This window comes from Anomaloglossus baeobatrachus, chromosome 10, assembly GCF_048569485.1.
Source record: "Anomaloglossus baeobatrachus isolate aAnoBae1 chromosome 10, aAnoBae1.hap1, whole genome shotgun sequence".
Lineage (NCBI taxonomy): Eukaryota > Metazoa > Chordata > Amphibia > Anura > Aromobatidae > Anomaloglossus > Anomaloglossus baeobatrachus.
In genome coordinates, this window is record NC_134362.1 from 84,945,323 (window position 1) to 86,098,755 (window position 1,153,433).

Below are 1,153,433 nucleotides of genomic sequence, written 5' to 3' on the forward strand. Positions count from 1 at the left end.
ATGGTCCAGCTAATCACCGGACCTGAATACGAAAGAACATTTATGGAATGAACAAAACCTAAGAGTTCAAAGAAGGAGCCCGTGGGACCTTCAGGAGTTGCAGAGTGTTTGTGTGGAAGAATGGGCCAAAGATCCCAGTTGAGCAATGCATGTGACTAAATTCTTCATACTGGAGGCGTCTTGAAGCTTCATCACCAACAAAGGCTTTTGTATGAAATTTTAATTAATTTTCAGTAAGTGTGTTCAATACTTTTTCCTTGTCTGTTTTCTTATTATTACACAGAACTTAATGTCTGGATATCTATATTTTCATTTCTTGGCATGTGTGGATTGGATTGGTTGTTACTGACTTCTCGTCAGAAATTCATGTCAATAGCACCTTTAGAAATATATTTGCTTGCAAAAAATTGGTGACACATTCAATATTTAGTTTACCTATCGTATAGATCGTAAATGGGACATTTACCTTTATTCCCCTATTCCTGACCAAGTACATTTCTGAGTTTTTCTTACATGAGATTCAAAGTTCTGTAAAAAAAAGTCTTCTTTCTGATATGCAAATTACTTTTTCTTCTTTTTTTCATGATACATAAGCTCCATTTTTATGTCATTATTAGGGATGAGCGAATGTATTCGCCACTATTCAATATCCGACAGATAATGGGGTATTCGAGGTATTTGCTATCCGACGGCTAATATGGTATTCACTTTGTTACTTTTATTTTCATTTCTGACTTCCTGGCGCCTTTTTCCAGCCAATGAACACATCTGACGTTGCTTGCCCTCACAGTAACGCCGCATTCATCTTTGTTGAGGTATTACTGTGATTGGCTTGGCCGCACAGCGTCATAGAGACTATATAAGACTGGTGCCATTTTGTGAACATGCAGCCATAGGGAGCTGGCAGTGTACATAGACTGTACTGTGTGCAGGAGAGCGTTCTTAGATCCAACTAATAAATAGACCTTGTAAGGGCTGAACAGTGTCACACAGCTCCATAAATCCCTTTTTTGACAAACAGAACGCAGGTCTTTCGGTCTCTCTCTGTCTGTCGGTCTATCTCTCCCCCCCCCCCATACTCTCCGTTCACTGGCGCGGTGCTGCATGGCTGTCACACTGCTCCGGCGGCTTCTCCAACTTTTGAAAATGTCGGCCGCCTATTATTCCATCTCTTATTCCCTGCTTCCCCCGCCCACCGGCGCCTATGATTGGTTGCATTCAGACATGTCCCCACGCTGAGTGACAGCTGTCTCACTGCAACTAATCACAGCCTCTGGTGGGTGGGTCTATGTAATGCAGTAAAATAAATAAATAATTTAAAAAAAAAACTGCGTGCGGTCCCCCCAAATTTTGATACCAGCCAAGATAAACCCACACGGCTGAAGGCTGGTATTCTCAGGATAAGGAGCCCCCCCAGCCTAAAAATATCAAAAAGCAGCCGCCCGGAATTGCTGCATCCATTAGATGTGACAGTCCCGGGACTCTACCCGGCTCATCCCAAATTGCCCTGGTGCGGTGGCAATCAGGGTAATAAGGAGTTAATGGCAGCCCATAGCTGCCACTAAGTCCCAGGTTAAAAATTGCAGTTGTCTGAGATACCCAGAATGATTAACCTGTAAGTGAAAGTAAATAAACACATACAGCCGAAAAAATCCTTTATTTGGAATAAAATACAAAAAACCCCCACCCTCATTCTCCACTTTATTAAAATCCCCAAATACCCCTCCAGGTCCAGCATAATCCACACGAGGTCCCATGATGCATCCAGCTCTGCTACATGAAGCTGACTGGAATGGAAACATTCCCCACCATCTCTGCTTGCTGTCATTAAATGGAAACATTCCCTAACATGTCTGCTTGTTGTCAGTGAATGGAAACATTCCCCACCATCTCTGCTTGCTGTCAGTGAGTGGGAGCATTCCCAATCAGCATTTTGGATTCACTTTTGACAGTGCGGTACCACTCGGCCTGCTACATCCCAATACAACATGGCTGGCTGCGAGACAGTGCCGCACGATCAGAATTAACTCGGATGAACTTCCCCCGACTTCATTGTCATCGTGTGGCTCTGTCTGTGTGCCACAGCCTGATTTGCGATTACAGGTGAAGGACTCACCGGTGAACGCAAATCCCCTGAGTGACTGAAGTGAGCAGCGCGATCAGCGCGATCAGCGGTGCCATCACTCAGGTGACTTGCGGCCAGCTGCAGTCCACCTGAGAGCTGTGATCGAGGGTAACCTGAGTGGGCATGGGTACTGACAGTGTGACATCCATAAGACATGTACAGGGAAAAGCATGATACTGAAATAATGTTTTTTTTAGTTTGTTAAAGTTGTGAAAATATAGATAGAAGATAGCTATATAGCAAGATAGATAAATAGATTTTATTAACCAAAAAATAAAAAATGAATTTGAAAAAAACAATGTAGAGTCCCCTCCATTTTTGATAATCAGCAATGGTAAAGCAGACAGCTGAGGGCTGATATTATCAGGCTGGTAAGGTCCATGGTTATTGGGCACTTCCCATTTTGAAAATAGCAGCCTGCAGATGACCAGAATTGGAACATAACATTAGATGCATCAATTCTGGTGCTTTGCCTCAGCTCTTCCGATTGCCCTGGTGAGTTGGCAATCGTGGTATTATTTTTTGGGTTTGATGTCAGATGTGTAGTTTCTGATAGATGCCTCTCTATTACTAGCACCCAGTCTTGATGCCAGCTGATATCAACCCCAAAAACCATTACCCTGATTACCGCACCAAGGAAATCAAAAAGAGCCAAGGAGAAGTGCCAGAATTAATGCATATTACATGATGTTCCACTTTTGGAGCAGGTGCTGACTGATATTTTTAGGCGGGGAAGATCCAATGAACCTTCCCAGCCTGTTAATACCAGTCCACAACTGTCTGCTTTACCTTTTCTGGTTACCATAAATGGGTGGGATCCTATATCATTTAATCATTTAATTATTGGTTTATTTATTTGGTTAATAATTGTGAAACTTATATAGCTATCTAACTATTGGCTATCAATCATCTATCTCTATCCATTTTTCTAATATATCTCTCTATCCATTTATCTATCTTTGAACATCTTTAACACATAGAAAACCATTAATTTCGGTGTCATGCATTTTTTTCCGGTATGTGTCACATGGATATCATCCATATCCTGTACATGTTTCATTCGTGCTGCCAGTAAAAAAAAGGGACATGTCTCTATGTGAATCACATGGAGATGCGTTTGTTTCACACAGACTCATGGTCTGGTACGGAAGTGTGAAACTCATCATTGAAAATATTATGCATTTGAAGGTGTCTCCAGTATGTGTGAAAATGGACACCACACATACTGGAGACACGGACATTTGAAGGGGGTCTTAGGAGTAGAGTTGAGCGCGGTTCATGGTTCTCCAGTTCACGGTTCGAGTGATTTTGGGGGCTGTTCTAGATCGAACTAGAACTCGAGCTTTTTGCTAAAGCTCGATAGTTCTAGTTACGTTCGAGAACGGTTCTAGCAGCAAAAAGCCAAGCTAATTACTAGCTGGCTTTCCGCTGTAATAGTGTAAGTCACTCTGTGACTCACACTATTATGACATTTCAACATATAGTGTGCGAGAACAGCGCATTCAGATCACTGCTGCTGGGATAATGGCGATCGTCATTTTTTTTTTCCTTGTCTTCCTTCCCTAAGCGCGCGCGTGTAGTGGGGCGGGCCAGCATGTCAGCCAATCCCAGATACACACACAGCTAAGTGGACTTTTAGCCAGAGAAGCAACGGCATGTGTGATAGGATGTCCATGTCACATGTCCCTGCATTATAAAAACGGGTATCTGCCGTCCGGACGCTATTATCTCTTCTGCGTCTAAGTGTCAGTCACCGCTGGCGTAGCTCCTGTCTCCAATACTGCTGTGTACGCTCTACACACAGCGCTATACAGAATAGGGATAGAAGTTTCTATTAGCCCTTGTAAGGGCTAATAACAGCAGGCTCAGAGCCATAGGTGACAGTCAGATCCGTGGAAACAGATTTTAACAGCTACAGATAACAGCGTCTGTGTAGCTAAGGTCAGGGACTTCCTCGCTGCATTTCCCCATTAGGAGGGATAGAAAGTGAGGCTTCCTTTCCTGTACACTGGCCCACAACCCTTCCACTGTACCCTCCTGCCCTTTGCACGCTCAAGCTCATTGTTACTAAGCCATTATACTAGCAAACACTGAGTAAACTTAGTTACATAGTTACTTAGGTTGAAAAAAGACGTAGGTCCATGTTCTGCCTTCTTCCACGTGTGAGCTGTGTGGACTCCGGCATACAGCTAACCTTCATCCACTGTTTCAATAAACAGACTGTGTTGCCTTTAAGTCTTTATTATTAAATGATGATGGATAGGTGGATGATCATAAGAAATGGATGATTGATTGGTAAAAACTATAACAAAGGATACAAATCCATATCAGTACAGGCATATCACAAATAACAGAATGACATACATAGTAGTACTGGTATTTACAGAATCTGCATAACATAGAGAGCAATGCATATGACTGAACACAACATTTACACTGCTGAAGCTGCCCTACACCTGCTCTGCATGTATCACAGCCTATGCAATCTGAGTAGATCCACTGCCACTTCACAGTGCCTACATAACAACTGTACACATATTCCAACACAAATATGTAGTCTAGTACAATGATTCCTACCGGGATCCATTAGTCAGGAGGAACGATTGAAGAAAAGGTACTGAAGCCAACCATAGCACCTCTGAATCCTATGGAGGCATCAAGACATCTGCGTCTCCAACTCAGTAAGGGAAGGGAAAAAGGGGCAGTCCAAGGAAGTATCTTTTCCTTAAAGCAACAGGCTCAAAACCACAGAAATACTGTAGAGAGGTATGAGGAAAACATAAGAAAGCCAACAGTGACCTCTTGTGGGCAACAAACGATATTACCCTCATCCTATTTAATGAATAGGAGACAGAACAGTCCATCTAGTTCAACCTTCCTCCACCAGTTCTACATTTAGTCACTAAGTCCTTTATAACCAACAATGTTGTGTGTACTGAGGAAATCATCCAGCCCTTTTTTAAAAGCTGTTGTAGTATCTGCCATTACTACCTCTTGTGGTAGGGCATTCCACAGTCTGACTGCTCTAACTGTAAAGAACCCTTTCCTATTTAGCTGTTGGAATCACTTTTCTTCCACTCGCAGTGAGTGCCCCCTGGTCCTTAGTACTGTCTTTGGAAGAAATAAGTCATGTGCCAGTCCTTTATATTGACCACACATGTATTTATACATATAAATGAGATCTCCTCTGAGACGTCTTTTTTCTAAGCTAAACATATCTAACTTTTTCAACCTGTCATCATATGGGAGGCCTTCCATTCCTTGTAATAGTCTAGTTGCCCGCCTTTGAACTGACTCTAACTTCTGAATGTCCTTTTTAAAATGTGGAGCCCAAAACTGGATCCCGTATTCCAGATGTGGCCTTACAAGTGATTTATAGAGGGGTAACAATACTTTGGGATCACTGGATCTAATCTCTTTTTATACACCCTAAAATCTTGTTTGCTTTAGCAGCTGCTGCTTGACATTGAGTGCTGCTGCTCAGCTTATTTGTAATGAGAATACCCAAGTCCTTCTCCTGTTCTGTAGTCCCGAGTTTACTTCCATTTAATGTATACGCAGCTATAGGATTACTCCGTCCTAGGTGCATTACTTTACATTTATCAACATTAAATCTCATTTGCCAAGTATCTGCCCATTCTGACATCTTATCCAAATCTTTTTGTAATATTGTACTATCCAGGTCAGTTTTTAATATCCTACATAGTTTGGTGTCATCGGCAAAGACTGACACTTTACTATCAATCTCATCCACAAGGTCATTAGTAAAGAGATTAAAAAGAATCGGTCCTAGCACAGATCCCTGCGGCACCCCACTGCTGACTATAGCCCATTTAGAGAATGTACCATTTATGACTACTCTTTGTTTCCTATCTTTTAGCCAATACCTTACCCAGTTGCATATTGTGTCCCCTAGTCCTTGCTTCTGGAGCTTTAGTATAAGGCTATTATGTGGTACAGTATAAAATGCCTTTGCAAAGTCCAAATAAATCACATCAGCTGCATTACCAATATCCAGGTTTGAACTTACCCCCTCATAGAACCCCAACAGGTTGGTTAGACACGACTTATCTTTCATGAATCTATGCTGTTTGTCAGTTATCATATTATTTTCTGCAATATATTTTTGCATGTCATCCCTTAAAATGCCCTCAAAAACTTTGCATACTACTGATGTCAGGCTTACTGGACGGTAGTTGCCTGGATCTACCCTCTTACCTTTCTTAAATATCGGTACCACATCAGCAATCCTCCAATCCTGAGGCACCAACCCTGTTACAAGTGAGTCTAAAAAGATGAGATACAGCGGTCTGTCGATTACGGAGCTCAATTCCCTCAATATTCGTGGATGAATGCCATCTGGCCCTGGGGATTTGTCAATGTTTAATTTACTCAGACGTAGGTGTACTTCATCTTGTGTTAAATTAATTATATCGGGTGGTGAACTTTGATTTTTCACTTGTTGAATGATCCCTGGTACAGTCAGTTCCTTGGTGAATACAGATGAGAAATGCCTATTTAATATCTCAGTCTTTTGTTTGTCCTCTATAACTAACTTGTTGTTATATTTTAAGGGGCCAATACTATCCTTTGTTTTCCTTTTGGCATTAATGTATTTTATAAAAGATTTTGGGATTAATTTTAATGTCATTGGCGATTTTTGTTTCAGTAGCTAATTTTGCTTGTTTGATTTCTTTTTTAAATTTCCTATTGATATCTTTATACTTCTGAAATGCTATTTCTGTATTCTCAGCCTTTAAGATTTTAAATGCCCTTTGTTTTTGTTTTATTATACTTTGTACAGTCTTATTTATCCATAGTGGTTTCTTTTTATTCCTGGACATTTTATTACCAGAGGGTATACGTTTTTTACAGGACTCTAGTAGTATATCCTTAAACTTACCCCATTTATGTTCGGTATCCCCAGTTATTATGACTTTGTCCCAATCTACACATTTAAGCTCTTCCCTTAATTTGTTGAAATCAGCTTTCCTAAAATTCCAGGTTTTAGCATTTCCCCTTTGAAATGTTCTATTGAATATTATGTTGAAGCTTACCATATTATGATCGCTGGTGCCCAAGTGCTCCCGGACCTGTAAATCTGAAATTGTATCCGGTCTATTTGACCGGACCAGATCTAGCAAATTATCTCCCCTCGTCGGTTCATCTACCATCTGAGAGAGGAAATTGTCTTGAATAGTAGATAAGAACTTATAGCTTTTAGCAGAACCAGAAGATTCTATGTCCCACTGTATGTCTGGATAGTTGAAATCCCCCATAATAAGAACCCGATTATTATTATTAGCTGCCTTTTCAATTTGTTCCAGCATTTCACCCTCTATTTGTTGAGGTATGTTAGGAGGCTTATAGCAAACTCCAATTAGCATTTTTCAATTATTCCCCTCCCCATGTACATTTACCCATACTGACTCTACATTGTTGCTGTTCCCCTCAATGTCATCATACAACACAGGTTTTAGGTTAGATTTGATAAATATACACACCCCACCACCTTTTTGGCCTTTCCTGTCCCTCCTAAATGTACTATAACCCTGTATGTTTGTCACCCAGTCATGGCTTTCATCCAGCCAGGTTTCCGTAATGCCCACCACATCATAATCCATGGTTGACATAAGAGTCTCCAATTCATTCATTTTGTTTGCAAGACTTCTTGCATTTGCCAGTAGACATTTAATTCTATTAACACCTTTATTACTCCTAGCCTCCCTACATTCCTTGTATGTCCCATCCCCCCCTAATCCTTCATTGACCCCTACCGTCTCACTGTCTCTATCTGCTCTATCTCTCCCCTTATTTGCTCCACTACCCTCCCTCCCCCCCCCGATCCTAGTTTAAAAGCTCCTCCATCCATCTGACCATTTTCTCCCCCAGCACAGCTGCACCTTCCCCATTGAGGTGCAGCCTGTCCCTACCGTAGAGCCTGTAGCCGACTGAGAAGTCGGCCCAGTTCTCCATGAACCCGAACCCTTCCTTCCTGCACCAATTTCTAAGCCACGTGTTTATCTCCCTAAGCTCCCGCTGTCTTTCTAGTGACGCTCGTGGCACCGGTAGTATTTCTGAAAACACCACCTTGGAGGTCCTGGACTTCAGCTTCTCTCCTAGTTCCCTGTAATCATTTTTAAGGACCTTCCACCTGCCTCTAACTTTGTCATTAGTACCAATGTGCACCATGACCGCTGGGTTTTCCCCAGCCCCACCCAGCAATCTGTCTATCCGATCCACAATATGCCGAACTCGAGCACCCGGCAGACAACACACTGTTCGGCATTCACGGTCTCGGCGACAGATGACCCTGTCTGTCCGCCTAATTATAGAGTCCCCTACCACCAACATCTGTCTGGGCTTTGCTGCACTCCTATTTCCCTCCTTCCTACAGCAGTTGTTTTCCTGGTTGCTAGGAGCAACATCCTGCTGTAGTGACCCTAGTCCAGGCCCTTCATTCCTAATATCAGCCAAACAGGCATATTTACTAGGTTGTGCCAGGTCAGGACTAGGCTCCCTGACACTTTTCCCCCTACCTCTACTTCTAACTGTTACCCAGCTACCTACCTCTAGGTCCTGATATTCCCCACCTCCACCCCCCTCCATATCACTGGCCCCAGCCAGAGAAACCTCAGTGAGCTCTAAACTCCTCTCCAGGTTTGCAATGCCCCTTAGTGTTGCAAGCTGCTTATTTAGATCAGTTACCTTGGCTTCCAAATACGCAACATGCTTGCATCGATTGCAGACAGTCACCCTCGAACGGCTGCTCAAGGCATGCATACATCTGACAAGATACACACCGGGTAGCATTGTCCATGGAGCACGTATTAAATGGGGATAAACGTTAAAGTAGTAAAACAAAGAGAAAAAAAAAAAAAACAATGGAAAACGTATAAGGATAAATTCAAACTATGTTCTTGTGTCAAACTATGTAATTGTGTTGAAACTATGCACTTATCTTAAATTCAGCACTTTACTTCAGTTCAGCACCTCGCTTGCACTGGCTGGTTTATATAGCTGTACAATGACTACCAGAAGCTGCTAGAAACAGGTGTGACTAATCCTACTAATTAAATCACAAGACTAACTTTTTTTTTTTTTTTTTTTTTTTCCTTTTCACAGAATCACAGACAGACACACAATTCCCTAATGAAATTCAACAATTAAAGTTATCACCACTATGTAATTGTGTTGAAACTATGCACTTATCTTAAATTCAGCACTTTACTTCAGTTCAGCACCTCGCATGCTTAGTGGCATCCTAAAAGTGGCTGTTGGACTTCCATTATTGTCCCACTGGTGCAAAGCTATTCGCAGCGCCACTGCATTCCACACTCAACCTCATTGTTACTAAGCCATTATACTAGCAATTTATGCTGCCAGTTTAAGGGCCGTAGTTGCATTGTCAGGGATATTTATTCTTTATTATTCTGCTGTTAATAAAGCTAGACCACTGCTGCAATCTACACCACCTCTCAATTTTTACTACCACATTTTAAGTGCACAATCTTGTCGCAATCAAAATGAGCGGCAAAATGACAGATGCTGGTGGAAAGGGGAAGAGGTGTGTTGGAAAAGGAAAAAAAGGATTTGTCCATGGGGAAGGTGGCAAAGCTCCATTAACATCTGCTGAAGATAGACCATCTTCCAGCAAAACTAAGATGTCTACTACTTACCGTGGACAATCCGATGTGCTCCCTTTTTTACAGACACGAACAACTGGAACAAAGGTAGATGATGGCCTAAAAAAGAAAATGCTTGCATGGATCTCAAGTGGTCCAACAAGTGCCCTCTCCGCCACCTCAACTACCGCATCCAAAAAACACCAGTCCTCTGAGTTGTCATCCCAATCACACTTGCTATCTCCCAGCTCTGAAGTCTCCATCCGCCCTGCACAGTATGGTGGAACTGAGATGGCTGAGTCTGCAGAGCTGTTCAGTCACACTATAGCCTGGGAATCAGAGGTCTGCTCCCAAGCTACAGTGAGCACAAACCAGGAAATGGTCTGCAGTGATGCCCAGAACCTTTGTGACTCTGTTTCAGGCCGTGAGGACCAAGTTTCTAAGCATAATGTTGACCCTTATTCACAAACTGTAACACCTGTTGTTATAGACAATGAGGAACATACTGATGACGATGAGACGCAGATACCAGATTGGGATGACAACTTAAATAATTGGTTCACGTCAGGAAGAGGCTCGGTTTGAGGGTGAGGGGAGTGCAATCACAACGCTTGATGAGGAAGTACTAGATCCCGCCTACTGTCAACCCACAGTCAAGCACTCCAGGAGGTCAACAGAGGTGGTGGAGGAGGATGCTACTGACGACGAAGTTACCTTGCGCCTTTCTGGACAGAGGAGGAGTACTGGTAGCACACCTACAACTGCATCCTCAGCCACCACTCTGCCTCTGAGCACTAGTCGAGGGGGCTTAGCAAGTCGCATGCCCTCTAAGCCTTGCCTAGCCTGGACCTTTTTTGACATAGACAAAGATCGCCCAAATCATGTGATATGTAAAATTTGTCATGATTCTGTTAGTAAAGGGCAAAACCTCAGGAGTTTGACAACTTCTTCCATGAATCGTCACATGAATAAATATCATTTGTCCCAGTGGGAAGCTCACTGTGCTGCAATGCGGTCTAGCAGAGCGAAACATCCACCGCCTGCCCCTTCAAGTGCATCCGTGCGCTCTTCGTCTTCTAGGACTGTGGGGACAGCTGTCAAACCTGGTTTTCCACGCACAACTTCCACCACTGTAACCGCAACAGGCAGTTTGCTTGGTAGGTCGTCAGTTGGTTTGGAAGGGGAAACAAGTGTGTGTGAAGCTCCCTGTCCTCTCCAACACCAACAGGAACATTTCCCTGCAACCAGAAAAAATGCAAGACCTGTCCATTAATATTGACAACGGACAAGATAAAGATTCCCAGATCACATCAGGACTACAAGATCCCAGGTACGTTCAGCTGCACCACAACCAATGTGGTGTACTTAATTATATGTACCAAATGTCCAACTGGGGGTCTGTATGTAGGGGAGACAGGACAACAGCTCAGGACAAGGATGAATTCTCACCGCCACACAATTAGAGAAAAAAGGATGGATCTACCTGTGGCCAAACATTTTTGTAACCCAGACCACAGCATCATGGACATGAAATTGCTGGTATTGAAAGGAAACTTCAAGTCCCAGAGAGACAGGAGACTATGGGAGTACAAACTTATGATGACCTTTGACACATTCAGAGAAGGAATGAATGTGTCTCATGGATTCATGTCTTTTTACATCAGTTAAAAGATGTGCTCCTCTGACCATCCGAGCGTGTCACAGCCCTGGACCAGACCCTTATCAAAGGACAATAAAACTTTCACACTGAACTGCAGCAGTATTTATGGCTAGAACAGCTTGTCCCCCTGCCATAGAGATAGTTCTGTTTCATATAACTTGTTCTTTTTTTTTTTTTTTTTTTTTTTTTTTTTTACTGCACTATTCTAAGTCCTGTTGTGTATAAGTATGTGACTCTTCAGATTTTGTGTTATACCATGCCTGATGAAGAGACCTGAGTAGTCTCGAAAGCTTGCAATTATTACCATCTTTTCAGTTAGCCATTAAAAGGTATCAACCACTGAGGACTCTCTGTTCTTTTAAACAATTTTTTTTCAGCTCTCTCAGACATCGATAGTATCAACGTTGGATGAAGGCAACATCATGTCTACACCTGCACTTTCCTCACAAAGCTGCATTTTTCCAGGGACACCCTACTCAACACCGTCTACACACAGCAGCCAGATCTCTGTCCCTCAGATGTGGACAAATAAAAGGCCATTTCCTGCGACCCATGACAAAGCTAAGAGGTTGACTTAATCCCTCTGTAAGCTCTTGGCTACCAAAATGCTGCCTTTCTGCCTGGTGGACACACAGGATTTTAGAGACCTTATGTCTGTCGCTGTGCCCCAGTACCAGATGCCCAGTCGCCACTACTTCTCTAAGAAAGGTGTGCCTGCGCTACACCAGCATGTCGCACACCACATCACCGCTTCCTTGAGAAACTCTGTGTCAAAGGGTGCATTTCACCACCGATACTTGGACCAGTAAGCATGGACAGGGACGTTACATGTCGCTGACTGGGCACTGGGTAACTATGGTGATAGATGGTGAAGAGTCTGCTGCACAAGTCTTGCCGTCCCCACGACTTGTGTGTCTGTCCAAGTTCCGCCACTGCTTCTGCCTCCTGCACCTCGTCTGGGTCCTCCACCTCCACCCCAAGCCTGCCTGGTCAGGTCACCAGCGTTGTAACTGCGCAGAAGGAATCACGCACCCCTCATTACTATGCTGGCAGCAGAGCGCAACGGCATCAGGCGGTCTTTAGCTTGAAATGTCTTGGAAATAGGAGTCACACAGCGCCTGAGTTGTGGTCAGCTCTGCGGTCAGAGTTTAATAAATGGTTGTCTCCACTCAACCTGCAGCCTGGTAAGGCCGTGTGCGACAATGCTGCAAACCTGGGTGCGGCCCTTCGCCTGGGCAAGGTGACACACGTGCCTTGTATGGCTCACACGTTAAAAATTGCTGGACAACAAGGTTTAACACACTATCCCGGCCTAGATGGCCTTCTGAACAGGGCACGAAAACTGTCTGCTCACTTCCGCCGTTCAACCACCGCTGCTGAGCGACTTGCATCGCACCAGAAGTCTTTCGGCCTGCCGGTTCATCGCCTGAAATGCGATGTGCCGACACGCTGGAATTCGACTCTCCACATGTTACAGCGACTATGGCAGCACCGTCGAGCCCTGGTGCAATACGTCATGACGTATAGCCTGGGCCAACGAGATGCAGAGGTGGGGCAGATCACCCTGATGGAGTGGTCTCAGATCAAGGACCTATGCACCCTTCTGCACAGTTTCGACATGGCGACGAATATGTTTAGCGCTGACAATGCCATTATCAGCATGACAATTCCAGTCATTTACATGCTGGAGCACACGCTAAACACTATTCGGAGTCAGGGGGTGGGACAACAGGAAGGGGAGGAACTACAGGAGGATTCATATGCGCAAGACACAACAACATCAACAAGGTCCAGACGTTCATCATCACCAACGCAGCAGGCATGGGACCATGGGGGACAGGGATTAACAAGGGCGCATAGAAGCAGGCGAAATGTTGAGGAAGGTGCAGGAGAACATGAAGAAATGGAGGACGAACTGTCCATGGACATGGAAGACTCAGTGGATGAGGGAGACCTTGGTCAAATTTCAGTTGAAAGAGGTTGGGGGGAGATGTCAGTGGAAGAAAGAACGGTTAGCACCTCTATGCCACAAACAGCGTGGACTTGGTCCGCATGGCTGCGCAAGACACATGAGAGCCTTCTTGCTGCACAACCTCCAACATGACTCTCGTATTGTCAAAATTAGAAGTGATGAGGACTACTGGCTTGCCACACTATTAGATCCCCGGTACAAGTCCAAATTTTGTGGCATAATTCCAGCCATAGAAAGGGACGCACGTATGCAGGAGTATCAGCAGAAGCTGTTACTCGATCTTAGCTCGGCTTTTCCACCAAACAACCGTGGTGCAGGGAGTAAATCTCCCAGTTGTAACTTGATAAACATGGGACGGTCTCGTCATCTTCAACAGTCTACCCGTACCAGTAGCACCGTATCTGGTGCTGGTAACAGCAATTTTATTGAATCTTTTCATAATTTTTTTAGACCATCATTTGCAAGGCCACCAGAGACAACAAGTCTGACACATAGTCAACGGCTGGAGAGGATGATACAGGAGTATCTCCAAATGAACATCGATGCCATGACTTTGCAAATGGAGCCCTGCTCATTTTGGGCTTCAAATCTTGAAAAATGGCCTGAGCTTTCCACTTACGCCTTGGAGATTTTGTCGTGTCCAGCTGCCAGCGTTGTCTCTGAACGTGTCTTCAGTGCTGCTGGGTGTGTGCTGACAGATAAGCACACGCGTCTATCCAGTGACAATGTGGACAGACTAACGCTCATCAAAATGAACAAGTCATGGATCCACAAGGAATTTACTACCCCTGTGTCATCCTGGGGAGAGTAAATGCTTGTGGATTTTGAATGTGCTTGATGCAAATCTAGCTGTGAAGTGTACAACTAGGGCACAAGTGCTGCCACTGAAGGGGTGTGTGTGTGTGGGGCCCAATTTTTGGAAAAAAGGGAGACTCCGCTTGGAGTAACCCTTGCTTACAGTGTTTTTAAAAATGATCCAAGATGAACAGAGCTGGGATCAGGAAAGACTTAGCTACCTACCCCGGTGTCATCCTGGGGACGGTTAAGGATGGCGTATTTTTGAATGTGCTTGATGCAAATCTAGCTGTGAAGTGTACAACTGGGGCACAACTGCTGCCACTGAAGGGGTGGGTGTGTGTGTGGCCCAATTTTTGGAAAAAAGGGAGACTCCGCTTGGAGTAACCTTGCGGGGTTTTACATGATTTTAGAAGGGCATGCCATGCCTATATCTGTGTCTCCTCCTCTTTTTCCTTGTCCAGCTCTTTTGTTTTTGCATGAGTATACGTCCTTGTCACTTTCCCATGTGTTTGTGTTGTGTTGTGAGTTGTTTGTCACCTTTTGGACACCTTTGAGGGTGTTTTCTAGGTGTTTTTATAAGTTTGTGATTGCCTCCCATTGTTTCCTATGCGGTTCGAGTGGTTCACCGAACCGAACTCGAACGAGACCTCCATTTGGCGAACTCGAGCCGAACTGCGACTGGTTCGCTCATCCCTACTTAGGAGGTATTGATGGGAAAATAAAAGGAATACAATACTTGTCTGCTTTTAATCATTTTTTTTTATACTATACATAGAAACACTGAAATTCTTAAGTCATTTATAACTTTTTTCCCCATTCTGTAACAATTATTCTTATATATTGGACACATTTTATATTTGTTTACATGGTAGGACAAGTAACGGCATTTTGGATGGGCAGTGGTAGTACTGTATAAACAGTACTGTGTTTTTGGTTTTTTTTTAAGTTGTAGTAGGGGTAACACATCAAATAATGAAAAAATAAATAAAATATATTATATATATATATATATATATATATATATATATATATATATATATATATATATATATACACATATATTAAATATATAAATAAATATATATATTTGCCTTATTCTGTCTGTCTGTCTTGCTCCAAAATTATGTCGTTACAGTGCCCCCCGCATGGATTGGCTGCTCGGCCAGGCCCCGCCCCCCTCACGCATTGGACACTCGCCCTGGCCCTGCCCCCCGCACGCTTTCCCCGAACCCACACGGAGCCCCGACTCCCAGGTGACTGCTGCACCCCCGGAGCCCACACCGGCAAGACAAAGTGGAGAAAAGCCGGATGTGTGAAACCACTAGCTTACCCTGGCTCCCGGCTGGTAATCATGGTACACATCGGGTAACTAAGGAAAGTTGTTTCTATAGTTACCCGATGTGGAACATGGTTACTAGCTTACCCCGGCTCCCGGCACACATTAGCACTGTTGCTTTGAATAGTTACTTACCTTTTCTCCACTTTGTCGGATCCGGCGTGCTCCTGTGCACTGTGTACACTACAGTGGCCGCGCGACAAGCTCCGATCACGTGTTGTCATGTGACCAGGAAGTTGCGGCGTGGCCACTGTATTGTACCCAGTGTATGGCTGCTTTCAGACGTCCGTGTTTAATCAGGTACCAGTCACACGCATGGTTATGGTCATACGTGTGACATTCGTGTTTACATGCGTGTGACAGGTACTGGAGAAAACACGGGTCTGTGAAATAAAATTAATTTTCATATTTACCTGCTTTCTCCGCCTCTGCTGCCTCCTGCTCCTGACTGCCTATCAACACACACACACACACACACACACACTGAGCACATATACACACATAGCAGACACACATGGATACACTGAGCGCATACACACATAGCGCACATGCATGTACACACACACTCAGCACATATACACACTGAGCACACACACCTAACAGACACACACACACACACATAGCAGACACACATGGATACATCGAGCGCATACACACATAGTGCACATGCATGTATATACACACACACACACACACACACACACTCTGCTGTATACTCACCCAGCGATGCGGTCCCCACCACTGAAGTCCCCAGTGCTGTTCCCGGTTCCAGCTCCACAGGGCACTGAATATTGAGTGAGTATAATGAGCTGCGATTAGGTGCGGGAGGCAGCAGAGCCGGAGACAGCATCGCTGGAGAAAAGTAAATATAGAAAATATTTTTATTAAAAAGACCCATATTTTCTCCGGTTTGTTTTACACTGATGTCACATGAATCATAACAGTGTGCGATCCGTGTGACATCTGTGCTGCCGGAGATGGCTGCGTGTGTGCGTGCGGGGTCATGAAAAGTCACACGGTCCGTGTGCAAACACGGACGTGTGAGGCACATCATAGGATAACATGGGTATGTGTGACATCCGTGTTAAAAACTGATGTCACACGTACCTAAAACACGGACGTCTGAAACCAGCCTACGGCAGTGCGCCAGATCCGACAAAGTGGAGAAAAGCTGGATGTGTGAAACCACTAGCTTACCCCGGCTCCCGACACACGTGTGCCGGGAGCCGGTGTAGGCTGGTAACCATGGTACACATCTGGCAACTATAGAAACCGCTTTGCTTAGTTACCCAATGTATACCATGGTTCCTAGCTTAACCCTGCTCCCTGCCCATTCAGATCGTTGGTCTCCCACTGTCAAACACGCCAATGCGTGCTGCACATCAGGAGACCAACGAGCAAAAAATGAACCATCATTATTCAAGACTTACTGATTATATTATTATTCATTCTGCTAACCTACATACACATTCTAGACTACCCGATACCTTAGAATCGGGCCACCTTCTAGTGTGTGTGTGCGTGTGTGTGTGTGTGTGTGTGTATGTGTATGTATGTGTATGTGTATATATATAATATATATATATATATATATATATATATATATGTGTATGTGTATATATATATATATATATATATACACAGTATATACTGTATATAAGTAATTTTACATTTTTTGATCTCCAAACACACTAAAATAATGCAATACAAACAATATCATATGATCTATATACATGTTAATGATATGCAAATACTGGAAACATAGAAACAAGATTTTAAAAACATGATTTATTCACTGGCATGCAAATGCACTTAAATGCCTTGGCATGCTATCAGTGAGGTTAATAGTTGTCTGGGGAATGTTTTGTGACAAAGAATGAAACTGGACATGTAAATCACAAAGATCCTCTGCTGGCAGCTCATTTAGCCAACACAGGCTGCTCACATTAGCACAAGAACCGTGCAGCCTGACATGTTTATGTTGAAAAAAGCTCCTGGTGCATTATGAAGAAATAGACATACCACTGGTTCCAACATTACATCAATATATTGCTGTTAATGTGCCTGGAATAAAGACTAGAGGATCCAGCTACCACATATTATGCGTTACCATAATCCCAGGCTTGGGACCAGTGTGACATTCCCTCACAAAGGCTTCTTCGTGGTATTGCCCATATGGTTTTCCAAACAATCTCTGGTTATCTTACGTCCAAGGCAAAAGTAGGACATCCCTTTCAGCCTCCACTCACACTGTTGTTCACCCTGTATATCTGATCTAATAATGTTGATACTAGTGGTGCTATATAAGAAAAAGCTACTGTCCATCCTGTCTTTATGAACTAATGTTGGAGATACCAGCGGTGTTTAGATAAAAAAAAAAGGCTGCTCACACTGCTGTCCTCTGATGTAATACTGGAGATAGCAAAGCTTAGAAGAGAGAAAAAACAGCTCACCCACAATAGAGACCACAGAATGCCTGATCGGTGCACGGATAGAGAAGCAGGATCCCTCTCCAGTGGAACGTGGTATTAGAAAAATTCCAGCATCCAGATCAAAATAGATTTTCTTTAAAAAATAGTTTTCCTTTTATTCCAAACTTAGTTAAAAGCAATAATATCCTTCATCATGATGAAGAACGCATCACATAGGCGTGTTATATTGGACGCGTTTCGGACAAAAAACCCTGTCCTTAATCTACACAACACACAGTACATCTGAACACTTAGGCTAGTTTCACACTTGCGTTGAACGGGATCCGTAGCATTGCGTTGTGTGACGCATGCAACGGATGCGTTGCATATAGTGGCACAACGCATGCTACAGATCGTACAAAATAACGCAGTCCGTTGTAGTTTTTTTTCCTTGACTTTACACATCTGAGCATGCGCAGTTGTGTAAAGTCAGCTGCGTTAACGGAATCCGTCAAATGACGCATTCTAACGGAATCCGCTGTGACGCCCTGGGCAAGCCAGGGGTCACAGGTCACAACACCACACGCACCCCACATTCCCTGCAGGTACACACTAGGTCAAAACACAAATCCTTGTTGCCTTCCTCCAGGGGCTGGTGTCCACACCAGGGGGTGGGCCAGGCGGTTGGCTCCACCCACCAAGGAGTTCACAGCCCTGGAGGCGGGAAGAACCGGGCAGTTGAAGCCAGACTGGAGTCTGAGGAAGAGTGAAGCTAGGGAAGTAAAGGAGTAAACAGTGAAGTGGTAGAGGAGCTAAAGTGAGAGCAACAGAGAAAGTGACAGAAAGAAGCCTGAAGTTAGTCCGGGTGTGTGCCCCGGACTGAAACAGCAAGGTTGGCAGACGGCGGTGACCGTCTGCAGGCGAGACTGATTGGAGGTTGCCGAAAGGACCGTGGACGGGTGGTGACCCGGCGGTACCGGAGCGGTATACGAAGATTAGTCAGCACCAGGGCAGGGGCCTTTCGGATCCCGGCAAGGCTAGGAGTCGCTGAATTTGCCAAATCCGTCAGTGAAGGGGACGACTGTCTCCCAACAACCAAGTCCCGTTTGAAGGTAACAGTCCAACCGTTAAGGGGAGACACCGCCACCGCCAAGGCACCAGTTTCCCAGGGCCAGCGCCTGCAGGCAAGAATGGAGCTCCTCTGGCTCATATCCAAGCTGGGGAGCGGGTTACCGGTGGGAACCCATCGCTACCAAACAACAACACATAGGTGCAGGAAAGAGACCGTTACCGTCAACTGCAGGGGAAGTCAGCACCGCAACCGTCCGAAGGACCCGTCCAACCAGCCATTTGTTTACCGAGAACTGTGTCGTGTTTACTGGCTGAGTGAGTACCTCTGTGCCGTGCGGCACAGCGCTGCCCCTGCGCCCCTGCACCTCCACAGGCCCCATAGGCCGCCTGTCCACCATCCAACAACCCCATCACTGGGCCCCGGGATCACCAACCCCTACCCACGGAGGGGCAACACAACAACTGGCTGCTCCACACCATCACTCCCGGGATCCCCAGCCAGAGCAGCGGTGGTGTACATTCAATCACCACAACAGTGGGTGGCGTCACGGACAATAAACTATCCCAAATCCCAATCCCCTTTCACTCACGGGCGAGGAGCGCAGCTAGAGTCCCCGGGATCTGGCCCATCGCTCGAGCCACCGAGCAGCGGCAGCAGCAGGCCGCAGCAGCCGCAGCGGCAGCCGGACCCGAGCAGTGGGAGAGCGCGGCGTCCCCTCCTCCGCCCGCGACACCGCCACCATAGGCGTCCGTTATAAAAACAACGGACGCCTAACGGATTCCTGCAGATTGCGTTTTTTTGACACTCCGCCAAGCGCAGAAAAACGTTACATGCTGCGTTCAATCCGCTAGACGCAGCGTCAAAATAACGCCGCTGCGTCGTCTATCGGATGCAACGCAGACACTTGCGTTACAGTGCGTCGTCCATACAACTCTATGGAGAATAGCGCGGTCCGTTAACGGACTGCGCTATTCTCCATAGTGACGGAATGCGCTGAACGCAAGTGGGAAAGTAGCCTTACTCTTAAAAGGAACCACAGGAAGCTGTGAAACAATCAAGGCTAAACAAGGCCACCTGACAACAGGTAGTAGATCACAATAACATTTACAAAACATTCAAAATTTCATTTCTTATGTTCATACCTGTTGGTGTTCTGCTTTTTAAAATCAACATCCATTTCGCCTCTCGGCGTAACAATAAATCATTTGAAACCGTATATCGGAGCACATATATGACATTGGTCACACCACCACATGCAGCTTGTCTGCTGCCTCCCGTCATTTCTTACATATATATGGGGGAGATTTGAGTCATTTTAAGGTGAATGCAATAGAGAAAATTCATACAATGAGAGGAGGAGGAGATTCAAATGATTTATTGTTACGACGAGAGGCGAAATGGATGTTTATTTTAAAAAACAGAATACAAACGGGTATGAACATAAGAAATGAAATTTTGAATGTTTTGTAAATGTTATTGTGATCTACTACCTGTTGTCAGGTGGCCTTGTTTAGCCTTGATTGTTTCACAGCTTCCTGTGGTTCCTTTTAAGAGTAAGGGGCACTTTGCACGCTGCGACATCGCAGGCCGATGCTGCGATGCCGAGCGCAATAGTCCCCGCCCCCGTCGCAGTTGCGATATCCTTGTGATAACTGCCGTAGCGAACATTATCGCTACGGAAGCTTCACATGGACTCACCTGTCCTGCGACCGTCGCTCTGGCCGGCGATCCGCCTCCTTATTAAGGGGGCAGGTCGTATGGCGTCACTGCGACGTCACACGGCAGGCGGCCAATAGGAGCGGAGGGGCGAAGATGAGCGGTATGTAAACATCCCGCCCACCTCCTTCCTTCCGCATATCATACGGAAGCCGCGGTGACGCCGGTAGGAGATGTTCCTCGCTCCTGCGGCTTCACACACAGCGATGTGTGCTGCCGCAGGAACGAGGAACAACATCGGACCGTCGCGTCAGCGTAATCATGGATTACGCCGACGCAGCACCGATGATACGATTACGACGCTTTTGCGCTCGTTAATCGTATCATCCAGCCTTTACACACTACGATGTCGCATGCGATGCCGGAAGTGCGTCATTTTCAATTTGACCCCACCGACATTGCACCTGCGATGTCGTAGTGTGCAAAGCCCGCCTAAGTGTTCAGATGTACTGTGTGTTGTGTAGATTAAGGACAGGGTTTTTGTCTGAAAAGCGTCCAATATAACACGCATATGTGATGTGTTCTTCATCATGATGAAGGATATTATTGCTTTTAACTAAATTTGGAATAAAGGAAAACTATTTTTTTAAGAAAATCTATTTTGATCTGGATGCTGGAATTTTTCTAATACCACGTTCCACTGGAGATAGCAAGGGTAGATATATAAGAGGCTGCTCACACTGCTGTCCACCATGTATTTTTGCTCTAAGGGTGTGTTCCCACAATCAATATTTGCCGCATTTTGGACGCAGAAAGCTTCAGCTGTGTCTAAAATGCTGTGGTGTACAGTACAAGCACAGTGGACGGGAGTTCTAGAAATCCCGTGCCCACTATGCTTCTTTTTTCCACAGCAAACACTGACCTGTAGAGCGTCTTTCCAGACCACAGCATGTCAATTGTTTGCTGCCAAATTGCATGCGTCCTCCATAGGGAGAACACAAGCAAGGGACCGCAGCGCAAAACATGAACTCGTTCTGAACGCAAGAGTCCTGATCGTGGGCACATACAGTAATACTTCAGATAGTGGAGGAGCTTAGGTAAGAAGATGTTACTCACACTCTTTTCCCCCTTGTATGTCTAATTTAATACTAAAGATATCAGGAGAGCTAAACTAATAGGAGGCCAAGCACACTGCTTTCCATCCTGTCTTTCTGATCAAATACTGGAGATACCAGGATTGCTGAGGTAAGAGGAGGCTGCTCACACTGCTTTCCACTATCTTTCTGTTCTAGTATTTGTAATACCAGGGATGCTTTGGTAAGAAGATGCTGCTCACACTGCTGTTCACCCTGTATTTCTGATCTAACACTGATGATACTATGGGGTGCTGAGATAAGAAGTGAATGCTCACACTGCTTGGCACATATTTTAATTCTGTAGTGATTACTTTCCAAGACAAAAGGATTGTGATTTGCTAATTAAAAGTGGTCACTGGTTAGGAATTTATTTATAATTACACTTTCTTTAGTTACTGTATTTGTTTTATTCATGGAGAACCCATTCAATGCACTTATTGCACATTTCAGCTATCATGTGCTACAACAAAAAATGTACTAGTGCATTCCACTTTAATTTATCGCATCTATGTGGCTTAAAGAGGTTGCCACTACTTTGACATTGATGGCCTATCCTTAGGATAGGTCATCAATGTCTGATCGGCTGGGGTCTGACACGTCGCATCCCCTGCCGACACGCTGTTTTCAGCCCCGGTGGAAGCAGCAGGGGGCTGGAAATGCTCAGTTGCAGGTCTGCTCAGACTGTGGCCGTGTACTCCACATCCGGATCCTATTGATTAGAATGAGAGGCGGATGTGCAGTACTCGGCTGTGGCCGCTATCAGAAGACAGAGCAGTGCCGAAACTGAGCTTTTCCAGCTGTGTGCTGCGTACTGGAACAGCGTGTCGGCGGGGGGTGTCATGTCGGTCCCCGGCTGATCAGACATTGATGACTAAGGATAAGGATACCCCATCAATGTCAAAGTAGTGGAAAATCCCTTTAAATGATGATAACTTTGTCAGACACACTCAGTCATGTGCCCTCCGTTTTCAAAAAGAGGTAGTCAAGACTTGAGTAAAGACACCAGAATTCACAATATATTTATGCAGCTCCAAATGTGTAGTGAATTGGGGCCATAGAGTATGGTACTTATGTACAGTACATTCACAGTGATAGACAAAACAGATGATACTTGTAATTTTATGCAAGTTAGAGTCAAAACTACAATTTGTTGGTATGTATAATGGCTCACTGAGCTCTGTGTGCTATACATAGCTTTCTCTCACTTCTATCAGGGAGGAAACATTTCCTAATCTCTTGTTACCATCCTCCTTCCACACTGGAGCTGGCGGATCACACTGGGGAAAACCGTAACAATTCCCGTAATGTAAACATGTCATCTACAGAGGAAATGCTCTGGCATTTAGGAAGTTCTTGATGGCGACCATGAGACATTTCATGCATAAACATGTTAAAGTACAGACAGAAATTACCTGAATGTTGCTGTGATGATACAATCTTTTTGTTGCAGTCATGAATTGATCTACCTTTATTGTATGACAGGGGTTTCCATTATTTCTAAATAAGTTTCATTGGTTTCTACAAAGGATTTTACAGGTTCATTTTGGTTGTAATTTTCCCTGGTGCTCCCACAGTGGCTCTCTGCCGTCCTCAGCGGGGGAGTGGGAAAAGGAGCAAGGCCCCAAATTCACACCCCGTCTTCACTGATGATTTTTCTTGGATCGGTATACGAGCATGTCGCGGGCAGCGGGGCGCTGCGCTCGCCAACGGTCTGGTCCGGCGCTGCTGCTGCTGCTCGGTGGCTCAAGCGGTGGGCCGGATCCGGGGACTTGAGCGGCGCTCCTCGCCCGTGAGTGAAAAGGGGATGGTTTGGTTTGGGGATTTTGCCCGTGACGCCACCCATGGTTGTGGTGAGGTTGGGACACCACCGCTGCTCTGGACGGGGATCCCAGAAGCGATGACAGGGAGCAGCCGAGGTGTTTTTCTCTCCCCTCCGTGGGTAGGGGGATTTGGTGGTCCCGGGGCCCGATGATGGTGACTGAAAGGTGGATAGCGGGGTTTGGCGAGGTGCAGGGTCGCAGGGGCGGCAGCGCAGTGCCAGGCGGCACGATGGTACTCACTCAGCCAATGACGTAGACGGAGTCTCAGGTAAAACAAACGGCTGGATGCAACAAGGATTTGTGTGTGTGACTGATGTGCCTAACCGGGGTGTGGGGTGTGTTGTTGTAGTACCTGTGACGTCCTGGCTTGTCCAGGGCGCCACATTCCCCCTTGGTTAAATGCAGACCGTCCGCGGGCTGCCCGTCCATCACCAGTTTTATTTTGTAACTGTTGAAAAAGGGGAAAACATATAAAACATTCAACATAAGCATTACTTTATAAATCTTCCCTTACGGGAGGCACTTCCTTAAATGTTGCTAATGGTAGTCAATTTTATTAACGGTAACAGCTTCCGCTCTCTCCCGCCCAAACAACCTGGCCCTGATGCTGCACCTAAGAAGCGGGCAGCACCCCTTGCCTCAGTCCACCACCAGGCTGCCCAAGCAGGTACGGTCCCTTTCAGGGGACCCACGTCCATGGGGGCCCCCTGACCCCCGGAGGATGGCCACCAGTCCAGGTGGTGGCCGGGCCCCAGCCTACTCCACTGCGGGCCCTTCCTCCAATCTGCCTTTCCGGAGGCGGTAACGGATGTATGCCAACAATTATTTACATGCCACAAGTTTGTGGTTGCCCTGCAAGTTCTCGGGCGTGTCCGTAAGTAGTTCCTTACGCAAACGGTGCAGAAAGTCCCAACGGGGGCTAGTTGCCGGCAACGGCCGGTTCAATCACGGTTGCAAATCGGATAACATCTTCGGTTGATTTATTCTTATCATTCGGTTACTTAATGGTACTGGTGGTCCCAACGGGGACAACTTGCAGCGGAGGGACCGCTGACATCACTGCTCACTTTCATCCCATTCACCCGGCCTCGGGTAGAAGAACACGGGTACCAGCCCCTCCAGCACGTGGCAGGCACGAAGGGGAAGGGCCGCCCGGTATCCATTATTTCCGCTCTGTGGGATGTTAGTGGCCTCCATGTCATACAAGGCGATGACTCCTTCGTCTTCCGAGACAGGTTCGGTGTCAGGCCCGGAGTCACTATCATCTGTTCCTGCGGCAGGTGGGTTGCCGCCAGCTGCCGCAGTCTCCGGGCTCGCTACTCCTTCTGCTGCCGCTACAGAGGGCCGCAAGCCAGATGGACCAGCAGCGGTGGGGTGCGCAGGCAGGGAAGATGAGGGCAGTATGGGGGCCAGGGGCAGACCGGGTCCCTCAGCCGCAGCGGCCGGTCCCTCAGGGACACGGGCGTGGGTCACTCACCAGCTCCTCAATCATAGCCTCCATCCTGTACACCCAGGCGACCGCAGCCACCTCCTCAACCTCCGCGGTCCACTGCTCCATCAGAAGGCAGATCTGACTCTGGTAGCGCCGACAGATCCCCGCAGTTCGGGCCCTAAGCCAAACCGCTGTTCCAGGCACCGGCTCCGTCTCTGCATAGCTGGACGGGGCGGACATGTTGGCAGTGGTATCTTCCAGGAACCAAAGATGGCAGCAGAGTCCTGGCGTCCCTGCTTTTATAGCCGCGGCTCACATGCGGCCGGACGCCATCCGTCCCCCCTTGGTTTCTGTCCGGCACCTCCTCTTCAGGGGCGTAGCTTCGGCTTTCGCGCCTCCACTGCTCGGGAAGACGCTCGAGCGGGGAACTTTTCGCGCCCAAGATGGCGGCTTCCGAAACTTTTCGGCCGGGCACCTCCGGCGGGACACAGGGCGCACTTCTACTGGTAAGTAGAGGGGTCCGATCCTGTTCATGACGCCAAGTTGTCGCGGGCGGCGGGACGCTGCGCTCGCCAATGCTCGGGTCCAGCGCTGCTGCTGCTGCTCGGTGGCTCGAGCGGTGGGCCGGATCCGGGGACTCGAGCGGCGCTCCTCGCCCGTGAGTGAAAAGGAAATGGTTTGGTTTGGGGATTTTGTTCGTGACGCCAGCCACGGTTGTGGTGAGGTTGTGACACCACCGCTGCTCTGGACGGGGATCCCGGGAGCGATGACAGGGAGCAGCCGAGGTGTTTTTTCTCTCCCCTCCGTGGGTAGGGGGATTTGGTGGCCCTGGGGCCCGATGATGGTGACTGAAAGGTGGATAGCGGGGTTTGGCGAGGTGCAGGGTCGCAGGGGCGGCAGCGCAGTGCCAGGCGGCACGATGGTACTCACTCAGCCAATGACATAGACGGAGTCTCTGGTAAATCAAACGGCTGGATGGACGAGTCCCGCAGCCGGCTGTGATGGTCACTCCCGGTAGGTTGGCGGTGACTGTCTCTCTCTGCACCTGTGATGTGTCGTCGGCTCCGATGGCTTCCCACCGGTAACCCGCTCGCCAGTGGTGTATTTGCCAGAGGAGCCCCTTTTTGCCCGCAGGCTCTGGCCCTGTGAAGTCTAGCTGTGGCGGTAGCTGTATTTCCCTTCATGGTTGAGCGGTTGCCTTCAGTCGGGTCTTTGCTGCTGGGAAACCCCGGAGGTTCCCGTCGCTGATGGATTTGACCGGTTTAACGGCGACTCCAAGCCTGGTCAGGGTCCGTAGGCCCTGCCGAATGGTGCTGGCTTCTCTTCGCTCCCTGGTCCAGTACCGGCGGGCCACCGCCCGTCCCCGGTCCTTACGGTTGTGCGGCAATCGGCCTCGCCTGCAGACGGTCACCACCGTCTGCCAACCTTGCTGTTTATGCCCGGGCCACGTACCCGGACACGGTCAGTCTACTCCACTACTGCTTCACTCCTTCCACTTCACTCTCCCTAACTCGACTCCTCAACTACACTGATTTCCTTTCCCGCCTCCAGGACTGTGAACTCCTCGGTGGGTGGGGCAAACTGCCTGGCTCCACCCCACCTGGTGTGGACATCAGCCCCTGGAGGGAGGCAACAAGGATTTGTGTGTGTGACTGATGTGCCTAACTGGGGTGTGGGGTGTGTTTTTGTAGTACCTGTGACGTCCTGGCTTGTCCAGGGCACCACAAGCACACTGAGTGGCCACTCAGCACTCAACAAACTTGTGCCACTGATTCCAATTCAGAGCACAGCAGTATAGGATGTCATCACCTGCTGCACTCTGCATAGGCAGTGAACTCATTAACAGAGCTCTGAGTTGGATGAAGGGGGCTTTATTATCTCGGCCGCTGCTTATGCAAAGTGCAGCAGTGGTTGAAAAACTCACATAGACTGCTAAACTGTAGACTGCCATCTGCTCTCCCACAGCTCCATATATTTCCTCTCACTTGTCGTTTTGTGAAAGGAGAGACAGAGACTTTGTCCCCTATATAAGAAAACAAAAACATTAATGTTGTCATAAACTTAGTGTGGGCCAATAGATCAATGATTTTATGCCAGAAAACTGGGGGTTGCGCAAAAAATGTTGACTTTTTCCATTTTCACATTGAATCCGCTCCTATGGAAGGGGGCAAAGCTGGGGAGAAGCCAGGGTGGGCACCACCCACATGTCGAATTCTTCGTGACAGTGTTTTGTAACCTCAAAATACTATTTTAGAGACACGCGCCACTCTAAAGGGGCGCTGAATTCCTTAAGTAGTGTGCGCATCTTAATGTATTTGGCACCTTATGCTTCAACAAGCATTGTGTTATGTTTTTACAAACTTTTTAGCCTTAGAGCTTGTATTAGATGTTATGGTTTTGACTAAGGTCAAGGTTAGGTCTGGGGCAGGGAGAGTACTAGGGTCAGGGTTATGACTGGGGGCAGGCAGAGGGCTAGGGGCAGGGTTAGGTCTAGAGGCAGGGTTAGGACTGGGGCAGGGAGAGTACTAGGGTCAGGGTTATGACTGGGGGCAGGCAGAGGGCTAGGGGCAGGGTTAGGACTAGGGTCGGGGTTAAGACTAGGGGCAGGGTTAGGTCTAGGGGCAGGGACAAGGCTAGGAGCAGGGTTAGGACGAGGGGCAGGGAAAGGGCTAGGGGCAGGGAGAGGGCTAGGGTTAGGACTAGTGGCAAGGAGAGGACCAGGGTGAGGGTTAGGACTAGGGGCAGGGAGAGGGCTAGGGTAAGGGTTAGGACTAAGCTCAGGGATATGACTAGAGGCAGGGTTAGAACTAGGGTCGGGGTTAGAACTAGGGTCGGGGTTAGAACTAGGGTCGGGGAGAGGACTAGGGTGAAGGTTAGGACTAGAATGCCATGACTTTGGAAAGTGTAACCTAACCATATTGGCTTTACCTTGAGTAAACCTAAAGACACCAGTTCTCCCTAACCCCTTATCTAATTAAAATACAATATACTACAAATTAATCTTTATTTTTATATAGCAGCAACATATTCCACGGCACTTTACATATATCAGCAACACTGTCCCCATTGGGGCTCACAGTCTAAATTCCCAATCTATATGTCTTTTGGAGTGTGGGAGGAAGCCGGAGACCTCGAGGGAAACCCCGACAACCACTGGAAGAACATACAAACTTCTTATAGATGTTGTCCTTGGTGAGATTTGAATCCAGGACCCCAGCGCTGCAAGGCTGCAGTGCTAACCACTGAGCCACTGTGCTGCCCAACATTAGACGTTAATGGCCACAACAGCCTCCTTTTATTGAATAACAGCAGACAATAAAATATAACATTAATTACCTATTAATATACATTCATAGCATAATCACCAGAAAAGTATGGGGGGATTGAAAGTTTAAAACCACTTTTCTTTAACCATAATGAACAGCTCCTTCACACTGCCCCTGGGTGCACCGTCTCTGCTTGAGGGAACCCAGCACCCAAAATGTCCTGTTGAGCCCTTTGCCCAGTACAGGCCCATTTACAATTCTGAAAGAACTTTGAGCCACCCATCACTGCACTGGGCCCATCCTTCAATGCAATCAACCTTCTTCAACACCCCCCTCCTTTTCTGCCAACCTCTGTGACAAAAAATGTAAATCCCTATTAGCAACTTTTAAAATCTTATAGGGTGATTGAGGGGGTTATTCCTGGTACCAAGGCAACCACTGAAGAACACAACAAAGTAGCAAGTGGTTCCTCTGCGCTTCTCCTGTAACCAAACGATGAGTCAGATAAAATTTAACGGGTTTATTAATCTACATGTTTCGAGGTGATCTAGCCTCTTCTTCAGGATCAAACCTTAATGTGTAACAAGTCATGAACAACTATTATATAGATCTATATTTCAAAAAGACATGCCAGAAACATGCGCCAAAAAAATTGCATCTGTGTAATGTGATGTTTTTGATGTGTGTTTCTGGCACGTCTCTTTGAAATACAGATGTATATAACAGTTGTCCACTGCTTGTTACACATTAAGGTTCTATTCTGAAGGAGAGGCCAGATCGCCTAATAAAACCTGTTAATAAAACCTGATTAATAAACCTGTTAATTTTTATCAAACTCATCGTTTGGTTACACGGAACGCGCAGGGGAGCCACTTTTTACTTTGTTGTAGTCCGGCTCCGTGTCTCTACACCCGTGGATCTAAAGCAGCCTTTATGCCTACGTAGTGCTTGTGTCTCACACAACTGTGACACCCCAGCAGCAGTCGAACTGCTCGGATCCGGGGTTGCTGTGGCTCGAGGGTCTCCGGACCCAGAGGCTTGCAGCCACTTCAAATGTAAGGAGATATTTACAGGGAATCCATGTTCGTGACACCACCTGTGGGTTGCAGTAAAGGGGAGTACCGCTGCTGCCGAAGGGAGTATCGGGGCAGATGGTCTGGGGTAGCCAGGTGTCCACAGGTAAGGAAGGCCCTGGATAGTGGGGGGAGTAGGTTTGGTGAACTGGTGGCTTGGCCTTGGGAAGCAGGGTGCAGGGGTCAGATTATTAATTGCGGTAGTCTTGGTGCTTGATCAGGTGGAATAAGCAGACACTCACACAGATGGTAAACCAAAGTCTCTAGGCACCGCAGTCTCTATGGGGGGAGCCTGTCCAGGTCATGCTCCCACCAGTGTCATTTGGTAAGTCCGGAGCCCTGCCTCTGTGCACAAATTGATCGACAGTTGTGGCACCTTGGCTTTAAGCTTTTGTGGCCCCACTACCCGTGTGTATGGCAGCTGTGCTCTTGGTGGCTGGCACTTGGGATTTCAGTGGGTTGTGTATTTTGGAGAACCCTATCCCCCGTGTTGTGCTGATGCCTCCAATCTCTCAGCTCTTGGGGAAAGTTCATAAAGAGACTATCCTCCACAGGTTAATTACCAATGCGCTTGAAGCTCTTCCCTGATCTAGCGTCCTGTAACCCGCCATGCTCGGTACCAGTAAGGTGGCTGGGCTTTCTGGTGCCAACAGTCCTCTTAGACTGCATCTGTTACACTCCTGTCCAGTGTTCCTAAAAACGGTCCCTGACTCCTGGGATCCCGGACCACCATTTGCGACCCAACTTGTCGCCTACCTGGAAGCTCCAACTCCCCAGCTCCTCACTCTCTGAGGGTTAACTCTGTTTTCCTTGTCTCCCCTCCCACCAGTCTGCCTGACCCCTAGGTGGGCGGCCGTGCTCCAACTTGACTAACCCACTGGTGTCTGTCCAGCCCTGGTGTGAGGTGTAGTTAGGATTTGTAGTGTGAATGTCAGTGACACTGTTGATGTGAACCTGCACCCTGGGATACAGGATGCAGTTCCCTGTAGCACCCTGATATAGTCAGGGGCCCTACACAACCACCTCATGTGAGGAGATTCATCTATCCCCTCACCCCTGTTTCATCAGGTTTCACACTATTGTGATTTTTGTTATTTCACCTTTAGTTCACTTCTACTACCGAAGAACAGACATACTTTCAGTGACCCCTCCTTATATACCCTACACACATGACCCACCTACCCACCAGTCAGATAAGTCCAAAACCCTTTCATCCTCACTCTACTCACACAAAATTCCCTCTCAGAGCCTACATTTTTCCCACTTTACTCTCTAGTACCCAAAATGTGGGCCTAGCATCCCTCCTACATTGGAAAGTCCTCCCTTGAGCCCCTGAGTGGGTGTATAGTCCAGAACAATGCTTGATCCTCAGATGATGCTAATTAAAAGCTGTACAGAGAATCCCAGACAGTAAGAGATTTGCAGACCTCTTGTCCAGGTGCTATAGACTACTAACGAGGGTGATGGGTCAGAGTTCTGCAAATCAAACCTTCCATCTCTACTGATGACATAACCTTAACCCCTTCACAACCGGCCGATTTTTCGCTTTACAGGGGTTTTTTTGCCATTTTTATTCCGAAAGATGTAACTTTTTTATTTTTCAGTCAATATGGTCAGGTGAGGGCTCATGTTTTGTGCAACAAGCTGTACTTTTAAATGAAACCATAAGTTTTACCATATAGTGTACTGGAAAATGGCAAAAAAAATCCACATGAAAAATTGCAAAAAAAATGTGATAGCACTATTGTTTGAGATTTTATTCCCTGTGTTCACTATATGGTAAAACTGATGTTTGGGCGTGATGCCTCAGGTCAGTGCGAGTTCGTAGACACCAGACATGTATAGGTTTACTCTTATATAAGGGGTTAAAAAACCGGAGGTTTGTCCGAAAACAATGGCGCACGTTTTACGCCATATTCTGTGACCCGTAGCGTTCTCATTTTTCGGGATCTATGGCTCAGTGATGGCTTATTTGCGTCTCGAGTTGACGTTTTTAACTGTACCATTTTTGTGCAGATGCTACGTTTTGATCACCTGTTATTGCATTTTGCGCAAAGTTTGGAATTTTTTTTTTGTTGCTACGCCATTTACTGATCAGATTAATTGATTTTATATTTTGATAGATCAGGCATTTCTGAACGTGGCAATACCAAATGTGTGTATATTTTTTATTTTTTTTTAACACTTTAATTTTTAATGGGGCAAAAGGGGGTTGATTTGAACTTTTTAGGGGTTTTATTTTTTTTCAGTTTTTAAAACTTTTTTTACTTTTTTATTTTTATTTTACTAGTCCCTTAAGGGGGTTATAGTGATCAGCAATCCAATCGCTCTGCCACATCTGCTGATCACAGCTATACAGCTGTAAACAGCAGATATGCTCACTTTCTGCTTCACTCGGCTCCGGAAAGTAATTCATGTGATGAGTCCTGTAGCTGTCATGACCCTGTGCTACCATGACAACCACCGGAAGTCACGTGATCACGTCACGTGACTTCCGGTATTGGCCGGTAAGTAAATGTTTACCACCAATGCCGTTATCACATATTGACAGCATCATTTAAGGGGTTAAACGGCACGAGCAGATAATGATTCTGCTCGTACCTGGCAGGCACACATTTCAGCTGTGAAAAATCAGCTGAGATGTGCACCGATTGCGGCATACTGCTGGCGACAGACTGCGGATAGTAATACTATGACCGCTAGGACATAATACTGCCCGCGGTCATTAAGGGGTTAAGAGAGGTCATCAACATTGGATCCTTAGAAGTTCAAGTGACCCTTCACCCTGGGTCTTACAATTTACAATACATTTCACATTTATAGTTACTCTCTACATGATGCCTCCTCTACTCAGATTGGTGTACAACATCTAACGGATGATTGCTGGACATGTGAACTTAGCCTTAAGGCCCTGTCACACACAGAGATAAATCTCTGGCAGATCTGTGGTTGCAGTAAAATTGTGGACAATCAGTGCCAGGTTTGTGGCTGTGTACAAATGGAACAATATGTCCATGATTTCACTGCAACCACAGATCTGCCAAAGATTTGTCTCTGTGTGTGACGGGGCCTTAAGGCCGGTTTCACACATCCGGCTTTTTGCCGTTTTACCGGATCCGGCGCTCTCCCGTACAGTTAATACAGTACAATGACAGCGCTGTAACTTCCGGGTCACATGCGCCGGTCACATGACAGCATATGACCGGCGCTTGTTGCTCTGTCATTGTACTGTATTAACTGTACGGGAGAGCGCCGGATCCAGTAAAACGGCAAAAAGCCGGATGTGTGAAACCGGCCTTAGCCTTCTGCGTCGTTGTGTTGGTTGTCCTCTTGAATAAGTGTTCTCTGAATTGCTTTTTTGCTGCCAAACCTTTGACTTTCTTGTGACCATCATTTTTCCTTGTCCCTCTGACCCTCTCCCCCTTCAGGTATTCTGACTCCAGACCATGACCTGACAACACCTCTGCCTACCCCCTTAATCTTTGTGGGTTCTCCTCGTACCTGACCATGAAACGTTTGACTATTCTACCTCATGGCTTGCCCATGTAGTGACTAACATCACACGTGAATCATGAAATTCTGAAATTTGTCCACTAGATGGCAGTGTTTTCTTACAAATATTCACCAGGCTACATTGGCATCTGCAGATTCAGGAAATGTATATTCTGTAGTGTAATATAGGAATGAATGGTTACTGCATAGAGCAAAGTGACAAATGAGGGAAAGCCAAAACTCCAATACCATTTCAGCATTTCCTGTGGAGAACGCTGGTTAAAGCAGTTGGAAAAGACAATTACTTTTATTAATATTGTTACTAATGGTTTAATTTATTTTTTTGTATTGTTCACTGTGGTCTGTGCACTAATATTTTACTTTGTACAGTTGTTTGTTTTCAAGTGACAACAATATCAGTAATAACAAAAAAAATGTTCTTTATTTTAAGAAGCAGCACCAGTTTTGTCTTCAGGGTGTGTCTGGTATCGCAGTTTATACCTGGATTTAATTATATCCCTAATCTTAGAACTTCCTATCAGTGACGATAAATCACTAAAATGCATAAATGTTTTTGCACATTTGACTATAACATTGTTTACACTACTCACAAACAGTGATATTTAGTTTTTGGATGAGATTTTAGGATGATCCTATAATGCATTTTAACCTTTTCAGGTGAACTTTATTGAGAGCTTCTCTAAACTTCTGAATCCTCATGTCCAACTGTTCAATGTTTCATTTTTTTTTGCACAACTTACTCTAACAAGGAGCTTAAATGTAAAATTCAGAAAAGGTGTTTGATCAAATAAATTTCAGGGTTTAGTTTAGAATTGGTATTAAACAGTCCTCATTATTCTGTTCACATTTTGACGTCATGAGACCAAGATGACACCTAACAACTGATCAAGCAGAATGTTCCCAGATGGAAGTGGCCACTGAGCTTACAGTGTCATCAGCAGGTTGCAATAGAGATACAGAGAGACTGGAAAAGTCACAGAAAGGCATAGACGTGGATGTCCTTTGGCCACATCCCATACAAGTCACAGATTCATTATGAGCAATGCCCTTCAGAGCCAGATGATGGATGGCAGACAACTCCAGGCACATTAAGGTAGGTGAGAGGCACCCAAGTGTCATGTCACACCATTCAAAATCATTTACCTCAGTGTGGTCTGTGTGCTGAATGACCTGCAAGGGTACTTGATCACACCACCAGGCAAAGTCATCATCTACACTAGATAAGGGACTATTGAGCCTCAGTTCTGGTCACTGATGAAAGTCAATTCACTCTGAGCAGAAATGATAGCTGCTAATGAAGTTGGAGACATCAAGGAGAGCTCTATAAACTAGCCCCTGTTGTCACTTAATGAGTGGGTCAGATGGGCCTAATCAATACTGAACTTCACTACACTTTGTGAATGGTACAGTGACAAATCCCTACTACCTGAATAACATCATAAATCCAGTCACTGTGCCTCTGCAAAAACACAGGCCTAATTTCATCTTCATGGATGACAATGCTCCAGCTCATTCAGGTTGCTTCATTAGGGAATGGCTGCTGTAGACTAACGCACCTCAAATTGAGTGGCCTGCACTTTCTCCAGACCTGAATCCCATAGAAAACCTATGGGATCAGATGAGTGGCTGTGTAGAGGCTGTAACTCTCTACCCAAGAACCTCAATGATCTGAAGGCTGCCCTTTAAGAAGAGTGGGATGCCATGCCTCTGCAGACTATAATTCAACTTGTAAACAGGAGATGTCATTGTCAGTTGTAATTGATGCTCAAGGCAACATGACAAGTTGTTGAGGCACTGACATTTTGGGGGTATACCCACCGCTAAAGGCTGCTTTACACGCTGCGACATTGCTAGCGATGTCGCTAGCGATCGCACCTGCCCCCGTCGTTTGTGCATCACGAGCAAATCGCTGCCCGTGGCGAACAATATTGCTAGGCAAACATAAATGATTAAAGGGCACCACCCATTGGGATCTCCTGATATATGGAAGTAATCATGCAAAAAAGAGAAAAGATATACCAAAAAATGGGATTACCAAAACAATACTAGGATCGTGAAAAAATATTTTTATTATTACTGAAATAATGTGGACAGATCACGGCCCCAGGGAAACAAGGGCACACATACAAACAGTTAAAAACATTTAAAAAGCCAAAAATGGCATGGTTCCTCAACATGCCAACCTCCAATGTATGAATACAGAAATATATAGAGTACCTCTTATATAAAATATGAACAATCAACCTCTATATAGTAAATAAAAAAACCTGGTACAGATAAAGCCACTGGTATGTGGGAAGCTTGCTTCACAGAACGGGAAGAGGGGGGGTGTTTGTGGTGAATATAGGTCACATATGACGCCATGCAGGACATATAATGATACGTTAGTGGACCTAAAAACCCCTCGCCGGATACCCGAAATGTTATATCAAGGTAGAATAAACAGTGTGGCCATCCACAAAATGGCACATTCTCTCTCCCCTGAGTAAGCCACACGCCAGTGGTGATACGCGTGGGGTCACACGCTTCTTGCCTCCCCTCCCTGTACCTCCTCTCTTCCTCTGCCTGGTATTGTTGCACCGTGTTAGGTGTGAGTATGCCTTTCTGCAGGTTATACGTATCCCTTCTTTGATTCTGCATCTCCCTAGCTTGACCTTGCACTGGTTACTTGGGGCTGGTCCTCTAGCTTGTCATCGCTCCATGGCATAATCACTGACAGGTTAGTGCTATGGACTAGATGACCCAGGTGTATATATTCACACTTGATTTACCCCAGACATGACAGGCATTGAATAGTATTTGCATGTAATTTCTTTGCTTCATGATATATACTAGCCATATTGTGGACGTCCACACTGTTTATTCTACCTTGATATAACATTTCGTGTACACGGCGAGGGGTTTTTAGGTCCACTAACGTATCAATATATGTCCTGCATGGCGTCATATGTGACCTATATTCACCACAACCCCCCCCCCCTCTTCCCGTTCTGTGAAGCAAGCTTCTCACATACCAGTGGCTTTATCTGTACCAGGTTTTTCTATTTATTATATAGAGGTTGATTGTTCATATTTTATATAAGAGGTACTCTATATATTTTTGTATTTATACATTGGAGGTTGGCGTGTTGGGGAACCATGTCATTTTTCGCTTTTTAACCCCTTAACGACCGCGGGCAGTAAAATTACGTCCTAGCGGTCATAACGTTACAGTCCGCAGTCTGCCGGCAGCAGCATGCCGCGATCGGTGCACATCTCAGCTGATTTTCACAGCTGAGATGTGTGCCTGCTGGGCACGAGCAGAATCATTATCTGCTCGTGCCGTTTAACCCCTGAAATGCCGCTGTCAATATGTGACAGCGACATTATAAACGCGATTGCGGTAAAGTTTACTTACCGCCCGATACCGGAAGTCACGTGACATGATCATGTGACTTCTGGTGGTTATCATGGTAGCACAGGGTCATGTGATGACTCCTGTGCTAGACATGAACCACTTTCACTTTCGCTTTCTACGGAGGCCAGGGAAGCAGGAAGTGCACATATCTGCTGTTTACAGCTGTGTAGCTGTGATCAGCAGATAGTGCAGAGCGATCGGATTGCTGATCGCTATAGCCCCCTAGGGGGACTAGTAAAAAAAAAAAAGTTAAAAAAAAAGTTTTTTAAAAAATTAAAAAAAAACCTAAAAGTTCAAGTCACCCTCCTTTCGCCCCATTGAAAATTAAAGGGTTAAAAAAATAAAAAAAATATACACACATTTGGTATCACCGCGTACAGAAACGCCTGCTCTATCAAAATATAAAATCAATTAAACTGATCAGTAAACGGCGTAGTGGCAAACAAATTCCAAACGCCAAAATGACATTTTTTTTGTCGCCACAACTTTTGCGCAAAATGCAATAACAGGCAATCAAAACATAGCAGCTGCGCAAAAATGGTACCATTACAAATGTCAGCTCAAGTCGCAAAAAATAAGCAGTCACTGAGCCATAGATGACGATAAATGAGAACGCTACGGGTCACGGAATATGGTGTAAAACGTGCGCCACTTTTTTCAGTTAAACTTCCGATTTTTTTTTAACCAATTATATAAAAGTAAACCTATACATGTTTGGTGTCTACGAACTCGCACTGACCTGAGGCATCACACTCAGACATCAGTTTTACTATACAGTGAACACAGTGAATAAAATATCTCAAAAATAATAGTGCTATCGCACTTTTTTTGCAATTTTTCTGCATTTGGAATTTTTTTGCTGTTTTTCAGTACACCATATGGTAAAACCTATGGTTTCATTTAAAATAAGTACAGCTCGTTCTGCAAAAAATGAGCCCTCATATGACCATATTGACTGAAAAATAAAAAAGTTACGTCTCTCAGAAAAAGAATGGCGAAAAAAAAAACGGAAAGCAAAAAATCGGCCGGTCGTGAGCGGGTTAAATGTTTTTAACTGTTTGGATGTGTGCCCTTGTTTCCCTGGGGCCGTGATCTGTCCACATTATTTCAGTAATAATAAAAATATTTTTCCATGATCCTAGTATTGTTATGGTGATCCCATTTTTTGGTATATCGTTTCTCTTTTTTGCAGAACAATATCGCTAGGACGCGTCAAACGGACTTACCTTCCTAGCGATATCGCTGTGGCCAGCGAACAACCTCTCTTTTTAAAGGGGCGGTTCGTGCGGCATCATAGCGACGTCAATCAGCGGATCTCGAATAGAAGCGTGGGGGCAGAGAGCAGCCGCATTCATGTCACTCCCACCTCGTTGCCGGAGGACGCAGGAACGCTATTGTACGTCGTTCCTGGGGTGTCACACGTAGCAATGTGTGCTGCCCCAGGAACGAGGAACAACCTGCGTCCAGCACGAGCAACAACATTTGGAAAATGTATGACGTGTCAACGATCAACGATTTGGTGAGTATTTCTGATCGTTAGTGGTCGCTCGTAGGTGTCACACGCAACGACGTCGCTAACGAGGCTGGATGTGCGTCACGAATTCCATGACCCTGACGACATATCGTTAGATACGCCGTTGTGTGTAAAGCGGCCTTTAGTTTCGATTGTTTCAATAAATTGTTTGAGTTGAGGAAATCACCATTGCATGCTTCTACTTAAATGCCCGACTTTCATGATAAAATATCACTGTAGCGTGAAGTTTTTAGGTTTTCCATGAATTTCACCTGAAGCCAAATATCCCTAACTTTTTGTAAGTAGCATGTAGGCCTCTTTCACACGTCCGTGAAAATCACGCACGTCTTTCTCGGTGCATAATGCCCTCCGTGAGCCGTGTTTATGGCACACGTGTGTTCTCCGTGGGTTATCCGTGATAACACACTTAGAACGGGAACTTTCTTCTCACCTGTCCCTGGCATTTCTGTCCGTGGTGCTGATCTTTGGTCTCCGGTCCTGCCAACTCCCCGCTGCTGCTTCTTCCGGCACAGTGAAGTGAATATGCAATGAGCATAATGAGCGGCGGTCGGAAGCAAGTGACAGCAGCGGCAGAGATGGCAGGGCTGGAGAAGGTGAGTAAAGTTTTTCTATTTTTTTTCTCAGACACATGTGTTTTCTCCGTTGCGTGTAACATCGAACACATCCGTGTGGTCCGCTTGCGTTCCGTGTTATACCCGTGATGCCGGAGAAATACGGACATGTCTACATGTGGAGCACACGGGCACATGTATGCTCCACATAGACACACAGTCCACGGCAGAACACGCACGTGAGCGGAGACCCATTGATTTTAATGGGTCTACGTGTGCCCGTGTCTCCGCTACGTGAGGAAACGGACCAAGCACGAGCCGGAGACACAGACGTGTGAAGGAGGCCATATGCAGATTTTCCAACTCCAAGCTATATTACATTGAATAAAGTACCTATTGATATGAAGCAGATTAGGTGATGTGTATTTGTGTAATAATGGAAAGTGCAACCTAAAGGACGCTTTACACGCTGCGACATCGCTAGCAACATTTGGTGATCGCTGCCGTAGCGAACATTATCGCTACGGCAGCGTCACACGCATATACCTTGTCCGCGACGTAGCTGTCACCGCCGAACAATCCCTCCCTCAAGGGGGAGGTACGTTCGGCGTCATAGCGATATCACTGCGGCGTCACTAAGTGACCGTCCAATATAAGTGGAGGGGGCGGAGATGAGCGGGACATAACATCCCGCCCACCTCCTTCCTTCCACATTGCCGGTGGAGGCAGGTAAGGAGATGTTTGTCGTTCCTGCGGTGTCACACATAGCGATGTGTGATGCCGCAGGAACAACAAACAACATCATACCTGTGGCAGCAGCGGTATTAAGGAAAGGAGCGACGTGTCAACAATCACAGTTTTTAAACGATTTTGTGCTCGTTGATCGTCGCTCCTTCGTGTCACACGCTGCGATGTCGGTAACTGCACCGGATGTGCGTCAATACCGACGTGACCCCGACGATATATCGTTACCGATATCGCAGCGTGTAAAGTACCCTTAAGAGACTGCTTATTAAGGTGTGCAAAATTATTAGGCAGCTTGTTTTCCTCAAGCAAAATAGTCAAAAAAAAAGAGACTTCACTGACTGAAAAGTCCAAAAACTGTTACATGTCTTACAGAGTGATGCAGCACTTTTCAAATTGCTATTGGGAGCATGATCACAGAACATCACAAGTTGTGTTGCATATACTCAATGGGGTCGCAAAAAGTGTGTTGAGAAAAAACAGACGAGTATTAACTGCCAGAGGTGGGAGAGGAATCAAATATGAAGCGCCCAGGAGCCCATTATCCTCCATTGCTGTCATATTCCAGATCTGCAGAATCCCTGGAGGCTAAGGGGTACTTTGCATGTTGCGACATCGCTACTGCGATATCGTCTGGGTCAAATAGAAAGTGACGCACATCTGGCGTCGGCAACGACGTCGCAACGTATAAAGCCTAGATGCACCGATAAACGATCGCAAAAGCATCGTAAATCGCTGATCTGTGTAGCGTCAGTCATTTTCATAATGTTGCACCAATAGGAGATACAATGTTGTTCCTCGTTCCTGCGGCAGCACACATCGCTGTGTGTGAAGCCGCAGGAGCAAGGAACATCTCCTTACCTGCGTCCACCGGCTATGCGGAAAGAAGGAGGTGGGCGGATGTTTACGTCACTCTCATCTCCGTCCCTCCGCTTCTATTGGCCGCCTGCCGTGTGAAGTCGCTGTGACGCCGCATGACCCGCCCCTTTAGAAAGGAGGCGGATTGCCGTCCAGAGCGACGTCGCAGGGCAGGTAAGTGCGTGTGAAGCTGCCGTAGCGATAATGTTTGCTACGGCAGCTATTACAAGATATCGCATGTGCGACGGGGGCAGATACTATCGCGCTCGGCATCGCTAGCATCGGCTTGTGATGTCGCAGTGTGCAAAGTACCCCTAATAGTACAAGGTGTTCATTGCTCAGAGACACGGCCAAGGTAAGAGAGACTGACACTGACCACCACTAAGAAAGACACAGAAGCTAAAATGTCAAGGCTGGGCAAAGAAATATCTGCATACAGATCTTTCAAAGGTTTTATGGACTGATGAGATGGCATGCCCTTGTGACAAGCCAAATGGATAGATCCATAACTGGATCAGCAGCAGGGCACAAACTGAATGTCAGCCCAGATGCCAGTAAGGTGTAGGTGGTGTCGTGCGATTGGCTGTTATTTTTTATAAAAATGAGCTAATTAGACTTTTTTCAATAAACTTCAAAAACCTACTGCCATTGTTTGGAAAACACTTTCTTCAAGCAATGGTACTGGAAAAAGGTCTGCATATTTCAAGAAAACCACGATTTTTATACAGGACAAATTTATCAGTTTTGGGTGATCCTCTTTTCCTGGCACATTTCTTTTGTTCTTGCTTGTATGCGAATAGAGGCCACGCAGCTAAGTGTCGGCATGCATAGGCTGCTGCCACGGAGAGAGAAAACTGTGATTGGAGCAGTTTCCCTGGTTACCTGGGCCTTCTCACCGGTCTGCTGTTTGGTTCCTGAGGTGATTTGTTCCTCTGGGGATTCATCCATGTGGTGATCCTTTCCGGAGGTCACCTGTCTCTGTGATTGCCGGTGCCTTATGGGCTTGTTGCAGAGCTGAAAGCTGGCAGAATTTCCCCTTTATACCTGAGACTTCCCTGGATCTATCCATTGTTACTGTAAGTCCTGAGCTCGGGCCCCGCACATATTTTTTCTATTTTTGCGGGAAGTGTGCACACACGTGGTACTGGTTTTAGAGCCAAAACGGTTAAGGTATGCTGCAGTCACTTACACAGAACTGAACTGTAGCTACTACTGTACTGCTGTTAACAAGTGTTTAACCCCAGATGAGCTATTAATGTGCACATGTAATGAGGGGAGAGGGATTGGAATAGAAGTATAGAAAAGATAGTTAATCAGTGTGCTGGTCCAGAGACAGGTCCTAGTTCCACTCAGTAATTTACACTCTTTATTAGTTTATAAGTTCTGTTCCAGCATTGTTTGGGTTTTCTTGTTAGGGAAATTGTGTTCCAGTAGCACCCACGATATTGGAAAGGGTCTCTAGCCTAGCACAATGATCCTGGCTTTCTGAGCCGGATGTATGTATATTTGTTTGTGGTAAATCCCACCTTGATCCTGTGTAACATTTCCCACTCGCCAAATGGTTTATAAGGAAAGAGTTTGCACTCAGCCCTAGTATGGTCTCGTTCCTCGTTCGTGGCCCGCTGTATCCTGGATGGAACCTCTCGGTTCCACGGTTCTTCGTACATTTTCCACTTCCATCTTGGTTTCCTTATTTATTCTGAATGACAGGTTATTACCCTGCTGAAATGAATTGGTAAAATGTACAAGCCCCTGCTTAGATTCAGGTATAGCATATCCCTAATGATTATGTCTTATCTTTTCCTTTAGATTCAATTAATATAAGTCATGCTGAAAGCAAAAATCATAAACTTCCATTGCAACCTATACTTAGACAGCTTGTATTTCTGACTGCATGCTGGACAGTGTAGTCATCTAAACGGCTGGGGGCCCAGTGTTAGTCATAATGAGATGCTCCTTGGCCCCAAATGCAATACCAAAACTAAGGGCATCCTGCCTGACATGGGCCATTTCTAAAACAGATATCTTCGTATGCAGATGCATCTGCCTCCTCTACAGCCATTTTTTTTTATGTCCCAGACACCCTGACAAAAAGCATACAGTACAAGAAACCTCTAATGCCATGCAGCTATCCACTCTGATAAAACCTTCCCATTTATTGGATATCTCCTATACTAATTTTAATCTACAAATCAATAAATTATGAATGGATCATAACTGTATTGATTTCAGCCCAGGATAAAAAATGAAAAAGTAATGTCGGAGTAGAGATGTTGGCAGAGAATCAACAATGTAATATAATATATTCCTCCGATGGCCATCAAGACAGGGGTCACTTAATTATTAAAGGCACAAGATCCCAGCTTCCATCCATTTATCTAATACTATAACAGAAGGGTGGGCCATTAATTTTCCCAAGAGGCAATATTAGAGTCTATGACTGGTGTGAACGGACAAACCAACAGACCAAACTTAATTTTGCTCAATATTAATATATTATACTAGCTGTACTACCCGGCTTCACCCGGGTTAATAACTGCTGTTAACAAAATAGAATGTATTAACAAAAATGTATTCTGCACACAAACCACAAAACAGATATAAATGTAATTATAATGTCTGTCTCCCCCTCTGTATATATCTCTGTCTCTCTATCTCTTTGTCTGTCTGTCTCTTTCTCCGTCTGTCTCAATCTCTTTCCCTGTCTGTCTATATCTTTCCCTGTCTGTCTATCTATCTCTGTCACTTTCCCTGTCTGTCTCTTTCCCTCTCTCTCTTTCCCTCTATTTCCCTGTCTGTCTCTTTCCCTCTGTCTTTCCCTGTGTCTGTCTATTTGTCTCTTTACCTGTCTTTGTCTCTCTTACCCTCTCTGTCTCTTTCCCTTTCTTCCATCTGTCTGTTTCCCTCTGTCTGTCTCTGTCTCTTTGTCTGTCTCTTTACCTGTCTGTGTCGGTCTCTTAACCTGTCTCTCTCTTTCCCTCTCTTTCACTGTCTGTCTCTTTCCCTGTCAGTCTGTCTCTTTGTCTGTGTCTGTCTCTTTGTTTCTGTCTCTTAGCTGTACTACAAGTCTTCGCCCGGGTTAGTAACTGCTGTTAACAAAATAGAAACCACAAAACAAATAGATATAAATGCAATTATAATGTCTGTTTCCCCCTCTGTATATTTCTCTGTCTCACTATCTTTGTCTGTCTTTCTCTTTCCCTGACTGTATCTGTCTCTTTATCCGTCTGTCTCAATCTCTTTCCATGTCTGTCTCTTTCCCTCTCTTTCCCTGTGTCTGTCTCTTTGTCTGTCTCTTACCCTGTCCCTTTCTTTCCCTGTCTGTCTCTTTCCCTCTCTTTCCCTGTCTTTTTCCCTGTCTGTCTGTCTCTTTGTCTGTGTCTGTCTCTTTCCCTGTCTGTCTCTTTCCTTAGCTGTGTCTGTCTCTTTCCCTGTCTGTGTCTGTCTCTTTCCCTGGCTGCATTGTGACACGCCAACATTCCATATAAGGGCGTGGCTGCACATTCTTCTGAAGTTCTGGCTGCACTGTGGCTCCCAGCTCCATTCGCTTTAATGGAGGCAGGTTTTGTGGTGAATAACAGAAAAGCGCGTGTTTAAAATTTCCCCTCAAAACATAGCCTATGACACTCTCTGGGTTCAGAAGTGTGTGTGCAAAATTTTGTAGCTGTAGCTGCGACGGTGCAGATGCCAATCCCGGACATACACACATACATATATACACACATACAGCTTTATATATTAGACTAGCTGTACTAACCGGCTTCGCCCGGGTGAATAACTGCTGTTAACAAAATAGAATGTATTAACATTCCCGGGATAGAATGTATAAATAGACTATATTAACGCCCGGGATAGTAACTGTCTCTGTTTCTCTCCAATTCTCTGTCTGTCTCCCCCTCTGTATATATCTCTCTGTCTCTCTATCTTTGTCTGTCTGTCTCTTTCCCTGTCTGTCTCTGACTGTCTCTTTCTCCGTCTGTGTAATACTACTGTATGTTCTGAGGATTTCGATTGCGTTAGGGCAATGACAACAGAGACGAGTTCTTGGTACAAGATGTTATATAATATGTCACCACGGTAGATACACAACGGGAATAAACACAGTAAAACAACACACAAAACGGAGCGAAGGGGATTCCCGGGGCCACGCACCGGACTCCCCCAGGGAGACCACCAGAGCGAACCCCTGTACAGGGACTGTCCGGCAATCAACCCTGGAAGGCCTAAATGTGCGGCAGCCGGTACACAAGGGGCAAGTGGTATAGTCCAGGAGTGTCCGTACGGGATGATTGTCCAGAGTGGTTACGAACCGGGCAGAGTGCTGATCAAAGACGGCAGACGGAGTCCGGGCACAGCTTGAAGAAAACCGGGTATGGTCCAGAGTCGGTCGGTAGAGTTTCAGGAGAATCCAAGGCAATCAGGAAGTAGAAACAGCAAAGCAGGAGCACACAGCAAGCAGTATACTCAGGCACTGGACTGGGCTGAGAGGCGGCCTTTTAAGCAGCTGGACAGGAAGTAGGGCAACAGAACCTTAAACTCCATGTTAACTGAGGGCAAGCTCATTCAAAAGAGAACTGGAAAACCTGGAAACCTGACATTACTCCCCCCCCCCAGAGACGGCCTCAGGACGGATCAGGGCCCGGCTTGTCCGGGAACCGTCGATGAAACTGAGCGATCTTCCGGGGTGCCCGAATGTTACCCACCGGTTCCCAGGAATCGTCCTCGGGGGCGTACCCCTGCCAACGTACCAGATATTGAAGCCGACGACGATGGAGCCGGGAGTCAATAATGTCCTCAACCACGAACTGCTCCTCGCCGTCGACCATCACAGGCGGAGGAGGAGGCACAACACGACCACGAAACGTATTAGGGGAGACAGGTTTGAGGAGAGACACATGAAAGACCGGGTGTACCTTTAGATGGTGCGGCAACCGTAGCCGACAGGCCACAGGGCTCACGATCCCGGTGATCTTAAACGGACCGATGAATTTTTGTCCCAGCTTCTGCGAAGGAACACCCAATCTCAGGTTTTTGGTGGATAACCATACAGAGTCCCCTACCTTGTACATGGGTGCCGGTTTCCGGTGAGTGTCTGCCGACCTCTTGTAACGCTCCTGGGCCGTAGCCACAGTGTCCTTTAGAACCTCCAGATTCTGTCGAAGCTCTGTCAATCTGTCCTCCACCGCCGGCACCGAAACCGCAACCGGTGACCTAGGCAAAACATTCGGATGATAACCCAAGTTAGCAAAAAAGGGCGTTACCTTAGTGGAGCTGCTCTGAGTGTTGTTATAGGAGAACTCCGCCAACGGAAGCATCTTCAACCAATCGTCTTGGAGATGGCTGACATAACATCGAAGGTATTGTTCCAGGGTTTGATTCGTCCGTTCGGTTTGCCCATTTGTCTGAGGATGGTATGCAGAAGACAAACAGACATCAATCTGGAGTGCCGTACAAAAGCCCTTCCAGAACCTAGACGTGAACTGCACGCCCCGGTCAGAGATGATCTCGTCTGGTACCCCATGCAATCGGAATACGTTCTGGATAACCAAATCCACTGTCTCTGCGGCTGAGGGAAGACCGGTACACGGAATGAAGTGAGCAGCTTTAGTCAATCGATCCACCACCACTAAGATGGTATTGTGCCCGCCTGAGACTGGCAACTCCACAATAAAATCCATGGAGATAGACCCCCAAGGGCGAGATGGCACGGGTAACGGTTGGAGGAGTCCCGTAGGAGCCACACGAGGGACCTTGCACCGGGCACAAACCATGCATGAGTGGACATAGTCCTTTACATCCTTTAGACAGGTAGGCCACCAGAAAAAACGGCTCAGAAATTCCTGCGTCTTCTGTACCCCCCTATGACCAGCCAACACGGAGTCATGGACCAACTTGAGAACCCGAAGTCTTACGGCCTCCGGGACATAAATGCGTCGCTCTCTCAACCACACACCATTCCGAAGAACAAGAGTTACATCATTCGGGGGGGCAGCAAGAAATACGTCACCATCATAGGCCAGCTTGATGTCCTTCCACAAGTCCTGGTCCTGGATTACTCCAACGAAATTGGCATCCGATAACACGGTCTGAGACGGGGTTCCAGGCACGGAGTCCACGGCGTGGATTCGGGACAAGGCATCGGCTTTCCCATTACGTGAACCTGGACGGTATGTAACGACAAAATTGAATTGGTTAAGAAATAGGCTCCAACGGGCTTGCCGTGGAGACAGGCACCTGGCAGACTTAAGAAATTCCAGATTACGATGATCTGTGAGTACTATCACTTGCTGCGCGGCTCCCTGTAAGTGGTGTCTCCATTCCTTGAAAGCGGAAATAATCGCTAACAATTCCTTGTCCGCAATGTCATAGTTCCTTTCTGCAGGGGACAACCGGCGGGAAAAGAAAGCACACGGATGTAAGAGACTCTTGTCCCCAGTCCTTTGAGAAAGGATGGCCCCTAATGCGTAGTCGGAAGCGTCGACTTCCACGATAAAGGGAAGTGCGGGATTCGGATGTACCAATATAGGCGCTGAGGTAAAACAAACCTTGAGACGATGGAAGGCTTCCTGGGCCTGGGCGGACCACACAAACTTCTGTCCTTTCTTGGTTAACAGAGTGATGGGACGAACGATCTCTGAAAAATTACGGATAAAACGTCGGTAAAAGTTGGCAAAACCGACAAAGCGTTGTACCTCTTTGACGTTACCCGGTTCCGGCCAGTCCAGAATTGCTTGTATCTTGCCAGACTCCATGTTCAGTCCCTGAGGAGAGATGACATACCCTAAGAATTGTATCTGTGAGCAATGGAATTCGCATTTCTCCAGTTTAATGTACAGGTGATTTTCCCTCAGCCGGGTAAGTACGGTCTTGACGTGCTCCTGGTGTTCCTGTAAGGAATCAGAAAAGATTAGGATATCGTCCAGATAAATCACCATGAATTGGTCCATGATATCCCTAAAAATATCGTTAACTAGATGTTGGAAAGCCGCGGGAGCGTTACAAAGTCCAAAAGGCATCACTAGGTACTCAAAATGTCCATACCGACATCGGAACGCGGTCTTCCACTCGTCTCCGGGACGTATGCGAAGTAGATTATATGCCCCACGGAGATCCAATTTGGTGAATATTTTTGCCTGTTGGACCCTCTCCAATAGCTCAGGAATCAACGGTAACGGATACCGGTTCCGGATGGTTATTTTATTCAGTTCCCGGTAGTCAATACAGGGTCTCAGAGTCCCCTCTTTCTTTTTCACGAAAAAGATGGGTGCCCCTGCTGGTGAGGTAGACGGGCGAATAAATCCCTTGGCTAGGCTCTCATCAATGTATTCTTTTAGTGCTTCTAGCTCAGGTGCCGCCAACGGGTAGACATGGCCAAACGGAATCTCCGCCCCTGGAAGTAAGTCTATGGGGCAATCATACGGTCTATGCGGGGGAAGCCGATCGGCTTTTCTTTTGTCGCATATGTCAGCAAAGTCATCATAAACCGGGGGTAGAACAGGTACCTGTACAGTGCCCTCCGCATTCGGTGTTACTGGAACCGGAACAGTTGGACTAATGGTCGGACCACTCTGCGGTGGGAAGGTTATTTCCTTAGTTTCCCAATCGATGACCGGATTCGTAGACCGTAGCCACGGAATACCTAAAATAATCGGAAAATGAGGAGAAGAAATTATCATGAAAACAAGGGTCTCCTGCTGACCTGGCTTCATCACGCATTCTAGCGGTACTGTTTCCTGATCCACTGGTCCAGAGCTTAACGGAGATCCGTCTACCGTCTCCATGGTAACCGGTGAGGATCTTTGCTGAGTCCGGATACCGTGTTTCCTGGCAAAAGAGGAGTCCATGAAATTTCCCCCTGCCCCAGAATCTATCATTGCAGAGGTAGGTATTAGATGCCCCTCCCACCGGATCTGAATGGGGAGCGAGCAATGGGTATATTTCCCTTCTGAGTCCTTCGGTGAGGTTGACATTACAGTCAAGGGAAATACCGCATCCAAGTGCCCACTTGCCTCAGAGATATCGGACTCTGCGTCCGTGTTGTCACACTCTGCCATGGCTGCCAATACCTTATTTGGGCGATTCGGACGTTTCGGGCAGTCGATCAAGAAATGATCCGATTGACCGCAATAGAAACACAAACGCTCACGGAGCCGGTGTTCGCGACGTTCGTTGGTCTCTCGCTTTTGCAGAGAGTCCACTTGCATAGGAACGTCCTCGGCCTCCCGTGGTGTCCTGAGAGCGGGTTCTCTAGAAGGAAACGCAAAGTTGTTTACACGGTTTACAGCTGCCCATTTTTCCTGTCTACGCTCCGTCAAGCGGGTATCAATACGCACACAGTGCTGGAGAAACAGTTCAAAATCCCCTGGAGATTCGGAACGAGCTAACTCGTCCTTGATGGTACTGGACAAACCTTTTCTGAATACAGACAATAATGCATTGTTTCCCCAGTCGGTGTCTACCACTAACCTCTTGAACTCAGTGGCGTATTCAACGACAGAACGCTTTCCCTGACGTAAGGAAAGGAGAGCCGATTCAGCGGTAGCACGGCGATTCGGATCATCAAACATTTGCGCCATTGCGTTCAGAAAGTCATCCAGGTGATTTAAACGGATGTCCCGATTCTCTATCATAGGATTAGCCCAAGCCAGTGCTCGTGAGGTTAATAACATGATTATACATAACACTTTGGACCGGTCAGAACGGTAATAATCAGCATGTACATCAAAAAACAGTATACATTGGTTCACAAATCCACGAAACTGACTACGATCACCATTGAAACGGAATGGGGGTAACCTAGGCATACCGGCAGCTGATACGGACGTAGTGGGGACGGCTTCCTGAGCCTCCACTCTGACTTGCAAATCCTGAATAGCCGGACCCAGTACCTGGTGATCATGGCCCAGCTGTGCCTCCACATCTCTGAGTTTAGTTTGCACCGCCTCCATCTCCTGCTGCAAGGAGTTGATCATGGAAAAGAGCTGATCTACTCGTGTCTCAGTCATTGCCCCAGCGAAATCCTCTTATGGCCTGAGTATAATGTAATACTACTGTATGTTCTGAGGATTTCGATTGCGTTAGGGCAATGACAACAGAGACGAGTTCTTGGTACAAGATGTTATATAATATGTCACCACGGTAGATACACAACGGGAATAAACACAGTAAAACAACACACAAAACGGAGCGAAGGGGATTCCCGGGGCCACGCACCGGACTCCCCCAGGGAGACCACCAGAGCGAACCCCTGTACAGGGACTGTCCGGCAATCAACCCTGGAAGGCCTAAATGTGCGGCAGCCGGTACACAAGGGGCAAGTGGTATAGTCCAGGAGTGTCCGTACGGGATGATTGTCCAGAGTGGTTACGAACCGGGCAGAGTGCTGATCAAAGACGGCAGACGGAGTCCGGGCACAGCTTGAAGAAAACCGGGTATGGTCCAGAGTCGGTCGGTAGAGTTTCAGGAGAATCCAAGGCAATCAGGAAGTAGAAACAGCAAAGCAGGAGCACACAGCAAGCAGTATACTCAGGCACTGGACTGGGCTGAGAGGCGGCCTTTTAAGCAGCTGGACAGGAAGTAGGGCAACAGAACCTTAAACTCCATGTTAACTGAGGGCAAGCTCATTCAAAAGAGAACTGGAAAACCTGGAAACCTGACAGTCTGTCTCAATCTCTTTCCCTGTGTGTCTGTCTATCTCTTTCCTTGTCTGTCTGTCTATCTCTGTCACTTTCCCTGTCTCTCTTTTCCTGTCTGTCTCTTTCCCTCTCTTTCCCTGTCTGTCTGTTTCCCTGTGTCTCTCTTAACCTGTCTGTCTGTCTCTTAACCTGTCTCTCTCTTTCCCTCTCTTTCCCTGTCTGTCACTTTCCCTGTCAGTCTGTCTTTGTCTGTATCTTTGTGTCTGTCTCTTACCCTGTCCGTCTGTTTCTTACCCTGTCTGTGTCTGCCTCTTTCCCTGGCTTCATTGTGACACGCCAACATTCCATATAAGGGCGTGGCTGCGCATTCTTCTGAAGTTCTGGCTGCACTGTGGCTCTCAGCTCCATTCTCTTTAATGGAGGCAGATTTTTTGGCGAATAACTGTAAAGAGCGGGGTTAAAATTTCCCCTCGAAACATAGCCTATGACGCTCTCGGGGTCCAGAAGTGTGTGTGTGTGCAAAATGTTGTGGCTGTAGCTGCGACGGTGCGGATACCAATCCCGGACATTCACACACACACAAACACACAAACACACACACACACACACATTCAGCTTTATATATTAGATTATTGTATCAATAATATTGAGCAGAATGAAGGATGTTGACTCGCTGCTACTGCTATTACATGTGACGATAGGGCTTATTGTAACATGTACTCTTACCTGTAGCAGCAAATCAAAACTATATAATTTACTGCTGGTTATAATGTTATGTTTATTATGTTATTCAAGCTGTGTACCTAAAATAAGATGCACCAGGGCCACATACACGCTGTATGAATTCACCATAGCCCCCCACAAACAGTAGGATGCCTCCACAGCCCTTCATATACTGTATAAAGTTACCATAGCCCCACACACACAGTATGATGCATCCACAGCCCCTACACACAGAATGAAGCTACCATAACCCCCCCACACACAGTATTATGCAACCAAAGCCCCCCACACAAAGAATGAAGCTACCATAACCCCCCACACAGTATTATGCAACCATAGCCCCCCACACAAAGAATGAAGCTACCATAACCCCCCACACAGTATTATGCAACCCCAGCCCCCACCCATAGTAAGAAGCAACCATAACTTCCCACACACACAGTATGACACCTCTACAGCCTTCCACATACAGTTTAATGGCCCTCACAACCCCCCCACACACACAGTATGAAGTCATCAATAGCATCTCACACACAGTATGATGCCTTCACAGCTTTACACACAGTATAATGACCCTCACAGCCCCCAACACACAGTATGATGCTTCCACAGTATGACATTACCATAGCCTCCCACACACATTATATTACCACAGCCTCTAACAGTATGGTTCCTCCACAGCCCCCACACACAATATGATGCATGCACAGGCCCCCACACATAGTATGATGTCACCATAGATGCCACACATAGTGTGATGAATTTTCAAAGGAAAAACGATGGTCACCGCCGTGCTTATCACCAATGCAGGCTGGAATTATTAATCCAAGTCTTTTATTGCAGGCACATATACAGGTCAATTCGTTTCAGTGGTCTCTGCCCCCTTCTTCAGGACAGTATAGTAATGACAAGGATAGTGTACAGAAAAGCGGATTGAGCAAGTATATATACTCCTGGATGTACATGTCATCGGACCTTCCTCTATTTCAAAATAACTGGAAGAAATTAGGTAGTGAAAAATAATAGTAAATTAATGAAAATAATAGTAATGAAAAATTTCTTTCTAATTTCTTCCAATTCTTTATTTTTGACTTTCTGCTTGAAATTTAAATATAGTCACTGGAAAATAAATATATGAATGTTTTATAGAGTATTAAGAAAATTGTAATGTCTGTTATCTCCTGGTCTGTGTACTGATAAGGATCCCACCAGTTTTTTTTAACTAGAAGGAGGTCCGATGACGTGTACATCCAGGAGTATATATACCTGCTCACACCACTTTTCTGTAGACTATCCTTGTCATTAATATACTGTCCTGAAGAAGGGGGCAGAAACCCCTGAAACGCGTTGACCTGTATATTTGCCTGCAATAAAAGACTTGGATTAATAATTTTGTCCTGCATTGGTGATAAGCGCAGCTGTAACCCCAGTTTTTCCTTTAAAAATTCATCTAATATTCCTACGGGGCTGCGGCTTTCTCCATCCATGATCATGTGATTGTACTTGTGACTTTTCTAAACCCCTACAGGTGAGTGCACCTTTATTATCTATATCTGTTTTTTATCTGGTAAGACCTTATGAGCCTTCTTCTCCACAGTCTTTGAAACCTGTTGTACACATAGTGTGATGTCACAATAGCCTCCCACACACAGTATGGTGTCACCATAACCCCCAACACGCAGTACTATGCCTCCACAGCCCCCCCCCCACATAGTATAATTGCCCTCACAGCCCTCTCCATATATTATGATTCACACCCATCTATATAGTATTATGGCCTCCACATCTCCCCAAACAATATGATGCCCCCCAGCTCTGTACACAGTATGATGGACCTCACATTCCTTTTACAGTATAACGGCTTTCACAACCCCCCCTTATACAATTACAATATGATGGCCGCCACCAGCACCGACAGTATGATTCCCCAACAGCTCCTTACAGACTGCAAGAAGCCCCCACATTATACCCAACTATTGGCTGACATAAAAAAAAGAAAATATATAGCTACTCACATTGCATCCTTTCTCTGACACAATCTGGTCTGTGCAGTGTGTGACCTGAGGCTCCGCATTGTAAGTGTGATTTAGTGAGGTTATCACACATGCTGTGCGGAGTCACAGATACACAGGCTGAATGGTGGAAGTGGGTGCTCACAACCTGACACCAGTGATGTGTCACTTACTGCACCGCATGCTGCAGTTTTCATAAAATCATTGTATTATTAGCAGTAGATTATCACTAGAGTACTAGAAAATCTGTATATGATATTTTGTGGAAACACCCCTTTAAATGGAATCTATCACGAATCAGTCTGGCTGCACAACTGGTGTGTTTTCTATGCTGAAATACTGCTATATTTCAGTGAAATCATAGTTTGGAGACTGTAGAGAGAGATAGGACTATATAGCTGGCTTCTACCCAGCCTGTTCTAGTTGATTGATAAATTAATGGGAATTTCAGGCTCAACCACTTAATATAGGTGCTTAAGGGGAAAAAAAGCCATGAATAGTATATAACCCCAGCACTCAAAATGAAGGCAAGAGAATTTTTTTGATGCAAGTGGATTTATTTGACACACTGCAAAAGTGAACCTAAACCAGAGCAACACCACCAGGATAAATCCACTTGCATCAAAAAAATTCTCTTGCCTTCATTTTGAGTGCTGGGGTTATATACTATTCATGTTCTAGTTGATTGAGCGTTCTTTCCCATGTGTGTAGATAGGGAGACACCTGTCAATCACGAGGAGCAGGATGGGAAGGAGCCACCCAATGTCACCCCAGACTAGTTTTGTCTGTGACTATGGTCAGTTTTCCAAACTATGTTTTCTCTGAAACATGGCAGCATTTCAGAGTTAAACATACCTAACTGTAATCGCACCGCCAGTCAATGATATACACTGCCCGTATTTTGAGCAGCAGTGATCTAGTGACAGGTTCTCTTAAATTGAAGAAACTGTTTACTATACGCAATTAAACACTTTTTTGATGCAAGAACATGGGATTCTATAATTCTTGTAGCAGATATACACAGTGATGAACGTCTTTCAGATAATGACATACCACCTACATGCTTGGGCTCAGGCAACCATTGCCCTGTCTATCATCCCTTTTTACTATATATTTCTGTGACGCCCTGGACTAGCCAGGTAGTCACAGGTAGCCCCTTACACAAACACCTCCCCCCCCCTTAATAAGGTGACAGCAGCCAACCTACAAAACCCTTGTCACCTCTCTGTGTTCAATGGTCACACCAGGGGGGCGGGGCCAGGCAGTTGGCCACGCCCACCGAGGAGTCCAGAGAGACAGGAAACAGTCAGTTGGTGGAAGTTGAGTTGTGACAGTGAAGTGGTGAGTCAAGTTCAAGTGCAGCAGGCCTGAGGTGTCAAGCTTGCAGCGTTAACACTGACCAGTGCCGGGGTCGTAGCCCTGGTACCGTAGCAAGAAGGCAGACGGTGGTGGCCGCCTGCAGGAGCTGGGATTACAGCCGGTGGAACCGTAAGGGACCGGGACCAGGTAGTGGCCCGCCGGTACTGAATTGGGGAACTGATTGGAAACCGGAGCACCAGGAGGGATACTCAGACCCAGTACGAGGCCCAGAAACAACTGGACCGAGTCAAATCAACTGATTGAGGACTGGACTTTAGGCCCGTTCCCACCTAAGACCCAACTGAAGACAACAGCCCAACGATAGGGGTAGAAAGCCACCTCCCAGGCATCAAGACCCCACGGGCCAGCATCTGCGGGCACACGGCTCTATCGGCACACATCAGGGAGCGGACTACCGTTGCTCAGGCATAGGAGTCATCATTTCTACAAAAGTGAGGTGTAGTAGAAAGGCTGAAACCACCAACCTGAAAAGGGGAAAAGCGCAGCCGGCTGCGGGCACCGTCCACCATCTTGTTTGGTTTACCAGAGACTCCAGCGTATTTGTAATAGTGAGTGCAGCAGTGCCTTCGGGCCGTGCACCGCACCGACACGCATCCATTCCCCCGCCTCAGCACCTCCCTCGGGCCCCCGGGACCATCATCTCTCTACCCACAGAGGGGTCAACTCCAAGCTGCGCAACACCGTTCCCGGGAGCCTAGTCAATGGCACCGGTGGTGTCCATCCATTCACCACAACCCGTGGGTGGCGTCACGAGCTTAAAAATCCCCAAACAACCGCAGCCCCGACCATGAACCTCTCCACCGAACACCACCCCTCACGTAGCGCCAGCAACTCCCTTTCAGAGCGACGTAACTCCCGGGTCCGTGAGGAGCTCGAGCCACCCACCGACAAGCATGGATCCGAGTGGCTCGGCAGCCGGCCGAGCCCCGGGGCGGTACATTACTATCATTACTGCAGCCGGTGTCGCCCAAGAGGTTTAGAGCCCATTTTTACCCCTAAAGTATGTGAAATTGTGCATTGTGATGAGTTAGTAGACTGAAAAGGGCCCATATACTGTTCTTGAAGAGGGGTCCTTTCTTGCCTTTGTTTGCCAGTGATCACTGTTAACCATTTAAAGTTTATTTAAATACTTATTCCATAATCTAAATGACTCATTAAGTGACCAGGCAAGGATAGCAATGTTGTCTGTATGAAAAACAAGAAAGAGGATCTCTGCATGCAACGGTCAATATCTGGCAGGAATTTAATATATCCTAGTAGAAATCCCAGTCCTCTGTAAACCTATCCTTTATTCCTGAAGTCTGCCATGATGCCATCTGTTTCTTAGAGGTAAAACTTTACAGATTGATTTTTTAATACACAGGATGTATACTGCAATATTTTACTTAGCGAGTCGTCATCACAATGCACAAGAAAGACGGTGCATTGGATAAAAAGAGTAAGTCACATGGAGTAAAGTATATAAATGCAGCAGAACCAGGAGTACACGCTACGGTTGGATTCACGTAGCTTTTGGACCTATATTCAGTGGCTACGCTGGGGCGTATGTCCTAACCTCTTTAAAATGGATTGGTACGTATGCGCCAACAGGCATATGACTATAATGATGCAGATGGAGGTACACTGTGCTTATCGTGCATCATTTTCAGCTGTATACGGCAAATGGAAGTGGGCATCAAGACATAGTTGACTACTTCCCACCTCATCTAGGCGTATAGAGCTGATAATGATGCACGACATAGCACACTGTGCCTCCAGTTGAATCATTATAGTAATGACCCCTTGGCTCATACATCCGAATCCCATTTTGCAGGCATCCGGACGTATGCCTCAACAGAGCCACTATATGTAGGGCTAATGGCTACTTGAACATAACCTAAGGCTCTGCTCATGTTGGTTTCATGACTTTCCTTATGTCATTATGTTTTCTCTGAAATGCTATCATTCTGGAGAAAATATGGTTTGAAGAACCAGCTGGGGATTTGTGGCGCCCTGGATAAGCCAGGTTGTCACAGGTACTGCAACACACCCCACACCCCGGTTAGGCACACCAGTCACACACAAATCCTTGTTGCCTCCCGCCAGGTGGTTGGCCCCACCCATCGAGGAGTACACAGCGCTGGAGGCGGGAACAGGAAGTCAGATGATGTTGAGTTAGGGAGAGTGAAAGAGTAGAGAGTAGTTTTGGAGTAGTAAGAGTGAGAAAGTGGCAGTTGAGGAGCAGTCTGACCGCGTCTGGGTACGTGGCCCGGGCACATACAGCAAGGTTGGCAGATGGTGGTGGCCATCTGCAGGAGAGGCCGATCGACGCGGAACTGTAGGACCGGGGTCGGGCGGTGGCCCGCCAGTACCGAACCAGGGAGCGAAGAGAAGCCAGCACCATTCGGCAGGGCCTACGGACCCCGACCAGGCTTGGAGTCGCCGTTAAACCGGTCAAATCCTTTAGCGACAGGAACCTCCAGGGTTTCCCAGCAGCAAAGACCCGATTGAAGGCAACCGTCCAAACCGTGAAGGGAAATACAGTCACCGCCAAGGCTACAATTCCCAGGGCCAGAGCCTGCGGGCAAAAGGAGCTCCTCCGGCGCCTATCAAAGCTGGGGAGCGGGTTACCGGTGGGAAGCCATCGGGGCCAAGAACACACTACAGGTGCAGGGAAAGGCAGCCACCGCCAACCTACCGGGAGTGACCACTGCAGCCGGCTGCGGGACCCGTCCATCCAGCCGTTTGTTTTACCAGAGACTCCGTGTACGTTATTGGCTGAGTGAGTACCACCGTGCCATCTGGCACCGCGCTGGCCCCGCGACCCTGCACCTCACCAAACCCTGCCATCCACATATCAGTCACCTCACCGGGCCCCGGGACCACCCAAAACCCCCTACCCATGGAGGGGAGAGAAACATCTCGGCTGCTCCCTGTCATCGCTCCCGGGATCCCCGTCCAGAGCAGCGGTGGTGTCCCAACCTCACCACAAACCATGGGTGGCGTCATGGACTGACTTCCCAAACCCCAAAAACTACCCCCTTTCACTCATGGGCGAAGAGCGCTGCTTGAGTCCCTGGATCCGGCCCACCGCTTGAGGCAGCAAGCAGCAGGCTGCAGCAGCGCCGGACCCGAGCGCCACCGAGAGTGCAGCAGCGACGGCTCCCTCCCCGCCCGCGACAACTTGGCATCACGAACAGGATCTTACCGTTCTACCGCCTTGTGTCCCGCCGGAGGTGTCCGGCCGAAAAATCTCAGAATCCGCCATCTTGGGCGCGAAAAGTTCCTCGCTCGAGCGTCTTCCCGAGCAGTGGAGGCGCGAAAGCCGAAGCTCCGCCCCTGTAGAGGAGGTTCTGAGAAGAAACCAAGGGGGGCGAAAACAAGATGTGTGCGCCCGTCGAGGCCGCGGGAGAAGCGGCGGTCGCAGCCGCAGCGGCGCCCGCGAATGAGAATGGGCTAGGCCGTGCTACAGCCGCACAAGCAGGGGAGGTCGCGGCCCCCGCCATTGCTCAGGTGATGTCGTTCTCCTTGCCCTATGTGCCCGGAGCTACCTGGTTGCCGCAGTACGACGGGAAACCTGATGCTTTATAGGTCTTCCGGAAGAAGCTTAACTCGGTCTTAGAACTGTATCCCCTGACCGATAAGCAACGTGCAATGGTGGTGCTGGAGCCGCTAGCCGGCGCGGCTGAGCAGGAGGCGGAGACCTGGGCCGAGGTGGACCGGGCCTCTGTGGCCACCATCTTTGAGAAGCTGCAGATTGCTTTCGAGACCCGCACCGAAGCCGAGCTGCGGATGCAGTTTTATCAATGCCGACAGCGGCCCGCAGATAGTATTCGGGACTATGCCTTGCGCCTGCAAACCGCCCTCCGCACACTAAAGCGGGTGGACACCATTAATGATGCGGACAGCAACAAAATGTTAGTTGAGCAGTTCGTGCAGGGGATGGGATCCCCGGAGGACCGCAAGGAACTCCGGCTGTTGGCCCTAGAACACCCTAATGTGGACTTTGCCGTATTAAAAGAACGGGCCATTAAAGCTCTGCAGCCCCCAGCATCAGAAGTCCCTGAGGCAGCCCCATGGCCAGCTGAGACGGCTCCCATCGTGGTGGCCCCTGCTCTCCCAACCCCTTCGGTGCCTGCTGCCCCAGGCGGAATGATGGAGGAACTGGCTGCCCAGGTCCGCCGCATGGATGGAGACCTCGCCAAGATCCTCGCCGCACTCCAGCCTCCGACCAGATCCCAGCCCCCGGGGAGGATGCAGCTCGCCGATGGCCCCGAGGACGTCCCCTGGATGCAGCGAAGAAGGGCCAATGACTCACGGTATGGACCTCCGATTTGTTACATGTGCAGCAAGCCCGGCCACTACTCCCGACGGTGTCCGTTAAACGAGCAACCCCTGGGGCCACGGGCCAATCCTCAGGAGTAGAACCCAGTAGCCCCCCAGGCTGGCGGCACCGGTACATTGGAGCCCGGCCTATCATCCCTCTGGCAGTAGACGGCGTCCCGCTGATGGCCCTCCTGGACACTGAATCCCAGGTAACTACAATACCATACACACTGTATCAGCGGTATTGGGGGGAAGGACGAACTTGCCCCCACAGACAGTAGCATGACATTGATTGCCGCTGATGGACTCCCATTGACCAAAGTGGGGTACAAACAAGTGGCCATGACCGTGGGACGAGCTGAACTGCAACACCAGGGGATGTTTGTGATAATGAATGAACCCAGTGATCATAACCCGAAGGTAGTGCTAGGGACTAATGTCATGGAGCACTGTATGAGTGAGGTGTTGACCCTTCTGCGGCAGCTGGCTGCCACAGCGGCAGGGAGCCGACAGAGGGCTATGCAGCGTGAGATCCGGGCCTTGTTGTACCGACAGCATGTGAACTCGACAGGAGGAGAGATTGGAGGAGTAAGAGTGATGGATGCAGCCCCTTTGATTGTGCCCCCCAGGAGCGAGATGATGATTTGGTGTAGGACCGCAGTAGGTTCCCGAGGGCGAGACTACCCCGCCATGGTAGAGCCCATGCTCTCTGAACACTGGCCCACAGTAATGGCCGCCCGAGGGGTGGTAGACGTCAAGAAAGGGAGAGTGCCCATAAGGGTGTTGAACTGTGGGGAGGTGGAGGTTAGGCTTCCCCGGTACGCTACCCTCGCCAAGTTGCTCACCCTAGATCCCCACACTATCCAGGAGGCCGTTCCTCCGATCTCACCGCCTACTGCCAGTCCTCACCCATCCCCGGGGAAATTAGATGAGTGGTGTCAGGAGTTCCACGTAGGCACTGATGATACCCCCACACATCACAAAGAAGGGGTATACCGGGTGGTGCAGGAGTATAAGCGAGTTTTCAGCAAACATTCTCTAGATTTTGGGCAGATTAAAGGTGTCCAACACCACATCCCCACCGGTGAACATCCCCCTATTAAAGAGAGATACAGACCTATTCCCCCTGCACACTACCAATGCACCAAAGACATGTTGAGGAACATGAAGGAGGCGGGGGTTATTCGGGACAGCTGTAGTCCCTGGGCCGCCCCGTTGGTGCTGGTCAAAAAGAAGGATGGCACCATGAGGATGTGTGTGGATTACCGGAAGATTAACCAGATAACACACAAGGATGCCTACCCTCTGCCCCGTATTGAAGAGTCCCTGGCCACGCTGAGAACCGCTAACTACTTCTCTACCCTTGACCTCACCAGTGGGTACTGGCAGGTGGCCGTGGCGCCTGAAGACCGTGAGAAGACCGCCTCCGCTACTCCCATGGGACTCTGTGAATTGAATAGCATGCTGTTCGGGCTGTGCAATGCCTCCGGAACCTTGCAACGGCTGATGGAATGCTGCCTGGGACACCTAAATTTCGAGACAGTCTTGTTGTACCTGGACGATGTAATTGTGTACTCACAGACGTATGAAGCCCACCTGGAGCACCTAGCTGAGGTGTTTGCGTCCCTTGCCAAGTATGGGATGAAACTCAAACCCTCAAAGTGTCATCTGTTGAAGCCCAAAGTGCAGTACCTCGGACATGTGGTGGGCGCGGAAGGTGTCGCCCCCAACCCCGAAAAGATCACTGCCATCCAAGACTGGCCGAGATCGACCACGGTGAGGGAGGTGAGACAGTTCCTGGGTCTGGTGGGATACTACCGCCGCTTCATTAAGGGGTACACGAAAATGGCTGCCCCCATGCAAGACCACCTCGTGGGACAGACCAAAGGTGGTAGACCGCTTGGAGCCCCGTTGGCATGGGAGGAAAAGCATGCAGAATCCTTCCTTCAGCTGAATGCGGCTCTGACCGGAGAAGAAATCCTAGCGTACCCCAACTACAGCCGCCCATTCATCCTTTACACCGATGCCAGAAATGTGGGCTTGGGGGGCTGTCCTATCCCAGGTCCAAGATGGAGGGGAGAAGGTGATCACTTATGCTAGCCGAAAACTCCGACCTACTGAAAGGAACCCTGAGAACTACAGCTCTTTTAAGCTTGAGCTCTGGTGTGAGCTATCCCCGAGCAGTTCCGCCATTACCTGGCAGTGGCCAAGTTCACCGCTTACACGGACAATAACCCCCTAACCCATCTGGATACAGCTAAGCTGGGTGCACTGGAGCAGCGGTGGGTGGCCAGGTTAGCCAATTACGACTTCACCATCAAATACCGGGCCGGTCGTACAAATGTTAATGCCGATTTACTCTCCCGGATGCCCCACCTGTCGGAAGAGGGGCCGGATGATGATGACCTCGAAGAGATAGTTGCCTGCGTTCCACCGTCCGCTAGCTGAGAAGTTGCATGTCCATCAACAACAGGTGAACCTCGACCCGCTGCCCAGTCAGGGGTGGCAAGAAGCTCAGGACCAGGCACCTGCTGTCCGCTTGGTCAAGATCCTGGTGGAACAGGGCTCTGTGGGGATAGACCCTGCCGCCCCTGCTGAAGCCCAACGCCTGTGGCGGGAACCTGCACCAAGGAAAGCTGTATCGGGAGCTGATCAACCCGAAGACCCACGAGAAAGTTCACCAGATAGTGATTCCCCAGGCTAACATTCTCTCCCCTAGCCGAAGTGGATATACCTACGCCCTGACCATTGTAGACCACTGTTCAAGATTCATGGTGGTTGTCCCAGTCAAGGATCTAACCGGCCGTACCGCCGCTAGAGCATTCCAGGCTTATTTCTGTTGACCACACGGGTACCCAGAGAGGGTGCTTACTGACCGGGGTCCGGCCTTTGAAGCGGAGGTATTCCAAGAATTGTATGGCTGCAAGAAAATTCGGACCACGCCTTACCATGCCCAAATTAATGGCATGTGTGAAAAGATGAACCACTTGGTCCTGGGCCTCCTCAAGACGTTATCGCTGGAAGAGCGGAATCTGTGGCCGGAGAAGCTACCTGACCTGGTCGATATGTACAACAACATCCCTTCCAGCTCTACGAAATGCACACCGGCATACCTGATGAGAGCTCGGCCCGGCCGGCTGCCAGTGGACCTAGAAATGGGTTTGGAAGCCCCAGAAGCACTCCCTTCGACTGCTGGATGGGACATTCGGCGGAGGGCGCAGTACCGACAGGTCCAAGAGTACGTAGAAAAGAACTTGTGCCGGAGTCGGGGACAGCAGGAGCAGTGCTTCAACAAGAAGGCGCCTGCAGGTCCCTTCCAGCCTGGGGATGTAGTGCTGAAGCGAAAAAGAACACATAAGCTGGATGATCAATGGGAGCAGACCCCGTATGTAGTACAACCCACAGGATGGGAGAATGGGAAGGCCTACCAGATCAGCTGTGACCAGGGGAAGACTTTGGTCACGGTTTCCCGAGACCATCTGAAGAGGTGCCCACCACCATTGAGGGTGACAACTGAAGCTCCGGCTCCCAGACCGGCTGAGGAGAAAGAAAAAGGGGTAATCCATACCATGATGGGCGATTTCCCCGCAGATTGGCCTACACAGAACGGCGCAGTGATTCTTCCAGTGATACTGTTCCCACAACCCCTGGATGAGAAAGTGATGGAAGTGGTCGACAATGAGCCAGTGCCCAGGGATGCACCTGTACCCCGCTCCCCTATGCCTCCGCCTGCCCCACACGATAGACGGGAAGAGGAACCAGTCGTTCCCTCTGTTCCCCTGCCTACCACCACTGACATTGGGCCCCGAAGGTCCACACGTTCCAACCTAGGTCGACCCCCGCTTAGGTACAGGGAAACTACCATTTAGGGGTGTGGATTGTTGAGAGTGTAAATAAGTTAAGAGAGTAAATGAAGTAATCAACTGAACTGTAACCTGATTAGCAACCGTGATTGAACCGGCCGTTGCCAGCAAGTTGTCCCTGAGGGGACCCTTAGCACCGTTGGCGTAAGGAACTACTTACGGACACGAGAACTTGCAGGGCAACCACAAACTTGTGGAATGTAAATAAATCTTGGCCTTTATTCCGTGGCCGCCTTCGGAGAGGCTGTTTTGGAGGATGGGCCTGGAGGAAAGGGATGGCCCAGGCCCGCCACTACCGTAACCGGTGGCGATCCTCCGGGGGTCAGGGGTCCCCCATGGACGCGAGTCCCCTGAAAGAGACCGTACCCGCTCGGGCAGCCTGGTGATGGACTGGGGCAAGGGGTGCTGCCCACTTCTTAGGGGCAGCATCAGGGCCAGGTTGTTTGGGTGGGATAGAGCGGAAGCCGTATGTTTTAATAAAAATGACTACCGTTAGCAACGTTTAAGAACCGTGCCTCCCGTAAGGGAAGATTGATAAAAAATGCTTATGTTTGAGGTTTTACCTGTTTCTACCTCTTTTTACAGTTACAAAATAAAACCGGTGATGGATGGGCAGCCCGCGGACGGTCTGCATTTAACCAACGGGGAATGTGGCGCCCTGGACAAGCCAGGACGTCACAGGTACTGCAACAAAACACCCCACACCCCGGTTAGGCACACCAGTCACACACATCCTTGTTGCCTCCCTCCAGGGGCTGATGTCCACACCAGGTGGGATGGAGCCAGGCGGTTAGCCCCACCCATCAAGGAGTACACAGCCCTGGAGGCGGGAAAAGTAAGTCAGATGATGTTGAATTAGGGAGAGTGAAAGAGTAGAGTAGTTTTGGAGTAGTAAGAGTGAGGAAGTGGCAGTTGAGGAGCAGTCTGACAGTGTCCGGGTACGTGGCCCGGGCACATACAGCAAGGTTGGCAGACGGTGGTGGCCGTCTGCAGGAGAGGCCAATCGACGCGGAACCGTAGGACCGGGGTCGGGCAGTGGCCCGCCGGTACCGAACCGGGGAGCGAAGAGAAGCCAGCACCATTCTGCAGGGCCTACGGACCCCGACCAGGCTTGGAGTCGCCGTTAAACCGGTCAAATCCGTTAGTGACAGGAACCTCCGGGGTTTCCCAGCAGCAAAGACCCGATTGAAGGCAAACGTCTAAACTGTGAAGGGAAATACAGTCACTGCCAAGGCTACAATTCCCAGGGCCAGAGCCTGCGGGCAAAAGGAACTCCTCCGGCGCCTATCAAAGCTGGGGAGCGGGTTACCGGTGGGAAGCCATCGGGCCCGAGAACACACTACAGGTGCAGGGAAAGGCAGCCACCGCCAAACCTACCGGGAGTGACCACTGCAGCCGGCTGTGGGACCCGCCCATCCAGCCGTTTGTTTTACCAGAGACTCCATGTACGTTATTGGCTGAGTGAGTACCACCGTGCCGTCTGGCACCGCGCTGCCCCCGCGACCCTGCACCTCACCAAACCCTGCCATCCACATATCAGTCACCTCACCGGGCCCCGGGACCACCCAAAACCCCCTACCCATGGAGGGGAGAGAAACATCTCGGCTGCTCCCTGTCATCGCTCCCAGGATCCCCGTCCAGAGCAGCGGTGGTGTCCCAACCTCACCACAAACCGTGGGTGGCGTCATGGACCGACTTCCCAAACCCCAAAAACTACCCCCTTTCACTCATGGGCGAGGAGCGCTGTTGAGTGCCTGGATCCGGCCCACCGCTCGAGCCACCGAGCAGCGAGCAGCAAGCAGTAGGCTGCAGCAGCGCCGGACCCGAGCGCCAGCGAGAGCGCAGCAGCGACGGCTCCCTCCCCGCCCGCGACAGATTATAGACAAAGAAAAGACTAGTCCAGTACTGCCTCTTGCCGGTTTGTCCTCACATTACCCGAGCTGACTAACAGTTCTCTACCTTATGCACACATAGGAGAGACCTGTCAATCACCTGGAGCGATGTGGGGACAAGCCAGCTTGGGGAAGCACTGGACCTGTATCCTGTCTGCTTATGGTTCCCAGATGGATCTGCAAACTATACTTTGTCTGAATGTTTCAGAAAAAAAACCAGACTGCAATTGTGCAGTTAGTTTCTGATTCATGTGTGCCGCGTCTGCATCAGCAACCGGGCTGCTCGGATCCGGATCCGCGGTGGCTCGAGGGTTCTCCGGACCCGGGGGCCGGGGTCGCTCGGCCAATCGAAATAAAGGTGAACTATTTACATGGGATGGGATGGTTAAAGTTCGTGACGCCACCCGTGGTGCGTGGTAAGATGGAGTACCACAGCTGCGATTTGGGAGTACCCGGTGGCGATGGTGTGGGCAGCTAGGTGTTAAACCCCTCCATGGGTAGGGGGAGTGCCCCAAGACTCGGTGATGATGACGGGAAGGTGCCGTTGGGACGGTAAGGACCACTTGTGTACTCACTCAGTCCAATAATGCTGACACTGACAACTGTGGTAAACCAAATTTCTGGACACCGCTGCCGCTGAGAGGGAGCACGCCTAGATCCTGTGCCCGTAGGTGTTACCTGTTAGTCTGTGACCTTTACCTTGGCACCTAGTCTTCTGGTTGGTCCCTTTAGTGTAAAACTAAATCAGGTCCCGCTCACCAGTATGGCTAACTGGATGAGCTTGCTCTCAGGGTTCACGCTTGGGATTTTCTGGACCATGTAGTGGGAAAGTCCTATCCCCCTCGTTGTGCTAGTACCCAGATTTTGGAGCGGGTGGAGAACAGATCTTGAAGGGTCCGTCCTCATCGGGTAAATTGTCAGGACGCCTGAAGCTCCTTCGTGACCTAGGGTTCACGTACCCCGTCGTGTCCTGGTCCCTGCCCGGTGACTGCACAAGGCCGTCGGCTGTCCTTCTTGACAGTCCGTGCACCTTGTCACGATCCAGCCCAGACCAACATCTGACACATTTTTATTCACACATTCATCCCATATCAGGGAGGCTTGTCATTTAAACGTTACTAACTTTTTAAAGAGTTCATCTCATCAATGGTGGGACACTACCGGTTTCAGTGGTAGCGGAGACTCAACCTGTTCTGTTGCAGCCTCTACCCATGACAGTCCAGTCCCAATGTTCCAGATCCCGTTAACCCGCTACCCAAACAACCTGACCCGCTGCATACCTATGGTGGGTCCGTGACCAGGTTAAGGTACCAGGCGTTGTGTTAGACGCCTCTGGTGGGCACAGGAGGTGCAATTATATACAAAACACAAATTCGTGTTGGTCACGCCAGTCCTGTGACCGTGGTCCATGTTTGAATCGCCCACCAGAACGTTGCAGCAGTCGCCTGCGGGTCACTGCGGGGACGTGCTCTTGGTCACAGGTATGTCAGGGTTCTTACTTTTGTGTCGTGACGCCACTCGATATTGCGGTCAGGGTAATGGTTGACCGCCACTGCAGTTTAGCGTGCGTCTGGGGTTGATGGTACAAGCAGTTAGATGGTGTGGCCTTCCGAGAGTAAGGCCGGCCCCAGGGGCTCGGGTGTATGCATATAGAACCACAGGTCGCAGAATAACTCAGTCTCAATCCAGTAATGTCTTTCAACGGTTTACTCAGTTTCTGATGGTAGAGTGAGGCAACCCAGGCGATGCTATGATGAACCAGGTGGAACCAGGTATCCTTCAGGCTGATGTAGGGGTGACTGCTGACTCGCCTTCCTGGCACTTCTTGTTTCGGACCACCCCTGACTTAAAGTACCATGGGATGCATCCAGGGAAGTCGCATCTGCCTTTTCTCCCCTTTCTGACCCATTTGCTGGCAGCGTGGAACAAGGATAAGATGGCTCCAAGCGCGATCCTCCTTATGGGCCCCCTCATTGCTGCTGATGCTCGGCCTCTGTGTTGGTTGGTGTGGAACCTCTAGTCCCACCACCTGCAGGATTTAGCAGACCACTAAATGGATGTCTGGGTCCAGGGACCTGTGCCCCGTGCGTGCATCACTACCAGGAGTCCTCGTACTCCACTCCTTACTGCTCTCTTTCTTCGGGGGTTTTTAAGACTGACTGTGTGGTAGTGTTCTTCCCCGCCAGCAGCCACTACACGTGCAGGGTCTGACCAGTGTTCCCGCTCTACTGCGCCTACACTGCAGACTCGGCTGCTCCACTCCTATTCCTCTGACTGCCACTGCACAACTCTCCAGCTTCTCTACAGCACCACACTAACTGAGATGTGGAGGCCACGCCCCCTCCTGGGTCTGCCCAGGGGTCCCCTCTAATGTGTGTGAGAGACCTGGTCAAAGTGTGTCTGTGCTTACACACCCTACTCAGCCATTGGGATTACCTGTTTGTACTCATCCAGCATGGGTGCAGTACTCAGTGGTGCCTGACCATGTCAGGGGCGCCACATTTACTATATATATAACTCAACAAAGTCCATGTACCGGGTGTACACATTTTAACAATCTTCGCAAATCTGGTAACTTTTACTCTTTTCGTTAAAACCGGTTGATTTAAGCACTTTTGCTAACATTTTTTATATGAAAAATAATAAAATATGGAAAACAAACGAAAACACAGATACCTAACAGTTCTATGGCATCGTTAAACCACTGGTATTTTCAACACTTTTCAAAACTCTTCTCTGTACCTCTCACTGGGAGGCTGGTAGTGGACAACGGCAGCTGGCACAACTTGCTCATTCACCATAGCAAGCCGCTTCACATGTAGGGCATACCAGCCCCTCTCGCTCCAGGGCCGCGTGTAAGTGACCACCTCCCCTGGCTCCAGGTTACGGCAAGGGTGATCCCTCGGGAGATGCTGCTCGATATCTCTTCGAGCTACAAACATTTTGTCGGGGAGACTTGCTTCCCAGAGGAAACCACACCCCTTTTCAGGGTCGAAGCGCCGCATGATGCCCCTTCATTGTGGCCCTCGAACACGAAAGGTGGCTTTACTCAGATTTTCTTTCTCACTCCGTGTACAGGCAATGATCTCCCGCTGCCGCTGTTCTGGAGTTGTCATCGCTGGTGTCAGCTTTTGCTGGTGGTGTCATTCCCAGTAGGGGGCATCAGCGTCCGGCCCCGGCTCCCTAGCTGGCTCTGGCTTTAAATGAACTCTTGCGGCCCCAACAGCCGTCGGGATGCTGTGTGCCAGTGGAACCGGGAGATCTTTAGGCTCCACTTCCGCATATGCAGACTGAAGAACCGACTGCTCTGCAGCCGGGGTTGCAGAGTCCGGGTGCTCCGTCTGAGGATGGGCCCGTTGATGCGGTGTGGTCTGGCCTGGCCGGTGCCCGAATAACCGCTGTCATGACTGGGACGAGGGACAAAACTGGAGTTTCTGCAGCTGGGGCATCATAAGAAAGGACCATAGGTTCTGCTGCTGGGGTAATTGTGGGCAGCTCGGCGTCCGCCGAGGACAGGGTAGGTGACGGTGGAGTGCTCACCGTGAGCGGGGGCAGTCCGGATCCCTCAGCCACTATGGTTGGATTCGGGCAATCAGTAGGGACTGAGTAATCGCTTACAGTCTAGTCACATGGGATTTCCATCTCACGGGCTCGCACCGCCATCGCCAGGCTCCTCATTACTTCCCTCCAGTGATTCAAGATCAACAGGAACTGCGTCCGCATTCTCCTGCACAGCTGCTCCATCTCCTCCTCGATCCATGTCATGGTCCCGGGAACAGCACGTTCCGGTGACCAGTCCCGCATCGCCATCTTTCCTCTGCATTGTCCAGGAACGTTATGGCAGAGTACTGGCGTCCCTGCTTCTCTTCCGCTGTAGTTACATTCCAGCACGCCCCCTCGGTTTTCACTCAGCACTCCTTCGCGCGCTGTGGCCCTGTGGGAACTTCCGGTTCCAGCCTCACACTCAGGAAGAAGGGCGTGGCTTCTGCTGAGCTCGCTTTCACTTGGAAGATGGTGTTTTGGTGCGAAAAGATGGCGGAATTGGCGGGCAAAGAAATTTTGACTTGCATTTTTCAGCTCTAAGGCGCACGGCACCTAGGTTAGTGGGTCATGCTCGCATCCTGTTCGTGACGCCAAGATTTCCAAGGTGTTCCGCCCCCACATCAGCAGCCGGGCTGCTCTGATCCGGATCCGTGGTGGCTCGAGGGGTCTCCGGACCCGGGGGCCGGCGTCACGCGGCCACTCAAAATAAAGGGGAAGTGTTTACATGGGATGGTATGGTTAAAGTTCGTGACGCCACCCGTGGTGCGTTGTAAGATGGAGTACCACAGCTATCCATTGGGAGAACCCGGTGGCGATGGAGTAGGCAGCTAGGTGTTTAACCCCTCCACGAGTATAGGGAGTGCCCCGGGACTCTGTGATGGTGATGGGGAGGCGCCGTTGGGACGGTAAGGGCCACTTGTGTACTCAGTCCAATAACGCTGACACCGACAACGGTGGTAAACCAAAGTTCTGGACACCACTGCGAAGGAGCATGCCTGGATCCTGTGCCCATTGGTGTTGCCTGTTAGTCTGTGACCTTTACCTTGGCACCTGGTCTTCTGGTTGGTCCCTTTAGTGTAAAACTAATCGGGTCCTGCTCACCAGTATGGCTAACTGGATGAGCTTGCTCTCAGGGTTCACGCTTTGGATTTTCTGGACTGTGTAGTGAGAAAGTCCTATCCCCCTCGTTGCGCTAGTACTCCGATTTTGGAGCGGGTGGAGAACGGATCTTGATGGCTTTGTCCGGGTAAATTGTCAGGACGCCTGAAGCTCCTTCCTAACATAGGGTCCATGTGCCCCGTCGTGCCCTGGCCCCTACCCGGTGATGGCACAAGGCCGCCGGCTGTCCTCCTCGACAGTCCGTGCTCCTTGTCACGATCCCCTGCGACCGGGGTCCAGCTCCTACCAGGCCCAGACCAACGTCTGCCACCTAGTAGTCTCAAGGAGCCCAGCTCCTGACCTCTCCTCTCGAGGGTCACCACTCAACTCACTTGTGATCTCTCTTCTTGAGTCACTGCTCAACTGACTGTCTCTCCTAACACTCCTGACTTCCCCTTAACCACTCCCCAAGTGGGCGACCCTATTCCACTTAGGTCGGCCACTGGTGTGTGTCTGGTGGGTGTGGTGCAGAGTGTTCCTAGGATTTTGATTAGCCTGTTCTTGGCAACACCAAAGGTCAGGGACCTGTAACCCAGGAGGTGAATATTGTACAGAAGGGCAGATTGCACAATACCCTGTGACGACCTGATAGGCCAGGGCATCACACATGCTGTTCATGGCTGCAGCTGTGTCCGATGTCCTGTGCCTGATGTCCCGTGCATGGTGATCCGTGCCTGAAGACTTGGACCCTGACGACCAGTGTTCCTCCAGATTCCAGATTTCCTGTCCAGGCTGCGTGTGTCCAATATCTTGTGCCAGATTACCCATGCCTGGTTGCCTGAGACCGATGACCTATGCTGGAAGTTCCTTACCTGCCCCTGCTTGTCCAGCTGTTCTCCATTCACACTGTACCTCGTGTTCTGGCCTGTTTGCCCTGTCAGTGTTCATCCTGTCTGACTGTGTCCACATATCTTGCTGTCTCCCTGTACCATTCAGCTGCCAGAGTCCTGGTTTTGGCACCTGGACTACTGCATCGTGGCAGGAGCTTAGTTAAGCCTCTCCCACGAAAGGGTAAGCATGGGCCCCCCTGTGGTCCAGTGGATCCACTCCCGCTTGCTGCCCTCACAGCAGTGAACATTACAGTGAATATTATAGTTTGAGTATAAACTATAGTTTTTGCTCTCCAGTGACTGCTGTATCAAAATATAAAATTAGAGACTGGGCTAGTCGTCCCTTCGCTTAGAATTTAGAATATTAGGAATAATTCTGATAGTCAGGGTTAGCTCATTCAAGTGAACTGAAACAGAACAAAAATCATAAAGATTGGAATTTTAAAAAAAAAGGAATTACGGAAGGATGGTATTCTTGGATCATTGGCTAAACAGTAAAGCATGGTGTATCCAGTTCTCAGAGATGAAAGGAGATATGCAGTATTGAGGTGCGGCACATCGGAGAGATAATAGATATTAAACAGGTTATCTACATGAAATAGCGTGTCCAGTGCCTTACTACATCCAAAATATGTATGGCGAATTGGTTTATCTTAATGTACTGTACTTGTTTATGCTTGTGTTACTGTATTGTATTTTGTACATGTGTTCTCCTGTGTAATATGGCTAGCTGCCACTAGGTGTCACTGAGTCCCTGGTCCCCTAGTGTGAGGGCATGCAGAGGGAGTGATAGGACAGCAAGGATTAAGTGGGGGAGGATGGTCCCCAGCACAGGAGGAAATATAGGGCAGAGGGTTTCCGGGTACAGGCAGGTAAGGAAAGAGTGAGGCAGTGAGTAGAACAAGAGAAAGGACTTGCAGGGCCGGATGAAGCAGAGTGAACTGGGTGGTATTGAGGTGACAAAGGACAGAGAAGAAAAGGAATAGAAGAGGAAGACACAGTGGAGGGTTAGCTAGTCCACAGTGAGGCGTAATTCCAGTAAGGAGGAGGGCGCCCCATTTTTAGGCTGGCAACTGTAAGTACCTGTGAAACACTAGCACAGCAGGAGCACCATCAGAAGGAGTCTTCTCATTGCAAAAAAGCCAAGCCGTCAGACCAGCCATCATACTTAATGATTGAGTCAAGGAGGAAAGGATAAGCCACCCATTGGTTTCCATAACTGTAGAGCCGGACTCAGTACAGAGAAGTATGTATGTAACTGACAATAATGGAAAGTCTGCCTTGAAGGAATGGAAACTGTCTTCCAATCAATTGTTTAGTAAAGTTATTGAAGTTTTATCCGATGTTCGACTTGTCCCTGACATTGCGGGGCCCAATGCCGATTGTAGTGAACGGGATCCTGAGAAGCCGGACGGAGACCCAGACATGCAGCTGCAGACTGGTACCACCTCCACATGCACACCATACACCACTCTGCCCCTGTCTCTATATTTTACCAGGGTGGGCTGAGGACCACAACAATCGCCCATGACTGCCCCTCCATGGCACGTTACATACGCACTCAGATAACAAAGATTATGGTGTCCATAGTAGAGTAAACTGAAGTAAAATGAAGTAACAGCACAATTATAATAATCACAGGGATTTCACAATACAGTGATTTGGTAACAATGTGTTAGTGTGGCGGCATGTAGATGATGTCACAATACCGCAATAACAAGCACAGTGATGTCCAAGGGAAGGTTAGCGCACACTGTGATCTAACAATTAAAGACTTGTCCATGACTATATAACCTGTCCCCATCTACCATAACAGTTGCCAACATGTATATTTCTAATTGCCTTTTATTATATTACATGCTTCGGAGTCATCATCTAGAAGCCGGTGATCAGATTCACTATCTCTACACTCTTATTCCGGTGACTTTTTGCCTGATCTACCCTTTCTCCAGATTCTGGGTTTGGAAAATTTGTCATCATGCCCTCTCAGGAGTAGTATGTGAAGAGTTTATGAACCATCTAAATCCAGAGCCTGGAAGAGGGGCGCATTATGCTTATCTGGCGCTGTTAGGCCTTTTTGGAGAAGCTATACATTTGAACAATTTTTTTAAAATGATATTCCGAAGATGTGCTATCCCCAACCAGTCTTTGGGACCTCCAGCAATCCCTGGAGTTGGGCTCTCGAATTTGGGATCCATGCTCTGCAAAGCCCCATCTTAAAAGGAGCGGAGGTAGCCATCAAATAGTAACTTCCTAAATATTGCTGGATGCCTGACATAAATAACAACCCTGTGATTTTATAAGTTGTTATCTCTGCAGCTAACCCGTCAAGACTTTGTGAGAAATGTATATGTAGAAGACTCGGCAGCTGGAAGGATGTAATAAATATTGCAGGTTCATTATATAAGCACAACTCTGGCCTTAGCTAAAGGTTAATGGAATATATGATATATTCTTATGCACTAAGAACCGAGGGTAGCAGAGATTTGGGTAGTGATGCAGAACGCATCATTTCTATCACAATAACTCCTAATATGCCAGAGAAGAAAGCTGCAGGTTGTAATATATTGTTAGAAAGACCCAGGAGAGCGTCTGAGCTCTGTAGTGTACTATATGCTGCTGTCCATGAAATATCCCTATCAGAATACTGAAACATGGGACTACTTAGAGCACATTACTCTTTTCAGAGACGATCAGAAGCTTATCTAGGCCACGAGAGCTGTTTCCTTAAGGGAACATGGACTGTCCAAAAATAACCATGTGTTTTGAAATGTATCCTGAAGTGGTGTTACCGATTACATTTATAAAGGTAACCAGAGGTAGGATTAGTCTACATTCCCTCAAAGTGTTAAACTAGTGTGCACAACGTCATTGTTCCAACTAAGCAAAGCTGAAAACTGATGATTGGGAAGCCCTAACAAAAAGTGCCATAAATACAAATGAACATTATGCAACCAATACAGGCAAGTGATGTGATACATTATTATCATTACTATTATTATTATTCTTTTATACATATTTTAGCGCCATCTATTGCATGGCACAGACTGGTATAGGTGGATAGATGACCCTACCCGCGAGGGCTAACAGTTGACAAGGGATGGCTGAACATACAGTAGGTGAGGGTAGAGCTGGTCATGTAGGGGTATAGGGGAATGAGTGTAACTGCAAGCTGTATGCATGTTGGAAGAGGTAGGCTTTCAGGTTCCTTTTGAAGATTGCCACGGTAAGCAAGAGTTTGATACGTTGTGATAGAGATTTCCAGTAGAAGAGTTCCAGTAGAGAGTATGGAGGATGTATGAGAGAAATCTTGTTATGCATTTATGGGAAGAGGAGATAAGAGGAGAAGTTGTGTGCGGGTAAGTACTGGGAGACTAGGTCACTGATGTATAGAGGAGACAGGTTGTAGATAGCTTTGTATTTCATGGTTAACTTTTGGAACTGGAATTTCTGGGCAATCAGAAATCAGTGAAGAGATTGGCACAGAGAGGTCGGGGAATAGCAGGGGGACAAGTTGATTAGTCTGGCAGTATTTGTTAGTATAGATCGGAGGGGTGCAAGAGTGCTACAAGGGAAGCCACAGAGCTGGAGGTTGCTGTAGTCAAGGCGGGAGATGATGAGGGCTTGCACTAGTGTTTTAGCAGACTCTTGGTTAAGGAATGTATGGAGATGGGAAATATTTTTGATTTGGAGTTGGCAGGAGTTGGAAAGGGCTTGGAAATGTGGCTTGATGGAGAGAGCAGAGTCAAGCATTACATTCAGGCAGTAATCTTGCAGAACTGTGTAGAATGAGCAGCCATTGACTTTGATGGATAGGTCTGTTGGGGAGGTTGAGTGAGATGGGGGAAAGATGAGGAATTCTGTTTTGTCCACATTGTTTTAGAAATTGAGTAGAGAAAAACAATGAAATAGTGGACAGACATTGCGGGATTCTGTATAGCAAGGAGGTGATATCAGGCCCAGAGAGGAAGATCTGTGTGTTGTCAGCATAGAGATGATACTGAAAGCTGTGGGACTCTATGAGCTGTCCCAGGCCGAAGATGAAGAGGAAAAGAGCAGGGGTCCTAGAACTGGACTTTGTGGGTACCAACAGATAGGGGGCAAGATGAGGAGGTAGTGTGAGAGTGGGAGATGCTAAATGTAAGGTTGGTTAGGTATGAAAAGATTCAAAATAGGGCCAAGTCTGTTATGCCAAGTTATGAGAGAATCAGTAATATGACGAAATGGTCCTCTGTGTCGAAGACAGAGGATAGATACAGGAGGAGTACAGAGTACTGTCGCTTGGCTTTGATGTTTAGTAGGTCAATGATGACTTTATTTAGTGCAGTTTCAGTTGAATGATGTGGTCGGAAGCCAGAATGAAAACGGTCAAAGAAGCAGGAGGAGAGGTGGGAGGACAATTCGAGATGGACATAATGTTCTAGTAATTTTGAGGTTTAGGAGAGAAGTGTTATGGGGTGATAGCTAGATACAGTAAATGGGACAAAGGAGGATTTTTTGAGGATGGGTGTGTTCAAGGCATGTTTAATGCATGAGGGAGAAACACCAGTTGTTAGTGATAGGATTAAAGGGGGCTTTACACGCTACGATATCGGTAATGTTTTATCGTCGGGGGTCACGTTGTTTGTGATGCACATGTGGTGTCATTAACGTTATCGCAATGTGTGACATTTATGTGGAACCTAAAACTATCGCAAAAGTGGCAAAAATCGTTTGCCGCGGAGAGGTCGTCCTAAAACGAAAAATCATTCACCTCTCATTAGCGATGTTGTTCGTCGTTCCTGCGGCAGCACACATCGCTGTGTGAGACACTGCAGGAGCGTCAGACATCTCCTTACCTGCCTCCACTGGCAATGAGGAAGGAAGAAGGTGGGCGGGATGTTACGTCCTGCTCATCTCCGCCCCTCCGCTTCTATTGGATGCCTTCCGTGTGACGCCGCACGACCCGCCCCCTTAGAAAGGAGGCGGATCGCCGGCCAGAACGTCGCAGGGCAGGTAAGCTGTGTGATGGGGTGCATGATTTTGTGCGCGACGGGCAACGATATGCCCGTGTCGCACAAATGATGGGGGCAGGTACGCATGATGGCGATATCTGTACCGATATCGCTACCGTGTAAAGCCCCCTTAATAGATGGGTTAGGGTTGGAATGAAAACTGTGGTGAGGTTGGAGATGGGGTGGGACAGGAGTGGGTCAAGTACACAGGTGGTGAGATGTGATCTGGAGAGTATAGATGAAAGTTTATCTTCTGTTGTGAGGGAGAAGCTGGTTTTGCAGGAAGAAGGCTGTTTATTTTTGAAGAGGAGCTGTGAGGACAGTAGGCCAAAGATTTCTCAGATGTTGTCCATCTTTTACTTGAACAATGAGGCAAAGTCTTCAGTTGAGATGAGAGGAGAGGGAGGGGAGCTGGAGGGCAGAGGAGAGAATTGAAAGTGTTGAATAGCTGTTTAAGGTTGAGACAAGGAGGATATGAGGGATGAGAAGTAGGTTTAATTTTCAGCAGTGAGTGTGAATTTGAAATTGGTGAGGGATGTTTGTATGTGATAAAGTGCTTGTTGGAATGGGATATTCTAATCAGGAGTGATAATGGTTAACACTCTGAGTACAACTCTGTACAATTCCTTTAGTCTAATATTCCAGGAATTCTTGTGCATGAATAATGTAGCACAGAAATGTAATGGCATCTTATAAAGTTTTTGTTGTGGGAAAATGATTCAGGAAAATTACAGCAGTATATTTCCTGTAGTATCTTCATTGGTGTCTATTATTTATTTTTCTTATATAGTATAATTAATTTCACAACACTTTACAGACTTCATCACTGTCCCTATTGGGGCTCATAATCTAAATTCCCTGCCAGTATGTCTTTAGAGTGTGGGTAAGAACCAGGGCTGTGGAGTCGGTAAGCCAAACCTTCGACTCCGACTCCTCAATTTCCCTTGCACGGACTCCGACTCCGACTCCTACATATATTGCTTATAGTTAGGTAAAAAATTTATTGTAGTACATGAACATGTGTATGTGAACATCAGACATTAATAATTTTTATGATACAATAATCAATATATTTGGATAGAACATAAAATATATTTATTGGATACAACTTTAGAACACAAAAAACTGTAATAAATTGTAAATATGTAATACACTATGTAATATACAGTAGATTACATATATATCTTGTGTGTGTATTTATCTTGTGTGTGTGTGTGTGTGTGTGTGTATATATATATATATATATCAGTGCCTACAAGTAGTATTCAACCCCCTGCAGATTTAGCAGGTTTGATAAGATGCAAATAAGTTAGAGCCTGCAAACTTCAAACAAGAGCAGGATTTATTAACAGATGCATAAATCTTACAAACCAACAAGTTATGTTGCTCAGTTAAATTTTAATACATTTTCAACATAAAAGTGTGGGTCAATTATTATTCAACCCCTAGGTTTAATATTTTGTGGAATAACCCTTGTTTGCAATTACAGCTAATAATCGTTTTTTATAAGACCTGATCCGGCCGGCACAGGTCTCTGGTGTTATCTTGGTCCACTCCTCCATGCAGATCTTCTCCAAGTTATCTAGGTTCTTTGGGTGTCTCATGTGGACTTTAATCTTGAGCTCCTTCCACAAGTTTTCAATTGGGTTAAGGTCAGGAGACTGACTAGGCCACTGCAACATCTTAATTTTTTCTCTCTTGAACCAGGCCTTGGTTTTCTTGGCTGTGTGCTTTGGGTCGTTGTCTTGTTGGAAGATGAAATGACGACCCATCTTAAGATCCTTGATGGAGGAGCGGAGGTTCTTGGCCAAAATCTCCAGGTAGGCCGTGCTATCCATCTTCCCATGGATGCGGACCAGATGGCCAGACCCCTTGGCTGAGAAACAGCCCCACAGCATGATGCTGCCACCACCATGCTTGACTGTAGGGATGGTATTCTTGGGGTCGTATGCAGTGCCATCCAGTCTCCAAACGTCACGTGTGTGGTTGGCACCAAAGATCTCGATCTTGGTCTCATCAGACCAGAGAACCTTGAACCAGTCTGTCTCAGAGTCTTCCAAGTGATCATGAGCAAACTGTAGACAAGCCTTGACATGACGCTTTGAAAGTAAAGGTACCTTACGGGCTCATCTGGAACGGAGACCATTGCGGTGGAGTACGTTACTTATGGTATTGACTGAAACCAATGTCCCCACTGCCATGAGATCTTCCCGGAGCTCCTTCCTTGTTGTCCTTGGGTTAGCCTTGACTCTTCGGACAAGCCTGGCCTTGGCACGGGTGGAAACTTTCAAAGGCTGTCCAGGCCGTGGAAGGCTAACAGTAGTTCCATAAGCTTTCCACTTCCGGATGATGCTCCCAACAGTGGAGACAGGTAGGCCCAGCTCCTTGGAAAGGGTTTTGTACCCCTTGCCAGCCTTGTGACCCTCCACGATCTTGTCTCTGATGGCCTTGGAATGCACCTTTGTCTTTCCCATGTTGACCAAGTATGACTGCTGTTTACAAGTTTGGGGAGGGTCTTAATTAGTCAGAAAAGGCTGGAAAAAGATAATTAATCCAAACATGTGATGCTCATTGTTCTTTGTGCCTGAAATACTTCTTAATACTTTAGGGGAACCAAACAGAATTCTGGTGGTTTGAGGGGTTGAATAATAAATGACCCTCTGAATAAACTTTTCACAATTTTAAAAAAAAAAAAAAAAAAAGAAATAACATTCTTTTTTGCTGCAGTGCATTTCACGCTTCCAGGCTGATCTGCAGTCCAAATGTCACAATGACAAGTTACTTCCGAATGTGTAAACCTGCTAAATCTGCAGGGGGTTGAATACTACTTGTAGGCACTGTATATATATAGATATAGATATAGATATAGATATAGATATAGATAGATATAGATATATATATATAATAATATACTGTATATTGTATTACATATTTACAATTTATTAGTTTTTTGTGTTCTAAAGTTGTATTCTGATAAGTATATTTTATGTTCTATCTAAATATCTTGATTATTGTATCATAAAAATTATTAAATGTCTGACGTTCACATTGTACTGCAATAGATTTTTCACTTAAATATAAGCATTTTACTAAATGTTACTATTTAGTAAAATATTCAGCACATTCTGGATTGCACTACTGTCCCCAATTTATTATATATTTTCGGAGTCGTTGCATTTTATACCGACTCCGACTCCGACTCCACAGCCCTGGTAAGAACCTGAGTACCCGGATGAAGCCCATCCAAATAGAGAGAGCACTTGGTGAGATTTGAACCCAGAACCCTCTGCACTGCAAAGCTACAGTACTAAGCGTTAAACGACTATGATGCCTTTATCATGCCATTTCTGTAGCACATTTTTTACCAGCATATTTTTGTTAGTGACGCGCCCACGGAGTCTTTGGGGTTACTCGTCACCGGGCTGGTGTAGGTTTGGGATGTCACAGCGGCCTGGCCCAGTTCTGTAACCCCGGCGGTGTAAAAAATCTGTGCACATAAAAATCTGTGCACATAAATCTCCAAGGGTGCCCAAACATTTGCGTCTAACCAGTTTCCTTTTTTGTAAATTTTAACGTGCAAAAGATTTTTTTTGGGCCTAAGGAAATGTGTCATCTTTAACTTTATGCCTTTTAGAGATCACTTCATCTTCAAATTGCTTAACTGTTTACAATAACAGCAATTTTGACAATGGGTGCCAAACTTTTATATACCACTGTATATAAAGCAGTTAGAGGCTTCCAAACTGCAAAATGTTTGTCACTTATTTTACAGTAGCTGCTTCATGGTGTTTGAAGCCTATAGTGGTTAAAAAATGCTGAAAAATATAAAAAATATGCACAGCAAGTAGTTTTGACATCACTGTACATATGTTCATTCTTTTTTATGTTTTTTGAGCATTGTTCAGGCATGTTCCAGGCGGAATATGCTTGAAAAAGATGTAGTGCAGACTCATTACCATACAGCGAGCTGATGTGAAAAAGTTTACTTTATTTCTATATATGCAGTTGTAAACAATAAAATCTTTAATGGAATTCCTGATTTAATCCTTTTACGACCAATTATGCACTGGTGTGATGTCCCTGGACTATCGGGTCGTGTCAGGGTATTGCACAATCTGCCCTCCCGTGCAGTATCCACCTCCTTTTTGGTTTTTGGGTCCCTAACTACATGGTGTTGCCTACATCAGCTAATCAAACCATAAATACACTCTGCACCACACCCACCAAACATACCAGTGGACGCCTTAAGTGGAATAGAGTCGCCCACCTGGGGGATTGGAGAGAGGAGGTCAGGAGTGTCAGAGGAGAGAGTTGAGTTGGAGAAGTAAAAGTGAGAGGAGGTCATTAGCAGGGCTCCTGGGAAGCAATCTAGGTGGCAGACGGTGATCTGGGCCTAGAGGATCTGGACCCCCGGTCGCAGGGGATCATGGCAAGGGGCACGGATCTATCGAGGAGGACAGCTGGCGGCCTTACACCATCACTGGCTTGGGATTAAGGCACGACTGGGTACGTGGACTCTAGATCGAGGAGTTACTTCAGGCAACCCGATAATTTACCCGAGGAAAACTGAGTCTTCAAGAGCCGTGCCCACCTGCTCCAAAATCGGGGAATTAGCGCAACGAGGGGGATAGGACTTTCCAATTCAAAACGGTCCAGAAAATCCCAAGTGTGAGCCCTGAGAGCAAGCTCACACATTTATCCATAGTGGGGAGCGGGACCCGGCAAGTTTCACACTACCGGGACCACCAAAGAAGTAAACCTAGTGCCAGGAGGCAGGTCACGAATCACCAAGCAGCACCATTTGGGACGGGACCCGAACTAAGCTCCCCTCATCGGCAGCGGTGTCCAGAGACTTGTTTGACCAGTTGTCGGTGTCAGCTTAATGGACTGAGTGAGTACAACAGTGACCACCTTGCATCCAACGGCACTCCCCTACCATCACCGAGCCCTGGGGTATCCTCCCTACCCATGGAGGGTCACAACACCTGGCTGCCCCATTCCATTATCCCCGGGTACTCCCAACTGCAGTCGTGATACTCCTAATTACCACATACCACGTGTGGCGTCACAAATTCTATAATCTCCCTTGTAAATTTCCCCCCTTCATTTGAGTGGCCGCACAAGCCCCATGTCCGGAGACCCTTCAGCCACTGAGAACCTGAATCCGAGCAGCTCAGCTGCTGCCATGGGAGCGGCACACCTCAAATTCCTGGCGTCACGAACAGGATATGAGCAGAACCCAATTACCTGGGTGACGTGCGCCTTAGAATTCGAAACCGTGAGTTAAAATTCCCATTTCCTGCCATTTCCGCCATCTTTTGGCGCCAAAATGCCGTCTTCTCCACAAAAGCACGCAAAACCGAAGCCCCACCCTTCGTCCTCCTGACAGTCAGTCCAGAACTGGAAGTTCCCAGAGGGCCACAGCACCAAAGTGAGTGATGAGCGAAAAGCGAGGGGGGGTGATGGCATGTAACAGCGGAAGAGAAACAGGGACGCCAGGACTCTGCCATAACGTTCCTGGACCCCGCAGAGGAAAGATGGTAGCTGAGCGGAGCTGGTCACCGGAACGTGTGCTGTTCCTGGGATGCGACCTGGATTGAGGAAGAATCGGAGCAGCTTTGCAGAAGGATGTGGACGCAGTTCCTGTTCATACTGGACTACTGGAGGGAAGAGATGAGCCTGGCGCTGGCGGTGCGAGCCCGTGAGATCGAAATTCCACGTGAAGAGAGGGTAAGCGGTTACCCAGTCCCTGTTGACTACTCTAATCCGGCCGATGTGGCTGTGGGATCTGGACCACCCCCGCTCCCGGTAAGCACTCCACCGCCACTAACCCTGTCCTCGGCGGACGCCGAGCTGCCTGTCCCCATCATGGCAGCGGAACCTTCAGTCCCTGTTCGGGAGGAATTAGCTGCAAAGCCCCCGATTCCGTCACCCGACCAGGTCACGACAGCGGTCACCCCGACACCGGCCCGACCAAACCTGACCACATTACCTGGCCCGTCCTTAGAGGCGGAGCACCCGAACTCTGCAACCCCGGCTGCGGGGCAGTCTGTTTCTTTTCCCATCATGGAGGAGCTGCCGGTTCCGCCACCGTGCAGCATCCCAATGGCTGTTGGGGTCGCAAGAGTACTGCTAAAGCCTATGCCAGCTAGGGAGACGAGGCCGGACGCTGATGCCCCCTACTGGGAACGACACCAGCAGAAGCTGCAAATGGAGATGAAAGCACGAGACCAGCGACGAGGGGAACTTACCGCCCGCAACAGAGAAGAGAAGGAGCAGGTGAGGAGCGCTGCTTCCCGAGTCCGAGGGGCACGGTGCCGTGGTCTGATGGATCTTTTAACCCCGTTCAGGGATGGGGGTTCATCCTGAGGCAGGCCTCACAGCCCGGGGTGTTTGTGTCCTGACGGGATGTGACACAGCACCTCCCCAGGGGACACCCTGAGTGAAATCTAGAGCCCGAGGATATGGTCACCTATACTCGGCATTGTGGAAAGTGGGGCTGTATGCCCTGGATGTGATCAAACAAGTGATGATGGAGGAAGAGTTTGTACCGACGTCGGTGGTGCGTAGTCGCAATTAAGCAGACCCGGTCATTTAATGTGAAAGTATAAACTGTTAGATATCTGTGTTTTCTTTTATTGTTTTACAAAGTTTATTTTCCATATAGAGTAATGTTATGAAACAACAGAGTTGTTAGTGCTCCTAATTACCACATACCACGGGTGGCGTCACAAACTCTATAATCTCCCTTGTAAATCCCCCCCTTTATTTGAGTGGCCGCACGACCCCCGGGTCCGGAGACCCTCAAGCCACTGAGAACCCGGAACCGAGCAGCTCTGCTGCTGGCACGGGGGCGGCACACTGGTACTTCCTTTGTCGCCTCCCTTTGGTTACCGATCTGATCAGCAGCCATGTGCATATGTTAACACCTTAGACTGTGTTGTCAAAAACTGACAGCAAGATTTAAAGGGCCACAATGGGGATTGCGCTGGTAGACCGCCACCATTGGCGGCCCTGTGATGTGATCATGTGGCGCCAATGTGTTGCCATGACAGTGCGGGGTCAGATGATGACCCCTGACATTATGTCTCACTTCCTGTGAGAGCCGACAGAGCATCGTAACTCACAGGAGATGAACATTTCTGCTGATCAGAGCAATGATGTAGCATCACTCTGATCAGGAGAAGCGATTAGAGTACACAGTCATAAAGTCCCTTAGGGATAAACTGTGCTGTACTCACCCTCCCTAGGTAATGGATGCTGAGTCTCTGTTGCTGCTCCTGGTTATTTTCTGCAGTGCTAGCATATATCATTGAGAGAGCTACAGCCCTAACTAAGCCAAGCTGTACTAAGCAGCTAATGCTATCAACTCGGGCAGAGCATCAGAGCTCATTTAGTAGCTACAGCATTGTAAATATGATGTCAGCACTGCAGACATGCCCAAAATGACTTTTACTCACCTTTTAGATGCCGTATAGTTTAGCTGCGTAAAAACGCTGCGTTTTACACTACAAGCAAAGTGGATGGGATTAATACAAATCTCATGTTTAGTGATGAGCGAGCGTGCTCGGTGCTGCTCCATACTTGATCTAGCATTAGGCTACTTGGGCACACCTGTTGCTCAGTCGACTATAGAGGGTTTAGTGCTATGCTCGAGGCCCAGCCCCCATGTTTCAAGGCTGTTTTTCAGCCACTAAACATGCGAAAATTACCTGTCAGGTCTTAAATAATAATAGTAATCTCTATTTCTATAGCTCCAACATATTCTACAGCGCTTTACAATTCAGAGGTTCGTATATAAACAATCATAAGTAACAGTTATAGAAGATACAATAATTAAAGCAAAAATAAAGATAACCCTGCTTGTAAGAGCTTACAATCTCAATAGGGTGAAGTGGGGATGTGATGTTTGGCACACCGCAATTCAGGGAGAAATGATGTAGAAGGAATACTTAGATTAGAGAAGGCATATAGGCAGAGTTTTACACTTGCATCCTTTAGTGCCTTTCATGTGACACTAAAGGGTATTTTAGCCTGGTTTAAATTAATAAATAAATTATTTTAAAAAACGTTGTGTGGTCCCCAATATTTTTTGGTAACCAGCCAAGCTAAAGAAGACAGCTGCGGACTAGTATTATCAGGCTGGGAAGGCTCATGGTTATTTGGCCCTTCCCAGCCAAAAAATAGCAGCCCGCAGCTGCTTCAGAATTGACACATCCATTGGATGGCCCAATTCTAGCACTTGGCCCCGACTCTTTCCGGTTACCCTGATGCGGTTGCAATCGGGGTAATATTTTTGGGAGTTGATGTCAACTGTGAACTGTTAGCTGATATCAAGCCCAGGGGTTAGTAATGGAGAGGCCTTTTTAAGACACCCCCATTACTAACCCAGTAAGTGTAAAGTTAAAAAAAAAACACACACAGGAGAAAATAGATTATTTGAATAAAGACTTCCCCAAATGTTAACTCCATTTTAATGATATTCAATTTAAATAAAATATAATAGAATAGTGGAACAGCGAGCTGTCAGTTCCTTGCTCCACCACTCAGCCTTTGTGCCTGAGTCTCAATGCGAAATTGATGATGACATCCATACATTGTGCCTCCTGTGCGGAACCTCAGTCCCAGTGCTCACAAAGAGGAGCAGTACATTAGAGAGAAGGGTGACGGTTTTTTTTGTGTTTTATTATTTTGCCATCATACTGTTTGAAAATCTGTGGGGGCATCATACTATGTTTGGGGAGTTGTGGGGAGCATCACACTGTTTGGGGCTGTTAGGACCATCATACTGTGTAGGTGTTTGTGGGGGCCATAATAATGTCTGTTTGTGAGGGTCTGTGAAGGCATTATACTGTAGTGATGATCATTGTGGGAATATCACACTGTTTTGGGGGACTGGCAGGGCATTAAACTGTGTTGGGGCCACTGTGGCATCAACATACTGCGCATGGAGATTCTGTGTGGACATCATACTTTGCAGGGGGCACTGTGAGATCCTCATACTATGCTTCTTAAGAGTACATCGTTATAATAAGACATAAATTGCAGTTTCTTGTTTTCACAAGCACTTTACAATTTTACCTATTTCTGATGACGAGACAACCCCTTTAATCTGCAAATATTCAAAAGACAAGATTTTTTTCTATAATTATTTATTATTTCTATTTTTGGTAGAAAAAAGTACATTATCAGCAAATATTCTGTACTGTCAGTTTCAGTCTTGTTTGCCAATGTAAACAGGTGTGAATTGAAGTTTTGCAGCTCACATCAGCCAACATTGGGAACAGATTTACACATCATAATGTGATGGAATTCCCTCTGCCATAGAGCGCCCAATGCCTCCCCTGGGATATCGCTGCCAGTAGCGATGACAGCTTAAATTGTTTTTTTGTAATACACAGGAATCAACCTCATAACACACAATATATTCATTTTTGCTGAAGATTATAGCACTATTATCACAATATCCACCAGAACTACTGTAAGACTGGGGCAGTGCACCATAAATTAAGGTGTCTACATAGGGTCTTCAAGGGGTGTCTGATTTAAATAATACTATAAAATGCTTCTTCCAATATCTGTCTATGAAAATTCTAAATTAATAGTTTCTTTTTCTGGGAATATATTTTTTCTAGATCAACATTCAGTAATTAAAAATAACAAACTCAGAATTAACTAACCATTGCCTAATCCAGGGGCACCTCTCGGTTGCCTTTCTGGTATTTGTTAACAGGCTACAGAGCTTAGGGAAGGTGCAGGTGTCTAAATGTGTCGCCCAAGCAAGGGGGTACTCGGTCCCGGGCGGTTGCAAACGGGAATATCACTTCGGGTGGCCGTTGCCCGGTCCTGTGCCCTGGGGACGCTTAATAAAAGGGGGTATTTACAGGGGATAATAGAGTTAATGTTCGTGACGCCACCTGCGGGTTGCGCTTAAGAATGGAGAACCACCGCTGCTCAACATGGGTACTCCCAGGGATGGTGGTAGTGGCAGCTATGGTGGTAGGTCCTCCGCAGGTAGGGCTGGGCCTGGGAGATGTATAGTGTATAATGATAGAGACCACACTAGGTTAACTTTAACAGTCTCTACTCACATGGACCCTCGGCTTGCTGGTTCCAGTCTCAGGAATATCAGTGCCAATGTAGTGACCCAGGTTGCTCTCTCCCTGACACTATCTGTACATTGAGTCCCCGTAGCATGGAGCGTTTGGGAACCCTGACTGTCCCTTTTGGGGTACAGTCTCCTTCCCCGTACGGCGGGCAGTGCGGACCCTGTGGGGAGGTAAGTGTCCGAACCCCGATCCTAGTTTACTGGTGATGGCCCCAGATTATTTGGTTCGATGAAGTCCGTGAAGGTGTCCTCACCGTGTAGGTATTTATCAAACCATTTGAAACTTGACATTTGACCTAGGGCCCTGTGCCCCAAGCATGCTCCGGTCCCAGCGTTATCCCGGTACCGGTCCTGGCGACCTCTCTCCTGAGCCCCTGGGGTCACCATTACACAGACCCAGCTCAGGCACGTCCTCCCACCTCTCCTGTGTGCTCCCCACTCCTCAGACTGCCACTGACTGACTAACCCCTCCCACCAAGCTGGCTATACCCAGGGACTCGTTTCCATGGCGACCATCCCCTTACATGGTTAAGCCTCTATGCCCAGTGTGGAGAGGAGAACTAGGATTTAAGTGTATGTTGGTGGAAAAGGCACTGGTACTCCAGGTCCCAGGGGGTAGGTCCTGCATCCCCAAGAGGATGCAGTTACTTGTAGTGCCCTGAGGCTTTCAGAGGCGCTACATTCCCCCTTGGTTAAACCCAACACTTCCTCAGGCTGTAAGCAAGTAGATTTTTATTTTAACCGCAAAGGAAAAAAGAATGTTAGAACATATTAACAGTCTTCCCACGCAGGGGAGGCAATACACTTATAACGTTACGGCGAGCAATCCCCCATCAACCCACCACCCAAAAAGGTCCTGGTTCCCCAAAACCCTTTGTGGGGGTAGGTCACTGGACCCTTTGACCAGGTCTGGGCCTTCCCTATCCCAGACCTTTCCTCCAACCTTCCTCTCCGTGGTGGCAGGATTAATTTCCTGATGTTACAGAGGACTATTCTGGTAGGCACCTTAGGTGTAACTATTTACAAAGAACACTAGTTTGTGCTGGCTGCTGCCAGTCCTGCAGCCATGGTTCATTTTTAAATTAACGTTGTAAAACAGGGATGCCAGGTGACTGTTCCTTGGATCATTCAAAATTGTTCAAACTTTTTCAAATGATTAGCAGCAAATATAACATTTCAACAGTATAACAACATTATTAACATTAACAACTGCTTAGGTACCCTGGTTCAGCTACCACAGTGTGGAGGACCTTGGACATGGTGGGGGAATAGGAGGAGTTTGCTGGCACAGGTCCCGGATTTTTTGGACATCAAGGTCATACCAGCCCCTCTCTCCATGATGCCTTTTATATGAGACCACATCACCCAGGTGCATGTCACATTCCGGGTGTCCTTGTGCCAGGTGGTCCAGCACATCTCTGCGGGAGACAAACACACAAGCATGCATCCCAGGCTCCTTGATGAATCCCCACCCTTTGTGCTGGTCAAACTTGTTGATGGTGCCCTGGTACCGGACCCCACAGGCACCCCAGGTATCTCTGTGCAGGCTCTCCTTCTCTTTCAGAGCATGGGCTCTCACCTCTTTTCTCCTGGCAGCCTGAGTCTGCTGCTCCTGGTACAGCTGCCGGATGATAGCTTGGCAGGCCTCCTCATTCACAGCAGCCGTCTGTGCTGCAGCAGCCATTCCGGACTCCCTCTCGAACCATACGCTCCCCAAACACGGATTACCCACATCCAGATTACCGTGAGTGGGCTCCAGATCAGGCTGGTCACCGGCGCATTCTCTGGTGGTCGTCAGCTCTCCCAGGGCTGTGTTCCGCATCCTAGCTAGGTCCGGTCTGGTCATGGATGGTGGCGTTGCGGCCTGGTCTGGTCTGGCCGTGGACTGTGGCATCACGGCTCTGTCCGGCTGGCCGCGGTGGGAGGATCCGGTGTTACCGGCAGGTCAGCGGGCACGGGTATTGCTGGTTCCGTGACCGTGGGGGTTAGTGGGGCTGAGGATGATGACTCTCTTACCGACTCCCAGTGCCGCTCCTTGTGCAGGACCTGTTCTGCTTGCGTCCGCACCGCCGCCACCATACCCCTCATCTCCCGGCGCCAGTCCTCACTCTGTTGGATCATTTTCAGCCGCATCCTCAAACACAGCAAATCCAGCTCCGCTTCGAGCCAGGGCAGGGTTACGCGGGCTGAAGATGCAGACATCTTGTCTCGCGCTGCTCTGCCGAGTCAGTGTTGCAGGGCTGGTGTCACTTCCGCATACCAGGGTGCATTCTGCCGGCCCCCTTCTGGCCTCTTGCAGCCAGTTTCACTTTTCAATGTTGCCACTCCCAGGGGGCAGGGCCGGCTTTTTGCGCTCTTTTGGTCCCAGTGATGGTGCAGCAGATTTTTCAGCATTCAAGATGGTGACAGTCTTTACACACAGTCCATATAATACAGTTCTTAATGCACACGGCACCCGTGTTAACAGGCCTTGTCCATATACTATTTGTGATGCCAATTTTAAGCTGTGTTGCCCAGGGAAGGGGGTACTCAGTCCCAGGCGGCTGCAAACAGGAATGTAACTTCGGGTGGCCGTTGCCCTGAGGATGCTTAATAAAAGGGGGTATTTACAGGGGATAATAGAGTTAATCTTCGTGACGCCACCTGCGGGTTGCGGTTAAGAATGGAGAACCGCAGCTGCTCAACGTGGGTACTCCCAGGGATGTTGGTAGTGGCAGCTATAGTGGTAGGCCCTCCGCAGGTAGGGCTGGGCCTGGGAGATGTATGGTGTATAATGATGGAGACCACACCAGGTTAACTTTAACAGTCTCTACTCACATGGACTCCTGGCTTGCTGGTTCCGGTCCAGGAGTATCAATGCAAATGTGACCCAGGTTGCTCTATCCCCGGAACACTGAAGATTTAGTCCCCGTAGCGTGGAGCATTTGGGAACCCTGACTGTCCCTTTTGGGGTACAGTCTCCTTCTCCGTACGGTGTGCAGTGCGGACCCTGCGGGGAGGTAAGTGTCCAAACCCCGATCCTAGTTTACTGCTAATGCCCCCGGATTATTTGGTTCAATGAAGTCCATGAAGGTGTCCTCATCGGGCAGGTATTAAACTGTTTGAAACTTGACATTTGACCTAGGGCCCTGTGCCCCGTGCGTGCTCCGGTCCCAGCAGTATCCCGGTACCCGTCCTGGCGACCTCTCTCCTGTGCCCCCGGGGTCACCGTTATAGGGACCCAGCTCAGGCACGTCCGCACACCTCTCCTGTGTGCTCCCCACTCCTTAGACTGCCACTGACTGACTAACTCCTCCCACCAGGCTGGCTATACCCAGGCACTCGTTTCCATGGCGACCATCCCCTTACATGGTTAACCCTCTATGCCCAGTGGGGAGAGGAGAACTAGGATTTAGGTGTGTGGTGGAAAAGGCTGGTACTCCAGTTCCCAGAGGTAGGTCCTGCATCCCCAAGAGGATGCAGTTACTTGTAGTGCCCTGAGGCTCTTGTAACTAGAGTTGAGCGCGGTTCGTGGTTCGTGGTTCTCCAGTTCGCGGCTCGAGTGATTTTGGGGCATGTTCTAGATCGAACTAGAACTCGAGCTTTTTGCAAAAGCTCGGTAGTTCTAGAAACGTTCGAGAACGGTTCTAGCAGCCAAAAAACAGCTAAATCATAGCTTGGTTTCTGCTGTAATAGTGTAAGTCACTCTGTGAATCAAACTATTATCACATTTCAGTGTATAGTGTGCGTGAACAGCGCCTTCAGATCACTGCTGTTTCTATAATGGCGATCGCCATTTTTTTTTTTTTTTTTTCTTGTCTTCCTTCCCTAAGCGCGCGCGTCTTGTGGGGCGGGCCAGCATGTCAGCCAATCCCAGACACACACACAGCTAAGTGGACTTTGAGCCAGAGAAGCAACGGCATGTGTGATAGGATCTGCATGTCACATGTCCCTGCATTATAAAACCGGACATTTTCTTCACGGACGCCATTATCTGCCTTCTGCGTCTTTGGTGTCAGACATCACTGTCGCAGCTCCGTCTTCCTGAGTCCTATAGCCGATACAGCTGTATGCGCTGCATACACAGCGTTAGACAGCTTAGGGAGAGCACTTTATAGCAGTCCTTTTAAGGGCTCCAACCGGCAGGGTCAGAGAGCCATAGGTGACAGGTCCTGCAAACAGCAACAGCGTCTGTGTAGCCCAGGTCAGGGATTTCCTACCTGCATTTCACCATTAGGAGGGAATAGAAAGGCAGTCTTCCATTCCTCTACCCAGAGCACCACAATCCTGCCACTGTACCCTCTTGTCCTCTGCACACTCCAACTGATAACTAAGCCATTATACTAGCAAACACTCAGTGTACCTAGTGGCATCCTATACGTGGCTATTGGACTTTGCTATAGTCCCACTAGTGCAAAGACATTTGCAGAGCGCGTCTGCCTGCATTGCACACTACAACTCATTCTAACCAAGCCATTATACTAGCAAACACTCAGTGTACCTAGTGGCATCCTATACGTGGCTATTGGACTTTGCTATAGTCCCACTAGTGCAAAGACATTTGCAGAGCGCGTCTGCCTGCGTTGCACACTACAACTCATTCTAACCAAGCCATTATACTAGCAAACACTCAGTGTACCTAGTGGCATCCTATACGTGGCTATTGGACTTTGCTATAGTCCCACTAGTGCAAAGACATTTGCAGAGCGCGTCTGCCTGCGTTGCACACTACAACTCATTCTAACCAAGCCATTATACTAGCAAACACTCAGTGTACCTAGTGGCATCCTATACGTGGCTATTGGACTTTGCTATAGTCCCACTAGTGCAAAGACATTTGCAGAGCGCGTCTGCCTGCGTTGCACACTACAACTCATTCTAACCAAGCCATTATACTAGCAAACACTCAGTGTACCTAGTGGCATCCTATACGTGGCTATTGGACTTTGCTATAGTCCCACTAGTGCAAAGACATTTGCAGAGCGCGTCTGCCTGCGTTGCACACTACAACTCATTCTAACCAAGCCATTATACTAGCAAACACTCAGTGTACCTAGTGGCATCCTATACGTGGCTATTGGACTTTGCTATAGTCCCACTAGTGCAAAGACATTTGCAGAGCGCGTCTGCCTGCGTTGCACACTACAACTCATTCTAACCAAGCCATTATACTAGCAAACACTCAGTGTACCTAGTGGCATCCTATACGTGGCTATTGGACTTTGCTATAGTCCCACTAGTGCAAAGACATTTGCAGAGCGCGTCTGCCTGCGTTGCACACTACAACTCATTCTAACCAAGCCATTATACTAGCAAACACTCAGTGTACCTAGTGGCATCCTATACGTGGCTATTGGACTTTGCTATAGTCCCACTAGTGCAAAGACATTTGCAGAGCGCGTCTGCCTGCGTTGCACACTACAACTCATTCTAACCAAGCCATTATACTAGCAAACACTCAGTGTACCTAGTGGCATCCTATACGTGGCTATTGGACTTTGCTATAGTCCCACTAGTGCAAAGACATTTGCAGAGCGCGTCTGCCTGCGTTGCACACTACAACTCATTCTAACCAAGCCATTATACTAGCAAACACTCAGTGTACCTAGTGGCATCCTATACGTGGCTATTGGACTTTGCTATAGTCCCACTAGTGCAAAGACATTTGCAGAGCGCGTCTGCCTGCGTTGCACACTACAACTCATTCTAACCAAGCCATTATACTAGCAAACACTCAGTGTACCTAGTGGCATCCTATACGTGGCTATTGGACTTTGCTATAGTCCCACTAGTGCAAAGACATTTGCAGAGCGCGTCTGCCTGCGTTGCACACTACAACTCATTCTAACCAAGCCATTATACTAGCAAACACTCAGTGTACCTAGTGGCATCCTATACGTGGCTATTGGACTTTGCTATAGTCCCACTAGTGCAAAGACATTTGCAGAGCGCGTCTGCCTGCGTTGCACACTACAACTCATTCTAACCAAGCCATTATACTAGCAAACACTCAGTGTACCTAGTGGCATCCTATACGTGGCTATTGGACTTTGCTATAGTCCCACTAGTGCAAAGACATTTGCAGAGCGCGTCTGCCTGCGTTGCACACTACAACTCATTCTAACCAAGCCATTATACTAGCAAACACTCAGTGTACCTAGTGGCATCCTATACGTGGCTATTGGACTTTGCTATAGTCCCACTAGTGCAAAGACATTTGCAGAGCGCGTCTGCCTGCGTTGCACACTACAACTCATTCTAACCAAGCCATTATACTAGCAAACACTCAGTGTACCTAGTGGCATCCTATACGTGGCTATTGGACTTTGCTATAGTCCCACTAGTGCAAAGACATTTGCAGAGCGCGTCTGCCTGCGTTGCACACTACAACTCATTCTAACCAAGCCATTATACTAGCAAACACTCAGTGTACCTAGTGGCATCCTATACGTGGCTATTGGACTTTGCTATAGTCCCACTAGTGCAAAGACATTTGCAGAGCGCGTCTGCCTGCGTTGCACACTACAACTCATTCTAACCAAGCCATTATACTAGCAAACACTCAGTGTACCTAGTGGCATCCTATACGTGGCTATTGGACTTTGCTATAGTCACACTAGTGCAAAGACATTTGCAGAGCGCGTCTGCCTGCGTTGCACACTACAACTCATTCTAACCAAGCCATTATACTAGCAAACACTCAGTGTACCTAGTGGCATCCTATACGTGGCTATTGGACTTTGCTATAGTCCCACTAGTGCAAAGACATTTGCAGAGCGCGTCTGCCTGCGTTGCACACTACAACTCATTCTAACCAAGCCATTATACTAGCAAACACTCAGTGTACCTAGTGGCATCCTATACGTGGCTATTGGACTTTGCTATAGTCCCACTAGTGCAAAGACATTTGCAGAGCGCGTCTGCCTGCGTTGCACACTACAACTCATTCTAACCAAGCCATTATACTAGCAAACACTCAGTGTACCTAGTGGCATCCTATACGTGGCTATTGGACTTTGCTATAGTCCCACTAGTGCAAAGACATTTGCAGAGCGCGTCTGCCTGCGTTGCACACTACAACTCATTCTAACCAAGCCATTATACTAGCAAACACTCAGTGTACCTAGTGGCATCCTATACGTGGCTATTGGACTTTGCTATAGTCCCACTAGTGCAAAGACATTTGCAGAGCGCGTCTGCCTGCGTTGCACACTACAACTCATTCTAACCAAGCCATTATACTAGCAAACACTCAGTGTACCTAGTGGCATCCTATACGTGGCTATTGGACTTTGCTATAGTCCCACTAGTGCAAAGACATTTGCAGAGCGCGTCTGCCTGCGTTGCACACTACAACTCATTCTAACCAAGCCATTATACTAGCAAACACTCAGTGTACCTAGTGGCATCCTATACGTGGCTATTGGACTTTGCTATAGTCCCACTAGTGCAAAGACATTTGCAGAGCGCGTCTGCCTGCGTTGCACACTACAACTCATTCTAACCAAGCCATTATACTAGCAAACACTCAGTGTACCTAGTGGCATCCTATACGTGGCTATTGGACTTTGCTATAGTCCCACTAGTGCAAAGACATTTGCAGCACGTCTGCCTGCGTTGCACACTCCAACTAATTATAACTAAGTTGCATTGTCAGGGATATTTATTCTTTATTATTCTGCTGTTAATAAAGCTAGACCACCACTGCAATCTTCACCACCTCTCAATTTTTACTACCACATTTTCAGTCCACAATCTTGTCGCAATCAACATGAGTGGCAAAATGACAGATGCTGGTGGAAAGGGGAAGAGGCGTGGTGGAAAAGGCAAAAAAGGTTTTGTCCGTGGGGAAGGTGGCAAAGCTCCATTATCATCTGCTGAAGATAGACCATCTACCAGCAAAAGTAAGATGTCTACTACTTACCGTGGACAATCCGATGTGCTCCCTTTTTTACGGACACGAACAACAGGAAGAAAGGTAGATGATGGGCAAAAAAGGAAAATGCTTGAATGGATCTCAAGTGGTCCAACAAGTGCCCTCTCAGCCACTTCAAGTACCGCATCCAAAAAACACCAGTCCTCTGAGTTGTCATCCCAATCACACTTGATTTCTCCCAGCTCTGAAGTCTCCATCAGCCCTGCACAGTATGGTGGAACTGAGATGGCTGAGTCTGCAGAGCTGTTCAGTCACACTATAGCCTGGGAATCAGAGGTCTGCTCCCAAGCTACAGTGAGTACAGAACAGGAAATGGTCTGCAGTGATGCCCAGAACCTTTGTGACTCAGATTCAGGCCGTGAGGACCAAGTTTCTGAGCATAATGTTGACCCTTTGTCACAAACTGTAACACCTGTGGTTATAGACAATGAGGAACATACTGATGAAGATGAGACGCAGATACCCGATTGGGATGACAACTTAAATATTCCGTCAGGGCAAGAAGAGGCTCGGTCTGAGGGGGAGGGGAGTGCAAACACAACAATTGATGATGACGTTCTAGATCCCACCTACTGTCAACCCCCAGTCAGGCACTCGAGGAGGTCAACAGAGGCGGTGGAGGAGGATGCAACCGACGACGAAGTTACCTTGCGCCTTCCTGGACAGAGTCGGAGCACTGGTAGCACGTCTACAACTGCATCCTCAGCCACCACTCTGCCTATGAGCATTATTCGGGGTGGATCAACAGGTCGCATGGCCTCTAAGCCTTGCCTAGCCTGGTCCTTTTTTCACATCGAAAAAGATCGCCCAACTCATGTGATATGTAACATTTGTCATGATTCTCTTAGTAGAGGTCAAAAGCTCAGCAGTTTGACAACTTCTTCCATGAATCGTCACATGAATAAATATCATAAGTCCCGGTGGGAAGCTCACCGTGCTGCAATGCGGCCTAGCGGAGCGAACCATCCACCGCCCGCCCCTTCCACTGCATCCGCGCGCTCTTCATCTTCTAGGACTGTGGGGACAGCTGCCACACCTGTTTTTCCACGCAAAACTTCCACCACTGTAACCGCAACAGGCAGTTTGCTTGTAAGGTCGTCAGTTGGTTTGGAAGGGGAAACAAGTGAGTGTGTACAGCTCTCTCAGACATCGATAGCACCAACGTTGGATGAAGGCAACATCATGTCTCCGCCTGCACTTTCCTCACAAACCTGCATTTTTCCAGGGACACCCTACTCAACACCGTCTACACACAGCAGCCAGATCTCTGTCCCTCAGATGTGGTCAAATAAAAGGCCACTTCCTCCGACCCATGACAAAGCTAAGAGGTTGACTCTATCCCTCTGTAAGCTGTTGGCTACCGAAATGCTGCCTTTCCGCCTAGTGGACACACAGGATTTTAGAGACCTTATGTCTGTCGCTGTGCCCCAGTACCAGATGCCTAGTCGCCACTACTTCTCTAAGAAAGGTGTGCCCGCGCTACACCAGCATGTCGCACACAACATCACCGCTTCCTTGAGAAACTCTGTGTGTGAACGGGTGCATTTCACCACCGATACTTGGACCAGTAAGCATGGACAGGGACGTTACATGTCGCTGACTGGGCACTGGGTAACTATGGTGATAGATGGTGAAGGGTCTGCTGCACAAGTCTTGCCGTCCCCACGACTTGTGTGTCAATCCTCTGTCTGTCCAAGTTCCGCCACTGCTTCTGCATCCTCCACCTCATCTGGGTCCTCCACCTCCGCCCCAAGCCTGCCTGGTCAGGCCACCAGCGTTCTCACTGCGCAGAAGGAATCACGCACCCCTCATTACTATGCTGGCAGCAGAGCGCAACGGCATCAGGCGGTCTTTAGCTTGACATGTCTTGGTAATAAGAGTCACACAGCTGAGGAGTTGTGGTCAGCTTTGCGGTCCGAGTTTAATAAATGGTTGTCTCCACTCAAACTGCAGCCTGGTAAGGCCGTGTGCGACAATGCTGCAAACCTGGGTGCGGCACTTCGCCTGGGCAAGGTGACACACGTACCTTGTATGGCTCACGTGTTGAACCTTGTCGTGCAGCAATTTTTAACACACTATCCCGGCCTAGATGGCCTTCTGAACAGGGCACGAAAACTGTCAGCTCACTTCCGCCGTTCAAGCGCCGCAGCAGAGCGACTTGCATCGCTCCAGAAGTCTTTCGGCCTGCCGGTTCATCGCCTGAAATGCGATGTGGCGACACGCTGGAATTCAACTCTCCACATGTTACAGCGACTGTGGCAGCACCGCAGAGCCCTGGTGCAATACGTCATGACGTATAGCCTGGGCCAACGAGATGCAGAGGTGGGGCAGATCACCCTGATGGAGTGGTCTCAGATCAAGGACCTATGCACCCTTCTGCACAGTTTCGACATGGCGACGAATATGTTTAGCTCTGACAATGCCATTATCAGCATGACGATTCCAGTCATTTACATGCTGGAGCACACGCTAAACACTATTCGGAGTCAGGGGGTGGGACAACATGAAGGGGAGGAACTACAGGAGGATTCATATGCGCAAGGGACAACAACATCACGAAGGTCCAGACGTTCATCATCACCAACGCAGCAGGCATGGGACCATGGGGGACAGGGATCGACAAGGGCGCATAGTAGCAGGCGAAATGTTGAGCAAGGTGCAGGAGAACATGAAGAAATGGAGGACGAACTGTCCATGGACATGGAAGACTCAGCGGATGAGGGAGACCTTGGTCAAATTTCAGTTGAAAGAGGTTGGGGTCAGATGTCAGAGGAAGAAAGAACGGGTAGCACCTCTATGCCACAAACACAGCATGGACTTGGTCCGCATGGCTGCGCAAGACACATGAGTGCCTTTTTGTTGCACTACCTCCAACATGACAGTCGTATTGTCAAAATTAGAAGTGATGATGACTACTGGATTGCCACACTATTAGATCCCCGGTACAAGTCCAAATTTTGTGACATAATTCCAGCCATAGAAAGGGACGCACGTATGCAGGAGTATCAGCAGAAGCTGTTACTAGATCTTAGCTCGGCTTTTCCACCAAACAACCGTGCAGGTGCAGGGAGTGAATCTCCCAGTTGTAACTTGACAAACATGGGACGGTCTCGTCATCTTCAACAGTCTACCCGTACCAGTAGGACCTTTTCTGGTGCCGGTAACAGCAATTTTATGGAATCTTTTCATAATTTTTTTAGACCCTCTTTTGCAAGGCCACCAGAGACAACAAGTCTGACACATAGTCAACGGCTGGAGAGGATGATACAGGAGTATCTCCAAATGAACATCGATGCCATGACTGTGCAACTGGAGCCTTGCTCCTTTTGGGCTTCAAACCTACAAAAATGGCCAGAGCTCGCAACTTACGCCTTGGAGATTTTGTCGTGTCCAGCTGCCAGCGTTGTCTCTGAACGTGTATTCAGTGCTGCTGGGTGTGTGCTGACAGATAAGCGCACGCGTCTGTCCAGTGACAATGTGGACAGACTGACGTTCATCAAAATGAACAAGTCATGGATCCAGAAGGAATTTACTACCCCTGTGTCATCCTGGGGAGAGTAAATGCTTGTGGATTTGGAATGTGCTTGATGCAAATCAAAACATCCTGTTTGCAACTAGGGCCCAAGTGCTGCCACTGATGGGGTGGGTGTCTGTGTGGCCCAATTTTTGGAAAAAAGGGAGACTCCGCTTGGAGTAACCCTTGCTTGCTGTGTTTTTAAAAGAAGCCAAGATGAACAGAGCTGGGATCAGGAAAGACTTTGCTACCTACCCCGGTGTCATCCTGGGGACGGCTAAGAATAGCGTATTTTTGAATGTGCTTGATGCAAATCAAAACATCCTGTTTGCAACTAGGGCCCAAGTGCTGCCACTGATGGGGTGGGTGTCTGTGTGGCCCAATTTTTGGAAAAAAGGGAGACTCCGCTTGGAGTAACCCTTGCTTGCTGTGTTTTTAAAAGAAGCCAAGATGAACAGAGCTGGGATCAGGAAAGACTTTGCTACCTACCCCGGTGTCATCCTGTGGACGGCTAAGAATAGCGTATTTTTGAATGTGCTTGATGCAAATCAAAACATCCTGTTTGCAACTAGGGCCCAAGTGCTGCCACTGATGGGGTGGGTGTCTGTGTGGCCCAATTTTTGGAAAAAAGGGAGACTCCGCTTGGAGTAACCCTTGCTTACATTGTTTTTAAAAGAAGCCAAGATGAACAAGTCATGGGTCAGCAAAGACTTTGCTACCTACCCCGGTGTCATCCTGGGGACGGCTAAGAATAGCGTATTTTTGAATGTGCTTGATGCAAATCAAAACATCCTGTTTGCAACTAGGGCCCAAGTGCTGCCACTGATGGGGTGGGTGTCTGTGTGGCCCAATTTTTGGAAAAAAGGGAGACTCCGCTTGGAGTAACCCTTGCTTGCTGTGTTTTTAAAAGAAGCCAAGATGAACCGAGCTGGGATCAGGAAAGACTTTGCTACCTACCCCGGTGTCATCCTGTGGACGGCTAAGAATAGCGTATTTTTGAATGTGCTTGATGCAAATCAAAACATCCTGTTTGCAACTAGGGCCCAAGTGCTGCCACTGATGGGGTGGGTGTCTGTGTGGCCCAATTTTTGGAAAAAAGGGAGACTCCGCTTGGAGTAACCCTTGCTTGCTGTGTTTTTAAAAGAAGCCAAGATGAACAGAGCTGGGATCAGGAAAGACTTTGCTACCTACCCCGGTGTCATCCTGTGGACGGCTAAGAATAGCGTATTTTTGAATGTGCTTGATGCAAATCAAAACATCCTGTTTGCAACTAGGGCCCAAGTGCTGCCACTGATGGGGTGGGTGTCTGTGTGGCCCAATTTTTGGAAAAAAGGGAGACTCCGCTTGGAGTAACCCTTGCTTACATTGTTTTTAAAAGAAGCCAAGATGAACAAGTCATGGGTCAGCAAAGACTTTGCTACCTACCCCGGTGTCATCCTGGGGACGGCTAAGAATAGCGTATTTTTGAATGTGCTTGATGCAAATCAAAACATCCTGTTTGCAACTAGGGCCCAAGTGCTGCCACTGATGGGGTGGGTGTCTGTGTGGCCCAATTTTTGGAAAAAAGGGAGACTCCGCTTGGAGTAACCCTTGCTTGCTGTGTTTTTAAAAGAAGCCAAGATGAACAGAGCTGGGATCAGGAAAGACTTTGCTACCTACCCCGGTGTCATCCTGTGGACGGCTAAGAATAGCGTATTTTTGAATGTGCTTGATGCAAATCAAAACATCCTGTTTGCAACTAGGGCCCAAGTGCTGCCACTGATGGGGTGGGTGTCTGTGTGGCCCAATTTTTGGAAAAAAGGGAGACTCCGCTTGGAGTAACCCTTGCTTACATTGTTTTTAAAAGAAGCCAAGATGAACAAGTCATGGGTCAGCAAAGACTTTGCTACCTACCCCGGTGTCATCCTGTGGACGGCTAAGAATAGCGTATTTTTGAATGTGCTTGATGCAAATCAAAACATCCTGTTTGCAACTAGGGCCCAAGTGCTGCCACTGATGGGGTGGGTGTCTGTGTGGCCCAATTTTTGGAAAAAAGGGAGACTCCGCTTGGAGTAACCCTTGCTTGCTGTGTTTTTAAAAGAAGCCAAGATGAACAGAGCTGGGATCAGGAAAGACTTTGCTACCTACCCCGGTGTCATCCTGTGGACGGCTAAGAATAGCGTATTTTTGAATGTGCTTGATGCAAATCAAAACATCCTGTTTGCAACTAGGGCCCAAGTGCTGCCACTGATGGGGTGGGTGTCTGTGTGGCCCAATTTTTGGAAAAAAGGGAGACTCCGCTTGGAGTAACCCTTGCTTACATTGTTTTTAAAAGAAGCCAAGATGAACAAGTCATGGGTCAGCAAAGACTTTGCTACCTACCCCGGTGTCATCCTGGGGACGGCTAAGAATAGCGTATTTTTGAATGTGCTTGATGCAAATCAAAACATCCTGTTTGCAACTAGGGCCCAAGTGCTGCCACTGATGGGGTGGGTGTCTGTGTGGCCCAATTTTTGGAAAAAAGGGAGACTCCGCTTGGAGTAACCCTTGCTTACATTGTTTTTAAAAGAAGCCAAGATGAACAAGTCATGGGTCAGCAAAGACTTTGCTACCTACCCCAGTGTCATCCTGGGGACGGCTAAGAATAGCGTATTTTTGAATGTGCTTGATGCAAATCAAAACATCCTGTTTGCAACTAGGGCCCAAGTGCTGCCACTGATGGGGTGGGTGTCTGTGTGGCCCAATTTTTGGAAAAAAGGGAGACTCCGCTTGGAGTAACCCTTGCTTGCTGTGTTTTTAAAAGAAGCCAAGATGAACAGAGCTGGGATCAGGAAAGACTTTGCTACCTACCCCGGTGTCATCCTGTGGACGGCTAAGAATAGCGTATTTTTGAATGTGCTTGATGCAAATCAAAACATCCTGTTTGCAACTAGGGCCCAAGTGCTGCCACTGATGGGGTGGGTGTCTGTGTGGCCCAATTTTTGGAAAAAAGGGAGACTCCGCTTGGAGTAACCCTTGCTTGCTGTGTTTTTAAAAGAAGCCAAGATGAACAGAGCTGGGATCAGGAAAGACTTTGCTACCTACCCCGGTGTCATCCTGGGGACGGTTAAGAATAGCGTATTTTTGAATGTGCTTGATGCAAATCTAGCTGTGAAGTGTACAACTGGGGCCCAAGTGCTGCCACTGAAGGGGTGGGTGTGTGTGGGGCCCAATTTTTGGAAAAAAGGGAGACTCCGCTTGGAGTAACCCTTGCTTGCTGTGTTTTTAAAAGAAGCCAAGATGAACAGAGCTGGGATCAGGAAAGACTTTGCTACCTACCCCGGTGTCATCCTGGGGACGGATAAGAATGGCGTATTTTTGAATGTGCTTGATGCAAATCTAGCTGTGAAGTGTACAACTGGGGCACAACTGCTGCCACTGAAGGGGTGGGTGTGTGGGGCCCAATTTTTGGAAAAAAGGGAGACTCCGCTTGGAGTCACCTTGCGGTGTTTTACATGACTTTAGAAGGGCGTGCCATGCCTATATCTGTGTGTCCTCCTCTTTTTCCTTGTCCAGCTGTTTTGTTTTCGCATGAGTACATGTCCTTGTCACTTTCCCATGTGTTTGTGTTGTGTTGTGAGTTGTTTGTCACCTTTTGGACACCTTTGAGGGTGTTTTCTAGGTGTTTTACTGTGTTTGTGATTGCCTGCCATTGTTTCCTATGGGCTCGAGTTCGGTTCGTCGAACGTTCGACGAGCCGAACTCGAGCCAGACCCCCCGTTCGGCGAACCGCCTCGAGCCGAACCGGGACCGGTTCGCTCATCTCTACTTGTAACGCCCTGGCAAAACCAGATAGTCACAAATAGGCCACCACATAACACCTTCCGTCACTAAGAAACACAAAGCCGACCAGAAAACCTAGGCACCCCCCCCTTAGGGAAAGATGGACACACCAGTGGGCGTGACCAGGTGGTTGGGACATGCCCACCCAGGTGTCTAGACAGCCCGGGGCGGGAAAACAAGAAGTGAAGTTTGGAGTTCAAGTTGGAGAGGAGTGTGGGCTGGAGCTAAGTGTAGCTCCAGCAGGAAAGTTCAAGTTGAACGGTACCAGGGTAGGAGCCCTGGTGCCACTGGCTAATAGGCAGATGGTGGTCTCTGTCAGCAGGAGACGGGAAGACGGCTCGGCAGAACCGAGATGGACTAGCCCGACGTTACCAACACGGGAAACCGACCCAAAAACCGTAGCACAAAGGGGGGTACTCAGATCCTGAAGCCAGAACCGGAAACAAGCGGACTGGTTAATTCACTGATTGAGGCTAGGACTAGAGGTCCTGTCCTGCCCAAAGTCCCTCATAGAAGACAACAGCCCACCGATGGGGATAGGCGGTCACTGCCAGGGCCCATAGATCCCACGGGCCAGCGTCTGCGGGCATGGCTCCTTAGGCCACATCCAGCCAGAAGTGGACTCCTGAGTTTCAGACTAGGAAGTCCACCTTACACAAACAGTGCAAAGGAAAAAGATAGACCACCAGCTGGGTGGGGGACCTAAATGCAACCGGCCGCGGCACCGGCTACCATCACCTTGGTTTACCAGAGGCTTGTATGGTTTATTAACTGTGAGTAGACAAACACTCCCTGTGGTCGCTATACCCTGCACTGAGGCACCGGGTCCCAGGTCAACCATCCCTACCCACGGAGGGGTTAACAACTAGCTGCCACAACATCTCCCCTGGGTGCCCCACAACAGCAGCGGTGGTGTCCCACCTCACCACACACCGTGGGTGGCGTCACGAACTTACTATGGCCTAGCCTGTATGTCGCGGGCGGAGGAGGGGACGCTGCGCTCTCCCACTGCTCGGGTCCGGCTGCCGCTGCTGCTGCGGCCGCTGCTGCTCGGTGGCTCGAGTGATAGGCCGGATCCCGGGGACTCGAGCAGCGCTCCTCGCCCGTGAGTGAAAAGGGGTTTGGTTTTGGGGATTTTTTGTCCATGACGCCACCCACGGTTGTGGTGAGATTGGAAGACCACCGCTGCTCTGGACGGGGATCTCGGGAGTGATGGTATGGAGCAGCTAAATGTTAGTTCTCCCCTCCATGGGTAGGGGGTTGGTTGTCCCGGGTGAGGTAGGTGGATGGGTAGCAGGCGGGTTATGGGGCCTTGTGAGGAGCAGGGTCGCGGGGGCAGCGCGGTGCCGCACGACACGGTGGTACTCACTCAGCCGGTAATGATGATGCCACAGTTCTCAGTAAAACACACGGCTGGATGGACGGGTCCCACAGACGGCTGCGGTTGCTTTTCCCCGGTAGGTATCGGTGACTGTCTCTTTCCTTGCACCTATGTTCAATGTTGGTAGCGATGGATTCCCACCGGTAACCGGCTCCCCGACTTGGATATGGGCCGGAGGAGACCCTCTTTGCCCGCAGGCGCTGGCCCTGAGAAACTGGTGCCTTGGCGGTGCCGGTGTCTCTCTCATACGGTTGGACGATTGCCTTCAATCGAGACTTAGTTGTTTGGAGACCCGGAGGTCCCCTTCACTGACGGATTTGGCAAATTCACGGCGACTCCTAGCCTTGCCAGGATCCGAAAGGCCCCTGCCAATGGTGCTGGCTTCTCCTTGTGTACCGGTCCGGTACCGCCGGGTCACCACCCGTCCACGGTCCTCACGGCACCTCCGATAGGCCACTCCTGCAGACGGTCACCGCCGTCTGCTAACCTTGCTGTCTCGGTCCGGGGCACACACCCGGACCAACTTCAGGCTTTCAATCTGTCACTTTTTCTCTTTCACTACTTTCCCTCCTTCTACTTTAAACTCCAAACCTAATCTGCCTGGTTTTCCCGCCTCAAGGACTGTGAACTCCTTGGTGGGCGGAGACCAACCACCTGGCTCCACCCCCTGGTGTGGACATCAGCCCCTGGAGGAAGGCAACAAGGATTTCAGGTCTAGCTTAGGTGTGCCTAACCGGGGTGTAGGGTGTGGTGATGTCATTACCTGTGACCCCTGGCTTGTCCAGGGCGTCACACGTACATCTACGTCTTCCCATTTATTCGGCGTGTCCGCGAGACCCGCTGGGTCCGGAGACCATCGAGCCACCACCCTAGAAGGCTCAGACCCGAGCAGCGTCAGTTGCTGGCACGGGGGAGACACACTTTCAGGGGTGCTATACATAGAGTTCATGGGACCTCATAGCAGAATTTCTAATTGCCCCCCAACACACACAGACACACACACACACACACACACACACACACACACACACACACCTGGGTCAGAAAAGAACATATTTCACAACTTTGCAGCCCTTAGAATGTAATTTTTCCCCTATCACAGCCCCTAGATTTCCCTCTCATTGCAGCCATAAATTATCATGCCAACAGAAGTGCCTCACAAACAGTGTGATCCCTTACAGTAAATTCCTTTGCAGTACCCTGCACATCCACAGTTTGATGACCCTATTATACCCCCTTCAACTATGTGACCCTGCACACAGCCCTCAATATATTATAAGGGCCCCTACTGTACCTCCACATAGTATAATGGCCACCACACAGTTTTCCGAACAGTATGATAGACTCCACACAAACATTCACACAGTATAATTGGTTGTATACAGTATAATGGCCATCAAATAACTCTATAGAAAATATAAAGGCTCCCTGATAGCCCTCCAAATATTATAATGGCCCCACAAAGCCTTACATAAACAGTAGTATAATGGGCGTCACATAGTCCTCCATATATTAATGAGTCCCACATAGGCCTCAATACCATATAATGCACCTCATAGTCCTTCATAAATAATAATGCACTCACCATAGTTATCCATATAATATATTGCATTCATTTGGCCACTGTGTACTCACTGATTAATCACCACTGCTCGGTTACCCTGCTGCTCCGGTCTCTGTGAATGTCCTGCTTTCTACACATCTCAGCACAGTGTTGCACAGTAGTGACATAAATGCGCTCCACTGTGCTCATACTGTGTGTCAGAGCATAGACACAGCAGAAGAATGATGAGAGAGGGAGCGCTCTCTCATCAATCTTATATTATTGCTTTAACTGTATTGGCATCTGCAATGACGATTCAATTAAAAGTGTGATACAGGGCGTGGGACTCACAGACTGGGGAAGGACTGGAGTTGGCGCTGGTACTGGGCCACCCTGACTCACGAGCCCCATAGCGGCTGCGTGGTCTGCTGCTATTGGCAGTATACCACACAACTATCTTCTCTCCTTTTGAGAAAAAATGTCTAATTATGCTAAGTACGGTAGACTCTGATCAGAGTGGTATCAGTTTTTCTTGGAGGTAGTAGAGAAATAAAACAAAGTTCTCCACTTTTGCCATTGTCAGTTCGTGAAAATTACACTGTACTCTGATGTCATCTTACTGACGTCCGATGTTTTCCAGACACCCATAGATTTCTACGGACAATTTTTATCTGACACTCAGATCATAATCAGACATCCCCATAAAATATCACTTGTCGGATTGCTTTCCATGAAAAGCAAGGATACTATTCGAACTACATCATTGCTCTAATTCAGCCATTTATTGAGCTCAGCGACTCTGCTGATCAGGGGTGGGATTCAAATTTTTAACAACAGATTCCCTGTTTGTGTTTGGAGAACATGGCCATTTTAAAACCACTCCCCTTTGGATGACACAGCTATTTTTATAGCCACACCATTTGCGCATATGTGGCGACCCTGAGGCGTCAGGTGCCACAGGGTATTGCACCCAGTAATAGGTGTAGTCCTCACCTCTGGTTCCTGGAAGACCAGTGCTGGTAAATACCATTCAAACACACATACAATCATGCCCTTTCTTCCCAAACTTGGTAACAGGCTAGAGACAGGTCTGATGGATAGCCACCTATAGTTGGGACTTACAGAATCCGCTAGTCAGAAATCCGGGAGGTGAAGGGGTTAGTCAGAGCAGCTGACAGTAGTTGGATGGATTTGGGATACCCCAGGGCTGTGGGGTACTCTGTTCCAGGCTTGTGGTGCGCAGTGGGGTCAGTCGTGGTCGCGGCCTGGTATCGTGGCCCTTGGGGTGCTGTTCCTCAGAAAAGAAAGGGGTTTTTTGGTAAAATAAAACAAAAGGGAAAAATGAAAAAAATAAGAGTTCACGAGTACGCCACTTGCGGTGTGCGACCAGGTTATTTGGGGCTGCCGCTGCAGGTTTCTGCTGGGGCTGGTGGAGTGATGCAACCTGGATGTTTAGAGCTCTCCGCAAGCAGTGACAGGCCCCAGCAGTGAACGATGGGGATAGTAGTGGGGAACAGTCTGTGTGAGTGCACAGGATGATCAAGAACACAATCCACACCAGTATTACAGTTTACACTTGACTTTACGGTGGTACTTGCCGTGGGTGCCGGTTCCAGGTGTACCCGCTCCCCTTGTTCTCTGTGCCAGCTGTGACCTGGGTTGGTTCTCCTCCGTGCACACTCATTGTGGTTGGACTCCCGTGGCCTGGAGCTACTTGGAAGTCCCTTTTCTTTAGCCTTGGCCCTAATGCAGGCAGCCTGGACTATTTAAGAGGTTCAGTCCCCGGTCCCCTCTTTGCTGCTTGTGCTTTGGGCTTGTTTGGTTGGCGATGGACCCTGGAGATCTTCTCGCCCGGCAGAGTTAACAGCTGACCATAAAGTGTCCCACTGTCCTAGGATCTGCACCGCGCCTTGTACTGAGTCCTGTGAGCATTGGTTACAGACTTCCACAGGCCTCCCATGGTTCCTGGAGTTTTGCACTTCCACAGGTAACACACCGTTCCTTGACCCTGGAATTGTAGATTCCGGCCAAAATTAGGCACACACACCCCTTTTCCAATTCCCCCTTATCTGCTAATAACCACTCAGACACCAATTTATCTTTGGATAATTTTGGCCATAGCAGCCATTTATTAAACAAATACATAACATGTAAAATTTTGCATTGTGGTAAGGTCCTTGAAGCTAAAACCCTGGTGATTCCCATAACCAAGCCATATAACCAAATTGCTCCCAGCCGTTACCCACACTGGCTCAGGAGCACCAAAGTGTAAGGGTTATTCCTTCATTAACCACCAAAAACACCCACGGGGGCCCCGACATACCCCGTCGGGATCCCCCAAAAATCACCAGGTGACCAACCATTCTGCCAATGAGGGGATCCATACCCGGATGGGTTCCCCGAACCAATTTAGAACCAACTTCAAGGACCCACCAAAAACCTGCCACCAGGCCACTACGACCCGATAAACTTCCATATCGCCTCCCACAAAACTTGCAGCCCATTGCGAACTCAAAGTCTTTAGGGAGGGCGGGTGGGACTCTCACTGGTGTCCCAGAGCGGGAAAAGTGCCGCTCCTCCCCCAGCTTCACCTTTTTACTATACCCTGACTTACTCCCCCTCCCCTACCCGTGACATCATGACCTCCACTCCAATCAGTGTCATGCTGGCCTCCACACATGCCCGGGGGGAGGGGGGTCAGTGCTCCGGCCATTCTTGACCCTGGAATTGTAGATTCCGGCCAAAATTAGGCACACACACCCCTTTTCCAATTCCCCCTTATCTGCTAATAACCACTCAGACACCAATTTATCTTTGGATAATTTTGGCCATAGCAGCCATTTATTAAACAAATACATAACATGTAAAATTTTGCATTGTGGTAAGGTCCTTGAAGCTAAAACCCTGGTGATTCCCATAACCAAGCCATATAACCAAATTGCTCCCAGCCGTTACCCACACTGGCTCAGGAGCACCAAAGTGTAAGGGTTATTCCTTCATTAACCACCAAAAACACCCACGGGGGCCCCGACATACCCCGTCGGGATCCCCCAAAAATCACCAGGTGACCAACCATTCTGCCAATGAGGGGATCCATACCCAGATGGGTTCCCCGAACCAATTTAGAACCAACTTCAAGGACCCACCAAAAACCTGCCACAACGAGGGCACCTTGATAACCTTCAAGTGCCTGAGACCCCCCCTCAATAGCAAAGCTCGCTCAATACCTCCCTGCAATCCAAGTGCCCACAATCAATCCGTACTGCATTCAAATGCACCCCATCCGCCTACCAAAATTCGTCATCCTCTCGCTCCAGCTCAAAAAGCCGAGCTGCGACTCCCACGTTGCAGCCCCCAAATTTTTTGATATAACCCTATTAACTTTCACCCGCACCTTATTCAGCTTCTCCACAGACCATGCTTTCCGCCCAAACCCTTCTTGGAACAATGTCCCACCACACAATTATCACGCCTGGAAAAGACACCCATAACCGCAACAAGTCATGCTTAGTATCTTTATCAAAGTCCGAGAAAGCCGCTCACCCAAATAGGTCCCTCGACGCGTAAAACCAAAATGTCAGGGGGCCTGCCCAAATGAGCATAGTTATGCACCCCCTGCAACACCGTATTCCACCCCATACCCCTGATTCCAACCCATCCGACAGGAGCCCTATCCCTCCGACAAAATTTAGCTGTCTCCTGTTCCTTCTCGTATCCGCTCTCTGTGTTCCCCAGCACACATTAGAATGGCCCAAGATCCAGACCAGGCTGGAAAAACGGGGGGGGGGGGGGGTGTCTGAAAAACAAAGCACTAACAAAATGACCAAGTAGCTCCAATACCACCCCAAAGAATGACACCCCCCCCACCATCAGAACCAGTCTTCCGATCAATTGCCCCTGAAACATTGCAAACCCACGACTTACAACGCTGGGACTTCCATCAACCAATCTGTTTAACTGTCTTAGCAGGGAGACCACACCCAGAGGTTTCCACTGCCGACCCAAGACGAAAAGAATGCAACGCAAACCTCGCCAACCAGACCCAATGATTTCAAACATGCCCACAAAACACTAATGAACTAATATCTGGACAAAAAGACCCGTCCTCGAGACATAACAATGGGCCATCCAGACTCGGGTGGACCTTTGCAAAGCTCAAAACGCACTGCCAATGGCACATACCTGATGCCATAACCTTCCCTAAACGAACCCGCCTGCCCCCACTTTATCCATTTTTGATTTCTGGATCCAAAATTCGATCCCCATGCTCCAAAAATAGGATGTCACTATTACCCAAGCCCCCGGGGCACGTCACCCTGGGAAATACCAATTCGCCAATACACCAAGCCCCGAAAAACCGCCAACGAAAAGCCAACCGCAACAATGATACCTTAATTCCCTACCCAAACATTCCAATAAGCTAAATCACACAGGCCGTCTACCTATGGCCCCTATGCACACCCTTCAACGCCTGAACTACCCAAAAATTTGTTCCCAATCCTGTACACCTCGCAACCAGAAACCAAATGCCAACCCTGTAATCAAATGACTCAACTTCGTGGAAGACCAACCTGTTATAGCCACTCCCCCGATTTCCCAGGAACAGTCCTAACTGGGAATCCTCATTCATCATGCCACCACCCAACCACCACTCCCAGGAACCCATGTGGCCTAATACGCCGCCCACGTGGTACCAGTCAAACTGCCTGAATCCGTGGTCTTGCTGCTTGAAGACCATGCTCCAAAGCTGCGCAGGGGACTACAAGCTGCTGCCGTCCGCCACTACTGCAAAATCCCGGAAGCAATCTCACTGAAACATGAAAGGAAATCCGCTATTAGGTCCTCTACCTGGTACCTGAGCTGCTGTGACCCGTATTAATTTCCCAACAAATAAAAACCAACCGCCGCAACACCCGAACAACTTGGGTAAAATATGCCGAGCCGTTATTAATCACTAGCACCACCCCCATATTGTCCCAGTTGAACCGGATCTACTTATTCCACAACTGGTCACTCCCCAAATGGAGTGCGACCATCATCGGAAAAAATTTCCAATAGCGACACATTCCTTGTCAACCCCTCCGCCATCCAACTTTCTGGTCACCAATCCGCACATCACTGACCCTGAAAAAAGGCCCCGAAACCTGAGTCACCCGCAGCATCCGTAAACAATTCCAATTTGAAATTAACCACTACCTCATCCTTAAGCAACGAACCACCATTGTCCTGCTCCCCAAAAAATTCTCCCCAAACCAACAAGGCCGCTCAATGTTCCTCCGACAAACTTATGTAGGGGTGAAGAGCAAGCACTCCAGCTGTCACGCAAGCTAGCCGACTTGAAAACTCGGCCCATTGACCTTACCCGACACGCAAAATTAAGTTTCCCCCAATAGCGATTGAACCTCCTTTAATTGTAACTTCCTCACCCGGCATGCCCTTGCTACCTCAACCTTAAGCGTGGCAACCTGTCGTCAGGAAGCCGAACCTCCCAAATCACTGAGTCAATTACAATGGCCATAAACTAAATACAGGTATTTGGCCGAACAGTTCTTCCCCAGGTGCCAAAGGCACCCCAAAGCCTCTCGCTATCCATTCCATTGCTGCTAGAATTCTTGTGCCTGTGCCGAAACAGCCAATCCCACACACCGACAATTCATCCCGGTAAGGTACCAGTGATGCCAAACCAGAAACATCACGCCCCCCCCATTCTAAAAAAGAACAAAAGGTTTCAACACATGTGCACGATACTGCACTACCCATTGGCAAGCAGGGGTCTCCAAAACAATCTCCCTTCCAAAAACAAACTAATAACGAACACAATTTTGGATGAACTGGTAAGAGCCGGACAGCTGCCTCAATATCCATCTATTGCCATCAACATACCCCTCCCACAACTCTTTACCTACTTTGTAGCCTCATCAAACGACGTATACAATACCTAACGAAGCTCAGCCAGTATACCATCATTCGCTGACCTACCCCTGGGATGAGACAAATGGTGGATTAGCCGAACTTTACCTGGCTCCTCCATGGGCCCCCCCCCGAATGACGAAACCACAAAATAAGAAAAGGTAGGGGGGTGACTAACTGTGCCCCCCATTCTCCCCAACGCCACCTCCTTTCCTAACTTTCCACCTACCAGCGCCAAATGCTGATACACCGAGGGAGATTCCTGGTTGTCCCTGGAACTTCAAAAACAGGGGAAGGAATCCTGAAACCCTCCCCAAAACCCAACCTCAAACCTCAGCTTTGGCCCTAACAGGATCCCTATTTAGGTACGGCAGCATCGCAACTAAGCTCACCGGTGTCTGACCCTTGGACATCCCATGGGATGCTCCGTTACAATAGGTGCGGAGATGTCCAAACAACGACAAGTGGCACTGACTTGCCTTCCCCCTCATTAACTTACCAACACGAACTTGACTTCTAGGACCCTGTCTGTCCGTACTGACCACCGGCACCCCAGCTTCCTGACCGGCCGGGGAACCCTGCCCCGCCCTGAAATGACTGCCCATATCTGGCTGCCGCCATCACCCGCAACCACAAGCCTATATCCTTCTGATCCCATCTTATGGATGGACGGTCGCCATCCTCTGATGACACTGCTCCTCATAACGGATCCAGGTCTACCCCCCATAAATCCTATAGGCCTCACCAATCGAGCCCATATAGCAAAACCACTGAAAACTATTCTCTGGCGCCTGTCGCCAATTACTCTTGCCCAAACTGCAACGCCTTAAACCTATTAGCATAAGTCTGAGGAATCAAGCGCCATCGCCACTTCTCCACATCTTCCTTCTTGCTATCGTCTTTTCCCCCTTTGTCAAAATAAATTTTTGCCACCTCCTTACTCCTTTCAGTCTGAACTGCCACTAATACTGGGGAAGAGACACTCCCAACTGGACTCACTAGCCGCAATGACGGACAAATTAACCCAAGCCGCCACTGGCGCCGGGGTTTTCCTGGCCCCTAACCCGGGCCCGCAACTGGCGAACGCAACTTCAATTCTGACAACTCCCCACTCAACGCATTCCCCCTAACACCCGCTGGCACCCCCAAACCGAACCCCAGCTGACCCGTCACCCCCCCTTTACTGTGTACCTAAACAGCATGTGAAGACAAACAAAACATGTAATCATACTCACCAGGCTGCACAAAGGTATAACCTCGCCAGCCGGACCACCTGTATCCTGACGTCCCTCCTGCCGATCTAGCATGACTTGGCTCCTCCCATCCGACTCTGCTCCATTGCTGTTTTAGCCGCGCGGCCCGAGGCCCCGCCGGCCGCATATCCTGGACATGACGATCAGTAGCGCCGACCAACAGGGGGAGCTGCATATTATCCTCAGGGCTCTCCAAGCACGGCCCCCCCTGCTCCGCTCCATGTGGCCCCTCTCCCAGACAGGGCCTCTGTAGCCGCAGGCCCTGAATGCCAGGCCCGATGTAGTTCCGACCGCAGCCGCCTGGCTCCGCCCACCTCACAGGGATCCATCCGGGATACTATCGCTGCAGGGAGGAGAGGCTCAGGGCGCTCGGCCGGTACATCACCAGAGCGCCCCGCCGCACCGCTGACGTCACTCGCCGACAAGGCAGCAGCAGGCCCCGCCCCCAACTCCAGCGTAGGCCTGCCGACTGCCGCCGGGCCCAGCCGCCCGTCTGAATTCCTCCCAGGCCGGGGCCTGCCGGACCTCGCAGCTCGCGGCGTCCGGCCTGGAGGGTCCCCGGAGGGGGCTTCTGTGGCGACGCTGGGCCCTGGGAGTCAGGTCAGGTGACCGCCTCTCTGCCAGTCCAGACCTCCGGGGGCGCCGCTGTCGCAGGGGTGCCGTCCCTGCCCCCCCCCCCGGACTCCCACCGAAGATCCTTGCTATCAGGCTCTGCAGCCACCTGGGGGGATGGTCCCAGCAGCAGCTCTCAGCCGCTCCAGGAGCTGATCCCCGGCGTCCATAGCAGGTACAGGGATGGGGACTCTCACTGGTGTCCCAGAGCGGGAAAAGTGCCGCTCCTCCCCCAGCTTCACCTTTTTACTATACCCTGACTTACTCCCCCTCCCCTACCCGTGACATCATGACCTCCACTCCAATCAGTGTCATGCTGGCCTCCACACATGCCCGGGGGGAGGGGGGTCAGTGCTCCGGCCATTCTGGAGTCCTGGTTCCATACTCCACAATCCCTCACTCCTTTTACAGCATTCCGGTGGTTCTTCAGGTCAGTTTCTGTACTTTCCACTTTCTACTACTTCACTCCTTTCCATCTTGCTTACTTCTCCTCTCCCCTCCAACTCTCAACTCTCTACTTAACTTCACTTAACCCCTTCACGACCAGCCGATTTTTCTTTCCGTTTTTTTTTTCGCCATTCTTTTTCTGAGACGTAACTTTTTTATTTTTCAGTCAATATGGTCATGTGAGGGCTCATTTTTTGCGGAACGAGCTGTACTTTTAAATTAAACCATCAGTTTTACCAAATAGTGTACTGAAAAAGGGCAAAAAATTCCAAATGCAGAAAAATTGCAAAAAAAGTGTGATAGCACTATGGTTTTTGAGATATTTTATTCACTGTGTTCACTATATGGTAAAACTGATGTATGGGTCTGATGCCTCAGGTCAGTGCAACTTCGTAGACACCAAACATGTATAGGTTTACTTTTATATAAGGGGTTAAAAAAAAATCGGAAGTTTGTCCGAAAAAAGTGGCGCACGTTTTACGCCATATTCCGTGACCCGTAGCGTTCTCATTTTTCGGGATCTATGACTCAGTAATGGCTTATTTTTTGCATCTCGAGCTGACGTTTTTAACGGCACCATTTTTGCGCAGATGCTATTTTTTGATCGCCTCTTATTGCATTTTGCGCAAAAGTTGTGGTGACAAAAAACCGTCGTTTTGGCGTTTGGAATTTTTTTGCCGGTACGCCGTATACTGACCAGATTAATTGATTTTATATTTTGATAGATCGGGCGTTTCAGAACGCGGCGATACCAAAAGTGTGTGTATTTTATTTTTTTTTAACCCTTTAATTTTCAATGGGGCGAATGGGGGGTGATTTGAACTTTTTAGTTTTTTTTTTTTTTAATTTTTTAAAACTTTTTTTTAACTTTTTTTTTTTATTTTACTAGTTCCCCTAGGGGGCAATCCGATCGCTGTGCAGTATCTGCTGACTGATCACAGCTACACAGCTGTAAACAGCAGATACGCTCTTTATCTTTTGCTGTGCCGCTGGCACAGCGAAAGTGAAAGCAAGTCATGTGTAGTACAGGAGTCATCACATGACCCTGTGCTACCATGACAACTATCGGAAGTCATGTGATCGTGTAACGCCCCTGTAAACGGGTCGTTACAGGGTATTAAATGTTACCCCATTTTTCCTGGGCAGGAGGAAGAAGGGTCCCCACAACACACACTAACATCACACTGGCAGGAAGGAGTTAACAGCATTTGCAGCATGAAGTTTGTTCTGAGTCCATGACTCATCCTGTCTCCCTAATGAGCAGGTGGCTGGACACAAGCAGGTCCCCATGACAACCAAGGGGAGGGGGGCCTGAAGGAGTGAGTTTAGTGCAGAGCACACAGAAGTTTAGGCAGAACGTCAGGGGCTGTAAGGGAGAGCAGACGTCCAGAGAACAGCTCCTGTTGAGGAGATGCCACGAGACCAGGGCTGATAACACCTAGAGGAGGGGAATGGAGCTGAGGACTGGGGTTCCCTGGAGCAAGTTGTACCCGGTGGCGGTTGTGTTAGGTCCGCTACCGGGGAGGAGAGAGACAGAGAGGCGGCGAGTTCCCAAGATGCTCTATGCCACGGGGACGGCACTAACGCACCGAAAGGGAGAGACCTCCAGAACACCTCACCGGACACCCCTTCCTCCTACCTGCCCAGGACCGACCAAAGGCTACAGGCGGCGAGGACCAGCACCCGGGTGCGATGTGAAACGGACTTTAAATAAAGAACAACTGGAACCGCACACCGTGACTGCTGTGAGTAATGCCGCCGCCCTGTGCCCCCGGTGTCCCTGAGGACTGTTGCCTTGGGTCTCATTAACCTCCCGGGGCTCCCCCGCTCCACCCGTGGGGAGCGATTCCATCCGGCTGCCCGTAACACCTTCCCCGGAGAGAGACCGCGCAGCGGCGGCTTAACACCTGGCCGCAAACCACGGGTGGCGCTGCAAGCACCCCCCGTCCCCGTCCCGTACCGTTTCCTGGGGAAGAGTGATGGCAAGCCCCCCTCAGGGACCCCGTTACCCTCCTTCCGTCCCCCTTGTAATACCGGACTGACGGTCGGACTTTCCTTTTTATTGAAACCCGCCGGGGGGTCACGGAAGCCGGGTCGGGCCACTCACAGCCTGACCCCGAATACCACCGGCCCGGTGACCGTGCGAGCCCTGCAAGCCCCGGCGTGGGCGTTTCAATCGCGTCTCGTTACTTCCGGTATCGGGCAGTAAGTAAAACTTTACTGCGATCGCGCTTATAATGGCGCTGTCACGTATTGACAGCGCCAGTTAAGGGGTTAATCGGCACGAGCAGATAACGATTCTGCTCGTGCCTAGCAGGCACACATCTCAGCTGTGAAAATCAGCTGAGATGTGCGCCAATCGCGGCATGCTGCCGCCGGAGGACCGCGGGCAGTAACATTATGACATTTAGGACGTAATTTTACTGCCCGCGGTCGTTAAGGGGTTAACTCACTACTTCCTCCCACCAACATCCGAACTGACCACTTGACCCTCCCCCTCGCTGGGTCTCTTCCTACAGGTTGGGTGGCTACCATCCAATCCGTGCCCTCCCCTTTTATCTGTTACTAGGCAGTCCATTAGTGTGGTGTTTGGGTTGTGTATGTGGCCTGAGGGTGCTGGTGTACTCGCTGGCATGGGTATTCTGGGGTTTGGGTTTTCCACGGGCTACATTTGTGGCACCTGGTACCGCAGGGGTGCTACAGATTCTTAAGATGGAGTCTGAAGTTGGCGTGCAGACAAAAAGTGTGAAGTGACCTGCTAGGCTACAGGAGCACGGTCGCCGGGAAAGTACGGTGTGAGTACTCATGGGACCAGGCACCGACAGCATGCAGAGCCCTAGTTTAGGAAGACGTGTCAAACTCACCTGATAAATCTGCCTGGTGGGGGAATCATCAAGGTTCCTCACCAAAGTTACTGTCCGGGGCACAGCAGCAAAGAGGGAACCCAGGGACTGAGACAAAGGTCCAACCCAAGAGAGGTTCAAGCTGTCTGCTATACGGGCCAGGACTGTGACAACAGGAGGGGACCCCAGAACACTTCCGGCCATGGGGCCGCAGCAATTACAGACGGGTGCATGGAAGTAAAGCTCACCAGGTCACAACACCATCATTGGGACAATAGGAATACTGGATTATCTGAGGCTCAGATTGGTAGAGACCAGCACCAGCTGGTTGCAGCTCTATCGCGGGCGGGGAGGAGGGTGTCAGCACACTACGCTCACCCTTTCTGCTCGGGTCCGGTGGCTGCTGCTCAGTGGTGGCTCGAGCGGTGGGCCGGATCCCGGGGGTTCTCGAGCGGGACTCCTCACCCGTGAGTGAAAGGGGGGTTGTTGGGTGTGGGAATTGTTTATTGTCCGTGACGCCACCCACGGTTGTAGTGATTTCACCACCGCTGCTCTATAGGCCCGGGGACGATGGTGTGTAGCAGCGAGATGTTGTGTTGCCCTTCCGTGGGTAGGGGTTGGTGATCCCGGGGCCTGGTGATGAGATGGGGGATGCAGGGCCTGGTGGGCGCAGGGACGCGGGGGCAGCGCTGTGCCTTGCGGCACTGTGGTACTCACTCAGCCTGAGACGTTGACACAGTTTTACGGTAAACCACATGGCTGGAAAGACGGTTCCCACGGACGGCTGCACTTTCTCTCCCAGTAGGTAACGGTGATGTCCCTCTGACCTGCACCTGATGTTTCTAGTTGGTAGCGATGGGTTCCCACCAGTAACCCGCTCCCCGGCTTCAAGCTGGACCGGAGGAGCTCTACTTTGCCCGCAGACGCTGGCCCTGAGGAACTGGTGCCTTGGCGGTGGCGGTGTTCCTCCTTAACTGGTTGGACTGTTGCCTTCAATCGGGACTTGGTTGTTGGGGGATCTACGTCCCCTTCACTGACGGATTTGGCAAATTATGGCGACTCCTAGCCTTGCCGGGGTCCGAGAGGCCCCTGCCCTGGTGCTGACTGTCCTTTGCTCGCTGCTCCAGACCGCCGGGTCTCTACCCGTCCGCGGTCCTTCCAGGAACTCCCGAACAGTCACCCCTCTGGACAGTCACCGTCGTTGCTGACCTTGCTGACCTGCTCCTACACACAGCTGGACCCTTCAGGCTTTCTTTCTGTCACCACTCTTGCTTTCCTCCTTTACCACTTTACTTTCTGTTTACTCCTTCACTTAGCTGTTTACTCAAGCTCCCCCTGAGCTGTTCTGCCTGGTTCTTCCCGCCTCCAGAGCTGTGAACTCCTCGGTGGGCGGAGCCAACCGCCTGGCCCACCCCCTGATGTGAATCATCAGCCTCTGGAGGAAGGCAACAAGGATTTTTGGTTAGCTTTGGTGTTCCTAACTGGGATGTAGGGTGTGGTGGTGTGTTACCTGTGTCCCCTGGCTTGCCCAGGGCGACACAGCTCCACTGAACCAGTGAGTAAAGATCAAGTTAAACCACAGCTCCTGTGTTGTCTGAATTCTTCCTGTACCTCTTTTACCAACTTTCACCATACTACTACCATCACTATTCTCACCTGGCGCTCAGCTTTACTTGCGGAGGGCCCTAACATCCAAGCTGCTTAATACTATCAGCCTCAGCAGTGAGAGACTTTGCAGCAGCGGCTTTCCTCACCTAGCCGCATACCGCAAGTGGCGTCACGAAAAACATTTTTATTTATTTTCATTTTCCCTTCATTACCCCTTTTAAGCGACCCCCAGGGTCACGGAAACAGGCACTGGGCCAGTACCCGTGACATATCCCTGTGATTTAAGGCCCGGGACCAAGTGCCCCACAGCTCTGGGGTGTGTCACACACTTAACTCAACCGCAAAATACAAGTAACTAAAAGTAAAGGAACCTTTTAGCCTTCTCACTCTTCCGATACTTCACTGATGGTCTAATTGCCTCCTGTATAGCACTAGTTGTTTCAGTCACTGTCAGCCACTTCTTAGCTTGGCATATTGTATTAAAGGGTTTTTCTACAATTTTTGAAAATTACTAAAGGAACCCTGCTCAAATTGGAAAGGACGAGCTCCTATCCATCTGTCACCTCAACTGTTTGCTGCTCTAAATCTCTAGCCTCAGCAGCCACAAATGAAATATGTGCAAGTAACCACCGAGGCCAAGGGATGACTGAAGTGGTCAGGATATCATCCCATACAGGTAAAAAGCTTCTCCACTCCTGGACAATCCCTTTTACTGTCACTAATGTGTAGTAAAAAAAAAATCTGTCTAGTAAATATTCTCCGAATCACTAGGAAATATTGAAGCGTTCCAGAGTCATTTGTGACACTGGTCTGAATTGTAGAATTTGGCTTTGTCAGTAAGATGAACACCAAACTCAGTGTGGAAGGGGTTGTCCATCTATCTTCTCGCCACTGCAGTCTTTCTTGTAGGAGTAATTATCTGAGTCTAGGGGAATTGTCATATACACTCCCTTTAAGCACTATGTTTTTTATTCCTATTATTCCTGATGTGAATACAGAAAAATAGGTCTTCTTTAAGCAGATAAAAGATATAAGTGGCTTAAACAGATGTTTTGCTTCCTCTCCGTATTTCCAGGGATATGATATTCTTAGCAATGCGCTGTGTTTTACTCATCATTTGTATATAATATGCAGCTTATTCAATGTGTTTAGCATTAAGAATATCAGTCACCGGAAAGTTGGATAAAAAGAATGGAATGAAAACTAAGGCTAAACTGAAGGTAAAGCTGCCTTAGCGCTTACAGTAGATACAGTATATGTTATTAAAAAGGTTGTGCAGTTTGGAAAATCAGTTTTTCTTCAAAGGGGACATTGAAGACAAACTTAAGAGTTTGGGGTGTCCTGCTGCTCAGATGAACAGAGATCAGCTGTAATCTCTGTGGGAATCTGGAAGCAAGTGTCCAATTTCATTTCAGCTACTACCAGGAGATTTGACATTGTTTTCAGTATTGTGCCAGTGAAGAAGGTCAAATTAACCCCTTCACAGATTAAGGGTCCCATCACACGTAGCGACGCACCAACGATCGCACCAGCGATCCGACCTGGCAGGAATCGGTGCGTCGCTACATTGTTGCTGGTGAGCTGTCAGTCAGGCAAATCTCACCAGCGACCAGCCACCAGCAACTCATGTAACGATGCTGTGCTTGGTAACCAGGGTAAATGTCGGGTAACTAAGCAAAGCGCTTTGCTTTGTTACACGATATTTACTCTGGTTACCAGCGTAAACCACTTAAAGGCTGCCAGCGCTGGCTCCCTGTATACATAGCTAGGGTACAGATCGAGTTACTAAGCAAAGCGCTTTGCTTAGTTACCCGATATTTACCCTGGTTACATATGCAGGGAGCCAGCGCTGGCAACCTGTAAGCGGCGTACGCTGGTAACCAGGGTAAATATTGGGTAACCAAGCAAAGCGCTTTGCTTAGTTACCCGATATTTACCCTGGTTACCAGCGTACGCTGCTTAGAGAGTCTGTGCTCGTTGGTCTCCCGCAGTCAAACACATCGATGCGTGTTGCACAGCAGGGAGACCGACGAGCAAAAAAGGTCCTAATCGTTGTCACAATCAGCAACATCGCAGCAGGGGTCCACTCGCTGCTACGTGTCACACATAGTGACTTTGCTATGTGTAACGGGGGCTTACGCCCAGGTATAGTTTGACCCAAGACAGAGTATACCCTGGGGATTAACTGTCCTACGTCAAACTATACCCCAGGGTGTAAAATAGCCTTGTCTAAATTATACCCCTCCAGGCTAAAATATAACCATCTAACGTGGAACCCAAGTATAGTCTGGCCCAAGCCACAGTATACTACGGGGGGTAAACTATACCTGGGGGTGTAAAATAGTACAGTGCTTACATTGAACTGACAGTAGATGTCCCTGTCCCATGCGTGGATAGCTAATGTTATGTATGTGTCGCTCTGCTCTCTATAACACCAAACTTTTTTCAATTTTTACAACATGACTCCTAACTTTTCCAATTTTGGCAACCATGGAAGACCAACTGTATGACCAGCTTTTGAGATTCTAGTGTATATCACTCAATGCTACTGATGGGGGTGCAATATAGCCTGATGGGTATATTTTGGCCTAGGATAATTTTTACCTTTGAGTATAATCTAGACAGCTATTTAGCAGAATTAATAAATATTTAAAGGAAAAAAATGATGTGGTGTTCCTCATAATTTTCATGACAAGCACACAGGTAAAGCAGCAGCTGCGGGCTGCAACACATAGCTGTCAGCTGCTATTTGGCTGGTTATCAAAAACAGAGGGGATCACACACTGTTTAATTCTTTTAATACATAATTTTAAAAAAAGGCATGGTGTCCCCCCAATTTTTCATAACCAGGCAAGGTAAAGCAGACAGCTGGGGGCTGGTATTATCAGGGTGGGAAGGCCCATGTTTTTTGCCTCTCCCAGCCTAAAAATAGCAGCCTGCAGTTGTCTGAGAATTGGTGTATCCATTAGATGCATTAATTCTGGTGCAGTATCCAGCTCTTCTCGATTGCCTTGGTGCAGTGGTAATCTGGATAATGGTTCAAGGGGTTGATGCCAGATATGAACTGACAGCTGGCATCAAGCTCTGGTGTTAGTAATGGGTTGGGGTCTATCAGACACACCAATTACTAACCCAGTAAATGTAAGTAGTTTAAAACAGACACAAAAAAAATATTTAAACACCTCCTGACACTAGCCCTCATTCATTAATTTATAAAAAAAAAGCCTGGAAGTTCCGACCTAATCCACCGAATCCAGCACAGTAAACAAAAGTGAACCTGAAAGACATAAAAAGAGAGAATTAATAAACAAAGACAATAGACAGCCTCTTTCACCAATTTATTTCCCATAAAAATCACAAGCAGGTCCGCCGTAATCCACACAGAGGTCCCATGACCCGACTCAGTGGCCAAAGTTTACAGAACGAACCCCATAGGCTTGACTAGCACTGATGTTGCTCTGATGTTGTGCTGTATGAGAACCACCAGCAGCAGTGACCTGCGGTGATGTCACAAGGTCACCGCAATTCAAAGCATCCATGTCACACAATAGCATGAGAACTGCCAGCAGCTGTGATAAGTGATGTCATAATGTCTTGCGATGATGTGTGTGTGTGAGAACCGCTAGCGGCAGTGAACTGCAATGACCTGATGTCACCACCGTTCACTGCCACCACATCTAGGGATACTGTCTGGGCCAGTTGCTGTGAACTGCAGTGACAATTATTTTAAAAGTTACAATAAATATTAATACGCTCACCGTGAGGATATTATTCCAGTCCACTAATCAGTTTGGATGCAACCACATATAAGCTGGGTAACATAGAACACCAAGAAAAAAAATTACAGTTGAAATCCTTTTTGATAAAAAAAAAAAAAATTGTTTTTTCTTTTATTTATCCATTTTAAAATAACATATCAGGGAGCAGGATAGCATGTTCACGAGCTTCGGCCTTTAATTGTTTAATCGTAACATATGTTATGATTAAGGCTTAATGTCGAAATACATCAACATGCTATACTGACTGCTCCCTGATATGTTATTTTAAAATGGATAAATAAAGAAGACATACATTTTTTTCATAAAGATTTCATTATTTTAAAGGCACTGTGTCAAAATGTGCTGCAGAAGATCAGAGAAGAGGGAAGTTTGCCGAGATTAGTTGTGGATTACTTGTGGATATTAAATGTCACCCTAGTGTCTGGACAAGATGAAGAAGAAAGGAATGAGAAGAACTCCAATCAGAGAAGACGTCAGCTATAATGTACCTGATGATGCATTTACACTAGCCAATAACGGCCTCTAAACATTAGCAATTCGAATATATGAAGCCGATCAGCAGTTTTTTAATAGTCTGTTTGGACAAGGACCACACTTTCATGTACACACAGATAATTAGCATGATCTGTAAACACAGAATAGTAACAAAAAAGAATACTTATCAGCCACTCCACCACCATTTGCAATTCCTGGTATAGAAAAGAGGATGCACGGATCAGAGTCCAGCTGGTCACCAGAAGAAGCAATCCAAAAAAAATCCAGCAATCCCAACTGATAAAAAAATTTTAAAACTTTATTTCACATTTTAAAATTCCATGGTTAGGATTCCATTAAAAGGGAAACAGAAGACGCGTTTTGGATCCAACAGATCCTTACTCATATAGATATGAGTAAGGATCTGTTGGATCCAAAGCGCGTCATCTGTTTCCCTTTTAATGGAGTCCTAACCATGGAATTTTAAGATGTGCAATAAAGTTTTGGAATTTTTTATCGTTTGGGATTGCTGGATTTTTTTTGCATATAGAATAGCACTACTTTTAGCAGCACATCTGTTTACATAAGACGATCTGCTGCCAAGAATGATGATATTTAAGAAAGTATAAAAATCATGTCACTCAACGAACAATCAGTAAATGTCAGTCTGTCTAGAAAAGCCAATATTTGCGTGAAAATGCACCTTAATGAGTAACTAAACTATTGGGAACATTTTTATAGGCTTTAGACCAATTAACTTTGAGCAGATCAATGGGAAATCAGGTCCTGCAACTACCACCGATCATTAAAGCAACTCAGTGGATAGGGGCGCTCACAACAGAGCATAGATATAGTAAGAAGACAGACCACTGTCTTCTAAGCTGCATGGTTTTAAAAATCTTTTGAGTGATTTAGGGGAGTCTCAGTACATGTATTAATTGTCTTTATGTACTGAGCATGGTTTTGGTGCTGTGCTTATCTGCTGATGGTGATTCTGGTGAGGTATTTATGTTCTAATCAAGTTTCTGGTGATGTGTTCATGTACTGATAATGGGTCAAATGATGTATTCATGTACTGATTGTGGTCCACATGCTGTATTCATATACTAATGGTGGGTATGGTGCATGTACTGTTAGTACTTTCATAATACCAATGAGAAAATGAACAAGCAAACCTCAAAAATTTCTGGCCTTTTGCTTCTCACATGGACTGGAGCACTCTCAAGATGTGTTGGTCTTACTGAGCTCCTTTCCTTCAGCGCTACTCATATGTGCCAGACACAAGCCAGAGGTTGATTCGCTTCCATGTAGATGCAACATAATTCCTACTATATCTCAACTTGGAGATATAGATAATGTTTTAACAAACCTTTCAAGCCAAACCCATCACAGAGTGTATGCTGCAAAAAATAGCTATGCTACTGTTCTCGACATCCATCCTCATCAACAATCATATCCCCTACCACTAGAATCCCTTCACACAGAGAATTTAGGGTTCAGACCAAGTTTATTCAGCTTTTTTTGGTTAGTGTACTGTCGATTTACTCAATGGAAAGCACATTGATGCAATAATAACTAATGTACCTGTATACCAGCATTTTTTCAAATGGACCGATGGTCACTGTGAAAAAATCACAGTATGCAGAAGTCTAGTCCAATTTATTGACCAAACTAGTGCATGTCAATAACAGCAGCTTCTATGTTTCTCTGTTATGTGGATGAGCACATGGAACAGCACATGAAGCTCACCAGCACATACGCTTTGTGGTTGTGAGTGGGCCAAGTTTTAGTATGGCTGTCTGAACACGGCCTGAACTTGAGGACTTTACTTTCAAAGTTTAAACCAGATGAAAATGATACTCTTACAAACATTGAATGACCTCCCTTCGTTTAACTGTACAGTTACAGAGTCCATCATGTTAAATGTTACTCTCAATTACTCAATACTCGAGGACTTTTCACACTTAAAATACAATATCAATACATCAGAGTTGGAAATAGGAGATAAAATAAATCATATGAAGACTAAAATAGGTGAATTTGCAGCCACTCATAAAAAACATATTGATGCCCACTATGACCTTGATCTTACAAAGTTTATTCAAAATCTCATCAACATGCTTTTGCTGAAAGATCCCCAGGGATCTGATGATCGATTGATTTCAGCAGGAAAAAAAGCCCAAATATCTGGCCAGTGGTGGACACCGACAGAAGAGGGCCTCTATGAAAGAACTACCTATGGGCCCTTTGCCTTCCAATAGTTTATCCTAAAGCACAGTTCCACCTGCTTTGGAGAAGTCAGTGGGCCCCGTTATCTTTTGGGCCACTGTGCGGCTGCACAGGAAGCATCAATGTTATATTGATCCCTGCACCTGACAGACAGTGTACCCAGAAAAGTGATGCTCAACACCATATCTGCAGATTAATAGCACTTGAAAACATGACAGGTTGTCTTTACCAACTAAAAACAACGATATGTCATGTGCTAAAATTGGTGAAAGAGCAATTGAAGTTGCTTCACTAATGTAAATTGCAATTACTGAACTCTACAGCCTATACAAATTAGAACAACAATGGCCAAACCTACCAATATCAATGGGTTTAGCCGACAGTCTAAAGTCTCAGATAATTTATTGTCTTGGGAAATTTTGCTCTGGCATGTCTGATTTCAGACAGCCATATGTATTCTTCCAGAGATAAGCCGTTGCCATATGTCTGGTGACATCTGAGTATTCCAGATCACTGTTGTCTGAACAATGGGCTAAACTATAATTTGGCTAATAGCCATCTAATATGTATGGTGGGCTTCAATCTCACAAAAATAAGAAATAATGAGAAAAGGTTCATTCTCACAAACAAGTGAATCACTGATTTTCCTGTAAAATCATATACCATCTACTGGCCAGATGTCATACATGGTATCCACCATAAACTGTTGCTTCCTTCTGTATTCGACAGTTGTTTAGAAGTCAACATTTCTGCAATGGGCTCAAAAGGTACAAAGAGTGTCTTGTGTAATACACTTGGTGTTTTTAAAAATCTATCTTCCATAGATAGACCAGTTCCCTATCTTCCTACGTACACATGGTGCTTTACGAATACAAGCAGATACAGCGCAAAAAAAAACTTTCTTGTTACTTATATATGAGGTAAAAAGACCCATATTGTTGCCAAAGACGATCACAGGAGTAAAATACAGACTTTCTCAGCTAAATAGGAATGTTCCCTCAAAATAAGTAAAGTCCTATTTTATTGTGTTGACTTACAATGGGTGACCCGGATGATGGTGAGATGTTTTAATAGAGTTCTTGTAACAATTCCACTTCATTTCCAGATCCAGGAGTGTCTCCTTAGAGATAATGGCTTTTCATTATCAACGCCAAAAGCCTGCATGTTTTCTTGATTTGTTCCAATTAGTAATATAACAAATTATAATATTCAATTATGCACTTAATACAGTTCAAATCTACTTTATCCATAAAATATTCAGATTTGCTCACAAACATGAAGAAACTAAACTGCTGATCTGTTGTGGCGTCTTCAGCTTGTCTTGTTTTTCACGTTCATGAACAATATAAAGCTACCCAATAAATATCTGTAGAGATGTAATTTATATTTCCTTTCTCACCCATGCTATACAAAATTCAGAAATAGAAATAAGTATTGAACATGTCACCAATATACAGTACTAAGTAAATATATCTCTCAAAATGCTATTGACATGAACTTCTCACCAGATGTTGGAAACAACCCATCCAATCCATCCCATCCAACCTATGCAAGAAAATCAAACCATGGATGTCCATAAATTAAGTTGTGTAATACTGAGAAATGACACAGGAAAAAGGTATAGAATACATGAAGAAAGAGAGGTGCTCAAAGTGATGGAAAGCAAACCCCTGAGCTGTCTCAAGACCTTATTGTTGCAAAATATACTGATGGCATTGGTTACAGAAGTATTTCTAAAGTACTGAAGGTCCCTGTGAGCACTGTTTAGAGCCATTATCCAGAAGTGAAAAGTACATAATTTCATTATAAAGTGGATACTTCCAGCTGCTCCCTGCAAGATTTCAAACACAGGAGTGAAAAGAATTATCAGAAGAGTTGTCCAAGAACCAAATACCACATGTGGAGAGCTACAAAAAGACGTGGAAACAGTAGGTACAATTGTTTCAAAGAAATTAAGAAGTAATGCACTCATCTCCATGGTCTGTATGCACGCTCACCATGCAAGGCTTCATTGCTAAACAAAAAGCATGGTAAAGTGTGTTTATAGTTGCTCAACATTTATACAAGCCTGTGAAATAGTATGAGAATATAATATATTGAGGTGACACTAAAATTGAACTCTTTAAATATGGTGCATATTATAACATCTAAAGGCCAAAATTCTAATCCTTCTAAAAAAAAAGATACCATATTTTTTGGACTATAGAATTTTGAGGAAAAGTCCAATGGCTGCTGTAAAGAGGGGTGCGGTGGTTGTGGATCGGGTCATCTGTGGCATGAGCAGGCTTGTAGCAGCGCCTACCATGACCACATGGGCCTGCTTATTAGCCTTATTGCATATGCACTGCATCCCGATGCCCATCATCTATCAGCGCTCAAGCCAGCGCTGACAGGTGGGCAGGATTATGGGTGGGGGGCTGCGCACATACTAAGCAGCTGGCCCGTGTGATCATCCCTGGCAACTACAGCCTGGAGTGATCATGTGTGACTATATTCACTGCCTCCCGAGCATCATCATCAGCACGGGGGGCAGTGAATAAGTATACTCATCGGCCACCGATCCCTGCAGCATGGCGATGTCCTCTTGTCTGCCGGCTCGCTGATATGTATGGAGAGCAGTGCGTACAGCAATGACATTATCGCTGTGTGCATGGCTCCACACAGGTCAGCGGCGCTGCTGCTGGCATAGACAGGAAGAAGAGCGATGCTGCGTGGAGCGAGGAAAGGTGAGTCTAAAAGTTTTTTTTTTGTATGCCACAGAATGGGGGCCATATACCCGGATATGGGGTATATAGCAGGATGGGAGTCTAGATAGCAGGATTCGGGCACATATCAGGATGGAGGTATTTATCAGGATGGGGGTATTTTTCAGCATGGGGGTATATAGCAGGATTGGGACACATATCAGGATGTTGGCATATACCTGGATGGGGGCATATACGGTAACTGGATGTGGGCACATACAAGGGTGAGGGACATACGAGGGGCGATCCAAAAGTAATGATAATCGGTTATTTCTATTGCACACAGAAATTAAAAAAAAATGTTTTTTCTTCTCTCTGAGGTACCCACTAGTCCAGGAAAAAAAAAATCACTTAAATAGGCCACGATTCCCGGGAGCTACATTCATTTGAATATGAACTGCCGAGGAGTGAACATCAAAATGGAAAAAAACAAGCTCAGAGCTGTCATCAAATACCACTGCTTGAAAAAAATGTCTACCAAAGACATACACAGCGACTTGGTGGCAATATTGGGGGACTCTTCTCCTCCATATTCCACAGTTGCATGCTGGGCCAAGGAATTTAAACTGGAGAGAACATCGACGGAAGATGAACATCGTGAAGGACGCCCATCCATGTCCCTCAATAAAGAAAACGTGAAAAAAGTTGAAGAAGTTGTATTGGCAGATCAAAGAGTGACTATCAGGCATGTAGCTGAGGTCACAGGGATCTTATATGGCAGTATTCAAAGAATTCTTTCAAAAGAATTGCATATGAGAAAGGTCTCTGCGCATTGGGTGCCAAAAATGTTAACTGACGAGCAACAGAAGAAACAAGTTGACATTTCAATAGCAAATCTTGAAAAGTTCCAAGCAGACAAGGAGAATTTTTTGTCAAGTTTTTTGACCATGGACAAGACCTGGATCCACCACTTTGATCCCGAAACTAAACAACAATCGATGACATGGAAACGAGCCGACGAACCGACGCCGAAGAAATTCAAAGTGTCCAGCTCAGCAGGGAAGGTTATGGTATCCGTTTTTTGGGACGCTGAAGGAATTATTATGGTGGACGATTTGGAGAAGCGAGCCACTATTACGGGCTTCTACTACGCAGAACAAATAAGAAGATTGCGGGAGGCTATCAAGGAGAAAAGGCGCGGCAAACTGCGGGCTGAAGTGCTGTTTCACCAAGATAACTCGCCGGCTCACAAAACTGCAGAGCGGGCTTTGAACTGGTGGAACCCCCCCCCCTATTCGCCAGATCTAGCCCCCAGTGACTTTTCTCTTTCCTCACCTCAAGGAAAACCTCCGGGGCAAGAAATCTGACGACAATTGCGACGTAATAACCGCAGTTGGGGATTTTTTTGAGGGTCAAGATCAAGAATTTTTTTCGAAGGGAATTCTAAGTTTAGAAAAGAGATGGACTAAATGTATTGACTTGTTAGGAGACTATGTAGAAAAATATATATATTTTTTTTAATATATTCATTGTGTTTATTATTTATTATCATTACTTTTGGATCGCCCCTCGTATATATACAAGGATGGAGGATCATTACCAGGATAGGGGTACCTTAGTAGACAATTTGGGGACATTACTCCCATAACAGTGTCAGCAGCAAATCCTCGCCCCATAAGACCCGCAACACACATCCGTTTTTTTTGTACGTGTGCGGTACGTATTTGCACGTACCGGAGACACGTACACACGGAGACCCATGTTATTCAATGGTAGATGGCACACACACATAAAATCACACGGAACGTGTGTCCGTGTGATAAGTACATGTGTGCGATTTTCTGCACGGTCGATATGTCCGTTTTTGGCCGGCAGCACGCAGGCACGGACCCGCTAAAGTCTATGGGTCCGTGCCTGCACGGACAGCACATGTAGTATGTCTGTGTTCAGCACGTTTCGTGCGTGTGCATTTTTACACTAGCGATCTTATTTTTATTTTTTTTTAAATTAAATTCAGTATACTTACCTTTTTTTCTGCTGTTCTCAATTATACTTACATTGGCGCTCGTTTTTTTTTCTTCCCCCGGCTCATACCACTCCCTGATCACCAGCGCGGCGAGGAACAGCTGTGCAGAGAATACGCGGCAACAATTACTTTGAATATGCCGGCCGCTCATTAATCAATCTCGTATTCCCTGCTTTCCCCACCCACAGACGCCTATGATTGGTTGCAGTCAGACACGCCCCCCCACGCTGAGTGACAGCTGTCTCACTGCACCCAATCACAGCAGCCGGTGGGCGTGTCTATACTGTGCAGTAAAATAAATAAATAAATAAAAAACGGCGTGCGGTCCCCCCCAATTTTAATACCAGCCAGATAAAGCCATACGGCTGAAGGCTGGTATTCTCAGGATGGGGAGCCCCACGTTATGGGGAACCCCCCAGCCTAACAATATCAGTCAGCAGCAGCCCAGAATTGCCGCATACATTATATGCGACAGTTCTGGGACTGTACCCGGCTCTTCCCGATTTGCCCTGGTGCGTTGGCAAATCGGGGTAATAAGGAGTTTTTAGCAGCCCATAGCTGCCAATAAGTCCTAGATTAATCATGTCAGGCGTCTCCCCGAGATACCTTCCATGATTAATCTGTAAATTACAGTAAATAAACACACACCCGAACAATCCTTTATTAGAAAAAAAAAGACTAACAAATTGCCTTGTTCACCAATTTTATAAGCCCGAAAAAGCCCTCCATGTCCGGCGTAATCCAGGATGGTCCAGCGTCGCTTCCAGCTCTGCTGCATGAAGGTGACCGGAGCTGCAGAAGACACCGCCGCTCCTGTCAGCTCCACTCAGCTAATAAAGGGAATAGCGTGATCAGCTAAGCTGTCACTGAGGTTACTCGCGGCCAACGCTGAATACAGCTGATCGCGCTATTCCCTTTATTAGCTGCGTGGAGCTGACAGGAGCGGCAGTGTCTTATGCAGCTCTGGTCACCTTCATGCAGCACAACTGGAAGTGACGCTGGACCATCCTGGTTTACGCCGGACATGGAGGGCTTTTTCGGGCTTATAAAATTGGTGAAAAAGGCAATTTGTTAGTGTTTTTTTTTTTCTAATAAAGGATTGTTCGGGTGTGTGTGTTTATTTACTGTAATTTACAGATTAATCATGGAAGGTATCTCGGAGAGACGCCTGACATGATTAATCTAGGACTTATTGGCAGCTATGGGCTGCCAATAACTCCTTATTACCCCGATTTGCCAATGCACCAGGGCAAATCGGGAAGAGCCGGGTACAGTCCCAAAACTGTCGCATATAATGTATGCGGCAATTCTGGGCGGCTGCTGACTGATATTGTTAGGCTGGGGGGCTCCCCATAACGTGGGGCTCCCCATCCTGAGAATACCAGCCTTCAGCCGTATGGCTTTATCTGGCTGGTATTAAAATTGGGGGGGACCGCATGCCGTTTTTTTAAATTATTTATTCATTTATTTTACTGCACAGTATAGACACGCTCACCGGCTGCTGTGATTGGGTGCAGTGAGACCGCTGTCACTCAGCGGGGGGGCGTGTCTGACTGCAACCAATCATAGGTGCCGGTGGGCGGGGAAAGCAGGGAATACGAGATTAATGAGCGGCCGGCATATTCAAAGTAATTGTTGCCGCGTATTCTCTGCACAGCTGTTCCTCGCCGCGCTGGTGATCGGGAAGCGGTAAGTATGAGAGAGGGCTGCTCACTTCAGTCACTCGGGGGATTAGCGGTCACTGGTGAATCCTTCACAGGTGACCGCTAATCAGTACGCGGCACACAGACAGAGCCGTGGCATGACAATGAAGTCGGGTGAAGTTCACCTGAGTTCATTCTCATCGCGCAACTCTGTCTGCTGTCAGCCGACCTGTATCAACGACATTGTGCAACTCACAAACAGACATTCCACACGGACATTCCACGTACACATACACGGGCATTTTACACACAAACACGGACATTTTACACGTACACACGGCTCGCATACGCCATCACACGGATGCCATACGTACCAGAGAAACGCCCCAAAAAAAGGAACACGGACTCGAAAAACGGACCGTGTCACACGGACGTTTTTTATGCGGAAGTGTGTTTTAGGCCTAACAGTGTGTGTCATGACCACATTTTTTGCTTAAAATTTTATTTTCTTATTTTCCTCCTCTAAAACCAGGATGCTTTTTATTGTCCAATGTGTCTTATAGTCCGAAAAATACGGTAGGTCTTTGATCATTATCTAAATCACAACTTGAATCTTTCAATGCACTTATTACACTCACAGGAATCACAAAGATGATAATGTCACTTCCCTACGGCAAATCTCCTGGCCCTGATGCTCCAATTAGTATTTTTGAAGCGATCTATTTCAAGATGGTCCCTTTTCAAAGAAAACCAAGCTGCACTATATCTTTGTTAAATACATATCTCAAACTTTATGCCAAGCTGCTGGTGACTCAGTTGACTCGCTACCTCCAAGATTTAGTAACAGTAGATAAGGTGGGCTTTTTTAAAGGCTTCCAATCATCTGACAATATAAAGAAACCTACTGTTGGGGTATGATATTTTTTTTTGCTTCTGTTTTACCAAAAGGCTCATGGAGTAATATTTTTGAAGTGTGTTATGGTTGTGGCCATACATTGGTGTCAAAACGTTTTTTGTTAAAAATGTCAAATAGACAACTTGCAGGATGATATCTTCAGTGGTATGTCTTTAGTTGCTTAATTGTATATTGTGATTACAAGTAGGATGACACCGACGCTCCATTGATGGAAGGACAAGAATTGAGTTATCGTGAAGCGATTTTGTGCATAATAATCTCCAGTGATTTTATGCACCCTATCAGTCCACTGTGAAATGTGCTAAGTTTTATCTGATTTGTTGGCTTTGATCTTCTTTATTATTTTCTGCATACCCATTCCTCTTCTATTTCCCTATATGTGACGCCCTGGCCTATCAGGTCGTCACAGGGTATTGTGCAATCTGCCCTTCTGCACAGTATCCACTCATCCTTGGTTACGGATCCTGGTCATTTGGTGTTGATAACAGCTTAGCCAGTCAAAATCCTAGGAACACTTTGCACCAAACCCACCAGACACACCATTGGGGGGCCTGAAGGGAATAGGGCCGTCCACATGGGGGTTGGTAGGGGAAAGTGAGAAAGTGACAAAAGTGAAACAGGAGTGAAAGGAGTAGGAGGTGGAAGGTGACTCTCTGAGAGGGAGAGGTCACCGGTCCGGAACAGGGCTCCTGAAGTTTACTAGGTGGCAGATGTTGGTTTGGCCCTGGTAGGGGCTAGAACTCCAGTCAAAGGGGATCGCGTCAAGGGGCACGGACTGCCGAGGAGGACAGCCGGCAGCCTTGAGCTTTCACCGGTCAGGGGCCAGGGCACGACTGGGTACGTGCACCCTAGGCTTGGAAGTAGCTTCACGCGTCCCGGTAATTTACCCGACTGGGGTGAAGACTTCAAGATTCATCCCCAACCTGCTGCAAAATCGGGGTACTAGCGCACCGATGGTATAGGATTTTCCCAAATTACAGTCCAAAGAAATCCTATGCGTGAACCCTGAGAGCAAGCTCACTCCATTAGCCATAAAGGTGAGCGGGACCCAAAAAGTTTCAAGATTGAGGGTCCAACTAGTGAGAAGGTGCCACGAAAAAGGCCACAGGCTAACAGCAACACCAAGGGCACGTGCTCCCTCCATGATGCAGCGGTGCTCAGAATTCTGGTTTATAAGCTGTCGGAGTTGTTATTCTTGGACTGAGTGAGTACCCTGAAAAGCCCCTTTTCCTCTTCCCAAGGGCACCCTAGTCACCAACACCCAACGGGCCCCGGGGCACAAACCCCCTACCCACGGAGGGGATAAACATCCTGCTACTACCCCATCGCCACCAGGCTCCCCATTACCACGCACTGTGGGTGGCGTCACGAACTTACACATCCCCTGTACATACCTATCCCCTCTCTTTTGAATTTGAGTGTCCACGCGAACCCCCGGGTCCGGAGACACCTCGAGCCACCGCGGCTCCTGATCCAAGCGGCTCAGCCGCTGGCACAGAGGCGGTACACATATCTCACTCAATAAATACCTTTCAGTGACACTACCGTATTGTCTTCACTGCGAGTTGCATTTATGGCACCCAATGCACTAAATTAACTATGAAATTATAGGGTGATCTAAGTTCAGACTTGTACAACCGTGAGAGGTCTGAAGCAATCGTAATGTTTGGGAATGCCTATGATTAGCTGTTATCATAGATTGCAGCCCCCATGGACTAGGTTGAACTGGTAGTTTATTGATGGAGGATTGTAAAAGGTCAGTAATTCCCTAACAGGATTAATATATCCAGATTGTGGCCATGTGGCTCAAAACTAAAAGAGACGGGTCATCATTTAAAACAATCTACATATTCCATAAGTGCATTGCTTTCCATATACTCATGTCAGGAAAAAGTTGCTAATAGTGTATATATTACAGTAGTACATTGTACATGTTATATTGTTATATTGACATAACTGAACTCAGTAATTTGTCTCATTCCATTTTGAGATCATCATGCAATTATGTCTCAAATTGTTTCAAGTGACATATTGAAAAGACATACCATATCTTAAAGAACAAGAAACAGGCACAAAGGTACGAGGCATTAGATTGTTACTGCTCTCATATTTATGACCACATTGTACACCACTACAAGACATTACATTAGCCACCTGCCCATGTTTATTATTAGGTCAATACAGACGGAACAAAAATGCAAAGGGTTTTTCACCTACGTATTCATCTGGTTATTCCCAATAAACCGAAAGGAAGATATAGTAAAAAAAAAATTACTCTTCTTCACCATTCCTCTGCCATCACTACAGTGTTCCCCGCCGCTGGTCTTAGTCAGAAGAATTATCATGAGATGGGGTGTCCATCTTAGCAGAAGAAGCCAGCTCAGACAAAATTTAAAGGCCAGCTCCAACAGACTGGTTGTCTTCAGCAGTTAGGTAACTGCCCATCCAGATGTTTGTGCTTCAAGTCTGGAGAGTGACATCATACAGAAGTGGGGGAAACTAATTTTCCACAGGGGCCATAAGAGACCGTGACTGTTATAGAGGGGTGGACCAATAGCCTGAATTTTTTTTTCTCAGTGTTGATTAACATATTGATAATTATTATCTTATATTAATATTAATTGTATGTTATGCCAGTGATGGTAATACGAAGCAGGAAGTAGTTTGCACCTGTGATGTCAATTAAGCTAGGGTTCCTAAGGCTATACCTGTCCCCAAGATTACCTCTAAAGGTGGAGATGCCTGGGTCCCATACTTTACTATACTGCTCAAAAAAATAAAGGGGTCACTTAAACAACACAATGGTATTTTAGTGATTTAACAGTATAATATATTCCTAGATACAACTCCTTTTTATGTCCCCTCTCCCCCACTAAGGGAGTGAAGGTGAAGGAATGCAAGTGTAACACACAGACAAAACAAGAAAGGAAACAAGCATAAAACGACTTCAAATCATCTCCAGTAGGAAGCTGCGCTGTTGCAATTGGATCAAACACCTCAGCTTTACAGAGACAAGCTCCTTCAACATGTTCAGTAAAGGGATTAACTATATCCAGAGTGGAGTGAAGCTAGAGGTGGGTAGATACAGCGGAAAGGAAAGGTAATAACAAGCTGCAGGTAAAAGCTAAAATAATATTCAGCCAGCATAGGAAAAGTCCTTAACCCCTTCAGCATAGAAGGGAAAGTACATTGGCATGAGCTTTGACAATGGACGCCAAGTCTGAAATGCATTGCTGTATCATTGATGTCCAAGGTCCATGCAATGGTACCTTTTTCATCAAGACCATTTATCCCTGTTCATACTTTTTCTCTATCACAATGCTATCATTCAGCTTGGATGTTAATCTTGTAATTAAAGCCTAATATTTTATCAATCGAACTGAATTTTTGTCGTCTCCTGAAAGTGTATCAGCATGATAACAATCAGAAGACCTGTAATGTAAGGAGATGGTCAATTTAGGGCTGAAGTGCCTTTTAAAACTCTAGATCTATTGTCTACAGTATGTAGTAATATCTAAAAGTCACTACTATAGATTGTCCATAGACACCAGTATTGGTTCCATACTAAGGATCACTTTTTTATTCTGATGGTTAAACAGCCTATCTTGTATACACAGAGTATGGTCTCTGCTATTTAGAAGACTATTAAGAGGATCTTTATATTGACTCCAGATATATTTGTGAACCAATGACCCCAAAGGCATCTTCCTATTTTATACAATATCAATTTGTCTTACTGAAAGACTTGGACGCATGACATCCATATTGTTGACAAGCACTATGTTTAGAATGAAGGTCTACCTTCACTTGTTTTCAAGGAAATTACTTTTACATAAGCAATTTACTTTTAGACTTCTTTTTTAGACTTATTTATTTGATTTAGCAATCAGGAGCAATTATTACGCAGGGGATAGCTAGCGATGAGTTAAAGGGGTTTTCCACTACTTTTTCACCCCCTTGCTATATAACATAGCTCTTTAAAACAATACGTTTTGTAATCTACTTGTAGTATATGTATAGCATCTATGAGCACATCTTAGTAAGGATCACATAATATTCAATTGGTATGCAGATTCTTCTTACTTCTCTATGTCCGATACTTCCTTTTCTAACACAGAAATCGGACCAAATGAGAGGAAGTTGTCACTGGACAAATGATGGTGGATTATACGTTTTGGAGTGTATGACAGCTTTCCTGAGCATGCCTCCTGAAGGCACAATTAGTCTGCCTCACTGCCCACACTAGCTGAGCTGACAGTTTCATTCAGCAGTAACAGAAGGGGCTGACACCTTTGCTAGTGAAGTGATGCAATCTACTTCTCAAAAGCCAAGGGTTTAGGTAATCCAATCACTTATGCAGACAGCTAAAGGGTGCCAAAATTTGTACAACACACACAGTGGCAGGGCTTACTGGCCATCTGGCAATTGCCTCATGGACTGGTACCTACTCTGGTGCACTCTGACACTTGGTATCTCCCAATATCTTCAACAGCGCAGGGTGGAGAATGGAGGGGGCATCCTAGGTCCTGTCTTACAGGCTACTGCAGTGCATGATGGAACCTGTAGTAATAGAGCACAGTAAGCCTTGGGACAGGAAGTGATCGATGTAAACATCAGAGATGCAGCTGGCAAACACCAAGTGATACTATCTGCATGAAAAATGGTTTAGATTATTATAGTAAGAGTATGAATGCATTTAATGGCAGATAATAGTATGATTAATGAATAAAAAAATGAAATACATTAGGTAGAGGATAACTTCTTTAAGGTTCTGTGGTTTTTGGGGAATGACAAAAAGTTAACCTTTTTGACTATGGTAGATCTAGTACAACAAATGATTTGCCCCTAATGGATAAATGTAAAGATGCCAGCACAAAAGATATATAAATTATAATGACCATACTACTGGATGGAGCATCACCAGAACTGCCGCTCCTTTAGGGTGTTCCTGTTTCAGGTTGGTAGTATTACTTATCAAAAGTGGTCCAATAAAACAGTTGAGTAAAACAGTTCATAAGTTGATGGATGCCCAAGGCTTATTACAGGGTGGAATTTTTATAATTTGGCTCAGATTACAGGGCTGTTTCTCTTGGCATTATTACCATTTGCTTCATATATCCGTTTGATCTCACTTTGAACCTCCGACAACTGCTCCAGCATCATCTGCTTCTGTCACAAAGCAGTACCATTTTCTCTCTGTAGGCAGCCCTGGTGATGGAAGAGATGTCTCAGTTAGTGTCTTCAGCTAGTGCATACATTGTACTGCCAGAGATACTGGTGTGGCTGTTACGTGTGGTTCTGCGCAGGCAAACTAATGTGTGTGTGTGCTGTCCAGGAGCCCAGCTGCTGTAGTCGGCTCTCTGCTGGGGCCTTTGGAGTAGCAGCACACTCCCAAATTTTGCTGGGAAGTATTTGAGACATCTCTTGTGCTATTACTTTGGAAATCTTGTATCTGAATCGGCTTTGTCAGAACCTTTTTTTATCTGTTCTCTAGTTTGATTCTGGCCCTGGCTTGTCTGAATCAGCAAAAGACTGACCCTCTGATATTACCCTCACCTATTGTACCATCACCCATTCCCTGTAGACTGTGAGCCCTCGCGGGCAGGGTCCTCTCTCCTCCTATACCAGTCTGTCTTGTACTGTTAATGATTGTTGTACATATACCCTCTCTCACTTGTAAAGCGCCATAGAATAAATGGCGCTATAATAAATAATAATAATAATAATAATAATTATACTCCCGCTTCAGTTCAGTTTTCTTTGCTCTTTCTGTCCCTCTTGATATTGACCCAGCTTTGGTTGATTACTCTTGCCATAAACTCGCTCCTCCGGCCAGAAGACACTCTGTGGGTGAAAACCTAGCAGACGAATATTAAGTTCAACTCTCTGGAGGGGTTAATATGCTTAGGTCTCCTTCACATATCCATGTAAAAAAGCATGTGTTGCACTGTCTGTTTTGGATATCCGTATGGCTATCCGTTTGTGTCATCAATGTGTTATCTGTATACCGTCCATATGTCTGTGTGACACGTCTGTGTGATATGTGTGACCGGTATTGAGAAAAAAATGCGTGATACTGAAATGAATGTTTTCTGAATGAATGAATGTGTAAAAGATGTGCAAAGATAGAAAAATTATAGATAAATGCTAAATAGATAGATAAATAGATAGATAAATAGATACAAAGATAGATAAATAAATAGATAAATAGATTGATGGTAGGTAGATAGATAGATAGATAGATACATACTGTAGATAGATAAGTAGCTTGTACAGCTATTTAACAGAGTTAAATAATTTTTGGGGAAAAAAATGGCTGGTTTTCCCCTATTTTTCACAGCTAGCACAGGTTCAGCAGCAGCAGCTGCGGGTTACAACCTTAGGCTGCCAACTGTCCCTTGGCTGCTTTATAAAATAGAGGGGATCCCAAACTTTTTTTTAATTATTTAAAAAAATAATTTAAAAAAAAATAACGAAGTAGGGTCCCCCCATTTTTTCAAAACCATTTTTTCAAAAGCAGACAACTAGGGGCAGATATTTTTATTCTGGCGATTCCATTGTTATTTGGCCTTCCCAGATGAAAAAGCGCAGTTTGCAGTCGCCCCAGAGGTGGCGCAACTATTAGATGCGCCAAGTCTGGTGTTGTACTTGACTTTCAGTTGCCCTGGTGCGGTGCAATAGGGTAATATTTGGAGTTGATGCCAGCTGGGAATTGTTACACATTACCCAGTGAAAACACAGAGGTGTGAAGATCTATATTGACTTTAATTAGTATGCGACTGGACACACAGAGGTGTTGCCACGTCCTCACTGGAGTCTGCTCCTGTGACTTCTGCTTTTGTTACCAACCGCCACCGTATTCCCGCCTTGGGCTCTGTTGGTGATACTAAAGGAGTCGGTGCCAGTGGCTTTGGTGGGGGCAGGCTCCTCTCATCCACTAAGCTGAGTTTCCCTGGGGTCTGCAATACCACTGGCTGACTGTAGGTGGCATGTGTCTTTCAGCTGAAGTTACCACCATTCAGCTACAGACAATGGGAAGACACCACACTCTTTAAATTACCCCTCTTGTCTGATGGTCACTGACAGAGATAATTTTCAATTCCTGCAGAGTCTGGTTCCTGTTCTTTTCTGATTATTGATCCCTGTGTTTTGATCTGTCTGCTCATTGACTACTTTCCTGGCTGCCGCTTTTGTACCTCGCTGCCATTGCTGGTTTTGACCTCTGCCTGATTTCCTGACTACGCTCCTGGTTGTCGATTTTTGTCCCTTTTTGTACCTTGTGGTTTGGACCCTGCCTGGCTACCACTCTTTCCTAGATTGCCACCTTCCATAGGTGGCAATCTCCTGGACGTTGTGTAATTCCAATTCCCTGTACAGGGGTTAAGGGTTCTTGAGATCCTGCCAACTTGGTGGCTAGACCTAGTCTGTCCATGACAGTCATCCTGAGTCTGTGGTCAAGTGCAGACGTTACAGGTGTGAAGGAGGCCTTAGATGGAGTGGCTTAAGTCTGTCCGAGGTACCCTTTTTGGACTACCAGTCTCTGACAAACTTTACACTTTAATTCTCTCAATTCCCAGCTCCAACTTCTAAGGGAGCCGAACTAGACTCTTTGTAATGTTGGATGGAAGTTAGCAGGGCATACAATTGTCACCTTAGGGGTTTAGAAAAGTATTAGCACTCATACTTGACCCTCTCAATGCATTCTGACTTGAAGGATAAGGGATCATTGGGGTCTCTATCAGCTTACACTGAAGGCATAAAGTAGACTGAATGGCTTATGCACTTGTTTGGATTCTGTAACATTTTTTTTTCATCAAGAAAGTGCCATCTTATTCTTTAAATAAAAAAAAAAATGTCTTCTGAATAAAACGATCTAATTTGAAAATAGCACTGCACTGTAAATGAAAAAAATAATTCTAGGATTAATCTAAAAGTGGGATATAAACAAGAATTTATTCCAGAAAAGATATTGATTATTGTGAGGCTCTCAAATGAAAAAATATTGCGAGAATTTGTCTAACTTCATTGTACAGAAAAATGATTTTAATTTAAAATAAATTAGGTTAATTTATTACCAAATTGCGGAGTATTTTATCCTAAAAATACCACACATTTCCAACCACATCTGGAACTAGGACCTGTAATATTGCCTGTTTTATTAGACATCACCTTACAGGATTCTAACTGTATATTGATGACGTCTTTATACACATAACACTGGCCATTGATCTAGCTGACAATGGACTCTTCTTGCGTTATACTTGTATGTTGGTGTTTTTCATGTTTCTGTACGTTACCGGGAGCACATGGGCATCAAGTTCAGCCTTTGTCAGAGCCAGATATGTAATGTTGTGGAATGACATACTGCAGCATGCGGTGGGGAAAAAAAGAGCTATGCTGTGAATTATCCTTCAAGCAACCGCTAAGGGGAGTCTATAGCCGGACCTCCCTCCATGGTTACTATGACAACATAGGGGAGCACAGTCTTTCAGGCTAAGTGTTCAGCTAAAGCAGGTGTCGTATTCCGTATCCAGCTCCCTCCGAGCCCCGGGATTCTAGAAGTGCGGATCCATTTCACTCTATTTCCCATGTAATATCAGCCTGGTTCCTTCTCGTAAACGCTGTTCAGCATCCAGTAGGAAGATGGTTCATCACTCCGGCTCTATACAATGCTTTAAGCAGCAGAAAGGTCAGTGGGATTTTCCTTTTCCCCTATGGTGTGAGCTCTGCATGTCCTTGTGCAGCATGTGCTCCTGATGCTGTTAATTGCAGGGAAGCCAGTGTAATGCAGATGTGTGGGAATCCATCCTCCTCCTCCTCTTCTGCAGGATTCACTCAAACTTGTGCAATGACATTATTCTGCAAATTAAAACTTACTGCATTGAAAGTTCTGCAGCCCGGCTCCCTGTGCTGTCCCTGCCGGGTGTGCAAGGTGTACTTAACCCCGTCAGGGCCTTCCAATCTTAGCTTTTCAGGGGTTAATCCAATACGAAACTCCCAAGAGTATATGTACTCGCTAGTAGTTTCTAATGTGTAGGTGTCCTTGTGAGTCTATGCGTCTGGCTGTAGGTTTACCATACTTACATTATAGAATATTACAAAAATACAATAAAAAGTAATAGCAATAATAATAATTATAAAAATGCAGTGTAGTTTTATTGTTGTAAATTATAGTGCTTTAGTATATCTTATCATGATGATGATGAAAATAATTTTACTGTAATTATTACCTGTCTTACAATAAGTAGATTGTAAAACTTATTAATAATAACAATCATAATCATAATCATCATCATCATCATCATCATCATCATCATCATATTTTAACCTAATCTCATCAAAAATGTTAAAACAAAGTCTGCTACTGTAACCTGTGCTGGTAATAAGAAGTATTGTATTATTATTATTAATATTATTATTTATTTTTGTTAAAGAGAAGTAGTTGCAAAAATACTACTAAAAATTGTAGCCAGTTCTCTTTGTGCCCAATAAGAGTTTTCAGAATGTATCCCTCACCCTGGAGGTTTTTGGACTTCCATAACTTAATTATCAGAAAGATGATAGACAATTATCGGTGAAATTGGCACCTGATTGCCATAAAACCATAGAAACTACAGAATTCATATAAGTAGCTTGGGCATGATGTCCAATCAGATGTACAAAAAAAGAAAGAAAAAATATATATATATGAAAATATAAACTCAACACTTGCTTTTGCTCACAGTTTTGATGAGCTGAATTCAAAGTTCCAAGACTTTTTCTATGTACACAAAAGGCCTTTTTCTCTCAAATGTTGTTTAAAAATTTGTCTAAATCTGTGTTAGTGAGCAAAGGGTCTTTTGTGTGCAAAGAAAAAGTCTTATATCATAAGGCTGCTTTACACGCAACGACATCGCTAACAAGATATCGTTGGGGTCACAGAATTCGTGACGCACATCTGGCATTGTTAGCGACGTCGTTGCGTGTGACACCTACGAGCGACTGCTAACCAAAAAACGGCAAAAATCGTTGATTGTTGACACGTCGTTCCTTTCCTAAATATTGTTGCTCATTTTGGACGCAGGTTGTTCGTCGTTCCTGAAGCAGCACACATCGCTACGTGTGACACCCCGGGAACAACGAACAACAGCGTTTCTGCGTCCTCTGGCAACGAGGTGGGAGTGATGTTAATTCGGCTGCTCTCCGCCCCTTCACTTCTATTGGTGGCCCGCTGTGTAACCTCGCTGTGATGCCGCATGAACCTCCACCTTAAAAAAGAGTTTGTTCGCCGGCCACAGCGACGTTGTTAGGAAGGTAAGTATGTGTGACGCGTACTAGCGATATTGTACACCACGGGTAGGGGTTTCCCCGTGTCGCACGCACGACGGGGGCGGGTGCGATCGCTAGCGATGTCGCAGCGTGTAAAGTGGCCTTTAGAGTCCAGCTCAAGAAAAGTGAGAGCACAGAGCACAAACGAGTGTTGCGTGTGTGTGTGTGTGTGTGTGTGTGTGTGTGTGTGTATGTGTGGCGCCCTGGACTAGCCAGGTCGTCACAGGTACTGCAACAACACACCCCACACCCCGAGATAGGCACATCAGTCAGACACAAATCCTTGTTGCCTCCCTCCAGGGGCTGATGTCCACACCAGGTGGGGTGGAGACAGGCGGTTGGCCCCACCCACTGAGGAGTTCACAGTCCTGGAGGCGGGAAAGGAAGTCAGTTGAGTTAGAGAGGTGAAAGAGAGAGGAGTGAAGTGGTAGTAGAGGAGCAGACTGACCGTGTTCGGGTACGTGGCCCGGGCACCGAGAGCAAGGTTGGCAGACGGTGGTGGCCGTCTGCAGGAGAGGCAGATCGACGCGGAACCGTAGGACCGGGGACGGGCGGTGGCCCACCGGTACCGAACCGGGGAGCGAAGAGAAGCCAGCACAAACCGGCAGGGCCTGCGGACCCCGACCAGGCTTGGAGTCACCGTTAAACAGGTCAAATCCGTTAGTGACCGGAACCCCAGGGGTTTCCAAACAGCCAAGACCCGATTGAAGGCAATTGTCCAAACAGCAACAGGGAAATACAGCTACCGCCACAGCTAGAATTCCCAGGGCCAGAGCCTGCGGGCAAAAGGGCTCCTCCGGCATATATCCACGCTGGGGAGCGGGTTACCGGTGGGAAGCCATCGGGACCGAAGGTACACAAAAGGTGCAGGGAAAGGCAGCCACCACCAACCGTCCGAGAGAAACCACAGCAGCCGGCTGCGGGACCCGTCCATCCAGCCGTTTGTTTTACCAGAGACTCTGCATCTGTTCTTGGCTGAGTGAGTACCACCATGCCATCCGGCACCGCGCTGCCCCCGCGACCCTGCACCTCACCAACCGTATCTCCCCGTCACACCTTATTGGGCCCTGGGACAGCCAACCCCTGCCCACGGAGGGGGAAACAACATCCCAGCTGCTCCCTGCCATCGCTCCTGGGATCCCCGTCACCAGCAGCGGTGGTGCCCCAACCTCACCACAAACCGTGGGTGGCGTCACGGACGAAATCCCCAAACCAAACCACCCCTTTCACTCACGGGCGAGGAGCGCCGCTCGAGTCCCCGGATCCGGCCCACCGCTCGAGCCACCGAGCAGCAGCAGCGCCGGACCCGAGCGCCAGCGAGAGCGCAGCAGTGACGGCTCCCTCCCCGCCCGCGACATATGTAGGTGTAAATATATATATAATATAATATACCACTTTTGTTTTTCCTTCTATTTTTCAGGAACTGAACTCTAAGATCTAAGACTTTTTCTTGTACATGAAAGGTCTTTTTGGTACAAAGAGGCATAGGAAAGTCCTAGATCCTTGAGTTCATATATATTGTATATCAATACTCATCCCTACTGACCAGGAACCAGACCATGTTCTCTCAGTTATTGGTTCTTAGGTGAGACGTGCCCTGGTTCTAGTTTCTGCCAGGGTGCCATGAAGTATCTCTGTCCTCGTCAATATGCTTACATTTAGTGCTGGTGCAGCATACTGAATGTTTGTCCCTGGTGTAAGAACGTCTAGCTATGACAGGTTTCATGTTATATACATGTGCTATCAGTCCCTGTGTAGGATAGACACCGCAGCTTACTACAGTGGAATAATAATTGGCAGTGTTAGAAATCCAGCAGTTTCCCACACACTGCAGCTTCTGTAACCGAACTGTCAGCTAAGCTTAGAAAATAGTGTTAGTAAACTCAGAATTTGTCTTCAGAGTGACAAGCCATGGTAATAACAGAAGGAAAGAAGCTACAGTTATCATAGAAGCACCCGCTCCTACTCTCCGGTTAAAACCACCCGTCACCTGACCACTGTGGCCACTGTTTAGCTGCTTGGTCTGGAGACTGGTGGTTAGGATTGTCATCACTTTCGGTCTGTTGGAGGACTCAACAGGATGTGAGTGGTAGCATCTTTTCTTCTTTTATCAGGATGACTCGCTACTGAAAATTTTAATAATAGACCAGAAAAGCCCTTTAACAGTTAATTCCTCATATTAAGATATTACTTTCAGAGTACATCATTTATTAATAAAAATCCAGATATGTGTCAAATCTTGAACTATCAAATACATTACGAAAAGCAAATGCAGGTTTCACAGGTGTGTCGCAGGTCATAGACAGTTATGTGGTTTCTGGCAACAGGAGGTCAGTGTTTAGCTGCGCAAGATGCTCCCTGACTTTCTATTGTTCCTCTGTTACTATTCATTGTAATAGACAGCTGGGTTTTCATCTCTTCCCCTTTTGGACCCAAAGGAGCCCTCCTTCCACCCATCTGCAGATTATCAGTATTCTCCATGTGCTGAAATACTCCCATCTTCCTGGACATGTGCTGGTGATATTCATTTCATTCAAGCTCTGATTGCACGCAGGTGGCTTGTACTCATCTGTGTATTATTGCTGAACTTCTATCTGAGTCATCTGTAGATAAGTTGTTCATCAATTCTCCCCCTCTCTGTCCTCCTTGTGTCTTCTTTAGTGCTTAGTGGGATTTATGAAGAGCTCATCCCACCCCTTCCCTATTTAGGGCCCAGCACTAGGGATACCTAGGGTCAGGTATCTGGCTTGGCGCATAAGTGCGGAACCTATCTAGGGAGGAGATGGAACCCAGGGACCAGCGGTAGTCATGGTCAGGCATCACCATCTTCCCTTCCCTAGACCCAGGGTTTCCCTTCCTTCTTGCCGTTCGCTTTGTACTTCTCCGTACCTAGTGTGACATTATCACCAGCCATATGCAGAGGAATAGTGCTTGTAAACTGTGGCTAGTGAGGCCTATGCGTCGGTGAAGAAAAGTGTCCCCAAGCATCTGATTTTCTGGCAGAGGGATTGAGCTAGCACTTGTAGGGTATTAGACCCAGGCGAAATACGTTTTCTTGTAGAAGTCAGAAACTCCCCGAGTTCCCATTTTACTACATGTAAGACTCTCAAAGTATTTTCTTTATATTGGTGCCACACTGTCAGAACTCTGCCCACCCCACCAAGCCCAAGGTCTTAGAGAGATGTAAGAGGCACTCGTAAATGGAAGTGAAGAGTTAACATAAACCAGAACCAAGAGTTAAAGTAAAACAAACCCACTATGTGACCAAGCCATAATACTGAATGTCTGATGTATTTTGGCTATAAAATATGGCATCTATATAATTATCAGCTTAATGGGATGATCCTGCCATTTAACCGATCCTGAGAAGAGGCCCATCTGATTGTAGCAGTATGTAGGTCTAATATGAACACCTTCCCTTCAGTACTTCTCTGAGTGTATTGGAAACAGTCATACATAGCGCTTTCTCCAGCAGTGATCACATGTCCATGTCTATGCGCCATTGCTAGAGCAAGAAGAACAGAGAAGCATCACAACGGGAATGACAGGCGATGGATGCAATGCACAGACCTTACTGCAGTCACTAATCATGTCTTTCCTGAGAGCCTACATAGGGGCTGCACACAATATGGTAGGACAACTTTTAAAAGGCTCATTCCTAAAATAGTAAATTATCCCCTAACCAGAGAATAGTATATAATTTACTGATCACTCTGACATCTAGTGATCCTAAGAACGTTACTTTGGAACCTGGGAGCCAGGCTCGGCAGAGCTCCGTCTCGTATAGAGCAGAGATGCACATGCTCAACTCTCTACTACATTCATTGTCTATGAAACTACGGGAGGAAGCCAAGCTAAGCGTTCAGATTCTTCTGGCAGAGCCATTGATTGTAGACCAAGGCTGTGTGCCCACGGGAGTTTGTACCTGCGGATATATCCGCAGGTATGTCTGCAGGTGTCCGCAGCTGCTCCCCGGAATCCGCAGCTATCCATAGCTGCAGTAGTACAGAAAAATAGCTGCGGTAAACCTGCGGACATTCATTCAGCTTACCTGCGGAAATCCCGGCCTCTATCTCCATAGTGGAGGGCCGGGATTTCCAAAGGTAATTCCGCAGAAATAATTGACATGCAATTACGTGTGGCTGCGGGACATCAGCAGCATATTCCGTAGCCGCACATATCTGCAGTATGGACACAGCACTCCCCATGTCCCATAGGATAACATGGGGAGTGTCTGTACTTGCTGAAACCTGCGGATTTATTTGGAAAATCCCGAAAATCCGCAGATTTTCCGCAGAAAAATTCACAGGTTTAAGCGGGCTTTACACGCTACGATTTCGCTACAGCGATCTCGTTGGGGTCACGGATTTTGTGACGCACATCTGGCCGCTGTAGCGATGTCATAGCGTGTGACTCCTAGGAGCGATTTTGGATCGTTGCAATAACGTCCAAAATCGCTCCTCGTTGACATGGGGGTCCGCTGCCAGTTATCGCTGCTGTCGCAGGGGCGAAGTTGTTCCTCGTTCCTGCGGCAGCACGCATCGCTACGTGTGACGCCGCAGGAACGAGGAACATCTCCTTACCTGCCTCCGGCCACAATGCGGAAGGAAGGAGGTGGGCGGGATGTTACGTCCCGCTCATCTCCGCCCCATCACTTTCATTGGGCGGCCGCTTAGTGAAGTCGCTGTGACGCCGAACGAACCGTCCCCTTAGAAAGGAGGCGGTACGCCGGTCACAGCGACGTTGCTATGCAGGTAAGTCCGTGTGACGGGGGTGCCAGATTTTGTGCGCGGCGGGCAGCAATATGCCCGTTTCGCACAAACGATGGGGGTGGGTCGCATGCTAGCGATATCGGGCCGGATATCGCAGCATGTAAAGCCACCCTTAGTCTCCCGTGGACACACAGCCCAAGAGTGCAGCATGAGCACCTCTGCAACGTTTAAGAGAGCTCTGCAAAGCCAATATCGATTGGAGTCAGGTCCCCAGCGAACATACTTTTGGAATAAACCAACAACAACAGTATTTTTTTAAGGGATTGATGCACAAAAAAGGTTGCAAAGATCCAAATACCCTTTCTATGATTATCTATTCTATGGTATAATCTCCTTTGAAGAATGTGTCTTTATTGTACACGTCTGACCATGATCACTTTACATTCTTATTCAAGGGAACATGACGCAGAGACAAAGTCATCAATCACATATTGACTCTTCATTGGGACAATGCTATTTTATGCATGAAATCTATAATGAGGAGACAATATGTGCAGAATCCAAGGAGTCGGAATGAAACTTGACTACATCTTTGTGGGTTTCTCATGTGGAACATTAGAGAAGGGGAAAAAAAGCAGTGATGGTAAAACACAAGACATTTTCATGACTCACAAGCTATATTCCGACTGTGTATGTGGAATAACATAAAGAATCTATTGTCATACGGTGACATGTCCGCCTCTGTGCTAAAATATCTGATGATACCATATGTTGTTGTATTCTGTGTTGCTACAGAATATGGGACATTGTAGAAGCCGCTCAGTTGCTCACGCTCTGCTGCACGCTTGTTCTAGTAATGTCTGTAAGAACTCTGCATCTTCAAGGGTTGCACATCATTTGTCAATGCTAACACAGGACTGGCCACAAAAAGAGACAGAACTTTTTTTCCGTTATGTGTTTTGTACAGGATATCAGGCCATAAATCAAATATGTCTTACAGTAAAACTGTCTTTGTTGCCCATAGCTAATCACCCAGAGCTCAGCTTTTACTTCACCGGACAGATTTGGGAACTGAATAAGGCTCATCATATTCTTTTCCTGTCAGTTGAATGGTACTTGTGGAGGAATATAGGGTGGTGTGTGTGTTCAAGGTGTCATATTTGATTTCACAATCAATTGTACTAGTGGCCAAGTTAAATAAATTGTCACAACGTGACTGTAGAACACCAAAAGACAAGGGATAATATGTTGTCCCTCACGCTAGGGGTCCCCATGCTATCCCTAAATTCAGGTTTACCCCTAATGGTGGAGATGCCTGAGTTCTATGTCTCGCTAAGCTCCTGCCAAGAACTGATGTGATTCTCCTCTCCCACCAAGTAGTGAAGGGGCAGGAGAGATGGAAACACAGAATAAGATAGACAGGTGACAACCAAACCCCTGACACACTGCAAACACATAGAAACTAATAATGAGACACAGGAAAAAAACAAGAGCAGGAAGGTAGTGACAAAAAGACAACAAGGGTTAGCTCGACAACCGTACACAGCAACAAGTACTACAACCACCAGTTAATCTGGATCACAACACCTCAACAGACCAGCTAAGATAAACTATAGCTGGTACTAATGAAGATGTCCAGCCAGCATAAATAGGAGGGCAGCAGATGCAATTGGCTCCCCCACAACATGTGATCAAAGATGACTCACACGCCGACCAGCAGATATTAACTCTTGCTAACCTGCCAATGAACTACTAATCTGTTGGCCCGCGCTGATTACAGACCTCAGTGAAGTGATCAGGCGGAGTATCAGAATCAGTAGACTGAACAGATCCCACCGCCACCATGATAGTCGGCAATGCTTGTAAAAACCTCTGTGTGACATAAACATTGGTCAGTTTTTCTGGTCAATTTGTGGTTCTTTCTGTTTCAGTATAAAGCAGAATACATGGTTTAATGGCCAAAGTAGCGTAAAACAGGATCTGAAGCTGATGTTGAAAGAAAAAAATAACCACACTTGGACACTCATAGTTTTTTCAGACATCCAGTGGATTGTTTTGAGAAGAGCAATGAAACAATGAAATTTTTTTAGCAGAACTAAACATTGTGTTCTGAAATACTTTAACTTGAAGCCATACATCAGTGTCAGTTGTGCAAGAGCTAAATGAGGGGGATAAAGAGAAGCATGTGGCTACAGGATACGATTATCTGGGCCAGTTGTAATGCATCATGTGAGATGAAGCGTGGCTTCATCTAAACCAATGTGTTAATTTGATAATCAGTAGGTTCTGGTAACACAGAAAAATCCCATGATCTATACTATAAGCAGCTTTATGATGCAAAAATCAACGTTTGGTGCATTAATTGCAGGCCCAGTAATGTTTCATGAAAATGTGACAATGCTCTGTACATGGACATTTTACAGCTATTCGTTGGACCGTTATATGATGATATGCGTATTTATGCCAACTATGTGCAGCATTCACAGAAGAACGTATGATGAGCCTAAGATTCTTGTCTCCATGGTCAGAAGACCTCCTGGCATGACACTTTTATCTATAAAGTTAGATGAAGGATAGGGTTCAGAACATTCATTCTCAGACAGTGTCTGAAATGCATTGTAAATAGTGAACATGTTTAGATTGAATGGGTTTAAATGTAGAGCATAAAAGAGTATTCTAACAGCTTTCATGGTCCTAAAAATCAGATGTGGGTCACATTATAAGGACCTTAAACTTCAGTACTTAAAAAATGAGTCTGCTAGGAGCAACAGTTATATTTTTTAAAGTTACCAAATCTGTGTGTATATATCTATATATATACATATATATATATATATATATATATATATATATATATATATATATAGCTGTACTATCCGGCTTCGCCTGGGTTAATAACTGCTGTTAACAAAATAGAATGTATTAACAATGATGTATTCTGCAAACAAAAACCACAAAACAAATAGATAGAAATGTAATTATTAAATTGTTGCCTATATTAACCAATCAGAGCTCAGATTAATTAACTGTAGCAAAATAGAAGCTAAGCTGTGATTGGTTGCTATTGGCAGCCTGATAAATCTCCAGGCAACAGAAAGCCCTCCCCCTGACAATATATATTAGCTCACACATACACAAAATAGACAGGTCATGTGACTGACAGCTGCCGTATTTCCTATGTGGTACATTTGTTGTTCTTGTAGTTTGGCTGCTTATTAATCAGATTTTTATTTTTGAAGGATAATACCAGACTTGTGTGTGTTTTAGGGCGATTATGTGGCGAGGATGGTGTATGTGTGAAATGTGTGCTGAGGGTGGTATATGTGTTCAAGTACGTGGTAGTGTGTGGTGCATTTTGTGTGTGTGTTCATATCCCCAAGTGTGGTGAGTATCCCATGTCCAGGGCCCCACCTTAGCAACTGTATGGTATATACTCTTTGGCACAATGTAATTATAATGTCTGTCTCCCCCTCTGTATATATTTCTCTGTCTCTCTCTCTATCTCTTTCCCTTTCTGTCACTTTCCCTTTCTGTCTCTTTCCCTGTCTGTCTCTTTCCCTCTCTTTCCCTGTCTGTCTCTTTCCCTGTGTCTGTCTCTGTCTCTTTGTCTGTCTCTTAACCTGTCTCTCTCTTTCTCTCTCTTTCCCTGTCTGTCTTTGTCTGTGTCTATCTCTTTGTGTCTGTCTCTTACCCTGTCTGTCTGTTTCTTACCCTGTCTGTGTCTGCCTCTTTCCCTGTCTGTGTCTGTCTCTTTACCTGGCTGCATTGTGACACGCCAACACTCCATATAAGGGCATGGCTGCGCATTCTTCTGAAGTTCTGGCTGCACTGTGGCTCCCAGCTCCATTCACTTTAATGGAGGCAGGTTTTTTGGCAAATAACTGTAAAGCGCGGGGTTAAAATTTCCACTCAAAACATAGCCTATGACGCTCTCGGGGTCCAGAAGTGTGAGTGTGGAAAATTTTGTGGCTGTAACTGCGACGGTGCAGATGCCAATCCCAGACATACACAAATACACACATACATACACACATTCTGCTTTATATATTAGACTAGCTGTACTACCCGCCTTCGCCCGGGTTAATAACTGCTGTTAACAAAATAGAATGTATTAACATTCCCGGGATGGAATATATAAATAGAATATATTAGCGTCCGGGATAGTAAATGTCTCTGTTTCTCTCCCATTCTCTGTCTGTCTCCCCCTCTGTATATATCTTTTTGTCTCTCTCTATATCTTTGTCTGTCTGTCTCTTTCCCTGTCTCTCTCTCTCTATCTTTGTCTGTCTGTCTGTCTGTCTCTGACTGTTTCTGTCTCTTTCTCCGTCTGTCGCAATCTCTTTCCGGGTCTGTCTATCTATCTGTCTCTTTCCCTGTCTGCCTCTTTCCCTCTCTTTGCCTGTCTGTCTGTTTCCCTGTGTCTGTCTCTGTCTCTTTGTCTGTCTCTTTACCTGTCTGTGTCTGTCTCTTAACCTGTCTCTCTTTCCGTCTCTTTCCCTGTCTGTCTCTTTCCCTGTCAGTCTGTCTCTTTGTCTGTGTCTGTCTCTTTGTGTCTGTCTCTTACCCTGTCTATGTCTGTTTCTTACCCTGTCTGTGTCTGCCTCTTTCCCTGTCTGTGTCTGTCTCTTTCCCTGGCTGCATTGTGACACGCCAACATTCCATATAAGGGCGTGGCTGCACATTCTTCTGAAGTTCTGGCTGCACTGTGGCTCCCAGCTCCATTCACTTTAATGGAGGCAGGTTTTTGGTGAATAACTGTAAAGAGCTGGGTTAAAATTTCCCCTCAAAACATAGCCTATGATGCTCTCTGGGTCCAGAAGTGTGAGTGTGCAAAATTTTGTGGCTGTAGCTGCGACGGTGCAGATACCAATCCCGGACATACACACACACATACACACATTCAGCTTTATATATTAGATATACACACATATCTGTGATTATTAATGTGAATAGTAATTTTAATCCACATAGTGTCCCTATGACAGGGTTAAAGGGGTGTTTTCATGATATTTAATTGCTTTACTTTTTTGAAAAGCATGAAACTAAGCATATTTGCTGTTGACTTGCTTTTGCTCTCTGCTTTGAATTTCATGTTGTAAGAACTTTTATTTTACATAGTTTTCAGCTTGTTTCCAAGAAGATCAACCACCAGAGCATGGCCGAGGATGACATTAGTTAAATTCCAGTCAACTCCTGTTATGCCAGGCTGTTGATTTCTATTTAGTAGTTAGCTGCTCACCTCAATCCCCCTCAATCTAAGCTCCTGACCAAGCTGCTATTAGTCCTGCAAAAATACAATCCGTCACTCCCTAATATTGGCATTTTCTAGAAAAATTCTCTTAATCCCTGTTGATTTGTTGAAAGTGCTTGTAATTTCGATATTCAAATACAGTAATAACACTTTAGATTGCAGAATAAACACTAACAGGCAGTTACTGTGTTAGAATTGCCTACACTTAACAGTAGGATGAAGTTACTGAATCAGAACTGTCACTCAAAGTGGAATGGCCACCTCACAACAAGGAAGTAAGCAGACTGGAGAGCTGTATGCTACTCAAGACACAACTTGAGAATAACTCTTTAAGCACTAACAGTGTCAAAGCATAGGCGGTAATTTTTATCACAGGAGTACAGAATTGGTACTCTTTGGATTTTGGCAGTACTCATTATTTTTATAATGGCGGGGAGCTGCTCATCAAATGTGACCAATTTGATCAATGTTAATTGATTAAAATCCATTTTCTAATCTTCACGTGCTCTATACATAATAAATATGAGCACATGATGGTGCATATGGACAATAAGTTTTATGAAAGCAATGAGTATCTTGTGAAGTGTCAGATGAATGAGATGTAGCATGTAACTTCTACAGTTAGCAAGTTGTCAGTTTCAACCTTGGTAAATACTTTCCTCTTTTGTTTTTTGTTTTTTTTTTAATTCTAGTTGCTTTTTAACACTTAGATGGCACTAATTACTTCACTGTGACTCTTTATTTGTAAACTATATTATTGGATTATCACAAACTGTTGAGAACTTATCTATACTTATATGCATGAATATACAGTCATATGAAAAAGTTTGGGCACCCCTATTAATGTTAACCTTTTTTCTTTAACAATTTGGGTTTTTGCAACAGCTATTTCAGTTTCATATATCTAATAACTGATGGACTGAGTAATATTTCTGGATTTAAATGAGGTTTATTGTACTAACAGAAAATGTGCAATCCGCATTTAAACTAAATTTGACAGGTGCATAAGTATGGCACCTCAACATAAAAGAGACATTAATATTTTGTAGATCCTCCTTTTGCAAAAATCACAGCCTCTAGTCGCTTTCTGTAGCTTTTAATAAGTTCCTGGATCCTGGATGAAGGTATTTTTGACCATTCCTGTTTACAAAACAATTCCAGTTCAGTTAAGTTTGATGGTCGCCGAGCATGGACAGCACGCTTCAAATCATCCCACAGATTTTCAATGATATTCAGGTCTGGGGACTGGGATGGACATTCCAGAACATTGTAATTGTTCCCCTGCATGAATGCCTGAGTAGATTTGGAGCGGTGTTTTGGATCGTTGTCTTGCTGAAATATCCATCCCCTGCGTAACTTCAACTTCGTCACTGATTCTTGCACATTATTGTCAAGAATCTGCTGATACGGAGTTGAATCCATGTGACCCTCAACTTTAACAAGATTCCCGGTGCCGGCATTGGCCACACAGCCCCAAAGCAAGATGGAACCTCCACCAAATTTTACTGTGGGTAGCAAGTGCTTTTCTTGGAATGCCGTGCTTTTTTGCCTCCATCCATAACGCCTTTTTGTATGACCAAACAACTCAATCTTTGCTTCATCAGTCCACAGGACCTTCTTCCAAAATGTAACTGGCTTGTCCAAATGTGCTTTTGCATACCTCAGGCGACTGTTTGTGGCGTGCTTGCAGAAACTGCTTATTTTGCATCACTCTCCCATATAGCTTCTCCTTGTGCAACGTGCGCTGTATTGTTGACCGATGCACAGTGACACCATCTGCAGCAAGATGATGCTGCAGGTCTTTGTAGGTGGTCTGTGGATTGTCCTTGACTGTTCTCACCATTCTTCTTCTCTGCCTTTCTGATATTTTTCTTGGCCTGCCACTTCTGGGCTTAACAAGCACTGTACCTGTGTTCTTCCATTTCCTTACTATGTTCCTTACAGTGGAAACTGACAGTTTAAATCTCTGAGACAATTTTTTGTATCCTTCCCCTGAACAACTATGTTGAATAATCTTTGTTTTCAAATCATTTGAGAGTTATTTTGAGGAGCCCATGATGCTACTCTTAATAGGATATTCAGATAGGAGAACAACTTGCAAGTGGCCACCTTAAATACCTTTTCTCATGATTGGATACACCTGCCTATGAAGTTCAAAGCTCAGTGAGGTTACAAAACCAATTTAGTGCTTTAGTAAGTCAGTAAAAAGTAGTTAGGAGTGTTCAAAACAAGAAATTGATAAGGGTGCCCATACTTATGCACCTGTCAAATTTAATTTAAATACAAATTGCACATTTTCTGTTAGTACAATAAACCTCATTTCAATCTGTAATTATGTCGATATTTTCTAGTAAAGAGCTATCCAGGAAAATATGGCATACTGCTTATAACAGAAGTGCATAACCTAGTTAACAATTTGGAAAAAATCTTTGGATATATACTGTACAAGTGATGCAACATACATACCATTATAACAATGAAACATGCAGCCATTTTCATGATCTGGCTTTTCAGTTAATAAATTAAAACAATTTTAGTTGCTTATTGTAACTCCCTTAGTGGCAACAATCCAGTCCGGCCACTGCTGCTATGTCCACCATTACGGCCGAACCTATGATACTGGCTGCTGCTGCTCTTACTATCAAAGACTATTTGTGTCCATACCTCTAGCGCCAGCTGCCGAGGTACCGGGATCCCCTGGGGTTGCCCTTGTTGGCTACCTACCAGCACTAGCCTATTTCCACCAACAGTTGCTTTAGTGAAGACTCAGTAGCTGTTGAGGTATACTTCTCAGGGCCAATGATCGGTGCCTTGGTCCAGAGGATCCACTGACGCTTTGCTCGCACCATGAGCACTATACTTTATAAAAATTGAAAACAGCAAGAAACCACTCAAAATTCCTCTGTAATCTCAAAGAAACATTGTAACCAATTACCAGGACAGGATTACCAGGACAGGAATAACTGGATATGGTGTGAAAGGAGGCCAGAAGGTTGAAAGATGCTTACATAATGGTAGAGAACTTTGTAATTCAGACCTGGACAAATAGCAGCTGCAACAATTAATAAGGACCAATGCAATAGCTAAGGAAAAAGACGTTGACCACACATCCAAATATCATCAGTTGATCTAATGCTGCTAGACAAAAATGTATATACCTTAACATGTGGTTCTTAGTTTAATATTCTGATCAGACGGTAAGAAGCCCACTGCCATGTCACAGCGAACCTGAGTGGATCCCCCTCTTATTTATGCCTTAAAAGGTGGGCAACTGTGTGCCAACCACCGCCACAGTGAAAGTGCACCAGCAGGGCAGGTGACCTGGTGCCTCACCGCACCCATGTTGTAGGGCAGAGTCCCCATGACTCCAGGCCACACCACCCCACAGATGCAAAACCACCGCAACAATAGTTGTACCGCCCCTGCGTCAGCAGCCTTATGCTGCTGCTCGGATCCGGATCCGCGGTGGCTCGAGGGGTCTATGGACCCGGGGGTCGGGGTCGCGCGGCGACTCTGAATAAAAGGGGGGATATTTACAAAGGCTTGTAAGAACAGTTCATGATGCTACCCGTGGTGCGTGGTAAGGTGTAGTACCACCGCTGCAATGGGAAGTACCCGGTGGTGATGGTATGGTATCTGCAGCAAGATGTTTAACCCCTCCACAGGTAGGGGGGATGCCCCGGGACTTGGCGTTTGTTGCAGGGAGGTGCCGTTGGGATGGTCAGGGATCGTTTTAGTACTCACTCAGTCCAATAATGCTGACGCCGACAACCGTGGTAAACAAAAGTTCGTAGTACCGCTGCAGCAGGGAGGGAGCATGCCTGGATCCCATGCCCGATGGTGTTGCTTGTTAGCCTGTGGCCTTTTCCGTGGCACCTTTCTCTAAATCGTCCCTCCAGCTTAGAACTAATGGGTCCCACTTACCAGTATGGCTAACTGGGTGAGCTTGCTCTCAGGGTTCACGCTTGGGATTTTCTGGACTACATAGTGGGAAAGTCCTATCCCTCTCGTTGCGCTAGTACCCCAATTTTGAAGCGGGTGGAGAACGGTTCTTGAAGGCTCCATCCTCGTTTGGTAAATTGTCAAGACGCTTGAAGCTCCTTCTCGACCTAGGGCCCACGTACCCCGTCGTGCCCTGGCCCCTGCCCGGTGATGGCACAAGGCCGCCGGCTGTCCTCCTCGACAGACCGTGCCCCTTGTCATGATCCCCCTGCGACCGGGGTCCAGCTCCTACCAGGCCCAGACCAACGTCTGCCACCTAGTAACCAAGGAGCCCAGCTCCTGACCTCCTCTCACTTTCACCTCCAACACTACACTGTTCTGCTCCTGACACTCCTGACCTCCCCTTACCAACCCCCCAAGTTGGCGACCCTATTCCCTTCAAGTCAGCCACTGGTGTGTCTGGTGGGTGTGGTGCAGAGTGTTCCTAGGATTTTAGTAGCCTGTTCTTAGCAACACCAAAGGCCAGTGTGGTGCCCCTGAGGCTTCCGTCACCACAGAGACATTGCACCTCAGCCAGAGGTGTGATGTCCCATCCTAGGAAAGGACAAGGGTACATACCGGTTCACAGGCAAATTCACCCTACACCTATTGTCAGGCATATTTTGGGATCGGAGATAGTGGCAGCTACCCCCATGCTGTATTCAGGGGGGCCGTAAGACCCATCTCTTCTCCCATAGGGTGGGGCCTAGCAACAAGGAAAGTGGGAAGAGCCAACTGAAAGGGAGAGTAGAAACAGGAAGTTCAAGTTCAGTGAGAGTCGGGAGGGAGAGGGAGAAGGAGAGGGAGGTAGTTACCTCAGGAGAGTGGAGAGAAAGTGACTGAGAGAGAAGTTTCCTGGTGGAGATCCTGGGGCCCGGCTAGGTACAGGTGACACCACAGACAGAGAAGAAAGGATTCCAGTGCCACGGAAGGGCTTATTAGCTCGTGGCCTGTTCCACTAGAAGATCGGGTGGAGGGATCTGGCTGCATTCGGGGTTCGGTCCCCAGACAGAGGGAAGAAAGACATTTCCTCATAAAGTGACACCGAGGCCCAGGGTGGTTGCAAGCGCCCAGGGCCACAACCTGCCGTAGATCCCCTGGGAAGAGGGCAAGATTCCAGTCAGGCAAGCCCCCTTGACCAGATTCTATGGTAGGGGTCGAGACAAATTCATCTATCAAAGTCAAGGCTGTGAACTCAGTCGAGGAAAGAGACATAAAGGTGGTGCACCGGTATTAACCCTAAGAATTACCGGGATCGGCGGAGGTCCCTGACAGTGGATCCCAGCATACCATTGGGCATCTGGTTTGTCGACACCTGGCCCCAGGAACAGTGGGTAAAAGACCTTGAAACTGAAACTCTGGTGTTGCCTCCCTTTTATTCTACACTGCACCACCATTGCATAGACTTTCATAAGCACCAACGGTTGCCCCGGGGTACTGCTCCACCTGTGGGGAGCAGAACCATCCCAGCTGCCATCACATCGGCCCCGGAGGCCCTATTCAGCAGCGGCGGCTCCATAGCCGCAATCCACAGGTGGTGTCATAAATATTATCATAAACTTTATAATCACCACCCCCACAGCCGTCATATTAATTGACTCCACCAGGGTCACGGAGTCGGGCCCCGCCACCGCTGACTACCCTGGACTGGTCCGGCCTGACACCGAGTCACCTAAGGCCCTGTAGTGGGCGAGTCACCAGGGACTCGTAACCAAGGAGGAGGTGGATACTGTGCAGAAGGGCAGATTGCACAATACCCTGTGATGACTTGATAGGCCAGGGCATCACATAGCCACCACACAGCACCAACACCCTGTGAAAGGAGCTGGACAGCTAACCTTCCACAAGCTTCCAGACTGTGAACCTCAATAAGGACCGACACCTCAAGGAGGTAAAAAAAGGAAGATAACCAATAATAAATGCAAAATATATTTTCCCAGTGAAACTTAGAACATTTCATGCACTCTTTATGGATAGTGCTTTACCAAATGAAGGTCTGGATTGGGTAATAACACAGTGGTTCTCCCACTGGTGTCATACACTGCCAACTGATTATGTAATATCCTGCATAAGGTGTAACTCAAGGGAAAACGTATCACTTTCTATAGTAGTATGCTATGGAACAAAGAAAATAAAATATAGTTGCAAGAGAACTTTTTGATTGAGCAGTCCATATCAAGCGAAAGAAACTTCAAATGTTATTACAAAAGGGCAATGCCACCGGGGTGTGCGGAGTAATGATGCAGACGTTTGGCAGTTACACCACAAGTAATGTATCTCAGGTGCCAAAAATACTAAATATACTGTAAACTTATGTAAAAGAGCAAAATAAAGCCTGGCTTGTATACAACTCACCACATTATTGTAATTCCATTTTTACAAAGCTCTCTAGGCCAGAATTGTGTTGTATAGGAAACCGTAATTTCAACATTGCATCCCACAACATTTAACATGGCACTAAGTATATCTTTGGATCATGCCAGGCTCTGATTTGTGCCCGCTGCCAGTATTTTCCAAGCAGTTCCAGTGCTCATTGGCAAAAATTCCATTGTAATTTTGTTATGGAACAAAAACACATTAAACCTCTTATGTGTGCACAACATAATCCTCGACATGAGTCCAATAATCCTCTGACAGCAGAGAACATTAAATGAGCATACAATAGCTGGTGGGTGGCATCGCTGCTCAGCTCTACAGCCTTACATGGCTTGTTATGGGGCAGCATTACTGGTGCACAACTAACTTCTGCCACTTGAGAATCAATCATTGATGATCACATGGTCGATATTTGCAGGGAAGAAAATTAGAAGATAAGACAAATTTGTAATTTGAGATTTTTGCTATTTCTTTAGGTATTATTTCTTTATTGCAGTTTTAAAATATAAATGTTCCAAGACCAGTAGGAAAAAAAATAACTAACTTTCTTCCAGCCGCCCATCTAAAAAAAATAACAAAATTTATTAATAGATCCATTCTTTTAAATGACTATACAGATAGAGACAGCCTGGATTGCCTGCCCAAAAGGGGCTCAAGGGAGGGCAACATGACTAAGAAGGAACGCTAGGCCTGACAGATAGCAAAGGGTTAAGGTGTAATGCATTTTGTGCGGGAAAATTTTGAGGCGGAGTTATAGGGGTTGTGGGGCCATGGGATTGGTCAGGGGGAGGTCAGTTATAGTGAGAATATATAGGGCAGGGATGTGGGGTGGGGTGGGCATTCGGTGCCAGCAGGCATCTGGAATCATTCCACCCTATTTTTTGGGACTTCTGGAGGTCGACTCGGACAGGCGAAAAGGATTGACTTTGTTGCAGCAGTCGGCAGAAAGGAGGGGGGTATTTGAAGTCGGTGGATTGCACAAAGAGCGGAAGAAGAACCCAGTGCAGGAACGGGTTACCCCTGGTCGTGCAATGGAATACTTGGTTAAGGTGGATCCCTGTTGTGTTGCGTCATAGTGGGACATGTTAATGTGGGTTAACGTGGGTCCCTGCTGGGCTGGATCCCAGCGGGACATTGGTTGGGCAACACTTGGCTGGGTGTCCTTGAACCAGTGTGGTGCGGCTGAGGGCACATGGTGGAGCTGGGGTTGCAATCATGCACATCGGGACTCTTCACTTACCCTCCTCCTTTGCTGGTGGGTATGTTTTATGGAGTTATTACCTTGTTTATGAATGATATGTTACTGACTGTTGTTAACAAATGGGGCTGCTTTGGCCTTTTACATCCAATGTCACGCAGTCTTTGTGTCTTGCTTTAGGATAAGAAATTGGAAAAGTCATGTTTCTGCTCTTAAACTAGAAAAACCAACTGTCAATATTCATTCCAAGTATACAATTTAGGAGAAAGAAGCAAAATCTCTTCCTTGCCTTATCTCTCCCCACAATCCCATTGTCTTCTGTTCCTTCTTTGACACGTATTTGAAGTGAGGGTTTCCACACTTGGAGAAGGTACTAAAAATCATGCCTGATGGTTCTAGCTAAATTATTGTTTTTCACATAAAAAGAAATTCTTAAATAAATGGATCTTGAAACATCAACTCTTATTAATTAACATTTTGATACCATAATGATCTGCATAGGGCTGCACATGCCACAAGTGTTTCTGTAAGGCAGTGTAGAAAGGATTGTAGTGCATCTTAGAAATTAGCGGATCATTTAAAATTTGAATTCACTGACTTTGCCAAATTTTTCCCCCAAATTTTTTTCGGTGAATAAATTTGTATGAATCTCAGTACTGGAAAGCTTATAATTGCTAGGAAAATACATGGTGGGGAGAGTGATAGACCGATCCCTACTGATCATAAATGCTTATGTTCTACAGGAAAGAGAGAGAGAGAGTATTACGCTGACCATAAGAGCTTTCACTCTACATGTTAGTGTGACGCCCTGGACTAGCCAAGTAGTCACAGACATAACAACACACACACCCCCTCCCCTGGATAGTTCACACCAGTCAGACAAAAACCCTTGTTGCCTCCCTCCAGGGTCTGATGTCCACACCAGGTGGGGCGGAGCCATGCAGTTGGCCCCACCCACCGAGGAGTTCACAGGCCTGGAGGCGGGAAAAGTGACAGATTAAGTTTGGAGTTGAAAGTGAGAGGTCAGAAACTGTTGGTGTCTGGGTAGGGGCCCAGACACAAACAGCAAGGTTGGCAGACGGTGGTGGCCATCTGCAGGTGTTAGTGGATCTCTGTGGAACCGCAGGACCAGGGTCGTGCGGTGGCCCGCCAGTACCGAACCGGGGAGTGGAGTGAAGCTAAGCACAAAGGCAGGGCCATCGGACCCCGACTAGGCTTGGAGCCGCCGACAACGGTTAAATCCGAAAGTGACTGGGACCCCAGGGGTTTCCCAACAACCAAGACCCGACAGAAGGCAACAGTCCACACCGTGAGGATACACAGCCACCGCCATAGGCTAGAGATCCAAGGGCCAGCGCCTGAGGGCAAAACGGGCTCCTCCGGTACCTATACGCCGGGGAGCGGACTACCGGTGGGCAACCACAGGAGTCAGAACAATCTAACAAAGTGCAGGGAAAGACAGCCACCATCACCCTGTCTGGGGAGAGCACAAACACTGCAGCCGGCAGCGGGACCCATCCATCCAGCCGTTTGGTTTACCAAAGACTCTGTGCATCTGTGTCTGAATGAGTACCACAGTGCCATCCGGCACCGCGCCGTGCTGCCCCTGCAGCCCTGCACCTCAGCCATCCAACCTACCCGCTACACCACCGGGCCCCGGGATCACCAACCCCTACCCACGGAGGGGACAACATCCTAGCTGCTCCCGACCATCGCTCCCGGGATCCCCGTCACCAGCAGAGGTGGTGCCCATCATCACCACGACCCTTGGTTGGCGTCACGAACTATCTCTTAAAACAAACTACCCCCTTTTCACTCGTGGGTGAGGAGCGCTGCTCGAGTCCCCGGGTCCGGCCCTCCGCTCGAGCCACCGAGCAGCAGCCGCGGACCCGAGCGTAGCGAGCGCGGCCCCTCCGCCCGCGACAACTTGGCGTCACGAACAGGATAGAACCAATCTACCTACCGGTAGAAGTGCACCTTGCAGTCCCCGCCGGCGGCGTCTGGCCGAAAAATTTGAAGTTCCGCCATCTTTGGCGCGAAGATTTCCCGCTCGAGCGTCTTCCCCGAGCAGGGAAGGCGCAAAAGTGAGGCCCCGCCCCCAGAATAAGGTAGTGCTAGAAAGAACCAAGGGGGGGATGGGTGAAGGCCTGCCTCATGTAACCGAAGGTATAAAGAGCAGGGACGCCAGGACTCTGCTACATATCCGGTTCCTGGAAGCACAAGCGCTAACATGTCCGTCCCGTCCGGCAATGCTGAGATCCCAGAGCCCAGGCCAGGAACAGCGGCGTGGGTGGAGGCCCGGACCGCGCAAATGTGCTGCCGCCTGCAGGCCCAGTTCCGATTCCTAATTGAGCGGTGGGTGGCCGAAATGGAGGAGGTGGCGGCGGCCGTGCAGAGACGCGAGGTGGAGACAGTGCTGGAAGAGCGGGTAAGCGACCCACGCCCCTGTGTCCCTGAAAGACCGGTCGCTGCGGCTGAGGGGCCCGGTCTGCGTCCGTTCACCCTGCTGCCTCCCCCGCCATCCGCACCGGCTGTTGCTGCCCCGCCACTAGGCCTGCTGCCCCCGACATCAGTAGTGGAGTTCAGCCCGTCCGCCCTGGAGGACCAGGCTGTAGGCGCTACTCGTGAATGGCCCGCACCCCTCCCGCTGCCATGGAAGATCCCGCGGGAGGTGCCCGTCTGCGACAAGAAGCCGTCGGCCCTGGAAGTGGCCGCACCCGAGACCGTCCCGGCTCCAGCAGTCCGTCCAGCTACAGGAGAGGTGGAAGCCGAGAACCAAAAGGCCCAGTAGGTGAGGCCTGCTGTCTCAAAACTCCATGCCTTGGCTGAGGCTGCGCTAGGTCGCCGCTGCAAAGCAGCAGCCCAGGCCGCGTCACCACAGGACCCCCAAAAAGAGTACCGGTCATGGCCGGTGTGGGGGAGGTCCAGCGGGACCCGACCCACGCGCAGGGGCACGCAAACGCCCCCTACTGGGACAAGGAGCCGAGCCCGCTGGGCCGTGAAATTGCCGCCAGAGAGCAGCAGAGGGCCGAAGTGCTGGCACGCGTCATAAAAGAGAAAGACAATCTCCGCAACGCCACCTTTTGGGTGCGGGGCTCGGTGTACGGGGCCCAGGTGAGACGGTTTGATCCTCAGCGGGGATACGGCTTCGTCTACGAACCGGGCCTGGAGGCTGAGATATTTGTGGCCCACCGTGATGTGAACTCCCACTTACCAACGGGTCATCCTGGTCGCGACCTACAACAGGGTGACCTAGTGACCTACACCCGACATTGCGGGGAGAGGGGTTGGTTTGCCATAGATGTGAAGCAGAGGGAAGGCCACGGTGTCCAGATGTGGTCCCAGTCCCCTCCCCCACTGTGCCATCCGGATGTGGAGCTAGAGGAGGCATATGAGGAGGGCGACCTCAAATAATGGCAGCGGTCCACCGTTGCACTACAGTTGTCCCCGTTGGGACCCTCAGCACTTTTTGTTTGAAAGAATGCTAATTAATCTGAAGACTTACCTGATTACCGTCCGTGGAAGGAGAGAGTTGTCCCCGTTGGGACCATCAGTATGTTTACTTCAAAACAGCCCACATGAGAAACTGCTCATGAACAAGGTCGAGAACTTGCAGGCCAACCACGAACTTGTGGCCTTGTATATAAGTTGTTGGCTGTATTCCGTTGCCGCCTCCGGAGAGGCAGATTGGAGGAAGGACCCACAGTAGAGTAGGCTGGGGTCTGGCCACCACCAGGACCGGTGGCCACCCTCCGGGGGTCAGGGGTCCCCCTGGATGTGGGGTCCCCTGAAATGACAGCCGGGTGCGAGACACCGTGCCCGTTCCTGCTCGGGTAACCTGGACCAGGACTGCGGTAAAGGGGTGCTGCCCATTTCTTAGGGGCAGCATCAAGGTGTAGGTTGCTTGGGTGGGGGAGCAGAAGTACATGAACCCATCCTTTAGTAATAAAAATGTTTTTATTAATGCTTGTAACGTTGAAGCACCATGCCTCCCGTAAGGGAAGATTTGAAATATGCGTACAGTTGTTTATGTTTATATTTTTCAGAAAAATAAAACTGGTGATGGACGGGCAGCCCGCGGATGGTCTGCATTTCACCAAGGGGGAATATGACGCCCTGGACTAGCCAGGAAGTCAGACATAACAACACACACACCCCCTCCCCTGGATAGTTCACACCAGTCAGACAAAAACCCTTGTTGCCTCCCTCCAGGGTCTGATGTCCACACCAGGTGGGGCGGAGCCAGGCAGTTGGCCCCACCCACCAAGGAGTTCACAGGCCTGGAGGCGGGAAAAGTGACAGATTAAGTTTGGAGTTGAAAGTGAGAGGTCAGAAACTGTCGGTGTCTGGGTAGGGGCCCAGACACAAACAGCAAGGTTGGCAGACGGTGGTGGTCGTCTGCAGGAGTTAGTGGATCTCTGTGGAACCATAGGACCGGTGTCGGGCGGTGGTCCGCCAGTACCGAACCGGGGAGTTGAGTGAAGCTAAGCACAAAGGCAGGGCCATCGGACCCCGACTAGGCTTGGAGCCGCCGACAACGGTTAAATCCGAAAGTGACCGGGACCCCAGGGGTTTCCTAACAACCAAGACCCGACAGAAGGCAACAGTCCACACCGTGAGGATACACAGCCACGGCTATAGGCTAGAGATCCAAGGGCCAGCGCCTGCGGGCAAAACTGGCTCCTCTGGTACCTATACGCCGGGGAGCGCACTACCGGTGGGCAACCACAGGAGTCAGAGCAATCTAACAAGGTGCAGGGAAAGACAGCCACCATTACCCTGTCCGGGGAGAGCACAAACACTGCAGCCGGCTGCGGGACCCGTCCATCCAGCCATTTGGTTTACCAGAGACTCTGTGCATCTGTGTCTGAGTGAGTACCACAGTGCCATCCGGCACCGCGCCGCGCTGCCCCTGCAACCCTGCACCCCAGTCATCCAGCCTCCCCACTACACCACCGAGCCCCGGGATCACCAACCCCTACCCACGGAGGGGACAACATCCTAACTGCTCCCGACCATCGCTCCCGGGATTCCCGTCACCAGCAGCAGTGGTGCCCATCATGACCACGACCCGTGGGTGGCGTCACGAATTATCTCCCAAAACAAACCACTCCCTTTTCACTCATGGGCGAGGAGCGCTGCTCGAGTCCCCGGGTCCGGCCCACTGCTCGAGCCACCGAGCAGCAGCAGCAGCCACGGACCCGAGCGTAGCGAGCACGGCATCTCCGCCCGCGACATTAGCTAGAGAAAGACATCACTAACCATAAGGTGTTACATGCTACATTAGAGAAAGAACTCTGTTAAGCATAAGAGCTCACACTATACAGGATAAAAAGAGAACTCTGTTGACCATAAGAGCTTACACTATACAGGAGAAAAATAGAACTCAGTTGACCATAAGCGCTTACACTATACAGCAAAGATAGAGAATTCTGATAACTTTAAGAGTTTACACTCTCCAGGGGACATTGACTTACCCAGTAACTCTGTAGATGACAGCGATTCTGCTGTACAAACTGTGCTCCACTGAACTGCTGATCTGTGATGACCCAGACAGTGACCACCAGTATTCAAGCTATGATAATATGTAAGATTTTGAAGCTGCAGGGTTTATGGGGAGACCTGCATGGCAATGCAAAATGATGGTAGTCCACTCTCTGGTGTTTCAGCAGTTTGGGATTTAGTGCTGGGCAAAGTTTTATTTTTCTTATGCAAACTTCGAATTGAATTTCAAAATGTTCAAATTCATGTGAAACCACAAATTTCAAGCCTTTTTTTAAGTTTATTTGCCATAAAACAAAAAAAAGATGTGGCCTTAACCATATTTTGTATGCTAGCCAGGTACAGCAGGCAGGTACGTACTGCCCCCAACCCCGACTGGGAACCAAAAATATAAGGAAGCCCTTTCAATTTCATGAAATAATTAAAAAAAATGATGAGGGCTTCACCCATTTTTTGTATCCAGCCAGGTAGAACTAGGCAGCTGGGGACTAGAATCCACAGCACTGGGTGGCCCATGCTTTGGCCCTCTGCTGTGAATTGCAGTCCGCAGCCGCCCCTGAAAATGGCACTTTTATAGAAGCCATCTTCTGGCACGGTATCCAACTCTTCCAGCAGCCCTGGTGCAAGGTGGCACACTGGGTAATAAGAGGTAAATACTAGCTTTGTTTAACCAGCTGGTATTAAGCCTGAGATTCTTAATGTCAGGCCAAGTTTGACTCGGCTATTAAGAATCTCCAATAAAGGGTTAAAAAAGACACCACACAGAAAAAATACTTTATTAGAAATATATAGACAGACACCTTAGGGACTCCATCTTTATTACTCCCTCTAACCCCTCCACGATCTTGATCACCTGTCTTCTATCTTCTTCAACTGATGCAGCTCTACAATATCAGAAACCACGGGGGGGGGACGCTTCTGCTCCCGTGCTGTCTAGTCACTCAATGAGTCAGCTGAGACTGTGGGTTGGTAAGCGGTGACATCACTGCTTCCACTGTTGCCATAGTAACCTAATGAGTGGGTTACTATAGCAACTGTGATCTCCGATCATCTGATTCTTAGCGCCGCTATTTACCGCCTCCTGCAAGAGTCGGTGAATAGCTGCGCTGGTAAACAGGTGATCAGAGATCACCATTGCTATAGTAACCCACTTGTTAGGTTACTATGGCAATGGTGGCAGCCTTGATGTCACCGCTTACCAACCCGCAGTCTCTACTCACTCATTGAGTGACTAGACAGCACGGGGAGCAGAAGCGTTCTTCCTCCCCCCGTGCTTTCTGACACACTAAATCTGTCCCTAGTGACAAGCACAGAGCCGTGAGGTCTTATATAGACCTAATGACGCTGTGCGGCCAGCCAATCACTGTAATGCCACAACCAACATGGCTGTGGCATTACAGTGTGTGGCAGCCAATCCCTGCATGTGGGCTGACTCTGTAAAGAGCGCCAGCAGGCAGGGAAGGGGAGTCGAGCATGTGCCTGAGCATCTTGCCGGTACTCAGCGCTCGCCGAGTATCTCGAGTACTGAGATGCTTGGGCGAGCACTGAGTACCGGCGAGCATGCTTGCCCATTTTAATGTACAATTTTTTTCTCAGGCTGAATGGTCTCAATAAAAGGACATAGATTTGTCCAATATTGGTCCTATTCTCAGATTAACATTTCCATTGCAAGCCTATGTATTAAGATATCAGAGAGCACTCAGATCCCATCCATGTGCTGTCCAATTTTCAGAGACTAATAGGAAAAACTTGGAAAACCTGTTTTTTTTTTTCCCAGCTTAGAAAAACTGATGAAACTCTGACCAAACATTGATGGTAAATACTGAAGCATTGACCAAACTCTGATGACACTGATCAAAATCACTGATGAAACTCAGACTGAAATTCTCATACATGAAAAGTCACTGATGACTGAATAAGCCTTTAAAGGGCCGTGTGGACCTTAACATCAATGACCTGTCCTTAGTATAGGTAATTAATGTTTGATCAGTGGGGGTGAGGCACCCGGAACCTCTGCCGTTCCGCTGTTCCCACTGTCGGAACTAATGAATTTTAGAGCTGGACGGTTCCGTCAACTGCATAGTTGCCACAGCTGGTTACTGCATATTCATCACCTACTCAATCAATGGTGGTCGATGTGCAGTACCTGACCGCTGACAGTACTCTGTTGAAAGAGCTGTGCAGCTCTGAAATTGAGTAGTTCCACGTGGCAGTGGCACAGGTAGTAGGTGATTGGCAAGGACGCCATGTGTCACACCCCCACTAATCAGACATTGATGACCTATACTAAGGATAAGACATCGATGTTAAAGTCCCAAACAACTCCTTTAACCACTTCAATCTTCTGTTTATTGATTTGATGCAAAAAGTAAACTATGATCCCAAAAACATTTGTGGACTTTGGGTGTAGTATGTAGATTTGGTGGCATTGTTAATTTACTGATGCCGCTTCATAGGTATAGGATATATTCACAAATGTACAGTATGCACAGTATATGCAGTATGCTTCCTATACACAAGGACTACATAGTTAACAGGGTTTTCCCACTAAAAAAATTAATTTAAAATATTATTTTATTCAACAGATTTTGGAATAATAATTTCTACAATTGGATGTATTTAATTTTTTTTCTGTGCTAAAATAATTTTATATATGTCTCTATGTATTGTATAATGGTCATGTCTGACTGTACACAGACAGTTTGATAATACCACATCTCCTGGGCAGGAGGGATGGAAAAGAGTATAAAGACATTACAGCAAGGGATCATAGCTGATTCTTTTTGTGAGGTAAAACCTTTCCCTGCCTGTTTTTTTTTTTTTGGTTTGTTTTTTTAAATGTTTTACCTAATAGAAAAAATTATTTGCGAACCAGCGCTGTCCTGTCTGTATAAATATACTTCTTTACTTCTTTCCTTTCTATACAGATATTACAGCATGGAATCATAGCTGATTCTTTTTGTGAGGTAAAACTTTTCCCTGTCTGTTTTTTTTTTTAAATCTTTTTTACCTCATGGAAAGATTTATTTGCGAATCCGTGCTGTCCTTTCTGTATACTTATTTACTTCCTCCTGGATGAGGAGATGTGGTATGGTCAGACCATGTTCCTGTGCTTTCAGACACAGCCATTACCCAGTAAAGAGCAGGGACATGCATGCAAGATTATCTCAGTACAGAAAAATGTGTTTTAATCACATCCAATTGTTTAAATTATTATTATTCCAAGATCTATTGATTAAGATGAAGTATAAAATTAATCTTTGTTCATGGGAAAAGCCCTTTAAGTGATGTTGCCTACCTTTATACCTTGGGTCCCTATTCAGGTTCTGATTGTAAAAAAAGTTGTATCTTATCAGTTTTGTTAAAGTATTTTACTGATCCTATTTAATTATAACAGATGACGGGATATGTTGGCAGATTTTCTTGATACAGCCTTGGCTGTTATATTTGTTCTCCTGAATCATATGTAGAACATCTGTCTTATGGTTTGATACTGAACACTCCACCTGTTTGGCGATGGAGTTGTACTTATGTTTGCTATTTGCAGATGTCACATTGTCATTTTATGTTTCACTGCTGTTACTATTGTGACATTTAGTTTTACACTTATGTTTTGTTTTTTTCATACTAACCTCTTCCTTGATTGTTTGCAACGCTGACACATCCCAAAAATAAATATGATCAATCAACCAATCCCCTCTCCCGCAATACAAGAAGCTAACAAATCTCAAAATCTTATTTTTTAAAAAAAATCATACCAAGACGAACAATTTCAGGACTTTTTGAATCTTTACTTTTACCCATAATCTGTACAAATTAAAAAAATAATACAATCGTAATACAGATTAATTGTATATTAACCCCTTAAGGATTGGTCAATTTTTCGTTTTTGAGCTTTTGTGTTATTCCTCCCCTTATTCCAAAAGCCAAAGTTTGTTTGTGTTTCCATCAACATAGCTGTGTGATGGCTTGTTTTTTTGCGGGATGAGTTGTTCTTTTTCAATTAAACCATTTATTTTATCAAATGATGTAATGGTAAGCGGGAAAAAATTCCAAATGCAGCATAATATTAAAAATGTGAAATTCTGCAATTGCTAGTTAACTATTATTATTATCTTTTTTCCCCATGTTATGATTACGTAAAATACTAAACATATATGTTTTTTGTTTTATTTAAGTGGTGAAAAAAATAATTGGTTCACTTGTTATTACAATTTTTTCTGTTGTTGCAGCAGTTGAAAAACTGCAATTCTGGCATTTTTATTTTTTTCTCATTACACTGTTTACCATGAAGATTTATTTATTTTATATTTTGATAGATTGGACTTTTACGAATGTAGCAATACCAATACCAATATTTTTATTTCTTAATTTTTAATGTGGTAAAAGGGGGGTGATTTGAACTTTTATAAATGTATATATATTTTTTTCAAAAGCATTTTTGTTCACTTTGCACTGCATTTGTAAGTCCCCTTAGGGGGCTTGAACCTGCAATAATCTGGTCACTTGCTCTATATACAGCAGTGCCACAGCATTGCTGTATATAAAAGAAATCTCAGTCTTCGATGAATACCAGCCAAGGGCTGGTTTTCCCAGGAATACTTTGATGGCAGACACAGGGGTCATCAGCAGACCTCTAGCTATCATGACAACACATCAGTGTCCCACGAGGGCTCAGAACAGTGCACCCCCCTGCCAGCAAGTTTAAAAGACCACTGTCAGAGATCAACAGGTTAACAGCCTTGGGCAGAGCGCCACTCCAGCAACCATTGTTAGAGACAGGTGAAGACTCAATAATTCAGCCTTCATCTGCAAGGAAAGATGCGGGCTTAGTGTGTGAGCCTGCATCAAATGCATAGCATGTCTTAAGTCATTAAGGGGGTAATGCAAAAGTGATCTATAAGCAACTTACAACACAGCAAAGGGATCTCATTGCTGAAAGTTATCAGTTAGGAGAAGGGTACAATTTTTTTTTCCTAGGCATTTGATATACAAAGGAACAATGGGAAAATAGTCATTGAGATGCATTAGCACAAGAGTAACATTGCCAAGAACTGTACATCCCTCAAAATGTAGGTGAAACGTACAACCAGTAGAGTTCTTGAGTTCCTCTTCTTAAATGGCACACTGCTTAGATGTCTCTGGAAGTCCTATATACATTCCTATAAAGATATACTCAGTATACATAGAATATCATGGAAATTTCAAAGTTTGTCTTGGAAATCCGATACATATAGAGGGTCAGTATCAATCTATTGAACATCTGAAGAGTTTTGGATATCAAATTGGAATGAATAACAATGGCATGCTAAGGAAAGAGGAATAAATTGCCAAGTATGGACAACAACAAGAATCCTTTAGATGGAATTGGATGCTTGACAGGTCCGGACATTATGCTGGCATGGTGACTAAACAGCTTACCGATGTGTCACAACTGTGACTGCAGAATGATAATTGGTAGTGGATTTTGGCCAAGGAATTGCCTCCACTTGCGAAAGTACTTCAGGCACTGTCACATCATGACCCAAGTGTCTTTATACTCAGACCACATAAAAAGTTGAAGAATTTTTAAAAATTGGAAAATAGTACCTTAGAACGTTTTTATTTTTTTATGCTTAAAATCCCTTGAGATCACAATATCGAAGATGGTTTGAATTCAGATGACTGTGATGGAGAAGAAATGTAACGCTTCGTTGCTGTGGAAACGAGTTAGCTCTAAAAGTTTATTTTATCTTTTATGCTGAGCATAAAAAGTACATTTGGGGTTCATTTGTTCTTTAACGCTTTGAGAAAGAAAAATTGTTGAATTGATGACAATGACCTATTGTAATACTTTAATCTTAACACAATGGCTAAAGGTAATACATTAGTATTTCGTTCCATAGGGTCTTCTGCTGCCTGAATCATTCTTGATATAAAAGAAATTCCTTAAAGCATATTAATGTTACAGCATTGATTTTACTGCCAGTCATTTAACACACTTCATATAGCATTCCAGCTGACAAAGAAAGGGTTTTAGATGTTCAATATTTTGTGGCAAACATCAAAAACAGATAAAAACAGCAAATTAAAATATTTCATTATGTTTCTTTTTCTTTTCAACAAAAAACCCTCACCCCTATAAATAGCACTAAGAGAAAGGAAGGAAGAGGAAAAAAATTAGGAGCAAAAAAAGTTTCAAAACCCTTCCCAAGTATTTATTATTTAATGGCCTTCAGCTCGATCTCAAGCCATTGTGAGTTGATGGATGAATGTGCTGCAGGAAGATCCATCTTCTGCAATAATAGATAAGACCACCAGGGTCTTCTCCACTGTTTTTTTGAGTGTATCAAGCCATCGCGTTGTTGGTCTTCCTCTTCACCTTGTTCCTTCTATTCTTCCTACAATGATGTCCTTCTCCGGTGATTGCTCTTTACGTATGATGTGTCCAAAGTAGGCAAGTTGGAGTTTGATGATCCTTGCTTTGAGTGATATGACTGGATTGATTTGTTCCAAAATCGATGTTTGTTCTTCTTGCATCCTTGGTATTAATAACATCATTTTCCAGCACCATATTTCGAAGACGTTGATTCTTTTTCTGTTTTGTTTCTTCATCGTCCAGGTTTTGCTTTCATATGTTACTACAGAAAATACCAAACTATGAACGAGTTGTGTCACCAGTGAGATGTTCCTTTATTTGAATACCTTGTCCAAATTGGTGATTTGTCCATAGCAGGTCTCCTTTTGACTTCTGATGTTGTTACTGCATTTTGAGTGATCATTGACCCAAGTAGATTGAAGATTTTCACAACTTCTAGTTTGTTGCCGTGCACCTCAAATGTAACCCGGTTGTACAGTACCTGGCAGTAGTCAATATCTTTGTCTCTTTGAATTAAGTAGAAGTCCCATGTTCGAGATTTCCATCTTGACACTCCGTAATAAGTCCTTCACATGGCCGGATTTAGGCAGGTGCGACTTGTGCGGTCGCACAGGGCGCCGACGGCCATGCTTCGGGGGGGGCGCCACAGAGAGGTAAGAATTCGTAAGTTTCCTGTCTCCTCCGGTCCCAGCACTGTGTTTTTACTGCTGTGTGGGGGCTCCTGCTGTATGTAGGAGGCTGTGTGGGGGCTCCTGCTGCGCGTAGGAGGCTGTGTGGGGGCTCCTGCAGCGCGTAGGAGGCTGTGTGGGGGCTCCTGCTGCGCATAGGAGGCTGTGTAGGGGCTCCTCCTGCGCGTAGGAGGCTGTGTGGGGGCTCCTGCTGCGCGTAGGAGGCTGTGTGGGGGCTCCTGCTGCGCGTAGGAGGCTGTGTGGGGGCTCCTGCTGCGCGTAGGAGGCTGTGTGGGGGCTCCTGCTGCGCGTAGGAGGCTGTGTGGGGGCTCCTGCTGCGCGTAGGAGGCTGTGTGGGGGCTCCTGCTGCGCGTAGGAGGCTGTGTGGGGGCTCCTGCGGCACGTAGGAGGCTGTGTGGGGGCTCCTGCTGCGCGTAGGAGGCTGTGTGGGGGCTCCTGCTGCGCGTAGGAGGCTGTGTGGGGGCTCCTGCTGCGCGTAGGAGGCTGTGTGGGGGCTCCTGCTGCGCGTAGGAGGCTGTGTGGGGGCTCCTGCTGCGCGTAGGAGGCTGTGTGGGGGCTCTTGCGGCGCGTAGGAGGCTGTGTGAGGGCTCCTGATGCGCGTAGGAGGCTGTGTGGGGGCTCCTGCTGCGCGTAGGAGGCTGTGTGGGGGCTCCTGCTGCGCGTAGGAGGCTGTGTGGGGGCTCCTGCTGCGCGTAAGAGGCTGTGTGGGGGCTCCTGCTGCGCGTAAGAGGCTGTGTGGGGGCTCCTGCTGCGCGTAAGAGGCTGTGTGGGGGCTCCTGCTGCGCGTAAGAGGCTGTGTGGGGGCTCCTGCTGCGCGTAAGAGGCTGTGTGGGGGCTCCTGCTGCGCGTAAGAGGCTGTGTGGGGGCTCCTGCTGCGCGTAAGAGGCTGTGTGGGGGCTCCTGCTGCGCGTAAGAGGCTGTGTGGGGGCTCCTGCTGCGCGTAAGAGGCTGTGTGGGGGCTCCTGCTGCGCGTAAGAGGCTGTGTGGGGGCTCCTGCTGCGCGTAAGAGGCTGTGTGGGGGCTCCTGCTGCGCGTAAGAGGCTGTGTGGGGGCTCCTGCTGCGCGTAAGAGGCTGTGTGGGGGCTCCTGCTGCGCGTAAGAGGCTGTGTGGGGGCTCCTGCTGCGCGTAAGAGGCTGTGTGGGGGCTCCTGCTGCGCGTAAGAGGCTGTGTGGGGGCTCCTGCTGCGCGTAAGAGGCTGTGTGGGGGCTCCTGCTGCGCGTAAGAGGCTGTGTGGGGGCTCCTGCTGCGCGTAAGAGGCTGTGTGGGGGCTCCTGCTGCGCGTAAGAGGCTGTGTGGGGGCTCCTGCTGCGCGTAAGAGGCTGTGTGGGGGCTCCTGCTGCGCGTAAGAGGCTGTGTGGGGGCTCCTGCTGCGCGTAAGAGGCTGTGTGGGGGCTCCTGCTGCGCGTAAGAGGCTGTGTGGGGGCTCCTGCTGCGCGTAAGAGGCTGTGTGGGGGCTCCTGCTGCGCGTAAGAGGCTGTGTGGGGGCTCCTGCTGCGCGTAAGAGGCTGTGTGGGGGCTCCTGCTGCGCGTAAGAGGCTGTGTGGGGGCTCCTGCTGCGCGTAAGAAGCTGTGCGGGTGCTCCTGCTGCATTGAAGAGGCTGTGCGGGGGCTCCTGCTGCGCGAAGGAAGCTGTGAGGGGCCTCCTGCTGCGCGTAGGAGGCTGTACGGGGGCTCCTGCCGCATGTAGGATGCTGTGCGAGGGCTCCTGCTGCATGTAAGAGGCTGTGCAGAGGCTCCTGCTGCGCGTAAGAGGCTGTGCGAAGGCTCCTGCTGCGTGTAAGAAGCTGTGCGGGTGCTCCTGCTGCGTTGAAGAGGCTGTGCGGGGGCTCCTGCTGCACGAAGGAAGCTGTGCGGGGCCTCCTGCTGCGCGTAGGAGGCTGTGCGGGGGCTCCTGCTGCGCGTAGGAGGCTGTGCGGGGGCTCCTGCTGCGCGTAGGAGGCTGTGCGGGGGCTCCTGCTGCGCGTAGGAGGCTGTGCGGGGGCTCCTGCTGCGCGTAGGAGGCTGTGCGGGGGCTCCTGCTGCGCGTAGGAGGCTGTGCGGGGGCTCCTGCTGCGCGTAGGAGGCTGTGCGGGGGCTCCTGCTGCGCGTAGGAGGCTGTGCGGGGGCTCCTGCTGCGCGTAGGAGGCTGTGTGGGGGCTCCTGCTGCGCGTAGGAGGCTGTGTGGGGGCTCCTGCTGCGCGTAGGAGGCTGTGTGGGGGCTCCTGCTGCGCGTAGGAGGCTGTTTGGGGGCTCCTGCAGGTATTTGCATATAGTTGTAGTGTGGCTTTTAGATATAACTCCTGTGGACCCCAGACACCCCAGTCCGACCCTGCATCCATCTATCTTTTATATAGTATCTATTGTATGTGTGTCATGTATATGGTGTAATTTATCCAGTGGCAAAATGACTGGGCCTGTGGGTGATGGCGGCCATTGCTATTTTCTCGGATGCATGGTTGAACACCATTGAGGAGCAGATGGCCAGTGGCTCCCTGTTTCGCCCTTGCTGTGCAGCTGTGGGCCCTGGATAGGTGTAATGACATCAAGGGGAGCCTGTGACGTGATGCCAGTGGGCCCCTCAGCTGCGGCCAGAGTTGCTGCAGAGCATGTGTAGGGGGTAATACATATATATATTATTATACACCCTACATATGCCCTATACCTGTCACGTGTAATGTAATGTAATTCTGAATATTGACCTGCCATATCCTAAAGGTGTGTAAGATGTGCTCTGTTAGGATTTCACTTGCTGATTCAAGTGGTCATCCTCTGTTCGCTCACATGCGATTTACAATGTGTGGTCATCTGCAGAATGATGTCTCCTCCTGTTTCTCTCAAATTGAAAATGATAACAATGAGAGAAGCAGGAGGAGACGTCATTCAGCAGATGACCCCGAGTCTGCAAATCACTGGTGAGCGATCACAAGACCCCTCAGATTGGCAAGTGAAATCCTAGCCATATATTACATACTTTGGGGATGCGGCTAATGTGCAGAATGTCACACAGGGGAGACACTGGTCAGTCCAGGGCAGCAGAGCAGGGAGAAGCATCCAGGGACCGGCCTCCCGGGCTCCTCATCCTGGTGGCATCATCCCCGGCCAGATATTAAATGTGTATTTTATCTGAAACGCGGCAGCATCAGAGTAAAATATACACGACTGCAATAATGGAGTCAGTGTCTGATTCCTTCCACCCGGGGGTCGTGCAGGAGGAATCAGCTTTCAGAGAACTTATCATTGGAGTCTCATACGTGACATGGCGTCACTGCCGTCTGCACATCACATGTAATGGTTTAGTGTAGGTATGAAGGTCTGTCAATGTAATGCATCGCTAGCAGCTGAGGTGTATTATGAGGATCTGCAGCAGCTGAGATGAGTGTTATCGGGTTCTGCAGTAGCTGAGATGTGTATTATGGGGTTCTGCAGCAGCTGAGGTGTATTATGCGGTTCTGCAGCAGCTCAGATGTGTATTATGGGGTTCTGCAGCAGCTGAGATGTATTATGAGAATCTGCAAAAGCTGAAATGTGTATAATGAGGTTCTGCAGCATAGAAGGTGTGTATGATGAGTTTCTGCAGCAACTGAGATGTGTATGATGAGGTTCTGCAGCATAGAAGGTGTGTATGATGAGGTTCTGCAGCAACTGAGATGTGTATAATGAGGTTCTGCAGCATAGAAGGTGTGTATGATGAGATTCTGCAGCAACTTAGATGTGTATGATGAGGTTCTGCAGCAGCTGAGGTGTGTATTATGAAATTCTGAAGAATATCACATGATTCGGCGTGGATTTATTTTACAAATTTTCCAACAAAATTATTTGCAGTATTGCCAGCTGGTGTGATCCCAGACTGATTAATAAAGGGGTTACAGTATATATGCCATAGTTCTTCCATACACAGGGCCCCTCCCTCATGGTGTGTATGTGGTTCTGCAGCTCATTCTGTTCAGGTCAGTAGAGCTGAGAGGCAGTGACACATACAGAGCACCCCCCATCCTCATGGTGTGTATGTGGTACTGCACCTCAGTCTGTTCAGGTCATTGAAGCTGAGAGGCCGTAACACATACAACCTGAGGACTCTTTATTACATAGAAAGCAGAGATTTTTTTCGAATTTCGCACATTCCCCTTTAACATTTGTATTTTAGACTTTTTAGTCCAGAGTACACGCAGCATCGGCCGCCGGCTCTATCGTGCATTATCTGGCATCATCCTGTACGTTTATCCTCAGGATTTGTATAGTAGATGCTGATCCCACCAATGGGGCCACGACCTGCGCCGCACTAAGTGTATAGGAATTTATATCACCTCTCTACGAAGAGCAGCAGCGCCTCATTCTCCAGATACATGTGCACCCCATAGGTGAGATCCGCATGTACCATCCATGATGTAATATCCAGGGATACGGCATAAATGGTTGAAATCGGAAGACCTCTAAAAGAACGAGATCAAATGTGGTGGATTTGAGGTGCAGATTCTCCAGCACAAATTTGGAGTTTATTGTACATTTGAAGAGATCAATTTTATTAGGATATAAAAAAAATGGCCTCCTGTCCTCGTTTGTTTCCTGGGAAACTGGGTAAAAAATCAGTAGGGGGGCACCAAAGTGCAGTTTTGCACAGGACACTATTCAGGTTAAGGCCGGCCCTGGTCCTTCATTCCATCTATGCTTGTTGCTCTCAATGTTGTATAGTCTGCATATTTAAGACTTTTACCAAGTAGATTCAATAATCCAGTACTGATCTTCAAGATTCCAACTATATACAGTAGGTATTTGTCTCTGACCCAATCCGTCCCCAGGTATCTTAGTCCATTATCCCATAATTATTGACAATTTTCTTCTACCAATAAAAGTAAATTGCTCAGAAAGCTCTATTGGTTGAATAATGTAGATCTAAGCCACAGTCATCAAATGTCTAGATTTCTTCAGTTTGGTATCAATTTTTTAGTTATATTAACTAAATCTATAGATTGTAGATGATGTAGCAGAGTTGTTTTGTCTTCTTGACCCTCACCCACTCTTATATCAAAATTTTCAATTGAGTATTCTATCCATATAATTGTACTTACTGGTAAACTTGCTACACAAAGGAAATAAAATAATAGAGCCCAAATAAGTTCTCTTTAATAAAAGTGTCATAGATGATAAAATAAGAATTTTCCCCTCAATAGGGGTAATCTGTCCAATTCATCTGTAGTAAGACCATAGGAAAATGATGCATTACATTGCGATGATTGAGATCAATGCACTCGTAAGTGTAATGTATAAAGTAAGGGCGGCTTTGCACGTTGCGACATCGCACGTGCGATCTCGGTGGGGTCAAATCGAAAGTGACGCACATCCGGCGTCACTTTCGACATCGTACTGTGTAAATGCTAGATGATACGATGACCGAGCGCAAAAACGTCGTTATCGTATCATCGTTGCATTCACCGACATTTCCATAATGCCGGTGTCGCAACAGGTACGATGTTGTTCCTCGTTCCTGCGGCAGCACACATCGCTGTGTGTGAAGCCGCAGGAGCGAGGAACATCTCCTTACCTGCCGCCGGCGGCTATACGGAAGGACGGAGGTGGGCGGGATGTTTACATCCTGCTCATCTCCGCCCCTCCGCAGCTATTGGCCGCCTGCCGTGTGACGTTGCTATGACGCCGCATGACCCACCCCCTTAGGAAGGAGGCAGGTCTCCGGCCAGAGCGACGGTCGCAGGGCAGGTGAGTGCATGTGAAGCTGGCGTAGCGATAATTTTCGCTACGCCAGCTATCACACGATATCGTACCTGCGACGGGGGCGGGGACTATCACGTGCGACATCGCAGCATCGGCTTGCGATGTTGCAACGTGCAAAGCCAGCCTAAGTCCTCCACAATGAATATTTTATGTAATTGTTTTTCACTTTGGCTAATTGATAGACTTCTTGAATCAAGAATTTTTCTATCTTTACTCAATTTTCAAAATATATTTTATTTTTGTGAACAGTTTTTTATCACTATATATTTTTTATCTAAGAATACCTATCTTATTGTTTTGCACATTTTTACATCATACTTAATCCTTTGCACATACATAACTTTTATCCCTGTTCGCTATATTCACAGGCTTTCTACAATTTATTCCCACACTGTGAACTAGGGTTACCTTTTTGCGCAGGCGCCCTAGCACTGGTTCCCACGCCCTGAACTCCAGTTACCTGGCCCCGCAAGCACTTTAGTTTATTTTACCACTCTAGTCATCTCTGACCGCTACTCCGTGGTCTGCCACACACCTTTCTTCCCATTATGCATATAAAATTAATAAAACGTAGCACCATATTAGGCAATCTCCCCTCCTTTGTTACACAGGTCACTGTGCAGTTTTTTTGTAGCTGTCGGGGAGCCCTAACGCTATCGTCTTGAACAGCGAGTTATTTCTTTTATTTCTCCTCTCCTGTGGCTTGTTTGCATTGCGCTGCACTGACTACAACTATTTTATTACTTTATTACACTCCTACATGCCACTGAATATTTTTGATCATACTGCTATCTTTATGGATCTATTAAATCTATTAAATCTATTAAATCTAGTAAATTATCTATTATCATAAATTACATACTGATTGATATTGTATATTTTGATATATTTTGATATAAATAATTTTTGTTTCTCTTTCTAATTAATCTTACTGATTCCAACATATTTACTTTTGCTAATACACCCTCATATGCCAATCTATATAACAAATATCAGGTATTATCTTTCTATATTATGTCTAGATTCATATTTACTCCCAATAGTTACTGTGTCCATTATCCCCATATTGAATCATATCTTTTGTCCCAGCACAATTCTTGTTTTTTCCCTTTTTTCACTGATAATTTAGGTACATACTCTATTGAAGGGAACCTGCCACCAGGTTTGACCCCTATAAGCTGCAGCCACCACCAGTGAGCCCTTATATACAGCGTTCTAGAATACTGTATAAAAGAGCCTAGGCTGCTCAGTATAATGTAAAAAACATCTTTTAATATACTCACCTGTGGGGCAGACCAGTTTAATGGGTGTTGCTGGTCTCGATCCGGCACCTCTTCTCTTCCTTCCATTGCCATCCTCCTTCCCGGCTCCATGTGGATGATGTGTCCTACATCATCCACACAGAGATCTTCATTGCGCTCCTGCTCATGTTTCTCTGCCCTGCTGAGGGCAGATCAAAGTACTGTAATGCACAGGCACGGGGAAATGTGAAAGACCGCCTGTGCATGCAAACTACAATACTTTAATCTGCCCTCAGCTGGGATGAGAAAAGTGAGCAAGAGCGCAATGAAGATCTCTGTGTGGATGACATAGTACACGTCATCTGCATGGAGCAAGGAAGGAGGATGTTGATGTAAGGAAGAGAGGAGGCTCCGGACTGAACCCAGTGATGCCCATCATACCGGACCGCCCCACAGGTGAGTATAATAAAAGGTGTTTTTTATTTTATGCACAGCGGCCTGGGCTCTTATATACAGTATTCTAGAATGCTGTATATACGAGCTCAGTGGTGGTGGCTGCAGCTTAAACGGGTAAAACCTGGTCCCTTTAATTTATCTCTTCACCCCTCTGTTAGCACTAACAATGGTTATACCTTTCTGTAAGAACTCATCTTCCACTTGTTTTACTACATAAATGCTATTTCCCAGTTGGCCCAAACCTCTCATCCACCTCTAACAACCACACAAATGAATGATACACAGGGGTTTGAGTCCATTTTTATTTATTTTATTTCTTGTATGTGTGACGCCCTGGACTATCCAGGTCATCCCAGGTAGTCACACACACAACACCACACCCCCCTCCCGGTTAGGTAACACTAGCCAAACCAAAACCCTTGTCACCATCCTCAAGGTTTGATGTCCACATCAGGGGGGGCGGAGACAGGCGGTTGGCTCCGCCCACTGAGGAGTTCACAGGCCTGGAGGCGGTAACTTAAGTAGTCAAGTTCAAGTTGAAGCAGAGTAGTTTTGACAGTGAAGGAGAGAGGTTGAGTCCAGAGGCAGACCTGTGCTCAGGCCTGCCATAGACTACTCCGGTGGCTGGGTCAGAGCCCAGTCACCATTGGCAAGGAGGCAGACGGGGGTGGCTGCCTGCAGGAGACCGGGAAAATGACCGGTGGAACCGTAAGGGACCGGGACAGGGTAGTGGCCCGCCGGAACCAAACCGGGGAGCCAACTGGATACCGGAGCACCAGGCAGGGTACTCAGACCCAGCACAAAGCCCTGAACCGACAGAGCCGAGTCGAATAAACTGATTGCTGGCTGGACTTAAGGACCTACCCCCCACAAGTCCCTTTAGAAGACAACAGCCCAACCACACAGGATAAAGCCACCGCCAAGGCATAGAGACCCAAAGGGCCAGCGTCTGCGGGCAAACAGGCTCCTCCAGCATATACCAGTCGGGGAGCGGACTACCAGTGTCTAGGCACAGGAGTCAAAACATTTACACACAGAGGTGCAGGAGAAAGGCGGACATCACCAACCTAGTCTGGAAGAAGCCGCAGCCGGCTGCAGGCCCCGTTCATCACTCCATTTGGTTTACCAGAGACTCCAGTGTCTTGTGTCAGGGTGAGTACACCAGTGCCATCAGACACCGCCCCGCGGTGTACCAAAACACCTCACCCTGCACCCCGGCCCTTGCCTACCGGGCCCTGGGACCAACACCCCCTGCCCACGGAGGGGGTCAACACCTAGCCGCGCCATTACATCGCTCCTGGGAGCCCCAAACCTTCACCGCAGAGGTGGTGTCCATAATCACCACAACCCGTGGGTGGCGTCACCAACTATCATCCCAAACCAAACACCCAAATCCCCGCGTGTAGCACCAACTCCCTTGCAGAGCGACGTGACCCCCGGGTCCGTGAGAGGCTTGAGCCACCACCTGCAGTACGAGCACGGATCCGAGTGGCTCGGCGGTTGCAGCCGAGCCCGCGGGGCGGTACATATGCTTCGCTTATGTTTCTTTAATTTGTGTTTTTTCAACTTTTTTATTTAACAATTGTCACTATATTTAGTATTTATATAATATGCTTGATTTGTTGTGATGGGTCGTCCTTTGAACCCTTTGCTGTTTCCCAATGTATCAGCTGACATCTACTTACTTGCCATTACCTGCGCACCTTTTTCCAAATCAGTTCTCTATATTTATTCCCGCTGTTTTTGTCTTATTTCTACTGTACTTCGTCCTGATAAAGGAATGATCTGTACTCGGAAACGCGTTGACGATAAATCATATTTCCAGGATTTCTGCTTCATCCATCTTTTCATCCTATGGCAACGTGGGATAACCCCTTCTCCTCCTCCTCCTGCGTTTTCTCCTTGTTGTGCTGCTGCATTTTCCGCAGCTTCTGAACATAAACCGCTCTATGTCAGGCGTATCACGTCACCTTCATGAACGTTATGAGGATAGTTCGCACTGACAAGTGTTTGGCATAGAAAATCCAAAAATCACAACAAAAACATTAGTTTTTAACTCTGCAAAAAGCCATAACGTGTGAACAAAGCCTTAGTGCTCACTTTTAGTGATGAATCTGTGTGAGTGGTGCAGACCCATAGGCTATGTTCACACGCTGCGTTTTTACAGCTATTTTTTTCTCTAGCCAAAACCCTCCTCTCTCGGTATTTGTGTATTTTTACTGCTTTTTTGTGCGGAGTGAGATTTTAGTACAGTACATGTTTAATAAAATTAATTACGGTATATTCATCAAAAAATACAGCGAATAAAGCTGCAAAAATTCGGCAAAACATTGTGTGTGAACAAGTACATAGCCATGATTTTTTTTTATTGAGCCCTCATACCAGTCTGATTGCTCATTCAGACGCTCTGTATTCCTGCCTGCTGAGTAGTGCGCTGCAGAGTGACTTTTTGAGGGATTGCTTAGGGTCTTAAGACGCTCATCATTCTGCTGAAAATGTGAGGTAGAATCTATAACTTAAAAAAATAGAAATAATACGTTATAGATAATCTTTAATAAAGTAATTGTAATGGGGAAAACATTTTTTTTCCTAATATAAAATAATTTTAGCATCAAATTTAACTTTTTTCCAAAAAATTTTAAAATGACACGACTGCAGATGAACTAAAGGCCTTGTCACACACAGAGATAAATCTGCGGCAGATCTGTGGTTGCAGTGAAATTGTGGACAATCAGTGCCAGGTTTGTGGCTGTGTACAAATGGAACAATATGTCCATGATTTCACTGCAACCACAGATCTGCCAAAGATTTGTCTCTGTGTGTGACGGGGCCTTAAGCCCCTGTCATCCCTATCTGATACAAATTTACAGTAACTACACAGCAGCAATCCAAAAATGACAGCTGCCTCCTCGGGATTGAAATATATCCTATTTTGCGCTTATTTGTGGTGATGAGATTTTTCATCTGAATAATGGATGAAGTGACATTTTAATATCTGGGACGAGTGGCTTTTAGGTTTTTGCAATGGACTCAGCGTTTTACTGGAAAAAGTAGTGCAGCATGCTGTGCAATTCTGGCTACAAATTTTTGCCTGGATCACTGAGGTCTGTATTTTTAAAATTGTCATACTTTGCAGATTTTCTGTTTAGACAAACGTGGCCATGTTCTGTTTGCCCTCACATCTCCTCTTAACTTTGAATGGCCAGTGGCTTCTGTAAATAAATTGAGATGTTAGGCTAAGTTTGACATTGTCCCCCATGTAAGGCTGTAGCGCCCATACCGTCATCCGCGCTGTACTGTCCCCCTCCCTGGCAGGGAAGTCGGTTCTCTCACCCATCTGTGACGCCCTGGGCAAGCCAGGGGTCACAGGTCACAACGTCATATGCACCCCACATTCCCTGCAGGAACATCCAAGCTAACCCAAAATCCTTGTTGCCTTCCTCCAGGGGCTGATGTCCACACCAGGGGGTGGGCCAGGCGGTTGGCTCCGCCCACTGAGGAGTTCACAGCCCTGGAGGCGGGAAAACCAGGCAGATCAGAGAGAGAGTTTGAAGTGTGAGGAGTAAACAGTGAAGTGGTAAAGGAGGACAGTAAAAGTGGCGACAGCAAAGAAACAGTTAAGAAAGCCTGAAGTTGGTCCGGGTGTGTGCCCCAGACTGAGACAGCAAGGTCAGCAGACGGCGGTGATAGTCTGCAGGGGGACTGTTTGGAGGTTGCTGGAAGGACCGCGGACGGGTGGTGATTCGGCGGTACTGGAGCAGTATACGAAGAACAGTCAGCACCAGGGCAGGGGCCTTTCGGATCCCGGCAAGGCTAGGAGTCGCCATAATTTGCCAAATCCGTCAGTGAAGGGGACCTCTGTCTCCTAACAACCAAGTCCCGATTGAAGGCAACAGCCCGACCGTGAAGGGGAGACACCGCCACCGCCAGGGCACCAGAATGGGCCTGCCCAGGCCCCGGCCGCGCTGGCGGGAGGTGCCGCGGCCCCCGCGCTCGCTCAGGTGATGGCGTTCTCCTTGCCCTATGCGCCCGGAGCTACCTGGCTACCGCAGTATGACGGGAAACCTGATGCTTTACAGGTCTTCCGGAAAAAGCTTAACCCGTTGCTAGAACTGTACCCCCTGACTGATAAGCAACGTGCGGCGGTAGTGCTGGGCCAGTTAACCGGTGCGGCTGAGCAGGAGGCGGAGACCTGGGCCGAGGGGGACCGGCTCTCTGTAGCCACCATCTTTGAGAAGCTACAGACTGTCTTTGAGACCCGGACGGAAGCTGAGCTGAGGATGCAGTTTTACCAGTGCCGGCAACGGGCTGTGGATAGCATTCGGGACTATGCTTTATGTCTGCAAACCGCCCTCCGCACGCTAAAGCGGGTGAATCCTATCAATGAGGCGGACAGCAATAAGATGTTAGTAGAGCAATTTGTGCAGGGGATGAGGTCCCCTGAGGATCGCAATCAACTCTGGCTCTGGGCCCTAGAACACCCTGATGTGGACTTTGCCGTGTTAAAGGAACGGGCCATTAAAGCACTACAGCCCCAGCTTCAGAAATCTTGGAGCCAGCCCCGTGGCCCATTGAGACTGCCCCCGTTGTGGTGGCACCTGCCCTACCAACCTCTCCAATACCTGCAGCCCCAAGCAGCACGATGGAGGAACTGGCAGCCCAGGTCCGTCGCATGGACGGAGACCTCGCCAAGATTCTTGCTGCACTCCAACCTTTGACCAGATCTCAGCCTCCAGCACAGATACAGCTTGCCGACAGCCCTGAGGATGTCCCCTGGATTCAGCGGAGAAGTGCTAACAACCCGCGGAGCAGACCTCCAACCTGCTACAAGTGCCGTAAGCCTGGGCATTACTTCCGACAGTGCCCGTTAAACGAGCAACCCCTGGGGCCCCGGGCCAATCCTCAGGAGTAGAACCCCGTGGCCCCCCAGACTGGCGGGACCGGTATATCGGGGCCGGCCCATCATCCCCGTGGCTGTGGACGGCATACCGGTGATGGCTCTCTTGGACACTGGATCACAGGTAACCACCATACCATACACATTGTACCAGCGGTATTGGGGGATAGACGATCTGGCACCCCCAGATACTAGTATAACGCTAATTGCTGCTAATGGACTCCCATTGACCCAAGTGGGGTATAAACAGGTGGCTATGACAGTGGGGCAAGCTGAACTGTAACACCAGGGTATGATTGTGATCATGAATGAACCCAGTGATCATAACCCGAAGATAGTGCTAGGAACCAATGTGATGGAGCACTGTATGGGTGATGTGTTGGCCCTACTGCAACAGCTGGCCGCCACGGCGGCGGGGAGCCGACAGAGAGCTGTGCAGCGTGAGATCCGAGCCTTGATGTACCGCCAGCATGTAAACTCAACAGGAGGAGAGATTGGTGGAGTGAGAGTGATGGATGTTGCTCCATTGATTGTGCCCCCTAGGAGTGAGATGATGATTTGGTGTAGGGCAGCAGTAGGGCCTCAGTGGCGTGACTACCCTGCCATGATGGAGCCCATACCCTCCGAGCACTGGCCCACTGTAATGGCCGCCCGAGGGGTGGTGGACGTAAAGAAGGGGAGAGTGCCCGTGAGGGTGCTGAACTGTGGGGAGGAAGAAGTCAGGCTTCCCCAGTATGCCACCATTGCCAAGCTGCTCACCCTGGATCCCCACACCATCCACAAAGCCATTCCCTCAGTCTCCCCACCTACCACCAGCACTTCCCCGCCTCAAGGGGAGGTAAATGAGTGGCACCAACAGCTACACGTGGGCACTGATGATATCCCTACACATCACAAAGCAGGGGTATACAGGGTGATGCGGGAGTATGAACAGGTTTTCAGCAAACATCCACTAGACTTTGGGCAGATCAAAGGGGTCCAACACCACATCCCCACCGGTGAACACCCCCCTATCAAAGAGAGGTACAGGCCTATTCCCCCTGCACATTACCAGTGTGCCAAAGATATGTTGAGAAATATGAAGGAGGCAGGGGTTATTCAGGACAGCTGTAGTCCCTGGGCCGCTCCATTGGTACTGGTCAAGAAGAAGGATGGTACCATGCGGATGTGTGTGGACTACCGGAAGATCAATCAGATAACACATAAAGACGCCTACCCTCTGCCCCGTATTGAAGAGTCTTTGGCCGCACTGAGAACCGCAAATTACTTCTCTTCCCTTGACCTCACTAGTGGGTACTTGCAAGTGGCAGTGGCCCCGGAAGGCCGGGAGAAAACCGCCTTCACCACCCCAATGGGGCTCTGTGAATTCAATAGTATGCCGTTTGGGCTGTGCAATGCCCCTGGAACCTTCCAACGGCTGATGAAGTGCTGTCTGGGACATCTGAACTTCAAGACCGTCCTGTTATACCTGGATGATATGATTGTGTACTCTCAGACGTATGAAGCCCATCTGGAGCACCTAGCCGAGGTGTTCGCGTCCCTTGCCAAATACGGGATGAAGTTGAAGCCCTCCAAGTGCCACCTGCTGAAACCCAGAGTGCAGTACCTGGGGCATGTGGTGAGTGCGGAAGGTGTTGCCCCCGACCCTGAGAAGATCACTGCCATCCAGGACTGGCCAAGACCAACCACCGTGAGGGAAGTAAGGCAGTTTTTGGGTCTGGTGGGATACTACCAGCGCTTCATCAAGGGGTACACGAAGATGGCTGCTCCCATGCAAGACCTCCTCGTGGGACAGACCAAAGGTGGTAGACCCATCGGAGCCCCACTGGTGTGGTTGGACAGGCATGAGGAATCCTTCCGTCAGCTGAAAGCGGCCTTGACTGGAGAAGAGGTCCTAGCGTACCCTGACTACGGCTGCCCATTCATCCTCTACACCAGACCTGGGCAAGGGGCGGCCCGCGGGCCACATCCGGCCCGCCTGCTCTCTGTGACCGGCCCGCCCGTCTTCAGCCGGTGCAGTGGAGCCGGGCTGCAGCATGCCGAGCAGGAAGAGATCCTGTGCAGGTCCGCACAGTCAGTGCAGGAGAAGGAGCAGCACAGCAGAGCAGACGGAATAATTCATCTTCCAGGACCTGCGATGATGTCACGTCCATGTGACTGTGTGGGAGGAGACAAAGGATGCCGGGCAGAAAGCAAGATAGTGAATCCTGAAGGAGATGTGGACACATGATGACTGGTAATAAGAAAAGAGGGGACATGAGGGGGAGGGGGGCTGCAGGGTGAGTGCATATGAGGGCTGCAGACTGACAGAAGGATGTGAAGGGGGGCAGAGTGTTTGAGAGGGGTAAGTTGGGGTACAGGCAGGGTGAGATATGTGGGCAGGATGTGTGACATATGGGGGTGTAGTGTGTGTGATATGGGGGTGCAGGCTGTATGGGGTGTAGTGTGTGTGATATGGGGGTGCAGGTGTAGTATATTACAGGTGTGCGATATGGGGGTGTTGTATATAGTGGTGTAGTATATGGGGGTATAGTGATGTAGTATATTACAGGTGTACTATATGGAGGTGTAGTATATTACAGGTGTGCTATATGGAGGTGTAGTATATTACAGGTGTACTATATGGAGGTGTAGTATATTACAAGTGTACTATATGGAGGTGTAGTATATTACAGGTGTGCTATATGGAGGTGTAGTATATTACAGGTGTGCTATATGGAGGTGTATATTACAGGTGTGCTCTATGGAGGTGTAGTATATTACAGGTGTGCTATATGGAGGTGTAGTATATTACAGGTGTGCTATATGGAGGTGTAGTATATTACAGGTGTGCTATATGGAGGTGTATATTACAGGTGTGCTCTATGGAGGTGTAGTATATTACAGGTGTGCTATATGGAGGTGTAGTATATTACAGGTGTGCTATATGGAGGTGTAGTATATTACAGGTGTGCTATATTGAGGTGTAGTATATTACAGGTGTAGTATATGGGGTGTAGTGATGTAGTATATTACAGGTGTATATAGGGGTGTAGTGATGTAGTATATTACAGGTGTATATAGGGGTGTAGTGATGTAGTATATTACAGGTGTATATAGGGGTGTAGTGATGTAGTATATTACAGGTGTATATAGGGGTGTAGTGATGTAGTATATTACAGGTGTATATAGGGGTGTAGTGATGTAGTATATTACAGGTGTGCTATATGGGATGTAGTGATGTAGTATATTACAGGTGTGCTATATGGAGGTGTAGTATATTACAGGTGTACTATATGGAGGTGTAGTATATTACAGGTGTAGTATATGGGGTGTAATGATGTAGTATATCGGAGGTGTATTATATAGTGGTGTAGTATAATACAGGTGTATATGGGGGTGTAGTATATTACAGGTATATGGAGGGAGTGTAGTATAATACAGGTATAGTATATAGGGGTGTAGTGGTGTAGTTTATTACAGGTGTAGTATATGGAGGGGGTATAGTGATGTAGTATATTGGGTAGAACTGAGGTAATTATATTAGTCCGGCCCTCTAAACCAATCCCAATTTCTCATGCGGCCCCATGGGAGAATTAATTGCCCACCCCTGCTCTACACAGACGCCAGCAATGTGGGTTTGGGGGCAGTCCTGTCCCAGGTCCAGGAAGGAAAGGAGAAGGTGATTGCCTATGCTAGTCAAAAACTCTGTCCGACTGAAAGGAACCCTGAGAACTACAGCTCCTTCAAGCTCGAGCTCCTGGCACTGGTGTGGGCTATCACCGAGCGGTTCCGCCACTACTTGGCCGCAGCAAAATTCACCGCTTTCACGGATAACAATCCATTGACTCACCTGGACACGGCCAAACTGGGCGCGTTGGAGAAGCGGTGGGTGGCCAGACTAGCCAACTATGACTTCACCATCAAATACAGGGCCGGTCGTGTCAACATTAATGCTGATGCCCTCTCTCGGATGCCCCACTTGTCAGAAGGTGGGTGTGAGGATAATGACCTCGAGGAGATCGAGTTGCCTGCATTCCACCGGCCATCAACTGAGAAGGTACATGTCCACCAACAACGGGTGAACCTGGATCCGCTGCCCAGTCAGGAGTGGCAGGAAGCTCAAAATCAAGCGCCCGCTGTCCACCTAGTCAAGACCCTGATGGAGCGAGGCGCTGCTGGGATGGACCCTGCCACCCCAGCTGAAGCCCAACGCTTGTGGAAGGAATGGACCCGGCTGTGTCTACACCAGGGGAGGTTGTACCGTGAGCTGATCAACCTGAAGACCCATGAGAAAATCCGCCAGTTGGTTATTCCCCAAGCTGATGTACCCACTGTTCTGCAGGCGTACCATGATGGTGCCGGCCACTTCGGGTGGAAGAAGCTGGAGATGCTGTTGAGGGAGCGGTTCTATTGGAGTGGGATGCGGGAGTCTGTGGAGGCCTGGTGTCGAGAGTGCGGTCCTTGTACGTTGAGGAGGAAGGATGAAGCCAGCCAGAAGGCTCCCCTATGTCCGATCGTTACACACCAACCGCTGGAGCTGGTTGCCTTGGACCATGTAAAGCTCACCCCCAGCCGAAGTGGGTACACTTACGCTCTGACCATAGTAGATCATTACTCCCGGTTCATGGTGGTTGTCCCGGTCAAGGACTTAACCGGCCGTACCACCGCTAGAGCGTTCCAAGCTTACTTCTGTCGACCCCATGGATACCCTGAGAAGGTGCTTACCGACCAAGGTCCAGCCTTTGAGGCGGCAGTGTTCCGTGAGTTCTGTCAGCTGTATGGCTGCAAGAAGATCCGGACCACCCCTTACCATGCCCAGACCAACGGTATGTGTGAGAAGATGAACCATCTGGTCCTTGGCCTCCTCAAAACGTTGCAGTTGGAGGAGCGGAACCTGTGGCCGGAGAAGCTGCCTGACTTGGTCGTTATGTACAACAATATCCCGTCTAGCTCAACGAAGTGCACCCCAGCGTATCTGATGAGGGCTCGGCCTGGCCGACTGCCGGTGGACCTGGAAATGGGACTGGAAACCCCAGAGACACTCCCCTCAACGGCTGAATGGGACACCCGGCGGAGGGTGCAGTACCGACAGATTCAGGAGTATGTGGAGAAGAACCTAAGTCGGAGTCGAGAACAACAGGAGCAGCGCTTCAATCAGAAAGCGTCTGCGGACCCTTTCCAGCCTGGAGATGTGGTGTTAAAGCGGAAAAGGAAAACCCACAAGCTGGATGATCAATGGGAACAAATCCCGTACGTCGTCCAACCCACAGGATGGGAAGATGGAAAGGCCTACCAGATCAGTCGTGACCAAGGGGGCACCTTGGCCATGGTTTCCCGGGACCATCTGAAAAGGTGCCCGCCAGCATTGAGGGCGATGACTGAAGTACCAGTTCCTCCACCAGCAGAGAAGGCAAAAGAGGTGATCCACACTGTGATGGGTGACTTCCCAGCAGACTGGCCTACACAGAACGGTGCGGTGATTCTTCCAGTGATACTGTTCCCACAACCTGTGGATGAAGAAGTGGTGGAAGCGGTCAACCGTGAGCCAGAACCAGTGCCAGTGCCCAGGGATGAACCTGTGCCCAGCTCCCCTATGCCTCCGCCTGCCCCACACGATAGCAGGGAGGAGGAACAGATTGTTCCCTCTACCCTATTGCCCAGCCCCACTGACATCGGACCCCGGAGGTCCACCCGTCCCAACCTAAGTAGACCCCCACTTAGGTACAGGGAGACCGTCCTTTAAAGAGGGGGTCAGGAAGTCTGTGTGTGTTTGTTTAAAAGTTTGAAAAATGATGATAAGCAAAATGATTACCGAAAAGTCATCTGATTCTACCGTGATTGGAAACCGGCCGTTGCCGGCACCGCTGTCCCCGTGGGGACCGTTTGACAAGTTGTTTAGCATGAGGAACTGCTCATGGACAAGCCCGTGAACTTGCAGGGCAACCACAGACGTTAGTGGCTTGTAAATAAGTTGTGTTACCGTTACCGTTTCCGCATTTACCGCCTCCGGAGAGGCAGGTTGGAGGGAGGGCCCACAGCAGAGCAGGCTGGGGCCCAGCCACCACAGGAACCGGTGGCTACCCTCTGGAGGGGAAGGACAGATCCCGCTCGGGTAACTTGTGCTGGACTGGGGTCAAGGGGTGCTGCCTGGGCTTTAGGGGCAGCATCAGGGCCAGGTTACTTGGGTGGGAGAGAGCGGAGACCGTAACCGTTAACCGTGTTAATGTTTGCAACGTTTAAGCACTGAACCTCCCGATGTGGGATGATGCCATAAATTGTATATATGTTACCGTTTTTTATATTTTTCAGAAAAACAAAAGGAAAATAAAACCGGTGTTGGACGGGCAGCCCGAGGACGGTCTGCGTTTTGCTAAGGGGGAATGTGACGCCCTGGGCAAGCCAGGGGTCACAGGTCACAACATCACATGCACCCCACATTCCCTGCAGGAACATCCAAGCTAACCCAAAATCCTTGTTGCCTTCCTCCAGGGGCTGATGTCCACACCAGGGGGTGGGCCAGGCGGTTGGCTCCGCCCACCGAGGAGTTCACAGCCCTGGAGGCGGGAAAACCAGGCAGATCAGAGAGAGAGTTTGAAGTGTGAGGAGTAAACAGTGAAGTGGTAAAGGAGGACAGTAAGAGTGGCGACAGCAAAGAAGCAGTTAAGAAAGCCTGAAGTTGGTCCGGGTGTGTGCCCCGGACTGAGACAGCAAGGTCAGCAGACGGCGGTGATAGTCTGCAGGGGGACTGTTTGGAGGTTGCTGGAAGGACCACGGACGGGTGGTGATTCGGCGGTACTGGAGCAGTATACGAAGAACAGTCAGCACCAGGGCAGGGGCCTTTCGGATCCCGGCAAGGCTAGGAGTCGCCATAATTTGCCAAATCCGTCAGTGAAGGGGACCTCTGTCTCCTAACAACCAAGTCCCGATTGAAGGCAACAGCCCGACCGTGAAGGGGAGACACCGCCACCGCCAGGGCACCAGTTTCCCAGGGCCAGCGCCTGCGGGCAAAGTAGGGCTCCTTCGGCCCAGATTGAAGCCGAGGAGTGGGTAACCGGTGGGGACCCATCGCTACCAAGAGACTTTACATAGGTGCAGGGAAGAGACCGTCACCGCTAACGGCAGGGAACCGCAGCACCGTAACCGTCCGAGGGACCCGTCCAACCAGCCGTTTGTTTACCGAGAACTGTGTCGTGTTTACTGGCTGAGTGAGTACCTCCGTGCCGTGCGGCACAGCGCTGCCCCTGCGCCCCTGCACCTCTACAGGCCCCATACCCGCCTGTCCACCATACCAACCCCATCACTGGGCCCCGGGAGCACCAAGACCCCTACTCACGGAGGGGCAAATCAACAACTGGCTGCTCCGTACCATCACTCCCGGGCTCCCCAGAAAGAGCAGCGGTGGTGTCCATTTAATCACCACAACCGTGGGTGGCGTCACGGACAATAAACTATCCCAAAACCCAATCCCCTTTCACTCACGGGTGAGGAGCGCCGCTCGAGTCCCCGGGATCCGGCCCATCGCTCGAGCCACCGAGCAGCAGCAGGCCGCAGCAGCCACGGTAGCCGGACCCGAGCAGTGGGAGAGCGCGGCGTCCCCTCCTCTGCCCGCGACACATCCAGCTGTCCTGCAGTGACCGCCCCGTCCTCAGTTCATGCTGCTGTCTCCCATGGCCTGCACACACCACACGGTCATAGACAGCATTATGATGTGACATCAATGCTTTCCGGTTGGCCAGCTTTCCCTCCGAGCCCAGTCGTTGTCATATCATTATAACAACATGTTCTTTCTTCCCTGCTTGACTTGCATATCCACTCTCCAAAATCTGTATCATAAATCAATGCGGACTTCAGTCTGTACTACATGGATAAGAGCCATGACTGAGCCATGATCACACTTCCCTGACTCCTGACATAACAATAACAGTGTAAGTACTTTGTTGGGCAACTTACATTGTGGCTGTGATTAGCAAGCTTTTCCTGGAGCACCAGAAGCAGTAGCTAGCTTTTGAATATGACCACACCGGTTAAGCTGCTGAAACAGTTTTCTACTTGAGTAACATCTGGCCACCTGGGGTTGACCAAAACCTAGTCTGTCAGATACTGCCCTACCTCTTTTAGAATGTTCTGTCCCAGAGTCATGGTAGGACCACCAGCAGAGGCTTTTACCAGCAAGATCCCTTTTTGTTCAAAGTTCTGTCCACAGATGCCTATCTTCATCTACACAACCTCAGCAATGGGGATAGATAACTGATTAGCAGACATCAAGGGTATGGTCGACACTTTTTTGCAGTAGACTAGCTCAGTGAAATATCATTGAAAGTACTCTTCAGGCAAGGTAGTCACCTTGGAGCCTGTAGCTATAAAACACTGGATTTTCCTTCTATTAAACTCGTCCCACATCTTGGGTCTCTCGGAAACTATACCTTCTGAGTCATCTTCCTCTCCAGACATATTAGACCCTACAGTGTGCTTCTCAACCATGGGGCGCATTAGTTTAATGAGCGCCCCCTCTGCTGGTTTTCTTGGGTTGGGCTCCTTCTGGAGATGTGCGTACTTCCTCTGCAAATCCAGAATTCAATTCTATTCTCACTTGTTGTGCAGCACAGCTATTATTGCTTAGATCTCAAGGAAGGATAGTCATACTCTGTTCTCTCTTCATATCGCGGCAAGGTGTTGGCCTTGGATCGTTTGCAGAGATTGTTGTAGCATCCTGTAACACTGAAGATTATTTCATATAAACTCACTTAGCAATAATCCAATCTTGGTACTTCCAGGGAAATGTCAGAGTCGCCCAGTAGGGTCACAATATGCAATAAACAAAAAAAACTATAAGCTTTCATAGATCCACTATGTCAGTGGTTCATGAGACGTGGCACAGGTGCGTGACAATGCACTACACAAACCGTTAACTCTATCTATAAACTATGTTCTCTCAGTAAGGTACGCACAGGAAGTAATGGACTGGCTCACTTGAATGCTGCTCCAAAACAAATGTCCATTTCTCAGTCTCTGGTTCGCAATGTCCAATCTTTGGTGCTTAACCAAATAAATTGATCTACTTCTGGTGACCGTGTACGGTCTTCAAGTTCCTCTGGTGATGATATTTGGTCTCCGGGTTGTTCTGGTGACGATATTTGGTCTTCGAATTCCTCTGGTAATGATATACCATCTTTGGGTTTCTCGAGGGATGGTATGTGGTGTGGAGACCCGGGGGCCAGTGGGTGCTCTCGTCCGCTGGCCCGGCTGCCTTTAGAAAGACAGCATGGCCCAGGGCTCATCCCAACTGAACGCCGATCTCCTTAACCGTGGGCGGAACACTACTCAGACAACACAGGGTGAGGGAATCACAATAGTAAGACTTTATTGGATCCCCAAACAATTAATGGCACATAGCACATAACCAGCAACACACACAAATTTAACAGGCAACAGAGTCTCACCCTTCCGCTGGCTCACCAGGGATTAGAATGTCCGTGCCTCAGAGCTTCCAGGGCTACTTACTCCAATCCAGCAGCACCCCGCTTTCGGCGGGCATCCACCGCGAATGGAATAACGCCAGATTTAGGAAGCTGGCTGAGTTCTGCAAAGTCTGTAGTCAGATGACTGTCCCAAGCTGGATTCCTTCCTTATGTAGTCCTTGATATCAAAGCCGAATCCTTGCATTCGATGCTGAAGTTCATATAGTATTATAATCCAGGTTTGGTTATGGCTTGCAAATCGGATCCGCAGGTCCTAGAATGGTAGCATGTAGCAAGAGTCTCCCTGGCAATAGACAGTCCTCCTTCTTATACCCCTGAGCTCTCCATTCCAACCATTGGGGTCTTCATGATTGGTTGTACAAGGTTGCTTCTCTTATTGGATGAATTTCAAGCTGCATGGATAATGTTCATTTAAATGATGTGGATAGAAAGACTGAGGATATTTACATGTAGTCTGAAATGCCCAGACTAGACAATGGCCACTGAGGTAAATTACATTAGATTAGAAAAACACAACTACATTACAATGATTGCTCAGAAGGGTCTGGGAGAAACAATAGTTTAGCAAACATGAGTTAACACACAGAAGAACAATACGTCTGGCTAATGTAAGAAATTTAACCCACGACATGTGGTCTTTGGGTTGCCCAGGTGATGGTATGCAGTCTTTGGTTTCCTCTGGCAGTGGTATGCAGGTGTCTGGTTCCTCTTTGTTCAGTACACTTCCAGATGATTCCCTTGTAGGCGACACGGGCCTACTCTGGTACACACACGTCCATTCCCCTGATGTTCTTGGCGCCAAATCTCTCTTCCCGTCGCCAGCCTAGTCTTTTATATTTGATGATGTACCCCGCCGTGCCCTGGCCCCTACCCGGTTGTAGCACACGGCTGCGGGTCTGCCCTCTGTGGCAGTACTGTGCCCCCTGTCACTACCCCCTGCGACCAGGGTTCCAGCTCCTTCCAGGCCAGGCCAATGTCTAGCACCTGGGACAGGTACAGGAGCCCAGCTACGCAGTGTGACCTTGTCCTGTCATGGCTCACTGACACTCTCCGACTACTGACACTTCTGGCCCTCCTTCTACTATCCCACCATCTGGGTGGCCCTATTCCCCTCAGGCTGCCCAATGGGTGTTTTGTGGGTGTGGTGCAGTGTGTTCCTCAGGATTTGTCTTTACCTGTTCTTAACAACACCAAAGGGACAGGAACCGTAACCGAGGAGGAGCGGGTACCATGCAGAAGGGCAGATTGCATGGCACCCTTGTGATGACCTGATAGGCCAGGGCGTCACAAAAGCACATACAGCAAATCTCTGTACTCTGTGCTTTAATTTATAGCAGGAAGTAAGGAGCTGGAAGTCACATCACCACATGTGACCGCTCAGGAGCTCAGCACAATTTTAACAGCAAGTAAATTATGAAATTTCTCCATTTCTGATAGCCTTTCTAATGTATTAATAATTATTAATAATAATAATTATTATTATTATTATTATTATTAATAAGTGTACATGGAAAACATCTTGAATATTGGACACAGCTTTTTTTTCTTTTTTTGTTGTTTTCGTATTTGAAAACTTCTCAGTAGGTCACACCATTTTTTTATACAAAGCAAATTCAGCATAAGTATTATTCCCATGTACAAACTCAGTTGGATATCAAAAAGAACTGAGATTGAAGATACTTAAGTCAGCAGGAATAAAAGTGTTGAGCAACTTGTTTATATTTTGTAGTATTTTTGTTAAACTAAGACCATGTGCCTACGTTCATTATTTGTTTAGTATTTTATATCACTATTTCTAAATCAGGAATGGAATAATCAGAGGAAAAGTATAATAGAATCACGGGCACCACTTCTGCGTTGTTCACTCACTCTTGGTTTTGACTTACAAATACTGAACTTGTGATCGTGGCCCAAGAGTCAACTCTTTAGTTTATCGAAAGATCAGTATTTTACATTTGCATTTAAAGAGCATCTGTCAGCAGGACTTTGGATTGTAAAGCCATGGCTGTAAGGGCTATTACTAGTGATAAGTGGACACGGACTGTAAAAGTCCAGATCTGCGCAGTTTCAAACGTACCTGAGTCCTGGACCGGGGCTCGGAATTCTCAGAGAATTCGGGAAATAAAATAATGAATAAAAGAAAAATAAAGAAAATAAGAATAATTCAAGCACTTCATATTTGCCAAGTCTACGGTGCAGCTGTAAATTCTTCCCAGCCACTCATTCTACTTCCGGGTCTGGATATCTGGCTGGACGCCGATCCCCATATAAGTATATGAGGACCAGAATCCGGTGCTTAAAAATAGTGGTAGAAAGAATAGAGGGATTGGAGCAAGCATGTGTGGTGAACGAGAAAGACCAAGAAGCTACCTCAAAAGTTGATCCAGGGGGTGTCCCCACACTGGTTTGAATCCAGTTCATGACACCAAAAAAAGCATAACTGTGCTGCCCCCGGTAGACTTCTGATGTCACGGTGGTGGGTCCGAGTGGCGATTTTACAGTACCGGGTGCAAGCGACAGACTTTTGTAATGGGGGTTTAAAAATATTATTAAAAAGGGGGAGAGTAAAATAATGAAACAAATAAGTAAACAAAGATTTTGTGACGCCAATTGAGATGTTCGGCTTTGATATAGCCGGGCACTGCCGGAGGTCCTTAGGAGTTAGGTGGTGATGTACAGTGCCAAAGGGTTGTCCCCTCGCCCCCCAACTAAGGTTGGTCCCTGAGGATGTTGAGGTAGGGATGGCGCTGCAGAGAATAATTCAACCAGAAACCAGACAGGGAGCTTTTACCTTTTAGTGGAGCACGGCAGAACATTCTAGAACATTTCTCACAGCATTCACAATGGTGGTGGTTCTTCCTGCCCTAATGAGAGTTTGGCTTCTCTGCTGTGTGATAGTAGTGTATTCTTCCTGCTACTACTTCCCTACCTGGGAATAAGTATCTTGGTATCCTGGGATTTCCAAGACAAGAGAACTCTGGATCTTTAATCCCTTTCGGCGAGAAGGCAACTTGAATCCTGAAGGAAAACTCACTATTTCTTCTCGACGTTTCCAGACCCAAAAGTGTCACTGTGCTCCCAGGCAATTCACTGCTCCATATAAAAAGGCTAATAGCAGTCTTAGTTTGCCACTTACCTTGAAAGTTCTGGTGGCCTGGGGACTGGTCCCTCCAGAGGTTTTAGCAGTCACCTCAGGCCAGGACCATCTCCATATTACACTCGTCACTTCACCTCACACTGACTTCAACTACAACTGTCAACTCAATTTACCTCACCCCTAAGCTCCTCCTCTATCTCCTTATGGGGCACAAACTCAAGCTATATTTTTATCTCAACTGAACAGCCCCATAAGGGAGTGTGGGCAAAGATTTGTATGTAGTGAACAGCCGACAAAACCCAATCTCACTAAAGTTGGCAATACATGTTAAACAGATTGAAATACACATGTAGCTATTTTTGGCAACTAGGCACAGGGTGCCATACGTGGACTGCCGGTGGGCGGGGGAAACAGAGAATATGGATGAAGGTAAATGAGTCACCCTGGAACTAGAATGAGCGGCTGAGAAGCCACTACAGATGCTTCGGAGACTTGGTAAGTATGAAGCACTTGCTCCAATCTCCCTATCCCTTCTAACACCATTTTTAAGTGTCGGATTCTGGTCCCCATTGATATATATGGGGACAAGCATCCAGCCAGATATCCAGAATCAATTCGGGGCCAGACCCATTTTTAATCCGTTAGACCTGCCAGTCCAGGTTATCTGCGAGTACGCCCATCACTAGTTATCACCTGTTGAAGTTATATGGTATTGAGGCAAAAGTGCAGCAGGGTGTTACGAACCGGCCCCGCCATAGCCACAAGCAGCCTGCTGTGGTTCCTGTTGCGCCCAGGCGCCGGCTGCCGTACTTTGCCGTGCCTCAGGTTGTCCAGTTGGCTGTTCCTTCCACCACGTCTAAGTGTGGAGAGGCGGCTAGTGCGCATGCGTGCGCCGATTTACCCCAGCCAGAGTCTAAGCCCGGTGTTTTGCCTAGTGAGCATGCTCAGCTTGATTGTGTTATGTCTGAGACTAAGTCCTCAGTTCAGGCTACTGAGCATGCTCCCACAATTAACCCTAACAGCCTCTTTGCACAGGTACTTGGACTTCGTGCTGTGTCTAAGTTCTGGGATGTGCCTACTGAGCATGCTCAGGCACTTAGTGCATCAGAGGCTTGGTCCGGTAAGGACCTCACTGAGCATGTCCGTGAGGTGGCAGGCCCTGATAGGGCAGAGGGTGTCAGGAGTCCTGATGACGTGGCAACCCCGGACTGGCTCGCAGAGGCCCGCCCCTATGATCTGACACCTCACCATTAGTCGTCAGACGATGACTGGTGAAGTGTTTGGGGCGTGGCTGCCATGAGGTCATCAATGACGTGGCGGTTCCGGATAGGTCGCATGTGACGTCACTGATGACATGGCACTCTGCTATTGGACCTTGGTGGTTCCACCCTGGATTTGGGGTGGACCCAGGTTATAAAAGGGGCTGGAGACAACATGGAGGTGCGCAGTCTTCATTTAGAGTTCTTGGTGGCATAAGCCTTGTTGGAAGCGGTAGGTAGGGCTAGGCGAACGGTGCCTGTCACGCCAAGATTCGTGGCTCAGCACATGAGGGTCAGGCGCCGTGATTCCTTGCTACCGTTCCTGTTGTGCTAGAGCAGTCCAGTGGCGTTAACTGGGCTGCGGCTGCTGCGTCACCTGTTCAGTTGTGCCTCCTATGCACACGGACAGAATACCTGTTGCGTCACCTGTCCGGTTGTGCCCTCTACGCGCACGGACAGCGCACCCCAGAACCCCTGTGAAGTTAACAGGGTGTTCCTGGATTGGGTGTGTGAACCCTATTATCCTCCTCGGCTTCCCAGTCAAACGCTACTGGTGTGACTACCTGGTCTGATGTGTCCTTTACACACATGGCCAGTCGAGTGGTGGCCAGAAACGCTAATCGGAGGACCGCTTGGCCTGACGTGTCTTACACGCGTGGCTGACAGGGCGCTGTCGCAGCGGTCTTCTCGGTCAATGCTAACTGGTTACCATCCAGCCTGACGTGTTGTTACACACGTGGTCGGAGTAGCGTCCGCTCCACCAAAACGCTAACTGGGTTGTCGTCTGGTCTGACGTGTCCCTACACACGTGACCGGTTCCTAGAGTTCTCAGAGCCATCCAGCTCTATAGTCTCCGTCTAACCCACAGGGTGCCAGCAGCTCCATTACCATCTCGAGCACGGTGGGCCCCGACTGGTGATTGGGATATATACCCCTGGTCCTAATCTGCCGGTCCCCCCGTTACACAGGGCTACATGCTGCACTTGGTCTTCTCCTGTCAGTTTGGCTATTTACCAGCACCTATGCCTCTCCAAGGTCTTTGACTGATAGGTCACTGCTTTATTACTGGCCTGACCCTTCTGGTCACCTTACCTCGCATGCACCTCTCATGTTAAAAATGGTGCCTGGCTAAATATGATGCCCTGCTGCACTTGCTTCTCATTGGCATATATTTTAATGGGTGATTACTGAAGAACAAAAACATGTATTTCTTCAAAAAGGTATCAATTTCATCTGTGTTCAAGCACCATTATAACTGTATCATCACTTTACAATGCAAAATCGTGCTGACACTTTAACTACTGTATGATATTGTTTTAATGTCATGGGTAAGCTATTAACATATGAATATTTGACAAGTACAGATCTCTAAAATTGATTATACAGGCATTAAGCACCTCAAATTAGACAGATAATAGAGCACACTGTCAGTCATGTACACCAAAGATTTAGTATGCAGAATTGTAATATTATATTCTTCCAGATAACGCTACCAGGCTTTTCTTAGATTTGTTCATTAAAATTACCCCACTGTGATAATTGTGTGGTGGAAGGTGATATGGTCTCACTACTTTCTGTTCTTGGGTGAAACCTCCTTTAGATGTTATTGTAATTAACCATGATAAGTAAGTTTGAATGGAATTGAATTCTTCTCAAATTTTACAAAAATCCTCATTCTACAAAATGAAGATTTAGTTAATTTCCGCATGGATTCAGAAAAATGGTGTCCATTGACTTATAAAGGGCCAACAATATGTTAGAAAATATACTCACTAATTCGGCCCTTCTGCTGCCCTCTGGCCCATGTTCTTATGGCATGCTCCACGACCTTGGCAAGCATATGCACAAAGCTCCCATGTCCAATGCCCTGGGGATTTCAGAGTCACCGATGCCGATCTATGACCGATGTCCTAGGAATTTCAGAGCCACCGATGACGATTTACGAGCGATGCACTAGGGATTTCAGAGCCACCGAAGCTGACCCACAACTAATGCCCTGGGGATTTCAGAGCCACCGGTGCCGATGTATGACCAATGCCCTGGGGATTTCAGAACCACTGATGCTGACCCACAACCAGTGCCCTGGGGATATCAGAGCCATTGATGCAGATCCGACCAATGCCTGGAGGATATCGGAGCCACCGATACAGATCCAAAGATGTGATGAGGACCAAGCAAGTGGCATAGCAGCAAAGGGGTCAGAGACATAAGTGATGTGGTGGGTATAAAGATTTTTTTTATTATTTTCTACATATTATGGTTATTAGGTTCTAGAGTCTGGAGAGACCTCAGCATATAATTAGGGAAGTTACAGTTGTGGAGAATCGAATGTCATAGAAAAAAATATGTGAACAGGAGAATTGAAATGTCTGATCCATTCTATTCTACTAGTATCATGCCTGCAGTAATTGTAAAAAGCTTAATATAAAATCACTGTACTGTCCATTAAAGGGTTATTCTCATCTCCAAGATCCTATCCCAATATGTGGTAGCTGTAAGAATAATAATATAGCAAATACCTCCAATTAGAAATGTAGTATAGTTCTCCTGATTAATTGTCATTAATTAATGTTCAGGGCATTGCAGGGCCTTAGGTATCAATAGTTACACGCATATAGTCACAGCCAGTTAGTTGCTAGTGGCCATAACCATGGATACCCAAGGTCCTGCAATGCCCTGCACATGAAGTAAGCGACAGTGAATCAAAAGAACTATACAGTGGAACCTTGGATTACGAGTATCATTGGTTCCGGGAGTGTGCTCTTAAACCAAGTTACTCTTTTATCAAAATGAATTTTCCCATAGGAAATAATTGAAACACAGACAATTCGTTCCACAACCCAAAAATATTTGCTGTATTTATACAGACTTATTACAGTAATACAAAATAATGTCCTGTATTCATAAATAATTACAGTACACTAATACAAAATACTGTGCAGTAAAAGCATATAAAGCAAATTAAACTGCACATTAGCGCACAATAGAATTGTTGGTGTGCGGGAGGTACAGTATAAGCAATGTCCTGTACTGGTTAGCAGAAAAAAGTACAATACTGTATCTACAAATGCAAATTCATAGACGTGCTATATAGTATATTCTCTTCTGTACAATATGTTGTATACAGTATACAGTACATATGTACAGAAAGTTACCTCCAGAGCGGGTCAGAGGGCGGTGAAAGGACAGAAGTGTGCACGGGGAGTATTTGCTCTTATTGCAAAGCATTGCTCTTAAACCAAGTTATAAATTTGTAAAAAGCTTTGCTTGTCTTGCAAAATGCTCTCAAACCAAGTTACTCTTAATCCAAGGTTCCCCTATACTACATTTCTAATTGGAGGTATTTGCTAATGCTATTATTATTATTATTACACCTACTACTTATTAAGATAGCATCTTGGAGATGGGAATAACCCTTTAATGTACACCTACACTGTAATTTAACCGGTCTTGATAATGCAGGTCACCCCTTCCATAACCTAGGTACAGTATTTCTGTATTTTTGATCCTATAGCGCTGCATTTAAATTAAGTTTTTTGTGTTAATTAAGGAAGGAAATTCCAAAAATTCTAATAGGCCTAAAACTGTACCATTAGGGTCTGATTTTTTTTTAGTTGTTTCTGAAATAGGTGTCCACCTATGGTGCTTAAAAATGAATCTGACTACAGCAGAGTTACTGTTGGCTCCCTAATACCCTAATAATATCTGTATGTGCTCAAACAGGTCACCTGAGGAGTAAAATTTTCTTATTCAACATGTTCAAAATGAGTTGAAAAAGAAGCAATATTTGCCTTGTTGATCCCTTGCCACTCTTTTTTTTATGCTGTCTATAATCCTATACATTCGCCTTCATCATAGGAAGATGTGACCACTGCAGCCAATCACGCTGTGAAGCAGCTCATCACTGCAGACTGTGGATACTCCTCACTAAAAGCCTTAAAAAAATAAACAACTTTTCTAAGGCATATACATTGCCTTGAAAAAGTATTCATACCCCTTGAACTTTTCCACATTTTTTTATATTACACCCACAAAATTTAAAGTATTTTATTGGGATTTTTTAAATCCCTTTTTTGATTAGTAAAGTGTTAGGCCACATTCACAAGTTGAATATTTGGTGAGTTTTTACCTCAGTATTTTTAAGTCAAAACCAAGAGTGGGTGAGAAATACAACAGTGGTGCCCGTGTTTCTATTATACTTTTCCTCTCATTGTTCCACTCCCTGCTTCATACTCCTGATGGTAGAGAAGAGACCTGACCCTGCTCCTGACCAGCCCTTATCTGATTCCCCTTCCCCCTCCCCCTAGGGAGGGACCTGACAGGAGTGTGATGAAATCTACAGATAAAGACAAGCAAGGGCAAACCAAAGGTCTGCTACACAACACAACACAAACACACACACACGTAAAGGCAATACAGGTTCAGGGATAAAAGCAAGAGCAGGAAGGAAGCTACAATACAACAGCGGTAAACGCCACAACCTCTCAAAGCAAAGAGGACAACTTTCACAAGTAAAGGGGGCTTTACACAGTAGCGATATCGGTAACGATATCGCTATCATGCGTACCCGCCGCCATCGTTTGTGCGACAGGGGTATATCGCTGCCCGTCGCGCACAAAATCACGCTCCACCGTCACACGGCTTACCTTCCCTGCGACATCACTATGGCCAGTGATCCGCCCCCTTTCTAAGGGGGCGGGGTGTGCGGAGTCACAGCGACATCACATGGCAGCCGTCCAATAGAAGCGGAGGGGCGGAAATGAGCGGGACGACCTCTCCACGGCAAACGATTTTTGCCACTTTTGCGATCATTTTAGGTCGCACATAAGTGTCACACGCTGCGATAACCGGATGTGTGTCACTAACGACGTGACCCTGACGATAAAACATTAACGATATCGTAGCGTGTAAAGGCCCCTTAAGTCTTAGACACCACACCTCACAGCCCAACATAGAATAAACTATAGCTGGCATAGGTGGAAAGTTTCAACCAGCATAAATAGGAGGGGAGCAGTTGTGATAGGCATCCCCACAACATATGACCAAAGGAACAAGCAGACCAGCAGAGATTACCTCTTGCTACCCTGCCTATGAATCAGCACACACCAGGGAAACCATCGAGCAAAATGTCAGAATTTGCAATCTGAACAGCGCCCAATGCCACCATGACAGTCGGTGAAGTTTGTGCAAAATTCAGTGTGACAATGGGAGGCCTTCCATCCCCAGTAATCATCTAGTCATTATCTTTTAACTTATTCTAATTCATGAATATCATTTTTTAAATGTAGAGCCAAAAACTGAATCTCAGATGTGGCTTTACAAGTGATTTATAGAGGGGTAACAATACGTTGGAATTTAATCTCTCTTTTTTACACCCTTAAATCTTTATTGCTTTTGCAGACACTCTTGACATTGAGTGCTGTTACTCAGCTCATTTATAACCAGAATCCCCAAGTTTACTTCCATTTAATGCATATACAGCTATAAGAGGGAGTATTCCATCCTAGTTGCATTTACTCTACATTTATCAACATTAACTCTCATCTTCACAAATACTACTTAGTGTTGGCATATCACAAAAACGTGAAAATTTGTGGAAATGTTTGTTCATGATGTATATATAATTTTTCATGGCACTGTATATATTCAGAGAATTATATTCCTCCTTCCACTGTTCTCTGCATTTCTAACATTGTTTTTTGTGCAAAAGTAGACAATAAGAAAAACATCTCTCAGACCACAGTTTTCTGATTCTTCTTAGCCCATTGTAAGGCATGATTGCGCATGAAAATGCTGTGCTGCACAGATGGCCAGGGCTATATTTGTATTTATAGGATTCTGCTAGCTGTGTTACAAAACTCAAGTTGCATAGCAATGTGTTAATTAATTGTGGTGCTTTCAAGTAACAGCTTTAAATGAATGCATATTGTTTTATATAAAGTATGTGAAGCTCAGTACATTACCAAATAAGAGAAGGATTGCTCCAATCAGCACATACCCATGCTTCCCTGAAAATAAGACAGGGGCTTATATTCTTAACTGGTTAGAAAAATGTGCTAAGGCTTATTTTCAGGGAGTGTCCTATATTTGTCGGCTGTATTAGTGCCCGATGATTGCCCATTAATGCTCGTCATCTCTCCACAGTGACAGCTACTTAGAAATGCATGCTGTCATCACTCTCAGATCAGGAGTGCCGCCGATTCCGGTAAGCAGGTGCTGGCTAATTAAGTGACTGCATATTCACCCTCATCCCCACCCAGAATCCATCACTCTGAACTCTGCACTCACACACTATGCCTTCTGTACTATATCGCTATACCAGGACTGCATCACAATCCTCTGTTGCTCTTCTAAGCTGAGAGTGACAGCTGCAGAGTAATACACACTGTCACTCTCAGGTCAGGAGTGCCACCAATGATTGCAGTGAGCAAGCACATAACTAATTAAGTGAATGAATATTCAGCCCCCTCTCCCATTACTTTAAGTCCTGCATTGGCACTCACACTCTGCCTGCTGTATTGCCGATACTGCCAGCTCAAGGATCTCATCGCAATTATCGGCGACTCTCCTGAGCTGAGTGTAACAGCTGCATAGACATGCATGCTGTCCCTCTCAGCTCAGGAGAGTCTCCAATAATTGTGATTCGATCGTCGGGCTGGCAGTATCAGTAAGACAGGAGGCAGAGTGTGGGTGCCCGTGTAGGACTGAAAGCGGTGGGTAGGATTATAGAAGATGAATTTCAATATTCATTCACTCAATTAGCCATGCGCTTGGTCACTTCAATTATCGACAGAACTTCTGATCTGAAAATGACAATGTGTACGGCTATGCAGCTATCACTCTCAGATCAGGAGTAGAGTTGATCGAATCCGCAAAAATCCGACACTGGCGGATCACTGCCTGATTGAAAAAAAGTCCGGATCCACTCTGGATTCCGGTGCCTATATAAGTCTATGGGGACCAGAATCCGGAGATTAAAAACATTTGTGGAGGTGATAGGGGGCTAGGAGTGCGTGCGGTGTACTCACCCGAGACTGTGTCATGGCAGCAAGCTCCTTCTGAGTCACGCTTTTCCCTTCCTGAGCCAAGAATTCAATATTCATTGCTTTGCCCGCCCACCGGCGCGTGTAATTGGTTGCAGCTAGACGCGCCCCCACCCTGAGTGGCAGCGTGTCAGCTGTCTGCAACCAATCACAGGTGGCAGGATGGCCGGTGGTCATGGAAAGCAGTGCAAGTGTCTGCGGGTCAATATGGTGAACGTGAATGTGTTTCAGAAACACATGCACATTCCTGTCAGAAGTGTGCGCGGCTGTGCCAGTGATGCAGCTTTTTTTTATTATTTAAATAAATAAAAAAAAAATGACATGCGGTCCCCCCTAATTTTCATCCCCAGCCATGATAATGCTGGCTGGGGGCTGGTAGTCTCAGCCCGTGGACAGCCGCCTGGTATTGCCGCATCTGTTGAATGTGACAATCCCAGTGCCATACCGGATTTTCCCGTTGTCCTGGAGCAGTACCAATTGGGATAATAAAGGGTTAATAGCAGCACACAGCTGCTACTAAGCCCTAGGTTAGTGATAGCACAGGTGTCTATGATATACCTTCATCACATTAACCTGAAAATGAAAGCCAATAAGCACAAACACAGAGAAAAATCCTTTATTTGGAATAAAGTACAAAACACACACCCTCCTTCACCTCTTTATTAAACCCCAACAACCTGCAGGTCCGGCGTAATGTACACAAGGTCCCACGCCGCTTCAGCTCTGCTACATAACACAGCCAGCTATAGAGCACGACCGCAGGCTGTGCAGACAATGACTGAGCCTCCATGATTGCACGGCAGGCAGATACTGTCACAGGCTGGGGGCGCGTGTGCCTGCAATTAATCACAAATGAGAGGACAGCCAGTGGGTTGGGAAAACACGGAAAGTTGTCTGTATACGATGCAAAGTACAGGAAGTGAATGCATGACCCGGAAGCAGTGTGCTGCCATGACACTGAGTCTCAGTAAGTATGAAATGCTGTCTTATATCTGTTTTTCTTTATTTTTCAATTATTTTCCCCAGTGCTGGATCCAGATCGTGTACCTGGAATCCTGAATCCGGATCCGGCACCCGAAAATCTTTGAAACCGGGCAGATCCAGACTTTTACAGTTCGGATTCGCTCAACCCTACTCAGGAATGCCAGAGGATTGCAATATGATCCTAGTACAGTGATAAAGTACATCAAGCATAGAGTGTGAGTGCAGGGTTCAGAGAGGTGTATTGGATTCTGGGTGGGGAAGAGGGTGAATATGTATTAACTTAATTACCTGGAGCTTAGAGCAACACAAGCGGAACATAAAAGTTATGTATCCTGAAATAGGGCTGCACAAACCCTATTTTCAAATGTTAGTTTGAGTATGCAATTAGGGCTTATTTTTTGAGTAGGGCTTATATTTCAAGCCTCCTTCAAAAAGGCCGAAAAATCTGCTACGTCTTATTTTCGAGGTAGGGCTTTTTTTTCGGGGAAACAAGGAAATAAGAGTCTCATGCGGAGGAGCTGTGTGCAGGAATATTACTGTAGCAAGCCAACTATTTTTTTCAGTTAGGCAACCAAATTTAGAGAGATCTGTCAATTTTTAAAGGGGTTGTGATCAATTAGAAAGACATAGTTGCTATTTTTTCCATAACAGTGACACTGTTTTTGGAAGGAAGCAGCTACATTTTTCTAAACCTGGACAATTCCTTTAAAATGTTATTTGTATTAATGTGAACCCTTTTCTGCATTTTTAAGGAAAAGACTTCTAGGTAAATTTGCTGGTATTTAATATGGCAGTTTATACACTTTATCCAGATTGGTAAGGCTGTAATAATTTTGATTCATGGTGCACGTACACTGATTGTAAAAATACCTTTTGACTATATCTGATTATTGTATATCATTGATTTCACGGGTGTAATCTTTTGAACACAGTAAATTCCAATTCTGGCTTGACATTGTGCACTTGCCTTGAGAGTTTCCAGTCTTCCCTCGAGTTTTCTCTGTTCATTGTCTTATGTGACAGCAAGAATTATATCCATGCAGGTATTAATTGGCTCATCTGAAAGCTGTCAAGCACATGAAATTGCTTTTCTTAGTCATTGGCTTAAGTAGTTTCTCTGTTGTCCCTTTCACACAATGTTATATGCACCGTCAGCTCAAATACATTATGAGGACGTCTCAATGTATCAACTGAAACATATCCTTTTCTATCGATAATTTACATATGGCTGATTAGGCTTAGTTGATTGATCTAGTGCAATTATAGTCATTTCAGAATTCTAGCAATCAAGGTCAAAAACATATTTTGCATTAAAAAATCTAAAACTTGATTTGCGTAGCCATAAAATGGTCTGACCTTCACATATGTTTAGGGGTGCAACAATAGAAGCACATGAAACTAACGTCTTCTGACACTAAGCAATATATTTGCGTGGAAGAAATGGGTGGAAGTAGCTAAATGTCTTCATTTCAGCTGTACCAGAGCCCTGTAACTTAAAATGGCCCAGTGCTGTAAACGGTTGTAATAGGGTGTTTTAATTACAACAGATGCATAAACACCAGACCTATACAAAAAAGTGTGCACCCCAAAGTATCAAAGTAATTTTATTTTATTCAGTGTTAGAAATAATCCCATAGACACTCCACAAAGAGCTAAAAACATTTAAAAACCACAAATAATCTAATGGACAGAAATCCTTTTTTAAGTATCTCAAATGGGGAAGCTCACAAGCAGAACATAACACTGGTGATAGCACCAGAGAAAAGGATTTGGGCCTAATAATAGATTCAAGATTCAACATGAGCCAACAATGCGGAGCTGCAGCTAAAAAAGCCATCAAAATTCTGGGATATATCAAGACAAGCATTGAATCTAGATCAAGAGGGGTCATTATTCCCCTATACTCTGCCCTGGTCAGACCCCACCTGGAATACTGTGCACTGTTCTGGGCACCCCAATTCAAGAAAGACATAGATATTTTGGAGCAGGTCCAAGGAAGAGCAATCAAGATTGTAGAAGGTCTGCAAACCATGTCATACGAAGACCGGCAAAAAGAACGAAGAATGTTTAGTTTGCAAAAGAGAAGGCTGAGAGGAGACTTAATTGCGGTCTACAAATATCTGAAAGGTAGTCACAGTGCAGAGGGAACTACCCTATTCTCATTAGCTCAAGGAAGTACAAGAAGCAATGAGATGAAACTAAAAGGAAGGAGATTCAGATGAGACATTAGGAAATTAGGAAAAACTTTCTGACAGTGAGGGCAGTCAGAGAGTGGAACAAGCTACTATTGGAGGTAGTGAGCTCTTCATTAATGGAAATCTTCAAGAGGAAGCTGGATACAAATATAGCGGGGATGATTTAAGAAAACCTGCACTCACAGGGGGTTGTACTCAATGGCAGTTGAGGTCCCTTCTATCTCTGCTATTATATGAAGAACATATTAACCAGACCGATAATGAAGCAGTGAGCTGAAAATGGAATATAAATACTAAATATGGTATCTAACCAATAAATAAGAAATTAAGAATAGTTGCAGAAGAAATAATAATAATAATAATAATAATAATAATAATCATCTAACATCTTTTAAAAAAGGGCTGGATGATTTCCTCAGTACACAAAACATTGTTTGTTATAAATGACTTGATGACAAAATGTAGATCTGGTGGAGGAAGGTTGAACTAGATGGACCTAGGTCTTTTTTCAACCTATGTAACAATGTAATATCCAAATGAAGAAAAGAAGCAAACCCCACAAAAAATGAAGTCTAAGCATATCACTATAAAGCAAAGCCAACGCGTGTTGCTGTAGGATGAACAGTTAACTGGTTTGGAAAGTAGAATAGGCATGGCTTTATTCCTTAATGTAGAAGTGTGGATACTGTATATTTCAGGTTTCAATGTCCCCCCTCTCATATCTCTTAATCATCTCCTTTTTTTATGACCATCTTTTTTCATTTCTTTGTTAATCTTTTTTATCCTATTTATTGAAACTACAAGTAGTAGTATTATTGGTTTCTTTTACTTTTCGATACTACTCTACTCAAAATATTTAAACTATTGAATAACAATATAATCTAAAATATACGACCATTTTCTATTTCAGTTAGAAAAATATTGCTGTGCACAAGTGATGCCCAAAAAATCCAGCAGAGGATGCAAATGCACTGATACATGATATCATATAATCCCCAGGTAAAGAAAATCTGCAGCTCCTTAGAAAGATCAATTGCATGTAAAAGAAACATCACGCCAACCATAACTTTAAGGACTGGTCTGGCACCTAAAATGTATTTGCTAACTATCTTTAACCCCCTAACCACTTTTGTAATTATTTTTATTATACAATTCCCTACACATCTCCCCTATCCATTTAGTTCCTAAAAGTGTTTTTTTAATGCTTTTCCTGTGATGTTTCATTTTCGAGGAATCTCAAACATGTCAAAGGAGGCTGGAGCTGCAGCCAGTCCCCACAGTGTCTATTGCCCCTCCTCGAACAGGGCGTCAACAGGAGTGCAGCACTGCAGATACTTACTAGATGCTTTCTTAGTTTCTTCCATTGCCACCCCCTGGAGATGTCCTGGATCCTGGATGATGGGAGGTGGATAGTGAGGCCGACGTTTGTGGAGCGCCGGCATGCCTCTGTTTTCTCTGCTGCTGTTGCTTGAGTAAATGAGGTCAGCTGGGGGCGGTGCTAAATGTAGTGAGTGACACCAGCGCCGCCCCACAGCATCTAGCACCACCCTCAAATGAACCTTCATCAAGAGCTGCACTGGTGTCATTTACTGTTTGTAGCACCGCTCTCAATTGAATCATCAATAGGTGGCAGTGCTTGAAACATTGAGTGGCACCAGCACCGCCCCTTGATGACACTTCATTTGAGGATGTGCTAGACCATTCTGCTGGTGTCAGTGCTGATAGACTATGCTCATTTGGGCATCTACTTTGTGACCATTATGTTGTCTATACTATATTACTGCTGCTTGGACTACCATTGCTGACCCTAAGCTGCCACACAACACCTTGCCCATCCTAACTCTCAAGTAGGATGCTCCTGCGGCAACAACTATTCAGTCCCACCAACTACATGGCTTCCCACTGTGTTTTATAATGCTAGACTGAACTACTGCTGCTGAGACTGTTGATACTTTTTTTATAGTGCACTATATACCTTATTTGCCCCGTTCTAACTCTCTACTATGCTGCTTCTGCCGCAGCCACTCCACAGCCACACATCTCCTGGATGAGCAGTGTGTTTCATAGTGTCTGTACTGCTGTTCATTATTCAATTTAACTGTGTGAAAACACCACAGCTTCTTTTATTTGCACGGCCTATGTGCAAACAATAGCAAGGCATGCATCTTCCAACAAAAAGGGATAATTTTTGGACCGTTTATAAAATATAAGTAGCCAACAGAGTCTGAAACTGCTGTGTTTACTTAAATAGGCTTTGTGAGGACTAGAGATGAGCGAACCGGTCGCGGTTCGGCTCGAGGTCGGTTCGCCGAACGGAGCTCCCGTTCGAGTTCGGTTCGACGAACCGAACTCGAACCAATAGGCTATAATGGGAGGCAATCACAAACACATAAAAATGCATTATAAATGTACACATACAGTTAATAAACATTGCCATAACACTTACCGGTCCCCGCGATCCCTCCTGCACTCTGTCTCCTGCCGCTATTCCATCCGATGATCTCTGAATCCTCCCGGTGACCGGCACTGCCAGCAGAGATGCAGGACCTATCGTGACGTCACAATAGCCATGTGACCAGTCACGTGGCTATTATCTCATTGGCTACAGACTGGTCACATGACTATGACGCGTCATGTAGGACCTGCGAGTGCATCTCTCCGGTACAGGGTGCACATTTGTGTATCGCCGTGTACCGGCGACATGCTCTAGCACACGGTCGACTCCCCGTTCCGTTAGGGACCGGCTGACACAGCCGGTCATTAACGGAGATCACCGTTGCCATAGCAACGCAGTTAGCGGTGACGTCACCGCTAAACGCGGCTCCAGAAGCACCGTTGCTATGGTAACGCGTCTGTCAGCGTTACCGCTGTTACCGCTGACAGCCAGCAGCACTGATCTCTCACGGAATGAAGGCTGCACGCTGCTTCTCGTGCAGCTTTCACGGAGTGAAGGCTGCATGGGAAGCAGCATCTTCCCCCATGCAGCAGTGATGTAGCAGAGCTGCATTTGTTGAACGAGAAAGACAGAAGACCATGGATCGTGGAGGGCTGACAGGGGGTAATAAAGATGGAGTCTCTAATGTGTCTGTGTATTTATTTCTATTAAAGTATTTTTTCTCTGTGTGGTGTCTTTTTTTTAACCCTTTATTGGAGATTCTTAATGGCCGGGTCAAACGTGCCTGACATTAAGAATCTCTGGCTTAATACTGGCTAGTAAAACAAAGACAGTATTAACTCATGATTACCCAACAAGCCACCCGGCTCCAGGGCTGTTGGAAGAGTTGGATACAGCGCCAGATGATGGCGCTTCTATGAGAGTGCCATTTTCTGGGACGGCTGCGGACTGAAATTCGCAGCAGAGGCGCACAGAAACCTCGGGCTAACCTGTGCTGCGGATTCCAATCCCCAGCTGCCTAGTTGTACCCGGCTGGACACAAAAATGGGGCGAAGCCCACGTCATTTGTTTTTTAATTATTTCATGAAATAAGTGAAATAATTAAAAAAAAACGGGCTTCCCTATATTTTTGGTTACCAGCCGGGTACAAATAGGCAACTGGGGGTTGGAGGCAGCCGTACCTGCCTGCTGTACCTGGCTAGCATACAAAAATATGGCGAAACCCACGTCATTTTTTTGGTGGGCAAAAAACTTCTGCATACAGTCCTGGATGGAGTATGCTGAGCCTTGTAGTTCTGCAGCTGCTGTGTGCTCTCTCCATACAGACAGACAGTAGCTGCAGAACTACAAGGCTCAGCATACTCCATCCAGGACTGTATGCAGAAGTTTTTTGCCCCCTGAAAAAATTATGTGGGCTTCGCCATATTTTTGTATGCTAGCCAGGTACAGCAGGCAGGTACGGCTGCCCCCAACCCCCAGTTGCCTATTTGTACCCGGCTGGGAACCAAAAATAAAGGGAAGCCCTTTTTTATTATTTCATGAATTTCATGAAATAATTAGAAAACAAATGACGTAGGCTTCGCCCCATTTTTTGTGTCCAGCCAGGTACAACTAGGCAGCTGGGGATTGGAATCCCCAGCACAGGTTGGCCTGAGCTTTCTGGGCCCCACTGCTGCGAATTGCAGTCTGCAGCCGCCTCAGAAAATGGCATTTTCATAGAAGCGCCATCTTCTGGCGCTGTATCCAACTCTTCCAGCACCTGCCTGCTATACCTGGCTAGCATACAAAAATATGGCGACGCTCACGTCCTTTTTTTGTAGTTTTTTGGCAAAAAAATAAAAAATGCTTCCCTGGATTTTCCATTGCCAGTGAAGGTAACACCAAGCAGTGGGGGTTAGCAGCCAGTAGCTGCTTGGATTACCCTTAGCTAGCAATACAAAAAATTCAGCGGGAGCCCATATATATTTTTTTTAATTATTTATTTAAATAACTAAAAACAAAATGGGCTTCCCTGTATTTTGATTGCTGGACATCACAGTGCTGTAAAAATAAATCTTTAAAAAAATGACGTAGCGCTCCGCCGTATTTTTGATTCTCAGCGCAGATAAAGCAGACAGCTATGGGTTGCCACCCCCATCTGCCTGCCGTTACCTTGGTTGGCAATCAAAATACAGGGAAGCCCATTCATTTTTTCTATTTAAAAAATAGTTATAAAAAAAATGACGTTGGGTCCCCCCATTTTTGATAGCCAGCTAGGGTAAAGCAGACGGCTGCAGCCTGAAAACCACAGCTGGCAGCTTTACCGTGGTTGGGGATCCAATGTGGAGGTCCCCTCAGGCTCTTTATTATAATTATTTTATAAATATTAATAATTACACAATAAAAGTAGGGTCCCCCCCAAATTGGATCACCAGCCAAGGTAAAGCGGACAGCTGTGGTCTGGTATTCTCAGGGTGGGAAGGTTCATAGTTATTGGGCCTTCACAGCCTAAAAATAGCAGGCCGCAGGCACCCCAGACGTGGCGCATCCACTAGATGCGCCAATCCTGGCGCTTCACCCCAGCTCATCCCGTGCCCTGGTGCAGTGGCAAACGGGGTAATAAATCGGGTTGATACTAGCTGTAAAGTCACCTGAGATCAAGCCCAGCAGTTTGTGATGTCATGGCGTCTATTAGATACCCAACATCATAAACTGTCAGTACTAACAAAAAAAAAAAAAAAACGACAAAAGAAATTTATTTGAAAAAACAGTCCCCAAAACATTTCCTCTTTCACCAATTTATTGTAAGAAAAAAAATAAAGGGGTCCCACGACGACTCTGGACCGTCTAGAATATGGGGGGGAGACACTCAGGGAACATATCCCCCATTTTCTAGGAGTGTGGACCCTTCATGTGAGGAGTGTGGGTGCAATGAATCTGCACTCACTCTCCCCGGGTCCACAGCAGCAGAGTCCATGTCGTAATGTTTGCTACCAAAGCTGCAATGCCCTGCTCATGAGGTAAAGGCATGCCTAATCAGGAGAACTACTGTAGAGGAAGCTCTGCTCACTGGTATATAGGTGCTCAGAGGTAATAATAGATAAAATTAGTGAGTAACCTCGGCACTCTAAATCTCCCAGACTAAGTCAGTAAGTCACAACGGATAGTAATGCAAAATCACTCTATATTGGTCCGTATTAAGAAAAAAATTATTTTCATAAGCATATATGTTTTTGTCCAAAACAAGTTACAAATGACGTTTCGGCCTGAGCCTTCGTCAGATTGGACTTATCTGCATGTAATCATGAAAAATGACAATAATCAGTATCACATAAGAGTGAGAGAACAATAACATAAACTCGAACAATGTAGAGGTACAATTGGGATGCAGCAAAAAAATTGCAACACAGCAAGAAATGAAACACATGATACAAATGTCATAATACAGTACAAGGACAATATAGTAATGACAAATATGGGGTCAGAGTAGGCTTAGACAGCTCTGGTACGAAAGAGATGTCAATCATAAAGTAACATGTGCAGTAGGTGTAGAGCTACACTATGCATGGCAGAGCTAATGGGTAGACCAACCATAGAAAAAGAACGGAGAAAAAGAACGGAGAAAAAGAGGATAAAAAGTGGAGAAGTGGAGAAGAAGTGGAGAAGAAGTGTTTGTTCATGCCAGATGGGAGATAAATAATTTTTTACCGGCGCTGTCATTTACTGTAACGTGATCATCCGTGTACGGTGTATACCTGTGATCACGTGAGCGGGGACCAGAAAAACCGTCCTGAATCATGATCTCCAGGGTCTCAGCAAGCCCTGAAACCCCGGAGATTTTCTGATGCTGGGGGGCGTTATTCACTTATTTCTGCCTGCTGTTTATAAACGGCAGATCAGAATAAGGCTACATTAACACGACCGATCCATTTTTGCAGTCTGCAAAAAACAGTCCGTTTTTTTTCACGGGTGGATCCGTGTGGCATCCGTTTCCGTTCCGTAGACGGTCCGTATGTCATCTGTTTGTCATCCGTGTGCCTTCCGTTTTTTTTGTGTACTGCAAAAAAACTGAAGGAGGGTAAATGCATAAATTTACCCAGGATCCATAGCTTCATCCTACATGAGGCGGTCACATGTCCACTCCAGTGCCATTTTCTACGGCTTTTCACAGCGTAGAGCGCTCTGGTGATTTTCTTGTGCTTGTGCACTTCATATCAGTCTTTTCTGTCATTATAATGGCAGAAAGACACATAATGTCCCACTCTCCTGCATTTTGTAATTTTGCACCCTTTGGTGCCTTTCATGTGGCACTAAGGGGTGCTTAGCTTTGTATTTAGCCAAAAAAATGAAAAAAAAAAATGACGTAGGGTTCCCCCTAGTTTTGTAGCCAGCTACGGTAAAGCAGATGGCTGCAGCCTGCAGACCACAGCTGGCAACCTCACCTTGGCTGGTAATCCAAAACTGAGGGCACCCCACGCTGTTATTTTAAATTAAAATTGGATCACCAGCCAAGGTAAAGCAGACAGCTGGGGTCTGATATTCTCAGACTAGGGAGGTCCATGGTTATTGGACTCTCCCCAGCCTAAAAATAGCAGGCCGCAGCCGCCCCAGAAGTGGCGCATCCATTAGATGCGCCAATGCTGGAGCTTCGCCCCAGCTCATCCCGCGCCCTGGTGCGGTGGCATACGGGGTAATATATGGGGTTAATACCAGATGTGTAATGTCACCTGGCATCAAGCCCTGGGTTTGGTGAGGTCAGGCATCTATCAGATACCAGACATCACCAACCCAGTCAGTAATAAAAAAAAATAGACGACAAACACATTTTTATTTGAAAAAACACTCCCCAAAACATTCCCTCTTTAACCAATTTATTAGAAAGAAAAAAAAATCCAGGTCTGGTGTAATCCAAGGGGTTGCCATGACGGTCCACACTGTCCCAGTCAATGAAGAGCAGGATGTTCCCCATTGGCTGGGAGAGCAGTGCAGTGACCTGAGCTAACATCAAAGGGTCAGCCCAGGTCACTGCAGGGGATGACAAGTGCTGCTGTCAGCGAGGTACGTTACCTGCGCTGATCTCCTGCACTGCTGACAGCACCGGTCACTGAGTTCAATGACCACCGCCTTCACAGCCAAGTATCGCAAGAGGCCCGTGACATCACCGCTAGTCAGTCTCGGGTTGGAAGCGAGAGAAGGTGATGTGACAAGCGGCGGCCATGGAGGACAGTGACAGCGCTGAGGTCGGGATTTCGGGACTTCATCACCGCAGGTAAGCCGAGCGGGACCATGTGTGCAGAGTGTGTGTGCAGAGTGTGTGTGTGTGTGTGTGTGTATGTGTACGTGTGTACATGCCGCGGGCAGGAGGGGGCGGAGCGAGCTGAGCGGGGAAGTGTGGGCTTCCTGCACGTAACTAGGATAAACATCGGGTTACTAACCAAAGCGCTTTGGTTGGATGCCCGATGTTTATCTTGGTTACCAGCCTCTGGCAGGCTGCCAGCGATGGCTTCTGCACACTGTAGCTGTAAAAAGCCCTGCTTTTTGCTGCTATAACCGTTCTCTAACGTATCTAGAACTATCGAATTTTAGCAAAAAAGCTCGAGTTCTAGTACGATCTAGAACAGCCCCAAAATCACTCGAACCGCGAACTGGAGAACCGCGAACCGCGCTCAACTCTAGTTAGGACATAGGGATATATTCTGAGCTATAAGCCATATTCCTATAGCCGCCATCATGTCAGGGTTGTGTGTGACTGGGCCTTCAGGTCTAAGGAGGCTTCAATCAGTATGCTAATTAACTTGAGGAAATTTTCTATTAGCAGTGGAGTGAGCAAAAGGCAATCTCCTATGATATGGAAATGCCATGTCCTGTTCAGGCCTTGAGCACAAAGGGGGAGAAAGACCCCCCTCGGTGACCCTGTAGGAGAAGTTTCTAACTAGTTAACAGACATCATGATCACCCGAAACAGACAGGCACCAGGAATAAATGTCTAATATCTCGTGAGCCGTGCTTCCTATAAATATGTCAAGCAGAAATATGGCATCCCGGCATGCTGACTATTCCAGCACATATTTTATATAGGTGTGGGACCTGTGTAGGTATCCAAAATTTGATATGGGACAGTGCGGTACCAGCAAACTACCCATGTGTCCTATCATTGTGAAGGTAAATTCATAACTGTAAAATTGAGCGCATTGGCATCCGCCTATGAAGTTCCCAGGCAAAGTTATAGCCAATAATCACTTTGGGATATTATTTTAGCGTCAAGACAGGGGTGGGGCAGTGCTCCCCTGTGAGGTCACCAAAAGGGGAGGGGACATGGATTGAGCTAGTTTGATAAACCCAGTTCAGACATTTTTAGCTTGTCTTTGCTCGGGGGTCAAGTGTACTATACACCTGTGAGAAAGTCCCTGGAACCCTGGTCGAACGGCGCCCCCCCTGTGGCCAGACGCATTGGGTAACTGCCTGATCTGCCTCTGTTTGAAACCATGCCTTATTTGTAGATGTACTCTGACCTATGTGTATATTCTGTAAATTCCATATTGTATATATTGTAGTTTCTAGTGTACCATTTAGGGCGATTAAAATATATAATTTAATCTTCGGCTGTTCTGTTATCTCGATCCTGAATCCCATGTCTGTGTACTCGGCGAAAAGTTATCATAATCGATTGGTGGCAGCGAGTTTATGCCAAGGATCATTGTGGGGCAACCAGTGAGACCTGAGGGAGGTTTAGATATATTCCGTCTGCAGAGGTCGGGGGAATATATACCTTACTCTCACCGGGAGCCCTTCAATCATCAGCATAGTAGAATAGCGGCCTCCTTGCTTATTGTCGGGCAATTCCATAATTGGCCTGACTATAAGAGGGGCACTAGAGAACGCGTCACGTGCTCGGTCTGTTGGGTGGTGGAAAGGGGGCTGTAACTTCCACTTCCTACCCCCCCCCGTTTTTGTGACAGGCTTCTTCATTCATTTTTCCTTAGTTAGGTTGAGGTCAAATGGATATTAAAAAAGTTGTTTGCATTCCAGAACTCAAAACAGATGGAATATACTCCAAGGGTAATTCAAAGCTTTATACACATCTTTTCTAAAAAAAAAAAAAAAAAGAGGTTTTTAGTAATTTTATTTACGGTTTGCATATCTCTATGGAAAATTAGGCAAAGCCAGTGAGTTCAAATTCTCATTAACTTACTAGTATAATCCAGGATGGGCTGCATAAAGAGATTCATGGGATAAATAATGCTCAACAAAATATTGTGAAATCCTTATTTGTTTTCACTGGTTATTTCACACCACTTATTTGGTACGTGGAATGTCAAGCCAAGAGTAAGGGTACGGAAGGACAAATCCATAGGTGAGGGACCATTGTTTAGAAAATTTAGTGGGCAACAACTTAACTGATTTAAAGCAATTACTTCCATGGGTTGGATTTTCATTAACACTTTTTTAAACATCACAACTCAACAACAAACATTTTAGAGATTTGCTTCTGTTGTTTTCAGAGAAGTATAAAAAGTTGAATAATATCAGATAAATATTGAACTTTTACCAATAACCATAACGGCTTCCATCACGTTTTCTGTGGGATACTAAGCACTTTCAATCTGTTAAATTAAAATAATATCCATTATCATCACATTATAGATTTTACATTTTTTGTTATGCCAAAACTGCAAATTCATCAGTCTGGAAAAGACTCACTGTAAACTGAATTAGTTTTCCATCTAAGAATCTTGGACCTGTTCCTGTATATATACCTAAATAGTCCTTGCGGTAATTGTCTTGATAAGGCTCAAAGTATCTTACTGTGTGCTTGCTTTTTATAATACCAATGAATGCCAATTCTGAATATATTATACAAAGCAATGATAAATGTTTTCAGAAATGTTGAGTGTTTGAAGATGGATTTAGCTTGATAATGTGTTGTAAAATAGTTGTAGATGGCAATCATCCTGCCACAGCTTATACCGGGGGACAGGAATAAACACAATTTGAAGGATTGGCTTCCACTTACAAATGGGCATAGTGGAAACCAGAGAAAACCTTTTATCTCAGGCCAAACTGCAAGGTCTTATAATACAGATCAGTTTCTTCATCTGGGAGAGGTGCTCTTATATGCAAAAATGTATATGTGACGCCCCTGGACAAATCCAGGGTGTCACAGGAACTGCACCACTGTCTATCCTTGGTGCAGGGCCCACACTCTTTGGTTCCAGGGTCCGCAACAGTGATTCTGTACCAATAGCACAAATCCTAGTCCTAGTCAAACACTACACTTGTCGGGCACACTGGGGCGTAGTTCCAGCTGGGAAAAGACCCGCCCACCTATGAGTCAGACAGGCTGGTGGGAGGAGTTAGTTAGACAGTTTGTAATAACTGTCAAAGAGAGAGGACCTGGGAAATAAGAGCTCCCTGAGGAGAATCTGGCTGGGTCGCAAACGGTAGCCTGAGCCTGAGGAGACGGAGACCCAGTCGCAGGGAACTGGAGAACAGGGCTGGATGGGTCAAGAGGACAGTCAGCCATCGGATCCACAGTAACCGGTATAGGGGCCGAGCACACAGCAGGGGACAGGCCCCTAAGTCGGGAGGTAGCTTCATGCAACCTGGCAATTAGCCTGCAGCGGGTAGTAGCTTCACGTGTTATCTGCAATGGCTCAGAGATTAGCGGCGTCAGCACGACGGAGGGATAGGACTTCCCACACAGAGCAGTCCACAGAAATCCCACGTGTCAGCTGCTAAGAGCAGGTCCCCAGTAAAAAAAGGGACGGGACCCGGAGGTTTCAAGCCAATGGGGCCAGGGACACACAGAGTACACAGTATATGGAGGAAGGCTCCAGTCCACCACAGAATCACTAAAACGGACCAACAGATGTGCTGTCACCAAGAAATATACCGCCCCGTGGCTCGGCCAGCTGCAGAGCCGCTCGGATCCGTGCTCGTCGGTGGGTGGCTCGAGCTCCTCACGGACCCGGGGGTCACGTCACTCTGAAGGGAAGCTGGCGCTACGTGTAGGGACTTCGGTGGGGAGGTCCACGGCCGGGGCCGCGGTTGTTTGTAGGGGATTTGAGTTTGTGACGCCACCCATGGGTTGTGGTGAATTGATGGACACCACCGCTGCCATTGACTAGGCTCCTGGGGACGGTGTTGCGCAGCTTGGTGTTGACCCCTCCGTGGGTAGGGGGATGATGGTCCCGGGGGCCCGAGGGAGGTGCTGAGGTGGGGGATTGGATGCGTGCTGGCATGTTGGTGCGGTGCGGCGCAGTCCGAAGGCAATGTTGTACTCACTATTACAAACACACTGGAGTGTCTGGTAAACCAAACAAGATGGTGGACAGTGCCCGCAGCCGGCTGCGCTTTTCCCATTTTGTAGGTTGGTGGTTTCCGCCTTTCCCCTGCACCTCACTTGTGTAGAAATAATGACTCCTATGCCTGAGCAACGGTAGTCCACTCCCCAGCCTGGTGTGTGCCGGAAGAGCCCTTTTTGCCTGCAGACACTGGCCCGTCGAGTCTCTATGCCTGGGTGGTGGCTTTCTATCCTAATGGATGGGCTGTTGTCTTCAGTCGGGTCTTAGGTGGGAAAGGGCCTAAAGTCCAGTCCTCAATCAGTTGATTTGACTCAGCCCAGTTGTTTCTGGGCCTCGTACTGGGTCTGAGTACCCCTCCTGGTGCTCCAGTTTCCAATCTGTTCCCTGGTTCGGTACCGGCGGGCTGCCACCCGTCCCCGGTCCTTACGGTTCCACTGGCTGTAATCTCAGCTCCTGCAGGCGGCCACCACCATCTGCCTGCTTGCCAGAGGTGACTGGGCTCCAACCCAGACACCTGGTGTAGACTATGGCAGACCTGGACACAGGTCTGCCCTTGACCTTCACACCACTCAACTGTCAAGACTCAACTAGACTCTGTTTTTCCTGCCTCAGGGCTTGTGAACTCCTCGGTGGGCAGAGCCAACCACCTGACTCCGCCCCCTAGTGTGAACATCAAACCCGGAGGGAGGTGACAAGGCTTTTGTAGTTTGGCTGCTGTCACCTTATTAAGGGGGGAGATGTTCGTGTAAGGGCCTACCTGTGACAACCTGGGTAGTCCAGGGCATCACACACAGATACCCAGAGACTTGGTTTACCTCAGAGTCTGTGTCCACTGAATGCGTCATCACACCTGAGTGAGCACCCTGGCTCCCCAGCACCCTGGCAGCCCAATATCAATATAGACTGTTCCTACCTTTTCTCTATCCTGAGTCCCGGGGCCTCTCTACCTGCGGAGAGAACCTCCATCATGGCTGCCCCACACCATCTGCCCCGGCACTCTCATACGGCAGCAGCGGTACTCCTCATTACCACGCACCGCAGGTGGCATCACGAACATTCTCCCCTGTAAATAATCCCCCATTTCATCGAAGTGTCTGCCGAGCAGTGCGACTGTTGCTAGGACGTCACATATATACCAGGCGAGCTTAATAGAAGACCATAATTTTCCCTATGTACTGGAATTTTACTAATATACTGGTTGATGTTACCTAACAGGACTAAAAATATAAACCAAAATAATGTTTTTAAAACATAAAACTGGGCCTGTCACCTTAGTAATCTTAGTAACCTTTCCCACACATAGCTTTGTACATTTTGGCTAACTTATTTTCTACGAGCATGTTTTAGCTCTTTTGACCTTTTTTTGTAAATAGTTGTATTGCTACTCACATAAAATGCTGTTACATCTTTTATTAGAACTATGTTGTGTCATTCCTATATTATTGTTAGAAATTTAGGAATAAATTGACCATTGGGTGTTGCTAGTTGTTTTTGTGTCTCTACTAGAGATGAGTGGACCACTGGAAGTTCAGGTTCTCCGGGTTTGGCCACACTTTAGTAAAAAGTTTTGGTTTGAGACCTGGACTTGACCCAAGCTTTACCCCAAACCCCATATACGTCAATGGGCACTCGAACTTCTGTACTGTAAAATGGCTGTAAAATTGTCATAGTAAGAGCTAGAAGGCTGCAAAAGGAAGCAAAATAGGGGAAGTTGCCCTGCAAACATAGATATGGAATAAAATAACAATAATAATTTTTATAAACCAGTGCAGGTAAAACAGACAACTACAGGCTGCAGCCCTCAGCTGTGAGCTTTATCTTGGCTGGTTATCTGAAACTGAGGGGATCTCATGACGTTTTTAAAAATTATTTATTTAAATAATTTAAAAAAATGGCAAGGGCTTTGCCCTAATTTTGATAACAAGCTAAGGTATAGCAGACACCTGAGGGCTGATAACATCAAGCTGGGAGGGCCCATGGCTATTTAGCCCTTCCCACCCTAAAAATAGCAGCCCGCATCTGCCACAAAAGTGGCGCATTCATTAGATGCTCCAATTCTGGTGCTTTGCCCACCTCTTCCCGATTGCCCTGGTGCAATGGCAATCAGGGTAATACTCGCAGTGTTGATGTCAGCTGTCAATTAACAGCTAGCATCAAGGCCAGGGATTAGTAATGGATAGATATCTAACAGACACCTCCATTACCAACCCGGCAAGTATGGAAGTTCTGGCCTAATCCAAAATGTAATGTCTCATGACGTCCATCGATTCCTATGGAGCTTTGTTCTGAGAACTCTCTCAGAACGAAGGTCCATAGGTCTCTGCTGATCAGTGGCAAGCACAGAATTTCTCACGATAGTATAAGTGCAATGTGTAGGTTTTCATTTACACTGTGGCCATTACCGAACAAATTTTAGGATTAAAACAAATGAGCAAATTACCTGCAGTAATAAATAAATGGTAATAGTATATGTAAATAACATAGGGTACTTAAAAACCCTACAGAAAAACAGGAGTATATAAGGAGTATATAGGACAAGTCATAAAAAAATACATCTTTATTAGTCAATTAACAAACATAAAAAAGAGAAAAAATAGACAATGTAACTCAGAAAGCTATTCCAGAGCAGTAGCCTACATGCAGTCCGAAAAAGTAATTTTTTAGGCCAGACTATACATACAAAATACACTATCACCATAAAAGAACCTAAATGAGGACAAATGTCCATGATACTGAAGGTGTAGTAGTACTCAGGGGCAGTAAAATACATAGAGTAAAACATTATGTTATAATTACACATAGTATCAAAAAAATGTCAGAAGATGTCAGAGAATCATTTGGAAAGCGTCATCTAACATACTGACACTGCTATTAAAAACAAATAGAAGTCACTGCAGAGCCACATAATCGGCATAAAAAAGGCAAGAGGAGATACCCCGACACTTGTTAAACTTCTTCAAAATGCGGCCTTTGGCTTCTCCAAAAAAGTCATCCCACCTGGACATGGTGTACCTAATCAGGATGTGCACTCATTTTTGTAGTTCACCTATCTACATGGTAACGGTAACAGGCCTCAATATAGGCAATGGTAGAGCAGGACCCAGGTATGACCATTTCACACATGCCCGCGTAAAGCTATATAGTCAAGATGCACAAACCTGAAAAGGGGACCCACGTCCCTATGTGTACACAGTACAAGAAATCAATGAAAAATTAAAGAAATTGGCAAACACGACTGTTGATATAAGTGCAGTGTGTGTGTGCAGACAAAACTTAAGAAAAAAACGTATGAACAAGCATCACGACAAGGTGTACGCAATCAGGATGGTCCCTAACTCTCATACTTCACCTCGCTATGTGCGAGCAGGCTTCAAAATAGACTGGAGCAGGGCAGGAACTGGGTATTCCCATTCCGCCCCACCTTTTTGGCCTGTGCAACCTGTCTATATAGCTTTACACGAGCAGATGTTTGGGCAGTCAGCCTTGGTCCTGCTCTACCCCTGTCTATTTTGAGGTGTGCTGGCACAAAGTGAGGTGAGCTACAAGAGTTAAGGTCCAGTCACACTAAACAACTTACCAGCGATCCCAACAATGATAGGGATCGCTGGTAAGTTGCTAGGAGGTTGCTGGTGAGATGTCACACTGCGACGCTCCAGCGATCCCACCAGCAACCTAACCTGGCAGGGATCGCTGGAGCGTGGCTACACAAGTTGCTGGTGAGCTCACCAGCAACCAGTGACCAGCCCCCAGCGCCGCGTGGAAGATGCTGCGCTTGGTAACTAAGGTAAATATCGGGTAACCAACCCGATATTTGCCTTGGTTACTAGCTCACGCAGCTACACGTGCAGAGAGCAGCGCACACTGAGCGCTGGCTCCCTGCTCTCCTAGTACAGCACACATCGGGTTAATTACCCGATGTGTGCTGCAGCTAAATGTGCACAGAGCAGGGAGCAGCGCACAATGCTTAGCGCTGGCTCCCTGCTCTCCTAGCTACAGCACACATCGGGTTAATTAACCCGATGTGTCCTGCAGCTACATGTGCACAGAGCAGGAGCCGGCACTGACAGTGAGAGCGGCGGAGGCTGGTAACAAAGGTAAATATCGGGTAACCAAGGACAGGGCTTCTTGGTTACCCGATGTTTACATTGGTTACCAGCCTCCGCAGAAGCCGGCTCCTGCTGCCTGCACATTTAGTTGTTGCTGTCTCGCTGTCACACACAGCGATCTGTGCTTCACAGCGGGACAGCAACAACTAAAAAATGGCCCAGGACATTCAGCAACAACCAACGACCTCACAGCAGGGGCCAGGTTGTTGCTGGATGTCACACACAGCAACATCGCTAGCAACGTCACAAAAGTTGTTCGTTAGCAGCGATGTTGCTAGCGATGTTGCTTAGTGTGACGGGGCCTTTAGGGACCATCCTGATTAGGTTCACCTTGTCAGAGTGGATAGCTTTGAAATTGTGGCTTAAAGATGACCTTGCAATTTCTTTTTATCCGAGTACCTTCTCCAATTGGTGTTCTACTGATTTTGAAAAATATTTTCTCTTTCGGCTGTATCCTCCATTCCAAAGTTATACACTGGTAAAAATGGTGCAAATTTACCCTTTCCACCAACTGGTCGTGTACCACAAAATGTATCTTTGACTGACTAGCATCAGAGGAGAAAAGGCAAATGACTAAAGTGTCGTTCTATGGTATATGCCCAGTTGATTGAATGAAAGGTTTTCTTCTTTATTAAAGAGGAAATTAGGCTGAGAAGCGGCTATTGTAGGAGTTACTCAGTTTAAATTAAACTACCTACAGTACCTTACATAACTTGGGCTAGACACGGTTTTATGCTTATTTTTAAGAAGTAACATCTTTGTATCGCTAAATATGTTCTGATTATAATTCTAGAGACAGTCATCCAAACTACACAAACAGAACAGATTTTAAATGAAGAAGGACCCATATCTGCGCTGAGTGCATATTCATTTTGGAGGAATGTACTCATAAACTATAAATTCTAGCGGAGTCCAATTATTTACAAGCTTCTAATGTGTTCAGAGCATCAAATATTATCTGTATTTTACTGCCTCTCTTCTGATTAAAATGTTATGACCATAAAATGCATCTTCCAGGAGGTAATGATAGAGATTCAGGTGCCCTGATTATAGTTAAGCACCGTTGGCAACAATGTATTGTAAGTCTCTGGCTTAATTTAAAGTTACTTTTATTGTCTGAATGTCTGTTAGAGAGTGTCCCTGTGGCCGTCCCCGTATAAGCATTTAAGAATATGCAGACTATAACAAGATTTATGTGTAACCCAATAAATCACTGCAGTGACCATTTCAAAATATACAAATAATCTTTATTATCATGATTAAAAAAACATATACACAAAAGACATGGTAAAAACAGATAAGGTGTTAAACGGAGGGTCTGTCCAAATAACCACTAGTCAATTTTAACAATTTTACAATGTGAAACCATATAGCTCCATGAGACATGCCATAAATCCTCAATGTGTTACACATAAGGTGATTTTTTATCAGTTGAGCCCTTTGGTTATTAGTCTCTATTTGTTCTCATAGATTCTCTAAAGAGAGAAGAGCATCAGTCAAATATAACACACATATTAATACACATAGCATTACACATAAGGTGATATCAATCAGGTTAAACCCATCAGGGGTTAATCTATGGTAGTTCTCATGGAGTTTTGAAAAAACGTCAGACTAGTGTAGCATATACAAAAATCACATGAAAAGATGCACTTGATTTAAACACAATTAGATGCAATGTATATGTCTTCAGTGCATCAATCCATATAGGGTTAAATACCAATAGATTCTTCCGGCATAATACCTGATAGAGACAGACCCCCCACACCACTCCAACGATCGTTTCACGCAGCTTCGTCAGGGAGTGATGTGAGGGGATGTCAAGGCACTTAATATAGCTCCCGCACAGCTGAAATGTATATTCAATTAAGCGCTCTGCTTACCGGGCGCTGCTGATACGCATACGATGGCATCCCTCCCCCACCATGAGACGCAGGCGCGTCAGGAGAGGCGACCGAGTCGCCTGTGATGACGCGCCGGCAGCCCGAGGCAGGGGGAGGAGAGACCACGCACGCGCACAGCAGCGTCAGCACTCATGACGCTGTGCACAGAGGGAGTCAGCGCCATTTTGTTGTATACCTTCAGGGAATCTTCCCGAAAATGGCAACATTACACAGACCATATAGACTCTTGATGGATAAATATTGATTATCTCAATTATGCCAAAATTCATGAAGCCATAATATACCTGGTTATGTATAAAAGAAAAGAATGGTAAAGAACACAGTACGCACTATATGCAAGTGCATTATACCTCGTGTTTCTTTTACTTTATTCACAAAAATGTTCACAGAAATAATAATAAGTGCCCCAAAACCCCCCCAGATGTTAAAAACAAGGAGATAATATAGATAATACAGCAATGCAGTCGGAGTGTTCAGAAGACAGTACAATATACATAGGAATCTGTCTATGCTATCAAAAAGAGCTTATGATTCCCTTCCATTCATAGATCATAGGCTGGAGGATACCTGCAATAATATCAATATGGAGGCTCTGAAAAAAACCTAGTCAGCATAATATCCCCGTGGTTTAAAGGACCCTTCTATAACAATGTTACAGAGAGGAACGGCACAGAAAGTGCCGTTGCCCCCTGTACATGGCATAGAGACCCCAACCTCAGGGGCCAGTCAATATAAAGATGGAAGAAATTCTACAATGTCATAATTGCAGAAGGAAAGGATACCAGACCAGGCATCCGTCCTCTTGGTCAAATTGACCCTACTATAACAATACTACAGAGAGGGGCGGCACCAGGGGTGCCGTCGCCCTCTGTGTATAGCATAGAAATTGAAAGAGTTTGGAATATCCAGGAGGTAGCATGGTATATATATACAACATCCAATCAAAAGGATTTGTTATTCACATGAATCATACGTATAAGAATCATCATAGTAGTATAGAAAATAAACCGTACACTAATACAATGTCCTGCTAATTTACTGACATGGTCCAAAGGACCCTTCTATAGCAATGTCACAGGGGGGGACGTCACAAGGGTGTCCTCGCCCCCTGCACATGGCATAGAAAATACAAATCACAACTCGGCCATTCTCATCAGTCGTAAGTGGAGAAATTCTGCAATATCAATATTTCAAAGGCAAGAAAAGAACACCTAAACGGGATCTCATACATGTGGTCTCACGGACCCTACTATAGCAATACTACAGAGAGGGGTGGTATGCGAAGTACCATCGCCCTCTGTGTATGGCATAGAAAATATAAAGAATGATATCGTAGGACAATACACAGTCACATTGTGGGTCCACCGTTCAAGGGGTCAGATGACATAGTATTTATGAGGTCAAGAAATAAGCACATTCAACGAAATGCTCAAGAGGGGATGGCAACACAAGTGTCAAACCCTCTATAAAGAGCATGAAGGAGAGATGTATACAATCCTCTCAAGCTTACAAAAAGTTGGAAAATCCCCATTGATCATTTAGACCCACTGGTTTCATGCATCTTAACAAGGTAATTGAAATTGTGGCTTAAAGATGACCTTGCAATTTCTTTTTATCCGAGTACCTTCTCCAATTGGTGTTCTACTGATTTTGAAAAATATTTTCTCTTTCGGCTGTATCCTCCATTCCAAAGTTATACACTGGTAAAAATGGTGCAAATTTACCCTTTCCACCAACTGGTCGTGTACCACAAAATGTATCTTTGACTGACTAGCATCAGAGGAGAAAAGGCAAATGACTAAAGTGTCGTTCTATGGTATATGCCCAGTTGATTGAATGAAAGGTTTTCTTCTTTATTAAAGAGGAAATTAGGCTGAGAAGCGGCTATTGTAGGAGTTACTCAGTTTAAATTAAACTACCTACAGTACCTTACATAACTTGGGCTAGACACGGTTTTATGCTTATTTTTAAGAAGTAACATCTTTGTATCGCTAAATATGTTCTGATTATAATTCTAGAGACAGTCATCCAAACTACACAAACAGAACAGATTTTAAATGAAGAAGGACCCATATCTGCGCTGAGTGCATATTCATTTTGGAGGAATGTACTCATAAACTATAAATTCTAGCGGAGTCCAATTATTTACAAGCTTCTCATGTGTTCAGAGCATCAAATATTATCTGTATTTTACTGCCTCTCTTCTGATTAAAATGTTATGACCATAAAATGCATCTTCCAGGAGGTAATGATAGAGATTCAGGTGCCCTGATTATAGTTAAGCACCGTTGGCAACAATGTATTGTAAGTCTCTGGCTTAATTTAAACAGTTACTTTTATTGTCTGAATGTCTGTTAGAGAGTGTCCCTGTGGCCGTCCCCGTATAAGCATTTAAGAATATGCAGACTATAACAAGATTTATTAGCTATCCAGAACATGTTTGATTTTAGGGAGGCCTCCATTCTGTCAGGGCCGAGAGGACTGGGTAGGCCCAGGAGGTGGATCCACTGGACCGAGCACCCCACCGGAGGGCAGGGTACACGGCAGCCGGAGCACTGGCGTAGCAGGGATGGGCCCCTCCGGGAACAGGTAGAACAAAGTCACACGGTGCTTGGGGGCCAGCGTCCTTCCAGGGACGGGTAGAACAAAGTCACCGGGGTCACAGAGTTCCTTGAGACAGTGCAGGACACTGGTACATATGCCGGGTAGAAAAGATAGGCAGTAGTACAGGACACGGCACAAGGGGACCTGAGAACCTAGCTCACATGACAAAGCTTCGAGACACGTTGATCAGGCCCCTCCCACATGGAAAGGCAAGTCTTATATACCCAGCACAGCCCTATGTCATTTCCTGCTTCAGGTGTGCTGGGCCTATAAGACCAGGAGAGTGGGCGCGGCCTGGTCCTATACAGAGGCATTAGTCAGAGTCAGACTCCTGAGACCAGGAACAGAACACAGGAGAGCACGAGCGGGGGCGGTAGCCATGACCGGTGGACACATGGACAGGATCAGTGGTCACGGAGAAGTGCTGGGATGGTGCGACCGGGTCAGTGGGTAAGGAGCGGTGCTGAGGTATCGGGAGCGTGACACATTCATTACAACACATAAGATACTTAAGATACTTGTCTCCAATTATAATGGAGTAGTGGTTAAACATACAGTATCCACTACAACTCCATTCATTGTCTATGGACTTTTGGCCTGAGAGAGCTTGGCTTAATTTCTGAGTGAATGGAGTAGTATTGTGTATGTGTGTGACCAGTGTTCAATTAAAATCGCTCCATATGATCCCCGCACATACCCTTACTTATACATTGCTATGATGTACTCTGTTACTGTTTTAGGCTATGTGTGCACTGGAAAATGGAATTTTCTCAAGAAAATTCCACAAGCACTGAAAGATTACCGCACCCGTGGTAAAAAAACGCGACAAACCGCACCCGAAAACCGCATGCGGTTTGCCACGGTTTTCTGCGGTTTTACCGCAGTATTGTTCGCGGTATTGCCGCGGTATTGCCGCGTGCGGGTTGGTACATGTGCTTTAATGCATTCAATGCAATAAAGCACATTGGAAAAAAAAAAAGTTATTTCCTTCTTAGATAGCAGATAGATAGAAGAATAGATAGAGAGATAGCTAGATAGATAGATAATAGAGGGATAGATAGAGAGACAGAGAGTCCCTGTGAGCACACGCTGCATTTCTCACGGTCGGTAGTGAGTTCACATTACCGGCCGTGGGAAATGACCGGTAATTACCTCTGCTGTCTCGCTGCGAGGCTGCATTCAGCAGTGTGTCAGTGTCAGTCGCGGCTGGATGCAAGCATCGCAGAATGTGGATTATGCCGGAGCTGTGGATTACGCTGGAGCTGTGTGTTGAGGGGGTTAATAAACGGGTGAACCAGGAGCTTTTTTGTGTTTTATTTAAAATAAAGGATTTTTCGGTGTGTGTGTGTTTTTTAACTTTACTTACGGGTTGATCATGTCAGCTGTCTCATAGACGCTGCCATGATCAAGCCTGGACTTAGTGCCGACGATCCGCCGACATTAACTCCTTATTACCCTGACTGCCACAGCATCATGGCATCAGGAAGAGCCGGGGACACTCCGCACTGCCGCATAATGCATGCGACAGTCCCGGGGCAGCTGCGGCTGATATTCTCGGCTGCAGGAGGAGGGGGGACATTAACCCTGCCCCCCGTCCTCCCCAGCCTGAGAATACCAGGCCGCCGCTTACCTCGCCTGGAAGGTAAAAATACAGCGGAGCCCACGTGTTTTTTTTTTTTTTCTATATTTCCGTTTGCTTTCTATGTGTCTGTGTTCAATGTCTGTGATGTCTGTGTTTGTGTTTACTCTTTGCTCCGCTTCCTCTTCCTGTCATAATGACATCACTTCCCTGCAAACCGCAGGCAAGCGATGTTCATTTCCGCAGGTAAACCTCAAAATACCGGAGGGAATAACGCAGGAAAACGCAATGAACCGCACAGAATTTGCTGCCTGCGTTATTCCCTGCGGGATTTCACGATTACATTGCAGTCAATGGAGTGAAATCCCGCAGCGACGTGCGGAAAAGAAGTGACGTGCAATTGATTTTGCTACGGGAATCCTGCAGCAAAACATGCAGCTGTCAAATTCCGCACTGCACTGCATTTTTTTTTCCATAGGTTTTGCTGGTGATTCACTGCAGAGATGTTATGAACATTTTCTGCAGTGAAACATGCAGCAAATCCGCAGGAAATCTGCGGCAAAAACCGGCAAGTGCGCACAGGGCCTACCGCTGCTTGTACAGAAGCTCCAATATAAACAGCATCGAATTCCAACAGGATGGGATGTTGAAAATCAGGTGGCGCTGTGGTAGACCGTTTTGTTCTAGCAAAGCCAGGAAGGCATGCTTTACCACATTGATTCATTTGAGATAAGTTGACACTTTCCTGTTCTTATCTACCACTTTCCTCAAAATGGTTTTGTTTGTGAAACAAATGTTGTACTATTAGATTCAGGACCTGAACGTTAGTTAATTGGTTGGACCATAAGACAGCCTGGGTTCCATGCATTGTGAATCATGAAAATTCCAAGCTGCTTTTTACTGGGAGCAAGCTAGCAGACAAGTTGACGCTTGATGCACAGCTGCAACTTGTCCAAGCTATGGCTTTTCTTTAATGGGCTTTCAAGGTAGAAAGCTACTTGCCAGCACTTTAACTTGCGTTAGTAAAATGAATGATCCTGGTGTGTGGACTCAACAATGTGCCCTGTGCCTGTTGGGTATGGAGTTATATCACTTGAGCAGATTCCATAGAAGTAGTAAGAGGAGACATCTCATGGAGGATTCACCACCTGTCCCATCAGTGCCACTAAAATCATTCATTCAACTTTCATTCAGTGATCAATGGAAGGCTAGGTTCACACACTGCATTTTTTTGACGCTGTGTCTTTGTGCGTTTTTTGCGGCAAAACCGCATGCGTTTTTACCGCGATTTGGTGCGTTATGGCTGCGTTTTTTTTTTTTTTTTTGCTCACTGCGTTTTTATGCGTTTTTTCTCAGTGAACAATGCCATTAAAGATTGTTGGGGGAAAAAAAAAAAGGTCTGATGTAATTTTTTTTCTTCAATATGTTCTTCATTCTCCACTAGTGTATGCAAGAGAGCAGACAGCTGCAGAACTACAAGGCTCAGCATGCTACATGCAAGACTGTATGCTGGAGGGAGAGGCAGGGCGAGCAGAACTACAAGGGTCAGCATACTCCATCCAATAGTGAAAGGCCAAGGAGAAGAAAATCCAGCACTCGTGTCCAAAAAATTATGTAAAATCTTGCTTTTTATTTAATTCATAATAAAATGGAAATGTATCATATCCATAGAGTATAAAAAGTACCCCCTTTATGCACATTTATATGGGGTTGTCACTTATAATATGTACCCAGCTATACTGCTCTGTTCCTATTTGCTGTTATTTGTCTTTTGAGTCTGACTTTTTTTTTTTTTTTTTTTTTACCATGGTGTCATATCCGTGTTAGTTTCCTTTCTCCTCCCTCTTTTTTCCTTTAAATCTCCATTTGGTTGTCTATTCAATGTGGATTGAGATTAAGAGCATGTAGCTCGAAACGCGTACCCCCTTGACATCTTATCTCATCTGTATGGGGATTTTTTATACTCTATGGATATGATACATTTCCATTTTATTATGAATTAAATAAAAAGCAAGATTTTACATAATTTTTTGGACACGAGTGCTGGATTTTCTTCTCCTTGGAGTTTCACAGCCGGGCCGGCTTTACCGTGCACCTGTCTTCTATGGGAGTCTCCATGATGTCTGGGTGAGCTGATTCTACCCCTTTGTTTCCATCCAATAGTGTATGCAGGAGAGCAGACAGCAGCTGCAGAACTACAAGGCTCAGCATCCTCCATCCAGGACTGTATGCAGGAGTTTTTCGCCTCCCCCCCAAAAAAATGACGTGGGCTTCGCCATATTTTTGTATGCTAGCCAGGTACAGCAGGCAGGTACGGGTTGCCCCCAACCCCCATCTGCCTATTTGTACCCGGCTGGGAACCAAAAATATAGGGAAGCCCTTTTTTTTTTTTTTAATTATGTCATGAATTTCATGACATAATTAAAAAAAAAAATGACGTGGGCTTCGCCCAATTATTGAGTCCAGCCAGGTACAACTAGGCAGCTGTTGATTGGAATCCGCAGAGCAGGGTGCCCATACTCTCTGGGCACCCCCGCTGCGAATTGCAGTCCGCAGCAACCCCAGAAAATGGCGCTTTCATAAAAGCGCCATTTTCTGGCGCTGTATCCAACTCTTCCAGCTGCCCTGGTGACGGGTGGCTTGCTGGGTAATAATGGGGTTAGGGATAGCTGTATATTATCAGCTAGCCCTAAGCCCGAAATTCATGGTGTTACGCCAATATTAGACATGGCCACCATGAATTTCTAGTAAAGATAAAAAACACACAGAAAAATATTTTTATTAGAAATAAAACACAACACAATTAGTGACTCCATCTTTATTGAAATAAAGAACCTCCTTCCGATGTAATCCTGGGTCAAGGTCTCGCACCGTCCAATCCGGATCCAATATCATCTGATCAGTTTGCTGGAAGGCAAAGCAATCAGATGATGTGTCAGGTCTAGGATGTGAATCACATTACACATCAGCTGACTGTATAAACGGCTTTTATACAATCAGCTGATGCATCAGTGCAAAAAAAAAAAAAATACTCATGTGCTGATTATCGGCAGCTCCTGGAGTGGAGTCTGATCCCATCCGATCGCTGCAGGAGCTGACAGTAATCAGCTGATGAAGTCTCCTAATGGCATCAGCTGAAAGGTGATGCCGGCCGGGCGCCGGCGTCACCGCGAGACTTACGATTAGCTGATGCCTCAGGTGACTGCATTAGGTGATCCATCGCCAGGTCCTGCAGATATCGGACGTGCCCGGGGAGACTGCACACAGCCAGAGCGGCGGTACCGGGAGAGGAGCTGGGAGCGGACATGGCACCGGGAGTTTGCAGACATGTGAGTATGACATTTTTTTTTCCTCTACTGTTCACTTCTGATTTCACAGCTGCCTCCAGCTTCCGCCCAGCCATGGCGCCGCATGAGAGTGGACTTGCACATGACTGGAGGTGGACGCAGAGGTGACGGTACCGGGAGGATTCATGCTTCTGTGTTTACTGACCAGAGGAATCCTCTTCCTGTACATGTCACTTTACTACCTACCCCTTGCGTTTATAACTGCATTTTTAGTCATAGAAACGCACTAAAACGCAGCTATATTTGCAATTTGCATTTTTCATTGCATTTTTGAACATCTCATTGAACTCAATAGGTGGAAAACGCAGTGAAAAACGCAAAAATAATTGACATGCTGCGTTTTTGTGTGCAGCACAAAAACGCAGCTAAAAAAAACCGCTGTGTGCAGACAGCAAAAATGAAAACTCAGACTTTGCTGGGGAAGCAATGTCACAGCGTTTTCTGAGCAAAAACGCACCCGAAAAACGCGCAAAAATGCCGTGAAAAATGCACTGTGTGAACTTTCCCGAACTCTGCCTATGGGTAAGTAAACACAGTGCATTTTTCGCTGAGTTTTTGCGCGTTTTTCGTGTGCATTTTTGCTCAGAAAACGCTGTGACATTGCTTCCCCAGCAAAGTCTGAGTTTTCATTTTTGCTGTCTGCACAAAGCGTTTCTTTAGCTGCGTTTTTGTGCTGCACACAAAAACGCAGCATGTCAATTATTTTTGCGGTTTTCACTGCGTTTTCCACCCATTGAGTTCAATAAGATGTTCAAAAATGCAATGAAAAATGCAAATTGCAAATATAGCTGCGCTTTAGTTAGAGATGAGCGAACCGGTCCCGGTTCGGCTCGAGGTCGGTTCGCCGAACGGAGGTCCCGTTTGAGTTCGGCTCGTCGAACGTTCGACGAACCGAACTCGAACTGCATAGGAAACAATGGCAGGCAATCACAAACACAGAAAAACACCTAGAAAACACCCTCAAAGGTGTCCAAAAGGTGACAAACAACTCACAACACATGGGAAAGTGACAAGGACATATACTCATGCGAAAACAAAAGAGCTGGACAAGGAAAAAGAGGAGGACACACAGATATATGAGTATATGCAAGGAAACATCGATTCCATTATTGTGCAACTTGAGCCCTGCTCATTTTAGGCTTCCAATCTGGATAAATTGCCTGAGCTCGCCACGTACGCCTTGGGGATCTTGTCATGTCCTGCAGCCAGCGTTCTCTCGGAACCTGTCTTCAGTGCTGCTGGGGGTCTGCTGGCAGATAAGCACACGTGTCTGTCCACTGACAATGTGGACATGGCTCTCAGAGGACTTTTCTTCCCCTGGGTCAGCCAGGGGACGGGAAAGGCACGCGTATTTTTGATAGTGCTTCATGCAAAGTATCTTTTCATTTTTCAAAAGGGGGGTCAACTGATGCCAGTCAAGTGGGGTGTGTGTGGCCCAATTAGTGGCAACGAGGGAGACTGTGGTTGGAGTCCCCTCGCTGTGTTTCTAAAAGAACCAAGATGAACAAGTCATGGCTCTCAGAGGACTTTTCTTCCCCTGGGTCAGCCAGGGGACGGGAAAGGCACGCGTATTTTTGAGAGTGCTTCATGCAAAGCATCTTTTTCTTTTTCAAAAGGGGGCTCAACCGATGCCAGTCAAGTGGGGTGTGTGTGGCCCAGTTAGTGGCAACGAAGGAGACTGTGGTTGGAGTCCCCTCGCTGTGTTTCTAAAAGAACCAAGATGAACAAGTCATGGCTCTCAGAAGACTTTTCTTCCCCTGGGTCAGCCAGGGGACGGGAAAGGCACGCGTATTTTTGAGAGTGCTTCATGCAAAGCATCTTTTTCATTTTGAAAAGGGGCATCAACTGATGTCAGTCAAGTGGGGTGTGTGTGGCCCAATTAGTGGCAACGAGGGAGACTGTGGTTGGAGTCCCCTCGCTGTGTTTCTAAAAGAACCAAGATGAACAAGTCATGGCTCTCAGAGGACTTTTCTTCCCCTTCGTCAGCCAGGGGACGGGAAAGGCACGCGTATTTTTGAGAGTGCTTCATGCAAAGCATCTTTTTCTTTTTCAAAAGGGGGGTCAACCGATGCCAGTCAAGTGGGGTGTGTGTGGCCCAGTTAGTGGCAACGAAGGAGACTGTGGTTGGAGTCCCCTCGCTGTGTTTCTAAAAGAACCAAGATGAACAAGTCATGGCTCTCAGAGGACTTTTCTTCCCCTGGGTCAGCCAGGGGACGGGAAAGGCACGCGTATTTTTGAGAGTGCTTCATGCAAAGCATCTTTTTCTTTTTCAAAAGGGGGGTCAACCGATGCCAGTCAAGTGGGGTGTGTGTGGCCCAGTTAGTGGAAACGAGGGAGACTGTGGTTGGAGTCCCCGCGCTTTGTTTTACATGCTTTTAGAAGGGCATGACATGGCTTAGAGGTTGACTTTCAGCATCTGGAAACTGTTGGCTACCAAAATGCTGCCTTTCCAACCTTTTTAACCGAGGATTTTCGAGACCTTATGCCCATCGCAGTGCCCCAAGAGCCGATGCCCAGGCGCCACTCCTTCTCCAACAAAGGCGTGCACGCGCTACACCAGCATGTCGCACTAAACATCACTGATTCCTTGAGAAACTCTGTGTGACAGGGTGCTTTTCACCACAGATAATTGGCCCAGTAAGCATGGACAGGGGCGTTACATGTCGCTGACTGGGCAATGGGTTACTGTGGGGAGAGATGGAGAAGGGTCTGCTGTACAAGTCTTGCCGTCCCCACGAGTTGTTTCAATCCTTCTTCTGGATGTAGAAGTTAATACACTGCTTCTGCCTCTTCAACCTCGTGTGGGTCCTCCACCTTGGCGCAAACCCTGTGTGGTCAGGCCACCCTTCCTTGTAACTGCGCACAAGGACTACCACACTCCTCCTTACTATGCTGGCAGCAGAGCTCAATGCCATCAGGCGGTCAAAGTTTTACTTTGAAATGTATGGGAAATGTGAGTCACACCGCTGAGAAGTTGTGGACGGTTAGCTCTGGAGACCCCGAGTTTCATCAATGGTTGTCTCCACTCAACCAGCAGCCAGGGAAGGCCGGGTGCGACAATGATGCAAACATGGGTGCGGCCCTTCGCTGTGACAATGTGACACACGTGCCTTGTGTGGTTCACGTGTTGAACCTGGTTGTCCAGCAATTTTTAAAACACTATCCTGGCCGACATGGCCTTCTGCAGAGAGCACGGTGTAACGCCTTGCTTGATCCACACACTCAGATGGGCTGTAAATGATAGGCTAGAGGGAAGCCACTCACCAAGCAGGACCCCTAGAACCCTGAAACCCTTTAACCCCTATACAGGGATTAGGAATTGCACAGGGCCCAAGGTGATTAATACCTGTGGAAGGCTGCAGTTCCAGAGAATAGTAGTCAGGCAGGGTCAAAACATTAATTGAGGAACAGGAACAGAATGGGACGGCCAGGACTTAATCAGAAAACAAGCAGAGGTGAAATGCGGATCGGCCAACAAGGTACATAAACAGCAAGCAGGAAAAGTAGTCAGGTAACAAGCACACAAAATCATAAAACTGAACTGGGGGTAAAAGCAGAGCTATGTCTGGCAGTGGTCTGCAGACAGGATGGGCATAAAAAGGGTGTGGTGTCTTCCCATTGGTTGTAGCTGAATGATGGTATTTCATCTGTGAGATACCCACCAGCTACATTCAGCCAGAGATTCTGCATCTGTCAAGGTAATGCAGCCCAGTGGGTGAGCATAACCTGCGTCCACCTGCGCCGCTGGCATCGACTCCTCTCCCATCATCAGCACTATGCATGAAAGGAACACGTTGTCACCTGGCGACCGGAGTACAAATTGACGGAGCGGACTCCGTTGGTGACTTAACAGCCGTGTGCGGCAATGATGCAAACCTGGCTGCGGGCCATCGTCAGGGCAATGTGACACACGTGCCTTGTATGGCTCACGTGTTGAGCCTAATTCTCCAGCAATTTTTAAAACACCATCACGGCCTACATGGCCTTGTGCAGCGTGCACGCTCGCTATGTGCTCACTTCCATCGTGCGCACACAGCAGCTCAACAACTTTCGTCGCTACAGAAGTCTTTAGGTCTGGTGGTTAAACGCCTGAAATGCGATGTGCCGACACGCAGGAATTTGAATCTGCACATGTTGCAGCGTTTGTGGCAGTACCGCCGAACCCTGCTGCAATACGTTATGACATATAGCCTGGGATAACTTGATCCAGAGGTGGTGCAGATCACGCTGCTGGAGTGGTGTCAGATCAAGGACCTATGCACCCTGCTACACAGTTTACAAATGTCGACGAAGATGTTTAGCACTGGCAATGTCATTCTCAGCGTGACAATTCTGGTCATCTACAGGATGGAGCACACTGTAATTATTATTCGGAGTCAGGTGTTGGGACAAGAGGAAGGGGAGGAAGTACAGGAGGAGTCATATGCGGAAGGGATAACAAGATCTACGAGGTCCAGATGGTCAGCGGCACCTATGCGGCAGTCATGGTGAGGGAGAGGGATTAACAAGGGCACATAGTATCAGCAAAAAGTGTTGAGGAAGGTGCAGGAGCCCATGAAGAAATAGAGGACGAACTGGCGATGGGCATGGAAGACTCAGCAGATGAGTGAGAGCTTGCTCACATTTCGGTTGTGCGAGGTTGTGGGGAGAGGGCAGAGGAAGGAGGCACGATTCTCACGTCTCTGCCACCAACACACCAAGGACTTGGTCCTCCTGGATGCACAAGACACATGAGCGCCTTCTTGCTGCACTACCTACAACATGACCCTCGGATTGTACGAATTCAAAGTAATCCAGAATACTGGGTTGCCACACTTTTAGATCCCCGGTACAAGACAAAATTTGTCAAAATAATTCCTGCCATAGAAATGGACGCACGTATACAGGAGTATCTGCAGAATGTGGTACGCAATCTTAGATCTACATTTCCACTAAACACCAGTGCTGCACAGAGTGAATCTCAACGCTTTGTCATGGATAGGAGGAAATGGTCTTTTACTTGTCCACATCTGAGGGACCGAGGGCTGGCTGCTGTGCTGAGATGGCGTTGAGTACGGTGTCCCTGCAGAGTTGCACTTTTGGTCATATACCAAAAGGAGTTGAAAAAGGACAGATGCTGGTGGAAAGGGGAACAGGTGTGTTGGAAAGGGGAAAAAGTTTTGGTCCGTGGATTTGGTGGTTAAGCAACAGTAACATTTGCTGAAGAAACACCATCTGTTACAGTGGGACTGGCAGATTTGGATAAAGTGGTATATACTATGTTACCGCTATATAACGAAAATTAATAAGAAAAGAAAGAGAAAGGTATATATCCCCATCAGCAGTCAGTGTCCACCGTGCTCCCAGTTGGAAAAGGAGAGGTTGGCAACTGGAAGGTTTGGTGGAGGATACAGAGCTGTGTGGCTATGAAACTAATAGTAGCCTGAACCGAGTTAGACGCCATTCGGATCTGGAGACTGGGAGCCCTGTTAGCGTCACAGGGTCCACATGCCCACCCAGCCCAGGAACTCCCTGTTAACAACACAGGGGCCATTGAGTACGCTGACCGTGTGCGTAGGGGCACACCTGTGGACAGCAGGCGCATCAGCAGCAGCAGGCCTGTTAATGCCACTAGGCTGCACAAGCAGGACTGGTAGGACAGGAGCTGGTCTTAACCGTTCTGCGTTACCAACTGTGGTGGTGGCCTGCATCGACACCCTATCCTTGCCTACCTCTGGCCTAAAGCCGCAATGGGTTCAACACATGAAGGTGTGCTCTTTCAGGGCATAATAGAAGACTGCGCACCTCCTTGTTGGCTCCAGCCTCTTTTATAACCTGGGTCCGCCCCAAACCAGGGTGAACCACAATGCACCTCCTGGAGACAAAAGTAGAGTGACACGTCATGAGTGGCATAACTAGCGTCCTATTTGGAAACGCAATTTCAATGATGACCTCATGGCTGCCATGACCCAAACACCCCACCAGTCATCGTCTGACCATCAATAATGCGGTGACAAGTCATAGGGGTGGGCCTCTGCAAGCCATTTGGGAGGACACCTGATGCCCTGTGGTCTATATGGGACCCCCACATCAGGGGCAGGGCCAAAGAGTTTATTACCGGACATAGTCTCTGATGCAGTAAGTGCCTGAGCATGCTCAGTAGCATGAAATACAGTCTCTGAAAAAAGACTATCAGCTTTAGCATGGTGTCTAGGCACAAAACAGGACTTAGACCCGGCACGGAATGCGAGCACCTGTGCAAAGAGGCTTTTCACACTTAGGGGCACTTTGCACACTGCGACATCGCAGGTGCGATGTCGGTGGGGTCAAATTGAAAATGACGCACTTCCGGCATCGCATGCGACATCGCAGTGTGTAAAGGCTGGATGATACGATTAACGAGCGCAAAAGCGTCGTAATCGTATCATCGGTGCAGCGTCGGCGTAATCCATGATTACGCTGACGCGACGGTCCGATGTTGTTCCTCGCTCCTGCGGCAGCACACATCGCTGTGTGTGAAGTCGCAGGAGCGAGGAACGTCTCCTACCGGCCTCACTGCGGCTTCCGTATTATATGCGGAAGGAAGGAGGTGGGCAGGATGTTTACATCCTGCTCATCTCCGCCCCTCCGCTCTGATTGGCTGCCTGCCGTGTGACGTCGCAGTGACGCCGCACGACCCGCCCCCTTAACAAGGAGGCGGGTCGCCGGCCACAGGGACGTCGCACGGCAGGTGAGTGTGTGTGTGAAGCTGGCGTAGCGATAACTTTCGCTACGCCAGCTATCACCACATATCGCTGCTGCGACGGGGCGGGCACTATCGCACTCGGCATCGCAGCATCGGCCTGCGATGTCGTAGTGTGCAAAGCCCGCCTTAGTGTGGGAGCATGCGCTGTATCCCGAAATGAAGACTTAGCGTCAGGAATGGCACAGTCAGGCTGAGCATACTCACTAGGCGAAACACTGTAATTAGGCTGCAGCTGGGGTAAATCGGCACACGCATGCGCACTAGCTGCCTCTCCACACTTAGACGTGGAGGGGAAATTGCTCTTGGAGATGCTGTCTATGAACAGAAGGAAAAGCTAAAGGAAGCCTGACTTTCTATCCCTCCGAATTATCAAATGCAGCAATGAATTCCCTGAGTTTGCTATAACATTAGCGTAGCAAAATGTGCATGAGGGTGTCATGCAGAGGTGCTAGAAATAGCTTGGCACCAGTGGGGCACTAATGGAATACAACAGCCAGTTCTATGATGCCACTAAATGGCAGTATTTTTTGCTATCATTATAGCTTATTAAAAACAGAGCAGGAGGGTGTCCTGCACAGGTGCTAGAAATAGCTTGGCACCAGTGGGGCACTAATGGAGTACAACAGCCACTTCTTGTATGCCACTAGGTACACTGACTGTTTGCTAGTATAATGGCTTAGTTATAATGAGTTGGAGTGTGCAATGTAGGTAGAGGTGCTGCAAATGTCTTTGCACTAGTGTGACTAGATAAAAGTCCAATAGCCACGTTTAGGATGCCACTAGGTACACTGCGTGTTTGCTAGTATAATGGCTTAGTTATAATGAGTTGGAGTGTGCAATGCAGGCAGAGGTGCTGCAAATATCTTTACAATAGTGTGAATAGACAAAAGTACAATAGCCACGTTTAGGATGCCACTAGGTAGACTGACTGTTTGCTAGTATAATGGCTTAGTTAAAAAGAGTTGGAGTGTGCAATGCAGGCAGAGGTGCTGCAAATATCTTTACAATAGTGTGAATAGACAAAAGTACAATAGCCACGTTTAGGATGCCACTAGGTACACTGACTGTTTGCTAGTATAATGGCTTAGTTAAAAAGAGTTGGAGTGTGCAATGCAGGCAGACGTGCTGCAAATATCTTTACAATAGTGTGAATAGACAAAAGTACAATAGCCACGTTTAGGATGCCACTAGGTACACTGACTGTTTGCTAGTATAATGGCTTAGTTAAAAAGAGTTGGAGTGTGCAGAGGACAGGAGGATACAGTGCCAGGATTGTGGGGCTCTGGGTAGAGGAATGGAAGCCTGCCTTTCTATTCCCTCCTAATGGTGAAATGCAGCGACGAAATCCCTGACCTTGGCTACACAGACGCTGTCTCTGTTTTCAGGACCTGTCACCTATGGCTCTGACCCTACCGGTTTGAGCCCTTAAAAGGACTGCTAGAAAGTGCTCTCCCTAAGCTGTCTAACGCTGTGTATGGAGCGCATACAGCTGTATCGGCGATAGGACTCAGGAGGACGGAGCTGCGACAGTGATGTCTGACACCAAAGACGCAGAAGAGATAATGGCGTCCTGGAGGAAAATGTCCGGTTTTATAATGCAGGGACATGTGACATGGACATCCTATCACACATGCCGTTGCTTCTCTGGCTAAAAGTCCACTTAGCTGTGTGTGTGTCTGTGATTGGCTGACATGCTGGCCCGCCCCACTACACGCGCGCGCTTAGGGAAGGAATACAAGGAAAAAAAAAAAAATGGCGATCGCCATTATAGAAACAGCAGTAGGAATTAGCTGGTTTTTTTGCTGCTAGAACCGTTCTCGAACGTTTCTAGAACTATCGAGCTTTTGCAAAAAGCTCGAGTTCTAGTTCGATCTAGAACAGGCCCCAAAATCACTCGAGCCTAGAACTGGAGAACCTCGAACCGCGAACCGCGCTCAACTCTAGTTTTAGTGTGTTTCTATGACTAAAAACACAGCTATAAACGCAAGGGGTGGGTAGTAAAGTGACATGTACAGGAAGAGGATTCCTTCTGTCAGTAAATACAGAAGCGTGAATCCTCCCGGTACTGTCACCGCTGCGTCCACCAGTCCTGTACCATGTCTGCTCCCATGCGGCGCCATGGCTAGGCGAGAGGTGGAGGCAGCTGTGAAATCAAAAGTGAACAGCAGAAAAAAAATGTCATACTCATGTGTCTGCAAACTTCCGATGCCATGTCCGCTCCCAGCTCCTCTCCCGGTACCGCCACTCTGGCTGTGTGCAGTGTCCCTGGGCACGTCCAATGGCTGCAGGACCTGGCGATGGATCACCTGATGCGGTCACCTGACGCATCAGCTGATCGTAAGTCTCGCGGTGACGCCGGCGCCCCGCCCGGCATCACCTTTCAGCTGATGCCGTTAGGAGACTTCATCCTTGATTACCGGCAGCTCCTGCAGCGATCGGACAGGATCAGGCTCCGCTCCATGAGCTGCCGGTAATCAGCACATAAGTGAGTATTTTATTTTTTTTTTGCACTGATGCTTCAGCTGATTGTATAAACGGTTTTTATACAATCAGCTGCTGTGTCATGTGATTCACATCCTTCACTGTGTCATGTGATTCACATCCTTGATCCTGACACATCATCTGATCGCTTTGCCTTGCAGCAAACCGATCAGATGATATTGGATCCGGATTGGACAGCGTGGGACCCTTGACCCAGGATTACTGCGGAGGGGGGTTCTCTATTTCAATAAAGATAGAGTCACTAATTGTGTTGTGTTATATTTCTAATAAAAATATTTTTTTTTTTATCTTTACTAGAAATTCATGGTGGCCATGTCTAATATTGGCGTGACACCATGAATTTCGGGCTTAGGGCTAACTGATAATATACAGCTAGCCCTAACCCCATTATTACCCAGCAAGCCACCTGTCACCAGGGCAGCTGGAAGAGTTTGATGCAGCGCCAGAAGATGGCGCTTCTATGAAAGCGCCATTTTCTGGGGTGGCTGCGGACAGAAATTCGCAGTGGGGGTGACCAGAAAGCATGGGCACCCTGCACTGGGGATTCCAATCCACAGCTGCCTAGTTGTACCTGGCTGGACTCAAAAATTGGGCGAAGCCCAAGTAATTTTTTTTTTTTTTTTTTTTTTTAATTATTTCATGAAATTCATGAAATAAAAAAAAAGGGCTTCCCTATATTTTTGGTTCCCAGCCGGGTACAAATGGGCAGATGGGGGTTGGGGGCAGCCCGCACCTGCCTGCTGTACCTGGCTAGCATACAAAAATATGGCGAAGCCCATGTAATTTTTTTGGGGGGCAAAAAACTCCTGCATACAGTCCTGGATGGAGGACGCTGAGCCTTGTAGTTCTGCAGCTGCTGTCTGCTCTCGTGCATACACTATTGGATGGAGTATGCTGAGCCTTGTAGTTCTGCTCGCCCTGCCTCTCCCTCCACCATACAGTCCTGAATGGAGCATGCTGAGCCTTGTAGTTCTGCAGCTGTCTGCTCTCCTGCATACACTAGTGGAGAATGAAGAACATATTGAAGAAGGAAATGATATCAGACTTTTTTTTTCCTTTTTTTTTCTTCAATAATCTTTAATGGCACTGTTCACGCAATGAAAAAAACGCATAAAACCGCAGTGAGCAAAAACACACCTGCATTTTTTTGCCGCAGGTGCGTTTTTGCCGCAAAAACGCAGCCTAAAAAAAACGCAGTGTGTGAACCTAGCCTATAGTTGTCTCTGTCCATGATTGCTCTTCCAGATATCTACAGCACAGTGTGCAGTTAGAGCCTAAAGACAAACAAACACAGCTACCTAAGGCTGTGTTCTCACAGGGCTTTTGTGGTAAGTTTTTTCCTGACCAAAACCAGATCTCGTGGTAGGAAATCTCCTTTGAATCATCTGCGTTTTTGGTGCGTTTTTCATGAGTTTTTTAGTGTTGTTTTTTCTGCAGATTTGGTGCGGATTTGCTGCTTTTGTTTCTACAAATTGGGTTGTATCAATGAAAAAACACAGCAAATCTGCAGCAAAGAAATTACATGCTTATTCTTTAAAAACCTGACCAAAAACGCAGGTATTTGACAAAACAGTCAGGAAAAAAAACTTGATGTGTTTGTGTGTGTGCATGAGATTTCAGAAATCTCATAAACTTTGCAGGGACTGTAGAAAGCAGCTTTTTATTAGCATGGATTTGCATAAAACCAAGGCAAATCTGCAGCTAAAAAACGCAGCAAAAATTTACCAAAAAAGCCCAATGTGAACATAGCCTAAGTTCTACTGCATGTGAGAACAGATAGTGGACAATCCTTTCTGCAAGAAATAATGGTGATTAGATATCTTCCAGCAAGGCTGAGATCATTCCATCAATTCTTCAAAGGCAGCAAAATCGACAAGGTAGTATGGCAGTGACTTCATCACCAGCTTCTTCATCCGGCCTCAGATTAGGTGGCAAACTAGCAGAAGACTGGGTGCATAAACATTTGTTTCCTCAACATAAGGCTGCTTTACACGCAGCGACATCGCTAGCGATGTTGCTGGTGAAAGCACCAGCCCCCGTCGGTTGTGCGTCACGGGAAAATCGCTGCCCGTGGCGCACAACATCGCTAGGACCCGTCACACAGACTTACCTGCCTAGCGACGTCGCTGTGACCGGCGAACCGCCTCCTTTCTAAGGGGGGCGGTTTGTGCGGCGTCACAGCAACGTCACACGGCAGCCATCCAATAGAAGCGAAGGGGCAGAGAGCAGCCGAAGGTAAGACACGCCCATCTCATTGCCGGAGGACGCAGGTATGGTATTTTTTGTCATTCTTGCGGTGTCACACATAGCGATGTGTGCTGCCGCAGGAACGACAAACAACCTGCGTCCTGCAAGAGCAACGATATTTGGCATTTGAACGATGTGTCAACGATATGGTGAGTAATTTTGATAGTTAACGGTCGTTTGTGCGTTTCACACACAGCAACGTCGCTAACGAGGCCGTATATGCGTCACGACTTCCGTGACCCCAACGACCTCTCGTTAGCGATGTTGTTGCATGTAAAGCCCCCTATACAGTCAGAGATATCTATTTTAAGTCACACTGGAGAAGAAATGGAGGTTAACTAAAAGTACCACAAGCAGTAATGGTCAATGACAATGAAGATGGTGGAAATAATAACACTAACCAGGTACTACTGGAGGTTATGGCCTGGTTGACAGGAAGACGAGGGGGGCAAGAAGAAGGAGAAGGCAACTGAAGGTTTGCTCTGATTGCTGTCCAGCTTAGCCAAATTAACAGTTGATATCACTTTATGCGTTGAACAACAGCGATATATCTTAGTCTATACGAGCTGTGCTGTCTACTGCCAAAAAAATAGCCTGGTGTTAGGGAGCAAAAGAACTCCCACACATGAGATGCACAACTCACCACAACCACGACAGATATTTTAGGAGATGTGGTTCCTCCTCCTCAAACAGCACATGTGGCATCACCTGCTCTGGAGGTCACTGCGGAAAAAGCAGATTTTTCTCCAGAGTATCTTTTAGAAAAACAAAGCGTACACTGTGTATTGCTGAGGTCAACATTCTTCTCCTCTGATGACCCCAAATCCTCAGCACCCTTATCTTGTTCCCAGGTCTTGTCCACCAAAGAATCATCAGCATCATTATCCCTGATTTGGCTGACAGTTGACTCTGTGTGTGAAATGGCCAAAGGTCTTTGATGCCCTGCCAGATACCCATCTCAACATTTTCCCTGGTTTAGAAAGCTACTATCACTACCAGTGCCCTTACTACCATGACTAGCAGAGCCATCAACACAGGTCTTTGTTAAAATCATGTTCTTTATTTCGTCCGCCCCCATGTCATTAGAGTACAAATGCTGACTTTTCATCTCTGGGAGCAGAACAGAAATAGGTGTCATCGACAAAATACAAATTCAGCTATGTTCTACATTAAACGTTATGGCTCTGGAGAAGGTAGGCAAAGGAAAACACTGACTCCAGCTGATGATGTTACTGTCAGAAGTTACATCCTGCTGTACCTGAGATGAGTCATGTCACAGTTATTCAATTACACTGTCTGCTTTAACACTAGAAGTCCCAGAAATTTCGAGCTCCCCCCCTGAAGTCCCAAAAGAGGGTCAAATGACCCTTAGTCCAAACTGAATAGAACTAACTAGAAACTAAATATCTAAACTCAATGGAAAACAACAACCTCCTGTGATGCGACAGTAATGGCCTTAATTACAGAAGATGGTGATTATAGAATGTTAGCTAAAATCCTTCAGGTCATTCGACCCGTCTCTTTGGGTTCCAAAGGTAGAAATGTTAAATGACCCCTCTCTGGGACTTCTAGTGTTAACTCTACTAATATTCTTCACAATGGCAATGGAAGCCAACTGTGACCGAGTTTGGCACTATTACTGCCTGTTACTTCCAGCAAAGCTGGGGGTGTTGCTGCTGCTAATGGCTTCCACACTTTTTTCTTTCACATTTTTTTCTTACATGCTACCACTACAATTGCCCTTGCCATATTTTAGTTTAAAATACATTTATAATACAAATATAATATTTAATTTGTGCCCAAAACTTTTTACCACGCATAACCAACTCATGAAAAACATAAAATAAACCAGAATTGCTAAGCAGGGTTCACATGATGGACAAAAAGGAAAATTCAACAACGGTCTGACCTTCATATTAGACTGGTGTTTATATGTCCCCAATTTGACAATTTAGATAAGTGTGGCAAAACAGACCTACAGAAATCTCGATCTTAACCCCTTCGCGACATGCGCTATAAACTCCCTTTATACTCGGCAGGTAATGGGTGTGTGTTAGGGGTACTTTGCACACTATGACATCGCAAGCCGATTGTAGCGATGCCTAGCGCGATAGTCCTAGCCCCCCTCGCAGCTGCGATATCTTGTGATAGCTGCCGTAGCGAACATTATCGCTACGGCAGCTTTACATGCACTCACCTGCCCTGCGACGTCGCTCTGGCCGGCGAACAGCCTCCTTCCTAAGGGAACGGGTGGTGCAGCATCACAGCGACGTCACACGGCAGGCGGCCAATAGAAGCAGGGGTGCGGAGATGAGCGAGACGTAAACATCCCACCCACCTCTTTCCTTCCGCATAGCCGGCCGGGACGCAGGTAAGGAGATGTTCCTTGCTACTGCGGCTTCATACACAGCGATGTGTGCTGCCGCAGGAACAAGGAACAACATCGTAACATCGATCCTTTCGAAATTATGGAAATGACCGACGCTTCACCGATCATACGATTTCTATGCTTTTGTGCTTGCTAATCGTAGTAAAAACGATTCACATACTCTGATGTCGACAGCGACGCCGGATGTGCGTCACTTTCGATTTGACCCCCACCGACATTGCACCTGCGATGTTGTAGTGTGCAAAGTACCCCTTAGAACGAGGACCTGCCTCTAACAATCGTTGGTGGAGTAAAGCATTGACCATGATTGTTAACCTGTTAAATGCCACTGTCAAACTCTGACAGTGGCATTACCAGTGTGCCAGCATAGATACATGCCATTCTATGAGGCCAATGGTGTGGTCATAACGTGACTTCGGGTCACATATGGATCGATATGACAGCCAGAAGTCTATTGAAGGTAAGGATGGTTGACCTTAGGGAGATCAACATCCAGCACCGCGGAGCACCATCACGTGTTTTCTCAACGCAGTGAATCTAGAGCAATGCCCATTGGGAAATATGCAAAACAAGGAAGCCGCGGAGACACCATCACATGTTTCTCAATGCTGGCAGGTAACTAGCCAGGTCTTTCACCAGGAAGGAAAAACCACGGGAAGGGCAGTCTCAAGTCAAGGAAACCACCTATGCCAAAACATGGTATCCATCGACAGACAGCTGTTTCGGGGTATTTGCCGCTCATCAGTGTGGAGTAGGTAACTGGCTAGTGGGAGCATTGCCTAGTAGAAGACTATATAGGTTAGGATGGTTGACCTTAGGGAGATCAACATCCAGCACCGCGGAGCACCATCACGTGTTTTCTCAACGCAGTGATTCTAGAGCAATGCCCCCTGGGAAATATGCAAAACAAGGAAGCCGCGGTGACACCATCACATGTTTCTCAACGCTGGCAGGTAACTAGCCAGGTCTTTCACCGGGAAGGAAAAATCACGGGAAAGGCAGTCTCCAGTCAAGGAAACCCTCTATGACAAAACATGGTATCCATCCACAGACAGCTGTTTCGGGGTATTTGCCCCTCATCAGTGGGGAGTAGGAAACTGGCTAGTGGGAGCATTGCCTAGTAGAAGACTATATAGGTAAGGATGGTTGACCTTAGGGAGATCAACATCCAGCACCGCGGAGCACCATCACGTGTTTTCTCAATGCAGTGATTCTAGAGCAATGCCCCCTGGGAAATATGCAAAACAAGGAAGCCGCGGAGACACCATCACATGTTTCTCAACGCTGGCAGGTAACTAGCCAGGTCTTTCACCGGGAAGGAAAAATCACGGGAAAGGCAGTCTCCAGTCAAGGAAACCCCCTATGACAAAACATGGTATCCATCCACAGACAGCTGTTTCAGGGTATTTGCCCCTCATCAGTGTGGAGTAGGTAACTGGCTAGTGGGAGCAATGCCTAGTAGAAGACTATATAGGTAAGGATGGTTGACCTTATGGAGATCAACATCCAGCACCGCGGACCGCGGAGCACCATCATGTGTTTTACCTATTCCTTACCTATATAGTCTTCTACTAGGCATTGCTCCCACTAACCAGTTTCTTACTCCACACTGGTGACTGGAGACTGCCCTTCCCGTGGCTTTTCCTTCCCGGTGAAAGACCTGGCTAGTTACCTGCCAGCGTTGAGAAACATGTGATGGTGTCTCCGTGGCTTCCTTATTTTGCATATTTCCCAGGGGGCATCGCTCTAGAATCACTGCGTTGAGAAAACACGTGATGGTGCTTCGCGGTGCTGGATGTTGATCTCCCTAAGGTCAACCATCCTTACCTATCTAGTCTTCTACTAGGCATTGCTCCCACTAGCCAGTTTCCTACTCCACACTGATGAGGGGCAAATACCCCAAAACAGCTGTCTGTGGATGGCTACCATGTTTTGGCATAGGTGGTTTCCTTGACTGGAGACTGCCCTTCCCGTAGTTTTTCCTTCCCGGTGAAAGACCTGGCTAGTTACCTGCCAGCGTTGAGAAACATGTGATTGTGTCTCCGCGGCTTCCTTGTTTTGCAGAAGTCTATTGAAGACATCTGTGCTTATCACTACAGAACTACCTTGAAACCCTGACTGTGGCCAGGCTTCAAAGGAGACTGTGATTTTGGCTATTTTATGGCATTGTTGTATATAGCACAAGCAATCAGATGATTGCAGGTTATTGTCCCCTAAGGGGACTAATACATACAGTGAGAGTAAAAATTTTTTAAAAAAAGTCTGAAAAAAACCCATAAAAATTCAAATCATCCACCTTTTCCCTCATTAAAAATAAAGAAGATAAACAATTGAAAATCAAAAATGAGATGTTGCTGCATTCAGAAAAGTCCAATTTATTAAGATATAAAAATAATTAAACCAATCTGTAAACACCGTAAACTAGTAACATTCAAGACTGCAAAAATATGTCACTATAGTACCTCAAAATATGTTGCAACAAATGATCAAAATGTATCAATCCCTTAGTAATATCAATGAAAATGTTTGCAGTAAAAACAATTGCTAAACAATGTTAGAATTGCGGGGAGTTTTAACAATTTCCCCGCACTTGGATTTTTTTTCCAGTTTTCCTGTACATTGTGGTAAAATGACATTCAAAAAGACAACTGGTCCCAGAAAACACAAGCCCTCATATGTCTATGTGGACAGAAAACCAAAAAACTAAAAATAAGGTGAGGAGAAAATGAAAACGCAAAGAGGAAATTGGGCGCATAATAAAAGGATTAAAAATCTTGATTTACTTTAATTATTTGTTGACAAAGTTTGAGATAGATCAAACTAATTCCTCCTAGCCAAAATGAACAGATAAAAACAAATCCAAGGTGGTAGAAACACTGACTAAAATGCTGCATATTTATGACCATAGTTGTGTAGCATAACATTATCACACCGGAATATTAACCCCTTAACGACCGCCGATACGCCTTTTAACGGCGGTAAATAAGGGTACTTTTTCCGATCCGCCGCTTTTTAACGGCGGTCGGAAAAAAGGGTCTAGCGCCCCCCAGAGTCAGAAAATTTCCGGGGTCTCAGCTGCCGGGGGTAGCTGAGACCCTGGAGATCATGATTCGGGCTGGTTTTTCCGGTCCCCGCTCACCTGATGACCGGTATACACCGTATACCGATCATCAAGTTATAGTAAATGACCGCGCCGGTAAAAAATGATTTATCTCCCATCTGGCATGATCAAACATGCCAGATGGGAGATAAATCTTTTTCCCGGTTCCCTCCGGTCCCCCGGTGTCCCCAAAGTGCCCCCCCCGACCCCCAACCCCCTCCCGAAAATCCAAGATGGCTGCGCGCACCGGCGATCACAGCAGCGCGCCGGACGCATTTCCACTGTTCCTATGGTTTCTGTCGTATGTGCCATAACACATACGACAGAAACCTGCTCCCTAGGCCCTGCCGGGTCCCCCCCTACCCCCCCCCTGGTGTCCCCCGGTGTCATACATACCGGAGCGCTGATCCCCCGCGGCCCCCTCCTCCTTCTCAGCAGACTCCGGTCACATGTGCCGAGCAGATGACAGCTTCCTGTGTTCAGGACGCTGGCTGCTGCTCGCACTCTGCAGCTGTGACCCGGGGAGAGTGGGTGCAGATTCTTTGCACCCACTCTCCTCAAATGGAGGGTCTGCCCTCCTAGAAAATGGGGGATACGTTCCCTGAACGTGCCCCCCATATTCTAGAAGGTCCAGAGGCGACGTGGGACATCCAAATGGATTATTGTGGCTTTTTTTTTTTCTTTTAAATAAATTGGTCAATCAGGGAATGATTTGGGGAGTGTTTTTTCAAATAAATTTTTTTTTGTTGTCAATTTTTTTTTATTACTGTCAATTAGTTATGTCGGGTATCTGATAGACGCCGTGACATAACTAATTGCTGGGCTTGATGCCAGGTGACATTACACACCTGGTATCAACCCCATTCATTACCCCGTTAGCCAACGCACCAGGGCGCGGGATGAGCTGGGGCGAAGCGCCAGAATTGGCGCATCTAATGGATGCGCCACTTCTGGGGCGGCTGCGGCCTGCTATTTTTAGGCTGGGAAGAGTCCAATAACCGTGGCTCTTCCCATCCTGAAAATACCAGACCCCAGCTGTCAGCTTCACCTTGGCTGGTGATCTAATTTGGGGGGACCCCACGTTTTTTTTTTTTTTTTTAATTATTTATTTATAAATAATTAAAAAAAAAAAAACAGCTTGGGGAGCCCTCCAAATTGATCACCAGACAAGATGAAGCTGTCAGCTGTGGTTTGCAGGCTACAGCTGTCTGCTTTACCCTAGCTGGCTATCAAAAATAGGGGGGACCCCACGTCATTTATTTTAATTCTTTTTTTTTTTTTTGGGCTAAATACAAGGCTAGGCATCCTTTAGTGTCACATGAAAGGCACTAAAGGGCGCCAGCTTAGAATATGCAGGGGGGTGGGACGTTATATATGTTTGACATCTATCCATTCATCCATTGTAGCATTTTACGCTGTGTGCCCACAATCAGGGTTTGCAACATTTTGGACGCAGAGTGTTTTCCCTGCGTCCATAACGCTGCGTTGTGCATTAGAAGCACAGTGGCAGGATTTTTAGAAATCCCGTGCCCACTGTGTTTCTTTTCTCCGCAGCATAAATCGACCTGTGGCGCAGCTTCCCGAGCCTCAGGATGTCAATTTATGCTGCGGAGATGAGTGCTTTCTGCAGGTAGAATAGAACTAAAGTCCACAGCAGCCTGAACCCAAATCGTGGGCATGGGCAGCTGCGTTCTCCCGTGGACAACACTCACATTTCTGCAGGAGGCTGACACTGTGTACTAGACGCCGTGTCGCTGGATCATGGCCACATAGCCTAAAGGCCGCTTTACACACTGCGATATCGGTCCCGATATCGCTAGCGTGGGTACCCGCCCCCATCTGTTGTGCGACATGGGCAAATCGCTGCCCGTGCCGCACAACATCGCGCAGATGCGTCACACATACTTACCTGCCCGGCGACATCGCTGTGACCGGCGAACCGCCTCCTTGCTAAGGGGGCGGTCCGTGTGGCGTCACAGTGACGTCACTGAGCGGCCGCCCAATAGAAGCGGAGGGGCGGAGATGAGTGGCCGGAACATCCCGCCCACCTCCTTCCTTCCTCATAGCGGCCGGGAGGCAGGTAAGGAGAGGTTCCTCGTTCCTGCGGCGTCACACATAGCGATGTGTGCTGCCGCAGGAGCGACAAACTACATCGTTACTGCTGCTGTAACGATAATCGAGAATGGACCCCCATGTCACCGATGAGCGATTTTGCACGTTTTTGCAACGATGCAAAATCGCTCATCGGTGTCACACGCAGCAACATCGCTAATGCGGCCGGATGTGCGTCACCAATTCCGTGACCCTAACGACTCCGCATTAGCGATGTCGCAGCGTGTAAAGCCCCCTTAACAGTGAGAAATTTTTTGCTACAGCAACAGTTTTGTGAAGTACCTGTGGATTCAAAATGTTTACTATACTCCTGAATAAAATCCTTGAGGGGTCCAGTTTCCAAAATGAGGTCACTTGTGGGGGGTTTCTGATGTATAGGTGCCCAAGGGGCCCTGCTAATGTGACATGGTGCGCGCAATTTACTTCAACTTTTCCAAAATTCAAATGGTGCTCCTTCCATTCCAAGCCCTCCCATTTATCCAAACAAAGGTTTTTGGCCACATGTGGGGTATCCCTGCGCTCACAAGAAATTAGATAACAACCTGTGGGGTACACGTTTTGTTGTTGCCTCTTGAAAAAGTGAAAAATGTGTCGCTAAATCAACATTTTTGTGAAAAAAATGAAAATTTCAATATGGCAACCTAAGCTTATCAAATTCTGTGAAGTATTCGTGGATTCAAAATGCTCAATATACACCTAGATTAAAGCCTTGAGGGGTCTTATTTCCAGAATGGGGTCACTTGTGGGGGACCTCCACTGCTTAGGCACCTCAGGGGTTCTCCTAATGCAACATGGCGTCCGCTATTGATTCCAGCCAATTTTGCAGTCAAATTACACTCCTTCTCTTCTGAGCCCTGTAGTGTGCCCAAACAGTTGATTTCCACCACATACAAGATATCAACAAACTCAGGAGAAATTGCGCAATAAATTTCATGGTGATTTTTTTCCTGTTACCCTTGTGAAAAAAAAAGCTACCTGGTTGAAGTAACAATTTTGTGGTGAAATTTTATTTTTTTATTTTCATGGCTCAACGTTATAAACTTCTGTAAAGCACCTGAGGGTTCAGGGTACTCACCAAACATCAAGATAAATTCCTTGAGGGGCCTAGTTTCCAATATGGGGTCACTTGTGGTGTTTTTTTGCTGTTTACATACCTTAGGGGTCCTCCAAATGCGACATGGTGCCCGCAATCTTTTTCAGCCAAATTTCCTTTCCAAAATTCAAATATTGCTCCTTCCGTTCCAAGCCCTCCCATTTCTCCAAACAAAGGTTTCAGACCACAAGTGAGGTATCACCGCGCTCATAAAAAAGTGGGTAACAAACATTGGGGTCAAATTTTTGGAATTACCTCTTGAAAAAGTGAAAAAATTGATGCTAAAGCAACATTTTTGAGAAAAAAATGAAAATTTTCAATGTGACAACGTAACGTTATCAAAATCTGTGAAGTACCTGTGGATCCAAAATGCTCACTATACCCCTGGATAGAAGCCTTAAGGGGTCTAGTTTCCAAAATGGTGTCACTTGTAAGGGGTTTCTGCTGTTTAGGTACCTTAGCGGACATGTAATTGCAACATGGTGCCCGCAATCTATTTCAGCCAAATTTGCTTTCCAAAATTCAAATATTGCTCCTTCTGTTCCGAGCCCTCCCATTTGTCCAAACAAAGGTTTCTGACCACATGTGGGGTATTGGCGCGTTCATAAGAAAGTGGGTAACAAGTTTTGGGGTTCATTTTGTTGTGTTATTTCTTCTAAAAGTGAATAAATTTGGGGTAGAGCAACATTTTAGGTAAAATTTTATTTTTTGCTTTTTTTCATTCCACTTTGCTTTAGTTCCTGTGAAGCACCTGAAGGGTTAATAAACTTCTTGGATGTGGTTTTGAGTACTTTGAGGGGTGCTGTTTTGAGAATGGTGTCACTTTTAGGTATTTTCTGTCACTTAGGCCTCTCAAAGTCACTTCAAATGTGATGTGGTCCCTAAAAAAATGGTTTTGTGAATTTTGTTGAAAAAATGGGAAATTGCAGATGAACTTTGACCCCTTCTAACTTCCTAACCCCAAAACATTTTGTTTCAGAAATTGCGCTAATGTAAAGTAGACATGTGGGAAATGTTATTTATTAACTGTTTTGTGTGACATAACTCTCTGGGTTAAGGGCATAAAAATTAAAAGTTTGAAAATTGCAAAATTTTCAAAATTTTCATCAAATTTCCGATTTTTTCACAAATAAAAGCAAAAAATATCGTTCTAAATTTATAACTATCATGAAGTACAATATGTCACGAAAAAACAATGTCAGAATCATTGGGATCCGTTGAAGCGTTCCAGAGTTATGACCTCATAAAGTGACACTGGTCAGAATTGCAAAAAATGGCCTGGGCATTAAGTACAAAACTGGCTTCGTCCTAAAGGGGTTAAGAAGGTATGGAAAAAGCAACTGTATATAAAGTTTTTCATTTTTTTTTTATCTGGGTCCTAAATATTTTTTTTAACATTTTTTGTATTTTTTTTGTACTGTTTTTAATTTAATTTTTTGTAATAATGTGTATATATATATATATATATATATATATATATATATATATATATATATATATATGTATATACCATATTTTTCATTTTATATGACACACCAGATTATAAGCCGCACACTAAACTTAAAGATAAAAAAAGGTTAAAATAAAAAAACAAATGGGGTCCGTCTTATACTCCGGTGTTGTCTTTACCAGAGGGGGGCGGCAGCAGTGGTGGAGCAGGGTCACAGGAGGCAGAGGCTGTGCTGGCGGTGGCGGGTCAGTGCTAGCAGCGGCAGCGGGTCAGTGCTGACAGCGGCCGAGGCAGAGGGTCAGTACTGGCAGCGGCGGAGGCGGTGGTTCAGTTCTGGCAGTTGTGGCGGGTCACTGCTGGGAGCAAAAGCTGCGGTGGTTGTTTGGTGGAGTAGGGCAGTGCGGCGAGTGTCCCAGATGCTCTGTTGGTTGTCCAGGCTTTAAAGAAATGCTCCATCTGCTCATGCACTGACTCCGGGCACCATCATTTGAAGCCCAGAAAGTGGATAAACCATCTGGGACACCCACTGCACAGCCACCGCTCCCAGGATAGCCAGCCGGTCACCTGCCCACCTGCACAGAGTGGCAGCCAGCAGGCCGCCCGACCACCCGCATAGAGAGGCAGCTGGCAGGAGAACTGGAGAGGTATACAAGCCACAGTGTCTTGCAACCACTGTTAAATTTGGTGGAGGATTGGTGGTGATCTGGGGATGCTTCAGCAAGGCTCGAATTGGGCAGAATAAACTTTGCGAAGGACAGATGAATCAAGCCGCATACAAGGTTATCCTGGAAAAACAGTTGCTTCCTTCTGCTCAGGCAATGTTCCACAACTCTGAGGACTGTTTTTTTCCAGCAGAATAATGTACCATGCCACACAGCTAGGTCAATCAATGTGTGGATGAAAGACCACCACATCTAAACCCTGTCGTGGCTAGCCCAATTTCAAGACCTGAACCCCATTGAAAACCTCTGGAATGTAATCAAGAGGAAGATGGATAGTCACAAGCCATCAAACAAAGAACTGCTTAATTTTTTTGCGCCAGGAGTGGCATAAGGTCACCCAAAAGCAGTGTGAAAGACTGGTGGAAAGCATGCCAAGACGCATGAAAGCTGTGATTAAAAAATCATGGTTATGGCACAAAATATTGATTTCTGAACTCTTCCTGAGTTAAAACATTCTTAGTATTGTTGTTTCTAAATGATTATTAACTTGTTTTGTTGCACTATTTGAGGTCTGAAAGCAATGCAGAGTTTTGTTATTTTAAGCATTTCTCATTTTCAGAAAATAAATACTAAATGTATTGCTTGGAAATTTGGAGACGTTGTCAGTAGTATATAGAATAAAAGAACAATTTACATTTTACTTAAATACACCTATAAAGAGAAGAATATGAAAAACTGGTCTCTTAATGTTTGCAAGAGATGTGTGTGTGTGTATATATATATATATATATATATATATATATATATATATATATATATATATATATATTAGTGATGAGCGAGTATGCTTGTTACTACTCGGTACTCGCACGAGTATCACTGTACTCGGGCTACTCGGAGGGGACCGAGTAATCTCGCGATACTCGTGCTGTACTCGTGGTCTTCATCCCTGCATGTTGGCGCTCTTTTGAGAGCCAGCCCTCATGCAGTGATTGGCTGGCAGACCACTGCAATGCCACAGCCCTGTTAGTTGTGGAATTACAGTGATTGGCCGGCCTGCACAGCGTGACCGAGCCTTTATACCGGCGGGCGCGCTGTGCTCTGCTCACAGCCATCCAGACAGTCAGTGCAGGGAGAGTGTTGCTGCTTCAGGGAAAGGTTTGCGGCCCTTTATAGTTATTTCCGTAGCAGGGCTGCAAACAGTGTGACCAGAAGTCCTTCTCAGGACTATTATAGTTGTATACAGGCAGGCAGGGTATAGCCAGGTCGGAGTACAGGAGCAGAGTCCTTCTGAGGACTATTGTTGCTGTATACAGGCAGGGTATAGCCAGGTCGGAATACAGGCTAGTGACCAGAAGAGTCCTTGTCAGGACTATTGTAGCAGTATACAGGCAGGCAGGCAGGCAGGCAGGCAGGGTATATAGCCATTCCTAGTGGTGACCGTATACCAGCCTTCATCATATCTGGGGCTGGTGTACACAGTCTAAAACAGTCCTGATAGTGTCAGACTTCTCAGTAATTGTCGCTCCTAAAAACCTGTTAGGTTCTTAGTGCGTCCGTGCTTGCATTTAAAAACCGCACGTGTGTGCCTGTCGGTGGCAGCGTACAGGTGCACGTTTTGCACAAACTATTATATAACGCACAAGTCTAGTGTATAATACACATCAGTCAGCAGTGTCTGATAGTGTCAGACTTCTCAGTAATTGTCGCTCCTAAAAACCTGTTAGGTTCTTATTGCGTCTGTGCTTGCATTTAAAAACCGCACACGTGTGCCTGTCGGTGGCAGCGTACAGGTGCACTTGTGTGTGTTTTGCACAAACTTAGATATAACGCACAAGTCTAGTGAATACACGTCAGCACAGCATTGCAAAATGCGCTAGGGCGTTGGCAACGAACAAGGAAGTGGACGTGATGGTGGTGCAGGCAGAGGCCGAGGTCGTGGGCAAGCTCTAATTTCGCCACAACAAAGGGCCACATCTACTCGCTCGCACGTCCTGTCCCAAATTCTTGGGGACCGCAGCAGTACACCGCTCTTGAACCAAGACCAGTGTCAACAGGTTGTTAGTTGGATAGCGGATAATGCTTCCAGTCAGATTGGCACCACCACAAACACTCTGTCTTCCACATGGTCAAGTGTCAGTAGCCGTGATACTGCACCGCACATTTCAGAACCTGATCCTCCTTCCTACTACCAGGCAGAGTACACGTCCTCGGACATTACTGATCCCACACTTGGACACTCGGAAGAGCTGTTCACGTTTCCATTCGCACATTCTGGCCTCTCGCCAGCTCATGTTGAAGTGGGTCATGAGGAGATTGTATGTACAGATGCCCAAATATTTGAGCAGCCACGTTCTCACGAAGTTGGCAACGTGTCTCAACAAGGGGTGGACGATGATGAGACACAATTGTCAGAAAGTCAGGAGGAGGAGCAGGGTGCGGAAGAGGAAGATGACGTGGTGGATGATCCAGTAACTGACCCAACCTGGCAGGAGGATATGCAGAGCGAGGACAGCAGTGCACAGGGGGAGGGAGGCGTAGCATCCCAACAGGCAGTAAGAAGCAGGGTGGTGGCTCCAGGCAGAAGTCAGGCAACCGTTCCCCGGAACAACAACACGACACAAGGTGCCTGTACAAATGTTAGGTCTTCCCGAGTCTGGCAGTTTTTTAAGTTGGCTCCAGATGATTCTAAAAAGGCCATTTGCAACACCTGCCGTACCAGCATCAGCAGGGGTACCAAAACTAGCAGCCTGACCACCACCAGCATGATCAGGCACATGTCAGCCAAGCACCCGACTTTGTGGGAAGTACAACAGAGTCGAGGAGCAGTGCTTGCTGATGTCACTGCTATGTCTTCGCTTGTTGTGCATGCGAGCCAATCCCCTGTCCATGCTGCCTGCGAACAAGCCTCCTCCAGTCCTGCACCTGCAGTTGCCTACGCAGAAATAACATATCATTAAGCACGTCCTTGTCCCAGCGCAGCGTTCATTTATCCATTCAGCAAACCTTTGAACGCAGGCGCAAATACACTGCCAACGCCCCACATGCCACAGTTCTAAATGCTAACATTTCGCGACTGCTTGCGCTGGAAATGTTGCCTTTTAGGCTGGTGGAGACAGAAGCATTCCGCGACCTGATGGCGGCAGCTGTCCCACGTTACTCGGTCCCCAGCCGCCACTATTTCTCCCGGTGTGACGTCCCCGCATTGCATAACCACGTGTCACAAAACATCACACGTGCCCTGAACAACGCTGTTTCACCCAAAGTCCACCTAACCACAGACACGTGGATAAGTGCTTGTGGGCAAGGCCGCTACATCTCGTTGACGGCACACTGGGTTAATATTGTGGAAGCTGGGACCCAGTCTGAGCGAGGGACGGAACACGTCCTTCCCACACCAAGGTTTGCAGGCCCTACCTCAGTCAGGGTTTCACCCACAATCTACAGCTCCGGAATGTCATGCTCTTCAGCCTCCTCCTCCTCCTGTGCATCCTCATCCACTTTACCCTCCACACCAGTCCCAAGCTGGAAGCACTGCAGCACTGCCTCGGCGAAGCGGCAACAGGCTGTGCTGAAGCTAATCTGCATAGGTGACAAACCCCACAATGCAGAAGAGGTGTGGACAGCTCTGAAACAGCAGGCAGATCACTGGCTCACACCTCTGAACCTAAAGCCAGGAAAGGTCGTGTGTGACAATGGCCGGAACCTGGTGGCGGCTTTGAGGCGAGGCCAGCTGACACATGTTCCATGCGTGGCCCATGTGCTCAACCTCGTGGTTCAGCGGTTTCTAAAGTCATACCCAGAGCTGTCTGATCTGCTGGTAAAAGTTCACCGCCTGTCTGCACATTTTTGAAAGTCACCTTCTGCTTCAGCCAGCCTTGCCGGCTTTCAGCGCCGTTTGCATCTTCCGGCTCACAGACTGGTGTGTGATGTCCCCACGCGTTGGAATTCAACTCTGCACATGTTGGTCAGGATATGTGAGCAGAAGAGGGCAGTTGTTGAGTACCTGCATCACCTAAGCCGTCGGGAAATGGGTCAAACTCCACATATAACACCTGAGGAGTGGAGATGGATGTCTGACCTATGTACCATCCTCCAAAACTTTGAGGACTCCACCAAGATGGTGAGTGGTGATGACGCCATTATTAGCGTCACCATACCGCTTCTCTGCCTTCTAAAATGGTCTCTGCTCAAAAACAAACATGATGCATTACAGGCGGAGCGCGATGAGTTGGAGCAAGAAACAGTAGTGGGTGTGGGTGATAACGCACAGCTCAGCCTCGTCTCATCACAACGTGCAGTGGAGGACTATGACGAGGAGGAGGATGAAGACATGGAGCAACTCTCCGGCCAAATTGAGGATATGACATGCACACCAGTCATATCCTCGGTTCAGCGTGGCTGGCCAGAGGACAGGGTAGATGAGGAGGAGGAGGAGGAGGAGGAGGAGGACAGCATGTTGTTCAGTCATCGTGTTGGTCAGGATACTGAAGTCCTGGCTGTTAAGAGTCTGGCGCACATGGCTGACTTTATGGTAAGCTGCCTGTTTCGTGACCCTCGCGTTAAGAACATCTTGGCCGACAATCATTACTGGTTGGTAACACTGTTAGACCCACGCTACAAGGAGAACTTTATGTCTCTTATTCCCGAGGCGGAGAGGTCAGCCAAAATGCAGCAGTTCCGGAAGGCCATAGTCACGGAAGTAGGCAAAGCATTCCCCTCACAAAACGCTAGCGGCATAGGTCAGGAATCAGTGGACAACCAAGGCGTACAGCCGAGAGGGGCACAAGCCCAATCCGCCAGAGGTAGGGGAACAGTTTAAGATGTGGGACAGTTTTCTCAGCCCCTCACGTACCACAGCCCCTGAGGTGCGGGGTAGTGCCACAAGAAATCCTAAGTTTGCCCAGATGCTCAAGGAGTACCTTGCAGATCGAACAACTGTACTCCGACATTACTCTGTGCCTTACAATTATTGGGTATCCAAGGTGGACACGTGGCATGAATTGGCTTTCTACGCCTTGGAAGTCCTGGCCTGCCCTGCCGCTAGCGTTTTGTCAGAGCGTGTTTTTAGTGCCGCAGGTGGAATCATTACAGATAAACGCACCCGCCTGTCAACTGAAAATGCTGACAGGCTGACTCTGATCAAGATGAACAAGGGTTGGATTGGGCCAGACTTCACCACACCACCAGCAAATGAGAGTGGAATTTAAAGTTTGTAATGGGAATTTGCCATGTACCTCCACTCACCCATGGGTACACACTTCTGGACTTTGGATAATCGCTGGACTGCTCCTCCTTCTCCTCATGCGCCACCATGATGACCGTTACAATAGTTAGGCCTTTGTTTCAGGTATACCCCCAGTGGTAAATTTTTTCGCCCATTCTTTCAGAATGGACATTACAACGACAGGAGACCCGCTCCTTTGCAATGGGAACAATGTTTTGAGGCCCTCATGCACGTCTCTATCCAGGGACAATGTGGAGCCTCCCAATTTTTGGCTGCCCTGCCTAAGGGCTATACTACAATAGACCCACTTCCTTACAATGGGCACTTCAGGTTTACAGGCCCTCATGCACGTCTCTATCCAGGGACAACGTGGAGCCTCCCAATTTTTGGCTGCCCTGCCAAAGGGCTATACTACAATAGACCCACTTCCTTACAATGGGCACATCAGGTTTACAGGCCCTCATGCACGTCTCTATCCAGGGACAACGTGGAGAACCCAATTTTTTGCTGCCCTGCCAAAGGGCTATACTACAATAGACCCACTTCCTTACAATGGGCACTTCAGGTTTACAGGCCCTCATGCACGTCTCTATCCAGGGACAACGTGGAGCCTCCCAATTTTTGGCTGCCCTGCCAAAGGGCTATACTACAATAGACCCACTTCCTCAAAATGGGCACATTAGACTCAAGAGGCCTTCATGTACGTCTCTTCTCAGGGACATCGAAGTGCCACACAATGTTTTACATAAAATCTTTCATGTATTAATCTCAAAAAGTAACATACACCAGCTCTATCTCACTATTGGGTATGTGCCCTTAACATTTCCGCCATGAAAATTCATTTTGGTGTCATTTTGGAAGGTTTTCTGGTGAGTCCGTAAAAATGGCGTAAAACGCGGACAAAATTGTTCACAGCTGTGACTTTTGAGTGATAAATGCTTCAAGGGATCTTCCCCATGCTGTTGCCATGTCATTTGAGCACTCTTCTGAGACTTTTGTGACATTTTTAGGGTTTCTACATGCTGCCGGGGGTGATTTCATAAAAATACTCGGGTCTCCCATAGGATAACATTGGGCTCGGTGCTTGGGCCGAGTACACGAGTATCTTGGGATGCTCGGCCCGAGCCTCGAGCACCCGAGCTTTTTAGTACTCGCTCATCACTAATATACATATATATATATATATATATATATATATATATATATATATATATATATATATATATATACACATACAGTATATACTGTATATTTTATCCATCCTCCCTTCAACTCAGATTAATTTTAAGGGGATTTCCACTGTATTTTTAAAATGGCCAGTGGAAAGGTACTTGGCTGAAAGAAAATAAGGAAAGTATACTTTCCATCACAATCCTTTCCTGGCTCCAGTGCTGTTGCTGTGATGGTCTCAGTTGGCCCAGAAGGGATGTTGTTACTGATGCTAATCAGTGGTTGTAGAGGTCAGGTCAGGGGTACACATGATATCACCTCTTCAAGTCTGACGGAGCGTCAGACTGGCAGCGCTGGAGTCGTGGTGGATTATGATTGTAAATATTCTTTTTTTTTTTCTTTCAGCCAGGTAGCCTAATAAATATTGATACAGACCATAACGTGCCGTCTTTGGTTAAGGTAGTCAATGTAACATAGGTTATGAAAAACTAATTAATGTCTGCACCTAAAGCGTAGGGATGATAAGAAGTTCATATATATTAGTCAATGAGTCAGTGAGAGGTCTAAGCCAAGTCCAATGTAAAAGTGATGCTCAGTCTAGAATACCTTACAGCTATCAATAATTTATAATCCCACAATACGCTCTGTCATCCAATTGAATCTAATTATCATTTTACTGGAACAGCGGCTCAGCACTGGTAATCATTATTCCGTGCACAAACAGTAGCTGTATAGTTTCCCTCTTTAGGCCAGTTTCACATGTCGGGGTTTTTTTTCCCCCACACCTGAAAATTGTATTTTTTTTCAGTGTGCTGGATTTTTTTTTAGTTTTTACAATCCTATTTGCACCTTTTCTACTGGTATAAGGAGAAAAATATCTTAGCTTCTGCTACCCATTAAACAGTAAAATACCAACAAGACGTGGATGACATCCATGACAATCCTTGAACTATCCATTATTATTTGTCTTTTTTCACTACACAAATTGACTTGTATTGACTTGTATTGCTGAGCTTGATCTATAACACGGATCAAAATACAACATGTCTCCAATTTTTTGGGTAGAACAAAGAGGAACAGTCTGCAGCACTCTATCAGTGGATGCAAAGTAAAAAAACGCCAAAGAACCCACTTGAAGGAAGTCCAAAAGTAGACGAGACAATGTCCAAATCCCAGGGGAAAATAAAAAGTTCAAAAGTTTATTCTGCCATTTAAAGAAGGAAACAACCTTTACTGGTTGACATTGTTGATTTTTCCTTTGTCCTGATGAAGGAGGCTTTGACCTCTGAAACGTGTAGACCTGTAAAATAACAAACAACTGATTAAATCAACAGTCTATTACTTCGGCAGCAGGCTAGCATTAACCCCGTTTCTCCTCTCCAGCATTGAAGTTTACCTTTTTATATGGCAGAATAACCTTTTGAACTTTTTTCACTTGGGATTTGAATTCTGTCTCTTCTTACCTATCCATTTTTTTTGTCTGTAAAAAAAACAGGATAAGAGAAAAGGCACATTGATTGGTATTTATCCATAAAAATAATGGAGAGCCTATATACCAAAAAAAGTGATAAGTGACAGAGCTGTTACTAAGATACAGGTGTGGACACACGGTGGCATGCAAACGTTTGGGCACCCCTGGTCAAAATTACTGTTATTGTGAACAGATAAGCAAGTTGAAGATGAAATGATCTCTAAAAGGCATAAAGTTACAGATGACAGACGTCCTTTGTATTTTAGGCAAAAATATTATTTTCATATTTTACATTTTTAAATTAACAAAAAAGGAAAATGGGCCAATGCAAACGTTTGGGCACCCTGCATGGTTAGTATCTGGTATCATCCACTTTGGTAAGTATCACAGCTTGTAAACACTTTTTGTAGTTAGCCAAATTCTTGTTTGAGGGATTTTTATCCATTTTTCTTTGGAAAAGTCTTCTAGTTCTTTTAGCTTCCTGGGTCGTTTTGCATGCACTGCTTTTTTGAGGTCTAGCCACAGATTTTCAATGATGTTAAGATCAGGGAACTGTGAGAGCCATTGTAAAACATTCAGCTTGCGCCTTTTGAGGTAGCCTATTGTGGTTTTTGCCAAGTGTCTAGGATTAGGGATGAGCAAATCCAAATTGTAAAGTTTGGGATCCATACTAGACACCTAGTGTCAGTTCATGGACCCTGAGCATAGACTTCTCAGGGAAGTCTTTATTACTGTTCGGGTTCAACAAGCCAGATAATGATAGAAATTAAGAAACATACAAAAAAGAAAGAAAATAAGGAATAAAGCAGGACACTTATACTTACCAGCCTTCTTCATGGCTGTCAGTGTCCAACAGCCGCATCCGTGCTTCTGTGTCCAATCATTAGCTCTCATCCATGTGCAATGCTTCCCCCACCCACCATCAGCCCCAGTGTCTGTGATTGGCAGTCAGACTGCGCCCCCACTCTCTATGACAGCGTTTGTGATTGGTTGGAATCACACACGCTGTCAGTGTGCCGCCCCACAGCTGGACTGCTCGGATCCGGATCCGCAGTGGCTCGAGGGGTCTCCGGACCCGGGGGGTCGTACGGACACTCAAATAAAAAGGGGCGTAATATGTACAGGGGATTGTTGTAGATACTTCGTGACGCCGCCCACGGTGTGTGGTAAGATGGAGTACCGCCACTGCTGTTGGGGAGCACCCGGGGGCGATGGAATGGCAGCTGGATGTTAACCCCTCCGTGGGTACGGGTGGATGCCTCGGGGCTCAGTGCCCAGAACACGGGAGGTGATGGCTGTTGGTGGTGATGCACCGGGCCGGACCAGTGGGTGATGGTGTACTCACGATTGAATAAATGCACACGAGTCTGCTGGTAAGCCAAGGTGTCAGTGGCTGGCTGCCGCTTCAGGGTGTATACGGTTCCCTTATCCGGCTGGTGGGCTGGTGTACCAATGTCCCTTCCTCCGACACTCTGTATTTTCCTTCTATTTTAGACGACCTCGTATGGAACGGTGGAAGTCCACTCTTGATTTGGTTTTGTTTGCGAGATGTGCCCACGAAAACTGACCCTTGGAATCTCAGTAGGTTGTTGCAGATACCCTATCCCCCGCGGTGGGCTGCCTTTTTGCTCTATCTGGGCTAACACTCTGGAACAACGTCTAGAACCTTGCTCCCGGCCTGGTTAATTAGAGAAGGGGTTTGCACCCGTCTTCTAACTAGGGTCCAGGTACCCCGCCTGTGCACGGTTTCCGGACCGGATCTCCGCTGTCGGTACCGGCGGTCTCCAACCCTGTCCCAGTCCACTTTGGATTTCTCACGACCAGACTCCCGTCGCCTTTGGACATGGTCCACTGATTGCCACCTAGCCAGTAGACCAGTGCCACTACCCTGGCTACCCTTCACTAGGCTCAGCCTTGACCTCTACTCTCACTTGAACCCTGACTTCAACTGCTCTCCACTGAACTCCAACTTGAACTATTTGGTTCCCTACCCCGAATCCTCAAGACCCCTAGGTGGGCGCTCCCAATCTGCCTGGTCCTGCTCACTGGTGTGTCCTTCCTACCCTGAGGGGGGTGGCTAGGGTTTTATGGCTGATGGAACCTGGTGTGGTGTGTGTGTGGTGTGGTGTGGTGTGGTGTGGTGTTGTGTGGGGTGTATTTTTTTCTGTGACCACCTGGCGGCGCCAGGGCGTCACATCAGTGTACATGTAATGGTGAAAAAATAAATAACTGGCGCAGGGTACTTAATATTGTGATACCCAGCGTAGACAGCAGCAGGCTGCAGCTCCAAGCTCTGTGTGTTATCTTGGCTATGTATCAAAATACAAGGGACACCATGCAGCTTTTTTTTATTATGTAAATAAATAATTTTAAAAAAGCATGTGAGGTCCCTTCCAATTTTGATACACTGAAGATAAAGCAGGCTGGAGGCTGGTATTCTCAGGCTAGGGAGGTCCATGGTTATTGGGCCACACCACAACAGTTTCAGAGCACACAAATTTATAAGGTTGCCCAAACTGTTCCATTGGCCCATTTTCATTTTTGTAATGTTTAAAATGTAAAAGACATTTTTTTGCCTAAAATACAAAGTAAATGTGCCATCTTAAACTTTATTTCTTTTAGAGATAATGTCATCTTCAAATTGCTTAACTGTTCACAATAACAGTAATTTTGACCAGGGGGGCACAAACGTTTGCCAATGTGGATCATAGAGGACCCCTATGGAAAAATCTTATATAAACACCTTTTTATTTCAATAGCTCATCATACAGCACCCTCTTATGTCTCTCTGACGATCCATTAAGAATTATGAAACATTACATATTTCAGCTCAGTGTCTGAATGAAGGTGCACTGTCAGTGGAAGGCTGGCAGCACTTTTATGGGCCCACATTGACAGACTTTGCACTAGACACTTAATCTAACAAGTCCCAGGGGGAAATTTGCCTTAACCCTTTAACTCTGTACTTATGCAGGGGACATTTAGATGAGTCCACAAAGCTACAACTGGCCAGTGAAGCTGGCTGGCATATAATGGTCAGAAAGCTAGATTCGTATCAAAAGGTCAGGATAAGAAAAAAGTCATCAGGCAGTACAATGGTCAATACAGGAGCCGAGAAATGTAGCAGGATAATACAGGCAAAATCAAGAAAGCAGAGGTACTAGGGCTCAACCATTGTTAGTTAAACTAGAAAGTAGGGGGTATGGGTTTAAATAATGCAAAGCCCCATCCAAGAGTCATAGCATTTAGTTATAAGGAATAAACCCACAAGCTCCCTGCCTTGATGGCACCACAAATTCCAGAAAACTAAACAGAAACAAGAGAGGTGAGTATAGACCTTGATGTTGCACAATACAATTTAACAGTGGGCAGCTATTTTTGTTCTCCTTTACCAACTTGGTCACTGTAGAGGCTGCATAACTGACATGTGGTCCAACCATTACTATGACAGACTACAAGGGGGATTTTAAAATTAATTTCTGTCTCTCTTGCGGTATAAAATAGTTGCAAAGTATGCTATTTGTACAATTATTTCCCTTCTTAAAACTTTTGACAGTGGCAAGAAAAGAATGGCAAGGCCAAGGTTGGACTGACAAATTAAGATTTAAGTCAGAAATTTGAATTTCCTTGCTTAAATCAAAGTATTGTAGTGCGCATGTGTGGGCAGTCTTTAACCTTTCCTTGCACTTACGCATTACAGTACTTTCCTCTGTACTCAGCAGGGCAGAGAGAAGTGCGCCTGTGCTGGAGTGCAATGGAAGACTCTGTGTGGATGATGGAAGACGCATTATCCACATGGAGCAGGAAAGGAGGACGGCGATCACAAGAAGATATGAGATGCCGGACCGAGACCAGCGATGCCCATAAGACTGAACCGCCTTGCAGGTGAGTATAATGAAAGATGTTTTTATGTTATACAGATTGACTTGGGGATTTATATACAGTCAGGGCCAGAAATATTTGGACAGTGACACAAGTTTTGTTATTTTAGCTGTTTACAAAAACATGTTCAGAAATACAATTATATATATAATATGGGCTGAAAGTGCACACTCCCAGCTGTAATATGAGAGTTTTCACATCCGAATCGGAGAAAGGGTTTAGGAATCATAGCTCTGTAATGCATAGCCTCCTCTTTTTCAAGGGACCAAAAGTAATTGGACAAGGGACTCTAAGGGCTGCAATTAACTCTGAAGGCGTCTCCCTCGTTAACCTGTAATCAATGAAGTAGTTAAAAGGTCTGGGGTTGATTACAGGTGTGTGGTTTTGCATTTTGAAGCTGTTGCTGTGACCAGACAACAAGGGGTCTAAGGAACTCTCAATTGAGGTGAAGCAGAAAATCCTGAGGCTGAAAAAAAAGAAAAAATCCATCAGAGAGATAGCAGACATGCTTGGAGTAGCAAAATCAACAGTCGGGTACATTCTGAGAAAAAAGGAATTGACTGGTGAGCTTGGGAACTCAAAAAGGCCTGGGCGTCCACGGATGACAACAGTGGTGGATGATCGCCGCATACTTTCTTTGGTGAAGAAGAACCCGTTCACAACATCAACTGAAGTCCAGAACACTCTCAATGAAGTAGGTGTATCTGTCTCTAAGTCAACTGTAAAGAGAAGACTCCATGAAAGTAAATACAAAGGGTTCACATCTAGATGCAAACCATTCATCAATTCCAAAAATAGACAGGCCAGAGTTAAATTTGCTGAAAAACACCTCATGAAGCCAGCTCAGTTCTGGAAAAGTATTCTGTGGACAGATGAGACAAAGATCAACCTGTACCAGAATGATGGGAAGAAAAAAGTTTGGAGAAGAAAGGGAACGGCACATGATCCAAGGCACACCACATCCTCTGTAAAACATGGTGGAGGCAACGTGATGGCATGGGCATGCATGGCTTTCAATGGCACTGGGTCACTTGTGTTTATTGATGACATAACAGCAGACAAGAGTAGCCGGATTAATTCTGAAGTGTACCGGGATGTACTTTCAGCCCAGATTCAGCCAAATGCCGCAAAGTTGATCGGACGGTGCTTCATAGTACAGATGGACAATGACCCCAAGCATACAGCCAAAACTACCCAGGAGTTCATGAGTGCAAAAAAGTGGAACATTCTGCAATGGCCAAGTCAATCACCAGATCTTAACCCAATTGAGCATGCATTTCCCTTGCTCAAATCCAGACTTAAGACGGAAAGACCCACAAGCAAACAAGCAAGACCTGAAGGCTGCGGCTGTAAAGGCCTGGCAAAGCATTAAGAAGGAGGAAAACCAGCGTTTGGTGATGTCCATGGGTTCCAGACTTAAGGCAATGATTGCCTGCAAAGGATTCGCAACAAAATATTGAAAATAAAAATATTTTGTTTGGGTTTGGTTTATTTGTCCAATTACTTTTGACCTCCTAAAATGTGGAGTGTTTGTAAAGAAATGTGTAGAATTCCTACAATTTCTATCAGATATTTTTGTTCAAACCTTCAAATTAAACGTTACAATCTGCGCTTGAATTCTGTTGTAGAGGTTTCATTTCAAATCCAATGTGGTGGCATGCAGAGCCCAACTCGCGAAAATTGTCACTGTCCAAATATTTCTGGACCTAACTGTATATTCCTCCTTATCTGTTTGTAACATCTGGGATTTTTATATCAACCAATAGTGTGCAGACATGGAGTGAAACCACTACAACGGTTCACACACTTGCCCAGGGTGACCAGTGTCACTAGTTCTTAGGCTTGCGACAAAACCTTGGCCCAAACGACCCTTACATATTTATGACTATTTTGTAGTTGTCTGAATTAAATTCTGCATTGCTGACATTAATATTATAAAGTTGTAAGAGCTGTAATACTATACTGTTATTATCCAGATAATAAATACCTGAATAAAGGTTTAGAAACTTTGAAGATGTGAGAAATTTAAAGGGAATCTGGCAGCATGTTTTTGCTACCTCATCTGAGAGTAGCATGATGTATGCAAAGAGACCCTGGGTTCAGCAATGTATCACTTATATTTCTGTGTGCAGCCGTTCTGATACAGTGAAAGATTTTATATTTTGTAGCTGAGCTCTGGGAGCTGTCCCTGCCCACACTAGGCTTTTAGTGTACATTTCCATGGACAGAAGCTGTTAATCATGGAAAGGGGTGGAGTTGGACTAGAGCTCAAGCTGCTGAGATCCACTAATGATAAAGATAACAGCTTAAGTTAACATTGCGGGTAAACAAAAAAAAAAAAAAGATGTGAGATAACAGAAGCAGGGCTGAACTATCTGTTTTATCTATTACAGCATGCTCTCTTCAGGATATATTGCAGAAACCTGCTGACAGACTCCCTTTAATCTTAAGGCCCCGTCACACTAAGCAACATCGCTAGCAACATCGCTGCTAACGAACAACTTTTGTGACGTTGCTAGCGATGTTGCTGTGTGTGACATTCAGCAACAACCTGGCCCCTGCTGTGAGGTCGTTGGTTGTTGCTGAATGTCCTGGGTCATTTTTTAGTTGTTGCTGTCCCGCTGTGCAGCACAGATCGCTGTGTGTGACAGCGAGACAGCAACAACTAAATGTGCAGGCAGCAGGAGCCGGCTTCTGCGGAGGCTGGTAACCACAGTAAACATCGGGTAACCAAGAAGCCCTGTCCTTGGTTACCCGATATTTACCTTTGTTACCAGCCTCCGCCGCTCTCACTGTCAGTGCCGGCTCCTGCTCTGTGCACATGTAGCTGCAGGACACATCGGGTTAATTAACCCGATGTGTGCTGTAGCTAGGAGAGCAGGGAGCCAGCGCTAAGCAGTGTGCGCTGCTCCCTGCTCTGTGCACATTTAGCTGCAGCACACATCGGGTAATTAACCCGATGTGTGCTGTAACTAGGAGAGCAGGGAGCCAGCGCTCAGTGTGCGCTGCTCCCTGCTCTGTGCACGTGTAGCTGCAGCACACATCGGGTAATTAACCCGATGTGTGCTGTAACTAGGAGAGCAGGGAGCCAGCGCTCAGTGTGCACTGCTCCCTGCTCTGTGCACGTGTAGCTGCAGCACACATCGGGTAATTAACCCGATGTGTGCTGTAACTAGGACAGCAGGGAGCCAGCGCTCAGTGTGCGCTGCTCTCTGCTCTCTGCACGTGTAGCTCCGTGCGGTGGTAACCAAGGTAAATATCGGGTTGGTTACACGATATTTACCTTAGTTACCAAGCGCAGCATCTTCCACGCGGCGCTGGGGGCTTGTCACTGGTTGCTGGTGAGCTCACCAGCAACTCGTGTAGCCACGCTCCAGCGATCCCTGCCAGGTCAGGTTGCTGGTGGGATCGCTGGAGCGTCGCAGTGTGACATCTCACCAGCAACCTCCTAGCAACTTACCAGCGATCCCTATCGTTGTTGGGATCGCTGGTAAGTTGCTTAGTGTGACTGGACCTTTAGGGACAAGTCTCTATACACTATGTGTTGAATATGACACATTTTAGCACATACTGTAATTATCCCTTATATGTAAAGAAACTGAACACTTTTGAAAGAAAGAAAAATAAGTGTTTTTAACCAACCTGACTAAAAACCATTATAATTTCAAATACAGGATAAAGTTTTCCAGATTCTAGCGGACAGATACCAAGACTCAATAGATGTTCTTTAAAAAAATTATTTTTGACAAGCAATCTCCCGGACTACGCATTTCAGCGTGTATGCGCCTTCTACATGGTCTTTCATACTGTAATTATCCCTTATTTGTAAAGAAACTGAACACTTTTGAAAGAAAGAAAAATAAGTGTTTTTAACTCACCTGACAAAAAACCATGATAATTTCAATATCCACAAAAGAAATAGAAATTGCCTAAATGACTTATAAATGCTTTCTCATTGTGACATGGGAAGCTTTTTTGTTGGGAGGAATAAGTTCTGTTAACTCAGATGCAGTCATTTTCCTTTTCGGTTCCCCGGAGGCTCTGAACATTTCAGTTTTATGATTATTGTCTGCATTGTGCAAGGTTGCTTTTCAGTGCTGGAATGCCTTAGTCTCGCTGTCTAAGCCTGTTGTGTATTTAATTGCTTCCTATCTAGAGCACTCAGTGCACGTCTTAATACAGATCGGCCTCTGCATTAAAGTGAACATGACTGGTTAATTTCCTTCTCTATTAGTAATCATTGCAAATTTGCAAAAACCCCCCTCTAAAATGAAAATGCCAAGAATAAGTTTCGGCCCTGTACTGTTTATGCTATGTATTCTATGTGTTATACCAATTGCATATGTTAATATGTAAAGCTACTAACTGGGTGCAAGTTCCAGGTACAGTAGAGCAGGACTATCACCAAAGGTGCCACTTAGTGGTTGGGCCCATGACCTAATCAAGGTGTCACAGGGAACTGCACTCCTTTCTCTTATGGTGCAGAACTCACCCTCCATGGTTCTGGGATCTTAGCTGTTGGTATTGCTTCCATCAGCATCCAAATCCTAGCCACACCTCACACCACACCCTGTCAGGCATACCAGTGGGTGGTCTAGCTTGAAAAGGGCCACCCACCTAGGGGTCAGGCAGACTGGTGGGAGGGACATGGTCAGTTGAGTAGTAGCCCTCAGAGAGTGAGGAGCTGAGGGAGTTGGAGCTCCCTGGGAGACTTTGGTTAGGTAGCAGACGGTGGTCTGGGACCGGAGGAGTCGGAGACCTGGTCACAGGGTATTGGAGAAGGGTGCCCAAACTTTGTTTTGGAGAACGGTCAGCACCGGAAAATCTAGTAACCGGACTGGTACCGAGCACAGCAGGGTACTGGACCCTAGATCAGGGAGAAGCTTCATGCAACCTGATAATTAACCTGTGGAGGATAGTCTCTTTATGAACTTTCCCCAAGAGCTCAAAGGTTGAAGGCACCAACACAACGAGGGGGATAGGGCTTTCCAGCTTATGCGGCCCACTGAAATCCAAAGTGTCAGCCATTTAGAGCACAGCTCCTCTATTTAACATTATGGAGAGGGACCCTGACAGCTTCAGGCTGAGAGGTCACTCAGAACATCTAAACACAAGTGCATGGAGTTAGGCTTTAGATCACCAGCAATATCAATGGGGACGGATTCCCAGACAAGCTTCCCTAGAGTGGCAGCGGCACCCAGAGACTTGGTTTACTCCTGTGTCAGTCTGCTTAATGGTCGCACCAATATCAACACGGCCTGAGTATGCTTCCCTCCCCTGCATCTAGCCTGTACCACGCATCCCTACACCTCCATGATTTAGAGTTCCGGGGCCTCCCCTACCCGTGGAATGAACGTCATCTGGCTGCCCCACTCCATCTCCCCTTGGTACTCCCATTGGCAGTGGCGGTACTCCCCTTACCGCGAATCATGGGTGGTGTCACGGACATTTGTCCCCTGTAAATAACCCCCCTTTCATTTTCGAGTGGCCGTAAGCTCCCGGGTCCGGAGACCCTTGGGCCACAGCAACCTTGGGTCCGAGCAGTCCAACTGCTGCAGGGGCGGTACAGATCTGTTACATCTCGTGGCTCTCCTGAGGCAAGGACTGAGGCAGTCTCCCATTCCTTGCCTGCCACGAGCACTCCTGCTCAGCAGCGCCGAAGGTCTGCCAGACTGCGCAGTGTGCAGGAGATACCTTCTCAGAGAGGCAGCAGAAGGGTGACACCTAGTGGTTCTCCTGTTACAAGGAGTGAAGCGGTCTCCCATTCCTGGCCTGCCACAGACTCTCCTGCTCAGCGGCCCCGAAGGTCTGCGAGGCTGCGCAATGTGCAGAGGTTTACTGCTCAGGGAAGCAGTGAGATTCCCGTTATCTCTGCACATTGTGAGACCGAGGATCCCGCCTCTATTTCCCAGAGGCAGGAGGGTGAGCATGTGCAATGCGTGGTGGGTCCTGATTCGCTCACTGACGTCACACGGCTTGATGACAAGGCTGGTGACGTGGTGAATCCTGACTGGCCAGGCTGGGACGTCGTGGACCCTGATTGGGTCAAGTCCGTCATCTCCGCCTCGCGCCCGCCCTCGGGTGGAGCTGCACCTCCTTAAAAGCTCCCCCTGCCATCATGGCGGCGCGCGACCGTCCTTCTATGTTTGGATGTCTGGCAGCGTGCTGCCACGCCACTGCTCAGGCATTACTGTCTCTTGTGGGCTTGGCCCTTGCTGCTCCGGCAGTACCTCGTTTGCAGGCCGTGTTCCTGCCTTGCTGCTCCGGCAGTACCCCCGTCAACAGGCCGTGTTCCTGTCCCAGGTGAGCTCCTCAAGTCTCCATTGGACTCGCCTGGTTATTGAAAGCACACGTGCGTGGGCACCTCTGTGCTACCCTCGTGCCATATTCTCGTGACTTCCACTGGCACACGTGCGTGGGCACCTCTGTGCTTCCCCGTGCAACAGGTACACCGAGCCGTGAGATCTGTGCCATACAACCCTCAGGGGTTAGGGCAGATCGGTGTACATAGATCGTCTGTGACATTCCAGACGATCGCTAGCAGCAACCCGCTCACTCTTCACCCACCATAGCGGCGGTCCCTTACACCGCACAGTGGACCTTGACCGGCGGAAGCAGTCCATTTCCCATCTTGGCACGCTTCCCCGGGTCCCCCTCGTAACACAGATCCCTCATGGGCCAGTGATTGTTAACAGTACTGAATCTATTTTGGTCCAAAAAAATTTAACGATTGATGTTTATTAGTCAAGTTACTTTTTATGACTCAATAGGTAAAAAGTCTTAGGATGTCGGTGTTTCTCTCATAAATTTAGTTGCTCTTGGTGTTAGAATAATATGAGAATTTGGATGGGTTTTTTTTTAAAAGAAAAATGGATGGAGTCTTTTTAGGCTTACTTTCCAGAATAGTGTAATGAATCCTTGTTGTCCAGTAGAACTTGGGTTTATGTCTAAAGGCCCCGTTACATGCAACGACATCGCTAACGAGATATCGCTGGGGTCACGGAATTCATGACGCACATCCGGCGTCGTTAGTGACGCCGTTGCGTGTGACACCTACAAGCGACCGCTAACAATCCGAAAAACTGCAAAAATTGTTGATTGTTGACATGTCGTTCCTTTCCCAAATATCTTTGCTCATTTTGGACGCAGGTTGTTCGTCGTTCCTGAGGCAGCACACATCGCTATGTGTGACACCCCGGGAACGATGAACATCAGCGTTTCTGCGTCCTCTGGCAATGAGGTGGGAGTGACGTTAATGCGGCTGTTCTCCGACCCTCCACTTCTATTGGTGGCCTGCTGTGTGACGTTGTTGTGACGCTGCACAAACCTCCCCCTTAAAAAACAGTTTGTTCGCCGGCCACAGCGACGTCGTTAGAAAGGTATGTGGGTGTGATACGTACTAGCGATATTGTTCGCCACGGGCATTGATTTGCACACAACGTTTTTGTGCTTTTAAAAACAAAAAAAAAAATTTAAAACATGAAAAGTATGCACAGATTCTAGGTAGCCTTCAAAAGACTAAACTCTAGCTTCACGATGTATGGAAAAATGGAAATGTACTGAAGGTCCATCCAAAGGTAAAATACAGACACCATTGCCAGTGTAGAGATTATTAGTAGTAGAAGCTGGAGAGACAAAAAGGTGCAATATAGGGTCTTATCCCGGTGGAAGGGGATAGAAAGTACAGGGAATTGCTCACCCGGTGTGGTTGTGCAAGTTACAACTACTATAAAAGGTATAACGCTGTGCGATTGGCTGCTGCAGAACCCATGTAAACGTAAAGGATAAAGCAGGAGAAGGGGTCAAATCTGCACTGCCATATATAGCAAAGACAGATCCAGGAACAATCAGTATTGTGATTTTATTGTTCTACGTATTATGGAGCCTTGCTTCTTCTTCAGATCACAATTAATATACATTAGTGATTTTTGTCCTGAAGAAGGAGCAAGACTCTGAAACACGTAGAACAATAAAACCACAATCCTAATCGAGCCTGGATCTTTCTGTACTATACATGGTAGCACAGATTTAGCTGCATCTTCTCCTGCTTTATCCATTTTGAGTGGAAGGATTAAAAAATAACTACGTGTTTCGGATGATAAACATCCTTAACCACGTTTATCATATGAAATGTGTACTTCTTTTTTATTCTCTCCACTGGCATTAATGTCTATAATTACCTTTGGATGGACTTTCAATAAATTTCTAGTTTTCCACACACCGTGAAGCTGGATTTTCGTCTTTTCAAGATTTCTTCATTCTTACCATTGGTTCTGTTTCTCCGGAGTGATAGTTTGAGGGTGAACTGGATTTTCTTTTTTCTTTATTATTACAGATTCTAGATGCAGAAATTCTGCCAAATTAGAAATGTGTGCATTAAATCCACACCAGATGTGAAACATTTGAACCTAACTTGAATGCTTTCTACTGTAATGTATACAGCAAATATGATCATTTGCTACATTTATATTGTTTTCAGCACATTTTGGTTTTTTTTTTTGGAGATGTAGTGATTTATATGGAAATCTCACCTGACAATATGTATGCCTAATATTTTAAATATTTCTCAAATCTTTAACGTGAATCTATCAGGTCCAATATGTTCCCAGAAACACGAGCAGTTCTGGGTGTATATTGCTAATCCCTGCCTAACCGTCCCTGTATCTAGTAGCATAGATAAAGAGATCTATAGAAAAAGTATTTCTAAAGATCTTTTATCGTATGCTAATGAGCACAGGGGCTAGTCGCAAAGGGCGTTAGTCCCTGTGCTCATTCTGCCCTCTTAGTATTTTAGCACGCCCATAGGGGTGTGCTAACATGCTATTCTATTCCCATTGCCCAGCGTCATAAGTGGTAACGCACGTACCTGTGTCCAGTGTCAGCGCTCCAGATGCCGGCCAGTGCGCATGATCAGAAGTCCCCAGCACTTTCGGTCATGCGCACTAGACCTCTCTGAAGCCAGGATGCGTACACCCGGCCTCATAGTGTGCATGACCGTAAGTGCGGGGCATTCTGATGATGTGCAGTGACCCTGTGCACAGTGTTCTGAGGCGGTGCAACAGACACAGGTATTCGAGGCACTGCCAATGATGCTGTGCAATGGGCATTGAATAGCATGTTAGAGGGCGGACTAGTCGGGGGAACTAACGCCTTTGTGACTAGTCCTTGCGTTCATTAGCATATCATAAAGGATCTTTAGAGATACTTTTTCTAAAGATTTCTTCCTTGTATCTAGTAGCATAGATAAAGTTAGGCAGGGATTAGCAATATGCACCCAGAACTGCTCGTGGTCCTGGCTGCATATTGCACCTGACAGGTTCCCTTTGAGATGTAAATGTTAATGTGTTGCCCTTTCATTTCCAGCCACTACAATGCGACACTTCCAGCCTCTTGTGTGATAACATAGCTCTTCTCTGGCTTCTTTTGCTGCCTAGACAAGCACTATGTAGAATACATCATAAACAGGCTGTGAAATACAATGCAGCGTAGTAAAGTGTGGTTAACTGTAATAAATGAAATGAATACATAGGACTTGTCCGCGGTTAGTCTGAAGGAGGACATAACTATATGACAAAATCATCCTGCTCCAGGGTATTGTGCGTCATAATTCCTCTCAAGCATAGAGAAGAAACCCCATTATGATTAGATTAGAACATGCATTATTCTGCTCTACTTACCCATGGATTGTACTTCACATTTTATTCATTGAAACTTTTTACTCCGCATTTAGATACTGTAAAAAGTGACATTTGAATTGAAGCCGCACAATGTCTGCAGTGAAATTAGCGCAATATGATACATATTCTGCTGTAAATTCACTATGGATTTTCCGCTGTGGAAAGTTGAGGATGTATCGTTTGTATTAAAAGCGCCAAATCTACTGGGAAATACACAACATAAATTGATAAACTGCAGATTTAACATCTGCAGTGTTGGATGGTTAGTTACACTGCATATATTATAGGAAGAATGAGGATGAGACTGAGGAATCTTATTTGCAGAAAATCTAGGAATTGTTAAAGTGCCATAAGAAAGCAAACACAAAGATGCGAGAAGAAGGTTTATAGATCAGTAATATTTCTATTTGTTTACATTTCATTGTTGCTGTGTTTACATTATTTATATATTTAAAATTTTAAAGAACTATTTAATGGCACGTCAAGGCAACCTCATTCTGATGGGTTCATACAATGTAAGGCTGTGTCCACACAGTGTTTTTTATGGTGCAGTATTGTCACAAATCTGCATGCATATCCTTATGCCAGTAAAGTCAATGAGAATTCTGAAGTGTTGTGCACGTTGCTTATTTTTTCCTTGCAGATTTAGTTGCAGAAAACATCTGCAGCATGTCAATACTTGGTGCATTTTGCCTGCATTTTTCAGCCTTTTCACCCATTGACTTCATTGTGAAACCGCATGGCAAAAAAAGCACCCAAAAAGCATGTGTGAATATTTCTGCATCAAAGACTCAGCATGAGCACATAGCCTATGGCTATGTGCCCACGCTGCGGAAAATGCGTGGATTTTGCCTCGGATTTCTCGCGTAAAAGCCGCGGATTTTCCAGAAATCTGCAGCACAGCTACTCCCCAGCCATTTCTATGGCATTTGGGAAATGCTGTGCCCATGCTGCGGATTTTTCCGCAGCGGAAATCGTGCGGATTTTCGTGCGGAAAAATCTGCATCATGTCAATTATTGTTGAGGATTTCTCCGCAGTGTCCCATATACTTACCTGCCTCACCAGAGTCACTTTCTCCGTCCGGTGTACAGGAGCGCGGTGAATCCAGGTACAGGAAGGAAGAGGTGGGCGGAGTCTGCACGGGCTCCGGTCATGTGACAGCTGGAGCTAGTTCAGGCCCGCGCACCTTCTCCTGCAGACGCTGAGAGAGTGATCCGGCTGCCGGAAAGCGAGGTGCTGCATGATGGAGGTAAGTATGAACTCCCCCGATCACTGCAGCACTTGTTCTGCATTAAGGATGCAGTGCCGAAGCCATGGTACTGTATCCTCAATGCAGAATGCCCGCAGCATATCCGCAGGACATTCTGCAGCATGGAAACAGACAAAAGTTGTGGTGCTGTTTCCTGGGAGCACCTGCGGAATGTCCTGTGGATATATCCGCAGGACACTGTCCCCGTGGGCACATAGCCTAATTGTACAAAAGGAGATCAACCTGTCTTTGTATGGGCTAGTTCTGCAAAATTAATTTAGTAGTTACCTGGATCATGTGACCTTTTTAAATTCTTCAGAATCTATCTTCAAGCAGATCTTGTATAGTCTGTTAAAAACAAAATGGAAAGATAGGCTGAAAAGAGCACAAATAGGGTCTCATCCCGAGGAGGTAAAAGGTCTCAGAGGAAGATGAGAGGCTCACCTGTGGTAGTTGTGTGAGACACAATTACCATAAGAACATAGACACGGCTGCTGCAGCACCCTTGGAATCGAGCTGGAAGCTGAGGAAGAGATGAGGCAAGCGCCATGCCGCCATGAGAAACTATTCCAATCTAAGTATTTAAATATTGATTTTTATTCATCAACACATTTCTATGTTTGCCTTCTTCAGGTAAAAAAATCACATGTACCTATTATTCGCAGAAATGCGTTGGAAAATAAAAGTCAATATTTTAATACTTGGATTGGAAATAGGAATGATCGAATATTTCATATTCGGCTTTGCGAATATTTGACAAATAGGTTGCCGCTATGTGAATATTCGATGCGCAATTTAAGTCTATGGGAAGCCCGAATAATTCCGAATAGTTGGTATTCAGGTTTCCCATAGACTTACATTGCACATCGAATATTCGGGAATAGTCGAATAGCGGCGACCTATTCGGCAAATATTCGCGAACCCGAATATTTGAGGTATTCGATCATCCCTAATTGGAATAGTTCCTCACAGCGGCATGGCAATTGCCTCATCTCTTCCTTCGGGTTCCATGTTAAAAACAAAAGGCACACTTTAAAGAGGAACACTTTACACGGGGAGCTGAATCTCTTTACTTGTTACACTTTAACACTAGAAGTCCCAGAAATTTCGAGCTCCCCCTGAAGTCCCGAAAGAGGGTCAAATGACATACAATAAACTGAATAGAATGAACTAGAAACTAAAGGTACCGTCACACATAACGAGATCGCTAGCGAGATTGCCGCTAAGTCACGGTTTCCGTGACGCAGTAGTGATCCCGTTAGCGATCTTGTTATGTGTGACACCTACCAGCGATCAGGCCCCTGCTGTGAGATCTCTAGTCATTGCAGAATGGTCCAGTCCATTTTCTTCAAAGGCGATGTCCTGCTGGGCAGGACGCATCGCTGTGTTTGACACTGTGTGACAGGGTCACAGTGACTGCTGAGATCGTTATACAGGTCGCTACTGCGACCTGTATTGTTCCTGCATCGCTGGTAAGATCTGACTGTGTGACATCTCACCAGTGACCTCCCAGCAACTTACCTGCGATCCCTATCAGGTCGCATCGTTTTCGGGATCGCTGGTAAGTCGTTGTGTGTGACTGGGCCTTTAATGGCTAAACTCAATGGAAAACAACAACCTCTTGTGGTACGACAGTAATGGCCTTAATTACAGAACAAAAGATGGTGATTATAGGATGTTAGCTAAAATCCTTCATGTCATTCGACCCCTCTCTGGGTTCCAAAGGTAGAAATGTGAAATGACCCCTCTCTGGGACGTCTAGTGTTAAAGAGAACCTGTCAGCACAATTTTGTAATGTAAAGTAATGCCATGGCTCTAATACTGATAACATTGATACCTTTGGTGAAGAAAACTGCATTGTGTTTATTCTTTATTCACCATTTGAAGTTTTCGGCTAATTAGATTTTGGTGCAAAGGGGTGGGACTGTACACTGGGTTGTCTCCTCCCAGTCTGTGATTCCCTGGCTCCTCCGCTGCCTCCGATCTGTGAATGAGCTGCCTTCTCTGTTTGAAATCTCAGCAGTGACCAGTCATTCACAGACAGGAGGCAGGCGGAGGATCGGGGAATCACAGACAGGGAGGAGAAGACCGAGTATACAATCCAGCCCCTGTACACTGAAACTTATTTTGGAAAGAAAAAATAAATGGTGATTAAAGAAAAATCAAAAAGTGGATTTGTTCATCACTGGTATAAATTTAATCAGTGTTTCAGCACCATTACAGCTATATCTGTATATTACAACATTGTGCTGACAGGTTCTCTTTAAATGGTCCTTGTTATTTAAAAAAATCAATACAACAAGCAAATATAAAAATAAAAACCCTTGCAGAATATCTTATCAGAGTATATCAGAGAAATCTGCTTCTTTTTCCACAAATTAGCCACTTCTTTCTCTCTACCCTGCATTTTGAATTCATCATCTCTGAAAAACAGTTCAAATCAATCTTGGTCAAAGCAAAATGGACCGTCAGTAAAGAAAAGTGTCAGGTTATATCCCCTATTAGACAGTACAAAAAGGAGAGGGGAAATAGGAATATGGAACACTCAGCATAGTGGAACATACAGTACATATGTGTGTTAACTTCAAGCAACTGTTATACCTCAGTATATTGCTGGAGTCACAGCCACACAGCTCAGTATTGCTGTATGATGTTTTCCATGCTACTCTATATTTTCTTTCATGCTGTTGCTGCTTCTGAAAACACACTACATAGAATAAGAGAAGGAATTCATTATGGCTGTGTACACTGTGGGCAATAAAATAGCAAGTCTTCAACAATTGGTGCAAGGAAAGACTATAACTTCACAGACGTGGTGTTATTTCTCATGTACGCACATTTAAAATATATATTTTTTGTAGTTACTTGAATTGATAAGTACGCTTTAACTTTCCTCACAGTTTACCTCTGTTATTCTGAAATAGTTTTCCAATGGTAAATTCTTGATTTGTGAAATATTGCTGAATATGTGACATTTGTGAGGACTGTGAGCTGGAAAAATAGCACTGTGGTGTGTCGTAATGCTCAGACTTTTAGTCACTAGAAAATATCCTATAAAATGATGTCATTTTCCACATCTCCTAAAACACTGGCATTTAATTTAATTATTTTTTATTATTTCAATTCTGATTAATAAAGGGGTTAAAATTAGAGATGGGCAAATAACATTGAATGGAATTAAATCCTACTCAAATTTTCCAAAACTTTTCCAAAATCCAGATTTTTTTGTAATATGCTCCTGCCTAGATTTAGCAATTTTTTTTTTTCTACAACATAAAGGTCCATAAAATGATTGAAATAAAAAATGCTTATGCTCAATCTATCACCCCTGTGCTCCTCAGCATCATCCGTCCAGTCCTCGTTGCATTCTCTGATGCCATCTGCTCATGCTGAAATCCCTGAGCCTTTCTGACTGAGTTGGGACTTTTGGCTCAGATGAGATTTAGGTTGGTTCTGCGCATGTGCACACAAGTACACGGTGCATGTTGTGACATCATGTCATGACCCTTCATGCACTTGCACAGAACTCTCCTGGACCACATCAGCGCTCAAAGTTCCAGCTCAGTGTGGAAGACAATTGGTGTACAAATCAAGTGGGGGTAATCCTAAGAAGTGATAAGGACTAGACAGGTGACAACGAGGAGTGGATGGGCCAGAAAGGTGTGCAGTGAGTGGAGTTTAAAGGTGGCTTTACACACTGCAACATCGCAAACGAGAATGCTGTAACGTCACCGGTTGTGACGTAATAGCGACCTCCCCAGCGACATTGCAGTGTGTGAAACACATCAGTGACCTGGCCCCTGCTGTGAAGTTGCTGATCGCTACAAATCGTTCAGGACCATTCTTAGGTCCTTTGTTTCCCGCTGTGCAGCATGATCGCTAGAAAGTTTCAGTGTGTAAAGGGGACTTTACAGCGACTTTGTTAGCGACTTCCCTTTCAAAGAGCTGCTTTACAACGTCCCCAATGACTAGCTAGGTCGTTCTGCAGGTCCGGATCGCTGTTGCGTCGTTTTCCAGGTTTGCCTGTTTGACAGCTCACCAGCGACTCACCAGAGACTTTGTAGCGATCCCGGCCAGGTTGGGATCGCTGGTGGGATCGCTGCAAGTCTCAGTGTGTAAAGGGGCCTTAAGGATTTTCTGTAGAGACAAATAAGTTGTAGGACAAACTGTCAGTCCCAAGAAAAGGCAAAATTTTAATTTTACCTGATTCATCACTAGATAAATTGGATTCTTCTATTAGGTATCTTATTTTAGGCTTCTTCTTTTAGGTATCTTTGAGGGTCAAGCTCAAGTTTTCTTATGGTTGTTGTCTTCTGATAGTAGCCTACCTGACCTGCTATAGATGAACTGATATGGTGTGAGAAATAGCAAGGGAACTTTTGGCCAACTAAAGGCAAACATAGATTAAAATGTGAAATAAGTAATGAAGCAAGGGCCCTCCACAGAGTTTTCCCCAACAGATATTTTAAAGACACTTTAAAGAGTCATTCTCCTTTAAATGGTATTACATAATTTTGCCTTTTGCATCAATTCCTTTTTTCTTATGAGGCTACAATTTAGAAACCAAGAGTGCTAAGGAAAGCGTTTTGTAACAATACATCATTACAAAGAAGAAAAAAAAAAGATTAAAAGTATATACAACACCATAAAAGCCTGGAATGCATAAAATGTTCAGTAAAATGACATGATGAATAATTTATATAATCTCGACTCAATGTAGGCGTGAGTGATTTATTATCCTGTCAATAAAAGTTTTAATAGGATGTTGAGTATTCGGTTTTATTCTCCTTTACAAAAGGTAGAAAATGGAAAGGAGTTATTGTACTAGTTGTTTTCTTTCCTTTGTTGACCAAGAATTTGACAAGCTGAACATTTTGTTTTTAGATAGTTAGCTGATACAATTAGGCAAGTTTCACACATCCCTGTTTCATGGTTCAAGAAAAGACTATGAAGTAAGGACTTCCTAATCCAAGATCAATAACTTAATATATGCCAATGAGGCTATTGAGTTTGGTGTAGAAGACCCACTGCCAATTTGGATGTGCAAAACCAGCCAGAATCATGTGTCCAATCTAATATGGTTTCGTGAATCTTGGTGATCGGAAAACTGTGGTACTATTAAAGGAGTCAAGAACTCAAGAACTGGGTGGTCTTACCAGTCTCTCTTTCACCTCAATGTACTAATATAATATCAACCAGTAATTTATTTCAATGTTGTTCTAGGGTCTCTAAGGCCTACTAGAGGAAATTATTTTGAGTCCCCATCTTTATCTATCTATCTATCTATTTCTCTATCTGTCACGTTAGGTACGGAAGCGTATCAAGCGAATGGTGAAAGTTAAGGGAAGGGGAACCCTGCATCTAGGGAAGGGGGAGATGGTGATCCCAAACCTACCGATGGTCACTGGGGTCCCTATCATCACCCTAGATAGGTTCCTCACCTGTGCACCGAGCTGGACACCTGACCCTAGGTATCCCTAGTAGTCCTGGACCTTAAATAGAGAATGAGTAGTATGAGCTCTCTTTAACACTACTAAACACTAAAGACACAAGGAGGACACAGAGGGTAAAATGCAAGAACTACCTATCCACAGATGTCTTAGGTAAAAGTTTAGCAAAGTTTCAGCAACGATAACACAGATGAGTAAAAGCCACCTGCTTGCAATAACAGCTTGAATTAACTGAATAATGTCACCAGCACAAGTGCAGGGAAGATGGAGGTATTTAAGCATAAGGGGAATACTGATAACCAGCAGCTAGATGGAAGTAGAGCTTGCTGGGTCCTAAAGGAGAAGAGATGAAAGCACAACAGGAAAGCTAGTACAATGAATACTTACAGCAGGAATAATAGAAAGTCAGGGAGCATTTTGCGCAGCCAAACACTGTGATCTTTTATTGCCAGAAACCACATGACTGTCTGTCACCTAGGAGCCACGGGTGTGTCACATCTATCTATTATCTATCTATCTATCCCGCTATCTATCTATCTATCTATCTATCTATCTATCTATCTATCAATCTTGTTTATTTAACCCATATGTGATGTGCCATAGAAGCAGTAGAATGACTGCCAATATAGATTGAAGACCAGTACTGTGTCAAAGATTGGGCCCATGCGAAGATCTGGTGGAAAATCTTAGGCCATGTGCCCACGGGAGAACATAGCTGCGGACTTTTCTGTAGGTATTTCCGCAGGTTCACCCAGGAAATCCCCGGAATCCGCAGCTATCCATTGACGCTGTATTTCTGCTGAATTGTTGCAGTAAACCTGCGGAAGCAGTATGGATTTCATGCGGAATGCCCGCCCTGTATCTCCATAGTGGAAAGGCAGGAGTTCCGCAGATAATTTCGCATGAATAATTGACATGCAGTTACGTGCCGCTGCGGGATATCCGCAGTATTTTCCGCAGCAGCAAAAACCTCAGCATTGATACAGCACTCCCCAAATCCTATAGGACAACATGTGGAGTGTCTGTACTTGCGTAAACCCGCGGATTTATCTGGAAAATCTAGAAAATCTGGGTAGGTTTTTTGTAGCAAAATCCGCAGTTACTTTCTCCCGTGGGAACATGGCCTAACCCTTCTGCATTGATACAAAAAGTAGTCTTCTCCATATTTTTTGCAGCTTTTATTATTTTATTTTACTTTTATCTTTGCTACAGACTTGGGCTGGGGGTCACACTTGCGTATAGCATCTGATGATTTTCTAATGTGAGAGAATCAGATGCAATATGATAATGATACTCGGCTCAATTTCTGCTGCGACCAAGTGTAGCTCACAGTGATTTGATTCTTTTACAAGAAGCAAGAATCTAATCACAGGTGGGGAGAATATGGAAAGATTAATTTCTCCAACTTCTCCATTATCTATCTTGCTGTATATTGCACTCTGCATTCGAATGTCATCCATGTATAGTCCAATGATTCTCACGCACCCATAATCTTGTATGGGTGCGCGTGATCCAATTTGTGGAGCCACTCATAGCATAATTCAGTTGGTTTCTCATGCCAAATCGGCACCAGAAAAAAATTGCAAATCTGCACTGCCTAGGTTAGAAAGGAATGATCCAGCTCCCAGCATGTAAATAAAATATAACTTTTAATGAATCATCTTTAAAAACAAAACTTCATATTGTCCATGTGCAAGAATATACCATCTCCAGGTCTAGAAAAAAATCCATTGTTTAGACCGCACACCAGACGCGTTTTGAGTGCATAGCCACTTATTTCTGCATGCTTTAAACCCGTCTCAACCCAATAAATTATTTCAGTGAAAATTGTTTTCTGCCTTTAATTGTATTTAGCGGCACGCTGCAATCCTCCAGGATGTAACATAAATGAAGGGATCATGTGGAGTGATAATATGATGAAGGATTTTCTTTCTCTATTTTGATGCATGATTATATTGTGAACCTTAGGCTTATGTCACTTATGAAATGTGAACTGCAGGCGTCTGTGGGGAAAGAAAAGTTTTCTCTGAAGCATTTTATTCCTATTATTATATAAACTGAAACATTTTGTTTGCAGATTTATCCTTTTCCCCAGCTATTACTAAGAAATATGACGCACAGTCAGATTTCAATGGTTTATTTTTCATTTTATACCAATCACATAAAAGATGATCTAATGGACCATACGCTATTCTATTTTTTTATCTATTTGATATAATAAGCAAGTATATGTTATTCACATTGAGTATATTGCTATACAGAATTCCAGCAACACTATGAATCTTTGACACATTCATGTGCATGGACAATGGATGACTGTTGATGTGATTATTCTTATAGTAATCCTTCCATTACTACTACTTCTACTACTAGTACTACTACTACTACTACTACTAATAATAATAATAATAATAATAATAATTAATAATAATATTATAATACTAATAATCTTGAAAGAGCGTAAGTTGGGGTGACAAAATATAAAAAGTGCTTGTATTATATGTTATATTAGCTGTATTACCCAGCGTTGCCCGGGATAGTAACTAACTATTCTTAACTATAACAAAATAAAATACGTTAGCAAAATTTATTTTGCACATAAAAGTCACAAACTAAACGGGTGTCACCACCAAAATCATATTGACTCACACATAAACTGTCCCATACTAACAATGTCCTTCATTGCCTATAGCACCCAATCAGAGCTCCTGGACCTCTAACAAAATTGAAGCAGAGCTGTGATTGATTGCTATAGGCCACCTGATAAATATCCAGGGTAACTGTTAAAATAGACAATATATTACCTCATACATCCAGTTTCTGTATGTGTCTTTGTGTGTGTGTGTGTGTCTTTCGGTGTGTGTCTCTTTCGGTGTGTCTCTTTCAGTGTGGGTCTCTTTCTGTGTTTGTGTCTTTCAATGTGTGTCTTTCTGTGTACATGTCTTTCTGTCTGTGTCTCTTTCTGTCTGTGTGTCTCTTTCTGTCTGTGTGTCTTTCTGTGTGTATATTTCTGTGTGTGTGTCTCTTTGTGTGTGTGCTTCTCTTTCTAAGTGTGTCTCTATCTGTGTGTGTGTCTTTCTGTCTGTGTGTATCTTTCTGTTTTTTTGTCTCTTTCCATGTGTATCACTTTCTGTGTGTGTGTGTGTTTCTTTCTGTGTGTGTGTCACTTTCTGTGTGTCTCTTTAATGTGCTTGTGTAAGTCTTTCTGTGTGTCTCTTTCTGTGTGTGTGGGTTTCTCTTTGTATCTCTTTCTCTATCAATAATAGGAGTCTATAATGACACATCCGTTCCCAGCTCCATTGACTTTAATATAAGCAGAGTTTTTTTTATTTGCAAATAACTATAAAGCACAGGGTTAAATGTTCCCCTCAAAACATAGTATATTATGTTCCATACCTCAAATGAGGTGGCTGTGCAAAATTTTGTGATTGTAAATGCGACGATGCGGTTACTTTTAGTAGACATACATACATACACTCAGCTTTATATATCAGATGTTTATAATAAATCAAGCAATTCATGTAATGCTAGATGACCCTGTCACCAACCTTTATCTGTCAATTCACAGATATGTTCTACTGAGCAAGTGCAGTAGAGAAGTTTGAAATAAGGGACAGGTAAAGAGGAAAAATGAGGAAAGAAGAAAATGTAAAACACATCAGTTACTAAGATGTATTTTTTGAACATTCCTAAAACTGGATACTTGGAATTTCTTTGTTTTTCTCGGGTACTGCATCCCAGAGAAGTGAGAAGGTTACTTCAGCTTGACATGAGAGAGTTTTTGGAATAGAGGGTGATAATTAGATCACTGGCAGAATAGAGAGCACAGGTAGGGTGATGTATGTAGATGAGGTGATCTAGGGTAGTTCTGAAAGCTTTGTGGGTGAAAATTACAAGATTAAATTGTATTGCTAAGCTAATGGAAAACCAGTGCAATGACTGGAACAGAGTGGAAGCATCGATTTAAAGGCTGGACAAAAATATGAGCCCAGCTGCTGCAATTTGGACAGTTTGTCGAAGGGTAATTTTATTGACAGGATGACTGATTAGTTCTAATCAGAAGACAAAATCCGAGAAGCAGTAAGAAATTTTGCTGTTTCTGTTGTAAGACGTTTTTGGAGATTTTTCTTGAGTTGCAGGTAACATGAATGTTTCAGTGATTGGATTTAGGATGTGAAGGAAAGATTTTAGTCAAACAAACCCAAGACAGTGGGCGTAGTAGCTTGGAGTTATGGCAGTACCACACACTGAGATAGTAATATCAATTCTAGGTAGATCTCCTATGGAAAAATTCAGGTTCAGAGAGAGAGAGAGAAAAAAAGATAGAGGTCATTATGTTAGAGACAGTTCACAGACCGTCACCAGTGTGAGTGGGCAGATGATATCAAGAGTTGGTAGTGAAAGCCAAATCTGCTGATAATTTGTCTTGGTCTGCATAGCAAGAAAATAGAAAATGACCTAGCACCAAGGGCGGGCATACCATTGGTGCAACCTCGGGACCTAAGGGTTAAAGGGCAAATTTCCTCCTCCAAAACAGGTAAAATTGTGCATTTTGATGAACTATTGGTCTGCAAAGGGGCCAAATATTGTGCTTGCACAGGGGGACTCTTTTCTGTTTCTGTCTGCAAGTGACTAGTACTGAACCTATATAAGTATAAATCTCCTTCATCCATTCACAGTGTTTCCTATAATATAGTATCCTATAGGCCAGTCCCACAATGGCATAATACAAACATAGTTGAGGTGATGGCTAAACATCCACAATCAGTGGTTCTACTGAAGTTGTACTTCTATGGTGCTCTAAGTTGGATTCAGAATCATCATTGAGTGTCGTAACACAAACCCTAAAATATGGCTGTATTATGGATGCATAGAACAGAAATCCTTCTGTACCGCCCCTGTAGCAGCAGCCAAGCCGCTCAGATCTTGAGCCGAGGTGGCTCGAGGGGTCTCCAGACCCGGGGGTTCCACGCGGACACTCGAATTAAAAAGAAGTGGGGGAATATATACATGGGATTAGGAAAGTTCGTGGTAAATTAAGGTACCATCGCTGCTGTTGGTGGGGGAGCCCGGTGGCGGTGGTATAGCAGCCAGGTGTTTAAACCCTCCGTGGGTAGAGGGTTGTGCCCCGGGAGCCCGGTGATGGTGATGTAAGGGTTCTGTTGGGGTAGTAAAAGGTTTTTTCAATGTACTCACTCAGTCCAGAAATAATCACACCGACAGTTTGTAAACCAGAGTTCCGAGCACCACTTTAGCTGGGAGAGAGCCCGCTTGGGTCCGTGTCTTTGGTGTTGCGGTTAGCCTGTGACCCTTTCCTTGGCACCTGTGTTTTCTTCTTTGGACCCTCAAGTCTGAAACTTTTCAGGTCCCGCTCACCCGTGTGGCTAACAGAGTGAGCTTGCTTTCAGGGTTCACGCGTAGGATTTCTTTGGACTGTATTGGGAAATTCCTATCCCATCGGTGCACTAGTACCCCGATTTTGGAGCAGGTTGGGGATGACACTTGAAGTCTTCACCCCTGTCGGGTAAATTACCAGGACGCATGAAGCTACTTCCCGGTCTAGGGTCCACGTTCCCCGTCGTGCTCTGTCCCCTGCCCGGTGATAGCTCAAGGCCGCCGGCCGCCCTCCTTGGCAGTCCGTGCCCCCTGACACTATCGTCTGCAACCGGGGTTCCAGCTCCTACCAGGCCCAAACCAACGTCTGCCACCTAGTACTCGGTAGCCCTGCTCTGTGACCTCTCCTCACGAGAGTCACTTCACCTCCTTCTCCTTCCACTGCTACTTCACTTCTCCTCTCATTTTCTCACTCTTTCCTACAAACCCCCCATGTGGGCGGCCCTATTCCCTTCATGCCTCCCAATGGTGTGTCTGGTGGGTACAGTGTAAAGTGTTCCTAGGGTTTTGATTGGCTCAGCTGTTAGCAACACCAAAGGACCAGGACCCGTAACCAAGGAGGGTCGATACTGTGCTGAAGGGCAGATTGCACAATACCCTGTGACGGCCTGATAGGCCATGGCGTCACACTTCCATGTTACTTTTTTAAACAACTGGAAAGCTCTAATGCAGCAAATCCATCTATGTTATTTTGTACTTTTATTTTTCAGTGGCATCTTTGTACTGGGTTGCAGTTAAGGAGGTATTCTCATGTTTTGACGTTAACCACAAACCAGGGTATAGGAGATAACTTTCCAATTGATGGGGACGCAATCTTAAGACCTGGGACTTCACATAATTGACTACAGCCACATTCAATATGAAAACAGCTGTGCCATTCATGTGTGGAACCCCAGTGGTCATAGAAGCCACAGTGGCATTGATCTCTTCACCTGGAGGACAGTGCTATGCCTGGAAGCAGCAGGGAAGATCTCAATGTCCGGTACCATTGCACACAACACTTCCTGACTCAGACCAGAAGGGGGAGCTCAAGTCCTGGTTGGGACGAGCCTCCCCTATGCATTCTGGGATGGGAAGGAGTTAGAAAAATAGAAAGTGAAACCTCAGAACCCTGGAAGAGAGTAAAGAGACCCGTCGCTGTCAGAAAGCTGTCCACAAGATTTCCAGGACCGAGCGCATTGCACAGGACACGGTGTCCTAGATTACTAGAAACTAAAGGCTCAGTAGAAAAAACCTGGAGGGCAGGAGATTCCATGTTTCCTGCACCACCAACGAAGTCCTGAGGTGAAGTAGCAAAATAGAGCCTGGGGCCACGGAGGAACATGCGGGCCCCATACCCGGCTCGCGCTGCCCGTCAAAGAGGGACATAGCACTAAGCAACCAAGAACCGGGGTCCCCAAGTAGCTTCAAGCCACGGTGACCTGACATCCAAAGCGCATAAGGGAAGGCATCCAATCTACCTGGCAAAGAGACATTCCTCCCTGCTACCAGGCTGACCGGACCACAGTAACCTCGGGACTACAACCTGTTACCAGTAAAGGTAAAAGGAAACTACCAATCTGTGTCATCTGGTTACTGTCAGCGCCCTCAGTCTTGCACCCCAACACACCACTACTACCTCCATCATCTCCCTGGGGCCTGCTCTACCTGTGGGGAGTGAAACCATCTCTGCTGCTACCACCATCCGCCCCAGTGGACACAACAGCAGCGGCGGCTAATCCCTAGCCGCATACCGTAGGTTGCATCAGGACAATCCTTCCCAACCTCCACCTCCTATCCCCTTTTATTGTGGACACCTTGAGGCACGAAACCGGGCAGGCCACCGTGGCATCCCAGACCTCCACACTAGCCCGGTGACGAGTAAAACAGGTACGAGACCTGACCTGGAGCCCTTGCTCCCTGAGTGCTACATATGCTTAATGGGACATGCCGAAAATACCAATACTTGACAATGCACCTTTAAATCTAATGTTTTATGCTAGCACAGATATTTGTCACAGTGCACAAAACAAATAAAGAACATATATAACTCTGCTACATTTGCACTTTCTTCATGATAATGGATAGAAAGATTATTGCTCAAATTAAAAGGGAAACCATTTGAGAAACTGACTGAAGATGGAAACATTATAGAGCAATGTTTGGTGAACTCTCATGAATTTTGTATTTGTGACACTAGTCCCTACTAGAGATGAGCCACCCCCCTAGTGTTCGAGTTCGGTTCAGTTCATTGAACGGCAGGTGTGTTCGACGAACACCTTCGAACCCCATTGAAAACAATGGCAGGCAAACACAAACACATACAAACACATAGAAAACACAAAAAAAGGTTCAGCTTACCAGCGTAGAAGCCACAGGACAAATCAGGAGGTGCACGGTCGATCCAGATGAGCCAGTTCTGGTATGAAGTACATATACACAGAGTAAACTCCTTCTATGGTGTCCAAAAGTAAAACTACTCAGAAGTCCTTATAGGGCAAGGACATGTGACATACACAGCCAATGACACATGCCCTTGCTTGTCTGCAAAAAATGCACTTTGCTGTACGCGTGGTTAGGAAAAAAAAAAAATGGAGATCGCCATTATTTCAGGAACCCCCGCGCCCCCCCCGCACACTATACACCGAATTTGGATATTATTATTAACATTGCGCACATTGCGTAGTGTCCATGCGTATAATTCTGCAGCGATTTGGCAGCACATGTGAATGTATTGTTACTGCAGAATTGATGAAGAATGTATGTGCGCTGGATGCTTGCTCTGCCAATCAGCTCGGCTCCATGCCCGCTGACAGCAGAAGGTACTTTCACACTTGCGTTGAACGGCATCCGTCACAATGCGTTGTGTGACGCATTTGACGGATGCGTTGTAAATAGTGTGATATAAAGGCAACGGATTCCTGTGAAATAACGCGTTGCGTTAAGCTGAGAGAGAGAGACCCCATCATCACCGCACAACCGACACTACCGCACTCATCATCACCGCACAACCAACACTACCGCACTCATCATCACCACACAACCAGCACTACCGCCCCCATCATCATCACCGCACAACCAGCACTACTGCCCCCATCATCATCACCGCATACACCCCGGCACTACCGCCCCCATCATCATCATTGCACACATGCAAGCACTACCGCCCCCCATCATCATCCTCGCACACACCCCGGCACTACCGCCCCCAATATCATCCCCGCACACACGCAAGCACTACCACAACCCCGGCAGTACTGCACCCATCATCATAACTGCACACACGCAGGCACTACCTCCCTACTACTTCAGTTGCTACGTGGAGCTGACTCACAGTGGTCGTGTTCTACGGCGCTCTCTGTCAGCTTCATGTAGCAGAGCTGAAAGAGTTGTGTGAATTACTTCGGACCTGGAGGGGCGTTTAGGGATTAATAAAGTGGTAAATGAGGGGCGGTTTTTGTCTTCTATTCCAAATAAAGGATTTTTTCGTTGTGTGTGTTTATTTACTTTCACTTACAGGTTAATCATGGAAGGTGTCTCGGGGAGATGCGTGCCATGATTAACCTACAACTTAAGTCCACTTTACACACAGAGATAAATCTGTGGCAGATCTGTGGTTGCAGTGAAATTGTGGACAATCAGTGCCAGGTTTGTGGCTGTGTACAAATGGAACAATATGTCCATGATTTCACTGCAACCACAGATCTACCAAAGATTTATCTCTGTGTGTAAAGTGGCCTTTAGTGGCAGCTATAAGCTGCCATTTAACTTATTACCCCGATAGCCACTGCACCAGGGCAATTCGGGATGAGCCAGGTAGAGTCCCGGGACTGTGTCATCTAATGGATGCGGCAATTCCTGGCGGCTGCTGGCTGATATTCTTAAGCTGGGTTTACACACTGCAACATCTCAAACGACATCGCTGTAACGTCACCGGTTTTGTGACGCAATAGCGATGTCGTTTGCGATGTTGCAGTGTGTGAAACACATCAGCGACCTGGCCCCTGCTGTGAAGTTGCTGATCGCTACAAATCGTTCAGGACCATTCCTAGGTCTTTTGTTTCCCGCTGTGCAGCATGCATCGCTAGAAAGTTTCAGTGTGTGAAAGACTTTGCAGCGACTTTGTTAGCAACTTCCCTTTCAAAAAGCTGCTTATCAACGTCCCCAACAACCAGCTAGGTCGATCTGCAGGTCCGGATCGCTGTTGCGTTGTTGGCCAGGTTTGCCTGTTTGACAGCTCACCAGCGACTCAACAGAGACTTAGGGAGGTCACTGTTACGTCACAAAACCGGTGACGTTACAGCGATGTCCTTTGCGATGTTGCAGTGTGTAAACCCAGCTTTAGGGTGGTGGGCTCCCCATAACATGGCCCATCCTGACAATACCAGCCTCCAGCCGTGTGGCTTTATTTTGGCTAGTATCAAAATTGGGGGGGGGAACCGCAGGTTCTTTTTTTAATTACTTATTCATTTATTTTACTGCACGATAAAGACCCGCCCACCCGCGGCTGTGATTGGTTGTAGTGAGACAGCTGTCACTCAGCGTGGGGGAGTGTCTGGCTGCAACCAATCATGGGCGCCAGTGGGCAGGGAAAGCAGGGAATACGAGATTGAATAATGAGCGGCAGCCATTTTCAAAAAAGGAAAAGCCGCCGGAGCTTTGTGACAGCTGTGCAGCTGATCGGTGAGTGGGAAAGAGGGAGGGATTGTGCTGGTGACGCAGGACGCATGCAAATACACAACGTGTGTACATAGCCTTACTGTGAAAAGCCACGCTTTTGGTGATTGAACCGTTATCGAATGTTAACTCGAACTGTTGAACGTGAAGTAAATCGTTCGAGTTCGTCGAACGACTCGAACATCGCTCAAAACAACTCGAATTTGAAATTGGCGAACGGTTCCATTCGAACATCGCTCATCTCTTGTCCCTACTCACGGGCTAGCTGTGAGGCTGGGTAGTCAAGAGCTCCGGGGTCAGATACCAGGAGTAGGGATAAGGGGACCCGTGGAAGTTCAGGTTTGCTGGGTTCAGACAGACTTTCGCTATAAGTTTGGTTTTGTGCCCTGGACTTTACCCAAACTTAACCCTGGACCCCGAAACCCATACAAGTCAATAGGGACTTGAACTTTGGTGCTGTAAAATGGTCATAGTAATGGGGCTGCAAAAAGAAGCAAAATGGGAGAAATTGCCCTGCAAACATGTGGATATCGAATAAAAAAAATGGTGTGGGCTTCTGTCTACTTTTAATAACAACTGCAGGTAAAGCAGACCGCTGTAGGCTGCAATCCTCAGCTGTCTGCTTTACCTTGGCTGCTTATGAAAAAAAGGGATGCCATGCCATTTTTTAAACTATTTATTTTTGATAACTAGCCAAGGTAAAGTAGACAGCTGGGGCTGGTATTATCAAGTTTAGAATGTCCATGGTTAATTTGTCCTTCTTTGCCTAAAAATAGCAGCCCACAGCCACCCCAGAAGTTGTGCAGCCATTAGATGCACCACTTCTGGCCTCTGGCCCTTTGCCCAGTTCTTGCCGAATACCCAGGTGCATTGGCAAACGGGGTAATACTTTTGGGGTTGATGTCAGCTATGAATTGACAGCTGGCATTAAACCTAGGAGTTAGTAATGGAGAGGGGTCTATCAGACCCCTCTCAAGGCAAGTATAGAGTTGAAAACACACAGACACTGGAAAACAAAAAAATGTTTATTTGAATAACGACTCTCTCATTCACCAATATATTAATTTAAATTAAATCTTATAAGTTCCGACGTAATTCAATGGTGTAATATCCCATGACATCCATTGAATTGTATGGAGATTTGTTCTCAGAACAAGGCTCCATAGGTCACTCCCAGTTAGCAGCAGACCTGGAATTTGTCATGAAATTCTGGATCTTCCGTTGACCGGAAGTGACCTATTGGGCCTCGTTCTGACAATGTTATCAGAATGAATCTCTATAGGATTTGATGGACATCATGGGACATTACACCAGTGGCTTACATTAGGACTTCAAGGATTTTATTTTGAATTAATAAGTTAGTTAACGAGTGAGTGTGTGGAGTCTTTATTCCCCAATTGGATTACATTGGAACTTCAAGTATTTTTTAAAATTAACAAATTGGTGAACGAGGGAGTGTGGAGAAGTCTTTATTCAAATCAACTTATAAAATTAAACTTAATAGGTTAGTAATTTGGGTTGTCTGATAAGCACACATCCATTACCAACCCCTGGGCTTGATGCCAGCTTTCTATCCATATCTGACTTCAACCCCAAAAGTATTACCCCAATTTCCACTTCATCAAAGCAATTGGGAAGAGCCGGGCAAAGTGCCAGAATTGGAGAATCTAATGGATGCTCCATTTCTGGAGTGGCTGCGGGATGCTATTTTTAGGCTTGAAAGGGCCAAATAACCATGGGCCTACCCACTTGATAATACCACCCACAGCTGTCTGCTTTACCTTGGTTTGTTTTCAAAAATAGGTGAGACCCCACACAGTGTTTTAAATTATTTATATAAATAATTTAAAATACGGCTTGGGGTTCCCTCTATTTTTGAAAAACAACCAAGGTAAAGCTGACAGCTGAAGGTTGCCAAAAGAACCCCTTTAAAGGGAATCTGTCACCAGGTTTTGGCTCCCCCATCTAAGAGCAGCATAATGTAAAGACAGAGACCCTGATTCCAGCGATGTGTCACTTACTGAGCTGTTAATTGTCATTTTGATAAAATCAGTGTTTTCTCTGCTGTAGATCTAGCAATTATACAGAGCTCATGAATATGCTGGACTACCTGGCAGCTCACCAAGTAGTCCTCTAATGATAATCTACTGCTGATTAAATAGTGATTTTATCAAAACTACACTAAGCAGCCCAGTAAGTGACGCATCGCTGGAATCATTGTCTCTGTCTCTACATTATGCTGCTCTTAGAGTAAGTGGCAAAAACCTGGTGACAGATTCCCTTTAATCTGAAAGGTATATATGGGCACTCAAATAATAAGACCAATTTGATTAATAATAAGTATTAATTTAACTAATTGATAAATCAATATTAGAAAAGCAGTTTCTTACAATTGTAAATTTATAAAAATTAGTTATTTTTTTTAAATGTATGACTACATTTTTTTAAGCAAATGCTGATTAAGAGGTTTTTTGTTTTTTTTTTTTTTTTTTTTTAGCTCTTAGCCATAACAAGATTTGTATCTTAAGAATAAATCACAATGAGTCTATTGTGCACTGTTTATTGATTCTCTCTTTTGGCAAATTGAAATAGAGAATGTATTGTCCATTTAAGTGATCTGTGATCTTTTAAGACATTTGGCACATTGTAAAGTGTAGTGAAAGTAACTATTTGTCACAGGAAGACATGACACTTATGATATTAACTTCTTGCCAATGTAGCATCTTAAAAGAAATTAAAGTCTTTTGTTGGTGTAATGCTCCAGGTAATACTCATGGATGAAGAAAAAAGCCTTGAAAAATACTACACTGGTATGGCAAGACTTATGGATCATTTAATTATTGGAGACTGCAATGCTGCTATGATATAATTACTCTCTAAATGTTACTCACCTGTCCTGGCTCCAATGTTGGGCTCTACTCCCTTCTCCTACAACTGATGCCTCTGAGCTAGTTTTCAATGGGTTAAACTGGTAACTCGGCAAGATTGTCTAATGACATCACTCAAAGTTTTTTCAGGCAGGCTGAGGCAGCCATGAGTATTCAGGACGTATAGTACCTTGTTGCCACAAGCTTTTGCAGGCATCTATATATATAATTGCCTTATTCTGTCTGTCTGTCTCTGTCTGTCACCAAAATGACGTCATTACAGTGACAACCGTCGCATTTGCTGCTGGGCTCGGCCTGGCCCCGCCCCCACACGCATTGGACGCTCGGCGTGTCCCCACCCCCCGCACGCATTCCCCGAACCCACACGGAGCCCTGACTCCCAGGTGAGTGCTGCACCCCTGGGAGCCCACATCGGCAACCCAGCCAAGACATACCCTCGCGTTGCTGGGGTTGCCGGCGTACGCTGGTAACCATGGTACACATCAGGTAACCATGGAAACCACTTTGCTTAATTACCCGATTGTGTACAATGGTTACCAGTGTATGCCGGCTCCCTGCCCATTCAGATCGTTGGTCTCCCGCTGTCAAACACGCCAATGCGTGCTGCACAGCAGGAGACCAACAAACAAAAAATGAACCAGCACTGTCGCTTTGAATAGTTACCTGATGTGTACCATGGTTACTAGCTTACCCCGGCTCCCGGCACATGTGTCACGGAGCCGGCGTACGCTGATAAACATGATACACATCGGGTAATTATGGAAACCGCTTTGCATAGTTGACCACTTGGCCACGCCCCCCACACACTCTGCCCGCTTAAATAAGCCCCCCACACACTTTGCCCGCTCAGTCATGCCCCCCACACACTCTGCCCGCTCGGCCACGCCCCTCACACACTCTGCCCGCTCGGCCATGCCTCCCACACACATTGGGCACCTATACACCTCCCCCCCAGGAGGACTACTCCACCTAATAGACACCCACTCTGCCCGCTCGGCCAGGCCCCCCTCACACTTTTCCCGCTCGGCCACGCCCCCCACACACTTTGCCTGCTTTGCCACACCCCACACACACATTGGGCACCTATACACCTCCCCCCAGGACTAATCCACCTAATACACACCCAATCTGCCCGCTTGGCCACACCCCCCACACACTGCCCGCTCGGCCATGCCCCCTCACATTCTGCCTGCTTGGCCACGCCCCCACACATATTGGGCACCTATACACTTCCCCCCCAGAACTACTCCATCTAATAGACACCCACTCTGCCTGCTCGGCCACGCCCTCACACACTCTGCCCACTCGGCCACGCCCCCCACACACATTGGGCACTTATATACCTCCTTCCAGGACTACTCTACCTATTAGACACTCCCCCAGGACTACTCCTATTATACTCCTCTCCCCCAGGACTACTCCTTCTATTAGACTCCTCTCCCCCAGGACTACTCGTCCTATTAGACTCCTCTCCCCCCAGGACTACTCGTCCTATTAGACTCCTCTCCCCCCAGGACTACTCGTCCTATTAGACTCCTCTCCCCCCAGGACTACTCGTCCTATTAGACTCCTCTCCCCCAGGACTACTCATCCTATTAGACTCCTCTCCCCCCAGGACTACTCGTCCTATTAGACTCCTCTCCCCCCAGGACTTCTCCTCCTATTATACTCCTCTCTCCCCAGGACTACTCCTCCTATTATACTCCGACCCCCCCCAGGACTACTCCTCCTATTATCCTCCTCTCCCTCCAGGACTTCTCCTCCTATTATACTCCTCTCTCCCCAGGACTACTCCTCCTATTATACTCCTCTCCCCCAGGACTACTCCTCCTATTATCCTCCTCTCCCTCCAGGACTTCTCCTCCTATTATACTCCTCTCTCCCCAGGACTACTCCTCCTATTATACTCCTCCCCCCCCAGGACTACTCCTCCTATTATCCTCCTCTCCCTCCAGGACTTCTCCTCCTATTATACTCCTCTCTCCCCAGGACTACTCCTCCTATTATACTCCTCTCCCCCAGGACTACTCCTCCTATTATCCTCCTCTCCCTCCAGGACTTCTCCTCCTATTATACTCCTCTCCCCCCAGGACTACTCCTCCTATTATACTCCTCTCCCCCCAGGACTACTCCTTCTATTATCCTCCTCTCCCTCCAGGACTACTCCTCCTATTATTCTCCTCTCCCAGCAGGACTACTCCTCCTATTATTCTCCTCTCCCCCCAGAACTATTCCTCCTACTATACTCCTCTCCCCCCAGGACTACTCCTCCTATTATACTCCTCACCTCCAGGAGTACTCCTCCTATTATACTCCTCACCTCCAGGACTACTACTCCTATTATACTCCTCTCCCCCCAGGACTACTCCTCCTATTATACTCCTCTCCCCCCCAGGATTCCAGGATTACTCCTCTTAATATCCTACTCGCTCCCCAGGACTACTCCTCTTATTATCCTCCTCTCTCCCCAGGAAACTGATCCTATTATCCTGATCTCCCCCTATTATCCTGCTCTCCCCCCAGGACGACTTCTATTATCCTCCTCTCTCCCCAGGACTACTCCCCCTATTATACTCCTCACCTCCAGGACTACTACTCCTATTATACTCCTCTCATCCCAGGACTACTCCTCCTATTATCCTACTCTCTCCCCAGGACTACTCCTTTTATTATACTCCTCCCCCCCAGGACTACTCCTCCTATTATCCTCCTCTCCCTCCAGGACTTCTCCTCCTATTATACTCCTCTCTCCCCAGGACTACTCCTATTATACTCCTCTCCCCCAGGACTACTCCTCCTATTATCCTCCTCTCCCTCCAGGACTTCTCCTCCTATTATACTCCTCTCCCTCCAGGACTACTCCTCCTATTATTCTCCTCTCCCCCCAGAACTATTCCTCCTACTATACTCCTCTCCCCCCAGGACTACTCCTCCTATTATACTCCTCACCTCCAGGACTACTCCTCCTATTATACTCCTCACCTCCAGGACTACTACTCCTATTATACTCCTCTCCCCCCAGGATTCCAGGATTACTCCTCTTAATATCCTACTCGCTCCCCAGGAAACTGATCCTATTATCCTGATCTCCCCCTATTATCCTGCTCTCCCCCCAGGACGACTCCTATTATCCTCCTCTCTCCCCAGGACTACTCCCCCTATTATACTCCTCACCTCCAGGACTACTACTCCTATTATACTCCTCTCATCCCAGGACTACTCCTCCTAATATCCCCCTCTCCCCCCAGGATTACTCCACCTATTATCCTACTCTCTCCCCAGGACTACTCCTTTTATTATACTCCTCCCCCCCAGGACTACTCCTCCTATTATCCTCCTCTCCCTCCAGGACTTCTCCTCCTATTATACTCCTCTCTCCCCAGGACTACTCCTCCTATTATACTCCTCTCCCCCAGGACTACTCCTCCTATTATCCTCCTCTCCCTCCAGGACTTCTCCTCCTATTATACTCCTCTCCCCCCAGGACTACTCCTCCTATTATACTCCTCTCCCCCCAGGACTACTCCTTCTATTATCCTCCTCTCCCTCCAGGACTACTCCTCCTATTATTCTCCTCTCCCAGCAGGACTACTCCTCCTATTATTCTCCTCTCCCCCCAGAACTATTCCTCCTACTATACTCCTCTCCCCCCAGGACTACTCCTCCTATTATACTCCTCACCTCCAGGACTACTCCTCCTATTATACTCCTCACCTCCAGGACTACTACTCCTATTATACTCCTCTCCCTCCAGGACTACTCCTCCTATTATACTCCTCTCCCCCCAGGATTCCAGGATTACTCCTCTTATTATCCTACTCGTTCCCCAGGACTACTCCTCTTATCCTCCTCTCTCCCCAGGAAACTGATCCTATTATCCTGATCTCCCCCTATTATCCTGCTCTCCCCCCAGGACGACTCCTATTATCCTCCTCTCTCCCCAGGACTACTCCCCCTATTATACTCCTCACCTCCAGGACTACTACTCCTATTATACTCCTCTCATCCCAGGACTACTCCTCCTAATATCCTCCTCTCCCCCCAGGATTACTCCACCTATTATCCTACTCTCTCCTCAGGACTACTCCTTTTATTATCCTCCTCTCTCCCCAGGACTACTCCTCCTATTATCCTGCTCTCCTCCCAGGACTACTCCTCCTATAATACTCCTCTCTCCCCAGGACTACTCCTCCAACACACACAAAACATACCTCCCCCAAAACACACACACAAACCGCGCAACACACAGAGCACCACACAACGCTGCAGACACACAGCGCTCCACAAGCAACGCAACACACACAACACACAAACAACACCGCTCTCAGACCCCCCCACACCCAGACAACACCCAGAACATTCACAGCGCCCTACACAAACACTTGGCAACTACACACAACAACATCTATATATATAACAAAATTCATACATTAACTACACAATAAATTCTAGTATACCCGATGCGTTAGAATTGGGCCACCTTCTGGTTAACATTATAAGCGTCCAGACTTGCTTCAGGTAGGTGGCTGATTAATATGTTGTTGCTATTGCTCTCTCAGGCTGTGCTCAGTTAAGCAACAAGTTAAATCTCATCTCTGCTATCAAGGTTTATGTACTTCTCTTCTATTACTATGCTGAACTGTATCCATGCTGCTGATTCCTGATTGCGTATACAGCACATTTCTTCCATTTATATGTTAAAGTTATCCTAGCTGCAACATGTTTAATGATATATACTGTAAATGTTGCTATTGTTGCTTTGGTTAACCATATCCCTGCTGCAAGATACCTGATTGCTTATACATATCTACTATTCCTGTGGTTCACCATATCTCTGCTGCAAGATATCTGGTTGCATATATGTATTAAGCTTCCCTACTGCTGTATTTACTGCTTGTCCACCTTTCATCATGCAATACCCACAATAGTCCCCTCTGACCACGTTCTGCAAGCATGTCCAGTTCCTTTAGACCACCACCTACATTCTCCATTGTTTACCGTGAAATATGGCCTAGTAAATCCACCTCACTAAATGAGCCTCTAAAACTAAGTTAAAGCTCATTTACTTTGGGAAGCGATTGCCTGAATGAACATTTGTGCAAACGATAACGAATAACGTTTGGAACACCATTCTAAGTCTGAACTGGGTGCAAAAAACCTAAAAAAACATCACTATGGGGAGACAAGGTATGCACACCAGTGACCATGCAAGGGGAGTACATGGAATAGCAGAAACTGCTGTGTGAATACTGACCCGAAAAATCCAATAGCTATATGAAGAGTGAAAATGTGAAAAATGGAATCTGCACCACTGCCACGAACATATGAATCAAGAGAAATTTAGCTACTGAATTGATCAATGCAATAGAGCCCCAACACTACGCCAAAGTATTTCTCTACGTTGGGGTCCCTAGCTTGTGTGTGTCCTCTCATGCAGTTAAAAAACTTACCGTGTATGGGAAGCTGAGACCCAGGCTATTTATGCGTATTATATGGATTGGCAATAGGTGTGGTGGGGAGGGTTCACAAACGAAAAACTACTGACAATAACGAATAACGTTTGGAACACCATTCTAAGTCTGAACTGGGTGCAAAAAACCTAAAAAAACATCACTATGGGGAGACAAGGTATGCACACCAGTGACCATGCAAGGGGAGTACATGGAATAGCAGAAACTGCTGTGTGAATAATGGATGCGCCACTTCTGGGGCGGCTGCGGCCTGCTATTTTTAGGCTGGGGAGAGTCCAATACCATGGACCTCCTTAGTCTGAGAATATCGGACCCCAGCTGTCTGCTTTACCTTGGCTGGTGATCCAATTTTGGGGGGACCCCTATGTGTTTTTTTTTTTTTTAATTATTTAATTTAAAATAACAACGTGGGGTGCCCTCAGTTTTGGATTACCAGCCAAGGTAAGGTTGCCAGCTGTGGTCTGCAGGCTGCAGCCGTCTGCTTTACCCTAGCTGGCTACAAAAATAGGGGGAACCCTACGTCATTTTTTTTTCATTTCTTTGGCTAAATACAAAGCTAAGCACCCCTTGGTGCCACATGAAAGGCACTAAAGGGTGCAAAATTACAAAATGCAGGAGAGTGGGACATTATGTGTCTTTCTGCCATTATAATGACAGAAAAGACTGATATGAAGTGCACAAGCACAAGAAAATCACCAAAGCGCTCTACGCTGTGAAAAGCAGTAGAAAATGGCACTGGAGTGAACATGTGACCACCTCATGTAGGATGAAGCTATGGATCCTGGGTAAATTTATGCATTTACCCTCATTCAGTTTTTTTGCAGTACACAAAAAAAACGGAAGGCACACGGATGACAAACAGATGACATACGGACCGTCTATGGAACGGAAACGGATGCACCCGTGAAAAAAAAAGGACTGTTTTTTGCAGACCTCAAAAATGGATCGGTCGTGTTAATGTAGCCTTATTCTGATCTGCCGTTTATAAACAGCAGGCAGAAATAAGTGAATAACGCCCCCCAGCGTCAGAAAATCTCCGGGGTTTCATGGCTAGCTGAGACCCTGGAGATCATGATTCAGGACGGTTTTTCCGGTCCCCGCTCACGTGATCACAGGTATACACCGTACACCGATGATCACGTTACAGTAAATGACAGCGCCGGTAAAAAATTATTTATCTCCCATCTGGCATGAACAAACACTTCTCCACTTCTCCACTTCTTCTCCACTTCTTCTCCACTTTTTCTCCACTTTTTCTCCACTTTTTCTCCACTTTTTCTACATTTTTTTCTCCACTTTTTCTCCACTTTTTCTACATTTTTTCTCCACTTTTTCTCCACTTTTTCTCCACTTTTTCTACATTTTTTCTCCACTTTCTCCACTTTTTCTCCACTTTTTCTCCACTTTTTCTCCATTTTTTCTCCACTTTCTCCACTTTTTCTACATTTTTTCTCCACTTTTACTACATTTTTTCTCCACTTTTTCTCCACTTTTTCTCCACTTTTTCTCCACTTTTTCTCCATTTTTTCTCCACTTTTTCTCCACTTTTTCTCCACTTTTTCTACATTTTTTCTCCACTTTTTCTACATTTTTTCTCCACTTTTACTACATTTTTTCTCCACTTTTTCTCCACTTTTTCTCCACTTATTCTCCATTTTTTTCTCCACTTTTTCTCCACTTTTTCTCCACTTTCTCTCCACTTTTTCTCCATTTTTTCTCCATTTTTTTCTCCACTTTTTATCCACTTTTTATCCACTTTTTATCCACTTTTTATCCGTTCTTTTTCTATGGTCGGTCTACCCATTAGCTCTGCCATGCATAGTGTAGCTCTACACCTACTGCACATGTTACTTTATGATTGACATCTCTTTCGTACCAGAGCTGTCTAAGCCTACTCTGACCCCATATTTGTCATTACTATATTGTCCTTGTACTGTATTATGACATTTGTATCATGTGTTTCATTTCTTGCTGTGTTGCAATTTTTTTGCTGCATCCCAATTGTACCTCTACATTGTTCGAGTTTATGTTATTGTTCTCTCACTCTTATGTGATACTGATTATTGTCATTTTTCATGATTACATGCAGATAAGTCCAATCTGACGAAGGCTCAGGCCGAAACGTCATTTGTAACTTGTTTTGAACAAAAACATATATCTTATGAAACATTTTTTTTTCTTAATACGGACCAATAAAGAGTGATTTTGCATTACTATCCGTTGTGACTTACTGACTTAGTCTGGGAGATTTAGAGTGCCGAGGTTACTCACTATTTTTATCTATTATTACCTCTGAGCACCTATATACCAGTGAGCAGAGCTTCCTCTACAGTAGTTCTCCTGATTAGGCATGCCCTTACCTCATGAGCAGGGCATTGCAGCTTTGGTAGCAACCATTACGACATGGACTCTGCTGCTGTGGACCCGGGGAGAGTGAGTGCAGATTCATTGCACCCACACTCCTCACATGAAGGGTCCGCACTCCTAGAAAATGGGGGATACGTTCCCTGAGTGTCTCCCCCCCATATTCTAGACGGTCCAGAGTCGTCGTGGGACCCCTTTATTTTTTTTCTTACAATAAATTGGTGAAAGAGGAAATGTTTTGGGGACTGTTTTTTCAAATAAATTTCTTTTGTCGATTTTTTGTTTTTGTTAGTACTGACAGTTTATGATGTTGGGTATCTAATAGACGCCATGACATCACAAACTGCTGGGCTTGATCTCTGGTGACTTTACAGCTAGTATCAACCCAATTTATTACCCCGTTTGCCACTGCACCAGGGCACGGGATGAGCTGGGGTGAAGCGCCAGGATTGGCGCATCTAGTGGATGCGCCACGTCTGGGGTGCCTGCGGCTTGCTATTTTTAGGCTGTGAAGGCCCAATAACTATGGACCTTCCCACCCTGAGAATACCAGATCACAGCTGTCCGCTTTACCTTGGCTGGTGATCCAATTTGGAGGGGACCCTACTTTTTTTGTGTAATTATTAATATTTATAAAATAATTATAAAAAAAGAGCCTGGGGGGACCTCCACATTGGATCCCCAACCACGGTAAAGCTGCCAGCTGTGGTTTTCAGGCTACAGACGTCTGCTTTACCCTAGCTGGCTATCAAAAATGGGGGGACCCAACGTCATTTTTTTTTTTAACTATTTTTTAAATAGAAAAAAATAATGGGCTTCCCTGTATTTTGATTGCCAACCAAGGTAACGACAGGCAGATGGGGGTGGCAACCCATAGCTGTCTGCTTTATCTGCGCTGAGAATCAAAAATACCGCGGAGCGCTATGTCATTTTTTTTAAAGATTTATTTTTACAGCACTGTGATGTCCAGCAATGAAAATACAGGGAAGCCCATTATTTATTTAAATAAATAATTTAAAAAAATATATATGGGCTCCCGCTGCATTTTTTGTATTGCTAGCTAAGGGTAATCCAAGCAGCTACTGGCTGCTAACCCCCACTGCTTGGTGTTACCTTCACTGGCAATGGAAAATCCAGGGAAGCATTTTTTAATTTTTTGGCCAAAAAACTACAAAAAAAGGACGTGAGCTTCGCCATATTTTTGTATGCTAGCCAGGTATAGCAGGCAGATGCTGCAAGAGTTGGATACAGCGCCAGAAGATGGCGTTTCTATGAAAGTGCCATTTTCTGAGGCGGCTGCAGACTGCAATTCGCAGCAGTGGGGCCCAGAAAGCTCAGGCCAACCTGTGCTGCGTATTCCAATCCCCAGCTGCCTAGATGTACCTGGCTGGACACAAAAATGGAGCGAAGCCTACGTCATTTGTTTTCTAATTATTTCATGAAATCCATGAAATAATAAAAAAAGGGCTTCCCTTTATTTTTGGTTCCCAGCCGGGTACAAATAGGCAACTGGGGGTTGGGGGCAGCCGTACAAAAAAAGGACGTGAGCTTCGCCATATTTTTGTATGCTAGCCAGGTATAGCAGGCAGGTGCTGGAAGAGTTGGATACAGCGCCAGAAGATGGCGTTTCTATGAAAGTGCCATTTTCTGAGGCGGCTGCAGACTGCAATTCGCAGCAGTGGGGCCCAGAAAGCTCAGGCCAACCTGTGCTGCGTATTCCAATCCCCAGCTGCCTAGATGTACCTGGCTGGACACAAAAATGGAGCGAAGCCTACGTCATTTGTTTTCTAATTATTTCATGAAATCCATGAAATAATAAAAAAAGGGCTTCCCTTTATTTTTGGTTCCCAGCCGGGTACAAATAGGCAACTGGGGGTTGGGGGCAGCCGTACCTGCCTGCTGTACCTGGCTAGCATACAAGAATATGGCGAAGCCCACATAATTTTTTCAGCAAAAAACTTCTGCATACAGTCCTGGATGGAGTATGCTGAGTATGCTGAGCCTTGTAGTTCTGCAGCTGCTGTGTGTCTGTATGGAGAAGAGCAGACAGCAGCTGCAGAACTACAAGGCTCACCATACTCCATCCAGGACTGTATGCAGAAGTTTTTTGCCCACCAAAAAAATGACGTGGGCTTCGCCATATTTTTGTATGCTAGCCAGGTACAGCATGCAGTTACGGGCTGCCTCCAACCCCCAGTTGCCTATTTGTACCCGGCTGGGAACCAAAAATATAGGGAAGCCCTTTTTTTTTTAATTATTTCACTTATTTCATGAAATAATGAAAAAACAAATGACGTGGGCTTCGCCCCATTTTTGTGTCCAGCCGGGTACAACTAGGCAGCTGGGGATTGGAATCCGCAGCACAGGTTAGCCCGAGGTTTCTGGGCGCCTCTACTGTGAATTTCAGTCCGCAGCCGTCCCAGAAAATGGCGCTCTCATAGAAGCGCCATCATCTGGCGCTGTATCCAACTCTTCCAACAGCCCTGGAGCCGGGTGGCTTGTTGGGTAATCATGAGTTAATACTGGCTTTGTTTTACTAGCCAGTATTAAGCCAGAGATTCTTAATGTCAGGCACGTTTGACCCGGCCATTAAGAATCTCCAATAAAGGGTTAAAAAAAAGACACCACACAGAGAAAAAATACTTTAATAGAAATAAATACAGACACATTAGAGACTCCATCTTTATTACCCCCTGTCAGCCCAATAAATCCCCAATAAACCAGCGCTGATAAGAGGTTTTTAATAGAGGCTTAAATTATAAGCAGCAATTTCAGCGTTCCAAGTGCCTTTAAATGAATTTGAAGAAACTGCACTTCAGGATTGTAGTGAGGATTGTAGTGAGGATGAGGTGCCCCAGCCCATCATGGGCTGGGGCACCTCATCCTCACTACAATCCTTACTAGTGTAATAGTAGTGACGATTGTAGTGAGGATGAGGTGCACCAGTCCATCATGGGCTGGGGCACCTCATCCTCACTACAATCCTCACTAGTGTAGTAGTTGTGACGATTGTAGTGAGGATGAGGTGCACCAGCCCATCATGGGCTGGGGCACCTCATCCTCACTACAATCCTCACTACAATCGGGAAGCAGCGTGCAGCCTTCACTCCGTGAGTGATCAGTGCTTCTAGCGGTAACAGCGGTAACGCTGACAGACGCGTTACCATAGCAACGGTGCTCCCGGAGCCGCGGTTAGCGGTGACGTCACCGCTAACTGCATTGCTATGGCAACGGTGATCTCCATTAATGACCGGCTGTGTCAGCCGGTCCCTAACGGAACGGGGAGTCGACCGTGTGCTAGAGCATATCGCCGGTACACGGCGATACACAAATGTGCACCGTGTACCGGAGAGATGCACTCGCAGGTCTTACATGACGTGTCATAGTCATGTGACCAGTCTGTAGCCAATGAAATAATAGCCACGTGACTGGTCACATGGCTATTTTGACGTCACGATAGGTCCTGCTTCTCTGCTGGCAGTGCTGGTCACCGGGAGGATTCAGCGATCATCGGATGGAATAGCGGCAGGAGACAGAGTGCAGGAGGGATCGCGGGGACCGGTAAGTGTTATGGCAATGTTTATTAACTGTGTACATTTATCATGCATTTTTATGTGTTTGTGATTGCCTCCCATTATAGCCTATAGGTTCGAGTTTGGTTCGTCGAACGTTCGACGAACCGAACTCGAATGGGACCCCCGTTCGGCGAACCAACCTCGAGCCGAACCGTGACCGGTTCGCTCATCTCTATCAGAGACTGAGAGAACAGAGCAACAAACAGACATGGGAGAGTCAAGGGACGGGACCAGGAAGTCAGGAGAAGCTGAGCAGACAGACGGTACGGGGGAGATGCAGGAACAGGAGAGGCACAGGACGGGACCGGGAAGTCAGGAGGAGCTTGGAAGACAGACAGTACAGGGAGGGCTAAGGTCAGGATGGTAGCTGGGAGGTAGGACAGATCAGGGAACACTCATGGGAGGCAGAATCATGTGCTGCAGAGCAGGAACTATTACTGGTGGTGTTCCAGCACAGCAGCCCAAAGATATAGTAGTTTGACCACCAAGATGAGGTATATTGGAATAACTTCCTCCCATGACCTGTAACCCTGGAGAGAGGTACATGCAATGGCTCAGAGGTGCCTGAACCTGGCACAGATCATGACACGATCATTCCCTTTTATTGATTCTTGTAAACCTGTCCGATGAGTTTATTTGTCATTGATTGCATTTTGGGGGTGCATATGTCTCATTGATGCCAGAAACACATTTACATGTGTGATCGAGTTTCTGCTTCTGACAAAAATGAAAAATTGCTTGGAACAAATGAAAATACAGTTGAAACCACAAGTTTACATGCACTAAAAAGACACATCTGCATGATTTTCTTATTATCTGACATGAAATCAGAATAAACCTTTCAAATTTTAGGTCAATTAGGAACCAAAATTATTTATATTTGTCAACTGCCAGAATAATGAGAGAGAAAATGTTGTAAGGCATTTTTATTAGTTTCTGCAAAGTCAAAAGTTTGCATACACCAAGAGTGCTATACCTTTAAACAGTATGGGACAGCCCATATGATGTCATGTCTTTTGGAAACTTCTGATTTGATCTGACCTGTTTATTGGCAATATCTGAGTTAATTAAAGACACACCTGTGGATGTATTTTAATGCACACCTAAAACACATTTCATCTTTTTGTAGCATCATGTGAAAGTCAAAAGAAATGAGCAAAGATCTCAGGAAGAGAATTGTGGACTTGCACAAACTGGGTTTATTTTTGGGTGTAATTTCCAGATATGTGAAGGTGCCTTGTTCATCTGTACAAACAATAATATACAAGTACAAACAAGATGCGAATGTCCAGCCATCATATATAGCTATCAGAAAGGAGACTGGTTCTGTGTACCAGAGATGAACGTGCTTTATCAAACATGATTGATTGCTCTCAATGAGAGAAACTAAATTAAAATTTGTAGTTGTGATACCTTTTAATGGCTAACTAAAATAAAATATGATGATGTTATAAAGCAAGCTTTCAAGACATCTCAGGTCTCTTCCTCAGGCATGGTATGACAAAATATCTGAAGAAACACAAATATATACACAAAACAGGGCAGAGGGATACATAGTAAAAGGACATTTAAATAAACAAACACTAAGCTTAGAAAGTGAATCCTTAATTAGCTTTGATTAGTGGTGTGAGAGTTTTATTGTCCCAATATCCATGTAGGATCAAAGGCCTGTGCCCTAAAGCTGGGTTTACACACTGCAACATCGCAAAGGACATCGCTGTAACGTCACCGGTTTTGTGACGTAACAGCGACCTCCCTAAGTCTCTGTTGAGTCGCTGGTGAGCTGTCAAACAGGCAAACCTGGCCAACAACACAACAGCGATCCGGACCTGCAGAGCGACCTAGCTGGTTGTTGGGGACGTTGATAAGCAGCTTTTTGAAAGGGAAGTTGCTAACAAAGTCGCTGCAAAGTCTTTCACACACTGAAACTTTCTAGCGATCATGCTGCACAGCGGGAAACAAAGGACCTAGGAATGGTCCTGAACGATTTGTAGCGATCAGCAACTTCACAGCAGGGGCCAGGTCACTGATGTGTTTCACACACTGCAACATCGCAAACGACATCGCTATTGCGTCACAAAAACGGTGACGTTACAGCGATGTCGTTTGAGATGTTGCAGTGTGTAAACCCAGCTTAAAGGTGGCTCTGGAGCAGACTCCTCAGATTTTGTAATGAGTCAAATCCTGCTGACAGGGTGAGTCCTGTGTCCACAGAGTTAAACATTGTGATGAATTTGTATTCCCAGACCCTGCGATGGCTCTATAATCTGAAGTTGCCTTTTAATATGACAACTTTCATGTGGTTTATGTTGTGTCCTGGAGCACAGAAATGTTACACAAAACAGGGCAGAGGGATACATAATGTAACACCTGCCTGGATCCACAGACTCAGATGGGCTGTAAAGGGGAGGCTAGAGGGAAGCCACTCACCAAGTAGGACCCCCAGAACCCTGAAACCCTTTAACCCCTTTACAGGGATTTGGAATTACACAGGGAACTGGAGATCACTACCTGTGGAAGGCTGCAGTCCGATGAGAGTAATAGTCAGGCAGGGTCAAACCAGGAATTGCGGAATAGGGACAGAATCGGCAGGCAGTGACGTAGTCCACAAACGTAGCAGAGGTCAGATCCGGGTCGGGCAGCTAGGTACAAAAACAGTAGGCAGAAGGGTAGTCAAAAACACGCAGACGTCAACACACAGGAATCACCAACGGAATAGGACGTAACAGGAGCCAGGAAAATCAGAACTATATCTGGCAGTAATCATGTGACAGGAGGGGAAATAAGAAGGGTGTGGTATCTTCCCATTGGCTGTAGCTGAACGCTGGCAACTTCAGCTGGAAGACACATGCCACCCACAGTCAGCCAGCGGTACTGCAGATCCCAAGCTAACCCAGCCCAGTGGATGATCGGAGCCTGCGCCCACTGGTGCCACTGGCATCGACTTCCCTCCCATCACCAGCACCATCCACGGCAGGAACACGGCGTCGCCTGGCGATCAGAGCAGAAGTCGCTGGAGAAGACTCCGGCGGTGACGTAACACATAGTAAAAGGACATTTAAAACATCAGACATGTGCATATCAACACAAGAACAAAAGAAAACACCTTGTGAAGAGGCTGGCGGAAGCTGGTAACATTGTGTCATTATCCATAGTGAAATGAGTACTGTATCAACATGGGTTGAAAGGCCACTCTGCCAGGAAGAAGCTATTAATCCAAAACAAACATAAAAAATGCCAGATTAATGCTTGCAAATACACACAGGAACAAACATCTTAATTTTTGGAGACATGTCCTGTGGTTTGACGAAACTAAAATTGAACTGTTTCAACGTAACGACCATCGTTTGTTGGAAAAAGAGAGATTCTTTGAAGCCTAAGAACACCATCCCAACTGTGAAACACAGGTTTGGCACCAACATGTTGTGGGGTTGTTTTGCTGCTGGAGTGACTGATGCACTTCACAAAATAAATGGCATCATAAGGAAAGAACATTATGTGGCAATATGTGAAGCAACACCTCAAGACATCAGCCAGGAACTTAATGCTTGGCCGTAAATGGGTCTTCCAAATGGATAATGACCCGAGCCATACTACCAAACTCGTTACAAAGTGACTTAAGGCTAACAAAACCAATGTTTTGGAGTGGCCATCACAAAACCCTGATCTCAATCCTATTGAAAATGTATGGGCAAAGCTAAAAAGGCCAGTGCGAGCAAGGCGACCTACAGTCATATGAAAAAGTTTGGGCACCCCTATTAATGTTAACCTTTTTTCTTTATAACAATTTGGGTTTTTGCAACAGCTATTTTACTTTCATATATCTAATAACTGATGCACTGAGTAATTTTTCTGGATTGAAATGAGGTTTATTGTACTAACAGAAAATGTGCAATCCACATTTAAACAAAATTTGACCGGTGCAAAAGTATGGGCACCCTTATCAATTTCTTGATTTGAACACTCCTAACTACTTTTTACTGACTTACTAAAGCACTAAATTGGTTTTGTAACCTCATTGAGCTTTGAACTTCATAGGCAGGTGTATCCAATGAGAAAAGGTATTTAAGGTGGCGACTTGCAAGTTGTTCTCCTATTTGAATCTCCTATGAAGAGTGGCATCATGGGCTCCTCAAAACAACTCTCAAATGATCTGAAAACAAAGATTATTCAACATAGTTGTTCAGGGGAAGGATACAAAAAGTTGTCTCAGAGATTTAAACTGTCAGTTTCCACTGTGAGGAACATAGTAAGGAAATGGAAAAAAACAGGTACAGTTATTGTTAAGCCCAGAAGAGACAGGCCAAGAAAAATATCAGAAAGGCAGAGAAGAAGAATGGTGAGAACAGTCAAGTACAATCCACAGACCACCTCCAAAGACCTGCAGCATCATCTTGCAGCAGATGGTGTCAATGTACATCGATCAACAATACAGCGCACGTTGCACAAGGAGAAGCTGTATGGGAGAGTGATGCAAAATAAGCAGTTTCTGCAAGCACGCCACAAACCGAGTCGCCTGAGGTATGCAAAAGCACATTTGGACAAGCCAGTTACATTTTGGAAGAAGGTCCTGTGGACTGATGAAACAAAGATTGAGATGTTTGGTCATACAAAAAGGCGTTATGCATGGATGCAAAAAAACACGGCATTCCAAGAAAAACACTTGCTACCCACAGTAAAATTTGGTGGAGGTTCCATCATGTTTTGGGGCTTTGTGGCCAATGCCAGCACCGGGAATCTTGTTAAAGTTGAGGGTCTCATGAATTCAACTCAGTATCAGCAGATTCTTGACAATAATGTGCAAGAATCAGTGACAAAGTTGAAGTTATGCAGGGGATGGATATTTCAGCAAGACAATGATCCAAAACACCGCTCCAAATCTACTCAGGCATTCATGCAGAGGAACAATTACAATGTTCTGGAATGTCCATCCCAGTCCCCAGACCTGAATATCATTGAAAATTTGTGGGATGATTTGAAGATTGCTGTCCATGCTCGGCAACCATCAAACTTAACTGAACTGGAATTGTTTTGTAAACAGGAATGGTCAAATATACCTTCATCCAGGATCCAGGAACTCATTAAAAGCTACAGGATGTGACTAGAGGCTGTTATTTTTGCAAAAGGAGGATCTACAAAATATTAATGTCACTTTTATGTTGAGGTGCCCATACTTTTGCACCGGTCAAATTTTGTTTAAATGCAGATTGCACATTTTCTGTTAGTACAATAAACCTCATTTCAATCCAAAAATATTACTCAGTCCATCAGTTATTAGATATATGAATTTGAAATAGCTGTTGCAAAAACCCAAATTGTTATAAAGAAAAAAGGTTAACATTAATAGGGGTGCCTAAACTTTTTCATATGACTGTACAAACATGGCTCAGTTATACTAGTTCTGCCAGGAGGAATGGGCCCAATTTTTTTCAATTATTGTGAGAAGCTTATGGAAAGATTTGACCCAAGTCATACAGTTTAAGGACAATGGTACCAAATACTAATGAAATGCATGTAAACTTTTGATTTTGCAGAAAGTAATAAAATGCCTTAAAACATTCTCTGTCTCTCATTATTCTGGCATTTAGCAAATATAAACAATTTTGGTTCCTAAATGATCTAAAACGGGAAAGTTTTATTCTGATTTCATGTCAGATAATGAGAAAAAAAAAAGGAAATGTGTCTTTTTAGATTGTGTACTGTATGTAACTTCTAGTTTCAACTGTATTAGTGATGAGAGAGCACTACCATGCTCGGGTGCTCGGTACTCATTAAGAGCAGGTGGATGGTCAGATGGGAATGACTTGAATACAGAGTATAATGAAAATCAATAGAGGACTCGAGCATTTTTCCTAAAGATTTCCCGGAAAAATGCTTGGGTCCCTCATTGATTTCCATTCTACTCGGGTACTCGAGTCGCGCCTTCCTGAGCATCCAGCTGCTCTTAACGAGTACTGAGTGATAAGCGAGCATTACCATGCTCGGATGCTAATACATACTAATAATCATTACTGCAAAAATTCTATCATGAGTGTAGCTTATAAATATAACGAAGCGTTAACTTGTTGGATTGTCAATTGGCACTTGTTACGGCAAGATCAGTTGCAGACATTTTACTGCTAGACACATACCATTATGACAAGGTGGTCCCAGTTACTCTTTCTTAATTCCAAGTCTCCAGCATCATAGTGACTATTTACTGGTGAACCATGGGTTCATATTTGGACTTCTTTTGTAAGAATGGGAATGTACGTACAATAAAGCGCTGTTGTCTTGGACATAATATAACTATACATTTATAAATCAAATAAATTGTATACCATAAAGAGGCTTTATTCCTATCTAGAAAGCATATTATTAGAAAGTTTGCTTAAGTTCAATAATTTAGTAGAGATATGGTTAACACAACGTGAAAACTTGGTTATGATTTTTAAAAAACATTCGGTCCATTTGATATGACACATCAGGGTCAATGCCTACATGACAGCTTAATAGGTACTTTACAGTAACTATTTACCTACAGGTTACTTACTAAATGTGGGTCTTTATGTTGTCATGGAAACAATACTTTTGGGACTATAACCAATTGAAAACATGTCAAACACATGGATGGATTGTGAGATCTTTCCAAATTAATGGGAACCTGCCTCATTGTATAATGTAGTTAACCTGCAGTTGTAGGGTTAGTCTGCAGGTTAGGACGATATCTGGACCCTCTGCTGAAAGACTGGCCCCGGGAAAAAAATTAACTTTATTTCTCCTAGGAGCTGCCGGCTTTTAGTCATTAGACGCCGGGGCAATAGTCATTAGTCACAGCATTGAGAGTGCATGCCCTGGCTTTGACAGACTGACGGCTCTGCACTGATGAACTGAAGAGTCGGCTATTAGACAAGGTGCCAAGTTGTGCTAACAGCCACTGCATATAGTGTTGTGACCCTATCCGCACAGCACGCCTGTATGACTACAGCAGCTCACAGAAGGAAAAAAGTTCAATTTCTCCCAGGAGCAGTGTTTAAGCAAAGCAAGCATGCACCTTTCTACCTCTGCTAAAGGACCAGCCCCTGGAGAAAATTTACTTTATTTCTCCTACGAGCCACCGGCTTTTAGGCATGCTGGAATGGTTACAGTCACCAGTTACAGCACTGAGAGCGCACGCCCCGACTTTGATAGACATACGGCTCTGCACTGATGCACTGCAGATCCGGCTATTAGACAAGGTGCCAAGATGTGCTAACAGCCACTACATATAGTGTTGTGACTGTATCAACATGGTATACCTGTATGACTATGGTGGCTCCCGGAAGGAAGAAAGTTAATTTTTCCAAGCAGCAGCGCTTTAAGTACTGCAGCCATGCACCTTTCTAACACTAATATCCTACAGAGTAACCCTACATCTGCAGTTTAATAGCACTATTCGACATGACTCTTTTCCTTTAAGCTTAAATTATGGATTTGTTATAAAATTTAGAAATGCATCACAGCTAGTCTACAATTCATGATATATTTGTGCCATTAACATTCACAATTAGCACTTTTTAACACGAAGTCCCAGAGAGGGGTCATTTAACATTTCTACCTTTGGAACTCAGATACCAGTGGAATGACCTGAAGGATTTTAGCTAACATCCTATAATCACAGTCTTTTGTTCGATAATTAAGGCCATTACTGTCGCTCCACAAGAGGTTGTTGTTTTCCATTGAGTTTATCCATTTAGTGTCTACAGTAGTTAGTTCTAATTCAGTATGGACTAAGGGTCATTTGACCCTCTTTCGGAACTTCAGGGGGGAGCTCGAAATTTCTGGGACTTCTAGTGTTAATGTCTACGATTGAAGTTTACAAATTCATCAAAGAAATTAATCTAAAAGGCAGGTTTTGAGGATAATGAATTTACTGTAGAATTTGTGTAATTTGTAAGACATGAGCTTAAATCAAAACTACAAAACTAAAAACTGCGTGTTTAGGCACTATGAAAAAGTGCTATCGATATTTAACATGGAGATTTTCGAAAACAAAAAGATCTCTGAGCTAAGCTAAAGGGAAGCCACTCTTACGAGAACGCCTGTAGATCAGCGCCAGTAGATCATTCATTCTAGCCTTTTCTGGGAGTCATAACCCCAAACCAGATTTTTTACAAGACAGCAAAGTGTTGAAATTAAATTATTTAGTTTTGCCATTCTTCACATAATCCTAATTTTTTTTTTTGCGCCCTGTGGTCAAATTTGATAAAGAAATAATTGAGATCCTGTTATATAGCTTATGAAGAGTGTAAAATGTTCTGCTTGTCATGTTCATCTTTTAAACCTACCATATGATACTTGATAACTAGGGTTGCTAGTAAGATTGCTGCTCAGCATCTATAAGTATAGTAAGTCATATTAGCTACATGTCCAAGGATGAAGATGTGATTTTTCATCATCTAGCTTTTCTTTTTGATTTGCGTTGCTTTTGAATATCTACTATATTGCACAATTATCTTCCATTTATCACTCCCAAGTATTTCTTTCTTTCTTTAACTCGCTTATACAGTACCATTAATTCCATAGGGCGTTAGAGAAATGATCACAATTTAAAAATCACAGATGACCCCTGGTGAGACCTATTGTACTGGAACCCAGGATCCTAGCACTACAAGGCTGCAGAGCTGACCATTAGACCACTGTGCTGTTCTTTAGACTTGTTTCCTTTCTATTTACTGTCAACACAATGGAAGGGCGTTACTGACTTTGTCAAGAATTATAATTACAGTATTAACACAAGTGAGTACACCCCTCACATTTTTCCAATTATTTTATATCTTTTCATGGGACAACACTGAAGAAATGACTGATATAGTGTAAAGGAGTCACTGTACAGCTTGGATACGTGTAAATTTGGTATCTTCTAAATAACTCAACACAACTATTAATATCTAAACCGCTGGCAGCAAAAGTGAGTATACTCTTAAAGCTCAATGGCAAAATTGTGCCCAATTAGTCATTTTCCCTCGCTGGTGTCATGAAACTCATTAGTGTTGCAAGGTCCTAGGTGTGAAAGGGGAGCAGGTGAGTTTCATTTGGTGTTATTGCTCACACACTCTCTCATACTGGTCACTGGAAGTTCTATATCGCTCCTCATGGCACAGAATTCACTGAGGATCTGAAAAAAATGAATTCTTGTTCTACATAAAGACGGCCGAGGCTATAGGAAGATTGCCAATACCCTGAAATTGAGCTGTAGCACGGCAGCCAAGACCATAAGTGGTTTAGCAAGACAGGAACCACTCAGAACAGACCTCGCTATAGTCAACCAAAGAACTTGAGTGCATGTGCTCAGCGTCATATCCAGAGGTTGATTTTTAAAAATTGATTAATAAGTGCTGCCAACATTGCTGCAGGGATTAAACAGGTGAGGGAGTCAGTCTGTCAGTGCTCAGATCATACTCCGCACACTGCATCAAATTGTCCTGCATGACTGTCATCCCAGAAGGAAGTCTCTTCTAAAGATGATGGACCAGAAAGACTGCAGTTTGCAAAAGACAAGGAGACTAAGGACATGGATTACTAGTTTACCATGTCCTGTGGTCCGATGAGATGATTTGGTTCAGATGGTGTCAAGCATGTATGGCGGCAACTAGGTGAGAATCACAAAGACAAGTGAGTCTTGCCTACAGTGAAGTATGGTGGTGGGAGTGTCATGGTTTGGTCCTGCATGAGTGCTGCCTGCCCTGGAGAGCTACAATTCATTAGGATAACCATCAATGCCAAGATGTAATGTGACATACTGAGGCAGATCATTATCCCATGCTTTTGGAAACTTTGGAAATAGGGCTATATTCTAACATGATAGCGACCCCAAACACACTTCCAAGATGGCCACTGCCTTGCTAAAGCAACTGTGGGTAAAAGTGCTGGACTGGCCAAGTATGTCTCCAGACCTAAACTCTATTGAACATCTGTGGGGCCTCCTCAAATGGAAGGAGGAGGAGGGCAAAATCTGTAACATCCACCAGCTCTATGATGTCATCATGGAGGATGCAAGAGGATCCAGCAGCTTCTGTGAAGCTCTAGTGAACTCCATGACCAAGAGAGTTTAGGCAGTGCTTGAAAATAATGTTGGCAACACAAAATATTGACAATTTGGGTTCAATTTGGCCATTTTCACTTAGGGTGTACTCACTTTTGTTGGCTGATGTTTATACATTAATGGCTATGTGCTGAGTTTTTTAGATGGCACACCAAATTTTACACTGTTATACAAGCTGTACACCGACTACTTTACATTGTATCAAAGTGTCATATCTTCAGTGTGGTCCCATGAAAAGATATAACAAAATATTTATAAAAATGTGAGGGGTGCACTCACTTTTGTGATATGATATAATGTATAAGGGTTATTGCCATTGGGGAAGTTGTAAAAAAAAAAAAAAAAAAAAAGATTACCTAGCTGAAAAACTCTTTTCAGAGCAAAGTGAATATCTACAGAGCTTCTCAGTCAACATCACAGTAACATTATTAAAAAAGTAAGGAGGAGATAACCATGGGACCATGTTTTCTCCTACATGGGAATCATGGCATACCGCTGTCATTTGTCCAAGATGGTGAGACATGATGGTACGAAACGGCACTGAGAGGTGGAATTTTGCTCTTGGACCCCTACTTATATTATGCCTTGTATTACTTGTGCATAGATGTGGTGTGTGCCGAAGTAGCAGTCTTATCCTAGCTTGAGTGTCTAAGATAGCAAAAAGTGTTCTCTGCCACACAAGATTGATTATGATTATGGGGAGTTATGATTATGGGAAGAGTTAATGGCTGGCATTATGCAATTTTAGGCTATTATGATACCTGCATTGTGTTTGGAAGCAGCACAGCTTGAAGCACTTTATTGCTTTTAGATATTATGAACATTGCCCCATTTATCTCATCATGCGGATGCTGTTGACTTCACTTGACCTTGTTTCCTATGATTCGTCTGTCCAGTCCACGTATGGAAGGATTTGCTTTTTACCGTACATTCAAGACCTCAAGCTTGAAAACCCGCCAAGAGAACGTGGTTAGGAGGAAACCTTCTGTTGTAAAGAATGGATTTTAACACGTTCCTGTGAAATGAGCTATAAAGTCGCGTACACCGATATTTCAAAGTGCCTGTAGTTCTGTGCCTGTAACACTGTTCTGATACTGCGAAAATCAAGATGTCTTGTTATGATACATTGTTTACTGGCGTATCCACATTCAGCAGGTCTCATTTTTAATATATACAGGAGATATAGCAGAGATGATTTTGGACATTTTTTTTACATATTTTGTGATTAGTTACAAATTTTACGAATTATTTACGAAATTACCCACCAGTGATCTGCAAACCATTAGAGGATACAGGGCACGTTACAGAGCATTTGTCAGGTAAGGAAACACATACATGGAACCCGTCACTAAATTATCGAGTATACACTTTCTTAATATGTATTGTTCTAGGTCTTCCAAAGTGGAAAAAATTAAATTAGGCCTTTTTGTATGAACAAAATATAATCCGAAATGGGGATTTGTATTAAAACATTTTGCTGTCCGTTGTTTTAGGAAAATCCTGACTTCATTATAGGAAAAGTGCAAATGGTGAAGTGATTTTTACACATATGCTCATTCCTAGTTAGAACCCTTGCTATTCAACAGTATCTGCAAATGCATGTTGCATTCTATCCCATCTCTCTGGTTTCCTTCCATGCTTCTTAAATTGTGCATGTCAGTTTGGGTATCTAAACCAAAAAAGAAAAAAACGAACTAGAAGGTCACATAATAATATATCTTTATTAGTATAATTTTTTTTTTACAGGAATAAAAACACAGGGCTGTTGACTGGAAAAAACGGCGTCAAAAACCTGCATATCATATACTAATAATCATAATCATGATCATAACAGTATAATAGGGCAATAGGGCCCCCTGAAGAAGTCGCTACGAAACGTGCGCGCGTCGGGGCAGGCGTCGCATACCTGGAGGAGGCTGTGCTCTGTGGCCATAGGTGATTATATCATTATCTAATGCTTTACTTTACTGATTGTGATACCTTTACTGTGCCGATGCTGACACTCTCCTAACCTTACCTAACCTAAATTATATGTCTTTTCCCTACTGGCCAATACTATTTGAGCCATCCTCCCCCTCTTCCTTGTACCTGCATTCCTTTGGCCATTGGCTTAGTGATTTGTGGAATTCATGTATGCTGATTCTGTTGGGTGTCTTCAGCTGAATTTTCTGCTGATTGTATTCCAATACTGCGACATAATGTTGCCTTAACCCTTAGCACCTGACACCTTTGTTATGTTCGTATCCATTCATTTATTACACTATTTATATTTATTCATAGCCTCTGAATTCCCTTACACTACCCTTTGCCCTATTATACTGTTATGATCATGATTATGATTATTAGTATATGATATGCAGGTTTTTGACGCCGTTTTTTCCAGTCAACAGCCCTGTGTTTTTATTCCTGTAAAAAAAAATTTATACTAATAAAGATATATTATTATGTGACCTTCTAGTTCGTTTTTTTCTTTTTTGGTTTAGTGTTGAATCCGAATGGTCCCATTGATCCTATATCCCCACATTCTGATAATACTATTTTGGCTATATATTATTGACCTTGTATTTAATATTTACTAGCAATCTAATGTGGTATGGATTTCATCCTTTAATTATTGGTGTTCAGTTTGGGTATCTGTCTAGAGTATGTGTAAGACGAATAATAGTGTTCATGGTGATTATAAGACCCGTCAATTTTTCTCTCTGTAGGTTCTCCCTTTAATTTTCAGTTTATGCTGAGCTAGTGAGTGGAGACTATCTATGATGTCTCCCCAACACGGTACATACAATGACGAGTAAAAGGGTAATGACTCGCCCACCCCAGGGCTATGGGACACCCGGTGCCGGGCCGGACTAGTCCGGTGGTAGTCAGTGGTGGCTGGGCCCGGCTCCGTGGCCCTGGTGGGTGTCAGTAGAATATGTGGCTGACGACTTTAAGTTTGTGTTCGTGACGCCACCTGTGGTATGCGGCTATTAAGCCGCCGCTGCTGTGTAAGGCCTCCGGGGTGATGAAGTGGCAGCAATGGTGATACTGCTCCCCACAGGTGGAGCGGTGCCCCAGGACACAGTTGGTGCTTGTGGAAGTCTATGGTGTTGTGTGACTAACACGGTGCAGGGCCGACAAGCAATGAAAGAAACAGGCACAAACCGTAGTCTCTTTACCTTCTCCTCTTTTACTCGGCAGAAGTTTAGTCCAGGGAGACCGTCACAGATGGTAAAGATGGTCCGGCCGGCCTGGAAGTGCCTGGGGTGATCTTTGGCCAGTTGAGTATGAGGCCTACTCCCTAATCTTTCTTTGCTGTTTTAGGACACTGCACTTTGGGTTCGCAATTGCCCTCTTGCTGCTGGGACTGGTGGTTCGTCCCTTTTTCTGTGTGGTAGACTGCGCAGGCCCTCTCTGGTGCTTCTCTGCTGGAGTCCACACCGGGCCCTTGGAATGCAGCTGTACCTTCAGATTACTTCTGGGCCAGGGGGCTTGCAGCTCTCCTGCCCTCCGGATTCAGCTACCAGGGATGGGTTGTATGCCCTGGCAACCACAGACTCCGATGTCCGAGTCTCTTCTGTGCCTCTCTGCACCTCTTGCTTCACTGGGCCAAGCTATTCCAGCTCTAGGCCCCAGTTCTACAAGGCAGCACTACTCTCCGTCTGTCCTCTTTCACTCCTGTCTACAGACTAACCACTACTTCCTCCCTCCAGCCAGACTTAAGGAATGCTCCCTGAAGTTCCAGGTTCAGAGCTCCCCCTGCTGGCCAGAGGGAGAACTGCGTTGGGTGTTACACTTACTGGCCAATAGATCTCCCAATTACCTCCAGGCTCAGCATTAACCCTTTGGAAGGGCAATGCTGTTGTGGCGACCAGGTCCTGGGGCGCCACACTCCCCCTTAGTTAAATTCAGTACTCCCGGACTGTAGAAACAAACATGACATGTTAGAACATTTCAACCCATTATGGGAGGCGCATTACTGGAACGTTACAAACTTAAACATTACTATAAGAGTCCAGTGTGGCTCCCTGCCGGGTGTCAATTACACTGCTCCATGGGAGACCCGCCGCGATCAAACCCCCAACGTAGGCTCTGGGCGTGCGTCAGAGCATTGATGACCCCACTCTATGCACGCCGGACGGGTTTTTCTTCAGGGGTGTTGAGCACACTGGTGCTAACTATGAACAATTTAGGTGTTGACCACCCATAGTCCAGTGGCCCAATTGTCCATTTTCGCAATCAAAGAAAAAAAACATTTTGTACACAACATTACAGACATTTCGCATAACTATTTACATTCTAATAAGTACTCTTTCTTTTTCCCTTATACAGTTGACTCTCTATACCTTGGAGGGGGTTGTCCCCGAGTGCTGCGTTGAGACCTGCGTAGCTCTGGTGTTTGCCCCTGACTACTTGGTGTGTCTTCTACCTCAGCACTACAGGTAGGCCTAACCCCGATAGGTAAGCGTGATGATTGCCTATGTGGTCTAAGAGTCGCCAAGGGTATGACAGGTTCACCACTGACAGGGGGTTGATCCTCCTGTTCCACTGCTGGCGTGTCATCTCGTGTTGGAGCGGACGGTTCTTTAGGTTGATCCGGAACCTCTTCTGTTTCTGGCTCGACCAACTGCGGAAACGTCAAAACTGGTACCACTATGGCATTGTTTATTCGGGTCCAAGTTTTGGGGAATTTTCCAAGGATTGTTTGGATCATCTCCCCCTCTTTCTCTTGACTTTGGGGACTTCCTTGTACTTTTTCCATTTCTCTTTGGATTCTGCACCGTTCAGGGCACACTTTCAGGCGGTCTCGAGAGACTGCTTGATAGGTCTTGCCTTCATCCTTGCTTATGAGGCATACCTTACTGTTGTCAAAGTTGGAGGGGATAATGGTGTAGGGCTCGTTTTCCCACTGATCATCCAATTTATGCATCCTCCGCTTCTTCTTGAGGACTTGTTCTCCAGGTGCTAAGGGAGTTGCTGGGGCTGTTTGATTGTAATGCTGCTCTTGTCTCGTTCTTGCTTGAGACAGGGCCCTCTCTACGCATTCCTGGACCTTACGGTACCACTGCTGCCGCTCTGTATCCCAATCTTCCATTTCCTGAACCGCCTCAGGTGACACAGTCCCCATCTCAAAGTCTACAGGTAACTTGCCAGGTCTGGCTCGCATCAGGTAAGCAGGGCTGCAGTTGGTCGAATTTACCGGGATATGGTTGTACAAGTCTACCAGATCTGGTAACTTTTCTGGCCATTGGTTTCTTTCTTCCAAAGGTAGAGTCTTGAGCATGTCGATAACCACATGGTTCATCTTCTCGCACAATCCATTGGTTTGGGGGTAGTACGGTGTGGTTCTGATTTTCTTACAACCGTACAAGTTACAGAACTCTTGGAACACTTCTGCCTTGAATGCAGGACCCTGATCAGTCAGTACCCTTTCAGGGTAACCGTGAGGTCGACAAAAGTAGGCCTGAAATGCTCTCGCTGCTGTTCTGGCTGTCTGGTCCTTCACGGGCACTACTACCAGGAAACGAGAGTAATGGTCCACAATGGTGAGGGTGTACACATAACCTGACCGGCTTGGTGTTAACTTCACGTGGTCCAGAGCCACCAACTCCAGGGGCTGCTTCGTGACAATTGGCTGTAGGGGAGACCTCTGGCTAGCATCATCTTTCCGCCTCAGGTTACACGGACCACAGTCTCGGCACCACTTCTCGACTGTCTTTCTCATGTGCACCCAGTAGAACCGATCACGGAGTAGGGTCTCCAACTTCTTCCACCCGAAGTGTCCTGCATTATCATGATAAGCTGCTAGGACCATTGGAGCATCCCTGTGCGGAACCACTATCTGCCAGACGAGTTCATTCGTTCGCCAGTTGACATATCTCTTACAGAGCTTGCCTTGATAGGTGAACAGCCGTCCCCTCTCCTTCCACAACTGCTGGGCTTCTTCTGGAGCATCTGGGCCAAGATGAGTCTCAGCTTGTGCTAGCTTTTCTTTGACCAATCGCACGGCCGGGTCACCGTTCTGCGTCTCTTCCCAATTATAGTGGAGTAATGGGTTGACCGAGACTTCGTGCTGGCTCGAGCGCTTCACTCCTACAGCATGCTCACACTGGGACACACCTTGGTGATGGAAAGCCGGTAACTCTATTTCTTCGAGTTCATCCAGGTCTTCTCCAGACTCGGGTAAGTGAGGCATTCTGGACAGCGCATCAGCATTGCTATTCTTCTTGCCAGCCCGATACTTGATGGTAAAGTCAGTTAGACAGCCGGGCCATCCATCGCTGTTCCAACGCACCTAACTTGGCTGTTGCCAGGTGTGTCAACGGATTGTTGTCCGTGAAGATGGTGAACTTAGCCGATGCCAGATAGTGCTTGAAGCGTTCAGTCACTGCCCAAACAATAGCGAGGAACTCCAGCTTGAAGGAACTGTAGTTTTCTGGATTCCTTTCTGTGGGCCGTAGCTTCCTACTGGCGTACGCTATCACCCTCTCTCTACCTCCCTGCACCTGGGACAGAACTGCTCCCAGTCCCACTTTGCTGGCATCTGTATACAGTACAAACGGCTGGCTGTAGTCAGGGTAGGCCAGAATCTCTTCTCCCGTGAGAGCCCCTTTCAGCCGGACAAAGGATGTTTCTAGTTGGCTGCTCCATTCAAATGGAGGGCTCTGCTTCTTAGCCTGCTTTGGCTGGCCCACCAGGAGATCTTGAAGGGGCGCTGCTATCTTGGTGAAACCATCAATGAACCTTCGGTAGTAGCCCACCAGCCCAAGGAACTGCCGCACCTCCTTTACCGTGGTGGGTCTTGGCCAGTCCTTGATTACGGGGACTTTCTCTGGATCAGGTGCCACACCTTCCGCGCTGACCACATGACCCAGGTACTGTACCTTTGGCTTCAAGAGGTGACATTTGGACGGCTTTATCTTCAGGCCATATTTCGACAAGGACTCAAACACCTCTGCTAAGTGCCTCAGGTGGTCTTCATAAGTCTTGGAGTAGACTATGACGTCATCCAGGTACAACAGCACGGTTTCAAAGTTGTGGTGGCCCAAGCAGCACTCCATCAGCCTTTGGAATGTCCCTGGAGCGTTGCAGAGCCCGAATGGCATACAGTTGAACTCACAGAGGCCCATTGGTGTCGTGAATGCAGTCTTCTCCTTGTCCGCCTCTGCCACGGGAACCTGCCAATACCCACTGGTGAGATCCAAGGTGGAGAAATAGTTAGCTGACTTTAAGGCTGTTAGTGACTCCTCTATTCTGGGCAGTGGATAAGCATCTTTATGTGTAATGCGGTTAATCTGCCTGTAATCTACGCACATTCTCATTGTACCATCTTTTTTCTTTACGAGCACTAGGGGAGCTGCCCAGGGGCTACAACTATCTCTGATAACCCCAGCCTCCTTCATTTCCCGCAACATTTCTTTGGCACGCTGATACTGTGCGGGGGGCACAGGGCGGTATCTCTCTTTAATGGGATGATGATCACCCGTGGGGATTTGATGTTTAACCCCTTTCACCTGCCCAAAATCTAGGGGGTGTTTGCTGAAGACCCGCTCGTACTCCTGTACCACCCGGTAAACCCCATGCTTTTGGTGTGAGGGGGTGGAGTCGGTGCCCACATGTAATTTTTGGCACCAGTCTTCCAGCTGCCCCTTGGAGCCATTGTCTTCCGCCTGGTCGGACGGGATCAAGGGTTCCACTGCTTTGATGTTATTGTTGCTGACAGTGTACAGTTTTGCTACAGTGGCGTACCGGGGCAATTTGGCCTCCTCCTCCCCACAATTCAGGACACGGACGGGCACTCTCCCCTTGCGGACGTCTTCTACCCCTCTGGCTACCAGGACTCCCGGCCTACTGTCTGAATACACCGGTTCTACCAAGGCATGGTAATCCTGACCCTTGAGGCCTATTGCTGCCCGACACCATATCAACATTTCACTTCTTGGGGGTATTGCAATGGGGAGGGGGTCACTTACCCTCACACTGCCAATTTCTCCTCCGGCCAGCTCTACCTGCTGCCTCCTCATCAGGGCTCTGATCTCCCTCTGTAGGGCACGCTGCTGCCCGGAGCTGGCGGTTTCAGACGCCTGTTGCAACAAAATTATCACTTCGGCAATACAATTTTCTATCCCATTTGTACCAATGGTTAGCAGTGGTTCAGATTCTTTGCGATCTATATCTACAATTATCATCCCCTGACATGGCAATTCTACCCGCCCCACTTTAATGGTTACTTCTTTGTACCCAATTTGGGGTAAGGGCTGACCATTACTGGCCACAATTGTTAAATCATCATCTGGGCCATGGTCAATGTCTGAATCAGCCCAATATCTTTTGTACAGTTTGTAGGGGATGGTTGTTACCTGGGACCCCGTATCCAGGAGGGCATTCAAAGGGATCCCGTCCAGCACAATAGGAAGGACCGGGCGTCCTCCCACATACTTGCTGCGGCTGGGGGTTGAGCCGGGCTTCCTCACACCTGGGGGTTGGCTCCTGGCCCCAGGCTCGGCCCATTTAAAGGACAGCGTCGTGCAATGTGGCCCGCCTGGCTGCAGCGGCGGCAGATCGGTTGTCCCGTTGAATCATACCGGTCTGTGTCTCTGCCTCTGGTCAGCGGAATCCTCCTCTGTCGCATCCAGGGGACGTCATCTGGGCTGGAGGCCAACTCGAGTCTTGCAGGCGATGGGGTCACTTGTAGAGACTGCACGGTCTTGGCCAGGGCAGCTACAGTCTTGGTCAGCTCCTGGACCTGCTGTCTGAGCTCTGCAGTGGGGTCCTTATCCAGGGACTGCGCCTCAGCCCCTGCAGGCACCACCCCGGGGTACGTGATAGCAAGAGGCCGGAGGGATACTGGGTCATTCGCTGTAGATTCTCTCAGTACCCGGATGGCCTGGTCCTTAAACTTTGCAAAGTCCAGAGCAGGGTTCTGCAGGACCATGATACGCAGCTGTGTCCTGTGGGCATCTGACAGGAGCCCTTCTATGAACTGCTCAGTTAGGAGTTTGTGTTCTTCACGTACACTCTCTGGGTCCACCTGTTTAACTGCTTTCAGGGCCTCCTGCAAGTTTAAGGCATAGTCCCTTATGCTGTCTGTGGCCCGTTGCTTGCACCCAAAGAATCTCATCTTTATCTCTGCTGCGGTGCGGGTGTCAAAAGTACTCTTTAGCTTGGCCAATATCTGGGTTACTGTCCCTTTATCTGTATCAGGCCAGGACTTCACTTCACGCTGGGCTGCGCCGGCTAGCTGTCCCATTAATATGCCCACCTTCTGGCTCTCAGTCAGAGGATACACCCGGAACAAGCTGTGCAGGCTTTCCCTGAAGTCGCTCAAGGTATGGGACTCCCCGAAGTACTGCGGTAGCCATTCTGCTCCCGGGATGTACGGCATTGTGATCGGCATTACCGGCGCTGCAGCGGGGGCTGGGGCGACGGCGACTGGGATTGCTTCGGCTGGTGCTGCGGCGTCTCGGGCTATGGCAGCCACCTGCTCTCCCTCTGAGTCGGACATCTTCCTCCCCCTTAGTGAACCTTACCAGGCTCCGTTCACTTTTCAAATTTCCTTCCGGGTCGCGCGGGGTTAACAGCGCTCTGCTCTGATGGCGCGCTCCCTTCGCGCTCTTTGTCAGGCACGCCCCCCTTCTTCCTGCGCTCGGCGAGGCTAATGGCGGCGGCGGTTTGCAGACAGTACACAGTCTTTTAAGCACAATTCCTGCAGGCGCACAGTACCAGGTGTGACCGGGCACGAAATCCTGTTCGTGACGCCAAAAGTTGACTCGCCCACCCCAGGGCTATGGGACACCCGGTGCCGGGCCGGACTAGTCCGGTGGTAGTCAGTGGTGGCTGGGCCCGGCTCAGTGGCCCTGGTGGGTGTCAGTAGAATATGTGGCTGACGACTTTAAGTTTGTGTTCGTGACGCCACCTGTGGTATGCGGCTATTAAGCCGCCGCTGCTGTGTAAGGCCTCCGGGGTGATGAAGTGGCAGCAATGGTGATACTGCTCCCCACAGGTGGAGCGGTGCCCCGGGACACAGTTGGTGCTTGTGGAAGTCTATGGTGTTGTGTGACTAACACGGTGCAGGGCCGACAAGCAATGAAAGAAACAGGCACAAACGGTAGTCTCTTTACCTTCTCCTCTTTTACTCGGCAGAAGTTTAGTCCAGGGAGACCGTCACAGATGGTAAAGATGGTCCGGCCGGCCTGGAAGTGCCTGGGGTGATCTTTGGCCAGTTGAGTTTGAGGCCTACTCCCTAATCTTTCTTTGCTGTTTTAGGACACTGCACTTTGGGTTCGCAATTGCCCTCTTGCTGCTGGGACTGGTGATTCGTCCCTTTTTCTGTGTGGTAGACTGCGCAGGCCCTCTCTGGTGCTTCTCTGCTGGAGTCCACACCGGGCCCTTGGAATGCAGCTGTACCTTCAGATTACTTCTGGGCCAGGGGGCTTGCAGCTCTCCTGCCCTCCGGATTCAGCTACCAGGGATGGATTTTATGCCCTGGCAACCACAGACTCCGATGTCCGAGTCTCTTCTGTGCCTCTCTGCACCTCTTGCTTCACTAGGCCAAGCTATTCCAGCTCTAGGCCCCAGTTCTACAAGGCAGCACTACTCTCCGTCTGTCCTCTTTCACTCCTGTCTACAGACTAACCACTACTTCCTCCCTCCAGCCAGACTTAAGGAATGCTCCCTGAAGTTCCAGGTTAAGAGCTCCCCCTGCTGGCTGGAGGGAGAACTGCGTTGGGTGTTACACTTACTGGCCAATAGATCTCCCAATTACCTCCAGGCTCAGCATTAACCCTTTGGAAGGGCAATGCTGTTGTGGCGACCAGGTCCTGGGGCGCCACAGTAACAATGTTTGAACTTTTGACCTTCAGGACTTTCAGGCTCCATATCTCCTATCCACTACAGCTTTGAGTGTGAGACTGCCTTCATTTTATAGACAATCATCTTGGCTATCTTTACAATTAGCAAAACATAGTGTGAGCTGCATAATATAGTAGTAAATCTAGGCACCAACACAACAAATCACTTTGTCCAGCTCACCTGCTTCTTGCCGGAGACCGCTTATCCAGGGCCGTGCACGGAAAGGAAGGTAGCAGAACTCATGTCATAGTTAGAAAAATCCAGCAACCAAGTCCATGGAAAAATCTTCATTAAAACTTCATTTTTTATTTATCAAAACTTATAAAACAGTCCATGTTATTACAACTGCCCCACTAGAGGACGCGTTTCGAACGACCAACGTTCGAAACGCGTCCTCTAGTGGGGCAGTTGTAATAACGTGGACTGTTTTATAAGTTTTGATAAATAAAAAATGAAGTTTTAATGAAGATTTTTCCATGGACTTGGTTGCTGGATTTTTCTAACTATGACATTAGTAAATCCAGGCAGCATGTAGAATGAACTTTAGGGAAATAAAATGATACCATAGTTCTTCTAAAATAAGACAGGGTCTTATGTTATTTTTTGCTTCGATAGATGGGCTGGGGCTTATTTTCAGGGTGTTTTTTTTCCATGAACAGCAACCCACATTTATTTTTGAACAAAAAAAAAAAATCAACATTTATTAAAATAGTCATATCACATTCTGCTACATTAACATAACTCGCCAAACCCTGTGTGTAATATGCGTCTATCCGTCTATTATCTATCTATGCATTTATTATCTATCCATCTATCTATTATCTTTCCAACTATCAATCACTTATCTATCACAAACTCACAGCCATACATACCAGCCTGTCTCCTCCTCAGCTTTAGACCCCTGCAATAATTAGACCTTTGGTCACATAACTGAAGTCACCAAAGGTAAACAATGTTAACTTTGGAATACAAATATTGGGTTCCCTAACAGAGCCGGGTCCCTGAGATAGTGTAGTTTGACCCCCCTAAAGCTGGCCCTGTCTATAACTAGGGCTAATTTTTGAAGTAAGGCTTATATTTCAAACATACTCCAAAAATCCTGTAAAATCAACCTAGGGCTTATTTTTGGGGAAATACATACGTGTAAAGCTGGGTTCACACATAGCGACAGCGACAACGACATCGCTGTTACGTCACCATTTTCTGTGACGTAACAGCGACCTTGTAAGTCGCTGTTATGATCGCTGCTTAGCTGTCAAACACAGCGACGCAGCAGCAATCATAACGTCGCTACATGTGCAGAGAGCAGGGAGCCGCGCACACTGCTTAGCGCTGGCTCCTTGCTCTCCTAGCTACAGTACACATCGGGTTAATTAACCTGATGTGTACTGCAGCTACATGTCACAGTGCAGAGAGCAGGGAGCCGCGCACACTGCTTAGCACTGGCTCCTTGCTCTCCTAGCTACAGTACACATAGGGTTAATTACCCGATGTGTACTGCAGCTACATGTGCACAGAGCAGGAGCCGGCACTAGCAGCAAGAGCGGCGGAGGCTGGTAACGAAGGTAAATATCGGGTAACCAGGGAAAAGTCTTCCCTTGGTTACCTGATGTTTACCTTGGTTACAGCTTTCCGCAGCTGCCAGACGCCGGCTCCTGCTCCCTGCTCGCTTCATTTCGTCGCTCTCTCGCTGTCACACACAGCGATGTGTGTGTCACAGCGGGAGAGCGACTACCAAAAAATGAAGCTGGACATTCAGCAACGAGCAACGACCTCACAGCAGGGGCCAGCTCGTTGCTGGATGTCACACACAGCGACGGGACGTCGCTGCAACGTCACAGAAAATGGTGACGTAGCAGCGACGTCGTTGCTGTGTGTGACACCACCTTAAGGGCTTGCTCACATCTGCGTATAAATACGCCTAGTGTAATCCAATTAAAAATCAGATTGCACTCGCACCTATGTTATACAATGAGGCAGTGCTAATCTGCGATTTTTCCATCAGCTGTTTTTGGCCTGAGGAAAATCACAACATCCAGTGTATATCGAATGAGACTTGCCAATGCAAATTAATGGGTGTCAGGAAAAAACGGACGACGCAAAAACCATCTGTATGACGTCCGAACGTTATGGATCCTTCTCCATTCTGTAAATGATCTGGTAAATGATTGTAGAATAATAGTTACTTAGAAAAAAACTAATGTCATACGGATGGCATATGGATACTAGGCGATAAAACAGTCACTTACTCTCATGATATATGGAATAACTTTTCTGGATGAAAATCGACCTATTTGTTTATACACAGATGTAAGCGAACCCTAATTTACATTTATCTTTAATATCAGTGCCCCTTCTCTATAGAAGACTTTCTATAGGAATTGATGTCAGGTATAGAAAGTATTAGATTCTAACTAATCTGTTCCTTTACCTATTTGTTAAAGGTTAAGATTGGATATGGAAGTTTCGCCTGCAGTGCGTTGTTTGGCTCCGCAGTGCAGACAATGCAACCAAGTGATCTCTAAATGTTCTCCATCACATTTCTGTGCTATCAGCTGCAAAGCCCTCTGACCTGCTGCTGTTACTGTGCGCAGTCACCGTGAGATCACAGCTCCTCACCCCCAACACACAATCTGACATCTAATGTGTGTACAGGAATGATGGAGAACTATTATTAATACACCGCGAGGCTTACACCCCAGAAGGCTGATTGATGTCGATACAAGATACAAAAAACGCTTCTCATCAAATTTATCATGATGCAATATTTAGTTTTTATCAGGAAAAGGAGATCCTGTGCTAATAGCAAAGTGGTGGTCTCAAAGAAGCTAACCATAAAGAATATATCACTCTGGAGCATATCCATCTCAAGCATTTATGACCTACAGTACAGCATATGACATACAGTCTTGGCGGAAAATGTTGGCACCCTTAAAATATTCCAGAAAATGAAGTATTTCTCCCAGAAAATTATTGAAGTTACACATCTTTCATTATACAGATGTTTATTTACTTTGTGTTTATTAGAACAGCACAAAAAAAATTGATCGGCACTGCCCCATCTTATAACATTGGGCCAAGAGTTAGATAATAAAACATGGGATAGCATTCAGCCGTGTTATATGCTAGTTATACTTGTAGAAGGGAGAGGCTCCTGCTGCAGACACATTTTCAGAGCTAAGCACTGGATTGGGAGAGATTGGGAAAAATATCTTAACTCCTGAAAAACACAGAGAAGATTCAGTTCTATATTCAGTTTTAACAGTACAATGACCCACCTCTTCCGACAAGCCTACAACCTACAATAACCCTCAGTCCAGTACACCACTGCGCAACCGGCTCTGTCCTCACCTATTGTACCCTCACCCATTCCCTGTAGCAGTACCAGTCTTTTGTACTGTTAATGATTGTTGCACTAGTTTTTATATATATCCTTTTTCACTTGTAAAGCACCATGGAATTAATGGTCCTATAATAATAAATAATAATAATGTCAAATATGGATCCAGCTAGTCATGAAACAGAGATGCAGGCAGAAATGTAACCCCACTGAGTTTAATGACAGGGTTGGGGGAAGGGATGTAGATAAAGAGCAATACTCAAACTCTTCCCCCAGACTACCACACTACAGTAACTACAATGAGATATCCTCATGGATTAGTGTGTCAGCCTCAGAGTTTTCCAGATTATGTTTCACAGCAAAATCAGGAACAAATGTACCTAGCACAAGACATACTGAATAACGAGCACAGCAACAGCAGGCTGCAAATCATTTGAGTGTATCTCCAGATGGAATCTCTGAGACTTTACACCAATTTACAACGTAATGACTTCTATCTGCAACACAACACATAAACCAGAGGCAGAGTATATGCGCATATACTCTAAGCAATTGGCATACCCGGGTATATCTGAACTGAAGGTACTCATTGCTCTGACAATGACTGTCATAGGCCTGTGAAGAGTCCTGTATGCAGCTGCTTCCGGAGTTTGTGGCGCCAAACAGGAGAATTGAACGTGCACAAACAAATCTGTACTCTCTATTCCACAGCATTCCAAAGGCCTGCGGCCATGCCACTCATGGCTCTCTAAGCACAGGGATGATAGTCCTCCACCCAGGTATCATCTCTTCAAGGGAATTCTGCAGTGCATCTCTTCTCCAGCTTTGCAGGGGTTTGCCGCTCTTTTCTCAAGGGGAAAGCTTATTCTCACTTTCTAGGTCCCAGGGGATCGACCCATTCAGCAGCTGACCGCCACCTCAGAAAGCACCATCCTCAACAGCTGTCTCAGCTCTTTGCAGAAAATCAGCACAGTCTCTTCTGATGTTTCCCAGACTGTTTCCTTCTGGCTCCCACCTTTGTTAGGCAGAAAATCTCTGGGTCTCAGTGCCCTCTCCATTCTCTCCACTCTTAATGAGTCACACACAGGGAGAGGGAACTTGATAGAATTTACAGCACAGCTCGCAGTACTTTTTACAATGTTACAATAACAATGAACCAAATTATGATAACAGAAAAGGATATTAACCTCTTCCTGACATTCCATTTTTGCATTTTTGTTTTTTCCTCTCCTTCTAAGAGCCATGAATTTTATTTTTCTGTTGACACAGACATAGAACATCTTGTTTTGCTTTTGTTTACTTGCGTGCACTGACTAATACAATAAGAGGCATTTACTGCTTAAAGGGAATCTTTTAGCTGTTTTTGCTACCTCATCTGAGAGCAGTATGATGTAAGTAAGGAGATTCTGAATCCAATGGTGTATTACTTAGATTACTGGGTTTAGCCGTTCTGACACAATCATAGTTTTTAGATTTAGCCATGCAGCATAGCTGAGAGAGCTGTTCCCACCCACACCAGGCTCTCTATCCAGATTATACATAGACAGGGAGGTTTCAATCACAGTAGGAGTGAGCAGGACTTCAGTGCACAGGAGTGGCTAGTCCTGTAATTAGGTTCCTGCTGCTTTAACCAACACCGCAAGTAAACAACAGATCACACCATGACAAAACAGGCATCCATGAATTCTATGTGTCAATTCTTGAAGCATGCGGTCTTCAGCTTACATAGCTAAAACCTGCTGACAGATTACATTTAATAAGTCAGGTGCACCTGATATCTTGCGTGTGCTGTCAACTAAATTTCACATACATTTCTGATAATTTACACCATTTTGGAGGCATTAACTTAAAATGAGTATGACAGGCTGACAAGAACTCGCCCCATCCCGCCCATGTACGCTCATACTGACCTAGCTGGTCAGGACAAGCGAATCAATCCCCCAAAATGACAATGTTTTTGGGCAACTGCAAACTTAATTTGTTTGTATCTATTTTGTCTTTAAGAAACATTGGCTTTGAAGGGGTAGGGAACCAGCGTAGAAAAAAATTGCTTACGCTACCTATGTGTTGTATGCGATAAAATTGACTGCAGTAAAGTATAAATTAAACCACAATGTAAAAGTTTGTTGAAACATTTCAGCTCTGGGAAGATTTATATGACAAGAGAGATAAATGAGGCGGCTTTATGGACTGCTGTGCAAGTTTTCCAGAATTGCTTCTATGCCTTTAATACTTATTACAAATCACACAAATGTACTCACAAAGCATTTAGATAATAACTCATTCTGACAAGATGAAAAACATCACTTTTAGAATGTAAAGGCATAACAAACAAGCATAACGGAGGTGTCTATCTCCCTTAGGGTACGGTCGCATAGAGAACATTCTTAGTTTAATATGGTGGTCATAAGGACGATGACCTAAAAAATAATGGAGGATTAATGAAAGTCAAATCAGTGGGGTGAACCAAGTATTTTAGGGTCACTATATGGTGTAATAGCAATAGAGATGTATTCTAAGAAAAAGACTGATGGCACATCCTTTCATTCTAATGTGAACAGGTGCAAACTGAATATGAAACATAGTAACAAAAAGGAGGCAGTTGCACTCTGTAGTGCTAAGATATGTGGAACAATGTATATGGGAATATAGACATGCATTACTGCTATGAAAACATGTAAAAATTGAGAGCACGGAAAAATGGCCAGTTTAAGTGAGCCCAACAGCCAAAGGCCCAATTTTTGTTGGGTCCCTATCAAACTAATGCCTTTCTTTGGGGTTAGAAAAACCCCTACAACTTATGGGCAGATAGGAACCGGCAAATGGAGAATTAAAATAGCCTAAGGGTGGTTTTACACGCTGCGACATCGCTAGCCGATGCTAGCGATGGCGAGCGTGATAGCACCCGCCCCTATCGTTATGGCGATATGTGGCGATTGCTGCCGTAGTGAACATTATCGCTACGGCAGTGTCACATGTACTTACCTGCTCGGCAACGTCGTTGTGACCGGCAAACCAGCTCCTTTCTAAGGGGGCGGTTCGCTCGGCGTCACAGCGACGTCACGAAGCGGCCGCCCAATCAAAGCGGAGGGGCGGAGATGAGCAGGACGAACATCCCGCCCAACCTCCTTCCTTCCGCATTGCTGGCATGTGGCAGGTAAGGAGAGGTTACTCGTTCATGCGGCGTTACACCTAGCGATGTGTGCTGTCGCAGGGACGAGGAACAACTTGGCCCCAGCGACAGCAGCGATAATTGGGAGAGGACCCCCATGTCAACGAGGAGCGATTTTGGACGTTTTTGCAATGATTCAAAATCGCTCCTAGGAGTCACACACAACGAGATCGCTACAGCAGCCAGATGTGCGTCACAAAATCCGTGACCCCAACGAGATCACTGTAGCGATCTAGCGTGTAAAGCCCACTTAAGGCTGAAGAGCAGAATAGCTAGTTATGTCAGCCTTTCCTAACCGAGAGATCAGTGTCACACTGAAACTGTGCAATGCGTGAATGCATTTTAAGAATGGAACAGATGGAAGATACTACACAGGGTATGTTTATGTCTGTTCAACAGTACCATAGGACAGCATAACGTTCTAGAAACAACAAGGTAAGACATTTTTAATTAATGGGGTTGTCTGGGACTTTAACATGGATGACTTATCCTTAGGATATCTTCAGGATAGTTCATTAATGTGTGATTGGTGGGGGTGTGACAATCGGTACCCTCGCCAATCAGCTGTATAGTGGCCATAGCCAGTACTGCACATCAGCCCCCTATTCAAATCAATGTGCAGTGCCCTGCCGCAGACAGTATTCTATCAATGGAGCTCTGCAACTGAGTAGTTCCAGCTGGTGCGGGCAAATGGATCAGCTAATCGGCAGGGGGGCTGGGTGTCGCACCCCCACTAGTCAGACCTTGATGAACTATGCCTAGGATTCGTCAGCAATGCTAAAGTCTTGGATGAACCCTTTAAAACTTACTGCACAGTTGATTTATTTTTCATTTTTGTTACATTAAAGATATTTTCTCAAGATCTTCAACAGGAGTCCAATGCTCATGGCTTCCTGCTAGCAGGGACTGTTTTTGACAAAGCGAGGCCTTGGGCAAAAATTTACAGGGTCCCCAAGTGCTAACATTGCACCATCACACACAACTAAGTAAGTTCCATTTACATGAGCTAAGTTCCGATGGTTCAACTAGCTTGATTGACAATATTCAATTTGCATGGCACTTGTTCACCACCCTCTTTACACAGGTTGAACAAGAACGATGAGCACAGAATGATCACTAATAGGTCAATCTGTCTCTGTATAGTATCTATCATGTTCTCAGCAGCACATCTGGATGTGCTGCTGAGAACAATCCAATCTTCCCTTGAATGAACAGAGTGGGTGATTGCCAACATGTTTACATCTACAAACTCTTACCATTGGTGCCAGAATTTATAATTGTGGATGCTACATAAGCGCACAGTATGTAACACAAACATTGTATGTTGCAAACACATGCACACAATGCATTATAAACAAATATATGTGCAATCATGGTAGAAAGTGTTGGCACCCATAAAATTGGGCTTATTCTGCCCTCTTTGCATGCTAGCATGCCCACAGGGGCGTGCTAACATGCTATTCAATGCCCAGCGTCATCGGCATGGACGTGCGTACCTGCCCGCTGTCACTGACTCAGACGCCGAGTTTAGGCTCAGTGCACATAATCCGAAGTTCCAGCACTTCCGGTCATGTGCACTATGAAGCCGGGTGTACGCGTCCCGGCTTCAGAGAGGTCTAGTGCGCATGACCAGAAGCGCCAGGACTTCTGATCATGCGCACTGAACCTAAACCTGGCGTCTGAGTCGGTGACAGTAGACACAGATACGCACGTCACCTCCGATGATGCTGGGCAATGAATGGCATGTTAGTACACCCCTATGGGCGTTCTAACATGCTAAGAGGGCGGAATGAGAGCAGGAACGAACGCCCTTGTGACTAGTCCCTGCGCTCATTAGCATATCATAAAGGATCTTTAGAAATACTTTTTATAAAGATCTCTTTATCTATGCTACTATATACAGGTACAGTTAGGCAGGGATTAGCAGTGCTCGTGGTTTTGGGTGCTGTAACGATGTGGGGCCCCGAGTGTATGGGGCCACACGTCAGGTATCGAGAGTAACGCACACCGGAACAATTTGTCTCTTTAACAGACCATATGGTTTATTAACAGCTCAAATAAACCATGCTAGGTCCCATAACAGAAAGATGCCATGCCTTGGCTTTATCCTCAAAGTCCAACACATAACGTAAAGTCCACACACTCTTGGACTTCCTCACACGTGTCACTGACCCTTGTCAGTACTTGGCTTTATCCTTAAAGTCCAAACACGTGTCACTGACCCTTGTCAGTACTTGGCTTTATCCTTAAAGGGGTTGTCCGACATTAGCTTAACAAAAATTTTTGAGTTTATCTGTGCTGTATTGTCATATAAATCACACCTACATTGTTATTTTTTGTTTTCTAACTTTTGTTCCTCTTGAATTATCCCTTTATTCTCTGCAGCTTCTTGTTTACATTCAGCTCCAGCAAACTGACCACTTCCTGTGCAAAACCTCAGTCAGAGCTGTCACCACCCACCCCAGTGTCCAGCCTCGCCCTCTGCCCACCCCCTGCACACACATTCCCTGTCAGTATTCTTCCCCAGCACCTGACCTGGTATCACTACAGCATTGCAAATAACAGCCCCACATCTGGCTCTGCACTGCACACGCACACACATGGCTCTGCACACGCACACATATGGCTCTGCACACGCACACATATGGCTCTGTACCGCACACGCGCACATATGGCTCTGCACCGCACACGCGCACATATGGCTCTGCACCGCACACGCGCACATATGGCTCTGCAACCCCCCCCCCCCATCCCCATCCCCATCAGGAACACATGTGGAATACATACTCACCCGTCCTCGGTCCCCGCCGCTCCTGCACGTTCGCGCGCTGTCTGTGCTCTGGACATATCAGCACAGTAGTGACGTCACCACTGTGCTGAAGAGAGCACAGACTGCGGGAGGGACAGAGATGAGAAGCAGCGCTGCTTCTCATCAGCACTTTCAAATGTACCGGCATCGGTGATCTGTGATGCCAGTATATTTGAATGTGTGATCCTGAGCAGGGGGCCCGGTGCTGGAGCTGACACCGTGTGCAGCCACCGCCAGGCCCCTCCCCCAGGTCACGGACCCCACAGCAGTGCAGGGGGAGGTTACTGGAGAGTAAGAGGTGCGGGGGAATGTGTGGGAGGGTGCAGGGAAGGGGGCGGGGCTCATCACACTGTAGACACCCAGCAGGGAGGCGACATGCTGTTTCCACATTTGCATGTCAACATGGCCCTGCCCATGTTGACCTGAAATGACCTGAACAGCAGCAAAATCGCAGCAGGAGCGGTCACATGACCGCTCTGAGTCGGGGGAGAGGGGCTGACAGCAGGGCAGGTAAGTGGTCTCTATCTACTTACCTGCCCCAATGTAGCCCAATAGGGAAATAAATAAAAGTCAAAGAAGCCGGATAACCCCTTTAAAGTCCAATCCGGGTTACCTTCCTCTGAAGGCGCCTAGTGTCCTTACCAAGTTCCCCTGGCTCCAGCCAGGCTGTGCACATGGACCTAAAAGCCCCTTCCTTCAGGAGAAGGTCTCTTGAGCAGAGCAAAACACCCTGCTTCTGCTCTCCCCGTCTCCAGTCCACACACTGGACGCCTGGAGCTAGTCTCTATCTAGACTGCCCCAGACACACCCCACTTAGGTTCAGAGACAGGATTGCTTTAACCCCTGGAGCCACACCCACAGGTGGTAAGGAGTGTGTAATCAGCATCACACACCCTTCCATGGCTCTGCATGTAATGCAATCCTGTGGAACCACAGGTCCCAGCCAACTTCACATTGCAGAGCACCCATGCTTCTGCAAAACATACCGGCCCTATGCAATACAGCCGGTTGATACGTCACAGTGCATATTGGATTTGACAGGTGCCCCCATGTTCAATTTTTATTTTTTTCTGTGTTTTTTTGTATTGTTCCAATACACACAAAGGAAATAAAAATGTGTATAACAAAACATTTGTAATTGCAATCATTTTCTGATCGAAATACTTAATGTTGTGGAACAATTTCAACATTTTCAAGAATGACGGTATGGTTTCTAAATAAAAAAAAAACAAAAAAACAGCTTTAATATAGTTCAGACGGCTTTTACATTGTGTCATAATTACTTTGCCAATCTTGTTATGTAATGAAAGCAAACAGATAATTATTTGTTAATAAGAAATCTATTCCAATCATGTTAGAATAAATGAGGAAGCTTTCAAAACAGCAACATATTTAATTAGAACAGACAATTTAATATACGCTGGTTAGTGAGTTGGCTGTCCTGTCTTGCAAGCAAATAACATTACTATACAACCAGTGACTTCTTATAGGGAAAAGAGAATTATCGGCCTCAGAATGCTGCACAGCCAAGATAAGAGACCGGGGAGCAGGTCAATGACTCCTCCAGATACAATATAGATAACATTACAGGAGTCATAATTAGTGCTGATAGTAATGAAATCACTGTAAGTTGTCGTTGTTAGTGAATTTGGCATTAGCGCCACATGTAAAACATGGCTACATGATGAGTAAAAGGATTTTAAATTATTACAAGGACAATTCGGATAGTTGATTGACACACCGGAAGCCCAGTAATGTATTTTAAAGAAGGAATTAAACAATGGAAAAATGATGAGTGAATAATGCAAGGGATAATAATTGAAAGGATATTCTACTCAACGCTGCATGACAAATTAAGGGCTAATTCCCCTTGATCTCACAGTTCTGAGCTATATCGCTCTAATGATCAACTATTAATTACTTATCTCCACCCTACTCTGTCACCATGTCTTTATTGCTTTCTCTGTTTCTCCATTTTCAGTCTGTAAGGGCTTAAAGGGAATATGCCACCAGATTTTTGCCACCTAATCTGAGAGCAGCATAATGTAGGGGCAGAAATCCTGATTCTAGTGATGTGTCACTTACTGGGCTGCTTAGTGTAGTTTTGATAAAATCACTGTTTAATCAGCAGTAGATTATCATTAGAGAACTATCTGGCCAGCTGACAGGTAGTCCAACATATTTATGAGCTCTTTATAACTGATAGCTCTGCAGCAGAGAAAACAATGATTTTATCAAAATGACAACAAACAGCTCAGTAAGTGACACATCGCTGGAATCAGGGTCTCTGTCTCTACCTCATGCTGCTCTCAGATGGAGTAGGAAAAATCCTGGTGGCAGATTCCCTTTAAGCCCTTACCTTATGCTTCCCTCAGACAGAGGAGCAAAAACCTGGTGACAGATTCCCTTGAAAGTGTTTAGGTGGACTTGCAGTAATATGTTTCTGCTTGTAGCTCCTCCTCCGCTTTCACCTCTTCTCTCCATTGACTTTTATGAGCAGCAATTGTCAGCATGACAATCTGTCTTCACTGAATACAGATTCAGAGTGAATAATCAGTCCGAGAGGAAAAAGAAGCCGAATTCTCTGATGAGACTTATTACAAAGTCTCTTATCATCATCTGCAGTGTTGATTTCTAAATAATAATAATAATAATTTATTATTAATAAAATGACTATTCTCTTTAATAGAGATGAGCAAAACCATAGAAGTTAGTTTGGTGCATGCAGTCCTCCACGGATTAAGACTTGGCCCGAACCCCATTGGAAGTCACTGATTGGCAGTGCAGGTCTCTGCCGACATACCACCAGCTATAAGCAAATTGCTTCCGGTGGCAGATGGGTGGGGTTTTTCCATTTTTTTTGGGTGCACACTACATCCGATCACGCGTTTGTTATCCCCAGAACAAGCCATTCAAACACTGCAAGTGGCTCTCACTGGGCTGAAGACCGAGTATCTAAGCCCAGCGATGCTCGCATGATTAAAGTTCATACATAAAGCAACTGAACTCTGTCTTTATTAAAAGAAAGTTAATGTTTGAACATTGGATTCACTCATCTCTACTCTCTAAGGTCGCCATAAACATAAAATCAACCAAGCCTGTCAATTTCAGTGTGATAAGCTGATCATGTAATGTGTATGGGGGCCTCCTCCATCCCCTTATAGATAATGTTGGAGGAGATAAGGATTGGGCACCTTTAAATTAAAGACTTGATTTTTTTGTTCCCTCCAGACCAGTCTATCAGTGACTTTTTCCGATCTCTTCATTGAAAACACATAGATGCTTGACCAACCTAAAAATTCATGTGTATGGAGGAGTTCGGAGAAATAGATTTGGCCAAGCGAGCTTTTTGCTGGTAGCTGTTGTATGTGTACGGCCAGCTTTGGTTTCCGTGACATGGTTCCCTAAGCCTCAAGGATTATGCCTTTTCTCATTGTTCAATGTCCCTCTTTTTTTGGCTTCCTGTCTCTCAAATATCAGAAATGTTTCTTTTACAGTTGCGCCTTACAAGTTCTTTCAGCCCGAAACATCCACATTCCAGTAACACAAGTATTCCTACATCTAGGCAGCCTTCCATCATAATTAATATGTACAGTTAGGTCCAGAAATATTTGGACAGTGACACAATTTTCGCGAGTTGGGCTCTGCATGCCACCACATTGGATTTGAAATGAAACCTCTACAACAGAATTCAAGTGCAGATTGTAACGTTTAATTTGAAGGTTTGAACAAAAATATCTGATAGAAATTGTAGGAATTGTACGCATTTCTTTACAAACACTCCACATTTTAGGAGGTCAAAAGTAATTGGACAAATAAACCAAACCCAAACAAAATATTTTTATTTTCAATATTTTGTTGCGAATCCTTTGGAGGCAATCACTGCCTTAAGTCTGGAACCTATGGACATCACCAAACGCTGGGTTTCCTTCTTCTTAATGCTTTGCCAGGCCTTTACAGCCGCAGCCTTCAGGTCTTGCTTGTTTGTGGGTCTTTCCGTCTTAAGTCTGGATTTGAGCAAGTGAAATGCATGCTCAATTGGGTTAAGATCTGGTGATTGACTTGGCCATTGCAAAATGTTCCACTTTTTTGCACTCATGAACTCCTGGGTAGCTTTGGCTGTATGCTTGGGGTCATTGTCCATCTGTACTATGAAGCGCCGTCTGATCAACTTTGCGGTATTTGGCTGAATCTGGGCTGAAAGTATATCCCGGTACACTTCAGAATTCATCCGGCTACTCTTGTCTGCTGTTATGTCATCAATAAACACAAGTGACCCAGTGCCATTGAAAGCCATGCATGCCCATGCCATCACGTTGCCTCCACCATGTTTTACAGAGGATGTGGTGTGCCTTGGATCATGTGCCGTTCCCTTTCTTCTCCAAACTTTTTTCTTCCCATCATTCTGGTACAGGTTTATCTTTGTCTCATCTGTCCATAGAATACTTTTCCAGAACTGAGCTGGCTTCATGAGGTGTTTTTCAGCAAATTTAACTCTGGCCTGTCTATTTTTAGAATTAATGAATGGTTTGCATCTAGATGTGAACCCTTTGTATTTACTTTCATGGAGTCTTCTCTTTACTGTTGACTTAGAGACAGATACACCTACTTCACTGAGAGTGTTCTGGACTTCAGTTGATGTTGTGAACGGGTTCTTCTTCACCAAAGAAAGTATGCGGCGATCATCCACCACTGTTGTCATCCGTGGACGCCCAGGCCTTTTTGAGTTCCCAAGCTCACCAGTCATTTCCTTTTTTCTCAGAATGTACCCGACTGTTGATTTTGCTACTCCAAGCATGTCTGCTATCTCTCTGATGGATTTTTTCTTTTTTTTCAGCCTCAGGATGTTCTGCTTCACCTCAATTGAGAGTTCCTTAGACCGCATGTTGTCTGGTCACAGCAACAGCTTCCAAATGCAAAACCACACACCTGTAATCAACCCCAGACCTTTTAACTACTTCATTTATTACAGGTTAACGAGGGAGACGCCTTCAGAGTTAATTGCAGCCCTTAGAGTTCCTTGTCCAATTACTTTTGGTCCCTTGAAAAAGAGGAGGCTATGCATTACAGAGCTATGATTCCTAAACCCTTTCTCCGATTTGGATGTGAAAACTCTCATATTGCAGCTGGGAGTGTGCACTTTCAGCCCATATTATATATATAATTGTATTTCTGAACATGTTTTTGTAAACAGCTAAAATAACAAAACTTGTGTCACTGTCCAAATATTTCTGGACCTAACTGTACCTGCAAACTGGTATCTGGGAGACATTCAGTAGCACATTTTCCAGAGTAGCTTTCTCCCTTCTTGAGAAGTTTAGGAGGTCCCTTTTTCTTTTAGTAGTTTCCTGAATGTTTCAGGAGAGTTTGCAGGTATTTTTAAACTGTGTCACTCAGAAGTCCCCATCTAGCCCATGCTTTACACTGTCTAGATCCACAGCCCAAAAATATTAAAGAGTTTGCCTCTATGCTACGTTTCGAACATAGTAGCATGTTGGAAAAAGAATGGGTTAATTTCTGTACTGCCAACATGAAAAAGCTGTGGAAGGATGAAGCCAGATGAATGATGAATTCCAACATAGTTTAATAGTCAGTGCATTTCGAAGTCATAACAAACATCTTCAGGACAAAAGTACAATCGTTTAGTCCTGAAGAAGAAGTTTTGTTATGACTTTGAAATATTTTGATTATTTAACTACCTTGGAATTCATCATTTATCTGGCTTCTTACTTCCATGGCTTTTTCGTATTGGCAGTCCAAAATGAAACCATTCTTTTTCCATTTTACTACCACTCACATCATTCGTGGGTCTGCAGCAGCCTCTTTTAGCATTCTCCATGGCTGTGGGTACACAACCTCAGCCAGGAGAGTATGCTTCTAAGGCCTAGGACATATGGCAAAAAAAAAAAAATGGTGCGAGTGCAATGCGATAAAAAATCGCATTCCACTCAGAGCAATATTACTCTCTGGGGCAGCTCACATGAGCGATTATTTTCTCAGCCCTAATCGGACAACAAAAACAGTCGCAGCATGCTGCCGGAAGAATGCGATCCTGTTCCACTCACACCCATACAAGTCTATGCGGTGAGAGAAACTTTGCACTGCTCTCGCATTACATTGGTGTAACGCAAGAGCAGTGCGAGAATTGTAATAGCCGGCAAAGGAGGAAATATCGAGATAAATCCCTCCCTCTCCTCCAGAGTACTGGCCCTCCCCTCCGCAGCGTTGGCCCTCCGCTCTGCAACTGTGGTCTGATCGCCTCAGCCTTATATTAACTATTGCTTGTTATCTTCTTAAGAACCTATTGCGCTTGTCTTTTCCAGTTTTAGTCCTTACATTTCAGACATATAGAGCAACCAAAGCTTTTCTGTAGCCATTACTGCCCCATAGAGAAATTCTCAACCCCACTACAGAATGTCTAACCTCAGAGACACAAATTTATATTGGTAGTGACCAAGGCCTCAGCCTATCACTTACTTAGATAGGTTCTAGACTGGGGTACAATCATTCTTAGCAAACTTCATACTCTCTCAAAAGCACCAAACCTCTTTTAATTTTGAGCTTCCTATAGTTCTTCCTTGCATAGTGATAACAAAGAACTAAACCATCACACTAGTAGAAAGGGTCAAGAGAAAGCATCATAACATTTGAAGTTTGGCTCCATTGAGAAAGATTGTGGGTTATTGCTTGTCCTAACATTGGATCTACACCTAAGAGACATCTCATTCCTTTATCCACTCACAACCAAAAAGATGTATAAAAATGGTATTCTGCAAAATGAGGGTTTGATATTCACTCTTCTTACCAGTCAACACCTGTATTTGCTGGGTCCTTGTTCTGCTACTTATGTATATATATGGTATCTCAGGCTGCAAAGTCAGAATATTGAGTTTTTGTAAGTACTGTTTTTTTTAAAGGCGGGACAGCATTTTTATCTGGAGTGAATGAAAGCCTTGTGATATCTCAAGTCCAGCAAGGGCCTAGGCACCTGAGGCCGCACAAGAGGAAGGACCCATCTAGGGATGCTAGAGAGTGCAGGGATCAGCCTTACATAAGTTTTAGGAGGTGAATCCGCTCCCCTCACCCTAGCGTTAGGGCCTTCCGTTGTATTGCTACCCTAGTGTTCACTCTGTGTTGCGCCGCTCACCAGGAATCCTCTTGTACCTGACGTGACACCTGCAGCCAGATCATAACAAATCTTCTCTAAAGATGTTGTAGAACCATGATTATATCGTCAATAATTTGGTATAAATATGACTGGCGAGGAACAGTCCTATTTAAGAACAGCTGTCACTTTGTTCTTGAACTTCCTTAAACTCTAGCATGAAGCAGTGTACAAGTCTGGAATTTCAATTTATTACTGACAGAACCTGATGTATATGTAATCTAATTTGTAGATTCACCAACAAAGCAATTTACAGGATTACAATTTCTGCAAAGCATTGTACATGGCTACTGGAATGCCACCATTTCGAGAGAGATGAGTAATTTAGTTTGGCTACATTTATGAGAATCTTCAACTTGTCTAATAGACATTATCTTGCATATAATATTAAAGCTAGTGTCGCGGGCGGAGGAGGGGACGCTGCACTCTCCCACTGCTCGGGTCCGGCTGCTGCTGCCGCTGGTGGCTTGACATCTTCCCACATCGGGAGGTACTCTTATTTTAACGTTGCAAACTGTTACGGCTTCCGCTCTCTCCCACCAAGCAACCTGGCCCTGATGCTGCCCCTAAGCAAATGGGCAACACCCCTTGACCCCAGTCCAGCACAAGTTGCCCGAGCGGGTTCTGTCCTTTTCAGGGGACCCACGTCCATGGGAAACCCCTGAAACCCCCAGAGGATCGCCACCGGTTCCGGTGGTGGCTGGGCCCCAGCCTGCTCCACTGCGGGCCCTTCCTTCAATCTGCCTCTCCGGAGGCGGTAACGGTGAAAGCCTTAAAACATTTTTATTTACATGCCACAAGTTTGTGGTTGCCTTGCTAGTTCTCAGGCTTGTCCATAAGGAGTCCCTTATGCAAAACTTGTAGACAGTCCCCACGGGGACAACGGTGCCGGCAACGACCGGTCTCAATCACTATTGGTCAATCAGGTTAACTTCACAGGTGGATTATTCTTTACATTCATTTAAACGGTACTTTAACACTGGTGGTCCCAACCGGGGACACTTTTAGGCGGAGGACCGCCGACTTCACTGCTTGCTTTCATCATCCTCAGCCGGCCCCGGGTGGAGGAACACGGGGATCAGCCCCTCCAGGGCATAGCAGGCGCGACGGAAGGGCCGCACGGTACCCATTATTTCCGCTCCGGGGGATGTAAGTGGCCTCCATGTCACACAGGGCAACGACCCCTTCGTCTTCCTCGGAAACAGGCTCTGTGTCCAGTCCGGAGTCACTATCATCCGTTCCTGCACCAGGCGGGTCGCCGCCAGCTGCCGCAGTCTCTGGGCTCGCCACTCTCTCAGCCACTGCCACGAAGGGGTGTACGCCAGATGGACCAGGCGCAGCACAGTGCACGGGCAAGGAAGACTGAGGCGGCACGGGGGCCAGGGGTAGACCGGGTCCCTCAGCCGCAATGGCCGGTCCCTCAGGGACACAGGGGTGTGGGTCACTCACCAGCTCTTCCATCATTGCTTCCATTCCATACACCCGGGCGACTGCAGCTACCTCCTCCACCTCCGCGGTCCATTGCTCCATCAGCCTACATATCTGCCTCCGGTAGTGTCGGCAGATCCCTGCCGTTCGGGCCCACAGCCATGCCGCTGTTACGGGCACCGGCTCGGTAGCCTCCGCATAGCTGGGTGGAGCGGACATTCTTTGCAGGGGTTAGCGGATCGTGGGGTCCCGGCGTCCCTGCTTTTATAGCCGCGCTCACATGCGACCAGTCGCCATTTCGTCCCCCTTAGTCTCTTTCCGGCTCCTCCTCTACAGGGGCGGGGTTTTGGCCTTCGCGCCTCCACTACTTGAGAAGACGCTCGAGCGGGAATTCTTCGCGCCCAAGATGGCGGCTTCACAAATTTTTCGGCCGGACACCTCCGGCGGTCACACAAGGCGCACTTTCACCAGTTGGTAGAACGGTAGGATCCTGTTCGTGACGCCAAGTTGTCGTGGGCAGAGGAGGGGACACTGCGCTCTCCCACTGCTCGGGTCCGGCTGCTGCTGCCGTTGCTCTGTGGTGGCTCGAGCGGTGGGCCGGATCCCGGGGACTCGAGCGGCGCTCCTCGCCCGTGAGTGAAAAGGGTGGGGATTTGATTGTGGGGGATTTGAGTATTGTCCGTGACGCCACCCACGGTTGTGTTGATATTGGTGACACCACCGCTGCTCTGGACGGGGATCCCGGGAGCGGTGACAGGGAGCAGCTTTGTTGTTAGTTCTCCCCTCCGTGGGTAGGGGGTTGGTTGTCCCGGGGCCCGGTGATGGGGTAGGAGTGGATGGCAGGCGGGTTACGGGGCCTGGCGAAGTGCAGGGTCGCGGGGGCAGCGCTGTGCTGCACGGCACGGTGGTACTCACTCAGTCAATGATGAGGACACAGTTCTCGGTAAAATACACGGCTGGATGGACGGGTCCCACAGACGGCTGCGGTGTTGTTTCTCCCGGCAGGTTGATGGTGACTGCCTTTCCCTGCACCTATGTACGGTAAACGGTTCCAATGGGTTCCCACCGGTAACCCGCTCCCCATCTTGGATATCGGCCGGAGGAGCCCCTTTTGCCCGCAGGCTCTGGCCCTGGGAACGGTAGCCTTGGCTTTGGCTGTGTTTCTCTCTCTCACGGTTGGACTGTTGCCTTCTGTCAGGACTTGGCTGCTGGGAAACCCAGGAGGTTCCCTTCGCTGACGGATTTGGCAAATTCACGGCAACTCCAAGCCTTGCCGGGGTCCGTAAGCCCCTGCCAGATGGTGCTGACTTCTCTTTGTGTACCGGTCCGGTACCGCCGGGCCACCGCCCGTCCACGGTCCTTACAGTAGACTCCAATAGACCTCTCCTGCAGACGGTCACCACCATCTGCCAACCTTGCTGATCCGTCCGGGCCACACACCTGGACCAACTTCAGTCTTCCACTTTCCTTCCTCTCCCTTTCCACTCTCAAACTGATCTGCCTCTTTTCCCGCCTCCAGGACTGTGAACTCCTCGGTGGGCGGGGCCAACCGCCTGGCCCCCCCCCTGGTGTGGACATCAGCCCCTGGAGGAAGGCAACAAGGGTTTCTGTCTGACTTTGGTGTGCCTGACCGGGAGTGTGGGGTGTGTAGGTGTTGTTCTCTGTGGCCCCTGGCTTGTCCAGGGCGCCACACTAGTTATGGAATAATAATATGATTTACAGTATCTGATGACTATAAATGTATGTATCTGCACAGAAACAGGATGCTAATGTTCTTACTAAGACCAATACTTTACTTTGAGAAAGCCAGCATCTTAGGACAAATCTAACTAGACCTTTAAGGGTGCTTTACACGCTGCGACATCGCTAGCGATTCCTAGCAATGTCGTGCGCGATAGCACCCGCCCCCGTCGTACATGCGACATGTGGTGATCGCTGCTGTAGCAAAGATTATCCCTACGGCAGCGTCACACTCACATACCTGGTCAGCGACGTTGCTGTAACCATCGAACAATCCCACCTTCAAGGGGGAGGTACGTTCGGCGTCACAGCGACATCACAGCGGCGTCACTAAGTGGCCGCCCAATAGCAGAGGAGGGGCGGAGATGAGCGGCCAGAACATGCCGGTGGATGTAGGTAAGGAGATGTCCCTCGTTCCTGCGGTATCACACACAGCGATGTGTGATGCCGCAGGAACGAGGAACAACCAGCGGCATGCAACAGCAACGAGATTTGGAAAAGGAGCGACGTGGCAACAATCAACGATTTTTGCCGTTTTTCCAATCGTTGCTCGTCGCCCCTAGCTGTCACATGCTGTCATGTCACTAACGGCGCCGGATGTGCGTCACAACCACTGTGACCCTGACGATATATCGTTAGCGATGTCGCAGCGTGTAAATGGCCCTTTACTGTGGTGATATTATTTGCTACTGAGGACAGAAGGTTTGATTTTTGTTTCTTTATCCCTTACTTTCCATGACTCGTCTGCTAAAGGTACCTTCACACATAGGGAGATCACTAGCGAGATCGCTGCTGAGTCACAGATTTTGTGACACAACAACGACCTTGCCAGCGATCTTGCTACGTTTGACACATAGCAGTGACCAGGCCCCTGCTGTGAGATCGCTGGTCGTGTCGGAATGGCCTGGACCATTTTTTGATCATCGAGGTCCTGCTGGGCAGGATGCATTGGTGTGTTTGACACCTTACCAACAACCTCATTGACGACTCAGAGCTCAGACACGTACCACCGAGATCGTTATACAGGTCACTACAATCGCTGTATCGTTGCTGCGTCATTGGGAATATTTGACTGTTTGACATCTCACCAGCGACCACGTAGTGACTTACCAGCAATCCTTATCAGGTTGTATCGTTGTCGGGATTGCTGGAAAGTCGTTAAATGTGACAGGGGCTTTATTCCTTATCCTTTTGTTTGCTAATATTACAGTTCATCAGGTGAAGGAGTCTTGTCCTCTCCTACAACCCACTGATCTAAGGGTCCGTTTACACAGACCAAGCAGTGATACGATACAATCGCTAATTGGTAAACGTTTATTGATGATTGGTCATTTGAATGCCTGTTTACAGGGGAAGACTAAAGTAGACATACTCGTTAGTTAATCGCCTTCAGCTACATCTCAAGCCATGGCGATTTGATGACTGAATACTCTGTACGAAGATCAATCTTGATTAGTCCACCAGGGTGTTATTTTCATAGTACCAAGCCACTGGGTTGCTGCTTTTCCTCTTTACCTTGTTTCTTCTATTTTTCCGATCATGATGTCTTTCAGTGATTGCTCTCTATGTATGATGTGTCCAAAGTTGGCAAGTAGTAGATTGGTGAGCCTTGCTTTCAGGGACATGTGTAATTTGATTTATTCCAAAACTGATTTGCTTGTTCTTCTTGCCATCCATGGTATTGATATTATCCTTCTCCAGCACCATATTTCAAAGACATTGATTCTTCTTCTGTCTTGTTACTTCCTAGTTTTGCATCCATATGTTACTACAGAAAAGCCAGACAAAGGTTTTGCTTGTTCATAGGGTGATCTGTAGCTTTTTTACATGGCAAGGTAATCGTGAAACAAGTATTTTTAACATTAGTTAACAATTATCTTCCATAAATGCAGCTTAACTTTAAGAAGAAGCTGCAGTGCTTAATATTTTAGGGTAGGTGCACACAACTGTTTTCTCCACATCCAAGAAAAACAATCCACAAATGCTGATCAGACGTAAAGTTTGATCAAAATCTGATTAATGTGGGTTCCGTCTTTCTCATCTTCTCTATTCAGTGAATCCAAGAAAGCACATGGATATCATCTGAGTTTGGTCCAAAGTTTTCCACAGACCCACAAACTTGCATTGCATTGCCAATTTTGTTCCAACACTCAAATCAAAGTAAGATATGTGCGCAACCCCATACAATAACATTGGTACGAGTGCGACTTGTCAAACCACAGATAGCACTCGTCTGATTTAAATGGTCGTGTGCACGAGCCCTAACTTTGAGTGCAGTGGTACCCGCCAGGTGTCCATAGCATCCCATAAATCTCTCTGCCACATGAGAAGATACTAAAGATAATCGATTCTTTTGGAATTTGAATAAACGAGGTTCAGCAAATTAACTCACCACGAACTATATTACTGCAAAACTTCCATTTACCATGAAAAGATGTGTAATACTCTAATGTCTCCTTGGACTGTGTCCGACCCTTTTACTTTCTTTAAATCTTTTATAGCCTTAGTAATGTCAAAGAACTCTCACCATAGAAACAGGTGGTAAACCGGTTGTAGCCAACAGCCCATTAAATAGCAGCGCACTGACAAACTTTTCATATTTTTAAAGTTAAAAAACGATCCAAAAATGACCCCTTTTAGTTGTTTGTGATCAGACAGTGTTCTTTGCAATCACTGAATCAAACTGACTGTGTCGTTGTCAGAGGTTACATTATCCTCTTGTGACTGAGCAAAGGGATGTACCATAATTTTTATTTTACACTACCCCGTCCATTGCCATTGCCACTTTTCTTTTACCATATATTTTGCACAACACTATAATTAACTTTTGATAATCTTTTTAACGCATATAATTCAACCATTGCCAAGAAGGACATATTATGGAATGTTAGGTACTGGTAGGTGCATGTACAAAAAGTAAAATGTGGCCACAGATCGCAATATATATATCTGTTATGCATGGTTGTCAGACTGGACTAGTTAAACATATCTCCAAAACCAGACATGCACAATATAAATTCTTTTATTTTTTTTCTATTTAACAAAATTCAACCATCTGCCCAAAACTGACGTAACAAGAAATGATAGATAGTAGGTAAACATCCAAATTGCTAGCCCCTGTAACACTTAAATATGTGAATTTTGTAGAATTTTCTTTTGTATTTTTATAAATCAATTATTCCTCCCTTCACAAAAAGGATTGCACAAGAAATGCACAAACACTTTACAGTTACTTGTGATTACTATTATATATTATTATAGCGCCATTTATTCCATGGTGTTTTACATGTGAAATGGGTATACAAAATAGGGATAGGTTCAATAATCATACACAATATAAGGCACAGACTGGTACGGGATACAGAGGACCCTGCCTGCGAGGGCTCACAGTCTACAAGGGATGGGTGAGGATACAATAGGTGAGTGAAGAGCGGGTCATGTGGCACATTAGCAGACTGAGGGTTAATGCAGGTTGTAGGCTTATTGGAAGAGGTGAGTTTTTAGATTCCTTTTAAAGCACACCTCTGAAAATTATTAAGGACTTTATTTCTGTTCAAAATATTGTGCATCCTTGCTGGTGCTTTCTAATGCATTAACAATAAAGTAATGAAATTAATATTTCTAAATCAAACGCAACTGAACAAATGCCATGTGGACCAAATGCCCGTGGCACCAGGGTTACTCACACTAAGGGGTACTTTGCACGCTGCGACATCGCTAGTCAATGCTTGCGATGCCGAGCGCAATAGTACCCGCCCCCGTTGGGTCGTACGGCATCACAGCGACGTCACATGGCAGGCAGCCAATAGAAGCGGAGGGGCGGAGATGAGCAGGACGTAAACATCTCGCCCACCTCCTTCCTTCCGCATAGCCGGTGGAGGCAGGTAAGGAGATGTTCTTCGCTCCTGCAGCTTTACACACAGCGATCTGTGCTGCCGCAGGAACGAGGAACAACATCGTATCTCCTATTGGTGCGACATTATCACAGATCACCGATTTACGACGCTTTTGCGATCGTTTATCGGCGCATCTAGGCTTTACACGTTGCGACGTCGCTATTGGCACCAGATGTGCGTCACTTTCGATTTGACCCCGACGATATCGCAGTAGCGATGTCGCAACGTGCACAGTACCCCTTAGGCTGGGGTCACATGCGTGTATTAAAAATTGGTCCCATTTTCATCCAGAAAAGTAGGACCATTTTCCTCACTTGTCATCAGTGTGCTGTCCGTATGCTATTTGTTTTTTTCTTAGCAGATATTTTTCATTTACAATCATTTACAGGACCATTTACAGTGCTCTCTGCTGCAGAATTGTAATGTATCCTTAAAGACAAAACAATCAATGATCTCGGCGAGACCAGCCAGAGAAAACACTGCCAGCAGCCATCGAGGGCGCCAAGACAGTGAAATCCTAGGTACATTGCCCCCTGGGAAATATGCAAATCAAAAAAATCTGTGGAGCCTCTGTTAGGAGTCTCAACACAGAAACCAGCCAGATATCTCTTCAGAAGGGCCCAGCCAAGGGGTGGCTCTTTTTAGGAGATCACCATAACCACCATATTAAATATTTGCATATTTCCCAGGGGGCAATGTACCTAGGATTTCACTGTCTTGGTGCCCTCGCTGGCTGCCGGCAGTGTTTTCTCTTGCTGGTCTCCCCGAGATCAGTGATTGTTTTGTCTTTTTGGTCTACTAGGTATTGCTCCCACCTAGCCAGAATCCTACTCCACACTGATGAGAGGCAATACCACGAAACAGCTGTCTGTGGATGAATCCCTGGCCTTGGTATTTCCCTTGTCATATTTTTAAACTTGCCAAAAAGTTGGATATTGACTAAAAGGGCCACTTAATATGGTGGTTATGGTGGTCTCCTAAAAAGAGCCACCCCTTGGCTGGGCCCTTCCCGGAGGGATATCTGGCTGGTTTTGGTGTTGAGACTCCTAACAGAGGCTCCACGGACTTTTTTGATTTGAATGTATGCTTAAAAACAGATGTAACTAGGATGATCTGTGTGCCTTCTGTGTTTTTTCTCTCTCCTTTTGACTTGTATTGGTGAGTCTCGCACTATATTAGTATCTACTCACAGCATGTTGCGACTTTTTTCATTTTCAGATTCTGGATGAGAAAAAAACTTCTCATCTGCTCTACTCATTGACTAACATGGGTCTGAGTGCAAGGTGAGATTTTCTCGCCTTGCGCTCTTCCAATTCATAGGCTCATTTGAGCGAGGCCTAAAGCTGGTGTCACACATAACGACGACGACAACGACGTCGCTGCTACGTCACCATTTTCTGTGACGTTGCAGCGACGTCCCGTCGCTGTCGCTGTGTGTGACATCCAGCAACGACCTGGCCCCTGCTGTGAGGTCGCCGGTCGTTGCTGAATGTCCAGCTTCATTTTTTGGTCGTCACTCTCCCGCTGTGACACACACATCGCTGTGTGTGACAGCGAGAGAGCGACGAAATGAAGCGATCAGGAGCCGGCACTGGCAGCTGCGGTAAGCTGTAACCAGCGTAAACATCGGGTAACCAAGGGAAGACCTTTCCCTGGTTACCCGATGTTTACGCTGGTTACCAGCCTCCGCTCTTGCTGCCAGTGCCGGCTCCTGCACTGTGACATGTGGCTGCAGTATGCATCGGGTAATTAACCCGATGTGTGCTGCAGGAGAGCAAGGAGCCAGCGCTAAGCGCGGCTCCCTGCTCTCTGAACTGTGACATGTAGCTGCAGCACACATCGGGTTAATTAACCCGATGTGTGCTGCAGGAGAGCAAGGAGCCAGCGCTAAGCGCGGCTCCCTGCTCTCTGAACTGTGACATGTAGCTGCAGCACACATCGGGTTAATTAACCCGATGTGTGCTGCAGGAGAGCAAGGAGCCAGCGCTAAGCGCGGCTCCCTGCTCTCTGAACATGTAGCACAGCGACCTTATGATCGCTGCTTCTGCTGTGTTTGACAGCTAAGCAGCGATCATAACAGCGACTTACAAGGTCGCTGTTACGTCACCGAAAATGGTGACGTAACAGCGACGTCGTTGTCGCTGTCGTTTAGTGTGACACCAGCTTAAGACTGGCAACTCTCCTCTTCCTCTATCAATTGAATCTCTATATCATTCATTGAATCCTCCACCTAACTTCTTAAATGTTGCATTTGTACGACATATTGCTGCCTGTATTAATTCATATATATTTTATGGCTTTCTCTTGCTATCTCTATTGCTCAGATGAGAGCTCTGATGTCCTCTCATTATCTTAGCTTTTACATTGTTCCTCCTGAGTGGTTGTGCAAAAACCATGTGATATGATAGCTGCAAGGCATTATGGGACAGCTGGAGCGGTCACACCTGAGGTCACATGAGCCTTCTGTAAATGATACAATCTTCTGCAATGTGAAGAAAACAGTCGGCATTTTTTTTCCAAATTTGCTCAATGTATATTGCAAATTATTATTCACCAGGTCCTGTGAATTTCAAAAAATTTGGCAAAAATTTAATTTGTATCAAATCTATTCGCTCATCTCTAAAAGAGTCCAGTACTGAAATGACATGATTATGGATTTTGAATTGGTGTCCAGGGTCCTTCATGTGACTGTACTCTTTTCCATAGCAAGTCACAGCAATGTACCATACAAGAAATGTACATTTTAACCTTTCAAATCATTTCCAATCCCCGAGACATAATGCCCAGCTCTTCACTGTCATCATACTGTATATATACTGCACTGCCCAAGATGTGGCCCAGACTAAGAGGAATGATAGGAGCTATAATTGCATTACGATGTACTTAGACATTTCATGTAATTTGTTTAACTACATCTGACTTCGTCCATGGTTCTTTAATCACAATGCAGCTTTATATTTAGTGTTCGGCGTCTCGGTCTCCAGAGTGCCCACAGCTCCTCTGTCACCCAATGAGTCTGTGCTTTGTCTTCTTTCACTTGTATTATTCCCAGTGATGTCATGAGCAGAATTTGTCAGCTACAGACTATACAACCTCCCGCATTTATGCCGTACTTCCATTCTCATCAGGTCTTCCGTGTTCTTCTATGCACATATTTTGTCTTTGGATTTTTACCTGTGAAGTTTTATTGCAGCTATAAACCCAGAAATATACATCACCAACCATGCAAGTACTGAGATGTATGTCACCATGCAAGCAGTGAGATGTATGTCACCATGCAAGCAGTGAGATGTATGTCACCATGCAAGCAGTGAGATGTATGTCACCATGCAAGCAGTGAGATGTATGTCACCATGCAAGCAGTGAGATGTATGTCACCATGCAAGCAGTGAGATGTATGTCACCATGCAAGCAGTGAGATGTATGTCACCATGCAAGCAGTGAGATGTATGTCACCATGCAAGCAGTGAGATGTATGTCACCATGCAAGCAGTGAGATGTATGTCACCATGCAAGTACTGAGATGTATGTCACCATGCAAGCAGTGAGATGTATGTCACCATGCAAGTACTGAGATGTATGTCACCATGCAAGCAGTGAGATGTATGTCACCATGCAAGTAGTGAGATGTATGTCACCATGCAAGTACTGAGATGTATGTCACCATGCAAGTACTGAGATGTATGTCACCATGCAAGCAGTGAGATGTATGTCACCATGCAAGCAGTGAGATGTATGTCACCATGCAAGTACTGAGATGTATGTCACCATGCAAGTACTGAGATGTATGTCACCATGCAAGCAGTGAGATGTATGTCACCATGTAAGCAGTGAGATGTATGTCACCATGCAAGTACTGAGATGTATGTCACCATGCAAGTACTGAGATGTATGTCACCATGCAAGTACTGAGATGTATGTCACCATGTAAGCAGTGAGATGTATGTCACCATGCAAGCAGTGAGATGTATGTCACCATGCAAGTACTGAGATGTATGTCACCATGCAAGCAGTGAGATGTATGTCACCATGCAAGCAGTGAGATGTATGTCACCATGCAAGTACTGAGATGTATGTCACCATGCAAGTACTGAGATGTATGTCACCATGCAAGTACTGAGATGTATGTCACCATGTAAGCAGTGAGATGTATGTCACCATGCAAGCAGTGAGATGTATGTCACCATGCAAGCAGTGAGATGTATGTCACCATGCAAGTACTGAGATGTATGTCACCATGCAAGTACTGAGATGTATGTCACCATGCAAGTACTGAGATGTATGTCACCATGTAAGCAGTGAGATGTATGTCACCATGCAAGCAGTGAGATGTATGTCACCATGCAAGCAGTGAGATGTATGTCACCATGCAAGTACTGAGATGTATGTCACCATGCAAGTACTGAGATGTATGTCACCATGCAAGTACTGAGATGTATGTCACCATGCAAGTACTGAGATGTATGTCACCATGTAAGCAGTGAGATGTATGTCACCATGTAAGCAGTGAGATGTATGTCACCATGTAAGCAGTGAGATGTACGTCACCATGTAAGCAGTGAGATGTATGTCACCATGCAAGCAGTGAGATGTATGTCACCATGCAAGTACTGAGATGTATGTCACCATGCAAGTACTGAGATGTATGTCACCATGTAAGCAGTGAGATGTATGTCACCATGCAAGTACTGAGATGTATGTCACCATGTAAGCAGTGAGATGTATGTCACCATGTAAGCAGTGAGATGTATGTCACCATGTAAGCAGTGAGATGTATGTCACCATGCAAGTACTGAGATGTATGTCACCATGCAAGCAGTGAGATGTATGTCACCATGCAAGCAGTGAGATGTATGTCACCATGTAAGCAGTGAGATGTATGTCACCATGCAAGCAGTGAGATGTATGTCACCATGTAAGCAGTGAGATGTATGTCACCATGCAAGCAGTGAGATGTATGTCACCATGCAAGCAGTGAGATGTATGTCACCATGTAAGCAGTGAGATGTATGTCACCATGTAAGTAGTGAGATGTATGTCACCATGTAAGCAGTGAGATGTATGTCACCATGTAAGCAGTGAGATGTATGTCACCATGTAAGCAGTGAGATGTATGTCACCATGTAAGCAGTGAGATGTATGTCACCATGCAAGCAGTGAGATGTATGTCACCATGTAAGCAGTGAGATGTATGTCACCATGCAAGCAGTGAGATGTATGTCACCATGCAAGCAGTGAGATGTATGTCACCATGTAAGCAGTGAGATGTATGTCACCATGCAAGCAGTGAGATGTATGTCACCATGCAAGTACTGAGATGTATGTCACCATGCAAGTACTGAGATGTATGTCACCATGCAAGTACTGAGATGTATGTCACCATGTAAGCAGTGAGATGTATGTCACCATGTAAGCAGTGAGATGTATGTCACCATGTAAGCAGTGAGATGTATGTCACCATGCAAGTACTGAGATGTATGTCACCATGTAAGCAGTGAGATGTATGTCACCATGTAAGCAGTGAGATGTATGTCACCATGTAAGCAGTGAGATGTATGTCACCATGCAAGCAGTGAGATGTATGTCACCATGCAAGCAGTGAGATGTATGTCACCATGTAAGCAGTGAGATGTATGTCACCATGTAAGTAGTGAGATGTATGTCACCATGTAAGCAGTGAGATGTATGTCACCATGTAAGCAGTGAGATGTATGTCACCATGTAAGCAGTGAGATGTATGTCACCATGTAAGCAGTGAGATGTATGTCACCATGCAAGCAGTGAGATGTATGTCACCATGTAAGCAGTGAGATGTATGTCACCATGCAAGCAGTGAGATGTATGTCACCATGCAAGCAGTGAGATGTATGTCACCATGTAAGCAGTGAGATGTATGTCACCATGTAAGCAGTGAGATGTATGTCACCATGCAAGCAGTGATCTAATCCATGTGTCACCATGTCAGCAGTTAAAGGACACATCTCATCAGGTTTTATCTGTTTGCTTCCCACCTGTTACATAGGAGTTCCCCTATATAAAACCTTCTTCTGGATTTTCTTAACAGCTGTCAAGGAGCTTTATAAAATTGGACTGCAAACGCAAATATTCCCTTTTTTTTACTCTATCAGGTATGTTTAAAAGCAAAAGTGGGACAGATAAGGAACATCAACTGAAGCCATCTAGAAGAAGTATGCCATGTTTAGCCCAGAGCCAAACCCACCCTCAGCATCTGAACAAGCAGTCCTCAGTGCTCCAGCAGAACAAAGTCCAACCTCAACCTGATAGCGAAGGATCCTCAGCGGTCGATGCGGAGCCTCAACAAGGTAAGACCTATTGATTTGTACCATAATAATAGGACTCCTGGTCAGAAGGTTTGGGATTTGGAGGGCAGAGCTAGTGTGCGGTGTCTGTGATCTGTAAATGTAGGGTCATTTCATGGGGTAATAGAATAACCTACGGAGACCAAATATTATACTGACTGGATTTGCAATAAATCACAGTGAATGTGGTCAGATGTAAAGGTTGTTCTTTTATCTGTTGAATGTTTTATGTAGTTTTTTAGTGTTTTTGATAACTGTCCATATGGAAACATCATTGAGATTTTATTCCCTTGCCATTGCGGTGATAATGATAAAATCTATAGTTAATAGATTAATGAGATGGAATTATTTCTGATGGGAATTTATATTGCCAGGTTCTAGTTATTTTACTGCCCTCTTGTGACATGGAAACACTCGCTATACTAGAAGCCTTGCTTATATAACAATGAAAAGCTGTACATTATAATACACATCACTGGATTTCTTCAACTGGCAAGTTTCCAAATAAATGTATTACGTCAGTACCTATTATACCGAGATAAGTGTCCCCACAAAAATCCTACTTGTCTCTCCTCACTGCATAAGACAGCTGCTGTACAGAGTGACTGCTGTTGCAAATTAAAGAGAAAGAGGAGGCCTGGCTCGACTGTAGGTGGTGCTCTGGAGAAAAATAGCAAGATCCAAGAAAATATAACTCCGCCAATCAATAAGAAAAAAATGGGAGAAGTCCAGAATGTAAATATGCTGTTTTTTTGTCATTTAGACAGTATGTTTGACAAAGGCTACCATAGCCGAAACGTCACCATCTGACTGTCCATTTCCTTGCATCAATTTTTCTCAATAAAATTATTCTGTTAAGCATATTTGCATTCTGGACATCTCCCATTTTTTTCTTATTGAGTGCCGGAGTTATATTTTCTTGCTGTTGCAAATAGAGATGAGCGAACCGGTCGCGGTTCGGCTCGAGGTTGGTTCGCCGAACGGACCTCCCGTTCGAGTTCGGTTCGTCGAACGTTCGACGAACCGAACTCGAACTGCATAGGAAACAATGGCAGGCAATCACAAACACAGAAAAACACCTAGAAAACACCCTCAAAGGTGTCCAAAAGGTCACAAACAACTCACAACACATGGGAAAGTGACAAGGACATATACTCATGCGAAAACAAAAGAGCTGGACAAGGAAAAAGAGGAGGACACACAGATATATGAGTATATGCAAGGAAACATCGATTCCATTAATGTGCAACTTGAGCCCTGCTCATTCTTGGCTTCCAATCTTGATAAATTGCCTGAGCTCGCCACGTACGTCTTGGGGATCTTGTCGTGTCCTGCAGCCAGCGTTCTCTCGGAACCTGTCTTCAGTGCTGCTGTGGGTCTGCTGGCAGATAAGCACACGTGTCTGTCCACTGACAATGTGGACATGGCTCTCAGAGGACTTTTCTTCCCCTGGGTCAGCCAGGGGACGGGAAAGGCACGCGTATTTTTGAGAGTGCTTCATGCAAAGCATCTTTTTCTTTTTCAAAAGGGAGCTCAACCGATGCCAGTCAAGTGGGGTGTGTGTGGCCCAGTGAGTGGCAACCAGGGAGACTGTGGTTGGAGTCCCCTCGCTGTGTCTCTAAAAGAACCAAGATGAACAAGTCATGGCTCTCAGAGGACTTTTCTTCCCCTGGGTCAGCCAGGGGACGGGAAAGGCACACGTATTTTTGAGAGTGCTTCATGCAAAGCATCTTTTTCTTTTTCAAAAGGGAGCTCAACCGATGCCAGTCAAGTGGGGTGTGTGTGGCCCAGTGAGTGGAAACGAGGGAGACTGTGGTTGGAGTCCCCTCGCTGTTTCTCTAAAAGAACCAAGATGAACAAGTCATGGCTCTCAGAGGACTTTTCTTCCCCTGGGTCAGCCAGGGGACGGGAAAGGCACGCGTATTTTTGAGAGTGCTTCATGCAAAGCATCTTTTTCTTTTTCAAAAGGGAGCTCAACCGATGCCAGTCAAGTGGGGTGTGTGTGGCCCAGTGAGTGGAAACGAGGGAGACTGTGGTTGGAGTCCCCTCGCTGTGTCTCTAAAAGAACCAAGATGAACAAGTCATGGCTCTCAGAGGACTTTTCTTCCCCTGGGTCAGCCAGGGGACGGGAAAGGCACGCGTATTTTTGAGAGTGCTTCATGCAAAGCATCTTTTTCTTTTTCAAAAGGGAGCTCAACCGATGCCAGTCAAGTGGGGTGTGTGTGGCCCAGTGAGTGGAAACGAGGGAGACTGTGGTTGGAGTCCCCTCGCTGTGTCTCTAAAAGAACCAAGATGAACAAGTCATGGCTCTCAGAGGACTTTTCTTCCCCTGGGTCAGCCAGGGGACGGGAAAGGCACGCGTATTTTTGAGAGTGCTTCATGCAAAGCATCTTTTTCTTTTTCAAAAGGGGGCTCAACCGATGCCAGTCAAGTGGGGTGTGTGTGGCCCAGTTAGTGGCAACGAAGGAGACTGTGGTTGGAGTCCCCTCGCTGTGTTTCTAAAAGACCCAAAATGAACAAATCATGGCTCTCAGAGGACTTTTCTTCCCCTGGGTCAGCCAGGGGACAGGAAAGGCACGCGTATTTTTGAGAGTGCTTCATGCAAAGCATCTTTTTCTTTTTCAAAAGGGAGCTCAACCGATGCCAGTCAAGTGGGGTGTGTGTGGCCCAGTGAGTGGCAACCAGGGAGACTGTGGTTGGAGTCCCCTCGCTGTGTCTCTAAAAGAACCAAGATGAACAAGTCATGGCTCTCAGAGGACTTTTCTTCCCCTGGGTCAGCCAGGGGACGGGAAAGGCACGCGTATTTTTGAGAGTGCTTCATGCAAAGCATCTTTTTCTTTTTCAAAAGGGAGCTCAACCGATGCCAGTCAAGTGGGGTGTGTGTGGCCCAGTGAGTGGCAACGAGGGAGACTGTGGTTGGAGTCCCCTCGCTGTGTCTCTAAAAGAACCAAGATGAACAAGTCATGGCTCTCAGAGGACTTTTCTTCCCCTGGGTCAGCCAGGGGACGGGAAAGGCACGCGTATTTTTGAGAGTGCTTCATGCAAAGCATCTTTTTCTTTTTCAAAAGGGAGCTCAACCGATGCCAGTCAAGTGGGGTGTGTGTGGCCCAGTGAGTGGAAACGAGGGAGACTGTGGTTGGAGTCCCCTCGCTGTGTCTCTAAAAGAACCAAGATGAACAAGTCATGGCTCTCAGAGGACTTTTCTTCCCCTGGGTCAGCCAGGGGACGGGAAAGGCACGCGTATTTTTGAGAGTGCTTCATGCAAAGCATCTTTTTCTTTTTCAAAAGGGAGCTCAACCGATGCCAGTCAAGTGGGGTGTGTGTGGCCCAGTGAGTGGAAACGAGGGAGACTGTGGTTGGAGTCCCCTCGCTGTGTCTCTAAAAGAACCAAGATGAACAAGTCATGGCTCTCAGAGGACTTTTCTTCCCCTGGGTCAGCCAGGGGACGGGAAAGGCACGCGTATTTTTGAGAGTGCTTCATGCAAAGCATCTTTTTCTTTTTCAAAAGGGAGCTCAACCGATGCCAGTCAAGTGGGGTGTGTGTGGCCCAGTGAGTGGCAACCAGGGAGACTGTGGTTGGAGTCCCCTCGCTGTGTCTCTAAAAGAACCAAGATGAACAAGTCATGGCTCTCAGAGGACTTTTCTTCCCCTGGGTCAGCCAGGGGACGGGAAAGGCACGCGTATTTTTGAGAGTGCTTCATGCAAAGCATCTTTTTCTTTTTCAAAAGGGAGCTCAACCGATGCCAGTCAAGTGGGGTGTGTGTGGCCCAGTGAGTGGCAACGAAGGAGACTGTGGTTGGAGTCCCCTCGCTGTGTTTCTAAAAGACCCAAAATGAACAAATCATGGCTCTCAGAGGACTTTTCTTCCCCTGGGTCAGCCAGGGGACGGGAAAGGCACGCATATTTTTGAGAGTGCTTCATGCAAAGCATCTTTTTCTTTTTCAAAAGGGGGCTCAACCGATGCCAGTCAAGTGGGGTGTGTGTGGCCCAGTTAGTGGAAACGAGGGAGACTGTGGTTGGAGTCCCCTCGCTGTGTCTCTAAAAGAACCAAGATGAACAAGTCATGGCTCTCAGAGGACTTTTCTTCCCCTGGGTCAGCCAGGGGACGGGAAAGGCACGCGTATTTTTGAGAGTGCTTCATGCAAAGCATCTTTTTCTTTTTCAAAAGGGAGCTCAACCGATGCCAGTCAAGTGGGGTGTGTGTGGCCCAGTGAGTGGAAACGAGGGAGACTGTGGTTGGAGTCCCCTCGCTGTGTCTCTAAAAGAACCAAGATGAACAAGTCATGGCTCTCAGAGGACTTTTCTTCCCCTGGGTCAGCCAGGGGACGGGAAAGGCACGCGTATTTTTGAGAGTGCTTCATGCAAAGCATCTTTTTCTTTTTCAAAAGGGGGCTCAACCGATCCCAGTCAAGTGGGGTGTGTGTGGCCCAGTTAGTGGAAACGAGGGAGACTGTGGTTGGAGTCCCCTCGCTGTGTCTCTAAAAGAACCAAGATGAACAAGTCATGGCTCTCAGAGGACTTTTCTTCCCCTGGGTCAGCCAGGGGACGGGAAAGGCACGCGTATTTTTGAGAGTGCTTCATGCAAAGCATCTTTTTCTTTTTCAAAAGGGAGCTCAACCGATGCCAGTCAAGTGGGGTGTGTGTGGCCCAGTGAGTGGAAACGAGGGAGACTGTGGTTGGAGTCCCCTCGCTGTGTCTCTAAAAGAACCAAGATGAACAAGTCATGGCTCTCAGAGGACTTTTCTTCCCCTGGGTCAGCCAGGGGACGGGAAAGGCACGCGTATTTTTGAGAGTGCTTCATGCAAAGCATCTTTTTCTTTTTCAAAAGGGGGCTCAACCGATGCCAGTCAAGTGGGGTGTGTGTGGCCCAGTTAGTGGAAACGAGGGAGACTGTGGTTGGAGTCCCCTCGCTGTGTCTCTAAAAGAACCAAGATGAACAAGTCATGGCTCTCAGAGGACTTTTCTTCCCCTGGGTCAGCCAGGGGACGGGAAAGGCACGCGTATTTTTGAGAGTGCTTCATGCAAAGCATCTTTTTCTTTTTCAAAAGGGGGCTCAACCGATGCCAGTCAAGTGGGGTGTGTGTGGCCCAGTTAGTGGAAACGAGGGAGACTGTGATTGGAGTCCCCTCGCTGTGTCTCTAAAAGAACCAAGATGAACAAGTCATGGCTCTCAGAGGACTTTTCTTCCCCTGGGTCAGCCAGGGGACGGGAAAGGCACGCGTATTTTTGAGAGTGCTTCATGCAAAGCATCTTTTTCTTTTTCAAAAGGGGGCTCAACCGATGCCAGTCAAGTGGGGTGTGTGTGGCCCAGTTAGTGGAAACGAGGGAGACTGTGGTTGGAGTCCCCTCGCTGTGTCTCTAAAAGAACCAAGATGAACAAGTCATGGCTCTCAGAGGACTTTTCTTCCCCTGGGTCAGCCAGGGGACGGGAAAGGCACGCGTATTTTTGAGAGTGCTTCATGCAAAGCATCTTTTTCTTTTTCAAAAGGGAGCTCAACCGATGCCAGTCAAGTGGGGTGTGTGTGGCCCAGTGAGTGGAAACGAGGGAGACTGTGGTTGGAGTCCCCTCGCTGTGTTATACATGCTTTTAGAAGGGCATGACATGGCTTGGAGGTTGACTTTCATAAAATGCAAACTGTTGGCTACCAAAATGCTGCCTTTCCAACAACTGTGGTTATAGGCAATGAGGAACATACTGATGAAGATGAGACGCAGATACCCGATTGGGATGACAACTTAAATATTCGGTCAGGGCAAGAAGAGGCTCGGTCTGAGGGGGAGGGGAGTGCAAACACAACAATTGATGATGAAGTTCTAGATCCCACCTACTGTCAACCCCCAGTCAGGCACTCGAGGAGGTCAACAGAGGCGGTGGAGGAGGATGCAACCGACGACGAAATTACCTTGCGCCTTCCTGGACAGAGTCGGAGCACTGGTAGCACGTCTACAACTGCATCCTCAGCCACCACTCTGCCTATGAGCATTATTCGGGGTGCATCAACAGGTCGCATGGCCTCTAAGCCTTGCCTAGCCTGTTCCTTTTTTGACATAGAAAAAGATCGCCCAAATCATGTGATATGTAAAATTTGTCATGATTCTCTTAGTAGAGGTCAAAACCTCAGCAGTTTGACAACTTCTTCCATGAATCGTCACATGAATAAATATCATAGGTCCCGGTGGGAAGCTCACTGTGCTGCAATGCGGCCTAGCGGAGCGAACCATCCACCGCCCGCCCCTTCCAGTGCATCCGCGCGCTCTTCATCTTCTAGGACTGTGGGGACAGCTGTCACACCTGTTTTTCCACGCAAAACTTCCACCACTGTAACCGCAACAGGCAGTTTGCTTGGTAGGTCGTCAGTTGGTTTGGAAGGGGAAACAAGTGAGTGTGTACAGCTCTCTCAGACATCGATAGCACCTACGTTGGATGAAGGCAACATCATGTCTCCGCCTGCACTTTCCTCACAAACCTGCATTTTTCCAGGGACACCCTACTCAACACCGTCTACACACAGCAGCCAGATCTCTGTCCCTCAGATGTGGTCAAATAAAAGGCCACTTCCTCCGACCCATGACAAAGCTAAGAGGTTGACTCTATCCCTCTGTAAGCTGTTGGCTACCGAAATGCTGCCTTTCCGCCTAGTGGACACACAGGATTTTAGAGACCTTATGTCTGTCGCTGTGCCCCAGTACCAGATGCCTAGTCGCCACTACTTCTCTAAGAAAGGTGTGCCCGCGCTACACCAGCATGTCGCACACAACATCACCGCTTCCTTGAGAAACTCTGTGTGTGAACGGGTGCATTTCACCACCGATACTTGGACCAGTAAGCATGGACAGGGACGTTACATGTCGCTGACTGGGCACTGGGTAACTATGTTGATAGATGGTGAAGGGTCTGCTGCACAAGTCTTGCCGTCCCCACGACTTGTGTGTCAATCCTCTGTCTGTCCAAGTTCCGCCACTGCTTCTGCATCCTCCACCTCATCTTGGTCCTCCACCTCCGCCCCAAGCCTGCCTGGTCAGGCCACCAGTGTTCTCACTGCGCAGAAGGAATCACGCACCCCTCATTACTATGCTGGCAGCAGAGCGCAACGGCATCAGGCGGTCTTTAGCTTGACATGTCTTGGGAATAAGAGTCACACAGCTGAGGAGTTGTGGTCAGCTCTGCGGTCCGAGTTTAATAAATGGTTGTCTCCACTCAACCTGCAGCCTGGTAAGGCCGTGTGCGACAATGCTGCAAACCTGGGTGCGGCCCTTCGCCTGGGCAAGGTGACACACGTGCCTTGTATGGCTCACGTGTTGAACCTTGTTGTCCAGCAATTTTTAACACACTATCCCGGCCTAGATGGCCTTCTGACCAGGGCACGTAAACTGTCTGCAGTGCTCACTTCCGCCGTTCAACCGCCGCAGCTGAGCGACTTGCATCGCTCCAGAAGTCTTTCGGCCTGCCGGTTCATCGCCTGAAATGCGATGTGGCGACACGCTGGAATTCAACTCTCCACATGTTACAGCGACTGTGGCAGCACCGGCGAGCCCTGGTGCAATACGTCATGATGTATAGCCTGGGCCAACGAGATGCAGAAGTGGGGCAGATCACCCTGATGGAGTGATCTCAGATCAAGGACCTATGCACCGTTCTCCACAGTTTCGACATGGCGACGAATATGTTTAGCGCTGACAATGCCATTATCAGCATGACGATTACAGTCATTTACATGCTGGAGCACACGCTAAACACTATTCGGAGTCAGGGGGTGGGACAACAGGAAGGGGAGGAACTACAGGAGGATTCATATGCGCAAGACACAACAACATCACCAAGGTCCAGACGTTCATCATCACCAACGCGGCAGGCATGGGACCATGGGGGACAGGGATCAACAAGGGCACATGGTAGCAGGCGAGATGTTGAGGAAGGTGCAGGAGGACATGAAGATATGGAGGACGAACTGTCCATGGACATGGAAGACTCAGCGGATGAGGGAGACCTTGGTCAAAATTCAGTTGAAAGAGGTTGGGGGGAGATGTCAGAGGAAGAAAGAACGGTTAGCACCTCTATGCCACAAACACAGCGTGGACTTGGTCCGCATGGCTGCGCAAGACACATGAGTGCCTTCTTGTTGCACTACCTCCAACATGACCCTCGGATTGTCAAAATTAGAAGTGATGATGACTACTGGCTTGCCACACTATTAGATCCCCGGGACAAGTCCAAATTTTGTGACATAATTCCACCCATAGAAAGGGACGCACGTATGCTGGAGTATCAGCATAAGCTGTTACTCGATCTTAGCTCGGCTTTTACACCAAACAACCGTGCAGGTGAAGGGAGTGATTCTCCCAGTTGTAACTTGACAAACATGGGACGGCATCGTCATCTTCAACAGTCTACCCGTACCAGTAGGACCGTATCTGGTGCTGGTAACAGCAATTTTATGGAATATTTTCATAATTTTTTTAGACCCTCCTTTGCAAGGCCACCAGAGACAACAAGTCTGACACATAGTCAACGGATGGAGAGGATGATACAGGAGTATCTCCAAATGAACATCGATGCAATGACTTTGCAAATGGAGCCTTGCTCCTTTTGGGCTTCAAATCTAGAAAAATTGACAGAGCTCTCCAGTTACGCCTTGGAGATTTTGTCGTGTGCAGCTGCCAGCGTTGTCTCTGAACGTGTCTTCTTCAGTGCTGCTGGGTGTGTGCTGACAGATAAGCGCACGCGTCTGTCCAGTGACAATGTGGACACACTGACGTTCATCAAAATGAACAAGTCATGGATCCAGAAGGAATTTACTACCCCTGTGTCATCCTGGGGAGAGTAAATGCTTGTGGATTTGGAATGTGCTTGATGCAAATCAAAACATCCTGTTTGCAACTAGGGCACAAGTGCTGCCACTGATGGGGTGTCTGTGTGCCCAATGTTGGGAAAAAAGGTAGACTCCGCTTGGAGTAACCCTTGCTTGATGTGTTTTTTAAAAATGATACAAGATGAACAGATCTGAAGGCAAGATGAAGGCAACATCATGTCTCCGCCTGCACTTTTCTCACAAACCTGCATTTTTCCAGGGACACCCTACTCAACACCGTCTACAGACAGCAGCCAGATCTCTTTCCCTCAGATGTGGTCAAATAAAAGGCCACTTACTGCGACCCATGACAAAGCTAAGTGGTTGACTCTATCCCTCTGTAAGCTGTTGGCTACCGAAATGCTGCCTTTACGCGTAGTGGACACACAGGATTTTACAGACCTTATGTCTGTCGCTGTGCCCCAGTACCACATGCCCAATCACCACTGCTTCTCCAAGAAAAGCATGCCCGCGCTACACCAGCATGTCGCACACAACATCACCACTTCCTTGAGAAAATCTGTGTGCGACAGAGTGCATTTCAACACAGATACTTGGACCAGTAAGCATAGACAGGGTCATTACATGTCACTGACTGGGCACTGGCAAACTATGGTGAGAGATGGAGAAGGGTCTGCTGTACAAGTCTTGCCGTCCCCACGAGTTGTTTCAATCCTTGTTCTGTATGTAGAAGTTAATACACTGCTTCTGCCTCTTCAACCTCGTGTGGGTCCTCTACCTTGGCGCAAACCCTGTGTGGTCAGGCCACCCTTCCTTGCAACTGCGCACAAGGACTACCACACACCTCCTTACTATGCTGGCAGCAGAGCTCAATGCCATCAGGCGGTCAAAGCTTTACTTTGAAATGTATGGGAAATGTGAGTCACACCGCTATTACAGAGAATAGTAGTCAGGCAGGGTCAAAACATTAATTGAGGAACAGGAACAGAATGGGACGGCCAGGAAAGAATCAGAAAACAAGCAGAGTTCAAATGCGTATCGGCCAACAAGGTACATAAACAGCAAGCAGGAAAAGTAGTCAGGTAACAAGCACACAAAATCATAAAACTGAACTGGGGGTAAAATTAACCAGAGGTTCATAGCTATGTCTGGCAGTGGTCTGCAGACAGGATGGGCATAAAGAAGGGTGTGGTGTCTTCCCATTGGTTGTAGCTGAATGATGGTATTTCATCTGTGAGATACCCACCAGCTACATTCAGCCAGAGATTCTGCATCTGTCAAGGTAATGCAGCCCAGTGGGTGAGCATAACCTGCGTCCACCTGCGCCGCTGGCATCGACTACTCTCACATCATCAGCACTATTCATGAAAGGAACACGTTGTCACCTGGCAACCGGAGTACAAATTGACGGAGCGGACTACGTTGGTGACTTAACAGCCGTGTGCGGCAATGATGCAAACCTGGCTGCGGGCCATCCTCAGGGCAATGTGACACACGTGCCTTTTAGGGCTCACGTGTTGAACCGAATTCGCCAGCAATTTTTAAAACACCATCACGGCCTACATGGCCTTGTGCAGTGGGCACGCTCGCTATGTGCTCACTTCCATCGTGCGCACACAGCAGCTCAACAACTTTCATCACTCCGGAAGTCTTAGGGTCTGGCAGTTAAACGCCGTAAATGCGATGTTTCGACACGCAGGAATTGGAATCTGCACATGTTGCAGCGTGTGTGGCAGCACCGCAGAGCCCTGCTGAAATACGGTAAGACATATAGCCTGGGATAACTTAATCCAGAGGTGGTGCAGATCACGCTGCTGGAGTGGTGTCAGATCAAGGACCTATGCACCCTGCTACACAGTTTTGAAATGTCGACGAAGATGTTTAGCACTGGCAATGTCATTCTCAGCGTGACAATTCTGGTCATCTACATGATGGAGCACACTGTAATTATTATTCTGAGTCAGGTGTTGGGACAAGAGGAAGGGGAGGAAGTACAGGAGGAGTCATATGCGGAAGGGATAACAAGATCTACGAGGTCCAGATGGTCAGCGGCACCTATGCGGCATTCATGGTGAGGGAGAGGGATTAACAAGGGCGCATAGTATCAGCAAAAAGTGTTGATGAAAGTGCAGGAGCCCATGAAGAAATGGAGGACGAACTGGCGATGGGCATGGAAGACTCAGCAGATGAGTGAGAGCTTGCTCACATTTCGGTTGTGCGAGGTTGTGGGTAGAGGGCAGAGGAAGGATGCACGATTCTCACCTCTCTGCCACCAACACACCAAGGACTTGGTCCTCCTGGATGCACAAGACACATGAGCGCCTTCTTGCTGCACTACCTACATGACCCTCGGATTGTATGAATTTGAACTAATCCTGAATACTGGGTTGCCACACTGTTAGATCCCCGGTACAAGACAAAATTTGGCGAACTAATTCCTGCCATAGAAATAGACGCACGTATACAGGAGTATCTGCAGAATGTGGTACGCAATCTTAGATCTACTTGTCCACTAAACACCAGTGCTGCACAGAGTGAATCTCAACGCTTTGTCATGGATAGGAGGAAATGGTCTTTTACTTGTCCACATCGGAGGGACCGAGGGATGGCTGCTGTGCTGAGATGGCGTTGAGTACGGTGTCCCTGCACAGTTGCACTTTTGGTCATATCCCAAAATGAGTTGAAAAAGGACAGATGCTGTTGGAAAGGGGAACAGGTGTGTTGGAAAGGGGAAAAAAGTTTTGGTCCGTGGATTTGGTGGTTAAGCAACTGTAACATTTGCTGAAGAAACAACATCTGTTACAGTGGGACTGGCAGATTTGGATAAAGTGGTATATAATCTGTGACCGCTATATAACGAAAATTAATAAGAAAAGAAAGAGAAAGGTATATATCCCCATCAGCAGTCAGTGTCCACCGTGCTCCCAGTTGGAAAAGGAGAGGTTGGCAACTTGAAGGTTTGGTGGAGGATACAGAGCTGTGTGGCTATGAAACTAATAGTAGCCTGAACCGAGTTAGACGCCATTCGGATCTGGAGACTGTGAGCCCTGTTAGCGTCACAGGGTCCACATGCCCACCCAGCCCAGGAACTCCCTGTTAACAACACAGGGGCCATTGAGTACGCTGACCGTGTGCGTAGGGGCCACACCTGTGGACAGCAGGCGCATCAGCAGCAGCAGGCCTGTTAATGCCACTGGGCTGCACAAGCAGGACTGTTAGGACAGGAGCTGGTCTTAACCGTTCTGCGTTACCAACTGTGGTGGTGGCCTGCATCCACCACCCGATCCCTGCCTACCTCTGGCCTAAAGCCGCAATGGGTTCAACACATGGAGGTGTGCTCTTTCGGAGCATAATAGAAGACTGCGCACCTCCTTGTTGGCTCCAGCCCCTTTTATAACCTGGGTCCGCCCCAAACCAGGGTGAACCACAATGCACCTCCTGGAGACAAAAGTAGAGTGACACGTCATGAGTGGCATAACTAGCGTCCTATTTGGAAACGCAACTTCAATGATGACCTCATGGCTGCCATGACCCAAACACCTCACCAGTCATCGTCTGAGCATCAATAATGCGGTGACAAGTCATAGGTGTGGGCCTCTGCAAGCCATTTGGGAGGACACCTGATGCCCTGTGGTCTATATGGGACCCCCACATCAGGGCCAGGGCCAAAGAGTTCATTACCGGACCTAGTCTCTGATGCAGGAAGTGCCTGAGCATGCTCAGTAGCATGAAATACAGTCTCTGAAAAAAGACTATCAGCTTTAGCATGGTGTCTATGCCCAAAACAGGACTTAGACCCGGCACGGAATGCAAGCACCTGTGCAAAGAGGCTTTTCACACTTAGTGTGGGAGCATGCGCTGTATCCCAAAATGAAAACTTAGCGTCAGGAATGGCACAGTCAGGCTGAGCATACTCACTAGGCGAAACACTGTAATTACAATAGCAAAAACCTTAATGAAATCCCCCTAATTCAAGAGAGTAATATATAGCAAAAAGGGGTCAAACCAAGGAAAAACTCCTAAAATATAACATTTATTAGATATGCAGATAAAAGGTGGACTGCCACCATAAAAGAATAAAACATCTGTCAAGGGCTGCAGAAAGTGTACTAACAGCCTCCAGACGAATCATATAAGGCACACAGTACAGGAGGTATGAATACAAGTCACACTCAAACCTGCATTGATAAACACAGCTAGGATGGTCGCTTCATCAGAATCAAACAAATGTTCGCAACCATTAAAGCAGAAAAAAACGGCCTTACCGTATTTTTATAGGGCATGTGATGATATGGCTCAAAGTCAGGTGACCTCATAAAGGTCTTGCACAAATACCTTCACTTCGCTAGAACCATACCACAGTACCTCCCGACGCGTTTCAAAGAATCATCAGGGGAGTCATTTCAGGGTACAAGTCGTCATATCAGTAATCATAACTGGACTGATATACAATCAAAATTGCCCCATGGACGGAACTGTGGAATAAAAATCATAACTTACAGCCCATCCAATCAAACAAACATGAGGAATAGCCTCATAAACCAAGCTGCTTACCCCAAATAACATCCAGCAAGGAAGAGCGCCAAGCTGCAGGTGCCGCGCCGGTTAATTTGAAAACCGCGCTTCTTATAGGGGCCGCGCATGCGCGGTAAGTCCACCGCAGCGTCGTGACGTCAGTCCCAGCATTCACCATGCCGGAAACAGCGACGTCACCATCATGCCCGTCGGCCGCATCAGCATACCTGCGCCGCCGACGTCATAGGCAGGAGCCTGGAACGCAAGCCGAAATAAAACCGGAAGTGTCCGGTAAACAGTTGCTTATTAACCAGGCTGCGCCTACATCAAATTCCAACAGCAAGGTATTAATCCTTGTGTCAAAATAAAGGTGCACAGGGCCTACACGATCGCAGGATCATCCAAGACGCACTAAAGATACCAATTTAGACAAAAAGGCCAATTGATCAATCAGACAATACTCCAACCCATAAAGTACATATGGAACCCCAATAAAAGCACAAAACCAAAACCAAAATTTGGCGTGAACAGGAGGACAAACAGACCCAGAGGGTTAAACAAGGGGGGGGGGGGAGGGAGGGGGGGGAGGTAAATATAAAATCAGACTCAGATAAACAGAGGAGTCCATAGAGAGAGGGGGGGGGGGGGGGCCCTACTCCAAAAAGGAGAAGAGGAGAACTGTCATGGACCATAAGATAAAAAGGAGGAAAGAAGGAAGGATAAAACCTAAGTGCACACTGCACATACCCTAGTATTATAGACTGTCCCTACCTAGCCTGTGGAGGTCGGCACCCTAGAACCCCACGCCAATGGCGCCCCCACTCACCGTAGTCTATCCCTCCTACGATGCACCCTACACTAAGGTGCATCTAAAAAAGGGAGGAAAGACAGTTGTTCATTCAGTCCAGTCGGTACCTCAGTCTTTAAGGTATAAATCCAAAAGCACTCCTTCCGCAGTAATAGTCTGTCCCAGTTGCCTCCTCTTGCTGGGGGTCTGATGTAATCAATACCCATTACTCTTATGGCATCCTCCCTCCCACCATGATAGCTGTTAACATGCCTAGCTATGGATGTATCGTTATTCTTCCGAATATCATTTTTGTGTTCCCCCACCCTCCTGCGCAGCTCACGAATAGTCTTTCCAATATATTGTTTGCCACAGCTGCAAAGGATCCTGTAGATAACTCCCTTGGTTCTGCAGGTGATCAGGGACCTAATTTCAAAGGTCTTGTCATTCCCTACACTACTAAAGGTCTTTCCCTCCTCAATTAGCTTACAATTGACGCAATCCCGACATTTAAAACATCCTCTGATGTTGTTGGTCCGGACAGCCTGGTTGTCACGAAAATGGCTGTGCACCAACCTGTCTTTAAGTGACCTCGCTTTCCGAAAAGTGACAGAGGGATAGTCAGAGAGATGTTTATCCAGTATGGGATCCATTTTAAGAATGGGCCAGAATTTAGTCAAGGTGCGCCTCAATTCGTTAGCACCATTAGAGAAGGTAGTAATGAACCGTAGGGTATTTATTTGATCCTCCTGCTCACGTCTTGGGTTCAGCACAGCAACCCGATCCATCCTTGCCACAGAATCAAAGGCATTCATGACCACCCTTCTGGGATAGCCCCTATCATCAAGTCTCCCCATAAGGTCAATGGACTGTGCCCTAAAGCCAGATTCCTCAGAACAATTGCGTCTCATTCTGACGAACTGACTCTTGGGTATACCCTTTTTCTGGGATTTAGGATGAGCGCTTTCCCACCTCAAAAGTGAATTTGAGGCAGTTTGCTTCCTAAAGGTGCTCGTCATTAGACGACAACCTTCCCCTTTCTCTACCATGATGTCCAAAAAGGGCAGTCTCTCACTGCTAACCTCATAGGTAAAATGCAGGCCAATCCCATTGTGGTTGAGGGCATCGATGAAAGTCAGGAACCCTGCTTCGGGTCCCTTCCAGATGACAAAAATATCATCGATGTACCTCAACCACAGCACAACATCCTCAGTGTCCAAATCACCTCCAAAAACGACGGTTTCCTCCCACCAGCCCAGGAGCAAGTTGGCATACGACGGGGCACAACAACTCCCCATCGCCGTGCCCCTGCGCTGTGTTTATCAATGCAGGTTTGAGTGTGACTTGTATTCATACCTCCTGTACTGTGTGCCTTATATGATTCGTCTGGAGGCTGTTAGTACACTTTCTGCAGCCCTTGACAGATGTTTTATTCTTTTATGGTGGCAGTCCACCTTTTATCTGCATATCTAATAAATGTTATATTTTAGGAGTTTTTCCTTGGTTTGACCCCTTTTTGCTATATATTACTCTCTTGAATTAGGGGGATTTCATTAAGGTTTTTGCTATTGAAACTACTAGTGCCGATAAATGGCAGGATTTCTTTCCTCTGACCTCGATACTAGACAGTGGGTTAACGAGGCCAGGGAGGTCTTTTCAGACAGGAATCTAACCCTTAAGAGATACACACCTACTTTAAACGGGGCCTTCAAGGACCTCACCAAGGTCTACAAGGAAAGAATTATCGCATGGTGGGAGGTTCAGACCTTGGAGAGCTACTTGAAAGAAAAAATAGTGCCACGTCATCTTAGGATCACCCTGCAGCCGGGGTATAGGTTTAAAAACGCTGACTTTCTTGCCAAATGGGAGAAAGAGGTTACTGAGAGCTCTCTTAAACTTATGCGACTACTACTAGAGGAGGAGAAGAAAAATTTGGTTAGTCTTGAGGAATCACTAAAAGAAAATATTGAGATTACCAAGAAATTCTCTGGGGAAGCGGAGTTTCAGACAAAAGAATTAGCCCTTCAAGGGGTTGTTGAAAAGTTCCAGTACAAGCTTAAGGAACGTAAACATAGATTCTTTATCAGGGATTTACAAGATTTTAAGGATAACAGAGTCTATGTTTACACTAATAACCGTGGGGTGAGGACGTATGACACTGATATCTCATCCACGGATGCTGAATTGTCTGATGGTGAGGGCGGTAACAACAATAGTAATTTTCGTCCACAACAGCGCTTTAAGAAACCCGGCGGTAGGGGTAGACCAGGACGTGGGTCAGCGCAGGCCTCAGGAAGGGGCGGTGGTTTTTTAGACAGCCAATACTATCTGAGAAGCAAGAATCAGCAACATCCGCAGGCATAAAGGCTCCTCAGATAGTGAATTTATCCTCCAAAATCTTGAGTGCAACTGAGCTACAGTTGCTGAACAGGGGACTTTCATTTGTACCCACTTCCAACTTTGAGGAGTTTGGGGCTATCAAGGATTTACATCTCTTTGCTAGACTCCTCAAATGGAAGATTTTTCATGGGAAGGAAGCAGAAAAATCTGCGAATGAGCTGGGTATATCTGAGGATCTCTTACAGGACGTACGTCTCCTGTTTCATCTTGATGACAGAAATCCCAATGATTTTGGGGAGGGCCCATTTACGAACCTTAAGAATAAGAGCAATAGGATGCCGCCAAATACCTCCTCAGTGGATGTAGTTGACATTTTTGTCAACTTAGTGACCGAGGAGATACAAAAAGGCTACAACTCTTGGGACGTTAAATTCAATCTTACAAAGGCGGAGATGGATAGTCTTCGGGCTTTGGAACAGGACTCCAGTATCACCATAAAACCCTCTGACAAGGGGGGCAATGTGGTGATACTGGACACCCAGAGGTACAGAAACCTATGTTGGGATATTCTAAAAGATGAAGATTGTTATACCTGCCTTTCATCTAACCCTATCCCAGGCTTTAGGGATGAATTGAAGAGTCTCCTGGCGGAAGCCCTAAAAGATGGTATCATTGATAAAAATGAACATGATTATCTTTTTCCCCCATTTCCGGTAATGGCAACTTTCTACACTTTGCCCAAAATCCACAAGGGGCTGTCCCCCTTGAAGGGGCGCCCGATTGTGTCAGGTGTGGGCAGCCTTACCGAGAAATTGAGTGTTTACGTGGATAAAATCTTACGGCCGTTTGTCGTCTCATTAAACTCTTATTTGGGGGATACGACAGACTTTTTGAAAAAGATTGATGATATCTTTTTAGAGGAGGGAATGCTGTTGTGCAGTGTGGATGTTGAGGCTCTCTATTCGTCAATCCCACATACAGCAGGTTTGGAGGCCACGAAATATTATCTGAACTCAAGGGGTAACCATCTGTCTGGACACAGTGAGTTTGTACTCAAGGCTCTACGTTTCTGTTTAACTAAGAACGTGTTTGTTTTCGACGGTAAGTACTTCCACCAGCGCAGGGGCACGGCGATGGGGAGTTGTTGTGCCCCGTCGTATGCCAACTTGCTCCTGGGCTGGTGGGAGGAAACCGTCGTTTTTGGAGGTGATTTGGACACTGAGGATGTTGTGCTGTGGTTGAGGTACATCGATGATATTTTTGTCATCTGGAAGGGACCCGAAGCAGGGTTCCTGACTTTCATCGATGCCCTCAACCACAATGGGATTGGCCTGCATTTTACCTATGAGGTTAGCAGTGAGAGACTGCCCTTTTTGGACATCATGGTAGAGAAAGGGGAAGGTGGTCGTCTAATGACGAGCACCTTTAGGAAGCAAACTGCCTCAAATTCACTTTTGAGGTGGGAAAGCGCTCATCCTAAATCCCAGAAAAAGGGTATACCCAAGAGTCAGTTCGTCAGAATGAGACGCAATTGTTCTGAGGAATCTGGCTTTAGGGCACAGTCCATTGACCTTATGGGGAGACTTGATGATAGGGGCTATCCCAGAAGGGTGGTCATGAATGCCTTTGATTCTGTGGCAAGGATGGATCGGGTTGCTGTGCTGAACCCAAGACGTGAGCAGGAGGATCAAATAAATACCCTACGGTTCATTACTACCTTCTCTAATGGTGCTAACGAATTGAGGCGCACCTTGACTAAATTCTGGCCCATTCTTAAAATGGATCCCATACTGGATAAACATCTCTCTGACTATCCCTCTGTCACTTTTCGGAAAGCGAGGTCACTTAAAGACAGGTTGGTGCACAGCCATTTTCGTGACAACCAGGCTGTCCGGACCAACAACATCAGAGGATGTTTTAAATGTCGGGATTGCGTCAATTGTAAGCTAATTGAGGAGGGAAAGACCTTTAGTAGTGTAGGGAATGACAAGACCTTTGAAATTAGGTCCCTGATCACCTGCAGAACCAAGGGAGTTATCTACAGGATCCTTTGCAGCTGTGGCAAACAATATATTGGAAAGACTATTCGTGAGCTGCGCAGGAGGGTGGGGGAACACAAAAATGATATTCGGAAGAATAACGATACATCCATAGCTAGGCATGTTAACAGCTATCATGGTGGGAGGGAGGATGCCATAAGAGTAATGGGTATTGATTACATCAGACCCCCAGCAAGAGGAGGCAACTGGGACAGACTATTACTGCGGAAGGAGTGCTTTTGGATTTATACCTTAAAGACTGAGGTACCGACTGGACTGAATGAACAACTGTCTTTCCTCCCTTTTTTAGATGCACCTTAGTGTAGGGTGCATCGTAGGAGGGATAGACTACGGTGAGTGGGGGCGCCATTGGCGTGGGGTTCTAGGGTGCCGACCTCCACAGGCTAGGTAGGGACAGTCTATAATACTAGGGTATGTGCAGTGTGCACTTAGGTTTTATCCTTCCTTCTTTCCTCCTTTTTATCTTATGGTCCATGACAGTTCTCCTCTTCTCCTTTTTGGAGTAGGGCCCCCCCCCCCCTCTCTCTATGGACTCCTCTGTTTATCTGAGTCTGATTTTATATTTACCCCCCCCCTCCCTCCCCCCCCCCCTTGTTTAACCCTCTGGGTCTGTTTGTCCTCCTGTTCACGCCAAATTTTGGTTTTGGTTTTGTGCTTTTATTGGGGTTCCATATGTACTTTATGGGTTGGAGTATTGTCTGATTGATCAATTGGCCTTTTTGTCTAAATTGGTATCTTTAGTGCGTCTTGGATGATCCTGCGATCGTGTAGGCCCTGTGCACCTTTATTTTGACACAAGGATTAATACCTTGCTGTTGGAATTTGATGTAGGCGCAGCCTGGTTAATAAGCAACTGTTTACCGGACACTTCCGGTTTTATTTCGGCTTGCGTTCCAGGCTCCTGCCTATGACGTCGGCGGCGCAGGTATGCTGATGCGGCCGACGGGCATGATGGTGACGTCGCTGTTTCCGGCATGGTGAATGCTGGGACTGACGTCACGACGCTGCGGTGGACTTACCGCGCATGCGCGGCCCCTATAAGAAGCGCGGTTTTCAAATTAACCGGCGCGGCACCTGCAGCTTGGCGCTCTTCCTTGCTGGATGTTATTTGGGGTAAGCAGCTTGGTTTATGAGGCTATTACTCATGTTTGTTTGATTGGATGGGCTGTAAGTTATGATTTTTATTCCACAGTTCCGTCCATGGGGCAATTTTGATTGTATATCAGTCCAGTTATGATTACTGATATGACGACTTGTACCCTGAAATGACTCCCCTGATGATTCTTTGAAACGCGTCGGGAGGTACTGTGGTATGGTTCTAGCGAAGTGAAGGTATTTGTGCAAGACCTTTATGAGGTCACCTGACTTTGAGCCATATCATCACATGCCCTATAAAAATACGGTAAGGCCGTTTTTTTCTGCTTTAATGGTTGCGAACATTTGTTTGATTCTGATGAAGCGACCATCCTAGCTGTGTTTATCAATGCAGGTTTGAGTGTGACTTGTATTCATACCTCCTGTACTGTGTGCCTTATATGATTCGTCTGGAGGCTGTTAGTACACTTTCTGCAGCCCTTGACAGATGTTTTATTCTTTTATGGTGGCAGTCCACCTTTTATCTGCATATCTAATAAATGTTATATTTTAGGAGTTTTTCCTTGGTTTGACCCCTTTTTGCTATATGAAACACTGTAATTATGCTGCAGCTGGGGTACATCGGCACACGCATGCGCACTAGCTGCCTCTCCACACTTAGACGTGGAGGGGAAATTTGTCTTGGAGATGCTGTCTATGAACAGAAGGAAAAGCTAAAGGAAGCCTGACTTTCTATCCCTCCGAATTATGAAATGCAGCAATGAATTCCATGAGTTTGCTATAACATTAGCGTAGCAAAATGTGCATGAGGGTGTCATGCACGGGTGCTAGAAATAGCTTGTCACCAGTGGGGCACTAATGGAATACAACAGCCAGTTCTATGATGCCACAAAATGGCAGTATTTTGTGCTATCATTATAGCTTATTAAAAACAGAGCACGAGGTTGTCATGCAGAGGTGCTGCACATAGATTTGCAGTAGTGTGAATTGACAAAAGTACAATAGCCACGTTTAGGATACAACTAGGTACAGTGAGTGTTTGCTAGTAAAATTGCTTAGTTTAAAAAAGTTGTAGTGTGCAATGCAGGCAGATGCGCTCTGCAAATGTCTTTGCACTAGTGGGACTATAGCAAAGTCCAATAGCCACGTATAGGATGCCACTAGGTACACTGAGTGTGTGCTAGTATAATGGCTTCGTTATAATTTGTTGGAGTGTGCAACGCAGGCAGATGCGCTCTGCAAATGTCTTGGCACTAGTGGGACTATAGCAAAGTCCAATAGCCACGTATAGGATGCCACTAGGTACACTGTGTGTTTGCTAGTATAATGGATGAGTTTAAAAAAGATAAAGTGTGCAATGCAGGCAGACGTGCTGCAAATAACGTTCCAATACTGTGAATTGACAAAAGTACAATAGCCACGTTTAGGATACAACTAGGTACAGTGAGTGTTTGCTAGTATAATGGCTTCGTTATAATTAGTTGGAGTGTGCAACGCAGGCAGATGCGCTCTGCAAATGTCTTGGCACTAGTGGGACTATAGCAAAGTCCAATAGCCACGTATAGGATGCCACTAGGTACACTGACTGTTTGGTAGTATAATGGCTGAGTTTAAAAAAGTTAGAGTGTGCAATGCAGGCAGACGTGCTGCAAATAACGTTCCAATACTGTGAATTGACAAAAGTACAATAGCCACGTTTAGGATGCCACTAGGTACACTGACTGTTTGCTAGTATAATGGCTGAGTTTAAAAAAGTTAGAGTGTGCAATGCAGGCAGACGTGCTGCAAATAACGTTCCAATACTGTGAATTGACAAAAGTACAATAGCCACGTTTAGGATGCCACTAGGTACACTGACTGTTTGCTAGTATAATGGCTGAGTTTAAAAAAGTTAGAGTGTGCAATGCAGGCAGACGTGCTGCAAATAACGTTCCAATACTGTGAATTGACAAAAGTACAATAGCCACGTATAGGATGCCACTAGGTACACTGACTGTTTGCTAGTATAATGGCTGAGTTTAAAAAAGTTAGAGTGTGCAATGCAGGCAGACGTGCTGCAAATAACGTTCCAATACTGTGAATTGACAAAAGTACAATAGCCACGTTTAGGATGCCACTAGGTACACTGACTGTTTGCTAGTATAATGGCTGAGTTTAAAAAAGTTAGAGTGTGCAATGCAGGCAGACGTGCTGCAAATAACGTTCCAATACTGTGAATTGACAAAAGTACAATAGCCACGTTTAGGATGCCACTAGGTACACTGACTGTTTGCTAGTATAATGGCTGAGTTTAAAAAAGTTAGAGTGTGCAATGCAGGCAGACGTGCTGCAAATAACGTTCCAATACTGTGAATTGACAAAAGTACAATAGCCACGTTTAGGATGCCACTAGGTACACTGACTGTTTGGTAGTATAATGGCTGAGTTTAAAAAAGTTAGAGTCTGCAATGCAGGCAGACGTGCTGCAAATAACGTTCCAATACTGTGAATTGACAAAAGTACAATAGCCACGTTTAGGATGCCACTAGGTACACTGACTGTTTGGTAGTATAATGGCTGAGTTTAAAAAAGTTAGAGTCTGCAATGCAGGCAGACGTGCTGCAAATAACGTTCCAATACTGTGAATTGACAAAAGTACAATAGCCACGTTTAGGATGCCACTAGGTACAGTGAGTGTTTGCTAGTATAATGGCTGAGTTTAAAAAAGTTAGAGTGTGCAATGCAGGCAGACGTGCTGCAAATAACGTTCCAATACTGTGAATTGACAAAAGTACAATAGCCACGTTTAGGATGCCACTAGGTACACTGACTGTTTGCTAGTATAATGGCTGAGTTTAAAAAAGTTAGAGTGTGCAATGCAGGCAGACGTGCTGCAAATAACGTTCCAATACTGTGAATTGACAAAAGTACAATAGCCACGTTTAGGATGCCACTAGGTACACTGACTGTTTGCTAGTATAATGGCTGAGTTTAAAAAACTTGGAGTGTGCAATGCAGGCAGATGTGCTCTGCAAATGTCTTGGCACTAGTGGGACTATAGCAAAGTCCAATAGCCACGTATAGGATGCCACTAGGTACACTGAGTGTGTGCTAGTATAATGGCTTCGTTATAATTAGTTGGAGTGTGCAACGCAGGCAGATGCGCTCTGCAAATGTCTTGGCACTAGTGGGACTATAGCAAAGTCCAATAGCCACGTATAGGATGCCACTAGGTACACTGAGTGTTTGCTAGTATAATGGCTTCGTTATAATTAGTTGGAGTGTGCAACGCAGGCAGATGCGCTCTGCAAATGTCTTGGCCCTAGTGGGACTATAGCAAAGTCCAATAGCCACGTATAGGATGCCACTAGGTACACTGAGTGTTTGCTAGTATAATGGCTTAGTTATAATGAGTTGGAGTGTGCAACACAGGCAGATGCGCTCTGCAAATGTCTTGGCACTAGTGGGACTATAGCAAAGTCCAATAGCCACGTATAGGATGCCACTAGGTACACTGAGTGTTTGCTAGTATAATGGCTTAGTTATAATGAGTTGGAGTGTGCAACGCAGGCAGATGCGCTCTGCAAATGTCTTGGCACTAGTGGGACTATAGCAAAGTCCAATAGCCACGTATAGGATGCCACTAGGTACACTGAGTGTTTGCTAGTATAATGGCTTCGTTATAATTTGTTGGAGTGTGCAACGCAGGCAGATGCGCTCTGCAAATGTCTTGGCACTAGTGGGACTATAGCAAAGTCCAATAGCCACGTATAGGATGCCACTAGGTACACTGAGTGTTTGCTAGTATAATGGCTTCGTTATAATTAGTTGGAGTGTGCAACGCAGGCAGATGCGCTCTGCAAATGTCTTGGCACTAGTGGGACTATAGCAAAGTCCAATAGCCACGTATAGGATGCCACTAGGTACACTGAGTGTTTGCTAGTATAATGGCTTCGTTATAATTAGTTGGAGTGTGCAACGCAGGCAGATGCGCTCTGCAAATGTCTTGGCCCTAGTGGGACTATAGCAAAGTCCAATAGCCACGTATAGGATGCCACTAGGTACACTGAGTGTTTGCTAGTATAATGGCTTAGTTATAATGAGTTGGAGTGTGCAACGCAGGCAGATGCGCTCTGCAAATGTCTTGGCACTAGTGGGACTATAGCAAAGTCCAATAGCCACGTATAGGATGCCACTAGGTACACTGAGTGTTTGCTAGTATAATGGCTTCGTTATAATTAGTTGGAGTGTGCAACGCAGGCAGATGCGCTCTGCAAATGTCTTGGCCCTAGTGGGACTATAGCAAAGTCCAATAGCCACGTATAGGATGCCACTAGGTACACTGAGTGTTTGCTAGTATAATGGCTTAGTTATAATGAGTTGGAGTGTGCAACGCAGGCAGATGCGCACTGCAAATGTCTTGGCACTAGTGGGACTATAGCAAAGTCCAATAGCCACGTATAGGATGCCACTAGGTACACTGAGTGTTTGCTAGTATAATGGCTTAGTTATAATGAGTTGGAGTGTGCAACGCAGGCAGATGCGCTCTGCAAATGTCTTGGCACTAGTGGGACTATAGCAAAGTCCAATAGCCACGTATAGGATGCCACTAGGTACACTGAGTGTTTGCTAGTATAATGGCTTCGTTATAATTAGTTGGAGTGTGCAACGCAGGCAGATGCGCTCTGCAAATGTCTTGGCACTAGTGGGACTATAGCAAAGTCCAATAGCCACGTATAGGATGCCACTAGGTACACTGAGTGTTTGCTAGTATAATGGCTGAGTTTAAAAAACTTGGAGTGTGCAATGCAGGCAGATGTGCTCTGCTAATGTCTTTGCACTAGTGGGACTATAGCAAAGTCCAATAGCCACGTATAGGATGCCACTAGGTACACTGAGTGTGTGCTAGTATAATGGCTTAGTTATAATTCGTTGGAGTGTGCAACGCAGGCAGACGTGCTGCAAATGTCTTGGCACTAGTGGGACTATAGCAAAGTCCAATAGCCACGTATAGGATGCCAATAGGTACACTGAGTGTTTGCTAGTATAATGGCTTCGTTATAATTTGTTGGAGTGTGCAACGCAGGCAGATGCGCTCTGCAAATGTCTTGGCCCTAGTGGGACTATAGCAAAGTCCAATAGCCACGTATAGGATGCCACTAGGTACACTGAGTGTTTGCTAGTATAATGGCTGAGTTTAAAAAACTTAGAGTGTGCAATGCAGGCAGATGTGCTCTGCTAATGTCTTTGCACTAGTGGGACTATAGCAAAGTCCAATAGCCACGTATAGGATGCCACTAGGTACACTGAGTGTTTGCTAGTAAAATTGCTTAGTTTAAAAAACTTGGAGTGTGCAATGCAGGCAGATGTGCTCTGCAAATGTCTTTGCACTAGTGGGACTATAGCAAAGTCCAATAGCCACAGATAGGATGCCACTAGGTACACTGAGTGTTTGCTAGTATAATGGCTTACTTAGAATGAGTTGGAGTGTGCAGAGGACAAGAGGGTACAGTGGCAGGATTGTGGTGCTCTGGGTAGAGGAATGGAAGCCTGCCTTTCTATTCCCTCCTAATGGTGAAATGCAGGGAGGAAATCCCTGACCTGGGCTACACAGACGCTGTTGCTGTTTGCAGGACCTGTCACCTATGGCTCTCTGACCCTGCCGGTACGAGCCCTTAAAAGGACTGCTAGAATGTGCTCTCCCTAAGCTGTCTAACGCTGTGTATGCAGCGCATACAGCTGTATCGGCGATAGGACAAAGGACGGAACTGCGACAGTGATGTCTGACACCAAAGACGCAGAAGGCAGATAATGGCGATCGTGAAGAAAATGTCCGGTTTTATAATGCAGGGACATGTGACATGCAGATCCTATCACACATGCCGTTGCTTCTCTGCCTCAAAGTCCACTTAGGTGTGTGTGTGTCTGTGATTGGCTGACATGCTGGCCAGCCCCACAAGACGCGCGCGCTTAGGGAAGGAAGACAAGAAAAAAAAAAAAAAAATGGCGATCGCCATTATAGAAACAGCAGTGATCTGAAGGCGCTGTTCACGCACACTATACACTGAAATGTGATAATAGTTTGATTCACAGAGTGACTTACACTATTACAGCAGAAACCAAGCTAAGATTTAGCTGTTTTTTGGCTGCTAGAACCGTTCTCGAACGTTTCTAGAACTATCGAGCTTTTGCAAAAAGCTCGAGTTCTAGTTCGATCTAGAACATGCCCCAAAATCACTCGAGCCTAGAACTGGAGAACCACGAACCACGAACCGCGCTCAACTCTAGTTGCAAATGAACACCACATAGATGTTGCAGATCTTCTTGATGAAACCAGTGAGGAACAATCAATAGTAGGTGGACCTCTTCCTATGGCTCTTCAAAAATATATTCTGCAACAGCTGGTATGCATTTACCGTGTTTTCCAAGCCTTATTAGGAATTTTTTGGCCTTTTTTAGAGTATGCTTAAAATATAAGCCCTACTCCAAAAATAAACCCTAGTTGCGGTTCAGTAATGCAGCACCCTGCACCCTATGGTGCCAGGTGTTGCTAAGAAACAACAAAATCCCAGGCTCCTGGAGTTCAGTGCTGGCAACCGACAGCAGACATTCAAATTGTCCACTTCCCAGCCTTGGGAACAGGTTAGCAATGGGTTTAGAGGGGTCGCTGCCCATTGGCTGGGACCTGCCCAATCCGGGAGCTGGAAGCCCAGGAAGGGGAGTGGTCAAAGAGTCAGTTAAAAATACCAATTTGGGTAAAAAGGAGTGGAGAACGGATGTATGTGTGGAGGCTCAGGTCCACTTCAAGGGCCTGAGGTGGTCTTAGTTGTCGCATAAGCAGTGGTCACCAGGGAGTCGAGTAACAGGAACTCCAGGGACCAAGGCACGGCAGGGTACAGAGCCCTAGGCCAGGTGGAAGTTTCAGGCCCATCTGGCAAGTCTGCAGGTGACGAGGACTTACACGGTTTATCACCACCAGAGTATCCGGGACACAGTGGCAGAGAGGGAACCAGGGAGTGACACGAAAGTCTTGCCCCGCATCGGTTCACGCCACCTGTCATACGGGCCAGAGGCAGCAGGAGAGAGAGAATCAGGGAGAGACTCCAAACAGCTTCACGCCACGGGGACCCCCAATTACGAGGTGTCAGAGACAGAGCCAACAGAACCACAGGACCAACACTGGACAAAGGGAACCTGGGACCCCCGCAACCAGCACCAGACTGCATCTTACCATATGTGTGAGTTAAGAACCTGTTAACCTTCAGTCTCTATGTGGTCTCCATTACTGCTGCATTCCTGCATTATGAACTAACATACTACTACAACCACCAACATCCTCCCCTGGGGCACTGCTCTACTTGTGGAGAGTGATAACATCCAGGCTGCCCTATACCATCAGCCCCAGTGGTGAGATATTGTGCAGCGGCGGCTTATACACATTGCCGCATACCGCAAGTGGCGTCACAGACATTAAAAACTATCTATCCCCTGTAAATATAACCCCTTTTACAAGCGGCCCCTTGGGTCACAGAATCATAGACTCTGAGAACCGGACGCCCGGGTCCGATCAGCTCCCCTGGAAGCCCTGGGGCGCGGCAGCCTGCTTTGGCATCACGAACAGTAAGGCAGAGTCCAGGCAGGTAAAAAAGTTAAAGAATTCAGCAGGACACTTCATTAAAGAAAGTAGACACCCCCAAAAGAGAGAAGACAATCGCTAAAGAAATGAGACAGAGCCCTCCCCCTCAAAAAAAAATCACACTCAGCAGACCACGAACAAGTGCAGCTGACAAGTGACGATGGTGCATGGGCTCTCCCACGGAGATCTGCATCAATGTCTGGTCCCTCACCGTTCTGCTCACACACACACATCTGATCGCAGTATCATTCCACTCTCACACATACACATGATCACAGTAGCATTACTGCGCTCACACTAGTGGCGTAACTAGAGTTTGATGGGCCCCTATGCAAAGTTCAGACCTGGGCCCCCCCTCCACGTACACTGACACTTAGGGTACGGGATAATGACACTGACACTCGGGGTACAGGATAATGATGCTGACACTTGGCTCTTACCCACAGCACCCAGATTTCCCATGATCTGAAATCCCTCTATCAGCACCCAGCTTTCCTATGTTCTGATATCCTTCTTGTCCTCGGCACACTGCTTCCCTATGCTCTGCTATACATCTTTCCCTCAGCACCCAGCTTTCCCATATCAGAGCATGGGAAAGCTGGGTGCTGAGACATGATGTATAGCAGAGCATGGGAAAGCTGGGTGCTGAGGGAAAAGAGCCTTTTTCCCTCAGCACAAAACGTTCCCATCCCCTGCTTGTATCTTTGTCCCCCTTTGTATATAGTTCTCCAAATACAATAATGGCACCCACATAGCCTTCCAAATAGCATAAAGGGTCCCACATAACCCTTCATATATTAGAATACACTTCCATAGTCCTCCCTGTATTATAATGCATTTCCCATAGTTCTCCATGCATTATAATTCACCCCATAGTACTCAATATATAATACTGCACCCCATAGTTCTCCATGTATTATACTGCACCACATAGTCCTTCATATATTATAATGCATCCCCATAATCCTCCATGTATAAAGTAACCCTCCAATTATTATAATGAATTTCTCATAGTTCTCCATATATTATAATTCACCCCATAGTTCTCCTTATATTATACTGCACCACATAGTCCCCAATGTTTTATAATGCACCCCCATAGTCCATGTATAAGGTAGCCTCCATAGTCCTCCATATATTATAATGTAGCCCCCATAATCCTATATGTATTATAACGCAACCCCATAAAACTTCATATTGCATTATGCAGCCCCATACTCCTCCATGCATAATGCACCCCTATATTCCATGTATAAGGTGTCCTTCATTTTGTATTAGGCAGCCCCCCCAGACCTCCATATATAATAATGCAACCAGCCTTTCAGGCCTCCATGCATAATAATGCAGCCAGCCTCCTCAGGCCTCCATGTATAATATAGCAGACAGTCTCTCGAGACCACCTCCATGTATAACAATGCACCCAGCCTCCTCAGGCCTCCATGTATAATATAGCAGCCAGCCTCTCCAGGCCTCCATGTATAACAATGCACCCAGCCTCCTCAGGCCTCCATGTATAATGCAGTATCTCCAGGCCTCCATGTATAATGCAGTATCTCCAGGCCTCCTTGTATAATGCAGCCTCTCCAGGCCTCCATGTATAACAATGCAGCCTCCCCAGACCTCCATGTATAATAATGCAGCCTTCCCTGACCTCCATGTATAATGCAGCCTCTCCAGGCCTCCAAGTATAATAATGCAGCTTCCCCAGACCTCTGTGTATAAAGCAGCCTTTCCAGGCCTCCATGTATAATAATGCAGCCTCCCCAGACCTCCATATATAATGCAGCCTCCCCAGACCTCCATGTATAAAGAAGCCTCTCCAGGCCTCCATGTATAATGCAGCCTCTCCAGGCCTCCATGTATAATAATGCAGCTTTCCCAGACCTCCATGTATAAAGCAGCCTCTCCAGGCCTCCATGTATAATAATGCAGCATCCCCAGACCTCCATATATAATGCAGCCTCCCCAGACCTCCATGTATAAAGCAGCCTCTCCAGGCTTCCATGTATAATAATGCAGCTTCCCCAGAACTGCCTTTCCAAGCCTCTGGCCACCGTTTACTCACTTATATTAAGAAAACCCCCCAAAAAAACCAAACTACTCACCTTCTCTCTTCCTTCCACCCCTGCTGTCCTCCCCGCTGCTCGTTCTCCCGGTGCTGCGGTTGGCGTCCTCCCGTCCTGCACTCTGTGCACTCAGCACAGCAGTCGCTCGGGAGTGATGTCACCGCACAGGGGAAGAATGGTGATGCATAGCGCGGCGCCGGCCACGCTATGCTTCATCATTACTGTGCGCGGTGACGAGGGAGACGCCGCAGCCGCTGACACCAGGCAGGGGGGCCCGGTGTCGGCGGCGGCAGCGAGTCAAATAGCGGCTGCGTAGTCTGTGACAGATCAGCGCAGCTCTTCTCACATTGACAGGAGCTGGCTGCTGATCTGCCTGGCGGCCGCCGGGCCCCTAGCCTCCCGGGCCCGGTCGCGATCGCGACTGCTGCGACCACGGTACTTACGCCACTGGCTCACACACACATACACATAGGGTCACAATATTACTCTGCTCTCACTAACTCTGAGCGAGTGATACTGCTTCTGGCTAGCAGGGGGAGCCACCGCTGTAGAATGCATGGAGATCTGACAGCAACGCAGACCTGTATGTGAGAGAAGTCCATGCACTTGCCAACTCTACATGTCCAGAGTCTGATAAGTGCGATTCTCCTGGGTGATGTCACCTTCTTTTGGGAGGAAACTTAGGAATACATTGGGAATAGTCTTGTTTCCCCAAAAATAAGATTTACCATCAAAATAAGCCCTATCACTTTTTTTGGAGTAAATAATAATATAAGACCGTGTCATATTTTTGGGCAAGTACGGTATAATAAATAAAGCAATGAAATTTGTACAAATGCATATAAATCTCTGATTAATCATGTGCACAGTATATAACAGGATTTACTGATCAACCAGAACATTAAAACCATATCTACACCTGCCTAATATTGTGCAGATTATCACAAAAGAAAACCGCTCAGACCAATTGAGGCATGGACTCCAGAAGACATATCGGTGTCCTGTGGTATCTGATGCCAAGGCATTAGCAGCAGATCTTTTACTAGGGTTGGCCCAAAATTCCAACTTTTCACCTATGCACAGAATAGCAAAGTGTTGTGGAGGGACCCATTATCTTTTTATTCAACTCGTACTCCTCTTTGCTTGAATCTTCAAGTTGAGTATTTCTGCCCCTTAGTTTATAGTAGGAAGTAGGGTCTTACCCAGTACGGACATGGGATATGAAGGGATCATGATACACTCACCTTTTCAGGTTGTGCAAGTCACAATCCCTATGCAGCACATTCAGTAGTGGTACCAGCTGCAACCCCGAGGTGTATAGGATGTAGAAGGATGTAAGTAGAAATCTGGTATATACCGCGCTGATATTCAATGGTATACTATTGTAATCCCTTTATTGTTCGTACAGGTCTACACGTTTTAGAGACATCCATCTTCTTCCTCAGGACGTCAAAGGATGATTGTTCCTTTGATGTCCTGAGGAAGGAGATGGATGTCAGTGAAACACGTAGACCTGTATAAACAATAAAGAGATTACATTAATATACCATTGAGTATCAGCGCAGTATATACCCGATTTCTACTTACATCCTACTACATCCTATACACCTTGGGGTTGCAGCTGGTAACACTACTGAATGTGCTGCATAGGGATTGTGACTTGCACAACCTGAAAAGGTGAGTGTCATGGCCCCCCACTAGCTGTATAGCTTGTGGGACACATGGTCGCACAGACCCCCTCATTTGAATTTGAATATTTATTTTCAAGTATTTGCTGTGTTAAAAGTTAATATTCAGGTGGTGGTTAGTAAATAGTTAATTGTTACGCTCACCGAGGAGCGGCGAACGTCCGGAGATGGACCCACTGGACCGTGCACCGGACTCCCCTGAGAAGACGGCCAGCAGCGAACCCCTATACAGGGACTGTGCGGCGCCTCCCCAGAAGGCCTAAATGCACGGCAGCCAGGGACCGGAGGTAGGAGTCTCTGTACGGCCAGGCGTGGCTCGGGTACGATGTCTGCGGCAGGCGGAACACGGAAGTGGCACCGGAGATGTTTCACAGCAGGTGACGTCCACAGCCGGTACGGTCCGGATAGTGTCCACGGCAGGTATGGCACGGTGACGTCCACGGTAGGAATGGGTGGTGACGTCCACAGCCGGAACGGTACAGATAGTGTCCACGGCAGGTATGGCACGGTGACGTCCACGGTAGGAGTAGGTGGTGACGTCCACAGCCGGTATGGTCTAGATGGCACTATGGTGAGACACAGGATTAGAATCAGGTAACAAATGTACGGATCATAAACAATAGCAGAAACAGATTAGGACACTGGCAATGCACTAATAGAGGCGTTGCTCGGGCGCCTGCTGCCGGGGGAAGTGAACTTAAATACCTATTAGGCAGCAGGTGACCTCTGAGATCACTTCCAGGATTTGGGGCATGCCACTTTAAGAAAGGGGGCGTGGCCTCGCACGCAGCCTAGAATCACCTACAGCAATTCTGTGTGAGGAGGAAACTGCAGCAGGCCTAGGAGTGGGAGCAGCGTCTGCAGAGCCATGGGGCCGGTAAGTGGAAGGCCTTCTCTGCCTGGGAGTGGGGGCAGGAATGCATGTGGGAGCCATGCTGGGACCGGGCAGATGTGAGGGAGAGCTCCCCCCCCGGGGTCTGGTGGGACCAGGCGTTACAGTACCCCCCCCCTGAAGCCCCCTCCTCCTCAGGAAGCTCCGGAGGAGACGAGGAGCATCCACGTCCTCCGCAGGTACCCACGTCCTCTCCTCAGGACCGAACCCCTTCCAGTCCACCAGATAATAGGTTTTACCTCGGACCTCCTTAGCCGCAAGGATGGCTTTTACCTCATAGACGTCATCATCACCAACAGGAGGAGGCGAGACCCCAGGATCACCATGGAAACGACTCAGGACCACCGGCTTGAGGAGGGACACATGGAAGGAGTTCGGGATGCGAAGAGTCGACGGCAGCTTCAACTTGTAGGACACCTCATTGATCCGTCGGAGCACTTCAAAGGGACCAAGGAAGCGGGGACCCAGCTTGTAAGACGGCTGTTTCAGGCGGACATACTTGGACGAGAGCCAGACTTTATCTCCGGGTCGGAAGAAAGGAACATCCAGACGTTTCTTGTCAGCGTGTTTCTTCATGCGGACAGAGGACCGTTCCAGAGCCGACTTGGTCTCAGCCCAGACGGCGGAGAAGGACCTCACGAGGTCATCAGCTGCAGGGTTGCCTGAGGAACTTGTCACAGGACACGGCACTTTGGGTCGCTGTCCATACACCACCTGGAACGGAGATTTAGCAGAGGACTCACTGTCATGGTTGTTATAGGAGAACTCGGCCCACGGAAGCAGTTTGACCCAGTCGCTGTGGTGTTCGTCCACGAAGTGGCGGAGATAGTTAGTCAGGATTTGGTTAATGCGCTCCACTTGCCCATTGGACTGAGGGTGGTAGGCAGAAGAAAAGTCCAATTCCACATCCATCATCTTGCAGACTGCTCTCCAGAACCGAGCGGTGAACTGGACCCCTCTGTCGGACACGATATGGAGAGGCAAGCCATGAAGCCGGAAGATGTGTTGGATGAAGAAGTCAGCAAGAACCGGAGCGGACGGTAGCCCGGAGAGTGGTGTGAAGTGGGCCATCTTGGAGAACCGGTCCACTACCACCCAGATGACTGTGCAGCCAGACGATTTTGGCAGGTCCGTGATGAAATCCATGCCGATATGTTGCCATGGAGCGGATGGTACAGGTAAAGGAAGCAAAGGGCCCGCCGGAAGGGTCTTCGGGACCTTGTTCCGGGCACAGGAGGGACAGGATGAACAAAAGTCCTGGACGTCTTGACGTAACCCTGGCCACCAGTAATATCGGGATATCAATTGCAGAGATTTCTTTTGACCCACGTGACCTGCTATTCTGGAAGAGTGTCCCCACCGGAGTACACGTTCCCTATTGACCTCAGCAACAAACGTCTTACCGGGAGGAAGGTGATGCATGCCGACTGGAGCCGCCATTAGTTTGGAAGGTTCTATGATGTGCCGAGGTTCATCCTCCTGGTCCTCTGACAGGAATGATCGAGACAGCGCATCGGCTTTCAGGTTCTTCTCGGCTGGACGGAAATGCAGAACGAAATCAAAGCGGGCAAAGAATAATGACCATCGGGCCTGTCGGGGGTTTAGCCTGCGGGCTGTCTGAAGATATGCCAGATTCTTGTGGTCAGTATAGATGGTAACTGGATGCAATGACCCTTCCAGCAGGTATCGCCATTCCTCCAGAGCCAGCTTGACTGCCAGCAACTCACGGTCTCCGATTGAGTAGTTTCGTTCTGCTGGGGAGAAAGCCTTAGAAAAGAAGCCGCAGGTTACGGTCTTACCCTCTGACGTTTTCTGTGTAAGGACCGCACCGGCTCCGGATGAGGAGGCATCTACCTCAAGGATAAACGGCTGGTTGATGTCGGGTCTGTGTAAGGCTGGAGCAGAAGCAAAGGCACGTTTAAGGGACAGGAACGATTCTTCAGCTTCCGGTGTCCATTTCTTCGGGTTCTCCCCTTTGCGAGTGAGAGAGGATATGGGACGCACCAGAGATGAGAAATGTGGAATGAATTGCCGGTAATAGTTGGCGAATCCCAGGAATCGCTGGATAGCCTTCAACCCTTCCGGACGGGGCCATTTCAGTACGGCTGAAACCTTGTCAGGATCCATCTTCAGGCCGGTATCCGAGACTATGTGGCCAAGGAAGGGTAACGAGGTCTGCTCAAACAGGCATTTCTCGAGTTTGGCGTAAAGGCGATTCTCTCTCAATCTCCGCAGGACCAGACGGACATGTCTTCGATGGGTATGCAAGTCCGGAGAGAAGATAAGGATGTCATCTAAATACACAACTACGCAGGTGTAGAGAAGATCACGGAAGACGTCGTTCACAAACTCCTGGAAGACCGCCGGTGCGTTACTGAGCCCAAAGGGCATCACTCGGTATTCATAGTGCCCATCACGAGTGTTGAACGCGGTCTTCCATTCGTCTCCCGACCGAATGCGAACCAGATTGTATGCACCCCGGAGATCTAGTTTGGAAAAGATCTTGGCACCTCGGAAACGGTCAAACAGTTCTGGTATAAGGGGTAGCGGATACCTGTTTTTCACCGTGATCTTATTCAATCCGCGGTAGTCAATGCAGGGCCGTAGACCCCCATCCTTTTTTCCCACAAAGAAGAATCCCGCTCCGGCGGGAGAGGAGGATTTTCGGATGAAGCCTCGTGCTAAATTCTCCTTTATGTAGTCGGACATGGCTTGGGTCTCTTCTCGCGACAGTGGGTAGATGCGCCCACGAGGAGGGGTTGTACCTGGGAGCAGGTCGATGGGACAATCGTAGGGTCTGTGTGGCGGCAACGTCTCAGCTTCCTTTTTGTCAAAGACATCGGAAAAGGACCAGTAGGCGGGAGGTAACCCGGGAAGGTTGACCGGTTTGACTGGTGGGTGCGGAGGATGCACTGGTGTCAGGCAGTGATTGTGGCAAGAAGCACCCCATTGCAGGATGTCTCCGGAATCCCAGTCGAGCACAGGCTTGTGTGACCGAAGCCAGGGTATTCCCAGAAGAAGAGCATGAGCCATGCCAGGGAGCACATGGAAGGCGATTGTCTCAGAGTGTAGCAACCCCACTTGCATTGTACAGTTCTCTGTGATGAACCGGATGGGTTCGGAAAGCGGCTTTCCATCCACGGAAGACAGACTGATGGGGGTAGCAAGACATCGGACGGGAATCTGGTGTAGATCCACCACGGACTGCTGAATAAAGTTCCCGGCGGAGCCAGAATCCAGGAACGCATGTACTGACAACCGGATGGAGCCGCAGGACAGGGATACGGGCACCTGGAGAAAAGGAGAGGACTTGGCGTGACCTAGGGTGGCCTCTCCGATGGACCCTAGGCTCTGTAGTTTCCCGGCTTTACTGGACAGTCTTGAATCAGATGTTTGGCACTTCCGCAGTAAAAGCACTCTCCTGCCATTCTCCGATTCCTCTGTCGCAGTCTGGACTCAGTGACGCGGTCGACCTCCATGGGCTCGTGCGGAGCAGTAGGCCTGGTGGAGGAAGGTAACATCGGCCTTTGGAAGGTGGGCGCAAGGCGCGGGGTTCTTCTTGCCCGGGTGACCTCTCTGGCACGCTCTTGGAAGCGGAGATCAATACGGGTAGCCAGAGAGATCAGCTCTTCCAGGGTGGTAGGTACATCCCGGCCGGCCAGTTCATCCTTGATTTTTCCGGATAACCCTTCCCAAAAGGCAGCTACCAAGGCGTCATTGTTCCACTTGAGCTCGGAGGACAGAGTGCGGAACTCGATTGCATACTGTCCCACGGTGAGATTCCCCTGGTGGATTCTCATGAGTGAAGAGGCAGTAGATGAGAGACGGCCTGGTTCATCGAACACCTTACGGAAGGTGGTCAGAAAGACGGACAGGACTTGGACGGTCGGGTCATTCTTTTCCCAGAGCGGATTCATCCAAGCCAGAGCCTGACCAGTCAGATGAGACATGATAAATGCGATTTTCGAGCGATCGGTCGCTTGCTGCAGCGGCGACAGCTCAAAGTGCAGGGAGCACTGGTTTAAGAAACCGCGACACAAACGGGGATCCCCTCCATACATGGGTGGGGAGGCCAGGCGAGAAGGAGACATGTATGTCGATAATCCTGCAGAGTCGGGAGTTGTAGAGGAGGCCGGATTCTGCAGGGCATTTAGACGGGAATCCACGGCCGCCATGTCTTCAGCCATGCGTCTCTGGGCCTCATGCTGGCGGGACAGTTCCTGCAGTAGTTCACTCAACTGGGAGCTGTCGGAGGATACGGAGGTTTGCATGGATGCCAGACGGGATTCCACAGACTTTATGTAAGCCACGAACCTTGCTTGGGTCTCACGTTGGCGGGAGAGCTCCTGTTGCAGGTCATTCAGCGGGTTAACCGTGATCCCGGCGGAGTCCATGGCCCGAGCAAACTGTTACGCTCACCGAGGAGCGGCGAACGTCCGGAGGTGGACCCACTGGACCGTGCACCGGACTCCCCTGAGAAGACGGCCAGCAGCGAACCCCTATACAGGGACTGTGCGGCGCCTCCCCAGAAGGCCTAAATGCACGGCAGCCAGGGACCGGAGGTAGGAGTCTCTGTACGGCCAGGCGTGGCTCGGGTACGATGTCTGCGGCAGGCGGAACACGGAAGTGGCACCGGAGATGTTTCACAGCAGGTGACGTCCACAGCCGGTACGGTCCGGATAGTGTCCACGGCAGGTATGGCACGGTGACGTCCACGGTAGGAATGGGTGGTGACGTCCACAGCCGGAACGGTACAGATAGTGTCCACGGCAGGTATGGCACGGTGACGTCCACGGTAGGAGTAGGTGGTGACGTCCACAGCCGGTATGGTCTAGATGGCACTATGGTGAGACACAGGATTAGAATCAGGTAACAAATGTACGGATCATAAACAATAGCAGAAACAGATTAGGACACTGGCAATGCACTAATAGAGGCGTTGCTCGGGCGCCTGCTGCCGGGGGAAGTGAACTTAAATACCTATTAGGCAGCAGGTGACCTCTGAGATCACTTCCAGGATTTGGGGCATGCCACTTTAAGAAAGGGGGCGTGGCCTCGCACGCAGCCTAGAATCACCTACAGCAATTCTGTGTGAGGAGGAAACTGCAGCAGGCCTAGGAGTGGGAGCAGCGTCTGCAGAGCCATGGGGCCGGTAAGTGGAAGGCCTTCTCTGCCTGGGAGTGGGGGCAGGAATGCATGTGGGAGCCATGCTGGGACCGGGCAGATGTGAGGGAGAGCTCCCCCCCCGGGGTCTGGTGGGACCAGGCGTTACATTAATAATTAGTTGAGGCAATCTGCCTTGAGCTGGTTTAATCCGGTTTTTCCATATTTGAATTTTGCGGGCTTTTAAGAGCTTTTGATTGGTCGCTGTGGAAAAGTGCGGGAAAGGAGACTGTATTTAAATACCTTGATTGCGGCGTCAGCTGTTAGTCGCCGCAAGATCACGAAGAAAGAAGCAGATGGAGAGTCTCGTGGAGCAGCTGTTGAAAAAAGCGGCGGCGTCGGGAGGAGAAGATTGGCTGCGGAGATGCCTGCTGTCGCCGTGTCAAGAGGCTGAGCCAGCGGAGGACATGGGTGCTGTTCCTGGGTCTTCTGAGGCGGCGGGGCAACAGGAGAAGATTGCGGAGCCGGCTGGTAGCGGGAGCAGCGACCAGGAGAAGAGGAAAAGGAAGATTCGTGAGGTGTACTTGACTCGCCCACCCCAGGGCTATGGGACACCCGGGGGTCGTCAGTGGTGGCTGGGCCCGACTCCGTACCCTGGTGGGGTCAATTAAGATGGCTTCAGTGGGGGTGATTGTTAAAGTTTATAGTTTTCGTGACGCCACCTGTGGTTTGCGGCTATTAAGTCGCCACTGCTGTATGAGGCCTCCGGGGTGATGGAACGGCAGCAATGGTGGTACTGCTCCCCACAGGTGGAGCGGTACCCCAGGGCAACAGTTGGTGCTTGTAAGTGTCTATGGTGATGTTGGTGTGAATGATACGGTGCAGGGCCGACAGGCAGTGAAAGAAACAGTCACAAACAGTAGTCTCTTTACCTTCTCCTCTTTTACTTTGAGAACAGTCCAGTCCTGGGAGACCGTTACAGGTGGTCGAGGGCTCCGGCCGGCCTGGACGTAACTGAGGTATCTTTTTGGCCAGATGAGTATGAGGCCTACTCCTGTTCTTTCTTTGCTGTTATAGGACCCTGCACTCTGGATTAGCAATGGCCCTCTTGCTGCTGGGACCGGTGGTACGTCCCTCTCCCTGTGTGGTAGGCTGCGCAGGCCCTCTCTGGTGCTTCTCTGCTGGAGTCCACACCGGGCCCTGGTGATGCAGCTGTACCTTCAGGTTGTTTATGGGCCAGGTGCTTGCAGCTCTCCTGCCCTTCGGATTCAGCTACCAGGGAATATTTTAGGCCCAGGTGGCCACAGACTCCGATGTCCAAGTCTACTTCTTTGCCTCTCTGCAGCTCTGGCCTCCCTGGACTAAGCTAACCAGCTCCAGCCCCAGTTCACCAGACTGCACACTCTGCGTCTGCTCTCTCTGCTCTCTCCTCTCAGACTGAACACTAACTCCTCCCTCAGGTCAGACTTGAGGAATGCTCCCTGGAACTCCAGGTTCAGAGCTCCCTCTGCTGGCCTGAGGGAGAAACTGCGTTGGATGTTGAACTTACTGGCCAATGATCTCCCCAATTACCTCCAGGCTCAGCATTAACCCTTTGGAGGGGCAATGCTGTTGTGGCGACCAGGTCCTGGGGCGCCACATACTCACCGCCATCTTCAGCCGGTCGGAAGCGGTCATCACAGAAGAAGTCGCCGCCCACAGTTAGAGAAAGAGCGGGATCTCGCGAGAGGGCGCGTCATCAGGAGGAGACGTGCGCCAAGCCAAAATGGCGGCGCCAGAGCGACTCATCTAGCCGTCGCTGCCGTAAAGGCGCAGCGTCGGCCCAGGGAGCAGCTGTGGCCTGCAAAAGAGCAAAGGACTATCCGCAGAAGCGGAGTACAAGTCCGGAAGGGGCCACAGCTGCGTCGCGGGACGTGAGACCTGGCTCGTCCGACGACGGTGATGAAGAAATCGGCTACGCTGAGGTCTGGAGGTCCCCGTGCTCGCCTCAGGCGGAGGCTGGGAGCACTGAAAATCCTGGCAGCGGACCCGACCCGGATAGAAATGCGAGGAATGGTGAGAATTCAAATTCTGCTATTTCTATGAACGTTAATATGTTATCTGATTTTAGAAATGTAATTAAACAGGTTGTTAAGGAAGTTATAGAGGGTCAGGTTAAGGAAGTTGGGCCCCCTTTAAGCATGGTAAGTGAGCCTCCTGTTTTAAGCAGGGCTGGGGGGGTTGCTGAATCGTGCTTAAAGGAAGCCCTAATATGTGAGATGTCCCCTTTAGGTTTCCATTTAAATGCGGCCTTGAAGGAGCGCATTTGGAATAATGAATTTGTGGATCTCTTTTTATTGCTCCCATCCAGCAAGGAGCTGGGTAGGGGTGAGAAAAGAGATGAAAAAAGTGAAGGGGATGATAGAAATCGAAGTATGCCTAAATCGTTTAATAATTGGGTACAGGCTTTTTGCATTTATTCTGCTGTGCTGGGTGAAAGGTTTCCGGGCTACTGTAGTGGCGTATTTCAACATTTAGACAGTATTTTAGAGGCATATCGCAACTTCGGCGGTATGGCTTGGCTTAACTATGACGAATCTTTTAGGAAGAAGTTAGCTGTTCATCCTTCCATGAGATGGGGGGTGAAAGATGTGAGTTTGTGGATAAATTTGATGCTCCCTTTGAGAAATCAGGGAGCTAGGCAGCCTTACTCAGCACAGCAGAATAGTGTCAAAAAAGGAGTCTGTTTTGCTTAGGGTATGTGCGCACGTTGCTTTTTACCTGCTTTTTACCTGCTTTTTTGCTGCTTTTTCTTCTGCGCTGTTTAATGCCAAAATGGATGTGTTCTTCTATTCAAGCAAAGTCTATGGGAATTTGGGTTTCTTGTTCACACTATGTTGTTCAAAATGCTGCCTTTTTGAGGCAGAACTTTGGTCAAAAACTCAGCTTTTCAAAGAAGCAACATGTCAATTGTTTTTGCCATTTGGGTTTTGCACTGCAAAGCTGAGTTTTTGACCAAAGTTCTGCCACAAAAAGGCCGCATTTTGAACAACATAGTGTGAACAAGAAACCCAAATTCCCATAGACTTTGCTTGAATAGAAGAACACATCCATTTTGGCATTAAACAGCGCAGAAGAAAAAGCAGCAAAAAAGCAGGTAAAAAGCAGGTAAAAAGCAACGTGCGCACATACCCTTACAATGAGGGATTGTGCAAATGGCTTAGTAACTGCAGGTTTCGGCATGAGTGCTCCTTTTGTGGGGGCACTCATCCCATGTCAAAGTGCTACAAGCGGATTGCACAATCCCAACAGCAAAGTGGAGCAAAAGAGATGCTTTCCAAGAGCATGGACGCCAGTGATCCTGGGAAACATGCAGCCATGGCTAGATCGGTTCCCAGATCGGGAGAAAGCTAGGTTAATATCTCAGGGTTTTGATAAGGGTTTTCCGGTTCCTGAATTTTTGGGTGAGGGTTGTGTGTGGGTTGATAATTTATCCTCAGTGGATAGGTACCAAGAGGTGGTTAAAGAAAAAATCTTTAAAGAGATCAAACAAGGTAGGGTTGTGGGACCTTTTCAGTCCCTGCCATTTGAAAATTTTCGTTTGTCACCTCTTGGTATTGTTCCTAAGAAGGAAGTAGGAAATTTTAGGTTAATACATCACCTTTCTTTTCCGAGAGGGGCTTCTTTGAATGATGAAGTAGACAAGTCAAAAGCATCAGTTAATTATGCTTCCTTTGACCAGGCGGTTGATTTAGTTAGGAGTCAGGGAGTTAATGCATTGTTGGCAAAGGCAGACATCAAATCTGCTTTCAGGATTTTGCCAGTTAGTCCCGAAGGTTTCAATTCCTTGGGATTTCAATTTGACGGCGGGTTTTATTTTGATATGTGCCTGCCTATGGGCTTCTCATTGTCGTGTTTTTATTTTGAAGCTTTTTCGACGTTCATTCATTGGTGTGCTAGTTTTGGCTTTGTTAAGGGTGGGATTTTGCATTATTTAGATGATTTTTTGTTTGTGGGTGGTGCGTCTGATGATATTTGTTTACAGTCATTGAATAGATTTCAGGAGTTTTGTTGTAATTTCGGTATTCCGTTGGCGGAAGAGAAAACGGTAGGTCCGTGTTGTTGTCTTGAATTTCTCGGTGTCACTCTAGACTCTGGGAAGATGGAGTGTAGGCTACCGGAGGAAAAGGTAGTTAAATTGAGGTCGGCTTTGCATTTGTTATCGGTAAAAAATAAGGCGACTTTGAAAGAGTTTCAGTCAGTTTTAGGTCTTTTGAACTTTGCTTTACGTGTGATCCCAATGGGAAGAGTTTTTTTCCAGGGGTTTGTATGAAGCAACGAAAGGTGTGCATTCCCCTAGAGCTCATATTCGTTTGACAAGAAATCTAAGGGAAGACTTGTCAATTTGGTATGAATTTTTGAAGTCTTTTAATGGGCGTAGCTACATTCAATTTTCTTTTGCATCATCGGATGAGTTACGTTTTTTCACAGGTATATCTGAGAGCATTGGTTTTGGTTGTTGTTTTAAAGGTTTGTGGTCTGCTGGAGTTTGGGACAGTTCTTGGGTTATTAAAGGGGTTGTAAATAATAGGGTAGTTTTAGAATTGTTTCCTATTGTGGTTGTGTTGGTTGTGTGGGGGTCTTACTTGAAGGACAAGAGAATTTTGCTATTGTTAGAGAATCAAGGAATGGTTTTTGCTATTAATACCTTGTCCTCTAAGTGTGTTTGAGCGGCTAAGTTATTGAGGCATTTGGTCTTATTTTGTTTAAAGATAAACATATGGCTGAAAGCTCGCTTGGTTAGTAAGGTTAGCAGTGAAGCAGCTAAAGTTCTTTCTCGTCAGCAGCTGGATGCCTTTCACTCGCTAGTTCCGGACGCGGAAGTAGATGGAATTCCTTGTCCTCCACACCTGTGGGAACTAATTTGGAACTGATCCCAGTTTTTATCAGGAATTCGGTGGCTTCAAGAACATGGGCTGACTATTCAGCTCCATGGAGAGTCTGGATGGGTTTCTGTGATTCCATGAATCTTAATTATTATAGTGATAATTTGAGAACAGTGATGTTATTGATTGATAGTCTGGGAAAGAAAAAATGGTCGTTTGCGTCAATTGCAAAGCTTTTGGAAGGAGTGTCTTTTTTCCTAAAACTGGCTGGGAAGCCCACTTTAGTAAGTTATTTTCCCGTAAAGCAATTTTTGAAAGGTTATAAGAGAGTGTTGGGTCAGCCAGATAAGAGACATCCAGTCTCTTTTTCTTTGCTCGAGAAGCTTTGGTCATCCCTTAGTACTGTGTGCAGGGATGTTTACGAAACATGTCTATTTAGGACGGCTTTTGTCCTGGCATTTTTCGGTGCATTCCGAATTGGCGAACTTGTTTCGCCGAATAAATCAGTACAGTCGGGTTTATTATTAGAGGATGTTCGAATTGTTAATTCATCCTTGTTAATTTTTATCTGAAGATCGAAGACGGATCAATCAGGTAAGGGGTGTTTCATTAAATTGAACAAGCTACCTGGTAATATAGTCTGCCCAGTGCAAAATGTTATAAATTGGCTGGGAGTAAGGTCTTCGCAAAGTGGCGTGTTGTTGTTGCACAAAGATTTTTCTCCAACAACAATTTTTCAATTTAATGCTATTTTGAAGAGGTGCTTGGCACTTCTGGGCCTTGGTGATAAGAAGATTTCATCTCATTCATTCAGGATCGGGGCAGCTTCTGAAGCTGCTAGAATGGGTATGGAACCTAAGGAAATTATGAAATTAGGTAGGTGGGAATCTAAAAGGTATAAGTTGTATGTTAGACCAAATATGTTTTTAAATTAATTTTATCTTGTTCTCTTAGGTCCTTTAGTGATTTGGATTATAGGACATTCGTTTGTCTTTTGGGCTGAGAAGAGAGCAGCTCAGAGAATTTATTCTAAGAACTTATCATTCAATGCTTACCAAGTAAATGTAAAATGGTTGGGCTATAGAGGTTTAGTATGGAGGGATCTAAAAAATGTTTTAAAAAGCTTAATGTGTCAAAGGCCTAGCCCTAATGCTATTGTTATACACGCAGGGTTTAATGATTTGGGAAAAATCAGGACGCTTGCTCTCTTGGAAGAGATGCGTTCGGATTTTTGCTTATTTAAAAGTTGGTTTCCCGGGACTGTTTTTATATTTTCAGAAATAATCCCTCGTCTAGCTTGGGCCAACAAGAATTGCTGTTTTTGGAAAGGGTAAGAAAGAAAGTAAATAGGGTAATGTGTAAATATATGTTAAAAGTGGGAGGTTTTGCATTCAGGCACATTGACCTTGAAGGTTTTGTACCTGGTATCTACAGGGGTGATTTAGTCCACCTATCAGAAATTGGGTTGGATATATTTAATGTGGGATTCCAATCGATTATTGAAAAATGGCTGTGGTGTTTTGGGGGGGGCCATGACTCTGCGTGTCATGGCTTATGGGATAATCGCCCAGCTAGTGCTGGGTGGATTTGGTCTTAATTTATGGTTTCTATGGTGATTATTATTTTATTTGGAATTTATTTATTGTATTTATATTTATTGGAAATTTTTAGTAATCCCTTATTAAACATCTTCTAAAAATTAAACTGTCTTGTGTATTTATTGGGGTATTTAATTTATTTAAATGGGAGTGGGTCTTGTGCTACCATGTCAGGGCCCCCCACTAGCTGTATAGCTTGGGGGGCACATGGTCCCACAGACCCCCTCATTTGAATTTGAATATTTATTTTCAAGTATTTGCTGTGGTAAAAGTTAATATTCAGGTGGTGGTTAGTAAAGAGTTAATAATAGTTAGCTGAGGCAATCTGCCTTGAGCTGGTTTAATCCGTTTTTTCCATATTTGAATTTTGCGGGCTTTTAAGAGCTTTTGATTGGTCGCTGTGGAAAAGTGCGGGAAAGGAGACTGTATTTAAATACCTGGATTGCGGCGTCAGCTGTTAGTCATCGCAAGATCACGAAGAAAGAAGCACCCGCCCACCTGCCCTTTGGATCTGAGTGTTAGGCGTTGTCGTGATGTTTTTCAGTGGGATAATCGCCCAGCTAGTGCTGGGTGGATTTGGTCTTAATTTATGGTTTCTATGGTGATTATTATTTTATTTGGAATTTATTTATTGTATTTATATTTATTGGAAATTTCTAGTAATCCCTTATTAAACATCACGGCCTATTTCTTCCAAAAATTAAAGTGTCTTGTGTATTTATTGGGGTATTTAATTTATTTAAATGGGAGTGGGTCTTGTGCTACCATGTATCGTGATCCATGTATCGTGATCCCTTCATATCCCGTGTCCCTACTGGGTAAGACCCTATTGCGCTCTCTCTTCCACAGCAATTCTTTATTGGATCTGCCCCTTAGTTTGAGAAATCAAAAAATATCCAGCCCCCCAACAATAAAAAAATCTAAACAGAGTATCTAAAATAAAAAAAGTTTCATGGATCAGTTGCTCTTTTAAAGGGAATCTGTGATGAGTTCATTCAACCTGAACCACAGGCATCATAAATCAGACAAGTGCATGTACTATTGGATCTGTGTATGTTTATGCTGAAATGATAAAATTCCTTAAACTGGTGGAAGCTTCTCCTAACCCCAATCCTCCATCCTCTTGACTAACATGTTACTCTATATACATAGACAGGGAGAGGCCCCTAAATCTAGGGCAAATAGTGAGGAGAAGGAGCTGGGAATCTGCCGAGAACAAGTCATTCTAGACACATAGTCCCTGGCCAGCTATTCAAAGTACGTTTTGTCTGACGCGTCGCAGCATTTCTGAATAAAATATACCTGGCTGCAATAACAAGGCCAGAAGCCAGACTGTCAGGTTTCCTTAAATAGGCTTATATGAGATTACAAAAAGATGGATGACTACTTGCACTTTCACAAACAATGCTATTCTTGTCCATTGGATGACATTGGTATTAGAGCGACACTGAGGTGTATTACCAGATACAGTCCATGGACAAATGCTATGTTTAGAAGAAATTAGACGTGTTTTACTTAGTTAGGTCCAGAAATATTTGGACAGTGACACAAGTTTTGTTATTTTAGCTGTTTACAAAAACATGTTCAGAAATACAATTATATATATAATATGGGCTGAAAGTGCACACTCCCAGCTACAATATGAGAGTTTTCACATCCAAATCGGAGAAAGGGTTTAGGAATCATAGCTCTGTAATGCATAGCCTCCTCTTTTTAAAGGGACCAAAAGTAATTGGACAAGGGACTCTAAGGGCTGCAATTAACTCTGAAGGTGTCTCCCTCGTTAACTTGTAATCAATGAAGTAGTTAAAAGGTCTGGGGTTGATTACAGGTGTGTGGTTTTGCATTTGGAAGCTGTTGCTGTGACCAGACAACATGCGATCTAAGGAACTCTCAATTGAGGTGAAGCAGAACATCCTGAGGCTGAAAAAAAAGAAAAAATCCATCAGAGAGATAGCAGACATGCTTGGAGTAGCAAAATCAACAGTCGGGTACAGTCTGAGAAAAAAGGAATTGACTGGTGAGCTTGGGAACTCAAAAAGGCCTGGGCGTCCACGGATGACAACAGTGGTGGATGATCGCCGCATACTTTCTTTGGTGAAGAAGAACCCGTTCACAACATCAACTACTGAAGTCCAGAACACTCTCAGTGAAGTAGGTGTATCTGCCTCTAAGTCAACAGTAAAGAGAAGACTCCATGAAAGTAAATACAAAGGGTTCACATCTAGATGCAAACCATTCATCAATTCCAAAAATAGACAGGCCAGAGTTAAATTTGCTGAAAAACACCTCATGAAGCCAGCTCAGTTCTGGAAAAGTATTCTATGGACAGATGAGACAAAGATCAACCTGTACCAGAATGATGGGAAGAGAAAAGTTTGGAGAAGAAAGGGAACGGCACATGATCCAAGGCACACCACATCCTCTGTAAAACATGGTGAAGGCAACGTGATGGCATGGGCATGCATGGCTTTCAATGGCACTGGGTCACTTGTGTTTATTGATGACATAACAGCAGACAAGAGTAGCTGGATGAATTCTGAAGATATACTTTCAGCCCAGATTCAGCCAAATGCCGCAAAGTTGATCGGACGGCGCTTCATAGTACAGATGGACAATGACCCCAAGCATACAGCCAAAGCTACCCAGGAGTTCATGAGTGCAAAAAAGTGGAAAATTCTGCAATGGCCAAGTCAATCACCAGATCTTAACCCAATTGAGCATGCATTTCACTTGCTCAAATCCAGACTTAAGACGGAAAGACCCACAAACAAGCAAGACCTGAAGGCTGCGGCTGTAAAGGCCTGGCAAAGCATTAAAAAGGAGGAAACCCAGCGTTTGGTGATGTCCATGGGTTCCAGACTTAAGGCAGTGATTGCCTCCAAAGGATTCGCAACAAAATATTGAAAATAAAAATATTTTGTTTGGGTTTGGTTTATTTGTCCAATTACTTTTGACCTCCTAAAATGTGGAGTGTTTGTAAAGAAATGTGTACAATTCCTACAATTTCTATCAGATATTTTTGTTCAAACCTTCAAATTAAACGTTACAATCTGCACTTGAATTCTGATGTAGAGGTTTCATTTGAAATCCAATGTGGTGGCATGCAGAGCCCAACTCGCGAAAATTGTGTCACTGTCCAAATATTTCTGGACCTAACTGTATCGAACACATCACCCATCACCTTTTAAGAATTTATTTCTGGTTTCTGTGAGTTGATACCTCAGTTTTCTGAATGCACACTTGGTTTTCAGGGGCCTAAGGGAACAATTTTCACCATCTTCACTTCTAAATGAGGATTAACAAACGAATTTTTGTTAATCACCACTTCAGCAGGTTTTTTTCAGCACTGGAGTGGTGCTTTAAATGTAAGTACCCTGCCCACTGTCTTAAGGGTGCTTAACACGCTGTGACATCGCTAACGATATATCGTCGGGGGTCACATCGTTAGTGACACACAACCAGCGCCGTTAGCAACATCGCAGCGTGTGACAACAAGGAGAGACGATCAACGATCGCAAAAACGTCAAAAATCGTTGATCGTTGACATGTCGCTACTTTTCATAATATCGTTGGTGGTGCATGTGTGCCACCCCTGTGCCAGCAGCCGGCGCTGCTCGGGTCCGGGCCTTCTGGGGTGGTGGCTCGAGGGTCTCGCGGACACGCTGAATAAAAAGGGGGGACATAGATGTACGGGCTAGGCCTTAGTAAGTTCGTGATGTCACCCATGGTGTGTGGTGAAGTGGGACATCACCGCTGCTGTGGTAGGGCAACCGGGGGAGATGTTGTGGCAGCTAGTTGTTAACCCCTCCGTGGGTAGGGGTGGTGGCCCTGGGACCCGGTGTCTCTGTGCAGGGTATAGCAACCGCAGGGAGTGTTTGTGTACTCACAGTTAATAAACTACACACGTCTCTGGTAAACCAAGGTGCCGGTGGCTGGTGCCGCGGCCGGTTGCATTCGGGTCCCCCCAAACGGCTGGTGGTCTCTATCCTTTTCTCTGCACTGTTTTGTGTAAGGTGGACTTCCTAGCGTGAAACTCAGGAGTCCGCTCCCGGCTGGATGCGGCCTAAGGAGCCGTGCCCGCAGACGCTGGCCTGTGGGATCTATGGGCCCTGGCAGTAACCTCTTATCGCTATCGGTTTGCTGTTGTCTTCTATGAGGGACTTTGGGTGGGACAGAACCTCTAGTCCTGGCCTCAATCGGTGAATTATCCAGCTTTTTCCGGTTCTGGCTTCAGGGTCCGAGTACCCCCCTTTGTGCTACAGTTTCCGGGTCGGTTCCCCGTGTCGGTACCGGCAGGCTACAACCCTGTCCTGGTCCACCTCGGTTCTGCCGAGCTGTCTTCCCGTCTCCTGCTGACAGAGACCACCGTCTGCCTCCTAGCCAGTGGTACCAGGGCTCCTACCCTGGTACCGTTCAGCTTGAACTTTCCTGCTGGAGCTACACTTAGCTCTAGCCCACACTCCACTCCACCTTGAACTCCAAACTAGACTAACTGTTTTCCCGCCCCGGGCTGTCTTGACCCCTGGGTGGGAGTGTCCCAACCGCCTGGTCATGCCCTCTGGTGTGTCTATCATTCCCTAAGGGGGGTGACTAGGGTTTCTAGTTGGATGTGTTTTTCTCTGTGTTTCCTAGTGAGGGAAGGTGTTATGCGGGGGCCTATTTGTGACTACCTGGTTTTGCCAGGACGTCACTTTCCCCCTTGGTTTAATACAGACCGTCTGAGGGCTGTCCGACCACCACCATTTATTGAACTGGAAAAGATAAAAAGGGTAAACAGTTTACAATTAAAATAACACTAGAAGGTGGCTCGACTCTAACGCATCGGGTATTCTAGAATTTATGTATTGTGTAGGTAATGTATGATTTTTGTTATATATATATAGATGTTGTGTGTAGTTGCCAAGTGTTTGTGTAGGGCGCTGTAAAAGTTCTGGGTGTTGTCTGGGTGTGTGAGAGCGGTGTTGTTTGTGTGTTGCGTTGTGTGTGTTGCGTTGTTTGTGGAGTGCTGTGTGTCTGCAGTGTTGTGTGTTGTGCTGTGTGTGTTGCGCGATTTGTGTGGGTGTGGGTGTGGCTGTGGGGTGCATGTGTGTTTTTGGGGGGAGGTATGTTTTGTGCAATGTGTGTGTGATGCGCGGTATGTGCGTATATTTGTGTATGCCACGGTGCTTGTGTGTTGGGTGTTGTGTGTGTGCACGGCGTTGTCTGTGTGTGTGTGGGTGTCTGTGTAGGGTGGTGTTTGTGGTTCCCAGTGTGTGTGTGTGTGTGGTGCACGTGTGGCGGTGTGTGTGTTTTTGGGGGAGGTGTGCACCCCCATCGTGCTCCATCCTCCATGCTGCGCACCCCCCATCGTGCTCTTTCCCCCATGCTGCGCATCCCCATCATGCTCCATCCCCCATGCGGCGCACCTCCCATCATGCTCCATCTCCCATGCTGCGCACCCCCCATCGTGCTCCATACTCCATGCTGCACACCCCCCATCGTGCTCCATCCTCTATGCTGCGCACCCCCTATCGTGCTCCATCCTCCATGCTGCACACCCCCATCGTGCTCCATCTTCCATGCTGCACACCCCCCATCGTGCTCCATACTCCATGCTGCACACCCCCCATCGTGCTCCATCCTCCATGCTGCACACCCCCCATTGTGCGCCATCCTCCATGCTGCACACCCCCCATCGTGTTCCATCCCCCATGCTGCACACCCCCATCGTGCTCCATCCTCCATGCTGCACCCCCCCATCGTGCTCCATCCTCCATGCTGCGCACCCCCCATCGTGCTCCATTCCCCATGCTGCGCACCCCCCATCGTGCTCCATCCCCCATGATGCGCACCCCCCATCGTGCTCCATCCCCCATGCTGCGCACCCCCCATCATGCTCCATGCTGCACACCCCCCATCGTGCTCTATCCTCCATGTTGCACACCCCCATCGTGCTCCATCCTCCATGCTGCACACCCCCCATCGTGCTCCATCCCTCATTCTGCGCACCCCCCATCATGCTCCATGCTGCACACCCCCATCGTGCTCTATCTTCCATGTTGCACACCCCCATCCTGCTCCATCGTCCATGCTGCACCCCTCCATCGTGCTCCATGCTGCACCCCCACCATCGTGCTCCATGCTGCACACCCCCCATCGTGCTCCATGCTACACACCCCCCATCGTGCTCCATGCTGCACACCCCCCATCGTGCTCCATGCTGCACACCCCCCATCGTGCTCCATGCTGCACACCCCCCATCGTGCTCCATGCTGCACACCCCCCATCGTGCTCCATCCCCGATGCTGCACATCCCCCATCGTGCTCCATCCTCCATGCTGGGGCTGCCGGGGGCGGGGCCGAGCGTGCCAACGTGTGGCGGGGTCGGGGCCGAGCGGGCGAGGCGTCAGCGAATGCCGGCTCCCTGCACATGTGTACCGGGAGCCGGTGTACGCTGGTAACCATGCTACACATCGGGTAACTAAGGGAAGCGCTTCCTATAGTTACGCGATGTGTGTCATGGTTACCAGCGTACACCGGCTCAGTCACGTTCCCAGCATCTCAAAGTTATGTCCGCCGGGGACCGGGCCGAGCGGGCGAGGCATCAGCGTATGCCGGCTCCCTGCACATGTGTACAGGGAGCCGGTGTACGCTGGAGCGGGCGATGCGTGCGAAGGGCCGTTGCGAGCGGCCAATCCATGCGGTGGGCGGGGCAAGGCCGAGGCGAGCGGGAGCGAGCGATGCGTGCGGAGGGCCGTGGCGAGCGGCCAATCCATGTGGGGGGCGGGGCCAGGCCGAGCCTAGCAGCCAATCCGCTGGTTGTCACTGTAAGGACACAATTTTGGAGCAAGACAGACAGACAGACAGACAGAATAAGGCAATTATATATATAGATATTTACAATCAAGTATATTTATGGTTTCTTCCCTTACGGGAGGCATGTTACTTTAGCGTTGCACATATAAAACTGGGACGGGACGGACCGGGTCCTTCTCACCTCAACCACCCAAAACAACCTAGCCCTATTGCTACCTCTAAAACACAGGTTGGCACCCCTTGCCCAAGTCCAGGGTAGGTCCGGGTGTTGCCCAAACGGGCCGGGTAAAAAGTTCCTTACCCGGCAGTCCTTTTAAGGGCCCCACATCCAGGTGACTCCTGACCCGGAGTGTAGTCACCGGTTTCATTGGTGACTGGGCCTCGGCCAACTCTACCACAGGCCCATCTTACAATCAGCCTCTCCAGAGACTACGATTTGGTGAAAAGGTCCGTCTATTGTAACAGTTAAACTCTGCTGCCGGAACAGCCTCCTCTTGCAGCTTTTCCCCGGACCACCACCGGACAGCACCTGGAGGGTAGTTACCGGTTTCGCTGGTGACAGGGCCTCGGCCTACTCTACCGCAGGCCCATCCTCTAATCAGCCTCTCCAGAGACTGCGGCATGGTGAGAAGGTTGGTCGGGGGCTATTTACAAAACCCAAACGTTTATGGGCTGGCCTGAAAGTTTAAAGCCATTGTCTTTTTAACTGACACACGGGAACTGTAACGGGATCAACAGATGGTCCCAACGGGGACTTTGCAGGGGAGGTAGCCGGGAACCGCTACCTAATCATCTTAAACTGGTGACGACCTCAGTTGATTGGCATTCATTCACACTCCTATTTAAACAATGAACAGACCCCACTCACTAGATTGCAGTCTCTCTGTACCTAAGTGGTGGCTGTCCCAAGTTAGGGCTTGTAGACCTTCTGGGCCCTCTAGGTTCGTATGGAACCGGTGGGGGAGAGGGAAGCACAGACCCCTCTTCCCCAACGTCAGGTGTGGCTGGTAGAGACCTACGGGGGCGGGGTGTAGGTGCATCCCTGGGCGTTGGTGTCACGGGCGGCGGGGCGCTGCGCTCACTAACGCTCGGGTCCGGCGCTGCTGCTGCTGCTCAGTGGCTCGAGCGGTGGGCTGGATCCGAGGACTCGAGCTGCGCTCCTCGCCCGTGAGTGAAAGGGGTGGTTTGGTTTGGGGATTTGGTCCGTGACGCCACCCACGGGTTGTGGTGAGGTTGGGCACCACCGCTGCTGATGATGGGGATCCCGGGAGCGATGGTAGGGAGCAGCTGGGATGTTGTTTTCCCCCTCCGTGGGTAGGGGTTGGTGGTCCCGGGGCCCGGTGAGGTGACGGGGAGTCAGGGTTTGCAAGGTGCAGGGTCGCATGGACTGCGCAGCGCGGTGCCGGATGGCACGGTTGTACTCAATCAGCCACAAATGTACGCAAAGTCTCTGGTAAACCAAACGGCTGGATGGACGGGTCCCACAGCCGGCTGCTGTGGCTTCTCCCGGACGGTTGGTGATGGCTGCCTTTTCCTGCACCCTAGTGTTTGTTCAGCTCCGGTGGGTTCCCACCAGTAACCCGCTCCCCAGCGTATATATGTGCCGGAGGAGCCCTTTTGCCCGCAGGCTCTGGCCCTTGGAATCCTAGCTTTGGCGGTAGCTGTATTTCCTTTTGCTGGTCGGACGGTTGCCTTCTATCGGGTCTTGGCTGCTAGGAAACCCCTGGAGTTCCGGTCACTAACGGATTTGACCTTTTCGGCGGCTCCAAGCTTGGTCGGGGTCCGCAGACCCTGCCTGTGTGTGCTGGCTTCACTTCGCTCCCCGGTCGGTACCGGTGGGCCGTCGCCCGTCCCCGGTCCTACGGTTCCGCGTTGATTCGCCTCTCCTGCAGACAGCCACCACGGTCTGCCAACCTTGCTGTCAGTGCCTGGGCCACACACCCAGACACCAGCAGGCACTCCTCTCACTTTCCTCTCCTGAACTCCTCTGTCTCTCCACTCCACTCCACTCTACTCTATTGACTGCCTTTTCCTGCCTCCAGGACTGTGAACTTCTCAGTGGGTGGGGCCAACTGCCTGGCTCCACCCCACCTGGTGTGGACATCAGCCCCTGGAGGGAGGCAACAAGGGTTTTGTGTCTGGCTGATGTGCTTGTCTCGGGGTGGGGGTGTGTGTGTTGCAGTACCTGTGACAACCTTGCTAGTCCAGGGCACCACACTGGTGTTGGTGTATTGCTGAAAGGCTCTTCAGGCTCTCTATCTTCCACGGGTTGTGGGAACATGATAAAGGGAACAATCACCACTCCATTCTGCATAGGCCAATCAGCCGGAAAATCACCCATTACAGCTCCACGTTCGGTGTAGGAGGGGAGACCTCCTCCACCATCCTCAGGGGCTCTGGGCACTTCTTCAGGTGGTCCCTGGAAACAGTGGCCGTAGTCCTTCCCTGATCACGACTGACAAGGTATGTTTTCTGGTCTTCCCATCCAGTGGGTTGGATAACATAAAAGGTCCTTTCCCACTGGTCATCCAGCTTGTGCATCCTTCTCTTCCTCTTCAATACCACATCTCCGGGTCCAAAGGGGGCAGCCCGAGCTCGCTTGTTGAACCGATGCTCTTGCGCAGGTTCCTTTCTTCATATTCCTGGATCTGCCGGTACGGCTTCTGGCGCTTGATGTCCTAATTGGCAGTGGGGGAGATGGCCTCAGGTACCTCGACGTCCAATTCTAGATCCACCGGCAACATCCCAGGCCGGGTTCTCATCAGGTACGCAGGCGTACACTTAGTGGAGCTGCAGGGAATATTATTGTACATGTCCACCAAGTCTGGCAGCTTCTCGGGCCACAAGTTTTCTTCCAGAGGCAGGGTTTTGAAGAGGTTGAGAACCAAATTATTCATTTTCTCACACATCCCGTTAGTGTGGGCATTGTAGGCCGTGGTCCGGATCTTCTTGCACCCGTATAAGTTGCAGAATTCTTGAAAAACCTCTGCCTCGAAGGTCAGGCCACGGTTCTTAAGCACCTTCTCCAGGTAACCATGCGGCCAGCAGAAGTACGCCTGGAAGATCCTTGCTGCAGTGCGGCCCGTTAAGTCCTTGACGGGGACCACCACCATAAACCTGTAATAGTGGTCTACAATGGTCAGGGCGTACGTATATCCGCTTTGGCTAGGCGTGAGCTTGACATGGTCCAAGGCGACCAACTCCAACGGCTGGCGGGTGACAATCTGCTGCAGCGGGCCTTTTGACTGGTTTCGTCCCGTCTTCTCAGCACACACGGACCACACTCTCTGCACCAGGCCTCTATGACCTCTCGCATCCCGCTCCAGTAGAAGTGCTCCCTCAGCAGCATCTCCAACTTCTTCAGGCCAAAATGTCCAGCCCCGTCATAAGCCTTCAGGACCATGGGTACGTATGCCTGCGGCACCACCGGCTGGCGGGCCTTCTCGTGCGTATTCGGGTTGATTAATCCCCTGTACAGCTTACCCTGTTGCAAGTAAAGGAGGTCCCTCTCTTTCCATAACCGCTGAGCTTCGGAGGGGGCAGTAAGCTCTAACCTGGAAGCATCTTGAGAAATCATCATTTTGACTAGCCGGACCGCGGGTTCCTGATCTTGGGCTTCTCGTCACCCTTGGCGGGGTAACGGGTCAAAGTTTGCTTGCTGCTGGCTGACATAGGGCTTTTTGTCCCGTGGCTGATGGAACGCGGGCAGCTCGATTTTCCTTCAAGCCATCTTCCTTCACCCCTTCATTGGATAGGTGTGGCATCCGGGACAAGGCATCCGCGTTGGTGTTTTTGCGGCCGGCCCTGTACTTAATGGTGAAGTCATAGTTGACTAGCCGAGCTACCCATCGCTGTTCCAGGGCCCTCAATTTTGCCATGTCCAAGTGTGTCAAAGGGTTATTGTTGTATACGCGGTGAACTTCGCCGATGCCAGGTAATGCTTAAAGCTCTCCATTATTGCCCAGACGAGCGCCATGAACTCCAACTTGAAAGAGCTGTAATTCTCAGGGTTTCTGTCCGTCGGCCGGAGCTTCCTGCTTGCATAGGCGATCATCTTCTCCCTGCCATCTTGAATCTGGGACAGGACAGCACCCAAGCCCACATTGCTGGCATCCGTCAAGAGAATGAAGGGGAGACCACAGTCGGGATAGGCCAGAATTTCCTCTCCAGTTATGGCTGACTTCAATTGCTGGAAGGATTCCTCATGCTTCTCACCCCAGACAAACGGGGGCCCGGGACTTCTGCCACTCTTGGTCTGTCCCACAAGGAGGTCCTGCATGGGAGCGGCCATTTTGGTGTATCCCTTGATGAAGCGACGGTAGTAGCCCACCAGACGCAGGAACTGCCGCACCTCTTTAATCGTGGCAGGCTGCGGCCAACTCTGGATGGCAGTGATTTTCTCGGGATCCGGGGCCACACCTTCAGCACTCACCAGATGCCAGAGGTCGGCTTCAGCAGGTGGCACTTAGAGGGATTTAATTTCATCCCATATTTGGAGAGGGCCTCAAACACTTCTGCAAGGTGTTCTAAATGGGCTTCATATGTCTTGGAATAGACAATCACATCATCCAGGTTCAGCAGGACCGTCTCGAAGTTGCGATGTCCCAAGCAGCACTCCATGAGCCTCTGGAAGGTTCCCGGGGCATTACACAGCCCAAAAGGCATGCTGTTGAACTCACAGAGCCCCATCAGGGTAGCAAACGCAGTTTTCTCGCGGTCTTCCTCCGCAACTGACACCTGCCAGTAGCCACTAGTGAGGTCAAGAGTAAAGAAATAATTAGCTGTCTTCAGCGCGGCCAACGACACTTCAATGTGAGGGAGAGGGTACACATCTTTATGCATTATCTGATTAATTTTTTGGTAATCCACACACAATTGCATGGTGCCGTCCTTCTTCTTTACAAGGACCAACGGAGCTGCCCAGGGACTAGAACTATCACGGATGACCCCTGCCTCTTTCATGTTCCTCAACATATCTTTGGCGCACTGGTAGTGTGCAGGTGGAATTGAAATATACCTCTCCTTGATAGGTGGATGTGTGCGGTGGGAATGTGGTGCTGCACCCCCTTAATCCTTCCGAAATCTAGCGGGTGTTTACTGAATACCTGCTCGTACTCTTGCACTACCTGGTACACCCCTTCCTTGTGATGTGCGGGTGTGGATTCGGTGCCTACATGTAGTTCCTAACAAATAAGGAATAACGTTTGGAACACCATTCTAAGTCTGAACTGGGTGCAAAAACCTAAAAAACATCACTATGGGGAGATAAGGTATGCACACCAGTGACTATGTAAGGGGAATACATGAAATAGCAGAAACTGCTGTGTGAATACTGACTTGAAAAATCCAATAGCTATATGTAAGAGTGAAAATGTGAAAAATGGAATCTGCATTACTGCCATGAACATATGAATCAAGAGAAATTTAGCTACTGAATTGATCAATGCAATAGAGCCCCAACACTACGCCAAAGTATTTCTCTACGTTGGGGTCCCTAGCTTGTGTGTGTCCTCTCATGCAGTTAAAAAACTTACCATGTATGGGAAGCTGAGACCCAGGCTATTTATGCGTATGATATGGATTGGCAATAGGTGTGGTTGGGGAGGGTTCACAAACGAAAAACTACTAACAAATAAGGAATAACGTTTGGAACACCATTCTAAGTCCGAACTGGGTGCAAAAACCTAAAAAACATCACTATGGGGAGATAAGGTATGCACACCAGTGACTATGTAAGGGGAATACATGAAATAGCAGAAACTGCTGTGTGAATACTGACTTGAAAAATCCAATAGCTATATGTAAGAGTGAAAATGTGAAAAATGGAATCTGCATTACTGCCATGAACATATGAATCAAGAGAAATTTAGCTACTGAATTGATCAATGCAATAGAGCTCCAACACTACGCCAAAGTATTTCTCTACGTTGGGGTCCCTAGCTTGTGTGTGTCCTCTCATGCAGTTAAAAAACTTACCGTGTATGGGAAGCTGAGACCCAGGCTATTTATGCGTATGATATGGATTGGCAATAGGTGTGGTTGGGGAGGGTTCACAAACGAAAAACTACTAACAAATAAGGAACAACGTTTGGAACACCATTCTAAGTCTGAACTGGGTGCAAAAACCTAAAAAACATCACTATGGGGAGTGTTGGGGCTCTATTGCATTGATCAATTCAGTAGCTAAATTTCTCTTGATTCATATGTTCATGGCAGTAATGCAGATTCCATTTTTCACATTTTCACTCTTGCATATAGCTATTGGATTTTTCAAGTCAGTATTCACACAGCAGTTTCTGCTATTTCATGTATTCCCCTTACATAATCACTGGTGTGCATACCTTATCTCCCCATAGTGATGTTTTTTAGGTTTTTGCACCCAGTTCAGACTTAGAATGGTGTTCCAAACGTTATTCCTTATTTGTTAGTAGTTTTTCGTTTGTGAACCCTCCCCAACCACACCTATTGCCAATCCATATCATACGCATAAATAGCCTGGGTCTCAGCTTCCCATACACGGTAAGTTTTTTAACTGCATGAGAGGACACACACAAGCTAGGGACCCCAACGTAGAGAAATACTTTGGCGTAGTGTTGGGGCTCTATTGCATTGATCAATTCAGTAGCTAAATTTCTCTTGATTCATATGTTCATGGCAGTAATGCAGATTCCATTTTTCACATTTTCACTCTTACATATAGCTATTGGATTTTTCAAGTCAGTATTCACACAGCAGTTTCTGCTATTTCATGTATTCCCCTTACATAGTCACTGGTGTGCATACCTTATCTCCCCATAATAATATATACATGTAGTTCCTGACACCACTCTGCTAACTGTTCGGATGGGGTATCACTGCCTGGCTGTGATGTGGTGATAGTGGACGTTGCCGCGTGGATGGCGTCTGCATCTACAGTGAATAATTTAGCAATGGTAGCGTAGCGGGGTAGCCTAACCTCTTCCTCTCCCTAGTTCATCACTCTCACTGGCACTCGTCCTTTCTTGAAATCAATCACCCCCCTGGCTGCCATTACTGTGGGCCAATGCTCAGAAGGCAGAGGCTCCACCACTGCCGGGTAGTCATGTCCACGGGGACCCACTGCCACTCTGCACCAAACCATCATTTCACTCCACGGAGGCACCACTAGAGGCGCCACATCCATCACTCGCATGCCACCAATCTCTCCACCTGACATGTTCACTTGTTGCCGCTGCAGGAGGGCCCGGATTTCACATTGCGCAGCCCTCTGCTGCTGTACTGGGGTAGCCAGGCAGCATCGGGCACATATGGCAAGGAGATCGGCATTACCTGGGTGACCGCCGAGGCCATAGCTTCCCCCACTCCTGCGACCAGAGCGAGAGCCGCCACATTTCCGTCATCGGCTACATCTGCGGCCGCCACCGCTCCAGCGGCCGGCGCCTCTCCGCCATCGGGGTTAGGCGCAGACATTTTCCCGCTGCTCCCCCTTGGTCTTTTGCAGGCACTTCTTTCTGCTGCCTGTTGGTTTCGTTTTTCGACTTTTGGCCCGCTTTCCGTCCGCGTTCCCATTTCTCGGGGAAGAAGCCGCTGGGCTGTAGTTTTCGCGCTCAAAATGGCGACGTCTGAAAATTTTGCAACAGATCACCGCTGACTGTCCAATACAAGGCGCACTTCCACAAGGTAAGTGGATGGGTAAGTATCCTGTTCGTGACGCCAAGTTTTCGGGGTGTGCCGCCCCCGTGCCAGCAGCCGGCGCTGCTCGGGTCCGGGCCTTCTGGGGTGGTGGTCTCGCAGACACACCGAATAAAAAGGGGGGACGTAATGTACGGGCTAGGCCGTAGTAAGTTTGTGACGCCACCCACGGTGTGTGGTGAAGTGGGACACCACCGCTGCTTTGGTAGGGCACTCGGGGGAGATGTTGTGGCAGCTAGTTGTTAACCACTCCGTGGGTAGGGATGGTGGCCCCGGAACCCGGTGTCTCTGTGCAGGGTATAGCGACCGCAGGGAGTGTTTGTATATTCACAGTTAATAAACCACACAAGTCTCTGGTAAACCAAGGTGCTGGTGGCCGGTGCCGTGGCCGGTTACATTCGGGTCCCCCCCTGGCTGGTGGTCTCTATCCTTTTCTCTGCACTGTTTTGTGTAAGGTGGGCTTCCTAGCGTGAAACTCAGGAGTCCGCTCCTGGCTGGATGTGGCCTAAGGAGCCGTGCATGCAGACGCTGGCCCGTGGGATCTTTGGACCCTGGCGGTGACCTCTTTTCCCTATCGGTGGGCTGTTGTCTTCTATGAGGAACTTTGGTTGGGACAGAACCTCTAGTCCTGGCCTCAATCGGTGAATTAACCAGTCCACTTGTTTCCAGTTCTGGCTTTAGGGTCCGAGTACACCCTTTGTGCTATGGTTTCTGGGTCGGTTCCCCGTGTCGGTACCGGCGGGCTACAACCCTGTCCCGGTCCACCACGGTTCTGCCGAGCCGTCTTCCCATCTCCTGCTGACGGAGACCACCGTCTGCCTCCTAGCCAGTGGCACCAGGGCTCCTACCCTGGTACCGTTCAGCTTGAACTTTCCTGCTGGAGCTACACTTAGCTCCAGCCCACACTCCTCTCCACTTTGAACTCCAAACTAGACTAACTGTTTTCCCGCCCCACGCTGTCTGGACCCCTGGGTGGGCATGTCCCAACCACCTGGTCGCGCCCACTGGTGTGTCTATCTTTCACTAAGGGGCACTAAGCCCTAAGGGGCACTAAGCTATGTGTGACACTGCAGGAACGACGAACATCTCCTTACCTGTGTCCACCGGCAATGAGGAAGGAAGGAGGTGGGCGGCATGTTCCGGCCGCTCATCTCCGCCCCTCCTCTGTTATTGGGCAGCCGCTTAGTGACGCCATAGTGACGTCGCTATGACGCCGAATGCATTTCCCCTTTGAAGGAGGGATTGTTCGACGGTCACAGCGACGTTGCTGAAAGGGTATGTGTGTGTGACGCTGCCGTAGCGATAATGTTTGCTACGGAAGCGATCACCAAATGTCGCATGAACGACGGGGGCAGGTGCTATCGCTAGCGATGTCGCAGCGTGTAAAGGACCCTTTAGGCCCCCTTTACACGTCCATACAAAACAAGAAAATGTTGCACGGTCTGTTGTGGAGTTCCGTGGACCATCCGTGCGCATGTGTCATCGTGTGCTGCCCGTGTGCTATCCCTGTGACATTGGATAGCACACGGACTGCATGAACTTGTATACTTACCTGCCTCAGGCGCTGCTATCACATTTGCTTCTGGGTCCGCAGTCAATGCAGTGAATATTCATGAGGCATATTAAGCGGTACCCGGAAGCAGACTGGCGAAAATTATATCACAAGCTCTCAATACAAGTTTATGAAGACCAGAACGAGCACAGTACGAGGCTCTCATAGACTTGTATTGAGTTGTGACCTTTGGTATGTGCCATAAAACAATGGAGATGTCAGCATGTCACAAATTGCTGGAGGCCGGAAGGAGCAACGCTGGAAAAAGATAGAGACCTTGGCAGGTGAGTATAAGGCTTATATTTAAAGCACCAATCCCACACTAAAATAAAAATACCCACTGGAGTGGTGCTTTAAAAAAAAACAAAAAACAGTCATCAGGATTATGCTACCCGAGCCCCAGGAGCCATGAATCAAAGAATTATCGTGCTATTGCAGATAGGTCTGTTTTCCTCTGAAACGCTGAAATGCCACAGCCTTTCAGAGAAAACATAATTTAATAAGCCATCTGGAATTATAAGAAGAGACTTGACTAGTCCTGTGCAGCTTCTCCGCAACCTGCTACAGTTCATTACGTTGTAACACAGAGGCATCATCGCTTACTGTTTTCCAGTCCTCTCCTCATATTACCCTGTGCCTACCCAGCATCCGGATCGAACCACTCGGATCCGGGGGGTAGTGTCCGTTCATGGCTAGAGGGTCTCCGGACCCGGGGGCTTAAGGCCACACTCTAAATTAAAAGGGGGGGATATTTACAGGGGAGTTATAGTTCGTGAGACTACCCGTGGTGTGCGGTAACTGGGAGTACCGACGCTGCCGTTGGGATTACCCGGGGTGATGGAGTGGGGCAGCAAGGTGTCGTTGCCCTCCACGGGTAATCAATAAGCAGACGCTGACAACCCGGGTAAACCAAGTCTCTGGGTGCCACTGCCTCTTATAGGGGAGCTTGTCCGGGTCCCATCCCCTGCAGTGCTGTCTGGTGATCCGCGACCTGCCTCCTGGCACAAAGTTTAAATTCGCTGTAGTGGCCCAGTAGTCTGGAACTTGCTGGGTCCCGCTCCCCACTGTGGCTAAGTGTGGGAGCCTGCTCTCAGGGCTCACGCTTGGGATTTTAGTGGGATGTTTGTATGGAAGGCCCTATCCCCCTCGTTGCGCTAGTGCCCAGATTCTGGAGCTAGTGGGAACAGTCCAAAAAAGGCTCCGGTCTCCGCAGGTTTATTGTCGAGTTGCCTGAAGCTTCTCCACGACCTAGGGTCCGTGTACCCTGCCGTGCCTTCGGTCCCGGACCGGTGATAGGACCAGGCTGCTGACCGTCTTCCTTGACAGGTCCAGGCACCTAGCCTCTAACCCTGCGACCGGGGGTCCGACTCCTCTGGGTCCACACCACCATCTGCAACCTACTCAGCTTCTCCTGGGAGCCACTACTCCCAGCCTCCTCTGAGCTCCTCTCCGCTCAAGGGCTACCTCGCTTCACCACTTCCACTTCACTACTCTACACTCCTCACCTCCCTTTCCTGACCCCTAGGTGGGCAATCCTATTCCGCTTAAGCCGTCCACTGGTGTGCCTAGTGGGTGTGGTGCAGGTTGTATCTAGGACTTGATTTGCTGTTGGAGGCAACACTGCAAGATGGGGACCCAGAACCATGAGGTATTTGAATACTGCACTAAAGAGAAGGAGCGTGCAGTACCCTGTGACGACCTGAATAGTCCAGGGGCGTCACAACCCCACCTCTACAAAAAACTTTTATAACACTATAACCAGTGCTCTAGACAGTAATAATGTCCTTTCTCTGCCCTATATAGTAATAGTGTGACACCCTGGACCAGCCAGGTAGTCACAGGTAGAGCCCCGGACAACACCAGTCCCCTAATAAGGTGTCACCAGCCAACCATAAAAATCCTAGTCACCTCTCTCAGTGCTTGATAGACACACCAGGGGGCGGAGCCAGGCGGTTGGCACGCCCACCAAGGAGTTCAGAGAGCCTGAGGCAGGAAAAAGTAAACAGATCAGTTTGGGAGTACAGTGGAGGAGGACGGGCCTGTGTGGCAGGCCTGTGGGAGAGTGACAGGTGCCAGAGTTGGAGCCTGGGCACCTTTGGCTAGGAGGGCTCTGCCTGGAGGAGCCAGGAAGACGGCTCGGTGGAACCGTGGTGGACCGGGACAGGGTAATGGCCCGCCGGTACCGACCCGGGGAACCGACTGGAAACCGGAGCACAAGTGGGGGTACTCAGACCCTGGACCTAGGTCCAGAAGCTACTGGGGGCTAGCTAATTAACTGATTGCGGCCAGGACTATAGGTCCTTTCCCACCCAAAGTCCCGACTGAAGACAACAGCCCAACGAGGGGGATAGAAAACCACCGGCACGGCAGAGAGATCCCACGGGCCAGCGCCTGTGGGCAAAGGGCTCCTTAGGCGACCACAAGCCGGAGAGCAGACTCCTGTAGTTGCAGGCGCAGGTAGTCCACCATCACACAAACAGGTGCAGGAGAAAGGCAGAGACCACCAACCGGGTGGGGGACCAGACTGCAGCCGCCTGTGGGCACCGACCACCATCATCTTGGTTTACCAGAGACTTGTGTGTGTTACTAATCGTGAGTATATCAGTGCCATCCGGCCGCGCACCTCCCTGCACCGCCTAACTACTCCCCCAACGGGTCCCGGGGCCACCATCCCTACCCACGGAGGGGTTAACATCTTGCTGCGCAACATCTCCCCCGGGTACCCAGTAACTGCAGCGGTGGTGTCCACCTTCACCACAACCTGTGGGTGGCATCACGAACTTAACCACGGCTCCAGCCGTACACCTACGTCCCCTAAACCGCCATCCCCTTTCAGATCGAATTGACCACATGGCCCCCGGGTCCGGGTCTGTGTTTTCTTACTATTATACGGCACCCTATAGACATAGTATCCCCCTTTTCCCCCTTATAATAATAATAATAATGTATACTGTGCCTCCTTACAGTTATACAGCACCAAACAGGTATAATGTCCCATTGTACTGCCTTATAATAATCCCTCTGTGCTTCCTTTAATAATTCTCCTCCTTGACCGATTATAATAACAACCCCCTATGCTTCCTTATAATAGTAATGTCTCCTGTGCGTCCCCTGTGATAACATTCCCCTGGTGTGCATCCATATTATAATACCACCCCTACATTGTGCCTCCTTATTATAATGACCCTCACTGTCTCTTAAGAGTAAAAATGCCCCTGAGCAGGGGAGTACAAATAAATCATGGGGCCAAATAGCTAAAGTCATATCACGGCACATAGGTGTTGTCACGGGTCATACCCCATGAAGAGGGATATGTATTGCAGCACTTACAGTTGTTTTGTCTCTACTGAAGCCCCTTAGTGTTTTCACCCACTATGATACCCCTTTCATAGCCCCATAGAGTATTATGTTCCACACAGAATGTAAAATCCCATAGCAACTAGCTGGGGGATTGCCATGATCACGCAGGCCCTGAGGTAATTCTGCCTAGTAACGCGAGTGTGTGGCTTGCGACCAATCAGCACACCGCGCGGGTGTTTACGAATATTTTATCAGGCCCTGAGGTGGTTTCTGCCTAGTAACGCGGGTGTGTGGCTTGCGTCCAATCAGCACACCTCGCGGGTGTTTATGAGTATTTTATTGGTGGTTTTATTTTTGTGCGGGAAGGTTTTTTACTATAAAAGAGGGTTTTTTTGGTCAGCTGTGCCATTCACAGCTGAAGATCAAAGAAGAAGTTGCCCCACCCTCCCGCCCCCTTTTTGTTTCCTTTGTTTTTATTTTTGTCATTTGTTTATATTAGAGGGGAAAAATCGCCCAGAGGCTCTGGGTGGATTCTGGTAATTATCTTTGTGAATTTTGGTATGGCTTTTATATGGTAATATTTTGTTATGGTTTATATATTTGATTATTTGGTAACCCTTAATAATAAACAAATGGCCATTTTTTTCCAAACCATACTCTGTAGTCTGTCTCAGTGTTATTTGTATGGGTATGTATGGGTCTTGTGTGATCATGGTGATCACAACAGCCCCTTACATAGTTTGGCATTCACCACAGCCCCTGATATACAGTATGATGTCTATCACAAACCTCCATATAGTATGTCCTCCACAGCTCACCATACAGTATGATGTCCACCACAGCCCCTCATACATTATGATGGTCGCCACTGCCCCCATACAGCCACTCACACAGCATAAAGGCCCCCATTGACATCTACATACTATAATGGCACCCACAGGTCCCATTATTAGTACTACAGTAGGAATTAACACTTTTTTAGTTTATAGACACATTATAGTTACACAGAGGTTTGCACAAACTTCACCATCTGTCTTGGTGACATTGGACTCTGTACAGATTACAAATTCTGACACTCCACTCAATGGTTTCTCTGGTGTCTGGAATGAACACAGGCAGACTCGACCATTAACCTCATGTGTGCTGATTCATAGGCAGGCTAGCAAGTGTAAATCTCTGCTGGTCTGCTTTCTCCTCTAGTCACATGTGGGGAGACCTATCACATCTGTTCCCCTCCTATTTATACTGTTGGAATCAATCTACCCATGCCAGCTATAGGTTATTCTGTGTTGGTTTGTGAGGTGTCGAGTTCCAGAGTCTCTCAGCTGTGTTTAGTGCTGCTTATTTCTTGGTGCAATTGTGCAGTGTACCCCTGTTGTTTTGCACTTCCTATCTGCTTTTGTTTTACCCCTAAATTTACTATTGTCTTATTCTGTGTGCAGGTTATGTGACAGAGTTTTGGTTTTTCAATTGATTGTAATTTTCTGTGATTTCAAACCAATCCTGTCCCATCACTCCCTGGTGGAGGAGGAATTAGATCAGGACTGGTCAGGAGGAGGGCAAGGAAGGAGGCACAAGCCTCTCTAACATTAGGAGTATCCCTGAGAATAGGGATAGCATAGGGCCCCCTAGCTACAGCTTAGGATCCCTGGTTCCCTACTATCCCAAACTCATTGTGACATATTGCTTATTACAGGAAATCATAGTAGCACCTGCAGGAGACCAGTCAAAGAAAAGGCTTGGATTAGAGATGAGCGAGTACCGTAATATTTGTAATTGCTATACTCGTAGCGAGTACTTTGTAATATTCGTGTATTCGTTCCGACTAGCGAGTACAAGGCAAGTCAATGAGATATGAGAGTAATTTTCTGCTGGACCCAACAAAAAGGTCTGGGGGCCTGAGAAAAAGGCTGCAATGGATAGGAAAGTTATGAAACTGAAAGGGGAGAGCCTGGAGAATATGTCTGCATGCATTTCTGAATCACATATGGTTTCTGGGATCCCCTGAAACCACATGGAAGAAGTTCCGTGTGGCTTCAGACTATTGCTGCCCTTGAAGTGCATGTCGCACTGCCCTGGCCAACCCTGCAGTGACTCACACAGCAGTGTGCAAGCAGCTGCGGGATAACGAGCGCCAACATCAGGAGGTTAGCTCAGATCATTTCCAGTTGTGATGACCTCCGCTGAACTTGTGACGTCATTGCTCGACATCAGCGCTTGTCACTGACTTCCATGATGCCGCGTTCTCACATCGTCTCATGGATGGCCCGAGGCTATGACTAGTGGTAATGTCATGGGCTAAAGGGACAGTTCGCATGAGAACGTGGTGGCCATGGAACACAGTGACAAGCACTGACCTCACAAGTTCATGACGTCGGCCCTCATTATGACCTGCAGTGACCCGGCCTGAACTAATGATAATAGCTCAGGTCACTGCCCTGCTCTCCCAGCCAATGAGGAACATTCTGTTCTTCATTGACTGGGAAAGTGAGTATGGTATGGATTATTGTGCTACTCCCTTATTGGCTTACACTGACCCAGGTTTGTTTTTCATTTCAATAAATTGGTGAAAGAGGGAATATTTTGGGGAGTGTTTTTTCAAATGAAATTTGTTTGTTGTCTATTCTTTTTATTACTGACTGGGTTAGTGATGTCGGGTATCTGATAGATGCCATGGCATCACGAATGCCAGGGCTTGATGGCAGGTGAGATTATACAGCTGGTATCAATCCCATATATTACCCCCTTTGCCACCACACTAGGCAGCGGATAAGCTGGAGCAAAGTGCCAGGATTGGCATATCTAATGGATGTGACACTTCTGTGGCCTGCTATTTTTAGGCTGGGGAGGGTCCAATAGCTATGGACCTCTTCAGTCTAAGAATACCAGACCACAGCTGTCCGCTTTACTTTGGCTGGTGATCAAATTTGGGGGGACCCCACATTTTTTGCTTTAAATTATTTATTTACTTTAAAATAACAGCAATCTGTTTTGGATTGGCAGCCAAGGTGAAGCTGCAAGCTTTGGTCTGCAGGCTGCAGCCGTTTGTTTTACCCAAGCTGGCTACAAAAAATAGGGGAGGATTGTTTTAAAAAATTAGACCTATGGCCTGAGTCATGGTTGATGCAGGAAGTCTCCATCACAAGTGCCTCCAATAACAAATAGTAGTTAGGCTGGAGTAGGAGTACTGTTCTGGTTTGTGTACTGCACAATGTTGTTTCTGAAATAACCTGCATCCAATCACTCCAAGAGTACAAAAATAGTGTAAAAAAAACCCAAGGAAAGATATATGATAATTACCAAATAGGTGACTGTGAAAAGTCTGGGTCTGGGTAAACAGGTCCCTCCACCCCAACGCCGTTTCGCCCTTGCTTCTTCCAGGGGCGTTTGAAATAACAGAGTGCACTTTATATCTTCCTTTGGCAGCTGATTTTGAGATACTATTTCTCTTTGTCTGTATAGTTTTTTTTACCAGCAGCAGGGGAAGTATATTATTGTTTTATCTTTGGCCAGGGTGTTACTGCAGCGCCCCTGAATGCATCAGGGTGCTATAGGGAACTGCATTATGTCACCCAGGGTGCAGGGCCTACCCCCCATGGTTCCAGGTTCCCATAAACAGTGTCACTGACATCCTCACTACAAATCCCAACCACACCTCACACCAGGGCTGGACAGACACACTAGTGGGTTGGTCAAGTTGGAGCACGGCCGCCCACCTAGGGGTCAGGTAGATTGGTGGGAGGGAGGAAGTGGACAGCAGAACAGAGTTAGCCCTCAGAGAGTGAGGAGCAAGGGAGTTGGAGCTCCCAGGGAGGCGACAGGTTAGGTCGCAAACGGTGGTTCAGGACCACAGGATCCACTGGGATCGGTATTTGGAACACTGGACAGGAGTGTAACAGACGCAGTCTAGGAGGACTGTTGGCACCAGAAAGCCCAACCACCTTACCGGCACCAAGCATGGCGGGGTACAGTACCCTAGATCGGGGAGTAGCGTCAAACAACCTGATAATTAACCTGTGGAGGATAGTCTCTTTATGAACTTTCCCCAAGAGCTCAGAGATTGGAGGCATCAGCACAATGCAGGGGATAGGGTTCTCCAAAATACACAGCCCACTGAAATCCCTAATGCCAGCCACCAAGAGAACAGCTGCCATACACACGGGTAGCGGGGTCCCGAAAGCTTCAAGCCAAGGGGCCACAACTGTAAAACAATTTGTGCATGGAGGCAGGGCTTCGGACTTACCAAGTGACACTGGTGGGAGCGAGACCTGGACGGGCTCTCCCCGTAGAGACTGCGGTGCCTAGAGACTTTGGTTTGCCATCTGTGTGAGTGTCTGCTTAATGCACCTGATCCAACACCACGACCACCGCAGTGAGTAATCTGACCCCTGCCCCCTGTTTTCCAAGGCCAAGCAAGCTACTCCACCAAATCCCCACTATCCGGGGTCTTCCCTACCTGCGGAGGGACTGACATCTGGCTGCCCCACACTATCATCTGCCCCGGTACTCCCATTGGCAGCGACGGTACTCCTCTTTACTGCAACCCGCAGGTGGCGTCACGAACATTCATCCCCTGTAAATATACCCTTACGTTTGAAGTGGTCACAAACCCCTGGCTCCGGAGACCCTCGAGCCACAGCAACCCCGGATCCAAGCAGTTTGACTGCTGCTGGGGCGGCACAGTACCATTTTGCAGTTAAATACATTATCTAATTGGCTTCACACAAACTATTATTCTGTGAATTTAATTATTTATTTCTATTTATGTGTGCTCATTGAATATATATTTATATTTTTTAAAAAAAAAATTTCATGTTGCTGCTATCCTGTATCCCCCCTTTTCCCTTGTCTAGTACTATTACATATACATCTGGGTATTTATTGTGGTATATCTCAGGAGTATCATATCTCTGTTTGTTTATTTATTAATAAAGTACCTATTTTAGCATGAGTCACTTTTTTTTTGTCTTAATCAGCTTGGGACATTGTTGTTGCTTTTGGTTGATTGGTAATTTATCTAAAGCCTGCTTTACACCTTACAATTAAGCATACGATATCGTATGCGATGTGACATGCCCCCATCGTATGTGCAGCACGTTCAAGTTGTTGACCGTGTCGCACAAACGATTAATTGCCATCACACGTACTTACCTACCATACGACCTCGATGTGCGCGGCGAACATCCACTTCCTGGAGTGCTGGAGGGACGTTCAGCGTCACAGCGACGTCACACGGCAGCCGGCCAATAGAAGCGGAGGGGCGGAAATGAGCAGGACGTAAACATCCCACCCACCTCCTTCCTTCCGCATAGCCGACGGGAGCCGCGGGACGCAGGTAAGCTGCAGTTCATCATTCCCGGGGTGTCACACACTGCGATGTGTGCTGCCTCGGGAACATTGAACAACCCGACGTTCAATTTTTAGGTTTTGAACGACGTGTATGCGATCAATGTTTATTCGTTCAATCGCAATCGCATGTAGGTTTCACACACTACAATATCACTAAAGATGCCGGATGTGCGTCACTTACGACGTGACCCCGCCGACACAACGTTAGATATATTGTAGCGTGTAAAGCCCGCTTTAGTGTCAAGCACACATAATGAGGTTTGCAGTTGATTAACAATGTGCATAGTGTTTACAAAGATTAGCTCTATGGCCTGAGTCATGGTTGACGCAGGGAGTCATCATCACAAGGGCCTTCAATGACAAACAGTAGTTAGGCTGCAGAAGAAGTACTGTCCTGGATTGTCTACTGAATTATGTGCATAGAATTTACAAAAATTAGTAAGTACTCATGAACTGTGCCATGTGGACCAAGCTGCAAACAGGTAAAGGTTCTGTATCCCAACCAGGAGAATCAATACCCATCCTCTCCTCATGCTGACTCGCCTCCTCCTCCTCCACCTCCTCCTCTCCAGCCCATCCATGCTGGACAGACATTAAGCTGGGGTTGAGAGTCCCCTGTGTAGCATTCGGAGTTCCCTGCGTTGAACAGAGAAAATTCGTCTTCCTACTCATCCACCCCATCCTCCTCCTCATCACGCAATGTTGCCTCAGAATATTGGATGGGCTGGGTGGTATCACCAATGGGGAAATCTGGCTCCATAGCCACATGATGGGCACACAAAGCTTCCACTTTGAGATTATACAGTGATTGTTTCAACAGACACAGTAGTAGGATGATTAAGCTGATAATAGCCTTATCATCGCTCACGAGCTTGGTGCAGTACTCAAAGTTCTCAAGAACCTCACAAATGTCAGCGATCCACACCCACTCAACACTTATGTGTGGTGACTGACTCTCAGACTGACAGGCATGTTGGAGCTGGTATTCAGCTACTGCCCTCTGCTGCTCAATAATCTTCGCCAACATATAGAATGTTGAGTTCCACCACATGGGCAAGTCGCACATGAGTCGGTGACTTGGTAAATTAAAGTGCATTTGCAGCGCTGTAAGACCAGCAAAAGCGGTAGAGGAATGGCGGAAATGGGCACTAATACGACGCACCTTCTGAAGTAGGTATGGCAAGTCACGGTATGTTTTCATAAATTTCTGAACAACTAGGTTCAGCACGTGAGCCATGCATGGCACGTGTAGCAGCTTGCCGACCTTTAAAGCCGTCACCAGGTTACGACTATTGTCACAAACGACCAGGCTGGGTTGTAGGTGCAGCGAGATGAGCCACTGATCTGTCTGCTCTTTTATACCTTGCCACAGCTCTGCTGCAGTGAATGGTTTGTGACCTAAACAGATCAGCTTCAGCAGAGCATGTTTCCGCTTTGCCGATGCGCTGCTGCACAGCTCCCAGGTTTGCAGTGATGGACAGTGTAATTCAGCAAAGGATGAGGAGGAGGAGGAGAGACAGGAAGTGGCATATGATGAGGCAGAAACGCTGGTAGAAGTTGGCCCCGCTATTCTTGGCGTGGGTAGGATGTGTGATGTTACAGTTTGCGAGTTTGTCCCAGCCTCCACCAGGTTCACCCATTGGGCCGTCACAGATATGTATCGTCCCTGTCTACAAAAAATTGGCCACGTGTCTGTTGTTAAGTGGACCTTCCCGGCTATGGCGTTGGTCAGAGCACGGTTAAGATTATTTAACACATACTAGTGTAACGCGAGGACGGCACAACAGGCAAAATAGTGGTGGCTGGGAACACTGCATCGTGGGGCAGCCACAGTCAAGAGATCACAGGAACACTGTGTTCCCACAAGCCTAAACGGCAACATCTCCACGGCTAGCAATTTGGCAATGTGCAAGTTTAGCTTCTGTAACTGTGGGTGCGTGGCTGGGTATTTACACTTCCTTTCCAAGTTCTCAGGCACGGACAACTGGACGCTAATCTGGGACAAGGAAGGGGATGTGGTTGATGTTTGCTGTGTCTGTACAATTGCACCTTGTGGGCAGAATGCATGAACGCCTATCCCGAACAGCAGATTGTGAAGGACGTAGCACAGGCAACATGGCAGTGGTTTGACCCGCAGACACAAATTTGGTGCCCTGGGATTCTGCTTACCTACTGTGGTGCTTGGCTGCCATGTGGTTCTGCATACTGGTGGTCCTCAGGTTGCCTTTGCCCTGGCCTCTGCTCAACTTGATATGGCAGATGCTACAGATTACAATGTTTTTCTCTGAAGTACTTTCAGAAAAAAAATTCCAACAAGACAAAACAATCACTGATCTCGGGGAGACCAGCCAGAGAAAACACTGCCAGCAGCCAACAAGGGAGCTCAAGACAGTTAAATCCTAGGTGCATTGCCCCCTGGGAAATATGCAAATCAAAAAGGTCAGTGGAGCCTCTGTTAGGAGTCTCAACACAGAAACCAGCCAGATATCCCTCCGGGAAGGACCCAGCCAAGGACTGGCTCTTTTTAGGAAACCACCATATGAAGTGGCCCTTTTAGTCAATATCCAACTCTTCGACAAGTTTAAAGATATGACAAGGGAATTATCAAGGCCAAGTATCCATCCACAGACAGCTGTTTCGGGGTATTGCCCCTCATCAGTGTGGAGTAGGATTCTGGCCAGGTGGGAGCAATGCCTAGTAGACCAACAAGACAAAACAATCACTGATCTCGGGGGGACCAGCCAGAGAAAACACTGCCAGCAGCCAACAAGGGTGCTCAAGACAGTGAAATCCTAGGTGCATTGCTCCCTGGGAAATATGCAAATCAAAAAGGTCTGTGAATACCCCGAAACAGCTGTCTGTGGATGGATACCTGGCCTTGGTAATTCCCTTGTCATATCTTTAAACTTGTCAAAGAGTTGGATATTGACTAAAAGGGCCACTTCATATGGTGGTTATGGTGGTTTCCTAAAAAGAGCCACTCCTTGGCTGGGTCCTTCCCGGAGGGATATCTGGCTGGTTTCTGTGTTGAGACTCCTAGCAGAGGCTCCACGGACCTTTTTGATTTGCAGAAAACAAATTCCAGACAGCGGCAGAACGCCCCCTTGTCCTGACTTGGGCCACAGTGGAGGTGCTCTTGGGAACAGTTGAACGAGTTCTGACTATAGGCAAACCACAACCCCTTGGTGACTGTATTGGTGCTACATATCCATCTTCCTCTGTGTTGCTGTGCTGACTATACATGTCAACGGCCAAGGTCAGGTCAGTGGACTCATCATTGACCACCTCATCTTCCATCTCATCTTCCTTCCCACTTGAGATTGTAGGCTGACCTGATAGCAACTGTGTCTTATCATCATCAACCTCCACCTCAGGAGAAAGAAAATCAGGTTCCTCAAAATGGCTTTCTTTTGGCCGTAGGTCCTCAAATACATGCGCATCAATGCATGCCACCTCCTCTCTTTGAGGATTGGATGGGCCAGCCTTCTGTGTGGTCGTGGAAGATTGGTTACTGCTTGACAAATGTGAAGAGGCCTTGTCTGCCATCCAAGAAAGAATCTGCCCTCGCTTTCTGGCTTCCACACACGTTTGTGTTCCAGACTGGGAAATTTGGCAAGGAACATAATCGATGCATCAAGCTTCTTCTGACACAAACTCAGTGCCTTGTCGCCCACCAGTGAAAACACGACATCCATGTCCCTGTCCCTTAACAACTGCCTTTTTACTCATTTTGGGTTTTGCTGACATATTTGCAGATGATGGTAGCCCAAGCCATGAAAACTTTGACCCCAAAAATATTGTGGAGAAAGTACAACTGAGTACTTTGTACCAGGCAGCACAAAATGGTAGAGTCCTGCTTTGTATTTGTTTGACGCCCTGGTCTATCAGGTAATCACAGGGTATTGTGCAATCTACCTGTCAGGTTTCCGGGTTTTCCAGTCCTCTTTTGAAAAAGCTTGCCCTCAGTTAACATGGAGTTTTGTGTTCTGTTGCCCTACTTCCTGTCCAGCTGCTTAAAAGGCCGCCTCTAAGCTTAGTCCAGTGCCTGAGTATACTGCTTGCTGTGTGCTCCTGCTTTGCTGCTGCTGCTACTTGATTACCTTTGGATCCTCCTGGAAATCTACCGACCGACTCTGGACCATACCCGGTTTCTTCAAACTGTGCCCGGACTCCGTCTGCCGTCTTTTGTCAGCACGTCTGCCCGGTTTCTTCCGGTTCATAACCATTCTGGACTTTCATTCCGTACGGACACTTCTGGACTTTACCGCTTGCCCCTTGTGTCCCGGCTGCACCGCATTTAGGCCTTCCGGGGTTGATTGCCGGACAGTCCCTGTATAGGGGTTCGCTCTGGTGGTCTCCCTGGGGGAGTCCGGTGCGTGGCCCCGGGAATCCCCTTCGCTCCGTTTCAGAAAGGTATTTTTTTGTGTTTGTTATACTGTGTATTTCCGTTGTGTATCTACCGTGGTTACATATCATAAAAACATCTTGTACCACAAACTCGTCTCTGGCTGTCATTGCCCTAACGCTATCGAAATCCTCAAACATACAATAGTATTACATTATACTCAGGCCATAAGAGGATTTCGCTGGGGCAATGACTGAGACACGAGTAGATCAGCTCTTTTCTATGATTAACTCCTTGCAGCAGGAGATGGAGGTGGTGCAGACTAAACTTAGAGATGTGGAGACACAGCTGGGCCATGATCACCAGGTACTGGGTCCGGCTATACAGGATTTGCAAGTCAGAGTGGAGGCTCAGGAAGCCGGCCCCACTACGTCCGTATCAGCTGCCGGTATGCCTAGGTTACCCCCATTCCGTTTCAATGGTGACCGTAGTCAGTTTCGTGGATTTGTGAACCAATGTATACTGTTTTTTGATGTACATGCTGATTATTACCGTTCTGACCGGTCCAAAGTGTTATGTATAATTATGTTATTAACCTCACGAGCACTGGCTTGGGCTAATCCTATGATAGAGAACCGGGACATCCGTTTAAATCACCTAGAGGACTTTCTGACCGCAATGGCGCAGATGTTTGATGATCCGAATCGCCGTGCTACCGCTGAATCGGCTCTCCTTTCCTTACGTCAGGGAAAGCGTTCTGTCGTTGAATACGCCACTGAATTTAAGAGGTTAGTGGTAGACACCGACTGGGGAAACAATGCATTATTGTCTGTTTTCAGAAAGGGTTTGTCCGGTACCATCAAAGACGAGTTAGCTCGTTCCGAATCTCCAGGGGAGTTTGAACAGTTTCTCCAGCACTGTGTGCGTATTGATACCCGCTTGACCGAACGTAGACAGGAAAAATGGGCAGCTGTAAACCGTGTAAACAACTTTGCCTTTCCTTCCAGAGAACCCGCTCTCAGGACGCCACAGGAGGCCGAGGACGTTCCTATGCAAGTGGACTCTCTGCAAAAGCGAGAGACCAATGAACGTCGCGAACACCGGCTCCGTGAGCGTTTGTGTTTCTATTGCGGTCAATCGGACCATTTCTTGATCGACTGCCCGAAACGTCCGAATCGCCCAAATAAGGTATTGGCAGCCATGGCAGAGTGTGACAACACGGACGCAGAGTCCGATATCTCTGAGGCAAGTGGACACCTGGATGCGGTATTTCCCTTGACTGTAATGTCAACCTCACCGAAGGACTCGGAAGGGAAATATACCCATTGCTCGCTCCCCATTCAGATCCGGTGGGAGGGACAGCTAATACCTACCTCTGCAATGATAGATTCTGGGGCAGGGGGAAATTTCATGGACTCCTCTTTTGCCAGGAAACACGGTATCCGGACTCAGCAAAGATCCTCACCGGTTACCATGGAGACGGTTGACGGATCTCCGTTAATCTCTGGACCAGTTGATCGGGAAACCGTACCGCTAGAATGCGTCATGAAGCCAGGTCAGCAGGAGACCCTTGTTTTCATGTTAATTTCTTCTCCTCATTTTCCGATTATTCTAGGTATTCCGTGGCTACGGTCTACAAATCCGGTCATCGATTGGGAAACTAAGGAAATATCCTTCCCACCGCAGAGTATTCCGACCATTAGTCCAACTGTTCCGGTTCCAGTAACACCGAATGCGGAGGGCACTGTACAGGTACCTGTTCTACCCCCGGTGTATAATGACTTTGCGGATATATGCGACAAAAGAAAAGCCGATCGGCTTCCCCCGCATAGACCGTATGATTGCCCCATAGACTTACTCCCAGGGGCGGAGATCCCGTTTGGTCATGTCTACCCGTTGGCGGCACCTGAGCTAGAAGCACTAAAAGAATACATTGATGAAAGTCTAGCTAAGGGATTCATTCGTCCGTCTACCTCACCAGCAGGGGCACCCATCTTTTTCGTGAAAAAGAAAGAGGGGACTCTGAGACCCTGTATTGACTACCGGGAACTGAATAAAATAACTATCCGGAACCGGTATCCGTTACCGTTGATTCCTGAGCTATTGGAGAGGGTCCAACAGGCAAAAATATTCACCAAATTGGATCTCCGTGGGGCATACAATCTACTCCGTATACGTCCCGGAGACGAGTGGAAGACCGCGTTCCGATGTCGGTATGGACATTTTGAGTACCTAGTGATGCCTTTTGGACTTTGTAACGCTCCCGCGACTTTCCAACATCTAGTTAACGATATTTTTAGGGATATCATGGACCAATTCATGGTGATTTATCTGGACGATATCCTAATCTTTTCTGATTCCCTACAGGAACACCAGGAACACGTCAAGACCGTACTTACCCGGCTGAGGGAAAACCACCTGTACATCAAACTGGAGAAATGCGAGTTCCACTGCTCACAAATACAATTCTTAGGTTATGTCATCTCTCCTCAGGGACTGAACATGGAGTCTGGCAAGATACAAGCAATTCTAGACTGGCCGGAACCGGGGAACATCAAGGAGGTACAACGCTTTGTCGGTTTTGCCAACTTTTACCGACGTTTTATCCGTAATTTTTCAGAGATCGTTCGTCCCATCACTCTGTTAACCAAGAAAGGACAGAAGTTTGTGTGGTCCGCCCAGGCCCAGGAAGCTTTCCATCGTCTCAAGGTTTGTTTTACCTCAGCGCCTATATTGGTACATCCGAATCCCGCACTTCCCTTTATCGTGGAAGTCGACGCTTCCGACTACGCATTAGGGGCCATCCTTTCACAAAGGACTGGGGACAAGAGTCTCTTACATCCGTGTGCTTTCTTTTCCCGCCGGTTGTCCCCTGCAGAAAGGAACTATGACATTGCGGACAAGGAATTGTTAGCGATTATTTCCGCTTTCAAGGAATGGAGACACCACTTACAGGGAGCCGCGCAGCAAGTGATAGTACTCACAGATCATCGTAATCTGGAATTTCTTAAGTCTGCCAGGTGCCTGTCTCCACGGCAAGCCCGTTGGAGCCTATTCCTTAACCAGTTCAATTTTGTCGTTACATACCGTCCAGGTTCACGTAATGGGAAAGCCGATGCCTTGTCCCGAATCCACGCCGTGGACTCCGTGCCTGGAACCCCGTCTCAGACCGTGTTATCGGATGCCAATTTCGTTGGAGTAATCCAGGACCAGGACTTGTGGAAGGACATCAAGCTGGCCTATGATGGTGACGTATTTCTTGCTGCCCCCCCGAATGATGTAACTCTTGTTCTTCGGAATGGTGTGTGGTTAAGAGAGCGACACATTTATGTCCCGGAGGCCGTAAGACTTCGGGTTCTCAAGTTGGTCCATGACTCCGTGTTGGCTGGTCATAGGGGGGTACAGAAGACGCAGGAATTTCTGAACCGTTTTTTCTGGTGGCCTACCTGTTTAAAGGACGTAAAGGACTATGTCCACTCATGTGTGGTTTGTGCCCGGTGCAAGGTCCCTCGTGTGGCTCCTACAGGACTCCTCCAACCGTTACCCGTGCCATCTCGCCCTTGGGGGTCTATCTCAATGGATTTTATTGTGGAGTTGCCCGTCTCAGACGGTCACAATACCATTTTAGTGGTGGTGGATCGGTTGACTAAAGCTGCTCACTTTATTCCGTGTGCCGGTCTTCCCTCAGCCGCAGAGACAGTGGATCTGGTTATCCAGAACGTATTCCGATTGCATGGGGTACCAGACGAGATCATCTCTGACCGGGGCGTGCAGTTCACGTCTAGGTTCTGGAAGGGGTTTTGTACGGCACTCCAGATTGATGTCTGTTTGTCTTCTGCATACCATCCTCAGACAAATGGGCAAACCGAACGGACCAATCAAACACTGGAACAATACCTTCGCTGTTATGTCAGCCATCTGCAGGACGATTGGTTGAAGATGCTTCCGTTGGCGGAGTTCTCGTATAACAACACTCAGAGCAGCTCCACTAAGGTAACGCCCTTCTTTGCTAACTTGGGTTACCATCCGACTATTTTGCCTAGGTCACCGGTTGCGGTCTCAGTGCCTGCGGTGGAGGACAGATTAACAGAGCTACGACAAAATCTGGAGGTTCTGAAGGACACTGTGGCTACAGCTCAGGAGCGTTACAAGAGGTCGGCAGACGCTCACCGGAGACCGGCACCCATGTATAAGGTAGGGGACTCTGTATGGTTGTCCACCAAGAACCTGAGATTGGGTGTTCCTTCGCAGAAACTGGGACAAAAATTCATCGGTCCGTTCAAGATCACCGGGATCGTGAGCCCTGTGGCCTGTCGGCTGCGGTTACCGCACCATCTAAAGGTACACCCGGTCTTTCATGTTTCTCTCCTCAAATCCGTCTCTCCCAATACGTTTCATGGTCGTGTCGTGCCTCCTCCTCCGCCTGTGATGGTCGACGGCGAGGAGCAGTTCGTGGTTGAGGACATTATTGACTCCCGGCTTCATCGTCGTCGGCTTCAGTATCTGGTACGTTGGCAGGGGTACGCCCCCGAGGACGATTCCTGGGAACCGGTGGGTAACATTCGAGCACCACGGAAGATCGCTCAGTTTCATCGACGGTACCCGGACAAGCCGGGCCCTGACCCGTCCTGAGGCCGTTTCTGGGGGGGGGGGGAGTAATGTCAGGTTTCCGGGTTTTCCAGTCCTCTTTTGAAAAAGCTTGCCCTCAGTTAACATGGAGTTTTGTTTTCTGTTGCCCTACTTCCTGTCCAGCTGCTTAAAAGGCCGCCTCTAAGCTTAGTCCAGTGCCTGAGTATACTGCTTGCTGTGTGCTCCTGCTTTGCTGCTGCTGCTACTTGATTACCTTTGGATCCTCCTGGAAATCTACCGACCGACTCTGGACCATACCCGGTTTCTTCAAACTGTGCCCGGACTCCGTCTGCCGTCTTTTGTCAGCACGTCTGCCCGGTTTCTTCCGGTTCATAACCATTCTGGACTTTCATTCCGTACGGACACTTCTGGACTTTACCGCTTGCCCCTTGTGTCCCGGCTGCACCGCATTTAGGCCTTCCGGGGTTGATTGCCGGACAGTCCCTGTATAGGGGTTCGCTCTGGTGGTCTCCCTGGGGGAGTCCGGTGCGTGGCCCCGGGAATCCCCTTCGCTCCGTTTCAGAAAGGTATTTTTTTGTGTTTGTTATACTGTGTATTTCCGTTGTGTATCTACCGTGGTTACATATCATAAAAACATCTTGTACCACAAACTCGTCTCTGGCTGTCATTGCCCTAACGCTATCGAAATCCTCAAACATACAATAGTATTACACTACCCTTCTGTACAATATCCACCTCGTCCTTGGTTACGGGTCCCTGACCTTTGGTTTTGCCAAGAACAAGCTAATCAAAATCCTAGGAACACTCTGCACCACCCACCAGACACACCAGTGGACGGCCTGAGTGGAATAGGGTCGCCCACTTGGGGGGTTGGTTGAAGGGGAGGTCAGGAGTGTCAGGAGCAGGCCAGTGCAGTGTTGGAGGTGAAAAAGAGAGGAGGTCAGGAGTTGGGCTCCTTGAGACTACTAGGTGGCAGACGTTGGTCTGGGCCTGGTTGGAGCTCGACCCCGGTCTCAGGGGATCGTGACAAGGGGCACGGACTGTCGAGGAGGACAGCCGGTGGCCTTGTGCCATCACCGGGCAGGGGCCAGGGCACGACTGGGTACGTTGACCCTAGGTCAGGAAGTAGCTTCAGGCATCCTGGCAATTTACCCGACGAGGACGGAGTCTTCAAGATCCATTCTCCATCCGCTCCAAAATTGGGAAACTAGCGCAACGAGGGGGAGAGGACTTTCCCACTACACGGTCCAGAAAATCCCAAGCGTGAACCCTGAGAGCAAGCTCACCCAGTTAGCCATGCTGGTGAGCGGGACCTGATTAGTTTTACACTAGAGGGTCCAACCAGAAAACTAGGTGGCACGGCAAAGGTCACAGGCTAACAGGCAACACCAACGGGCACGGGATCCAGGTGTGCTCCCTCTCAGCGACAGCGGTGTCCAGAACTTTGGTTTACCACAGTTGTCGGTGTCAGCGTTATTGGACTGAGTAAGTACCGTCCCAACGGCACCTCCCCGTCACCTTCACCGAGTCCCGGGGCATCCCCCTACCTGTGGAGGGGTTAAAACACCTAGCTGCCCACACAATCACCACCAGGTACTCCCAATCGCAGCGGTGGTACTCCATCTTACCTCGCACCACGGGTGGTGTCACGAAATTTAACCATACCATCCCATGTAAATACTCCCCCTTTTATCCGAGTGGCCGCACAACCCCGACCCCCCGGGTACGGAAAATTGATCAATTATTTGCTAAAAATCTCATTTTTTTATTATAGTACAGTTGGAATAAATTTGTGAATTTTCACTTTTTATATGATGCATGCCAATTTCAGATCGTGCTGGTTCCCTTTTTTTCCGCTCGAGCCACTGCGGATCCGGATCCGAGCAGCCCGGCTGCTGACGTGGGGGTGGCACACCTTTGAAATTTTGGCGTCACAAACAGGATTCGAGCAGGACCCACTCACCTGGGTGACGTGCGCCTTGAAGCCAAAACCGTGAGTCAAGATTCCTTTTCCTGCCATTTCCGCCATTTTCTGCCATCTTTTTGTGCCAAAACGCCATCTTCCCTGCGAAGCAACAGCCCCGCCCTTCGTGCTGAGTGTGAGGCTGGAACTGGAAGTTCCCAGAGGGCCACAGCGCGTGAAAGAGTGCTGGGTGAAAACCATGGGGGCGCGCAAAGATGTCGGCTCTAGACGACGGAAGTGTGGCGACCCTGCCTCCACCCGACTAGGGTAACGCTGGTGCGGCGGACGCCGCTCCGGCTGTTGGAGCGGCAGCACCAGCGGGACCCGAGGTGGTTGTTCCAATAATGCCGATAACGATGCCCTATGTGCCGGGCGCCTCCTGGCTCCCACAGTATGATGACCGACCAGACGTGCTGCAGGGATTCAAAAGAAAATTATGTAATTTACTCGATATGTATGCCCTGACCGGACGGCAGTGGGCATCTGTACTGCTTGGGCAGCTAACCGGCACTGCCGAATTGGAAGTGGAGACATGGATTGAGGCGGATCGGGTCTCGGTACCCGCCATCTTCAGGAGATTGGGAGCTGCATTTGAGACCCGGACTGAGGCTGAGCTGAGGGTGAGGTTCTACTGCTGCAAACAACGTCCCAAAGACAGCATTAGGGATTACGCCTTAAAGTGACAAGCAGCGCTGCAGACCCTGAGACTGACCAACGATATTGGAGAGCCAGAGGGGAACAAAATGCTAGTGGAGCAGTTCCTGCAAGGCTTGGGGTCAGTAGAGGACCGCAAACAACTCCGGCTGTGGGCCCTGGAGCATCCTGCTTTGGACTTTGCTACATTGAAAGAGTGGACGATCAAAGCCTTGCAGCCCCCAGAGGCTCCTGACTCTCCACTCCCATCCTGGCAAGCTGGAACATCCCCGATGCAAGTGAAGCCCCCTGCCTTGGAACTACCAGAGTGAGCTCCTTTAACCACGTCCAGAAGTGGAAGAAGTGATTTGTCTGCCCAAGTACAGCAACTGAGTAATGACGTCGCAAGAATTCTGGAGGCGATGCAGCTCAAGTCGAAGAGCACCCCGTCAAGGGAAATCCAACTGGCTGACTGCCCAGAGAACGTCCCCTGGATGAGGAAGCGGACCCTGGCATATAAAGGACGGAGCAATGACCAGTATGGACTACCTGTTTGTTATAAATGTAACAAGACTGGCCACTACGCAAGGAGCTGTCCTTAAAACGGGCAACCCCTGGGGCCAAGGGCCAATCCCCAGGAATAAGCTCCCAAGACCCAGCAGACTGAAGAGAGCTGTATGTAGGGGGACGGCCCATCGTTTCCATCACCCTGGATGGGATCCCAACCTCTGTGCTTCTTGATACCGTCTCCCAGGTAATGACTATTCCCTATGTACTATATAAGAAATTTTGGCTTGATGACAAACTTACCCGACCAGATGACAAGCTTACCATCTATGCCGTCAATGGGTTACTAGTGACTCAAATCGGGTTCAAGGAGATGACCATAAAGGCAGGCCTGGTAGAATTGACGAGGCCAGACCTCATAGTAGTACAAAATTACCCTAGTGATCGGAACCCGAAGATCATTTTAGGTACAAATGTCATTGAGAATTGTATGGGAGAAGTACTGTTTTTGCTTCAACAGCTGTCTGAGACTGCAGAAGCAGGGTGGCAGAGAGTCCTGCTACGTGCGATCCGAGCCCTCCTGCAGCGGCATCGGGTAAATCTCTCTGAAGGTGAGATAGGTGGTGTACGAGTGATGGATGAGGCCCTCTTGTAGTGCCCCCACGAAGTGAAATGATGATATGGTGCAGGGCATCTGTAGGCTCCCGGGGACAGGATTACCAGGCAGTGGTAGAGCCCCTACCATCAGAGCATTAGCCCACCGTGTTTACGGCCAGAGAGGTAGTCGACGTCCAGAAGGGGAGAGTGTCCGTGCAAGTGTTGAATTGTGGGGAGGAGGAAGTCACACTGCCCAGATATGCCACCATAGCCAAGCTGTTTGTAGTTAATGCAGATGACATCCATGCCACAGGTTCCTCAAACCAGCCTGGTCAGTCTGCCAGTAACAGCCCCCAGGGTCTGGTAGAGAAGTGGTATCAGGAATTACATGTGGGCACTGACTCTACACCTCCACATCATAAGCAAGGGGTCTACAGTGTTGTCAAGGAGTATAAGCAGGTCTTTAGCAAACACCCGTTGGATTTTGGACGGATAAAAGGGGTATAACATCTCATACCCACAGGCACTCACCCACCTATCAAGGAGAGGTATAGGCCCATACCACCTGCCCACTACCAATGTGACAGACATGCTCAGAAGCATGAAGGAAGCAGGAGTGATCCGCGACAGCTGCAGTCCCTAGGCCGCCCCACTGGTACTTGTGAGAAAAAAATATGGTACCATGAGGATGTGTGTAGACTACCGACAAATTAACAAAATCACACACAGACGCCTACCCCTTGCCCCGTATTGAGGAATCGTTAGCTGCCTTGAAGTCTGCTACTTACTTTTCTACCCTTGATCTCATCAGTGGATACTGGCAGATAGTTGTTGCCGAGGAAGACCGGGAGAAAACCACATTCGCTACCCCGATGGTCCTATGTGAGTTCAACAGCATGCCATTCGGACTGTGCAATGTGCCAGGGACATTTCAGAGGCTGAAGGAGTGCTGTTTGGGTCACTGCAACTTCGAAACCGTCTTGCTGTATCTGGACGATGTCATTGTCTACTCCAAGACATATGAAACACATCTAGAACACCTAGCAGAGGTGTTTGACGCCCTGTCCAAATACGGGAAGAAGCTCAAGCCATCCAAGTGTCACCTGCTAAAGCCGAAGATACAGTACTTAGGGCATGTGGTGAGGGCCGAAGGTGTGGCACTGGACCCCGAGAAAATCACAGCTATACAGAACTGGCCAAGGCCTTCCACCGTCAGAGAAGTGCGGCAATTCCTGGGCATGATGGGGTACTATCGAAGGTTCGTCAAGGGGTACACACAGATGGCGGTCCCCTTGCAGGACCTTCTGGTGGGTCAGTCTGTACAAGGCAAATCGTCAGGGCCTCTGTTCCTGTGGGGTAAGGAGCAAGAAGATTTCTTTGAACGGATGAAGTCTGTCCTGACCAGGGACGAAATCCTGGCCTATCCCGATTACGGTCTCCCGTTCGTACTGTATACAGATTCCAGTAATGTGGGGCTCGGGCCATCCTGTCACAGGTGCAGAAGGGCAAGTAGAAGGTGATAGCTTTCGCTAGTCAGACGTTGAGGGCCACAGAGAGGAACCCGGAGAATTATAGCTCTTTCAAGCTGGAGTTCCTGGCACTCGTATGGGCCGTGACAGAAAGGTTCAAGTGTACCACCCTGCGCTCGGCTGTAGCCAAGCCGCTCGGATCCGGGTTCGTTGGTGGGTGACTCGAGCACCTCCGGACCCGGGGTCACTTCGCTCTGAAAGGGGGCTGGCGGTACTTAGGGGGGTGGTAGGTAGGTGTACGGCCAAAGCCGTGTTTGAGTTCCTGATGCCACCCACGGGATGTGGTGAAGGTGTAGACACCACCGCTGCAGTTACGGGGCACCCGGGGGAGATGGTTATGCAGCAAGATGTTAACCCCTCTGTGGGCAGGGATGATGGCCTCGGGACCCATTGGGTAGAGTAGCTGGGCGGTGCAGGGTGGTGCGCGGCCGGATGGCACTGTTTGTTGTACTCCCTGTTATTTACACACACAAGTCTCTGGTAAACAAAGTTGATGGTGGTCGGTGCCCGCAGCCAGCTGCGTCTGGTCCCCCACCCGGTTCGGTGGTCTTTGCCTTTCTCCTGCACCGTGTAGTGTATGTGTAGACTGCCTGTGCTTCGGCGACGGGAGTCCACTCCCCGGCTTTGTATATGTCGGAGGAGCCCGTTTGCTCGCAGACGCTGGCCCCTGGGATCTCTCTGCCTGTGCGGTGGCTTTCTATCCATCTCGGTGGGCTGTTGTCTTCAATCGGGACTTGGGTGGCTAAGGACCTATAGTCTAGACCGCAATCAGTGAATTAACTCAGTCCAGTGGATTCTGGACCTCGTTTCAGGGTCTGCGTACCAGCCTGTGTGCTCCGGTTTCCAGTCGGTTCCCCCGTTCAGTACCGGTGGGCCACTACCCTGTCCCGGTCCGCCACGGTTCCACTGAGCCATCTTCCTGACTCCTGCAGGCTAGGCCACCGTATGCCTCCTAGCCAAGGTACCAGGGCTCCGACCCCGGCACCTGTCAGTCTGTTGAAGACCTGACACACAGGCCTGCCTCCAATCAGCTTCACTCTCTGACTAGACTCCAACTGAACTCACTTGTGTTAACTGCCTAAGGCCCTCTGAACTCCTCGGTGGGCGTGGCCAACTGCCTGGCTCCACCCCCCTGGTGTGTCCATCAAGCTCTGAGGGAGGTGACTAGGGTTTATGGTTTGGCTGGTGTTACCTTGTGTGGGACTGGTGTTGTGCGGGACGCTATCTGTGACTACCTGGCTAGTCCAGGGCGTCACACAAGCATTACCTTGCTGCTTCCAAGTTCACAGTGTACACGGACAATAATCCGTTGACTCATCTGGATACAGCAAAGCTGGGAGCCTTGGAACAACGTTGGGTTGCGAGGTTGGCAAATTACGGTTTTGTCATAAAGTACCGGGCTGGTCGCAAGAATACCAACGCAGACGCGCTGTCCAGGATGCTCCATCTGTTTGATGATGGGAAGGATGAAGATGACCTGGAAGAGGTTGAATTGCCTGCGTTCCATCAGCCCCCGTCTGTGGAGTGGCCTCGACCATGTGCTCATCAGCAAGAAATGACCTGTGACCCATTGCCTCACCATGGATGGCAGGAAGCCCAGGACAGGAACCCTGCAATCAAATTAGTCAAAGCGTTGCTGGCCAGAGCTGATGCCTGTCTTGAACCAGGCACCCCAGAGGAGGCCAGAAAATTGTGGCAAGACCAGAGTCGGCTTTATCTTCACCAAGGCAAGCTATGCAGGAGCTTAACCAACCCTAAGACTCACGAGAGGATCTGCCAGATCGTGGTACCCCGGGCGTATGTCCCAGTGATGCTGGAAGCATACCATGATGGGGTCGGGCACTTTAGATGGAAGAAGCTGGAGATGTTGCTGAGAAGTCGCTTCTACTGGATAGGAATGAGAGACTCCATAGAAGCCTGATGTAGGAATTGCGGCCCTTGTTCTTTGAGAAGGCAGGATGACACCAGTCAGCGAGCACTACTTCAGCCGATTGTCACCAAGCAGCCCCTAGAGATTGTGGCTCTGGACCATGTCAAGTTGACCTCCAGCAGAAGTGGGTGTACGTATGCGCTCACAATGGTCGACCATTACTCACGGTTTTTGGTGGTGGTGCCCGTTAAAGATTTGACTGCCAGCACTGCGGCAAAGGCGTTCCAGGCACACTTCTGTAGGCCACATGGGTACCCTGACCGAGTCCTTACGGATCAAGGCCCTGTATTCGAGGCTGAAATCTTCCAGGAGTTCTGCAGTCCGTACGGGTGCAAGAAGATACGTACCACACCCTATCATGCGCAGACGAATGGAATATGTGAGAAGATGAACAACCTGGTGATCAATCTGTTGAAAACCCTTTCTCTTGAGGAGCGGAACCAGTGGCCTGAAAAACTACCAGACCTGGTAGACATCTACAACAACATTCCGGTGGGATCCACCAAGTGTACCCCAGCTTACCTGATGAGAGCTCGGCCTGGAAGGCTTCCAGTGGTTTTGGAAATGGAGGTTGAATTGCCTGAAACCTACATGCCCGGAGAGGATTGGGACTCGCATCGCCAGATCCAGTACAAGCAGATTCACAAGTGTGTTGAAGAGAGTTTTAATCAAACCCGGGAACGGCAAGAAAGGAACTTTAACAAGCAAGCAAAAGCAACCCCCTTCGCCCCCCGGCAAGATTGTGTTGAAAAGGAAGAGAAAGCTGCACAAGTTAGATGATCAGTGGGAAAAGAAGCCATATGTAGTACAGCCATCCAACTTTGATAACCAAAAGACCTGCCTAATCAGCAAGGATCAAGGAAGGACCACGGCTACGGTATCCCAAGACCATCTGAAGAAGTTCCCAGAACCCTTAAGAGTGGCAGATGAACCTCAGCCCCAGCTTCAAGTGGTGGAAGGAAGAAAAAGAATGATCCGCACCATTCTAGGTGATTTTCCGGCAGATTGACCAATGCAGAATGGAGCAGTAATAGTCCCTGTGTTAACATTCCCACAATCCGTGGAAGAATCAGAGCAGGAAAGGCTTACTGACACTGCACCCACTCCAGCACCTAGAGTAGCGCCTATACCCTTGCCTCGCACACGTAGAGTCCTACCAGCAATACCTAACACAGAGGGTGAGGAACCTGTAGAGAGTGTTGCCATGCCACCAGAAGAGGAAGAGGGCCCAGAGTTAAGGAGATTGACCCATGCTAACTTTGGACAGCCTCCACGGGGGTACAGAGAAGAGTGTTGAAGATATCAGTGGTTTAACGATGCCATAAAATTGTTAGGTATCGGTGCTTTCGTTTATTGTTTTTCATAGCTTATTTTCCATATAGAAAATGTTAGTAAATAAATGCATAGTCAATAAGGGTTTTAATAAACGGAGAAGTTATGATTTGCAACACGATTCTTTACAGTGTGTAAAACCGGTACATAGACTTTTTTAGTTATATATTTAGTAAAAATGGACCACGGTCACAGGACTGGCGTGACCAACACGAACTTGTGTTTTGTATATAGTTGCACCTCCTGTGCCCACCAGAGTCATCTAACACAACGCCCGGGACCTTAACCTGATCACAGACCCACCATAGGTATGCAGCGGGTCAGGTTGTTTGGGTGGCGGGTTAACGGGATCTGGGACATTGGGACTGGACTGTCGTGGGTAGAGGCTGCAACGGAGCAGGTTGAGTCTCAGCTACCATTGAAACCGGTAGTGCTATGTATGTGTGAATAAAAATGTTAACTTTTATTACCTTTTTTTACAGTTTAAAAAAAATAAATAATAAACTTCTGATGTCCTGGAGCTCGGGGACAAGCTACGTTTAACCAAGGGGGGATGTGATGTCCTGGCCTATCAGGTCGTCACAGGATATTGTACAATCTGCCCTTCTGTACAATATCCACCTCCTCCTTGGTTACGGGTCTTTGACCTTTGGTGTTGCCAAGAACAAGCTAATCAAAATCCTAGGAACACTCTGCACCACACCCACCAGACACACCAGTGAACGGCCTGAGTGGAATAGGGTAGCCCACTTGGGGAGTTGGTTGAAGGGGAGGTCAGGAATGTCAGGAGCAGGCCAGTGCAGTGTTGGAGGTGAAAGAGAGAGGAGGTCAGGAGCTGGGCTCCTGTTACGGTTGCTGCGAGCACTGGAGACTAAGTCCAGATTTCTTGCTACTGCACATGTGCGAGCGCTGGAGACTAAGTCCAGATTTCTTGCTACTGCACATGTGCGAGCGCTGGAGACTAAGTCCAGATTTCTTGCTACTGCACATGTGCGAGCGCTGGAGACTAAGTCCAATCTTGGAGCCATTGCACATGTGCGGGTGACATCATCGCTGACACGAGGTCACATGTCTCTGACACCTTCTATGCCGATTGGTCGCTGGTCATGTGCTTGTGACGTCTTGCTCGGTGATAGGCCAGCATGACGTCACTCCTGTCGTTCTGGCAGCGGATTGGCTCTGGTGTCCTCCATCTTGGATGAGGCACAGAGTCTATATAAGACCCTGACACACGCCGCATGGTGCTCAGTCCTCTTGGTTCATGCATATGAGTAGACGCTCTGTGCGCGTTCCTCTAGGCATTCCTCTGTCTATGCTAGGTGAGCGCTACCGGCAGGGTAGCGTTCTTATACCTTACAGCTTCGGCTGCTGTCCGTATCCTTACCTCTTAGGGGAGCGGACATAGGCAGGTGCCTGAGGCACATGGTCTGGCTGGGCCTTGTGATTCTACTCGTAGGTGGACGTTGCCGCTAGGGTAACGTTCCTTATACTGCGTCTGGCAGTTGTTCGTATCCTCGCACACTAGGGGAGCGAACAGAGGTAGGAGCTTTGTGCGGCTTACGCTGCTGTTCGTCTCTTTTGCACCACTAGAAGAGCGGACCTAGGCAGGTGCCATATCTAGTGGTTCGTGTCCTCGCACACTAGTGGAGCGAACGCAGGTAGGAGCTTTGTGCGGCTTACGCTGCTGTTCGTCTCTTTTGCACCACTAGAAGAGCGGACCTAGGTAGGTGCCATTTCGCACACATTGCCTTTGTCTCTGTGATTATTAACAGAGATCATTCCACACACCCTCCAAGTAAGGGAGGAATTGCTTTACTTACTTATTATATCCTTCTGTGAGTTAACAGAGGTATTGCACTCTGCCATAGTCTGCAGCAAAGTCTTTGCACGGTGGACCCTGACTGTCTGATACTCCTTTCAGTTATTATCAGACAGCCCCCCGTAACAGCTCCTTGAGACTACTAGGTGGCAGACGTTGGTCTGGGCCTGGTAGGAGCTGGACCCCTGTCTCAGGGGATCGTGACAAGGGGCACAGACTGTCGAGGAGGACAGCCGGCGGCCTTGTGCCATCACCGGGCAGGGGCCAGGACACGACTGGCTACGTGGACCCTAGGTCAGGAAGTAGTTCCAGGCGTCCTGGCAATTTACCCGATGAGGACAGAGCCTTCAAGATCCGTTCTCCACTTGCTCCAAAATCGGGGTACTAGCGCAACGAGGGGGATAGGACTTTCCCACTACATGGTCCATAAAATCCCAAGCGTGAACCATGAGAGCAAGCTCACCCAGTTAGCCATACTGGTGAGCGGGACCCGATTAGTTTTACACTAGAGGGACTAACCAGAAAACTAGGTGCCAAGGCAAAGGTCACAGGCTAACAGGCAACACCAACGGGCACGGGATCCAAGCATGCTCCCTCTCAGCAGCAGCGGTGTCCAGAACTTTGGTTATCACAGTTGTCGGTGTCAGCGTTATTGGATTGAGTGAGTACACAAGTGACCCTTACCGTCCCAACGGCACCTCCCCATCACCTTCACCGAGTTCTGGGGCATCCCCTTACCCGTGGAGGGGTTAAAACACCTAGCTGCCCACACCATTTCCACCGGGTACTCCCAATCGCAGCGGTGGTACTCAATCTTACCACGCACCACGGGTGGCGTCACGAACTTTAACCATACCATCCCATGTAAATACTCCCCTTTTTATCCGAGTGGCCGCATGACCCCTATCCCAGGTCCGGAGACCCCTTGAGCCACCGCGGATCCGGATCCAAGCAGCCCGGCTGCTGGCGCGGGGGTGGCACATTTGCAATAGCCACTAGCAACGTATTAATTTGGCTGATGTGGTCGGACAGCACAAGTCAAGCATGAAGCAGTGAACTCCTAAATATTGTGGAAATAGGAATGGTGCTTTAGTGTATCAGCCAGCACTGATTGCTAGAGTACTGTTTTGTAATTATTTGCAAAAGCCACTAACAACGTATGAAAGTGGCTGACGTGGAAGGACTGCACAAGTCAAGCTGTGAACCCCTAAGTATTGTGAAAACAGGACTGGTGCATTTTGGGTATCAGGCAGCACAAAATGGTAGAGTCCTGCTTTGTATTTGCAAAGACCACTAGCAATGTATGAATGTGGCTGACGTGGATGGATGACACAAGTCAGGACATGAAACCCTAACTATTGTGGAAACAGGAACGTGTGTTTAATGTATCAGACAGCACAAAATGCTAGAGTCTTGCTTTGTATTTGCAAAGGCTACTGGCAATGTATGAATGTGGCTGACGTGGATGGACAGCACAAGTCAGGCTGTGAAACCATAACTATTGTGGAAACAGATCCGGATTCCCAACCTAATCCACAATCTCTGCCTCCCTGCTGTGACTTTGTCCAGTGCTATCAGCTCTTAAAAGAGCTATTGTATTCTGGTTTCTGGACAGTACTATGGAGGTAGTGACACACACTGCTTTAAGCACTCCCTACTCGGAAACCTTTCCCTCTGAATGCTACACTGACTTATGCTGCAGGTAACCCAGAAAAGGTATTTTTGTGTTATTAAGAAGCCTACACTCTCCCTAGCAGCTGCACGCTCTATCCCTACACGGATGCAAAGCAAGCTATGGATGCAGTGTGCGCAAAATGGTGGTGGAAGGTCTTTTATAGACACTATGACGCTGAGCGCCTAGCCGATCACAATAATGCTACAACAAAGATGGCTGCAGCATTAGTGTGATTGCTCAAGAAACCCAGCATGTTTATTGGCTGGAAATCAGGTGCCAAAACGGCTGGGCGGGACATCGAATATAGCGAGGCGAATACACCATTACCCACTATATAACGAATAGCCCCAATACCGCAATATTCTACGAATAGAAATGAATACACTCGCTCATCGCTAGCTTGGATGACTTTCTTGAAAACTATGTTATGTTGTTGGTAAAAGTTGATCCAGGGACCTAGTCTGATTGCTGTATGTGGAGTTGGGAAGGAATTTTACTCCTAGTATGAGCAATTAGCAGCTGCCTCATGTGGTTTTTTCCTTCCTCTGGATCAACATGTTAAGCTATAGGTTGAACACGATGGATTTATGTCTTCCTTCAAAGTTAAAAACTGAAACTATGAATTTTGAAACTATGTAACAATAAAATCTACATGAAAGGTGACCTCAACGAGAAGCTTATTTATGTGGTGAAGTGCAAGGACCACTCTACTTTAGTAACAGAAACATTCTTGACCTTTAGAAGTATATTGCCTTTAGATTGCATTTGTGGTATTTCTAATGGATTCTAGAATCTGTAGGATTGCTTGTGGATTTTAAGAGCCATTAATTCTCCATTTTCAATGGGGTAATAATATGTATCAGTTCTTGCAATGAAAACCATCTATATAACCTTAAACACTCATAAATTGCACTTAAAATGGCTATTGGCCGAAGAAGAAACCTTGCTGTTTTGTACTCGGTCTACACACAAAATGTCTGGTGTTATGCCAAGGGGGGAAGCAAAAAGAAATGTGGTGAGTTCAGTAATCTCTATATCGCTACTTGATATTTAGACTCTGGTTCAAGGGCCTTTTACATGGGCTCATGAGCGCCCAAATTATCATGTGGGACCTTTTATTCCAATCATTGCTCACTGTTAATAATTTATGCGAGTGAGCGATCAGCGATCATTCTCTCGACCATTACTTACCACATGCTTCATGCTGAAATAATTATTGGTCAGCTGTACATCCATGAAGGGGATGTGGTGATGACAATATTGTAAAGGCTTTCATAGGAATGATTGCACCAACGATCATTTGTACAAAGCTCTCCAGATATTTGCCAGAGACAAATGTTGTTGCATGGGTGCTGATTAACTTGCTATATAACTGATCGATCTGTCATTACTTGCAATTTATCAGCCTGTTGAAAAGCACAACTAAGCCCTTAAAGATAAGATGTCAGAAGGTTTTTTTACGCTGAAGACAATATGCTGTAAGGGTTAAAACCTAGAATTCAGGGATGCCTGTTTTGTCAAGATCCGATATGTTGCTTTCCTGGAATGCTTGTTTAAGCAGCAAGACTTAGGGGCACTTTGCACACTACGACATCGCAGGTGCGATGTCGGTGGGGTCAAATTGAAAGTGACGCACATGCGGCGTTGCAGGCGATATCGTAGTATGTAAAGCCTTTTTGATACGATTAACGAGCGCAAAATCGTTGTAATCGTATCATCAGTGTATCGTCGGTCATTTCCATAATTTGGAAATGACCGATGTTACGATGTTGTTCCTCGTTCCTGCGGCAGCACACATCGCTGTGTGTGAAGCCGCAGGAGCGAGGAACATCTCCTACCTGCGTCCTGCGGCTCACGCCAGCTATGTGGAAGGAAGGAGGTGGGCGTGATGTTTACGTCCCGCTCATCTACGCCCCTCCGCTTCTATTGGCCGCCTGCCGTATGACGTCACTATGACGCCGCACGACCCGCCCCCTTAATAAGGAGGCGGGTCGCCGGCCAGAGCGATGTCGCAGGGCAGGTGAGTGCATGTGAAGCTGGCGTAGCGATAATGTTCGGTATGCCAGCTATCACCATGATATCGCAGCTGCGATGGGGGCGGGGACTATCGCGCTCGGCATCGCAAGCATCGGCTTGCGATGTCGTAGTGTGCAAAGTGCCCCTTAGACTCAGACTACAATATCATCTGCACTGCAGTCTGGCACGCCCCTGCTGTGATTGACACTTCACTTTCAATGTACAATCTCTATAGAGAGCCTGGTGTGGGTGGGTGGGGTTAGCTTTCTCAGCTCTGCTGCTTAGCTAATTCTGATTGAAACAGAACTGCTGCACCCAGTAATCTAAGTGCTACATCATTGGATTCAGAATGTATTTGCCTACATTATACTGCTCTCAGATGAAGTAGCAAAAAACTGCTGATAGATTCCCTTAAAGGGAACTTGTCAAGTCTCTGGACGGTCTCCAACTGCTTCTACCAAAGTATGTATGAGGAATCTGAGTCCTTTATTTTGATCTGGTCTTTTTTATGCCTTATTAATGATCCTGTCTTTTTTAAAAATGTACTTTAACTCCCAGACTCACCATATGCTATTGATGCAGGACCAATCCTTCCTTGGATCCTTTAATAAAGCCTCTCTAGGCATGATTGACAGCGTCCATAGAGTTCCTATTATGGTAGAACCACAGGCACATTGCACACATCAGTTAGCACCAATTAGCATAAAATGTAACTAATTGGATTGATCCCACCATAGTTTTTAGCGGCCATAACTGCTTCACTATTGATTCAAATAAATTAGATGGTAGTTGGTCATGAAGGAGAGAAAAATAATAAATGATGTTCAGTACAGTTGTCCTTATCTTCATTTTGCAATGCAGACTCTGGCTCTATCGATAAGTTTGGTTTTGGTTTCTCTATGTAAAACTTTCATCCTCCAAATTGAAGACTCTTTAAAAGTCTCATACAATTGCAGAAGATGTTTGATAATTCAGAGGAATGACTCCTCTATAGATACAGTATATCCTAAAAGCATTCACGTTCTGCATTAAGGTCTGTCTTCTACTGTATGTTCCTGATTGAAAGTCCAGGTTTTTCTCTAGACATGACTGATAGCATGGAGATAATAGAAGGAGCAATACTGGTAAGTTACATTATCTCGATTATTTGCTCCTCCAGCTACTGTATAATTGTTATTAGTGAACTTGTTTTTATCAACGTTTTACGAGTCATCCCCTGCAGAAATTCAGTGACTGGTGCATTTATTTTGTAATGCCGCAGATCCATGAATTAAGAAAATAGCTTCCGAATGTTTCTCATTGGGTCTGATAGAGCGAACAGAAAAGGGGAAAATGCAGTGTTATAAGATGTTCTGGATAAAGACTGTCACTGGGATATTTATGAGTGTGCTAGGAGCTTACCGCACCGAGAAGTGAGAAGACTGCAGTATTCTCCAAAGTTCCTTACACATTATAACCTCAAGTTACAATGCAGGGTTCTTGTCATAAAAGTGACACCAAGGTAGAAGAATAAGAGATTTCAATTTTTGGTTTTGTGGGATTTACATAACCTTTTAGAAAAAGTATAATTGATCGAGAAAGGTTGTACATGATGGACCTGTTTCTTTTTACAACTGATGTATCCAATCTGATCAGTCCCTAATGACCCCTTAATATATTCTTTGTGCGATTGTTTATTGTCTTGTTTTGCAATGTCAACTCCACCATCAAATGTCCAGACTCTTTTGTCCAATCTCGTAAATTTAGTGTTAGAATACTCAAGTCCTGGTGATCTATAGTAGTCCATACTATACGATCCCTGTGATGTGGACTTTGTAGTGGCTTTTTTTCTTTCCTTTGTAGAAAAAGGACCTTTCCCTTGTTGCTTACTGTCCCCTGCCTTGTGACAGTAATTTATTAAACTGTGTTTTTTGTTTTTGCCTATATTTCCATGGTTCAGGTCTGTTCTAGGTGGTGAATTCGTTATCTGGACTAGTCTAATGACTTAGTTGCCGTGCTATGAAATCTAAGTGCTCAGCAGCCATCTGTTCTGTGAAGATTAGAGTTGAGCGTGGTTCGTGGTTCTCCAGTTCGCGGTTCGAGTGATTTTGGGGGCTGTTCTAGATCGAACTAGAACTCGAGCTTTTTGCTAAAGCTCGATAGTTCTAGTTACGTTCGAGAACGGTTCTAGCAGCAAAAAGACAAGCTAATTACTAGCTGGCTTTCCGCTGTAATAGTGTAAGTCACTCTGTGACTCACACTATTATGAAATTTCAGCGTATAGTGTGCGGGAACAGTGCATTCAGATCACTGCTGTTTGGATAATGGCGATCGCCATTTTTTTTTCTTTTTCCTGGTCTTCTTTCCCTAAGCACGCGCGTGTAGTGGGGCGGGCCAGCATGTCAGCCAATCCCAGACACACACACAGCTAAGTGGGCTTTTAGCCAGAGAAGCAACGGCATGTGTGATAGGATGTCCATGTCACATGTCCCTGCATTATAAAAACGGACATTTTCTTCCAGCACGCCATTATCTGCCTTCTGCGTCTGGGTGTCAGTCACCGCTGGCGTAGCTCCTGTCTCCGATACTGCTGTGTACGCTCTACACACAGCGCTATACAGAATAGGGATAGAAGTTTCTATTAGTCCTTGTAAGGGCTAATACCAGCAGGGTCAGAGCCATAGGTGACAGTCAGGTCCGTCAAAACAGATTTTAACAGCTACACAAGATGACAGCGTCTGTGTAGCTAAGGTCAGGGATTTCCTTGCTGCATTTCCCCATTAGGAGAGATAGAAAGTGAGGCTTCCTTTCCTCTACCCAGACCCCCAACCCTGCCACTGTACCCTCCTGCCCTTTGCACACTCAAACTCATTGTTACTAAGCCATTATACTAGCAAACACTGAGTAAACTTAGTGGCATCCTAAAAGTGGCTGTTGGACTTCCATTAGTGTCCCACTAGTGCAAATTTATTTGCAGCATCTCTGCATTGCACACTCCAACTCATTGTTACTAAGCCATTATACTAGCAAACACTGAGTAAACTTAGTGGCATCCTAAAAGTGGCTGTTGGACTTCCATTAGTGTCCCACTAGTGGAAATCTATGTGCAGCACCTCTTCATTGCACAATCAAACTCATTGTTATTAAGCCATTATACTAGCAAACACTGATTAAATTTAGTGGCATCCTAAAAGTGGCTGTTGGACTTCCATTAGTGTCCCACTGGTGCAAAGCTATTTGCAGCACCACTGCATTGCACACTCAAACTCATTGTTACTAAGCTATTATACTAGCAAACACTGAGTAAACTTAGTGGCATCCTAAAAGTGGCTATTGGACTTCCATTAGTGTCCCACTAGTGCAAATCTATGTGCAGCACCACTGCATTGCACACTCAAACTCATTGTTACTAAGCCATTATACTAGAAAACTATGCTGCCAGTTTAAGGGCCGTAGTTGCATTGTCAGGAATAGTTATTGTTGTTTATTCTGCTGTTAATAAAGATAGACCACCGCTGCAATCTACACCACCTCTCAATTTTTACTACCACATTTTAAGTGCACAATCTTGTCGCAATCAAAATAAGTGGCAAAATGACAGATGCTGGTGGAAAGGGGAAGAGGCGTGTTGGAAAAGGAAAAACAGGGTTTGTCCATGGGGAAGGTGGCAAAGCTCCATTAACATCTGCTGAAGATAGACCATCTTCCAGCAAAAGTAAGATGTCTACTACTTACCGTGGACAATCTGATGTGCTCCCTTTTTTACGGACACAAACAACTGGAACAAAGGTAGATGATGGCCAAAAAAAGAAAATGCTTGAATGGATCTTAAGTGGTCCAACAAGTGCCCTCTCCTCCACCTCAACTACTGCATCCAAAAAACACCAGTCCTCTGAGTTGTCATCCCAATCACACTTGCTTTCTCCCAGCTCTGAGGTCTCCATCCGCCCTGCACAGTATGGTGGAACTGAGATGGCTGAGTCTGCAGAGCTGTTCAATCACACTATAGCCTGGGAATCAGAGGTCTGCTCCCAAGCTACAGTGAGTACAGACCAGGAAATGGTCTGCAGTGATGCCCAGAACCTTTGTGACTCAGATTCAGGCCGTGATGAACAAGTTTCTGAGCATAATGTTGACCCTTATTCACAAACTGAAACACCTGTTGTAATAGACAATGAGGAACATACTGATGACGATGAGACGCAGATACCAGATTGGGATGACAACTTAAATATTCGGTCAGGGCAAGAAGAGGCTCGGTCTGAGGGGGAGGGGAGTGAAAACACAACAATTGATGAGGAAGTTCTAGATCCCACCTACTGTCAACCCACAGTCAGGCCCTCGAGGAGGTCAACAGAGACGGTGGAGGAGGATGCAACTGACGACGAAGTTACCTTGCGCCTTCCTGGACAGAGTCGGAGTACTGGTAGCACATCTACAACTGCATCCTCAGCCACCACTGTGCCTCTGAGCACTAGTCGGGGTGGATCAGCAGGTCGCATGCCCTCTAAGCCTTGCCTAGCCTGGTCCTTTTTTGACATAGAAAAAGATCGCCCAAATTATGTGATCTGTAAAATTTGTCGTGATTCTGTTAGTAGAGGGCAAAACCTCAGCAGTTTGACAAATTCTTCCATGAATCGTCACATGAATAAATATCATATGTCCCAGTGGGAAGCTCACCGTGCTGCAATGCGGCCTAGCGGAGCGAACCATCCACTGCCTGCCCCTTCCGATGCATTGGCACGCTCTTCATCTTCTAGGACTGTGGGGACAGCTGTCACACCTGGTTTTCCACGCACAACTTCCACCACTGTAACCGCAACAGACAGTTTGCTTGGTAGGTCATCATTTGGTTTGGAAGGGGAAACAAGTGCGTGTGTACAGCTCTCTCAGACATCGATAGCATCAACGTTGGATGAAGGCAACATCATGTCTACGCCTGTACTTTCCTCACAAACATGCATTTTTTCACGGACACCCTACTCACCACCGTCTACATACAGCAGCCAGATCTCTGTCCCTCAGATGTGGACAAATAAAAGGCCATTTCCTGCGACCCATGACAAAGCTAAGAGGTTGACTTTATCCCTCTGTAAGCTCTTGGCTACAGAAATGCTGCCTTTCCACCTGGTGGACACACAGGATTATAGAGACCTTATGTCTGTCGCTGTGCCCCAGTACCAGATGTCCAGTCGCCACTACTTCTCTAAGAAAGGTGTGCCCGCGCTACACCAGCATGTCGCACACAACATCACCGCTTCCTTGAGAAACTGTGTGTGAACGGGTGCATTTCACAACCGATACTTGGACCAGTAAGCATGGACAGGGACATTACATGTCGCTGACTGGGCACTGGGTAACTATGGTGATAGATGGTGAAGGGTCTGCTGCACAAGTCTTGCCGTCCCCACGACTTGTGTGTCAATCCTCTGTCTGTCCAAGTTCCACCACTGCTTCTGCCTCCTCCACCTCATCTGGGTCCTCCACCTCCGCCCCAAGCCTGCATGGTCAGGCCACCAGCGTTCTCACTGCGCAGAAGGAATCACGCACCCCTCATTACTATGCTGGCAGCAGAGCGCAATGGCATCAGGCGGTCTTTAGCTTGAAATGTCTTGGAAATAAGAGTCACACAGCGGCTGAGTTGTGGGCAGCTCTGGAGACTGAGTTTAATAAATGGTTGTCTCCACTCAACCTGCAGCCTGGTAAGGCCTTGTGCGACAATGCTGCAAACCTGGGTGCGGCCCTTCGCTTGGGCAAGGTGACTGCCTTGTATGGCTCACGTGTTGAACCTTGTTGTCCAGCAATTTTTAACACACTATCCCGGCCTAGATAGCCTTCTGAACAGGGCACGAAAACTGTCTGCTCACTTCCGCCGTTCAACCACCGCTGCTGAGCGACTTGCATCGCTCCAGAAGTCTTTCAGCCTGCCGGTTCATCGCCTGAAATGCGATGTGCCGACACGCTGGAATTCAACTCTCCACATGTTAGAGCGACTGTGGCAGCACCGCCGAGCCCTGGTGCAATACGTCATGACGTATAGCCTGGGCCAACGAGATGCAGAGGTGGGGCAGATCATCCTGATGGAGTGGTCTCAGATCAAGGACCTATGCTTCCTTCTGCACAGTTTCGACATGGCGACGAATATGTTTAGCGCTGACAATGCCATTATCAGCATGACAATTCCAGTCATTTACATGCTGGAGCACACGCTAAACACTATTCGGAGTCAGGGGGTGGGACAACAGGAAGGGGAGGAACTACAGGAGGATTCATATGCGCAAGAAACAACAGCATCACCAAGGTCCAGACGTTCATCATCACCAACGCGGCATGCATGGGACCATGGGGGACAGGGATCAACAGGGGCGCATGGTAGCAGGCGAAATGTTGAGGAAGGTGCAGGAGAACATGAAGAAATGGAGGACGAACTGTCCATGGACATGGAAGACTCAGCGGATGAGGGAGACCTTGGTCAAATTTCAGTTGAAAGAGGTTGGGGGGAGATGTCAGAGGAAGAAAGAACGGTTAGCACCTCTATGCCACAAACACAGCGTGGACTTGGTCCGCATGGCTGCGCAAGACACATGAATGCCTTCTTGCTGCACTACCTCCAACATGACCCTCATATTGTCAAAATTAGAAGTGATGATGACTACTGGCTTGCCACACTATTAGATCCCCGGTACAAGTCCAAATTTTGTGACATAATTCCAGCCATAGAAAGGGACGCACGTATGCAGGAGTACCAGCAGAAGCTGTTACTCGATCTTAGCTCGGTTTTTCCACCAAACAACCGTGCAGGTGCAGGGAGTGAATCTCCCAGTTGTAACTTGACAAACATGGGACGGTCTCGTCATCTTCAACAGTCTACACGTACCAGTAGCACCGTATCTGGTGCTGGTAACAGCAGTTTTATTGAATCTTTTCATAATTTTTTTAGACCCTCCTTTGCAAGGCCACCAGAGACAACAAGTCTGACACATAGTCAATGGCTGGAGAGGATGATACAGGAGTATCTCCAAATGAACATCGATGCCATTACTTTGCAAATGGAGCCTTGCTCATTTTGGGCTTCAAATCTTGAAAAATGGCCAGAGCTCTCCACTTACGCCTTGGAGATTTTGTCGTGTCCAGCTGCCAGTGTTGTCTCTGAACGTGTCTTCAGTGCTGCTGGGTGTGTGCTGACAGATAAGCACACGCGTCTGTCCAGTGACAATGTGGACAGACTAACGTTCATCAAAATGAACAAGTCATGGATCCACAAGGAATTTACTACCCCTGTGTCATCCTGGGGAGAGTAAATGCTTGTGTATTTTGAATGTGCTTGATGCAAATCTAGCTGTGAAGTGTACAACTAGGGCACAAGTGCTGCCACTGATAAGGTGTTTGTGTGGCCCAATTTTTTGAAAAAAGGGAGACTCTTCTTGGAGTAACCCTTGCTGTGTTTTTAAAAATGATCCAAGATGCACAGCGCTGGGATCAGGAAAGACTTTGCTACCTACCCCGGTGTCATCCTGGGGACGGTTAAGTATGGCGTATTTTTGAATGTGCTTGATGCAAATCTAGCTGTGAAGTGTACAACTGGGGCACAAGGGCTGCCACTGAAGGGGTGGGTATGTGTGTGGCCCAATTTTTTGAAACCGAACTCGAACGAGACCTCCGTTCGGCGAACCGAACTCGAGCCGAACCGCGGCTGGTTCGCTCATCTCTAGTGAAGATGCAATGGTTGAGTGACGTTATTGGTGACTTCCCAGCAGAGGCGGATTAGGAGTAGCCAGGGCCCTTGGCAGTTTAGAAGATATGTATATCACCAGCCCTTGATGTATCATGTGACATGTTACATGTTCCCCTTTGATAGATCATGTGGCAGATCACGTGATAAACACACAGGTGCACATCTGCAGATGCAAAATGAGAGAGAGTGACAGCGGCACGCTAACCACGCTGTGCTAATCTGTTTCACTTATGTACAGCACTAGACATAACATATCGGTATACATAAAATTTCAGGGGTGGGCAATAACTGTCCCGATTGGCCACACGAGAGACTGTGACTGTATTGGAGAGACAAATAGGCTGAAATTAATTCTGCTCAATAGTAACATAAATATATTAATAATAGTTACTGTATTTTATATCAATTGTATCACTCAAAATTGAGCAGAATTAAGTATGCTGAGATCCCCTTATATGCTATATAAGCCAACATACATCACCCCCTATTTACAGTATGAGCCCCCACATAGCCCCTATATACAGCATAAGATTTCACATATCTCCATATTTACAGTGTGAGCTCACACATAGCTCCCTGTAAATAGGATGAGCCCTCATATAGCCCCCTATATTAAGGCACACATCCAGTACACATATATGAGGGGCTGCTGATAAGTCTTTGGGTTTACCCAGAAAGAAACGAGATAGGATGATGAAACTTTACATTTATTCCACATACTCTCCACTGATGTCAACACACTTCTTACATCGGTATTCCAAGTTCTGTAAGCCTAGCAAAAAAAAGGATTTTGGTTGTGCTAAAACTGGCATCAGTAGCAGCCATGGCATCAGTAATGGTGTGAAATTTGGTACCCTTGAGGTGTTTCTTCAGGTTTGGAAACAGATGATAGTCGGAGGGAGCTAGATCTGGTGAATAAGGTGGTTGTGTGCCACCCCCGCGACAGCCGATGGGCTGCTCGGATCCGGATCCGCAGTGGCTCGAGGGGTCTCCTGACCCGAGGCGGGGTCGCGCGGCCACTCAAATGAAAAAGGGGGAGTATTTAAAAGGGGTGAAAAATAAAGTTTGTGACACCACCCACGGGTCGTGGTAATGTAGGATACCACCGCTGCTGTGTTTAGGGGAGTGCCTGGGAGCGATGGGATGGCAGCTTGTGATGTTAACCCCTCCGTGGGCAGAGGGAAAGTATCCCGGGGCTCGGTAGTGGAAGGATGGGGACCGGTCGGGAGGAGAGGAGCACACAGTCCAGGAATTCTGACACTGACAACGGGTAAACCAAAGTCCTGAATGCCCTGCAGATGTTGTTGGAGCACGCTGGGTCCGTGCCCTTTTGGCATTGCTGGTTCGTCTAAAGCCTTGTCCCTTGGCACTGTGTTTACTCTTTGTGGATCCCTTTTGCCTGAAACTACTCGGGTCCCGCTCACGCGTGTGGCTAACGGAGTGAGTTTGCTCTCAGGGTTCACGCTTGGGATTTTCTGGATGGTTTTGGGAAGTCCTATTCCCCTTGTTGCGCTAGTACCCCGATTTTGGAGCGGGTGGTGAACGGCTCTTGAAGACTCCATCCTCATCGGGTAAATTACTGGGCTGTGTGAAGCTACTTCCCAGCCTAGAGTCCGCGTACCCTGTCGTGCCCTGGCCCCTGCCCGGTTGTAGCACAAGGCCGCCGAACTCCCCTCCGTGGAAGTACCGTACCCCTTGCCACTACCCCCTGCGACCAGTGTTCCAGCTCCTTCCAGACCAGGCCAATGTCTGGCACCTGGGATGGGTACAGGAGCCCAGCTCCGCAGTGTGACCTTTCACTGTCACTGCTGCACTCGAACTGACTACTAACTGACACTTCTGGCCCTCCTTCTACCATCCCTCCATCTAGACAGCCCAATTCCTCTCAGGCTGCCCAATGGGTGTCTGGTGGGTGTGGTGCTGAGTGTTCCTAAGGGTTTGTGTATACCTATTCTTAGCAACACCAAAGGGACAGGACCCGTAACCAAGGAGGAGCAGGTACCATGCAGAAGGGCAGATTGAACAGCACCCTTGTGACGACCTGATAGGCCAAGGCATCACATTTGTTCATCCAGCTGGAAGCCCAGCTCTGCCAGTTTTGTCGTGGTTGCTTGTTCAGTGTGAGCGGAGGCGTTGTCTTACATAGTTACATAGTTACTTAGGTTGAAAAAAGACCTAGGTCCATCTAGTTCAACCTTCCTCCACCAGTTCTACATTTAGTCACTAAGTCATTTATAACCAACAATGTTTTGTGTACTGAGGAAATCATCCAACCCTTTTTTAAAAGCTGTTATATTATCTGCCATTACTACCTCTTGTGGTAGGGCATTCCACAATCTGCAGGAACAAGATTCCTTTGGACAGCTTGCCGCACCTTTTGGCCTGCAGAGCTGCATTCAATTGGCCCAAATGTTCAATGTAATACCTTGCCTTGATGGTGGAACCATTTTGAAGGTAGTCCACTAGCAGCATGTCCTCCTTATCCCAGAACATAGACGCCATCACCTTAGTGACTGATTTTTGCATTCCGATCTTCTATGGGCAAGGAAAACCACTGTGCCTCCACTTTTTTGACTGCTCCTTGTTTTCAGGGTCATACAAATAAATCCAGGTCTCATCCATAGTTGCCAGTTGATCCAGGAAGTTCTTATCAGTCCAGAAATGCTGACAAATGGCCCGGGAAGTTTTCACTCGCATGCTTCTCTGATCTGTTGTCAAACATTTGGGGACCCATTTTGCAGATCGCTTCCTCATGTGCAAATGTTCATGGATAATGACACAAACATGTTCAGGGAAATCCCCATGATGTCTGCTATTGCTTTAGCTGAAATTCGTTTATTCTCCAGTACGAGGTTGTGCACAGCATCGACAAACTCCAGAGAAGCAACCACTCTGTTGTCCAGGACGTTCCTCATCCTCAGTACTGAAATGGCCAGTTTTAAATTTGGCAACCCAGTTCTTAACAGTGGAATATGAAGAGCATTGATCCCCCAATATCTGCGAAATATCCCCATGAATATCCTAAGTGGAATTTCCTTGCAGAAACAAGAGTTTTATCTGCTCTTAGTTGCTGTGAATATCACATTAGGCTCTGCCATTTTGTATTACCACATGCGTAGAACACTGTTGCCATAAGCAGCTGTACCGCCCCGGGGCTTGGCCGGCTGCCAAGCCGCTCGGATCCGTGCTCGTCAGTGGGTGACTTGACCTCCTCCCAGACCCGAGGGTCACGTCGCTCTGAAAGGGAGTTGGCGCTGCGTGTAGGGATTTCGGTGAGGAAGGTTCACGGCCAAGGCCGTGGAGTTTAAAGGTGTAAGTTCGTGAAGCCACCCACGAGTTGTGGTGAATGTGGACACCACCGCTGCCGTTAACTAGGCTCCCGGGGACGGTGTTATGCAGCCTGGTGGGCAGGGGGGTGATGGTCCCGGAGCCCGGTGGTTGTGAGGTGCAGGCAAGATGGTGTGGTGTGGTGTGGTGCGTGGCCCGAGGGCACTGCTGTACTCACTATGACAGATACACCAGAGTCTCTGGTAAACCAAAAGGATGGTGGTCGGTGCCCGCAGCCGGCCGCGTGTTGACTGCCTATGCTTCAGCAACGGTAGTCCGCTCCCCGACTTGATGTGTGTTGGGAAACCCGTTTGCCTGCAGGCGCTGGCCCATGGGATCTCTCTGCCTGTGCGGTGGCTTTCTATCCCCCTCGGTGGGCTGTTGCCATCTTTCGGGTCTTGGGACGGAAAAGGACCTAAGGTCCAGACCTCAATCAGTGAATTCGACATGGTCCAGTGGCTTCTGGACCTCGTTCTGGGTCTGAGTACCCCTCCTGGTGCTCCGGTTTGCAGTTGGCACCCCAGTTCGGTTCCGGCGGGCCACTACCCTGTCCCGGTCCCTTACAGTTCCACCAGCCGTCTTCCCAGCTCCTGCAGGCAGCAACCACCATCTGCCTCCTTGCCACGGTACCAGGGCTATGACCCCGGCACCGGTCAGTGTTGTTGCTGCAGACCTGACGCCACAGGCCTGCTGCACTTGAACTTCACTCCACTTGACTGACTACTGAACTGAACACTGTGCTCCCTACAGGGAACTCAACTGAACTGTTTGTTTCCTGTCTCAGGCTCTCAGGACTCCTCGGTGGGCGTGGTCAACTGCCTGGCTCCGCCCCCTCGTGTGACCATTGAACACTGAGAGAGGTGACAAGGGTTTTGTAGGTTTGCTGCTGTCACCTTATTAGGGGCTGGTGTTTGTGCAGGGGTCTACCTGTGACTACCTGGCTAGTCCAGGGCGTCACACAACAAACACTAAATTTTGAAACATATATTAGATACATAATGCTTTCATGTGAGGTAACATTCGTTACCATAGAAACAAAAAAGATCACAAAGCCAAAGACTTATAAGCAGCCCCTCATACTGTATATAATTTAAAAAAACACCTACTCACCTTGCTCACATTCCCTAAGCGCTGTGCTTCGGTCTGCTGTGATCCACTTCTTTGTGATGCCAGCACGTACACAGGAGAGGCGACAGGAGCTCCTCTGGAGCTGCACAACTGTTCTGTACTGCTGGCAGTGGAGCTCCAGGAAAATTTCCCTGCCCAGAGATGTGCGCCAGGGGAACAGGTGAGTGGTGAGTTTGTGTTACTGATGGGGGTGCACAAAACAAAATAATGAGGGTAATCTAGCCAAAGGTTCCCTCCCACCCTCGAGCCACAGGTCCCTGGCGATTGCCTACATTGGTCTTATTATAATTCACCTTTCTTTAATAATCATCTATGGCAATCCATGGTTTAGTAAACTTCAGAGAAATATCATTGGGAATATACATTAAGCCATAGAATAGTGTTTTTCACTATTTCCACGTTTTTCCTAATGCTGGGGAAGGTAAAATGTCATTTTAGCTTTAGTGCTGTGTCAATTATTATGTGCTTAAATACTAGAGGAGCTAAAGTTGGGATACTAAATTGGGGAGTCAGAAGTAAGTGGCATAATTTTGTCTGATTAAAAGCTCTTTCCATTCCACTGTTTTGCTTGGACAATGGTATTGGGGCCTCTCTTCAGTAACCCCTTTTCCAATGATTCAATTAGCTCTGAGAAATAGCGATGATTATAAAACAGTCTTTACCTACTAAAGCTTTTTCCCTTGTACAGACCACAAGGCTTAGCATACTGTATGTATAAATATGTTCATCTTAATATCCTCAACTACTTGCCGCTCATAAAAAGCATACTTGTCATAGGTGGTGTCATGCTAATTTGATGTGTTTTGCATATGGAATTTATCACCAAAAACTAAAACAGTAACGTACTAAACTATATTTTAATACATCTCTTCTTCTGAGCCATTGTTGGTCAATAGTGGGCAAGGACTCCATTACTTCGAGATTGTGCTTATGTTAATCATAGAGTTTTTCAGTTATTTCCAAGGAAGGCATATCTATATATTAACCTCTTAATGACTTTCTATATGCCTTTTAACAGAGGTCATTTAGCGTATTTTATTCTCAGCACCGCTTTTTAGCAGCCCCATCGGTACCCCTGTGTCCGTCCACCCTGGCCATGCAATATGCCTCAGCTACTCCGGTGGTCCCAGCAATACTAGTGACTGTGTCCGTCCACCCTGGCTGTGCAATCTGCCTCTACTTTCCCCGTGGTCCCTGCCGCTCTAGAGACTCTGCCTGTTTGTGTGACGCCCTGGGCAAGCCAGGGGTCACAGGTCATAACACCACCACACCCTACACCCCAGATAGGTACACCAAAGCTACACAAAAATCCTTGTTGCCTTCCTCCAGGGGCTGATGTCCACACCAGGGGGTGGGCCAGGCGGTTGGCTCCGCCCACCGAGGAGTTCACAGCCCTGGAGGCGGGAGAACCAGCAGATAGAGTTTGGAGGAGGAAGTGAAAGGAGTTAGAAGTTAGAGTTCAGAGTAGTGAGAGCTGAAGTGGAAGTGAAGTGGTAGAGGAGCAAGTGAGAGTAGTGACAGTGAAAGTGACAGTTGAGAAAGCCTGAAGTTGGTCCGGGTGTGTGCCCCGGACTGAGACAGCAAGGTCAGCAGACGGCGGTGACTGTCTGCAGGAGAGACTGCTTGGAGGTTGCCGGAAGGACCGTGGACGGGTGGTGGCCCGGCGGTACCGGAGCGGTATACGAAGAGCAGTCAGCACCATTGGCAGGGGCCTTTCGGATCCCGGCAAGGCTAGGAGTCGCCGTGAATTTGCCAAATCCGTCAGTGAAGGGGACCTCTGGGTCTCCCAACAACCAAGTCCCAATTGAAGGCAACAGTCCAACCGTTAGAGAGAGACACCGCCACCGCCAAGGCACCAGTTTCTCAGGGCCAGCGCCTGCGGACAAAGTAGGGCTCCTCCGGCCCATAACCAAGTCGGGGAGCGGGTTACCGGTGGGAACCCATCGCTACCATCATCATCTTAGGGGCAGGAAAAGGGACCGTCACCGTCAACTACTGGGGAAAAGCAACTGCAGCCGTCCGTGGGAACCGTCTTTACAGCCGTGTGTTTTACCGAGAACTGTGTCCCCGTCTTAGGCTGAGTGAGTACCACAGTGCCATGAGGCACAGCGCTGCCCCCGCGTCCCTGCACCCCACCAAACCCTTCACCGGCCCCGCCATCCCTCATCACCCACCTCATCACTGGGCCCCGGGACAACTACCCCCTACCCACGGAGGGGAGAACCAACAACTTTGCTGCTCCCTGTCACCGCTCCCGGGATCCCCATACAGAGCTGCGGTGGTGTCCACACAATCACCACAACCGTGGGTGGCGTCACGGACAATAAACAATCCCAAAAACCAATCCCCTTTTCACTCACGGGCGAGGAGCGCCGCTCGAGTCCCCGGGATCCGGCCCATCGCTCGAGCCACCGAGCAGCAGCAGGCCGCAGCAGCGGCAGCCGGACCCGGGCAGTGGGAGAGCGCGGCGTCCCCTCCTCCGCCCACGACATTTGTAGCCCATGTCTGTCCCTGCCCTGGGGGTCAGCTGCCACAGTCCCGGTATCTTCCCCAGGAGTGCTACCTGGTGTATGCCTTGCGGCAGGAGCTTAGTCAAGCCTCTCCCTCTAAAGGGAGAGCCCAGGTCCACCCAGTGGTCCGCTGGGTCCACTCTTGCTCGCTGCCTTACCATTTCCAGCAGTAAGCGTTAAGGCAGTCTTATCAAACACTAAAATGTTGTGGTATACAGTGGGGAAAAAAATATTTAGTCACCAATTGTGCAAATTCTCCCACTTAAAAAGATGAGAGAGGCCTGTAATTGACATCATAGGTAGACCACAACTATGAGACACAAAATGAGAAAAATCCAGAAAATCACCGCGTCTGATTTGGCAAGCTTTGTTTTGCAAATTATGGTGGAAAATAAGTATTTAGTCATCTAAAAACATGCAAGATTTCTGTCTCTCACAGACCTGTAACTTCTTCATTAAGAGGCTCTGTCCTTCACTCATTACCTCTAGTAATGGCACCTGTTTGAACTTGTTATCATTATAAAAGAAACCTGCAAACAACCTCAAACAGTCACACTCCACACTCCACTATAGTGAAGACCAAAGAGCTGTTAAAGGACACCAGAAACAAAATTGTAGCCCTGAACCAGGCTGGGAAGACTGAATCTGCAATAGTTAAGCAGCTTGGTTTAATAAAATCAACTGTAGGAGCAGTAATAAGAAAATAGAAGACATACAAGACCACTGATAATCTCCCTTCATCTGATTCTCCACGCCAGATCTCACCCCGTGGGATCAAAATAATCACAAGAACGGTGAGCAAAAATCCCAGAACCACACTGGGGGACCTAGTGAATGACCTGCATAGAGCTGGGACCATCGTAACAAAGGCTACCATCAGTAACACACAACACCACCAGGGATTCAAATCCTGCATTGCCAGACATGTTCCCTTGCTTAAGGCAGTACATATCCGGGCCTGTCTGAATTTGCTAGAGAGCATTTGGATTATCCAGAAAAGTATTGTAAGAATGTCATATAGTCTGATGAAATCAAAGTAGAACTGTTTGGTAGAAGCACAACTCGTTGTGTTTGGAGATGACAGAATGCTGAGTTGCATCCAAAGAACACTATACCTACTGTGTAGCATGGGGGTGGCAGCATCATGCTTTGGGGCTCTTTCTCTGCAAAGGGACCAGAACTAATGATTCGTGTACGTGAAATGGGCCATTTATCGTGAGATTTTGAGTGTAAATGTCCTTCCATGAGCAAGAGCATTAAAGATGAAACATGGCTGGATCTTTCAGCATATTAATGATCCCAAGCACACTGCCAGGGCAATAAAGGAGTGGCTTCATAAAAAGCATATGAAGGTCCTGGAATGGCCTAGTCAGTCACCAGATTCCAACCCAATAGAAAACCTTTGGATGGAGTTGAAAGTCGTGTTGCCCAGCGAAAGGCCCAAAACATCACTGCTCTAGAGGAGATATGCATGAAGGAATGGACCAACATACCACCAACAGTATGGGCCAACCTTGTGAAGACTTACAGAAAACGTTTATTGCCAACAAAGGATATATAACAAAATATTGATATGAATTTTTGTTATTGACAAAATAATTTGCAAAAAAAATCTTGCCAATTCAGACAAGGTGATTTTCTGGATTTGTTATTTCATTTTGACTCTCATAGTTGTGGTCTACCTATGATGTCAATTACAGGCCTCTCTCATCTTTTTAAGTGGGAGAACTTGCACATTTGGTGGCTGACTTTCTACACTGTATAATACTTCTGAACCCTGTACCCACATCAGGCTTTCTTTCATTTTGGGCAAAATTTAGTTGAGTGCCCCATTCCTCTATCAGCGTGGTTTGTTAGCACCCCTACCTGTCCTAAGCACTCAAGCTATACAGTCATGGCCAAAAGTTGTGAGAATGCTACAAATATTAATTTTTACAAAGTCTACTGCTTAAGTTTTTCTAATGGCAATTTGAATATACTCCAGAATGTAATAGAGTGATCAGCTTAACAGCAATTACTTGCAAAGTCAATATTGGCTAAGAAAATGAACTTTAACCCCCAAAACACATTTCAACATCATTGCATTCCTGCGTTAAAAGGAGCAGCTAACATTGTTTTAGTGATTGTTCCATTAACACAGGTGTGGGTATTGATGAGGACAAGGCTGGCGATCAATCAGTCATGATTAAGTAAGAATGACACCACTGGACACTTTAAAAGGAGGCTTGTGCTTGGTATCATTGTTTCTCTTCAGTTAACCATGGTTGTCGCTAAAGAAATACGTGCAGCCATCATTGCTCTGCACAAAAATGGCCTAACAGGCAAGAGTATCGCAGCTACAAAGATTGCACCTCAGTCAACAATCTATCGCATCATCAAGAACTTCAAGGAGAGAGCTTCCATTGTTGCAAAAAAGGCTCCAGGGCGCCAAAGAAGGACCAGCAAACGCCAGGACCGTATTTTAAAACTGTTTCAGCTGCGGGATCGGACTACCAGCAGTGCTGAGCTAGCTCAGCAATGGCAGCAGGCTGGTGTGAGTGCTTCTGCACGCACTGTGAGGCGGAGACTGCTTGAGCAAGGCCTGGTTTCAAGGAGGGCAGCAAAGAAGCCACTTCTCTCTAGAAAAAATATCAGGGACCGACTGATATTCTGCAAAAGGTACAGGGAGTGGACTGCTGAGGACTGGGGTAAAGTCATTTTCTCAGATGAATCCCCTTTTCGATTGTTTGGGACATCTGGAAAACAGCTTATTAGGAGAAGAAGAGGTGAGCGCTACCACCAGTCTTGTCTCATGCCAACTGTTAAGCATCCTGAAACGATTCATGTGTGGGGTTGCTTCTCAGCCAAGGGAATTGGCTCACTCACAGTCTTGCCTAAAAACACAGCCATGAATAAAGAATGGTACCAGAATGTCCTCCAAGAGCAACTTCTCCCAACTGTCCAAGAGCAGTTTGGCGCCCAACAATGCCTTTTCCAGCATGATGGAGCACCTTGCCATAAAGCAAAAGTGATCACTAAATGGCTCATGGAACAAAACATAGAGATTTTGTTTCCATGGCATGGAAACTCCCCAGATCTTAATCCCATTGAGAACTTGTGGGCAATCATCAAGAGACGGGTGGACAAACAAAAACCAACAAATTCTGGCAAAATGCAAGCATTGCTTATGCAAGAATGGACAGCTATCAGTCAGGATTTGGTCCAGAAGTTGATTGAGAGCATGCCAGGGAGAATTGCTGAGGTCCTGAAGAAGAAGGGTCAACACTGCAAATATTGACTTGCTGCATTAACTCATTCTAACTGTCAATATAACCTTTTGGTACTCATAATATGATTGCAATTATATTTCTGTATGTGATGTAAACATCAGACAAACACAATTAAAAACCAGAGGGCAACAGATCATGTGAAAATATCATTTTGGTGTCATTCTCAAAACTTTTGGCCATGACTGTAGACAACGCTTCCGAGTGAAACTCCAGCCTGCAGCTTTTTCTACATTTTTTAAATGATGTCAGCCAACCTCTATTTTTTGCCTATTATTATGAGCGCAGTAGTAAAGCCTGCTAATGTAACATTTGTCTTGTATCCTTTATTAAATGCTTTCTTATGTTAATTCTATGTCAATGAGTTGGCCCTTAATTACAAAGATGTATACAGCTCCCTAATTACATTTGACTAATTGTACTTAAAAGCAATTAGATTCAGAAGCAAACAAAAAGGGAGAAAATTAATGTGATCAGCCATGTAATGGTGCTCACACAGAGAAAAGAATAATGCTTTTAGCAACTGAGTACTTGATTAAATACATTGCTTCAGACTGGTTTCATATTCATATAAACTTATGAACTGAAGCAAAATTAAAATCTAATCTGGAGGTCATTTCCTTCCAATTATAATTTAGCATTAGTTTGATTTTTACTTTTATTTCTTGTAGTTCAACAGTTATGGATTCCTATGATGCAGATAGGGTCACACTCGCTCAGAGAAGTACCACAGGATCTTTCTAGTTGAAGAGAACCAGTATATGTAAAGATTAATAAATAAGAGTTAACTTTGGAGCAAAACACTAGAGAAAAATTATTCTGGTATGAATCACTAAATTGCTTGCAGAACTTGTATGTGCAAAGAGAACAACAAAAATTAAAAACTTATTAAAGAACCAACCAACACAAAATGATCGCCAAACAATAAACCTCAGAATACAGAGAAGTCACAAAAGGGAAAACTGACTCCAATGCCAATTCTCTCACCAAATATACTTTTCTTAAATTAATGAATGTACATACCTGGGAAGTAGAAATAACACTCACAATATTGTACAAACACAGCCAGGAGGCCAAGACCTTTTGTGCTGCACAGCCAAGAACCCTAACAATATGAACCAACTATAAATACTATACATTTACATACGGGTACTTCCTCCACTGTTGATGTATCCCAGAGGTAACATCTCTCAGACCCCGATGGTTTGTCTAGGCAGACATTGACCAGCTGGGCCAGGAGACTAGTTCCTGGCTTGAGGCCCTGGCTTTGGAGACATTCTTTGTCTATATATCAAAGGCACCCTCATGTATAACAGCATCGTGAATTGGGCAAATTACAGTTTGTAAAATATTGTCCTTTTGGGGCTTTTGTTGGGTAGTGGTATAGTCCTGCTCAAGTAGCTGGTAGTAGGCAAACTGGAACTCCCAAAACCAATTGCAGAACACAAGCCCTCTCCTTGACTTCGGGCTCATTTGCAGCCAACAATTCCCAGATTCGGGTTTCTTGGAACTGTGTTGTTGATTGCAAACTACCAAGGAATTATTGATCTTACATGCAGTTTACTTTCTCTGTATGACCCTCATCAGGGTCTTTGACGTCTTCCACAACATTCTGGACATTCCAGTGGACTAATTCCTAAATCAAATCTGATCAATTGTTTGTGGTCCTGTATTCAATCTGTCAAAACTGGCACAGCTCTTGTAGTAGTGGTAGCCATTTACTGCTAAGGCTGTATGAACACTCTGTCCTCTTCTCAAGGCCAAGCTGGTGGGGTTGGACATGGTGGTGTCTGAAACCTGTATGCCTCACCTATGGCCTGCTTAGTATGCCTTTTTGCCTCCCTGGTTGTGGAGAGACAGTGTCTATGAAAACCAATCCCCTTTAGCTCCCATGGACCAGCCGGGCTGAGTAGTTTATCACCACTGACACCAGTTGTATAGAGACAAGGGTCAGTGGGTGCTCTCACCTGCTGGTCTGTCTATCTTCAGAAAGACCGCATGGGCCAGGGCTCATCCCACTGAATGCTCACACTTCTTCCCCATAGGCAAAACACTACTCAGGCAACATAGGGTGAGGAAACCACACATTTGCATAACTTTATTGGTTCACCAAAAACAAAAATACAAAAAAAGACAGTTTGCACTCTGAAATGCAAAAGTATGAAAACCATAAATGTGTGAATATATACCTGCATTACTGCTAAGGGAAATCTTAGAAAAATTAGATATTTAACATATAGAAACGGCCATTTGTATATCTGTCCAGTTGCCTTCTCCTTCTTTTCCACTTCCTCCTATACCACATCAATAAGGCTATCATGTGGCCCTTGCTTCAAATTATTTGCGGGCCGTGAGCCAGCCCTCACTCTTAACCCATTTATGACCTAGGATGTGTCTATACAGTCATATGAAAAACTTTGGGCACCCCTATTAATGTTAACCTTTTTTCTTTATAACAATTTGGGTTTCTGCAACAGCTATTTCACTTTCATGTATCTAATAACTGATGGACTGAGTAATATTTCTGGATTGAAATGAGATTTATTGTACTAACAGAAAATGTGCAATCCGCATTTAAACAAAATTTGACAGGTGCAAAAGTATGGGCACCCTTATCAATTTCTTGATTTGAACACTCCTAACTACTTTTTACTGACTTACTAAAGCACTAAATTTGAATCTCCTATGAAGAGTGGCATCATGGGCTCCTCAAAACAACTCTCAAGTGATCTGAAAACAAAGATTATTCAACATAGTTGTTCAGGGGAAGGATACAAAAACTTGTCTCAGAGATTTAAACTTTCCACTGTGAGGAACATAGTAAGGAAATGGAAGAACACAGGTACAGTTCTTGTTAAGCCCAGAAGTGGCAGGCCAAGAAAAATATCAGAAAGGCAGAGAAGAAGAATGGTGAGAACAGTCAAGGACAATCCACAGACCACTTCCAAAGACCTGCAGCATCATCTTGCTGCAGATGGTATCAATGTGCATCGGTCAACAATACAGCGCACGTTGCACAAGGAGAAGCTGTATGGGAGAGTGATGCGAAAGAAGCTGTTTCTGCAAGCACACCACAAACAGAGTCACTTGAGGTATGCAAAAGCACATTTGGATAAGCCAGTTACATTTTGGAAGAAGGTCCTGTGGACTGATGAAACAAAGATTGAGTTGTTTCGTCATACAAAAAGGCGTTATGCATGGAGGCAAAAAATACAGCATTCCAAGAAAAGCACTTGCTACCCAGTAAAATTTGGTGGAGGTTCCATCATGCTTTGGGGCTGTGTGGCCAATGCTGGCATCGGGAATCTTGTTAAAGTTGAGGGTCGCATGGATTCAACTCAGTATCAGCAGATTCTTGGCAATAATGTGCAAGAATCAGTGACGAAGTTGAAGTTACGCAGGGGATGGATATTTCAGCAAGACAATGATCCAAAACACCGCTCCAAATCTACTCAGGCATTCATGCAAAGGAACAATTACAATGTTCTGGAATGGCCATCCCAATCCCCAGACCTGAATATCATTGAAAATCTGTGGGAACTTAACTGAACTGGAATTGTTTTGTAAACAGGAATGGTCAAATGTACCTTCATCCAGGATCCAGGAACTCATTAAAAGCTACAGGAAGCGACTAGAGGCTGTTATTTTTGCAAAAGGAGGATCTACAAAATATTAATGTCACTTTTGTGTTGAGGTGCCCATACTTTTGCACCGGTCAAATTTTGTTTAAATGCGGATTGCACATTTTCTGTTAGTGCAATAAACCTCATTTCAATCCAGAAATATTACTCAGTCCATCAGTTATTAGATATATGAAACTGAAATAGCTGTTGCAAAAACCCAAATTGTTGTAAAGAAAAAAGGTTAACATTAATAGGGGTGCCCAAACTTTTTCATATGACTGTATGTTCTAGGTTGTCTCCATCCCTTTAAGGAGCGCTTGCACGGTGAGCCTGTATTATTCCCAACACAATTCTGCTGATCTGATCAGCAAACATGTGCAGCTAACAGGCGTGCGTAGATCGGAGGTGCACCCACGGTTATTAACCCCTTAGATGTCGCCTTCACTAAAATGTGAATAAGAGTAGTATTATTATAGAATAAAATTGATTTTTTTTATGTAGAGGCAACAAGGTCTGTAAGGCCAGAATCCATTCCTACATGCCTCTAATATGCTATCCTTTTTCCAGCCGCTCGCTCTACATTAAATGCAGATAACAGCGGTATTATTATAGAATACAATAGATTTTTTAAGTAATAGCAGCAAGCCCTGTAAGGCCAGAATTCCTGCCCAGGGGCCTCCAATACACTATCCCTTCTCCAGCAGCTTGCCCTACACTAAACACAGCTAAGAGCGGTATTATCAGAGAATAGAATAGATTTTTTCATGTAGCAACAGCAAGGTTTGTAAGGCTGGAATCCCTGCCTACATGCCTCTAATACATTATCCCTTCTTCAGCAGCTTGTCCTACACTAATTGCAGATAACAGTGGTATTATTATAGAATAGAATATATTTTTTATGTAGCAGCAGCAAGGACTGTATGGGTAAAACCCCCTATCTACAGGCCTCTATTAGACTATTCCTTTTCCAGCACCTTGCCCTAGACCTAAGGCAGCTCAAAACAGTATTATTAGAGAATAGAACATATGCTCCATAGTTTTTGAGCAGCAGCCACTCCCGCCTCACTCTGTGCTCCGTGAGACCCGGCGACTGTGAGGAGAGATGACATTTCTGTCATCACCGCTTATCAGAGTGATGAGCGGTGATGTTCCTGATGTCACCACTCATCACAGTTGCCAATTGTCGTGGAGCACACTGTGAGTCTCGGGTGTAACTGCTGCTTAACCCCTTCACGACCAATGACTGATCTATCCGTCATGGATCGTGTGAGGTTAATCCCCCCCGCCCCCTGCTGTGGGCAGATTGCGGCGATCCGCGCACATATCAGCTATTTTCAACAGCTGACGTGTGCCTGCATGTTATGAGTGGAATCGCATTCCACCCATTACATTTAACCCCTTACATCTCGCTGCCAAAGTCAGGCAATGAGATGTATATGCGCGCGGCCTTTTTTTCACTTACTGCCGCCCCCACTGGAAGTCACGTGTGTGATCACGTGACTTTCGGTGGTTGCCATCGTAGCACAGGGTCATGTGATGACACCTGTAGCTATCATAAGTCACTTTCGGTTTCACTCGGCCCGGAGCCGAGTGAATCAGAAAGTGATCATATCTGCTGTTTACAGCTGTGTAGCTGTGATCAGCAGATAGGGCAGAGCGATCGCATTGCTGATCCATATAGCCCCCTAGGGGGACTAGTAAAATAAAAAAAAAGTAAAAAAAAAGTTTTAAAAAATTGAAAAAAAAAACCTAAAAGTTCAAATCACCCCCCTTTCACCCCATTGAAAATTAAAGGGTTAAAAAAATAAAAAATATACACATATTTGGAATCACCGCTTTCAGAAACGCCCAATGTATCAAAATATGAAATCAATTAACCTGATTGGTAAATGGCGTAGCTGCAAAAAAATTCCAAACACCAAAATTATGTTTTTTTGGTCGCCGCAAGTTTTACGCAAAATGCAATAACAGGCGATCAAAACGTAGCATCTGCGGAAAAATGGTACCATTAAGAATGTCAGCTCGAGACGCAAAAAATAAGCCATTATTGAGCCATAGATCCCAAAAAATGAGAACGCTACGGGTTTCAGAAAATGGCGCAAAACGTGCACCACTTTTATTGGACAAGCTTGTGAATTTTTTTTAACCCCTTAGATACAAGTAAATCTATACATGTTTGATGTCTACAAACTCGCACTGACCTGAGGCATCATAATGACACATCAGTTTTACCATATAGTGAACACGGTGAATAAAACATCCCAAAAACTATTGTGCGATCACACTTTTTTGCAGTTTTTCTACACTTGGATTTTTTTTGCTGTTTTCCAGTACACTATATGGGAAAACTTATGGTTTCATTTAAAAGTACAACTTGTCCCGCAAAAAACAAGCCCTCATATGGCAAGATTGACAGAAAAATAAAAAAAGTTAGGGCTCTCAGAAGAAGGGGAGCAAAAAAAAACCCACAAAAATGGAAAACGCTCTGGGGCTGAAGGGGTTAAAGTCTATTGAGCCTCATTCTGATTCTACGCAGCTTTGATCTCCATAATCGTGGAGTATCATGGGAACCACTTGACTATATCGAAATGGGGAACTTTGGTTTCTAATAAGTTGATGAATGAGGGACACTCTTATGTTTTTTTGGCTTTCAAGATTCTTTTTCTGGACTATGTCAGATTTTTTGAACTATGTCGGACCTGCATGGTTTTTCTTTGTTTAATAAATTGGTAAGCTATGGAAAGTGTTGGGGATTGTTTTTTAAAACAAAGTATTTTTGTGTGTGTTTTTTTCTTTAGACTTACTGGGTTAGTAATGGCAATGTCTTATAGATGTCTATCCATTGCTATCACCTGGGCTTGATGCCAGCTGACAGTATACATCTAATATCAACCCCAAAAAGTATTACTCCAACTGCCACCACACCATGGAATTTAGAAAGAACCGAGGTGCAGTGCTAGATTTGGCTTGTCGCATGTGATGCACCACTTCTGGACTGGCTTCGGGCTGTTGTTTTTAGGCTGAGAGGGGACAAACCACCATGAACCTTACAACCTGATAATATTAGCCAGCAGCTGTCTGCTTTACCTTTGCTAGTTATCAAAAAGAGGGGGGGCCACAAGTTGATTTTTTTAATTATCAGGTTAAACCAGTCTAAACACCCTTTACTGTCACATCAAAGAAAGTTAAGGGTTTTCAAGTTTATAATATATAGGGGGTTGAGACATAGCAGCATGATATCTATCTATCTATCTATCTATCTATCTATCTATATATCTATCTATCTATATATATCTATATATATATAGATATATATATATATATATATATATATATTTATTTATTTTTTTCATTAGTTGCCAGGAGAGTACTTATATTGCATGAGACTTGCCAATGCACGTCTATGGGTGCAGAAAATAATGGAAGGCACACGCTCTATCCGTGTTCCATCCATTTTTTCTCATACACCCATAGACTTGCATTGGCAAATCTTGTGCCATATACGTGGTCATACTCCGCATGCTGTGACTTTTTTCTTCAACCCGCTTACAGATCAGGAAAAACTTGCAGATGGACATGGCCTCATTGAATAACATTGCTGCGAGTACAATCAAATTTTGTATTGGATTGCACTTGGTATATTTAATCGCAAGTGGGAGTGAGGGCTAACAGTCACAGTCCATCAGGATTTGTCTTATTAAATTTCGAAGCCCAATGTTTTTGTTATTAGACAGGTTATTATGAAACCACCAGCAGCTTAATCAACATCCCAATACCAAACGTATACAGGCCTAATTGATCCAAGTGTACACATGTAAGTAACAGTCTAAAAAAGCAGCTGTTAATCAAGCAAATATTGAAAATATATTGACACCTTTTTCAAAAATGGGTAATAACCCTGTGACTCCACCAGACAGTTCATGACAGCATATATAATTTAAGCTGCCCGTACACTTTTCCCTGAAGTTGCAAAATTGTCCATTTTAACTATTGAAATCCTTTTTAGAGAATTTTTTTTAAAAAAGTGTTCATTTTAGCTTTCTTCTGTCTATGTCTGCCGGTGGTGAATGGTCATGGTCATATTCTTAGTCAAAAAATTTCTTGCACATGGTGATAAAACTAAAACATAAAACTCACCTGGAATGGATGGGTCATACATTTCCTCTAAATACAAATGCATATCAATAAATTAGAATATCATCAAACATTTTATTTATTTCAGTTATTCAATACAAAAAGGGAAACACATATATTACATAGTCATTACACACAGAGGGATCTATTTCAAGTGTTTTATTTCTGTTAATGTTTATAATTTTGGCTCACAGTCAATGAAAACCCAAAAGTCATTGTCTCAGAAAATTTGAATAATTAGCACAAAACTCCTGTAAAGGCTTCCCAAGCATTTAAAATGGTCCCTTAGGGTACCTTCACACTTAGCGATGCAGCAGCGATCCGACCAGCGATCTGACCTGGTCAGGATCGCTGCTGCATCGCTACATGGTCGCTGGTGAGCTGTCAAACAGGCAGATCTCACCAGCGACCAGTGAACAGCCCCCAGCCAGCAGCGACGTGTAAGCGACGCTGCGCTTGCACGGAGCCGCCGTCTGGAAGCTGCGGAGACTGGTAACTAAGGTAAACATCGGGTATGGTTACCCGATGTTTACATTAGTTACCAGTGTGAGCAGGGAGCAGGGAGCCGCGCACACTGAGCGCTGGCTCCTTGCTCTCCTAGCTACAGTACACATCGGGTTAATTAACCCGATGTGTAATGCAGCTACATGTGCAGAGAGCAGGGAGCCGCGCACACTGAGCGCTGGCTCCTTGCTCTCCTAGCTGCTGTACACATCGGGTTAATTAACCCGATGTGTAATGCAGCTACATGTGCAGAGAGCCGGAGCCGGCAGCACAGGCAGCGTGAGAGCTGCAGAGGCTGGTAACTAAGGTAAATATCGGGTAACCACCTTGGTTACCCGATGTTTATCTTGGATACAGCTTACCTCAGCTGTCAGACGCCGGCTCCTGCTCCCTGCTCGCTTCATTTGTCGCTCTCTCGCTGTCACACACAGCGATCTGTGTGTCACAGCAGGAGAGCGGCTTTGAAGAAAACGAACCAGGGCTGTGTGTAACGAGCAGCGATCTCGCAGCAGGGGCCAGATCGCTGCTCAGTGTCACACACAGCGAGATCGCTAATGATGTCACTGCTGCGTCACAAAAAGCGTGACTCAGCAGCGATCTCGGCAGCGAGCTCGCTGTGTGTGAAGCACCCCTTAGTCTGATTCAGTAGGCTACACAATCACAGGGAAGACTGCTGACTTGACAGATATCCAGAAGGCAGTCATTGCCACACTCCACAAGGTGGGAAAGCCACAAAAGTGGATTGGAAGGAAAAAGTATGATAGAAAAAGCTACACAAGCAACCGGGATAATCACAGCCTTGATAGGATTGTTAAGAAAAGGTCATTAAAAAATTTGGGGGAGATTCACATGGAGTGGACTGCTGCTGGAGTCTGTGCTTCAATAGCCACCACACACAGATATATCCAGGACATGGGCTACAATTGTCGCATTTCTTGTGTCAAGCCACTCATGACCAATAGACAATGCCAGAAGCGTTTTACCTGGGCCAAGGAGAAAAAGAACTGGACTGTTGCTCAGTGGTCCAAGGTGCTGTTTTCAGATGAAAGAAAATTTTGCATTTCATTTGGAAATCACGGTCCCCAAGTCTGGAGGAAGAGTGGAGAGGCCACAATCCAAGCTGCTTGATGTCTAGTGTGACGTTTCCACAATCAATGATGTTTTGCGGAGCCATGTCATCTGCTGGTGTAGTTCCACTGTCTTTTATCAAGACCAAAGTCAGCGCAGGCGTCTACCAGGAGATTTTAGAAGCACTTCATGTTTACCTCTGTCGACAAGCTTTTTGGAGATGGAAATTTCATTTTCCAGTAGGACTTAGCACCTGTCCACACTGCCAAAAGTACCAATACCTGGTTTAATAACCACAGTATCACTGTGCTTGATTGGCCAGCAAACTCACCTGACCTAAACCCCATAGAGTATCTATGGGGTATTGTCAAGAGAAGATGAGAGACAGCAGACCCAACAATGCAGACGAGCTGAAGACTGCTATCAAAGCAACCTGGGCTTCCATAACACCTCAGCAGTGCCACAAGCTGATCGCCTCCATGCCACGCCGCATTGATGTAGTAATTCATGCAAAAGGAGCCCCGACCAAGTATTGAGGCATTTACTGTACAGACTTTTCAGTAGGCGCCAACATTTCTGAGTTTAAAATCATATTTTCAGTTGGTCTTATATAATATTCTAATTTTCTGAGATAATGGCTTTTGGGTTTTCATTGGCTGTAAGCATAATCATTATCATTAACAGAAATAAGCACGTGAAATAGATCACTCTGTTTGTAATAACTTTATATAATATATATGAATAGATCCCTCTGTGTGCAATGACTCTATATAATATATAGAAATAGATCCCTCTGTGTGTAATGACTCTGTATAATATATAGAAATAAATCCCACTGTGTGTAATGACTCTATATAATATATAGAAATAGATACCACTGTGTGTAATGATTCTATTTAATATATAGAAATAGATCCCTCTGTGTGTAATGATTCTATATAATATATACAAATAGATCCCTATGTGTTTAATGACTCTATATAATATATAGAAATAGATCCCTCTGTGTGTAATGACTCTATATAATATATAGAAATAGATCCCTCTGTGTGTAATGACTCTACATAATATATAGAAATAGATCCCTCTGTGTGTAATGATTCTATATAATATATAGAAATAGATCCCTCTGTGTGTAATGACTATATAATATATAGGAATAGATCCCTCTGTGTGTAATGACTCTATATAATATATAGGAATAGATCCCTCTGTGTGTAATGACTCTATATAATATATAGGAATAGATCCCTCTGTGTGTAATGACTCTATATAATATATAGGAATAGATCCCTCTGTGTGTAATGACTCTATATAATATATAGGAATAGATCCCTCTGTGTGTAATGACTATATAATATATGTGTTTTCCTTTTTTTTATTGAATTACTGAAATAAATTAACTTTTTGATGATATTCTAATTTATTGAGATGCACTTATACAACTTTGATTTACCATATTTTTAAAAAAGATACTGTGTTTCCTTAATCTTTTGCCCTCTCATATTAAATGTATTTTAAAAAAAAATAGCAAGAAGAAAACCCCGGTTAGTGTATCCTTGTTACTTTAAATACGCAATGAATGTGCCTTTAATTTAGAACAGACTCAGTAGCAAGACTGTGTATCATCAATCCTGCAAATTAATATTGACAAGATGATATTATTCTCAAAATTACCTCCTTTAGTTGAGATTATTGTTTTTGGCTTGGTTGCAATTTCTCAAGCATCTCTTGGATCAGTTTCATGGAACGTGACAGGTTCTTAACTTCTGCAACTTCATAAATGCATCAACCAACACAAATACTATTAGACGCCTTTCATTCTATTATGCCCTAGATAGCTGCCATGATAAATGCCAACAATATTATACCTGTAGGTAATAGATAATGGTAGACATACAGTGGGGAAAATAAGTATTTGATACACTGACGGTTTTGCACGTTTTCCCACCTACAAAGAATGGAGATATCTGTCATTTTCATTGCAGGTACACTTCAACTGTGACAGACAAAATTCCCTCCCCAAAAAAATGAATAAATAAATAAATAGAAATCAAGAAAACCCTTTGTATGATTTTTTTTTTTAAATAATTAATTGTATAACACAGAACCTAATATTTGGTGCAGAAACCTTTGTTTGCAATTACAAACGTCGTACATTTCCTGCAATTCTTGACAAAATTTGCACACACTGCAGCAGGGATTTTGATGCTTGCTTCCATACAGATCTTCTCCAGATCTTTTATGTTTTGGGGCTGTCACTGGCAACATTGAGTTTCAGTTTCCTCCAAAGATTTTCTATTGGGTTCAGGTCTGGAGACTGGCTAGGTCTCTCCAGGACCTTGAAATGCTTCTTATGGAGCCACTCCTTAGTTGCCCTAACTGTGTGTTTTGGTCATTGTCATGCTGGAAGACCCATATCGCTGTATATACAAAAGATGAAAATATCAGGACGATAGAATAGGAGAAGGACATGAGTATTTCAGGTTAAACGTAAGCTACGTAGCAGTACTAAATGCCAGACAGCTGCTGTGAAAGCCAACAAAATGGGAGATAAAATTCTGTAATCCCAAAGTATTATTACTCATCTATAAATCACTTGTAAGGCCACATCTGGAATATGGGATCCAGTTTTAGGCTTCATATTTTAAAAAGGATATTCATATGGTAGAGTCAGTTCAAAGGCGACAAACAGAATATTACAAGAGATGCAGTCCTCTCCTATATTAAAATGTTAGAAAAGTTAGGCTATTCTTCACTGGCACATAAACCAAACACCTTACGAAGGAACAGTGGTATTCATTGCATGTGGAGGAATGGCGATTCCTGCAGCTAAATAGGACAGGGTTCTTTACAGTTAGAGCAATCATACTGTGGTATGCCCTACCGCTAGAGGTAGTAATGGTAGACATTATATTAACATTTATAAAAGTATGTGCGCACTAGAGATGAGCAAACCGGTCGCGGTTCGGCTCGAGTTTGGTTCGCCGAACGGAGGTCTCATTCGAGTTCGGTTCGGAGAACCACTCGAACCGCATAGGAAACAATGAGAGGCAATCACAAACACATAAAAACACCTAGAAAACACCCTCAAAGGTGTCCAAAAGGTGACAAACAACTCACAACACAACACAAACACATGGGAAAGTGACAAGGACATATGCTCATGCGAAAACAAAAGAGCTGGACAAGGAAAAAGAGGAGGAGACACAGATATAGGCATGGCATGCCCTTCTAAGATCATGTAAAACACCGCAAGGTTACTCCAAGCGGAATCTCCCTTTTTTCCAAAAATTGGGCCACACAGACACCACTTCAGTGGCAGCACTTGTGCCCCAGTTGTACACTTCACAGGTAGATTTGCATCAAGCACATTCAAACTTACGCCATCCTTAACTGTCCCCAGGATGACACCAGGGTAGGTAGCAAAGTCTTTCCTGATCCCAGCTCTGTTCATCTTGGCTCCTTTTAAAAAACACAGCAAGCAAGGGTTACTCCAAGTGGAGTCTCCCATTTTTCCAAAAATTGGGCCACACACACACCCACCCCTTCAGTGGCAGCACTTGTGCCCCATTTGTACCCTTCACAGCTAGATTTGCATCAAACACATTCAAAAATACGCCATCCTTAACCGTCCCCAGGATGACACCGGGGTAAGTAGCTAAGTCTTTCCTGATCCCAGCTCTGTTCATCTTGGATCATTTTTAAAAACACCGTAAGCAAGGGTTACTCCAAGCGGAGTCTCCATTTTTTCCAAAAATTGAGCCCCACACACATCCACCCCTTCAGTGGCAGCACTTGTGCCCCAGTTGTACACTTCACAGGTAGATTTGCATCAAGCACATTCAAAATCCACAAGCATTTACTCTCCCCAGGATGACACAGGGGTAGTAAATTCCTTGTGGATCCATGACTTGTTCATTTTGATGAACGTTAGTCTGTCCACATTGTCACTGGACAGACGCGTGCAAGCCAGTAGTTATCATCACTTCTAATTTTGACAATACGAGGGTCATGTTGGAGGTAGTGCAGCAAAAAGGCGCTCATGTGTCTTGCGCAGCCATGCGGACCAAGTCCACGCTGTGTTTGTGGCATAGAGTTGCTAACCGTTCTTTCTTCCTCTTACATCTCCCCCCAACCTCTTTCAACTGAAATTTGACCAAGGTCTCCCTCATCCGCTGAGTCTTCCATGTCCATGGACAGTTCGTCCTCCATTTCTTCATGTTCTCCTGCACCTTCCTCAACATTTCGCCTGCTACTATGCGCCCTTGTTGATCCCTGTCCCCCATGGTCCCATGCCTGCCGCGTTGGGGATGATGAACGTCTGGACCTTGGTGATGTTGTTGTGTCTTGCGCATATGATTCCTCCTGTAGTTCCTCCCCTTCCTGTTGTCCCACCCCCTGACTCCGAATAGTGTTTAGCGTGTGCTCCAGCATGTAAATGACTGGAATTGTCATGCTGATAATGGCATTGTCAGCGCTAAACATATTCGTCACCATGTCGAAACTGTGCAGAAGGGTGCATAGGTCCTTGATCTGAGACAACTCCATCAGGGTGATCTGCCCCACCTCTGCATCTCGTTGGCCCAGGCTATACGTCATGACGTATTGCACCAGGGCTCGACGGTGCTGCCACAGTCGCCCTAACATGTGGAGAGTCGAATTCCAGCGTGTCGGCACATCGCATTTCAGGCGATGAACCGGCAGGCCAAAAGACTTCTGGAGCGATGCAAGTCGCTCAGCAGCGGTGGTTGAACGGCGGAAGTGAGCAGACAGTTTTCGTGCCCTGTTCAGAAGGCCATCTAGGCCGGGATAGTGTGTTAAAAATTGCTGGACAACAAGGTTCAACACGTGAGCCATACAAGGCACGTGTGTCACGTTGCCCAGGCGAAGGGCCGCACCCAGGATTGCAGCATTGTCGCACACGGCCTTACCAGGCTGTAGGTTGAATGGAGACAACTATTTATTAAACTCAGTCTCCAGAGCTGCCCACAACTCAGCCGTTGTGTGACTCTTATTTCCAAGACATTTCAAGCTAAAGTCCGCCTGATGCCGTTGCCCTCTGCTGCCAGCATAGTAATGAGGGGTGCGTGATTCCTTCTGCGCAGTTACAACGCTGGTGGCCTGACCAGGCAGGCTTGGGGTGGAGGTGGAGGACCCAGACGAGATGGAGGAGGCAGAAGCAGTGGCGGAACTTGGACAGACAGAGGATTGACACACAAGTCATGGGGACGGCAAGACTTGTGCAGCAGACCCTTCACCATCTATCACCATAGTTACCCAGTGCCCAGTCAGCGACATGTAACATCCCTGTCCGTGCTTACTGGTCCAAGTATCGGTGGTGAAATGCACCCGTTGACACACAGAGTTTCTCAAGGAAGCGGTGATGTTGTGTGCGACATGCTGGTGTAGCACAGGCACACCTTTCTTAGAGAAGTAGTGGCAACTGGGCATCTGGTACTGGGGCACAGCGACAGACATAAGGTCTCTAAAATCCTGTGTGTCCACCAGGCGGAAAGGCAGCATTTCTGTAGCCAAGAGCTTACAGAGGGATAAATTCAGCCTCTTAGCTTTGTCATGGGTCGCAGGAAATGGCCTTTTATTTGTCCACATCTGAGGGACAGAGATCTGGCTGCTGTATGTAGACGGTGGTGAGTAGGGTGTCCGTGAAAAAATGCAGGTTTGTGAGGAAAGTGCAGGCGTAGACATAATGTTGCCTTCATCCAACATTGGTGCTATCGATGTCTGAGAGAGCTGTACACACTCACTTGTTTCCCTTCCAAACCAAATGATGACCTACCAAGCAAACTGCCTGTTACGGTTACTGTGGTGGAAGTTGTGCGTGGAAAACCAGGTGTGACAGCTGTCCCCACAGTCCTAGAAGATGAAGAGCGCGCGGATGCACTTGAAGGGGCAGGCGGTGGATGGTTCGGTCCGCTAGACCGCATTGCAGCACGGTGAGCTTCCCACTGGGACATATGATATTTATTCATGTGACAATTCATGGAAGAAGTTGTCAAACTCCTGAGGTTTTGCCCTCTACTAACAGAATCACGACAAATTTTACATATCACATGATTTGGGCGATCTTTTTCTATGTCAAAAAAGGTCCAGGCTAGGCAAGGCTTAGAGGGCATGCGACCTGCTGAGCCCCCCCGACTAGTGCTCAGAGGCAGAGTGGTGGCTGATGATGCAGTTGTAGACGTGCTACCAGTACTCCTCCTCTGTCCAGGAAGGCGCAAGGTAACTTCGTCATCAGTAGCATCCTCCTCCACCACCTCTGTTGACCTCTTCGATTGCCTGACTGTGGGTTGACAGTAGGTGGGATCTAGAACTTCCTCATCAAGCGTTGTGATTGCACTCCCCTCACCCTCAGACCGAGACTCTTCCTGACGTGAACCAATATTTAAGTTGTCATCCCAATCTGGTATCTGCGTCTCATCGTCATCAGTATGTTCCTCATTGTCTATAACAACAGGTGTTTCAGTTTGTGAATAAGGGTCAACATTATGCTCAGAAACTTGGTTGGTCCTCACGGCCTGAATCAGAGTCACAAAGGTTCTGGGCATCACTGCAGACCATTTGCTGGTCTGTACTCACTGTAGCTTGGGAGCAGACCTCTGATTCCCAGGCTATAGTTTGACTGAACAGCTCTGCAGACTCTTCCATCTCAGTTCCACCATACTGTGCAGGGCGGATGGAGACTTCAGAGCTGGGAGAAAGCAAGTGTGATTGGGATCACAACTCAGAGGACTGGTGTTTTTGGATGCGGTAGTTGAGGTGGCGGGGAGGGCACTTGTTGGACCACTTGAGATCCATTCAAGCATTTTCTTTTTTTTACCATCATCTACCTTTGTTCCAGTTGTTCGTGTCCGTAAAAAAGGGAGCACATCGGATTGTCCACGGTAAGTAGTAGTCATCTTACTTTTGCTGGAAGATGATCTATCTTCAGCAGATGTTAATGGAGCTTTGCCACCTTCCCCATGGACAATCCCTTCTTTTCCTTTTCCAACACGCCTCTTCAACTTTCCACCAGCATCTGTCATTTTGCCACTCATTTTGATTGCGACAAGATTGTGCACTTAAAATGTGGTAGTAAAAATTGAGAGGTGGTGTAGATTGCAGCGGTGGTCTATCTTTATTAACATCAGAATAAACAACAATAACTATCCCTGACAATGCAACTACGTCCCTTAAACTGGCAGCATAGTTTGCTAGTATAATGGCTTAGTAACAATGAGTTTGAGTGTGCAATGCAGAGGTGCTGCAAATAGATTTGCACCAGTGGGACACTAATGGAAGTCCAACTTCCACTTTTAGGATGCCACTAAGTTTACTCAGTGTTTGCTAGTATAATGGCTTAGTAACATTGAGTTTGAGTGTGCAATGCAGTGGTGCTGCAAATAGCTTTGCACCAGTGGGACACTAATGGAAGTCCACCAGCCACTTTTAGGATGCCACTAAGTTTACTCAGTGTTTGCTAGTATAATGGCTTAGTAACAATGAGTTTGAGTGTGCAATGCAGAGGTGCTGCAAATAGATTTGCACTAGTGGGACACTAATGGAAGTCCAACAGCCACTTTTAGGATGCCACTAAGTTTACTCAGTGTTTGCTAGTATAATGGCTTAGTAACAATGAGCTTGAGTGTGCAAAGGCCAGGAGGGTACAGTGGCAGGGTTGTGAGTCAGTGTACAGGAAAGGAAGCCTCACTTTCTATCCCTCCTAATGGGGAAATGCAGCGAGGAAGTCCCTGACCTTAGCTACACAGACGCTGTTATCTGTAGCTGTTAAAATCTGTTTCCACGGACCTGACTGTCACCTATGGCTCTGAGCCTGCTGTTATTAGTCCTTACAAGGGCTAATAGAAACTTCTATCCCTATTCTGTATAGCGCTGTGTGTAGAGCGTACACAGCAGTATCGGAGACTGGAGCTACACCAGCGGTGACTGACACCCAGACGCAGAAGAGATAATGACGTCCGGACGGGCAGATACCCGTTTTTATAATGCAGGGACATGTGACATGGACATCCTATCACACATGCCGTTGCTTCTCTGGCTAAAAGTCCACTTAGCTGTGTGTGTGTCTGGGATTATGCTGTTATTTATACATATTTCAAATGTTTTTAACCCTTTCACTGTCTTGTGTGGATTCTATGTATGCACAAATTTTTGTACCAATAAAATAATTTTTTGAATTGAACAAAAACGCATTTGTTGATCCCTATATACAGCAAATCTTTTTCTCCTGTCTTAATTAACCGCTAATGAGGACGTGACACACAGACAGAGCCGCGCGATGACAATGACGTCAGGTCAAGTTCATCCGAGTTCATTCTCATCGTGCGACTCTGTCTGTGTCTGCTGTCAGCCGGCATGTAGCAGAGCTGAATTGCCGTGAGACCGCACTGTCAAAAATGCATCCAAAACGCATTGAAAATACATCCAAAATGCATTCGTTTTGGATGCATTTTTTTGACAAACGCAGTGTTTACAATTCTCCAGTCTGCCATAGGATGCGTTCTTTTCCGTACTTTACAGATCGCAATGTGCGTACATACCCTAAAGGGGCTGGATGCTTTTCTCACAACAAATGGCATTGTGGGTTATAAATAATGTAGTGATAGAGAATGTATAACTAGTGGAGAAAGGAAGGACTTAATGGACCGGTTTCCTTTTTCAACCTATATTACTATATACATATGTAATTATTACTGTACTAACTAATTACAGCTATTAAAGGGAACCTTTTACAATGATTTGCCAAATGTAACCAATAACACTCCATGATTCCTATCTATTATATTAATCTAGAAATAAATCAAAATTAGCAATAATACCTAATATGACCCCAAAACAGGAGTAAATATCCGAAATAGCAAAGGGGTGTTTGCAGACCAAGACTAGAAGCTTAAAACATAACTTTTAATAGTGTGCTCATTAATAAGTGACGACTCACTGCATAAAAACGTGAACTAAAAAAAAACAAACAAATGAACCACTAGGCCTCCAAGCTCAAATTGGGCCTATGTGGCACATAGGCACATCAGACAAAAACATCCCATATTGTGCACACTCAAAATAAAGTGGTTTAAAAGAACCCCAAAAATACCCATAAAGAAGGAACCGCCCTCATATGTGGTATATGGTCTAAAAAGAGCCACTCCTTCCTAGGTCCTTCCCGGAGGGATATCTGACTATTTTCTGTGTTGAGACGCCTAACAGAGGCCCCACAGACCCTTTTGATTTGCATACTTCCCAGGGGGCAATGCAACTAGGATTTCACTGTGTTGAGTGCCTTTGCTGGCTGCCGGCAGTGTTTTCTCTGGCTGGTCTCCCCGAAATCAGTGATTGTTTTGTCTTGTTGGTCTACTAGGCATTGCTCCTACCTAGCCAGAATCCTACTCCACACTGATGAGGGGCAATACCCCGAAACAGTTGTCTGTGGATGGATACCTGCCCTTGGTATTTCCCTTATATCTTTAATCTCATCAAGAGCTTGATATTGACTAAAAAGGACACTTAATAGTGTGGTTATGGTGGTCTCCTAAAAAGAGCCACTCCTTGGCTAGATCCTTCCCGGAGGGATATCTGACTATTTTCTGTGTTGAGACTCCTACCAGAGGCTCCACAGACCCTTTTGATTTGCATACTTCCCAGGGGGCAGTGCACCTAGGATTTCACTATGTTGAGCGCCTTTGCTGCCTGCCGGCAGTGTTTTCTCTGGCTGGTCTCCCCGAGATAAGTGATTGTTTTGTCTCTTCCTGGCAGGAGATGAAGACTCCCTCCTTCAAGCCGGGCTCTGCAATGAAACCCCATCCCCTTTTCAGGCTGAAACGCTCTACAATACCCTGGTACATCAGGCCCCAGGCACGGTAGGTGGTGATCCACAGGCGCTGCTTCTCCTGGATGTCTCTGGCCTCCGCCTGCACCCTCCGTGCCTCCCGCTGCTCCTGCTCCAGGGCCAGCTGGGTAATGATGGCCTGGCACCCTCCGCAGGTGTCCTCCTTAACACGGGCCCGCTCCCAGGTGACGATCGCTAACTTCCCGCTACCTGGTTGAGGGTAGCCCTCTGACGAGTCCCCGACAGCGACTGGGCACAGTACTTGGGGAAGATCGTCAGTACTGGTGGCGACCTCCTCCACGGCTCCCTATGACATGGTAGCCTGTACTGTCGTCACTGGATCAGGTGATGAAGCTTGCTCCTTCTCCAGCGGAGAAGGGGATACGACCGATTCTGGTCTCACTGGCTCTGGTGGTGATGTGGCCTGGTTCAGGATAAATCCCAGTGTCTGGGTCTGGGTCTCATCAAGCGGCGCTCCTCTCTCTTGGCTGCTACCACTTCCATCATCTCCGCCTTCCACTCCTCTACATGCTGCAGGTGTTCTGCACGCAGAGTCCAGCACAGCACTGCCGCTGGACTTCTGCCTCTGCTTCTGGCACGATCCCCTGGAGCAGACATGTTGTTGGCAACAGTCCTGGAGGCATTCTGGTGCAGGGCCTCCGGGCTGCCTGCTTCCAGTTTTGTTTTACATTGTGGACACTCCCCGGGGGCAGGGCTTTCTTTTACCGCCTTTCTCACCACTGTGGCGCAGTTACTTTTCACAGTGAAATGGCGGCGATTTTTCAAGCAATAAAGCACAGTCCATCAAACCCAATCTTTACGGCACACGTCACCCGGTTTGACCGGGTCCAGTTCAATCCTGTTCGTGACGCCAGGAAAAACAGTTGTGTCACCTAGAGATATGGGTACTCTGTCCTGGGCGGTGTATATCTGAGGAATGTCACTTTGGTGGCCGTTGGCTGGGCCCTTTTTGTAAAGGGGAAATATTTACAGGGAAATAGGATAGTGTTCACATGTGATGCCACTTGCGGTGTTGCGGCTATGTGGTGGAGCCGCCGCTGCAGAATGTCCACTACTGGGGCTGGTGTTAATGGCAGCCTGGATGGTAGTGCCTCAGCAAGCAGGGCCGGGCCCCAGAGGATAGGTGAAATGACGGGTGTCGGAAGAAGGTAGTCCACACAAGAGGTTCAGTGCAACTGGTTCTTTACTCACTTTTTCTGGTGGTAACTGGTTACCCGAGGCAGGCTGGTTTCACTTTCAGGTCCCCTTTGTCCCAGTGCCAGTTTAGTAATCTGGTACCTTCTTCCCCTGCACCTGTCTCTGGTTGGTGGGTCCTCGCGGCGTGGAGCAACTGGGGGTTCCCATTTGTTGGTTTTCCACTGCAGTCTGTATGATGTTAGCATTAACCCTGTGGGGTTGGAGTCTCTGGTCCTGTCCCTGGTTCCCTTTGATACTGAGTCTTGCATGTTTTAAGTCAGCGAGGTCCTTGATGGTCCCCTCGCTGTCTGGTATTAACAGGCCTGCCTAGATCTTTTGCCTGTCCTAGGCTCCTGTACCCCGTTGGTGCGTGGTTCCGGGAGTACTTTACCGTGCTCCACCGGCAACTACCCTCCTGGGCACCAGGTTACTGCTCACTCCAAGTCAGTGTGTCTCCTCCTGTCCACTTTCACCGTCTCACCCCTCAGACTAACTGTCTTTTCCTGACTGTCCACAGTCTGCCCCTCCCACCTGGTCACCTAGTGAACTGGACTGGCTCCACCTCTAGGCGGCCATCCATTGGTCCGACCCTAGCCTTGTACGCTTCTATGGGGGAATGTTGGGGAAAACTGGGATTTTGTGAAGTGTTTGTGTGTTACCGGCACTGGTCTTCTGGGGCCCTAAAGGGTAGGCCCTGCATCCTGGTGAGGATGCAGAACCTTTTAGCTCCGTGATGGCTTCAGGGGTGTTACACAGTGCACCCTCCCAAACTGCTTCCGACTGCTCTTCAATGGCAGCAATTGCATTGCTTTGTTCAGAGTGCTAATGGCGTGCCCGCTGGGGTCTGGGGGGTAACTCATAACCGGGCCAGTGTAGGAGGGTTTCGGATGTCACAGCGGCAAGGCCCAGTTCCGTGACCCCGGCGGTGTCAATAAGAATGGAGGGGTTATTTACAGGGGAGAATAGAGTTTGTCTTCGTGACACCACCTGTGGTTTGCGGCCAACATAGGAGCCACCACTGCGGGACACATCCTCTGGAGCAGATGGTAGCACAGCTAAGTTGGTGCAGCTCTCCACAGGCAGAGCTCTGGCCCCAGAGAGTTTGGGAGTAGTAGTCCCCTGCTGCCGTGCAGCTATGGCGAGGGTAGGGTGCGGGAAAGATTGGAAGAGACAGAGATTGCAGCTAAAATTCTTCACTCACTGAGATGTCATCACCTCTGGATTGTTGGACTCTGCTGTCATGGGCTCCAGCTGATCCCGGATAGTTTGGAGGTCTGAACAGGTGCTTCTCTCTGTGAGTCCTCCCTACTTGCGCTGTGTTGTGTGAGTCTCTATGGCTTGAAGCTACACTGGGACTTGAGTCTTTGTATTGACTCCATTCCTGTCCCGTATGGCAGGCAGCGCGAGTCCATTACTAGTGCCGCTCTTGTGTCACGGCTCCTGGCTCTAGTATGCTGCTGTGGCCCGGGCACCTTGTGTTGGCCAGAAGACTTGAAATCCTCTGCCCGGCGGATTCTGCTGGCGGGACTTGAAGTACCCACCTAGCATAGGGTTCCGCAATCTGAGGGAGCTATGGCGCAGTTCTCTCCCCAGCGACCATGTTCTCTCCTCTCCTCACTTGTTTCCTCGTCTGTCACTGTCCAGTGTCAGTGTCTATCTCCTGAGTGTATGTGTGTCACCTTACTCCCATTGTGTAGCTCCACCCCCCGGGTTGCTGCTGAACTAGTGGGTGAGAGGTCCCATACCTTGTGGTGACCATTTAAATTACCCTACCCTAACCCAGTCCCGGTAGACGGGCAACGAACTGTCAGCTTTGGTGGATTGTGGTGGTTTACTGGCAATGACCTTGTCCGTACCCGGGATAAATACCGCACCTCTAGTGAGGTGCAGTACCCTGTAACGACTGAAGCCTCAGGGGTGCCACACTAAGGCAAATGCATTACTTGACTGAGGACACTATTCAAAGATGGAAGGAAATAATCAAAGAGCAGAATAGGATGCTGTGTGGGTTAAGTACAATGAGGCAGTTGATAACAGCGGAGATTAGCTGTGATACTCACATGGTTTGGCTTTGCACATACTTTATGAAACATTTGGTTTTATAAATCAGCAGTTTTCAGGGCAGTGGACTTACTCCTGTCATACATGATCTATATCCCAGTGGTACGTGAGTTTAGCAATGCAAGATATGCAAAAATGTAGACCATCGTGTAGTTGAAAAATCAGTAGTCATCATGTTTGACTTCTTTCATTCAGATCAATAAGGATGATATAAACCCCTTCCTCAGACAAATTGTTATGATCTATAAAGAACTAATTTTTTCCAGATACTGCATCAAGAAAATGATTGGTCATGCAAGATCTGAGGCAGCTCAGAAAATAGACAGGTTCGGGTTATCCTGGAAGACTAAAGGAAAAGAGTTTGGGGGAGTTTACTGGGCAATCCTCACAACACTTCCTAACTTGAGCAATGCCCAGCAATTTGCTGATATGGTATAAAACTTAATTTTTTCCATTGAACTACAACTATAAACCTCTAAATCATGTTTAAAGGGAACCTGTAATTCTATTCATGTTGTCGAAACCATGGGCAGGACCACTCTTGACTAGTCAGGTCTCCCTATAATTCCCGGCTGGATCTGGGTGCAATTGTGGAGCCAGGTTCTGATCCATGATGACCACGGTTTGGGCAGCATAAATTGAGTGACAAGTAGAGATGAGCGATCTTGATCGGCAAAGATCAGAAAATGTTAAAATCGTATGATCTTTGGCCGGATCGGATCACGATCAGACATCTGAACGTTTACCGCAAAAGTCGGCAATCTTGCCAAAGATGGGTAAATGTTCAGATGGCAAAAACCATCCTCTCACTGCCCATCACAGCCATGTCAAGAACTGGCATGGCTGTGATTGGCCACTGTAAAAAAAACAAAGGAAGCAAAAGAGTTAAAGCAGTAAGTACATACTTACCGAGTCTACCCACGGCTGCACTGCTACTTCTGGGGCCAAAAATTATTCCTCATACATATTCACTGCTTTCCCCACCTACCGGCATCTCTGATTGGCTGCAGTCAGACTGTACTCTCACCCTCTCTGACAGTTATTTTGCTGGTGCAAAATAAATACATTTTAAAAAAATGCCGTTCGATTCCGCTATACTTGTATATTGATAGCTGTGCGCTTATCCTGGCTGTGTATCAATAAGAGGGGCTTGTTGTAATTAGTCGCCTCCAGTTTTGATACCCAGCCATGATAAAGTCTGACAGCTTGGGGCTGGTATTCTCAGACCCTCCCCATTACTAATCTAGGCGTAGTGGCAGCTGTGGCCTCCCATTAACCCTTTATTACCCCGATTACCACCGCACCAGGACAAACAGGAAGAGCAATGTAAAATTCCAGGACTGTCATATCTAATGGATGCGACAATCCTGGGGGGCTACAGGCTGCTATTTTTAGGCTAGGGCAATAAGCATGGGTCTCCCCAGCCTGAGAATACCAACTCCAAACTATTAGGCTTTATTATGGCTGGGTATCAAAATTGAGGGAACCGCCCACCATTTTTTAAAACTTATTTATTTATTTAATTATTTAAAGAAAAAAAAAAAATATGTGCGGTTCCCTCAATGAATTCAATTTCCATTGAATTTAATGGGTTCAGCTAGGATCAACGATCTGATGGGCGAATACAGGTTGTTTTATGGCAATCCTGAACCGATCCAATCCTTGGCAGGATCGCTCATCTCTAGTGAGAAGTTTCTGTGACGCCCCTGGACTATCAGGTCGTCACAGGGTACTGCACGCTCTTTCCCTTTAGTGCAGTATTCAAATCCCTCATGGTTCTGGGTTCCCATCTTACAGTGCTGTCCTGCTTCCTCCACTTCACTCCACTTCACCGACTTCACCGACACTCTACTGACCTTCCCTTCCTGACCCCTAGGTGGGCGACCCTATTTCACTTAAGCCACCCAATGGTGTGTTTGGTGGGTGCGGTGCAGGGTGTTCCTAGGATTTGATTGGCTGTTGGAGAGTGGTGGCTCCCATGAGTAGCTGTCTAGGTTGCAGGCTGTGGTCTGGACCTAGAGGAGTTGGACCCCCGGTCGTAGGGGATTGAGGCAAGGTGCCTGGACCTGTTAAAGTGGACGGTCAGCAGCCTGGTCCTATCACCGGTCCGGGACGAAGGCACGGCGGGGTACACGGACCCTAGGTCGGGAAAAAGCTTCAGGCAACCCGGCAATTAACCTGCGTAGAGAGGAGCCTTTATGGACTGTTCCCATTCGCTCCAGAATCGGGGCACTAGCACAACCAGGGGGATAGGGCCTTCCATATAAGCAGTCCATTAAAATCCCAAGCGTGGGCCCTTAAAGCAGGCTCCCACACTTAGCCACAGTGGGGAGTGGGGCCCGGCAAGTTCCAGACTACCGGGCCACTACAGTGAACCTAAACTTTGTGCCAGGAGGCAGGTCCCGGTCATCAGGCAGCATTGCAGGGGATGGGACCCGGACGAGCTCCCCTTAAGAGGCAGCAGCACCCAGAGACTTGGTATACCTGGTTGTCAGCATCTGCTTATTGGCTGAGTGAGTACCTGAGTGATCTCCCCATCACGGCACCCAGTATCATCTTCCATGGCCCCGGGGCATACCCCTACCCGTGGAGGGTAACAACCCCTTGCTGCCCCATTCCATCACACAGGGTACTCCCAAAGGCAGCGGCGGTACTCCCAATTACCGTACACCACGGGTGACATCACAAACTGAAATCCCCCTGTAAATATTGTCGCGGGTGGAGGGGAACGTGCTCGCCACGCTCGGGTCCGGGGCTTCTGCTGCTCGGTGGCTCGAACGGTGGGCCGGACCCGGGGACTCGAGCGGCGCTCCTCACCCGTGAGTGAAAAGGGGGGGCATATTTAGGGAGATTGTTCGCGACGCTACCCACGGGATGTGGTGATGATGGCACCACCGCTGCTGGTAACGGGGTTGCCGGGAGGGATGGTAGGGTGCAGGTGGGTTGTTGTCCCCTCCGTGGGTAGGGGGTTGGTGCTCCCGGGGCCCGGTGATGTAACAGGGAGGCTGGATGGCTGGGGTGCAGGGACTACGCGGCGCGGTGCCGGACGGCACTGGTGTACTCACTCAGACAATCACTGACAGAGTCTATGGTAAACTAAAACGGCCGGATGGACAGGTCCCGCAGCCGGCTGCAGTGTTGTTGTTGTTGTGCTCTCTCCGGACGGCTGATGGCGGCTGTCTTTCCCTGCACCTTTTAGAATGTTCTGACTCCGGTGGTTGCCCACCGGTAGTCCGCTCCCCGGCGTATAGGTGCCGTAGGAGCCCGTTTTGCCCGCAGGCGCTGGCCCTTGGATCTCTTGCCTGTGGCGGTGGCTGTATATCCTCACGGTGTGAGTGGTTGCCTTCTGTCAGGACTTGGTTGTTGGGAAACCTCTGGGGTTCCTGTCACACTCGGATTTGACTATTGATGGCGGCTCCAAGCCTGGTCAGGGTCCGATGGCCCTGCCTGTGTGCTTAGCTTCACTCCGCTCCCCGGTTCGGTACCGGCGGGCCAACGCCCGACCACGGCCCTTACGGCTTCGCAGAGTTCCACCAACTCCTTCAGACGGCCACCACCATCTGCCAACCTTGCTGTCAGTGCCTGGCCTCCTACCCAGACACCTCAAGTGTTTCCTCCTCTCACTTCCACCTCCAAAACTCATCTGACACTTTTACCGCCTCCAGGCCTGTGAACTCCTCGGTGGGTGGGGCCAACCGCCTGGCTCCACCCCACCTGGTGTGGACATCAGAACATGGAGGGAGGTAACAAGAGTTTTTGATTGACTGTTGTTACTGTCTAGGGTGGGGGTGTGTATGTTGGTATGTATGTGACTACCTGGCTAGTCCAGGGTGTCACAATATCCCCTTTTACTTTAGTGAGGCCCCTAAGCCCCCGGGTCCGGAGACCCTCAAGCCACGAACGGACACTGCCCACGGATCCGAGCAGCTCGATCTGCTGCTGGGGCGGCACATTTCCTTTAAACTTGCATTTATGGCACCTATCAAACACAGGGAATCTATAAGCAAGTTTTTGATGAAGAAGGAGTGGGATTTCACTCAGAAATGCTGTAATAAAGCACCTTTTCATCTACTTGACGGACTAGAGCTTTGGTTTAACCACAGCAGTACAGATTGATTCTCCAAGTTCCTATCAGTTTCCCCCATCCTTAGGATCTTGCGGCAACTGTTTTCGCTTCTGTACTAGCTGTGTGTAACACAACCGCACAAGGTGAGCGGCTAGCGTTCTTTCTTTTTTTTTTTTATTGGGTTCTAATCTTACCTTATTATGCCGTTTCCTCCATAGTATAGCAGCACAAAGTAGGGACAGAGACCCTGATCCCAAAGATGTAACACTTAGTTTACTAGCTGCAGAGTCACAGTTTTCTCTACTGCAGATCTAGCAGACCTCAGTTATTAAGCTCTGTAAATTCGCACACACCACAGCTTTATGTGTACGTTGTATAGTCACAGAAATCTGCTAATCAGTGGTTGCGGTGGTGTTGGAATAAGAGCCAGGAAACCAGTTGCCCTACAGTGATAATCTCCTGTTGATAAAACACAGATTGTATTGAAACAGCAAAACACAGCTCAGTATATAACACATCGCTGTAATCATTGACTCTGATCCTACTAGATTACATAGCAAAAACCTGCTGACAGAGTCCCTTTAATACTCTTACAGATTATGCACACAGTTGAGTTATATGTCTGTATAAATGCTTAGTTGTAAAGAGCCATTATACAGTAGCCAAATAAATGAAGTTTATATTGTACCTATAAATGCTTCTTGTTAAATATTGAGACATAGAAAGGTCTCTTACAGAGATGTCCTCCCCTCAACATTGTTGTAAGGGCAGAATAGAAATGTAATCGTGTAGCAGATGGAAACACAAAGACTGTCTGTATATCCATAGTACAGAGGTACATGGACCCTGTGCTCAACCCTACAGGGTCTGTGCACACAATTAGGTGTATCAGGACATGTTTTTCTTAGTGATCTCAATGACTTTTTTTATTTATTTATTTTATTTAAAGCCACAATTATTTTTAGTGTTGTTGACTAACAGAATCAGGTTTTCAAGGAACGTGTCTGACCATGGCAGTAGAAGTGTTGATGAGCGTCGTTGTGCCTGATTGCACTCGGGGGACTGTAAATAAGACACAGGAGGAAACGTTCCAGGTGCTTCATCTGGTGGTTAGTCAGGATTCCCCGGCTGTGGAGCTCGGGGGCTGTGGTTTTTCCACTTCGTCTATCACATGATAAGTATACTAATGGAGTATTATCCCAGAGGTAAACTTGTCCTGTAGCTGCATTACTCACCACAAAGGGGAATTGTATGAGCCTCAAACCAAAAACACGTAAAGGTCAGAGCGAGTAGTCGTCAAGCTAATCTAGAATACGTCTCTGGTTTCTAATTAATATTGTATTTACTACTGTGACAGAAAGTATTTGCGCTCTATTCTTCCGCTACGTGTCACACTAGCTGTAAATGTATATGGTGAGAACTGAATGAAATAGCACTTGAATTATTTAGATCATTTACTTAAGGTACATTGTCTTTCAGCACCATAAGTAAGTGACCCCCATCCCCACCTGTGTTACTCATGTAAGTAAATGACCAAATGGAATTGAGTTAGACTTTGCTAATTGAATGCTACCATTAATGTGTGCCGCCCCCGTGTCAGCAGCCGGGCTGCTCAGATCCGGATCCGCAGTGGCTCGAGGGGCGTCCGGACCCAGGGGTTTGTGCGGCCACTCGAATTACAAGGGGTGGTATTTACAGGGGAAATAGTATGGAATAGTTTGTGACGCCACCCGTGGTGCGTGGTAAGGTGGAGTACCACCGCTGCGGCTGGGAGTACTTGGTGGCGATGGAGTGGGCAGCTAGGTGTTTAATCCCTCCACGGGTAGGGGAGATGGCCCGGGACTCGGTGATGGTGACAGGGAAGTGTTGTTGGGGATGTAAGGGTCACTTGCGTACTCACTTAGTCCAATAACGCTGACACCAACAACTGTAGTAAACCAAAGTTCTGGACACCGCTGCCGCTGAGGGGGAGCACACTTGGGTCCCGTCTCCGTTGGTGTTGCCTGTTGATCTATGACCTTTCCCTTGGCACCTTGTTTCTCTCTGGTTTGTCCCTGTAACCTGAAACTAGTCGGGCCCACTCCCCAGTATGGCTAACTGAGGGAGCTTGCGCTCAGGGTTCACGCTTGGGATTTCTTGGACCGTATTTGTGAAAAGTCCTATCCCCCTCATTGCGCTAGTACCCCGATTTTGGAGCGGGTGGAAAGCGAATCTTGAAGGCTCCATTCTCGTCGGGTAAATTATCAGGTTGCTTGAAGCTACTTCCTGACCTAGGGTCCATGTACCCCGTCATGCCCTGGTCCCTGCCCGGTGATGGTACAAGGCTGCTGGCTGTCCTCCACAACAATGCCGGGCCTCTTGTCATGATCCCCTGCGACCGGGATTCCAGCTCCTACCAGGCCCAGACCAACATCTGATACCTAGTAATTCCAAGGAGCCCAGCTCCTGACCTCCTCTCACTTCCACCTCCAACACTACACTCCAATTGACTTACTCCTGACACTCTTAACCTCCCCTTAACCAACCCCCCAAGTGGGCAACCCTATTCCACTCAGGCCGTCCAGGTTAATAGTGGCCACAAACGTTCTTCAGTAACACTACGTCAAGCTTCAATCTAGTACATGACTAGTCCAATGGGACGTATTCTTCCTAGACAAGTTCTGCCTCTCCATTCTTCTAATTGTATCTGGACATGATTAACAGTCTGTATAATGGTATAAGCTGTTCATCATACCCAAGGAGAAGAGAAAATAAGATCAGAAGCAGGACTAGAAATTGTCACTCCCATGGACCACACCGGCCCTAAATTGTAGTTTTGATAAGTCCCCATGAAACACTTTATCAGTTTAAAGAAATCTCCATCCATTATGTTAGCAACTGTGGACAGTCAAGGGACATAGTAACTTTTCCACTCCCTTCCAACAAACTATTTTCTTAAGTTTACCATTACATTATATGGTACATTAATGTCACATGGAGTTTTGCACAAAGTTCACCGGCTGTCGTATTGGCATTGGGCTCTGTTCAGACTGCAAATTCTGGAGCTTCGCTGGTTTCTCTGGTGTTTGGGATCAACACAGGTAGACTCGGGAATCGACCTGCTATGTGATTCATAGGCAGGTTTGCAAGAGTTAATCTCTGCTGGTCTGCTTGCTCCTTTGATCACATGTTGTGGGGAGGCTTATCACATCTGCTCCCCTCCTATTTATGCTGGTTGAATCCTTCGACCTATGCCAGCTGTAGTTTGTCTATGCTGGTCTGTAAGGTGTGGTGTCTCCAACTTTCTGGTGAAAATTGTGCTTAATTTGTTTGTGCAGTTTACCCCTGTTGCTTTGTAGCTTCCTTCCTGCTCTTGTCTTAACCTTTGTGTGGGAGTGCTCTGTGACACAGTTTTGGTTTTCCATTATATGCCTTTATATGTTGGTTTCATCACATTCCTCTGTGTGACTCCTCACACACGTCCCTCCCTGGGGGGGGAGAGGAAATCAGATCAGGACTGGTCAGGAGCAGAGCCAGGAAGGAGGCTCAGGCATCTCCACCATCAGGAGTTTCCCTGAGATTAGGGATAATATAGGGCCCCCTAACTTGAGGCACTGCTTAGGAGGCCCTTTTCCCTCTATCCCATAGTCATTGTGACAATTAAAGTATACCACTAAAAATATAATGCCAATTAAACTAGTTTGTTGTGAAGGGGTTATAAAGGCATCTGGAACTCCATAACTGAAGAACTCATCAAAGATTTTTCAACCATTCAAAAGTCTGCACAAATAATTTACAAAGTAACAAGGTGCTTCAAAAGAACTTCCAAATAATTTCAGATTCTTTTAATGAATTAGTCGTAGGAGAATAGCAAGGTGAAAAGCAATAGTATCCAAGAGTAACATCAATTCTCACTTCCAGTTTCCAAATCAATACTTGGATGATCCACAAGCAATTTGGGATTGTCTCGTAGTCAACACATGATCCATTATGTCAGGCGTAAATTACAAACTGCAAATTACATTGAGAACATCCTAATAATAATAATAATTATCTTTATTTCTATAGCGCCATCATATTCCGCAGCGCTTTACATTCAGGAGGATCGTATACAAACAAGTAACAGTTATAGAAAATACAATATTTAGAGGGAAAAAAAAGACAACCCTGCTCGTGAGAGCATACAATCTACAATGAGATATGGGGGGGGGCAAGGTACAATGCTTATTTACAATAACAATCCAGCCATGTCACGGAAATGGGGGATAGATAATGGTTTCCTGGACCAGTTGGCCAGAGCATCCTTCCAATAGTTGAAAATAGCGTCTGTAAAATATAACTGTGCTATACAATTCAACCATCTAAAACACAAAAACCATGTTTAAATTGTTAATGTTGCGGAGACTCGTTACCTTGAATCGGCCAAGTCATGGTCCTGGTTCAAATCCTATGGGGTGATGTAATGAAGAAGGGGATTTTAATTCCTACTAGAGATTGTAATTTTCTAGCCAACTTACTAAAAATTGCCATTTATAAATTTGGCCTCAACCATATTTGCATAGTTAACCACTCCTAGATTTCACCCACCTTTTAAAAGTGGCAAAAACGGCGTTAAATAGCAAAAAGTCACAAAAATAAATATAACAGCATATGTGATTTTTGTAAAAAAAAAAGATGCAACAACCCTTATTAAATTTCCCTCATCATGCCAAGAATTAAAGTAAACAGAAATCTAATCTTTCTAATAAGGGAATTCAGCACTGTCATTACAGAAAGTCAGACACAAATCAATGCTACTGTAAAGGGTACTTTACACGCTGCGACATCGCTAGCGATCTCATTAGCGATGTGACACGCTAGATCGTAGATGCGATCTGCCGAGATCGCACATAGGCCGTTTTTGTAGCGCTGGTCACATGTGCGATCTCGGCAGATCGCATCCGCGATCTGGCGTGTCAAATCGCTAACGAGATCGCTAGCGATGTCGCAGCGTGTAAAGCACCCTTAGGACTCAACACATATTTAAAGGGGGTTTCCCCACTAAAAAGGTTTACAGTGGCATGCAAAAGTTTGGGCACCTCTGGTCAAAATTACTGTTATTATGAGCAGTTACACAAATTGAAGATGAAATGATCTCTAAAAGGCAGGAGTCTAAAGATGACACATTTCCTTTGTATTTCATCTTTTACATTTTAAAAATTACAATAAGGAAAATGGGCTGATGCAAAAGTTTGAGTACCCTTGGAGATTTATGTGTTCAGATCACTTTGTTGATGGTATCATGAATTCACAGATGTAGTGCTCTATATTGAAAGAAAAGATGCTCCCATTACTCCTTTCCCTTAGTAGATGTGCACTTTTCCAACAACTCGACTATTTTTTTTAGGTTGTTTCCACACATTATTGCCATGTTGTTTTTTTTATTTTGCCAATTGTAGCATATACAGTTTTGCTGCTTTTTTTAAAAAAAAATGTTGACAATTGGACTGATATTCTACCATCGTTACGACAAAATGCAACATGGCCTCAACATGTGAAAGCATTCCACAGGGCATAAAAATTAGAATCTTTCAAATTGCCAATGTATGTAAAGGGCTGTGGCATTAACAGCGCTATATATATATTAATACATATTATTATATTATTATTATTATTAATTGCTGTTTTTACAAAATTTTGAGTAAATGCTCTATTCTTTAAATAAATAAACATAAAATATATCAGTTTATATTTTCCGTTAACATTCAGTGCAATATGGAATGCAAAATGTCTTCAGAATAAACTGGGATTGGGAGAAGTAATCCACAATGCTGTTATCATGGAAAGTGGCATAAGGCTTCATCAGGAAGGTCAAGCATGACTGTGACGGGAAGGGGTTAAGAACTAACAACATTTTATTAGGTTTATTAGGATCATATATAATAAATGTGTTTCCTATTCAGATTCTACAAGAGATACGTACACCGATGACTCCGAACATGGAACGTATGACTGCCGCACCGATCAATCTCTGCTTATTCAGCACAAACTCAACAGACAAAAACAAGCGTCTCGGAAATCTCAAAAGGTAATCCAGAATCCTCATCCCCAATCGATATGTGTAGAGGTTTTACATTCTGTACACACAATTTATGTACAGATAGCAATCAATTACATCCCAGCATGTTAGTAAGACAAGGTGGATAAACTGCAGGCTGCTCATAAAGCATGATTAATGCTCAGCAGGACCCCAAGATTATCCGCAGAATGATCCCTGCTCACAGTTTTAGTACAGTAAAGTTCAGGCCATAAAATGGAAAACTATATCTGGATTACAGTCTCTTGTTCTCAAAGTAGATGGATGGATGGATGGATGGTAAGATACAGTTAGGTCCAGAAATATTTGGACAGTGACACAATTTTCGCGAGTTGGGCTCTGCATGCCACCAAATTGGATTTGAAATGAAACCTCTACAACAGAATTCAAGTGCAGATTGTAACGTTTAATTTGAAGGTTTGAACAAAAATATCTGATAGAAATTGTAGAAATTGTACACATTTCTTTACAAACACTCCACATTTTAGGAGGTCAAAAGTAATTGGACAAATAAACCAAACCCAAACAAAATATTTTTATTTTCAATATTTTGTTGCGAATCCTTTGGAGGCAATCACTGCCTTAAGTCTGGAACCCATGGACATCACCAAACGCTGGGTTTCCTCCTTCTTAATGCTTTGCCAGGCATTTACAGCCGCAGCCTTCAGGTCTTGCTTGTTTGTGGGTCTTTCCGTCTTAAGTCTGGATTTGAGCAAGTGAAATGCATGCTCAATTGGGTTAAGATCTGGTGATTGACTTGGCCATTGCAGAATGTTCCACTTTTTTGCACTTATGAACTCCTGGGTATTTTTGGCTGTATGCTTGGGGTGATTGTCCATCTGTACTATGAAGCGCCGTCCGATCAACTTTGCGGCATTTGGCTGAATCTGGGCTGAAAGTATATCCCGGTACACTTCAGAATTCATCCGGCTACTCTTGTCTGCTGTTATGTCATCAATAAACACAAGTGACCCAGTGCCATTGAAAGCCATGCATGCCCATGCCATCACGTTGCCTCCACCATGTTTTACAGAGGATGTGGTGTGCCTTGGATCATGTGCCGTTCCCTTTCTTCTCCAAACTTTTTTCTTCCCATCATTCTGGTACAGGTTGATCTTTGTCTCATCTGTCCATAGAATACTTTTCCAGAACTGAGCTGGCTTCATGAGGTGTTTTTCAGCAAATTTAACTTTGGCCTGTCTATTTTTGGAATTGATGAATGGTTTGCATCTAGATGGGAACCCTTTGTATTTACTTTCATGGAGTCTTCTCTTTACTGTTGACTTAGAGACAGATACACCTACTTCACTGAGAGTGTTCTGGACTCCAGTTGATGTTGTGAATGGGTTCTTCTTCACCAAAGAAAGTATGCGGTGATCATCCACCACTGTTGTCATCCGTGGACGCCCAGGCCTTTTTGAGTTCCCAAGCTCACCAGTCAATTCCTTTTTTCTCAGAATGTACCCGACTGTTGATTTTGCTACTCCAAGCATGTCTGCTATCTCTCTGATGGATTTTTTCTTTTTTTTCAGCCTCAGGATGTTCTGCTTCACCTCAATTGAGAGTTCCTTAGACCGCATGTTGTCTGGTCACAGCAACAGCTTCCAAATGCAAAACCACACACCTGTAATCAACCCCAGACCTTTTAACTACTTCATTGATTACAGGTTAACGAGGGAGACGCCTTCAGAGTTAATTGCAGCCCTTAGAGTCCCTTGTCCAATTACTTTTGGTCCCTTTAAAAAGAGGAGGCTATGCATTACAGAGCTATGATTCCTAAACCCTTTCTCCGATTTGGATGTGAAAACTCTCATATTGCAGCTGGGAGTGTGCACTTTCAGCCCATATTATATATATAATTGTATTTCTGAACATGTTTTTGTAAACAGCTAAAATAACAAAACTTGTGTCACTGTCCAAATATTTCTGGACCTAACTGTAGATGGTTAGATAGATAGGTACTGTAGATAGATAGATAGATAGATAGATAGATAGACCAATGTACATGTTGGGCTTATACAATTCCTCGCTGTTCTTACTACCTTACTTTAGTTTTTTTAGACGCTGTCATTCTCAGTGCAGCTTCACTTTCTGCTATAACTAGACAATATAGGTAAAACAAGGCAGCAATTGTAGATGAAAATCCCAGGACAAGAAATTTGGATATTTCCCAGAGGAGCATTGCAGCTATAAGACTCCTCACCACTGACAGCCAGATTGGTTTGTCAGGCTCCACAAGGAGAAAAATTTTCCCCTTGGACCCCACTATAGCTTCTCACACAGCCAGATCAGATCTCATACTTTGCACTGATGAGAGGCAATCACCCAGAAACACAGTGTCTGCAAATTGAGGTTCCGATCTAGCAGAAATCCTAAGTCATATATGACAAGGTTCTTTAAAGGGTCACTTTTGACTTTTGGGTTTGCTACCTCCAATAGGTGGTGCTAGAGTTTGTCTCCTTCCTTCGTGAGGAGAAAATCTGAGGACAAGAAATAAGCAAATTTATGCAAGTGTAGTTGAATTGTACTCAAATTTTTCAAAAATCTGTATACTCCAGAATATGGATTTTTTTTTTTGCAATTTGAATTCAACACAATGGCAGCTGAATCATAAATAGACAGCAAATGGTAATAAAAAAAATAAAATAAAATAATGCTCACGTTCCCGCTCATCTCTCTGGCTGCTCTGCTGCTCGCTGTCCAGTTCTCAGTGTCACTTTTTCAGCCATTCTACACAGCATTCCTCATGTTTTCACAATGGAATTGCTCTTCAATCGCCACCAGGCTTTGGAGGTAATTCGTAAAGTTGTGACGCACATCATAACATCCCAGTGACATAATTCTGTGTCAACCAGGCCTGTACAATTCCTGGTCCAGGATGGAAGTCACATTCTGTAGTGCAGATGTGAGAGATTAAATGGTGGAAAGAATAAACCCTAAGTACAGAGAGCAGTGAGCTGTGGGTGGCCAGAGAGGTGAGCAGTTAGGTCAGTATTAGTCTTAGGAGTTTTTTGCAACCAACATTTATTGTGTGCAGGGATTTGGAGAAATCTTGGAACATAACATGTGCATTTAATTAATAGACAATAACTTTGCTGCAAATTGAATACAATCGGGAAAAATCTACGCAATTATGTGAATCAGAATCAGATCCCCTCATTCCTACCCAGGGCTTAAGACTCTGCTTTCTTCTAAATAACGTATAAAAACTGCATACAAGTAGATAGGCAAAAAGTCAGACTGATAGATGATATATAGATAGAGATTTAGATGGATGGATAGATGGATGGATGGATAGATGGATAGATGGATAGATAGATGATAGATAGATGATAGATAGATGGATGATAGATAGATGATAGATAGATGGATGGCTAGATGGATGGCTAGATGGATGGCTAGATGGATGGCTAGATGGATGGCTAGATGGCTAGATAGATAGATAGAAGGATAGATAGATAGATGGATGGCTAGATGGATGGCTAGATGGCTAGATAGATAGATAGATGGATAGATATATAGATAGATAGATAGATACATAGACAGATAGATAGATGGATGGATGGATGGATGGATGGATGGATGGATGGATGGATGGCTAGATGGATGGATGGATAGATAGATACATAGATACATAGATACATAGATAGATAGATGGATGGCTAGATGGATGGCTAGATGGATGGCTAGATGGATGGCTAGATGGATAGATAGATAGATAGATAGATAGATGGATGGATGGATGGATGGATGGATGGATGGATGGATGGATAGATAGATAGATAGATAGATAGATAGATGATGGATGGATGGGTGGATAGATGGATAGATAGGTGGATAGATAAATAGATGATAGATGGATGGCTAGATGGATGGCTAGATGGATGGCTAGATGGATGGCTAGATGGATGGCTAGATGGATAGATAGATGGATAGATAGATGATAGATAGATACATGATAGACGGGTGGACATACCATAAGTGCAATCTAGGTTGCCAAGCATGGACGCAAGAAGTTCCAAAGGCAGAAAACCACTTTTATTACAGACTCATTGAATTCTGAGGGCCCCAATGTGTTCTTATACATCAGCCATCCTCTGTCTACTCCCGCCACGGGATAGATAGATATAAAGATAGACAGATTGGGGGATTGTACATAATGTATCTGTATTAATATTATGCTCAATATTTTTTCAGTGTAAAGAAGAGTCAATGAACAGAGAAAAGCAAAGATTCCCGGCACACTCAGATCCGGTATGGATGCAGCACTTTGGTATTATATTATTCACAGGTTGCATGTTGATGTAAATATCTATAAATGATGTCAATATTACTATTCTTTGAAGTGTCGGTATGTTGCTTTTGGCTTCCAGTGACTGTCTGTATGGTGGTATTGGTCTAGATGATGCGTCTCATTTCCAGTTGTCCGACTCCTCCAAGTCTCTTTCAGTAATTCTGCAGTAATTTATTTGCCATCTCCCTATGTTTGTCTAATATACAGTGAACTGTCTGCTCCTTTCACTATATAGGTGAATCTGTGCATTGATCTGTATGTGTTTTATGTAATAGATATTTCTGCATCTACAGTAATCCGTTCTCTGATTTGTTTTATCATTTCACGGAATATTCTTTAATATCCTCTTACTTAGAGAAAAAGATTCATGTATTAATCAGTGAAAGGAAAAAGGAAAGTATTCTGTCTCCACACGTCCGTAAGTGGAGCAATAATGTCCATTCCAGTGTCAAACGCACGGCAGACTCCGGCCTCATTACATTTTAAAGACATTTACTTGGCCTGTGGTAGAAGCTGCTGAGCTCGCACATGTTGTGTCGTATGGGAGCACTTAACCAATGGAAGATATCAGAGCTTTAGCGTTATACCTGAAACTGACTCCATACATATGAAAAACAGCACTACCTATTAAAATAAAGGGCTCAACCATAAGAGCAGACAAGTTTGTCAAACTATTCACAATTAAAGAGGTTGTCCCAAGGGTGACATTATGTCAGTCATAAAATCTCAATGCAAAATGCCACTAAGGCTACTTTCACACATCCGGTTTTTGCTCTGCGGCACAATACAGCACTCTGCAGAAAAACCACAACCGTTTTTTTTGCCGCCGGTTGCGTTTTTTTTGCATAGACTTACATTAGTGCCGTATTGTGCCGCATGGGCTTGCGTTCGGTCCGGTTTTTCCCGCATGCGGCAGATTTAGTCGATGCCGCGGCTGGATGGAACGTTCCCTGGCACATTTTTTGCTCCTGCAAAAAAACCGCATTGCGCCGCATCTGGCCGCTGCGGCGCATTTTTCAATGCATGCCTATGGACGCCGGATGCGGCACGATGCGTAAAAAAACGCATCTGGCCGCCGCATGCGGTTTCTTTCACTGCGCATGCTCAGTAGCGTGCCGCAACCGGAAAAAAACGGACGGGCCGCATGTAAAAACTTATGCAAAGGATGTGGTGTTTTCGCCGCATCCGTTGCATAGGATTCACAGCCGGATTGAGACGCACTGCTCAAACCGGATGTGTGAAAGTAGCCTAAGGCTACTCTCACACATCCGGTTTTTGCTCTGCGGCACAATACGGCGCTCTGCAGAAAATCCGCAACCGTTTTTTTTTGCCGCCAATTGCGTTTTTTTTGCATAGACTTACATTAGTGCCGTATTGTGCCGCATGGGCTTGCGTTCGGTCCGGTTTTTGCCGCATGCGGCAGATTTAGCCGATGCCGCGGCCGGATGGAACGTTCCCTGGCACGATTTTTGCTCCGGCAAAAAAAAACGCATCGCGCCGCATCCGGCCGCTGCGGCGCATTTTTTAATGCATGCCTATGGACGCCGGATGCGGCGCGATGCGGAAAAAATGCATCCGGCCGCCGCATGCGGTTTCTTCCACTGCGCATGCTCAGTAGCATGCCGCAACCGGAAAAAAACGGAACGGCCGCATGTAAAAACATATGCAAAGGATGCGGTCTTTTCGCCGCATCCGTTGCATAGGATTCACAGCCGGATTGAGCCGCACGGCTCAAACCGGATGTGTGAAAGTAGCCTTAGGCTGATCCATAGGGGTCACATTTTGGCCTCGTGAACATTGAGTACTTGGTGAGTTTTGTACCTCAGTATTTGTAAACCAAATCCAGGAGTGGGTGATAAATACAGAAGTGGCGCCCGTGTTTCTATTATACTTTACCTCCGATTGCTCCACTCCAGATTTTGGCTACAAATACTGAGGTAAAAAACTAACCAAATATTCAAAGTGTTCACGAGGCCTTATGAAGGCATTGCCCGGACCCATACCTAGTGATCCAATAAATTTTTATTTAAATATATTATCATCACTGTCCCCATTGGACTCACAATCTATATGAATTATAAGTATGGCTGTGTGTGCACGTGTGCATTTTTCATGCGTTTTGGCGGCGTTTTAAACTGCAGCGTAAATGCATGTGTTGTGCGTCCCCAGCAAAGTCTATGAGAATTCAGCAAATTCCATGCTCACGTTGCTTTTTTAAACGCAGCATTTTGGATGCCAAATATTTGTCAAAATTGATGCGTTTAAAAAAGCAACATGTCACTTCTTTTGTGCGTTTTGGTTGCATTTTCCACCTATTGAAATCAATGAAGTGTGTCATAACGCAACCAAAATGTTTAGCTCTGCGCTTGCACTGCATTTTTGTTGTGTTCTGCACGCTTTTTTGACAAACAAAACACAGGTCTTTCGGTCTCTCTCTATGTCTATGTATGTCTCTGTCTGTCTGTCGGTCAGCCTCTCTCTCTCTGTCTGTTAGTCGGTCTCTCCCTCTCTCTTTTATACTCACCGATCACCGATACGGCACGGCTGTCACAAAGCTCTGGCGGCTTCTCCAGCTTTTGAAAATGCCGGCCGCTCATACAGAAATGCTATGATTAGAACATGCAAAAACTCACAAGGCTGCGGACATGTAGCGATACCTCATGGAGACCTTCCTACAAGTCATTGGGTATGGTGGCTGTGTGGAGTGGCCTCCACGCTCACCTGACCTGACCCCATTGGACTTCTATCTGTGAGGTCACATCAAACAGCAGATGTATGCGACCCCTCCACCAACATTGCAGGACCTATGATGACGTATCATAGATGCTTGTGCAAACGTGTCACCTGCCATATTGCACAACGTGCAGCAAGATACAGTATGCTGTCCAGAGTCCAGATGTGCATTGCAGCTGACGGTGCCCACTTTGAGCATCAAAGTTAAATGAGCGCCATATGTGTGACAAGCATTCAACTTTTTGGGGGGGTCATGGGTTTCATATCATAGCATTTCTGTATGCAAGGTGTTGATTCGTATTGAATTGATGATGCCCTACAACTTTGTAATTCACTTTTCTCTCTATCTCGTTTGTTTTCGAGATAAAAATACTAACTCCGTTGTTTTCCACCAGGTGGCGCTATAGGTGGTTTCATTGCATTGCACATGGCTACTTTACTATACCTAGACACCACTTCCATTCCCATAGCTGCCGCCATTCTCAAGTTAATGGCGTTGGACAGGATATGGGTGTACACATTGTGTGTGTGTGTGTGTATATGCATATGTATATATATATATATATATATATATATATATATATATCCTTACTGTATATATATATATATGTATATATATATGCAGAAAATAGAAGAGATCCATCAAAAACTCGTGAAATCAAGGTGGCATAGAACTTGTAAATTTATTCGTAGAAAAAACTAAAAATATGATAGAGCTGAGGACATAAAATAAATGCAGGACAAATGCATTATGGACAACTCGTTTCGGCTGTTAAAGACGCCTTCCTCACGGTCCAAGCCAAAACTGAAACCTGACCTGCACACACCAGGTCTGATAAGGGGACGATAATCCTGATACAAGACCATGCCTAACGGGATATCACTGCCCGGGCACATTGCAGAAAATCTATGATCAGCACAGGATGGTTTTACGTATTAATGTGGCATATTGTGGCCACTATTGCCACACTGGATTCCCCTGATGAACCCCAGTCACAAGTGGTGGGAAACACATTGGAAAGTTTTTTGTTGATTATCATTGCTATTGGGTACCAACATTCAAGTGTCAGTACCGACTGTAGGAATGTACCTTCACATGCGGATCCTCCCTGTAACCTGGGAGGACTACCAACAAATCATGAAGTACCCTGATATATTTTATCAGATATTTTATTGATAATGTTCTGATTCTGAGAGCTATATTCTATATCTGGCTATTGCTTTGAGATTGACCATTGGGCTTTTTTGTATCAGCAATTTGAACAATTTCTGGACATGCAACACTATCATTGAGTTAGAACACCTTGTTGGGAGGTTTCTATACATGGTCTTGTAAAACCCCCCTCCCCTCCTTATTGGTGTGGATGCATGTTCAAGTGTTTTTATTGTCTTGCACTTTGCACTTTATAAAGGCTGGTGAAGGGTATTACAGGGTAGACAGGGTCTATCAGGGACAGCCATCGTTGAATGGGGGCATCACTCAATTTAGGGTGCTTAAAGCCCTATTGTTAGGCAGGATATAGTGGATGGACAGATATTTCCCTTTGCTGCGCTAATTTTGAAGACTATATCCTATCCATGTTTACATCAACTCATGTCCCTAGAACCCAGGATACTCTATGTATACAGTGTGTACCTATCACACATAGCACTTTTTGCCTGTTTGACTGTGAGTTTTATAGTGACAAATAAAGTAAAAATAATGTATGAGTTAGTTATATGGATTGGGTCTACTACGTTTGATAATATCCCAAAGTTATCTATATTAGTCATACTTATACCCTACACTATACTAAAACATACCACGTGCATAACAAATAAACACATATCCCCATGACTAATAACCATGGGCCTCAGTAAACAACTGCAAACGCCTCCCTGGAGTACCCGAGTAGATGGTTTCTGAGGATAATATCTCAGGTATTAGGTCTTGTCCCCTGATGACCCCTGGTACCTTTTAGGGTTTTGGCGCCCCCATCCGTGAATGGGGGAACCACAACCCTAGGGTTTCATACCCTCCATTGCTAGGTAGGGATAGACATTTACTGGCTTATTAGGGCCAGTGTATTTTCTCCACTTTTGCTTTTACATTGTTGTGTTTTTTACAACATTACACCATATTGCACCTTACCTAAGTTGTGTTTTGTTGTTGGTCATCTGACCTTTTAATGTTATTAGTAACAGTTAAATTTTAACGGGGCTCTTTCCTTTTGTTTTTGTTTTTTTTTCTTCTGGGCTTCTTCTATGAATTCTGAGCTTTAGTTCCTTCCATAAATTTTCTATTGGATTCAGGTCAGGTGATAGGCTCGGCCATACTAGCAGCTTTATTTTCTTTCTTTGAAACCAATTGAGAGTTTCCTTGCCTTGTGTTTGGGACCATTGTCTTACTGAAATACCCACCCTTGTTTCATCTTTGTCATCCTAGTAGATGGCAGCTGATTTTTATCAAAAATTTCTCAGTTAATTTGTCCATTCATTCTTCCTTCAACAATATGAAGTTTGCCAATCCCATATGCTGGAAAACAGCCCCACACCATGATGTTCCCAACTCCAAACTTCACTGTTGTTATGGTGTGTTTGGGGAAATTTGACTGTTGGCCTCCAAACATGGTGTGAATTATGGCATCTAGAGAGTTAAATTTTGGTCTCATGTGATGAGACTATATTCTCCAAGTATTTTACAGACTTGTCTAAATGTTGAGCAAACATTAAGTGCTTGAATATGCTGTTTGTTCAGCAATATCTTGCATGGTGAGTGAGCATACAGGTCATGGAGGTTAAGTGCATTTCTTAGTGATTTCTTTGAAACAATTGTACTTGCTGATTCCAGGTTTTTTGTAGATCTCCAAAGGTGGCTTTTGCTCTTGGACAACTCTTTTGATAATTATTTTCACTCCTCTGTCTGAAATCTTATGGGGAGCACCTGGCTGTGCCCAGTTTGTGTTAAAATGATATTCTTTCAACTTCAGAATTACGGACACAACAGTGCTTACTGGAGCCTTCAGTAGTTTACAAATTCTTCTGTAACCAATGTCATCAATATGTTTTGCAGCAATAAGGTTCTGAAGGTTTTGAGACAACTCATTGGTTTTACCCATCATGAGGTGTTTCTTGCCTGGCACCTTGTTAATGAAACACCTTTTTATAGGCCATTAGTTGAAGCAGCTGATATTATTTTTCACTAAGTGGCAGGATTGTGTTCTAATTAATGATAGATTTCAGCAGGTGTCATGACTTTCCATGTTTTTTTGCACCTCTTTTCATGTGTTCAATACTTTTTCCTTGTGTCATGACTCATTTCACATTATTACACATAATTAAATTTATAGACATCTATGGTTTGATTTATTTGGCTGTGTTGATTGGATGGGTTGTTACTGACATCTAGTAATTTGTGTCAATAGCACCTTTAGAAATATATTTACTTAGAAAATTGGTGACATGTTCAATACTTATTTCACCCTCTGTATTGATATTGCTTTGAGCAGGTGACCCCCCCAGATATTGAATATATAAAGAAGCCTCCTCTATATACTGTTTATGTCCAGAGGGGACCTCTTCTTTGCTTACGTGATAAGTAGAAAACTTTCAGCGTGGCTGAAATATGGAGATAAAGTAAGATAAGCCTCCTGATATTGTGGCCTGACATTACCCTGGTAACCTTTTCCCGTCCCATTTTCTGAATCCCTAATGCTCTGTTTTGCAACGACTACACTCCAAGGATCTGAATTATTGAGATGTCACAAAAACACACATTCATCCCAGTAAAACAAACTGCTTAGCATTCCTTGTATAAAATCCCAAAGGGACCAGATATGAAGGCTGACATTTTATGCTCACATTGCCTCCAGCACGACTGCCCAAAACATATCCTAGAAGGCCTACACTATGACAATAAGATATTAACGTGCAATCAGGTGATAATACATGTACTTTCTGGGAAAACCTCATGCCCCAATATTCTATACATATAATAACATTTCATATACTTTCTGCATCCATTAGAAAGGTATGCTGGATGAATAAATGCATCTCTGGGGATGGAGAGAAGCTCTCCGCGAATCCCATTGCAGTCAATTGTCCAAACCTACCATCAAGTTAATGGTGCAGTAGTCTCATGGCTGTGGATCAAGCAGCAGTGTCTCTGTGGTTAGTAGAAAGGTGATTAACCTGCTTGGAACATTAACAAATCTCCCAGCTCTTCTGGATAAAAGCATGGAGGCACTGGATATGCATGACATGGTAGGACAGCCTTTTATACATGTTTCTCTAACTGATATGATACAATATGGATTACTAAAATGATATAATTACACTATTATACTGATGGAAGAAAGTCTCTGCCACTGACTTCTTTTATTACAATGCCTTTAATTACTGGCAGTTGCCTAAAAATAAACCTGAGTATGTAACACTTATTTCTCTTTTTAATTAATATGTGAGTTATATTCATAATATATTATTGCTAATTAAATTAACTAATAAAACCATAGTGTTAATAATTGGTGTTTACCAATGTTTTATGTTCTGATTTCATAATATCATAATATACAGTTGCATAAGTTTCATAAATAACAAAAAGCAAAAGTACAATAAAATGATACTATATAATAATTATAATTAATAATAATAATTTTATTCATTTATATAGCGCTATTAATTCCATAGTGCTTTACATACATTGGCAACACTGTCCCCATTGGGGCTCACAATCTAGAGTCCCTATCTGTATGTCTTTGGAGTGTGGGAGGAAACCGGAGTACCCGGAGGAAACCCACGCAGACACGGGGAGAACATACAAACTCCTTGCAGATAGTGTCCTTGGTGGGATTTGAACCCAGGACCCCAGCGCTGCAAGACTGCAGTGCTAACCACTGAGCCACCGTGCCGCCCATATATATATATATATATAATCTGTGTATGTGTACTGCATAGCTATATAAATATGATATACTTTTATATATGTACTGATATTAGAATTTTTGTCAGCTGGCATATAAATTTATATTACACAATGCATAACTTAGTTGATGAATGAAAATATATATGTTATATTTTCATTCATCACTTAAATTATGTATTGTTTTATTTATTATATACTCACGTTGACAAAATTACAATTTCAAAATATCACTATAACTATTAAAAAGAATAAATAATATAAACAATATATAGAATGACTAAACCTAAGCCTTGTAGTAATTCAATTATTACAGCGTATGTGAAGTATATTCTAAACTTACCATAAGACTTTCTTCTAAAAATGTATACTGTATTACTTTAATGTTTGTTACAAACTCATCGTTCAGTTTACCAAGGAATGATTAAGAAATAACCTTTGCTGATGCAGAACGCCAGAAGCCTCAATGTGTTGCCTTTATGATAAGGATAAACATGTAAATTTGCATCTAAAAGAACTGTCTTCTCAGGAGCGATCTGAAGTGTGTATCATTCTCTACACAGTGAGAAGCTTTATATGAAGTTGTTCTGCTTTTTAGCTTTGGATTTAAATAACTTGTTCTGATCATAGGTTTTGTGTTGTTTTTAAAGTGTTTTTTAAAAGATTAAAAATATAATAAATCTATATAAAAAGAAGGCAAATTACAACAAAATAGTCACAATCATATTGTCATATCTATCTACCTATTCATTCTATCCTCTATCTACAGTAGCTACGGTTTCTATTTATCTATTTATCTATCTACAGTACCTGTCTATCTACTGTATCTATGAATCTATCTACTACCGTATCTATCTACAGTACCTATCTATCTACAGTACCTGTCTATTTATCTAAAGTACCCATTTGCATCTAAAATTTGCATCTAAAAGAACTGTCTTCTCAGGAGCGATCTGAAGTGTGTATCATTCTCTACACAGTGAGAAGCTTTATATGAAGTTGTTCTGCTTTTTAGCTTTGGATTTAAATAACTTGTTCTGATCATAGGTTTTGTGTTGTTTTTAAAGTGTTTTTTAGAAGATTAAAAATATAATAAATCTATATAAAAAGAAGGCAAATTACAACAAAATAGTCACAATCATATTGTCATATCTATCTACCTATTCATTCTATCCTCTATCTACAGTAGCTACGGTTTCTATTTATCTATTTATCTATCTACAGTACCTGTCTATCTACTGTATCTATGAATCTATCTACTACCGTATCTATCTACAGTACCCATTTATCTATATACAGTACCTGTCTATCTACAGTACCTATATATCTATATACAGCACCTGTTTAGCTACAGTATCTATGCACAGTACCTGTCCATCTACAGTACCCATTTAATAGCTATCTACAGTACCCATCTATGTGCAGTACCTGTATCTACAGTACCTATCTACAGTACCTGTCTATCTACAGTATCTATCGATCTACAGTACTTATGTATCTATCTACAGTACCTATCTATCTACCATACCTGCCTATTTACAGTACCTATCGATCTACAGTACCTGTCTAGCTACAGTATCTATCAATCTACAGTACCTGTCTATCTATTATACCTTTCTATCTACAATACCTATATACAGTACCTCTCTATCTACAGTACCTATCTAATATACCTGTCTGTCTAGAGTACTTATCTACAGTACCTGTCTATCTACAGTACCTATGTATCTATCTACAGTACCTATCTACCATACCTGTCTATCTACAGTACCTTCCTATCTACAGTATCTATCTACAGTACCTATCTATCTACCGTACCTGTATCTTCAGTACCTATCTATCTACAGTACCTGTCTAGCTACAGTATCTATCAATCTACAGTACCTGTCTATCTACAGTACCTATCTATCTATATACAGTACCTGTCTATCTATCTTCAGTATTCAAATTCAGATTCAAATATGCTTTATTGGCAGGACCAAAATACAATTAGTATTGCCAAAGCAAGAGAAATACAGTAAGTGTGGTGGGAGGGGATCAGGGTTATGGGGAGCTGGGGGCACAATTTGGGCTCTGAAAGTCCTGTTAAAGGCCTTAGATTCCTCAGTTTATGACAAGTGGAGACATATTGGGTGGCGATCTCCACCATTGATTCTTCTTCCCCCAGTAGGATGCGGAGTTTCCTCTCCTTGTCCTTGAATGGAAAGTCCGCGGTTTGAGTGATACATTTCTGGAAGTGGGAGGCCCTCACTGCTGAGTATTTGTCACAGTGCAGCAGGAAATGCGCCTCGTCTTCCAGAGCCCCCTGCTGGCAGTGCTGGCACAGTCTGTTCTCCCGCGGCTTGTATGTCTGTCAGTGCCGCCCTGTTTCCACCTCTAGGCTGTGGGCACTCAGTCTGTACAGGCTCAGGGTCTGCCTGTCTTTGAGGTGGCGTAACCTTTCCAGGTATAGGGCCAGAGTGTAGTCCCTCCGCAGTGACCGGTAGATGGTGAGTTTCTGGGAGTTCTCTAATTCACTATTCCAGTCCTCTATGTATTGCATCTTGCAGCTCTCTGAGATCTCTTTTATTTGGGCTTTTGTCAGGGTGTGTTGCTGACTTTGGCTGTACTGGCTGCCAGGGTTCTTGGCTTGCTCTGGGCTCTGGCTCAGCAGGGCTTTATGATGGTGGAAGACTTTGGTTGGGCTGGAATCTCACTTTGTGTGGTTTGGGTAGGTCGCTCGGCCCCATACCTTGCTGCCATACAGCAGTATAGGGGTGATGACGCTGTCAAATATCTTGAGCCAGACTCTCACAGGTGGTTTGAGGTGGTACAGTTCTCGTCTGATGGCGTAGAAGGTTCTGCACGCTTTTCCTTTCAGGGCTTCTACTGCTTGCTTGAGGCTCCCGTTAATGCTTAGCTCCAGACCAAGGTAGGTATAGTTGCTGGTCTTCTCCAGCGTAGTGCCATTTAATATGAAGGAGGGAGTGGGTATTTTGTTCTGGTTCCTCTTCTGAAACACCATGACTTTGGTCTTCTTTTGGTTGATGGACAAAGCCCATGTGGTGCTGAATTTTTCCAGCACTGCCAGGCTATCTTGGAGGCCTCTTTCGGTTGGGGAGAGTAGCAGGAGGTCATCTGCGTACAGCAAGAACTTCACCTCTCGGTCATGCAGATTGAGGCCAGGAGTGAGGGAGGACTCTAGAACTGCTGCTAGTCCATTTATATAGATGTTGAATAGAGTTGGGCTTAGGCTGCAGCCCTGTCTGATTTCATGGGTCTGTCGGAAGAAAGCCGTCATCTTCCCGTTCACCTTCGCGCTGCACCGGTTCTCAGTGTATGAGCTCTTGATCACGTTGTAGGTTCTGCCACCAATTCCGTTCTCAAGAAGTTTCAGGAACAGGCCACGGTGCCACACTGAGTCAAATGCCTTTTTGAAGTCCACGAAACATGCAAATATTTTCCCCTGTTTTTTGCTGTGGACATGGGTCTTGATGAGGCTGTGTTAGGTGTAGATGTGATCGGTGGTACGGTGGTTTGGCATGTACCTATCAATCTACAGTACCTGTCTATTTACAGTACCTCTCTATCTACAGTACCTCTCTATCTACAGTACTTATCTATCTACAGTATCTATCTACTATTCCTGTCTATCTACAGTACCTATCTATCTAAAGAGGAGGGGAGCCAGAACTGCTTATGAATGGCATGCAACAATGAAGAAATAAAAAGTGTAATATTCACAAATTCATTCCTACTGTAACAATTCAATGAGATTTTTTTCAAATGATTGATCAATGATTTAAGCCCCCCTGCCACATCACGGCAAATCTCTATGGGGGGTCCCTACACTATGTTATAAATTATTATCGTACCATACGGTCTCATATAATGAGCAGGACCATATAAGAACACCACTTACCCGAGACATGTCTGAACCGCTCCCATGCTGCAAGGACTGACAACTGCAAATAAAGGCAGCCCAATGTCAGAACTGGCTCTCACAGTGCCAGACCAGCAAACATAGATGAGGGCGGAACAGGCTCAGAGAGGTGGTGCTCTATCTACTATACCTGTCTATCTACAGTACCTATCTACAGTACCTCTCTATCTACAGTACCTATCTACTATACCTGTCTATCTACAGTACCTATCTACAGTACCTGTCTATCTATCTACAGTACTTATGCATCTATCCAAAGTACCTATCTATCTACTGTACCTGTCTATCTACAGTACCTTTAAATCTACAGTATCTATCTACCGTACCTTTCTATCAGCAGTACCTGTCTATCTACAGCACATGCCTATCTATCTACAGTACCTGTCTATCTATGTCTGTCTGTCTATCCCTATTGACCAGGATATCCCTCTATTAGATGGGCATTTCTAATCATTAAAACATCCCACCCCTTAGTTGATCGCTTCATCAGATATTAAAATAATGCAATTTTATATTTTGCACTCCATTGCATATTTTCTTTTGTTATGTTTATTTGGAAAAATCCAATCAAGTTTCATAGATCAACACTACTGTCAAGTAGACTTAACAATGACAACACCTAGGTTATTTTTACACATAAAGTAAAGTATATGCTGTGTTGTCAGCTCAGATCAGTAGCAACAGGGCAAAGCACACTGTCAGTGCGCATTGGCAGAGTACCCAGCTGGCAAAAATTGATGCCATCAATTGCAGGGTTGGTGGTGGTCTCTGCTTGCCAGGTAGTCTGCCAATATGCTATGCTCTGTTTCCAGCATGTTACTGCTAATCTAAGCCAGCAAGAGAGAGTGGACTGTCGTTGTGCACATCACATAGTGCACAGCTCACAGGGATCAGACGAGCCCCTTAAAATGCGTAGCTGATGATTCTTCATTTCGGGGAAGAGGCAGAAGCTGTGATAGTGACTTCAGCTTCTGCTTCCTGATGACGCTTAGTGTGAATATTCCAGCATGCACTGGGATTCTCAAATGAAGCATCATCAGAGAGGAAGTAGGGAAAAAAAACACTAACAGTTAAATAGCATTGTTAGAGAAAGAGAGGTAATTTGCATGTTTAATACAAGTAAATTAGAAATTAGTTTAGATTATGGGGCTTTATAGCTAGTGATTTAGATGAAAATTACTTTGACTTCAGTCCACCCTTTTAAGGCTCTCCTAAAGAAAACAGTATAAGGTTTTCTTCACCTGTTGCATTTTTGCAAAAGCTATAAGTTTTCTAAAGTCTCAAAGAAAACTCATGCTCACTCTTGCTTTTTCTCTTGACTTAATTCGAAAACTGCTGTGTTTTTGAAAATTGCATGTAAATTCTTTCAGCATTTTTGCAGCATTTTTTCACTTTAGAAAACAATAAGGACTTGCAAAAATGCAGCAAAAGATGAACAGTGCAAGTAATGCCGTCATGCAATGATTACACTGGGGAACAATTTGAAAAAAAAATTCTGTTGAGTTAGGTTTTTGAGTTGATTTATACTAAAATTGGCATGCTGATTCCAAAAATGGAGTCAGTTTTTTTTCTATCACGTCAAGTTTTTCCTCCTCAACTTACCTGCCATAGAAGCACAATTGCACTGATTTCTGTAATAAGACTTCTTATCTGAGTACAATTCGACTCATATAGAATCATATAAACATAATAGTGTTAAAAAACATATTTGTCATGCCTATTTCTTATATATTTCGTTTTTTGTTCCTATTTGTACTATTTAAAAAAAAACAAACACTTTTTAGGTACAGTAGTTTACATATTTTTGAGAAGACAAAAATCCTATAGTTCAAAAACTTGACGTGATAGAGAAAAACTGAGATCATTTCTGGATTCAGCATCCAAAAATTAATTAAGAACAGTTGTCTGACCTAACTCCTAAAAAATTGCGTTCCCCAGTGTTATATATTACTGGAATCCAGTCACTGAATAGTACCACCACGGCGTGATTGAATTATTCTTACCTCTAGGAAATTCATGGGCCATGGGAACAATGAATCTAGGATAGGCTTCCTGATTGTAAATACAGTATTTGGATTTAACTGTGCATTTCATAGAAAACATATTGATGGGGAATGAGTTGTCGGAGAAGACTGGTCACTGGGGTGGGTCCATAACAGTCTACTTGATTGACAAGTCTTTCCCTTTAAACACCAAGGGAGAGACCTGCCAGTGTAGATGAGTGTCTCTCATACTGCTTTACAGCCACATAGTGTTATTTTCTACTGTCTGAAAAAAACCCATTATTGACTTATACAAATTATCTACCCCCAGGGGCATAGTCTGACTGCACATCGATGCCAGGTGTAAATGAGCCATTAACAGCAGATTTTCTCTTTAAATTCTGAGATGCTTTATTTTTAAACTGCAAATTAGTCATATTTTCATCTATCCATAAAACTGCACATATATTCTCAAAAGGCAACATAAAGAAGAATTAGAACGCATTAATGTAAACATCAGACAGTGAAGAGCAATAGTCACAGTAATTGATACTGCTCATTTCAGAGCAGATGCAGAGAGGAGCCAATAAAATGAGAATTTCTATCTTAAAATATAATATTGGGATGGATTAGGAGGTAAATGGTCCATGAATCCAAAGAACAACAATCAGCCACAACAGAGCTCCATATACTGCACCAGGCATATACACAGCATATACTGGGCAGGGACTAAGCTGATGTTATATTAACATTGCTCTTCTGTTTAACATGAAGCAGTACATCGTGTATTTTACTCTCACGTTAAAAGGAACCCATTAGAGAAAGGAATGTAATCTGTCAATCAATATAGTTTGCTATTACTGTAATATGTTAATTATAGAAACTCATTAACTTTCTCTTAGTCATAGCAGCTTTCTTCATTAGGCATAAGATATTTTCTGCAACAAAGTAATTCATTAAAGGTACACTGTAGGAAAAACTGATACATTGTGTTATCCTGGTGTTTCCCTAAGGCCTAAGCCACACGGCGAGAAAATCGGTGCAAGTGGAGTGCGATAAAACATCGCATTCCACTCTGACCAATTCTAGCCTGTGTGTCAGCACCCATGAGCAATTATTTTCTCAGCCCTAATCGGACTGAGAAAACAATTGCAGCATGCTGCGACTGTAATGCGAGACTTTCTCTCGCACCCATTCAAGTGAATTGGGCGAGAGAAAAATCGCACTGCACTCGCGGTACACCGGTGTACCGCACGTGCAGAGCGAGAATCGCAATAGCCGCCTACGGAGGAGAGAGGGAGATAAATCCCTCCCTCCCCTCCAAAGAGCTGGCCCGCCCCTCCTCAGACCCGGCCCACCCCTCCTCAGAGCCGGCCCGCCCCCTGCAGCTGAGGTCCGCTCGCACAGTCGGACCTCAGACGCAGGGATTCTAGCATGACACTCGGCTCCTGCTGTGCTACCAGCGCGAGTCGAGTGTCATGCGAGCATCGCACTAGTGCCCCGTGTGGCCCCGGCCTAAAAATGAGATTATTTCCACCTACAAACATTAGAAACTTATGTGTAGTATCTCGGATGAGTAAACCCGAACTATAAAGGTCAGAGTTTAACCTGTACGCCTAGTGTCCAGGACTTGAACTCGAACACGTACTTTTCACGCAATTCCATATCTGAGCTCGGAATACGCGTGCTGTTCAGTTGCTGAATAAAGTTTGTTGAAAGTATATAATGCAGCCAATAAACAAACTTTTTGTTATTCAGAGGATGCCTGTATGCTGCTGTAAACAAAATAAATTAATTAAAAATTATCAGATCTCTCCTATTTTTGATAACCTGCAAAGGTAAAGGAGACAGCTGGAGGCTGATATTATTAGACTAGGAAGGCCCATGGTTATTTGGCTCTTTCCCACCTAAAAATAGCACCTTGCAGCTACCCACCCCATAAGTGGCACATCCATTAGATATGTCAATTCTGGTGCTTTGCCAGGCTCTTCCAGATTGCCCTGATGCAATGGCAATCTGGGTAATACTTTGAGGTTGTCAGTGGGAATTGTCAACATTACTAACCCTGTAAGTGTACAGCTAAAAAGTGCGCACACACAGGAAAAATAGTTTATTTGAATAAAAACTCCCCCATACTCCTTTGTTCACCAATTAGGTCATTAACAAAATCCTCAAAATACCGACGTAATCCAATTGTGTAATGTCCCATGAAGCCCATTGAATCTTTTGGAGCCTCATTCTCAAAACGAGGCTCCATAGGTCACTCCAGGTCAGCAGCAGACCCGGAATTTCTCAAGCTTGTGAGAAATTCCGTACCCACCACTGACTGCGAGTGATGTATGGAGCCCAGTTTTGAGAACATTCTGAGAATAAGGTTCCATAGGTCACTCCCGGTCAGTGGCAGACCAGGAATTTTTCACACTGTAAAAACGATACTTCATTGGATTGGATGTCATGGGACATAGCACTATTGGATTATGTCGAAACTTTGATGATTTATTTTTAATTAATACATTGGTGAGCGAGGAAGTGAAAGGGGAGTCTTTATTCAAAAAAACTATTTTTTTTCCTTTGTGTCTTTTTAACTGTACTCTTACGGTTTAGTAATGGAAGTGTCTGATAGATACCTCTCCATTATTAACCCCTGGGCTTCATGCCAGTTGTCAATTCACAGCTGACATCAACCCCAAAAGTATTACCTCGATTGCCAGTGCACCAGGACAATTGGGAAAGGCTAGGTAAAGTGCAAGAATTGGTGCATCTGAGTTTATACTGATGGTGTTGTATGAAAGTTCCACCATCACTATTTAGATATATTTTTTAATTACGATTTTATATTTTCTAAGTGGTTGGTGGAGTTTACAAATTAAATTATCTGAAATCTGCAGGTCCTAGTGAATGTGAACAATGTGCAATTTTATTTGTACAAATTGCTCAAAATTGTCCTTCACCATTTTGCACATTGCATGATTTAATCAGTTTGGCATACTGAGTGATCTTCCCCACAATACCTTTCAAGACTAAGGGATCCCTATCTCTTTTATTTCCTTAGTCCTCAGCTCTCTTTCCCTGGTCTCGTGTTCCTTGCTGCTGAACTGTCTCTTCCCTGACTCGTGTTTCCTCCTGTTGACCTCGTTCTCCCCCCTGTCTCAGATTCTCTGTGCTGAGCTCTCTCCTTGGTCTCGGGTCCCGTGTTAATGAACTCTCTCAACCCTCTGTTTTGTGCTCCCTATGCTGAGCTCTCTTCCTGGTCTTGGGTTCTCTTTGCTGAGGTTTGTCTCCCCAGTCTCAGGTTCACTGCAAATTAAGTCCTTCCCTTTTATCTTGAGTTCCCTGGGCTGAACACTCTCTCCCCTTTGTGTTGTGTTCCCTTTGCTGAACTCTCTCCTCCTTTTGTCTTGGTTTACCTGTGCTGCACTCTCTTTCTGCAGTCTCAGACTCCATGCCGATGAACTCTCTCTCCCCAGTCCAGTCTCAGACTCATGCTGATGAACTCTCTCTCCCCAGGCTAGTCTCAGACTCATGCTGATGAACTCTCTTCCCCCTTTGTCTTGGGTTCCCTGTGCTGAACTCTCTCTCTCCCAGTCTCGGGTTCCATGCTTATGAACTCTTTCTCCTCTTTTTTTGTTTCGGGTTCTCTATGCTTAAACCTCTCTCCCGTGTCTGGGGTTTCTTGCTTATAAAGCTTCTCCCTTTTGTCTCGAGTTTCCTGCACTGAATTTGCTCTCCCCTTTGCGTTTGGTTGCCTGTGCTGAACTCTTGCTCCCCGGTCTCGGATTACATGCTGATGAACTCTCTCTCCCTAGTCTTGGGTTCCCTGCACTGAACTCTATTTCCCTGGTCTTGTCATCCCTGTTGCTGAACTCCATCTGTCCCCAGTGTCATGTTGATGCTGCTGAATTCTCTCCATGGTTTCATGTTTGCTGCTGTTGAACATCTGTCTAGCATTAGGTATCACTGTTCAGATACCCCAGCAAAGGCCAATTCTACATAATGACTGCAGTAAATGGACAAAGGGGTTGGATGTCGATATAGAGCAACACACAAATACCGCTGACTATCCTGAACCAAAATGTGTCCACTCTCTCACACTTCACTTCCAAATTACTCAGGGCCATTAAACACATACAAAGCAACATGTACTGGGAATCGGCAGAGTTTTAGCCACATCAGGAAAATTGAACTATCTGCAAGTAACAACATTTTTTTTTTTGCAGTGGTTCAAATTTTCGGGAAAAATTTGCTGAAACTGATGAATTTGAATTTACAAAGGTTTGATCTTATTGAGTAGTTTTTTGTACTGGATATACAGTACATCAGTGCAGGCCTGTATCAATACAGGTTTAATGTTTTTTAAGAAGTCACCAAAAATTTAGGGTGATTTTTAAGAACTTTGGTCATATTTTTCAAACAGAGTCTAAAAAATATGCAAATTTTGGCACAAGTCTGCACTTGCTCAGATCATGTATAATTTTGATTTTATGATTATAGCCAGTCTCAAAGGTGATTTTTAATAAGTTTACCAAAAACGCTCCTCCTCTTTTCTTTATCTGCTGTAACACATACCTTTTATTAGTAAATATAAGTAAAATATTTTCAACTATAACACTCAGGCTAACTAAAAGGAGTTTATTAAGTTCGGCCCCATGATTCTTGATTAGAAATGAGCCATGTTCGAGGTTCGCCAATTTCATGTTCAAGTGATTTTGGGGGGTGCTCGAGATCGAACACAAACTCGAGCTTTTTGCTAAAAGCTCGACAGTTCGAGTTAAATTCGAGAACGGTTCGATCACCATAAACGTGGCTTTTCACAGTAAGGCTATGTGCACATGTTGCTATCTGCATGCGTTCTGCGTCCCCAGTAGAGATGTGCCACCCCCCTGGAGTTCGAGTTCGTTTCGGTTCGTCGAACGGTGCCCTGTTCAACGAGCCGTTCGACGAGCCCTTCGACGAACCTCTCGAACCCCATTGAAAACAATGGGAGGCAATCACAAACACATAAAAACACACTATAAATGTACACATGCAGTTAATAAACATTACCATAACACTTACCGGTGCCCGCGATGCGTCCTGCACTCTGTCTCCCGCCGCTTTTCCATCGGTAATCGCTGCGTCATCCCGGTAACCAGCAGTGATGCAGGACCTATCGTGACGTCAAAATAGCCATGTGACCAGTCACGTGTCTATTATCTCATTGGCTACAGACTGGTCACTTGGCTTTAACGTCATGCTAGGTCCTGTCATTGCACTCTCCGGTACACGGTGCACGTTTGTGTATCGCCGTGTACTGGTGACATGCTCTGGCACACGGTCGACTCCCCGTTCTGCTTCCCCGTTCCATTATTGACCGGCTGACACAGCCGGTAAATAACGGAGATCACGGTTGCCATAGCAACACACCTGTTAGCGGTGACGTCACCGCTAACAGCCGCAGCGGCACCGGGAATCACGTGATCGGAGCACCATTGCTATGGCAACCCGTCTGTCAGTGGTGACGGCACCGCTAACAGCCAGCAGGACTGATCACTCACGGAGTGAAAAGCCTGCACTGGGAGCAGTGTCTTTCTTCCATGCAGTGCTGCTGATGGAGCAGAGCTGCATGTGTTGAAGGAGAAAGAAGACAGAAGACCATGCATCGTGGAGGGATAAGAGGGAGTAATAAACATGGAGTCTCTAAGTGTGTCTGTGTATTTATTTCTATTAAAGTATTTTTTCTCTGTGTGGTGTCTTTTTTTAACCCTTTATTGGAGATTCTTAATGGCCGGGTCAAACTTGCCTGACATTAAGAATCTCTGGCTTAATACTAGCTAGTAAAACAAAGCTAGTATTAACTCATTATTACCCAGCGAGCCACCCGGCTTCAGGGCAGCTGGAAGAGTTGGATACAGCGCCAGATGACGGCGCTTCTATGAAAGCGCCATTTTCTGGGACGGCTGCGGACTGCAATTCGCAGCAGAGGTGCCCAGAAACCTCGGGCTAACCTGTGCTACGGATTCCAATCCCCAGCTGCCAAGTTGTACCCGGCTGGACACAAAAATTTTTAGTTCCCAGCCGGGTACAAATAGGCAGCTGGGGGTTAGGGGCAGCCGTACCTGCCTGCTGTACCTGGCTAGCATACAAAAATATAGCGAAGCACACATCATTTTTTTGTAGTTTTTTGGCAAAAAAAAATAAAAAATACTTCCCTGGATTTTCCTTTGCCAGTGAAGGTAACACCAAGCAGTGGGAGTTGGCAGGCAGTAGCTGCTTGGATTACCCTTAGCTAGCAATACAAAAAATGCAGCGGGAGCCCATATATATTTTTTTTAATTATTTATTTACATTACATAAAATAAAAGGGCTTCCGTGTATTTTGATTGCTGGACATCACAGTGCTGAAAAAAATAAATCTTTAAATAAAAGACGTAGCGCTCCGCGGTATTTTTTATTCTCAGCGCAGATAAAGCAGACAGCTACGGGTTGCCACCCCCATCTGCCTGGGGTTACCTTGGTTGGCAATCAAAATACAGGGAACCCCATTATTTTTTTTATTAAAAAAATAGTTAAAAAAAAAAAATAACGTTGGGTCCTCCAATTTTTGATAGCCAGCTAGGGTAAAGCAGACGGCTGTAGCCTGAAAACCACAGCTGGCAGCTTTACCGTGGTTGGGGATCCAATGTGGAGGTCACCCCAGGCTCTTTTTTTATAATTATTTTATAAATATTAATAATTACAAAAAAAAGTAGGGTCCCCCCCAAATTGGATCACCAGCCAAGGTAAAGCAGACAGCTGTGGTCTGGTATTCTCAGGGTGGGAAGGTCCATAGCTATTGGCCCTTCACAGCCTAAAAATAGCAAACCGCAGGCGCCCCAGAAGTGGCGCATTCACTAGATGTGCCAATCCGGGAGCTTCACCCCAGCTCATCCCGTGCCCTGGTGCAGTGGCAAACGGAGTAATAAATGGGGTTGATACTAGCTGTAAGGTCACCTGACATCAAGCCCAGCAGTTTGTGATCTCATGGCGTATCACATAACCAACATCACAAACTGTCAGTACTAACAAAACAAATAGACAAAAAAAAATGTATTTAAAAAAACACTCCCCAAAACATTCCAAAACATTCCCTCTTTCACCAATTTATTGTAAGGAAAAAAATAAAGGGGTCACATGATGACTCTGGACCGTCTAGAATATGGGGGGACATGCTCAGGGAACGTATCCACCATTTTCTAGGAGTGCAGACCCTCCATGTGAGGAGTGTGGGTGCAATGAATCTACACCCACTCTCGCCGGGTCCACAGCCGCAGAGTCCATGTCGTAAGTGTTGCTACCAAAGCTGCAATGCCCTACTCATGAGGTAAGGGCATGCCTAATCAGGAGAACTATTCTACATTTCCAAATATTGGTATTTGCTGATATTATTGCTATTCCACCTACCACCTACTACTATTATATTTTATTATACTATAGGATCTTGGAGATGGAATACCCCTTGAAGTCCAGTTATCCAGCTGAATGAATACTAAACAACAGAGCTCACTATTTAGACATGTTTTCTTGTGGCGTATAATGGACTCTCATGTTTGGTAGTCGTTCAGCAGGGCAACTATAAAATCAAATACCTCCATTGGGAAATGTAGTATAGCTCTCCTGATCAACTATGTTCCTTACCTCATGAGCAGGGCATTGCAGTAGCTTACAGATGCATGGTTACCACCACTCCCTGTGTCTGAACACAGGAAGCTGAGCTGACAGCCGCTCTGTGCATGCGGCAGCGTCTATTGTGAAGGAGGGGGCCACGGGGGGATCAACGCTGCACAGATACTGTGGGACACCGGTGAACACTGGTGGGGTTATAGGAGGTGACCTGGCAGGGCCTGGTGAGGAGTTTTCTGTCGCATGTGTCATGGCACATGCGACAGAAATCAGAGGAGTAGGGTGATGCGGCCAGCGTGCTGCTGTGCACGTGGCCATCTTGGATTTCCGGGAGGGGGTCGGGGGGGCACTTTTGGATTCGGATTGGATGGCGCGGGACCCTTGACCCAGGATTACTGCAGAGGGGGATTCTTTATTTCAATAAAGATGGAGTCACTAATTGTGTTGTGTTTTATTTATAATAAAAATATTTTTCTGTGTGTTGTGGTTCTTTTTATCGGTACTAAAAATTCATGGTGGCCATGTCTAATATTGGCGTGACACCATGAATTTCGGGCTTAGGGCCAGTTGATAATATACAGCTAGCCCCAACCCCATTATTACCCAGCGAGCCACCTGTCACCAGGGCAGCTGGAAGAGATGGATACAGCGCCAGAAGATGGCGCTTCTATGAAAGCGCCCTTTTCTGGGGCGGCTGCGGACTGCAATTCGCAGCAGAAGGGCCCAGAAAGCTCAGGCCAACCTGTGCTGTGAATTCCAATCCCCAGCTGCCTAGTTGTACCTGGCTGGACACAAAAATATGGCAAAGCCCACGTCATTTGTTTTTTAATTATTTCAATAATAAGTGAAATTATTAAAATAAACGGGCTTCCTTATATTTTTGGTTCCCAGCCGGGTACAAATAGGCAGCTGGGGGTTGGGGGCAGCCCGTAGGTGCCTGCTGTACCTGGCTAGCATACAAAAATATGGCGAAGCCCACGTCATTTGTTTTTTTAATTATTTCATGATATTCATGAAATAATTAATTAAATAGGGCTTCCCTATATTTTTGGTTCCCAGCCGGGTACAAATAGGCAGCTGAGGGTTGGGGGCAGCCCGTAGGTGCCTTCTGTACCTGGCTAGCATACAAAAACATGGCAAAGCCCACATAATTTTTTTGGGGGTAAAAATCTCCTGCATACAGTCCTGGATGGAGTATGCTGAGCCTTGTAGTTCTGCAGCTGCTGTCTGTCAGTATGGAGGAGAGAAGACAGCAGATGCAGAACGACAAGGCTCAGCATGCTCCATTCACTAGTGTATGCGGGAGAGCAGACAGCAGCTGCAGAACTACAAGGCTCAGCATACTCCATCCAGACTGTATGTAGGAGTTTTTTGCCCACCAAAAAAATGACATGAGCTTTGCCATATTTTTGTATGCTAGCCAGGTACAGCAGGCAGGTACGGCTGCCCCCAACCCCAGCTGCCTATTTGTACCCGTCTGGGAACAAAAAAAAATAGGGAAGCCCTTTTTTTAATCATTTCATGAATTTCATGAAATAATTAAAAAAAAAAAATCGACATGAGCTTCACCCCATTTTTGTGTCCAGCCAGGAACAACTAGGCAGCTGGGGATTGGAATCAGCAGCACAGGTTAGCCCAAGCTTTCTGGGCCCCTCTGCTGCGAATTGCAATCCGCAGCCGCCCCAGAAAATGGCACTTTCATAGAAGCGCCATCATCTGGCGCTGTATCCAACTCTTCCAACAGCTGGATGGCTTGCTGGGTAATTATGAGTTATACTAGCTTTGTTTTACTAGCTAGTATTAAGTCAGAGATTCTTAATGTCAGGCAAGTTTGACGCAGCCATTAATAATCTCCAATAAAGAGTTAAAAAAAAGACACCACACAGAGAAAAAATACTTTAATAGAAATAAATACACAGACACACTTAGAGACTCCATGTTTATTACTCCCTCTTATCCCTCCACGATCCTGCTCTTCTGTCTTCTTTCTCCTTCAACCCATGCAGCTCTGCTACATCAGCAGCGCTGCATGGGTGAAGACACTGATGTTCCCGTGCAGTCTTTTCACTCCGTGAGTGACCAGAAGCTGCTGCCTGTAAGCGGTGACGTCACCGCTGACAGGCGCATTGCTATAGCAACGGTGATCTTCGTTATTGACCGGCTGTGGCAGCCGGTGAATAACGGAATGGGGAAGCAAAACAGGGAGTCGATCATGTGCTAGAGCATGTCGCCGGTACACGGAGATACGCAAATGATCACCGCGTACTGGAGAGATGTACTGACAGGTCCTAGCGTGACGTCAAAGCCATGTGACCAGTCTGTAGCCAATGAAATAATAGACACGTGACTGGTCACATGGCTATTTTGACGTCACGATAGGTCCTATGTTGATGCTGGTTACCGGGAGGATGCAGCGATTATCGGAAGGAAAAGCTGCGGGAGACAGAGTGCAGGACACATCGCGGGGACAGGTAAGTGTTATGGCAATGTTTATTAACTGTATGTGTAAATTTATAATGGGTTTTTATATGTTTGTGATTGCCTCCCATTGAATTCAATGGGGTTCGAGAGGTTCGTCGAACAGCTCGCCGAATCGAACTCGAACGCGGCCTCCGTTCGATGAACCGAACCGAACTCAAGCCTCTAGAGGTTCGCTCATCTTTATTCTTGATATCCCTTGATGTCACAACACCAATATGTGACCACTGTAGCCAATCACTGGATGAAGCAGGTCACATGACAATGTTGTAAAGTGTTTCTTGGAGCAGGTAATAGAGAGCGGTGGTGGTGGTGGTGGATGAGGACCATATTGAAACTTTAAATAGGGAGTGGCAGGTGAAGTGTTAAATTGGCCATACAGACAATCCCTTTAATACTGAGTTTAGTGTAAGATAGTATGAGTAAGCTCATGAGCTCCTCTAGTGGTGGCAGCAGGTTATCAAGTTTTTTTTATGACCAACCCCTTTAAAGTAGACATAGATATTTCAATAGAAATACAGTTATTCTCCTTTGGCATATTTATGCTAAAAGTCTCAAAAAATCTCCATAATAATCAACACACATCTTTGTGCTATTGTAATGTCCGTACAATAGAAATGTGGTAAACATCGCATGATGCAGTGTGGATGAGACTGACATCTAAATCATAATCTTAAAGGAATTCCAACCTCCACATTCTTACAATCCTTTGCTTGTCAATTACTGTATACATCCAATGCAAAAAAAGGCACATTGCAACACATCCAAAGTCTTTTTCTACCACCGAGCCGGGACTAACCGAATTCTCATTATAACAATGCTCTTCATGAATAATGATATGGGGAAAATAAAGTTCATCCAGAGATGTTTTATTAATATTCAGATGAATGTTGTAGGTTATTGCTTATTTTTAGCACCAATGTTCATAAAATGCTCTAGATATTCTCCTAGTGAATATGAAATTAAGAGTTCTGGTTTAAAGGTTTATTGTATGCATCACATTACAGCCTCTGTATTGAAATATGGTCTTATTATGTAGATGTAATGTCACTATACAAATGCACGTGACATGCAAACAACTGTGAGATAAGTTGCTCGCTATTATGAAATTTGAGGGAAAAAAAATGCAGAAACACTGGACCCAAATAAGCAGTGGAAAGAAGGGCTTACTGGCGGTCAGCGGAGCAGGCTGTCAATCAAACTGTCAGGAGTGATTGTAGCCACACTCCCCTTATGGTGAGCGGTGACTGTATCCACTATTAGCACTGCCCTGATGACTGAACTGAGCGGTTACAGCAATGATATTAGATCACTTTCATTAACCCAATATCTGCAGGGAAATACTCTTCGACAGATTCCCTTACATAGATTTTTCATTACTGGCATTAAGTCCCCATTCAGATGTAAGTGATCTTCACAGATGTATGATTTAAGGGAATCTGTCAGGTGATTTTCTAGTACAATACTAATGTTATTTTTGAATAGGGCTTAAGGAGATCTTTCAGGATCAGTAAATTTTACAGCTCTAAATAATCCTGTTATCTTCTTGTAAGCTCCGTAAAATTCAGTGTGACAGTAACTAGTCAAGCATGTGTAAATACAAACTGCATATGCCCTGCTCCCCCATCCCACTTCTGAGCGCTGGCATCAGTGAAAGTAAATCTGAACTGAATTTGCACTGCTGCCCCCACTCATTTTACCTTCAACCTCTCAGTGGTGATAGTGAAGGCGGGAGCAGTGAATACAAAAATTGTATTTACATAAACTTGACTAGTGTGAAAGAGACACTGAATTCTACAGAGCTTACAGCAAGATAATAGGATAAGGTAGAGCAATAAAACTGACTGATTCTGAAAGGTCTCCTTAATCCCTATTTTAATATAACATTAGTATTGTACTAAAAAAATCACCTGACAGATTCCCTTCAATGATTAATCCATAATCAAAAACAAACATGTCTTCATGATTTTTCTGCACACACACGGTCTTAAAAAAATGGTTATGCAAAAAGCTTCTTAGTATATTTTGGGTAATCATGAATAGAACACATACGTGAAAAACAGATATCAGAATAAGGTCTAGAACCAAGGAATATTGGACTTTTGGTCTAATGAAATCATTACTGTTATCTTCCAACACTTTCAACCCAGGTGCCTCTGAGAGCTAAGGGTCTGAAGATGATTTACTGAATTCTGTGCCACATTATAAACCATTATTTTTGTACTAAATTACAAGGACTGCATTATTTCCCAACCTCTGCCCAAGGCAATTGTGGCATGTTGGATCAATGGCTAGTATTGTAGCTATGTGACACTGAGGTTCTGGGTTCAAATCCCTCCAAGTACAACATCTCCAAGGAGTTTGTACGCTCTCCATGTGGATCATTTCATGTCAAGTGGACCGGTGGTCCCCACTCGACCTTCTCCGATTTTGCTGAACATTTATAAGGCTGTACATGTATGTTTGAAAAGAGGTTCTGTAAATTTTTAGGGACAGATCTCAAATACATTGGGCACTGTTGACCTTTCACTGGAGGGTCCACCAAGCCTGTGGCTTCAGCTAAAAGGATTTTTCAAATTTTGGCACATAGCCATTAGAGTTCTATACTGGCTATGATGCTGAAATTTGGCATACTAGCTCAACTTTTGCTTCTAAACACGATGAAATTATTACCGGCTATGAAAAAACAATATTTCGGTCGCAATTTTGTGTCAAAGTAGCTTGTAAAACGCCTCGCATAAAATGTATGCCTAACTTTGCCCATATATAACTCAAGACCAAAAACCAATAGTAACTGGTGCTTTGCCCTGTACACCAAACATCTACATGACTTTGCATTGCTGCAATATCACGGTCAAAGCATATGTATTTGTGGAAATATTCACACCCACATATGATGAAAAACTTAAAAAACCTGAATTTTACCTATTTTTAGGTCAAATTTCTCAAAAAGGGGACCCCTAAAATATATTAATTCTGATATCATTAGAAAGAGCACATTTTTCTCTACAAGGATCATTGTTTGTTTTTTTTGAGTCTCTGTTTAAGAAAAGAAAAATGCCACTGAACATGGTGTTATTTATGCGCGTAATGCATTGATTTTGTTTGATTTTCAGATTCTTATCACATTACAGATTTGTATTGTTGCTAGCAATGTCTATTATAATCAAAAACCTATAAACCTTTTTATTTATGAAAAGTTATTGACTAATAATATTAACTAATAATAACTAATCAGTGATTGCTCACGACATGACACAGTTGCAGTCCACACTTTCTTAACAGTAATTGTGGAGTATCTCAATACTCTCATCAATGGGATTCGCCATATCCACTACTTCAGCGATGGATCTGCAGCCCAGTACAAAAATTTCAAAAATTTTCTCAACTTGTGCAACCACAATGCTGATTTCAATATCAGCGCTGAATGGAATTTTTTTGGTACCAGTCATGGAAAGTCACCCTGTGATGGGATTGGAGAGACAGCAAAGAGGTTGGCAGCTCGTGCCAGTCTTCAACGCCCAACTGAAAACCAAATACTGACCCCGGTGGATTTATTCAACTTTTGCAACGAGCAACTGCATGGAATCAAGTTTTTTTTTTTTTTGTTCCAAAAGAAAAAAGTGACAAAATACTGGTAGTTCAAGAGGAAAGGTTCAAAGATGGACATACAATTGCTGGAACAAGAGAAAATCACCAGTTTGTGCCAATTGATGACAAAAAGATTGGCATTTCAAGGGTGTGAAATGAGCCATCATCTTTCATTGCCCATGTAGATAGATCTGACAAATCAGAAATGCTTTTTGTGCCAATTGCAAACCTCCAGCCAGGGCAATACATTGCCTGCATTTACGATAGGAACTGGTGGATTGGAAATATTTCTGAAATTTCAGTCGACGACCATGATGCATTAATAAATTTTATGCATCCTCATGGACCAGCTAGCTTCTTTCACTGGCCTGTGAGAAATGATACATGCTGGATTCCCGAGCAGTCAATCATTGCAATAATTCCAGCACCAGCTGAAACAGCAATGGGCCGACAATACAGCTTCTCTGAACCGATTATGTTGCAAATTCAGCAACAATTCCAGACCACTTAGACTGAACATTATGGCTTGGGAACCAATAAAAGATACCCAATATTAGGCTTGGGATCCTAAGCAAAGACACCCACCCTCAGGCTTCGGAATCTGCGATAAAGAGACCGCCCGCGGCTGGCCTTGCACGGCTATCGGCCATGGCTCCTAGGCAATGGGGCTGCCAATTCTCGAAAGACAGCATTATTACAATTCTTAATAGGATTATAAGACCAATTCTAAAGGCTGCTTTACACGAGTCGATCTATTGTGCGATGCATCGTTGGGGTCACGGATTTTGTGACGCACTTCCGTCATTCGTAACGACATCTCCTCATGTGACAGCTCCTTGCGAGTTCAACCGATGCCTAATCGTTTGAAATTCGGCCATCGTGTACTCATCGTTTAATTCCATAAAATCGGTCAGTTTAGTCTTAATGAACGACACATTGCAAAGTGTGACACCGTGTAATCGGCCATCCTCGTAGTTGTTTGTGACGTCAGTAAACGTTCAGGGCGTATTTGTGGTTTTAAATAATCACGCCTAATCTAATCTGATTGGTTGTAGCAGATGCGTTGTGATAGGTTATTACTGTTATAAAAGACGGCGCTGTATTCATGATGTGTGAACATTCAGCCTTGGCGTCATGCACAGTGTTTCATAGTGCATTACTCCTAATTTTTCTGACGTTAGTTTGTTCGCTGGATTTTCCGACCTCACTCCTTGTATACCTTTTTTGTGGTAAGTTGTTATATGCGAATCTTTTCTTTTTGGATAAAAATCGACATTTGGCTTCATTATAATGTGTGTGTTTTATATAATTTAAGGTAACAGGATGTTCAGCAATGTCGAAACTGACATTTTATCTGTGGGTCTCCTTATGACCGAGATATTGCAGGAGGAGGAGGAAATGGACCAAAATACACGTATGAATCCTCGGCCCAAAAGATTATGGTCACGTCAATGGCTGCTTCGAAGGGATGAGATATCCCACGTGCGTCTAGTGCATGATTTACAGGAACGCAATCCGCATGATTACCGCAACTATCTCCGTATGTCGGAAGAATCTTTCTCATTAGTCCTGACGCGTATCAGCCCATACATAAAGCGCAGAGATACTTTAATGCGTAAGGCTGTTCCTGCGGAAGAAAGGTTGCTGGTGACTTTGCGCTATCTTGCCACAGGCCGTAGCCTCACTGATTTACAATATTCTGCTGGTATTTCGAGATCACTATTAAGTTCATTAATTCCGGAGACTTGTCAGGCAATAATACATGCGTTAGCAGATTTCATGCCTTTCCCCAAGACAACTTCAGAATGGTCTGATATAGCTCATAATTTTGCGACGAGGTGGCAATTTCCCTGCTGTGGTGGTGCGATTGATGGCAAGCACATAAGAATAATTAAACCCCCAAATAGTGGTTCTTTTTTTTATAACTATAAAGGTTTCTTTAGTATAATTTTATTTGCAGTAGTTAATGCAAATTATGAATATTTAACAGTGGATGTAGGAATAAATGGCCGTGTTTCCGATGGTGGCGTTTTAGAACAAACTGATTTTGGAAAGCGTTTATTTAGTTCACAATTACCTTTGCCTCCAAATTCAGGAAATGAAAATAATTTAAATTTTGTTTTTTTAGGGGATGAGGCATTTCCTCTTCAAAGCCATCTCCTGCGTCCTTATCCCCAGACTACTTTGAGTCCCGAGCGTCAATATTTCAATTACCGTTTCTCAAGGGCACGTTTGGTTGTTGAGAATACGTTTGGAATTATGGCAAGTCGGTTTCGTGTATTCTCAACACCAATAAATCTCAAACTCAAATCCATTGATAGTGTAGTTCTTGCCAGCTGTGTTCTACATAATTTTTTACGCAAAAAGGATGCAGCAGCCTACATGCCCCCGGGGTATGTAGACAACATTGGCAGTGATGATTCCGATGTTGTCCCAGGAGTTTGGCGTTGTAGTGATCCACAGTTGCCATCCCTGCCGACACCTCAATCTTTTTGTCGTGTCCGGCATGATGCCATAATCAATCGGGATCGTTTTTGTGATTATTTTAATGCGTCATAATTTTTTTTTATTTTTTCATTATTTTCCAATTTTTTTTTTTTTTTTTTTTTTTTCATTTTTATAATAGAAAAGGCATTTCTGAACATTAGAGTGTGTTAACAAAGTCGGAGAACATTACCTTTTGTGTAAACTATATTTTTTAATTAAAACAATGATACAAACATAATTACATTAAAACTTGAAGTAAAGTAAGAAATAACTATCAAAAAACAAAATCACTTTGTTATAAATAAATGAATACAAATATATTTATAAAATACATACATTACATGATTTCAAAGCATTACAACTTTATTCTATGTTTCACAAATAAACACTGCCATCACTTCCTTTCACTACAAGGCAGGCTGGAATTTTCACTTCCGGTTTAAAAATCGCATAAACAAACATGTCTGCAAACATGCGAGCAACTGTCTGGGGAGATGCAGAAATCCATCTTCTTGTCACCGAAATGGATGAAAGAGACTATGATTGTCTACTTATATCTGAACGTCCAAGGGAGCATAAAAAAAAAGTTCTACGGAAGATTAAGAAATCGCTTCGGAATAAATTTGGCCTCCACCGCTCAAAAACGCAGATCAGGAAGAAAATGGCTGATCTGAAATATCGTGACAAGCAACGTCTAGCAGAAATTAGAGCACAAAATAACACTACTCGAGGTATATTTTAACAATAAATGTTTGGTTTTTTTTATTTTGCCCTTTTTAAAAAATACCATGTGTATAATATCAATCATACATGTGTTTACATAATATGCCATGTTGTTTTTTTTTTTTTTTCTAAAAAAACAATTTTTTTTCTATTTTGTGAAAGGATCATCACATGTAGCGGACCAAGGGAGCGCAATAAACAATAATCCAGGAACTTCATCAGAACCAATTCCTGTTTTGGATCCAAATGAGGTTTCAGAGCAAGGTTTGTTTTTATTTTAACTTGCCAGTTTTTTTTTTTTTTTTTTTTAAAAAGGATAAAAAAAAAATAGTGAACTATTATGTCACTCCCTAGATAACATTGAAGAACATCCTCCTATTGCTGAAACACGTGTTCATGCTGTTGGTTGGACACTCAGCTCTGATTCAGATTCTGCGTCTGTGCAAGTTAGATCAGGTATTTGTTTATTTTGTATAAATTTTGTTGAGATAATGTTTTTTTTTTTTTAAATAAATTTTTTTTTTTTTTTTTAAACAGATGATCGACCAAAGCTTGAAGAAGTGTATCAGTCAGCATGCAGATTATACCAGACAGCACAAGATCATGTACAATTGTTAAAAAAATACATGGATGATAATGCATAATTTTGTTTTGCTATTTAAATTTTAAACCGTTTGCAGTCACAACATGTAATGATGTTTTGACCATGTTATTTTTTTGTACATAAGGGCTTAAAATATTTAGAGAATGGGTATTTAAAACTCTATATAATTAAAAAAATTTTGACAAAAAATTTGTTTTTTGTTTTTTTTTTAAAGAAAACAACATGACAATTATTTTGTTCTAAACCTAACATTTATTGTGAAATATATACAGCGAAAATTATATGAGTGTGAAAAAACAAAATATTTACAGTTTGTAGACAAATATTTCCTTTGTCTTATTTTGAATGCAAATTGCGTATCAAAATTTAAAAAAAAAAGGAAAGAAAAAAAAATTACCGACGCCTTTTGCTTTTAACTTTTCGAGGTGGTGACAATGCTACAGATTCCCCAAGGGTTGCCACATCAGCAACAACAGATGTATTTTCAGGCAAAAAATCTTCTTTTAATACTGTAGCCGATGTAAGGCGATTTTCTTGGGCCGCATGTAGGACTTGGGCGATGATTCTTTCGGCATGTAATTTTTGATTCTTTTCCAGTATTTTGCAAACATCATCAACATAATGCGCAAATCCAGATACAGGTGGACGGTCATGTTTCTCAAGTATTGACCGACAAATAGACGCCAACTCGTTTCCACGTGACAATAAAGTTGGTCTTCTCATTCTCCTTGGTAATTGCCTTAACAAAGGTCTTGATGTGGCAGGTGTTTGTTCACACAATGTTACTGATGGATTCTGTGAGCTATTTGGAGTTTCCTGCTCTTGAGAAGTGCTTTCAGTAGCATAATCCTACATTTGTAACAAGAAAAAAAAAAAAAAAAGAAAAATTAGAAAGATGTGTGAACACATTAGAGAGATGATACAACATATTTTGGAACTACAATAATGGTAAAAAAAAAAACATGTAACCCTTTTGTGTTGAAAAATTTTTCTGTTGGTTATTTATGTTGGTACATAAAACAAAATTTCCAAAAAAACAAAAGCAGATCATAAAACACCTTAAAAATTGATTATAAAATAAAAAAAAAGTGTGTAAAGAAACATTTATGAATAAAGGTAAATATACCAATTGTGTCGCTGACTCGCTGCCAATTGCCCCATTTTCTGACTCCTGAATGGAAAGCATACTTGTTGATGACCTTGGAATCTCTTGATCTCTTGTGAAGTCAAGTAGATCAAAATACCACAGCCGTGGGACATAAAGATCGCCAGTCGCAGCCCCTGAACGTCGTGACTCCTCGACTTTATTTAGTTCCTTTTTATATACAGTGCGTATTCCTTGTATTTTTTTCTTGATCACATTTACATCCACAGGCTCATTTGGAAAATGGTTTTTAAAGATAGTAATCAGATCCGCATAAGCTGCTTGTTTGATGCGTTTGTTACTATATTCAGGCGATTTAATTTTCCAAAGACAGGTTAATGTGCGATATTTTTCAATGAAATCACGCAAAAATAATTCGTTTTGATGAGCAGTCATCTGTGAAAGAATATATGAGAACATTTTATTTGACACTGTTATAATAAACATGTAATTTTTTAGATTTTTAAAAGAACACAAATGAGAAAAAATAATAACAAACATTATTATGTTTCAAAAAACATAATACACGATAAAACCTACACAAATAACAATAATAAATAAACATGAAAAAAAAAAAAAATGTGAACGGCTAAATGACACAATAAAGAAACCATACAAAACCTAATGTTACCCACCTTTGGAGGATAGATACTCTGAATTCGTCATAAACCAGACCACAAACAAGATTGATGCTAAGGACACACGAGGCAGCAAAGACAGGCGCAGAAGCGAAACTATATATATGGGATGTAACCAATCAACCACATTAGCAGAACTGGATTGAGCAGGTCAGAAGAAGTCAGGGCGTGCAACAATCCAGACAACGTCACGGAGGGCTGTATAGTTTGCCTAATTACGCCCATGCAAAAGACAGATTGACCAAACGAAAACATGTGTGAAGCCTTTTGGACATCCGCCATGGCCAATCAATATATCGATGAGCGCTTTGAGGTCGTTTGACAACACTCAACGTGTGACACATGGACAAATACCTATCAGCGATACAAAAAAAAAAAAAAAAAAGACTTTGCCAAATAAATCGCACGATGGATTGACTCGTGTAAAGCAGGCTTTAGTGAATTGGTTGTGGTATAACCACCATGGACCAACGCAAGGGTTTGAATAGTGCAGTTACCATTCATTGCGTATTAATAAATAACACCATGTTCAGTGGCATTTTTCTTTTCTTAAACTGAGAGACTCAAAAAAAACCCCAATGATCCTTGTAGAGAAAAATGTGCTCTTTCTAATGATATCAGAATTAATATATTTTAGGGGTACCCTTTTTGAGAAATTTGACCTAAAAATAGGTAAAATTCGGGTTTTTCATCATATGTGGGTAGTTACTATTGGTTTTTGGTCTTGAGTTATATATGGGCAAAGTTAGGCATACATTTTATGCGAGGCGTTTTACAAGCTACTTTGACACAAAATTGCAGCCAAAATATTGTTTTGTCATAGCTGGTAATAGTTTTATCGTGTTTAGCAGCAAAAGTTGAGCTAGGATGCCAAATGTCAGCATCCTAGCCAGTATAGAACTCTTAATGGCTATGTGCCAAAGTTTGCAAAATCCTCTTAGCTGAAGCCGCAGGCTTGGTGGGACCTCCAGTGAAAGGTCAACAGTGCCCAATGTATTTGAGATCTGGCCCTAAAAATTTACAGAACCTGTTTTCAAACATACTTGTACATCCTTATAAATTTTCAACAAAATCGGAGAAGGTCGAGTGGGGACGATTTTTAAAACTGGTCCACTTGACATGGAATGACCCATGTGTTTGTTTGGGTGTTTTCTGGTTTCCACCCCCATTCCTATTACATAGCTGATAAGGAGATATACATTATGAGCTCCAATAGGGACAGTGATGATAATGACTCTAAAACCTGTGGAATATGATGGTGCTAAATAAGCAGTAAATAATAAGGCTAAAAAAAAACTTAATCAGAGACTGTGAAAAGAACTGTTTCTCCTTAAATCTAACCAATCACCAGGATACCAAATATAACCTAAAGCCAGTGCTATACGGGCACTATCAGGCTGATTCTATACATACCTGTAGTGGTCAGCTCGGATGTTTAGGTTTTGAAATCCAAGAAAGTAAAGTTTATCAAATCACCAGCTTCTTGAGTGACAGCAGCTGAGGAGCAGATAATAGTGGGGGGAATTCATAGTTATCCCCTACCCCTGTTAGAATTAGCATAAGTATTATCCCATTGATTTACTTTTTCACTAGCAGGACCTGTGTGAGGTCATACCCATGTGACCAGAAGGGGTGGGGCCCCCAGCCCACAGGAAAATGTTGCTTCCTGGTATCAGCTTTTTTGGCTGCGGCCCCACCCCCTCTGGTCACATGGGTATGACTTGACACAGGTCCTGCTAGGGAAAAAGTAGATCAATTGTATAATACTTATGCTAATTCTAATAGGGGGCGAGGATAAGTATGAATGCCCTCCCAGATATTATCTGCTCCTCAGCTGCTGTCACTCAAGAAGCTGCCAATTTTATAAACTTTACTTTATTGGATTTCAAAACCTAAACATCCGAGCTGACAACTAAAGGTATGTATAGAATCTGCCTGATAGTGCCAGTAGAGCACTGGCTTTAGGTTATATACAATAATCCTGTTGATTGGCTCACTTTAAGCTGCTGTGCAAAATTGCATTTTGTAATATTCCTAATTGTGCATTTCACCCTGTAGATCATATTTGCGCTAGTGCAGAAAGTCAGAAAATGTTTCATTCATTATTTCCCATTCTGTAATCTGTTCACTTCCAGGCACCAGAACAAATTTCCTGTGACCCCCTTTGTCGTTATGAATTCTGCCCAATATGGCTGAAAGTCTTACACCACCAGACAGATAATTAATTGAAGCTTTTAGCCATGTAACAGTAGCTGGCAGTTAGCGTGCGCCAAGCTCGCTAAGCTGTGCTTCTGCTTTCACGCAGGTGTCTAATCGCTGCTGTCTGCTTACTACTGCTTTCATTTAACAAGTCGACATTTCTAAAGGTGATGAAACAACCAATCAGTACCTGGACGGTGAAAGCGAATACATTTTCAGCAATGGTTTATTTAAGCGTGTAACAAGACCGTCGAATTGTAAAACAGGTCACGGAAACGCGATATCCCACTAACGTGAAGGTTTAGTTCATGGAATTAATTAGTTGGTATGAACTCAGAGATTTTCAACACTCATTACCCCAAAGAATGGACATAAAGTGTAATAAAACAAAGACATTAAAATTCTGCATAAGGAAATGATTTGTTGCTTTCGCTGGTAATTTCGGTTCCTTGCTGATACAATAAGACCAGGTGTCTATTAACCCCTTCTTTCTGACATTCACTTTTTCTGTTCAATTTTTTTCTCCCCTTTTTTGAAGACTCAACTTTTTTATTGTTTCATCAAAATTTGTTTACATTTTTTTTCCTTTATTTTAAAATTCGGCAAAGGGGTAATTTATAATTTACTTTTTTTATTTTAATATTATTATTTTTACTTCTCACTTTATTTAATAGTCTTCCTAGGGTATTAATGGCCATTTATTTTGCTTTTCTTTATACTGTAACACTATAGTAAAAATTACTCTTCATTCTTTTATTCTTCTATGAAGTCCAGCCTGAGGCTGGTCTTCACATGAGTACCACAATGGCATCTGCAGAGCTTTTAGCAGAACCACCATGGCATACCTTTGGCATGCTCAATTCTATGGCAGGATGAGTGATGGGTCCCTGAGTTGTCATGTCAGGGGAATTGTATCTCTTAAATGTCTCTAGCAGTAAATGATGGTGGCATTAAAGGGGTTAAACAGCAATGATCAGCACTAGCTCCAGATGGTAATGTTAGTGGCAGGTTCTGCCTTAATAACACAATTGGCACCTACCATTGTACAGCAGGCTCAGCTTCTGAGCCCGCTCAATACACACCCATTTGACGTGCACCAACCAAACATAAGGTGGATGTTGAAAAAATATTAAAGGTTCTTGAGAAAGGAGTAATGAATGATAGAAAATTGTAAACACGGCGTATAATTTCCTATGAACAATAATTTAGCAAACATATGGGCAAATTTATCAAAACTGCCTTAAAGAATAATTGTCTCATAGCTAATTAGTTTAGGAAATGAAAGCTAAACTCCGATATTTTAAGCAATAAAACAATTTTTCTTTAAGATAATCTTAAAAAATAAGACTCATTGTCTATTCCATCATCCATGCAGCTATTATCAGTATAGTTATGCTCTCTCTTATGTCTTCTGTCATGGGGTGTTAGGGGATAACAGCTGTCCTTACTCCCAGAGATATATCTAATAGTGACGATGTCTGGGCCGCCTTCCTTGCTCTGCTCCTGGCCAGCCCTGATCTAATACCCCCTCTCCTACACCAAGGGGAGGGCTGAGACTTGAGTGGTTTAAGCCACAGATATGGACAAACAGGGGAAACCAAAACTCTATTACACTGCACGCTCACAAAGAGTTATCAGACAACAAACGATAAGGAGGAAAAAAAAGAGCAGGGAGGAAATAACCAGATGACCGGAGGAATTCCACAGAACATCAAGCAACAAAAAGAAAATCAACAGTTAATGGAACACAACAGCAGATAGATCGGATAAAAAGCTATAGTCAAGATGAGAAGACAGGTTTCTCCATCTTAAATAGGCGGGGAGTAACTGATAGGTCTCCCGCAACATGTGATCCAAAAGGTAACCAGCAGGGTAGCAGAAATTAACTCCTGTTAGCCAACTAACACGATCAATAATGAGCACACAGCTGGTCAACGCCCGAGCCTGCTGTACAACCCAGAAGCCCCAGAGAAAACATAGTGTAACGTTTCAGAGTCTGTAGTCTGAACAGTGTCTAGTTAAAAACGAAACACCATGTGACCTCTTCTCAATGAGAATCTAGGATTGAGGTGCATCCTATCTAGATGGACAGTAGCTCTGGCAAAAGCCATACAGAGGTTTAGTAAGACAGGTTCCATTCAGGACAGACCTCGCTATGGTCAATCAAAGAAGTTGAGTGCACGTTCTTTGTGTCATATCAAGAGTTTGTCTTTTCAAATTAGATGAGTACACAAGCCTCTCATTCAATAACAATAGGCTATAAACTTATGTAACATGTATCACACAAATGAATTCTCAAAAGTATTCGGCTAAAATAGTATATGCTTTATCAGACAAAATTTAACATACAAAATGTGGACATAGACAATATAAAATACAAATACAATACTGCTGTATACCAGTAGGTGGCAGGTTAATCAGCCTTAAATATGAACATGACCATATGTATCATACCATCAAGGTTTATATTTATTTGTTTAAATTATAAGGTCATGTTCATATGCCTGCAGTTGCAGCCCAACAGTTATAACTAACTTAGGACTAGATATAGTCCAATATGGACAATTGATTATAGGTATATAGTCATATAAGGAATAACAATTATTAGAGCACATGTAGATTATAGATGGAATGTAACATTTTTAGTGTATAATATAAATACACACACAGTGCTAAGCTTGTATGACCACATTTGCAGGTTAGAATATGCAGTGCTGATCTTACTACTATTCAAGTGTAGATAAGAGTATTTTGCATAGTGCACACAGACAGCAATTGCATATAACAAACTGCAAGAATGGAATAACAAGGGTTAATGCAACTAAAGGTCCAGTCACACTAAGCAACTTTCCAGCGATCCCAACAACGATAGGGATCGCTGGTAAGTTGCTAGGAGGTTGCTGGTGAGATGTCACACTGCGACGCTCCAGCGATCCCACCAGCAACCTGACCTGGCAGGGATCGCTGGAGCGTCGCTACACGAGTTGCTGGTGAGCTCACCAGCAACCAGTGACCAGCCCCCAGCGCCGCGTGGAAGATGTAACCAACCCGATATTTACCTTGGTTACCAGTGCACGCAGCTACACGTGCAGAGAGCAGGGAGCAGCGCACACTGAGCGCTGGCTCCCTGCTCTCCTAGTTACAGCACACATCGGGTTAATTACCCGATGTGTGCTGCAGCTAAATGTGCACAGAGCAGGGAGCAGCGCACAATGCTTAGCGCTGGCTCCCTGCTCTCCTAGCTACAGCACACATCGGGTTAATTACCCGATGTGTGCTGCAGCTAAATGTGCAGAGAGCAGGGAGCAGCGCACACTGAGCGCTGGCTCCTTACTCTCCTAGTTACAGCACACATCGGGTTAATTACCCGATGTGTGCTGCAGCTAAATGTGCACAGAGCAGGGAGCAGCGCACACTGCTTAGCGCTGGCTCCCTGCTCTCCTAGCTACAGCACACATCGGGTTAATTAACCCGATGTGTCCTGCAGCTACATGTGCACAGAGCAGGAGCCGGCACTGACAGTGAGAGCGGCGGAGGCTGGTAACAAAGGTAAATATCGGGTAACCAAGGACAGGGCTTCTTGGTTACCCGATGTTTACATTGGTTACCAGCCTCCGCAGAAGCCGGCTCCTGCTGCCTGCACATTTAGTTGTTGCTGTCTCGCTGTCACACACAGCGATCTGTGCTTCACAGCGGGACAGCAACAACTAAAAAATGGCCCAGGACATTCAGCAACAACCAACGACCTCACAGCAGGGGCCAGGTTGTTGCTGGATGTCACACACAGCAACATCACTAGCAACATCGCTGCTACGTCACAAAAGTTGTTCGTTAGCAGCGATGTTGCTAGCGATGTTGCTTAGTGTGACGGGGCCTTTACACGGAGAGTAATCCCACCACGTCTGGTAACCTCAACATATGTTTCAACAATGATATCTTTATCAGGAGGTGTGGTTTGAATGTTCAACACATTGGTCAACAAGTTCTTTATATACCTATCATAATCATGAGTGGAAAGCACGTGTCTAGCAAAGCAGCTGTGACAGATCAAAACATTGAGACAGGTCTGGGTGTGAGTGTGACGTCAGTACACCTGGTTACCACGTCATTGGTAGCCAATAACCAGCACTGATAAATGTTGCGTTCCACCAGCGTTAGCGAGTGGAGCGCACACGTGATACACAGGGGGCTGTACACAGCGGTCATCTGAGCAGATATGGCAGCGCATTTGCATTGTGCTGTATTCCGATAACAGAAGTCTCAGGCTCCGGACTGTCAGAGAGACGCGTCTCCCGTTGCTAAGCAACAGGCCAGCGCGTCTACCCCTGCTGCGCCGGAGCCCTGCACCTCCCGGAGGACAAGCACAAGGTAATGCGCTCATCACTCACAGCCAGTGTGTGGCAAAAACTAGTGGCTATCAAAGCGGACCATAGATTAATAAGTATATATAGATGCAGTTAGTTGTTCATTCTTAAAATTATCTTTAGAGAAATATTATATAAATACATCATTATACAGATTATACAATTGAATTTCAGTTCTCATAATTGTTGTCATAGGGTCCACTGATTAGACAGAAAATAATACTGTGCTGGCTTGTCTGAGGAGTTCCAAGGGATGACATCAAAACTCTCATCAGTCTCATAAAGGCAAGGTTAAAACAACATAGAGGACAAAAATCTAGAATAAAGAATACAGCTAGACAAAATTAAAAATAGTATGAAAACCTACCAGAGTTAAAAAACTACCTGCAGATCATTTCAGGAATTTTATTGCATAAGAAACAACATGTATTATAGGTTTGTATGTTATGAATTACTCAAAAGAAGTCAGGATATCAATGGACTATATAATAGGGGGTTCCCTGAAAAATGCCCACAGGAAAATTGCCCACAGGAAAAATGCCCACATGGAAAATTGCCCACACGGAAAATTGCCCACACGGAAAATTGCCCACAGGAAAAATGCCCACAGGAAAATTGCCCACAGGAAAAATGCCCACAGGAAAAATGCCCACATGGAAAATTGCCCACACGGAAAATTGCCCACACGGAAAATTGCCCACACTGAAAACTGCCCACACGGAAAATTGCCCACATGGAAAATTGCCCACACAGAAAATCGCCAATTGCAGCATCACAAAGTTTCAGATCTATGATATTTGAGGTGCATGGTGAGGATGTTCACATAATAGGTGATCAACTTGTGATTTACAGTTGTCCTAATGCAAAACTGCAAAAATGCTGAAGATCTGTGGTTTGTAGCAGTCTGTCATTATCAGCAATAGATACAGTCTGCTCTCATCTCTCACTGATTCTGCCTTACTCCTTCCACCAGCCCAAAACAGCAGCACATGCAGAACCAGCAGCAGGGTGATCCAGAGGAGCAATCACTACTATTTGTACTCACAAAAGTATCACTGTATTATCTGTTGAGTTACATGTGACTGCAGGTCACATCTAAGGGGCACTTTGCACACTGCGACATCGCAGGCCGATGCTGCGATGCCGAGTGCGATAGTCCCCGCCCCCGTCGCAGCAGCGATATGTGGTGATAGCTGGTGTAGCGAAAATTATCGCTACGCCAGCTTCACACACACACTCACCTGCCGTGTGACGTCCCTGTGGCCGGCGACCCGCCTCCTTGTTAAGGGGGCGGGTCGTGCGGCGTCACTGCGACGTCACACGGCAGGCGGCCAATCGGAGCGGAGGGGCAGAGATGAGCAGGATGTAAACATCCTGCCCACCTCCTTCCTTCCGCATAACCTACGGAAGTCACGATGACGCCGGTAGGAGATGTTCCTCGCTCCTGCGGCTTCACACACAGCGATGTGTGCTGCCGCAGGAGCGAGGAACAACATCGGACCGTCGCGTCAGCGTAATTATGAATTATGCCGACGCTGCACCGATGATACGATTACGACGCTTTTGCACTCGTTAATCGTATCATCTAGGCTTTACACACTGCGATGTCGCATGCGATGCCGGATGTGCGTCACTTTCAATTTGACCCCACCGACATCGCACCTGGATGTCGCAGTGTGCAAAGTGCCCCTAAGGCTAAGTTCACACTTCCGTTGTTTTGCATCAGTCACATGCGTCGCTTGACGCATGTGACTGATGCGCTGTACAACGGATGACAACGGATGACAAAGAACAGAATTCTTTGTCGGATTCCGTTGTGTGCGGGGGGAGTAGTTCGAGGTGGGTGGAGCCGAGCGGGGCTGTGGCACTGAGGACGTCAGTGCCGCGGGGACTGCAGGACAAGTGAGTGTGTGAGTGTAAGTGTGAGAGTGTGTGTGTGTGTGTGTTTACATGCTGAGTGAGGGAGGGGGCGGAGCCGAGCAGTGAAGTGTCTGGCTCCGTGCACAGCCAGGGTAAATATCGGGTAAAAGCAAAGCACTTTTTGCTTGGTTACCCGATATTTATCTTGGTTACCAGCATACACCGCTCAGCGCTGGCTCCCTGCACCCGTAACCAGTGTAAATACCGGGTAACTAACCAAAGCGCGTTGCTTAGTAACCCGATGTTGATCCTGGTTACCTGTGCGGGGAGCCAGAGAGCGCATGCGCAGCGAAATCCAACGGATTCCACTGCACAAAAAACGTTACATGCTGTGTTGCTCCTGTGACGCCCTGGGCAAGCCAGGGGTCACAGGTAATGACACCACCACACCCTACACCCCGGATAGGTACACCAAAGCTACACCAGAAATCCTTGTTGCCTTCCTCCAAGGGCTGATGTCCACACCAGGGGGTGGGCCAGGCGGTTGGCTCCGCCCACCGAGGAGTTCACAGCCCTGGAGGCGGAAAAACCAGGCAGATTAGAGATGAGTTTAGGAGTTGAGTGGAGAGGAGCAAGAGAGAGGAGTTAAGGTGGGAGAGAAAGTGACAGTTGAAAGCCTGAAGTTGGTCCGGGTGTGTGCCCCGGACTGAGACAGCAATTTTAGCAGACGGTGGTGATCGTCTGCAGGAGAGGCTGATCGGAGGTGGCCGAATGGACCATGGACGGGTGGTGGCCCGGCGGTACCGGACCGGTATACGAAGAGAAGCCAGAACCATTGGCAGGGGCCTTTCGGATCCCGGCAAGGCTAGGAGTCGCCGTGAATTTGCCAAATCCGTCAGTGAAGGGGACCTCCGGGTCTCCCAACAGCTAAGTCCCGATTGAAGGCAACAGTCCAACCGTAGGAGAGAGACACCGCCACCGCCAAGGCACCAGTTTCTCAGGGCCAGCGCCTGCGGGCAAAGAGGGGCTCCTCCGGGCCATATCCAAGCCAGGGAGCGGGTTACCGGTGAGAACTCATCGCTACCAACATTTCATTAGGTGCAGGGACAGAGACCGTCACCGTCAACTACCGGGGAAAAGCAACAGCAGCCGTCCGTGGGAACCGTCTTTCCAGCCGTGTGTTTTACCGAGAACTGTGTCAACGTCTCAGGCTGAGTGAGTACCACCGTGCCGTACGGCACAGCGCTGCCCCCGCGACCCTGCACCTCACCAGGCCCCGCACCCAGCCTGCCATCCATCCCTACCCGATCATCGGGCCCCGGGACAACCAACCCCCTACCCATGGAGGGGAGGAATAACAACAAAGCTGCTCCCTGTCACCGCTGCCGGGATCCCCATACAGAGCAGCGGTGGTGTCCACACAATCACCACAACCGTGGGTGGCGTCACGGACAACAATAAATCCCCAAAACCAATCCCCTTTTCACTCACGGGCGAGGAGCGCCGCTCAAGTCCCCGGGATCCGACCCATCGCTCGAGCCACCGAGCAGCAGAGGCCGCAGCAGTGGGAGAGCGCAGCGTTCCCTCCTTCGCCCGCGACACTCCCGCCCGGCGGTCAGTCAAAAAACGACTGCAACGCAGCATCATCAGTCACAATCCGTCGCCAATAGAAGTCTATGGGGAAAAACTGGAATCCTGCAAAATATTTTGCAGGATACCGTAATTCCTCAAGGCAACGGATTGACTGATACAAAACAACGGAAGTGTGGACTTAGCCTAATACATTATCATCTCAGGGGAGCCCACCAAAAGCAGGGTGCTGCTGGCAGAGATAGGGTACTTTCACACTTACGTTCATCGCAATCCGCCATTATGGAAAATAGCGCAGTCCGTTAACGGACTGCGCTATTGTCCATAGACCTATATTGACGACGCACTGTGATGCAGTGTCTGCGTTTCATCCGCTGGCCGACGCTGAGTCGTTATTTTGACTGAGCACCGGGAGGAGGGAACGCAGCATGTAGCATTTTTGGTGTCGTTAAAACAACTCACCTTGGCGGATTCCAACGTCTAATGATCGTCTATGGTGGTGGATTCCACCGCTATGCGCTAAGCAGCGGAATCCGCTGATGGATTTCATCACAGTCTACTGAGCATATGTACCGCCCCGGGGCTTGGCCGGCTGCCGAGCCGCTCGGATCCAGGCTGGTCGGTGGGTGGCTCGAGTTCCTCCCGGACCTGGGGGTCACGTCACTCTGAAGGGATGCTGACGCTACGTGAGGGGTGGTGTTTGGTGGGGAGGTCCACGGCCGAGGCCACGGTTGTTTTTGGGGGTTAAGTTCGTGACGCCACCCACGGGTTGTGGTGAATGGATGGACACCACCGCTGCCGTTGACTAAGCTCCCGGGGATGGTGTTGCGCAGCTTGGTGTTGACCCCTCCGTGGGTAGGGGGTGATGGTCCCGGGGACCCGAGGGTTCTGAGGAGGGGGGATGCGTGCTGGCTTGTTGGTGCGATGCGGTGCGCGGCCCAAGGGAACTGTTGTATTCACTATTACAGACACATTGGAGTCTCTGGTAAACCAAACAAGATGGTGAACGGTGCCCGCAGCTGGCTGCGCTTCTCCCCTTTTTTCAGGTTGGTGGTTTCCGCCTTTCTCCTACACCTCACTTTTAGTAGAATGGTGACTCCTATGCCTGAGCAACAGTAGTCCGCTCCCCAGCTTTGTGTGTGCCGGTAAAGCCCTTTTGCCCGCAGATGCTGGCCCGTGGGATCTCGATGCCTGGGTGGTGGCTTTCTATCCCTCTGGTTGGGCTGTTGTCTTCAGTCGGGTCTTGGGTGGGAAAGGACCTAAAGTCCAGACCCCAATCAGTGAATTCAACTCGGTCCAGTGGCTTCTGGGCCTCGTACTGGGTCTGAGTACCCCTCCTGGTGCTCTGGTTTCCAATCGGTTCCCTGGTTCGGTACCGGCGGGCCACTACCCGGTCCCGGTCCCTTACGGTTCCACCGGCTGTAATCTCTGCTCCTGTAGGCGGCCACCACCGTCTGCCTCCTGGCCACAGGGTATCCGGGCTCCAACCCAGATCCCTGACAGACGTCCACACTTTGCTACCACTCTCCTCCACTCCTGTCACTGAACTCTCTGTTTTTCCCGCCTTAGGCTCTCCGAACTCCTCGGTGGGCGTGGCCAACTGCCTGGCTCCACCCCCCGGGTGTGAACGTCAAGTCCTGAGAGGGGTTACTCAGGGTTTTAAGGTTGGCTGCTAGTACCTTTTTAGGGGAAGGTGTTTGTGCAAGGGCCTACCTGTGACTACCTGGCTAATCCAGGGCGTCACACATGCTCAGCATGTCCAGCAGAACGATCTAAATTGTTTAAAATCACTCCTGGTCTTTCTATCGCTCTCTGTCGGTCGGTCTCTCCCTCTCACCCCCCCCATACTCACCAATCATGGGCGCGGCGCTGCACAGCTGTCACCCTGCTCTGGTGGCTTCTCCTCTTTTGAAAATGTTGACCGCTCATTATTTCATCTCATATTCCCTGCTTCCCCCACCCACCGGTGCCTATGATTGGTTGCAGTCAGATGCGCCCCCACGCTGAGTGACAGCTGTCTCACTGCAACCAATCACAGCCGCCGGTGAGCGGGTCTATATCATGCAGTACAATAAATAATTTAAAAAAACGGCGTGCGGTCCCCCCCAATTTTGATACCAGCCAAGGTAAAGCCACACGGCTGAAGGCTGGTATTCTCAGGATGGGGAGCCCCACGTTATGGGGAGCCCCCCAGCCTAAAAATATCAGCCAGCAGCCGCTCGAAATTGCCGCATCCATTAGATGCGACAGTTCCGGGACTCTACCCGGCTCATCCCAAATTGCCCTGGTGTGGTGGCAATCGGGGTAATTAGGAGTTAATTGCAGCCCATAGCTGCCACTAAGTCCTAGGTTAATCATGGCAGGCGTCTATGAGAAACCCCCCATGATTAACCTGTAAGTGAAAGTAAATAAACACATACACCCAAAAAAATCCTTTATTTGAAATAAAAGACAAAAATACACCCTTTTTCACCACTTTATTAAAATCCTCAAATACCCCTCCAGATCCGACGTGATCCACAGAGGTCCCATGACGCTTTCAGCTCTGCTACATGAAGCTGACAGGAGTGGCCACAGACCATTGCCACTCTCTGTCAGCTCCACACAGCAACTGAAGTGAATCGCGCTGTCAGCGGGGATGTCACTGAGGTAGTGCTGGTATGTGTAATGGAATCCAGCTCACCCACGTCTGACCTCACCGCACCTCAGACTCGGATCCGGCCCTGCCCCGGCCGCAGCAATGAGAAATGAAGGAAAGCGATCCAGCTGAGTGACCAGGTGATTTATTCAGTGCAATACAAACATGGCATAGTCGTGGTTAACGCGTTTCTGGCTTAACGCCCTTAATCATAACCATGGTTAAAAACCATGGTTATGATTAAGGGCGTTAAGCCAGAAACGCGTTAACCACGACTATGCCATGTCTGTATTGCACTGAATAAATCACCTGGTCACTCAGCTGGATCGCTTTCCTTCATTTCTCAGTGCTGGTGTGTGCATTAATGATGGGGGTGGTAGTACCTGCGTGTGTGCGGTGATGATGGGGGCAGTAGTGCCGGTGTGTGCGGTGATGATGGGTGCGGTAGTGCCGGGGTGTGCGGCGGTGATGATGGGGGTGGTAGTGCCGGGGTGTGTGCAGTGATGATGGGTGCGTTAGTGCCTGCGTGTGTGCGGTGATGATGGGGGCGGTAGTGCCAGGGTGGGGGCGGTGATGATGGGTGCAGTAGTTCCGGGGTGTGTGCGGTGATGATGGAGGCGTTAGTGCCTGCGTGTGTGTGTGGTGATGATGGGGGCGGTAGTGCTGGGGTGTGTGCGGTGATGATGGGGGCGGTAGTGCTGTGGTGTGTGCGGTGATGATGGGGGCGATAGTAACGGTGTGTGCAGTGATGATGGGGGCGGTAGTGCCTGCGTGTGTGTGATGATGATGGGGGCGGTAGTGCTGGGGTATGTGCGGTGATGATGGTGGCAGTAGTGCCTGCGTGTGTGCGGTGATGATGGGGGCGGTAGTGCCTGTGTGTGTGCGGTGATGATGAGGGCTCTCTCTCTCGGCTAAAGAAAACTAACGCAACGTGTTATTTCACAGGAATCTGTTGCCTTTATTATCACACTATTTACAACGCATCCGTCACAGGCGTCACACAACGCATTGTGACAGATGCCAAACAACGCAATTGTGAAAGTAGCCATAGCTGGTCCTGAAAGCCCCAAAGGCACAGCAGAGAGGTGAGACTCTGTTGCTTGTACCACCTTGTGTTCGTGCTGGGAATGTATATGTTTTTGCAGTGGTGTAACTAGAGTCCAATGGGCTCCAGTGTGAAATTTGGACCTGCCCCCCCACTCACAGATGTTCTCACATGTACGGGCCCTTGTAGTGTTCTAACTTCTATCAAGACTTATGAACTGCCTCCCCTCCACCTTCATTATGTAGTAATGTCCTCTGTCCTGGTATATATGCTCATCATCCTGGTGAATATGTCGTCATCCTGGTGTATATGACCCAATGCTGGTATATAAGGTCCTCATCTTGGTATGTATGGTCCACGTTGTCTCCATCCTGGTATATATGTTCCCATCCTGAGTTACATGGTCCCCAATCCTAGTGGGCATTCATGTCTGTTGGCAATTTTCTGTGGACATTTTTCACATATCATGTGAACATCCTCACCTTGCACCTCAAATATCATAGATCTGAAACTTTCTGATGCTGCAATTGGCAATTTTCTGTGTGGGCAATTTTCCGTGTGGGCAACTTTCTATGTGGGCAATTTTCCATGTGGGCAAATTTCCATGTGGGCAATTTTCCATGTGGGCAATTTTCCATGTGGGCAATTTTCCGTGTGGGCAATTTTCCATGTGGGCAATTTTCCTGTGGGCATTTTTCCTATGGGCAATATTCATGTGGGCATTTTTCCTGTGGGCAATTTTCCTGTGGGCATTTTTCTGGTCACCATAATATGGATATACTTGGATGACTAAAGCTCCTCAATTGAATTATGGATTATATCCTCCTCTTTATAAATAGGAAGCAAATCCAAAATTCTCATTGAGTCCCTTAGGAGAGACCGTGTCCAATCTGTATATCCATTGACTTTCTGTCTGGGATAGAACTCGAAAAAGATCTCCTCGGTTGCCCAGAGAGACTTGGTCAATGGCTATAATACTTAGCTTGGAAGCATCTGAATCATGGAAATTTCTGAAGTGTCCTGCCAAATTTTTAAGTTCAAAAATTTGTGCCGTTTTCACCTTCTCTATATCACGTATGTGCTCTCGAACTCTAATTTTGAGTTCTCTTGTAGTCATACCAATGTAGATTTTTTTACATGGACAAGTCGCATGGTAGACTACCCCTTTAGAAGCACAGGTCATGTGATGGAGAATTTGAAAGGTACGGGTGCCCTCAGAATTAGAGAAGGTCTTACTTTTCTTTAGATTTTGACAAGCCTTGCAAGTTCTGCAAGGAAAGAAGCCTTGATTTTCAGGGGATAACTGCCAGCATTGCTGTAGAGGTTAAATGGTTGGAGGGTAAGCCTAACAGTGCTCAGACCATACACCACACACTGCATCAAATTGGTCTCCATGGCTGTCATCCCAGAAGGAAGTCTCTTTTAAAGATCATTCACAAAGCCTGCAAACAATTTGCGCTGAAGACAAGCAGACTAAGGACATCGATTACGGGAACCATGGCCTGTGGTCTAATGATAAAAGGATAAACTTATTTGGTTCAGATGGTGTTAAGCATGTATGGTAGCAACTAGTTGAGGAGTGCAAAAACAAGAGTGCCTTACCTACAGTAAAGCATGGTGGTGGGAGTCTCATCGTCTGGAGCTGCATGAGTGTTGCCGGCTGTGGGGATCCAAAGTTCATTGAGGGAACCTTGAATGCCAACATGTACTGTGACATAATGAAGCAGAGTTTCAACCCCTCCCTTTGGGAATTGAGCAGTAGGGCAGCATTCTAACTTGATAATGACCCCAAACACACCTCCAAAATGACCTGCTTTGCTAACGAAACTGAGGGTAAAATTTCTGGACTGGCCAAAGATGTCTTCAAACCTAAACCCTATTGAGTATCTGTGGGGCCTCCAGAAGGAGCAGGAGTGCAAGGTCTCTAACATCCTCCAGCTCTGTGATGACATCATGGAGGATGGAAGAGGATCCAGTGGGCTCAAGAGAGTTAAGGCAGTGCTTGAAAATAATGGTGGCCCCACAAAATAGTGACACTTTGGGCACAATTTGGCCATTTTCACTTAAGGGTGTAGTCATTGTTGTTCCCATTGGTTTAGACATTAATGGCTGAGTGTTTAGTTATTTAGAGGCCACGAAATTTTTCACCCCGATTATACAAGCTGAATACTGACTACTTTACATTATATCAAAGTTTCATATCTTCAGTGTTGACCCATGAAAATATATAACAAAATATTTAAAAAAAATGTAAGGGGGTGTACTCACTTTTGTGATATACTGTAGGTACATTTGTGAGTGAGCCCCATCCATGGATGAAAAGCCTCCACACATGGATGGTCTTAGGTTGCTTTACTGTTTGCAGACACAGGACTCTCGTGAGAGCTCAGCTTCTCTTCTCTGGATAATCATTCTTCCAAATGTCCCAAACAGTCTAAATCTACCAAGAAAATCTACATTTAAAACTACTGCTCTTGAATCGAGCGTCAAGGCAGCAATATTATTTGTCCATGAATCAATTTCAATGGAAATAGATATTTGTGTAATAAATAACCATATGAGGACAAATTAAGAATTATCATTTACAATCCGCACCATAATGTTAAGGATTGTTGCCCTTAAAGCCGGTAACACAGCAAAATACTGTATATTGTGTGGATAGATGAATGTTCACTTTTCAATCTAAGGTCTTCAACCATAATTATTTCCTTTCTTCTAACCCTCCAGAAAGAAATGACGTCAGTGGCATCACTTGGCTTATATTTTAAAGATGGAATAAAACGCATTGACTATATTTTGGTATATAAGAAATCCAGTCCACAGATCGAGAAACGCAGCACCTTTGAGAAGAACCTGAGAGCTGAGGGCTTAATGCTGGAAAGGGAAGTAAGTGTCTGTAGGTTCTGCAGCTAACCACCCCTCCTTGCCATCATTTTAATGCCGATATTTGTTTGTAGTAGCATGCCTTAAATTAAAATATTAATGTGACGGCTGTGTGCCTGCTTTTAGCCTTTAACATTAAATCAATTTCGGCTGACTGATAATCCCCCAGCCGTGGTGACGGATGTTTTATGTGTCTAGTGTGAAACATCAAGAAGCACTTTGTTTCAACTCACATCACTGCAGGGCAATTAAGTTTCTATGTGTTTGTTTTTTCTTATCATTTTAATAAATGTTTGCAACTGTTGGTGTTTCCATGAGGAGTTACATTCTCAGTCATTCATGTGAGTATATTATTATAAAACTATAGCGTTTGGTCCTTTAGACTTGGTTATAGTTAGAGGTAGGGGCAATTGAATCATATTCTTTGTAACTGATATGGTAACGATTAATGATAAAAATGAGGATTGTCAGACCACAGACAGGTGCGAAAGCAGCCAGTCTAACCAGAACGTCATGAATACAGTGCATACTGGCATATGGGTAGGCAAAGCTTGTTACAATTGAAATACTTTGAATTCCTTCAATTAATGAGCCCTGGTGCAAAATTTCTCCTGCTTGCATGTTGATCAGATGTTTGGGCCTTCGTAGCGTATTTGCCCATTGTGTAATAATGTCCTCCATCCAGGAACCTTTCTGTATTAATGTCCCCCATCTTGTGTTCTTTCTTGCTATAATGTTTGTTTCCCATCCTGACCCCTTCTGTAATATTGTCCTTCATCCTGGCCCCTTCCTGTACTAACGTCCTCCATCATGGGCCCTTTCCTTTAAAAAAGTTCTCTATTATGGACTCTTTCCTGTAGTAATAATCCCCATCCTAGGCCCCTTTGTATTTTAATGGGATTCTTCCTATACTAATGTCCCACATTCAGGCCCCTTTATTTAAAAACATCCACCAACCTGGGCCTCTTCCTGGTAAAATGTCCCCCAATCTTGGCTTCTTCCTGTAATAATGTCCCCCATCCCAACCTCTTCTTCTAATAATGTCCCTTATCTTTGGTTCCTTCCTATAATAATGTCCTCCATCCTGGTCCCTAAATTTAAGAATTTCCTCCATCCTAAGCCCCTCCTTTAATAATGTCCCCTATACTGGTCCCCTTCCTATAATAAGATTCATATCCTAGACCCTTCCTATAACCTGGACCCCTTCTAGCAATAGTACTCTCCATACTTTCTTTCTTCTCCAACATGTTTTAAAAAGAAATAAAAACTTTTTCTAACTCTGGCATTCCAGCACCTAGCGGCACATTACGTCAATGTCATGTGTTAACTGTGAGAAGACTTCAGCTGCTGGCCTCTGATTGGCTGGTGGCGTGTATTATAACGCAGAGAGCCTGTAGTTCTGTGTGCCACATTTCATTTCAGCTGAATGTGCATGTGAAAGATGACATACAGGTGAAATAGGTCCTAGCATTAAGCAGGCTCCCCTCCCGCACAGGTCCATCCAGACTTTACGACCATGATTGATATGCCACTGGTTTTAGCCACAAATTTGGTTTGGATCTTGGAGAAGTCCAAAAAGTCTCTTTAGTCCATATGCATAGACTTATGAAAGATTGGGGCCCTGTTGGAATTGTAGCACTGGGGTCAATGAGTTTCAAGTTACAACACTATGCGCAAGTCAAGGATTTGTGTATGTACTCAACCAGAGTATGTGCTCTTGGACTGAAGCTCAGTGCGCTAAATACTATATTTCATCAGATACAACATTATCAGCAGCAGATATTGTTCTGTGGATGTGCCTCAGATGTACAGTGCCTACAAGTAGTATTCAACCCCCTGCAGATTTAGCAGGTTTCATAAGATGCAAATAAGTTAGAGCCTGCAAACTTCAAACAAGAGCAGGATTTATTAACAGATGCATAAATCTTACAAACCAACAAGTTATGTTGCTTAGTTAAATTTTAATAAATTTTCAACATAAAAGTGTGGGTCAATTATTATTCAACCCCTAGGTTTAATATTTTGTGGAATAACCCTTGTTTGCAATTACAGCTAATAATCGTCTTTTATAAGACCTGATCAGGCCGGCACAGGTCTCTGGAGTTACCTTGGCCCACTCCTCCATACAGATCTTCTCCAAGTTATCTAGGTTCTTTGGGTGTCTCATGTGGACTTTAATCTTGAGCTCCTTCCACAAGTTTTCAATTGGGTTAAGGTCAGGAGACTGACTAGGCCACTGCAACACCTTGATTTTTTCCCTCTTGAACCAAGCCTTGGTTTTCTTGGCTGTGTGCTTTGGGTCGTTGTCTTGTTCGAAGATGAAGTGACGACCCATCTTAAGATCCTTGATGGAGGAGCGGAGGTTCTTGGCCAAAATCTCCAGGTAGGCCGTGCTATCCATCTTACCATGGATGCGGACCAGATGGCCAGGCCCCTTGGCTGAGAAACAGCCCCATAGCATGATGCTGCCACCACCATGCTTGACTGTAGGGATGGTATTCTTGGGGTCATATGCAGTGCCATCCAGTCTCCAAACGTCACGTGTGTGGTTTGCACCAAAGATCTCGATCTTGGTCTCATCAGACCAGAGAACCTTGAACCAGTCTGTCTCAGAGTCCTCCAAGTGATCATGAGCAAACTGTAGACGAGCCTTGACATGACGCTTTGAAAGTAAAGTTACCTTACGGGCTCGTCTGGAACGGAGACCATTGCGGTGGAGTACGTTACTTATGGTATTGACTGAAACCAATGTCCCCACTGCCATGAGATCTTCCCGGAGCTCCTTCCTTGTTGTCCTTGGGTTAGCCTTGACTCTTCGGACAAGCCTGGCCTCGGCACGGGTGGAAACTTTCAAAGGCTGTCCAGGCCGTGGAAGGCTAACAGTAGTTCCATAAGCCTTCCACTTCCGGATGATGCTCCCAACAGTGGAGACAGGTAGGCCCAACTCCTTGGAAAGGGTTTTGTACCCCTTGCCAGCCTTGTGACCCTCCACGATCTTGTCTCTGATGGCCTTGGAATGCTCCTTTGTCTTTCCCATGTTGACCAAGTATGAGTGGTGTTCACAAGTTTGGGGAGGGTCTTAATTAGTCAGAAAAGGCTGGAAAAAGAGATAATTAATCCAAACATGTGAAGCTCATTGTTCTTTGTGCTTGAAATACTTCTTAATACTTTAGGGGAACCAAACAGAATTCTGGTGGTTTGAGGGGTTGAATAATAAATGACCCTCTGAATAAACTTTTCACAATTTAAAAAAAAAAGAAAAAAAGAAATAACATTGTTTTTTGCTGCAGTGCATTTCACACTTCCAGGCTGATCTACAGTCCAAATGTCACAATGCCAAGTTAATTCCGAATGTGTAAACCTGTTAAATCTGCAGGGGGTTGAATACTACTTGTAGGCACTGTATATGATTCCTATGGGACTAATCTTTTTAGGCTTAATCGATCAGTTTTACTGTGTGAAATAAGTGATAAAAAAGAGCATGCTAAAGGCCATAAAGGGGGCATCTTGCCTGCTATGCTACATTTTAGGGTCTATGAGAACAGTGTCTAACATGCAAGTATCAGGGAATTTCAGACTTTATATTTGCTAACAATCAATGTCATCGCTATTTAATATTTGAAGTTACATTGTATTATTCTTTGCAGAAGATAAAAGGCACACTTGTCATTGTAAGGTGGATCTGTCATGACTCTTACTAAGACTTCTAATAATATGCCCCATTGTTTGAATTGCCCTTTATTAGAAGTAACCACATAAGCAATAATGACAAAAGGACAACCATCACATGGACAATGTAAAGAGAGTATTATGGCGGCCCTGAGGCTTCAGACGCCACAGGGCACCGCACCCGATTTTAGGTGCGGTGCTCATCCTGAATTCCTGGGTGATCAGTGTCGGTTCTACACAACATCATATCTCAACACACACCAGCTGTCGGGACACACCCCGGGTCAGGGTTTAAGGCAGGTACTCCATTGATGCTTGGAAGCGGCAACCAGTATACCTGGTTATGGAGCCTCAAGTCCCATTCACTCTCCTGTAGGGGTGGGGCCTGGCAGAGGGAGTGTGGGATGAGTCAGTAGGTAAAGTGGGCGGAGCTAGTTTTTTTAAAAAAGTGGACAGTTGACAGTTGAGATCAGTCGAGTCCTGGAAGGGAGTCGAGTCAGTCGGTCTGAGGAGAAGTAGGGGGACAGCTGACAATCCCCTTTCAGTTCCAGTCAGCGCTCACCAGTGACTTTGGTGAAAAGAGGAGTGCGGTCGCTGGGGAGTGAAGTGTCAACACTCACAGGACCGAGCACCGACAAGGTGTTGAGCCCTAGATTAGGGGACGCTTCAGGCTCGCCTAATAAATCTATAGGGAGAGAAGAGTGTATGTTTCTCGGCCCACCATAGTGTCCAAAGCACAGCAGCATACTCAGAGCCTGGGAATTGGTACAGAGATACAGCTCATTGAAAGGTTAGTGCTGCCTGCGTACGGACCGGGACTTTTTATACAAAAAGCCAAGCAGGGGCCTCCGAAAGCTATAGGCTACGGGAACCCACTTGTAACAGAGAGGTGCATGAGAGAAGAATTCACCGGGTCACAACCGGCACTGGGATCCAAGGAGTTCAGGATCACCTGGAGCCCATCATGGTGGAAACCGGCACTTTGCGAGCATAACAAACAGGGAGTAAAGACATCTTGAGCTGCAGCCTTTGTGTCGTCTACTTCTTTCCGCACCCAGTCAGCCCTGCACCTCATCAACATCCACCATAGACTTTCCCAACGGTTGCCCTGGGGTCCTGCTCTACCTATGGGGAGCAAGAAATACCTCAGCTCCCACAACATCAGCCCCGGAGGTCCCATCCAGCAGCGGCGGCTACAAAGCCGCAATCCACAGGTGGTGTCACGAATCTTACTAAATTACAACTCCCATCATCATATATTCCATCTGACATTTTAATTGACTTTGCCAGGGTCACAGAGTCAGGCCCTGCCACTGCTGATTACCCCGGACTAGTCCGGCCTGACACCGAGTCACCTAAGGTCCTGGGGCGGGCGAGTCAGTATCATCAGGACACAATTGTTAGCAAATAACAGCTGGTAATTCTGGATGGTTTCTCTCTTGTAAGGTGGCCGCCAGACACATCATGGATGGGAAATATGTATCACGGAGGTGGTTATAAGCCTGTTGTAAGCCTGGAAGCAAGCTCCAGCACGTATAGTACTGAGAGTATTAATAGGGTGTGCTAAGGACAGGTTTAAAAACACTCAGAGAGATGGGTGAGTCTAGTTCTCACATACTCCCACCCTGGGGTGTGGTATGGTGACTATAAGTAAGTCCAGGTGTATCTTTAGGGGACTATGTGTGGAGGTAAGAAGGCCTCCCGTGTGAATTGCCATTGTTTCAACTATGTATCCTGTTTTGCCTGGACTGAAAGGCCATTTATTTTCTGTGTTTGTAGCATGCCTTATGGAGCCTTAATAAAGCAGCCTAGACATTACATTTAAATCCCCTCACATGCCTACCTCAAACGCAACCAGGCACAAATCCTGAGGAGCACATGTGACTACTGCAGGGAAACCACATGTCTTGTATAAAAACAAATGACATGGAGGAGCTGATAAAGCAACTGCTGCAGGTTAATCTCCAATAGCAGCACAGGCAGCAGATGGAACTCCCAGTAGAGGCGACCCGTGGCAGAGGAAGCATCTTGACCTCAAGTCATGGTGATGTTGTTCATGTGAGGAAGATGGTAAGGAAGATAACCCTAAGGGTTGATGTTGAGGCCATCCTGACAGTTTTTGAAAAGATGGCAGAATGTAACAAATTGCCTCCGGAGTAGTGGGTATAGATTCTGGTACCATATCTACTAGGGGAACCACAGAAGGCCTATTATGATGACATGATTTTGAAGGATGCAAAATAGTATGCAAAATTGAAGTGATGGCAATTGTAAGAGAGCACCTCTTCGAAGCGTAAGAAGTTGAGAGTGTATTATCAGTCGGCAAGGGTGAGACAATTCATTCCTGGAGATTGTATACTGTTGCTAGTACCCAAGGTAGATAGAAATCAAATTGCTGGTCAAGTGGCAAAAACCCCTATATAGGGGTCAAAAATATTGGGGAGGACATCTAGAGAGTTCACCATGGGAGAAGGAAGCCCTACCAGATGTACTACGTCAATCTGCTCAAGCCATGGTAAGATATGAAATCCATGGAAGATCAGTGTTTGATGGCTGAAGCCGACATGAAATATGTCAAGATGGCAGAGAAGCTGCCACTGGCCCAAAAGCAGCGGTGCCGAGAATTGTTTAATTGAAGCAGAGACTTGTTCTCAGAACTGCCAGATTGTACTCAGGTCATATAACATTATATTCTTCTCATTGAACATAATGTCCAAGTGAGTTTGAAGCCATATAGGATTTCCAAGGCCTTCCAAGAGGTAATCTTGAAGGACTTAAAGAGGATGTTGGACCTAGGAGTGGTTTGTCTACTCCCATAGCCTTGGTGCCGAAACCAGATGGAAAATGGCAGTTCTGCAATAACCATGGCTGAATAAGGCTTCCAAGTTCTACATATATCCAATGCTCCATGTAAATGAACTTATTAAAAGATTATTGCCAGCCTGGTACATTACCACCCTGGTCCTTATGAAATGGTATTGGCAGATTCAAAAGATGGAAAAGAGAAGATGACCTTTTCAATGGAAGATGATTGTTTCTAGTATGTCAGAATACCATTTGGGTTGAAAAGAACTCCGGCCACCTTCCAGAGAGGCATGAAATGAATCCTAGCTCCCCACAAAAGGTATACCTACCTGGATGACATTGTGATCTTCAGCCAGGATTGAAGAAGCCATTTAGGCCAATTTAAGGTAATTTTTGATGTTTTAAGGAAAGTGGGTTTTTTTAGCAATCCAAAAAAATGTATCATTGGGATGGGATACGCTAAGTACTTGGGTTGTGTCGTAAGCAGGGCCGAGATTAAGCCCCAAGTGAATAAGGTGGATGCAATCCAGAACTGGCCACAACCATTTTCAAAGAAGCAGGTTAGAGCTTTTCTGGGCATTGTGGTCTACTACTGTCAGTTCATCCATAACTTTACCAAGATAGCCGCACTCCTCACTGACTTCCTTAAGGGTACGAAGATATCTATTGCCAAGTGGTCTGCAGAATCAGAGACAACATTCCAGGAACTGAAGCTAGACCTGTGTAAACAGCAAGTGTTGGTGGCACCGGATTTCTCTAAGGAGTTTGTGGTCCTGACAGACTACTTAGATGTCGAGTTAGGTGCTGTCTTTTTTTGCGAAGTGAATGTTGAAAAACACCCAATAATGTACCGGATTCATAAACTGTCTTTAAGTAAGTATAATTACTCCATCGTGGAGAAATAATGTTTGGCCATCAAGTGGGCATTGGACACTTTAGGATACTACCTATTAGGCAGGATATTTAGCTTAGTGTCAGACCATGCCTCACTGAGGTGGATGTGTGAGATGGGGAACAATGCCTAATTGACCAGGCAATTCAGGATTTTAGCTTTCATGTAAATCATGGGCCCAAAGCAAACTCAAGCATGCATAGTGCTCCGAGTGTTAATAGTGCATGGCAAAGGCCAAGTTTCCGAGCAGTTAGAGAGATGGGAGAGACTGGCTGCTCACAGATCCCCACCTTGGGGTGTGGCATGGGGGATATAAGAAAGTCTAGGTGTATCATTAGGCGTCTGTGTATGAATGTAATAAGACCTCCTGTGAAATGGTCATAATGGACTTGTGTACTGGACTATCACTAAAGTGCTCTTGTTTGGACGCTGTGTCCAGTTTTGCCTACTCTGAAAGATGTTTATTTTCTGTGTTTGCGGCATACTTTGTGGAGCCTTAATAAAGCAGCCTAATTTTATTTAAATCGCCTGTCTACCTCAAATGCAACTAAGAGATCCCTACACTCTATGTGGTTACAATTCTAACAAACATATTCTAAATTGTGCTGTGTCATGAGAACAGACTACAGACAGTTATCAATCACCATCCTTATTCCGGATACCATTGAAGGCTTGTTCGTAGGAATGAGCAAATCTGAACGATAAAGTTCAGGTGACGTGAGAAATTCCATGCCTGCTGTTTATTGACAGTGACCTACTAGCCTTGTTCAAAGAAAGTTCTCAGAACAAAATTCCATATGAATTGATGGACATTGTGGGACATTAGATTACACAATGGCTAACGTCAGAACTTCCAGGATTTATTTTGAATTAATAATTTGGAGAACAGGGGCATGTGGGGAGGATTCATTCACATAAACTCTTTTTTTTATCAGTTTCTATGTGTTCTTAACTTTACACTTGCCGGGTTACTAATGTGGGTGTCTGATAGACTCCTATCTATTACTAACCCCTGGGCTTGATGCCAGCTGTCAATTCACATCTGACATCAACCCCAAAAGTATTACCCTGACTGCCAATGCAATAGGGAAGAGCCAAGCAAATTGCCAGAATTGGCTCATCTAATGGATACACTACTTCTGGGGTGGATGCGTGGACTGCTATTTTTAGGCTGGGAAGGGCGCAATAACCAAGAAGAACATACAACATTCCAGTTTCTTTCATTTTGGACAGGCAATTCTCCTTGAGACTTCTGTTGAATAGCAGAGCTATAGTATTAGTAGGACTATACTATAAAGCACAAGTTCTGCTTAAACACATTTTCTCAAAGTGGAAGAGTGAAGACGTACAACTTTCTTATTTTATTGCATGATTGAATACAATTATACTATGTGAAAAGTTATAAACATGTGAAGAGTTTGAGGAGTATGGTCGGTGTGGATGTCCTCCTTCTACATTCCATTCACTATTATAGGTCTCTAAATTTCTGAACTTTCCTGTTTTGTCACCTGGGTGGCCTTTTTTTGTTAGATGACAATTGACAATGTAGAAATATTCCAAATATTTTCTGTATATACCTTTAATATTTCATGTTAACCCTACCTTACAAATGTTATATTGTCTGAGGATAATTGAACATTGGATATTCATTCTTGTGCCTTACATTACAAAGCTTAATTTATAACCTAGAAAGCTAGAGAGATCTAATAGGGATCCAAAGCGGAAGATTCTCTAAATCTCTGACTAAAAAGCAAAAAAAGGGAAAAAAATTGCCTGCTTCATGATTCTGTACTAATGTGTTGTGACTGCAATTATTTCCATTTATTCTTTTTTTCTGAATTTGTTTTGTATTGCAATGTAAACCTGTTTATCTTTAATAATCTTGATATATTTCTCCTTATTATAGAATTCCATAACCAACAACGACATTATGTTTGTAAAAGTCCACTGTCCATGGGACACATTATGCAAATACGCCGAGCGGATGAACATCAGGATGCCCTTTAGGTATTTTTGTTTGTTTTTTTCTAATTCGTACCTTTCTTTTGTTGAGTGAATTCTTTGCCTATCTGCACTAACATGACAGTTTCATCTGCAACAATATATTGTTCTGTAACCGACCAGACTGTGATGCATTTATGAAATATCAGTCTTTGGGTGACTATGGTCTTTTCGCCATGATTCTTTATTTGTATGATTGATACTATAGAGTAGAGCCATTCTGAAGTGTATGCTAAAGAATTTTTTTATTAGCAATTCCCAAGTGTCATGCTATTAGCTGAATCAATAAATCAATAGCCTTATACAATTCAACAATACCCTTGCAGGACTGACACCATCATTGTGTAGGTTACATCTCCAGAAAAGCAAAATACATAGAGAGAAGATTCACAACAACAGAAGGAAGTAGCTAGCTATAAACTCCTGGAACCGCACTATATTTAGGGTGTCATACAAACACTTGACATATGAGACTTAATGTTGATAATGTAAAGTAATGCACCTAAGATGGAGTAATCCTTTTGCTGCATATACATTAAATGGAAGTAAACTAGAATCTACAGAAAAGGAGAAGGACTTGGGGATTCTGGTTACAAATAAGCTGAGCAGCAGCACTCAATGTCAGGCAGCAGCTGCTAAAGCAAACAAGATTTTAGGGTGTATAAAAAGAGAGATTAGATCCCGTGATCCCAATGTATTGTTACCCCTCTATAAATCACTTGTAAGGCCACATCTATATATAGGTTCCATGAGAGAAGGAAATGCCAACAATCAAAATAATCCAAATTCAGGATAATAGCGAATACCAAAAATATGTACCAAAAGGAAGTATTCAGAGAACAACAAAAATAAACCAATATAATGATGCAATACCAATTTATTGTACAACAATGGTGAACATAGGACAGATAATTAAAAAACACAATTAAAAGTGTGAACACAACACACTTGAGTGGGTAGAGGATAGGAAAGAGTCACTACTGGGTAAAGGTATAAAAGGTCCAGCAATTAAATCCACAGCCAAGGTGAAAACATAAGTAAAGAATATTACATAATCCGTTTTATCAACACCGCAAACAGGTACATACAAAAAATACAGAGAAAATATAAATAATAAAAAATGATACATAGTTGCTAAATATGGTTGGTCATAACAGAATGCAGACATAAATATAATACAGTGCCTACAAGTAGTATTCAACCCCCTGCAGATTTAGCAGGTTTACACATTCGGAATTAACTTGGCATTGTGACATTTGGACTGTAGATCAGCCTGGAAGTGTGAAATGCACTGCAGCAAAAAAGAATGGTATTTCTTTGTTTTTTTTTTTTTTTAAATTGTGAAAAGTTTATTCAGAGGGTCATTTATTATTCAACCCCTCAAACCACCAGAATTCTGTTTGGTTCCCCTAAAGTATTAAGAAGTATTTCAGGCACAAAGAACAATGAGCTTCACATGTTTGGATTAATTATCTCTTTTTCCAGCCTTTTCTGACTAATTAAGACCCTCCCCAAACTTGTGAACAGCACTCATACTTGGTCAACATGGGAAAGACAAAGGAGCATTCCAAGGCCATCAGAGACAAGATCGTGGAGGGTCACAAGGCTGGCAAGGGGTACAAAACCCTTTCCAAGGAGTTGGGCCTACCTGTCTCCACTGTTGGGAGCATCATCCGGAGGTGGAAGGCTTATGGAACTACTGTTAGCCTTCCACGGCCTGGACAGCCTTTGAAAGTTTCCACCCGTGCCGAGGCCAGGCTTGTCCGAAGAGTCAAGTCTAACCCAAGGACAACAAGGAAGGAGCTCCGGGAAGATCTCATGGCAGTGGGGACATTGGTTTCAGTCAATACCATAAGTAACGTACTCCACCGCAATGGTCTCCGTTGCAGACGAGCCTGTAAGGTACCTTTACTTTCAAAGCGTCATCTCATGGCTCGTCTACAGTTTGCTCATGATCACTTGGACGACTCTGAGACAGACTGGTTCAAGGTTCTCTGGTCTGATGAGACCAAGATCGAGATCTTTGGTGCCAACCACACACGTGACGTTTGGAGACTGGATGGCACTGCATACGACCACAAGAATACCATCCCTACAGTCAAGCATGGTGGTGGCAGCATCATGCTGTGGGGCTGTTTCTCAGCCAAGGGGCCTGGCCATCTGGTCCGCATCCTCGGGAAGATGGATAGCACGGCCTACCTGGAGATTTTGGCCAAGAACCTCCGCTCCTCCATCAAGGATCTTAACATGGGTCGTCATTTCATCTTCCAACAAGACAACGACCCAAAGCACACAGCCAAGAAAACCAAGGCCTGGTTCAAGAGGGAAAAAATCAAGGTGTTCAGTGGCCTAGTCAGTCTCCTGACCTTAACCCAATTGAAAACTTGTGGAAGGAGCTCAAGATTAAAGTCCACATGAGACACCCAAAGAACCTAGATAACTTGGAGAAGATCTGCATGGAGGAGTGGGCCAAGATAACTCCAGAGACCTGTGCCGGCCTGATCAGGTCTTATAAAAGACGATTATTAGCTGTAATTGCAAACAAGGGTTATTCCACAAAATATTAAACCTAGGGGTTGAATAATAATTGACCCACACTTTTATGTTGAAAATTTATTAAAATTTAACTGCGCAACATAAATTGTTGGTTTGTAAGATTTATGCATCTGTTAATAAATCCTGCTCTTGTTTGAAGTTTGCAGGCTCTAACTTATTTGCATCTTATCAAACCTGCTAAATCTGCAGGGGGTTGAATACTACTTGTAGGCACTGTAATTCAGGGATTCAATGGCATTCACACCCCATATAGGAACTAATAGCCGGTAACACACATAATATTGCAATTCATATGACCTATAAAATTTTGACTCCCTGACGAAGCAGCTATACAAAACAATCGTTGGACTGGTGGGTGAGGATTGGGGTCTGATCCCTGGGTAAGTTTCTACAGCATCTATTCTGCCTTCTAAGTATAGAAGGATTTATGCTCTTTGGTCATCTTTAGGTTGAGTGCCTTTGCCTCCTTGACTGAGTATTTTTGAGGGCATATGAATTGCAATATTATGTGTGTTACCGGCTATTAGTTCTTATATGCAATTCCATTGATTCCCTGAATTACTACATTTATGTCTGGATTCTGTTATGACCAACCATATTTAGCAGCTATGTATCATTTTTGATTATTCATATTTTCTCTATATTTTTTGTATGTACCTGTTTGCTGTGTTGATAAAAAAGGATTGTGTAATATTCTTTAATTATATTTTCACCTCGGCTGTGGATTTAATTGCTGACCCTTTTATACCTTTAGGTGGTAGTGACCATCTCCTCTCCTCTGCCCACTCAATTGTGTTGTGTTCACATTTTTATTGTGTTTTTTAATTATTTGTCCTGTGTTCACCATTTTTATACAAAAAAGTGGTATTGTATCATTATTTTGGATTACAACTACAGTCGTATGAAAACGTTTGGGCACTCCTATTAATGTTAACCTTTTTTCTTTATAGCAATTTGGGTTTTTGCAACAGCTATTTCAGTTTCATATATCTAATAACTGATGGACTGAGTAATATTTCTGGATTGGAATGAGGTTTATTGTACTAACAGAAAATGTGCAATCCGCATTTAAACAAAATTTGACCGGTGCAAAAGTATGGGCACCCTTATCAATTTCTTGATTTGAACACTCCTAGCTACTTTTTACTGACTTACTAAAGCACTAAATTGGTTTTGTAACCTCATTGAGCTTTGAACTTCATAGGCAGATGTATCCAATAATGGGAAAAGGTATTTAAGGTGGCCACTTGCAAGTAGTTCTCCTATTTGAATCTCCTATGAAGAGTGGCATCATGGGCTCCTCAAAACAACTCTCAAATGATCTGAAAACAAAGATTATTCAACATAGTTGTTCAGGGAAAGGATACAAAAAGTTGTCTCAGAGATTTAAACTGTCAGTTTCCACTGTGAGGAACATGGTAAGGAAATGGAAGAACACAGGTACAGTTCTTGTTAAGCCCAGAAGTGGCAGGCCAAGAAAAATATCAGAAAGGCAGAGAAGAAGAATGGTGAGAACAGTCAAGGACAATCCACAGACCACCTCCAAAGACCTACAGCATCATCTTGCTGCAGATGGTATCAATGTGCATCGGTCAACAATACAGCGCACTTTGCACAAGGATAAGCTGTATGGGAGAGTGATGCGAAAGAAGCCGTTTCTGCAAGCACGCCACAAACAGAGTCGCCTGAGGTATGCAAAAGCACATTTGGACAAGCCAGTTACCTTTTGGAAGAAGGTCCTGTGGACTGATGAAACAAAGATGGAGTTGTTTGGTCATACAAAAAGGCGTTATGCATGGAGGCAAAAAAAACATGGCATTCCAAGAAAAGCACTTGCTACCCACAGTAAAATTTGGTGGAGGTTCCATCATGCTTTGGGGCTGTGTGGCCAATGCCGGCACCGGGAATCTTGTTAAAGTTGAGGGTCGCATGGATTCAACTCAGTATCAGCAGATTCTTGACAATAATGTGCAAGAATCAGTGACGAAGTAGAAGTTATGCAGGGGATGGATATTTCAGCAAGACAATGATCCAAAACACCGCTCCAAATCTACTCAGGCATTCATGCAGAGGAACAATTAAAATGTTCTAGAATGGCCATCCCAGTCCCCAGACCTGAATATCATTGAACATCTGTGGGATGATTTGAAGCGGCTGTCCATGCTCGGCGACCATCAAACTTAACTAAACTGGAATTGTTTTGTAAACAGGAATGGTCAAATATACCTTCATCCAGGATCCAGGAACTCATTAAAAGCTACAGGAAGCGACTAGAGGATGTTCTTTTTCCAAAAGGAGGATCTACAAAATATTAATGTCACTTTTATGTTGAGGTGCCCATACTTTTGCACCGGTCAAATTTTGTTTAAATGCAGATTGCACATTTCCTGTTAGTACAATAAACCTCATTTCAATCCAGAAATATTACTCAGTCCATCAGTTATTAGATATATGAAACTGAAATAGCTGTTGCAAAAATCCAAATTGTTATAAAGAAAAAAGGTTAACATTAATAGGGGTGCCCAAACTTTTTCATATGACTGTATGTCTAATTAAGGCCTCTTTCACATGCACGTACCTCCGGTACGTGTTTGGCAGTTTTCTCACGCACCGGAGACACGTACACACGTAAACCTAGGTATTCCTATGGTGTCGAACACACGTAAGTATCTGCGCACGGAACGTGTATCCGTTCTGTACTTAAGTGTGTCTGTGTGTTTATCATGCCGACATGTCCATTTTCTCTCTGGCATCACGGGTGTCACATGTAATACAAACGTGTCACACGTAATGCAAACAGACCACACAGATGTGTTCCATGTGACACGCACCAGAGAGAAGACATGTGTCTGTGACAAAAAAAACCCAAACCTTTACTCACCTTCTCCAGCCCTGCTGTCTCTGCCGCTGCTGTCACTTGCTGCCGACCTCCGCTCATTATGCTCATTGAATATTCACTTCACTGCGGCCAGAAGCAGCAGCAGCGTGGAGACGGCAGGACCGGAGACCAAAGATCAGCACCACGGACAGCAACGCCAGGGACAGGTGATCAGAAAGTTCCCGTTCCCTGTGTGTTATCATGGATAACACACCGGAGAACACATGTAGCACATAAACACGGGTCATGCAGGGCAAAACGCACCTCTGACACGTCCGTGAAAAACGTGCATGGTTTTTCATGGACACGTGAGAGAGGCCTAAATGTGTGGTGCTCACAATGGGCCCAAATCATCAAGGCCAGTGTTGTTCATGTCTTGATAAGGGGGTGCTCTGGAGTCAGACTCTCTTGATTCATTAAGAGATGTACACATCTTCATGAATCAAAACCGCCGGACAAGTGGTGTGCACCTCTGTGTGCCCCTCGCCACAAATCCTACTCCACTCCCGGCATTATGACTTTGACAACCGGTGGTCACCGTTCCTCTGTCCCACCCCAGCGCCGCACAGCCTTGAGTTGCACCAAAATTCTGCAACTTTTTAAAGCTTTTTACACCAGAAGGCTAGCATAAAGATTTGATATATTGGGCCCAATGTCTTTTTAACCTCTGGTGGTCTCGCTGAGTTTCTCTAGCAGGAGACAGTTTAGGAAAACGCTAGAGATGTTTTTCTCAATACGTCCCCTTTGTCATTTTCTGGTCTTGTTTGTGACCACTTTGCCACCAGTGTTTTTATTTTTTATTTTCTTGCCTCTATTCTATAACTAGCAAGCAGCTTCCAAGCAGAAGAATTGTCAGGTCACTTCTGTTAATGGTTTCGCTGCTTTGGAAACTTGTAAACATACCCTAAAGCTATGTACACACTGGTTTTTTGAGCTTTCAGAGCAGAAACTGTGCAGAAACTGAGGTGTTTTGAGACTTGGAGAAGGATTTGTTTCTCTACCAAAAATGTCTCAAAAAACTCTGTGCACCCATAGCTTTAGAAACGTTTTGGTACAAACTGAAGAAGCATTCTGGGGCATTTTAAATCAGCTCCTCTCTGTGAATGTAGTCTAATAGTACCAGGAAAGTCACATGTGGTAAAATGACTTTTTGGATCATCTTAAGTGCCAAGGCCAAGAAGCGACCACCTACTATAGCATAGCCTCTGCTCAGAAGACGGGGCAGAATTATTAGCAGATTTTCTTCTGCATTTGCAAACACATTCCTAAAAACAGAAAAATTTAGAATTCAACAAAAAGTAATCTATGATATAAAAGTAGAGATGAATTGAAATAGCATCTATCCAACGCCTGTTACTGAAGGAGCAGCCCAACAGTATTGCAGAATAGCCACGATGTGCTAGGACTTCTGGTTTTATGTCAGACCATAGCCACATTTTCTAATCTATTTTTGGTAATATTATTCTCACAAATTGCTGTTTAAGAGTCATTTTAAATGTATTCTTGGGAATTACTGTAAATACATCGCTAAACATCAGGCAATGGCTCAATATTAGGACTCGTAATGAAAATCTAGAATGACTTGTGCTGTTAATATTCAGTTTGATGGTTAAAAATGTTTTGTACATGTAAACACAAGGATTGTACTTTGCCATTATTGCTGCAGCAATACTCTTAATATATAGGGTGCTTATGACAGTTGAGTTGTATTACCGCATTGTATATATACCTTATTCCGTGTCTTTTTTTGTAGAAGATTTACTATACTGATTACTGGTCAGGATATAGTACCTGTTAAGTGTTTCCATTTGGTATCGCACTAAGTGAGTGTTCATAACATTCCCTGTGCTAGAAAGTCACATACACAGCGCTTAGTGCAGGCGTGATGCACATTCGCCCCCTTCTGGTCAAAATAGATATGACACTTTTGTTAAGCTGCGGGAAATGTGAGCTCTCCAGAACAAGACAAGCACAAGAATAGGTGCAGCTTCTGACCTTCAATGCAAAATTTGGAGCATTTCAGTATTTATTTCATGCCATAAGATGACTTTCTATATGTATTGCATTACAATGCGGTTAGGTGTTTTATAAAGAGTGCGCGTGGCCAATCTCAGACACACTTCTATGGAATTTCTAAAAATTGCAAATTGGTAACCGGTATTGTATCCCTTAAAGTTCTGTCTGTGCTTTGTGCAGGATGTAATAGGAAACCGTTATAATATGATCTGATCACATAACTCTAACTATTCTTACAGGAAAAAATGTTATTACACTGACTGGAGGAGCAAAACCATGGGCAGGTTAGTGGGTGATGCAGCTTTTTATTTCGCCAAATACCCATCCTGCACAACCAATCAAACCCCTTACAGCAGTTGTAAATGTATACTAGATATAGTACTAGATATAGAAACCGTTTACTAAATAGATCACTATGCAACATGCAAACAGTGATACGGATGTAGCATTCATGATACACCGCGAAGCCACAGGATATCTTCAATGACAGATTTCTGCTCCAAGATGTCTCTCTGCGCCATGGTGTGATTAACACTTTTGTGTTAGGTAAGGAACGCTACATCTTTACTTTATCGTGGATTTTGTAACAGTGGTCAAGGCCATTCACCTGTTATAGAATTCTGTAGACATTTTATCTTCTTCCATTATCCCCATATAATTTCCAACGCGTTTCTGAGAATTCATAGCTGGAATATCTGCTGTACCTATGAATGAACAAAACCGATGTCCTTCTGAAACAAGAGATTTTGACAAATTAAGCTTTTATTTCTTACGTTAGGCTTCATTTATAGGACATCATAGGTTTTGCGCCAACTCTGCACAAATGGCGTCACATCTTCCACTCCATTTTTTGCTGATTCATCTTATGAGTTTCCTTATCCAAAAATAGGCAATGCGGATAAGACTTCTATATCAGAGGCTCCTTCATGGAGTGCTATGATCTCCAGTACATGATGGACACTATGACAATACACTAACACGTCTTGTTACAACCCTATATTGTCATAAGGTTCTGATGGTGTCTGTTATGTGATGGATTCAGCTGGGCTTATTTTTGTTTTTCTGCTCCTTTCAGAAAACTTTAAAGTCATGGCCAAAGGTTGGCATTTTGTGTGAAATTATGTCCAATTTGCTTTATTTCCTCTGGTTTTTTTTTTTGGTTGTTTCATTACGCACAAAGGAAATAAACGTGTATAAAAAAATATGAGTAATTGCAATAATTTTCTTGGAGAAATACTTAATTTTCTGGAACAATTTCAGGGGTGCCAACACTTTCAGCCATGACTGTAAATGCTAACGTAGGTAGGAGCCCGTATTAAGAACGCTGCCCAACTCCTCCACAGTGCTGCTGTTGATGTGATCTTAAAGTGTAACCATTGTTTTCATTGTTATTTCATAAATGAATAGTACACAAGAAAATAAGCAACTTTGTAATATATTTTATCAGACAAATTTGCTTCTTTCTCTGCCAGAATTAATCAGTCATTATCAAAATGTTACTGATTAGATTCTATGGTGGTGGTGGAGGGAGGAGCTAGAGGCAGAGGGAGGAGCTAGAGGCAAAGCTCCTCCCCTCCTCTCCATCCAGCTACATAGAGTCTCATCATCACCATCTGCCATCTCCTATCTCAGTAATGGGAAAGTCTTCACTGAATACAGATTTTACCTCAGAATTGAGAATTTTGATAATGACTGATCAATTCTGGCAGAGAAAGAAGCAAATTTGTCTGATAAAATTATTACAAAGTTGCTTAATTTCATGTGTACTATTGATTTATGAACTAAAAATTAAAACAACGGTAATGCCATAAGCTTCTCTTCAGACGTAGGTAGGAGAAGTCAACCATTGCTTATAGGGGACGCCTCATGAAGACAACCCAGGTCCAGATGCCTTATAAAGACTTATACACATTATAGAAGGAATCACCTCTTTGTAGCCCCCTTTAGTGAGCGAAGTTGGATAGAGTGAAACTAAAAGTGTGAACCCTACTAGGGAGGTCAACGTATTATGTGGACGGCTGTTTATCTGAATGGTTGCCACCTAATTGTACATTTCTCCTGCAATGACCACTGCTGGGCATTATTTGCCTAACAGCAATTTCTGCTGGCAGGAACGTCTGTTAATCAGTTGTCTGACATAACTGTCCACAATTGCCACCAAATAAAGGTCTTCATGGAAATAAGACTTTTGGCCGAGTTAGCCAATATTGGTGGTACTGGATGACAGTCTAAACTGCAAGGGATCTCCTGACTCCTGACAGATGATATCGCGACAGAAAAGGATCTGCCATGTCAGATATCCTACAGTGCTGGCCAAAAGTATTGGCACCCCTGCAATTCTGTCAGATAATACTCCGTTTCTTCTTGAAAATTATTGCAATCACAAATTCTTTGGTATTATTATCTTCATTTAATTTGTCTTCAATGAAAAAAAAATAAAAATTGTCATAAAGCCAAATTGGATATAATTCCACACCAAACATAAAAAAGGGGGTGGACAAAAGTATTGGCACTGTTTGAAAAATCATGTGATGCTTCTCTAATTTGTGTAATTAACAGCAGCTGTAACTTACCTGTGGCACCTAACAGGTGTTGGCAATAACTAAATCACACTTGCAGCCAGTTGACATATATTAAAGTTGACTCAACCCCTGTCCTGTGTCCTTGTGTGTACCACATTGAGCATGGAGAAAAGAAAGAAGACCAAAGAACTATCTGAGGACTTGAGAATCCAAATTGTGAGGAAGCATGAGCAATCTCAAGGCTACAAGTCCATCTCCAAAGACCTGAAAGTTCCTGTGTCTACGGTGCGCAGTGTCATCAAGACGTTTAAAGCCCATGGCACTGTGGCTAACCTCCCTAGATGTGGAAGGAAATGAAAAATTGACGAGAGATTTCAACACAAGATTGTGCGGGTGGTGGATAAAGAACCTCGACTAACATCCAACAGAGTTCAAGCTGCCCTGGAGTCCAAGGGTACAACAGTGTCAACCCTTACTATCCGTCGGCGTCTGAATGAAAAGGGACTGTATGGTAGGATACCCAGGAAGACCCCACTTCTTACCCGAGACATAAAAAAGTCAGGCTGGAGTTCGCCAAAACTTACCTGAGAAAGCCTAAAACGTTTTGGAAGAATGTTCTCTGGTCAGATGAGACAAAAGTAGAGCTTATTGGGAAAAGTTATCAACATAGAGTTTACAGGAAAAAAAAAGAGGCATTCAAAGAAAAGAACACGGTCCCTACAGTCAAACATGGCGGAGGTTCCTTGATGTTTTGGGGTTGCTTTGCTGCCTCTGGCACTGGACTGCTTGACCGTGTGCATGGCATTATGAAGTCTGAAGACTACCAACAAATTTTGCAGCATAATGTAGGGCCCAGTGTGAGAAAGCTGGGTCTTCCTCAGAGGTCTTGGGTCTTCCAGCATGACAATGACCCAAAACACACTTCAAAAAGCACTAGAAAATGGTTTGATAGAAAGCACTGGAGACTACTAAAGTGTCCAGCAATGAGTCCAGACCTGAATCCCATAGAACACCTGTGAAGAGATCTCAAAATGGCAGTTTGGAGAAGGCACCCTTCAAATCTCAGGGACCTGGAGCAGTTTGCCAAAGAAGAATGGACTAAACTTCCAGCAGAGCATTGTAAGAAACTCATTGATGGTTCCCGGAAGCGGTTGTTCGCAGTTATTTTGGCTAAAGGTTGTGCAACCAAGTATTAGGCTAAGGGTGCCAATACTTTTGTCTGGCCCATTTTTGGAGTTTTGTGTGAAATGATCAATGATTTGATTTTTGTTTCATTCTCTTTTGTGTTTTTTCATTGCAAGCAAAATAAATGAAGATAATAATACCAAAGAATTTGTGATTGCAATCATTTTCAAGAAGAAACTGAGTATTATCTGACAGAATTGCAGGGGTGCCAATACTTTTGGCCAGCACTGTATATCCTCTTGTTATCTGATGGCAGTGGCTCTATGAAGAAACACAGGAACACGAGTGTTCGGTTTTATGGGGGACTCAGGAGAGACGTTGGCCAAATAGTCATTTGACGAATGGCTACGTATTGTGTTTGGATGCCTTATGAGTTGTCTCAAAGTACATCAAACACTTGCATTATTTTTCTGTATAAAAATAATTATGTTTTATATCTATAATTGTGAAAAATCCCTCAAAAGTTATTTTTTTCCCATTGTACATACTGTCCAATCTATTGACAGCACGGTATAGAGAAGGAGAAGCTGAGTAGAATGGTATAAAGGTTTTCTGGAAAAGATTCAGTATAGCTTGTATTTTAGATCTGAAATCCCTGATGTTCTTATGTATATGTGTCCAGTGGGTGGTCCTACTAATGACTGAAAGTTATCTGTGCTAGCAGAGCTAAAGGGAAGACTGTCAATCACCAAATAGGACCGCCCACTGGACTCGTATATATAAAACACCAAGGATTTTAATTAATAAAATGTAGGTTTTACTGAAACTTTTTCTAAATAAAATGTACATGTCTGATCTTTACCTCCTGCTCTATAACATCCCAACTGCAGATCGGACACAGATTTCCAAAGGACATCTTCCCTTTAAGTATTAATCCTTGCTGATTACTGCCTCCAGCATTATATGTAATTGTCTCGCTTGAGCAAAAGTGCTCCCTGCAAAGGTTTATCACCATAGAGGAAAACAGGTATTGCTTCTGTTTAATTCATTTAACCATCTGCATTGTTATACAGTACAAAGTGGAAATTACAGCCGTTTCCCAACAGAATTGATATCTCAAGTAAATTGCTTCTTTTCTATTGCTCAATAAACATGGGCATAAAGAAATACGATGTTATTATAAAGTACATTTATGTTACAGAGTGTAATAAAAGTGTTACTTCTGTATGGCGCACAGGGGGCTTCTGTTAATGGACCACACCTTGAGAGCCCCCAGTTCTCCTGCTGATTTTAGCATAATTAGTACACACTGTTCAGGGACCTCAAGGGTAGAAGTGTATCGCCTGCCTGGATCCACAGACTCAGACGGGCTGTAATGGACAGGCTAGAAGGAAGCCACTCACCAAGCAGGACCCCCAGAACCCTGACACACTTTAAACCCTATACAGGGATTTGGAATTGCACAGTGCCCTGGAGATCACTACCTGTGGAAGGCTGCAGTCCGGAGAGTAGTCGTCAGGCAGGGTCAAACCAGGAATTGCAGAACAGGGTCAGAATCGGCAGGCAAGGACGTAATCAGCAAATGAAGCAGAGGTCAAATCCGGATAGGGCAGCGAGGTACAGAAACGACCTGCAGAAGGGTAGTCAGAACACAAGCAAGGTCAGCGCACAGGAATCAAAATGCAAACAGCACAGGAATCAGGAATTCAAACTATCTCTAGCAGTGGTCACATGACAGAAAGGGGAGTAAGAAGGGTGTGGGGTCTTCCCATTGGCTGCAGGTGAATGATGGCAACTTCAGCTGGAAGACACACGTCACCTACAGTCAGCCAGTGGAACTGCAGGTTCCAGGGAAACCCAGCCTGGTGGATAAACGGAGCCTGTGATCCGCAGAGCCACGGGCACCGACTCCTCTCCCATCACCAGCACCGACTCTTCTCCCATCACCAGCACTATCCATGGCGGGAACACGGCGTCGCCTGGCGATCGGAGCAGAAGTCGCAGGAGCGGATTCCGGTGGGGACATGACAAGAAATCAAGCTGTTATGACCTTTTTGTTCCAGTACCTTTTAGCTCCTTACCTTGCTAATTTTTATCCAGACTGTGGACTTATAGAGTTACAATCAAAATTATTCAAAAATTTACAACATTTAGAAGCCTTCTGCTGTTTGAAACAAGAACAATATGACTACCTAAATATAACTAATTCAACAAGCAGTTTCTCTAAATTTGACACTTATAATGACTTCTGCAGTCTCAGAATTGTTCAATCCCTTGATGACAAGCATCTTCATTACTTAGTAGAGCCCATCTGGCTGTTATGACCTGCTGGAGACATGAGTGAAAGCCAGACACTATGTCACAATGACTCTGGGGTAGCAGATAAAGGGGGCCCCTAAGCTGTCCTCAAGCTAGGGTGCCCTATGCTATTCCCTATTCTCAGGAATACCACTGATGGTGGAGATGCCTGAGTCTCCTTCATGGCCCTGCTCCTGACCAGTCCTGATCTGTTTCACCTCACCTTCCCTCCAGCGAGGGAAAAGGCAGGAGTTTAATGAAAGTAAAAGATATAGACAGACAGGGGAACCAATATTTCACACAGCACATGCACACATAGGTAAAGACAATAAGAGATTCAGGAGGAAATGCAAGAGTTGCACAGAAGCTACAAAACAACAGGAGTACACTTCACAACCGCAACAAGCCAAAAGGACATTTTTCAGCAGAAAATCTAGGACACCACACAGACCAACATAGAATCTATAGCTGGCATGGGGAGAAGATTTCCTCCAGCCTAAATAGAAGGGGAGCAGATGTGATTGGCTTCCCCACCACATGTGATCAAAGAAACCTAACAAGCAGACTAGCATAGATTTAACTCTTGCTAGCCTGCCTATGATTCAGCACACAAAAGGTCGACGCCTGAGTCTGCTTGTGTTGATCCCTGACACTAGAGAAACCATTGGGTGGAGTGTCAGAATCTGCAAAGTGAACAGGGCTCGATGCTGCCATGACAGTCAGCAAAGTTTGTGCAAAACTCCGTGACACGCTGACTTTTGACTGATGAATATTAAACCATTCTTCATTGGCAATGACATACAGTTGAGTCAAATTGTTGTCAATAGAGTGTTCCAAATATAAAACTATGAAAGGCAATGAATTTTCCTAGAGATACAGTTGGAAGCCACAACGGAGCATGTATGATGTGGGCTGACCTTCTCTCAACTGCCTCCTTCCTTGGTTAGGAAACTATTCATAAGCTGGCTTTCAGCACTTCTGAGCTCTTCTGGTGATGGAGCCTGACTTGGAGATGCACTTTATTGGTTGTCCTGCTGAACTGTCAATGGAGCTTATTTATGGAGCTGGGGTTCCAGCTACTGATGTGTTAAACTGCACTCATGAAATTGATGTAGAAATGCATTGTTCTCCACAGTGGACCCTGCCAACTTTAGAGGTATCAGTGCATACAAGTTCTATTGAAAGAGCTTGTAAGTACTGCACATGTTCGACCACCGCTTTTAAACTGCAGCGGTGGCTGGTAACCTAAGCAACAAGACAAACAAGAACATAAAGAATTACTCTGCTATTGAGAATGGAGAAGAATTTTAACAACACATAAATTGCAGAAGTTGCTTGTTTCTAACTGCACTTTATAATATCACCCATAAAAGAACAATAGAATGATCATAAAGGTTTTTACCACCAAAATAGAGCAGCATAATGTAGGTGCAGACACCCTGATTCCGCTGATGTTTCACTTACTGAGCTGCTTTCTGTAGTTTTGATAAAACCAGCAGGAGATTATAACTAAAGGTAATGAGCTCTGTGTAAACCCGCCCCCAACATTGATTGGCAGTTTTTCTCCCTATACACAGTGCACACAGAAATCTGCCAATCAGTGGTGTGGGTGGAGTTATTCAAGCTCAGCATTCAGAGGATTGCTAGATCTGCAGCAGATAAAAGAGAGATTTTATCAAAACTTTCCCAATAATTGAAACATCACTGTAATCACAACTGGAGATTATAACTACAGAGCCTATATCCTGTTACCATGTAGTGCTCCGTATTATTTAGCATTGTACATCCCCTTCTCCTCCACTAATTGGCAGCTTTCTCCCTATGCACAGTGTACACAGAAATCTGCCAATCAATGGTGTGGGTGGGGTTATACTGAGCTCAGCATTCAGATGATTGCTAGATCTACTGCTGATAAAACAGAGATTTTATCAAAACTACAGCAAATAGCCCAATATGTGAAACATGGCTGTAATCATAGTCTCTGCCCCTACATCTTTAGCTTATTCCTAATGATAGTTTCACTTTTTAATTCTAAATGCATTGAGCTCCCCCTAGTGGTGATTGCAAAAAACATATTTTAAGAAATTAGCTGCCTATGAGTAAGGAGAGGGGGATTCGGAGATGAGAATTGAAATATACAGTGCACCACCTGCACCTTATACTGTCATACTAACATTTTAAATGCACATTTATTGTAGCTTATCCTCGGCATTGGTTATTCATTGGTACAGTGGAATTTCATGAATTCTTAATTACTCCAGCTTTTCACCTTTTCTTCTGATTCCGTCAATGTGATCCAGTGCAAACATTTAAAGTCCTATTCTCAAAAGGAATTTCAATGTAGTAGATCTCGTAGGGAAGCGTAGGCCAAACGTATGAATTCACAACTGCTTGTCGCATTTACCCAGTTCTGCTTGTGCCTGCTTTACCTCAGCAAATCCTAGAATGCAAAATCCGGCTTGTAAATTGCATTAACCTGACTATCTGGATCATGGACACCATACATTAAAGCATTGTTTTCCTCATAACCCGCTTGTTGGACTTTTTTTCCCTAATTGTTAACAAAATTTTTCCTTCTAGGGGTTTAGAAAACATTTGGGAATTGTTGTATCTGTTCTATAAAAAATAATAATAATACGCTCAGTTCAGTATGTAATGGTAACCCAATCCAAGCCAATACTTTTCCTCCTTTGAATTATCAAATATACTGGTGCTATGAACAAACGGATTACAACAATGTAAGTGGAAGGATGCGGTTACATTCAGCTCTTTTTGATTACAGTATGGGGGTAGAGTAGAAGAAAAGGTACATCACCTTCTAAAAAGGAAAATTACATTTTCAAAGTATGGTCCATTGAAAAGCTACTTGATTTTCCAATAATCATTTTTGTATCCATCTCTCCAGGTTTTCAAGATCTGTAGTTGCTGCTATTCACTAGGAACCTACATTGTTTACTTTCATGGGATTCACTGTAGCTCTGTCCATGATGACAGACACTTAGTTACTGCAGTTATCGATGCTACATGCAGTACTGAGCTGTGTAGCTGTGTGTCCATCACCGGACCAGGCCAGATCTTCATCCCCGGAAGTAAACATGTTGCACTTTACATCCACCGCTGTAATGCAATTTTTCCTTTCCAAGTTTTAGATTTTTATTTTTTACCTCTAAAATAAAAAAATTACATATATCTATCATTATACTGACATAAAAGGAGTTGTCGACTACTCAGACAACAGTTATTGAATTGGAGTGTTTGTCCCAGTTATAATAACAGTGCTTTTACTGAGCTCCGGTGCTGGTGCCCCTTCAGCGCTCTACTGGGGCTCACAGGACATTGTTACATCACATAAGCCATGCATACAGTCAGTATTGCCATCACTCTCCCCAACAGGCAATGCAGCAGTACAAGGCAAAAGTAACAAAATAACAGTTGACACATTTCACAGCTACACTCAGCTGATCAGGTGCATGCAATCACTGAAGATTATGAACAAAATCTCAAGAGTAATCCTACCATGGTATTTCCGTCTGGGTCACAATATGCAATTAAACAGGAAAACTTACAACTTTCAGAAGTCTATCTATGTCAGTCGTTCACTTAACGTGGCACAGTTGTGTGGTAATGCACTGCACCAACAGTTGACTTTAGTAATTAGCTACTATCTCTCTCATTACCGTTCGTCAAGGAGGGAAGTAATGGTTTGGCTCACTTGGATGCTGCTCCAGAACAAATGTCCGTTTTTCAGTTTCTGGTTCTCGATCTCCAATTTTTGGTGCTTTACCACGTAGACTCATCATCTTCCAGTGACAGTGTCGCTCTTCAGCTTCCTCTGGTGACGGTATGTGGTCTCCGGGTTCCTCTGGTTATGGCATGCAGTCTTCAGGTTTCTCTGGTGATGGTATGCAGGCTTCAAGTTCCTCCGGTGACGGTATGGAGGCTTTGGGTTCATCTGGCAGCAATATGCAGCATTTGGATTTCTCTGGCAGTGGTTTTCAGGATTCAGATTCCTCTAGCAGGGGTATGCAGGCTTCTAGTCCCTCTAGGCTTTGTGCTCTTCCAGATGATTCCCCTGCAGATGACAGTGGCTTGCTCTGCTATGCACATGTCTATTCCCCTGATGACCTTAGTACCAATTCCACCTTCCCACTGCCAATTCAGGATTTTTCTATTTGGTAACTGCACCACTGTTGTCACCTGACTTGATGTCCCTTTCTAACTCTTCCCTCGAGGAAACACACTCCTTACAGATTAGGTCCTGGTGACCCTGATCTTCCAGCAGATGGCGATGTTCTAGCATAAATGCCATGGAGAACTGAATTATAGAAATTGGAGATGAAGGGTTAAAAGCCGCATTCCTGTTCTGAAAGGAAAACGCTGGAGATTAAAAGTGATTTTCTTCAACGCGTTTCAGAGTTGAAAACTCCTGAGTGAAGGCTTTTAACCCTTCATCTCCAATTTCTATACTTCACGCTGTGGGCGCTGCTACAGATAAGACCCTATTTGCACCTGTCCCTTCCTAATCTAGTGGAGAACTGAATATGAGTATCTTCTTCTGGCCACCCTCTCACATTCTCAAAGTTACGTTTTAATGCTAGCTTCACATCACATCATTTTTTTAACAGACCCACTTATAGGTCCATGGGTTAAAAGTCAATGGGATCCATGGGTTTTAATCATGGTGAAAAGTGTCTATTTGTCTACATTTGACAAGCTTCAATCTGGATTCATTTTTTTTTTAACAGAACAGACAACTTTTCCAACTTTATTTTTACAAGATCCTTGAACAGGATAATTAAAAATATACATCTATCTTAGACTTATTATTTATCAGCGTTCCCCTCTTTTTTTTATTGAACAGCACAAATATTAGTGAGTGCTGTACTTTCCTCCAACTGGCTGTAGGATCTAAATGTAGAGAGAAACCTCAGTACTGAAATGATGATAAAAAAACCTGCCATAAGTGGTTTTTTTATTTTGATCCGGGGAAAAAAAGTTCAATGTTTCAAACGTTGGTCTTTATCAAGGACCATTATGATGTGTTAAAGCCAGGAATGAGGTGAATGCGGCTTTCTGTAGGTCATAAACAGTCATAAGAACCTCATTCCTTCCTCTCCCACACCACAAATGTCCAAGATAAAGACCGTAGTTGGTCGAAACGTTGGACCTTCTCTTCCCAAAGAGAAAATAAAAAATTAATTTATTGTATCAAGATCCTTTCTTTATCATCATTTTGGTGCTGAGGTTTCTATCTACATTAAGTCAGGACTGTGCTCCTTTCCTCAAGCACAGAACTTAACTGCTGGAACCTTAAGGGTGCTTTACATGCTGTGACATCGCTAGTGATAGCTAGCGATGTCGTGCGCGATAGCACCCTCCCCTGTCGTTCGTACGACATTTGGTGATCGCTGGCGTAGCGAACATTATCGCTACGTCAGCGTCACACACACATACTTTTTCAGCAACGTCGCTGTGACCGCTGAACAATCCCTCCTTCATCATCATAGCGACGTCACTGCGCCGTCACTAAGCGGCCACCCAATAGCAGAGGAGGGGCGGAGATGAGCGGCCGGAACGTGCCGCCCACCTCCTTCCTTCCTCATTGCCGGTGGACGCAGGTAAGGAGATGTTCTTCATTCCTGCGGTGTCACACATAGCGATGTGTGATGCTGCAGGAACGACGAACAACCAGCGGCATGCACCACCAACGACATTATGAAAAGGAGCGACGTGTCAACGATCAGCGATGTCACTAACAGCGCCGGATGTGCGTCACTAACGACGTGACCCGACGATATATCTTTTGCGATGTCGCAGCGTGTAAAGCACCCTTTACGGTCAGCTGGTGGAGTGTACACCTACCGTCTGTGATACTGGAGCTCAGAAAGAATGAAAGCTCTGCTAATGACCTAAACTCTAAAGTTAGAGCTTTTAATCTGTACTGTACTATATTATTTTTAATTTATAATCCTTAAAGACTCTATTTAGCTACTTCAGCCATTAAATGTTCAATGCACGTAGATTACAGGGTTTGAGTTGTCCAAGTCTAAATTTCTCCCATAGAGTTCTTCGTAGAGTTGTCCCACTGTCATACAACATTAGCAATTTTCATTGACTTCAATAAGATGTGATCAGGACCTGCAAATATTTGAGCCTTGGTCTCATATATGTAAAATCATTAACCAGTTTTGCGATTAGTGAGGCAATCAAGCAACTTCATATGTTGTTGGCGCTGTAGATGTTGGCCTTAATGCAGTGGCGTAATTAGAGTTCGATGTACTCCGGTGCAAAATTCTCCCTTTAAAAGAAAATCTGATCTGCTCTTGAGGTTTTTTTTAATTTAATTGTGATGCGACAATCATCGCTTATAATGTTGATAATCTTGTAATGATTTGTTACTGGTTGTTAATATGTCCATAAAAAGATGAATTTTGGATATTTTGTCCAGAGAAAATAAAATCTTGGTAATCCTGTATGTATCAATGTTACCAGTTGAATGGTTTTCTAAGTGGTACAGAAAACCCGTGGCTTGAACAAAAATCACACAGCCCCATGATAAAACCTATTGTGGGCCCTGTCACCCAGTGAGAGTGCTGATGAATTTTTGATCTGATGGTATTGTCAAACATGGGGTTAAAGAGAACCATTGGCAGCATGAATGAGTCACTGAGTGCATGATTGTCTCTGTATATGGAGAAACATTTCATATTTTGGAAGCCACCCAGAGACTATGCTTCTCGAGTGACTAGTCCAAGAGGCAGGTCCCCATCTGCATCTCCATACATAAGAAGAGACCTATTAGTACTGGGAAGCACAGTGGTGAGACGCTGCTGGTGACCAGCCCCTAGCTAGTCATCTAAGCCACCTGGTCCCTGGCAGACTTTCAGAGTTCACTCACAGATGCGTATAACTTAAATAAGCGCAATGCAAGAAAAAATGGAATTGCACTCGGACCCGTGTTATCCATTGAGACAGTGATGATCTGGATTTCTTTTTTATTTAGCTGTATTTGGCCTGAGGAATGAATCACAGTGTGCTGCTTGTGGACATGTAAATTGGACGACACTCTCCAATACAAGTGTATAAATTGGATGCCAAACGAATCATCCTAGTGGCATCTGTTTTTTTTTTTTTTAACAGATACATCACTATTCTGTAGAATAGGACACTGTAATGGTCTAGTAAATGATTGTAGATGAATAATAACAGCTGAGGAAAAAAATGGATTGCACACGGATGACAAGTGAGAAAAAAATAGTCTTCATTTTCTGTAGGAGAAGGGGACCGATTTTTTTATACGTTAGTATGAGCGAACCCTAAAATGTACTTTTTCTCAGGGTTTCAGAGTAAAACATACCTGGCTGAAATTACACTAACCAAACAGTGATGGAAACCTGATCCAGTACCCTGATGAAAATCGAGCACATTTTTTTCACGTATATAAAGGAGACCCTACACTGAAAATCCAAAGTCAGGCCTTTCAAATAAACTTTTCTATGTAGAAAAGTAGTGGAATTTTATTTTTTAACTAGCTGTAGTACCCAGCGTTGCCCAGGATAGTAACTAAAACCCTCTCTTTCTCTCTCTCTCTCCCACTCTTCCACTTTCCTACTCTCCCTCTGTCTTATTCTTCCTCTCTCCCACACTCCCACACCCCATCTCTCCCTCTCTCCCACTCTCTCGCTCTCCCACTCTTCCACTCTCTCACTCTCCCACTCTCCTTCTCTTCCACTATCCCTCTCTCCCACTCTCCCTCTCTTGCACTCTTTCTCTCCTGCTCACCCACTCTCTCTCTCGCTCCCTCGCTTCTATTCACCCTCTCTCTCTCTGACTCTCCCTCTCTCTCCCTCTCCCCACTCTCCCTCTCTCTGTCCCACCCTCCCACCCCAGAAATCATATTAACTGACATATAAGCTGTCTTAGGCCCCCTTCACACACATGTGAAAAACATGTGCGTGTCTTATGTTCCGTTTTTCGGGTCCGTGTTCCGTATTTTATGTCCGTTTCTCCAGTACGTGTGACATCCGTGTGATTGCGTATGCTAGCCGTGTGTGCGTGTGGAATGTCCGTGTGTGCGTGAGATACGTAAGTGACATGTCCGTGTGTTGCCCGTGTGAAATGTTCCGTGTGTGATGCACAATAATGTTGCTACATGCCGGCTGTCAGCAGACAGCGATGCGTGATGAAAATGAACTCGGGTGATCTTCACCCGACTTCATTGTCATACTGCGGCTCTGTCTGTGTGTCGCGTACTGACTAGCGATCACAGATGAAGGACTCACCGGTGATCGCTAATCCCCTGAGTGACTGAAGTGAGCAGCGCGATTAGCGCTGCCGTCACTGAGGTTACCCGCGGCTAGCTGGAGTCCTCCAACCGAGACCGTAGTGAGCGGTGACGTCACTCAGGTCACTCGCGGCCACCGCTGGATCCTCCAACTGTGACAGCAAGTCGCCCGAGTGACTGAAGTGAGCTGCGCGATCAGCGATGAAGTCACAGTTGTGGAGCTCCATATCCTGAGAATACCAGCCTTTAGCCGTGTGGCTTTGCCCTGGCTGGTATCAAAATTGGGGGGACCGCACGCCGTTTTTTCTTAATTATTTTTTTTTTTTTACTGCTCGATATTGTCACGCCCACGGCGGCTGTGATTGGTTGCAGTGAGACAGCTGTCACTGGAAGCGTGTCTCACTGCAACCAATCATAGGCGCCGATGGGCGGGGAAAGCAGGGAATACGAGATTAAATAATGAGCGGCCGGCTTTTTCAAAATAGTAAAAGCCGTCGGAGTTTTTTTAACAGCTGTGCAGCGCAGTGCCGGTTATCAGGGAACGGTGAGTATGAGAGGGGGGGAGACTGACCAACAGACTGAGAGAGGGACAGACAAGAGAGAGAAACTGAGCAACGAACTGAGGGAGATTGACCGACATACACAGAAAAAAAAGATTGACCGACATTGCTTCAAAAAAGCACAAAATGAACACGGACCATACGGAGATGCATCCGAGTCACGTACGTGTGCTCACGGACCCATAGACTTTCATTGGGTGCATGTGTGCGTGTTCCGTGCAGAAAACGGACATGCATCCGTGTAATACTGATACACATACGTATCACGCACACGGACACACGGACCGTACGGAAAAATGCACGTGTAACTCCAAACATTGAATAACATTGGAGTACATGTGTCCGTGTCTTCGGTACATATGGAAGCGGACCAAACACGTATCGGAGACACGTACGTGTGAAGGGGGCCTTATACAAAGAATTTCATTTGTTGCCTACAGCAACCAATCAGAGCTTCTATTAATGATCTGTAGCAAAATATAAGCAGAGCTCTGATTGGTTGCTATAGGCCACCTGATAAATTTCCAGGCTAACTGTTAAAACAGCCAATATATTACCTTACACATCCAAACAAAATGTAAGCAGGTTTTTTGGTTGAATAACTGTACCCCTCAAAACATATGTCTATGACGTTCTCTGAGTAAAATTGGGTGTCTGTTCAAATTTTCGTGATTGTAAATGCAATGGTGCGGATTCCTTTAGCGGACACACACTGTACTTACACTCAGCTTTATATACTAGATGAGCCAAATTTACCTATCAGAAAACATGGAGCACGTACTGTATTTCTGAACACTTTTTTGATCAGTGTAAGTTTATTGAAATAAAAGCAGGTTATCAACGTAGCAGTGAAACAAGAGTGAAGCGAAAGATAGCAATAGTTCAGCACAGTACTCGTATAACAGAACATTAAATCAATAACATTCTATGAGAAAACATAAAAGCACCCCCTTGTTACCAGTAGTGAAATATAAAAAACACATCTGGTAATGGCATCTAAAAGGGCAAAGAATAAAAAAGATAAGCTGCAAGTATAAAAATTAAAATGATATATAATAAAAAACAATATTTTTACATACACCAAAATCAACCTAAAACCTGAACCAAGAGGAGATCCATGTTTTTTTTATATATTTACACTAGACTTTTCAAATAAATGGATCCATTATATCTGCCTTTGATGGAGAACCTAAGGCGGGCTTTACACGTTGCGACATCGCTAGCAATTGCTAATGATGTCGACCGCGATAGCACCCGCCCCTGTCGTACATGCAATATCTGGTGCTTGCTGCCGTAGTGAACATTATCGCTACGGCAGCTTCACTTGCACATACCTGGTCGGCGACGTCGCTGTAACGCCGAACAATTCCTCCTGCGTTCGCGTCACAGTTACGTCACCGCGACGTCACTAAGCGGCCGGCCAATAGAAGCGGAGGGGCGGAGATGAGTGGGACATAACATCCCGCCCACCTTCTTCCTTCTGCATTGTCGGTGGATGCAGGTAAGGAGATGTTTGTCGCTCCTGCGGTTTTACACACAGCGATGTGTGGTGCTGCAGGAATGACAAACAACATCGTATCTGCAGCAGTAACGACATTATGGAAATGAATGACGTGACACAGATCAGCGATTTTTTACGCTTTTGCGCTCGTTCATCGTCGCACCTAGGATTTACACATTGCGATGTCGCTACCGGCGCCGGATGTGCGTCACTAACGACGTGACCCCAACGATATATCGGTAGCGATGTCACAACGTGTAAAGCCCGCCTAAGTGTGGGACCTGCTCTAATTACACACAATGGTCTAAGGATGAAAAATATTATTAAATATTTAGAATTAGATTTTTTTTTCCATTTGACTCATGCATTTAATATAGAGACCACTGCTTTTAGCTCACAAGTAACATTATGACTAAAAAACAGTACAGTATCAGCCCTACCTTATTTCACAATGGACTATGTGAAATATAGAGCTCGTGTAGAGGTAAACCATAACCCTAAGGGCACTGCACACATTGAGTATTTGTTGAGTTTTTTACCTCAGTATTTATAGCCAAAAGCAGAACTGGAACAATCGGGAAAAGTTTAATTTCACCAATTCTGCATTTTTCATCCACTTCTGGTTTTGACTTACAAATACAAAGGTAAAAAACTCACTGTGTGCATGTGGCCTAAAGGGCCATTTACACACTGCAACATTGCTAACAATATATAGTCGGGGTCACGTCGTTAGTGACGCACATCCAGCTCTGTTAGCGACATCGCAGCGTGTGACACCAAGGAGCGACCTTAAACGATCACAAAAAAGACAAAAGTCGTAAATGAGGAAGGAAGGAGGTGGGCGGCATGTTCCGGCTGCTCATTTCTGCCCCTCCTCTGCTATTGGACGGCCGTTTTGTGACGTCGCTGTGACGCTGAACGCACCTCCCCCTTAAAGGAGGGGTTGCTCGGCTGGCACAGTGACATCGCAGAACAGGTATATGCGTGTACCGCTGCCATAGCGATAATGTTCGCTATGGTAGCGATCACCACATATCGCACCAACGACGGGGGCGGGTGCTAACGTTTGTGAGATCGCTAGGGATGACGCAGCGTGTAAAACACCCTTTAGAGCTTAGTTACCATGATTTGTAACTATAGATAGAGGGACACTTCTGCACTGCATATATGAGCACTGTCTTTACCATACCTCCCAACCTTCTCGGTTTCAGCGGGACTGTCCCGATTTGAGGGCTTCCTCCCACATTTCCGCTGATCACTGCTCTTGTCCCGACTCCTCCTCTCAGTGCAGTGAATAAATTAAATCAAGAAGAGCAGCACATAAATTTAACTCTCATTTGGTTTCATATTAGACTGGAACTCATAAGTTCTTTATCTAGAGGCAACAGTTGTACCATTGAGCCACTGCCTATACTACGAGACTCAGGAGGATTTGATAATCTTGACCTGTATTGCAGACAGAGAACTTAGAAGCAAATTATTCAGTTACATAGAGATATATACTGTATCTTTATGTTGGTGAAGGAGGAAGTCAGATTCTTTTGTTGCTATAAAACTAGCATAGTATAACTTTATTATATTTTTCTCCCACCCCTTGGAATCAAACCAGCAGCTTTCAAACACATTACAGCTGCTCTAGCTGTTGAGCCACAAGCTGTGCTGATAGCAGAGAGAGGATTCTATATGGGTGAAACTGCATTGCAGCCTCTGACTCCACAGCAGATTGCACTGGACATAAAGATCAATTGTACAGAGCAATGCTCTATGTCCTGTATTCTAGAGGTAGAGTGAAACATTTTTATGCTTCTAATAAAATTAAAAATAAAAAAATAGAATAATGTAATTATAATTGCATTAAAAAATATATATAGCAAATCAGCAAATAACATGGACAATTGGACATATTTGGTGTCCCTGTAATCGTAACGACCCAAACACAGTGATCACATTTTATGGAGATCAGTAGGCAGGTGTCTGCACCACACAGCACAATATCAATCTTCTCTGATTTGCATATTTGCTGCGGTTTTTATGCATGTTCCCAGATATTTGATACATATTTGCTGTAGATGTGAATCCGGGTTTTTAATGAATTTTAATACTATAGAAATGCTTTGATTTTGTGTTTAAAAATACAACGGCACTTTTTTGCTTGCGTTTTTTTTTCAGCCTCCACAAAGAAGCCTATAGAGAAAAAAAAACCAAAACACAAAAACCGCACAGTTCAGCAGCGTCTTTTGACACAGTGAGAGTGGAGATTTCATGACATCACATCCACATTAGTTGGACATTTAGTCCATGTTCATATGTAGCGTAAGTGCCAGGTTTTTCTGCTGCTTTTTTTTCACATATATTCTGCTGTGTTTAAATATCCAAGCAAAGTGGATGTGATTTCATGGGAAGATGCCGCTGAACTCTGCGGTTTTGGTGCTTTATTTCTCGCTAGAGGCTTCTATGTGGAGCGTAAAAAAATGCATGGAGAAAACTGCAGATACTTTTTAAGTGCATAATTAAAGCTTTTCTGTATTATAAAAAAAAAACCACATAAAAATGCGGTTTCACATCTGCACCAAAAACGCATGAAATAATGAGGAAAAGACATAAGAAAGCAAACCTGAAATAATCAGGGAAGATTGTTATTGTATAATTTGGTGCAGACAGCGGCAGAAACAAAAAACACCAGATTTCTGTAACAAGTTAACTCGGCCTTACAGACGCAAAAAAGCAACATGTCATATAGTGGCGCTTATATAAATATGAGAAAGTTCTGACTGCAACGACTATAAATGAATGAACAGTCTGGGCATTTGCTGAACATCCCTAACTGCCACATGGGTGAGGCTTGGGGTGTGGCTAGAGTAAAGGTCAAAATTTGCCGCACTGCGCCGTATTAGGCTATGTGCCCACGGGAGCTTGTACCTGCGGATGTATCCGCAGGTACGAGCGCATGTTTCCCGCAGCTGCCCGCCGGCGTCCGCAGCTATTTTTAGCTACTAGATTACAGCGGAATAGCTGCGGGAAACATGCGGACAGTCATGCGGCTTACCTGCGGGCGTACCAGCCTCTTATCTCCATAGCGGAGGGCCGGGACATCCGCAGGTAATTCCGCATGAATAATTGACATGCAATTATACATGCGGATGCCTACATCCACAGCATGTTCGGCAGCCGCACTTTCCGCAGCGTGAACACAGCACTCTCCATGTCCCATAGGATAACATGGATGTGACTGTACATGCTAAAACCTGCGGATTTATCTGGAAAATCCAGAAAAATCCGCAGGTTTTCCGTGGCAAAATCCGCACAAACAAGCTCCCGTGGGCACATAGCCTTAGAGTTGAGTGAGTACCTAACTATTCGTACTCGCTATACTCATAATGAGTACTGTCTAATACTCGCATATTCATTCTGAATAGTGTGTGCAATGCAAGTCAATGGGGAAAACTCACAAAGTAATGAGTAACCCGAATCCCGTACTATTTGTGCGAGTAGTGAAAAGTGTGAAATTCGGGTTACTTGTTACATTGTTAGTTTTCCTAATTGACTTTCATTACACATGCTATTCGGAACAAATACATGAGTATTAGACAGTACTCATTATGAGTATAAGGAGTAACGCATATATCCTGATTTTCATTATCATATGTTGTATGCTAACTCCACTACTCAATTATATAAACAAGGAAAAACAGGAGTAATTCCACATTTCAGAAGTTAGAAAAATTATTGTATTACATCAATTTACTAACAACCACAATAAAAGACATACATTAGACACTTTAAAAATTGAAGTGTGACAGTGTAGAAAACACACATAGATGGGGAGAATTAAACTGGCTGAGTATCCAATGCTGTTATTTTTTACAAATGGACAGAGGGAGCCCAAGCTGGCTTTTCCCCTTGCTATGAAAAAATAACAGATTATGGAACAATATAGTATGGTCTACAGGAACGTATACATATATGTGTAAGCTACCCGGTATATTATGTCATATTGTCACCAATTAGTGGGTTAGCTCATAAAGTGCACCTGTGCATCCAACATAGCATACATATAGGCCACAATTCACCATTGGGTATACTGGTAAAGTGCTTTGTGCATACAACAGGTTAATCGCTGCAAATTTTAATTATCCAAAGAGTTGATATAACCACTACATCAAGTCTAATGACAAGGTCATAGTAAGGTGAAATCACAGACATATAAACCAGATATAGATAATAACACTGTACTCCTGGAATAAGTGTGGTAGTAATAGCTCAGCATAAACACCTGCACATATTAATCAGCTGTAATCAGTCAAAATTGACATCTTATTCTTTACAAAAATATATATCAGGTCACTCAGCCTGCCATTGCATCACATTACCCATAGTAAAATTGGTAGATCAGCACTGTTCAACCTCCACCTCATTATGAGTATAGCGAGTACAAATAATTAGGTACTCACGCAACTCTACGCTGCATACTTTCTCCCTCTTTCACGTCTTCAAAGTTAAAAGGTATGTCATTACTATATTGTCCATCATGTATATGTGAAAACCTGGCCCCTGCTCTCTGCATGCAATCTTGTGTATACGTCTTTGAGGACAGAGCCACAGATGAAGTTGGGGCATACCCCTCACCCTTCCAGGGCAGCGGCAAAGCTCCCGAAAGTCAGCATTGTCCCACTGCTTTTGGGACTTATGGAGGGTATGGTAAATTAGTGCTCAATGATGGATATGTAGTCATAGACTCTGAACCTATACGATCATCTGCAGTACTTCTGATATACTGTACTCAGCCAAAATCCTGCTGAAAATTCAGAGATCATTGAGAACCCTTTTCTCAGCAGTTACACCCCTCAGATGCTGCAATTAAAATGACCACTGCAGCTACGGATTTTGTCAGGAGAGTACCTCAGTGATGGGTAAAACTAGTCCAACATTAACAAAATGGGATAATTCACCTCACTACATACATCTGATTTGGCATCTCCATTACGTAGAACATGGTGTCCACAATTTCTGGGAAAATAAAGGAAATTTGCCAGTTCCAGTGACCCCTGACCTTATTTATATGAAAATTAGTTAAACAAAAGTGCTATGGAGAAGTATAGAGGACATTTGAGGGGGGGGTCTCTACTCTCTGGTGAGTCTAACAATACCCATCGTATGTTTACATTGATACCACTTGTTTCTATGGAAACCCAAACTTTGGCATCTTATTTAATTAACATGAGGTGTTGTGGGTTTTTGCCCCTCACCTCTTCCCGCACTTGGGCTTATTCCTTATTTTATATACGTTTTATACCATGAATAACCTCTACTGTACATAGACTTTGTACTGACCATGAATGTTGTCCCTTATCTGATGTTTTTTATTAAATTTAGTTCTGTGTTGCCCCCATTTAATTTATTAATTTTAATTTTAGATTCCCCAAAAAACTATGTTTATCCTTACCTTATTCAATTTTTTTCTTTTTGTTGATTATCATTTTTTGTGATGTAGACTAATTTTATATTCTTATAAGTTATTACTATTTGTAAGTTAATATTAAAAAAAAGTTGTCTCTTCTGGACACCCTCTTCTCTTCTTGAGAAGCTACTGGTGTTTTATCATCGAGTACTTTCGTCCCCTATATACAGAACAGACCAGCACAGGCAGCACAATGCAGCGACGTTCTTGGAGGCAGGACACTTCCTTTTTGGAGTTCATAGGTCTATAGCAGCCTACAGGATGTAGAATGGTTGGAAGGGAAACCTATAGCTCTCTGCTCTACTATCAACATTTTTATGTTGATGCTGATACAGAGCAAAGTGTCGCCCACCTGGGGATCTTGGCCACCTGGATATGGAGCTATGGCATGTGCACTGTTCCAGATATTCAGCACTTGCGATGTCAATTTTTTTAGGCGGAAAATGTAAAACATAGTTTTATATTCTTATTTTTCTTTTGAAATTTTGCAACTCTAAGAATTTTGTTCCTAGGAGAACCACCCTAGGGCTCCTTCCCCCATGCTGCACCATTATCACAGTTATAGACTCCGATATTTAGGAAATCTGTTATTTTCACAGTTTAGTGCTGCTACAAGTATCAGCAAATAGTTCAGCTATGTTTTCCACCTTTAAGACGTCTTTGTAGTTTTGTGTGTAATATGAAACATTGAAGTCTTGTGAATTGTTGAAAGATTTTACAATTTTTTGTTCTAATGCCAAAATATTCTTGCATTCTGTATATGCACCTCTCCCCAAAACCTAACCTGAATCATCAATTAACATCATCTATAAACCTCACCTTTACTAAGTATGCTCACTAACATAAACCTTAGTGATTTTAGTAAGCGAACGTCTCGCAGATGTATATATATATATATATATATATGTATGTTCTTGGAAGGTCATACCACCAACTGAAGGCCTGAAAAAGATTTACCATTTGTAAAAAATATCTGTTTCTGTCTCTTGTGATATATTATACACACAAGCTGAACCCTAGTATTCTAAAATATTACTAGTTTACTACAAACATCATGTATTATTATTGATATAGAAAGATACTGATAGAGCCATTGACTATAGCATCAATATATATAGTACTTTTTGCAATAGGGATTAATAGAAATTGTTTAACTCACCATTTCAATGGACGATAATATCAATATTTGCAAATATTTCCATTATTTTAAACAGCTACTATGGTTCTTTACCAAAATACATTTAACCCCAAAATTTCCCTGAACTACCTACTTGATTCTAGATACCAAGCGTTGATGGTAGACGAGGGTGCATTATAGTCATAGAAATATATGAGGATGCCATATACAGGATCTCTATGGTATGGTTCTCAAATTTTGCCATATGCATCAGGCTAAACCTTGGTCCTGTACATTGTGACTGGGCAAAAGTTGGTTCAAAAAAAGCCTGTATTAGCCCAGTGATAGCTCAGATTAATAACTAACTCTCCAGATAGTCTGTCACACATATTATGAGCAAATTTGGTATTCTGTTGGAACATATGATTTCCTTTAAACATATTTGGCAAATTGATTTCCATTTTCAATTGGACAGAAACAAAGAGTTAGATTTCACAGGAATAATGGGAGGTAGGCTCTACCAGCTCCTATAACCAATGCTTGCAATTCACTCAACATTGGCTTCAGAAGATGGCTGGCAAAATGTCTGGTCAACTGCTGTACCACAAAATCCTAAGATCCTCTCATCAAGGTCAAATGTGATAAAGTTCATGGCTGTAAAATATTTCTTTCTTTTAGTTTGCAGAGGAATATGAGGCAACTGAAAAGCTGGCTGCCTAGAAACCCAATGAAGCTTGACAAAGAGGCCCTTCCAGATCTAGAAGAGACAGATTGTTATACGGCTCCATTCAGCCGAGCTCGCATGCATCAGTAAGTGAAATTCTGCAAAGTTTGTATTAAATCATACAGCTAAATCTGCTTAATCACATTGGAGTAAGAAACTTGGGAAAGTTGTGCCCCAGTATATAATTGTTATAGATCTGTTCTACCTAAATGCATTCGAAATTATGTGGTGAGGGGGGTTCCCACACCATACAGTAAAGGCATATCACTTATTTATGTTCACTTTATCATTAGACCATTGGGGCCAGAATATTCTGAAGGGTTCACAAATGTATAGCACTATGAATGTCCTAATCCCAAAATCTTGGATGGATCAATAAAAATCCTGAATGTGTATAGTCTGCCATTCTGGCATTTCACAAGACGGTCCAGTATGAATAGCGCGCACATACTGTATCTATATGTACAAATGAATTGCAGCCAGATGCTCACAGCACTGATAAAGTAATATGGCTACAGCGAGATGACAAATACCACCGCAAAATAAATACGGACAATACGCAACGCACTGACATTAAGTCAATAGCGCATGCGCTAATGCATTTCCATAAACATCGTATTATGAGGATGGTTAACACAATTGTAATAACGGAATACCATTAAAACAAAAATACTGTCCATACACCACTACTGTGTTTCTCTGGAAATAAGCCCTACCCCGAAAATAAGCCCTAGTCACGGATTAATAATAAAGTGTCGATGCAGCTAAAAAAGTTAAATATACTGTAGGACATCTTATTATAGTAAGCAAAACAACATAAAAAAAAAGAGAAAGGGAAGACAGAAGACCCTGCAATCATATTCACCAGATGCTGAATGGGAAGACCTGCAGAGGAATGCATTAAGGACCTGCTGTGTAATGCACACCCACACACATCAGATTGCACACACAGAATCACACATCAGATCACCCACACACACTCACCACATCCGATGATACCGATTACATCTGTCGGGCAGGGGAACCTGGGCACAGTGCAGTGGAGAGCGAAGATCTGCGGTGGAGAGCATGGAGGACCTGCGGTGGAACGCATCAATGTGTTCCACTGCAGGTCCTAAATGCATTTCACCTAAGGTCCTCTAGCTCCACTGCACTGCATTCTAGGTTCCCCTGCCGGACAGAAGCAACAGGTGTCACCAGATGATGTGTGTTTGTGCGCGCCATTGTCTGTGCAATCTGATGTGTGTGTGTGTGCGCAATCTGATGTGTGTGTGTGTGTGTGTACGCGATCTGATGTGTGTATGTGTGATCTGATGTTAGTGTGTCGGCCAGAAGCAAGGGAGGACTGCTGTGGAGCATACCTGCTGAGATCGCACGCCGCAGATTGCAGGAGGACCTGAGAGTGAAGCAGACGTCCGGGGACTGGTATGAGTCTCTTGGGACAGGGGGTCTGCTTTTTCAGGGGGTAAACTTACCCCAACCTGTGCTTCCCAGAGAATAAGCCCTACCCCAAAAATAAGCCCTAGTGCATTTTTTCAGGGCCTAAAATTATATAAGACAGCGTCTTATTTTTGGGGAAACATGGTATGTGCACATTCTGGAGGAGCGATGCACTTCTTCCTCCTAATCAGTGCATTATTTTTGAGCAATTGGTGCAGGTTTTAGAACTTAGATCCTACCGATCTGCAGGGCATTTCACATATTAATATGGAGGGTTTTCTTTTTTTTGTTTGCGTTTGCTTTGCAGAGTTCATTCTCCATAGATCCCACAACGCCCACAGTAAGCTGTTCTCATTTTCACACAGTGTGTTTAGCAGGATGACATTACCATTAGGTATTTATATCCAAGCACAGATTTGACACTTGTCTTGTTATGAAACATGAGAAAGCTTTTCAGAAACATCTGAACAAGATGAATATTTTCCTTTTATTAAACTGAGCTATCATTTTGGCACTAACATAGGGTGAGCTCTAAGGTTACAGTTGTAGGAAAGATCTATTTTAATTTACGTATAAATCCTTGGCATTAGGAAGTAGCAAAAATATTAGAAGTTAATTTCTATCCTTGATACAGTCATCATTTTTATATACATCTGACTGTTAGGTTCTCCCCTAGTTGGAAGGATATATTAGATTCACTATGATCTATTCTGATCTTTTTTTTTTTTTTTTTTTTTAATCTGTTAAGGCGGCTAGGCCTTGTAAAGTGCTGAGTTTGCAAATTACAAGGGGTGTTAGAAAGGCAAATTCAGCCTTAACTCTTACTATTTCACACAAGTCATAATTCTCAACAGTAACAAAGGTCAATAGAAGGCCATTCCATATTAAATGCTCCAATCATTGTTTCCAAAACTATACAATTTTTAAAGAATACCTGTCAATTTAATTATTATTTCATAGATCAGTAGAACATATGAAAATAATTATTTTTCTAATTTTTTTTATTAGTGAAAACTGCTTTTTTCTCCTACTGGGCTCATCATTTATTCTCAAAATTCTCAATTTATGGGTAAAATCTGTATTCAGTGAAGACGTTCCCATTATTGAGATAGGAGATGACAGTTGGTGCTCACAAAAAGTCTATGGAGAATTGGAACTGTCCTTTCAGGAGAACTTGCACTAAAATGTCTTTATCTGCCTCCAGCGCCTCCCTCTGCCTTGAGCGTCTCCCTCTGACTCCAACTCTTTCCTCTTCCTCTAGCTCTTCCCTCTGCCTCCAGTGCCTCCATTTGCCTCCAGCTTCTCTCTTTGCCTCCAGCACCTTCCTCTACCTCCAACTATTCCCTCTGTCTGTAGTGCCTCCCTCTGCTTCTAGCTCTTCCATCTGTCTCAATCACCTTCTTCTGCCTCCAGCTCCTCTCTTTGCCTCCAGCAATTTCCTCTGCCTCAGACTCCTCCCTCTGCCTTTACTGCCTTACTCAGCCTCCAGCTCCTCCATCTGCCTTTAGCTCTTTCCTCTGTGTCCAGCTCCTATCTCTGCCATAAGCTCCCCCCTCTACCTAGAACTCTTCCCTCTACCTAGAACTCCCTTCTCTGCATTTAATGCCTCCTTTTGCCTTTAACTCCTTCCTCTGCCTCCAGCTACTCCCTTTGCCTATAGCATGTCCCTCTACCTCAACTCCTCACTTTGCCTAAAGGGCATCCCTATGCCTCCAGCTCCTCCCTATGTCTCCAGCTCCTCCCTATGTCTCCAGTTCCTCCCTCTATCTCAAGCTCCTCCCTCTGCCTCCAGCTTCTGTCTCTGCCACCAGCTCTTCCCTCTGCCACCAGCTCTTCCCTCTGCCACCAGCTCCTCCCTCTGCCACCAGCTCCTCCCTCTGTCTCAAGCTCCTCCCTCTGTCTCCATCTCCTCTCTCTGCCTCCAGCACCTCTCTTTGTCTCCAGCTCTTCTCTCTGCAACCATTACCTCCAACACTTCCTTCTGCCACCAGTTCTTCCCTCTGCCTCCAGCTCCTTCCTCTGCTTCTAGCTCCTTCTGCCTCTAGCACCTCCCTCTTCCCACTCCTCCCTCTGCCTCCAGCTCCTCCCTCTATAGAATTTTAAAAGCACCAATTGTCATTTTTTTTTCTCAGTAATGGGAAAATCACTGAATATGTGGTGCCCCTGACCTGGTCAGGCACCACTGAGTACTGCACCCATGCTGGGTCAGTATGAAACAGGTAATCCCAAAGGCTGACTAGGGTGTAGACACACAGACACTTAGTAATCAGAACACACACACACATTAGAGGGGACCCCTGGGCAGTCCCAGGGAGGGGGCGTAGCCCTCGCATCTCAGTTTAGTGTGGGGCTGTAGTGAGCTGGGAGAGGAGTTGTGCAGTGGCAGTCATAGGAGAAGGTGGTGAGCAGCCATGTCTGAAGTGCAGGGCAGAAGGGCGAAGCTCTGTCAGACCCTGCACGTGCAGTGGCTGTTGACGGAGGACAGCATCACCACAAAGTTGCTTTGAAAGATGCCCGAATAGAGGTAGAAGTACGAAGTCGAGTACGGGAACTTCTGGTGATGAACGCACACATGGGGTACAGGTCCCCAGAGCAGAAATCTATTTAGTGGAGCTGCTTAATCCTGCCGGTGGGGTGGACAAGAAGTCCCACACCAACCATACAGAACCCGCAGCATCAACAGCAACAAGGAGGCCCATAAGGAAGATCGAGCCTGGAGCCATCTATCCTTGGTCCACGCTGTCAGCAAACAGGTCAGAAAGGGAAGAACTGCAGCAGCGACTTCCCTGGACGCATCCCACGATGCACTTGAAGTCAGGGGTGATCCGAAACCTAGGTGCAGGAAGGCGAGTCAGCAGTCATCCTTATCTCACCCTGAGGGAAACCTGGTTCCCCCTGGTTCATCATAGCATCGCCCGGGTTGACTCACAGCTACCATCTGAAAGTGAGTAAAAACCCTGAAAGACATTGTTGCTTGTGTGTGAGTTCTTCTGCGACCTATGGTACTACACACATACACTGGGCCCTGGGGCCAGCCTCACTCTCGGGAGGCCACAACAACTAACTGCATCTACCATCAGCCCCAGGCACTCCCTAAATTGCAGGGGCGGTCACCCTCTGACCGCAATTACCGAGAGTGGCGTCACGATTCCCATTGAAGTTAACCTGACCTACCTGTGGCCAGAAGAATCCCAGCACGTGAAGTCCCTGGAGACCCTGAGGCGACCTGAAGGTAATGCGGGGCTCCACATCTGGCGTCACGAACAGGATCAGGACTAGACCTGTTAAGACAGGTGACCATGTGCCTTGGAGGTCCGTTTGAAATGTTTGAAGCGCTGCCATGTTGCCACCGCAGAAAGCACGCCAAGAAACAACAGCAACCCGCGCAAGAAGAAGTAACTGTCCACGAAGAGGCGTGGCTATCAGGAAGAGAACTCCTGAATCGCTCAGGCGGAGTGCACAGAGAAGATGAGGGTGGATCTGACCCTAAACGCCGAGAAGGTTCTAGACGGCTGCAGAAAGTGAAGCTGGGAGGTTGCAGAGAGAACTTGGTGAGCAGCGACGCAGGAAGAATGGCGTCCACATGCAGTGACCCAGAACCAGGCTCCGCTGCCTGGTGGGACTGGGAGCTTGCCCAGTTCTGTGACTGGCTACAAGTGAGGATCATGCAGCAAGTAATGGAGGGGCGCACAGAGCTCCGGGAGGTGGCTGCAGCAGTTCGGGCCTACGAGAGGTGGACCGCGCGACAAGTGCCAAGCCGAGAGGTGACCACCCAGACCCCAATACTGATGCCTTTGGGTGAGTCCCACATTGCCCCTGCCCGCTCGGGTACGCTGACTCTGCCAGCGCTGTCACCGGAGGCGATTCCTGCAGCGATGCCCGCTGAGATCCATGCTGTGATGCTTGCGGTGATCCCCGCTGAAGTTCCTGCTGAGACCCCTGCTGCAACACCACGCCCGGCCAGACCAGACCCAGCCGCAGCAGTGTCCCGTCCGGCCAGACCAGTCCGCAGCCACGCCACATCCGGCCAGCCCAGACCAGGCTGCAGCAGCGTCCCGTCCGGCCATACCAGACCAGGCCGCAATGCCGTCTACCCCAGCCTGCAAAGCAGAGGCAGCCACCGCGCCCCAGCCGCCGACCGAAGGACCGGGTTCTGTGTCCCCGCCGGGAGAAGACCCAGTATTCTTGCGGCTCAAGGAGGAGCTGAGCGCACATTTCCCTAAAGACCTGGTGGACAGATACATAGTCCCCAGGCGGTCACCTGGACCCGGAGCGGTCCCAGCAACTTCTGCGGCTAGGAAGAGCCCACCACCCTGGCCTTCTGATGAACGTCTGTCCCCAGCGCTGCTGCCGGAGCAACCGGAGGAGTGCTCAAGATCACTAAGGGGGAAGAGGAGAGGCCTGGAGGCTGAAGTGCCAATTCCCGAACAGCTGGTGGAGGATGCAGCACCCTTAGGAAGTAAGGGAGGCCCGGAGGTCGAGATGTTGCCCTACTCCCACTGGGAAGAGGTTGTGACACCCCCTGCCGCAGAGGACACATGGGATATCCTCATGCCCAATATGAGTGTCACCTGGGAGCCGACAGACAGCGAGGTGACGGTGATGCGGAGGGCAGCCAGCCGAGTACGGCGCCCCACAAGAGCAAGACCACCCCCTGTGCAGCATTCCCCAGACAGGCAGAAGGAAGAAGTGACAGCCCAAGATCTGCAGGAAAAACAGTCCCTCAGAAAAGCCCAGCACCAGGTTAGAGGTCCTCTCTACCGTGGAGTGGTTGAGGAATTCAGCCTGAGAAGTGGCTACGGCTTCATAGTAGCGCCTGGCATCAAGTAGGGCATTTTTATAAGTCGAAGGGATGTCCGGTCCCATCTGCCCAGAGAACACCCTGGCCGTGATCTACACAATGGAGATCTTAGTTTACCAGACACCAAGGGGAACGAGGCTGGTATGCACTGGACGTAGTGCCATGCCCAAGGAGCTCCAGCTACAGCCCAGCAGCTTCTACCAAGTCCTCAAGGTTAACACCACAAGAAAAAGACAACAAACAAGACACAGATAAAGAACAAGACAAAGAAAAAGACAACGAAAAAGATAAAGACACAGCAAGCACTACAGAGGAAGACACAGAAACCTCAAGGACCTAACTTAAAAGCCACTGGTTTATAATGATTATAGCAGGAGCCTAGCTGCCCATACATGGAGGATTGCAGTCCAAATAGCGGCATTTTTCCCAGATATGGATGTTTTTAACCTAGATAGTGGCTTTTAAGTTAGGTTCCCGGAATACAGAGATATACCTTGCCATTTGGTTTCCGGGCTTACATGCATTGGCCAATACATAAACTAAATATCTCTCTTTTGCAGTAATGCAGTGCCATATTTTCCCTAGTACATTTTTGTTTATGGGGCCTGGCTCACCTACGACAAGGGAGCATGCCTGTTTATGGGGCCTGGCTCTCCACCACAAAGAAGCAGGTACTCTTCTTGAAGTGACCCTGACTGAGAAAGCCGCGTGTTGTGAATGTCAGTTATGCTTTTGCTGCTGTGAGGCTCCCTCTTGTGGCCAGGAATAGTTTGGACAGAGACCAGGTGTGTTGAGCAATGGGCATTTCCATTGCTAACTCTCTGCCTATTTAAACCCTGGTCTGCTGGCAGGCTATGCCGGATGTCAGTTGTTCTTTTTTCACCAGCCTGCTTCATCTTGCTCCAGACCACTTCTACCCCAGATAAGTGCTTGGCTCTTTATTTGTTGTTTGGTTCTTTTTGCTCTTGTCTGAGTTTGTCATTTGCTGTGGTTGTTGTCAGTTTGTTTGCATGCAGGGATCTTCCCTCTCAGTTGCTTAGCTGGGAAGCTCCCTGCAGCTATGTTTGGAGTATTGCTCCTATAAGTCCATGTGTTTGTTGCTTCTTGAATTGGTATGGTTCCTGCTTTCTGTTCGTTGGTATGACAAGAGCGCCTGGTATAGGACGGAGTTCAGATCTAGCGATCTGAGGGCTTTTTGTGCTTTCAGGTTTTTGGATTTTTGCAGGCTTTTTCTCTGGCCACCATCAGTCCCTTTCCTATTCTGTCCTATTTAGTCAGTAGGGCCTCACCTTTTGCTTATCCTATCATCTATCTGTGTATTGTGTTTTCCTATATCACCGCAGTCTTTGAATGTGGGGGGCTTGCTATTCTTTATCTATTTTCTAAGGCAGAGAGTTATTCATCTTTCCTTCCTTTAGGATAGCTAGTTCTCCGGCTGGGTTCGCGGTGCACAGGATGTTAGTTCACCCCTCGGCTACCTCTAGTGTTGATGGTTAGTAAGGGAATGGCGACCAGATTAGTTGCTAATGCTCTTGTCACCTTTTACCAATGATTTATGGTGGTCTTCCATGGTTCCGGATCATAACAGCCCGGGTTGACTCACAGCTACCAACTGAAAGTGAGTAAAAACCCTGAAAGACATTGTTGCTTGTGTGTGAGTTCTTCTGCGACCTATGGTACTACACACTTACACTGGGCCCTGGGGCCGGCCTCACTCCCGGGAGGCCACAACAACTAGCTGCATCTACCATCAGCCCAAGGTGCTCCCTAAATTGCAGTGGCGGTCACCCCCTCACTGCAATTTCCGAGAGTGGTGTCTCGATTCCCATTGAAGTTAACCTGACCTACCTGTGGCCAGAAGAATCCCAGCATGTGGAGTCACTGGAGACCCTGAGGCGACCTGAAGGTAATGCGGGGCTCCACAAATACAGATTTACAAATTTGACCAATGAATTAAGAATAAAAAAATAATCCAGGAGGAGAAAAAATTTCTCTGTAAAATATATTACAAACTTGCTTATCTTCATATTTAATATTGATTTTATTAAATCAAAATTAACAGTTATTCTTTTAAAAAAAGTCACACATAATTCTGGTTAAAAAGACAAATACTGCCTCTTTTTTTTCTTGATCAAACTTTCATTATTGCGGAAAAATAAAAATAGCATAACGAATACTGCTGAAATACCCTGAGCTATAAAAAATTATGTTGTTTTTCTTATAGGCAGAATCACTGTTTAAACAAGCTGTTAAGTGGCTGCCGATCAGCTTCATATAGCAGATCTATGGTTGGTTAAAAATTGTAATTAACCAGTGTAAAAGCACCTTAGGTCTAGGTGCCTGAGTCCATAGTGACTTTTCACAGACAAGGCTCATCTCTGCAGACTGCCATCTTCTCTGGTCTTCCACAGCAAAAAACTGATACAGTGCACTTAAAAATAACAGTGTCATTATGATGCCACCTGAATACAAATAACAACCTATGCTGTGTCCCTGAAAAAATAATGGCTCCTCACTGTGCTAACTGAAAAACTTACCCCTCATCGACTCTATTATGGTACATAGTCTGCACACTATTCTCTCCTATAAAATATGTCCACCACATCATCCTCCTTATATATTATAAAACCTACTGTTACGGGGGGACCGGCAGATTAGGACCAGGGGGTATAAATCCCAATCGCCAGTCGGGGCCCACCGTGCTCTAGATGGCAATGGAGCTGCTGGCACCCTGTGAGTTAGGCGGAGACTATAGAGCTGATGACTCAAGAGACCTGGGAACCGGTCACGTGTGTAGAGACACGTCAGACCGGACGACAACCCAGTTAGCGTTTCGGTGGAATTTGCGCAACCCCAACCATGTGTGCAGGGAACACGTCAGGCCGGATGGTGACCAGGACTACCTGGTGTTGACCGAGAAGACCGCTGCGACACCGCCCTGTCAGCCACGTGTGTCAGACACGACAGGCCGAGCGATCCTTCGATTAGCGTTTCTGGTCACTACGCGAATGGTCACGTGTGTAGAGGACACGTCAGGCCAAGGGATCACACCAGTAGCGTTGACTGGGAATCCAAGGAGGATAATTGGTTCACACACCCAATCCTGGAACACCCTGTTAACTCCACAGGGGTCCAGGGGTATGCTGTCCATGCGCGTAGGAGGCACAACCGGACAGGTGACGCAACAGGTATGCTGTCCGTGTGCGTAGGAGGCACAACCGGACAGGAGACACAGCAGGTATGCTGTCCGTGTGCGTAGGAGGAACAACTGGACAGGTGACTCAGCAGCCGCAGCCCGCTTAACGCCACTGGACTGCCATAGCACAACAGGACTGGTAGCAAGGAAGCACGGCGCCTGACCCTCATGTGCTGAGCCACGATTCTTGGTGTGACAGGCACCGTTCGCCTAGCCCTACCTACCGCTTCCAACAAAGCTTATGCCACCATGAACTCTAAGTGAATCTGAGTGAAGACTGCGCACCTCCATGTTGTCTCCAGCCCCTTTTATCACCTAGATGCGCCCTAAACCCAGGTTGGAACCACCAAGGTCCATTAGCAGAGTGCCATATCATCAGCGACATCACCAGCAGCCTATCCAGAACCGCCACGTCACTGATGACCTCATCGCAGCCATGCCCCAAACCCTTCACCAGTCATCGTCTGACAACCAATGGTGTGGTGCCAGATCATAGGGGCGGGCCTCTGCAAGCCAGTCTGGAGTGGCCACGTCATCAGAACACCTGACACCCTCTGCCCTATCAGGGTCTGCCACCTCACGGACATGCTCAGTGAGGTCCTTACCGGACCTAGCCTCTGATGCACTAAGTGCCTGAGCATGCTCAGTAGCCTGAACAACAGACTCAGAAATCAGACTATCTGCCTGAGCATGCTCAGTAGGCACATCCAAGAACTTAGACACAGCATGAAGTCCAAGTACCTGTGCAAAGAAGCTGTTAGGATTAATTGTGGGAGCATGTCCAGTAGCCTGAACTGAGGACTAAAGGGTACATTACATGCTGCAACATTGCTAGCGATCTCGTTAGCGATGTGAAATTCTAGATCGCAAGTGCGATCTTTCGAGATCGCACATAGGTTATTTTATGCATATGCGATCTTGAAAGATCGCACTTGCGATCTAGAATTTCACATCGCTAGCGATATCGCAGCATGTAATGTACCCTTTAGGCCCTGGCTGGGGTAAATCGGCGCGCACATGCGCACTAGCCGCCTCTCCACACTTAGACGTGGTGGAAGAAGCAGCCAACTGGACGACCCAAGGCACGGCCAAGAACGGCAGCCGGCACCTGGACGAAACAGGAACCGCAGCAGGCTGCTTGCGGCTATGGCGGCGCCGGTTCGTAACACCTACAAAGAATTACAAGTGGATAAGCCAAATAGCTAAAAAAGTATATTTTTATTAGAACAATTCTTTAAAAACATACATATATAAAAGATAACATAAGGTCACTACCAGATAACCTCAGGCGATCAAACATAGTTGTCTATAAGAAGCATGATGCACAGGTATGGTATATGTGAAAAAGACTGTAATTCAAGGAGCCTGAGAGAGAGAGAAGAGAGCTGAGGGTAGACTTCATGTAGAGGGTAAGTATTTGGAGCAAGACAATAGTAGTGACTGCTCAAGAGTAGAGATGAGCGAACCGGTCCCGGTTCGGCTCGAGGCCGGTTCGCCGAACGGGGGTCCCGTTCGAGTTCGGTTCGTCGAACGTTCGACGAACCGAACTAGAACCAATAGGCTATAATGGGAGGCAATCACAAACACATAAAAATGCATTATAAATGTACACAAACAGTTAATAAACATTGCCATAACACTTACCGGTCCTCGCGATCCCTTCTGCACTCTGTCTCCTGCCGCTATTCCATCCGATGATCGCTGAATCCTCCCGGTGACCTGCACTGCCAGCAGAGAAGCAGGACCTATCGTGACGTCAAAATAGCCATGTGACCAGTCACGTGGCTATTATCTCATTGGCTACAGACTGGTCACATGACTATGACACGTCATGTAGGACCTGCGAGTGCATCTCTCCGGTACACGGTGCACATATGTGTATCGCCGTGTACCGGCGACATGCTCTAGCACACGGTCGACTCCCCGTTCCGTTAGGGACCGGCTGACACAGCCGGTCATTAACGGAGATCACCGTTGCCATAGCAACGCAGTTAGCGGTGACGTCACCGCTAACCGCGGCTCCGGGAGCACCGTTGCTATGGTAACGCGTCTGTCAGCGTTACCGCTGTTACCGCTAGCAGCCAGCAGTGATCACTCACGGAGTGAAGGCTGCACGCTGCTTCCCGATTGTAGTGAGCATTGTAGTTAGGATGGAGGTTCCCCAGCCCCAAGTGATGCCCCTCACTACAATCGTCACTACTACTACACTAGAAAGAAAGAAGACAGAAGAGCAGGATCGTGGAGGGCTGACAGGGGTAATAAAGATGGAGTCTCTAATGTGTCTGTGTATTTATTTCTATTAAAGTATTTTTTCTCTGTGTGGTGTCTTTTTTTAACCCTTTATTGGAGATTCTTAATGGCCGGGTCAAACGTGCCTGACATTAAGAATCTCTGGCTTAATACTGGCTGGTAAAACAAAGCCAGTATTAACTCATGATTACCCAACAAGCCACCCGGCTCCAGGGCTGTTGGAAGAGTTGGATACAGCGCCAGATGATGGCGCTTCTATGAGAGCGCCATTTTCTGGGACGGCTGCGGACTGAAATCCGCAGCAGAGGCGCCCACAAACCTCGGGCTAACCTGTGCTGCGGATTCCAATCCCCAGCTGCCTAGTTGTACCCGGCTGGACACAAAAATAGGGCGAAGCCCACGTCATTTGTTTTTTAATTATTTCATGAAATAAGTGAAATAATTAAAAAAAACGGGCTTCCCTATATTTTTGGTTCCCAGCCGGGTACAAATAGGCAACTGGGGGTTGGAGGCAGCCCGTGGCTGCCAGCTGTACCTGGCTAGCATACAAAAATATGGCGAAGCCCACGTCATTTTTTTGGTGGGCAAAAAACTTCTGCATGCAGTCCTGGATGGAGTATGCTGAGCCTTGTAGTTCTGCAGCTGCTGTCTGCTCTTCTCCATACAGACAGACAGCAGCTGCAGAACTACAAGGCTCAGCATACTCCATCCAGGACTGTATGCAGAAGTTTTTTGCCCCCTGAAAAAATTATGTGGCTTCGCCATATTTTTGTATGCTAGCCAGGTACAGCAGGCAGGTACGGCTGCCCCCAACCCCCAGTTGCCTATTTGTACCCGGCTGGGAACCAAAAATAAAGGGAAGCCCTTTTTTTATTATTTCATGAATTTCATGAAATAATTAGAAAACAAATGACGTAGGCTTTGCCCCATTTTTGTGCCCAGCCAGGTACAACTAGGCAGCTGGGATTGGAATCCGCACCACCGGTTGGCCTGAGCTTTCTGGGCCCCACTGCTGCGAATTGCAGTCTGCAGCCACCTCAGAAAATGGCATTTTCATAGAAGCGCCATCTTCTGGCGCTGTATCCAACTCTTCCAGCACCTGCCTGCTATACCTGGCTAGCATACAAAAATATGGCGAAGCTCACGTCCTTTTTTTGTAGCTTTTTGGCAAAAAAAAAAAAAAATGCTTCCCTGGATTTTCCATAGCCAGTGAAGGTAACACCAAGCAGTGGGGGTTAGCAGCCAGTAGCTGCTTGGATTACCCTTAGCTAGCAATACAAAAAATGCAGTGGGAGCTAACATATATTTTTTTTAATTATTTATTTAAATAACTAAAAATAAAATGGGCTTCCCTGTATTTTGATTGCTTGACATCACAGTGCTGTAAAAATAAATCTTTAAAAAAATGACGTAGCGCTCCGCGGTATTTTTGATTCTCAGCGCAGATAAAGCAGACAGCTATGGGTTGCCACCCCCATCTGCCTGCCGTTACCTTGGTTGGCAATCAAAATACAGGGAAGCCCATTAATTTTTTCTATTTAAAAAATAGTTAAAAAAAAAAAATTACGTTGGGTCCCCCCATTTTTGATAGCCAGCTAGGGTAAAGCAGACGGCTGTAGCCTGAAAACCACAGCTGGCAGCTTTACCGTGGTTGGGGATCCAATGTGGAGGTCCCCTCAGGCTCTTTTTTATAATTATTTTATAAATATTAATAATTACACAATAAAAGTAGGGGACCCCCCAAATTGGATCACCAGCCAAGGTAAAGCGGACAGCTGTGGTCTGGTATTCTCAGGGTGGGAAGGTCCATAGTTATTGGGCCTTCACAGCCTAAAAATAGCAGGCCGCAGGCACCCCAGACGTGGCGCATCCACTAGATGCGCCAATCCTGGCGCTTCACCCCAGCTCATCCCGTGCCCTGGTGCTGTGGCAAACGGGGTAATAAATCGGGTTGATACTAGCTGTAAAGTCACCTGAGATCAAGCCCAGCAGTTTGTGATGTCATGGCGTCTATTAGATACCCAACATCATAAACTGTCAGTACTAACAAAAACAAAAAATCGACAAAAGAAATTTATTTGAAAAAACAGTCCCCAAAACATTTCCTCTTTCACCAATTTATTGTAAGAAAAAAAATAAAGGGGTCCCACGACGACTCTGGACCGTCTAGAATATGGGGGGGAGACACTCAGGGAACGTATCCCCCATTTTCTAGGAGTGCGGACCCTTCATGTGAGGAGTGTGGGTGCAATGAATCTGCACTCACTCTCCCCGGGTCCACAGCAGCAGAGTCCATGTCGTAATGGTTGCTACCAAAGCTGCAATGCCCTGCTCATGAGGTAAGGGCATGCCTAATCAGGAGAACTACTGTAGAGGAAGCTCTGCTCACTGGTATATAGGTGCTCAGAGGTAATAATAGATAAAATTAGTGAGTAACCTCGGCACTCTATATCTCCCAGACTAAGTCAGTAAGTCACAACGGCTAGTAATGCAAAATCACTCTTTATTGGTCCGTATTAAGAAAAATTTTTTTTCATAAGCATATATGTTTTTGTCCAAAACAAGTTACAAATGACGTTTCGGCCTGAGCCTTCGTCAGATTGGACTTATCTGCATGTAATCATGAAAAATGACAATAATCAGTATCACATAAGAGTGAGAGAACAATAACATAAACTCGAACAATGTAGAGGTACAATTGGGATGCAGCAAAAAAATTGCAACACAGCAAGAAATGAAACACATGATACAAATGTCATAATACAGTACAAGGACAATATAGTAATGACAAATATGGGGTCAGAGTAGGCTTAGACAGCTCTGGTACGAAAGAGATGTCAATCATAAAGTAACATGTGCAGTAGGTGTAGAGCTACACTATGCATGGCAGAGCTAATGGGTAGACCGACCATAGAAAAAGTAGAGAAAAAGTGGAGAAAAAGTGGAGAATAAGTGGAACATAAGAGGAGAAAAAGTGGAGAAAAAAGTGGAGAAAAAGTGGAGAAAAAGTGGAGAAAAAGTGGAGAAAAAGTGGAGAAAAAGTGGAGATTAAGAGGAGAAAAAGTGGAGAAAAAAGTGGAGAAAAAGTGGAGAAAAAGTGGAGCATAAGTGGAGAAAAAGTGGAGAAAAAGTGGAGAAAAAGTGGAGCATAAGAGGAGAAAAAGTGGAGAAAAAAGTGGAGAAAAAGTGGAGAAAAAGTGGAGCATAAGAGGAGAAAAAGTGGAGAAAAAGTGGAGAAAAAGTGGAGCATAAGAGGAGAAAAAGTGGAGAAAAAGTGGAGAAAAAGTGGAGAAAAAGTGGAGCATAAGAGGAGAAAAAGTGGAGAAAAAGTGGAGAAAAAAGTGGAGAAAAAGTGGAGAAAAAGTGGAGAAAAAGTGGAGAAAAAGTGGAGATTAAGAGGAGAAAAAGTGGAGAAAAAGTGGAGAAAAAGTGGAGCATAAGAGGAGAAAAAGTGGAGAAAAAAGTGGAGAAAACGTGGAGAAAACGTGGAGAAAAAGTGGAGAAAAAGTGGAGAAAAAGTGGAGCATAAGAGGAGAAAAAGTGGAGAAAAAGTGGAGAAAAAAGTGGAGAAAAAGTGGAGTAAAAGTGGAGAAAAAGTGGAGAAAAAGTGGAGAAAAAGTGGAGATTAAGAGGAGAAAAAGTGGAGAAAAAGTGGAGAAAAAGTGGAGCATAAGAGGAGAAAAAGTGGAGAAAAAAGTGGAGAAAACGTGGAGAAAACGTGGAGAAAAAGTGGAGAAAAAGTGGAGAAAAAGTGGAGAAAAAGTGGAGCATAAGAGGAGAAAAAGTGGAGAAAAAAGTGGAGAAAACGTGGAGAAAAAGTGGAGAAAAAGTGGAGAAAAAGTGGAGCATAAGAGGAGAAAAAGTGGAGATTAAGAGGAGAAAAAGTGGAGAAAAAGTGGAGAAAAAGTGGAGCATAAGAGGAGAAAAAGTGGAGAAAAAAGTGGAGAAAAAGTGGAGAAAAAGTGGAGAAAAAGTGGAGATTAAGAGGAGAAAAAGTGGAGCATAAGAGGAGAAAAAGTGGAGAAAAAAGTGGAGAAAAAGTGGAGAAAGTGGAGAAAAAAATGGAGAAAAAGTGGAGAAAAAGTGGAGAAAAAGTGGAGAATAAGAGGAGAAAAAGTGGAGAAAAAGTGGAGAAAAAGTGGAGAATAAGAGGAGAAAAAGTGGAGAATAAGTGGAGAAAAAAATGGAGAAAAAGTGGAGAAAAAGTGGAGAAAAAGTGGAGCATAAGAGGAGAAAAAGTGGAGAAAAAGTGGAGAAAAAGTGGAGAAAAAGTGGAGCATAAGAGGAGAAAAAGTGGAGAAAAAAGTGGAGAAAAAGTGGAGAAAAAGTGGAGCATAAGAGGAGAAAAAGTGGAGAAAAAGTGGAGAAAAAGTGGAGCATAAGAGGAGAAAAAGTGGAGAAAAAGTGGAGAAAAAGTGGAGCATAAGAGGAGAAAAAGTGGAGAAAAAGTGGAGAAAAAAGTGGAGAAAAAGTGGAGAAAAAGTGGAGAAAAAGTGGAGATTAAGAGGAGAAAAAGTAGAGAAAAAGTGGAGAAAAAGTGGAGCATAAGAGGAGAAAAAGTGGAGAAAAAAGTGGAGAAAACGTGGAGAAAACGTGGAGAAAAAGTGGAGAAAAAGTGGAGAAAAAGTGGAGCATAAGAGGAGAAAAAGTGGAGAAAAAAGTGGAGAAAACGTGGAGAAAAAGTGGAGAAAAAGTGGAGAAAAAGTGGAGCATAAGAGGAGAAAAAGTGGAGATTAAGAGGAGAAAAAGTGGAGAAAAAGTGGAGAAAAAGTGGAGAAAAAGTGGAGAAAAAGTGGAGCATAAGAGGAGAAAAAGTGGAGAAAAAAGTGGAGAAAAAGTGGAGAAAAAGTGGAGAAAAAGTGGAGATTAAGAGGAGAAAAAGTGGAGCATAAGAGGAGAAAAAGTGGAGAAAAAAGTGGAGAAAGTGGAGAAAAAAATGGAGAAAAAGTGGAGAAAAAGTGGAGAAAAAGTGGAGAATAAGAGGAGAAAAAGTGGAGAAAAAGTGGAGAATAAGAGGAGAAAAAGTGGAGAATAAGTGGAGAAAAAAATGGAGAAAAAGTGGAGAAAAAGTGGAGAGAAAGTGGAGAAAAAAATGGAGAAAAAGTGGAACACCCTTTGGTACCTTTCATGTGGCACTAAGGGGTGCTTAGCTTTGTATTTAGCCAAAAAAATGAAAAAAAAATGACATAGGGTTCCCCCTAGTTTTGTAGCCAGCTAGGGTAAAGCAGACGGCTGCAGCCTGCAGACCACAGCTGGCAACCTCACCTTGGCTGGTAATCCAAAACTGAGGGCACCCCACGCTGTTATTTTAAATTAAATAAATAATTTAAAAAAAAAAACACGTAGGGGTCCCCCAAAATTGGATCACCAGCCAAGGTAAAGCAGACAGCTGGGGCCTGATATTCTCAGACTAGGGAGGTCCATGGTTATTGGAATCTCCCCAGCCTAAAAATAGCAGGCCGCAGCCGCCCCAGAAGTGGCGCATCCATTAGATGCGCCAATCCTGGTGCTTCGCCCCAGCTCATCCCGCGCCCTGGTGCGGTGGCAAACGGGGTAATATTTGGGGTTAATACCAGATGTGTAATGTCACCTGGCATCAAGCCCTGGGGTTGGTGAGGTCAGGCGTCTATCAGATACCCGACATCACCAACCCAGTCAGTAATAAAAAAAAAATACACGACAAACACATTTTTATTTGAAAAAACACTCCCCAAAACATTCCCTCTTTAACCAATTTATTAGATTGAAAAACAAATCCAGGTCTGGTGAAATCCAAGGGGTTGCCATGACGATGCACACTGTCCCAGTCAATGAAGAGCAGGATGTTCCCCATTGGCTGGGAGAGCAATGCAGTGACCTGAGCTAACATCAATGGGTCAGCCCAGGTCACTGCAGGGGATGACAAGTGCTGCTGTCAGCGAGGTACATTACCTGCGCTGATCTCCAGCACACTGACAGCCCCTGTCACTGAGGTCAATGACCGGCGCCTTCACATCAAGTATCGCGAGAGGTCCGTGACGTCACCGCCAGTGTCAGTCTCGGGTCGGAAGCGATAGGTGATGTGACAAGCGGCGGCCATGGAGGACAGTGACAGCGCTGAGGTCGGGATGGCGGGACTTCATCACCGCAGGTAAGCCGAGCGAGCGAGCGAGCGAGCGAGCGGGCGGGCGGGGGGGGGGGTGGATGTGTGTGTGTGTGTGTTTGTGTATGTGTATGTATGTGTACATGCCGCGGGCAGGAGGGGGTGGAGCGAGCTGAGCGGGAAAGTGTGGGCTTCCTGCACGTAACTAAGATAAACATCGGGTTACTAACCAAAGCGCTTTGCTTGGATACCCGATGTTTATCTTGGTTACCAGCTTGTGGCAGGCTGCCAGCGATGGCTCCTGCTCACTGTAGCTGTAAAAAGCCCTGCTTATTGCTGCTAGAACCGTTCTCGAACGTATCTAGAACTATCGAGCTTTTAGCAAAAAGCTCGAGTTCTAGTTCGATCTCGAACAGCCCAAAAATCACTCGAGCCGCGAACTGGAGAACCACGAACCACGAACCGCGCTCAACTCTACTCAAGAGCAAGACACACATAAGGGGATGATAATAAATGTCTATAAAGGAATATGACATGAAGTAGCCCTAGAAAGCAAGGAAAACTGTCCCCTGTTGCAAAATTTACTTAGAATTCATTAGAATGAAAACAGGGATAAGGCTACTTTCACACATCAGTTTTTTTCCATCAGGTACAATCCGGAAAAAAACGGGTTAAACGGATCCGGTACCGCATCCGTTTTATCCCCATAGATTTGCATTGTTACCGGATTGTACCTGATGGCTTTGCGTTGCATCCGTTTTTTTCCGGATGCGGCAAAATTAATCAAAGCGGCGGCCGGAGGCAACGTGTCTTGCAACGTTTTTTTGTCCGGCAAAAAAAAATGCATTGCGCCGGATCTGGCGTGATACAGCGTGTTTTACTATGAAAGCCTATGGACGCCGGATCCGGCGCAATGCGGTAAAAAATGGATGCGGCTACCGGATCCGTTTTTGTAAACTGCGCATGCACCAAATTAATTAAAAAAGCTGATCCTTCAAAAAAACGGACAAACCGGATGCAAAAACGGATGCAAACCGTATCCACCGGATCCGGTTTTGTACGCATCCGGCATAACAGATCCGTTAAAAACCGGATCCGGTGGATACGGTTTTACATTTTTTTTGCCAGATCCTTTGGATCAGGAAAAAAAAGGATTGTGCCTGAATGCAGAAAACTGATGTGTGAAAGTAGCCTAATAAATAAGGCTACCCCAAACGGAGCTAGTACAATGTAAACCTATTCAAATAAATATGTTTGATCACCTGAGGTTATCTGGTAGTGACCTTATGTTGTTATCTTTTATATATGTATGTTTTTAAATAATTGTTCTAATAAAGAGAAACTTTTTTAGCTATTTGGCGTATCCACTTGTAATTCTTTGTAGGTTTTGTGATCAATTATGAGTGGAGCCAGCCATCTATGACTTTTTGGTCTAATATCTGTTTTTCCTATATATTGTAATCACTACACTAGTCCACCCTCGTGTAGTATGGCAATCACACCGCACCTTTATAAACTAAAACACCACACTATTCTCCCTTATAAATTATACCCACCACACCTAATTAAATTATGAACTATGATCTCTGCATAGTCCCCGCCTCAAGGTGCCCCCTCTTCACACTGTCTTCCCATGCGGCCCCTCCATACTGAGCTCCCCATACTGCCCCTTCTGCATAATGTACTCCCCATGCCACCCCACTGTCCATACTGATACCACCAAGCAGCCCCACTCCCAATGCTGAGCCCCTCCCCACGCTGGCCCTCTCCATTCTGAGCTACTCATGCAGCCCCTTCTGCATAATGAGCCTCCCCATGCTGTCTCACTCTCCGTACTGAGAGCACCATGTTGCCCCAGTCCCAATGCTGAGACCTCCTGCATGCTGCTCCACTCCCAATGCTGAGCCCTTTCTGCATAATGAGCCCCCTCATGCTTCCCCATTCTCTATAATGAGAGCCCCACCATGCTTCTCCACTCCCAATATTAAACCCCCCTACGTGCCCCCTCTCCATTTTGGGCCCCTCATGTTGTCATAGTGAGATCCATAGATGGTTTAAAAAAGCTTAGATGCGTATTTAGAAGAAAATAACATGAAAACGTCTGAATATGTGAAAAATTCTTGTTCTCAATGTTGATCCAGCCAATGGACTCTAGGGATGACTTGCTTTTTAGAGCACACAGGACCATGCATTATGGTTGCACTGATACCAATTCCCTCTATTCTTTCCTATCCCTTGGTTGAACTTGATGGACATGTCTTTTTTCAACCATAACTGTGTAACTATGTAACGAAGTTCAATCAATGTTTAATTAAATACTGATCTTTTAGTCTCTTATTTCCCTTGGCAGCTTACTAAACACGTTCAATATTTCTAAGCATGTATTAATTTCCCTGTGGGAACCCAAAATGCAAAAATAAAAGATCAGCATGTTCAGAAGATTGTTCAGTACTCCACACTTTCTTCTTTTTTGGTCTACCTCACTTTGACTTACCCATTAGTTTTTGAATGGATCAATGAATGATAGATGGAATAAATATGTGTAAATGTTCTTTGTATGGCTATGTCCGCACGTTGCGTCGGTGTACCTGCAGTTTATTCTGCACGTTTTCCTTCCCTTGGTTTTTGACCAAATGGCTTTTGACCATTTTTTAGCGCTAAAAACGCATGCGTTTTTACCGCGTTTTTAGTGCGTTTTTAGCGCTTTTTACCTGCGTTTTCACCTGCGTTTCTGCAGATGCGTTTTTGAGATAAAGACACTGAGAAATAAAGTTGAATTAGTCAAAAAGAATAAAAAAAAGAGAAAATAAGTATAAAATTAACTTTTAATAAAATTATATGGTAAATTATCAATTTTAATGTAATAATAGTGGTTATGCACATTTTAACAGAAAAATAGCTAAAATTTATTATTTTTTTACATTTAAATTTTCGGTTATTGTGTGTGTGTAAAGGAACATTAGAATCCATTACTTTTTGGCCAGAAAAGCATGCGTTTTTGGAGCCAAAAACGCAGTTGAAAAGCAGGTAAAAAGCATGTAAAACGCAGGAATTGTGCTTTTGGTTGCGTTTTGCCATTTCTCATTGACTCCAATGTTAAGGAAACGCTGCAGAAATGGCAAAAACAACTGACATGCTGCTTCTTTTTCAGCATGGTTTTTGACCACAAATATGCAAATTAAACGCTGCAGAAAAAAAAGCAAAGTGCAGACAGGATTTCTGCTTTTCCCATAGACTTTGCTGGAAAACAAAAACGCATGCCTTTTTGCCCAAAAACGCTGCTGCCAAAAACGCTGCAGAAACGCGGTAAAAAACGCAACGTGTGAACATAGCCTATTAATGCATTACTATTATTGTTGTTCTTTGTTTTTTTATTATTATTATTATTATTGTTATTATTGTTGTTGTTATTATTATTATACTTTTATTATATATTATATATATATATATATATATATATATATATATATATATTATATATTATACTTTTTTCAAGTATTAAGTGTTGCCTATTTAAAGAAGTCCAAATTATTGGAGTTGATAGAATATATAAATAAGAGCAATCTTCATTGAACAGCCAACCTTTGCTTCAATAGCTGACATAGAAGAAAGGGAGCTTTATAGCATTTATCAAAAGTAACCCTTTATTATAGTGTTGGTGTCCGCCTTGAGTGATTCCTCCTGCACAACACTTGTGTTAGGCTAGTTCTAAGGCCATCACATCAGCAGCATGATCAACGTTTGTTATATGGAGGCCTTGAGTGTCAAAAACAGTCCAAAACACCTTCAAGAAGGCCCTATATGGAAGCCCTGAGTGTCAAAATGTAGTACACACACCTTCATGAATGGCCTATATGGAAACCCGGTGTGTAAAAAAGGAGACCATACACCTTCAAAAAGGCCCTATATGGGTAGCCTGGAGTGTCAAAAAAGAGTCTAAACACCTTCAAGGAGGCCCTATATGGAAGCCCTGAGTGTGAAAAAACAGTCAAAACACCTTCAAGAAGGTCCTATATGGAAGCCCTGAGTGTCAAAAAGTAGTACATGCACCTTCATGAATGGCCTACATGGAAACCCAGTGTGTAAAAAAGGTGACCAAACACCTTCAAAAAGGCCCTATATGGGTAGCCTGGAGTGTCAAAAACAAGTCCAAACCACCTTCAAGAAGATTCCATATGTAAATCCGGTGTGTCAAAAAATGTCCAAAATACCTTCAAGAAGGCCCTATATAGAAGCCCTGAGTGTCTTAAAGGAGTCCAAACACATTCAATATGGCCTTATATGGAAGCCCTGAGTGTCAAAAAGGCATCTAAAACACCTTCAAGAAGGCCCTATATGGGAGCCAGGAGTGTCAAATAAGAGTCCAACACCTTCAAGAAGGACCTAAGAGTAGTTTTTCTGCCTTTTCCAATGGACAGGAAAGTTGCTGGAGCTGTTGTGGTCTTAATGTATTACAACACAGGTATTTTTTTTAGTTAAATTTAATTTTATATTTTAGTTGGTCTTCCATTAAGCTAATTTTCCAGAATTTTACTTAAGTTTATTTCTTTATTGGAAATCTGTCAAGGTCTAAAACCAAAAAAATCTGATTAAGGATTTTTCTTTGACAGTTTCACAATAAACAACAGAGACTCATTCTTCAGTAACTCTACAAGAAGCCGCATTGTTCATCATGTCTTGCAGAGGACAAAATATGAAGATGGAAAGTCAAAAATGGGTGAGTTATCTTTGTTTTCATAGATGCAGAAGATGATATATATATATTTATGAGACTGTAGAATTTTTTTTTACATAGTGGCAAAGTCTTGCTTTATCTTTCCTCATTTCCTATTAGGTTATGAGAACTTTCTCAAACAACCCCTTTGCATAAGTATAGGACATAGAATAACAATGCGGGCGCAGCAACCAGAATTTTTTTAGGTACTTCCTTGCATGCAAATTGCCTACAAAAATGAATTACTCCTAATTGGATAATTTCTAGAGATAAGTAAATTCTATGTTAACGAATTATTGTACAATTTCTAGGGATTCACTGAATTTGGCAAATTCGCACTGTTTGCGATTTGCTTAGCACAAATTGCCTAAAATGACTGCTTATGTTTTACACAGTACAGAAAATTGCATCAGACAGAGAAGGTTCATATTACATTGAGCACAGCTGAAATCACTTTTCCATAATGCCTTGCAGCTATCAAATCACATTGTATAGCTCAGCCAATTAGGAAGGATCATTATAGCCTGTATAAAAGTAAAATCAGGAAATTCAGCTCCCATTTCGTGGTGAATCTGCCAAGTGAGAAGACATCACAGCTCATAGTTACAGATATTGAGGCAAAGCCATAAAACAATAAATATACTGTATAGATCATCTCAAATGCCATTAATATTTTTGTTCATCTTAGGTATCAACAGATTGCTCAGCAATGGGACATACGAAGCAGCATTTCCCCCTCATGAGGTGAGTCTATCTCTGTGACTAATATTTTTTTTTCTTTAGCAATTTATTTTTCATGATTTTATTTCAGTCTTAATTTGACACATTGAAACTAATAAAGAAAATGTCTTGGAAAAATAAAAAAAACAACTACAGCTGTGCATACTGTATAACCTCCACAAGACCCATGACCTTCTCCAAGACCTTTTACAATGTTCAATTATGTCTTAAGACTCAAGGAAGAACAACACATATTTTTAATTTAACCATTTTAACCTTTACCTTTCAAGACTGGGCCATTTATCCCATAGAATAGAGTTTCATTTTTATGACACTTACATATTCCGTCATTTTTATGACAATATAGGGGAAAAAATAAGAAAAATCAGGGCCTGATATTCCTATTTTTGTTTTTATAACTACACAGGCCCAGTAAATTACATTTAAGAATCAGTTTTCCATTTCTAATAAATATTTGTTTAGCAATTGGACTTTTTTTTCAGCGATTTGGACGGACAGTAATAATTTTTAATATTTCTTAGTTTACCTGTTATTTTTTATTTATTATCTTTTATTTATTTTACACATTGTGCCCCCATAGGATCATAAAAGACAGAGGCAATTAAATATTAATTTTAGTTTTATCTTATTTCCCTTGTAATTGGGGATGGCATATTAGGCCAGTTGTGCAAGCTGTACACTGTCATGTTTACATTGTATGAAAGTGTCTGATCTTCAGTGTTGTCCAATGAAAAGATATAATAAAATATTTACAAAAAATGTGAGGGGTGTACTCACTTTTATGATATACTGTACATGTAATGCTATTCAACATAGGATATGTAAAAAAAATAGTGTAATTTTAAGTTATTTTTTATTATGTTTTTAGGGAAGCCACAAGAGCAGACACCCAATCAAAACCCATGGGGCTCAGAATCACAGGCACTTATTATATGAACGGTGGGCTCGCTGGGGAATGTGGTATAAGTATCAGCCACTAGATTTAATCAGGTATGTCAAAGATTTATTACAATTACATGATGGATGTACAATATAACTTCATGGGCCTGTTTTATAACAATAGTTATTCTTCTAGAAAGGCATTGTGTTTACCAGCCTTTATACACTGGATCTGGTTTCCACAAAAATTAATTTCTACTCCAGATGGGATTCATGATTAATTCCTGCATGGGATTTCTACATGATAAACTTTATAGGTTCTTAAAATGATGTCTCATTTTTTTGCATCCTCAAAAGTTTGAACTGTATCTATAAGATATTGCTTTTCTGAAACATTTTGACCAAATGGGTCACTGATAAAAGATGAATAAGGAAGAGTATTATCAATAAGGTCATTAATATATGTTGTTACTCGGAAATCCAAAGAAAAAGTATGAAGAAGTGGAAGACATTGAAAGAATAGCCTACTAACCTGCAGAAGTCAGACACATTTAGGCTATGTGCGCACTAGAAATGTGAAGTTTCTCAAGAAAATTTCTTGAGAAACTTCTGGGAGTGAAAGATTTCCGGACCTCCGGAAAAAATCCGCACCAAATCCGCATGCGGATTTGCCGCGAATTTTCCGCGGATTAGCCGCGAAATTGCGCGATTTTCCCGCGGGTGGTTCCCTGCGGATTTTTGCAGGCTGTACTGCCGAAATCCGCAGGGTACCTGCGGAAATAATGGACATGTTCATTTTCTCAAGAAATTTTCTCGAGAAATTCTTCTCAAGGAAATTTCTTGAGAAAAATCCGCACAAGTGCACACAGCTATTTTTTTTTTCATAGAAATTGCTGGGAAATGTCTGCACAAAGATTGCAGACATTTCTCAAGAAATTTCCGCGGCAAATCCGCAGGTAAATCCGCGGGTAAAAAGGTCTAGTGCACACAGAGCCTTAGAGCAGCTAATCACTGGCAACTAGTATTTATTGTTTAACTAGACTCTGTCAGCACAGAATGTCTGTTCACACCAAGTGGCAGTGCGTGGTGCATCACGGCAGAGCCAATCATTTTAGTACTCCTTTCTGTGGCGCCCTGGACAAGCCAGGTCGTCACAGGTACTGCAACAACACACCCAACACCCCGGTTAGTCACATCAGCCGCACATACAAAATCCTTGTTGCCTCCCTCCAGGGGCTGATGTCCACACCAGGTGGGGTGGAGGCAGGCGGTTGGCCCCTCCCACCGAGGAGTTCACAGTCCTGGAGGCGGGAAAAGAGTGGAGTTGAGTTTGGAGAGTTGAGGAAGTGGTAGTGGAGCACACTGACCGTGTCCGGGTACGTGGCCCGGGCACCTACGAGCAAGGTTGGCAGACGGTGGTGACCGTCTGCAGGCGAGGCTGATTGACACACAACCGTAAGGACCGGGGACGGGCGGTGGCCCGCCGGTACCGGACCGGGGAGCGAAGAGAGGCCAGCACCATTCGGCAGGGCCTACGGACCCCGACCAGGCTTGGAGTCGCCGTTAAACCGGTCAAATCCGTCAGCGACGGGAACCTCCGGGGTTTCCCAGCAGCAAAGACCCGACTGAAGGCAACCGCTCAACCGTGAAGGGAAATACAGCTACCGCCACAGCTAGAGTTCCCAGGGCCAGCGCCTGAGGGCAAAAAGGGGCTCCTCCGGCAAATATACTGCTGGGGAGCGGGTTACCGTTGGGAAGCCATCGGGGCCGAGAACACAACACCGGTGCAGGGAGAGACAGTTACCGCCAACCTACCGGGAGTGACCGTCTCAGCCGTCTGTGGGACTCGTCCATCCAGCCGTTTGTTTTACCAGAGACTCCGTGTACGTTACTGTCTGAGTAAGTACCACCGTGCCGTCTGGCAAAGAGCTTCCCCCGCGACCCTGCACCTGGCCAAGCCCCGCAATCCACCTTACAGTCAACAACTCCGGGCCCCGGGACTACCAAAATCCCCCTACCCACGGAGGGGAGAGAAACATCCCAGCTGCTCCCTGTCATCGCTCCCGAGATCCCCGTACAGAGCAGCGGTGGTGCCCCAACCTCAACACACACCGTGGGTGGCGTCACAAACCGACATTCCAAACCCCAACAGACCACCCCTTTCACTCACGGACGAGGAGCGCCGCTCGAGGTCCCGGGATCCGGCCCACCGATCGAGCCACCGAGCAGCAGCAGCAGCCGGACCCGAGCCGCAAGCGCGGAGTCGAGCAGCGCACCCCCCGCCCGCGACATTTCCACCGGCTTGTTTTCTCTCCATCTCCATCCCTTTGATTGACAACTTTGGTTTTATTGAGCCAGATAGAAAACAAGTAGGTGGGAAGGTGCACTTTAATGTTTGGCCATGACAGGGGTGCACCGAGTGCCTGTACTTTGACCAGTCATTCTGCACTGACAGAGATCCTTGAAGCGTAGAGTCATACTAGACCTTATGGACAATACAAACATTACAACATTTCTTAATAGATGGAAAATGGGCTTTTAAAATAATTTACTGTCACAACTCTACTCCAGGGTTCAAACCGGTGATATCTGGTTGTTGGTCGCTTTTCCTCTTGGTTAGACCTCAGCCTGTTTTGTGTTAGACCAACTGCTGAAGGATTTCTTTTGTTTCTTTCTCATTCTCTGCCTTCCTGTTTCACTTCTATTTAGGTGTGTGGACATTCTTGTTTGGTTTGCCTACTCACATCTTGGGAAGGGCTATTTATATTCACTGCTCACATGCCTCAGTGCTGGCTTTTTTTCTGGCTGGATGGTTGTCTGGAGTCCCAGCTCCTCTGTTAAGGCTTTGTTACTGAGACATTGTTATTGCTATTCTCTTCAGTTTGTGTGACTCTCTTCCTAGTTATCTCCTATTTTGTTTAATTTAAGTTTGGTAGGGTTTCCGCATGTTGTGTTATTCTTTTTGGTTTAATTAATTTCATCATTCCTGTAAGGCCTCCTTCACAAATCCATATCTCCGGTAAGTATGACATCCGTTTTCACACATACTGGAGATATGGATACACGTAGACCCATTAAAATCAAGGGGTGTGTGTCCGTGTCAAAACACGAGCAGCACACAGAGAACACACACATAGACACACGAACAAACATAGTGACCTGCCCCACGGACCATCACAGAAGTGTTTGCACCTTCTTAGCCATGTGTCTCACCTTCTTCTTTTGTGCACTACTTTTATTTTTATTGTTATTTTTGTTTCACACTTAGTTTATGGCTTAGGGAGCAGTTAAGGACACTCAGGATCAGCCGTTCAAGGGTGAGTGCCCCATTATGTGATCTTGGGGTACCAACGTCCGCTGTCAGGCAGGGACAAATCAGGGTCAGGTCTAGGGCTACTACTAGCCTGGTGTTACATTTCCCCTGGTTTGTCTATCCCGTGAGAGTGTTAAGAGTGTTAGAGTTCAGTCGTAAAGCCTACATTGGGTCCAAAAATGTCCCCATTCCAATATTGCATACATTGATTGGGAAAATAATTTATCCTTAAAATAGTCAGGAAAAAAGAACCTATACATAAATATGACACAATAAGAAATCAACAAAATCTTATCAGAATTGGTACATATTTATAAATATAAAGGGTGTAAATACGATTAAAAAGGTTTTCCACAATTAACTTTTAAGAAATTAAACTCGTGTATATGTCTAAAACATGATACTCACCCTCCCCAGATCCAGCGCTAACTTTCCGTCTTTGTGTACAGACTGCATTTGTGTCATCACAGCTACAGTGCCCATCACTATTGCCACCAATCACTGAGCACAGCGGCTGTGCAGTCTACCTGGGCAGAGGTAATCAGCCAATAATTTGAATGGACATCATGTAAACAAATAGCAAAGTGAATGTAAATTAGAAAAAAACGCCTAAAATATACCTTTTAATAAGATTTATAATAAAAAGGTCGTAGAAAAAATGACCCTGATATTAAAACAGACAAGACATAAACATAGAAGTAATCATATAGCCAATGGCCCCATAAGCAGAATATTCCATCAGAAACTGCCAATTCCTTAATACATACAAGTGGCCCTAGGCATATACAGTTAGGTCCAGAAATAGTTGGACTCTGACACAAGTTTTGTTTTTTTAGCTGTTTACAAAAACATGTTCAGAAATACAATTCTATATATAATATGGGCTGAAAGTGCACACTCCCAGCTGCAATATGAGAGTTTTCACATCCAAATCGGAGAAAGGGTTTAGGAATCATAGCTCTGTAATGCATAGCCTCCTCTTTTTAAAGGGACCAAAAGTAATTGGACAAGGGACTCTAAGGGCTGCAATTAACTCTGAAGGCATCTCCCTTGTTAACCTGTAATCAATGAAGTAGTTAAAAGGTCTGGGGTTGATTACAGGTGTGTGGTTTTGCATTTGGAAGCTGTTGCTGTGACCAGACAACATGCGGTCTAAGGAACTCTCAATTGAGGTGAAGCAGAACATCCTGAGGCTGAAAAAAAAGAAAAAATCCATCAGAGAGATAGTAGACATGCTTGGAGTAGCAAAATCAACAGTCGGGTACATTCTGAGAAAAAAGGAATTGACTGGTGAGCTTGGGAACTCAAAAAGGCCTGGGCGTCCACGGATGACAACAGTGGTGGATGATCGCCGCATACTTTCTATGGTGAAGAAGAACCCGTTCACAACATCAACTGAAGTCCAGAACACTCTCAGTGAAGTAGGTGTATCTGTCTCTAAGTCAACAGTAAAGAGAAGACTCCATGAAAGTAAATACAAAGGGTTCACATCTAGATGCAAACCATTCATCAATTCCAAAAATAGACAGGCCAGAGTTAAATTTGCTGAAAAACACCTCATGAAGCCAGCTCAGTTCTGGAAAAGTATTCTATGGACAGATGAGACAAAGATCAACCTGTACCAGAATGATGGGAAGAAAAAAGTTTGGAGAAGACAGGGAACGGCACATGATCCAAGGCACACCACATCCTCTGTAAAACATGGTGGAGGCAACGTGATGGCATGGGCATGCATGGCTTTCAATGGCACTGGGTCACTTGTGTTTATTGATGACATAACAGCAGACAAGAGTAGCCGGATGAATTCTGAAGTGTACCGGGATATACTTTCAGCCCAGATTCAGCCAAATGCCGCAAAGTTGATCGGACGGCGCTTCATAGTACAGATGGACAATGACCCCAAGCATACAGCCAAAGCTACCCAGGAGTTCATGAGTGCAAAAAAGTGGAACATTCTGCAATGGCCAAGTCAATCACCAGATCTTAACCCAATTGAGCATGCATTTCACTTGCTCAAATCCAGACTTAAGACGGAAAGACTCACAAACAAGCAAGACCTGAAGGCTGCGGCTGTAAAGGCCTGGCAAAGCATTAAGAAGGAGGAAACCCAGCGTTTGGTGATGTCCATGGGTTCCAGACTTAAGGCAGTGATTGCCTCCAAAGGATTCGCAACAAAATATTGAAAATAAAAATATTTAGTTTGGGTTTGGTTTATTTGTCCAATTACTTTTGACCTCCTAAAATGTGGCGTGTTTGTAAAGAAATGTGTACAATTCCTACAATTTCTATCAGATATTTTTGTTCAAACCTTCAAATTAAACGTTACAATCTGCACTTGAATTCTGTTGTAGAGGTTTCATTTCAAATCCAATGTGGTGGCATGCAGAGCCCAACTCGCGAAAATTGTGTCACTGTCCAAATATTTCTGGACCTAACTGTATGTCAATTAAACATTAAAACATGGTGCCCAAAAATTAACTCCAATTATCCATAGATAGGGAAGAAAAGGGAACGGTCTTACCCAATCTGCCGTGCTACCCCTTTCTTGCAAAAATGAACACCACTGCCAGATGAAAAGGTTAACAATGATCAGATAACCTGGTCTTTATCCTTGTGACTCAGGATCCTCATAAGCTGTAAACCAACTCTTAGCAGAGTGTGCAGTCTGCCAACGCGTTTCCATAATCATCAGGGGAGGAACATGATCAAAGATTCCGGTCAGAAAAGACCCCTACACATGGCACACACTGTAGAAAAATATACATACAAATAAATAAGTCAAAAGGTCCGTTCAAAAAGAGGAAAAAATGGCCAGTTAAATAGCAAAGAAAGAACTTACTTTCATGGACCACAGGCATATCCTGGGCAGAGCGCGTCTATGGTACCGCCAGACAAAGTTTTAAGCATACCAGCCGCCCAGTATGGCATCTGACATCATATCCGCCTCCCGCAATGTGCCCACCCCCGGGTCACATGATCGCGGTTAGAATGCATGCGTCATAGATAACAGTGTCTCAGAGCGCACAGAAACGTGCGCACGCAGACACCACTATAGTGTTCTCCGGATCCGTTGCTGGTGTGGTATTTTTGTAATCATAAGTACGGCACAGGTGGCCATTTATCTTTTGTAGTATTCCCCTTTGGGGCTATCTGGCCACTAGTTTCTCCTATACCTCTTTTTATTTTTTGATTTTTTGATTTTTACTGTTGCTGAGAATTGATCACTTGCATTTCCTATCTGGACTACTTGCACTCTAATGTGTGAGTTTGTTGTGGCCCACTTTGATTTATTGGGCCGCTTTCTATGGCGATCGGGTGCCTCATCTCTCATAATGGCATCATATGTGGCCATCAATATGTGATACTATAGCGGTGTCTGCGCGCGCACATTTCTGTGCGCTCTGAGACACTGTCATCTATGACGCACGCATTCTAACCGTAATCATGTGACCCGGGGGCGGGCACGTCGCGGGAGGCAGATATGACGTCAGACGCAATACTGGGCGGCTGGTACGCTTAAAACTTTGTCTGGCGGTACCATAGACGCGCTCTGCCCAGGATATGCCTGTGGTCCATGAAAGTAAGTTTTTTCTTTGCTATTTAACCGGCCGTTTTTTCCTCTTTTTTAACAGACCTTTTGACTTATCATTTATTTCTATGTATATTTTTCTACAGTGTGTGCCATGTATAGGGGTCTTTTCTGACCGGAATCTTTGATCATGTTTCTCCCCTGATGATTATGGAAACGCGTTGGCAGACTGCACACTCTGCTAAGAGTTGGTTTACAGCTTATGAGGATCCTGAGTCACAAGGATAAGGACCAGGTTATCTGATCATTGTTAACCTTTTCATCTGCCAGTGGTGTTCATTTTTGCAAGAAAGGGGTAGCACGGCAGATTGGGTAAGACCGTTCCCTTTTCTTCCCTATCTATGGATAATTGGAGCTAATTTTTGGGCTCCATGTTTTAATGTTTAATTGACATATATGCCTAGGGCCACTTGTATGTATTAAGGAATTGGCAGTTTCTGATGGAATATTCTGCTTATGGGGCCATTGGCTATATGATTACTTCTATGTTTATGTCTTGTCTGTTTTAATATCAGGGTCATTTTTTCTACGACCTTTTTATTATAAATCTTATTAAAAGGTATATTTTAGGCGTTTTTTTCTAATTTACATTCACTTTGCTATTTGTCTATTTGACTTGTGAATTTTGTCCTGAATGGACATCATGTAAAGCTTAATTTCTCCTGTGGTGGATCTCCGGGATACTGAATGATCACTGCCCGGTTTACACAAGCTGATTGCCGAGATCCATTCATAATGATCTGTCTATTGTCAAAATGGAATTGTCCAAAAATCCGAACACATTAATTAATAATTTACTTGCAGTTTCTAAAAGAACATTTGATGAAGAAGAATGTGACCTGAGATTCTTGGACCAGATACAACCATGTATTTGGAAAATGATTACATTATATGTGGATTTAGTCAAGATGACTTGTTTTCTTGTTTTACTTATTGTGCAGGAGGTACTTTGGCGAGAAGATCGGCTTGTACTTTGCATGGTTGGGCTGGTACACGGGGATGCTGATTCCGGCAGCTCTTGTTGGACTCTTTGTGTTTCTCTATGGATTATTTACCATGGACTCCAGCCAAGTAAGGTGAGGCCTGCCAGGGCTTTCTGCCTCTGGCTCACAGTCACTCATTACATGCCATGATCCATGAAATAAAATTTAACATCCATTGTGCATTGAATTGCCACTGTAGTCTCAGAGCTAATACCTGTTAAGAGGATTTTAGAATCAGAGCTATCAAAGGAAGAGATGCATAGCAGAGTTTACTACCAATGTTATGGCATGGCCTCCTGGACAAGCACAGTGATTTATTGTAAGTAGTCTGTAAATTATGCTGCGCAATATAATCCATTCAGCAAAGACAGTACAGATACAGCATTTAATACCAACTGGGAATGCGTACAAAGGATGTGAAGTAATGTGCAAACATTTTAGGCAGGTGTGGAAAAAATGTTACAGAAAAGTAAGAATGCTTTAAAAAATGTGTGCTAATAGTTTATTTGTATCAATAACCAAAAAGCAAAATGAGTGAGAAACAGTGAAATCTAAGTTACATCAACATTTGGTATGATCAACCTTTACTTTCAAAATTGCATCAAAGCACCAATTCCTCTGAATATACATGTAAACGATTTTTGAACTTGGCAAGGAAGTTCCAATCCCCCTCCAACTTAATTAGATTGATATCCGGGCCCTGTCAAGGCCATGTGATCACTATGAAAAGACTCAGCTCTTCTTTATGCTCAAGATGGTTCTTAAGGCCCAGTCACACACAACGACTTACCAGCGATCCCGAAAACGATGCGACCTGATAGGGATCGCTGATAAGTCGCTGGGAGGTCGCAGATGTCACACAGTCAGATCTTACCAGCGATGCAGGAACAATACAGGTCGCAGTAGCGACCTGTATAACGATCTCAGCAGTCACTGTGACCCTGTCACACAGTGTCAAACACAGCGATGTGAGCTGCCCAGCAGGACGTCGCCTTTGAAGAAAATGACCTGGACCATTCAGCAACGACTAGCGATCTCACAGCAGGGGCCTGATCGCTGGTAAGTGTCACACATAACGAGATCGCTAACGGGATCGCTACTGCGTCACCAAAACGGTGACTCAGCTGCGATCTCGCTAGCGATCTTGTTATGTGTGACAGTACCTTAAATCACATTGGCTATATGTTCGGAGTCATTGTCCTGCTATGGAATAAATTAAAGCTAATAAGATGCTTTTCTGATGGTAATTCATGATAATTAAGTGTTACGAGGGGGACCCGGGGAAGCGTGCCAAGATGGGAAATGGACTGCTTCCGCCGGTCAAGGTCCACTGTGCGGTGTAAGGGACCGCCGCTATGGTGGGTGAAGAGTGAGCGGGTTGCTGCTAGCGATCGTCTGGAATGTCACAGACGATCTATGTACACCGATCTGCCCTAACCCGTGAGGGTTGTATGGCACAGATCTCACGGCTCGGTGTACCTGTTGCACGGGGAAGCACAGAGGTGCCCACGCACGTGTGCCAGTGGAAGTCACGAGAATATGGAACGAGGGTAGCACAGAGGTGCCCACGCACGTGTGCTTTCAATAACCAGGTGAGTCCAAAGGAGACTTGAGGAGCTCACCTGGGACAGGAACACGGCCTGTTGACGGGGGTACTGCCGGAGCAGCAAGGCAGGAACACGGCCTGCAAACGAGGTACTGCCGGAGCAGCAAGGGCCAAGCCCACAAGAGACAGTAATGCCTGAGCAGTGGCATGGCAGCACGCTGCCAGACATCCAAACATAGAAGGACGGTCGCGCGCCGCCATGATGGCAGGGGGAGCTTTTAAGGAGGTGCAGCTCCACCCGAGGGCGGGCGCGAGGCGGAGATGACGGACTTGACCCAATCAGGGTCCACGACGTCCCAGCCTGGCCAGTCAGGATTCACCACGTCACCAGCCTTGTCATCAAGCCGTGTGATGTCAGTGAGCGAATCAGGACCCACCACGCATTGCACATGCTCACCCTCCTGCCTCTGGGAAATAGAGGCGGGATCCTCGGTTTCACAATGTGCAGAGATAACGGGAATCTCACTGCTTCCCTGAGCAGTAAACCTCTGCACATTGCGCAGCCTCGCAGACCTTCGGGGCCGCTGAGCAGGAGAGTCTGCGGCAGGCCAGGAATGGGAGACCACTTCACTCCTTGTAACAGGAGAACCACTAGGTGTCACCCTTCTGCTGCCTCTCTGAGAAGGTATCTCCTGCACACTGCGCAGTCTGGCAGACCTTCGGCGCTGCTGAGCAGGAATGCTCGTGGCAGGCAAGGAATGGGAGACTGCCCCAGTCCTTGCCTCAGGAGAGCCACGAGATGTAACATTACCCCCCCGTCTAGGCCCCCCCCCGTCCATGCTCGAAGGCCGCTATCAAACCCGGGGCGCGGATATGATCCTCCAACTCCCAGGATCTATGCTCCGGACCACGGCCGGCCCACTCCACGAGGTAGTACCTCTTGCCCTGTATGACTTTTGTCTCCACAAGTTTTGCCACCTCAGGGTCGTCGGACGGGGAGTCGGTTTGAGCCGGCAGGGACCCCGAGAATTTATTAAGTCGTACGGGTTTCAGGAGGGACACGTGAAAGGTGTTGGCTATAGCCCAGCGTGGAGGGAGCTGGAGTCGATATGCCACAGGGTTTACCTGCTGTAGTACTTTAAACGGACCCAGATACCTAGGGGCGAATTTGGCTGCCTGTACCCGTAGGTTAACATTTTTAGAGGACAGCCATACTAGGTCACCAGGGGCGAAGGATGGTGCAGGGCGGCGGCGAACATCAGCCGTTGTCACCATCCGGTCTTTAGTAGAGTTGAGCGCGGTTCGTGGTTCGTGGTTCTCCAGTTCGCGGCTCGAGTGATTTTGGGGCATGTTCTAGATCGAACTAGAACTCGAGCTTTTTGCAAAAGCTCGATAGTTCTAGAAACGTTCGAGAACGGTTCTAGCAGCCAAAAAACAGCTAAATCCTAGCTTGGTTTCTGCTGTAATAGTGTAAGTCACTCTGTGAATCAAACTATTATCACATTTCAGTGTATAGTGTGCGTGAACAGCGCCTTCAGATCACTGCTGTTTCTATAATGGCGATCGCCATTTTTTTTTTTTTTTCTTGTCTTCCTTCCCTAAGCGCGCGCGTCTTGTGGGGCGGGCCAGCATGTCAGCCAATCACAGACACACACACACCTAAGTGGACTTTGAGCCAGAGAAGCAACGGCATGTGTGATAGGATCTGCATGTCACATGTCCCTGCATTATAAAACCGGACATTTTCTTCACGAACGCCATTATCTGCCTTCTGCGTCTTTGGTGTCAGACATCAGTGTCGCAGCTCCGTCCTCCTGAGTCCTATAGCCGATACAGCTGTATGCGCTGCATACACAGCGTTAGACAGCTTAGGGAGAGCACATTCTAGCAGTCCTTTTAAGGGCTCAAAGCAGCAGGGTCAGAGAGCCATAAGTGACAGGTCCTGCAAACAGCAACAGCGTCTGTGTAGCCCAGGTCAGGGATTTCCTCCCTGCATTTCACCATTAGGAGGGAATAGAAAGGCAGGCTTCCATTCCTCTACCCAGAGCACCACAATCCTGCCACTGTACCCTCCTGTCCTCTGCACACTCCAACTCATTATAACTAAGCCATTATACTAGCAAACACTCAGTGTACCTAGTGGCATCCTAAACGTGGCTATTGGACTTTGCTATAGTCCCACTAGTGCAAAGACATTAGCAGAGCACATCTGCCTGCATTGCACACTCCAAGTTTTTTAAACTAAGCAATTTTACTAGCAAACACTCAGTGTACCTAGTGGCATCCTATACGTGGCTATTGGACTTTGCTATAGTCCCACTAGTGCAAAGACATTTGCAGAGCACGTCTGCCTGCATTGCACACTACAACTTTTTTAAACTAAGCAATTTTACTAGCAAACACTCAGTGTACCTAGTGGCATCCTATACGTGGCTATTGGACTTTGCTATAGTCCCACTAGTGCAAAGACATTTGCAGAGCGCATCTGCCTGCGTTGCACACTCCAACTAATTATAACGAAGCCATTATACTAGCAAACACTCAGTGTACCTAGTGGCATCCTATACGTGGCTATTGGACTTTTGTCAATTCACAGTATTGGAACGTTATTTGCAGCACGTCTGCCTGCATTGCACACTCAAACTTTTTTAAACTCAGCCATTATACTAGCAAACACACAGTGTACCTAGTTGTATCCTAAACGTGGCTATTGTACTTTTGTCAATTCACAGTATTGGAACGTTATTTGCAGGACATCTGCCTGCCTTGCACACTCAAACTTTTTTAAACTCAGCCATTATACTAGCAAACACTCACTGTACCTAGTTGTATCCTAAACGTGGCTATTGTACTTTTGTCAATTCACAGTATTGGAACGTTATTTGCAGGACATCTGCCTGCATTGCACACTCAAACTTTTTTAAACTCAGCCATTATACTAGCAAACACTCACTGTACCTAGTTGTATCCTAAACGTGGCTATTGTACTTTTGTCAATTCACAGTATTGGAACGTTATTTGCAGCACGTCTGCCTGCCTTGCACACTCAAACTTTTTTAAACTCAGCCATTATACTAGCAAACACTCACTGTACCTAGTTGTATCCTAAACGTGGCTATTGTACTTTTGTCAATTCACAGTATTGGAACGTTATTTGCAGGACATCTGCCTGCATTGCACACTCAAACTTTTTTAAACTCAGCCATTATACTAGCAAACACTCACTGTACCTAGTTGTATCCTAAACGTGGCTATTGTACTTTTGTCAATTCACAGTATTGGAACGTTATTTGCAGGACGTCTGCCTGCCTTGCACACTCAAACTTTTTTAAACTCAGCCATTATACTAGCAAACAGTCACTGTACCTAGTTGTATCCTAAACGTGGCTATTGTACTTTTGTCTATTCACACTACTGCAAATCTATGTGCAGCACCTCTGCATGACACCCTCCTGCTCTGTTTTTAATAAGCTATAATGATAGCACAAAATACTGCCATTTTGTGGCATCATAGAACTGGCTGTTGTATTCCATTAGTGCCCCACTGGTGACAAGCTATTTCTAGCACCTCTACATCACACCCTCATGCACATTTTGCTACGCTAATGTTATAGCAAACTCATGGAATTCATTGCTGCATTTCATAATTCGGAGGGATAGAAAGTCAGGCTTCCTTTAGCTTTTCCTTCTGTTCATAGACAGCATCTCCAAGACAAATTTCCCCTCCACGTCTAAGTGTGGAGAGGCAGCTAGTGCGCATGCGTGTGCCGATGTACCCCAGCTGCAGCATAATTACAGTGTTTCGCCTAGTGAGTATGCTCAGCCTGACTGTGCCATTCCTGACGCTAAGTTTTCATTTCGGGATACAGCGCATGCTCCCACACTAAGTGTGAAAAGCCTCTTTGCACAGGTGCTTGCATTCCGTGCCGGGTATAAGTCCTGTTTTGGGCATAGACACCATGCTAAAGCTGATAGTCTTTTTTCAGAGACTGTATTTCATGCTACTGAGCATGCTCAGGCACTTCCTGCATCAGAGACTAGGTCCGGTAATGAACTCTTTGGCCCTGGCCCTGATGTGGGGGTCCCATATAGACCACAGGGCATCAGGTGTCCTCCCAAATGGCTTGCAGAGGCCCACACCTATGACTTGTCAACGCATTATTGATGCTCAGACGATGACTGGTGAGGTGTTTGGGTCATGGCAGCCATGAGGTCATCATTGAAGTTGCGTTTCCAAATAGGACGCTAGTTATGCCACTCATGACGTGTCACTCTACTTTTGTCTCCAGGAGGTGCATTGTGGTTCACCCTGGTTTGGGGCGGACCCAGGTTATAAAAGGGGCTGGAGCCAACAAGGAGGTGCGCAGTCTTCTATTATGCTCCGAAAGAGCACACCTCCATGTGTTGAACCCATTGCGGCTTTAGGCCAGAGGTAGGCAGGGATCGGGTGGTGGATGCAGGCCACCACCACAGTTGGTAACGCAGAACGGTTAAGACCAGCTCCTGTCCTAACAGTCCTGCTTGTGCAGCCCAGTGGCATTAACAGGCCTGCTGCTGCTGATGCGCCTGCTGTCCACAGGTGTGGCCCCTACGCACACGGTCAGCGTACTCAATGGCCCCTGTGTTGTTAACAGGGAGTTCCTGGGCTGGGTGGGCATGTGGACCCTGTGACGCTAACAGGGCTCACAGTCTCCAGATCCGAATGGCGTCTAACTCGGTTCAGGCTACTATTAGTTTCATAGCCACACAGCTCTGTATCCTCCACCAAACCTTCAAGTTGCCAACCTCTCCTTTTCCAACTGGGAGCACGGTGGACACTGACTGCTGATGGGGATATATACCTTTCTCTTTCTTTTCTTATTAATTTTCGTTATATAGCGGTCACAGATTATATACCACTTTATCCAAATCTGCCAGTCCCACTGTAACAGATGTTGTTTCTTCAGCAAATGTTACAGTTGCTTAACCACCAAATCCACGGACCAAAACTTTTTTCCCCTTTCCAACACACCTGTTCCCCTTTCCAACAGCATCTGTCCTTTTTCAACTCATTTTGGGATATGACCAAAAGTACAACTGTGCAGGGACACCGTACTCAACGCCATCTCAGCACAGCAGCCATCCCTCGGTCCCTCCGATGTGGACAAGTAAAAGACCATTTCCTCCTATCCATGACAAAGCGTTGAGATTCACTCTGTGCAGCACTGGTGTTTAGTGGACAAGTAGATCTAAGATTGCGTACCACATTCTGCAGATACTCCTGTATACGTGCGTCTATTTCTATGGCAGGAATTAGTTCGCCAAATTTTGTCTTGTACCGGGGATCTAACAGTGTGGCAACCCAGTATTCAGGATTAGTTCAAATTCATACAATCCGAGGGTCATGTAGGTAGTGCAGCAAGAAGGCGCTCATGTGTCTTGTGCATCCAGGAGGACCAAGTCCTTGGTGTGTTGGTGGCAGAGAGGTGAGAATCGTGCATCCTTCCTCTGCCCTCTCCCCCCAACCTCGCACAACCGAAATGTGAGCAAGCTCTCACTCATCTGCTGAGTCTTCCATGCCCATCGCCAGTTCGTCCTCCATTTCTTCATGGGCTCCTGCACTTTCATCAACACTTTTTGCTGATACTATGCGCCCTTGTTAATCCCTCTCCCTCACCATGACTGCCGCATAGGTGCCGCTGACCATCTGGACCTCGTAGATCTTGTTATCCCTTCCGCATATGACTCCTCCTGTACTTCCTCCCCTTCCTCTTGTCCCAACACCTGACTCCGAATAATAATTACAGTGTGCTCCATCATGTAGATGACCAGAATTGTCACGCTGAGAATGACATTGCCAGTGCTAAACATCTTCGTCGACATTTCAAAACTGTGTAGCAGGGTGCATAGGTCCTTGATCTGACACCACTCCAGCAGCGTGATCTGCACCACCTCTGGATCAAGTTATCCCAGGCTATATGTCTTACCGTATTTCAGCAGGGCTCTGCGGTGCTGCCACACACGCTGCAACATGTGCAGATTCCAATTCCTGCGTGTCGAAACATCGCATTTACGGCGTTTAACTGCCAGACCCTAAGACTTCCGGAGTGATGAAAGTTGTTGAGCTGCTGTGTGCGCACGATGGAAGTGAGCACATAGCGAGCGTGCCCACTGCACAAGGCCATGTAGGCCGTGATGGTGTTTTAAAAATTGCTGGCGAATTCGGTTCAACACGTGAGCCCTAAAAGGCACGTGTGTCACATTGCCCTGAGGATGGCCCGCAGCCAGGTTTGCATCATTGCCGCACACGGCTGTTAAGTCACCAACGGAGTCCGCTCCGTCAATTTGTACTCCGGTCGCCAGGTGACAACGTGTTCCTTTCATGAATAGTGCTGATGATGGGAGAGTAGTCGATGCCAGCGGCGCAGGTGGACGCAGGTTATGCTCACCCACTGGGCTGCATTACCTTGACAGATGCAGAATCTCTGGCTGAATGTAGCTGGTGGGTATCTCACAGATGAAATACCATCATTCAGCTACAACCAATGGGAAGACACCACACCCTTTTTTATGCCCATCCTGTCTGCAGACCACTGCCAGACATAGCTATGAACCTCTGGTTAATTTTACCCCCAGTTCAGTTTTATGATTTTGTGTGCTTGTTACCTGACTACTTTTCCTGCTTGCTGTTTATGTACCTTGTTGGCCGATACGCATTTCACCTCTGCTTGTTTTCTGATTCTTTCCTGGCCGTCCCATTCTGTTCCTGTTCCTCAATTAATGTTTTGACCCTGCCTGACTACTATTCTCTGTAATAGCGGTGTGACTCACATTTCCCATACATTTCAAAGTAAAACTTTGACCGCCTGATGGCATTGAGCTCTGCTGCCAGCATAGTAAGGAGGTGTGTGGTAGTCCTTGTGCGCAGTTGCAAGGAAGGGTGGCCTGACCACACAGGGTTTGCGCCAAGGTAGAGGACCCACACGAGGTTGAAGAGGCAGAAGCAGTGTATTAACTTCTACATACAGAACAAGGATTGAAACAACTCGTGGGGACGGCAAGACTTGTACAGCAGACCCTTCTCCATCTCTCACCATAGTTTGCCAGTGCCCAGTCAGTGACATGTAATGACCCTGTCTATGCTTACTGGTCCAAGTATCTGTGTTGAAATGCACCCTGTCGCACACAGATTTTCTCAAGGAAGTGGTGATGTTGTGTGCGACATGCTGGTGTAGCGCGGGCATGCTTTTCTTGGAGAAGCAGTGGTGATTGGGCATCTGGTACTGGGGCACAGCGACAGACATAAGGTCTGTAAAATCCTGTGTGTCCACTACGCGTAAAGGCAGCATTTCGGTAGCCAACAGCTTACAGAGGGATAGAGTCAACCACTTAGCTTTGTCATGGGTCGCAGTAAGTGGCCTTTTATTTGACCACATCTGAGGGACAGAGATCTGGCTGCTGTCTGTAGACGGTGTTGAGTAGGGTGTCCCTGGAAAAATGCAGGTTTGTGAGAAAAGTGCAGGCGGAGACATGATGTTGCCTTCATCTTGCCTTCAGATCTGTTCATCTTGTATCATTTTTAAAAAACACAGCAAGCAAGGGTTACTCCAAGCGGAGTCTACCTTTTTTCCCCAAATTGGGCACACAGACACCCCATCAGTGGCAGGACTTGTGCCCTAGTTGCAAACAGGATGTTTTGATTTGCATCAAGCACATTCCAAATCCACAAGCATTTACTCTCCCCAGGATGACACAGGGGTAGTAAATTCCTTCTGGATCCATGACTTGTTCATTTTGATGAACGTCAGTCTGTCCACATTGTCACTGGACAGACGCGTGCGCTTATCTGTCAGCACACACCCAGCAGCACTGAAGACACGTTCAGAGACAACGCTGGCAGCTGGACACGACAAAATCTTCAAGGCGTAACTGGAGAGCTCTTGACATTTTTCTAGATTTGAAGCACAAAAGGAGCAAGGCTCCATTTGCAAAGTCATTGCATCGATGTTCATTTGGAGATACTCCTGTATCATCCTCTCCATCCGTTGACTATGTGACACACTTGATGTCTCTGGTGGCCTTGCAAAGGAGGGTCTAAAAAAATTATGAAAAGATTCCATAAAATTGCTGTTACCAGCACCAGATACGGTCCTACTGGTACGGGTAGACTGTTGAAGATGACGAGGCCGTCCCATGTTTGTCAAGTTACAACTGGGAGAATCACTCCCTTCACCTGCACGGTTGTTTGGTGGAAAAGCCGAGCTAAGATCGAGTAACAGCTTCTGCTGATACTCCTGCATACGTGCGTCCCTTTCTATGGGTGGAATTATGTCACAAAATTTGGACTTGTCCCGGGGATCTAATAGTGTGGCAAGCCAGTAGTCATCATCACTTCTAATTTTGACAATACGAGGGTCATGTTGGAGGTAGTGCAACAAGAAGGCACTCATGTGTCTTGCGCAGCCATGCGGACCAAGTCCACGCTGTGTTTGTGGCATAGAGGTGCTAACCGTTCTTTCTTCCTCTGTCATCTCCCCCCAACCTCTTTCAACTTAAATTTGACCAAGGTCCCCCTCATCAGCTGAGTCTTCCATGTCCATGGACAGTTCGTCCTCCATATCTTCATGTCCTCCTGCACCTTCCTCAACATCTCGCCTGCTACCATGCGCCCTTGTTGATCCCTGTCCCCCATGGTCCCATGCCTGCCGCGTTGGTGATGATGAACGTCTGGACCTTGGTGATGTTGTTGTGTCTTGCGCATATGAATCCTCCTGTAGTTCCTCCCCTTCCTGTTGTCCCACCCCCTGACTCCGAATAGTGTTTAGCGTGTGCTCCAGCATGTAAATGACTGTAATCGTCATGCTGATAATGGCATTGTCAGCGCTAAACATATTCGTCGCCATGTCGAAACTGTGCAGAAGGGTGCATAGGTCCGTGATCTGAGATCACTCCATCAGGGTGATCTGCCCCACCTCTGCATCTCGTTGGCCCAGGCTATACGTCATGACGTATTGCACCAGGGCTCTGCGGTGCTGCCACAGTCGCTGTAACATGTGGAGAGTTGAATTCCAGCGTGTCGCCACATCGCATTTCAGGCGATGAACCGGCAGGCCGAAAGACTTCTGGAGCGATGCAAGTCGCTCAGCTGCGGCGCTTGAACGGCGGAAGTGAGCACTGCAGACAGTTTCCGTGCCCTGGTCAGAAGGCCATCTAGGCCGGGATAGTGTGTTAAAAATTGCTGGACAACAAGGTTCAACACGTGAGCCATACAAGGCACGTGTGTCACCTTGCCCAGGCGAAGTGCCGCACCCAGGTTTGCAGCATTGTCGCACACGGCCTTACCAGGCTGCAGGTTGAGTGGAGAAAACCATTTATTAAACTCGGACCGCAGAGCTGACCACAACTCCTCAGCTGTGTGACTCTTATTCCCAAGACATGTCAAGCTAAAGACCGCCTGATGCCGTTGCGCTCTGCTGCCAGCATAGTAATGAGGGGTGCGTGATTCCTTCTGCGCAGTGAGAACGCTGGTGGCCTGACCAGGCAGGCTTGGGGCGGAGGTGGAGGACCCAGATGAGGTGGAGGATGCAGAAGCAGTGGCGGAACTTGGACAGACAGAGGATTGACACACAAGTCGTGGGGACGGCAAGACTTGTGCAGCAGACCCTTCACCATCTATCACCATAGTTACCCAGTGCCCAGTCAGCGACATGTAACGTCCCTGTCCATGCTTACTGGTCCAAGTATCGGTGCTGAAATTCACCCGTTCACACACAGAGTTTCTCAAGGAAGCGGTGATATTGTGTGCGACATGCTGGTGTAGCGCGGGCACACCTTTCTTAGAGAAGTAGTGGCGACTAGGCATCTGGTACTGGGGCACAGCGACAGATATAAGGTCTCTAAAATCCTGTGTGTCCACTAGGCGGAAAGGCAGCATTTCTGTAGCCAACAGCTTACAGAGGGATAGAGTCAACCTCTTCGCTTTGTCATGGGTCGAAGGAAGTGGCCTTTTATTTGACCACATCTGAGGGACAGAGATCTGGCTGCTGTGTGTAGACGGTGTTGAGTAGGGTGTCCCTGGAAAAATGCAGCTTTGGGAGGAAAGTGCAGGCGGAGACATGATGTTGCCTTCATCCAAAGTTGGTGCTATCGATGTCTGAGAGAGCTGTACACACTCACTTGTTTCCCCTTCCAAACCAACTGACGACCTACCAAGCAAACTGCCTGTTGCGGTTACAGTGGTGGAAGTTGTGGGTGGAAAAACAGGTGTGACAGCTGTCCCCACAGTCCTAGAAGATGACGAGCGCGCGGATGCCCTGGAAGGGGCAGGCGGTGGATGGTTGGCTCCACTAGGCCGCATTGCAGCACGGTGAGCTTCCCACCAGGCCATATGATATTTATTCATGTGACGATTCATGGAAGAAGTTGTCAAACTGCTGAGGTTTTGACCTCTACTAAGATAACCATGGCAAATGTTACAGATCACATAATTTGGCCGATCTTTTTTTATGTCAAAAAAGACCAGGCTAGGCAAGGCTTAGAGGCCATGCGACCTGTTGATCCACCCCGAATAATGCTCAGAGGCAGAGTGGTGGCTGAGGATGCAGTTGTAGACGTGCTACCAGTGCTCCGACTGTGTCCAGGAAGGCGCCAGGTTACTTCGACGTCGGTTGCATCCTCCTCCACCGCCTCTATTGACCTCCTCGAGTGTCTGACTGTGGGTTGACAGTAGGTGGGATCTAGAACTTCATCATCAATTGTTGTGTTTGCACTCCCCTCCCCCTCAGACCGAGTTTCTTCTTGCCCTGACCGAATATTTAAGTTGTCATCCCAATCGGGTATCTGCGTCTCATCTTCATCAGTATGTTCCTCATTGCCTATAACCACAGTTGTTGGAAAGGCAGCATTTTGGTAGCCAACAGTTTGCATTTTATGAAAGTCAACCTCCAAGCCATGTCATGCCCTTCTAAAAGCATGTATAACACAGCGAGGGGACTCCAACCACAGTCTCCCTCGTTGCCACTCACTGGGCCACACACACCCCACTTGACTGGCATCGGTTGAGCCCCCTTTTGAAAAAGAAAAAGATGCTTTGCATGAAGCACTCTCAAAAATACGCGTGCCTTTCCCGTCCCCTGGCTGACCCCGGGGAAGAAAAGTCCTCTGAGAGCCATGACTTGTTCATCTTGGTTCTTTTAGAAACACAGCGAGGGGACTCCAACCACAGTCTCCCTCGTTGCCACTCACTGGGCCACACACACCCCACTTGACTGGCATCGGTTGAGCCCCTTTTTGAAAAAGAAAAAGATGCTTTGCATGAAGCACTCTCAAAAATACGCGTGCCTTTCCCGTCCCCTGGCTGACCCCGGGGAAGAAAAGTCCTCTGAGAGCCATGACTTGTTCATCTTGGTTCTTTTAGAAACACAGCGAGGGGACTCCAACCACAGTCTCCCTCGTTGCCACTCACTGGGCCACACACACCCCACTTGACTGGCATCGGTTGAGCCCCCTTTTGAAAAAGAAAAAGATGCTTTGCATGAAGCACTCTCAAAAATACGCGTGCCTTTCCCGTCCCCTGGCTGACCCCGGGGAAGAAAAGTCCTCTGAGAGCCATGACTTGTTCATCTTGGTTCTTTTAGAAACACAGCGAGGGGACTCCAACCACAGTCTCCCTCGTTGCCACTCACTGGGCCACACACACCCCACTTGACTGGCATCGGTTGAGCCCCCTTTTGAAAAAGAAAAAGATGCTTTGCATGAAGCACTCTCAAAAATACGTGTGCCTTTCCAGTCCCCTGGCTGACCCCGGGGAAGAAAAGTCCTCTGAGAGCCATGACTTGTTCATCTTGGTTCTTTTAGAAACACAGCGAGGGGACTCCAACCACAGTCTCCCTCGTTGCCACTCACTGGGCCACACACACCCCACTTGACTGGCATCGGTTGAGCCCCCTTTTGAAAAAGAAAAAGATGCTTTGCATGAAGCACTCTCAAAAATACGCGTGCCTTTCCCGTCCCCTGGCTGACCCCGGGGAAGAAAAGTCCTCTGAGAGCCATGACTTGTTCATCTTGGTTCTTTTAGAAACACAGCGAGGGGACTCCAACCACAGTCTCCCTCGTTGCCACTCACTGGGCCACACACACCCCACTTGACTGGCATCGGTTGAGCCCCCTTTTGAAAAAGAAAAAGATGCTTTGCATGAAGCACTCTCAAAAATACGCGTGCCTTTCCCGTCCCCTGGCTGACCCCGGGGAAGAAAAGTCCTCTGAGAGCCATGACTTGTTCATCTTGGTTCTTTTAGAAACACAGCGAGGGGACTCCAACCACAGTCTCCCTCGTTGCCACTCACTGGGCCACACACACCCCACTTGACTGGCATCGGTTGAGCCCCCTTTTGAAAAAGAAAAAGATGCTTTGCATGAAGCACTCTCAAAAATACGCGTGCCTTTCCCGTCCCCTGGCTGACCCCGGGGAAGAAAAGTCCTCTGAGAGCCATGACTTGTTCATCTTGGTTCTTTTAGAAACACAGCGAGGGGACTCCAACCACAGTCTCCCTCGTTGCCACTCACTGGGCCACACACACCCCACTTGACTGGCATCGGTTGAGCCCCCTTTTGAAAAAGAAAAAGATGCTTTGCATGAAGCACTCTCAAAAATACGCGTGCCTTTCCCGTCCCCTGGCTGACCCCGGGGAAGAAAAGTCCTCTGAGAGCCATGACTTGTTCATCTTGGTTCTTTTAGAAACACAGCGAGGGGACTCCAACCACAGTCTCCCTCGTTGCCACTCACTGGGCCACACACACCCCACTTGACTGGCATCGGTTGAGCCCCCTTTTGAAAAAGAAAAAGATGCTTTGCATGAAGCACTCTCAAAAATACGCGTGCCTTTCCCGTCCCCTGGCTGACCCCGGGGAAGAAAAGTCCTCTGAGAGCCATGACTTGTTCATCTTGGTTCTTTTAGAAACACAGCGAGGGGACTCCAACCACAGTCTCCCTCGTTGCCACTCACTGGGCCACACACACCCCACTTGACTGGCATCGGTTGAGCCCCCTTTTGAAAAAGAAAAAGATGCTTTGCATGAAGCACTCTCAAAAATACGCGTGCCTTTCCCGTCCCCTGGCTGACCCCGGGGAAGAAAAGTCCTCTGAGAGCCATGACTTGTTCATCTTGGTTCTTTTAGAAACACAGCGAGGGGACTCCAACCACAGTCTCCCTCGTTGCCACTCACTGGGCCACACACACCCCACTTGACTGGCATCGGTTGAGCCCCCTTTTGAAAAAGAAAAAGATGCTTTGCATGAAGCACTCTCAAAAATACGCGTGCCTTTCCCGTCCCCTGGCTGACCCCGGGGAAGAAAAGTCCTCTGAGAGCCATGTCCACATTGTCAGTGGACAGACACGTGTGCTTATCTGCCAGCAGACCCACAGCAGCACTGAAGACAGGTTCCGAGAGAACGCTGGCTGCAGGACACGACAAGATCCCCAAGACGTACGTGGCGAGCTCAGGCAATTTATCAAGATTGGAAGCCAAGAATGAGCAGGGCTCAAGTTGCACAATAATGGCATGTTTCCTTGCATATACTCATATATCTGTGTGTCCTCCTCTTTTTCCTTGTCCAGCTCTTTTGTTTTCGCATGAGTATATGTCCTTGTCACTTTCCCATGTGTTGTGAGTTGTTTGTGACCTTTTGGACACCTTTGAGGGTGTTTTCTAGGTGTTTTTCTGTGTTTGTGATTGCCTGCCATTGTTTCCTATGCAGTTCGAGTTCGGTTCGTCGAACGTTCGACGAACCAAACTCGAACGGGAGGTCCGTTCGGCGAACCAACCTCGAGCCGAACCGCGACCGGTTCGCTCATCTCTAGTCTTTAGCCCTTTTAAGAGCCTCTTGGGTGTCATCCCAGATCTCCCGGGCCTTGGTCGCCCAATCCTCCACTCTAGTATCGGGTGACGTAATGGGCATCGGAACCGGAATTCTGGGATGTTGTCCGTTATTGAGTAGGAACGGAGTCTGGCCAGAGGATTCATGGACCGAATTGTTAATGGCAAATTCGGCCCAAGGAAGGAGGTTAGCCCAGTTGTCGTGGTGCGCGTATATAAAATGGCGGAGGTAAGTTACCAAGGTCTGATTAGTCCTCTCCACTAGTCCATTGGTCTCGGGATGGTATGCGGAGGAGATGTTCAGCTCTATCTGCAGGAGCTTACAGAGCTCTCTCCAGAAGCGAGACGCGAACTGGGGACCCCGGTCGCTCACCACCTTGTCAGGCATGCCATGCAACCTAAATACATGCCGAATGAACAAGGTGGCGAGAGCACGTGACGTCGGGAGTCGTGGGAGAGGCACCAAGTGGACCATTTTAGAGAAGTGGTCCGTGATGACCCATACGACCCTGTGCCCTGCTGACTTGGGCAGATCTCCCAGGAAGTCCATCCCTACCACTTCCCAGGGACGATCCGGCACTAGCAGTGGGTGAAGAAGACCTGCCGGTCTCTGCCGGGACGGCTTATTCCGAGCACACGACATACAGGCTCCCACATATTCCTGTATGTCCTGGGGTAGTCTCGGCCACCAATAATGCCTGGTCACCAGGTCTCTGGTCCTTTTGACCCCGAAGTGACCCCCGACCTTGGAGGCATGGGCCCACGATAGCACCTCGTTCCGTAGTTCAGGGGGAACGAGGGTTTTGCCAGGTGGCACCTGGTCCAAAGAAGTGGGAGTGACCATCCTCAAGCTGTCCGGGGGTAGTATAAGACGAGGCTCCTCCTCGTCCTCCTCCAACACAACCATACAACGTGACAAGGCATCGGCCCGTACGTTCTTCTCACCGGCCAGGTGGCGGATAATAAAGCGGAACCGGGAGAAGAATAAAGACCAACGGGCCTGCCTTGGGTTCAGGCGTTGTGCTGTCTGGAGGTATGTGAGGTTTTTGTGGTCAGAAAAAACCTCAAATGGATGCTTCGCACCCTCCAGGAGATGCCGCCATTCCTGGAATGCTAGTTTCATCGCCAGTAACTCCCTATCCCCTATGGAGTAGTTCCTCTCGGCCGGAGAAAAGGTCTTGGAGAAAAAGAAACACGGATGTTTCCTTCCTCGTTTGTTTTTCTGGTACAGGACTGCACCTGCACCGACCGAAGAGGTGTCTACCTCCAGTAGGAAGGGTTTGGAGATGTCTGGACGATGAAGGATGGGAGCTCTGGAGAAGTGAGTTTTGAGAGTGTGAAATGCCTCTACCGTTTCCCGTGTCCATGCTTTGGGATTAGCGCCCTTGCGGGTAAGGGCAATGATGGGTGCTGCCACCGTCGAGAAGTTGGGAATGAACTGGCGATAATAATTGATAAACCCCAAGAATCGCTGGATCGCCTTCAGCGAGCGGGGCTCAGGCCAGTTCATCACTGTCTCCAACTTCCCCGGATCCATTGCTAACCCCTGACTGGACACTATGTACCCCAGGAACGGCAAGGAGTCCTGTTCAAAAACGCACTTTTCCAGCTTAGCATATAACGAATGGGTGCGGAGCCTCTTAAGTACTCGGATGACATCCCTCCGATGGGTGGTAAGATCGGGGGAGAAGATAAGAATGTCATCCAGGTATGCAACCACGGAAAGATACAAATCCCGGAAAATGTCATTCACAAAATCTTGAAATACGGCGGGGGCATTGCAGAGTCCGAAGGGCATTACTAGATACTCGTAGTGACCGTCCCTGGTGTTAAAGGCGGTCTTCCACTCATCGCCCTTTCGGACTCGCACTAGATTATACGCCCCGCGTAGATCCAGCTTTGTGAAGACCTTTGCCCCGCGGAATCGATCAAATAGCTCAGTAATGAGGGGCAAAGGGTATTTGTTCTTGATTGTGATTGCATTTAATCCCCTGTAATCGATACAGGGGCGCAGATCCCCTTCCTTCTTCTGCACAAAAAAGAACCCTGCACCAGCCGGTGAAATAGACTTGCGAATGAACCCCTTCGCCAGGCTGTCCTGAATATATTTGGACATAGCCTCCGTCTCTGGAGCAGAGAGTGGATACACTCTGCCCCTAGGGGGCTCGGAGCCTGGCTTCAGGTCTATTCGGCAATCATATGGCCGGTGGGGAGGAAGAGTATCTGCGGCCCTTTTGGAAAAGACATCCCTGTAGGCCTCATAAGGTGTCAGTAAACCCGGCCCCTCAGTATTCCCTGAGGACCCAACCGACCTAATGGTAGCGGGTGGTTCGGTAGTCACGAGGTGCTCTCTACAGGATCCTGCCCAGGATGAGATCTCCCCTGTTGCCCAGTTGAGTATAGGAGCATGCTGTCTCAACCAGGGAAGACCCAGTAGGATCTCATCCGTCCCCCCTGGAAGCACCAGGAAGGACACCTGCTCATGGTGTCCCAGTGGTACATCCATCCTGAGAGGGATGGTGATCTGGGTGATAGGATCGAGTAGTATGGACCCGTTGACTACCCGGACCCTGAGTGGCTTGGGCAACAGAACCAGGGGAACTGAGTATCGGGTTGCCAGGGAGGTCGAGATGAAATTGCCTTCAGCGCCTGAGTCCAAGCAAGCCAGGGCAGAGAAGAGAGTAGTGCCGAACTGCACCTGGGCGCTGATAGTCAACCTAGAGGGAGAAGTAGCGTCTAGAGTCCCCCCTCTGATAGAAACTAGACGCTGTCTTTTCCCGACGGTTTGGGACATCGGGTAGCTATGTGTCCCCTCTGCCCACAGGAAAAGCAGATGACACAAGACCGAGAACCTGGGGCAGAGGAGACCACCTTGGACACCTCCATTGACTCCACGGAGTCGCCTACAGGACTGGCTGGGGGACCTGTCTGATGGAAGACGGGAGTCAGACGCTTTTTAGGCCGAGAAGACGTGGGTGCTGAAGAGACCTCGAGCCTTCGCTCCGCCTGGCGGATGTCTATGCGAGAGGCAACCTGAATCAAGGACTCTAAAGTGGCAGGCACCTCACGTGTTGCCAGTGCGTCTTTGACAAACCCTGCCAGGCCCTCCCAAAACACAGGGACAAGGACCTTATCCGGCCAGTCCAGCTCTGCGGCCAGTGTCCTAAAATGTACAGCAAAGTCCCCGACTGAAGCAGACCCTTGCCGAAGTCGTAGGAGGCGCAGCGCGGAATCGTGGGTGACTTGAGGCCCGAGGAACACCATTCTCATGGCCCCAAGATAAGCTGCTAAGTTATTCACCACACGATCTCCGCGCTCCCACAACGGCGTGGACCACTTCAGCGCTCTCCCTGTGAGCAGGGACTGGACGAAGGCTACCTTCGCCTTCTCGGTAGCGTAAAGAGTCGCGGGCAGCTCTAAGTAGGTGGTAACCTGGTTTATAAAACCACGGCACTCAGAACTGTTGCCGCTAAAGCGCTCTGGAAGCGCAAGGCGAGGAGACCTTCCGCCCAATAGCACAGCCTGGGTAGCCGCCTGGGTGGCGACTGTCGTCAGAGTAGTCTTATCGGAGGAAGACTGCTCCACTGCTGCCAATCGTGACTCCAACTGCTGCACATAACGCAGCAACTGCTGCTGCTCTTCAGCCATAGCCAGACCTTTGGCGCGACCGTAATGTTACGAGGGGGACCCGGGGAAGCGTGCCAAGATGGGAAATGGACTGCTTCCGCCGGTCAAGGTCCACTGTGCGGTGTAAGGGTCCGCCGCTATGGTGGGTGAAGAGTGAGCGGGTTGCTGCTAGCGATCGTCTGGAATGTCACAGACGATCTATGTACACCGATCTGCCCTAACCCGTGAGGGTTGTATGGCACAGATCTCACGGCTCGGTGTACCTGTTGCACGGGGAAGCACAGAGGTGCCCACGCACGTGTGCCAGTGGAAGTCACGAGAATATGGCACGAGGGTAGCACAGAGGTGCCCACGCACGTGTGCTTTCAATAACCAGGTGAGTCCAATGGAGACTTGAGGAGCTCACCTGGGACAGGAACACGGCCTGTTGACGGGGGTACTGCCGGAGCAGCAAGGCAGGAACACGGCCTGCAAACGAGGTACTGCCGGAGCAGCAAGGGCCAAGCCCACAAGAGACAGTAATGCCTGAGCAGTGGCGTGGCAGCACGCTGCCAGACATCCAAACATAGAAGGACGGTCGCGCGCCGCCATGATGGCAGGGGGAGCTTTTAAGGAGGTGCAGCTCCACCCGAGGGCGGGCGCGAGGCGGAGATGACGGACTTGACCCAATCAGGGTCCACGACGTCCCAGCCTGGCCAGTCAGGATTCACCACGTCACCAGCCTTGTCATCAAGCCGTGTGACGTCAGTGAGCGAATCAGGACCCACCACGCATTGCACATGCTCACCCTCCTGCCTCTGGGAAATAGAGGCGGGATCCTCGGTTTCACAATGTGCAGTGATAACGGGAATCTCACTGCTTCCCTGAGCAGTAAACCTCTGCACATTGCGCAGCCTCGCAGACCTTCGGGGCCGCTGAGCAGGAGAGTCTGCGGCAGGCCAGGAATGGGAGACCGCTTCACTCCTTGTAACAGGAGAACCACTAGGTGTCACCCTTCTGCTGCCTCTCTGAAAAGGTATCTCCTGCACACTGCGCAGTCTGGCAGACCTTCGGCGCTGCTGAGCAGGAATGCTCGTGGCAGGCAAGGAATGGGAGACTGCCTCAGTCCTTGCCTCAGGAGAGCCACGAGATGTAACAATTAAGTATCGGCTGGTAATTTTCAGCATTGAGGACACTAAGAAATGCTCAATGGTGAAGGCCATATATGCAGAGACCAGCCATGGAATCGTAGTGCAGCAGATGCAGCTCCTCCTGGCTGCAGCATGTACTGACCTCAGCCCCGGCAGCTCCTCCTGGAGCGGCTGGGGACTGCACACTTAAAGTGCACACTTAAAAAAATTAATTGAAAAACCTCCCCCCCCCAGAAGTGATCTGCCTATGGCTGGCTGCATATGGCCAGAGACCTGACCTGCCCAATTACTGACTTCCATTGAGGTTCAGGTCAAGTCCGGGTCACAAAGCAAACCTTATCTAAAGTCAACCTGTGCCCTCCGATCCAAACTTCCTGAAGGTTCACTCATCTCTAACACTTCTATTTTTGTGAATATTATTACTTTGCAGCATTTTTCTTACTTGTAGCATTAGATGCTAGTCCTCCTATTCTAATAAGTAAGATACTCCAAACCAAAGATCAAAATGAGCTATTATTATAGTGGCAAAGTTTACAGCTTAGCTCTGGTAATTGTTTTCTGCTTTGTGCTGTTTCTAATGTGCTTGGGCCAATGGCATTTGTTGGTTTTTAATATGTGCTAACAATGTATTTGTGTCGCCCAGGGTTATGGGATACTCGGTCCCGGGCGGTGTATTGATGGGGAAATGTCACTTGGTGGCCGTTGCTCGGTTCCGTGTCCTGGGGACGCTTTTTAAAAGGGATATATTCACAGGGGAGATCAAATGAAAGTTTATACGTGACGCCACTTGCGGGTTGCGGCTATATGGATGCAGCCGCCACTGCAAAGTTCTCACTAATGGGGCTGGTGTTGATGGCAGCCTGGGTGTTAGGCCCTCCGCAAGTGGAGCCAGGCCCCAGAGGATAGGTGATATAGATGGGTGTAGAAAGAAGGTAGGCCACGCAAGGTGTTGCAGTGAAACTGGTTAATTTACTCACAGTAATATGGAAACTGGTCTCCTGAGAAAGGCTGTTCTTGACCGCAGGTTTCCGTAGTTCCAGTGCCGGTTAAGTGACCTGGTGGCTTCTTTTCCCTGCACCTGTCTTTGGTTGGTGGGTCCCCGTGGCTTAGAGCGTCTGGGGGTCTTTTCCTGGTAGTCTCTCAATGGTAGTCCGTATGACGGTAGCGTGAACCCTGTGGGGTCGGAGTCTCTGGTCCTGTTTCCCGGTTCTGCCATTGCTACGGAGTTCCGAACTTCAAGGTCAGTGAGGTCCTTGATGGTCCCCTCACTGTGCAGATTTTATCAGGTCTGCCTGGAACGTTTGCCTGACCTATAGGATTTTGTACCCCGTTGGTGCTATAGTTCCGGGAGCAATCCACCGTACTCCACCGGCAACCAACCGCCTGGGCCCTCAGGTCACCATTACACTCCGGTCAGTGCATCCGTCACTGACGACTCTCTTCCCTCTCTCTCTGTCTGACTGTCCATTGAATGCCCCTCCCACCTGATCGTCTAATGGACTGGATTGGCTCCACATGTAAGTGGCCATCCATTAGGTCCAACCCTAGTCTGCCACCAGTCAATGAGGAATTTGGGGATAAAACAGGGATTGTTTGGAATGTTTTTGCTGTTACCGGCACTGGTGTTCTGGGTCCCTGGGGGAAGGCCCTGCATCCTGATGGGGATGCAGTACCTTGTAGCTCCCTGACGGCTTCAGGGGCGCTACACAGTTATCCTAGACAGGAGAGTTTTGGATAATTTTTATCTACTAATAGCAAAATGAAGGGCGCAAACAGGACAGGGCGTCCTCTCTCCAGGGGTCACATTGTAGCCACATGGTCTGGCTGTATGTACTGGTGTACAGGTAAAATATATCTTTGTACCGTGTTAGCCAGTAGAGATAAAAAAAATAGTTTAAAAGAACTGAGAGTTCTCAGTGGTTGATACCTTTTAATGGTTAACTGAAAAGATGGTAATAATAGCAAGCTTTCCAGACTACTCAGGTCTCTTCATCAGGCATGGTATAACACAAAATCTGAAGATTTACATACACAGCAAGTTACACTTTGTTGGGTTATATGTGTTACGAGGGGGACCCGGGGAAGCGTGCCAAGATGGGAAATGGACTGCTTCCGCCGGTCAAGGTCCACTGTGCGGTGTAAGGGACCGCCGCTATGGTGGGTGAAGAGTGAGCGGGTTGCTGCTAGCGATCGTCTGGAATGTCACAGACGATCTATGTACACCGATCTGCCCTAACCCGTGAGGGTTGTATGGCACAGATCTCACGGCTCGGTGTACCTGTTGCACGGGGAAGCACAGAGGTGCCCACGCACGTGTGCCAGTGGAAGTCACGAGAATATGGCACGAGGGTAGCACAGAGGTGCCCACGCACGTGTGCTTTCAATAACCAGGTGAGTCCAATGGAGACTTGAGGAGCTCACCTGGGACAGGAACACGGCCTGTTGACGGGGGTACTGCCGGAGCAGCAAGGCAGGAACACGGCCTGCAAACGAGGTACTGCCGGAGCAGCAAGGGCCAAGCCCACAAGAGACAGTAATGCCTGAGCAGTGGCGTGGCAGCACGCTGCCAGACATCCAAACATAGAAGGACGGTCGCGCGCCGCCATGATGGCAGGAGGAGCTTTTAAGGAGGTGTAGCTCCAGCCAAGGGCGGGCGCGAGGCGGAGATGACGGACTTGACCCAATCAGGATCCACGACATCCCAGCCTGGCCAGTCAGGATTCACCACGTCACCAGCCTTGTCATCAAGCCGTGTGACGTCAGTGGGCGAATCAGGATCCACCAAGCATAGCACATGCTCACCCTCCTGCCTCTGGGAAATAGAGGCGGGATCCTCGGTCTCACAATGTGTAGAGATAACGGGAGTCTCACTGCTTCCCTGAGCAGCAAATCTCTGCACATTGCGCAACCTCACAGACCTTCGAGGCTGCTGAGCAGGAGGAGCTGTGGCAGGCAAGGAATGGGAGACCACCTCATTTCTTGCAACAGGAGTACCACTAGGTGTCACCCTTGTGCTGCCTCTCTGAGGAGGTTTCTCCTGCACTCTGCGCAGTCTGGCAGACCTTCGGTGCTGCGGAGCAGGAGCGCTCGTGGCAGGCAAGGAGACTGTCTCATTCCTTGCCACAGGAGAGCCACGAGGTGTAACATTACCCCCCCGTCTAGGCCCCCCCCCTGCCCGTGCTCGAAGGCCGCTATCAAACCCGGGGCGTGGATATGATCCTCCAATTCCCAGGATCTATGCTCCGGACCACGGCCGACCCACTCCACGAGGTAGTACCTCCTGCCCCGTATAACTTTTGTCTCCACAAGCTTCGCCACCTCAGAGTCGTCGGGCGGGAAGTCAGTTTGAGGCGTCAGGGACCCCGAGAACTTATTAAGTCGTACGGGTTTCAGGAGGGACACGTGAAAGGTGTTGGCTATAGCCCAGCGTGGAGGGAGCTGGAGTCGGTATGCCACCGGGTTCACCTGCTCTAGCACTTTAAACGGACCCAGGTACCTAGGGGCGAACTTGGCTGCCTGTACCCGTAGGTTAACATTCTTAGAGGACAGCCACACTAGGTCACCAGGGGCGAAGGATGGTGCAGGGCGGCGGCGCTCATCAGCCGTTGTCACCATCCGGTCTTTAGCCCTCTTAAGGGCCTCTTGGGTGTTATCCCAGATCTCCCGGGCCTCGGTCGCCCAATCCTCCACTCTAGGATCGGGTGACGTAATGGGCATCGGAACCGGGATTCTGGGATGTTGTCCGTTATTGAGCAGGAACGGAGTCTGACCAGAGGATTCATGGACCGAATTATTAATGGCAAATTCGGCCCAAGGAAGGAGGTTAGCCCAGTTGTCGTGGTGCGCGGAGATAAAATGGCGGAGGTAAGTTACCAAGGTCTGATTGGTCCTCTCTACCAGTCCATTGGTTTCGGGATGGTATGCGGAGGAGATGTTCAGCTCTATCTGCAGGAGCTTACAGAGCTCTCTCCAGAAGCGAGACGCGAACTGGGGACCCCGGTCGCTCACCACCTTGTCAGGCATGCCATGCAGCCTAAATACATGCCTAATGAATAAGGTGGCGAGAGCACGTGACGTCGGGAGTCGTGGGAGAGGCACCAAGTGGACCATTTTAGAGAAGTGATCCGTGATGACCCATACGACCTTGTGACCTGCTGACTTGGGCAGATCTCCCAGGAAGTCCATTCCCACCACTTCCCAGGGACGATCCGGCACTGGCAGTGGGTGAAGAAGACCTGCTGGTCTCTGCCGGGATGGCTTATTCCGTGCACACGACATACAGGCTCCCACATATTCCTGTATGTCCTGGGGTAGTCTCGGCCACCAATAGTGCCTAGTCACAAGGTCTCTGGTCCTTTTGACCCCAAAGTGACCCCCGACCTTGGAGGCATGGGCCCACGACAGCACCTCATTCCGTAGTTCAGGGGGAACGAGGGTCTTGCCAGGTGGCACCTGGTCCAAAGAAGTGGGAGTGACCATCCTCAAGCTGTCCGGGGGTAGTATAAGACGAGGCTCCTCCTCGTCCTCCTCCAACACAACCATACAACGTGACAAGGCATCGGCCCGTACGTTCTTCTCACCGGCCAGGTGGCGGATAATAAAGCGGAACCGGGAGAAGAACAAGGACCAACGGGCCTGCCTTGGGTTCAGGCGTTGTGCTGTCTGGAGGTATGTGAGATTTTTATGGTCGGAAAATACTTCAAATGGATGCTTCGCACCCTCCAGGAGATGCCGCCATTCCTGGAATGCTAGTTTCATCGCCAGTAACTCCCTATCCCCTATGGAGTAGTTCCTCTCGGCCGGAGAAAAGGTCTTGGAGAAAAAGAAACAAGGATGCTTCCTTCCTCGTTCGTCTTTCTGGTACAGGACTGCACCAGCACCGACCGAAGAGGCGTCTACCTCTAGTAGAAAGGGTTTGGAGATGTCTGGACGATGAAGGATGGGAGCTCTGGAGAAGTAAGTTTTGAGAGTGTGAAATGCCTCTACCATTTCCCGTGTCCATGCTTTGGGATTAGCGCCCTTGCGGGTAAGGGCAATGATGGGTGCTGCCACCGTCGAGAAGTTAGGAATGAACTGGCGATAATAATTGATAAACCCCAAGAATCGCTGGATCGCTTTCAGCGAGCGGGGCTCAGGCCATTTCATCACTGTCTCCAACTTCCTCGGATCCATTGCTAACCCCTGACTGGACACGATATACCCCAGGAACGGCAAGGATTCACGTTCAAAAACGCACTTTTCTAGCTTAGCATATAACGAATGAGTGTGGAGCCTCTTAAGTACTCGGATGACATCCCTCCGATGGGTGGCAAGATCGGGGGAGAAGATAAGGATACCATCCAGGTATGCAACCACGGAAAGATACAAATCCCGGAAAACATCATTCACAAAGTCTTGAAATACGGCGGGGGCATTGCAGAGTCCGAAGGGCATTACGAGATACTCGTAGTGACCGTCCCTGGTGTTGAAGGCGGTCTTCCACTCATCGCCCTCTCGGACTCGCACTAGATTATACGCCCCGCGTAGATCCAGCTTCGTGAAGATCTTTGCCCCGCGGAATCGATCAAATAACTCCGTAATGAGGGGCAAAGGGTATTTGTTTTTGATCGTGATTGCATTTAATCCCCTGTAATCGATACAGGGGCGTAGATCCCCTTCCTTCTTTTGCACGAAGAAGAACCCCGCACCGGCCGGTGAAATAGACTTGCGAATGAACCCTTTTGCCAGGCTGTCCTGAATATATTTGGACATAGCCTCCGTCTCTGGAGCAGAGAGGGGATACACTCTGCCCCTAGGGGGCTCGGAGCCTGGCTTCAGGTCTATTCGGCAATCGTATGGCCGGTGGGGAGGAAGGGTATCTGCGGCCCTCTTGGAGAATATGTCCCTGTAGGCCTCATAAGGTGTCGGTAAACCTGGCTCCCCTGTATTCCCTGAGGACCCAACCGACCTAATGGTAGCGGGTGGTTCGGTAGTCACGAGGTGCTCCCTACAGGATCCTGCCCATGATGAGATCTCCCCTGTTGCCCAGTTGAGTATAGGAGCATGCTGTCTCAACCAGGGGAGGCCCAGTAGGATCTCATCCGTCCCCCCTGGAAGCACCAGGAAGGACACCTGCTCATGGTGTCCTGGTGGTACTTCCATCCTGAGAGGGATGGTGATCTGGGTGATGGGATCGACTAGTAGGGACCCGTTGACTACCCGAACCCTGAGTGGCTTGGGTAAGAGAACCAGGGGAACTGAGTATCGGGTTGCCAGGGAGGTCGAAATGAAATTGCCATCAGCGCCTGAGTCCAGGAAGGCCAGAGCAGAGAAGAGAGTAGTGCCAAACTGCAACTGGGCGCTGATAGTCAACCTAGAGGGAGAAGCAGCGTCTAGTAACCCCCCTCTGATGGAAACTAGACGCTGTCTTTTCCCGACGGTTTGGGACATCGGGTAGCTATGTGTCCCCTCTGCCCACAGGAAAAGCAGATGACACCAGACCGAGAACCTGGGGTAGAGGAGACCGCTTTGGACACCTCCATTGACTCCACAGAGTCGCCTACAGAGCTGGCTGGGAGACCTGTCTGGTGGAATACGGGAGCCAGACGCTTTTTAGGCCGTGAGGACGTGGGTGCTGAAGAGACCTCGAGCCTCCGCTCCGCCTGGCGGATGTCTATGCGAGAGGCAACCTCAATCAAGGAGTCTAAAGTAGCAGGCACCTCACGCGTGGCCAGTGCGTCTTTGACGAACCCTGCCAGGCCCTCCCAGAACACCGGGACAAGGACCTTATCGGGCCAGTCCAGCTCTGCGGCAAGTGTCCTAAAGTGTACGGCAAAGTCCCCGACTGAAGCGGACCCTTGCCGAAGTCGTAGGAGGCGCAGCGCGGAGTCGTGGGTGACTTGAGGCCCGAGGAACACCATTCTCATGGCCCCAAGATAAGATGCTAAGTTATTCACCACCCGATCTCCGCGCTCCCACAACGGCGTGGACCACTTCAGCGCTCTCCCTGTGAGCAGGGACTGGACGAAGGCTACCTTCGCCTTCTCGGTAGCGTAAAGAGTCGCGGACAGCTCTAAGTAGGTGGTAACCTGGTTTATAAAACCACGGCACTCAGAGCTGTTGCCGCTAAAGCGCTCTGGAAGCGCAAGGCGAGGAGACCTTCCGCCCAATAGCACAGCCTGGGTAGCCGCCTGGGTGGCGACTGTCGTCAGAGTAGTCTTATCGGAGGAAGACTGCTCCACTGCTGCCAATCGTGACTCCAACTGCTGCACATAACGCAGCAACTGCTGCTGCTCCTCAGCCATAGCCAGACCTTTGGCGCGACCGTAATATTACGAGGGGGACCCGGGGAAGCGTGCCAAGATGGGAAATGGACTGCTTCCGCCGGTCAAGGTCCACTGTGCGGTGTAAGGGACCGCCGCTATGGTGGGTGAAGAGTGAGCGGGTTGCTGCTAGCGATCGTCTGGAATGTCACAGACGATCTATGTACACCGATCTGCCCTAACCCGTGAGGGTTGTATGGCACAGATCTCACGGCTCGGTGTACCTGTTGCACGGGGAAGCACAGAGGTGCCCACGCACGTGTGCCAGTGGAAGTCACGAGAATATGGCACGAGGGTAGCACAGAGGTGCCCACGCACGTGTGCTTTCAATAACCAGGTGAGTCCAATGGAGACTTGAGGAGCTCACCTGGGACAGGAACACGGCCTGTTGACGGGGGTACTGCCGGAGCAGCAAGGCAGGAACACGGCCTGCAAACAAGGTACTGCCGGAGCAGCAAGGGCCAAGCCCACAAGAGACAGTAATGCCTGAGCAGTGGCGTGGCAGCACACTGCCAGACATCCAAACATAGAAGGACGGTCGCGCGCCGCCATGATGGCAGGAGGAGCTTTTAAGGAGGTGTAGCTCCAGCCAAGGGCGGGCGCGAGGCGGAGATGACGGACTTGACCCAATCAGGATCCACGACATCCGAGCCTGGCCAGTCAGGATTCACCACGTCACCAGCCTTGTCATCAAGCCGTGTGACGTCAGTGGGCGAATCAGGATCCACCAAGCATAGCACATGCTCACCCTCCTGCCTCTGGGAAATAGAGGCGGGATCCTCGGTCTCACAATGTGTAGAGATAACGGGAGTCTCACTGCTTCCCTGAGCAGCAAATCTCTGCACATTGCGCAACCTCACAGACCTTTGAGGCTGCTGAGCAGGAGGAGCTGTGGCAGGCAAGGAATGGGAGACCGCCTCATTTCTTGCAACAGGAGTACCACTAGGTGTCACCCTTGTGCTGCCTCTCTGAGGAGGTTTCTCCTGCACTCTGCGCAGTCTGGCAGACCTTCGGTGCTGCGGAGCAGGAGCGCTCGTGGCAGGCAAGGAGACTGTCTCATTCCTTGCCACAGGAGAGCCACGAGGTGTAACATATATGTATGTGATTCTTCAGATTTTGTGTTATACTGAGCCTGATGAAGAGACCTGAGTAGTCTGGAAAGCTTGCTATTATTACTATCTTGTCAGTTAGCCATTAAAAGGTATCAACCACTGAGGACTTCAGAAATTTTGTACTGGTCTAGCAATGGATATATAATGCACTTTCATAAGGGAAGAATATTATATAGATCTGATCACTGAGTCTTCCAACCTGAGTTATCTAATTTAGAGACATACATGCAGCCTTTATCTCCGGCTGTAGGACCTTGCAATTTTGATATGGGTAGGGTCCATATTTCACGGTTATGTGAAACTTGCCTTAATAGGATTGGGATAACTTAACATTCTATAAGCCATTGACACATGTAAAGTAGTGTTTCAATTACACCTTCTTGTGCTGTGCTATGATATATATGTAGACCTTTGCCAAATAGGAAACACAGTGCACTGATAAGGCCATGTTCATCTGCATGGCTATCTCCATCTGAAGTCTCAATCGGAGAGTTTGATGTTGTAGATGGCAAGAATTGCATGAGATGCCGCACTATTTCCCCCATTAAACAGTAGACATTGCAGCAAATCGTAGAGGCACCTGTTGAGCGATGGATCTGACACCGTGTGGGGGTTTTCATTTATGATGGAGATCACTCTAGAGAAGTACACAGATTCTTAGGTTGCTGACTGCAGCCATGTTGAATATGTTAACTAGCTAAGCACGTTGGAGTATAAGTGTATAGACGTGCAGTGGAAACTGGGGAAAATGCACATGTATACATCTTTGAAGGCAATAAGCTCACTTTTCTTATGGGTTTTTCCATTTGTATAGTCCTGCATTTATATCGTTAGCTGAGTAATGATTTACAGTATATTCTTTGTGTTCCTTTCTTACTGTAGTATAGAGATCTGTGAAGCAAACGAAACTATCATGTGTCCGATGTGTGAAAAGAACTGCACACTCCAGAGGCTGAACGAGAGCTGCATATATGCAAAGGTATCCTTATCATACTTATCATATACTCCCATGGATTTGTTTAGCTTATTGGCCACATCCATTTTGTGACTATGAACAATACAGCGGATGTACAGTATCTTGCATGTTCATTGTGCATGAATGGATTTACTGTTACAATATAACGATTGTGCCTTGAGGTCCATGCTGGAATAGGATCCATTAGTTAGTAACAAAAAATGTAGTTCACATCTACAAAAAAGTAGGGAAAAGGTGAATGTGCCTGACAGATCTCGTTGGGTGTGATAATTCTCAAGAAAACACGCGGAAACAAAGACTTGTTGGGGAGTGTGACTAAGCTGGGTGGATACAGGGGGTGTCATTACTTATTGTGTGGCTATGAATTTTATTATTAACTATAATGTAAGAGATGCCAACATTTATACACAGAATGCCTATATTTATGAAGGGTATAAATATATGGAAACTCCAGGACATTTTGGAAGCTGTTGGAAAAAAACATTCCTATATATTTTTGTTTGTTCTAACTGCCAACAGAATCCCAGAAAATTATCATTTGGTATTAAAGCTACTCATACATCTGTTATGCATCATGTTTCTTCGTATGGAGTAAAGGAACCTTTTAGCTTCCAGACTCCAAACCTCAAACCATACCACAACATCTGCACCTCCTGCAGTTACATCCCTGTTTGCTACTTTCCAACTAAGGGAATGCAATGGATGTACTTTAAGGCTATGTTCACACTAGAAAAATGATTTTTCTTAAGAAATTTCTTAAGAGTGAAGGATTAGTGCACCTGCATTAAAAAACGCATCAAAAACGCACCTGCGTTTTTGCCGCGTTTTCGGTGCGTTTTTGGTGCGTTTTCGGTGCGTTTTTGGTGCGTTTTTACCGGTGGTTGCTCCCTGCGTTATTGTGCCAATTATCTATGGCAAAAAACGCAGTTAGCTGCAGAAAAGAAGTGACATGCTCATTCTTTTTCTTAAGAAAATCTACTGAAAGAATTTTCTTAAGAAAAAAACGCAGTGTGTGCACAGCTAATTTTTTTTGCCATAGGTTTTGCTGGGGAATGTCTGCAGAAAGGTTACAAGAATTTCTCAAGAAATTTCTGCAGCAAAAACGGACCCAAAACGCAGGTAAAAAACGCAGTGTGTGAACATAGCCTTAAGGTTTCCATAAACCTAAGATAGCTGTCACCTGATCACTAATTCTGCTGGCGTCATTTCCACACACATGCAAACTTGGCTTTTTCTGAGTGTTCATGTGTCTACAATGGCCCAAGGGGACAGGCAACATAACAGACTGTATCATTTATCTACAGAAGCAGATTATCAGAGGGAAATCTGGTCTCTTTGATGTGACAGGTTCCTTATCTGCCAGCTAAAGTAACTTGGAATCATTACCAGTAGTTGCAATTAGTGGAAATTCAGTCCTATTCACAAATCCTGGAGGTAGATAATCTACCGATTCACATATTAGTAATTGATACAATCTATGAGTTGGAATCATTGCTGGTTGTGACTTTAGAACGTGAGAGTATAATATGTACCAATCTGTGTAAGTCAGACCGGCACTGGATACAGGATTAATGATATTGGGTTACCAATATACTTTGCTTGATCACAGATATTGTGGACGGCTCTTTTCAGGCAGTTTCATTGCTCCGGCAGCTCAGTAATCCTATAGTAGGTCTCCAGTACACACAGCTCATAGATAATACACATACAAATGGAAATCAAAGTGTTTCCACAGGAATCTGGGTAACAAGGAGCACTAGATTTGTTCTGTTCTCTTCCTCCATGCCTCCCAAATTTCTGAGATGGGATACAAGGGAAAGCAGTTTTTTTGTCAAGCTTTTCAGACTCTGGCCCTATCCAGTAACCTCCAAATTATTGTACTTATGAACTGAAAAAGATGTCATAAAGTCCATGGTCTAATCAATGGCCATCAAGTGATATATAGAACCCCAAATAGTGTCATCCTTTCTTGAGTTTTTAAGATTTTACAAATATTGGTAGTGTTTCCATCGCACCTCCAACAGACGTTGTCCAATTATGCAGAGATGCATCCAACTTTGCTGATGTTTCTGCATAACTAAGCAGATTTGCCATTCTGGATTCTGAAAAGGTTGAGTCATAGATTGCTGTCGATTTTCTGAAAGATAACTTCACTAAAAATTACTGCATTGGTATGGTGAATGGGAAGAGCGCAGGAGACAGGGTTTTCCTAGGCTGCGCCCCAGGCTAGGGGTCCCTAGCTATCTCTTATCTCAGAGTTTCCTCTGAAGGTGAGGATATCTGAGCTGCCACCCTGCCCTATATAATGTAGTATGAAATTACTAAATAGGGACACATATACTAGCCCTCAGACTGAGGTCCCTGCATTTTCCCTTATCTCAGAGATACACTTGGAGGTAGTGAGGTCTGAGATGCCAGCGTTACCCTGACTCCTGTCCAAGCCTTGTTCTTACTCCCCTAACACTAACTCTTGGGGCGGGCTGGACACACTGTAACAAACCCCACAAAATGACACGGACAGGGGAAAAGCCAAAACTAGTACACACTGCACACAAACATAAACATACATGTGCCGCCCTCGTGCCAGCAGCCGACGCTGCTCGGATCCGGGCCTTCAGGGGTGGTGGCTCGAGGGTCTCCGGACCCGGGGGTCTTGCGGACACGCCGAATATAATGAGGGACGTAGATGTACGGGCTAGGCCGTAATAGGTTCGTGACTCCACCCACGGTGTGTGGTGAGGTGGGACACCACTGCTGCTGTTACGGGGCACCCGGGGGAGATGTTGTGCACCCGTCCGTGGGCAGGGCTGGTGGCTACCCCTAGCTCCAGCCCCCACTCCTCTCCAAACTGAACTCTAAACACTTTCTGCTTGCTTTCCCGCCCTAGGCTGTCTAGACACCTGGGTGGGCGTGTCCCAACCGCCTGGTCACGCCCACTGGTGTGTCTTTCTTTCCCTAAGGGGGGGTGACTAGGGTTTACTGGTTGGCTGCGTGTTTCCTAGTGAGGGAAGGTGTTATGCGAGGGCCTATTTGTGACTACCTGGTTTTGCCATCAAGAATATCAAGAATATTTTGTTTTTCTTCCCTTACAGGAAGCAGGTTACTTAAACGTTGCACATACATAACCGGAACGGGACAGACCAGGTCCTTTCCACTTCACCCACCCAGAACAACCTAGCCCTGGTGCCACCACTAAAACACAGGTTGGCACCCCTTGCCCAAGTCCAGGCTAGGTCCGGGTGTTGCCCAAACGGGCCGGGTAGAAAAGTTCCTTACCCGGCAGTCCTTTTTCAAGGGCCCCACGTCCAGGGGACTCCTGACCCGGAGTGTAATCACCAGTTTCATTGATGACAGGGCCTCAGCCAACTCTACCGCAGGCCCGTCTTCCAATCAGCCTTTCCAGAGACTATGGTTTGGTGAAAAGGTCGGTCTATTGTAACAGTTAAACTCTGCTGCCGGAACAGCCTCCTCTTGCAGCTTTTCCCCGGACCACCACCGGACAGCACGAGTCCCCAATGCCACCTTCGCTCACGGGCGGCACTGTCCAAAAGACTCTGTCTTCAGCTGCCGACGGTGCGGGTACGACTGCGCTTCCGGACCGGGCTCCATCCTCCACCTGGGGCTCCGACCCCAGATGGCCTCATCACCTAGAGCTTGCATGGGTGAAGACGTTCAACAAGAACGGAGCGCTGTGTCTTTTAACTCTTTAACTGCCCTGCCACCCCCCCACCTGCGGTGCAGATGGCCTCCTCCAGGAACATGAGGACGTTCAACAGGGGTAACAGGTTCCTTAAACAGTTAACTTTCAACTTTAAAACGTGGGGTGAGCTCCTTTAAAACCGGCCATTCTCAGGGCACGCACCGGCAAAGTGCCCAGGCTGTCTGCAGTATCTACAGATCGGTATTATCATACCCCCAGCGGCAGTCGGGGCTTCATCCTCCGAGATGGACTCCGTATCACACTCGGAGCCGCTGTCATCCATCTCCGAGCTGGACGCCATTCTCGTTGTGGCTGGGTGGACTGCCGGAGCCAACATCCCTCCTGTGGCAGGCGGGTCACCGTCAGCTGCTACACGAGGAGTCACCACCGGAGTCTCGGGGTCCACCGATCCTGCGACCGGAGCGGGAGCTGCAGCTTCCTCACCAACTGCCTCATTCGCGGGCGCCGCCGCTCCCGTGGCAGGCATTACAACGTTGTCCATAAGTGGTACCGATAGCTTCACGCTTCTCCCCCTCAGTCTCTTGCTGGCACCTCCTCATTCAGGCCTGCTAGTTTCGTTTTTCGACTTCCGGCCTCACTTTCCGGCCGCGTTCCCAGAGGGCGGGGCTTTGGCTTTCGTGACCTTTTCGCGGGGAAGAAGACGCTGGGCTGTAGTTTTTCGCGCCAAAATGGCGACTTCTGAAAATTTGTCGGATCACCGCTGACTGTCCAATACAAGGCACACTTCCACAAGGTAAGTGGATGGGTAAGTATCCTGTTCGTGACGCCAAGTTTCGGGGGGTGTCGCCCCCGTGCGAGCAGCCGACGCTGCTTGGATCCGGGCCTTCAGGGGTGGTGGCTCGAGCGTCTCCGCACCCGGGGGTCTCGTGGACACGCTGAATATAATGGAGGGCGTAGATGTACAGGCTAGTCCGTAATAGGTTCGTGGCGCCACCCATGATGTGTGGTGAGGTGGGACACTACCGCTGCTGTTACGGGGCACAAAGAGGAGATGTTGTGCAGCAAGATGTTAACCCCTCCGTGGGCAGGAATGGTGGCCCCGGGACCCGGTGGCTCTGGTGCAGGGGGGATGACGACCGCAGGGGATGCTGGTGTTCTCTCTGTTAGTAAAATACACAAGTCTCTGGTTAACCAAGGTGGTGGTGGCCGGTGCCGCGGCCGGATGCGTTCGGGATCCCCCACCCGACTGGTGGTCTCTATCCTTTTCCTGCACTGCTTTAGGTAGAAATGACTTCCCAATTTGAAACATAGGAGTCCGCTCCCAGCTGGATGTGGCCTAAGGAGCCGTGCCTGCAGACGCATGGCCAGTGGGATCTATGGGCCCTGGCGGTGACCTCTTATCCCTAATCGGTGGGCTGTTGTCTTCTATGAGGGACTTTGGGTGGGACAGGACCTCTAGTCCTGGCCTTAATCGGTTAATTAACCAGCTCCAGTAAGTTCTGGTCCTGGCTTCAGGGTCAGAGTAACCCAATTGGTGCTACGGTTTCAGGGTCGGTTCCCCGTGTCGGTACCAGCGGGCTACAACCCTGGCCCGGTCCACCTCGGTTCCACCGAGCAATCGTCCCATCTCCTGTTGACGGAGACCACCGTCTGCCTCCTAGCCAAGGCACCAGGGCTCCTGCCCTGGCACCGCTCAACTTGGACTTGACTGCTGGAGCTACTCCTAGTTCCAACCCTCACTCCCCTCCAAACTGAACTCCAAACACTTTCTGCTTGTTTTCCCGCCCTGGGCTATCTAGGCCCCTCGGTGGGTGTGTCCCAACTGCCTGGTCACGCCCACTGGTGTGTCTAGCTTTCCCTAAGGTGGGATGACTTGGGTTTACTGGTTGGCTGTGTGTTTCCTAGTGAGGGAAGGTGTTATGCGGGGGCCTATTTGTGACTACCTGGTTTTGTCAGGGCATCACATACACGTACGTGTACAGGAAGGAATAAAATATATGGAAGGAAGTAAACGCACAACGGGAGAAACTTCCACTCTGTTCAAACAGCAAACTACTGATCACCAATAATAGGTTTGCCACAAAGACCGGAATCACAGGAGCATAAGGTGAAGCTATTATCGGCTGAAACAACAGACTACCAAACCTGAAATAGGGAGGAGATAGCTGAAATGGAATGAGCAACCTGAGTCTCAAGGAGCCGCACACCTCTCCACAGGAATTGACTCCTACAGGGCTGGAAACCAGTTGAGGAGACTCAGCCGATTTCCATCTGAGGCTGAGCAACTAGGAGAGATAAGGTTAACTGTCGGGCTCTGCAATGTGAACAGAGTCCGACGCCGCTGCGGCACCCGAATGTAGACCTGAACACTGCATGACACCCTGCTCCTGACCATACCCGATCTTATACCCCCTCCCTCAACCCCAGGGGAGGGCCATGACAGGAGTGTGATAACACCAACAGATATAGACAAACAGGGGAAAACAAAACTCTATCTCACAGCACACTCACACAAAGGTATAAGACACTAAGAGGTAAGGCTGGAAACACATCTATGCGAGTAAAATCGGTCCGACTAGGCTGAAAAAAACTCGGCTGATTTTAGTTCACGTTAGGTCCGAGTGCAACGCAAGTGCGATGCTTTTTCTGAATAAATTAATGATTTTACTAGCGTGTGTAATGCATGTGTAATGCGTGTGTAATGCGTATTAATTACTATGTCATCTGCCATTCAGCGCTGTTACATGGCCGCTGACAGCAGACACAGACAGCCATGTAGCAGAGCTGAATGGCAGATGACAGCAGACACAGACAGAGCCGCACAATCAGAATGAACTCGGGTGAACTTCACCCGACTTCATTGTCATGCTGCGGCTCTGTCTGTGCCGCGTCCTGATTAGCGGTCACCTCCTGAGTGACTGAAGTTAGCAGCCCTCTCTCATAAACTCACCGATCCCCGGTGCCGCGCTGCACGGCAATCACACTGCTCCGGCGGCTTTTACTATTTTGAAAAAGCCGGCCGCTCATTAAACAATCTCGTATTCCCTGCTTTCCCCGCCCACAGGCGCCTATGATTGGTTGCAGTGAGACACGCCTCCACGCTGAGTGACAGGTGTCTCACTGCACCCAATCACAGCAGCCGGTGGGCGGGTCTATACTGTGCAGTGAAATAAATAAATAAATAATTTAAAAAAACGGCGTGCAGTCCCCCCAATTTTAATACCAGCCAGATAAAGCCATACGGCTGAAGGCTGGTATTCTCAGGATGGGGAGCCCCACGTTATGGGGAGCCCCCCAGCCTAACAATATCAGTCAGCAGCCGCCCAGAATTGCCGCATACATTATATGCGACAGTTCTGGGACTGTACCCGGCTCTTCCCGATTTACCTTGGTGCGTTGGCAAATCGGGGTAATAAGGAGTTAATGGCAGCCCATAGCTGCCACTAAATCCTAGATTAATCATGTCAGGCGTCTATGAGACACCTTCCATGATTAATCTGTAAGTTACAGTAAATAAACACACACACACATGAAAAAATCATTTATTAGAAATAAAAAACACAAACAAATTCCCTCATTACCAATTTAATAAGCCCCAAAAAGCCCTCCATGTCCGGCGTAGTCCACGGACCTCCAGCGTCGCTTCCAGCTTTGCTGCATGGAGGTGACCGGAGCTGCAGAAGACACCGCCGCTCCTGTCACCTCCACGCAGCAACTGAGGTGAGTAGCGCAATCAGCTGAGCTGTCACTGAGGTTACCCGGTGGCCGCCACTGGATCCAGCGGTGGCCGCGATTAACCTCAATGACACCTCAGCAGATCACACTACTCACCTCAGTTGCTGCGTGGAGGTGACAGGAGCGGCGGTGTCTTCTGTAGCTCCTGTCACCTCCATGCAGCACAGCTGGAAGCGACGCTGGAGGTCCGTGGATTACGCCGGACATGGAGGGCTTTTTGGGGCTTATTAAATTGGTAATGAGGGAATTTGTTTGTGTTTTTTATTTCTAATAAATGATTTTTTCATGTGTGTGTGTGTTTATTTACTGTAACTTACAGATTAATCATGGAGGGTGTCTCATAGACGCCTGACATGATTAATCTAGGATTTAGTGGCAGCTATGGGCTGCCATTAACTCCTTATTACCCCGATTTGTCAACGCACCAGGGTAAATCGGGAAGAGCCGGGTACAGTCCCAGAACTGTCGCATATAATGTATGCGGCAATTCTGGGCGGCTGCTGACTGATATTGTTAGGCTGGGGGGCTCCCCATAACGTGGGGCTCCCCATCCTGAGAATACCAGCCTTCAGCCGTATGGCTTTATCTGGCTGGTATTAAAATTGGGGGGGACCGCACGCCATTTTTTTTAATTATTTATTTATTTATTTCACTGCACAGTATAGACCCGCCCACTGGCTGCTGTGATTGGGTGCAGTGAGACACCTGTCACTCAGTGTGGAGGCGTGTCTCACTGCAACCAATCATAGGCGCCTGTGGGCGGGGAAAGCAGGGAATACGAGATTGTTTAATGAGCGGTCGGCTTTTTCACAATAGTGAAAGCCGCCGCAGCAGTGAGAAAGCCGTGCAGCGCCGCGCCGGGGATCGGGGAACGGTGAGTATGAGAGAGGAGTGGAAAATGACCGACAGACTGTGAGAGAGGGACAGAGATAGTGACAGACCGACAGAGAGAATAGAGACCGAGAGGGAGAAACCGACTGACAGAGAATAGTGATTGACAGACATTGAGACATCGCTCGTTTCCAGTGTTTTAGGAAACATGCAAGAAATGTATTTAGAAAATCGGATGTCACTAGGATGGTGTGAGTGCCCTCCCGTGACATCCGATTTTTTACACGCTCCCATAGACTTGCATTGGAGAGACTCGCAGTAGAAACTCGCAAAAAAGCAGCATGCTGCGATTTTTTTCTCAGTCCGATTTGGACTGAGAAAAAAATCGCAGATGAGAGCTGAATCATTCACTAACATGTGTCCGAGTCCAATGCGAGATTTTCTCGCATTGCTCTACTGCGAGAAACTCGCAAGTGAGAAGCAGCCCTAAGAAGGAAAATAAGAGCAGGGACAAAACAAGACAACAGAAGAACTCCACAACAATTCCAACCGCAAAACAACACAATCAACAGCAGGACTGGGACACAACACCACACAGACAGACACAGCATAAGACTATAGTTTAAGTGAGAAGACAAATTCCATCATCTAAAAAGGTGGGGAGTGTCTGTGATTAACCACAGCGTGTGATCCCAGGGGTAACCAGCAGGCTAGCAGAGTTTAACTCTTGCTAGTCTGACTATTAATGAGCACACAGCTGGTTGACGTCCGAGCCTGCCTGTGTAACTCAGAAGCACCAGAGAAGCCATAGTGTAGAGTGTCAGAATCTGTGCTTTAAACAGCGTCTGATACCACCATGACAGTCGGTGAGTTTTGAGCCGAAGTCCATGAGACATGTTTGCAGAAAACAAAGTCTATGCATGGGTACAAATCAATCTTTAATGAAGTGCAAGCTGACATATGGAATATATTTGGTCACTACAAACAACTACATAGGTGTCTATGTACAGAACTAATGACTTTGGGATATTTCCGTTCTATATAATTTCATTTTGTACAATGCTGTTGTTAAACTTTTAGACTAAATGACTTTCAGGTCTGGCACAAACTGTGTATTCTTACAAAGTAGAAATCTGTGGAGCAGTTAACGTACTGTACTTATAAGAACAACTCACCGCTGGGAAAATGAAATGACCAATTTAAAATTTTCTGTCACACCGTCAGCACAGAAATGTGTGTGGACACTGAGGACGCTGGCTATACTTCTGCTGGTCACATTTGTGCTTTTCTATTCTCAGGTCACTCACTTATTTGATAATGGAGGCACGGTGTTCTTTGCTATATTCATGGCAATATGGGGTAAGTCTGTTTTCGATTAAAGGTGTTTTCCCGTTTCATAAAATGTGGCGTAAATTTATGATTGATAGTATGAGCTCAGATTCCCACTTATCCCCAGTTTATTCTGTATATCTATGGCTGGCTCCTATTCTACAGTTGTTTCACTTAAAGGGGTTGTCCAATTGTGACTTGATGATTGGTGGGGCTCCGACCACTGAGAACAGCAGAACTTTTATAACCGTTGGAGCTGTAGTGTCTATGCTCAACCCCATCTATATTGTTTTCACATGGGATTCTTTCTGGCATTCCCAGAGAGAATAAATGGAGCAGTGACCTGTGACCCCATTTCATAACAAGGATCCTCGTTTGGAATAAAATTTTCCTTTCTACCGATTGGTGTCGGTCTCAGTGGTCATACCTCCATTGATCAGAAAGTTATCATTTGTTCTGCAGATTGATTGCACTGGATAAATTAAGCTTGACTAGAGTTTAGCATTAGAGATGAGCAGGCACTACCATGCTCGGGTGTTTGGTACTCATAACAAGTAGTTCGACACTCGGACGGGCTCGACTTGTGTACCGAGTATAATGCAAGTCAATGGGAAACTTCAGCATTTTTCAGTAAGATTTTCCAGAAAAGTGCTCAAATCCCCCATTGACATCCATTATGCTCAGTACACAAGTCGAACCTATCCAAGTGCCTGACAGTTCGTTATGAGTACTGAGCACCCGAGCATGGTAATGACCACTCATCACTAGTTGAGTACCGAGCATCTGAGCATGGTAGTGCTCCCTCATCACTATTTTCAAGTACTGAGCACCCGGGCATGATAGTGCTTGCTCATCACTAGTTACGAGTACCGAGCACCCGAGCATAATAGTGCTCGCTCATCACTAGTTATGAGTATCGAGCACACGAGCATGACAGTGCCTGCTCATCACTAGTTACGAGTACCAAGCACACGAGCATGACAGTGCCTGCTCATCACTAGTTATGAGTATCGAGCAGACGAGCATGACAGTGCCTGCTCATCACTAGTTACGAGTACCGAGCACCCGAGCATAATAGTGCTCGCTCATCACTAGTTACGAGTATCGAGCACATGAGCATGATAGTGCTCGCTCATCACTAGTTACGAGTACCAAGCACCCAAGCATGGTAGTGGCCGCTCATCACTAGTTACGAGTACCGAGCACCCGAGCATGATAGTGCTCCCTCATCACTAGTTATGAGTACCGAGCACCCAAGCATGGTAGTGCTCACTAATCACTAGTTATGAGTACTGAGCACCCAAGCTTGGTAGTGCATGCTCATCACTAGTTACGTGTGCCGAGCACCCGAGCATGGTAGTGCTTGCTCATCACTAGTTATGAGTACCAAGTTCCCGGGCATGGTAGTGCCCTCTCACCACTAGTTACGAGTACTGAGCATAGTAGTGCTCCTCATCACTAGTTACGAGTACCGAGCACCTTGGGATGGTAGTGCTCGCTCGTCAGTAGTTGCGAGTACTGAGCACCCGAGCATGGTAGTGCTCTCTCGTCACTAGTTACGAATATCGAGCACCAGAGCATGGTAGTGCCCGCTCATCACTAGTTATGAGTACCCAGCACTTGAGCATGGTAGTGCTCTCTCGTCACTAGTTACGAGTATCGAGCACCAGAGCATGGCAGTGCCCGCTCATCACTAGTTACGAGTACCCAGCACTTGAGCATGGTAGTGCTCGCTCATCACTAATTAGCATCCATCGTCACTCCAGCTCTAGTGAATCTACAACTCCCAGCATGACCTGTCAGTTACAAGCTGTGAGGTGACTGTCTTGGCATGTTTGGAGTAGAAGTTTAATAACAGCTGGAGAGACTAGATTAAACAGAGCAAGGAAGATTTTCAGGTATAAAAACATTGAAAAGTATGAAGCTTATGTCATAAGTTGGGCACGGCTTTAGTAAAGTTTGAGAAACAATACTCGGCCTTTCATTGTTTCTCCTAAAACAGATGTTGATGAACCTGTTTTTCATTACACGAGGAGAGACTGGTACACTGTCAATAACACGGTGTGGCAATATTAATCACCTTCCTAGCCCACTGTGACTTGAGTTTGTCCCAGGGCATTCCTTACCGCAGGGAAAAAACTGTATGTGAATAATATAATAGTGTACTATTAATAGATAACCACCCATCTTCTAAGTGTGATCCCGGCCTACATGTATCATTACATCAAGCTCTTGAATTTATGATTACTGCGGTTAATAGAGTCTACATTGGCTCTCTCTGCTGTTGTGTGTTGGTGCTACTTGCATTTAGAGTACTTTCTTATCAAAAGAAATAAAAATGTAGACGGTAACAAGATGCAGGGAAGCGATATACTGGCTAAATATTTTGGTAAGTGAGGAATCAGTATTCAAATTGCTGTTATTATTCAGTGTTACAAGTATATAATAAATATTCTGGATTATCATCATAAATTATATGATGCTTCATTCTAAGCATAGATAACGCTCAGCCTGGAACGGAACACGAACTCATAAATGCCACCATAAAATATCTTGGCTATATAATCAGGAAAGTCTATCTAATTGGTTAGCCTCAGTCAGTCCATTAATATTGATTTTGTTTTTCGGTAAAACATAGCTAACAATCCAAGAAAATATCGACTAGTGTAATGTATCATTGTATATTTCTAAAGTCTGTTGCCATAATGACCTCTAGACCTCACCAGTGAACAATTGCTCAAAGAACCCCATCTGCTATGGGGGTCTCAGAGAGCTGGAGCTCTAAGAACAACCTGAGAGTGCAGCAGATAAATGTTCAGTGCCTGAGGATGTGAATCAATATCTCACTGAAAACAAAAAACACTTTCAAAATTTTGACAAGACTGAGTTTCATAGAACATTTTTTTTCACCCATAACAAGAAAGTAAGGTTAATAATATAACTTTCATTACAAATCTTCAATTTTACTCAAATTAGTTGATGCAAGAAGTGAATAAACCCAACATCAAAAATTTCTACATGTAGTACAGCTAGTATTTTGTATGACCTCCATGATTATTAAGCATAGAACCAAGTCTTCTAAGCAGGGAACGAACAAGCTGGCGACATGTTGCAACATCTGTCTTTTTCAATTTTTCAAGAGCAACCTCTTTTAGAGATTAGATACTGGATGGTGAGTGATGACAACTTGTATCTTCAGAATTCCCCTTAGCTGTCTGGTTGGGTTCAGATCAGGAGACACTTGGCCACCAAATCACTTGCACCCTGTTCTTCAGAAAAACAACAGGAGCCCTAGGTGTGTGTTTGGGATCATTCTTATGTGGGAAAAGTGCACATGTGTACAAAGGCCACAGAGTGATGGTAGCATCTTCTCTTTCAATATAGAGCAAAACAACTGTGAATTCATGATTAGAGATCAGCGGACTTGTTGAAGTTTGGTTTGGTGGGTTCAGCCAGACTTCAGATAAAGTTCTGTTCTGGACTCGACTTGACCCAAGCCTCATTGCGATTCTCACTCGATTTGATGTTCATACGTAAAGCACGCAAACTCCAAACTCGAACACTGATTTTCTTTGTAAAGTCTGTGTTCAGTGCAAACACCGAACTTTACTGTTCGGGTTTGCTATTCATGATACCATCAATGAAATGTAGCTCCCCAAGACCTGCAGCCCTTATGCAATCTCAAGGACACTGCCACCACTATGTTTCACTGCAGAACAAATGCATTTTTTTTCATACCCCTCACCTTTGTGATACCATACAGTTTTGAACCCATGAGTTCTAAAACAAAATTATCTTAGTCTCATTCCAAAGTAGACTTCATATTATGCAGAATCAGTCCTGGCAAATTGTAGGCTGGCTTTGTTTGTGCATGGGCTTTAGCAGAAGCGTTTTACCTTTTGAAAGTCATAAAAATAAACTCCTCCCAAAAAATTGATAATTTTTTATTTTTTTCTATTTCACTTCACTAGGATTTTTTTTCCATATTTATACTACATTTAAGACAAAAAGTCATCCCTTTCATGGGTATGTAGAAAGAAAAATGAGAAAAGAAATTGGAAGGAAAAAATAAAGAAAAAAAGGAAAATGTCCATTGCTCGAAGAGATTAAATTAGACTTATTTTTTTCTAGTCCCATAAAACTTTTAATGACCATTATATACTGCTGTTACTTTATTTTTCTGGAGGAAACACTAAGAATTATCAAAAATAAATAAATAGTTGCAGTCAATGTGGATTAGGATACATCAGTGGTGCACTGCTAATAGTTGCCGACCGCAAGGCTATTATGGGGCCTTGTAGACCAATGTCACAATTTCAATGATATCTACATATTTAGGAGCCATCTGTAATGTGGCGCGTGGGGTGGCAGTGTGGCGCCCCTGACCTGGTCAGGCGCCACTGAGTACTGCACCCATGCCGGGACAGTGCTTTCAGGTAATTCCAAAGGCCGGAATAGGGTGTGTACGCACAGACACATAGCAACCAGGTCTCTCACACCTTAGAGGGGACCCTTGGGCAGACCCAAGAGGGGTTTTTCGGATGGAGGGGAGAGGCTGGAAGCTAAGGTGGCAGCGGCTGTAAGGCAAGTAGGAGGAGCTAGCCAGTCTGGTAGCAGGAGGTGCAAAAAGAGGGTTGCGGAGAAGAGACACGTGCTGACACGCTAGTCAGACCCTGCACGTGTAGTAGCCGTTAGTGGGGGAGAACGGTTACCAGCAAGTCAGTCAGAAAGACGCTGAAGAAGTCAGATGTTCGAGTACGGACACTCCTGGTGACTAGGCACGCATGGGCAACAGGTCCCTAGAGTAGACGTCCATTTATTGATCTGCTAAACCTGCCGGTGAGGGGAACCACAAGTCCCACACCAACCAACTAGAGTCCGAGCCTCAGCAGCAACGAGGGGGCCCATAAGGAGGATCGAACAAAGAGCCATCTTCCTTGGTCCATGCTGCCGGCAAACGGTCCAAAAAGGGGAGAAAAAGCAGTAGCAACTTCCCTGGATGAACTCCACGGTACTTAAAGTCAGGGGTCATCCGAAACAAGAAGTGCTAGGAAGGCGAGTTAATGGTTACCCTTAGACCGGCTTAAAGGATACCTGGTCCCTCCTGGTTAATCTCAGCATCACCCGGGTTCCTCACAGAACATCTGACAGTGAGTAAAGCACAGTTGAAAGACATCTTGGACTGAGACTGAGTTATTTTGGGACCTGATGTTCCACACACCCGAGCCCCTGGGGCCAGCCTCACTCACGGGAGGCCATACCATCCGACTGCAGACCCCATCAGCCCCAGACGCTCGTTAAACCTTAAACCTACAGTGGCGGTCACCCATAACCCTGACCGCAAACCGTAAGTGGCATCATGACTCCCATGTAAATAAACCTGCAAATCAAAAAAGTCAGTTGAGCCTCTGTTAGGAGTCTCAACACAGAAACTAGCCAGATATCCCTCCGGGAAGGACCTAGCCAAGGAGTGTCTCTTTTTAGGAGACCACCATAACCACCATATTAAGTGGCCCTTTTAGTCAATATCCAACTCTTTGACAAGTTTAAAGATATGACAAGGGAAATACCAAGGCCAGGTATTCATCCACAGACAGCTGTTTCGGGGTATTGCCCCTCATCAGTGTGGAGTAGGATTCTGGCCAGATGGGAGCAATGCCTAGTAGACCAACAAGACAAAACAATCACTGATCTCGGGGAGACCAGCCAGAGAAAACACTGCTGGCAGCCAACGACGGCCGTCAATACAGTGAAATCCTAGGTGCATTGCCCCCTGGGAAATATACAAATCGAAAAAGTCAGTGGAGCCTCTGAAACTAACCAGATCAGTGATTGTTTTGTCTTGTTGGTCTACTAGGCATTGCTCCCACCTGGCCAGAATCCTACTCCCCACTGATGAGGGGCAATACCCCGAAACAGCTTTCTGTGGATGGATACCTGGCCTTGGTATTTCCCTTGTCATATCCCTAAACTTGTCAAAGAGTTGGATATTGACTAAAAGGGCCACTTAATATGGTGATTATGGTGGTCTCCTAAAAAGAGCCACTCCTTAGCTAGGTCCTTCCCGGAGGGATATCTGGCTAGTTTCTGTGTTGAGACTCCACTGACTTTTTTGATTTGAATATTTCCCAGGGGGCAATGCACCTAGGATTTCACTGTATTGAGCGCCCTCGTTGGCTGCCGGCAGTGTTTTCTCTGGCTGGTCTCCCCGAGATCAGTGATTGTTTTGTCATGTAAATAAACCTGACATACCTGTGACCAGAGATACCAACGAGTGGAGACCCTGTGGCGTCCCTGAAGGTAGAGTGGAGTCCCTGGGGCGATCGCTGCAGGTGGGCGACACAGCAGCTGTGGGCGAAGTCTGCTTTACTTGCGCCCCGTCACATTAACTGAAAGAAGAGATCCTGGCTGGGTGTGTGGATTTGTGTTAAGGACAGGAGGCAATACGCTTTTGGAGGATACATGATGCCGATAGCTTTGGCTGGCAAGGACCAGATGTTAACCAGTGCATTGATGTAGACCACCAGTTCTTTATAAACCATGTTTTACTTAACAGCCATTTAATGACAAATATGTTCATTAGATAGCAGGTACACAACTTCTCGCATGCTCCTTCATCAACATTGAGCATCCCTACGCGTAGTCTCTTTACTCTTTCCACTTCACTTGTTGCTTCTTCCATAGGTCTCACTTGCTTCACCACCACTCCCCCTAACAGTACAGTCCATAAAAGTCATCTTTTTCACCCACAGTTTGGTGTCTTATCTCTATCCTAGAAGACAGATTTGCCATGGCTGGACTTAGCTTCTAGCTTCCTGACTCTTAAGGAACTACTGCCCGGAGCACTAACATCATCTCACATTTTTGTTCATCCTGGCCCATTACCTTTAGGAGTTATAAACTGGGTGCCATGAAGATAGGCGTCCTGTCCCAGAACCCATCTCCTTTCAACCTCTTGGTCACTCGGTCAATCCCATGACCCATCTCCAATGAATCACTCTGTACCTCGGTCAACTGTCTCTCTATATTCTAGATCTAGTTATCATCTGCCTTTGTCTCCTCTTACTCAAGAGACATCTGACTAATCAGACCTTAAGTCTATCTCTGTCACACTCTGGGCCTTTATCTGACATTCTACAGGAAACCATTGCTGTCCCTGCATGCTAGCCCCTCCCATTATGGGCTAGCTCAAAACATTAACCCTCACTGCTCCTCCTTTCAGGAAAAACACAATTCACATTCCACATAATTAACAGTTAACACATTACAATTTACATATTATATATTATATAATGCATGATGATGCATGATTAGTGCAATAAGCTGGGATGATGTACTAAGTAATAGAAGTACACAAAGCAAATGGGAGACTTTTATGAGCATCCTGAATAGGGTTTGTGCAGAAAATATACCCTATGGGAACAAACATGCTAGAAATAGGAGGAAACCCCTATGGCTAAATAGATCTGTAAGGGAAGCAATAAAAGAAAAACAGAAAGCCTTAAAAGAATTAAAGAGGGTAGGTAGTGATGAGACATTATATAATTATAGAAAATTAAATAAAATATGTAAAAAGCAAATTAAGTTAGCTAAGTTTGAGACAGAGAGACTCATTGCGAGAGAAAGTAAAAATAATCCTAAAATATTCTTTAACTACATAAACAGTAAAAAACTGAAAAGCGATAGTGTTGGCCCCCTTAAAAATAGTCTTGGTGAAATGGTGGAAGGGGATGAGGGTAAAGCCAACCTGCTGAATGACTTTTTTTCTACGGTTTTTATACAAGAAAATGCCATGGCAGATGACATGACCAGTGATACCATAAATTCACCCTTGAATATTACCTGCTTAACCCAGCAGGAAGTACGCCGCCGCCTTGAAATCACTAAGGTTGACAAATCTCCGGGCCCGGATGGCATACACCCCAGAGTACTACAGGAATTGAGTTCTGTGATAGATAGACCATTATTTTTAATCTTCTCAGATTCCTTAATAACAGGGTCGGTACCGCAGGACTGGCGCATAGCAAATGTGGTGCCAATATTCAAAAAGGGGACAAAAACTGAGCCGGGAAATTATAGGCCGGTAAGTTTAACCTCTACGGTTGGTAAAATCCTTGAGGCTTTCTTGAGAGATGCTATACTGGAGTATCTCAAGAAAAATAACTTTATGACAGAGTATCAACATGGGTTTATGAGGGATCGATCCTGTCAAACTAATTTGATCAGCTTCTATGAAGAGGTAAGTTCAAGCCTGGACCAGGGAAATGCAGTGGATGTTGTGTATATGGACTTTTCAAAAGCTTTTGATACAGTGCCACACAAAAGGTTGGTACATAAAATGAGAATAATGGGGATAGGGGAAAATATGTGTAATTGGGTTAAAAACTGGCTCAGTGATAGGAAACAAAGGGTGGTTATTAATGGTACGTACTCGGACTGGGTCTCAGTTCATAGTGGGGTACCACAGGGGTCAGTATTGGGCCCGCTTCTTTTCAACATATTTATAAATGACCTTGTTGGGGGCATGCGGAGTAGAATTTCAATATTTGCAGATGATACTAAACTCTGCAGAGTAATCAATACAGAGGAGGATAATTTTATATTACAGGGAGATTTATGTAAATTGGAGGATTGGGCTGAGAAGTGGCAATTGAAGTTTAATGTAGATAAATGTAAGGTCATGCACTTGGGTAGAGGAAATAACATTTATGATTATGTACTTAATTGTAGAACACTGGGTAAAACAGACACAGAAAAAGACTTGGGTGTATGGGTGGATGGTAAACTTCACTTTAGTGGACAGTGTCAGGCAGCTGCTGCCAAGGCTAATAAAATAATGGGATGTATTAAAAGAGGTATAAGTGTTCATGAAAAAAATATAGTTCTACCTCTGTACAAGTCACTAGTGCGACCGCACTTAGAATACTGTGTACAATTCTGGTCACCGATATATAAGAAGGACATAGCTGAACTGGAGAGGGTGCAGAGAAGAGCCACCAAGATTATTAGAGGAATGGGTGGGCTGCAATACCAAGACAGGTTATTAAACTTGGGGTTATTTAGTTTGGAAAAAAGAAGGCTTAGGGGGGATCTAATCACAATGTATAAATATATGAGGGGACAGTACAGAGACCTTTCCAAAGATCTTTTTACACCTAGGCCTGCGACTGGAACACGGGGGCATCCGCTACGTCTTGAGGAAAGAAGGTTTAATCATAATCACAGACGAGGATTCTTTACTGTACGAGCAGTGAGACTATGGAACTCTCTGCCGCATGATGTTGTAATGAGTGATTCACTACTAACATTTAAGCAGAGCCTGGATGCCTTTCTTGAATAATTTAATATAACCAGTTATGTATATTAGATTTTATGACAGGGTATTGATCCAGGGAACTAGTCTGATTGCCGGATGTGGAGTCAGGAAGGAAATTTTTTCCCCATTGGAACTTGTTTGCCACATTGGGGTTTTTTGCCTTCCTCTGGATCAACATGTTAGGCTACGGGTTGAACTAGATGGACTTAGAGTCTCCCTTCAACCTTAAAAACTATGATACTATGATACTATGATACTATGTAATACACATTACACCATACAACAACAATGATGTCTTCAAGGGGGAATGTGGGCAGCATGTCCATCTTTTTACAAATCCACCATTCAGCTTGTGTTTCAGAGTCTTAGGGGTACTTTGCACACTACGACATCGCAAGCCAATGCTGCGATGCCGAGTGCGATGGTCCCCGCCCCTGTCGCAGCAGCGATATATGGTGATAGCTGGCGTAGCGAAAATTATCGCTACGCCAGCTTCACATGCACTCACCTTGCCCTGCAACGTCGCTCTGGCCGGCGACCCGCCTCCTTATTAAGGGGCGGGCCGTGCTGCGTCATAGCGACGTCACACGGCAGGCGGCCAATAGAAGCGGAGGGGCGGAGATGAGCGGGACGTAAACATCCCGCCCACCTCCTTCCTTTCGCATAGCCAGCATGAGCCGCGGTGAAGCAGGTAGGAGATGTTCCTTGCTCCTGCGACTTCACACACAGCGATGTGTGCTGCCGCAGGAATGAGGAACAACATCTGACCGTCGCAGCAAGGTAATTATGGTTTTTGCCAACGCTACACCTATGACACGATTATGACACTTTTGCGCTCGTTAATCGTATCATCTAGGCTTTACACACTACGATGTCGAGAGCGACGCAGTAAGTGCGTCACTTTCGACATGACCCCACCAACATCGCACCTGCGATGTCGTAGTGTGCAAAGCCCGCCTTAAGGCGGCTTTGCACGTTGCAACATCGCACGTGCGATGTCGGTGGGGTCAAATCGAAAGTGACGCACATCCGGCGCCACTTTCGACATCGTAGTGTGTAAATCCTAGATGATAAGATTAATGAGCGCAAAAGCGTCGTTATCGTATCCTCGGTGTAGGCTCCGACTTTTTCAAAATTACGCTGCCGCGACAGGTACGATGTTGTTCCTCATTCCTGCGGTAGCACACATCGCTGTGTGTGAAGCCGCAGGAGCGAGGAACATCACCTTACCTGCCGCCGGTGACTATATGGAAGGAAGAAGGTGGGATGTTTACATCCTGCTCATTTCCGTCCCTCCACTTTGATTGGCCGCCTGCCGTGTGACGTCACTGTGACGTTGTACGACCCGCCCCCTTAGGAAGGAGGCGGGACGCCGGCCAGAGCGACGTCGCAGGACAGGTGAGTGTATGTGAAGCTGGCATAGCGATAATGTTCACTACGCCAGGAATCACAAGATATCGCTGCTGGGACGGGGGCGGGGACTATCGCGTGCGACATCGCAGCATCGGCTTGTGATGTCGCAACGTGCAAAGCCCGCCTTAGAGCAGCAGGTGCAATTGTGGCACTAGATCATGGAGCCCCAGACCTTCACTGCACAGATTGGAGCAGCATAACAGGGTAATGGGGCAAGGGGAATAGTTTAATTTTTTTTATATGATACTGTGTAGGGGGCTGTGGTGGCCCCTACTATATGGGGTTATGTGTACTGTCTGTGGGGCTGTGAATGGATCATATTGTGTGTCTGGGGGTGATAGGGAGATAACTGCTAGGTTATCATATTTTGGAGGAAGGATACTGTGAAAGCATCATAATGTCAGAAGCCCTTGAAAAAATCACACTGTTTGGTGGGGCTGTGAGGGCCCTCATATTGTATTGGAGAACTGTTGGGGGCCATCATACGGTGTGTGGGTGCCTTGATACCGTGTCTAGTGCTGTAGGGACCATCATACTATGTGGGAAGTTATGGAGCAATTATACTGTGGGAGTCACTGTGAGGCCACAATACTTTGTTGGAGGCTGTGGGGATATCATACTATTGATAGAACACTGGGAGCCTCTTAACCTGTGTGGGGGTACTGTGGGGGTGCCACTGTGAAGTTGCCACTTTGTAAGCATCACACTGTGTGGCGGGGTTTGGGGATCATATCTTATTGGGTGTTAGCGTTGGCGCCATAAGGTGTACGTGCGTGTGTGTGTGTGTGTGTGTGTGTGTGTGTGTGTGTGTGTGTGTGCGTGTGCGTGTGCGTGTGTGTGTGTGTGTGAAGGAACTGTGGTGGCTTAATACTGTCTGGTGGGTATCACTGTGGGACATTCACAATGTGTGAGATGGAACTGTTGTGAAATCATAGTGTGTGGTAGGCATTGAGGCAACAACATACTGCGCTGAGGGCACTGCGGGCTCATCATACTATGGGTATGGGTGTACTCTGGGTGGAATTCACTATAGAGGCATCAAACTGTGTGGAGGGCATTTTTGAGGCATCATATTCTATAAGGGTCATGAAAGGGGTATCATAGTGGGTGAAAGCACTAAAGGGCAATTCATCAAGACCAAAAATTCTCTTCATGATCTTGATGAGGGAGTGTATTGGAGCAAATGCTCCTAAATCATTGCGCCTCCTAAACAAACAGGTGAGGCACATAGTTATGTGGCAAACACCATTGTTCTTCATGACATTCATGAGCTGGATCGCCACATGCTGTCATGCCCCCCTTTGCGCAAAAAAAGGCATCTTTTAAAAAATGTTGATGAATGGTCCCCCCAAAGGGGTTTCATTAGGGGCAAAAGTAATGTGTAACTGTAACACCCCGGGGTCGAGGGGGTTTTCACCCGACACATCGCCGGGCCAGTTTCGTGACCCCGAGACGTACAGTAGGGAAGGAAGGTGGTGAACAGGAGGCAGGATGGAGGATGGGGGTGGTAGTGACGGTTAGGAAAGTCTTTTATGATCGTGACGCTACCTGTGGTCCGTGGCCAGAGATGGGCTGCCGCTGCGGGTGCTGCTCTCCTGGGCTGATGGTAATGGTCGCAGCTGAGATGGTGTCGTTCCCCACAGGCGGAGTGGGGTTACCCCGGGGAGGATGATGGAGGACGGATGGGGGTGGTGGTAGTACCCATTGGTGCAGCAGCGCTGGGTGACGGTGTCGGTAAAGGAGAGGCAGAGACATGGGCTGTGGTTCCAGGTATTTTACTCACAGGTAGTTCAGGCGCTGCCTCAGAGTACCGATCTCTGCCACAATGAGCTGCAGCCGATCCCAAATCTGTGGAAGGTCAGGTCTGGTATGTCAGTCTATGGACCCTTCCTCCTTTGATGCGCTAAGTATCAGATCCCCATAGTATGAAGCACTTGGGCATCCCAGTGTCAGTAAAGTGTCCCATTCTGTATTATAGCGCGGTTCCGATGTGGGCCGGTTGAGGATCAGCCCCAGATCCTATATGCTATTTTGCTGCAGACTTGGTGGGACAGGCCCAGTGACTTTTCTAGCCATTCCCTCAACCCTTTCAGAGTTAGTAGACAACGTGAAGTATGCCTGCCCTAGGGTTCTGTACCCCGACAGCGCCAGTCCTGTGGAAGCAGCCGCCTACTTCTTCCCAGTGACCGTGTTGAACGGCTTGGCCCTCAGAGCTGCTCGCGGCATGTCCGTTCTGCTCTGTGTCTGAAACTGTTCTCCTCTAGTTTGTTGTGTTGTGTTGTGTGTTCCAAGCTGTTGCCCCCAGCTGCTGCCACCTGCTGGTTCACTACTCTCACTAGGTTAACCTGCTTTCCCCACTGTGTGCTCCTGACTCCCCCTAGTGGTTGCTTCTCCTTGACCCTAAGTCCCCGGTTCCAGTGGATCAGGGAGCCCCTGATGTGGTGGCATCTTGTAAACCCAACCGCTGTAGTGACCCCCTACTGTGACCCGACCCTGGCCCGGTCCCCATTGGGGCGGGCAACCCACTGCAACTTTGTGTATGCGTTAGTGAAACCGGTACCGACCTTCCTTGGACCCAGGATAAGTACTACACCCAAATGGAGGTGCAGTACCCTGTGGCGCCTGAAACCGCAGGGGTGCCACATAACCGCTATAATACATGTCCCTCTCCCTGTCTTTTAAAGTTCTGAGTTATGCCGTTTTGTTACTATGCCACAACCCTGCCGAATATTTTTGAAGAGGAAGGAATGGGGCCAAATTAGGAGTTTTGCTATGGGGCCCCATGATTTCTATGTACACACCTGGTATAGATGTATTACATTCTGTTTCTGGTTGTAGTTTTAGCTGAATAGTTATAATTACATATATTTCGGCCATACAGTAATGGTGAAGTGCATCATGGAGTTCTTGGAGTCTGTCTGAATGCTCTTACTTCCTTGACCTTTTTCTATTTTTCAGTTTTATCACGTAATACAATCACATCACAAGCCACAAAAATACAAGTCGCCTTTTCTATCTACTTCAAAAAAAACATTTGATAAGAAATCATTTTCTACACATGTCAGAACTACTTAAAGGGGATGACCACAAGGTCAAGGCTGCTGAAGACTGTGGTATATCTCATCTACCTGTGTTGTGGTGAAAGGTTACAATTTGTCTCCCTTCAGCGCCCTGCTCTGTATTTCATATGTCATCTTTATATATAATGCAATGTTTGCACTGTATAGTGGCCTGACACAATAGACATAGATAGATATTTTTTGTTAACACATTTTATTATAGTTAAGAATAGTTAGTTACTATCCCAGGCAACATCAGGTAATACAGCTAATTGTATATAAAACTCCACACAATTAGTATACAGGTAAGGCCATGTGACTTACATCAGCCTGTCCAGGAGTCTGTAATAACAGATCTATTCCCAGCTCCATTGACTTTAATGTAAGCAGGTCTTTGGCAAATAACTGTAAAGCACAGGGTTAAAGTTTCCCCTCAAAACATAGTCTATGACGTTCCCTGAGTCACATGAGGTATGACGCCCTGGCCTATCAGGTCGTCACAAGGGTGCCGTGCAATATGCCCTTCTGCATGGTACCCGCTCCTCCTTGGTTACGGGTCCTGTCCCTTTGGTGTTGCTATGAACAGGTATACACAAATCCTGAGGAACACTCTGCACCACACCCACAAGACACCCATTGGGCAGCCTGAGGGGAATAGGGCCGCCCAGATGGAGGGATGGTAGAAGGAGGGCCAGAAGTGTGAGGAATAGAGAGAGGAGTAGTTGGAGAGAAGTGCCAGTGAGCAGTGACAGGAAAGGTCACGCTGCGGAGCTGGGTAACTGTAACCGTCCCAGGTGCTAGACGTTGGTCTGGCCTGATGGAGCTGGAACCCCGGTCGCAGGGGGTAGTGACAGAGGGCACGGTACTGCCACGGAGGGCAGACCGGCGGCCTTGTGCTACAACCGGGCAGGGGCCAGGGTATGACGGGGTACGCGGACCCTAGGCTGGGAAGTAGCTTCACGTAGCCCAGTAATTCACCCGACGGGAACGGAATCTTCATGAACCGCTCTCCACCCGCTCCAAAATCGGGGTACCAGCGCAATGAAATTATCCAGAAAATCCCAAGCGTGAACCCTGAGAGCAAGCTCACTCTGCTAGCCACACAGGTGAGCGGGATACGAGTAGTTCTAGGCGAAAGGGATCCACCAAGTGTAAACACGGTTCTGAGGGACAAGGCTTCAGACCAATCAGCAACGCCAAAAGGGCACAGACTCAACGTATTCAGACTAAGGGGTACTTTACACGCTGCGACATCGCATGGCCGATATGTGGTGAATGCTGCCGTAGTGAACATTATCGCTACGGCAGCGTCACATGCACATACCTGCTCTGCGTCGTCGCTGTGACCGGCGAACCGCCTCCTTTCTAAGGGGGCGGTTCGTTCAGCGTCACAGCAGATTCACTGAACCGCCGCCCAATAGAAAAGGAGGGGAGGAGATGAGCAGCCGGAACATGTCGCCCACTTCCTTCCTCCTTTATGTTTATCATTCCAGCTGCGTCACACATAGCGATGTGTGCTGCCGCTGGAATGACAAACAACATTGTACCTGCAGCAGCACCGATATTATGGAAATGAACGACGTGTCAACGAGCAATGATTTTGCACGTTTTTGCGCTCGTTGATCGTCGCTCATTTGTTTTACACGCTGCGATGTCGCTACCAGCGCCGGATGTGCGTCACTAACGATGTGACCCCGATGATATATCGGCAGCGATGTCGCAGCGTGTAAAGTACCCCTTAGGCTGCAGGGCATTCAAGACTTTGATTTACCTGGTGTCAGTGTCAGCATCTCTGGACTGTGTGAGTATGTTGTGCCCCTTTGCTCCCAACGGGTCCCCAGCCTGCCAGCACCGAGCCCCGGTACACCCTCCCCTGCCCACGGAGGGGTTAACATCAATTGCTGCCATTTCATCGCTCCCGAGCGCTCCCCTCTTCCCTAAACGCAGCAGCGGTGGTATCCCAATTTTTACCACGAACCGTGGGTGGCGTCATGAACATTATCCAATCCACCCCTTTCATCCCCCCCTTTTTATTTTCGAAATGCCGTGCGACCCCGCCTCGGGTCCGGAGACCCTTCGAGCCACTGCGGATCCGGATCCGAGCAGCCCGTCGGCTGTCGCGGGGGCGGCACATACAGTGCTGGCCAAAAGTATTGGCACCCCTGCAATTCTGTCAGATAATACTCAGTTTCTTCTTGAAAATGATTGCAATCACAAATTCTTTGGTATTATTATCTTCATTTATTTTGCTTGCAATGAAAAAACACAAAAGAGAATGAAACAAAAATCAAATCATTGATTATTTCACACAAAACTCCAAAAATGGGCCAGACAAAGTATTGGCACCCTTAGCCTAATACTTGGTTGCACAACCTTTAGCCAAAATAACTGCGAACAACCGCTTCCGGTAACCATCAATGAGTTTCTTACAATGCTCTGTAGGAATTTTAGACCATTCTTCTTTGGCAAACTACTCCAGGTCCCTTAGATTTGAAGGGTGCCTTCTCCAAACTGCCATTTTGAGATCTTTCCATGGGTGTTCTATGGGATTCAGGTCTGGACTCATTGCTGGCCACTTTAGTAGTCTCCAGTGCTTTCTCTCAAACCATTTTCTAGTGCTTTTTGAAGTGTGTTTTGGGTCATTGTCCTGCTGGAAGACCCACGACCTCTGAGGGAGACCCAGCTTTCTCACACTGGGCCCTACATTATGCTGCAAAATTTGTTGGTAGTCTTCAGACTTCATAATGCCATGCACACGGTCAAGCAGTCCAGTGCCAGAGGCAGCAAAGCAACCCCAAAACATCAGGGAACCTCCGCCATGTTTGACTATAGGGACCGTGTTGTTTTCTTTGAATGCCACTTTTTTTTCCTGTAAACTCTATGTTGATGGCTTTTCCCAAAAAGCTCTACTTTTGTCTCATCTGACCAGAGAACATTCTTCCAAAACGTTTTAGGCTTTCTCAGGTAAGTTTTGGCAAATTCCAGCCTGGCTTTTTTATGTCTCGGGGTAAGAAGTGGGGTCTTCCTGGGTATCCTACCATACAGTCCCTTTTCATTCAGACGCTGATGGATAGTACAGGTTGACACTGTTGTATCCTTGGACTGCAGGGCAGCTTGAACTTGTTTGGATGTTAGTCGAGGTTCTTTATCCACCATCTGCACAATCTTGTGTTGAAATCTCTCGTCAATTTTTCTTTTCCTTCCACATCTAGGGAGGTTAGCCACAGTGCCATGGGCTTTACACTTCTTGATGACACTGCGCACCGTAGACACAGGAACTTTCAGGTCTTTGGAGATGGACTTGTAGCCTTGAGATTGCTCATGCTTCCTCACAATTTGGATTCTCAAGTCATCAGACAGTTCTTTGGTCTTTTTTCTTTTCTCCATGCTCAATGTGGTACACACAAGGACACAGGACAGAGGTTGAGTCAACTTTAATCCATGTCAACTGCTGCAAGTGTGATTTAGTTATTGCCAACACCTGTTAGGTGCCACAGGTAAGTTACAGGTGCTGCTAATTACACAAATTACAGAAGCATCACATGATTTTTCAAACAGTGCCAATACTTTTGTCCACCCCCTTTTTATGTTTGGTGTGGAATTATATCCAATTTGGATTTTTGACATATTTTTTTTTTTTTCATTGAAGACAAATTTAAATGAAGATAATAATACCAAAGAATTTGTGATTGCAATCATTTTCAGGAAGAAACGGAGTATTCTCTGACAGGATTGCAGGGGTGCCAATACTTTTGGCCAGCACTGTATGTCCACTAAAGGAATTTGCACCATCGTATGTACAATCACAAAATTTTTGCACAGACACCCCATTTGACTCAGGGAACGTTATAGACTACGTTTTGAGGGGAGATTTTAACCCCGCGTTTTACAGTTATTCGCCAAAAAGCTGCTTACATTCAAGTCAATGGAACCTGGAGCCACAATGCAGCTGAAACTTCAGAAGAATGCGCAGCCACGCCCTTGAATGGAATGTTGGCATGTCACAATTAAGCCAGGGAAAGAAACAGACAGACAGGGAAAGAGACAAGCAGCCAGGGAAAGAGACAAGCAGTAAGGGAAAGAGACAGGCAGACAGACACAGACAGAGACAGACAGACAAAGACACAGATAGACAGACACAGAGAGACAAAGAGACAGGAAAAGAGACAGATACGGAAAGAGACAGATAGGAAAAGACAGGGAAATAGACAGAAAGGGAAAGAGACTGAGAGAGGTAGACAGGGAAAGAGATAAAGAAACAGACAGGGAAAGAGATGGAGAGACAGACAGGTAAAGAGATAGATAGACAAATAGGGAAAAAGATAGAGAGACAAACAGGGAAAGAGATGGACAGTGAAAGAGACAGATAAAGAGATACAGACAGACAGAGAAACAGACAGAGACTGGGAGAAAAACAGTGAGACAGCTACTATCCTGGGCAATGCCGGGTGCTACAGCAAGTGTATATATATATATATATATATATATATATATACAGTGCCTACAAGTAGTATTCAACCCCCTGCAGATTTAGCAGGTTTGATAAGATTCAAATAAGTTAGAGCCTGCAAACTTCAAACAAGAGCAGGATTTATTAACAGATGCATAAATCTTACAAACCAACAAGTTATGTTGCTCAGTTAAATTTTAATAAATTTTCAACATAAAAGTGTGGGTCAATTATTATTCAACCCCTAGGTTTAATATTTTGTGGAATAACCCTTGTTTGCAATTACAGCTAATAATTGTCTTTTATAAGACCTGATCAGGCCGGCACAGGTCTCTGGAGTTATCTTGGCCCACTCCTCCATGCAGATCTTCTCCAAGTTATCTAGGTTCTTTGGGTGTCTCATGTGGACTTTAATCTTGAGCTCCTTCCACAAGTTTTCAATTGGGTTAAGGTCAGGAGACTGACTAGGCCACTGCAACACCTTGATTTTTTCCCTCTTGAACCAGGCCTTGGTTTTCTTGGCGGTGCGCTTTGGGTCGTTGTCTCGTTGGAAGATGAAATGACGACCCATCTTAAGATCCTTGATGGAGGAGCAGAGGTTCTTGGCCAAAATCTCCAGGTAGGCCGTGCTATCCATCTTCCCATGGATGCAGACCAGATGGCCAGGCCCCTTGGCTGAGAAATAGCCCCACAGCATGATGCTGCCACCACCATGCTTGACTGTAGGGATGGTATTCTTGGGGTCGTATGCAGTGCCATCCAGTCTCCAAACGTCACGTGTGTGGTTGGCACCAAAGATCTCGATCTTGGTCTCATCAGACCAGAGAACCTTGAACCAGTCTGTCTCAGAGTCCTCCAAGTGATCATAAGCAAACTGTAGATGAGCCTTGACATGACGCTTTGAAAGTAAAGGTACCTTACGGGCTCGTCTGGAACGAAGACCATTGCGGTGGAGTACGTTACTTATGGTATTGACTGAAACCAATGTGCCCACTGCCATGAGATCTTCCCGGAGCTCCTTCCTTGTTGTCCTTGGGTTAGCCTTGACTCTTCGGACAAGCCTGGCCTCGGCACGGGTGGAAACTTTCAAAGGCTGTCCAGGCCGTGGAAGGCTAACAGTAGTTCCATAAGCCTTCCACTTCCGGATGATGCTCCCAACAGTGGAGACAGGTAGGCCCAACTCCTTGGAAACGGTTTTGTACCCCTTGACAGCCTTGTGACCCTCCACGATCTTGTCTCTGATGGCCTTGGAATGCTCCTTTGTCTTTCCCATGTTGACCAAGTATGAGTGCTGTTCACAAGTTTGGGGAGGGTCCTAATTTGTCAGAAAAGGCTGGAAAAAGAGATAATTAATCCAAACATGTGAAGCTCATTGTTCTTTGTGCCTGAAATACTTCTTAATACTTTAGGGGAACCAAACAGAATTCTTGAGGTTTGAGGGGTTGAATAATAAATGACCCTCTGACTAAACTTTTCACAATTTAAAAATAAAATAAAAAAAGAAATAACATTCTTTTTTGCTGCAGTGCATTTCACACCCCCAGGCTGATCTACAGTCCAAATGTCACAATGCCAAGTTAATTCCGAATGTGTAAACCTGCTAAATCTGCAGGGGGTTGAATACTACTTGTAGGCACTGTATATATATATATATATATATATATATATATATATATATACACACAGTGTATACATATATATATATATATATATATATATATATATATATACAGTTAGGTCCAGAAATATTTGGACAGTGACACAAGTTTTGTTATTTTAGCTGTTTACAAAAACATGTTCAGAAATACAATTATATATATAATATGGGCTGAAAGTGCACACTCAAAGCTGCAATATGAGAGTTTTCACATCCAAATCGGAGAAAGGGTTTAGGAATCATAGCTCTGTAATGCATAGCCTCCTCTTTTTCAAGGGACCAAAAGTAATTGGACAAGGGACGCTAAGGGCTGCAATTAACTCTGAAGGCGTCTCCCTCGTTAACCTGTAATCAATGAAGTAGTTAAAAGGTCTGGGGTTGATTACAGGTGTGTGGTTTTGCATTTGGAAGCTGTTGCTGTGACCAGACAACATGCGGTCTAAGGAACTCTCAATTGAGGTGAAGCAGAACATCCTGAGGCTGAAAAAAAAGAAAAAATCCATCAGAGAGATAGCAGACATGCTTGGAGTAGCAAAATCAACAGTCGGGTACATTCTGAGAAAAAAGGAATTGACTGGTGAGCTTGGGAACTCAAAAAGGCCTGGGCGTCCACGGATGACAACAGTGGTGGATGATCGCCGCATACTTTCTTTGGTGAAGAAGAACCCGTTCACAACATCAACTGAAGTCCAGAACACTCTCAGTGAAGTAGGTGTATCTGTCTCTAAGTCAACAGTAAAGAGAAGACTCCATGAAAGTAAATACAAAGGGTTCACATCTAGATGCAAACCATTCATCAATTCCAAAAATAGACAGGCCAGAGTTAAATTTGCTGAAAAACACCTCATGAAGCCAGCTCAGTTCTGGAAAAGTATTCTATGGACAGATGAGACCAAGATCAACCTGTACCAGAATGATGGGAAGAAAAAAGTTTGGAGAAGAAAGGGAACGGCACATGATCCAAGGCACACCACATCCTCTGTAAAACATGGTGGAGGCAACGTGATGGCATGGGCATGCATGGCTTTCAATGGCACTGGGTCACTTGTGTTTATTGATGACATAACAGCAGACAAGAGTAGCCGGATGAATTCTGAAGTGTACCGGGATATACTTTCAGCCCAGATTCAGCCAAATGCCGCAAAGTTGATCGGACGGCGCTTCATAGTACAGATGGACAATGACCCCAAGCATACAGCCAAAGCTACCCAGGAGTTCATGAGTGCAAAAAAGTGGAACATTCTGCAATGGCCAAGTCAATCACCAGATCTTAACCCAATTGAGCATGCATTTCACTTGCTCAAATCCAGACTTAAGACGGAAAGACCCACAAACAAGCAAGACCTGAAGGCTGCGGCTGTAAAGGTCTGGCAAAGCATTAAGAAGGAGGAAACCCAGCATTTGGTGATGTCCATGGGTTCCAGATTTAAGGCAGTGATTGCCTCCAAAGGATTCGCAACAAAATATTGAAACAAAATTTTTTTTTTGGGTTTGGTTTATTTGTCCAATTACTTTTGACCTCCTAAAATGTGGAGTGTTTGTAAAGAAATGTGTACAATTCCTACAATTTCTATCAGATATTTTTGTTCAAACCTTCAAATTAAACGTTAAAATCTGCACTTGAATTCTGTTGTAGAGGTTTCATTTCAAATCCAATGTGGTGGCATGCAGAGCCCAACTCGCGAAAATTGTGTCACTGTCCAAATATTTCTGGACCTAACTGTAGATGTAAAGAAGGGGAGAGTGCCCGTGAGGGTGCTGAACTGTGGGGAGGAAGAAGTCAGGCTTCCCCGGTATGCCACCCTTGCCAAGTTGCTCACCCTAGAGCCCCACACCATCCACGAGGCAGCTCCCCCAGTTTCCCCACCTACTACCAGCACTCGCCCGCTCCAAGGGTAGTTACATGAGTGGCACCAACAGCTACACGTGGGCACTGACAATACCCCTACACATCACAAAGAAGGGGTATACATGGTGGTGCGGGAGTATGAGCAAGTTTTTATTTCTGGACCTAATGTGTATATATATATATATATATATATATATATATATATATATATATATATATATATATATATATATATATAGATAGATAGATAGATAGATAGATAGATAGATATATATGTATATATATATATACACAGTGTATATACATATACACACATATCATACTTAATATAGTCCTATGTAAATTCTCTCTATTTCTGCGCTGTTTAAAGGGAACCTGTTACCTCATTTTTCGATATTAAACTAGCCAGAGTGTGTTCTAAGTTATGCTATGTGCATCCAGGCTGCTGAAGTCACTTTGGGAGCGTGCACCTCTTAGCGTGTCCCTATTTCCGATGTTCCTAGTTTCTCTCCCTACTCTGCGCGTCCCTATCTTCTGTCCCCACTCTATGTCGCTTCTAGAGACGCGCTAAGTGGCGTCATTTTAGATTTATCTTCAATGAGCTATCATATTAGCTTGTGGCACTGTTTATACTATATACATATTTAGAATTTGTCTATGTGTCTGAAATATATTGCATACATGAAGATGAAGCAGATGTAAAGCAGAGGACAGGGGACAGAGTCGTAGATAGCCCTTAAAATGTGGGATAGTTTGTAGGAGTTTGAGGCTTTCGGCAGATTTACAGAGAACCATGTTTGCCCTGAGTCACTGAGTGACAGCAGTCTACAGTGCACATAATTGGTACTATTTAGCGACCAGGGTTGCCAACCATCCAGAAATTCCAGGACAGTCTGTAAAAATAAAGCACTTTTTTGCCCTCTAAGAAAAAAATATAAAGGAATCTGAAAAAATCAATACAGAATATTTTCACTCTAATTTTGCTTTTAAAGTTTACAGTGAAAGCAGATGATGTCTTCATATCAGAATTCCGCTATTCACACATTGCGTATGTGCTGCATTTTTTTTTTTACAGCAAAAACTGCTCTCTTGGCAGAAAGAAAGCTGCTTATTTTGCTGCATTCTTTGCTGCCTTTTTGTTGTGTTTTTAGTTGCGTTTCTGATTTGTCATTTGTCAACAGTACAAATTTTTAAGAAATTTAGTTTCTTTCACCACAAAAGGAGTAAAAATGCAGAAAAAAACAGCAAAAACACAGCAAGACGTCGCAAAAATGCAGCAAAAACCGCGGCTGCTTTTTTGCGCTTTCATTGCTTTATTGGATGTGTGCCGCCCCTGCTACAGCCGACGGGCCACTCGGATCCGGATCCGCAGTGGCTCGAGGGGTCTCCGGACCCGAGGCGGGGTCGTGTGGCCTCTCGAAAATAAAAGGGGGGAAAAGGAAGGGGTGGATTGGATAGTGTTCATGACGCCACCCACTGTTCGTGGTAAAATGAGATACCACCGCTGCGTTTAGGAGATAGGAGGGGAGCGCCCGGGAGCGATGGGATGGCAGCTAGAGATGTTAACCCCTCCGTGGGCTCGGTGATGACACGCTGGGGACCCGTTGGGAGCTAAGGGGCACAACGTACTCACACAGTCCAGAGATGCTGACACTGACACCAGGTAAACCAAAGTCTTGAACGCCCTGCAACCTTTGTCCGAACACATTGGGTCCGTGCCCTTTTGGCGTTGCTGGTTGGTCTGAAGCCTTGTCCATTGGCACTGTGTTTACACTTGATGGATCCCTTTCGCCTAAAACTACTCGGGTCCCGCTCACCTGCGTGGCTAGCAGAGTGAGCTTGCTCTCAGGGTTCACACTTGGGATTTTCTGGATGATTTTGGGAAGTCCTATCCATCTGGTTGCGCTAGTACCCCGATTTTGGAGCGGGTGGAGAGAGTTTCATGAAGATTCCGTTCCCGTCAGGTGAATTACTGGGCTACGTGAAGCTACTTCCCAGCCTAGGGTCCGCGTTCCCCATCGTGCCCTGGCCCCTGCCCGTTTGTAGCACAAGGCCGCCAGTCTGTCCTCCGTGGCTGTACCGTGCCCCCTGTCACTACCCCCTGCGACCGGGGTTCCAGCTCCTTCCAGGCCAGACCGTCTGGCACCTGGGACGGTTACAGGAGCCCAACTCCGCAGAGTGACCTTTCCTGTCACTGCTCACTGGCATTTTTCCACTACTGTTCCTCTCTTTACTCCTGACACTTCTGGCCCTCCTTCTACCATCCCTCCATCTAGGCGGCCCTATTCCCCTCAGGCTGCCCAATGGGTGTTTGGTGGGTGTGATGCAGACTGTTCCTCAGGATTTGTGTATTCCTGTTCATAGCAACACCAAAGGGACAGGACCCGTAACCAAGGAGGAGCGGGTACCATGCAGAAGGGCAGATTGCACGGCACCCTGTGACGACCTGATAGGCCAGGGCGTCACAGATGAAAAAAGCAGCAAAAACACAGAAAGAATTGACATGCTAACTTTTTAAAAGATGCATCAGTTTTGCTTTTCAGTCAGGAAACAATAAAGTGTGTGTGTGTGTGTGTGTGTGTGTGTGTGTGTGTCTGATATCTCAGATCTCATAATGTAGCACCCAGGGATATGGGGTACTCGGTTACGGGCAGTGTCTCTATTGGGAGAGTCACGATGGTGGCTTTTCCCGGTTCCGTACCCTGGGCCCTTTTTGCAATGGGGAAAATATTTACAGGGGATTTGTGAATAAAGTTATTCATGAAGCCACTTGCAGTGATTGTGTGATGCCCTGGCAAAACCAGGTAGTCACAAATTGACCCGCGCATTACACCGTTCCCTCACTAGGAAACATACAGCCAACCAAAAACCCTAGTCACCCTTAGGGACAGACAGACATACCAGTGGGCGTGACCAGGCGGTTGGGACATGCCCACCCAGGGGTCCAGACAGCCCGGGGCGGGAAAACAAGCAGATTAGTTTGTGGTTCAGTTTGGAGAGGGGTGCGGGCTGGATCTAAGTGTAGCTCCAGCAGGAAAGGTCAAGTTGAACGGTACCAGGGTTGGAGCCCTGGTGCCACTGGCTAGGAGGCAGACGGTGGTCTCCGTCAGCAGGAGATGGGAAGACGGCTCGGCAGAACCGAGGTGGACTGGGCCAGGGTTGTAGCCCGCCAGTACCGACATGGGGAACCGACCCGGAAACCGTAGCACAAAGGGGGGTACTCGGACCCTGAAACCAGGACCAGAACCTACTGGAGCTTGTTAATTAACCGATTGAGGCCAGGACTAGAGGTCATGTGTGACGCCCTGGGCAAGCCAGGGGTCACAGGTCATGACACCACCACACCCTACACCCCGGATAGGTACACCAAAGCTACACAAAAATCCTTGTTGCCTTCCTCCAGGGGCTGATGTCCACACCAGGGGGTGGGCCAGGTGGTTGGCTCCGCCCACCGAGGAGTTCACATCCCGGGAGGCGGGAAAACCAGGCAGTTAGCTAGGGAAGTGAGAAGAGTGAAGTGGTAGAGGAGCAAGAGAGAGGAGTAAAGGTGGAAGAGAAAGTGACAGTTGAGGAAGCCTGAAGTTGGTCCGGGTGTGTGCCCCGGACTGAGACAGCAAGGTCATCAGACGGTGGTGACCATCTGCAGGAGAGGCTGCTTGGAGGTTGCCGAAAAGACCGTGGACGGGTGGTGGCCCGGCGGTACCGGAGCGGTATACGAAGAGAAGCCAGCACCATTGGCAGGAGCCTTTCGGATCCCGGCAAGGCTAAGAGTCACCGTGAATTTGCCAAATCCATCAGTGAAGGGGACCTCTGGGTCTCCCAACAACCAAGTCCCGATTGAAGGCAACAGTCCAACCGTTAGAGAGAGACACCGCCACCGCCAAGGCACCAGTTTCTCAGGGCCAGCGCCTTCGGGCAAAGAGGGGCTCCTCCGGCCCATATCCAAGCCGGGGAGCGGGTGACCGGTGGGAACCCATCGCTACCAACATAGACTTAGGTGCAGGAAAAGGGACCGTCACCATCAACTACCGGGGAAAAGCAACAGCAGCCGTCCGTATGAACCGTCTTTCCAGCCGTGTGTTTTACTGAGAACTGTGTCCCCATCTCAGGCTGAGTGAGTACCACAGTGCTGTGAGGCACAGCGCTGCCCCCGCGTCCCTTCACCCCACCAAGCCCTGCACCGGCCCGCCATCCCTCATCCTCCACCCCATCACTGGGCCCCGGGACAACCCACCCCTACCCACGGAGGGGAGAACAAACAACTCTGCTGCTCCCTGTCACTGCTCCCGGGATCCCCATACAGAGCAGCGGTGGTGTCTATACAATCACCACAACCGTGGGTGGTGTCACGGACAATAAATCCCCAAAACCAAACCCCTTTTCACTCACGGGCGAGGAGCGCCGCTCGAGTCCCCGGGATCCGGCCCATCGCTCGAGCCACCGAGCAGCAGAGGCCGCAGCAGCGGCAGCCGAACCCGAGCAGTGGGAGAGCGCAGCGTCCCCTCCTCCGCCCGCGACAACTTGGCGCTGTGAACAGGACCTTACCGCTCTGCCGTTGGGTAGAGGTGCGCCTTGTTACCGCCGGAGGTGTCCGGCCAGAAAATTTTAGAAGCCGCCATCTTTGGCGCGAAGAGTTCCTGCTCGAGCGTTTTCTCGAGTAGCGGAGGCGCGAAGGCCAAAACCCCGCCCCGATAGAGGAGGGGCTGGAAAGAGGCTAAGGGGGACGGAAACAAGATGTCTGCGCCCGACGGAGCCGCTGGAGGAGCGGTGGTCGCAGCCGCAGTGGCACCCGTGGATGGGAATGGGCCTGCCCAGGCCCCGGCCGTGCTGGCAGGAGGTGCCGCGGCCCCCGCTCTCGCTCAGGTGATGCCCTTCTCCTTGCCCTATGTGCACGGAGCTACCTGGCTACCGCAGTATGACGGGAAACCTGATGATTTACAGGTCTTCCGGAAAAAGCTTAATCCGCTTCTGGAATTGTACCCCCTTACCGATAAGCAACGTGCAGCGGTAGTGCTGGGCCAGCTAACCGGCGCGGCTGAGCAGGAAGCGGAGACCTGGGCTGAGGGGGACCGGTTCTCTGTAGCCACCATCTTTGAGAAGCTACAGACTGCCTTTGAGACCCCTACCGAAGCTGAGCTGAGGATGCAGTTTTACCAGTGCCGGCAATGGTCTGTGGATAGCATTTGGGACTACGCTTTACGTTTGCAAACCGCCCTCCGCACCCTAAAGCGGGTAGACACTATCAATGAGGCGGACAGCAACAAGATGTTAGTAGAGCAATTTGTGCAGGGGATGAGGTCCTCTGAGGATCGCAAACAACTCCGGCTGTGGGCCCTGGAACACCCTGATGTGGACTTTGCTGTGTTAAAGGAACGGGCCATTAAAGCACTGCAACCCCCAGCTTCAGAAATCCCGGAGCCAGCCCCGTGGCCAATTGAGATGGCCCCCGTTGTGGTGGCCCCTGCCCCACCAGCCTCCCCAATACCTACAGCTCCCAGCAGCACGATGGAAGAACTGGCAGCCCAGGTCCGCCGCATGGACGGAGACCTCGCCAAGATTCTCGCTGCACTCCAACCTTTGACCAGATCCCAGCCTCCAACCAGGATACAGCTCGCTGACAGCCCTGAGGATGTTCCCTGGATGCAGCGGAGAAGTGCTAACAACTCACGGAACAGACCTCCAACCTGCTACAAGTGCAGCAAGCCTGGCCATTACTTCCGACAGTGCCCGTTAAACGAGCAACCCCTGGGGCCACGGGCCAATCCTCAGGAGTAGAACCCCGTGGCCCCCCAGACTGGCGGGACCGGTATATCGGGGCCCGGCCTATCATCCCCGTGGCTGTGGACGGCATACCGGTGATGGCTCTCTTGGACACTGGATCACAGGTAACCACCATACTATACACATTATACCAGCGGTATTGGGGGACAGACGAGCTGGCACCCCCAGATACTAGTATAACACTGATTGCTGCTAATGGACTCCCATTGACCCAAGTGGGGTATAAACAAGTGGCTATGACAGTGGGGCGAGCTGAACTGCAACACCAGGGTATGATTGTGATCATGAATGAACCCAGTGATCATAACCCGAAGATAGTGCTAGGAACCAATGTGATGGAGCACTGTATGGGTGATGTGTTGGCCCTACTGCAGCAGCTGGCCGCCACGGCGGCGGGGAGCCGACAGAGAGCTGTGCAGCGTGAGATCCGAGCCTTGATGTACCGCCAGCATGTAAACTCAACAGGAGGAGAGATTGGTGGAGTGAGAGTGATGGATGCTGCTTCGTTGATTGTACCCCCTAGGAGTGAGATGAGCCTCAGGGGCGTGACTACCCTACCATGATAGAGCCCATGCCCTCCGAGCACTGGCCCACCATAATGGCCGCCCGAGGGGTGGTACAGTTAGGTCCAGAAATATTTGGACAGTGACACAAGTTTTGTTATTTTAGCTGTTTACAAAAACATGTTCAGAAATACAATTATATATATAATATGGGCTGAAAGTGCACACTCAAAGCTGCAATATGAGAGTTTTCACATCCAAATCGGAGAAAGGGTTTAGGAATCATAGCTCTGTAATGCATAGCCTCCTCTTTTTCAAGGGACCAAAAGTAATTGGACAAGGGACGCTAAGGGCTGCAATTAACTCTGAAGGCGTCTCCCTCGTTAACCTGTAATCAATGAAGTAGTTAAAAGGTCTGGGGTTGATTACAGGTGTGTGGTTTTGCATTTGGAAGCTGTTGCTGTGACCAGACAACATGCGGTCTAAGGAACTCTCAATTGAGGTGAAGCAGAACATCCTGAGGCTGAAAAAAAAGAAAAAATCCATCAGAGAGATAGCAGACATGCTTGGAGTAGCAAAATCAACAGTCGGGTACATTCTGAGAAAAAAGGAATTGACTGGTGAGCTTGGGAACTCAAAAAGGCCTGGGCGTCCACGGATGACAACAGTGGTGGATGATCGCCGCATACTTTCTTTGGTGAAGAAGAACCCGTTCACAACATCAACTGAAGTCCAGAACACTCTCAGTGAAGTAGGTGTATCTGTCTCTAAGTCAACAGTAAAGAGAAGACTCCATGAAAGTAAATACAAAGGGTTCACATCTAGATGCAAACCATTCATCAATTCCAAAAATAGACAGGCCAGAGTTAAATTTGCTGAAAAACACCTCATGAAGCCAGCTCAGTTCTGGAAAAGTATTCTATGGACAGATGAGACCAAGATCAACCTGTACCAGAATGATGGGAAGAAAAAAGTTTGGAGAAGAAAGGGAATGGCACATGATCCAAGGCACACCACATCCTCTGTAAAACATGGTGGAGGCAACGTCATGGCATGGGCATGCATGGCTTTCAATGGCACTGGGTCACTTGTGTTTATTGATGACATAACAGCAGACAAGAGTAGCCGGATGAATTCTGAAGTGTACCGGGATATACTTTCAGCACAGATTCAGCCAAATGCCGCAAAGTTGATCGGACGGCGCTTCATAGTACAGATGGACAATGACCCCAAGCATACAGCCAAAGCTACCCAGGAGTTCATGAGTGCAAAAAAGTGGAACATTCTGCAATGGCCAAGTCAATCACCAGATCTTAACCCAATTGAGCATGCATTTCACTTGCTCAAATCCAGACTTAAGACGGAAAGACCCACAAACAAGCAAGACCTGAAAGCTGCGGCTGTAAAGGCCTGGCAAAGCATTACGAAGGAGGAAACCCAGCATTTGGTGATGTCCATGGGTTCCAGATTTAAGGCAGTGATTGCCTCCAAAGGATTCGCAACAAAATATTGAAACAAAATTTTTTTTTTTTGGATTTGGTTTATTTGTCCAATTACTTTTGACCTCCTAAAATGTGGAGTGTTTGTAAAGAAATGTGTATAATTCCTACAATTTCTATCAGATATTTTTGTTCAAACCTTCAAATTAAACGTTACAATCTGCACTTGAATTCTGTTGTAGAGGTTTCATTTCAAATCCAATGTGGTGGCATGCAGAGCCCAACTCGCGAAAATTGTGTCACTGTCCAAATATTTCTGGACCTAACTGTAGATGTAAAGAAGGGGAGAGTGCCCGTGAGGGTGCTGAACTGTGGGGAGGAAGAAGTCAGGCTTCCCCGGTATGCCACCCTTGCCAAGTTGCTCACCCTAGAGCCCCACACCATCCACGAGGCAGCTCCCCCAGTTTCCCCACCTACTACCAGCACTCGCCCGCCCCAAGGGTAGTTACATGAGTGGCACCAACAGCTACACGTGGGCACTGACAATACCCCTACACATCACAAAGAAGGGGTATACATGGTGGTGCGGGAGTATGAGCAAGTTTTCAGCAAACATCCACTAGACTTTCGGCAGATCAAAGGGGTCCAACACCACATTCCCACCGGTGAGCACCCCCCTATCAAAGAGAGGTACAGGCCTATTCCCCTTGCGCATTACCAATGTGCCAAAGATATGTTGAGGAACATGAAAGAGGCAGGGGTTATTCGGGACAGCTGTAGTCCCTGGGCCGCCCCGTTGGTACTGGTCAAGAAGAAGGATGGCACAATGCGGATGTGTGTGGACTACCGGAAGATTAATCAGATAACGCATAAAGATGCTTACCCACTGCCCCGTATTGAAGAGTCTTTGGCCGCAATGAGAACTGCAAATTACTTCTCTACCCTTGACCTCACCAGTGGGTACTGGCAAGTGGCAGTGGCACCGGAAGACCGGGAGAAAACTGCCTTCACCACCCCAATGGGGCTCTGTGAATTCAATAGTATGCCGTTTGGGCTGTGCAATGCCCCTGGAATCTTCCAACGGCTGATGGAGTGCTGTCTGGGACATCTAAACTTCGAGACCGTCCTGTTATACCTGGATGATGTGACTGTGTACTCTCAGATGTATGAAGCCCATCTGGAGCACCTAGCCGAGGTGTTCGCGTCCCTTGCCAAATACGGGATGAAGTTGAAGCCCTCTAAGTGTCACCTGCTGAAACCCAGAGTGCAGTACCTGGGGCATGTGGTGAGTGCAGAAGGTGTCGCCCCCGACCCTGAGAAGATCACTGCCATCCAAGACTGGCCAAGACCAACCACCGTGAGGGAAGTAAGGCAGTTTCTGGGTCTGGTGGGGTACTACCGACGCTTCATCAAGGGGTACAGATGGCTGCCCCCATGCAAGACCTCCTCGTGGGACAGACCAAAGGTGGTAGACCCATCGGAGCCCCACTGGTGTGGGAAGAAAGGCATGAGGAATCCTTCCACCAGCTGAAAGCGGCCTTAACCGGAGAAGAGGTCCTAGCGTACCCTGACTACGGCTGCCCATTCATCCTCTACACAGACGCCAGCAATGTGGGTTTGGGGGCAGTCCTGTCCCAGGTCCAGGACGGGAAGGAGAAAGTGATTGCTTATGCTAGCCGAAAGCTCCGGCCGACTGAAAGGAACCCTGAGAACTACAGCTCCTTCAAGCTTGAGCTCCTGGCACTGGTATGGGCTATCACCGAGCGGTTCTGCCACTACTTGGCCGCAGCAAAATTCACCGCTTTCACGGATAACAATCCGTTGACTCACCTGGACACGGCCAAGTTGGGCGCGTTAGAGCAGCTGTGGGTGGCCAGGCTAGCCAACTATGACTTCACAATCAAATACAGGGCTGGTCGTGTCAACATTAATGCTGATGCACTCTCTCGGATGCCCCAATTGTCAGAAGAAGGGTGCGAGGATGACGACCTTGAAGAGATCGAGTTGCCTGCATTTCACCAGCCACCAACTGAGCGGGTACATGTCCACCAACAACGGGTGAACCTGGATCCACTGCCCAGTCAGGAGTGGCAGGAAGCTCAAAACCAGGCGCCCGCTGTCCACCTAGTCAAGACCCTGGTTGAACAAGGCGCTACTGGAATAGACCCTGCCGCCCCAGCTGAAGCCCAACGCTTGTGGAAGGAACGGAACCGGCTGTATCTACATCAAGGGAAGTTGTACCGTGAGCTGATCAACCCGAAGACTCATGAGAAAATCCGCCAGTTGGTTATTCCCCAAGCTGATGTGCCCACTGTTCTGCAGGCATACCATGATGGTGCCGGACACTTCGGATGGAAGAAGCTGGAGATGCTGTTGAGAGAGCGGTTCTATTGGAGTGGGATGTGGGAGTCTGTGGAGGCCTGGTGCCGAGAATGCGGTCCTCGCACGCTGAGGAGGAAGGACGAGGCCAGCCAGAAGGCGCCCCTACACCCGATCATTACACATCAGCCGCTGGAGCTGGTCGCCCTGGACCATGTCAAGCTCACCCCCAGCCGAAGTGGGTACACCTACGCGTTGACCATAGTAGACCACAATTCGAGGTTCATGGTGGTTGTCCCAGTCAAGGACCTAACTGGTCGTACTGCCGCTAGAGCGTTCCAGGCTTATTTCTGCCGACCACATGGATACCCAGAGAAAGTGCTTACTGACCAAGGCCCAGCTTTTGAAGCAGAGGTGTTCCATGAGTTCTGCCAGTTGTACGGCTGCAAGAAGATCCGGACCACCCCTTACCATGCCCAGACCAATGGCATGTGTGAGAAGATGAACCACTTGGTCCTGTGACTCCTCAAGACGTTACCACTGGAAGAGCGGAACCTGTGGCCAGAGAAGCTACCCAACTTGGTCGATATGTACAACAATATCCCTTCCAGTTCGACGAAGTGCACCCCAGCATACCTGATGAGGGCTCGGCCCGGCCGGCTACCGGTGGATCTGGACATGGGATTGGATGCCCCAGAAGCACTCCTTTCGACAGCTGAATGGGAAACTCGGCGGAGGGTACAATACCGGCAGATTCAAGACTATGTCGAGAAGAACTTGAGTCGGAGTCGGGAACTGCAGGAGCAGCGCTTCAATCAAAAGGCGTCTGCTGGCCCTTTTCAGCCCGGAGATGTCGTACTGAAGCGGAAGAGGAGAACCCACATGCTGGATGATCAATGGGAACAAACCCCGTACGTCATACAGCCCACAGGATGGGAAGATGGGAAGGCCTACGAAATCAGTCGTGACCAAGGGGGCACTTTGGCCACGGTTTCCCGGGACCATCTGAAAAGGTGCCCACCAGCCTTAAGGGCGACAGCTGAAGTACCGGTTCCCCCACCAGCAGAGAAGGCAAAAGAGGTTGTCCACACTGTGATGGGTGACTTCCCAGCAGACTGGCCTACAGAGAACGGCGCGGTGATCCTTCCAGTGATACTGTTCCCACAACCCGTGGATGAAGAAGTGATGGAGGCGGTCAACCGTGAGTCAGTGCCAGTGCCCAGGGATGAACCTGTACCCAGCTCCCCTATGCCTCCGCCTGCCCCACACGATAGTTGGGAGGAGGAACTGATTGTTCCCTCTGCCCCACTGCCTAGCCCCACTTACACCGGACCCCGGAGGTCCACCCGTCCCAACCTAGGTAGGCCCCCACTTAGGTACAGGGAAACCATTCTTTAAAGGGGTGGGGGGAGAGGAACTGTGTGTGTTTAAAAGTTCTGAAAGTTCTTAAAGAATGAAAGTAAATGATTACCGAACAGTAACCTGATTGTCTGCAACCGTGATTGGAACCGGCCGTTGCCGGCATTATTGTCCCCGTGGGGACCCTTCAAAAAGTTGCATAGGGAACTCTCTATGAACAGGCCCGAGAACTTGCAGGGCAACCACAAACGTTAGTGGCTTGTAAATAAAAATATTTTGTTGCAACAACCGTTGCCGCCTCCGGAGAGGCAGGTTGGAGGGAGGGCCCGCAGTGGAGCAGGCTGGGGCCCAGCCACCACAGGAACCAATGGCTACCCTCTGGAGGGGAAGGACAGATCCCGCTCGGGTAACTGGTTCAGGACTGGGGTCAAGGGGTGCTGCCTGTTTCTTAGAGGCAGCATCAGGGCCAGGTTACTTGGGTGGGAGAGAGCGGAAGCAGCAACCGTTAAAATGTTACCGTAACGTTTAAGAAAAGTGCCTCCCGCTGTGGGATGAAGTTATTATACTTGTCTTGTGTTTTTTTATCTTTTCAGAAAAATAAAACTGGTGTTGGACGGGCAACCCGCGGATGGTCTGCATTTTGCTAAGGGGGAATGTGACGCCCTGGGCAAGCCAGGGGTCACAGGTCATGACACCACCACACCCTACACCCCGGATAGGTACACCAAAGCTACACAAAAATCCTTGTTGCCTTCCTCCAGGGGCTGATGTCCACACCAGGGGGTGGGCCAGGCGGTTGGCTCCGCCCACCGAGGAGTTCACAGCCCGGGAGGCGGGAAAACCAGGCAGTTAGCTAGGGAAGTGAGAAGAGTCAAGAGGTAGAGGAGCAAGAGAGAGGAGTAAAGGTGGAAGAGAAAGTGACAGTTGAGGAAGCCGTAAGTTGGTCCGGGTGTGTGCCCCGGACTGAGACAGCAAGGTCACCAGACGGCGGTGACCATCTGCAGGAGAGGCTGCTTGGAGGTTGCCGAAAGGACCGTGGACGGGTGGTGGCGCGGCGATACCGGATCGGTATACGAAGAGAAGCCAGCACCATTGGCAGGAGCCTTTCGGATCCCGGCAAGGCTAGGAGTCGCCGTGAATTTGCCAAATCCGTCAGTGAAGGGGACCTCTGGGTCTCCCAACAACCAAGTCCCGATTGAAGGCAACAGTCCAACCGTTAGAGAGAGACACCGCCACCGCCAAGGCACCAGTTTCTCAGGGCCAGCGCCTGCGGGCAAAGAGGGGCTCCTCCGGCCCATATCCAAGCCGGGGAGCGGGTGACCGGTGGGAACCCATCGCTACCAACATAGACTTAGGTGCAGGAAAAGGGACCGTCACCGTCAACTACCGGGGAAAAGCAACAGCAGCCGTCCGTGGGAACCGTCTTTTCAGCCGTGTGTTTTACCGAGAACTGTGTCCCCGTCTCAGGCTGAGTGAGTACCACAGTGCCGTGAGGCACAGCGCTGCCCCCGCGTCCCTGCACCCCACCAAGCCCTGCACCGGCCCGCCATCCCTCACCTCCACCCCATCACTGGGCCCCGGGACAACCCACCCCTAACCATGGAGGGGAGAACTAACAACTCTGCTGCTCCCTGTCACCGCTCCCGGGATCCCCATACAGAGCAGCGGTGGTGTCCATACAATCACCACAACCGTGGGTGGCGTCACGGACAATAAATCCCCAAAACCAAACCCCTTTTCACTCACGGGCGAGGAGCGCCGCTCGAGTCCCCGGGATCCGGCCCATTGCTCGAGCCACCGAGCAGCAGAGGCCGCAGCAGCAGCGGCAGCCGGACCCGAGCAGTGGGAGAGCGCAGCGTCCCCTCCTCCGCCCGCGACACATGTCCCACCCAAAGTCCCTCATAGAAGACAACAGCCCACCGATAGGGATAAGAGGTCACCATGAGGGCCCATAGGTCCCACGGGCCAGCGTCTGCGGGCACGGCTCCTTAGGCCACATCCAGCCGGGAGCGGACTCCTGAGTTTCACGCTAGGAAGTCCATCTTATACAAACAGTGTAGAGGAAAAGGATAGAGATCACCAGCCGAGTGGGGGACCCTTATGCAATCGGCCGCGGCACCGGCCACCATCACCTTGGTTTACCAGAGACTTGTGTGGTTTATTAACAGTGAGTACAAAAACACTCCCTGCGGTCATTATACCCTGCACAGAGACACCGGGTCCCGGGGCTGTCCCTACCCATGGAGGGGTTAAAAACTGGCTGCACGACATCTCCCCTGGGTGCCCCACAACAGCAGCGGTGGTGTCCCACTTCAACACACACTGTGGGTGGCATCACAAATTTAATACGGCTTAGCCCGTACATCTACGTCATCCCCTTTTTATTCGGCGTGTCCGCAAGACCCCCGGGTCCGGAGACCCTCGAGCCACCCCCTAAGAAGGTCCGGATCCGAGTAGAAGCGGCTGCTGGCACGGGGGCAGCACAATTGTGCTAAGTGTAGGGAGCTGCCTCTGTAGGTTCTGGTGAGGCTGATGGAATGTGCAGCTCTGATGACTTGTGCCCTCAGCAAGTAGGGTATTACCCCAGCGGGTGTATGGTGCAGTAGACGTTGGAAGAAGGAATCCAGACAGGTATTCAGTGCAACTGGTTTACTTTTCGGGTGTTAACTGGTTGCCCGAGGCCGGCTGGTTTCGCCTCCAGGTCCACTTTGTCCCAGTGCCAGTCTGGTTCTCTGGTACCTTCTTCCCCTGCACCTGTCTTTGCTAATTGGGTCCCCATGGTATGGAACACTGGGGGTCCCCGGTTTGTGGTTTGTCTACCTCTGTCCGCCTGATGGTAGCGTGAACCCTGTTGGGGATGGAGTCTCTGGTCCTGTCCCCGGCTCTCTCTTTGCTACTGAGTGTCCCGATTCTTTAGGGTCAGCAAGGTCCTTGATGGTCCCCTTTGCTGTGCAGGTATTACCAGGTCGGCTTGAAACTCTTTCCTGTCCTAGGGTCTTGTACCCCGTTGGTACGTAGTTCCAGGAGTACTCCACCGTACTTCACCGGCAACTACCTCTCCTGGGTACCAGGTCACCGTCAACCCGAGTCAGGGAGTCACTTCACTTCCACCTTTACACTTCCACTGTCACTACTCAACTTCTTCTCACTGCAGTTTCTGTTCTCACTAATGACTTCCTGTGTTCCCGACTACTCTCCACAGTCTGCACCTCCCACCTGGTCAACTAGTGGACTGGAGTGGCTCCACCTCTAGGCGGCCATCCATGGTCCCACCCTAGCTGGGTACCATTGTATGAGGGATTGTTGTCGAAAACTGGGGTTACCCGGGTTTTTGGTGATACAGGCACTGGGATTATGGGTCCCTAAGGGGGTAGGCCCTGCATCCTGGTGGGGATGCTGAACCTTGTAGCACCCTGATGGTCTCAAGGGTGCTACAATAGCTTTTGCTGGTACTGTAATTAGCAGCTTTTTATTTTCATTTATTTTGCACAAAACTTACAAAAAAAAATGCAAAAAATGATGCAAAAATGCAAAGTGTGAACATAGCCTTATGGGTTGTAGACATAAATCACTTATAATCATAATGATTTAATATGGCTTAGCAATGAGTCCGCAAAATATGTTCCCTGATTTTTTAATAAGAAGTCCAAATAACTTCAAGTTGGAAACCCTGGTGGTAATACTATTGTGCCGTCCCCGCATCAGCAGCCAGGCTGCTCGGATCCGGATTCCGCGGTGGCTCGAGGGGTCTCCGGACCCAGGGGTTGTGTGGCCACTCAAATAAAGGGGGGCTATGTGCAGGGGATGGTGTGGAAAGTTTGTGACGCCACCTGTGGTGTGTGGTAAGGGTGAAGTTCCACAGCTGCGGCTGGGAGTACCTGGTGGTGATGGTGTGGGCAGCCAGGTGTTTAACCCCTCCACATGTAGGGGGGATGCCCCGAGTCTCGGGATTGGCGTCGGGAAGGTGTTGTCGGGCCGGTAAGGGTTAATTGCGTACTCACTCAGTCCAATAACGCTGACGCTGACAACTGTGGTAAACCAAAGTTCTTGATGTCACTGCAGCAGGGAGGGAGCACGCCCTGATCCCGTGCCCGTTGGTGTTGCTTGTTAGCTTGTGACCTTGACCTTGGCACCTCTTTCTGTAGTTGGTCCCTTTCAGCTTAAAACTAAATGGGTCCCGCTCACCCGTATGGCTAACAGAGTGAGCTTGCTCTCAGGGTTCACGCTTGGTATTTTCTGGACTATGCAGTGGGAAAGTCCTATCCCCTTCATTGCGCTAGTACCCAAATTTTGAGCCGGTGGAGAACGGTTTTTGAAGGCTCAGTCCTCGTCGGATGAATTACCAGGACGCCTGAAGCTACTTCCTGGCCTGGGGTCCATGTACCCCATCGTGCCCTAGCCCCTGCCCGGTGATGGCACAAGGCTGCCGGCTGTCCTCCTCGACAGTCCGTGCCCCTTGTCACGATCCTCTGTGACCGGGGTCCAGCTCCTACCAGGCCCAGTCCAACGTCTGCCACCTAGTAAACGAGGAGCCCAGCTCCTGACCTCTCCACTTGAGAGTCACTTCTCAACTCACTTGTGACCTCTCCTCTTGAAAGTCACTCCTCAACTGACTGTCTCCCAACACTCCTGACCTCCCCTTAACCAACCCCCCAAGTGTCCAGCCCTATTCCCTTCCCTACACTTGTGTGTCTGGTGGGTGTGGTGCAGAGTGTTCCTAGGGTTTTGATTAGCTTGTTCTTAGTATGACGCCCTGGACTATCCAGGTCGTCCCAGGTAGTCACACACAACACCGCATCCCTCTCCCAGTTAGGTAACATCAGTCAAACTTAAAAGCCTTGTCACCACCCTCCAGGTTTAATGTCCACACCAGGGGGGGTGGAGTCAGACAGTTGGCTCCACCCACCGAGGAGTTCACAGGCCTGGAGGCAGGAACCTAAATAGTCAAGTTCAAGTTGGAGATGAGAAGAGTTTGGACAGTGAAGGAGGGAGGTTGAGTTCACAGGCAGACCTGCGGTCAGGCCTGCCAAAGACTACCGGTGGCTGGTTCGTAGCCCAGTCACCACTGGCAGGGAGCCAGGCAGTAGTGGCCGCCTGCAGGAGACCGGGAAAATGACCGGTGGAACCATAAGGGACCAGGACAGGGTAGTGGCCCGCCGTAACTTAACCGGGGAGCCAACTGTATACCGGAGCACCAGGCAGGGTACTCAGACCCCGAACTAGGCTAGAAGCCACCACCATAGTCAAATTAACTGATTGCGGTCTGGACCTCAGGGGTTCATTCCCACCTAAGTCCCGATTGAAGGCAACAGCCCAACCATTCCAGATAAGTGCCACCGCCAAGGGCAAGAGATCCAAAAGGCCAGCATCTGCGGGCAATCAGGCTCCTACAACAGATACACGTCGGGGAGCGGACTACCGGTGTCTAGGCACAGGACACATAGAGGTGCAGGAGAAAGACGGGCAACACCAACCTAATCTGGGAAGAGCTGCAGCTGGCTACAGGCCCTGTTCATCACTCCATTTGGTTTACCAGTGACTCCAGTGTCTTGTGTCAGAGTGAGTACACCAGTGCCATCAGGCACCATGCCGCGCTGCACCGCAACACTATACCCTGCACCCGGGCCCCGGCCCGCCGGACCCCGGGACCAACATCCCCTACCCACGGAGGGGTCAACACCTAGCTGTGCTACTACACCGCTCTCGGGGGTCCCCACACCTTCACCGCAGCGGTGGTGTCCACAATCACCACAAGCCGTGGGTGGCGTCACGAACTATCATTTCAAATCAAACGCCCAAATCCCCATGTGAAGCGCCAACTCCCTTGCAGAGCGATGTGACCCCCGGGTCCGTGAGGGGCTCGAGCCACCACCCGCAGTACGAGCACGGATCCGAGCGGCTCGGTCACAGCTGAGCCCGCGGGGCGGTACACATCGACTCTTCTGGCGTCTGCGAACAGGATTGAACCAGTCCACTTACCAGTGGAGGTGCGCCTTGAAGTAGTCCCCGTCAGCAGCGTCCCGCTGAAAAATTTGAGAATCCGCCATCTTGGGCGTGAAGAGTTCCCGCCCGAGCCGTCTTCCCTGAGAAGAAAAGGCGCGAAAGCGAGGCCCCGCCCCCCGAGAGCAGAGGAGAGAAAAAAGCAAGTGACGTGCTCGGAAAAGACCAAGGGGGGATGGGAAGAAGATGTCCGTACCTACCGGAGACGGCGGAGGGGCGTCAGCCGCAGGAGTGGCGGCGCCCGAAGACAGGAACGTGGCAGCCCCCACTCCGGTCGCAAGAGCGGAAGAGGCCGCGGGTCTAGCAGTCGCCCAGGTAATGCTGATCTCCCTGCCATACATGCCCGATGCTACCTGGCTACTCCAGTACGATGGGAAGCCTGACGCCTTACAGGTGTTCCGGAAAAAGATAAACCCGATCCTTGACTTGTATGCCATGACTGGCAGACAAGCGTGTGACGGTAGTAATCGGGCAGCTGACCGGCGCGGCCGAGCAGGAGACGGAGACCTGTACGGACGCGAACCAGGCTTCAGTGACCACTATTTTTGAAAAACTCCAGACCGCCTTTGAAACCCGTACCGAGGCTGAGTTGCGGATGCAGTTCTACCAGTGTCGGCAGCGGCCCGCAGACAATATCAGAGACTATGCCTTGCGCTTGTAGATGGCTCTCTGGACCCTGAAGCAGGTGGACACCATTAGTGAGGCCGACAGCAACAAGATGTTAGTGGAGCTGTTTCTGCAGGGATTGGTGTGTGCTGAAGATCGCAAACAGCTGCGGTTATGGACTCTGGAGCACGCCGACCTAGACTTTACAGTACTAAAGGAGCGGGCCATCAAGGCCCTGCAAGCATCAACTATTGGCGCTCCTGACGTGGCCCCTTGGCCGGTTTAAACCGCCCCCGTGTCGGTAGCACCCCTTCTCTTAGCTCTACCGGCCCCTGCTACACCCGTGGGGACGATAGAAGCGCTGGCCTCGCAGGTCCAACGCATGAATGAAGATCTTACCCGGATCCTCGCCGCACTCCAGCTCCCAAAGAGAGTCAAGCCCCAGGAGAAGATCCAGCTCGCCGACAGCCCGGAGGATATCCCTTGGATGCAGCAGAGGAAGAACACCGACCTGCGGTATGGGCCACCTGTGTGCTACAGGTGCAACAAGCCTGGCCATTACTCTAGGAGATACCTGTTAAACGAGCAACACCTGAGGCCAAGGGCCAATCCTCAGGAGTAGACCCCCATGGCCCGGCTGATTGGAGAGACCGGTCTGTAGGAGGCCGCCCCATCATCTCCCTGGCAGTGGACGGCGTTCCGCCAATCGCCCTGTTGGACACTGGATCGCAGGTAACCACTATGCCTTATTCATTGTACCAGCGATATTGGGCCTATAGGGAAGTTGCCCCTCCCGATGATAGCATGACCGTTATTGCAAACAATGGACTACCCATGACCCAAGTGGGACTCAGAGAGGTGACCCTGACCGTGGGACGGACCCAGCTGAAACGCCAAGGGATGATTTTGGTGCTGAATGAGTCCAGTGACCGTAACCCGGAAGTGGTCCTAGGGACCAATGTGATTGAGCACTGTATGGGAGAGGTGTTGAGCTTGCTGCAGCAACTGTCTGCCACTGCAGGAGGAGGTCGGCAGAGGGCCCTACAGCGTGAGATGTGAGCCGTCCTGCACCGGCAGCAAGTGAACCTGATGGGTGGAGAGATTGGTGGAGTGCGGGTGATGGACGCCGCCCCTTTGGTGATCCCACCAAAGGAGCAAGATGATGATTTGGTGTAGGGCAGCAGTAGGCCCCCAGGTACGGGACTACCCGGCGTTGGTGGAACCTTCGCCTTCGGAGCACTGGCCCACAGTAATGGTAGCCAGAGGGGTGATTGACGTCAAAAAGGGGAGAACGCCTGTGAGAGTGCTGAACTGCAGGGAGGAAGAGGTTAGGCTCCCCCGCTACACCACCATAGCTAAGCTGTTTGCCTTCGACCCCCACACCATCCATGAGACCACGCCTACTATCCCTACACCCAACATGAGTAGTCACACCCCATCTCCGCCACTAGAGGAGTGGTGCCGGGAGTTACATGTCGGCACTGAATCTACCCCGGTACACCACAAAGACGGGGTATACAGGGTAGTACAGGAGTATGGGCAGGTTTTCAGTAAGCACCCGCTAGATTTCGGGAGGATTCAAGGGGTTCAACATCATATCCCCACAGGCACACATGCACCCATTAAGGAGAGATATAGGCCGATACCACCAGCACAATATCAATGCGCCAAAGACATGTTGAGGCAGATAAAAGAGGCAGGGGTCATCCGGGATAGTTGTAGTCCCTGGGCAGCTCCATTGGTGCTGGTAAAGAAGAAGGATGGTACCATGAGAATGTGTGTGGATTACCAGAACATCAATCAGATAACGCATAAAGATGCCTACTCTCTCCCCCGCATTGAAGAGTCATTAGCTGCACTAAAAACTGCTAATTATTTCTCTACCCTTGACCTTACCAGCGGATACTGGCAGGTGGCGGTTGCACCAGAAGACCGCGAGAAAACCGCATTTTCTACCCCCATGGGACTCTGCGAGTTCAACAGTATACCGTTCGGGCTGTGCAATGCCCCGGGGACCTTCCAACGGCTCATGGAGTGCTGTTTGGGGCATCTCAACTTCGAGACTGTTCTGTTGTATCTGGACGATGTGATCGTGTATTCCAAGACGTATGAGGCCCACCTGGAGCACCTGGCAGAAGTGTTCGCAGCCCTCTCCAAGTACGGGATGAAGCTGAAGCCCTCTAAGTGCCATCTGCTGAAACCCAAAGTGCAATACCAGGACATGTGGTGAGTGCAGAAGGCATAGCCCCGGATCCGGAGAAGGTTGCTGACATCCAGAGCTGGCTACGACCGACCACGGTGAGAGAAGTGAGGCGGTTCCTGGGCCTGGTGGGCTACTACTGCCGTTTCATCAAGGGGTACACGAAGATGGCTGTGCCCATGCAAGACCTCCTCGTGGAACAGACCAAGAAGAAGGAAGTGATTCATACCGTAATGGGCGATTTCCCAGCAGACTGGCCTATGCAGAATGGCGTGGTGATTGTTCCCGTGATAACGTTCCCACAACCCGTGGAAGAGAGAGAGACGGAGACGCCCGCCAGCGAGCCACCCGAACAAGCGCCCAGGGATGCACCTATACTACGTCCCCGTAGGTCTCTACCTGCCATACCTGACACACGGGAAGAAGACCAGTTGTCCCCTCTTTCCCACTGCCTCCCACTGACGACACTGGGCCCAGGAGGTCCACACGCCCTAACCTAGGTAGGCTCCCGCTTAGGTACAGGGAAACTGCCATTTAGGGGTGCAATATGTTGATTGTGTAAATAGCTGAATGAATGAGCACTAATCACTCAAGTCTTTCACCTTATTAACAAAAAGTTGGAGTGAGGTAGCGGATCCCCTTTGCTACAAGGACAGTCCCCGTTGGGACCTATGTCGTTAATGGTAGTGGACCAGCTACTGAAGCGCCCGTCCCTGTTGGGACTTTTGTTGCCCCTTTTGTGACATGAGAAATCATGAACATGGCTGAGAACTGGCAAGCCACCTAATAACTTTTGGGCTTGTAAATAGTGCCCTTTTTGCCCTTCCCGCAACTGCCTGTCTCCGGAGAGGCTGGTTGGAGGGAGGACCCGCAGCAGAGCAGGCTGGGGTCCGGTCACCACAGGAACCGGTGACCATCCTCCGGGTCAGGGGTCCCCTGGACGTGGGGCCTGTGAGTGACTGTCGGGTGCGAAGCACCGTACCCGTTCCCACTTGGGTTGCCTGGCCAAGTTCCTGATCCGGACTGGGGAAAAGGGGTGCTGCCCACTTTTTAGGGGCAGCATCAAGGCTAGGTTGCTTGAGTGGGAAAGCGGAAGGACATGGACCCGTTGTTAAAAATGTTTGCAACGTTAAAAGTAATGTGCCTCCCGTAAGGGAAGAGGGAAACACCCACATATTATTGAAAATGTAAATACGTTATTATAAATGTACATGTGCTTATTATCTTTTGCAGTTTGACAACAAAAAATAAACCAGTGATGGACGGGCAGCCCGCGGACGGTCTGCATTAAACCAAGGGGGAATGTGACATCCTGGACTATCCAGGTCGTCCCAGGTAGTCACACACAACACCACACCCCTCTCCCAGTTAGGTAACATCAGTCAAACTTAAAAGCCTTGTCACCAACCTCCAGGTTTGATGTTCACACCAGGGGGGGTGGAGCCAGGCGGTTGGCTCCACCCACCAAGGAGTTCACAGGCCTGGAGGCGGGAACCTAAGTAGTCAAGTTCAAGTTGGAGAAGAGAAGAGTTTGGACAGTGAAGGAGGGAGGTTGAGTTCACAGGCAGACCTGCGCTCAGGCCTGCCAAAGACTACCGGTGGCTGGGTCATAGCCCAGTCACCACTGGCAAGGAGGCAGACGGTAGTAACCGCCTGCAGGAGACTGGGAAAATGACTGGTGAACCACAAGGGACCGGGACTGGGTAGTGGCCTGCCGGAACCGAACCGGGGAGCCAACTGTATACCGGAGCACCAGGCAGGGTACTCAGACCCCGAACTAGGCTAGAAGCCACCACCATAGTCAAATTAACTGATTTCAGTCTGGACCTCAGGGGTTCATTCCCACCTAAGTCCCGATTGAAGGCAACAGCCCAACCATTCAAGATAAGTGCCACCGCCAAGGGCAAGAGATCCAAAGGGCCAGCGTCTGCGGGCAAAAGGGCTCCTACGACAGATACACGTCGGGGAGCGAACTACAGGTGTCTAGGCACAGGAGTCAAGATTCACACACAGAGGTGCAAGAGAAAGGCGGGTACCACCAACCTAATCTGGGAAAAGCTGCAGCCGGCTACAGGCCCCGTTCATCACTCCGTTTGGTTTACCAGTGACTCCAGTGTCTTGTGTCAGAGTGAGTACACCTGTGCCATCAGGCACCGCAACGCTATACCCTGCACCCGGGCCCCGGCCTGCCGTACCCCGGGACCAACATCCCCTACCCACGGATGGGTCAACACCTAGCTGCGCTACTACACCGTTCCCGGGGGTCCCCACACCTTCACCGCAGCGGTGGTGTCCACAATCACCACAACCCGTGGGTGGCATCACGAACTATCATTTCAAACCAAACAACCAAATTCCCACGTGAAGCGCCAAACTCTCTTGCAGAGCGACGTGAACCCCGGGTCTGTGAGGGGCTCGAGCCACCATCCGCAGTACGAGCACGGATCCGAGCGGCTCGGAGGTCGCAGCCGAACCTGAGGGGCGGTACATTAGCAACACCAAAGGTCAGGGACCCGTAACCAAGGAGGAGGTGGATATCATGCAGAAGGGCAGATTGCACAATACCCTGTGATGACCTGATAGGCCAGGGTGTTACATTATGGTAATACTATGGTATCAATGCAAGGGAATAAGGCTATCTAGTTTTATGAAGAGGAAGGAAACAAAATCCAGCAAGTTCAAAAGTTGGTGAAAAAGTATAATTTTTTTTTATTCCATATAAATAATCAAAAAGCAGCATATGAAAAATACAGGCAAAGATGAAAATAATTCCTGCTATAAACGCATGGCACATGTCATGTTCTGGTATTATTATCTAAGGGCTCCGCCACACATCCGTGAAAACCACGTCCGTGTAAAACGGGCCGTTTTTCGGGTCCGTTTTCCGTTTTTTTATGTCCGTTTTTATGGTATGTGTGGCCTGCGTGTGTATCCCGTATGCTAGCCGTATGTGCGTGTGGAATGTCCGTGTGTGCGTGAGTGAAATAACTGACGTGTATGTGTTGTCCGTGTGAAATGTACGTGTGTGATGCAAAATGTCGTTACTACATGTCGGAAGACAGAGTAGCGGGATGAGAATGAACTCGGGTGAACTTCACCCGACTTCATAGTCATGCTGCGGCTCTGTCTGTGTGCCGTGTACTGATTAGCGGTCACCTGTGAAGGATTCACCGGTGACCGCTAATCCCCCGAGTGACTGAAGTGCCCCCCCCTCTCTCATACTCACCATTCCCCGATCACCGGCGCTGCACGGCGTTCACACTGCTTCGGCGGCTTTTTCTAATTTGAAAAAGCCGGCCGCTCATTAAACAATCTCGTATTCCCTGCTTTCTCCCCCCACCGGTGCCTGTGATTGGTTGCAGTCACACACGCCCACCACGCATGGAGCTGACAGGAGCAGCAGAAGACACCGCCGCTCCGGTCACCTCCACGCAGCTAATGAGATGAGTAGCGCGATCAGCTGCTGTCACTGAGGTTACCCGCGGCCACCGCTGGATCCAGCGGTGGCCGCGAGTTACCTGACTGACAGCAGCTGATCGCGCTACTCATCTCATTAGCTGCGTGGAGGTGACCGGAGCGGCGGTGTCTTCTGCTGCTCCTGTCAGCTCCATGCAGCAGAGCTGGAAGCGACGCTGGAGGTCCGTGGATTACGCCGGACATGGAGGGTTTGTCGGGGTTAATAAATTGGTAATGAGGGAATTTGTTTGTGTTTTTTATTTCTAATAAAGGATTTTTTTCGGGTGTGTGTGTTTTTTTACTGTCACTTACAGATTAATCATGGAAGGTGTCTCATAGACGCCTGACATGATTAATCTAGGACTTATTGGCAGCGGCAATTCTGGGCGGCTGCTGACTGATATTGTTAGGGTGGGGGGCTCCCCATAACGTGGAGCTCCCCATCCTGAGAATACCAGCCTTCAGCCGTATGGCTTTATCTGGCTGGTATTAAAATGGGGGGGGAACGCACGCCGTTTTTTTTAATTATTTAATTATTTATTTTTTTCACTGCACAGTATAGACACGCCCACCGGCTGCTGTGATTGGGTGCAGTGAGACAGCTGTCACTCAGCGTGGTGGGCGTGTGTGACTGAAACCAATCACAGGCACTGGTGGGGGGAGAAAGCAGGGAATACGAGATTGTTTAATGAGCGGCCGGCTTTTTCAAATTAGAAAAAGCCGCCGAAACAGTGTGAACGCCGTGCAGCGCCGGTGATCGGGGAACGGTGAGTATGAGAGAGGGGGGGACACTTCAGTCACTCGGGGGATTAGCGGTCACCGGTGAATCCTTCACAGGTGACCGCTAATCAGTACACGGCACAAAGACAGAGCCGCAGCATGACTATGAAGTCGGGTGAAGTTCACCCGAGTTCATTCTCATCCCGCTACTCTGTCTTCCGACATGTAGTAACGACATTTTGCATCACACACGTACATTTCACACGGACAACACATACACATGTCAGTTATTTCACTCACGCACACACGGACATTCCACACGCACATACGGCTAGCATACGGGATACACACGCAGGCCACACATACCATAAAAACGGACATAAAAAACGGAAAACGGACCCGAAAAACGGCCCGTTTTACACGGACGTGGTTTTCACGGATGTGTGGCGGAGCCCTCAAAGTGCAAAAATCAAATTTCTCCCTTTTGTGGAATTCGGATGCTTTGTGGGACTTTGTGATCAAGGCCCTGGTGGTGGTCAGCACAATTGGTGTAAATTACTTGCCAGAGTGCAAGACTGTCTGGAAGTTCTGGAAACATCCGAGCACTACCAATGGATAAATGATGATTCTGTTTAGATACCAGTGTTGATCCAGTAGTGGAAAACTTCTATAATGTTTTGGCTAACCAGGGTTTAATGAGATATTAAATCAACATCTGTGGCGTAGGTGGAATAACACAAGTGTTTACATATATTCACTTCTCTTATTATTGTGCTGGGATTTTAATTGAGCTTCTTCCCTTCATGACAAAAGAGAAGAAATATAATCTTATGTATTCACCACTTTATTTTTTTTTTAAAAAGTTATCAGCTGATCAGATGTAGTCCAGAGCGAATCTGATTAGCAAAGTTTATGGAGCATTGTTTTGACACTCCGTGAACTTTCCTTACAGGCAAATCCGGATCATCCTGCGCTGTATGAGACTCGGTGCCTCTGAAGAGTGGTGAGTGACATCAGTAACATTACAACTGTTCAGGGTCGCCTGCTCACCAGGTGACTCCGGGTCACCCTTTGATGTGTGAGATGCGGCATCTCCAAAGAGCGGTGACAGTAGTATTTTTAGTCTGGGAAGGGCCCAGTAATCATGGACTTTTTCAGCCTGATAATACGTTTTTGGACTTTAACTTCAGTCCTTCCTAAAATGTCCACCAAGCTATCAGTGCTCCTTCCTAGAACACTCTCAGATGTTTGCACTGTGACTGCTGAGCTGACTCCTTCACATTTTAACAATTATGTCTTTTCAGGCATTGCTTCCTACTAGTGATGAGCGAGTATGCTTGTTACTACTCGGTACTCGCACGAGTATCACTGTACTCGGGCTACTCGGCGGCTACCGAGTAATTTTGCAATACTCGTGCTGTACTCGTGGTCTTCATCCCTGCATGTTGGCGCTCTTTTGAGAGCCAGCCCTCATGCAGGGATTGGCTGGCAGACCACTGCAATGCCACAGCCCTGTTAGTTGTGGAATTGCAGTGATTGGCCGGCCCGCACAGCGTGACCGAGCCTTTATACCGGCGGGCGCGCTGTGCTCTGTACACAGCCATCTCATATTCCCTGCTTTCCACGCCCACAGGCGCCTATGATTGGTTGCAGTGAGACACGCCCCCACGCTGAGTGACAGGTGTCTCACTGCACCCAATCACAGCAGCCGGTGGGCGGGTCTATACTGTGCAGTAAAATAAATAAATAAATAATTAAAAAAAACCGGCGTGCGGTCCCCCCAATTTTAATACCAGCCAGATAAAGCCATACAGCTGAAGGCTGGTATTCTCAGGATGGGGAGCCCCACGTTATGGGGAGCCCCCCACCCTAACAATATCAGTCAGCAGCTGCCCAGAATTGCCGCAAACATTATATGTGACAGTTCTGGGACTGTACCCGGCTCTTCCCGATTTACCCTAGTGCGTTGGCAAATCGGGGTAATAAGGAGTTAATGGCAGCCCATAGCTGCCACTAAATCCTAGATTAATCATGTCAGGCGTCTCCCCGAGATTCCTTCCATGATTAATCTGTAAATTACAGTTAAAAAACACACACACCCGAAAAAATCATTTATTAGAAATAAAAAACACTAACAAAGTCCCTCATTACCAATTTATTAACCCCGACAAACCCTATATGTCCGGCGTACTCCACAGTCCTCCAGCGTCGCGTCCAGCTCTGCTGCATGGAAGTGACAGGAGCTGCAGAAGACACCGCCGCTCCGGTCACCTCCACACAGCTAATGAAGGGAATAGCGCGATCAGCTGCTGTCAGTCAGGTAACTCCCGGCCACCGCTGGATCCAGCGGTGGCCGCGATTAACCTCAGTGACAGCAGCTGATCGCTATACTCACCTCAGTTGGTGCATGGAGCTGACCGGTGCGGCGGTGAGTAGCGCGATCAGCTGAGCTGTCACTGAGGTTACCCGCGGCCACCGCTGCATCCACCGTTGGATCCAGGTAACCTCAGTGACAGCTCAGCTGATCGCTATACTCATCTCATTAGCTGCGTGGAGGTGACCGGAGCGGCGGTGTATTCTGCAGGTCCTGTCACCTTCATGCAGCACAGCTGGACGCGACGCTGGAGGTCCGTGGATTACGCCGGACATGGAGGGTTTGTCGGGGTTAATAAATTGGTAATGAGGGACTTTGTTAGTGTTTTTTATTTCTAATAAAGGATTTTTCGGGTGTGTGTGTTTTTTAACTGTAATTTACAGATTAATCATGGAAGGAATCTCGGGGAGATGCCTGACATGATTAATCTAGGATTTAGTGGCAGCTATGGGCTGCCATTAACTCCTTATTACCCCGATTTGCCAACGCACTAGGGTAAATCGGGAAGAGCCGGGTACAGTCCCAGAACTGTCACATATAATGTATGCGGCAATTCTGGGCAGCTGCTGACTGATATTGTTAGGGTGGGGGGCTCCCCATAACGTGGGGCTCCCCATCCTGAGAATACCAGCCTTCAGCTGTATGGCTTTATCTGGCTGGTATTAAAATTGGGGGGACCGCACGCCGTTTTTTTTAATTATTTAATTATTTATTTCACTGCACAGTATACACACACACCGGCTGCTGTGATTGGGTGCAGTGAGACAGCTGTCACTCAGTGTGGGGGCGTGTCTCACTGCAACCAATCATAGGCGCCGAAAAGCAGGAAAGCAGAGAATACGAGATTGATTAATGAGCGGCCGGCTTTTTCAAAAGAGGAAAAGCCGCCGGAGTTTAGTGAACAGCCGTGCAGCGCCGCGCCGGTGATCGGGGAACGGTAAGTAAGAGAGAGGGGGGGGAACTGACCGACAGACTGTGAGAGGGGGACAGACAAGACAGAGAGAGACCGACAGACAGAGCGAGACCGACCGACGGGAGATAGAATGAAAAAAAAATGACCGACATCGTTAGTAAAAAGCACAAAACGTGCGTTTTGGACATCGGAGTGCCACACAAGGTTTTCACGTAAAATCTTTCATGTATTAATCTCAAAAAGTAACATACACCAGCTCTATCTCACTATTGGGTATGTGCCCTTAACATTTCCGCCATGAAAATTCATTTTGGTGTCATTTTGGAAGGTTTTCTGGTGAGTCCGTAAAAATGGCGTAAAACTCGGACAAAATTGTTCACATCTGTGACTTTTGAGTGATAAATGCTTCAAGGGGTCTTCCCCATGCTGTTGCCATGTCATTTGAGCACTCTTCTGAGACTTTTGTGACATTTTTAGGGTTTCTACATGCTGCCGGGGGTCATTTCACAAAAATACTCGGGTCTCCCATAGGATAACATTGGGCTCGGTGCTCGGGCCGAGTACACGAGTATCTTGGGATGCTCGGCCCGAGCCTCGAGCACCCGAGCTTTTTAGTACTCGCTCATCACTACTTCCAACATTTTGTTGTGGTTGTGTCTAGTACTGCAACTGCAACACTCAAAGGGACCGAGCTGAAATTCAAGGCACAACCACTACTATCTAAAAAACTATTAGTAGTAAATGGCATTGATTGGCAAGGATGACAAGAGTTTGACCCCCACTGATCAGATATTGATGATCTGTCCTAGGGATAGCACTTTTTATGCAACTGTTCTCATGCAGAAAAAATGCAGCAGTTTACAGTACCTGCCTGATGAATTCGGTTTCTAAAATCTCATTCACATAGTGGGTTTTTCTTTGTTTTTTTTTTTTTTTTTTTACTTGTGGTAGATTTTTTAAAATCGCAACATGTCAGGTGTTTTTTTTTAGTATTTTTACTGCAATTTTTCCTCATCAGAATGACAATGACTTACCATAAAAACAAATATCAAAAACTCATCAAAAACAGCAATAAGGTGCATAATTTGTGGAACTCAGGGGGTTCAGGTCCGGTCTGTTACCTGTTACTCATCACCAGGCTGGTGTGGAGGTCTGGGATGTCGCGGTGGCCTGCCCAGTTTCATGCCCCAAGGTGTCCACAATAAAAGGAAGAAGATAGGAGGTTATTGCCATTACGCCACCTGCGGTATGCGGCCAGAAAATTAGCCGCCGCCGCTGCTGTCGCTGTCCTCCGGGGCAGATGATAGTAGCAGCAAAGATGGTTTTGATCTCCATAGGTGGAGCGGGCCCCGAGGAGGATGATGAAGGGCGTAGTAGTGGTGGCTGGGGCCGTTGGCACCGGTAATAAGAGTCCGAGTCGGCTGCTGCGGTTCTAGGTTGTTTTACTCACTGTTATGCCGCGCACCCAGGTAGTACCGGTCACCGGCTGTGATGGGCCCCGTCGACCTAGGATAAGTTGGAAGAAGCCACCGGTGTTTGGAAAAAGTCCTTTCTAAGAGTTGCCCCTCCTGTAGTGAGGAACCCGGGCTGAGCGTTCTGGTCCAAGCCACAAGCCCCGTGAAAAAAACATTAAGAATGTGATGGTGGTGTCTTGTCGTCAGAACTGAAGTGAACTCTGTGGCGACTGGAGCCGCAGGGGCGCCACAAATTTATGTTGCTGTTTTCTGGCCATCTCCTGCATTTTCACGACAAAACTCATCAAAACTACTATGGTACATGCGAATATACCCCTAAGGTTTGGCTATCATTTTAAAACTCCTAAAACATGTTCTTATCCTTAAACTGGATGGCCATTTTTTAATTGTATTAGAACAACCTTACACCACAGCAGGGGTCGTCTCAAACGTGCGACCTGTGGTCCGCATACAGCCCCTGAAGCTGCTTCATGCTGCCCACAGACACTGTAGACCCTGTGATGATCGCGGGCCTGATCCAGGAGGTCGCTGACGTCAGAACTTTACTTCAGTTGAATCTGCGTCCTTAGGTGAGAAGAATCTTATTTTCTATGTGTATGTGAAAAATGGCCCAATAGAGAACATTACTACAAGGTGGGGACAAGGATGGGGAACATTGCAACAAGAAGGGGACCAGGATGGGCAAATTACTACAAAATTGACCATGGTGGGCACATTACTACAAGATGGACCAGGACTGGGACCAGAATGCAGCATTACTACAAGATGTACCAAGATGAGCACATTACAACAAGGGGACCAGGATAGGCACATTATTACAAAGGTACAAGGACTGGGCATTACTACAAGATGAGGACCAGGAAGGGAATATTACTACAAGATGGGGCACATTACTACAAGATGTACCAAGATAGGCACATTACTAGAAGGGGACCAGGATGGGCACATTATTACAAAAGGACAAGGATTGGGCATTATTACAAGATGAGGACCAGGATGTGGCACATTACTACAAGGGGACCAGGATGTGGCACATTACTATAAGGGGACCAGGATGGGGCATATTGCTACAAGGGGACCAGGATGGGGTATTACTACATGATGGACCAGGATGGGGACATTACTACAGGATGGGGACCAGGATGGAGCATTACTTCAAGATGTACCAGGATGAGCACATTACCACAAGAGGACCAGGATAGGCACATTATAACAAAGGAACAAGGATTGGGCACTACTACAAGATAAGGACCAGGATGGGGACATTAGTATAGAATGGGGCACATTGCTACAAAATGTACCAAGATGTGGACATTACTACAGAATGGGGCATATTACTACAAGATGTACCAAGATGGGCACATTACTACAAGGGATTCCGAATAGGCACATTATTACAAAGGCACAAGGATTGGGCATTACTACAAGATGAGGACCAAGAGGGGACACATTACTACAAGGGAACCAGGATGGGGGACATTACTACAAGTTGAGGACCAGGATGAGGTACATAACTACAAGAGGGGGACCAGGATGAGGCACATTACTACAAGATGTTGGCCAAAATTACTATATTGTGCGAATTATAAGACAAAGTTACTTACAAGAAGAAGATAAAATGTTCAAAAAGTTTAAAAAGAACATAAAAAGGTTCTATATGTACATTAAAATAACAAAAAAGAACACATTTGTTATCCACAACCATTATGACTCGAGCTATAAAACCGTACCATAACCCATACGATGAATGTCAGTTCAATTAATAAAATGATCAAGCAAAAAATGTTCAAACCAGTGATGAAAGGGTGTATAGAAAAAAAACATGGTATCACTTAAAATATCACTTTGCCTGGCAAAGAATGTGGCCTCCCAAATTCATATTTTCTCTATGTGCAGCCCATACAGCCAGTCGAGTTTGAGACCCTTGCACTAGAGGTACCAGAAACCAGACAAGAAAAGACACAAATCTGTATGTACATGTGTTTAATAAATATTTGTACATTTGTACATGTGTGTTCTCATGTACAAAAAGGAAGGTAAAAGCTGATTTACATAAGTATTATTAATAGCAACTGATATAAACAGGTATTTGTATTTATTTCCTGTACTGTAGCTTTCTTATCATTCCATATGTTTTGCTTGTGATATTTTACATGTACAAGTTCACAATTGTCTTCCACCTGTATTTGTGATCTTCCCATTGAATTCAATGAGCACCATTTAATACTTTGTTTCACCTGTGAAGACACTGCATGGAAATTGAACACTTTTTATCCATGTTCCCCTTCACTCTTGATTGCAGCTAAATTTTAAAGGAGTTGTCCACTACTAGGACAACCCATTCTGATTCCACGTTTCCCTCAGATAAAATAATAAAGCCTATACTTACCTCCCGTACTGGTACCCTTCCAGCAGTGTCTGGAATCGCTGTGCTGGGGCTCATGTGGGGTTGTGATGTCACGGGAGCCTCACGATCAATCTGCACCAACTCCTGTCCCCCGACCACCCTTTGGACCATACTAATGAATCAACAGGAAGTGAGCTCAGCAGTTGGGCACTTCCTTCTGATTGTTCATTTGGTCCGAAGGCGGGGAGAAGGAAGCCAGCACTGATTGGTTGTGAGGCTCACGTGACATCACAACCTCATGTGAGCCCAGACACCACGATCCCAGACACTTCTGGAAGGGCACCAGTACGGGAGGTGAGTATACGCTTTATTGTCCTAGTAGTGACAACTCCTGTAATGACAGCATGAAAACACCCTACGATTAGCTCATTGTCAGTGTGCCCAAACATAAAGTGAATTTCCAAGGTGGACAACACAGTTAAAAAGTGATTCATCCATCATTTGCTGTATTAAAATAAATAGCACATGAGCCTCGCTATTGGAGAATGGTCCAAATGCAGTTGATAAGCTTGGGTAATTTATATTGCATGTCAGTTAGAATTACACAGTCCATCAATAATAGACTCCGTGCCTGTAAAAATCTATGAAATACTAGGGTATGGTTGAAAGGATTACATAACAGTATGGATTGGGGTCTGTAAAATATGACAGATCTCACTATGACAGGTTAGAACAGGTAACCACATAAACAACAGAAAACACAGGATCTGGCCGCATTATGTGTGTATCAATATCTTTCAGGTTTTAGACGTCATCATAGTTGATGACATGATATTTACGGAATATTTGACTGTTCATTATGGAAGTATTTCACCTCACCGACAGAGACATTATTTTTGATATGTACAAGATCTTAGTAGAAAAGACCAACCGGAGGTTGTAGTAATAAAAAAGCTTAAGAAAGCTTCATGGAGGGCAATAGACTATATATCTACCAGTTTAGGTCACCCACACTGACAGCAAGAAGCGTCTAGTTTTTTAATGGTTGAATGGGGAAACTCAAAAAGTTGGCATCATGGTCTTCAGAGAAAAACCTGAGTGTATGGAAACAAAATTCGTCGGGACAACCCTAATGGGCATACCACCATACATGACATGGAAAGGATATGTGGGTATTAACACATCATATTGTCATAGTAAATGTGTTATGGAAAAGGTAAAGTTGGTGAACCAGCACCAAGAAAGTTTCTTATGTTTAGCATTTTGGCTTTTTTGTGCATATTTTGATTGTTTCTTGATGTTTTCACTTTAGTCAGTCTTGGAATGGTACTAAAACCTTTTTTACTACTAATATGTCCAAATATATAAAGCATCACAAATGCAACAAATAAAGGCGTAGCGTGAAGCTCATTAGCCCCTTTACAATAATTACAGCAAGGACCCCCAAAAATGGGGCATTTAGAATAACATCTTCTTCTGCACCAGAGTCCTGGGATCAATTGTTAATTCTTCCATATAACAAAAACAATCTCAGCCATTTTTCAATTTCATAGAAAATACTATCCAATGTTTTATATAAATAGGGCCCATACGTAAATTTCAAGTATGTGCTACTATAAATTATTCTAAAAAGAAAATGTTGGAACGGGAAAAATATTTATATGAGGGGTTTTTTAGGCCCATTGATGATCCTGCAGTAAAGTAGATGGCTTCAGAGGTCGTATGAACCTGTAGCAAAGTCACATGATAACTTTTCTGCCCTTACCCTCAAGCTGTACCTTAGGCATCTACATATACAAATATCTTTAGTTACAAGAGTTTGCAAAGTTTTATGATGTCAAATTAAAAAAATAAGGAAAAAAAAGATAAAACAAGAGGTAGCCTGCCACCCCATACCATTCTGTTTTAGAGATAGACTTTGTGTAGGTCACTTGCTTCATTTACTTAAAGAAATTCAGCTGATCCTTTTATCACGGAATAACTGTTTCTTGTCACATTCCGACTGAACATGGGTTGGTATTCCATAGCGTTTATAAAAAATGGCAATGATGTCCTTGACAGATGGGTTTAGTTGATGATTAGCGAGGCCTAATGTCATCCATTGCGATTACCTCGTGTCCCCCACTGTTGTAAGGGTGCTCCTCTACGACTGCAGGGTTGTAATATGAAGACTCTCCATAGCTGACATCATAGGGACTTACAGGCGGATTGTCCAATCGTAGCACTGCAATAACAAAGAGGTTAACATTTTTATAACCTCATTGTAAACAATTTTGGCTTTTCCAGAATGGATCATCTTAAAATTCTACGTAAATAGATGGTGGAGAATGGTAGAACACAAAAGGTCTTAGTCATGTCAGCAGAAAAAAACAAAGCAAAGCTGCAGAAAAAAAGGATACGCTGTCCAGCCAAACTAGAATTCCCTGCTAAGGGCTCATACATATGACCATATTTTGAGCTTTGCAGGCATATAATTGCATACAGTTACATACTGATGTATTCTGTCTAATTCTGTATGAAACAATCAACATCTAGAGAAGAGTGCAATATGCTTTGCTTTAGCACAACTAGCACAACTTCCCTTGTATGAGGTTAACCAATCATCAGCAGGCAGCAATACACAGGGGGGAAAAGAACATGCTCTATTGTCTTCCCTGAACTTTGCAGCTAATGGGTATAAATACAACAGGGCTAATTTATGCATCTTTCCAAACTCATGTCCCGGCAGTCAGTATGTCGGGAGGGTGCGAGCTGAAACCACTGTGAAATTAATGCTAGAAGTGTTTGTAATGATAGATAACTCTGCAGCTACTGTGTAGAGATACAACAGAGCTAATGTATGCATCATTACTAAATCATTTCTCAGCAGTCAGTGTATAGGGAGAGTGGGAGGTGCGGGTACTCAGAAATTGATTCTGGAATTGTTTGTAATGATAGATAACTCTGCAGCTACTGTGTAGAGATACAACAGAGCTAATTTATGCATCATCACTAACTCATCTTACAACAGTCAGTGTATAGGAAGAGTGGGAGCTGAGGTCACTAAGAAATTAATTCTGGAAGTGTTTGTAATGATAGGTAACTCTGCAGCTACTGTGAAGAACTTATGTATCATTATAAACCCATCAAGATCTCATTTTACAGCATTGTCCGCTTTCATCTTCAACCAACATTGAGTGCTGTGAGAGGAGATCTGGAAGTGTTTGTAAAGATACCTCTATCAGCGCTTCTGTTTCTCTACATAGTAGCTGCAGAGATCAGTGGGGAGAGGATGTGTACTTTTCTCCCCTATATGCTGTTGCCTGGTTATAATTGGTTAATCTCATGCAGAGGAAAAAGTAAACACACATAGAGACAAATCTTTTGTGCATAAAAAATAAGCTTATTGCGTAAGCTTTAAAGCTAATATCTCTGCAATGGAGAGGAAAAGTTACAAAATAAAAACTGCATTTCACTCAGCTCTGCAGCCATAGTTCCATTATTTGGCCAGTTTCACATGCTTAAACTGATGAAACATGGTGTATCTTATTAGGTAAATCTGATTTACTAGAAATGGATAATCCTTTTATTAGAGGAAGAGCATACCTATAAAAATATTCTGTCATTTGGAAAACCTAGTAAAACATAATTTCCACTATGGTGGTACTGCAGAAATATTAGCCCCTCTTGAATGGGCGATATTCTGCTTTAACACTTTTTCCTTGTTATTTTGACATTGACATAGACTATGAGGGCTTGTATTTTGCGGGATAAGTTGAACTTTTGGATGACTCCTTTGATTTTATCTTGTGATATACTGGAAAATGAAAAAAATTTGAAGCCAGCCAAAATTACAAAATAGCTGAATTCTTCCATTTGTTTTTTGGGCTTTATTTAACATTGTTCATTATATGGAAAAAAAAAATATCTGGCAATAGGAGTCTCCTGGTCAGTATGATTACAAAGTGAGTTGACATTATTGAAACCACAATGCAGTAGATGCAAAGTTTTCATGCCAAATTATCTCATTTTTTTATGGAGTTGCGTCTGCCAAAAGTATGCAATTCTGACATTTATATTTTTCTCATTTCAGTGTTTACCAATCAGGTTAATTTTTTTATATTTTAATAGATTGGATTTTTTAATTCCATTATCTTTTAATAGGGGGAAAGGAAGGTGATTCAAACTTTCATATAAGTTTATATTTTTTTTAATAATTGTATTTTTACTTCTTGCTGTATTTATTGCTTGTTGTCCCCCTCGAGCACTACATATTACCCCAGCATTTAACAGATTAACAGCTGCGTGTGTAGTTCTGCTCCTCTTGTTGCTATTGGAGGGAGATGATTGCTGAATAATGCAGCCATCATCTGTAAGAAAAGTTATGGCCTCAGTTCAGGAGCATCAAAGACAGAGAGTTGATATCTGACACCAGTACAAACAACATGGATAAAGAGTAAACACTTTCTGACAGTTTCTATTACACTGTAAAGCTTTATTGCCTAATAAGTATTTATGTTATATACTGAACAAAACTATAAATGGAATAATTTTGTTTTTGCTCCCATTTTTAATGAGCTGAACTCAAAGGTCTAAGACTTTTTCTATGTAACAAAAGGCCTTTACCTCTCAAATATTGTTCAAAAATGTGACTAAATCTGTGTTAGGGATCACTTCTCCTTTGCCAAGATAATCCATCCTCACAGGTGTGGCATATCAAGATGCAGATTAGAAAATATGATTTTTGCACAGGTGTGCCTTAGGCTGGCCACAATAAAAGGCCACTCTAAAATGTATAGTTTTATCATACAGCACAATGCAACAGAAGTTGCAAGTTTTGAGGGAGCATGTAGCTGGCATGGTGACTGCAGAAATGTCCACCAGAGCTGTCGCCAGTGAATTGAATGTTCAGTTCTCTACCATAAGCTGTCTCCAAAGGTGTTTCAGAGAATTTGGCAGAACATCTAACTAGCCTCACAACTGCAGAGCACATGTAACTAAACCAGCCCAGGACTTCAACAACCAGCATCTTCACCTGCAGGATCATCTGAGATCAGTCACCCAGACCATTGCTGCAACGATCGGGTTTCATAACTAAAGAATTTCTGCAACAACTATCAGAAAACTCTTCTTCATCCTTGCCATCCTCATAGGGGTTTCAACCTGACTGCAGATCATCGTCGTAAATGACTTATGTGGGAAAATGCTCACAATCAATGGTGTCTGGCACGTTGGAGAGGTGTTCTCTTCATGGATGAATCTCAGTTTTCACTGTACAGGTCACATGGTAGACTGGAAAATGGTGGTCACACCAGATACTGACTGGTTTTCTGACTCCACCAGACCTCTCCAATACTGTAAAACTGTACATTTTAGAGTGACCCTTTATTGTGGCCAACTAAGGCACAGATGGTGTGTAATCACCCGTGAGGTGGATGGATTATCTCGGCAAAGGAGAAGTGCTCACCAACATAGATTTGGACAAATTTGTGAGCAATAGTTGAGAGAAAACAGCTTTTTGTGTAAGTAGAATAAGTCTTAGATGTTGGAGTTCAGCTCATGAAAAAAGAGAGCAAAAACAAGTGTTACGTTTATATTATTGTCGAGTATACACTGTAATATATATATATATATATATATATATATATATATATAAAATATATTGACAATTGGGCACAATTTGGACATTTTTATTTAAGAGTGTACTCACTTTAGACATTAATGGTTGTGTGCTGAGCTATTTAGAAGGCACCAAATTTACAAAAATGTGAGGGGTGGGCTAACTTTTGTGATATACTACCTATCTAGATAGATAAAAAAAAAAAGAAAAAAAAACGTCCTTCTGCGCGCTGGTTGTTCATCGTTCCCGAGGCAGCACACATCGCTCCGTGTGACACCCCGGGAACGATGAACTGCAGCTCACTTGCGTCCCGCCGGCAACGCGGAAAGAAGAAGGTGGGCGGGATGTTATGTCCTGCTCATCTCCGCCCCTCCGCTACAATTGGCCGGCCGCTGTGTGACGTCGCTGTGACGCCGAACGTCCCTGCCCCTTCAGGAAGAGGATGTTCGCCGCCCACAGCGAGGTAGTTTGGAAGGTAAGTACGTGTGATGGGGGTTTACGACTTTGTGCGACACGTTCAACAAATTGCCCGTGACGCACAAATGATGGGGGCGGGTTAGATCGTAAATGCGATTGCACGAGAAATTGATACGTGTAACGCAGGCTTTAGTCTTGGACTAAAATCTGAAGTATGAACTGTTTATCTTGTGTTTATTTTTATGTTATACCTTTTGGGCTGAAGAAAGGCTGTTTTGTTTTGGTGTGGAGAGCTATGATAGTTTATGGACTGTTAATAAACCACTCACTATTTTGAACACAAGAATCAGATACCTGTGTGTGCACTAGAATTTACCAGAGAAAAACTCCCCTACAATATATGAAGAAAATGAGAATAATATACCATAAATATCTTTACATACCTGGATCATTCCTGATATCTTCATATAGTCTTCGATGTGAAAAGGAACTGTTTTTTTTACTTCCACATAGAATGTAAGCTGTAAGACACACGAGTGTAATTCCTAGGATAGACCCAATAACTGCACCTAAGACAACGCCGGCATTGTTTCCTACTTCTGCCAATGTAAAAAAAATGAAAAGAAGTTAAAAAAAAGGCTCTGTAAATATTACAAATTTGAAGAATTAGAAATGTCTCTTAAAGGGAACCTGTCAGGGGAAATATGCACCCAGAACCACAAGCAGTTCTGAGTGCAAATTGCTAATCCCTGCCTAACTGTCCCAGCATATAGTAGCATAGATAAAAAGATCTTTAGAAAAAGTATCTCTAAAGAGCCTTTATGATATGCTAATGAGCACAGGGACTAGTCGCAATAGCGATAATTCCTTGGCTATTCCGTCCTCTTTAGCATGCCCACAGAAGCATGTTAACATGCTATTTAATGCCCATTGCCCAGCGTCATCATCGGTGATACGCGTACCTGTGTCCATCGTCACCGCTTCAGATGCTGGGATTAGGGTCAGTGCGCATGATCAGAAGTCCCTGCACTTCCAGTCATGTGCACCAGACCTCTCTGAAGACGGTACACGTACACCCAGTTTTATAGTGCTCATGACCGAAAGTGCTGGGACCTCTGATCATGCACACTGACCCTAATCCCGGCATCTGAAGTGGTGACAATGGACACATGTACGCGTGTCACCACTGATGACGCTAGGCAATGGCCTTTGAATAGCATGTTACCACACCCCTGTGGGCATGCTAACATGGTAGGTGGGCGGACTAGTCAGGGGTTATCGCTGTTGCGACTAGTCCCTGTGCTCCTTAGCATATCATAAGGGATATTTAGAAATACTTTGTATAAAGATCTCTTTATCTATGCTACTATATGCAGGGACGGTTAGGCAGGACTTAGAAAAATGCATCCAGAACTGCTTGTAGTTCTGGGCACATATTGCACCTGGCAGGCTCCTTTTAAGCACAATATGCTGCAATACGACATATGCAAGTCCATTATTCTCTAAAATGAGACATTCTAAGCTAATTGTAGCTAATTATCACATGTCCAGTGAGAACGAACAACTTATAGATGACCGTAAGCAAGACTGATAAAGCAGTTGAAATAGCTTGAACATATTGGATAGGGTGTAACTTGCTTGACTTTCCCACAATGCAAAGACAACTGAACACATGATATAGGATCACCTTGTTATTTTTCAGCACATCATTACCTTTATCGCTTCCTGAAATTTCCGAGTGGTTGCTACTTGTTGTTGCCACATTTTCAGTGCTTTGTGTGATGACTGTAGTTTCTTGTGTTGGCTCAATGGTGGAGCTGCTTGTTGGATTAAATTCTGTTGTCTCTCCAGTATTTCCTGTAGAGGTGGATTCTGTGTAGGTTGGATGCATTGTGCTATTGACAGTGGGTGCTGTGCTGGAGACATCTGTATTTCCATATGTTGTCACATTCGCCGTAGTGGTCACATTGTTTGAAATTGTGTAATCTGGTGTGACACCTTCAGTGGGAGCTATGCTAGAGATGTTTGGAGAAGCTGTGGGGTTTGTGGTGAAGCTTGTGGTAGAGGGATCCATATTTGTATTGCTTGGCGAAGAGCTTGTTGTGCTATCCATTACAGGTGTGTATGTTTCAGTGGTCAGTTCTGAGAGATTTTTAGAAGTTGCACTTCCTGTCGTAAAGCTTCCATTAGTTGTGTGCGCTAAGGTAGAGGTGGTAAGGCTGGTTTGAGTGCTGTCATTTCTTGTGCTGTCTACAGCAGGGGTAGTACTTGTGCTGAAATCGTTACTACTAGTAGTTGACATAGTGCTTGTTGTAACACTCACACTACTATCCACTATATTTGTAGTGATCCCATCAGAAGATGTTGTTTCAGTATGTGTGACAGTCATTGGATCAGTTGTGGTGGATTGACCATGGCAATCAGTCCAAAGAAGAGAAATCAATAATAATAACGTAGCTTTTCTGAGTGATAAAAACATTATTTCTCTATGTATCCCCATGAAGCAAGAGGTTGGAAAGTCTGTAAAAACAGAAAAATATGTAATTTATTGTTTTAAAATAATAAAATAGGATTCTCCTTCAGCTCCAGATAAACATCCCTGTAAAATACATTTGTAAAGTGAGCTATAGTCTAAATAGAGTATTTGTATTAAATGTATATTTTACATATTTTTTGCAACTTTTTTTTCCGTATCTGAATATGTATTAAAAAATAAAAATTGGAAATCTTGCAATTTTCACATTGACCACTGAGGCTTTTTTTTAGACATTTTTAAGACAACTAGGGATTACGATTTATCCACACTTTTACAGCAGAGAACTGGTATAAAAGCTTTAAAAAATGTACTGACTTTTGGCTTTTTCACACCTGTTTAAATCAACTCTACCATGATTAATGGAGCTGAGGCGCACACGTCCACCCGAGCACACCCACCCGGGCACACCTACTTATCAAATTCATCAAAAATGCTGGAATTTTGTGCACTAGAAATGCTTCTCCAGGTCCTAACTTTAGTAGGATATCTTGTATGGTGCACGGAGGCGCACTCCACTCAAAAGTGGCACCAAATTTGTTAAGTGGGTTGTGCCTTTTAGTTAATTTGAACTCAAGCAATAATGGTGTAGGGTGAGTGTGCATTATGCCAATCTTGATGAATCGTCTCTCCATCCTTCCTATTGGGATCCTGTGTTATCAGCTGTGTATAAATATGTTATCTGTCATTGTAATCCTGACTTTGATAATACAGCATCGAGCCTTGCTGTAAACTCTTCCCGAAAGGACAGATACAAATCTAAAATAGTCCCAGTGGCTTTTGTGAAAATTGCAAGGTAACTCATTTCTTTAAAAGGAAAATTGTGATACGAAAAAATAAAATACATATAAGTAGAAATATAAACAATAGGTTATTTTCTTATGATAATTTCCTTTTAACTTTGTAATCTGGGGGCCATTTTTAATGCTTGTTCTTACAAAGCATTTTTCACTTAAAGGTGTAGTCAGCAAATCTGACTAGCTGGGAGAATATTAATTAATCAATTGGAGGAAAAACTTACTGAGGGTTTTATGTAGAGATGAATGAACCTAAGGTTTGGGGTTCGGTTTTTGGCCTAATACTGATTTAAAAAAAAAAAAAAATCAAAACAGAGTTTGGGTGTGGAATTCTGGGGCTGTACATATGGAAACCACTTGCATGCCTATCACTGTACTCGGGTACACTCGGTGCTCAGTCCAGTATGAGCTGCTTGCTGTTTTTGACCAGCTCTCACTGGGGGTAACAGCATGATCGGATGTAGTGTGCACCAAAAAAAAAAAAAATGGAAAAACCCCACCCATCTGCCCTAGGAAGTGATCTGTTTATGGCTGACTGCACGCGGGCGGAGACTCGAACTGCCAATCAGTGACTTCAATTGGAGTTTGGATCAAGTCCAAACCCATAGAGGTTCGGTTTAGCTGCACCCACCAAAACCGAACTTCCACGGGTTCGCTCATCTCTAATGTTAAGTTGTGCAGAAATTGATTCAGATTTCTAGCTTTCAGCAGAATCATCAGCACTCAGATATTGTTAAATATTAACTTGAGACATAGATCAGTCATTATTTACATCATCACAAAATGGAGAGTTGCAGGAAGAACACAGAACATATTGTAAATCTAAAGAGGTCATACAATACAGTCTAGACAGGAACTATATGCACATAAACAAACCTCTCACAGTTCAAGACAGTCCCTCCACAGCATAAGCCTGCATTTACTGTATACTCTGTCAAAAATATTCTAGATAAGGACTATTAGTAGAGAATTCTCATGACATGTTGCCTCCTGAGCAGCTCAGATCCATACTTATTAGTTACTTGGAGGCAGGTTTTCCCCCTTGAGTGACAGTTCTGGTGAGTAGCTTTGTCCTGCTACAACACATTAATGGTTTGTCAGTGTTTGTTCTGAGTCTACACTCTTCTGACTATATTTACATATAGTAATAACAGGGCATTTGGGCAGTACATAGATCAGGGAACTGATAGCCATGATTATGAGACCTGATCTGAGAGCTACTGAAGCTGGAGGCCGGGAGATTGTGATTCCACAGGAGTAATAAGAACCCCATCAGGGGCATAGATGTAGAGGAAGGGACGTGAGCAGCCAACTCCTGTATAGAATTCAGCGGATAAAATTCTATTATGTCAAATACACAAAACATAGAGCAAGAGGACACATTTCGGATATCACATCCTTATTCTGTCTCCAGACAGAATAAGGATGTGATATCCGAAACGCGTCCTCCTGCTCTATGTTTTGTGTATTTGACATAATAGAATTTTATCTACGATGAAATAATGAAAAAAATGTTTACTTTTAAATTTTGGACCTGTTTGCTGCACAATCCTACAAATTTATCTCCTCATCTGCTTGGAGTTGGCTTTCTCCTTCTAGTCCGTGCACGGTCAAAAAGTGCTGGTCTCCAATGAATTACAACAGGTGAGCTGGACTTTTCCTTGTATTTGCTCCTGATAGAAATCATTGGCTAGGAGAGAGCTGATTGGAATATTAAGAGATAACGTGGTTGTCCCACCAATAAAGTACATTTTAATCAATAGATCTTTAGGGTGGGGATATCAGCTAATTGGCACTCCCGTGGTAGCGAAAATAAGCTCCGGTATCCACATCATTGCTCTTATATGAGCAGAAGCGATTGGACAGAGCCAGTTTCAAGTCCCCTAAGGGGACTAATATAATGAGTAAAAAAGACGTTTTAAAAATATGCAAAAATAAAAAAACATAAGTTCAAATCATCCCCCTTTTGCCCCATAAAACAATTAAAAAAAAAAAAATAAAAATTCATATTTGGATTGCCGCGTTCAGAAATGCCCGATATATCAAAATATATAATAATTAATCGGATGGTAAAGGGTGTAACAAGACAAAATACCATCACGCCAGTATTGTTTTTTTGCAATAAAATGCAATGAGGCAATCAAATCATCGTATCTTCCCAAAAATATTATAATTAAAAATGTCAACTCCAGTCGCATAAAATAGCACATCATACAGCCCCAGATCCTGAAAAATGAGAGTGTTATGAGTCTCTGAAAATGGCTCAAATTCACAATTCTTTTTTTAAAACAATTTTTTGAATTTTTTTCACCACTTAAATAAAAATAAAACTATATGTGTTTGGTATCTATGAACTCATGGGGACCTGGGGAATCATATTAACAGGTCATTTTACCATATAGCGAACATGGTAATTAAAACAAATCTAAAAAATAATTGTGGAATTGCACTTTTTTTGCAATTTAACCACACACAGAATGTTTTCCCCATTTTCCAGTACATTATGGGGCAAAATGACTGAGAACATTCAAAAGTTCAACTCATCACGCAAAAAACAAGCCCTCATATGGCTATATTGCTGGAAAAATAGAAAATATTATAGCTCTTGAAAGATTGGGAGGAAAAAAAGAAAAATCGCCTTTGGTGAATGGGTTAAATACATGTGTAGTTCTTTTGGTAAGAGTAAGTTTGTGTAGTGAAGGTTTTGGTACAAATTCAAAATAGTTCAAAAGAGTAAAAAGAGAAATTTACTTTTCAGTACCTTATGTATAATGTAGAGACAGAGACACTGATTGCAGTGATGTGTCACTTATAGTGTTGAGCGCACCCGGATCCGCAAAATCCGTATCCGCACAGTTTGAGAGCCCGATCCGAGTCCAACCAGTACCCGGGATTCGGGGTGCACAATCTGGATCCGTTTTTTTTTCTCTCTCTCTCTCTCTCCCTCCTGGACCCGGATTATAACCGATCCGCTCAACTCTAGTCACTTACTGAGCTATATGCTGTCACTTTGATAAAAATCAATGTATTATCTGCTGCAGATCTAGCAGTTATACAGAGCTGATGAATATGCTAGACTACCTGGCAGGACACCAAGTAGTCCTATAATGATAATGTACTGCTGATACATCAGTGATTTTTTTTAAACTACACTAAGCAGCCCAGTAAGTGACAAATCACTGGAATCTGAATCTCTGACCCTACATTATGCTGCTCTCAGATTAGGTGGTAAAAACCTGCTGACAGATTCCCTTTAAAGAGAATCTGTCAGCAGGTTTTTGCTACCATATCTGCGATCTGCATGATGTAGGAAAACAGATCTGAATCCAACAATGTATCACTTAGATTACTGGGTGCAGCCATTCTGACACAATCATAATTTTTAGATTCAGTAATATAGCAGAACTGAGAGAGCTGTCCTCGCCCACACCAGGCTTGGTATAGAGATTGTACACTGACATGGAGGTGTCAATCAGAGGAGGGGGGGTGCCAAACTGCCGTGTGCTTGACATTGTAGTCCGAGCAATTATAAGGGTTCTTCTGCTTAAACAAACAGCAAATAAATAACAGATCACACTGTCACAAGACAGGCATCCCTGAATTCTTTGTTATAACCCCTGCAGTATGCTGTCTTCAGCTTACATAGCAAAAACCTGCTGACAGATTCCCTTTAATGAAATGAGGTTGTCAAGCCATAACCACCACTATCTTATGTAGCCTATTAAGACCCATGAGCGACACAGAGACTTTTCCTGTTCAAGAAACTTCAGTTTAAGTCATAGCAGGTCAAAGGCGGATCCTGCATGACACGAACAGCCACTGATTAGGCTGCAGGTAACCTGTCAGGTCACAACTGAACAGTAAGGGAAGCTGGAGGTTGGATCTTTTAAAAAGGGATTATCTTCATTAAGCCTAAGACATACGGCAGGAAAATCGGTGCGAGTGGAATGCGGTAAAACATCGCATTCCACTTGGACCAATATTAGCCTGTGTGTCAGCACCCATGAGCGATTATTTTCTCAGCCCTAATCAGACCGAGAAAATAATCGCAGCATGCTGTGACTATGATGCGTTACTGGTTTCTCTCGACCCATTCAAGTGAATGGGGCGAGAGAAAAGTCGCACTGCACTCGCGGTACACCGGTGTACTGCGAGTATTGGGCGAGAATGGCAATAGCCGGCAATGAAGGAGAGAGGGAGATAAATCCCTCCCTCCCCTCTACAGCACCGGCCCATCCCTCCTCAGCACTGGCCTGCCCCTCCTCAGTGCTGGCCCGCCCCCCACAGCTGAGGTCCGATCGCATGATCGCACCTCAGTCGCAGTGACACTCGCATGACACTCGGCTCCCGCTGTGCTGCCAGAGTGAGCCGAGTGTCATGCGAGGATCGCACTAGTCCCCCATGTGGCCCCGGTCTTAGACAACTTCTATAAGACTAATAAGTATCCTGGTCCTTATTTTTTACGTGTGTTACTTTTTAACTTTAGTATTGTAAAACCAACTCTGCCCCATTTTTCTCAGTCCTGTAGATACTATACTTACACTGTATACACTATACATGAGCATGCTCTTCAGCGTTTCACCTTGTATGCAGTCCAAACCCTAAACTAAAGTATATTCAAGCCTTACCTGACCGCACCTTGCTGCCATGACTCAGAGTCCCCACTACTATTGAATAAACACCCACACTTCCTCCAATGCATTCTCAATAGCATTAATAATTTGCTTTAACCCTTCCATGTATACTGATTATGAAATGCTACATTTTTTCTATTAATTCTTCTAGTTAAAGGGAACTTGTCAACAGATTTGGCGACTATAAGCTGCGTCCACCACCAGTGAGATTTTATATACACCATTCTAGAATACTGTATTTAAAAGCCCAGGCCACGCTGTAGAAGTTAAAAAAAACTTTTATAATACTCACCTAGGGGGGGCGGTCAGATCTGATAGGTGTCACTGCTCTCCTGTCCAGCGCCTCCTCTCTGCGTCGATCTCCATCCTCCTTCTTCTGAGGCCCTCATGTATGACGCATCCTACGTCATCCACACTGGCTGACATTGAGTTCCTGCGTAGGTGTACTTTGATATGCCCTGCTCAGGACAGTACAAAGTATTGTAGTGCGCATGCGCAGGCGGTCTTTCACCATTTCCTCACATCTGCGCATTACAGTACTTTGATCTGCCCACAGCACAGCAAATCAAAGTGCGCCTGTGCAGGGCCCCAATGCTGGCCTGGGCTGGATAGAAGGGGGAAGGAAATAGCAGCAGAGAGGAGGAGCTGGATTGGTAAGAGGCGCCGCCGGACCGGAGAGCAGCAATAACCATTGCACCTTACCGCCCTCCCAGGTGAGTTTTATAAAAGGGATTTTTATGTTGTACAGCGCGGCCTGGGTATTCTTTAATGCTGTATATAAGGGCTCACTGGCTGTGGCCGCAGCTTATAGTCACCAAATCTGGTGACAGGTTCCCTTTAGGCCTGCGACACACATCTGTGCCGCCAGCACGTGTTTGTCATTTTTTACACGTACCAGCGTGCCGCGTTAAGCAATGCTACCCTATTGTAGCAGGCACACACACGTAAAACCACACGGAACGTGTGTCCGTGTGCGTTTGTACGTGTGTGCGTTTTTCAAAGCGCGGACATGTCAGTGTTTTCTCCGGCAGCACGGGTGTCACACGGCCCGCACCCGTACCACACGGGTGTAGTATGGATGCGGTCCTGTGTGACACGTGCCGGAGAAAACACACGTGTCAGAGAAAAAAAACCAAAACATTAACTCACCTTCTCCAGCCCTCCTGTCTCTGCCGCTGCTGCCTCTTGCTCACGACCGACGCTCATTATTCTCATTTAATATTCACTTCACTGCCTGGCAGCAGCAGCAGCGGGGAGACGGGAGGGCTGGAGACCGAAGATCAGCACCACGGACAGCAACGCGGACAGCAGGAAGGACCAGGTGAGTATGTAAATTACCGGTTCTACGTGTGTTATCGCGGATAGCACACGTAGAACACACGTGGCCCGGACGTACCAGAGACACGTACTTACCTGCACGCAACACGCAGGGAAAATACGTGTCTCTCGGCACGTGCGTCATTTTCACGTGAGTGTGGCAGAGGCCTTAAGCACTTATTGAACAGGTTAGGAAAATAATTGCAGAATTATTCATTTCTGTAATTTTTTACTTTAGCAACAGAAATGTTCAAATAATGAGATTGCAAAATAATGTTAGCTCCATATTATTTGTAAATTCTCATTATCTGTACCACAGTCCAGGAATCTGGCATAAAATCCCCCACTTTATCATGGCTATCTTTAGAAGTGCACTTTTTTCCCCCCTGCAGCCTATATCATTCATATTTTGCTTTTGTTATTTTAGTGACCTACATTTAATTTGTCACTGTATCCTCTTACCTCATTCATGCCTCACCTACAGTGTATGTGCTTCCATTATTTCATTACCAACCCTTTCAGAACCTTATTTGTTGAATATGTATTTATATACACTACTGTGCAAACGTTTTAGTCAGGTGTGGAAAAAAATACTGCAAAATAACAATGCTTTAAAAAATCTAGAAGTGTATTATTAATCGTTTATTTTTTATCAATTAAAGCACCACTCCATCATCTTTTTTATTGCACCAGTAGCATGGTGCTTTAAATCTAATTCGCCTGCCCCCATCTTATACTCACCTGCTGCCATCTCCCTCTGTTTCCAGCGTCCCTCTGGTCGGTCTCCAGCAATTTGTGACCTGTCGGCAGCTCCAGTGTTTCATGGAGCATGCTGGATGTGAAAACTTAATACAAATCTATGAGAGCCTCGTTCTGGCTTTCATAGAGATACATTGAGACCTTTGTGACGTAACTTCTGACTTCCAGCCAATCAGACGTTACGGGCACAAGATGGTGACACAAGACCAAAGTGTCGCTGAAAAAAGGTGAAGACACCGGAAGGTGTATAGTACATGATATACTGATAGGATGTACATGATATGAACAGTATATGACAGGGGACAGTGAACTTACATTTAAAGCACCACTGGGGAAAAAAACAACAAAATTCAAAGAAAATAGACAAAAGTAAACTCTAAAGGCCGCTTTACATGCTGCAACATCGCTAGCGATGTCGCTAGCGATCGCACCCGCCCCCGTCGTGCATGCGTCACGGGCAAATCGCTATCCGTGGCGAACAATATCACTAGTACGTGTCACACCAACTTACCTTCCTAACGACGTCGCTGTGGCCGGCGAACAAACTCTTTTTTAAGGAGGCGGTTCGTGCGGCGTCACAGCGACGTCACACAGCGGGCCACCAATAGAAGCGGAGGGGCGGAGAGCAGCCACATTAACGTCACTCCCACCTCGTTGCTGGAGGACACAGGAACGCTGTAGTTCATCGTTCCCGAGGTGTCAGACATAGCGATGTGTGCTGCCTCAGGAACGACGAACAACCTGCATCCCAAATGAGCAACGATATTTGGGAAAGGAACGACGTGTCAACAATCAACGATTTGTTCCGCTTTTTGGATCGTTAGCGGTCGTTCGTAGGTATCACACACAACTGCATCGCTAACGACTCCGGATGTGTGTCACGAATTCCGCGACCCCAGCGATATCTCCTTAGCGATGTCGTTGCGTGTAACGGGGCCTTAAGGCCCTGTGCCCATGGGAGAAAGTAAATGTGGATTTTCCAGATATATCCGCGGGTTTAAGCAAGTACAGACCCTCCCTATGCTATCGTATGGGATTTGGGGAGTGATGTATCAATGCGGCGGTATTTGCGGCTGCGGAAAATGTTGCGGATTTCCCGCAGCCGCACGTAACTGCATGTCCATTATTCATGTGGAAATACCTGCGGAATTCCTGCCTTTCCACTATGGAGATACAGAGTGGGAATTCCACAGGAATTCTGCACGAAATCCGCACTGTTTCCGCAGGTTTACCACATCAATTCCGCAGAAATACCACAGCAATGGATAGCTATGGATTCCGGGGAGTTGCTGCATGACCCTGCGGAAATACCTGCAGAAAAGTCCGCAGGTACGATTTCCCGTGGGCACATCGCCTAACTCAAATCGTTTACTTTGACCAGACTTTACCTGCTAAATAGTTTCAATTCTCTAAAGATACCTCTTAAAAAGATTGGGTGTGTTTAGAAATGATGTCCTGGTTTAGAATTAATTTGTAGCCAATCAGACACCTTCCTGATGAAGTTGCAAGATAGATACAGTAAGTATCTGCCTGTATTTATCAGCATTGAGGACAACATTCATCCTGACCAAATCAAATTAATCCTAAATCCCCAACTTAATTTGCCAAAAATCTGCCCCAAATTTGACAAGAATCTCCATCATGCTTCACTGTTGCCTCCAGACATTTTTTTATTGCACCACTTTCCAACCCTTCAGCAAATAAACTGTCTTCTTTTACAATCAAATATTTAAATATTGGGAGGAAATGGGTTAAATTCTGCTCTGCCAGATTATCAAATAAGGAGAAATGAGAAATCAAATTGATAGCGGTTTTAATCTAACACGTTTTGAAGTAGGCACACTCCTTCATCAGGACGTCCCACAGATTATTCGATCATTGATCAACGCAGAATTTAACCCATTTCCTTCCAGCCTTTGATGAATTCTCATTATGTACTGTAGGTCTGCAGCAGCATATTTTCTAGCTCTATTTTTGGTTGTGGTTACTTAACCCCACCGGGTGAGCCCATCTGATTTCAGGTTTGTCGACCTTTGCTCTGATAAGACCCTTCCAGTTGATAACAAACAAACCAAACATTTTGACTCATGGGTCCAGAGCACCTGCTGCTATTTTTATGGACCCCTGTTCTTATGTTTCTGTGCATGTTGTGTCACATGGCCTTGTTTCACTATCTAAAATATGTTGTTTGGTCACAATTCTTCGATGAATCAGCTTTTGGTCAGACTTCTCCTAACAGTAGATAGGAATAGCTGTGTACCACTGAATGTGCCAGTTCTGAGCTGATGCCACTGCTGGATATCTTCCGATTTCAAAGGGAAGCTTGATGTGCCTTTCATCTGATGCAATAAGTATCATCACTATTGAGTCTATAGTCCTCAAAATTCCCAATTTGTTTGTGCTTCTTCAAAAGAGCTTTAATTGCACATCCTAAAACTCTAGCCTGATTTGAAATCTTTGCCTGGTAGAGACCTTGCTGATGCAGGATAACTACCTTGTGCCATGTTGAATAACTTCTGATATGGAACTGTTTTTGAGAACCTCACCTTTGTATCAAAGTTTGGCTGTATTCTTTTAACATATAGTGTGACTAACAGCTGTTAAAAAAGTCCCAAAACACCACACATAACCTTTTGATAGAGTTTTTCTTTGCTTTGGATAACTCAGAAGATACTTCCTTCCTACTTTATATTGACTCAGAATTTCGTAAACTGGTCAACACTATTAAGGTAGATTTGCTGCAGTATTTTTTAGTACATAGTGTTCATTGTCACCTGTCTAACCCTTAGGGCTCTTGTCCTGCAGTCTACAACCCCTGAAGACTATCCCTAGGATTAGCAAGATGTTTTGTATTTCTCATTACTTCTACCCTATAGAATAATGCCCAATTGACACAGATTTACGCCCACAAGATGAAATTACGCCACTTGATAGCTTAAGGGCTGAATGACTCCTTTCATTCCATGTCATTATTACATGTCACTTACACTGAATCGTACAGGTATGCATTACTAAGACATGATTTATATTCTGGTACTGTCTTCACAAAGTTATTTTATACCATGTAAAGTAGGCTTGCAGAATGAATGAAATGTTATAATTAATCTTTAATACTTTATGATAATTAGATTGCAGTTTACAAGCATTCTCCATTATTTGTCTTCTTTAAATACAGTATAATAAATTAAAAGGAACCTGTCTCCAGGATTTTGCTTGTTTTATTTCTGCTGCTCCCCAAAAAATTCTAATTTTTTTTTCATATCGCTATAGGGATATCAGCCTTTTTACTGAATGCTAAATTTAATAGTCTTTTGTAAGGGGGAGGTACACACAGGATCCTCGGAGGTGTGTTTTTAGGATGCTCTGCAGTATTACTTTGTGAGCCACACCTCTTTGGAAAAGATAATAAAAATTAGCACTAAGTCAAAGGGCCCCCGAGCTGCTTCATGGAAGCTTTAACAACAAATAATCAAAGCAAAAACTAGCCACATTGGACTTGGTGACAGGCTCTCCCTAAATAACTCAAGCGGGAAGAATTTAATAGAGATAATTACTATCTTTTACACACCTTGTAAGCAGACTTAATATATACTGAATTATCATTACAAGCATTTGTGCTTCTGTATTTATGACCCAGATGGCACTGTCAAGAATGAGTCTGGCTTTTAATTACAATACTGGTTATTGGCCCCATTAATAATGACAGAATGTTAATCGTAATCATTTATAAATGACATGTCACCTGATGTCAAGGATGAAAAGCAAAAAGTTCCTTTGGTAGCCATGGACCAGCCACATTAAATTATTATTATTATTATTATTTATACACAGAGCACTGTTGATTCCATGGTGCTGTACATGAGAAGGGATTACATATAAAATACAGATATAAATTACAGTAGACAGACTGGTATAGAAGGGATAAGGTCCTGCCCTTGTGAATTTATATCCTACAGGATAATGGAGAAGAGACAGTAGGTTGGGGATTTGTAGCAGCTGAAGTGGCAGTGGGGTCAAGATGGCTGTAAGCGTTCTTGAAGAGAGGGTTTTCAAGTTGGGCTTGACATTTCTGAATGTAGTGGATAATTGGACATGTTGGGGTTCAGAATTCCAGAGGATGGGGGATATTCAAGAGAAGTCTTGGGGCAATATTATTAAGAACAAATTAGTGTAGATGTAAGAAGAAGGTCTTGGAAGGACTAAAGATTACATTTGGGAGTATATCGGGAGATTGGTTTTGGTGAAAGGGATTTGCAGAGGGGAGAAGCAGTGGATTGGAGAGTTAAGAAGTGGATTAGTTTGGTAGCAGAGTAAGGACGGACTGGAGAGGAACGAGAGTGTTAGCAGGGAGTCCACAGAGGAGGATGTTACAGTAGTCAAGGAGGGAGAAAAGAGCATGCATTAGCATTTTCGGAAAGTGGGAGTTGAGAAAAAAATGGATTCTGGAAATATTTTTGCATTTGTGGCTGCAGGAGGTGGTGAGAGCTTGGCTGTGTGGTTTGAACAACAAAGCAGAGCCGAGGGTAACTCCGAAGCAGCAGACTTTAGGTACAGGGCAAAGTATAATGCAATTTACTGTAATGGATAGATTAGGTAGTGGAGATAAGTGAGATGAGGGAAAGATGATAAGTTCAGCTTGTCCACATTCAGTTTTAGGAAGCAAGAGGAAAAGAAGCTGGATAAAGCCAATAGACACTCCAGGATTCTGGACAGCAGGGAGGTGACATCTGGGCCAGAGAGATAGACTTGAGTGTCATCAGCATATAGATGGTACTAGAAGCCATGCAACTTTGAGTTGTTCCAGGCCAAAAGTATAGATTGAGAAAAGTAAGGGTTCCAGGACAGAGCCATGAGGGACACCAACAGAGAAAGGGTGGTGTGACGAGGTAATGTGGGAGAGGGAAACACTAAAAGTTTGTTGGAAAGTATGAGGAGATCCAGGAGAGGGCAAGGTCTCTGACACCAAGAGAAGAGAGGATCTGTAATAGGAGGGAGTTAACTGTGTCAAAGACTGGGGACAGGTCTAGAAGGAGGAGTATAGACAATTGTCTGTTAGCTTTTGCAGTAAGTCTGTAGTAATTTTGGTCAGGGTAGTTTTTGTGGACTGGTGGGGACAGAAGCTGGATTGTAGGCTGTAGAAGACTGAGTTAGATGAGAGTTGGGATGAAAGTTCAGCATGGATGTGCTGCTTGAGGAGTTTAGAAGGAATTGGAAGCAGTGATATGGGGCAATAGCTGGTAGTAGAGGTTGGATCGAAGGATGCTTTCTTTAGGATAGCTGTGATTGTTGCATGCTTGTAAGCAAAAGGGAAGGTACCAGAGATTAACAGTAGGTTGAAAAGGTGAGCTAAAGCTGGGATAAGCATTGTGGTGAGGTTGGGGAGGAGATGGGATGTGGTTCAAGTGGTGAGGTGTGATTTGTAGAGAAGGTAAGCTGTCCTTCAGTAATGGTGATTAGTCATCACTCCCACTTTACAGGAGCCTCATATGTTCCCCTGATGAAGCCTGTATAGGTGAAACATGTTGGGGAGGCTTTACCGTTAGGATTTTAATAGCTAATGCTAGGACTGCTTGTACTAATAATGACTACTGACAAAAAAGGCTATGCAACCATGAAATAATCACAGTTGGAGAGAGATAAGATTGTGTATCTCCATAAAGGGATTAGATGAGCTGTTCCTGCACTAAGAGTCCTGCCAAAACGTAGCGACGTTCCAGCGATCCCACCAGTGATCCGACCTGGCATTGATCCCTGGAGTGTCGCTATATGGTCACTGGTGAGCTGTCAATCAGGCAGATCTCCACAGCGATCAGAGACCAGCCACCAGCCACCAGCGACCCATTTAACGACACTGTGCTTGGTAACCAGGCTACATATCAGGTAACTATGCAAAGCGCTTTGCATAGTTACCCGGTGTGTACCATGTTTACCAGCGTACCGCTGCTTACAGGCTGCCAGACGCCGACTCCCTGAACATTCAGATCGTTGGTTTCCCCCTGTTAAACACGCCGATGCGTGCTGCACAGCGGGAGACCACCGAGCAAAGAATGGTCCTTATCGTTTTGTAACGATCAGTGACCTCGCAGCAGGGGCCCGCTCACTGCTGCTTTTCACACACAGCGATATCGCTGGCAAGGTCACTGATACGTCACAAAACCTGTGACGTTTCAGCGATTTCCCTTGCGATCTCGCTGTGTGTGATGGGGGCTTAAGTGTTCTTAAATGTGTGTAAGGTGCACTTTTTGTAATTATTTAACAATCAAATGAATAAAAGCTAAGTTTTATTTTTAGGTCTTTAGTTTAAGGGTTTAGTTGCCTTTGACAAATAGTAAACATTAGACTGCATTCGGATATCATCCAGGTGCAGTGTGATATACGCAGTGACAGGTAGTGGAGAAGATGGAGAGATTAATCTTTCCATCTTCTCTGCTGTCATATGGAATATATTTATTCATGTGAATGGATCCTACACTGGAACATTCTGAAAGAGGAAATGAGAGTTGGTGCTCATAAAGTTCTATGGAGAATTGTAACAGATGTTTAAGGTGAACTTGCAGCAGCTGCTCTGTCTGCCAACATTTGTCATCACCTATCTCAAGTATTGAAAAATCTGTTTTCACCTAAAACAGATCTGTCACATGAATTAAAACTTCAGTCAGCAAGGAGAAAGAAGCGGATTTCTCTGATAAGATATATTACAAAGTTCCTTATTTTCATGCATACTATTGACTTATGAAGGAAATATTACAATAATGATTACTCTTTAGTGATATGAGATCTCTCTTTACATTTTCGTCTACATTAACATTTCTCCAGAGATTTACATGTCCTACTTTTTCAAAGATGCCGGTCTAAGTAACATTCTGTATAACCTATAAAGCCGCTTCCAAGAATTCCTCAGCATTGATATGCGGTCATGCATTGCCTTCATAATTAAACTGATCCAACCAGACAAATCTTTTTTTAATTTTTTAGTTCCTTGTATCCTTTAGGAATGTGAATTTGCATCTAAAACAACTGCGATATATAATATTGGCACATCTACATTTTCTACATTTCTTTCTCATGAACAACCGCCATCTACGTCACCACCTGTTTCTACAGCCGCTCCCAATATAAATAGAAGATTGTACATTTTGAGTCCTTTCAAGTCTTTCCTAAGTAACGGTAGCACAATCTGTGAGAGCCGTCACTTGTTATGTTAAGTTAGTGCACTTGAGAAGTGAGTGTATTTTGGCATCCTTACCTTGGTTCTTAACCTTTTTATGCCACCAGATATGCAAATACAAGGAAAGGAAATACCGGGAAAGGACAACATTCTCAATCCTCAGCTCTTTTCTTGACGTCATTTATTATATTTAATATAAAATGCATCCACATGTATTCTCAGCTTCATTACAAAACGTAGCTTATGACCTGAACTAAGTTCTACAGGAAACATCTGGGACACTATTATAGTTATAGGGGTGCTCTACTACTAGAAGAAAAATAAGTAAGGTATCTGGCTAGGGAATTCGGTATTGTTATAGGTTTTTTTTTTTACCAGGACCCTCATATACTGACCAGAATGATGAGCAGGTACTGAGAGTGTCTCCCTCTGAAGGATCTATCATGATCACTTATTACAAAAATATATATTTTCAGTTGGATATATATAAGATTTCATGCAGGAAAATTGAACACTAAGTGCTGATTCAATTTACACACCAGTCTTAATAAAGAGGTGAAGTTAATGAACTAGAGGTCACTTATAGGGGTTTTCCACTACTAGGACAACCCCTTGATTCCAAATGTTTCCACCAGGTAAAATAATAAAGTTTATATTCACCTCCACTGCCGGCGTGGTTCCAACAGCGTCCAAATTCACGTTCCCAGGACTCATGTATCGTTGTGACATCACACAAGCCCCAATCACCATTGGCTTCTGTGCCATTAACAGGAAGTGAATGGCAACCACAGTGTCCACTTCCTGTTGATTAACATTTTTGGGGAGGTAGAGAGACAGATGCCAGCGCTGATTGGACTTGGGGCTCACGTGATGTCATGATACAACACCACTGGAACCACGATGGCAGCAAAGGTGAGTATAAGCTTTTTCATGTTACCTGGGGGAAACCTGGAATGATAAGGGGTTAGTCTTGTAGTGGACAACTCCTTTAATGAATTAGGGACATCTTTTAAATGCCGTGAAACTCAACCAGAGATGTACTCCAGTTGGGTGAACACTAGAGTGGCATACTTGTTCATGAATTAGATGGGTGGGTGTAACCATGCCTTTGCCACCCAAGCGCTGGCCATTTTGGCCAAACTAGTGGGGGCTGAAATGAAAACACCAAAAGTCGCATACATTTTAGCCTGTTTATACAGGCAGAACACACAATCTGTTATAGATCATTTTGTCTACATAGTCTGTCATTGTTTTCGACAGTGCGAGTCCTGATTACACAAAATGATAGGCTATCAACAATACTTTTTAAGCCTACTTAAAAATAATTTTACCCAACAAATAAGGGTTTTGCTCATTCATCAGTTTATTGGCAGCGCATCCATACCACAACAGTATAATGAATTGAGGAACACTCATTCACAAGAATATTTCAGTATCAATTCAACTTTAACAAATTTGACGTTTCGCAATAGGCCTTCATCAGGAGAACTACAAAAAAATTAGAATATAATACTGCTCAGACTAAAGCGGGCTTTACACGCTACGATATCGCTAGCAATTCCTAGCGATATCGTACGCAAAAGCACCCACCCCCGTCATGCATGCGATTTTGTGTGATCGCTGCCGCAGCGAACATTATCGCTACGGCAGCATCACACACACTTACCTGGTCGGCGGCGTCGCTGTGACTGCCGAACAATCCCTCCCTCAAGGGGGAGGGACGTTCGGCTGCTGCATTTCCCACCCTATGCTTATGCTCAAGTCATTAAAGGGAACCTGTCAGCAGAAATTTCGACTTAAACCTAACAGATTCCCCCTCTGCAGCTCCTGGGCTGTATTCTAGCAAGGTCCCTGTTAGTATTGTGGCCCCTTTCTGACCCAAAAAAAGAGTTTATATCGAGGTACCTTTTTGGCTTCTGATTCTCTAAATGTGTCACGGGGGCGGGCTGCCTGATGGCCGTTATTCTGCCCCCTGTTCCTGTATGCCGCCCCCATCGCCGATTTCTATACTTCTGGACGCCGCCCACTGCTCCAGCCATCCCCGCGCATGCCCAGTGCTCATCTCTCGTGGATGAGCACTGTGCCCAGTGTCACCGGTGGTGACGTGCGCGCAGGGTTTAGATTATGGGCGGTGCTGTGATGTTAATTACCAAGCAACCGCCCATAATCGCGGGACCGCGCATTCCCCCTCGGCCTGCTTTCTGCGCAAGCGCGCTGCAGCTGAACTCACGTCACCTCCTTCCCATCTTGCCCTGAGGCAGGAAATAGATGGGAGGAGCGCGGAGCAGTGACTACACCGATCAGGAGGAGTTCAGCTGCAGCGCGCTTGCGCAGAAAGAAGCAGGCCGAGGGGGAATGCGCGGTCCCGCGATTATGGGCGGTTGCTTGGTAATTAACATCACAGCACCGCCCATAATCTAAACCCTGCGCGCACGTCACCACCGGTGACACTGGGCACAGTGCTCATCCACGAGAGATGAGCACTGGGCATGCGCGGGGATGGCTGGAGCAGTGGGCGGCGTCCAGAAGTATAGAAATCGGCGATGGGGGCGGCATACAGGAACAGGGGGCAGAATAACGGCCATCAGGCAGCCCGCCCCCGTGACACATTTAGAGAATCAGAAGCCAAAAAGGTACCTCGATATAAACTCTTTTTTTGGGTCAGAAAGGGGCCACAATACTAACAGGGACCTTGCTAGAATGCAGCCCAGGAGCTGCAGAGGGGGAATCTGTTAGGTTTAAGTCGAAATTTCTGCTGACAGGTTCCCTTTAAGGTTTCCCACTTTTTCGTGGTAATATTAGGTGCCTCGGCTTATATTTGGGTCATCTTATACTCAAGTATATACGTTATGTCATATTAATACACATAAATATATATATATATATATATATATATATATATGCATGCCTCTACGCATTGAGTTTTCCTATCTTTTTTTTATTTTTATGATTATTTTGTAATCATCAGAATGTTATTTTCAGTGTATCTGCATCATTTTGCACATATCTTGTTCATTTATATGTATATATGCCATATTTACTGGACTTATTCTAAGCAGTATTATATTCTAATTTTGTTTTGTAGTTCTGATGAAGGACTATTAGCCGAAACATCAAATTTGTTAAGTGGATGCATTACTGAAATAAAGTCAATTTTGTTCTTCATTCCTCTGCAGTGCCACGTTCCTATCATAACATATTGGAGTTGAATCCTACTTGAGCACCCATTATTTCACTAAGGCAGTGCTACGCATCCTCATTGTTATGGCATTAATTCACTATTACTGTCGGGTTCCCCAACATATTACAGGTGATCACTAGAGACTCCACCAGCCAGGCATCCTGTGATCAACTTATACTGAGAAATTGTTCAAAACATCCTACTTTATTATATTGGTACATTATTGGCATTGTAAACTGTACATGAAACGGCACATACAGGTGGAATAATGCTTTTACATTGGCATCTGATGCATTATCCACCTTTGACATGTTGGTGATCATCTTGCTCTCTCGACAAAAGATCAAGTTTATCCAAATGGGTGTGGACAAATAGAGAATGGTCCTCCTATTAAAGGGAACATCACTGAGACAATCCTGTGCTACCTATAATCTACTAGACTGGGCCGAAAAGATAAAAAAAATTCTCATGCTGTTGAGATCTGAATATTTTTTTCCTTAATGGATTAAAATAAGCTGGATTTTTCCCGACAAACCCACAATGTAGTGTGTTTGGGTATTTATGACATCTCTTCAAGGGACTGTTTACCCAGGTTGTAGATAAGAGTAGGGCTTTGGATAACATTTTGTCTTGCTGTTTTGAAATTGATAATCTATACATTTTGGTATTCTGGGATAAGTCTAGCACCAGTCAAACAGCACAAGATTATTGGATTTTTACCAGATATTTAGATATTAAGTGTTTCCTTGTTTTTAGAAAATAAGCTTTAGGGTAAGAAACGGATGACTCATTAAGAAATAAGCATTATTTATTTAGCACTTTAATTCTGCACCAGCGTCACTACTTTATATGGTCTCTGCAGATGACCACTGCAGCTAATCACTGATATTAGTAGAGAGGCTAGATTTAGAATGATTTATTTCTTAATTTTCTACCACTCCCTAGCCTACTTTTAAATCATGGAAACCTGCAAGTTCTAGTGGTCCTGTGACTATACTAAGAACTCTGCATGAAAGGGAGTGATAATGTATTTGAAAGTTTAAGTATTTCATACTGTAGGTCTTTTCACTTAAAGGGACTCTGTCAGCAGGTTCCTACAATGTAACCTAAAGACAGCATGCTGTAAGAGTTAAAACAGAGAATTCAGCCCTGCTTGTCTGATCTCAGTCTGTTTTTGTTTAACAGCAGTGTTAGTATAAGTCTGTTATCTTTATCATTACTGGGTCTCAGCAGCTGGAGTTGGCGGGTGCAGCTCCCAAACCCTGCCCTGTGGAAAATCTCAAATCTTTCACTGTGTTAGAGTGGCTACACACAGAAATTTAAGTTAGACACCTTTGAACTCAGGATCTCTTTGCCTATATCATGAAGCTCTTGAATGAGATAGCAAAAACCTGCTCAAAGGCATGTGATGTGGAATGCAAAGCATGACCCACGGAGGTCACACCTAAACTACAACACCCTACGATGGCACTCACATACAATCTGTTACAAATTTGTGTCAGTGCTTGCTTTTCAACATTGTATGTCACAGGGTGCCCATAGCTGAGCCAGTTCTTGTGTGCATCTATTTTGATACATGGCCTCATTATTCCAATATCCCTTTTTATGGATTTGCAAAATATTACATTTGAATAATCCAACTGTAAGATCTATCCAGCGGGATTTTCCTACTTTTGAGCCTGCGTATAATGCAGACTGCTGTAACTACTTCTTATATAGCTTAGATAACTTGTTTTTTGGTTTTTTTTGGGGTTTTTTTACTGCACTATTCTATGTCCTGTTGTGTATAAATATGTGACTCTTCAGATTTTGTGTTATACCATGTCTGATGAAGAGACCTGAGTAGTCTGGAAAGCTTGCTATTATTACCATCTTGTCAGTTAGCCATTAAAAGGTATCAACCACTGAGGACTCTCAGTTCTTTTAAACAATTTTTTTATCTCTACTGGCTAACACGGTATAAAGGTATATTTTACTTGTACTTCTTATATAGCAAGTTCAGGCTATCATACATCATTCTGATGAGCACATAAAGAAATACCAGTACCAGTATTCACTTAAACGTGTGATCTGATCATCTCCTACTAATATTTACTTATTTTACTCACTTTTATAGCTCCTTGATTAATTTCTACAGCACCTTATAGACATCATCATCACTATCCCCATTTGGTCTCACAATCTACATTCTCTATGTCTTTGGTGTGTTGGAGGAAACCGGACAACGCGGAGGAAAAATCACGCAAAAACGAAGAGAAATCTCTTTGCAGATGTTTTCCGTGGTGGGATTTGAACCTAGGAGCTCAGTGGTACAAAGAAACAGAGTTAACCACAGAGCCACTGTGCTGCCATTAATATGATCTAAATGTTGGAGGGGTATTCACCAGTTGTCAAAAAGGGGATGCACTTTACCACTTTACCAACAGTTGATATAGACAAGTGTCTAAAGGTGACAGGTACAAGCCTTAATAAATATTGACTACTTTCTACATTTATCGGACAGTATCATTATTATTATTATTATTATTTATTATTATAGCGCCATTTATTCCATTGCGCTTTACAAGTGAAAGGGGGTATACGTACAACAATCATTAACAGTACAAAACAGACTGGTACAGGAGGAGAGAGGATCCTGCCCGCGAGGGCTCACAGTCTACTGGGAATGGGTGATGGTACGATAGGTGAGGAAACATCATGATAAATATCTTCGAAAATATTACAAATTCAAACTGTTGATTATTCCTTTGGTTTGGATTTTTAATCCAAGTAACGTAGTTAGACAATTAAAGCAATTTGCCACCTCTATTCCCCACATGCCAATTTCTACCTCTTCTCCTTAATGTTTACAGTTCAAATTCCTATTTTCATTGTTTTTGTCCAAGGTTTTCTCCATATATTAGTAAATTATTCCCCCAAAAAGTATTTAATTTCCTTCAATCATCAGTTTGCAGCCCTATCACTTGCAGATTATACATAATATCACAGCAAAGTACGACAGAAGTGAATCAAACCCAAAAGACACTTGTTCCGTCTCATTCTTACTAATGGATTCCAATAAAGATCGAGACTCGGTCCAGGTGTTCCTTAAATTTAATCAAAATTATAGCTGCCATCTAAGGTATGTTTTAAGTTACAACAGCTCGAGAATAGCTGAGCCTGCACATCAGCAAAATTCATCATCATGTATGGGCTTACATAGGACTGCATATATACCTACTATACTTAGTTATATAGTATTTAACTCTGCTACATCTGTTAATCAGTTTTCAGATACAATATAAAGTGTGTTACCTTTACGTTCAGCTGTCTCTGGCAGGTGTATGGCTGTCTAGGGGAAGCGGGTGAATGACAGTAAGAGGCAGTAAGAATGAAACCTAATGTTAAAGGATAATTAGGCGGGGCTACGTCTCCCTGTGTGCGATACAGCGAGTACCTGAGAACCAGACAGACCTGATCCTCAAATATCAAGGTGAAATCTTACACATCGCTCACCCTGCCAACTGATTACATTTGTTACGTTAGTAAAGTTGGTAAAAGCTGTTTTACGTCAGCAGGTATAGCACTCGAATATGAAAGTTGAATATAAAGTACAGGTTTGTGCGAGAACACACTCTGTTCAGCGGCAGTGAAAAGCAACTGGAAAGACTGGTTGTTTCTCTGATGGCCGCAGTGAATAGACAGCCTTTAGGTAACCGAGGGGGAAGCATTGATTTCAGGCCTTTGTTCTTTTTTTAGTTTAAGATCCTATAGTTTAGTATTCCACTTGTGTAATTTTCCAGGCAAGTGGAATGGAGGGATAATGGAGGGGAAAGGTTTCCTACTTTAGTTTCTCAATGGCATTCATTAGAGAATGAATATAGAACAAAAACATTATCCAGAATTAAAGTCTGCATCCATTTAAAAAACAAAAAAAAAATCACAAATCTTGTTTTGGGGCAGTGTCTAGTGTTGCGGCGCATACCCATGTAAAGGTGTTGTCCTACAAACAATATTTATCACCTATCCACAATGTACGACTGCTGAGGATCTGGCTGTTGAGATCCCATTGATCCTAAGAATAGTGGGCCCAAAATACTTAGTATGAATATGTAGCGCCCCTGAAGCCATCAAGAGCTACAGGGAACTGCATCCTAGCCAGGATGCAGGGCCTTCCTCAGGAACCCAGAAGAACAGTGTCAGTAACAGCAACACATTCATTCTAATCCCTGTTTTCCACATTCACAAAGACTGGTGACAGGCTAGAGTTGGACTCAATGGATGGCCACCTAGAGGTGGAACCAATTAAGTCCACTAGACGACAACCGGGGGGAGGCGTCAGGCAGTCAGTAAGTGGAAGTGAGAGGAGATGGATGCAAATGTACTATATAAGAATAAGGCTGCACATCAAACTTAGATAATAGTATAATGCCTCAAGCATGTGGAAAAATATTGGAATATTCCAATATTTTTCCATATGCTTGAGGCATTATACCATTATCTAAGTTTGATGTGCAGCCTTATTCTTATATGGTATGTATTTTTTGGCTTGCACTCATATATATATATTAGTGCTCACTTCAGTTATCCTATTCAGTTGGATGCAAGTGTACTGACAGGAGAGTGTAGCGGGGACCTGAGAGCCCAGGTGTGTGGTTACCGGTAGAGTATGGTGGAGTACTTCCGGAACCATATCACCAACTGAGTACAGAGCCCTAGGTCAGGCAAAAGCTCCAGGCAGACCTGATAAAATCTACACAGTGAGGGTACCATACAGGACCTCACTGACCATAAAGTTCGGGACACAGTAGCAACGGGAGAACCGGGGAACAGGACCAGAGAAACTGACCCCACAGGGTTCAAGCTACCTGTCATATGGACTAAGACAGAGTACCAGGAGGACCCACCAACCAGAGACAGGTACAGGGGAAGACAGCCACCAGGTCATCACACGGGCACTGGAACTAAGGGTACCAGTGGTGAGGACCAGCCTTCATTGGGTTGCCAGCCATAACAATGCTGTGAGTAAAAGGAACCAGTTACACTGCAATCCCTTCTGTGGCCTACATTCTGTCTGCACCCAACATCATCATCAATCCCCAGGGGCCTGGCCCTACTTGCGGAGGGCCCAACATCCAGGCTGCCACTAAAATCATCCCCAGTAGTGAGAACTGTGCACCACTGTGTGGCTCCACTAATATAGCTGCAACCCGCAAGTGGCGTCACAGCCAAAATGTTTATTACAATTCCCCTGTAAACAACCCCCTTTTTAAAGTGACCTTCAGGGTCACGGAACCAGACAACGGCCACGCAATGAACTGTCCCAACGTAACTAGGCCCGGGACAAAGTACCCCATAGCCCTGGGGCGAGTCAAATTGAGCAGCAGTGAGCTTGTGTGACTGTAGGCAGGCGATCGGATGCAGTGACGCAGACAATGAGGAGGCATTGGTGACTGAACCAACAATGGTTTATTAGCTATATATAGATCAAGGGTTAGCACTTCTAATGTGAGATATTGGTATAGCACAAGTACCAGTAGTAAATCAGAGTACTTTACATAAGGTAAATCAGCAACACAGATATCCGGAATAAAATCACAGTATTACCGGTATCTATATGGTATTACTCTTATCACTAACTAATGGTCATCATCGGCATTATCATATTTTAGATGCGTCTAGCAGGGAAACATCAGTGTCATTCTATTTGTTACTGTTGTCTACTTATCTAAGACAGGGCTGGGCAAAGTGTGGCCCACGGACCAAAACCGACCCTTTAGCTGTACCTCTCCAGCCTGCGGCCCTAGACAGTCGAAGAGCTGAAATCAGTGGCTGGGGGCTGCACCGTGCTCTCCCCGCCGTCTGCTGCTGCTCACTTTCTGATGTCACAGCTCTCTGCATCCTCAGGGCACAGATAGTGGTGAATACATTGGTGGAGGTGGGGGCCGCTGGCTCTAACTTCCAACAATCACCATGAGGCACAGCAGACGTGATGACGTCACATCATCATGTGTGCTGTGCAAAGCGTCAGTGCACCAGAGACCTGAGCACGGCAGCAGGCGAATGGGAGCAAGGTGAGTATGTTGTATTTGTTTTTTTAATGAGTATGGGATGTTTCCATGTATTTAGGAGTCTCTGGAAGGCTCTCATAAAGTATATAGGATGCTATCTGGGGGCTCAGCAATGTATATATCAGTCTATGTTGGGGCTCATCATTTATATGAGGCTTTCTGGAGGCTTATAAAATATATAGCAGGCTTTGTGGGGGCTCATAAGGTATATAGGGTTCTCCATGGGGGAATCTTTGTGGTGGCTCATGTGACGCCCTGGCAAAACCAGGTAGTCACACAAAGAGTTAATCCTCCTTGGCAGCTACATAATCCCCCCACAGATGTACAGCAGCCTATCAGGCCCTACTCACCCCCTCCCAAGGAAAAGGGAGGGGGCGAGGGGAGTTAAGGAAGTGACAGAGCAGAATTTAGTTCAGTTGTGCTGTAGTCAGTGGAAAGCTGACAGGGGAGGCTTGCAGCTCCCTGGAGAAAGTGGTAGCCGGGGTTGGAGCCCTGGTCTACCGGACTGGGTGGCTGTGAGGGCCACAGGCGACGGAGATCTGGCAGCGGGGAACCTGAGGCAACCGGGACAGGGTTGTAGCCCGCCGGTGCCGGGAGGGGGACCCAATCCGGAGGCCGTGCAAACGGACTAGTCCAGACAAGAAAGAGACAGACAGAGAGTGTGGAAGGAAGGGTCCCTGGCTGTACATCTGCGTGTGGGACCCGAAGACACCCGCCAATGGTGACCGACCATTTGGCAAGTTGGTTTACAAAGGACTCTGTGTTTTCTGACCACACACATCAGCCTAGATTCATCCAACACCAAGACAACTGAAATGTGAGTTTACTGCTCCCTGCAATCCCTGCCACCACCACAACTCCCAATTGGGCCCCGGGACTACAACTCCCCTACCCGTGGAGGAGATCCCACCTTGCTGCCCCACACCATCAGTCCCGGGCATGGTCCCCAGAGGCAGCGGCGGTGCCACCATCTCATCACCGCAACCCACGGGTGGCATCACAGAAAATCCTCCTTTACATATTCCCCTTTTGTTGTGGAGCCTGGGATCACAGACTGGGTCACGCCACCGTGATACCTCTAGAAGCGACCTCATTGGCTTGTCTCTGAGTACCCCCTATCCCTGGGCGACACAATTCTGCGTCACAAACAGGATTCTTACCCCATCCGTAAACCTGGATGACGTGAGCCTTGTAATCTGTGAACTGTTTAAAAATTTTGACCTGCCGCCATCTTGCCTGCCATTTTTGGCGCCAAAACAATGGCACCATCTTCTTCTTCCCTGAAAATGGCGCGAAGTTGAAGCCCCACCCCCTGGGAACACGGCCGGAAGGAGTACTGGCAAAAGACCAAGGGGGGGCGGGCAGAGAAGCAGTGGCATGTAACCGGAACTGTAAATTGCAGGGACGCCAGGACTCTGCAAAATTCCATTCCTGGACACAAGAGCGGCAAGATGTCATGGCAGGCTGCAACCCCAACGACATCATCCTTGGCTCCGGCAGTCCGCCCGGCCGCAACAGAGATGACGTCGGCTCCGGCAGTCCGCCTGGCTGCAACAGAGATGAAGTCTGCTCCAGCAGTCCGCCCAGCTGCAACGGAGGTGACACCCGACCAGAAGTCTGCCCCAGATGCAGCGCCAGCCGCTCCCAGGTACCCTGTCCCGGCTGTGGAACAGCGGGAGTGTACCTGCAGAGAGGAGGAGCAGGCCACTGAGTGTTGGGGCCCTCAGCAGTTAGCAAGGCCGGTTGTAGGCGTCGCCGAAGTCTTCCAAGTGGGCCTGATTCCTGAGCAGGAGGCAGAGCACGGAACCCGTGCCCCGTACTGGGAGTGGCGGCAGCAGTGGTAGCGGAACATGGACGGCTACCCGTAAGTTTAAAGAATGACTGTTTTATGGACTGTCACCCCTGTTGAATGTCCTCAAGTTCCCGGAGGAGGCCATCTGCACAGCAGGTGGGGGTGGCAGGATAGTTAAAGGTTTAGGAAAACGTACCTCCCGATGTGGGAAGATGTATGGTTGTAATGTGTTAATTTTTTCTTTTCCCGCTAAATTAAACATCAGTAGACGGACAGCCCGCGGACGGGCTGTATTCAACCAAGGGGGAGTGTGATGCCCTGGCAAAACCAGGTAGTCACAGAAAGAGTTAATCCTCCTTGGCAGCTACACAATCCCCACACAAATGTACAGCAGCCAATCAGGCCCTACTCACCCCATCCCAAGGAAAAGGTAGGGGCGAGGGGAGTTAAGGAAGTGACTGAGCAGAATTTAGTACAGTTGTGCTGTAGTCAGTGGAAAACTGACAGGGAAGGCTTGCAGCTGCCCGGAGAAAGTGCTAGCCGGGGTTGGAGCGCTGGACTACCGGACTAGGTGGCTGTGAGGGCCACAGGCGATGGAGATCCGGCAGCGGGGAACCTGAGGTGACCCGGACAGGGTTGTAGCCCGCCGGTGCCGGGAGAGGGACCCAATCCGGAGGCCGTTGAAACGGACTAGTCCAGACAACAGAGACAGACAGAAAGTGTAGAAGGAAGGGCCCCTGGCTGTACATCTGGGTGTGGGACCTGAAGACACCCGCCAACGGTGACCGGCCATTTGGCAAGTTGGTTTACAAAGGACTCTGTGTTTTCTGACCACACACATCAGCCTAGCTTCATCCAACACCAAGACAACCGAACTGTGAGTTTCCTGCTCCCTGCAATCCCTGCCACCACCACAACTCCAAATTGGGCCCCGGGACTGCAACTCCCCTACCCATGGAGGTGATTCCACCTTGCTGCCCCACACCATCAGTCCCGGGCACGGTCCCCAGAGGCAGCGGCGGTGCCACCATCTCATCACCGCAACCCACGGATGACGTCACAGACAATCCCCCTTTACATATTCCCCTTTTGTTGTGGAGCCTGGGATCACAGACCGAGTAATGCCACCGTGATACCTCTAGAAGCGACCCCATTGGCCCGTCTCTGAGTACCCCCTATCCCTGGGCGACACACTCATAAAGTATATAGGAGTCTATGTGAGCTCATATTTTATATAGCAATACTTGAGGGGGTTCAAAATTTATATAGGAAGTTTTGTGGGAGCTCATAAAAAAATATAGAAGGCTATGCGGGGCTCATAATGTATATAGGAGGCTATGTGGGTCTCATAATATATTCTGTAGGATACTTTATGGGACTCATAAAGTATACATAAAGTACCGTACATAGGAGACTATGTAGGGGCTCATGCTGTAATTAGGAGGCTATACGGGGATCAAAATATGTAAAGGAGGCTATTTAGGGCTCATAATGCATATAGGATGCTATGTAGGGCTCATGCTGTATACAGAAGGCTATGGGGGCCTCATGCTTTATATAGGATGCTATGTGAAGGCTTACAGTGAATATAGAGTAGTTATGTGGGGGCTCACACTGTATATAGAGCTGCTATGTGATGGCTCACACTGTATATAGGAAGTCTATTTGGGGGTTTACAGTGAATATAGTGGGGCTATGTGGGAGCTCACACTCTGTAGAGTATCATACTGTATGTAAGGGGCTGTGTGGACGCTCATACTGTATGTGGAGAGCTATGTGAGCTAATGCTGTACATTAGGAGAGCTGTGTGTGGGCTCATACTGTATATAGGAAGATGTCAGGTTACTTAATTGTGCTCAATATTAAGTGAAACAATTAATATTACTATAAATTTACTATAAATTTAAATATATATTACTTTATAACTTTTTTTTTTTTGTTTTTTTTACTGCACTATTCTAAGTCCTGTTGTGTATAAATATGTGACTCTTCAGATTTTGTGTTATACTATGCCTGATCAATAGACCTCAGTACTCTCGAAAGCTTGCAATTATTACCATCTTTTCAGTTAGCTATTAAAAGGTATCAACCACTGAGGACTCTCAGTTCTTTTAAACAACTTTTTTTTATTACTATAAAATATTTTTAATTAATATTAAACAGAAATAATTTCTGCCTATTGTTTTGGCCCCCACATCAGTCATAGTCTCTAATGTAGCCCCTCAGGAAAGTTAATTGCCCATCCATGATCAAACCATTACTATACAAGGCACAGGCCCTAGTGGGGTTGGAAATGCTACTCACTAGGCCAAAAGTCCAAAATGGGGGATCTCTGCACACCCTCCACTGGCTGGCCGCTTCTGTGCTCTGAAGAGCAGCTAAGTCAATACCATATCTCTGCGCATTTAGCAATGTCTCGACTATGGATCTTGACCGGCATAGTCTGTGACTTCACCCCCAAGTCACATCTCTGGATCTTGACCGGTATAGTCTGGTCTTCCCCAGTTAATTCTACTAGCTCAAGTCATGAGCTTCCTCTGGTTTTGATCGCAGGCTTCTACTGGCTCTGAAAATGGGCTTCCACTGGAAAGGTTAGGGTCTTCTACTTAACTTAGGTCACAGATTTTTCTCTCAGCTTAGGTCACTGATCTTCCTTTTAACTCAGCTCATGGATCTTCCTCTTAACTCTGGTCAGGGATCATCCTCCAGGCTCAAGTCATCGATCTTCCTCTCAGCCCAGTTCATGGATATCCCTCTCAGCTCAGGCCTTCTATGAGATCTGACTGATCTAGGACCCTTTTGTGTCAATGGGGCTGTAAACCTACATCACTGCCACATAACCTTCCTGGAACAGAATTCTGGTGCCAACTCCTCTCCTCTTGGAACATCCATGCCTTTATATACAGTACAGACCAAAAGTTTGGACACACCTTCTCATCTCTAGAACAACTATTAAGAGGAGACTTTGTGCAGCAGGCCTTCATGGTAAAATAGCTGCTAGGAAACCACTGCTAAGGACAGACAACAAGCAGAAAAAACTTGTTTGGGCTAAAGAACACAAGGAATGGACATTAGACCAGTGGAAATCTGTGCTTTGGTCTGATGAGTCCAAATTTGAGATCTTTGGATCCAACCACCATGTCTTTGTAGAAAAGGTGAACAGATGGACTCTACATGCCGGGTTCCCACCGTGAAGCATGGAGGAGGAAGTGTGGGGGTGCTTTGCTGCTGACACTGTTGGGGATTTATTCAAAATTGAAGACCTACAGACCAGCATGGTTACCACAGCATTTTGCAGCGGCATGCTATTCCATCCGGTTTGCGTTTAGTTAAACCATCATTTATTTTTCAACAGGACATTGACCCTAAACACACCTCCAGGTTTTGTAAGGGCTATTTGACTAAGAAGGAGAGTGATGGGGTGCTACGCCAGATGACCTGGTCTCCACAGTCACCAGACCTGAACCCAATCGAGATGCATTGGGGTGAGCTGGACCGCAGAATGAAGGGAAAAGGGCCAACAAGTGCTAAGCATCTCTGGGAACTCCTTCAAGACTTTTGGAAAACCATTTCCGGTGACTACCTCTTGAAGCTCATCAAGAGAATGCCAAGAGTGTGCAAAGTAGTAATGAAAGCAAAAGGTGGCTACTTTGAAGAACCTAGAATATAAGACATATTTTCAGTTGTTTCACACTTTAAGTATTTCATTCCACATGTTTTAATTCATAGTTTTGATGCCTTCAATGTAAATCTGCAATTTTTAGAGTCATGAAAATAAAGAAAACTCTTTGAATGAGGAGGTGTGTCCAAACTTTTGGTCTGTACTGTATTTGATAACTGCGACACAACTGTCACCTGACTCAGCATCTTCTCTAATTTTTTTTCCTTCAGGAAGCACACACTCAACTCTTTTGGTTCCTGTTTGCTCTTATTACCTTTGGCCAGTAGATGGCGATGTTTCTTGGTGACACTAGAAAGATTAGCTGTATTTGTTCCCTGCTTAGATTGCTTTCACACATACGTTTTTTGCCATTAGGCACAATCCGGCAAAAATCTGAAAAAATGGATCCTGCGTCTGTTGCCGCCGGATCCGTTTTTTCCCCCATAGACTTCTATTAGCGCCGGATTGTGCCTGATGGCCTTGCTTTCCATCCAGCTTTCGCCAGCAAAATTTGCTCGTCCGGCGGCCGGATGGAACACTGAAGGGAACGTTTTTGTCTCCGTTGAAAAACCGTATCGCGCCATACGGCATGTTTTATAATGGAGCCGGTTTTTTTAACTGAGCATGCTTAGTAACACAACGGATCCGTCAAAAAACTGAAGGAACTGATGGAAAAAACTGATGCAACTGATCCAATTTTTGGCTGGATCCGTCGCATCATTTTTTTCGCTGGATCGTGCCTGATCCAGAAAACTGTTGTGTGAAAGCAGCCTAAGCTGAACATGTCTTCTGCTTAAGGCTAGTTTCACACATCCGGCTTTTCGCCGTTTTGCTGGATTCGGCGCACGCCAGTACAGTATATACAGTACAATTGCAGAGCCGCAACATCTGCATCACATGCTCCGATCACATGACAGCATGTGACCAGCGCCACTGGCGTGCGCCGAATCCGGCAAAACGGCGAAAAGCCGGATGTGTGAAACTCGCCTTACCGTCTTAACTGTCGTACATGCAATACACAGTGGGAGCAGAGGACTCCTGTGAAATCCATATGACTAATTAGGATAGAAGTCATTATTTTTATTGTTGCGTGAACCAATAATACATGTAAGTATGTAACTTTGTGATATAATATTATTATTATTATTAATAATAATAATAATAATAATAATAAAAATAAAAAAAGCAACATCTCCCTCACCTTCTAGTTCCATGCAATGACTCATTGTAGGAAGGAAGGATGGGGTGCAAATGCAGCCTCTCTTTCTCTTTTACCCTCTATCATTCTTTCTCTTTCTCTCTTTTACTCTCGCCCTCTGTGTCTTTTAAAGGTTTAAGAAAATTAATCATCTATTATACCGTGACTGTCAGTTTAGAAGTTTACACTGAATCAATCTAAATAAATATCAAAGACAAAAAACCTTCCATTCTGTCTGTTACCATGTTCTCTCTAACCTGATTCATCTACATGTTCACTTTTATCTTAAAATAGATATAAATGCATGTAATCTGGTAATTTGTATCATGACAATAGTAGAGTAGTAATCACTCCCAGCTTCATTTGTACATCAGTAATTATATGTGATTATTTCAGCTGCTCCCCTTTCTCATATAGAATTGCACAATGACGTCCATCTTTATATACTTTAAGGTCATGGCCAAAACTGTTGGCACCCTTGAAATTATTCCAGAAATAAAAGTATTTTTCCCTGAAAATTAGTACAATTACACATGTTTTGTTATACACATGTTTATTTCCTTTGTGTATTGCAACAACAGAAAACAAAAACAAAAAGAAGCAAATTGGACACAATTTCAAACAAAACCCCCAAAATTATTTCCAAAATTGTGGGTAAACAACTTTGTTAAAGCATGTGATGCTCATGCAAACTCACCTGTGGCAAGAAACTGTTTGGGCAATATGAATATCACACATGAAACTAGATAAAAAGGGGAGAAGTTCACTTATTCTTTGAATTGTGTGTCTGTTTGTGCCAGAGAGCAGAAAGAGATGAGAACCTTCTGAGGACTTGAGAACTAAAATTGTTGAAAAATATCAACAATCTCAAGGCTACAAGTCCATTTACAGAGAACTTGATGTTCATTTTTCCATGATACACAACATAATCAAGTAGTTTACAACATATGGCACTGTAGCTAATCTCCTTGGACGCAGACAGCAGAGAAAATTGATGAAAAGTTACAATGCAAGATTATCCATATGGTGTATAAGCAGCCCCAATCACGTGCCAAAGAAATTCAAGCTGTCCTCCAGATTCAGGGTGCATTAGTGTCAGCAAAAACTATCTGTCCACATTTGAATTAAATGAAACACAATGGCAGGAGACTTAGGAGGACCCTATGCTGACACAGAGAATAAATATAAAATAAAATAATAAAATATAAATAAAAAAGCTCGATTGCAGTTTGTCAAAATGTACATGAGTAAGCAAAAATCCTTCTGGAACAGTGACTTGTGGAAAAATGAGACCAAGATAGAGCTTTTGGTAAAGCACATCATTCTGCTGTTTACTTAAAACAGAATGAAACCTATAATGAAAAGAACACAGTACCTACAGTGAAATATGGTGGTTATTCCAAAATATTTTGGCAGTTTTCTTGCTGCCTCTGGCACTGAGTGCCTTGACTGTGTGCAAGCCATCATAAAATCTAAAGATTGCAAAAGGATTTTGGGTTGCAATGCAGCACCCAATATCAGGGAGCTGGGTTTGGAATAAATCCATGTAGACATGGAAGAGTGTAATGCATGAAGTGGGGAAGGACCTAGATAAGTAGTCTTATCATCACAAGTAATGTGGTCACCAACCAAAAGCAACTGTACTGAGAGCTAAAGTCTGGCAGCTCATGAACAGGTAGTGGAAGGCACTCAGAAAGCAGATCTGACAACAAGCCCCAAACTGGGAAGAGGCAGGAGATAAGAAGGGGACTGCTCTGAAACCAGGTAAGGAAGGGCCTGAGGAAGGTTACGCCCTGACACGTTATTTGAAGGTGAAGCTACTGGCTGGGTGTGTGTACGTCATCTAAAGGGATGCTGCACTCTTGTAGGCTACATGCAACCAATAACTTAGGTTGGCCAGGACAAGATGTTAAAAAGTTCAAAGAGGGAGACCATTAATCCAAAACAAATAGTTTATACTAAACAGCCACTTGGTGGAAACTATGTGCAATAGATAGCGGGTGCATAACTTAACAAACGTTTCATTTTAAACACAGAACATTTTCACACACAGTCTCTTTACTTCTTTAAGTTCACTTGTTTTTGACCTAACTAGTCTTGTTTTTTTTCACGACACACCAGCATGATGCTACTGTCCAGTTAGGGAAATTCCTATTCTCAACCCGCAACTCGCTTCCCCTTAAAGGAAGTAGTTTTCCAATATGGCCAAAACTTTGCTTCTCCACTACTGATGCCCTGTGCACTCTTAGTCTCACATTCTCTGTTCTATCCATACTCGTTTACTCTGAGTTATAAACTCGAGGCTGTCCGGCTAAGCATCCTGTCTCAGGACCCGTCTTCCTTAGACCACTCTGTCCTTCCATCCTTTTTGATTATTCTTTACTCAGGATCACACTACCCACTATCTTGATCTGCACCCTTGTCTGTGACACCCACGTCTTGTGGCTCTGCTCACTAGTCAGACTAGGGTGTGCTTTTTCTGCACATTGGGCCCTATCTGTCCTCCTTATAGGAAATGGTTTCTGTTCCTTAACTTAGACAGCTCCCACTTTGGGCTGGTTCAAACATTAACCCTAACTCTCCCTACTGTCGAGCAAAATATAATCTGTTACCAATAATGCATGTCACAACACACATTACACAAGATAATAGTACTCGTGTCTTCAAGTGGGAATGTGGGCAGCATGTTCATCTCCTTACATGAGCATGGACCTTACTGAGACTCGGAGCATGTGAGATCTGCAACAGAGTACAGAATATGGAATAACCAAAAAAGGTGCACCAAGAAACCCATTAGGTGGTAAGAAGGCTAAATTAGTCTTTAACTAGTGTCAAAGTTATAAATATGTAAATATACACCTGAATAAGAATACCTGTTAATAGACAGTGGTTTTTAAGAATCCTAGCTAAATATCTAGTCATTGAATCTAGCTACGCTGCCGGACTATAGGGGGGTGCAGTGACCCATCCTACTGTCTTGCACATTCATACTCCATATGCAATAACTGGAGAATGAACCTTCCCTACAAACATTCATAAATGAGACCATCATGGATGAGATTTGCCTGCGTAGATTAAGTCTACACCAAAAGATTTACAGAAGAGTTTAATAATCACTTTCCTTATAAAGCTCTGAATTATAGATAGATATAGACAGATATAGATATTAATTACTAATTACATCTACTGCTTAACCCCAACATTAGATCAGATGTAAGACATAATTACATGAAATAAGTCATCTGAATAGACGCAGTAATCAGATAAAATATACCTTATAGTTATGCCCCAAAATATATGGGCAGGTATACAATACATCTATATATACACCATAGAAAAAATAATAGGTGTGTTAATGATGAATTATACTAGATGGTTTGCACTGCACAATCTACTGTACTTCTGCAACGTCAGTCGGTCAGGTCCTAGTGAGGAGAGTCCTCAGGAAACAAAGAGACACGATACTCTCCTGGTACGATCCTGCCGATTGCACTTTGGTGGCATATTTACTTCATTTATATATTTTAATAACTCACTATTCAAAATAATGTAACTGTGTGTACAGTGCCATGTGAGACTCCAGATAACACATTGGGACTTATTTATCAAGCTAAATGTGTCAGAATAATTCTGATCTAATTTTCATCACAGAACTGTCTTTCATGATATGAGTCATATTTATTATGTGTTTTCGACACTTTTAATGACAAGTCAGAAAAGAGGCATGGCCCCGTGAAAGTGGCTTGGCTTATCAGAGAAAGGGTGGGATATAATATGCAACAAATTGTGACAAAATAAAGTTAGTAAATTAATAGGATGTGTCATTTTAAGGACCCCATATACATTAGATGGTGGCGTTTTACAGCCATCTCTTGTTACTGTGTTCTATTTCAGAGATCTGTCAATAAACATTTCTGTTTGTGGTTCAACTCTGGGAGAACAATGCAATCGGCAGTCGGAAAACAAACCTGCTCTATCGACATCTCCACCAACCATTATCGGCGCCCCATACACATTATAGTGTCAACTAAATCCATTAATATCAATAAGTTCAGGCAACATTAGCGTAATATGTATGGGACCTTTAGAATTGATAGTCTTCAAGTTAAGTTGATTTGTCAGCATGAACGACTGATAAATTTGGCACATTTTAAAGGGAATCTGTCGGCAGATTTTTGCTATGTAAGCTAAAGACAGCATGCTGCAAGGGTTAACATTCAGAATTCAGGGATCTCTGTCTTGTCAAAATCCAATCCGTTATTTATTTACTATGTTTGTTTAACAGCAGGAGTTATCACTGCTCAGACTACAATGTGTGACACACAGTCCAACATGCCACCTCCTCTGTTTGACACCTCACTGCCAATGTACAGTCTCTACAGAGAGCCTGATGTGGGATGGGCAGCTCTCTCTGCTCCGCTGCATTGCTAAATCTAAAAATTCTGATTGTGGCAGAACGGCTGCACCCAGTAATCTAAGAGATACATCGTTGGAGTCAGGATCTCTTTGTCTACATCATGCTGCTCTCAGATGAGTTGGCAAAACTCTGCTGACAAATTTCCTTTAAGACTGCCTAGTCTAAGGTTGCACTGTCTAAGAAATACACAGTATTGATAAGTATGCGTTTTAATATTATACAGTTTAGGTGGTGAAAAAACCAAACAAATTCAGTCCTATTGTATCTGAATATTTATAGGTAAATTGATATTGAATGGTTGGATGGATGTGAGATCCCGTGCAGAGGAACTGCATTGTGAACTGGGTGCGCTTTTGGCTGAGGAGTCATGGAAAGCAGAAAAGAGGGAAACAAATACTAGGCCCTAATCTCCTGTGTGGAAAACTCTGGCACCACAATGGGAAGTCTATTTTATATACAGGATATTATTTCTGCAATAACTGCTTTTTCTCCTATAGAGAAGATCCAGTATTTGCTTGTGGAGTTAATTTGCTTTTTGTTACACCATAAGCACTTTTCATTGTGCGTCATGCATGACTTATAAGAAATGTGACAATGTCTTTAGCTACTTTCATGTAAAGACAATGATGTTTGGTATGTGGGAGTGCTGGAAAAAAAAAGAAAGCAACAATAACCTGACCTCTATACATTGGGCTACAGGTATATAACACCAGGCTGCCGGTATTAGCACTTCACCTGTATACTTTATGACGTTAGTGTAAAGAAAGACACATTTTGATCAATAGCAGAGTATATGTAGCTTAAGTTGTATGTTACAGGTTTTATGTTACCAATTGTTGTGCTTTATATTTGTAGGATTAATATTGTAAGGCTCAGTTCACACAGGCATTTATAGAAAGATCAAATTTGTATGCCAAAAAAACTATAACTTTCCATATGTATTGTGATCCAAATGGCTTTTGTATTTGTGAAGAGGGTGGTCCAGGGGAGTAGGCCGGACCCCGACGTAGACACAGGCGAGGATCTCTCTCTGTTTTGACTCAGTCTCTTCATCTCTAGAGCCCATGTGCCAGTCACCTTCGCAAAGCAAATGGGAAGGGGTGGTTGATGGCGGGGTTCCTGATGGGGTGTGTGAACTTTGCATGTACAAGCCATATCTTTGCATAGGCTGTCGATCAGACCAGCAGTTTCCCGAATGGGATTCATGGACACGGCTTCAGTTTTCTTGTTCAAAAGTCTTTTACTAACATTTATACACAGTTTCCCTTTCACATCCTTACTGTGGGCGCATCACTTGGACATTGTGGGTATGGAACATTTGACTTTAAAGCACACTTATACAGCAGACTACTCTATGGTTCCTGGTTCTACCGCTGGTGTTCCACTGTCCTCTCCCTCACTGACACCATGGTTCCACTAAGTAAAGTCATGGAGTCCCATACAGCCATGGCCACCTTCAATCTTTGGGAACCCGCTCCTGCTAGCTGTTTCTGACCTCCGTTGAACAAGGCTCATCTACTGGGTTTCTCCAGGCTGACCTTGTTGCCCTAGTCTATGTCAGGCCTACAGTATAGCACTACTACCGCTGGACATAGATGCGTGCCAAGTATTGACATGCTGCAGATTATTTTTTACACCAAATCTGCAAGGAAAAAATAAGCAACGTGCACATGACACTTCAGAATTCTCATTGCCTTTGCTGGTATAAGGATACATATGCAGATTTGTGATAAATCTGCACCAACAAATGCATCAAAATGCATAAAAAACATAGTGTGTGTGCACAGCCTTACATTTCCCAGTGAACTTTTTTTCAGCTTTCAAAGCAATGAGAACAACAAAAGCAAAAATGCTACATGTGAATATAGACTAGAGGGCAGGATTTTTTCTCTTTTTTTTTTGTCATTATACAGCACAGAATATTTCTGGACATTTTTTTCCTGTAAAATTCAATTTAGATTATGTTTTGGAGCTTTTATTATCACTCTGTAAAACTGGCGTAATACTCTGACAATATTATTCTCAAAAACCAAATGTGAGTCAGAAATGCATCCATAAAAAGCTGAAAGACAAGGAGCGCAAATGTGGTCTTATCCAAGGGGTGAGAAGAAGTGGAGTATAGGTACTGCTCACCTTGGGCGAGTCACATCCAACTGTTAAAGCATGAAAGCATGGCTGCCGCAGCAATGAAAAGGTTAAATGCCGCATTGCTGTGCATAAAGACAATCCAGGTATAACCAGAGAGTCACTTATTGTGAATGCGTTTTCAGAGAACCCATCTCCTCCACCAGACAAAATCATTTTCTCTATGCTGTTCCCATTCAGTTTCAGCACTTTTCCATCCATTGCAGCATTTTTACAACCCTCCCAGACTGACTTCCAAGATCCTCCTTTAAATTATTTGAGTTTCCCATTGACTTGCATTGGGTTTGTTATTGGATACAAATACACGAATATTAAAAATTATTCGTCTTGAGTAATCCGAACCCGAATATTTTAGCATTTGCCCAGCTCTATTTATTAATAAATAGACTGGCGTTATTGTTCCTCTTGTCAAAACATTGTGTCCTTTATATGGGCCATATGAATTAGATGAGTCAGGGGTGTTGGAACACATTCATAACTGACTGGTAAGACCCAGGTGTGAATTTCTTTTTACATTTGTTAGTAGATCAACATATATATACTGGAATATACAGTATCCAGAGAAATACAAAAATGCTCCACAATTGCTATATAATGAGGAATTCAATTAAATACTAAATCAGGCATGTAAAAAATGGTGACCGGTCTTCTTTAAAGAACAGCAATAATATTAAAAAAATGGGCTACATGGGCAACAATTCATGAGTGATTTTATAAGAGGATCCATGGAGCTACCAGGAAGAATGGCACTGGCTCATGGCAGTGTCAGTATGTCTAGGAGGAAGCATATAGAATAGCAGGGGTAAAATAATAGAGAATACCATTAAGTCAGTTCTATTTATGCTCTGACAGGGTGAAGTAATATTTATACTGTCAACCAAGTTAATGGCAGAGTTGCTCCTTAGTTAAGGAACATTTGCTGTGTGCAGAAGGTTGATTGGTAGCAATGAACAGACCCTTGGATTTTCTGATCACCGGGTTCAGCCAGACTTTAGTTAAAAGTTTGGCTCTGTATCCGGACAATTTGACCCCGGACAACCCCCATATAAATTATACGGGACCCAAAGTTTTTGGCTTTAAAATGGTTATAGTAAGGGATAGGGGGCTGCAAAAGGAAGCAAAGTGTGGGTGTGAGCAGGACAACTGCCCTCCAAACAAATGTGGCTAGGAAATAAATGAAAATTTAAAAAAAAACAGCATGAGGTCCCCCTATTTTTGATAACCATCCAAAGTAAATCACACAACTGCAATCTGCAGCCCTCAGTTGTCTGCTTTAGCTTGGCTGGTTATAAAAAAAAGAGGTATCCCATGACATTTTTTTATATGATTTATTTATAAATAATTTAAAAAAAATGGTGTGTTGTCCCCCTATTTTTGATAACTAGCCAAGGTAAAACAGACAGATGGGGGCTGGTAATATCAGACTGGGAAGGCCCATGGTTATTTAGCCGACAGCCGCCCCGCATCCATTAGATGCACCAATTCTGGCGCTTTGCTCGACTCTTCCCGATTGCCCTGGTGCAACGGCAGTCAGGGTAATATTTTGGGAGTTGATCTCAGCTGTTTAGTGTCAGCTGGAATCAAGCTCAGGGGTTAGTAATGGATAGGCGTCTATCAGACACCCCCATTACTAACCCAGTAAAAAAAAAAACACAGAAAAAGAAATGGTTTATGTTAATAAAACTCCCCCACACTCACTAGTTTACCAATTTATTCATTCATTCCAACTATTATTTTGTAGATCATCTGGGATATATCAACTGTGCAATACACAGCCAAACATGTGAGCATGTAAATATGTAAACTGGCAAATCATCCAAATAATGGATGAGGAGGTCTTTCCACACAAAAGTTGCATAAACTACTGTATTTTGTTCGCCCTCACACAAGTTGTTAGGTTTACCCCTCTGCCAATGTCTCACTATGCCAGGACTCTGTTCATAGCCTTACCAGCATACAATACCTAATGATGTTTCTTGGCTTCTAATCTTCTCTCATATTATTTCATGCCCTGCCAATTACTTCTTTTTGAGGTTATTATAACAATATTTAGTCTAATATATAAAAGTCTGATGTTATTCAGTGCAATTATTCTAACGCAGATCATTTACTGTATAGATAAGGTCAGAGCTCATACTTTTGATATTCACATCAATGTAGATTGGGATGGATCAGAGGATCTCATTAATATAATAAATATATCCATTATTTATGAATATTACTCAATTTCTGGTATCTTCTGCAGCCACTGTATTTCTCGAGTTCTGGAAGAGGAGAAGAGCTGTCCTCACCTATGATTGGGATCTCATAGACTGGGAAGATGAAGAGGTAAAATATTATATGTTATTAATATGTTTAAATGTATGCAATATCTGAAGTTTTACTGTAGAAGGGGTTATAAGTGCCTCTTATCCTCTAAACAAACACTTGTATAGCATATATCCAGAATTTGCCCTAAATGTATAACAGGTGCAGGGAAATCTATTGAATTAAATAGTCAAAGCTGTAGCTAGTAATTGATAACACATAAAAATCACAGATCGCAATCACCCAGAAGGTGAGGGTCCAAAGGATATAACCAGCACATTTCACAAATATATGGCATGTGCTGTGTGGGATGGGAATAATAAATACGAGGCACTCCCAGATAAAGTGAAACGTGATTATTTTATTTCATATTCAGTGCAGTTAAATGTTGCGGCCCAAACATGGCCTTCATCAGTAACGAGCACATGAGGTGAATAGATATATCTAGAGTATCTGGCTCTGGTCACTCTTATCATGGACAATTGTAGACATGCTAGTGAATATGTGTTGGTTATTTGAAGCCTGTCATGAGCAGCTGAGAATCAGATAATAGAGACCAGAAGGGGCTGGGCCTCAGCCAACAAAGCTGGGGGGCTTTTCTTTGGACTTCTTTGTGTGTTTACACTCAGCAATTTAAACAGGTATGTTTTGATCCTCGGCCTTGGACCCGTAATTGTGGAAACTCTGAGCCACTTAGGCTTTTCACTTTGCCCGGTTTAGCCTTTTTGGCATCCGGCAACAGGCATCCCTATTTCTTGCAATTTTGCATGCCTGTTACATATGAATTTAAATCTGGTGACCACAGTTTTCTCCACCATCTCTCTGGACTATTTTTCTATGTAATTTGATGTACTTTGTTTGCAATTTTTATTGCATTTTTTGATACAAAGCATTATTGTTATCATTACCATTTAATAAAAATTGATTCATATTTAAAAAAAACAAAACACTTTTTTCCCTCCTGTTTTATTGACATTTATTCCTGAGTGTAATCATGTGGTGGCTTCATATTGAGTAACACTTCTTGCCCTTTTAGGCCATCCAACTTTATTATGTACCATATGGACTTTTGTTTGCTAAAGCTGATACCAGGAAGCAACATTTTTCTGTTGGCTGAGGCCCCGCCCCTTCTGGTCACATGGGTATGACATCACACAGGTCTTACTAGTGAAAAAGTAAATTGATTTTATAGTACTAATATGCTAATTCTAACAGGGGGAGGGGATAACTATGCACACACCCCTGATATTATCTGATCCTCAGCTACTGTCACTCAAAATGCTGATGATTTTATAAACTTTACTTGCTTGGATTTCAAAACCTAAACATCCGAGCTGATAACTAAATGTATGTAGAATATCAGCCTGATAGTGCCAGTATAGCACTGGCTTTAGGTTATATACGAAAATCCTGGTGATTAGTTCCCTTTAAAAAGTAGCAGGTAAATATATCTTTTGGCCTCGCTCTGTAAATATAATATTTGGTCTTTACAGCCAATAAAAAATGTGCTCCTCAATAAATTTGTGCCTTTAGCGATAAAAAAAAATTAGTGCCATAATAGATTGGATCTAAATAGAAAAGTCCAACAATAGGGAATTTGAATGACAAGAACATGATCATCTATTAGTCTATGAACATGTTGATTATATACAAATTAAAGGCATACATGGACCTCATTGTATTATTCCTGGGCAACAACTAAAAAACATGCAAACAAGAAAAGGAAAGTCTTTAAATTTGCCTATATATTTTCACATCTCTTGGTCTATAATGACTCAAAAGAGCACCAGTATTTATGACAATATTTATAAATTTTATTAAATATCAAAAAAGGTGCAGGGAAATAGGAAATACTAAATACATAAGTAAACAGGACAACCAGCATAGGAGAGAGAAAAAAATTCCACACATCTACCCAGCTATTAAAACCTTCCAAAGCTCAAGTATAACGCTGCCAGAAAAATATATATAATACAATATATATATATATATATATATATATATATATATATATATATATATATATATATATATATATATATATACTAGAAGGTGGCCCGATTCTACGCATCGGGTATTCTAGAATTTACGTATTGTGTAGTTCATGTATGATTTTTGTTATATATATGTGCGGTATGTGCGTATATTTGTGTGTGCAGCGTTGTCTGTGTGTGGGTGTCTGTGTAGGGCAGTTGTTTGTGGTTTCCAGTGTGTGTGTGTGGTGTGTTGTGCAGTGCGCGCGCGCGCGCGTGTGTGTGTGTTGGGGAGAGGTGTGCACTCTCTATCGTGCTCCATCCCTTATGCTGCGCACCCCCCATCGTGCTACATCTCCCATCCTGCGCACTCCCAAACGTGCTCCATCCGCCATGCTGCGCACTCCCAAACGTGCTCCATCCGCCATGCTGCGCACTCCCCATCGTGCTCCATTCCCCATGCTGCGCACTCTCCATCGTGCTCCATCCGCCACGCTGCGCACTCCCCATCGTGCTCCATCTCCCATGCTGCGCACTCCTAAACGTGCTCCATCCGCCATGCTGCGCACTCCCAAATGTGCTCCATCCACCATGCTGCGCACTCCCAAACGTGCTCCATCCGGCATACTCCACACTCCCTATCGTGCTCCATGCCCCATGCAGCGCACTCCCCATCGTGCTCTATCCCCTATGCTGCGCACCCCCCATCGTGCTCCATCATCCATGCTGCGCACTCCCAAACGTGCTCCATCCGCCATGCCGCGCACTCCCAAACGTGCTCCATCCGCCATGCTGCGCACTCCTAAACGTGCTCCATCCGCCATGCTGGGCACTCCTCATCGTGCTCCATCCCCCATGCAGTGCACTCCCTATCGTGCTCCATCCCCTATGCTGCGCACCCCCCATCGTGCTCCATCTCCCATGCTGCGCACTCTCAAACGTGCTCCATCCGCCATGCTGCGCACTCCCAAACGTGGTCCATCCGCCATGCTGCGCACTCCCAAACATGCTCCATCCGCCATATTCCGCACTCGCCATCGTGCTGCATCCGCCATGCTGCGCACTCCCAAACGTGCTCTATCCGCCATGCTGCGCACTCCCAAACGTGCTCCATCCGCCATGCTGCGCACTCCCAAACGTACTCCATCCGCCATGCTGCGCACTCCCAAACGTGCTCCATCCGCCATGCTGCGCATTACCAAACGTGCTCCATCCGCCATGCTGCGCCAGCATCAGCCTCTCTACCCGCATCATCAGCCTCTCTGCCCGCAGCATCAGCCTCTCTCCTCCCAGCATCAGCGTCTCTGTCCCTAGCATCAGGCTCTCACCTTCCAGCCTCCCTCAGCATCAGCCTCCCTTTCCCAGCCTTCCCAAGGATCAGCCTCTCTCCTCCCAGCTTCCTTCCTCCCAGCCTCCCCCTCCCAGCCTCCCTCAGCATCAGCCTTCCTGTCCCAGTCTCCCCCAGCATCAGCCTCTCCAAGCATCAGCCTCTACCAGCATCAGCCTCTGTTCTTCCAGCCTCCTCCAGCATCAGCTTCCCTAAGCATCAGCCTCCCTCGTCCCAGCCTCCCTCAGCATCAGCCTCTCTCCTTCCAGCCTCCCTCAGCATCAGCCTCCTCTCCCCAGCCTTCCATAGGATCAGCCTCTCTCCTCCCAGCCTCCTTCTTCCCAGCTTTCCCATCCCAGCCTCCTTCAGCATCAGCATTTCCCTCTTCCCCATGATCAGCCTCTCTGCTCCCAGCCTCCTCCAGCACGCCCTGCTCCTCTGCCGACACTCACACACCCGATCGCATGCACTCACACACACACCCGATCGCATCCACTCACACACACACCCGATCGCATCTACTCACACACACACCCGATCGCATCCACTCACACACACACCCGATCGCATCCACTCACACACACACCCGATCGCATCCACTCACACACACACCCGATCGCATCCACTCACACACACGCGATCGCATCCACTCACACACACCCGATCGCATCCACTCACACACACCCGATCGCATCCACTCACACACACCCGATCGCATCCACTCACACACACCCGATCGCATCCACTCACACACACAGACACTGACGATATCGCACTTACGCGCTCATACTCACAACATCCGGGGATATCACATGCTTCTGGCCATGTGATCCTCCGTCAGGTCCTGGAAGATCACAACAGCACATTTTCGCCGCCGAGAAGCAAGCGATATCCCAGGATGTCGTGAGTATGTGGATGCGATGTGAGGTGTGTGTGAGGTGTGTATGAGAGTGAGTGTGAGTGTGATCTGATGTGTGTGTATGTTTGTGTGTGTGCGTGTGGACCTTCCGGCGCAGCAGGACCTTGATGGGCTTGTAACCATGCGAGCATGGTTACCAACGTATCCACACCACTCCCACCACTGCCGTGGGAGCGGGGGCCGGGGGAGGGGGAGGGAGTACAGTACTCACCTCCGTGACAGCGCTTGTAACCATGCGAGTATCCACACCACCCCTTTGGGAGCGGGGGCCGGGGGGGGGGGGGGGTTGGGGGGGGATAGGGAGTACCGTACTCACCTCCGTGACAGCCGTGTCAGTTAGAGAAATGCGCGGGGGGAGGGAGGGGGTGGGGCCAGAGCTAACGTGCATTGCGTGAGGGGGGCGGGGCGTGGCGTGGCTGAATTGCCAATGCCTGCAGGGTGCCGGGGCTAGAGGCCAATCTGTGGGGGGGGCGGAGCCTGGGCGAGCGGCTGGCCAATCCGTGTGGGGGCGCAGCCTGGGCGAGCGGCCAATCCGTGTGGGGGGGCGGGGCCATGGCGAGCCCAGCGGCCAATCAGCTTTGTGTCACCGTAAGGACACAATTTTGGAGCATGACAGACAGACAGACAGACAGACAGATAGACAGACAGACAGACAGACAGACAGAATAAGGCAATTATATATATAGATGTGCCCACAGGCAGAGGGCAGTTCACCCACAGGGTAACCCCATAGTGTTCCAAAAAATATTTATAGTAAATGTCTGATGGCCTAACTGGGAGAAAATCCAATGACGTGGTATATTAAGTACAAAAAGCAGCGTATACATAAATAGAGCATACCTAGTAGTTACCAGGGTACAGGAGTAGGTGTGGGGAAGTAGTCTCAACACGTGAAACACGGTCCTCGGGGGACCGTGGATGATGTTGGGGCCATGTTTTAGAAAGCTGAACAATAAATAACTACTTGAATATTTTTTTTCTTTTTGCTCCGATGAGAGGTATAACAGTAGTAAATGAGATTCATATTATTGTCAATTTACTCATATGTAGGTGAAATGATTATTACCAGTCTATATCTTTCCAGGAAGAATTACGTCCACAGTTTGAAGCAAAATATTCCAAATTGGAGCGGGTGAATCCGATCACTGGCAAACCCGAACCCTTCCAGCCCTTCAGTGACAAGCTCAGCCGACTCATGGTGTCTGTATCAGGGATATTCTTCATGGTAACGAATTTTTATATATATAAACCAATCTGACTTTGAAGTTTAGAGCAAGGTTAGCATACATACAGTTTACAATGTGTTTTGTGGGGCAGTGGTCCCAAAGAGAAAAGTGGGATGAAAGGAAATCCTGTCCTCCATTACTTTCTGTGATCTATTTTGGATTTTTCTTAAAAAAAAAAAAAAATTAGGTAGAAATAAGTTGTTACTATATTTAATTTGAATATACAAGAAGGAAAAACTTTTCAAGTTACCCTACAGCTTAAACTGAATGCTTATGTTTACAAAGAATCAATAATACAGGAGCTGGAGAGACAAAATCGGTGAAAATCAGGTCTTACTCGGGTGGAGGTCGGGTGGGAGATGAGATAAGAGGTTGCTCACCTGGGGTGGTTGTGACAGTCACAACCCCTGTAAAGGCATGTAGAAGAGAATCCTGAGCTGCTGCAGTCCCCGTAGCTGAATGTTCAAAGGGAGTAGGAGGTGAAAGGGGTAACCACAATTCTGCCATATGATGTATCAACTGGAAACTTCTTTGGAAAATATGGGGATTTATTTCTAAGAGTTTTCGAGCAATAGCTCCTTCTTCAGGATGAAGACACAGATATACCAGATGTACATCTGTGATTTATCCTGAAGAAAGCAATATCGCAGAGTAAGAAGGTGAAAAAAATCGAACATATGCAGGAGCAATTAACCAGCTGCCAGACACAGACAAATACACAACATAGAAGGCAGAAATGGTTTATTACCATCTCTGCCTTCATGATTGCTGTATAGACATTGATTAGTCACTGTTACAAGATGTGCTGTGAGGGAGCAGGAGCTCCTGGGTCCTAGCAGACCTAGATCAGCTCTGTAGTTCATGCAGGAGGCATTATTCACTCTGTTACTGGGGCTTATATCAGCCCTAGTTAAAGGGGAAGACAACAATATAAACATTTATTCAAATACCACCCAATTGCATTTATGGGTTAATAGGGGCCCAATGTGTTAAATATAGGAAGAAAAAAATGGAAAGAGCACAAGAAAAAAACAATTTAAAATAAAATTAAGAAAGCTATCGCCAATCTGAATCACTGATCCTAGACTACAAGGTTTGTGAGCCCTTGTCTGCCCCCCCCCCCGCTCTGATAAGCAGCTCACAGTTACTATAAAGTGTACATATAGAGCTGTGGTGTGGGTAGGGTTAGCTTTTTGAGCTTTTTTACATCTAAGAATTTTGCTTTTGTCACAACTGATGCACCCAGTAAACTAAGTGATACATCGATGGATTCAGGGTCTTTTTTTCCTATATTATGGTGCTCTCAGATGAGGTAGCAGAAACCTGCTGACTTTATGGCTGCCTACAGTCACCACCAGGGGGAGCTTTGGAATTTACTGTTAATTGTTTGTCAATGAAATTCAATAATAACATTATATGCAGCATGCTCCCTCTAGTGGTGAGTGTAGGTAACCAGAATGGTCTCTGCAGATATCAAAAAGTACCACTTCACTTGCACTATGCTCCCTTAACCTTAGGAATCAATTGTAGACATAGAATTGAGGTCTCAATAATAAAAAAGTGAACAAATATGAAAATGCAAACATTATGGAAAACACTTAAAATATGAGAACACTGTCTGTGGTGGCAGTTCGTGGTTATGAAGACATGTTGAAAGTTGTAGTTTTGCAGCAGCTCTAGAGTCACAGATTAGAGATAAATTATTTAGATAATTCTTGATATGTCTTCATCAGAAAGGGAAACCCTGAGATATCCACATAAAAGGAACCCAAAAAGAACACAATTTAGCTAAAAACTAAATTGTATTTCTCCTAATTGTGTTCATCTACTAAATTGCACATGTCTCCATTCAGATCTCTCTAGTGCTGACGGCAGTCTTTGCAGTGGTCGTATATCGATTGGTTGCAATGGAACAATTTGCATCATTAAACTGGCACTTCATTAAGAAGTATTGGCAGTTTGCAACATCGGGCACCGGAGTCTGCATAAATTTCATGATCATCATGTCCCTTAATGTGGTAAGTAAGGTTCATCAATGGCTGTCTCCATTATGGTAACAATTCTTTGCTCCCCATTTGTGACGGCTGTCTCCCTGTTGTTGGAGACTAGTGACAGCCTTTGGACCGGAGCTTCTCATCTCCACCTGGCTCTCTAAAATTAAATGTGTTTCATTTCTTTTACGACTGAATCTTTTTGCTGTTGTGACGGCCTGGACTAGCCAGGTAGTCACAAATAGGGCCCTGCATTACACGTGTCCCCCATAGGTAACACACAGCCAAACATTTAAACCCTAGTTACCCCCCTCAGGGCTTGATGGACACACCAGGGGGCAGAACCAGACGGTTGGAAGACGCCCACCGAGGAGTTCAGAGAGCCTGAGGCGGGAAAGTAAACAGAACAAGTCTGGAGTTCAAGTTGGAGAGGTATGTGGGCTGGAGCTGTGTGCAGCTCCAGCAGAGGCAAGAAAAACAATTTGAGCAGGTGCCAGGGTAGGAGCGCTGGTACCCCTGGCTGGGAGGCGGTCTCCGTCTGCAGGAGCCGGAAAGACGGATCGGTGGAACCGAGGTGGACCGGGACAGGGTTGTAGCCCGGCGGTACCGACCCGGGGAATCCGGAGCACAAAGGGGGGAACTCAGACCCTGAAACTAGGTCAAGAAGCTACTGGGGGCTAGCTAATTAACTGATTGCGGCCAGGACTAGAGGTCCTGTCCCACCCAAAGTCCAGACTGAAGGCAACAGCCCAACGAGGGGGATAAGCAGCCACCGCCACAGCTCAGAGATCCCACGGGCCAGCATCTGCGGGGAAAGGGCTCCTTAGGCGACCACAAGCCGGGAGCGGACCCCTGAAGTTGCAAGCACAGACAGTCCATCATCCAACACAGGTGTCGGAGAAAGACAGAGACCACCAGCTGGGTGGGGGACCAGACTGCGGCCGGCTGTGGGCACCGATCACCATCACCTTGGTTTACCAGAGACTCGTGTGTTTACTAATAGTGAGTACAACAGCACCCTCCGGTCGCCCATCTCCCTGCACCGCCAAACACCCCCAAGGGGTCCCGGAGCCACCTTCCCTGCTCACGGAGGGGATATCAACTTGCTGCCAAACATCTCCCCTGGGTGCCCCGTAACTGCAGAGGTGGTGTCCACCTTCACCACATCCTGTGGGTGGCGTCACGAACTTAATACGGCTCCGGCCGTACATCTACGTTCCCAAACCACAACCCCCTTTTCAGTTGAAGTGACCACGAGACCCCTGGGTCTGGAGACCCTCGAGCAGCTCAGCTGCTGAGCACGTGCTGTACAGTGTTATCAGCTTTTCCAGCAGTTCCTAGCTGAGAGTTTTTCAGCTGCAATTAATTTGTAGTCATTCAGGTTAAATAGAGGTGTTACCCAGCAATCCCTGCTGAAGATACAAATCCATTTCTATACTGGCCCCCTTCGTGGAAGGAGCTGAGTTGGAGCATTCCAGAAGCCAGGCTTTATACTTTTGTGTTGCTGTTTATCCCCTGTTTGTTTTTTCTACCCTCTTGTCTTATTAATGCAGCAATGGGTTAAATAAACCTCACCTGCCTCTCACTAGTCATGGCATCTATCTTCCCAGGGTCTCAGGGTGCTGCTCGGCAACAGTTGTGGAGCCTGTATAGGGACTAGCTAGGAGAGTAGGGACAGCTAAAGGTGAGGATAGGAGGTGTCCGATCTACCCTCTCATTAGCACCATGGTCCATCATTGTTATTGTTTCCCCGGTGTTCCCAAGTTGCTTGTGGTTTTGTTTTGGTAATTTTTTCATTGTGCGTCAGACTCTTTTTGGTCTGAACGCGCTCACCACGCTTATTGCGTGACACCATATAATCATAAACTTCTATGAGGCTCAGAAATATTCTGATTTCTATAGACAGACATTTCAGCCTGAACTATCCAGTGCACATTATTATAAACGCAGTAATGTGTGCCCTGCGCTCCTCATTATATCACATAACTGGATTCCCTGATGCTGATTACTGAGCGGCTGAGATTGAATTGAATCAGTTCAGTATTTTCCCCATAAAAGCAAATGTTTGTGCTTTAGGCATCAGTGATTCTGTATATGCGCTAACTGTTATAACTAAATTGATATAAAACAACATTTTCTTATCCAGTCTAGTGATTGTATTGTCGGTTCTAATTTCATTACTACACATTGCACAATTTGTTGAGTAGCAGTAGTGATGCCATTGCTAGATGATAAAAGGAAATAGGAAAGTAGCTGTCATGGTCATAATAAGCAGCCTATTGTGCGCTCAATGATGCCATGTGAATGCACGCATAGATTCAACTGCTGTTTCTACATGGTTACTAGAAACCTTCCTGGGTCATGTACAGTTGACAGTGACACACATTTTTGTTAGTGAAGAAACTAACTTCTATGCTATGAATATAGGCAGCTTAAAGGGGGTCTGTCACCACATCTGTCACCTGTACTGTATATTATTATACAGCTCTCTTAGTGCATAAGCAGCAACTGAGATAATAGAAAATTAACTAATGAGAGGAAACAGTACTGAATCATTTACAGTTCAGTACACATGATCCAATACTGTCTCCATACATTACTAAAAGCTATCTTTTCGTGTTTTATACTTTTTACCCTTTTTATGGTTAGGGCTACGGTTTGTCGTAGTGATAGGGCTAGGTCAAGGGATTGGTTTATGATTAGGCTTTGGAATACGGATTGACATGGTGTTAGGGATATGGCTAGGGTTAGTGTTAGGGTAAGGGATTGGTTTAAGGTTAGGCTTAAAGATAGGGAGAGGGATAGTGTTGGTGATATGGCTAAGTTAAGGGTTAGGGCAAGGAATTGGTTTAGGGATACGGATAGAGAAAGTGTTAGGGACATGATAGAGTTACAATTAGGGCTATTGTTGGGGATATGGCTAGGTTAGGGGTACTTCTCACATAGACGTACCTGTGACCTCATCAGCGATCTCGCTGTGTGTGACACTAAGCAGCGACCTGGCCACTGCTTTGAAATCATTGATCGTTACACACTGTTCTGGTTCATTTTTTGCTCGTTTTTCTCCCGCTGTGCAGCACACATCGGTGTGTTTGACGGCGGGAGACCAACGAGCATCGACTCTGTGTAAGCAGCGTACGCTGGTAACCAGGGTAAATATCGGGTAACTAAGCAAAGCGCTTTGCTTTGTAACCCGATCAGTACCCTGGCTACGTGTACAGGGAGCCAGCGCTAAGCGGGTGTCAATCAGGCAGATCTCACCAGTGACCAGCAACCAGCCACCAGCCACAAGCAACTCGTGTAACGATGCTGCGCTTGGTAACCAGGGTAAATATCGGGTAACCAACCCGATATTTACCCTGGTTACCAGCGTACACCGCTTAGCGCTGGCTCCCTGCACACGTAGCCGGAGCCGGAGTACACATCGGGTAATTAATCCGATGTGTACCCTGGCTAGGAGTGCAGGGGGCCAGCGCTAAGCGTGTGCGCTGGTAACCAAGGTAAATATCGGGTAATGGTTACCCGATATTTACCTTAGTTACCAAGTGCAGCATGGCTTCCACAGCGACGAGTGTCGGTATGATCGCTGCTGTGTCTGCTGTGTTTGACAGCTAAGCAACGATCATAACAGCGACTTACAAGGTCGCTGTTATGTCACAGAAAATGGTGACGTAACAGCGACGTCATTGTCGCTATGTGTGAACCCAGCTTTAGGCTTAAGGATCATGTTAGGCAAACATTACAAAATTGACACCCGGAGAGAAACCAGAACAGCCTTGGGTGCGTGTGAAGAAGCACAGGGGAGGAATTGTCAGCAAGGATCTACTTTGGTGGCAGTTTCTCTGAAGCAGGTGAGTGGGAGATAGTTTAGGAGTGAGATAGCTGTAAGGTGGCAGTAGTGTAATTCCACCCACTGCGTATATATGTCGCGGGCGGAGGAGGGGACGCTGCGCTCACCCACTGCTCGGGTCTGGCTACTGCTGCTGCTGCTGGTCGGTGGTGGCTCGAGCGGTGGGCCGGATCCCGGGGACTCGAGCGGCGTTCCTCGCCCGTGAGTGAAAGGGGGTGGTTTGGGTTTAGTGATATTGTCCGTGACACCACCCATGGTTGTGGTGAGGTTGTGACACCACCGCTGCTCTGGACGGGGATCCCTGGAGCGATGACAGGGAGCAGCTTGGATGTTGGTTCTCCCCTCCGTGGGTAGGGGGGTTGGTTGTCCCGGGGCCCGGTGAGGGGTAGGGATGTATAGCAGGCGGGTTACGGGGCCTGGCGAGGTGCAGGGTCGCAGGGGCAGCGCTGTGCCGCACGGCACGGTGGTACTCACTCAGCCAATGATGAATACAAAGTCTCCGGTAAAACAAACGGCTGGATGGACGGGTCCCACAGACGGCTGCGGTGTTTCTCCTCCCGGCAGGTTGATGGTGACTGCCTTTCCCTGCACCTGTGTTTTGTGTATGGTTCCAATGGGTTCCCACCGGTAACCCGCTCCCCAGCTTGGATGGGTGCTGAAGGAGCCCCTTTTGCCCGCAGGCTGTGGCCCTGGGAACTGTAGCCTTGGCGGTGACTGTGTTTCCCTCTGTTTGAGCTGTTGCCTTCAATCGGGACTTGGCTGCTGGGAAACCCCGGAGGTTCCCTTCGCTAATGGATTTGACAATTTCAACGGCGACTCCTAGCCTTGTCGGGGTCCGTAAGCCCTGCCGGATGGTGCTGGCTTCTCTTTGCTCACCGGTCCGTTACTGCCGGGCCACCGCCCGTCCACGGTCCTTACGGTTGGCTCCAATCGGCCTCTCCTGCAGACGGTCACCACCGTCTGCCAACCTTGCTGTACCGTCCGGGCCACACACCCGGACGCTGTCAGTCTGCTCCTTTACCACTTCACTTCCCTAACTGATCTGAAACTCACTGCTCTGTTTTCCCGCCTCCAGGACTGTGAACTCCTCCGTGGGCGGGACCACTCGCCTGGTCCACCCCCTGGTGTGGACATCAGCCCCTGGAGGGAGGCAACAAGGATTTGTGTTTGGCTTCGGTGTGCCTAACCGGGGTGTTGGGTGTGTTGGTGTAGTACATGTGACGTCCTGGCTTGTCCAGGGCGCCACATATATACAGTGGAACCTTCAATTACGAGCATAATTGGTTCCGGGAGTGTGTTCTTAAACCAAGTTATTCTTATATCAAAGCAAATTTTCCCATAGGAAATAACTGAAATGCAGACAATTCGTTCCACAACCAAAAAATATTTACTGTATTTATACAAATTTATTACAGTACACTAATACAAAATACTGTGCAGTACAGTAAAAAAAGGCCGGGGGTCACATGATGGGGATGAGCGGACCATAATAGCGCCACTCAGAGGCACAATTGACTACACAAGGTATTTGAGACAAGCCTTGTTTATGAACTTTACATCGATATGGCCACTTTGCTGTGTAGTCGACCACGCCTTTAAGGCAAATTTTTATAGTCTTTACTGAGTGGATGTGACTCACAGGATACTCTGAACGTTGTCTTTAGGTTGCTCTGCATTATTACCCTGTGAGCAACCCCTTCTTAGCAAAGACCATAAAAGAAGTGGTAAGTAAAAAGTCCCATATCTCTGAAACCATAGGCAGTATTTAAAAAAAATAGATTACTCAGGAGAGCAGAAGGTGCAAAATAATAGTGAAAAATGGCTACTTTAGACTTGTGACAGGTAAATATAAAAGTAAATAATCCACTGCACATAGGCAAAGAGCGCCCGCTTATAAGTCATAGACTATTTATAGAAAAAGAAAACTTACAAGGTCACAAATGCAATGTCTAAATCAATTGAAACCTTGGCAACAGCTCCTGCCTCGGGGTAACACGTTATCTGCGCTGCTCACACCCTGTTTGTAGCAAGTTGACATTTATGAAATTCCTCTGCTTAAGATACAAATCATTTATTACAAAGAAATAGAGAGATGTTTAGGTAGGTAAATATTTTGCATAAGATTATTATTTTTTTATTTCAGGTTTACGAGAAAGTTGCCTATCTTCTTACAAACCTAGGTAAGTACACTGCTGGTAGATGAAAATCAGGGCAGGCCTGTGTTAAATCTATGAAAAAGGATCAAAGATATGACCTAAATAGAGATCAAAGGTTTTTGTAAAATGAGGTTATATACAGGAGAGACCAGAAATTTTGCATTTTTTTAAAAGTGTGATTACTTCTGTCTGATTGTTGTGAAGACATCTTGAGAGATCTTGCTCCATTCAATTTGCAGATCTTCAAACAATATTTCTATGGGTACGGGCTCGAAGTCGTCGCCCTAACTCATCCTGAATGTGCCCTATAGGGTGTATATCAGGTGATTGGCTTGGCCATTGCAAAAGGCAAACATTGGATGTGTGCTTAAGATCATTGTCTTGCTGGAATGTCCAGCCTCTGCCTATTTTGGTTTTACCATGTGGCAGCATTACATTCTCCAGCATATCGTGTAGATGGTAGCATTCATATTTCCATCAATTCTATGCAGAGGGCCAATGGCAGATGCAGAAAAGCAGCCCCAAACCATGTCATTGACACCACCATGTTTCACTGTAGGCGTTTGGTACCTTACATCATTATGTTTTCCAATTGGGCAGTATATATAGAGATTGCCATCACTACCAAACAGACTGATCTTGAATTCATCTGACCGCAACATGTTAGACAAATTTGTCTCTTTCCATTGGCTGTGCTCTTTGACAAACTCAAGTTGGATCTTCTGGTTCTTTGCAAAGATGAACGGCTTCTTTACTGGACCTCGTGCATTCACACCTGTTCATGCCTGTTGTTAGCTGTCACACCACAGTTTGGTGTCTCACTTTTTGTACGAAATCTGTACAGCACTTTTATGGACATCAGATACAGACTTTTTCTTAATACTTTGGTCAACTTTTGAGGAAGCTTTCCATGGTCATCTTCTAGGTTTGTCAGCTGTTCCACTTGACTCTGAGAACAGGTGAATCCCATAGCTCCTCTTTTTGGCTTTTGCCTGCCTTCACTCTTGGAATAATAGGCTTCCTGACATCCTGTGATAAATTTGGCTTTGTCTTTGCCATGTTTTATCTGAAAAACACACTAACAAAAAAAATATATATATTTTTTTTTAGGCAAAATTAGACTATCCATGACAAAATAGGCAAAACGTTTGGCCCAGCAAATGTGGAAAAATAACAAATAAAGGGATAAAACAAAGCTAAACACAATTTTCATCCTTTGAGCTGAGAACCATTTGTCTCTGGTCTACTACAATCACCAGGAAAATGGCATCACAACAACCAGACAGAAGGCATCACACACTTTAAAAAAAAAAGCAAATATTTTGGTCGCTTCTGTACATTAAAGATGCAATAGGACATTTACAATTGCAGATGATCCACTGGCTGCAATAGTTTTTCAGTCATCCCTATATTTATACAATGTGATTGGCAAGTTTGGATGGTGAATTGCCTCTTTGCACAAATCCATATTGATTGTTAAGTAATGTAATGTTTTAACCATATACCTATACAGTCTATTGTGCTATAGTGAAGGTCAAACTTTTTAAATGAGGATCTTCAATACCACAGATCTTCTTATACGTGTGGTCATCGTGAAAGGGTATTATAACCTTTACGTTGACAACCATCTATGGCATATATTATCTGCAGTGTACAGATGGGTGTCTCTGATTTGGATGATATTTCTTTAATTCGAAGACATCCTCTCTTTTTAAAGGGAATCTATCAGCAAGTTTTTGCTACCTCACCTGAGAGCAGTATAATGTAAGCAAAGTGGCCCTGAATGCAATGATGTATCACTTAGATTACTGGCTGCAGTGGTTCTGACACAATCAGGATTTTTAGATTTAACCATCAGCCCCACCCACGCCAGGCTCTGTATCTCCAATGTCTATAGACAGTGAGCTGTTAATCACAGCAGGGAGTATGGCAGGCTATCAGGTATGAGGCAATATAGACCAGGAATGATAATCTCATAGTGCTAAATCAATGTTGCAAGTAAACAACTGCACAGAGCTGATAAGAGATGTATCATTAACATCTGTGTTTTATCCCCTACAGCATGCTGTCTTCAGATTATATTGCTAAAACCTGCTGACAGATTCCCATTAAATCATCTGTAAGAACTAGAGACAGGGAAAACTATGCTGGGGAAAACTTCACTTTTATAAGCCTATATGATGTGAGCTCAGACAAAGGCACAGCATGCTTAGAAGTGGACAAGGTTACAAATTATTCTTCGGGACAAGTCTTCTTCAAGCTGATCCTCTCTCCAGAGCATTAAGCATGGTATTAGCTACCCTTAAAGGATAACTGTTATTTTATATTCTGCACATAAAAATAAATAACTTAGCTATAATATATCTTATTAGAGAAATCTGCTACTTTCACCTCCTGGATTGATCTCTCATTTTCAATTCTGAGTTAAAATCTGTTTTCAGTGAAATTACTGAAATATGAGATGACAATTGGTGCTTTTAAAAGTCTTTGGAAAGTGAGAAGTTGGAAGTAGAGAGAGAAGCTGGAGGTGGAGTGAGGAGCTGAGACAGAGGGAGGAGCTGGAGGAAGAGAGAGAGGGGCTGGAGGAAGAGGGAGGTGCTGGAGGCAGAGAGAGGAGCTAGAGGCAGAGGGAGATGCTGGAGCCAGAAGGAGGGAAATGTAGGCAGAGGGAGGAGCTGGAGGTAGAGGGAGGAGCTGAGACAGAGGGAGGAGCTGAGGGCAGACAGAGGAGCTGGAGGAAGAGAGAGGAGCTGGAGGAAGAGAGAGGAGCTGGAGGAAAGGGAAGATGCTGGAGGCAGAGAGAGGAGCTAGAGGCAGAGGGAGATGCTGGAGCCAGAAGGAGGGAAATGTAGGCAGAGGGAGGAGCTGGAGGTAGAAGAAGAAAATAAAGGCTGAGGGAGGTGCTGGAGCCAGAGGGAGAAGCTAGAGGCAGAGGGAGGTGCTAGACACAGAAGAAGGAAATAAAGGCAGAGGGAGGTGCTAGAGGCAGAGGGAGGAGCTAGAGGCAGAGGGAGGTGCTGGACACAGAAGAAGGAATTAAAGGCTGAGGGAGGTGCTGGAGCCAGAGGGAGAAGCTAGAGGCAGAGGGAGGTGCTGGACACCGAAGAAGGAAATAAAGGCAGAGTGAGGTGCTGGAGCCAGAGGGAGGAGCTAGAGGCAGAGGGAGGTGCTGGGCACAGAAGAAGGAAATAAAGGTAGAGGGAGCAGCTGGAGACAGAGGGAGGAGCTGGAGGCACGGGAAAGAGCTGTAGTCACAGGAAGGTCCTGGAGGCACAGGCAGGAGCTGGAGGCAGAGGAAGGTGCCAGAACCAGAGGGAGGAGCTGGAGGCACAGGAAAGGGCTGGAGACACAGGGAGGCGTTGGAGGCACAGGCAGGAGCTGGAGGCAGAAGAAGGTGCTAGAACCAGAGGGAGGAGCTGGAGGCACAAGAAAGGGCTGGAGACACAGGGAGGCCCTGGAGGTACAGGGAGGAGCTGCAGGAAGAGGGAGGAGCTAGAGGCATGCATAGACATTTTTCTGCAAGTTCTCCTGAAATGTCTTTTCCAGTTCTCCATACAACTTTATGAGCACAAATTTTAGTCTTAGTAATGTGAAACTGTGTATTCACTGAATACAGATTTTACCCAAGAAAGGAGACTTTTGAAAATAAATGATCAGCCCAGGAGGAGAAGGAAGCAAATTTCCCTAATATGATATAAGTTTCTTATTTTTACGTGTTCAACTGATTTCTGAAAAAAAAATTCAATCACAGTTGTTCTTTAAAGACTAGTTTTCATTTTTCTAGGAAATGTAGATGAGCTACAATGTTTTTATTTAAACTTCAAAGGTCTATTGGACCACCAAAGTTGTCAATGTAGTTTGATGACACAAACTTCATTACATTCTATATGAATTTTCCTGAGAAAGTCTATGAAGTGAAAAATTAAATTAATTAAATGGAGAATAAAAATGTGATGAATTTTCTAACAATCAATTTATTCTTGTGCTCACTTTCCAGAACATCCAAGAACGGAGTCCGAATGGGAAAACAGTTTTGCTTTAAAAATGTTTCTCTTCCAGTTTGTCAACTTAAATAGCTCCATATTTTACATTGCTTTCTTCCTTGGCAGGTAAGAATGAGTAAACACTTTCAATATTTATAGTATGTAGATATCAGAGCCTGATAAAAAGATGTAGGGCGTAATGTCCCTTCGTGAGTGCAGGGGACATCTGCGTAAATTCCAGGACAATGTAAAGAGAGAACACTTTTTTCCCAGTGTTCATAAAAAAATTATTTTTTACAATCACGGCCGAAAGTGTTGGCACCCTTGAAATTGTTCCAGAAAGTGAAGTGGTTCTCCAAGAACGTTATTGCAGTTTTTGTTATACAAGTTTATTTCCTATTTCTGTATTGAAACAACACAAAAAAAACACAGAAAAAAATGCAGATTGGACATAATGTCACACAAAAGTTCAAAAATGGGCCTGACAAAATTGTCTTTGAAGGTGACTGTGATTTTTATTATATACCGCATTGTCTTTGAAGGTGACTGTGATTTTTACTAAATTCCGCAATGCTATATATAGCACAAGTGATCAGACAATTGCAGTTACCTAAGGAAACTATTAAAAACAGTGAAAAGTAATAAAAAAATGTTTTAAAAATTATGATAAATAAAAACTAAAAATAAACTATAAAATCACTCCCATTCTGCCCCATTAAAAATAAACATAAGTAAAAAAAAAAACAAAAAAATATACGGTACATATATGGTATCGCTGTATTCAGAAAAGTCAATCTATAAAGATAGAAAAATAATTATCACAATCGGTAAACACTGTAAACATTAAGAATTCTGAACATCAAAATTACTTTTTTTGGAGCTTCAGTACAACAAAAAATGCTGTAACAAGTGATCAAAATGTTATTTCTACCCAAAATCGTGTAAAAAAAAACCTCTGTCTCGCCACACAAAAAATAAGCCATCCCTCAAAACATGATAACATTATGAGTCTTGGAAACCTCACATTTATTTATTTTTTTTCAGATTTCAGATTTTTTTTCACCACTAAAAAAAATGGACATGTTTGATATCATCGTAATTGTACTGATGAGGAGAATTATATTATGAGGTCCTTTTTTCACAAAATGTACACGGTAAAAACAATTTCCAAAAAAACCCTTAGAATTGCGTGTTGGTTTTTTCAATTTCTTCCCATTTGACATTTTTCCCCATTTTACAGTACACTATGTGGTGAAATGAATGGTATCATTTAAAACCACTTCTTGTCCCCCCAGAAAGCAAGCCCTCATAGATCTATGTGGAAAGAAAAATAAAGTTATAGCTCTGGAAAGATGCAGAGGAAAAAACAAAAACACAAATGTGAAAATTGGCTAAGTCGCCAAGGAGTTAAAGAGGTTTTTCAGGACTTGATATACTGTATACAAATGACCGGTCCTTAATCATAAATATCCAACCTGGAGGGGTCGGACACAGGGGATCCCTAACAATCAGCTTTATACAGCTCTAGTTGCGGCCCGATACACAGTCTACAGAGGTGTAGTTGCTCTATATACTGCGCAGTCACCTTTCTCCGTTCCTATTTAAATGAATGGAAACTGCGCTGCAAGACCAAAAAAAAGCTAATCCGTAATGGTGCCAGATGTCAGACCACCCACAATCCTGTTTTGATAACATTGTTAGGTTACATAATCAATATAAGTCCTGGATGGCACCTTTAAAAACTTGCACTAGTTGCAACGGTATTAAAAATCCATCTTGCTGGTTATCTATTAGCTTATGCTGCTGATATCTCCAATTATCAGGTCATAACTTTGTGGGAGCCCGTGAACGTTACATTTTTGCTTGCAGTAGCTGAGCATTTCAATGAAGCACACTTTGTATATCTATGATAGCTAATTGAGGAGGGTATCCCATCAGATGTCTCTTTGGTAAGGTGGGACAGGGCTTGTCCAGTTGGGTCATTCCCTTTAATGGGCACTTGAGTTCATGTGTTTCCTCTTCAGACACTTCTTAGTGATTGAAAAGGTTGCAGCTGAGATGGCATTTGCCCTGTATCCTAGCTTTGTTTTCTGCCCTCCAAGGGACCAATTAATCTATAGCTTTGCACCACTGGTTCATTACATAGTTTGTAAGGCCCCAGTAATACAAATAGACCCCAGCAGAAGAGAAAAGTCCTGAGAAAATATCAATATATCTTCTTATTATATGGCTTGTTACTTTCCCTCTTATGCGAAAAAAAGCTTAGTGTTTCCTGTATAAAGCATTTTTCATGATTTTTGGGCCAATTCTCCAATATGTGTTACATTGGATATCCAGGTTAAAAAATGAAAAACCATGGCTGCTTTCTTCCGAAACAGTTGTCTACCAGTTGTTTGTTCTTGGAGTTCTACTCCATTTATTTTAATAAAGCGGACCCATATTACTGAACAGCAACACGTTTCTGGATGAAAATAGCTATTTTTTAAATTGTACTCTGCAAAAAACCTTTGACAATATGTATTCTTTGAAAAGTTAAGTCCAGCACAGGTTCTAGACACAAAATAAGGGATGGGACCAATCGCCCTCTCCCCTTCGCATGATTTCCATTTGTGATATTTATTCCCTTGATCTTCAGATTATGTACAGAATAGGCTTCTCAGTAAGTTAATCTCTCAACAAAGCAACTATTACATTCGCATTTTCTTTTCAATAATGGTATTTTTTCTTTTGAACTGGTCATTAAATATTATGATTAAATTCCCTCAGGTTTTCTACAATATGGCGTTGCCATCTAATATGGCTGCTCGATATTGTCTTTCAATTGCATTCACAATTAACACAAAGAGAATTATTATCAACCACCCAATATATATATATATATATATATATATATATCTATATATACATACACTCCCTGACAGAAATTGTGTCGCTTATCCATGTTATGTAAATAAAAGCTTATAACCTGACTTTAAATTCATCCATTGGTTTTATAAATTACTCTTTTGAAAGCTGAAACCCTCCCAAATTTGGTTTAGGTGATGAAAATAAAGTTGCTGCAAATGAAATATTGATCATCTAATGAACACAGAAAGGTCTGATTTTGGCAAGACAAAAGTTTTGTCGCCCACAGAAAGTAATGTGAAATTCAAACAAATAATTAACTGCTAATACAAAGAGATGTTGCATAACATTGGTGAATGAAGTTGTGGTGCTATTAGAGCCATATTTAATATTTTGTGTGACTTCCATGAGCTTGAAGGACTGCATCCATGTGGTTCATCAATGATTCATACAATTTATTGATGAAGTCATCAGGAATAGCAAAGAATGCAGTCTTACGTACATGCCTCCCAGAGTTCATCTATATTCTTTGGTTTTGTCTTCCAAGCTTCCTCTTTCATCCTATCCTAAACATGCTCAATCATGTTCATCTCTGGTGACTGGGCTGGACAGTCCTTGAGCACCTTGATCTTTTTTGCCAGAAGGAACGTTGCTGTAGAGATGGATGTATGAGATGGAGCACCATCCTGCTGTAGAATTTGACCCCTTTTATGATTGGGAATGTAAGAGGTAGCTAATACTTCTTGATATTTTAGGCTATTTATGTTGCCTTCCACCTTGCAGATGTTTCGCACACTCCCATACTGAATGTAACCCCAGACCATGATCTTTCCAACACCAAACTTAACTGTTTTTTGGTTGTATTTTGGATCCATACGGGCTCCAGTAGGTCTCCTGCAATATTTGCAGCGGCTGTGGTGTAATTCAATTGAAGATTCATCAGAGAAATCCACCTTCTGCCACTTTTCCAGTGTCCATCTGTTTAGCAGGCTGTGGGACTTTTAATTGCCTTTTGTTTAGTGCTGGCTTCTGGGCACTGATTCGACAATGGAGGCCATTTCGAGACAGGATCCTACAAACAGTTCTAGTTGACACAGGGACGTGAGGTGACCAGGCCTGTTGTAGCTTTGCTGCAGTGGAAGAGGGGCTGGCTTTGGATTTTCTAACCAACAAACGTTTCTCCTGAGCAGTTGTCTTGTAGGTCTGCCGGACCTGGGCTTGTCAAAAACATCTCCAGTCTCTTCAAATCTTTTCTTAATTCTTTGTACTTGACGCTGAGACACATTAAAGGTGCCAGCCACCTCTGCAGTGGATCTGGTTTTCAGCCACTTGATAATCAAGGCTTTGGTCGCAGGGTGGATTTTTGGCATGTTGTCAGAGGTCAAGTTGCAGTTCAAGTAAGGGTATGTGCGCACGTTGCTTTTTACCTGCTTTTTACCTGCTTTTTTGCTTCTTTTTCTTCTGCGCTGTTTAATGCCAAAATGGATGTGTTCTTCTATTCAAGCAAAGTCTATGGGAATTTGGGTTTCTTGTTCACACTATGTTGTTCAAAATGCTGCCTTTTTGTGGCAGAACTTTGGTCAAAAACTCAGCTTTTCAAAGAAGCAACATGTCAATTGTTTTTGCCATTTGGGTTTTGCACTGCAAAGCTGAGTTTTTGACCAAAGTTCTGCCACAAAAAGGCAGCATTTTGAACAACATAGTGTGAACAAGAAACCCAAATTCCCATAGACTTTGCTTGAATAGAAGAACACATCCATTTTGGCATTAAACAGCGCAGAAGAAAAAGCAGCAAAAAAGCAGGTAAAAAGCAGGTAAAAAGCAACGTGCGCACATACCCTAAAGGTCTGGGGTGCTGAGTTTCTTTTTATACACACCCACTAATTAACCTATCAGTAAGTGAGCACAGGTGAGGAGGATGTAAGGTAGGATTGGGTGCAGTATATGACAAGGCAACAAAACTTTTGTCTTGCCAAAAGCTGACCTTTCTGTGTTCATTAAATGATCAATATTTCCGCTTTGCAGCAACTTTATTTTCATAACATAAACCAAATATGGGAGGGTTTTAGCTTTCAAAAGAGTAATTTATGAAACCAATGGATGAATTTAAAGTCAGGTTATAAGGTTTTATTTACATAACATGGATAAATGACAGAACGTCTGCCAGGGAGTTTATGTATATGAATGCAATGGAGAGCTATCCCATGTTAGTATGTTATTGAATATTATACACTTCATGTGTTTTACGAAACTGGGGATTTCCAGCCAGTCTGGTACTTGCTAGGCCTCAAACTAAGTAACGCCTGCAATCTGACAAGTGCAGGGACAATGAGTTCAGCATGGCCGTCGACGGCCACGTATTTTACTAAGTGAAGTGCTGTAAGTGCTACCAACTATTATAGTCTGAGGCTGCAAACTAATTATTGGGATTTCCCACTGAGTTCAAAGAATGTAACAAGTCTTAGAAGATTGTATTGCAAGAAAAAATGAGGGCAAATATTCAAAACCCTGTCTGACCACAACGTGCTAATGTTAGCTCTATTGTCTTCACAAACAGAGCTCCATGAATATAAATATGTATATACTGCATAGAGATCAAACAGGTGTACTGCAGTGAATTTGCCATTTTAAAAAATATTCTTTTCATTGATTTCAGGTTTGCCGGGAGACCTGGAAAATATAACCGACTTTTTCAAAGATGGAGGCTGGAAGAGGTAAATCGGGGACTGTCTTTTGTCTGTTTTTTCCAAATTCTACTCAGTCATTTCTTAATAAAATGTTTTTTTTTCTAGAAAACTTGATAACAACAAATGTTGCAGAAATAATAGATCATATGGGCATGGGCGGCACAGTATCTCAGTGGTTAGCACTGCAGCCTTACAGCGCTGGGTTTCTGGGTTCAAATCCCACTAAGGACAGAATCTTCAAGGGGCATATATGTTCTCACCGTGTTTGTGTGGATTTCCTCCCATACTCCAAAGATATGCAGATAGGGACTGTAAATTGTGAGCCCCATTGGGGACAGTTTTGTCAATGTACAGTGCGTTGCGAAAGCATTTGGCCCCCTTGAATTTTTCCCACATTTCAGGCTTCAAACATAAACGTAAAAATTTTAATGTTATGGTGAAGAATCAACAACAAGTGGGACACAATTGTGAAGTTGAACGAAACTTATTGCTTATTTTAAACTTTTGTAAAAAAGAATAAACTGAAAATTGGAGTGTGCAATATTATTCGTCCCCTTTACTTTCAGTGCAGCAAACTCACTCCAGAAGTTCATTGAGGATCTCTGAATGATCCAATGTTGTCCTATATGACTGATGATGATAAATATAATCCACCTGTGTGTAATCAAGTCTCCGTATCAATGCACCTGCTCTGTGATAGTCTCAGTGTTCTGTTTAAAGCACAGATAGCATCATGAAGACCAAAGAACACAACAGGCAGGTCCGTGATACTGTTGTGGAGACGTTTAAAGCTGGATTTGGTTACAAAAAGATTTCCACAACTTTATACATCCCAAGAAGGACTGTGCAAGCGATCATATTGAATTGGAAGGAGTATCATACCACTGCAAATCTACCAAGACCCGGCCGTCCCTCAAAAATGTCATCTCAAACAAGGAGAAGACTGATCAGAGATGCAGCCAGGAGGCCCATGATCACTCTAGATGAACTTCAGAGATCTACAGCTGAGGTTGGAGAGTCTGTCCATAGGACAACAATCAGTCGTACACTGCACAAATCTGGTCTATATGCAAGAGTGGCAAGAAGAAAGCCATTTCTGAAAGATATTCATAAAAAGTGTCTTTTAAAGTTTGCCACAAGCCACCCGGAGACAAACAAAACATGTGGAAGAAGGTGCTCTGGTCAGATGAAACCAAAATTGAACTTTTTGGGCACAATGCCAAACGATATGTTTGGTGTAAAAGCAACACAGCTCATCACCCTGAACACACCATCCCCACTGTCAAACATGGTGGTGGCAGCATCATGGTTTGGGTCTGCTCTTCTTCAGCAGGGTCAGGGAAGATGGATGGAGCCAAATACAGGACCATTCTTGAAGAAAACCTGTCTGCAAAAATCCTGAGATTGGGACAGAGATTTCTCTTTCAACAAGACAATGATCCAAACACATAAAGCAAAATCTGCAATGGAATGATTCAGAATTAAACATATCCAGATGTCAGAATGGCCAAGTCAAAGTCCAGACCTGAATCCAATCGAGAATCTGTGGAAAGAGCTGAAAACTGCTGTTCACAAATGCTCTCCATCCAACCTCACTCAGCTCGAGCTATTTGCAAAGGAAGAATGGGCAAGAATTTCAGTCTCTAAATGTGCAAAACTGATAGACACATACCCCAAGAGACTGCAGCTGTAATCCCAGCAAAAGGTGGTGCTGCAAAGTATTAGCTTAAAGAGGCCGAATAATATTGCACGTCACAATTTTCAGTTTCTTATTTTTTATAAAAGTTTAAAATAAGCAATACATTTCGTTCACCTTCACAATTGTGTCCCACTTGTTGTTGTTTCTTCACTATAAAATTTAAATTTTTTATCTTTATGTTTGAAGCCTGAAATGTGGGAAAAGGTTGAAAATTTCAAAGGGGCTGATTACTTTAGCAAGGCACTGTATGTAAAGCGCTGTGGAATTAATAATGCTATATAAATGAATAAATATTATTTTTATTACATTCACTTTGGGTTTACCATTTAGTCTTCTTGCACTTTTACTTTGAAAATCTCTAAAATGTAGTCATTGCTCCCATTTAGACATAGTTATATTATTTTATATAAGTCTAGAAAAGATGGGTGACAACCGGAGATGATCGACTCTTCCAATATTTGATTTAATAAAATTGCACAGATTTTACTGGGACATGAAATGTCCCTTAATATATTTGGAGGATTTTCAGACCCCAAAGCATAATAAACGTAAAATGTAGAAAAAAAGAACACAAATAATACCTTCCCACTCCCCGCTCCAGCTGTTCCACTGCTCAGTGTCACGGCAGAAGAGAGAGGCTATACCACCAGTATAGGGTAATACACAGGAAGGGAGAAAGGAATGCCTTATAGCTAGGGTAAGGGGGAAATGGTGACCTCTGACAACAACCTACAGCTGGTCCTTGAGGTCCCTCATTACCCTAGATAGGTTCCTCACCTATGTGCCGAGCTGGATACTTGACCCTTGATATCCCTAGTTCTGGGCCCAAAATGGGGAACGGGTGGGATGAGCTGTTTATCAACCCCACTAAATGCTAAAAGAAGACACAAGGGAACAACATAGAGGTAACCGACTGGAATCACCAGAGCCCTGGTTGATTGCAAAATACAAACACTTATCTGAGCAGCAGCAACCACCGAAGTCTCAAAAGTACCAGAAGACAACCACTCCAGAGCTCAGCAAGGAACAACAAATAAACTGCACCCAAAACACCCCAGGGTGAGGTTAATAAAGGAAGTCGGAAGCTGGCAACTGAGAGGAAAAACTGACAGCTTCCCAGGATCATCGACAGATGCAGAAACAGGGAACTGTTAGATAACAAAACGTGCTGCTAATCTTTGGGATTTTCTAACACTCACTGCCACTGGATTGTCAGACAGCTATGACACCTCCATGACAGGCTGTGACACATCCGTCACACTCAGTGTCCATCGTCTAGTCCTCTGCATCTCTTCTTACCACCACTGCCCAGGGAAACCCTGGACCTCTTCAAACTTGGGTGGAACTTCCAGCCATGACCAGGTGGGACGTCCCTGCACCTGCCCCCTACAAGTTACCATTTCACGGCATATTTAACTGAAAAATTGGTGAAAAAAATTGTTAACAACATTACCAACATTTACAATTCTAAATGTGTAGAGGGAGCCATAATCAGAAAAGGACCTATTGTTCAAATTCATTTTTTGTGTTAGATGTATTTTTTTTATTTGGCGATTTTAATTTTCATAACATAATTTCATAAACAAAAAAGGAGTAATCTTGCAATTTTCACTCTGACCACTGTGGGGTTTTTTTTTTACTCATTTTTCCCATCCTTTCAGAGAAAGTTTTTAGTAGGCTCCTTATTAGAGTTGAGCGCGGTTCGCGGTTCGAGGTTCTCCAGTTCTAGGCTCGAGTGATTTTGGGGGCTGTTCGAGATCGAACTAGAACTCGAGCTTTTTGCAAAAGCTCGATAGTTCTAGATACGTTCGAGAACAGTTCTAGCAGCAAAAAGCAGGGCTTTTTAAAGCTACAGTGTGCAGGAGCCATCGCTGGCAGCCTGCCAGAAGCTGGTAACCAAGATAAACATCGGGTATCCAACCAAAGCGCTTTGGTTAGTAACCCGATGTTTATCCTAGTTACGTGCAGGAAGCCCACACTTCCCCGCTCAGCTCGCTCCGCCCCCTCCTGCCCGCGGCATGTACACACACACACACACACACACACACACATGGTCCCGCTCGGCTTACCTGCGGTGATGAAGTCCCGCCATCCCGACCTCAGCGCTGTCACTGTCCTCCATGGCCGCCGCTTGTCACATCACCTTCTCTCGCTTCCGACCCGAGACTGACTAGCGGTGATGTCACGGGCCTCTCGCGATACTTGGTGTGAAGGCGCCAGTCGTTGAACTCAGTGACAGGGGCTGTCAGTGTGCAGGAGATCAGCGCAGGTAATGTACCTCGCTGACAGCAGCACTTGTCATGCCCTGCAGTGACCTGGGCTGACCCATTGATGTTAGCTCAGGTCACTGCACTGCTCTCCCAGCCAATGGGGAACATCCTGCTCTTCATTGACTGGGACAGTGTGGATCGTCATGGCAACCCCTTGGATTACACCAGACCTGGATTTGTTTTTCATTCTAATAAATTGGTTAAAGAGGGAATGTTTTGGGGAGTGTTTTTTCAAATAAAAATGTGTTTGTCGTCTATTTTTTTTTTATTACTGACTGGGTTGGTGATGTCGGGTATCTGATAGACGCCTGACCTCACCAACCCCAGGGCTTGATGCCAGGTGACATTACACATCTGGTATTAACCCCATATATTACCCCGTTTGCCACCGCACCAGGGCGCGGGATGAGCTGGGGCGAAGCACCAGGATTGGCGCATCTAATGGATGCGCCACTTCTGGGGCGGCTGCGGCCTGCTATTTTTAGGCTGGGGAGAGTCCAATAACCATGGACCTCCCTAGTCTGAGAATATCAGGCCCCAGCTGTCTGCTTTACCTTGGCTGGTGATCCAATTTTGGGGGACCCCTACGTGGTTTTTTTTTTTTAATTATTTATTTAATTTAAAATAACAGCGTGGGGTGCCCTCAGTTTTGGATTACCAGCCAAGGTGAGGTTGCCAGCTGTGGTCTGCAGGCTGCAGCCGTCTGCTTTACCCTAGCTGGCTACAAAACTAGGGGGAACCCTACGTCATTTTTTTTTTCATTTTTTTCGCCAAATACAAAGCTAAGCACCCCTTAGTGCCACATGGAAGGCACCAACGGGTGCTCCACTTTTTCTCCACTTTTTCTCCATTTTTTCTCCACTTTTCCTCCACTTTTTCTCCATTTTTTTCTCCACTTTTTCTCCACTTTTTCTCCACTTTTTCTCCACTTTTTCTCCATTTTTTCTCCACTTTTTCTCCACTTTTTCTCCACTTTTTCTCCACTTTTTCTCCACTTTTTCTCCACTTTTTCTCCACTTTTTCTCCACTTTTTCTCCACTTTTTTTCTCCACTTTTTTTCTCCACTTTTTCTCCACTTTTTCTCCACTTTTTCTCCACTTTTTCTCCACTTTTTCTCCATTTTTTTCTCCATTTTTTCTCCACCTTTTCTCCATGTTTTTCTCCATGTTTTTCTCCACTTTTTCTCCACTTTTTCTCCACTTTTTCTCCATTTTTTTCTCCATTTTTTATCCACTTATTCTCCACTTTTTCTCCATTTTTTTCTCCATTTTTTATCCACTTATTCTCCACTTTTTCTCCATTTTTTTCTCCACTTTTTCTCCACTTTTTCTCCACTTTTTCTCCACTTTTTCTCCATTTTTTTCTCCATTTTTTCTCCATTTTTTCTCTCCACTTTTTCTCCACTTTTTCTCTCCACTTTTTCTCCACTTTTTCTCCACTTTGTCTCCATTTTTTTCTCCATTTTTTCTCCACTTTTTCTCCACTTTTTCTCCACTTTTTCTCCACTTATTCGCCATTTTTTCTCCACTTATTCTCCACTTTTTTTTTTTTACATGCAGATAAGTCCAATCTGACGAAGGCTCAGGCCGAAACGTCATTTGTAACTTGTTTTGGACAAAAACATATATGCTTATGAAAAAAACATTTTTCTTAATACGGACCAATAAAGAGTGATTTTGCATTACTATCCATTGTGACTTACTGACTTAGTCTGGGAGATTTAGAGTGCCGAGGTTACTCACTAATTTTATCTATTATTACCTCTGAGCACCTATATACCAGTGAGCAGAGCTTCCTCTACAGTAGTTCTCCTGATTAGGCATGCCCTTACCTCATGAGCAGGGCATTGCAGCTTTGGTAGCAACCATTACGACATGGACTCTGCTGCTGTGGACCCGAGAAGAGTGAGTGCAGATTCATTGCACCCACACTCCTCACATGAAGGGTCCGCACTCCTAGAAAATGGGGGATACGTTCCCTGAGTGTCTCCCCCCCATATTCTAGACGGTCCAGAGTCGTCGTGGGACCCCTTTATTTTTTTTCTTACAATAAATTGGTGAAAGAGGAAATGTTTTGGGGACTGTTTTTTCAAATAAATTTCTTTTGTCGATTTTTTTTTTTGTTAGTACTGACAGTTTATGATGTTGGGTATCTAATAGACGCCATGACATCACAAACTGCTGGGCTTGATCTCAGGTTACTTTACAGCTAGTATCAACCCGATTTATTACCCTGTTTGCCACTGCACCAGGGCACGGGATGAGCTGGGGTGAAGCGCCAGGATTGGCGCATCTAGTGGATGCGCCACGTCTGGGGTGCCTGCGGCCTGCTATTTTTAGGCTGTGAAGGCCCAATAACTATGGACCTTCCCACCCTGAGAATACCAGACCACAGCTGTCCACTTTACCTTGGCTGGTGATCCAATTTGGGGGGACCCTACTTTTATTGTGTAATTATTAATATTTATAAAATAATTATAAAAAAGAGCCTGAGGGGACCTCCACATTGGATCCCCAACCACGGTAAAGCTGCCAGCTGTGGTTTTCAGGCTACAGCTGTCTGCTTTACCCTAGCTGGCTATCAAAAATGGGGGGACCCAACGTCATTTTTTTTTTTAACTATTTTTTAAATAGAAAAAATTAATGGGCTTCCCTGTATTTTGATTGCCAACCAAGGTAACGGCAGGCAGATGGGGGTGGCAACCCATAGCTGTCTGCTTTATCTGCGCTGAGAATCAAAAATACCGCGGAGCGCTACGTCATTTTTTTAAAGATTTATTTTTACAGCACTGTGATGTCCAGCAATCAAAATACAGGGAAGCCCATTTTGTTTTTAGTTATTTAAATAATTAAAAAAAATATATATGGGCTCCCGCTGCATTTTTTGTATTGCTAGCTAAGGGTAATCCAAGCAGCTACTGGCTGCTAACCCCCACTGCTTGGTGTTACCTTCACTGGCAATGGAAAATCCAGGGAAGCATTTTTTATTTTTTTTGCCAAAAAACTACAAAAAAAGGACGTGAGCTTCGCCATATTTTTGTATGCTAGCCAGGTATAGCAGGCAGGTGCTGGAAGAGTTGGATACAGCGCCAGAATATGGCGCTTCTATGAAAATGCCATTTTCTGAGGCGGCTGCAGACTGCAATTCGCAGCAGTGGGGCCCAGAAAGCTCAGGCCAACCTGTGCTGCGGATTCCAATCCCCAGCTGCCTAGTTGTACCTGGCTGGACACAAAAATGGGGCAAAGCCTACGTCATTTGTTTTCTAATTATTTCATGAAATTCATGAAATAATAAAAAAAGGGCTTCCCTTTATTTTTTGTTCCCAGCCGGGTACAAATAGGCAACTGGGGGTTGGGGGCAGCCGTACCTGCCTGCTGTACCTGGCTAGCATACAAAAATATGGCGAAGCCCACATAATTTTTTCAGGGGGCAAAAAACTTCTGCATACAGTCCTGGATGGAGTATGCTGAGCCTTGTAGTTCTGCAGCTGCTGTCTGTCTGTATGGAGAAGAGCAGACAGCAGCTGCAGAACTACAAGGCTCAGCATACTCCATCCAGGACTGTATGCAGAATTTTTTTGCCCACCAAAAAAATGACGTGGGCTTCACCATATTTTTGTATGCTAGTCAGGTACAGCAGGCAGCCACGGGCTGCCTCCAACCCCCAGTTGCCTATTTGTACCCGGCTGGGAACCAAAAATATAGGGAAGCCCGTTTTTTTTTAATTATTTCACTTATTTCATGAAATAATTAAAAAACAAATGACGTGGGCTTCGCCCCATTTTTGTGTCCAGCCGGGTACAACTAGGCAGCTGGGGATTGGAATCCGCAGCACAGGTTAGCCCGAGGTTTCTGTGCGCCTCTGCTGCGGATTTCAGTCCGCAGCCGTCCCAGAAAATGTTGCTCTCATAGAAGCGCCATCATCTGGTGCTGTATCCAACTCTTCCAACAGCCCTGGAGCCGGGTGGCTTGTTGGGTAATCATGAGTTAATACTGGCTTTGTTTTACTAGCCAATATTAAGCCAGAGATTCTTAATGTCAGGCACGTTTGACCCGGCCATTAAGAATCTCCAATAAAGGGTTAAAAAAAAACACCACACAGAGAAAAAATACTTTAATAGAAATAAATACACAGACACATTAGAGACTCCATCTTTATTACCCCCTGTCAGCCCTCCACGATCCTGCTCTTCTGTCTTCTTTCTTTCTAGTGTAGTAGTAGTGACGATTGTAGTGAGGATGAGGTGCACCAGCCCATCACTTGATGAGCTGGGGAACCTCATCCTCACTACAATCCTCACTAGTGTAGTAGTAGTGACGATTGTAGTGAGGATGAGGTTCACCAGCTCATCACTTGGGGCTGGGGAACCTCATCCTCAGTACAATCCTCACTACAATCGGGAAGCAGCATGCAGCCTTCACTCCGTGAGTGATCAGTGCTGGCTGTCAGCGGTAACAGCGGTAACGCTGACAGACGCGTTACCATAGCAACGGTGCTCTCGGAGCCGCGGTTAGCGGTGACGTCACCGCTAACTGCGTTGCTATGGCAACGGTGATCTCCGTTAATGACCGGCTGTGTCAGCCGGTCCCTAACGGAACGGGGAGTCGACCGTGTGCTAGAGCATGTCGCCGGTACACGGTGATACACATATGTGCACCGTGTACCGGAGAGATGCACTCGCAGGTCCTACATGACGCGTCATAGTCATGTGACCAGTCTGTAGCCAATGAGATAATAGCCACGTGACTGGTCACATGGCTATTTTGACGTCACGATAGGTCCTGCATCTCTGCTGGCAGTGCCGTCACCGGGAGGATTCAGCGATCATCGGATGGAATAGCGGCAGGAGACAGAGTGCAGAAGGGATCGCGAGGACCGGTAAGTGTTATGGCAATGTTTATTAACTGTTTGTGTACATTTATAATGCATTTTTATGTGTTTGTGATTGCCTCCCATTATAGCCTATTGGCTCGAGTTCGGTTCTTCGAACGTTTGACGAACCGAACTCGAACGGGACACCCGTTCGGCGAATCGACCTCGAGCCGAACCGCGACCAGTTCGCTCATCTCTACTCCTTATCATTAGAGGCTTGCAATGACAGGTATTATCTCCATATACTGCTGATAATAAAGGATACCCCATCCACACTAGGTGATGGCATAACTGACTCTGCTCCCTTTCCTTTCACAATGGCCTTTGCACATGCTCATTAGATGCTGCAATACAAAGAAAGGGTCTGGGTCTGACCATTGTGGCTATGTACATGTGTTGTTTCCTGAAACAAATTGAAGTTAGATGCTAATGACAGCCCAATGGTCTGTGTCAAAATTGCAAAATGGCTATTTTTTAGTTTTAATATATAATATGATATGGGAAAAACACCTTGTCAATATCATTTTCTAATGATACATTCTCTTTCATCTTGTACCTTGGAAGCCCTGGTAATGCTCAAAATGGCCACGTGTACCCTAAAACTGCCACTATTAGACTTGGTTTTGCTAGGCCCTATCTGTTTTGTGGTCCTATTCTTGTGACTGTTAGGCAAAATTAAGGCTTTTAGAATATATATGTTACAGTATTAAAATAACAGTCCTATGAAAACTTACACTCAGTCTAATGCCTCGAGCCCCCATTTATTATCTGATATCTTTGTGGGGAGATGTGAAGGTCAAATTTTTCCTTTCAGTAGCTGATCATTCCAATAATACACAGTTTGTATTCATTGTCTAGAGAATGGTTCCATATCTGATAACCATGCAGTATGGTGGGACAGGGTTCGTCCAGTTGGGACAATCTGTTTGGTGATTAAGTGGAGAAAGTTACTGTTGGAGATGGAATTTGGACTGTGTTCTAACTTTCCTTATCCATAAAATAAGTTAATGCATTTTTTTCTGTGTATAAGAGTTTATTTTTATGGTATGGTCCACATATATATGCAATTATTTTGTTTGACCTTTTTTTAGTGTCACCCAAGTGGCTGTCTCATAGATCTCTGCTTACAAATGGGAGTCATCATGGTTTTAAAACAAATGTGGAATAACTTCATGGAACTTGGTTATCCGTAAGTTACATTGCAAAAATTGCATATTTCTTTAAGTGTATATTTCAGATTAGGATTCTCCAATTGTGGCACCCCAGTGGTCACGGGAGCCACAGTAGCGTTGCTCTCCTCACCAAGGGGCGATGCTATGCTTGGAAGCAGTGAGGAGGTCTCCATGCTAAGGATATTTACACACAACACTTCCTAACTCAGGCCAGAAGCAGGAGCTCAAGACCTGGTTTAGGGAGAACTTCCCTGTGCATTCTGATCTGGGGAGGGGTGAGAACACACACAGGAAGAGACAGGAAACACATCAAAACAGCAGAGGCGAGGAACAAGTACGGTCGCTGAAAGAGAGCTGTCTGATTAAGCTTTCTCAGGACCAGGCGCAGCAATCAGGACACCGGGGTCCTCGACTGTTGGGTACTAAAGGCCCATCAGTGAAGCCCGGAGGGCAGGAGATTTCAAGTCCCCTGGCCCACAAGCACACCCTAGGCGAAGTAGCAAGATAGAGCCCAGGACCACTGCTACATAGGTGGTGCCTATTACCAGCTCGCTCTGCCCGCCATAAGGGATAGGGCTAATAATCACAAGAAAGAGGGTCACTGGGTGGCCCTGGCCACAGAGACTCACACAAATAGTGTAACAAAGAAGGCCTCCAACCCACCTGGCAAGGTGAATCCCCTCATTGCTTTCAGGCTGACCGGACCCTTATCTTCTGAAACAGACTCTGGGGCCTGTATTGCGAGCGGGGGCCGCTGCCGCTTCTGGGGCCGCTCGGATCCAGGTTCGCTGCTGCGGTTCGAGTGGTGAACGGACCTGGGCTCGCACGTCCGGCCGTCCTCACAACCGTCGGAAAGGGATATTTACAGGGGATTGATGTGTCGGTGACGCCACCCGTGGATTGCGGTGAGGGATGGTGACACCGCCGCTGCCTGGAGATGGAACGCCCGGGACTGATGGAGCGGGGCAGCAAGATGGGATCCCCTCCACAGGTAGGGGAGGTGTAGTCCTGGGGCCTTCTGGTACACGGGACTAATGGCTGCTGGAGGTGGTGTGCCAAGTTGGACCGGGGATCAATGTACTCACAGTTCAATAATCACACACAAATACAGTGGTAAACCAAGTTGCCAGTGACCGGTCGCCTTTGGTGGGTGTATTCGGGTCCCACACCCGGGTGTAGCAAATAGAGGTCCCTTCCTCCTGCACTCTGTGTTTGTGTCTTCTGTGGGATGACTCCTCATGGAACGGGGAAGTCCACTCCCGGTACCGTGTATGTTTGGGAACTGTGGCCCGCGAAATCTGACCCTTGGGATTTCTCTGGGTTCTGACGGACACCCTATCCCCCGCGCTGGGCTTCCGTTTCGCTTTCTGGGCTTCTGGAGATAAATGCCTGAAACCTCTTCCTCTGCTGGTTAATTAACAAGGGGCATGCAACCTTCCTCGTCCTAGGGTCCAGGCACCCCGTCTGTGCACGGCCTCCGGACCGGATTCCCACTGTCGGCACCTGCAGGCAACAACCCTGCCCCGGTCCACTTAAGGTCACCCGCGACCGGATCTCCGTCGCCTGTGGCCCTGTTTACTGTCTGCCACCTAGCCAGGTAGTCCAGGGACCCCTCCCCCTGACTCCATTTCACTGTCAGTACTCGACTACAGTCGAAACTTGTCTACTCAAAACTGTCATGTTCCCGCCCCTGACACCTCAGGACCCCTAGGTGTGCGTTTTCATCCACCTGATCCTGCCTACTGGTGTGTCCCTCTTGTCATGAGGGGGTGGCTAAGCTTTAATGGCTGTGTGTTGTACCTGGGTGTGGGTTTGTGGTGGTATCAAAGAGGGTGGACTATTTCTGTGACTACCTGGTTTTGCCAGGGCATCACACCTGTATTAACAACTGCCAAGTAAAGGTAAAGTAAACTACTGCCCGCTGTGTTGTCCAGTTATTACTGGTGTCCTCAGTCCTGCACCCCAACACTAAATTACAGAAACTACCACTCCCATCCTGCTGGGGCCTAGCTCTACCTGTGGAGAGCTGCAACACCCGTGCTGCGTCACCATCTGCCCCGGAAGAGAGACTCCCCGCAGCGGCGGCTCCCATATTAGCCGCATACCACAGGTGATTCATGAATAACTACTCCCATCATCCCCATCTTTATTTACACCGCCGGGGTCACAAAACCAGACCAGACCGCTGTGATATCCCAAACCGACACTGGCCCAGTGACGAGTAACCCAGAGACCCCGTGGGCACATCACAATCAAAACAGAGACTGAATTTTGGTCCTTAAAATGTGAAGATGTTTCATTGGCCTTCAAAACCTCTCAGCTTACATAAGTAGCTTAGAATATACTTTGTAAGGCTACAAACACACATCTATTTGATCAGAGTCACAGAACGTCTCCAAGTGCTTTATGTTCATTTAGACCAGAACATATTGATATAAATAATTTTACATTTCTATTAGGCTTCTTCAAAATTGGTGGTCTAGAAGAAAAATCAAGAAAGGGGGACAAGCTATAGAAAGCAAGTTAACATTACCGCAGTGGGAAAAAGACTGGAACCTGCAGCCCATGAATGCTCATGGTTTGATGGAAGAGTACTTAGAAATGGGTAAGTAAGAAAGTAAATCTTAGGATCCTATTTATGCATGATCTTCCATAAGTTGGTACTGAGGTCAATCGTACTGCTCCTACTTCCATGCTATGACTGTCATGTGATTACTGTCATAATTGTGCATCCAGATGAAGAAGTAAGGTGCTTATGAGATAAATAGGACTCTAGGCAGGAAAAATGTCCTCTGATTCCAAAAATATGATGTACAATAGCATAGACTAGAGATCAGCATCCTTTGGTAACAGCTAGACTACTGAATGTTGATAGTTTGGATTAAACAGTCTTTGTCTTAATTAAAAACGTTTTCCCACAAATAACATTTATCATAAAGCTGATAAATGTATATTAGGAAATGTTGGCTGTCTCCATCTCATAGACTTTGAATGATTGATCAACTGTTCTACATGATCTACACCTAATGTACAATATGATCGGTGTTGCTGTGGGTGGGTAATGGTTGTAGAGCCATGACAAGTATTTTAGTGTTGGCAGGTCTATAATTGGACTTTTTAAACATGTTGTTGATCCAGAAATTCTTGCTGTAAAAAGAAGGACTTGGAGGTCCTAACATCTAATGATCTTTTATTTTTTAGTCATTCAGTTTGGATTTACCACAATCTTTGTAGCTGCCTTCCCTTTGGCTCCTCTCCTGGCATTGCTTAACAATATCATTGAAATAAGACTGGATGCTTATAAATTTGTCACACAGTGGAGAAGACCCATGCCTGCTCGAGCGACCGATATAGGTATCTATTTAGATCCATTGGTGTTCATGGGAATGTTCCATAAATTATGCTTGATTGATGGACAAAATGTGACTTTTTTTGATTTCTTTAAGGACAGTCTATGAAAAGGATCTACTGTACTAAACTGAGTCATAGAAAGTTGAATAAAATAATATATTAGTATCCGCAATCTAATATCAATATTTTTCTCACAATCACTGGGATGCGTTAAAGAATTCCAGAATTATTACTTCATAATTGGTCAAAATTGAAAAATTTGGCCTGGTCAGGAAAGTGAAAACTAGCTTGGGGGTGATAGGGTTAAAGTAGTTTTTTCTTCGGAAATGCTGGAGCCAGGCTCTAGCTAATGCAGCCTGTGATTTGGGCAGCATGAATCAGGTGACAGATTCTGATAATATTTATTTTGCCAAACACTAGACCCTTTTGGGTAAATTCATCATGTTGGCATATTCCCAACTATTCAGACACTAGTAAACCCAATCCAGTAAAGGTTACATGGTATGACGCCACCTGGTGTTCAAAGTGTAGGACAATGTGCATGTCCATCTAATGAGTTGAGGGCTTTTGGTCACTCTCCCAAAATCAGTTATGTGCAAATTTAAACCCCGTTTCCAGAGCAGCCAATAGAAATTCAGTACCTTTTTCTGAGAAAGTTATTTCTATTGTAGTAAATGTACATAATTTTAATACAACTTTTAAAACACTTTTTTAGGAATCTGGTATGGGATTTTGGAAGGAATTGGTGTTCTGGCCGTTATCACAAATGCCTTTGTCATTGCAATCACCTCTGATTATATCCCTCGCTTTGTGTACGCCTTCAAGTATGGACCCTGCCAGGAAGAAGGTTACAGACATGAGAAGTAATGCTTAACATCTAATAACTTATATGATACAGTGTAATGCTCCTTATGTTATGTCTTTAATCAAATTTGTTTGTGTTTCAGATGTCTTCGTGGCTACGTAAACAGTAGTTTATCAATATTTGATCTAAGTGAACTTGGTGAAGGACTTACTGGGTATTGCAGGTATATCAAGCCTGATATATTGTTGTCATAATATAGACATTATCAGCTATTATTAAACCTTTCCCAGCCATAATTATTACTTTGCTGCAATCCACATTACATAAATGGGTTAAAGAGGGCGTCCTGTCTCGTGGCAAAAGTCTGCAGTCCACAAATTTCAGAATCCATACAGAGCGCACATCACGGGCTGTCAGGATTTCCCATTGTTGCCAGTGAGAGTTGGCCATACGACTGCAAGTAAGTGATTTGCATACATTCAGTTACATGCCGACTAGATGTGATTGTCTAGTCGGAATATGGCCGGAAGTATGCAAATCACATAATTGCAGTCTCGTGATCACCTGGTCTCTGCAGCAACACGAGAGAATCCTGACTGCATGCAGTATGAGCTTTGTATGGATTCAGAAGTCTGCGGTTATACAAAGCAACTTCAGACGTTTGCCACAAGACTGGACAACCTCTTTAAGTTAGAAGTTGTGTGGATCAAGCTTAAGGCCCCTTTACACACTGAAACTTTCTAGTGATCCCACCAGCGATCCCAACCTGGCCGGGATCGCTACAAAGTCTCTGGTGAGCTGTCAAACAGGCAAACCTGGCCAACGACGCAACAGCGATCTGGACCTGCAGAACGACCTAGCTAGTCATTGGGGACGTTGTAAAGCAGCTTTTTGAAAGGGAAGTCGCTAACGAAGTCGCTGTAAAGTCCCCTTTACACACTAAAACTTTGCTGCACAGCAGGAAACAAAGGACCAAAGAATGGTCCTGAACGATTTGTAGCGATCACAACTTCACAGCAGGGGCCAGGTTGCTGATGTGTTTCACACACTGCAATGTCGCTGGGGAGGTCGCTATAACGTCACAAAACCGGTGACGTTACAGCGATGTCGTTTGCGATGTTGCAGTGTGTAAAGCCACCTTTAGGAGCTGAACTTCCTCCATTTGTAGTTTATGGTCATGCTCTTGTTGCAATGGCTATGGGCAAAGAAAACTCAGTTCCAACTGTTTAACCCCTTAGAAGCCCCAGCCATTACTGACAGAGGACAGGGGAAAAAGTCTCCACTTGTCAAACCAATAAAATGTTCCAAATAATTACCTGCATGATCAAGTCTCCTAATGGGACTAAAATCTTTTAAAGAATGTTGAAAAATGTAAAAAAGAATATCAAACATTAAAAATTGCAAAAAATTATTTTCCTAGTATCTGTACAAAAAACTAAATAATAAAAACAAACATATTATTACAGCCATACATTTCAAGATTATTAAAATATTATGTGGTTTATTCTGAAATATATGCGTCATATATAAAAAAAATAACAGAATTTATATTTGACAATTTTGCTTCAAATTGTAATAGAGATCACGCCACAAAAAGTTATAATAAGTAAAATGCCATTACAAAAGTTCATCAACACAAAACTAAGAATGTCTGTGTCTCAGAACGTGGTTGGTATCGCTGTAGTGACTTACACAAAGAGTTAACACAACATTATTACTGTACAGTAAATGCCATAAAGACGACAACCAAGAAATAATCCTCAAAAATTGTGGAACTCCTGTTTTTCCATTCATCCAATATATTATAAAAATTCAACCAATTACCAATAAGAATGACTTTTTTTTACCTATTAATGTTATTTAAGAGGTTGTCCATTTCCATCGAAAACCGAGAGCATTGATGTGAATAGGTGATTTGTTCTTGAGCCTAATTTGAAAATTTCCATGTAAAAATATCACAATTTCTTACCTGTCCCCAGATACCGGGATTATCGAGCACCTCCTTGGAGCTCAGTTCCTTATGAATTCACCCTGCAGTTCTGGCATGTTTTGGCTGCACGACTAGCTTTTATCATAGTTTTTGAGGTATGTATGTTACGTTTGGAGATAATTTAAATATCGCATTACATGTTCTAATGATTTAATTTTAAAGAAGCCATTATTGGTGTAATGAACCCTAGGCAGATATAGGCCTAAACTCCCCTGCATATCTCCTCTCACCTATTATCCTCTAATCGGAATGACAATGTTTCACTAATAAATTTAAAGGGTACTATATGATGTGCAAACTTTGTACCTAAAATATTACTCTTCATAGGTATAAATATTCAAGCCCTAAGTTTTCTGTCCCCTCTACAAACCCCCTATTGTATGTTTTTGAGAAGTTGCAAAAAGAACATATCATTCTCCATCATTTTCACAGACTTGTTTAGTCACCAACCAATGGTTTTCAATATGGTACAAGATGGATGTTGACAGACATAAACTGAAGGGGTATGTACAGGCTTGGGGCTCAAGTCTGCAGTCACTTTTTGTGATTGCACACTTGTCAATCCTCTCGGCACACAGTGTATGCACTAGGGTGACCGGATCTCATAGGGGGCGGGGGAAATGTTGGAATCTTGCTCGTCTGGACCCCACAAAACGATTCCCCTTTCCAGATATTGAGATAGCCAAAATTTGAGCTCGATCAAACGACGTTAACCTGTGCCGCTCGTTGCTCAAAGTTTGAAAAAAATCCAAATTTTTGGCCAAAAAGCTGACATATGGAGCCATAACTCCAGAACGGTAAATAATAAAAACACGCTTAATATCTCAAAAGAAAGCTAATGTTGTTCTTCAAAATGTATATGTTACACATAGGGTGCATGTAATTTCTATTTCTTTGCCGCTCCATTGGGAGACCCAGACAATTGGGTGTATAGCTTCTGCCTCCGGAGGCCACACAAAGTATTACACTTTAAAAAGTGTAACCCCTCCCCTCTGCCTATACACCCTCCCGTGCATCACGGGCTCCTCAGCTTTATGCTTTGTGTGGAAGGAGGCACACATCCACTCATCATCTCATTTTAGTTATATCGGTTGGAAGAAAAGTGGGCCCACACGGGGCCCCCGGCATGTTCCCTTCTCACCCCACTATGTCGGCGGTGCTGTTAAGGTTGAGGTACCCATTGCGGGTACAAAGGCAGGAGCCTCATGCCGTCTCCTTCACCATCCCTTAGCGGCTCTGGGAGAAGTGGGATCCTGAGCGGTCATCCAGTCACTGGGACCGTGCTCCCTCCGCAGCCCCTGGGGGAATCTGTCGGACAGGAGTTTGTTTATCCTCAGGGACCGGGCCCTGCATCACTAAGGTACTCTGTGCCCCCATGGGGGATGTGCATGGAGCGCCTTCATACCGGACGCTGCAGCAGCTGCTTATTTGTGTCAGCCGGCGGACTTCCGCGCCGACCGCGCCTGTTTGTCAGCCGCGGTATTAAATTTACTCCCCGGCTTCAATTGCGGCCTAGTAGCAAAACTCCCGCCCCCGGGCCTGTCTATCAGGGATAAGGGCGGGACTGCCGACCTGACGTCGGCTGTGAGGGCCAGGGCATCCTGTATGTTCCTCCCCCCCTCACTGATCACTGTGGGGACTCCAGATTCCCGCACTTTTCTAGCGCCGCCCACGGCTCCCCTCCTCCCCTGAGAGCTCCGGCAGCCATTTCTTTGGCATTCTGCCTGTGGAAGATTTCCTGGAAAGAGCTCTGCAACGCTGGGAGACCTAAGGCAGGGAATCTGGAGGACACACACTCCGCTTTTTAGCGGTCGGTAAGCCACACCGGTCACCCGGTGCTGGTCCCCTTAGGGTGCCGGAATAGATACTATATATATTTATATATTTCTGTTCGGTCGGGCTGTATACCCTTCCCATATACCCTCAGTGATCACTCTCCTGGGAGACAACAGCATGTCGTCCACAAGGAGCAAGGGTGCCAAGACACAGGGTTATTTTGCGACCTGTACCTCTTGTGCGGCTAAGTTACCTGCGGGTTCCACCTACCCTCACTGTGAGCAATGCTCAACCCCTGTTTTGCTTCCACAACCGGAGCCTCGGTCACTAGTGGGCCCCTCGGCTCAGGTAGAATCCCTTGCTCCCCCTGTCCAGGCGGCAGGGACAGAGTTTGCAGTTTTTGCTGAAAAACTCTCTGAACACAATCCATGGCTCAGTCTATGGACAAATGGTCTGCCAAGCTGCTTGAAGCTTTGCAGTCCAGACCGGTCCCTACACAGGCCCCGGGCCCTGTTGGATCTTCACCCCCAGGCCCCTCTCTGCCCACGCCGCAGCACGTTCCCAGGGGGGGCCCTAGGTCTCACGTGGAGGACTCCGGCCCGGACCACAGTCCCAGACCGGCTAAGCGGGCACGCTGGGAATCTTCCCCGACTTCTTCACGCTGCTCAGGTTCCCAGCGTGAGGACTCTCTGGAGGACGAGGCGGACGTCGCTGCTCAGGGCTCTGACACTGACGTTGCCCTCAATCTTGATACACCTGAAGGGGACGCCATAGTAAATGATCTTATCTCGTCCATCAACCAGGTGTTAGATATCTCTCCCCCACCGCCACCTGTAGAGGAGTCGACTTCTCAGCAGGAGAAACACCAGTTTCGGTTCCCTAAACGTACACGGAGTGCGTTTTTCGATCACTCTAACTTCAGAGATGCTGTCCAGAAGCCCACAGCGGTTCCGGACAAGCGCTTTACTAAGCGCCTTACTGACACACGTTACCCCTTCCCTTCTGACGTTGTTAAGGGTTGGGCTCAATGTCCCAAGGTGGATCCCCCAGTCTCTAGATTGGCGGCTAGATCTGTGGTATCGGTTGCAGATGGATCATCGCTAAAGGATGCCACTGACAGGCAGATAGAGCTCCTGATGAAATCCATCTATGAAGCCACGGGCGCGTCTTTTGCCCCGGCCTTTGCAGCCGTATGGGCACTACAAGCTATCTCAGCTTGTCTGGCTGAGATTAATGCGGTTATACGTAATTCTGCTCCGCAGGTTACGTCTTTGACTTCCCAGGCGTCAGTTTTTTCTTCCTACGCCATGAACGCAGTTTTAGACTCTGCTAGCCGTACAGCGGTGGCATCTGCTAACTCTGTGGCAGTCCGCAGGGCCATGTGGCTGCGCGAATGGAAGGCAGATTCGGCCTCCAAGAGGTTCTTAACCGGTTTGCCGTTTGCTGGCGACCGATTGTTTGGCGAACGATTGGATGAGATTATTAAGGAATCTAAGGGAAAGGACTCCTCCTTACCCCAGTCCAAACCAAAGAGACCTCAGCAACGACAGATACAATCGAGGTTTCGGTCCTTTCGTCCCTCCGCCAAGCCCCAATCCTCTTCGTCCAGCAGGCCGGAGAAAGGCCAGAGGAACTCCTATGCGTGGCGGGCTAAGTCACGCCCCCAAAAGGCCGCAGGAGGCACTGCTTCCAAGGCGGCCTCCTCATGACTCTCGGCATCCCTGAACCGCATCCTCGGTCGGTGGCAGGCTCTCCCGCTTTTGCGACGCCTGGTGGCCACATGTTCAAGACCGATGGGTGAGAGACATTCTGTCTCACGGTTACAGGATAGAGTTCAGCTCTCGTCCTCCGACTCGTTTCTTCAGAACATCTCCGCGCTTCGCCATCAGGGACGAACACCTTCAGTTCGTGGCATTGCCTTTCGGCCTGGCGACAGCCCCACGGGTGTTCACCAAGGTCATGGCATCTGTTGTGGCGGTCCTACACTCTCAGGGACACTCGGTGATTCCCTACTTAGACGATCTTCTGGTCAGGGCACCCTCTCAGTTGGCGTGTCAAAACAGCCTTTCCGTCGCTCTGGCGACTCTCCAGCAGTTCGGATGGATCATCAACTTTCCAAAATCCAAGTTGACACCGACCCAATCACTGACGTACCTTGGGATGGAGTTTCATACTCAGTCAGCGGTGGTCATGCTACCGCTGGACAAACAGCTTTCTCTGCAGGCAGGGGTGCAATCTCTTCTTCGGGGTCAGTCACACCCCTTGAGGCGCCTCATGCACTTCCTGGGGAAGATGGTGGCAGCGATGGAGGCAGTGCCCTTCGCACAATTCCATCTGTGGCCACTCCAGTGGGACATTCTCCGACAATGGGACAGGAGGTCGACCTCACTCGACAGGAACATCTCTTTCCCTTGCAACCAAGACGTCACTTCAGTGGTGGCTCCTTCCCAACTCTCTGTCGCAGGGGAAATCCTTCCTACCCCCCACCTGGGCTGTGGTCACGACGGACGCGAGCCTTTCAGGGTGGGGGGTGGTTTTTCTCCACCACAGGGCTCAGGGAACCTGGACTCCGGTAGAGTCCTCCCTTCAGATCAATGTTCTGGAGATAAGAGCAGTGTATCTAGCCCTATTGGCCTTTCATTGGTGGCTGGAGGGCAGGCAGATCCGAATCCAGTCGGACAACGCCACGGCCGTCGCGTACATCAACCACCAAGGCGGCACTCGCAGTCGTCAAGCCTTCCAGGAAGTCCGACAAATTCTGCAGTGGGTGGAAGCCACAGCTTCCACCATCTCCGCAGTTCACATCCCGGGCGTAGAAAACTGGGAAGCAGATTTTCTCAGCCGACAGGGCATGGACGCGGGGGAATGGTCTCTTCACCCAGACGTGTTTCGAGAGATCTGTCGCCGCTGGGGAACGCCGGACGTCGATCTCATGGCGTCACGGCACAACAACAAAGTCCCGGCATTCATGGCCCGGTCTCAAGATCACAGAGCTCTGGCGGCGGACGCATTAGTTCAGGATTGGTCGCAGTTTCGACTTCCCTATCTGTTTCCTCCTCTGGCGATGCTCCCCAGAGTGCTGCGCAAAATCAGGTCCGACTGTCGTCACGCCATTCTCGTCGCTCCAGATTGGCCGAGGCGGTCGTGGTACCCGGATCTGTGGCATCTCACGGTGGGTCAACCGTGGACGCTCCCAGACCACCCAGACTTGCTGTCTCAGGGCCGTTTTTCCATCTGAATTCTGCGGCCCTCAACCTGACTGTGTGGCCATTGAGTCCTGGCTCCTAGCGTCCTCAGGGTTATCTCAAGATGTCATTGCCACTATGAGACAGGCCAGGAAACCAACGTCCGCCAAGATCTATCACAGGTCTTGGAGGATCTTCTTATCCTGGTGCTCTGACAAGGGTTTTACTCCCTGGCCCTTTGCCTTACCCACTTTTCTTTCATTCCTTCAATCCGGAATGGACAAGGGTTTGTCTCTCGGCTCTCTCAAGGGACAAGTATCGGCGCTTTCCGTATTTTTTCAAAAGCGTCTAGCCAGGCTTCCGCAGGTCCGCACGTTCCTGCAGGGAGTTTGCCACATAGTCCCACCTTACAAGCGTCCGCTGGAACCCTGGGACCTCAACAGGGTGCTAACGGCTCTTCAGAAACCACCTTTCGAGCCGCTGCGGGAGGTCTCTTTATCACGTCTTTCGCAGAAGGTGGCTTTTCTAGTGGCAGTTACATCGCTCTGTAGAGTGTCGGAGCTGGCAGCGCTGTCATGCAAAGCCCCCTTCCTGGTTTTTCACCAGGATAAGGTGGTTCTGCGTCCTGTCCCGGAATTTCTCCCTAAGGTGGTATCCCCGTTTCATCTCAATCAGGATATCTCCTTACCTTCATTTTGCCCTAATCCAATTCACCAATGTGAAAAGGATTTGCACTCGTTAGATTTAGTGAGAGCACTCCGGCTCTACGTGTCTCGCAAGGCGCCCCTGCGCCATTCAGATGCGCTCTTTGTCCTTGTCGCTGGCCAGCGTAAGGGTTCGCAGGCTTCCAAGTCAACCTTGGCTCGATGGATCAAGGAACCGATTCTTGAATCCTACCGTTCTTCTGGGCTTCCACCTCCTTCAGGGTTGAAAGCCCATTCTACCAGAGCCGTGGGTGCGTCCTGGGCACTGCGGCACCGGGCTATGGCTCAGCAGGTGTGTCAGGAAGCTACCTGGTCTAGTCTGCACACTTTCACGAAACACTATCAGGTGCATACCTATGCTTCGGCAGACGCCAGTCTAGGTAGGCGAGTCCTTCAGGCGGCTGTTGCCCACCTGTAAGAGGGGGTCGTTTTTCGGCTCTTTTTATCGTGGTATTCTTTTACCCACCCAGGGACTGCTTTTGGACGTCCCAATTGTCTGGGTCTCCCAATGGAGCGACAAAGAAGAAGGGAATTTTGTTTACTTACCGTAAATTCCTTTTCTTCTAGCTCCTATTGGGAGACCCAGCACCCGCCCTTGTTCCCTTCGGGCTGTTGTTCTTTTGTGTACACATGTTGTTCATGTTGAATTGTTCTTTTGGTTCATGGTTTTCAGTTCTCCGAACATCCTTCGGATTGAATTTACCTTAGACCAATTTATAAGTTTCCTCCTTCCTGCTTTTGCACCAAAACTGAGGAGCCCGTGATGCACGGGAGGGTGTATAGGCAGAGGGGAGGGGTTACACTTTTTAAAGTGTAATACTTTGTGTGGCCTCCGGAGGCAGAAGTATACACCCAATTGTCTGGGTCTCCCAATAGGAGCTAGAAGAAAAGGAATTTACGGTAAGTAAACAAAATTCCCTTCTTTAGGGATGGTTCTATTTTAGGGATGGAAGATTCCTCACTGCGTGGCCCAAGATAGACAAAGGAAAATACGACACAGGTATCAGTGACAATATAATACAAAAGCAGCTAACTCCAGAAGTAATTGCAGATGTTACTGCTGAATTCGAGACCAAATTAACTGAGAGCCACCCCAGAGATGACTACAAGGAGCTGTTGCAGTTGGTTCTCCCATTTGTTGGATCGCTAGACGGCAATGTTGTGGGTTTTAGAACTCCAGGAGCCATTCATCACGCTAGGTGGATGGCAAAGGCTATTTACTGCTTAAAAATGTTCATTTTTCATCGTCAATTTAAGATGTCTAAAGAAGAAGAAAGTTCTGTGCGTGCCATTTCTGTTTTCATAGTTAAAATTTATTGTAAAGCTTGGTTCAATGCTCCAAAAGCTCATCTTGCGCCAAAGCAAGATTTAGGTATTTTGCATAGTCTGTTAGACTATAAAGAATGTGACAACAACATTGCAGAAATAGCCCTGACAAAATTTTCGAACCATTTGTGGTATTTGAATGCAGAGTTGGTGGGATTATCGTTTTTTGATACCACCATTACAGACGATGAAAAGTTGTTAATGGCTAATAAATTGCTCAGTAGCACAGATGAACCATCAGAGCACGCTAGGGTTGTAAATCCAAAAGTTAGGAAAGAAAAATTAAAAGAGGTAGTTGATTGAGGATTGGTAAATTTACTTACCCAAGAAACATTTACATTCTTTGACCGATTTAATATAAAAACAGATTTCCTAAGACAAAATCCAAACACCTGGCCTCAAAATAATGACTTCCAAGAAGGATTGAAAATTGTCAAAACATTAAAAGTAGTTAATGATATGGCTGAGCGAGGTGTTAAATTAATAACCAACTTTAACGACCTTCTGACAAAAGATGAAGAACAAAAGCAATATGTCCTGCAAGTTGTAGGCAAATGCCAAGCATTATATTCTGACGTTTCAAAAACTACTTTAACAAAAGCTCTAGAATAGATTAGATAACTATGTAAAATTAGCAACTCATGTAGGTACTACATCTGTATCTTTTCTGTGTCTGTTTTGTATGTATTATATACCTCATTTTTATATTTTAAAATAAAAAATGTCATTAGACTTATCAGTATTACTTGTTTTTTTGGTATATTTCTACTTTAAACTCAAAAATATACCAAAAAACCCCAAAATTTATCACTTAATAACAAAATATACGAAGTTTTCTCCTAGTGGTACCAGGTCACGTTCTTGGGGCTAAAAGCTGTTGTAACTCAGTTTGACTTAAAATAGCAACAATTATGTATAAAATATTAATTTTGAAGAACAACATTAGCTTTCTTTTGAGATATTAAGCGTGTTTTTATTATTTACCGTTCTGGAGTTATGGCTCCATATGTCAGCTTTTTGGCCAAAAATTTGGATTTTTTTCAAACTTTGAGCGACGAGCGGCACGGGTTAACGTCATTTGATCAAGCTCAAATTTTGGCTCTCTCAATATCGGAAAGGGGAATCGTTTTGTGGAGTCCAAACGGACAAAATTCTGACATCGATTTTTTGCGGTCACCCTAGTACACACTGTTAGGTTTCTCCGGTGTTGGCAATGGGAGTCAGTGCTTATGTGACTGCAATAAGTGATTTCAATACTTCCAGCTACATCCCGACTGTCCGGCCTCACTCAATACACGTCTAGTCGGAATGTGACTGCATGTATACAAATCACATTTTTGCAGTACCGCTCCAACCAGCTCCCAATTTTGGCACCAGAGCATCCTGACAGTGCGCATAGAGTGACTGTTGGCTTTAACTGACACCTGGACAGTTAGGCCTGGGAGATTTTTCCTTTTTTTCCTCCCATTCTTCCAAGAGCCATACATTTTTAATTTTCCGTCAATATAGCCATATGAAAGCTTGTTTTTTGCGGGACGAGTTGTACTTTTGAATGACACCATTCATTTTGCCCCATATTGTACTGGAAAACAGGAAAAAAATTCTGAGTGCGGTGAAACTGCCAAAACAAAATACAATTGTATGATTGTTATTGGGGTTTTTTATTTACTATGATCACTAGTTGGTAAAACTGACCAGGCATTATGATTCCCCAGGTCATTATGAGTTTTAGATACCAAACATGGATAGTTTTACTTTTATCTAAGTGGTAAAAAATTCTAAAGTTTGTCAAAAAAAGAATTGCGCTTTTGTTGCCATTTTCCAAGAACTGTATCGTTCTATTTTTTGGGGGATTGGGAACTCAGTGATGGCTTATTTTTTGCATCTTGAGCTGCCATTTTTATTCATTCCATTTTTTTGTAGATGTGATATTTTGATCGCCTGTGATTGCATTTTAAATCTGTGGTGACCAAAAAACGTAATTAAGCGTTTTGGATTTTTTTATTTCCACGCTGCGTACCGATCAGATTAATTCATTTTATATTTTGATACATCGGGCATTTCTGATTCAAATATGTATTTTCTATTATTTTTTTATTTTTAATGCGGCAAAAAGGGGGTGAATTGAATGTTTAGGTTGTTTTCTTATCAGATTTTTTTAAACTTTTTTTTTACTTTTTTTTTTATTGATTTTACTAGTCTTTTTAGGGGACTTTATGCCTGTACTATCCGATTGCTTCTGCTGTTCAGAGCAATGCCCTGGTTAGGAGAGATGCTGTATTACTGTGAATGCCAGCGCTCTGCTTGCATTCACAGGAAACACGTCATGGCAGTGACAGGGTTCAACACCTGACCTCATGCTACCTTGCAACCCAAAGGCAGCAGGGAAAATTGCAATCCCCACTTGAGCATGTTAGAACATGTTGTCAAAGTTTGACAGTGCCATCTAAGGGGTTAACAGGCACGAGTGGATCAGAGATCCATCCGTGCCTGTTACCTGCACGTCTGCTGATCAGAGTAGCAGACATGTGACGGGAACATTAAAGGGAGAGGTAAGTCCTTGGTCATGAAGTTGGTAATACTACAGCCCTATGGATGATAGTATAAGCAAGCAGTTATACAGAAAAAATGATCTACTATATAAAGCTGTGTGTGTGTGTGTGTGTGTGTGTGTGTGTGTGTGTGTGTGCGTCCGCTAAAGGAATCCGTACCATCATATTTACAATCACAAAATTTTGCACAGATGCCTCATTTGATTCAGAGAAGGTCATAGAGTATATTTGAGGGGAAAATATAACCCCGCGCTTTTGATTTTGATTGGTTGCTAAAGGCAACAAAGGACATTCTAAATATAAAGGCAGAGTCACTCTTGCGTAAGACTCACACAAGCATTGCACTCAGCCCCATTTAAGACAATGCTGCAGCTCAGATCTGCAAGTTTTTCTTCAGCCCTAAACGGATTGATTAAAAAAATCACAGCATGCTGTGATTGTCTGCGAGAACCATGTCACTCACACCCATACAAGTTTATGGGTGCGAGAAAAATATTAGGCTATGTGAACACACTGCGTTTTTAAAAAACGCATGAAAAAACGCATGGTTTTTACCGCGTTTTGGTGCGTTTTTGGCTGCGTTTTGCTGCGTTTTTGCTTACTGCGTTTTTCTGCTTTTTTTTGTCAGTGAACATTGCCATTAAAGATTGTTGAAAAAAAAAGGTCTGATGTCATTTCCTTTTTCCATATGTTCTTCATTCTCCACTAGTGTATGCAGGAGAGCAGACAGCTGCAGTACTACAAGTCTCAGCATGCTCCATCCAGGACTGTATGCTGGAGGGAGAGTCAGGGGGAGCAGACCTACAAGGCTCAGCATACTCCATCCACTAGTGAATGCAGGAGAGCAGACAGCAGCTGCAGAACTACAAGGCTCAGCATCCTCCATCCAATAGTGTATGCAGGAGAGCAGACAGCAGCTGTCGAACTACAAGGCTCAGCATCCTCCTTCCAGGACTGTATGCAGGATTTCTTTGCTCCCCAAACAAAAAAAATGATGTGGGCTTCGCCATATTTTTGTATGCTAGCCAGGTACAGCAGGCAGGTACGTGCTGCCCCCAACCCCAGCTGCCTATTTGTACCCGGCTGGAATCCAAAAATATAGGGAAGCCTTTTTTTTTTTTATTTCATGAATTTCATGAAATAATTAAAAACAAAAATGACGTGGGCTTCGCCCAATTTTTGAGTCCAGCCAGGTACAACTAGGCAGCTGGGGATTGGAATCCACAGTGCAGGGTGCCCATGCTTTCTGGGCACCCCCACTGTAAATTGCAGTCCGCAGCCACCCCAGAAAATGGCGCTTCCATAGAAGCACCATCTTCTGGCGCTGTATCCAACTCTTCCAGCTGCCCTGGTGACGGGTAGCTCGCTGGGTAATAATGGGTAATAATGGGGTTAGAGCTAGCTGTATATTATCAGCTGGCCCTAAGCCCGAAATTCATGGTGTCACGCCAATATTAGACATGGCCACCATGAATTTCTAGTAAAGATAAAAAAAACACAACACACAGAAAAATATTTTTATTAGAAATAAAACACAACACAATTAGTGACTCCATCTTTATTGAAATAAAGAACCCCCCTCCGCCGTCCAATCCGGATCCAAAATCATCTGATCGGTTTGCTGGAAGGCAAAGCAATCAGATGATGTGTCAGATTCTAGGATGTGAATCACATCACACATCAGCTTATTGTATAAAAGCCGTTTATACAATCAGATGATGCATCAGTGCAAAAAAAAAAAAATACTCACTTATGTGCTGATTACCGGCAGGTCCTGGAGCGGAGTTTGATCCCGTCCGATCACTGCAGGAGCTGCCGGTAATCAGGGATGAAGTCTCCTGACGGCATCTGCTGACAGGTTAAGCCGGCCTGGCGCCGGCGTCACCGCAAGACTTATGATCAGCTGATGCGTCAGGTGACCGCATCAGATGATCAGCGCCAGGTCTTGCAGCTATTGGAGGTGTCCCGGCCGTCTGCACACAGCCGGAGTGGCGGAGAGGAGCTGGGAGCGGACATGGCACCGGGAGTCTGCAGACAGGTGAGTATGACATTTTTTTTTCTACTCTTCACTTTTGTTTTTGCAGCTGCCGCCACCTCCCGTCCAGACATGGCGCCGCACGGGAGCTGACATGCACAGGACTGGAGGTGGATGCAGCGGTGATGGTACCGGGAGGATTCACGCTTCTGTGTTTACTGACAGAAGGAATCCTCTTCCTGTACATGTCACTTTACTGCCCACACCTTGCGTTTGTAGCTGGTTTTAGTCATAGAAATGCACTAAAACGCAGCTATATTTGCAATTTGCTGTTTTCATTGCGTTTTTGAACATCTCATTGAACTCAATGGGTGAAAAACACAGTGAAAAATGCAAAAATAATTGACTTGCTGCATTTTTTGGGCACCACAAAAACGCAGCTAAAAAAAACACTGTGTGCAGACAGCAAAAATGAAAACTCATAGACTTTGCTGGGGAGGCAAAGTCATGCAGTTTTCTGAGCAAAAACGCACCCGAAAAACATGCGAAAACGCTGCAAAAAATGCACTGTGTGAACTTACCCTAAGATTGCACTCGAATCTCATTGAAGTGCAGTGTGATATACGCACAGGCTGACAATGGAGGAGATAGGGAGATTAATCCTTCCCCCTCCTCCGCAGCTGTGATGCGATCTCACGATCGGATCACAGTTGCATGACACTCGGACTATGCTCATAGCAGAGCCTGTGTCGAGGGTCATTAGCATATTGCATCCGAAGCACTCACATCAGAAGCGATATGCAAGTGTGACTCTGCCCCAAGACAGTTTATGTGTCAGCTAATATGATTTTGGTTGAGAGCCAGTTAGAGAGACAGAGTCAGGGAGAGGCAGAGCCAGAGACAGTCAAAGTCAGAGACAGAGTCAGACAGAGAGACAGATGCAGAGAGACACAGACAGAGAGACACGGACAGACAGAGACAGATAGAGAGAGAGAAAGACGAACAGACAGAGAGAGATAGACAGAGAAGCAGACAGACAGTGACACAGACAGAGTCATGCAGACAGACACAGACAGACAGAGGGAGACAGGCAGAAAGACACAGACAGAGACAGACAGTGACAAACAGAGATAGACAGACGGAGAGAGACAGACATAGACATAAAGACAAACACAGAGAGACAGACAGATAGAGAGGGAGCCAGACAGAGAGACACAGACAGAGACAGACAAACACAGACATACAGAGACAGAAAGAGATAGACACAGAGAGAGACAGACAGAGACACAGACAGAGAGAAAGACAGTCATAGATAGAGGGGGAGACAGAGAGACACAGAGAGACAAAGAGACACAGACAAAAATAGACAGAGAGACACAAATATACAAAGAGGGAGACAGACAGAGAGACAGACAGAAAGAGAGACAGAGAGAGACAGACAGAGAGACTCAGGCAGACAAAAAGAAAGACGGACAAAGACACAGAGAGAAAGAGAGACAAACAGACACACAGACGGAGAGACAGACAGAAAGAGACATAGACAAAGAGAGACATACAGACAAAAAAAACCAGAAAGACAGTTAGAGAGACAGAGACGGACAGAGACGGAGTGAGAGACAGAAACACAGAGAGAGAAAGAGAGACAGAGAAAGAGACAGAGAGAGAAAGAGAGACAGAGAGAGACAGAAAGAGGTGAACAGACAGAGAGAGGTGGAGAGACAGAGAGGTGGACAGAGGAGAGACAGGGAGAGAGAGACAGAAAGACAGTCAGAGAGACAGAGACGGACAGACAGGCAGACAGGGAGCGAGAGACAGAAACACACAGAGAGAGAAAGAAAGAGACAGAGAGAGACAGAGAGAGAGAAAGAGAGAGACAGAGAGAGGTGGACAGACAGAGAGAGACGGACAGAGGAAAGACAGGGAGAGAGAGACAGAAAGGTAGAGACAGAGAGGGAGACAGACCGAGAGGGAGAGTGGACGAGAGACAGAGACACTTAGTTACTATCCCGGGCAACATCGGGAAGTACAGCAGCTAGTGCTTTTAATAACTTTAGTACTCAAAGCATTGAGAACAATATATATCAAGCAATAACCATTTTATAACACCATATTATATCAATATTAACCACAGATCACTACGACACTCTGGGCCAGCAAGGACACTATGGAAGTACTTTCACTAACCCCTTAGCTATTCTATGTAAACATTTGTAGTATATGTATAAACTGGAAACACATATATAACATAGGGTGGAAGGAAAGGAGGGGAATTCTGTTATCTTTGTATTGAGACAAGTTGAAAGTTTAGGTTTTGTCCCAATATTGTGATAATGTAAACTAATCTGAAATTAGATTTTCCAATCATTCTTATTTCACAATACACACTTAATATTATTGGCATTTTTTTTCCGCAGCACCTTGTGTTTGGAATAAAATCCTTTATTGCTTACCTCATCCCTGATATGCCAAAAGATCTGTGTGACCGAATGAGGCGAGAAAAGTATCTGGTCCAGGAGATGATGTACGAAGCTGAACTGGAGCATCTACAACGAGAACGAAAAAAGAACGGAAAACAATATAACCATGAATGGCCTTAAGTGACACTATAAGAATAAGAAAAAACACTTTGCACTTACAAAAAAGCAACCAAGATTTTTTAAAAAAAAAGGGGTATAATCTAAGAAATCTGCATTTTATTATTCACTTATATCATATACTGTATGTATACATATATATATATAATTTGTCTACCAGCCATATATGAAATGAAATATATATGGTGTTGGCGCACTGATGCAGTGAAACATTTCTAATTGATGCAGTGTTACGGGAACTAAAGTGTTTCCAGTGACCTCTGTCAGGTTTTTAACTGGAAACCAGTCTACCACATATTCTGAGTTTTTTATATGCCCACATCTGCTTTGTATGTGAGCGAAATGCCGCCTCGCTTTGTATCTACTAATATCTCACATGGCTGCTCTAAACTTGTAGATGTCATTGACCTTCATTGCCACCATGGCTGATCATGTAGGAGGTCAGCACTACAGCCAGTCTTTATAAAATGATATTTCCTACAAATAATAAAAAAAGAAATTAACCATTTTATAGATAGATGTATTTGTACAAAAACCCAACACTGAGGACTGCGGATGACATATCAAAGTTCTCCTTAAGACTTGCATGAGAAGTTGGGAACATCTCTTCAATGATTGAAACCTACAGCACATTTTTCCAAAGACATAATTAAATCTAGAAGCATGACTTGGACAAAGCGGAAGGCTTAGAGATTCTGTAGGGTGCTGGGCATCCACTTAAAGCAGCCGCAGCATCCAGGCGGCCTACCAGCTATCACCTCACCACCACCGGATGTGGAGAAATGGTCTTCATAATGATGGGCTTTTCCTACTTTACATATGAATTGCACATCAAACTCTATTAGGGCAGTTTGGTTTTAAAAGCTTTTAACATTCTCTTGCACAAATAGAGTAAATAAGTCTGAAATATTTATTACATTTATTGTGCAAGAAAAAAAACTATGCAGTTAGAAATCTCATTCCCATAAGATAGCAGAGGGGGAACTACTGACTCCCTATGCTTAAATAATCTGGTGTGGGAAGGGGACCTCATAATTTTTTAATGGATAAGGCTATGTGACCATGTTGCTTTTTTATGTGCTTCTTTTTTGCACATAGAAAAGCATGTTTTGGCGGGGGAAACAAAACAGAACAAACACATTTTTTTATTGCGCTTGCACATTTCTTGTGTGTGTTTTTTTCCTGCTTCTTTTTGTGCTTTTTTTAGTCATGGCGATAACAGGCACTGTACCCCCGCTATCACTGCTGGGTCTCCGACTGATGTTGTAGCCGGGACCTGTCTCTCAATGCCAGGAGTGGTGCCTGCACCTCTCCCAGCAGTTTAACCCCCCAAATGGAATCTGTGTGATTGCAGCATGCAGAAGGCAAGTAGAGGAATCACAGGGACCCGATTGCTGCCATAGTAACCCTGGGTCGTCACAATGATGACCCCGGGTATCTGAGCTGCAGAGAGCCTCACACACCATGCTTTACGCAGGGTGCGTGAGGCGAAGTGCTGTGCTATAATCCTCTGTAATGATAAACCATTGCAGGGGATTATAGAAACGCTTCTCTTTTCAGCAAGAAAATCTGCAAGGAAAAAAGAAGCAACATGTGTATACAAGTCAGGATTCTCATAGACTTTGCTGGGATGCTTTTTCCTTGCTTTTATTGATTAAAAGAAGTAAGGAAAAACGCATGAAAAAAAGCAAAAAAAAAATGCCACGTGGGCACATAGCCTAAAGGCCCCGTCACACACAGAGATAAATCTTTGGAAGATCTGTGGTTGCAGTGAAATCATGGACATATTGTTCCATTTGTACACAGCCACAAACCTGGCACTGATTGTCCACAATTTTACTGAAACCACAGATCTGCCAAAGATTTATCTCTGTGTGTGACAGGGCCTTAAGAGTTACATTATACTTCCATTTGAAGCACCACAAAAAAACAAATTCCAGGGTAAAAAAAATTTTACAAAAAGATGTGAAAAAATGTGTAAAAATTGATGAAATTTAAAAAAAAAAAACCTCCTTAATTTTCTATGAAATTTGAATTCTTCCAACATTGAACCTACCATAATCCTGAGCATATTTTTTGTACATGGGGGTTCTCTTCTCTACACTTCCATGTTAATTTTAAGCACTACTTTGTTTCGGTATCAGAACATCTGATAGTAACGCCCCTATCAGACCTCACTGATGTCAGATTACAGACGTTTTACTGTATATATTTGCATTATCAATATTTTATGCTTTTTGATGCGATTATATGAATGTAGCTAGCAGATTTGTTCTTTTTTATGAAAACATTGACTTATATGCACACCACTTCAGGACAGATAGTTATTTTTATGCTTCAGGATAGCATGCAGCTGTTTTTATATGCAGTATTTTGTTTGTCTATTTACGGATTCTATATGCGATGGACTTTGCTGTGCAAACCCTATAACACTTACCTAAAACAATTATGCAAACATCATTTTGTAAAAATGTTCTATAAATATATGTTGAAACACATAAAACATTTTTTCCATAAAATAAGTTTGCATGGTTCTCGTGTAGTTGGTGGCTCATCCTTTGGTTCATTTAATAAAATAGTGCATGAATAACCCAGATGATGTATGTAACTTACTCTAGCCAGTCTGATCGGCCATTATTGCTGAAACTGGTCTGATTGGTTCTTTGGTGTTACATTTGTTATCCTTTTATCATACCGTGTATGTTTTTTGTTCTTTTTTAATGGAAGTCAATGGGTGATGATGTAAGTATATGATTGAGATTTACATTGAACAAATACATTGGGTATGAACATGCGATGAACAGAGCCCAATCCCCAAAAAATGGAACAATAATTGGAAAGCATTATGCTGACATGATGAGGAATTGTGTGGGCAAAAAATCCTTTTCCGGGCAAAAAAATCCTTTACCGGTATTCTAACTGTCAAAAGTGGTTTGGGTTGCGATTTTATGCATTAATTTGTTACATTGACTCTCCTGACCTAATTTAATTTATATACCTAACCTGTATAATATTATAATGTAAAAACTCAAGATATCACTATAATAGCACAATGCACAATGCCCTCTATACTTTTTTCAATTTTTTCATTTGTATTCCCACTCTCTATGCACATAACATTCAGATGACATTCAGATCACAGCAGCTCTGTGTATGGTTAATATGGTTAATATATAAAACATAACCTTAGGAAATTATCGATATCTGTATGCAGAATAGGACACGTATAACTACAAAGATATCCTCATCCTTGAGTTCTCAATATCGATTCATGCCATCCAGCAATTATTGTCATGTTTCCATAGTAGATGCAGCAATACATTAAGAATTTGCCATTTGGCTCAATCTAAAATTTATATCTCATTTATATTTATATCTCACATGTTAATAATTCTAATCATCTTCCAGTCTCAGAAAATATCTTTGGATGTTTTGTATTATTGACTCCATTACCCATAATTTATTATCCGGTAGGAAAACTTTGAGTCTATTGCCCCTGTTACGGTCCCTTCACATGTCCGTGAAAAAACTAATGTTTTGCACAGTCCGTGGTGTAGGTATATACAGTGCCTACAAGTAGTATTCAACCCCCTGCAGATTTAGCAGGTTTACACATTCGGAATTAACTTGGCATTGTGACATTTGGACTGTAGATCAGCCTGGAAGTGTGAAATGCACTGCAGCAAAAAAGAATGTTATTTCTTTTTTATTTTTTTTTTAAATTGTGAATAGTTTATTCAGAGTGTCATTTATTATTCAACCCCTCAAACCACCAGAATTCTGTTTGGTTCCCCTAAAGTATTAAGAAGTATTTCAGGCACAAAGAACAATGAGCTTCACATGTTTGGATTAATTATCTCTTTTTCCAGCCTTTTCTGACTAATTAAGACCCTCCCCAAACTTGTGAACAGCACTCATACATGGTCAACATGGGAAAGACAAAGGAGCATTCCAAGGCCATCAGAGACAAGATCGTGGAGGGTCACAAGGCTGGCAAGGGGTACAAAACCCTTTCCAAGGAGTTGGGCCTACCTGTCTCCACTGTTGGGAGCATCATCCGGAAGTGGAAGGCTTATGGAACTACTGTTAGCCTTCCACGGCCTGGACAGCCTTTGAAAGTTTCCTCCCGTGCCGCGGCCAGGCTTATCCGAAGAGTCAAGGCTAACCCAAGGACAACAAGTAAGGAGCTCCGGGAAGATCTCATGGCAGTGGGGACATTGGTTTCAGTCAATACCATAAGTAACGTACTCCACTGCAATGGTCTCCGTTCCAGACGAACCCGTAAGGTACCTTTACTTTCAAAGCGTCATGTCAAGGCTCATCTACAGTTTGCTCATGATCACTTGGAGGACTCTGAGACAGACTGGTTCAAGGTTCTCTGGTCTGATGAGACCAAGATCGAGATCTTTGGTGCCAACCACACACGTGACGTTTGGAGACTGGATGGCACTGCATACAACCCCAAGAATACCATCCCTACAGTCAAGCATGGTGGTGGCAGCATCATGCTGTGGGGCTGTTTCTCAGCCAAGGGGCCTGACCATCTGGTCCGCATCCATGGGAAGATGGATAGCACAGCCTACCTGGAGATTTTGGCCAAGAACCTCCGCTCCTCCATCAAGGATCTTAAGATGGGTCGTCATTTCATCTTCCAACAAGACAACGATCCAAAGCACACTGCCAAGAAAACCAAGGCCTGGTTCAAGAGGGAAAAAATCAAGGTGTTGCAGTGGCCTAGTCAGTCTCCTGACCTTAACTCTATTGAAAACTTGTGGAAGGAGCTCAAGATTAAAGTCCACATGAGACTCCCAAAGAACCTAGATAACTTGGAGAAGATCTGCATGGTGGAGTGGGCCAAGATAACTCCAGAGACCTGTGCCGGCCTGATCAGGTCTTATAAAAGACGATTATTAGCTGTAATTGCAAACAAGGGTTATTCCACAAAATATTAAACCTAGGGGTTGAATAATAATTGACCCACACTTTTATGTTGAAAATTTATTAAAATTTAACTGAGCAACATAACTTGTTGGTTTGTAAGATTTATGCATCTGTTAATAAATCCTGCTCTTGTTTGAAGTTTGCAGGCTCTAACTTATTTGCATCTTATCAAACCTGCTAAATCTGCAGGGGGTTGAATACTACTTGTAGGCACTGTATGTCAGTCCATGTGTGTGTGTTCCAAGTGCTGTCCGTGTGACATCTGGATAACACATGGACAGCATGAACTTATATACTTACTTGTCTCCGGCGCTACTGTTGCTTCCAGGTCTGCAGTCAGTGCAGTGAATATTCATGAACATGATGAGTGGGCCCGGAAGCAAGTGTTACAGCAGAGACCGAGTCTCCGTAAGCATGAAACGCTCACTTAACTCTTTTTCTATTTATTTTTGCTTTAATTTTCCCAGTGCCGAATCTGGATCATACACCCGGAATCCTGGCCCGGGTCCGGCACCCGGGCATCTTTGAAAGTGCGCGGATCCGGACTATAGTCCGGGTCCGCTCAGTTTAGGATTCCTAATCTACACATTTTAGGATAAGCTCTCAGTAAAAGGGACAGGAAAAAGGAGCCATTATAGTAGTGCTAGCTGAACCGTGAATTTAAGAGATATACAGTGGCTTGAAAAAGTATTCATACCAGTGAACTTTCCACATATTCTCGCGTAACATCTACAACCTTAAATAGATTTTATTGTGATTTTATGGTACATATAAACATTAAAAGAATTTGTGAAGTGTAAAGGAAATGATACATGGTTTTTTAAATATTTTGTAGGACCACCTTTCACTGCAATTACTACAGCCAGTCTTTTGGGGTCTGTCTCTACCAGCTTTGCAAACCTAGATACTGACATTTTTGCCCATCTTTTGCAAAATAGCTCTAGCTCAATGAGATTGGATGGAGGCATCTGTGAACAGCAATTTTCAAGTCTTGACACATATTAACAGTGTGGTTTAGGTCTAGACTGTGACTGGGCCATTCACACACATGAAAGCTTTGATCTAATCCATTGTAGCTCTGGCAGGATGTTAGGGCTATTGTCCTACTAGAATGTGAAACTATGCCCCAGTCTTAATTAATTTTTTCAGCTTTCAACAGGTTTTCCTCTAGGATTGCCTTGTGTTTAGCTCCATCCATCTTACCATCAAATTGGATCCCCTTCTCTGGCCCTGATGAAGAAAAGCATCTATACAGCATAATGCTTCCACCACTATGTTTGACGGTGGGGATGGTGTTTTCAGGGTGATGTATAGTGTTAGTTTTCTGCCATGCATAGTGTTTTGCATTTTGCCTACAAAGTTCACTTTTGTTTCATCTGACTTAAACCCTTTCTTCCACATGTTCACTGTGTCCTCTTCATGGCTTTTGGCAAACTGCAAATGGACATTTTGTGGTTTGATTTAAAAAATGACTTTCTTCGTCCCACTTTTTCATAAACACCAGATTTGTGGAGTATACGACTAATAGTTATCATATGGACAGATTCTCTGACCTGAGCTGTGGATATCTGCAGTTCATCGAGAGTGACCATGGCCATCTTGACTGTTTCTTTAATTAGTGCTCTCCATGTGTAGGATGTCAGTTTAGGTGGACGGCCATGTCTTGGTAGCTTTGCAGTTATTCCTTCCCTTTTTGGATGATGGCTTGAATATTTTCAGAGCTTGGGCTATTGTTTTATAACCTAACCCTGCATTACTGTTCTTTACAACTTTATCCCTTACCTGTCTGGTGTTTTCCTTGGTGTTCATGATTCTGTTTGATCACTAATGTTCTCAAACAAACCTCTGAGGCCTTTACAGAACAGCTGTAATTATATTAAGAAGAAATTACACACTAGTAGACTCAATTTACCAATTAGATGACTTCTGGAGGCAATTAGTCTTTCAGGATTTAATTTATGGGTAGCAGACTACAGGGGCCTGAATCCAAATGCACCTCTCCAATTTTCAGATTTATATTTTTAAAATATTTGGAAAACCATATATAATTTCCTTTGCACTTTACAAATAGTTGCTACATAGTGTTGCTATATAACATAAAATCTCAATAAAATATATTTAAGTTTGTAAACAAATGTGGGTGTGGAAAAGTTCACAGGGTATGACTACTTTTCCAAAGCACTTTATAAAGTGCCTAATTGGTTGCTAGAGCTAATATGCAAATAAAATGTTATACTTTTGCTACTCAAATTCAAATCTAAGATGGTCAAGTAAATGGGTTTTAGATCATGGACCGAAACGACATTTTAAGATATAATGCAATTCAATCAGGGAGCCTCATTTTACAATGAGTCAAATAAGACTGCTACTAGTCATCACATATAAAATAATGTCTTCCCAATGAAAAGCTGCTTAATAGTAATCCAGAATACATTTAGCACTATATATTTCTAGCCAACTATTTTTAGTAAGTTCTATATTAATTCTTTTTTAAATATGTATTTAACATGTCTTGACAAAGCACAAAAAAATTAACATTTTCCTCTTGAGCCCATTGTTTTTATGTAAACTTTTGAGCATTTTAGGCCCCTTACTGTAAATGATATCATCCTCATAAATAATAGTTTTTACCTATAAGCCATTTATTGCCTATTAAAATGCATAATTGTACTGCAATTGTAAACAGATCTCCAAAAGTGGTGATATTTATTAAGCCAGGATTACAGCACATGTATGAATTAGTATTATTTACTGGTTAGAAGTCAGCTGCAAACAATATACTGAGGTTAACTCCATTCCTGAGGGTCAATATGTCGTACAGTTCTTCTATATGATGTCTGGCTTCTTTAACGAGCTATCCCTATCCTTAATATGTGAGCCACCAGAAAAATTGGCTGTTTGCCAGTTCAAATTCTAGACTTTCCTAGCAAAATCAGGAACTGAAAAATAAACCAGCAGCTATTCAGAGGGGATATATACTATTAATTACTGTCAACTGTCCATGTAAAATAAAGACTTAAAGGGGTTTTCCCATGAACAAAGTTCATTTTAATCAATAGATATTAAAATAATAATAAATTCCACAATTGGATGTGATTAAGAAAAATGTTCCTGTGCTGAGATAATCTTATATATGTGCCCCTGCTGTGTACTGTGTAAAGGCCGTGTCTGACCGTACAGGAACATGGTCTGATCATACCACATCTTCTGGAAAGGGGAGGACTCAAAAGAGAGTATATAGATAGACAGCATGGGTTCACAAATTATTATTTTTTTACTTAAACATTACTCCAAAACAGGCAGGAAAATGCTATACATTACAAAAATAATCCGCTATGATCTCATGCTGTATACTTTTTTACTTCTTCCTGTGGCCAGGTGGTATGATCAGATCATGTTATGTGCGGTCAGACACAGCCATTACACAGTACATAGCAGGGACGCATATATTACTGTGGATTATCTCAGCACAGGAACATTTTTTTTCAATCATATTCAACTGTCAAACAAATTTTTATTCCAAGATCAATTGATTAAAATGAACTTTGTTTGTAGGGCGGGTTCATTTTAATCAATTGATCTTGGAATAAAAATTAGTTTGACAGTTGAATATGATTGAAAAAAAATGTTCCTCTGCTGAGGTAATCTAATATATGCATAATATAAAAAGATATTTATAGGGAGCAATACTGATGAAACTTTAGCCAGAGTAGGGTATTGCAACTGTAATGTTTTATAAGCCAGTGAAAGGAGCCTAAAGACCACCCAATACTCTGCATTAAAATAGGCCAAACTTGCTGATTCAGATGTACCAGCAGACCACCTAATCTTTATGGGGGTTTCCTGACACAAAATATCAATAGAAAGAAGAATCAGGAATATTAACTCACTATACCCTATAATTTTGCTTTCATAGGAAATAAGACAACTATAGTAACAGTTTCCTCCATTCTCCAGATTACAAACACATAAATGCTTGGTGTTCAGTGTGCGTGTTTATGGGGAATTCAGAAGAGATAGCTGTTGGCCAATGAACTTTTCAGCCAACTACTATCTAACGTGTATGGATCCTTAAGACACTGTGTGCTCCTGATCGGCTGTATAGTGATAGGGACACTACTGTTTTTCTTTTCCATTAAATTGGGGAATTTTAAAGAGGTTGTTCACTACTATAACATTGATGGCCTATCCTTAGGTCATCAATGTCTGATTGGCCAGGGTCTGACATCTGATGTCCCCGCCAATCAGGTGCTCTCGGTGCAAGCGGCAGTAGCAGCCGGAACTGCTCAGTTCCAGAGCTGCTCTGTCTTCTGATAGATAGCAGCCATGGCCGAGTACTGTACATCCACCTCCTATTAATTTTAACGAGAGGCTGATATGCACAACCTGGCCTCAGCTGCTATCAGCTGAGGGGGCAGCTCCAGAACTGAGCATTTCCAGCCGGATGCTGCCTATGCTGGACTCAAGTACAGCTAATCGGTGGAGGTGTTGGTTGTTGGACCCCAGCCAATCCAACATTGATAACCTAACCTAGTGATAAGTCATTAATGTAAAAGTAGTGGATAACCTCTTTAAAAAATGATTCTGTGCTTATATTCCATTCCATCCATGTGGCTTAGGCAACCTAGTCGTTTTGGGATATTTCCGGCACAAAGAATATAGTAACAGTTTTCTGTATTCATCAGTATTCAGCAAAACATAAAATAAATAAAAAATCCTAATTGAAATTCCATCTGATGATAGTCTCAAATATTTTATGCGTTGAACTTTTAGTATGCCATAATCATCACATATTTCAGTATTTTAACTACAGCTTCAACTTTATATTCCTCTTACCAGACAACAAGATACTTTGCAACAAACGTTTCAAGTGCTAGAAAAGACCCAAAGTTTGTAAATGCGTACGTGGTTGCACAAAGTGATACAGTGTTGTATGACTTCTTCCTTATACCTTGTACATTTACATATATTAATTTGAATAAATTGTACGCAATGCATTGTTCGTATTGATGTAAAATTACACATAACATTACATTTATAATATTTTTAACTGTTGATGTTTACATATTTTATGCATTAAATTATAAAATGTTTTAAAAAAAACACTTGCTTAAATTATTTCTTGGATACAAAATATTTGCATTGTGTATATTTTAAATGGAAAATACAGATTACTAAATAAATATGACACTGGAAAGAATATTATTGTTGCCTGAAGTGTGGATTGTGTAAATTATTCTCTATTCTACATGATAACTACCGATCTGTCAGCTGCACTATATATGGAGAGCATATTAAATGGAACCTGACAAGTCCCCCGTGCACCCCACCGTGCAGCAATTGTGTATACCTATCTATATTCCTAGCCTAACTGTCCACTCTTTAATCCTCAAAGATATTCACTGCTTCCCTCTACCACTGGCAGTACTGGTGTCTCTGATTGGTTGCTGTCAGACCACGCCCCTAACCTGTGTGACAGTGTCTCTAATTGGTTGGATTCACACATGCTGTCTGGGTCCCCTAATTGAGTGTAAAAATAATAAAAAAATTTGGAGTAGCCTCTCCTGTATATAGATACCCAGTGCAGATAAAGCATGCTATAGGTGCTATAGGCTGCAACCCCCAGCTGTGTGGATATCTTGTCTGTGTATCAAAATAAGAGCAACCCCATGCAGTTTTTTAAAATCATTTAAAGACATAATTAAAAAACGGCATGCCGCTACCCCCCCCTTCCCGGAATTTTGACCCAGTCAAGATAAAGCCGACAGCTGGGACCTGGTATTCTCAGGCTGGGGAGGCCCATTGTTTTTAGCGACCCCCAGCTTAACAATAGCAGTCCACAGTCACCCATAATTGTCGCATCCATAACATGCGACAATCCCGTCACTGCACTCGGCTCATCCCAATTGCCCTGGTGCGGTGGCAAGTGGGGGTAATATAAGGGTTTTGATGACAGCTCACAGCTGCCACTAAGCTCTAGATTAGTAATAGGAGGCATCTATGAGACCCCTCAATTATTAATCTGTAAGTGAAAAGAAATAAACACAGGCACTAAAGAAATCCTTTATTTAAAATAAAATAGAAAAAAACACCTTCTTTCTCCAATTTATTAACCCCAAGCACCCAGTTCTCATGTAATTCACATGAGGTCCCACGACGATACTGGATTTGCTACATACTGAAGTGACAGTGCACGGGCACAGAACATGGCCACATGCTGTGGCTTCAGGCACAGACTAACTGAGCCGCAAATGTAAGCAGTGACGGCACTCAGATTATCTGCGGTCACAGTGGGTGTTCCCATGGTACTGTGGAATGGATGGTTTCTGCAGTAGTTTAAATGCGAACAGTTACCAAACAAAGCCAAATTTTGACGAGTTGTGAGAAAAGTGTTTATGAATCCGTTCCCAACCCGAACGAGCCAATTTGAGATTGGTGAACTTTTTTCAAACAAGTTCGCTCATCTTTAGTTATGGGAAACGGTTGATTGCAGTTGTTAATTCCAATGGTTGTGCAACTAAATATTAAGTTGAGGGTAGGTATGAGCAGACTTGTGGATGTTTGAGTTCAAACTTGACCCTGGACCTCGAATCCCATTAAGTCAATGGGGACCCAAACTTTGGTGCTGTAAAATGGCTGCAAAGTGGTCATAGTAAGGGCTAGGGAGCTGCAAGAGGAAGCAAAATGGGAATAAGAGAAGGACAATTACCCTGCAAAACAACATAGCTGGAGAATTAGACATTAACCACACATCCAAAAACCATCAGTTGATCTAATGTCGCTAGGCAAAAAATGTATATACCTGAACATGAGGTTCTTGGTTTAACATTCTTATAAGACTGTATGAAGGCCACTGCCATGTGACAGCGAACCTCTGAGTGTGTCTCTAGCTTATTTGAATAATAAAATAGATAAGTGGCACTCCCAGATTAGGTGAAAAAACTTGAATATTTTATTTCATATTCAGTGCAATGCGTCAGATGTTTCGGCCCAGAACATGACCTTTGTCAATGATTGAAATAAATATTACAAACGGTGCACTGTTATATAACGATAAATATAATGAATGGTCAGTACAGTATATATATATATATATATATAAATATATATAGATATATCGGATTAACGAATTAAAAATTGTGTACAATAGACAATACAAGAATAGACTAGCGTTGGAGAGAAGAATAGTGTGATGAATATATTAGTGTCTTAGGATATAGGTATATGGGAAATAAAGGAAAATGAGGATTGGTGTCTATTATAATAGTGAGGACTGAAACAGAGAGTAGAATATGAATAGAGAGTGGTAGGTTATCAGTTCCTGAGTCACTTCTTGGGCAGGGTTAATTTGTAAGGCGCTCTAATTGGTATAAAAAGGAAAAATTATCACCAACAAGATTAGTTCTACCGTGTTTCCCCGAAAGTAAGACAGTGTCTTACATTCTTTTTACCCCCAAAAGTGCCACTATGTCTTACTTTCGGGGTATGTCTTATATTGGAAAAAATCCCACAGCAATCGCAGCAAGTCTCCATGCAATGTACCGTATGGGGACTTGCCGCGATTGCGCCCTAAGTGTACCGCAAGTTAAGGAAACTTAACCACCAGCGGCTGCATATGAGGGCACTAAGGCTGCGTCATTTTGTATGTTGTCCATGGTCCTGATGGACCACGGACAACATTACTGCAACATTTCAACATTTCTCGGTAGCCGAGCGTTCAGCTGAGCGCCCGACCGCCGGCATGTGTCAGCTCTCAGCTGAGCACTCAGCCGCCGGCATGTCAGGGCGTTCAGCTGAGCGCCAGACCGCCGGCATGTGTCAGCTCTCAGCTGAGCGCTAAGTCGCCGGCATGTCAGGGCGCTCCGCTGAGCGCCTGACCGCCGGCATGTGTCAGCTCTCAGCTGAGCGCTAAGCCGCCGGCATGTTAGGGCGCTCAGCTGAGCGCTTTGCCGCCGGCATGTCAGGGCTCTCAGCTGAGAGCTGTCACATGCCGGCGGCATGTCATGGCGCTCAGCTGCGCGCTCGGCCGCCGGCATGTTAGGGCGCTCAGCTGAGCGCTTTGCCGCCGGCAAGTCAGGGCGCTCAGCTGAGCGCTTTGCCGCCGGCATGTCAGGGCTCTCAGCTGAGAGCTGTCACATGCCGGCGGCATGTCATGGCGCTCAGCTGAGCGCTCGGCCGCCGGCAAGTCAGGGTGCTCAGCTGAGCGCTTTGCCGCCGGCATGTCAGGGCTCTCAGCTGAGAGCTGTCACATGCCGGCGGCATGTCAGGGCGCTCAGCTGAGCGCTCAGCCGCTATAACTGTACTGTAAAGAAGAAAAAAAAAATAATAAATTTTTACTACGTCTTACTTTCGGGGTACGTCTTACATTAGCCGACCCCCCCAAAACCCCCACTACGTCTTACTATCGGGGGTGTCTTACTATCGGGGAAACACAATATGTAGAGGAACTGAAAAATTCGGCTGCCTGTGCTCACCTACTGAGTATGTGCAGTACAAGTGAGCTCTATTGGGAGCAGTATCCACTGCTGTGCCCTTGTAAAGCGTTAGAACTGTCATAAAAAAGAAAGCAATGTTCCCTATTGAAATTGGTATTATGTTATTAAACTGAAAAAATCATTTGTCCAGCTTACCTTGCAAAATTGCACCATATGTATGAGACGGTTTGCTGTGCTCACTGATTAAATATGCCCAGCATGATGGAGCTCTATTATGAGCAGTATCCACCGCTGTATATAATATACTAACTATATAACTGTGCTGAAACGTCTGACGCATTGCACTGAATATGAAATAAAATATTCAAGTTTTTTCACCTAATCTGGGAGTGCCTCTTATCTATTTTATACTACATGGTTTGGAAGCCTACGAGAGCACCCCAGTTACAGAACTGTTTTAGTGGAAGTGCCTTAATCTATTGATCTAACTTATTTGATGCTGCAAAGTTGCGGCAGTGTGTGCCACCCACCGCTGCAGTGACAGTGCACCAGCAGGGAAGGTGACCTGGTGCATCACAACACCCATGCTACAAGGCTGAGTCCCCATTACTCAAGGCCACACCACCACACTGATACAAAACCACCACAACAATGGCCACCACATAGCACAAACACCCAGTGAAAGAAGCTGGACAACTCACCTTCTACAAGCTCCAAGCATGTGAATGGAGAGCAAAAAAGGCAAAACCCCCTCTAGCAGTCTCCTGCTAATTAAAAATGCCTGTGCCAAATGGGAGGAGTGCTAGATCAAGTAAAAAATGAGGGGAACAGACCATGCAATGCAACATAGCTGGAGAATTAGATATGAACCGGACATCCAAAAATTATCAGCTGTTTTAATGCTGCTAGGCAAAAATGTATGTACCTGAAAATGAGGTTCTTCATTTAACATTCTGATCAGACTCTTTGAAGTCACGATGTCACGGCAAACCTCTGAATGGGTCCCTAATAGTGATGAGCGAGTACTAAAAAGCTCGGGTGCTTGAGGCTCATGCCGAGCATCCCAAGATACTCGTGTACTCGGCCCAAGCACCGAGCCCAATGTTATCCTATGAGAGACCCGAGTATTTTTATGAAATGACCCCCCCGGCAGCATGTAGAAACCCTAAAAATGTCACAAAAGTCTCAGAAGAGTGCTCAAATGACATGGCAACAGCATGGGGAAGACCCCTTGATGCATTTATCACTCAAAAGTCACAGCTGTGAACAATTTTATCCGAGTTTTATGCCATTTTTACAGACTCGCCAGAAAACCTTCCAAAATGACACCAAAATGAATTTTCATGGTGGAAATGTTAAGGGCACATACCCAATAGTGAGATAGAGCTGGTGTATGTTACTTTTTGAGATTACATTAAAGATTTTACGTGAAAACATTGTGTGGCACTCTGATGTCCCTGAGAAGAGACGTACATGAAGGCCTCTTGAGTCTAATGTGCCCATTTTGAGGAAGTGAGTCTTTGTAGTATTTTCCTTTGCCAGGGAAGTCCAAAATTGTGAGGTTCACCAATGCCCCTGCATACAGACGTGCATGATGGCCTGTAAACCTGAAGTGCCCATTGTAAGGAAGTGGGTCTATTGTAGTATAGCCCTTTGGCAGGGCAGCCAAAAATTGGGAGGCTCCACATTGTCCCTGGATAGAGACGTGCATGATGGCCTGTAAACCTGAAGTGCCCATTGTAAGGAAGTGGGTCTATTGTAGTAAAGCCCTTTGGCAGGGCAGCCAAAAATTGGGAGGCTCCACATTGTCCCTGGATAGAGACGTGCATGAGGGCCTGTAAACCTGAAGTGCCCATTGTAAGGAAGTGGGTCTATTGTAGTATAGCCCTTTGGCAGGGCAGCCAAAAATTGGGAGGCTCCACATTGTCCCTGCATAGAGACGTGCATGATGGCCTGTAAACCTGAAGTGCCCATTGTAAGGAAGTGAGTCTATTGTAGTATAGCCCTTTGGCAGGGCAGCCAAAAATTGGGAGGCTTCACATTGTCCCTGGATAGAGACGTGCATGAGGGCCTGTAAACCTGAAGTGCCCATTGTAAGGAAGTGAGTCTATTGTAGTATAGCCCTTTGGCAGGGCAGCCAAAAATTGGGAGGCTCCACATTGTCCCTGGATAGAGACGTGCATGAGGGCCTGTAAACCTGAAGTGCCCATTGTAAGGAAGTGGGTCTATTGTAGTATAGCCCTTTGGCAGGGCAGCCAAAAATTGGGAGGCTCCACATTGTCCCTGGATAGAGACGTGCATGAGGGCCTGTAAACCTGAAGTGCCCATTGTAAGGAAGTGGGTCTATTGTAGTAAAGCCTTTTGGCAGGGCAGCCAAAAATTGGGAGGCTCCACATTGTCCCTGGATAGAGACGTGCATGAGGGCATGTAAACCTGAAGTGCCCATTGTAAGGAAGTGGGTCTATTGTAGTATAGCCCTTTGGCAGGGCAGCCAAAAATTGGGAGGCTCTACATTGTCCCTGGATAGAGACGTGCATGAGGGCCTGTAAACCTGAAGTGCCCATTGTAAGGAAGTGGGTCTATTGTAGTATAGCCCTTTGGCAGGGCAGCCAAAAATTGGGAGGCTCCACATTGTCCCTGGATAGAGATGTGCATGACGGCCTCAAAACATTGTTCCCATTGCAAAGGAGCGGGTCTCCTGTCGTTGTAATGTCCATTCTGAAAGAATGGGCAAAAAAATTTACCACTGGGGGTATACCTGAAACAACGGCCTTCATGGTGGCGCATGAGGAGAAGGAGGAGCAGTCCAGCGATTATCCAAAGTCCAGAAGTGTGTACCCATAGGTGAGTGGAGGTACATGGCAAATTCCCGTTACAAACTTTAAATTCTGCTCTTATTTACTGGTGGTGTGGTGAAGTCTGGCCCAATCCAATCCTTGTTCATCTTGATCAGAGTCAGCATTTTCAGTTGACAGGCGGGTGCGTTTATCTGTAATGATTCCACCTGCGGCACTAAAAACACGCTCTGACAAAACGCTAGCGGCAGGGCAGGCCAGGACTTCCAAGGCGTAGAGAGCCAATTCATGCCACGTGTCCAGCTTGGATACCCAATAATTGTAAGGCAGAGAGGAATGTCGGAGTACAGTTGTTCGATCTGGAAGGTACTCCTTGAGCATCTGGGCAAACTTAGGATTTCTTGTGGCACTACTCCGCACCTCAGGGGCTGTGGTACGTGAGGGGCTGAGAAAACTGTCCCACATCTTAAAGACTGTTCCCCTACCTCTGGCGGATTGGACTTGTGACCCTCTCGGCTGTACGCCTTGGTTGTCCACTGATTCCTGACCTATGCCGCTAGCGTTTTGTGATGGGAATGCTTTGCCTACTTCCGCGACTATGACCTTCCGTAACTGCTGCATTTTGGCTGACCTCTCCGCCTCGGGAATAAGAGACATAAAGTTCTCCTTGTAGCGTGGGTCTAACAGTGTTACCAACCAGTAATGATTGTCAGCCAAGATGTTCTTAACGCGAGGGTCACGAGACAGGCAGCTTACCATAAAGTCAGCCATGTGCGCCAGACTCTTAACAGCCAGTACTTGAGTATCCTGACCAACACGATGACTGAACATGCTGTCCTCCTCCTCCTCCTCCTACTCTACCCTGTCCTCTGGCCAGCTACGCTGAACCGAGGATATGACTGGTGTGCATGTCATATCCTCAATTTGGCCGGAGAGTTGCTCCATGTCTTCATCCTCCTCCTCGTCATAGTCCTCCACTGCACGTTGTGATGAGACGAGGCTGGGCTGTGTGTTATCACCCACACCCACTACTGTTTCTTGCTCCAACTCATCGCGCTCCGCCTGCAATGCATCATGTTTGTTTTTGAGCAGAGACCATTTTAGAAGGCAGAGAAGCGGTATGGTGACGCTAATAATGGCGTCATCACCACTCACCATCTTGGTGGAGTCCTCAAAGTTTTGGAGGATGGTACATAGGTCGGACATCCATCTCCACTCCTCAGGTGTTATGTGTGGAGTTTGACCCATTTCCCGACGGCTTAGGTGATGCAGGTACTCAACAACTGCCCTCTTCTGCTCACATATCCTGACCAACATGTGCAGAGTTGAATTCCAACGCGTGGGGACATCACACACCAGTCTGTGAGCCGGAAGATGCAAACGGCGCTGAAAGCCGGCAAGGCCGGCTGAAGCAGTAGGTGACTTTTGAAAATGTGCAGACAGGCGGCGAACTTTTACCAGCAGATCAGACAGCTCTCGGTATGACTTTAGGAACCGCTGAACCACGAGGTTGAGCACATGGGCCACGCATGGAACATGTGTCAGCTGGCCTCGCCTCAAAGCCGCCACCAGGTTCCGGCCATTGTCACACACGACCTTTCCTGGCTTTAGGTTCAGAGGTGTGAGCCAGTGATCTGCCTGCTGTTTCAGAGCTGTCCACACCTCTTCTGCATTGTGGGGTTTGTCACCTATGCAGATTAGCTTCAGCACAGCCTGTTGCCGCTTCGCCGAGGCAGTGCTGCAGTGCTTCCAGCTTGGGACTGGTGTGGAGGGTAAAGTGGTTGAGGATGCGCAGGAGGAGAAGGAGGCTGAGGAGCATGACATTCCGGATCTGTAGAGTGTGGGTGAAACCCTGACTGAGGTAGGGCCTGCAAACCTTGGTGTGGGAAGGACGTGTCCCGTCCCTCACTCAGACTGGGTCCCAGCTTCCACAATATTAACCCAGTGTGCCGTCAACGAGATGTAGCGGCCTTGCCCACAAGCACTTGTCCACATGTCTGTGGTTAGGTGGACTTTGGGTGAAACAGCGTTGTTCAGGGCATGTGTGATGTTTTGTGACACGTGGTTATGCAATGCGGGGACGGCACACCGGGAGAAATAGTGGCGGCTGGGGACCGAGTAACGTGGGACAGCTGCCGCCATCAGGTCGCGGAATGCTTCTGTCTCCATCAGCCTAAAAGGCAACATTTCCAGCGCAAGCAGTCGCGAAATGTTAGCATTTAGAACTGTGGCATGTGGGGCGTTGGCAGTGAATTTGCACCTGCGTTCAAAGGTTTGCTGAATGGATAACTGAACGCTGCGCTGGGACAAGGACGTGCTTGTTGATGGTGTTATTTCTGCGTAGGCAACTGCAGGTGCAGGGCCGGAGGAGGCTTGTTTGCAGGCAGCATGGACAGGGGATTGGCTCGCATGCACAACAAGCGAAGACGTAGCAGTGACATCAGCAAGCACTGCTCCTCGACTCTGTTGTACATCCCACAAAGTCGGGTGCTTGGCTGACATGTGCCTGATCATGCTGGTGGTGGTCAGGCTGCTAGTTTTGGTACCCCTGCTGATGCTGGCATGGCAGGTGTTGCAAATGGCCTTTTTAGAATCATCTGGAGCTAACTTAAATAACTGCCAGACTCGGGAAGACCTAACATTTGTACAGGCACCTTGTGTCGTGTTGTTGTTCCGGGGAACGGTTGCCTGACTTCTGCCTGGGGCCACCACCTTGCTTCTTACTGCCTGTTGGGATGCTACGCCTCCCTCCCCCTGTGCACTGCTGTCCTCACTCTGCATATCCTCCTACCAGGTTGGGTCAGTTACTGGATCATCCACCATGTCGTCGTCTTCTTCTGCACCCTGCTCCTCCTCCTGACTTCCTGACAATTGTGTCTCATCATCGTCCACCCCTTGTTGAGACACGTTGCCAACTTCGTGAGAACGTGGCTGCTCAAATATTTGGGCATCTGTACATACGATCTCGTCATGGCCCACTTCAACAGGAGCTGGCAAGAGGCCAGAATGTGCGAATGGAAACGTGAACAGCTCTTCCAAGTGTCCAAGTGTGGGATCAGTAATGTCCGTGGACGTGTACTTAGCCTGGTGGTAGGAAGGAGGATCAGGTTCTGAAATGTGCGGTGCAGTATCACGGCTACTGACACTTGACCGTGTGGAAGACAGAGTGTTTGTGGTGGTGCCAATCTGACTGGAAGCATTATCCGCTATCCAACTAACAACCTGTTGACACTGGTCTTGGTTTAAGAGCGGTGTACTGCTGCGGTCCCCAAGAATTTGGGACAGGACGTGCGAGCAAGTAGATGTGGCCCTTTGTTGTGGCGAAATTAGAGCTTGCCCACAACCTCGGCCTCTGCCTGCACCACCATCACGTCCACTTCCTTGTTCGTTGCCAACGCCCTTGCGCATTTTGCAATGCTGTGCTGACGTGTATTCACTAGACTTGTGTGTTATATCCAAGTTTGTGCAAAACGCACACAAGTGCACCTGTACGCTGCCACCGACAGGCACACACGTGTGGTTTTTAAATGCAAGCACGGACGCACTAAGAACCTAACAGGTTTTTAGGAGCAACAATTACTGAGAAGTCTGACACTATCAGACACTGCTGACTGACGCATATTATTCCCTAGACTTGTGCGTTATATACTAGTTTGTGCAAAACGTGCACCTGTACGCTGCCACCGACAGGCACACACGTGCGGTTTTTAAATGCAAGCACGGACGCACTAAGAACCTAACAGGTTTTTAGGAGCAACAATTACTGAGAAGTTTGACACTATCAGACACTGCTGACTGACGTGTATTATTCACTAGACTTCTTGTGCGTTGTATACTAGTTTGTGCAAAACGTGCACCTGTATGCTGCCACCGACAGGCACACACGTGCGGTTTTTAAATGCAAGCACGGACGCACTAAGAACCTAACAGGTTTTTAGGAGCGACAATTACTGAGAAGTTTGACAGTATCAGACACTGATGACTGACGTGTATTATTCACTAGACTTGTGCGTTATATACTAGTTTGTGCAAAACGCACACAAGTGCACCTGTACGCTGCCACCGACAGGCACACACGTGCGGTTTTTAAATGCACGCACGGACGCACTAAGAACCTAACAGCTTTTTAGGAGCGACAATTACTGAGAAGTCTGACACTATCAGGACTGTTTTAGACTGTGTACACCAGCCCCAGATATGATGACGGCTGGTATACGGTCACCACTAGGAATGGCTATATACCCTGCCTGCCTGCCTGTATACAGCTACAATAGTCCTGAGAAGGACTCTTCTGGTCACTAGCCTGTATTCCGACCTGGCTATACCCTGCCTGCCCTGCCTGTATACAGCAACAATAGTCCTGAGAAGGACTCTGCTCCTGTACTCCGACCTGGCTATACCCTGCCTGCCTGTATACAACTACAATAGTCCTGAGAAGGACTTCTGGTCACACTGTTTGCAGCCCTGCTACGGAAATAACTATAAAGGGCCGCAAACCTTTCCCTGAAGCAGCAACACTCTCCCTGCACTGACTGTCTGGATGGCTGTGTGCAGAGCACAGTGCGCCCGCCGGTATAAAGGCTCGGTCACGCTGTGCAGGCCGGCCAATCACTGCAATTCCACAACTAACAGGGCTGTGGCATTGCAGTGGTCTGCCAGCCAATCCCTGCATGAGAGCTGGCTCTCAAAAGAGCGCCAACATGCAGGGATGAAGACCACGAGTACAGCACGAGTATCGCGAGATTACTCGGTCCCCGCCGAGTAGCCCGAGTACAGTGATACTCGTGCGAGTACCGAGTAGTGACAAGCATACTCGCTCAACACTAGTCCCTAAGTTAGTTGAAGCCTTAAAGGTGCGGCGCCGTGTGCCATCCACTGCCACAGCAACAGTGCACTAGCAGGACAGGTCAGGGGACCAGGTGGCTCACAACGCCCATGTTGCAAGGCTGACTCCCCATGACTCTAGGCCACATCACCCCACTGACACTAAAACCCCCATGGTATATGTGCAATAGAAGCACTTTCACATACACCAAAATGCTCAAATACCCTATAATAATGAAAATAAGTAAATAGTAGTAGAACTTTCAAAAAACATATGGTACTTGGTTAACACTGTTTGATTAAAAAGAGTAAAAACCAACCCACCGTGACATGATGTACCCAGTCAGGATGGTCCTATTTTAGTATTAAAACCTTACCCTACGTCAGTGACATCAATGTGAAGAAGGACATAGAAGAACAAGGCCCGAACTACAGCCAGCTATGGGAAGGTATATACTGTAGATGTATTGTCTTGCTCAGAGATGAGCTAGTTGAAGTTTTCAGGTTAAAGATTAAAATCAACTCCCAAACTTACTGCCAGTTTTTAAAAGACATCTTCTTCAAGCAGGTAACAGGAAAAAGTCTGCATCTTTCAAGAAAACAATGATTTTTAAGCTGGACTATGCTCCATCACCTGTATCATAATACTTCAATACTTGGCCATCTCTTTCTTGGCCAAGTTTTGACATTTCCTACTCTGCGTCTTGTCCAGTGGTGGTCAGTTTAGCCCCCTTTCCTCGTCCATGTGTCTGAGTACTGAAGACCCTGAACTCCTTGTACTCTGGGTCTCCAGGAAGGCTAAAGTTCTTAAATACAGTGACGAGCATAAGAGTAACAATGTTTTGAACTTTTGAGGCTCTATATCTCACCAACCACTACAGCTTTGAGAGACAGACTACATTCTTTATAGACCATCATTTTGTCTATCTCGTACATAAATTTGACTTGCAACTTTTTAGCTTATGAGTAGTTATGCAGAATCTTGTCATTATTACTGTTTTGCTCCTAAAAATCTAAATTTTTATTTTTTATATTTTGTTAATGTTTTGAAAATTCACCTTTTGGCTTTCACCACTGCCAGAATCCTTCTGGGCATGCTCTCTATCAGATTAAAGCTTGTCTCAACCAAAATATTATACCAGGTCTCTTCTACACGTTCCCAAAGTTGGTTTATACTGGTTGACTTACTTGGGTATGTATATAGCTTTTTTTTCAACTCTTCTCACAAGTGTTCGATTAGATTGAGGTCTGCGAACTGTGAGGGCCAATCCAGCACCTCTACTTCATTGTCAAAAAACAATTTTTTCGCCAATTTTGACATATGGCCTGATTGTCCTGCTGTAATACTATGTCGTATTTTTCATACCCATAGTACTCGATTGTACGAAGTAACTCATTTTGTAAGATACTCACATATAGCTCAACATTGAGACCACTATCAATCCTGGTTAAGTATCCAACAATTTTGGCTGTGAAAAAAACTCATATCATCAGGTTTCCTCCACTGAACTTGACAGTTTCTTCAGTTTCTCTATCAGTTAGCCCTTTTTTCCCTTGTTTCTTCCAGACCCTTTTGCACACATCAGAGGTAGATGGTGTAGCCACCCGTGAGTGGGGCTCGGGTGAGCAGGGTAGCCGGTCCCTAAATAATTCAGGCAGAGTCCAACAGTCTTTAAACTGGTTTTTACTCACTTCAGTTGTTATGGTGAGCTGACCCGGGCGATGCTTCAATAAACCAGGTGAAACCAGGTGTCCTTCGGGCCAGTTTGAGGGTGACACTTAGCTCGCCTTCCTAGCACTTCTGTTTTTGGATAACCCCCTGACCTGAAGTACCATAGGGATCTATCCAGGGAGTCGCAACTGCCTTTTCTCTCCTGTGTTCGGCCCGCTTGCCGGCAGCGTGGACCAAGTGAGATGGCTCCAGGCTCTGTCCCTTATGGGTCCCTGCGTTGCTGCTGAGGCTCGAACCTGTGAGGTTGGTGAGGTACCTGCAGTTCCCCTCACCGGCAGGTTTAGGAGGTAGATAAACTGGATTTTGCCCTAGGGACCTGTACCCCATACGTGCCTAGTCACCAGGAGCAACTTCTCTGTCCTCTCCCAGTGACCGTTCTCCCCTACTAAAAGCTACCACACCACGCAGGGTCTGACTAGTGGCAGCGCGCGCAACCTACTCGTGACCGCCGTGCGCCACTACCAGACTGGCTCTCCTCTCTTCCTGACAACCTCTGCACTCTAGCTCCCAGGCCCTCTACTACACCTCTTGATGAGATTTAAAAGCTAGCCCCCCTCTGGAGACTACCCAAGGGTCCCCTCTAAAGGTGTGGGAGACCTGATTGCTATGTGTCTGTGCATACACACCTCATTCTGGCCTTTAGGATTACCTGGAAGTACTGTCCCAGCATGGGTGCAGTACTCAGTGGTGCCTGACCAGGTCAGGGGCACCACATTCCCCCTTAGTTATCGACAGCATGTCCTCGGGCTGCAAAGACAAGAAAATAAAATACTTTTCCCACACAGGGGAGATATTTACATATAAACATACCAGGTACCATACCACCACCCAGGAGTCCTTAACCAAAACCCGGATACGAAGTGATCACCAGTCCTTTTTGGTGACCTGGTCTCGGCCGTAGACCATTCCGTCGACAGTCCTTTTTGTCCTGGTGGTGTAGGGTAGGCCCCATCAACAGGTGTACCTGCTTCGTTTCCCTGTGCTGGAGAGCAGGCCCCATAAACAGGTGTTCCCCCTTGGTGGTGCAGAGCCATGCCCCTCAACAGGCCGACTCTGTGGTTGGTACCACTGAGTTAACTATATACACTGCGAGAGTTTGGGGCTATAGCCAGTTCATAACCTATGGTCCATATAAAGTGCACATAACCTGGTGCTAAAAACGAAAACTTGAAAAGTTCATGCAAAAGTCCTTGCAGGCACAATTTTCTTAAATGTTACTTTTACCATTAAAAACATTTTAAACTATACTTTTTTTTTTCTTTTAACTAACTAAATAGACTTTTCGTGCCTGGTACCTTGGTGCACTGACCCAGGAGGTCATGTCATGGGCATCCTTTGGCAGTGGTGACACTGAAGACCTGGTTGAAGCGGTGGAGGTGGACCCTGGGCTCACTGAGGTTTCCTTTTGATGGGGCACCACATCCAAAGCGAACCAGCCTCTCTCCCCCATATGCCGCATGAACGCTACCACATCCCCCATGTATAGGTCACGACCAGGGTGACCCCGCTGCAAATGGGACTGTACATCCCGCCGAGATACAAAGATCCCCTCCTTTACTCCTGCTTCGATTATGAAGCCCCACCCCTTACTTCGATTGAACTCCTCCACTACTCCCAGGTGGAGGGGACCTCGAGACTGATATCTGGTCTGGCGCAGAGACTGCTTTTCCTGCAAGTCCCGGGCCTCCAACTGCTCATTCTCTAGGATGGGCTTCGCAAGGGGGCGTGGGTGACCAGCTCTCACCCATCATCGTTCTCAGCGGGCTTGCGATGCTGACAAGGCCCTGGGGTGGGCCTCCCTCTGCAGTGACATCACCTGGTCATTGGTGGCACACCAGGTGAGCAAAGCGCGTTGCATATCCTCCTCCCCGCTGAAGCTTGCTGTGTCCTGGTTAAATTGGGTTGTTGGTGGCATGGCGACAGTTGCCACTGGTGGCAGGACCTGTTCTCCCTCCCTGGCGGAGGGTGCTGCGACCTCTTCCAGTCGGTGGGGGGACAGCAGCGCGGCCTTGGCTTCAGATACACCAATATTACCTCCCTCTCTTACAGAGGATGCTGCAGCCTCCTCTGGTCGGGCAAGTGGCAGCTCTGGGGTCGAGTCTTCGGCAGCCGGGCAGGACGGTGGTGGGTCTTCCGGATCCCTCTCCAGCGGAGAGGGTGATGCGAACGCTTCAGTTCAGGTGAGAGGCAGCTCAAAGACCGGGCATCTAACTACCAGGTAGGCAGAGGGCAGGACACCTGGACCCCTCTCCAGCAGAGAGGGTGCTGCGACCGCTTCAGGTCGGGTGAGTGGCAGCGCGATGACCGGGCCTTTAACTATCAGGTGAGCCGAGGGCACGGCTCCTGGACCCCTCTCCAGCGGAGAGGGTGCTGCGACCACTTCAGGTTGAGTGAGCAGTGTGGGCGTCACACTGGCCTCAAATGGCAGCACCAGTGGGACCAGCACACCAGGTTGGGCAGAAGTAGCTTCAGACTCACCCGGAGTCGAGCTGGAGACATCCTGTGGTGAGGCCTCTGTCGCTGGCGGTGGTTTCGGCTGAGCATGGGCGGCGCCTCCAGGTGGGCCTTGCTGCACATACAACCGCAGGCATCTGATCACCCCCAGCACCCTGGTTCTCCAGGCGGCCACCTCTTGTTTCTGCTGCTCCTCCATGCGGTCAGCGATTCTGTTGACCTCTGCATCCAGCTCCTCCGCCGTCATGGACCTTGACCAGCCCGGCTCCCTTGGATCATCTCTTGCTGACGTCATCCTGCTCCTTCCCTCGCTCATAAGGTTCTGGCTCTAGCTCCGGTTCTCCTCCCACAGGGCTAGGGACGTCCCAACAGTCTGGGGACAGACCAGCCCCCTCATCTCCTCTCGCGGGGTCAGAGCGCTCCAGGGATTTCTGGGACGGTCACTCCTCTCCATGGGCGGTTATTTCTCCTGCGCGAGCTGCAGCTTTCTGATGATGTACTTTCAGTGGTGGCAAAAATGGCTGCGGTTCAAATTTTTCAATCAGACCGCCGAGGCACACTGTCACCTGTCTGAACGGGTCTAGTCCAGCGATCCTGTTCGTGACGCCAAAAAGAGATGTGACGCCCCACGGATGATGATCCTCTTCAGGGACGCCACAAGACTTGTACAGTTTGGAAGACAGGTAAGGTAAGTTATTTTATGTATCGTGTGACGTCACTCACGGCTTGCGGCTAGGGTTGTAATAACCGCCTCTGCAGGTTTTATGAGCTTCTGGGGCAGATGAGGTCTGCAGCTAGATGGTGTAGCCTCCCATGAATGAGGCATGCCCCAGGGGCTCGGGTGAGCAGGGTAGCCGGTCCCAAAATAATTCAGGCAGAGTCCAACAGTCTTTGAACTGGTTTTTACTCACTGCTGTTGTTATGGTGAGCCGACCCGGGCGATGCTTCAATAAACCAGGTGAAACCAGGTGTCCTTTGGGCCAGTTTGAGGGTGACACTTAGCTTGCTTTCCTAGGACTTCTGTTTTTGGATAACCCTCTGACCTGAAGTACCATGGGGATCTATCCAGGGAGTCGCAACTGCCTTTTCTCCCCTGTGTTCGGCCCGCTTGCCGGCAGCGTGGACCAAGTGATATGGCTCCAGGCTCTGTCCCCTTATGGGTCCCTGTGTTGCTGCTGAGGCTCGGACCTGTGAGGTTGGTGAGGTACCTGAAGTTCCCCTCACCGGCAGGTTTAGCAGTTAGATAAACTGGATTCTGCTCTAGGGACCTGTACCCCATATGTGCCTAGTCACCAGGAGCAACTTCTCTGTCTTCTCCCAGTGACCGTTCTCCCCCACTAACAGCTACCACACCACGCAGGGTCTGACTAGTGGCAGCGCGCACAACCTACTCGCGACCGCTGTGCGCCACTTCCAGAATGGTTCTCCTCTCTTCCTGACAACCTCTGCACTCTTGATGAGATTTGAAAGCTAGCCCCCCCTCTGTAGACTACCCAATGGTCCCCTCTAAAGGTGTGGGAGACCTGGTTGCTATGTGTCTGTGCGTACACACCTCATTCAGGCCTTTAGGATTACCTAGAAGTACTGTCCCAGCATGGGTGCAGTGCTCAGTGGTGCCTAACCAAGTCAGGGGCGCCACACATGCACATCTGTGATTTCACTATTAGGAAGCATTTGAGCCACTTCCACCAAAGTGTTTGTCGCGCCAGAACTGATAGACCTTGTAATGAAACACAAAAAAACTGAGCTGTAACAAATGTTCAATAAACATGCAACATTACAAGCATGTGAATTGCAGCCTCAAGACTAGAAAAAAACCAAGGAGAAAAATTGTAGGAAAAATACCCTGACTATAAATAAATAAATTGCAAGTGCTTAATAACAGGGTACTTAGTATATACATTTTTGCAAAAAGGTAAGAAGCTGTCTCACCTCGTCACGGTGTACCCATCTGAGACAGTCCCTAACCTACTAAAGTTAAAAACATATTCTGTACCTGACTTGTGTCATGTCCAAACTTCAATATGAATGGTAAAGTGGTCAGCTGGGTCCCAGATTAAATACACAGCAAAAAGTGAGACGCAGGTAATTGTTCAGCCTCAGTATCAGGAGGGCTGCACCCCCAACTTGCATTAAAGCAAGATAACAGACAAAAAACACAAAAAAACTGAGCTGTAACAAATGTTCAATAAACATGCAACATTACAAGCATGTGAATTGCAGCCTCAAGACTAGAAAAAAACCAAGGAGAAAAATTGTAGGAAAAATACCCTGACTATAAATAAATAAATTGCAAGTGCTTAATAACAGGTACTTAGTATATACATTTTTGCAAAAAGGTAAGAAGCTGTCTCACCTCGTCACAGTGTACCCATCTGAGACAGTCCCTAACCTACTAAAGTTAAAAACATATTCTGTACCTGACTTGTGTCATGTTCAAACTTCAATATGAATGGTAAAGTGGTCAGCTGGGTCCCAGATTAAATACACAGCAAAAAGTGAGACGCAGGTAATTGTTCAGCCTCAGTATCAGGAGGGCTGCACCCCCAACTTGCATTAAAGCAAGATAACAGACAAAAAACACAAAAAAACTGAGCTGTAACAAATGTTCAATAAACATGCAACATTACAAGCATGTGAATTGCAGCCTCAAGACTAGAAAAAAACCAAGGAGAAAAATTGTAGGAAAATTACCCTGACTATAAATAAATAAATTGCAAGTGCTTAATAACAGGGTACTTAGTATATACATTTTTGCAAAAAGGTAAGAAGCTGTCTCACCTCGTCACGGTGTACCCATCTGAGACAGTCCCTAACCTACTAAAGTTAAAAACATATTCTGTACCTGACTTGTGTCATGTCCAAACTTCAATATGAATGGTAAAGTGGTCAGCTGGGTCCCAGATTAAATACACAGCAAAAAGTGAGATGCAGGTAATTGTTCAGCCTCAGTATCAGGAGGGCTGCACCCCCAACAAAAAGAGCTATTAGGGAATTTGAGAACAGGTTTTAATTTGTAGTATACAGCAAGAAAAAGATTTTTTTAAACACCAGGAGCAAAATAGTAACAATACAGTGACATGACAAGAATCTGTATAACTAATCATAAGCTAAATAGTTGGAAGTCAAATTTATGTATTGGATAGCCAAGATGATTGCCCATAAAATGAATGTAGTCTCACGCTCAAAACTGGATTGGTAAGATATTGCGAGTAAAAGTCAAAAGTTCAAATCATTGTTACCCTTTTTCTCATCATTGGAGGATTATGTTATCTTTGTTGTTTCACCTTTGATTTTTCTCAAATCTTTGGCAGTTATTGTGTGACTTTTTATTTGCAATGCTGTTGACTATTTGCAGCAAAATGTTTGATTGTTCTATGATTGCACTCCAATATCTGGACCATTCCATGAGTGTTGCATCCCTCTGTAAGACTTTTACAATTTTTTTACTTTTTAAAGTCAGTTAAATGTCTTTTTTAGTGCCAATTTTGTCTGAAGGAAAACAAGCTGCCATAAAAATGATGATATGGTCAATATACTCACCTAATAATTCTGCACAAAGTGTATGTAAGGCCCCCTTTACATGTCCATGATTCCGGTACGTATAACGTCCATTTTAAAATGTACAAGAGACACCGACATACGCAGACCCATTAAAATTAATGGGTCTGTGCACACATCCATGTTTTCTCACTTACATGTGTCCATGTGCCGCACTCTCGTATCTGGATTCTGCATGGAAACATGTCCGATTTTCTTCGGCTAGCACTGATATGGACATATAGATCACACACTGATGTGAAACGTGTGACATCTAGCGGAAAAAACACATGTCGTTGAAATAAAATGATTTTCTATACTCAGCTGTCTCTAGCGCTGCTGTCTTCGGCACTGCTGTCAATTGCTACTGGGCCCGCTCATTATGCTCATGAATATTCCCTGCACCTTGGACTCGGAAGCAGCAGCAACAGAGACACGCAAAGAGTAGGGGAGCCAGCACTGCTTATGAATGGCATGCAACAATGAGAAAATAAAAAGTGTAATATTCACAAATTCATTACTACTGTAACAATTCAATGAGATTTTTGGCAAATGATTGATCAATGATTTGAGCCCCCCTGCCCCGTCACGGCAAATCTCTATAGGGGGGTCCCTACACTATGTTATAAATTATTATTGTACCATAGTGTAGGTGTACCACTTTGCGCTCGGCTGCAGCCGAGCCCAGGGGTGGGATTCAAATTTTTAACAACAGGTTCTCTGTAAACCCCGCCCATTTTAAAACCACACCCATTCTGTAACTACACCCATTTTGTTAGCCACACCCATTTTCATGCACTTTCCTCAACCAAAAAATACAGGCAATTTAAAGTATAATCTCTTTCCCCTTCTTCCCCTCCTATACCGTCACTCTCCTGTCCAGCACCAGTTGTTCCAGTCACTGTCACTCTTATTGTATTAAACGCTTTTTCTACAGTTTTTAAAAATTATTACTAAAGGAGCCCTGCTAAAATTGGAACGGACGACCTTCCCCATACAGATCTCATCCCATGTGGCTCCTTTCCCCCTGCAGATCCCATCCCATTATGGCATCTTTCCCCTGCAGATCCCATCCCATATGGTTTCTTGCCCCCTGCAGATCCCATCCCATTATGGCCTCTTTCACCCTGCAGATCCCATCCCATTATGGCCCCTTTCCCCCTGCAGATCCCATCCCATTATGGCCCCTTTCCTCCTGCAGATCCCATCCCATTATAGCCCCTTTTCCCCTGCAAATCCCATCCCATTATGGCGCCTTTCTCCATGCAAATACTATCCATTTATGGCCTCCTCTCCCCATATAGCCACATATAGCTCTCCTCTTATGTGGCCTCCTCTCCCCATATAGCCACATATAACTCCCCTCTTATGTGGCAACTCTCCTCATATAGCCACATAAAGCTCTCCTCTTATGTAGCCACTCTCCCCATATAGCCACATATAACTCCCCTCTTATGCGGCCCCTCTCCCCATATAGCGCTCCCCTCTTATGCGGCCCCTCCCCCCATATAGCGCTCCCCTCTTATGCGGCCCCGCTCCCTATATAGCGCTCCCCTCTTATGCAGCCCCTCTCCCCATACAGCACTCCCCTCTTATGCGGCCCCTCTCCCCATATAGCGCTCCCCTCTTATGCAGCCCCTCTCCCTGCATCTTCTGCTGACTGAGCGCTTACCTGCAGTGGCGGCCTCTCCTGTGTTTCCCGTCCTCCTCCGCGGCTCTCTGTATGCTGACAGATGGCAGGAGGAGGAGCTCCCTCTTCTCACTGCCGTGACCTCTGCAGCGTCATTGCGTCGCTGCATGCCGGGTCAGGGAGCGGACAGGCTCCACTGAACCAGGAAGTTCGGCGCGGAGGTGCGGGCATTCATTTGTGCTAGTGTCTTAAAGAGACACTAACACAAGTGAATACAGGGAACCGGATTGCCAGAGCTGTTTCTTGCCGGTTCTGGGAACCGGCTGCTATTTTAACAACCGGTTCTCCAGAACCGGACAGAACCGGCTGAATTCCACCCCTGGCCGAGCCGCTCGGGTCCGGGCTCGTCTGGTGGGTGGCTCGAGCGCCTCTAGACCCGGGGGTCACGTCGCTCTGAAGGGAGGCTGGCACTACGTGAAGGGTTTCGGTGGGGAGGTTCGCGGCCGGGGCCGTGGTATTTAGGAATTTAAGTTCGTGACACCACCCACGGGTTGTGGTGAGTGTGGACACCACCGCTGCCATTAACTAGGCTCCCGGGGACGGTGTTGTACAGCCTTGTGTTGACCCCTCCGTGGGCAGGAGGTGATGGTCCTGGGGCCAGGTGGTTGCGAGGTGCGGGTGCGTTAGTGCAGTGCGGTGCGGTGCGTGGCCCGAGGGCACTGTTGTACTCACTATGACAAATACACCGGAGTCTCTGGTAAACCAAAAGGATGGTGGTCGGTGCCCGCAGCCGGCTGCTTCTGGTCCACCACCCGGTTCGGTGGTTACCGCCTTTCTCCTGCACCTCGTTTTGTGGATTTGACTGCCTATGCCTCAGCGACAGTAGTCCACTCCCTGGCTTTGTGTGTGCCGGGAGAGCCCGTTTGCCCACAGACGCTGGCGTGTGGGATCTCTCTGCCTGAGCGGTGGCTTTCTATCCCCCTCGCTGGGCGGTTGTCTTCAGTTGGGACTTGGGTGGGAAAGAACCTAAGGTCCAGACCCCAATCAGTGAAATCGACTTGGTCCAGTGGCTTCTGGGCCTCGTTCTGGGTCTGAGTACCCCTCCTGGTGCTCCGGTTTCCAGTTGGTTCCCCGGTTCGGTATCGGTGGGCCACTACCCTCTTCCGGACCAGCTGTCTTCCCGGCTCCTGCAGGCGGCAACCTCCATCTGCCTCCTGGCCACAGGGTATTCGGGCTACTACCCAGATCCCTGACAGACGTTTACGACGTTCCAACTACTCCTCTCTCCTCCCTAACAGATCTGTTTTCTTTTTCCCGCCTCAGGCTATCCGAACTCCTCGGTGAGCGTGGCCAACCACCTGGCTCTGCCACCTGGTGTGAACGTCAAGACCTGAGAGGGGTGACTCAGGGTTTTTAGGTTCGCTGCTGTTAGGGGACTGGTGTTTGTGCAAGGGCCTGTCTGTGACTACCTGGCTAGTCCAGGGAGTCACATAGGTACCCCCCTATAGAGATTTGCCGTGACGGGGCAGGGGGGCTCAAATCATTGAACAATCATTTGCAAAAAATCTCATTGAATTGTTACAGTAGGAATGAATTTGTGAATATTACACTTTTTATTTCTTCATTGTTGCATGCCATTCATAAGCAGTGCTGGCTCCCCTCCTTTTTGCGTTTAACTAGTCGGTGGTTGACCGCCACCTTGCCATGCACGCCCAGTGTGGTTTGCAATTTCCTTCTGTTGCCATCAAAATTCATGTTGGTGCTTGTTCACACACAGCCACCACCCTCTGTTCCACAGGCATCATTATTTAAGCACCACCTGCCTGAGCCTGTTACTCCCTCATCCATGTTTGCTGGTCTGGCACTGTGAGGGTCAGTTCTGACATTGTGCTGGTGTGTTTGGTTCTGCCACACACACTGGCACCTGGGCTGCCTTTATCCGCAGTTGTCAGTCCTTGCAGCATGGGAGCGGTTCAGATATGCCTCGGGTAAGTGGTGTTCTTATATAGTCCTGCTCATTATATAAGACCTTATGGTATGATAATAATTTATAACATAGTGTAGGGACCCCCCTATAGAGATTTGCCGTGACGGGGCAGGGGGGCTCAAATCATTGATCAATCATTAGCAAAAAATCTCATTGAATTGTGACAGTAGGAATGAATTTGTGAATATTACACTTTTTATTTCTTCATTGTTGCATGCCATTCATAAGCAGTACTGGCTCCCCTCCTTTTAGCGACAGAGAAAGCAGCATCAAGAACAGGTGAGTAAAAAGTTCCTACTTTCCTATCAAGGATAGCACACGGAGAACACACATGTGCCAAAATCACGGCACACGGATAGTCACAGGTACAGTCAACACGTCAGTGTTTTACATGAATGTGTGAAAGAGGCCTAAGGTTCACCATGGCATCAATTATATGTGATGCACTAGGAGGAGCACTGTGTTTGTGCCACACAGCAGGAAGAGGAGCTTTAGGCTATGTGCCCATGGGACTCTGCATCTGCGGATTTTTCTGCATCAAAATCTGCAGCTTTCCCCCAGAATCTGCACCTTTTCATAGGTGCGGATTTGATGCGGATTTGACGCGGATTTGACGCGGATTTTGTTGCGGATTTTGCGTTTTTTTTAAATTCAATTGAATAGGCAAAATCCGCACGAAAATCCGCAACAATAATTGACATGCTGCAGATTTTTCCGCACGAAAATCCGCACGATTTCCAATGTGGAAAAATCCGCAGCGTGGGCACAGCATTTCCCAAATGCCATAGAAATGGCTGGGGAGTAGCTGTGCTGCAGATTTCTGGAAAATCCGCGTCTTTTCCGTGAGAAATCCGCGGCAAAATCCGCGCATTTTCCGCAGCGTGGGCACATAGCCTAACAGCACTGCATCTCGGAGTAAGCAGTGATGGGTGAGTATATTCATCCATTTACACTACTCAACAAACACATATACACAAAGTTAATAATAAAACCATATTAATGGGAGGGCTTCTTTATTAGCATATCACCACATCGTTAATAAAATGGTTTGTCACCTTCCACCACACAAATAAAACCAACCATGTACATGGCCACTTTAGTGACTCATTTTGAAGCAGTCAGAAGCTTTAATTTCTTCTCTTGTTCTGACCAATACAGAACAATCCATATGATACTTGGACCAAGGATTACTTTTCCCGAGATAATGTATATAATTTTTCATTTGGAAACATTGAGCTGCAATTTCTATTTTTTTTCCGAATTTTCCAGAAACATAGAATCATAAAATCATCCATTGGTCACATGGATCGTTGTAAAGCAGACAACGTGATACTTATTTTTATTTCATAACAACTTTAAGAAGAAAAACATGTGTATAACCACAAGCAAAATACAAATCTCATCTATCAGCTGTCATCTAGCAGGACGTTCTCCCACAATTAGTATTATGAAATAATCTAAACTGGATACTGGCATGGTAAATACAAAGACATTAACAGCGGCTGAAGAAGTTTACAGAATTATGATTACTTTTCTGTTAAAGAAATCACCATCACAAACATGGCAGCAGGTCAACATAAACCAATGCTGAGCGTAATTTTGTGGGGTCAATAGTTTAAAGGGGTGGGTTATAATGTTAAGGGGGTGGGTAGAAGGGGTGGGAATACTGTATATATATATATATGGGTTCAGTGGAAGAAGGGAGCCACCTTAATGACGCGTTGGCACCAAAAGAGAAGGTCCTGCCCTCCTGCCGTATGGTTAATCTCTTGGGGGAATAGCAAGGGTAGTGGTTTCTATAATTGTTTTGATTGGGTCATTTCGGTGAGCAGTGGTGAGGGGGGTTCTTGGAGTTAGTGGAAAAGTTGAGCTTGGGTGGTGGTATGTCGGGTGGATAATGACCACCCTCCCCCAGTTATTTTGGAATGGTAATTGACTGCGGACTTTGGTGCTCTCCAGAGTGGGGTGCCCTGAGAGTCGGTGTTAGAGATAAGGTTTTCCAGCAACAGATGTGTCTCTGAGCTTGTGGTTGCATCTGGGAGGCAAAAGGCTGGATAGTTGTTAATTAATATTTGGTTGTCCGTCAGGCGTTTGGGGCTCCAAGAACCTCCCTATGTATTATTAATGTCATGTTTGTTAATAAAAGGGTTGATCTAGTCAATTTATCCCAAAAAGTGATGCTGTGTGTTTATGTAAGGAAATTAGGAACAAGGGTTGAATGGAAGTTAGAGTGGATATTTAAGAGGGTAAGAAAGCATCTGTAATATGGCAGTCATGTACATAGCCTTACAAAGGTAGATATTTTTTGATAAATCTGCCATGTTGGGTTTGAAAAGTCAATTTTATCAAACAGAAAAGTTCAGTATCCCTTTATTTTTCTAAGCCAATGTCGCGGGCGGAGGAGGGGACGCTGCGCTCTCCCACTGCTCGAGTCTGGCTGCTGCTGCTCGGTGGTGGCTCGAGCGGTGGGCCGGATCCCAGGGACTCGAGCGGCGCTCCTCGCCCGTGAGTGAAAAGGGGTTTGGTTTTGGGGATTTATTGTCCGTGACGCCACCCACGGTTGTGGTGAGATTGGTGACACCACCGCTGCTCTGGACGGGGATCCCGGGAGCGCTGACAGGGAGCAGCTTGGATGTTGGTTCTTCCCTCCGCGGGTAGGGGGTTGGTTGTCCCGGGGCCCGGTGATGGGGTAGGGATGGATGGCAGGCGGGTTACGGGGCCTGGCGAGGTGCAGGTTCGCAGGGGCAGCACTGTGCCGCACGGCACAGTGGTACTCACTCAGCCAATGATGTACACACAGTCTCCGGTAAAACAAACGGCTGTATGGACGGGTCCCACAGACGGCTGCGGTGTTTCTCTTCCCGGCAGGTTGATGGTGACTGCCTTTCCCTGCACCTATGTAGTGTAAACGGTTCCAATGGGTTCCCACTGGTAACCCGCTCCCCAGCTTGAAGGTTGCTGAAGGAGCCCCTTTTGCCCGCAAGCTCTGGCCCTGGGAACTTTAGCCTTGGCGGTGACTGTGTTTCCCTCTAATGGTTGGACTGTTGCCTTCTGTTGGGACTTGGCTGCTGGGAAACACAGGAGGTTTCCTTCGCTAACGGATTTGACAAATTGCACGGCTACTCCTAGCCTTGTCGGGGCCTGTAAGCCCTTGCCGGATGGTGCTGACTTCTCTTTGCGTACCAGTCCGGTACCGCCGGGCCACCGCCCGTCCACGGTCCTAAAGGCTAGCTCCAATAGGCCTCTCCTGCAGACGGTCACCACTGTCTGCCAACCTTGCTGTACCGTCCGAGCCACACACCCGGACCACTTTCTGTCTGCTCCTTTACCACTTCACTCCTCTAACTCCTCAACTGTTCTGAAACTCTTCCCGCCTCCAGGACTGTGAAATCCTCGGTGGGTGGGACCAACCGCCTGACCCACCCCCTGGTGTGAACATCAGCCCCTGGAGGAAGGCAACAAGGATTTTGTGTTTTGGCTTTGGTGTGCCTGACCGGGGTGTAGGGTGTGTTGGTGGTGTTCTGTGATGACCTGGCTTGTCCAGGGCGCCACACCAATACCAAACCACAGGTAAAGCAAAGGCTGTCAAGCAATTTGATGTGTTTCCTGCTGCTGCAGTATTCTTGTCCAATGAACTGTGTTGTTGCAGCATATGCTAAAGTATGGCTGACCTGCAATACCAGACACAGCCCAGGACATGAGTGGTGCTGTATGTTGAAAGAGCTAAAATGTTGTTACCAGAATGAATGCTAAATATAGCATAAGCATGGGCAGTGTACACAACACTATAAAACCAAAATTCATAAAAATCATAAGCTGTAGTTTTTTACCATGGCCTTTACTATTTAAAAACAGCATGTAAAACAGCAGAAAGATTATTTTTTAAGACTAAAATCTGTAGTTTATTAAAACTGGAAATAAGAAGGTTGGGGGTGATGCTAGGTCTTAGAAGATCAGGGCCCCGAACCCCAAAGTACATGCCTCCCATACGAACTCCCAGCCACTTAAAAGTAAATCTATACATATGTAATTACAGTATACCATTGTTGCTAACACTAAGGGGTACTTTGCACGCTGCGACATCGCTAGCATCGGCTAGCGATGCCGAGCGCGATAGTACCCGCCCCCGTCGCATATGCAATATCTTGTGATAGCTGCCGTAGCAAACACTATCCTTCCTAAGGGGGCGGGTCGTGCGGCGTCAGGCGGCCAATAGAAATGGAGGGGTGGAGATGAGCAGGAAGTAAAAATCCCGCCCACCTCCTTCCTTCCGCATTGCCGATGTAGGCAGGTAAGGAGATGTTCCTCGTTCCTGCGGCTTCACAAACAGCGATGTGTGCTGCCGCAGGAATGAGGAACAATATCGTATCTCCTAGTGGTGCGACATTATGAAAATGACCGATGCTACACAGATCACCGATTTTCGACGCTTTTGCGATCGTTTATCGGCGCATCTAGGCTTCACACTTTGCGACGTCATTACTGGCGCCGGATGTGGGTCACTTTCGTTTTGACCCCAACAATATCGCAGTAGCGATGTCGCAGTGTGCAAAGTACCCTTAAAACACACAAAGACCAATATTGCCACACTTACTACTATAGAATGCCACAATAATGCTGCTATACAATGTCCAGTACCATTATCACTATAAATATATATATATATATATATATATATATATATATATATATATATATATTAGCACTATATATAATAATATAATATGTTCATTTTGTCTACAAAACATCAAACATTATACAAAGACCAACAATACCACCATACACCCACCACTATATATTGACTGAAAAGCATAAAGCAGTTACGAAACTCAAAAAAAAAGAAAAATTGGTTTAACAAGACTGATATTACTACAAGAGATGAGCGAACCTGAATAAAGAAGTCCGGGTTTTGTACCGGATAATGGGTGTGCGGGGCTTGGACTCGAACACAGACTTTTAGAAAATATAAACTGGAGAAACAAGGAGTTTGAAGGTCAACTAGAAGTACAATGTTTATTGGAACAATGATAAAATTGAATAGTGACATTACAAAAAACAAGACATAAAAACACAATACATAAAGGTATATGGTGGGCAAGAGCTCCCAGGTAACAGACCATAAAGAGACAGATTACAAAAGGAAGGATCTGAATCCATTATAGATAGTCATGTCTTTACAAAAGAAATTGTACATATACAGAGAAGAAAATTCAGAATTAGATACCAAATTGCTAAGTGCTTAATGGTATAAAAAGTTAGTCTCAAGGTGGAACCAAAAGTGCTCTGAGAATTCTCAAAGTATAACCCTGAGACCACGACGTACATTTCGCGTTTAGTCATTTGCTTAATCATGAGGAAAGGTCTTGTATACAGCTGGTAGTGTTGGAGAATTCTGGAAATTTTGTGTTTAAGACTTTTACAAAAGATCAGTGTCCATGATCGGGCACAGTTCTTATGCTAATAAAGCTTGTTTCAAGACTGCTGTACAGACAATCAACAAACTTTGTTGCATGCGAAAGATGACTGTACACTGCTGTGAATAATAAAGATTTACTTAAAAAATTACTTGGGTTCCGGCCTATTTTTGATAACCAGCACAGACAGCTGCAGGCTGCAGCTCTCAGATGTCTGCTTTACCTTGGCTGCTTATAAAAATAGACTGGATCTCCCACTATTTTTTAAATTATTTATTTAAACAATGAAAAAAAAGAACGTTCTCAGAACGAGATTCTAGAGGTCACTCCTGGTCAGCAGTATGTATGAAAGTTCTCCCGCTCATGAGAAATTCCGGGCCTGCCACTGATCAGTGTACTCTTGTTCTGAGAAAGTTCTCTTAACAAAGCTCCATAGAAATCGATGGATTTTGTGGGACATTACACTTTGGAATACGTCAGCATTTCCAAGATTTATTTTGAAATAAGAAATTGATGAATGAGGGGGTGTGTGAGTGTCTTCATTTAAATAAACTTTGTTTTCCCATTGTTTGTATAGTTTTTAACTTTACACTTGCCGAGTTAATACTAGAGCTGTTTAATCAAGTCCTAGCCATTATAAACCCCTTGGGTTGATGTCAGATGTCAATTTGTCAATTTACAGCTGACATCAACCCTACAAGTATTACCCTGATTGCCAATGTAACAGTACAATCAACAAGAAGAGCAGAGTAAAGCACCATCTAATGGATGCACCACTTCTGGGGAGGCTGCGGTCTGCTATTTTTAGGCTGGGAAGGACCCACTATCCATGGGCCTTCCAAGCCTGATAATACTAGCCCTCAGCTGTCTGCTTTACCTTGGCTGGTTATTAAAAATAATACCAGCCCTCAGCAGTCTGCTTTACCTTGGCTGGTGACCCCAAGTGCTTTTTTAAATTATTTAAATAAATAATTTAAAAAAATGGCGTAGTAGTCCCTCTATTGATAATCAGCCAAGGTAAAGCAGGTAGCTGAGGGTTGCAGCCCACAGGTATCTGCTATACCGGCGCTTGTTATCAAAAATAGGTGGGAGCCCACACCACTTATTTTTTAAAAACTATTACATATCCATATGTTTGCAGAGCAATTGCCACTTTTGTCTTCATTTTGCAGCCCCCTAACTCTTACTACGACAATTTTACAGAAATTATACAGTTCTAAAGTTTGGTTGTCATAGACATAAATAGGGTTTAGGGGTTCAGGTCAAGTTTGGATCCTGAACCAAACTTCTAACTATCCAAAGTAAAGTAAAGAAAAAGTCCAGCTCACCCATCCATCATGGAAACGTGCAACGGAAGCAGCTGTGTAAACTGAGGATAAATAGAACAAGGGAGGATCCCCCACAAGTCTCCATAAAATCTTTCTTTATTTAGAAAAATATAAAAATAGCACTTTCATTCCATAAAAACAGGAAAACACAATAAAAGGAGGAAAATCCATCACCTACAAATGTGTTTCGGATTTTCAAATCCTTATTCATTGTACTGTATATCCCAATGGATATACATTGAATAAGGAATTGACTACCAGGCCAAGTTTAATCCCCTTCATATAAACAACATCCTGATGCGTTTCCCCCCTCCTTTGGGGTTCATCAGGGGTAGGGGAACTAATATAGTCCTAAGGAGTGTCCACCTGTTTGAGCCTTCCTTCACACATAGAGCATGCCTGGGATATCAGTATAAGTGATCCACGTTGAGCATGAAGCAGAGTCTTGTCTGATCTCCTTGGCTGCAGTGAGTCATTCCTGTTTTGGACATCTATGGAGCTACCAATTGTCTAAGTATGCTGTAATAAGGGCCATTTTTCTTACCTATTATTCATGTCTGTCTGGGCATTGCCCTAGTCTCTGGCTTTTTGGTGAGGATATTTAACCTTCCTTATTATTGAGGGGTGGACTCATATTTATATGCCTCTACTTGTGAATGTGAAACATGGTTTTTGTTAGCACTTGCACTTTAATAGGGTTTTTGGTGGAGGGTACATATCTAGTGGCAGAGTAGGGAATAACAGGGATAGCCACCGAGGAACGGGGGCGTAGTGTAAATTAGGGTGGTATTACCTCCGTTGTTAGGTAGTGTTGAATGTAGAGTAAGGCCCATATTCTGAATAACACTATTGGAATACCTATACCCTGACCAATTGAGGTCATCACTTCCTTTTACCCCTGCTGTTTTTCTGCCAATAGGTTACCCTGGTGTAGATTGTTCATACCACTTGTGTTGTTTTCCTGGTATGTTTGCCTGGGATTTTATATAATTACTAGCTGTACTACCCGGCTTCGCCCGGGTTAATAACTGTTGTTAACAAAATAGAATGTATTAAGAAAAATTTATTGTGCACACAACAACAAATATATAGAAATGTAATTATAGAAAAAGCCAAAAACTAAGCTAATAGAAGCATTTCACAACACATATTTCAACACCACAGATATTCCAGACAGAATTAACTAAATTGGCCAAGTAATGTGCTCCGTCTGTCTCTTTCCCAGGTCTGTCTCTTTCCCAGGTCTGTCTCTTTCCCAGGTCTGTCTCCCCGTCTCTTTGTCTGAGTCTTTTCCTGTCTGTCTCTTTCCCTGTCTGCCGGTCTCTGTCTGTCTGTTTCCTTGTCTGTCTCTATTTCTCTGTCTCTTTCCCCGTCTGTCGCTATCAAGGTCTGTGTCTTTCCCCATCTATCTTTGTCTGCATGTCTGTCTGTCTCTTTCCCAGTCTGTCTCTTTCCAGGTCAGTCTCTTTCCAGGTCTGTCTCTTTCCAGGTCTGTCTCTTTCCAGGTCTGTCTCTTTCCAGGTTAGTATCTTTCCAGGTTAGTATCTTTCCAGGTCTGTCTCTTTCCAGGTCTGTCTCTTTCCAGGTCTGTCTCTTTCCAGGTCTGTCTCTTTCCAGGTCTGTCTCTTTCCAGGTCTGTCTCTTTCCAGGTCAGTCTCTTTACAGGTCAGTCTCTTTACAGGTCTGTCTCAGTCAGTCTCTTTCCAGGTCAGTCTCTTTCCAGGTCAGTCTCTTTCCAGGTCTACCTCTTTCCCTGTCTGTCTCTTTCCAGGTCTGTCTCTTTCCCTGTCTGTCTCTTTCCAGGTCTGTCTCTTTCCCTGTCTGTCTCTTTCCCTGTCTGTCTCTTTCCCTGTCTGTCTCTTTCCCTGTCTGTCTCTTTCCCTGTCTGTCTCTTTCCCTGTCAGTCTCTTTCCAGGTCTACCTCTTTCCCCGTCTGTCTCTGTCTGTCTCTTTCCCCATCTGTCTCTGTCTGTCTCTTTCCCGGTCTGTCTCTGTCTGTCTCTTTCCCCGTCTGTCTGTCTGTCTCTTTCCCCATCTGTCTCTGTCTGTCTCTTTCACCGTTTGTCTCTATCGCTCTGTCTCTCTCCCTGTCTGTCTCTCTCCCTGTCTCTCTGTCTGTCTCTCTCTGTCTCTCTGTCTGTGTCTCTCTGTCTGTGTCTCTCTGTCTGTGTCTCTCTGTCTGTGTCTCTCTGTCTGTGTCTCTCTGTCTGTGTGTGTCTCTCTGTCTGTGTGTCTCTCTGTCTGTGTCTCTCTCTGTGTCTCTCTGTCTGTGTCTCTCTATCCGTCTCCGCACCGACATCTTATTACCTCACATATAAGCTTCTTATACTATGAATGTCTTTTGTTCCTATAGCAACCAATCACAGCTCCTACTAATAACCTTTAGTTCCAGGCTCCATTTACTTTAATGGAGGAATGTTTTTTGTAGAGGAACTGTAAAGCGCAGGGTTAAATTTTCCTGTCAAAACATAGTCTACGATGTTACCTGGGTCACATGAGGTGTCTGTGCAAAATGTCGTGATTGTAAATGCGACGGTGCGGCTACACTTTTTGTTTCACTTTTTCCCCATTATGTAGATAGGGGCAAAATTGATTGGTAAATTGGAACGTGCGGGGTTAAAATTTCACCTCACAACATAGCCTATGACACTCTCGGGGTCCAGACGTGTGAGTGTGCAAAATTTTGTGGCTGTAGCTGCGACGGTGCAGATGCCAATCCCGGACATACACACACACACTCACACACACACACATACATACACACATTCAGCTTTATATCTAATATATAAAGCTGAGTGTGTGTGTGTGTGTGTCCGTGTGTGTGTGTGTGTGTGTGTGTGTGTCCGGGATTGGCATCTACACCGTCGCAGCTACAGCCACAAAATATTGCACCATCACGTCTGGACCCCGAGAGCGTCATAGGGTATGTTTTGACGGGAAATTTTAACCCCCTTGCTTTACAGTTATTCACTAAAAAAACTGCCTCCATTAAAGCGAATAGAGCTGGGAGCCACAGTGTAGCCAGAACTTCAGAAGAATGCACAGCCACGCCCTTAAATGGAATGTTGTCGTGTCACAATGCAGCCAGGGAAAGAGACAGACACAGACAGGGAAAGAGGCAGACACAGACAGGGTAAGAGACAGACATAGACAAGGTAAGAGACAGACACAAAGAGACAGACACAGACAAAGAGACAGACTGACAGGGTAAGAGACAGACAGGGAAAGAGAGGAAGAGAGACAGGTTAAGAGACAGACACAGACAGGTAAAGAGACAGACACAGCCAAAGAGACAGAGACAGACACAGGGAAACAGACAGACAGGGAAAGAGAGGGAAAGAGACAGACAGGGTAAGAGACAGACAAAGACAGATAAAGAGACAGACAAAGAGACAGACACAGGGAAAGTGGCAGAGGGAAAGAGGGAAAGAGACAGACAGGGGAAGAGAGGGAAAGAGACAGACAGGGAAAGAGAGGGAAAGAGACAGACAGGGAAAGTGACAGAGAGACAGAGACAGACAGGGAAAGAGATTGAGACAGACAGAGAAAGAGACAGACAGTCAGAGACACAGGGAAAGAGACAGACAGACAAAGAGATAGAGAGAGAGAGATATACAGAGGGGGAGACAGACAGAGAATGGGAGAGAAACAGAGAGACAGCTACTATCCCGGATAGCGTTGGGTGCTGGACCCCGAGAGCGTCATAGGCTATGTTGTGAGGCGAAATTTTAACCCCGCGCGTTCCAATTTACCAATCAATTTTGCCCCTATCTACATAATGGGGAAAAAGTGAAACGAAAAGTGTATTCGCACCGTCGCATTTACAATCACAAAATTTTGCATAGACACCTCATGTGACCCAGGGAACGTCATAGACTATGTTTTGACAGGAAAATGTAACCCCGCGCTTTACAGTTACTCTCCAAAAAACATGCCTCCATTAAAGTAAATGGAGCCTGGAACTACAGGTTATTAGTAGGAGCTGTGATTGGTTGCTATAGGAACAAAATACATTCATAGTGTAAGAAGCTTATATGTGAGGTAATAAGATGTCGGTGTGGAGACAGATAGAGAGAGACAGAGAGAGACAGACAGAGAGACAGACAGAGACAAATGGTGAAAGAGAGACAGAAAAAGACCTGAAAAGAGACAGACGGAGAAAGAGACAGACGGGGAAAGAGACAGACCTGGAAAGAGGTAGACAGAGCACATTGTTTGGCCAATTTAATTAAATCTGTGTGGAATATCTGTGGTGTTGGAATATATGTTGTGAAATGCTTCTTTTAGCTTAGTTTTTGCCTGTTAATAATTCAATTTCTATTTGTTTTGTGTTTTTTGTGTGCAGAATACATTTTTGCTAATACATTCTATTTTGTTAACAGCAGTTATTAACCCGGGCGAAGCCGAGTAGTACAGCTAGTATTAGATAAATAAAGATTATTGTTTTTAGAGGTTTTTTGTTTATATTGGTTCATATACATGCAATTCATGCATGAATGTAGTAGGTGTTTTTAAAATGGCAGTTAGCCCCATAGAAAATGTGGACACTCCCAGCATCTACCTAGCTAAGCTAATCCCCTCTTAATAGCTCTTTATTTCCAGCTAAATCCCACCCTTATAAAGATTTTTTGGCAGACTTGAAAATATTAACTCTTTACTTACTTTAACCACTAAAACTTTAAAAAGTATGTTCACTTAATCAGACATCCAAGAAATGCAGATCAGATATAAATATACTGGTGTAGACCTTGAGAAATTGGTAAACGCAAAAGAGAATGATGTACCTGTACATATTAATAATTAGTAGATGTGAGACTGAATATTTGTAGATTTCAGAGTCAGGGATAAGTATTTTAAAGTCCTGCAGCCTTAAATCTGACAGAATAGGGTGAACAATCCAAAAATCTTAAATGACTTTCCCCAGAGAGATGAGATGATAGAAGAGAAGATATTTTATCCACTTGTAAAGAATTGAATTGATCTAATAGAGATGTAACAGCTTTTATGAATAGAAAAAAGGGGGGAGAGGAGCGGGAGTTGTTTCAAACAAAGAGAGATAAGTTTTACTTTACTATAAAGAGAAAGGAGGAGGGGTGAGAAGGAAAAACAACCCCTTCCAACTCACAGGAAAGGGTGTTATTGCTTGTTCAACTCCGTAACTTAAGATATTGGCAAAAATAATTTGGCTTATTTTCAAGGGAGCATGGCAGTCCCTCCTTCTAAGTTTTGGCATCACTTGCACTTAACTTAGAACTTTTATGAGTGTTGCAGTCCCACTACCTAACAATTTTAACAGAATGTGTATGAGGACCTCCTTTATAATACAGAAAGTATCGGAGTCACTCTTCCCTCTAACTATTGTCAGTTCTTGCATTGTCCGCATAGACTTTGTGAGTTTCAGAATCCCTCCTCATCAATTAAACAGGACGTGTCTGACAATGTCACACACACCATATGCCCAGATAAGGTGGTAAAATGTTAAAATTATATTTTTTGGTCACTACCGGCGGGTATAGTTTTATTTAACCCTTTAGTATGTCATCAATGTCATGCCCTGACCTGCGGGACCGACCCTTACTGAGCAGGGGGGGGTCGATATCCAGCATGCGGCTCCTTACAGTCTGCCTATCCCGCTGTTCTTCCTTCCATACAGGGTAGTCACTCACATCTCAGTCCTGGATCCTCCTCCAGCTCTGTTGTGCCACCCCCGTGCCAGCAGCCGGCGCTGCTCAGATCCGGGCCTTCAGGGTTGGTGGCTCGAGGGTCTCCAGACCCGGGGGTCTCGCGGACATGCCGAATAAATGGGGGGACGTATATGTACAAGCTGGGCCGTATAAAGTTTGTGACACCAACCACGGTGTTTGGTGAGGTGGGACACCACCGCTGCTGTTACGGGGCACCAGGGGGAGATGTCATGCAGCAAGTTGTTAACCCCTCCGTGGGCAGGGATGGTGGCCCCGGGACCCTTGTTGGTGCGTACAGGGGATGGGGACCGCAGAGGGTGCTGTTGTACTCACAATTATTAAAACACACAAGTCTCTGGTAAACCAAGGTGCTGGTGGCCGGTGCCGTGGCCGGTTGCGTTCTGGTCCCCCACCCGGCTGGTGGTCTCTATCCTTTTCCTTCACTGCTGTATGTAAGATGGACTTTCCTAGTGTGAAACTCAGGAGTCTGCTCCTGGCTGAATGTGGCCCAAGGAGCCGTGTCCACAGACGCCGGCCCGTGGGATCTTTGGGCCCTGGCGGTGACCTCTTATCCCTAACCGGTGAGCTGTTGTCTTCTATGAGGGACTTTGGGTGGGACAGGACCTCTAGTCCTGGCCTCAGTCGATTAGTTAACCAGCTCCAGTTGTTTCTGGTCCTGGGTTCAGGGTTCGAGTACCCCCCCTTTGTGCTACGGTTTCCGGGTCGGTTCCCCGTGTCGGTACCGGTGGGCTACAATCCTGTCCCGGTCTACCTCAGTTCCACCGAGCCATCTTCCTGTCTCCTGCTGACGTCTGCCTCCTAGCCAGTGGCACCAGGGCTCCTACCCTGGTACCATTCAACTTGGACTTCACTGCTAGAGCTACCCCTAGCTCGAGCCCACACTCCTCTCCAAACTGAACTCCAAACTGATGTGCTTGCGTTCCCACCCCGGGCTGTCTGGAATCCTGGGTGGGCATGTTCTAACTGCCTGGTCACGCCCACTGGTGTGTCTATCTTTCCCTAAGGGGGGTGACAAGGGTTTCTGGTTGGCTGTATGTTGCCTAATGAGGGAAGGTGTTATGCAGGGGCTTAACTGTGACTACCTGGTTTTGCCAGGGCGTCACACTCCCCCTTGGTTAAACACAGACCGTCCATGGGCTGTTCGGCCACCACTGTTTATTTAACTAGAAAAAGGGGATAAAACGGGTAAACATTTTACAATTATAATAACATATTTACATTAAGCAGTTTTGTTTTCTTCCCTTACTGGAGGCATATTAAAACATTTCTTTAATATGTTCCTGAAGTTGTTCTCCGCTTTCTTTAATATGTTCCTGAAGTTGTTGGCTTTTACCTTTTCTAAGTCTGTTGCGACTGTCTTGGTTGTTGTTAACTTACTGGAGGCATGTTCCTTAAACGTTGCACATATATAACAACCAGGACAGGACGGACCAGGTCCTTTTCACTTCACCCACCCAAAACAACTTATCCCTGATGTCACCACTAAAACACAGATTGGCACCCTTTGACCAAGTCCAGGATAGGTCCGGGTGTTGCCCTAACGGGCCGGGTAAAAAGTTCCTTACCCGGCAGTCCTTTTTCAAGGGCCCCACGTCTAGGGGACCCCTGACCCAGAGGGTAGTCACCGGTTTTGTTGGTGACAGGGCCTCGGCCGATTCTACCGCAGGCCCGTCCTCCAATCAGCCTCTCCAGAGACTGCGGCTTGGTGAAAAGGTTGGTCTGGGGCTATTTACATGGCCCAAAAGTTTATGGGCTGGCTCGAAAGTTCTAAGCCATTGTCTTTTTGAACTTTTTAAACGGGAATCACAGACAGTCCCAACGGGGAACTTTAACTTTTTGGTAGCCGGGAACGACTACTTTAATTTCTTAATCTGCATCAGGTGACGTTGGTGGGGAGAGGTGGGCGTGGTGCTGGGCCCCGATTTTTGCCCACATCTTCCCGCAGTGCCAGGTGTAGACCACCAGCTCCCTGGGCTCCAGGTCTCGGTCAGGATGGCCGACGTGCAGATGCGGGTATACATCCGTCTGGGACACAAATATCTCGGCCTCCATGCCTGGCTCGAATATAAAACCCCATCCTCTATGGGGGTCAAGGTGCCGGACTTGGCCCTGGGAGATCGGGCCCCGTACCCGGAAAGTAGCATTCCGTAGATTGTCTTTCTCAGTGTAGGTCCTGGACAGGACCTCCTCCTTCCTCTTCTTCCGGGTGGCGATCTCCTTTCCCAGCTGGCGCCGCTGCCACTCTCAGTATGGAGCATCGGCTGCCTGCTCCGGCTCATCCTGGGCGGGGTCTGGGCCCAGCCGGAGTCCCTCTGTGCCGGCTACGACCAGCACCTTTGGCAACGGGGGACCCCGCTGTGACGTGGCCTGCTCTGCTGCCTTGCAGCGGCAACCCCGTGGCACCTCAGCCGAGGCCAGGAGTCTTGGAGGTGAAAACGTTGCTCGCTGTGCCGGCTTCCGGTTGGGAACCGCCTCCGCTGTGGCCGGGCGGACTGCCGGGGCCGTTGTCATCTTAGGCGCGGCCTCTCCCGGGATAGCTGTCAGGTCCAAGGCTGGACAGGGCACCTTCCAGGTGCTGGTCAGGCGTGGAGCCGGTACGGGTGCCGGGGCGGTGACTGACTGGCTGCTGGCGGCTTCCTCGGGCTGGTCCTCGTGGGCCGGTGAAACGGACACCACTGCCGGTGCTGGTGGCAGCAGACCGAGCGGCGTGTCAGCAACAGGTGTTGGCAGTGAAAAAGGCAGCATGGCGGGCAGTGGTAGGCCGGGCCCCCCAGCTTGGTCGGCCGGTCCCTGAGGGACATAGGGGCGTGTATCGCTTACCCGCTCCTCCGAGGTTGCCTCCACTTCACGAGCCCACACGGCTGCAGCCAGCTTCACCATCTTGGCCGTTCATCTCTCCAAGATGTAGCGTGCCTGCCCCTGGATCCGGCAGCACATGCGTTCTGTCTGGGCTTCTACCCAGGCCCCTGTTCTGGGCACGGGCTCCTGCCCTCCAGGCTTGCCAGTCAGGTCGGCCATGTTGCTCTGATGGCATTCAGGAACAAGAAGGGTGGCAGGGTCCTGGAGTCCCTGCCCTTTATCTGCTTGGTCACATGTTGCAGAATCTTCACCCGCCCCTACTTGGTCTTTTGCCGGCACTTCTTTTTCAAGCCTGCTAGTTTTGTTTTGCGACTTCCGGCTCGCTTTCTGTCCGCTTTCCCAGGGGGTGGGGCTTTGGCTTTCACACCCTTTTCTCGGGGAAGAAGACGCTGGGCTGTGGTTTTCGCACCCAAAATGGCGGCAAGATAGCGACTTCTTAAAATTTGGCAACAGATCACCGCTGACTGTCCAATAAAAAGTGCACTACCATATGGTAAGTGGATAGGTAAGTATACTGTTCGTGACACCAAGTTTCGGGGTGTGCTGCCCCCGTGCCAGCAGCCGGCGCTGCTCGGATCCGGGCCTTCAGGGGTGGTGGCTCGAGGGTCTCCGGACCCAGGGGTTTCGCGGACACACCGAACAAATGGGGGGACATATATGTACGGGCTGGGCTGTATGAAGTTCATGACGCCAACCATGGTGTGTGGTGAGGTGGGACACTACCGCTGCTGTTACGAGGCACCCATGGGAGATGTTGTGCAGAAAGTTGTAAACCCCTCCGTGGGCAGGGATGGTGGCCCCGGGACCCGGTTGGTGCGTGCAGGGGATTGCGATCGCAGAGGGTGCTGGAGTACTTACAGTTAGTAAAACACACAAGTCTCTGGTAAACCAAGGTGCTGGTGGCTGGTGCCGCCGCGGTTGCGTTCTGGTCCCCCACCCGGCTGGTGGTCTCTATCCTTTTCTTTCACTGCTGTATGTAAGATGGACTTTCTTAGTGTGAAACTCAGGAGTCCGCTCCTGGCTGGATGTGGCCTAAGGAGCCATGCCCGCAGACACTGGCCCGTGGGAACTATGGGCCCTGACAGTGTCTCTTATCCCTAATCGGTGTGCTGTTGTCTTCTATGAGGGACTTTGGGTGGGAAAGGACCTCTAGTCATGGCCTCAATCGGTTAATTAACCAGCTTCAGTTGGTTCTGGTCCTGGCTTCAGGGTCCAACTCCCCCCCTTTGTGCTACGGTTTCCGGGTCGGTTCCCCGTGTCGGTACCGGTGGGCTACAACCCTGTCCCGGTCTACCTCGGTTCCACCGAGCCATCTTCCTGTCTCCTGCTGACGGAGACCACCGTCTGCCTCCTAGCCAGTGGCACCAGGGCTCCTACCCTGGTACCGTTCAACTTGAACTTCACTGCTGGAGCTACCCCTAGCTTCAGCCCACACTCCTCTCCAAACTGAAATCCAAACTGATCTGCTTGCTTTCCCGCCCCGGGTTCTCTTGACCCCCGGGTGGGCGTGTTCCAACCGCCTGGTCACGCCGACTGGTGTGTCTATCTTTCCCTAAGGGGGGGTAACAAGGGTTTTTGGTTGGCTGTTTGTTGCCTAATGAGAGAAGGTGTTATGCAGGGGACTAACTGTGACTACCTAGTTTTGCCAGGGCGTCACACTCTGCCTGTGGCCTGCTTGTCCAGAAACATGCATTCACTGAGCATGTTTTCCAGGACCTTCCTTAGGCGACACCCGCTGCATCCTGTTGTGATTTAAAGGGCAAGTTCTCCTTTACCTGGAAGTGCTTCTCAGCCTATTTCAGAGAGGCACTGGATATACAAGGCAGCCTCCCCCTCTTGGAGGTGTCTGAGTAACGTCTTCCTGTCCCTTAGTGTGGTGTTACTTCACCTTAGGTTCCTGTCCCATGCCTTGTTGTTTAACCTTGCTCCTGTTCCTAATCTCTGTACCTTGCCTCCACTCAGAGCCGGCTGTGCCCATCTGCTGCTCCAGCCCATATCTGGTTTACTGCACTCCAGAGTCCATACCTGTCCAGCAGTAACCACTCCACTACAGCCCGCTGGATCGGATTTAGCACCACCAGAGGAGATTCTTATTGAGTCGCCTGTGTTAACATCTTTCCTAGTACTGGATCAAGGCCTGGCTCAGTGTTACCATCTACCTCCACTTTGGAAAAGACTTCACTGGTGCTCAGGTCATACCTGCTGTGCATTACCACTCGGCCATACCTAGGGGTATTTGGACTATTCCTGTGCAGACTGTACCTGCACAATGGACTCTACCATAGAACCCTGTGTTGTTTGGCACTGGTCGCGCTCTAATCATTAAAGTCCTTTCATTTCCTCAAGCTTTGTCCGAGTCCATCTCTGGGGTCAGTTACCACAGTTCTCTGTGGTCCTGTGGGTTCACTACCGCGCTCCCCTGTTGGTAGTGCAACAATCTACTGTAGTCACAGGTAACGCAGAAATACAGTGAGAAATGGACCAGCTATTAAGGCTATGTTCACCTGTTAAGAACATCCAGGAAACTGGAATATAATGTTCTACCACTATGGCATGAATAATCCAAGTGATTTATTTCTAGCTTCAATATAGGAATTTTATTTACAACACAATAGTGTAATAACATAGCAATTTAAAATACAACGCGTTTTGGCTGTAATATAAGCCTTCCTCAAGTTTACAAGGCTATGCTCACATGTTGCATTTTTGCCGTGTTTTTTAGGAGCATTTTTAATGAGTTTTATGCTAATTAAAAGCTGATTTTTACAATAACAGCAAAAACGATCAGATCTTTTTAAATCTAATGAACACGATTGTTCGTGTTCATGACTGAAACAGGAAACCTGCTGCGTTTTTGAAAAAAGCAACATGTCAATTTTTACAACACTTTTTCAGCTTTTTTCAATATTGAAAGCAATTAGGATGAGAGTGCAAAAACACAGCAAAAATGCTACATGTGAAGATAGCTTAATAAGTGGAGGAGTTTTTTTTAAATCTTTTTTATTTTGCCTTATATACAAGTCATTATGCAGGAAATAATGTTTATTTACATTTTTTCCAGTGACATCCATTCTAGCTTCGGTTTTGTATGTTTTATTATCAATCAGTAAAAGTGGCGTAATGCTCTGACAACATTGTTCCCAGCAGACACCTTCCCTTCTAGGCACCTTCCCCATACTGTTTCCATTCAATTTAAGAACTGCTTCTATCCATTTCAGTAATTTTCCTGTGCCCCAGACCTCCTGCGGGGGAGGAAGATATAAAGATAATAATGTGGTTCAACCGTTATGAATGGTGCTCTGAAGTTAAAAAGATCAGAAAAATAATCAAAAAACGTCGGCACTCAGAGGAAATGATTTTTACAATGAAAATGTTTTATTAGAACTAGTCCTTCGTGTTGAAAAATGAAAAAGTTGAACAATAATTTGACAGTAGTATTAACAGTTGTTAAACAGTTGTTAGATGTTTTGGCTAACGCAGTAGCCTTTCTCAGACAACTGTCTATAATACAAACAGAAACAAAAATTTACACAAGGTAAAAAACAACAATCATGATATTACATAAAAAGTGTGGACCAAAAAAAATTTCTTTACCTATGTATAGAAAATATAGCGATTGAAAACTCATCACCGAATGGATGTGAATAATGGCTTGTAGCCTATGACAAAATTGCATGTGATATGTACATAATAATGACTGGGTAAAAAGGAAAGAAAAAAGAAAAGAAAAAAGATAAGTAGAATATTCTTTAATTCTATTTTTTTGTTGTTAGAAAGTTCTAGTCATTTTTTCGACACACACTTTTTGGCATATTTAGATTCTTATTTACCTTAGTGTTCTGTTCACTTTAATTTTTTTAAAAAAAAGCACGTTGGTTTCACTTTTTCCTTCTTCTCTTTATCTTCCTTTCTCCTTCTTTTCTCTTTGTTCTCTTTACTTTTTTTTTCTTCTTTCCCCTCTTTCTCTTTTCTTTTTTCTTTTCTCTTTTTTCTTTCCTTTTTCCTAATCATTATTATGTACATACCACATGCAATTTTATCATAGGCTAGAAGCCATTATTCACATCCTTTGGGTGATGAGTTTTCCATCGCTATATTTTCTATACATAGGTAAAGAAATTTTTTTTGTTCCCCTCTTTATGTGATATCACGATTGTTGTCTTTTACCTTGTGTAAATTTTTGTTTCTGTTTGTATTATAGACAGGTTTCTGAGAAAGGCTACTGCGTTAGCCGAAATGTCTAATAACTGTTAAAACTACTGTCAAATTATTGTTCAACGTTTTCATTTTTAAACATGAAGGAATAGTTATAATTAAAAAAAATTCATTGTAAAAATCATTTCCTCTCAGTGCCGAAGTTTTTTAATTATTTTATTTTCCTGCAGGGGAGGGGTCTGCCAGAAAAATGCTTCAGTTTTCCATTGACTTCCATTGTGCTCTTTACTCGAGAAGAGCACTCAAATTGCTCAACTCGAGTAACAAGCACTCAAATATTTTAGTGCTCGCCCATCACTAGTTGAAGTAAAAAGAGGCCAAAAAGTAAAGGTGACAATGTGAATGTAAGCTCAGTTAAGAATAAAAAGTCTGATATTGACTTTTATGCGTCTTCTTAACCTTCGTCAGGCTGCATAATTTTACAACGTTAACAGGCTGCAGAGGTACAATTGTACCTTCATATATACCTCCACTGTGGGAAGACTTTCTCCTTTACTTGGTTTCAGAAACTAAAGTTCATTCAGCTACAAATGTTATGCTGATATCTATTGGCCAGTGCTGTTACTGCTCACTTATGTTGCTGTCAATTAAGTTGATTCAAACTGGGAGTAGCTTCTACTTCTCTTCCTGCCTCCCTCCTCTCAGTAGCCATTTTGCTGTTCATCTCATTGCTGTGAGCACAAACATTTCTAGGCTTGTGAAGTCTTCAATTTCTTGGATACGAAGGTGGGAAAGTCTCACAGCATCTAACAGCCAGTTATACCTTCATTCGCCTTATGTGGGGACAGAACAGTCAGAAATTGTCTTTGAGCCTGAACTTGGCTTACATATATTTTGTATGAAACTTATCACTATAGGTATTATTTTTATACGAAAAATGGATAATTAGTATCTACATATTGTTTTACGATGTTTTACTTCTATTCAGCACAAAATAAAGATGTTGGCTCTGTTACAATTTTCCTATTGGTCGAAAAAACAGTCGAAGATGGAATGAAAATTCTGAAACCGTATACGGTTTACATAATATATAAATGACATTTATAAATAATTATCACTAGAAATAATTTACTTTTTTATATGCACTTTAAAATCGAATTTCATTCTACTTGCCACGTGTTACTGAACTAAATTGCGAAGCCAAAATTCATCTACCAAGTCATCATGAGTGATAGTGATGCTGGATCTAGTTTCCGCCATAATCCAAGAAAACGTGTTTGCAGGTTAGTATCATTTTGTGAAAAGCCAATAATGTAGTATTGTGTAGTATTTCGGAAAATTATTTATTTTTCATTTTTTCATATTTACAGATTTACGTCTGACGAAATAATGCGAATGCTAGAAGAATCTGATTCTGAGCATGAGGAAGAACCATATGTTGCATCTGATGATGAAAACTATGTACCACAAGTGGATGTTACTGAAGAAGATTCAGACATTGAACAAGAAATGGTCATAGAGCAGGAAAAAGAATACGACTCAGACGAAAGTGTTGAGGATGAGTCTGTGCCTCACAGTGCAGGCGACATTTGGACTGCTAAGGATAAAACTCAATGGTGTAGTAATCCACTGCCAAATGCACAAACAAAATCTCGTAATGTCCTACGACAAAGAGGTGGCCCTGCAGTAATCAGCAACCTGTATACAGCAAAAGAGCTATTCAAGTCAATCATGACTCCCGAGATGTGTGACATCATATTACGAGAAACGAATCGAAAGGCCAAGAGAGTTTGTGATGCTTACAACAACGAACTGGGACAACGTTTTCCTGATTCTTCTGAACGGCCACCACAAAAAATATTCAAGCAATTTACTGAAACTGAACTCCATGCATTTTTGGGCATACTGATTGCTGCTGGTGTGCACAGAGACAACAAAGAGAATCTGGAGGAAATGTGGAATGTTGCTGCTCTGCCTCTTATACGTGCAGCTATGTCTCGTGACCGCTTCAAGATGATACTCAGATTTATCAGATTTGACAACGAAAATACACGTGAAGAACGTGTGCAAACAGATAAAGCTGCACCAATACGGGACATCTGGACAATGCTGAACAGAAATCTGAAGAGAGCCTACAAGCCATATAATTGTATCACCGTTGACGAGTAATTATTTCCATTTAGAGGCAATACTAAATTTACCCAGTATATACCTTCAAAACCAGCTAAATATGGCATAATGATTTTCTGGGCTTGTGACTCGTCAAACGCCTACCCATTACAAGGTCAGCTCTACACTGGGAAACCAACTGATGGTCCTCGACAAGTAAACATTGGTGAACGAACAGTATTGGACCTAGTGAGCTCGTATAAAGGCTCTGGAAGAAATGTCACCACCGATAACTTCTTTACAACCATGGAACTAGCTAAGGTATTGAACTCCTGGAACATGACACTAGTTAATACAGTGAGAAAAAACAAAAGATTCCTACCTAGCAACATGCAGCCTGCCAAAGAAAGGCCTGTAACCTCGACAAATGTTGCCTACAATCATGTTGCAACAGTCTGTTCATATGTACCAAAGAAGAACAAATCAGTCGTGCTTCTATCATCTATGCACATGACGGGAAAAGTTGAAGAGACACTAGCAGCCAAGCAAGAGATAATAAAATACTACAACAAAACAAAAGGCGGAGTTGATGCTATGGATAAAATGTTGGGAGAGTACACTGAAACGACGAACATTATGTTGGCCTCTGGCATTTTTCTACAATATGATTGACGTCACTGGTTTAGCATCCTACATCATCTACAGAGAACACAATCCAAGCTTCAGGACAAAGGATCAACGAAGAAAGTTCCGGAAAGATCTCGCAAATCAGCTGTGTATGCCTGCAATTGAAGATCGTAGTACAAACCGAATGATGATGAGAAACCATTTTCTTCGAGGTGCAGTAGAAATGGTGCTTGGACGATGCATTCTGGCAGCATCACAAGCAGCAGCTGGCCCTCAAATACCTCATGGTAGTCGTGGACCCTCCCCTGTTGTTGGTAGTTGCTATGTCTGCCGAGACCTGAGGCGAAAACAACGTAAGACTAGAAAGTCTTGTGTGGTTTGTGTGAAACCCATTTGCGATGAACACTCGGTAGCAAAGACAACATGCATTACTTGCGAAGAAAATCAATAAAAAAAAGTTTCTTACATTTTCTTTTATAATGTAAATGAACAGTTGTTTTACTTGTTTATGATAATAAAACAGCATTATCATTAAAAAAAATATTATTCTTTTTTCCTTGCATTATCTTCATTCAAAATATATGAGGGTACATTTGTACCTATGCAGCTTGTTATGGATGCAAAAATATATCGACCCCTTATCTCGGAAGGGGGTGGAGATATTTTTTTGAAATTTGACCAATATATTCTGGACCAAAACTGCAGAGATGTCACGAAATTTCAGCCCTCTACGGCTTTTCGAAAAAAGTTATTGCAATTTTAAAACGGAATAGTTACCATTGTACCTACTCAGCCGGACGAAGGTTAAAAGAATACAGTAATATGAAAAAGTTTGGGCACCCCTATTAATGTTAACCTTTTTTCTTTATAATAATTTGGGGTTTTGAAACAGCTATTTCAGTTTCATATATCTAGTAACTGATGGACTGAGTAATATTTCTGGATTGAAATGAGGTTTATTGTATTAACAGAAAATGTGCAATCCGCATTTAAACAAGATTTGACCGGTGCAAAAGTATGGGCACTCTTATCAATTTCTTGATTTGAACACTCCTAACTACTTTTTACTGACTTACTAAAGCACTAAATTGGTTTTGTAACCTCATTGAGCTTTGAACCTCATAGGCAGGTGTATCCAATCATGAGAAAAGGTATTTAAGGTGGCCACTTGAAAGTTGTTCTCCTATTTGAATCTCCTATGAAGAGTGGCATCATGGGCTCCTCAAAACAACTCTCAAATGATCTGAAAACAAAGATTATTCAACATAGTTGTTCAGGGGAAGGATACAAAAAGTTGTCTCAGAGATTTAAACTGTCAGTTTCCACTGTGAGGAACATAGTAAGGAAATGGAAGAACACAGGTACAGTTATTGTTAAGCCCAGAAGTGTCAGGCCAAGAAAAATATCAGAAAGGCAGAGAAGAAGAATGGTGAGAACAGTCAAGGACAATCCACAGACCACCTCCAAAGACCTGCAGCTTCATCTTGCTGCAGATGGTGTCACTGTGCATCGGTCAACAATACAGCGCACGTTGCACAAGGAGAAGCTGTATGGGAGAGTGATGCAAAAGAAGCCGTTTCTACAAGCACGTCACAAACAGAGTCACCTGAGGTATGCAAAAGCACATTTGGTCAAGCCAGTTACACTTTTGAAGAAGGTCCTGTGGACTGATGAAACAAAGATTGAGTTGTTTGGTCATACAAAAAGGCACGGCATTCCAAGAAAAGCACTTGCTACTCACAGTAAAATTTGGTGCAGGTTTCATCATGCTTTGGGGCTGTGTGGCCAATGCCGGCACCGGGAATCTTGTTACAGTTGAGGGTCGCATGGATTCCACTCAGTATCAGCAGATTCTTAACAATAATGTGCAAGAATCAGTGACAAAGTTGAAGTTACGCAGGGGATGGATATTTCAGCAAGACAATGATCCAAAACACCGCTCCAAATCTACTCAGGCCTTCATGCAGAGGAACAATTACAATGTTCTGGAATAGCCATCCCAGTCCCCAGACCTGAATATCATTGAACATCTGTGGGATGATTTGAAGCGTGCTGTCCATGCTCGGCGACCATCAAACTTAACTGAACTGGAATTATTTTATAAACAGGAATGGTCAAATATACCTTCATCCAGGATCCAGGAACTCATTAAAAGCTACAGGAAGCGAATAGAGGCTGTGATTTTTGCAAAAGGAGGATCTACAAAATATTAAGGTCACTTTTATGTTGAGGTGCCCATACTTTTGCACCGGTCAAATTTTGTTTAAATGCGGATTGCACATTTTCTGTTAGTACAATAAACCTCATTTCAATCCAGAAATATTACTCAGTCCATCAGTTATTAGATATATGAAACTGAAATAGCTGTTGCAAAAACCCAAATTGTTATAAAGAAAAAAGGTTAACATTAATAGGGGTGCCCAAACTTTTTCATATGACTGTAACTTTTAATTGCAAAATGTGACTTTGACTTCCCTCTAAATCATAGTATGCGGCTTTTGTTTGATCTTCCGCACTTGTCTGCATATTTTTTTAGTGGCCAGGGATTGTTTGCTTCATACTTCCATAGTTTGAATATAATGAGACCAAAAGGGAAGTGTCATAATGTAATGCTATAGGAGGATGAGTCTATTAAAACATTGCTTCATCACAATTTGGAATTGAACCAAAAGCTTGCAATCAAACAATTCAGCCTTCATTGAAGTAGGACCCCCTGGTGTAGACAGGCAATTGAATTAGTACATTTGCTATAAGACAGAAGAAAAGCCTGAATTTTGAGCTTTAGAAATGACACTTCTGTCAGCTCAATAGAAAACTTGTCGTAATTTCAAAAGATAACAGTGAACGGACTGAATCCATAGTAAAGTTTTGAATATTTGGATTCTTATGGCAGGCATAGTTGTGTAGACACATTTTTAACATCATGATCCTGAGAGGAAAAACAAGCATATTTTTACGTAGTTGTGAAGTGTAAGCATTAGTGTGGCGCCCCTGAGGCTTCAGTTGCCACAGTGTACTGCATCTCACTTAAGGTGCAGTACTCATCCCAGGTAAGGAGAGGTTAATCGCTGGTGTTTCTCACATTCACACACCAAACACAGTTAGGTGCTTTCCCACTGGGGACTGGACTAGGGTAGGCAGGAGGGATGGCCATCACGAGGCATGGGACTTTCCTCATCACTAGGAGAAGCACCTGGGGGGGTGAGCACCACTTGGAGAAAAGGGAAGGAGCATCGTCACATTTAGGCAGTCAACTCCGAGAACAGCTTGGGGTGAGGGACACAGTTTGGACCTCAGTCCAATCTTCTTTTACCTCATACTTCTGGGAGCGCCACAGGACCCGTGGCTTGGAGCAGGTAGCTCAGCCCGGGTCCTCTACAACTACATGGGATTCCAGAGTCTGTGGAGAGTGCAGGAAATACCCACAGCCCATTCCACATACACTGGGATTGGAGGGACCCCGACCAGAAAGAACTCATAGTGGGAACCCGGTGGTGACCTCGAATTTCTCAGGATCGACTGGGGCCCATCATGGCGGAGACCGGTACTCCGGGAGTGGCAACTTGGACTGTGAGTAAAGAAACCTTGAAACCAGAGAGACTATGTCCGCCTGTCCTTGCTGGTGCCATCGCCCCGCGCTTCGGCGCCAATGGCCACTACTACCCTCATCATCCTCCCCGGGGCCCGCTCCACCTGTGGGAAGCAGAACCATCTTTGCTGCTATAACCATCCACCCCGGAGGACAGTGACAGCAGCGGCAGCTAATCCCTGGCCGAATATCGCAGGTGGCGTCACGAGACAAACAATCGCCATCATTTCCTCCACCATCATCCCATCAGCATCCTCCATTCATTATCCCCCCTTTATTGAATGCCTCGTGTCCCCGAAGCCACACAGGGCCACCTGTGACATCCCCAGACCCGACATCACCGGCTTGTCGACGAGTAATAGTTAACTCTTTGCTCCGTGGGTGCTACATTAGCCCCAAAGTTATATTGGTTATACGGATGATGCTATCCATGCCATGTTTCATCTTCATATAAAACGAAAATTGCCGTAGGTAATATAACCAGAATATATTCTGCCTGGTACATCCATGGGTAAAGATATCCTGAAATTTGGGGATCTCATAATTTTCAAGAGACCGGAGTGACATCCCATGGCCAACCCAATCTGAGGTCACCAAGGGAAGGTATGTGGGAGTGATGGTTCTTTAATATATTCAGAAGTTGATGCCTTGTTCAGTGCAGGAAAAGACAGGTCTCTGGGGGATTATTCCTTATTTTCTAAAAGGAGTTCTTCCCTCTTATAATCTCTGAGCCATTTCCATGAAACAGGTTTAGTACTTTTCTTTGTTATCCCATTTTATTTTATGTAATTGTATACACTGTAGTGTTTTGTCCCCTTTGTAAAATCTCTTGCATATGTTTAAAAACACTGCCTACTTTTCGGATTGAATAGCTGTGTTCCTCTTAAGGCTACTTTACACGCTGCAATATCGGTCCTGATATCGCTAGCGTGGGTACCCGCCCCCATCTGTTGTGCGACATGGGCAAATCGCTGCCCGGGTGCGCACAACATCGCGCAGACCCGTCACATGTACTTACCTGCCCGGCGACGTCGCTGTGACCGGCGAACCGCCTCCTTTCTAAGGGGGCGGTCCGTGCGGCGTCACAGCGACGTCACTGAGCGGCCGCCCAATTGAAGCGGAGGGGCGGAGATGAGTGGCCGGAACAACCCGCCAACCTCCTTCCTTCCTCATAGCGGCCGGGAGGCAGGTAAGGAGAGGTTCCTCGTTCCTGCGGCGTCACACATAGCGATGTGTGCTGCCGCAGGAGCGACGAACTACATCGTTACTGCTGCAGTAACGATAATCGAGAATGGACCCCCATGTCACCGATGAGCGATTTTGCATGTTTTTGCAACGATGCAAAATCGCTTATCGGTGTCACATGCAGCAACATCGCTAATGCGGCCGGATGTGCGTCACAAATTTCGTGACCCCAACGACTCCGCATTAGCGATGTCGCAGCATCTAAAGCCCCCTTTACTCTATAAATCACATTCCCTGAAGCCATATGCTACTTGTAATGGATGTCCAATCAGCCTCCATAAACGATTTGTGTTGGCAGCTAGTAGTCCTTTTGTTATTGTGGAGTTGGCAGTGACAGTACCGGAGTGTATATAAATATATAGTGGGGAAAAAGAGTATTTCATCAGCCACCAATGGTGCAAGTTGTCCCACTTAAAAGGATGAGAGAGGCCTGTAATTGACATCATAGGTAGACCACAACTATGAGAGACAAAATGACAAAATAAATCCTGAAAATGACCTTGTCTGATTTGGCAAGATTTTATTTTGCAAATTATGGTGGAAAATAAGTATTTGCTTAATAACAAAAGTTTGTCTCAATATTTTGTTATATATCCTTTGTTGGCAATGACAGAGGTCAAACGTTTTCTGTAAGTCTTCATAAGGTTGCCACACGCTATTGTTGGTATGTTGGCCCATTCCTCCATGCTGATCTCCTCTAGAGCAGTGATGTTTTGGACCTGTCGCTAGACAACATGGACTTTCAACTCCCTCCAAAGGTTTTCTATGGGTTAAGATCTGGAGACTGGCTAGGCCACTCAAGGACCTTCATATGCTTTTTTCAAACCACTCCTTTGTTGCCCTAGTAGTGTGCTTGGGATCATTATTAAGCTGAAAGACCCGGCCATGTTTCATCTTTAATGCACTTGCTGATGGAGGAAGGAGGTTTGCACTCAAAATCTCACAACACATGTCCCGATTCATGCTTTCATTTACACGGATCAGTCGTCCTGGTTTCTTTGCAGAAAAACACCTCCAAAGCATGATGTTGCCACCCCCAGGCTTCACAGTAGGCATGGTGTTCTTTGGCTGCAACTCAGCATTCTGTATCCTCCAAATACGACAAGCTGTGTTTCTACCCAACAGTTCTACTTTGGTTTTCATCAAACCATATGACATTCTTCCAATACTCTTCTGGATAATCGAAATGTTCTCTAGCAAACTTCAGATGGGCCCAGACATATACTGGCTTAAGCAGAGGAACACGTCTTGCACTGCAGGATCTGAGTCACTGGCGACGTAGTGTGTTACTGATGGTAGCTTTTGTTACGGTGATCCCAGCTATATGCAGATCATTCACTAGGTCCCCCCTGTGGTTCTGGGATTTTTTCTCACTGTTATTGTGATCATTTTGACCCCACGGGGTGAGATCTTGCGTGGAGCCCCAAATCAAGGGAGATTATCAGTGACCTTGTATGACTTTCATTTTCTTATTTTTGCTCCCAGAGTTGATTTCATCACACCAAGCTGCTTGCCTATTGCAGATTCAGTCTTCCCAGCCTGGTGCAGGGCTACAATTTTTTTTCTGGTGACCTTTGACAGCTCTTTGGTCTTCACAATAGTGGAGTTTGGAGTCTGACTGTTTGAGGTTGTAAACTTTTATACTGATAATAAGTTGAAAGAGGTGCTATTACTACAGATAATGAGTGGAGGACAGAGGAACCTCTTAAAGAAGAAGTTACAGGTCTGTGAGAGCCACAAATCTTGCATGTTTTTAGGTGACTATATACTTATTTTCCACCATAATTTGCAAAAAAAAATAATCTTGCCAAATCAGAGAAGGGGATTTGTTTTCTCATCTTGTCTCTTATAGTTGTGGTCTACCTATGATATAATTTACAGGCCTCTCTCATCTTTTTAAGTGGGAGATCTTGCATAATTTTCATAATTGGCGGCTGACTAAATATTTTTTCCCCCACGGTATTTATATAAATACTGTGTCTGTGTGACGCCCTAGACCCCAGGGGTCACAGGTAATAACACCTACCATATACACACATACTCCCCACCCCCTGTGAGGTCACACACACATCATCCGAAAGGGAGACCTGATGCCTCCCTCAGGGCCAGTAGAGCACACCAGGTGGGCGGAGTCAGGCAGAAAGACACGCCCACTGAGGAGACTACTGTCCTGAGGCAGGAAGTTCAAGGAGATTAGTTTGTACAGTGACAGTGAGAGGGAGTGGAGCAGCTGTCAGGGACCCAGGTAGGAGCCTGGGACCCTTGAAACGTCAGGCAGGCAGACGGTGGTGGCCGCCTGCAGGAGTACCGGTACAGCAACCGGCGGAACCGTAGGCACCAGGCCAGGGTTGGAGCCCGCCGGTCCTGAACCGAGGAGTCAACCGTGTACCGGAGCACCAGAAACCGGGTACTCAGACCCCGTCCTAGCTTAAAAGCCACTGAGTATAGGCAAATTGACTGATTGCTGGCTGGACCTCACGGGTTCATCCACACCCAAAGTCCAGAAAGAAGGCAAAAGCCCACCGAGATCGGGTGAGCGCTACCGCCAAGGGCCAAACACCCGACGGGCCAGCGCCTGCGGGCAACCGAGGGCTCCTCCGGCAGCTCAATGCCGGGGAGCGGGCTACCACTGCCCAGGCAGGTTAGCCGAAACACAACTACCAGAGATGCACGGGAAAGGGGCCACCATCAACCCCACAGGTGACATCAGCAGCCGGCCGCGGGAACCGACCACATCCGTACTTTGGTTTACCAGTGACTCTGAGTGTGAATTAATCGTGAGTACACCAGTGCCATCCGGGCACGACACTACACCGCGGCACGGCACCCTGCACCCCGACAACAACATCAGCGCTTGCAGTTCCCCAAGCCGGGCCCCGGGACACACCGCCCCTACCTACAGAGGGGGCTACCATCTCGATGCGGCCGCAAGACCGATCCCGGACGAGCCCGCCATCGCCTCAGCCCCAGCTGTGGTGCATCCTGTCACCGCGACCCGTGGGTGGTGTCACAACCCGTGAGACGATGGTGTGGCACTCCCCGGCTGCGCGCCCCGTCCCACCACCACCACCCCGCTACCTCTCCCCTCTAACAGAGCGACGTGGCCCCCGGTCCGGAGGCGCTCGTGCCACCGACAACCCAAGCCCGGACCTCGAGCGTCTCGGCCCGAGCAAGCGAAAGAAGCGGCCGGGCCCCTCGCAGGCGGTACATATATATATATATATATATATATATATATATATATATACTGTATTTATATATACTACATATATACAGTATATATGTATTTATATTTATACAGGTACATCTCAATAAAAAAGAATATCATCAAAAAGTTGATTTATTTCAGTAATTCAATACTAGAAAGGGAAATACATATATTATATAGAGTCATTACACACAGAGGGATCTACAGTATTTCAAGTGTTTATTTCTATTAATGTTGATGATTATGGCTTAAAGCCAATGAAAACTCAAAAGTCATTAGCTCAGAAAATTAGAACATTATATCAAACCAACTGAAAAAAATGATTTTACACTCAGAAATGTTGACAACTGCTGAAAAGTCTGTACAGTAAAGGCACTCAATACTTGGTCAGGGCTCCTGTTGCATGAATTGCTGCATCATTTTGGTGTGGCATGGAAGCGATCAGCCTTTGGTACTGCTGACATGTTATGGAAGTCCAGGTTGCTTTGATAGCAGCCTTCAACTAATCTGCATTGTTGGGTCTGGTGTCTCTCATCTTTCTCTAGACAATACCTCATAGATTCTCTCTGGGGTTTAGGTCAGGCGAGTTTGCTGGCCAATCAAGTATTGTGATACTGTGGTTATGAAACCAGGTATTGGTACTTTTAGCAGTGTGTACAGGTGTCAAGTCCTGCTGGAAATTGAAATTCCCATCTCCAAAAAGCTTGTCGGCAGAGGGAAGCATGCAGTGCTCTAAAATTTTCTGGTAGACGGCTGTGCTGACTTTGGTCTTAATAAAACACAGTGGACCTACACCAGCAGATGACATGGCTACCCAAACCATCACTGATTGTGGAAACTTCACACCAGACCTCAAGCAGCTTGGATTGTGGCCTCTCCACTCTTCCTCCAGACATTGGGACTGCGATTTCCAAAGGAAATGCAAAATTTACTTTCATCTGAAAACAACACCTTGGACCTGTGAGCAAAAGTCCAATTCTTTTTCTCCTTAGCCAAGGTAAGGTGCTTCTGGCATTGTCTATTAGTCATGAGTGGCTTGACACAAGGAATGCGACAGTTGTAGCTCATGTACTGGATTTGTCTGTGTGTGGTGGCTCTTGAAGCACTGACTCCAGCAGCAGTCCACTCTGTGTGAATCTCCTAAACATTTTTGAATGGCCTTTTCTTAACAATCTTATCAAGGCTGCGGTTATCCCAGTTGCTTGTACACCCTTTTCTACCACACATTTTCCTTCCACTCAACTTTCTGCTTGGATACAGCACTCTGTTAACAGTCAGCTTCTTTAGCAATGACCTTTTGTGGTTTACCCTCCTTGTGGAGTGTGTCAATGACTGCCTTCTGGACATCTGTCAAGTCAGCAGTCTTCCCCAAGATTGTGTAGCTTACTGAACCAGACGAAGGGACCATTTTAAATGCTTAGGAAGACTTTGCGGGTGTTTTGTGGTAATGATTCTAATTTACTGAAATAATGACTTTTGGGTTTTCATTGGCTGTAAGCCATAATCCTGAACATTAACAGAAATAAACACTTGAAATAGATCCCTCTGTGTGTAATGACACCATATAATATATGGGTTTTCCTTTTTGTATTGAATTACTGAATACGCTCGCTGTACGTTTCCCACTAACTGGGTCCTTCTAGTTTCAATTATGTAGGATCCTCTTGATCTTCCCATTATGAAGAGTGAGTAGTGGTTGGTGCAATTGGACTGCTAAAATTTCCTATAAGGCCTAATATTCCCACATAGCAGTGCGCATCTCAGCATTGAATGCATCATCCAGCAGAGATGTGCGAGAACGAACTAGTAGCTGTGTGCCCGTGCACACTATTGCACTCCAGGCTGGAGAGCATAAACCTGCTGCCTCTGGGCTGGGATGTGTGATGCCCTGGACTAGTCAGGTCGTCCCAGGTAGTCACACACAACACTACACCCCCTACCGATTAGGTGACATCAGTCAAACTAGAAAACCTTGTCACCACCCTCTAGGTTTGATGTCCACACCAGGGGGGCGGAGCCAGGTGGTTGGCTCCACCCACCGAGGAGTTCAGAGGCCTGGAGGCAGGAAAACACAACACACAAGTTGAAGTGCAGAGTAGAGAGCAGTCAAGTTCACAGGCAGTCCTGTGTCCAGGCCGGCCAAGAGACTACTGGGTGGCTGGTCGGAGCCCAGTCACCATTGGCAAGGAGGCAGACGGTGGTGGCCGCCTGCAGGAGCTGGGATTAGAGCCGGTGGAACCGTAGGGACCAAGGTTGGGCGGTGGCCCGCCGGTACCGAACCAGGAAACAGTTTGGAAACCGGAGCACCAGGAGGGGTACTCAGACCCAGTACAAAGCCCTGAACCAACAGGGCCAAGTCAAATCAACTGATTGCGGACTGGACTTTAGGACCTATCCCACACAAGTCCCGTTAGAAGACAACAGCCCAACCATACAGGGTAAAGCTACCGCCAAGGCACAGAGACCCAAAGGGCCTGCGGGCAAACGGGCTCCTACGGCATATACAAGTCGGGGAGCGGACTACCGGTGTCTAGGCATAGGAGTCAAACATTTACACACAGAGGTGCAGGAGAAAGGCGGAAACCGCCAAGCTATTCTGGGAGAAGCTGCAGCCGGCTGCTGGTGTGACGCCCTGGCACAGCCAGGTTGTCACAGAAAGAGTTAATCCTCCTTGGTAATCTGATCCCACACCGATGCAGCAAGACAGACCACATCCCCCAGGGTAGGAGAAAAGCAGAGCAGAGGGGAGGGGCTAGAGCAGAGTGTTGGAGAAGCAGACAGAAGTGGAGCCTGGAGCTGTAGCTCCCAGGCTGAAAGCAAAGCGTGCTCCGAGAGGGCCGGGACAGGCTGTAGTGAGGAAGGGGCCAGAGGTAGCCGGAGCAGGGCGGTGGCCCCTCGGTACCTGGGTACCCGGATCACTACAGGGGAGTGGATTCCCCGTTCCCGGCTGAGGAGAAAGAGGAAGAGAGTGGAGAGAAAGGCACCTGGCTGCAGGGAAAGAACAACAAGGGCTGCTGCACCGTGTGTGGGACACTAACACCCCCGTACCGAAGGCTGCGGACACCAGCAATTCCTAGTTTACCAGTGACTCTGTGTGACTTACTTGTGAGTACACCCGTGCCCTCGGGCACCGCACTGCAGCACTGCGCCCTGCTCCCTGCTTACCCCATCACCGGGCCCCGGGACAACCAACCCCCTACCCACGGAGGGGAGAAATAACATCTAGCTGCTCCATACCATCGCTCCCGGGATCCCCGTCCAAAGCAGCGGTGGTGTTCCAACCTCACCACAACCGTGGGTGGCGTCACGGACAATTTCCCTTACCAAATCCCCTTTTACTGTGGAGCCTGGGATCACAGACCGGGTCACGCCACCGTGATACCCACAGAAGTGACCTCGTGGCCTGGATCTGAGTACTCCTGGTCCCCGGGCGACACACTGGCCCCATTCATCACTCTGTTTGGTTTACCAGAGACTCCAGTGTGTTGTGTCAGAGTGAGTACACCAGTGCCTTCGGGCCGCGAACCGCGCCACACCGCAATACTTCACCCTGCACCCCGGCCCTCGTCAACCGGGCCCCGGGACCAACATCCCCTACCCATGGAGGGGTCAACACCTAGCCGCGCCATTACACCGCTCCCGGGAGCCCCCATACCTTCACCACAGCGGTGGTGTTTACAATCACCACAACTTGTCATGACCCCCGGGTCCTTGAGAGGCTCGAGCAACCACCCACAGTATGAGGAGGGGGGCTACAATATATACATTACAGGAGGGGCAGGGGGCATAGACGTTACTGGAGTGGCAATCAGCTCTGTTGGTGTACTCATTGGGATTGGTGACATAGCGCTCAGGGGGACCCATATAGTTCTGGGGGGGCCACACAGACTGCTCTAATTCATATACACACACACACACACACACACACATACACACACACATACACACACAGTACTGCTTCTTACACACACAGCTCTGACACACACACAGAGCTCTGACACACACACAAATACAATGCACCCCCCATCACCCCCTACACACACACACACACACACACACACACACACCCATCACCCCCTACACACACACACACACACACACAATGCACCCCCCATTACCCCTCCCCTCCACACACACACAATGCACCCCCCATTACCCCTCCCCACACACACACATTGCACCCCCCATTACCCCTCCACCCACACACACACACACACACACACACACAATACAATGTACCCCCATTACCCCTCCCCCCACACAATACAATGTACCCCCATTACCCCTCCCCCCCACACACATACACAATACAATGTACCCCCCAATACCCCCCCCCACACACACACAAAATACAATGCACCTTCCCATCACTCCTCCCCCATACACAATACAATGCACCCCCCATTACCCCTCCCTCCACACACACAATACAATCCACCCCCTATTACCCCTCCCCCCACACACACACAATACAATGCACCCCCCATTACCCCTCCCCCCTACACACACAATACAATGCACCCCCCATTACCCCCTCCCCCCCACACACACACACACATGCACACACAATACAATGCACCCCCATTACCCCTCCCCCCATACACACAATACAATGCACCCCCATCACCCCTCCCCACACACACACACACACACACACACAATACAATGCTCCCCCCATTACCCCTTCCCCCCACACACACAAAATACAATGCACCCCCCATTACCCCCCCACACACACAATACAATGCACCCCCCATTACCCCTCCCCCCACACACAATACAATTCTCCCCCCATTACCCCTCCCCACACACACACACACTACAATGCACCCCCTTTACCCCTCCCCCCACACACAATACAATGCACCTTCCATTACCTCTCCCCCCACACAATACAATGCACCCTCCATTACCCCTCCCCCACACACAATACAATGCACCCCCCATTACCCCCTCCTCTCTCACACACACACACACAAATACAATGCACCCCCATTACCCCTCCCCCCATACACACAATACAATGCACCCCCCATTACCCCTCCCCACAAACACACACAATACAATGCTCCCCCCATTACCCCTTCCCCCCCACACACAAAAAATACAATGCACCCCCCATTACCACCCCACACACACAATGCAATGCACCCCCCATTACCCCTCCCCCCCACACACACACACAATACAATGCACTCCCCATTACTCCTCCCCCCACACACAATACAATTCTCCCCCCATTACCCCTTCCCCCCACACACACACTACAATGCACCCCCATTACCCCTCCCCCCACACACAATACAATGCACCTTCCATTACCCCTCCCCCCACACAATACAATGCACCCCCCATTACCCCTCCCCCCACACACAATATAATGCACCCCCCATTACTCCTCCCCACACACACACAATACAACCCTCATCACCCCCTACACACACAAATTACACTGCTCCATCCCTACACACTCCTCCCCCCCTCCCTCGGAATACAGTGCTGCTCCATTGCCTGTCACAAAGCTGTCTTCCCTCACAAATGTTCCCCGTTATGTGTCCTCCGCCCCTCCCCACTCATCCCCATTAATTAAACCTGTCTCTTCAGCTCCTTCATGGAGCGCTCGCTTCCTGATGTCTCCTGTGTGGCGCCCGCAGCACTGTGATGACGTCAGCAAGGTGCTGATCTCATCACGTTGCTGCACGTCGGGGGCGGGGCCCAGTCCCGATGCACTGTTCAAATGTATTTACATCTGAAAGACGCAAATACATTTGAATAGGAAGAACAAACCTGCGGTCACCGGCACAGGCTCTGCTGCGCTCCTCTGCACTGCGTGCATGCCGGGCACACAGTACACAGCAGAGCGGGCACAGCACAGCGCGCTGCCTCCTGCTGCAGGTAGTGTGCCTGGCATGCACACACTGATGAGGAGCGCGGCGGGGACAGCAGATGCAGCGGCCCACTACACCGTGCCCCCCCTTCCCCTAGCTGGGTACGGCAGCAGCATATAGCAGGGAGCTCATTGGCAGTGCACACCTCTGACCCCGGAAGTGCAAGCGCTGGTACTTCCGGGGTCAATCAGCGTCCTGTGCCCGCAGTTTGTTTTTGCGTCTTAAAGACGCAGATACAAATAAATGGCGATGCAAAAACACCTTGCCCCCGAAAACACAGCTCATTTATTAGGGCTGCTTCTCACTTGCGAGTTTCTTGCAGTAGAGCAATGAGAGAAAATCTCGCATTGGAATCGGACACATGTTAGTGAATGATTCAGCTCGCATTTGCGATTTTTTTTTTTTTTCTCAGTCCAAATCGGAGTGAGAAAAAAATTGCAGCATGCTGCTTTTTTGCGAGTTTCTACTGCGAGTCTCTCCAATGCAAGTCTATGGGAGCGTGTAAAAAATCGGATGTCACGGGACGGCACTCACACCATCCTAGTGACATCCGATTTTCTAAATACATTTCTCGCATGTTTCCTAAAACACTGGAAACGAGTGATGTCTCACAATGTCTGTCAATCTCTATTCTCTGTCAGTCGGTCTCTCCCTCTCGGTCTCTATTCTCTCTCTGTCGGTCGGTCACTATCTCTGTCCCTCTCTCTCTGTCCATGTCGGTCTATTTCTCTCCCCCCCTCTCTCATACTCACCAATCCCCGATCACCAGCGCGGCGCTGCACGGCGTTCACACTGCTCCGGCAGCTTCTCCTCTTTTGAAAAAGACGTCCGCTCATTATTCAATCTCGTATTCACTGCTTTACCCGCCTACCGGCACCTATGATTGGTTGCAGTCAGACACACCCCCACGCTGAGTGACAGCTGTCTCACTGCAACCAATCACAGCAGCCGGTGGGCGTGTCTATGCTGTGCATTAAAATAAATAATAAATAATTTAAAAAAACGGCGTGCGGTCCCCCACAATTTTAATAAGAGCCACATAAAGCCATACGGCTGAAGGCTGGTATTCTCAGGATGGGGAGCTCCTTGTTATGGGGAGCCCCCCAGCCTAACAATATCAGCCAGCAGCCGCCCAGAATGGCCACATACATTACATGCGACTGTTCTGGGACTGTACCCGGCTCTTCCCGATTTGCCCTGGTGCGTTGGCAATCGGGGTAATAAGGAGTTAATGGCAGCCCATAGCCGCCACTAAATCCTAGATTAATCATTGCAGGCGTCTATGAGACACCCCCAATGATTAACCTGTAAATTAAAGTTAATATACACACAGTGAAAAAATCCTTTATTTGAAATAATAAACAATAATAAAGACCCTTGTTCACCACTTTATTAAGTCCCCAAAAAACCCATCCATGTCCGACGAAATCCACGGAGGTCAAGTGTCCTTCCAGCTCTGCTACATGAAGGTGACAGGAGCTGCAGAAGACACCGCCGCTCCTGTCAGCTCCACGCAGCAACTGAGGTGGGTAGCGCGATCAGCTGATGATGTCACTCAGGTTATTCGCGGCCACCGCTGGATCCTCCAACAGTGACAGCAAGTCGCCCGAGTGACAGCGATGAAGTCACAGGTGAGTTGCGGTCACGGGGTGAGGATCCAGCTAGCCGCGGGTAACCTGAGTGACGGCAGCGCTAATCACGCTGCTCACTGCAGTCAATCAGGGGATTAGCGGTCACCGGTGAGTCCTTCACGGGTTACCGCTAATCAGGATGCGACACAGACAGAGCCGCGGCATGACAATGAAGTCGGGTGAAGTTCACCCGAGTTCATTCTGATTGTGCGGCTCTGTCTGTGTCTGCTGTCATCTGCCATTCAGCTCTGCTACATGGCTGTCTGTGGCTGCTGTGAGCGGCCATGTAGCAGAGCTGAATGGCAGATGACAGCTGCTGAGAAAAAAAAGGATCACACACGGATCACACACGCATTGCACACGCACTGAAATCATGAGAAAAATCTCAGGATCGAAGTGCAGTTGCATTGCACTCTGACCTAACGTGAATTAAAATCAGCCGAGTTTTTTTCAGCCAACTTGGACCGATTTTACTCGCATAGATGTGTTTCCAGCCTCAGGGCTCTTCTCCACTAGCGTTTTTTTAATCACAGCGATACTCGGCTCAAAATGTGAGTCAAGTATCCTGCGTGTAATATGCGTACAGTGTGTGTTTTTTTTCCTCACATAGCATCCGTATGACATGTGAGCGTCATGCGAGTGCTATGTGAGTTTTTAGGCAAGCAGTGTCAAACTGGCTACAGGAGAAATCTCCTGTAAAACCAGGCCTGGCCGCGGTTACCTGCACTCAGCTCCAGAGCTGTAACCTGAGCTCCAGCGTTCAGCCTGATCTGTTTGCAGCTGTGATGACCAGACCAGCAATCGCCGGGGAATCCATCACTCGGCGCTCGCTGTTCAGGCTGCACTCTGGAACTCAAGTGACAGCTCCGGGGTTCAGTGCATGTAACCGCGGCCAGGACTGGTTTTGCAGGAGATTCCTCCCGTAGCCAGTCTGACGTGGTATGCAAGTGTCAGGATCCATGTGACATGTGCATGCCACCCGGATTCTGACTTGCATGAGGGTGAGAGAGCTGAGAATCGCATCAAATCGCAGCATGCTGCGATATCAAGGAGAGCCCGTGTATCGTCAAAGAAAAACAGGGAAATGGAGACAGCATCATTAGAAACCATTTGCAAGATTGCAAACCGTTTCTCAATGCGATGGAATTTGGAGAAAAAAAACGCTAGTGGAGAAGAGGCCTTAAGGCCAGAATCACATTTGCTAGTGCCTCGCGTGTAACTCGCGCGAGTCTCTCATAGTAGAACCCGGCTTGGCCGCACACTATCCATACAGGAGCGTCTGAGCTGCATAGAGATACATGCAACCGACCCGCTTCTGTCAGGGAAGTGTGCGGCCAAGCCGGGTTCTGCCATGAGAGACTCGCGCGAGTTACACGCGAGGCACTAGCAAGTGTGATTCTGGCCTAAGGGAACTTTACATGCTGCGACATCGCTAGCGATGTGAAATTCTAGAGCGCAAGTGCGATCTTTCGAGAACACACATGCGTAAAATGACCTATGTGCGATCTAGAATTTCACATCGCTAACGAGATCGCTAGCGATGTTGCAGCATGTAAAGTACCCTTTAGTCTGTTTTTACAGGGGGAGGTGTGAAGAGAAAGAAAAAAAAATGCTGACAGGTGCCTAGTGGCAAGTATGGCCCTGGTGGTGGGGGCCCCCTTGGAAGCTCTTTTGGTGGGGGCCCCGGGGCTGAAGCCCCGCCTGCCCCGCCTATAGTCCGTCCCTGCCAGTCACACACAACGACTTACCAGCGATCCCGAAAATGATGCGACCTGATAGGGATCGCAGGTAAGTCGCTGGGAGGTCACACGTGAGATGTCACACAGTCAGATCTTACCAGCAATGCAGGAACAATACAGGTCACAGTAGCAACCTGTATAACGATCTCAGCAGTCACTGTGACCCTGTCACACAGTGTCAAACACAGCGATGTGTCCTGCCCAGTAGGACATCACCTTTGAAGAAAATGGCCTGGACCATTCTGCAACGACTAGAGATCTCACAGCAGGGGCCTGATCGCTGGTAGGTGTCACACATAACAAGATCGCTAACGGGATCGCTACTGCGTCACAGAAACCGTGACTCAGCTGCGATCTCGCTAGCGATCTCGTTATGTGTGATGGTACCTTTAAGGCTGCTTTACACCAGAAGATCTATCATGCGATAGATCGTCGGGGTCACGGTTTTTGTGACGCACATCCGGCATCGCTTGCGATGCCGGCCTGTGTGACACCTCCTAGCGACGCAGTATCGCTCACAAATCATGAGTCATGTACTGGTCGCTAGCTTTCATAATATCGTTTAATTTAATTGTTCATCGTTCCCGGGGTAGCACACGCCGCTCCGTGTGACACCCCGGAAACGATGAACATCGCTTACCTGCAACCTGTGGCTCTCGCCGGCTATGTGGAAGGAAGGAGGTGGGCGGGATGTTTACATCCTGCTCATCTCCGCCCCTTCGCTTCTATTGGCCGGCGGCCGTGTGACGTCGCTGTGACGCCGAATGTCCCTCCCACTCCAGGATGTGGACGTTCGACGCCCACAGCGAGGTTGGACGGGAGGTAAGTACGTGTGAAGGGGGGTTACCAACCTTGTGCGCCACGGCCAGTGATTTGCCCGTGACGCAAAAAGGACGGGGGCGGGTACGATCGATTGTGAAATTGCACAATCGGTTGTACCGTGTAAAGCAGCCTTTAGTCTACAGAAAGGTGGCTACATACCGGTGGCTGGATTGCTACACAGACCGCAGTGTCTGTTGCCCAAGTACTTTTCAATCTGCTTATCAACTATTAATATTTTGATGACTGATGCTAAATAATTCAATAAGAATGTGAACAGGTGCTATGGTTCCCCTAAAATTTTATATATATAGGGACTGATGAGTCTGTTTTGTAATAACTGTGCACACTTTAATAGTCACTTTGACACTTTATGTTACCTTAGTTTGTGGCTCTTATTTTAATTGATATGTATATTAAAAGTTATGTTTTAAATACTTTTTCCCCTAATGTGCTGTGCAAATCTCTTCTGTAAATGTGACACCCCACGGAGCTCAAGATAGGAGCTTACCTCCGTACCTTGTTTACCCGTCGCCGGGCCAGTGGTTTGTAGTAGTCGTGGCCTGACCCGGTCCCGTGGCCCCGTGGTGCACAGCAAAAGGGGGGGCTTGCAAGGATTGTCCTGGAGAGGTAGTCACCGGTTACGGTGGTGACTGGGGTCCCAGCCTCCTCTGCTGCAGACCCTTCCTCAGACCTTTCCTCCTCCAGGAGTGGAACAGATGATGTCGACTACGCCCCCTGTGGAGTGCAGCCAGGGATAAGGCCGCCGCTGCAGGGTACCTCGCCGGGGGAGATGTTGGGGTGCAGCCAGGATGATATCGCTCCCCACAGGTGGAGCAGCCCACGTGAGGGAGAACGGGGAACTGGGAATCGCCAGATCACAAGGCGACGAAAAACAGAGTCAGAGTCACTGGGTTGCGGGTTTCAGATCTTGTTTACTCACAGTTCTTTCATATTCTGCAATGACTCCGTTCGTTCCCAGGCAGGGCAGAGGTTAAGTCCTGCAGAGCAGCCTGTGGGCCTTCTCCCCCTGTCTACTCGTGTGGTTGTCCTCTCCTCTGACTGGAACTCTTGGGACCCATTACTCTGCCACCCGAAGTTACAGGGCTCTGTACTTCATCCCGGCTAGCCACCTCTCCCATTCCAGGGCTCTGCCGGCTAATGGACCTGGAGCCTCCCAACTGATGCTGTCCGCTCTCTCAGCTTAGGGGTCCTCAGCGATCCACTCGCCCAGACCCAGGTAAGGAAAGTGTGTATGAACCGGTCTGGACTTGGTGGTTCTTCTGTCTGCCTCCCTGAGAGGGAGAGCCCTCATGGGGAGCTGCAAAAGTGTGCTTCACTGCTTCCACTCTCTCTGCTGTCCCAAGGCGTTCTGACTAAAACTCAGTCTTCTCTGCACTTCACATTCAGGTCCCCCCTCCTCTCAAGTTGTCATGGGAACTGGCCTGTGTGAACCACCTGCTCATTAAGGCTACTTTCACACATCCGGCTTGAGCTCTGCGGCTCAATCCGGCTGTGCAAGCTATGCAACGGATGCGGTGAAAACACCGCATCCTTTGCATAAGTTTTTCCTTTGCGGCCAGTCCGGTTTTTGCCGCTTGCGGCATGCTACGAGCATGCGCAGTGGCAAAAACCGCATGCGGCGGCCGGATGCGGTTATTGCCGCATCGCGCCGCATCCGGCCGCCATAGGCATGCATTGAAAAATGCACCGCATCGGCCGAATGCGGCGCAATGCGGGTTTTTTTGCCGCACGAAAAAATGTGCCAGGCAACGTTCCATCCGGCCGCCGCATCGGCTAAATCTGCCGCATGCGGCAAAAACCGGACGGAACGCAAGGCCATGCGGCACAATGCGGCACTAATTAAAGTCTATGCAGGAAAATCGCAACCGGCAGGAAAAAAAAACGGTTGCGATTTTCCTGCAAAGTGCCGGATTGTGCCGCACAGGAAAAACCGGAGGTGTGAAAGCAGCCTAAGAGATGAGACATGCAGGCTCAACTACGTGCTGAAAAGCTTTTTAACTCCTTCCTGCCAGTGTGTGTGAGGCTGTTTGAGCAAAAACAAAACTTACGAAGTTAACCTCTGCCTGTCTGGATGGCTATTATAAGATACATAAGAATAAATATATAAAATACAATACCCTGTAGCACCCAGTCTCACGGGCGCTACATAAAGCCCGCTTTACACACTACAATATATCTTACAATGTGTCGGCAGAGTCAAAAGTGACGCACATCCGGCATCGTAAGGTACATTGTAGTGTGTAACAGCTACGTGCGATTGCGATTGAACAGTAAAACGTTCATCGCACGCACGTTGTTCATTCCTCATGAATTGAACGTCAGGTTGTTCATCGTACCAGGGGCAGCACACATCGCAGTGTGTGACACCCCGGGAACGATGAACAGATCTTACCTGCGTCCTGCGGCTCCCGGCCAGCAATGCGGAAGGAAGGAGGTGGGCGGAATGTTTACGTCCCGCTCATCTCCGCCCCTCCGCTTCTATTGGCCGACTCCCGCGTGACGTCGATGTGACGCCGAACGTCCCTCCCACTCCAGGAAGTGGACGTTCGCCGCCCACAGCGAGGTCGTATGGACGGGTAATTACGTGTGACGGGGGTTAATCGTTTGTGCGGCACATTCAATAAAATTGAATGTGCCGCACATACGATGGGGGCGGTTAAGATAGCAGATATCGATATCGTATGCAGATTCGTAACGTGTAAACCAGGCTTTAGGTGTAGAAATTGTGAAGATTTCCATATGTAACATCACATCTATTTTGGAGCTGTACAGAATTTTCAAATTGAATGGTCACCATGTAATATTACATTTCATTGTCAGAGGCCATGGCAAGAGAAATGTCAGCTGGGATAAGACAATCCCTTTTAGTAACCTGTAGACTTAAAAGATTTATTTAAATGTATTTTTTTCTTTTTGCAAGAATTTTTAATTATTTTTCATACTCATAGGTTTTACTTGCACTACCATAAAGTACCTCACAATATATCATTGTAAAATTATAACATGAATAACCTTGTGAAAAAAACCCAACAATTTTAACTGGACACGTCTATAATAATAATTCAAAACACACTTATTGGTAGAAGAGCAAAATAAAGTGATAAATATTTTTGGGCTTTTAAATTATTTATAATATGCTTCATGTAATCTTCCCAGTGTTTAAATATCATGCATCTTAAAAAGTGGCCAATAATATAACATTGATGTCCTATCCTTAGGATAAGTCATTAATGTTTGATCAGACAAGGTCCGATACCCTGCACCACCATTGAACAGCTGTTCTTGGTCCAGACGGTAGCAGTGTGACGCCCTGGCCAGGCCAGGTAGTCACAAATAGGCCCCTACACAACACCTTCTCTCTCAGGTGACATCAGCCGACCTTTAAAACCCTAGTTACCCCCCTAAGGGCTAGATGGACACACCAGGGGGCAGAACCAGGCGGTTGGAAGATGCCCACCGAGGAGTCTCGACAGCCCGGGGCTGGGAAAGTAAACAGTTTAGTCTGACAGTTCAAGTTAGAGAGGAGTGTGGGCTGGAGCTGTGTCCAGCTCCAGCAGAGGCGAATACCCCAAATTGAACGGCGCCAGGGTAGGAGCCCTGGTGCCACTGGCTAGGAGGCAGATGGCGGTCTCCGTCTGCAGGAGATGGGAAAACGGCTCGGTGGAACTGAGGTGGACCGGGACAGGGTTGTAGCCCGCCGGTACCGACCCGGGGAACCGACTAAGAAACCGGAGCACACAGGGGGGTACTCGGACCCTGAAGCCGGGACCAGAAGCGACTGGAACCAGCTAATTAACCGATTGAGGCCAGGACTAGAGGTCCTGTCCCATCCAAAGTCCCTATGAGAAGGCAACAGCCCACCGAGGGGGATAAAAGGCCACCGCCAAGGCTCAGAGATCCCACGGGCCAGCATCTGCGGGCAAGGGCTCCTTAGGCAACAACCAGCCAGGAGCGAACTTCCTGAAGTTGCAAGCACAGGCAGTCCACCATTATAAAAAGTGCAGGAGAAAGACAGAGACCACCAGCAAGGGGGTGACCAGAACGCAGCCGGCTGCGGGCACCGACCACCATCACCTTGATTTACCAGAGACTCGTGTGTTTCCTTCAATAGGAAGTACACCAGCACCCTGTGGTTGCCCATCTCCCTGCACCAACAAACCCCCAACGGGTCCCGGGGCCACCATCCCTGCCCACAGAGGGGTTAACAACTTGCTGCACAACATCTCCCCCGGGTGCCCCGTAACTGCAGCGGTGGTGTCCAAACTCACCACAAACCGTGGGTGGCGTCACGAACATAGTACGTCCCAGCCTGTACATATACGTCCTACATCCACCAAACCCCAACTCTATTCATTCAGAGTGTCCGCGGGATCCCCCGGGTCCGGGGACATTGAGCCACCCACCGGAAGGCCCAGACCCGAGCAGCGGCAGGCTGCCGGCACGGGGGGCGGCACAGCAGCAGGCAGCCAGAAATGCTCAGCTCCTGAGCTGCCTCTTCAACTCAGTGTGATGCCCCAGGAGTGCTGATCCTGTTCGGGGCTGCCACAGGGCTTGATCATTATGGCGAACAGGTAATGTCAGTTTTATTATATGTTGTGACGCCGATTGTGGTCAGGGATGTGGATGACCACCGCTGCAGGTTTTACGAGCATCTGGGGCTGATGTGGTTTGCAGCCAGGGGATGTAGCCTCCCTCACGTGAGTGAGGCAGGCCCCAGGGGCTCGGGTGAGCAGGGTAGCGGGTCCCGGAATAACACAGGCTGAGTCCAAAAGTCTTTCAACTGGTTTTTATTCACTTCAGATGTTATTGTGAGCTGACCCGGGCGTTGCTGTAATTAACAAGGTAATACCAGGGTTCCTTTGGGCCAGTCTGAGGGTATCCTGTTAGCTCGCCTTCCTAGCACTCTGTGTTCGGATAACCCCCTGACGTGAAGTACCATGGGGGTCTATCCAGGGAGTCGCTTCTGCCTTTTCTCTCCTGTGTTTGGCCCGTTTGTCGGCAGTGTGGACCAAGTGAAATGGCTCCAGGCTCTGTCCCCTTATGAGTCCTTGCGTTGCTGCTGAGGCTCGGCCTCTGTGAGGTTGGTGAGGTACTTGTAGTTCCCCTCATTGGAAGGTTTAGCAGATCGTTAAACTGGAGTCTGCTCTAGAGACCTGTACCCCGTACATGCCTAGTCAACAAAAGCACCGTACTCTTACTACCAGGTGACCGTTCTCCCCCACTAACCGTTACTACCCCGTGCAGGGTCTGACTAGTGGGAGCGCGCGTATCTACCTCGCGACCGCCACTCACCACCACCAGACTGGCTCTCTCCCTTTTTTCCTGACAACCTCTGCACTCTAGCCCTCAGACCCTCTGCTTCACCCCTTGACAAGATTTGAAAGCCAGCCCCCTCTGGAGACTGACCAAGGGTCCCATCTAATGATGTGGGAGAACTGGTTGCTATGTGTCTGTGCGTACACACCTCGTTCTGGCTCTTAGGATTACCTGTAAGTACTGTCCCAGCATGGGTACAGTACTCAGTGGTGCCTGACCGGGTCAGGGGCGCCACATTCCCCTTTGGTTATCAAAAGCAAGTTCTCGGGCTGCAAAGATAAGAAAAACATAACACACGTTTTTCCCACACAGGGGAGATATTTACATGTAAACATACCAGGTACCATACCACCACCACCCACGACCCAGGAGTCTTTAACCCAAGACGCGAATACGGAGTAATCACCAGTCCTTGTTGGTGACCTGGTCTCGGCCTGATCTACCGTAAACCATTCTGGCGACAGTCCTGCTTGTCCTGGTGGTGTAGGGTAGGCCCCATGAACAGGCCTACCTGTTTCGTTTCTTTGTGCTGGAAAGCAGGCCCCATAAATAGGCGTGCTCCCTTGGTGGTGCAGAGCTATGCCCCATCATTAGGCAGACTCTGGGGTTGGTACCATTTGGGTAACTATGTACACTGTGAGAGTTTGTGGTTATAGCCAGTTCATAACCTATGGTCCATGTAAAGTGCACATAACTTGGTGCTAAGTATATTTGAAAAGTTCACACAAAAGTCCTTGCGGGCACATTTTACTTAAACGTTACTTTAACATTTATAAACCATTTTAAACTATACTTTTTTTTATATTGACTAAACTAAATTGACTATATTGACTTCCGCCTTCCAAGGTCAGTGCTTGATACCTCAGTGCACTGTCCCTTGGAGGTCGGGTCATGGGCGTCCCCTAGCAGTAGTGACAATGGGGACCTGGTCGAAGCGGTGGGGGTGGAGCCTGGGCTCACTGAGGTCCCCCTTGGACATGGCACCACATCCAAAGCAAACCAGCCTCTCTCCCCCATATGCCGTGTAAATTCCACCACGTCCCCCATGTACAGGTCACGGCCAGGGTGACCCCGCTGCAAATGGGATTGCACGTCCTGCTGGGAGACAAAAATACCCTCTTTTACTCCTGCTTCCATAATAAAAGCCCACCCCTTACGGCAATTAAACTCTCCCACTACTCCCAGGTGGAGAGGACCTCGAGACCGGGATCCGGCCCTCTGCAGGGACTGCTTTTCTTGCAGGTCCCGGGCCTCCAACTGCTCACTTCCCGGGATGGGCTCTACAAGGGGGCATGGGCGACCGGCTTTCACCCGTCGTCGCTCTCTGCTTGGTTGCGACGTTGAGATGGCCCTAGCGTGGGCCTTCCTTTGCAGCAACATCACCTGGTCATCAGCGGGCCACCAGGTGAGTGATGCGCTCTGCATCTCTTCCTCCCTGCTGAGGTTTACTGCAACATGGTTAAGTCGGGTAGGTGATGGAGTGGCGGTTGCCACTGGTTGTAGGACCTGTTCTCCCTCCCTGCCGGAGGGTGCTGCGACCTCTTCCGGTCGGTGGGGGGACAGCAGCGCGGCCTTGGCTTTAGGTAAACCAACATGGTCTCCCTCTCTTACAGAGGGTGCTGCGACCTCCTCCGGTCGGGTACGTGGCAGCTCTGGAGTCGAGCTTTTGGCAGCCGGGCAGGACGGTGTTAGGACTTCAGGATCCCTCTCTAGCGGAGAGGGTGCTGCAACCGCTTCAGGTCGGGTAAGTGGCAGCTCGATGACCGGATCTTTAGCAACCAGGTGAGCTGAGAACAGGGCACCCAGACCCCTCTCCAGCGGAGAGGGTGCTGCAACCGTTTCAGGTCGTGACGGCGTGGCCGTTGTACCGGCTTCCAATGGTAGCGCAGGCGGGATTAGCACACTAGGTAAGGAAGGGGTTGCATCGGACTCACCAGGAGTTGGGCCAGAGACATCCAGTGGCGGGATCTCGGTCGCTGGCGGTGGTTTGGGCTGAGCATGGGCGGCACCTCCTGGTGGGCCTCGCTGCACGGACAGCCGCAGATTTTGGATCGCCATCAGCATTCTGTTTCACCAGGCGGCTACTTCCCGTTTCCACTGCTCCTCCATGTGGTCAGCAATCCTCTTAACCTCCGCTTCCAGCTCCTCTGCCGTCATGGGCCTTGACCAGCCCTGCTCCTTCTGATCACCCTCTGTCGACGCCATCTTGCTCCTTCTCTCGTTCATCAGCTTCTCCTCAGGTGTTGGCCTTAGTCTCGTTTCTCCTCCCAGAGCACTGGGATGTCCCAGCAGTCCGGGGACAGATTAGCCCCCATCTCCTCCTCTCGCGGGGTCAAAGTGCTCTGGTGATTTTGGGACGGTCACTCCTCTCCATGGGCGGTTACTTCATCTGTGCGAACTACAGTCTTTTGGATGACGTGCTTTCAACGGTGTCAAAAAATGGCGGCAGTTAAAATTTTCCAATCGGACCGCCGAGACACACTGTCACCTGTCTGAATGGGTCTAGTCCAGGATCCTGTTGGTGACGCCAAAAAGAGATGTGATGCCCCAGGAGCGCTGATCCTGTTCGGGGACGCCACAGGGCTTGATCAATATGGCGAACAGGTAATGTCAGTTTTATTATATGTCGTGACGCCACTCACGGCTTGCGGTCAGAGATGTGGATGACTGCTGCTGCAGGTTTTAGAGTGTCTAGGCTGATGGGGTCTGCAGCCAGGTGATGTAGCCTCCCGTGAGTGATTAAGGCCCCAGGGGCTCGGGTGAGCAGGTTAGCGGGTCCCGGAATAACACAGGCTGAGTCCAAAAGTCTTTCAACTGGTTTTTACTCACTTCAGATGTTATTGTGAGCTGACCCGGGCGTTGCTGTAATTAACCAGGGAAGACCAGGGCTCCTTAGGGCCAGTCTGAGGGTAACCTGTTAGCTCGCCTTCCTAGCACTCTGTGTTCGGATAACCCCCTGATGTGAAGTACCATGGGGGTCTATCCAGGGAGTCGCTTCTGCCTTTTCTCCCCTGTGTTTGGTCCATTTGTCGGAAGCATGGGCCAAGAGAAATGGCTCCAGGCTCTGTCCCCTTATGGCTCCCTGCGTTGCTGCTGAGGCTCAAACTCTGTGAGGTTGATGAGGTACTTGTAGTTCCCCTCACCGGCAGGTTTAGCAGATTGTTAAACTGGAGTCTGCTCTAGGGACCTGTACCCCGTATGTGCCTAGTCACCAGGAGCACCGTACTCTTACTGCCAGGTGACCGTTCTCCCCTGCTAACCGTTACTACCCCTTGCAGCGTCTGACTAGTGTTAGCGCGCGTATCTACCTTGCGACCGCCACTCACCACTACCAGACTGGCTCTCTCCCTCCTTTCCTGACAACCTCTGCACTCTAGCCCCCAGCCCCTCCGCTTCACCCCTTAACAAGATTTGAAAGCCAGCCCCCTCCGCAGACTGCCCAAGGGTCCCATCAAATGGTGTGGGAGAACTGGTTCCTATATGTCTGTGGGTACACACCTCGTTCTGGCCCTTAGGATTACCTGGAAGTACTGTCCTAGCATGGGTGCAGTACTCAGTGGTGCCTGACTGGGTCAGCGGCGCTACATTAGCAGCTGTTGCTGGGTGCTGCACATTCGCCTCCTATGCAAATCAATAGGATGCGGATGCACAGTACCCGGCTGCCACCACTATCAGAACATGGGGCAATTCTGTCTGCTTGCTACCACTACCAGCATTGCGAATGGCTGATTGACAGAGTTGTGGGGTGTCAGATCCAAACCATTCAGACATTGATGACCTCTCCTAAGGATAGGTCATCAATGTTAAAGTAGTGACCAATTTCTTTAAATTATCGTAATTCTAAATTTATTTGTGTAAGGAGCACTTTGCACAGTACGACATCGCAGGTGCGATGTCGGTGGGGTCAAATTGAAAGTGACGCACATCCAGCGTCGCAGGCGATATCCTAGTGTGTAAAGCCTTTTTGATACGATTAACGAGCGCAAAATTGTCGTAATCGTCATAATCGTATCATCGGTGTAGCGTCGGTCATTTCCATAATTTGGAAATGACCGATGTTACGATGTTGTTCCTCGTTCCAGTGGCATCACACATCGCTGTGTGTGAAGCCGCAGGAGCGAGGAACATCTCCTACCTGCGTCCTGCGGCTTACGCTGGCTATGCGGAAGGAAGGAGGTGGGCGGGATGTTTACGTCCCGCTCATCTCCGCCCCTCCGATTCTATTGGCTGCCTGCCATGTGACGTCGCTATGACACAGCACGACCAGCCCCCTTAATAAGGAGGCGGATCGCCAGCCAGATCGACGTCGCAGGGCAGGTGAGTGCATGTGAAACTGGCGTAGTGATAATGTTCGCTATGGCAGCTATCACCATGATATCGCAGCTGCGACGGGGGCGGGGACTATCGCGCTCATCATCGCAAGCTTGCGATGTCGTAGTGTGCAAAGTGCCCCTAAGTTCTCATATAGCATAGCTATTCCTATGCAGCCTACACCTCTATGCTTCTACATCCTGAACCTAAACTTTGGTACCTTGGACCCATACTTTGGACGTCACAGTAAAGTTCCTCAAGAATACCCCCATAATACTTAGTCACATCTATTTTTTTAAATTCTATATATGTATCCATGAGAACAAAATAAATACATTTAAAGAAATATGTAGTTTTCTTTGATCTATATTTATCTGGTTTATATAAAATAAATTAATAAGTTACATATTTATCTGCAAAAAGCTTCTTGAGTTTCCAAATGACAAGAAGTTTCTAAATGTCAAAAGTATCACATACTGTAACTCTCAAGGGCTTTTACTATAACAAGTATTTCCTTTTACACTTCACTATTAAAGGGGTTATCCGGCTTCTTTGACTTTTTTTATTTCACTATTGGGCTACATTGGGGCAGGTAAGTAGATAGAGACCACTTACCTGCCCTGCTGTCAGCCCCTCTCCCCCCGGCTCAGAGCGGTCATGTGACCGCTCCTGCCGCGATTTTGCTGCTTCCGGTCATTTCATGTCAACATGGGCAGGGCAGCATGTCGCCTCCCTGCTGGGCTGTACAGTGCGTGAGTCCCCGCCCCCTTCCCTGCACCCTCCCACACATTCCCCCGCACCTCTTTTACTCTCCAGTAACCTCCCCCTGCACTGCTGTGGGGTCCGTGACCTGGGAGCGGGGCCTGGCGGCGGCTGACGTGGTGTCAGCGCCAGCACCGGGCCCCCTGCTCAGGATCACACATTCAAATGTACCGGCATCACAGATGCCAGTACATATGAAAGTGCTGATGAGAAGCAGCGCAGCGCTGTTTCTCATCACAGTCCCTCCCGCAGTCTGTGCTCTCTTCAGCACAGCGGTGACGTCACTACTGTGCTGATATGGCCAGAGCACAGACAGCGCGCGAACGTGCAGGAGCGGCGGGGACCGAGGACGGGTGAGTATGTATTCCCTACATGTGTTCCCTATGGGGGGGTGGGGGTGGTGCAGAGCCATATGTGTGCGTGTGCAGAGCCATATGTGTGCGTGTGCAGAGCCATATGTGTGCGTGTGCGGTACAGAGCCATATGTGTGCGTGTATGGTACAGAGCCATATGTGTGCGTGTGTGGTGCAGAGCCATATGTGTGCGGTGCAGAGCCATATGTGTGCGTGTGCGGTGCAGAGCCATATGTGTGCGTGAGCGGTACACAGCCATATGTGTGCGGTGCAGAACCATATGTGTGCGTGTGCAGAGCCATATGTGTGTGTGTGTGCGGTACAGAGCCATATGTGTGCGTGTGCGGTACAGAGCCATATGTGTGCGGTGCAGAGCCATATGTGTGCGGTGCAGAGCCATATGTGTGCGTGTGCGGTACACAGCCATATGTGTGCGGTACAGAGCCATATGTGTGCGGTGAAGAGCATACGTGTGCGGTGCAGAGCCATATGTGTGCGTGTGCGGTGCAGAGCCCGATGTGTGGCTGTTATTTGCAATGCTGTAGTGATACCAGGTCAGGTGCTGGGGAAGAATACTGACAGGGAATGTGTGTGCAGGGGGCGGGCAGAGGGCGAGGCTGGACACTGAGGGCGGGCGGTGCCAGCTGTGACTGAGGTTTTGCACAGGAAGTGGTCATGTTTGCTGGATCTGAATGTAAACAAGAAGCTGCAGAGAATAAAGGGATAATTCAAGAGGAACAAAAGTTAGAAAACAAAAAATAACAATGTAGGTGTGATTTATATGACAATACAGCACAGATTAGCTTAACAAAAAATTTTTGAGTTTATGTCGGACAACTCCTTTAACTAAATTGAGAGTTGAAGATCTCCGCTTTCATAATTTCCACTTTTTTGATCTGCTTGTCCAAAAAATGTGTAAGAGAAGGTGCAGAGGACCGTATTTTCTGCCTGAGTGCGATCTAAAAAACCATCAGATCACACTCGGATTAATGTTATTCTATGGGGCCGACAACAAGTCCAAATTTTATATTACACTGAGTCTGTCCAAAAAAAAAATCTGTGTGTGTGCAAGTTGCCTCTGTAAATCGTATCGCACCTGGCTATGCAAGTCAATGAGTCCATGGAAAAAAATTAGACCTCACTCGGATGACATCTTTTTAGATTTAGATTTTTTAGAAGGATTGAATGAAAAGTAATGCCTCCATCTACCTAACCTTCATAACTTGGCTTTCTATGAGAATATTTTAATACATTTAACACAGAAATAATGCATAGAATGTGTACTTTAATTACCTATGTTCACTTTTCCACATAATCACCACACGATTGGATACACTTCTGCTAATGTGGCGCCCCTGACCTGGTCAGGCACCACTGAGTACTGCACCCATGCTGGGGACAGTACAATACAGGTAATCCAGAAGGCTGACCGAGGTGTGACTACACAGGCGCATAGTGATCAGGTCTCACACATGTACCTTTGAGAGGACCCCTGGGGATCCCAGGAGGGGGAAAAGCCTTCACCTCCACTGGAATAGTGGAGGGGGCCAAAAGCCTCCATCTCCTCTCAAGGGGTGTGGTAAGAGAGCCTGGTTGCTAGGTGGCGTAGGCAAGAACAGGAGAGGAGGAGCAGTGAGCCGGTTCAGTGCAGAGTCCAGGGAGCTCGAGTGAGGAGCAGATCCCGTGGGCTGCTGTAGTCTGACAGCGTCCGCGCAGTGGCTACCGACGGGGGAGAACGGTCACCTAGGAGGGCTACCCGAAACCCATCTCCAGCTAGAGAGAGAGCACAGAGTGGGAAGTAAGGAGACTGCTAGGGAGAACCAGGCCCAAACGGGCGGCAGATCCCGGAGCGGGGATAGATCCACCTTTCCCTGCTAAACCTGCCGGTGTGGGGCCCTCAAAGCCCACACCACAACACCTAAAAGCCGCAGCCACGTAGCCACAGTTAGGGCCCACAGTTCACAGGAGGCAAGCAGCTGGAGTGATCTGGCCCAGGCAACAAGCAAACGGCAAACGAAGGGGAGTGAGGCTTCAGCAACTTCCCTGGGTGACCCCCATAGGGACTAAAAGTCGGGGTTACCCCAAACCACCAAGGGCTAAGGAAGGCGAGTTGGTAGTCACCATCAGAAATCAGCCTGAAGGATACCTGGTTCCCGCCTGGTTCATCCCAGCTACGCCCGGGTTACTCACCCTGCCACCTGAAGTGAGTAAAACCCCTGAAAGACATCCTGCGTGTGTGGAGTTATTCTGCGCCTTGTGGTACTACGCACCTACACAGGGCCCTGGGGCTTGCCTCACTCTCAGGAGGCTATTCCAACTAACTGCACTCACCATCAGCCCCAGGCGTCCCTTAACCTGCAGTGGCGGTCCCCACTGACCGCAATACTGAGAGTGGCGTCACGACAAACAGAAGATTCCCTACCTGTGACGAGATCCAGCCGAGTGGAGTCCCTGAAGGTAATGCACCGACACTACACCTGTGGGGCTTCACATCTGGCGTCACGAACAGGATAAGGACTAGACCTGTTCAGACAGGTGACCATGTGCCTAGGCGGTCCGCTTGAAAAATTGGAAGCGCCGTCATATTGCCACCATGAAAAGCGCGCTGAAAAACAACAGCAGCCCGCGCTGGGAGAAGTTACCGCCCACGAAGAGGTGTGGCTACCCAGAGATCCCCTGCTGAGTTCTGACCTCGCTTGTGAAGAGAGCGGAAGCGTCCAGAGACGGCGGAACGGAAAAGAAGCCAGCAGCTTGTGGCTAGAGAAAATGGCGTCTGAATGCAGAGACCCAGAGCCAGGCTCCGCTGCCTGGTGGTGTCGGGAGCTTGCTGAGTTCTGCGACCAACTGGAAGCCAGGGTCGGAAGGCTGATTAGAGAGGGACGGACGGAGTTTCTGTGGATGACCGCGGCGGTTCAGGCCTATGAGGGGAGAGCCGCGCGCCGAGTGCCAGACCGGACGGCGACGACTCAGACCCCGATGATGCCACCGATGGGTGAGTCCAGTGTTGCCCCTGCCAGCGCGAGTGCCCCGACCCCTGCAGCCACGCCAGGTGCGGCCCGCCAAGCCCAGGCCGCCGCAGCGATGCCCTGCCTGGCCCGCAAAGATCCGGCTGCCACCGCAACCCTCCTCCACGCCGCAGGTGCGACGCTGACCCAGGCCGCCGCCATACTAGGCCTGGCCCGCCAAGACCAGGCCGCCGCCATGCCAGGCGCGGCCCGCCAAGATAAGATTGCCTCACCATTTACCCCGGCCTGCAAGGCCAGAGCAGACACCGCTCCCCAGTCCAAGGAGGTCTCTGCTAGGAAGCCCACGCTGGGGGAGGACCCTGCATACTGGCAGCTGAAGGCTGACATGGAGGCCAAGTTCCCACAGGAGATGGTGGATCAGTACATGCTCCCTCCGCACACCCCCAAGAGGATTCCGACAACTCCTGCAGCAACCACGCCAAAGAGTCCCCCGCCTGGGCCTGCTGAAGAAAGTCCATCCCCAGCACTGCCACCGAAGGAGTGCTCAGAAGAACTAAGGGGGAGAGGAGGCCAGGAGGCTGAGGAGCTGACCCCGGAGACACCAGCAGTGGATCCATACCCAGAGCCGGAGATGTTGCCATATTCCCGCTGGGATGAGGAAGACCTAACACCGTCTGCTGAAGAAGATTTGCCTAAAAGCCTCACCTGGGAGCTTGTAAGCTGTACTTCGCAGAATCCAGTCCGCAAGACACGGCGCCGAAGCAGAACCCAGTTTTCCCCTGCACCGCCATCCACAGAGCAGAGAGAAGTCACGGCCAGAGACCTAGAAGAAAAACGGTTCCTGAGAAGAGCCAAAGCACAGGTCAGAGGACCCCTTTGTAGAGGAATTGTGGAAGACTTTAGCCTGAAGTCAGGATACGGATTCATCGTTGCACCTGGTATAAAGGAAGGTATCTTCGTCAATAGAAGAGATGTGAGAGCTCATTTGCCCAGAGGACACCCTGGCAGAAACTTAAAGATGGGAGACTCCGTACAATTTACCATGCATCAAGGAGAAAGAGGGTGGTACGCGCTAGATGTAACACCATGTCCTAAAGAAAAAGAAACAGACACAGACGAAGAAAGAGATCAAGAAACCAACAGGTGCCGCAGCCCTACAGGCCCAAGCCCTGGTATGGAGGAGGAGTCTGCATAAGTTCATGTAAAGTAAAGCAAGTTACCAGTTTGAAAAGTTTGTTTTGCAACGTTTTACAAGTTTAAGAATGTGCCCACATAAACTGATGTGAGAAATAAACCTTAAGGCTATGAACTGGCTATAGCCACAAACTCTCGCAGTGTAAATAGTTACACCAGAGGGCACCACCACCACCAGAGTCAGCCTGTTTAGGGGCTTGGCTCGTCTGCAACCAGGGAGCACGTCCGTATATAGGGCCTTGGCTTACCTGCAACCAGAGAGCATGCCTGTTTATGGGGCCTGGCTCTCCACCACAAAGAGGGTACCTGGTCAGCACCAACTGTGGAGGCCGCCTCTACATCCTGCCAGAAGAGGCTGAAGGCGCGGATCCACCAGGCCAGGTATACCCTGAAGACCACCAGACCATGAAAGCCGCCTCTACATCCTGCCAGAAGTGGCTGAAGGCGCGGCCAACGTGAAAGGGTTTGGGTGGGTTAACGGACTTGTGGGTGGAGGGTGGTGATGTATGGTACCTGGTGCTTTTAAAAATGTTTTACATGTTTTAATGTTTTATGCATTTTAAAATGTTGTCTTGCAGCCCGAGGACGTGCTGGTGATAACTAAGGGGGAATGTGGCGCCCCTGACCTGGTCAGGCACCACTGAGTACTGCACCCATGCTGGGGACAGTACAATACAGGTAATCCAGAAGGCTGACCGAGGTGTGACTACACAGGCGCATAGTGATCAGGTCTCACACATGTACCTTTGAGAGGACCCCTGGGGATCCCAGGAGGGGGAAAAGCCTTCACCTCCACTGGAATAGTGGAGGGGGCCAAAAGCCTCCATCTCCTCTCAAGGGGTGTGGTAAGAGAGCCTGGTTGCTAGGTGGCGTAGGCAAGAACAGGAGAGGAGGAGCAGTGAGCCGGTTCAGTGCAGAGTCCAGGGAGCTCGAGTGAGGAGCAGATCCCGTGGGCTGCTGTAGTCTGACAGCGTCCGCGCAGTGGCTACCGACGGGGGAGAACGGTCACCTAGGAGGGCTACCCGAAACCCATCTCCAGCTAGAGAGAGAGCACAGAGTGGGAAGTAAGGAGACTGCTAGGGAGAACCAGGCCCAAACGGGCGGCAGATCCCGGAGCGGGGATAGATCCACCTTTCCCTGCTAAACCTGCCGGTGTGGGGCCCTCAAAGCCCACACCACAACACCTAAAAGCCGCAGCCACGTAGCCACAGTTAGGGCCCACAGTTCACAGGAGGCAAGCAGCTGGAGTGATCTGGCCCAGGCAACAAGCAAACGGCAAACGAAGGGGAGTGAGGCTTCAGCAACTTCCCTGGGTGACCCCCATAGGGACTAAAAGTCGGGGTTACCCCAAACCACCAAGGGCTAAGGAAGGCGAGTTGGTAGTCACCATCAGAAATCAGCCTGAAGGATACCTGGTTCCCGCCTGGTTCATCCCAGCTACGCCCGGGTTACTCACCCTGCCACCTGAAGTGAGTAAAACCCCTGAAAGACATCCTGCGTGTGTGGAGTTATTCTGCGCCTTGTGGTACTACGCACCTACACAGGGCCCTGGGGCTTGCCTCACTCTCAGGAGGCTATTCCAACTAACTGCACTCACCATCAGCCCCAGGCGTCCCTTAACCTGCAGTGGCGGTCCCCACTGACCGCAATACTGAGAGTGGCGTCACGACAAACAGAAGATTCCCTACCTGTGACGAGATCCAGCCGAGTGGAGTCCCTGAAGGTAATGCACCGACACTACACCTGTGGGGCTTCACACTAATGATGAACAAGTTTTCTGAAACCATCACAGAAGAAGTTGACACTGTTTTTGCAACCAGCCTCACAACTTCTTTATCAAATGCATAGTGATGTCCCCGCTGATTTACTTTCATTATCAGGAACAGATGGAAGACAGACAGCACCAAATCTGGACTGTATGGAGGACGCCGTATGGTGGTGAGCATCAGTCTCTGAAGTTCTGGCCCAGTGACTCAAAGTGCTCACATCAACACAATCACCTAAACAGCTTGCATTCTCTGATGAATGCCACACCAGATACTGACTATTTTTCTCACCCCCCGGATCTCTCTGTGCCGCCTCCGTGCCAGCAGCCGGCTCTGGGGCCTTCTGGGGTGGTGGCTCGAGGGTCTCCGGACCCGGGGGTCTCGCGGACATGCCAAATAAAATGGGGGGGGGAGTAGATGTACGGGCTAGGCCGTAGCAAGTTTGTGACGCCACCCACGGTGTGTGGTGAAGTGGGACACCACCGCTGCTGTTATGGGGCACCCGGGGGAGATGTTGTGCAGCAAGTTGTTAACCCCTCCATGGGAAGGGATGGTGGCCCCGGTACCCTGTGGCTCAGTGCAGGGGATGGTGACCGCAGGGGGTGCTGGAGTACTCACAATTAGTAACACACACAAGTCTCTGGTAAACCAAGATGGTGGCGGCCGGTGCCACGGCCGGTTGTGTTCGGGGTCCCCCACCTGGCTGGTGGTCTCTATCCTTTTCCTGCACTGTTTTGTGTAAAGTTGGACGTTCCCCGGTATGAAACTCGGGAGTCCACTCCCAGCTGGATGGGGCCTAAGGAGCCGTGCCCGCAGACGCTGGCCCGTGGGATCTCTGGGCCTTGGCGGTGACCTCTTATCCCTATTCGGTGGGCTGTTGTCTTCTATGAGGGACTTTGGGTGGGACAGGACCTCTAGTCCTGGCCTCAAACTTTTAATTAACCAGTTCCAGTAGGTTCTGGTCCTGGCTTCAGGGTCCGAGTACCCCCTTTGTGCGCGGTTTCCGGTCGGGTCCCTGGTGTAGGCACCGGTGGGCTACACCCCTGTCCCGGTCCACCTCGGTTCTGCCGAGCCGTCTTCCAGTCTCCTGCTGACAGACACCACCGTCTGCCTCCTAGCCAGTGGCACCAGGACTCCTACCCTGGTACCGTTCAACTTGAACTTCACTGCTTGAGATACACTTAGCTCCAGCCCACACTCCTCTCCAAACTGAACTACAAACTAGACTGCTTGCTTTCCTGTCCTGGGCTGTCTAGACCCCTGGGTGGGTGTGTTCCAACCACCTGGTCATGCCTACTGGTGTGTCTATCTGTCCCTAAGGGGGTGTGACCAGGGTTTCTGGTTGGCTGTGTGTTTCCTTGTGAGGGAAGGTGTTATGCAGGGGCCTACCTGTGACTACCTGGCCCTGCCAGGGCATCACATCTACACACTTTAAAACTGCACATTTTAGAGTGGCATTTTAATGTGGCCAGCCTAAGGCACGCCTGTGTAATGATCATGCTGTCTAATCAGCATCTTGATATGCCACACCTGTGAGGTGGATGGATTTTCTTGGCAAAGGAGAAATGTTCACTAACTTATATTTAGACAAATTAGTGAACAATATTTCATAGATATAGACCTTTTGTGTTTATAGAAATGTGACACCCCTGGACTATCAGGTCGTCACAGGGTACTGCACAAGCTGCCCTTCCCTGCAGTATTCCACCTCCCTTTTGCTTCTGGGTCCCTACTTAAGTGGTGTTGCCTCCAACAGCAAATCAAACCCTAGAGACACTCTGCACCACACCCACCTGACACACCAGAAGACGGCATGAGAGGAATAAAGCCGTCCACCTGGGGGAACAGGGAGGGGAGGTGAGGAGTGTAGTGAGTCTAGTTCGTCATTGAGAGAGTGAGTTGAGAAGTGGAAGGAGAGAGAGTTTAGTAGCCCTCGAGCTGAGAGGAGCTCAGAGGAAGTCGGGAGTGGTGACTCCTGAAGTAACTGCCCAGGTTCAGACTGTGGTCTGGGCCTAGACGAGTCAGACTCCCGGTCGCAGGGGATTGTGGCGAGGTGCTCGGACCTGTCGATGAGGACAGCCGGCAGCCTAGCACTATCACTGATCCAGGACCAAAGGCACAACGGGGTACACGGACCATAGGTCGGGGAGTAGCTGCAGGCAACCCGACAATTCATCTGAGGAGAACCGAGCCTTCAGGATCCGTTCCCACCCACTCCAGAATCGGGGCATTAGCGCAACGAAGGGGATAGGACTTTCCAACCGAACGGTCCAGAAAATCCCAAGTGTGAGTGTAACGCCCCTGTAAACGGGTCGTTACAGGGTATTAAATGTTACCCCATTTTTCCCGGGCAGGAGGAAGAAGAGTCCCCACAACACACACTCACATCACACTGGCAGGAAGGAGTTAATAGCTTTTGCAGCATGAAGTTTTGAGTCCAGGACTCATCCTGTCTGTTTAATGAGCTGGTGGCTGGATACAGGCAGGTCCCCATGACAACCAAGGGGACGGGGGCCTGAATAGGAGTGAGTTTAGTGCAGAACACACAGAAAGTTTGTCAGAACGTCAGAGGCTGCAGCAGAGTGCGGACTTACACAGGACAGCCCCTGCTGAGGAGATGCCACGAGACCAGGGCTGATAACACCTAGAGGAAGGGAATGGAGCTGAGGACTGGGGATCCCTGGAGAAAGCTGTACCCGGTGGCGGTTGGTGTGTGTCCGCTACTGGACGAGAGACAGACAGAATGGCGGTGGGTCCCCAAGATGCTCCATGCCACGGGGATAGCATTATCGCACCGAAAGAGAGAGGGACCCCCAGATCACTCCACTGGCCCCTTCCTCCTTCCTGACCGGGACCGACCAAAGGCTACAATCAGCGAGGACCAGCACCCGGGTGCGATGTGGAACGGACTTTAAATAAAGAACAACTGGAACCACACTCCGTGACTGCTGTGAGTAATGCCGCCGCCCTGTGCCCCCTGTGTCCCTGAGGACTGTTGCCCTGGGTTTCATAAACCTCCCGCGGCCACCCCGCTCCACCCGTAGGGAGTGATTTCATCCAGCTGCCCGTAACACCTGCCCCGGAGAGAGACTGCGCAGCGGCGGCTGAACACCTGGCCGCAAACCACGAGTGGCGCTGCAAGCATCCCCCGTCCCGTACCGTTTCCTGGGGGGAGACTGATGGCAAGCTTTCCAGGAACCCCGTTACCCTCCTTCCATCCCCCTTGTAACACCGGACTGACGGTCAGACTTTCCTTTTATTGAAACCCACCGGGGGTCACGGAAGCCGGGTCGGGCCACTCACAGCCTGACCTCGAATACCACCGGCCCGGTAACCATGCGAGCCCTGCAAGCCCCGGCGCGGGCGTTTCATGAGCCCTGAGAGCAAGCTCCCATACTTAGCCATAGTAGGGAGCGGGGCCCAGCTAGTTCTATGCTACCGGGCTATCAATTTGAAGTTAAACTAAGTGACAGGTGGCAGGTCACGGATCACCAGGCAGCACCACTTGGGGACAGGACCCGGACGAGTTCCCCTCAGCGGCAGCGGTACCCAGAGACATGGTTTACCCAGTTGTCGGTGTCTGCTTATGAACTGAGTACGAGAGTGACCCCTGCACCCCATGGCTCCCCTCACCGAGTTCCGGGGCAACCCCTACCTGTGGAGGGTTACAACACCTTGCTGCCCCCGCTTTATCATCCCCGGTTACTCCCAACGGCAGCGGTGGTACTCCCAATTACCACACACCACGGGTGGCGTCACGAACTATAAGTCCCCTGTAAATACCCCACTTTTCACTCGAGTGGCCGCATGACCCCCGGGTCTGGAGACCCTCGAGCCACAGCGAACCAGGATCAAGCAGCTCAGCTGCTTCCAAGGGGGCGGTACAGAAAGTCTTAGATCTTTTAGTTCAGCTCAAGAAAAATTGGGAGCAAAAGTGTTGCATTTATATATTTGTCAAGTGTGTATGTATAATCATATAATGTAGCATCTGTTAGTAGTGCAGAGGCTTATCAAGGGGAAGGAAAAGGCCAGAGTGGGGAAGAGAAGTGCCGTTTTGCACTGGATGTGGTCATCTGAGGTATCAGATGCTTTCATCTGAACTGGGATTCAGCCATTCTGTGAGTTGTCTGTCAAGCTGAGAGAGAGTGTAGCATGCCTGCTCCCAGCAATTGATTATACTTTCGTCTTTTAAACGCAAACACAATTGAAGCTCTGACCATTGACACTTCCGAGTCAGGGTGATCTTAGCAGCCTAATCAGGTCATCTTATCACACTGCTGACATCACTGTCCTACTTCCTTCTCCCAGTGCACTCACCCTCCTAGCTGCTCAACAGTGGTGTCTGCTCTTGCCCCTGCCCCTGCCCCTGCTCCCAGGTCCTGAGGCCTTCACATGCCACACAGGTATCCCAGGAGCATGCATAGGATACTCACACATGAGCCTCCCTGCTCATAAAGGGCAAGCATGTCCTAACCTGGAAGTGCATCTCAGACTATGGCTGAGAGGCATTAGGTACTTAAGCCACCCTTCCCCTATTGAAGTGCCTGAGCAACAGGGTCTTACTGCTCCTGCCATTCCTGCTGTACCTGTCCTACCTGATGTACCTGCAAGTACATGCTGTACCTGCCTGATCCAACCTTTCATTCTTTTCCAGTCATCCTGCCTGCACCTGAGACCATTCCTGCATTCTTGATCCCTGGGGTTAACTGACACTGTGCCAAGATATTCCACCTGGTGGTTAACTTCCAGTAGAAGCCTATTCGCATCATCAAAGGCTCTAGTGAAGATGAGGTAGTTACTCAGTTACGCCCCTCTAGGGTAAGCCAGTGCTGTGGCATTATGGGTCCACACCCACCAGCGTAACTGTTTGCTCAGTCCATGGACTCCGCTTTCTCCAGTACCAATCAGCTATCAGGACTGAAACAAGAGCTGATCCATCAACAGAAACAACAATACTGAATCCTGACCTACTTGTGATCAGTGCACACCCATCTGCACGCTGATCCCATCTTGGCTGCAGTGTCTACTCAGACAGTAAATTCTAGCAATCCAATCAAATCCAAGCAATGCAAAAGATTTATAAATTAGTGTACGCTGCACTTTGAAGTTTTGACTCACCAGTTAGCTTCAGATCAAGCCAAAGTCGCCTTTTTGATGTCCTATCTGACCAGTGAAGCCCCCACCTCGACCAAACCACAATGGAAAAGAAACAATCCTGTTATCTTGTCCTCCTTCTTCCTCCTGGAAGCGATGTTGGCATACTCACCCTCCCGGCTGCTCAGCAGTAGCTCCTGTCCCTGCTGCTGGCTCCCGGGGCCTGCGCATGCTGCACATGTCACCAGGAGTATGCTTAGGGCACGTATACCTCCCTGCTCTTAAGGGCCAGCATGTCCTAATGTGACGCCCTGGCCTATCAGGTCATCACAGGGTATTGTGCAATCTGCCCTTCTGTGCAATAGCCACCTCCTCCTTGGTTATGGGTCCCTAACCAATGGTGTTGCCAAAACCAGCTAATCAAAATCCTAGGAACATTCTGCACCACACCCACCAGACATACCAGTGGACAGCCTGAGTGGAATAGGGTCGCCCACTTGGGGGGTTGGTTAAGGGGAGGTCAGGAGTGTCAGGAGTAGGCCAGTGTAGTGTTTGAAGGGAAGGAGAGAGGAGGTCAGGAGCTGGGCTCCTTGGAAGTACTAGGTAGCAGACGTTGGTCTGGGCCTGGTAGGAGCTGAACCCCCGGTTGCAGGGTATCGTGACAAGGGGCACAGCATTGTTCTGGAGGACAGCCGGTGGCCTTGTACCATAACCGGGTTGGGACCAGGGCACGATGGGGTACCTGGACCCTAGGTCAGGGAGTAGCTTCAGGCAACCTGACAATTCACCCGACGAGAACAGAGCCTTCAAGATCCGCTCTCCACCCGCTCCAAAATCAGGGTACTAGCGCAACGAGAGGGATAGGACTTTCCACTTAAATGGTCCAAGAAATCCCAAGTGTGAACCCTGAGAGCAAGCTCCCTCAGTTAGCCACACTGGGGAGTGGGACCCGATTAGTTTCAAGCTAAGGGGCCAACTTAGAAGAGAACAAGGTGCCAAGGGAAAGGTCACAGATCATCAGGCAACACCAGCAGAAGAGGGACCCAAATGTGCTCCCCCTCAGTGGCAGCGGTGTCCAGAACTTTGGTTTACTAAGTTGTCGGTGTCAGCATTATTGGACTGAGTGAGTACGCAAGTGACCCTTACCTCCCCAACGGCATATCCCTGTTACCATCACCGAGTCCCGGGGCATTCCCCCCTACCTGTGGAGGGGTTAAACACCTATCTGCCCACTCCATCGCCACCGGGTACTCCCCAGCTGCAGCGGTGGTACTCCACCTTACCACACACCACGGGTGGCATCACGAACTGTAAATAAACCATCCCCTGTAAATATCCCCTTAATTCGAATGGCTGCATGACCCCCGGGTCCAGACGCCCCTCGAGCCACCGCGGATCCGGATTCGAGCAGCCCAGCTGCTGACGTGGGGGCGGCGCACTAACCCATAAGTGCCTTTCAGACAAACACTGAGAGGCACTAGGTAATTAATGCATCCTCCCTCTATGGGAGGTGCCTGAGCAATGTGATCTTACTGTTAGAGACACGTTTGCTAACTGTTGGGGTCCCATTCCCCTTTTCCTCTATCCTTGTGTCCTGTGTCTGTTACCTGCACCTGCTGTCCCATACCTGTGTTCTTGTACCTGCTGTACCTGCCAGAACCTGCTGTACCTGCCAGAACCTACTGTACCTATCGTACCTGCTACAACTGCTGTACCTTCCAGTACCTGCTGTATCAGTCTGAACCAGCCATCTAGTCTGTTTCAGTCATCTTGCCTACACCTGAGTCCATTCATGCATCATTGACCCCTGAGGTCAGATCCTACAGTGCCAACATGTGTCCTGGAGTGGCACCTGACAGTTACCTTACAGCACAAGCCTATACTCACAATTAGTGGCTCTCATGAAGCTGAGATAGTTGTCTAGTTACTCCCCTCCAGTGTGAGGCAGTGCTGTAGCATAAATGGTCCACACCCACCAGCGTAACATCGGCTTTGGTGGTAAGTTCTCCAATAGAACTGAAGACAATTAAGGTTTATTGTAGTTGGCGGAGGAGTCATTTGAGAACACAGTTTGGGGAATAAGGTTGGTTGGGGCCAACACAAAAAGAGGAGTGAGAGGAAGTTGCTTGCTGACTTGGCGTGATGAGTCAAACATCATTATCTGTGAATAAAGAAATGTGCTGGCTCAACAGCATAATATAGATGTTCCTGGCTGTGTCCATATGCAGTAATTCTGCAAAAAGAAAAAAATCCAGAATACCTGTTCCCTGAGTGCTGCAGATAAATAGGTTTCAACAATATAGAAAAAAATCCAAGGAAATCTGGCACTTCAAAAAAGGTGAGAAGAAGTGAAGAGTGGACCCAGCACAAGTCCTTAGTTATAGGCTATGATTAAGGACTTCTTTTTACTTATTGTCCGAAACGCATAAGTGCCCTTATGCGTGTTCTCTCAAGTTTTGGATCCGTTGGACTTTTTCATACCTAATACATTTTTGATAATTTAATATACTGATTGTGGTGCTGGGTCCACTCTTCACTTCTTCTCAGCTACTGTATATACCAGCCTGGCCGGCCTTGAGGACCACGAGCACCTGCAAGTCCTGGAGTACAGTTGCCTATGGTAAGCTGAAGTTTCATTACCTTTTTCCTTCAAAAAGGGATAGGCTTTATTGTTTTAAAAACATTTTCTACAAAAGTGGAAAACAGATGGATAATGATAGATGTACCCCAAAGCGATTTACGAGTTTCAAGGTTACATGCCTCTTAGTCAGATAGGTTATGCCTAAGAGGCATGTAACCTTGAAACAAGTAAACCGCATTGGGGTAAATCTACCATTATCCATCCCTTTTCCACTTTTGTAAAAAATGTTTTACAAAATAGCTGGTATACAGAGGAAGAGCAGATGTTTATAGCAGAGAGGAGTGGCTGCAGCTGAGGTTAACACTACCTGTTAGATCACTGCAGGATAGAAATGAACCTTAACCTCTTTATTACTAGGGGGAATTAAATGCCCTCTAACTCAGGGTAAATGAAGAGCGGGCACTAAAGCGGTTCTGTGATGAACAATACGCTGTGACCTTCTGATCACATCAGGCCGTGACACACTCATGACAGTCCTGGCCACTAGAGTCCTGTCCTCCCGGCTTCTATTGTTTTGCTCCATTTGAGGGTTTGACTGTAGCTTTCACCCCTATCACATGTAAAGTGCCATGGAATTGGTGGCGCTATAATAATAAATAATAATAATAATAATAATAGCTTCACCATTGTTTCCACTCCATGTTCCATCCAAAATCTGAGAATTATGCTATCTCTGTTCTGGTCTTCATCCTGCTTCCACAAGTCACCAACTGCATATGGCCTCAACAACTTGAAGACTACGCGTCTCTTTTACACACTAAAGCGGGCTTTACACGTTGCGACATCGCTAGCAATATATCGTCAGGGTCACGTCATTAGTGACGCACATCCAGCGCCAGTAGCGACATCGCAATGTGTAAAGCCTGGGTGCAACAATGAACGAGCGCAAAAGCGACAAAAAACGCTGATTTGTGTTACGTCGTTCATTTTCACAATGTCGCTCCTGCTGCAGATACGATGTTATTTGTCGTTCCTGCAGCACCACACATCACTGTGTGTGAAGCCGCAGGATCAACAAACATCTCCTTACCTGCGTTCACCAGCTATGCGGAAGGAAGGAGGTGGGTGGGTTGTTACGTCCCGCTCATCTCCGCCCCTCCGCTCCTATTGGCCGGCCGTTTGGTGATGTCACAGCAACATCGCCAACCAGGTATGTGCGTGTGAAGCTGCCGTAGCGTTAATGTTCGCTACGGCAGCAAACACCATATATCGCATGTACGATGGGTGCTTGTGCTATCGCGGTCGACATCGCTAGCCAATGCTAGCGATGTCGCAGCGTGTAAAGCCCGCCTTAGTCTTCACTAACATTCTAGAAGGAACTGTCTCTTTCCCTATCAACTAGCTCCTCCCATTGTGGGCTAGTCACAATATATAACTACTTACCCCACAGTCTTGCAATCACATATGAATATGCCATGCATTCTACGTTACATATCAAACTTTCAACACTTCATATTACATGTTACAATATGTACTACACAAGAACACATTGCAGTAAATCACATTACAATCCACATGACGTATTATTTACAAAACACACGACATTATTCACACTACACTACAAAACTACAAAAGTCCCCAATCTTACACATGCTTCATCACTTTATCATAAAGTCAACTTGTACTCATTTTTGGCCCTCCTCTAAGGACATTTGGAAGTGTGGCGCCCTGGCCTAGCCAGGTTGTCACAGATAACACACAAACACCCCACCCCCACTAGACAGTAACATTAGCCAAACCCAAAATCCTTGTTGCCTCCCTCCAGGGTCTGATGTCCACACCCGGTGGGGCGGAGCCAAGCGGTTGGCCCCCGCTCACCAAGGAGTTCACAGGCCTGGAGGCGGGAAAAGTGACAGTTTAGTCTTGGAGGTTGAAGTGTGAGGAGTAAACACTTGGGTGTTTGGGTTTGTGGCCCAGGCACTGACAGCAAGGTTGGGAGACGGTGGTGGCCGTCAGCAGTGGTGAATCGACGTGGAACCGTAGGACCGGGGAAGGGCGACGGGCCGCCGGTACCGACCGGGGAGCAAAGTGAAGCCAGCACACACGGACAGGGCCATCGGACCCCGACCAGGCTTGGAGCCACCAACAATAGTCAAATCCGAGTGTGACCGGAACCCTAGGGGTTTCCTAACAGAAAAAGTCCCGATAGAAGGCAACCGCCCATACCGTGAGGGTAACAGCTACTGCCTAAGGCTAGAGACCCAAGGGCCAGCGCCTGCGGGAAAACAGGCTCCTCCGGCATCCATACACCGGGGAGCGGACTACCGTTGGGAATCCATCATAGTCAAACAAGTACACTAAGGTGCAGGGAAAGACAGCTGCCAACACCTGTCCGGGGAGAGACACTGCAGCCGGCTGCGGGACCCGTCCATCCAGCCGTTTGGTTTACCGAGGACTTTGTGCATCTCTTACTGAGTGTGTACACCCGTGCCATCCGGCACCGCGCCGCACTGTCCCTGCAGCCCTGCACCTCACCAACCCTGCCTCCCCGTCTCACCACCGGGCCCCGGGACCACCGACCCCTCCCCACGGAGGGGGAAAACAACATCCCAGCTGCTCCCTACCATCACTCCCGGGATCCCCGTCACCAGCAGCGGTGGTGCCCATCTTCACCACAACCATCCCTCAAACCAACCACCCCTTTCATGGGTGGCGTCACGGACTAAATCCCTCAAACCAACCACCCCTTTCACTCACGGGCGAGGAGCACCGCTCGAGTCCCCGGATCCGGCCCAACGCTCGAGCCACCGAGCAGCAGCCGCAGCAGCGCCGGACCCGAGTGTTAGCGAGCGCAGAGCAGTGGCGTCCTCCCCGCCCGTGACAGAAGGGCAGACAAATCTCCTGGAGAGAAGGAAGACTGTTACTCTTTTGCAGAGAGGCACTGGCAGTTCTACCAAGCAGAGCACTTAAACTACAGTATCTTTGAAAACTTTAATGTTTTAAATGAATTTGTAATAAACTGCCTCTGTCTTCTCTTCAAGGCCCCAGCTGTGTCTGATAGCCAGAGACCCAACCTGCTCCTTTGCTATTTCAGCAACTGGAGCTTTAACCAAGTGTTGTAAATTTACAATGGGGTTGAAAGCGCAGGACCAAGAACCATATATTTGCATCATTTGGTTGTTACCTGGCTAAAATTCCAACTAATATTTACAATGCTCATTGGCTACAAACTAGACTTTCCCAGCCGGGAGGATGTTCAATTGCGACAAGGTATGGTATGGATGATGAATTGATGATGAATTTTGAAGTGCTAGGCTCAAACCCTAATAATGAAAGGACACTGCTGTTTTTTGGGGTTACAAACTTGATGACCAATCCTTAGGATGCTATCGTGATAGATGGGGTTATGTAGTTATCCAATTGAAGTAAATGATTTAATGGCACTTACTGCAGTTCTAAGTAAACATTCAGTGGATTGATGCAACGATATTAATCTAATATTGATGACCTACCTTATCCTCCTTTCATATAGTGGCCAAATGGACCAATGTGGCACCATTTACTTAGAAAAGCTGAGAAATCTGGAATTTGAAGACAAATGGATTATATTTATCTATCAATAGCCTTTCCCACTTGCACAACTTTAATGTATTTCCCTCCCTTTGGTTCCTACTGTTATAATAAAACTCATGGTTTTATTTTCTCATGCTGTAGTGGTGAGATTTCTGTGTAATTGAAATGACCACAGCTTCCAAGACCTATTATCTTAAGGAAAAGACTTAGTGAAACTGTAAAATCGATATAAATGTGTTGCTCACGGCCTTTTGTTTTTTCTTATATAAAGTGGACTCTTATTATTTTTCAAATGCCCCATAAGAATAATTTAATATTTTCTGGAGGTAAAAAATACTTATTGTTAGTGCTTTTCAGCAAGAATTGCCAAAATCAATTCCACATGGGACTCCAAAGCGGGCTTTACACGCTGCGACATCGCTAGCCGATGCTAGCAATGGCGAGCGTGATAGCACCCGCCCCTATCGTTATGGCGATATGTGAAGATCGCTGCCGTAGCGAACATTATCGCTACGGCAGCATCACACGTACTTACCTGTTCGGCGACGTCGCTTTGACCGGCGAACCGCCTCCTTTCTAAGGGGGCGGTTCGCTCGGCGTCACAGCAACGTCCCTAAGCGGCCGCCCAATCAAAGCGGAGGGGCAGAGATGAGCGGGACGAACATCCCGCCCACTGTCTTCCTTCCTCATTGCTGGCGTGTGGCAGGTAAGGAGAGGTTCCTCGTTCCTGCGGCGTCACACATAGCGATGTGTGCTGCCGCAGGGACGAGGATCAACTTCGCCCAAGCGACAGCAGCGATAATTGGGACAGGACCCCCATGTCAACGAGGAGCGATTTTGGACGTTTTTCAACGATCCAAAATCGCTCCTAGGAGTCACACACAACGAGATCGCTACAGCGGCCGGATGTGCGTCACAAAATCCGTGACCCCAACGAGATCGCTGTAGCGATCTCGTAGCATGTAAAGCCACCCTTAGTAGAAGGCAAAAAAGGGGCAAGAGACTTGTATACACCCAGCAGCCTGCTCCGAAAGTGGCATCTGAGAAAAGGTTGATTCCAGTTGTTAAACCTTTCAGATTCAAGCCATTTAAATCCTAATGCCATGCACCTAACACCTAAACCATGGCCTGATAAAAAAAAACCTGTCTGTGTAAGATTGATATTGTGGCACAATAGAAAGGACAATGTAATATCATATCCAAACAATCACTAAATTACATGATCAATTCCCTTACTATGAAAAAAGTTAAATACTTTTCATTGAAAAAAAGTATTTAAAAAAATTCATGCAGACATATTCAATGTAACTTAGAGGCGTACAAACAAATCACAGGGCTCCTGAAGAGAAATTCCAATTATATACTGTATAAAATATGTACTACAATAAATGAAAAAACTATATACACCTTTGGAGAGGTAGGACAATAGTGTTTAGGGTCTTTGATCAAAAATTGCTTAGTACCTTACTTTTTTAAAGTTTACAGCAATACTGGTATGCATTATTTGCAGTGTGCTGCCGAACCATGTATGTATATGACTCTAAAGGCCGCTTTACACGCAGCGACATCGCTAACGAGATATAGTTGGGGTCACGGAATTCGTGACGCACATCCGGCCTTGTTAGCGACGTTGTTGCATATGACACTTACCAGCGACCGATAACGATCCGAAAATTGCCAAAAATCATTGGTTGTTGACACGCCGTTCGTTTCCCAAAAATCGTTGCTTGTTTGGTACGCAGGTTGTTTGTCGTTCCTGAGGCAGCACACATCGCTATGTGTGACATCCCGGGAATGACGAACAACAGCGTACCTGTGTCCTCAGGCAACGAGGTGGGAGTGACGTTAATGCGGCTGCTCTCCGCCCCTCTGCTTCTATTAGTGGCCTGCTGTGTGACGCCGCACCAACATCCCCCTTAAAAAAGAGGTTGTTCACCGGCCACAGCGACGTCGTTAGGAAGGTAAGTTCGTGTGACGCGTACCAGCGATATTGTTCGCCACGGGCAGCGATTTGCCCATGACGCACAAACGACGGGGGCGGGGGCGATCGCTAGCGATGTCGCAGTATGTAGAGCGGCCTTTAGTGGCACGGGACAGCAAGTATGCAAAGCTCAAACTCGTGGTTATGTGATAATTGCTGGAACCAACAGAGCCCAACCTTATATACTATTAAATTATGTGTCTGTAGACACAAATCTGGTAGTATTTTACAAATAAACTGAAAAATAAGGAGCACTGATAGTGTAATACAAACAGATCAGTGAGGTAGATCAGGAAAAATACACTCACCTCAAAAGGTTGTGATAGTCACAACCACTGATAGAGCATAGGATGAAGGCGTCTGCTGCAGCCCCACAAGGATGTGCATACAAATCAGAGTGAAGAGGGGGTTAATGCCGCGCATCAGCCAAAATGAAGATGTAGCACGTTGATGTTATAAACGTATTCTTTTATTCCATCGGTCTACGCGTTTCGAGGATATACTACTATGTTGATGCACTGGTCCTGAAGAAGAGGTATATCCTCGAAACGCATAGACCGATGGAATAAAAGAATACGTTTATAACATCAACGTGCTACATCTTCATTTTGGCTGATGCGCGGCATTAACCCCCTCTTCACACTGATTTGTATGCAGTATTTTACAAATAAAAGTATGGAAAAGAATATTAGATTGCTTAATTCCATACAATGATATCCTGTACAAGACATGCGTAAAATATTTACTTTTTTTTTCCACAGTAGATGGTGGAAACTACTGTATGGCATCCATAAGAGGCAATTGTTTAAAATACGCATCCTGGTGTATATGCTACACAGAGGAAATTTAGTTTTAAAGGGTTATTAAAATAATAAACGTACTCCAGATTCTGATGATAGGTGATAACTTACTAATTGTTGGAGGTCTGACCACTGGGACCCTTAGGCGGGCTTTGCACGTTGCAACATCGGTAACAATGTGTTACCGATGCTGCAGCGATAGTCCCGCCCCCGTCGCACGTTCGATATCTAGTGAAAGCTGCTGTAGCGATTATTATCGCTACGGCAGCTTCACACGCACATACCTGCCGTGCGACGACCCTCTGGCCAGCGACCCGCCTCCTTCCTTAGGGGGCGGGTCGTGCGGCGTCACAGTGACGTCACACGGCAGGCGGCCAATTGAAGCGGAGGGGCGGAGATGAGCAGGATGTAAACATCCCGCCCACCTCCGTCCTTCTCATTGCAGCCGGCGGCAGGTAAGGTGAAGTTCCTCGCTCCTGCGGCTTCACACACAGCGATGTGTGCTGCCGCAGGAGCGAGGAACAACATCGCACCTGTCGCTGCACCGGCATTATGGAAATGTCGGAGGCTGCAGCGATGATACGATAACGACGCTTTTGCGCTCGTTCATCGTATCATCTAGGATTTACACACTACGACATCGCAAGTGACGCCGGATGTGCGTCACTTTCGATTTGACCCCACCGACATCGCACCTGCGATGTCGTAGTGTGCAAAGCCGCCCTTAGTCTTCCTGAGAATGGAACTCTGCAGCTCCGACATGAATGGATTAGAGGTACGCATGTGTAAGGAGATGGATACAACAACCTGCTCATTCAATCAGATCTAAAAGGGCAGGTAGGAGAACACTGCCCTCTGCTGGTCAAAGAAACCACACGGAACTGATAAGCAGCAAAAACTTTTTCCTCAGGGGAAGAGATTCAGAAAGGAACTTGGTCAGGTGATGGCAGCAGTGTAGTAGCAAAATATAAAAGCTTGGGATGTCAGAAAAGGGGCATAGTTTATGCCAAACAGAAGAACAGAGTGGACATGTATTCAGGAAGCAACTGAAAGCAACTGGACCTATTGACACCCTGCTGACACTGCCTGTCAAGATCCCCCAGCTCCAGACTGCATGTGTAGTGCCCTATGGGGCAGGTGGTTAACCTACTCGTTGCCGGGCCGTTTCGGGTCGGGTCAGGCGTCGTCACGGGGTGGCATTGCCCAATTCCGTTCCCCTGAGACGTAGAGTAAATGGTGGGGGATGCGGGGTATTTGGAGAGAGTTTGTCATGGCGCCACCTGTGGGGTGTGGCCAGGAGTAGCCGCCACTGCAGAATTCCTCGCCAGGGCACCCTGGGCCATCCCACCCTGTGTGAAGGCTTCTAAGCTGTATGTAGTGTGTGAATGTGGAACACCGGTGATTACCCTCCCCCTACCTGAGATAGATACTGCACCTTAATAGAGGTGCAGTACCCTGTGACGACCAGAGCCTCAGGGGTGACACATTCCCTCACGGCAAATGGCAGCACTCCCGTGCTGCAACTAAACATAATTAACACCGCAATTTTTATATGCATGTAACAGCTTAACAAGAAAACATCTTTCCCCTTTTTGGGAGGCAGCATTGACTTCAAACATTTCAAACATTTTCAACAATACCGGTCACAGGTCATCAAAACATTTCAAGTCAGAAAATATTAACAGTGAGAAAACATTCTGCATATGAAAAACATTAACAATTATTCTTGCTTGCTTGATGATGTTTGTTCCAGAGGGCCGATCATGACCTCCTGGTTTGGCACAAACACTGGACATCCTCTGGCATAATGTCCTGATTTGCTGCAACTGCGACAGATGGGCTGCCCGTCAGCATCATAACGGTCAGTCACTGGGGGCGGCGGATTCTTTCCATGTCACTACCAAGGGTGGTCATCAGCACTGGAAGCCAATTCAATGGTCACCAGTTGCTGAGTCCCTGTCTTGGTCTGCATTACCTTGATCAGAGTAGTCATTCCCTTGCTCAGTTCCAGGATCTGGAGTTGCAGTTCAAATAAGCTGTACAGTCTATCCTGGAAAATAGTTCACGCTCTTGGCTGGAGACACAGGGTTTCCTGGTAATTTTTGGCTGTGGAGCTCTTCTTCGTGCGCTTATCTGGGCTCCGCCCATGAAGACACGCCTCCTCTTTTCCGCTCTTTGCCAATAATGGCGACCATTATTTTTCGTCAATGCCAAATTAACGGTTTAACACAGTTCTGCAGGCGCACAGTTCCCGGTTGAATGGGCACGATATCTTGTTTACAGCGCCAAATATAGTGCCCCATGGGGCAGGTGGTTAACCTACTCGTTGCCAGGCCATTTTGGGTTGGGTCAGGCGTCGCCACGGGGTGGCCTTGCCCGGTTCCATTAGCCCTGAGGCATACAGTAAGTGCTGGGGGATGCGGCGTATTTGGAGAGAGTTTATCGTGACGCCACCTGTGGTGTGCGGCCAGGAGTAGCCGCTGCTGCAGAAATCCTCACCAGGGCAGGTGTTAAGGCAGCTGGGAGGGTGTCGCTCCCCATAGGTGGAGCGGGCACCGGGTGGATAAAGAGGGGTTTAACGGCCGTTGGCTCGTTCAGGGGATAGTTTACTCACAACTTCAGCTGTCAGCCCGGTTACACTGGTCACCGCCGTGATGGGCTCAGGTCAATCCCAGATCCAGTAAGGGGTCACCACCGGTATGTTGAGAGAGAAGGAGAGAGAGTCCTATTTTTAGGGTGTCCCCCCTCAGCAGTTAGGTACCCTGGCTAAGCTCCCACTCCAAGCCCTGGACCTAGCAATGTCCATGTTCTTCCAGAGATGTCTTTCCCGAACTATGGTCCCGACGGGTCTGCTCATGATGTGAGTGTGTTGCGCCTAATTCTACCCAAGGGTCATTCCATGGTAACTTACGTTACATTCACAAGCCAAAAACTGAGTTAATAATGGCTACAGACTGTTCTCTTAAGGCAGGCACAAAAATGAATGAATGTATATTGTATATTGCACTATGAAAATGAAATATGTTATTACTTGGTAACTTACGTTACACAAAAAGAAACGTAAGTTACCAAGTAATAACATTGTATTTTGTATTTAATTTGTATTGTTGAGAAATAAAACTGTGTTGAAATCTATTGCGAATAGTTCAATGTACAATATACATTCATTCATTTTTGTGCCTGCCTTCAGAGAACAGTCTGTAGCCATTATTAACTCAGTTTTTGGCTTGTGAATGTAACGTAAGCTACCATGGAATGACCCCCAAGTGGAACTCGCCCCCCAGGTGGCTGGCTTCAGTGACTGGGGAAGTCCCATGATCATTATGGCCAGCCCCCTTCCTACTCTGAGCCATCCCACACTGTGTGAAGGCTCATAAGCTGTATGTAGTGTGTGAATGTGGAACACCGGTGATTAACCCCCCCCTTACCTGAGGTAGATACCGCACCTTAATTGAGGTGCAGTACCCTGTGGCGACCAGAGCCTCAGGGGCGTCACACATGGACAAGCTGAGAAGACCAAATGTCACCTGTAAAGACCCCCGTTTCAAATTGCATGGTCAAGCCGGGAAGACCAGATGTCACCTGTCAAGAAACCCCAATTCCAGATTGTGTGGGTAAGCAGAGAAGAACAACTCCCTTTGGCAATCTGAATGGGCCAGGCAATTCTTCCTGCTTAGCTGTGCAGTTGTTAGTGATGTCAAATATTTCCTACATTACACTGTATTAATACTGGGCTAGTCTACAAATCTTCTGCTGCTATTTTTGAAGTATAAGGGGTACTTTGCACAGTACGACATTGCAGGTGCGATGTCGGTGAGGTCATGTCGAAAGTGACGCACTTCCTGCGTCGCTCTCAACATCGTAGTGTGTAAATCCTAGATGATACGATTTAACGAGGGCAAAAGCGTCGTAATCGCATCATCGGTGTAGCGTTGGCGAATTCCATAAAAACGCTGACGCGACGGTCCGATGTTGTTCGCTGTGTGTGAACTCGCAGGAGCGAGGAACATCTCCTACCTGCGTCACAGTGGCTCCCGTCGGCTATGCGGAAGGAAGGAGGTGGGCGGGATGTTTACATCCCGCTCATCTCCTCCCCTCCGCTCCTATTGGCCGCCTGCCGTGTGACGTCGCAGTGACGCTGCACGACCCGCCCCCTTAATAAGGAGGCGGTTCGCCGGCCAGAGCGACGTCGCACGGCAGGTGAGTGCATGTGAAGCAGCCGTAGCGATAATATTCGCTACGGCAGCTATCACAATGATATCGCAGCTGCGACGGGGGTGGGGACTATCGCGCTCAGCATCGCAGCATCGGCTTGCGATGTCGTAGTGTGCAAAGTACCCCTAAGTGTATCACTCAATTAGATTCTCTGTAATTCAAACATAGAAGCCTGACAGTCTGACAGTAGTTTAATCTGGGATTATTGATAGTGCATTAGGAAAGTGTATACCATCAGGTTAGCTATATTGGAAGGGTTTAAATAAGTCTTTTTGTATATATTACATGCAAGCTGATTCTTCTGTGACCAATCATATTACTTATTGATTCTTTAGTATTAAATCATATCCAAGGTTGTATAATAATAAATATAATTGTAAGCCCCCACTGCATTGTGCTTATCTGTGTGTTGCATTACTGGACCTCTTTCTTCACATGCCCGACTTCAACTTCATTCTGTGTTTATGGAACTGATGAAAATAGCCGAGCACAACACTCAGCAGTTCTATAGTTAATGAATTGAACAGAGGCCAAGCATGACAACTCTGCTCCATAAAGGACTGCAGATCTTTTTCTTGGAATCTCTGGAGAGGGTGTGGGTCGGTAGAATCCCCAGTGATCTATATGTTATCTCTTATCCTATGGATTGGGGGTAATTTGATATGTTTTGCTAAATAATAACATGGCTATGACATTACAGTGTATGGCATGCAATCCCCACAAATTTATTACCTGTCTACCAGCCTCAAAACATGTTGGGCAAGGACTCGATTGAGTAACAAGTGTACCCAAACACCACTATGTTTGATAGAGCAAAGAGCAGTGGTGAGCACACGCACTCATCAATAGTTTTAATAGCAGCTCCTATGCCAAAATTTAAAAAAGGGCTGGAAGCTTTTCTTGCTGCCGTCACACTGATTCCTGGTCCGAGCATTAAAGTTCATGAATATTCACTGCTTCCCCAGCCCACCCTCTGTACCGGCGTCTGTCATTGCAGTCACACTACCTGTCTGGGTCCCCGGAGTGGAGTATAAAAATAAATAAATAATTGAAAAAAATGACGCCGTCTCCCCTGTATTTTGATATCCAACACAGATCAAGCAGACAGCTAAAGGCTGCAGCCCCCAGCTGTGTGCATTATCTTGCCTGTGTATCAAGGCCCCCATGAGTTTTTTTAAAGTATTTAAATAAAAAATGAAAAAAATGATGCAAGGTCAAACCCACCCCAATTTCGATACCAAGACAAGATAAAGCGGACAGCTGGAGACTGGTATTCTCAGGGTGGTGAGGACCAAGGTTATTGGAACCACCTCAGCCCAAAAATTACAGCTTGAAGCCTCACCAGAATTGGCGCATCCATTAGATGGCCAGTTCCGGTGCTTTACTCAGCTCATCCTGATTGCCCTGGTGCAGTGGTAATCGGGATAATATAAAGGGTGAATAACAACTATATTATGTCACAAAATCACAAGGTTTGTAATGGGGAGAGGTTTATGAGATCCCTCCATTACTAACCCTGTAAGTCAAAAGAAATAAACGCTAAACATGAAGAAATATCTTTTATTTAAAAAAAACAAAAAAAAAACACCCTCTTTTTTCCAATTTATTAACCCCCAAAACACCCCTAGAGGTCCAAAGTAACGCACACAAGGTCCCACAATGATCCCGGCTCTGATACATCCTGAGGTTGCTGTGCGAGGTCACGTGACTGATCATCGCAGCATCAGGGACAACCTGATGGACCTACAGCTGTGAGCAGTGATGTCATTGGTTTCACCTGACATCACAGCTGGGGTTCCCATGGTACTCCAGCTGTGACCTCAGGTGAAATGACCTGAGGTAAACTCACTTAACTCAATGACCTCACCTCAGGTGAAGTCACTGAATTCAATACTGGATTATCGGATGAGGTGATGTGCGCACATTGAATATTTGGTTGCAGACACATCTGCACCAAATCTGCAGCTCCTGCCGAAAATACGCACTAAAACCGCATAAAAACACATCCGGTATCAGAGAATTTTTTTATGCCAGTAAATGCAGATTTGATGCAGAAGTGTCTGCAAGCAAATACTGAACATGTGCTTTATCGGCATTGAGTTCAATTACTTCACCTGAGGTAACAGCTGGTGTTCCTATGGTACCACAGCTGAGACCTTAGGTGTACTGACCTGAGGTGAATTTATTGAACTCACTGACTTAATCTCAGATGAAGTCCTTGAATTTATTGCCGGATTACTGGATTAGGCGATGTGTACACATTGAGTATTTGGTTGCACTAAAGCTGGTGTCACACACAGCGACAACGACGTCGCTGCTACGTCACCATTTTCTGTGTCGTTGCAGCGACGTCCCATCGCTGTCGCTGTGTGTGACATCCAGCAACGACCTGGCCCCTGCTGTGAGGTCGCCGGTCGTTGCTGAATGTCCAGCTTCATTTTTTCGTCGTCGCTCTCCCGCTGTGACGCACACATCGCTGTGTGTGACAGCGAGAGAGCGACGAAATGAAGCAAGCAGGGAGCAGGAGCCGGCGTCTGGCAGCTGCGGTAAGCTGTAACCAGCGTAAACATCGGGTAACCAAGGGAAGACCTTTCCCTGGTTACCCGATATTTACCTTCGTTACCAGCCTCCGCCCTTGCTGCCAGAGCCGGCTCCTGCTCTGTGCACATGTGGCTGCAGTACACATCGGGTAATTAACCCGATGTATACTGTAGCAAGGAGAGCAAGGAGCCAGCGCTAAGCAGTGTGCGCGGCTCCCTGCTCTCTGCAGTGTGAAATGTAGCTGCAGTACACATCGGGTTAATTAACCCGATGTGTACTGTACCTAGGAGAGCAAGAAGCCAGCGCTAAGCGCGGCTCCCTGCTCTCTGCACATGTAGCACAGCGACGTTATGATCGCTGCTGCGTCGCTGTGTTTGACAGCTAAGCAGCGATCATAACAGCGACTTACAAGGTCGCTGTTACGTCACAGAAAATGGTGACCTAACAGCAACGTCGCTGTCGCTTAGTGTGAACCCAGCTTAAGGCTATGTGCACACACTGCACTTTTTTGACGCTGCGTTTTTGTGCTTTAAAAAAACGCATGGAAAAACGCATGCGTTTTTACCGCCTTTTAGTGCGTTTTTGGCTGTGTTTTGCTGCGTTTTTGCTCACTGCGTTTTTCTTATCAGTGAACATTGCCATTAAAGATTGTTGAAAAAAAAAGATCTGATGTCATTTCCTTCTTCCATATGTTCTTCATTCTCCACTAGTGTATGCAGGAGAGCAGACAGCTGCAGAAATACAAGGCTCAGCATGCTCTATCCGGGACTGTATGCTGGAGGGAGAGTCAGGGAGAGCAGACCTACAAGGCTCAGCATACTCCATCCACTAGTGGATGCAGGAAGAGCAGACAGCAGCTGTCGAACTACAAGGCTCAGCATGTATATCGTGGGCTTTACCATATTTTTGTATGCTAGCCAGGTACAGCAGGCAGGTACGTGCTGCCCCCAACCCCCAGCTGCCTATTTGTACCCGGCTGGGAACCAAAAATATAGGGAAGCCTTTTTTTTTATTTCATGAATTTCATGAAATAATTAAAAAAAAATGACGTGGGCTTTGCCCAATTATTGAGTCCAGCCAGGTACAACTAGGCAGCTGGGGATTGGAATCCACAGTGCAGGGTGCCCATGCTTTCTGGGCACCCCCGCTGAGAATTGCAGTCCGCAGCCACCACAGAAAATGGCGCTTTCATAGAAGCGCCATCTTCTGGCGCTGTGTCCAACTCTTCCAGCTGCCCTGGTGACGGGTGGCTCGCTGGGTAATAATGGGGTTAGGGCTAGCTGTATGTTATCAGCTGGCCCTAAGCCCGAAATTCATGGTGTCACGCCAATATTAGACATGGCCACCATGAATTTCTAGTAAAGATAAAAAAAAACACAGCACATAGAAAAATATTTTTATTAGAAATAAAACACAACACAATTAGTGACTCCATCTTTATTGAAATAAAGAACCCCCCTCCGCAGTAATCCTGTGTCAAGGGTCCCGCGCCGTCCAATCCAGATCCAATATCATCTGATCGGTTTGCTGGATGTGTCAGGTTCTAGGATGTGAATCACATCACACATCAGCTGATTGTAAAAAAGCCGTTTATACAATCAGATGATGCATCAGTGCAAAAAAAAAAAAATACTTACTTATGTGCTTTTTACCGGGAGGTCCTGGAGCGGACTTTGATCCCGTCCGATCGCTGCAGGAGCTGCCGGTAATCAGGGATGAAGTCTCCTGACGGCATCCGCTGACAGGTTAAGCCGGCCGGGCACCGACGTCACCGCGAGACTTACGATCAGCTGATGCGTCATACGATCAGCTGATGCATCAGGTGACCGCATCAGGTGATCAGCGCCAGGTCCTGCAGCTATCGGAGGTGTCCCGGCCGTCTGCACACAGCCGGAACGGCGGTACAGGGAGAGGAGCTGGGAGCGGACATGGCACCGGGAGTCTGCAGACAGGTGAGTATGACTTTTATTTTTCTACTGTTCACTTTTGTTTTCGCAGCTGCCTCCACCTCCCGTCCAGACATGGCGCCACACGGGAGCTGACATGCACAGGACTGGAGGTGGACGCAGCGGTGACGGTACCAGGAGGATTCACGCTTCTGTGTTTACTGACAGAAGGAATCCTCTTCCTGTACATGTCACTTTACTGCCCACCCCTTGCGTTTATAGCTGCGTTTTTTGTCATCGAAATGCACTAAAACGCAGCTATATTTGCAATTTGCTGTTTTCATTGCGTTTTTGAACATCTAATTGAACTCAATGGGTGGAAAACGCAGTGAAAAACGCAAAAATAATTGACGTGCTGCGCTTTTGAGGGCACTACAAAAACGCAGCTAAAAAAACACTGTGTGCAGACAGCAAAAATTAAAAGTCATAGACTTTGCTGGGGAAGCAAAGTCATGTAGTTTTCTGAGCAAAAACGCACCCGAAAAACGCGCAAAAACGCCACAAAAAACGCACTGTGTGAACTTACCCTAAATCTGCATCTCCTGATAAAAAAAAACACACCGATACCACATGCATTTTGATGAGGTTCTAGTGCAGATTTTTTGCCATGATAAATGATGCTTTCCTCCTAAACTTATATTTATATGCAGATGCATCACAATATACAACATGATAGAGAGAACCCAGGGAAAAAGGAAAGGAATTTGTATCCTTTTAAAGTATAATTCTTTCAGTGGAATTAATAATTTTGGACCACCACTGAAAAACCGCTGAGTCGTCTGTACCTTCTTACTGCACACCGTATGTAACACAAGGACCATGTGTAACACAAGGACCGTGCGTAACTGAGTTTCAATAACTTAAAGGGTTATCCCATAACGAGAACTTAAATCCAGTGAAGGATAACCGGGATTCAATCAAAGATATGCCCCACTGTTCATAATAGGAGTATGATTTTCCCTATTTGAATGGAGCAGTAGTTGGCCATTCTCACTGTTCTGTTTGTTATCTTTGGTACTCACAAGGATAATACAGCACTCACATATTTACAGACCCAGACAAAATAAATGTGCACAATTCAAAAAAGGAATATAGGACCCCCGTACCAATTAATAGAGGGGACCCCAAGCAGCAGGCAATCAATCCCTGGTCATCTATCCTCTGCATAAGTGATACATTTTAATTATATAACCACACCTTTAATATCATTAACAGAAACTAGCCTTGGGATATTTTTGTCTTAATGTTGCATGCCTCCTGTATCTTATAAATCGGTGTTGTAATATTATCAATCTTTTTGGTTTATGTGACTTCTAGATCCATCCTGGTTAAAATCACTAAAATGATTTGTACTTTGTTGTTAATCTCGGAGTCTGGAATTTGTGCATTTTGTCTCCAGAGATTGATCATAGTGTGTGATGGACGCCTCCAATTGTCATAAATCACAACAGTGGGATTTCAGCAAAGAACATTCTTGGATAACGAATTGTTGAGTGTTAAAGTGTTTTACAAGAGAAAAAGTTCTAAGGTTGAGGAACAAAAATGTTGTTTACCTTCTACTATGTCTTAAAACTTGAATTTCATTACAAAATATTAGCATCTAACCCCCATCATCCCCAGGTGATTTTCCATTTTAATTTTTTCTTCCCCTTCTTCCAAGAGTTATAATGTTTATTATATTTTTTCAATATTGCCATATGAAGGCTTGTTTTTTTGCGGGATGAAATGTACTTTTAAATGACACCATTCATTCTACATTCTTAGGCCTGTTTCACACATCAGTGAAAAACACGGACGTTTTCACTGACGTGTTAAAAATGCATGTCCCTCCGTGTGCCATGATTCATAAGTGAGTTGTCCATGTGCAATCGTGATACGTGATAGCACATGGACGTATACTCATCTGTCTGTCTCCGCTCCTGCTGTCCATGGTGCTGAACTCTTTAGCTCTGCTGTGTTTCTGCCCCCGCTGTAGCTACTTCTGGGTCGGTTGTGCCTGCATACATGAATATGCATGTCAGTAATTATCCGGTAATGGAGCTCTGTTTTTCTGGTACGTGTTTCAGAGATCACACCATAGTGTGGTCCATGGGACATCCGTGATGCCAAAAAAAACGGACATGTCTCCGTGCGGAGCACACTGACACGGTTGTACACCACACGGAGACACGGTCAGTGAAAAATCACTGGTGTGTGTGCAGACCCATTGATTATAATGGGTTTGCGTATGTCCGTGATTCTGGTACGTGTAAAAACTAGCACATATATGATGCCCTGGACTAGCCAGGTAGTCACAAACATAACATCACACGCACCCCCTCCCCTGGATAGTCAACATCAGTCAAACAAAATCCTTGTTGCCTCCTCCAGAGTCTGATGTCCACACCAGGTGGGGCGGAGCCAGGTGGTTGGCCCCACCCACCGAAGAGTTCACAGGCCTGGAGGTGGGAAAAAGCAGAGATTCAGTTTGGAGTTGAAAGTGAGAGGACAGAAACTGCTAGTGTCTGGGTCGGAGCCCAGGTACCGTCAGCAAGGTCGGCAGACGGTGGTGGCCGTCTGCAGGAGGTGGTGCAAATCAGCGGAACCGTAGGACCGGGCACGGGCGGTGGCCCGCCGGTACTGAGCCGGGGAGCAGATTTGTACCAAGCACAAAGGCAGGGCCATCAGACCCCGACCAGGCTAGGAGCCGCTGACAACGGTCAAATCCGAGAGTGCCTGGAACCCCAGGGGTTCTCTAACACCCAAGACCCCTCAGAAGGCAACCGTCCACACAGTGAGGATAAAAAGCCACCGCCATAGGCTAGAGATCCAAGGGTCAACGCCTGCGGGCAAAATGGGCTCCTTCGGTACATACACGCCGGGAAGCGGACTACCGTTGGGAAACCATCGGAGTCAATACTTTTTACAAAGGTGCAGGGAAAGACAGCCACCATCAACCTGTCCGGGGAGAGCAAAAGCACTGCAGCCGGCTGCAGGACCCGTCCATCCAGCCATTTGGTTTACCAGAGACTCTGTGAATCTGTGCCTGAGTGAGTACAACAGTGCCATCCGGCACCGCGCCGCACTGCCTCCGCAACCCTGCACCCCAGATACCCTGCCTCCCCGTATCACAACCGGGCCCCGGGATCACCAACCCCTACCCACGGAGGGGGAACCAACATCCTAGCTGCTCCCTGCCATCGCTCCCGGGATCCACGTCATCAGCAGTGGTGGTGCCCATTATCACCACGACCCGTGGGTGGCGTCACGGACTATCTCCCCAAACAAACCACCCCCTTTTCAGTCGTGGGCAAGGAACGCTGCTCGAGTCCCCCGGGTCCGGCCCAGCGCTTGAGCCATCGAGCAGCAGCAGCCCCGGACCCGAGCGTAGCGAGCGCGGCGCCTCCGCCCACGACACATACATACCAGAATCACTGACGTGTGAAAGAGGCCTAAAGTGGTGAAAAAAAAATCAGAAATTTGTCAAAAATACAACTTTCACTTTTGTTGCCATTTTACAAGATCCATAACCTTTTAGTTTTTCAAGATCTGGGGCTGTATTTGGACTTACTTTTTGTGCCCTGAACTGACATTTTTACCAATAACAATGTGGACTATGTATAATATTTTGATCACATTTTATTGCATTTTATTACTATGTTGTGGTGACCAAAAAAACATTCTTCTGACATTTAGAATTGTTCCTCTTTTGACTGTTTACTGTTCAGAATAATTTATTTTATATTCTGGTATATCAGACATTTCTCAAAGCGGCGTCACTAAATATGTGTATTTGTTTAATTGTTTTATTTTTAAAGGGGGAAAAAGGGGTGATTTCAACTTTTTTTTTAGATTTTTTAAAACTTTATTTTTACTCTCCGATCCACTCACAGCTGTTAGAGGCACTTGATGGCTGATCAAATCAATTGTCTAGTGCAGTTCACTACCATGGTTCTCACACAGCACAGTGTGAGAGTTGGCAGTGGCTGCTGTTTCACCCTATGAGGAAAATGTTGCTCTTCATAGGCTGGGACAGTGAGTCTGGGACAATGTGGGACCTCCTGTGGATTATAACAGACTGGGATTACGGTTTTCATGGGTAATAAATTGGTGAATGAGGATGTCTGTTGTCTTTTATATTTTATAATTCTCTTTTTATGTTTTTCAGGTTCACTTTGGAGAAATGTCATTGGACCTTCTTGTGGATTATAGTTGAACTTAAAGGATTTTTTTTAATAAATTGGTGAATGAGGTCTGATATTAACGGGATTTTATTAGAAATTAAATATTTTTGGTTATTTTGTGACCATTTACAACTACTAGAAGAGTAATGGTAGTGTCTGATAAACGCCCACCCATTACTAATACCAGGGCTTGATGCCAGCTGGCAAGTCACAGCTGGCATCGACCTCTTATATTACCCCATTTACTACGATACAAGGGCAACGAGAAGAACCAAGGCGAAGCGCCAGGATTGGTACATCTAATGGATTTGCTACTTCTGGGGTGGCTGCGTCCTGCTATTTTTAGGCTGGGGAGGGCTCCATAGCCATGGACCTTCCCAGCCTAAGAATACCAGACCCCAGCTGTCAGCTTCACCTTGGCTGGTGATCCAATTGGGGGGCACCACATTTTTTATGTATTAATTTAAATAATTTACAAAAACAGCGTTTGGGTGACCTCTGTTTTGGATTACTAGCCAAGGTAAAACTGCCAGCTAGGGCATGCAGCTGTCTGCTTCACCTTGCCAAAAATAGAGAGGACCCCCAGTTGTATTTTTTTTTAATTATTTACACTGTGTGTAAAATTATTAGGCAAATGAGTATTTTGATCACATGATACTTTTATACATGTTGTCCTACTCTAAGCTGTATAGGTTTGAGAGCCAACTACCAATTAAGTAAATCAGGTAATGTGCATCTCTGTAATAAGGAGGGGTGTGATGTAATGACATCAACACCCTATATAAGGTGTGCTTAATAATTAGGCAACTTCCCTTCCTTTGGCAAAATGGGTCAGAAGAGAGATTTGACGGGCTCTGAAAAGTCCAAAATTGTGAGATGTCTTGCAGAGAGATGCAGCAGTCTTGAAATTGCCAAACTTTTGAAGAGTGATAACGGAACAATCAAGTGTTTCATGGCAAATAGCCAACAGGGTCGCAAGAAGCGTGTTGGGCAAAAAAGGCGCAAAATAACTGCCCACGAATTGAGGAAAGTCAAGCATGAAGCTGCCAAGATGCCATTTGCCACCAGTTTATTCATATTTCAGAGCTGCAACATTACTGGAGTATCAAAAAGGAGAAGGTGTGCCATACTCAGGGACATGGCCAAGGTAAGGAAGACTGGAAAGCGACCACCAAGAAATATATTAAGACTTTTTATTAAGTTGCCTAATAATTCTGCACAGTAATAGTTACCTGCACAAACAGATATCCTTCTAAGATAGGCAAATCTAAAAAAAAAAACACTCCGACTTCCAGAAATCCTAAGCTTTGATATTTATGAGTCTTTTGGGTTGATTGAAAACATACCGTATTTTTCACTTTATAAGACGCACCGGATTATAAGACGCACCCCAAACTTAGACATAAAAAAAGGTAAAAAAAAAGAAAAATGGGGTCCGTCTTATAATCCGGTGTTCTCTTACCGGAGGGGGGCAGCAGTGGTGGTGAAGCGGGGGTCACAGGAGGCAGCGGATTTGCTGGAAGCCACGGCGGGTCAGTGGCAGCGGGGTCCGGGGTGGCAGGTGGCATCCGGGGTGGCAGGAGCCGGGAGGCCCGTGGTGGTGGTGGCGGCAGCAGTGGCGACGGCGGGTGAGTCATGCAGCAGGCCGCTGCAGTGAGTGTCCCAGTGTCCGCGGTCCCGGTTCAAATAATGGCGCCTGCGCAGATGGAGCACTCATCCAAGGGCTCCATCTGCGCACGCACCCGCTGCCATCATTTGAAACTGGGACCGCGGACAAACTGGGTAAGTTGCTGCACAGCCGCCCGCCCCGCAAATACAGAGTGGCAGCCAGCAGGCTGCCCGCCCACCCTGCGTGCAAGCGGCCAGGTACCTGTGCTTGCGTGCGGGCGGCAGCACCCGGCCGCTGCCCGCACACAGCCGCCGACCTCCGCCCGCACACAGCCGCCGACCTCCGCCCGCACACAGCCGCCGACCGCCGCCCGCACACAGCCGCCGCCCGCCGCCCGCACACAGCCGCCGACCGCCGCCCGCACACAGCTGCCGACCGCCGCCCGCACATAGCACCTGGCCGCACACAGCCACCGGCCGCTGCCCGCACACAGCCGCCGCTCGCACACAGCACCCGGCCGCCGCTCGCACACAGCACCCGGCCGCCGCTCGCACACAGCACCCGGCCGCCGCTCGCACACCGCACCCGGCCGCCGCTCGCACACAGCACCCGGCCGCCGCTCGCACACAGCACCCGGCCGCCGCCAGCACACAGCACCCGGCCGCCGCTCGCACACAGCACCCGGCCGCCGCTCGCACACAGCACCCGGCCGCCGCTCGCACACAGCACCCGGCCGCCAGACACAGCACCCGGCCGCCGCCCGCACACAGCACCCGACTGCCGCCCGCACACAGCCACGGGTACCCGGCTGCCACCGCACGCAAGCACAGGTACCCGGCCGCTTGCACGCAGCCACAGGCACCTGGCCGCCCGATCACCGCACAGACAGGACCCCCAGATAGCACTATATTCGCTTTATAAGACGCACCCCCCATTTTCCTCTCAAATTTTTGGGAGGAAAAGTGCGTCTTATAAAGCGAAAAATACGGTAGTTGTTGATCAATAATAAAAAAAACCCCTCTAAAGTACAACTTGCCTAATAATTCTGCACACGGTATATTTTGTGACTAAAGACTAGGTTAAAAACCCTTTAGTGCCCCATGAAAGGCACTCAAGGGTGCAAACTTTCAATATGCTGGGGGATGGGACATTATGTGTGTTGCACACCTATCTATCTATCTATCTATCTATCTATCTTATATGCAGATGTGAGTGAACCCTAGACCAGAGAGTTATGACATGTAATAGTTAATAAAATTATATTTCCCATATGTCTACTTTACATCAGCACCATTTTTTAAACATAATTTTTTTTCTTAGGAAGTTCGAAGGGTTCAAAGTTCATCAGCAATTTCTCAGTTTTCCAACAAAATTTACAAAACCATTTTTTTACGGACCATAACCCATTTGAAATGACGTTGAGGGGCCTAGGTGACAGAAAATACCCAAAATAGACAGTATTCTAAAAACTGTGCATGTAAAAGTGCTCCAAACCCTCACCTAAGACGTTTATTAACCCTTCAGGTGCTTCACAGGAATTACTGGAGAGTGGAATGAAAAAACAAATACATTTTACCTAAAAATGTTGAGGTAGCCCCAATTTATTTGCTTTTGCAAGAAAAAGCATGACAAAATAAACCTCAGAATTTGTTATCCAGTTTCTTCTGAGCGTGCTGATACATGTGGTAAGAAAATTCTGTTTGGACAAACGGCCAGGCACTATTACAAGAGGTACCAAAAAAAAGTGGAACCCACAATTTAATCACTTTTTTATTAGCACACCGATACCCCACATGTAGCCAAAAACGTCTGTTTGGACAAACAGGAGGGCACAGAACGGAAGGGGCACCATTTGATTTTTTGGAACATAAATTTGGCACATATGGCACTTGCAGGTCTCTTAAGATACCTAAACAGCAGAAACCTCCCACAAGTTATCTATATTTTAATGTATACACCTCAAGGATTTTATCCAGGGATATGGTGAGCATTATGAACCCAGAGATGCTTCACATAATTTGATAACATTAGGTCGTCATATTGAAAAATATTCATTTTGTTCACAAAAATGTGGCTTTAGCACCAATTTATTAACTTGTAGAAGTGGTAGCACCAAAAAAATGGATGTCACGGATTTGTAATCTCTTATCAGCACAGGGATACCCTATATGACATAAAAAAGTGCTATTTAGACAAAAGGGAGGAAACATAACAGAAGGAGCAATATTGGAATTTTGGTGAGCAAATTTAAATTAAATAAATTATGGACACCATGTCGCATTTGAAAAGCCTCTAAGATAAAAGAAACCCCCACAAGTGACCCCATTTTGAAAATTATACCCATCAAGGACTTTATGTAGGGGTGTGTTGAGCATTTTGAACCCATAGGTGCTTCACAGAACTTTTAAAAATGTGTATGTGAAAATGATAGTTATGTTTTTTATATATATATACGTCCAAGGTCGTCTTCCCCTGGTTACCATAGACTCCAGTGGCGAACCTGCGGTAATACCCACACAAGTCTGCCGATCTGATCCGAACAGCAGACATGTGCGGCTAACAGGTACTAGTGGATCAGAAATCCACTCGCACCTGCTAACCACTTAGATCGCTCTGTCAAAATCTGACAGCATGATTTAAATGGCCAAGGCAGGGATCGAACCATTCCCCTTCACCATTGGCGACCATATGACGTGATCTCAAGGTGCCATTTTGTTGCCATGGTAGCGCGAGGTCAGCTGATGACCCATGTCACTACCATGACTCTCTTCCTGTGAGAGGCGACAGAGCGCCGGCGCTGACAAGAACACAGGAACAGTGCATTTTTGCTGATTAGAGGGGGGGGGGGGGGGATAAATTTAAAACGCCAAAATTATGTTTTTGTGGTCGTTCCAACATAACATTAAAATGCAATAACAGGCAATCAAAACATCACAGCTACTCACAAATGGTAGAATTAAAAACGTCAGCTCAAGACGCAAAAAATAAACCACAGTGAGCCCCATATCCCGAAAAATGAGAACGCTATGGGTCTTAGAAAATGGCAACAAAAGAGCAATTGTTTTTTTGGACAAACTTCTGAGATTTTTCACCATTTAGACTAAAGTAAAAGTTATACATGTTTGGTAACTATGAACTCGTACTGATGTGAGGTGTGGTGAAAAAAACAATTGTTTGATTGCACTTTTTTTGCAATTTCACCACACTTGGAAGTCTTTTCTGTTCTTATCATTACATTATATGGTAAAACTGATGGTTTCATCCAAAGCTACAAGTCGTCGCACAATAAACAAGCCCTCCTATGGCAATATTGACGGAAAAATTAAGTTATGGCTCTTGGAAGAAGAGGCGTAAAAAGGAAAATGGGGTGAAGGGGTTAAGGCAATGAATAAAATAAGATTAGCTCACAGATAATGTTGCAATGACCCCAGAGAGGTTTGAGAAGGATAATAATAATAATTTTATTCATTTATATAGCGCTATTAATTCCACAGCGCTTTACATACATTGGCAACACTGTCCCCATTGGAGCTCACAATCTAGAGTCCCTATCTGTATGTCTTTGGAGTGTGGGAGGAAACCCACGCAAACACGGGGAGAACATACAAACTCCTTGCAGATGTTGTCTTTGGTGGGATTTGAACCCAGGACCCCAGCGCTGCAAGGCTGCAGTGCTAACCAGGATTAAACTTTTACTGCTTTTCTAATTTTGGATTAAAACAAAGAAGATTCCATTCACTGACAGCAAGCAGAAATCTTAAACTGGTGTGAAGGGAAAAACATGGAAAGTTACAATTATTAAAATTTATGCGTAGAGAATAGATAACCTCTTTAACTCTCAAACAACAATTTAAATGATATTTACATGAAAGCATTTGGCAGCAAATTATAATGCTATTTTCCTGTTCTAGTTTTATAGCATAAGAACGAGTAATGCTATCAGAATGTGACATCAATAATGCAAGTCGGCTTCTGAAATATTGGGTTGTTTACTCCTGTCATGTATATTGTAAATTGTTACAGGATGGTTAAGAATTTAGAAATCGGCTCAATTGCTCCATCTTGTGGTGTATCATATGTATAGCACGTTGACAGAATTTATATTCATTGGTGTCAAATTGTCTCTCCAGTAAAGGAGACAAACTCTAGCACAGCGCCACCTATTGGAAGTAGCGATCCTAAAAGTCACAAGTGGATTTTCGACAATCCTTTGCAATATGACTCAGGATATATAAGCCAGATCAGAATCCCAATTTGCAGACACGGTGTTTCGGGGTGCTTGCCCCTCGTCAGTGCAAAGTATGGGGGTGTCTGATCTGGCTCATGAGAAAGCTATGTGGGGACCACGGGGGAACACTATTCTCCTTAAGGAGACTTTGCAAGCCAGTCTGGCTGCCAGGTAAGGGGACTTATAGCTGCAATGCCCCTAAAATTCCACGGGGGAACACTATTCTCCTTAAGGAGACTTTGCAAGCCAGTCTGGCTGCCAGGTAAGGGGACTTATAGCTGCAATGCCCCTCTGGGAAATATTCAAATTGTCTCTCCAGTAAAGGAGACAAACTCTAGCACAGCGCCACCTATTGGAAGTAGCGATCCTAAAAGTCACAAGTGGATTTTCGACAATCCTTTGCAATATGACTCAGGATATATAAGCCAGATCAGAATCCCAATTTGCAGACACGGTGTTTCGGGGTGCTTGCCCCTCGTCAGTGCAAAGTATGGGGGTGTCTGATCTGGCTCATGAGAAAGCTATGTGGGGACCACGGGGGAACACTATTCTCCTTAAGGAGACTTTGCAAGCCAGTCTGGCTGCCAGGTAAGGGGACTTATAGCTGCAATGCCCCTAAAATTCCACGGGGGAACACTATTCTCCTTAAGGAGACTTTGCAAGCCAGTCTGGCTGCCAGGTAAGGGGACTTATAGCTGCAATGCCCCTCTGGGAAATATTCAAATTGTCTCTCCAGTAAAGGAGACAAACTCTAGCACAGCGCCACCTATTGGAAGTAGCGATCCTAAAAGTCACAAGTGGATTTTCGACAATCCTTTGCAATATGACTCAGGATATATAAGCCAGATCAGAATCCCAATTTGCAGACACGGTGTTTCGGGGTGCTTGCCCCTCGTCAGTGCAAAGTATGGGGGTGTCTGATCTGGCTCATGAGAAAGCTATGTGGGGACCACGGGGGAACACTATTCTCCTTAAGGAGACTTTGCAAGCCAGTCTGGCTGCCAGGTAAGGGGACTTATAGCTGCAATGCCCCTAAAATTCCACGGGGGAACACTATTCTCCTTAAGGAGACTTTGCAAGCCAGTCTGGCTGCCAGGTAAGGGGACTTATAGCTGCAATGCCCCTCTGGGAAATATTCAAATTGTCTCTCCAGTAAAGGAGACAAACTCTAGCACAGCGCCACCTATTGGAAGTAGCGATCCTAAAAGTCACAAGTGGATTTTCGACAATCCTTTGCAATATGACTCAGGATATATAAGCCAGATCAGAATCCCAATTTGCAGACACGGTGTTTCGGGGTGCTTGCCCCTCGTCAGTGCAAAGTATGGGGGTGTCTGATCTGGCTCATGAGAAAGCTATGTGGGGACCACGGGGGAACACTATTCTCCTTAAGGAGACTTTGCAAGCCAGTCTGGCTGCCAGGTAAGGGGACTTATAGCTGCAATGCCCCTAAAATTCCACGGGGGAACACTATTCTCCTTAAGGAGACTTTGCAAGCCAGTCTGGCTGCCAGGTAAGGGGACTTATAGCTGCAATGCCCCTCTGGGAAATATTCAAATTGTCTCTCCAGTAAAGGAGACAAACTCTAGCACAGCGCCACCTATTGGAAGTAGCGATCCTAAAAGTCACAAGTGGATTTTCGACAATCCTTTGCAATATGACTCAGGATATATAAGCCAGATCAGAATCCCAATTTGCAGACACGGTGTTTCGGGGTGCTTGCCCCTCGTCAGTGCAAAGTATGGGGGTGTCTGATCTGGCTCATGAGAAAGCTATGTGGGGACCACGGGGGAACACTATTCTCCTTAAGGAGACTTTGCAAGCCAGTCTGGCTGCCAGGTAAGGGGACTTATAGCTGCAATGCCCCTAAAATTCCACGGGGGAACACTATTCTCCTTAAGGAGACTTTGCAAGCCAGTCTGGCTGCCAGGTAAGGGGACTTATAGCTGCAATGCCCCTCTGGGAAATATTCAAATTGTCTCTCCAGTAAAGGAGACAAACTCTAGCACAGCGCCACCTATTGGAAGTAGCGATCCTAAAAGTCACAAGTGGATTTTCGACAATCCTTTGCAATATGACTCAGGATATATAAGCCAGATCAGAATCCCAATTTGCAGACACGGTGTTTCGGGGTGCTTGCCCCTCGTCAGTGCAAAGTATGGGGGTGTCTGATCTGGCTCATGAGAAAGCTATGTGGGGACCACGGGGGAACACTATTCTCCTTAAGGAGACTTTGCAAGCCAGTCTGGCTGCCAGGTAAGGGGACTTATAGCTGCAATGCCCCTAAAATTCCACGGGGGAACACTATTCTCCTTAAGGAGACTTTGCAAGCCAGTCTGGCTGCCAGGTAAGGGGACTTATAGCTGCAATGCCCCTCTGGGAAATATTCAAATTGTCTCTCCAGTAAAGGAGACAAACTCTAGCACAGCGCCACCTATTGGAAGTAGCGATCCTAAAAGTCACAAGTGGATTTTCGACAATCCTTTGCAATATGACTCAGGATATATAAGCCAGATCAGAATCCCAATTTGCAGACACGGTGTTTCGGGGTGCTTGCCCCTCGTCAGTGCAAAGTATGGGGGTGTCTGATCTGGCTCATGAGAAAGCTATGTGGGGACCACGGGGGAACACTATTCTCCTTAAGGAGACTTTGCAAGCCAGTCTGGCTGCCAGGTAAGGGGACTTATAGCTGCAATGCCCCTAAAATTCCACGGGGGAACACTATTCTCCTTAAGGAGACTTTGCAAGCCAGTCTGGCTGCCAGGTAAGGGGACTTATAGCTGCAATGCCCCTCTGGGAAATATTCAAATTGTCTCTCCAGTAAAGGAGACAAACTCTAGCACAGCGCCACCTATTGGAAGTAGCGATCCTAAAAGTCACAAGTGGATTTTCGACAATCCTTTGCAATATGACTCAGGATATATAAGCCAGATCAGAATCCCAATTTGCAGACACGGTGTTTCGGGGTGCTTGCCCCTCGTCAGTGCAAAGTATGGGGGTGTCTGATCTGGCTCATGAGAAAGCTATGTGGGGACCACGGGGGAACACTATTCTCCTTAAGGAGACTTTGCAAGCCAGTCTGGCTGCCAGGTAAGGGGACTTATAGCTGCAATGCCCCTAAAATTCCACGGGGGAACACTATTCTCCTTAAGGAGACTTTGCAAGCCAGTCTGGCTGCCAGGTAAGGGGACTTATAGCTGCAATGCCCCTCTGGGAAATATTCAAATTGTCTCTCCAGTAAAGGAGACAAACTCTAGCACAGCGCCACCTATTGGAAGTAGCGATCCTAAAAGTCACAAGTGGATTTTCGACAATCCTTTGCAATATGACTCAGGATATATAAGCCAGATCAGAATCCCAATTTGCAGACACGGTGTTTCGGGGTGCTTGCCCCTCGTCAGTGCAAAGTATGGGGGTGTCTGATCTGGCTCATGAGAAAGCTATGTGGGGACCACGGGGGAACACTATTCTCCTTAAGGAGACTTTGCAAGCCAGTCTGGCTGCCAGGTAAGGGGACTTATAGCTGCAATGCCCCTAAAATTCCACGGGGGAACACTATTCTCCTTAAGGAGACTTTGCAAGCCAGTCTGGCTGCCAGGTAAGGGGACTTATAGCTGCAATGCCCCTCTGGGAAATATTCAAATTGTCTCTCCAGTAAAGGAGACAAACTCTAGCACAGCGCCACCTATTGGAAGTAGCGATCCTAAAAGTCACAAGTGGATTTTCGACAATCCTTTGCAATATGACTCAGGATATATAAGCCAGATCAGAATCCCAATTTGCAGACACGGTGTTTCGGGGTGCTTGCCCCTCGTCAGTGCAAAGTATGGGGGTGTCTGATCTGGCTCATGAGAAAGCTATGTGGGGACCACGGGGGAACACTATTCTCCTTAAGGAGACTTTGCAAGCCAGTCTGGCTGCCAGGTAAGGGGACTTATAGCTGCAATGCCCCTAAAATTCCACGGGGGAACACTATTCTCCTTAAGGAGACTTTGCAAGCCAGTCTGGCTGCCAGGTAAGGGGACTTATAGCTGCAATGCCCCTCTGGGAAATATTCAAATTGTCTCTCCAGTAAAGGAGACAAACTCTAGCACAGCGCCACCTATTGGAAGTAGCGATCCTAAAAGTCACAAGTGGATTTTCGACAATCCTTTGCAATATGACTCAGGATATATAAGCCAGATCAGAATCCCAATTTGCAGACACGGTGTTTCGGGGTGCTTGCCCCTCGTCAGTGCAAAGTATGGGGGTGTCTGATCTGGCTCATGAGAAAGCTATGTGGGGACCACGGGGGAACACTATTCTCCTTAAGGAGACTTTGCAAGCCAGTCTGGCTGCCAGGTAAGGGGACTTATAGCTGCAATGCCCCTAAAATTCCACGGGGGAACACTATTCTCCTTAAGGAGACTTTGCAAGCCAGTCTGGCTGCCAGGTAAGGGGACTTATAGCTGCAATGCCCCTCTGGGAAATATTCAAATTGTCTCTCCAGTAAAGGAGACAAACTCTAGCACAGCGCCACCTATTGGAAGTAGCGATCCTAAAAGTCACAAGTGGATTTTCGACAATCCTTTGCAATATGACTCAGGATATATAAGCCAGATCAGAATCCCAATTTGCAGACACGGTGTTTCGGGGTGCTTGCCCCTCGTCAGTGCAAAGTATGGGGGTGTCTGATCTGGCTCATGAGAAAGCTATGTGGGGACCACGGGGGAACACTATTCTCCTTAAGGAGACTTTGCAAGCCAGTCTGGCTGCCAGGTAAGGGGACTTATAGCTGCAATGCCCCTAAAATTCCACGGGGGAACACTATTCTCCTTAAGGAGACTTTGCAAGCCAGTCTGGCTGCCAGGTAAGGGGACTTATAGCTGCAATGCCCCTCTGGGAAATATTCAAATTGTCTCTCCAGTAAAGGAGACAAACTCTAGCACAGCGCCACCTATTGGAAGTAGCGATCCTAAAAGTCACAAGTGGATTTTCGACAATCCTTTGCAATATGACTCAGGATATATAAGCCAGATCAGAATCCCAATTTGCAGACACGGTGTTTCGGGGTGCTTGCCCCTCGTCAGTGCAAAGTATGGGGGTGTCTGATCTGGCTCATGAGAAAGCTATGTGGGGACCACGGGGGAACACTATTCTCCTTAAGGAGACTTTGCAAGCCAGTCTGGCTGCCAGGTAAGGGGACTTATAGCTGCAATGCCCCTAAAATTCCACGGGGGAACACTATTCTCCTTAAGGAGACTTTGCAAGCCAGTCTGGCTGCCAGGTAAGGGGACTTATAGCTGCAATGCCCCTCTGGGAAATATTCAAATTGTCTCTCCAGTAAAGGAGACAAACTCTAGCACAGCGCCACCTATTGGAAGTAGCGATCCTAAAAGTCACAAGTGGATTTTCGACAATCCTTTGCAATATGACTCAGGATATATAAGCCAGATCAGAATCCCAATTTGCAGACACGGTGTTTCGGGGTGCTTGCCCCTCGTCAGTGCAAAGTATGGGGGTGTCTGATCTGGCTCATGAGAAAGCTATGTGGGGACCACGGGGGAACACTATTCTCCTTAAGGAGACTTTGCAAGCCAGTCTGGCTGCCAGGTAAGGGGACTTATAGCTGCAATGCCCCTAAAATTCCACGGGGGAACACTATTCTCCTTAAGGAGACTTTGCAAGCCAGTCTGGCTGCCAGGTAAGGGGACTTATAGCTGCAATGCCCCTCTGGGAAATATTCAAATTGTCTCTCCAGTAAAGGAGACAAACTCTAGCACAGCGCCACCTATTGGAAGTAGCGATCCTAAAAGTCACAAGTGGATTTTCAACAATCCTTTGCAATATGACTCAGGATATATAAGCCAGATCAGAATCCCAATTTGCAGACACGGTGTTTCGGGGTGCTTGCCCCTCGTCAGTGCAAAGTATGGGGGTGTCTGATCTGGCTCATGAGAAAGCTATGTGGGGACCACGGGGGAACACTATTCTCCTTAAGGAGACTTTGCAAGCCAGTCTGGCTGCCAGGTAAGGGGACTTATAGCTGCAATGCCCCTAAAATTCCACGGGGGAACACTATTCTCCTTAAGGAGACTTTGCAAGCCAGTCTGGCTGCCAGGTAAGGGGACTTATAGCTGCAATGCCCCTCTGGGAAATATTCAAATTGTCTCTCCAGTAAAGGAGACAAACTCTAGCACAGCGCCACCTATTGGAAGTAGCGATCCTAAAAGTCACAAGTGGATTTTCGACAATCCTTTGCAATATGACTCAGGATATATAAGCCAGATCAGAATCCCAATTTGCAGACACGGTGTTTCGGGGTGCTTGCCCCTCGTCAGTGCAAAGTATGGGGGTGTCTGATCTGGCTCATGAGAAAGCTATGTGGGGACCACGGGGGAACACTATTCTCCTTAAGGAGACTTTGCAAGCCAGTCTGGCTGCCAGGTAAGGGGACTTATAGCTGCAATGCCCCTAAAATTCCACGGGGGAACACTATTCTCCTTAAGGAGACTTTGCAAGCCAGTCTGGCTGCCAGGTAAGGGGACTTATAGCTGCAATGCCCCTCTGGGAAATATTCAAATTGTCTCTCCAGTAAAGGAGACAAACTCTAGCACAGCGCCACCTATTGGAAGTAGCGATCCTAAAAGTCACAAGTGGATTTTCGACAATCCTTTGCAATATGACTCAGGATATATAAGCCAGATCAGAATCCCAATTTGCAGACACGGTGTTTCGGGGTGCTTGCCCCTCGTCAGTGCAAAGTATGGGGGTGTCTGATCTGGCTCATGAGAAAGCTATGTGGGGACCACGGGGGAACACTATTCTCCTTAAGGAGACTTTGCAAGCCAGTCTGGCTGCCAGGTAAGGGGACTTATAGCTGCAATGCCCCTAAAATTCCACGGGGGAACACTATTCTCCTTAAGGAGACTTTGCAAGCCAGTCTGGCTGCCAGGTAAGGGGACTTATAGCTGCAATGCCCCTCTGGGAAATATTCAAATTGCCAATTCACATCGTATATATAGCCTGGGTCTCAGCTTCCCATACACGGTAAGTTTTTTAACTGCATGAGAGGACACACACAAGCTAGGGACCCCAACGTAGAGAAATACTTAGGCGTAGTGTTGGGGCTCTATTGCATTGATCAATTCAGTAGCTAAATTTCTCTTTATTCATATGTTCATGGCAGTAATGCAGATTCCATTTTTCACATTTCATTCTTACATAAAGCTATTGAATTTTTCATGTCAGTATTCACACAGCAGTTTCTGCTATTACATGTATTCCCCTCGCATAGTCACTGGTGTGCATACCTTATCTCCCCATAGTGATGTTTTTTAGGTTTTTGCACCCAGTTCAGACATAGAATGGAGTTCCAAACGTTATTTCTTATTTGCTAGTTTGCCTGCTGACTGATATAATCAATCACTGCTTTATGCTGCTTGAACAGATTCTCCAACATACATTGCAATGTTACAAATCATGAGGTGCTCTGACAGACTGTTCTGGTTTCTTCAGTCTGGAGTCTTATTATCCATATAAGAGCAGTTAAAATACCCAAACACTCACCTGACCATAGGCACCATCTTCAGCAAGTGGGTATATATCTATACAACAATTTTCACCATCAAATTTAGCATTTGCGTTCTGCATGGAAATTTGTTATTTGCTCAAATATAATATAGCCAAAATGTTCCAGCTATTGTTACTTACTGTATTTCAATGCCCTCTTGATGCGGACTCATTGATGCTCATTGATGATGTGGTACCCCTGAGGCTTCAGTCGCCACAGAGTACTGCACCTCATTTAAGGTGTAGTGCTTAACCCAGATCCAGAGGAGGTTAGTACCGGTTTCACCACTTGCACACTCAAATACACAACGAGGTTGCCCTCCCCGATGGGGACCGGGCTAGGGCAGGGTCTTAAGGTTGCCTTCAAACATGGGTGTCACCACCCACTAGTGACACGGAGCCAGGGGAGGAGCAGCCTACACAACACTTACAGAGAGTTCTCCGGCAGGATAGGAATGGAGCAGATGTGATGCCCTGGACTAGTCAGGGGTCACAGGTAGTTCCTCGCACCGCACCCCACCCTAATAAGGTAATAGCAGCCACACATTAAAACCCTGAGTCGCCCCTCCCAGGTCCTGACGTTCACACTCGGTAGGGCGGAGTCAGGTGGTTGGACACGCCCACCGAGGAGTTTGGATGGCCTGGGGCGGGAACACAAAACAGAACAGTGTTGACAGTTGACAGAGGAGGAGAGGAGTAAAGAAACTAGGAACTGTCAGGGGCCTGGGAAGGAGCCTAGGTACCCTTTTCGGCCAGGAGGCAGACGGTAGTGGCCGCCTGCAGGAGACCGGGAAGATGACCGGTGTATCCGTAAGGGACCGGGACCGAACCGGGGAGCCAACTGGATACAGGAGCACCAGGCAGGGTACTCAGACCCCGAACTAGTCCAGAAGCCACTGGATCTTAATCAAATTAACTGATTGCGGTCTGGACCTCAGGGTCCTTTCCCACCTAAGTCCCGATTGAAGGCAACAGCCCAACCATTACGGAAAAGTGCCACCGCCAAGGGCCAGAGATCCAAAGGGCCAGCGTCTGCGGGCAAACAGGCTCCTCCGGTGTACACAAGTCAGGGAGTGGACTACCGTTACTTAGACATAGGAGTCAAAAGTCACTACACAGAGGTGCAGGAGAAAGGCGGACATTACCAACCTTACTAGGAGAACACGCAGCCGGCTGCGGGCACCGATCATCACCGAACTTGGTTTACCAGTGACTCTTTGTGTGGTTATAATCGTGAGTACAACAGTGCCATCAGGCACCGCACTGCACCGCAACACTCCGCCCTGTACCCCGGCCCTCGCCAACCAGGCCCCAGGACCAACATCCCTTACCCACAGAGGGGTCAACACCTAGCTGCGCCATTACACCGTTCCCGGGAGCCCCAATACCTTCACCGCAGCGGTGGTGTCTACAATCACCACAACCAGTGGGTGGCGTCACGAACTTTACCAATACCGCGGCTTCGGCCGTGAACCGTCCGCCACATTACCCCCAGCAAGGTAACCCCCCTTTTCAGAGCGACGTGACCCCCGGTCCGGAGGCGCTCGAGCCACCGACAACCCGAGCCCGGATCTGAGCAGCTCGGCAGGCAGCCGAGCCCCCAGGGCAGTACACAGACATCACTCACCGGTGCTCTGGTGGGACACAGGAGTTCACGCGGTTGCCGAGGGGAGGGCTTCATTGCTCCCTTGGAAACGGCGCCACACACAGGGTGCAGGATCCTAAGGAAGATCATTCTCCAAGTTGGTTTTCCATAATCTGCCAGAACAGGGAGGTTTCAAGCTTTCCTGGCCACACAGAGCCGAAAGCACAGTGCCAGATTGGATCCGAGGCCTTGGAGAGCACCAGGCCCCATTGCGGAGCCATGACACCTGCAAATAGGGACAAGAGTACTACTTGAGACGGACTGGGGTCCCCAAGTAGCTTTAAGCCACGGGGATTTAACACATACGGAGCTATGAGGAAGGAGCTCACTGAGTACTACACCGGACTGACCTTTGAAGAAATTCGGGTTCAACGGGGCCCATCACAGCGGGTGACCAGTATTACTTGTGCAAGCGACACAAAGAGTGAGTAAAGACACCTTGAACGCAGCCACTGACTCAGACTCCTATTACCGGCGGCGCCGCCCTGCGCCTCGGCACCAAAAGCGATCGCCATCCCTACTCCCCTCATCCTCCTTCCCGGGGCCAGCTCCACCTGTGGGGAGCGACACCATCTCTGCTGCTATTACCATCCGCCACGGAGGACAGCGACAATCAACGTCGGCTAATCCCTGGCCGTGCACCACAGGTGGCATCACGACAATTTATCCAACTACTACCCCCATTATCTTCCCTCCTTATTGGTGTACACCTTGGGGCATGAAGCTGGGCAGGCCACCGCGACATCCCAGACCATCACACCGGCCTGGTGACGGGTAACTCAGGTATGAGAACCCCGTGCCTGACACCCCCTGCCCCCTGGTTGCTGCAATGACATCACTCATGATGTGCTGAGGTAGTCACCTAACTCTGGCAGCCGATCATAGGCCACAGCGGTCCAGAGAACAGTGACATCTCCCTTCCAGTGTCAACACAGGTAAGGAACGACCTGCCCTGGATCCAGGTAAGGGCAAGGAGGTGAATATTCTTTATTTGTTATTTTTTAAAATACCAAGCCACTGGGAAAATGTTGTTTTTGTCAAAACAAATCCTTTAACATTATTTTTAACCACAATTCCCCAATTCTCAAAAATATCTGACCAATAAATGTTAGTTACATGCCTAAAATGCAACAGCAGCAATAGGGCACAGCATTTGTGAGTCACATATGGGTGTTAAATTTGGCTAATAAAAGGGTGTGCAAAAAACTAGTAGCTTATGACACAAATTCTTTGAGGTAGACAATAAGACAATGAGATGCCTATGGTTTATTATGTTTTTTTTTATATTCTACACAATTTCCCTATGGAAAAGGACTGAATAATGTCCTAAAAAAACAACACTGGCAATAGGCATCAGTACTAGAGTGGTGAGGATGTATGTACAATTAGACTAAATTAATAGGTGAGCAAAAAAATCTATAGTTTTTGGCATGCACTCTTTATGAGGCATATAGAGTTACAATTTTGTTTTACCAATATCGGTGGCCTACATCTGCATAAAGAATGAAAAAACACATGTGTAATGGAAATGCAACAGCACATTAACTACTGTGGTCAATCACTACCAGCTTTTATACCACTCCCTATCAATTGAATCTCTATAATATTCTCTTTTCTAATCTTTTCACTGTTGTGATATTCTACACTAGCTGTAGAATTTGTTGACAGTTTTATGTCTTCCTCTCCCTAACGCTATTGCTAAGCTGTGAGCTGTGTCATCCTTTCACTATCCAGATTTAGGCTAAAATGGCTGCTGAATTCCCTGTCTGTGCTTTTATATAGGCTATGATAGTGCTTCCTGATTCGCTTATAAAGGGATGGAGTCGTGACCAATAGTCATCGAATGGCTATCGAGAAGAACCAAATAATTGGTGCTTCTATCTTGGTAGCAAAATTAGGCACAATAATTTGAGGCCATTTTATTTTGCTAAGGCTGCTTTCACACATCCGGTTTTTGCAGAGCAGCACAATATGGCGCTTTGCAGAAAAAACTCAACCGTCTTTTTTTGCCACTGGTTGCGTTTTTTCCCGCATAGACTTGCATTAGCACCGTATTGTGCCACATGGGCTTGCGTTGTGTCCGTTTTTTGCCGGATGCGGCATATTTAGCCCATGGAAGGTTGCCTGGCACGTTTTTATGTGCGGCGAAAAAACCGCATCACGCCAGCGCAATGCGAAAAAAAAGGCATCACATCGGATCTGGCGGGATGCGGCGCAATTTACAATGCAATCCTATGGAATTCAGATGCGGCGTTCTGAGGCAAAAACCGCATCCGGCCGCCGGATGCGGTTTTTTGAACTGCGCATGCTCAGTATCAAATCGAAAGCAGCATCCATCAAAAAACGTATGGGCCGCATGGAAAAACTTATGCAACGGATCCGTTTTTTTTTTGCTGCATCCGTTGCATAGGTTTTTGAGCCGGATTGTGCCGCTCAGCAAAAAACGGATGTGTGAAAGCAGCCTAAGTGGTCATTTTTCATCTTAGCAAATGTCTACTGATGTCTAAACATGTGACAGTAATGATTCTTCTCTAGTTAAGGTATTTTCAAAAGACAGAAATCATATTGGTTTGTCAACGATGCTTTAAAACAGGGATCTGCAACTTGTGGATTGGTAGGTGTTAGTGATGAGCGAGTACTAAAAAGCTCGGGTGCTCGAGGCTCGGGCCGAGCATCCCAAGATACTCGTGTACTCGGCCCGAGCAACGAGCCCAATGTTATCCTATGGGAGACCCGAGTATTTTTGTGAAATGACCCCCGGCAGCATGTAGAAACCCTAAAAATGGCACAAAAGTCTCAGAAGAGTGCTCAAATGACATGGCAACAGCATGGGGAAGACCCCTTGAAGCATTTATCACTCAAAAGTCACAGCTGTGAGCAATTTTGTCCGCGTTTTATGCCATTTTTACGGACTCACCAGAAAACCTTCCAAAATGACACCAAAATGAATTTTCATGGCGGAAATGTTAAGGGCACATACCCAATAGTGATATAGAGCTAATGTATGTTACTTTTTGAGATCAATACATGAAAGATTTTACATAAAACATTGTGTGGCACTCCGATGTCCCTGAGAAGAGACGTACATAAAGGCCTCTGAGTCTAATGTGCCCATTTTGAGGAACTGAGTCTTTGTAGTATTTTCCTTTGCCAGGGCAGTCCAAAATTGTGAGGTTCACCAATGACCCTGCATACAGACGTGCATGAGGGCCTGTAAACCTGAAGTGCATATTGGAAGGAAGTGGGTCTATTGTAGTATAGCCCTTTGGCAGGGCAGCCAAAAATTGGGAGGCTCCACGTTGTCCCTGGATAGAGACGTGCATGAGGGCCTGTAAACCTGAAGTGCCCATTGGAAGGAAGTGGGTCTATTATAGTATAGCCCTTAGGCAGGGCAGCCAAAAATTGGGAGGCTCCACGTTGTCCCTGGATAGAGACCTGTTAGGTTCTTAGTGCCTCCGTGCTTGCATTTAAAAACCGCACGTGTGTGCCTGTTGGTGGCAGCTTTCCGCTGCACTTGTGTGCGTTTTGCAAAAACTTGGATATAACGCACAAGTCTAGTGAATACACATCAGCACAGCATTGCAAAATGCGCAAGGGCGTTGTCAACGAACAAGGAAGTGGACGTGATGGTGGTGCAGGCAGAGACCGAGGTCGTGTGCAAGCTCTAATTTCGCCACAACAAAGGGCCACATCTACTCACTAGCACGTCCTGTCCCAAATTCTTGGGGACCGCAGCAGTACACCGCTCTTGAACCAAGACCAGTGTCAACAGGTTGTTAGTTGGATAGCGGATAATGCTTCCAGTCAGATTGGCACCACCACAAACACTCTGTCTTCCACACGGTCAAGTGTCAGTAGCCGTGATACTGCACCGCACATTTCAGAACCTGATCCTCCTTCCTACCACCAGGCCGAGTACACGTCCACGGACATTACTGATCCCACACTTGGACACTCGGAAGAGCTGTTCGTTCACGTTTCCATTCACACATTCTGGCCTCTCGCCAGCTCCTGTTGAAGTGGGCCATGACGAGATTGTATGTACAGATGCCCAAATATTTGAGCAGCCACGTTCTCACGAAGTTGGCAACGTGTCTCAACAAGGGGTGGACGATGATGAGACACAATTGTCAGTAAGTCAGGAGGAGGAGCAGGGTGCGGAAGAGGAAGACGACGTGGTGGATGATCCAGTAACTGACCCAACCTGGCAGGAGGATATGCAGAGCGAGGACAGCAGTGCACAGGGGGAGGGAGGTGTAGCATCCCAACAGGCAGTAAGAAGCAGAGTGGTGGCCCCAGGCAGACGTCAGGCAACTGTTCCCCGGAACAACACGACACAAGGTGCCTGTACAAATGTTAGGTCTTCCCGAGTCTTACAACCAAAAACAATTGTATACAAGGAGTGTTCATGAAGAAAAACCAAAAAGAAAAAATACTCCTAAAAACAATATTTATTAGGGTAAAATATTAAAAAATGCTCAGAAATACAGAGCATAATAACTCTTATATTATAGAAAGTCTTTAATTAGTCACGTGAAGTGAGTGGGAGGACAAGAAGTGTACAAACCAGCTAGTGAGGGAAGGGGCTATTATAATCTCAGCGTTTTATAGGTGAGCCCTAGGTAACATGGCTCCAAATCTTTGTAAAAATAAGTTGATAGCCTATTGTCCTTAGGGATATATCGAATTGGTCTCTCCCTCCCTTATAGCTACCTACCAGCGGAGGTGCACCTTAAAGTATTGGGTACCCCCCGCTCCTCGTCGGCTTTCCCTAAGCTGTCCCTTTGACCCGCAAGTCGCATAAGACCCACCACCAAGAATATAAGTGCACAGTAGTCAATAGGTCATTGTCAAAAATTGGTCACCAAGAGGAATTGGCAACTGTTCCCCGGAACAACACGACACAAGGTGCCTGTACAAATGTTAGGTCTTCCCGAGTCTGGCAGTTTTTTAAGTTGGCTCCAGATGATTCTAAAAAGGCCATTTGCAACACCTGCCATGCCAGCATCAGCAGGGGTACCAAAACTAGCAGCCTGACCACCACCAGCATGATCAGACACATGTCAGCCAAGCACCCGACTTTGTGGGAAGTACAACAGAGTCTAGGAGCAGTGCTTGCTGATGTCACTGCTACGTCTTCGCTGGTTGTGCATGCGAGCCAATCCCCTGTCCATGCTGCCTGCGAACAAGCCTCCTCCGGCCCTGCACCTGCAGTTGCCTACGCAGAAATAACACCATCATCAAGCACGTCCTTGTCCCAGCACAGCGTTCAGTTATCCATTCAGCAAACCTTTGAACGCAGGTGCAAATACACTGCCAACGCCCCACATGCCACACTTCTAAATGCTAACTTTTCGCGACTGCTTGCGCTGGAAATGTTGCCTTTTAGGCTGGTTGAGACAGAAGCATTCCGCGACCTGATGGTGGCAGCTGTCCCACGTTACTCGGTCCCCAGCCGCCACTATTTCTCCCGGTGTGCCGTCCCCGCATTGCATAACCACGTGTCACAAAACATCACACGTGCCCTGAACAACGCTGTTTCAGCCAAAGTCCACCTAACCACAGACACGTGGACAAGTGCATGTAGGCAAGGCCGCTACATCTCGTTGACGTCACACTGGGTTAATATTGTGGAAGCTGGGACCCAGTCTGAGCGAGGGACGGAACACGTCCTTCACACACCAAGTTTTGCAGGCCCTACCTCAGTCATGGTTTCACCCACACTCTACAGCTCCGGAATGTCATGCTCCTTAGCCTCCTCCTCCTCCTGCGCATCCTCATCCACTTTACCCTCCACACCAGTCCCAAGCTGGAAGTGTCGCGGGCGGAGGAGGGGACGGTGCGCTCTCCCACTGCTCGGGTCCGGCTGCCGCTGCTCTACGGCTGCTGCTGCTCGTTGGCTCGAGCGATGGCTGGATCCCGGGGACTCGAGCGGCGCTACTCGCCCGTGAGTGAAAAGGGGTGGTTTGGGTTTTGGGGATATTGTCCGTGATGCCACCCACGGTTGTGGTGATTGTGTGGACACCACCGCTGCTCTGGACGGGGATCCCGGGAGCCTGTGACAGGGAGCAGCTTTGTTGTTATTTCTCCCCTCCGTGGGTAGGGGGGTTGGTTGTCCCGGGGCCCGGTGATGGTGTAGAGATGGATGACAGGCGGGTTGCGGGGCCTGATGAGGTGCAGGGTCGCAGGGGCAGCGCTGTGCCGCACGGCACGGAGGTACTCACTCAGCCCAATGATGATGACACAGTTCACGGTAAAACAAGTGGCTGGATGGACGGGTCCCTCGGACGGCTGCGGTTGTTCCTCCCTGCAGGTTAGTGATGACTGTCTCTCCCTGCACCTAAGTTAAGTGTTGGTAGTGATGGTTTCCCACCGGTAACCCGCTCCCCGACCTGGATATGGGCCGGAGGAGCCCCTTTTGCCCACAGGCGCTGGCCCTGGGAGACGGTTGCCCTTGGCGGTGGCGGTGTCTGCCCTTCACGGTTGGACGGTTGCCTTCTATCGGGACTTGGCTGTTTGGAAACCCTGAGGTCCCCTTCACTAACGGATTTGGCAAATTCACGGCGACACCAAGCCTTGCCGGGATCCGAAAGTCCTCTGCCAATGGTGCTGGCTTCTCTTTGTATACCGGTCCGGTACGGCCGGGTCACCACCCGTCCACGGTCCTTACGGCAGACTCCAATCGGCCTCCACTGCAGACGGTCACCAGATCCTGCCAACCTTGCTGTCCTGTCCGGGCCACACACCCGGACCAACTTCAGGCTCTTTGCTGTCACTTTTCTCCTCTCTACTACTTTCCTCCTTCCACTTCCTTAGCTTAACTCTCACTGCCTGTGTTTTCCCTCCTCCTTGGTGGGTGGAGACCAACCACCTGGCTCCACACCCTGGTGTGGACAACAGCCCCTGGGGAAGGCAACAAGGATTTTGTGTTTTGACTATGATATGCCTGCAGGGAGTGTGGGGTGTTTAAGTGTTGTGCTCTGTGGCCCCTGGCTTGTCCAGGGCGACACAGAAGCACTGCAGCACTGCCTCGGCGAAGCGGCAACAGGCAGTGCTGAAGCTAATCTGCATAGGTGACAAACCCCACAATGCAGAAGAGGTGTGGACAGCTCTGAAACAGCAGGCAGATCACTGGCTCACAACTCTGAACCTAAAGCCAGGAAAGGTCGTGTGTAACAATGGCCGTAACCTGGTGGCGGCTTTGAGGCGAGGCCAGCTGACACATGTTCTATGCGTGGCCCATGTGCTCAACCTCGTGGTTCAGCGGTTTCTAAAGTCATACCCAGAGCTGTCTGATCTGCTGGTAAAAGTTCGCCGCCTGTCTGCACATTTTCGAAAGTCACCTACTGCTTCAGCCGGCCTTGCCGGCTTTCAACGCCGTTTGCATCTTCCGGCTCTAAGACTGGTGTGTGATGTCCCCACGCGTTGGAATTCAACTCTGCACATGTTGGTCAGGTTATGTGAGGAGAAGAGGGCAGTTGTTGAGTACCTGCATCACCTAAGCCGTCGGGAAATGGGTCAAACTCCACACAACACCTGAGGAGTGGAGATGGATGTCCGACCTATGTACCATCCGCCAAAACTTTGAGGACTCCACCAAGATGGTGAGCGGCGATGACGACATTATTAGCGTCACCATACCGCTTCTCTGCCTTCTAAAATGGTCTCTGCTCAAAAAACAACCATGATGCATTGCAGGCGGAGCGCGATGAGTTTGAGCAAGAAACAGTAGTGGGTGTGGGTGATAACACACAGCCCAGCCTCGTCTCATCACAACGTGCAGTGGAGGACTATGACGAGGAGGAGGATGAAGACATCGAGCAACTCTCTGGCCAAATTGAGGATATGACATGCAGTCATATCCTCGGTTCAGCGTGGCTGGCCAGAGGACAGGGTAGATGATGAGGAGGAGGAGGAGGAGGACAGCATGTTCAGTCATCGTGTTGGTCAGGATACTGAAGTGATGGCTGTTAAGAGTCTGGCACACATGGCTGACTTTATGGTAAGCTGCCTGTCTCGTGACCCTCGCGTTAAGAACATCTTGGCCGACAATCATTACTGGTTGGTAACACTGTTAGACCCACGCTACAAGGAGAACTTTATGTCTCTTATTCCCGAGGCGGAGAGGTCAGGCAAAATGCAGCAGTTCCAGAAGTCCATAGTCACGGAAGTAGGCAAAGCATTCCCCTCACAAAACGCTAGCGGCATAGCTCAGGAATCAGTGGACAACCAAGGCGTACAGCCGAGAGGGGCACAAGTCCAATCCGCCAGAGGTAGGGGAACAGTCTTTAAGATGTGGGACAGTTTTCTCAGCCCCTCACATACCACAGCCCCTGAGGTGAGGGGTAGTGCCACAAGAAATCCTAAGTTTGCCCAGATGCTCAAGGAGTACCTTGCAGATCAAACAACTGTACTCCGACATTCCTCTGTGCCTTACAATTAATGGGTATCCAAGCTGGACAGACACGTGGCATGAATTGGCTCTCTACGCCTTGGAAGTCCAGGCCTGCCCTGCCGCTAGCGTTTTGTCAGAGCGTGTTTTTAGTGCCGCAGGTGGAATCATTACAGATAAACGCACCCGCCTGTCAACTGTAAATGCTGACAGGCTGACTCTGATCAAGATGAACAAGGGTTGGATTGGGCCAGACTTCACCACACCACCAGCAAATGACAGCGGAATTTAAAGTTTGTAACGGGAATTTGCCATGTACCTCCACTCAACCATGGTAACACACTTCTGGACTTTGGCTAATCGCTGGACTGCTCCTCCTTCTCCTCATGCGCCATCATGATGACCGTTACAATAGTTAGGCCGTTGTTTCAGGTATACCCCCAGTGGTAAATTTTTTCGCCCATTCTTTCAGAATGGGCATTACAACGACGGGAGACCCGCTCCTTTGCAATGGTAACAATGTTTTGAGGCCCTCATGCACATCTCTATCCAGGGACAATGTGGAGCCTCCAAATTTTTGGCTGCCCTGCCTAAGGGCTATACTACAATAGACCCACTGCCTTACAATGGGCACTTCAGGTTTACAGGCCATCATGCACGTCTCTATCCAGGGACAATATGGAGCCTGACGCTGCCACCGACAGGCACACACGTGCGGTTTTTAAATGCAAGCACGGACGCACTAAGAACCTAACAGCTTTTTAGGAGCGACAATTACTGAGAAGTCTGACACTATCAGCCACTGCTGACTGACGTGTATTATTCACTAGACTTGTGCGTTATATAATAGTTTGTGAAAAACGCACACAAGTGCACCTGTACGCTGCCACCGACAGGCACACATGTGCGGTTTTTAAATGCAAGCACGGACGCACTAAGAACCTAACAGCTTTTTAGGAGCGACAATTACTGAGAAGTCTGACACTATCAGCCACTGCTGACTGACGTGTATTATACACTAGGCTTGTGCGTTATATAATAGTTTGTGAAAAACGCACACAAGTGCACCTGTACGCTGCCACCGACAGGCACACACGTGCGGTTTTTAAATGCAAGCACGGACGCAATAAGAACCTAACAGGTTTTTAGGAGCGACAATTACTGAGAAGTCTGACACTATCAGGACTGTTTTAGACTGTGTACACCAGCCCCAGATATGATGAAGGCTGGTATACGGTCACCACTAGGAATGGCTATATACCCTGCCTGCCTGCCTGCCTGCCTGTATACTGCTACAATAGTCCTGACAAGGACTCTTCTGGTCACTAGCCTGTATTCCGACCTGGCTATACCCTGCCTGTATATAGCAACAATAGTCCTGAGAAGGACTCTGCTACTGTACTCCGACCTGGCTATACCCTGCCTGCCTGTATACAACTTATTGTATGATCTGAGAAGGACTTCTGGTCACACTGTTTGCAGCCCTGCTCCGGAACTAACTATAAAGGGCCGCAAACCTTTCCCTGAAGCAGCATCACTCTCCCTGCACTGACTGTCTGGATGGCTGTGAGCAGAGCACAGCGCGCCCGCCGGTATAAAGGCTCGGTCACGCTGTGCAGGCCGGCCAATCACTGCAATTCCACAACTAACAGGGCTGTGGCATTGCAGTGGTCTGCCAGCCAATCCCTGCATGAGGGCTGGCTCTCAAAAGAGCGCCAACATGCAGAAATGAAGACCACGAGTACAGCACGAGTATCACGAGATTACTCGGTCCCCGCCGAGTAGCCCGAGTACAGTGATACTCGTGCGAGTACCGAGTAGTAACAAGCATACTCGCTCATCACTAGTAGGTTTATATGGTCCATGGCCCTGTGACATGTGGCTTGTGGCTGTCAGCCATCAAGCCACCCAGAGGAACACATTTAGAAGTTCATATATTGAATGGGTGGGAGGGAGATAAAGATGGTAAGCTGGAGATAGAATGATTCTTTTGGTTAAAGGGCTGCTTTACACTTGATGCGATATTGTGGTCGAAGTGCTTGATGCAACAAAACGTAGTCAGAGTAATATGGGAATCCCTGGCTATAAGTAGACTGCCGAAAGGATGGAGCACAAGGTTTCAATTTGTTTTCCATGCAACTGTTTTTATCCTCCGCTCTGTGTGTCTTGGATGCAGTGAGTGTCAGTTTTGCTGCTCTATGGAATCAGGGCCGTGCTGAGCTGTCAGTTTGGTGAGTGACAGCTCAATCATCTAATCGAGTGCAGGAGCGTGCTGAGTTGTCAGCATGTTGATGGACAGCTCAGCCGTCCAGTCTGAGGCCTCCAACACACATCCGTGAAAAGCACGCAAGTGTCATACGGTCCGTTTTTCAGGCCGTGATCCATTTTTATGTCCATTTTTATGGTACGTGTGGCATCCGTGTGAACGGCGTATGCTAGCCGTGCGCGCGTGTGGAATGTCCGTGTGCACGTGAGATACGTAAGGGACATGTCAGTGTGTTGCCCGTGTGGAATGTTCATGTGTAATGCACAGTGACGTTGATACATGCCGGCTGACAGCAGACAGCGACGCGCGATGAAAATTAACTCGGGTGAACTTCACCCCACTTCATTGTCATACCGCGGCTCTGTCTGTCTCGCATACTGATTATTGGTAACCCGCGAAGGACTCACCGGTGACCGCTAATCCCCTGAGTGACTGAAGTGAGCAGCGCGATTAGCGCTGCCGTCACTCAGGTTACCCATGGCTAGCTGGATCCTGCACCCGTGTCCGCAACTCACCTGTGACTTCATCGCTGTCACTCGGGCGACTTGCAGTCACTTTTGGAGGATCCAGCGGTGGCCGCGAGTAACCTGAATGACAGCACAGCTGATCGCGCTTCTCACCTCAGTTGCTGCGTGGAGCTGACAGGAGCGGCGGTGTTCTTCTGCAGCTCTTGTCACCTTCATGTTGCAGAGCTGGAAGTGACGCGGGACCTCCGTGGATTATGCCGGACATGGATGGCTTTTTCGGGTTTAATAAAGTGGTGTACGAGGGTATTTGTTAGTGTTTATTATTTCAAATAAAGAATTTTTCGTTGTGTGTGTTTATTTACTGTAACTTACAGATTAATCATGGAAGGTATCTCGGGGAGACGCCTGACATGATTAATCTTGGACTTAGTGGCAGCTATGGGCTGCTGCCATTAACCCTATTGTCAACGCACCAGGACAAATCGGGAAGAGCCGCGTAGAGTCCCAGAACTGTTGCATCTAATGGATGCGGCTATTCTGGGTGGATGCTGGCTGATATTGTTAGGCTGGGGGGCTCCCCATAATGTGGAGATCCCCATCTTGAGAATACCAACCTTCAGCCATTTGACTTTACCCTGGCTGGTATCAAAATGTGGGGAACCGCACGTCGTTTTTTTTAAATTAATTATTTATTTATTTTACTGCTCGATATTGACACGCCCAACGCCGGCTGTGATTGGTTGCAGTGAGACAGCTGTCACTCAGCGTGGGGGCATGTCTCACTGCAACCAATCATAGGCGCCGGTGGGTGGGGAAAGCAGGGAATACGAGATTGAATAATGAGCGGCCGGCTTTTTCAAAATAGTAAAAGCCACCAGAGTTTTTTTAACAGCTGTGCAGCGCCACGCCGGTGATCGGGGCATAGTGAGTATGAGAGAGGGGGGTGACTGACCGACATGGACAGAGAGAGAGGGACAGAAAAGACAGAGAGACCGACCGACGGACTGAGGGAGATTGACCGACATACACAGAAAAAGAAAGAATGACTGACATCGCTGGAAAAAAGCACAAAACATACACAGAGCATATGGAGATACATCCGTGTCAAGTACGTGTGCTCACGGACCCATAGACTTCCATTTGGTCCGTGTGTGCATGTTCCGTGCAGAAAACGGACATGCTTCCGTACAAAACGGATACACATACGTATCACGGACACACGGATCTTATGGAATAATGCACGTGTGACCACAAACATAGCATAACATTGGTGCACGTTTGTTCGTGTCTCCGGTATATACGGAAACGAACCAAACACGCATGTGTTTCACGGATGTGTGTTGGAGGCCTGAGACTGGGAAGTGTTGGTTTTCTTCAGGTGTTCCCTGTTCTGAGTGATTGCCCAGCTATTTAGCTGAGCAGTCAGTCACAGATCCCTGCCAGTTGTAGCATTTGCTCATCTGTCCATGTTGACCTTGTTTGTCTGTGCTCTGTGTTTTGATCTATTGCTGTCAGACCTTGGACCTCCTCCTACCCTCCGTTTTCCCAGTCCCTTTGCGCTTCTCCGTTATCCTCCTGGTATTCTGACCTCGGACCGTGATCTGACTATGCCTTTGTTTTTCCCACTAGTTCACGACGTGCTGTCTTGGTACCCTCCCTCACGGTTTATCCATGGTAGTTATTAGTATCACAATTTGGATGTCAATGGAGAGCTCTGGATGTCACTAATGTAGAGGGATGGGGGGGGGGGTTACTGGATGAGCCTCATGACCATTTTTCAGAGCGGAATGTGGCACTCAAGTTAAGAAAGACTGGAGACTGCTGCTTTAGAAGATAATCAATAGCAGTATGAAGAAATACTATGTATTCTTCCTTAAAACAGAGTTAAAGGAAACCTGTCTGGTTCCCCATGCCCTCCTACCCACCAGCTTTGCTATATTTATTACTATCCACCCTGCCTAACTAATGCTTTATACAGCCTAACACCTAAACATATATTGAAAAAGGTCTTTACAAAGTACTTTTTTCATATGTAAATTAGTCTTTTGACTAGTCTATGAGGAGTTAGTTCCCCAGACTAGTGGGCCATATCCGGATGTTAGCACACCCTTGTGGACATGATAATATGATTTACAGAGAGTCAATGTAGTGCCCCTGAAGCCTTCAGGTTGCTACAAGGTTCTGCATCCCCACCAGGATGCAGGGCCTACCCCCTTAAGTACCCAGTACCTCAGTGCCGGTACCACCAAAAACCCAGGTAATGCCAGTTTTCCTCAACAAATCCCCCATACAAAGGTACCCAGCTAGGGTGGGACCATGGATGGCCGCTTAGAGGTGGAGCCACTCCAGTCCACTTGTTGACCAGGTGAGAGGGGCAGACTGTGGATAGAAGGAGAACTGAAGTGACAGTGAAGGTGAAGGAAGTGACTCCCTGACTCGGGTTGACTGTGACCTGGTACCCAGGAGAGGTAGTTGCCGGTGGAGTACTCCCAGAACTATGCACCGACGGGGTACAGGACCCTAGGACAGGAAAGAGCTTCAAGCCGACCTGTTAACACCTGCACAGCAAAGGGGACCATCAAGGACCTTGCTGACCCTAAAGAATCTGAAGACTCAGTAGCAAAGAGAGAGTCGGGGACAGGACCAGAGACTCCATCCCCACAGGGTTCATGCTACCGTCAGGCGGACAGAGGTGTACAAACCACAAACCTGGCACCCCCAGTGTTCCATACGACGGGGACCCATTTATCAGAGACAGGTGCTGAGGAAGAAGGTACCAGAGAACCAGACTGGCACTGGGATGAAGGGGACCTGGAGGGGAAACCAGGTGGCCTCAGGGAACCAGTTAACACCCGAAAAGTGAGTAAACCAGTTGCACTGAATACCTGTCTGGACTCCTTCTTCCGACGTCTACTGCACCATACACCTGCTGGGGTAGTACCCTACTTGTGGAGGGCCCAAGTCATTAGATCTGCACATTTCATCAGCCCTAGAAAAATCTGCAGCGGCGGCTCCCTACACTTAGCTGCATCACAGCAAGTGGCGCCACAAATAACTTTGTTCACAAATCCCCTGTAAATATCTCCAATTACAAAAAGGGCCCAGGGCATGGAACCGGGAACGGCCACCACTCCCAATAGAGACACTGCTCGGAACAGAGTACCACATATCCCTGGGTGCTACATCAATATCATTGTCAGCTCTCATCAACTCCCACGCATGAGCATGTGCGGCTCTCTTCACTAACATCATTGCTCCTATGAAGCCAGGTGTATGCTTCTTGGCTTCAGAGAAGCACTGCACATGAGTAGAATTGAAGATGGCGGATTCACTTCTAGGCATGTAGAGTGTGTGACACCCTGGACTATCCAGGTCATCCCAGGTAGACACAACAACACTATACCCCCCCTTCCAAGTTAGGTAACAGCAGTCAAACTAAAAGCCTTGTCACCACCCTCCAGGTTTGATGTCCACACCAGGGGGGGTGGAGCCAGGCGGTTGGCTCCACCCACCGAGGAGTTCACAGGCCTGGAGGCGGGAGAAACAGAGTAGTTGTGAGGAGAGAGAGTTGGAGTCGGAGTCAAGTTCAAGTCCAGAAGCAGATCTGTGCTCAGGCCTGCCAAAGACTACTCCGGGGGCTGGGTTGGAGCCCAGTCACCATTGGCAAGGAGGCAGACGGTAGTGGCCGCCTGCAGGAGACCGGGAATACAACCGGTGGAACCGTAAGGGACCAGGGAGCCAACTGGATACCGGAGCACCAGGCAGGGTACTCAGACCCCCGAACTAGGCTAGAAGCCACCACCATAGTCAAATGAACTGATTGCGGTCTGGACCTCAGGGGTTCATTCCCACCTAAGTCTCGATTGAAGGCAACAGCCCAACCATTCCGGATAAGTGCCACCGCCAAGAGCCAGAGATACAAAGGTTCAGCGTCTGCGAGCAAACGGGCTCCTACGACAGATACATGCCGGGGAGCGGACTACCGGTGCCTAGGCACAGGAGTCAAGATTTTCATATAAAGGGGCAGGAGAAAGGCGGACATTACCAACCTAACCTGGGAAAAGCTGCAGCCGGCTGCGGGCCCCGTTCATTACTCCGTTTGGTTTACCAGCGACTCCAGTGTCCTGTATCAGAGTGAGTACACCAGTGCCATCAGGCACCGCACCGCGCTGCACTGCAACACTACACCCTGCACCTGGGCCTCGGCCCACTGGACCCCGGGACTAACAACCCCTACCCACGGAGGGGTCAACACCTAGCAGCGCCATTACACCGCTCCCGGGATCCCCGTACCTTCACCGCAGCGGTGGTGTGCACAATCACCACATCCCGTGGGGGGCGTCACGAACTATCACCTCAAATCCAAACACCCCGAATCCTTGCGTGTAGCGCCAACTCCCTTGCAGAGCGACGTGACCCCCGGGTCCGTGAGAGGCTCGAGCCACCACCCGCAGTGCGAGCACGGATCCGAGCGGCTCAGCGGTCGCAGCCGAGCCCGCGGGGCGGTAAAAGTGCATTTCTCTGAAACTGTGGCACAAACACCTGGCTTCTGAGGCACAATGATGTTAGTGAAGAAAGCTGCACACATGTGCAGGATTTGCAGTGAGACAATGAAGCTAGCGCTCTGAAAATCATGTTATAACGACCCACAAAGGCATAATAACACACCCAAAAAATTCCAAAACAATGGCATTTTCCAAACATATAAGCACAAAAATGCCATGACTTCAATATATATATATATATATATATATATATATACACACACACACACATATGATGCAGTACAGACCAAAGGTTTGGACACACCTCATCTCCAGAACAAATGTTAAGAGGAGACTTTGTGCAGCAGGCCTTCATGGTAAAAAAGTTGCTAGGAAACCACTGCTAAGGAAAGGCAACAAGCAGAAGAGACTTGTTTGAGCTATAGAATATAAGGAATGGACATTGGACCAGTGGAAATCTGTGCTTTTGTCTGATAAGTCCATATTTGAGATCTTTGGATCCAACCACCGTGTCTTTGTAGAAAAGGTGAATGGATGGACTCTACATGCCTGGTTCCCACCATGAAGCATGGAGGAGGAGGGAGTTATTCAAAATTGAAGGCATACAGAACAAGCATGCCTACCACAGCATCTTGCAGTGGCATGCTATTCCATCCGGTTTGCATTTAGTTGGACAATCATTTATTCTTCAACGGGACAATGATCCCAAACACACCTCCAGGCTGTGTAAGGGCTATTTGACTAAGAAGAAGGGTGATGGTGTGCTACGCCAGATGACCTGGTCTCCACAGTCACCAGATCTGAATTCAATCGAGATGGTTTGCGGGGAGCTAGATCGCAGAGTGAAGGCAAAAGGGCCAACAAGTGCTAAGCATCTCTGGGAACTACTTCACGACTGTTGGAAGACCATTTCCGATGACTACCTCTTGAAGCTCATCAAAAGAATGCCAAGAGTGTGCAAAGCAGTAATCAAAGCAAAAAGGGGCTACTCTGAAGAACCTAGAATATAAGACATATTTTCAGTTGTTTCACACTTTTTCAAGTTTTTCATTCCACATGTTGTAATTCATAGTTTTGATGCCTTCAATGTGAATCTACAATTTTCAGAGTCCTGAAAATAAAGAAAACTCTTTGAATGAGGTGTGTCCAAACTTTTGGTCTGTACTGTAATATATATATATATATATATATATATATATATATATATATATATATATATTAATATTAATTATATATATCTATATATATATATATATATATATATATATATATTAATCATATATATAAACTGGATGACTATGAGTCATTTTCACTTCATATTAAAGAACTGTCATGATCCAAGACTGGTATTCTCTGCTCCAGAGTTTCCCAGACCTGGCCTTGTCATGTCAGGGGTTAACTCCCATCAGCCTCTGGTTTCAGGAGACACTGTATCTGGGCGCTGCACCAGCATTCCAGTGGTGGTTATAGTTTTGCTCTACAGCCTGTCACTTGCTCTATAGTGAGATTTCCTGGTTGATCTGGCTCCTTGTTACTGTGCCCTGACCTGTACCCTCCCCAGTTCATCCATCTGTCCCAGTCATTGACTTCCCGCTCTTGTCTGTTTGTGTTTCTCTCTGCATACCTGCATACCCGGCATCTGACTCAATTCTGTTTTCTGACTTGATTTTGATCCTACCTTTGCAGTGACTTGACTTCCCTGGCTAGATCCTGACTGCTTGACTACTCTATTGCTCCCTGGTGGTTTTCCTGTTAACTGATTGCTGAAGTTACTCTGATGTACTTCAGCTGCCTGTCTGTTACAGTGTTAGTTTGACTCTCCTTCACTACTCTGCTGCCACCTAGTGGGGAATACGCTGTACTATGTGTTACTAGTGTGACGCCCTGGACCCCAGGGGTCACAGGTAATAACATTTACCACATTTCACACACACCCCCATCCCCTGTGAGGACACACCCGTCACCCGAAAGGGAGACCTGATGCCTCCCTCAGGGCCAGTAGGGCACACCAGGTGGGCGGAGTCAGACAGAAAGACACGCCCACCGAGAAGACTACTGGCCTGAGGCAGGAAATACAAGGAGAACAGTGTAGAGTGTGACAGTAAGAGGAGGTGAAAAAGAGAGAAACTGTCGGGGACCCGGGTTGGAGCCTGGGACCCTTGAAACGTCAGGCAGGCAGACGGTGTTGGCCGTCTGCAGGAGTACCGGTACAGCAACCGGCGGAACCGTAGGGACCGGGCCAGGGTTGGAGCCCGCCGGCCCTTAACCCGGGGAGTCAACCGTGTACCGGAGCACCAAGAACCGGGTACTCAGACCCTGTCCTAGCTTAGAAGCCACTGAGTTTAGGCAAATTGACTGATTGCTGGCTGGACCTCACGGGTTCATCCACATCCAATGTCCCGAAAGAAGGCAAAAGCCCACCGATTCCGGGTGAGTGCCACCGCCAAGGGCCAAACACCCGATGGGCCAGCGCCTGCGGGCAACCGAGGGCTCCTCCGGCAGCTAAACACCGGGGAGCGGGCTACCACTGCCCAGGCATGGGAGCCGAAAAACCACACAAGAGGTGCAAGGGAAAAGGGCCACCATCAACCTCACAGGGGACACCAGCAGCCGGCTGCGGGACCCGACCATACCCGAACTTTGGTTTACCAGTGACTCTGAGTGTGAATTAATCGTGAGTACACCAGTGCTATCCGGGCAAGACACTGCACCGCATCACGGCACCCTGCACCCCGACAACAACACCGTCGCCATCGGTCCCCTCACCACCGGGCCTCGGGACACACCACCCCTACCCACGGAGGGGCTAACATCTAGGCTGCGGCCACAACACCGATCCCGGACGAGCCCACCCTTCATTCCAGCCGCAGCGGTGGTGCATCCCATCACCACGATCTGTGGGTGGCGTCACAACCCATAGGACGACAAAGCGGCCCGCCCGGCTGCGCGCCTCGTCCCGCACCACCACCACCCTACTGCCTCCCCCCACCCTTTAACAGAGCGACGTGGCCCCCGGTCCGGAGGCGCTCATGCCACCGACAACCCGAGTCCGGACCTCAAGCGGCTTGGCCCGAGCAAGCGGAGAAGTGGCCGGGCCCCTCTCAGGGTGGTACACTAGCTCTTTGTACAGTTTGACAAGAACCTTATAAAAATTCGACAAAAAGTGGTAATTATAATAACAAAAATTATCCCAATGTTACAGAAAATTGCATATATATTGATTTTACACACATGCTATAACATCAATACATAGTCCATCATAGCTATATAACACCACAGAAACCACCATTTTCACCTTTAGAAAAATAATCAATCCAATAATCCTATATCTATATGATTGACATGGATAAAAAAAGCATATAGTTCTTTCCACTCCCCTTAAAAAAGCAGTCATGAGTGAAACGCGTGTTGGGGAGGCAGCTGGAAGACCAGATAACGCACTGCGAGTAAATAAACTTACTATTACAGTGCTGGCCAAAAGTATTGGTACCCCTGCAATTCTGTCAGATAATACTCAGTTTCTTTTTGAAAATGATTGCAATCACAAATTCTTTGGTATTATTATCTTCATTTAATTTGTCTTCAATGAAAAAAAAAAAATTGTCATAAAGCCAAATTGGATATAATTCCACACCAAACATAAAAAATGGGGTGGACAAAAGTATTGGCACTGTTTGAAAAATCATGTGATGCTTCTCTAATTTCTGTAAATAACAGTACCTGTAACTTACCTGTGGCACCTAACAGGTGTTGGCAATAGCTAAATCACACTTGCAGCCAGTTGACATGGATTAAAGTTGACTCAACCTCTGTCCTGTGTCCTTGTGTGTACCACATTGAGCATAGAGAAAAGAAAGAAGACCAAAGAACTGCCTTAGGACTTGAGAAATTGTGAGGAAACATGAGCAATCTCAAGGCTACAAGTCCATCTCCAAAGACCTGAAAGTTCCTGTGTCTACGGTGCCCAGTGTCATCAAGAAGTTTAAAGCCCATGGCACTGTGGCTAACCTCCCAAGATGTGAAAGGAAAAGAAAAATTGACGAGAGATTTCAAAGCAAGATTGTGCGGATGGTGGATAAAGAACCTCGACTAACATCCAAACAAGTTCAAGCTGCCCTGCAGTCCGAGGGTACAACAGTGTCAACCCGTACTATCCGTCGGCGTCTGAATGAAAAGGGACTGTATGGTAGGATACCCAGGAAGAACCAACGTCTTACCCCGAGACATAAAAAGCCAGGCTGGAGTTTGCCAAAACTTACCTGAGAAAGCCTAAAACGTTTTGGAAGAATGTTCTCTGGTCAGATGAGACAAAAGTAGAGATTTTTGGGAAAAGCCATCATCATAGAGTTTACAGGAAAAAAAAAGAGGCATTCAAAGAAAAGAACACGGTCCCTACAATCAAACATGGCGGAGGCTCCCTGATGTTTTGGAGTTGCTTTCCTTCCTCTGGCACTGGACTGCTTGACCGTTTGCATGGCATTATGAAGTCTGAAAACTACCAACAAATTTTGCAGCATAATGTAGGGCCCAGTGTGAGAAAGCTGGGTCTCCCTCAGAGGCAGGGCCGGCGTCAACACGCGGCACACCAGGGCAAATGCCAGGGCCCTGGAGAGCTGGGGGGGGCCCACTCGGCCTCGTCAGTTCTGCTGCCCCTTGGCCGGGGCCCACTCGCTGTCAGTTCTGCTGCCCCTGGGCCAAGTTCCATAGACCGTAGTACATGGCAGTAATCTGCAGTGCCGTCCCTTTAAGGCGCGCAGACCTCCTGGTTTAAACTTCATCTGTGGGCGGAGCTACCGCCCGGCGTCCTGCTCAGTCCCACAGATGAAGGAGCTAGGAGGCGCTTTGCCAGCCAGCGACCGCCAGCACAGCGCTTCTCTCCAGCGCTGTGTGACTGTGGGCCCCTTCTCCTCCGTGACCTGAGCAGTATGTGCCCTCCCCGCCCCCCGATTTATGGACCCTATGAGCTGTATGGGCTTCTCCCCCCCTCCCGAGATGTATGCCCTGGCCCCGCAGAGCCGTGTGTGTGGGCCCCGCAGAGCCGCGTGTGTGGGCCTTGCAGAGCCGCGTGTGTGAGCCCCACAGAGCTGTGTGTGTGGGCCCCCCAGAGCCGCGTGTGTTGGCCCCCCAGAGCTGCATGTGTGGGCCCCCCAGAGCCGCATGTGTGGGCCCTGCAGAGCCGCGTGTGTGGGCCCCGCAGAGCCACATGTGTGGGCCCCCCAGAGCCACGTGTGTGGGCCCCCCAGAGCCGCGTGTGTGGGCCCCCCAGAGCCATGTGTGTCTGTCTGTAGCAGAGCCGAGTGTGTGTGTGTCTGTCTTTATGTATGTATCAGAGCTGTGTGTATCTGTCTGTCTGTATGCAGCAGAGCTCTGTCTGTCTGTCTGTCTGTATGCAGCAGAGCTCTGTCTGTCTGTCTGTATGCAGCAGAGCTCTGTCTGTCTGTATGTATGTATGCAGCAGAGCTCTGTCTGTCTGTATTTATGCAGCAGAGCTGTGTCTGTATGTATGTATGCAGCAGAGCTGTGTCTGTCTGTATGCAGCAGAGCTGTCTGTCTGTATGCAGCAGAGCTGTCTGTCTGTATGCAGCAGAGCTATGTCTGTCTGTCTGTATGCAGAAGAGCTGTCTGTATGCAGCAGAGCTGTGTCTGTCTGTCTGTATGCAGCAGAGCTGTGTCTGTTTGTATGCAGCAGAGTTGTGTGTGTCTGTCTGTCTGTATGCAGCAGAGCTGTGTCTGTATATATGTATGCAGCAGAGCTGTGTGTGTCTGTATGTATGCAGCAGAGCTGTGTCTGTATGTATGTATGCAGCAGAGCTGTGTGTGTCTGTATGTATGCAGCAGAGCTGTGTGTGTCTGTCTGTATACAGCAGAGCTGTGTGTGTCTGTCTGTGAGCAGCAGAGCTGTGTTTGTCTGTATGTATGCAGCAGAGCTGTGTCTGTATGTATGTATGCAGCATAGCTGTGTGTCTGTCTGTATGCAGCAGAGCTGTGTGTGTCTGTCTGTATGCAGCAGAGCTGTGTGTGTCTGTCTGTATGCAGCAGAGCTGTGTGTGTCTGTCTGTATGCAGCAGAGCTGTGTGTGTCTGTCTGTATGCAGCAGAGCTGTATGTGTGTGTGTATGCAGCAGAGCTGTGTGTGTGTGTATGCAGCAGAGCTATGTGTGTATTCAGCAGAACTGTGTGTGTCTGTGTCTATGCAGCAGAGCTGTGTGTGTCTGTGTGTATGCAGCAGAGTGGTGTGTGTCTGTATGTATGCAGCAGAGCTGTGTGTGTCTGTCTGTATGCAGCAGAGCTGTATGTGTGTGTGTATGCAGCAGAGCTGTGTGTGTGTGTATGCAGTAGAGCTGTGTGTGTGTATTCAGCAGAACTGTGTGTGTCTGTCTGTATGCAGAAGAGCTGTGTGTCTGTCTGTATGCAGCAGAGCTGTGTGTGTCTGTCTGTATGCAGCAAAGCTGTGTGTGTCTGTCTGTATGCAGCAGAGCTGTGTGTGTCTGTCTGTATGCAGCAGAGCTGTATGTGTGTGTGTATGCAGCAGAGCTGTGTGTGTGTATGCAGCAGAGCTGTGTGTGTATTCAGCAGAACTGTGTGTGTCTGTGTGTATGCAGCAGAGCTGTGTGTGTCTGTGTGTATGCAGCAGAGCGGTGTGTGTCTGTATGTATGCAGCAGAGCTGTGTGTGTCTGTCTGTATGCAGCAGAGCTGTATGTGTGTGTGTGTATGCAGCAGAGCTGTGTGTGTGTGTATTCAGCAAAACTGTGTGTGTCTGTCTGTATGCAGCAGAGCTGTGTGTGTCTGTCTGTATGCAGCAGAGCTGTGTGTGTCTGTATGTATGCAGCAGAGCTGTATGTGTGTGTGTGTATGCAGCAGAGCTGTGTGTGTGTATGCAGTAGAGCTGTGTGTGTATTCAGCAGAACTGTGTGTGTCTGTGTGTATGCAGCAGAGCTGTGTGTGTCTGTGTGTATGCAGCAGAGCTGTGTGTGTGTATGCAGCAGAGCTGTGTGTGTGTTTGCAGCAGAACTGTGTGTGTCTGTGTGTATGCAGCAGAGCTGTGTGTGTCTGTGTGTATGCAGCAGAGCGGTGTGTGTCTGTCTGTATGCAGCAGAGCTGTGTGTGTCTGTCTGTATGCAGCAGAGCTGTGTGTGTGTCTGTGTGTATGCAGCAGAGCTGTATGTGTGTGTGTGTATGCAGCAGAGCTGTGTGTGTGTATGCAGTAGAGCTGTGTGTGTATTCAGCAGAGCTGTGTGTGTCTGTGTGTATGCAGCAGAGCTGTGTGTGTCTGTTTGTATGCAGCAGAGCTGTGTGTGTGTATGCAGCAGAGCTGTGTGTGTGTTTGCAGCAGAACTGTGTGTGTCTGTGTGTATGCAGCAGAGCTGTGTGTGTCTGTGTGTATGCAGCAGAGCGGTGTGTGTCTGTCTGTATGCAGCAGAGCTGTGTGTGTGTCTGTGTGTATGCAGCAGAGCTGTATGTGTGTTTGCAGCAGAGCTGTGTGTGTCTGTGTGTATGCAGCAGAGCTGTGTGTGTGTCTGTATGTATGTATTTTTGTGAGTTTGTCTTTAAATATGTATATGTACGTATGTATGTGTCTGCGTGTGGATGGGGCCCACTGGGACTCTTCCGTCCGGGGCCCAGAAAAACCTGGAGCCGGCCCTGCTCAGAGGTCATAGGTCTTACAGCTGGACAATGACCCAAAACACACTTCAAAAAGCACTAGAAAATGGTTTGATAGAAAGCACTGGAGACTACTAAAGTGGCCAGCAATGAGTCCAGACCTGAATCCCATAGCACACCTGCGGAGAGATCTCAAAATGGCAGTTTGGAGAAGGCACCCTTCAAATCTCAGGGACCTGGAGCAGTTTACCAAAGAAGAATGGTCTAAAATTCAGGAGAGCATTGTAAGAAACTCATTGATGGTTAGCGGAAGCGGTTGTTCGCAGTTATTTTGGCTAAAGGTTGTACAACCAAGTATTAGGTAAAGGGTGCCAATACTTTTGTCTGGCCCATTTTTGGAGTTTTTTGTGAAATGATCAATGATTTGATTTTTATTTCATTCTCATTTGTGTTTTTTCATTGCAAGCAAAATAAATGAAGATAATAATATGAAAGAATTTGTGATTGCAATCACTTTCAAGAAGAAACTGAGTATTATCTAACAGAATTGCAGGGGTGCCAATACTTTTGGCCAGCACTGTATGTCTTCTGTCTATTTTGTATACCTTAAGCTATTAGCATGTATTTATTGTTGGACATATCTAAATTTAATGGTACTAAGTACATGTGTGCATTGATGTCCTGCTGTGAGAGGCTAAGTAAACATATCTGGTGATCTGGTGCCCTCCTGTGGTCTTATATGATTACTACATGTCTGTGAAAGCTTTATGATCAAACTGACACTTTGCCACTTGTAGAAAATACTATATTACCTTTTTAGATCCTTGTCAATCATCTAGATATAGGATTATTGGATTGAATATTTTTCTAAAGGTCAAAATGGTGCTTTTTGTGGTATTTTATGACAATGGTGGATTATGTACTGATATTACGGCGTGAGTATAAAATCAATATTTCCAATATTCTGTAACATTGCCAACTATACTGAGAGATGGCTATTAGATTGAATATCTACTTAATTGATATACAGGTTTAAACAGCTGATGTCACTGATTTGGGATCATTACTGTTCTTTTAATTACCACTTATTGTAAAAATTAAGAAAGTTCTTTTATATGAAGTTAAAATGAACCATAGTCCTATTTTTATATAGGCATAATAACACGAAGAGAGGGCCTACTAGTCTGGGGAACTGACGACCCCATCGACTAATAAAAAGTCTAATTTACATATAAAAAAATAACTTTCTAAAGACCTTTTTTGAATATGTGTCTAAGTGTCAGGCAGTATAAAGGGCTTGTTAGGCAGGGTATTTAGTAATAAATATATAAATGCTGGTGGGTAGGAGGGCAGGGGCGCCCTGTCAGGTTCCTGTAAAGTAAATGGCTCCTGGTTTGTAGCATTATCTGCCTGTAAAGGGTAATATACCTGTATCTAGGAATAGTTTCTTTTTTCTAAATGGTCTGGGAAAGGATTTTTTTAATTTATTAATTACATTTTTTCCATCCATTGTCAAATGAGCTTATCATAAATGGCACGAGTTGTATCCATTCTTTTAATATTTTGCCCAATGTCCTGTATATTACATTATCAAACACATGATGAATAAAAAATGATAAATACTATACAGCAAATCTCCACAATATCACTGGCGTATGGACAAATTAGACGTCATAGCAAAGGCAAATACTATAATAATAATTTGCAAGGACTGCGCAGTATGTCCATCATATCATGCTGTAGTATACTAAATAGGTAAAATAAGTTATCTACATCTGACATTCCTTATCGAGGTCTGGGTTTGTGTAGGACTTCTCCTCGGCATTATAAATAGCTGTTGATTTATCGCTGTAGTCGTTTTCATATGCGTTTTCTATTTGTTTTTCTTGGACTGGAATCATCATAACATCTTTCTTGAAAACGGCATCATCCTTTAAAAGAAGGAAAATATGTTAAAATTCAAAATTTTCTAAAAAAAAAAAAACACCAATCAGGACTGGACAGGTGCAGGGCTAAGAAGCAGACTCAGTCCTCTCCACCATCAGGGGTATCCCTGAGTTTAGGGACTGATTAGGGTCTCCTAGCTTGAGGGACAGCTTAGGAGCTCCGGTTTGCTGCTATCCCAAAGTCATTGTGACAGAAGAATGAACTAAACAAGTTTGGTAGCCAAGTAAGCTCTGTTGTTGCATAAATTACTACTTTGTCTACTTTGAGGACCAACAGCAGGGTAATGGACACCAGCCTGAAAAAACCTGTAAGTGTTGCGCACCCCAACTGAAGTCACATCCGGAGTCTCCTTGGCGAAGCAGCACGACACTCGTATGGCCCTGTGTTTGTACCACCCTTCAAATGTGCCTTAAAATCTGCAATATTTACTACTATTGGTGTTTACTGTGATTTCACTGCGGATTTCACCAAAAATCCAGTGTGAATCCACAAAAAATTCCATATATTTTTCCAATATAGTTATCTCACCCTGTCAGTGTAATCTCATGACATTCTTCATTTCTGGTCTAAAATTTAAGGGGTTGTTTTTCATGAAAGTCTACAGTCACTTTACACCTGCAAATAACTACTTACCAGTTCTTCTTCATCTTCTTCATCATGTCGGACACCACACCAACACTTTTTCTTGTGTTTATCTGACCAGAAACAGATAAGATTGCAGACTGGTCTAATGAATAGTGGTTTAATGTTCTTCCCGTGTTCATGTCCTGAGAAATAAATGTGTTACATGTTATATAAGTATATGGCTTTAATATAGCATTGGCACATTAGATGTTGGGAGGGGCTTTATCTACATTTTAGCTGCACCATACAGGAAGGGAAAAGACCAGGTATTCATGTTTATTCAATGGTGAGGGAGGAATAAGCCACTTTCTGACCTTTGTTAATAAAAAAAAAAAACACATTCCACTTAAATATTAGAAAAAATAGATAGACTTTACCAACCTGTTATAAAACTGATCAAAAGCCCAGCGATTATACAACCAAGGCAGCCCACAGCACTGTAGTAAAGGTAGGATAAACTGTACCAGTTGTCTGCCAGCACTGACCTTAAGGCAAAAAAAAAAAACATTTTAAAAGTAATTGGAGAGTGGAAACTCATAAAATATGTATTTTTTAAATCTTGTGTTTTATCGTTAATGCTTAATAAGTGTTGCACGCAGCTTTCGTCAATATATGATCTGCATTAAAAATGTTAAATGATAATTTCAACAAACTTTGAATAAATAAATAGTACGATCAAATATAACAAGATTTCTGATATATAATTTCATACAATCTTCTTTGTCCTCCTATGAGCCACTTCTCTTCCTTCTTCCTCTTAAATTACTAAGTCATTTACCTTGAAAAACAACTCAAATCAGTGTTGTTCAAGGAACAGACTGCCAGCTCAGTAAGGAATCAGGCTGTGAAGAATGTGCACAAGCTCTGACAGCTGGTGCTGCAGCTCCAAGCAAATCTTACTTCAGTGCTGGATTCACAATTACACTGCTCAGTATTGCTGTATTATATGATTCTTGTTTCGTCTGCTTTTTGTAACCCCCCACCTCCTCCCTTTTCACAAATTATTGGGGATTATTGTGGGTGCCGTGTTCCGCTCCCCCCAGTACTTTAACAGGGACAGGGATCTGAGTGACGTCACTGCTGCCAGTTGGGTCCTTCTTGTCAGTGTATCCCGGAGCCTGGAGAGATCAGACATGTTTTCGGTCTCTCCAGGCTTGGATGTAGCAGAGCCAGGACCATCGTGGCACCTCGAGTGGATTACGTCGGACCTGGGTATTTTGGGGTTAATAAAGTGGTGAAAGAGGGTGTTTTTGTATTTTATTCCAAACAAAGGATTTTTCTCTGTGTATGTGTACTTCGTTTACTTATAGGATTAGTGATGGGGGGGAGGGTCTCATAGAAGACCCCTTCCCATCACTAATTCTGGGCTTGATGACTGTTGTACACTGTTATTAACCCTCATTAACCAGATTGCCACCACATCAGGACAATCAGGATGAGCCAGGTAAAGTGCTGGGACTGTCGCATCTAATGGATTCAGCAATTCCAGGCAGTTGCTGACTGATATTTTTAGACTGATGGGCTCCCAATAACGTGGGTCTCCCCAGCCTGAGAATACCAGCCCCCAGCTTTGAGGCTTTATCTTGACTGGGTATCAGAATTAGGGGGGACCACACGTCCTTTTTTTAAAATTATTTATTTATTTATTTTATTGTACGACACAGACCTGCCCACCGGCAGGTTTTAGTCAGACATCTGTCACTCAGCATGGGGACGGATCTGACTGTAACCAATCACAGATGCTGGTGGTGGGAGAAGCAGTGAATATGTGTGAGTCTAATGAGTGGGTGCATTGAATATGTATGAGTCTAATGAGCGGGTAGGGAAGAAGAATGAGAGGCAGCGGGAGCAGTGTGACAGCCTCGCTGTGCCAGTGAACGGTGAGTATGTAGCGCTTGGAGAGAGATTGACAGAGAAAGAGAGAGAGAATAAGTGGCGTAATACTGTTACATCCGCATTCCTAGAAACCATATGTGAGTCATTAATGCATGCAGGTATATTCTCCAGGCTCTCCCCATTCAGTTTCATCACTTTCCTATCCATTGCAGCCTTTTCCTCAGGCCCCCAGACCTCTTTGTTGGGTCCAGCAGAAAATTTCTCGCATTTCCCATTGACTTGCCTTGTACTCGCTATGCGTAATGAATACATGAATATTACAAAGTATTCGTTACGAGTCCAGCAATTACGAATATTACGGTAGTCGCTCATCTCTGTTAATCAATATGCTGAAATGTCTATTAGTGCCAAAAGCACAGAATTATCAATGAATATTTTTATGCTGAAATGTCTGTTTGTGGCAGGGGCACAGAATTATCAATCAGTATTTATATGCTGAAATAATTATTTGTGGGAGGATTTATCTATTATTGCATTTTGTTACAATGTTGTGATGGCCAAAAAAATCATAATTCTGGCTGTTAAGATTGTTTTTTTCAAGAACACTGTTTATCAATCAGATTAACGCTCACTCCCAACCCCCTTTCCCGTCGGACATGAAATCCAGTTGTCAGAGATTGAGAGTGTGATTTAACTAGTTAAATGCCATTGGCGGATCTCCAATCCACCCGCAGCTGTTAGAGGCACAAGTTGGCTGACCAGATCATGTGCAGGGATAGATATGAGCTCGCATCAAAGCAAGGGACACAACCTATAACATACCAGTATGTCATAGGTCATGAAGGGATTAAAAATCAACCATTGTTTTAATTTTTATATCATAAATCAATAGAACACATGAAAATAAGCAACTTTGTAATATATCTTATCAGAGAAATCTGTGTCTTTCTTTGCCAGAATTGATCAGTCATTATCAAAATTCTCAATTCTGAGGTAAAATCTGTATTTAGTGAAGACTTTCCCATTACTGAGATAGAAGATGGCAGGCGTTACCGATGAGATTCAATGTAGATAGAAAAGGGAGGAGCTAGAATCAGAAGGAGGAGCTAGAGACAGAGGGAGGAGCTAGAAGCAGAGGGAGGAGCTAGAAGCAGAGTCCGCTCACTTCTCCCTCTTCTATCTACAAAGAAACTCGTGCAAAGTTGCTTATTTTCATGTGTATTATTGATTTACGAAATAAAAATGAAAACGATGGATACACTTTAAGTCTGCCTTCAAAATTTATAAACTATGAAACTATGAACTAAGTAGCTGCCCCCATAAGGCGATCTTCAGCCATTGACCCCTTTTTGGGATGGAAAATTAGAATTCAAACTTTACAGCTAATATTTTTACAATGGGGATCAAGGATAAAAAAAAAGAAAAATACTTTTCATTCAGCTCTGCAGCCATTATTCCATGATGTGGCCAATTTAACCTGCTAAAATGGATCAAAGGTTTTCTTTATATGTGTTGAAAAAACTCATTTTAAAAATCTACTGAATGAAGTAGGCAAAAAATGGCAATAAAATATGCAGACATGAGGTTATGTCACAATAAAAATAATTCATTAGGTTTTATCAACATGTAAAGAAGGTTTTTGGCGTTGCTGTTAACCCCTTACTATGCATACATACCTTGCTGGTGGAAGAGTAGTAGTCAAGGTTGTAGGTAGAACAGTAGATAATGTGCCATTGATTGTTTCATTCAGTAATTTGCATTCATCTGTTCTTAGTAGTAGAGGAAGTGACTTGGATGGGGGGGCAGGGTATATAAATCCTCCAATGCCAACCCAAAAAGACAAGGTGATGCCTGTCAGCAGACCCCCTAAGGCACCCTGAAAAGTAAAGCGATTATAGGGTTACAAATAAATTATAGCTTAGAAATTCTTATTATATAAACAATATTAATACAACATTAGTAGTTTATTATTTCCAAGAGCTGCACATTATATAAAACACATCTCAGAAAATGCCATCTACAGTAATTACAATGTGCAAACATATGTAGGAGATATGGAGATATCTCTAATAATCGTTTTACACTTACGTCTACATTGATGACAAAAGGGATCATCCATCACTGCTGGAGGAAAGAAGGTTTTAAGGGGTTGTCTACTACTAGGACAACCCCTTCTCAATCTCCATGTTTGGCCTCTTTAAAATAAAAAGGTTTACACTTCGCCTTCCGTGCAGGTGTCATTCCAGTGGTGCCGGATTGTGTGTTTCCGGGGCTCACGTGACGTAATAACCTCAAAAAAGTCCCGGGAATGTATGAGTAATTAACAGTAAGTGTTTTGAGTTTGTGATGCCACCCATGGGACGTGGTGAAGGTGTAGACACCACCGCTGCAATAACAGGGCACCCGGGGGAGATGGTCGTGCAGCAAGATGTTAACCCCTCCGTGGGCAGGATGGTGGCCCCGGGACCCATTTGGGAAGCGTGTAATGGCTGGGCGGTGCAGGGCAGCGCACGGCCAGATGGCACTGTTGTACTCACTATGACAGATACACCGGAGTCTCTGGTAAACCAAAAAGGATGGTGGTCGGTGCCCGCAGCCGGCTGCGTCTGGTCCACCACCAGGTTGATGGTCCCCGCCTTTCTCCTGCACCTCTTTAGTAGATTCTGACTGCCTACGCTTCAGTGACGGAAGTCCGCTGTCCGGCGTGTATGTGTCGGGAGAGCCTGTTTTGCCCGCAGGCGCTGGCCCCTCGATGGGCTGTTGCCGTCTTTCGGGTCTTGGGACGGGAAAGGACCTAAGATCCAGACCTCGATCAGTAAATTCGACGTGGTCCAGTGGTTTCTGGACCTCGTTTTGGGTCTGAGTACCCTTCCTGGTGCTCCGGTTTCCAGTTGGTTCCCCGGTTCGGTACCGGCGGGCCACTACCCTGTCCCGGTCCCTTACGGTTCCACCAGCCATCTTCCCGGCTCCTGCAGGCGGCAACCACCGTCTGCCTCCTGGCCACAGGGTATCCGGGCTACGACCCAGATCCCTGACAGACGTTTACACTTCACTACCACTCTCCTCTCCTCCCTAACAAACCTCCTACTAGAAACTGTCTACTTTTCCCGACTCAAGCTCTCTGAACTCATCGGCGGGCGTGGCCAACCAACTGGCTCCGCTCCCTGGTGTGAACGTCAAGACCCGAGAGGGGTGACTCAGGGTTTTTAGGTTGGCTGCTGTCACTTTTTTATGGGTGTAATGCAAGGGCCTATCTGTGACCACCTGGCTAGTCCAGGGCGTCACAAACACATCAGCAACAACAATTAAAAATAAAAGAAAATTGACTTCAAACATTCTTATTAATAAATGTCATTACCTCAAGGAGCAAGCTGAGTGAGTAAGCCCATCACACAAGAAAAAAAAAAAAAAATTAAGAGAAGGATACAAAAATATTCTTTCAATTTCATTCCAATGCAATTAAAGAAAAATATAAAAATATTGTAAAGAAATGAACAATGTGGCTCAAATGAGTTTTACAATGAAGAATAAGGATCCGTTCAGTTTTGTGATTATGGCAATCAGTCCTTAATTGAAAGGCAAAAAATATCAAAATTGTAATTTTAGGCCTTACCTTCCAGTTGGTCCATGGAAACAAAATGCCCAAGGAGAATAATCCTAACATGGGACCTCCACACATCCCATGGATACTAAGTGCAGCCTAAAAGAAATAAAAAAAAATGAATTAAAGTTATTATTAATCTTTTATCAGTAAATATTGGCAACAGCATTCACTATCAATCCATTGATGAAATGTGGTGTATATTTAAGACACATACAGTGCCTACAAGTAGTATTCAACCCCCTGCAGATTTAGCAGGTTTACACATTCGGAATTAACTTGGCATTGTGACATTTGGACTGTAGATCAGCCTGGAAGTGTGAAATGCACTGCAGCAAAAAAAGAATGTTATTTCGTTTTTTTTTTGTTTTTTTTTTAAATTGTGAAAAGTTTATTCAGAGGGTCATTTATTATTCAACCCCTCGAACCACCAGAATTCTGTTTGGTTCCCCTAAAGTATTAAGAAGTATTTCAGGCACAAAGAACAATGAGCTTCACATGTTTGGATTAATTATCTCTTTTTCCAGCCTTTTCTGACTAATTAAGACCCTCCCCAAACTTGTGAACAGCACTCATACTTGGTCAACATGGGAAAGACATAGGAGCATTCCAAGGCCATCAGAGACAAGATCGTGGAGGGTCATAAGGCTGGCAAGGGGTACAAAACCCTTTCCAAGGAGTTGGGCCTACCTGTCTCCACTGTTGGGGGCATCATCCGGAAGTGGAAGGCTTATGGAACTACTGTTAGCCTTCCACGGCCTGGACAGCCTTTGAAAGTATCCACCCGTGCCGAGGCCAGGCTTGTCCGAAGAGTCAAGGTTAACCCAAGGACAACAAGGAAGGAGCTCCGGGAAGAACTCATGGCAGTGGGGACATTGGTTTCAGTCAATACCATAAGTAACGTACTCCACCGCAATGGTCTCCATTCCAGACGAGCCCGTAAGGTACCTTTTCTTTCAAAGCGTCATGTCAAGGCTCATCTACAGTTTGCTCATGATCACTTGGAGGACTCTGAGACAGACTGGTCCAAGGTTCTCTGGTCTGATGAGACCAAGATCGAGATCTTTGGTGCCAACCACACACGTGACGTTTGGAGACTGGATGGCACTGCATACGACCCCAAGAATACCATCCCTACAGTCAAGCATGGTGGTGGCAGCATCATGCTGTGGGGCTGTTTCTCAGCCAAGGGGCCTGGCCATCTGGTCCGCATCCATGGGAAGATGGATAGCACGGTCTACCTGGAGATTTTGGCCAAGAACCTCCGCTCCTCCATCAAGGATCTTAAGATGGGTCGTCATTTCATCTTCCAACAAGACAACGACCCAAAGCACACAGCCAAGAAAACCAAGGCCTGGTTCAAGAGGGAAAAAATCAATGTGTTGCAGTGGCCTAGTCAGTCTCCTGACCTTAACCCAATTGAAAACTTGTGGAAGGAGCTCAAGTTTAAAGTCCACATGAGACACCCAAAGAACCTAGATAACTTGGAGAAGATCTGCATGGAGGAGTGGGCCAAGATAACTCCAGAGACCTGTGCCGGCCTGATCAGGTCTTATAAAAGACGATTATTAGCTGTAATTGCAAAGAAGGGTTATTCCACAAAATATTAAACCTAGGGGTTGAATAATAATTGACCCACACTTTTATGTTGAAAATGTATTAAAATTTAACTGAGCAACATAACTTGTTGGTTTGTAAGATTTATGCACCTGTTAATAAATCCTGCTCTTGTTTGAAGTTTGCAGGCTCTAACTTATTTGCATCTTATCAAACCTGCTAAATCTGCAGGGGGTTGAATACTACTTGTAGGCACTGTATCCACAGGTCTATATATTCAGATGTTTTACATGAAATGGCATCTACAGTAAATAACTGTGGCATCCACCTGCTAGATTGGATTCATATGGCATTTCCCACTACGTTCAGTGGCTCCATCGGGCTTACATCCAAACCCTCACAAACCAGGATTCGGGTGTATGTGCTGATGGGGCCACTGACTATAATTATCCGTTTCGATAGTTTATGGGCTTGTTGAGGCAAAAATCAAGTTGACTTTGTCTTGCTGTCCACCTTCCAATAGACATATATAGGCAAAAATGATGCACAGCAGCCACATTGCAACTCTGTCTGCATCAATACAGTCAATGACCGTATGAGTGAATATGCACATTTTAATGGGGATTGGCCATAAGCCACAGTGAGCCACTGAACTTAGGTGCAAATGTAATATAAATTTAACCTTAGACTAATAAAGGGGCTCCTAATCTAATGTCATCCAATCAACCCCCCTGCATTAAATTTGTGTGGCACAGATAGGTTGTTTGACAGACTGTGGCCTAATAAATACCTCCAGGTCTTCCATATTTGTACCCCAAGGCTTAGTAAGTATTTTATAGACTTGATTTAAAGTTTTTTTTACCATGACAATAAATGTATTCTGTGAAAGATTTTTGAAAAACAATAAACTTTTCAAATATAATTCATTTTTAAAAAAAGTATAATTTTTCTATTATAGACTTATTTATATAGCCTGAAGGCTTATGGCATTTTTTCTTTTTATTTGATCCATCAATTATGGTAATGGATTGTGATTTTGATGGAGGATACCAGACTGACTTATACAACTCTCAATAAGTAAATATTTACTGACCTGTACAACTCCACCCATCAGTGATGCAACCACCGCCATCACAGTACATAGGATACCAAACAGGACACCTAAAATATGATAAAAGATCAAAATACTGCAATTGCAATCTGCAATCATTTTTAGGGTAAGTTCACACGACTGTATTTTCAGTCTACATTTTGTCTTTAAAAAACCTGACATCACATGGACAGCGGGAGTACCAATGTCATTCAGTTAGGCTGATCAGATGAGAGCGCTCTTATTTTGTCTTCGAATCTATGTGTGAAAGAATTGCAGCAAGCTCTAATCCTTTCTGTAAGTTGCATAAGACTCAACTATTAAGGTCTATGGGTGCACAAAAAAAATCCGAGCACATTCGGATCAAGTATATAGCATCTGATTTTTATGGAAATTTTGCAATTCCTTAACATATGAAAATGTACTTGGTTTTAAAAATTTTAATAGCTTCTGCTCTATAAAACGGATGTCTTACGGAATGTATATGAATGACAACTGAGATGAAATTGGCAGTTTTTTTCTCTGGATGAAAATTGGGTGTTTTTTTTTATAAGTTCGTATAAACTTAGCCTTAGGGTGGCTTTACACGCTGTGACATCACTAGCCGATGCTAGCGATGGCGAGCATGATAGCACCCGCCACTATCGTTATGCCGATATGTGAAGATCGCTGCCGTAGCGAACATTATCGCTACGGCAGCGTCACACGTACTTACCTGCTCGGCGACGTCGCTGTGACCGGCGAACCGCCTCCTTTCTAAGGGGGGCAGTTCACTCGGCGTCACAGCGACGTCACTAAGCGGCCGCCCAATCAAAGTGGAGGGGCGGAGATGAGCGGGACGAGCATCCCGCCCACCTTCTTCCTTCCTCATTGCTGACGTGTGGCAGGTAAGGAAAGGTTTCTCGTTCCTGCGGCGTCTCACGTAGCGATGTGTGCTGCCGCAGGAACGAGGAACAACATCGCCCAAGCGACAGCAGCGATAATTGGGAGAGGACCCCCATGTTAACGAGGAGCGATTTTGGACGTTTTTGTAACGATCCAAAATCGCTTCTAGGAGTCACACACAACGAGATCGCTACAGCGGCCGGATGTGCATCACAAAATCCGTGACCCCAACGAGATCGCTGTAGCGATCTCGTAGCGTGTAAAGCCCGCTTTAGTTGTTAGATTCATTTTTAAAAGGATTGTCCACCTCTACAGATAATTTTTTTAAGAGCCTCCGTGCATCTAAAATACTTAATGAAGCCACCTTTGTCCATAGCTTCGAATCAGAGCTATAAAATTCCCATACTCCCTTCTGGCTGTCTCCTACTTTATGCTAGCCTAAACAATACCTTATATCAGAAAATGGGTAATGCATGGAAGGGATTAATGACTACAGGATCAGACTACATAGTACTTGATTGTAGTCTGTATCCATGGAGACATATAGATGTGCAGACAACATGTAATATAGACACAAACCTATTACGTTATTAAATTTCAACTATTTGCAAAGTTGCTCTATTTATTTATTTTATTTTTTATATCATCTTTATTTAGAATGTTTCAGGTCAATACAAGAACATTGGTTAAAAAAAAAAATAGTATAGTATAAACATTTGAGTAAAAGGGGTAATTAGGTAAAGCTAGGGAAGGAATGAGGGAAGGGAATGAGAGAACATGTATGAAGGGAAAAGAAAAGGGGAGCGGGAGTTGAATGGGATGTAAAGTCCTGTGCGTGGCTTGAAAGTCTGCCTAGGATAGGGGCGAATCATTAATTCTTATGTGAGGTATAAATGTTAACAAAGAGACCAAAAAACAAAAAGGATATATGTGCCGCCCCCCGTGCCCACAGCCGGGTTGCTTGGATCCGGATCCACGGTGGCTCGAGGGGTCTCCGGACCCGGGGGTCGTGCGGCCACTTAATAAAGGGGGAATATGTACAGGGGGATTAAAAGTTTGTGACGCCACCCATGGTGCGTGGTAAGGTGGTGTACCACCGCTGCTGTTGGTGGGGGAGCCCGGTGGCGGTGGTATGGTAGCAAGATGTTTAACCCCTACGTGGGTAGGAGGTTGTTCAGAGACAGGGAGCAGAGAAACGTATAGTGGTTGTCGTGGTGCTGGATGAGGCTGTGCTGATTTGTGAGGTCAATGAGCACACAGGCAGTGATTCAACCAAACGTCCTGCAGTACCGCTGACGCTGAGGGGAGCACGTCCAGGTGACCGTTCCCAGTGATGTTACTAGTGTGCTTTGGTCTAGTCTGACCCTCTGGGAGCCTCCACTTCCACAGCTCCTCACTCTCTGAGGCTGCTCTCTCACGCTGTCTGGGAGCTCCAACTCCCCAGCCTGCTCTACCCCTGAGAGCTACTTGAGAACCCTCTGCTCTCCTTGCTCCCCTGCAGACGACTACCTAGTCACCTCCCACCCAGTCTGCTTAACCCTTCGGTGGGCGACCCCTTTTCTCACTGGACCTACCAACTGGTGTGTGTGAGTGGGAATTGCATGCTGGTCTTAGCACATCACTGGGTGGCACCTGGAACCAAGGGAGAGCGATGGATGCTGCATGGAAAGGAAAATTGTGCAACACCCTGTGATGAACTGATAGGCCAGGGCGTCACATATACGCTACTAGTCAAGGAAAAGTTACTTAGCAATTTATAACTTTTTGTAGAGTGTCTATTATTTATCTATTTTTTAGTATAGACAAGCAAAAAAAATAAGTTTAAAATTATTGGATACACATAAAGAATTGCACATAAAACTGTATAACTAGTTACACTTTTTTCTATAATAGTGAATACTTACATAAGCCTTTACTAATCCAGGTACTCTTCCTGTCTGATATATTCTTGAAAATGTTCTTAACGATATCTTCAAAGGTAACTGTAGCAAGAGCGTTGATGCTGGCGGCCACCGTGCTGCGATACAATACCAAATATCAAACATAAAAAAATAAATCTATATACAGTTGAAACCAGAATTTTACATACACATTCTGGTGCAATTTTTGATTTCTCCCTTTGGTAGCAACAATGTGTTTATTGTAATGAGTCAAGTAATATACTCACCGGTTGCCATCTTCTCCCGTTTTCAATGACATTCAATTCTAACATAACATAACCGCATGTGTCACCTGCCGGATCACACAATGTCTGCACTATGTAGTGGTAGTTACTTTCATAATCCAAGTCTACGAGACTCATAATGAAGTCTCATTTTAAGTTCTTAGACTTTCATTCAGAAAATTTAAGGATACTAACTGGAAAGTAGACAGTGCAATAAGGTATTACCACAGTGGTACAGGCTGTACAGGAATGTAGTGTGCTCACCTGGTCAGGGTTGTAAATCCACAACCACCGAGTAAAGCATAGAGGAGTCTGCTGCAGACCCGCAAGGTGAAGAGCAGTGTATCAGGAGATAAGTGTATAATTCCGTGGTGCCAATGGAGGAGACCAGGAAGGATGAAGAAATATTTTATTAGTTTACGTTTATGAGTTCCTAAGCAAAGGCGTCTTCTTCAGGATGTAAAACTACTGAATTTGTAGTTTTATGTCCCGAATAAGAAGCCTTCACTTCGAAAAGCGTAGACTAAAAAACTACTTATTCATCCATCCTGGTCTCCTCTATTGGCAGAACAGAATTAACCTCTTATCTACTGATACAGTGAAAAAATTTAAAAAGAGACCTCCGCTTCATAAAGAAGACACAGTGTAAACCATCAAATGACGATGGAAAAGGCCAGAATGCTGCTGAAAATAGCAGAATACAGTGACGAGTGAATAAATTACTGCATTTGTGACGCCCCTGACCTAATCAGGGTGTCACAGGAAACTGCACTCCTTTCTCTTATGGTGCAGAGCTCAACCCCCCATGGTTCTGGGATCCTAACTGTTGGTATTGCTTCCATCAGCATCCAAATCCTAGCCACACCTCACACCACAACCTGTCAGGTACACCAGTGGGTGGTATAGCTGGAAAAGGGCCACCCGCTTAGGGGTCAGGCAGACTGGTGGGAGGGATAAGTTGAGTTGAGTGGTGGTGTGCCACCCCGTGCTAGCAGCCAAGCTGCTCGAATCCGGATCCGCGGTGGCTCGAGGGGTCTCCGGACCCGGGGGTCGTGTGGCCACTCAAATGAAGGGGGGTATTTACAGGGGATTGTAAAGTTTGTGACGCCACCCGTGGTATGTGGTATTTAGGAGTACCACCGCTGCAGTTGGGAGTACCAGGGGATGATAGAATCGGGCAGCAAGGTGTTGTAACCTGGGGCTCGATGATGGTGTGGGGAAGTGCCATTGGGTGCAAGGGGGGTCACTTGCGTACTCACTCTGTCTATTAAGCTGACAGACAACTGGATAAACCAAAGTTCTGAATGCCGCTGCCACCGAGGGGAGCTATTTTGGGTCCCGTCCGCAATGCTGCTGCCTGGTGATCTGTGAGCTGCCTCCTGGCACTAAATTTACTTCTCTGTTGGACCCGGTAGTATGGAACTTGACGGGTCCCGCTCCCCACTATGGCTAAGTGTGGGAGCTTGCTCTCAGGGTTCACGCTTGGGATTTTCTGGACCGTTTTTAGTGGAAAGTCCTATCCCCCTCGTTGCGCTAGTACCCCGATTCTGGAGTGGGTGGAGCGTGAATCTTGAAGTCACCATTCTCGTTGGGTAAATTGTTAGGTTGCCTGAAGCTACTCCCTGACCTAGGATCCACGTACCCCGTCGTGCCCTGGTCCCAGCCCAGTGATGGTGCAAGGCCGCCGGCTATCCTCCTCGACAGTCCTGTGCCCCTTGCCACGATCCTCTGTGACTGAGGGTCCAGCTCCTCTAGGCCCAGACCACCGTCTGCCACATAGATAACTTCCTAGGAGCCCTGCTCCTGACCTCCTCTCTCCTTCACTTCCAAACTACAACTCCCCTACTCCTGACACTCCTGACCTCCCCTCTCCAACCCCCCCAGGTGGGCTACTCTAATCCACTCAAGTCGTCCACTGGTATTTTTGGTGGATGTGTGGCAGAGTGTACCTAGGATTCGATTAGCTGATGTAGGCAACACCATATAGTTGGGGACCCATAACCAAAAAGGAGGTGGATATTGCACGGGAGGGCAGATTGTGCAATACCCTGTGACGACCTGATAGTCAAGTAGCCCTCGAGAGTGAGGAGCTGAGGTAGTTGGATCTCTCTGGAAGACTTTGGCTAGGTCGCAGACAGTGGTCTGGGACGAGAGGAGTCAGAGACCCAGTTGCAGGGTATTGGAGAAGGGTGCTCAGACTTCGTTTTGGAGAACGGTCAACACCGGAAAATCTAGTAACTGGTATTGAGCACGGCGGGGTACTGAACCCTAGATCAGGGAGTAGCTTCACGCAACCTGATAATTAACCTGTGAAGGATAGTCTCTTTATGAACTTTCCCCAAGAGCTCAGAGATGGAAGGCACCAACACAACGAGGGGGATAGGGCTTTCCAGCCTTTGCAGCACACTGAAATCCCAAGTGTCAGCCATCGAGAGCACAGCTCCTCTAAATAATTGTAGGGAGCAAGACCCCGAAAGCTTCAGGCTAAGGGGTCACTCAGAAAAGTCTAAACATAGTGCATGGATGCAGGTCCAGAACCATCAGCAATACCAACTGGATGGATTCCCGGACGAGCTCCTCCGAGTGGCAGTGGCACCCAGAGACTTGGTTTACTCCTGTGTCAGAGTCTGCTTAATGGTTGCACCAACATCCACACTGCCTGAGTGAGTACGCTGCGCTCCCCTGAGTCTGCCTGCCTGGCCTGCACCACGCTCCCCTACACTTCCACCATCCTGAGCCCCGGAGCCTCCCCTACTCGTGGAAGGAACGTTATCTGGCTGCCCCGCTCCATCTCCCCCAGGTACTCCCATCGGTAGTGGCGGTACTCTCCTTACCGCGATGGGTGGCGTCACAAACACTAACCCCATATAAATAGCCCCCCTTTTATTTTTGAGTGGCCGTAAGCCCACCGGTCCGGAGACCTTCGAGCCACAGCAACCCCGGATCCGAGCAGTATGACTGCTGCAGGGGCAGAACACATTCATTACACATACCCATGTGATTGCTACTAGAGGGAGAAATAAAGAATTTCACCAGATTGCTCAGATTCACCAGATTAAGTTAATAATCCATTTGCAGTTACTTCTCTCTCATGGTGCCTGTCAACAATTTGAATGATCTTGTTTCCCAAGACAGAAAATTATAGCTCCCCTATAGAGCTACAGTATATTATCAAATTAAAAGTACTCTGTCAGCAGGTTTTTACTATGTAATGTGACAGAAGAATAATTTAGCGACAGAGACAATGATTCCAGTGATGCATCACTTAGTTTACTATGTACAGCTCTTGAACTACAATCACTGTTCTCCCTGCTGCAGATCTAGCAGGCCACAAAATGGTAAGCTGCATATAGCCCTGCCCACACCACAGCTTTCTATGTACATTGTATACTGACAGAGAGATGCTAATCAGTAGTGAGGGCAAGGTTGGACTACAAGGCATAAGATACCTAGTTCTATAATAATATAATCATGCTGATAAAACCCTGATTGTATAAAAACAGTAAAACACAGCCCAGTAAATGACACATTGCTGGAATCGAGGTTTGTTCCCTAATGCATCCTGACTTCAGATTACATAGCAAAAACCTGCTAACAGATTTCTTTTAAAAAGCACAGAATTATGGACGTACATAACAAGATGACGTTCATTTTGTGGAGCCCTAAGAGGGGACTATAATCCATTATCTAGCCCTTTTAAAATTCACTATCATTGGCTAATTAGACAATATTTTTAAGAAATGATCTTATTTATATTCAATGGCTTGTTACCTTAATGTTCCGCTGAAGGCACATGCTACAAAAAGCCCTGGAAGTCCTGGCATTTTATCAAATATATCCATAACGAAATAGGGCATCATCTATAAAAAGAAATATGAAAGCAGGTTCCAGTTCTGCACAAACATTGTGAAGGCTTCCTCTATTTATTGCCTACTACAGTAACAGACTCAGTAAGGACTATTGCCAAGTGATTCTTGAGATTTATATTATATTATTTGTCCACCAGAAAACATTATTTTAATGTTAAGAGGGTGGTTTTTTTGTATACATTTTAAGCAAAGGATTTTTTCGGTGTTTATTTCTTTTCATTTACAGGATTAGTAATGGGGGTGTCTCATAGATGCCTCCCATTACTAATCTAGGGCTTTGTTCAACCTGTGAGCTGTCATTAAGCCCTTATATTACCCTCATTGTGGGTACACCAGGGCAATCGGGATGAGTCGGGTAAAGTTCCAAAATTGCCACATCCATTGGATGCTACAACTCTGGGCAGACGTTTTTTTTTATTATTTATTTAAATCATTTAAAAAAAGCCACATAAGATCCCTCTTATTTTGATACACAGCCAAGATAAGCACACGGCTGGTGGCTGCAGTCTGTAACCGTATGCTTTATCTGCGCTGGGTATCATAATATGGGAGGACCCTATGCCAATTTATTTATACTTATACGAATATAGAGAAGCAGACAGCATATGTGATTCCAACCAATCACATCCGCTGTCTCACAGGGTGTGGACAGAGTATGATTGCAACCAATTACACATGCCGGGACTGATGTGGGCTGGTGAAGCAGTGAATACAACTGCAATGGAGACTTGGTAAGTATAAAGATCTTGCTTTATTCCTTATTTTAGTTCTTTTTCCTTTATTTTTTTTATTATCTGGATAGCCAAACCCAAACAGTAACATGGGTTTCCCTGAGAAGTGCGTGTTCGGAGTCCATGCTAGGTATCTGGTATGAACCATGAACTTTACAGTTGAAATTCACCCATCACTATTTATAACACTTTAATCTGTCTTTTTTCTGAGCTCCTCTCTGATTTATGACCACACTAACATTGAATGTGCAACTAAAAAACCCAAATTGTGCAAAATGTGTAATGAAACCAAATAGAAAATATTATTTTTGACCCAAATACATGTAGTCAAGTTAAAAAAATTGTCCCTGAATGAAGACAAACCCTTTAATTATTGTTATTGCATTTAGCCATCACTAGGAGAATTCAAGCTTTTCTGTGGTATCAAAAATGCATTAAAATGCATCAAATAAGGGGGAAACGCATATAAAAAACATGACAAACACACAATAATCAGAGATGATTATTATTGTGTTGTGTGATGTAGATGTAGCACCCCATGGGGCAGGTGCATTTAACCTACTCGTCGCCGGGCTGTCGACTGTCGTTGTCACGGTTGGCCTAGCCGGCTCCATTGCCCCGAGGCATACAGAAGATGTCTGGGGAAGGATGATGGGGGTAGTAGTGAGGTGTTTATCGTGACGCCACCTGTGGTATGCGGCCATGGAATAGGCCACCGCTGCTGTCGCTGTCCTCCGGGGCAGATGGTGGTAGCAGCCAGGGATGGTATCGCTTTCCACAGGTGGAGCGGGCCTCGGGGAGGATGATGAGGAGAGTAGTGATGCCGGCGGGGAACAGCAGTACGGGTAATAAAGATTAAGAGTCTATAGCTGTGAATCCAGGTTGTTTACTCACCTTTGTACGATGCCGCTCACCCAGGTAATACCAGTCACTTGCTATGATGGGCTCCATTGCACCCAAATCCCTTTAGAGATCAGTCCGGTTTGGTGTTCGTGAGTTTCTCCTGTCTGTGAATCCGTTGCCTTGAAGCTACAAGGGGACCCTGGGTTTCACGAGATGTACTCTTGTCCCTATATGCAGGTGCCGCTGTTCCGATATGGGGACCGGCTTGATGCGAGACCCCGAACACTATATGGCACTGTACTGTTGGGTGCTGGGTGGTCAGGGAAGCTTGAAACTTTCCCTGTCCAGGCAGATTCCGGAAAACCAACGTGAAGTATGATCTTCCCTAGGGTCCTGCCGCCCTGCGTGGCGTCGGTTCCATGGGGAGCAGAATCACTCTCTCCACGGCAACCGTTGAGAACTTCTCCTTCCCACCGGAGCACCTGTAGATGGGACTGCTCCACTGCTCTCCTGCTGGAGAACTCTCTAACTGTTGTGTTGGCTCCTGACTCCCCCTGCTGGCTGCACCTCCCTCCCATGTCCTAAGCTAGCGGGACTGGGGCCCCTGTTAAGGGCATCCTATAAATGCCACTCTGTCGGCGACCCTTTATTACCCTACCCTAACCCAGTCCCCAGTGGGAAGAGGGCAACCTGGTGTGTATTTGAGTGTGTAATGTGGTGAAACCGAGACTGACCTCCTCAGGAACCAGGTTTAGCATTACACCCAATGTTGGTTGCAATACTCTGTGGTGACTGAAGCCTCAGGGGCACCACATAGACACTTGCAGAAAACGATCAGAAAAAATGCAGTAGAAAAAATGCATTTACGATGCAATTGAACATGTGAGTCGCCCACCACCGTGCTGCAGCGGTCACCTGCAGGACACTGCGGGGACTTCTCTGTAGGGTCCCTTTTGGCAACAGGTATGTCAGGTTGACTTTCTTAGGAGTCATGACTCATGACGCTACTCTCGGTTTTGCGGTCAGGGTGATAGGGGACCGCCACTGCAGTTTAACGAGCGTCTGGGGCTGATGGTGTCTGCAGTCTGGTGTTATGGTCTCTCGAGAGTGAGGCTGGCCCCAGGGGCTCGGGTAAATGTGTGTGGAATCACAGGTCGCAGAATGACTCAGTCACAGTCCAGAAAGTCTTTTAACTTGTTTACTCACTTTTAGTTTGTTGGTGAGAAACCTGGGCGATGCTGAGATTGTACCAGGTGGAATCAGGAATTCCTGCAGGCCATTCTGAGGGTAGCTATTAACTCGCCTTCCTTGCACTTCTTTTGTTTCAGACAACCCCTGACTTGCAGTATCGTGGGGTACATCCAGGGAAAGTTGCTACTGCCTCTCCTTCCCTTTCTGGCCCGTTTGCCGGCAGCATGGCCCTGGTGAGATGGCTTCTGGCCCTATCTCCTTATAGGTCCCCCTGTTGCAGCTGAGGCTCAATTTCTGTATCTTTGGTGAGGAACCTCTAGTCCCCTCACTGGCAAGTTTAGCAGATCAGTAAATTGATGTCTGTCTCTAGGGACCTGTTCCCTGTGCGTGTGTAGTTACCAGCAATCCCCGCACTCGACTACCTCTCTTCAGGTGTCTTTCAGGCTGACTTTATGGTCACTGTACTCCCCCGCTAACAGCTACCACACATGCAAGGTCTGGCTAGTGTGGCTGTTCGTCTGCTTCCTTCAGCAACTTCTGTACACTGCTCCAGACTGGCTTGCTCCTCCTCCTTTTCCTGACTGCCACTGCATCCTAGCAACCAGCTTCTCCACTGCACCCCTTGCTGAGAATTGAAAGTAAACCCCTTCAGGGCTACCCAAGGGTCCCCTCTCAAGGTGTGGGAGACCTGGTTACTATGTGTCTGTGTTCACACACCTCATTCTGGCCTTTTGGAATTACCTGGAAGCACTGTCCCAGCATGGGTGCAGTACTCTGTGGTGCCTGACCAGGTTAGGGGCGCCACACATGACCTTAGTGTTACATTTTTATTACATTTTTATGGGTTTAATTGAGAAAAATAATCAATCATGACACGTTTAATATTTTTTCCAATCACTATAAATTATTTGAACTCGGTATTGTGCGGGCCACTACGATTACAGGGAAAACTATGTTTATGTTGTTTTCTGTTTTGTCATGTTTGTTATTTTTTTAAAAAGCACATTAAAAGGTCATTGTTTTAATTGTTTTTTTATTAATTTTTAGTTATTTTATAGGAATTAAAAAAAATATTTTTTCTCGCTCTAGAATACAAATAAATAAAAAGGATCGGCACTCATAGATTTTTCCTTCAATTCTTCTTTTCTTTATTTTAAATCATAGTGAATAAAACACCAAATTGTGTGACGTGTTTCAAAGGGATAACATGACCTTTCTCAAACTCAGCCTAGATCATACTAGACCTTACCACATATAAATACATTCTACTGGTATACACAGACAGCTGTAGCATATTAAACACAAATCCACAGAATTAACCCCTTATATCCCAAAAAAAAACAAGAAAATTTGAAAAGAGAAGCTGAACCCCCAATCTTTAGAATACTACAGGGACAAAGAAATACATTGCTATGTACAATGTATGTCTATGTACTTGTATAATATGCTAGTGTAATGCAGCTTTAATGATAGAAAATGCTACCAATGACATTTGAAGAGGATGCGGCTCAAAGTTTTAGCTGCTGCCCTCAATTGTAGTGGTCATCAGTTCAAGTGAAAGGGACAAACAAAAAAAGAAAATCACATTGTTGCAATAAGAAAAAAATTGAAACTTTTGGTATTTTTTAATATTATTATTTTTAGTAATTTTATAGGATCAAAATTACCGTATATGATTCTTTCTTCGAATCTAGAAAACAGGTACTTAGAGATACACTGCTATGTATGGATGTATCTCTATGTACCTGTATAATTTGCTTCTGTATTCCCAGCCTGCAATACAGGGTAAATATACCAAATCCTCCTATCTGTCTATCTGGGTTCATTGGTAGAACTGTTCCCTTTGGCCAAGGAGGTCATGAGTTTGAGAGACCAGAGAAGGGAATTATTCATTAAATTTATTGGCAGAGACAGCTTCGCCCTGCTGCTGAAGAGGAGGGGCTATGGAGCTGGCAAGGAGAAGTAAGAAGAAGTTGGCAAAATAGCCCTGACTGCGGGACTGAGCACTCAAATTGGCACAGTCCTGCAGAAGCCAGAATGGTTCGGAGCTATGGCACGGCATAGCGATCACTTTTAATACCAGACTTAAGCGGACTTTACACTCTACGATTTTGCAACAGCGATCTCGTTGGGGTCATGGAATTTGTGACGCACATCCGGCCGCTGTAGCGATCTCGTAGTGTGTGACTCCAAGGAGCGATTTTGGATCGTTGCAAAAACGTCCAAAATCGCTCCTCGTTGACTATCGCTTTGCCGTTGTTGTTCCTCGTTCCTGCGGCAGTGCACATCACTGTGTGTGACCCCTGTAGGAACGAGGAACATCTCCTTACCTGCCGCCGGCCACAATGCAGTGATATGCCCTTTTCGCACAAACGATGGGGGCAGGTCGCATGCTAGCGATATTGGTACTGATATCGTAGCATGTAAAGCCACCTTTAGGCACTAGAAAATTCTTGTAGCTGTGCATTGTAACGAATACATGATGCAGCCCCTAGAATCAGCTAATTGTGGCTGTGTCCGGAATTGATTTATATAATTCAACTTTTAGGCGAAATAATAGGAAAAATGAGTTCCTACTGCCAGAAGATTACATTAAGAAAGAAAATGCAAAATGTTTGGTCTTTTTACTTTAGGCAATCTTTGTGATTAATGTAATCACTTACATATAGGTTTATATTTTATTACAAGGGTATGTATAATGATTTATATCTTTTGTGCTGAGACTTCCAGTCTAGATTATTTACAGTATTGTTTATTGAGTGTGAACTTTTGATTCAGTGTTTTGTTTTTCAATACAAGTCTATGAGAGCCAGAACAAGGCTCTCATAGAGATGTATAGATTTGTGACCTCCGGCACACTCAATGAAACAATGGAGCAGCCGGCAGGTCACAAATCGCCATAGACCGCTGGGAGCGATGCTGGAAAAAGATGAAGAAGGCGGCAGGTGACAATAAGACAGGGGGCAGAGGACTTACATTTAAAGCGCCACTCCAGTGGTGAAATAAAAACAAAACAATAGAGTGGTGCTTTAACACAACATTGCAACATGCTAACAAAACCCTAATAGTCTTTATTACAACCACATAGTATCCTCATAGCTCATAGTATAAGGGGATTCACAAGAATTATAATATGAAAAAAGAAGAAATGATTCCCTGGCTAATAATTAATTACCTAATTATTCTCCTTATTATTAACTGGAATTAGTCATCTGTGTATTTCCTATTAGTGCTCACATATTGTTGACGACATACCTGGTCAGGAGCTTCTATGAATCCAGCTGTCCAAGGATCACAACCTTGGTAGTGTGCGAACATGACTAAACCAGAAAACACAGCACATACCAAGATTACCCAGAGACCGACCAAGTTAAGATAAAGGGCTCTGAAAAAGAAGAACATTTTATTAGATGTGCCGGGTTTTACCAGGAAAAGAAGTAATGTTCAATCTGATAGTATCTAGACAAGCAGTATCTTCAGTTCACCTCTGCACAATAGAAATTATACCATTCCTTTAATCTAGAAATTTCAGTAGAAAGTTTATTTTATTCAGAGAATATGATAGATAGATAGATAGATAAATAGATAGATAGATAGATAGATACATGGATAGATAGATACATGGATAGATAGATAGATAGATAGATAGATAGATAGATAGATAGATAGATACATGGATAGATAGATACATGGATAGATAGATAGATAAATAGATAGATAGATAGATAGATAGATAGATAGATATGCAATCAATATAATAAATAGCATAACAAAACCTTCTCAATTAAAGGGAACCAATCACCAATATTTTTGTATATAACACCATATAGACTCCTGCATAAAAAGTAACAAAAGCCTCACTCATACCCTATTTTTTCAAGATACATGGATTCTTGGGTATCGGATATATACCTGCAAAAAAGAGTGCCTTCCAGAGACTTCCTACACAACCAGGTGAATATAACATAATATAGTTCGCCTATATGGTGGAATCCTCCATGAATTAAATTGGAATAATCCCTACTATGATCCATTGACTATAAAGGGTAGATATACTTGCATTATGAGGCGGTGTCCTCTGTTCCATCATGGTTTTAATTTTTGTTGTGCCTTACAGGTTTTTTCCTCATCAATCTGGAGATTATTTTTAAACATGAAATACACCCAATGTGCCCTATCTTACTAAGGAAGACTCAGGTTCTGTTCAATCTATTATTGCTACTTATTTCATAGCGACCTTCAGTGTTTGAATGTTGCCCTAAAATGCTCTTTCTCTCACTAGGTATATTTATCCCCCCTCATAAGTCCATTACCATGATGAAAGAATAGGTGATTATTGAAAAACAATACAGCATTATCTGTTATTTATATCAGACAAGTCAGTAGACCTGCCAAGTCACTGATATCAATCAACCTAAGTAAAGCCAGCTTTACACCTTACAATTAGCTGTGCGATCTCGTATGCGATGTGACACGCCCAGGTCGCATATGCGATTGAATGAGATTGCACGTAGGTCGTTCATTTGCTGTCACACGTGCGTTTGTAGTCTATGTTAAATTGATCAATTTTGTGTGCGATCCTTTAGATCATGTGTTCTGTGACGTATGCATTGGGCACCTTTTTTTTTTTTTTTTATTTATTGACTTGCCAAGCGTGTGTAATGTGTAGGGATGCGTTTTTACTATATCATCTGCCATTCAGCTCTGCTACATGGCCGCTGACAGCAGACACAGACAGCCATGTAGCAGCGGTGAATGGCAGATGACAGCAGACACAGACAGATCCGCACTGTCAGAATGAACTCGGGTGAACCTCACCCGACTTCATTGTCATGCTGCGGCTCTGTCTGTGTCTGCTGTCATCTGCCATTCACCGCTGCTACATGGCCGCTGACAGCAGACACAGACAGCCATGTAGCAGCGGTGAATGGCAGATGACAGCAGACACAGACAGAGCCGCACTGTCAGAATGAACTCGGGTGAACCTCACCCGACTTCATTGTCATGCTGCGGCTCTGTCTGTGTCGCGCCCTGATTAGCGGTCACCTGTGAAGGACTCACCGGTGACCGCTAATCCCCTGAGTAACTGAATTGAGCAGCCCTCTCTCATATACTCACCGATCCCCGATCCCCGGCGCTGCACGGCATTCACACTGCTGTGGCGGCTTTTACTGTTTTGAAAAAGCCGGCCGCCCATTAAACAATCTCGTATTCCCTGCTTACCCCGCCCACCGGCACCTATGATTGGTTACAGTGAGACACGCCCCCCACGCTGAGTGACAGGTGTCACACTGCACCCAATCACAGCAGCCGGTGGGCGTGTCTATACTGTGTAGTGAAATAAATAATTAAATAATTTAAAAAAACGGCGTGCGGTCCCCCCCAATTTTAAAACCAGCCAGATAAAGCCATACGGCTGAAGGCTGGTATTCTCAGGATGGGGAGCTCCACGTTATGGGGAGCCCCCCAGCCTAACAATATCAGCCAACAGCCGCCCAGAATTGCCGCATACATTATATGCGACAGTTCTGGGACTGTACCCGGCTCTTCCCGATTTGCCCTGGTGCGTTGGCAAATCGGGGTAATAAGGAGTTATTGGCAGCCCATAGCTGCCAATAAGTCCTAGATTAATCATGTCAGGCGTCTATGAGACACCCTCCATGATTAATCTGTAAATTACAGTAAATAAACACACGCCCGAAAAAATCCTTTATTGGAAATAAAAAACGCACACATATACCCTGGTTCACCACTTTAATCAGCCCCAAAAAGCCCTCCTTGTCCGGCGTTATCCAGGATGCTCCAGCGTCGCATCCAGCGCTGCTGCATGGAGGTGACCGGAGCTGCAGCAGACACAGCCGCTCCGGTCACCTCCACGCAGCTAATGAAGACAGCCGCGCGATCAGCTGAGCTGTCACTGAGGTTACCCGCTGTCACTGGATCCAGCGGTGGATGCAGCGGTGGCCGCCGGTAACCTCAGTGACTGCTCAGCTGATCGCGCTACTCACCTCAGTTGCTGACTGTAGCTGACCGGACCGGCGGTTAGTAGCGCGATCAGCTGAGCTGTCACTCTGGTTACCCGTGGCCACCGCTGCATCCACCGCTGGATCCAGTGACAGCGGGTAACCTCAGTGACAGATCAGCTGATCGCACGGCTGTCTTCATTTGCTGTGTGGAGGTGACCGGAGCGGCGGTGTCTGCTGCAGCTCCAGTCACCTCCATGCAGCAGCGCTGGATGCGACGCTGGACTATCCTGGATTACGCCGGACATGGAGGGCTTTTTGGGGCTGATTAAAGTGGTGAACCAGGGTATGTGTGTGTGTTTTTTATTTCCAATAAAGGATTTTTTCGGGCGTGTGTTTATTTACTGTAATTTACAGATTAATCATGGAGGGTGTCTCATAGACGCCTGACATGATTAATCTAGGACTTATTGGCAGCTATGGGCTGCCAATAACTCCTTATTACCCCGATTTGCCAACGCACCAGGGCAAATCGGGAAGAGCCGGGTACAGTCCCAGAACTGTCGCATATAATGTATGCGGCAATTCTGGGCGGCTGCTGACTGATATTGTTAGGCTGGGGGCTCCCCATAACGTGGAGCTCCCCATCCTGAGAATACCAGCCTTCAGCCGTATGGCTTTATCTGGCTGGTTTTAAAATTGGGGGGGACCGCACGCCGTTTTTTTTAATTATTTAATTATTTATTTCACTACACAGTATAGACACGCCCACCGGCTGCTGTGATTGGGTGCAGTGTGACACCTGTCACTCAGCGTGGGGGGCGTGTCTCACTGTAACCAATCATAGGTGCCGGTGGGCGGGGTAAGCAGGGAATACGAGATTGTTTAATGGGCGGCCGGCTTTTTCAAAACAGTAAAAGCCGCCACAGCAGTGTGAATGCCGTGCAGCGCCGGGGATCGGGGATCGGTGAGTATATGAGAGAGGGGGTAAGAGGGATAGACTGACATGGAAAGAGAGAGAGAGGGACAGAGATAGTGACGGACTGACAGAGATTACTGAATGACAGACATTGTGAGGCGCTTCAGAACGCAGCTTTTCAGCTGCGCTCTGAAGCAGACCTTTTTTAAGCTGCGGTGCAGAGCGCACACCTGCGCACATAGCATCAGACACCGAAATCGTATGAGGGATGTCACACGTTACAATTCACTAGTTTCGTACTACCAAACGTCCAATGTATGAGGAATAAACGACGTGTATGCGATCACCGTATTTTCGTTCAATATCAATCGCATGTAGGTTTCACACGCAAATACATCACGAACGATGCCGGATGTGCGTCACTTACAACTTGACCCCGACGACGGATTGAAAGATCTATTGAAGTGTGTAAAGCAGGCTTAAGTCATCCGCTTTGTACACATGAGGCCAAGGATGCATCTGTTTTTCTGATTCTTTATTTAATTAGCGACACATGTCTGTCTTTCTTACAGGTGTCTTCTACTCAATACCCCTGATGAACCCCCTTTCATTGCGTTAAAAGGGGGGAGAAACGCGTCGGGAGAGCTGCAGGTGCCCGTCTGGGCAGACCCAGTAGCTCTATTCTAACAATCTCAAGTTTATTGACTGGAGATCTTGGTCCGGTGAAGAACCTACATCTAACGCTATTGTCGCGGGCGGGGAGGAGGGTGTCAGCACACCGCGCTCACCCCTTCTGCTCGGGTCCGGCAGCTGCTCAGTGGTGGCTCGAGCGGTGGGCCGGATCCCGGGGTTTCTCGAGCGACACTCCTCGCCCGTGAGTGAAAGGGGGTTGTTGGGTGTGGGGATTGTTATAGTTCGTGACGCTACCCACGGTTGTGGTGATTTCACCACCGCTGCTCAATATGGGGCTCCCGGGGATGGTGATGCGGAGCAGCCAGTTGTTGTGTTGCCCCTCCGTGGGTAGGGGTTGGTGATCCCGGGGCCCGGTGATGGAGAAGTAGGTGCGGGGCCTGGTGGGCGCAGGGACGCGGGGGCATCGCTGTGCCTTGCGGCACTATGGTACTCACTCAGCCTGAGACACGGACACAATTTGTACGGTAAACCAAACGGCTGGTAGGACGGTCCCACAGACGGCTGCACCTGCACTCCCGGTAGGTGACGGGGATGTCCCTCTTCCTTGCACCTATGGTTGACTTGTGGTAGCGGTGGATTCCCTCCGGTTACCCGCTCCCCGACTGCAATCTGGGCCGGAGGAGCTCTACACTTTGCCCGCAGGCGCTGGCCCTGGGGAAACTGGTGCCCTGGCGGTGGCGGTGTCTCCCCGGTTCAGGTTGGGCTGTTGCCTTCAATCGGGACTTGGTTGTTGGGGGATCTGCGTCCCCGTCACTGACGGATTCGGCAAATTTGGCGACTCCTAGCCTTGCCGGGGTCCGAGAGGCCCCTGCCCTGGTGCTGACTGTCCTTCGGAACACTGCTCCAGACCTCCGGGCACACAGCCAATGGGGTCCTTCCAGGAACTTCCAAACGGTCCCCCTCCAGACAGTCACCGCCGTCGCTGACCTTGTTGATCTGGCCCTACACAAAGCTGGACCCTTCAGGCTTTCTTTCTTTGCTGTCACTTTACTTGCTTTCCTCCTTTTCCACTTTCACTACTTTCACTTTCTTAACTCCTCTTCTTAGTTCCTCACACTTGCCCTGCCTGGGCTAATCTGCCTGGTTTCTCCCGCCTCCCGAGTTGTGAACTCCTCGGTGGGCGGAGCCAACCGCCTGGCCCACCCCCTGGTGTGCATCATCAACCTCTGGAGGAAGGCAACAAGGATTTGTGGTTAGCATTGATGTGACTACCTGGAGTGTGGGGTGTGGTGGTGTTGTGACCCGTGTCCCCTGGCTTGCCCAGGGCGACACATTCCCCCTTAGCAAAATGCAGACCGTCCGCGGGCTGCCGTCCTACACCGGTTTTATTTTTCTGTAAAAAGGGGTAACAGGGTTAAGAAAACATAAATAACATTTTTAATCAAAACTCTTCCCAAGACGGGAGGCACATTTACTTTTAACGTTACAACGGTGTACGGTCACGGTTTCCGCTCTCTCCCACCCAAGCAACCTGGCCCTGATGCTGCCCCTAAAACCCAGGCAGCACCCCTTGACCCACAGTCCAGCACAAGTCACCCGAGCGGGATCTGTCCTTCCCCTCCAGAGGGTGGCCACCGGTTCCTTTGGTGGCTGGGCCCTAGCCTGCTCCGCTCAGGGCCCTCCCTCCAACCTGCCTCTCCGGAGACGGTATTGCGGAAACGGTAACGGTAACCAACATATTTACAAGCCACTTAACGTTTGTGGTGCCCTGCAAGTTCACGGGCTTGTCCATGGATAGTCCTCCATGCAAAACTTAAACGGTCCCCACGGGGACAACGGTGCCGGCTCCAGCCGGTTCCAATCACAAAGCAAATCTGGTTACTGTTCGGTAATTATCATTTTTCATCATCATCCTTTTTCAAACTTTTAAACAACTTACTTCTGGTCCCAACGGGGACAACTTTTAAGCGGAGGACCGCCGGCTTAGCAGTCCATCCTCAATCGTGGGGCTCTAGTGCCACCTTCACATGGTGCACCGCTCTGGACCCCAATGGTAGCTCGCTGCAGGCGATCTTCTTCCATATTCATGCGGGCATGCACATCCGCTCTACACCCCTCTCGGGCATCGATCTCCCTGCGCAGCTGCTGTTGCTGTTGCTCCCAGCCGGGAGCACTTTCTGTTTGCTCCGGTTCAGCGTGTGCGAGGGACGGGCCCAGCCAGAGTCCCTCCGTGTCGGCTACGACCGGCACCTTCAGTAATGAGGGACCCCGCTGTGACATGGCCTGCTCTGCCTCCTGGCAGCTGCATCCCCGCCGTGCCTCCGGTGCATCCTTGCTGACGGCCTCAGCCTTCGGCTTCTTCCATGGAAGCGGATCAGGGCGGTCACGAGCTTCTGCTACAGGTCTGTCCGCCGGGGTGGATTGGCAGGGTACCGCTACCGGTGGTGATGGTAGCGGGCCTAGTGGCGGGGCAGCAGCAGCCAATATGGGTAGCGGGGGAGGTAGCAGGGCGAGCGGGTATGGACCGGGTCCCTCAGCCGCGATGACCGACCCACTAGGGGCACAGGGGCGTGGGTCACTTACCCTCCCTTCCAAGACTCCCTCCGTCTCGCGTCTCCGTATGGCCGCCACCACTTCCGCCATGTCGGCCTCCCACTCCTCCATGAGGAGCTGCATGCGGACCTGCAGACGGCTGCTTAGCTGGACGGTCCGGACTTCCACCCGCGCCGCGATGCCAGGCGCGGGGACCACGGTGTTGTTGGTCGGACTCAGCATCTTTAGCAGCGGCTTCTTCCAGGAACCAGTAACTGGCCGCAGAGTCCTGGCGTCCCTGCTTCTATAGCCGCAGCTACATGTGTCCAGCCGCCATCGCGTCCCCCTTAGCTCTTTCCGGCCCCTCCTCTCTCGGGGCGGAGTTTTGGCCTTCGCGCCTCTACTGCTCGAGAAGACGCTCGAGCGGGAACTTTTCGCGCCAAAGATGGCGGCTTCTGAAATTTTCCTGCCGGATGCCTCCGGCGGTAACAAGGCGCACCTCTACCTGACGGCAGAGCGGTAAGATCCTGTTCGTGACGCCAAGTTGTCGCGGACGGGGAGGAGGGTGTCAGCACACCGCGCTCACCCCTTCTGCTCGGGTCCGGCAGCTGCTCAGTGGTGGCTCGAGCGGTGGGCCGGATCCCGGGGTTTCTCGAGCGACACTCCTCGCCCGTGAGTGAAAGGGGGTTGTTGGGTGTGGGGATTGTTATAGTTCGTGACGCCACCCACGGTTGTGGTGATTTCACCACCGCTGCTCAATATGGGGCTCCCGGGGATGGTGATGCGGAGCAGCCAGTTGTTGTGTTGCCCCTCCGTGGGTAGGGGTTGGTGATCCCGGGGCCCGGTGATGGAGAAGTAGGTGCGGGGCCTGGTGGGCGCAGGGACGCGGGGGCAGCGCTGTGCCTTGCGGCACTATGGTACTCACTCAGCCTGAGACACGGACACAGTTTGTACGGTAAACCAAACGGCTGGTAGGACGGTCCCACAGACGGCTGCACCTGCACTCCCTGTAGGTGACGGTGATGTCCCTCTTCCTTGCACCTATGGTTGACTTGTGGTAGCGGTGGATTCCCTCCGGTTACCCGCTCCCCGACTGCAATCTGGGCCGGAGGAGCTCTACACTTTGCCCGCAGGCGCTGGCCCTGGGGAAACTGGTGCCCTGGCGGTGGCGGTGTCTCCCCGGTTCAGGTTGGGCTGTTGCCTTCAATCGGGACTTGGTTGTTGGGGGATCTGCGTCCCCGTCACTGACGGATTCGGCAAATTTGGCGACTCCTAGCCTTGCCGGGGTCCGAGAGGCCCCTGCCCTGGTGCTGACTGTCCTTCGGAACACTGCTCCAGACCTCCGGGCACACAGCCAACGGGGTCCTTCCAGGAACCTCCAAACGGTCCCCCTCCAGACAGTCACCGCCATCGCTGACCTTGTTGATCTGGCCCTACACAAAGCTGGACCCTTCAGGCTTTCTTTCTTTGCTGTCACTTTACTTGCTTTCCTCCTTTTCCACTTTCACTACTTTCACTTTCTTAACTCCTCTTCTTAGTTCCTCACACTTGCCCTGCCTGGGCTAATCTGCCTGGTTTCTCCCGCCTCCCGAGTTGTGAGCTCCTCGGTGGGCGGAGCCAACCGCCTGGCCCACCCCCTGGTGTGCATCATCAACCTCTGGAGGAAGGCAACAAGGATTTGTGGTTAGCATTGATATGCCTACCTGGAGTGTGGGGTGTGGTGGTGTTGTGACCCGTGTCCCCTGGCTTGCCCAGGGCGACACACTATTATGTATTGTTATATGTGGTTTGTCTAAAACACAATTTGCACTTGGTTCTTGGTGGTGGACACAGGCTAGTGGAGAATAGGGACAGTGAGGGCCAGCCACCCGGAGCGGGGGAGGTCCAAAAAAGTACGACACCCTCCGCTGGTAGGAAGGGTCATTTAAGGATCTAGGTCAGCATCTACAAACCCTATACCTACTACTGATCTATTGCTTATTCCCTCACACCTTTCTATTTTTCATCTAAGCCTAAGCTACTATTCACATCCTCTTCATTGTCTATAATTGTTGTTTGGAAGACATATGGTGTCTATAGTTTATTTTTCTAACGAATAAAGCTATATTTTTAGAGGTATTGTTTACGTGGTTTGCTCTGTCTATCATACCTCGTTTGTATATTGGTTGTGGTTTTTCGTAGAAGCCGGGACTTCTCAGAGAGACGGGGACATTAATGCCACTACTGGATAATTTTACCCTCTGTTTTGTAGATTATGTTATAGACCATTTGATTTGCTTGGAATAAATGCTCTTTGAATTGCTCACTCATCTCTCGCTCTGTTGATTGTGTGATATGGGAAAAGGACAACGTGACAACTGGTGGCAGCGGCACAATCAACAGAGTGCAGCCTAATGGAGATCCACCAACAGAGTGAGTACAGAAACTGGACTGCTTCTAGTCTAAAGGAGAGAGCCAAAGATCTGGGCCTGAGCTACCAGGGACTGAGTAAAGAAGCCTTAATTGATCTACTTGTGGCTGAGAGCCAGTCCACCTCCTCCCAGATGTTTGATGGACAAACACTGGGGACGGGGATCCCAGCCCCAAAAACCAGTGGGTGTTGTGGTTCGAAGAAGAGATGGCAGCTCTTGGCCCCGCTGTATCTCAGGAATATAAGGAGCAGGCTGCTCCCCGAGCACAGAGGAGACAAGAAGCAATGGAGTCCGACAGAGAGAATAATGTGATTTGGAGCGTAAACCCAGCGATTCGGGTGCCTGTACGGATCACCCGGGCGGACTACAAAGCCATTTGATGAGGCTTCTGGAGATATGGAAGGGTTCTTTAAAGGCCCAGTCACACACAACGACTTACCAGCGATCCCGAAAACGAATCAACCTGATAGGGATCGCAGGTAAGTCGTTGGGAGGTCGCAGGTGAGATGTCACACAGTCAGATCTTACCAGTAGCGACCTGTATAGCGATCTCAGCAGTCACTGTGACCCTGTCACACAGTGTCAAACACAGCGATGTGTCCTGCCCAGCAGGACATCGCCTTTGAAGAAAATGACCTGGACCATTCAGCAACGACTAGCGATCTCACAGTAGGGGCCTGATCGCTGGTAGATGTCACACATAACGAGATCGCTGACGGGATCGCTACTGCGTCACCAAACGGTGACTCAGCTGCGATCTCGCTAGCGATCTCGTTATGTGTGACAGTACCTTAAGGACTTTGAGCAGCAGTGTGCCATGATGGAGGTTCCCCACTCTGGCTGGGTACATTTGTTAGTGGGACTCCTGAACGGATGCCTGGCAGAGGCTTATTGCACCATGGACTCACATCAGAACCGGGATTACAACATTGTAAAGCGGACTATCCTGGATTACCATGCCATCACCCCAGACTCACATAGGACACATTTCCGAGACCTCCCATGCACCACAGGGGGATCATTTAGGAAGTATGCCCATAAGATGTCCCAGGCATGCCGAAGATGGCTGGAAGTGGAAGACGTCTTCACTGTGGAAGATGTTATGCAGGTATTTCTCATAGAACAATTTCTTTACAAGTGTCCCACAGAAATACGGGAGTGGGTGAGACAGCGCACACCGTGCACCTTGGATAGAGCTGCTGCCTTGGCTGATGAGGCTCTTACTATCCGACCACAATGGAGGGGGTTCTGGACAATAAGACACAGCTTGCTCCTGCTCCCCGGCCCTCTCCAGTTATATCTGCCCTTCCAACCAGCCACAGGCCGATGACAACCACAGCTCACAATCCTGGGCCACAACAGTTCCAACCACGCCCTGGGGGAATCACAGAGAGGAGATGTTATGGGTCCGTACAACCTGGGCACCTGCAATCCAGTTATCCCGCAAGGACTCAGAGGAACCTCCACGCACCTCCATCTTGTCCAGTGCATTTTGTGCATTCAATCCCGCCTGAGGAAGAGTTACCACCACCTCTACTGAAGTGTACCGCTGACCCCTGCACCATAGATGCCCCTGTTGGAGTGTATGGCCTCCGGCCTTTGTCACCAGATTCTCATACTGCCCTCTCCAGAATGCACACTGGAAGGAGTACGATGTAGAGGAGATGTTATCGATGTGGACAGCCTGGGCATTTTCAAAACACTTGCCCTGTTGGTCGATTGAGGAATTACCTTGCACCAAATCGACCTGTTCATTCTCTACAGCTGAGCACAATGGGGGAAGAGTTCTCACCCCTTCAAGTTGACTTGCCTAATGATTCAGACACTCATGGTCGCCCACTAGGGGTTTATAGGGTGCGAGCCACAGCCCCGAGTTCCTCTTACCATCAAAGCAAGCACTTACAGGAGGTTGCGCTGGATGGAAAGAGAGTCATTGGATTTTGTGATTCTGGGGCATTTCTCACAATAGCTGATCCCCGGGTGGTTCGGCCAGAGGCGATACATCATGGACCAGGGATTGTTATTGAATTGGCTGGAGGACAAAAAAGGAATATCCCAAAGGCTACTGTGAATCTGGACTTTGGCTTTGGAGTCAAGCAATGTGTGGTTGGGGTGATGAGAGGCCTGCCTGCAGATATTCTCCTAGGACATTATGTGGGAGATCTACAATGCTGATTTGTGGGTGCAGGAAACACAGTTTGAGTGAAGGAGAACGCAAAGGGAAGCTTGTCCTTCCAACCCTACTGCTGTACAAGGGGCTACCTACAGCTTCTCCATCCAATACAAGCGTGGAAGCCAACACCAGAATGCTGATGGACTGTCCCAGCAAGAAGAACTATAGACTACCCACAGCTGAGCAACATGGACTTAAGTGAGATGGCCAGAGGTCTGTGTAGACCTCATGGCATACTCACTTATTCAGAAGGAGGGAGAGGTTGTAATGGTGGGAATTGGGGGAGGTGTATCTTGCTGTACAGATTCCTATTTTATGCATGGTTCACTATCCATTATTTGTACTGCTTCTGTGTACATTGTATTGTTTTTAAGTAATCACCCCCTTTAGTGCAAGGTTATAGCTTCTTGAGACGCTTCAGTCCCTAGGTGTGGCCTAGAGACCACCTACTGTAAACTCTCTGCTTACCTGGGAGATTCAGTCAATCTGTTTGAGAACTTGAAGGAAGAAGGATTGATCCCCTGGGAGAAGCTGGGACTTCTCAGAGAGACGGGGACATATATGCCACTACTGGACAATTTTACTCTCTGTTTTGTGGACCATTTGATTTGCTTGGAATAAATGCTCTTTGGATTGCTCACTCATCTCTCGCTCTGTTGATTGTGTGATATGGGAAAAGGACCCCGTGACACTCTCCTTCAGGGAGTAATGGCTTCCTTCAGGTTCTGGAACTTTGATGGAATTGGTGAGGAACCCACCAGCAGCTCGGCTTGTAAAGCTTCCAACCACCTGGCCCTTATGTGGGCCATAAACTAAGCTGGTGTCCAAGATTCAGCCTCTGAGCTGCTTCCTTTCTCTCCCTCAGAGGGCTTGGTGACTTTTTCTGCATGGCCACCCAGTCTCACCCCTTCCTCCATTAACACTAGAAGTCCCAGAGAGGTCATTTAACATTTCTACCTTTGGAACCCAGAGACGGGTCGAATGACCTGAAGGATTTTAGCTAACATCCTATAATCACCATCTTTTGTTCTGTAATTAAGGCCATTACTGTCGCACCACAGGAGGTTGTTGTTTTCCATTGAGTTTAGCCATTTTGTTTCTAGTTAGTTCTATTCAGTTTGGACTAAAGCGGGCTTTAAATGCTATGATATTTCTAGCAATTGCTAGCGATATTGTACGCAAAAGCACCCGCCCCCGTCGTGCATGCGATATCATGTGATTGCTGCCACAGCGAACATTATCGCTTCGGCAGGGTCACACATACTTACCTAGTCGGCATCGTCGCTGTGACTGCCGAACAATCCCTCCCTCAAGGGGGAGGTGCGTTCGGCGTCACGGCGACGTCACCGCGACGTCACTAAGCGGCCGGCCAATCAAAGCGGAGGGGTGGAGATGAGCGGGACGAACATCCCGCCCACCTCCTTCCTTCCTCATTGCGGGCGGGACGCAGGTAAGATGAGGTTCCTCGCCCCTGCGGTGTCACACACAGCGATGTGTGCTGCCGCAGTAACGAGGAACAACATCTATAAACAACCATTAACAATTTTTGGTTTTAGGACGACCTCTCCATGGTGAACGATTTTCACCACTTTGGAGGACGTTTAAGGTCGCTGGTAAGTGTTACACGCTGCAATACCGTTAATGACGCCGGATGTGCGTCACTAACAACGTGACCCCGATGATAAAACATTAACGATATCGTAGCGTGTAAAGCCCCTTAAGGGTCATTTGACCCTCTTTCGGGACTTCAGGTGGGAGCTCAAAATTTCTGGGACTTCTAGTGTTAAGGCCTCTGACCAATGTGGCTATACTTGCTCTATCACCAGGCTTTTTCGGGCAATCACCAGCTCCCACTCAATCACCAGAGATCTCAGCTAAGCCAAACCGCTCTTTAACTACCACTCACAAAATGGTGCCATCCAACTCACCTCTAGGCATTCCACATCATGGTTCTGCCTTTCACAAAGTAGAGTCTGTTCTGACTTACCATTACATTTTCTCTGGGCCTCTACTCATTGTTCAGTCACTCTGCAATGGGCACACCTTCCTTCTCCACTTTGACCTCTGAGGGTGGGTATTCCTCACCATAGCCTCCACAATCTTCCACTTCTCCAATGCCCACAAAGAATGAAATTTTCATTTGGATCTACGCCACTGTACGCCATTATTGACAGTGCAACAATCGCCATCTTCCATGTCACACCAGCCGTCCCAGTATCATTCAAGGCTCGATTCTACTGACTATGCCAAGTATAGCGTGGCAAGGGAAGTAGTCTTGGGTGACAGATCTACTCCGCCACTGTCTTGAGCTGTAAGTATGGTGGTATATTTTTGCACATATGCTCTATGTATATATATATATATATATATATACATATATATATATATATATATGTGCCGCCCCTGCAGCGGATCGAACCGCTCAGATCCGGGGGTGATGATTACTCATGGCTCGAGGGTCTCCATACCCGGGGGCTAGGGGCCACACTCAAATGGAAAAGGGAGTATTTACAGGGGATTTGGTATAGTTTGTGACGCCACCCGTGGTGTATGGTAATTGGGAGTACCGCCGCTGCCATTGGGAGTACCCGGGGTGATGGAGTGGGGCAGCTAGGTGACGTTGCCCTCCACGGGTAGGGGTAAGCCCCGGGACTCTGGATGGACCTGCAGGGACACAGTGCAGGGGTCAGTCGGGTACTTACTCTACTTACTCAGCAATGAAGCAGACGCTGACAACAGGGTAAACCAAGTCTCTGAACGCCGTTGCCTCTGGAGGGGAGCTCATCCGGGTCCCATCCCCTGCAGTACTGCCGGTGGTCCGTACCTGCCTCCTGGCACAAAAGTTTTAGATTGTCCGTTGTAGCCCAGTAGCTTGGAGTTGTCCAGGCCCCGTTCCCCACTATGGCTAAGTGAAAGAGCCTGCTCTCAGGAGCTCACGCTTGGAATTGAGCTGCTTGTATGGAAGGCCCTATCCCCCTCGTTGCACTAGTGCCCCGATTCTGGAGCTAGTGGGAACAGTCCATAAAGGCTCCGTTCTCTGCAGGTTAATTGCCGGGTTGCCTGAAGCTTCTCCCCGACCTATTGTCCGTGTACTCCGACGTGCCTTCGGTCCTGGACCAGTGATAGGACCAGGCTGCTGACTGTCCTCCCTGACGGGTTCCAGGAACCTAGCTTCAATCCCCTGCGACCGGGTGTCTGACTTCTCTTGGTCCAAACCACCGTCTGCGACCTAGATAGCTTCTCCTGGGAGCCACTACTCCCAACCTTCTCCACTTCACTACTCCTCTCGCTTACGCCTCTCTCTTACTACTCTACACTCCTCACCTCCCTTTTTCCTGACCCCTAGGTGGGCGACCCTATTCCGCTCAAGCCGCCCACTGGTGTGTCTGGTGGATGTGGTGCAGGGTGTATCTAGGATTTGATTTGCTGTTGGAGGCAATACTGTAAGATGGGGACCCAGAACGATGAGGAATTTGAATACTGCACTAAAGAGAAAGAGCGTGCAGTACCCTGTGACGTCCTGATAGTCCAAGGGCGTCACATGGACAATATATGGGCCTCCACAGTGTCTTCTCTTCTCTTATCTTCTAAGTGATTAGATTAGTAAAAGTTCATTCATAGATAGCAGATAACTGTAAAAAAAACTAAGTGGAAAGGCTGTTGAAGACACAGCTCTTAAGGTACCGTCACACATAACGAGATCGCTAGCGAGATCGCTGCTGAGTCACGGTTTCTGTGACGCAGTAGCGATCCCGTTAGCGATCTTGTTATGTGTGACACCTACCAGCGATCAGGCCCCTGCTGTGAGATCACTAGTCGTTGCAGAATGGTCCAGGCCATTTTCTTCAAAGCCGATGTCCTGCTGGGCAGGACACATCGCTGTGTTTGACACTGTGTGGCAGGGTCACAGTGACTGCTGAGATCGTTATACAGGTCGCTACTGCGACCTGTATCGTTCCTGCATTGTTGGTAAGGTCTGACTGTGTGACATCTCACTTATACAGTATATGTTACGTGGGCAAATTATCAAAGCTCTTCATTATCAGGACAGAGCAGAAACCTACAGACCTTGTTATGCAGATAATGAACAGCTGATACCAGGGAACTATTTATGACCTATAGAATTACATAGCTGGGGATGTAAACTGAGGCATTAATTGTCTCATTGATAAGATGTTATGCATACAAAACAAAAATCTTTCCAGTAAAATGGAACTATCTGTTATCATGCTACGTAGAAAGTCTACAAGAGGAAAGTCCATGGTGATATATTCCAAGGAGAAACAAGTAAGCCCGGGCTATATATCATCTTACATTTGTCTGTCACTAATATTATTCGATGATCACAACCTGTTGTGATTAAGTGACAGAAGTGACCATGCAATTTGCCAAGGACAGCACTACAGTTAATTTTTCCTGACCATCACCATGTGGTCAGGTTTCTTTATGTTCTTGACAATCCATTAATCCTACATATCATGATCACTTTAATATATCTGTCACATCAGGATAGAGCCTTATAACATTCATGACCTATTCTTGGGATGCATGAGCAAATTATTGATTCTGGTAGTTTATTATGTGGCCACTAGGTGGCAATGTCCACCAATGATACAATAGATATTACTACTTAAAGGAGTTGTCCGACATAAACTCAAAAATTTTTGTTAAGCTAATCTGTGCTGTATTGTCATATAAAACATCCCTACATTGTTATTTTTTGTTTTCTAACTTTTGTTCCTCTTGAATTATCCCTTTATTCTCTGCAGCTCTTTGTTTACATTCAGCTCCAGCAAATATGATAACTTCCTGTGCTAAACCTCCAGTCAGAGCTGTCACCACCCACCCCAGTGTCCAGCCCCACCCCAGTATCCAGCCTCGTCCCCTGACCACCCCCTGCACACACATTCCCTGTCAGTATTCTGCCTCAGCACTGACCTGTTATCACTACAGCATTGGAAATAACAGCCCCACATCGGGCTCTGCACCCCACACCACATCGGGCTCTGCACTCCCCACCACATCGGGCTCTGCACACCACACACACATATGGCTCTGCACCACACACATCGGACTCAGCACCACACACACACATAGGGCTCTGAACCGCACACACACATATAGCTCTGCACCACACACACACCGGACTCTGCACCGCACACACACATCGGACTCTGCACCGCACACACACATAGGGCTCTGCACACCACACACACATCGGGCTCTGCAACCCCCCCACACACATACACGGCGCCGACCCCCCCACCATCGTTCTGCACCGACCCCCATACCCCCATAGGGAACACATGTAGGGAGTACATACTTATCCCTCCTCGGTCCCCGCTGCTCCTGCACGTTCGCATGCTGTCTGGTCTGGACATATCAGCACAGTAGTGACATCATCGCTGTCCTGAACTGTCAGACACAGACAGCGGGACAGTGATGAGAAGCAGCGCTGCGATCCCTCTCATCAGTGCTTTCAAATGTATCGGCAACACAGATGCTGCTGATACATTTGAATATGCGATCCTGAGCAGGGGGCCCGGTACCGGCGGTGACACCACGGGCAGCCGCCACCAGGCCCCTCCCCTCAGCTCACCGGTCCCACAGCAGTGCAGGTGGAGGTTGCAGGGGGAGTACGAGGTGCGGGGGAATGTGTGGGAGGGTGCAAGGAAGGGGGGCGGGGACTCCACGCACTGTACCCGCCCAGCAGGGCGGCAACATGCTGACCCCAGATTTGCATGTCAAGATGGTCCTGCCCATGTTGACATGAAATGACCGGAAGCAGCAAAATCGCAGCAGAAGCGGTCACCTGACCACTCTGAGCTGGGGGAGAGGGGCTGACAGCAGGGCAGGTAAGTGATCACTATCTACTCACCTACCCCAATGTAGACCAATAGGGAAATAATAAAAAAAAGTCAAAACAAGCTGGATAACCCATTTAATTGTTTCATGATTAGTTCAATTCATGCTGAATAATAAATAATAATAATAATAATAATAATAGAAATAAAAAAATGTTTAAAATAATTTAAAAAATCTAGCATCCTTTCCAGAAGATATTGTTTCAGATCTCTGTATAACATCAGGAGTCTCAGATCATAGAGTGGATCTAATTACATATTTACTGTATAGATTCCACTTTATTATATTACATGGGTACAACTCATACCGTGAACTATTCTGATATCCTTCATCACATATTTTTGATCGTTCCTTTGAGGAAAGTTAGTGACACATTTTTATTAAATTGAATGGTTTTGATAAAACTTACAGTTTTGCGTGTTTCTCTGACTTGCAGGAAATGCACCTCTGTATTGTCGACTGGTTGACTCCATAGATTCCCAACCATGTAAATGTTCCCCCAACTGCAATTGTCCAAAACGTATGTCTTCTTAATGGGTCCACACTAAAGCTTTAATGAGATACAGGTTTATTACAGCTGCATTATGATCATTAGCATAAACTATGGACTCATATTACAGATATTGCTATTTAGTACTATTTTTCCATAATAAGTTATTAAGCATTGGTATAGCCAGTACTTTCCTACTTCTGTGTAGTGATGTTCTGATGGTACTACATGTAACTTCTAAAGTTGTCTGATTTTGAATTACCTACGATGCTTGTTCTGACCTCTATCAATAAACATAGAGCACTAGAGGACCCATTATGATAATGCATTACACATGCTAGCTGTGTCCCCGCATTGGTATGTGGAAGAAGGTACTCTGGTCAGATGAGACCAAAGCAGAACTTTTTTGGCTAAATGCAAAATACTTTGTGTGGTGGAAATCTAACTCTTCACTAGAGTTGAGCGCGGTTCGTGGTTCGTGGTTCTCCAGTTCGCGGCTCGAGTGATTTTGGGGCATGTTCTAGATCGAACTAGAACTCGAGCTTTTTGCAAAAGCTCGGTAGTTCTAGAAACGTTCGAGAACGGTTCTAGCAGCCAAAAAACAGCTAAATCATAGCTTGGTTTCTGCTGTAATAGTGTAAGTCACTCTGTGAATCAAACTATTATCACATTTCAGTGTATAGTGTGCGTGAACAGCGCCTTCAGATCACTGCTGTTTCTATAATGGCGATCGCCATTTTTTTTTTTTTTTTTTCTTGTCTTCCTTCCCTAAGCGCGCGCGTCTTGTGGGGCGGGCCAGCATGTCAGCCAATCCCAGACACACACACAGCTAAGTGGACTTTGAGCCAGAGAAGCAACGGCATGTGTGATAGGATCTGCATGTCACATGTCCCTGCATTATAAAACCGGACATTTTCTTCACGGACGCCATTATCTGCCTTCTGCGTCTTTGGTGTCAGACATCACTGTCGCAGCTCCGTCTTCCTGAGTCCTATAGCCGATACAGCTGTATGCGCTGCATACACAGCGTTAGACAGCTTAGGGAGAGCACTTTATAGCAGTCCTTTTAAGGGCTCCAACCGGCAGGGTCAGAGAGCCATAGGTGACAGGTCCTGCAAACAGCAACAGCGTCTGTGTAGCCCAGGTCAGGGATTTCCTACCTGCATTTCACCATTAGGAGGGAATAGAAAGGCAGTCTTCCATTCCTCTACCCAGAGCACCACAATCCTGCCACTGTACCCTCTTGTCCTCTGCACACTCCAACTGATAACTAAGCCATTATACTAGCAAACACTCAGTGTACCTAGTGGCATCCTATACGTGGCTATTGGACTTTGCTATAGTCCCACTAGTGCAAAGACATTTGCAGAGCGCGTCTGCCTGCATTGCACACTACAACTCATTCTAACCAAGCCATTATACTAGCAAACACTCAGTGTACCTAGTGGCATCCTATACGTGGCTATTGGACTTTGCTATAGTCCCACTAGTGCAAAGACATTTGGAGAGCGCGTCTGCCTGCGTTGCACACTACAACTCATTCTAACCAAGCCATTATACTAGCAAACACTCAGTGTACCTAGTGGCATCCTATACGTGGCTATTGGACTTTGCTATAGTCCCACTAGTGCAAAGACATTTGCAGAGCGCGTCTGCCTGCGTTGCACACTACAACTCATTCTAACCAAGCCATTATACTAGCAAACACTCAGTGTACCTAGTGGCATCCTATACGTGGCTATTGGACTTTGCTATAGTCCCACTAGTGCAAAGACATTTGCAGAGCGCGTCTGCCTGCGTTGCACACTACAACTCATTCTAACCAAGCCATTATACTAGCAAACACTCAGTGTACCTAGTGGCATCCTATACGTGGCTATTGGACTTTGCTATAGTCCCACTAGTGCAAAGACATTTGCAGAGCGCGTCTGCCTGCGTTGCACACTACAACTCATTCTAACCAAGCCATTATACTAGCAAACACTCAGTGTACCTAGTGGCATCCTATACGTGGCTATTGGACTTTGCTATAGTCCCACTAGTGCAAAGACATTTGCAGAGCGCGTCTGCCTGCGTTGCACACTACAACTCATTCTAACCAAGCCATTATACTAGCAAACACTCAGTGTACCTAGTGGCATCCTATACGTGGCTATTGGACTTTGCTATAGTCCCACTAGTGCAAAGACATTTGCAGAGCGCGTCTGCCTGCGTTGCACACTACAACTCATTCTAACCAAGCCATTATACTAGCAAACACTCAGTGTACCTAGTGGCATCCTATACGTGGCTATTGGACTTTGCTATAGTCCCACTAGTGCAAAGACATTTGCAGAGCGCGTCTGCCTGCGTTGCACACTACAACTCATTCTAACCAAGCCATTATACTAGCAAACACTCAGTGTACCTAGTGGCATCCTATACGTGGCTATTGGACTTTGCTATAGTCCCACTAGTGCAAAGACATTTGCAGAGCGCGTCTGCCTGCGTTGCACACTACAACTCATTCTAACCAAGCCATTATACTAGCAAACACTCAGTGTACCTAGTGGCATCCTATACGTGGCTATTGGACTTTGCTATAGTCCCACTAGTGCAAAGACATTTGCAGAGCGCGTCTGCCTGCGTTGCACACTACAACTCATTCTAACCAAGCCATTATACTAGCAAACACTCAGTGTACCTAGTGGCATCCTATACGTGGCTATTGGACTTTGCTATAGTCCCACTAGTGCAAAGACATTTGCAGAGCGCGTCTGCCTGCGTTGCACACTACAACTCATTCTAACCAAGCCATTATACTAGCAAACACTCAGTGTACCTAGTGGCATCCTATACGTGGCTATTGGACTTTGCTATAGTCCCACTAGTGCAAAGACATTTGCAGAGCGCGTCTGCCTGCGTTGCACACTACAACTCATTCTAACCAAGCCATTATACTAGCAAACACTCAGTGTACCTAGTGGCATCCTATACGTGGCTATTGGACTTTGCTATAGTCCCACTAGTGCAAAGACATTTGCAGAGCGCGTCTGCCTGCGTTGCACACTACAACTCATTCTAACCAAGCCATTATACTAGCAAACACTCAGTGTACCTAGTGGCATCCTATACGTGGCTATTGGACTTTGCTATAGTCCCACTAGTGCAAAGACATTTGCAGAGCGCGTCTGCCTGCGTTGCACACTACAACTCATTCTAACCAAGCCATTATACTAGCAAACACTCAGTGTACCTAGTGGCATCCTATACGTGGCTATTGGACTTTGCTATAGTCCCACTAGTGCAAAGACATTTGCAGAGCGCGTCTGCCTGCGTTGCACACTACAACTCATTCTAACCAAGCCATTATACTAGCAAACACTCAGTGTACCTAGTGGCATCCTATACGTGGCTATTGGACTTTGCTATAGTCCCACTAGTGCAAAGACATTTGCAGAGCGCGTCTGCCTGCGTTGCACACTACAACTCATTCTAACCAAGCCATTATACTAGCAAACACTCAGTGTACCTAGTGGCATCCTATACGTGGCTATTGGACTTTGCTATAGTCCCACTAGTGCAAAGACATTTGCAGAGCGCGTCTGCCTGCGTTGCACACTACAACTCATTCTAACCAAGCCATTATACTAGCAAACACTCAGTGTACCTAGTGGCATCCTATACGTGGCTATTGGACTTTGCTATAGTCCCACTAGTGCAAAGACATTTGCAGAGCGCGTCTGCCTGCGTTGCACACTACAACTCATTCTAACCAAGCCATTATACTAGCAAACACTCAGTGTACCTAGTGGCATCCTATACGTGGCTATTGGACTTTGCTATAGTCCCACTAGTGCAAAGACATTTGCAGAGCGCGTCTGCCTGCGTTGCACACTACAACTCATTCTAACCAAGCCATTATACTAGCAAACACTCAGTGTACCTAGTGGCATCCTATACGTGGCTATTGGACTTTGCTATAGTCCCACTAGTGCAAAGACATTTGCAGAGCGCGTCTGCCTGCGTTGCACACTACAACTCATTCTAACCAAGCCATTATACTAGCAAACACTCAGTGTACCTAGTGGCATCCTATACGTGGCTATTGGACTTTGCTATAGTCCCACTAGTGCAAAGACATTTGCAGAGCGCGTCTGCCTGCGTTGCACACTACAACTCATTCTAACCAAGCCATTATACTAGCAAACACTCAGTGTACCTAGTGGCATCCTATACGTGGCTATTGGACTTTGCTATAGTCCCACTAGTGCAAAGACATTTGCAGAGCGCGTCTGCCTGCGTTGCACACTACAACTCATTCTAACCAAGCCATTATACTAGCAAACACTCAGTGTACCTAGTGGCATCCTATACGTGGCTATTGGACTTTGCTATAGTCCCACTAGTGCAAAGACATTTGCAGAGCGCGTCTGCCTGCGTTGCACACTACAACTCATTCTAACCAAGCCATTATACTAGCAAACACTCAGTGTACCTAGTGGCATCCTATACGTGGCTATTGGACTTTGCTATAGTCCCACTAGTGCAAAGACATTTGCAGCACGTCTGCCTGCGTTGCACACTCCAACTAATTATAACTAAGTTGCATTGTCAGGGATATTTATTCTTTATTATTCTACTGTTAATAAAGCTAGACCACCACTGCAATCTTCACCACCTCTCAATTTTTACTACCACATTTTCAGTCCACAATCTTGTCGCAATCAACATGAGTGGCAAAATGACAGATGCTGGTGGAAAGGGGAAGAGGCGTGGTGGAAAAGGCAAAAAAGGTTTTGTCCGTGGGGAAGGTGGCAAAGCTCCATTATCATCTGCTGAAGATAGACCATCTACCAGCAAAAGTAAGATGTCTACTACTTACCGTGGACAATCCGATGTGCTCCCTTTGTTACGGACACGAACAACAGGAACAAAGGTAGATGATGGGCAAAAAAGGAAAATGCTTGAATGGATCTCAAGTGGTCCAACAAGTGCCCTCTCTGCCACTTCAAGTACCGCATCCAAAAAACACCAGTCCTCTGAGTTGTCATCCCAATCAAACTTGCTTTCTCCCAGCTCTGAAGTCTCCATCAGCCCTGCACAGTATGGTGGAACTGAGATGGCTGAGTCTGCAGAGCTGTTCAGTCACACTATAGCCTGGGAATCAGAGGTCTGCTCCCAAGCTACAGTGAGTACAGAACAGGAAATGGTCTGCAGTGATGCCCAGAACCTTTGTGACTCAGATTCAGGCCGTGAGGACCAAGTTTCTGAGCATAATGTTGACCCTTTGTCACAAACTGTAACACCTGTGGTTATAGACAATGAGGAACATACTGATGAAGATGAGACGCAGATACCCGATTGGGATGACAACTTAAATATTCCGTCAGGGCAAGAAGAGGCTCGGTCTGAGGGGGAGGGGAGTGCAAACACAACAATTGATGATGACGTTCTAGATCCCACCTACTGTCAACCCCCAGTCAGGCACTCGAGGAGGTCAACAGAGGCGGTGGAGGAGGATGCAACCGACGACGAAGTTACCTTGCGCCTTCCTGGACAGAGTCGGAGCACTGGTAGCACGTCTACAACTGCATCCTCAGCCACCACTCTGCCTATGAGCATTATTCGGGGTGGATCAACAGGTCGCATGGCCTCTAAGCCTTGCCTAGCCTGGTCCTTTTTTCACATCGAAAAAGATCGCCCAACTCATGTGATATGTAACATTTGTCATGATTCTGTTAGTAGAGGTCAAAACCTCAGCAGTTTGACAACTTCTTCCATGAATCGTCACATGACTAAATATCATAAGTCCCGGTGGGAAGCTCACCGTGCTGCAATGCGGCCTAGTGGAGCGAACCATCCACCGCCCGCCCCTTCCACTGCATCCGCGCGCTCTTCATCTTCTAGGACTGTGGGGACAGCTGCCACACCTGTTTTTCCACGCAAAACTTCCACCACTGTAACCGCAACAGGCAGTTTGCTTGTAAGGTCGTCAGTTGGTTTGGAAGGGGAAACAAGTGAGTGTGTACAGCTCTCTCAGACATCGATAGCACCAACGTTGGATGAAGGCAACATCATGTCTCCGCCTGCACTTTCCTCACAAACCTGCATTTTTCAAGGGACACCCTACTCAACACCGTCTACACACAGCAGCCAGATCTCTGTCCCTCAGATGTGGTCAAATAAAAGGCCACTTCCTCCGACCCATGACAAAGCTAAGAGGTTGACTCTATCCCTCTGTAAGCTGTTGGCTACCGAAATGCTGCCTTTCCGCCTAGTGGACACACAGGATTTTAGAGACCTTATGTCTGTCGCTGTGCCCCAGTACCAGATGCCTAGTCGCCACTACTTCTCTAAGAAAGGTGTGCCCGCGCTACACCAGCATGTCGCACACAACATCACCGCTTCCTTGAGAAACTCTGTGTGTGAACGGGTGCATTTCACCACCGATACTTGGACCAGTAAGCATGGACAGGGACGTTACATGTCGCTGACTGGGCACTGGGTAACTATGGTGATAGATGGTGAAGGGTCTGCTGCACAAGTCTTGCCGTCCCCACGACTTGTGTGTCAATCCTCTGTCTGTCCAAGTTCCGCCACTGCTTCTGCATCCTCCACCTCATCTGGGTCCTCCACCTCCGCCCCAAGCCTGCCTGGTCAGGCCACCAGCGTTCTCACTGCGCAGAAGGAATCACGCACCCCTCATTACTATGCTGGCAGCAGAGCGCAACGGCATCAGGCGGTCTTTAGCTTGACATGTCTTGGTAATAAGAGTCACACAGCTGAGGAGTTGTGGTCAGCTTTGCGGTCCGAGTTTAATAAATGGTTGTCTCCACTCAAACTGCAGCCTGGTAAGGCCGTGTGCGACAATGCTGCAAACCTGGGTGCGGCACTTCGCCTGGGCAAGGTGACACACGTACCTTGTATGGCTCACGTGTTGAACCTTGTCGTGCAGCAATTTTTAACACACTATCCCGGCCTAGATGGCCTTCTGAACAGGGCACGAAAACTGTCAGCTCACTTCCGCCGTTCAAGCGCCGCAGCAGAGCGACTTGCATCGCTCCAGAAGTCTTTCGGCCTGCCGGTTCATCGCCTGAAATGCGATGTGGCGACACGCTGGAATTCAACTCTCCACATGTTACAGCGACTGTGGCAGCACCGCAGAGCCCTGGTGCAATACGTCATGACGTATAGCCTGGGCCAACGAGATGCAGAGGTGGGGCAGATCACCCTGATGGAGTGGTCTCAGATCAAGGACCTATGCACCCTTCTGCACAGTTTCGACATGGCGACGAATATGTTTAGCTCTGACAATGCCATTATCAGCATGACGATTCCAGTCATTTACATGCTGGAGCACACGCTAAACACTATTCGGAGTCAGGGGGTGGGACAACATGAAGGGGAGGAACTACAGGAGGATTCATATGCGCAAGGGACAACAACATCACGAAGGTCCAGACGTTCATCATCACCAACGCAGCAGGCATGGGACCATGGGGGACAGGGATCGACAAGGGCGCATAGTAGCAGGCGAAATGTTGAGCAAGGTGCAGGAGAACATGAAGAAATGGAGGACGAACTGTCCATGGACATGGAAGACTCAGCGGATGAGGGAGACCTTGGTCAAATTTCAGTTGAAAGAGGTTGGGGTCAGATGTCAGAGGAAGAAAGAACGGGTAGCACCTCTATGCCACAAACACAGCATGGACTTGGTCCGCATGGCTGCGCAAGACACATGAGTGCCTTTTTGTTGCACTACCTCCAACATGACAGTCGTATTGTCAAAATTAGAAGTGATGATGACTACTGGATTGCCACACTATTAGATCCCCGGTACAAGTCCAAATTTTGTGACATAATTCCAGCCATAGAAAGGGACGCACGTATGCAGGAGTATCAGCAGAAGCTGTTACTAGATCTTAGCTCGGCTTTTCCACCAAACAACCGTGCAGGTGCAGGGAGTGAATCTCCCAGTTGTAACTTGACAAACATGGGACGGTCTCGTCATCTTCAACAGTCTACCCGTACCAGTAGGACCTTTTCTGGTGCCGGTAACAGCAATTTTATGGAATCTTTTCATAATTTTTTTAGACCCTCTTTTGCAAGGCCACCAGAGACAACAAGTCTGACACATAGTCAACGGCTGGAGAGGATGATACAGGAGTATCTCCAAATGAACATCGATGCCATGACTGTGCAACTGGAGCCTTGCTCCTTTTGGGCTTCAAACCTACAAAAATGGCCAGAGCTCGCAACTTACGCCTTGGAGATTTTGTCGTGTCCAGCTGCCAGCGTTGTCTCTGAACGTGTATTCAGTGCTGCTGGGTGTGTGCTGACAGATAAGCGCACGCGTCTGTCCAGTGACAATGTGGACAGACTGACGTTCATCAAAATGAACAAGTCATGGATCCAGAAGGAATTTACTACCCCTGTGTCATCCTGGGGAGAGTAAATGCTTGTGGATTTGGAATGTGCTTGATGCAAATCAAAACATCCTGTTTGCAACTAGGGCCCAAGTGCTGCCACTGATGGGGTGGGTGTCTGTGTGGCCCAATTTTTGGAAAAAAGGGAGACTCCGCTTGGAGTAACCCTTGCTTGCTGTGTTTTTAAAAGAAGCCAAGATGAACAGAGCTGGGATCAGGAAAGACTTTGCTACCTACCCCGGTGTCATCCTGGGGACGGCTAAGAATAGCGTATTTTTGAATGTGCTTGATGCAAATCAAAACATCCTGTTTGCAACTAGGGCCCAAGTGCTGCCACTGATGGGGTGGGTGTCTGTGTGGCCCAATTTTTGGAAAAAAGGGAGACTCCGCTTGGAGTAACCCTTGCTTGCTGTGTTTTTAAAAGAAGCCAAGATGAACAGAGCTGGGATCAGGAAAGACTTTGCTACCTACCCCGGTGTCATCCTGGGGACGGCTAAGAATAGCGTATTTTTGAATGTGCTTGATGCAAATCAAAACATCCTGTTTGCAACTAGGGCCCAAGTGCTGCCACTGATGGGGTGGGTGTCTGTGTGGCCCAATTTTTGGAAAAAAGGGAGACTCCGCTTGGAGTAACCCTTGCTTGCTGTGTTTTTAAAAGAAGCCAAGATGAACAGAGCTGGGATCAGGAAAGACTTTGCTACCTACCCCGGTGTCATCCTGGGGACGGATAAGAATGGCGTATTTTTGAATGTGCTTGATGCAAATCTAGCTGTGAAGTGTACAACTGGGGCACAACTGCTGCCACTGAATGGGTGGGTGTGTGTGGGGCCCAATTTTTGGAAAAAAGGGGAGACTCCGCTTGGAGTAACCCTTGCTTACATTGTTTTTAAAAGAAGCCAAGATGAACAAGTCATGGGTCAGCAAAGACTTTGCTACCTACCCCAGTGTCATCCTGGGGACGGCTAAGAATAGCGTATTTTTGAATGTGCTTGATGCAAATCAAAACATCCTGTTTGCAACTAGGGCCCAAGTGCTGCCACTGATGGGGTGGGTGTCTGTGTGGCCCAATTTTTGGAAAAAAGGGAGACTCCGCTTGGAGTAACCCTTGCTTGCTGTGTTTTTAAAAGAAGCCAAGATGAACAGAGCTGGGATCAGGAAAGACTTTGCTACCTACCCCGGTGTCATCCTGGGGACGGTTAAGAATAGCGTATTTTTGAATGTGCTTGATGCAAATCTAGCTGTGAAGTGTACAACTGGGGCACAACTGCTGCCACTGAATGGGTGGGTGTGTGTGGGGCCCAATTTTTGGAAAAAAGGGGAGACTCCGCTTGGAGTAACCCTTGCTTACATTGTTTTTAAAAGAAGCCAAGATGAACAAGTCATGGGTCAGCAAAGACTTTGCTACCTACCCCAGTGTCATCCTGGGGACGGCTAAGAATAGCGTATTTTTGAATGTGCTTGATGCAAATCAAAACATCCTGTTTGCAACTAGGGCCCAAGTGCTGCCACTGATGGGGTGGGTGTCTGTGTGGCCCAATTTTTGGAAAAAAGGGAGACTCCGCTTGGAGTAACCCTTGCTTGCTGTGTTTTTAAAAGAAGCCAAGATGAACAGAGCTGGGATCAGGAAAGACTTTGCTACCTACCCCGGTGTCATCCTGTGGACGGCTAAGAATAGCGTATTTTTGAATGTGCTTGATGCAAATCAAAACATCCTGTTTGCAACTAGGGCCCAAGTGCTGCCACTGATGGGGTGGGTGTCTGTGTGGCCCAATTTTTGGAAAAAAGGGAGACTCCGCTTGGAGTAACCCTTGCTTACATTGTTTTTAAAAGAAGCCAAGATGAACAAGTCATGGGTCAGCAAAGACTTTGCTACCTACCCCGGTGTCATCCTGGGGACGGCTAAGAATAGCGTATTTTTGAATGTGCTTGATGCAAATCAAAACATCCTGTTTGCAACTAGGGCCCAAGTGCTGCCACTGATGGGGTGGGTGTCTGTGTGGCCCAATTTTTGGAAAAAAGGGAGACTCCGCTTGGAGTAACCCTTGCTTGCTGTGTTTTTAAAAGAAGCCAAGATGAACAGAGCTGGGATCAGGAAAGACTTTGCTACCTACCCCGGTGTCATCCTGGGGACGGCTAAGAATAGCGTATTTTTGAATGTGCTTGATGCAAATCAAAACATCCTGTTTGCAACTAGGGCCCAAGTGCTGCCACTGATGGGGTGGGTGTCTGTGTGGCCCAATTTTTGGAAAAAAGGGAGACTCCGCTTGGAGTAACCCTTGCTTGCTGTGTTTTTAAAAGAAGCCAAGATGAACAGAGCTGGGATCAGGAAAGACTTTGCTACCTACCCCGGTGTCATCCTGGGGACGGTTAAGAATAGCGTATTTTTGAATGTGCTTGATGCAAATCTAGCTGTGAAGTGTACAACTGGGGCCCAAGTGCTGCCACTGAAGGGGTGGGTGTGTGTGGGGCCCAATTTTTGGAAAAAAGGGAGACTCCGCTTGGAGTAACCCTTGCTTGCTGTGTTTTTAAAAGAAGCCAAGATGAACAGAGCTGGGATCAGGAAAGACTTTGCTACCTACCCCGGTGTCATCCTGGGGACGGATAAGAATGGCGTATTTTTGAATGTGCTTGATGCAAATCTAGCTGTGAAGTGTACAACTGGGGCACAACTGCTGCCACTGAAGGGGTGGGTGTGTGGGGCCCAATTTTTGGAAAAAAGGGAGACTCCGCTTGGAGTCACCTTGCGGTGTTTTACATGACTTTAGAAGGGCGTGCCATGCCTATATCTGTGTGTCCTCCTCTTTTTCCTTGTCCAGCTGTTTTGTTTTCGCATGAGTACATGTCCTTGTCACTTTCCCATGTGTTTGTGTTGTGTTGTGAGTTGTTTGTCACCTTTTGGACACCTTTGAGGGTGTTTTCTAGGTGTTTTACTGTGTTTGTGATTGCCTGCCATTGTTTCCTATGGGCTCGAGTTCGGTTCGTCGAACGTTCGACGAGCCGAACTCGAGCCAGACCCCCCGTTCGGCGAACCGCCTCGAGCCGAACCGGGACCGGTTCGCTCATCTCTACTCTTCACTAACACTGCTTTAGTTCATATTCAGTAATAAAAATACAAGGGTGGAGGGATAAACACAATGGCACGGACTACACGTTTCAGCGATTGGTGTTCACCTTCATCATTGTCCATGCACCAGTTGCTGAAATGCGTAGTCCGTGCCATTGTGTTTTTACCTCCACCCTTGTATTTTTATTGCCGAATATGAACTAAAATAGTTTTTTAAATATGGACATAATTAAAAGAGAAATTTTATGCAATCCTGAATTGGATTACCACTGGATATTGTTCTTTCCTTATTTGAATTTATTGGGTGTTACTTCCACTCTTTCTTTGTGGAATTCTTTGGATACAAATTTTGACATCTGCCACAGTGTGTTTTTCTATTTAAATATACTGCCAGAACTAAAATGGATGGTTTAGATGTAATCATATTCATATGTGAATGGCCCAGTCACAGTCCAGTCCTAAATCCCACTTAGAATTTTTGGTAAAACATGAAAATTTCTGTTGACGGACGCTCTTCATCCAATCTCACTGAGCTACAGCTCTTTTGCAAATAAGAATGGGCAAAAATGTCGGCCTCTAGTGCAAAGCTGTTAAGCCTGCTTTACACGAGACAACCGATTGTGCGATAGCACGATCGATCGTACCCGCCCCCGTCGTTTTTGCGTCACGGGCAAATTGCTGCTCGTGGCGCACAAACTCGTTTAACCCCCGTCACATGTACTTACCTTCCGGACGACCTCGCTGTGGGCGACGAGCGTCCACTTCCTGGAGTGGGAGGGACGTTCGGCATCACAGTGATGTCACACAGCAGCCGGCCAATAGCAGTGGAGGGGCGGAGATGAGCGGGATGTAAACATCCCGCCCACCTCTTTCCTTCCACATAGCCGGAGGGTGCCGCGGGAGGCAGGTAACGTGTGATGCCATGGAAACGATGAACAACCGTCACTTTTTTAATTAAACAATTTTATGAAACCTAGCGACGAGTACGCGACTCACGATTTGTGAGCGATACTGCATCGCTAGGAGGTGTTACACGAGACAACATCGTGTATGATGCCGGATGTGAGTCACGAAAACTGCGACCCCGACGATGCATCGCATGATCAGTCGTCTTGTGTAAAGCCCGCATTAGAGACGTCCCCAAAAGACTTGTAGCAGTAACTGCAGAGAAAGGTGGACCTACAAAGTATTTAATTTAAAGGACCTGAATATAAATGCACATCACAATTGTCAGATTTTTATTTTTAACTTCTTCACCACCCAGCAATTTTTCATTTTTTTCACTTTTGTTTTTATCTCCCCTTTTTCCAAGAGCCATAACTTTTCTATTTTTCCATCAATATAGCCATATAAGGGCTTGTTTTTTGTAGAACAAGTTGTATTTATAACTGAAACCATTCATTTTGCCGAATAATTCACTAAAAAAAGAAAAAAAAATCCAAGTGCAGTGAAATTGTAAAAAAAAGTCCAATTTCACAATGTGTTTTTTAAATTATTTACAATGTTCAATATATGGTAGAACTGACTTGAAAATATGATCCTCCAGGTAAGTACGAGTTTCTCAACACCAAACATGTTTACTTTTCTTTTAATTTAAGTAATGAAATAAAATTCAGAATATTGTAGAAAAAAAAATTGCTTTTGGCGCCATGTTCCAAGACCCATTTTTTTTGCTTTTAAGGATCTGGGGCAAAGTGATGGCTTATCTTTTGCACCTTAAGCTGACATTTTTACTTATACCATTTTTTAGTAGATGTGATGTTTTGATCACCTCTTATTTTATTTTATTTTATTCTAATGTTGCAGCTGCCAAAAATAACGTAATTCTGGTGTTTTTCATTTTTTTTTCATTACGCTGCTAACCGACCTGATTGATTTATTTTATATTTTGATAGATCAGAAATATCGACCCGCTCCTGTCAGAAGAGTGTGCGGCTGTGCCAGGTGATGTGATGCGAGACTCGCGCCAGTCTCTCACAAGTGTGACTCCGGCCTTACCTGGAAAATCATGCAGCCAGGTCAGTTTTATAGTAACATGAACATTGTAAATAAAACCCCAAAAAAACTATTGTAGAATTTAACTTTCTTTGCTATTTCTCCAAACTTGGAATTTCTTTTCCTGCTTACCAGCACATCATATGATAAATGAATGCTGTCATTCAAAAGTAAAACTCATCCCGCAAAACGCAAGCCGTCAAATGGCTATAGCGATGGAAAAATAATAAAGGTATGGCTCTTGGTATAAGGGAATTAAAGTGCAAAAATGAAAAATCGCTCTGTCCTTAAAGGGTCAGACATCGCTCACAGGATTTTTAAGAAGTATATGGATTCTTTTCACATCATTGCTTATAAGATAATTACTCGGCAATGTCCATACGGGACCCGTTGATTGCAGTCTGCCACACATTGCTTGGCCCTCCATTCTGAATCGTTCCTTCAATGAGAACAGACAAAAACCCAACGACCATAACCACCATCTGGAAGGCGTCTGTCCACACAACGGCCTTTAGTCCTCCCTGGCAGAAAAATGAAACACGCACTCACTGTAAATGAGGAATAGCAGTGATATACATACCATGTGTCCACCCATATCCTGTCCACCGCCATTAACTTGAGAATGGTGGCAGCTATAGGCATAGAAGTGGTCTCTGGGTATAGTAAAGTAGCCATGCGCTACGCAATGAAACCACCTATAGCGCCACCCGGTGGAAAACAACGGAGTTAGCATTTTTATCTCGAAAACGGAACGAGATAGAGAAGAAAAGTGAATTACAAAGTTGCAGGGCATCATCAATTCAATATGAATCGACACCTTGCATACACAAATGCTATGATATGAAACCCATGACCCCCCCAAAACATCGAATGCTGGTCACGCATATGGCGCTCATTTAACTTTGATGCTCAAAGTGGCCCCCGTCAGCTGCAATGCACATCTGGACTCTGGACAGCATACTGTATCTTACTGCACATTGTGAAATATGGTAGGTGACACGTTTGCACAAGCATCTGTAATACATCGTCGTAGGTCCTGCAATGTTGGTGGAGGGGTCGCATACACCTGCTGTTTGATGTGATCTCACAGAAAGAAGTCCAATGGGGTCAGGTCAGGTGAGCGTGGAGGCCACTCCACACAGCCACCATACCCAATGACTTGTAGGAAGGTCTCCATGAGGAATCGCTTCACGTCCACAGCCTTGTGAGTTTTACACGTTCTAATCATAGCATTTCTGTATTCAAGGTATCAATTCATATTGAATTGATGATGCCCTACAACTTTGTAATTCACTTTTTTTCTCTATCTCGTTACGTTTTCGAGATAAAAATGGTAACTCCGTTGTTTTCCACCAGGTGGTGATATAGGTGGTTTCATTGCATAGCGCATGGCTACTTTACCATCACTAGACACCACTTCTATGCCTATAGCTGCCGCCGTTCTCAAGTTAATGGTGGTGGACAGGATATGGGTGGACACACTCTATAAAGTTATAGTCGTCTACTATAAATGTAGCCTTAGGGGCAATAAAATGACTCCATCACAACAGCTTTTTATTGCCTACTTAATGAAAAATAAAGGAACTTCCTCACTAGTTTTAGATAAAGGTTCTCAACTATTTTGTGTCTACAGCTCAGATACAGACTATGCGTCTCATTTAGAGATGAGCAGATCAAGTGGCACCACCCCAATCCATGGCCCAGGTTAGTAGTCTCTGGCCGATTGCTTTGCAGGCCTCAAGTGACATCTTCTATGAGTCGAGCAGCACACAGGTGACATTTTGCCTGCCTGGCTAATCATAAGCCGAGTCTGGGATCCCAGACGATAAGGAAGTTCACACGACTCTTGTCCCAGGTGAGAGACTACTGAACTGAACCATGGACTGAAGTTGCAGAAATCGATCTCTAGTCTCCATGGTAACTGGCAACAAACAATCTCTGCACAGTCTGATGGTTAAGGGCATATTCTTTCAACGTGCCATAATTTTTGCAGATGGAATTCAGATGGGATCTCACTGTGATCTGGAGTTCAATAGTTAAAGGATTGCATAAAAGGGAATCTGTTACCAGATTTTTGCTACCCCATCTGAGAAAAGTGGGATGTAGAGGCAGAGATCCTGATTCCAGTGATGTATGAGACAAAAGCTCTGTGTACACTTTGCATAAGCAGAAAGTTGCCAATCAGTGATAGTGGTGTGGTTGGACAACCTGGCAGCAGGTTTACTAGTCCTTTAGTGATAATCTCCTTCTAATAAAACAATGATTTTATGAAAACTACACCAAGCAGTCATGTAAGTGACACATCGTTGGAATATGAGTCTCTGTATATATATATTGTTCTGCTCTGAGATTGGTGACAGATTGCCTTAAAATGTGTTATATCATGTTTCTTTCTTCTTCTGCCTGCTGGCTTCCCATTTGTTTGAGTCAGATCACTCCTAAAAATTAACAGGTTTGAAGATTGCTGATCTGCAGGCCCAAAGTGTGTGCTCTTTCATACTGCATGGACAACAAAAAGGATATTTGGAGATGTCCTACTCCTTACTCTATAAGTATACAGTATATGAAGTGCTGCCTACGAAGTGCTTATCTCTGTTTTTTCCACAACACTATTGATACTGCAAGTAGAGGCAGCTTTGCTCTGTAGCATCGGAGTGTAGAAACATTTGGGCTGGTGGGATGATACGGATCGCTTCAGAGCTACATTTCTTGGCTAGTGGTCCGGCCAGCTATGAAGCAACTGGTAACCTTGGTAATGAGCTCTACACTACAGGATAAAAAAGTCCCTCTATTCTTAGAATTAAGAAAATACAAGTCTACAAGGGTGAAATGTTTTGAAAACTAAGAGGTGATTTTTATATACCGTACTTTCAAACGCTGAACTCGGTAAAAATATAGAAAAAATTCCATCATTTTTACAAAAACTGAATCCATACGTTTTTTCTTGCACAATATTTAAAGATACATCTATGTCAGAAGATTCAGAAAATGAAGAGCAGGATTCTGACAAAGACTTTCACGCTAGTCCCAATGAGCTACAGCTTTTTTCACAGCTCAAAGTAAATGATTTAGTCAGAGACTAACATTCTACAGAACCTTTAGGCCCTAAACCTAAGGAAAAAACCTGCCAGCTCCTGGGACTGGTTTTTCATGGTGAAGAAGCAGAGAAAAATAATAATACCTTCCATAATTTTCTCAAGACAGTGCTCTAGTGTATTGCTGTGATGTTCCTGGGCTGATGGAAAGATTTAACATTGAGTAAAATGGGAGCGAATGGAGACTCTATTGATTTATCCCCATAAAAGTTTGAAAGCTGCTCCTGCACAATGGCAGTGAGTATGCTTCATTGCCTGTATGGCATTCTGTGCACTTGAATGAAATCTATGAGAATTTAGACTTTATTCTCAAGAAACTTAACTACAAGAATGATCAATATGTAGTGATCTGAAAGTTCTCTCTTTGGTCTAAGCAGCAAGAAAGATACTCAAAGTATCTATACTTTTTGTGTAAATGGAACAGAGAGGATAGGGCTCTTCACTGGACCCAAAAATGTTGGCCAATGAGAACATCTTTGTAACTTTGACTCAAGAACATAGTTGCAGAAAGTTTAGTTGTTTCCACTAAAGTTCTGCCTCCACCACTCCACCTTAAGTTTGGACTGATGAAGCAGTTTATGAACGCTCTACTGAAAGAAGGAGAGACTTTTACGCATCTATGTAGTAAGTTTCAGGAACTGTTCAAATCAAAAGAAAAGTATTTTTGTGGGCTGGATATTCGGAAACTCATGAAGGATGACATGTTCGACACAAAATTGAAAGCTTTTGACAGAAGGGTTTGGAATTATTTTAAAGAAGCCGTGAAACAATTTCGAGGTAAAAATAAAGATCCAAAAAATAAGTCCAACGTGGAGTACATGTTGAAATGTTTCAAAGCCTTGGGCTGTCTGATGAATTTGAAGTTACATTTTTTACATTCCCATTTCAAGGACTTTCCTGAAAACCTTGGTGCTGTTAGCAAAGAGCAAAGAGAAAGATTTCATTAGGATATCAAGGAGATGGAACGATGATACAAAGGTAGATGGAACGTGAACATGAAGGAGGACAACTGATGGATGCTTTACAGAGAAGATGCACAGCTTCTATAAGAGAAAAGGGATGAAGAGAAGCTTTGAAGGGAAAAAGGAAAAGTCAGAAGAATTAATTTCCAATAAAGTTGCAGAATGAGTGTTCAATAAATTTTTATATATAATATTGTGCACACTAAAGATTTTTCTAGTTCATCCCGCTTGTGCAAAATGTCAATGCATTTTGTGCAAAATTGAAAAGTGATGGTTAAAAATAGGTGTTTTTAAAATCAGGGCATAAAAAAACAGAAGAATCAGTCATTGGATTTAAAAACAATTTCATAAATTTAAATAAATTGTGCATACATGTGTTATTAAAAGAAGATAAATTACAAAGTTGCTTGTTTTTACAAGTACTTTGCAATTTTACCCATTTAATAAGAAAAGACAATCCCTTTAAATGAGTTTTCTAATACTTTAAAGCACCACTCCAGTGTATTTGTTCTGATTTTTTCAGATCTGGAGTGGTGCTTTAAATCTAAGCCGCCTGCCCCTGTCATATACCGACCTTTCGGCACCTTCCTGTTTTACCGATGTTGCTCCAAGCTAATAGCGCCATCATGTGTCAGTAACTTTGGACTGGCCAGAAATCATTACTGGTTCTCAAAGCATCTCTATAAGAGCCAGAACAAGGCCAGATCAAGGCACACTTAGATATGCATTGCTTTGCGACCACCGGCGTGCTTCATGGGACACTGGAGTTCACTAGCAGGTCACAAATCGCCAAGACTGACCAGAGAGACAGTGATAGAAGGTGAAGCCTCTGGAAGGTAAGCATGTGACAGGGGTCAGAGGACTAAAGCGGGTTTTACATGCTACGATATCGTTAATGAATTATCATCGGGGTCATGGTGTTTGTGACGCACATTCCGGCGTCATTAACGATATCGCAGTGTGTGACACTTATGAGCGACCTTAAATGATCGCAAAAGAGGTCAAAATCGTTTGCCACAGAGAGGTCGTCCTGAAACAAAAAAACGTTTTTTTCTGCTTATTAGCGATGTTATTCCTTGTTCCTGCGGCACCACACATCGCTGTGTGACACCGCAGGAGCGACGAACATCTCCTTACCTGCCTCCACCGGCAATGCGGAAGGAAGGAGGTGGGTGGGATGTTACGTCCCGATCATCTCCGCCACTCTGCTTCTATTGGACGGCTGCCGTGTGACGTCACTGTGACGCCGCATGAACCGCCCCCTTAGAAAGGAGGCGGATCGCCGGCCAGAGCGATATCGCAGGGCAGGTAAATGCGTGTGATGGGGTTAAGCGAGGTTGTGCGGCACGGGCAGCGATCTGCCCGTGTCACACAACCAACGGGGGAGGGTACGATCGCTTGCAATCTCGCTAGCGAGATCGCAGCATGTAAAGCACGCTTAAGATTTTAAGCACCATTCCGGCGGTGTAAAAAAAACAACAAAAAATGCTGGCATAGTGCGTTAAGGGCTTTCTCACCCAAGCATATAACATGCACAAAGGCTTTTGGATGTTTTATTGGAAAGCTGTCTGACCAATGATATACTATGGGGCAGTGCTGACCAGTGATTTTTTTTCTCATGCTGATTCGAAATGAGAAAAAAACATTGCAGAATGCTGCAATTGACAGCGTATATTGGATGGCACACACCCATTTACACTATGGCTGTGTGCAAAACATTGTAAAGCACACAGATGTCACTTGATTGCAGTCCAATTTCCACGAATGGACAGAATGGAGAAGATGGAGAAATTATGTTCTGCATCTTCTCACCTCTGCTACAATTATCACGTGCAAGAAAATTGGATCACAGTAAATGATACTCGGCTCACACTCTGATGACAGTTTGAACCAAGTGTCATTAGCATAATCGGGCTGATCCTCTTGCATGTGAGAATATACGCTTGTGTGACTCCAGTCTAAAAGTTGTTGGGCCCACCAGACGAGGGACATCAACATGTTAAAGGAGCAGCTATTGATTGTCTGCAGCCTTTACATTCCATCTAAGCTACCTTTTTAAGCTCAGATTTGATAATTTATTACCTGTAGTACTCATGTGACTCCCCCTCTGGATGCTGATGACTTGGGATTACCACTAGTAGGTCCGGAGGAGAGGTGCCGTTCCAAAGGAGAGTATGCTATTTTGTTGATTCTTATGTGACACCCTGGCTGGGCCAGGTAGTCACAGATAGGGCTCCGCGTTACACCTGTCCCTCATAGGTAACATACAGCCAAACACATAAACCCTAGTCACCCCCCCTCAGGGCTTGATGGAAACACCAGGGGCGGAACCAGGTGGTTGGAAGACGCCCACCAAGGAGTTCAGAGAGCCTGGGGCGGGAAAGCAAGCCAGATAAGGTTGAGAGTTCAGGTTGGAGAGGTGTGTGGGCTGCAGCTGTGTGCAGCTCCAGCAGAGGAGAGAAAACCCAATTTGAGCAGGTGCCAGGGTAGGAGCCTTGGTACCTCTAGCTAGGAGGTAGATGGAGGCCTCTGTCTGCAGGAGCCGGGAAGATGGCTCTGTGGAACCGAGGTGGACCAGGACAGGGTTGTAGCCCGCCGGTACCGACCCGGGGAACCAACTCGGAAACCGGAGCTCAAAGGGGGCTACATAGACCTTGAAGTTAGGTCCAGAAGCTACTGAGGGCAAGGTAATTAACTGATTGCAGCCAGGACTAGAGGTCCTGTCCCACCCGAAGTCCCGACTGAAGGCAACAGCCCAACGAGGGGGATAGAAAGCCACCGCCACGGCACAGAGATCCCACGGGCCAGCGTCTGCGGTCAAAGGGCTCCTCAGGCAACCACAAGCCGGGAGCGGACTCCTGAAGTTGCAAGCGCAGGTAGTCCACCATCACAAACAGGTGCGGGAGAAAGACAGAGACCACCAGCCGGGTAGGGGACCAGACTGCAGCCGGCTGCGTGCACCGACCACCATCACCTTGGTTTACCAGAGACTCGTGTGTTTACTAATAGTGAGTACATCAGTGCCTTCCGGTCGCCTATCTCCCTGTACCGCCAAACACCTCCCCCAACGGGTCCCAGGGCCACCATCCCTACCCACGGAGGGGTTTACAACTTGCTGCGCAACATCTCCCCCGGGTGCCCCGTAACTGCAGCGGTGGTTTCCACCTTCACCACATCCCGTATGTGGCATTATGAACTTAACGCGGCTCCGGCCGTACAACTACGTCCCCAATCCACAAACCCCCTTTTGATTGCAGTGACCGCAGGACCCCCGGGTCCGGAGACCCTCGAGCCACCCCCTGAAGGTCCGGATCCAAGCAGCTCGGCTGCCGAGCATGGGGGGGTACACTTACCCTACCCTGTGCCCAATGACAACAACTTTTATAGTAGGGGAGGTAAGAATGAAACACTACTGTGTTACCTTAAATATGCTTGTCATGTGTAGATCCTATTGGATAGAGGATATAGGGAGTTTTCCTGCATAGACTCTAAGAAAAGTAATGAGTCTACTAACAGGAACATTCCTCTGCTTGCAGAATTAGATCGGTTAAAATCTGCAGTCACTCTATGTGACGGCTAATTTGTGAATCCTCATAGCACGCAGCATGCGCTATCAGGATTCGCCGATGTCAGTGCTGAGAGCAGGCGGCACATGACGACAATAACGCATTTTGCATACATGCGGTCACATGCCAACTAGATGTGCGTGGCCTCGCTCAATACAAGTCTAGTCAGTATTTGGCTGGCAGCATGCAGATAGCTATCACTGTCATCCTGAAAATCCTGACATTTCCCAAGCCCGAACAATCCCTTTAACTGCAAATTTGACAACTGGAAAGAGTCTTACTAATCTGAAAAATGTGGACTATATTAAATGTGGTTTAGGTGAAACTCACATAGACATTTTTCTGATCAAACTAGCATATTTTCAAGAAACTTTTTCATTCTTACATTTTTTTTTTAAGTTGACAACATACCAAGGTGCAGTAAAAGGTACAAACAATACCAGTGGCAAAAACAGATCCCCAGAGATCGAATCCTGTCACTGTAAAATAAAAATAGAAGCAATCAAAAAAAGGCATGACTAATAATAAAAATCACAATAATTAGTGACCATGAAGAAAGAGTGAATATACTGTATAGATGAGTGGTATCATAGAAATATGCCAGCTAGGGCCCTCTATATATCATGCCGATTTGTGTCATTACTCACTGCTACTAACTCTGCACTTGACTTCTTCTGTCCTAGTTGGAAGCTATGATGATAGTGGAGATAGAAGCGGCTACTACCCGGCTCATCCTGAATTGCCCTGGTGTGGTGGCAATTGGGGTAATAAGGAGTTAATCATGGCAGGCATCTCCCCGAGATACCTTGCATGATTAACCTGTAAGTGAAAGTAAATAAACACACACAACAAAAAATCCTTTATTTGGAATAAAAGACAAAAAAGCACCCTCTTTCACCATTTTATTAAAATCCTCAAATACCCTTCCAGGTCTGACGGAATCCACAGAGGTCCCTCGACCCATCCAGCTCTGCTACATGAAGCTGACAGGGAGCACCGTAGAGCAGGAGCGCTCTGTGTCATATCCACGCACCAACTGAAGTGAGCCGCGCTGTCAGCGGGGACGCCACTGAGGTAATGCCTGCGTGTGCGGTGATTATGGGGGTTGTAGTGCCTGCATGTGTGCGATGATGAGTGCAGTATTGCCGGTGTTTGCCCTCCCATCCATTCATCCATCCCTCCATCCCTCCATCCATTCATCCCTCCCTCCATCCCTCCCTCCATCCCTGCCTCCATCTCTCCATCCATTCATCCCTCCCTTCATCCCTCCCTCCATCCCTCCATCCATCCCTCTATCCCTCCCTCCATCCCTCCATCCATCCATCCCTCCATCCCTCCCTCCATCTCTCCATCCATTCATCCCTCCCTTCATCCCTCCCTTCATCCCTCTATCCATGCCTCCATCCATCCCTCCATTCATCCCTCTACCCCTTCATCCATCCTTCTATCCATCCCTCCATCCCTCCATCCATCCATCCATCCCTCCCTCCATCCCTCCCTCCATCTCTCCATCCCTCCATCCATCCCTCTATCCCTCCATCCATCCCTCTCTCCATCCATCCATCCATCCATCCATCCCTCCATCCATCCTTGTAGCTGAATAATCTACTTCTGGATTCTCTACTAATTTAACCAAATCTTCCCATGCTTTTCATTACAGACAGTGGCTCAATGGGTAGAGCTACTGCCTAAGAAGAATTAGTTCCCAAGTTTGAGTCCCGGTAAATAATTTAATTTATTTTAAATTATAATTATTATTTATTTATAATTATAATTTAATTTAATTATGCACTGATGGGAGGAGCTGGACATCAGCTGTGAGCCGCGGGACACACCCCTAAAATCAGAGCAGTTCATGGAATGAGGCTGCATTGCTCTCTCCTCTCTCTCGTCTCTCTCGTCTCTATCTCTCCTCTCTCTTCTTTCTCTCTTCTCTCTCTCTTCTCTCTCTCCTCTCTCTCCTCTCTCTTCTCTCTCCTCTCTCTTCTCTCTCTCCTCTCTCTCCCTCTCTCCTCTCTCTCTTCTCTCTCTTTTCTCTCTCCCCTCTTTCTTTTCTATCTCTCTCCTCTCTCTTCTCTCTCTTTTCTCTCTCTCCTCTCGCTCTCTTCTCTCTCTTCTCTCCCTCTCCTCTCTCTTCTCTCTCTCTCCTCTCTCCTCTCTCTCCTCTCTCTTCTCTCTCTCTTTTCTCTCCCTCCTCTCTCCTCTCTCTCTTCTCTCTCTCTTCTCTCTTCTCTCTCTCCTCTTTATTCTCTCTTCTCTCCCGTTCTCCTCTCTTTCTCTCTCTTTCTCTCTCTCTTTTTCTCTCAAATTCAAATTCAAATATGCTTTATTGGACCAAAATACAATTAGTATTGCCAAAGCAAGAGAAATACAGTAAGTGTGGTGGGAGGGGATCATGGTTAGGGGCCTTATGTTCCCCTCAGCTTATGACAAATAGTGAAATATTGGGCGGCGATCTCCACCGTTGATTCTTCTTCCCTCAGTAGGATGCGGAGTTTCATCTCCTCGTTCATGGATGGAAAGTCCGGGGTATGAGCGGTAAGTTTCTGGAAGTGGGAAGCCCTCACTGCTGAGTATTTGTTACAGTGCAGCAGGAAATGCGCCTCGTCCTCCAGAGCCCCCTGCTGGCGGTGCTGACACAGTCTGTTCTCCCGCGGCTTGTATGTCTGTCTGTGCTGCCCTGTTTCCACCTCTAGGATGTAAGCACTCAGTCTGTATAGGCTCAGTGTCTGCCTGTCTTTGGGGTGGTGTAACCTTTCCAGATACAGGGCCAGAGTGTAGTCCCTCCGCAGTGACCGGTAGATGGTGAGTTTCTGGGAGTTCTCTAATTCACTCTTCCAATCCTCGATGTATTGCATCTTGCAGCTCTCTGAGATCACTTTTATTTGGGCTTTTGTCAGGGTGTGTTGCTGACTTTGGCTGTACTGGTTGCCGGGGTTCCTGGATTGCTCTGGACTCTGGCTCAGCAGGGCTTTATGATGGTAGGAGCTGTGGTTGCTGTTCTGTATGTGTGCCTGGTGTGATAGCGCCCTCTTGTGTATACTGAGCCATAAGGGGAATCGGCCCATCTCTGCCCGACAGGCTATGTTTGTGGTGCCGCGATGACTTGGAAGAGATATTTACAGAACTCCATGTGGAAGACTTCGGTTGGGCTGGAATCCCACTTTGTGTGGTCTGGGTAGGTCGCTGGGCCCCATACCTCGCTGCTCTCTCTCTTTCTTTCTCTCTCTCTCTTTCTTTCTCTCTCTTTCTTTCTCTCTCTCTTTCTTTCTCTCTCTCTCTCTCTCTTTTTCTCCCTCTCTTTTTCTCTCTTTCTTTCTCACTCTCTCTCTTTCTCTCTCTCTTTCTCTCTCTCTCTTTCTCTCTCTCTTTCTCTCTCTTTCTCTCTCTCTTTTTCTCTCTCTCTTTTTCTCTCTCTCTCTTTTTCTCTCTTTCTTTCTCTCTCTCTTTCTTTCTCTCTCTCTTTCTCTCTCTTTCTCTCTATCCTTCTCTCTCTCTTTCTCTCTCTCTTTCTCTCTCTCTCTTTCTCTCTCTCTCTTTTTCTCTCATTTTCTCTCATTTTCCCTCTCTCTCTCCTCTTTGTAGCTGAATAATCCACTTCTGGATTCTGTACTGCAATAAAGAGGTCAAGCTTACCAAATCTTCCTATACTTTTCATTACAGACAGTGGCTCAATGGATAGAGCTGCCGCCTAAAGAGAATTAGTTCACGAGTTTGATTCCCGGTCATCCCGGTAAAAAGTTTAATTTAAATTATTTATAATTTTAAATTATTATTTATTTATAATTATAATTTAATTTAATTATGCACTGAGGGAAGGAGCCGGACATCAGCTGTGAGCCGCGGGGCACACCTCTAAAATCAGAGCAGTTCACGGACTGAGGCTGCATTGCTCTCTCCTCTTCTCTCTCTCTTCTCTCTCTCTTCTTTTTTCTCTCTCTCTCTTCTCTCTCTCTTTTCTATCTCTTCTCTCTCTTTCTCTCTCTCTTTTTCTCTCTTTCTCTCATTTTCTCTCTCCTCTCTCTTCTCTCTCTCTCTCTTTCTCTCTCTCTTTCTCTCTCTTTCTCTCTCCTCTCTCTCCCTCTCCCTCTCTCCCTCTCTCTCCCTCTCTCTCTTTCTATCTATCTTTCTCTCTCTTTCTCTCTCTCTTTCTCTCTCTCTCTTTTTCTCTCTCTTTTTCTCTCCTTTTCTCTCTCTTTTCTCTCCCTCTCTCTCCCTCTCTCTCTCCCTCTCTCTCCGTCTCCCTCTCTCTCCCTCTCTCTCTTCTCCCCCTATTTCTCTTCTCTCTCTTTTCTCTCTCTCTCTTTTCTCTCTCTTTTCTCTCTCTCAGACCTGGCAATGATCAGCTGATGCGGTCACCTGACGGCATCAGCTGACACTATAAGTCGAGCGTTGAGGCTGGCTTTTTACCACCCGGCTAAACTATCAGCTGCTGCTGTTGGACGGGAGTCTGCAAAGAAGTATATCGTTTTTTTTTTGTTTTTTGCACTGATGCATCAGCTGATTGCATAAAAGCCGTTTATACAATCAGCTGCTGTGTCATGTGATTCAGGCCCTTGAACCTGACACATCATCTGATCGCTTTGCCTTCCAGCAAACCGATCAGATGATATTGGATCTGGATTGGATGGCGCAGGACCCTTGACCCAGGATTAATGCGGAGGAGGGTTCTTTATTTCAATAAAGATGGAGTCACTAATTGTGTTGTGTTTTATTTCTAATAAAAATATTTTTCTGTGTGTTGTGATTTTTTTTATCTGTACTAGAAATTCATGATGGCGATGTATAATATTGGCGTCACACCATGAATTTCGGGCTTAGGGCCAGTTGATAATATACAGCTAGGCCTAACCCCATTATTACCCATCGAGCCACCCGTCTCCAGGGCAGCTGGACGAGTTGGATACAGCACCAGAAGATGGCGCTTCTGTGAAAGTGCCATTTTTTGGGGCGGCTGCGGACTGCAATTTGCAGCAGGGGTGCTTAGAAAGCTTGGGCACCCTGCGCTGCGTATTCCAATCCTCAGCTGCCTAGTTGTACCTGGCTGGACACAAAAATTGGGCGAAGCCTACGTCATTTTTTTTTTAATTATATCATGAAATTGATGAACTAATTAAAAAAAAAGGGCTTCCCTATAGTTTTGGTTCCCAGCTGGGTACAAATAGGCAGCTGGGGGTTGGGGGCAGCCCATAGCTGCCTGCTGTATCTGGGCTAGAATACAAAAACATGGTGAAGCCCACGTAATTTTTTTGGGGGCAAAAAACTGTTGTATACAGTCCTGGATGGAGTATGCTGAGCCTTGTAGTTCTGCAGCTGTTGTCTGTGTGGAGGGGAGCAGACAGCAGCTGTAGAACTAAAAGGCTCAGCATCCTCCATCCAGGACTGTATGCTGGAGGGAGAGGCAGGGTGAGCAGAACTGCAAGGCTCAGCATACTTCATCCACTAGTGTATGCAGGAGAACAGACAGCAGCTGCAGAACTACAAGGCTCAGCATGCTGCATCCAGGACTGTATGCTGGAGGGAGAGACAGGGGGAGCAGAATTACAAGACTCAGCATGCTCCATTCATTAGTGTATGCAGGAGAGCAGACAGCAGCTGCAGAACTACAAGGCTCAGCATACTCCATCCAGGACTGTATGCAGGAGCTTTTTGCCCACCAAAAAAAATGACGTGGGCTTCGCCATATTTTTGTATGCTAGCCAGGTACAGCAGGCAGGTACGGCTGCCCCCAACCCCCAGCTGCCTATTTGTACCTGGCTGGGAACTAAAAATATAGGGATATAGGGAAGCCCTTTTTTTTAATTATTTCATGAATTTCATGAAATAATTAAAAAAAGAAACCACATGGGCTTCGCCCCATTTTTGTGTTCAGCCAGGTACAACTAGGCAGCTGGGGATTGGAATCCGCACCACAGGTTAGCCCGAGCTTTCTGGGCCCCTCTGCTGTGAATTGCAGTCCGCAGCCGCCCCAGAAAATGGCACTTTCATAGAAGCGCCATCATCTGGCGCTGTACCCAACTCTTCCAGCATCCCTGAAGCCGGGTGGCTTGCTGGGTAATAATGGGTTAATACTAGCTCTGTTTTACTAGCTAGTATTAAGCCAGAGATTCTTAATGTCAGGCAAGTTTGACTCCCGCACAGAGAGAAAAAATACTTTAATAGAAATAAATACACAGACACACTTAGAGACTCCATGTTTATTACTCCCTCTCACCCCTCCACGATCCTGGTCTTCTGTTTTCTTTCTCCTTCAACCCATGCAGCTCTGCTACATCAGACAGCACTGCATGGGAGGAAGACGCTGCTGCTCCCGTGCAGTCCAATCACTCAGTGAGTGACCAGAGGCTGCAGGTTGTAAGCGGTGACGTCACCGCTGCCACCGTTGAAACAGTAATCTGACAGGCGGGTTACTATAGCAACGGTGATCTCCGTTATTCACCGGCTGTGACATCCAGTCCTTGCATGTGGGCTTACTCTACAAAGAGCACCCACATGCAGGAACGCAGAGCCAAGCATGTGCCCAAGCATCTCGCCGGTACACGGAGATGCTCAAACGAGCACCGCGTACCGGAGAGATGCACTGACAGGACTTAGCATGATGTCTAGCCATGTGACCAGTCTGTAGCCAATGAGATAATACACATGTGACTGATCACATGCTATGACGATGTCACGGAAGGTCCTATCATCAATTCTGGTTACTGGGAGGGCGCAGCGATGATCGGAATGAAAAGCGGCGGGAGACAGCGTGCAGGATGCGTGGCGGGGACCTGTAAGTGTAATGGCAATGTTTATTAACTGTATGTGTACATGTTTAATGTGTTTTTATGTGTTTGTGTTTGCCTCCCATTGTTTTCAATTGGGTTCGAAGGTGTTCGTCGAACATTTGCCAAACTGAGCCGCCGTTCCACGAACCGAACTCGAACACTAGGGGGGTGGCTCAAAACTAGTAGTCACAGGGTGAAACAGCTGCAGCCCCAAAGAAATTAGCATTAGTAGTTGTCAGGAAAGACTGATGTCCTGCCACGCTTATCACCAAATCCAGGAGGCAGATAATGTTAATCCATGTCTTTTATTCACAAAGAAGATACAGGTCTACGCGTTTCAAGGGTCACAGCCCCCTTCCTCAGGACAAATATCAATGACAGGATAAATCCACCTTTGACTTTCAACACCGCATGAATCCTTCTGGTCATGCTCTCAATCAGATTCAAGCATGTCTTGAACAAAATCTGATCTCAGGTTTCTTTTTACATGTTCCCAATGTCAGTGTACACTGGTCGGCTCACTATGGTATGTATACAGCTTTTTCTTCGACTCTATCCACAAGTATTCAATTGGTTTGAGGTCTGAGGACTGTGGAGCCAATCCAGCACCCCAACTTCATTGTCATTGAACCATTTCCTTACCAATCTTAATCTATGCTTCTGGTCATTGTCCTGCTGGAACATTATGTTTTCTTTTTCAAACACATAGTACTCAAATGTATGAAGTATCTTGTCTTGTATGATACGTATAGCTCAGCGCAGAGACCACCATTGATACTGGTCAAGTATCCAACGCCTTTGGCTATGAAACAATCCCTTATCATCAGGCTTCCTCCACTGAACTTGACAGATCCTGCAATTTCTCAGTCTATTAGCTGTGTTTCCCTTGTTTCTTCCAGATCCATTTACAGCATCGGAGTGTAGCCTACTGACTTTGATCTTATCACTCCAAAGCACCCCTTTCCAATCTTCTACTTTTCCACTTTTTTTTACTTCTTTGCTAACTCCAGCTGATGCTTCATATGATATTGAAGTTGAGGCTTCTTCACCAATTTTCGTGTCACCATTTCAGACTTGTGTAATGTGCATTGCATGGTGCTTACATGGATGTCTGTGATCTCACTATTATGAAGCATACGAGCCGCCTATACTGCTGTGTTTTTCACACCAGAACTGATAGACCTTGAGATGAGCCAACTTGTTGACTCTGATATTTTGTCTGGATGTCCACCTCTTGGCCTTTAAATGGATGGCCAGACTTCATTTTATCTTCTTATCTTCTTCCAACTATTATGGCACTCATATTATGTATTTTGTCAATTTTCTTGTCTGAAAAAACTGCTGTTGATGAGCTGGATGATGCTGTTTTTCTTTTCTTGGGAATCTTCTTCATGGCTGCTACACGTTTTGAACCAGTGATCCTTCGTTTGGGAATCAACCTAGTAAAACACTGAGCTATTAGGGAATGTAATACAAAGTTGTTATCTGTAGTATACAGGAAAAAAAGATTTTCATACACCAGGAGCAAATCAGTAACAATGCAGTAGCATGACAAGAATCTACATAACTAATCATATACTAAATAGTTGAAAGTCAAATTGATGTATGAGATAGCCAAGATTGTTGTCTATAAAATGAATGTAGCCTTAAGCTCAAAGATGTACTGGATGGTGAGATATGGAGCCTGAAAGTCAAAAGTTCAGAACATTATTGTTACCCTTTTGGTCATCACTGTATGCTCAAGTCAACTGACCACTGCAGCCAATCACAGGCCGCAGTGGTCCTACAGTTGGTATAATGGTAATTGCTCCTTTCCTTAATGCAAAAGCAGACCAATGAGCTTCCTGCTCTGGATCCAGGTTGGTGCCGGTAGGGATGTACAACGTAGTTTTATTGCAGGTTTTTTTTATACCTCAAAACCACTGGTGAACTTTTTACTTCGCCTGGACAGCTCATTTCAGTTGACTCAGATATAACTTGGATTTTACAACAGAAAAAAGTTATTTTAATCTTATTAAATGAGGTAACAGATAACCTGCTCATGATAACCTTTGTTATACCTGTAAAATATGTGGCTGAAGGGGTTATTTTCTTTAATGCAATCAACATTATACAAGGTATAGTTGTAAATTTTGATAGTACTGTTTTTAATCCCATTGTATATATATATATATATATATATATATATATATATATATATATATATGTTTATGGACAGTTATCTAGAGATCAGACTAGTATGGCTCTGCCTCCTGTGGCTTTTCCCATCTCTGACAAAGGTGATTGAAAGCTTTCTATCCATGTAAACATGAAGGACAGGCCTTTCAATCACTGACATTGGCATTGGTAAGCATTTGCATGGGTGGAGCCATACTAGTCTTTTCTCCATCTATTGTTCCTGGACAGATCTTCAAAACATATATTTTCTTGGAAACACTGGAGCATTTCAGAAGATACTACAATATACGTGGCTGCAATCAGGAAGCAAGACTGTGATTTGTGCTGTTCGTGATTCAGGCAGCATGCATTGCCTGAAGGGGTCTCTTTAACCCCTTCCTGGCATGTGACGTGGTTAATCATATGTCAGATTGCTGACTTTAACGCATCTTTCCCAGCATATGGTGGCTGAATTATTCAGCCATCATCTGCCTCTAACAACCAAGGGTGGAGAGGAGCTCCCGTTATTCTGTTAAATGCCACTGTCAATCTCTGACAGTGGCATGTGACTCACACTTTCAAGTGGCATTCCATACACCCATCGGCGTGTTTGTGACGTGATCACAAGGTGACGATAGGTTGCCATGACAACCGGGGGGTGTTGAAAAACGCTGCTATTCATGATGATTCTCCTGTGAAAGAAAGCCTTCATGGCATTCATAGGAGACTATAACTTTTGCTATATATAGCAGTGCTAATGCACTGCTATGTATAGAACAAGTGATCAGACGATCGCAGGTTCAAGTCTAAAAAGAGGACTAATAAAATACTTTTTTTTATCTTTTAAATATGAAGAAAATAAAAAAATATACAAGTTCAAATCACCCCTCTTTTGCCCCATTAAAAATAAAGCAATTAAAAAAATATATAACATAATACACATATTTGGTATCGCTGTGTCCATAGAAATCTGAACTATCGAAATATAAAATTAATAAATGTGATTAGTAAATGACATAATGTGAAAAAAATTAAATGCCAGAATTACGCTTTTGGCCTCAGTAACATTGCAATAAAATGTAATAAGAGGTGATCAAAACATTATATTTACCCCAAAATAGCATCAGTAAAAATGTAAGCTGAGGGAACAAAAAAAAAGTCTTCACATAGCCACATATTCCAAAAAAGTGAAAACGTTGCTGGTCTCGGTGAATGGCGACAGAAGCAAATTTGTCTTGTACATTTTTTTTCCACGTTCATAAAAAAAATATGTTTGGTATCACCGTAATTATACTGATCTGGAGAATGATATTGCAAGATCAGGTTTACCATATAGTGAACAGGGTAAATAAAAAAAAAAAAACCACAAAACAAAAAAAAAACAAAAAAAAAACTATTAATTTAATTTTTTTGCAAGTTCACTGCACTTGACATTTTTTTTTCTGCTTTCTAGTGCATTACATGATATAATTAATGGTGTCATTCAAAAGTACAACATATTGTACAAAAAACAAGCACTCATGCCTACATGAATGGAAAAATAAAAAGTTGTGGCTCTTGGAAGAAAGGGAGGGAGAAACAAAAAGAGGGAAAAAACGGAAATTGGCCCTGGCGGGAATAATAATTTTAGCACTTACACTTGAGATTTCTGATTTTACAATGTTTGTGCAGTTCAGCATTTCAAATGTATACCTTAAAGTCTGACTGGATTCTGACATCAGAAAATTATATTTTATGGCTTAACATTTGCTTAGCATTTGCAATGTTTACGTCTCATGTTATATGGTTTTCATACATGGGTGTTAATATCTGTAACATGAGATCTTTGATGAAATGTTTAAGGAACTATTTGTTATTAATAAAATAGCCAATTTAGAATGTGATATGGAGGGTGGGTTGAGTTAGTGCTTGTCCAAAGCAATAATTTACAAGGAAAGGAAGGCATAAGTAGAATGTGTATTACAAAAAAAGATGCAAGGTTGGGTGACTGGTGGCATAACATGTATGTTCAACTTAAAGGGAATCTGTCAGCAGGTTTTTGCTACCTCATCTGATAACACCATAATGTAGGCAAAGAGATCCTGAATCCAATGATGTATCACTTAGATTACTTGCTGCAGCTGTTCTGACACAATCAGAGTTTTTAGATTTAGCCATGTACAGAGCTGAGAGAGCTAACCCCACCCACACCAGGCTCTCAATAGAGATTGTACATTGACAGTGAGGTGTCAATCAGATGAGGGGGTGTGCCGAACTGCCTTGTGCATGACATTTTAGTCAGAGCAATGAGAAGTCCTGCTGCTTAAACAAACAGAGCAAATAAACAGATCGGACCTTGACAAGACAGATATACCAGAATTCTATCTTTCAACACTTGCAGCAAGCTGTCTTCAGCTTACATAGCAAAAGCCTGCTGACAGAATCTATTTAATGGCTCTCATACTGTTCATAAAGCTAATATGACAGTTGTTATATCCACAGCATATATCAGACAGTGGCTGTATTATTTTAGCCATATATGTTTGACTATGAAACCCTTTGGTATTTCAGCGAAAAGTATACTTTAAAAGTCGAAAGGGACCAAGGCACACTGGATACTAGTTGGAAAAGCGGGTCCCCAGCCGCTTTACCCCACCCTCTGCTAATGACTGTCAGGACTATCCCTATACACACAGACAGAGAGAAACCCAGAGAACAGGTGGATCTCTCCTTGGATTCTCTATCAGGGAAAGTAGTACATTCTAAAACTTATGCATTGGGCATCTAGAACTTATTTAGTCAATATTAACACCTTCTAAGTTCTAACACTTACAGAGAAGAATAGGTCTGTAGAAAGATAAGATGACATAAAGTGGTAGCATTACTTAGTAATAATCTCTTTTTTGACCTCATAGGATACAACTGCAGTACAAGAATATGCCCAATTAACCATATTTACAGCAAAGGAATTTTTTCCTTCTAAGAAGAATCAGCTCCTCGGTCTTGGTAGCTAATAATTGTCTAACGTATTGTGTGACCTATTTTATCTAGTACCTGCCATAAGCCTCTAAGTTGCAATTTATCTTCTGTATAGTATAATAAGTATTTCAATTTCTGACCCTTTGTGAAATTTTCAGACCTTATGCCCTATGATCATTTGAATGGGCACAATTTAATGTCTTAATAAACTTGCAGCATTTACTGATTCCCCTGGAAATATTAGTTGCCAATATAGCTGAGTGGTAGATATGGGTGGCTTGATCTGCAGCAGATCGACTTTGAGTTGAATTTCCTGAAATTCGTGGTTCCACCCAGAATCCAGTCACTTTGAGATTCAATCGGTTAAGATTGGCAAAAAGAGACCACGCTCATCTTCATTTTACACACTGTTGAAGCATCAGAAAGCAGGCTAATGGCGTTTTCCGAGGTCGCACAGGCTCTTCACAATGTCCTGCATGTATGTGTCGTGATGACTATGGAATAGTTGGGAACCGGGACTTCTAAGCTGTCCCTGAACTTAGGGGGCCCTATGCTATCATTAATCTGAGGGATACCACTAATGGAGAGGATGCCTGAGTCTCCTTCCTGGCCCTGCTCCTGACCAGTCCTGATCTGCTTCCCCTTCCCTATCTCCCCAGGAAGGGACAGGACAGGGGTGTAATGAAAGGTACCGATTAGAGATGAGCGAACCGGTCGCGGTTCGGCTCGAGCTTGGTTCGTCGAACGGAGGTCACGTTCAAGTTCGGTTTGGCGAACTGGTTCGACGAACCACTCGAACCCCATAAGAAACAATGTGAGGCAATCACAAATACATAAAAACACCTAGAAAACACAGTCAAAGGTGTCCAAAAGGTGACAAACAACTCACAACACAACACAAACACATGGGAAAGTGACAAGAACAAATTCTCATGAGAAAACAAAACAGCGTTACGAGGAAAAAGAGGACGAGACACAGATATAGGCATAGCATGCCCTATTAAAATCATGTTAAACACCGCAAGGTGACTCCAAGCGGAGTCTCCCTTTTTTCCAAAAATTGAGCCACACAGACACCCCTTCAGTGGCAGCACTTGTGCCCCAGTTGTACACTTCATAGGTATATTTGCATCAAGCACATTCAAAAATACGCCATAATTAACCGTCCCCAGGATGACACCGAGGTAGATAGCAAAGTCTTTGCTGAACCATGACTTGTTCATCTTGGCTCCTTTTTAAAAACACAGCAAGGGTTACTCCAAGCAGAGTCTCCCTTTTTCCAAAAATTGGGCCACACAGACACCCCTTCAGTGGCAGCACTTGTGCCCCAGTTGTACACTTCACAGGTAGATTTGCATCAAGCACATTCAAAAATACACCATCCTTAACCATCCCCAGGATGACACCGGGGTAGATAGCAAAGTCTTTGCTGATCCCAGATCTGTTCATCTTGGATCATTTTTAGAAACAGTGCAAGCAAGGGTTACTCCAAGCGGAGTCTCCCTTTTTTCCAAAAATTGGGCCACACAGACACCTCCTTCAGTGGCAGCACTTGTGCCCCAGTTGTACACTTCACAGCTAGATTTGCATCAAGCACATTCAAAAATACGCCATCCTTAACCTTCCCCAGGATGACACCGGGGTAGGTAGCAAAGTCTTTGTTGATCCCAGATCTGTTCTTCTTGGTTCATTTTTAGAAACACTGCAAACAAGGGTTACTCCAAGTGAAAAGTCTCCCTTTTTTCCAAAAATTGGGCCACATAGACACCCCTTCAGTGGCAGCACTTGTGCCCCTATTGTACACTTCACAGGTAGATTTGCATCAAGCACATTTAAAAATACGCCATCCTTAACCGTCCCCAGGATGACACCGAGGTAGGTAGCAAAGTCTTTGCTGAACCATGACTTGTTCATCTTGGCTCCTTTTTAAAAACACAGCAAGGGTTACTCCAAGCAGAGTCTCCGTTTTTTCCAAAAATTGGGCCACACAGACACCCCTTCAGTGGCAGCACTTGTGCCCTAGTTGTACACTTCACAGGAAGATTTGCATCAAGCACATTCAAAAATACGCCATGCTTTACCGTCCCCAGGATGACACCGGGGTAGGTAGCAAAGTCTCTGCTGATCCCAGATCTGTTCATCTTGGATCATTTTTAGAAACACTGCAAGCAAGGGTTACTCCAAGCGGATGAGGAGAAGAGGGTAAACAGCTCACCTGTCATCCGCTGCTGAGCAATCGCTAGGGTACCCAGAGTCCCCTGGCCAGTCCACGCCGGTATGATGCAGAGAGGGAAAGGAGTGATGTGGACCCGGCACAATTTCCTTTAAAATTATCTGAAGTCCTTTATTGGTATGCTTTAAAAAATCAGCCTTAACGCATATACAGTGGTGTCATGCAGGAAAAACGTAACGCGTTTTGGACATTATAATAAAAACAAGTAAGTCCTTAATCATAACTTAAGTTCTAGTTCTATCTAGAACACCCCCCAAAATCACTCGAACCTAGAACTGGCGGACCTCGAACCACAAACCGCGCTCAACTCTAGTACCGATATAGACACACCAGGGGAGAAAAAAAAACTTTGTCAGCCAGCGCACACACACACACACACACACAAAGGTAAGGACAATAAGAGATTCAGGAGGAAACACAAGAGGAGGAAGCTAAAAACAACAGTAGTAAACTTACCCAACCACAGCAAGCATTGGAGGAGATGGAAGAAAAGAGTTAATCCGCGTTGTCAGAAGAAGATTACTGAAGATCAATGGGGATAAAGACATCTGATTTTATTGTTTGACGCGTTTTGGAGCTGTATGACTCCTTCTGAACAATAATCAACAATGTACATTACAACTGCAGCAAGCAAATAGCACAATTTTCACCAGATAATTGGGGACACTACACCTCACAGACAAACATAGAAACTATAGCTGGTGTGGGTAGAAGAGTTCATCCAGCTTAAATAGAAGGGGAGCAGATGTAATTGGCTTCCCCACCACATATGATCAAAGGAAGTTAACAAGCACACTAGCAGCAATTAACTCACACTAGTTTGCCTATGATCCAGCACACAGCAGGTTGATGCCTGAGTCTGCCTGTGTTGATCTCAGACACTAGAGAAACCATCAGGCGGAGTATCAGAATCTGCAATGTGAACAGCCCAGTGCCGCCATGACAGTTGACAAAGTTTGTGCAAAGCTCCGTGTGACACTATGACATTGCATGGTTTGTCTTACTTTTCCAAGCCAATTAATATACCAAATTATAAGAAATGAGTGGGTCCTAGTGGAACACAGCCAGGGGCAGGACTGACAGTTTATTCAGCACAACAGGATTCCATTTTCAGAAACACTTGTATGTGAATTGTGCAGATCACATTGAAACAAAATGTCTCTCGTCTCTTCCTTGCTTGATCTCACTATTCTCTCTATTCTTTCTCCTCTTATACAAGTATTTGTGTCATACATTTATTTTCTGACCAATCAGAGTGTTAGGCCGGCGTCACACGGGATGATATATTGTGCGATCGCATGAGCGATCGCACCCGCCCCCGTCGTTTGTGCATCACGGGCAATTTGTTGCCCATGGCGCACAAAGTCATTTACCCCCGTCACACGTACTTACCTCCCGAACGACCTCGCTGTGGGCGGGAAAAAAACATCCTCTTCCTGAAGGTGGAGGGACATTCAGCGTCACAGCGACGTCACACAGTGACCGCCCAATAGAAGCGGAAGGGCGGAGATGAGCGGGACGTAACATCCCGCCCACCTACTTCCTTCCGCATTGCCGGCGGGACGCAGGTAAGCTGTGTTCGTCATTCCCGGGGTGTCACATGGTGCGATGTGTGCTGCCACGGGAATGATGAACAACCTGCTCGATGAAGGAGGAACGACATTTTGAAAATGAGCAACGTGTCAACGAGCAACGATAAGGTGAGTATATTTGCTCGTTAACAGTTGCTCGTTGCTGTCATATGCTACAATATCTCTAGCGATGCCGAATGTGCATCACAGAATCCGTGACCCCGACTACATATTGCCCTATATATCGTAGCGTGTGACATTGCCCTTATACATGTATTTTCTGACCAATCAGAAGCTTTACAGTATTCTGGTTTGCAGCAAATTTATCCAACGTAAAACAAATTGTTAGGGAGACTTCTGCCAAAGTAACAAAATTGAGTTTCAAACGATCCAGTCATCTCTAATTGCTAGGCTCTATGTGGTAAGCTGATTTTCAAAGTGTCTTCAGTTTAAAGGAGGTCGGAAAGGACAATACAAATTCTAAATGAAAATAGCTTAGTCAATCATGGGAGTATCATATATATATATCAGATACAATATAATAATATCACCGAATGATAGAATTTAGCTATACTCTTAGGGATGTGGCTGTCCAAATGTACAAACATTCTTTCCAATAGCATCCATCCATGCGGCTCTGGATATTACACGATTGAACTCATGTTACTACAGTAAGTGGTGTATTTTTAAAGTGATATGTTTATGTAGATCATACATAAACTAAAATTGGGTTTAACGATGTTCATGCAAATGGCTAAATGTCCTTCCACAGCATAGAACAAAAACATCAATGTTTCCATGGCAGTATGTTCACCGAAGACAGGCTTATCAACAATAATATTTTGTTGACAGCATAGGTGCAATATCATATCTTTATGTTTTATGCTATAGATATATTGCCTACACTGGTTACTTTGTGAACTACGTCAGATGAAGTAATTGTCTTTAGTGTGTTTTCAAGTTTTTGTGCAAGTTATTTTTTAAATTTTCTTTTGTACATGAAATGAGTGGTGGCTTTGTTGACTTCTGTTTACAAAATCAATACCCTTATACGCTTGTGATTTTTATCTGTTTAGATTCTGTTTAGGTTTTGTAAGCCTTTGCATCTGAACATTTTTAGTCTGATGAAAAGAATTTAAAATATAAATGCATGGTTTATTGATAGCAGTAGGCACCATCAAGCTGCATTAGTGGTCCCATTGCTGGCTACATTACCTGGAAAATGTTTATTCTACTGGGATTATGTATACTAATGTTTATTGCCCCCATTCTTGTTATTATTAATTAATAGCCTTCAGCTTGATCTCGAGTCATGGATGATGGATGATGGATGAATGCTCTGTTGGAAGATCGATCTTGTGCAAGCCTAAATGGGCCCACAAGGGTTTTCTCTGCTGATATCTTGATTGAATCAAGCCATTGGGTTGGTGATATTCCTCTTCGCCTTGTTCCTTCTATTCTTCTGACCATTATATCCTTCCCCAGTGATTGCTCTCTTTATATGACATATCCAAAGAAGGCAAGTAGCAACTTGGTGATTCTTGATTCAAGTTACATGTCTGGTTTGATTTGTTTCAATATTAATTTGATTGTTCTTCTTGCCATCCATGGCATGGTAACCATGGATGGCATTGTATGGTAACATCCTTCTCCAGCACCACATTTCAATAGAATTGATTCTTCTTCTGTCTTGTTTCTTAGGACCCAGAGATTTGACTTTTATGGACTATTTTTTCAGAATGTCTTTAAAATCTTTTGAGGTTAAAGCTCTTTAGATCTTATTCAAATTTTACAAATATGCTTTACTTGAACAACACTAACTTTAATCCCAATCCTCTGGTCCAGCAATAGGTCTCTACCACTGCTCCTAGTGTCTGGTATTGTCTAAGTCATGTCAACAGCACTGCAGCCAATAACTTAGCTCAGCAACTCTTCTCTAATTGATGGCACGACTTCTCCAATCAAAAGCCCTTTTCTTCTGACTGATTATTTTATAATAAACACAAAAAATATATTTTATTTTATTTGAATGTGGTTGCCGCCGGCCGGGGCTCCATTTTCTTTTTAGGTCTTACCTACAAGTGAATACAGTTTGTGGAGCTGTTCATTTACTTGTTGATTATTTACGTGTTGATTGTGTACCAACTCATGTGAATGTTGTCTAATTTTTATGAATAAGGATATCAATAAAATATTTTTAAAAATATTTTCTTTATTATTTTTCAGCGCTGGTTTTTGAGAATTTATAAAAATCTCCAATTTTTTATTCATTTTAACTTCTTCTTGCAGCAGCCAATTTTTGTTTCTTTCTTTCTTTCCCCTTTTTTAAGATCTTTAACTGTTTTTTATTTGCCCATCACCAAAGTTATCAGAGGTCTTGTTTTATTATGGGATAATTTGTAGTTTTGAATGTCCCCATTCATTTGACTTTACTTTGTTCATTTTGCAGTAAAAAATTACTAGCCAACATTATTCTGCAAGCCAGAAGGATTATGGTAAAATGAAAAGGTTCTAAAGGTCTGCAAAAATTTTTTTTTCGAGAGCTATTCTGGTTATTCCACATAATCATTATGTTTTTGAGTGCGCTGAATCCGAAAATGAGTTCCGTTTTGTCATAGGACATCACGTTTAAGTAACTATGCTAGATAAGACAATACCTCAAAATAAATGAAAATAGACTTATAAAATTATTTTTTTTATTACAAAATGTTTCATGAAAATCATTTTTTTAACTGCAATGAGCTCACTAACACACACTAAAATCGATTCTTCTTCCCTGTGAGGCTTCTCTTGGTACATTTGCGCTTGTGAGTAGCATCTGTAATGTCTCTCTGAAGCATTCAACAGTAGTCTGCCATCATTGTAATGCTCCATCTTCCCTGGTATCTTCTTTCCATCGCTTTAATGTCCTGGTGGAATCGTTCACCTTGCTCTTCACTCACAGCTCCCAAATTTTCAGGAAAGTTGGCAAGGTGGGAATGGAGGAAATGCACTTTCAAACTCATCAGGCAACCTAAAGCTTGAAATTCTTTCAGCATTCGTCCGACGATTTGTTTGTAATCAGGGTCTTTGTTATTGCCTAAATATTTCTCTAAGACCTCTTTAAATGCAATCCAACCTTCTTTTTGAGGATGCGTCATGGTATTGATAAACTCTTAATCAGCTATAAGCCTTCTAATGTCTGGTCCGACGAACACACCTTCCTTCAATTTTGCCTCTGAGAGGCCTGGAAACTTGGCGACCAAGTATTTGAAGCATTCTCCATCTTTTGGAAGTGATTTTATGAATTGCTTCCTTAATCTCAATTTGCTGTGGAGAGATGGTAGAAGAACTTTGTGGGGAGGAACCAAAGTTTCTCAGAGGACATTTTTTTCACCAACTGTGAGCACCCTCGGCTGCCAATTCTTCTTGGTCCAGTGATTTTGTCGGTCTCGACTGTGCCATAGACGCAGAAAAAAAGGGTATTTGGTATACCTAGCTTGTTGCCAGAGCAGCATGCACAAGACTTTCAAATCCCCGCACACTTGCCAACCGTGGTCTTCATATTTAAGTTCACGAAGAACCAATTCCAAGTTCTCGTAGGTTTCCTTAAGGTGTATTGAATGACCTACAGGGATGGAAGCATAAAAACTGCCGTTGTGGAGTAAAACTGGTTTGAGACTTCTTTTTGAAGAATCTATAAAAAGACGCCATTGCACTGAATCATATTAGATTTTGAATTGACCCATCAAACCTTCGACATCGATGCAATAAACCAACTTATCTTCCTGGGCAAAGTAAGGAACAAACTCATCTTCACGATGTCTGAACCATGAAAAAAACACTCCTGGCAACAATAAATTCTTGCTTTTGAGCCTTTAGCCAAGTAACTCAGCGGCATCTTTGGGTAGATTTAAGTCTCTTACCAAATCATTCATCTCCTCCTGGGAAAACAATTTTGGTCTTGTATCATCTTCAAAGTCAGAACTTGATTCATCTTGTTCAGGTATGACTCCACCTTCATCGGACATAGTTATCTCTTCCAAGGTAGCACGGGCCTTGGGTACAGGTATATCTGTGCCATGGGGGATGGGACGAATTGCTAAGTGAATATTGGGGTATGAAATAGAATGCTTACATTTTGAATTATACCCTTTCACATCGCATGAACAAAAGTAACAATCGTCACTATGGTTCTTTTGCTCTCGCCATACCATAGGAATCCCATAACGGAAAGCTTTTTTATTACCCTTGAACCAATTTCGGAGGTCCTCAACACACCGTTTGCACACTTTATGAGGCGCCCAAGCTTTATCTTGATCTCCAAGCTTTAGTCCGAAATATGCGAAGTATACATTTTTCACAAAGTCTGTAACATTCACCTGTTGCTTCAACACTGTATTTTCACCCCAAATGTAACAGAAACTGTCAGGCGAATTAATACACTTCCGCTGAGCCATAATGCTAATTTTGGGAAACACGTTTGAATATGAAGAGCTAACACGAACTGAGATTAAAAAGTGTGAAAAGGCGAGAACAAAGATAAAACAATTGAAACAAGCCCGGGAATGTCAGAGCCCGCTCATTCAGCTTGCAAAATGTTGATGCTGGTTTCATTAGCTCACTCTGAAAGTTCTTTTCTTTGAAAGTTATATTTTTTTGGCATTATATATCTTCAATGCATTGATGTGAATTAATTATAAGTAATTTTGACTTTCAAAATCCTAAAAAAAAAAAAAAAGAAAAAAACATGAAAAATGTACTAACTTTGAAGAGAATTTTGCGCTTTTTGTGGCAAATCCTGACGTCCAGGATTTTTTTCAATATTTTTGTCATTTTCAGCACACCAAAATACATGGAAATTAGATGAAAATAATCAACCAGCTTTTTAGTCGCAGACCTGTGAATTCTTATATTTATTTAAATAGTGATGAAAAAAAATCTGTTTTTAAAAAATTCAAAGATTTCTTTAAAAAAATGTTGACTTGTGTTGCCATAACTTTTTTTTATTTTTTTGCTTATGGCCTTTGGAGCTTGTTTTCTTACATGGCAGGCTGATGACTTTATTGCTACCATTCTAGGGTAAAAGATCACATTTTGAATGTTTTATATTGCATTTTTGAAGGAAGGTGCGGTGACTGAAAAATTGTAAATAATTTCACTTTTTGATAGATCAGATTGTAAGAGATACGAAAATACCAAATATGTGGTTTTTTTCTATTCTTTTTTAACCCCTTAATGACCGCGGGCAGTAATATTACATCCCTGCGGTCATAGTGTTAATCCCCACCAGCTGCCACGGTCAGCCGGGAGGAAGCAGCGCACATGTCAGCTCATTTGTACAGATGACGTGTGCCTTGCAGGCACGAGCGGAGTCACTATCGACCCGAACCTGTTCACCTCTTAAATGGCGCTGTCAACATGTGACTGCAACATTTTAATGGCGATCGCGGTAGATCTGTACTCACTGGCCTCCACCAGAAGTCACTTGACGTGATCATGTGGATCCGATGGTTGTCATGGTAGCACAGGGTCATGTGATGATTCCTGTAGCTCACATGACTCAGGTCTTGTAACAAGCAGCCGAGTACTGCAAGTTATAAGAGATGAGCATTTCTCCAGATCTGAGCGGTGCTGCTCTGATCGGGAGAAAAGACGGAGTGATCAGACTGCTGATCCTTATAGCCCCCTAGGGGGTTTAGTAAAATAAAAAAAAAGTAAAAAAAAGTTTTATAAAATTTCAAAAAATAAAAAAACCTAAAAGTTCAACTTACCCCCCTTTCGCCCCATTGAAAGTTAAAGGGTTAAAAAAATTAAAAAATATACACGCATTTGGTATCACCGCATTCAGAAATGCCCGATCTATCAAAATATAAAATCAATGAATCTGATCGGTAAACGGCGTAGCGGCAAAAAAATTCCAAACACCAAAATTAAGTTTTTTGGTCGCCGCAAATTTTGTGCAAAATGCAATAACAGTCCATCAAAATTTAGCATCTGCGCAGAAATGGTACCGTTAAAAATGTCAGCTCGAGACACCAAAAATAAGCCATCAGTGAGCCATAGATCCCAAAAAATGAGAACGCTACGGGTTGCAGAAACTTATCATTTTTTTTAAACCCTTAGATAAAAGTAAACCTATACATATTTGGTGTAGGCATCACACCAACATATTAGTTTTACCATATAGTGAACACGTGTATAAAATATGTCAAAAACAATCATGCAATCACACTTTTTTTGCAATTTTTCCGCACATGGAATTTTTTTTCCAGTACAATATATGCCAAAACTTATGGTTTCATTCAAAAGTACAACTCATCCTGCAAAAAGCAAGCCCTCACATGGCAAGATTAACTGAAAAATAAAAAAGCTCTTGGAAGAAGGGGAGCAAAAAACGAAAAACGGAAAATCGGCCGGAGGTGAAGGGGTTGAATGGGAGAAAGAAAGGTAATCCGGGTTATTTATTTTTTTTATAAACTTTTATTTTTTAATTTATTTTTAGTCCCCTTATGAGACTGGAACATGCAGTTGGAGATGAGCTTCCTGTGGAAGTTCAGGTTGGCGCGTGCAGCTGTACTTTAGATAAAGTTCGGTTTGGGACTCGGACTTGCCCTGAAACTCAATGGAAGTCACTAATTGGGCAGTTTGGGTCTTCGCCCAGATGCAGCCAGCCATAAACAGATCACTTCCAGGGGCGGATGGGCAGGGGTTTTCCTATTTTTCTGGTGCATACTACATCCGATCATGCTGTTGTCACCCCCAGTGTGTGCCATTTAAACAATGCAAGTGGCCCACACTGGGGTGAGCACTCAGCATGCCCTAGCACAGCGATGCCGTGACTGATTTGTATGCGTACAGCACCTGAACACTGCTTTTTGGGAAAAGTCCGTGATCGGTATGAACACCGAACCTCAGGTTCACTCATCTCTACTTCTAATGCTTTCATGACAAACTATCAGCAACCTGCAACTGCATTGCTGGGGAAAGAGTGTCAAAATGGGGCAGCCACCACAACTGCTCACCTTAAAGGCTATTAATTTCAGCCATCAGGCTACCTCTGGTTGCTACTGTGAGAGGCATATACTAAGCTCACTTCATACACATATGTGATATACATCACAAATAGGAAGGTGTTAACAAGAAAAAACAGAAGGACAGTGGAATGATCGGTCACCAGTGACCACCACTCATTTGTTGACTTACCCTGATTCAAAGCCAATGCTGGTGCATAGACGACCACTCCAGTGTAAAGGATCTGTAAATGGAAATTAGAATACGGGCTTTAGATTGGAGAACGGAAACTCACAATTAATTATCCCATTGGGAAAATATGTTAAGTTTTTTTTCCATGTGATGTGCAATGATTTCATAACATAACTCATTACCACATGTTAGTAACAAAAAGCTTAATTATCGGAAGTGTGATGAAATAGATTGCTTCCATAAACATGTGCATGTATAAGATCCACTTTAAAGGGTCACCCACTTCATCTTTATTTTAACAAACATCTTCATGGTAATAATGCTTCAGTTGTGGTGAATTACGAGTAGCCAAGGCCCTGGGAAGTTTAAAAAGCAATCCCCTCAGCCCTGATGTATCAAGTGGCATGTCACATGACCCCCTTTTCAGAAATGATGTGATAGGTCCCATGATTTATACCCAAGTGCTCTGATGCAAAATGATAGAGAAAGCTGTGCGCACTGCTCTCCAAGCACAGTTTTATCTATTATGTATGTCACTATATATAACATAGTGCTATGCATAAAAGATGGAAAAGTAATTTTCTCAAGTGGCCACATGAGAGACCATGACGATTGTGAAGGCCAAACCAAGAGGCTGAAATTAATTCATATCAATATTAATATTAAATTATTACTTAGAATTATTTGGTAATGATTAGAGTTGAGCGCGGTTTGCGGTTCTCCAGTTCGCGGTTCGAGTGATTTTTGGGGGTGTTCTAGATCGAACTAGAACTCGAGCTTTTTGCAAAAGCTCGATAGTTCTAGATACGTTTGAGAACGGTTCTAGCAGCAAAAAGCAGGGCTTTTTACAGCTACAGTGTGCAGGAGCCATCGCTGGCAGCCTGCCAGAAGCTGGTAACCAAGATAAACATCGGGTATCCAACCAAAGCGCTTTGGTTAGTAACCCGATGTTTATCCTAGTTACGTGCAGGAAGCCCACACTTACCCACTCAGCTCACTCCGCCCCCTCCTGCCCGCGGCATGTACACATACATACACACACACACACACACTCTGCACACTGCACTCTGCACACATGGTCCCGCTCGGCTTACCTGCGGTGATGAAGTCCCGACCTCAGCGCTGTCACTGTCCTCCATGGCCGCCACTTGTCACATCACCTTCTCTCGCTTCCGACCCGAGACTGACTAGCGGTGACATCACGGGCCTCTCGCGATACTTGGCTGTGAAGGCGGCGGTCATTGAACTCAGTGACAGGTGCTGTCAGCAGTGCAGGAGATCGTCTCCGCAGGTAATGTACCTCGCTGACAGCAGCACTTGTCATGCCCTGCAGTGACCTGGGCTGACCCATTGATGTTAGCTCAGGTCACTGCACTGCTCTCCCAGCCAATGGGGAACATCCTGCTCTTCATTGACTGGGGCAGTGTGGATCGTCATGGCAACCCCTTGGATTACACCAGACCTGGATTTGTTTTTCTTTCTAATAAATTTGTTAAAGAGGGAATGTTTTGGGGAGTGTTTTTTCAAATAAAAATGTGTTTGTCGTCTATTTTTTTTTATTACTGACTGGGTTGGTGATGTCGGGTATCTGATAGACGCCTGACCTCACCAACCCCAGGGCTTGATGCCAGGTGACATTGCACATCTGGTATTAACCCTATATATTACCCCGTTTGCCACCGCACCAGGACGTGGGATGAGCTGGGGCGAAGTACCAGGATTGGCGCATCTAATGGATGCGCCACTTCTGGGGCGGCTGCGGCCTGCTATTTTTAGGCTGGGGAGAGTCCAATAACCATGGACCTCCCTAGTCTGAGAATATCAGACCCCAGCTGTCTGCTTTACCTTGGCTGGTGATCCAATTTTGGGGGGACCCCTACGTGTTTTTTTTTTTAATTATTTATTTAATTTAAAATAACAGCGTGGGGTGCCCTCAGTTTTGGATTACCAGCCAAGGTGAGGTTGCCAGCTGTGGTCTGCAGGCTGCAGCCGTCTGCTTTACCCTAGCTGGCTACAAAAATAGGGGGAACCCTACGTCATTTTTTTTTCATTTTTTTGGCTAAATACAAAGCTAAGCACCCCTTAGTGCCACATGAAAGGCACCAAAGGCTGCAAAATTACAAAATGCAGGAGAGTGGGACATTATGTGTCTTTCTGCCATTATAATGACAGAAAAGACTGATATGAAGTGCACAAGCACAAGAAAATCACCAGAGTGCTCTACGCTGTGAAAAGCAGTAGAAAATAGCACTGGAGTGAACATGTGACCGCCTCATGTAGGATGAAGCTATGGATCCTGGGTAAATTTATGCATTTACCCTCCTTCAGTTTTTTTGCAGTACACAAAAAAAACGGAAGGCACACGGATGACAAACAGATGACATACGGACAGTCTACTGAACGGAAAATGATGCCACACGGATGCACCCGTGAAAAAAACGGACTGTTTTTTGCAGACCGCAAAAAAGGATCGGTCGTGTTAATGTAGCCTTATTTGGATCTGCCGTTTATAAACAGCAGGCAGAAATAAGTGAATAGCTCCCCCCAGCATCAGAAAATCTCCGGGGTTTCAGGGCTAGCTGAGACCCTGGTGATCATGATTCAGGACGTTTTTTCCGGTCCCCGCTCACGTGATCACAGGTATACACCGTACACCAATGATCACGTTACAGTAAATGACAGCGCCGGTAAAAAATTATTTATCTCCCATCTGGCATGAACAAACATGATATATCTCCTCCCCGGTCCCCCGGTGTCGCCAAAGCGCCCCCCCTGATGCCCTCCCAGAAATTCAAGATGGCCGCGCGCACAGCAGCGCGCCGGCCGCATTCACCCTACTCCTCTGATTTCTGTCGCATGTGCCATGACACATGCGACAGAAAACTCCTCCCCAGGCCCTGCCAGGTCACCCCCTATAACCCCACCGGTGTTCCCCGGTGTCCCACGGTACCTGTGCAGCGTTGATTCCCCGCGGCCCTCTCCTTCAAAATAGACGCTGCCGCATGCACAGAGCGGTTGTCAGCTCAGCTTCCTGTGTTCAGACACAGTGAGTGGTGGTTATGCATCTGTAAGCTAAACGGGTGGCACGGTGGCTCAGTGGTTAGCACTGCAGTCTTGCAGCGCTGAGGTCCTGGGTTCAATTCTCACCAAGGACACCATCTGCAAGGAGTTTGTATGTTCTCCCCATGTTTGCGTGGGTTTCCTCCGGGTACTCCGGTTTCTTCCCACACTCCAAAGACATACAGCGCTATGGAATTAATAACGCTATATAAATGAATAAATTATTATTATTACTGCAATGCCCATGAGGTAAGGAACATAATTGATCAGGAGAGCTATACTACATTTCCAAATGGAGGGATTTGCTTTTATAGTTGCCCTGCTGAATGACTACCAAACATGAGAGTCCGTTATACGCCACAAGAAAACACATCTAAATAGCGAGCTCTGTTGTTAAGTATTCATTCAGCTGGATAACTGGACTTAAAGGGGTATTCCATCTCCAAGATCCTATCCCCAAAATATAGTAGGTGGAATAGCAATAATATCAGCAAATACCAATATTTGGAAATGTAGAATAGTTCTCCTGATTAGGCATGCCCTTACCTCATGAGCAGGACATTGCAGCTTTGGTAGCAACCATTACGACATGGACTCTGCTGCTGTGGACCCGGGGAGAGTGAGTGCAGATTCACTGCACCAACACTCCTCACATGAAGGGTCTGCACTCCTAGAAAATGGGGGATACGTTCCCTGAGTGTCTCCCCCCCATATTCTAGACGGTCCAGAGCCGTCGTGGGACCCCTTTATTTTTTTTCTTACAATAAATTGGTGAAAGAGGGAATATTTTGGGGACTGTTTTTTCAAATAAATTTCTTTTGTCGATTTTTTTTTTGTTAGTACTGACAGTTTATGATGTTGGGTATCTAATAGACGCCATGGCATCACAAACTGCTGGGCTTGATGTCAGGTGACCTTACAGCTAGTATCAACTCGATTTATTACCCCGTTTGCCACTGCACCAGGGCACGGGATGAGCTGGGGTGAAGCGCCAGGATTGGCTCTTCTAGTGGATGCGCCACGTCTGGGGTGCCTGCGGCCTGCTATTTTTAGGCTGTGAAGGCCCAATAACTATGGACCTTCCCACCCTGAGAATACCAGACCACAGCTGTCCGCTTTACCTTGGCTGGTGATCCAATTTGGGGGGGACCCTACTTTTTTTGTGTAATTATTAATATTTATAAAATAATTATAAAAAAAGAGCCTGGGGGGACCTCCACATTGGATCCCCAACCACGGTAAAACTGCCAGCTGTGGTTTTCAGTTTGCAGCCGTCTGCTTTACCCTAGCTGGCTATCAAAAATGGGGGGACCCAACGTCATTTTTTTTTTAACTATTTTTTAAATATTAGTTAATTAATGGGCTTCCCTGTATTTTGATTGCCAACCAAGGTAACGGCAGGCAGATGGGGGTAGCAACCCATAGCTGTCTGCTTTATCTGCGCTGAGAATCAAAAATACCGCGGAGCGCTACGTCATTTTTTTTAAAGATTTATTTTTACAGCACTGTGATGTCCAGCAATCAAAATACAGGGAAGCCCATTTTGTTTTTAGTTATTGAAATAAATAATTAAAAAAAATATATATGGGCTCCCGCTGCATTTTTTGTATTGCTAGCTAAGGGTAATCCAAGCAGCTACTGGCTGCTAACCCCCACTGCTTGGTGTCACCTTCACTGGCAATGGAAAATCCAGGGAAGCATTTTTTATTTTTTTTGCCAAAAAACTACAAAAAAAGGACGTGAGCTTCGCCATATATTTGTATGCTAGCCAGGTATAGCAGGCAGGTGCTGGAAGAGTTGGATACAGCACCAGAAGATGGCGCTTCTATGAAAGTGCCATTTTCTGAGGCGGCTGCAGACTGCAATTCGCAGCAGTGGGGCCCAGAAAGCTCAGGACAACCTGTGCTGCGGATTCCAATCCCCAGCTGCCTAGTTGTACCTGGCTGGACACAAAAATGGGGCGAAGCCTACGTCATTTGTTTTCTAATTATTTCATGAAATTCATGAAATAATAAAAAAAGGGCTTCCCTTTATTTTTGGTTCCCAGCCGGGTACAAATAGGCAGCTGGGGGTTGGGGGCAGCCGTACCTGCCTGCTGTACCTGGCTAGCATACAAAAATATGGCGAAGCCCACATAATTTTTTCAGGGGGCAAAAAACTTCTGCATACAGTCCTGGATGGAGTATGCTGAGCCTTGTAGTTCTGCAGCTGCTGTCTGTCTGTATGGAGAAGAGCAGACAGCAGCTGCAGAACTACAAGGCTCAGCATACTCCATCCAGGACTGTATGCAGAAGTTTTTTGCCCACCAAAGAAATGACGTGGGCTTCGCCATATTTTTGTATGCTAGCCAGGTACAGCAGGCAGCCACGGGCTGCCTCCAACCCCCAGTTGCCTATTTGTACCCGGCTGGGAACCAAAAATATATGGAAGCCGGTTTTTTTTTAATTATTTCACTTATTTCATGAAATAATTAAACAACAAATGACGTGAGCTTCGCCCCATTTTTGTGTCCAGCCGGGTACAACTAGGCAGCTGGGGATTGGAATCTGCAGCACAGGTTAGCCCGAGGTTTCTGGGCGCCTCTGCTGCGAATTGCAGTCCGCAGCCGCCCCAGAAAATGGCGCTTTCATAGAAGCGCCATCATCTGGCGCTGTATCCAACTCTTCCAACAGCCCTGAAGCCGGGTGGCTTGTTGGGTAATAATGAGTTAATACTAGCTTTGTTTTACTAGCTAGAATTAAGCCAGAGATTCTTAATGTCAGGCACGTTTGACCCAGCCATTAAGAATCTCCAATAAAGGGTTAAAAAAAAGACACCACACAGAGAAAAAATACTTTAATAGAAATAAATACACAGACACATTGGAGACTCCATCTTTATTACCCACTGTCAGCCCTCCACGATCCATGGTCTTCTGTCTTTCTCATTCAACAAATGCAGCTCTTCTCCATCACAGCTGCATGGGGGAAGACGCTGCTGCTCCCCATGCAGCCTTCACTCCGTGAAGGCTTCACGGAAAGCAGCGTGCAGCCTTCACTCCGTGAGTGATCAGTGCTGCTGGCTGTCAGCGGTAACAGCGGTAACACTGACAGACGCGTTACCATAGCAACGGTGCTCCCGGAGCCGCGGTTAGCGGTGACGTCACCGCTAACTGCGTTGCTATGGCAACGGTGATCTCCGTTAATGACCGGCTGTGTCAGCCGGTCCCTAACGGAACGGGGAGCCGACCGTGTGCCGGTACACGGTGATACACAAATGTGCACCGTGTACCGGAGAGATGCACTCGCAGGTCCTACATGAGGCGTCATAGTCATGTGACCAGTCTGTAGCCAATGAGATAATAGCCACGTGACTGGTCACATGGCTATTTTGACGTCACGATAGGTCCTGCATCACTGCTGGCAGTGCCGGTCACCGGGAGGATTCAGCGATTATCGGATGGAATATCGGCAGGAGACAGAGTGCAGGAGGGATCGTGGGGACCGGTAAGTGTTATGGCAATGTTTATTAACTGTATGTGTACATTTATAATGCATTTTTATGTGTTTGTGATTGCCTCCCATTATAGCCTATTGGTTCGAGTTCGGTTCGTCGAACGTTTGACGAACCGAACTCGAACGAGACCTCCGTTCGACGAACCGAACTCGAGCCGAACCACGGCCGGTTCGCTCATCTCTAGTAATAATATTAAATGTATAACTTAATATTGAGAATAATTAAGGATTATGACATCCCCAATACAGTATGAAACCTCTCATAACTAGGGATGAGCAAGTAGTGAAATCTTTGGACTCGCTATACTCGTAACGAGTAGGTCCTAATACTCGGGTACTCGTTACGAGTAGCGAGTCCAATGCAAGTCAATGGGAAATGAAAGTAATTGTCTGCTGGACCCGATAAAGTGGTCTGGGGACTGAGAAAAAGGCTGAAATGGATGCATGATTGTTTAAAAGAGGGCGGTAAAAAGCCGCTTCCTTTTTAAAGCAATCAGCTGATGCACACTCCCTGTTCAAGTCCTTCGCTCCACGTTCCCTGGTGCTGCGCTCCCCGCCCGCTCCTAACTTGGGATTGGGTGGGGAGGTGGCGGGGGAGCAAAGCACCAGGCAGCAAGGAGGGAAGCACCAGGCAGGGGAACGAGGCAGCGGGGAGGGAAGTTTCGAACGAGAAAGCCATCGGTGACGTTTTTTACCTGGCTCCCCGCTGCTGTCAGCGGTGCTGTTCCTCTACTTCTGGAGCCGCTTATTACACCTAATGTAATATGCATCGCATCGCCCCGCCCACTCCATGTGACAGCCGAGTTTGTAAATAAATAAATAAATTTAAAAAACTACATAGGGTCCCCCCAGTTTTGATAGTCAGCCAAGATAAAAAAAGACAGTTGGGGGTTGGTATTCTCCCAGGGTAAGAATAGCATTAAGGGTGCTTTACACGCTGCGACATCGCTACCGATATATCATCAGGGTCACATCGTTAGTGACGCACATCCGGCGCCAGTAGCGACATCGCAGCGTGTGACACCAAGGAGCGACAATCAATGATCGCAAAATCATTCAAAAATGGTGATCATTGACACGTCGCTCCTTTCCTTAATATCGCTGCTGCCACAGGTACGATGTTGTTCGCTGTTCCTGTGGCATCACACATCGCTATGTGTGATACCGCAGGAACGACGAACATCTCCTTATTTGCGTCCACCGGCAATGTGGAAGGAAGGAGGTGGGCGGGATGTTACCTCCCGCTCATCTCCACTTCTATTGGCCGGCCGCTTAGTGACGCCGCAGTGACGTCGCTATGACGCCGAACGCACCTCCCCCTTGAGGGAGGGATTGTTCGGCGATCACAGCGACGTCGCTGACAAGGTATGTTCGTGTGACGCTGCCATAGTGATAATGTTCGCTACGGCAGAGAGCAGCAAATGTCGCATGAACGACGGGGGCGGGTGCTATCGCTCTCGACATCGCTAGCAATCGCTAGCGATATCGCAGCGTGTAAAGTACCCTTTAGATGCACCATATCTGGCGTTTATGCTGGCTCATCCCAATTGTCCTGGTGCGGTGTCAATCGGGGTAATTGAAGAGGTTAATGACAGGTGATAATTGACACCTGTAATTAAGCCCTGGATTGGTGATATTTAGGTTTCAATGAGACCTCCATATTGGCAATCCTGTAATTAAATAGTTAATAAAACACACACACACATAGAATTCCTTAATTTAAAAATAAGCACACAGACACCCTCTTTAACCCATTTATTAACCCCAAACATACCCAGCTGCGACGTAAATCCACAACCGAGGTCCAACACCGGCTCTGCTGAATCCAGTCCTCGTTCTGAGCGGTGACATGAAGCTGCCGCTCAGAGTGAGAACCAGCACAGAATGACAGCTCTGAAGCCTGATGTTATCGGAATGATGATATCAGAACTGTCATTCTGTGTCTCGGCGTCTCCCTGCCAACGCTAAACTGTGTCGAGCAGCGATGACGTCATCGCTGCCCGACACACTGTCAGACCTGCCTAATCCCCGCCACATGAACTCTAGTAACCCAGTCATTCTGTTGTTAGCGGCGGTAGAGAGAGGATTAACCCTCACTACCGTCACTAACATAGAATTGAGCTGATGACTGCATGGGACCTCGTATTGGACTTCTTCGGAGGGATTTTGGGGATTTAATAAAATGGTAAATGAGGGTTTGTCTGACTTTATTTGCAATAAAAGTTTGTTGTCTGTGTTTCATTTTGAATAAAGGTGTTTTGAGTGTATGTTATTTTACTTTACTACAAGTGAATTAATAAAGCCCGGATTCAAGCGAAGCTGAACTTTATTAATTCAGGGCTTAATGTCACCTGTTAAAATTCAGGTGAGATTAACCCCTTATTACCCAGTTTGCCAACGCACCAGGGCAGCTGGATGAGCCGGGTAAGCGCCAAATATAGCGCATCTAATGGATGGAAAAAATTTGGGGCGGCTGCCGGTTGCAACTCTTACACTGGGGGGGCAATAACTATGTGCCCCCCCAGGGGGAGAATACCAACTCCCAGCTGTCTGTTTTATCTTGGCTGACTATCAAAACTGGGGGTGACTGCACACCATAGACCTGCCCATCAGCGGCTGTGATTGGTTGCATTGAGACAGCTGTCATAGCGTGGGGGCGCGTCAGACTGCAACCAATCATAGGCATCGGTAGGCAGGGAAAGCAGGGAATACAAGATGGAATAATGAGCGGCCGGCATTTTCAAAAGCAGGAGAAGCCGCCGAAGCAGTGTGACAGCCGTGCAGCACTGTGCCGGTGATCGGTGAGTATGAGAGAGGTGGTGAGAGGGAAAGACCGACCGACAGGCTGACAGAAAGAGAGATAATATAGCAAATATACTCCGGCACACTGAGATAGATATGAGAGGAGTCCAAAATGGTGCTCAAGAAAATGTTTTTATTAATCTATATTCTTATAATGTTCATTGTCCAACGTTTCAACCCGGAGGTTTTCTTCAAGGACTAATTTATTTAAATACAAAGAAAAGAAAAAGAATATACATCGTCATACATATGCAATATACATGAATATTTTACAGGAAAGGAAGACATACATATTACATTAGTAAGATGAAAAACAAAAAAGAGATGAGCTCTCCATAGGGATGTGTCACGCTCCCCGGGTCCTCGGCTCCCCTCCCCGGGTCCTCAGCCCCGCTCCCCGGCTCACCTGCCACGCTCCCCTCGTCCCAGCCTCCGGTGCCCGTCCTCCATAGGTCCTCTGGTCGCCGATCCCGGCGTCCGACATCTTCCCAGGCCCTGGCCGGCTCTCCTGCGTCCTCCTCGCAGCCTCCTTCCCTGGCTTCTGGCACCCGGGCCGCGCGCATGCGCATTAGGGCACGCGCGCGGTCACTGACCCTTTCTTAAAGGGCCAGCGTCCAGTAACAGGAAATGAGGTTAGTCAGGTTCAGGGTATAAAGGGGGTTCTTGTCCAAGGGGGCGGGGCCTGATCTTCGTGTTCCCTGAGCTAGGAGTCAGGTCTCCTGGTGTTTATGTGCCTGTACTCACCTATCTCTCTTTGTAGAGCCGTACCTGCCTCGCCATCCAGTCTGCCGTATCCCGAACCCCGCACGCTGTCCGTCTGCCATCCGACAGCACCTGCCATCTCGGATCCCTGCGGTGACCCGTCATCTTGCTCCAGAGGTTCCGGACTCCGCCTGATATCATCTCGGCCTCCGAACCTGAGCTACGTCACCAAGACTACCTTCTGTGACTCCGTGGTCCCAGGGACTCCTCCGCTGTCTTCACTTGCACGGACTATCCTGCTGCCCTTCAGTGCTTCAGCTGCCGGACTCCCTACCTCCATCTTAGAGTTCGGTCCAGTGGATCCACCTCCTGGGTCTGCCCGACCGCCCGGCCGTGACAGTAAGATCAGGCCATGGATCCCGCTGCTGCACTAATGGCCCTGCAAGAGGAACTCCAACGCCAGCGTGAAGTCCAGACCCGCATGCTGCAATTCATGACCTCCGTGGACACCCGCCTGTACACATTACAAGCATCAATGACGCCTGCGGCACCCAGGTCCCCCGCCAGGCAAGCCATGGCTCCCGTACCAGTGGCAGCCTCTTCAGATGCTTCCCGACTCCGTTTGGCGTCACCTCCTCGGTATGCTGGAGATCCCAAGACCTGCAGGGGCTTCATAAACCAATGTTCCCTTCACTTCACGCAGCTGCCACATCTGTTCGCCTCCGACCAAGCCAAGGTCGCCTTTATAATGTCCCACCTAGAGGGCGAGGCACTGGCGTGGATGAACCCCGTGTGGGAGAAGGAGGACCCCATGACCAAGGATCTTCAACAGTTCCTACAGGCCTTCCGCAGTACCTTTGACGAGCCAGGACGCGCCTCTGCCTCTGCTTCATCACTCCTCCGCCTACGTCAAGGGACACTGACGGTGGGTCAATACGCCATCCGTTTCCGCACTTTGGCTTCAGAACTCGGGTGGAATAATGAGGCCCTAACAGCCGCCTTCTGGGAAGGACTCTCGAGTCGCATCAAGGATGAGTTGGCGGGTCGGGACGTGCCCTCCACCCTAGATGCACTGATCGCCCTAGCAACTCGTGTGGACATACGTTTTCAGGAGCGCTCCAAAGAGCTATCTCGGGAGAGACGCCCGGTACGGCATTCTCCTCCGCCGCAGAAGTCCTCCGTTCCTCAGTCATCAACAGCTGGGATTCCCGTCCACGAGCCCATGCAGATCGACCGAGTGCGGCAGTCTGAACGACGTCGAGCAGAGCGGCTCGCCCAGGGCCTCTGCTTTTACTGTGGTGAGGACACCCACCTGCTACGCTCCTGTCCAGAGAGGCCGGGAAACTCCAAAGCCTAGGGTTGGTAGGAGAGGCCACCCTAGGTGCTGGGACCCTCTCTGACCCAGTTACATGGACAGTGCAAGTGACCACGGGAGAGACGCGGTTCACGGCTGATGCCTACCTCGATTCCGGGGCAGCAGGCAATTTCATCCAGCAGGCCACGGTGGACAAGTACCGGGTGCCTGTCATGCCACTCGACAAACCCCTAGTGATTGCCTCGGTGGATGGGAGGCCTCTCTCTGATACCATCTCCTTGATCACCAGGCCTGTCGAACTACGCATCGGTGCCCTTCACACCGAGAACATCGCTCTCTATGTTCTCCCACACATGTCCCACCAGATCCTGTTGGGACTCCCATGGTTGCGGACACATGAACCATCGGTTAGCTGGGGTACTGGCGAAGTCACCCGTTGGGGCTCTTCGTGTCATGAGAGGTGCCTAAAGTCCATACCACCCCTCCGACGACCTCCGGTTCCTGAGACCCTAACGGGGCTGCCTTCGGCCTATTGGTCCTTTGCCGATGTCTTTGACAAAAAGGAATCCGAGGTACTGCCGCCACATCGTCCATACGATTGTGCCATTGACCTGCTTCCAGGGACAACCCCACCTAGAGGACGGATATATCCTTTATCTCCAGCCGAAACCAGGGCCATGTCAGATTACATCTCAGAGAGCCTAGCAAGAGGGTTCATTCGGAGATCCTCCTCTCCTGCTGGAGCAGGTTTCTTCTTTGTCAAGAAGAAAGAGGGCGACTTACGCCCATGCATAGACTACCGGGGTCTCAACCAAATCACCGTGAAAAACAAATACCCCCTGCCGCTCATTCCCGAATTATTTGACCGGCTTAGAGGAGCTCGTGTGTTCACCAAGCTGGATCTTCGGGGTGCTTACAATCTGGTACGCATCCGCTCTGGTGACGAATGGAAAACCGCGTTTAATACGCGCGATGGACATTATGAGTACTGCGTGATGCCCTTCGGTCTGTGTAACGCTCCTGCCGTCTTCCAAGAACTGGTGAATGACGTGTTTCGGGACCTTCTCTACATCTGTGTGGTTGTTTATCTAGATGACATCCTTGTCTTCTCTCCGGACCTCCAAACCCACAGAGAAAACGTACAGCTGGTCTTACAAAGACTGAGAGAGAATCGCCTGTACGCAAAGTATGAGAAGTGTGTCTTTGAGCAGTCTTCCCTCCCCTTTCTGGGGTACATCATCTCTGATACTGGACTGCAGATGGACCCCAAGAAGGTCTCCGCCATCATCAACTGGCCTCCGCCTTCTGGACTGAAGGCAATCCAACGCTTCCTGGGATTCGCCAACTACTACCGCCAGTTTATCCCGCACTTCTCTGCCTTGACCGCTCCTCTCTCCGCTTTGACCAAAAAGGAGGCTAATCCTAAGGACTGGTCACCTGCGGCAGACGCCGCATTTTGTTCTTTGAAGCGAGCATTCGCCTCCGCCCCTGTACTCCACCGACCGGAGTTAAACCGCCAGTTCACCTTGGAGGTGGATGCCTCCTCCTCAGGAGCCGGAGCAGTGCTCATGCAAAAATCCTCCTCCGGGAAGATGGTGACCTGCGGTTTCTTCTCTAAGAGCTTCTCAGCACCCGAACGTAATTACACCATCGGTGACCGAGAACTACTGGCGGTCAAACTGGCTCTGGAGGAGTGGCGCTACCTCCTGGAAGGAGCAGTGTACCCCGTGATTATCTACACGGACCACAAAAACCTGGAATACCTGCGGTCCGCTCAGCGACTGAACCCACGGCAAGCCAGGTGGTCCTTATTCTTTGCCAGGTTTGACTTCCAGCTCCACTTCCGACCAGCGGACAAGAATGTACGCGCTGATGCCTTGTCTAGGTCGCTCATGCCCATGGAACAGGAGGAAGAGACTATCCAGCCTATCATCTCTCCTAGCAAGATTGTTCCGGTGGCTCCTGTCACTCTGGCCCAGATACCACCTGGGAAGACCTATGTCTCGGAGACCGACAGGCTAACGGTCTTACACTGGGGTCATACCTCAAAAACAGCCGGCCATGCAGGCCAGAAGAGAACATGGGGTGCAATTGTACGCCATTACTGGTGGCCATCTCTTCGCACGGACGTCGCCGCCTTTGTCTCTGCCTGCTCCTCTTGTGCCAGAAACAAGACGCCCAAACACCTCCCACATGGCCGCCTTCTGCCTCTGCCGATACCTTCGATTCCGTGGCAACACATAGCAATGGACTTTATTACGGACTTGCCATTGTCATCCGGGCACACAGTCATATGGGTCGTGGTGGACCGGTTCTCAAAAATGGCCCATTTCGTTCCTATGGCTGGACTGCCCTCTGCTCAGGAACTCGCGGACGCTTTTATACAACACATCTTCCGCTTGCATGGCTTTCCATTACACATCGTATCAGACAGAGGAACTCAGTTCACCTCCCGCTTCTGGAGGGCTCTCTGTAACCATCTGGGAGTGACTCTGGACTTTTCATCTGCATACCATCCTCAGTCTAATGGCCAAGTAGAGAGGGTCAATCAAATCTTGACCTCATTTCTACGTCACTATGTTAACGCCCATCACGACGACTGGTCCGCTCTTCTACCTTGGGCTGAATTCTCCCACAACCACCACATCAGTGAGTCGTCCTCCAGCTCTCCCTTCCATGTTGTTTACGGACTTCAGCCTTCCATCCCATTGCCTGTATCCCCCTCTTCGGATGTCCCTGCTGCAGATACAGTAGCCCGTGACTTTGCCACCATTTGGGACTCTGTCAAGGTGTCTCTAGGACGTGCTTCCCTGCGGATGAAGAGACACGCAGACAAGAAACGCCTGGATCCTCCGTGTTTCTCTCCTGGAGACCTCGTCTGGCTTTCTTCCCAGTACGTCCGCCTGAAGATACCTTCATACAAGCTGGGTCCTCGCTACATTGGGCCGTTTAAAGTCCTCACCAGGATCAATGAGGTTTCCTACAAGCTGCAGCTCCCGGCCACGATGAGGATACCCAACTCGTTCCACGTCTCCCTGCTCAAGCCGGTGGTCCTTGGTCCCTTCTCCGCTGCTGCCAGTCCAGCTCCTCCACCTATTGCCGATGATGACATCTATGCGGTAAGGGATATCGTGGCCATGAAGACCGTACGAGGTCGGCAGTTCTTCCTGGTGGACTGGGAAGGGTATGGTCCTGAGGATAGGTCCTGGGAGCCCAGGGAGAACGTAGGCACTCCTCTTATCCGTGCCTTCTTGTCCCGGTTGCGGGGAGGGGGGCGTGGGGGGGGGGGTACTGTCACGCTCCCCGGGTCCTCGGCTCCCCTCCCCGGGTCCTCAGCCCCGCTCCCCGGCTCACCTGCCACGCTCCCCTCGTCCCAGCCTCCGGTGCCCGTCCTCCATAGGTCCTCTGGTCGCCGATCCCGGCGTCCGACATCTTCCCAGGCCCTGGCCGGCTCTCCTGCGTCCTCCTCGCAGCCTCCTTCCCTGGCTTCTGGCACCCGGGCCGCGCGCATGCGCATTAGGGCACGCGCGCGGTCACTGACCCTTTCTTAAAGGGCCAGCGTCCAGTAACAGGAAATGAGGTTAGTCAGGTTCAGGGTATAAAGGGGGTTCTTGTCCAAGGGGGCGGGGCCTGATCTTCGTGTTCCCTGAGCTAGGAGTCAGGTCTCCTGGTGTTTATGTGCCTGTACTCACCTATCTCTCTTTGTAGAGCCGTACCTGCCTCGCCATCCAGTCTGCCGTATCCCGAACCCCGCACGCTGTCCGTCTGCCATCCGACAGCACCTGCCATCTCGGATCCCTGCGGTGACCCGTCATCTTGCTCCAGAGGTTCCGGACTCCGCCTGATATCATCTCGGCCTCCGAACCTGAGCTACGTCACCAAGACTACCTTCTGTGACTCCGTGGTCCCAGGGACTCCTCCGCTGTCTTCACTTGCACGGACTATCCTGCTGCCCTTCAGTGCTTCAGCTGCCGGACTCCCTACCTCCATCTTAGAGTTCGGTCCAGTGGATCCACCTCCTGGGTCTGCCCGACCGCCCGGCCGTGACAGGATGTACATAGAGAGTTCCCATGGTAACAGTAATAACACTAATAGGGTTTGCAAAGTATGTTATACAACGTAACAAAGAGCAGAGATGGGTGACATACCTATGTCAAATTAGAGTAAATTTTTGAATGAATTTTCAGAGGAGCACCCAGGCGTATCAGGCAAATACGGAAATTCTCATGTCAGAATTACGCTATGAGGGCGAAAAGTACATTATGTCAATACAATACAGGTTCGTTAGATCCCACATGGGGTAGAAGGAGTACCACTAATGATATGGACACTATGAAACAAGGGTCGGCGTTCACATGTGGATCACAGGTGCGTTCCACTCCACACAGAAAGTGGACGCCACCCTTCACAGCATAAATAGCCCTTCCACCGGCATAAACGCGTCACCTGACGCTCCACCTGAGGTTCCCTCACCACGAAGGTATGTACCAGCTTCCACAACCCCTAGCTCCCACACAGATTATTACTAACTCCCTCTCCTCTCCCTTCTATAGAGCCTTTGGCCAGCTCACGACTAGTGCACCTTGCGCAGCCTGCTAGGGAGGTATGTTATTGTTTCTACCTATTCACCTCACTGATTTAATCACCTCATGCTACTTATATTATCCTCTCATCAGTTATAACAGGTTGTATACCCACATCATATGACCCCTGATGCATTACCCTGAGCCTGCTTTAAACCTATACTTCATGACATTTTCAATATGAATGCCATCCTTTGAGGTATGCCGTATCCCTATCTAGCCTCCTTTTCCTACAACAATTTGAGCTTATAAACCCCCCCTTTTTTCTCTGTTATCAGCTAATTCATGACCCTTGTGGATTCATCCTGAATACTTATGGTAACTACAATATTGCATATAATATTTGACTCATTTGGGACCCTTGTTTCATAGTGTCCATATCATTAGTGGTACTCCTTCTACCCCATGTGGGATCTAACAAACCTGTTTATTCTTATTACTACAGTAACATCAATATGGACCCACAAAGGCTCTTCTTTGGTGAATAAAATAACACTCCAGACCTTAAGTCCACCTATCTTTACACACAAGGTAGATCCACATATGATACTCACACCACGGTAACCTCATACTATTTTTTTGTACTCATGTATTTCTCGATTTGGTTCACTAGACGGACTTGGTCCTTTCCCCTCTATATCCTATTAACTTACTCGATGTCTTGACACCTAGTAATTACTGCAACATGTATGCCCTTGATACCCCTCTATCCCTTCCTCCTCCCCCCCTTTTTTTCCCCCCTGTACTAAATCTAGTGACATGTATTGACATAATCTACTTTTCGCCCTCATAGCGTAATTCTGACATGAGAATTTCCGTATTTGCCTGATACCCCTGGGTGCTCCTCTGAAAATTCATTCAAAAATTTACTTTAATTTGACATAGGTATGTCACCCATCTCTGCTCTTTGTTACGTTGTATAACATACTTTGCAAACCCTATTAGTGTTATTACTGTTACCATGGGAACTCTGTATGTACATCCCTATGGAGAGCTCATCTCTTTTTTGTTTTTCATCTTACTAATGTAATATGTATGTCTTCCTTTCCTGTAAAATATTCATGTATATTGCATATGTATGACGATGTATATTCTTTTTTTTTTCTTTGTATATAAAAAAATTAGTCCTTGAAGAAAACCTCCGGGTTGAAACGTTGGACAATGGACATTATAAGAATATAGATTAATAAAAACATTTTCTTGAGCACCATTTTGGACTCCTCTCATATCTATCTCAGTGTGCCGAAGTATATTTGCTATTATATCGATTTTTCTCCAGAGCACCTATTTATACTAGTGGTCGAGCCAGATCTTTTCTGTACATGACAGAAAGAGAGAGACCGACAGAGAAAGAGACTGTCCGACAGACAGAGAGTGATACCGACAGAGAGAGAGACCGACCAACAAACAGACAGAGAGAGAGAGACGGACAGACAAAGAGAGATAGAGAGACCTCACCGTCGGCTTTCCCGTCCAATGCTTCCTCCCCGCTGCCTCGGTCCCTTGCCTGGTGCTTTCCTGCCCACTGCCCAGTGCTTCGCTCGACCCTCCGCCTCCCTGACCGATCTTAAGTTAGGACTGGGCAGGGAGTGCAGCACCAGGGAGCTGGGGGTGAAGCACCGGGCAGCGGGGATCGCAGCACCAAGGGGCGAAGGACCCTGGCGGGGAGCGTGCATCAGCTGGTTGCTTAAAAAAGCCGGTGGATTTTTACCGCCCGCCTTTTAAACCATCATGTATCCATTTCAGCCTTTTACTCAGCCCCCAGACTTCTTTGTAGGGTCCAGCAGACAATTACTCACATTTCCTATTGACTTACAATGAACTCGCTACTCATACCGAGTAATTACAAGGATACTCGTGGAGTAACAAGTAGCTCGAATACCGTACTACTTGGCGAATACTGAGTAGTAACGAGTATACTCGCTCATCCCTACTCATAGCCCCCCCCTATATATAGTTTGAGCCCTCACATAGTTTCCTATATACAGTATTAGACCCTCACATAACCCCTAATATACTATATGTGAAAGGAAGTGACGAACAGAAGATACAAACAGCCAACACCTCCCAGTATTCGCAAGTAAACATTGTCATCTGCTGACTGTAGGAGCAGATAGGAACTGAACAATGGAAAGCGAGTTTCCTTGATGGAAGAGTTTGAAGGGGACAGCGCGTCAGGTGACAGCTGTGGAAAAGTTACAAAATATAAAAGGCTGGGATGACAAAGAAAGGGAGGAGTTTGCTCCAAGTCTTGGAAGGAAGCAGACCTGTGCACAGCGGAGCATGGTTGTGATCATCACCAAAGTAGAAATTCCTAGAAATAATCTCATCCTTAGGGAGACCAAACATTAAATACCAACTTCAGGAGGAGCATGAAGACAAAACATCGAAGACCAAACACCATTCCCAGAAGAAGAAGATTCATGTGAATCGGCCCTTTGCTTCCTGTCCAGACGTATGGTGCTCATTGAGAAAAATGACTCACTAAAATTTGACTTGCGGCTTAACGGGTTGCTCTGTAATCCCGTTAGAGCCTATGAGTATGTCATGCATAAAACATTGTACTGAGGGTAATCTTGCCATGGGCGCCCTGGAGCCTCTGACTCCTGATGTTAACCTAGACTGCCCTCATTATATTATAGTCCATCTATGTCTATGGGTTTTTCATTTTTTTTGTACACAATAAATCCAATAACCCTGTTTTTATCCCAATAGAGAACTATTCAAACACTTCAAGCAGCTCACAATGGGCCGAGCACTGAGTGTACCCTAGCACAGCAATGCTCGGTTGAGTGGTTAGCATACGTGAAGTACCTGAACTCGGAACTTGAACACGGATTGTTTTGTAATGTTGATATTTGGATTGAATAGTGACATTACTTTCTGGGGCAGCTGCAGTCTGGTATTTTTACGCTTGGAAGTGGCTAATATCCATGAGTCTTCCCAACCTTATACTACCAGCCCCCAGCTCCCTGCTTTACCTTGGTTAGTTATAAAAAAAATAAGGGGGACCTCATGCCGTTTTTTTAAATAATTTATTTGTTAGGTTAAAGAAGAAAACGCCTTTCAGGGAAAGGCACTAAAGAGGGCAAGTGAACAAAGCCTACTCTAATCTAAGCTCTCCCTCCTAATTCAACTCTGTCTGAACTTTTTCAGAGGAGAGTGTGGCGAGCATCATATAAGACATGATAATGTGATGTAGACGGCAAATTAATGTCAATAGCCAACATGGCTATGGCAATACCTTGTCTGACAGGCAATCTCCACATGTTGATTAGCTGTACAAATGCCGCAAAACATGCAGGATAGGCACTGAAGCATGGCGCTCGAGCACCCACAATGCTAAGGTTGAGTAACAAGCATACCGGAGCATCCCGATGATTGATCGAGTATTGAGCAGTACTGAACACACTCACCCATCACTAATTCTCACTTATTGTAATCGTCGTTGGCAGAATAACTTAAGAATTATTCTATATTATTTTATTCACCTACATTAACCAAAAGTACAACTTTATTTATTTTAGTATTTCAGTAGTCTTCTCTAGAGATGAGCACACCCGTGAAAGTTTGGCGGGTTCAGCTGGACTTTAGATAAAGTTCAGTTCGGGCCCCAGACTTGACCTGAATTTGATCCTGGAGCCTGAATCCCATTAGAAATCAATAATTGACCAGTTTAGCTCTCTGCTCACAAACCACCAGCCACAAACAGAGCATTTCCAGAGGAGGTAGGACGGGTCTTTTTTTTTTGGACACCCTAAATCCACAAATGTTGTTCTTACCCCCAGTGACAGCCATTTAGAGACTGCAAGTGACTCTCTCTGGGTCTAGCACTGAGCGTTCCCGAGCACCCCAATGCTTGTTTGAGTGCTTAGCATATGTACAGCACACAAACTTCAAACTCAGAGTTTTTATAAAAGTCCATGTCCGGTACGAATCCTGAATTTTACAGTTCGGGTTCACTTATCTCCAGTCTTTTCTATATGTGTCGCCCGGGGATCAGGGGTTACTCAGATCCGGGCCACAGAGTCACTTCTGTGGGTATCACGGTGGCGTGACCCGGTCTGTGATCCCAGGCTCCACAGTAAAAGGGGATTTGGTAAGGGGTTGGTTGTCCCGGGGCCCGGTGATGGGGTAAGCAGGGAGCAGGGCGCAGTGCTGCAGTGCGGTGCCCGAGGGCACGGGTGTACTCACAAGTAAGTCATACAGAGTCACTGGTAAACTAGGAATTGCTGGTGTCCGCAGCCTTCAGTACGGGGGTGTTAGTGTCCCACACACGGTGCAGCAGCCCTTGTTGTTCTTTCCCTGCAGCCAGGTGCCTTTCTCTCCACTCTCTTCCTCTTTCTCCTCAGCCGGGAACGGGGAATCCACTCCCCTGTAGTGATCCGGGTACCCAGGTACCGAGGGGCCACCGCCCTGCTCCGGCTACCTCTGGCCCCTTCCTCACTACAGCCTGTCCCGGCCCTCTCGGAGCATGCTTTGCTTTCAGCCTGGGAGCTACAGCTCCAGGCTCCACTTCTGTCTGCTTCCCAACACTCTGCTCCAGCCCCTCCCCTCTGCTCTACTTTTCTCCTACCCTGGGGGATGTGGTTTGTCTTGCTGCATCGGTGTGGGATCACATTACCAAGGAGGATTAACTCTTTCTGTGACAACCTGGCTGTGCCAGGGCGTCACACACACCCTTGATAAAACACGGCCCGTCCTCGGGCCGTCTAGGCACCAACATTTATTAAAACTGGAAAAAGGAAAAATAAACACATTACAATCATACATCTTCCCACATCGGGAGGTACATTTTTTAAAACTTTAAAAGGTTCTGCCACCCCACACCTGCGGAGCAGATGGCCTCCTCCTGAACTTGAGGGCGTTCAACAGGGGTGACAGTCCATAAAACAGTCAACTTTTTAACTTGTGGGTAGCCGTCCATGCTCCACTACCACTGCCGCTGCCGCCACTCCCAGTACGGGGCACGGGTTCCGTGCTCTGCCTCCTGCTCAGAAGCCAGGCCCACTTGGATGCCCTCGGCGCCGGCTACAACCCGCCTCGCTAACTGCCGAGGGCTCCATCTCTCACTGGCCTGCTCCTCCTCTCTGCAGGTGCACTCCGGCTGCCCCACAGCCGTGACGGGGTACCTGGGAGCGGCTGGCGCCACATCTGGGGCAGACTTCCAATCGGGTGCCACCTCCGTTGCGGCCGGGCGGGCTGCCGGAGCCGTCGTCATCTCCGTCGCGGCCGGGCGGACTGCCGGAGCCGGGTAAGATGTCATCGGGGTTGCGGCTACTACTTGTCCAGGAACGGAATTAGGCAAAGTCCTGGCGTCCCTGCCTTTACAGTCCTGGTCACATGAACGGCAGTTCCTTCCTACGGCTCCCCCTTGGTACTCGGGAGCAGTCCTTCTAGCAACTTTTAAAGTTTTTCTTTCACTTCCGGTCCTCCGGAGCTTCACTTCCGCCCGCGTTCTCAGGGGGCGGAGCCTCTTTTTCGCGCCCACCGCTTGGGGAAGAAGGCGCTGGGCGGGAGATTTTCACGCCCAAAATGGCGGCAAAGATGGCGACTTTCACAATTTTTGCAGCGGAACACCGCTGACAGTCCAGAACAAGGCGCACTTCCTCCAGGTAACTGGATGGGTTCGATCCTGTTCGTGACGCCAAATGTGTCGCCCGGGGACCAGGGGTTACTCAGATCCAGGCCACAGAGTCACTTCTGTGGGTATCACGGTGGCGTGACCCGGTCTGTGATCCCAGGCTCCACAGTAAAAGGGGATTTGGTAAGGGAAATTGTCCGTGACGCCACCCACGGTTGTGGTGAGGTTGGAACACCACCGCTGCTTTGGACGGGGATCCCGGGAGCGATGGTATGGAGCAGCTAGATGTTATTTCTCCCCTCCGTGGGTGGGGGGTTGGTTGTCCCGGGGCCCGGTGATGGGGTAAGCAGGGAGCAGGGCGCAGTGCTGCAGTGCGGTGCCCGAGGGCACGGGTGTACTCACAAGTAAGTCACACAGAGTCACTGGTAAACTAGGAATTGCTGGTGTCCGCAGCCTTCGGTACGGGGGTGTTAGTGTCCCACACACGGTGCAGCAGCCCTTGTTGTTCTTTCCCTGCAGCCAGGTGCCTTTCTCTCCACTCTCTTCCTCTTTCTCCTCAGCCGGGAACGGGGAATCTACTCCCCTGTAGTGATCCGGGTACCCAGGTACCGAGGGGCCACCGCCCTGCTCCGGCTACCTCTGGCCCCTTCCTCACTACAGCCTGTCCCGGCCCTCTCGGAGCACGCTTTGCTTTCAGCCTGGGAGCTACAGCTCCAGGCTCCACTTCTGTCTGCTTCCCAGCACTCTGCTCCAGCCCCTCCCCTCTGCTCTGCTTTTCTCCTACCCTGGGGGATGTGGTTTGTCTTGCTGCATCGGTGTGGGATCAGATTACCAAGGAGGATTAACTCTTTCTGTGACAACCTGGCTGTGCCAGGGCGTCACATATACTTTGACCTTGCACTGATGTGATAAACTCAATGCTACCTTCAGACAGATCTTATTCCAAAGCACAGGACACCACATCCTTGGATAGCCAGCGCAATGTCTTTTGAACTGAAAGCTGTTAGTCTTGTACTGGCAGTTATAGTGTGGAAGTAAGTCAAATAGAAAGATATACATTTTTTTATGGAAACAATGCACATTTAGCCTTTTTTTTAAAGTTTATAAATTATAATAAATGCAGATTTGAACATTCTTACCGTTTGCACAATGTACATTATTGTTGCTGCATAACGGACTACTCTGCTAAATCGCAGTTCTAGGTACTGTAAGAAAGACAAAAGAAAAACATTAAAGTACTGAAGATATTAGAAGAAAGGTATACTACTTTAATATAAATTCGAATAAAAATATACATTGTGTTTCATTAATTGTTGCAACCTTTGATGTGCTATAGTTGTTCAGTAGGGACTATAACTCCAACCCCATCAGCAAAACCATTTTATGGAATCCCTCTTATCACTGGACTGAAATCAGGCAAGCTCGATATCTCAGAAGCACCATCGGATGATCCAATGTATTAGAGGAGAGAAGACTTGGGAAAGTGGAACATAACCATCTGATCCTTTTGTTCTCTCAGGAGATAAAGTAGTGCTAGCTTACTCCAGCTTTCTCCCTTCTCCCCCCTGAAAAAATGAGCGTTCATACATATGGAGAGCAGGGCAATATCTTCATATCTAATGTGTGTGGGAACTTTATCAAAGTGCATTAAAATACAATGATGTAAACAGTGATAATAAGTAATGTAAACACTGATACAAACATGAGAATGAAGCAAAATGTGACCTAAAAAGAGAAGGAACTAAATTGAGAGAGGGGGTCACAAAATTTTTGACGCACATCCGGCCTTGATAGCGACGTTGTTGCATGTGAAACGGACGAATGCCCGCTAACGATTAAAGTTACTTACGTAATCGTTGATCGCTGACACGTCGTTTTAATCCCAAAAATCGTTGCTGTTGCAGGACGCAGGTTGTTCGTGTGACGCCCTGGACCCCAGGGGTCACAGGTTACAACATCATCACATACACACCCACACTAGAAAGGTACCATCAGTCAACCATAAAGACCTGATTGCCTCCCTCAGTGTTAGACAGGCACACCAGGTGGGCGGAGTCAGGTGGAAAGACACGCCCCTGAGGAGTCTGCTGGCCTGAGGCAGGAAAAACACACAGGGTTGAGTGCAGTGCAGTCAAGTTCAGGGAGAGGAAGAGAGTGGAGTGAAACAGGCAGGCAGGCAGACGGCAGTGACCGCCTGCAGGAGACCGGGAACACGACCAGCAGAACCGTAGGGACCGGGACAGGGTAGTGGCCCACTGGAACTGAACCGGGGAGCTAACAGGATACCGGAGCACCAGGCAGGGTACTCAGACCCCGAACTAGGCTATATGCCACCACCATAGTAGAAATAACTGATTGCGGTCTGGACCTCAGGGGTTCATTCCCACCAAAGTCCCGTTAGAAGGCAACAGCCCAACCCGTCCGGATAGTAGCCACCGCCAAAGGCCAGAGATCCAAGGGCCAGCACCTGCGGGCAAAGGAGCTCCTCCGACATCTACAAGCCGGGGACCAGACTACCAGTGCTCAGGCACAGTGGTCAAACTACACATAGGTGCAGGAGAAAGGTGGACATTGCCAACCCGACTAGGAAGCTGCAGTCGACTGCGGGCCCCGTTCATACCCTCGTTTGGTTTACCAGTGACTCTGTGTGGTTTAATTGTGAGTACACGACTGCCCTCAGGCACCGCGCGGCACCGCAACCCTACACCCCGGCCCTCTCACCACCGGGCCCCGGGACCAACATCCCCTACCCACGGAGGGGTCAACACCTAACTGCGCTACTACACAGCTCCCGGGAATCCCCGTAACTTCACCGCAGAGGTGGTGTCCACCATCACCACAAACCGTGAGTGGCGTCACGAACAATCGTCCCAAAACCAAATACCCGCATTCCCCCATGTGCAATGCCAACCCCCTTGCAGAGTGACGTGACCCCCGGGTCCGTGAGAGGCTCGAGCCACCACCCGTAGAACGCGAGCATGGATCCGAGCGGCTCGGCGGCCGCAGCCGGGGCAGCAGGGCTCCTCTCCGCCTCTCCGCTTCTATTGGACGGCTGCCGTGTGATGTCGCCGTTATGCCGCACAAATCGCCCTCTTAGAAAGGATGCGGTTTGTCGGCCACAGCTATGTCGCTAGGCAGGTAAGTTCGTGTGATGGGTCCTACCGATGTTGTGCGCCACGGGCAGCAATTTGCCCGTGACGCATAACCGACGGGGGCGGGTGCTTTCACCAGCGACATCGCTAGCGATATTGCTGCATGTAAAGCAGCCTGAATACAAATTATTGATTGGCAAGTTTAGAAATCCTATTGTTTTATAATTCAAAGTTAGACTTCATCCAGACATCTCTTTTTTTCTCTGTTGGGTATGATTTTCATCTATTTAGTGACTGTTTTTTCCATAAGTGTGGAATCTGTTTTTCTTGTTTGAAAAAAAACTTTGCTTCTCCTACCCATTAAAAAATAAAAAAATATCAATAATAGATGACATCCGTCTGCTGTCCATTCAAAAAAAAAGTTAGATATGTGAACAGCCCCATAAACTATAATGGTTACATAGAACCAAAAGAAAGAAACCGAACAAAAGGTCAGTAAATAATATTATCTTTATTAATTACATAAACATATTTATAATTCCATAAAATTACACCAGTTGGCTGGAAAAAATAGGGCGTCACAAAAAGGAAGGAAGGTCAGCACGTGCACAGGAATGGTTTGCAAAATTACATAATTGATAAATGTAAAATGTGAATATATTGCAAAAATTACCAAACACTGCAAAAAATTGTTAAAAAATAGATCAAAGCTATACCAGATAATATAAAGTGTTTCGTGGAAAATTAGATCAAAGCTATAATAAATTATATAAAGTGTCTCGTACCAAAAAATAGTGTGCGTATACTTGTAGTTAATATATATAAGATGACGTTGCCATCATATTAGATTATACTGATGGGGACCATACAACCAAAAGGTAGTGGTATAAGGCCCAGAACAGGCGCACAAAAGAGACCTGACTACATGTAGTAACAACAAGTAAGTGACCACATGGAGTTACAGGCACTAACACAATGTATAGAGCTACTTAACGGATGTGACATGGCTGGAAACCAGGCCATGAAGTTGGGTAAATAAGGAAGATAGATCAAAGTAAACCATACATATTTACCGGAGTGTAGCAGAAGCACCAAGCCACAGAATGTGACGCCTTCCACTATAATAGGTACATGTTACATTCCTGAAAAGCAGGCATTGAAACAGTATGTGAAAATTGGATGTCTGAATAAGGCCTTAATATGGGGAGATTCCATGTTTGGCATCCACATTTCCAGGCTGTAGTGTATAACAGTTACTAAGAGTATTTATTTGCAGCACATATTAATTATTTTACCCTCTTTAATAGCACCATTAGTTCTACAGCGTTTTACAGACATCATCATCCTTACTGTTCCCATTGGGGCTCACAATCTAAATTCCCTATCAGTTTGTTTTTTGGAGTGTGGGAGGAAACTGGAGAACCCGGAGGAAACCCACGCACGTGTCGCGGGCGGAGGGGCCGCGCTCACTACGCTCGGGTCCGCGACTGCTGCTGCTACTCGGTGGCTCGAGCGGTGGGCCGGACCTGGGGACTCGAGCAGCGCTCCTCGCCCACGAGTGAAAAGGGGGTGGTTTGTTTTGGGAGATAGTTCGTGACGCCACCCACGGGTTGTTCTTTTAAAGGGCACCCCCGCTGCTGGTGACGGGGATCCTGGGAGCGATGGTAGGGAGCAGCTAGGATGTTGTCCCCTCCATGGGTAGGGGTTGGTAATCCCGGGGCCCGGTGGCGGTACGGGAAGGCAGGTTAGCTGGGGTGCAGGGTTGCATGCGGCAGTGGTGCCAGATGGCGCTGTGGTACTCACTCAGGCACAAATTCATAGAGTCTCTGGTAAACCAAACGGCTGGATGGATGGGTCCCGCAGCCGGCTGCAGTGTCTTTGCTCTCCCCGGACAGGTTGATGGTGGCTGTCTTTCCCTGCACCTGTGTAGAATGTATTGACTCCAATGGTTTCCCAACGGTAGTCCGCTTCCCTGTGTGTATGTACCGAAAGAGCCCGTTTTGCACGCAGGCGCTGGCCCTTGGATCTCTAGCCTATGGTGGTGGCTGTTTATCCTCACGGTGTGGACTGTTGCCTTCTGTCGGGTCTTGGGTGTTAGGAAACCCCTGGGGTTCCGGTCACTCTCGGATTTGACCATTGTCGGCGGCTCCCAGCCTAGTCGGGGTCCGATGGCCCTGCCTTTGTGCTTGATGCAAATCTGCTCCCTGGCTCGGTACCGGTGGGCCACCGCCTGTCCCCGGTCCTACGGTTTTGCTGACTTGCACCACCTCCTGCAGACGGCCACCACCATCTGCCGACCTTGCTGACAGTGCCTGGGCTCCTACACAGACACTAGCAGTTTCTCCACTCCAAACTCAACTCCTCACTCCACTTCCACTGAACTCCAAACTCTAACTAAACTGACTGCTTTTCCCGCCTCCAGGCCTGTTAACTCCTCGGTGGGTGGGGCCAACCGCCTGTCTCTGCCCCACCTGGTGTGAACATCAGACCCTGGAGGGAGGCAACAAGGGTTTTGTTTGACTGATGTAGACTATCCAGGGGAGGGGGTTTATATGATGTTATGTCTGTGACTACCTGGCTAGTCCAGGGCGTCACACATGCACAGGGAGAACATACAAACTGCCTGCAGATGTTGTCCTTGGTGGTGTTTAAATCCAGGACCCCAGCGCTGTAAAGCAATAGAGCTAACTACTGAGCCACTGTGACACTATGCCGCCTCCCTTATTATAGAGGACCTACAATGCGGTGACAAACTAATACATTTAAATATGGTACTGTGTAATACATACTTTTCCTAGGGTAACTAGACACTTAAAGGGAACGGTCAAGTCCTGTATGCATGGAGAACCAAGAGCGGTTCTGGGCTGGGTGCATATTGCTAATCCCAGCCTGGCAGTCCTTGACTTCCAGTTATGCGCACTATGAAGCCGGGTGTATGTGCTCCGACTTCAAACTGGTGTAGTGCGCATGACCGGAAGTCTGAGGACATTCTAATCATGCGCACTGAGCTGAAATCCAGCGTTGAACATGGTGACAGCAGAGGTGAGCGCGACCATGCCTCTGATGCTGAGCATTCATTAGCATGTTAGCACGCCGACAGGGGCATGCTTACATTCTAAGGGGGCTGACTAGCCAAGAAAACTAATGCCATTGCAACTAGTCAATGGCCTCATTAGCATGTGATAAAGGATCTTTACAAATACTTTTTGTAAAGATCCCTTTATCTATGCTACTATAGGCCGAGACTACTAGGTAGGGATTAGCAATATGCACCGCAAACTGCTCCTGGTTCTGAGTGCATATAGGACCTAACAGGTTCCCTTTAAAGTACTGCCAAATTTACTGATACTTCAAATTGCTACAAATATAACATTTTTATTTTATATATTCTTTAAGTAAAAACTTTGGAATCCCAACCTTTTAAGAGGTTGTATGAAAATAGAAAAAAATATCTTCCATCTTTTCAGAATCAGGGTAAATCTATTATTTATGTCATTCAGGTACAGTATGTGAGAAATTTAGCTAGACCAACATAAAAAAAAACGGGCTAAGCTTCTTGCCAGACAAAGTCTAAGGACGAGAGTGGCGCTCTTCCTAAAACTAAAACAGACATTTTTTTCAAATATTATAAAACCTCTTTAAGGCCTGTTTCACACGTCAGTGAAAAACACTGACGTTTTTCACTGGCGTGTAAAACACGCACATGTCCCTCCGTGTGCCGTGAATCACGGCACACGTGGGTTGTCTAAGTGCAATCCGGGCTCCGTTCTCCATGGCCCGTGATTGCACTTAGAAATCAACTCACCTGCGCCCGCTCCCGCTGTCCATGGTGCTGATCGCTCCCGCGGTGCAGCATCCGGCCGGCGCTGACCTCCGCAGCAGCTGCTTCCGGGTCGGCTGTGTCGTGCATCATGAATATGCGCGACAATAATGAGCCGGCTCAGAAGCAGCAGGGAGGACAGGCTGCAGAGAGCGTCGCTGGACGCCGAGTGAGTTACAATGCTTTTTATTTTAGAAGCACGTTTTTTTCTGGCACGTGTGCCACGGACCACACCACTGCGTGGTCCATGGGACATCAGTGATGCCAGAAAAAAATGGACATGTCTACGTGCGGCAATCACGCACACGCGGGTACGCCGCACGGAGACACGTGCAGTGAAAAATCACTGACGTGTGAGCAGACCCATTTATTATAATGGGTCTGCGTATGTCAGTGATTCTGGTACGTTTCAAAAAAAGCACAAACGTCCCAGAATCACTGACGTGTGAAAGGGGCCTAAGGATGTAAAATTTTAACTTAAAAGAAGATTATAAAAATGAAAAGTTAAAATGTTTATATAGTTATATAAAAATTTCACATTTGTTAATACGTGTCACTTACCTCGTATGTACTTGTAATACCGGATCTGTAGAACACAGGTACAAAGAGTTCTGCAGACAGCGTGATAACAAATGTATAAGAGATAATAAAAAATAAATAGTATGCTCCAAAGCGAACAACCTCTGCAGGAGTCCCCAAAACTGTGATTGCAGACATGAAACTAGCGGTCAACGACAACGCTACAGGTCCACATGTCATTTGTCTGCCACCAACCAGAAATTCATTTGATGTTTTATTTTTCCTTTCTTTAATAGCGAAGAAGACCCCAATACTGGCTGAGATGACCAGCAAAGCTGCGAACACAACATAGTCCCACACCACAAACCCAGTCAGGTTTGGTTTTTCAAACTTCGACATCTTTGGTGCTTTGTGAGTTTCAATCCGTGTAGGTTACCGGCTATATTTTATCCATAAAGTAAATACAGAAACCAATAGGAATTGACTCCCATAAAGGATTGGAAAGTATGGTGTGTGAAGGAATAGGATCAAAGGCATGAAATGAAAACAGGTATAACAACGACTTATCTGGGTATAAATTGTATCTTCATCATAGGTGAGGCAAAGGGCCGAAGAGAGCCAATGGTAGTGCTTAATTACCTGATAACACTCTCATCAAATCAATCTTGATATTTGGTTAAACATTACTTGGACAAACATAAAAAGTCTTTTTATGACGCTAAACAGTTGTAAAACTGGGGTTAAAATAGAAATGAAAGTCTATAATTGAGCACAATCTACTGTCAGTATACTAGAATATATTTAAAGGGGTTTTCCCAAAAAGAAAAGTTCATTTTAAAGTTGATTTGAATCAATAGATCTGGGAATAATAATAATCTCCACAATTGAATGTGTTAAAAAAATGTTCCTGTGACGCGCCTGGACTATCAGGATGTCACAGGGTATTGTGCAATCTGCCCTTCTGTGCAATATCCACCTCCTCCTTGGTTACGGGTCCCCAGCTATATGGTGTTGCCTACATCAGTCAATAAAATCCTCGGTACACTCTGCACCACACACACCAGACACACCAGTGGACGGCCTGAGTGGAATAGGGTCGCCCACTTGGAGGTTGGTTAGGGAAGGTCAGGAGTAGTTCAGTTGGAGAGTGGAGAGTAAACTGTAAGGAGTGAAGAAGAGAGGAAGTCAGGAGCCGGGCTTCTTGGAAGCAACTAGGTATCAAACGGTGGTCTGGGCCTTTAAGGAGCTGGACCCCCGGTCGCAGGGGATCGTGGCAAGGGACACGGGACTGTCAAGGAGGACAGCCGGCGGCCTTGCATCATCATCGGGCTGGGACCAGGTTACAATGAAGTACGTGGACCCTAGGTCAGGGAGTAGCTTCAGGCAACCTGACAATTTACCCGACGAGAACGGAGCCTTTAAGATCCGTTCTCCACCCGCTCAAAAATCGGGGTACTAGCGCAATGAGGGGGATAAGACTTTCCACTAAAACGGTCCAGCAAATCCCAAGCGTGAACCCTGAGAGCATGCTCCCACAGTTAGCCACACTGGGGAGCGGAACCCCACTAGTTTTATGCTACCGGGGCCAACTAAGAAGATAACTAAGTGCCAGGAGGAAGGAAGGTCACAGATCACTAGGCAGCACCATCGGGGACGGGACCCAAACTAGCTCCCCTCAGCGGCAGCGGTGTCCAGAACTTTGGGTTATCCAGTTGTCGGTGTCAGCTTTATGGACTAAGTGAGTACGCAAGTGACCCCTTCACACCCACGGCACCCCCTAGCTCCCATCACTGAGTCCCAGGGCATCCCCCCTACCTGTGGAGGGTTCTAACATCCGGCTGCCCCACTCCATCGCCCACGGGTACTCCCAACTGCAGCGGTGGTACTCCATATTACCACACACCACGGGTGGCATCACAAACTCTAAATATACAATCCCCTGTAAATACCCCCTTCATTTGAGTGGCCGCATGACCCCCAGGTCCGGATGCCCCTCGAGCCACCGCGGATCCGGATCCGAGCAGCCCGGCTGCTGACACGGGGGCGGCACATTCCTCTGCTAAGATAATCTTATATGCAGTATGTGTCCCTGCTATGTACTGTGTAATGGCTGTGTCTGACCGTACAGGATCATGGTCTAATCACACCACATCTTCTGGGCAGGGGAGGACGCACAAGAGTATAAAGATATTGCAGTGCAGGATCATAGCTGATTCTTTTTGAGAGGTAAAACCTTTCTTTGCTGAGATAATATTATATATGTGCCCCTGCTATGTACTGTGTAACAGCTGTGCCTGATTGTACAGGGACATGGTCTGATCATACCACATCTCCTAAGCAGGGGAGGATGCACAAGAATATAAAGATATTACAGCGCAGTATCATAGCTGATTATTTTTGAGAGGTAAAACCTTTCTTTGCTGAGATATTATATATGTGTCCCTGCTATGTACTGTGTAATGGCCGTGTCTGACCGTACAGGAACACAGTCTGATGACAACACATCCCCTGGGCTGGTGAACAAGCAAAAGAGAATATAAAGACATTGCAGCATAGTATATTTTTGTGAGGTAAAACATTTCCCTGCCTATTTAAAAAAAAATGTTTTACTTCAAAGAAAGAATTATTTGCGATCCTGAGCTGTATTGTCTTTATACTTTTTCACTTCCTCCCTAGCCCAGTAAATGTGATGACTATGTCCCTGTATGGTCACTTACAAGTGAAAAGGTTTTGGTACCGTGTTAGCCAGTTGAAAAATTATTCAATGTTCTCAGTGAGAGGAACAAAATTATATTCTCGTGATACCTTTTAATGGCTAACTAAAATAAAATAAAGTGATGCTACAAAGCAAGCTTTCAAGACATCTCAGGTCCCTTCATCAGGCATGTAGGAACCTGAGATGTCTCGAAAGCTTTGTAACATCACTTTATTTTATTTTAGTTAGCCATTAAAAGGTATCACAAGATTATAATTCCTGTATGGTCAGACACGGCCATTACACAGTACATTCACAGCAGGGACACATATACAGTCATATGAAAAAGTTTGGGCACCCCTATTAATGTTAACCTTTTTTCTTTATAATAATTTGGGTTTTTGCAACAGCTATTTCAGTTTCATATAGCTAATAACTGATGGACTGAGTAATATTTCTGGATTGAAATGAGGTTTATTGTACTAACAGAAAATGTGCAATCCACATTTAAACAAAATTTGACCGGTGCAAAAGTATGGGCACCTCAACATACAAGTGACATTAATATTTTCTAGATCCTCCTTTTGCAAAAATAACATCCTCTAGTCGCTTCCTGCAGCTTTTAATGAGTTCCTGGATCCTGGATGAAGGTATATTGGACCATTGCTGTTTACAAAACAATTCCAGTTCAGTTAAGTTTGATGGTCGCCGAGCATGGACAACTGCTTCAAATCATCCCACAGATGTTCAATGATATTCAGGTCTGGGAACTGGGATGGCCATTCCAGAATATTGTAATTGTTCCTCTGCATGAATGCCTGAGTAGATTTGGAGCGGTGTTTTGGATCATTGTTTTGCTGAAATATCCATCCCCTGCGTAACTTCAACTTCGTCACTGATTCTTGCACATTATTGTCAAGAATCTGCTGATACTGAGTTGAATCCATGCAACCCTCAACTTTAACAAGATTCCCGGTGCCGGCATTGGCCACACAGCCCCAAAGCATGATGGAACCTCCACCAGATTTTACTGTGGGTAGCAAGTGCTTTTCTTGGAATGCCGTGATTTTTTGCCTCCATGCATAACACCTTTTTCTATGACCAAACAACTCACTCTTTGTTTCATCAGTCCACAGGACCTTCTTCCAAAATGTAACTGGCTTGTCCAAATGTGCATTTGTATACCTCAGGCGACTCTGTTTGTGGTGTGCTTGCAGAAATGGCTTCTTTCGCATCCCTCTCCCATACAGCTTCTCCTTGTGCAACGTGTGCTGTATTGTTGACTGATGCACATTGACACCATCTGCAGCAAGATGAAGCTGCAGGTCTTTGGAGGTGGTCTGTGGATTGTCCTTGACTGTTCTCACCATTCTTCTTCTCTGCCTTTCTGATATTTTTCTTGGCCTGCCACTTCTGGGCTTAACAAGAACTGTACCTGTGTTCTTCCATTTCCTTTCTATGTTCCTCACAGTGGAAACTGACAGTTTGAATCTCTGAGACAACTTTTTGTATCCTTCCCCTGAACAACTATGTTGAATAATCTTTGTTTTCAGATCATTTGAGAGTTGTTTTAAGGAGGCCATGATGCCACTCTTCATAGGAGATTCAAATAGGAGAACTACTTGCAAGTGGCCACCTTAAATACCTTTTCTCATGATTGGATACACCTGCCTATGAAATTCAAAGCTCAATGAGGTTACAAAACCAATTTAGTGCTTTAGTAAGTCAGTAAAAAGTAGTTAGGAGTGTTCAAATCAAGAAATTGATAAGGATGCCCATACTTTTGCACCGGTCAAATTTTGTTTAAATGCGGATTGCACATTTTCTGTTAGTACAATAAACCTCATTTCAATCCAGAAATATTGCTCAGTCCATCAGTTATTAGATATATGAAACTGAAATAGCTGTTGCAAAAACCCAATTTGTTATAAAGAAAAAAGTTTAACATTAATAGGGGTGCCCAAACTGTTTCATATGACTGTATAAGATTATCTCAGCACAGGAACCTTTTTTTTAATCACAACCAAATGTGGAAATTATTATTATTCCAAGATCTATAGATTAAAATGAATCTTTTATTTTTGGGAAAACCTTTTTAACAGTTTTTGAGATTGTTGTTTTAACTTTTTACAGATTTCACTTATCCCATTTAATGCATTGTACAGTAATATAGAAATCTATCTTTTAAGGTGATGAATACCTTTTTATTGTCTGTATCAATGCATCTAAAGGATGAAATGAAGTATTGTTATAAGTTTTAATTTAAAATATGATCTTCCAATCAAACTTTGTTAACCTAGGTGCAGTATGTTACAAAAAAGAAAGGCCTTCTTCATATGTCCGTGTGACACGTTTGTGTTGTATCCATTTTTTATGGATATGGACATGTTTCTATTATAAACTATGGTGCGCTTTACATGCCAGTGACCATGTTTCCTTGCAAAACATATAGAGAGAGACATGTCCTTTTTTTTCTGGCAGCACAGATAACAAGGGCAAATACAAGTCTGTGTTTATGTGCAAAACTAATGGAGATGTAAGATGGTGGTAGAGTTCCCCACTCTAAGCACAGAACATGTCCATATGCTGTGGGTTTCAGGTAGAGACTGAGCTGCAGCAATGAGAAATGATGTCATTCAGATTTTTTGTGGTACAGCAGGAGGTTCCCATGATCCTCCACCTGTTCTCACAGGTAAACTGAGGTTAGATGACCTCATGAAACTCAGTGGCTTCACCTCAGGTGAGGTCACTAAGTTTACAAACCTACATCTCATGGTAGAAAAGCATGTTTTAGTGCCAAAAGATGCAGATTTGGTACTGAAAGTTATACACCATATTCCTGCACCAAATCTGCATCTTCTGGCAAAAATCGCATCAAAACCAAATACGGTTTTGATGTGTTAGTGATGCGATTTTTTTGCCGGGTGATGCAGATTTGGTGCAGGAATATGGAGTACCAAATCTGCATCTCTTAGCAAAAGAATGCAAAGAACAGTTTTGACACCGTTTTGGAGTGGTTTTCTGCAAGAAGGTGCAAATTTGGTGCTGAAATGCATGCACCAGGTTTCAGCACCAAATTTGCATCTACTGGCAGAAAACCACACCAAAACGGTGTCAAAACTATTTTTGTGCATTTTAACATCATTACATTTTCCAATTCAGCAGTGTATATAGTGCTTGCCATCACTACCAAACAGATTGAACTTGCACTTATCTGACCACAACACCATAGGCTGGAAACACATCTATGCCAGTAAAATCGGTCCGAGTTAGCTGAAACAAACTCGGCTGATTTTAGTTCACGTTAGGTCAGAGTGCAATGCAATTGCACTGCGATCCTGAAATTTTTCTCATGATTGCAGTGCGTGTGCAATGCGTGTGTGATCCGTGTCTCATCCTTTTTTTCTCAGCAGCTGTCATCTGGCATTCAGCTCTGCTACATGGCCGCTGACAGCAGCCACAGACAGCCATGTAGCAGAGCTGAATGGCAGATGACAGCAGACACAGACAGAGCCGCACGATCAGAATGAACTGGGGTGAACTTCACCCGACTTCATTGTCATGCCGCGGCTCTGTCTGTGTCGCGTCCTGATTAGCGGTCATCCGTGAAGCACTCACCGGTGACCAATCCCCTGAGTGACTGAATTGAGCAGCGCGATTAGTGCTGCTGTCACTCAGGTTACCCGCAGCCAGCAGGATCCTCCCCCCGTGACTGCAACTCACCTGTGACTTCATCGCTGTCACTCGGGCGACTTGCGGTCACTGTTGGAGGATCCAGCGGTGGCCGCGAGTAACCTGACTGACATCATCAGCTGATCGCGATACTCACCTCAGTTGCTGCGTGGAGCTGACAGGAGCGGCGGTGTCTTCTGCGGCTCCTGTCACCTTCATGTAGCAGAGCTGAGAGCGTTGAGGGACCTCCGTGGATTACGCCGGTCATGGATGGGTTTTTTTCGTACTTAATAAAGTGGTGAATGAGGGTCTTTGTTATTGTTTATTATTTCAAATAAAGGATTTTTTCACTGTATGTGTTTATTAACTTTAATTTACAGGTTAATCATTGGGGGTGTCTCATAGACGCCTGCAATGATTAATCTAGGATTTAGTGGCAGCTATGGGCTGCCATTAACTCCTTATTACCCCGTTTGCCAACGCACCAGGGCAAATCGGGAAGAGCCGGGTACAGTCCCAGAACTGTCGCATATAATGTATGCGGCAATTCTGGGTGGCTGCTGACTGATATTGTTAGGCTGGGGGGCTCCCCATAACGTGGAGCTCCCCATCCTGAGAATACCAGCCTTCAGCCATATGGCTTTATCTGGCTGGTATTAAAATTGGGGGGACCGCACGCCGTTTTTTTTAATTATTTATTTATTTATTTTGCTGCACAGTATAGACCCACCCACCAGCTGCTATGATTGGTTGCAGTGAGACAGCTGTCACTCAGCGTGGGGGCGTGTCTGACTGCAACCAATCATAGGTGCCGGTGGGTGGGTAAAGCAGGGAATACGAGATTGAATAATGAGCAGCCAGCTTTTTCAAAAGAGGAGAAGCCGTCAGAGCAGTGTGAACACCGTGCAGCGCCGCGCCGGTGATCAGTGAGTATGAGAGAGGGGGGGCGAGGGATAGACCAACATGGACAGAGAGAGAGGGACAGAGATAGTGACCGACCGACAGAGAGAGAATAGAGAGCGAGAAGGAGAGACCGACTGACAGAGAATAGTGATTGACAGACATTGTGAGACATCACTCGTTTCCAGTGTTTTAGGAAACATGCGAGAAAAGTATTTAGAAAATCGGATGTCACTAGGATGGTGTGAGTGCCGTCCCGTGACATCTGATTTTTTACACGCTCCCATAGACTTGCATTGGAGAGACTCGCAGTAGAAACTCACAAAAAAGCAGCATGCTGCGATTTTTTTCTCAGTCCGATTTGGACTGAGAAAAAAAATCACAAATGCGAGCTGAATCATTCACTAACATGTGTCCGATTCCAATGCGAGATTTTCTCGCATTGCTCTACTGCGAGAAACTCGCAAGTGAGAAGCAGCCCTTAGACCAATCTGTCTCTTTCCATTGGAGATGTTCTTTGGCAAACTCATGTTGGATCTTCTGGTTCTTTGCAGAGATCAAAGGCTTCTTGACTGGAACTCAGCTCTTAATCATCGCACCACAGTTTGGCGACTCACATTGACTCCATATTCTTCGTTAATTTCATGCAAAATCTTCACAGCACTTTTATGGGCATCAGATACAGACACTGAAGGGGGCTTTACACGCAGCGATATCGCTAGCGATATCACTAGCGAGCGTACCCGCCCCTGTCGTGTGTGCATCACGGGCAAATCACTGCGAATCACAATATCACAATATCGTTAGGAGCCATCACACGGACTTACCTGCCTAGCTTTGTAAGGGGGCAGTTCATGCGGCATCACAGCGGCGTCACTAAGCGGCCGCCCAATAGAAGCGGAGGGGCGGAAATGAGCGGCCGTAACATCCCGCCCACCTCCTTCCTTCCTCATTGCCGGTGGCCGCAGGTAAGCTGTAGTTCGTCGTTGCTGAGGTGTCATACATAGCGATGTGTGCTGCCCCGGGAACGACGAACAACCTCCGTCCTCAACAATCAACGATTTTTTTAAAATGAACAAAGTGTCAACGATGGACGATTTGGTGAGTATTTTCCATCGTTAACGGCCGCTCGTTGGTGTCACACGCAACGACGTTGCTAACGAAGCCGAATGTACCATGACCCCGGCGATATATCGTTAGATACGTCGTTGCATGTAGCGGGGCCTTTATTTTTAATAATGTGATCAACTTTGGAGAAAGTTTTCCATGGTCGTCCACTTCTAGGTTTGTCTGCTGTATCATAATCTTCTTTTTATTGCTGTATTATACGTGACACTTGACTTTGAGGACAGGTGAATTCCATAGCCGCCTCTTTTTGGCTTTTGCCTGCCTTCACTCTTGGAATAATAAGCTTCCTACATCTGGTGGTAAAACTCCTAGGTCATATGAAAAGGCTCGTTATAGGGTCACTTTTGACTTTTAGGATTCCTACTTCCAATAGGTGGCGCTAGATTTAGTCTCCTTCCTCCCTGAAGAGATAATTTGAATATATCCCAGAGGAGCATTGCAGCTATAATGCGGGCGTCACACGGTACGATCTATCGTGTGATTGCACGAGCGATCGTACCCGCCCCCGTCGTTTGTGCGTCACGGGCAATTGGTTGCCCGTGGTGCACAAAGTCGTTAAACCCCCATCACACGTACTTACCTCCTGGACAACCTCGCTGTGGGCGGCGAACGTCCACTTCCTGAAGGGGGAGGGACGTTCGGTGTCACAGCGACGTCACACAGCGGCCGGCCAATAGAAGCGGACGGGTGGAGATGGGTGGGACGTAAACATCCCGCTCAGCTCCTTCCTTCCGCATTGCCGCCGGGACGCAGGTAAGCTGTGTTTATCATTCCCGGGGTGTTACACGGAGCGATGTGTGGTACCACGGGTTCGATGAACAGCCAGATTGGTTTGTCAGTCTCCACAAGGAGAATAGTTTTCACCTGAGACTACATCTGGTGATAAATTTGCCTTTGCCATGTTTTATCCGAAAAACACACACACAAAAATAAATACATTTATGCAAAATTAGCCTATCCATGACAAAATATGAAAATCATTTGGCCCAACAAATGTGGAAAACTAACACATAAAGGGATACAAGAATGTCAAACCCAATTTCCATCCTTTGAGCCGACAAACCTCACCAAGAAAATAGCCACAAGCAGACAGAAGTCATCACATTTTTTTTAAAAAACGCAAAACGTATCTAATAAAATTCTTGTTTTATTTCATTTAATTCAGCACATTGCTTAGTCAGCCATGATCCTGCATACAGCAGATGACTGACCCACTGATATTGTTGAGGAGAGAAAGACCGTTGAGGCCATGGCGCAAGAGTTGTTGGCGGATCTTCTTTGAAGACCAGAGCCTTTACTTAGGTGCATTGTCCTGACAGGGCTGTTTTTATCATGATCTGTTACGAGGGGGACCCGGGGAAGCGTGCCAAGATGGGAAATGGACTGCTTCCGCCGGTCAAGGTCCACTGTGCGGTGTAAGGGACCGCCGCTATGGTGGGTGAAGAGTGAGCGGGTTGCTGCTAGCGATCGTCTGGAATGTCACAGACGATCTATGTACACCGATCTGCCCTAACCCGTGAGGGTTGTATGGCACAGATCTCACGGCTCGGTGTACCTGTTGCACGGGGAAGCACAGAGGTGCCCACGCACGTGTGCCAGTGGAAGTCACGAGAATATGGCACGAGGGTAGCACAGAGGTGCCCACGCACGTGTGCTTTCAATAACCAGGTGAGTCCAAAGGAGACTTGAGGAGCTCACCTGGGACAGGAACACGGCCTGTTGACGTGGGTACTGCCGGAGCAGCAAGGCAGGAACACGGCCTGCAAACGAGGTACTGCCGGAGCAGCAAGGGCCAAGCCCACAAGAGACAGTAATGCCTGAGCAGTGGCGTGGCAGCACGCTGCCAGACATCCAAACATAGAAGGACGGTCGCGCGCCGCCATGATGGCAGGGGGAGCTTTTAAGGAGGTGCAGCTTCACCCGAGGGCGGGCGCGAGGCGGAGATGACGGACTTGACCCAATCAGGGTCCACGACGTCCCAGCCTTGCCAGTCAGGATTCACCACGTCACCAGCCTTGTCATCAAGCCGTGTGACGTCAGTGAGCGAATCAGGACCCACCACGCATTGCACATGCTCACCCTCCTGCCTCTGGGAAATAGAGGCGGGATCCTCGGTCTCACAATGTGCAGAGATAACGGGAATCTCACTGCTTCCCTGAGCAGTAAACCTCTGCACATTGCGCAGCCTCGCAGACCTTCGGGGCCGCTGAGCAGGAGAGTCTGCGGCAGGCCAGGAATGGGAGACCGCTTCACTCCTTGTAACAGGAGAACCACTAGGTGTCACCCTTCTGCTGCCTCTCTGAGAAGGTATCTCCTGCACACTGCGCAGTCTGGCAGACCTTCGGCGCTGCTGAGCAGGAATGCTCGTGGCAGGCAAGGAATGGGAGACTGCCTCAGTCCATGCCTCAGGAGAGCCACGAGATGTAACATTACCCCCCCGTCTAGGCCCCCCCCCCGTCCGTGCTCGAAGGCCGCTATCAAACCTGGGGCGCGGATATGATCCTCCAACTCCCAGGATCTATGCTCTGGACCACGGCCGGCCCACTCCACGAGGTAGTACCTCTTGCCCTGTATGACTTTTGTCTCCACAAGTTTTGCCACCTCAGGGTCGTCGGACGGGGAGTCGGTTTGAGCCGGCAGGGACCCCGAGAATTTATTAAGTCGTACGGGTTTCAGGAGGGACACGTGAAAGGTGTTGGCTATAGCCCAGCGTGGAGGGAGCTGGAGTCGATATGCCACTTGGTTTACCTGCTGTAGTACTTTAAACGGACCCAGATACCTAGGGGCGAATTTGGCTGCCTGTACCCGTAGGTTAACATTTTTAGAGGACAGCCATACTAGGTCACCAGGGGCGAAGGATGGTGCAGGGCGGCGGCGAACATCAGCCGTTGTCACCATCCGGTCTTTAGCCCTTTTAAGAGCCTCTTGGATGTCATCCCAGATCTCCCGGGCCTTGGTCGCCCAATCCTCCACTCTAGTATCGGGTGACGTAATGGGCATCGGAACCGGGATTCTGGGATGTTGTCCGTTATTGAGTAGGAACGGAGTCTGGCCAGAGGATTCATGGACCGAATTGTTAATGGCAAATTCGGCCCAAGGAAGGAGGTTAGCCCAGTTGTCGTGGTGCGCGGATATAAAATGGCGGAGGTAAGTTACCAAGGTCTGATTAGTCCTCTCCACTAGTCCATTGGTCTCGGGATGGTATGTGGAGGAGATGTTTAGCTCTATCTGCAGGAGCTTACAGAGCTCTCTCCAGAAGCGAGACGCGACCTGGGGACCCCGGTCGCTCACCACCTTGTCAGGCATGCCATGCAACCTAAATACATGCCGAATGAACAAGGTGGCGAGAGCACGTGACGTCGGGAGTCGTGGGAGAGGCACCAAGTGGACCATTTTAGAGAAGTTGTCCGTGATGACCCATACGACCCTGTGCCCTGCTGACTTGGGCAGATCTCCCAGGAAGTCCATCCCTACCACTTCCCAGGGACGATCCGGCACTGGCAGTGGGTGAAGAAGACCTGCCGGTCTCTGCCGGGACGGCTTATTCCGAGCACACGACATACAGGCTCCCACATATTCCTGTATGTCCTGGGGTAGTCTCGGCCACCAATAATGCCTGGTCACCAGGTCTCTGGTCCTTTTGACCCCGAAGTGACCCCCGACCTTGGAGGCATGGGCCCACGATAGCACCTCGTTCCGTAGTTCAGGGGGAACGAGGGTTTTGCCAGGTGGCACCTGGTCCAAAGAAGTGGGAGTGACCATCCTCAAGCTGTCCGGGGGTAGTATAAGACGAGGCTCCTCCTCGTCCTCCTCCAACACAACCATACAACGTGACAAGGCATCGGCCCGTACGTTCTTCTCACCGGCCAGGTGGCGGATAATAAAGCGGAACCGGGAGAAGAATAAAGACCAACGGGCCTGCCTTGGGTTCAGGCGTTGTGCTGTCTGGAGGTATGTGAGGTTTTTGTGGTCAGAAAAAACCTCAAATGGATGCTTCGCACCCTCCAGGAGATGCCGCCATTCCTGGAATGCTAGTTTCATCGCCAGTAACTCCCTATCCCCTATGGAGTAGTTCCTCTCGGCCGGAGAAAAGGTCTTGGAGAAAAAGAAACACGGATGTTTCCTTCCTCGTTCGTTTTTCTGGTACAGGACTGCACCTGCACCGACCGAAGAGGCGTCTACCTCCAGTAGGAAGGGTTTGGAGATGTCTGGACGATGAAGGATGGGAGCTCTGGAGAAGTGAGTTTTGAGAGTGTGAAATGCCTCTACCGTTTCCCGTGTCCATGCTTTGGGATTAGCGCCCTTGCGGGTAAGGGCAATGATGGGTGCTGCCACCGTCGAGAAGTTGGGAATGAACTGGCGATAATAATTGATAAACCCCAAGAATCGCTGGATCGCCTTCAGCGAGCGGGGCTCAGGCCAGTTCATCACTGTCTCCAACTTCCCCGGATCCATTGCTAACCCCTGACTGGACACTATGTACCCCAGGAACGGCAAGGATTCCTGTTCAAAAACGCACTTTTCCAGCTTAGCATATAACGAATGGGTGCGGAGCCTCTTAAGTACTCGGATGACATCCCTCCGATGGGTGTTAAGATCGGGGGAGAAGATAAGAATGTCATCCAGGTATGCAACCACGGAAAGATACAAATCCCGGAAAATGTCATTCACAAAGTCTTGAAATACGGCAGGGGCATTGCAGAGTCCGAAGGGCATTACTAGATACTCGTAGTGACCGTCCCTGGTGTTAAAGGCGGTCTTCCACTCATCGCCCTTTCGGACTCGCACTAGATTATACGCCCCGCGTAGATCCAGCTTTGTGAAGACCTTTGCCCCGCGGAATCGATCAAATAGCTCAGTAATGAGGGGCAAAGGGTATTTGTTCTTGATTGTGATTGCATTTAATCCCCTGTAATCGATACAGGGGCGCAGATGCCCTTCCTTCTGCACAAAAAAGAACCCTGCACCAGCCGGTGAAATAGACTTGCGAATGAACCCCTTCGCCAGGCTGTCCTGAATATATTTGGACATAGCCTCCGTCTCTGGAGCAGAGAGTGGATACACTCTGCCCCTGGGGGGCTCGGAGCCTGGCTTCAGGTCTATTCGGCAATCATATGGCCGGTGGGGAGGAAGGGTATCTGCGGCCCTTTTGGAAAAGACATCCCTGTAGGCCTCATAAGGTGTCGGTAAACCCGGCCCCTCAGTATTCCCTGAGGACCCAACCGACCTAATGGTAGCGGGTGGTTCGGTAGTCACGAGGTGCTCTCTACAGGATCCTGCCCAGGATGAGATCTCCCCTGTTGCCCAGTTGAGTATAGGAGCATGCTGTCTCAACCAGGGAAGACCCAGTAGGATCTCATCCGTCCCCCCTGGAAGCACCAGGAAGGACACCTGCTCATGGTGTCCCGGTGGTACATCCATCCTGAGAGGGATGGTGATCTGGGTGATAGGATCGAGTAGTATGGACCCGTCGACTACCCGGACCCTGAGTGGCTTGGGCAACAGAACCAGGGGAACTGAGTATCGGGTTGCCAGGGAGGTCGAGATGAAATTGCCTTCAGCGCCTGAGTCCAAGCAAGCCAGGGCAGAGAAGAGAGTAGTGCCGAACTGCAACTGGGCGCTGATAGTCAACCTAGAGGGAGAAGTAGCGTCTAGAGTCCCCCCTCTGATAGAAACTAGACGCTGTCTTTTCCCGACGGTTTGGGACATCGGGTAGCTATGTGTCCCCTCTGCCCACAGGAAAAGCAGATGACACAAGACCGAGAACCTGGGGCAGAGGAGACCACCTTGGACACCTCCATTGACTCCACGGAGTCGCCTACAGGACTGGCTGGGGGACCTGTCTGATGGAAGACGGGAGTCAGACGCTTTTTAGGCCGAGAAGACGTGGGTGCTAAAGAGACCTCGAGCCTTCGCTCCGCCTGGCGGATGTCTATGCGAGAGGCAACCTGAATCAAGGACTCTAAAGTGGCAGGCACCTCACGTGTGGCCAGTGCGTCTTTGACAAACCCTGCCAGGCCCTCCCAAAACACAGGGACAAGGACCTTATCCGGCCAGTCCAGCTCTGCGGCCAGTGTCCTAAAATGTACAGCAAAGTCCCCGACTGAAGCAGACTCTTGCCGAAGTCGTAGGAGGCGCAGCGCGGAATCGTGGGTGACTTGAGGCCCGAGGAACACCATTCTCATGGCCCCAAGATAAGCTGCTAAGTTATTCACCACACGATCTCCGCGCTCCCACAATGGCGTGGACCACTTCAGCGCTCTCCCTGTGAGCAGGGACTGGACGAAGGCTACCTTCGCCTTCTCGGTAGCGTAAAGAGTCGCGGACAGCTCTAAGTAGGTGGTAACCTGGTTTATAAAACCACGGCACTCAGAGCTGTTGCCGCTAAAGCGCTCTGGAAGTGCAAGGCGAGGAGACCTTCCGCCCAATAGCACAGCCTGGGTAGCCGCCTGGGTGGCGACTGTCGTCAGAGTAGTCTTATCGGAGGAAGACTGCTCCACTGCTGCCAATCGTGACTCCAACTGCTGCACATAACGCAGCAACTGCTGCTGCTCTTCAGCCATAGCCAGACCTTTGGCGCGACCGTAATGTTACGAGGGGGACCCGGGGAAGCGTGCCAAGATGGGAAATGGACTGCTTCCGCCGGTCAAGGTCCACTGTGCGGTGTAAGGGACCGCCGCTATGGTGGGTGAAGAGTGAGCGGGTTGCTGCTAGCGATTGTCTGGAATGTCACAGACGATCTATGTACACCGATCTGCCCTAACCCGTGAGGGTTGTATGGCACAGATCTCACGGCTCGGTGTACCTGTTGCACGGGGAAGCACAGAGGTGCCCACGCACGTGTGCCAGTGGAAGTCACGAGAATATGGCACGAGGGTAGCACAGAGGTGCCCACGCACGTGTGCTTTCAATAACCAGGTGAGTCCAAAGGAGACTTGAGGAGCTCACCTGGGACAGGAACACGGCCTGTTGACGGGGGTACTGCCGGAGCAGCAAGGCAGGAACACGGCCTGCAAACGAGGTACTGCCGGAGCAGCAAGGGCCAAGCCCACAAGAGACAGTAATGCCTGAGCAGTGGCGTGGCAGCACGCTGCCAGACATCCAAACATAGAAGAACGGTCGCACGCCGCCATGATGGCAGGGGGAGCTTTTAAGGAGGTGCAGCTCCACCCGAGGGCGGGCGCGAGGCGGAGATGACGGACTTGACCCAATCAGGGTCCACGACGTCCCAGCCTGGCCAGTCAGGATTCACCACGTCACCAGCCTTGTCATCAAGCCGTGTGACGTCAGTGAGCGAATCAGGACCCACCACGCATTGCACATGCTCACCCTCCTGCCTCTGGGAAATAGAGGCGGGATCCTCGGTCTCACAATGTGCAGAGATAACGGGAATCTCACTGCTTCCCTGAGCAGTAAACCTCTGCACATTGCGCAGCCTCGCAGACCTTCGGGGCCGCTGAGCAGGAGAGTCTGCGGCAGGCCAGGAATGGGAGACCGCTTCACTCCTTGTAACAGGAGAACCACTAGGTGTCACCCTTCTGCTGCCTCTCTGAGAAGGTATCTCCTGCAGTCTGGCAGACCTTCGGCGCTGCTGAGCAGGAATGCTCGTGGCAGGCAAGGAATGGGAGACTGCCTCAGTCCTTGCCTCAGGAGAGCCACGAGATGTAACAATGATCATTGTGTAGGGGCAGAGACCCTGATTCCAGCAGTGTCACTGACTGAGTTGTTTGCTGTCATTTAGATACTATCACTGTTTTGTGTGCTGCAGATCAAGCAGTGTTCGGTATGCTGAGCTCTGTATAACCCCTCCACACCACTAATGGCAGCTTTGTGTAGACTGTATATTAACAGAAACCTGCTGATTAGAGGTGGAGGCAGAAATACAAAGAGCAGAGCAGTGGATCCGGAGGCACGATATGCACAGTTTTGTAGTGATAATCTCCTGCTGATAAAACACTGGTTTTATTGAAACAGCAAAACACACGACAACACACCTAGTAAGTGACATATCACTGGATTCAAGGTCTGTTCTACATCATACTGCTCTCAGATTACATAGCAAAAACCTGCTGACAGATTCCCTTTAATAATCTGTGCCCTTTACACATGAAATATGCAGCAGATCTTTTTACGCGTATAAATGGAGTTAAGAAAATCCTCATTCACAATTTGCAATTACCATATTTTTTAACAAAATAGAGGAAAACAGAATAGTTAACGCCAAATACTCCCGGTGTGAATATAGTAGGTTAGATATAGATTAACACCAAATAATTAGGCACTTTTAGGAGAGATCCACATAGGATTACATTTATCCCTGATGTCTCTTTTAGGGGTTTCCAGCCCAAGCTGTATGCATTTTTATCAGAATATATTATATGATGGTTTCTAGTTGCTTTGCTCAAAAGGGGTAAGGTGCCAGAGGGACATCTATTTATTAGCCTTGAATCTTAAAGGGAAGGTCACAGGTCCAATATGCAGCCAGAGCCACGAGTAGTCCTGGTTAGATACTGATATAATCTCTGCCTAACTGTCCCTGTATCTATTAGCATAGAAAAAGTGATCTTTAGAAAAAGTAATTCTAAAGATGTTTTATAATATGCTAATGAGTGCGGGGACTAGTCCCAAGGGCGTTACTTCCCCCGGCCAGCCGCCCTCTTAGCATGTTATCCTCCCAGAGGGGCGTACTAACATGCCATTCAATTCAGCATCACCAGTGGTGCCACGTGTACCTGTGTTTGCTGTGACCAGGATTCTGAATGCCGGGCCCTTCTGGTCATGCACAGTATGAAGCTGGGTGTACGCGTTTTGGCTTCAGAGATGTCTAGTGCCCATGACCGGAAGTGTCCAGCATTCAGAACAGCATTCACTGTGGACAAAGGTACGCATGTTACCGTTGGTGATGCTGAATTGAATAGCATGTTAGGACACCCCTGTGGGCGTGCTACCATGCTAATAGGGCGGACTAGTTGGGGACTATAATGCCCTTGGGACTAGTCCCTGGCCTCATTAGCATAAGATAAAGGATCTTTAGAAATACTTTTTCTAAAGAACTCTTTATGTATGCTACTAGATATAGGCACAGTTAGGCAGGGATTTTAGATATGCACCCAGAACTGTTCGTGGCTCTGGGTGCATATTGCACCTGACAGGTTCCTTTTAAGTAATTTAATATAAAAGATTTGTACTATTATATTTGAAATTTATAGTTTTCATGAGTTATTTTATTTATAGGAATTGTCATTACAATTTTTTCCATGATTCTTTAAATCTAAAATTGATTTATATTTCATCTAAACATTTTCAATATATTGATAAATACAATAAATACGACAGTAATGATAAGCATCATAATTGTTGGCGATATTGGAAATTACTTATGTGCTCCGTACAATGGTGCAGTTCTAGGTAAAGATTGGCTTACCTCATATGTACTGGTGATTCCTGACCTGTAGAAAACAGGCACAAACAGCTCAGCAGAAAAAATGACAACGAAGGTATAGGCGATAAAAAACAAAACAAAGGAGGCCCCGAAACGATAGACTTCAGACGGGGCCCCTAGAACCGTCACTGCTGACATAAAGCTGGCAGTCAGGGATAAGGCTACTGGTCCACATGTCATCTGTTTACCACCAACAAGAAAGTCAGCAGACGTTGTTTTATTTCTCTCTTTCACAGCAAAGAATACACCAATTCCAGCTGAGATCAAAAACAATGCCCCAAAAACGAGGTAGTCCCACACCGCAAATGTGATTATTTCTGGAATCTGAAATTTGGGCATTTTGTTATCAAATTATTATATTGGAAAAAAAGAGATCTTCACTGTGAAGGCTGAGAAGTCATTAAGGAGAGCAAGGAGTTCACAAAGGCTTTTTATGCAGCTTTTTGGGTTGGGTTAACCATTAGTTTTGTACTCAGCAGTTCTACCTCTAATTTACAATTATGTCTAACAATGTCAGATTTTTCATTCCTCTGTATACCTATGGGGGGCTTATGCAAAAAGTGTGTTTTTGCCACATATTCCCGGGGATTTTAGATCTGAAAATGTTTGCTTTTACAGCACTAAGGGCATAGTGGGTTGGGGGGCAGAGTGGCATTTGTCCCCTAGGCCAGTCCTCCAGCAGCTGTTTTGGACCGCCATGCTGGCTGCTACTTTAGTAGCTGCTTACCAGCACTGTCCATCACAGAACAGCGATGCTCTCATGCAGCATACCACGTGAGGTCGCATGTGCAGATGTCACACCACTCAGTGTGCTTTGTGCTGCTTGTAGGCTGGAAGAAGAGACCAGACACAATCTGATTTGTGCCTCACCTATGACACAGCCACACACACAGCACTCTGGCGCTGAAAATCGCAGAGCTGCTCAGATCTGCACCAAAGCTCCATGTCCTTATTCTTTCTGACTAGCCATCCTGTTCCTCTACTGACGTAAGCTCATGATTGGGGCTGCTTATCCACCATCTGGCCTATCCTGCATTGCAACCTTTCATCAATATTTCTCTACTGTCCATGACCAAGGAGATTAGCTATAGTGACACGGGTTGTAAACTTTTTAATTTTGTTGCACACTGAGGACAAAGGAATATCAAGCTCTCTGGAAATGCACATTTAACTTGAGATTGTTGATATTTTTTTAACAATTTCGGTTTTCAAGTCCTCAGACAGATCCCTTCTCCTCTTTCTGTTCTCCATGCTTAATGTAACACACACAGACACACAATGCAAAGATTGACTCAACTATTCCCCTTTTTATCTGGTTTCAGGTATGATTTTGATATTGCCCACACCTGTTACTTGCTACAGGTGAGTTTAAACAAGCATCACATGCTTGAAACAAATTTAATTACGCACAATTTTGGAAAGGTCTGCAGCAGCTGACCCCAGGGGTTAGGACTGCAGGTAACAGGCAGGATTCGATCAGGATCACAGGCAGGTACTGGATTTGACTGAACAGCTATTTGCAGTGGCGTAACTAGAGTTTGCTAGGCCCCAGTGCAAAGTTCGGACCTCGCCCCCCTCTATGTACACCAACACTTGGGGTACAGGACAATAACACTTATGGGTGCAGGATAATGACACTGACACTTGTCTCTTTCCCTCAGCACCCAGCTTTCCTATGTTCTAATATCCATCTTGTCCTCGGCACCCAGCTTCCCCATGCTCTATTATACATCTTTCCCTTAGCACCTAGCTTTCCCATATCAGAGCATGGGATGCTGAGAGAAGTATAGCAGAGCATGGGAAAGCTGGGTGCTGAGGGAAAGAGCCCTTTTCCCTCAGTACAAAATGTTCCCATCCCCTGCTTTTATCTTTGTCCCCCCTATTATATAGTTCTCTAAATACTATAATAATATACTAATATTTAGCATATATATTTTTTGTATTTTGTTATGTTCACTTATGCACCTGTTCACACCTCAGTTTGGTGAGTGCCGTCAGTCTTTTTGTCTATATTAAGAGGGTCATACCTTCTGACCGTGCACTCTTCCCCCACTTGCCACAGGTAATCTTATCCTATATAGCAGGTTCTTACTTGCCCATACAAAGGAGGTTTTTAACCCAGAGAGAGGCTTCAGCATAGTGTAGGTGTGACGCCCCTGGACTATCAGGTCGTCACAGGGTATTGTACAATCTGCCCTCCCGTGCAATATCCAACTCCTTCTTGGTTATGGGTCCCCAACTAAATGGTGTTGCCTACAACAGCTAATAAAATCCTAGGTACACTCTGCACCACACCCACCAGACATACCAGTGGACGGCCTGAGTGGAATAGGGTCACCCACTCGGGGGTTTGGTTAGGGGAGGTCAGGAGTGTCAGGAGGTACAGTCAGTCTAAGGAACTAGTTTGGAAGTTAAGGAAAGAGGAGATCAGGAGCAGGGCTCCTAGGAACGATCTTGGTAGCAGACGGTGGGCTGGGCCTACAGGAGCTGGACCCCCGGTCGCAGGGGATCGTGACAAGGGGCATGGAACTGTTGAGGAGGACAGTCGGCGGCCTTGTACCATCACCAGGCTGGGACCAGGGCACGACGGGGTACGTGGACTCTGGGTCAGGGAATAACTTCAGGCAACCTGACAATTTACCCAACGAGAATGGAGCCTTCAAGATCCACTTTCGACCCGCTCCAAAATCGGGGTACTAGCACAACGAGGGGGAAAGTACTTTCCACTAAAATGGTCCAGAAAATCACAAGCGTGAACCCTGAGAGCAAGCTTCCACAGTTAGCCACACTGGGGAGCGGGACCCAACTAGTTCCATACTAACGGGACCAACAGAGAAGTAAACTTAGTGCCAGGAGGAAGGTCACGGATCATCAGGCAGCACCATTGGGGACGGGACCCGAAATAGCTCCCCTCAACGGCAGCGGTATCCAGAACTTTGGTTTATCCAGTTGTCGGTGTCAACTTAATGGACTGAGTGAGTACAAAAGTGACCCCTCTGCACCCAACGGCACTCCCCAAACACCATCACCGAGTCCCGGGGCATTCCCCCAACCCGTGGAGGGTCCTAACACCTGGCTGCCCCACTCCATCGTCCCCGGGTACTGCCAACTGCAGCGGTGGTACTCCACCTTACCACACACCATGGGTGGCGTCACCAACTCTAAACATAATCCCCAGTAAATACCCCCTTCATTTGAGTGGCCGCACGACCCCCGGGTCCGGACACCCCTCGAGCCACCGCGGATCCGGATCCGAGCAGCACGGATGCTGGCACGGGGGTGGCACACCTCAAATTCCTGGCGTGATGAACAGGATACGAGCAGGACCCACTTACCTGGGTGATGTGTCTTAGAAGTCGAAACCGCGAGTCAAAATCTCCGTTTCCCGCCAATTCCGCCATCTTCCGCAACCTTTTGGAGCCAAAATACTGTCTTCTCAACAAAAGCGCGCGAAGTAGAAGCCCCGCCCTTCGACCTGAGAGTGAGCCCGGAACTGGAAGTTCCCAGAGGGCCACAGCGTCGAAGAGAGTGCTGAGTGAAAACCGAGGGGGCGTGACAGCATGTAGCAGCGGAAGACAAGCAGGGACGCCAGGACTCTGCCATAATGTTATTGGACAGCGCAGAGGAAAGATGGCGGAGCGGAGCTGGTCACCGGAACGTGCTGTTAATAGGACCGCGACCTGGATTGAGGAGGAGACTGAGCAGCTTTGCAGGAGAATGCGGACACAGTTCCTGTTTATACTGGACCACTGGAGGGAAGAGATGAGGAGCCTGGTGGTAGCTATTCTGTCTCTTCCTAGAAGCTGTGAATCCCAACCGCTCTAATTATCAGTCCTTTAGATAACTGTATGATTGTACTCACTCTTTATTTTTATTTTATACACTCTTGAAAGCATCAACAGATAGTTTTAACTCAGCCCAACGATGACTTGTAGGAAGACAAGGAGAAACGCTGTAGTTTTCTTCTAGAATCTTGTATTAAGTACAAACTAAAGGCAGGTGAAAAGGAATAATCTGTACTGGGTTGTAGACATGTGTTCAGCAATGGTTCCTCTCTAGACTAAACTGAAGGAGAAGGGAGGAGCTTTCTATACAGAAGCCAACTAAGTGAGGAACATACAGTTAGGTCCAGAAATATTTGGACAGTGACACAAGTTTTGTTATTTTAGCTGTTTACAAAAACATGTTCAGAAATACAATTATATATATTATATGGGCTGAAAGTGCACACTCCCAGCTGCAATATGAGAGTTTTCACATCCAAATCGGAGAAAGGGTTTAGGAATCCTAGCTCTGTAATGCATAGCCTCCTCTTTTTCAAGGGACCAAAAGTAATTGGACAAGGGACTCTAAGGGCTGCAATTAACTCTGAAGGCGTCTCCCTCGTTAACCTGTAATCAATGAAGTAGTTAAAAGGTCTGGGGTTGATTACAGGTGTGTGGTTTTGCATTTGGAAGCTGTTGCTGTGACCAGACAACATGCGGTCTAAGGAACTCTCAATTGAGGTGAAGCAGAACATCCTGAGGCTGAAAAAAAAGAAAAAATCCATCAGAGAGATAGCAGACATGCTTGGAGTAGCAAAATCAACAGTCGGGTACATTCTGAGAAAAAAGAAATTGACTGGTGAGCTTGGGAACTCAAAAAGGCCTGGGCGTCCACGGATGACAACAGTGGTGGATGATTGCCGCATACTTTCTTTGGTGAAGAAGAACCCGTTCACAACATCAACTGAAGTCCAGAACACTCTCAGTGAAGTAGGTGTATCTGTCTCTAAGTCAACAGTAAAGAGAAGACTCCATGAAAGTAAATATAAAGGGTTCACATCTAGATGCAAACCATTCATCAATTCCAAAAATAGACAGGCCAGAGTTAAATTTGCTGAAAAACACCTCATGAAGCCAGCTCAGTTCTGGAAAAGTATTCTATGGACAGATGAGACAAAGATCAACCTGTACCAGAATGATGGGAAGAAAAAAGTTTCGAGAAGAAAGGGAACGGCACATGATCCAAGGCACACCACATCCTCTGTAAAACATGGTGGAGGCAATGTGATGGCATGGGCATGCATGGCTTTCAATGGCACTGGGTCACTTGTGTTTATTGATGACATAACAGCAGACAAGAGTAGCCGGATGAATTCTGAAGTGTACCGGGATATACTTTCAGCCCAGATTCAGCCAAATGCCGCAAAGTTGATCGGACGGCGCTTCATAGTACAGATGGACAATGACCCCAAGCATACAGCCAAAGTTACCCAGGAGTTCGTGAGTGCAAAAAAGTGGAACATTCTGCAATGGCCAAGTCAATCACCAGATCTTAACCCAATTGAGCATGCATTTCACTTGCTCAAATCCAGACTTAAGACGGAAAGACCCACAAACAAGCAAGACCTGAAGGCTGTGGCTGTAAAGGCCTGGCAAAGCATTAAGAAGGAGGAAACCCAGCGTTTGGTGATGTCCATGGGTTCCAGACTTAAGGCAGTGATTGCCTCCAAAGGATTCGCAACAAAATATTGAAAATAAAAATATTTTGTTTGGGTTTGGTTTATTTGTCCAATTACTTTTGACCTCCTAAAATGTGGAGTGTTTGTAAAGAAATGTGTACAATTCCTACAATTTCTATCCGATATTTTTGTTCAAACCTTCAAATTAAACGTTACAATCTGCACTTGAATTCTGTTGTAGAGGTTTCATTTCAAATCCAATGTGGTGGCATGCAGAGCCCAACTCGCGAAAATTGTGTCACTGTCCAAATATTTCTGGACCTAACTGTAGGGACAAACTTCATACAGTCTAATCTACCTAGTAAGAATAAGGAATTTCCTGATAGGAGGAAAAATATGCAATGCAAGAAATATAAACAACAGGTTGTTCCCATTTATGGGACACAACAGTGGTAGACCGAGCCCGTGAGATCGAAATCCCACGTGAAGAGAGGCTAAGCGGTTACCCAGTCCCTAATGATTGCCCCAATCCGGCCGATGCGGCTGAGGGATCCGGACCGCTCCCACTCCCGGTGAGCACTCCGCCGCCACCAACCCCGTCCTCGGCAGATGCCGAGCTGCCTGCTCCCACCATGGCAGCGGAACCTTCAGCCCCTGTATATGAAGATGCAGCTGCAGAACACCCGGTTCCGTCACTCGACCCGGTCACGACAGCGGTCACCCCGATACCGGGCAGACCAAACCCGGCCCCATGACCGGGCCCGTCCTTAGAGGCAGAGCACCAGACTCTGCAACCCCGGCTGCAGAGCAGTCAGTACATCTACCCGATGTAGCGGAGGTGGAGCCTGAGGAGTTGCCGGTTCCACCACCGCGTGGCATTCCAATGGCTGTTGGGCCATGAAAGCACAATTAAAGCCTATGCCAGCTAGGGAGCCGAGGCCGGGCGCTGATGCCCCCTACTGGGAATGACGTCAGCTAATGCTGAAACTGGAGATGACTAATCAAGACCAGAGGCAACAAGAGATGGTTGCCCGTGCCCAGAGAGAAAAGGAGCACTTGAGGAAGGCTACCTTCCATGTCAGAGGGCCGTGGCGCAGGGGCCATGTAAAGTGGTTCAACCCCGACAAAGGGTGGGGTTTCCCCTGGGAGGCAAACCTCTCTGAAGAAGTGTTTGTCGCTCGGAGAGATATAGAGCAACATCTCCCGAGGGACCACCCGGGCCGTAACCTGGAGCCAGGAGAGTTGGTTATCTACACTCGGCATTGGAGTGAGCTGGGCTTGTATTCCCTAGATGTGAAGCGGCTCGCTATGGTTGAGGAGCGGGTTGTGCCAGCCGCCCCTGTTGATTACCAGTCTCCCAGTGAGCGGTACCAGTAATATGTAAATGTCATTGCAGAATTGTAAGGTATCTGTGTTTCGTTTATTAAGCTGGGTTTACACACTGCAACATCTCAAACGACATCGCTGTAACGTCACCGGTTTTGTGACGCAATAGCGATGTTGTTTGCGATGTTGCAGTGTGTGAAACCTATCAGCGACCCGGCCCCTGCTGTGAAGTTGTAATCGTTACAAATCATTCAGGACCATTCCTAGCTCCTTTGTTTCCCGCTGTGCAGCATGAAGTTTCAGTGTGTGAAGACTTTGCAGCGACTTTGTTAGCAACTTCCCTTTCAAAAGGCTGCTTAGCAACGTCCCCAAACAACCAGCTAGGTCGCTCTGCAGGTCCGGATCGCTGTTGAGTTGTTGGCCAGGTTTGCCTGTTTGAACGCTCACCAGAGACTTAGCAGAGACTTAAGCCTGCTTTACACGGTACGACCGATTGTGCGATTTCACAATCGATCGTACCCGCCCCCGTCCTTTTTGCGTCACGGGCAAATCGCTGCCCGTGTCGCACAAAGTTACTAAACCCCGTCACACATACTTACCTCTCGTGCGACCTCGCTGTGGGCGGCGAACGTCCACTTCCTGGAGTGGGAGGGACGTTCGGCGTCACAGCGACGTCACACGGGCGCCGGCCAATAGAAGCGGAGGGGCGGAGATGAGCGGGACGTAAACATCCCGCCCACCTCCTTCCTTCCACATAGAGACGGCGGCGGCCGCGGGAGGCAGGTGAGCTGCTCATCGTTCCCGTGGTGTCACACGGAGCGACGTGTGCTACCACGGAAACGATGGGCGACTAAAGTAACCGATATTATGGAACCTAACGAGCAGTACCCGACTCACGATTTGTGAGCGATACTGCGTCGCTAGGAGGTGTCACACAGGCCGGCATCACCAGCGATGCCGGATGTGCGTCACAAAAACCGTGACCCCGACGATCTATCGCACGATAGATTGCCTGGTGTAAAGCAGGCTTTAGGGAGGTCGCTATTGCGTCACCAAACCGGTGACGTTACAGCGATGTCCTTTGCGATGTTGCAGTGTGTAAACCCAGCTTTATTTTCCTAAGTTTGTTATTTTTCATATAGAAAAGAAATGTTAAGAGATAAGTGTCTAATTAAAAATGTTTAAATGAAAAGAGAAAAGTTACTTGATTAACAAGAAGATTTTTTATAGTGTGTACCCCGGTGCCTGGACTTCGTTTTATTTATACACTAATATCTTGTAGTAGTAAACATGGACCATGGTCATGGGACTGGTTGTGTCTAACACAAACTTGTGTTCTTGTAAATAGTTGCACCTCCTGTGCCTACCAGAGTCGTCTTTTACAACACCCGGGACCTTAACCTGGTCACGGACCCACAAATAGGTGTGCAGCGGGTCAGATTGTTTGGGTGGTTGGTTAATGGGATACGGGACATTGGGACTGTTGCAGGAAGAGGCTGCCACGGGGCAGGTTGAGCCTCCGCTACTAACCAAACCGGTAGCATTCCATCGTTGGAATGATGAACTCTGAATAACGTAACGTTCAAGTACCCAGCCTCCCTAATGTGGGAAGTATCTTGTAAATTAAAATGTTATTTTTTTTTTCTATTTTTACAGTTTGAAGAAAAAAAATAAATAAACCTCTGATGTCCTGTAGCTCGAGGATGAGCTACGTTTATCCAAGGGGGAATGTGACGCCCCTGGACTGTCAGGTCGTCACAGGGTATTGTACAATCTGCCCTCCTGTGCAATATCCAACTCCTTCATGGTTATGGGTCCCCAACTAAATGGTGTTGCCTACAAAAGCTAATAAAATCCTAGGTTCACTCTGCACCACACCCACCAGACACACCAGTGGACGGCCTGAGTGGAACAGGGTCGCCCACTTGGAGGGTTGGTTAGGGAAGGTCAGGAGTGTCAGGAGGTCCAGTCAGTCTGAGGAAGTAGTTTGGAAGTGAAGAAGAGAGGAGGTCAGGAGCAGGGCTCCTAGGAACGATCTAGGTAGCAGACAGTGGTCTGGGCCTACAGGAGATGGACACTTGGGTCACTTGGGATCATGACAAGGGGCACAGAACTGTCGAGGAGGACAACCGGCGGCCTTGTACCATCACCGGGCTGGGACCAGGGCACGACGGGGTACGTGGACCCTAGGTCAAGGAGTAGCTTCAGGCAACCTGACAATTTACCCGATGATAACTGAGCCTTCAAGATCCGCTCTCCACCTGCTCCAAAATCGGGGTACTAGCACGAGGGGGATAGGACTTTCCTTTAAAACAGTTGAGAAAATCCCAAGCGTGAACCCTGAGAGCAAGCTCCCACAGTTAGCCACACTGCGGAGCGGGACCCGACTAGTTCTATACTACCGGGACCAACAGAGAAGTAAACTGAGTGCCAGGAGGAAGGTCACGGATCATCAGGCAGCACCATTGGGGACGGGAACCAAACTAGCTGCCCTCAGCGGCAGCGGTATCCAGAACTTTGGGTTATCCAGTTGTCGGTGTCAGCTTAATGGACTGAGTATGAAAGTGAATCCTCTGCACCCAACGGCACTCCTCAAACACCATCACCGAGTCCCGGGGCATTCCCCCAACCCGTGGAGGGTCCTAACACCTGGCTGCCCCACTCCATCTCCCCCAGGTACTCCTAACTGCAGCGGTGGTACTCCACCTTACCATACATCACGTGAGGCATCACAAACTCTAAACATAATCCCCTGTAAATACCCCCTTCATTTGAGTGGCCGCACGACCCCCGGGTCCAGACGCCCCTCGAGCCACCGCAGATAGGATCCGAGCAGCCCGGCTGCTGGCACGGGGGCAGCACATAGGTACCCAGTTACGAGATATGCCGTGAAGGGGCAACTGGTCAGATATACAAATGGCCATTTATATATGCTAAATATCTAATTTTTCTTAGATTTTCCTTAGCAGTAATGCAGGGCCATGTTCACACATTCATGGTTTCCATGCTTTAGCATTATCAGAGTGCAAACTGTCTTTTTTTAAAAAAATATATATTTAGATGGCTTTGTATTTTTAGGAATTCTGTAACAGCTCTTTCACATTTGCATTAGGGAATTTAATTTATCTTTTCTGTTTTCGGAACAAACAACTTCAATTAATGTGCAAAATGAATGAATAATCTTCATAACCAATGCAAAGAGAAGGACCCCATTGATTTTTATGGGGTCAGTTGAGATCCATTATGTGTCATTCTTTAAAATAGAGAAAAAAAGGACTTTATGAAAATATATTTTTTTTTTACTGTCCAGCGTTACCCTTGACAGTGTATGGCCCAAATTTCCTCTATTCCATACCCTCTTTTCTCTTACTCATTACCCATTCCCACCCCTTAAACTACATAAATAACCACATTACACCTTCTCTGGATAAATTTGGCCACAGTGGCCATTTTATTAACATAACAATATTAATAACCACACATTTTGGGGGGAGGTCCTTGAAGCTACCAGATTTTGGCACATATCACCAAATCATTATATAAACCTATTTTACACTCAGCCGTGAACCCCAACTCGAGGGCACCATACCACAATAAGTGACCCGAAATGTATAACACCACCGGCTCTCAGGACACACTGCCGTTCTGAGCCCCGCTAAATGCCAAATCACCCATTATTCATTCCATCCGGGAGGGAATCATCCATAGAAATCCCCCGTACCCTAATTTCACCAACTCCAAGTACCTCAACACCACCGCAAATGCACCCTGAAACCTTAGGTGCGTGCGCCCAGAACCATCTGCAGGCCACTTTCTATTTCTTCCTAAATAGAGAGAGCCCAGATGTCAATTCCCATGGCATTCAGATACACACCATCGGTCAGCCAAAAATTTCCCTTACCTGACTCCAAATCATAATGTCGCACACTAACACCTCCATTGCAGGCAACAACACTCACAATCTCCCTATTTAATGTTACCCTTGCCCTATTAATGCCTTTTTCAGATCTTGCCAGACGCCACGTCCACCTAGGCACCACATCTGACCACACAATCCTCAATTTTGGAAATGCTGATCATAACCTCAACAAATCAAAACGAATGTCCTTAATTAACTCTCTCAGTGATCTGACACCTAAATTGGTACCCCCCCACATGAAGAACCAAAATCTCAGTTATCCCATCCAAATAGGTTGCCTTATGAATCTCTGGCAACACGTGACTCTACACCATCCCTCTAAAACCAAGCCATCTAATCCTCAATTCCTCTCCATGAAAGCCTAGCTGCCATCCTTCAGGCCAATATCAGCATGCCGTGCTCCCCAATAAAGGAACAATGCCCAAATATCCAAGCTAAATACAGACCGCCATCTAGAAACAAAAAGGGGGAAATATCCAAAAAACACCTATTTATTAACCACTCAGATCTCTGTCAACATAAACAAAACACTTCAAATAAGCATTAACGTATTGACGCATATATGATTTAGAATGCCACGAACTACACCTTCCCATCTTCTGGATATCTCCTAACCTTAGCCCCCTATTCGCTGCCTCAGTTGCTGCCTCTATCCGAAATGAGTGAGCTGCAAAATAGGATGCCTTCAAACCCAACCTTCTCAAACACTTCCGTATAACCACAGTAAACTTGTATCTTGAAATGAAAAAACTGTCTCCATGCCAAAGCAGTGGGCCCTCACCCCTTGGCCCAATCACTGATAGTCTCTGAAACAGCATACCAGGCACATAGCTGAACCATCGACTGGTCCCAATGTGACCCTTTGACCTTTGCCCTCCTGGTCTGTCTTAGACCTCCTAATCCAAAACTCCAGCCTCCTATTGGAAAAAAAACTCATCTTCTCAAAACAAACCTCCCATCCTTATTTTGCTTGGAGACACCGAGTTGCCAACCCTCAAAGTCCCAAAAAAAGGTGAGGGAAAAAGCTAACCTCAACAAAACACTCTCGCATTCCGACTTACAAACCACTACCAGCCGCCTACCAAGTTTCTCAAAAATATCGAATGAAACTGGTCTCCGCCTGTCCGCCCTTGCCTGCCCCCTCCAATATCCTTTGAGCGCCTGACTCACCGTAAAATCCTGTCACATATTTTTGACCTCTCTGTTTGAATCCAAAGGCCAAGCCGCTACAAAACCATTCACTTCTGCCACGGACCAACCCAGTTCCGACGTTCTGCCAATAAAAAACAATACCGCCAACATCCTATCCAAAAACACATCTCCCCAATAAGGCAACCAGCTGCACCATCTGCCATGCTGACTCATAAGCCTCCCATATATGTTCCATGACTGAGCCCCGTATCAGATGACTACATTCCCTGACAACCAGCCTCCACAGTTCTGAGGGGCACTCCACGCCTGAAAGCTCAGCCTTGGGGCTAAAGCATAAAAATGCTCCCACTGAAAATGAGATAAAGAATCAGCAGCAGAGTTCTTCACCCCAGGCACATGAACTGCAACAATACAGGCATTCAACTTCAAACAACGCAAAACTTGCTCCCTCAAGACTCTTATCACTAGAAGGTACAAAGGCATGAGGCAACTAATAACAGCTACCACCCATGTTATCACAATGAAATCTGAGCTTCTGATCTCTAAACTTTTCTCGCCAAATAGACACCCCCACCAAAATAGGAAATAACTCCAACAATATCAAATTCCTTAGAAACCCCCGCAGCTTCCAGTCCTCCTGCCAAACTCCAGCACACCATTGGCCTCTACAATAAGCCGCAAATCTTGCCTTACCTGCTGCATCCATGTAAATTTCTCTATCAAAAGTATTCTTTGTCTTGCTTTGAATAAGAGACCATCCATTATAATCCCTCAAAAAAGTCCCCCAGACCACCAAATTCTCCCGGAGTTGCTGCTGCCAATCTCCTGCAGAATATCATGCCCATTGGCATAATTCCACAGATTCAACTTACCCAGCAGTGACTGCAACTCCCTAAGTGGCAACTTACGAGACCCTCTAGCCCCCTCCACCTCCTGCCAGAATGAAACTAGCTTGTCCTCTGGCAACCGACACTCCATAGCCACTGAATCAATGGAAATGCCCAAAAAAACAACTGTGTACAGGGACCTTCCGTCTTTTCCAAAGCTAAAGGCCCGTCAAACGACCATTTTTACCTGGGTCTGTTTGGCTGAGACTCTAAATAAACATCATTTTTTGACATGAACCATAAACTTCATATTTGCATATAACTATTTATTAGGTTTTTAACCCCTTCAGCCCCAGGGCACTTTCCGTTTTTGCGTTTTTGTTTTTTGCTCCCTTTCTTTCGAGAGCCGTAACTTTTTTATTTTTCCATCAATCTTGCCATATGATGGCTTGTTTTTTGCAAGACAAGTTGTACTTTTAAATAAAACCATAAGTTTTACCATATGGTCTACTGGAAAACAGCAAAAAAATTCCAAGTGTGGAAAAACTGCAAAAAAAGTGTGATGGCACAATAGTTTTTGTTATGTTTTATTCACGGTGTTCACTATATGGTAAAACTGATGTGTGGGTATGATGCCTGAGGTCGGTGCAAGTTTGTAGACACCAAACATGTATAGGTGTACTTGTATCTAAGGGGTTAAAAAAATGTACAAGCTTGTCCAATAAAAGTGGCGTACATTTTGAGCCATATTCTGAAACACGTAGCGTTCTCCTTTTTTTGGATCTATGGCTCAGTGATGGCTTATTTTTTGCGTCTCTAGCTGACGTTTCTAATGGTACCATTTTTGCTCACATGCTACATTTTGATCGTCTGTTATTGCATTTTGCGTAAAACTTGCAGCGACCAAAAAACGTAATTTTGGCGTTTGGAATTTTTTTGCCACTACGCCGTTTACCAATCAGATTAATTGGTTCTATATTTTGATATATCGGGCATTTCTGAATGCGGCGATACCAAATGTGTATATTTATTTATTTTTTAACCCTTTAATTTTCAATGGTGGGAAAGGGGGGTGATTTGAACTTTTAAGTTTTTTTATTTTTTTTTATTTTTTAAAACTTTTTTTTAATTTTTTTTTTTATTTTACTAGTCCCCCTTGGGGGCTATAGCGATCAGCAATCCGATCGCTCTTATCTATCTGCTGATCACAGCTATGCAGCTGTAAACAGCAGACACAGTCACTTCCTGTTTCCCTCTGCTCCAGACCGAGGGAAAACGAAAGTGAAACGTCATAGCTGCAGGCATCATCACATGACCCTGTGCTACGATAGCAACCACCGAAAGTCACGTGACTTCTTGTGGAGGTGGCAGTAAGTGAAAATCTTCACCGCGTGTATATACATCTCCCTGCCAGACTTTGGCAACGAGATGTAAGGGGTTAATGTTACGGGTGGAATGCGTTTCCACTCGTAACATGTAGGCACACATGTCAGCTGTTGAAAACAACTGATATGTGTGCCGATCCACGCCGCCTGCCCGCGGCAGGGGGCGGGGCTTAACGGGACACGCTCCATGACGGATATATCCGTCCATGGTCGTGAAGGGGTTAAAGGGATTGGAATTTTTATTTTGAACTATAGGTTCCAGATCTGGTTTTCCATAAATATGTTAACAGCGCATTTATATCTGTATTTTATGTATGTGGCTGGCGATATGCACTTGCGTATCTGTTTTTTTTACTAATCTCAATGTGGCTGCTTATTCTGATGCAGAGGCATGAGCGATCCTTTTCCTTTTGTAGTTGTATTTCAAAGCGCATGCGCTAAATAATATGGAATGCTAAACACTTTTTTGTTATGAATGGCAAATTTGCGCAATAGCACTTTGAAATGATATTATATCGCTGGCTGTTATATTTCATGAGCATTAGCATGATCGCGTAAATTAGCGCATGTGCGGTACAACTGGATCTAACCTGAGACATTGCATTTGCTACTTCCGGACACCTGGATCTCCATGCGGACCGCTGCACACCAGTACCTTGTTTTGACTATTTTAAAATGTATATAAATATGTGTGTATCCTTTATTTACTCAGTGTTCTCCTTCATTTCCCTGATGGAGCTTGTTTTACAAGCGACACGCGTTGGGTGGGGGCTAATGGATCTCCTGAAATCATGTTTATAGTCTTATTGAATTCTATAGTGATAAGGGCTTTTCTCACATAGGATTGCAACAGCGTGAATACCAAATGCAAGTTGTATGTTGAACTTTTTGTGATCTTGCTTGACATTATCATATTGGCGTTTATTGGATCTTGAATAGCTTAGGCTAAGTCCAGGATATTATTATACAATTTGTATTTTCTGTAATGAGAATTTAAATGTATGAACGTTTTGTTTAACTTACCTGCTAATTATTGTTTTTCCATTGTCTGTTTGTGATGACTTTGATATAACTTGGCCCACTTTATTTATGTCTTATACAATTTTTCACGATGGATGGAAATTGGTTTTAAAATGGTTTTATTCTTTTTGTCTAAATAAACATGTTTGATATTTGATATATTTGTGAGTTGAGTGCTTTTCTTAGCCCAAGCTTTGTCCTTCTTACTACAAATAGGGTGGGTTCACTCCTTTCTGTGTGTTCCCCACAAAATGGCGCCTTTCGCTGCACTGTCCTCTATATATCCCCAATGTCTGATGCCCCTCCCCCTCCTATTACCCTGTTCAAGTCACCAACCCCTGATCATTCCCTCATGGCCCAACCCCTGTCATGTGGGCCTTTGCTCATTTTGTTCAGCGCCGACCCTTCTTTAAAGTGGTAATGTGAGACTTAAGCGGGCTTTACACGCTACGATTTCGCTACAGCGATCTCTTTGGGGTCACGGATTTTGTGATGCACATCCGGCCGCTGTAGCGATGTCGTAACGTGTGACTCCAAGGAGCAATTTTGGATCGTTGCAAAAACATCCAAAATCGCTCCTCGTTGACATGGGGGACCGCTGCCAGTTATTCCTGCTGTTGCTGGGGCGAAGTTGATCCTCATCCCTGCGGCAGCACACATCGCTACGTGTGACGCCGCAGGAACGAGGATCATCTCCTTACCTGCCTCCGGCCACAATGCGGAAGGAAGGAGGTGGGCGGGATGTTACGTCCCGTTCCTCTCCGCCCCTCCGCTTACATTGGGCGGCCGCTTAGTGACGTCACTGTGATGCCAAACGGACCGCTCCCTTAGAAAGGAGACGGTTCGCCGGTCACAGCGACGTTGAAGGACAGGTAAGTATGTGTGACGGGGGTGCGCGATTTTGTGCACGACAGGCAGCGATATGCCCGCCGCGCACAACGATGGGGGCGGGACTCATGCTAGCGATATTGGGCCGGATATCGCAGCATGTAAAGCCACTCTTACTGTTTAAAGAATTTTTCACTGACTCTTCACGACCACATTTTAAGTCTGAGTGCTGTCTGTGAACAAATGGCAATAACACGGACCAATAGAATTCAATGAGGCAGTGCTGTTGAGCAATTATTTTCATTGATTGATTATTTTTGTGAAACAAATTGCAGCATGCACTAGTTTCTTCTATTTGTCGGATGAGACTTACCCTTTCAAGTGTATATGTAGGGCCCCTGAAGCCATCAGGAGCTACAAGGTACTGCATCCTGTCAAAGATGCAGGGCCTACCCCCAGGGACTTGGAAGATCTGTTCCGGTAACACCAAAACACATATATAATCCTTGTTTTTCCCTTCCCCAAGGACTGATGAAAGACTAGAGATGGACCCAATGGATGGCCACCCAGGGGTGGAGCCGATCCAGTCCACTAGATAACAACCAGGGAGGAGGGGACAGACAGTCAGTAAGTGGAAGTGGAAGGAGATGGATATAACCATACTGACGGGAGTGTGTAACAGTAACCTGTCAGGCGCAGGCGTGTGGTTGCCGAAGGAGTACGATGGAGTACTCTCGGAACCATAGCACCAATGGGGTACAGAGCCTTAGGTCAGGAAAAATGCTCCAGGCAGACCTGATAAAATCTGCACAGTGAGGGGACCATCCAGGACCTCACTAACCGTAAAGTCCGGGGGCACCAGTAGTGACGGGAGAACCAGGGACAGGAACAGAACACCGACCCTACAGAGTTCAAACTGCCCGTCGTACGGACTAAAGACTGAGAAAATACCAGGAGGGGAACCCCAGATGATCCAAGCCACTAGAGACCCACTAACTAGAGAAAGGTGCAGGGGAAGGAAGCCACCAGGTCACCAATCCGGCACTGGGACTAAGAGGAACAGTAGTGAGGACCAGCCTTCCTCAGGGTACCAGCCATCATACCGCTGTGAGTAAAGAAAACCACTTACACTGCAATCCCTTGTGTGACCTATCTTCTTTCCGCGCCTAACTCCATCACTTACCTCCTGGGGTCCCGGCCTTACTTGCGGAGGGCCCAACATCCAGGCTGCCATTATCATCAGCCCCAGCGGTGAGAGACTGTGCTGTGGCGGCTGCATCTACCTAGCCACAACAAGCAAGTGGTGTCACGACAAAAACTTTATTATTTCTCCCCTGTATATAACCACTTTCAAGCGACCCCCAGGGTCAGGGAACCGGACAACGGCCACCCAATGAACTGTCCCCGTAAACATCCAGCCCGGGACCGAGTACCCCATAGCCCTGGGGTGAGCCAGCTTTCTGGCTTCACAAACAGGATTTACTTTTATCTAAGTGGTTAAAAAAATCAGAAGTTTGTTTAAAAAGTGGCGCACATTTTGAGTCATTTTCCGCGATCCATAGCGTTCTCATTTTTCGGGATCTGGGGCTCAGTGATAGTTTATTTTTTGTGTCTTGAGCTGACAGTTTATTTTTTGTGTCTTGAGCTGACATTTTTAATGATACCATTTTTGCTCAGATGCTACATTTTGATCACCTGTTATTCCATTTTGCACAAAATTAGCTGCAAGAAATTTTGGCATTTGGAATTTTTTTGCCTCTACGCCGTTTACTGATCAGATTAATTGATTTTATATTTTGATAGATTGGGCATTTCTGAACCCAGCGATACCAAATGTGTGTATATTTTTTATTTTTTAACCTTTTAATTTTCAAGGTGGCGAAAGGGGGGTGATTTGAACTTTTAGGTTTTTTTATTTTTTTAAATTTTTTAAAACTTTTTTTTACTTTTTTTTTTATTTTACTAGCACCCCTAGGGGACTATTAGGATCAGCAGTCTGATTGCGCTTCCATATCTGCTGATCACAGCTACCCAGCTGTGAACCCCAGGTATGCTCATCTTCTGTATCACACAGCTCTCGGCCAGGTGAACCAGGAAATGAGTCATGTGAGCTACAGGAGTCATCACATAACCCTATGCTACCATGACAACCAATGGATCCACATGATCACGTCACATAACTTCCGGTGTCGGGCGGTGAGTAAACGTTAACTGCGATTATGATTATAATGGAGCTGTCACATTTTGACAACACACTTTAAGGGATTAACAGGTACGGGCAGATCGTGGATCTGCTTGTGCCTGCTAGACACACTTGTCAGCTGTACAAATTAGCTTACATGTGCGCGGCAGACAGGTGGGATTACCACTATTAGTACTGGGACGTAATTTTACTGCCTGCAGTCGTTAAGAGGTTACATTTTCAGCAGCTTTATTACAGCTCCATAAACCAGTCCAAACAAAGCAAAACAAAAACTGCCTTTTTGGCATAAAGAAAATAAAACAGCATACAAATAGTCTATATAATTGCAGAGTCTGCCAATTTAAGGAAAGGATTCCGCTCTCTGCAACAAGACCACAGGTCACAGAACACTAAGCGAATCCAAAGGCAAAATTCATTTTACCTTCTGGACTACACCCTTGGGTGAACATATGTGACCAGCCATCCCAATCAGCTCTATGTTCACAAAAAAAACGGCACTTGTCATGGCCGACTAACCCTCTTATGCTGGAGCCTGCAATCTGGGTTTCATATCACGGAGACAAACAACCTCAATGAAAAATATCTCCACTTCAGGATTTTACCATTGACCATCTTACAACTCTATTTCACATCCTCCCCTGCCTAGGAGATGTAGCTTGATCAGACCATGCCCCTGTATGGTCAGACACAGCCATTACACAGTACATAGCAGGAGCATATTTACATATTTATGAGATTATTTCAGCAAAGGAATATTTTTTTTAACCACATCCAATTGTGGAAATTATTATTATTCCAAGATCTATTGATTAAAATCAACTTTAAAACAAATTTTGTTCATGGGAAAATACCCTTTAAAATATGTTGCTGAACAGTGAGCTACATGGACTGGAAAGAATAATTTAAATGATTGGGGAAGAGCAAAGGCAGACCTGAAGTAATCAGGACAAGGATTATGCTGATGTAGTCTATAATAAATTAGGCTGCCTTAGCTGCAAAGAATAATATACCATCAGAAAGTGAAATATGAAAGGGATGAACATTGGAGGGTTGGATGTGTTCAATAGGGAAATGGAAAAGGCCAAGTGTGCATGTAAATCAGTGAACTATAATGGACTGGATCTTTGGGTTTCGTCTCAGGTGACTACATCATTTATTACTCGGACAATGAGACAAAAAGTATGTTGCTATTCTGGCTAAGAAAAGGATCACGAGGCATGTACAGAGCCCCCAGTACATTAATGAAAGGGTTGTCTCTATACACTTTAGAGGTAAACCTCTGAATGTGACCATCATGCAAAGTTTATGTATCAGCAGTAGATGCATCAGAGCAGTACATCTACACCCAGACTCAAAGTGTGTTCAAGGGAGCGTCAAGAAAGGATATCTTCTACATTATTGACAACTTCAATGGCAAGGTTGGAGAAGGAATGGATTCAGCAGTGGATGGCACACATGACCTAGGGGAAAGAATTGAAGTGGGGAAACACCTTGTGTAACTCTGTTATAATAACACGTTTAGAAACACCAACACCTTCATACTTATGCATCTCCAAATGGACAGCATTGCAACCAGATTTACTACATCCTCTGCTAGCATTACAGGGTGATGCCTTCTGATTAAGCACTCCTCCTCCTCAGCCTTAGGCTATTTTAATTCTCCATTTGTAGGTTCCTATCTACCCATAAATTGTAGAGGTTTTTTTTTTATCCCAGAGAGAGTCATTAATTTGATAGGGACACAATAAAAAGAGGTTGTCTTGTATATGGCTGTTGGGCTCACATAAAACTGGCCATTTTTGTGTGCTAAGTATCTAATTATTGCATGTTTTTCATAGCGGTAATGAATGTCAATATTCCCATATTCATTGTTCCATATATCTTAGCTCTGCAGAGTGCAACTGTCTCCTTTTTGTTACTATGTTTCATGTTCAGTTTGCACCTGTTCACATTAGAAATGTAGGATATGCCATTAGTCTTTTTCTTAGATTACTTGATTATATAAAGCCAGCATTGCTCCTGGGCAAAGTATTTCTATGCCAAACATGTGTTGGGTGTGGTGGGACCCTGCCTGTTTATTTTATCCATGTGACCGGTTTCTGCTCTACTCTTGTGGGTATTAATTAATCCCTATGCACATCATTTACCTCTTGCTACTTATTTTTCCAAACAGGACATTATTATTAGATTTTTTTCTTTCAACTGGCTATTAGAGATGAGCCAGCCTCTAAAAGTTCGAGTTCGGTTCGTTTCGTCGAACGGAGGCCCCGCTCGAATTCGGTTCGGCGAACCATTCTACAAACCTCTCGAACCCCATTGAAAACAATGGGAGGCAAACACAAACACATAAAAACACATTATAAATGTACACATACAGTTAATAAACATTGCCATTACACTTACAGGTCCCCGTGACGCGTCCTGCACTCTGTCTCCCGCCGTTTTTCCTTCTGATAATCGCTGCGTCCTCCCGGTAACCAGCACTGATGATAGGACCTTCCGTAACGTCAAAAAAGCATGTGAACAGTCACGTGTCTATTATCTCATTGGCTACAGACTGGTCACATGGCTAGATGTCATTGCTAGTTCCTGTCAGTGCATCTCTCCGGTACGCGGTGCTCGTTTGTGCATCCCCGTGTACCGGTGAGATGCTCTGACACATGGTAAGCTCCCCATTCTGCTTCCCCGTTCCGTTATTCACCAGCTGCCACAGCCATTCAATAACGGAGATGACATCCCCGCGTACAGCCTGCAGCCTCTGCTACTCACTGAGTGATATAGACTGCACGGGAAGCAGCAGTGTCTTCCTCCCATGCAACGCTGTCTGATGTAGCAGAGCTGCATGGGTTGAAGGAGAAAGAAGACAGAAGACCATGGATCGTGGAGGGATGCGAAGGAGTAATGAACATCGAGTCTCTAAGTGTGTCTGTGTATTTATTTCTATTAAAGTATTTTTTCTCTGTGTGGTGTCTTTTTTTAACCCTTTATTGGAGATTCTTAATAGCCAGGTCAAACTTGCCTGACATTAAGAATCTCTGACTTAATACTAGCTCGTAAAACAAAGCTAGTATTAACTCAATATTACCCAGCAAGCCATGCGTCACCAGGGCAGCTGGAAGAGTTGGATACAGCACCAGATGAGGGCGCTTCTATGAAAGCGCCATTTTCTGGGCCGGCTGTGGACTGCAATTCACAGCAGAGGGGCCCAGAAAGCTCGGGCTAACCTGTGTTACGGATTCCAATCCCCAGCTGCCTAGTTGTACCTGGCAGGACACAAAAATGGGGCGAAGCTCATGTCGATTTTTTTTTTAATTATTTCATGAAATTCATGAAATAATTAAAAAAAGAGCTTCCCTATTTTTTTGTTCCCAGACGGGTACAAATAGGCAGCAGGGGGTTGGGGGCAGCCGTACCTGCCTGCTGTACCTGCTTCTAGCAGCTGCAGAACTACAAGGCTCAGCATACTCCATCCAGGACTGTATGCAGGAGTTTTTTGGCCCCCATATAAATTATGTGGGCTTCGCCATGTTTTTGAATGCTAGCCAGGTACAGCAGGCAGCTACGGGCTGCCCCCAACTCCCAGCTGCCTAATTGTACTGGGCTGGGAACCAAAAATATAGGGAAGCCCTTTTTTTTTTTTTTTAATTATTTCATGAATTTCATGAAATAATTTTAAAAAAAAAATGACGTGGGCTTCGCCCAATTTTTGTGTCCAGTCAGCTACAACTAGGCAGCTGGGGATTGGAATCCGCAGCTCAGGGTGCCCAAGCTTTCTGGGCAACCATGCTGCAAATTGCAGTCCGCAGCCGCCCCAGAAAATGGCGCTTTCATAGAAGCGCCATCTTCTGGCGCTGTATCTAACTCATCCAGCTGCCCTGGTGATGGGTGGCTCGCTGGGTAATAATGGGGTTAGGGATAGCTGTATATTATCAACTGGCCCTAAGCCCAAAATTCATGGTGTCATGCCAATATTAGACATGGCCACCATGAATTTCTAGTACAGATAAAAAAAAACACAACACAGAAAAATATTTTTATTCGAAGTAAAACACAACACAATTAGTGACTCCATCTTTATTGAAATAAAGAATCCCCCTCCGCAGTAATCCTGGGTCAAGGGTCCCGCGCCGTCCAATCCGGATCCAATATCATCTGATCGATTTACTGGAAAGCAAAGCGATCAGATGATGTGTCACGTTCAAGGGCCTGAATCACATGACACAGCAGCTGATTGTATAAACAGCTTTTATACAATCAGCTGATGCATCAGTGCAAAAAAAACCAAAAAACTACACACTTCAGTGCAGACTCCTGTCTGACAGCATCAGCTAATAGTTTAGCCGGCCGGGCGGTAAAAAGCCGGCCACATCGCTCAACTTATAGTGTCAGCTGATGCCGTCAGGTGATCGCATCAGCTGATCATCGCCAGGTCTGAGAAAGAGAGAGAGAGAAAGAAGAGAGAAAAGAGAGAGAAAAGAGAGAGGAGAGAGAGAAGAGAGAGAAGAGGAGAGAAGAGAGAGAGGAGAAAGGAGAGATAGAAAGAGAGGGAAAAAGAGAGAAAAAGAGAGAGAGAGGAGAGAGAAGAGAGAGAGGAGAGAGAAGAGAGAGAGAGGGAGGGAGAGAGAGATAGAGAAAGAGAGAGAAAGAGAGAAAGAGAGAGAGAAAGAGAGAGAGAAAGAGAGAAAAAGAAAGAGAGAAAAGAGAGAAAGAAAGAGAGGAGAGATGAGAGGAGAGAGAAGAGAGAGAGGAGAGAGAGAAGAGAGAGAGAAGAGAGGAGAGAGGAGAGAGAGCGAGAGAGAGAAAGAGAGAGAAAGAGAGAGAAAGAGAGAGAGAAAAGAGAGAGAAAGAGAGAGAGGTGAGAAGAGAGAGGAGCGAGAGAGAGAGAGATGGAAAAAGAGAAAAAGAGAGACTGAAAAAAAGAGAGAGCGAGAAAAAGAGAGAGAGGAGAGATAGAAAGAGAGAGAGAAAAAGAGAGGGAGAGGAGAGAGAGGAGAGAGAGGGAGAGAGAGAGAAAGAGAGAGAGGAGAGAGAGGAGAGAGAGGGAGAGAAAGAGAGAGAGAAAGAGAGAGAGAAAGAGAGAGCGAGAGAAAGATGGAGAAAGAGAGAGAGATAAAGAGAGACAGAGAGAGATAGAGAGAGAGAAAGAGAGAGAGAGAGAAAGAGAGACAGAGAGAGAGAGACAGAGAGAGAGAAAGAGAGAGAGAGAGAGAGGAGAGAGCAATGCAGCCTCATTCCGTGAACTGCTCCGATTTTAGAGGTGTGTCCCACGGCTCACAGCTATTGTCCGGCTCCCCCCCCCTTTAATAATTAAATTAAATTATAATTATAAATATATAATAATTATAAAAAATTAAATTCTTTACCGGGAATGGCAGTAGAACTCGTTAAGTTATGCTTCTTAAGCGAGTGCTCTATCCACGGAGCTACTGCCTTTAATGATAAAGATAGGCAGATTTGGTAATCTTGATGTCTGCATTGCAGAGTGAAGTCTCTGGTGAGAGCGCGATTCACTTCATTGCTATGTGCAGAGGACACAGTGCGATCGTGTTCTACGGTGCTGCTGCATCTTCATGTAGCAGAGCTGACAGTGTCGTGTGGATTACGTCGGACCTGGATGTGTATTTGGGGATTAATAAACTGGTAAAAGAGGGTGTTTTTTTTGTCTTTTATTCCAAATAAAGGATTTTTCGCTGTGTGTGTTTATTTACTTTCACTTACAGTTTAATCATGGAAGGTGTCTCGGGGAGACGCCTGGCATGATTAAACTCATTATTACCCCGATTGCCACCGCACCAGGGCAATTCGGGATGAGCTGGGTGGTGTCCTGGGACTGTCGCATCTAATGGATGCGGCAATTCCGGGCCGGCTGCTGGGTTGATATTGTCAGGCTGGAGGGCTCCCCAAACCGTGGCGCTCCCCATCATGACAATACCTGCCTCCAGCCGTGTGGTTTTATCCTGGCTGGTATCAAATATGGGGGGAACCATATTTTTTTTTTTTAATTTATTTATTTATTTTACTGCACGATATAGACCCGCCCGCCGGCGGCTGTGATTGGTTGCAGTGAGACAGCTTTCACTCATCGTGGGGGCATGTCTGACTGCAACCAATCATGGGCGCCGGTGTGTGGGGAAAGCACAGAAGACCTGATTGAATAATGAAGCAGCAGCCATTTTCTAAAGAGGAAAAGACGCCGCAGATTTGTGACAGACATGCAGCGAGACGCCCATGATCGGTGAGTAGGAAAGGGAGAGGGATTATGCTGGGGACGCAGGAGGCATGTAGATAGCAACGTGTGCACATAGCCTTACTGTGAAAAGCCACGTTTTTGTTGATCGAACCGTTCTCGAACCTAACTCGAACTGTCTAGCTTTTAGCAAAAAGCTTGATTTCGAGCTCGAACACCCCCCAAAATCACTCGAACATGAAATTGGCCAACCTTGAACATCGAACATTGCTCAACTCTACTGGCTACTATTCTATTTCTATCGGTATTAATTTAATACACACTTTTTGTATCTTGCAATTTTTATTGCTCTATCCTTAGGCTATGTGGGGCTTTTTCAGTATATATTTTTCCATTGCTCTGATTGTTTTCCTCTGCCTTTCTTTCTGAGGGTATATAGGGTATACACGTTCTCTGAGGGTGTAGAGGTAAACATTGTTCCTGTTGCTGACACTTCCCTGTAGGAGGCTTACCTGGGTTAGACTCAGCTATATTATTACTTTTGTTGTATGATGTACATACAGTCATATGAAAAAGTTTGGGCACCCCTATTAATGTTAACCTTTTTTCTTTATAACAATTTGGGTTTTTGCAACAGCTATTTCAGTTTCATATATCTAATAACTGATGGACTGAGTAATATTTCTGGATTAAAATGAGGTGATTGTACTCTAACAGAAAATGTGCAATCCGCATTTAAACAAAATTTGACCGGTGCAAAAGTATGGGCACCTCAACATAAAAGTGACATTAATATTTTGTAGATCCTCCTTTTGAAAAAATAACAGCCTCTAGTTGCTTTTTGTAGCTTTTAATGAGCTCCTGGATCCTGGATGAAGGTATATTTGACCAATTATGTTTACAAAACAATTCCAGTTCAGTTAAGTTTGATGGTCGCCGAGCATGGACAGCACGCTTCAAATCATCCCACAGATTTTCAATGATATTTACGTCTGGTGACTGGGATGGCCATTCTAGAACATTGTAATTGTTCCTCTGCATGAATGCCTGAGTAGATTTGGAGCAGTGTTTTGGATCATTGTCTTGCTGAAATATCCATCCCCTGCGTAACTTCAACTTCGTCACTGATTCTTGCACATTATTGTCAAGAATTTGCTGATACTGAGTTGAATCCATGCGACCCTCAACTTTAACAAGATTCCCGGTGCCGGCATTGGTCACACAGCCCCAAAGCATGATGGAACCGCCACCAGATTTTACTGTGGGTAGCAAGTGCTTTTCTTGGAATGCCGTGTTTTTTTGCCTCCATGCAGAACGCCTTTTTGTATGACCAAACAACTCAATCTTTGTTTCATCAGTCCACAGGACCTTCTTCCAAAATGTAACTGGCTTGTCCAAATGTGCTTTTGCATACCTCAGGCGACTCTGTTTGTGGCGTGCTTGCAGAAACGGCTTCTTTCGCATCACTCTCCCATACAGCTTCTCCTTGTGCAACGTAAGCTGTATTGTTGACCGATGCACATTGACACCATCTGCAGGAAGATGATGCTGCAGGTCTTTGGAGGTGGTCTGTGGATTGTCCTTGACTGTTCTTACCATTCTTCTTCTCTGCCTTTCTGATATTTTTATTTACCTGCCACTTCCGGGCTTAACAAGAACTGTACCTGTGTTCTTCCATTTCCTTACTATGTTCCTCACAGTGGGAACTGACAGTTTAAATCTCTGAGACAACTGTTTGTATCCTTCCCCTGAACAACTATGTTGAATAATCTTTGTTTTCAGATCTTCATAGGAGATTCAAATAGTAGAACAACTTGCAAGTGGCCACCTTAAATACCTTTTCTCATGATTGGATACACCTGCCTATGAAGTTCAAAGCTCAATGAGGTTACAAACCCAATTTAGTGCTTTAGTAAGTCAGTAAAAAGTAGTTAGGAGTGTTCAAATCAAGAAATTGGTAAGGGTGCCCATACTTTTGCACCGGTCAAATTTTGTTTAAATGCGGATTGCACATTTTCTGTTAGTACAATAAACCTCATTTCAATCCAGAAATATTACTCAGTCCATCAGTTATTAGATATATGAAACTGAAATAGCTGTTGCAAAAACCCAATTTGTTATAAAGAAAAAAGGTTAACATTAATAGGGGTGCCCAAACTTTTTCATATGACTGTATGTACGCAATTTTAACTGCTACAATATACCCCTGAGTTGTATGTAAGTGCTTATGCCTATACAATTATTTTTTAAAATAGTACTTGTCAGGTGTCCCCCATCTTTTCCTATTGTCCCTACCTGATCTGTCCCATTTTTATGCTTTTTTGACATTAACGTATATCAAAAAAATAGTTTTTACTCAATGGGCTTGCATTTCCTTTTTTTCTTTGAGTTTATTGGAAGTTTAGATTACCAGAGAGAAAATAACTTATTTTGGACATTTGGTGAGAGAACATTTGTAAGAAAAGGAGATGCTTCTCAGAATAGTAAGTGGTAAAACAAAACGGGAGACCAAAGGTTCGTTGGTTGGATTCATTCAAGAATGACACAGGACTGAACATCAAGCAAATGAAAGAAGCTATGGAAAAATGGAAAGCATGGTATGCTAAAAACTGGCTTACAGAATATCCGAGGGTTGGACATGACTGAAGGGAAAAATTCAGAAATGACAAAATAACCAAATTCAGTATGAGGCTAAATTATGTTTTGCTGCATTGCAATACTATGATCAAGACTTAACAATTGTTGCACTTCCATGCATTCTAAAGTGAATTTACCAGCTACAAATTTGGCCTGGTTTCTTACCAAAAGTTTTAATGAAACTTTTAAAAGTTTTTGCGATGGGAAATTCAGACATGACAATAGAATTCAATTTTTCCACAAACATGCAATTAACTTACATGAACTTAATTCAGAATTGTGAAAAATTAGCAGCCATAAAGGTTAATATGAGTCATTTTGATGACACTTTATATACGTTACATTTTTTATGTAGTAAAAGATATCCTGTATCTGCAGAGAGATAGCTTTGTTTTCTACATGCAGTGTTTACAGACAGTTAACTATTTTATTAGCTAGTCATTGATGCAGATAACGATTTTGGTAATGATCAGCAAATGTGTGCAATAAATAACTGGACAGTGGCCACATTATAGAAATGACACTGTGTCAACAAGGAATCAAAAAACTTTGTAACATCCAGTTAAAATAATATACTAATGTAAGCAGAATGTTCTAAAAAAGTTGTCTAATATGATACACAAACTACTAGTCAAGTAAAACATCAGCTTTAGATAGTGCATAGCAACATTAAAATGGTGGCCTTTTGTTAGGAGTAATTTATGTCAGGACAAAAATAGTGAAAACTTACTGCAATTCTGCAAAACTCATTCCCCTTTCTTGCATGACAGATTTGGGACCAATTGAATTGGCCTTTTATTTATAGATGAGTGAACCCAGGGTTCGGTTTTCAAACTGAACACCAACTTAAAAAAAATAGGGCTCAGGTTCGGAGTTTGGATGCTTTATGTGCAAACCTAACTTATGTGAGCAATGCTGTGCTCAGGTCCGCTGGATGCTCAGCCCTGTGCGAGCCACTAGCAGTGTTTGAACGGCGCACACTGGGGGCATCAACAGTGTGATCCAATGTAGTGCGTAACAAAAAATTTTTTTAAAAAAGCCTGGCCTCCCTCCCCCGGAATTGATCTGCTTATGGCGGGCTGTATGTTGGCGGAAACTCAAACTGCCAATCAGTGATTCCAAGCTTCATACCGAGTTCGGATCAGTAGAGGTTCGTTTCCTTTGCTGCCAGCTAACCGAATCTCCAAAGGTTCGCTCATCTTTACTCTTATTCTCACGGGTCTTATAGCAACAGCATCTTTTACAAGTAATTGAACAGTTTGAAATTCAAATTCACCAGTTTTACCATATTTACCCCACCCTAAATACTGCAAAACTTCTAAATGCCATAAAAATAGGTATCCTGGGATTGCATTTAACAATGTTTTGAGCTCTTCAATACATACAAAGCCTTAGTAATGTGCAAGTGATCCCAACCTATCTGGAAAGGGAAAAATGGATGGCAACTGCTGGTAAGCGAAAGCTTATTTCTCAACAAGCTGCAGTCAGACTTTTTAGGTTACTTAAAGAGTACCTGTCACCAGGATTTTTTATCCCAACCCAATGGTATGTATGTAAAAAAGCTTTAAGGTTGAATAAATCCTCATGTTTCTTAAGGAAATCTTATTGTGAGAAATCCATAGTCATAATTGTATGCTAATGGATTATCGCAGAAGTCACACAGCAGAGAATTAGGAGAGGGAAATCAAGATATCTGGCAGTTTAGGGTCAGCTACGGCAGGAGACCACAGAAGAAGCAATACCTCTAAAAATATATTTAATTTTATTTAGAAAAATATAAAAATATGACAAACAGTGTCTCTCTAAAAAATACATAAAGGACAAAACAGTGCCAGTGAGATGTTGGGAAGAGATAGTTTCAGCTACGGCAGGCCCGGCAACAGCAGTAAAGTGTAGCACTATAAAACATAGTGGGTAACCAAGAGATCTGTGGCTAGACTGGAGGACATACAGAAGACAAATGTAAGAGGTGGTAAACTCTCTTACAAAAAGTGGTATGGTTGGCAGGAGCGAGCCTTGCTTCAGGAAAACCAGAATGAAGTGGGGAAAACTCAATCCACAGAGAAAACTGTGACTGTTTCACGGTCGAAGATGATGCATAGGCACTAAGATGGTGTGGCGCCCCTGAGGCTTTCGTCGCCACAGAGGTAGTGGACCTCAGCCAGACGTGTGGTATCCCATCCTGGGTAAGAAGGGGGTCATCTATGGTTGGGACCAGTTTGGGGGAGTTCAGTCAGTGTCAGAAAGTCTGTCAGAGAAGTGACAGTTGACAGGAAGATCTGGTCAGTGAGGATTCTAGCCAAAAGGAGGTTTTAGGTGAAGATCCTGGGGTCTTGCTAGGCCCAGGTGACACCGATTGAAGGGATTCCAGAGTGCCACGGATGTGCGGAAGGCCTCCGTGGACTTGTTCCACCAAGAACACCGGGGTGGAGGGATCTGGACGCAATAACGGGGATGGACCCCATGCTAAAGAAGAAAAACATTTCCTTTAGCAATCCGACAGCCCGGGAGTTTGCTTCAGACACCCGAGGCCACAACCTGCCACCCATCACCTGCAAGGGAAAACAATAAAAGGACCGAGGTCAGCCACCCTTTGGACAGGCTCGGTGGCGGAGGTGCAGGACAGTCTATTGAAGGTTGGCGCTAGTGAGATGGTCAGGGAAGGACACATTGAGGGGTGCACCAGTACTGACCCTTGAACTATTCGGGATCGACGGAGGCCCACAACAGTGAATCCTGGCACACCACAGGTAACTGATCAGCTGCAGTGTTGGAACCAACAGTGAGTAAAAACATCTTAACTGCAAGCCCCGTGTTGTCTGCTTTGTCCTGCACCTCATTAACATCCACCATAGACTTTACAAACGGTTGCACCGTGGTACCCACTCCACCTGTAGGGAGCAAGAAACACCTCAGCTGCCACAACACCAGCCCCGGAGGTCCCATCTAGCAGCCGCGGCTCCAAAGCCGCAAACCACAGGTGCCATCACGAATCTTTTATAAACATTATTACCATCGTCCTGAATACCACTATATTTTAATTGACTCTGCCAGGGTCACGGAGTCGGGCCCCGACACCGCTGACTACCCCGGACTAGTCCGGCCCGACACCGAGTCACCTAAGGCCCTGGGGCGGGCGAGTCAATGGCATACAATGATGCAGGTCTAAGAGAAGACTCCACCCATCATGGGCAGCAATGGAGTGTTAGCACTCCAAGGTCAGTGCAGATTTCCAAAATCTGTCTGCAGAGGGGGAGGAAACATGCCTGCAGATGCCTGTGAATATTGAACAGTGCACACCTCCAGTGGGCGTGGCGGAAAAAGAGATCCTGCCCATCATAGCAAACTGATGGAGAATGGGCTGCAGCTCTTAAGAAACGGGCTGATGAGCTGGAAGAGGTTCTGCCCTGGAAGACGCAGGACTAGACAAGAAAAAGCCTGCTAAAAAGCAAGACAGCTCCATTGCTGGTGCGTGTGTAGGAGCTGAAGGAGTGTAATGGCGTATTCTTTGAGAGATGAGCGACCAGGCTGTTTGATGGAGCCAGAGGTCCGGGATTCAGAGCTCAAAGTTGGAGCAGTCAGCGGCCAAGTGACTTATGGTACTTGGGTGGTACTTAGGCCTCAAGAAAAAGTATGCTTCATTTAGAAAGAGAAAATGAGAGACCTGTGTCTGTGAGTGGCTGCAGTATAAAGTACAGATGAAGATATTTGTATTTCACCTTACCAGATTGTGAGCACCACGTGCTGTTTTTTTGTGTTGTAAACTGCAAAAATGTTCTCCACCCTTTGCCAATAACCCTGTCCCTATGGACTGTAGAGTTGGCGCACCTGCACCCCTTACTTCCTCTCCAGCAGAGACGAGCATCTACCTCTTGCCGTGGCTGGCTCTCAGCACACTACCAGACGTCCCCGTGGTCTTCCATGTGAGTGCTCCCTGTTTCTTCCTCCCGGGGCCTGCGCTCACAGCACAGGGACTCTAGGAGTTCTCCTAGGGTGTGCACGTGCACCATTGCCCTTCTCTTAAAGGGCCAGCATGCCATTGTCCTGGAAGTGCCTTTCAGCCTATTGCTGAGAAGCACTGGGTATTTAAGGCACTCTCTCACTGGTAAGGAGGAAAAGTATTTCTTCAGCTCACCTGCTGCCCGGACTGCTGAACCTTGTGGGTGCCTGGGATCCACCGGTGAGTCCCGACCGGTCATGAGTAAATGCAGAAGGAAAGGAGGAAAGGATCCAGCACTAATTTTTCTTATGATAAAATCATCATAGTCTTTATTAGTAACATTAAAAACACCGTGAAGACCGAGTATATATTAATACATGGGAACTCTCTCACTAGGGGAGGTGCCTCATCAACATGTTCAGTTAGTTAGTGGTTCAGTACCTTAGCCAGCAAGTTGTCAGGTGCCCTTGTCCACTGTGCTTCTGTTCCAGTGTACAGTGCCCTTGCCTGTCTCCTGATTCAAGTGGTACCCTGTGTCCATTCTCTTCGGCCATGCCACTAGCCTCAGCTACCCCAGAGGCCCTTGCTATACAAGAGACTGTGCCTGTCCACCCTGGCTGTGCCACCAGCCTCAGCTACCCTGGAAGTCCTTGCTTTTCTAGTGATTGTAATCCATCTGTCTCAATGTCCATCCCTGCCCAAGGAGTCAGCTGCCACAGTCACAGTCACTAACAATAAGGAATAACGTTTGGAACACCATTCTAAGTCTGAACTGGGTGCAAAAACCTAAAAAAAATCACTATGGGGAGATAAGGTATGCACACCAGTGACTATGTAAGGGGAATACATGAAATAGCAGAAACTGCTCTGTGAATACTGACTTGAAAAATCCAATAGCTATATGTAAGAGTGAAAATGTGAAAAATGGAATCTGCATTACTGCCATGAACATATGAATCAAGAGAAATTTAGCTACTGAATTGATCAATGCAATAGAGCCCCAACACTACGCCAAAGTATTTCTCTACGTTGGGGTCCCTAGCTTGTCTGTGTCCTCTCATGCAGTTAAAAAACTTACCGTGTATGGGAAGCTGAGACCCAGGCTATATATGCGTATGATATGGATTGGCAATAGGTGTGAGTGGGGAGGGTTCACAAACGAAAAACTACTAACAATAAGGAATAATGTTTGGAACACCATTCTAAGTCTGAACTGGGTGCAAAAACCTAAAAAAACATCAGTTTTTCGTTTGTGAACCCTCCCCACTCACACCTATTTCCAATCCATATCATACGCATATATAGCCTGGGTCTCAGCTTCCCATACACGGTAAGTTTTTTAACTGCATGAGAGGACACACACAAGCTAGGGACCCCAACGTAGAGAAATACTTTGGCGTAGTGTTGGGGCTCTATTGCATTGATCAATTCAGTAGCTAAATTTCTCTTGATTCATATGTTCATGGTAGTAATGCAGATTCCATTTTTCACATTTTCATTCTTACATATAGCTATTGGATTTTTCAAGTCAGTATTCACACAGCAGTTTCTGCTATTTCATGTATTCCCCTTACATAGTCACTGGTGTGCATACCTTATCTCCCCACAGTCACAGTCACTGTCCTGGGAGTGCCACATGACTTCTGCCTAATGGTGGGTGCTTAGTAAAGCCCTTTCCACTAAGGGTAAGCCTGGGGTCCCCCTGTGGTCCAGTGGGTCGTTTCCTGCTTGCTGCTTTTCCATCTCCTGCAGCGAGTGTTACAGCTTGATCAAGCCATGGATTCCACTGACTCTGGGTCTCCACCTCTGTCAGAAATATACCAAGAGGTGTCACACATGCGGGAACAGCAAAATCAAATTCTGGCATATCTATGGTTAGTGAATGTCTGCCTGAATGCCCCAGCTCCCGCTCCTTTTGTATCTGTACCTTGTTTGCCTGTCCTACTTTGATTTGATGTTTACCCCAAGCAATGCCGAGGTTTCATCAACCAGTGTACCCTTCACTTTGAACTGATAGCCCACCAGTTTTCGTCACACCGGTCCAAAGTGGCGTTCTTGATATCACACCTTCGTCGGGAAGCTCTCGCTTGGGTCAGTCCCATTACCACTGCAGGTCTCCCAAAGAGTCTTTGATGAGCCAGGCCGTGTAGTGTCTGCTGCATCTTGTCTTCTTTAGTTTCGCCAAGGAGTCCAGACTGTGTGTCAACATGCGGGTAAATTCCGTAGTCTTTCTTCTGAACTTGGATGGAATAATCAGGCTCTGGTGTCCAACTTTTAGGAAGGTTTATCTGTGAGAATCAAGGACAAACTGGTCTGTCGTGACATTGCCATTTCTCTGGATGATCTTATCTCCTTAGCCATATGGGTCAATCGTAGGTTCCAGGAATGAGCCAAGAAAATCTCCCATGAAAGGAGATCTACACATCTGGCTCCAGCCTTCCAGAGACCGTTAGCTCTGCAAGCTACAACTTCCACCCAAGTTCAAAACCCACACAAGTTGATGACATCAAGATGTGTGAACAGCAATGAGGTCATCTCTGAGTCTTTGGGTTGTGCTTCTACTGTGCAGGATCAGAGCACTTCATCCAGGCCTGTCCTTTGAAATCAAAACCCTCTTCCCTTGAATCAGTAGAAGGGGTCTCCTTTGACAAGAGCTATTCCACTTCTCTGTTAGCCTTGTCTGTGTCAATATCGTATGGAGGAACACAGTTCTTTGAAATGGCTCATCTAGACTCCGCCTTCTGTGGGAAGTTTCATTCAGCAAGCTGTGGTGGAGCGTTTTCAGATTATTCGATGCCTTCAGAAGCCTTTGTCGGTGTCATGTGTGGATGGGATGCTCCTGTCCAAACTCATATGTTTAATCTCTGAGCCTGTGGGACTACATGTGGTAAAATTCAGTGAAGATCTCCTTCCTTGCTCTTCCGAATTTGTCTTCTCCGTTTCCTCAAGGTCTGCTTTGGCTCCATGCCTATTAGCCCATTTTGGACTGGAAATCCAGTAACTTACATCCATTGGGGGCAGAGATGTTACAAGAAGTGTCTGGTTAAAGACCATCCATCCAAGTCTTTCAAAGTACCATCCTGCCATCCGCTCATGTCTCCTGTCTGTCTGAAAGCTACCGTCGACAAAGTGAAGAACCATCTATGTATCTAAAAACGACAAGCAAGACATTTTCTAACAAAAAACAACAATGAGAACAATGAGATTGATGTAACCAGCACTCTGTGCTGGAAAAATTCTGCATCTCTTAGGGCTGTGGACTGTGCTCTACTTCCATTGATCCAATGGTCTTTAGTCCACAGCCAGCACCTCACACATACCCTGTCCTATTTTGTACAGTGTGGTTGCTGCCACTTCCACTAGCTGCCCATACACGTAACCTGTGCTTATTCAATGTGTTGTATAGCAATACTTTATTGATGATGGGAAGTGTACCCTCTTCGGTGTACAAAATCATTAAGCTACACCCAAAATAAGTATAATTTTTTTTTTTCAAAAGATAGTTGAAAAGCCATTGCTTCTTCACAATGAAAACAACTAACATGTTCACGTTCCCTAAATAATGGGACAGTTTTTGGACAGCTATTGTAATTATTTAGTCATTAAGATAATGGCAAACTTGTTGCCAATCCAAAAAAGGTTAATTTTATTATACATATTTAGAAAGCCTTGCTTCGTCACTTTCAAAACAGCACTTCTATTTCTGCTCCCTAAAAAAACACTTATTAATTTAGAAAAGATCAAAGCTATTGATACTACCAAACAGGGATAATTTTGCACCATCCCCTGTTTAAAAACCAAAGTTTTTCTATTTGCAATGTTTTGTATAAACATCAGTAACGAAGGCTTCTGCCTCTAAAACGGGATAATTTTTGAGCCAGTTCTACAATTTAAGTAGCGTGAAATGTCTGTTACTTCATTATTTCAGTGTATTATCAAATTGACAGAATCCCTTTTAAAAACAACTTTTCTAATTGAAGCTGGTCTGTTAACTAGTGGATTGCCAAGTGCTAAACGGGACCAACTACTGTAATTGAGTTAAAAAGATGTGACTAGTTTTACATTGGATGAAATATAATATTACATTTTAATCACTTTGTACTAGATTAACATTAAAACGTAATATTACATTTCATCCAATCACTTTTGCCTACATGACCTACAATGTAATGCATGCAGTAGGTGGGATAATGTTATTTCATTTAATGGTTATCTACATTACGAATACAAAGTGTATTTAGAATAACACTTTCCAATAATTCTTCTGAATAACTATATAGCTCTCATTTAAAGCAAATATTGGTCTGACAAAATCGGTAAACCAGACAACTATAGTAAGAGTTGTGTCTGGAAATGCACTTCCATCAGCAAAGAGTTTGGACCCTGATCCTTGTTAATAGCAAAACCTTAATGATCATTAACAAAATCACCAGTATTAGTTGCTGTACACATTTTTAAAAGGAGAATTACAACTTAAGGTCATTAGGTTAAATACCAAGGAAGAATCTCAAGAGCAGACTGCTAAGTTAGTAAAAATTGATTTAGAGCTTCTAGTAGAAAAAGTTAATTTCAAGATCAGAGGCAAATCTAGGATTTCCGGCACCAGGGCAAAAATTAAATTTGGTGCCCCCTCCTATACACAGTTTATATGTTTGGCCAGGTGCAATGGTCATGTAACGGCCTTGGTGCAGCCACAATAGAAATGATAGTATCGCGGGTGGAGAGGGGTTATTGGGAACGCCGCTCGCCTGGGGAATCTCTGGTGCTCGGGTCCGGTGCTTCTGCTCCTCGGTGGCTCGAGCACGGGGCCGGACTTGGGGGCTCGAGCAGCGCCTCCTTGCCCACGAGTGAAAGGGGAAGGTTTGGTGGTGGGATGTCAGTTGTGATGCCACCCACGGGGATTGGATTCCCGGGAGCGATGGCGGGGAGCAGCTAAGGTGTTGGCCCCTCTGTGGGTAGGGGCAGTTGGTCCCGGGGCCCCGGTTGGGGGGAATGGATGGATTGATGTTGGTGGGTAGGGGCTAGGTGCAGGTGCCGATGCGGGGAGGCAGCGCGGAAGCGGGGCAGCGATATAGTGCAGCGCTGTCCCAGATGGCACTGGTGTACTCACTCAGGTAGTCAACAACAGAGTCTCTGGTAAACCAAACGGCTGGATGGATGGGGCCCGCAGTCGGCTGCGGTGTCTTCACTCTCCCTGGACGGGTTGATGGCGGCTGTCTTTCCCTGCACCTGTGTGTAAGAGTTTGACCCCTATGGATTCCCACGGGTGGTTCGCTCCCTGGCTTGTACGTGTCAGGAGAGCCCGTTTTGCCCGCAGGCGCTGGCCCTTGGATCTCTGGCCGTTGGTGGTGGCTCTTATCCGGACGGGTTGGGCTGTTGCCTTCTGACGGGACTTGGGTGGAAATGAACCCCTGAGGTCCAGACTGTAATCAGAGAATTTGACCGTTACAGCGGCTTCCGAGCCTAGTCGGGGTCTAAGTACCCTTCCTTGGTGCTTAGCTTCACTCAGCTCCCCAGTTCGGTACCGGCGGGCCACCACCGAACCCGGTCCTACGGTTCCGCAGACGTCCACTAACTCCTGCAGATGGCCACCACCGTCTGCCGACCTTGCTGACTGTGCCTGGGCTCCGACCCAGACACACACAGTCTCTACTTCCACTCCTCTCAACTCCTCCACTCCAAACTACAACTCCACTCAACTCCTGAACTTGACTGACTACTTTTCCCGCCTCCAGGCCTGTGAACTCCTCGGTGGGTGGGGCCAACCGCCTGGCTCCACCCACCTGGTGTGAACATCAGACCCTGGAGGGAGGCAACAAGGGTTTTGTTTGACGGATGTTCCCTACCAGGGAAGGGTGTGTGTGTGTGATGTTATTCTGTGACCCCTGGGGTCCAGGGCATCACAATAGTACTGCCAAAACCAAGTGTAAAAACAGTACTGGCATTACCACCCATACCAATTATACCAACATAACTGACAATACCACCCATTCCTATATTTATAGGTTTGTCCAAATACCACCAATGCAACAGTATTGACAATGAAATCTATACATACAATACCAATAGGTCCTTCAGAACCAACTGTATTAAAAGAAAAAATATGCTGAAAATACTAACAGAACCAACAATACAGACAGTATCACAGGGATTTCTTTGGAGCCGTGCTGTGCACCCAAACAAAAGTTTTCCACCACATCTGGGGTATCCAACCATTACAACATTGTATGGCAGAGATTGAGTTCCACAGCCTCACTGCTCTTAAAGAATCTGCATCTCTGATTATGATTAAACCTTCTTTTCTATAAACGTAGGATGCCCTCTTGTCCCAGTCGCAAGTCTAAGTGTAAAAAGATCATTAGAAATGTATCTGTACTGTCCCCTCATATATTTGTACATAATAAATTGTAATAAAATCACCCCTAAGCCTTTGTTTTTCCAAACTGAATAACCTCAATTTAATTAAACTGCCTTGGTAATGCAGCGCACCCATTCCCTTAATAACTTTGGTTGCTCTTCTCTGTACCAGCTATGTCCTTGTCCTCCCCCACTTGCCACAGGTAATCTTATCCTATATAGCAGGCTCCTAGTTGCCCATACACAGGAGGTTTTTATCCCAGAGAGAGGCTTCAGCATAGTGTAGGTACCCAGTTACGGAATATGTCGTGATGTGGCAACTGGGCAGATATACAAATGGACATTTATATATGCTAAATATCTAATTTTTCTTAGATTTTCTTTAGCAGTAATGCAGGTCCATGTTCACACATTCATGGTTTTCATACTTTAGCATTATCCGAGTGCAAACTGTCTTTTTTTTGTATTTTATGTCATGTTCAGTTATGCACCTGTTCACACGTCAGTTTGGTGAGTGCAGTCAGTCTTTTTGTCTAGAATTGAAATAATTGGCCTGGTCAGGAAGATGAAAACAGGATCAGGGGAGAAGGTGATAAAAGATATGTGAGGAGAAATGTATCTTCATCCCTTTTTTTTATTACAGATCTTTATCTGTGATTATGCATTGTAAATAGTTTTTAATTAGATTCAAAGTAAAAGTTTATGCAAACAAAGAAAAAACTTTATTGAGGCATTTGGCTTGGATAACATAGTTACTTCTTTAAAGTGTTACATCTAAACAATGTAACGTAACAGTTCTTTCTCAGTACATTTCTTTGAATTGCTATGTACTGATATGAGATTGGACTTTGTATTGGTCTCATCACTCTCATGTGTCATAACAGTTTCATAGCACTTTTTACGTTTGTTTTTATTATACAGAAACCACAGACTTAAAATCTAAATGGATTTTTTCTTATCCTGGACAATTACCAATCACTCACTTCTTACATCGGTATTCCAAGTTCTGTAAGCTTAGCAAAAAGGATTTCAGTTGTGCATCAGCAATGGCATCAGAAATGGTGTGAAATTTTGAGATGTTTCTTCAGATTTGGAAACCCAATGATAGTTGGAGGGAGCTAGATCTGGTAAATAAGGTGGGTGATTTTGCCGTGGTCACTTTGTGCACTGTGAGCGGAAGCGTTGCCTTGCAGGAACAAGATTCCCTTGGATAGCTTGCCACGCCTTTTGGCCTTCAGAGCTGCCTTAAATTTGTCAAAAGTTCAATGTAATACCTTGCATTGATGGTGGAACCCTTTCGAAGGTAGTCCACTTGCAGAGCGCCCTCCTTATCCCAGAACACAGACGCCATCACCTTAGTGACTGATTTTTGCACCCCGATCTTCTTTGAACGAGGAGAACCAATGTGCCTCCACTCTTTTGACTGCTCCTTGTTTTCAGGGTCATACAAATAAATCAAGGTTTCATCCATTAGTGACCAGTTGATCCAGGAAGTTCTTATCAGTCCAGAAACGCTGACAAATGGACTGGGAAGTTTTCACTCGCATGCTTCTCTCATCTGTTGGGAAACATTTGGGGACCCACTTTGCAGATAGCTTCCTCATATCCAAATGTTCATGGATAATGACACAAACATGTTCACGGGAAATCCCCATGATGTCTGCTATTGGTTTAGCTATAATTAGTCAATTCTCCGGTATGAGGTTGTGCACAGCATTGATGATCTCTAAAACAACCAGCACTCTCGGTCGTCCAGGACGTTCTTCATCATTGGTGCTGAAGTGGCCCGTTTTAAATTTGGCAAACCAGTTCTTAACTGTGGAATATCGAGGGCATTGATCCCCAATGTCTGCGACATATCACCATGAATATCCTTTCCTGACTTTCCTTGCAGAAACAAAATTTTATCACTCCTCTGCTCTCATTTGCTGTGAATATCGCTTCAGACTCCGTCATTTTGTTTTCTTGCGTGCGTAGAACACTGTTGCCATAAGCAAAAAACACAACATTTTGAAAACATATATTCGACACATAAGGCTTTCATGTTATGTAACATTTGTTACAATAGAAACAAAAATCACAAAGCCAAAGACTTATCAGCAGCCCCTTGTAATATATCAAAATGATGCAGTTTATAATCTGGCCATATCACAACATCACTGTTTACCTTAGGACTCTCTTGTTGGAATACAGCTAAAAAAGTATCAAAAATGCATTTTGGAGCCACCTCTCTTGCTTATTACTGCTGTTGTATTAAATACTGGGTTCCTTTTTTGTTTATTTCAGTTATCTTAAAGTCAAAGTAAAAAAGTAAACCACTATGGAATAAAATCCAATACAGATCTAATGAGTATTGTTATGGATTGTATTAAGGATTAGATAAATAAAAACTCTATATCATTGGATACCTCATAGCAAATCTTTTGTAAGTATTTTAATTAGTGATGGATCAGCCATTCAACAGTTATGCGGGCGTCACACGAGACGATCTATCATGCGATATGTTGTCAGGGTTGCGGTTTTCGTGACGCACATCCGGCATCGTTTGCGATGCCGTTGCGTGTGACACCTATGAGCAACTCTGAATGTTCGCAAATCAGTTGCAAATCGTGTACCGTTGACACGTCGCTCATTTTTAAAAAGTAGTTTTTTCTTCTTTGCGCCGGTTGTTCATCGTACCCGAGGTAGCAAACATCGCTCCGTGTGACACCCCGGGAACAATGAACACAGTTACCTGCGTCCCGCCGGCAATGCTGAAGGAAGGAGGTGGGCGGGATGTTTACGTCCCGCTCATCTACGCCCCTCCGCTTCTATTGGCCGGCTGCAGTGTGACGTCGCTGTGACGCCGAACGTCCCACCCCTTCAGGAAGTGGATGTTCGTCGCCCACAGCAACGTCGCTCAGCAGGTAAGTGCGTGTGACAGGGGTTTAACGACTTTGTGCACCACAGGCAACTAATTGCCCGTGACGCACAAACGACGGGGGCGGGTGCGATCACTCGTGCGATCGCACGATAGATTGTCTCGTGTGACGCCCGCATTAGACTAAATGCTCCCTAAGTGTTTCCTTTATAGTAAAGAGGCGCTAATATATCCAAGGGAACATAATTGGTGGACGGGATGTCTCCAATTCATACCAGGGACATCACAGAATGCAATGGAAATCCAATATTCCCAAGCTATATCTATAATAATAATCTGATATCAACATTGTCGCCGGCGGGGAGGAGGGTGTCAGCACTGCGCTCACCCCTCTGCTCGGGTCCGGCTGCTGCTGCTCAGTGGTGGCTCGAGCGGTGGGCCGGATCCCGGGGGTCTCGAGCGGCACTCCTCGCCCGTGAGTGAAAGGGGATTAGGTGGTGTCGGGAATTGAGCGACTAAAACATGCAATTCCCAACACCACCTACTGCCCGCTACCACATTTGTAAATAAACTTTAAACACTTTTTGCTAACTACTTCTGAGTGTGCGGGGATTAGAATTATTGACTATGTGGGATTCTCATCCCCTCTACCAGCACCTCTATCCTGACTGAGTGCACGCCATACAGAATCTTTAGCTGGATGGGTAGTAAACACAGAAAAAGTTGCACATCAGTGAGGTATAAGAGGTTGGCAAGCAGAAGACGCTCTTATCCAACGTCCCTCCGCACTTGTAAACAAATACCGCCATCTGCTGGTGGAATAGAACTGTCAGGAACCGAAGTATTAAGAATGTGTTTCTGAAGCGAATTTAGCTTTTTAAGAATTAAATAAATTTTAAATTTTTATATACATCTGGTGATCCAGTTCCTCCAAATCTGGTGTTTTCTTGCTCTCTGAAGTTTCTGCCATGCCTAAGGTGACCAAGATGTGGTTTTATGAACCAGGACCATAACCTTAAAGTGAGCTGATATAAATTTTCCTTGTGATGTAGTTATTATTGAACTTAGATTTAAAGAACCCAGTCCTAAAATAGAAAAAAATGTTACTTTTTAATTTTAGTGGATAACTGTGTACATGACTTCTGGGATCTTTAAATCTACTTAATTAGGGGTGGGACCCTATCTGAGCACCTCTTCTCCCTTTTTTTCTGGTGTGCCGTACCTTTCGTCTTGTTAGTTATTGAAGTAAGACTGTTGAGACAAATAATTGCAATGTAACAGTATCAAGCCTAGTGTGCTGTTAAGCTAGATAGACTTATATAGAACTAGAGTTTCCATCCAAAAGCGTATACTGTGACTATCAGTAGGGTGACACTGATACTTCCTAGACAGAAAGACTATGATTAAGTTAACACTAGTGAAATTTATTAACTAATGTCTTTAGTAGTTATATGTAGTGGATGAGTCGATTGTTACCCTGCATATTGCCAACTGTGAATTGATTTGCTTGATCTTAAATGATTGTACCATTATGGCCTAAGCCACACGGCATGAAAATCGGAGCGAGTGGAATGCGATAATACATTGCATTCCACTAAGACCAAAATTAGCCTATGTGCCAGCACCCATGAGTGATTATTTTCTCAGCCCTAATCGGACCGAGAAAACAGTCGCAACATGCTGCAGTGCAATGCGATCCTTGTTTCTCTCGCGCCCATTCAAGTCTATGGGGCAAGAGAAAAATCCCACTGCACTCGCATTACAACAGTGTACTGCGAGTGCAGAGCGAGAATGGCAATAGCTATCAGCGGAGGAGAGAGGGAGATAAATCCCTCCCTCTGCTCCAAAGCACTGGCCCTCCCCTCCTCAGCGCCGGCCCCCCTCCTCAGCACTGGCCCGGCCCCCGCAGCTGTTGTCCGATCACATGATCGGACCTCAGTCGCAATGACACTTGGATGACACTCGGCTCCCGCTGTGCTACCAGTGTGAGCTGAGTATCATGCAAGGATTGCAATAGTCCCTGTGTGGTTCCTGGCTTAACTGATGACCTATCCTTCCTCTAACATCCTGTTGCTGTAAAATGAATACTTGTTGTGGGTCACCACTGAGCTGCCTTGCTTGTGTTGTTGCATTCCTCTCACCTGTTTACACTTTTTCATAGTTGGTAGGATGCAACATCCCAACATGGAAATAACAGACCAGTCCGTGACTCCTCTGGGGTCTATGCTTAGGTGCTTGCCAAAGTTTACGGGTACAACTTGTAGTTGTGGGACTGGGTATAATCACTAAAAAGCATGCTACATATGCATCTCATGGTGCCTGCAGAAAAACCTCTGCTGACCGTAGGCGGAGAGGCATCGACACTCATGAGAAATTCTGGACCTGCCACGTACCAGCAGTGATCTATGGAAAATCAATCTGGGAACATTATCAGAACGAGGCTTAAGAGGTCACTGCTGGTAAGCATCAGGTCCGGAATTTCTCACGAGCGGTGACATCAGTAACTCAGTGACGGTAAAGCTGACAGCTGAGGGTTGCATAAATAGGCTGAAGCCCATGTAGTTATTTTTTTCAATCTGTATTGTTTACAACAGCATACAGTCATCATCTGCATGAAATAAAGCTTGTCGAATGGCTTCGCTGCAGCCTTTCAACAAACTTTATAAACATACAAAGAGTATCAGAACTAGAGATGAGCCACCCCCCTAGAGTTCGAGTTCGGTTCGGTTTGTCGAACGGTGCCCCGTTCGATGAGCCGTTCATCGAACTGTTCGTCAAACTCTCGAACCATATAGGAAACAATGGGAGGCAATCACAAACACATAAAAACACCTGGAAAACACCCTCAAAGTTGTCCAAAAGGTGCCAAACAACTCCCAAGACAACACAAACACATGGGAAAGTGACAACGACAAATTCTCATGCGAAAACTAAACAGCTGCATGAGGAAAAAGAGGGGGAGACACAGATATAGGCATGGCATGCCCTTCTAAAATCATGTAAAACACAGCAAGGGGACTCCAAGCAGACTCTCCCTTTTTCCAAAAATTGGGCCCCACAGACACCACTTCAGTGGCAGCACTCTTGCCCCAGTTGCAAACAGGATGTTTTGATTTGCATCAAGCACATTCCAAAATACGCCAGCCTTAGCTGTCGCCCGGATGACAGCAGGGAAGGTCTAGCAAAGTCTTTGCTGATCCCAGATCTTTTCATCTTGGATCATTTTTAAAAATAACGCAAGGGTTACTCCAAGCAGAGTCTCCCTTTTTTACAAAAATTGGGCCACACAGACACCACTTCAGTGGCAGCACTTGTGCCCCAGTTGCAAACTTGACAGGTAGATTTGCATCAAGCACATTCAAAAATACGCAAACATTTACTCTCCCCAGGATGACACAGGGGTAGTAAAGTCCTTGCGGATCCATGACTTGTTCATTTTGATGAACGTTAGTCTGTCCACACTGTCACTGGACAGACGCGTGCGCTTATCTGTCAGCACACACCCAGCAGCACTGAAGAGTGAAGACACGTTCAGAGACAACGCTGGCAGCTGGACATGACAAAATCTCCAAGACGTAAGTGGAGAGCTCTGGCCATTTTTCAAGATTTGATGCCCAAAATGAGCAAGGCTCCAGTTGCAAAGTCATAGTATCGATGTTCATTTGGAGATACTCCTGTATCATTGTTACGGTTGCTGCGAGCACTGGAGACTATGTCCAGATTTCTTGCTACTGCACATGTGTGAGCGCTGGAGACTAAGTCCAGATTTCTTGCTACTGCACATGTGCGAGCGCTGGAGACTAAGTCCAGATTTCTTGCTACTGCACATGTGCGAGCGCCAGAGACTAAGTCCTATCTTGGAGCCATTGCACATGTGCGGGTGACATCATCGCTGACACGAGGTCCCATGTCTCTGACACCTTCTATGCCGATTGGTCGCTGGTCATGTGCTTGTGATGCCTTGCTCAGTGATAGGCCAGCATGACGTCACTCCTGTCGTTCTGGCAGCAGATTGGCTCTGGTGTCCTCCATCTTGGATGAGGCACAGAGTCTATATAAGACCCTGACACACGCCGCATGGCGCTCAGTCCTCTTGGTTCATGCATAAGAGTAGACGCTCTGTGCGCGTTCCTCTAGGCATTCCTCTGTCTATGCTAGGTGAGCGCTACCGGCAGGGTAGCGTTCTTATACCTTACAGCTTCGGCTGCTGTCCGTATCCTTACCTCTTAGGGGAGCGGATATAGGCAGGTGCCTGAGGCACATGGTCTGGCTGGGCCTTGTGGTTCGACTCGTAGGTGGACATTGCCGCTAGGGTAACGTTCCTTATACTGCGTCTGGCAGTTGTTCGTATCCTCGCACACTAGGGGAGCAAACAGAGGTAGGAGCTTTGTGCGGCTTACGCTGCTGTCCGTCTCTTTTGCACCACTAGAAGAGCGGACCTAGGCAGTTGCCATATCTAGTGGTTCGTGTCCTCGCACACTAGTGGAGCGAACGCAGGTAGGAGCTTTGTGCGGCTTACGCTGCTGTTCGTCTCTTTTGCACCACTAGAAGAGCGGACCTAGGTAGGTGCCATTTCGCACACATTGCCTTTGTCTCTGTGATTATTAACAGAGATCATTCCACACACCCTCCAAGTAAGGGAGGAATTGCTTTACTTACTTATTATATCCTTCTGTGAGTTAACAGAGGTATTGCACTCTGCCATAGTCTGCAGCAGAGTCTTTGCACGGTGGACCCTGACTGTCTGATACTTCTTTAGGTTCTTATCAGACAGCCCCCCGTAACAATCATCCTCTGCAGCTGTTAACTATGTGTCAGACTTCTAGTCTCTGTTGGCCTTGCAGAGGATGGTCAAAAAAAATTATGAAACGATTAAATAAAATTGCAGTTACCAGCACCAGATACGGTGCTGCTGGTACGGTTAGACTGTTGATGACGAGACCGTCCCATGTTTGTCAAGTTACAACTGGGAGATTCCCTCCATGCACCACTGGTGTTTGGTGGAAAAGCCGAGCTAAGATTGAGTAACAGCTTCTGCTGATACTCCTGCATATGTGCGTCCCTTTCTATGGCTGGAATTATTTCACAAAATTTGGACTTGTACCGGGGATCTAATAGTGTGGCAACCCAGTAGTCATCATCACTTCTAATTTTGACAATACGAGGGTCATGTTGGAGGTAGTGCAGCAAGAAGGCGCTCATGTGTCTTGCGCATCCATGCGGACCAAGTCCTTGCTGTGTTTGTGGCATAGAAGTGCTAACCGTTCTTTCTTCCTCTGACATCTCCCCCCAACCTCTTTCAACTGAAATGTGACCAAGGTCTCCCTCATCTGCTGAGTCTTCCATGTCCATGGACAGTTCGTCCTCCATTTCTTCATGTTCTCCTGCAACTTCCTCAACATTTTGCCTGCTACCATGTGCCCTTGTTAATCCCTCTCCCCCACCCTCCCATGCCTGCCGCCTTGGTGATGATGAACGTCTGGACCTTGGTGATGTTGTTATCCCTTGCGCATATGAATCCTCATGTACTTCTTCCCCTTCCTGTTGAAACACCCCCTGACTCCGAATAGTGTTTAGCGTGTGCTCCAGCATGAAAATGACTGGAATTGTCATGCTGATAATGGCATTGTCAGCACTAAACATATTCGTCGCCATGTCGAAACTGTGCAGAAGGGTGCATAGGTCCTTGATCTGAGACCACTCCATCAGGGTGATCTGCCCCACCTCTGCATCTCGTTGGCCCAGGCTATACGTCATGACGTATTGCACCATTGCTCGGCGGTGCTGCCACAGTCGCTGTAACATGTGCAGAGTCGAATTCCAGCGTGTTGGCACATCGCACTTCAGGCGATGAACCGGCAGGCCGAAAGACTTCTGGAGTGATGCAAGTCGCTCAGCTGCGGCGGTTGAACGGCGGAAGTGAGCAGACAATTTTCGTGCCCTGTGCAGAAGGCCATCTAGGCCGGGATAGTGTGTTAAAAATTGCTGGACAACAAGGTTCAACACAGGAGCCATGCAAGGCACGTGTGTCACCTTGCCCAGGCGAAGGGCCGCACCCAGGTTTGCAGCATTGTCGCACACGGCCTTACCTGGCTGCAGGTTGAGTGGAAACAACTATTTATGAAACTCGGACAGCAGAGCTGCCCACAACTCAGCCGCTGTGTAACTCTTATTTCCAAGAGATTTCAAGCTAAAGACCGCTAGTGATGAGCGAGTATGCTTGTTACTACTCGGTACTCGCATGAGTATCACTGTACTCGGGCTACTCGGCGGGTACCGAGTAATTTCGCGATACTCGTGCTGTACTCGTGGTCTTCATCCCTGCATGTTGGCGCTCTTTTGAGAGCCAGCCCTCATGCAGGGATTGGCTGGCAGACCACTGCAATGCCACAGCCCTGTTAGTTATGGAATTGCAGTGATTGGCCGGCCTGCACAGCATGACCGAGCCTTTATACCGGCGGGCGCGCTGTGCTCTGCACACAGCCATCTCATATTCCATGCTTTCCACGCCCACAGGCGCCTATGATTGGTTGCAGTGAGACACGCCCCCACGCTGAGTGACAGGTGTCTCACTGCACCCAATCACAGCAGCCGGTGGGCGTGTCTATACTGTGCAGTAAAATAAATAATTAAAAAAAACCGCGTGCGGTCCCCCCAATTTTAACACCAGCCAGATAAAGCCATACAGCTGAAGGCTGGTATTCTCAGGATGGGGAGCCCCACGTTATGGGGAGCCCCCAACCCTAACAATATCAGTCAGCAGACGCCCAGAATTGCCACATACATTAGATGCGACAGTTCTGGGACTGTACCCGGCTCTTCCCGATTTACCCTAGTGTGTTGGCAAATCGGGGTAATAAGGAGTTAATGGCAGCCCATAGCTGCCACTAAATCCTAGATTAATCATGTCAGGCGTCTCCCCGAGATTCCTTCCATGATTAATCTGTAAATTACAGTTAAAAAACACACACACCCGAAAAATTCTTTATTAGAAATAAAAAACACTAACAAAGTCCCTCATCACCAATTTATTAACCCCGACAAACCCTCCATGTCCGGCGTAATCCACAGTCCTCCAGCGTCGCATCCAGCTCTGCTACATTCAGGTGACAGGAGCTGCAGAATACACCGCCGCTCCGGTCAGCTTCACACAGCAACTGAGGTGAGTAGCGCGATCAGCTGAGCTGTCACTGAGGTTACCCGCGGCCACCGCTGCATCCACCGCTGGATCCAGGTAACCTCAGTGACAGCTCAGCTGATCGCAATACTCACCTCAGTTCCTGTGTGAAGCTGACCGGAGCGGCGGTGTATTCTGCAGCTCCTGTCACCTTCATGCAGCACAGCTGGACGCGACGCTGGAGGTCAAGTCTGTGGATTACGCCGGACATGGAGGGTTTGTCGGGGTTAATAAATTGGTGATGAGGGACTTTGTTAGTGTTTTTTATTTCTAATAAAGGATTTTTCGGGTGTGTGTGTTTTTTAACTGTAATTTACAGATTAATCATGGAAGGAATCTCGGGGAGACGCCTGACATGATTAATCTAGGATTTAGTGGCAGCTATGGGCTGCCATTAATTCCTTATTACCCCGATTTGCCAACGCACTAGGGTAAATCGGGAAGAGCCGGGTACAGTCCCAGAACTGTCGCATCTAATGTATGCGGCAATTCTGGGCGGCTGCTGACTGATATTGTTAGGCTGGGGGGCTCCCCATAACGTGGAGCTCCCCATCCTGAGAATACCAGCCTTCAGCCGTATGGCTTTATCTGGCTGGTATTAAAATTGGGGGGACCGCACGCCGTTTTTTTTAATTATTTAATTATTTATTTCACTGCACAGTATACACACACACACCGGCTGCTGTGTTTGGGTGCAGTGAGACACCTGTCACTCAGCGTGGGGGCGTGTCTCACTGCAACCAATCATAGGCGCCGAAAAGCAGGAAAGCAGGGAATACGAGATTGTTTAATCTCCGGCTTTTTCAAAAGAGGAAAAGCCACTGGAGTTTAGTGAACACAGCTGTGCAGCGCCGCGGCAGTGATCGGGGAACGGTAAGTAAGAGAGAGGGGGGAGAATGACCGACAGACTGTGAGAGGGGGACAGACAAGACAGAGAGAGACCGACAGAGCGAGACCGACCGACGGGAGATAGAATGAAAAAAAAAATGACCGACATCGCTAGTAAAAAGCACAAAATGTGCGTTTTGGATATCGGCGTGCCACACAATGTTTTACGTAAAATCTTTCATGTATTAATCTCAAAAAGTAACATACACCAGCTCTATCTCACTATTGGGTATGTGCCCTTAACATTTCTGCCATGAAAATTCATTTTGGTGTCATTTTTGAAGGTTTTCTGGTGAGTCCATAAAAATGGTGTAAAACGCGGACAAAATTGTTCACAGCTGTGACTTTTGAGTGATAAATGCTTCAAGGGGTCTTCCCCATGCTGTTGCCATGTCATTTGAGCACTCTTCTGAGACTTTTGTGACATTTTTAGGGTTTCTACATGCTGCCGGGGGTCATTTCAGAAAAATACTCGGGTCTCCCATAGGATAACATTGGGCTCGGTGCTCGGGCTGAGTACACGAGTATCTTGGGATGCTCGGCCCGAGCCTCGAGCACCCGAGCTTTTTAGTACTCGCTCATCACTAAAGACCGCCTGATGCCGTTGCGCTCTGCTGCCAGCATAGTAAGGAGGTGTGCGGGATTCCTTGTGCTCAGTTACAACGATGGTGGCCTGACCAGGCAGGCTTGGGGCGGAGGTGGAGGACCCAGATGAGGTTGAGGAGGCAGAAGCGTTGGAGGAACTTATACATACAGAGGATTGACGCACAAGTCGTGGGGACGGCAAGACTTGTTCAGCAGACCCTTCTCCATCTATCACCATAGTTACCCAGTGCCCAGTCAGCGACATGTAACGCCCCTGTCCATGCTTACTGGTCCAAGTATCGGTGGTGAAATGCACCCGTTCACACACAGAGTTTCTCAGGGAAGCGGTGATGTTCTGTGCGACATGCTGGTGTAGCGCAGGCACACCTTTCTTGGAGAAGTAGTGGCGACTGGGCATCTGGTACTGCGGCACTGCGACGGACATAAGGTTTCGAAAATCCTC

General features: G+C 46.3%; 3 protein-coding genes and 1 long non-coding RNA gene across 8 annotated transcripts; 2 read left to right on the plus strand and 2 right to left on the minus strand.

The window, feature by feature from the left end:
* The first annotated feature begins 137,437 nt into the window (after nucleotides 1-137,437).
* ANO3 (anoctamin 3) lies at nucleotides 137,438-817,653 on the plus strand. 4 transcript variants are annotated; one of them, XM_075325490.1, is made up of 27 exons: nucleotides 137,438-137,689; nucleotides 356,263-356,457; nucleotides 497,858-497,982; nucleotides 502,189-502,245; nucleotides 551,549-551,707; nucleotides 560,977-561,077; nucleotides 568,761-568,805; nucleotides 592,065-592,196; nucleotides 614,490-614,596; nucleotides 615,282-615,337; nucleotides 616,203-616,324; nucleotides 624,057-624,191; nucleotides 653,551-653,647; nucleotides 663,170-663,230; nucleotides 764,350-764,432; nucleotides 769,715-769,855; nucleotides 771,710-771,874; nucleotides 777,841-777,877; nucleotides 781,851-781,962; nucleotides 787,337-787,394; nucleotides 797,300-797,397; nucleotides 799,840-799,985; nucleotides 800,582-800,734; nucleotides 801,447-801,594; nucleotides 801,679-801,759; nucleotides 803,516-803,621; nucleotides 817,459-817,653. In XM_075325490.1, the coding sequence occupies exons 1-27, from the start codon at nucleotides 137,644-137,646 to the stop codon at nucleotides 817,639-817,641; spliced, it is 2,949 nt and encodes a 982-aa protein (XP_075181605.1). In that variant the 5' UTR covers nucleotides 137,438-137,643; the 3' UTR covers nucleotides 817,642-817,653. The 4 variants fall into 4 exon arrangements, with proteins under 4 accessions (XP_075181605.1, XP_075181608.1, XP_075181606.1 ...); XM_075325491.1 differs by lacking the exon at nucleotides 137,438-137,689 and adding an exon at nucleotides 353,334-353,373; XM_075325493.1 differs by lacking the exon at nucleotides 568,761-568,805.
* Nucleotides 532,905-533,346, plus strand: LOC142254444 (uncharacterized). The gene is made up of 3 exons (XR_012727228.1): nucleotides 532,905-533,003; nucleotides 533,094-533,195; nucleotides 533,277-533,346. It is a non-coding gene; the product is annotated as an uncharacterized LOC142254444 (long non-coding RNA).
* Nucleotides 716,037-746,196, minus strand: MUC15 (mucin 15, cell surface associated). Its single transcript, XM_075326510.1, has 4 exons — nucleotides 746,136-746,196; nucleotides 724,166-724,972; nucleotides 722,896-723,051; nucleotides 716,037-718,660 (listed from the first exon to the last, which is right to left on the minus strand). The coding sequence occupies exons 2-4, from the start codon at nucleotides 724,950-724,952 to the stop codon at nucleotides 718,515-718,517; spliced, it is 1,089 nt and encodes a 362-aa protein (XP_075182625.1). The 5' UTR covers nucleotides 724,953-724,972; nucleotides 746,136-746,196; the 3' UTR covers nucleotides 716,037-718,514.
* Nucleotides 817,654-973,684: 156,031 nt separating the features above from the next.
* SLC5A12 (solute carrier family 5 member 12) lies at nucleotides 973,685-1,104,624 on the minus strand. Of its 2 annotated transcripts, none has more exons than XM_075326511.1 (15): nucleotides 1,104,219-1,104,624; nucleotides 1,080,108-1,080,173; nucleotides 1,057,429-1,057,480; nucleotides 1,034,969-1,035,036; nucleotides 1,027,301-1,027,455; nucleotides 1,013,387-1,013,527; nucleotides 995,737-995,866; nucleotides 989,619-989,707; nucleotides 985,588-985,700; nucleotides 982,802-982,869; nucleotides 980,164-980,250; nucleotides 978,227-978,426; nucleotides 975,096-975,199; nucleotides 974,724-974,857; nucleotides 973,685-974,074 (listed from the first exon to the last, which is right to left on the minus strand). In XM_075326511.1, exons 1-15 carry the CDS (start codon nucleotides 1,104,573-1,104,575, stop codon nucleotides 973,913-973,915), a joined length of 1,926 nt encoding a protein of 641 aa, XP_075182626.1. In that variant the 5' UTR covers nucleotides 1,104,576-1,104,624; the 3' UTR covers nucleotides 973,685-973,912. The 2 variants fall into 2 exon arrangements, with proteins under 2 accessions (XP_075182626.1, XP_075182627.1); XM_075326512.1 differs by lacking the exon at nucleotides 1,104,219-1,104,624 and adding an exon at nucleotides 1,086,442-1,086,926.
* Between the last annotated feature and the right edge of the window lie 48,809 nt (nucleotides 1,104,625-1,153,433).

What these genes read in the sequence shown, in the direction of transcription:
- SLC5A12 (XM_075326511.1), bottom strand. Translation starts at nt 1,104,575, where the DNA reads ATGCCCAAATTTCAGATTCCAGAAATAATCACATTTGCGGTGTGGGAC. An exon ending in TCCCGTATGGACATTGCCGA is followed by an intron (nt 1,013,528 to 1,027,300) that starts GTAATTATCTTA and finishes ATCTCATTAAAG; the next exon opens with CTTTAGTGTGGACCCATTAA. An exon ending in ACTACTCTTCCACCAGCAAG is followed by an intron (nt 975,200 to 978,226) that starts GTATGTATGCAT and finishes TTTTGCCTTAAG; the next exon opens with GTCAGTGCTGGCAGACAACT.
- MUC15 (XM_075326510.1), bottom strand. Translation starts at nt 724,952, where the DNA reads ATGGGGATACATAGAGAAATAATGTTTTTATCACTCAGAAAAGCTACG. An exon ending in AATTTCAGGAAGCGATAAAG is followed by an intron (nt 723,052 to 724,165) that starts GTAATGATGTGC and finishes TTACATTGGCAG; the next exon opens with AAGTAGGAAACAATGCCGGC. An exon ending in AGATATCAGGAATGATCCAG is followed by an intron (nt 718,661 to 722,895) that starts GTATGTAAAGAT and finishes TTGTTATTGCAG; the next exon opens with TGCTACGATTGGACAATCCG.
- ANO3 (XM_075325490.1), top strand. Translation starts at nt 137,644, where the DNA reads ATGGTTCATCACTCCGGCTCTATACAATGCTTTAAGCAGCAGAAAG. An exon ending in AGGAGCAAAACCATGGGCAG is followed by an intron (nt 568,806 to 592,064) that starts GTTAGTGGGTGA and finishes TCTTTCTTTTAG; the next exon opens with TTTGCAGAGGAATATGAGGC. An exon ending in CTTTTATCATAGTTTTTGAG is followed by an intron (nt 803,622 to 817,458) that starts GTATGTATGTTA and finishes TTTTTTCCGCAG; the next exon opens with CACCTTGTGTTTGGAATAAA.